General features: G+C 41.6%; 6 protein-coding genes and 1 pseudogene across 11 annotated transcripts; 2 read left to right on the top strand and 5 right to left on the bottom strand.

The window, feature by feature from the left end:
• Positions 1-30,422: 30,422 nt before the first annotated feature.
• mctp1a (multiple C2 domains, transmembrane 1a) lies at positions 30,423-535,938 on the bottom strand. The gene is made up of 19 exons (XM_080189110.1): positions 535,869-535,938; positions 410,783-410,897; positions 391,781-391,923; positions 373,152-373,231; positions 371,412-371,523; positions 355,193-355,357; positions 351,045-351,175; positions 310,546-310,732; positions 277,664-277,757; positions 253,204-253,306; positions 234,621-234,723; positions 233,912-233,986; positions 207,308-207,427; positions 144,879-144,998; positions 107,597-107,656; positions 56,459-56,568; positions 50,773-50,882; positions 35,820-35,917; positions 30,423-30,873 (listed from the first exon to the last, which is right to left on the bottom strand). The coding sequence occupies exons 1-19, from the start codon at positions 535,890-535,892 to the stop codon at positions 30,799-30,801; spliced, it is 2,025 nt and encodes a 674-aa protein (XP_080045236.1). The 5' UTR covers positions 535,893-535,938; the 3' UTR covers positions 30,423-30,798.
• Positions 439,896-445,122, bottom strand: LOC145343349 (E3 ubiquitin-protein ligase MARCHF9 pseudogene; annotated as a pseudogene).
• Positions 535,939-626,711: 90,773 nt separating the features above from the next.
• fam81b (family with sequence similarity 81 member B) lies at positions 626,712-661,941 on the top strand. The gene is made up of 9 exons (XM_080189109.1): positions 626,712-627,426; positions 630,481-630,554; positions 636,138-636,387; positions 645,078-645,196; positions 647,502-647,631; positions 648,855-648,961; positions 651,482-651,617; positions 655,863-656,058; positions 661,069-661,941. Exons 2-9 carry the CDS (start codon positions 630,514-630,516, stop codon positions 661,203-661,205), a joined length of 1,116 nt encoding a protein of 371 aa, XP_080045235.1. The 5' UTR covers positions 626,712-627,426; positions 630,481-630,513; the 3' UTR covers positions 661,206-661,941.
• A 6,434-nt stretch (positions 661,942-668,375) lies between these two features.
• On the bottom strand, positions 668,376-770,812 carry skic3 (SKI3 subunit of superkiller complex). Of its 3 annotated transcripts, none has more exons than XM_080189107.1 (41): positions 770,753-770,812; positions 763,475-763,568; positions 756,561-756,704; positions 753,984-754,075; positions 751,429-751,504; positions 749,238-749,378; positions 747,251-747,349; positions 745,285-745,393; positions 742,744-742,884; positions 738,492-738,593; positions 733,458-733,594; positions 732,491-732,574; positions 732,042-732,145; positions 728,132-728,258; positions 723,295-723,474; positions 715,845-715,969; positions 714,878-715,131; positions 713,584-713,686; positions 710,437-710,619; positions 708,692-708,839; positions 706,607-706,685; positions 705,776-705,837; positions 705,454-705,510; positions 705,185-705,253; positions 704,418-704,492; positions 701,714-701,855; positions 700,663-700,756; positions 693,890-693,967; positions 691,875-691,999; positions 690,402-690,525; positions 684,830-685,051; positions 682,722-682,794; positions 680,169-680,222; positions 679,896-680,007; positions 677,570-677,698; positions 676,863-676,987; positions 675,779-675,937; positions 674,250-674,402; positions 671,687-671,817; positions 670,443-670,566; positions 668,376-669,158 (listed from the first exon to the last, which is right to left on the bottom strand). In XM_080189107.1, exons 2-41 carry the CDS (start codon positions 763,562-763,564, stop codon positions 669,081-669,083), a joined length of 4,704 nt encoding a protein of 1,567 aa, XP_080045233.1. In that variant the 5' UTR covers positions 763,565-763,568; positions 770,753-770,812; the 3' UTR covers positions 668,376-669,080. The 3 variants fall into 3 exon arrangements, with proteins under 3 accessions (XP_080045233.1, XP_080045232.1, XP_080045234.1); XM_080189106.1 differs by lacking the exon at positions 770,753-770,812 and adding an exon at positions 770,446-770,505; XM_080189108.1 differs by lacking the exon at positions 770,753-770,812 and having other exon boundaries at positions 668,377-669,158; positions 763,480-763,568.
• Positions 770,813-771,036: 224 nt separating this feature from the next.
• Positions 771,037-831,596, top strand: arsk (arylsulfatase family, member K). Of its 4 annotated transcripts, XR_013886682.1 has the most exons (9): positions 771,037-771,243; positions 774,140-774,269; positions 784,325-784,484; positions 786,764-787,046; positions 789,459-789,630; positions 792,546-792,770; positions 796,940-797,161; positions 803,474-803,614; positions 806,502-806,565. XR_013886682.1 is itself a non-coding variant. In XM_080189104.1 (8 exons), the coding sequence occupies exons 1-8, from the start codon at positions 771,073-771,075 to the stop codon at positions 831,452-831,454; spliced, it is 1,380 nt and encodes a 459-aa protein (XP_080045230.1). In that variant the 5' UTR covers positions 771,037-771,072; the 3' UTR covers positions 831,455-831,596. The 4 variants fall into 4 exon arrangements, 3 of the variants coding, with proteins under 3 accessions (XP_080045230.1, XP_080045228.1, XP_080045229.1); XM_080189104.1 differs by lacking the exons at positions 803,474-803,614; positions 806,502-806,565 and adding an exon at positions 831,438-831,596; XM_080189102.1 differs by lacking the exon at positions 803,474-803,614 and having other exon boundaries at positions 806,502-808,727.
• On the bottom strand, positions 816,270-817,374 carry LOC145343348 (putative G-protein coupled receptor 150). Its single transcript, XM_080189569.1, has one exon. The coding sequence runs from the start codon at positions 817,372-817,374 to the stop codon at positions 816,328-816,330; it is 1,047 nt and encodes a 348-aa protein (XP_080045695.1). The 3' UTR covers positions 816,270-816,327.
• A 36-nt stretch (positions 831,597-831,632) lies between the features above and the next one.
• Positions 831,633-852,420, bottom strand: LOC145343150 (spermatogenesis-associated protein 9-like). Its single transcript, XM_080189105.1, has 5 exons — positions 852,360-852,420; positions 850,180-850,265; positions 840,771-840,989; positions 831,888-831,983; positions 831,633-831,797 (listed from the first exon to the last, which is right to left on the bottom strand). The coding sequence occupies exons 1-5, from the start codon at positions 852,418-852,420 to the stop codon at positions 831,633-831,635; spliced, it is 627 nt and encodes a 208-aa protein (XP_080045231.1).
• Positions 852,421-859,275: the final 6,855 nt, after the last annotated feature.

Genomic DNA, 859,275 nt, shown 5'->3' with positions numbered 1-859,275 from the left:
AGACTGAGATAAAGATGGAAGGCAAGAGTTGCTAAAGTATGTTCAGGAAAGGTTTGTAGCAATTAGAAAGGATCTGGCTCTTGGGAGATCATTGAGGAAGCAGTGACACATGTATCATGTTTTAGACTTGTAAGGGTGGAATTATTCACTTGGCCTATTTTGCAGCTTAGTTTAAGCTGTCATTATTAATACTGGTGGGAAGGACATCAACAGGTCACACCAGCCAGTGTTCTCACCAATATGTTGTATTTGTGGCTTTTTAATTGTATTGTCAGGAAATGTACAGATCGGTCATGAACACGAGTTACAGCTTTCAATATCTTGAGCCTCGAGTATAGCCCTTAATCATATCTTGTTACAAAGTTGTCTTCCTTAGACTTCCTTTGTTGCAGGCTACCAGTGCTGCTTAACCTGGAGTTTCTTTGACAACCCCCCCACCCCTGCCTGATTTACGCAACCAAGGAACAATTCAGTAATTAACCAGGTGACAACCATCTTCAATGGGTGATGATGGTTCTGCAAAAATAATTGAAACCTAAGGTTGGCAGGCAAAACAGTACTTGAATAATGGGCTGCCTAAAGAGAAGGGATAGATTGTGCTTGGACAAGGTGTATTCTCAGGAAGTGGAATGATGGTAAACAAATCTAAAGCTTCCTGGATGATAAAAGAGATAACCTTCTAAGGTGAAGAACAAAAAGTGTGCTTATGATAGATTAGGGTGTGCAATATAATGGAATATAGGTGGCTCCAAGGGGAATTGAAAAGGCAAGTAGAAGTAGAGTATGAGAAGAAATTTGCAACTTATGTAATGAAGTCCATAGGCATATAAATAGTGAAAGAGATGGTACTGATTTAAGGAACAAAAAAGAGATTTACATATGGAGACTGGAATATTAAAAAGATGCTGTACTGGTCCTGGTGAATGGGAAGGTAGTTCAGACATTTGAAGGATTTAAAATTGACATAGAGGAGGCATTGGATAGGGTGCTGTATTGAAAGGCAGCATTTATTACATCTCCTGAATGGCAGGAGATGTAATAAAGGATTTTGAGGGAATTCATGAAATTGTGGTGGCATTGGTCACAATTTTTCTAGTCTTCCTTGGTTTCACCCTGAGTCTAGAGGTTTGAAAATGTTACACAATTATTCAAAACAAATGTAAAGTTACAAGTCGGTTTAATCACAGTGGTGAGGATGCTTCAAAGAAAGAAATGATCATTAACAAAATTAATAATACCTTGGGCAAATGCAGATGAATTAAGGAAAACCAGCTTGGATTTGTTACAGGGAAATCTTATTTAACTTTCCTGATAGGGTACATAGGGTTGGTGAGGGTTTGGTTGATGTGTTGTATATGAATATTCATAAGGCATTTAATGAAGTGTCGTACAATGGACTTGGGCACAAAGTTCCACCGTGAGCATGTAAAATTAAAGTGCATGTGATTGGAGGTAGTGTATTAGGATGAATAGAAAACTGGTTGACAGACAGGAAACAAAGAGTTGGAATAGATGGGTCTTTTTCCAAGCAGGTATTGACTAATGCGGTACTGCGGCTATCCATGATGTATAAATGATTTATAATATCTCCAAATTTGCAAATGACACTAAACTAGGTGAAAAGGAGAACTGTGAGGAGGATGTAGAGATGCTTCTGTGATTTGGACAAGTTGTGTGGGCAAGTGCATGGCTGATGCAGCATAATGTGGTAATTGTGAGGTTATCCACTTCAGTAACAAAAACAAGAAGACTATAGATTGAGAGGAGAATGGGCAACAAGACCTGGGTGTCCTTGTACAGCAGTGCTGAAAGTAAGCATGCAGGTGTAGCACGCAGTAAAGAACACAAATGGTATGTTGGCTTCAAAGCGTAAGGATTTAACAGGACCAGGGATGTCTTGCTGGAGTTAATCAGGGCCTTGGTAAGACCAGACCTGGAATATTCTGTGTAGTTTTGGCCTCCTTATCTGAGGAAAGATGTTCTTGGTATGAATGAAGTCCAGTGCAAGTTAACTAGACTGATTCCTAGAATGACAGGCCCGAAGTATGAGGAAAGATCGAGTCGCTTAAGATTATATTCACTGGAGTTTAGGAGAATGAAGGGAATCTCATAGAAACCTGGAAGCATCACAGAAATCTATAAAATTCTAATTGGATTGGACAGAATATATGTAGGAAGGATGTTCCCAATGGTAGGGGAGTCCAGAACCAGGGTTCATAGTTTGAGGATACAGGCTAAACCATTTCACACCGAGATGAGAAATGTCTTCACCCAAAGAGCAGTGAGCCTGTGGACTTTGCTACCAAAGATTGCAGTTAAGGTCAAAACACCATTTTCAGGAGGAGTTAGAAATACCTCTTGAGGCTAAAGGGATCAAAGATTATGGTGGGTGGGCGAGGGGATGGGGCCAGTGCACAATGTTACTTGGATGATATTCTAATTGCAGAGGCAGTAAACAAAAGCGCTTGAATAATTTAGAAGCAATATTGGGCAGCTTCAAGCACATGCTCTGTGTATCAAGAAAGGAAAGTGTGACTTTTTCCACATGTCAGTCCAGTATTTGAGTCATTTTATTTATAAGCACCTAATAAAAAAGATGGACACTATTTAAAAGCACCACGTTCAATGGGACTAAGTGAAAAGGGTCGAGAGCTTCAAGTTTTTAGGTGATCACGAACAACCTGTCCTGGTCCCCCCCCATGCCGACATTGAGGGGATCTAGCTTTAAATTGAGGGGTGATAGATATAAGACAGATGTCAGAAGTAGGTTCTTTACTCAGAGAGTAGTAAGAGCGTGGAATGCCCTGCCTGCAACAGTAGTGGATTCACCCACATTAAGGGCATTTAAATGGTCATTGGACAAACATATGGATGATATTGGAATAGTGTAGGTTAAATGGGCTTTAGCTTGGTTTCACAGGTCGGTGCAACATCGAGGGCAGAAGGGCCTGTACTGCACTGTAATGTTCTATGTTCTATACTTAAGAAAGCCCACCAATGCCGCTACTTTCTTAGAAAACTAAAGAAATTCAGCATGTCAGCTACAACTCTCACCAACTTTTACAGGTGTAGCATAGAAATGGTTCTTTCTGATTATGTCATAGTTTGGTATGGCTCCTGCTCTGCCCAAGGCCACAAGGAACTACAAAAGATTGTGAATGTAGCCCAATCCATCACACAAAACCAGCCTCCCATCCACTGACTGTCTATACTTCCCACTACCTCAGTAAAGCAGCTAGCAAATTAAGGACCCCACGCACCCCAGACTTTCTCTCTCCCACCTTCTTCTGTCAGGAAAAAGGTACAAAAATCTGAGGTCACATACCAACCAACTCAAGAACAGCTTCTTCCCTGCTGCTGACAGACTTTTGAATGGATTTACCTTGCATTAATTTGATCTTTCTCTACACCCTAGGTAAGCAATATTCCTGGAGTGTGACAGAAGGCTTTGAGTCATTGCAGTTTTAACCAAATTTGAAGGTTCATTTAAAGTTTTCAAATCAGAGGTACCTGCATAACCCGGGCTTTTAATTAGCTGAACATCAGGGGCCCACATGCTGTGAGTAAGATTATTTTCTGCTTTTCATCCCCCTCTATTATTTGCCTAGAATAAGTAGCACATGCACCCTATGTATCTTAGAAGACTTAGACTTAGAATCCCTACAATACAGAAAGAGGCCATTTGGCCCATCAAGTCTGCACAGACCACGATCCCATCCAGGCCCTACCCCATATTCCTATGTATTTACCCACTAATCCATACATCTCAGGACACTAAGGGCAATTTTTTTTTTAGCATAGCCAATCAACCTAACCCACACATTTTTGGACTGTGGGAGGAAGCCAGAACACCTGGAGGAAACCCACACAGACACAAGGAGAATGTGCAAACTCCATACAGACAGTGGCCCAAGCCGGGAATCAAACCCAGGACCCTAGAGCTGTGAAGCAGCAGTGCTAACCACTGTGCTACCGTGCTGCCCCACTGAGCCCAATCTTCTCCATTTATGTCATAAGGCTTGGATTTACCAAATAAAGGCATCTGCTTCTCTTACGTGGAAGGAAACACTGCTTTCTGTTTGATGGTAGGTTACCAGGATTAGAAAAACACTTGTTCAGCTTTGTCACCAATGTAATAACTTCACCGAGGCCAGTCCTCCAGTACAACAATGCTTTATTGAAATAATGAAACAGGCTTTATCCGTGGCTTACAATAACTCAAACCAGTGCTCCGGAAATACAATACCCTAGTCCAGGCTATGATCACGGGTTTTAAACTCCCACTGCTCATCTCCGTTAATGATATAGCTGCTATAACAAATAGTATGAGGGTAAAAATATAGAGGGAGATGTAGACTAAAGAGTTAACTCTAATGATAGAAACTGAGCATGTGCATCAGGAGCTATGTCACAGGGATGCCACTCATTAAAAGGAATTGAGTGTGAAGCATCTCAGAAAGTAGCTCCAACTTATATTTTAGTCTCATTTAACCTTTGTAAACTGCATGTAAAAGAATTGTTTTTGAACAAAAGACCATTACCTTTAGCAATATCTCTCATACAGTAAGAAGCCAATGAATACTGAGATAACCCCACAATAAAAACAGTGCAGTGTTGTGCTTTTGCATGAGCTTCAATGCCTGGTCTCTTAAAAAAAACACCATTATAGAACAACTTTGTGATGAAGCAGGTACAACTGGACAGCAAACTTCTGGATTTCAGTATTTAATTGCTTATATGGAGTTTTGATGTTGCTGTCCAATTTATTATTTAAGAACAATGAATACTAAGAGCATTCTTAATGCAAAATCTATATTTCACATGAAAGGATGATTTTTGAACTTTCTATGTCTTCAATGCAGTGTTTGGAACTGGATTCTCATAACAGCTAAGAGTACTTTACAGCCAATTAATTACATTTAAGTGCAGTAATTTGTTATTGTTGGCAGATACATCATCTGTTTTGTGCACAGCAAAACTTCACATGCAGGAGTCAGATAAATGATCGGTTAGTCTATTTTTTGACCATGACACCGAGAGATTACACTGTTCTTGGAATTCTGCCATGGAATCTCTGATTCCAAAAGGTAGCACTTGTGATGATGCAGCACACTTTGCTCTCAGTCTTGTACTGAAGTGTCAGATTAAATGGTCAAGTACTGAAATTGAGGCTTGAACTGCTAAACTTGTGAGTCACATGAGAGTACTGGCACTTTGAAATTGCTGGTAGGATGAGTCGTCAAGCAATTTTGAAAAGGAAACTGACAATTGGTGAGATTATAAGCATCTCAATCTTAAAGATCAACGGCCGTGAAACTGTAAGCTAAACCTGGGAAGTCAGGACTCAAATGAAAGTCAGATGGTTGAAATTTCTTGATTCAAAAAGATTCATTTGTTGGTTACAAAATTGTAAAACAAAGGACCAAAATAGATTCCTATCCTCTGTTACATTGGCCATAGGGGAAAAAAATATCAGGTGCAGTGATATTGGCATTTTACCTCTGGTCTTTACCATATTTTTAGATTTGTTTTTAGCAAATGAGCCATACTTTGAAACCAGCCCTACCAAAAGCGTTTCCAGTCTCACAACACCAGGTTGAAGTCCAACAGTTTATTCGGAATCATGAGCTTTTGGAGCATTGCTCTTTCATCACTCACCTATTGAAGGAGGCTTGGCTAGTTGCTGTAGTGTATTTTGTTGATGGTGCACACAGTTGCCACAATGTGCCAGTAGTGGAGGGGATGATTTTTAAGGTTGTGGATGTGATGACAAGCTGGCTGTCTTGTCCTGGATAGTAAGTTTCTTGAGTGTTGTCTGGAGCTGCAGTTGGAGAGTATTCCATCACACACCTGACTTGTGCCTTGTAGATGGTGGAAAACTTTGAGAAATCAGGAGATGAGTAACTCAAGACAGAAGCCTCTTTTTGCCATAGTATTTATATGGCTGTTCCAGTTATGTTTCTGGTCAATATTAACTCCCAGAATGATGATAGTTGGAGACTCAGCAATAGTAATACCACGGAAAATCAAAGAGAGATGGTTAGATCCATTCTTGCTGATAACGATCATTGCCTGATATGTGTGCGACATTAATGTTACTTGTCATTTATCAACTCAAGCCTGAATGTTATCCAGGTCTCACTGCACGTTGGCATGGACTGCTTCAGTTTTGGAGGAGTTGCAAATAGTACTGAACACAGAGCAATCATAAGCCACATCATATAATGGAGGGAAGGTCATTGATGAAGCAGCTGAAGATCTAGGCTAGGCTACTACCCTGAAGAACTCCCACAGTTATGTCCAGGGGCTGACGTAATTGACCACTAATATTCTCAATCAACTTCATTTGTGTTAGATATGACTACACTACTGGAGTCTGACTCCCACTGAATTCAACTTTTTTATGGCACTTTAGTACTTTGATATAGACATTCATATTTCAGGAATTCAAGTATTTTAATAAGGATAGCATCACGGTGGTAGCAAGGGATGATATTGGAGCCAAGGAGCAGAGGGTGGAATCGTTGTGGGTGGAGATTAGGAACAGCAAAGGGAGGAAGACGCTGGTGGGTGTTGTCTATAGGCCCCCGAATAATGATCTGGAGGTGGGGCGGGCTGTTAACACGCAAATAAGTGCGGCGTGCAGGAATGGGACGGCCGTAGTTATGGGGGATTTCAATCTGCATATTGATTGGTCGACCCATGTTGGACGCGGGGGGCTCGAGGAAGAGTTCTTGGAATGCTGCCGGGATAGTTTCCTCGAACAGTGTGTGTTGGAGCCGACGAGGGAGCGAGCTATCTTGGATCTGGTGCTATGTAATGAGGCGGGTAGAATTAGGGACCTTGTGGTGAAGGATCCTCTTGGGGAGAGTGATCATTGTATGGTGGAGTTTCTGGTGCAAATGGAGGAGGAGAAAGTGGGTTCCCGGACACGCGTCCTTTGTTTGAATAGAGAGGAGTACGGTAGGATGAGAGAAGAATTGGCGAATGTGGACTGGGGGAGCGCGTTGGAGGGAGGGTCTGTTGAGGAGCAGTGGAGGATCTTTAAGGAGATCTTTCTTGGTGCTCAGCAGAAATTTATTCCAATGGTCAAAAAGGATAGTAGGAGGAGAGGTAATAAGCCGTGGATAACGAAGGAGGTGAAGGAAAGTGTTAAATTAAAAGCGGAGGAATTTAGAGTAGCTAAGAGTAGTGGGCGAGAAGAGGATTGGGAGAGGTTTAAATGTCAACAAAGATTGACAAAGAAGTTGATAAAGAAGGGTAGGAGAAACTATGAAGCTGGGCTAGCGCTTAATGTAAAAAAGGATAGCAAGAGTTTTTATAAATATATAAAAAGGAAGAGGCTGGCTAGGGTGAATGTTGGTCCTTTAGAGGATGAGAAAGGGAACCTAGTGGTAGGGGATGGGGATATGGCTAAGGTATTGAATAACTTTTTTGTTTCTGTCTTCACGGAGGAGGACGTGAATAATTTGCCGGGTGTTAGCGATGGAAAGGTGGTAGGACTGGAGGGTCTTAATGACATTACTGTTACTAGAGAGGCGGTGCTCGACAGACTGGAGGGGCTGATTGTGGACAAGTCCCCAGGACCGGATGGAATGCATCCGAGGGTTCTGAAAGAAATGGCGGAGGTGATAGTGGATGCCTTAGTGGTTATTTTCCAGACGTCGCTGGACTCCGGGGAAGTGCCGGATGATTGGAAAACGGCTAATGTTACGCCGTTGTTTAAGAAGGGTGCCAGGCAAAAGGCGGGGAATTATAGGCCGGTTAGTTTAACATCTGTGGTAGGTAAAATGTTAGAATCTGTCATTAAGGAGGAAATTGCGAGGCATCTTGAAGGGAATTGCTTGATAGAGCAGACGCAGCACGGTTTCATTAAAGGGAAGTCGTGTCTGACAAATTTACTGGAATTCTATGAGGATGTGTCTAGGGCGGTGGATAGAGGAGAGCCGGTGGATGTGGTCTTTCTGGATTTTCAGAAGGCGTTTGACAAAGTACCTCACAAGAGGTTATTGCAGAAGGTCAAGGGACATGGAGTTGGGGTTAGGGTGTTAGCGTGGATAGAGGATTGGTTGTCAAATAGGAGGCAGAGAGTGGGGGTCAACGGGTGCTATTCGGATTGGCGGATGGTGACTAGTGGAGTGCCCCAGGGGTCGGTGCTGGGGCCTCAGCTTTTTACCACTTATATAGATGATCTGGAGGAGGGAACCGAGTGTAGGGTGTCGAAATTTGCTGATGACACCAAGATTGGTGGAACGGCAAATTGTGTGGAGGGTGTGGAGAGTCTGCAGAAGGATCTAGATAGGCTGGGCGAATGGGCCAGGAAATGGCAAATGGAATTTAATGTTGGCAAGTGTGAGGTGGTCCACTTTGGTAGGAAGAATGGTAGGAAGGACTATTACTTACGGGGTGAAAAACTGCAGCAGGCGACGGTGCAGAGGGACCTCGGGGTCCTTGTGCACGAGTCGCAAAAACCCAGCTTGCAGGTGCAGCAGGCGGTCAGGAAGGCGAATGGGATGCTGGCCTTCATAGCGAGGGGGATTGAATATAAAAGTAGGGAGGTCTTGTTGCAGCTGTATAGGGCATTGGTGAGGCCGCAGCTGGAGTACTGTGTGTAGTTTTGGGCGCCGCACCTGCGCAAAGATATTTTGGCCTTGGAGGGAGTGCAGAGGAGGTTTACTAGGCTGATACCGGAGTTGAAGGGGTTGAGCTATGAGGAGAGGCTGAATAAACTGGGCTTGTACTCGTTAGAGTTTAGAAGAATGAGGGGAGATCTCATTGAGACGTATAAGCTGATGAATGGGATGGATAGGATAGAGGTGGAGAGACTCTTCCCGCTCAAAAAAGACAGTAGGACTAGGGGGCACAGCCTCAAGATAAAAGGGGGGCGGATTAGAATGGAGTTGAGGAGGAACTTCTTCACTCAAAGGGTGGTGAATCTCTGGAATTCTCTGCCCGTTGAAGTGGTGGAGGCTGCCTCGCTAAATATTTTTAAGACGCGGGTTGATGGGTTTTTGATAAGAGAGGGGATTAAGGGTTATGGGGAGAGGGCGGGAAAGTGGAACTGAGCAGCGACAGATCAGCCATGATCTTGTTGAGTGGCGGGACAGGCTCGAGGGGCTAGATGGCCTACTCCTGCTCCTATTTCTTATGTTCTTATGTTCTTATCCATGTTTGGACCAAGGGTGTAATGAGGTCTAGAGCCAAGTGGCCCACTGCACAATACAAACCAAGCATCAGTGGTCAGATTATTGCTGTATAATTGTTGCTTGATCGCCCTGTCAATAATGCCTTCCATCACTTTATACATGATTGAGGGACTAACAAAGCAGTAATTGGGCAAGTTCAGTTTTCCTGCTTTTTTGCGGACATTGCATACTTGGGCAATTTTCCACATTTTCTTGATGCTTGTGTTGTAGCTATACTGAAACTGGTGAGGTATGTGACTAGTTGCGGAGCACAAATCTTCAGTATGACTGCCAGGATGTTATCATAGCTCATTGCCTTTGTTGTATCCCATGCACTCAGCACAGTGAAGACTGGCATCCACGATGGTGGGAACTTGAGGATGAGGCCAAAATGGAATTATCCACTTGGCATTTCTCACTGGATGTCATTGAAAGTGCTTTAGCTTTGTCTTTTGCGCTGATATGCTGTTTCCTCCTCATTGAGAATGGGATGTTTGTGGAACCTCCTTTTCCAGTGAATTGTTTCAATATCCACCACTATTCATGACTGGATATGGCGGGACAGCAGATCTTTGGTCTGAAATACTGGTTGTTATCGTTTAGCTATGCCTATCATATGCTACCTACATTGTTTGGCATGCAAAAAGTTCTATGTTGTAGCTTCCCCAGGTTGACACCTCACTTTAGATATGCCAGGTACTGCAGTAGGCATGCTCTAATACACTTCTCATTGAACCCAGATTCATCCCCTACCTTGGTAGTAAAGGTAGAATGAAGGAAAAAAGATTACAGATTGCAGTTAAATATGATTCGGCTGTTTATGATAGCACTAAGACTCACAAATGTCCAGTTTTGTGCTGCCATATCTGGTAGATAGGTTAGTTCTTGTGCTTTTAATTTTCTTTTTCATATGGTCCTGACTTATCACATGGCCCTGACGAATTTATTGGATTTCTATGAGAATATGACTAGTGCGGTAGACAGAGGGGAACCGGTGGATGTGGTGTTTTTAGATTTTCAAAAGGTGTTTGATAAGGTGCCTCATAAAAGGTTGCTACAGAAGGTTAGGGTGCACGAAGTTAGGGGTAAGGTGTTAGCGTGGATAGAGGATTGGTTGTCTAATAGGAAGCAGAGAGTTGATATCAATGGGTGCTATTCTGATTGGCAGTTGGTGACTAGTGGAGTGCCGTAGGGATTGGTGCTGGGGCCTCAGCTATTTACCATTTATATAGATGATCTGGAGGAGGGGGCTGAATGTAGGGTGACGAAATTTGCTGATGACACGAAGATGAGTGGAAAAGCAAATTGCGTGGAGAGTGTGGAAAGTCTGCAGAGGGATCTGGATAGGCTGAGTGAGTGGGCGAGGACCTGGCAGATGGAGTATAGTGTTAGCAAGTGTGAGGTTATCCACTTTGGCAGAAATAATAGTAGGAGGGATTACTATTTAAAGGGCGAAAAGCTGCAGCATGCTACGGTGCAGAGGGACCTGGGGGTCCTTGTGCACGAGTCGCAAAAACCCAGTCTGCAGGTACAGCAGGTGATCAAGAAGGCGAATGGAATGCTGGCCTTTATAGCGAGGGGGATAGAATATAAAAGTAGGGAGGTCTTGCTGCAACTGTACAGGGTACTGGTGAGGCCACAGCTGGAGTACTGTGTGCAGTTTTGGTTGCCGCACTTGCGGAAGGATATATTGGCCTTGGAGGGAGTGCAGAGGAGGTTCACTAAGCTGATACCGGAGATGAGGGGGTTGGCCTATGAAGAGAGACTAAGTAGATTGGGTCTGTACTCGTTGGAGTTTAGAAGGATGAGGGGGGATCTTATAGAGATGTATAAGATAATGAAAGGGATGGATAGGGTAGAAGTAGAGAGATTCTTCCCACTTAGAAAGGATAGCAGGACTAGAGGGCACAGCCTCAAGATAAGGAGGGGGATGTTTAGATCGGAGTTGAGGAGGAACTTCTTCACTCAAAGGGTGGTGAATCTCTGGAATTCTCTGCCCGTTGATGTGGTGGAGGCTACCTCGCTAAATATATTTAAGTCACGGGTAGATAGGTTTTTGACAGGGGAATTAAGGGTTATGGGGAGAAAGTGGGAAAGTGGAACTGATCCACTTCAGATCAGCCATGATCTTATTGAATGGTGGGGCAGGCTCGAAGGGCTAGATGGCCTACTCCTGCTCCTTTTTCTTATGTTCTTATGTTCTTGTGACTGTAATCATCTTGCTGTGCAGAGTATGTGAGCTACAAATTCAGTGGATGAAAGATGTCTGGATGGCATTCATTCACATAGATGTCGCTTTTACTTAGAAATTACTTTCATGAATGTAAAATAACCTACTGTTGAAAAATATAATTAAATTCTTTTCTGAACTAATTGGGCCAGAACATTTGAGGAGTGGCAATCATAGTTGAATTGCTACCCCTCTCCTTTATACTGGCCTTCTTTAGGAGCTGCACATTTCTCACCCAACTTTCCGACTCAAGCCTAGTGGGAAAAGTGCAGTGTTGCAGGTTCCTGGGGCCTTTGGTGGGAAGCAGCAGCATCAGGGAAAGTGAAGCCAAGGGGTTTGTCTGCACTATAGTTACCCAGGGGTTAGAAGTGCTTCAAAGCCTTTTAACTAAATATTCTAGTAAGACAATCAGACCATCAAATTTTCTGATTTAAATCAAAGTACGGAATGCTTCCCAATGCAGGATAATTGAACTTTGGAAGATTGAACTTCCTGGCTATTGTTTTAATGTTTGCAGGATTGTGAAGAGTATAGTAGGAGGTTGCAAAAAGAATCAATGCTTTCAACAAAATCTAGAGGACATGGCACAAAATGAAAACAGTAAAGTAAAATACAGGAAAATACATGCTGGAGTAATGTTACTTATGCTGTGAACCAATTAGTACTAGCATAATTTTTTCTACAAGCCAAAGACATTATTTTATTTGCTTTCCATGAAAACTTAGCATGCATCTTACCATCTTACACGTGAAGGCAAAATAGCACCATCTTACTTGTGAAGGCAAAATCTGCAGCAAGTCCCTCCCAGCAAGATCTGCTAAGCACTTCCCTGTTGATGCATCTCTTTCCCTTTCCCATTCACAGTTCTCTTCCTCCACCATTGTCTTCTATCCATCTCTCTCTTCCAACTACCTCTCCCAACTGCTACTCCCTGTTCCTTCTCCCAAATATTTGCATCTAGCAACCTTGCTCTTTCTCTGCTCTGTGAGTCTCAGTCTCAACTTGCTACGTTTACTCGAAATGCATGTTTCCTTCAGTGTTGATGTGGCGAATGCACTAAACCAAAATCTTCTTAAAATCCTTGTGCAAGTTAAACTTCAAAATGTCTGCTGTCTCATAAAATCACCTTAGAGAAGCAACATTTGAGCGTATCAATGGTATTTTTCCAGTCTATATGAACCTTGCATATGTAGTTAGCTGGAGCATTAATTGACAAAAAGAACGAGCCGATAAGCATCTTTCGGCTTGTATTAGCAAGCCTTACATTCAGTGGGTATCTATAAATTATGGTGGCATGATTTGATTTGATTTGGTTTGTTTGGATTTGATTTGATTTATTATTGTCACATGTGTTAACATACAGTGAAAAGTATTGTTTCTTGCGCGTTATACAGATGAAACATACTGTTCACAGAGAAGGAAAAGAGAGAGTGCAGAATGTAGTATTACTTGTAGTGTTACAGTCATAGCTAGAGTGTAGAGAAAGATCAACTTAATGCAAGGTAAGCCCATTCAAAAGTCTGACAGCAGCAGAGAAGAAGCTGTCCTTGAGTTGGTTGGTACACGACCTAAGACATTTGTATCATTTTTTCCGAAGGAAGAAGGCGGATGAGACAATGTCCGGGGTGCGTGAGGTTCTTAATTATGCTGGCTGCTTTGCCAAGTCAGTAGGAAGTGTAGACAGAGTCAGTTGGTGAGAGGCTGGTTTGCATGATGGATTGGGCTACAATCACGACCTTTTGTAGTTTCTTGCGGTCTTGAACAGAGCAGGAGCCATACCAAACTGTGATACAACCAGAAAGAATGCTTTTTATGGTGCACCTATAAAAGCTGGTGAGAGTCATAGCTGACATGCCAAATTTCCTCAGTCTTCTGAGAAAGTAGAGGCGTTGGTGGGGTTTCTTAACTATAGTGTTGGCATGGGGGACCAGAACAGGTTGTTGGTGATCTGGACACCCAAAAACTTGAAGCTCTTGACCCTTTCTATTTCATCCCCATTGATGTAGACAGGGGCATAGTCTCCTTTACACTTCCCGAAGTTGATGAAAATCTCCTTGTTTTGTTGACATTATTGTTGCTGCACCAGTTCACCAGATTCTCTATCTCATTCCTGTTTTGTCATTGTTTGACATCTGACCCATTATGGTGGTAATGTCAGCAACCTTGAAAATCGCATTGGAGGGGAATTTGGCCGCACAGTCATAGGTGTATAAGGAGTATAGTAGAGGGCTGAGAACACAGCCTCGTGGGGCATCATGTTGAGGATGATCGTAGAGGAGGTATTGTTGTCTATCCTAACTGATTGTGGTCTGGGGTTGGGAAGTTCAGGATCCAGTCACAGAGGGAGTTGCTGAGGCTCAGGCCACAGAGCTTGGAGATGAGTTTTGTTTGAATAATAGTGTTGAAGGCTGAGCTATAGTCAATTAATAGGAGTCTGACATAGATGTCCTGATACCAAGGTGTTCCAAGGTTGAGTGAAGGGCCAGGGAGATGGCATCTGCTCTGGACCTGGTGCAGCAGCAGGCAAACTGTATTAGATCCAGGTAGTCCAGGAGGCTGGAATTGATTTGTGCCATGACTAGCCTTTCAAAGCACTTCATAATGATGGACGTCAGAGCCACCTGCTGATAGTCATTAAGGCATGCTGCTTGGTTTTTCTTAGGCACTGCGCTGATGGTTGTCTTCTTGAAGCAGATAGAGACCTCAAATTGTTGGAAAGAGAGATTGAACATGTCAGTGAATACTCCACCAGCTGATCTGTGCAGGATCTAAGTGCACGTCTGGGTATCCCATCCAGGCCAGTTGCTTTCCGTGGGTTGACCTTCAAGAAAGCTGCTCTGACATCTGCAATGATGTCCCCAGATACAGGTTAATCCAGGGCTTCTAGGGTGGAGGGCATACTCTCGCTGACCTCTTACTCTAAACGGGCTTGGGATGGGCATTGAGCTCATCAGTGAGGGGTCTGTTGGAGCCAGCGATTTTACATGCCATCAGCTTGTAGCCTGTTATGCCTTGCAGACCTTGCGATAGTTGGCAGGGGTCTGTGTGGCTAGCCTGGGACTTTGGCTTGGTCTGATATTGTCTTTTGGCATCTTTTGATGGATGTCCTTAGATCATATCTGGCTTTCTTGGATAGGTCAGGGTCACCTTGGTCCTGGACTTCAGCAAGCAGTGGATATACCTGTTCCAATTGGGAAACACATGGATTTGCTTCTTTGGCACACAGTCATGGTGGACTGCTATAAACTAAAAGCATCATGCTGCCTAGAAATTTGAGCTGCTGGATCTATTTTGTCATACTCTGTTTACTCTGGAACATGACTACAGGTCATCTTGCAGCAAGTTCATTGGACTTGACTACTGCTGTGGCAAATCCAAGTTTGAAAATGCATCACTGGAAAGCTCTGTAAACTGGTAGATGCATCCAAAAGTAAAATGACATGTACATACCCTCTTCTGATTATCTTTGGATACTAAACCACCTTGGAGCCCAAAGTTTACTTACGTGGCGAAAAACTGCAGCAGGCGACGGTGCAGAGGGACCTCGGGGTCCTTGTGCATGAGTCGCAAAAACCCAGCCTGCAGGTGCAGCAGGTGGTCAGGAAGGCGAATGGGATGCTGGCCTTCATAGCGAGGGGGATTGAATATAAAAGTAGGGAGGTCTTGCTGCGGCTGTATAGGGCATTGGTGAGGCTGCAGCTGGAGTACTGTGTGCAGTTTTGGTCACTGTACTTACGCAAGGATATTTTGGCCTTGGAGGGAGTGCAGAGGAGGTTTACTAGGCTGATACCGGAGTTGAGGGGGTTGAGCTATGAGGAGAGGCTGAATAAACTAGGCTTGTACTCGTTAAGAGTTTAGAAGAATAAGGGGAGATCTCATTGAGACATATAAGATGATGAATGGGATGGATAGGATAGAGGTGGAGAGACTCTTCCCGCTCAGAAAGTACAGTAGGACTAGGGGGCACAGCCTCAAGATAAAGGGGGGGTGGTTTAGAATGGAGTTGAGGAGGAACTTCTTCACTCAAAGGGTGGTGAATCTCTGGAATTCTCTGCCCGTTGAGGTGGTGGAGGCTGCCTCGCTAAATATTCTTAAGACGCGGGTTGATGGGTTTTTGATAAGCGAGGGGATTGAGGGTTATGGGGAGAGGGCGGGAATGTGGAACTGAGCCGTGACAGATCAGCCATGACCTTATTGAATGGCGGGGCAGGCTCGAAGGGCTGGATGGCCTACTCCTGCTCCTATTTCTTATGTTCTTATGTTTAAAAAAAATTGCTTGTGGAATGTGGGCATTGTGGGCTAGGCCAGGATTTATTGTCCATCCCTGATTCATAGAATGGAATTCATACGGTGCAGAAAGAGAGCATTCAGCCCATGTATTTACTCTGCTACTCTCCCTGACATGTAGCGGCAATTTTGCATGGCCAGTCAACATAACCTGCACATCTTTAGATTGTGCGAGGAGACCAGAACATTCAGAGGAAATCCATGCAGGCGGTATGTGCAAACTCCACATGGACAGTGAACCCGGGTCCCTGGCACTGTGAAGTAGCAGGGCTAACCACTGTGCCACCGTATTGTCCCTGATTGCCAGTGAGTAAGTGGTGGTGAGCTGCCTTCTTGAACCACTGTAAGTACAACCACAGTCCTTTAGGAAAGGAGTTCCAGAATTTTAACTCAGTGACAATGAAGGAACAGCTGTTGTCATCCTTTTCCTTCAACTTTCATGGATATCATCATTCTGTGGAAAAAATGGCAGCCTTATCAACTCCCCAGCTTTCAAAAAACCTAAACTTCAGTTCACAATAACCTTTAAAGGTTTTTAAGCATCATGTCCGAGAAAGAAATTAATGCACTTTTCATCAATCTTTACCTTGTCTGTTTCAACTAATCAGTCTTAGAAAGACAGTATTTGTCGCCTTGAACCCAGTTTTTATCAATAAAAATGCAGTAAACCTGGCTGTAGTTATTTGTCTCCATTTAAAATGTAATTTAAATGCAGCTCTGATATCACGGCCTGGCCCCATCATGTAACAACTGGAAGTACACAATCAGGGTATTTGGCATATCATCTGGATTTTGCCCATTTCTTTATGCTTGACAGTCAGAAAATTGGTGCACTTAGAATGCAAAGCAGAGAAAATCATCTCTGATGCATTAACATTCCGGGAGGAGTTGCTTTTGTGGTAAACGGCTTTCTGTTCCTCTGGGATTTAATGTGAGCTTCAGAATGCATTTATAGAAAGATATAAATCCTTTTTGGTACTTATGAGTAAATCATTGGAGTTTGAACAAAGCCAAATTTGAATCCCTTCAGTACACATTTTACAGTCAAGTTTTCAATATTCAGCATCACATCAAGTGGGAGCAAAATAGGAGGAGTTATCCACAGGCTGAGCCGTCTTGGCATTATATAGAGAACAGGTGTGGAATGGAAAGCCAAAAGTTTTTTCATACAATGTTTGCAACACATAACCTGGGAAAAGGTGTTTAAAAGAATCCTCAGTAAAAATAAACAGCTGTTTTTGTTAATCACCAAGAACTTCTAATTAGTGGTAAGTATGAATATTGGATTTGTTGTTGGCTGTCCCCTGATTTGAGGAAGACATCTACTCAGGGTAGCAAGTTTCTGCCCTGGGTTTTCATGTGATTGAACAGGCTGATTATCATCTACAGATCTTTGAGTTTATGGGGCATGGTGTCCCACAAGACAGTTGGATCTGGAGTGTAGGATTTGCTTCCTTTTCTTTCCTTCTCAGCTGCCACAATGCTTAGGTAACTAGATTACATAGAGATCAACTGGGTTATATGGAAAAGATATTTATTGGTGGTTTTGCTTTTTTAACATAAATCTGATCGTATTCATTTTGAAATGTAGCAGCAAATTGCTCTACAGTAAGAAGCTAATAGCTGACAGATAGTACAGAGGAATATATACATTATAACGAGGTATGGGCAATGAATGCAGCACATCTCAATAGAACATCTTAAAATAACCAAGTTGGCAGTGTAATGAATAGCCTCTAAAAGAGTAACCAGTCGTCAAATTAAAAGAAAAAAGTTCTTCATATTTTTATTTTTATTGCCATATATATCCAGAATAACATTACCAAAGGATTTCTGTTGGATACCTTTTGTGCGGATGACCTGAAAACTGCTGCAAGCTTTAAGTACTCAAATTGATTGTGTATTTTTGATCCAGCATTATCGACCCTGTTTCAGGTCACAAGAATAAAATACTGCAGATGCTGAAAATCTGAAATAAAATCAGAAAATGCGGGAAATTTAGAAACATGGAAAATAGAACCAGGAGTAGGTCATTCAACCCTTTGAGTCTGCTCCACCATTCATTTTGATCATGGCTGATCCAGTCTGATCAATTTGGCAGTTAAGGAGACACCACTTTAAAACATTCTTAGCAACATATCACAAAATTCACAAATCATCCCAATAATACAAAACAAATTAAGACTTTTCATCACTAAGCTTACGTACAGTACACTTTGATAACATCAAAATTATTAAAGCCACAAGTGTGCCAATGAGTTGAAATCTATTGTACCTTGCTGGCTGATAACAATTCTCTGAATTCGGAAATCTCCATTTGAGGTTCAGAAAGTAGAAAATCAAAAATTCAATGATTCACTCGGTAAGATGTTGAATCTTAATCGTAATAAGCAACAGCTTTTCCTACAGCCACTTGTGATACACAGATTTGGATGTTTTATTTCTGAACTAGAACAATCATTTAAATTTATGATTCTGCAGTCAAAATTATCCCTACTTTTGTTGGATTTTGTATCTACGGAGAAGTGATGGAATGATTAATAGCAGGGCTAAAGTTCAGAGATGATCAGGGTGATTTTAAGCCCGCACTCTCCGTCTGCAGGAGTGGCAGCCTGTGCTCAAAATCTGGACAGTGATTTGCACTGACAAGTTTCCAGGTTCTGATCTCACGAGCCCATCGCTGGTGAAATGGCATGAAATATGCCGTGGTATTGTAGAGAGATCTTTTTAATACATTAGCACATCTTTAATGAGCACTCTCTCCGAGACATCCCCCTCACCAGATATTCAGCGGGCACTAGTGTGACGACATACCAATGGTGTTTACTACAAGTCTACATCAGTGTGAAACTGGCACCTTCATCTCTGATGGAGATTTTAGAGGTGGCACTTAAGTAGCCAGTACCCTCTGCAATGTGCACTGCTCAGGGAGCACTGGAGAGAACTCAGGGGGCACATATAAATTCAACTTGGGGCTGGGATGGGAATCCCAGTAACAATTTCGGGGAGAGGTGTTGAGAGGGTAATTTGTAGGTCTTACCTTCTCTTTATGTTGGGGCGCCTTTTGCTCTAAAAGAGTTGTGAAAGCTGGTATGTAAGCAGTGCTTCCTGTGTCCTCCTTTCTGGGTTCCTGTCCAGATCTGAGGGAGTGCCCTTCTTTAGTGGCAGCTAGCAAGAGAATGGGAGAGACATAGCACTACCACTCTCACACTCCACAGGATGAGATACCAGGTGAATATGATGGTTCCACCAAGCTTGGTGGCATGAACAGACAGGGTGGAAGATCTGTAAGTGAACAAAGTGAAATTTATTGCCTAATAGTCAAAACAGAATGATGCCCTATCTCTACTAGTGTCTATATTAATCCATGCACACTAAGTGCCTACAGTTTCTTGCTCTTCTTGATTCCCCACTACGTCTAGGTATATTCCCAGGATCCACAGCTGAGGTTGCAGTGGCCTGCTGACTTGCAAGCCATTTGGCCTTGGCAGGAGTCTCTTTGGAGGCCAGACCTGCTTACAGACAGCACAGATGTTTGACTCCTTCCCTCCTCGGTGTCAGGGGCTGGAGGTGTGTTGCTCACAGGGAGGGGGGTGCCAAATGAACTCGAGTCACCCAAGGTCCCCCAGGTGGAGGGGCCTGGCTGTACTCCTGCCGATCCTCTATCCTTTAGGTTCTTGGGGGCACCTGAGGTCCTCCATGGAATGGGGGTGGGGGTGGGGGCGGGGGGCAACTGAAGTAAGATCCAGAAGTCCTGTTGTGCTCTGGCACAGATACTCATGGATTCCTACTACTGCCTGCACCATGTGGTCGAAGCCCTGCATCATGGTGCAATCATCTCCTGCAATGGAGTGCACATCCTGTACCAAGGTCTCCACTGCAGATACCAACTTCGTAGTGTTAGCCTCGGTGCGCTGCAATGATGACATTATCTCCTTGGATATAAAGCAATGGGAGTCCTCCAGTTGTCCTTGCAGTTTGCAGTGCGGTTATCATCCCAAATACTCACAACACTGCCTTTGCAGCTGCAATAGCTGCGGGACAACCGGGCAAGAGGCACATCATCAGCAAAGGGTTGAGCAGAGTCCTGGGCTCTGGCAACACTCCAAGTGTTGGTTCCCTGGGACGTCCCTGCTTCCACCTGCTGTGGCTGTTCAGCTATGAGGTGCTCGATAGTGAGCGACTGAGAAACCTGCCTACTTAGTGATCCCACTGAGGTGACAATATCTGCACTGGTGCAGGGTGTGGATGACACATCTTCCACGGTGGGGTCAGGGAGATCTGCCTCTGGGCTGTTCGAGTCTGGTGGGTCCAGAAGTTGTGAGGATGGTCTGGCTTGTTCTGGTGGTTGACCTGCAAGAGAAGGCACATTGAGTCAGTGCATTACAGAAGATACAGAGGGAATATTGATTTCTCACCTAAGACTTGAGGAATGATAGCATATGTTGAAGATTTTCACATTTCTCTGCTGCCCCAGTGCACCTGCAGCGCAGGCACGCACCTCCTCCTCCCTGACCAGGTCGAGTGTTTGATCTTCAAAAAAAACGAGGATTCTCAGCTCAGGCATGACTCCATCTGCCCGCTTGCACCTGTTGTGCTCCTGCTTGACTTGCAATGACACAGAGATGAAGAGTGTAGTTGGGAGTGTGGACATTTAGGATGGTGATGAGGTGTGGCAGACATGGGGCTTGGGTGGGAGCTGGGGAGTATGATGAGCAAAACAGCTACTGGGGGAACATGCTGATTGTGGGAGAAAGGGGGAGAACTGGGTGTCTGGTGTTGGCAAAGGTCAAGGTCGCTGAGTGAGATAAAGGGTTTGGGTGTGCAAGGGGTAGGTGAGGGGATCCAGTGAGAGACTGGGGTGGTTCACTTACCCTGGCATCTTCTTCCAACATTACTGCTTCATCCTCTTCTACACTGTGCTTGCACTGACAAGGGCTGCCACTGCATCCCAGGCAGGAATGCTGGAAAGCATTCTCCTGGAGTAGGGGCAGAATGTGTCATGTTCCTGCTTCACTCCATCCAGCATCCTTGTAAGGGCTACCTCCGAAAAGGATGGTGCTGCCTTCTTAAATAAATACAAAATACTGCGGATGCTAGAATCTGAAACAAAAACAGAAAAATGCTGGAAAATCTCAGCAGGTCTGACAGCATCTCTGGAGAAAGAATTGGAGGATGAGACCCTTCGTCAGAGGGTCATCTATACTCGAAATGTTGGCTCTACTGTCTCTCCAGATGCTGTCAAACCTGCTGAGATTTTCCAGAATTTTTCTGTTTTTGAGTTGGTACTGCCTCCTTGCCTGCCATCTCCTGCAGTTGTCATGGGAATGCTGGGGAGCTGTTTATATACAGCTCCCAGTTCTTGCAGTGGTTAAAGCATTGTGGGCAGGGCGAATCAGCGAAACACTCCTTTTTTCATGCTATGACCAACACTCTGCCATTTTTTGGTAAGATTCAATTTAAAATGTGTGGTTTTCTTCTCATTTAATATTTAGAAGATTTCTTTTACAGTAAAAGTAAACATTAAAAGGGAGAAATGCAGAACAGTTACTAAGATACTAGATTTAGATAAAGTTAATTTCAATCAGATAAGACAGGATATTTAAAGAAGAATTTAATATGGTACAGAACCAATCTAAAACTTAACAAGTATAAACACGGAGTAAGAGGAATGAAGTGAATAAATTGTAGACATTGATTCAACTTAGAGGTACAATGTAAATATCACAAGGCATGGATTCAAGGTGTTCAGGTTCAGAACTGAATAGACCAGGTTATAAATCTAATAGAAGGATAGGGAAACTGGTGAAGGAGGAGGGGTAGTCTTAATTATCTGATTATCTTTATCATCTGATTAAAGGTAAATTACTTCAATAATAAGGAAGTATATATTAAGATGTATACAGTTAATTAAAATACCCCATAAGGGACAAGAGTTCTGTCAACCAGGAGAAAAGAATTGCCAAGGGTGATAAAACACGCAAGGGACATTACAAAACTAAACAAACAAGTGTACAAAATGCGAAAGAATCATAAATCCTGGCGACAGGGAGAGATACAGAAGTGACAAAACACATGGTAAGTGCTATAAAAAGGGAACATTGTTAGAAATTTACAAAGAAAATCAAAATCAACACAAAAAATTTAAGTTTTATTATGAAGAAGAATGGTTGTATGGATGTGCGTACCTTGAAAACCAATAATGGTGATATTGTTAAAGATAATAGAGAAATGTCAGACAAATTGAATACATACTATGCATCAGTGTTTACAGCAGAGGTAGACAAAAGCATATCAGATATCCCAAGGAAACAATATTGAATCAAAGATGGGACTCATCAATATTAACATGAGCAAAATAACAATGATAAAGAAAATAATAGCACTTGTTATGAATGTGAGACTTCAGAAGACGGTTACTTTTAAAATGGTCTCTTTCAATTTACAGAAAACAGAATATCTGGGGATGGGGATAGGGAGGAAGGGCAAGAGGAAGAGGGTGGGGGGTGGCGGTGACCATACTAATTCACTCTGGATATAGTCCCATGTGATCTATAACCAGAACCCATAGGAAATCATTGAAATAGATTCATAGAATTGCTACAGTGTGGGAGAGTAGCAAGTTTTCAGCCTTGACATAAAACAGGAGCAGTTGGTTTTCCTTGACCAAGGTGCGTAGACTGCAAGACTCAGAGAGGAATACAGAAATGACCACCATTGTGAAAGGCAAAGGAAGAGACCATTTTTTTATGTGTCCCACCAAGCAGGGTTCTGGTGGAATCTTTTTCTGTATTTGAAGAGCAGGGATTTGTGGAGATGTAAGGAACAAAGAGTCATGGCATTGGCCTTGCTGCTTGAAGCAGGATCAGTGATACTGAGAAGACTGAGTGGAACAGCATTCAAAGGAAGCTGGAAGACTTGCCTGTCTTGGCAGGGAACAGAGAGCCTGCTGAAAAGTTGGGAAGAACTTAAAATTGAAGCTTCATGTCCATACATCTGCTGGGAAAGTGGCATAAAATATTTCAGTTGCATTGATTAATTAATGGGGAAGCATTTTTTCTGTAGTTTGGGGTATTGCACAACCGGTGTTATTACTTGTTATATAATGTTTAGTCTATGTCGATTTTGGCTTGTTTGTTGTAGTAACAGTCTTAAAGTGTGATCACTTGTTGTGTGATTCTTTCAGTTAGTTGCTAGGAACTTATGGTCCAATTCTCCCATCCGAATGTGCTCGTTTTTTGACCCGTCGGGATGGGAGAATCATGTGTCAGCCATTTCACGGGATTTGCATGTGAAATCCCAGAGCCAGAGAACAGGTGCAGTGGGGACTGTGCTGGAAACCAGTGGGAAGAGGTAAGTCATTTGAATCTGTTTCTCATCTATTTTAAATGTCATTATCGGGCCCGGCATGGAATTTCTCTGGGCTTGATAGCATCTCCCATCCCGCTAGGAGTATTTCAAACTGCAGGCTGACAGACCAGGGCCACTGCATATGCGCAGAGGTCTGGAACTATCAGACTCTGGCATGAATAGCTCCCCCTTCCCGCCGAGCTTTTAATGAGACTCCCGGTTGTGACCTCTGCAGTGCGCAGAGTGCGGGAGATTTGAACCTGAACTCCCACTGAAAAAGAAAACATGATTTACACCAATTTTCTTGCCAATTCACTACTTAGCATTTTTTTTGGGAGAATCAGGCCCTCTGTTTCTCCCTCCACAGATGCTGCCAAACTTACTGAGTTTTCAAACACTTTTTGTTTTTATTTCCGATCTCCACCATCCGCAGTATTTGGCTTTTATTTTACAGCTTTCAAATCCTGCTTCATTTATCCAGGGAAAGGAGGAATAAGTCTTTCTCCTGGTGTAAAGAAGTCCAATCATCTCCCTGATGCATTGGTGTATTGTTCAGGAAATGTGCATCATTTTATACTTTTTACTCTAAATATACTTAGCGTGCTGTTAATTCTTTCATCTGCATTTTGTATGCATTCATAATAGATGATTGGCTAATTTTGTGTGCTCAGCTAAGAAAATACTGTCAGTGTGACTTGAATCAATGTGAACCACATTGTAACTAGAATTCATAACATGAATGGGAATGAGTGGAACGGTACCACAGTGATTGGCATTGCTACCTCACAGCACCAGGGCCCTGGGTTCAACTCCAGTCTTGGGTCACATACTCACATACTGCATGTACTCTCCACATCTGCGTGAGTTTCCTTTGGGTGCTTCAATTTTCTCCCACACTCCAAAGACGTGGAGATTAGATGGATTGGTCATGCTAAATTGTCCCTTAATGCTGGGGGGATTACCAGACCAAATGCATGGGGCTACAAGGATAGGGATAGGTGGGATTATTGTTGGTGCAGGCTTGATGGGCTGAATGGTCTCCTTCTGCACCATAGAGATTCTATGAAAAGAGAATGCAAAATATATTATTGTGTTGTTGGATTGGAGTATTTTCAATAAATCCTGAAGACTGCTAACTGCAAACACTCCAAAGTTAGTGAAACATATTTACAGTTATAAGATCACTCCGTTATACATGCTTCTTCCATGCTGTTTTCTCCTAGACTTTCAGATCAAGTGAGTATATGTCACTTCCTTGTTTGACATCACTGCTGGAATTTTACTGGTATGCCCACCCCAGAATCAGGGCCAGTGAGCCTTGCAGAACAGCATTCTCCATTGGCCTCAGGTGGGATCTCAGGTGAGCGAGGAGGTAAAATTCTGGCACATATTATTGCTTTTAACTTTTTGTAAGTCTTAGGTTAGTTTACTCTATTACGTTACACCTCCCCTCAAACATCTATTCAGACCTCTCCGTTCTCTGCTGATGTTGGAAACCCAATACTTCTGTCTCAGTTATTCTGGACGGTGACTGTGTAAGATGCTCTTTCAGAGAGTTGATGCACACTCGATGGGCTGAATGGCCTCTTTCTGCCCTGTAGGGGTTCTATGGTTTTGCTCTTTTAGGCAAATTTTGATTTTCTTTCTCCATGTTCTCTCTTATCACTCATGCCTCCATTTCTTTGAGGTTCTCACCTTCTCTTATACAAGTAAGTGTTGTGGTGCCTTCACTAATCCATTTTGTCTCATTCTCTTGTTTGTCAGGAGTGGGTCTCCTTCTTGGGACATTGTCTGGCTCTGCTTCATAAGTTAAAAGGCAAAAAGCATTTTATTGGTGAACTCAGATGCTTAGTCATTTTAAATGAACATTTTTAATGAATAATTCTTTTTTGAAATGATGAGTTTACTGTTTTGAAATAGATTTTTTAAAAAATTCATGTTTAATGTGTGAAACATTATCTTACTGATATTTGATCATTGGTCCCATGAATGATAAAGAAATTGAAATGTGGCTCCATGGGAGTAAAGGTTGGACAAGCTAAAGATCACTTGAAGAAGTGATATGGATGCATTGACAAATCAGAGAATGACAAATACATCAAAATACAGGAAGAGACTCTGGCTACAGAGGATAAGAAAAACAGACTTGGAAGGGTTTGTTTGACTGATCTGAAGATGATGTAAGAAGGGACAAGAGGAAAGAATCAATGAGCTGTTTATTGTACTAGAGCAAGTGAGAAGCAAAAAACCTTCTGAACTGGAACACCAGATTACTGTTGTTTGTTGAGTATAACTTCTGTTGCTGAATAATTTGTCCCGATACCAGTGCATTAAGTACCTCCTTGTCTGGAATTTGTTGCCTGTTCACTGGACCTTTTATAACTGTGAAATGCTGTTGCTGTCACCAGTTACACCTCGAGATAAGTATCTCTGTAGTCTTCTGTTCCTTTTAAAAAAATACCATTTAGTGCATACTTCCTCTGCTTACTTTTGCTTCTCAAGGGCAATTAAGGATGGACAATGAATGCTGTCCTAGCCAACAAAGCCCAAATCCCTTGGATGAATAAGAAGGGTATCAGAAAATTTGTCCACATAAAATTTAAGTATTGAGATCTTTCTGCTCAGTCTACTGATTTAACTCTTTCAGAAATCACTTAAAGGCAGTTTCACAACTAACAATAGTCCCTGATATTGTGTTGTCCACAAATGTTGACACTGTGAACAGGATGTCCATGGAGGTTATCTAGTTTTGTGTCAAAACCTTAAGAAGTTTACCACAATGGTCATTTAATGTATCTATGTAGGGTTTCCATAAAAGATACAATGGAACATTAGGAAATTCTATGCTGAAATTATTGGTGTGTCCTTCTATACCTTAGTCCAGACTTCTTTTTAAGTATAACTGTGCATATTTGGCCCAATTAAAGCACATAATCCAGACTGCCACTTCAATGCAGTATTGCAAGAGTGTTGATATTGGAGGTGTTACCTTTCAGATGTGATGTTAATCTAAAGTTCCACCTTTCTTTGCGGTCGACATAAAGTATCTCACAGCACTCTATGAAGAAAGGCAGCAGAGTTCTTCTACTGTCCCTGGACAATATTTATCCCTCACTCAACACCACCAAGATATATTCTGTATTGATTCTGTAATGACTATTTTCGGACACTACACAAGCTCCCAAATCCCTGGAGCTGCAAACAGGAAGCATTTGTGTGCACTGCCCACCCTATCTGGTAAGGGCAAGCTTGAGGTCATCTTTACTCATATCTGAAGCCAAGAGGCCATCTTTACTCAAACCAAAAGCCAACAGGTCATCTTTATTCACACCAGAAGCCTAGAGGCTACATTTATGTACATCTGAAGTAGCCATTAATTCCAGAGGCAGATAAGGATTCTAACACTTGCTTCAGATCCCAGTTACAACACTGATTCATCCTGAGTCACCAGGGCAGGTTGTCCTGGGAAAAACCAAAAACTAAATTACTCAAAAAGCCCACACTTATAGAATACTACCCTCATCAAGCTTCTGGTCCTGAGATTCCTAATCTCCACTCACCACCGCCAGCCCCCACCCGCTCCTCTGCACCTTGCCAATCTCACCAACAGCCTGACCTCTAGGCCCTTACTCCTGAAAGCACCCTCTTAATACTCAATGTAGCCCCAGATCCTTAATTCTGATCACCTAACACATGGCCCCCAGTGTGACTCTCAGATCCCAAACACTTGTCACAGAATTTTTAGGAATTTTAACCACTGTCAAAGTTGCGGTAGTGCACAAATTTACTGCCATGTTTCCTCCATCGTGACAGTTATTACACTTCAAAAATACTTAATTGAGAGCAAAGTGCTTTGCAATATTCTGTGTTCATGAAAGGCATTATGCAGAAGTTAGTTCTTTAATAACTTATGCTTTTTTTTTCAACAACTTTCCATTTGCCTTCTGAAAGTTTATAGAGCTCATATATGCCTCAGCAAAGGATGGCTTTCTGAATTATACGTGTGATTCCAATGTAATAAGTTATTTAAAGAAAAAAGACCAGAAGCACAAGTGTATGCAAATATATTTGGCAGCAGGACATTTTTGACAGGCAAGTACGAATATTTCATTTGAAAAACCATCATCATGCTTTTTTTGATGGTAGTTATGTAACATGAACATTATAATGCTTAACTCAGCTTTGCTTGTCAATTCTGAAACATTTGCATGACCCAGTCATGGAAGAGAATGTTTGCGCAACATTAAAATGGTCCAAATGCGTATTTTTGCACTAAATATTTACAAACTGACCATATGGCCTTACATTTTGCTAACATTTATAATATATTACTTAAATGGAACAGTGTCTAATTGGCCAGAAAACACAATTAGCAATAACACAGACTTGAGGATTGGCAGCAGTTTAGAACTCAGCAACGGAGGAGGAAGGGATTGATTAACAAGAGGAGAATAGATTAAGGTATAGGTATTTGAAGAAAAAAATATTGGTGAAGACAAATGTCTTCCTCAGACTTTCTTAGAGTCAGAAACAATGGCTGCAACTTTCCTGCTGCATTGAGCTTATGCAGAATGTGTTAGAATGGAGCAGGACTGAAAAATTGCGGATGAGTGATTTAGTGTGTTCTGGAACAATTGCTATGGATTGCAGGAAAGCTAATATAAGCTCCACTATTTAAAAAGGAAAGCAGAGAGAAAACAGGGAATTAAAGGCCATCAGCCTGTTGTCAGTAGTGGGGAAAATCCATTACAAAAGATTTTATAAAAGAACACTTTGAAAACAGTGGCAGGATTGGGTAAAGTCAGCACGGGTTTATGAAAGGAAACTCATACTTGACAAATCTACTGGCATTCTTCTAGGATGTGACTAGAATGGTTGATAAGGAGGAACCATTGAATATAGTTTATTTAGACTTGCAGAAAGTTCCATATAAGAGATTAGCATGTAAAATTAAAGCGAATGGGATTGAGGGTAGAGTACTGAGATGAAGAGAAAACTGATTGTCAGATAGGAAAAAAAAATATGAATAAACAAATCTTTTTCCAAGTGGCTGGCAGTGACTAGTGAGGTATTGCAGGACCAGTGCTGGACCCTAGATATTGATAACATATATTAATTATTTAGATGAGAGAAGTAAATGTAATATCTTCAAATTTGTAGATGACACAAAGTTGGGTGGAAGTTTGAGCTGTATGGAAGATGCAGAAGTGCTGCAGTGCATTTCAGATAAGTTGAATGAAGGGGCAAATGCATGACAGATGCAGTTTGACGTGGATAAAGGTGAGATTATCCACTTGGGTAGTACAAACAGGAAGGTAGCTTATTATCTGAAAGGCTATAGATTGAGACAGAGGAATGTGCAACAAGATCTGGATGGTCTTGTACACCAGTCGCTGAAAGTAAGCATGCAGGTGCAACCAGTGGTGAAGAAGGTAAGTGGCATTTTGGTTTTCATAGCAAGAGGATTCAAGTACAGGAGCAGCATAAGAACATAAGAAATAGGAGCAGGAGTAGGCCATCTAGCCCTTCGAGCCTGCCCCGCCATTCAATAAGATCATGGCTGATCGGAAGTGGATCAGCTCCACTTTCCTGCTCTCTCCCCATAACCCCTAATTCCCTTGTCTGTCAAAAACCTATCTACCTGTGACTTAAATATATTTAGCGAGGTAGCCTCCACCACTTCAATGGGCAGAGAATTCCAGAGATTCACCACCCTTTGAGTGAAGAAGTTCCTCCTCAACTCCGATCTAAACTGCCCCTCCCTTATCTTGAGGCTGTGCTGCAGTTCACCAAGGCCTTGTAGAACTGCAGCGATATCTTGCTGCAGTTCTACAAGGCCTTGGTGAGACCACATCTGGAATATTGTGTGCAGTTTTGGTCACCTTAACTGAGGAAGGATGTTCTTGCTTTGGTGGGATTGCAGCAAAAGTTTATTAGATTGATTCCAGGGATGGCGGGACTGATGACTAACTCTATAACTAGAGATTGAGTCAGTTAGAATTATATATGCTGGAGTTAAGAAGAATGAGGGAGGATCTCATAGAAACCTATAAAATTCTAACTGGGTAGATGTAGGAAGTATGGTGACAGTGGTGGGGGAGTCCAGGACCAGGGGTCACAGTCTGAGGATATCTGGCAAACCATTTAGTATTGAGGTAAGGAGAAAATTCTTTATGCAGATGGTGGTGAGCCTGTGGAATTCACTATCACAGAAAGCAGTTGAGGCCAAAACACTGTTTATTTTCAAGAAGATGTTAGATATTGGGGATAAAGGGATCAAAAGATATGGGGTAAAATGGGAACAGTTTACAAAGTTGGATGATTAGCCATGATCATAATGAACATTGGAGTAGGTTTGAAGGGTTAAATGGCCTACAGCTGCTCCTATTTTCTATGTTTCTAAGTAAGAACAGCTATTGCAATTTAAGAGTTTTGAATAATTACAGATTTAGTTGTCAAAATGAATGGATACACTTTCAAGTGACAATGTACTTGTGACATCTGCATAATTTGTCCCCATTGCAGGTATAATGGAAATTCTTTTTGGCACATTTATAAAGTAAGAAAATCCACCTCGAACATTCATTCCTCAAAAAATATTTCTTCAATATACAGTTAATCCTTTTCTTGTGGGGAAACCACATTATGTACCAATGGCATACACAATCAATGATAAATACAATACTGAAAGAAAGGAATTATACACCAACATGGTTTGTGTGACATTAGAAGGTGCTTAGTAATGTTCTCCTTGACTTTTCTTAGTCTGTTGCACTGTGTCATCTTTTGCAGATTTCTGGTGCTTAGGACTGACTGCAGTAGTTATTGACCTTGGAATTAACCACTCTACAGTCAGGCTACCAACTTGTTCAGAATGTAGGCAATTGGGAGAAGATTTTACTTCTGTATGATAACAAGATTAGGCAAAAACTGTTCCGTGATAAGATGCCTGAAAAACACTTTTTACAAATTCAGTAACGAGGTTGCAGGTTGCCGATGCTCTTTCTGCTCAGATTTTTCTACAGCATCCTTGTAAGCAGGACAAGTTCAGGAAAAATATTTTCTTTACGAGAAAGATTCTCTAAGTTCCAGGCTGATTCCTGTGAGATGGTTGATCAGAAGAGCTTGATTCATCAGATGACTCCCAGGTCCAAAGCTGCAATAATTGTAGCTTATGCAACACTTTTAATGTAACCAAAGAAAGTGGGTGAAACTCATGCAGAATTCATAGAAATGTTAACTTTGCAATAATGAATTAAATTTCTAATTCAGAATTTTATTGAGAAAAGATGAGAAGAAAACATGTACATTGTTGATACTACATCATTTTATTGCAGTAGTTTATCATTGGAATAGGAAATGTAGTGATTGTTTACAAGAAAACATACATTAGAAATGGTCAATATGTAATGCTGCAATATCTTTTTGAATGGCGGGAAATTGCCATTGGATAGTTTGTAAATGTTTCTCACCTCTGCTTTATACTATTTATAAAGATTCAGGCATTAGGCATATTTTGCAAAGCTTTAATATCATGAGAACATAATTTTAAAAGTTTTAACATATATTTTATACAATAATAAGCAGTGTGCATTTTCAAATTGGATTCAATATTATACAATATTTACAAATTTCATTATAAAAATCAAAATAAATGAGTGAAGAAAAGGAAATGGTACTCTGCCAGCCAACTTTTTTCTAATCTTCAGAAAGCAGGTACATAATAATTCTGGTTGAGGGGTTTGGCTATCCTGAGTTGTTTTTCTTCTTAAAATTCATCCATCCTTGACTGGATTCTTGAGTCAATTCGTGGAATTGCACCTGTTTAAACAAAAATGTTGAGAAATCAAGTGATCAGATGGTTCTTTGCTAGCAGAGAGAAAAGCATAGGAATGAACTAGATTGGTACATGGGTTTCTTGAAAGTTGTTTTAGAAGAGCAGGTGGGCTTGAAAACAATAGGGTAAAAGAAATGTTGTAAAGAAAAATAGCAGCACTGTAGAAACTTCCACCAACAGTGCTGTCTTTGAATAACATTAAATCTGTATGTGTCCTTGAGAATTCAGAATAGAGAAAATGAACAGTTCGGCTCAAAAACGTGTCACCATACTCTAAAGCTGATATGACCAGCTAATGATTATTTGCTCTGCTGGTAATTTTTATAGGATTCTGAATCACAGAGCTGGACTTTCCTCAGTGATTTCACCTTTATGCAAATTCTGTAATGAACTAATAGCTCATTTCAGTCCAAATTCCAGTATGTACCTTGCACATTATAAAACCAAGCTTTATTGAACTATCAAGCCTATAAAAAATCCAAGATCAAAACTGAAATGTAATTTTCCTCCTCAATGTACCAAGGGGAACTCCCAATTCTCAAGGCAGTAGGTAAAAAATGGGAGCAGAGATCCATGGCCTGTGAATATTATTAAAGTCTCTCCTAGTCACCCAACTTAACTTTGAAGGAAATGCTGCTGAAACCCTGAGAAAACAGCATAAATGGAATTTGTGTTTACAGCTGATAGATGAGAGAACCCACATAGAAATTTGCCCCTTTGGTCTCAGGTCTCCAACACCACAAGACCAACCTGGGATTTCTGAGCTTTGACAAAGGGTCATCTGAACGCGAAATGTCAACTCTTCTCTCTCCTTGCAGATGCTGCCAGACCTGCTGAAATTTTCCAGCATTCACTCTTTTGGTTTCTGGGATTTCTGAGCTGTACCTGAAACCATGTAGCTGGGCCTAAATAGAGCTATGTATCAAGAAAATCGGCTTGTGCCTGGACATCATATGCTGAGGGCAGCCAGAAGATTTCCCCCAAATCTAGGATATTAGGCCACAGGGCATTAACTGTTAATTTAGAATCATAGAATCCCTACAGTGCAGAAGAAGCCCATTGACACTGCACTGACTCTCCAAAAGAGCATCTTACCCAAGCCCTATGCCTTTAACCCCTTGTATTTACCTCATTTATTTCCCTAACCTGCACATCTTGAGACAATAATTTAGCATGGCCAATCCACCTAACCTGCACATATTTGGACTGTGGGAGGAAACTGGAGCACCTGGAGGAATCCCATGCAGACACAGGAAGAATGTGCAAACTCCACACAGCCACCCGAGGCCAGAATTGAACACAGGTCCCTGGCATTGTGAAGCCGCAGTGTTAACCACTGTGCCACCACCTGGGAGCAATTAGTCAAATCATGCCAATTCTATAGTCTTGGTTCATCTGGTCCAAGCTTGCTGGATGCTTAAGGAGGGACCTGAAAGGCAGTTCAGCTCATAGACCAACTTAATTGTCTTGCTGATAATTTTGCTTTTTTTAATACAAAGATTTGATCTTTTTAACAGTTATCATCATACCTAGTGAAAGGTTTTGATAACTCATTGTTCTAACTCATTCATATGTGGCTAATTAGTGTCTAGAAAAACATACATGTACTGATAATGTGGTGGCTGTGTACGGGAAAGCAGTTCTACAACTTGATAACATTTATTCTTTATTTTGTCAGTATGAAGTTTTATACTCTTAATTCTCCACTTACAAATGCTGAACAGAAATGGAATTATGCAGTTCATGACAACTAAAAGCTCATCTGCTGCTGAAACCCTCGTCCATAGAGTTTTTACCTTTTAGCTGGCCTTCCACATTCTACTCTATGTTTTGGCAGGATGTTTTGGCTGCACTGTCCCAAGACCGGGAATTCCCACCTGAAGTCAACAACCTTTAAATGGCCCTTCAAATTTTCCGTCCCAGCCATAACGATTCCCATGGTGGGTGAATTTACCCTTACATAAGCTTGAGGTCCTTCAAAACTTGGTTCTCTGTGCTTTGGCTTTCATCAGGTATTGTTCACTCATCACCCCTATGCTTGCTGACCTACACTGGCTCTCAGTTAAGCAATGCCTCACTTCTAAAATAATCATTCTTGTTTTCAAATCCCTCCATGCATTCACCCATCTATATTTCTGTCATCTCCTTCAGCCCCACAACCCATAAAGATACTCAAGCGTTCATGAATTTAATTGCTCCACCTTTGGCAGTTGTGTCTTCAGCAGCTAAGGACCTAAACTTTGGAAGTACCTCCCTATACTGCTTCTCTTCTCCATCTGTGCCTTCCTTTTGGGCTCTCCTTAAAATCTTTTTGACTAAGTTTTCAATCATCTGAACTAATATTTCCTTACATGGCTCGGTGCCAAATTTTGCTTTATAATTCTCCTATGAAATGCCTTGGGATGGTTTATTGGGTTAAAAGCATGGTAAAAATGCATGTTGTTGTTCCTTTAAAATATTTCCAAAATTCTAACTGTTTGGGGAAAATGTTTTTCACCAGAAATGTGATTTAAAAAAAATGTATATTTAGGAATAGCTTTGTAGTTTACATCATAGTTCAAAGTTTGAATGCTCGGGCGCCTACCACTAGGTTAATTACCTTGGCTCTGTCAGTTCTCAGTTGGTCTACATAGAAAGGCTGTGCTCTGTCAGGGTGTGAGGAAGACTTTAGAAGGAGCAGACTGGCCTGTTGAAATCACAATTTGAAAAGAGCAAATGGTGATCTGTCTTTGACAATAGCCATCAAAGAATCTGTGGTTTATGTAAGACTAAATAGAAAGTAGCAAAGGGATGCATATCAAGGTTTCTTGAAAGCTGAACTGGTAAGCATATTGCCTAATATAAAATTGAACAAGACAGATGGGAAATAGGTTTGAATCTTAATTGGTGCTGAAGTTGATTGCACATGGTGCACGACAAGTAGTCTTTGTAGTGAAGTGAGGATATTGAGTGACAATAGTGTCAGGTTTGTCTGTGATAGCCCACACAAATGATTAGATGCCCCCCACTCACTGCTTAGGTTCAACATGTTTATTGCCCACTGAGACAAAGTACCAGAGGGATGAATGTGCTTCTTTACATGCACTATAATACGAAATGCCAGTTTCAACTGAGGAGGGATTAAATGTGAAGACAAGATGGACTTTTACATAATGGTTTATATGGTTTCCTATGGCAATTTTGCATCATTGAATTACTAGTGTCCAATAGAAAAATGGAATTCTGGTTCAATAGAAAAAATGTGAAGTTATGCACTGGAAATTGGGAATCCCATTGCATATTGAATCAATTTCATTTTAATTATTCATCTGGTTCATAGTGACAGTTTTACAAATATTGCTAAAGAAGCATGAGTAACGATGTAATCAATAAGGCACATACAATTTACATGCATTAATATTTGCATATTTCAATATTAGATATAATGACTCATCCAGCGACTCTAAAACAGGAAATATTTAATCCTGTGAAGGTTCATGCTATTGAAATAATCTATGGACTGAGTTAACAAAGAAAATACATTTTATATAATAATCTCAAGCTTGAAATGTAGCCTTCTCTATTACAAGTTTAGCACAAAACAATTCTTAAGAATAACACAAAAGTGTGCAAATTTCACGAACACTCTAAATGGAATAATATTCTAATTGCACTTTCCCAAGCGTGATAGAAAGTGTAATGCCTATAAAATGGTTATTTCTGTTCATTTATCTTCAAACTACTTTTATTATTCCCAATTCCTTTGAGTGTACATGATGTGTCATTAGTGTCTTTTTAAGGCTTTTAAAATGAGCTCAACAGTTATTGCTGAATATTCCTTTTTGTGATAATGACATTTTTTATTCTGATCCTTATGAAGTGAATATATGAATACAAAAGTAAAATTCAGTTACATTCATCACCCATGTTTTGTGTCATGGGTATTGCATTTTGGGCCTATTAATGCTTCCTGGGGTTAGCGTTAAGTCAGAATTAAAATATTAACTTGTCGGAGGCTCTACCTGTAACATTCCACCTTTTACGATAAGCAGTATAAGATGCTGACAAAATACTGCTCTGACTGGTAACAGAGATGCAGATGGAATGAGAATGAACGTAAAAAAGATCATATTGAATGATTTTGAATTTTATCACTCTGATCAAGAATGGAAAATATCCAGGTTAGTCAGATTTTTTGATTTAATGCATCAGCCTGAAGAGCTACAGCTAAACTGACTCTGGATGGCACATAGAAGGCAGGTTTTAGATTCAAAAACTTAAATCAGAATAATGTGCTTGCTGAGAACCACGCCTCTACCAAGTGTGAGATCAGACAATGGGTGATAAGTTTATAATCGATCATACAAAAATAAACCTTTTGAGTCACATTGTAGATTTGTTCCAAAGGAGTTTATTTTTGTGTTTTATCCATGGGATAGTGTAGGAAATATTATTCACCATTCTGGTATGTATCCACAGCTGTTAGAAATAGTTTGAAAAGTGTTATGAGGTGCAAAATAGTGCTTGCAGGGTTCACAGGCTGGGAAATCATTCAGTCTTAAATTAATCATAGGAGAGTCAGATAACATGGACCAACTTTCCCAGCCAGTTCCCATCGAGCGTAACACCCCATGTTGGGAATGCTCCATCCCAGGATCAATCCTATTAATTTATGCTACATTGCTTCTACTTTGAAAGTTGGCAAACTGATGTCCAACCTCTAACAGCTGTATCAATCTATAGAAAGATAGAACTGAAAATTGAAACTCCATTTTAGCACAGTAAGTACACTGGCATCATTAAAGTCATTAGTGATGAATTTCATCAGTCCTGCTTCTTTCAGTTTTTTTACAGTGGAAAAGCTTATGCAACTGAAGTGGTTGCCTCTGTATTTGGAATTTAATGAATTATATTTTGTTTGTTACTGGAAACAGATATAAAAGGCACTTACCACTTGCACATCTGAGTGAACTCTGGACAGAAAGTCTAAAATTTCGTTATTATCAATAAGTAATGGATTGCGAAGTTTCTTTGTGAATTTGTGGATACCTGTGAAAATTGTAATGAAAAAAATCAGACATTTTAGTTTTCTCATTTGGCACAACTCAATTCACTTTTAACTGTAATTAGTAGATGGAGCACCTGTATAAATAAGCATGGACGTCTACATAATAAAGCCACCTTATATGGCTTCCTATGGCAATTTTGCATGACTGAATTGTGCCAAACCTTCTCATGTTAGGGTCCAATAGCATTTTTATGCTTAACATTTACACTTAAAATATTTTAAATATTGAAATAGTGGCACCTGACAACAGGATAATGTACATTATGCTAACTGATTTGTATTTATTCTTCTTGCCACTTAAACCCACCAACACTGGAAAAACAGGGTGACAGACCTGACATAGCTTGTTACTGCTGTAATCAACACCTAGGCAACCAACAAAATGTAATTTATATGATTATCAGTTATTAGGCTCCTTTTCTGAAAGAATGTTGCAATATGAAATTAGTATTATTTATCTTTTGTTAACATAAATATTTTAAAAAGTAGTTATTGCTATTTACTACTCTTCCCTTTTCTAGGTATCTTTCTGTCACACATAACAGCAGATAATGCGCTCAATCCCTCGATAGCTGATGTGGGATCTGAGGGCTGCAATGCTCCTGGGACATTTATTGTGTCCCAACTCAGGCAGCCAGCAGAGGCAGCATAGGGAGATTGCAAACAAGTTGACAGCAAGGTTCATTTACATTAGTGGGGCTGCCCCTTCATCAAGTCAGTTGAGTTGTACTCCTGTCATCCAATGTCCATTTGGTATGGGAGCTTTGTGGGAAGTTCAAATAAAAAGTCCCTTGCTGGCATCCCTTCATCTCTCATGCTAGTAAGAGGAGCTGGTAATACTGTGATAATGTCACTGGGCTAGTAATCTAGACAGGCCCAGGCTAATGCTCGGAGGTGGGGGCAGGGTGGTATACAAGTTCAAACGGCAGCAGCTGGAATTTAAATTCAATTAATTTTTAAAAATCTGGAATTGAAAGTTTATCCTAGTAACAATCCTGAAACTCAATTATTATAAAAGTCCAACTGGTGTACCAATGCCTATGGAGAGGCAATCTGAATGAGGAGGGAATCTGTTGTCCTTACGTAGTCTGGCCTATATATGTGACTTCAAATTCACAGTAATGTAGTCTTAAACTCCCTCTGAAATCATCTAGCAAGTCACTCAATTGTACCAAACTACAAAAAGGTTTGAAAGGAATAAATGTGGCATTAACCTAGGCACCGGAAAGAACAGTGGCACACACATACTCATCTCTGCAGACCTTTACTATCATCTTAAGGCTTGAACTGTCCTCCAGCCTAGCCAAGGAACAGCTTGACATAATCATACTCATGGAATCATACCTCACAACCTACACCCCAGACATCACTATTGCCAGCACGTATGTCCTGGCTCACTGGCAGGACTGACCAAGGTGGCACAATTACATACAAGAAGTTGCTTTGGGAGTTCTCAACATTGACTTTGAACTCCATGAAGTTCCATGACCTCAGGTCAAACAGGAGTAAGGAAACTTTCTGATTATTACCCACCATGCTCCCTCAGCTGACGAATTGGTAATACTCCATGATGAAGACAACTTGGATAAAGCAGGGAAGGTGGCAAATTTAATGGTACCTTAAGTAACTTAAATGTCCATTGCCAACAGTGGCTTGGTAGCATCACCACGGGCCAAGTTGGTAGAGTCCCGAAGTACATATCTCCATGTTATCTCTTTCATAATAAGGTCAAGAATGGGGATGTTGGCTGACAATTGCTCAATGTTCAGCACCATTACCAATTTCCCAAGTATTGAAGTGGCCCACGCCCATGGTACAGCAAGACATCAGTTAAGTGGCAGGTAATATTTGTGCCACATAAGTGTCAGGCAATGACTATCTTCAATAATAGAGAATCAAAACATCTGCCCTTGATGTTCAATGGGATTGCCATTGCTGAATCTCCCACTATCAACATCTTGGAGTAAACCATTGACCAGTAACTGAATTGAAACAGCCATAAACCCCACAGCGGCAAGCAATTCTGTGGAGAGCAATTTACCTCTTGACTCTCCAATGCCTGTCAAGCATCCACAAGGCACAAGTCAAACTAAAATGGGGAGAGCTGTCCCACAGACGAGTCAACAACCATGACTCATACCTTACAGCTGATATCCCAGACTCCTCCAATGGTATTCAAAAGCAAAATATCATAGTTGCTGGAAATCTGACATAAAATAGAAAATGCAGAAAATATTCAGCAGTTTAGGCAGCATATTAGAGAGAAACAGAATTAACAGTTCAGGCTTATGAATCTTTCAGGCTGATAACCTTTTTCAGAGGCTTAGAATTCTATAGTAACTCATTTTCTGACTCCCCAAATCCTGTCTGCCATCCATAAGTCAGAAGTGTGATGGAATACTCTCTGCTTGCTTGGATGAGTGCAGCTCCAACAACATTCAAAAACTTAACACCATCCAGGACAAAATAGCTTACTTGATTGGCACCACTTCCACTTGATTTGTGTCTTGTAGATGGCGGATGGACTTTGGGGAATCAGGAGCTGAATTACTTGCTGCAGAACTCCCAGCCTCTGGCCTTTTCTTTTAGCCACAATATTTATAAAGTGGTTTAGTTCAGTTTCTGGTCAATAGTAGCCTTCAGGATGTTGATGGGGATTCAGCAATGGTAACGCTGCTGAATATCAAAGGGAGATGGTTGGGTTCTCTCTTGTTTGAGTTGGTCATTTCCTGGCATTTGTGAGCACAAATGTTACTTGCTACTTGTCAGGCCAAGTCTAAATGTTTTCCAGGTTTTACTGTGTATGGACACGGATTACTTCAGTATCTGATCAGTCAGCATAAATTGTGCTGAACATTGCGCAATCATCAGCAAATATCCCCACTTCTGACCTTCTGATGGAGGGAACATGATTGATGAAACTGTAGAGAGGGAAGTGTGAAAAATACAGTTCATGAAAGCTCCAGCCTTTGTGTATCACGCTTCTGGAAAAGGCATTGCAGTGGGTAAATGTGCTATGCTGATCTAGTTGAGCTCCCTAACCATATGATTGGAAAACAATCCTTCTATGTTCGGATCGCTATTCAGTGATTCCTGCTGCAATGTGAATGCGTATGATGTCAGGTGTGTTTATTCCACATGACTCCCTGCCACTAAATGTCTCATAATCTTTCAAATTTCACACAGGCTCACATATGAAGAAAGATTATGAAGCCACCAGACGCATTTGGCATTGTACTGTCCAGATCCATAAGCACTATTCCAAGCATGTACCACTTATCGTTTAATGATTATTATTGTATAAACACCATTTAAATTGCCATTTCTTCCACAAATATCATGCAACAACCATGTACACAATGAAAACGATGTTTCACTTTTGTTCAACCTTTAACATTTTAATAGTTAAATTTACTACATTGAATCACCTCTGAGAAAAAGCAGCCACTTTTGTGGATTAATCACTTAAAAATGATTATATATTTTTCAAAATTTTTGTGCAAAGTTGAAATGTCAGTTCTCCAAAGAGCAGTTTTGGGCTTTAGTAGGCCATCTGAAGATCAAACTAGCCGAAAAAGACAATGCTCTATAGAGGCCCGTTCTATATAGACAGTCCAATGTGGCTTGTAATTGAAAACTATCAACTATAAAAGCTATGCAATGAATCTATTTTAACTGTAGGGCACAAAAGCACTCCCAGACAGACTTCTCCTCATCCCCCTTTGTATGTCCCAGACTAACCCAGATAATAGCTGTAATATCTCACCTACATTTGGCGATGTTTTAGAAAATTGGAACAGCAAAGTTTTATTAAATTTGATATCAATCTAAACCTACGATAGTGCAAAGTAAAGCAGATTTTACAACTGAATTTAAGAGGTCTTCTTTTGGGGCCCTGATAATGGTAAGAAGCCTTTATGTTTTATACTAGTCTGGTTTATTTCAAATTAATTCAACAACTCCAAAATATTATTTTCTATTAAACATAAAGGCCTGAATATTTTTGTGAAGACTGATGGGTTCAGCTTTAGCCAAAATGGGGCTGGAGCTTGGAATCCTAAAGTCCCACCCCCAATTCTGATACCCACCATTTTCACTGGGGAGTTTTGTTGGGGATGGGGAGCAAGCCAGCCGTACAGTTCAGCAAGTAGCTGCATATTTAAAAGTGCAGCTGCCTTCAAACAGAAGTAATCTTGGTTAGATTTGTGGGCTCTAGACATTAGTAGAAAAGGTCTGAACCTGCCAGAATTCTTTAGAAAGCACCCCTTCTAAGAGATAAGGTATCTTTTTGGAGCAGAAAAGTGCCCATGTGGAAAGATAAGGTACCCTTTTGCGAGATATCAGGTACTCCTTTGGAATTGTTAAGAATAGACATAAATATACATAAATATGGACTTGTTAAGTGTAGACAAAAAAAGTGGATAAACTCTGTAGAACTGTCAAGCTTCATTTGTTATTTATATCTCTCACTCTTTGTATTTTGAAAATAAGCCAGCCAGGCTCCTGTTTAAAATAAAAACTGCTTGCAATTTCATTAGATGTTTGTGACATAAGACTGAGTGTTATCACTATAATATTTTTTATGTTTGACCAGTTACATAGCTATCATTATCAGTGGGGGACCTGTAAGTTCACAGTTTGAATGACAGTTCAAAAAGTATGTTATTAGATGAACTGTCTTTGATGTGGGGCCATTAATACATATACTTGTTTTACAAGTGATTAAGTACTTGATGTGATTTAAATGAGTTGAATGGGCTTTTATCAATGCAAGCATTTTTACAAAATATAATGATATCTATAATAGATGTTTAGAACTTTATTCTATTTCATCTCACCATGGCTCCTGAGATCTATCCACAGTGAAGACTGGGTCAGTTGAAATGAAGAGTACAGAAGAAAAGGGCAGTGGGTAAGGGTGATAGATTGGCATTGAATAATAGCATCCCTGCAATGCAGAAGCAGGCCATTCAGCCCATTGTGCCTGCACCAACAACAATTCCATCTAGGCTCTATCCTGTAAAAGCAAATGTTTACTCTGATGGTCCCTTTGACACCAAGGGGTGATTTAGAATGGACAATCAACCTAACCTGCACATCACGTGAATGAAACCAGAGCACCCAGAGGAAACCTACACTGATGAGGGGGAACGTGCAAACTCTATACAGTCACCCAAGACCAGAATCGAACCTGGTACACTGGTGCTGTGAGGCAGCAATGCTAATGATTGTGCCACTGTGTCACTCCTGTGCGTTGGCATAGGGACTCTAAAGGGCTGAGTAGATATCATAGGTTGATATGACTTAGCACTAAGTTGACATGAAACGATATGAGGAGACGGGTGGGGATGAGTGGTTCTGAGCAGTGAGGGTTTTGGTTTTACTCTTTTTTTTGCACCTGGTGGATGCTGTTCTCATGTGAGATGATGGCATCCGTGAGAACACCATCCACCAGATATACAATACATACTCTTGCAACTCGGCCAACATTGTCTACCTAATACACTGCAGGAAAGGATGTCCCGAGGCATGGTACACTGGGGAGAACGTGCAGACGCTGTGACAATGGATGAATGAACACAGCTCAACAATCAACAGGCAAAGTGTTCCCAGTTGGGGAATGCTTCAGCAGTCATGGGCATTCAGCCTCCGATCTTCGGGTAAGTGTTCTCCAAGGCAGCCTTCACGACACAACAACGCAGAATCGCTGAGCAGAAACTGATAGCCAAGTTCCTACACACATAAGGACAGCCTCAACTGGGATCTTGGGTTCATGTCACACTATCTGTAACCGCCATGATTTTCCTGGGCTTGCAAAATCTCACTAACTGTCCTGGCAGGAGACAATACACATCTCTTTAACCTGTGCTTAACCCTCTCTCCACTCACATTGTCTGTACCTTTAAGACTTGATTACTTGTAAATTGAGTTTGTGTCTATATATACCCTGTTTGTGAACACAACTCCCACTCACCTGATGAAGGGGAAGTGCTCCAAAAGCTTGTGGCTTGTACTACCAAATAAACCTTTGGACTTTAACCTGGTGTTGTGAGGCTTCATCCAGAGCACTAAGATAGGCCTTTTAATCAACTTGTCTGGCACCCAAAAGCACTTATGGCCACCTCCAACTCTTCCTGCTTGTGACGGGCCCAATTGTGGCTAGTACTCATATTCCAGAATGAAAATCTGGCAGTTCAGGGCAGTTACTTCCAAGTTGGGTTTATGGAGTTGGGAATTCTCCTGATTCTGCACTTCCAACTTAGGAGCAAAATATCTGAGCTAAAACTTGAATAAATATGGCCCAAGAACTTCACACTATTATGGTTTGAAACATGGGGTGGGGTTCTTACCATGGGTTTCTAAACCTTGCTGTTAGGTTTAATGCAAGGTGATAAGCTTGTCTTGTGTGGGAAAAGTCACACAGCTCTGATTTCCCTCAAACTGGCTAATCAATTGCTAGTGTGCAGGATGGTGGTTGAAGAGGAGGGCCTCAAGCTCAGAAGAAATACCAAGATGCCTTTGGTCGTGAGTGAAGGAGAGGATGCCTGAAGATGGAGGCACTCTCTCTCCCTCGAAAATGTAACTTGTTACACGTGCAGCAGGGTCACCATTGTAAAGAGTGGGTCCCTCCATAGGGTGATCTGTGGCTGCAGCAAAAGCCAGGCAGGCAGGGAGAGAGGGAAGGTTCAAAACCTGTCTGAAGTGCTGTCACCTGGTTTGCCATGTGGAGGTTGACTTCACGTAACAACTTTTACCAGCAACCCAGTTCCACCTCCAGCAAAATAGATGGGGTTTGGATGGCACAGGGAAATTGGGATGGTGGCCCTGGCCCATGTGCCTCCATGTCCACCCTCAATGTTCTAATGGTCTGAGTGCATGGTTGCTATTTGAGCCTGCTCAGTCCTGACACTATAACAGGCTCAACAACTTGTTAATCATTCATTGGGTGGATATTTCACAGCACTGAAGAAAAATAATTTAAAATGACTAAGACTACAGTCTTGTCATGATCCATGGAAACATACCCCTAACTCACTCTTGCTGTCTAGAATTTTTCATGGAGGTGATGGCTTTGCCCATTGGCTGAAAAGTAAATTCCCAGTAGATGAAGATAGGCGACAGATACAATGTCCCCGGCCTTGTTGTCTGATTTTATGCCCCCACTCCTTCACTCCCTACATATCTGCCCATTTTGGGGAGGAGTGGGCATGGGATATAAACACCAGACTTCTATCATTTCACCCACCACAGGAATTGGAGTGGGTGAAAAGCAGACAAATGGGGAAGTCTATTGACATCGGGTGGGATTTTCTGGTCTCAGGTCGCTCAAGATTCCTTCCATCTTTGCTGTGACCGTATGATGGGAGGCAGCCATGAAGGAATGTAAACCTCCAAGAAGTGGCAAAATTTCAACATTGCAAGACAGTTTTTGTGATCCCAAGCAAAAACAACTAGTGAGAAAATGAGATAAAAGTTGGATACATCCAAAATGTTTAGCAGTTGTGTATAGACAGTAGCGTTTAGAGTATAAGAGCTGGCGTCTAATGCTTCAGTTGTACAGAACGTTGGTTAGACCGCATTTGGAGTACTGCGTCCTGTTCTGGTCACCTTATTACCGGAAGGACGTGGAGGCCCTGGAAAGAGTGCAGAGGAGATTTACCAGGATGCTGCGTGGTATGGAAGGACTGGGTTATGAGGAAAGATTGGGTAAACTGGGGCTGTTCATCTTAGAAAGACAGAGATTAAGGGGAGATCTGATAGAGGTGTATAAAATAATGAAGGGTATATATATAGAGTCAACAGTGGCAGGCTTTTTCCTAGATTGGAGACAAATATCACGAAGGGTCACAAGCTAAGGGTAAGGGGGGAGAAGTATAATTTGGATACTAGAGGGAGGTTTTTCACACAGAGGGTCGCGGGGGCATGGAATGCATTACCAAGTAAGGTGGTGGAGGCAGGTACGCTGGACTTGTTTAAGGTTTACTTAGATAGGCACATGAATGAAACAGGGATGGAGAGTTATAGGAGACAGTTTAAAAAAGGGTCAGAGCCTCAGGACAATACTGGAAATGTAATGCTACATGTTAATGTCTTGTCTCTTTTAATCCGCAGGTGTGTCGGTCCACCTTGTTGTCTAATGAGGGGCATGCACTCAGGGGTCATGCGTGGGCTGCTCTTGGGTGTTTCGAGACTGGCCTAGTACTTCGCGTCGATGTGTGTGCTTAAAACTGGACCAGCAGATGGGCACCACAACAGCTCAGTGACTATCACTGCTAGCTGTGCAGACACATGGATTTGGGCCAGTGGCTGGGAGTTTGCGCATTCTCCCTGTGGTTGCGTGGGTTTCCTCTGGGTGCTCCGGTTTCCTCCCACACCCCAAAGATGTGCTCTTAGGCTGATTGGTGTAACAAATTGTCCCTAACTATTCTCCCCTGAATCTGGTTGCAATAGGGGTACCATACGCATACACACAGGTCAAGGTAGGTGTAGGAAAATGCTTTGTTAAGATGGCGGCGTGGGCTCGTTGGGCCGAAGGGCCTGTTTCCCGTGCTGGGTTGTTCTTTGTTCTTTGTTTAGAGCAATGGAAGCTTGGCCTTTGAAAATATTCCAGGCTGAGTTATAGACACAATTTTGATTGACAAAGGAGTCAAGGCTTATGAAAGTGGAAAGTGGAGTTAAAGCCAAAATCAGATCTGCCATAAGCTTATTGAATGGTGGAGCAAACTGGAGGGACTCAAAAGTCTACTCCTGCTTTTATTTCTTATGTTCATATGAATGACAAGCACAGGATACATTCAGGAAATGAAAATGAGTAGAAATGATTGTCACAAAGGGAAGTATTAGCTAGGTGCACTTAGATTTGATATTTTACACATCTATTTATTTACATAGTTACCCGATACTGAGCAAAAGATCTTTTAAAAGAAGTATTGTTTCCTTGTGATAGTTTTAACAGTTCCTGGGAAAGGAATTTCTGCATTGCTTCTGCATAATTCAATTCATTTACTGATCAAAGCTTGTTTAGTCCTGTTTCTTTCACACATATCCAGCTTCATCTACCCCGTTATATACAACTCTAATTTCCTACAGTAATTGTAACCAAGGCGAACACATGATAAGACAAGCCACACTTCAAATTAATCTGCTGTTAAAACATAGGGCAATTTAAATTTTCACATTACTTCAGGGGCCATACAGCTTGGTGCATTGAAGATGCTAAATATAACTACAGGCAAAATATATAAAGCAAATGATTAAGACTTATAGTAACAGTCATAAAATTTGATGAACTCAGAGAAAAAAAAATCACGCCCTACTAATTTTTCAATGTACCAGGGTGGGTGCAGAATAATGTATGAATAATTAAACAGCCTGCAGGGTTAAGTTTTACAATTTTCTCTTGTTTCGAGTAATTTTTTCTTTGTAATGTTCTCGTAAAGCATAAGTGCAGAGAGTTATGCTGTGACTATTCAGTGATCCCTTCCTGAAAATGTAGTACATGACAGAATCAGGATCAGCCTTTGATATAAAGCTCTCCATGGCTTGCTGACATTAAGTGCATAGGTTTGCACTTGGATAAATTACCAGACAACACAGAACACCTATCCCAAAATTTGACACACTTATTTAAAACAGTTTAGTAGATTGGAAGCAAATTTCCTCATAATGATTTCCATTGCTATTATGCAAAAATATGCAGCACCTGTAACTAGAAAGGTGCTTAAATAAGGGTTTCCTGTATCAGCTCATATGAATATCCTTTGGAATAATTGATGTAAATGCAATGTCAAACTTTATTATTTAATAGATTGAATAGAAGCTAAAGTGCTGACTTCAAATGACTTGTGCTGGCTGAAACTGCAGCAAAAAGTCTGACAACACCAGGACTAAAGCCTGGTGTTGTCAGACTTTTTACTGTGTTTACGCCAGTCCAACGCCGGCATTCCCACATCATGAAACTGCAGCGACAGAGTGATGAACAATATGGTAGAGAAGGAGTCATGGTTGGCTCACTCTCCTAACTTTCAGTTTGCATTTTTTCAAGATGTATACAGCAAAAATCATTGGAAAAGAAAAACAGAATAAGAAGTCTCACAACACCAGGTTAAAGTCCAATAGGTTTATTTGGTAGCAAAATCCATAGCTTTTGGAGCGCTGCTCCTTCATCAGGTAAGTGGGAGTTCTGTTCACAAACAGGGCATATAAAGACACAGGGGGTTCTAACCCCCTTGATTTGCCTGGGCTTGCAAAATCTCACTACGTGTCCTGTCTGGAGACAATACACATCTCTTTAACCTGTGCTTAACCCTCTCTCCACTCACATTGTCTTTACCTTTATAGATTCACATTCCAACCATTATTTTGTAAATTGAGTTTGAACATAAGAACATAAGAAATAGGAGCAGGAGTAGGCCATCTAGCCCTTCGAGCCTGCCCCGCCATTCAATAAGATCATGGCTGATCTGTTGTGGCTCAGTTCCACTTTCCCGCCCTCTCCCCATAACTCTTAATCCCCTCTCTTATCAAGAACCCATCAACCCGCTTCTTAAAAATATTTAGCGAGGCAGCCTCCACCACTTCAACGGGCAGAGAATTCCAGAGATTCACCACCCTTTGAGTGAAGAAGTTCCTCCTCAACTCCGTTCTAAACCGCCTCCCCTTTATCTTGAGGCTGTGCCCCCTAGTCCTACTGTCTTTTTTGAGCGGGAAGAGTCTCTCCACCTCTATCCTATCCATCCCATTCATCATCTTATACGTCTCAATGAGATCTCCCCTCATTCTTCTAAACTCTAACGAGTACAAGCCTAGTTTATTCAGCCTCTCCTCATAGCTCAATCCCCTCAACTCCGGTATCAGCCTAGTAAACCTCCTCTGCACTCCCTCCAGGGCCAAAATATCCTTGCGCAGGTGCGGCGCCCAAAACTGCACACAGTACTCCAGCTGCGGCCTCACCAATACCCTATACAGCCGCAGCAAGACCTCCCTACTTTTATATTCAATCCCCCTCGCTATGAAGGCCAGCATCCCATTCGCCTTCCTGACCACCTGCTGCACCTGCAAGCTGGGTTTTTGCAACTCATGCACAAGGACCCCGAGGTCCCTCTGCACCGTCGCCTGCTGCAGTTTTTCGCCACGTAAGTAATAGTCCTTCCTACCATTCTTCCTACCAAAGTGGACCACCTCACACTTGCCAACATTAAATATGCCCTGTTTGTGAACAGAACTCCCACTTACCTGACAAAGGAGCAGCACTCTGAAAGCTAGTGGAATTTGCTACCAAATAAACCTGTTGGACTTTAACCTGGTGTTGTGAAACTTCTTATTAGGTGCATAGGCTATGTTAACTTCTCCCTCAGTGTACCCAAATAGGCGCCAGAACGTGATGACTAGGGGATTTTCACAATAACTTCATTGCAGTGTTAATGTAAACCTATTTGTGACACAAATAAATTTTATCCTTTTTATTCCTTGACCATTCTGGGTATCAGCACAATCATAAAGCAGTATTTCAGAATGGATGCTGGTTATGATTAAACTTAGGATTTTGCATAGTGGTTACCCAGTTCCCCTAACAAGAACTGTTTACAGGCACAATCCTCAAACCCATTTCATATACTTATACATCCAGAGCTCTTACTTTCCTCTCACCATGCACATTATCCCGAACTGGTGGTCTTTCTTTCATATACTTGATCTGTTTGCAGGAAAAATGGCCAGCAGAGGCAGACCAAATGTAGAGCAAATTCCACCCCAAACTCTCAACCTTTCAAGGGAAGGCAGTGTAGCTCACTGACAACATTTTGCCTTTACTGTGAGAGACTGCAAAAGATATTGTAATTAAACTTCTGCATTGGCAGCCTACATCCTATAAAGCTCCACTCAGGCACAAGTTTCTACCACCAATTTCAAAGTGATAATGCTCAATCATTCGTCTATCCTTCAGATCCTACAAAGGCCACATATCCCATGTTCCTTGGCACCAACTTCCTCCAATTAATCCCCTGATACAGGTAGCAGCTGTATCTAATGATTCCAGGTGTAAGATATATTTGAGTGCACTGCGAGTGTAAAACAGGAAACTCTGGAGCTGTATAGTTAGACATCGTATTTTAAAAGGAGGCAGTCAGAACTCAATGCACTGATCTTAACAAGTTAACATACTACGTGTCTGACATTCAATATTGGAAGAGCAGAAGTTTCCTCCAACTAAATACTTGGAGGACATAAGCCACTTATTTTATTCCCAACCAGAAATTCTTTGCCCAACCACTAACTCCATCCATCTTCCTAGGAATTGTCTAATGCTGAATCAAATTGTTTGAACCTTATTGCCATATTTAACCCACAGTTGAACTTCTGATCACATCACTAATACAGTTTCTTTCCACCTCTGTAATATTGCCTGACTCCACTCCTGCCTTAGTGGATCTGTTGCTGAAGCATTCATTTATATCTTTGTTGCTTCTAGAATTTACGATTGCTCTTCTGATTTATCTCTCACATTCTATCCTCTATAAAGCTGAAGTATTCCAAAACCTTTCTGTCTGCATCCTAACTCACAGCAGGACCTGTTCACCAGTTAAACAACACCCCACTTTTAAAACTGTCATCCTTATTTTCAAATTCCTCCATGGTCTTGTTTCATTGTATCTCTACAATCTTCTCCAGTCCCATAACCCTCTGACCTATCAAGGCTCTTTCAAATCTGGGCTCTTGACCATCCCCAATTTTAACTGCTCCACCATTTGTGGCGTGCCTTGAACTATCAAGATATTAAGCTTTGAAATTCCCTTCCTGTGTGATTCTATGAACCTCTCCACCTCTCTTTCTTGCTCTTTCCCTTTAAGAGGCCCCTTAATAACTACCTCTTTGACCAAACTTGGGATTTTCTGTTCTTGTGATTTGAATCAAATTTTCTTTGATAACCTTGCTGTTAAATGCCTTTGGATGTTTTACTATTTTAAGGGGCTGTTGTTATATTGTTACAGTAAGCGTAAAGAGCTAGGAACTATTTGTCACAAGAAAATATGTCCAAGGTTGTCACATTTCATTGCCACAATGCAGTCATGTGCTGAGAAACAATGTATCAGTCTATCAGTCCATGTGCCATATGGAGTGATGCAAGAAATTCACCTGAAGAAGCTCCAGCATTTTGAGTCTAAAGTGTGCTTATTACTAATTAATGTGAACCAGAAAACATAACATACAAGACGATACATGCTGGAGGCAGAGACCACCTATGGGTGAAGACCTGCCATAAATAGTAATTTCCCTCCCCTCTTTACCTCCCTGATCCTGGCACATTAGGCGTAGACTAAAATCATGAATAGGACACTGAGACAGTGGGACGGCGGCACGGGCTCGTTGGGCCGAAGGGCCTGTTTCCCGTGCTGTGTTGTTCTTTGTTGTTCTTTCTGGGGCCTCTGTGTCTGCCTCTGGTGAACCTGCCCACTGCCTTTTTATTCTTGAGGCTCCATTGCTGATCCTTTGCAGTGGGCCTCCTGGACTACAAGTGCTGCTGTTGGTACTGTTGAGCTGCCAGTCTCTGATTGTCCGTCAGCTCTTGGGGACTGAATACCAACCCATAATAGATGGTATGGTGATTTAATGTCCCCATAAGGGACCCTCAGTGACAGGGGTGCTGCTGCCAATTAATCACTTTATTCCTTATGGACTCCTGGAGATCAGGTTAGTAGAGATGCCAACAGTTTTTGTTTTAGAAGTTGAGACCCTCACCACCTGCAATAAATTACACCCATTAGCTATGCTTCTTTTTCTGCAGATGCTGCCTGGCCTACTGATAATTTCCAGCATTTTCTATTTTATTTCAGATCTTCAGCAAATGCATTATTTTGCTTTAGTAAAATATAAATTTTCCCTGGTGTTAAATTGAGAATGTGAACTTATGAAGCGCAGTATAACTGACTTTGATTTGGCAAGTTGGGCCACTAGTCTTTCCCCTGACTCAGCACTATAGGACTTAAACACCTATAAACCAGACTGACACCGACAGCATGATGCATAGACTGAGGTTGCTGTCTTTTGGATGAGGACACATCTGTAAAGGTAGATTTAAATGATCAAATGCAATTTTTCAAAGTAGAGCAGAGAGTTCTCCTAATGATGTGGGCAACATTCATTTCACAGCCAACACTAGAAAATGGATGACTAATCATTCATTTCAGTTGTTGTTTGGGGGATCTATGTGTGTGCAAAATTGCTTTTGAATGACGAGAATTCACGAGCAGTTTAAAAAGATCCGAGGATGTGAAATTGGTTATATAAATGTAGTTCTATTTCCAGTTTGGTGCTTACTCCTTGATATATAAAAAAAAGTAGTGTATTTTTATTTTACTATCGATATGCTAAGTATGGTTCAGATATGGTTAAACATTGAAATAATAATAGGTATCGCAATCAAGCAAAATGTTAAGGTAATTGATATCAGCGACTGTTACTATACCAATACCAGGAATTAATCTATGCACTACATACACAAAACGGTATATTCAACAAAATATTACGTGGAAACTTTTAGCAAACTATATTAAACAAAGGCAATTTCCTAGATGCGTTGACAGTCAGAGGTTAATGTCCTTGTCATTTATTATTTCCTGCTTATTAGAGGAAGAACATATTAGTACCTTCCGTTTCAACACCATTAAAAGGGCAAACATCCATATAATTGCGTCTGCTATTTCTAGACATGGAGAGTTGTTTCACACTACAAGAGTCACAGTTAATAAGTGCTCCTTAACAATTAGCATCAAAAACTAGTATCAGAATTAATCCTTTGAAGAAATGTGTATGATATAATGTAGAAAGTTTGACTTACCCCAGACAAGGAGAATATATCTTAGTGGAACAAAATAAAGGACTGTGGTGCAGACAGTCAGCACAAAAACAGCCATCCAACTCAGGAAATTAACTGTCCAGTTGAAGGTACTTTCATAAAAATAAGAAATAATTGTTACCAAAAGCAATTAGTTACATACAATGAGTGTCTGCAGTTAAACATGATATTATGACAACAATTTCATGCGAGTTAATGTGAGACCATGGCTGCATCTGTAGTCCCTACTGGGGACAGATATAAAGCTGGGAGGAGTTGCGGTTAAAATAATGCCATGACGTGTGGCTGGTTTTCTGGCTCCTTCCTGCCCCTGCACCATTTTTGTGGATTCAGGATTAGGGTGGCAAGGCTACCATCTAATTTAATGTGTTAATCAAGCTCAGTAGGAGCAACAAGGCCAATTGAAGTAGGATGACTGGAATTGCCCAGTTGGCAAAATCTTACCAAAAAATGGTAGGAGTGTTAGTTCCAGCGCAGAAAACTGAGTATTTTCCACTGACAGTGCCAGCCTGTTTCCAGACTGAATCTTACTTAGCATATCTTGTCAGTAATAATATTTATGCCCACGAGTATCACACCACACTTGCAGCATGTTCCATCTATTCCCTCACTGCGCAACAACTTAACTGCTGCAAGCACTGGGGAGCTCCATATAAACGCATATAAACAGCTCACTCCAGGAGACAGCCTCCGAGTAGGATGACAACTCCTGCCTGGGATGCAGTGGCAGCCCTGGTGAGTGCAAGTGCATTCCAGAAGAGGTCAGGGAAGCAATGTCGGAAGAAGATGAGTGATGAGTGATTTTCTTTGCTCAGCCAGGAAAAATGAATCGCTCCCCCGCACCCCCCCCCCCCCCCCCAGTCTCTATATGGGCCCCCTTCGGTCACCCCTCACACCCCCAAACCAGGTGCCTTCCCCACCGACTCCCACAATCACTGTGTTCCCCCAGTAACTGTTATGCTTCTTACACTCCAGCTCTCACTTAAAACCTCACATCTGAGCACCATCTTAAATGTCAACGCTCACACCTACACTCTCCCTATCTGTGTCATTGCAGGACAAACTCAATCACAACAAGCATGAGTGGGCGCAACCATCTTGAGTAATGATGGAGCTAGGAACCCTCACGCTTTTTGAGGAGCGATCTCATGAGCTGGCCAGGGAGGAAGAAGACTATGCCTACACTGTTGGTGAAATGGGGGTAGGAAAGAATTCTGAGAACCCTTGAAACGTAAGCTGTCATTCCTCAAGTCACAATCATAAAGGTGGCTATTTGGCCCATTGAGCCTGCACCAACAATAATCTCACCCAGGCCCTATCTACTTAACCCCACATATACCCTGCTAGTCCCCTTGATACTAAGGGGCAATTTAGCATGGCCAATCAACCTAACCCACACATCTTTGGGGTGTGGGAGGAAGATGGAGCACCTGAAGGAAACCCATATAGACACAGGGAGAATGTACAAATTCCACACGATCAGTGACTCAAGGCTGGAATTGAACCTGGGTCTCTGGAGCTGTAAGACAGCAGTACTAATCACTGTGCTACCGTGCCACACCAAGTGAGCAATCAATTTTCCTTCCGTACCCCTCTGCATTGTACTGCAGGCTGACCAGTGGAACAAGCTGGACCACCCTCATGCCCCCTGGACCCACTGGACTCCTGAGGGTCTTCTCCAGCTCTGAGGGAACTTCTCTAACCCCACCCTTGAAGAAGTGTCACAGTTGTCATCCGCACCTGGCACCAGTGCAGATATTCACATCTCAGATCACTAAATTGGCAGGCTTCTGGGTCACTCACTGGCGAGCACCTCAACTGAAGATTCACAGCAGGCGGAGGCAGAGACATTCAGGGAACTGGCACTTGGAGAGTTGCCGGAGCTTAGAGCTCTGCTGAGCCCCTTAATGATGATGCGGTGATGGGTTCGGTCATCCCACAGCTGCTAGAGCTGCAAAGGAGATGGTGCCGTCACTTCAGTGCAACAAGGCCAATGCCACAAGGCATCTGAAATGGAGACTTTGGCGTAGGATGAAAACTACATGGCAGGCGATGTCTGCACCATGGCTCAGCTCAGCTCATGACCTCCTTGTCTGAGTGTGTGATCTCCATAGTGTCAGGCTTTGACTGCATGGTGTAGATACTGGTGGGAATCCACTCCTGACAGCACCAGAGGATGGCATTGTTTCTGGATCTCACTCCAGCTGACCCTCAATCCCATGGAGGAGCATAGAGGCCTTCCGCCAAAGGGAAGAGGATCGGCAGGGATATAGCCCAAGGTCCTCCATCTTGGGTGGTTCCAGCCCCTCAGACACCCTTAACCCTGTGAGTCACACATCTCTAGCCCCTGATACCAAGGGAGGGCAGCAGTTAAACATTTGTGCTGGTGAAAAGCAGACCTACAGATCCCATTCCCCCAGGAAATGCCTGCCAAGGTAATCTCAGGTAACAGAGTGTGGAAGTTCGCAGGCCACCTGACCATCAACTGGGGATAAATCTAGACATAGCATGAGGATGAAGGAGATTAAGAAATCCTGGACAGGTGGTGGGCACAGGCGAATATTGGCATTAGTAAGAAAGGTCACCACTGTATTCAATGTTTTGCATTAAATGTGACTTTGTTCACCCACAGAGTCTCCACAGTGTCTGTTCATGCCATCAAACTTGGGGGAACCAGCATGCTCACCCTGTGCCAAAGCGCTGTGGAATGTGAGAGTAGTAGTCCTATGTCCCTTCCAAATGGACAACGTAGTAAGGAGGTGCTGCTGCTGGCATGTTTTGTGCAGACCAAAGAGCATCTTTCACCAAGTTGATGATTCTCCAGCAGCAGTTGATGTTTGACTCGGTGTGCATCCCTGGGAACAACCCATAGAGCGCAGAGACTTGTGTCACGGTGCTTCTTGGCATGAATCTCGACAAAAACAGCTACATCTAATTCCAGACCTTCTTTGCAAATTCACGCTCCAAAAGGAGCTGTGCAATGGCCTCCTTCCCATCGCAGCCATTTCCGAGACATTGGCCGCACACAAAGTATCTGATGAGGAATGACCTTCTCATCACCAGCCAATCTATGGATTGGTTCTTGCTTGAAAGCTCTGGTGATGAGACATACTGTCAAATAACTTCTGCTCAGATCCATTAGTTCTTTCTCCTGTAGAGCCTGGAGGACCTCACGTGCAGACCACTGTCTGATGGACATACTCAAAGGTGTTTTTCTGCACAATGTTTTCCATTCCCAAGGTGGTGGTTTAGTTGCCCGAAGACGGTTTCCTAATTGGAGGAGAGGGAGGTCTTCAGAGCTCTAGGTGCATCTTATAGCCCTCCCTGCTTGCCTGAATGCAGCAGCAGCTGCAAGTTGCCATGTAATGGGATTCTGCTCTCCCCACCCTCAACCCTCTCAACAGTGTTAACCTAGCTGCATTTTTTATTTAGTAAAGTTGGAAAAAGGGCACTTCAGAATTTTCACCTATCTTCTATGGCACCCTGTTGCTGTTTTCAAGTCAAAAAACCTTGGATTGGCGTTTCAGCCAATGGAGCCCACTATCCTCAATCAGATGGCAAGCTTTCCCAATCATGACCCAACAACCACGCCACCGCAACCGCCCCCCACCCCCCACCGATCACTCTGGCCATTAGTGTTCAACTTGGGGGAAAATTCCGCGACCATTTCCTCCACATGCAGGCTTTTAATCCCCATTTATGTCTGACAGCAGAGTTCAGAAGCCCATAGGGAAAATCTTGCCCCCCAATATATCCATCCAATGGTAGTTATTTTGGGCATTCACACAAAAAGGTATCTAATGCAACTGCAAGATATAATAGATATTTGGATAAAAGCAAAATACTGCAGATGCCAGAATCTTTGATGAAGGGTCATGGAGACTTGAAATGTTGGCTCTATTCTCTCCCCACAAATGCTGTCAGACCCATTGAGATTTTCCAGTACTTTCTGTTTTTGTACAGTAGATATTTGTATGACTTACTGTATTCTTTCTTCTAAATTACAGGTAGAACATATGGGACAGCATAGCCCACACTTTACTGGTGTAGGGTATTGTTCATTAAGCCATGTTCCTGTAAGGTTAACATTACAAAACACCCACAAAATTTCTGGAAGTGTGAAACTATAAAGGCAAAGAAACTGAGCATTTGAGAAGCTGATGACCAATATAATAAATATTGTACCACCTAACTCAATGAGATTAAGGTATTGAGAAATAAAGAGGGGAAGTACAGAGAAAGAGGGTGAATTAAAGTGGGTGAATGCAATGTCAAATTGGGTACAGAGAGGCTGAAGTTTGCACATTCTCCTCAGTCTTCTTCCGCCACACAGGCAGTCACCCAAGGCCAAAATTGAACCTGAGTCGCTGACACTGTGAGGCAGCAGAGCTAACCACTGTGCTGCCATGCTGTAATTGACAGGTAGTCATTAATAACCATTAAATCTTAAAGGGTAATTATGTTGTTAATTATATACTTAAGTTTAAAAAAAATCACTCATTCTTAAAGTTACAAAACCAATGTGCTGAGTGTACTGGGCAAACTCTTAATCCATTTCCTTGCTAGCTCCAAAAAACAATTCAAATTGAACCCAATTCATAGTCCCCACAAGACAGACATACGAGAGTCCAAGGTGACAAGAAAAGATAGTGCACCTGATCTTGAGACTGATCTGACACTCTTATCCAAAAATGCACTCCTGTAGGTGATTATGATTCATCCCTGCCAGGTAAGTATACTTAACTTTCCATGGTGAATTTAAGGAATAAATAATGGGCAAATGCAGCAACTTAATGAAACTCACTTGGAGGTTAAGGGGGAGACACCATTTTTGTGAAGCAAAACATTGGAGCAAAGCAGATTGGCCAGCAACCTAGGCAATTCATATTTCATGTGGTGTCTTTTCCTTGCCACAAGTTGCTGGCTCACACACACATTAATAACTGTGTCAGAAACATTATATTTTCAGCAAATTCTGCCCAATATATTTTGGAAACTTGCTTTGTCATCATTATCCGTTCTAAGTATAATTGCACAGATACATTTTCATTATGCAAAACAGTTATAATTATAATATTTTTCTCTTATAGCATTCTACTTATTTAATTTGGTTATATCAGCAAAATTGCCAAAAGAAACAACTTTAGATAAATGAAGTAAAGCCTTTTTAGTAGACATAAAATATTCAAAAGCACTCTGAATAAATTGAAAAAATAAAACAGTTAAACTATTTCAAATTCTATAAACCTTTGCTATAAGTCTTTTGTTATGACAGTTCTAGTAAGCCTTATGCATTCTTTTTTATAAACTTGACAGCAAATTAATTTTGTTCATGTCCTGCTAACAATTACTGTATTATTATTGTACTGTTCTTTGTCTTTTTCCAAATTTCTTTAAAAAAAAATCCTCTACCTCTAAGATAAAGGACAAATTCCATTCTCTATTTCGAAAGCCAGAAGCCATTTATAGGAAAGATGAATTATACAAGAATGAGAACTGCAAGTCTTCATTGTAAAGGCTGGTGTGTGGAAAGGCAACTGATGACACAACCTGATCATTCATCATTCTCAACTGGTGCTTCCGACCAAACATGTAGCAATTTGCACTTTTCTCAGGAAGAAATGTGAGGACAATCACAGAAACAGACAAATAGGGCAGCAGGACTCACTTTTTTATTCTTTCATAAAGGCAGGCGACTTCATCCAGGCCATTCTGGATAGCTACACCCACTTCCTGGAGGGCATTCAATTTATCCAACAGGCTTTTTTTTTCAGTGTCCTAACAGAAAAGGATATGTTAAATCATGCACTTTATTATATTGGGATGTGACACATACTACAATACAAAAATGCTTGTGGTTATTTTGATTTTTAAGGAATACAGTTTGAAAATAAACAACATTTTTGATTGGACATTTGGTCATCAAATATAACAGAATGTTAACCACCATAGCAAAGTCAATTGTCAAAGAAAAACTGCTTATTTCATACTGTCTTGGGTTTCCCATGCAGTGGAGTGGGTTTCATGGTGCTTTCCCTGCCATCGTATTGGAGCACCATGTTTAAAAGGTGCCCAGACTTCAACTGTTGAAGGAGGATATGGCTTGCCCATCACAGAGAGCTCCAGCCCCCAGATTCAGTGACGCATATCTGAAAATGTTGCCCAAGGCAGGGGAGGCCAGGAGGGGCCTCATCTACTTGAAGGATAGAATGAGGAGGCTGGGCCATCAGACCAGCCCTACATGGGAGGAAGTCTGCATGTAAGTCAGTGCCCAGAGTCTCTATTTTGTTAGATATGTTCAAGAGGGAGCTGGACATGGTTCTTGTGGCACCTTCCTTGCAACATATACATAAAAGAGCTACTCAATCTGATAAATTTATCCCTCATAGCTCCAGTACAGGCCATTTAGCCTGCAGATGGAGATGCAACCTGTCACAATGACTGCTCACATGCTGCCTGGGAAGAAATGAGGGTTGAGGGAATTAAGTATTGAGAGAACAAGCAAACATTGTGAATGAAATGCTTCTGTGAGCCTTATCCTATCTGCATGGTCTCTCCTCTCTAGAGAGTGATATCCCAGAACACTTGTGGACAAACAATCAAATGGTACACAATCCAATGGGTTATTTGTAAGATTGGAAACACGAGAAAGATGGATGAAACCCGACTGTTTTCAACTCCATCTTTTCTCTTTGCACAGGAAACGTTGAGGCAGGAGAGAGACAGAGAAGATGGGAGAGGCCCAACTGATCTCAAGCACCTTACTGAGTTCGAGCAGCAGGGAATCCAGCTGGCAGGGAGCAGCAGATGGAGAGGTCAGCAAGCAGCCTCAATCCAGTAAGGAGCCATGCATAATGTATTCACCTCGAAGCTCATGGGTTATGCGTTCCTCCATGTTGGAGGCAACTCATACAAACACTCACTTTCTGTTCTTTTAGTTACAGGTGCCAGCAGGAAGAGAGCAAGTGAGCAAGAGAAGACTGTGTCCAACAGTTCCTCTAGCCTACAGAGGACCGAGGACATTGAGGAGAAAGGAATTGCACCCGAACAGCATTAACCTGCACCCTCTACAAACTCAGTGAATACCAAATGTAGTCCAGGCATCAGGTCTTCAGATATGGCTGCCATGGTCATCCAAGACAACAGGGCAAACTCATCAGTAAGCTGCTTCCACCTCTGTGGGAAACCAATATTTCAGCTCCCACAATGTTGTCTGCTCCCCCACTCCTGCGTGCCATTATATCCACCATGGGGGATGGGGGGTGGGGGGGGGGGGGGAGTGGTGGGGACTAGAAAATTCCACCCAACATGTTAATAAAATTCGCTATTTGTGATATCAAACACAATGAAATCCTCCAATGCAAAAACAAATTCATGTTACTAGAGTTGATAGGAGAATCTGAAATATGGCTTGCTTTTTTAATCTGGTGTGTATTACATCTGTTAAGATCTCCCTTTTGTTAACATTTCCCTTTTGTTACTTAAATACAAAAATGAATGAGGCAGAGTGCCAACTATTAAAAGAGCTTGACAATTGGCTGTTAAATTCATTTTTGGTCTATTGGTGCTGGAACTACTGCAAAGCAGTCATTTTTGCATCATTTGATTCCACTTAGTTCTGCAAAAACTGACAAAATTGCAGGCAAAGATTGCTGGTCCATTTGAATTATTATCCACCCTCCCATGCACGGTAAAATGTGATGCAGACTGTAAATCTTCATTTTTGTGGGTTTAGTATAGTAAAAAGCTAATAAAATTTCAAGGTTCTTACCCCAATGCCCTCACTAATCTCCTTTTTTCATGAAAAACATACCACTGTTTGAAAATCTAATTAAAATGGTGTTAAATGATGTAATCTAGAACATAAGAAAAACCAAGGATAGGAAAAAGGTTCAAAAGGTTCAGCTCATCAAAGTCCTTCTCTTGCCCATTCTTCCATTACAGCAGCTGTCTGCTCTCTGATGCCCCTAATGCTTTTGCTTCAACTGCACAGATTTTTCAAAACTTTTATCATTACTTGAGCAAATAATTTCTATCAATATCTGTTTTAAATTTATTTTTCATGAATTTTTGTCTGCTGCACCCACTTGTGGTTTAATTTGAGGTTAATATTTTAGAGATTAAATCAAGTTTCTTTCCAGATCTGATAATAGGAACGCAGACAGAAGCTGGAGACTCAAGGTTCCTTAAAATAATGCATCACGTTTCATCAACATGTTTCCCAGTCAACTGTGAGCACCTGTTGTGCTTTCTAAGGCTGTCTCTGTTGGTCTGGTTGCCTCATTGGCAGTGGCCTTCGGGTAAACTCTGGGGACTGAGAGTTTTCTGGTCCTCCGTGCTCCAGTTGAAGGTAAGTGCAAATAAATGTGCCACTTTGCTGATGGCCGCAGAAAAACCTGCATGGAGCATGCTTGGTGCATGACCCTCTCAGTACTGACTAAGAACATAAGAACATAAGAAATAGGAGCAGGAGTAGGCCATCTAGCCCTTCGAGCCTGCCCCGCCATTCAATAAGATCATGGCTGATCTGAAGTGGACCAGTTCCACTTCCCCGCTTTCTCCCCATAACCCTTAATTCCCTTGTCTGTCAAAAAACCTAACTACCCGTGACTTAAATATATTTAGCGGGGTAACCTCCACCACTTCAACGAGCAGAGAATTCCAGAGATTCACCACTCTTTGAGTGAAGAAGTTCCTCCTCAACTCCGATCTAAACTGTCCCCCCTTATCTTGAGGCTGTGCCATCTAGTCCTGCTATCCTTTCTAAGTGGGAAGAATCTCTCTACCTCTACCCTATCCATCCCTTTCATTATCTTATACGTTTCTATAAGAACCCCCCTTATCCTTCTAAACTCCAACGAGTACAGACCCAGTCTATTTAGTCTCTCTTCATAGGCCAACCCCCTCATCTCCGGTATCAGCTTAGTGAACCTCCTCTGCACTCCCTCCAAGGCCAAAATATCCTTGCGCAAGTGCGGTGACCAAAACTGCACACAGTACTCCAGCTGCGGCCTCACCAGTGCCCTGTACAGTTGCAGCAAGACCTCCCTGCTTTTATATTCTGTACCCCTCGCTATAAAAGCCAGCATACCATTTGCCTTCTTGATCACCTGCTGCACCTGCAGACTGCGTTTTTGCAACTCATGCACAAGGACCCCCAGGTCCCTCTGCACCGTAGCATGCTGCAGCTTTTCGCCCTTTAAATAGTAATCCCTCCTACTATTATTTCTGCCAAAGTGGATAACCTCACACTTGCTGACATTATACTCCATCTGCCAGGTCCTTGCCCATTTGCTCAGCCTATCCAGATCCCTCTGCAGACTTTCCACACTCTCCGCGCAATTTGCTTTTCCACTCATCTTCGTGTCACCAGCAAATTTCGTCACCCAACACTCAGCCCCCTCCTCCAGATCATCTATATAAATGGTAAATAGCTAAGGCCCCAGCACCGATCCCTGCGGCACTCCACTAGTCACCAACCACCAAACAGAATAGCACCCATTGATACCAACCGTCTGCCTCCTATTAGACAACCAATCCTCTATCCACGCTAACACCTTACCCCCAACTCCATGCACTCTAACCTTCTGAAAGGAAAGGGATACAGAAGTAGGTATTAAGGAACTAAGGACTAAGGAAAGTGATACAGAAGCAGGTATTAGTCCCTTCATTCCCATATGCAACAATCCAAAGCCTTGAAGAATACCTGAACATTATCTAGTCAAAATAGGTTTGGAAGTATTTTAGGCTTTGTTGAAGCATGGGGCATAGCCTCACAATATTGTTTTTTACTTTGGTGCTCGAAAATGGGTAAAATAGCATCCAATTTTTTTATCTTTGTTATATTTCTTTCATTATATTGTACCTTAGTTATGCCTGTCCCTAACTGAATCAAACCAAAACTTCCAAGTGCAGATTAATCAATGCATCTTAAAGATTACACTCTATTGTTCTAAGCATACATACCTTCATTGTATTAACATGGAGTTTGAAGGATAAATTTTTCAATTATCTTTAATGCTAATACTAATCTCTACCTTTAAATGAAATAACAATCAGAAACCAATGTCCTGAAATTGACTTTTTTCTGTTAATTCCAATTACTTTTTAAGTCTCCTTCTGCTAATTAAATTTCATTCATTATATAATTAGGACACATGCCTTTTGACCAATGTGCACTACTTTACATACTGCAATGTGAACATTAATTGTTATCTGTGCCCTGTCCCCCTACACCCTCAAGTTGCACAATTGATTTAAGTCCTTTTGTAAATCATTGCAACCCTGTATCTGCTTTTGTCTGTCTTGCCTTCAGTAAAATAGCAAGTTTTACTTTACTTTTGCTATTCAGAGCCTTTACATAAATTAGGAGCACCAATTTGAACCTTACTTTCTTTCTTAACCTGATTAAGTTTGAGTTTTAAATGATTTTGTTGGAAGAGATGAAACCTGTATCAGTGTAATTCTAATGCCTAAGTCATTACAGTGAAAACAAAGTTACAAAAATAACAAGATGCACTGGTTAAGAAACAATATAGGGCTGACATTTCTTTTCCCGTAAAACGGGGAGCATTGCTTAATGAATTACTTACTAATGAAATCATGGGAAATAAGTGGCTTGAAAGATCTGATTTCAGAAAAGTTGACTTTGTTAGTGATTGATTAACTCGACAGAACATAGTCAATCCCCGATTTTCAATGAAGAGAAATTTTACTCAAATGGCAACTGGTATACTTTAGATCATCAATTACTGATGAAATGATTTACTTTGTTGCAGTTGTACATATTGGCAATTACTGAAATTACAAAAGTAATGTTGCATCAACTTAAAATGCATAAATAATACAGCTTCCTTTAATGCTTTAATAACTAATATGGTCCTTGCTCTTAATAAGGAAGGAAATTCATTTACAATACACTATAGTTGCTGTTGTAATGATGGCTAAAAATTAAGTATGAAAACTCTTCCACTAATTCAAACATTGCCAATAAAAATGTAAGCTACTTTTGTGGTCTTGCTCTCCTCTAGCACTGAGGGTAGAATATTGCAGAATACGGCACTCATCTGCGGAATAAATATTCATGGGAAAACATTAGCAAGCTCTGGTGCTTATTTTCACTTTCTATAATCTTTGTGGTGAATCTTTGAGAAAATGTTCAAACTGACAATATTCAAAGATAAATAGGAAACCACATTGTAGGAACCTGAGGCTGTTTCTTTTTACAAGTGTATTAGAAATACAAGACAAGCCTGCATTCTTCTTACAAGTGCATCTGTTTTGAATTAGGCCTGTGTAAAGTTATTCAAAATTTCAGCAGAACGCAGGAGAAATTTGTTGACATTTTCTGCACAAACCATAGACAAAGTAGCACAGGAAAGAGGAGGCGATCAGTGGGATCAGAGTTCGGCTTTACTTAAACCAATTCCACATGCCCCACAAACCATTAGCTGTTTTCTATTTCCTGTGCTGAAGGCTTATAGGAAAAATAATCTAGACAGTGAAGGGCCCTGCTTGTTTCTCTTCAGCAGCTTTGTTAGCAAATAGAATTCATAAGACAACTTTGAACAACTGTAGCCCTCACTAATACAGTCTGAAGCACAACGGGTGTTTCCTTTCGATTCCAAGATGGCTGGTAAATAGATTCACTTTCTGGCTACAATAGGAAGTTTCTGGAAATAATCATCAGCCTAATATAGAGTGGGTATATTTGACAGCTGCTTAAATTACATTTTATTTTAATGATTGTGTTTTCTTTTACTAACAGGTTTTAGTAATCATTGCACCAAAAATGCCTGCCATTCCAACAGAGTAAAATTAAATATTTTTTTTAAATGAGGAAAACATTTATGTAGAGATTAGTAACCTGAGCAAAAGGGTTAATAATTTAACCAATATTGGGGCAAAATTGGATAGGCTGCAAAAACAGGAGCAGGAATTTTGGTATATGATTAACTCACACTTGTTCACTCTGTTACAGGTTACACACAAACCTTTTACTCTTATTCTTTTACTTTACTGCAACTTACAGCCAGTGTAAAATGCACTGTTGAGCGCATCATGAGAGTTGTCACAAAGTCAAGCTAGTCTGTAATAGTTAGCACCAGCCTGCATCTCATAAAGGGGAGGTGCATTTTGACTGGGGCAGGTTCTGGAAGTCATTCTAGTGAGATTGAACTAGGAAAGACACAAGATGTGGCAGAGTGAGGTCCAAGATTCTCCAATGCAGCATTTGGCTGTGGACATGAAGTAAAAGCCCTCCATACAGAGGAGATCAGAGGCTCTCCGTACTGACACAGCGAAGGCAATGGGAGCAGGAATTGATGATGACAATGCCATGAGTACAGGCCCGAGGACCAAGATGCAGTGTCCTAAGAAGTGCAGTCATTGAAGTTCAGACTGAAGTTATGCAAGCTCAGTTTGCTGCCAAGGACAATCAGAATGCTGCCATCATGCCAGCGATACCAACACTAAAAGGGGTTTGCAGACTTTCTCAGTAGTCCAGCAATCTGTTGTCCAACAGACTACTAGCATTGCCACCTTGGAGGAGTGACAGTAGCTCCAAGGAGCAGGAACCTGCTGTACTTTTGCACCAATTTTGGTATTTATTCCCTCACCAGTGTTATTTCTTGCTGCTGCCTGTCAGACAGATCGTCCATATGGAGGTGCAGCACTGTACATCCAAGAAATGCATGAGTAGTCCTGCAAGGCCATCTATAGTCACTTCACTGAAAGTCAGCAGCTTTGCAAGAACCTCGTTGCAGTGATTGGAGGTAGCACCGTGTAGGTGCATTACGTTAGCCACATGTAAAACAGGCATTGATGAATACACTTGGGTGATTAGTTGATTGATTTTTTTTTATGGCCTGTTCGATAAAGGACAGAATTCTCCCATTTTGAGGCTATATGTCCATGCTGGTGGGGAAATTGGAATGTATCCCACTGGTGTTGGCAGTGTCTTTCATGTGGGATTTACCCTCCTGAAAGTTGCTAGAAAGATCATTTTGAGCAACCTCCTGGCCAACCTTGCTGTTCTGAGACTGGGCCATCATTCTTAAATGGCTCACCAATCTCCACACTGAGAGATAGGCTCTCCTCCCCATAAAGAATGAAATGGTGTCCCCCCCTCCCCATTTCCATCAATGACCACGGAAGCACCACCAAACCCTCACCAGAGAGGGGCATTCTCCCCCTCACCCACTCATGGGGGTAAGCCCATTTGACTTTGCCACTCTCCCCCGGGATGGGGGTGTTGTGACTGGACTGCCTCTTTTGTCCATAGAACCATAGAAAATTACAGCTCAGAAACAGGCCTTTTGGCCCTTCTTGTCTGTGCCGAACCACTTTTTGCCTAATCCCACTGACCTGCACTTTGACCATATCCCTCCACACCCCTCTCATCCATGAACCTGTCCAAGTTTTTCTTAAATGTTTAAAGTGACCCCGCATTTACCACTTTATCCGGCAGCTCATTCCACACTCCCACCACTCTCTGCGTGAAGAAGCCCACCCTAATATTCCCTTTAAACTTTTCTCCTTTCACCCTTAACCTACGCCCTCTGTTTTTTTTCTCCTCTAGCCTCAGTGGAAAAAGCCTGCTTGCATTCACTCTATCTATACCCATCAAAATCTTATAAACCTCTATCAAACCTCCCCTCATTCTTCTACGCTCCAGGGAATAAAGTCTCTCTCTCTGTAACTCAGCTCCTCAAGTCCCAGCAACATCCTTGTGAACCTTCTCTGCACTCTTTCAACCCAGAGGACTGGAGAATAGCAAACGTGGTTCCATTGTTTAAAAAGGGTAGTAGGGATAACCCTGGTAATTATAGGCCGGTGAGTTTGACGTCAGTGGTAGGGAAGTTGTTGGAGAGGATTCTTAGAGATAGGATGTATACGCATTTAAAGTGTTGCGATCTGATTAGGGATACGCAGCATGGTTTTGTTAAGGGGCGGTCATGCCTTACGAATCCGGTAGAATTTTTTGAGGAGGTGACAAAAACGGTCAACGAAGGACGAGCCGTTGATGTATATATGGATTTCAGTAAGGCATTTGACAAAGTCCCTCATGGTAGGTTGGTTGAAAAGGTTAAGGCTCATGGAATACAAGGACAGATAACTAGATGGATTGATAACTGGCTTGGTAATAGGAGACAGAGAGTAGTAGTGGAAGGGTCTTTTTCTAGCTGGAGGTCTGTTACTAGTGGTGTGCCGCAGGGCTCAGTACTGGGACCTCTTCTATTTGTAAAATACATAAATGACTTGGAAGAGGGAGTACGTGGTGTGATCAGCAAGTTTGCAGATGACACTAAGATGGCTGAACTGGCAGACAGTGAGGAGCAGTGTCAGGCAATACAGCAGGATATAGATAGGCTGGTAATATTGGGCAGAAAAATGGCAGATGGAATTTAATCCTGATAAATGCGAGGTGATGCATTTTGGAAGAAATAATGTAGGGGGGAGTTATATGATAAAGGGTAGACCTATTAAGAGTGTAGAAACGCAGAGGGACCTGGGGGTGCAAGTGCACAAGTCTTTGAAGGTGGCAGTACAGGTGGAGAAGGTTGCGAAGAAAGTATGCTAGCCTTTATAGGAAGGGGTATAGAGTACAAGAGCTGGTGGCTAATGTTGCAGTTGTATAGAACGTTGGTTAGACTGAATTTGGAGTACTGCGTCCAGTTCTGGTCGCCTTACTAGCGGAAGGACATGGAGACCCTGGAAAGTGCAGAGGAGGTTTACCAGGATGCTGCCTGGTATGGAAGGACTGGATTATGAGGAAAGATTGGGCAAACTGGGGCTGTTTTCCTTACAAAGACAGAGAATGAGGGGAGATCTAATAGAGGTGTATAAGATTATGAAGGGTATAGATAAACAGTGGTTAGCTTTTTCCTAGATTGGAAACAAATATTACGAGGGGCCCCGGGCTTGGGGGGGGGGGGGGGGGGGTGCGAGGTATAATTTGGATGTTAGCCGGAGGTTTTTTACACAGAGGGTTGTGGGGGTATGGAATGCACTGCCAAGTAAGGTGGTGGAGGCAGGCACGCTGGAGTGTTTAAGGGATACTTAGATAGGCACATGAGCGGAATAGAGATGGAGGGATATAGGAGACTGTTTTAAATAAGGATCAAGAGCCTTGGGACGTCCCTGGGAATCTATTGATTCCTATGGGCCTTTCAACATATTTTCTGGCTCACTTGTTCTACTTTTGAGCTTCTGGGGATTCCCTTGAATGTTTGCATAAGATGTGTTTGTTATTGATGTTTTTCTCTTTTAATCCACAGGTGCTTCATAGAACATAGAACATAGAACATAGAACATTACAGCGCAGAACAGGCCCTTCGGCCCACGATGTTGCGCCGACCAGTTACAAAAACAATGACCCACTAGCCTATACCAATCCCTTTTCGTCCATAAACCTATCCAGAGATCTCTTAAACGCCCCCAAACTAGACGCATTTACAACTGCAGCAGGCAGGGCATTCCAATCCCTCACCACCCGCTGGGTAAAGAACCTACCCCTGACATCCGTCCTGTAGCTACCCCCCCTTAATTTAAAGCCATGCCCCCTCGTGCTAGCTTTCTCCATCCGAGGAAAAAGGCTATCACTATCCACCCTATCTAAACCTCTAATCATCTTATATGTTTCAATAAGATCCCCTCTTAGCCGCCTTCTTTCCAACGAAAACAACCCTAAATCCCTCAGTCTCTCCTCATAGGACCTCCCCACCATACCAGGCAACATCCTAGTAAACCTCCTCTGCACCCTCTCCAACGCCTCCACGTCCTTCTTGTAATGCGGGGACCAGAACTGCACACAGTACTCCAAGTGCGGCCGCACTAGAGTAGTGTACAGTTGCAACATTACACTGCGACTCCTAAATTCAATCCCCCTACCAATAAACGCCAAGACACCGTACGCCTTCTTAACAACCTTATCTACTTGATTCCCAACTTTCAGGGATCTATGTACACACACACCTAGATCCCTCTGTTCATCCACACTATTCAAAGTCCTAAAGTCAGTCTGCCTTGTTGTCCAACAAGGGGCATACACACAGTGGGTCGTGCGAGGGCTGCTCTTGGATGTTTTGAGAGTAGCCTAGTGCTTCACGTCGTTAGTGTATGCTTAAACTGGACCAACTGATGGGCAACACGACAGCTCAGTGACTATCACTGTTTGCTGTGCAGCTACATGGATTTGGGCCAGTGTCTGTGGGAGTTTGCGCATTCTCCTTGTGCTTGCGTGGGTTTTCTCCGGGTGCTCTGGTTTCTTCCCACACCCCAAAGATGTGCTCTTAGGCTGATTGATGTAAAAAATTGTCCTAAATTAGTCTCCCCTCAATCTGGTTTCCAATGTGGAGTGCCATAAGCGCTGACAAGGGTCATGGGTGGAAGAGGGGACTCACTGTTGAAATGGCAGCGTGGGCTCGTTGCGCCGAAGGGCCTGTTTCCCGTGCTGTGTTGTGTTGTTCTTTGTATTTACATCCTTCCTGTAACTAGGTGATCAAAACTGTACACAATACTCTCAATTCGGCCTCACCAATGCCTTTTACAACCTTACCATTACACTCCAACTTCTATTATCGAAACTCCGATTTATAAAGGCCAATGTACCAAAAGCACTCTTTATGACTCTATCCATCTGTGACATCACTTTTAGGGAATTCTGTACCTGTATTCCCAGATCCCTCTGTTCATCTGCACTCTTCAGAGTCCTACCATTTACCCGGTACGTTCTATTTTGGTTTGTCCTTCCAAAGTGCAATACCTCACACTTGTCTGTGTTAAATTCCATTTGCCATTTTTCAGCCCATTTTTCTAGTTGGTCCAAATCCCTCTGCAAGCTTTGAAAACCTTCCTCACTGTCCACTACACCTCCAATCTCTGTATCATCAGCAAATTTGCTGATCCAACTTACCACATTATCATCCAGATCATTGATATAGATGACAAACAACAATGGACCCAACACCGATCCCTGCGGCACACCACTAGTCACAGGCCTCCACTCAGAGAAGCTTGCAGATCTTAAGATCTGTTCTGGGACCCTTGCTGTTTATAATTTTCATAAATGACCTGGATGAGGAAGTGGAGGGATGGTTTGGTAAGTTTACTGATGACACGAAGGTTGGTGGTGTTGTGGATAGTTTGGACGGATATCAGAAGTTGCAGCATGATATAGATAGGATGCGAGGTTGGGCGGAGAAGTGGCAGATGGACTTCAACCCGGATAAATGTGTAGTGGTCCATTTTGGCAGGTCAAATGGGATGAAGGAGTATAATATCAAGGGTAAGACTCTTCGCAGTGTAGATGATGTGGTTAAGAAGGCGTATGGGGTACTGGCCTTTATCAATCGAGGGATTGAGTTTAGGAGTCGGGAGATAATGTTGCAGCTTTATAAGACCCTAGTCAGACCTCTGTTGGAATACCGTGCTCACCTCATTACAGGAAGAATGTGGAAGCTATTGAAAGGGTGCAGAGGAGATTTACAAGGATGTTGCCTGGATTGGGTGGCATGCCTTACGAGGATAGGTTGAGGGAGCTCGGTCTTTTCTCCTTAGAGAGACGAAGGATGAGAGGTGACTTGATAGAAGTGTATAAAATGTTGAGAGGTATAGATCGGGTGGATTCTCAGAGGCTTTTTCCAAGGGCTGGAATGGGTGCTACAAGAGGACACAGGTTTAAGGTGCTGGGAAGTAGGTACAGAGGAGATATCAGGGCTACGTTTTTCACTCAGAGAGTGGTGGGTACGTGGAATCGGCTGCTGTCGGTGGTGATGGACGCAAATTCGATAGGGTCTTTCAAGAGAGTTCTCGATGAGTACATGGGACTTAATAGAATTGAGGGATATGGGTAAGCCTAGCAGGTATCTACATCCACAGGTGATTTGGTCCGCTTTTTTGGCCAACAAGGTGCATACACGTGGTGGGTCATGCGAGGGTTGCTCTTGGATGTTGCTTCGAGAGTTGCCTAGTGCTTCATGTCCGTTAGCGTACGCTTAATCTGGACCAATTGACGGACAGCACATCAGCTCAGTGACTATCACTGTCTGCTGTAAAGTTACAGGGACCCAGGTCGGATCTCCGGCTTGGATAAATGTCTGTGGGAATTTGCACATTCTCCCCGTGCTGGCGTGGGTTTTCTCCGGGTGCTCCAGTTTCCTCCCACATCCCAAAGAGGTGCTTTTCAGGCTGATTGGTGTCAGTAAATTGTCCCTGAATTGGATCTCCCTTAATCTGGCATACATATAATTCCCTTTATTGTGGAGCTCCAGTAGAGGTAAACAAAAACGTTGACAATTGATGAAATACTTGAATAAGGCACTCACTGAGTGTTAAAATGGGCGGCGCGGGTTTGTAGGGCTGAAGGGCCTGTTTCCTCTGCTGTGCTGTTATTTGTATGGATATCATCGTCACAACTTGTGGGCCGAAGGGCCTGATTGTGCTGTACTTTTTCTATGTTCTAAGTTCTATCACTCTGGCATGGTGAGTTCAGACTGCCCTGTGATCAATATCAGCATTCCTGTCAACTGTGCAAATTCTGAGGTGGTCTGGTAACTTTAACCATCATGTCCTCCAGTCATCTGGCAGAATTTTAAATAACTGAAGTAGTCCATTCTGCAGCATAGATTTTCCTTTCTTTCTCTCAGAAACTGCAGGTGAAATCAAACCCCTTTGAAGTCTTCTGACAGAGAAGAGATCTGGTTTGGGGGATGGAGGCAGTAGTTCCAGACTGTACAGCTGTGCACTCAGCCCCAGTGTATGCGTACAGCTTTGACTTACTATTGCTGAGTCTTCCCAGCAAGCAGAAATCATTGAAAACCTTTCCATTGCACTTGTCGCGTTTGATCTGTAATAAGTTCAATGTGCAGTACCTCGTAAAAGATTCAGCTGTCTAATCAGTGGATGTCTACCCCCAAACACTTGTGTTTATTTTGATCTCCCTTCACTGCTGACTGCACCTCAAGTACCCCTTTGATCCTGACTGCAATGCAGACAGCCTCTAGTCCTGATTGACAGCCTATGGTTTCACCTCCTCTAAGCTATGCACAGTTTATTTAGCATAGCTGGAATTTAGTTGCCATGACACGCATGAGAGGTTTAAACTTTTCAGCTTCCTGGGGCCCCATAACTTTTCTGGAAAACAAATCCCATGAGGTAGGTTATGTTTATTTTATTCTTAATTTGAATGCAATTAATATTCCATAATTTGAATATATTTGGAATTAGTGAGCTCACAGCAAATATTTGGTTTAAACAAATTAACCCTTCAATACAATTAAATTTTATTTCATAGCTGTGAGGATAGGAATATGTAGATTGTCCTGTGTTCTGGTTATAACAGCAATGAGTCGTCTGCACAAGGAATGTGAAAACTGCAAACTAAAGAACTGTGAACATGTACTAAACTTACTGCTAATAAGAGGATAGGTGATCAAGCTTTGTGATGCAGATTCAGTATATGTAAACTGTACATTTAAAAATACGTTTACAATTATTTTGTAATTTTATGTTTACTTTTTATCTATTCCAAAATAAACATCACTTTAAGGAACAAGATATGAGGACTCAAATGGTAGAGTGATTTTATTTTTATTTTAACATGATTGAGAACTTTTTTTCAAACAGATTAATTGTTTTTCTATATCAAAAGTACTATCATATGGAAACATCAATTCACTCTTAATCCTGCTCAGATTCTCTTCCACAAACACTTGCAGCACCTTTTCCAGTCAGAATGCGCCTCCGCTTTAAGAGGTACAGTTTGGCTTTAAGTAGTGTGAACTGTGAATGAATTTGAGCTGAGCCATACAACCATACACCACATGTTTAGCATTGGCTGCAAACAGCAGCTGTGCAAATTAACATGTAGCACAAAGTTGCCACTTGCATTGGAAGCAGGTTAATCTCACATTGCAATTCTTGTGTTGATTTTTAGAGGTTATAATCAATGCTTCAGAAATTGCATTCTTTCTGTCCCTCTGCATACTCCATATCAAAGGTGGAGATGCTGGCATTGGACTGGGGTGGGCACAGCAAGAAGTCTCACAATACCAGATTAAAGTCCAACAAGTTTATTTGGTAGCACGAGCTTTCGGAGCACTGCTCCTTCATCAGGTGAGGAAGGAGCAGCATCTGAAAGCTTGTGCTACCAAATAAACCTGTTGGACTTTAACCTGGTGTTGTGAGACTACTTAACGTTCAAATTCAACTTTGGAGTTCAGAAGGTAATATTCTCCAATTTAACATACACATCAGACTTAACATCATCTGTATAAAGTAATTTAAATTCTCTACACATCTAAACCATCATTAATACATAATCTAAAATATGTTTATTTTCTGTTAATCCAATGTTCCTCGAAATCAATAAAGATTGTATTACCACTCAGAGTATCAGACCACTATCATGATATTTTCACCTTCATGCATATGCCATCTTCATGAACTTTTGACCTTACAGCTGATAACATTGCCAGAACTACCTGACTAAATTACTGCCTTGTAATTCACTGCCAGACATTTATTATTCTACTGTCATTTATTACTGAACATGAACTGGAACATAAGCTGCATTAGTCACTCATTACTCAATAGAACTTTTTGTTTTACAAAGACACACATAAATGAGATGAAATATTGCTGTGGAGAACTGTTGAAGCAATTGCCTTCACCTTTGCCAGTAAAATTAGTATTAATGTGCCAGAAACCTCAGAGCAATTTCAGTGAATGCTGCACATTAAGATTACTCACAGGCTTAATACTGTTAGAATCAGCATTTTTAAGATCACATAGTAATGTGCCCAAAAACATTCATCAGTATGAAACACACACTAGCTCCTGACAACTTTTAGGCCAACCTAACCTTATTCATTTATCCTTCATCACATTATTGTAAGGACAGATATTCTACATGTATTAAAAAATAATACTAACAATATACATTTTTAACAAATACCATTCCTTTCACTTTATTCTATATGGATGATGTAATGGCACCTTTCAAGCAATTAAATGTATTGTCTGTCAATCCTTTCACAAGGCAGCTGTGCAACAGCACGTCATTACAAACTGCGCCATCTATTAATACTAATTTTATTGACAGAGGTGAAGAGAGTTAGTTAAGTAAGCAGCATGAAAGATTAATACAAAATAATTCACCTTATGTGAGATATTTTAAAAGCCCACTTTTTCCCATTCTTCAAGCTCTTTGTATGAGATTGCATGCTTTATCGCATACTTTATCTCACATTTAAGAGACTTGCAGTTTATTACAAGTTGGTTAACAGAGTCAATTCACAAAATGGTGAAAGCAATCACTACTTGTTTAATCACTGCAAGAAGTGAATCTACAGAGTCACCCAATTAGCTTGCTTCCCAGTGACGGGCGAGTTCATGCTTGTATTATCAAGCCATTCCATATCTCTTGAAAGAAAGATGCTATTTGCACTTTAGCACACAAACTGGAAATTCAACTTAAAGCAAATGAAGACAGATTCACACCTCAATCAGTATCACCATTAGCTATCTCACTTCAGTAATTGTTCAGTATTTTAAGTCACAGTAATCTATACGGCTCTGCTATTGCAAATATCAGTGAAATAGGAAAAACTATGATAGCAACTCAGGAACTATGTGACTTTTCTATATTATTCATACAAATGTTTGAGGGATGCAGGAAGGTCTCAGCAGTAAATTGAAGACAATACCACTGGGCATACGTTGAAAAGAAAGTAAGTACCAAAATCACAAAATACTTTCTTCCAGAGACTAAAGATGCAAACACTAGGGCCAAAAACCTACCACCTAAAGGTTTTGTTCTGGGAACCGGTATCCAGAATGGAAATCTCCGTTAGCCTTGGGCGGGATTTACGATCTCGCCGGAGCAAGGCTGTAAAATCCCGCTCTAGATGCCTGATTTAATGCCTGGAAGCTCATTATTTATTCATTGGCAGGCAGGTCTCTGAATCACATGGTGGAACAGGCACAGCTTTGTCCAGCCCGCCAACACCTAATGGGGTCGAAGGTCCTGGTGCCGTATTTAAGTACCACCAAACACACATATTCACTCTGTGCAACTCAACTGTGTTTTCGAGCAACCCTGAGATGACTCACAGGACAAAGAAGCTTGTCACCCAGAAGTTCAGCCGTGATTCCCTTGAGACTCTAATTCAAGGTGTCTTTATTAACAGGTGCGTACAATATAAAAGCAAGGAAGTTATGATAAATTTGTATGGAACACTGGTTTGGACTCAGCTGGAGTACTGTGTCCAGTTTTGGGTGCTATGCTTAAGGAAAGATGAGAAGGCAATAGAAATAGTTCAGAAAAAGATTTGCAAGAATGGTTCCAGGGACATGGAAATGCAGTTATATGGATAGATTAGAGAGGTTGGGACTGTTTTCCTTGAAGAAGAGCAGATTGAGAGGAGATTTGATTGAGATACTCAAAATCATAAGGGTTCTCAGAGCAGACAGGGAAAAAATCTTTCCGTTGGCTATATGATCAAGAATGACTGAACAACATTTAAGGTAACTGGCAAAAGAAACAACCGAGACATGAGAAAAAAGCATTTTTATCAGCTAATAGTTAGAATCTGGAATACATTACGTGAGATTGTGATAGAGGCCTGTTCAATTAAGGTATTCAGAAGAGTATTGGATTGTTACCTGAAAAGGAGAAATGTTAAGAACTAATCGGGAGAAGGCTGTGGCTCCAGATTAAATACTTCTTTGGAGGGCTACTGACATGACCAGCTGAATACACTCTTAATGTGCTATAGCAATTTTTATTTACTTGCCAAATTTCTCTGCGCCCTTGTCTATTGAGGCTTACTATTTACTACTTTACTGGGATAAAGTTGGGAGTAGCAATGACTTCCTGATACCTTGGCCAAGCGGTCCCTATTTATCTGTGAGCATTAATGGTGAATATATTCAATCCAACAAAGTCTTGGCTGAGTCTAATCCTGTCCTCACATCCTGACACCTGCTTATACGTGTGCTGTCAACAAGTTAAATAAAGAACAAGTTCAACCCCCCAAGATGAGGGGGTTGGACAATGAAGAGAGACTAAACAGACTGGGTCTGTACTCGTTGGAGTTTAGAAGGATGAGGGGTGGTCTTATAGAGACGTATAAGATAATGAAGGGGATGGAAAGGGTAGAGAGATTCTTCCTGCTCAGGGAGGACAGTAGGACTAGAGGGCACAGCCTCAAGATAAGGGGGGACAGTTTAGAACGGAGTTGAGGAGGAACTTCTTCACTCAAAGGGTGGTGAATCTCTGGAATTCTCTGCCCGTTGATGTGGTGGAGGCTACCTCGCTAAATATATTTAAGTCACGGGTAGATAGGTTTTTGGAAGGCAAGGGAATTAAGGGTTATGGGGAGAAAGCGGGAAAGTGGAACTGAGCCACTTCAGATCAGCCATGATCTTATTGAATGGCGGGGCAGGCTTGAAGGGCTAGGTGGCCTACTCCTGCTCCTACTTCTTATGTTCTTATGCTCAGGAGGCATGGACAAATCTCCCTTTCCTAACCAAAGAGTATTTGAGTATAGGGATAGGGATGTTTTGCTGCAATTATATAGGACATTGATGATGCCACACCTCCGGTATTGTATGCAGTTTTGGTGTCCTTATCTGAGGAAGGATATCCTTCCTATAGAGGGAGTATGGCAAAGGTTTACTAGGCTGATTCCTGGGATGGCAGGTCTGTGGTATGCGGAAAGACTGGAGTTTAGAAGAGTGAGAGGGGATCTCATGGAAACTTAGAAAATTCTAACAGGGTTAGACAGCGTAGATTCAGAAAGAATGTTCCCAGTGGCGGATGAGTCCAGAACTAGGGGTCACAGTTTGAGGATAAGGAGTAACCTTTTAGAACTGAGGTGAGGAGCAATTCATTTTTACCTAGGGGGTGGTGAATGTGTGGAATTCACTGGAACAGAATGTAGTTGAGGCCATAATGTTGTCTGATTTCAAGAATAAATTAGATAAAGCCTTTGGGGCTAAAGGGATCAAAGGATATGGGAGGAAGGGGGAATCAGAATATTGAATTTGATGATCAGCCATGATCAAAACGAATGGTGGAGTAACCTCAAAGGGCTGAACGGCCTACTCCTGCTTCTAGTTTCTATGTTTCTATGCAATTGAAGAGTAGCAATACAAGAAATACTTCTATTTATATAGCAACTTTCATGACCTTAGGACGTTTCAAAATATTTGACAACCAATTACGAAGTGTAGCCAATGTTGTAATGCTGATCAGAAGATCTGTTTTGGTAAATTAATGCAAAATACTGCAGATAGTTGGGCCAAGAGCACTATCCTGAGGAACCTGTAGTGATGTTCTGGAGCTGAGATGACAGACATCCAACAACCACAACCATTTTCCTTTGTGCTAGCTATGACCCCAACCATTGGAGAAATTGCCCCCGATTCCCATTGACTCCAGTTTTACCAGGTCTCCTTTATGCCACATTCAGTCAAATATTCTTGACGTTAAAGGCAGTCATTCTCACCTCAGCTCTGAAGTTCATCTCTTTGGTCCTTACTTGAACCAAGGCAATAATGAGGTCAGGAGCTAAGTGGTCCTGACAGATCCTAAACTGAGTGCAAGTGGGTGGGTTATTGCTAAGCAAGTGCTGATTGATAGCACTGTTGAAAACTCCTTCCATCAATTTTGTGATGATCAAGAGTAGACTGATGGAGTGGTAATTGGCCAAGTTGGATTTGTCCTTTTTTATTGCAGACAGGACATATCTGGGCAAGTTTCTATATTGCTAGGTAGGTGCCAGTGTTATACCTGAACTGGAACATGTTGGTTAGAGGAGCAGCAAGTTCTGAAGCAGAAGTCTTTAGTACTATTGCCAGAATATTGTCAGGGCCCATAGCCTTTGCAGTATCGAGTGTTTTTAGCCATTTCTTGATATCACAGAGTGGATTGAATTGTCTGGACATTGACATCTGTGATGCTGGGAATCCCCCACAGGAGGCCAAGACGGATCATCCACTTGACACTTCTGACTGAGGATTATAGCAAATGTTTTGGCCATATCTTTTGCATTGATGTGCTAGACTCTGTCACGAACCATGTGGATGTTATCCATAAGGGTGTCTCAACTTGAAACATTGGTTCATGGTGGTGTTTAGTTTTGCTTTTGGAATAGTGTGAGGAGTCACGTGAAACCCCAGTGAGAATAAACAGCCTAGTGGTCATGTAATAATTACTATATACTGCTTAATAAATTAAAAAGACAAATACACATAACTAGGACTATGATACTCTAAGACAATTAAATTTATGAATTACTAAACACATACATATTTTGTGTAGAAATTGCTCCTTATTCCAAGAAACTTCTGAAATTCTTAAGACTTTCCATTCCCAAACAACATCCAAATTAAATAAATCTATCAGTCAAATCAAGCTTATAATTATCACACAATTCAAAGCGGATGATCAAGTCTGGGAAATGTCTTTTCCAGGTCCAGTGAAGATATTTAAACTTGAGATTGGGAAGGTGTAATGCAATAGGGTTTGAGGCATTACTGACCCAAGGAGGAAAGGTGGGTAGCTGACCTATGAGGGTTTATGGGGGGATAGTGGGGCAAGCTGGACTACACAGGCAAGATCAACATCTACAGATGGGAGGTCAAGCATGATTGTGGGGGAGATACAGGGTTATAGAGGAAAGGTCAATGGTGAAGTCCTGAAATTCAAGGGTAATAGAGAACATGCCAAAGGCGATGAAGGGAGGTTCAATGATGAAGGTTGGCAGGTCAAATGTAATGGAGAAACATGAACGAGATTTGAGCAATGGTGATGGTGGGTAGCTCAATGGTCAATAATGGCAAGGCAAGGGAGCTGGAGCAAGGTTTGAGGCTCATAGAGAAGGTTAGAGGTGGCTACAGAAGGAGTACCAGTTGAGTAGTTGTTATCTTTGGAGGGTGAGGGAGATTAGAAGGTCCTATCTCTTGTCTCAAGGTATCCACTCACACAGCCAGACTGATGTTGCTGGATCACAGGGAATAAATAATGATTGCATGTCTAGAAACCATCCTGCTCATGAGTGGAAGTCCCATGCACTTCTGGTCCTGCAACCTGAACACTCACACCATACAAAAAAAATCCATTCACAAATTCAAAGCTAACAATTACCTTTTTACTCACTGAATGATTTCTTATTTCTAATCTTTGCTGCTGGACATCTGCACATTCCATATAGAGAATATGTTTGTTTGGAATCTGATCTTGAAGCCAGATCGCATTTGCAATGCAACATTTGGTAAACGGCATATTTTAATAACTGTAAAGTCAGAATTAGTGCATGTAGGATCTTGCCATTTTAAACATGACAATAACAAAAGTGACACAATATCAGCCAAATATTTTTGATGGTTCAATATAGTGACAAAATTAAGATCAAGTGAAACAAACAACATTGAACAGCTTTTTGTATCTTGTTTTCTGTAATAGAACAATAGTGAGCCACTGCATCTCCGAGAAAACTCACGATAAATATTAAAGGCAATTACAATAAAATCCAGGTCATCAAGGTCTAAAATAAGAAAGCAGAAGAATGCCACAAATCTGACCCTCCAGCAGCCAAGGTACAGAAAGAGAGCCAAAGGATTCAAATGCATGAACATTTTAAAGTTTTCCAAGTGAAGGGCATTAACAATGGGATGAAACTAGTCAACACCAGCAATGCAAAATGGACTTGCATCTGCAGCAATTTTTCACTGCCCAGTTATTATTTTCCATTGACTTGGAAAACGTTGCCAAAATTTTTAATTCTGAACAAAGTAAATGTGACAGTGAGAATAAGAAGCAAATCTTCAATAAGGACGTGAATTATTGTTCTCTAAACTTCAATGAAAAAATATCAGGCCTCATGAAACACTGGTTGCCCATTCACTCTCTGAAATCCTAAATTCTCATAACACTAAAACATTGTTTTCATTAATTCATGGCATACCAACCTATCATTATCCTCTGTAGATCCATGTATCATCCTTAAAGTGTGTCCCAGAACATACATAGTCCATGGGCTGAATTTTCCATAGAACTGGGTAATAGAGAGGGTCTGTTTTTGGTGCAGAAAACTGCCACCAGTGGAAACTGATTGAAGTGGGGATGAGCCTTTGATATGGAGATGGAATTTCTGTCTAATTACAGCAGTTGGGGTATAATTAAAGTTGGTCGGATGGCATAGAACCTGTGTGTGTAGAGTTGAGGAATCGCAAAGGAAAAAGACCCTGATGGGAGTTATGCACAGGCCCCCTAGCAATAGTCAGGTTGTCGGACAGAAAATAAATCAGGAGATAGGAAAGGCATGTAAGAAAGGCAATATTACAGTATTCAGGTGGACTGGAAAAATCAAGTTGGTAGTGGATCCCAAGATTAAGCATTTGTGTAATGTCTACAGGATGGTTTTTTTGGAGCAGCTTATGCTAGAGCCCACTAGGGAACAGGCACTTCTGGATCTGGTGATGTGTAATGAGGCAGATTTGATCAGGGAACTTGAAGTGAAGGAACGCGTAGGGGCCAGATATATGAAGTATCACATCATACCACAATATGATAGAATTCATCTTGCAGTTTGAGAGGGAGACATTGGAATCAGTTCAAAATTAAAGTGCATGGGATTGGGGGAAGATTATTGAGATGGGTAGAAAATTGGTTGGCAGAGAGGAAACAAAAAGTAGGAATTAATGGATACTTTTCAAATTCAGTAAGAAGCCTCACAACACCAGGTTAAAGTCCAACAGGTTTATTTGGTAGCAAAAGCTGCTAGCATTTGGAGCGCTGCTCTTTCATCAGGTAAGTCAGTGCTCCGAAAGCTAGTGGCTTTTGCTACCAAATAAACCTATTGGACTTTAACCTGGTGATGCGAGGCTTCTTACTGTGTTTACCCCAGTCCAACGCCAACATCTCTACATCATGACTACTTCTCAAATTGGTAGGCTGTAACTAGTGGCGTGCGACAGGGATCAATGCTGGGACCAGAGCTATTCACATATATTTTAATAATTTGGATGAGTGAACAAAATTATATCTCAAAGTTTGCAGGTAATACCAAGTTGGGTGGGAGGGTGAATTGTGACAAGGATGCAGAGATCCTTCAGCATGATCTGAACAGATTGGGTGAGTAGGCAAATCAATGGCAGATGCAGTATAATTTGGATAAATGTGAATTTTTCATTTGGAAGCAAAAACAAGAAGACCTGAATAGCAGTAAATTGGGAGAAGTGAAATGTGCAATGGGACCTGGGTGTCCTTGTGCACTAGTCACTGAAGGTAAGCATGCAAGTGCAGCAGGCAGTAAAGAAAACAAATGGTGTGTTGCCCTTAGTTGTGAGAAATTTTGAGTACAGGAACTGGGATGTGTTATTGCAATTATACAGGGCTTTGTGAAGCCACACTTGAGTACTGTGTGCAGTTTTGGTCTTCTTTTCTGAGGAACGATGTTCTTGTTCTCGAGAGAGTGCAGCAAAGGTTTACCAGGCTGATTCTGAGGATGGCGGGACCGATGTATGAGGAAATGTTAGGTTAGGATTGTTTTCGCTGGAGTTCAGATGAATGAGGGAGGGATCCCATAAAGACCTATAAAATTCTAACAGGACTAGATAGGGTAGATGCAGGGAGGATGTTCCCGATGGTGGGGGAGTCTAGAACCGGGGTCACAGTCTGAGAATTCAGGGTAGAACCATTTAGGAAGGAGGTGAGGAGATATTTCTTCACCCAAAGAGTGGTGAGCCTGTGGAATTCATTACCACAGGAAGTAGTTGATGCCAAAACATTGAATGTATTTAAGAGGTGGCTCCATATGGCACTCGGTGCGAATGGGGTCAAAGGTTATGGGGAAAAAGCAGGATTAGGCTATAGAGGTGGATGATCAACCATGATCATAATGAATGGTGGAACAGGCTGGAAGAGCCAAATGGCCTCCTCTTGCTCCTATCTTCTATGTTTCTATGTTATAACTGTATACAACTTGAATACAGGAATTGGGACTTCTTGTTGAAGTTGTACAAGACATTGGTAAGGCCACACTTGGAATACTGTGTACAGTTCTGGCCACCCTATTATAGAAAGGATATTATTAATTTAGAAAGAATGCAGGAAAGATTTATTGGGATGCTACTGGGACTTGGTGGTTTGAGTTATAAGGAGAGGCTGGATAGACTGGGACTTTTTTCTCTGGAGCACTGAAGTCTGAGGGGTGATCTTTTGGACATCTATAAAATAATGAGGGCATAGATCAGCTAGAAAATCAATATCTTTTCCCATAGTTAAGGGAGCCTAAAACTAGAGGGCATAGGTTTAAGGTGAGAGGGGAGAGATACAAAAGGGTCCAGAGGGGCATTTTTTTCACACAGAGAGGGGTGAGTGTCTGGAACAAGCTGCCAGAGTTAGTGGTAGAGGCGGGTACAATTTTGTCTTTTAAAAAGTATTTAGACAGTTACGTTGGTAAGATGGGTATAGAGGGAGATGAGCCAAATGCAGTCAATTGGGGCTAGCTTAGGTGTTTTAAAAATAAGGGTGGCATGAACAAGTTGAGCTGAAGGGCCTGTTACCATGCTGTAAACCTCTATGATTCTATAACGCAGTAAAGGAAACCACAAGGCCGTGAGGGAGGAGCTGGCCAGATTTGACTGGAAAGGAAACATAAGAACATAAGAAATAGGAGCAGGAGTAGGCCATCTAGCCCCTCGAGCCTGCCCTGCCATTCAATAAGATCATGGCTGATCTGAAGTGGCTCAGTTCCACTTTCCCGCCTTCTCCCCATAAGGCCTAACAGGAAAGACTGTGGAACAACAGTGGAGTGGTTTTCGGGGATAATTCAGAAGATACAACATAATTTCATTTCAAGGAAGAGGAAGCGTGTTAAGAGGAGGACGAGGCAAACATGGCTGACAAAGGTAGTCTGGGACAGCATAGAAGTAAAAGAAAGGGCATATTGTGAGGAGAGGAATAGTAGGGAGCCAAAGGATTGAGAAGCCTTTAAAAGCAAGCAGAGGACAACTAAAAAAACAAAATGGTGGAGAAGATGAAACCTGAGGGTAAGCTAGCTAGTAATATAAAAGTAAATCACAAAAGTTTTTTTTAGATATTGTAATAAGTCTTCGGACCCAGGGGTCCCTTCACCAAAATCCCTTTATTTACAAACTCTGATGGCAGTACACAGAGTGCTAGAAGTTAGCAGTCTATGTCTGGGGTGTCAGAGGAACAGACACTCCAGGTTAAGTACAAGACAAACTCTCCATGATTGACCCATCAATTGGATCCTTAATCAGGGAGTTCATACTCCAATATGCCAACCTCAGTGACCTGATTGAAGTCATTACACTCCTCCTCCCAAACGTCTGAGGAATCCCCCTGGTCTGAGTGCCTCTTGGGCCTCTTCCTCCGTTTCAGCGCTGAGTCGGAATCCCCCAATTCGGCATCCGACATAGGAGGGGTGTACCTACTAGGGGCCCGTCTTTTCCGTTGTGAGCACTAGAGAGCACGTTTGCCCTCTCCCTCCGGCAGTAGGAGAACAGTCGCGGCTTTGTCCACCACGTCCATCTCAGAATCTGAAGTTTTCATCAGGGGTGCTGGAGAGGGAGGGCTGGCCCATTGGAGAAGACTCTCCTCAGTCCTTGGCCCGCTGAGCTGAATCAGGTCTGGGATGGGTGATGAATTCGAGGCCCTGACCTGGTCAAAGTGTTTTCTTCAGATGGCCTCTCCCATGTATACCCGGTAGGATATAGTTCCCGTCCTGGACTCCAGTATTCCCTCTATCCATGTGGGACCATTTGTGAAGTTCCTCACCCAGACTTTTTCACCAACGTCAAAATGCCTCTCCTGGTGACTATTGTTGTGGACCCTGCAATGGGTCTCTTGGTGCTTTTCCTTTCCTCCCAGATTTGGGAATTGCAGGCTCAGCCTGGTGCAAAGTCGTCTGCCCATGAGTAGTTTTGCTGGTGCTATTCCCATGGAAACATGTGGGATTCTCCTGTAATCAAACAACCAGCAGGAGAGTTTGGTGTCTATTGACATCACTGGTTGTTTCTTTAACCCAGCTTTTAAAGTGTGGACAGCACTCACCATGAGAAGAATCAACCTGGATGGTATGGTGCTGGCCTGATGTGAGGAATCCAACTCGATTTCATGGATCTGGTGAACTCTTGGCTGATGAAAGCTGATCCATTGTCCAAGTCTAACACCACTGGAATTCTATATATTGAAAATGAGGCATGCAGCCTCTCGATGGCTGGTTGCTTTTGCCAAATTCACCTTGTAGATGTTCAACCATTTTGAGTGGGCGTGCACTATTATAAAGAATCTGGAACCTGGTGGGCCTGCAAAATTGACGTGCAGTTGAGTCCATGTTCTACTTGGCCATTCCCATGGGTGCAGCTGGGCTGTCGGTGGCACCTTCTGCCCTTCCTGGCACCAACCCAACAATGCCGCTATATCTGCATCCAAGCCCAGCCACCAGACATAGCTCCTGGTCAGCATTTTCATCTTGGGCACTCCTGGGTGCCCATGATGTAATTCGGCTAGTATGGCCCGATGACCTTGACATGGGATGATGACCCATGCCCCCCACAGCAGTATCTTGTCTTCTATAGTGATCTGCTCTCTTCTCTCCAATTGGGGTGGTCTCCATTGGACTGGTCTTTCCACTTCCCCTGTTAGTACCAGGTGTTTTACTTCTGCTAGTACAGGGTCCTTTTGTGTCCACATACTTGTGTCCACAGTATGTTCTGTGAGCTACTGGGAGGGTATCCAGAAAGTTCAGAGGCATCACTGTTTCTTCTACTCTGGGTACCAAAGGTGAGATGTCTGGTAATGGTAGCCTGCTTAGGTGTCAGCATTTGCCATCCAAGTTCCCGGCCGGTGCTCCAACTGATACTGGTATGCAGTCAGTAATAATGCCCAGCACTGGAGCTGGGCTAATGCTATTGGTGGCACTGCTTTGTCCACTTTGCGCAAACCCATTAATGGGTAATGATCAGTGATGATTATGAATTTCTGCCCATATAGGTACTGGTGGAATTTCTTTACTGCAAAAATTAGGCTAATCCTTCCTTTTCGATCTGGGCATACTTCTGTTCTGCTATTGCTACAGTCCTCAAGGCATATGCTATTGGCTGTTCTTCTCCGTTTTGCTATTTATGTGCCAGAACTGCACAAATGTCATATAGAGATGTGTTGCAAGTGAGCACCAACTCTTTCCTGGGGTCATAATGCACTAAAACATTTGCTGAGGAGAGCTTTTAAAAGCCCGGTCTTGGTGGGCAGATGATTCCCAGGCTTGCTCCTTTTTTAATAGCTGAGATAGGGGATCCAAGGTGGAAGCCCTATTTTGTATGAATTTCCCATAATACGTCACCAGCCCTAAAAATGACTGCAACTCCTGGATTGTGGTGGGGGCTGGGGCCTCTTTGATTGACCGCACCCGATCCACCAGAGGATTTAGGCCTGACTTATTGACTTAGTAACCCAGATAGGTTACTTGCGGTACTAAAAAAACTTCTTCTTTAAGCACACACCCACTGCTGAAAACCTTCTAAGGGCTTTCTCTGCATTCTGCAGCTGTTCTGCCCTTGTTTTCCCAGTGACGAGAACATCTTCCAGGTAAATGGCGAACTGTGGTAACCCTTATTGTGTATTCTCCATCGTTCTCTGAAATATCGCACAGACTGCTGATACTCCAAAGGCTAATCTTGTATACTGAAAAAGGCCCTTCAGTGTGTTGATTGTGGAAAATGTTTGTGAATCTTCATCTAGCTTCAGCTGTAGACGTGCATGACTCATGACTAGTTTAGAGTCAGCTTTGTGTATAGATCCTCAATCAGGGGAACTGGGTATTGATCAAGTTGTGAGTAGCAATTTATTATCTGTTTAAAATCTCCACAAAGACAAACCGTGCTGAACGGCTTTAAAAGCAGCACAACAGGTGCCACCCCTTCTGCAAACAGCACTGTCCCAATCTTTTGAGTTCCATGTCCACCTTTTCCCTTAATGCGAATGGTACTGGCCAAGCCTTGCAAAATTTTGGGACTGTCTCTGGATTGACAGGTAGGCAGAATTTTACCGGTTCCAGGGATGGGTGAGGTTCAGAGAACAACATTCTCCACTGGCCTTATGAGGGATTGTATGAAACTCAGGGTGGACACGCTGGCAAAGTTCCACCAGTAATGTGGCTTTTTGTCCTTTAATTGTTCCTAGCCCTTCTCGAAAAACCTCCGGGTATTTGAGCAGAACTTCGCTTAAGTCCTGTAGAGGGACAGGACGTGTAGAGGAAGTGCGGAGGCTGCAGAATGACTTGGACAGGCTGGGCGAGCGGGCAAAGAAGTGGCAGATAGAATACAATGTGGTAAAATGTCAGGTTATGCACTTTGGTGGGAAGATTAGAGGCGTAGACTTTTCTAAATGGGGAAAGGCTTCAGAAATTCGAAGCACAAAGGGACTAGGTAGTTCTGGTTCAGGACTTTGTTGAGGTTAACATGCAGGTTCAGTTGGCAGATAGGAAAGCAAATTCAATGCTAACATTCATTTCTAGAGGGCTAGAATAGGGAATAACAGGGATGTATACTGAGGCTGTATAAAACTCTGGTCAGACCCCATTTAGAATATTGTGAGCAGTTTTGGGCCCCTTACCTAAGGAAGGATGTGCTGACCTTGGAAGGGGTCCAAAGGAGGTTCACAAAGGGTGTTTAGAAGGATGATGGGGGATCTGGTTGAAACTTACAGAATACTGAGAGGCCTAGATAAAATGGATGTGAAGAGGATGCTTCCACAAATGGAAGACACTAGAACTTAAGGGTGCAACCTCAGGGTGAAAGATGCTCCTTTAAAACTGAGATGAGGAGGAATTTCTTCAGCCAGAGGGTGGTGAATCTGTGGAACTCATTGTCACAGAGGGCTGTGGAGACTGTTGAGTGACTTGAAGACTGAGATAGATAGGTTCTTGATCAATAAGGGGATCAAGGGTTACAGGGAGGAGGTAGGAGATTGAGGATGAGAATCATATCAGCCATGGAGCAGACTTGATGGGCCGAATGGCTTGATTCTGCTCCTATCTGTTATGATCTTATGGGATGGGAATGGAGGTAGGTCAGATTAAGTGTTGAACTCATTTAGACATCCATCGCAGTCACCTTTGAGATTGTCTATTTTCCTAAGGGGCATATCCGCTGATTGTGCCAAAGCCTTTCACTATACCAGAGGGAAGTGAGAAACTACAGGGAACCGGAAGCCTAGCATCCACGATTGTTTCATCAATGGGATCTAATGCTCAAAGCTTGGAGGGAAGTAACAGGATAAGGCCATGCCATTGTGCAACAGGGATACTCTGTGTTTAGTGCCTTCTTGCTCTGCCTTCAGTTTGTTCTTCTCTCTTCCCTCCTGCTTCTCCTTCGATAAGCTATCTCCTTCACCTCTCTGTAGGACCAGGCTATATGGAGTATCAGAATAACCAAGCCCTTACTGGATGATACTGAAGGGAGTCCAGGCACTGGAATCTCACCTTCAGAAGCCCAAAGGCCTGTTCATGTGTTGTTCTGGTGGTAATCTGGCATTGTTTTGTCTTTGTGCTTCTGTCTGGGCTCCTGCAACAGCCATCTCATCAATATGTATCCATTGCCCCTACAAACATATCCACACACTTTGGGGGTTGAGTGAAGGTCTGAGGTAACTTAGACTGGTGGAGATTAAATGAGTCATAGCAATTACCAAGAAAGTGAGTGACACATAGAGGAAGCTCTTGTTGTGGTCTCAGACCAGTTAGAGATTTAATGATTGGAAATTCTTGAAGCCAGAAGTGGGCAGATTGGAGGAGGGTTGAGTTGGGATCACTGGCCCCAGCATCCCCACCCCGATTGCCCGCTTCCGGATGGCCAGGCCGTCTCTCCCACCTGATGGCCAGTCCAACCTCCTCCCATGACCAGCCCCAATTGCCCTCCCCGCAATGGGCAGCTCAACAGTCCCCTCCCCCATGGACAGCCCCAATCACCATCCACCTCCATCCCATACTGATCGTTGTGCAGAGTGTGCAGCAGTCTTGACATATCCCCCCCGCAACTAGCCCCCTCTCCCTGCCCCCAACTATCACCTACCCTGCGGCCTGCCTCTGGTCTGGCCCCGCCCTTAGAAACCCTGCCCTCGTCAGACCCTGCCCCCCTTGGCACTGCCTACAGCCTGTTGGGTAGTGCCAGGGTGCCTAGCTAGCACTGTCCAAGAGGCACATCCCCCACCCCTGACCTCGCGGGGGGGCTTCAATGGCCTCTAACCCCACTAGCGAGGCCATCACCCCTGGTGCCCATTGCTGGGGACCAGCTTTAAACCCCATTGGTGGGAACCACCCCTGGCAAGGTCAGAAACATTTGTTAGCCCGGACAATACGTAAATGCGTCTAGTTTGGGGGCGTTTAAGAGATCTCTGGATAGGTTTATGGACGAAAAGGGATTGGTATAGGCTAGTGGGTCATTGTTTTTGTAACTGGTCGGCGCAACATCGTGGGCCGAAGGGCCTGTTCTGCGCTGTAATGTTCTATGTTCTATGTTCTATGTTCTATACTGTCCTGCGTTTGTTTGTGAGATGGAAATGTCAATTTCCATAAGGTAATCAGCCTCATGTTGTTTGTTGGTGTGAGCTGATTATGCCATAAAAAATGGCCCAGGAAAGTTACATTTTCCAGTCTGCTGCACTATTGAAAAATTGCACCTCTCATGTTTCCAAGCAAAGTCTTGCTAAAGGAAATTAGGTTGCACATTTGCCTCAGCTGAGCCCATAACTTCCAACCTCCGGGGAGTTGCACTGAGAGATACTCCAAACATGCAATGCCCCGTACTAAATGCCTGACCATCTGACTATCCTTCAGACCCTCACCCTGACTACTCTCCCGACCTCTTGATTACCCTTTCAACCACGCCCAACTTTGTTTCCGACCCCTCGTTACCCTCTAGACCTCCCAATCCTCCACTATGTGCACCAAGCCCACCTTGATTACATAACTATTCTCCCCACCCCGATTATCCTTTTGAACCCCTCCCCAACAACCACCTAAATCTCCAAACTGACCGTCCCCAAGCACCCAACCCACTCCACAATGACTACCCAATCCCATCACCGCTCCCCCCACTCCCCCCACCCCTGGCCACGCAACTCACTCCGCAACAACAACACAATTCCACCACCGATCTCCCCCACCCCCAACACTGAGCAACTGAATCCCACATTGTTACCCAACCCACACAATATTGAAGATTTTAAAAAACAGTAAAGGAAATTCATACTAAAAATGTTGTTCAAATGGTTTAGTATTTATTTTTGAACCAGATATTGACAGAGTTCATGATCCCAATCTTTTCTCAAGTTGTGTTGCAATTCTCCACGAGAAAATCAGCTCTTTCCTGATAAAGGTAATGAAAAATTAACATTGCCCTGATCACCTTTGAATGGCACCTTCTGCCAGTAAGTGGTGAGATGGCACCTCCTGCCAACAGAGATGGGAGTGGATATGTAGAACATATTTTTGTGGAATGGGAGACATAAGAAACGAAAATGAACAAAATGAATAAAGTCATTTAGTGTGAAGATACTTCGCAGGAAATCTGTTTTGTGGTATCCAGCTCATTTTACTTTAACGGATTCCTGAAATGTGTCAAGATTCAATTACATGCAACAACCTTTAAATACTAAAGGAAATTAAAATTATTATACTGGTGACAGATGGCAAATTTTCAGTAGCTTTTAAAGGTCAAACCAAATAAAATCTTCATACAGGATGAGACGATGAGTTAAGGAGAGGGGGAAATCGACAAAAAGGAAGATAAGGAGGTAAGATGTTAATTCCAATGAAAATCAACTCAGCAATTTACCACAGAGACAAGACTGTCAATGTCAACTGGTGTCACATCGTTACTGCTTCCTGTCACTGCATGCAGCACAGACATTATAGGACCTTCCAAATATTTCTACTCCAGCAAGAACAGAACTGAAAGAGTTTTCAATACGTAACACCATGTTGTACTGGTGAATAGCTAACTGTGTAATTTTAATCCTGTGTTAACAATGTGATTTACTTTTTCCCCATAATGTAATGATTGCAAGACAGTTACCATGATGGATCAAAATGAGCAGAGTTTTAATAAATACTGCAGTTTTCCTAGTGCATAAAATGGAACAGTGCAATTCTGTTTTAGATTTCAACATAAAGCAATGATTTTCATAGATAAAGGCAAATGCATTTATTAAGATATAACTAAAAGGTTACTTTTGCATATATTCATTTGTATCTCATCTCTATATCAGAGTGATAGCAACAGTAATAACAAGCATTGGCTTATATCCAGCAGTCATCAAAATATTGTGTTATTTCCAGATTATCATGTTGTCAAAAATATCCCATGATAACCATATTTCCGTTGCTCATTTCCCACACTGAATCTAATTTACATCTTTAATTAAACTGGGCTCCATAGATTTCATCTTACAACATTTGTTGAACAGCCATTTGTTTATACTGGCTACTTCTATCACTTGACCATTTCCAAGGCAACACTTTTTAACTGGTTCTGTCTAAGCCTGATTATCATTACTTTTAATTAAGCCATTTTACAAATGAAGCTGATCCTGTAGGTTTAAAATTTCTCCTTTGAATTGAATTTTACATTTGTAAATGTATTAAAAACTGAAGTTATCTTGATATTACATACTCCTGCCTACTAATTTGATAAACTGTCTTTTAAAATAATTTTCCAGGCAATAATAGCCCTTTGAATTTGATAATATGGTAAGTATTAGAGTGAAAACAAATCTGCTGAACATGAGATTAAGCTTCGCCTCAAATTTCAGTGGCACTATTCACTGTTTAGACTCAATATTTAATCAGCTTGTTATATCATTGCAATTATTTTTACTAGAAGATTAGCTGCACTGTCACCAATGTGAAGTTTCAAGTGGGCTATATTTGGGACGCTTTGCTCAATATTTGGACATACAAGGTAAATTCTTCTAGGGGTCAGCCTGCAGAATTAGTTACAAATCAGTTTTAAATGTTAAAGGAAAACATTACAGATGCTGGCAAAATAATCTTATTGTAACAATTGCTATTGAAGTCATTATCTAAATGTAATGACATTTATGGTTAAAGTGTATGAAAATTCCAGTATAAATGTGGGGAAGATGAAATCTTTAATCGATTACTGCCTGGTGAGGAAACTACTTTTTAAAAGATTCCTGCAGAATTATCAGGGTTCGATACATAAAGAAATAGCCCGGGAATTTTTGAGCTTCATCTACTGTGAGATTAGTTCAACAAATGTGCATGCATTTTGCTAAAAAGATCAAAACATGTTTTTAGTCAAACACTTAAGTGCATTTTACATAGAATATCCTCATCAAATAAAAAGTCTAGGTTGCAACATTCATTTCTGTAACCAAAACAGGATGTTCCAAAATTTACCTTTTGTTTAAATTTTCAAAGCATTATTGTTTTGGCCTGTGAGTTAGCCAATGGTAAATCTGCATCTATTCCCACATTTGAAATGTACTCATATTAGGTAAAGAAAATGGGATATCCTTCAACCTTACATCAACTTTGCTCTTGTTTCAAAAAGCATTAGCGTAATCCTGTTACACTCCATTTACTGACAACTCTCACATTAAAGTATATCTGAGGAGTCAGGGGAATATGTCAGCTTGGTGAGTTTATTTTTCCATGTGTTATCTCGAGATAAGTAAGGCTGTAATTCCATATTTTACTTTTTCTTTCATAATTGTCCATGGATATTGATCTGATTTGATGTTATATGTTGCTGCTCAAAGCCGACACATTTCTCTAATGTAATCCATTAAAAAGCAATATAATTGCCAGGTTTGAAATCTGAAGCCTCAGATTAAGAAACTCTGGGTACAGAGGTCAGATAAGTGAAAGGCTACCTTAGAAGCTGTACTGCAGGCAGAGAAAGCCTGATGTGTAAGATGTACACATGCCAGCTGTACCAATCAGCAGCTGATCAATACAAACATTGCATTATCAGTTTTTTACAGCTGTTTATTAGTTCATCGTTTCAGTGACACTGCCCCAAACACTAAATATGACAGGGCTGGGAAATTTTACTTTTGCCACAAGCATCTTTAAATCACCTGATCTTTATCCTCTGCTCTGTAGGCATTTTTATGAGGCTTAATTTTCCAAAATGTAACACCAGGGACAAATTTCTTTTTGAACAGGAGTTAATACGAAAAATTGAATTATCCTATATCTATCATATTCAGTTAATATCTTGCAATACTAGTAAAAATAACTCCTAATCCTTCCTTGCAGAGCTTGTCCAACATGCATGCAAATCAACTATAACTGATGTGCGTCCAGCTTTGAACAACTGCTGCTTTTATCTACAACATAGAAAGTGGCACAGAACTTCTGGTCCCTTCAAATGAATGTATGACAACATCCTGCTCCTCACTGCATTTACTCTACAGGTACACAAATCAATAATATAATGATGAAAAAGTATATAGAACCTCTGATATAGATAGTGTGTAACACAGTTGTGATACAATTAAGATCAACATAACCCATAATACTCGGTAAACAGCCGATTTGATTTTGTTTAATTGAGATTTTGTTTCACTATTTTTAGGCTGGAAACTGATATACTGGGAGATTTGATCATTGAGGTGACTTACATCATGACTTAGTTCTGGCAATAAAAAGTCTAAAGGGGACGTATATAAATGTCATGCAGCCTAAGGCTCTCGCTGTGCTTTGATCGCAAAATTCAATGGAAAAGCTTAGCAGATACATACTGACATTAAATGCAACCCTATAAAATTGAGAACTTTCGATGGGAAATTAATAACACATCCTCAGAATGACTATTTCATATTATGATTTATTCCCCAATAAATGTTATTCTTCACTGATATCTTGGCAATTTTAAGTGTTATTGTCCTTAAGTAACTGCATTTACTATTACAATCTGACATTATATGTGTGTGCAATATCAATACTATATTTCAGTAGTGAAGATTAGAGGTTTAGATAGGGTGGACAGTGATAGCCTTTTTTCTCGGATGGAGAAAGCTAGCACGAGGGGACATAGCTTTAAATTAAGGGGTGGTAGTTATAGGACGGATGTCAGAGGTAGGTTCTTTACCCAGAGGGTGGTGAGGGAATGGAATGCCCTGCCTGCTGCAGTTGTAGATGCGCCTAGTTTGGGGGCGTTTAAGAGGTCCGTGGATAGGTTTATGGATGGAAAGGGATTGGTTTAGGTTAGAGGGTCATTGCTTTTTCTTAATTGGTCAGTGCAACATCGTAGGCTGAAGGGCCCGTTCTGCGCTGTAATGTTCTATGTTCTATGAAGCATCAGTGTTGTCTCAGGATTTACTAATGGTAATCTACTGCAGGCACAGATAATCTAAGTTGACTTAGATTGGGATGTATACTACTCTGGAACAAAGTATATGCAATGTTGTTTCACTGGCTAGCATATCTTAATTGTGTGCATTTGCAATTTTTAACAAAAATGTTTTATATGTTGTATTCTTGACTCTTGGTTTCCATCACTATAATTCATGAAAACCACCAGCATGAGTCTAGCTATAATGAAAATAAATTTGCGAGATACTTCAGTAGCTTACATGGGTTGGGTCAGTGCAAATTCTTTTCTTAATGAAGAATCCTGGATCTCAAAAATATTGACAAATGTCACATTGACTTCAAATTCTTTTAGTTTTTGGGGCTCATCTATGTATTTGATTTCACTCCTCTTATCTCTGTGATCTCTTCCAGCCCCATAACCATCTAAAATATCTGCAGTGCTCTAATTCTGGCCTCTTGAGTATTCTGATTTTTATTGTGGCTGTGCATTTTGTCAGAGAGGTCCTAGGCTCTGAACTTCTCTCCCCAAACTTCTCTACCTCTTTTCTCATGGGAGGTGGCAGTTTCATGGCAGAGAGGTGTACTGGTGGGAGGAGGGTGAGGGTCTTTCTGGAAAGGCCAAAGGGAGAGGCAGCACGTCCAGGAGAGTTGATCTTTGGGGCTGGCAGGTTGGGGGGAGGGGTAATGTGGGCCTGACGTGGAAAGGAGGCCCTTGAGGGAGGCATCCCTTCCTTCCTGACTGGGGCCCAAGCAGAGTGTCCTGCTGGGCTTGCCATTGTGCCTGATCTCATCCTGACAGCCTCAAAATTGAGGCTAGGTGGGAAGTAGTCCTTAAATTACAAACCATTAATTTTATTTTTATTCATTTGTGGGACCTGGGTGTCTCTGGCTGGCCAGCATTTATCGTTCATTCCTAGTTGCCCAAAGGCAGTTGAGAGTGCACCACATTGCTGTGGCTCTGGAATCACATATAGGCCAGACTAGGTAAGGGTGGCAGATTTCCTTCCCTAAAGGATATTAGTGAATCAGATGGGATTTTCGACAATCAACAATGGTTTCATGGTCATCAGTAGCATCTTAATTCCAGATATTTATTGAACTCGAATTTCACCATCTGCTGTGGTCGCAGTCCCAAGAACATTAGCTGAGTTTCTGCATTAATAGTCTAGTGATAATACCACTAGGCCATTACCTCCCATGATTGGTCATTTAAAGGCCTCATTTGGGCTGAGAGTGGGCACAAATTCTCCCTTGTAAAATTGCAGACAAATCAGAGGCAGAGAGGAGGGTGGTGAGAATTTTGTAGTTGTCCCCCCCACCCCACTCCCCGCAGACCCTGTCACCCCAGCCAGGGTAATGAATAGAACAAAGAAACACCAACAATCAATGCAACTGACAGGCTCATCTACTAATCACAAATGATTCTATGTGATTTAATTTAATTTATTATTGTCACATGTATTAGCATACAGTGAGAAGTATTGTTTCTTGCATATATATAGACAAAGCATACCGTGCATAAAGAAGGAAATGAGGGAGTGCAGAATGTAGTGTTAAAGTCATAGCTAGGATGTAGAGAAAGATCAACTTAATGTGAGGTAGGCCCATTCAAAAAGTCTGATGGCACCAGGGAAGAAGCTGTTCTTGTGTCAGTTGGTACATGACCTCAGAATTTTGTATCTTTTTCCCGACAGAAGAAGGTGGAAGACAGAATGTCCAGGGTGCATGTGGTCCTTAATTATGCTGGCTGGTTTGCCGAGGCAGTGGGAAGTATAGACAGGGTCGATGGATGGGAGGCTGGCTTGCCTGCTATAGTACATGAAACACTATACAAAACTAATGCATCATATAAGTAAATAAAACAGGAGCAAAAGTAAGCCATTTGACCCCTTGAGCCTTCTCCACCATTCAATAAGCTCTGTTTGCGTTTCAAATTGCACATCCTTATCAACGCTCAATAACCTTTGATTCCCTTGCTCAACAATAGTCTATCCATCTGTGCCTTTAAAATATTCAATGACCCTGCTTCCATCATATTCTAAGGCAGAGTTCCAAAGTCAGGCAACTCTCAGAAAAAAACATTTCTTCTCATCTCTTTTCTATGAGGGTGACTTCTAATTTTAAATGCCCCCTATTTGTAGATTCACCCGCAAAAGGAAACTTCCTTCACACCCATCTTGTCAAATCATTCAGGATCTTTTATACTTCAAACAAGTTATCCCTCACTCTTCTAAACTTCAATGGAATTAAGCTCAGCCTGTCATAGAATGGCCCATTTCTCCGGATAGATGGAGATTGGATGTATTCTGGAAAATGCACTATAGACCCCTCGGAAGTCCAAACATAAGAGCTCTTGTCAGAATTGCCCAGGATACTTGAATTTCTGATGGGCAATTTTCCTGCTGTTACACCACCCTTCCACTGCAGCAAGGTTGGAGAACTTGGTGACCAGCTAAATCCCCGTTCACTACAGTTGAATGGGAAAATCCCATTGGCGTAAATGGTGTTAAGAATCTGGCCAGAGACTTAGGATGGTTCTGATTTACCTGAATAGTTACCCAGGAAATGTTAGAGAAAACACAGAGCAAGATTTTCCCGGAAATCGGCAAAGGCAGATGGCAGGTGGGAAAAGCAACGTTGAAGTCACCCACAGCAATGGCAGCTTTCTCTGCTATACAGTGCAGCACTTAGGAAAAAAATGTCTCAGGCATTACAGTGATTCATCCACTCCACCAGCAAGTTAAATGGCTAAGGATCGGCGTGCTTTTTCAAAGGCCGCCTCAGGACAGAGAAAGCAAACCAGTTCACCTTGGAATCCCCCACACTATCTGAGCAACATCTAATTTTGGTGTAGAGGCTTGATAATAATAAGGTAATTTATCATAATCATGTTCCTGGCATTGAACTTTGGGAAACATGTCCCATCACTGATCCAGGAAAGGACAATTGTGTCATGTGTTTACATTGACATAGAACATGACTTCGCGGTTCTTGCAAAATTTTTCACTCCGTCATCAAACTCGCTCGATGTGAATGAGGGCTGAAAATTCTGCCCATAGTCTAACTTCTGGGGAACTATAAAACCCCCCTGTCCAACAATGACTTTTCCCTGAGACCCCTCCTGACTTCATCCTGAACTCTCCGGCTACACTAATCCCCCTTGATTTCCTCCCTCACAATCCTGACTATACCCTGACACGCCAACTGCCTGATCAACCCGACTTGCCCCTGATCCAACTCCTGCAACCTGGTCCTGACTTGACCTGAGTAGCTCCAACCTGGTCTGACATGACTCCTCCAGACCTGACTAGACCCTGACCCAACAAGACTACCCCCAACCCACCTACGCACTCACCCACTTGCCACTCTACACAACTCACCTACCTACTCAATGGCCACACTACCCACTTCATCCAGCTGCCAACCTACCCACTTGCCATCCAACCCTCTTACCCATTTACCCTACATACTCTATACTCTCACTCACTGACTTTACTCATGCTATCTCTCACCCCATTCTACCTCCTACCCACTTATCTTTTCTTCACAGCTGTTTTCAAAACAGCTTTGATACATTTTAACATGTTACTTACTAAAATACAGAAACTATTGCTGCGCAAAGGGAACAAGTTTCTCCATGGATTTTCTGCACTGCTCCTTCCCTGGTTTACTATGTTGAGTTGAATGTGAAGGTTCCTCCATTGAAAGCTCACTCCAAAATATTGGAGGAAGATAAATGTGTATTTAAGAAATATGAAAATGCATTTGCAGTAGGGGATCCAATAGTTAGGGGAACAGGCAGGTCTTAGTATGATTATGCTCTTATTAAAGCCACTGGCGAGGGTTAGTAAAATTTTGCCCCTTCTGTAGGTGTGGTGCACACATGTTGCTGTGTTTGTTTTGCTATTTTCTAAGCAGACAGATTCAAATATGAATATTTAGTTAATTCATACTTCTAAAAAATATATTTTTTCATGTGATCTGGGAATCACTGGCAAGGCCAGCATTTGTCTCCCTTCATCAAAGTGGGCCACACAGACATAAAAGGTTGGCTTGATTCTCTTTCCATAGATGCTATCAGAGAGTTTCAGAGAATTTGCCTTTACCTCTGTGTCTATAGTGTGATTGCTACTTCAGTATATAATGGGATGACACCAAGAAATGCCACTTAGTAATTTCACATTAAAATTAGGCCTCTCAGATATCATGACAAAATAATATCAGAGAATATTATACCTTTTTCTTTTGATATTTCACCTACACGTAATCAATGGAACAATACAAACTAAAAGCACCTACAAAATCTGTTTATTTCCAACTATTTAAGCATTCAGATTCATTTGTTGCATCATCCTAAAAAAAATTCCATCTGTATTCCATTCACATATTTTCTAAACTGATGTGCCATAAATTTTTGACAATGTATACTGCACAGGGCAATGAGAATGCACTGCACAACACAAGCAGGATTTTATATTAAAGTGTTTCTTTCAGATGGAAAGTGAGACAGAATAAGGTGAACTGCTGCACTTACATGCTTCCTCCTTTAAACATCAAGTGGAACCCAGATGCTGGAGAGAAGGCACAATTCTATACGTCTCTTGGATTGGATCGATTGTTTTGGGAAAACCTGCTATGGGTAATTAAAAAAATAAACTGGCTCCCTACTGAACCCTACTTGGCACACAGCCGCCTAGAGTGCCGACAGAGACTCTGAGAGGCAAGCTGAAAACATTTTAGGTTTCCTCCTGTTTGAAGTCTGAGATTGCATTCTACTGAAGTGGTGACAGACAGGCCTCCCCAGGTATGAAATGTGGGTCTGAAGGTATCAAAGGTGGTCCAATCTAACAATTTGCCTGTTCCTTGAAGATAAAGCTGGAGAGATATTTTTTAACAACAGCTTCCTGGGTTACTGACAGCAGCAAACAATATCCAGTCAAAGGAGCAAGGTTCACCCAACTTACATTTACATGAGTACAACATAGAATGAAAAGGGAAACAAACAAATGATACATGAAAAAAAAGAGGTCCTAGGAGAGAGCACCCCAGCCAGGGTAACGAATTGAACAGAAAACCACCAACAACTGGCCTGTCTCATCAACTAATCACAAATATTTCTATATGGCATGTTACATTATACACTATCCAGAACTAATGTATTAATATTTTGTAATGTACTTCTTATCCAATATATCCAAAATATTGTAATCATAACACAACTACGAAGCAAAGTACTAAATAATTAAACTTGTTAATTCTATTATATATTTTCTGCTTCCACTTTCTAAACAGAGTTTTTTTATTCTAGTAACTACACATTCAAATTAATCTAAAGCCCGTCAACACTCGGCCTCTTTTTCAGTTACCTGTTCCAATTTATGGAGTCAGCTCTCATCTATTAACCACTGACTTACACTTTCATTGTGACTAAGTGACTAATATCTACATTGGCTCCAAGAAAGACACTTTTCACAATCAGTCAATAATCTGCTAAGTGAAAACACATGCAGGGGCTTATGTGATGCCCGTTAGGGGTCCTTATTGAATGGAAAACAGGTGTGTGAGTTTTGTGCCATGTAATACCCCATTTACCCCCGAGTACAAAGGTTACACGACTAATGGGTGCCTTGTGCTGCACACAGAGAGCAGAGACACAGGCCGAGGTTAAACATCTGGGACATATTTCACATACTTGCAGCGTTTGCTTCAGCTTCAATTAAAATGAGGCTTTGGCACATTTATTAATCTTTTACTTTCATCTTTTAAAAAGCCTCTGACCTGACCTTAATATTTTTCAGCATGAACAAACAGAGAAGTAATGAAAAAGAGTTTCTACCTGCTAGCACTCAAACAGACAAATTTGTTGCACAGTGAACTCCAATTTATTGTGAAACTACAAGAAAAAAGTAATGCCTGTAAAAAAAGGAAAAGCATGTCTCTGGAGTCATGTGCAGCAAATATGAAATCTTTTAACCTGACCACTGCATTTGATCATGGTGAATAAACATTACCTTTATAAATCCAATCTCACCTTCCCTACTGCATGTTCCATATGCCCTGCAGGTCCTCCATACACACATTAATCGTTTTATTAATATTAATACCACAAATAAAAAGATAATTAACAGAAGGTTTATGAATGGTACTACTATGAGGAAGTAGGGTAAAGAAGCAGGTTGCCACTTGTCTGCATGTTATGTTGTGGAATTAAATTCAGTGTGAATCAGAGCTCCAGAATAGGTCAACTTTGTTTCCCTTAACTACAATTTGCTTTTGGCATAATGGTGGAACTAATAAACTATATTGTGCTGCTGAGTGTTATGATGCTGCTTCATGTCTGCAATTTCCTTTGCAAGATGACTTTCCCATCTCAGCTAACCCTTTAAGAAAATGGCATGGAGTGAAACTCAGTATTTCACCATGTTGAAAGGAAACAGAAAATATGGCAAGGGGCACTTCTAGAGGTATGTGATTTTGGAGTACCAGGTGTTAAGTATTACAGAAGTATTAGAGTATTATTATAAAGTATTAGAGAAGTGAAAAAAAGTCAAAATGTAGGGAAACTGTATATCAACATCACACATTTGAATGTTCAAATTAGTGTCGGTGAAACCATTAGGCAGTTGGGGGCTAGCTTTGCAGTGGTTGGTGGGCTTGCAGGTGCCTTCCATGGGCAGCAAAGTTCAGATTAGCATTGGTTAGGTTGTCAGGCAGAGCAGGAGTGATTTGCAATGGTTGACGAGGTTGCAGGAGTCTTCCATGGGCAGCAAAGTTCAGATTAGCATCGGTGAGTTTGTCAGATGTGGCGGGAGTGTTTTGCAATGGTTGCTGGGGTTGCAGGGGTCTTGATTAGCTGTAAATGTCTTTCAGTTATAATTCCAGAGGGGACATACTTTATTCTTTTGTGTGATGTGGGTGTCATTGGCAAGGCCAGCATTTGTTGCCAATTCCTAACTACCCTTGAACTGAATGAATTGTTAGAACTTATCAGAGGGCAGTTAAGAGATTTACATTGTTATGGATCTGGGTCACATGGAGGCCTAACCAGTTAAGGATGGCAGAATCTCTTCCCTAAAAGATATTAATTAACCAGTTGTTTTATTAGAATCAATGAAAGTTTCATGGTCACCATTAATGAGAGTAGGGGTGGAATTCTCTCACCCTGAGATTAAGTACTGTGGGCCGGAAAGGTGGAATGTTTTCTTGGTGGAGGACAGCAGGAAAGCATGCTAAATCTTCAGACATTGATCTCAGTAATTATGAAATTGGGACTTTTGTGCCATATTCTGTGGCGGGATAGGCCTGATGGTGTGTAGTTTGCCATTATATCCCGGCACCACATTGAAAATGTACCTATATCGTTGCCCTATTATTGAGGAAAGAAGGTGGGTCTCCAGAAAATGAACCTCCTGAGCAAACGGGAACAGTCTAAGACTGGAGATTGGATGTCTTCCAGAACACTGAATCTGGAAGATCTACTTGTTGACGATCCTCCCAGCCCCTGCTGTAGCATTCCAGGATTGAACCATGACACTGTGACAACAGATGAATGAATATCGCTTGACAATCGCCAGGCAAGACTGTTCTCTTCCTGTTGTGAAACACTTCAGCAGTCATGGGCATTCATGACATTACAAATTGACCACCTTTCTCCCAAACATACCTGTGAATGATCATATGTAATAATGTATGTGTTTCACAAGCAAGTTTTCTTTTTAGCTTCAATTTCATTGAATCATATAAAAATGCAGTGTAGAAAGAAGCCATTCAATGCATAATGCCCATGCCAGATCATTTAAAGAATAATCCAGTTAATATTACATTCCCACTCTTTTCCCATATCCTCGTAATTTGTTCTCCTTTAAATATCTATGCAACTCCTTTTGTGGACTTTTGTAGATTCTGTGTCCACACTTTATATCCAACAGTGCATCCAAATCCTAACCATTCATCGTGTAAAAAGGTTTTCTCTTCAGTCACTTTGATGTTTTTGACATTCGCCTTAAATCTATGCTCTTTGGTTCTCAACCTTTCAGCTACTGAAATGGTTTCTTTTTATCCCCTCTGCCTAAATTCACCATTGTTATAAATATCTCAGTCAGACCTCCTCTCGGTTTCCTCTACTTGAAGGAAAAGTGCCCCAGATTCTCTAGAAGCCATATAACTGAAATCACTCATCCTGATTCATTCTAGTAAATATCATCTACATTGTGTCCAAAGCTTCATAGTATAGTGCCCAGAACCAGATGCAGAACTGCAGTTGGGACCAAACTAATGTTTTATACAGTTTTAGCATAACCTTTGGACTTTTGAGATGGGATTCTCTGATCTCACCTGTATCTATCCCACTGCATGTGAGAAAGGAGAATTAGATGTTTCAGCCATAACTCTACCCACTTTCAGCAGTATCAGAAAATCCCAACTATGAATGAGGATGGTGCTGTGCTCTTTAGGTGGAATTGCCTACTTTGGACCAAAATTTTGCATGCAGCATTTTCAACAAGGTAAATAAATTGAGAGCACAATAGAACTGAATGAGTTTGCTATAATTGTCATTCTGGAAATATGGTTGCAAGGTGACTAAGGTTGGGAATTGAATGTTCAAGAGTATTCAACATTTCAGAAGGATAGGTAAAAAGTAAAAGGCAGTGGGATAGCACTATTAATAAAGGTTGAGATCACTACATAAGTCTGAAGGAATCTTACATCGGAAGATCAAGATGTAGAATTAGTTTAGGTCCAGCTAAGAAACAACAAGTGGCAGCAAACATTGATGGGAGTTGTTTATAGACCACCGAACAGTAGTGGTAATAATGGGCATGGTATAAATCAGGAAATTAAAGGTGTACATAACAAGAGTGATACAGTAATCGTGAAGGATTTCAAACTACATATAGACTGGATAAACCCAATTAGCACTAAAGTTGTAGAGGACAAAATCCTGGAATGTATATGAGATGGTTTTCTAGAACAACATGTCGAGGAATCAACTTGGGGATGACCAATTTTAGAAGCTGTATTATGCAACGAGAAAAAACTAATTAATAACTTCAGTGCAAAAGAGCCTTTGGGAAGAGTGACCATAGAAAATTTTACAATGGGCCTTTACTCCTTCATAGTATCAGGATTGTTGTTCTGATCTTAGTTTCTTATCTTAAAGTCCTTTGAATCCTTCCTTGCTAGACCTTCTGACTCAAGCCAGAAAAGAATTGTGGAGAGCAGTCAGGCCCTGATGTCCTCTATTGAGAGTTACAGAGTCAGATGCAAGGAGGCTGTGACCCTTTTTTTAAGGCACTAAATATCTCATGTAGGTTTAAGTGTCCAGCCACTTTCAAGCTAAGGAGAAGGTAAGTTTGTAATGTAAGTGGCAGGAATTGAGTTGGGAGGAGGGGGGATTGTGTGGGGTGGAGGTGGTAGTCTGGCAGCTATGCCATTTTGGAAGTGTGCAGGGGTCAGTCTTGTACAATAGTGGTTGGTGTGCACTCATGGAAGTTTGGTCGGTCTGTGAAAGTGTGTAGGGTGTATGAGTGTTTGCAGTCAGGAATGGGATTGGGCAGTCCTGTGGAGTGTGCAGTTGGTGGGCAGGGGTTGTTTGGTCCAGGAGGATGTGCAGCCATGGGGTGCAGCTGATCTGGGTGGGGGCCTGGGTTGTTATTCAGTGCTGAATTGGGGGGGTGGAATGGATTCTGTGTAAGATGGAGTGCTCCCATGAAGAGTTGTAGTGGGGTGTTGTGGGGTAGTTGGGTGGTCTGTAGGATAATTACCCAGATGCTACAGGTGTTTTTAATTTATCTAATGTTTTCTGGCTAAGCGTTATTATTAGACAGTTGGAAGCATCTAAAGTTTGTGATTTAAATTAGATTCTTGGATGGTTCCAGTGCATGGCAATTGCCCGCTGAAAGTTTGAACTTCCTGGGCAAATGCCATGCAATCCTCACGTTGGAACCTCTGGGGATGGGCAGGTGAGGCACCCCATGCATCTTTGGAGTACACTCCAGATTCACTGCCCTGGAGGTTGGATGTTGCACGCCATAAAGTTTGTAAGTGATGGAGTTCAATTGGAAACTGGCATCTTAAATCTCAGCAAAGCAACTACAAATATATGAGGAGGAAATTGGTTTTGGCACATTGGAGAACTGCTTTGAAAGGAAGGATGACACACAGGCTATGGCTAGCCTTTTAAGAATTAATACAACAAATAATTGATACACCAAAGTCCAATAAGAGAGGTGATCTAACCATAGCTAACATGAAAAGTTAAAGGTTGTGTATGATCAAAGAAAGACGCTTATAAAGTAGCTTTAAAAAGCAGTAAACCTGAGAACTGGAAGCACTTTAGAATTCAGCAGAAAAGGACCAAGAAATTGATGAGGAAAGAGAAAATGGAATAGGAAAGTAAATTGGTGAGAAATGTAAAAGTAGACTATAGAAGCTTCAAGAGGTATGTAAAAAGGAAATGAGTAGCAAAGAAAAAATGGGGGTTCACGAAAGCCAGAGACAGGAGAATTTATAAAGAGGAATAAGGAAATGCAGAAAAACTAAACAAATATCTTGCTCGGGATTTTCTGGCCCTTTGCTACAGGCGCAATTCCCGTTATGGTGGGAAACACAAGAGAGTGCCATAATGGGATTTGAGGATCTTCCCTGTCCCTGCTGGCCATGTAATTAGGTCATGCCCTGTGAGGGCATGAACCTGATGATCACCAATTTAAATAATTTAAATATACCTAAATGACATAATGCCTTATGTTGCAGGTTTGACGTATGATCCACCGACCAGTGTAATGTCCTGCTGTCAGGAATCACTACTACTCTCCAGTAGTCGAAATGATCACACCAAGGGTGTGGAGGCCAGTGCAGCCCCTAGATGGTGGGGGACATGCTATGGCTGTGCCCTGGCCTTGTCTCTTTGCATCCTGGCAATGCTAACCTGGCAGTGTCATACTGGACAGTACTGTGAATAATAAGGTACATTGGGCAGTACTGTGAATAAAAAGATACTTTGGACAGTATTGTGAATAAAAAGTACACTGCACAGTAATGGACTTTTCATCTGTACTAACAGCAACAGGTTGACTAATGTTTGTCTTTTGGATACTTGCATTGTAAGTATTCCATAATGCAACATTAAATTTTTATTTTACTTCCCAGTAATGAACTGCAAATTATTTCTTGATCATCTACTATGATAAATGTTTTTCCAATGAATATCCTTGTACAACAATATTATGGAGCATTACTCTCTGTCAGCTTCAACACAGAATGTTCCTCTCACTAAAGGACCTAAAATTAAGTTAAGATAACCCGTGAAATTCAGAGTGTATGTTATTAAAGATGATACGTTCTGCGGTAATTGCAAAGGAATAACTTAATACATTTTTCAGAATTTCTTTTCATTCATGGCATCTGGGTGTTGCTGGCGAGGCCAGCATTTTTTGCACATCCCTAATTGCCCTTGAGTAGGTGGTGCCTTCTTGAACCGCTGCAGTCGATATATTTTAAGTACACCCATAACGCTGTTAGGAAAGGAGTTCCAGGATTTTAAACCAGTGACAGTGAAGTAATCACAACTGCAAACTGTTGCAAACTATTTGCGTTTTGTAATTTATGATATCTGAACCCTTCAAATGGATTACAGCATTCCTTTAACACTACAATACAGAGAAGTTCACAATCTCATACTTTGAGCAGGAATCTTTGCTTGAAGGGTTGAAGAATTGGCATTGCAGTGCTATATCTGATTTTCTGCTCCCCTGCTTCCAAATAATCCCTAAAATGCAATGCAGTACAGAGCAAACATAGGTGCCCTCATTATTCTCCGGGACAGCACTGCACACTAAACTCTTCTTATGGTGTTAATAATGAAGGAAAATGTTGGAAATACTCATTAGGTCAGGCAGCATCCATGGAGAAAGAACCAGAGTTAATTTTTCAGGTTGATAACCTTTAGTTAGAACTGGAAAAAGATAGGAATGATGAAACAGGTTTTAAACACTACAGAGACAGAGAAAGTTGGAGGAGGTGGAAACTACGAAGAACACATGAAAGGTTTATACAGGTTGGAAGGCAGGCCTGATTAATTCACAGAAGGAATGAATGTGCATGTTAAAAGAAGATAGTAATGGAACAAGTAAAAAATTAAAAGATGTGCCTGGAGGAGGTATAAATAGGAATAACAGCATCATTGTTAACAGCTGCAGCCTGAAGAAATGGGGACAGAGGTTATGACCTGAAACTGTTGAACTCAATGGTGTGTTTGGATGATTGTAAATTGCCTCATTGAAAGATGTGGTTGCCTTCCTTGAACTTCTTTTGAGCTTCATCGGAACAGTGTAGAAGGCTGAAAATAGAGACACAGATTGGGAGAGGAGCCAAGAATTAAAATTTAATTTTAACTAAATCAAGTGATATTATGTCTTTGCCTTCATTTTCCATTCTGTGTTTCTCTGCTGAATGGCCAGGCTGCACACCTTGGGAATTTGAATGAAAAAATTGACACAGCTAGGATTTAGGTGAGAGTAGTGGGGAATGTAAGTGTCACTGCTTATACAATTTGTAACTTGTCAGTCAGAAGACATTGTGCATGAAGTCGAGTGTGAGAAAGAGAAAGAAGTATGATGATGTTATCATATTCCATTCGCCACTGGCCTCATCAATGACCTTCAAGGTATTGGCCAGCATTGCCTCCTCCGTGGGTGAGGGTATTTGGGCATGCTGGAATACTGTCCCATCTCTGGTTGGTTCCTGTTAACTCTAGTTATGTGTGCCACATTGGCCTGCAAGAAAAAGGGAGGTGGTTAAGTGAATATTGTGCAATATATTTGGGTGATGTGACTGTAATCGTTTAACAGTAGCCCCGACAAGCTGTGATGAGGTTTAGATGTCTGAGGCTTGCAACAGTGCTGTGTGTGTGAGGCCAAGGTAAAGCAGATACATATTAGATACGAATACTGATTGATGTAGATGGCTGATACAGGAGTGAAAATGAGTGTGATGCTTTGACCAATGGTTGATTAGTGGCATAGTTATGGCATTCGAAGTTGCATTTACTGACCTTTCCCAAGAGGCCAGTAAACTTCTTGTGAAACTGCATCCTGGTCTTCAGGGCCAGACTCCAAAGAGTAACCTTCATAGTTAACAGCTCCCACTGCCTGTGTCTGGAAGGCCCCTATCTCCCTGTAGGTACATGACATCTCTCTTTCTGAACAAGACTTCCAATGCAGTGTCAGAACACTTGGATGTCGCAAGCTCCTGTGTTTAACTGTTCTGTCTTTTGGAGGCTAGATTCAGCTCACACAAGATTTCCAGTACCACCTCCTTAAGCAAGGATAGCTTTAAGTAGTGTTAGCAAGTATTGATTAACAGTACTATGGACAGCCAATTAATACTAATCCAGCATTCGTTACATGCAGAAATCATGTCAATGACCAAATGTCATGCAACCTGCATTACATCTATTGTCTACCTCACAGGCCCCCTTATCTGATTGGAGGCTTCCCCAATGTTTGTCTGGCTGATTTTTGCCCTCCTCCCCTTTGCCTGTGCCTGCCTGCCCTTACATTCCCTCCCCAGGCCCTTCTATCCTGGACCCGTAGAGAGCCACCACCCCCTAATCATTCCCAACCTATTAGTCATCCAATTTCTGGCTGTCCTTTGGGAGCTGGATGCATTTCCAGAAGTGGCCACTGCCTCCTTTGGTGCTGCTGTGGCCAGAGAACTGCTAGTCAATTAGATTGGCCGGCAGTTCCCAGAGCTGGGACTTCAACCCATTTTAAGCCAATTAATCTTCTCAGAGAATTAATTGGCTGCAGTGCCGCATTGTGGAGCCAGGAGTGAGTTTTATAGTAGCCTTTTTGCATAAAATTCTGTCTATATGTCATAGAAGGAGACCTTTGGGCCCATTATGTGTACCAGTTGAGAGATGAGGGGAGATCTCATTGAGACGTATAAGATGATGAATGGGATGGATAGGATAGAGGCGGAGAGACTCTTCCCGCTCAAAAAAGACAGTAGGACTAGGGGGCACAGCCTCAAGATAAAGGGGAGGCGGTTTAGAACGGAGTTGAGGAGGAACTTCTTCACTCAAAGGGTGGTGAATCTCTGGAATTCTCTGCCCGTTGAAGTGGTGGAGGCTGCCTCGCTAAATATTTTTAAGAAGCGGGTTGATGGGTTCTTGATAAGAGAGGGGATTAAGGGTTATGGGGAGAGGGCGGGAAAGTGGAACTGAGCCACGACAGATCAGCCATGATCTTATTGAATGGCGGGGCAGGCTCGAAGGGCTAGATGGCCTACTCCTGCTCCTATTTCTTATGTTCTTATTTCTTATGTTCTTAAAGCCTAATTCCACTTTCCAGCTCTTGGCCCGGAAGCGATGGCATCTCAAATACTTTTGAAATTCAATGATGGTTTCTGCTTCTTTCACTCTTTCAGGCAGCAGGTTCTAGACCCCCAACAGCTTTTAGGTGAAAGAATAATGTAGATGATCTTTGTAGCTTAACTATATTAATTAGGTATCTGGATGTAGCTTGCTAGATGGGGACCTGGAACTTAGGAAATGGGAGCAGGAGTAAACCATTTAGCACCTCATGCTCCACTATTTACTAAGATTATGGCTAGTCTGATCTTGGCCTTAACTCCACACACCTGCCTGCCTCCAATAAACCTTGACAACCTTGTCAACCAAAATTCTGCCAAACTTTGTCTGCTTCAGATATGGACTATAGTCGAACCTTGCTGGGTATTGGAATGACAGAGTGCCTGGGTTGGAGGAGGAAGACAAACTGGAAGTGGGTAGGTGCGCAACGCGGCTTGCTATATTGCTCTGTACCCTGCACTCCTGATCCTCCTGGCTCCACATTAATGTAAGTAATAAAAAAGAAACAAACTTCAGGTCTTGGATTGCCAGTTAGGCTGTGGTAAACCCAGGACAACGGAGTAGAGTATGCCACTGTGTTAAAATAATCTTTAGGCCCCCTGATTTGTACATTCAAATGGCATAAGGATGTTTTAGATGAGTGGTCTGACACTTGAGAATTACTAGCTGCCAATATGGTGCCAGGCGCAATGATTGAAGGTAAAAGGTAGATGATTGATATAGAAGATCAATCGTAAAAATCACCCCAATTCTCACTTTTGATCAAGGAACTGGAACAATTTCTCCCCGTTGTTTGCTTTGGTGTGTAAGCTTATGCACCCATGGAAACAGTCACCAGTACTTTTATAGATTCTTATACTATGAATTACTTTATAATCAGACATTACAAATTATTCAAACTGCTGGAACATGTGACTGTCCTGCCAGAAAATAGTGCAGTATCCATAACATACACTTCCAAAATATTCTTTGCATTTCTCAGGAACACAAGGACAAACAAATACATTTTTGAATACAAATTCCTGCCAGTAAAAAGTGAGACATCTAAAAATCACACTGCATTGTATGGATAAGCACATTATATAAATATTAACTATATAGGTAAAAATAAAAATGCTAACAGTATGTGCTAGGAAATAAACGTCTCAGGTACTTGTATGACCTGCAAAATGATTGAAGCTTCATGTTGGAGGATTACAAAGCAATGATTCCAAGTTTGACTGCAAGCTCAACACCATTTATCCATAATTCTACATGTATTTTTGTCACTTTCATTATTGGTTGCTGTAATTTAGTAATATCATTCTAAGAATAAGAGTGCACTATGTGTTTTTGGACTGAGATTTAATAAAGCTCAGCTTATTTCGTCATGAACACAGCATATTCTTCAATTATATTTTTCCTATTATATGCCATTATTATGATTAAGCAATTGTGACCTTCTACGTGCAATAAAATCTGTGTCAAAATCTACAGTAAAATGGATTTCACATAAATTAACATAAATATCAAGCATCACATGTGAAAAGGAAAACAATGCTGGGACTGGAATAGAAATTCCAATGATTGCCAATTTGAAAAGCCTTATATTTAGTGCTTCATTCATGTGGCTGCTGACTGCTTTTCATTTTTGAAAGCTTAGAACTTACTTCAATTTCTCAGATGCATTGTGATTTAAAATTCTTGCCACCTAGAAGTTGCCACACTATTTCTAAAACTCAATTTTGTCCTTCAAAAGTCAATCACTGTCTTTGTCTTTACAAAGACACGCCGTATTAGTCTTACTTCCTTATGTGCATGCACACACAAGCAAACACCCACTTTCACACACATGAAAAATATGTTTGACCCAGTCATGGGCCAGAGAAAAGGATTTATTGCTCACTTTTCCCCTTCATATTGTACACACTAACTGTTGTTAGGATGATAAACAGCTCTATCCAATTATCTGTACTCAAACTCTTCAACTTTGCAGTCTGCAGGACTCCATCAGGACTAAAAACAACAATCTTCCATACCTGAGGGAAAGCAGAAGTGTTCCAAAGATAATTACCTTGTCAGTTTTGTCCTCTTCATCCTCCTCGTATGCTATTAAACTCTCTTCTAACTCTTGCTGTTGTGAGAAAAGAGAAAAAGTGCAGCAGTCATCAGCAATGAAAGGGAAATGTAAAGTTAAGTTGCTGGGATAATATTCAGGTTATGCTTTAAAAATAGCACTAGAAATAGATGTAAATTTAAACTCCTCTTCAGGGACCTTGTTATAATGTAAGGACACTTGGAAGCCAATTTGCATACAGCAAGTTTCTCCAAATGACAAGACAATAAATAACCAGATAATCTGTTGTAGTGAGGTTGGTTAAGGTATAAATTGTGACGAGGACACCGGAAATCCTTTGTTTTCTTTTGATTTGCACCTAAAGGTTTTTGACATCCACCTCAGAGGGCAGATGGGATTGCAGTTTAACACTGCACCTGAAAGACAGTGACTTCAAATTGCAGCACTCTCGCTCCTGAAGTGAAGTGTCAATCTGTATTAGGCTGATAATTTTCTTTAAGCTGCTCTCATTCTACTCCTGTAACTTTACTGGAAGGGTGGCAGGAACCTTGTTTATACACATAAGAGAATGTCTGCTGTATTTAATTGGAAGCAGGGGTGTGGAAACTCCTGGCCTATATGCTCATGTGGCTGGAATGGAACCCAAATTCACCATATTCTGACACAATGGTGAAAATGCGACAACTGAACCAAGACTGACAATTCTGCTAGATGTGTGGGAATGAAACCCACCACAACTGGGAGAATACTCACACAGTCACATTGGGAGAGTACAAAAGAAAGGTTTCTGAATGCACAGACACAGATTTAAAGATACAGTGATTTCATCTAACTCATGATCGGTCAGCATTATTGCTGGTATAGGGTTTTATCCACAGTGACAGAATCAAAATAGATATACAACAAGCAAAAACACTGTGCCTTCAAATAAAGATATGACCTGGGGTCAGAATTAATAATGAACATGCAATAAACAATAGTAACAGTTAAATCTTCCACATACAGAAAAAACTGGATACGAAATATAGAATACAAATATAAGCAAAGCACTGCTTTGGAGCCAAGCAAATCAAAGTTTGTTGCATCTAAATCAAAAACATGGGAGCCATGGAATCATACCAGGAAGGGTCAAAAAAATTACAATGGTGATGTCAAAACTGAGAGGTTATAACTAGCAGAAAAATTGGAACAGTTTGGGGCTCTTTTCTCCAGGGAAGAGAAGGCTGAGATGTTACCTGATATAAATAAGATATGGTAGATGTTTCTACTTGTCATGGAGACCAAAATGAAAGGTCGTAAATATAAGTTAAACACTAATAATGCTAATAGGGAATTCTGGAGAAAGATCTTTACTCAAAATGCTTAGACGTTTTTATTCAATCATATGATGCTGGCATTTCTGACAAGGCCAGCATTTATTGCACATCTTTACTTGTCCTTGTTGATCCACCTTCTTAACTCACCGCAGTCCACGTAACATCTACAATGTAGTTAGAATATAGAATTTCCTACCCTACCACAAAGAATAGTTAAAGCGAACTGCATAGATTCATTTAAATAAATGCAGGAAGAAAGGATTAGAAGATTACACTTATAGGATTAAATGATGAGGTTTTGGAGGAGAGTGGTATTGGTGTGGATCAGTTGGACTGAATGGCCACTTATGTCCTCTACTTGCTATCTAAGGAGAGACGATTCAAGAGAAAGGGAAAAATCTATCACCAAGTCTACTCTGAAACTGGCTGCTGGGAGATACGTGTGTTATGAAATGATGACATGTACCTTTAAGGGAGTGATATCTTAAAGTACGTCAGTCATAACTACCACTGACACAGAATATTATGTATTAGTCCTTAATATGCAAATCAGTTTGCAAGCAACTGAACAAGTGATTAGATTTGCTATACTTCACTTCCTAATTAAATCTATTTCTATATAGTCTTACCTTCAGATAAAGAACCCATATTATTGTTTGATCAATCCTGTGTATAATTGTCATATTTACATTGAAAAAAGAACACAATACATGATGAGAGAGAAAAGTGAATGACTCTTCTCCCTGACCATTCCTCCTCTTAGGTCCTGTCTATGACAAATCATATTTTGTTGCATTTTAAGAAAATATTAAAGAAGGGTTACCTCCTTAAAGGTTTTATTGGCATGTTCAATCCCTGGATAGATTGCTTAAAAACACCCTAGTGAAATGCAAACTGATGTACAAAGCTAAACTACAACAAATGCTACAGTTGTTGTAGCACAAACCCTATCAACAAGTCTCCTTATTAAAGCTATGGTGCAAATCTAAAATGAGTGATCACATATGTCTTTTGTTTGTGCTGTGTGAGCTGGGCCATGTAACTTTGTATTTTCTCTTTGTTGGAACGTTCCATTAGCAGTAAGATAATCTATTCGGTGACCCAATTGTACCAATAAATTGGAGGAAACTGCATCTAAGGTAATCTATCCATTATTACTAAACAATTTTGTCAAGGTCGTCACTTCTATTGACTTCAGATAAGAACTTGGTGTCAGTTATCACCTATTTCTTGTTTAATTCATGTTTTCTTCTCTCCTATTTTCAACCCTGGTGGTGACCAGGTCTAAAGTACTTGGTCTTTCATTGAGATTTCTTAGAAAAAGGTAAGGCAAATGTACAGGATATCAACTCTCAAATATCCAATGTCACAGAGGAGCAATATCAGTTCATACTCACGATATCCTCCACTTCTGCATGGTATAATTCTGTCTCAGCTGAGACAGTCAGTTGGGGAAACGGAAATGCTTCCCTTGAGGGAAAATTAGAAACTGAGATTAATCTGTTCTGCCGCTTGTAGGTCATGATACTTAATTCAAGAGTGGCAATGGGAGAGATGTTGCAATCCAGTGCCTGTCTCTGGTCTCAGTGGTCAGTGGTCTAAAGTCATTCAGCAAAGGAAGGAAAATTCTTACAAAAATAAGAAAATTGGAAACAAATTTAAAGTAGAAGATTAAACTCCTAAAACACTGAGCAGTGGACAGAAAAGAAAATCATTCAGTGATGAGCGATATCCCTGACCCATATTTTTCCCATGGGGTCAAGGCACATCCATGATGTTGATGCATCTCTTTAGCTGAGTGGGGAACACATTTCACAATTACTGGTAACTGACTTCTGAGGATGCATCTGGGGGCAGGCAAATCATCCACTTCACTGTGGATGTGCCCTAGTCTGTCACAATCCTCAAGTCAGGCACAATGAATGTTTCTGGCAGGCACTAATAGGCGATTTGCTGTGACACCCTGCTGCAGGATATGTGGACCCAGGAAAAGAGGGCATTACGAATAAAAACTACAAAATGCTGCAACATTTTCTGGAGGCTAGCTTCCTGAAAGGAATCATCCCTCTATTAAAATTCTAAATGTTTAACTCAAATCCCTTAGCTATGTTGAACACTAGGGACATCCAGGCATTGATTGTGGCCACCATTTCTAGGAAATAAAAGGTGCGATATATTTTGATTGTTGCTTTCCACTTATAGTTGTGACATCATAATGCACCTGCCTATTTTGGGTTCAACATAATTTTTTTTGTACATTTCCAGATGATGGTACAGAATTGTTTGTCAATCTAGTGAATACAGGGTAGAAAGCTGCTGATGTCCATTTCTTAATTTTTGTTACAGTGGCACTTAAATTGCACTTTGTTTCATCATTACACAAACTTATACACTTCTGTATAACTTAAGCTTCCAGTAAAATAGCTGTTTAACTAACTTAAAGTAATATCAGTAACACCAATTTAATTGCACAAAAAAAATGCTGGCAGCAGGTGGTGGAACATATTTTATTAAAAGAGAATGAAAGACACATTATCTGGGTTTACAATGCAATTTGTAAACCTTTCTCACAACCCAAAGCAAGGCTAATCCTTTGCTTGCAAAGCAAAATGTGCACTTTTGCAGCATTGAATAGTTCAATACTTGCAATCTGCACTTATTTACATATGATGTAAAACCAACACTGGAAATCTCTTGAAAAATCCTATACCACCATATAACTATTTACACCTTAAACCAGTCAATGAAATGAGGTAATGATAGAAATGTTGATTGTGCTTTCCTACTGATGTACTGACAGGTAATAGACTGGGGAATAACAGAAATATTAGAATCACTACTGTCTAAAAATAGTTCAATTGCAATGTGTGTGACAAATCAATCACAATTCATCTTCAAATATTACTCATTATTTAGTGTTGTTTATTTAAAGGCAGAGATCACTATTGTTATCTCAATCCCTGAATGTCTAAATCTGTGGAAGATTTTTTTGATGTCCCTGACTAATTTCCAATCACAAGTATTTGAATGATATCATGGCTGGAATATTTGTCTATGATGGGAAACCTCAGTTGGTGCAAATTGACACAAACACAAAAACATTCCACATATCATGGAGACTCCATTCTCTTATGATTTGGATATCTTACACCATTGTTAATTACCTAACTAGCCCATCAATCCCAAGGATCCCTGACCCCCAGATTCAGGGAAGCCTCCCTGGAAGTCCTGCTGAATGAATTAGAAAAACTAATGGGGCTCTCGGCAGATAGATCCACTGGCCCTGATGACTTGCATCCTAAGATGCTAAAAAAAAAGTAGCTATAGAGATAGTAGATATAATTTTCCAAACATTCCTGGATCCTGGAGAAGGACTGAAGGATTGGAAAACTGCCAATGTGACATCCCTAGGTGGCATGTGGCACAGTGGTTAGCACTGATGCCTCACAGCACCAGGGGCCTGGGATCGATTCCTGGCTGGGATCATTGTCTGTGTGAAGTTTGCATATTTGCCTTTGTCTGTGTGGGTTTTCTCTGGGTGCTCCAGTTTCCTCCCACAGTCTGAAAGATGTGCTGGTTAGGTGCTAAATTCTCCCTCAGTGTACCTGAATAGGTGCCGGAGTGTGACGATTGGGGATTTTCACGGTAACTTCATTGCAGTGTTAATGTAAGCCTGTTTGTGACTAATAAATCAACTTTACTTTTAAAAGGGAGGCAAGAAGTAGGTAAAATCGGCCAATTAGCCTAACATCTATTGTCGGAAAAATGTTGGAATCAATAATTAAGGAAAAAATAGCAGTACTTTTAAAACGTCATAATCTAATCAAGCAGAGGCAGCATGGCTTCATGAAAAGGAAATAGTGTCTGACCATAATTTATTGGAATTTTTTGAAGGGGTCACAACCAGTGTGTATAGAGGGAAACCAGTAGACGTGTTGTATTTGGACTTCCAGAAAGTGTTCGACAAGGTACCTTGCAAAAAGTTAAGTCATAAGAGTCTATGATGCTGGAGGTGGTATATTGGCATGGATAGAGAATTGGCTAATGGGCAGGAAACAGGGTTTAAACACACAATTTAGAAAGAGATATTGATAAGTTAGCTAAGTGGCAAGAAGTTCGCAAATGGAATATAATGTGGGAAAATGTGAAGCTGTTCATTTTGGAAAGGAGAATAAAATAGTATTATTAAAATGGAGAAAAACTGCAGGAAGCTGCAACACCAAGGCTCTTGGAAGTATTTGTGTGTGAAACACACTAGCACAGATGCAGGAGGTAATCAGGAAGGCTAATGGAATCTTGGCCCTTATTTCAAAGCGGTTGGAGTATTAGAGTAGCGAAGTCTTGCTGCAACTGTACAAGGTATTGGTGAGACTGCTATGGAATGCTATGAACAATCTTGGTCTCCTTATTTAAGGAAAGATATTGGCCAGGATTCTTCAGGCCATTCATGCCAGCTGATTCTCCTGTCTTGCTGCAGTGAATGAGGATGTGGCTGAGTGCCAAATTTTGAATCCTCCCTGGCACTGGTAGCACTGCATGAATGGTTAAAGAATTCCAGCCATTATTACATTGGAGGCAGTTCACAGAAGATTCACTCGGATGATTCCCGGAGTGGAGGGAATATCTTATGAGGAAAGGCTGAATGGTTTGGAGGGTGTGATCTTACCAAAAAAGTGCCAAACAAATGTGAAAACCAGAGAGCTTCAGACTCATATTTTTGGTGTGGGGATAAATCAAATCTTGTTGCTTAGTTCAAAAAATGAGTCACAATCTGATTCTCACCAGCAGGGAATGGGGTGAGGCCTAAGCTTGCCAGCAAGCCGACTGAAGACCACCCTATTGCACAAGCGCCTTGATCTCCCAATGAACTATGTCAAGAGTATACAGTGCACTGGGAGACTGTCACTCCTCACTCCCCCTGAGACATCACACCCCCACTCACCTGATCACCCCCCCGCCATCATGCCCCTCCCAAATCACTACCAACAGTTGCAGCACCCCCCACTCCCCCCAAGATCGCCTCTTTGCCTTTGTCCTCCACTCTCTCCGTCTCAGAGAGAATGCTTCTCAGAGGAATGCACCTGGTCTTTCTGCTCCAGGATATCCCACCACTGCTGTGTCAGGTTATGGAGCACACAGCAGATCACTATGCAGATGACCCTCTGGGACTATATTGCAGAGCAATGCCAGAGTGGTCCAGGCAGTATAATCACATCTTGAGCAGGCCAATGCAATATCCAATGATGGATTGGGCGGCAGCGTGGGCCTCATTATCGCAGGTTTCTGCCTAGGTCTCAGGCCTCCCCACTGGCATCATCGGGCATGAATTCAGCGGGTAGCCCTTGTCCCTGACAAGCCACCCTGGCAGTTTCAGGTGGCCCTCGAAGACCCCGGTGATATCTGAATGCAGCAGAATGAGACTGTTATGCACGCTCCATGGATAGTGTGCATATACATGCATGATTTGAGCAGTGGTTGTACACAATCTGGATATTGAGGGAGTGGAACCCTTCGCAACTGACAAAGGGGATGCCATAGGGCTCACAAAGCAACATTATAAAACCCCCTGTACTGGAGGTATATTGGCAATGGTGGCAAAGCTGGGAGTGTGGACATCCTGTTGGGCCTGGCCCAGATCAAAATAGATGTATTGGGATGCCTGGTCACACAGAGTATTCCGTGACCCCCTGGATGCACTTGTGGGATGATAACTGGGAGATGCCACACCAGTCCCTTCTCAAGATCTGGAATGATCCGTAGAAGTTCAAAGTTGCTATAACCTTCATGCCATCGGGAGTGGGTGTCCCCCTCTCCTCTGAGGTGCCAGGAACATGAGAACATGCACAGGTCCTGCACTGTTTCCACACTCAAGCAGAGTCTCCAGCGGCACAGTGTCCGGTAGCTCATTATAGGGCATGCGAGCCCTGTACAGCTGAGGTCTCCTTCTCCGTCATTTTCTGGCACCCCCTCCTCAGACCAATGAGTGGCTATGTCCTGACCCTGACCAGCGGCCTGCTGTTGTTCTGGTATGGTCTCCAACTGGGCTCAGCATTCTGGCATTCATGTAGAGCATAAGAACATGTCTGTGAGAATGTTCCCAGTGACGAACCCTTGCAGTATAAACCTGCGTGCACACACCTGGAAGTATGGTTTCCAGGCATGGCGTGCAGGTTGGTCTGATGATAGAAAAACACCCTCCTGACTTCCACAAGACAGATGCCCATTGTAGTGAGCACTGCAGAATTCATGCAGTGTGAAGAGCTGTATTAATACCATCAAACTCCCCTTATTGGGCAACAGACTAGACCTGGTGCTTGTAACTGTTAGTGGGGCCTGGGACGGAATGTCTTCAATAAACCATATGGCCTGTCCAGCAGACAGATGGCATAGCAACCAGTGCAACATTAGTGGGATTTGAACTCGACCTCATATGAAACCCCTCAAATGTCTTTCAGACGACAGCGTGAATATCCACTACAAGTCCCAACCAGCAGTAACTTCCAACCTGAGGACCTCTGGCCCAGCTCGAACCCCCAAGCCCCCGTATCCCTGCAACTGCCCATCCCACCCCACATCATGGCAGTGGCTTTTGAACCCTGGAGGTTTGTGCTAAGCAGTACTCACCTCCTTGCTTGCCCTCGCAATTGTGGCGCCCTAAACGTATTTCAAGTGATTCGCGCACAGACTTCACCACTTAAAGACTCTCATCGCTAAAATTCAATACACTTAAATTCCTTCAACCACTTCATCCCTTATGAAAGCAAACATTTCATTCAAGCACTCAATCTTCAAAAGACAAACATTTATATTTATAGCTTTGCACCAATGACTTTACAACCACTTGCAGTTACCAATCAAACTGCGAAGCAGAGGCCCTCACAATAATAGTGACAGGCTGTGGATTTAACAATGCAGCATTCATCTTATAATGAAACCCCCAGGCTTTTGTTGACTGACTTAGGGGAATTGCAGGCAGTCACAACAGTTTTTTGTTATTTAAAGGGCTTGAGGATTTTATAGCTTGACAGTTCCAATGAGGTTATCCACTTTTTATGCACATTCGTGTTTATGTTTAACAATCCCAAAGTGCAGCTAAGCTTTCACAAAGAGGCTGAACATATCCAAAAGGGCCCCCATATCTCTCCAAAAGGGTATGCTACCTCTGTAAATGACTCCAGCAGCTTTAAACTTTCTGTTCAAATGTCAAAAGTTCATGAGTCATGTTTTGCAGATCCCACTAATGAACAGTGCATCTGTTTGAAGGCAGCTGCACCTTTCATTTGCAGCTGCCTCTGTGAACCATGATGTGCAAACTAGACTCAACTGTTCCCCACCCAGTCAAGGATGGTATATGCTGAGCTCAGAGGCAGGACTTCTGGAATTTGGACTCCAGTGTCCAGCTAAATGTGCCCTTTCTCTCTTGGTGGAAATTTGGGCATAAATGTCAGCTGGATTGAAATCTTGATCCTAAAAGCAAAATAAGTCTTTTCTAACTCATGGTGCTACCCCTGATTGGTTTGCATTGTCAGAGAAGCATTTAAATTATTGATGTTACTCACATTGAAGATCAACAATTAATTTTCTATGCTGTACAACAATTGATTAGAGAGGTTATAAATGACTTCTTGAGAGTAACCAACATCATTTATGAATGCATGAATTCACTCAGATTATTTATATTCAATCGAAAAAATTCTTCTCAGCCAATAATAACATTCAAGACTTAATCCTATTCATTTTTCTTTCTTCAAGCTTTTAGAAAAAGCAGTCTATGTGGTTATCTTAAAATGTAATTTTCAGGTAAGCATGTGAACTTGTTGATAGAAAAGGCTTATTTCCCCAACAGTTCATCTTTCTGAAGGACAGAATCAAATTCTTTAATTTAGATCAATAATTTTATTTTTTAGAGTTGCTGGTTAGCTTTTGTGATATAATCAGCTTTATTAGAATGACATTTTCATCTGGAGTTAAATGGTTTACTTCCACTGTTCAACAAAATATTTACAGGAAAGTAATCAAAACTTTTCCTGTTGCTTTAATAAAAACACAGGCTGAAAGTAATGCTAGGACCACCTTAATGTTTTTTCTGAAGGATAAGCAATGCTTTTATTCAACTAATTTGATTTTGACCAACAGAAAGTCATTTTCAAGATCATAATGTATAATGATGTATCATTTATCCATTCACTGTCCACCAAAAGGCACTCTGAGATATATCTCTACAGACAGGGAGTACAATAGGAAATGTAAATGGTATAATGTTTTAAGTGAGCGCCTTTAAAAGTTATATTAGGACCTGTGCAAGGAGAAAGTAAAGTTCTGCAGTTTTAATTTTTTATCCTGACTTTAAAGTCTATCAAAAGAAAAATAGCCTCTTTGTTTCAAAATGTATTCAATAAAAGAAGACTGAATAAATTTAAAAATTGATGACTTTATTGAAAGTTAAAATGGATTCAGGAAAATGACTCTAACCTCATGATACCAAAGATTTGGGTTGGAGATCAATTAATCTAGCTGGCCTGGACTTGATTTCTCCATGACCCATGGCACATAAATAGATCACAATGTATGTTTGTGTGGGAATTGATTTACATTTTATGTGTGTAAATGTAATAATAGGTTATTGACATTGTATGGATTGAGGTCTGTCGAGAAACATTGGGGTCAGCCCATAGAACCTATGGTTCAGCTGACTTCACATAGAGTCAATAACCTAGTTATTAGTCATTTTGATCAGTCTCTTTTACAATGCACAGTCAGTTTGTCAAAAGCCATAGAGATTTACTAACCTGTGACCACTTCTCATTAACCTTTTGGCTGCTGACTTTGTAGGAATTTTGCTATTTATGCTACTTTCTTATTTTAAAGTTTTGTTAAGTCAGTGAGGGTGAAATTGGCCTTCAGAGGTTGCGCAAAGTGGGTAATAGCAAATTGGCAGCCAATTTTACACCATTCTTGATTTTCTTTTCCAGGAAGACCAATTTCACTCTCTGTGAATCAACAATGAAAAGGATAACACTGATCAAATAAAACAAATAAAATAAAACCATAATAATATGAATACAGGTAATTTGTAAAATATATCTTTGGATATATATGGACAAATAAAATGGATTTCACTTTCATTCTTGTCATTTGGATGCTTTAAGGTTTGTAAAGGTTGAATTTTACACATTATATAAAATAAGTATCAGGCGGGTTAAAAGCAATGAAGGTCAATTCTGATGTGTATTCAGCCTTCCCTCCTCTCTCTTCCTGCCTAATGATGTCTGGGAGATATACTTTATATCTTGATGTAAACAAGCTTGAGATACATGAATTGTGGGGTTTCTTTGCTGCTAGTCTTCACATTATCACTGCTGCCTTCAGGTGGGAGTCAGAATGTTAATGCGACCTGGGAGATGTGTCCCGGGCCTCACACTTTGAGGTACCATATTGGTCATTGTTCACTTAAGCCTTCATGTCCCTGATTCCTGCCCAAGGCAAAATCAAGGCTCAGAACCTGACAGTTTGATGTGTTTTCTAGTTGCAGTAGCACTGCAATAATTTATATATAAAAAAAAGCTCAAGACCAAACTAATTAAAGGAATCTGTCCTGTGAATTAAGCAGTAAAACAAAGATTCCTTCTATTAGTATGCCTTCTATTATTCAAAGATTTGATATCATAGAACATAGAACATTACAGCGCAGAACAGGCCCTTCGGCCCACAATGTTGCGCCAACCAATTAAAAAAGCAATGACCCTCTAACCTAAACCAATCCCTTTCCATCCATAAACCTATCCACGGATCTCTTAAACGCCCCCAAACTAGGCGCATTTACAACTGCAGCAGGCAGGGCATTCCAATCCCTCACCACCCTCTGGGTAAAGAACCTACCTCTGACATCCGTCCCATAACTACCACCCCTTAATTTAAAGCTATGCCCCCTTGTGCTAGCTTTCTCCATCCGAGGAAAAAGGCTATCACTGTCCACCCTATCTAAACCTCTAATCATCTTGTATGTTTCAATAAGGTCCCCTCTTAGCCGCCTTCTTTCTAACGAAAACAACCTCAAATCCCTCAGCCTCTCCTCATAGGACCTTCCCTCCGTACCAGGCAACATCCTGGTAAACCTCCTCTGCACCCTCTCCAATGCCTCCACATCCTTCCTATAATGTGGGGACCAGAACTGCACACAATACACCAAGTGCGGACGCACCAGAGTTTTGTACAGTTGCAACATGACGTTGCGGCTCCTAAATTCAATCCCCCTACCAATAAACGCCAAGACACCGTATGCCTTCCTAACAACTTTATCTACTTGATTCCCAACTTTCAGGGATCTATGTACACATACACCTAGATCCCTCTGTTCATCAACACTATTTAGAGTCCTACCGTTAGCCCTATACTCTACACATCTGTTATTCCTGCCAAAGTGAATCACCTCACACTTTTCCGCATTAAACTCCATCCGCCACCTCTCGGCCCAGCTCTGCAACTTGTCCAAGTCTCTCTGTAAACTATGACACCCCTCTTCACTATCTACCACTCCTCCGACTTTGGTGTCATCAGCAATTATCCTCATGGTTTCTAAATTTTATCAACTCTTTAACAAAGATTGCAAATATCTGACAAATTATTGTGAAAATGTATTGTATTGTGAGTTAACATTGCATTATAAAGAACAATCAGAGCAAAATGTTTTAAATTCACAAACAAATCATCAAACATTACAAAGAGGAGCTAATGGCAGGTGTTGCTAATTTTGAGAGTACGTTAAAGATTTGGGAGAGTGAATTTCCAGAGGCATTTCAAGGCTCTTCTACTGAAGTTATGGCAGAGCGCAGATAAACTCTACTAGAAATTCACCATCCATTCACTTGTGTAAGAGTTAGGGCCTGCGAATGTCACAATAGAAACATGGAAATCTTTATAGACACAAGAATTGAGTTCAAGTGATTGTAGGGTGAAAATTTTCATTACACATTAATTTTTCTACACTCCATTGTAAAAATTGCTCCGTATGATCATGGAGTTATCATTATCACTTACATGCCAAACTTGGCAGGTTATTTTAACTTGTCATTTTGGAGAAGTCAACCTTTACTTTTGCTGAGTGACAGCTGAGAAAATGCCTTGCCCAAAGCACCACTTAGTGATAGTACAGATACCACAGGAGAATCTTCACTGGGATGACAATATACTTAACTGTCAGCTGGTGAACGAAAATCAGACTGATGTCATGCCACCTCATCAGCTACATTTTGGTGCTGGGATTTTTCATATCATGCTTTTTATTGTTCACTTGTTATTTTTTTCTGATCTAAACACCAGGTTTAAACCTGGTGTTGTCAGACTTCTTACTGTGTTTACCCCAGTCCAACGCCAGCATCTCCACATCATGACTACTTTGGAGGATGTTCAGCAGGAGAAAAGAGAGTAGTTATTTCTTGAACAATGTCTCCCTCTGCAGGACTAGCTTTACACACTAACTTTCTGAACTTGCACAATGAATTATTCACCATTAATAAATTCAACAGTGATGTTACATAATGTAGGTCAAATATACCGGTCTCAAACTTGGATGACACACATGTGGATAATGTGGAAGTTGGCCAGCAACTGGTGGGGAGGAAGAAATACCCCATGAATTCTGAATTGCCATAAGTTGCTTGGCAACTTCCTTATCTTCGCAGAATTAATGTTTCATTGTTAATCTGCCCAAGGTTTTTATGCACTTGTCTACCAAACTCACTATAGAAAGTTAAATCCTGTAATTATAACACCATAAGTACCCTTTCAACAATGAACTTATAATCAATAAAATATGAATGTCAAGAAATTGTATTTTAATATCAGAACAAATAAAAAAATGGATTAAATTCTGTTAAAAAGCAATGTAATTTCACACAAATTAGTTAGGGCATCAGTAGAGTAATACTGCACAGCATGATTTCTAGGCAACAGAATTCAATAAGAGATGATAATCAAAGTAATACCAGATGAAATAAGACAAACAATATTCTTATTTCTGCCTCCCACCGCTAGTATAGTTTGCAGGATAATTTATTTGAAAAAAACCCATAAATTACCAAATCATGGCAGAAATAAAATATGTTATAGCCAGCTGTGCAATTTGATTTATATTTCCACATTTCCAATATGCATTTGAACACATTTTCCTTTGTGTGTGTGTGTGTGTGTGTTTATCCATGACAGAGAAAAAGACAGATACAAATGTAAAAGATAAGACCAAATTTTGCAAAAGTAAGGCAAAACTGAAACTGACAGCCACTCCTCTACATGCAATTAAAGGCAGAAATTCAGAAGTTGCTATCAGTGATATTACCTTCTTCCTGTGGTGTGCTGTTTAATCAATTGGAAATCACTGAATTGATGACAACTTAGCCACATACAGTGTTAACTTCTTTCTTTGAAAAAGTTGCAGCTTGTTGAATGAGATTTTTTAATCTCAGCACAGATTCGTTAAGGGGAAGTCGTGTTTGACGAATTTATTGGATTTCTATGAGGATGTGACTAGTGCTGTAGACAGAGGGGAACTGGTGGATGTGGTGATTTTACATTTCCAAAAGGCGTTTAATAAGGTGCCTCACAAAAGGTTGCTGCAAAAGGTTAGGGTGAACGGAGTTGGGGGTAAGGTTTTAGCGTGGAGGATTGGCTATCTAATAGGAAGCAAAGAGTTGGTATCAATGGGTGCTATTCTGGTTGGCAGTTGGTGACTAGTGGAGTGCCGCAGGGATCGGTGCTGGGGCCTCTACTGTTTACCATTTATATAGATGACCTGGAGGAAGGGGCTGAGTGTAGGGTGACGAAATTTGCTGATGACACAAAGATGAGTGGAAAAGCAAATTGTATGGAGGGTGTGGAAAGTCTGCAGAGAGATCTGGATAGGCTGAGCGAGTATGCGAGGACCTGGCTGATGGAGTATAATGTTAGCAAGTGTGAGGTTATCCACTTCGGCAGAAATAATAGTAGGAGGGATTATTATTTAAAAGGCAAAAAGCTGCAACATGCTACGGTGCAGGGGGACCTGGGGGTCCTTGTGCACGAGTTGCAAAAACCCAGTCTGCAGGTGCAGCAGGTGATCAAGAAGGCGAATGGAATGTTGGCCTTTATCACGAGGGGGATAGAATATCAAAGTAGGGAGGTCTTGCTGCAACTGTACAGGGTACTGGTGAGGCTGCAGCTGGAGTACTGTGCGCAGTTTTGGTCGCCGCACTTGCGGAAGGATATATTGGCCTTGGAGGGAGTGCAGAGGAGGTTCACTAGGCTGATACTGGGGATGAGGGAGTTGGCCTATGAAGAGAGACTAAATAGACTGGGTCTGTACTCGTTGGAGTTTAGAAGGATGGGGGGGGGATCTTATAGAAACGTATAAGATAACGAAAGGGATGGATAGGGTAGAGGTAGAGAGATTCTTCCTGCTTAGGAAGGATAGCAGGACGAGAGGACACAGCCTCAAGATAAGGGGGGGGGGGCGTGGAGTTTAGATCAGAGTTGAGGAGGAACTTCTTCACTCAAAGGATGGCGAATCTCTGGGATTCTCTGCCCGTTGAAGTGGTGGAGGCTACTTCGCTAAATATACTTAAGTCACGGGTAGATAGGTTTCTGACAGACAAGGGAATTAAGGGTTATGGGGAGAAGGAGGGAAAGTGGAACTGATCCACTTCAGATCAGCCATGATCTTATTGAATGGTGGGGCAGGCTCGAAGGGCTAGATGGCCTACTCCTGCTCCTATTTCTTATGTTCTTATGTAATTAGTTTATTAAATCCTTAATTTTTGCTAAAAAAAAGCTTTCTGGTTCTGAAAGTCTAATTTTATATTTCTGAAATGTCAAATCCCTCTATTATGATGAACTTTTTTTAAAAAATAATTATTTTTAAAGAATTTATGATATTTCAGTTTCTACCTTAATCCCATCTGCATAACACAATCATTTATTTTGCTCCCTGTAAAATGTAATAAGAAGGGAAGGACAATCAGGGCATTTTATATCCGACCTTGTTGTTTGTGAGAATACTTCCATATGATTGGTTGTTTACCTTGTTTGATGATTTCTCCTTTGCAGAACATCTAGAGATTCCCTTGACATTGGTGCCAGATTCAAACTAACAAAAGGGGAAATTTAAGCTGCAGAGATCACTAGATCTTTGTACACAGTATTCCAGTCCAGGGTGGTACTGTTGTTAACATTGCTGACTCACAGCGCCAAGGACCTGGATTTAATCCTGGCCTTCGGTGAACTCCATTCTGTGTGGAGTTTGCACGTTCCCCCTGTGTGTGCATGGGTTTCTGCTGGTTTCTTCTCACACTCCAAAAGTTGATTAGGCTAAAAATTGTCCCATAGTGTCAGGGGGATAAGCAGGGTAAATACCTGGAGTTATGGGATAGAGCCTAGGTAGGCTTGTTGTTAGTGCAGACTCGGTGGACTGATAGGCTGAATGCCTCCTTCTGCAATGTAGGCATTCTATGGGATTTTATGATTCTTTGGGGTCAGGGTGAGCAGCTTTGATTGCTGATCATGAAATCTGAACTGAAAGCTAGGAATTACGTTGGTTCTCTGCTCTTCCTCCACAGCTGGTTAGAACAAAGAACAAAGCAAATTACAGCACAAGAACAGGCCCTTCGGCCTCCAAGCCTGCTCCAACCATGCTGCCCGACTTAACTAAAACCCCCGACCCTTCCAGGGATCATATCCCTCCGTTCCTATCCTATTCATATATTTGTCAAGATGCCCCTTGGAATTCACTATCGCATCTGCTTCCACTACCTCCCTGGCAGTGAGTTCCAGGCACCCATCACCCTCTGTGTAAAAATCCTGCCTTGTACATCTCTAGATTCACCATTCTCTGATTGAAGAAATTCATACATATATGTATGGAAATGATTCCAGATGGATTAGCTGATTTCAGTTAGAATGGAAAGCATAGCTACAATGGGCTTCAGGAGTAAGGATAGTATTTGCAAGTTATTTTGTTCATCACCTGCTCTTGAATTATGTTGCATAGGCTTCACTCTGTGCAATGTTAACTTAACAAATGTGAAAATACTTGCTTATTTTACACAAAGTTCATTGCTGTAATACTTGTTATACATGATTAATAATTTTTCCTATTTACCACTACTTTCACTCTACATTGGAAATTTCCTCACCACTTTGACTCACGGGGTTTGATTCTTGCCTTTACTACTGCTGGGGCCATTTGGCTGTGCTTTATAGCTAATCTGATTGATTATATTAAGCTGATATTTATTTCAAAGGGATAAAAATCATACAGTTTCCAGAAAAGAAGTGCCATCCTTACTGCTCCTTTTGCAGTACCCCTATCTGCTCACTGATGTTCAGCTTGAGTTTTGCCAGGGCCATCCAGGTCCTGACCTCATTACAGCCTTAGTTCAAACATAGACAAAAGGGCTGCACCCAAAAAGCGAGGTGAGAGTAACTGTCCTTGACATCAAGGCAGCATGTGACCCAGTGTGGCATTAAGAAGCCCGAAAACTAGAGTCAATGGGAATCGGGAGGAAATCCCTCCACTGGTTGAATCATACCTAGTACAAGGAAGATGGTTGTGGTGGCTAAAGGACAATCATCCCAGCTCCAGGACCCCACTGCAGGAATTTTTCAGAATAGTGTTCAAGGCCCAACAATTTTTAATTGCTTTATCAATGATCTTCCTTCCATCATACAGTCAGAAATGTGGACGATCGCTGATGACTGCACAATGTTCAGCATTATATGTGACTCCTCAGATACTGAAACAGCCCATGACCAAATACAAAAGACTTAAACAATATGGAAGCTTGTTCTGACAAGTGGCAAATAACATTCAAACCACACAATTACCATCTCCAACAAGAGAGAATCAAGCCATTGCGCCTTGACATTCACTGGCGCTCCAAAGCCGACTATCAGCATCCTAAAATTAATATTGGCCAGAAATTGAACCTGACAAGCCCATATAAATACTGTGACTACTAAAACTATCTGAGGATCTGAATCCCCCAGTGAGTAACTGAACTCCTGAATCCCCAAAGCTTGTCCACCATCTACAAGATACAAGTCAGGAGTGCGCTCTCAGCTTGCTTAACTGAATGCAGTTCCACAAACATGCATTAACTCAGTACCATTCAAAACAAGACAGCCCACTTCTTTGGTACTCCTTCCACAAACGTTATTCCCTCCATAATCAGTGAACTGTGTGTATCTGCAATGTTTACCGTCCGCAAGATGCACTGCAGGAACTCACAAAGGCTCCTTAGACAGTACCATCCAAAGTCACAAACACAACGAACGAGAAAGACAAGAGCAGCAGACACATGGGAACACCACCAATTTGATGTTCTCCTCCAAGCCATTCACCATCCTGACTTGGAAATATATTGTCGTTCCTTCACTATCGTTGGGCCACAATCCTGGAACTCCGTTTTTAAAATCTCTTTGTGTACTTACACCTCCAGGACTGCAATAGTTCAAGAAGGCAGCTTACTACTACTGTCTCAAGGGCAAGGATGGGCAATAAACGCTGGATTAGCCAGCAAAGCCCATATCCTGTAAATTAATAAAAATAAGAAAAATATAACCCAGATTACCACCCACATTATAAAGACAAAAATTCATCCCTGCATTAAGTTGTATTACAAAATATTTACAACACAGAAAATATCCAAATGACTCAACAGGTTAATGTCAGTGGTTATTTTTAAAATCTTAAAACCTCATTCATAGGATATGGGCTTTGCTGGTTAATCCACCATTTATTGCCCATCCTTATTTGCCCTTGAGACGGTGGTGGTGAACTACCTGCTTGAATCTTGTCGATGGCACACACTGCTGCTAATATGTGTGAAGGAAGTGAATGACTATGAATGGCACGCTAATCAAGCCGGCTGCTTTGTCCTGGATGGTGTTACATTCTTGAGTTTTATTGAAGCTGCACTTATCCAGGCAAGTGCAAAGTATTCCATCACACTCTTGACTTGTGCCTTGTGGATTGCGGGCAGATTTGGGGAGTCACGGGGTGTTACTCACCACAGAATTTCTAGCTTCTTACCTGCTCTCTAACCATAGAATTTATATGGCTAATCCAGTTCAATTTCTGGTCAATGGTAACTCCCAAGATGTTGATAGTGTGGGATTCAGTGATACTAATGCCACTGAACATTAAGGGACAATGTTTAGATTCTCTCTTGTTGGAGGTGGTCATTTCTTGGCATTTATGTGGCATGAATGCTACTTATGCTCCACAAGAGCCTCCTCCTACCTTTCTTCATCTAACCCCATCAATGTAGGAATAGAGCTTTATGTTCAGTTCTTTATACTGAGGTTTGCTTGAGCCAATAAATAATGCATGATTCTGCAAAATTAAGTTGGAAGGAAGAAAATATCGATATTTTCACTTCTTTTTGTCTCCAATTTACTTTGGCCAATTAACCTACACTTCTTTTACCAAAACACTAAGTGATCAAACTGCTATTAGTTGCTATGCGTTCACTTGAATCCTTAATGACTCTTGGATGGTGGCTCTGACATCCATCATTATGAAGTGCTTCAAAAGGCTAGTCATGGCACAAATCAATTCCAGTCTCCCGGACTATCTAAATCCCCTGCAGCTTGCCTACTGCTGTAACAGGGGTCCACAGCAGACGCCATCTCTTTGATCCTGCACTCAACCCTGGAACACCGAGATAACAAGGACGCCTATGTCAGACTCCTATTTATTGACTACAGCTCGGCCTTCAACACTATTAATCCCACAAAACTTATCTCCAAACTCTGGCCTGGGCCTCGGCACCTCCCTCCACGATTGGATCCTGAACTTCCTAACTCACAGACCACAATCAGTAAGGATAGGCAACAACACTTCCTCCACGATCATCCTCAGCACTGGTGTCCCACAAGGCTGTGTTCTCAGTCCCCTACTATACTCCTTATACATCTATGACTGTGTGGCCAAATTCCCCTGCAATTCAATTTTCAAGTTTGCTGATGACACCACTGTAGTGGATCAGATCTCAAACACTGATGAGACAGAGTACAGGAATGAGATACAGAATCTGGTGAACTGGTGCGGCAACAATAATCTCTCCCTCAATGTCAACAAAACGAAAGGGATTGTCATTGACTTAGGAAGCATAAAGGAGAACATACCCCTGTCTACATAAATGGGGATGAAGTAGAAAGGGTCGACAGCTTCAAGTTTTTAGGTGTCCAGATCACCAACAACCTGTCCGATATTATAGTTAAGAAAACCCACCAACATCTCTGCTTTTTCAGAAGACTAAGGAAATTTGTCATGTCAGCTCCGACTCTCACCAACTTTTACACCTGAACCACAGAAAGCATTCTTTCTGGTTGTATGACAGCTTGGTATGGCTCCTGCTCTGCCCAAGACCGCAAGGAACTACAAAGATCATGAATGTAGCCCAAACCAGCCTCCCATCCGTTGACTCTGTTGACATTTCCCACTGCCTCAGCGAAGCAGCCAGCATAATTAAGGACCCCAAGCACCCTGGACATTCTCTCTTCCACCTTCTTCCAGGAAAAAGATACAAAAGTCTGAGGTCACATCCCAACCAACTCAAGAACAGCTTCTTTCCTGCTGCTGACAGACTTTTGAATGGACTTATCTTGCATTAAGTTGATCTTTCTCCACAACTAGCTATGACTGTAACACTACATTCTGCACCTTCTCGTTTCCTTCTCTATGAATGGTATGTTTTATCTGTATAGCACGCAAGAAACAATACTTTTCACTGTATGTTCATACATGTGACAATAATAAATCAAATCAATGCAATGAATTTCATTCCCTTCCTTGAGATATGTGGCTAGCCTTTTCTTGGCACATGTCTTGGACTGACACCGTGCTAAGATTGGCTATTTGCCATCTTGAGGAATTACACTTTGCTGCAATAAAGTTGGCCTCTGAGTTCTCGAGAGATTATTGCTGATTTTTGCTTTCTATTCTATCCATTGGAGTTCAGTAAGAAAAACAAGATATCTTAATGACCTGTTTCATCCTGCTCAACCTGTGGAACAAGCTGTAAGAGGTAGGCAGGAAGCCAATAAACTCTCTTGATGGTCAACAAATCATATATAAAGAAACATCCTTCAAAAACCATGACTGACACTGGTTGTAATCCCTGATGTGATTGAATCATATTAGGCATCACAAAATTCATACTGGCTTCTGTCCAGCTGCAATTGCACCCTTTGCTACTGGTGCAATTAATATTAACACCATGCAGATTACATGGTTTGCCAACAGGATGCAGAGTTACTTGGGGGTGGAGAGGAGGTGTGTGCATAAGTAAGCAGACAAGAGACTTTGAGTAACCATGCCAAATTTGTAAGTTTATAACCAGTGAACCTCCAGGATCTGGCAGGGAACACCAACAAATTCAACCACACAAACTAAGATCCAATAAAAGAAATGTGAGCTGAATGTTTTACCACTAGGCCTCCAGGCTGCTCCTATGTCAAACATTAAAAGTAATTGAACCAAAGCTTCACAGGGATTTAGATATATAACAGCAGCTATTCACTTGGTATTCACCGATTATATTTGTCTAAGAGCAAAACATCACATAAGCACCCTCAGAAAAAAAAGGCAAAGCTTTTTGATAGTCTCAGGAGAACACTAAATGAAAAGAGTGGATTGTTTAGTTTGTTCAAAAGATTTCAGAGGTGTCATGTGAAATTTCAAGCAGGCAAACTCTGACTCTTTCGTCAGTCAGAGTTTGCCTTTGTGATTTTTTTTACTGTCTTCCCATGTACATACGCATGGGCAGCAAAGATATAAGCTTACAAACAGTGGAGCCAGAAAAACTGTGACAAAAGCTTTGCACTAAATTATTGCCTAGAATCCAAAATGAAGTACGTAAATCCTGTATTTTGTACTTGCACGCAATCCTGAACCACACCCCCCACCCTGCCATCCTGACCCCTCCCTGCAGCCCCGACCCCCCCCAGCAGGCTTCCCTCCCGACCCTGATGGTTAGCCCCACCGCTGGCCGCCCTCCCTCTCTCACTCAGCCCAAATGCAGAGTGTCAGTGGGACACTCAAACCCACAGATCACCCTTGGAGATCCTGCCTCCCATGAGGTTGCCCCATTGAGCTCCACCCTCTTGGTAGTGCCTCATGCCCAACAGGCTGTGCCAAGGCGTCCCTGGGAATTAGCACTTTGCCCCTTTGGTAGTGCCAAGGTGCCAATGCTCAGGGGACCTAATCCTCTTGTGGGGGGGGTCCCAATTGCCCTTACTTCACTCCAGCGGGGTCAGGCTGCCAGCTCCCCGAAAGTGGGGAGCTACTTTAAACCCCGCTGGAGCAAAATACTGGTGGGGGGAGGGGTGGGAAGAAGCTAGTAGGGCTGGCACTGAAATCTCTGGGCCCACTAATTACATTTAAATTAGATTTAAATTTCCACGAACATGAATGATGTGGCTCTGCACCGATTTCCTGCACAGAGCTGACAGTGCCAGAAATCCACTGCTGGGAGACATGCTCAGGACTGGATTTTTTAAAATCCGTTCATAGGACATGGGCATTGCTGGCTGTCCAGCATTTATTGCCCATCCCTAGTTGCCCTTGGAGGGCAGTTGAGAGTCAACCACATTGCAGTGGGTCTGCAGTCACATGTAGGCCAGACTGAATAAGAGTGACAAATTTCCTTCCCTAAAGGACATTAGTGAACCAGATGGGTTTTTCCGACAATTGACAATGGTTTCATAGTCATCAGTAGATCCTTAATTTCAGATTTTTAAAAAATTGATTTCACCATCTGCCGTAGTGGGATTCGAACCTGCGTTCCCAGAACATGGGCTGAACTTCTGGAATAATAGTCTAGTGATAATACCAATTGGCCATCACCTTCCCTCCACTGGATGCCCAGTGTGCAACCCACGGATCGGGTGCCGCCTAAATATCCTGGCCTTCAGCAGGATGGGAGAATTGCTCCCCATGTGTGAGATTTCTCCAATATCGGCAAAGGCCAATGACAAGTAGGGGAAGCGACATTTAGCCCACCAACAATAATAGCTTTTTACACCATATAGTGCAGGGGTTCTACACTGTATCGCTTGCAGACAGTCTCTGATTTACCTGCCGCTCCATCAATTAATGATTGGGGCATCATATTTAAAGACTACCACAGCATACAGCAACCACAATTTGCAGGCCACTCTTCAGTGATGACTGCCAGAAAATGTGCCTTGAATATCTCTGATGCTTCCCTACAGAGACTGCTTGACACTGTGGAGCCCTGCTCTGAGGTCATCTATTCACACTGAAGATGAAATCCTGCCAGCAAGGCTATTGATCCAGCATAGGAGATAAGAACAAAGAACAAAGAACAAAGAACAAAGAACAAAGAACAACCCAGCACGGGAAACAGGCCCTTCGGCCCAACGAGCCCGCGCCGCCGCATCACCCTACACCTATTCTACCCTGCGTGTCTACGAATGGAACCCTACTCAGTCAGATTCAGGGAAGAAATAGTGTCAATTTGGTAAAAACCGATCAGCCTAAGAGCACATCTTTGGGGTGTGGGAGGAAACCGGAGCGCCCGGAGGAAACCCACGCAACCACAGGGAGAATGCGCAAACTCCCACAGAAACAGGCCCAAATCCATGTGTCTGCACAGCCAGCAGTGCTAGTCACTGAGCTGTTGCGGCGCCCGTCTACCGGTCCAGGATCAAGCACACACACCGACATGAAGTACTAGGCCACTCCTGGACTTCCAAGAGCAGCCCATGCACGACCTGCCGTGTGCATGCCCCTCGCTTGACACGAGGTGGACCTCCACCTGTGGAATAAAGACAAAAAATATTAATCATACAGCCTGCCCTTCCGGTGTCTCCCGAGGTTTAACCCTATTTAATAGCCCCTACCATATCCCTCCATTCTCGTTTCACTCATGTGCCTATCTAACTGCATCTTAAACGAGTCCAACGTTCCTGCCTCCACCACCCTACTCAGTAGCGCATTCCAGACCCCCACAACTCTCTGCGTAAAGAACCTTCTTCTCACCTCCAAATTCTACCTCCCCCCCTCACCCTTAAATGATGACCTCTCGTGTTCGTACCCAGTCTAGGGAGCAGTCTCTCACTATTAACCTATCCCCTTAGTCTATTAATCTATTAATCTATTCCCTTCAGCATCTTATATACTTCTATCATGTCCCCTCTCAATCTCCGTCTTTCCAAGGAGAATAGCCCCAGTTTCTTCAATCTCTCCTCGTAACCCAGTCCCCCCATGCCAGGCAACATCCTGGTAAACCTCCTCTGCACCCTTTCCAGAGACTCCACGTCCTTCCGGTAGTAAGGTGACCAGAACTGGACGCAGTACTCCAAATGCGGTCTAACCAACGTTCTGTACAACTGAAGCATTAGACGGCAGCTTTTATACTCTATGCCCCTTCCTATAAAGGCTAACATCCCATAAGCCTTCCTAACAACCTTCTCTACTTGTGACGCAACCTTCATGGATTTGTGAACCTGCACTCCCAGGTCCCTCTGTATGTCTATACTCCTAATCGGCCTACCTTTTATCACATAGCTCCTCTCTGCATTATTCCGTCCAAAATGCATCACCTCGCATTTGTCAGGATTAAATGCCATCTGCCACCTATCTGCCCACTGCACCAACCTATCTATATCCTGTTGTATCACCTGACAATCCAGTTCCGTACCCGCCAACCCTGCCATCTTGGTGTCATCAGATGGTGGCAACAGTGGTCAATGCCAATGCTCTGAAGGAGAGGACAACCATCTAATGCTGGAATAGGATGAATGATCTCCTCTGTTTCACTAGGGTGAGTCGCTCTTCTCATAATTCTCAACTCACACTCAGAGGTAAGACTCCAGAGGTATGGAGAGATGCCAGAACTCACTGACCTCAGACTTTAAGGAGAGAGTCATGCAACTGGCTGGTGTGAACATGCACTGTTCCTGTGCTGATAGTGAATTCAGTGGCCTAAATCAAGTTTGAATTCACCCATCGATCAACAATGTTGTGAGTCATATTTCCTTTTTATCAGGCCATGCCATGCATTAATGACTCTCTTTCACAGGCACATTTGGGACGCAGCCAAAAGGTCCACCGGCCAAGTCCTCAACACCAGCCCTGACAGCAGCACAGACCATGATTTCTCAGAGCCCAAAGTGGAAGAACCATCACAGCATTCACCCACACCCTCCACCAGCATTGAGGCACACACCTTGGTGAGACCTAGTTCTAGAGTGGCCTTAGAATCACAATCTGGCGAGCATATCACACTGTCTGATCAATAGCAGGTAGAGACAGGGACATCCCAGGGTGTCGGAACTCAGAATATTGCTGGAGGCCAGGAATCTGCTGGGTCCCTGTTAGGTGACTAGACTCTGGACTCAGTCATGACTCAGTTGCTGGAGCTCTAAAGGCAAACTTGGGAAAATCAGGAAGTAATGTCTGATGCACTCCTTGGATTTAAAGGTTGCATGGAGGAATCCATCCATGTTCTGTCTGAGGTGATTGTGCTGACACTTCAATGCACCGAGGACAACACAGCTTGGAGGTTGGTTGCTATGGAAACTTTGGTCCAAGACTTCTGTTCTGCACTGCTGCAGGAAACGCATGCCATGGTACAGCCACTTTCTGGAATCCATCAGTGCCAATGCCAGTGGACAGCTGCCCACCTACCCCAAGGAGGAAGCCAGGGATCCTCGGGCACACATAAAGAGGACGATCAGCTGGAGCACACACTGGGGCCATCTATCCAGTTGACTCTGGAGTGTCCCACCCATCGGAAGCCCCTTTTCCCATGTAGCAACTCCAGCTCCACAGACCAAGGAGGGTGGCAGATAGCAGGGCCCGAAAACAGGCCAAGGCACCCAAGCTCTTGCCTCTCCAGAGGACGCCATCACAGACAACAGGGCATGGCAGACAGCAGGCTGCCTCTACCTCTGCTGTGGATGTAAAAGATACACCAAGACATAGTGGCAGGGTTTAAAGGATATAAATGTTCAGTTGCACAGTCTAATCAAGGGTGTTAATCACTTGTACAAAATGTTCACCTCTGAAAATACACTCCCATTTATCGCATCCTTCCTGCATCTCCTCCTTCTTATGAGCTGTGTTCCTTTAATCCTTCAGTGAAAACCTGATCTCTGCGCAAGATAAAGACAAAGAGATCAATCCAACACTTCCTCCCTGTGCTTTGTGCAAAGTTGTCAGCACATTGATAGTATTTCTTCACAGTGACTGAACATAGCAGCAATGTCTGTGTCTTGTAGGGTATGAAAATGTCTCTCACAACATACAGGGCTAGCATCACACCTTTCAGCCATTGTCCATGAGGGCTCTTTGTATCTTTGAGGTGCAATTGGCCCTCAGTCCCATCTGCTTCTACCTCTGGTAACATTGTTCACCAAGGGTGCTGCTCATAAAGGATGCCATAGGATCAGGAGAGGTAAAACCTTCCCCGCTGCATTGCCATGATATGACCCTAGTTGAGAGCAATGAGCTGCCATCAGTCAGACAGGAGTCTCACAGAGCTTTGTGAGGATGTGTGTACTGTCCCAGCTGCAAGTCACCATCATCATTCTCTGGAATGTAGGATCTAGGGGCAACCACTGTGTCTCCATGACAGGAACCTTATCAGAGATGCTTTGTGCAGCCATCACTGACAGGAGCGCAATGCTCCTAGAAACCATATGAAGATAAGAGGATGCTCTCACTGAATGTGAGAAGAATGTTTAGAAGAATGAGGGGAGATCTCATTGAGACGTATAAGATGATGAATGGGATGGATAGGATAGAGGTGGAGAGACTCTTCCCGCTCAAAAAAGACAGTAGGACTAGGGGGCACAGCCTCAAGATAAAGGGGAGGCGGTTTAGAACGGAGTTGAGGAGGAACTTCTTCACTCAAAGGGTGGTGAATCTCTGGAATTCTCTGCCCGTTGAAGTGGTGGAGGCTGCCTCGCTAAATATTTTTAAGAAGCGGGTTGATGGGTTTTTGATAAGAGAAGGGATTAAGGGTTATGGGGAGAGGGCGGGAAAGTGGAACTGAGCCACGACAGATCAGCCATGATCTTATTGAATGGCGGGGCAGGCTCGAAGGGCTAGATGGCCTACTCCTGCTCCTATTTCTTATGTTCTTATGTTCTTATGAATGTCCTCATCACCCTCCTGTAAATCTAGTGCAATGAGTCCGTCCCAAGTTCACTTGCTTCATCTGCACATTGCCATGCCTCGTGGCAAACATCCTCTCACTCGAGATCTCAGCTTCATTCCCATTGATATCCTCCTCATTGGAAGAAATGTGCCGTTCTTCCTTCATCTCCACCTCAGGCAGTTCCTCCCCCTATTGCAGCACCAGGTTGTGCAGGGTACAGCAGGCGACCACGATGCATGCCACCCTCCATGGATTGTATTGCAGGGCTCAACCAGACGGGTCCAAGCACTGCAACTTCATCTTCAGCATCCCGGTGGTCTGCCCCATCAAAGTTCGAGCTGCAGCATGAACCTCATTGCATCTTGTCTCAGCGGCAAAAGGGTACTAATAACTGAAATGTTTTTCTATTAGCCTTGCCCTTGTCAACATCCTGCCTCGCAAAGCCCCTCCCAGATTAAGTGGAACAGTTAGCCCATGGTGACTCCACACCCCTCCACTGCATTAGCACAAGCTTCCCCTCCCTATGTGCAGCCTTTCGGTGAAGCCCGTGCTCCAGGCTTCCCTTCCTTTTGCACGGCTTTTCTAAGAAGTCCGTGCCCCAGGCTTCTATTCCCTCTGTGCAGCCTTTCTAAGAAGCCTTGGCCTAAGGTTGCCCTTCCCTTTACGAGTCCTTTCCAAGAAGCCTATGGCTAGGCAGCAGAAGACATTCTCCAAAATACTGCATTACACACACTGTCTGTGAATCCTGTCTCCCCCAACTCATTGCCCATGCCCCCCACATCTCTCCCGATTCGCCCTTGTCTTCCCCAACTTCCCATGAGTCAACCTTCATCTCCCCTGACTCGCCCCTTGTCTCCTGAGTCAACCTTTGTCTTCCCAAGTCAGCCCCCGGTAGCCCCAAGTCACTCCCTGGTCCCCTGAGCCTATCCTCATACCATTACCCCCCCCACTGAACCTCAAGCATCATGCCCCCTGAAGCAACCATCATACTCTCCCCCCAAAGACACAGAGCTGCTCCATAGGAACATATGAATTAGTAGCAGAAGTAGGCAGATTCAGCCCTTTCAGCCCGCTCCACTATTCAATCAGATCATGGCTTATCTCTCCCTAGTCTCAAATCTACCTCCCACCTATTCTTCATAACCCTCCTTCCCTTAATTTATCCCTTTTGAAACCATTCAATGATTTAGACTCCACTGCGCTATGGGGCTGCGAGGTCCACAAATTCACCACCTTCTGCGAGAAGTAGTTCCTCCTTATCTCAGTTTTAAATCTATTGCCTCTCAACCTGTACCTATGACCTCTTCTTCTAGATTGCCCCATAAGAGGAAATATTTGGTCTACATTTACTTTATTAATCCCATTTAAAATGTTATATATCTCAATCAGATCCTCTCTCATCCTTCTAAACTCCAGTGAGTACAAGCCCAACTATCTCCAATGCTACCACGTTCTTCCTCAAATAAGGAGACCAAAACTGGACCCAATATTCTAGATGTGGTCTCACCAACACACTCTACAACTGCAACAGCACTTCTCTACTTTTATACTCCAGTTCTTTTGAAATAAATGCCCACATCCCATTTGCCTTTTTTATGACATATGCACACTGATTTCCTGTGATTCATGAACATAGATGCCCAGATCCCTCTGCTCTGATGCATTTTGAATCTGCTTTCCATTTAGGTAATAATTTGCCTTTCTATTTTTTCTGCCAAAATGGATAACCTCATTCTTATCTACATTAAACTTTATCTGCCAAACTCCATAAGTGCTGCGCTCACCTCTGAGCTCCCCTCAGAGTTCAGCTCATCAATACATTCCCATGGCCTTTGAAGGGAGTCATGTTTTGCATTGTTGTGACATCATGCTGCCATGAATGGATTTTTTTTGACGGGGTAGAGGGTATGATTCTGGCATATGGGCATGATAATGAAAGGCAAATCTATTACACTAATGCTCAACAGTGGGAAATGCAGTCTGCCATTGACCTAATCTACACATCTTTGGATACTAAGGGGCAATTCAGCTTGGACAACCCTCCTAATCTGCAGATCTCTGGACTGTGGGAGTAAACCGGAGCATTCAGCGGAAACCCATGCAGATACAGGGAGAATTCGTAAACTCCACACAATCATGCAAGGTCGGAATTGAACTTGGGTCCTTGGCACTGTGAGGCAGCAGTACTAACCACTGTGCCACCTGTTTCCAAATATCTGAAAAGGAGGAATGTGCAGAGATGTGGGGAGAGAACAGGGAAGTGGCAGAAAATGAATTGCTTCTGAGGAGAGCCAGCATAGAAACAATAATTGGGTGGGATTTCCTGTGTCTCCCATTGTGTGTATACGCAACAGAGGCACAGTCTTTGACCAATGACAGGATGTTCTGTTCCCACTGCTGTCAACAGGGTTTCTTGTTTTATGCACCCTCTTCACAGCGAAACCCATGGTGGGGGTTCACCATTGGCAAGACCAGAAATCCCACTAGCCAGAAGATTCCAGCCAATAGGCCAAATGGCCTACTGTGCTGTCACGATTGTATGAAACCAGCACGCTTATTTATAACTGTTGAGCTTTCCGATTAGTGTGGGCCTTCGCACCCCCATTAATTAACAGTATAAGGGTCTGAATGGGTCCAAAGGCAGGCTGGCCACCTGATCGCTTCGCTGTATCCTATTTTTACATGTAGTAAGTGGATTTACTTGGACCTGGACTCTAGGATTCAGAATCTTGGGGCCGTTTGTAGACCTGACTGCTGGGTTGCAATCAAGTTGACTGGTTGAGGGATGGAAGTCCTGTCTCCAGTCAATTAACATTTCTTAGAGCATTAAATGTCTGCGATTTGCCATGATTGGTGGGGCACACTGCCCACTGACTATTCGAGTGGTGATGTGTGAAACTCTGCCAACCAAAATATCTGCCCCTTGTTCTGGACTTGGTCATTTGGAGGAATAGTTTCTCTTCTTTAATCTTCCTGAGGACATTAATGCAACTATTTAGTGTTCTGTACTTGAGAGAACACAAGCTTAATCTATGCACTGCCCTCATAACTTAACCAGTTAGCTGGAAAGTTATTCTGATGAAATTGGCACTGCAGCCCATTCCAAGCCAAATATCCTTCCTGTGGTGTCCAGATAAGAACATAAGAACATAAGAAATAGGAGCAGGAGTAGGCCATCTAGCCCTTCAAGCCTGCCCCGCCATTCAATAAGATCATGGCTGATCTGTCGCTGCTCAGTTCCACTTTCCCGCTTTCTCCCCATAACCCTTAATCCCCTCTCTTATCAAAAACCCATCAACCCGCGTCTTAAAAATATTTAGCGAGGCAGCCTCCACCACTTCAACGGGCAGAGAATTCCAGAGATTCGCCACCCTTTGAGTGAAGAAGTTCCTCCTCAACTCCGTTCTAAACCGCCCCCCTTTTATCTTGAGGCTGTGCCCCCTAGTCCTACTGTCTTTTTTGAGCGGGAAGAGTCTCTCCACCTCTATCCTATCCATCCCATTCATCATCTTATACGTCTCAATGAGATCTCCCCTCATTCTTCTAAACTCTAACGAGTACAAGCCCAGTTTATTCAGCCTCTCCTCATAGCTCAACCCCCTCAACTCCGGTATCAGCCTACTAAACCTCCTCTGCACTCCCTCCAAGGCCAAAATATCTTTGCGCAGGTGCGGCGCCCAAAACTGCACACAGTACTCCAGCTGCGGCCTCACCAATGCCCTATACAGCTGCAGCAAGACCTCCCTACTTTTATATTCAATCCCCCTCGCTATGAAGGCCAGCATCCCATTTGCAGAGAATTATATAACTATCATAACTTCAATCTATGCATTGCATGTCCTTTCAGATAAAGGTCAACATACCATTAATTATTATTTGTAGCAACTTTCAGTAATTTATGTACACGGACCTGTACATTTACCTTCCCTCCATGGTTTGTAGTTTCTCATCATTTAGAAAGTACTTTATCTATCATTTCTTGTGGCCAAAATGAATGTGCATTGAACTTGATCTATCATAGTTTGCCATTCACTTGATCTATCAATGTTCCTTTCCTTCTGACTCCATATACACTGTTTACTGTTCAGAAAGTGAAGCACATGAGAACAATCAATGTACTATAGCAGCCTGGCTGTAAAATACTGGCATTGCTAATTCCTTGATTGCAGGTTCAGATCTTGGGTGAGGCTCAGTTCAAACTGCAGTCATATGTCTGATGAATTTGTCAAGACTTGTCAGGTAGCTGCTTGAGGGTCAGCCCTGCTAGAGTCAAACTGACAGGCTTGGCATTGCATTCTGAGAAAGGCGATCTTCTTACTCATGCTCACATAGCAATCATACCCATGGTCCCAGCTGAAGCAGGCCTGATGAGAGTGTTTTGATATCTGAAACTGCCTCAGATCTTTCATATTTGGCAGATGCTAGCTGTAGTGGATGGAACAAAATAAGGGCTTTTGGATACTGCATACTGAAAATCTGGAGGTAATCAATAAATAGTAGTCAACATTATTGAGAAGCAATACAAATAACAGAACCCACATTTTTTTGCATTTGTATATTGAAAAAATAATTTAAGAGAACAACATTCAGTTTAAAACAGCATGGACAGGATATTTAGCTCTGGCTGGGGATGAGTTGGGAAGTGAGTGGACATGAAAATTCACGTTGCTGGCACCATCTTAACCCTGGGCCATTTTGAAGGAGGTGGGATTGGAGACAGCAGGATTAACCACTTGCAAGCAGTCAGTAGCCACTTGATAGCTGAGGTCCAACTCAGGCCTTTATCAGAAGGAACAGACCAGCAGCCCGAATGCAATCTCCAGGCGACAGACAGGGGTGACCAGTGCTCTAGACAGCCTTTAGGACCCCCCCCCCCCAATCAAAAGGCCTCAGGCTTGACTATGGTGGCCCAGTTGCTGAGAGAATTTTTTAATGTAAGGGTTCAAAATGTTGGAGGGAGGACATGTCCACCTTGGCCAGTTTGGGGAAAATGACTGTTTCTAATGCAATGTGAGTTTCTGACCCACATTTGACCTTGGTTTTGTGTCCTGAACCCCATTTGACCCTAATTCTAGAGCCCTGAACCCCAGGAGAAAAACTATGCCTTAGCGTGTTTCAAATTAATCACACAACTTGTATTCCAAATGAATAGTAAGTTTTCCCCTCCAAGGATAATGTGGTTCAGGAAGTGCTAAGCTGAAATAGCATTGGTCAACTCTTTAACTATTAATTTGAATGGTTCATCAAACCGATGTTTATATTTCTGATAAAGTATAAATCACAACCCCAATTTTTTCTCCCAACTTTTAGCCCCCCTGACATTGTTAACCTGGAGGGTTGTCTGATATTTATTCAATGCTGGTCTTTAGGTAGTCTGATTAAACTAAAAAATGCAGAGAGAGTTCCCCTCATTCATAACACCATTACAGTTCTATTCTTTGCCATTTTGGAAACACCTTGTAACTGTATTTTCACATTAGAGGGGATTTATGGAAGAGTGCCAAGAATGATTTTAGGGCTAAAGACTGTTATCAAATGGGAGTTACTCAGCTAAACTTGTTTTCACCATAGAAAGGTGACTGAGAACCGACATTGAGGACTCACCTAATGAGGGTGCAGTATTCCGAAAGCTTGTGATATCAAATAAACCTATTGGACTTTAACCTGGTGTTGTGAGGCTTCTTACTGAGAGACTACATGATTCAGATTTTCAAGGAGATGTTAAATGTTTGAATTGCATTGTGAGTGCAGAATTAAAGAACTCAGATTCAAAGTTATGCATTATACTGTGTGCTTTGTAAAACAGTGAAAATGTTGAAATGACTATCAGCACATGATGCTGTTTTCATTCATTCTGCTCAACAGTTAGATAAATATCTAGTTTAAATAGGGTAAGACTTTATAGGGAAGAGAAAAGACAAAGGTATTCAGATATGCATCAGAACACAATAGGCTAAGTTTGACATTACCCAGGATTGTTCTGGAATCTCCAAGAATTTAAGATTAATAGCCAGGATGTTGCTGTCATCAGTGAGGCATTAAAAACATTGTATGCCTTTTTGTTCATTTTCATTCTTTCATTAGTTATAAAAATATTTGTGGTAAGAATAAATGCTGGTGACTGACAGTCAAGAATCATCTAATAGGGCAATCGGATTTTGTTTTATAATGTTTCTGCAAAGCACCTTGGGACATTTAATTATGTTACGGGTGCAGCAACTATATTTCAAAACTAATTTTTTTAAAGATATTGGCCTCATTAGATTCTTAACACACTGACAAAGAAGAAAAGCAGAGGATTTCATAACCTGTTCAAAATAATGTGCTAACTAAACTGACTACACTACAGCCTATTAAACTCAAAGATTTCACCTACTATTTTACTTCCATGTTTAATAACCAAAGATTCAGAATAAGAGTTTTTTTTTAATTTAAATTCATAAAATCATAAAATATTGAAATTATGTTTCTGGTGCAATCCAGCTAAAGTTTCTCAGAGCCTTGCTGACTATTTACCTTTGTAGAATTAAGGATATTAATAAAGTGTGAATTCCCAATTGAGTACTGAATTACTCCAAGTTCCTGTTCGAAATTCCCCTTAATGAAAAATTAATCCATATTACAATTAGCTCTATCTCTGCTTCAGAAGACAGGCAATGTTGTGTTTCAAAGTGGTCAAATGTAAAGGGGCATAACAAGCCTGATCTTGAATCTTCAGCACCCCCATTCCTGCATCTGTCTGTCACTACAGCATAACCAATGGAACTACCATTATAAAAGTTATATCAGGCTGTTGCTTTGTATGACACAGTAACTGTTTTAAGAGTGATATTGATATAAACTATTACCAGGCTAAGGATGGGATGCGATGCACAAATGACCACAGCATGACAGAAATAAATTAAAATGTTAGTTTCTTCTTAATTAAGGTAATACAGTCATTTTTGTGAACAATACAAGCCTTTTCTTACATTAATATTCATTGATTCAGTTTTTCAAAGCGTTTTGGATCACAACACTTCAAGGGCACCTTTTGAAGAAGGTCTTCTTTATGCCCCATGCCAAGGTATGACCCCAACCATCTCCTTTGGGCACTCATGGCCCATGCCAAGCTATGGTTCTTCCATACCCATTCATCCTCTATACACTATATGGATCAATGAACACTATAGTGACAACAAGATGTATAAAAAGCTTTGAAAAAAGTCATTCATTGATAATTTTCTACCTTGTTAGAGAAAAACCTCCTTTTTAGTACAGGCTAATAAAAATATAAATCAGCTAGATCCTATTAAAGTATCAGTAGGTGAAACTGCAAGCATTTGAAACCCTATTTTATGTTGTGACAATAAACATTGTGCAAGTGACAGAAGAGGTCAGAAAGCTAAAGCTGTCTAAGAAGCAATGTGTCCCCTGGGGCTCAGGTACTTTAGTACAGTCATGGATTTTTGGGTTCTCAGCCTTTGAACTATCTCCTGGGTAGGCTGACCAGGTTGTAGCATTCATCTGCTCTCTACAATGAAAATATTTTCATTACTGGCACTTTCCTGTGGGCAGGTTGAACAGGGAGCTATCCCGAATTCAACTCAAGGATGAAAATTAGCCCTATATGTTGGTGACTTGCTGCCCTTAAATAAGAACAGCCAGTGGGAGAAAATTGAAGAGAAAATCAATGAGGAAGAAAATTAGATAAAGGAGGTAAACATGCTTGTTTGCTTCTCAAATGTAAAAGAATAATTAACTATTCTGGTACCCCCAATTAATTTCACAAAAAATGATGGTTCAAAATTTATACAATGCAAGTGCCTGAATTTCACACATGGCACATGTACCAAGCCGACGAGCTGGGAAGCAGATATAGAATCTGCTCCCGGGCGAGATTGTCTTCTCAATGCGATTCCATGCTGGGTGACCAATTAAGGCCTGCCTAATGTGAAATGTGTCTTCCAGTCAGCCTGACATGGAAGGCTGACTGGAATAAGCTGAATGTTGGGTCCAATGGTATCCCCTAGGACTTTGGTAACTTCAATTAAATTTCTAGTTAAAAAAAAAGATGGAAACCTATTTAGCATTAATGTTGTGGCTTTTCAGCAATGAATTGATTCTAACTAAAACCTTCACTGACTCAATGCATTTGTATATAATAGCTCTGAAATATGCCTTAAAAATCTACAGGTCCTGCCCAGCCTCTGCCTCTGATTCAGTGAGGAAGCTGTAGGTGGGGGAGGGAGAGAAGAGTTGGTGTGGAATTTCCCTTCATACTTACATCCCAGAGCACTTCACTACTTTTAAAGTGTGGGCTGCTGGCATAATGTAGAAAATATGCCAGCCATTTTGCACATTGCAAACTCTCACAGACAGCAATTTTAGATTGTTTACATACATCTGATTGGGTAGATGAGGTCTTAGATCAACATTTCACATGAACACTGGAACCACAGACAGTGTAGCACTCTCTCAGGACTGCACTGGGATTGTAAGCCCATGTGCTTAATTCTTTGGAGTGGGTCTTGAACCCATTATCTCCTGAACTCCAGGGAGCTGAATGCGCCAATGTGGCAGACACCCATGCCATCAAAGGTGCATCTCTGGACTGCCTGGCTGACATGGTGCAGCTAGGGTTAGTGGCTGTGGTGGAGTGTGTCGGGTGCAGTGCCGAATTTAGACTTGGTGAGGTCCTAAGCTATACAAAGCTTGGAGGCCCGTTGTTAAAAAGTTACACCAAAAGGTCTCACAAAGGTGTATACCAAAACAGGACCTTGGGTCTGTTTTCCTCAGCTGAGATTCCAGACTCTGTTGTCTCAGTAGCAGAGCACTAGACTATGGTTGTTGTGGACTTTGCTGATCACTTTGGGTTTGTGGATCCTTATCTGTTTCTGGAGTAAAGTAACTGTCAACTTTTGGTAATTTTTTGAGTTGCTCTTCAAGCTGGTGCTTCCTTTTTCTTTCCTGGTATCCACTCTTAAATGTTCTCTTCATTGTAAACCTTCTGAAATTTTGTGAGGCCCCTGCGGATTGTGAGGCCCTAAGCTGCAACTTGTTTAGCTTATGCCTAAATCCGGCACTGGTCGGGTGGGGGGTGGGGGAGTGGGGGCAGTGCTGCAACTGGTGAATTGGGCTGCTAACAAAATGTGACCAATCCCTTGTTCTCTTTTACAGGGGAAACCTTTTTTAAGAAACTGTTTTTAATTATGAAGAGATCTGGTCATATACTACACCTACTGCTGAGTCAGTTGGGGCAAGCCTGATAACAAACCTGCAGCATGCTGGGTCAATATGAAGGCCTGGGTCATGGGGAGTGTAGCATTCAAAGAGCTCAGACCCTCAGCTCAATCCTCCCAGCCCATTCCCATAATAATTACAGCGGCAATCTGCCAAATGGCCATGGATTTTCAAGGCCAATATCTTTTGTAAATGTCAGTGATCCTCATGGTTTTGACAGACCAATTTGCTTTCTTAGAACTTTGGCACAGATGTCTGTGAAAACCAGCTTAGAAAGTTAATGCAATCAAAATGAAATCTGGCAAAACTCAGAAATATGACAAAATCACAGATAAAATGAAAGTGCTTATGATGCGGGGGCCTCTTATGAGAAATTGGATGACAAATTGATAAAGACGTAATGGCTGCTTGCCTTTTTTATCCATGCAACGAGTGCAAAATTGCATAGAACAACACAAAATCTGTGTTAATATGCTTTTTAGTGGCCTTAACTAGCCTTTGAAGTGTAGGCAGGCACAGCTCCAAATCCTGCGGGATCACCGACCTCAATATTGCCCGTATGTGTGGTGACGTCAGGACGCAATTTTACCTGTGGTCAGGTTAGGCATGTGCTTGAATTCTGGCTTGAATGCACTTGAATGCCTTGAATTCTGGCCAAGCTAATCTTCAGGGAAAGGTGGCAGCATTCTCGTAATGTCACTGCACTAGTAATGCAGAGGCCTAGGCATATTCGTTCAGGAATATGGATTCAAATCTCACCACAGTAGCTGATTGAATTTAAATGCATTTAATAAAATCTGGAATTGAAAGCTAGCCTCAGTGATGGTGGCCAGGAAGCTTTTGTTTTAAAACCCATCTGCTTCACTAATGCCTTGTAGGGAAGGAAGTCTACCCTCCTTTCTTGGTCAGGTTTACATATAACTACAGACCCACGGCAAAATGGTTGGCTTTTAACTATGCTCTGAAATAGCCAAGCAAGCCATGCAGTTCAAGAGCAATGAAAAATGGGCAAGAAATGGGCTGGTTTTGCTAGTGATATTCACATCCCATGAAAGAATAAAGAAAAAACTCAGAAATTATAATCCTTGATAGTTTATGAAAAAGAGCAGAACAGCGGTATTACTCTTTACAAGTCCATGGTTGACAGTAGAAGCTCATATTGCCTGGGCTTGTTTATGAGAATACAACACACAGCCAATGCAGCAAATGAGTGTGAATAATATTCCTTGCTCTTTAGTTATAAGGGGCAGATTCCAACAAGGCTTCACAAACTGTATTTCAAAGTACTGTCAATTAAATTGAGAAGAAAGTTCAAATATAAATAGGCTTAATAAATAACCTAATACAGAATTTTTTGGGGGAAAAGGGAGTGTCTATATCTGTATAGTGGATGAACAATCTAAAAACTTTAAACAACATTAAAATCTATTGTAATTATGAGCTGTACACTGCTGTAGAATGGTGGGGGGAGGTTGAGCACTCTGTGGTTTGTAAGAACAAGGTCCATCTTCTATGAGTCAAGTAGCTAAACAAGCTTTACCCTGAGGCTGATTCAGGGAAAATGACAAAATGTATTCTTACCATAGAGCTTATTCTGTTGTCACTTCCTGATCTAATTAAACAGTAGTTGTAGATCATCAAAACGAGCAGCATCAGTGGAATCACATAGAGCTCAAAGTTCCAAACTGTAACAAGATAGATCTAAACAAAATAATGAGAAGAAAATCACAATCACACCATGTAAAGTAAAATCAAGCTGATTATTTCTTAAACTATCTATTTTTAATCTTTTCATGTATTTTTGTGTTTCATTCTGTTCACTTCAAAGTCACATTAGCTGTTGTTGATAGAATTCAGCCAATGCTGCTTTATGGTTATTTGGTAGACCACAACAAATTGTATTTTATGAATTGCTGCTTTTAGCTACTTTTCTTTAAGCTAAGAAAGAAACATAGAATAGGATCCCTACAGTGCAGAAAAGCCCATCAAACCTGCACTGACTTCTGACAGAGTATCCCATGCAGGTCCTCTCCCATATTCTATCCCCATTACCCCACACAAATACTATGGCAAACCCATCTAACCTGTACATACCGGGACACACTGAGGCAATTTGGCATGACCAATCTACCTAATCCGCACATCTTTGGACTGTGGGAGGAAACCCAGACAGACATGGGGAGAATGTGCAAACTCCACGCAGTTACCCAAGACTATAATTGAACCCCGGGTCTCTGAAACTGTGGGGCAGCAGTGCTAACCATTGCGCCACCATGTCAGAAAGGAGGAGACAGAATGCAAATATCAGCTGAAGCTGATAACTAAATTTCGACTGTATTAATAAATTGAAGTTCTGAAATAGAAACAAAGGACATAGAAAATAGGAGCAGGTGGAGGCCATTTGGCCCTTTGGGCCTGCTCCACCATTCATTATGATCATTATCCAACTCAATAGCCTGATCCCACCTTCCCTTCAGATAATTTGAGCCCCTTCACCCCTGCTTCTTGAAAACATGCAACTACTTTCTTTGGTAGTGAATTCCACAGACTGACCACTCTCTGGGTGAAGAAACTTGTCATCTTTGTCCTAAACCATCTACCCCGTATCTTCAGATTGTGATTTCTGGTTCTGGACATCCTCACCATCAGGAGCACCTTCCTTGCGTCTACCCTGTCTAGTTTTTGACAAGAATTTTATAAGTTTTATGAGCTGCCCTCTCATTGTTCTGAACTCCAGTGAATACAATCCTAACTGACTCAATCCCTCCTCAAACATCAGTTCTGCCACACCAGGAATCAGTCTGGTAAACCTCTGCATTGCATCTCAAGCAAGAACATCCTTCCTCAGATAAGGAGATCAGAACTACGCACAGCATTCCAGGTATGGCCTCACCAAGGTCGTAAATAATTGCGTTAAGATATCCCTGCTCTTATACACGAATCCTCTCACTTTGAAGGTAAACATAGCATTTGCCTTTTTTACTGCTTGCTGAGCTTCCATGCTTACCATCAGTGACAGGTATATGAGGCCTCATTGCACGTTCCTCCTCTCCTAATTTATGACCATTTGGATAGTATTTGTATAGTATTCCCGCTTTTGCTACCAAAGTGGGCAACCTTACATTTATCCAAATTAAACTGCATCTGCCATTCATTTGCCCACTCACTCAACTTCTCCAAATCACACTGAAGGATCTCTGCATCCTCTTCAGAGCTCACCCTCCCTTCCAGCTTTGTGTCTTCAAATTTGCAGATATTACATTTAGTTTGTTCATCTAAATCATTAATATATGTAGTCAATGGCTGGGGTCCCAGCACTGATCCCTGTACTACACTACCAGTCGCTGCCTGCCATTTTAAAAATTACTTGTTTATTCCTACTCTTTGCTTCCAGTTTTCTATCCATCTCAATACACTACCCCCAATCCCATGTGCTTTAATTTTACACACAATTGTCTTATGTGCGACTTTGTCAAAAGCCTTCCGAAAGCATCTTGAGGGGAATTGCTTGATAGAGCAGACGCAGCACGGTTTCGTTAAGGGGAAGTCGTGTCTGACAAATTTATTGGAGTTCTATGAGGATGTGTCTAGGGAGGTGGATAGAGGAGAGCCGGTGGATGTGGTCTTTCTTGATTTTCAGAAGACATTTGACAAGGTACCTCACAAGAGGTTATTGCAGAAGGTAATGGGGCATGGAGTTGGGGATAGGGTGTTAGCGTGGATAGAGGATTGGTTGCCAAATAGGAGGCAAAGAGTGGGGGTTAATGGGTGCTATTCGGATTGGCAGTTGGTGACTAGTGGAGTGCCCCAGGGGTCGGTGCTGGGGCATCAGCTATTTACCATTTATATAGATGATCTGGAGGAGGGAACCGAGTGTATGGTGTCGAAATTTGCTGATGACACCAAGATTGGTGGAACGGCAAATTGCGCGGAGGGTGTGGAGAGTCTGCAGAAGGATCTAGATAGGCTGGGCGAATGGGCCAGGAACTGGCAAATGGAATTTAATGTTGGCAAGTGCGAGGTGGTCCACTTTGGTAGGAATAATGGTAGGAAGGACTATTACTTACGTGGCGAAAAACTGCAGCAGGCGACGGTGCAGAGGGACCTCGGGGTCCTTGTGCATGAGTTGCAAAAACCCAGCCTGCAGGTGCAGCAGGTGGTCAGGAAGGCTAATGGGATGCTGGCCTTCATAGCGAGGGGGATTGAATATAAAAGTAAGGAGGTCTTGCTGCAGCTGTATAGGGCATTGGTGAGGCCGCAGCTGGAGTACTGTGTGCAGTTTTGGTCGCCGCACTTACGCAAGGATATTTTGGCCTTGGAAGGAGTGCAGAGGAGGTTTACTAGGCTGATACCGGAGTTGAGGGGGTTGAGCTATGAGGAGAGGCTGAATAAACTAGGCTTGTACTCGTTAGAGTTTAGAAGAATGAGGGGAGATCTCATTGAGACGTATAAGATGATGAATGGGATGGATAGGATAGAGGTGGAGAGACTCTTCCCGCTCAAAAAAGACAGTAGGACTAGGGGGCACAGCCTCAAGATAAAGGGGGGGCGGTTTAGAATGGAGTTGAGGAGGAACTTCTTCACTCAAAGGGTGGTGAATCTCTGGAATTCTCTGCCCGTTGAGGTGGTGGAGGCTGCCTCGCTAAATATTTTTAAGAAGCGGGTTGATGGGTTTTTGATAAGAGAGGGGATTAAGGGTTATGGGGAGAGGGCGGGAATGTGGAACTGAGCCACGACAGATCAGCCATGATCTTACTGAATGGTGGGGCAGGCTCGAAGGGCTAGATGGCCTACTCCTGCTCCTATTTCTTATGTTCTTATGAAAGTCCAAATAAACGACATCCACTGGCTCCCTCTCATCAACTCTACTAGTTACATCCTCAAAAAAATTCCATAGATTTGTCAGGCATGATTTCCCTTTCATGCTGATTCTGTCCAATCCTGCCACTGTTTTCCAAGTGTTTTGTTAAAAAATCTTTGATAATGGATTCTCACATTTTCCCTACTGCCGGCATCAGACTGACTGATCTATAATTCTCTGTCTTCTCTCTACCTCCCATTTTAAATAGTAGGGTTACATTAGCTACCTTCCAATCTGTAGGAACTGTTGCAGAGTCTTGGAAGATGTTAAGTCTAACAGTATTAAATGTCATTGGTCAGAGTTTTCAATAAAAATTTCCATCTTTCATCGATACTTTCTTTCAACTTAGGCCAGCGGAAGCTGTCCAAATTCCCATTAAAAAGTTATTATTCTCAGCCAATCACTTTCTGATCTTACTATGTGATGTATTGGTTAAAGGTGGATGATTTAGGGCTATAGAAATGTTAAACTCCACAAAAGGAAATAAGGGAAGATATGTAGACAGCCAACTTCCAAGTTTGAAATACAAAAAGGGGAATACTATAACTGTTACCTCACCCTAGCCCCATCAGAAGCAGAGAGGCAATTCAACCTCATGGTCAAAGCCAGTCCACACCTCACAGCAACATCTTTTACTCCTCAGGGATGCTAAAGTGGTACATCTAAGTCTTAGAGCCAAGACGTTGCAGGAAATCTTTGTAAAGGCAGTTTAAATACCTTAGCTGGGCCAGGAAAAGACAGCTCTTAGACTTGATCATCAGCCCTGTGTTGTGTGGTAACAATAAGCTGGATTTGACTTATAGAATTATTTATGTTGGCTGCTAGGCTCTGTAAAGTTTTTCCTTATTAATTAATGCCTTGGGTGTTTCGGACGAAGTCTGTTAGCATGCATCATTACAATGTCCAAATGCAGCAAAACCTGTACAATATCCAGAACTGGGCTGACAAATGGCAAGTACCATTTGCACCACAAAAGTGTCAGCCACTGACCCTCTCCAACAAAAGAGAATCTAACCATCGCCCCTTGACATTCAATGACAGTATCATCACTGAAGCCCCCTATCTGCATCCTGGGGGTTATCACTGAACAAAAACTCAACTGGACCAGCCATATAAATACTATGATTCAAGAGCAGATTGGAGGCTAGGAGTCCTACAATGAGTAACTCAACTCCTGATTCCCCAAAGTCTGTCTGCAAGATATAGGTCAGGGGTGTAATGGAATAATTGTCTGGATTAGTGTAGCTCCAGAAAAACTCAACAAACAAAAATCATCCTTATAGATCAGCATCCCTTCCACAAACATTCATTCCCTCCACCACCGATGCACAGTAACAACATGTACCATTTACAAGTTGCACTGCAGAAACTGACTAAGAATTATAGAATCTCTACAGTATAGATGGAGGTCATTCAGCCCATTGAGTCTGCACTGACAACAATCCTATCCTATTCCCATAACCCCACATATTTATTCTGCTAATCCCCCCGAAACTAGGGTCAATTTAGCATGGCCAATCAACCTAAACCGCATATCTTTGGACAGTGGGAGGAAACCGAAGCACCCTGGTAAGCAGTTACAACCAAAGCAACACCCATCTGGGAAGCTGAATTCTAGGCTAGAAGCTGCTGATTTGAAAACCTCAGGGAAAAACTATGCTGAACCGAAGAAAGGTTTCCTAAACTTAAAGAGAACTCATACGTGATAACTATTTGCTGGATTTAGCTCATGGAGGCCCTTAGAGTGCACTTTTCAAACCCACAACTATTGCCATCCAGAAGGACAAGGGCACCTGGATGTTCCCCTCCAAGCCACTCATCACCTTAGCAATATATTGCCATTCCTTCACTGTTGCTGAGGCAAAATCCTGGAATTCCCTCCTAACAGCAGTGTGTGTATACCCACACATGGACTGCATGGTGTAAGAAGGCAGCTTACCACTACTTTCTTTAGGGCAATTAGGGATGGGCAACGAATACTGGGTTATTGATCCAAAACAGAAAATGCCACTACCTCATATTTGATATAATGAAATAATGATGCCAATTAAGTTGCTGGATTTTCTGAGATAAATTCACAGAAGAATGCCATGAAATTCTAGAAATTGTCCTGCAACATTACACTTAAGCAACAAGCTTGTTACATATTGTTTACTGGGTGACCATTCTTGAATGTGCATTCAGTTGTTCTGCAAACTATGGATACAAAACAAACTTTTCTCTAAAGTAAAGCTCTGCTGGGCTTACCCTATTTGAACAACTTTCCAAAGTTATATCTCAATAATTTTTGGATTAAGATCACCCAATTTAAATGGTGGCTTTGTAAATTGAAAATAGAAGGCACGACAAAAGATTCTTCAGAGAAGGAAGTTTATTATGTGCTTCTTCATTAATCCATCCAGAGCAACTCTGCATTCACTCCTTGTTGTAACCCATTGCTTCTTAAATGATTCAAGGGGTTTCATTTGTACCATTCTATCCAAGAGTTTATTTCATGTATTAATGGCTGCTTGTTTAGAATACTTCCTGATATAAGTTCTGAAGTTGCTTTAATATATTTTCAATTTCTCACATTCGCCTCTTAGCTATTTCATAGATGGAACTGTCCTTCTTGTGTTGACCTGGTGATCCATGACAAACTCTTAGTATTGGTTTGAATTTATAAATAGCAAAGATTTCTAAGCAGAGTATTATTTTTTAGCTTCCCCCTCCAAAGGATCAACTTCATTTATCTCCCAGTTGATATATAGGGCTACTGCCTCTTCTTTTTTATCCTTTTGAAAGACTTTATACCCCTGAAGAATAAATTAATTTGAATCCTCTGGGCTTAGCTGTGTTTCTGATATTCCCACCACATCGCAGCTCCCAATCCCCTCCAGTTCTACCATTTTATTCTTAGTTCTTCTAGTATTCATATATAAGCATCATATTGTCGATTTCCCTCCTTCATATGCCCCTTTGTCAGCTTTTTCATGAGTTCATATTTGTCTCCCAGGATTATTGTTTCCATATCCATCCGTTAAATAAATTAAACTATTAGCTACTTCATCTACGGTCCATTTATTTTACTGCCCTGTCCCTCTCACTATCTTTCTAATTGAATTTCAATTGTTCCCTCAATACTCCTTGCAAATCTCTGCTCTAATTTGATCGAAGTGCATTTCTCCTGCACCAATACAGTTTATTCCTACAGTGTTCCTGCAGTTATTTACAAAGGAAGAACAACTGTTTTTGTACTAAGTCCCCAGCCATCTACTAACATCACTGAGCTAATATGAAATATTGTTCATCATCAACGACTAACATTTCTGGCCAGATAGCTAGCTAACATTTCACCAGAATGTTTCAAGTGATCAAAAAAAATCACAGCAAACCAAACATTTTCAACATTGGATCATGGTGGAATGAGAAGAAGATAAAATGTTTTTATTGTCCAGTACTGAGCAACTGCAAAATGAGTTTTGGTGAATTTCCAAAGACTGTTAGAAGTTAGTAGTATATGTCTCCGGCAAATTAGTTCTTATGATGTGGAGATTGTTAACCTACGGACAAGCCCTCCATATACACAGGATCTGCTCAGATGAGGAGGATTGCAACAGACACCTCCAAACGCTGAAAGATGCCCTCATAAGTACAGGATATGGCGCTTGACTCATCGATCAACAGTTCCAACGTGCCACAGCGAAAAACCGCATCAACCTCCTCAGAAGACAAACACGTGACACGGTGGACATTGTACCCTTCGTCGTCCAGTACTTCCCTGAAGTTGAGAAGCTACGACATCTTCTCCAGAGCGTTCAATGTGTCATTGATGAAGACGAACATTTCACCAAGGCCATCCCCACACCCCCACTTCTTGCATTCAAATAACTGCATAACCTCAAACAGACAATTGTCTGCAGCAAACTACCAGCCTTCAGGAGAACAGTGACCACGACACCATACAATCCTGTCACAGCAACCTCTGCAAGACATGCCGGATCACCAACATGGATGCCATCATTTCACGAGACAACATCATCCATCAGGTACACAGTACATACTCTTGTAACTCGGCCAACACTGTCTACCTGATACGCTACAGGAAAGGATGTCCCAAGGCATGGTACATTGGGGAGACCATGCAGACGCTACGACAGCAGATGAATGAACACCGCTGGACAATCACCAGGCAAGAGTGTTCTCTTTGTGTTGGGGAACATTTCAGTGGTCATGGGCATTCATCTTCTGATCTTTGGGTAAGTGTTCTCCAAGACGGCCTTCACGACACATGACAGCACAGAGTTGCTGAGCAGAGACTGACAGCCAAGTTCCACACACACGAGGATGGCCTCAACTGGGACCTTGGGTTCACGTCACACTATCTGTGACCCCCATGGCTTGCCTGGGCTTGCAAAATCTCACTAACTGTCCTGTCTGGAGACACTACACATCTCTTTAACCTGTGCTTAACGCTCTCTTCACTCACATTGTCTGTACCTTTGAGACTTGTTACCTGTAAAGACTCGCATTCCAATTATTTTGTAAATTGAGTTTGTGTCTTTATATGTCCTGTTTGTGAACAGAACTCCCACTTACCTGACGAAGGAGCAGCGCTCTGAAAGCTAGTGGCTTTTGCTACCAAATAAACCTGTTGGACTTTAATCTGGTGTTGTGAGACTTCTAACTGAAATCAGTTCTCAAACATATTCTTCTCAAGTGATGTGCCCCACACAGTTTCAATATTTAAATCTGGTGTACCTATAATTTGTCAGCTTGGCTCAGTGTGGTAGCATATTCATTATTACGTCAGTAAATTGTGGCCCTAGCACCACCTCAGGAATTGTTCAGTTTCCCTAAAATGCTTACTTTCACCTTATTCCTACAAACAACTATGTTTGAGGTGCTTTAAGAATATGTTTGTCATAAGTGCAAATGAAAACTGTCAGAAATGTATCAAGAATTGTAAATAAAATACTATGGGTGGGATTTTCTGGCCATGTTCACCCCAAAATTGGAAAATCCCACCTGAAGTCAATGGACCTTTCCATAGTTCATCCCTCCCAATTCATGTGGTGAATGGAACGGAAAATTTGTCCCCAATACTAAAAAGATATTATAAGTATTACAGCAAAAATATACAAAGCCTGCTGCATGTTAAGATTTGCTTTGTCTCTGAAGCTCCCATTACTTTTATTCCAAATGAGTATACAAAGCAAATAGAAGAAATCTAGATTAAAGAGACAATGTTGTGCGAGGGCGTAATTTAAATATTTTGCTTCAAATCCAATACCTCAGTGAAGCTATTTATCGAATCACAGCTTTAAAAATCTAAAGCTTGAAACAGGTGCAAAATCTCCAGCTGCTAAACCGCTGAACTTTAGCCCATGAAAAAATGGGTATACAATCTTCTCTCCCAATTCTAAGTCTGATATCAAGATGTAGCCCTGCAGAATCTGCCCTCTGAGTTGGTCAGGACACTACATGCCAAGGTCATACAGTGTTAATTATAAAGAAGAATTTTGCCATTGACTTTGAAATCCCACTGCTGAAGCCAGAAGTGGAAGGCAACACAATTTTTGCAGGCAGCATGAACCAATGTTACATGTTGACAGCAGCAGCCAGTTAAGAGGCTGTTGCAGCCTTCAAACTAGGGCAGCTCAATGAGAGGACTAGCAACTCAGCAATGTCACTGCTAGTAATATAAATTTCTGCTGCTGCATCACTAGATGCCGGGTGCCTCATGATGGGTCACCTCTGATGATAGGTTAGAATGTTTGGAGGAAGCTGGAGTCTGACATTGCAAGGACATTGCCATTAAGGGCTCTGCCTTAGCCATGGAGCACAGGCTTGGAATCTGCTGGGCGACTGCCAATGTTTACCACTGTCTCCTCACATGGAGACTTCAATTGCTACTTAACTGACTTAATTGGCCATCCAGTGGATGACTAAACCATTAACTTTTCCACTGCTGTGCCAATTGTCAATATAAGAAGTCTCACAACACCAGGTTAAAGTCCAACAGGTTTATTTGATAGCACAAGTTTTCGGAGTGTCACTCCTTCTTCAGGTGAGTGAGGAGTTGAGTTCACAAACAGAAAATATATAGACACAAACTCAATTTACAAGAGGTTGGAATGCAAGTCTTTACAGGTAATCAAGTCTTAAAGGTACAGACAATGTGAATGGAAAGAGGGTTAAGCATAGGTTAAAGAGATGTGCATTGTCTCCAGCCAGGACAGTTAGTGAGATTTCGCAAGTCCAAGCAAGTCGTGCGAGTTACAGATGGCGTGACATGAACCCAAGGTACTGGCTGAGGACATCCTCATGTGTGCGGAACTTGGCTATCAGTTTCTGCTCAGTGATTCTGTGTTGTCATGTGTCGTGAAGGCTGCCTTGGAGAACGCTTACTCGAAGATCAGAGGTTGAACGCCTGTGACCGCTGAAGTGTTCCCTGATAGGAAGAAGGCACCAGACAGGAGTGTTCTCTTGAGTTTGTGTCTATATAAGTCCTGTTTGTGAACACAACTCCTCACTCACCTGAAGAAGGAGTGATATTCTGAAAGCTTGTGCGACCAAATAAACTCGCTGGACTTTAACTTGGTGTTGTGAGACTTCTTACTGTGCTTACGCTAGTCCAATGCTGGCAACTCCACACCAATTGTCAATGGCAGGAAAATGTTGTGCTTTTTTCCTGACAACACCTCCTTTAAGTTAGGTCCATTGTAATCAAAGTGGATTATATCAGATAGCAACTGTTTCAGATGTTTTTATCCATTCATTGGATCTGAATATTAGTGGTAAGGCCAACATTTTCTGCCCATCTCCAATTACTCTTGAAAAGCCAAAGACAAGTTGCTTTCTTGAATCTCTGAAGTCCATTTTGTGTAGGTACATCCATAGCACTGTTGAAGAGGGAATTTCAGAAATTTGGCTCAGCAATGGTGAAGAAGCAGCAATGTAGGTCCAAGTAAAGGTGGTATAGTATGGAGGGAAACTTCCAGGTGGTGCTGTTCCTGTACTTCTGTTACCCTTGTTCTTCTAGGGGGTAGAAAATCATGGGTTTGGAAGGTGATGCTGTAAGTGGCTTCGCGAGTTGCTGAGAAACTTCTTGTTAGGAAACTGCCACTTTTGTCAGTGATGGAGGCATGAGTGATCCTTATTTTTAAAAAGTGACCCCTAATTCTAGATTCTCCCACAGGTCAGAAAATCCATTCCACATCCACCTAGTCACAATCCCGCAGGATCTTATTTATTCAATCAAGTCACCTCTTACTTTGCTAAACTCCAGTGGATACAAGCTTAGCCTGTCCAACCTTTCTGCACAAGACAACCCGCCTACTTCTGGTATTAGTCTAATAAACCTTCCCAATCTGTTTCCAACAGATCCTTCCTTAAATAAGGAGACCTATACTGTACACAGCACTTGAGATGTAGTTTCACCAGTGCACTATGCAACTGGAGCATAAGCTCTATACTCTTTTTTTCAATTCCCCTCACAATAAACAATAATATTTTATTAGTTTTCCTAATTACTAATACCTGCTTACTATCCTTTTGATTCATGTACTTGGACACCCTCTGAATCTCAGAGCTTTGTAAACTATCCCCGTTTAGATAATAAACTTCCTTATTATTCTCCTGCCAAAATGGACAATTTCACATTCGTCCACATTATATTCTATTTGCTAGAACTTTGCTCACTCATTCAACCTATTTATCTTAACCTATCTATGTCCTTAAGTCCTCTTCACAACTTACTTTCCTACTTATCTTTGTAGCATCAGTAAATTTGGCAATCATACATTTGGTCCCTTCATCCAAGTCATTTTTATAAACTGTAAAAATAGAATCTTAGAATCTCTACAGTGCAAAAGTGGTCCATTTGGCCCATCAAGCCTGCACTGACAACAATCCCACACAGGCCCTATCTCCGTAGCCCCAAGTATTTACCCTGCTAGTCCTCCTGATGCTAAGGGGCAATTAAGCATGGTCAATCAATCTAACATGCATATCTTTGGTATGTGGGAGAAAACCAGAACACCCATGGAGGAATCTGGAACATTAGCTAAAAGGTACGATTCGATGAGTATGACAATGTCCTCAACCCTTTATTACAGTCTTTATACACTTATGACAGTGTGGTCAAATTCTGGTCCAACTCCATTTTCAAGTTTGCTGATGACACCACCGTAGTGGATCAGATCACGAACAACGGAGAGATGGAGTACAGGAAAGAGACAGAGAATTTGATGAAAAAGTGCGACGATAATAATCTCTCCCTCAATGTCAACAAAATGAAGGAGATAGTCATCAACTTCAGAAAACATAGTGGAGGACATGCCCCTACCTAGATCAATGAAGTGGAGATGGTCAAGAATGTCAAGTTCCTAGGCGCTCAGATCACCAAAAATCTGTCTTGGACCCTCCACACTGACACTACAATTAATAAAGCTTACCAATGCCTCTACTTTCTCAGAGGGCTAAGGAAATCCAGCATGCCCACTATAACTCTCACGAATTTTTACAGATGTATCATAGAAAGCATTTTATCTGGTTGTATCACAGCTTCGTATGGTTCCTACTCTGACCAAGACCGCAAGAAGTGACAAAGGGTTGTGAACGTAGCCCTGCCTGTCATGCAAACCAGAATCCCATCCATTGACTTTGTCTGCACTTATTGCTGCCTCAGGAAAACAGCCAGCATAATCAAAGACCTCATGCATTCTGGACATATTCTTTTATACCTTCCCCCATTGGGAAAAAGACACAAAGTCTGAAAACACGTACCAACAGATTCAAGAACAGCTTCTTCCCTGCTCTCATCAGACTTTTGAGTGGTCCTATCATATTCTAAGCTTACTTTCTTCACCCTACCTGTAGTTCAACATATATTCTGCACCCTACCCTTTTCCAGATGTACTTCATGAGCAGTATCTTTTGCTTCTATAGTGCACAAGAAACAATACTTTTCACTGTAACCCTGTACATGTGACAATAAATCAAATCAATTAATCGATTGGTTAATGCCAAGCTGTTGCCTGACTACACTATGGGACAGCTCTCCCCATTTTGGCTAATGCCCCACACATTAGTAAAGAGGACTTTGCGGGATCAACTGGGCAGAGTCTGCTTTGGTCCATCTGATTTTTTTTCCCCCATTTTGACTTTTCTGTTACAGTTTGGTACAACTGAGTGTCTTCTGTATCCATTTCAGAGGGTAGTTAAGAGTCAATTATTGCGTGGGTCTGGAGTCTCATGTAGGGCAGACCAAATCAGAACGCTAGATTTTTTTTCTCTACGGACATTAGTGGACTATATGGATTTTTATGACAAGCCAATGGTCACCATTACAGAGAATAGCTTTTTAATTTCTTATTGATTATTCAAATTTAAATTCTACCAGTGGCAGCTTCCAAATAGTAGGAATAACCAGGCTGCAAGCGTGCCCTACTCATTTTCTGCCAGTATTTAAAATGGTAGTTGGTTAGTAATCCCCACATTAAGCTCTTTACAGTCCTCATATTACACCTAGCATAACTTTGAAGACAAATTCATGAATTATTTACTATAAAGCTATATATGTGGAACTTTATCAAATATATTTTTCTTCAAGGAGATCAAGGAAGCAAGGCAAATAAAATATTGCCCTTCTGATGAACGCTGTTTTATATAGATGACCTCAAATTCAATATTTTACATGGAATTACTGTAACGAAGAACAAATGGGAACATTGAATCCTTAACCTTGAACATCCCCTGGGTTCTCCTGATCTCCTGCTGTGGAAATTCCAAACACATAACTCTGTAGGTTATAAATGTTATGGGCACACCCTGTTTAACTTTACCAATCCTGTTGGCAGGATGGTTTGTATCCCACATTGCATCCCTAAACGATCTCTTGTTTGCAATTAAAGAGGAATCTGCTAAACACTCCAGTTTAATACCTCAGTGCTGAGTCTAAATCTGTAAATGTAACAATTTTCCCTAAACTTCCAGCTACCCTAGACATATTATAAAAGGAATAATATTTAAGCAGCTTAGTTTGGAACTTATTTTTTTTAACTGATTCTCTCTTAATTAACATATAATACAGGATAAATGCTCAACAATAAGTTATGGTGGGGAAAATTGGGTAGCCTCCCGAATTTGAGTGCAGGAGTGTGATATGCAACTATCCATGCTCAATCAAATTGATGAGGCAGCAAGAAAATTTAATGCTGCCTATTCATGTCCATGATTGTAGTGTGCAGCCAAACATGCTTTTGAGTAGCTGCCTTTCTCACAAGGGGTTCCAACTTCATGTGATAGTAGCACCAATTAAAACTGGCCCGAACTACTTAAAGCCAGACTACCTTTCAACAGGAGGGGTCGTGTTCCCTCAAGGACAACTACTCACGAGGCATAAACATAAGTAGCCAGGGTGGCCAATGCCAACAGAGGGGTCAAAATCACAGATGCAGGATTGCAAGACATTTACTGGCCTCACATATGTGGTTATGTCCTGTAAATGCATCCTAACTTGCTAATTGCTATTGTTATGAAAGTTTCACTTACCTCGTCGGATGCAGGCAGCCAGGAATTCCAAGTCCCAACATGTTCAGAAATTTGTATATGTGCAGAACAGCAGCAGGCTACACATGAGCAGTTTTGCATTTTTAAGTTCTTTGGGTTGAGGACCCACCCCTATGTTGAAGGGAAAATGCCTTGAAAGCCATTGAGCAAAGAGATTTCTGAAGATGCCCTGATATTTGAAGAGGGCCTACGAGAAGAGAAGCACTGAATATCCAATAATGTAGCAGATGGTTGAAGACTCCATGTTGCAGGCAGTAAGGGTAATTTTTTGGAGTACTAATAGTCTACTCAGTGCAGACAAAGGGGTGAAATTGTACTTCTGAGTTGGGGCTTGAGTGCATACTTGGGAATCCAAGGAAATAGAATCCCAGGAGATAAGATTGAAACCCTGCAAAGTGGGCCATTATTGACACTGTCTGCATTGGAGCGACGTTTGGAGAGAATTCCAAGATTAAGGGGGTGATTCTCCCATTCTAAACCACTAATTTTTTGATGGGTTGGGCAGGGAAATTCACATGTGCACCGATTCATGGGATTCGCACGTGTTCTGGACATGCATGCATCTCCCAGTGATGGATATCTGACGCAATTGGGAACACACTCTTATCAGGCAGGAACAACAAGTAAGTGATTTTAATCTTAAGAATCTATTTTAAATGTGATTATCAAGCTTGGGACTGAATTCTCCCGATACCATCTCCCACTCTACCAGTACAATATTACTCTGGTGGGGTTTAGAATACTCCCCACTTTCAGGGAACTGGCAGGAAACCACGCTGGAGCGAAAGGGCAACAGTTGGGGCCCCCAGAGGGTCAGGCGGCAGGATGATGGTACCTGCCTGCTATGGACACCCTGGCAGTGCCAGCCTATGTCCCCTGGCACTGCCCAAGGGGCAAAGTGCCCATGTCGGGGGCACCTTGGCACTGCCCATGGGACATCGTGCAGTGCCAAGGGGGCAGTGCCAAGGGGCAGAACCAAGGGAGGCGGGTAGTGGGTAGTAGGGCCTAGGGGTGGGGGCTTAGGGCAATTGGTGGGGGTGGGGGTCCTGCTGCCACTCTGCATGGGGATTGGTCTGGACTGGAAGGAAGAAAGCAAACAGGACTGGCTGTGGTGGGGGTGGGGGGGGGGAGCGGTGGTGGGTTGGTGGTGGCCTGCCAGGATGGGGTGGATTGCCACTGCTGAGTTGGGGGAGGGTGGCGCTGGAGATTGAGGTGCACTAGGACGGAAGAGGGTTGGGACTGGCCTGGTACTGGTCATGGGGGCCATGATTGAGCCGTGGGAGGTCCTGCACTGGCCAGTGATTGAGCTAGTCAGCAAACTGCAGGCTGACAGTCTGAGGCCACTGTGCATGTGCAGAGGCTCAGGGGTCAGACCCTGGCATGAATAGGCCCCGCCCCTGAGCTTTTAGTGACATTCACAAACCTCAGAGTTGCACAGTGCGTGGGATTCTTGCCTAAACTCCCATTGAAAACACAATGGTGATTTACACCAGTTTCCCACCAAATTCAGCCCTTAGAACTTTTTTGGGATAACCACTCCCAACATCTATGTAGGTGACAGCTGGAATTCCTCATGAGAGTGGCAAAGTTTCAGTGTGATTGGTTGACACTCAGTATTCAGTGGATAGACTTTATAATTTTGTATAAAGAATTTAGCTACAACATTAGGTTAGTGAAGGAAATTGAGTGGAGATTTGACAGTTTTGTGAATTTGAGGGAAGATTTGAGACGTGCATTTATTTGTCCACAGGATGTCAGCATTGCTGGCTGAACCAGCATTTAAAGCTCACTTATAAATACCCTTGAAAAAGCTTGAATTGTTGCAGTCCATGTGGTGCAGAAACACCCACAGTGCTATTAGGAAGGATGTTCATGGATTTTGATTCAATGATAATGAAAGAAAAGTTATATGTTTGCAAGTCAAAATTAGATGTAGCTTGGAAGGCAACTTCCAGATGGCAGTGTTCCCATGCTTCTGCTGCCCATGCCCTGCTAGGTGGTAGCAGTCACAGATTTGGATGGTGCTGCAAAGGGGTTTTGGTGGATTGCTGCAGTGCATCCTGTAGATTTTACATACTGCCACTGTGTGTTGTTGGAGTGAATGTTTAAGGTGGTGCTTATTGAGTGTTGTTAAAGTTGTATTCATCCAGGAAAGTGGAGAGTATTTCATCATACTCCTGACATCTGCCTTGTAGATGGTGGACAGGCTTTGGGGAGTCAGAAGTAAATTACCTGTTTCAGAATATCTAATCTCTAACTATCCTTCTCACTATGGTAATTATATGGCTAGCCCATTTCAGTTTCTGGTCAATGGCAATCCACAGGATATTGATTGTGGGTTCCAATGTTGGGGATGTCATTGATGTCAAGGGGAGATGATTGGATTCTTTCCTAATGGAGATGGTCATTGACTGGCACTTGCATGGCACATGGTGGCATAGTAGTAACATCACAGGATTAGCAACCTAAAGCTTTGGGGATGTGGTTTACACCCCATCATGGCAGCTGGTGGAATTTGAATTCAGTTAATAAATCTGGAACACAACAGTAGACTTAGTAATGATGACCATGACATTGTCGGTTGGTGTAAAAACCCATCTGATTCACTAATGATCTTTAGGGGAGAAATTCTATTGTTCTTGCTTGGTTTGGCCAACATATGTCTCCAGATCCACAGAAATGCAGAAGTCTCTTAACTACCCTCTGAAATGGTCTAGCAAGCCACTCAGTTCAAGGGCATTTAAGGATGGGCAAAAAATGCTGGCCTTGCCGGCAATGTCCACATCTCATGAAAAAAAAATTTAAAAATATTACTTGTCACTTGGTGACCCAAGCCTGAATGTTGTCTTGCGTGGATACAGACTACTTCAGTATCTGAGGAGTTACAAATGATGCTGAACATTGCACAATCACCAGCAAACATCACCACCTCTAATTTTGATGGTGGGAAAGTCATTGAGGCAGCAGCTGAAAAACACCTCTATTTTCTCAGGGGGCTAAAGAAATTCAGCATGTCCCCTATAACTCATCAGTTTTTACAGATGCACCATAGAAAGCATCCTTTCCAGATGCATCCCAATCTATTATACAAACCAGCCTCCCATGCATTTACTCAATCTACACTTCCCAATGCCTTGGAAAAGCAGCCAGCACAATCAAGGACCCCACACACCTTGGACATACTGTCTTCTATCTTTTTCCTTCGGGGAAAAGATACAAAAGTCTGAGATTGCATACTTATTGACTCAACTAGCTTCTTCCTTGCTGCCATCAAACTTTTGAATGGACTTACCATACAGTAAGCTGATCTTTCTCTACACCCTATCTGTTACTGCAACACTATATTCTGCAGTGTCTCCTTCTCCCCAATATTTAAGAATGGTATGTTTTATTTGTATAGCACACAAGAAACAATACTTTTCACTGTATCCCAATATATGTGACAATAATAAATCAAATCAAATCAAAAGATGGTTGAGCCTACTATGAAGACTGATATCCTGGGAAAGAGATGATTGACTTCCAACAACTACAATCATCTCCCTTTGTGCTAGGTATGACTCTAACCAGCAGAGAGTTTTCCCTGATTCCCATTGACTTCAGGCTCCTTGATGTCACCCCCAGTCAAATGCTGCCTTGGTGTAAAGGGCAGTCATTTTCACCTCACCTCTTGAGTTCAGTTCTTCTGTCCATGTTTGAACTATGGCTATAATGAGGTCAGGAACTGAGTAGCCCTGGCAGAACCCAAATTGTGCATCAGTGAGCAAATTATTGCAATGCAAGTGCTGCTTGATAGCTTTGTTGACAATTCCTTTCATCACTTTACTGATGCAGCAGTGATTGATTGGTTAGGATTTGTCCTGCATTTTGTAGGTAAATAACTATTCAGATATTGCAGGAGTAAGGTGCTTGGTTGAGATGACTGATATTGGTCGTACTTAAGATTTTGAATCCTGCCTAATTTAAGAAAATAAAAACAGAAAATACTGGGGATACACTGCATGTCAGGCAGCCTCTGTGGAGAGAAAAACAGCATTTCAGGGATGTAACCAGTCATTCTCTCTCCACAGAGCTGACCTGCTGTGTATTTCCAGCATTTCCTGTTTTCATTTCAGACTTCTGGCATCTGCTGTGTTTTGCATTTTCAATGTAAGAAAATGACTATCAAGGGTCACAAATGAGCTAATTACTAATGCTCAGATTAACAATGCTGTGCACCACTGATATTATCAGTATACATTTGACTATTGAAGAATTAAGTGCAATCTCAGACACACAATGGGCAGCAACATGTTAAATCCACTACTAATTGTGCTGTCCATCATTTGCCTGAAGCTGCACTCAACTTTTCATTAATTGATTTTATTGCAGAACCTGTTATTAATCCTCATTTATCTGTAGTGATATTAGCACAGTTAGCCTTTGTCCTTATACCACTCTCCTGTAAACTGCAATTCTGTATATTACACATAATTACTGAATTGGTTTCTGTTGAAATAAGTACATACTTACTTTAAAGCAGGGTGCATGTTTTAGCACAATAAAGATCTGCAATATCGGTGTCAATTTACAACCCTGTTATGATACATTATTGAATCCAGCTTTCTTTTAGCTGGCTCTGTTATAGTGATGAAGGTCTACTCTAGCCCCCTAGAATTCATACTTGTGTGTTCAAGGGGAGGTTAAGGACAGTTATTGATGCTCACAGCTATGAATCACTACATGGAAAGTTCCAGACACTGTGCTGCCCTTGCCAGCAACATTGTTGCTGATGGGAACAAGCTGATTTCCCAGAAATAGGAAGAAAAAGCACTGAGCCAATGACTTTTAAGCACAAGAAGCAAACATATTTTTGATAGTAGTCCTCAAGTTGACAATTTGCCCACATTTTCATCTGTAAAATGCAGGGTGGTTGGTTACAGGGAAAAAATGGAATAAATGGATACTGAAAAAATACTTTCAATTTTGCAGTGTCAGTGCTGATAATTACCAGTAAAATATTAAATGGCACTTCTAAAGCAAATCCTTATAAATGGGCCAAACACCTTTCATCAGAAATCAGCAGAATAGAAAGCACAAAATCAATCTTCAGAAGTACGTGTTCATTAAATTAAAGAGATTTTCAAGTGTAAATATTTTGACCACTGTTGTTTGAATTACACATTGGTTCTTTCCCTATAGTTATTTTTTATACTATTAAGGGGCAATGGGAATCACCTCCCCTAAAATAATGAGGAAATCATGGTATGCCTGCAGGACATTACATTAGTACTGCCTGCAGAGGCAGACTTTTCGGAGGCCCATGCTCTGCCTCCATGCAGGGGCCCACACCACAGCCTCACACCAACCACACATGGTGATTTAGGTAGCTTTCTTCCTACACTTTTTCTTCACAAAATCAAAGGTAACATCATCATAGGTAAAATTTGGCAAGTATGCATTTTCAATTATCAGTATTGTTGAACATGTCAAGTGTTTCTGACTCATCACACTTCACAGATCATTTATAACTCTTTTCAATACAGAGAAAGAACATTCACTGGAAGCATTTGTGACAGATATTGTCAAAAATATTCTCAGAATAGTCTCCACATTTGGAAGGGTTGCATGCAAACAATCACATACATATCTGTACAAATCAGCTGCTGATCTCAGTTCACATGTGGGCCACCTTGTGTCACAAATACTTTTGACTGTCAAATGTTTTCCATGTGCCTTCTCAAATCATGATTGCAGCACATTCCACCAATACTTGAAAGCTGAGAAAATGGTATACAAGTTTTGAGCAAAGTCAAAAAAAAGTATGTTTACCTCACAAGATTCAGCTGCTGCATTGCAAATTAAAGTCAAGGAGTAACTGGAACATGGGATGAATAATACACAAGGGGTTGCATCTTTTTGTCTTGTTTGTAGATCTGAATATTTTCCTGCCACATTTGTGGCATTATTGAAGCTCTGCCCATGACAATTTTCGATGTCATAACCTAAAGTTGTAAACTATTGTCTCCAGTCAATCAGAAGTGCGGGATTGTAGCTGGACAAAACAGAGAAATTGCTCTATAACCTCACCATCACTGGTCACATATCTTAAAGTTAATGTTAATTGGTTCACATGATTCTGGTGTTGAATCAACTATTATAGAATAATATTTGGCATCTTTAACTTCATTAGTGGATTGGTTTCTGAGCTGCTCTGCCATTACGGTGATGAATTTATTGCAACTTCTGTGCATTAAAATATTGGTCTTCCCTAAGCCACAATATTGATAGCTTTTCAAATGCTCTTTAAGAAGCTCATCAAATTCACTGAGGTATTCAAGGCAGGCAAAAAAAACCTCTTTGACTTAACACCAATGATTCTTCAACTCCTCATAAAAGAAGTCCCAACGAAGACAGCAGTTTGACTGTGGCAACAACACATCTCAGCACTTTCTTTCTGAAAGAATGCTCTTTTTCAAACTGAACCAATAACACAGAATCAATTCTTCCAGATGATTTACATCTTTGAATGAACACACTGAATATGACTTTTCTAAGTCTCATGGTCAGCAAGATCTCTTCCAACATTTCTCCAGTTATAGTGTCTGCCAACGAATATGTGTTTTTTAAAACTAGAGTCAGGGAACAATTTACAAACATAACAGTACATTGCCTTAGAGGTTTCTGAGAAAAATCAACCAATTTCTCCTTTCTATCATGTCATTTCTTTTCACCCTCAGAAAATGAGACTCATGAAGTCTTCGAAACTGCTTTCAGTTTCCAACATCAACCTCTTTTCTCACATTTTCCATGTTACCTATGTTCTTTGGTTTATTTATTGTGAAACATTTGGTCATACACAGTGGAACAGATTTTAGCCATAGGCAATCTTCAGAGTAGGTTTCTTCCCTCATTTCAGCTTCTCCTTGTTCTTGAACAACTTGTTCAACTTTTTCAGGTGATGGGGGATCTCTGGAAAACTTTTGGTGGATGAGGATTAAAGTGCAGTTTGTGCACTGCTCAATACTTCAAAATTTCTAAAATAAAACAACAAACTGTATTTTTACCTAGCTTCTTCCTCTTGCCTCACACCTTCAATGTTCAGCGCTTTTGACTGCCAGATTAAGAACGTTGCTCATATTGACTGACCTTTCTTGATTTTAACTAATGAATTTTCTGAAAAGCAGTTGTTTTGCTGTCCTCACTCATGTTTAAGAAACCTGATCTGCCACTGTTTTAAAAAATATTTTTTGAGATACTCGTTACTGCTGTTCTCTCCTCCAAAGTCACCAGCCTCTCAAAGATCTTGCACAATGTTTGCCCATTCTAAGGAGCCTCCACCAATTAGAGCCTGATGTTGCTCATTGAATTTGCTGATGCACTCAAGAAATACAAAGCTCTCAGGCTCTGACTGGTGCCCCAAAGCCACTGGCCATCATGCCCCGCCACCTGCACCCCCATTAGTTGGGGGCCTGTGCCTAGGTATGGTGTTTCATTGTAAGTCTGTTTCTGGTTGCCTGCTATTTTAAATGATTGCTGCCTGTTACCTATGCTGTTCATTGGCTGGACATATTTCAGAGGTCCTGGAGGTGTTACTTAAGTGCAACCTATATTTCATTAATGTGGATTGTGGGAGAGTTTTGAAAAATGAAACGGGGCTGTGATGATATTTTAAGGAATGGTTGAACATGTGGGAGAATGTGCACCAAGCTTTTTAGATGCTTTGCATATTTGGCACAAGTTGTGGAGAGAAGGAAAGAGATCCTGTATTTGCAAAAGGACAGATGAACCTCCAGACATATGTTCAGTTGAGTCGCTTGAGGGTTATAAGGTAGCAAGGAATGAGCTAAAGAAAGGGAGTAGGAAAGCTAGGAGGGGGCATGAGAAGTACTTGGTGGGTGGGACAAAGGCAAACCCCAAGGCTTTTTATTCTTACGTGAGAAATAAAAGAATGACCAGGATGAAGTTAGGGCCAATCAAGGATAGTAGTGGGAACTTGTGCATGGAGTCAGAAGAGATAGGAGAGGCGATGAATGAATACTTTTATTCAGTGTTTATCAAGGAGAGGGGCTATGTTTTTGAGGATGAGGGTGTGATACAGGCTAAATGGCTGGAAGAGGTAGATATTCTGAGGAAAGATGTATTAGTAATTTTGAAAAACCTGAGGGTCGATAAGTCCCCTGAGATAGATAGGATATATCCTAGGATTCTTTGGGAGGCAAGGGATGAGATTGCAGAGGACTAGAGAGTGGCGAATGTTGTTCTTCTGTTCAAGAAAGGAAATAGGAATGACCCTGATAATTATAGGCTGGTTGGTCTTACTTCGGTGGTCAGTAAGCTAATGGAAAAGGTCCTGAGGGATAGGATTTATGACCATTTGGAAAGATGCGGCTTAATCCGGGATAGTCAGTATGGATTTATGAAGGGTGAGTCTTGCCTCACAAATTTGATGGAATTATTTGAGGAGGAAGTGTGTAGATGAAGGTAGGACAGTTGATGTCATATACATGGAATTTAGTAAGGCGTTTGATAAGGTTCCCTACAGTAGGTTCATGTAGAAAGTAAGAAGGTGTGGGATAGGGGGAAATTTGGCCGATTGGATAAGTAACTGGCTGTCTCATAGAAGACAGAGAGTGGTGGTGGAAGGAAAATTTTCAGACTGGAGGCCAGTTACCAGCGGTGTACCACAGGGATCAGTGCTGGGTCCTCTGCTATTTGTGATTTTTATCAATGACTTGGAAGAGGGGGCTGAGGGTGGGTCAGTAAATTTGCTGATGACACCAAGATTGGTGGAGTAGTGGATGAGGTGGAGGGCTGTTGTAAGCTGCAAAGAGACATTGATAGGATGCACAGCTAGGCTGAAAACTGGCAGATGGGAGTTGAACCCTGATAAGTGCGAGGTGATTCATTTTGGCAGAACAAATTTGAATGCGGACTGCAGGGTCAATGGCAGGGTTCTGAGGAATGTGGAGGAACAGGGAGATCTTTGGGTTCATATCCGTACATCTCTGAAGATTGCCACTCAAGTGGATAGACCCATGAAGAAGGCCTATAGTGTGTTAGCATTTATTAACGGGGGTTTGAGTTTAAGAGCTGAGGGGCGGTGGGGGGGCTGCGGGGTGGGGTTATGCTGCTACTGTACAGGACCTTGTTGAGACCAATTTGGAATATTGTGTGCAGTTCTGGTCACCTCACTATAAGAAGGATGTGGAAGCATTGGAGAGTGTGCAGAGGAGATTTACCAGGATGCTGCCTGGTTTAGAGGATAGGTCTTATGAGGAAAGGTTAAGGGAGCTAGGTCTTTTCTCTTTAGAGTGGAGGAGAATGAGAAGCGACAATAGGTTTATAAGATGATGAGGGGGATAGACAGAGTGGACATGCTGAGACTATTTCCTCGGGTGCATGTAGCTGTTACTAGGGGGCATAACTGTAAGGTTCACGGTGGGAGATATAGGAGGTATGTCCGAGGTAAATTCTTTACTCAGAGAGTGGTTGGGGTGTGGAATGGACTGCCTGCTGTGATAGTGGAGTCGGACACTTTAGGAATTTTCAAGCGGTTATTGGATAGGCACATGGAGCACACCAGAATGATAGGGAGTGGGATAGCTTGATCTTGGTTTCGGACAAAGCTTGGCACAATATCGAGGGCCAAAGGGCCTGTACTGTGCTGCACTGTTCTATGTTCTAACTTGATCACCCTCTGTAGATGACTAAAACCTTCTTATTCAGGTGAGAGTTCTCCAAAAACACAGTTGCATTAGTTCTGAAAGAATCACAGAATCTGTGTACAGGCTTACTCAGCAGATTCTTGTATGCCATTCCATACGGCCCCTCATCTGAGTAGTATTAATTATCTGCACGCCCTGGACTATAGCAAATGAGCCATTCTTTAACCCTTGGCATGGCTGCAGACCACATGTGCCTGCTGACCACCACGTACTGATTTCATACTATGCTACGCACCAATTTAAGTGCAGCAGTCTTGCCTGAACTTATGGCTGCAGGTACCAAGTTAATTGAATGTGCCTCTTCATCAGTGCTGAGTTAAGGCTTCCTTTCCCACCCTTCGGTGTCCTGTGGCTCAACTGGCGAACAGTTCATCTGAAAGCAGGGAAAGTTGGTGTGGAAAACAAGAAGTCCATAGTTATACTATCTGCGCCGCGCTAATCATTAATGAAGAAGTTGTCACAATCCTCAAAGTTCTCAGCGACATTGATTACTATGGGCCCTGCCACAGATGTCCTATGATGCAGATAACCACTTCCTCTCTAGGGCTCAGGAGATATATTTTTTTTGTCCCCCCAGAGGCAGATCTGCTCTGTTTCTTTCTATTTGGCTGCACCTTGTCCTATAAGAGGAGAGCAGTGGCTGCATAACACTAGTTTGGATGATGTGCCAGCCACAGCTAAACAACTAGATGTATGTGGAGACAGTGAGAGGTGGATGTAATGATGGCAGCATCGGTAGGTATGTAAGGGTGAAGTGGCTTATCTGGATGTTAGGTATGAGCCTGAGTGTTAGGGTGAGTGAGGGGTTGTGATACATTGAACAGCTTGAGAGGTTGATGGTGTGGTGGATAGGATTTGTCACATAAAGATGACTAGATGTGATGATGCTGTTCTATTTTAATATATTTTGTGTTTAAGCTGGTGGGGGAGGGCAGTTTTAAGATTCAGGGCAAAAGTTTACGGCCTTGCTCGTCCCAAAACTTAAAATCCTGCCCGAGGTGGACATTCCCATGGTCTGCTCCAATTCCTGTGGTGGGCAGGGCAACAAAATTCTGGCCTCAGTGCTTTATTACAAACAGGCTGTTTGTCTAGAAGGAATACAACAGATGTTGGAGGATGATTACTCTCTTTAGCCATGTAAGTGTTTATTTTGCAGAATGAGTCTTCATTTACCAAAGAAAACACCCTTGGGGCATTTTCTTGATTAAAGTAATGAAAAGGTGAGTTAGGTATATAGGGTCATAAAGTCAAGTGATACTAAAAATGGGAGGAGCTAAGTTTGTGGCTGAGAAAAAATAGCTTTTTGAGTTCAGTTGCAAGATAGAACCTACAGCAGCTCTCTCTCCCTACAAAATCTCTCTGGGAGCTCCAAAGCTTTTAACCCAAATCAAAGCAAGTATGCCTGGAATTTCTAACTATTTTTAAAGAGGGGTTTAAGTCTATAAGAGAAATATTGCTTAATTGGAACTGAATAGTCATAAGTTAGAAGTTAAAAGTTGTTTCTTTTCATGTTTAAAGATTGTTCAATGGTTAAGAGTTAAATTTACATTTTGTTAGAATTATACTAAAACAGTATTATGAATAAAGCTTGTTTTAATGAAAGATTCCTAGTTTGTCAGTGGACTACTCCTAGAGTAAACCATCCATTCCTCACATTTCTGCCAAAATAGAAAAATTGTTGGGATATAGTCTGGCTTCATAATATACCTCGGGATTTCTGATCTGGCACCCTAACACACTGACATCCATCCATGTGAGGTTGTTAGACCTCAAGTGGCACTGCTGTCAGATCCTCAGGTCCAAACTGTTGGATTTGGCTTTCTTTGCCAGTTGCTCATAGTCCCATCTGAATGTAGTTGGCAACACCAAGACATCTCTTCTGCAGCTCACCTGCACCACATCCACCATCTGTCTGCTTTGATATTCAATAATGTATTGCAGCAATCCTTTTCTGCAGCTTGCCATGCAAGAGACAGCCTACCTGCTGGATTAGAAGCAGGCTGATAAGTAATCTTAATCCAAACAATATGACAAAACAGGCCAGGAACTAACAAGCCTATTACTTTTATACTATCAACTGGTAAACTACTTGGCTTAATTATTAAAGGAAAAACTAAACAACAGTAACCCAGTAAATTGCAAACCTTGTCTGATCAATTCCTTGTCATTTTTTTGAGGAAGTGATATCCAAGTGATAAATGAGAAACCTTATCAGGTGATGAGTGCAAACTAATGTAAGTTTCGCATGAATAAAGTTCTGCAAAGGTTTTGAAGTAGATAAAATTTGAAGGGTGTGTAGCCAAAAATGAGAAATTAGTTAAAGAAAGGAAGCACAAGATACATATTAAGGGATGTTGGAATAAGGTGAAATGCTGCTTGGAGTGCCTCAGGTATTGTAATGGGGGCATGACTGTTTCGAATTTACATCAAATAAATTATAATTAGACAGGAACATTTTCCTGGGTCTGTGTTGCGGCATTCAGAATATGGTGAAATTGGAAAGCCGGCAGGATAGCATGCATCTGAATGAATGGAAAAAGAAATCCTGCAAGTTCCTTTTATAGGCATGCATCCCACTGCAGCCAATTTTCTGATTTGCTTTGTCTGGGCAATCCAGTGCACCTGGGATCAGCCTGAAGGAAATGCAGAAAATCCTAATTAGTTAAATTTGTGAAGATATTAAAATAAAGAGAGATAGTGAAGTCAAATGAGGAAACTGGGATTGATACACTTGCAGATGAAATGGAAAACAAGTAAGTCTGAAGCACTTTGGGAGAGAAAATTGCAACTGATGGTTTCGGTGAGGATAAACCTGAACAACACCGGTGGTAGACTCTATAATGAACAGTCATTGCGCAGCAATATACACAAATGCACAAACCTATCTGCCATTCTGAAACTGTGTAATACTTTTTCAGCCAGCACCCTGAGTATCTGTTAAGTTTTGCTTACCAAAACACAAGAAACATGATTGCTCTGAAGATAATATAGAGAATAGCACATAGACTGAAATTCAAGACCACTTTCAGGAAGGCCTTATTCACTGAATAGAGTATGGTTGTAAAGGCACAAAACCCGGAGACATTTAAAAGATTATTGAATGCTCTAATGCATCACAAGTTTTTCCAGATGGATAAGTGATTATTAGAGTTATATTAAGATGACCATTGAGATAACCCCCTGTGATAACAAATCCTTTCTTGGCATCCTCAGATAAAATTGTACAATAATCAAAGTGTTCTGAGGCTCAATACTGCAATGCTCCAATAAGAAAGAACAGCACAATTTAATCAGGTTGTAACGATAATGAGTTTTAACTGTGGACGTTTGATGCCAATTATTACTGCAGTAGAACAGTTGCAGCTGTTGATTTAGTCTTTGTACAGGTAAACAAATGTCAGTTCCAAATTAGTGAATAAAAGACAGTACTTTGTGCGTCAGTCACTGAAAGTAAGTGCGCAGGTACAGCAGGCAGGCAAGAGGATTTGAGTATAGGGATAGGGATGTTTTGCTTCAATTGTATAGGACATTGGTTTGGCCACATCTGGAATTTTGTACGCAGTTTTGGTGTCTTATCTGAGGAAGATGTCCTTGCTACAGCAGGACTATATCGAAGATTTACCAGGCTGATTCCTGACATGGCAGATCTGTCATATGAGGAGAGACTAAGTCGGTTAGGATTATATTCACTGCAGTTTAGAAAAGTGAGAGGAGATTTCATAAAAATTTATAAAATTCCAACAGGGATAGACAGGATAGATTCAGAAAGAATGTTCCCAATGTTGGGGAAGTCCAGAACTAGGGGTCATAGTTTGAGGATAAGGAGGTAAACCTTTCAGAACTTTCTTCACCCAGAGGGTGGTGAATGTGTGAAATTCACTACCACCAAATGTAGTTGAAGGTAAAATGTTGTCTGATTTCAAAAAGAAATTAGATATAGCTTTTGGGGCTAAAGAGATCAAGGGATATGGGAAGAAGGAGGGATCAGCATATTGAATTCAATGATCAGCCACGATCACGACGAATGGCGCAGCAGGCTTGCGGGGCCGAATGGCTTATTCCTGTTTCTAGTTTCTATGTTTCTAGAAGACAGTACCTAGCAAAATAAATTTACTGAGGACTTGGACAAAATATTATACAATGATTACAAGTTACAATAACAGCACCAAATTCTTATTGTACACAAATTCACCAAGCAAAAATTAAATCTACTGTCATAATGTAATAGCAATGGACATGAATGCTTTTCTGTCTGCAAAGCAAAAACTGACTGGAACTTTAGAACATAGAACATAGAACACTACAGCACAAACAGGCCCTTCGGCCCACAAGTTGCGCCGATCACATCTATACCTACCAAGCTATAGAACTATCTGTAACTCCCCATCCCATTAAATCCCATGTACTCATCCAGAAGTCTTTTAAAAGACCTCAGTGAGTTTGCCTCTACCACCACCGACGGCAGCCGATTCCACTCACTCACCACCCTCTGAGTGAAAAACTTTCCCCTAACATCTCCTCTGTACTTGCTTCCCAGCACCGTAAGCCTGTGTTCTCTTGCTGCGCCCATTTCAGCCCTGGGAAATAGCCTCCGAGAATCCTATCTATTCCTCTCAACATTTTATAAACCTCTATCAGGTTGCCTCTCAACCTTTGTCTCTACAGGGAGGAGACCTAGCTCCCTCAACCTATCTTCATAAGGCATGCCTCCCAATCCAGACAACATCCTTGTAAATCTCCTCTGCACCCTCTCAATAGCTTCCACATCCTTCCTGTAGTGAGGCGACCAGAACTGCACACAGTACTCCAAGTGGGTGTTCTGGCTGTTCACACTGGTGGGATTTTCTGGGCGATGCCTGGGAGAGGGGGAGGGGGGTCAGTGGCAGGGGAGCACCATAGGGAGTGATCAGTGGCAGGTCCTGATGTCTGTGGGGAAGGTGACAGGAAATCAGCTCTTGATTATCACTGACTTTCGTTTCGCAGCCAACGATTCAGGGCTCCTCAATGTTGCAAACTAATAGATCAAAGCATTGAGGGTAGCAAAGCCACATTAGGTGTTCCTGGTGAGGGACTGTAACATCCATCAGCAACAGAGGCCTGGTAGTCCCACCACCCAGAAAGCTGCTTAAGTCTTGAAGGTCACAAATATATTTGTCTATGGCAGGATTGATGGGTATGACAATCACATTGTCAAGTTTCATCTTTGCACCAAGAAAACCCTCTACTGTGTCATCTGACATTGTCTCTGTGCTAAATGGAACAGATCAGGAGCGAAACTGAGCATCCACAATGTGTGGTGGGCTGCCTTTAGCAGCAGAGCTTTTTTCCCCACAACCCCTAACCACAGCTATTAGAGCAGGTAACAGGTTGGATGTTAGTAATGTGTGACTCACCTTTTAACTTCCTAAAATCTCTCCACCAGTTGCAACACAAGAGTCATGGATGTTAATGGTTCACTCTCCACTTGTTTGAATGGGTTTAGCTGAAGTAATACCTGAAAAACTTGGCACCATCCAGGACAAAGCAATGTTTGCCACTTCACCTATTAGCTTAAACATCCACCTGCTCCACCTGCCCTGTCACCGCTGTATGAACTTTCTAACCTCACTGCAGCAACTTGCCAGGGTTTCTTTGGCAGCAACATGCAAAACCTGAAACCTCCAGTAGTTAGAAGGACAAAGGCAGCAGTTGTGGGGAAACTCTATGAGAACATTCCAAGACCCCCTTCTAGTCACACATGATTCGGATTTTGACCAATATTCCTCATCATGTTGGATCAAAGCCCTAGAACCCTCCCTAATAATATTGTTGGAACACCTCCACCATAAAGACTGCAACAATTCAAGAAGATTTAGCACTACCATTTCAAGAGTAACAAGAGATGAGTAATAAGCACTGAGTTTATCCATAACCCACACATTAGAATGAATTTTATAAAAGGATCTGAGATCATTTATAGAATTTATGAAGGAAAAGTTTGCTTTGTCTTCATTACCCAGTATTATGTTCCTCCTCCTTCTCCTCCTCGACTTTGCTGGTGCTTATTTCGTTGGAAGATTCATTATCGTTATCATGGAATGAAGTTACACAGCTGGTTCTTTCCACCACTAGTTTATTGTACTTGTCAAAACTTGAAAAAAGTTATTTAAAAAACACACAAGCTAATTTCAGCTTTTAATAAGCACTTTTCCCTAGTCTCTCTGTAAATCTTAGCTTTGATTGCAATGACTCCCAACTGAGATTATGTAGTCTTCCTGAGCCTTGCATTGTCATTTATTAAGTATTCAAACCTACTCGATTTCACCCTCTCAAGCCCTGGAGGTTAAAAGAGATCAGCTGAAGTTTAAGTTAATTTTTTTTCTAGACTATGCAAAATTCAGCTCTCATGACTCACCAATAGATATCATTACTCCTTCAGGTCAGATCTAACCCTCTGAAACCAATGGAAAGAGGCAAAAGATGTGGACCTCATTACTGAAACCTGTGCAATTTTGTAGGAATTGAAAGCCAAAACCAAACGTATTAACCAGAAAATCTGTCAGCTCAGCTTGAACAGAGTAGCAATCACACTTATCACAAAGAAATCAAATGAGGTTCTAAAGGATTAGGAAACAGTCAGTGCAAAGAATTGAAGGAGTGGAGGGTGGGTCTGGAGTTTCAGCATTTATCATCAAGTGGCTCCTCAGTCCATGAGTACTTCTTACCTAATCCAACACTTATCCCTTATTAAATATACTGTCACTCTCTGTTTTGTTTATCTTTCTGATGTGTTTTAATGATATTATTTTAATAAAGAAATTATTTGTTGTTGAACATAGTTGTTTAAGAAGTGTCAGCCTTGTTTCAGTCATAGCATTCTTGCTCTGACTCACAGGATTGTGGGTTCAAGCCCTACTCCAACAATTTTGGCACGAGATCTAATCTGATACCTCAGTACAGTACTGAGAGAGTGCTGCACTGTTGAAAGTGCCATCTTTCATAAGAGATGTTGACCAGAATTTTCCATCCAGAATCAGCCTATTCACACCAGCAGGATTCTCTGGTTAGTGAATTGAGAGTTGGCTGAGTGCCAAATTCTTCGCCCTGGCTTGCAGCACAGGAGGGTATAAATGGCCAAAGAATTTCAACTGTGGAAACAGGAGTAAAAAGCGTCTAAGAACCAATAGAAGGGCAACGATCTCTTAACAATAATTGGCCATTTATACCCAAAAACAGCAACAATATTGTGGAATTTCTGTAGTGTTGGTACAAAAAAACTGGTTTCAGACTATGGGCTGAATACTATAATCTACTCAAGTAATATGCCTGATGTTTTACCTAATTGTTTAAAAGAATTAGAACTAAAGGTTTATCGTACCGCAAAGGAGGAGGACATTCAGCCCACTGAGTCTGTGTCAGCTTTTTTAAACAGCATTCCAGTTAGTAATACTCCCCTGCTCTTCCTCATCCCAACATTTATTTCTCCTTTAAATATTTATCTAATTCCCTTTTGAAAATGATCAAATCTGTATCTATCACCCAGTTAGGCAGATCGTTTCCAATTTTCACCATTCATTGTATAAAAAGGTTTTTCCTCTTGTCACCTCTGGTTGTTTTGTCAACCATCTTTTAAGCTTTGTGCTCGCATTATTGACCTTTTTGCCATTGTAAACAATTCCTCTTTATTCACTCTTTCCACCCTTCATGATTTTGAATGCTTTATGGAAAACAACCCCAGTGTTGCCAGTTTATACATGTAATTGGAATTCTTCATCCGTGGCTTCTTTATCTTCTCCAATGCCTTCATGTCCTTCCTAAATTATGGTGCCTAGAATTGCCATAAAGCTCTAGTGGGAGCCGAACTATTGTTTTATAGGTCTGGCATTATTTCCTTACTATTGCGCAGGGATCCTCTATATTTTATCAACTGCTTTGTTAATCAGTCCTGTCATCTTCAAACATTTGTGCACAAACACCATTAGTTCTTTCCTTCTTGGACCCCACTGCATCATTTTAGTCTTTTGTATTGCCTCTCCTCATTCTTCCACCAAAATTCATTACCTTGCTCTTTTCTGCATTGAGTTTTATCTGTCGTTGTGTCCATCCATCCATCAGCCTATTCATACCCTCTTGAAGTCCATTACTATCTTTCTTATTGTTTACTGCATTTGCAAGTTAAGAGTCATCTTCAAATTTTGAAATTGTATCTTATACTTCCGAGACCAAATCAAGTACATGAAAAACAAAAGTTAGATCACTATTGAACCCTGGAGAACATCACTGTAAACCTCATTTCAATCTGAGAAACAGTCATTCGCCACAACTCTCTATTTTTTATCCCTAACTGATTTTGTACCCGACTATTGTCTCCTTTTCCCACAGACTTCAATTTTATTGACAAGCCGAATGTACATCTAATGAAAATCCATAAACACATCTGCTAAATTACCATCATCTACTCTCAGTTATCTCATAAAAAAATCAAGTTCGTCAAACACAATTTGTGCCACAGTAAAATAGAATGCATCCCATCCAAATTGAGGAACTTATTCACCTGCTTGCCTTTCTACTACCTCCTTTTTATCTATGTTATCTTTTCCTCCATCCTGAAACATCCTCATTTATCAAGTTCTATGCTTTGGTAAATACCAATGCAGTTTGCATTCTGTACCTCAGCTATTTCGTCTGTCTCCACCGTTTTGGTCCCTATAGAGGGTCACAGCAGTCAATACATAAAACGTTCCATCAATATAAGGGATATAACAGAAAGATTGGGAGGGGTGATAAGTAAATTGCAAAAAAGGAAGAGAATTAAAACCACAGGAAAACATGAGAGTTTCAAATAAAAATCTGAAGAATTTGAAAGGGCGATTCTTCCCCCCACCACATACTTCGACCAAAGCGATGACAATATACGTTTTTATTGACACCAGGGACAACACAAAACGCAGCTTTCTTTACATTAGGTCAATCATTGCTGTTTGTAGGACTTTGCTATGTGCAAACTGGCTGCTGCACTTTCCTACACTACAGCAGAGTATATTTCAAAACTATTTACTTGAAACACTTTGAGATATCCTGAGGTTGTGAAAGGAACCAACAAATATAAACTTGTTCAAGTTCTCGCTACAAATGAAGCTTTCCTAATATTTCTGATGCAGTACTGCCATCTAGTGGTTGAAGAAGAATATTTCGGCAACAACAAAAGTCAATCCCGGCATTGAGTTTAAAGCTTTATCCAACCGGCTGTGTGGATCACTAATTACAATTTTGGAAGTAATTGGAGAGGTTCATTTACGATCTTATAAAGCACTGCACTGTAGAACTAATGGTTATGAAATCTGAGAAATTAGATACCTCAATCTGGGCTTGTTTGCACCATCAGTCCTTTTAGAGAACACTTAAACAGTGTCTAGCTACGTGCCATTGTAACCTAGGCTGAAATTTAGAATCAGATATTCTTACCGTATTGGTTGCGGGGCAAAGTTCTAGGGCTTAACATGTTTTTGACTGCCTATTTAGTGTGCTTGTTAATGATTTTATAATTATGGCAACTGCATTAGATCATGCTGATATGTCTCTATTTCATTTACAAAGCGACTCTTAAAAAAATCCATATTCTGCATTGCCACATACTGCATGGCCATATGTGAAAACTCAGGCATTTCAATAGTTTTGCTGCTGATATTAATTGTATTGTTATAGAAATGCAGACTGTCCAGAAATCAAAGGCAAAGAAATGGGGAAAATTAGAAAGGGGCTTCCAAAGCAAAAACGAGATCAATTGGCCAATTCAGTCTACGCCAATATTGAAGTGAGCCTCCTCCACTTCACCCAAAAAATATAGAGTAGAGTTCTCTCAAAAAATAATTAAGGCCAGGATTCACCAGGCCAGCTAGCCCCTTGACAGGAATCGCAATGGCCCATTGAATCAGGTACCAGGCCTAAAACGGGAGTCCCATTGGCAGTATATCCATCGCGATGCTCCTGGTCTGCTTCACCGGCTCCAATCAGGTTCCTGCCCAGAGTGAGCAGGAACATGTTGATTGTGCAAAGCTGCTCATTGTAAAGTGGGCTGGAAGTTGATTCAGCTGCCTCCCACGACACACCCACCCCCTGAGCAGGAAGCTGAGCTGTGGTGCAGGTCCTGACAATCATGGCCCTGTAGTCTGAGGGGTGGGGGCAAGCAGGAAAGTGGTGTGCGCATGTGCCTTGCTGCAGAAAGAAGGTCCCCCAAGGAGTTGGGGGTTGGGTGGGGTCAGAGTCAGAGAAAGGGCCTGGCCCCCAGGTTGGGTGAATTATGGATGCACTTGTCCTTATTGCCATGGGAAAGGTGCTGTTCCATTTCAGAATGGTGAATTCTGACACCATTCTGGGGTAAGAAAGTCATTATTGCCTCTGTCCTCTGAAACTTTTGATGTGCCCTGGTCACTTTGACATCCATGCCACTTGTCTGCCTGGAAGCCTTCAAAATCGCTGCAGCTGTCCATTCCACAATAGGGATTGGTTCAGTTGTTAAAACCATACAGGGTTTGAGAATCACTCCCCCCACCCCCCCCGCCCAAAGTTCTCTTTTCTTTCTCTTGTAATTATCGAATTTACTCTTAAACACATTTGTACTATTTGTCTCACACCATGTGGTAGTGAGTTCTACATTTGTCATCTCTTGAAAGATTTGGAGCAATTTGGGAACTGAGAGATAATGAAGCTCGACAAGGATAGGAATAATGGGCAAATGGGAATTGGTGTGGTTAGGATGTAAATAGCAGAGCTTTGGTGATTGGAAGTTATTTGTGGTTGAAGTTATAAGTTTTTATATTCTACACCAGTATTCTCTCATTCCATCTAACTCATTTCAGCTGTTCAGCATATCTTTAACATCAGCTGAAGGTCAGCTGAACATCTTTAAAGTTGGATGAAACCTTCTGAGTGCTGCTAAGGTCAGGATGCTGGAAATGTTGATTCTTTTTATAATAATGAGCTTGAGTGAAAATCCACTGAAGTGATTAGAGCTAAGTTATTGTATCTCATTTTGAAGTTCGAATCACAGGATAAGTTTTTTATTTTAGCTCTGGTGTCTTGCCAATCAATGTCACAAAAAGCAGATTACCTGTTTGTGGGAGCTTACTGCAGGCAAATTGGGTGCTTGGTTTTCTTTAATACAACAATGATTCATTGACTGTAAAGCATTGTTAGTTGTCAACCGAGAAAGGTGCTATATAAATACAAGTTCTTCTTTCTTTTTCTATATTATTCCTTCTATTGAGTGTGCAGTACAGCAAATAGAATTTTACTGGCCCCACACTGTGAACTGGGAGGCAGGAGAGCTGGCAATTTAGCAGGGGGCTGCATTGCAATCGCACCCTGAAGCATTCTCACTGCTGATTGGTTGCCCACCACACAAAGGTGGGCAAACAATTTAAATAATTGTCCCCTCTTTGGAACAATTTCTTGAGGCCACTTTATAAAGGTCAGCCCTCCGTTGTGTTTGGAGGCCACCAGCTTCCTGCACTAGCCCAGGGGCCATTGAATCCATAGGCTCCATGCTGCAAAGTGGAGGCCACAGGGAGGAAAGGCATCCCCAATGCTACATCCAGAGAGGTTTCCCCTCCTTTTCTCCTTAGCCATCCAGAATATTATAGGTTCCTCTCATGTTCTCTATGCTGCATCAGCAGCCCCACTGGATGTGGGATTCCACAGGCGGCTAATTAGGTAGCTGTCTGTGGTGATATTGCTGAACCAGTCCTGTTGTCAATGAGTGGGGGCTGGGGACTCTCATTTATTCTTTAGTTGAAGTCCATACGATTGTGTTAACAGAGAGTGCACTCAGAGAGCAGCAACAGAAATAACAGCAATGAGAAAGCAAGACAAAAGAGAGAACAGCAACACAGAGCTGTGGAAAAGAAACATAAAGGACAGAGAGAGAGAAAGGTGGAAGTGAATATATTGCGCCATTACTGAGAAGCACCAATAAAAGTAACTGATGGTTCAAGCCAGGAGAGTCCACAAACTGTCACTGTTTGTTAGACGTTGCACGTAAACCAAAGGCTCCAAAACTGCAGGCCAGCTGGCATACTTCATTTGTAAGAATCTTGTGAACTAGTCAGTATGCTTGCTGAATTGCTTCTGACCAGTATCAAACTTGACGAATTAGCAATCTTGCAAATAGTATGTATGACTTGTCTATTGTTGGTCTGCACTGCAAAGTGACCTGCTATACCCTGGAATTAACTAGTAACATAAAGCTGAGTGAAATTCTCACTTTTACTGCCATGGTAAGTCCAATCCTAGCATTGGACTTTGGTTCACATTTCTGGTTGTAAAGATGAACATGGCTCCTCTGGAGCCTCAGGACTATAGCATTGGCAAACTTCGGAGAATGGTTCAAAATAAAGCTTCTAACTCTATAAACTCTGTTGGCAGCGAATCTGTGATTATATTTGTATCTTTGCCACTTCTGATTTATTTGGTGGCTTCCTGTGCAGCCAAATAATATGATTTCCTTTGCTGCCTTTATTGATGAAATATCAAACTATACTTCCTCACAATCCTTTCCAGCAGGAAGCTGGGCTTCAAATATAAAAAGTAAAAATATTTTTTCTGGGGTTTTTAGCAAAAGCTCTTTCCTATACACAAGGTCCAAAGAAAATTCTTCTGTCACCTGGTATGATTTCTTTATTGAGTTATTTCTCAGAGGTGAAGAATTTTAGGAGAGACAATACTAGCTGGAATTCTCCAGTCATTCACACTGGCAAGATTCTCTGGTCCCACTGACAGCTTACCCCTGCTGCAGATTTCTTGGTGACATGTGGTGGTTTCAATGGGAATTCCCATAGACAGTGGCAGTACCAGAAGATCTCGCTGCCACCGAATGGTGCGTCGCCTCCTACTGCTGAGGTCAATGCCAGGGAAGGACAGAGATTCCCACATTTCAAATACATAATGGGTAAAATATAACTGGCCAGGCTGCAGCCAGCAGATTGTAATAGACTTCAGCAGAAGAAACAGGCTGAAAAGTTTATCTCTCTCTTGGAATACTGGAACAAGTACATTACCCAGTTTGGAAGCCAACTTTACCAGAAACTATCCAGCGAATTGAGGTTTTGTAATAATTATAACACTTTTTCTAGCTGACCACACCCACAAATCCACATCCACCCACCTGATGAAGGGGCTCCAAAAGCTTGTGGCTTGTGCTACCAAATAAATCTGTTGGATTTTAACATGGTGTTGTGAGACTTCTTACTGTGCACATCCACAAAGCCAGATAATCCAAGTCAGCTGCAGCCTTTAAAAATCTACGTCTCAGAGACGATCGAACGACAGGTATCCATGTACTAGTTTAACACTTTTACTGCACTCTGACTTTCCTTTTTTCTGATCTGTGTCTGTGCTAGATGTACAAAGAACAAAGAACAACCCAGCATGGGAAACAGGCCCTTTGGCCCAACGAGCCCGCGCCGCCGCATCACCCTACACCTATTCTACCCTGCGTGTCTACGAATGGAACCCCTAACTTAGCCAGATTCAAGGGAGAATAGTGTCAATTTGGTAAAACCAATCAGCCTAAGAGCACATCTTTGGGGTGTGGGAGGAAACCGGAGCACCCAGAGGAAACCCACGCAACCACAGGGAGAATGCACAAACTCCCACAGACACAGGCCCAAATCCATGTATCTGCACAGCTAGCAGTGCTAGTCACCGAGCTGTTGCGGCGCCTGTCTACCGGTCCAGGATCAAATGTGATGTGATTGGACATTTGCTAAACAATCCTGAGAGAGCTAGGAATTACAATTTAAGTGTATTAGTTGGGATCGTAGTGTGATGCATTTACACAAGCTAAAATCTATGGAGGTGACACGGGTGCAAAATCTCATTAGAGTCAGGCAACAAAATTCTCACTGGTAAGATCTCATTTCTTGATTTGCCCCACTCTTTGCTGGTGAGGTTGCGACCCAGAAAGGGCAGAAGTTCATTAAATATATTTTGATAAATTCAAATATTATTAAAGAGCCTACCTGTCATGTGATTCCCCCCTCACTTAGAATGACTTAGAATCTCTACAGTACAGAAAGAGGCTATTCAGTCCATCAAGTCTGCACCAACCACAATCCCACCCAGGCCCTACCTCCATATCCCTACATATTTAAGCACTAATCCCTCTAACCTACGCATCACAGGATATTAAGGGAATTTTAGCATGGCCAATCAACCTAACCTACACATCTTCGGACTGTGGGAGGAAACCCACGCAGACATGAGGAGAATGCGCAAACTCCACACAGACAGTGACGCAAGCCGGGAATCGAACCCAGGTCCCTGGAGCTGTGAAGCAGCAGTGCTAACCACTGTGCTACTGTGCCACCCTTGGGAGGTTCACAATAACTTTATGAAAACGGGAGATAATCGAGGGGATCCCAACCTGGGCTCAAGCTGAGTATAGCCCCTGGGGCAGAGGGACATGCCTGGGCAGTGCCTTTGTCTCCCAAAACAGATTGTCACTGCAAGTTTGGCAGTGCCATGATGTGCCAAGCTGTGCATGGGTAGTGCTCGTGACAGGCCTGCTGGGGAGTCGACTTAAAGGGGTTCCCATTCTGTGTTTTGGAAAGGGGAAGGGGTCCACCCCATTCGACTGATGGTGTAAATCATCCCTCTGATTTTTTCTGTCAAAGTGGCTCAAGATCTGGATAGATACAAGCTGGATTTCAGAAAGAGCCTGACACTTTGACAAATTATGGGATAATTACACCCACTGTGTATTAATTTACAGGGTTCTGTTCTTTGCAGACAGAAAAAACATGCACACACTTTGTACCTGTTTCAACTAAACAAAATAGGAAAGAGCCGATCTCTGGTTCATTCCCCAGTGCAATGCCATGACCAGTCATACTAAACCTAGCTAGACTGAATTTAAACAAAGCTTGGCAGTTAACTCTCGGTCATCAGTTAACTACTGCATTCTCCGCAGCAATGTTTTTACCAACCAAAATCTACTTGCCAATCAATCACCACTGTCTTCTCATTAAGTATAAATTGTTGTTCCTTTACACTTTGTATTCTTGCAATTGAGTCAGATGAGTGCAAACTAAATGAAAAGTTGTGGCAAAGTTTTTTTTTAATTCATCTGTGGGACATGAACACCACTGGCTGGCCAGCATTTATTGCCCATTCCTAGCTGCCCTTGAGAAGGTCGTGGTGAGCCGCCTTCTTAAATCACTGCAGTCCATGTTCTGTGGGTTAACCCACAATGCCATTAGTGAGGGAATTTCAGAATTTTGATCCAGGGGAATGTGAAGGAATGATGATATATTTCCAAGCCAGGATTGTGAGTGGCTTGGAGGGGAATTTGCAAGTGTCTTTCTTTTGTTTGTGAGAGATGGCTAATCTCTGAGTAATAATGAAAATGGCTATTTTCTGTCTTTATGTTGTTTGTCTGGGGGTTTTTCCCACCTCTTACCAAAGTTATGGAAGCAGATTCAGAAAATCTCCAGGGAATTTCAGTATTAGTTTCTCTTAATGTTCTTCATGTTAGCTTTCATTCTCTTCCTTTTGTCAACTTTAACTTGTTCAGAACTATCTGCACACATGCTGTTAGCCCACACTGTTGGTTTATACTGGCTGTCTGCCCCTAAAAACATAGGGGACAAAAGCCTTGAGAGGGAATGTAAAAAGGGTACAGTGAATTGGTAGAAATCATAGGATATCTACAGTGCAGAAGGAGGCCATTCAGCTTATCAAACCCGCACTAACCCCAATTCCACCCATGCCCTATTCCCATAACCAACTGTATTGACCCTGACACTTTTAGCATGGCCAATCTACCAAATGCACACATCTTTGGACTATGGGAGGAAACTGGTGCACCCAGAGGAAACGGGGGAGATCATGTAAACTCCGCACAGAGAGTCACCCAAGGCCGGAATCGAACCTGGGTTCCTGGCGCTGTGAAGCAGCAGTACTAACTACTGTGCCACCCAAAATGATAAATTATATATTTTTCATAAAAACATTCCACTGATAGATTTGTATCATACATTGGATTTTATTGTTTGTTTTGAAAAAACACATTTGTCTACTAATTGATTTATAGGGATCAATATAATCTTGACAATTTTCAATTGATTTCACACCCTGTCAATTTTGTTTTCTATTGAAGTTAATTTTATCTTCACTGGATTTAAACAATTCACCCTTATCTTCAAATCCCTTCACACTTTCCCTATCCTTCCTGCTTCTTTCTGTCTTATAACTCTGGCCTTTTGAGCACTATCCTCCCTTTGCCCCACTGATGGTAACGGAATGTCTTAACCTTGCTCTTTGGAACTTCTTCCCTCCCTCTGATCTTCTCCCCCCACCTGTAAAGGGTTTCATAAAACCCATGTTTGTTCACGTTTTCAATGCAGCTCCTAACACCCATGTGTTTCATTTATAGTTTTCTCTCTGTGTAGTGCCAAAGAGAAGCTATATAAATGCAAGCTGTTAATTACATGGCTGAGAGAGAAACAAAATACTGAGCCAGCCTGGCATTACACTGAGCTGAATTACTCATACCATGCAATCAACAAAAAAATTGGATTTAATGATCTTCATTCAGCTTCTTCATACTGGCAGCTTCACTAATTTTCACTCCCAGTTTCATCCCACTGTTTTCAATACAGGAATGCAAATATTCATATATATTCCAAATGAAAACAAAAACTTTAATTATTGACCACAATCTTCCTTATATTTTACTCTGCATTCATTAAACCCATTTGGTAGGATTTAACGGAAAAGGAACTCACATGTTTTAACAAAAATTCATTGACTCTTAAGGCTAGTGTAGACTGTTCAAATTCAAAGGTGCAGATTAATGCTAAGAAGAAATATAAAATACTGCATGAAAGATTCCTCATTTTTATTTTATTTGACTGGAAACATAAGTCTCATTTCCTTATAAAGCACTTACAAATTTGGGGACTTGGTAAGTAACAAATCCCTTGCCACTGTCCAGTTAGTTGGAAGATACATTTTCAAATCTGCTTGCAATAGGGCTTCCATTGTTTCTTTGGGGAAAAAGTGCCTCTTATCCGTTCAAATCTCCAGCTTACTACCAGATGGCTAAGAACTTGTGCTTTTCAGCAGCTGACACTGAATATGAAGTCAGGAATTTTAATTGTTCATTTTTACAAGGAGTGCTGGATTAAGACAGCCCCTGAATTTATACTCATTACTGTTTCAAGTTAACTAAGGTCAAGTCAAACAAAGTTTGGCTTCAAGAACAAAAGTGGTAATGGTGAGTTCATTACTCCAGGACATGACCCTGTCTTAAAGAAATGACATGACTCATTGACACTGTGTGGTGGCCTCAGGAAAACTGCAATTTTAATGTATCAAAGAACCACAATATGGCCACAAACATTTTTGCAGTATTTCTCACAATGCCTTATTTATTGAAATTTAAAACAGGTGTTTGGTGCTGAGGTTGCAACCAAAATATTTTCAGCCCCATACTAAACCCTGTCTTCATAAAGGAAGTCCCCTGAATAAAGGGCCTGTATTCTTTTTTTCATGCTGAACAAGTGTTCTTTCTCTTTCCTTGTAGTACACACCATGGAGTCTATCTGTGACCATTCACCACTAAATGCTAGATAAAGTTACTGCAAATTTGTTCTCTTACAAAAGCAGCAATGCTTAGGATCCCATGAGTAATAATAGCCTTGTCTTCTTTTCAGGTCCAGAACTAGCGTCAATTTCTCCCAGAAACAAACATTACTTCCTGCCACAATGGGACTGTTCTCTTATGGTGAAATGGGAGAGAACACAATTCGCAGGTGTTTCGTTAGAAAGGTAAAGGGGAATTTGACCCCTGAGAGAGTGAGGTAAGTAACTCTGGGTCTGCTCTTGCACAATTACAGCAGCTGGTCTAATCAAATTGATGCTGGATGGCTAATATCAGCATATTACTTATTTATACATCTTTGATCTTATTGATTCGTTCAACACAGTCTCCCATTGCTGCAGTAATATTATTAAATATGTCACAATCTATATACAATAATGAAATGCTAACTCCTTCATTGCATAGTCTGGCACTTGGGAAGGCTTCGCCCTGAAGTTGAGTGAACCAACATCTTTAAATATGGCAAGGAAAGAGGCTGCTATTCTCACCTACAGCAGTTCAAAGCATGGGGGAGGAAAAGGGAATTGGGCTTCTTGCCTCTGTTTACTATCCAGTAACATTTGTATTGGATAGTGCCAGGTAAGAAAAAGGTTTTGCTCAATTCTGAAGACATATGGTCCAGTAGTCTGTTGTCATTCATTTTCTAGTCTCATAAATGAGAACAGTCACTTAGGTAAGCTAACAAATTGCTGAATACTCTCATGCGACCATATACACTTCACCAGCAATATCAGAACAGGAAGGGAGAAACTTAGCAGTGAGATGGCAGGGAGAATTTGTTTTGAATCGTGTTTTTTTTATTATAATCCAAGTGTTCAGCAGGTCCCATTGATTTTGGCACCATCTAGTTCATTCACGGTCCAGAGACTGAGAAATAAAGAGGAACTGTAGACAGGCGCTAAAATGCACCTGACGTCTCCTTGTGTTGAAAATGGTGGCACAGGAAGTACAGCAGTTATCTCAGTTCACTTGGAACAAAACAACTGTTTGGACAAAAATCATTGGTGTGGCCATGCATCTCTCATCAGGGCAGCACTTGAGGTTTGCTAAAACTGCATCTGCAAGAATTTTAGGATCTATGGTAGGGATTTTAACAGGAACAAAATTTTCATGTGATGTGAAGCATATGACAAGCCAACCCAACATCATCAAGTTGTGACCGGGACTATTTTAACCTTGGATCTCATTTGCACCTGTTGAGTGGTTAAGACATAGCTGGCAAGAATACAGGACACAGAACACCTTCTTTCACTATGACTTTAGAGGCATACTCTTCCTTAAGGACAGATGCAAAGTACTCATTTAGTATGACAGCAATGCCATCCACTTCTATGCATAAATATCCTATCCGGTCCCTAATCAGCCCCATCTCTCCTTTTATTATTTATATGGCATAGAAGACATTTGGATTCCTTTCAACATTATGGAAAATATTGATGAGGATCTAAGTTTTTGCAATTGAATCATGTGATGTGAACTGAAATGCTATTCAGTTTTATTTTATTGTAGCCTACTGGGAAATTTTACACTTTCCAAATATATATTTTACAGACCAGTAATAACCTGCTCTGTATACTAGTTTGTATATATAACATCAAAGTTAACTTTTGAATTTTTTTGCAACCATAGTGAAATTATGAGATACTTTGAGAAGTACACTGGTGAGCAATAACAATCTGCAAAGCTCAAGACAAAGCAAGGATCTATAAAAGTAGATTTGCTGGCACTGTACTAAAATAACCTACAAACTGGCCATATTACTCCAACTCTAGCAATTACATTGGGAAAGGAGTAGACCATTCAGTCCCTCAAATTTATTGCTTCACTCAATCAGATCATGCCAAATCTGGAACTCAACTCTATTTAGGCACTTCATTGTGTCCTATGTTGTGGCCATCTAAGTAATATTTTTCTGCTTATTAAATTTACTTCCTATAGCCATCCTGTTTGTTTCTGGTTAGTGGGAGTAATGGGCTATAGAACATTCATTTATTTTTGTCATTAATTATAGGGTTGTCTTTCTGAATTTCTTCATCCCGTACAGCAGCCTCCTTGACTGGGAGGAAATACAGTAAATAGTAGGAAAGTGCAATTGAACAAAAAACTCAATGACAAGCTTACTCTTCTTCTGTCTGATTTTTTGGATTATGGTGATTGGCATTCCAGTGATGATTCATGTAGACAAGCAGGTGGGTCATCTTGGTGAGCTGGCTCCTCGCCTACCCATCTAGTTGCTGATGGAAGTGACATTCCATCCCTAGTCAGAATGAGAAACACTCTGACATTACAACAAAAACGCTGCATTGTCTTTCAAGTGCTTTGACACATCCTGAAGTTGTCAAATCTGCTAGTCTTTCTTCTTACTTCTCAGCATCTCTGCTGGGAATACATGAGACTTCTTCATGTGGAACTCATGGATTCAGTATCATTCTGCAGTTCTTAAAATGAGCGAACTTTTGTTTAGGTGCTGGAATGCAACTCTTCCACCTCTGGCTTACACTGTAAAAACCAAGCACTCCTAGGTCAAGAATCCAAAGTATTAGATGGTGAGGAATGTTCTAACATCAATGAGTTGCAAAGTACAAGATGAACCACAATTTAGTGCTAATTTTGCTGAATTGTGAACTCCCACCTAATCTCATTTGCCAGCACTTGGCCCATAGCCTTGAATGTTATAATGTGCCAAGTGCTCATCCAGGTATTTCTTAAAGGATGTAAGGCAACCCGCTTCCAGCAGCCCCCCACGCAGCACATTCCAGACTGTCACAACCCCCAAAACCTCCTACCCCCACTTTGAACTTGTGTCCCCTCATGACTGACTCTTCAACTAAGGGGAACAGCTGCTCCCTACCCATCCTGTCCATGTCCCTCATAATCTTGAACACCTCAATCAGGTCACCCCTCAGTCTTCTCTGCTCCAGTAAAACACCACAAGCCTATCCAACCTCTTTTCATAACTTAAATGTTCCATCCCAGGCAATATCCTGGTGAATCCCTCTGCACCCCTTCCAGTGCAATCAAATCCTTCCTATATGTGGTGATCAGAACTGCTCATAGTACTCCAGCTACCAAAGTTCTGTACAACAACACCATGACCTCCTGCTTTTGTAATCTATGAGAAAGGCAAGTGTCCCCTATGCCTTTTTCACCACCCCACTAACTAATGCCCTTCCACCTTCAGAGATCTATGGACAAACACACCAAGGTCACTTTGTTCCCCATCAAGTCCTACTGTCATGCCATTCGTTGAAACTTCCTTGTCAAATTACTCCTTCCGAAGTGTATAATTTCACACTTTTCAAGGTAAAATCTCATCACCCACTAAACTGCCCGTTTGACCTTCTATCTGTATCTACCTGGAGCCCAAGACACTCAACCTCACTGTTAACCACCCGGCCAACCTGTGTGTCATCTGTATACTTACTAATCCCATCCTCTCACATAGTCATCTATGTTGTTTATGTCAACTAATTTCACAGCCTTAATCAGGTAAAGAACATGGCCATGATTCTCCCAAAAAGGTTCTCAATCTCGAATTTGTGGGAAAACTGGGGTAAATCATGCTAGTTTTTTCACTAGAATCTCCCACACGCTATGCAATACAGAGGTCACAATCAGGAATATCAACAAAAGCTCGGAGGGTTATTCACACCAGTGGCTGACAGTTCCGGAATTCTGTGCATACGCAGTGGCCCCAATCTGTCAGCTGCAGTTTGTTGGCCAACCCAGGCACCCTGCAGTCCACTCCCCCCATGGCCCGATCACAGGCCACTCTCGGGCCTCCCCTGATCCCTTTCGGTCCTGGAGCACCCCTATCTCCAGTCTCCCCCCACAGCAGATCACCCCCAGATAGACTACTCCCCCAGAGCCATACCCCCAAAACTTCCAGCAGACCCCTCCTGGTCCCCCCAATCGCTGGCTTCCTTCCAGCCCCAACCAATCCTCATGTAGAGTGGCAGTAGGACCCCTCACCTCCATGGTTCAACCCCTAGGTCTCGCCCCCTTGGCACTGCCCTATTCTCAGTGGGCATCCTGCTAGTTCCCCGAAAGTGGGGAGTTGCTGGTTTAAAATTGTACTGGGGGGATGGGAGATGCAAGTGGGCCCAGTGAATTAAGTCCCAAGTCTGCTAAATCCATTTAAATTGAATTTACAATAGAATTTGCTTTTCAGCCCCACCACCCAGTTGATTACTGGCACTGCGCTGTCGCCGCCAGAAATCTGGGCCTGGGAGGCACAATTGCTGTGTGAACGCTCACGGGAATCCTGTGAATCGGCCAACACTAGCACGGCAGGATGTGAGAGTTGTCCCCCCATATTTTTCAGCCCAACTGCTCCATACTTCATTATGCCATCAGTCAGTCCTACATTTTAACCTTAATATCTTTGAATTTATATTTTATAATGATAGGCCTGTGAACAGTTCACCCAGATATTAGCTAATGCTCTCAATTACAATTTTGAATTTATAAGGGCAGCACAGTGGCACAGTGGTTAGCGTTGCTGCCTCATAGCACCAGGAACCCAGGTTTCATTCCAGCTTGGTTGACTGTCTCGAGTTGCATGTTCTTCCTGTGTCTGTGTGAGTTTCATTGGGGTGCTCCCATAGTTCAAAGATGTGTGGGTTAGGCGGATTGGCCATGTTAAATTACCCCTTAGGGTCAAGGGGACTAGCTAAGGTAAATGCATGAGGTTATGGGGATAGGGCCTGGGTGGGATTGTGGTTGGTGCACACTCAATGGGCTGAATGGTGTCCTTCTGCACTGAAAGACTCTATGAAAAGATATATTCCTTATAATATGATTGGACCTCTGTGGAAATTCGTAAAACAACATTTTCAGCAATTGGCATTTGCCAGCTTCTTCCATTACAGGCTAAACTGAGTCTTTTCCACCAGACAGCTTGCCCTGTAGGTCCTTATAGCACCATAGCTAACTGCATATTTTCTTCTGTTATAAAAAAATACAGAACACCATTAAGTTTGGTGCAGGGAGCTTGGGGAGTAAAAAACTCTAGTGGGGCCCTGGTCAACCATCTCAGAGGTGCATCGGCATTATGCTGCTTCTAGGTGGAGCTAACATAATCCAACAAATTATATTCTTCTCACCCACATGAACTCAAACAAGGATGCAATGATACTGAAATATCTCTCAGTCAGAAATAATCTTATCGTAATTCCCACAAGAGCATCCAGGAAGAACACAGCAACTCCCTTCACCAAGCAATCAGAAGAGTTTATGTACTGTAATCTACAAACCCCATGATATCATCTGTTTCTGCCTCTATTACGAGACCCTGTCATAATTGAAGCATGTGATATATCAATTGAGGATGCAGGATTACCTTATGGAAACATTTTATCCTTAGGCAAATAAACTTGTATTTGTAATGAAAATGCAGGATTAATGTTATTCTGTAATACACTGATTATCAATTCAGATCCCACTATCCAAAAGTCACATTATGACATCTTTAGATTGAAGTACAAATTTGGTATTGACCTAAAATCTCCCAGCACTGATGTTTTAATAACATTACAGTATGCAGTATTATCAGGGATGTTATACTTGCCCTTTGCATCAGCATTTTTTTGCCTTCAATTTTTTTTTAAATACAAGGTACAAGCACATTTCCTTCTGAGACCTGGGAGGCTTTCCAACTGCCTGACCCCCACACCCTCCCTGCCACCAGGATGGAAGGACTGGGGGCATTTGAGAAGGTAAAAAAAAACCCGAAAGCTGATCCCATCCTGCTACTTTCAGTTGGAATGGAGACATGTTGGTGGTTTGGGGGATGGGTGCATGGGGTAGGCATGGCAGTCACTAACACCCTTTCAGGAGGCTGTGTCCCTCCATTTCAAGAATGCATTTTTAGTTTTAACCTCAAGGAGGTTGCAATTTGTATGTCTTGGGAAACAAAAGGAGGTGAGAAGGGCCAGAACAATGGAGTACAATTTTTACAATTGGTGTTTTGCTTGTGTATCAGAAGTACAGAGGCATTTCCTCCTCTTCCAATCAGCTAAATTACATGTGACTGGACCCATGTAATGTCCAGTTCATCCCCACCCTCATAATGTCTGATCTCTATGAAATCCAACCCTCTGATTTCCATCTCTACTCCTGCAGTGTCTGATCCTTGCATTGTTTGGCCCCTCATATCTGATACCCAGCCCCACAGTATCTGACTACCTTGTAATGTATGATTCCCATCACTGCAATGTTTAACCCTTCGGTAATTCTTGATTGCCTGATGTCTGATTTCCACCCATTGGAACATAGGAACTGGACTATACCGTTTTTGTCTCTTGAGCAGTTCCTGTTTAATGACATTATAGCTGCTCCATGATCTAACATTATAATCTTTGTCCAAAATTTCCTCATGCCTTTGGTTAACAAAAAAACTATAACTCACATTTAAAATTAACAACTGATTACCAAAAGCCATTTACAAAAGAGAGTTACCAAAACTCTGTATGTAGAAATGTTTCCAAAAAACACTCCTGAAACCTTTGACTCTCATCTTTAGATTATGCTGCTTAATCCCAGACTCCCCAACCAGCAGAAATAGTTTCTCAAGATCTACTCTATCTGTTCCCTTTCATTTCTTGAAATCTTCAATCAAACCACCCTTTTACCTTATAATTTCCAGGGAAGGCAACTCTGAATTGCAGTTCAGGTATCATTTTGGTAAGTTTAGACTACACACCCCCCAAGGTCAATCTATAGAAACATGGAACATTGGAGGGGGAGTTGGCCATTCAGTACTCCAAGCCTGCTCTGCCATTCAGTGTGATCATGGTTGATCATCCAACTCAATAGGATTCAGGTTCAATTCCTGCCTCAGGTCACTATGTGGGGTTCTGCATGGGTTTCCCCTGGGCACTCCAGTTTCCTCCCACAGTCCAAAGATGAGCAAGTTAGGTTGATTGGCCATGCTAAATTGTGTCAGGGGGATTAGCTAGATAAATGAGGGTTTTGGGAATAGGGCCTGGGTGGGATTGTGGTCGGTACAGACTCAATGGGCCAAATGACCTCCTTCTGTACTGTAGGCATTTATGATCCTATGAAGAGTCTGATTCTGCCTTCCCCCATACCCTCTGGTCCCTTTCGCTCCAAGAGCAATACCTAATTCCTTCATGAAAATATAAAATACTTTGGCCTCATCAGCTTTCTGTGGTATCAAATTCGATTGGCTTACTTCTCTCTGGATGAAGAAATTTCTCCTCAGCTCAGTCCTAAAATAATTACCCTTTACCTTTAGACTATGATCACTGGTTTGAACTTCGCCCACCATTAGGGGCATCCTTCCTACATCTACCTTGTCTAGTCCTGTTAGAATTTATAGGTTTCTGTATCTTTCCTAAGATGCTGTGTGCAGTGCTGCTTACAGTCTAGTCCAACCAGAGCTTCATAGTGGTAGCTTAACCTCTATTCTCAAGTTCTAGACACAAAACTCCAACATCCCATTTGCTGGTTTGCATATTTTCAAAATTTGTTCATGCCATCTCAATCATCTACATCCATGGAGCCATAAGCCTTTTTTGGACCACCACCATTTCTAGTATTTAGAAAACATTCTGTTTTTTCCTTTGCAGGTCCGAAGTGGATGACCACATATTTGCCTATATTGAAATCTGTCTGCCACAGTTGACTTAATCTATTAACATCTGTTAGTAATTTTATTCTCCCACCTGCACTGCTATATAATGCTATATAATTTGACTTTCTATCCCACCATCCAACATATTAATAAATTCAATGATTAGTTGAGGCTCCAAAACCAATCCATGTGGGACTTGACTAGTCATATCCTGCCAAAAGATAACCTGACCTACTCTCTACCTCCTGCTGTTAAGCCCATTTATTGATCAGGTCAACCATCTGCCTACAACTCCATGGACTTGGACTTTAGTACCTTCATTAGCATCAAATGAAGAGTTTTATAAAATGCCTTCCAGAGACAACCCTCGTCTACTACTTTAGTCAAATCTTCAAAAAGATTGTTCAGGTTGCAGGCATGACATACTGTTTACAAATCTATGCTGTCTATCATTCTTTCTGATGAGCTGAAAATTTTGAGCGGTTTTAACTCATCCTATCCTTAACGCTTGACTCTAATAATTTCTCTAAATCAGATGTTTGGCTAAATTTCCTTTTTTTAACTTTCTTAAATAGTGGATAACGTGCACAACTTTCCAATCCAAAGGAATGATTCCCAAACTGGGTGAACTTTGGAAGATCATCATTTGGGCATTTGCAATGTTCTTACCTACTCCCTATCAAATCCTGAGATGGAAACTATCTGGTCTTGGGGATTTGTCCCTCTTCGATAAATTGTTATTTTGCTTGCATTAATTTTAATAAACGTTGCACATGATTCAGTATTAGTTTCCTTGGGATATCTGGCATGTTATTATCTTTTTATGTTGTAAATATGCATGCAAAGTAATTATTCAATGGGTCTGCCATTTCCTTATTTGACAATAACATTTCCTTATTTGACAATAGTTTTCAAGATGGCCACCTTACTCCTGACTGTCCTCTTTTTCTTAATTGTTTATTTTAAATTTGGTATCACTTTCACGCTCTTACGCTAACTTTTACCATCTGTTGTTTAATCTTCAGTTGTTCTTTGACTCTCTCCCAGTTTCTAAGATTTGTGTTAGCTTTTGCATTTCTGTATGTTTGATATTTTATTTTAATGATGGCTGGAATGCTACATCTGTTCACGCCAGTGGGATTTTCTCATCCCACTGTAGTTTACGGAGATCTGGTTGGACATCAAATTCTCCAACATCACTGTAGTGGGAATGTGCCACGAACAGTCAGTAGGATCACACTCCTTGTGATTTAGCCTTTTTAACATTGATGCCTGGTTTGTTGGCAATGTCCCCACAATGACTGACAATCCTTCCACCCCCAGGTTCCCACAACGCCAATGTCCAACAACATCTAATGGGTGAGAAACGTGTTTAACCTGTGGTTAATTTCCACAGGATATCCAGGAAACTCGCACTCACGGATTTCCTGAATGAAATGCTCCCACCCACTATCTTCATGGCTCAGAGTGAATACAGGACTCTTGAACCCCTTAAAGAATGAAATTTAACATTCCAGAGAGTTGCTAGTGTGTGTTTGTTTGGTTCATCAATCCCAATGGAAATGTCCAATTTTTTTTAACCCACAGTTTATCAACAATTAAACCTCAAAATAATATTTCTATAACTCAACAACCAGCAACTAAGTTCAAGGCTATATTGGCAAAAATCAATAATATACAAATATCCAACAGGTTAATTTCTTTTATCTGCTGAATAAAGTGCCTCCAATGACATTTCAAAGTGTGAATTAGAAATGTGTAATTAGGCAGTTCTCTGTCCAATTAGAAACCTGCAGCCACTAACATTGCAAAACAAAACATTTTGTTTGAATAATGTGATTTTTGTTGGCTGCATTTTTCAAACTGTAGCCTGCAAACAGCATAATTATTAGCTATTTACTAATCCGCTCATTAATCTTACCATGCCAAAGCAGTTAGATTCAAACAGGACGCCCCAATGCATCTGCAAATTTTCTGAAATTTGGAATTAACTCAGGATTTATAATAATGCTTAACAATGGTTTCAACAATGAGGGAGTGTAGGTTATGATGCAAATGATGCCAAAACACATCATGCGTATATATAGTATAAGCAGTAGGGTAAAGGTTAACATCAGAACAAGAGAAATGTCTTTTTAGTTTCCAAAAGATTTCATCATTAATATTTTATAGAAATAGAAAAGCAAAACCTGAAATAAATTTTGCCTTTGGTATTTCTTCCCTAACGAAGCTCTAGAGTAGACTTAACTGCTTTCTGCCTGAGGCACTGTGTGGTTTAACAGCTCCTGTTCTCCCAAAGGGAAATACACAAAGTTTAAAAGTAAAAGAATCTATACATTAGGAATCGAGATAACGCTGTGCTTCGGTCACAGATTGTCTCTTCTCAGCCACAATCTGAGTGAGATATATCATGGAATCAATGTTTATGAAAAGCTTGAACTGCATTGTAAATGTGCTGATGTTAAAAAAAAAGTACTCAACATACCCTGGAGCTGGATTTTATGAGGCACTTCAGCTCCTGTGCCCATCCCTCCCCACCCTTTACGCCCCCAACTTCTGGCCAAAATATTGGCAGGGGAGCCTGTCCACAGCCCAGCAGGTGAACTGTAGCAACTTAGTGTTGGGAACAGTGTTAATTGCTTTTAGGCAAGAATTTCTGTTATTGCTCAGAAGTAAGACACACCTTAGAGAGCTGTCAGCCAGGAAAGGTGGCCACTGCTGGGACTACAAGCAATCCCACCACACCAAACAGCCCAGTTATATCTGGGACTGGGAAGTTGACTGGGTTCAAGAGGCCATAGGTGAGGTTTGAAGGGGCAGCCCGATCAGGAAGTGAGGGGAGCCACTGCACGCTCTGCAATCAAATTGGGTGGGGAGGGGGATCTCCTGCCATTCTGCAGGCAATTGGATTATGGGGAGATGGGGAGGATGAGCCTGCTCATGATCATTGCGACGGGGGAGCGCAATCGCTTTGGACGATGGTGGGGGCAGCACAGACTGCATTTCAGGTGGTGTGAGGCTCACAATTGGCCATGGGCCCCTGCAATTGTGGGGGCAGAGGGAAGTTTGTTCAGGCTGCTCACACTGACAGCTTCCTCTCTATCTGTCAGACCTCTCCCCTGCTATTGCGCATGTGCCCTTTGCAAGCTAGCTGGTGAAAGCCTGTAGCAGCTAGAAATGGTCTGGATTATTTTTCCATGCACTATGTGCATAAGTTTGGGTGTGAAAACTCACCCAAAAAACAGAATAAACAACTCTTCTGTTTTCACGCTAGCTGGACACTTAGAATCATTTTCGTAAAATTCCACCCAATGTTTTGAATTAGGATGAGCCCTTCTTCAGAACTTTGAATTCGGCATCATCTATGATGTCGAGCAGCAGTGCAGGTAGCAGGCAGGCTCAGCAATCAATCAGACTGAAGAATTGTCACAGACACCACAACAGGATGTAAATAGCAGGGATTATTATTGACATTTTAATCATTATACTGAAAATGATGTAAACACTGGGACATGTATGTGGGATGAAAGCAGAAGCTGAAACATCATGAACAATTTTTAAAATGCAATTTCCAAATATTCTTTGGAGGAAATGAGATGCAGCAAGTGAAGAAGGAGGTAGACTATCTTGGACAATGAGTGGCCCTTAGAGGTTGGTTGAAGTGGACTCATAGGAAGTTGTGGCCCAAGAAGTTGCAAGCAAGGATGGAGAATTTGACTCTCAGCCAAATCTCTGCTCTCTGCAGCAGGTTAAAGAGATGTGTATTGTCAAGAATGCATTCGATTCCAGAGAGTAGTCTTAAAACTCAACCGCTTCATCCTGGACCACAATGTCTTCACCTTCAACATCCAGTTCTTCATCCAGATACATGGAACAGCCGTGGGGACCAAATTTGCACTTCAATTTGCCAACAGCTTCATGGATAGGTTTGAACAAGACCTTTTTACCGCACAGGGCCTTCAACCAATGCTACACACTCGATACATTGATGACATTTTCTTCCCTTGGACTCATGGTGAACAATCACTGAAACAACTATATGATGACATCAACAAGTTCCATCTCACCATCAGACTCACCGTGGACTACTCTCCGGAATTTGTTGCATCCTTGGACACACGCATCTCCATCAAGAACGGCCACCTCAGCACTTCACTGTACCGCAAGCCCATGGATAACTTCACGATGCTCCACTTCTCCAGCTTCCACCTAAACACGTTAAAGAAGCCATCCCCTATGGACAAGCTCTCCAGATGCACAGAATCTGCTCAGATGAGGAAGATCACAACAGACACCTACAAAAACTGAAAAATGCTCTCATAAGAACAGGATATGGCACTTGATTCATCATTCGACAGTTCTGATGTGCCACAGCAAAAAACTGCACCGATCTCCTCAGAAGACAAACACGGGACACGGCGGACAGAGTACCCTTCATTGTCCAGTACTTCCTCAGAGTGAAGAAGCTACAGCATCTTCTATGGAGCCTTCAACATATCACTGAAGATGAACATCTCGCCAAGGCCATCCCACACCCCCACTTCTTGCCTTCAAACAACTGCACAACCTCAAACAGACCATCGTTCGCAGCAAACTACCCAACCTTCAGGAGAACAGTGACCACGACACCACACAACCCTGCCACAGCAACATCTGCATGACGTGCCGGATCATCGACACGGATGCCATCATCTCACATGAGAACATTATCCACCAGGTACACAGTACATACTCTTGCAACTCGGCCAATGTTGTCTACCTGATATGCTGCAGGAAAGAATGTCCCGAGGCATGGCATATTGGGGAGACCATGCAGACGCTACAACAACAGATGAATGAACACCGCTCGACAATCACCAGGTAAGAGTGTTCTCTTCCTGTTGGGGAACACTTCAATGATCACGGACATTCGGCCTCTGATCTTCGGGTAAGCATTCTCCAAAGTGGTCTTCACGACATATGACAACGCAGAGTCGCTGAGCAGAGACTGATAGCCAAGTTCCGCACAGATGACGATGGCCTCAGCCGGCATCTTGGGTTCATGTCACACTATCTGTAACCCCCACGACTTGCCTGGACAGACAAAATCTCACTAACTGTCCTGTCTGGAGACAATACACATCTCTTTAACCTGTGCTGAATGCTCTCTATACTCACATTGTCTGTACCTTTAAGACCTGATTACCTGTAAAGACTTGCATTCCAACCATTATTTTGTAAATTGAGTTTGTGTCTTTATGTGCCCTATTTGGGAACAGAACTCCCACTTATCTGACAAAGGAGCAGTGCTCCAAAAGCTAGTGGCTTTTGCTACCAAATAAACCTGTTGGACTTTAACCTGGTGTTGTGACTCTCCTTACTATGTTTACCCCAGTTCAACACCAGCATCTCCACATCACTGCACCGGGACAAGAGAATCCCACTGATGTGAACAGCCAGAAGATTCCAGCTAATAAATCCATGACAAGATCATTGGAAAATCATTACCAGAAGCTGTTACTCTGTGAGTCTGAAAATATTTTCCCATGGTCTCTCAGACTGAGAAAGGACAGCTCCCAACAACTTAAAAAGTAGAAGTAAAATGAACACTCTGAAAACTTTTGTAACTCTAACAATTATTTCTCAAAGTTCTTTCCAGCTCCGAAGTATTTGTGCCAGTAGCAGGTGAAACCGACAGCAAGTATACCTATTGATTAACTCATTTTAATTAACCTTGATATATTTGGGAACAAGGTTTCGCCATATGACAATGTAGTGTATGGACCATCTAGCAACTTCACTGACTGTAAATATACCTGGGATCTGAAACAGTAGTGGAAGCATAAGAGCAACACTACAAAATTGGAACCCAGTAGAAATATACCCCACTCAGGAATATACCCCAAAAAATGCTGATACACATAACTTAATTCTAGAAGTTATTAAAAAGCATGGCAAGTTCAAACAATTAGAAAGCTAATGTAAGAAGAAATTCAGAATCTTTGAAATCTGAGATAAAGATGTAAAAATATTGCTACGGCATATGGAAGAGGCAGATGGGTGAAGGTTTATGTGGTACAGGTCCATGGAATGCATCTTGAGTAATAAGTTAATGGAGATATTGGGTTTAGTAATGAAGCCTGCAGAGAGCCTCGCTGCCCACCAAAAAACTGCCCCATCAGAACAGAACCAAAAATCAACCAGAATACCATTGGAAGACTGATCAGTAATGACTAAATGGTTGCTGTCCAGTCATACTGCCATATAAAACTGACTTCTGTCCATCACTGTGTTTTACTGTAGATGCTTACTACCTTTATAAGTAACTGACACCAAATAAAATACACATCTTTCTAGAATTAGGAACTCAGCACAAGGCAGTGATCAATTGTTGAGTAACTTGTACGCTCATTAGCAATCGAAGAAAAAAATTTTCATAAGTTCAGAAGTTAACATATTATCCTTTCATACTTCCTTTCTCCTCCCGAAAGACTGGAAAGCTATTTTATTACTTCTATTATTTATTTTCCTGTAAGGTGGGAGATAATTACAAAAATGCCATCATGTGAACTTAAAGAGTTAACAAACAAAGCAAATCTAAAGATTACCCCAAACCTTGAATAAGTATACTTCCCCACTGTGGCAGTGCCTACTTGTATATGTGCTCGGTAAGCAGAAGGAAGGCTTTTTCAATAATCCACAATTTATTAATTTGAACAGACCAGAGATTGTAAATGTAAAACTAATCATCATTGCTTACTGGTGTACTTTGACATTTTTGTCTTGAAGTCTCATTAATTTCATGGCATACAAAAAATGTAAGGGAAATGTTAGCTGATCAATACTCTGCGTCTCTCATGTAGCACTACAGTTCAAATCCCAGGGGGCCTTCAGAACAGAAATTAACTGTATAAAATATCAAATGTAAATGCTGAATAGTGTCACACTGATGAGAATACAACCTGCAAAGTCTCATTTATTGCAGACAAAAAATTGCTGGCACAGCAAATTACCTGCAATCCCATAAAAAAAGGTTAAAAGTTGATCCTTTAAAATGATGTATTGACTTTTGCATGTGAACTTCTGCTTAAAAAGTTTACAGCTCTTCTATTTACCAGACATTTAAGGTGATGGATAGTTGAAGAGGCAGAATATCTGCTGATTAGCCTATTCTGGAGACTTATAGTTTTTATTAAATGTCACAACATCCTCACGGTAGGCAGATGTTGCTGTGCTCCAGCATTCCTCTTGCATCCTTAACATCTGGAATTAAGCTTTGGCATCATGCGTTATTTGGACTTTAACGACCTTCACCTTGTCTGCCAATGTATGTATGAACAGTTTGGCTTTTAGTGGAGCAGTCAAGGTGAAGGGAAAAAGGTGGCATTTGATCATTAAGGAAAAGAAAGCATTCCGGCCAAACCTTCCCAGTTTTTTTAATGTGTCTAGCCTATCTATCCAGATGGCAATGCAAGTGCCAGTGGCACAAAAATGTAATATTTTTTCTCTGAGAATTGTGAAAAGAATGCTGCATTTTTTTTTACTGATTGACTGCTCAGTGGTGCCAGTGTGTTTTGTGGAGCATTGCATACCTTGGGTATGAATGCAGCATTGTGCATTAAATTTGGCTGGCTTAGCAACAAGGTATGGAAACACAACAGGTAATTTATTTCATCCAGATCATCAAAAATGACTTAAACCTCCTTTGTAAACTCCCAGGGTTAAATTACATTGAGATGGAAATTTTAACTTAAAATGAACCTGATTTGCATTAATTCCAAAGATTCTTGCCTGCTTTCAACACTCGCTTCCACCACCTAATTTCAGTGAGTACTTACAACCCATGGCAATTGGGATCCAACAGGAATGGGTCAGTGAGAAAATCTGCTTCATTTTAAAGACCCCCTTATCAATTCCTACCAGGTGAGATGGGTTAATATTTACCACCCGCCATACCATCTTTCTCTTTTGTTCTGTCTGTTAAAGCTACAAAAGAAACACCAGCAATTAATTTACTGTAGAATAACTCCTATGTAACCTTACAATTGCACCTCACTACAGTCAGGTTGTCCTTTTTGAAAATGCAGAACCAAACATTGCTTACATGTGTGCAGTTGTCACACTATTATAGCTCTGAATTATTTGGATGAATGTGCATTCCGTTCCTGTCAATATGTTTTGTGCCAAAACAAAGGCTACTGCTGAATTTTGGACTATTGCTTTTGTTAATATCTTTGATTAATGCCTGGCTGCCTATATGAGAATAATGAAGATTAAAAGCGTTGTTACCAGCTAAAAAGCATGACTGATCTGCTGAAATGCGCTGCCTCAAATCTGTGCTTGTTTGGATTTCATAATCCAACCTTTTGAAATAACCTTCATTGCAGAAACATAGAATCATGTTTGGGACCCACTCAAACTGTGACAAGCTACAAATATAAGCAGAAGTAGGGGTGGATTCTTTCTGTTGCTACATTTATTCAACTTTTGCAACAGATACAGGTTTTATCCTCCTGCTGGACTGTGACACACTTCCTGTGGGTACTTCAAGTGCTATACAGTGGAACAGCTTCAATAAACATGACATGAGGGGATTTAGCTGGACCCTTGTCATATTAATGACACAATATAAAGTAGGATGAATAATGAATGGGCAAACCTTTGAGTTGCGATTATTTCTGTAAATAGAACTTTTCAGTAAACTTTCAACTTGTGACATCAAGCTATGAAGTAAATATACAAAGAAGTAATTTTGAATCAACCTCATTGTGTGAAGCTTAAAATGACAAGTGATACAAAATTACAAATATGTCTTCATTTATACATCTTGAGAAATACAATTATACATTCTATGTAAAAACATAAGAATACTACAAAATGGTGAAAAGAATCAGTCTCAGATTTCAGGTACTGCTAATGAATCACTGATACTTTGTTTATATTGTGTTTGTACCCATTTAATAACTGATTGTAATGTACTTCAGATAATTTGGGTGTAGTCTTTTATTTGTATGGGCCGGGAAACAGTTAAAGGTTGATCTTGACGTTAACAATCCAATCAACAACTTCAGGTAATGTGGTTGTGAATGGTTGTGATGACATCAGGAGTGGATCTCTCTCTTCCACCTTTGTCCGTTGGGAAAAGATACAAAAGTCTGAGATCACGTATCAACGGACTCAAGAACAGCTTCTTCCGTGCTACCATCAGACTTTTGAATGGATCTATCTTGCATTAAACTGATCTTTCTCTACACCCTAGCTATGACTGTAACACTACATTCTGCACTCTCTTTTTCCTTCTCTATGAATAGTATGCTCTACCTGTATAGCGTGCAAGAAACAATACTTTTCACTGTATGCTAATACATGTGACAATAATAAATCAAATCAAATCAAATCAATTTAATATATGGGTGATGATCTGTCTTGGATGGCCACAGTCATAATTTGAGATGTTCTTCATGTTTTATCTATGGAGCAAGTGGCCAAATCTTCCCTCAAGTGGTTGAAGGTTGTCCAGACTTTCTGTAGAAGACTGGAACATGAGATTTCACCACTTGGAGAATTACAAGTGTGGGGGATTTTTTGATGTCCTTTTTAAATGACAATGCTTCATTAGCTGTTAGCTAGAGGTTCTTTTGAGGAGGATGTTTTCCCTGTGGACCTCAGGAAGTTCACTATGTGCTGGCATAGGAACCAACTTGAGCTGAAGGGTCATCCAGACTCTAAATATTGGCTCTATTCTCTCTCATATGCAAATGCCAGCTTTGGACTGAGGTAAGCACAATAAGAGGTTTCACAACACCAGGTTCAAGTCCTGAAATAAATAAACCTGCTGGACTTTAACCTGGTGTTGTGGGACTTCTATTTCTATTCTCTCTCCACAGATGCTGTCAGACCTGCTGAGATTTTCCAGCGTTTTTTGTTTTTGTTTCAGGCTCCAGCATTCGCAGTATTTTGCCTTCTATTTGAGCTGTGTTGGTCTCAGAAATAATCTGTATGACTTTGCAGAGATGGATATTGTTATGACTGGTCCCCTGGCAAGGACCCACCCCCAATTTGTTTTGATTCTGGATGGATACCCACAAATTGTTTTCTTCCTGGATGAGGTGGGATGAATTGGTTCCCCTTCTTTATTCAATCCACGCAGTTGGTCGCAACAAGGTCAATTTAAAAAGGATTCCCTTCCCTCATGAATATCTTTTCCCAATCTAAACATATTCATGTTTTAAAAAGAGCCAATTTAACTAGGTTTTCTTGAGTTAAAGAAAGAGTTTGTTTATTAGTTCCTAAAATGCGATAAGAAAATAATAGAATGCAACATACATTCACACAGATTAAAAATCAGTAGTAAGTTCAAATATAAATGTTGGAAAAAATGTACAAATCAGTCTTTGGCTTGTCTGTGAGGAGTAGATGGTGGAATGTTGTGACCGTTAAGTTGGGTGATTCCGATAGCTCTGCATTTAGCAGTTGATTAGTTGGTTTGCTAATTCTTGGTTCTGCAGGTTAGTTGACAGAAGTTGTCCTATTTCCTTTTTAACTGGGGCTTTGCTCGCTTGTGACTTGCTTCCAGCAATGAGACAGGGAGAGAGAGAGAGAGGAGAATGGCTACTGTATGTTCAGTTATGAACTTCACAACACACATAGTAGAACTAGAACATTAAATTTGCACACAGAGACCAGAGTTGTTATGAGTTTTAATGCATTTTCTTGTGTATTCCTGGAAGAGAAACAAACGTGTCTCTCCCAAAACTGCTTTCTTTCAATTCACATGATGTCCACAGTCTAGGACATAACTCACAGGAGATGGTTTCTGAGATGATCTCTACAGGAGATTACAGTTCAGTTTTTGAATTGCATCACTTTCTTTGAAGTGTCTGCCCAGAAAAGGTGTGACATTCCATTCTCGCTGAACAAATTGGTTAAATGTAATCCAGATCAAAATGGTTACTTTGCAGTCTCAGGCAGTTTTTGCTTGTATTTGATTTGATTTGATTTATTAGTGTCACATGTATTAACATACAGTGAAAAGTATTGTTTGTTGCACACTACACAGGCAAAACATACTGTTCTTAGAGAAGGGAATGAGACAGTGCAGAATGTAGTATTACAGTCATAGCTAGGGTGTAGAGAAATATCAATTTAATGCAAGGTAAGTCCATTCAAAAGTCTGACAGCAACAGGGAAGAAGCTGTCCTTGAGTTGGTTGGTACGTGACCTCAGACTTTTGTATCTTTTTCCCGAAGGAAGAAGATGGAAAAGAGAATGTCCAGGGTGCATGGGGTCCTTAATTATGCTGGCTGCTTTGCCGAAGCAGCGGGAAGTCAATGGATGGGAGGCTGTTTTGCGCCTCCCATCCATTGGCCTACATTCATGATCTTTTGTAGTTCCTTGCTGTCTTGGGAAGAGCAGGAGCCATACCAAGCTGTGTTACAACCAAAAAGAATGCTTTCTATGGTGCATCTGTAAAAGTTGGTGAGAGTCATAGCTGACATGCCAAATTTCCTTAGTCTTCTGAGACTAGAGGCATTGGTAGGTTTTTTTAACTATAGTGTCAGCATGGGGGCATCAGGACCAGTTGCTGGTGATCTGGACACCTAAAAACTTGAAGCTCTCAACCCTTTCTACTTTATCCCTATTGATGTAGGGAGGGGTATGTTCTCCTTTACACTTCCTGAAATCGATGACAATCTCCTTTGTTTTGTTGACATCGAGGGAGAGATTATTGTTGCTACACCAGTTCACCGGATTCTCTATCTCATTCCTGCATTCTGTCTCATCATTGTTTGAGATCCGACCCACTATGGTGGTGTTGTCAGCACACTTGAAAATTGGATTGGAGGAGAAATTGGACACACAGTCATAGGTGTATATGGAATATTGTAGAGGGCTGAGAACACAGCCTTGTGAGGCACTGGTGTTGAGGATGAGGATCGAAGAGATGTTGCTGCCTATTCTTACTGATTGTGCTCTGTGAGTTAGGAAGTTCAGGATCCAGTTGCAGAGTGAGGTGCCGAGGCCCAGGCCACGGAGTTTGGAGATGAGTTTCGTGGGAATAATAGAGTTGAAGGCTGAGCTATTGTCAATAAATAGGAGTTTGACATAGGTGTCCTTGTTATCTAGGTGTTCCAGGGTTGAGTGCAGGGCCATGGAAATGGCGTCTGCTGTGGACCTTTTGCGGCAGTAGGCAAACTGTTGTGGATCCAGGTAGTCCAGGAGGTTGGAACTGATTCGTGCCATGACAAACATTTCAAAGCACTTCATAATGATGGATGTCAGAGCCACCAGCCGATAGTCATTAAGGCACACTGCTCAGTTTTCCCTTGGTAACGGGATGATGGCTGTCTTCTTGAAGCAGATAGGGACCTCAGATTGTTGTAAAGAGAGGTTGAAGATGTCTGTGAATATCCCCGCTAGCTGATCCATGCAGGTTTTGAGTACATGTCCGTTCTTATTCTTTTGTATATAAGTGTATGTTCTTTTCTAAAAGATGCATCTGATTTAAAAGTTCAGTACGTCCATAAATAACTCAGGGCTATGATCTGTAGTCATGACATATCTGTCATGTCTGTCTGGTGGCTGCTGAGCCAAGTTGAGCAGCAGTACAGTACTCTGCATTTAGATAGACTAGGGCAAGTAAAGGTGTATGTAGTGGTTTGGCTCTAATTACCTAGTTAATACCTGTTAGTTTCCTATTTAGGAGTTGATGTAAGTTGAGAAATAATAATCACCAGCCTCCACCTTCTGGTGGGAGGTAGTTAAAATGAGAGCAGTGAATTAGCCTCTAATTCACTGTCTTCCCACCTTGTCCCAATGTCAACCTGTTCCTTGGAGCAGGTGAGCAGTGTATCTGCAGTAAGATATTGAGGCCCATCTCTAAATATGCAGGCTAATTTTTGAGAATGTCATGAGGACCCAATCAGTAACTTTAGACAGAGGCCCACTCAGGCAAGCAGCTGTGGTTGCTGCTTTAGGCCAAACCTTCTAGGGATTGGACAGTGGATCAGTGGAGATACTGACAGGCAACTCAAGCAGGTCACAAGGAAGCACTGGAATTTCTTGACTCCAGGCACCACATACCCCACCCCGGCTCAACTTGTGCAAAGCTCCCTGGCTTGAAATCCCTATTTCCATCACTGGCCAAATACTAGATCTAGCTGGGCTTGGGTAGGTGGTGGAGAAAATTTATGGAACTAAGGTGCTAGTTCTTAGAGTTGATGGCATTTCAACGTCTTAATTACATCTGCATATACTAGCCACATCAGGGCTCACGCATAGCAAACAGGCCCAATTAAAATCAAGACAAACCAACTATCATGCAATTACAAATCACATTTGAATTCAAGACATCGCCAGTTGGGTAAGAGATTGTACCAAAAGCATTTTGTACTGAAGGTATTCCCTGTTTTCACCTTCAATTAACATCTATGATCTTTCCCCTTCTGTAAACAAATTTATTGTCCCACTCAGTGAAGGTTATTTCTTAATATACTTACAAAATGTCATACTGTTCCTAGGTAAGCCTGACATAAATACGTTACTTCACTGAATTTAATTGCAAGCATTGTTAAAACCTTTTCTGCACAAATCAGACACTGCGCATTTCATTCAGTGCGCTTACAATCCATCAACATGGTTCTGTTGAACTTGACTATGGATTGTACATACCAAGAAAGCAGTGAGACTCCTCTGTGGTGATTCCCATTCAAAGCAGCTGTTAATGTAGCGACCGGTATTTACCAATACCATGATGCAGCGTCTCACACGATAGAAGTTTTTCTGGAGGATCTGGAAAGATCAAGATTAATAAAGATGAGTGTTAATATTCCTTCCCCACTATTTGAAACAAAGAAGCAAATAACAAAAGTAAGATCCAATAGGTTATCTTCAAAGTGGTGGAGAGATATTTGTATCTTCAAAAGATTTGAAGGAAACAAATTCTATCCAACCATCCTGACAACACAAAACCCCATTTCCACAGAATGAGGGAATCCACCATGAAATAAGCTAATAATATGTATCATAATCTGGGCGGCATGGTGGCACAGTGGTTAGCATTGCTGCCTCAGCACCAGAGACCGGGGTTTGATTCCCGGCTTGCGTCACTGTGTGGAGTTTGCACCTTCTCCCCATGTCTGCGTGGGTTTCCTCCGGATGCTCCGGTTTCCTCCCACAGTCTGAAAGACATGCTGGTTAGATTCATTGACCTGAACAGGCGCCAGAGGGGAATTTCACAGTAACTACATTGCAGTTTTAATGTAAGCCTTACATGTGACTAATAAATAAACTTACTCACATAATCTGCACATTCTTTACAGATTCATTTGCAAATTTTATCAATAACCACAATAAAATAAAGGGAAAAGTGTCTAAAATCCAGAGTATAGAGGGTGCTGCATATTCTACTAGAGGGGATTGTTTAATCATCCAGGAAACTGGTGAAAAAATGCAACAGACTGACTTTGAGCAGGGCCACATTTGAAGCTGCCCACCAGGATTAAGGTAAGCTATGGGGGTGGTCGGGGTTACATAAGAGCATAAGAAATAGGAGTAGGAGTGGTTCATACAGCTCCTCAAGCCTGCTCCACCATTCAAAACAACCATGGCTGATTTTCTGCCTTAACCCATCTTTCTGTCCACTCCTCACATCCCTTGATCCGCTGAGGGAAAATATGCCAACCTCAGTCTTAAACATACCCATCGATGGAGAGTCTGGAGTCGACAACAACCTACTGACTGAAGAAACCTCTCCTGATCTCAGTCTAAAGTGATGGACATCTTATGCTGAGGCTGTTCCAATCTCCCCTTGTTCCTCATGTTCTAGACCCCATAATCAGGGCAAACAGTCCCTCAGTGTCTATATGTCAAGCGCCTTCAGAATCTTCATGGGTGGGAATGAGAAGGAAAGCCCAGGGTAGCAGAGACCCAAGCACTCCTTTCACTCTTAGCTACATTATATGGAAAGACTTTGGCAGATACTTTTTCTTCCCAGCTAAATTTTTACTGAACACGATTCCTGCAACATGTGCCCCATTCAGTAAGTCACTGAAATACCATCTTAACTCTGATGATTTCAGAAGAAACCAATTTGCTGACATCAATAAGACAGTTATGCGAATTAAGGTGCCCTCAAAGGCTAAGGTCAAGAATTATATGATAGAATTATAGTGTGGTAAATCTTTGTTGAGATTTGTTGGGAATCAAGTAGATAAGGTTGTTAAGAAGGCATACGGTGTCTTGGCGTTTATTGGTAGGGGGATTGAATTTAGGAGTCGCAGTGTCATGTTGCAACTGTACACAACTCTGGTGCGGCCGCACTTGGAGTACTGTGTGCAGTTCTGGTCCCCACATTACAGGAAGGATGTGGAGGCTTTGGAGAGGGTGCAGAGGAGGTTTACCAGGATGTTGCCTGGTATGGAGGGGAGGTCCTATGAGGAGAGACTGAGGGATTTGGGGTTGTTTTCGCTAGAAAGAAGGCGGCTAAGAGGGGATCTTATTGAAACATATAAGATGATTAGAGGTTTAGATAGGGTGGATAGTGATAGCCTTTTTCCTCGGATGGAGAAAGCTAGCACGAGGGGGCATGGCTTTAAGTTAAGGGGGGGTAGTTATAGGACGGATGTCAGGGGTAGGTTCTTTACCCAGAGGGTGGTGAGGGATTGGAATGCCCTGCCTGTTGCGGTTGTAAATGCGCCTAGTTTGGGGGCGTTTAAGAGATCCGTGGATAGGTTTATGGACGAAAAGGGATTGGTTTAGATTAGTGGGTCATTGTTTTTTTTTAACTGGTCGGCGCAACATCGTGGGCCGAAGGGCCTGTTCTGCGCTGTAATGTTCTATGTTCTATGTTCTATATTTAACAGCATGCACTGCCTGTCTCAGCAGTCCTGGTGGGCCTCTCTCACCTGCCCTGACTTTTTCCTATATTCTAAACATAAAAAAGAAAATCAAGATTGAAGGAATATGATTCAAAAAATGTTAAAAGATGAAGATGAAGGAGACAATTCTTATGGAGCTACTGTCACTGTGACACGGTAGTTTCACTGGAAGTGATGAAAAATATCATAATACAGAAGAGATAGAGCACATCCTCATAAATTACTGATCAAAATGTTATTTAAACAAGAAGAAAGCAAAAAGCAAGATGGGCTGGACTGGAAAGATTGAAATCAGAACAAATTGATGCATATTGATCAAACATTGATTCAAACATGAATTCATAAATCATTGCATTTCTGAGCAAAGCAAAATCATTTTTAAGTCATACTTCAGATAAGAATAGTCTAGAAAGGTTATTCTAAAATGCATCAGGTATTTGTCAAATTTGGCTCCTTTGGATGAATTTGGACGTTGGCAGTCAAGTTTTCAAAACAACCTCTGATCTCCATTTGCGCCATATAAACTGAATGTTATTCCAGTCTTGAGTGTTATTAATATTCTATGAATAAAAACATTAAAGTTGAGCCAGCAGCATGGAGAGGCAGGCTGTCTCCTTAATGGGATGGTGGTCCCAGCAATGGCCTCTTAATTGGCTGCCATCAGTAACATTGCTGCCGTAGTCCAGTCCAGGACTGGGATCTGCATTTTGTCCTAAGGTCTGGATGCTTGATATGCCCTTAAAATCCTGACCAACACATAGATTATGACACAATATGGAGAAGGAAGTAATTGCCTGAGGACAAAGTTGTCTCATCAACCCAGGTTGATATAGATGTACCATATACTTATGTCTAAAGACACAAAATAATTTAAATTAGATACATGTAATACACTTACAATTTATATGGCATGGTTATTAGCAGTGTAAGATATGCAAATAGTGTTTAACTGGAAAAAGTCATTAATTATCTCAAATATTCCTAGTAAGAGTTAACAAGTCTTGAAAACATGCAAGTCAGCATCTCTGTGAAGCAGACTGGGAGGATTGTGAAGAAGGTCAGGGTCATTTGAAGCAGTCTAGGAGGACAGTGAAGCAGATCAGCATCACTGTGAAGCAAACCTGGAAGAATGTGAAGCAGGTGGTATTATTTAAGGAAACATTGTGGTATTGAAGAGGAAAAGAATGTTCCAGAGTGGTCAGAGACAGAATCTAATTGGCGCGAGCTAAGGAACAAAAACAGTCCAATTACATTGCTTGGTGGAGTCCATATGCCGTAAATTAGTGGGAAATATGTAGAGGAACAAATCTGCAAGGGAATTAAAGAGTTGCAAGAATTATCAAGTTGTTATAATGGGAGACTTTAATTCTCAGAATATAGCCCAAGATAGTAGTCTAAAAGGCAGAGAGGAGCAAGAGTACTTAGAGTGCATTCAGGAAAATTTTCCAGAGCAATATGTTTCCAGTCCAAAGAATTCTAGGGAATGAGGTGGACCAAGTGAATCTAGTGTCAGTAGAAGAACTTTTAGGAGACAGTGATCATAATATTATGATAAGGTACCCCACAAGAGGTTATTGCAGAAGGTCAGGGGACATGGAGTTGGGGGTAGGGTGTTAGCGTGGATAGAGGATTGGTTGTCAAATAGGAGGCAGAGAGTGGGGGTCAATGGGTGCTATTCGGATTGGCGGTTGGTGACTAGTGGGGTGCCCCAGGGGTCGGTGCTGGGGCCTCAGCTATTTACCATTTATATAGATGATCTGGAGGAGGGAACCGAGTGCAGGGTGTCGAAATTTGCTGATGACACCAAGATTGGGGGAAAGGCAAATTGTGCGGAGGGTGTGGAGAGTCTGCAGAAGGATCTAGATAGGCTGGGCGAATGGGCCAGGAAATGGCAAATGGAATTTAATGTTGGCAAGTGTGAGGTGGTCCACTTTGGTGGGAAGAATGGTAGGAAGGACTATTACTTACGTGGCGAAAAACTGCAGCAGGCGACGGTGCAGAGGGACCTCGGGGTCCTTGTGCATGAGTCGCAAAAACCCAGCTTGCAGGTGCAGCAGGTGGTCAGGAAGGCGAATGGGATGCTGGCCTTCATAGCGAGGGGGATTGAATATAAAAGTAGGGAGGTCTTGCTGCAGCTGTATAGGGCATTGGTGAGGCCGCAGCTGGAGTACTGTGTGCAGTTTTGGGCGCCGCACCTGCGCAAGGATATTTTGGCCCTGGAGGGAGTGCAGAGGAGGTTTACTAGGCTGATACCGGAGTTGAGGGGATTGAGCTATGAGGAGAGGCTGAATAAACTAGGCTTGTACTCGTTAGAGTTTAGAAGAATGAGGGGAGATCTCATTGAGACGTATAAGATGATGAATGGGATGGATAGGATAGAGGTGGAGAGACTCTTCCCGCTCAAAAAAGACAGTAGGACTAGGGGGCACAGCCTCAAGATAAAGGGGAGGCGGTTTAGAACGGAGTTGAGGAGGAACTTCTTCACTCAAAGGGTGGTGAATCTCTGGAATTCTCTGCCCATTGAAGTGGTGGAGGCTGCCTCGCTAAATATTTTTAAGAAGCGGGTTGATGGGTTCTTGATAAGAGAGGGGATTAAGGGTTATGGGGAGAGGGCGGGAAAGTGGAACTGAGCCACGACAGATCAGCCATGATCTTATTGAATGGCGGGGCAGGCTCGAAGGGCTAGATGGCCTACTCCTGCTCCTATTTCTTATGTTCTTATGTTCTTATATTATTAGGTTTAGGTTGCTATGAAAAGGGTAAGGAGCAATCTAGAATAAGAATAATTAACTAGGGATGAGAATGAACCTGGCCCAGATAAAGCAGAATCAAAGATTAGCAAGCAAAGCAGTAACTGAAAAAAGGGCTGTCTTTAAAGAAGAGATAGTTTGAGCACAGTCAAGGTATATTCCCATAAAGGCGAAAAGTGGAACAAATAAATCCAGAGCTTCCTGGATGATGAAAGATAGATATTAAGATGAAGCAGAAACAGTGTGTTTATGACAGATGTCAGGTGGATAATACTGAATCACAGAATTGTTACAGCACAGAAGGAGGCCACTTGGTCCATTGTGTCTGCACCAGCTGTCCAAACAAGCATCAGATTTACTGCCACTCTCCTGCCTTTTCCCTGTATCCCTGCATATTGTTTTTATTCAAGTAATCATCTAATGTTCTCCTGAATGCCTCGTTTGGATCTACCACCTCTACATTTCCAGACAGTTCATTCCTGATCCGAAACACTCATTGTGTGAAAAAATCTTTTCCCTCATCACATTTGCTTCCTTTGCAAATTACTTTAAATCAGTGCCCTCTCACTCTAGATCATTTTATCAACAGAAACAGTTTCTCCCTATCCACTCTGCCCAGCACACAGATGACTTTGAATATCTAGAGGAAATTTCCTCTTAGCCTTTTTCTCCTCATCAACCTCACCAATCTATCTTCATATCTGAAGTTTCTCATCCCTGGAACTTTTCGTATAAACCTCTTCTGTATGCTGTCCAATGCATTTGCATTCTTCTATGGTGTGATGCCCAGAACTGTACATAATCTTCCAGCTGAAGTCTAACTAATGTCTTGTACAAGTTCAGTATAACCCCCATGCTCTTGTACTCTATGCCCTTATTAATAAAGCCCAGGATACTAAATGATTTATTAACTGCTCTCTCTACCTGTTCTGCCATCTTTAATGATTGATGCACATAGACATCCAGATCTCTCTGCTCTTGCACTCCCTTAAGAATTTTATCCCGTATTTTGTATTGCTTGTCCATGTTCTTTTGACCAAAATGCATCACCTCACACTTCTCTGCACCATACTTCATCTGTTTCCTACCCAACTAATCCACCAACTTGTCTATGTCCTTTTGAAGTTCTAAAGTGGTCTCTTCACAGTTTACAATACTTCTGAGTTTTGTGTCATCTGCAAACCAAGATTTATATCAGGAAAAGCAAAGGTCCCAATACTGACCCCTGGGGAACATCATTACAAACCTTACTCCAGCCCAAAAAATATCCACTGAACATTACTTTCTGCTTCCAATTATTCGGCCAATTTTGTATCCACATTGCGACCGTCTCTTTTGTTCCATGAACTATAGCTTTACTGGCAAATCTGTTATGTGGCACTGTATTGAATGCCTTCTGAAAATCCATGTACACCACATCAACAGCATTACTCTCATTGATCCTTTTCGTTATCTCCTCAAAAAACTCCAGCAAATTAGGTAAACATGATTTCTTCTTTAGAAATCCATGTTGGCTTTTCCTAATCAACCTACATTTTTCCATGCGACTACTAATTCTTCTCCAAATCATTGCTACTAGAAGTTTATCCACACTGATATTAAACTGACAGTTACAATTAACTACAATTGACAGCCAGGCTGAATATAGAAGGGTCAAAGAGGAATTGCAAAGATAAGAGAGAGTATGAGAAGAGGCAGGCAGCTAACATTAAAGTAGTGAAAAGATGGTAACTTTGATGTTATTGTCAGATGTGAAAAGTATTGTTTCTTGCACTCTATATAGACAAAGCATAATATTCATAGAGTAGGGGAGAAGAAAAGGAGAGATTGCAGAATGTAGTGTTACAGTCATAGCTAGGCTGTAGAGAAAGGTCAATGTAATATAAGGTAGGTCCATTCAAAAGTCTGATGGCAGCAGGGAAGAAGCTGTTCTTGAGTCAGTTGGTACATGATCTCAGACTTTTGTATCTTTTTCCAGATGGAAGGTGGTGGAAGAGAGTATGTCCAGGTTGTGTGGGGTCCTTGATTATGCTGGCTGCTTTTCCGCAGCAGCGAGCAGTGTAGGCGGATGGTTTGCATGATGGACTGGGCTATATTCATAACACTTTGTAGCTTTTTGTGATCTTGGTTAGCGCAGGAGCCGTACCAAGCTGTGATACATCTGGAAAGGATGCTTTCTATGGTGCATCTGTAAAAATTGATGAGAGTTGTAGCAGACATGCCAAATTTCCTTAGCTTCCCAGAAAGTAGGGGTGTTGGTAGGCTTCCTTAACTATAGCATCAGCGTGGAGGGACCAGGACAGGTTGTTGGTGATCTGGACACCTAGAAATTTGAAGTTCTTGACCATTTCCACTTCATCCCCATTGATATAGACAAGGGCATGTCCTCCATTTCACTTCCTGATGTTGATGACTATCTCTTTCATTTTGCTGATATTGAGGGAGAGATTATTGTCATTGCACCAATCCATCAGATTCTCTATCCCTTTCCTGTTCTCCATCTCAGCATTGTTTGAGATCCAATTCACAATGGTGGTGTCATTAGTAAAACTGAAAATCAAGTTGGAGAGGAATTTGGCCACACGGTCATAAGTGTATAATAATGATCTGGCTCTTGCTGTACAAGGTACTATTTCAAAATTTGCAGGTAATACAAAACTCAGAAGCACTGTGGACCATGAGGATGGAGTAGAAATCACAAGTTCACCCTCTTGTCCTCACCCCAGAACCTGGACAGTGAGTAAGGAGGGATCAGTCAAAACAGGGTGAAGAATCATGTCTTAGGCCACTTTGATTACTGTGAAGGCTTATTAGGAACCCTACAGATACTTACCAGGTGTGTCTCTGGATAGCAAGTCTACAATGGCAGAACAGGTGGAGGAATATGTGTCCTCTGGGATATCTCAATAGCTGTTCTGGTGGATGAAAAGCTGTATCAGAACCAAACTTTGAATCATTTTGGTTTCCTTGCCGTTTGGATCAGGTTTTACTCTGTCAGGATTCATGGAATGCAATGATTTCTCCATGCCAAAAAAATCATGTACTGGTGTTTTTCTTTCAGAATGCATATCTAAGCCCTTTGGCAACCAGCAAATTGTGCTGGGAGCAGGATTACGTAGTGTGAAAGCTTCTAGTCATGATTTGGGTATGGAGGCGGCAGTTAAAGATGAACATCTAGCACATGGATGAGGCAGGCTTTTTGGCAGCTGTAACTATGACTGAGCAGCTCCCTTCAGGGGAACTCATCCCTTATTGGGAGGGGGATAGAAAAGGGCCTTAAATATAGCCTGCCTCACCTCTACTAACTAAATAGCCACATTCAGAAAAATTACCTTTTGTGGTAGAAATATATAAAAGGCGCAAGTGGTAAAGTTTGGGACTTTGGACATCAGAACCCTCATAGACATACCCATGTGTGAATACCCAGAGGGTCATTTGTTACCTGAGAACTCCAGTGATACAACATTAAAACACCACTTTGAGTGAACCCAATGTGCTAGAAAGAAGCAGCTACATTTTCTTTTAAAAAGAGAATCAGTGGATGAACTTAGAGTTTACGGAGCTTCATTTGCCATCAAAAATGAGTTCCTCATCACTCTTTATCTCAAACTGATGAGGAGTCATTTCACCAGCATGGACGTTGATGACTAAACCAAGGAAGATTTCCATGCCAAACTTGACCAAGTTCTCTGTGGAGTTCCGAAGGAGGGCAGGCTCATTTGTTTCAGAGACTTCAATATCAATGTTGGAAAAGATGCCAATCTCTGGAATGGAACTATTAGCAGGGAAAGAATTAGAAATATCAGCTTCATTGGCAGTCTTTACCATACCAAATATGTAGAACATAGGTATCATCCTCAATCTGTTTTACTGCCAGAAGAACAAGTACACAATGTCATGACAACACCCTTGGTCCAAACACTGGCATCTAATCGATTATATTCTTATGTGTCAGGAATTGCAAAGATGTCCACACTACCAGAGCAATGACAGGGACTGATGACTGTTGGACTGATCACAACTTATTTGTTCAATTACGCCCATCAATCTGGTTTCCAATTGATGGGTGCAACAGAAGATATAATCATGAAGCTCTGGAGCATCCAATCCAAAGAGAGTGATTCTAACAATGTCTTAGGGAAAACTGTCAAACTTCAATCAAGAACAGAAGAAGAGTATCCACAATGCTTGGGGTGTCCTTAAGTTCAATAACATCAATGCCTGCAAAGAGACACTTAAGAAATATCAGGATTGGTTTGATGAAAATGATCTGGATATCAATGAACTGATTGATCACAAATGGAATGACCCAAATTCAAAGCAAAAGAAACTGCCTTATAAACAAGCAAAGGTCGAGATATGAAAGGGCACCCATGTCATGAATAATATGTAGTGGACAGACAAGGTGAAAGAAAGGGATTTGAATAAAATCTCAGTGGCTTCTTCACTGTCACAAACACCATTTATGGCCCAATTACTCAGCGACCAATCCCCTGTGGCCTAAGGATGGGGGAAATCTGATCAAGGAAAGGGATGCTGTTAACAGCTATTGGAAAGAACATTTTGAAAATGTTTTCATCCAAGAAAAAAATTGTTGATGAGGATGTATTCACTTCCATTCCACAACACCTAGATGGAAATGAGCTCTGAAATTCACCAATGCCTTTGGAGGTGATGAAAAGTATTGCATAAATGAACACCAATGCAGCAGTAAATGATGGAATCCCCGCTGAAATGTTTAAGCATGGAGGAGAGGAACTAACATTACACTTCCATGCCTTTATCCTACAGATCTGGAAAGAAGAGGAAGTTCTCAAGGATTTCAAGGACAACATAATTGTGAAAATCTTTAAGAAAGGACGTTAATCCAACTGTGGAAATTACAGAGCCATCTCCCTATTTTCCACTGCAAGATCATTACAAGAACCCTTCTGAACCAACTCCACACACGGTGACCCAAGCTGGGAATCAAACCTGGGTCCCTGGCGCTGTGAGGCAGCAGTGTTAACCACTGTGCCACCCTGCTGCCTTGTAGAAAATTGTGTGGAGAACCGTGTTGCCATTGAATATTTCAATGTGAGGTTAGGCAATCAAGAGGCCTAACCAAGATGATTTTTCAGCTTGCCAATGACAAGAAGAATATCGAACATGATTAACCTCTCTACACAACATCCTTTGACTTGGCAAAAATGTTTGACTATATATATTGAGAAGAACTCAGGAAGATTCTTCTCCAACTTTCTTTTGATTTTCCTAGCTGCCATACTCCAGTTGACTAGAGATAAATCCCCTGCCAGAGTGCAGCTCATTTATCGAATGGAGGATAAACTATTTATTTTCAGACCCTTCCGATCAAAAGCTAAGACCACACTGGCCTCGAGCTCTGATACACTGTAGTAAGTGCTGTATCAGAAACAGATCTCCAGAGAATAATTCATGTATTTACTGAAACATTCGAGAAGATGGGACTTACACTCAACGTTCATAAAACTAGCATCTTCCATCAGCAAGCTCCAAATACATAGCCCCAAGCCCATTGATTAGAATTCATGATAGTGCCTGGAAAATGTGGAACATTTACAGTTATGTTCACAGAATGCTGACATTGATGAAAAAAATCCAGCATCGCCTGAAATCTGCTGATGCAGATTGTGGCCACTTGAGGAACGAGTGTTTAAAGATCATACTTCAAAATTGAAACCAAACCTATTCTTTACCAAGCAGATGCGATCCCTTCCTTGCTGTTCCTTAACAACATTATAGGAGGCACCTAAAACACTGGAGTGATGCCATCAATGCTGTCTGCGGAAGGTCTTACATATTAAGTAGAACTTGATGGGAGCATCAACATCGGTGTCCTCTCACTGGGAGGCACCCTAAGCATTGAGGCAACACTGATATCAACTCCTGGGAGACCATCCCGTTGGATCAAATCAGATGGCAGCAGAGTTCCAGGAAGGATCCCAGCATTTTGAGACCCAAAGTGAAGAAGAAAAATGAGAGTTTTGGTAATAGATGATCAGACATTCCACATGACACCAAATGTCCCACATGCTATAAATTCTGCAGATCCTGAATTGGCATCATCAGCCAACTTCAGACTCATGAAAAACAGTCTTCCTCATGAGTGAGGGATAGCCAATAATGGTGTCGAACTTCAAAAGGTCATATTAATTTGGTTGAATGAGTGGACAAGTGTCAGGTGAAAGTTAATGCAAAGAAATGTGAAATGATTTATTTTCATAGGAACATTACAGAGACGTAACATAAAATAAATGGTACAATTTTAAAGTGGGTGCAAGAGCAGAGGACCTGAATGTATGTATGCATAAATCACTGAAGATGGCAGGACAGGTTGAGGGCGTGGTTAATAAAGCATATAGCATCCTGGGCTTTATCAACAAAGTCACACAGTACCAAAGTAAGGAAGTTAAATTAAAACTGTATAACATACTTATTAGGCTTCAGCTGGAGTATTGCATCCAGTTCTGGGTCTGGGCACCACATTTTAGGGAAGTTTTGAAGGCATTAGAGAGCGTACAGGAACGATGTACAGGAATGGTTGCAGGAATGAGGAAGTTCAGTTACAAAGATAGATTGGAGAAGTTGGGGTTGTTCTCCTTGGAGAAGAGAATGTTGAGAGGAGACTTGACAAAAGTAATCAAAATCATGATTGGTCTGAAGAGAGTAGATAAGGAGTAACTGTTCCCAATATTGGAAAAATCAAGAGCTCACAGGGCACTGATTGAAGGTAATTGGCAAAAGATGCAATAGTGACATGAGGAAATACATTTTCACGAGTATCAGAATCTGGAATGCCTGTGAATGTGGTGGAGGCAGGTAAATTGACACTTTCGTTATCTGAAAAGAAAAAGAAAATCCAGAGCAAAGATTTTGGAGTGGCACAAGGTGAATAATTTCTTCAGATTACCAGCACAAAGGTGACCAGTGGAATGGTCTTCTGTGTTGTAATCATTCTATAATTCTACAAGATTATGACATTATCAGACAAGCAATATCGAAGATAAAACATGACACCATTTGCTACCAAGAAACAAATAATTTTAAGTAATCTATACTTGTGGATATTGGAAACAAGGTATAGTTTTAAGTAAGTTCAATTTTGTGTTTCTGTAAAAAAGGGTTAAAGCCTTATTTAGCTTCATATTAAACAAAAGTGTTTACAAATCTATCAGTTTTGTTTTTATTTTATACTATGTTTCCTTTATAATTTTAGTGTTTACGATATAGAAACCAACAATTTAAAGAAAGACTAGGCTGTTACCTACCAACTGGGGGTCATTCTCAGTTAGAAAGAACTTATGAGTTTGGTTTTAAGCTGTATCCAGAAGGAACTGGACAGAAAAAGGGAAAATGCAGACTTCCCAAAAGAACAAAGAGTCCAGAAACCAGGAAGCTGGCACAAAAGACACATCTCAAGAAGACAGTTAAGGTAAAGGAACAAAGAACAAGAGATTGACCATCGTTACATTGTGTGAAGTTAAAGAAAAGAACAGAGAAAGTGCTCTGAGTAAAAGAGACAACGGCAAGAACCAGATTCAAAGAAAGAAGTGAATTATTTGAGGTAATTTAAAGGTTTGGTGACACCTTAATCTATCTGTGTGTTCCGTTGGCATGGCTAAGTACCCAAGAGACGGCATGGAGGTTTGAATGCATGTGACAATCAAAGGCAGAGGAATACTGAACAGAGAGACTGAAATCCTGGAAGTGGATCCTTGGCAAAGACATCTGAGAGAAAACATTGTTTCGGAAAAGATTCTTAGTTGAGTTTTTTCTGAGAGTGGAGTTTGGAAACACTTCTGTGGAAGTAAGAGTTCCAGTGGGACCAGTTGGCTCAAAGTGTAACAAGCATCTGGGGAAACTGATGAAAAATCCTCAGGAGCTAAATTGAGTGGCATATGTCTCTTACGTTCAGAGTGTGGTGTATCTGACCACAGCTGTTGTTAATGAACTGTGTACTTGAGTGAACTGTGAACTGAGAACATTAGAGTATAAGATGCCTTTTTATCTTGTGTTATGCTTTCAAATATGTGTATGTGTGTAATGATATAGGTGGGAAGAAGGAGTAGTTAACTTTAGTTAACCTTTCCTTGTTTAATAAATGTTTTATCAATTTTTAAAAAATTAATTGGCAGTCTTGTGATTCTGTTCATCCACGTCCCTAAACAAAAAGAGTAATGGTCTATTGAGCCAGGCTTCCATTCTGGGATCTGACTGTCTAGTAATATCATCAGCTGGGATCATAACATGGCTAACATTATTCAAAATATACAATTAGCTTCATCCCTGGAGGCTAAATTTTCTGAAGTGCAAGGGGCTACAATATATAATAAAAAACTTGATTAAAACATACTGGTGCAAATTTTTCCTGAAGCCATGCTGGACAATCTAATTCCAAATTTATTTTTCTCTTGATGTCTAGCACCAATAAACTGACCAAAGTGCTATTTTAAAATACATTTTTAATGCCCTCCAATGTTCGCTGCTCTGTTGAAAATGCTGACGGATACTAGGATTTGGCTACAGGGATATGATGCCACAACTGCCGGCAGCACTGTGATGCAAAGAAATCTTTTTGTATGCACTGACAGAGAATGCAACATGAGATGAAGAGAGAATTACATTGAATGCCTTGTTGTTTTTTCTCATCAGCAACACACATTTCCAAAAGGTTCAGTGGAACAGCACCAGTGGCTTAAACCTCTCTCCCTATCCAGTGGAGTATCGAGGTGAAGTTCAGTTTATTTTAACAGAAATAAATTAAAGGATTCCCAGTGGTTTGAGTGGGTAAATGTGCTTGTACTCTGGTACTAGGCATTATCCTTTAAAACTCCTCACATAATTGCTGGGTCATTTAGTCTATATAAATGTTGGAAACATTGTTCATCCAGCTGTGGATTGTATAACTGCATCAGAGAATGATGGCACTTGATTCAAAGGTCTATACACTTTACAATGAAGAACTGTGGGTACATATCTGCTGGAAAAGGATGCAGCTGAGAAGAAGAGATGCGAAAGTACATCATCGAAGCAGTTAATGCAGTTTCACTGACCAAAAAGAGTTGGACGAAAGCAAAAAGAGATGTACGTGAATTAAGAAAGAACACATAAAGTTACAATATTGCTGTCAAGTAACGGCATGGGACATATATGAACGTTATGAAAAGAAGCAAATGTTGAAGATACGTAACATCTAAATCCATACTGACATGGAAAAGTGTTAACAAGAATATAGAAAGTAGATGAGACAGCAGCAAGGTTATGCAAATTACATTATTCATGCCATAAAATGACAGAAAATGTACTGCAGAAAGTAATTTTCATGGCTAAATCCCTAAGGCGGATCTGACATACAATTAAAGAGCACAGAATGAAATAAGTGGTGGACCCCAAACCATAAGCTACTGACTGTCTTTCATTTCACTTACAGCTTTTCCCATGCTACATGGAGTCACCACAATAGTGAATGGTAGGACTCTGAAGAGTGCAGTTGAACAGAGGGATCTGGGAATACAGGTACAGAATTCCCTAAAAGTGACATCACAGGTGGATAGGGTCGTAAAGAGTGCTTTTGGTACATTGGCCTTTATAAATCGGAGTATCGAGTATAAAAGTTGGAGTGTTATGGTAAGGTTAGATAAGGCATTGGTAGGCTGAATTTAGAGAATTGTGTACAGTTTTGGTCACCTAGTTACAGGAAGGATGTAAATAAAGTTGAAAGTGTGCAGAGAAGGTTCATGAGGATGTTGTCGGGACTAGAGAAGCTGAGTTACAGAGAGAGATTGAATAGGTTAGGATTTTATTCCCTGGAACGTAGAAGAATGAGGGGAGATTTGATAGAGGTGTATAACATTTTGATGGGTATAGATAGAGTGAATGCAAGCAGGCTTTTCCTACTGAGGATAGGGGAGAAAAAAAACCAGAGGGCATGGGTTAAGGGTGAAAGGAGAAAAGTTTAAAGGGAATATTAGGGGGGGGCTTCTTCACGCAGAAAGTGGTGGGAGTGTGGAATGAGCTGCCGGATAAAGTGGTAAATGCGGGGTCACTTTTAACATTTAGGAAAAACTTGAACGGGTTCATGGATGAGAGGGGTGTGGAGGGATATGGTTCAAGTGCAGGTCAGTGGGACTAGGCAAAAAATGGTTCAGCACAGACAAGAAGGGCCAAAAGACCTGTTTCTGAGCTGTAATTTTCTATGGTTCTAATGATGGTTGGTCACTTCTTCATATTAACCATAAGCTATTGACTGCATGTGAAGAAAATTAGAATTCTGTAATGTATGAAACAAGTCAACACTAAGCAGGAATTACATTCTCAAGTTGGATAGTTTGAGTTTCCTGGTTTGGCACAGCCACTTTAGGGAGAAAATGCCCTGAATGGCACAAATTTCATTTTGGGCAGGGATGGTGAGTGCAGGATACTTTTGAGCCCACCAGTCCTGGGGACAAATTGTAGGTAGCCAAAGGAGCTGTTGAGTGCTGAGCTAGATTTCTTTGGGACTTCATCTCAACTATCTTGTGAAGTATTAGGGCCTCATGCCTGATCCAGTCCCCATGTTCCTTATATCCTCCAAGCCCACTCACTCATCATTCCTCCATCTCCCCCCGCCCCCCCCACCTCACATCCACCCAAGGCTCATTATTTATGCTTGACTGAGAGCCCAGAATCTGATAAAAGCTTTCCCCTTTTGTATCAAGAGATGCCAGAGCTTATTGATATTTAAGCTCTGGTTGATTGACACTTTTATAGGGTTACAGTTGCGGCAGTTTTTTTTAAAGAAAATTATGATTCTTCAAAATATTTTACATGGCTAAGATGGGTAAAGAAGGATATGGGCTAAATGCGGAAATTGGGATTAACAGGGGTTTAAAACAAAAGGGTGGCATGGGCAAGTTGGATCAAAGGGCCTGTTTCCATGCTGTAAACCTCTGCGATTCTATTTCCCCATATGCCATGAGCTAGTTTGGAGAGGTTGAGGTGGTGATTGAGGGGCAATAGAAGTTTTGTGAATACCACTACCTGGAACTTTCTCCCTAACAGCACTGTGGATATACCTATATGACACTGATATAGACTTAAAGCATAGATCAACCATGACCTTATTGCATCATGGAGTAAGCTTGATGGGATAAATTCCTGTTCCTATGGAATGCAGCATTTCAAGAAGGTGCTCAACACCATTTTGTTGTCAGGACTTGAAAATTCTAGCTATGAGAAAGATAGGATAGGCTAAGGTTCTTTTCAATAGAACAGAAGAGGCTGAGGGGTGATCGACGTGTGTACAATTATGAGGAGCCTAGATAGTGCAGACAGGAACAACCTGTTTTCCTGAATTAGGGGTTAATTACCAGGGGCAAAGATTTAAGGTGATTGGAGAAGGATTAAAAGGAATAACTTTTTCACCTAGTGGTTGGTGTACAACTGGAAGTTGCTGTCTGAATTGGTGGTTGAAGTAGGCAAATACCATTTATTTAAAAGGTACCTGGGTTTGTACCTGAAGTGCTGTAACCTGCAAAGCTACAGACCAGGTGCTAGAAAGTGGGATTGACATGAGCAGCTAGTTTCTTTTTCACTTTTTTTTAATATACACCATTGGCTGATTGGCTTCTTTCTGTAATGTAACCTTTCTATGGTTCTCAGGGACTATTAGAGTTTGGCAATTGTTCACAATGCTAACATCTCGTGAATAAATGAAATAAACAGAATAGTTGAGGGTGCTACCAGAGCCAAGACTGTTTGAAATTAACATAAACATAACTTGTTCTTAAATGTAATAATTTAATTGATATAAATATAATCTGTTGTTGAAACAACGTTTTGATAATGTTAGCATCTAGGATTGGAAAAGAAAGCTTATCCCCAGTACAACAGTCAGAGCCACACACTGACAAGCCACTGGCAATAATTGAACATGCATCTCTTCTGGCTAAAAGACCCCACATGGCACATCTTTAATGATCTTGGTTGTAATATCGCTAAATTGCTGTCAGTATAAAGCATTATCCAGAGGTAATTCAGGGCAATGTGGGAGTAATTATGGCATATCACAGATTTCCTGATCAGCCCCATGGCATTCTATATCATTGGCACTATGTAGCAGAAACCAGCCTGGGGAAATGTACCCAAGCATATTCTATACATGAGAAAAATGAACTTGATTCTACTTTGTACTACTTCACTACTTTAGCGAAGTATTATGGTCTGAAACTTACTTTTACAATGTTGCACAATATTGTAAGAAACTATAATTTAATTAATAAAGAATACGTTCAATCAGAATAAAACATTTGACAACTGCACAATTTTAACAAAGTAAGTTTCTGGCTTTATTTTTAGTGAGGTCTGAAAGGCAGCAAATCTTTGCTTGATCTTCTCACCACTGATTTAATTGTTTTACATATATGCATTTGAAGATTTTAAAAATTACTTGAAAATTTGTAATATACGGTAAAAAATGTATATTGATTTTGAAGTGTAAATAACTGATAAATACAAAACCACCAAGGGTTTCAATGCTGATATACAGTAGCTTTAGACCACCAGGAAGCAATGATAAATATATAGCCACCAAGCTGCAGGAAAAAGTTGGACACACCAGTCAAATCAGAGAAAAAGCTCCTGGGTATTTGTTTTATTCATTCATAGTAAAGGGACATTGCTGTTAAGATCAGAACTTCTTGCCCTTAAGATGGTGAATTATCTTTCATATTCCATTATACTGCATGAGGCCAAGATACATAAAAAGTACTGTTAGGCAGAAAGTTCCAGCACTTTGACCTAGTGATGATAAAGGGACAATGGTGTTTTTCCAAATCAGGATGGGAACCAAGGATAGGCTTCGGTGCATCAGATTCAGATCAGGAAAGGTAGAACATTAGTTAGTAAAGAAATGAGATTTAAAAATCTCCAGCAAAGGAAATTGAAGGGGTTGATGGAGTACATTACTCCTGTAATGCAAGGAGCATTACAAACAAGGCAGATGAACTAAGGACACAGGTAGACACATGGGTAGCACGATGTTGTTGCTATCATGGAAACCTAGCTAATGCAAGGGCAAAATTGGCAGCTCAGTATCCCTAAATATAGAGCTTTCATAGGTCCAGGGATCCGGGTACAATTTTGGCCTTGGGTGACTGTTCATATTGGGTTTGCATATTCTCCCCATGTCTGCATGGTTTCCTTCGGTTGCTCTGGTTTTCTCCCATAATACAAAAATTTGTGGGTTAGGTTGATTGGCCATGCTAAATTGCTCCCTAGTGTCAGAGAGATTAGCGGGGTAAATACGTGGGGTCATATGGATAGGATAAGGCCTGGATGGGATTGTTGTCAGTGTATGCTCGATGGTCCAAATGCCTCCTTCTACACTGTAGGGATTCTATGACTATGAGGAGTTTGCACACTCTCCCTGTATCTGTGTGGGTACAATGTATTCATTATTGTGCACTGCACTCCACCCTGCCCTACTGAAACTTGCTGGCTCCAGGAACTGTGTTAGGAAATTGGCATGCTGGCTGATGCCAGAGTTTCTGACCCTTGAAAACTTTTATTCCTGCCTCCAGGTGCAACCTAAAACTTTAGCCTTAGTCCAAAAATGTATAGATCAGGTAGACTGGTCATGCTAAATTGTCTCTTGGTATCCCAGGATGTGTGGATTGGGAGGGATTGGCAGGACAGGTGAATAGGGCTACAGCTTAGAGCCTGGGTGTGGGATACTCTATTAGGGGTCAGTGTGGACTGGATGGGCTGACTGGCCTCCTTCTGCACTGTGGGGATTCCATAATACTATAGGTAAACACCAGAAGTGCTTTATCTCACTTCTTGCAGGAGAAATGGGCTCATAATGCCTGAGAGAGGGTGCAAACAGGATGAGTGGTTCCTCATTTATACATTATCATAACCATGGAGGAGGAAGCCATGGATATTGCTAGTGTTGTGCCAAATGAGCTAACCACAACTGCATTTGTGATGGTGATAAGAGGGTACAATGTATACATTATTGTGCACTGCACTCCACCCTGCCCTTGTGAAACCTGCTAGCCCCAGGAACTGTATTGGGAAATTGGCATGCTGGCTGATGCCAGAGTTTCTGATCCCTGAAAACTTCTATTCCTGCCTCCAGGTGCGACCTGAAACTTCAGCCTTAGGTTTTATACTGAACTGGACTAGATGGTTATTTTACTGTTCACGACAACTTTGGAATAGACAGGGAGTGAAAAGCTATTGGCTGTGCTAAAATTTAATAATGTTTGTGTTAAACAGAGGGCAGAATTTCCATGAGGTTCAAATATTCTTTTGATCTATCTAAATGCAGCATCAGGGAAAGATCGCAGAAACATTTAAATGATGTAGACAGTTTGTTTTAGCCTTTTATGAGCCTTGTGATTCTGCTTGTTTTCATCTTCTCTGAGCTCTCAATTATTTGAGGGTTGCCAAGCCACTCTCAGGACAGGAGGAGGAGGTAGGCACCAAGTCATCTTCAGCTGTGGCAGGGAAATTGAATCTCCTGCTGTTGGGTTATTTTGAGTAAGAAGACTCACAACACCAGGTTAAAGGCCAACAGATTTATTTGGTAGCACAAGCTTCCAGAGTGTCACTTCTTCTTCAGGTGAGTAAGCAGTTGTGTTCACAAACAGGGCATATATAGACACAAACTCAATTTGCAAGATAATAGTTGGAATGTGAGTCTTTACAGGTAATCAAGTCTTTACGGATACAAGCAATGTAAGTGGAGAGAGGGTTAAGCACAGGTTAAAGAGGTGTGTATTGTCTCCAGCCAGGACTGTTAGTGAGATTTTGCAAGCCCAGGCAAGTCATGGGGGTTATCGATAGTGTGACATGAACCCAAGATCCCGTGTTGAGGCCGTCCTCGTGTGTGGAACTTGGTTATCAGTATCTGTTCAGCAATTCTGCATTGACGTGTGTTGTGAAGGCCTTGGAGAACGCTTACCCGAAGATCAGAGGCTGAATGCCCGTGACTGCTGAAGTATTCCCCAATAGGAAGAGAAGACTCCTGCTTGGTGGCTGTCGAACGATGTCCATTCATTCAGGTAGACAACATTAGCCAAGTTGCAAGAGTAAACCTGATATGCTGCAAGAAAGAATGTCCCGAGGCATGGTACATTGGCGAGACCATACAGCCGGTAGGCCCTATTTTTTCTGGCCTGATTGTTTTCCGGTGGTGGAGGTGGCTCACCATTGGTCACCAATGGAATATTCCACTCCCACCGCTGGCTACAGCGTTTTGTGTGGCTCGTCTGTACCACCATTGGGGAACCCATTGTGGTTGAGGGGTTTGCCTTCGGCAGGACCAGCAGGAAGAGCTGGAAAATCCTGTCCATGCAGTTAAGACATGAAATTCAGTACACGTCCGAACGTGCAATAAGGTCACCAAACAATGAAGCTGGTTAGAGGTAGAGATTTGTAGTTCAAAGTGATCGATAATCTCTTCAAAGAGATCTCTGTAGTCCTCCAATTCTGGCCACCTAAGCATTACTGATTTGTTTTAATCACACCATTAGCCTCAGATGTTCTTTTAGTTGTCTCAGCCTACATTTTGGAATTCTCCGCCTAACTTACCAAACACTCTCTCCTCCTTTAAGACACTGCTTAAAACCCACCTCTTTGACTAAACACTTATTCATCTATCCTAAAAATCCCTTTAAGTTGTTTGATGTCAAATTTTATTTGATATTGTTCCGATGAAGTAACTTGTGATGTTTTATTAATTAGAGGCCCGATATAAATGCAATTTGTGGCTGTTAATTTTGTGAGAACCACAATCATTTTGTGCAATTTTAACTCTCTAATGATCGAAGTGGAGTAAGGATGATGCATAATCAAAATGGGGAATGTACTTTCGAGTGCTTCCATGATGGTATCTTGGATCAACTGACTTGTGCGCTTTCAAACTATGGGCGGGATTTTACGGCCTCACTTGTCTTGAAACCATAAAATCCCACTCAAGGTCAAAGGACCTTTCCATAGTCTGCTGCTTGCCTGATCCGATTCCTGTAGTGGGCGGGATAGTAACATTCTGGCCTATAGCTCACTTCCAGCTTGATATATTAATTCAATAAATATACATATCAAGAATGCAACAGATTTGCACATTTCTTATAATTCTTTCACAAGTTTCCATTGAAAAAAAACACTGGGTGAAAATCTACAGGGCTTCTACTGTATTCCCACTGCTATGTCTTCACTCAACTCTTATAAGCTAGCTCCAACCTCTCTGTCACTGGGTTTGTCATTGGTTGAAGAATACCATGGGAAACCAAGCATATCAGACTGACAGATGGTGAAGTGGGGTCCAACAGGATAGTTCATTCAACCCTCCTGGAGGGATTCAATCGGGCGGCATGGTGGCATAGAAGTTAGCATTGCTGCCTCACAGTGTCAAGGACCCAGGTTCAAATCCAGCCTTGGGACACTGACTGTGTGGAATTATGTTCTCCCTGTGTCTGCATGGGTTTCCTCCAGTTGCTCCGGGTTTCCTCCCACAGTCCAAAGATGTGCGGTTAGGTTGATTGGCCCTTAATGTTAGGGGGATTAGTCGGGTAAATATATGGGATTACAGGGATAGGGCGCGGGTGGAATTGTGGTAAGTGCAGGCTCAATGGGCCAAATGGCTTCCTTCAGTATTGTAGGGATTCTATAATTCTATGACTCCCAAAACCTCCCCTGGATTCTGCAGAGTATGCCACAGTTTAGGAAGGGAGCCCAAAATGTGTCTCTAGATGCTATCATTGGGATGCAAAGTAGGGAACCTCTCCCTGGGACTTTAGCAGGATCAGTAAAAGTAGGACACTTGGAAGGCCCTCATCATCAATCCTGTCCCTTATGCTTTTTAAAAGTTTAGCACTGAATAGTTGGGCACATTCTTAAACAGATGGTTGATATTCTATCTAATAGTAAATAGTCAACTACTTGGAAACTTGGACAGCATGAAAGAAGTTTCAAAAATGAATTAAAAATAAAACTCAGATTACATCATTTTTGTGTCACCAATGTAACTGGTAAAGTCTGGTTGCTATGTGTATATCAGATTGGAGCATCAAATTTCAATTAGTTGATCAACTGGGAATGTCTAACTAAATTATGAAATGTAATATTATGATTTTGGCTTCTACTGTTTTCAAGTATCAGTGAGTTATGGTGCATTATCGTGTAATGCAAACAGTGCATGGTCATTTCTGATTATTGACTGTTGCATTCATGCAGTTTGTAGGCTTTCTGTATGATCACATTCCTATGGGTTCTCATTGCGCATGAATTTACTCTTAATTAACTGAGTAAAGTCAGTTTCATATCATTAATTTTACCTGCCAAATTATATGTTATCGGAGGCTGTCTAAAATTATTTTAGCATTAATTAAGCACAGAAATACTAACTGGATTCCACATATATGTAGGAGCTTGTGTTAATCCGCCATAATTTTCTGTCAAAATAGTGATGAGGCTAATAGAGCTAATTATTGTGCGCAAATGGTATAGCAACCTCAGGCAAGGTGCATTATGCATGGTTAAACTCAAATATCCAGAAGTTATTGTTCAAATTGCACTGTTCTGATGTTTACTTGAAAAAAATGGCATCTCGATGTCCTAGCTCACTATTGAACGCACTGAACAGAATGAAGCTGTTACTCTTCTGCGAAGATCCAAAATAAACTTGCCACAGAGTTCAGCTTTATCCATTTTAATCTAGGTAGCCTTTTAATGGGGTGCTAAGTGTTAATGACTGCAAAACAGCTTCCCTAACACCGAAAATTGACTATTATAAGTGTGGAGTTTTACTTCCTTAGATGTTATTTATTGGAAATTTTAAAATGTAACATTTAAATAAAAATAATAAAGTTTTTCCTGTCTTTTTCTCTCTTTAACCTATTTCTCTGCTTTATTCCTGATTTGGCATTGAACTCCTCCACTCGAACTTGCACTTTCCTTCTTAGTCCTTGCACTGTTAATTTCACAATCCTATACACAAATCTTGTACAAATATTTCCAGACTTGAACATGCAGAGTATTTCTAATGGCAGATACTGTTCGATAGCCGGCCATGAAAAATTTGGCCCACTGTTTTATTTCAATGTAACTTGGTTCTATAATTTTACAGCTTATTAAGAGCCTTACATGGATGCACTTTCTGTACACAAAACATTATTTCATGTTTTTACTGTCACGTTAATTAGCCAGCCAGCACAAAATCATGTTCCAGCACTGATCATGGCCAGAAGTGCATTTTGCATCAGCTTCTAAGCCTGTTAATTGCGCATACGGATCTTTTCATCACATTTTAGGCATTTGTTTTCACTTTTTAAATGTCTCTATTAATATTTCTAATGGAAATCCATTTTCTAATCTCATTCTCCTTTAAATATAGATTTTGGGCACTGGATTCACCTGGATTTTGCTAAAGTAATAATGGTGCCCATTGTCATTACTTCTGTGAAATTGGCATCAAATTCTGGAGTCTGCACATGCATGGTTGAACGTGGAAATCAAAAAGTTGCTGTCAGACATTCCACACTTCTGCAAAAGTGTCTTATTGAAGTTGACACAGGGGGCAATGAATTAGAAATAAGTGAACTGCCAAGAACTTCCCATTTTATGCTATAATATTGTCCCCCAAAAAGTTACCCTTTGTTAATGAGTTACTGAATCTTTAATGGAATACCCAAGGTGCTGAAGAACTTCTTTAGCCCTGAAAGCTATTTTTTATATTTGCATCGTGTTAAGATTTTTCAATTCTGACAGAAATTCATAATTTTTTGGTATAATAATATTTTTAAAGCATTTTTATGTTATGCCTGATCATTTATTTTGCTCACTGTAATATTTCAAATAAAATTGGAAGGATAATTAGTACATTTTACTTCCTGGTTTGTTCCCTGTTTGCTTACTCTGTTATATCACTGTGTTGGCTGCCTTGAGAGCCTCTTGACTTGGTGCCAGAGTCAGACTAATGTCGGGAAAGATTAAATCCACACCACAGAAATTGCTGGACTTTTGTGGGCAACTTATTTTGAGGTCAGTGACGAATGCCATTACTTCACCACTGACCACAAAATCCAGGTCAACATATTTTATGTCCAAACCACTCGGAAGGCTTTTTGAATAAGTTTGAGCAATAATATTTTTTTCTTAACAAATGAAATTGCTCATAACAAAAACAGCCTGCAAGAGACATGGACACCCAATCATATGAGGAGATATTGGGGTAGGTGACTAAACATTTGCTTAAATTTGAGAAAGAAGTAAAAAATTGGGGTGGTTTATGGAGGGAATTCCAGAGCTTTGGACCTAGCCTGCTGATGACGCAGTCACCAATGCTAGAGTGAAGAAAATTTGGAATGCTCAAAAGCTAGAAATGGAAGGATGCAGAGATCTCACCATTGTAGGACTGGTGGAAGTTACAAAGATGGAGAAAAAACAATGCTTTGGAGGATTCTGAATTCAAAAACATTGGTGAGAGGTGGGTGGGGGGGAGGCAGTGATCATACCCAAAAAATTCTAAGTTCTAAATGAGTGTGTAAAGGGAGAATTTCGGATCTGTTTCTTTGCCGAGAGATAAAACCATATCTTACGACATTTAGAATAAAAAATGGGGCAAAGTATGATTCTCGTCAGTAGTGGGAGCGGACGGAGTCTATTCATGCTGGGAATCTGGCTGCTGACTGCTAGAGGGCACTGTTGCACATGCGCCCTGATCTCGCAATGCATTATGTCAAAAGTACATAGTGCACTGGGAGATTGTCACTCCTGATATCCTGGATTCACACCCCGATGATCGTACCCCCCCACAATCACCATCATCGTTCACCACCCCCCCCTCACCCCGGTTGGTCACCGCTCTGGTGATCTCTGATTGCACAGTGCACCACCACCAAGCACTACCTCCTCTTCAAATCTTGCCCCACCGCTTAGGTTCCGCCCCCTCCCCTTAGGGCCTGCTCCTTGGCACTGTCTAGTGGGCATTGCTGGTACCTTGTGGGCACTGCCAAGGTGCCATGCTGGCAGTGCCAAGGTGCCAGACTGGCACTGTCCAAAGTTAAAATGTTACGTTAGGGAAATAGGTGTGCAATGGAAGATAGGTGTGCTACAAACTTGTTCAATGTTAATTATTTTGTACCAACTTTAAATTTAAAAGTACAGAGTTCAATCCAGTTAATCACACAGGAAAACATACTATTTAAATCAACGCATATATCAACAGCAAATGGGATTAATTCAATAGAATTCTATGTTTGAATCACCCAATCATAAAACAGTGCAGCATACAAGGTGACCATTCCGACCATCAAATCAGTGCTGATTCATTTGTAGAACAAATCTGTTAGTTCTACTTCTCTACTTGTTCTTCCAACTTCTCTGCCTCCCCCAAGCTTTTCCTGACACTCCCATTTCACTTTTAGTCATGTGTAGTCTTGATGCCTCGCTAATCCTGGGCCTGTGGCGGATTCATTGCTGGCAGGAATAGCTGCACCCAGTAGTTCTGTTTGCAATGGTGAATTTCTAGCTTCTGATTGGCCAGCAGCTCTCAGGAGTGCAACCCCAGGCTCCTTGATCCATGGGATGGCCCACTACTTTCTATTTACATGTTGTATTGACAGAGAATACAGCATTTCTATCAAAGAAGGTGACACACACTCTGGTTCTCCATTCATTAGTTTTTCTCTGCAAGCACTGATGAGCTGCTGAAGATTACCAGCATTTTCTATTTTTATTTGTGATTTCCAGTTTCTGGAGTATTTTAATTTGCTGAACATAATTCTCTCTCCTTTTACAACCTAACATTGAAAGGACAAAAGCCACAACTATGCTTTTAGAATTTATATATTTTAAATGGGCTTGCCAATGAAAGGTTCACATACCCAATTGTGAGGCTGTGCCAAAATGCAAGTGAAAAATACAACAATATGAATAAAAGTTTTAACTACCCATCACTACAGCACAATATGACTATAATGTCCGAGCTATACAGTTGAGGGTTCTTTCTGGTATATTCTGGGGCGGCATGATGGCATAGTGGAGGAACACAGTGACACAGTGGTTAGCACTGCTGCCTTACAGCACCAGACACCCAGGTTCAATTTAGGCCATGGGTCACTGTCTGTGTAGAGGTTGCACATTCTCCCCATGTCTGCATGTGTTTCCTCCAGGTGCTCCAGTTTCCTCCCAGTCCAAAGATGTGTGGATTAGGTTGATAGGCCATGCTAAATTGACCCTAGTGTCAAGGGATCAGCAGAGGGTTATGGGAATAGGGCTTCGGTGGGATTGTGGTCAGTCCAGACTTGATAGACTGAATGGCCTCCTTCTGTACTGCAGGGATTCTATCATTCTATTAATAAAATTGTGCTAAAAAGTGAAAATACCAATGTTAAATCTTTAATTTAATAGTAAACATGCATGCATTGATTTATTTAATTGAATGAATATAAACCAGGGACAAATATTTATGCTGTCTATTGTACTTCTCCATTGATCAGGTAATACTGATGTGGAAGGTAAAGGCTCACATGAACAGTTTAATTTTCAGATTGGATAATTGAGATTGCTCTTAGAGCATGTCCTCAAAGATTATTGTTAAAGTATTCAAAGGACCATTTTATTGTTGTTAAAAGAAGTACCTCTTTTGAGATTTTCTGCTCATCTTCAATGTATTTCTGTTCTTTGGGAGTGATTGTTCTGACTGCTGCTCTTACCTGCACAGTATCACACACAACAAAAATGTTTCATTCACAGTGTAAAATATTTCCCATGATAATCTCATGACTGTGATAACAATTGAAGCACATTTACACCAGTGCTTTACCGAAAAATGGGATGTTTTATGTAACGTAGAATCTCATACAGAATTACCAAACAGAGTTACTAAGAGAACATGTTAGGCAGTATGAAAAGACAAAGTTAGGACTTACAACATTAAAAATCACATCCATTTCAAGATAGATGACCCCCTTTGTTGCCCCTGTCAGACTCTTGTTTTTCAAGACGTACGCTTTCTGTTCACCATTTTGAATCTGTGGGAAAAGGACATGACAGCCGTCTGTCTCTCAGTCTCTGCTGAATACACTCCCCCAATGACCTTTGACCCCCAGCTGCTGAAACTGACAGAGAACCTAAAACAACTGTGGCAACTCTGACAAGTACCTGTTCATTACCAGCACCAAGTCTGTCAAAAAAATTAACTATCGTGGGATTCAATGTAGCTGTGGATTGGGCATGCTGGAATTTTAGTGTTATTACTACAAATCTTGCTCAAGAAATGACAGACATATCGTCGGGAATTTTATTAAGTGAGGAAAATGAACAATGTGTCAGACGGATAAAACTTACATTTAGCAAAGGTATGGCAACTTTGCCCAGGAAATCTGCAGATCGATCCCGGTCTTCATCATAAACTGACACTTCCAGAACTGAATGGATGTCCTTGATGTTGCTAAATGGGAGACAAACGAAGGGGAGTAAATAGAGAAGACAAATATATAAGTAATGAGTAATAAATATGAACATTCATTAAAAGATGTAGAAGCAGGCAGAAAAGAAGCAAGGAAAAACATGTGAAAAGGCAGCTGAAAACAGAGAAAATTTAAAGAGAGGAACAAATAAGATATATAAAAAAGCTAAATATATAATAAAATAGCAGGGATAGAAAAAGGACAAAAGGAAAGATATCTGTGTTACAATTCAAAAGTTTATACTTACATTTTGTCTTTAATGCAAAAATGTCTGAAGGCATTGGGAATAGGGACAGGTGGGGGAGTGGAAAAAATTGATAGAAGGAGTAAAGGAATAAACAACAAGCCATTGTATGATAATTAAGATAGCTGACAGAAAACATGGATTGAAAGGATAGGTTTTTTAAAGGTTCATTGAGAAAGGGAAAAGATAAGAGGTTTGGAGAGAAAAGTTCAAAGTGTGCCCGAGGTTGTGCAGAGCTTGTCATCATCAGTAGAGCTGGGCAGGGGATGTACACAATAACAAACTGGCGAGCTTCTCGACATGTAAGGTGGGGCATTAAGAGAGATTAAGACAAAGTCATTGATTTTAAAATAAACCCTCGGGAACAGGGGACCAATGTAGATCAGTGAGCCTGGGTATGTTGAGTGAACGGGAATTGGGACAGGATACAGAGAGCTTCAGTTGGAATTTATGGACAGTCAATGATTAGTGGCCAGCAAGCAGTTCAGTGGATAAACTGAATTTCCATGTGACAAAGCTTGGGTTAGGGTTTTCATGGCAGTGAGGATGAGGCAAAGGCAGTAATAATGCAAAGGTGAAACTAGTTATGCTTATGGATTGGTTGTTGGGTTTGAAGCTGACCTTTGGGTCCACCAAGATCCCACAGTGTTATAATTTTGATTTAGCTAAAGCAAGTGGTTGAAAATGGCAAAGGAACATGTTTTATCACGGTAGCTGTAACAATCAGAGTGAAATTGGATTCATCCATGAAAATACCAGAGTGGTGGTTTGGTGATACAAATGGTTGAGAGTAGAAGTGGACCTTAGAAAATGGAAGTTGGCCCTATGCCCATGAACAAATTTACCATCAGGCCAGGGTAGGTAAAAAAGAGGAAGAGGCCAAGGATAGATCCCAAGGGTAACTCCAAAAATGATAGTGCAAGATTGAGTGGTGAATACAATCAAACAGGCAATAGTAAACTATGTATGGTCATTTTCACAGATCTAGATAATAGGGAAGGGTGGTGAAAAGAATGGAGTGGTTGGCCGTAATTGAACATCAGTTGATGTAGTCAACCACAAAACAAGAAAAAGAGAATGAACTGCATTGAAAACAACAAAAATAGGAGGTGGGAATTGAAAAATGTAGTTGCGAATATACAGATCCTGAGTTTCCATTAGGGTTTTCTGACCAATTGCAGTAATGGTTAAAAAAACTGTAAATCAGTATTAATTTCTTAGATTTTATGCTATGCTGGGGGATTCTGCTGATTATTGTCTGGAAAAACCCTACAAAAATTCCAGGTATTAAATATGATTACTGTTAAATTGCTTTAAAATACTTAAAATACTTATAGCAGACACAGCATATTACAGCGTTGTAACAAAGATACACTGCTGAACTCTTGATTGTTCAAATAGGGCTGTCGGAGATAAAGATACTACGATTTTCATTGACACAAGTTTAAACTAAAACTAAAGTTGAATTCTGGAACTATTTTAAAGAGAACCCTGTGCATGATAATCTTTGGCAAGCAATTTTTTACTTATGTCAAATATATTGCAGTGATCTAAATCATAATGACACATGATGATGACAAAAATAATACATTGCTCCTCTATCCTCAAACAAAACACGTTTATTGAACAATATTTCAGTGTCACAACAAACACTGGTTTGTAACCATGGACCACACAGCAGCCAGGAAGAGAGGTTACAATGAGGATCCCTTTGCCTGATTGTTGTTAATTGGATTGTTTTTTTTGGTGCAACCCTCTTAATCCAACTGCCCCAACCACAGCCTATTTCCCTCAGTCAGAGTTCTTCAGAAACATATAAGGGAGATTACATTGTTTTTTTCAGTGGGAATTTCAAAATGAATCTCCCACACTGTGCATTGCTGACAGTGTACTAGCGTAAATCACTCTAAAAAGCTGTGGGACTGGCCTAACCCTGCTGGAGAGGCCGGCAGCATAGCGCTCAGCAGGCCACTGCGCATGCATTGATTTGTCAGCACCGAAATCAGTGCATGCACAGTGGCCCTACATTGCCGGCCTCCTGATTACTGGCCAGCTCAATCATTGGTCAGCCTCGCGACCCCCGCTTCGCTGGCCATGCACCACCACCACCCCCCCAACCCTCCAGCAGGCTGATCCACCCTGATGGCCAGCCTTGATTGCTGGCCCTCTCTGTCACTCAGCCCAAAGTGCAAAGTGGTGACAGGACCCCTCCACACCCCCCCAGATCGCCCCCAAGAGGCCCTGCCCCATTCAGGCTCTGGCCTGTAATGGCATTTAAATTGTATTTAAATTTGACTGTGAATACATTAGGCAGCTCTGGAGCTGATGGTGCTAGAAATCCGGTGCTGGGAGACATGTGGAGGCTGTGACGCCCGGCAGGGAGCTGTGAAACAGGCCCTGCTCGAGTCTCCTGGCCCGCTGTACTACAAAAGCAGCGCAGAGGGATGGCAGAATCACCCCCAAGGTTTGCTGCCTTCACATTAATCTTCTTACCTATTTTCTGTGTTCATTTTATAGTCCTGCAATTTCTTTGCAGACTTTTTTTGCAAATTTTTTGAGTGGTGTTGCAGCTGCTTTGATATGTATCCAAGCACATCTTACCTCCATTCTGTTAGAGACCTTGTTCAACACCAACCCCCTACTAATCTTCTTCCCCTTTTCTCCAGCAAGGTCTGCCAATTCTTAAGTACGGAGCCCACAAGGGCAGTCAGGGACCAGCCTGTGAGAAAGAGCCTTATAGACTCGTTATTCTTTTGAAAATATTGTGCAATAGGCAGCTGGATTCATCAATATACGCCGCACACCCATTAAACTATCTTGTTACTCACTGAAAAGTTTTGAAGGATCATTCTTACAGGTGATTGATTATTTTTGGTTAATCTCACTAATTGCACCTTTCAAAGTTGCACTCACCCTTCTTGTAAATAACTATGCAAAGAGTTATTCATCCTTCCTTCAAACAAAGTCAAAAGTATAGCCCTAAGGATGCTCTGAAGTTGAAATCATTTAGGATCCAAGTATAATGAATGAGAAAGAAAACAGGGATGCAGATGAGTGGTGTCAGTATCTGTGGCCACAGCTGTTCCAGCGCCACAGGTATTGAAAGCTGTCACAGTAAACACAATTGGCAGACTTAGCACAGCTGGCATGGCTGGAACAGCAAGCACATCTGTCACAATCAGTAAACTTGACACAGACAAAATAGTTGGTCTATCTGGTACAGTGGGAAATATATAGGATCATTAGCGAATATGACTCCTGAAAAGATTGAAAAGCTGGCACAGGAACTGAAAGGCAATACTCTCAGAGCCATTTCATCTGGCTAGGCTGGCATAATTTGAACAGGTGGTCCAGCGAGTATATTTGTTTAAATAGGTAAATAGTGGTCTGGCTTAGCCTGGTATGCTTGAATAGTTGGCACAGTAAGTGCAAGGAATTCATCTCATCCACATAGTGATTGGCCTACCTCAAATTAATACTTTCAAGTAACTTCAAACTTTAGTTCAAAAGCAGACAGGATGCTGCTATGCACAATTCTGTCTGATTTGGAGAGTTCAATTCTACTGTTAGGTCTCCAATATTTGGACTTGTTCTAAAATTATTTATTTTCTGTGGCAATTTTTTTAAGAGTGCAGAAAAGATTTATGAGATTGGTTCTGGTGTGAGGGACTGTTATGTGAATAGCTTGGAGAAGGTGGGGCTGTTCTCTTCAGCGAAGCGAAGATTGAGAGGTGATTTGAGAAAACTGTTCGGTTAAAATCTTGAGAGGTCTAGACAGAGTAGATGAAGAAAAACTATTCCCAGTGACAGAAGGGTTGAGACCAGGGGACTCCAATTTAAGGTGAATGGCAAAATAACCAAAGGTGAAATGAGGAAAAGAGTTTTCACGCAGCCTTGTGGTTAGGATCTGGAATGCACAGCCTGAGTGCAGTGGAGACAAGGTTAAATCATGGCTTTGAAATGAGAATTGGAAAATTATCTGAAATGTTAGGGAACTGGAAAAAAGTTCTCCAGTAGAAACCTAGCATGGGAACGATGGGCTGAGTTACAACCTCTGTGCTATAGCCATTGTCCACTTCTATTATAGAAGTAAATATATGGTTTAACATCTCTATAAGCAGTATTGTTTATTTCTCCAAAGCCTATAGTTGTTTCAGAATGTTGGAATTTGAGGAATGCTGCATTCTGAAATTATAAGAAAATGTCAATAGTAGAAACTAGGCAAGTAACAAATAGTTGGAATGCAACAAAATATAAGTCTGCCTTTTGGGTTTTTGCCAAAATATCTTTGATAATAAAGGAACAGACAATCAGAATTTTCAGTCATTTTCAAAAATAATGTGCCTTCTTATACCTGAATGAAACCATCTTCCCATACATTAGAAGGATCTTTGTGCAGATGAGTTATTTCAAGCCCAATTAAGGCATATTAGATTCATAGCTTTAAATATGGACTGTGCTCATCTACCAGCTTTTGGAACAGTCTTTCATTAGTTTAAAATGGACACTGATAAACTATTAAGACGGCTGCCAAGGAGACAGTTTTTATTTTACAACTAGCCACGGTGGCACACTGGTTAACTGGGACCCAGATTTGATTCCCAGTTAGGGTGACTGTGTGGAGTCTGCACGTTCTCCCTGTGACTGCATGGATTTCCTCCAGGTGCTCTGGTTATCTCCCATGATCCAAAAGACGTGCTGGTTAGATGCATTGGCAATGCTAAATTCTCCCTCAAACAGGTGCCGGAGTGTGGCAACTATGAGTTTTCACAGCAACTTCATTGCAGTGTTAATGTAAGACTACTTGTGACAATAGTAAATTAACTAAGCTTAATTATTAATTCTTTCATGGGATGTGGGCATCGTTAGCAAGGCCAGCACTTGTTGCCCATCCCTATTTGCCCTTGAACTGAGTGGTTTGCTGGACCATTTCAGAGGGAAAAGTCAACCACATTTCTGTGCATCTGCAGTCAGATAGCCAGACCAAATAAGGATGGCAGATTTCCTTACTTAAAGGACATTTATGAACCAAACAATTCTTTATGACAATCAATGATAGTTGCCATGGTCACCATTCCTGTGACTAGATTTATCTTCTAGATTTAGCTGTTAAATTTAAATTCCACCAGCTACCAGGGTTCAAATACTGTCTCAGGGCATTAACTGAGCCTCTAGATTGCTAGTTGAATGAATTACTACCAAGCCACATCTCCCTGTTGCTTATTCAACACAGATTTTTTTGTTACATCCAATCAAAATCCAATCAAAGTCCAATTAAACTCCCTACAAGAGAGACATTACAGATCCAAACTGACAAGACAGGCTCCCCATTTCCTGTCTTGGGCTCAATCAATCAAAGCTAATAGCAGTAGGCATTACACCCATTCCAGTGTTTGATCTGAACTCCATCTTAGCCAAAAGGCCTAAATGGTGTTTAAAAAATTGCTTCAAATGAAGCCTCATTGCATTGACTTCAATCAAGTGCAGGACAACAAAACTGCACCTGATCTTAGCCAAAAGGCTGAGAAGTGATTCAACACAGAGGTCAAGCTTCTGTAAAGTTCTATTGGAATTACCCTGGGTGGGAGAGATCTCCGCATGGAATGGATATAGTTCGAAGCTTACCAAAAACAGAGATAATGGACTCTTAGACTATGGGCCCTATTTTACCATTGCCTCGCGGCCAAACGTGGTGAGGTCAGGTGAGAGACCATTAATGCGATCCGCACCTGTGCCTGCACAGATTGCCACTTTACCAAAACCTGGGAATGGTGGCGATCTGCTTTGCACCCAAAACGGGCGCAACGATATTTGCATGCATTTAAATTGAATTAATGAACTGCCCGCTCAACTCTATCAGCATTTCCCCCTTTACCACTGCATTTGCCAAACCGGAACCATGCCATAATGGACCTGCTAAATAGAAGTCTGAATCGGGTGGTCCAGCTGCTGAAGAGCATGTTCAGTGTTTCCAATGGCTCTCTGAGTCAGATCAGTGGTGGGGGGGAGGAGAGAGGCAGATCAGATCATTCTCTGGTTGGGAGGAGGAGGAGGAGGAAAGGCAGGTCAGATGTATCTCTAGTGGGGTGAGGGGGTGGGGGGAGAGGGCCGATCATTGTCTGGTGGGGAGGGAGGAGGAAGCAGGTCAGATGTTCCTCTGAAGGCCAGGTCATTCTCTGGGGATGGGGGGAGGGGGAGTGAGGCTAGATCGTTGTCGGGGGGGAGCCCGATTACTCATTGATCAGGGGGGCAGGTGATCGGTGGGGAGGGGGGGGCAGAGGTGGTGATCGGTCTGGGTAGTGGGGGTGGTGGATAAGGGGGGCAGTGATGTGTGTGTGTGTAATGGGGGAATGGGATAAGAGGGGCAGTAATGTGTGTGGGAAGTGGGGGGGTGGGATAAGGGGGACAGTGATGTGTGTCGGTAGTGGGGGTGGTGGTTAAGGGGGACAGTGATGTGTGTGGGTATTGGGGGGGGGTGGATAAGGGAGATAGTGATGTGTGTGGGTAGTGGGGGGGTAGATAAGGGGGACAGTGATGTGTGTGCGCACCATTGCTCCTGCTTTTTGCTCCTGGGCTGCTTTCTCCATTTTCTGCAGCCCGGGAGTGATCTGAAGCAGGTGCACTTTTTCAAATTTTTTTCCAACTGTGCATGCACCGTTTAGAGCTCCAATCGTTCTGGCAGCGCTAAGCCTCGCCCACAGGGCGAATGGGACTGGAGATGGCTGAGAGCGTATAGGGGTGCCTGAAAGCGGATTTCGAAGTCGGATCTGCATTATGCCCAGATTTAGCACTTAGAATGAAAATGGTAAAATCAGGCCCTATGTCTCCAGGTTTAGAATTTTGCAAAGGAAAGCTGAAAGGCAAGTAATCCACAAGCTAAGTGATAAATACTATGATCTATCACCTACTGTGTAGGGATGACTTTGGACTTCTAAATCATTTTGTTTGGATGATGATAGGTTTGTGATGCCAGCTCATGTGATTGAAACTGATTTGAGATAATGGCTGGAATTTTAACGAATAATGGCTGGAATCAAAGTGGATGAGGGACAGACAACGGAAGGGTCCATTGACCTCAGGCAGGATTTTATGGTTTTGGGACGAGCGAGGTCGTAAAATCCCACCCAATGAGTTTTTGGCTGAAGACTCAGAGAGACTAGAACAATCTGCAGAAAAAAATGCCAAAGAGAGAGCAACTGCCAAAAAGGCAGATCATTTTGTCTTTTAAGAACCATAAGCTAGTCTAAAAACCGCACTCTATAGTGCACAAGAAACAATACTTTTCACTGTATGCTAATACATGTGACAATAATAAATCCAATCAAATCAGAAGCTAACTGCAAGTCATCAAGCAGCTAAAGTACTTAACCTGAAAATCAACCTTCTGCATATGTGACTACTGAAACCATGCAATCTGCTGTGAACCCTTTGCTCTAGTAGATCCTCACTTCAACTTTAAATCATCCAAACCAATCAAGAAACCACAGGTTTGCCATATGGGAGACTAAAAATCACAGAGACTGAATTACCTGTAATCTGTAAAAGTCCCTCTGTCAGCATCCCAATCTTTGTGTGTGTGTGTGTGTGTGTGTGTGTGTGTGTGTGTGTGTGTGTGTGTGTGTGTGTGTGTGTGTGTGTGTGTGATCAAGTTTGTGGCACTGCATTGATTCGGAGGTAAGTCAGTGAGAATAAATAATCTTTTTTATTTTAAACTCACAAAAACTTACACTGAAATATTTATTGAAATACACCAGGCAAGAAAAGACACACCTCTTTCCATTCAAAGCCTACTGATTGCGGGGTAAGAGAGCTGATACATTCCATTTATGACAATTCATTATTCCAAATGATGCTATGATGAACTAACAACTTTGCTTGGGTTATTGATTAATTGTCATGGAAATGTCCATATTTTATAACAAATTAAAATATGAATCTATGTAATTATCACATTATCTAATTGCACCTGGATTTTCCCATGACATCGCAAAATATTTTGGCTTTAGAGCCAGAACCTATTACTCGCCAGAGGTCAAAGTATTAGGAGATTGGAATGCCATCATCGCCTGTTGCATGTGCTGGTATAAAGTATTAAAAAGACTGCATATGGTGCATCCATGGCCAAATGCATCAATGTGGTTTCATGTGGAATCATTCCATAAAACTATAAGATGTAGGAACAGAAGTAGATCATTCAGCCCATTGAGTCTGCTCCACCATTCAATTAGATCATAGCTGATCTAGTAGAATCCTCAGCTCCACTTTCCTGCCTTATCGCCAAAACCCTTGATTCCCTTACTGATTAAAAAGCTGTCTATACTTAAGAAGCCAGCCTCTATAGCTCTCTGCGGTAAAGAATTCCACTGATTCACTACCCTCTAAGTGAAGAAATCCCTCCTCATCTCTGTTTTAAATGGGCAACCCCTTATTCTGAGATTATGCCCTCTGGTCCTAGACTCTCCCAAAAGAGGAAACATTCAGCAGCTACCCTGTCAAGCCTCCTGAGAATTCTATGGGCGGGATTTTCTCGCCCTGTTCGCCCCAAGACCAGAAATCCCACTGAAGACCAACAGACCTTTGCGTGGCTTGTGTCCCACCCGCTACGATTCCGTGGTGGGCAGGACGCGTAAATTCCACTCTGTGTCTTAATAAGCTCTTGGAAGATTACTACTAATGTATACATCACTTCTGTAGCTACTTCCTTTAACATACTGGATTGCAATCCATCAGGTCCAGGGATTTATTGGCCTTTAGGCCTATTGGTTTCTGTAGTACTTTTTCTCCAGTGATTGTTATTTTATTTATTCCATCCCCACTTCTACCCCTTGATTTAGTATTTTTGGAATGACATTAACGTCTTCCACCATGAAGACTGATACAAAATATCTGTTTAACTCCTCTGCAATTTCCTGATTCCCCATCATTATTTTCCCAGTGTCATTCTCTAATAGGCCTTTGTTTACATTGGCCCCTCTCTTCCTTTTTATATATTTAAAGAAGCTTTCGCTGTCCATTTTTATATTAATTGCTAATTTATCCTCATAGTTTATCTTCTCCCTCTTTATTTTTTGGCCATCTTTTGTTGGTTTTTAAAACTTTCCCAATCCTCTGGCTTACCACTGTTCTTTAAGTTTAATACTATCCTTAACTTCCACGGTTGATTTAACTCATTCCTAAAATCCTTTTCCTCACTGGGACCACTACAATTTCCTGTAGCAATCTCTAGGGCAAAGTAATGCTTGACCCGTTAGCCTGGCTCACAGAAATAACTTGGGTCACCTACTGTGGATTGGAACGCTTCCCACACAGATCTTGGTAACACTACAAGGTGAGTGTGAAATAAAAATCAGAAAATGCTGGAAATATGCAACAGGTCTGATAGCATCTATTAGGTAGGTGGATTTTACACTTCCTCACTGATTGATTTGAAGGCAAGACATATAAAATCCAGTCATTTACTTACGATCTCTGACCTGTTTGAAACTTTAAGGGGTAGAGTAGGTGTTGGATGTCCAATTGCCCTCCTTTTGGCTTATTGAGACCCATAAGTGGCCAACTAATGGTAAGTTAAGGGCCCTATCCTGCTGCTGATATATTACAGCAGAGGGAGGCACACACTATACAAAAAGCCCAGTAGCTTCAGCAGCAAAGGTGGTGACAGGCAAGGAGGGCAGATCCCCAAAGTTCCAGGCCCTTAACCCACCCCTCGGCCTTACGAACTTGTCTCCCCACTTCCCTCTCCCTACTCAGTGAGACTCCTGACCTCTAACTTACCTCGGTTCCTGGGCGGACTGCCTGTAGCACCAAAACTCAAGACTCATGTCTGGTGCTGCTGGGACTATAGAACTACTGGCCATCCAACTGGACAGCAGCTCTCCACAGTTAGAGGTCTTCCTGGGAAAGAGATGTGACCTCTGCGAGAAAAGCATTGATCAAGAACAAGAGTTTTTTTAACGAGGAGGATTGATGATGGCAGTGCGGTGGATGCTGTCTACATGAATTTCAGTGAGGCGTTTGGCAGGATCCCACATGGCAGATGGGTCACAGAAAAAATAGACCTCATGGGATACAGGGGAAGGTGGCAGGTTGGGTCCAAAATAGGCTCAGTGACAGGAAACAAAAGTAATGGTCGATGGATGATTTTGCAAATGGAAAACAGTTTCCAGTGGTGTTCCACTGAGCTCTTGCTCTTTGTGGTATACCATAACAACTTAGACTTAAAAATGGGTCACATGATTCAGAAATTTGCAGATGACACAAGAATTGAAGTATAGTTGACAGGATAGCTGTTGACTCCATAATGATATCAGTGGTTTTGGTTGAGTGGACGGAAAAGTGGCCAATGGAATTCAATTTGAAAAGCATGAGGGAATGCATTTGGGACTCACCATGGAAACCTGATGAGGTGAATCCTTGGCCAGGATTGACAGGTGTGGGGTTCTGGCAGTTGTTCCCTTCCTCACAATGTTGTTAATCCTTTATTATTGTCCTACTTAGCAGCCCTCAAGAAGGTGGCAGTGAACTGCTTTTCTGAAATGTTGCAATCCATATAGTGAAAATCCTCTTGTGACACTGTTCAGTGCAAAGTTCCAAGCTTTAATGCAGAATCCACTCACTATAGGATAGTGTATATCTCCAAATCAGGATGATATGTGACTTGAAGGTGAACTTGATGTTGTGGCCATTATGAAGACAAGGTTAGAACAGGGACAGGAATGGTTATTGGCAGTTCTGGGGTTTAGATGTTTCAGTAAGAGTAGGGAAGGTGGTAAAAAAGGTGGAGGAGTAGCATTGTTAATCAAGGATAGTTTAACAGCTGCTGAAAGGAACTGCGAGGGTGATCTGCCTACTGAGGTAATATGGGCTGAAGTTAGAAATAGGAAAGAATTGGTCACGTTGTTAGGAGTTTTCTATAATAATAGAGATGTGGAGGAAGAAATGGCAAAGCAGATTATGGAAAGGTATGGAGATCACAGGGTAGTTATCATGTGTGACTTTAACTTTCCAAATATTGATTGGAACCTTTACAGGTCGAATAGTTCAGATGGGACACTTTTTGTACAGTGTGTGCAGGAGGGTTTCCTGATACAAAATGTGGATAAGCTGACAAGAGGTGGGGCCACATTGGACTTGGTACTGGGTACTGAACCAGGCCAAGTGTTAGATTTGTTTGTGGGAGAGCACTTTGGAAATAGTGAGCACAATTTGGTGTCCTTCATTATTGCAATGGAGAGGGATAGGGTCACACAGCAGGGCAAGATTTATAATTGGGGCAGGAGTAATTATGATGCAATTAAGCAAGAATTAGGGAGCATAAGATGGGAACAGAAACTGTCAGGTATGGGCGCAAACAAAAAGTGGAGCTTTTTCAAGGAACAGATACTGCGTGTTCTTGATAGGTATGTCCCTGGCAGGCAGGGAGGAAATGGCCGAGTGTGGGAACCATGGTTCACAAAGGAGGTTGAATGTCTTGTCAAGAAGAAAAAGGAAGTGTATGTAAGGATTAAAAAAAATGTTCAGTTGGATCGCTTAAGCGTTACAAGGCAGTTAAGAATGAGTTAAAAAAAGGGCTTAGGAGAGCTAGATGGGGGCATGAGAAGTCCTTGGCGAGTTGGATAAAGGAAAACCCCAAGGCTTTTTAGTCTTATGTGAGAAATGAAAGAATGACCAGGGTGAGGTTAGGGCCAGTCAATGACAGTAGTGGGAACTTGTGCATGGAGTCAGAAGAGATAGGTGAGGTGTTGAATGAATACTTTTCTTCAGTGTTCACTAAGGAGAGGGGCCATGTTTTTGAGGATGAGTGTGTGATACAGATTGATAAGATGGAGAAGGTAGATGTTCTGAGGGAAGATGTATTAGTAATTTTGAAAAACCCGGAGAAGGTAGATGTTCTGAGGGAAGATGTATTAGCAATTTTGAAAAACCTGAGGGTTGATAAGTCCTCTGGGCCAGATGGGATACATCCTAAGGTACTTTGGGAGGCAAGGGATGAGATTGTGGAGCCTTTAGCTTTGATCTTTGGGTCCTCACTGTCCACGGGGGTTGTGCCAGAGGGCTGGAGAATGGCAAATGTTGTTCCTCCCTTCAAGAAAAGAAATAGGAATGACCCTGGTAATTATAGGCCAGTTAGTCTTACTTCAGTGGTCGGTAAGTTAATGGAAAGGATCCTGAGAGATAGGATTTATGATCATTTGGAAAGATGTAGTTTAATCCAGGATAATCAGCACAGTTTCGTGAGGGGTAAGTCGTGCTTCACAAATTTGATTGAATTCTTTGAGGAGGTAACTATGTGTGTAGATGAAGGTAGAGCAGTTGATGTTGAATACATGGATTTTAGTAAGGCATTTGATTAGGTTTCCCATGGTAGACTCATGAAGAAAGCAAGGAGATGTGGGATAGAAGGAAATTTGGCCGATTGGATAAGTAACTGGCTGTCTAATAGAAAACAAAGGGTGATGGTGAAGGGAAAATTTTCAGACTGGAGGCCAGTTAGCAGCACTGTACCATAAGGATCAGTGCTGGGTCCTCTGCTATTTGTGATTTTTATCAATGACTTGGAAGAGGGGGCTGAAGGATGAGTTAGTCAATTTGCTGATGACACCAAGATTGGTGGAGTAATGGATGAGGTAGAGGGCTGTTGTAGGCTGCAAAGAGACATTGATAGGATGTAGAGCAGGGCAGAAAAGTGGCTGATGGAGTTTAACCCTAATAAGTGCAAGGTGATTCATTTTGGTAGGACAAACTTGAATGTGGATTAAGGGTCAATGGCAGGGTTCTGAGGAATGTGGAGGAACAGAGAGATCTTGAGGTCCATATCCACAGATCTCTGAAGGTTGCCACTCAATTGGATAGAGCTGTGAAGAAGGCTTATAGTGTGTTGGCATTTATTAACAGGGGGTTTGAGTTTAAGAGCCATGGGGTTATGCCGCAACTATACCGGACCTTGATGAGACCACATTTGGAATATTGTGTGCAGTTCCAGTCACCTCACTATAAGAAGGATGTGGAAGCATTGGGGAGAGTGCAGAGGAGTTTTACCAGGATGCTGCTTGGTTTGGAGGGTAGGTCTTGGAGGAAAGGTTGAGGGAGCTGGGGCTTTTCTCTTTAGAGCAGAAGAGGATGAGAGGCGACTTAATAGTGATTTATAAGATGATGAGGGGGATAGCTAGAGTGGACATGCAGAGACTATTTCCTCTGGTGGGTGTAGCTGTTACTAGGGGGCGTAACTATAAGGTTCATGGTAGGAGATGTAGGAGAGATGTCCGAGGTAGATTCTTTACTCAGAAAGTGCTTGGAGTGTGGAATGTACTGCCTGCTGTGATAGTGGAGATGGCCACTTTCGGAACTTTCAAGTGGTTATTGGATAGGCACATGGAGCACACCAGAATGATAGGGGGTGGGTTAATTTGATCTTGGGTTTGGACAGAGCTTGGCACAACATCGAGGGCTAAAGGGCCTGTACTGTGCTGTACTGTTCTATGTTCTATGTGTTCCCACAGACCTGTTGCTCTTGCCTTTTTAGGGGTTGAATATCATGCAATTTTGAGGTGCTCTAGGAACTGTACAGATTTTGGGGAGAGTGGGCTACAAACACTTGGGCAGTGCAGGGAGTGGTCACATCCCCTGGCCTTACAGTGATTGAAAAGCAGGGGGCAAAACTGCCAAGGACAATTGGGCAACAAGTAGATAAAATGTTAGAATACCTAATTTAGACCATTCATGTCTAGACCAAAAAGTCATGCATCACTCTGCAAACAACAAGCAGTAAGAGAGGCCCATCATTGGTATTACTTAAGGGACCAGGCATCCTACTTTCAGGGGAAGTTACTTTTATAGCTTCTGCAGGTGTTCTGGAATATTTTTGCAGGTGTTGTGGGGAGTTTCTGAATTTGCCAGAGTGTTGCAGAATCCTCACAGGTAGGGCAGGGGATTCAATAACATGTCCTAATGCTGCAACAGAAAGGGCAGTAGTGGCAGTGCTTCTGCAGCATGACTAGGAGGTGAAGCAACAGCTGTGAAGGGTGCAAATGTACAATGCCCTTTACCAGTTTAGAGCAAGAATCCTCTTTGCTCTTTGATAGTGACAAGGTAGCATTCTCTCTGTCAAGCCAACCAATGCATCCAAAATCTCAGTGTGCATTCCCATCAAAGCTTTCTTGTATGCTACCTCATACAAATGCACTACAGAAGAACTAATCTGCAACATCACTCTCTGGTGAGCTGAACCACTCTTTCTCTCTCTCTCCTGGCTGTAGTCTACTCATTCCCAGTTAAGTCATCCCACACTGCCTCCAAGGTACATGTGGTGCCAGTATCTGAGCTGGTAGTGGGAGTTTCAGATCAAGTGACAGGGCCTCATTAGTGCTCTGCTGTTGCTCACTCCCTTCCCCCTTGGTTTCCTCAATTGGGGAAGTACCAGTTTGAGAGTGTTTGAATACAGGAAATCAGAAGGGCATGGTGTGAGGAAAGGGGGCTGCGGTGAAAGAAATCCATGCTCTCATCACTAACAACTTGGTCAGAGCAAATGGCAGAAACACACTATCATCTGCAATGTTCTCACCAATGCTGGATGCTACAGGCTCAGTTGTGGACTTGCCAATGCACAAGCATTTTGGTTCATGTTCATCAGTGTTCTGCCTTAAGTTTGCCCTTATGTGAGTCTCCTGAAGCAGAACTGATACATGCTCACACTTTCTTAAAGGTTTGTACACAAACTGACCTGCTTGTTTGTGACCCACCATATGCAGACATAGACTCTAAGTTAGCTGCTAACATTTGTACAGTGCCAGTATCTGAGCTGGTGGCTGCGAGTGTTAAATTAAGTGACAGTGTTTCTTCTTCAGAACACTCTTCCTCCTCTTGCCCTTCCATGTGAGGCTACAGGGACTGAGCAACCTGCAGTTCTTGGTGATCTGAAAGCATAAAAATGTAAATGGAGGGGAAGGGTGATTGGAGGGTTGGGGGCATGAAGAGGAAACGAGTAGGCTCTCAGCATTCATTTCATGGCACCCTTCAGGGTGAGGGAGGGGAGTGAGTAGAAAAGTTACATAAGGCAGCAATTTACTAACATCAAACATAGTCTTGCCAGTGTTGGGTGCCACTGATTCTGTGGCAATAGTGTCCATGGTGTCCATGATCTTGTGGACCATCTGCTTCAGGGCATTGAAGAGATGGGTTTGTGGATTCACTTGCCATCTATCTCTCCCTTTTGTTGTGGGTGATCTTCCCCATTAAAAGAGAGGACTGAATGTCAATGACTGTGTGCTTGGTTGATGTGCCTGCTATAGGTGAATAGCTATAGGCTGTAGAGGTATCTGGTGTGTGGTTGACATGATTGGAAAATATATGTGAATAAGGAGTCCCATGAGAATGTTAGGGGTGAATCCTAATTGTCAGGACATGCTGAGGGGTGAGTGATCAGAGTGTGGTACTTTAAACAGTGTGAGAGTCGGGTGGTATGGCGATTGCAAGATGTAATGTGCAGATGCAATCACTTACCTTGACTGCAAAAGTGAAGCATTAAACTTTTTGTGACACTGCAGCCAGGTCTGTGGAAGTGCACTTGTGTAATAACCACCCTTGTTTCCTACTCTCATTCCCTTCAGTCTTGAGTGCCTCTTGCAAGTCTGGGCAGAAACATGGCCTTCTGCCAGGAGTTGACCTCTTGACACAGTGAGTGCAAGGCGAGGTCATGAAATCAGGCAGCGTTTTCCTTCCTTACCCACTCAATGGCAAAAAAAATCCAACAGCTTTGCAACAAGCTTCCTTGTTATGAAGCTCGTGCTTTTAAAAAAAAGCCTGCCTGGAGTCTACACGACGCAAAGTGTTTGAATGTGCAGAGGGCTCTTGCAGAGAGATGGAGTCTCGATCTGCAAGGAAGTTGCTTGTGACATCATCACTATGAAAGAAATGAGGTGGATTGATAGATTTTGTGTCTTACTAACTTCATTTCTAAAATATGGGGGCATGCTGTGACTCTAAGGCCAGGTGCCCAATTTCAGGGTGAATGAATTTCACATCCATGTCTATCATTTCTTTCCTATGAAGGGTTCATTTCGTATTAGCAGTATTTCACCAATAACTCCATGCATTGACTATTAAAAATGATTCATCAGCAATCTCTGCAGAATTATAGTATAACTGTAAAATTTGTCTTGAAAATAATTTTAAAACACTTTCAGTGACAAGGTGACAGAATGTACTTATGCTCAATGGATCATGGCACAGCACAGTCAGGTCTAGCAATTCACTACTTTGTGTTCCTAATTTGATCTCTGCAGTAGCATGTTGCTAAAATTTTCCTCTGCACACAGACAGTTGGATTTTACCCTGCAACGGGATCCCTTCCGCAGTGTAAATGTCAGTGTCAAGCCTGCCTCAGATCCGGCAGATTTGCCTGTAGCTACTGAATACTCATTAGATTACTTATTTAGTTGAGGCAAGACTTCCACCACAACTGGAGGAGGAGGAGGTCCTGCCTCCAAGAGCTGCCAACCAATCAAATTTACGACAGCTCACTGGCCCAAGGAACAACTATGAGGTGTAGTGGTAAATGCTGGCGCGGCAGCCAGTCTCCAGTGCAACAGCACCAGCTCAAGTAATGAAAGCTGCTGGGCTCTGCAACTTCTGCCTGACACAGGAAACATTGCAGCTGGCATAGGAAGAGGCATCAAAATGCGTTCATTGGCTTCTTAAGGGCCTCAATTGACCCATGGCTGGTAGGCAGGCTATCTGCCACCTCCTCAATCAGAGTAAAATTGCAGATTTCTGGGTACAAATCCCATGACGTATTGGATGCTGGAGTGCAAGATTTGCTTCCTTTTCTTTTCTTCTCTGTGTCACTCTGTCTCATTATTGAGATGTTTGAACTTAAAGTGTGATGCAGCTTGATGGACAAGTTGCCAACATTTGATCAATAGGCAACAAGCTCCTCCTAGTCACTAATCTCAATGTTGCTGAGCTTTGGTGTTTCTTTGATGAGGACTTTCTTTGTCCTCCGTGAGTAAACTAGCCACTTGTGAGTTGAGATAACAGGACCCAACAGGGAAGATGCTTGTTGGCATTGAAAATGATTTTGCAGGAATTTTGCCTAATGCTTGTGGAGCTGACATCAACAACAGCAGAATCTTTTCCATGGTATTCCCATTGAATCTAAAGGATGTGGCAAAGGCATTGCTGATGGAATTTGTCTTGCATTCTTACTGGCTGCTGATGCACAGTCCAGATCTCTCTCGAGCTGTGGTGACAACAACCGCTCTGTACTTTGACTGGTGAACGTCTTTGCCATAATTTGCATCTTAATTCTGTCTCTTTGTTTCGCTGAGGAAGCTCTGGCTTTGTTTGCTGCACCTTTCTCTTCTGTAAGAATATATCTTGAATCTACTTGAATTAGCTCTTTCAAGGTAGCCATGGTTCAGTTACAATTTAGCCTGCTAATCTTTGATTCCAATTTATCTGGGTCATTCTTACCCCATTGAAGTTGGCTTTCCGCCAGTTAATTATTCTTACTCTAAATTGCTCCTTGTTCCTTTCCATAACCAATCTAAACCTTATGACATCAAGATCACTGCCCTTTGAATGTTAGCATATGAACACCTCATTCATTTGGCCCATTTCAGTCCCAAGAACCAGGTCCAGTAACGCCTCCTTTTTCACTGGACTGAAAACATACAGCTGTAGAAATTCTCCTGAATGAGTCTAGGAACTCTTGCCCTTCTCTATGCTTTGCGCAATTTCCATCCCAGTCTGTGTTTAGATAATGAAAGTCCCTTCATTATACACTTATATAATTTCTCTGTAATTAATTTGCAAATTTGATCCTCTACAATTTTCCCGCTGATAAGTGGCCTATGGTCTACACCAAACAATGTACATTTTTTGTCCTTTAGCTTCATGCAAATTGATTTTGTCCTTGATCCCTCTTGGATATCCTTTCAGTATCGCACTGCAATATTTTGCAATATAATCAATACAACACCCTGTTTTAATAATGAATTTCCATTCACATTTGTTTGATATGCAAATTTAACTGTTTGGAAAGTAGGTTTGGAACTATAATTCCATCGCTTTGCTATGACTGTATACTATACTAGTGATAACACATCCTTCCCAAGTATTGACAATACATGTTGTTAAAGGCTGTGTCATTGGGACAAGGAAATTTATTATCTGTGTTTTTTTTATAAAGCATGCAAGAAATCACTGTGCTCATACTTACAAAGTGAAGACTTTGTTCCATTCAGGGTTGAGACACCTATGGACAGTATGTGTCTGCAGTCTGTCGTTGTTCAGTTCAATCACACAAAATGGGTCACTGCTCCCTAAAGAAAAGCCATTTTTAAATGTAACATTTTTCATAACTTGGGAATTACAAACTAAGAAGCAACAATTACTTGCACTGATAGGAATTCAAAAACTGGATCAGATTTATAGCTGTGCAGCTGAAACATCAAGTGACAGTTAATCTGGGTTACAGATTCTTCCCTATCCCTGATCTCTTCTGTTACAGTCTGCTTTTACCATCACGTTGGGGTGGATTAAAAAAAGAAACTATTTACTCTGATGGGGAAAACCAGAACAAGGAACTATAGCCTTAAAATTAAGCTAGCCTGTTCAATGGGAAATCAAGAAGTACTTCTCTGATACAGAGTCATGAAAATCTGGAATCCTTCATCCCAAAACACAGTTGAGGCTAGATCAATTAAAAACTTCAAAACTGAGATAGATAGATCTTTGTTTAGAAAAGGTATTGAATGAAGGCAGGCAAATAGAATTCAGAAAAAGACCAGCTATGATATAATTGAATGGCAGATCAGACAAGAATGCCACCACAGAATGATTAACCTCTGTTTCTATTAGTTGATCAACAACCCTGTGATTCAACTTCATGAAAACTAATTTTGGTGGATTCTGACGTTAACACAAGTTAGAGAAAAATTTCACAGCTGAGCTGGGATTTTCCTTCCATTATAAAAAGGTTTTAAATGCCAGAATTTAATCTTGAGATGAAATGGATAAACTTGATGTTAAATGTAGTTTGTGCCAAACTAGCTCAAATGAAGCATTCTCCATTATTGATGTGCTCCTTTAATAAATTAACTGACACAAATTATAGGAGTTCAGTACAAGTGCAGTGGCCTGTATATCTGTTCTTAATGTAGTGCATTGCCACTTTTTCGATTTACTTGACATAACTATCCGTGCAATTTTCCTACAAGAGTTGGGCTTCCTCATTGACACTGATATTTTAGTCTCCCTGAAGAAGATGAAATGACAATGACATTCACTGTTGACTAGGAATACTTCTGGATTTCTGTGGTAATTAACCTGACCGTGTAGGGATGGAAAACAAATTTAATAGATAGGGCCCAGTGACAAAAGCACACATCTCAATGGGGTCTGCAACATTACCAGGAGCTCTGAGATAACTGCAACCCTTTTGATCATATAGATCAAAGAAGTCTTTCATATGCCTGTAGAATACTGCACAATTCAGGCATTTAACTGACACCCGACAAATGATGTTAATTAAGTTAAAAAGATATAGAAACAAAGACGTACTTAAAACCAATTGTACAAAGTGCAATAAGCTTCTGAAAAACAGACACCAGAGTACTCATACAGGAACAGAAATGAGGGGCAATTATGCAGTTTCATGAGAAGTGAATGCATGGTACATGCACTGAAATATCAGTGGTGCTACATACTATTTTAAAGCATTTACTTTCAGGCTGCTATTAAGCAGACAATTGTCTTTGAAATCAATTTCCAATATTTTCCTCAAGGACTTTCCTGACAAGTAAGTCACCTTATAAACCCAAAAGGGAATTTCAGTTAAAGCCTATAAATGTGCAGAAAAATATCTGATTTATACTTGTAGCTTTCTCATGCAGTCTTTCCAAAGAAATAATGTCATGCATACAGTTTGTGAAGCTGTTTGTTTCTCAATCTTTAAGGTTACTTCTGGTTTAGACATAAAATTATCAAATAAGTTCAAATGACTGCTACAGAATCATTGCAGTCTCTCCGAGAGTGAAGAAAGACTATAGGCATAAATGTCTCCATTATTACGAAGTATTTTAGGAAGATTTTTATTTCTAAAATGTAAATTCCTTTTTAGTTTCAGTCAAGTTTCTTTTCTGGCATCTTTAAAATGCCCAGTCAGAGTGCATCCAAAACATCGGGTCGCTCTTCTGATATTCTCCGTGTAATATTCAACATAGAGAAATCGGACCATTGCCTTCATTGGCTGATGTGACCACACTTTTTTCTCTTTCTGTCTCTGCCCAAAACCATGCTGCCCTCTTTAGGCCAGAATTTCACAGAAATACTCAAAATGCAACATCAGGTAAAACACTTCCAAAAATCTATTTGGGATAATGACAAAATAGAGTGAGCAAAGCACAAATTCAAAAAGCCTGACATATTGCCCAATAAGCATTCCTACAAAACTTTTATCCAAGTCCCATACAATGATCACATATTCCTGCCAGACCCACACAACAGTTACCTTTAAAGTTGGTCTACAGAACATTATTGAATGGAGAGTAGGCTCGAGGGGCAGTATAGTCTATGTTTTGTCCTATTTCTTATATTCTGAACATGAATTTTAAGGTAGTGATTTATTACTTAACATATACACAATGTCGAAATATATTGTTAACTTGTATATATCATAGTAGTTGAAGCAAAAAATACTTAAAATTTAATGTTAATTATTAGGTTATCTGTACTTTATGGCATATTTAAATTACACTGAAATTGAAACACTAAGTAGAATCTCTTCATTCTACTTTGGAGTTATGAAATAGACAGTGTTCTTAATTTTGTTTTGAATGTTTTCCAGGTTTTGTCAAATACTTTAAGAATGATTTCTAAGCCAACTAAATATAAATGTAGGTATATTTTTAAGAAGGAGAATTTTGTGTTAAATACAATTATGCATAAGTTACATATGGTGGTGCTTTTGGTTTAGTGGAGCTCCAGATTGGTATAATCGATTTGTAAACTTTAAATTAAATGCATAGGAAGGTAATACTAAGCAGGGGCAAGGATGCAGTTTTCTAAAATGTCGACAACACCATGACCACTGACAGTGATAAGCAAATGTTTTATAAGTAGTAACACGTTTCTAAGATTAAATGAAACATGGCACCAGAAAGATGAATATATGGTAAAGATTACATATACGTATACATATTAAATAAATTAAAATGTATTTCCACTTCCTCACTGTACAGAAAATTGACTCATTGATTGGAAATTTTATAGAAATGCTAATTAAGAACAATTTCCTGTGATTGTTTTTTCAAACAGCCTGAAGTGACTGTTGCCAGTGTTAGCAGATGAAAATTTAACATGTGTATGACCTTCTTTTTGTCCACCGTTTCAAACAGCTGTTAATACAATTATTTTAAATAGGTGAATGCCTCCATTATTGTAGTGGGCAGATAAATACAGTCAGTTAATACAATTCCTAGGCATATAAGAAAACTACATTTCTGTGGTAATATTAAACATATTCCTCATGGCCTATTTATGACAAAATTATAACATTTTGATAACCTGCACATATGTTATTGGTTTTCATGTATAAATGCTGTCAAACTTTTGAAATGAAGGGGAAATTCGATGACAGAATATAGGTGTTTAGAAGTGAATGTCCAGAACATACACTAATGTCACCATTTCCTGTTAATCAACTACTAACTGCTTCTCTATTAATTTGTGAAATTATAAATGAAGAAAATAATGCAAGTGGGTGATCAATCCTGGTAGTTACTATAGGTAGAAATTGAATATTATTGTTGTTTATTTGTCTTTGGATTGCACATGGGACTAGGGAAAGAAAGAATAACTAACTTTCGATGTGTAGGAAAGATTTGGTTCTGTCTTTTGTGAATCAAAAGTGACCTCACGTTGAACTCCAGCTATAACAGTTTTGACCACTCAATCAAGATAAACAGCCCTGCATTAGTGGGGAAGCAAATCTGGGTCTTCTGCTTGGTAGACAAAAATCCTACCAGTGATCATGATTGTGACTTTTTGAACAACTGGAAAGGAAGAAGACTATGCATGCAGAGTTGCCTAAATATTCTGAAAATTGACTGAATATTGTGAAAACCACACACATCAAATGAGAGAGCTCCAAAATATGAAAAACCTTAATATCCTGCAGGACTGTCCTATAAAGAAGATAGCCCTTCCCTATTTCTCATCTACATTCTGCCCTTCAGCGATAAAGTCTGAAAATACATTAATTTCCAACACATACACTGACAAAACCCAGCTCTGTAGCACTGCCATCTTGCTTGATCTTTCACTAACTCTAAATTGTCAAAATGCTTGCCCAACTTCCAGTACTAGATGGGCAGCACAGTGGCACAGTGATTAGCACTGCTGCCTCACAGTGCCAGGGACCCAGGTTCAATTCTCGGCTTGAGTCACTGTCTGTGCATGTTCTCTCCCTGTCTGCATGGGTTTCCTCTGGGTGCTCCAGTTTCCTCCCACAGTCTGAAAGATGTGCTTGTTAGTTGCATTGGCCATGCTAAATTCTCCCTCAGTATACCTGAACAGTCACCAGAGTGTGGCGACTAGGAGATTTTCACAGTAATTTCATTGCAGTGCTAATGTAAGCCTATTTATGACACCAATAAATAAAAACTTTAAAAAATATTCCCTCCAGTTAAATATTGAGAAACCTAAAGATATTTGAAACCAGTCACAAACTACTCTCTCTAGTCCATCCCTCTCCCTGGCAACTGAGGTTGAATTAGACTCCTCACAAACTTGATGTCACATTTGATCCCAAGATAAACTTCTGAAATATAACCAAGCCATCAGTCAGTACAACTATTTTAACCTTTGTAATACCATCCAAATCACCCCTGCCTCAAATCACCTGCAGCCGAAACTCCTATCCATACTTTTGTTACCTCTAGACTGGATTACTCTGATGGATTCCTGACAACTGGCCAAGGTTTTAAGGGACATCTTAGGATCAAAGTGGTAGTGAGTGGGCAATGGGGGGAAGGGAGGTAGAAATGTGTTCAGGTCTGCCAAAGCTATGACAATGGGATGCTGCTGGCAATTGTGTGATAGTACTGGACTGGGCCACATGGAGGAGAGTTCAGTGCATATGTATAAGTTGGTAGAGTACATCTGCTCAAGAATTGGGGACAAAAGGCTGCCTGGATGCTCACAGCACAGGTGCCTCAAATTTGGAAATTTCCATGAGATCTGGGACCAGAGGTTACTTTGCTCCTGGCCAGTCTCCAACTCCATCTTCCTTAAACTTGAGGCCATACAAAACTCTGCTAACAATATCTAAACTCACATCAAGAACCATTCATCAATTATCTCTGTATTTGCTGACCCATATTCACTCCCAGTTTATAATTCTTACCCTTGTTTTCAAATCCTTTCAAGGCTTGGCCTTTCCCTAGTTGCCCAGATTTTATACAACTGAGGGGTTTTTGCCAAACCACTTGTGAGGGGAGTTTAGAGACAACAGACTCCAATTTGGAGGCTAAGTGCTGTGGAAAGGCAGGAATGTGGAGTGTTCTCATTGTCAGGACTCGTGGAAAAACACACCAGGTCTTTCTGCCCTGACCTCATTATATATGCACCCAGGTGGTTCATGTTGTATTCAGTGGTGAGGCAAGTCTGCATGGCACATAGTCCACCATCATATCCAGGTGCCATGTTAAAAAGGCATCCCACATCACTGACCCACAATTGAAGAAATAAAGTGGACCTCCTGTAAATTAAGGTAGATCTCCAGGAGCAATCTTCAGCCAGAAGACAGAGCTCCTGAAAATGAAGAATATTCTGAGGTTAGAAGATGGACCTCTTTCTGGACACCTAATCTGGAAGGTCCATTTGTACATACTCCTCTGACCCACTGTTGTGGTATTTCAGGGACAATATTGCAGATGGCCTCCACCCTGAATTTTGGAAACAGCCCCAGGCATTATTCAGATGAGTCCTGACATCTGCATACCACATTGTTCAAGTGTGGATCATGTTGGTGTGTTTTCCCACCGACATTGTAAAGAATCTGGCGTGGGATGTCAGACCTTCACCTACATCCCACTTTCATAAAACTTTTTACTCCGTTCTTAAAGTAACAAAGTCAATGCTCAGAATGGACCGAGCAGACCCGAGTCCATTCCTTGATTGCTTCAAAAACCAAATTCAAATTACAATTGAATCCTATTCATGGTTCCCAAAAGAGAAACAAATAAGATCCAAGCTGACAAGGCATTGATCCCCATCTTGAGTTTGATTGGACGCTTGACCTTAGCCAAAGGCCGAGAAGCGATTAACGGGTCACAAATGAGATTCATGGCAGCCTCTGGAAGGTTTTCTGACCTGCCACTCTGGGCACCAGCAGAAGATCCCACTGTAAATTCATGCTGACGTGAAACTGATTTCTGGACCTCCCGCTGAATTCTCCCTCCATGTCCGCCATCAACCCCACTGGCAGGGGCTTAAGAGAATTTTACCCAACCATCACGTGTGACATTGGAATCACAGATAGGTCAGGCCTAAGCAGGACCAGTTTTCTTCCCTGAAGTATACTAATGAAGCACTTTGGTTTCTACAACCATTTGCCATGACCACTTGTCCCAATGCCAATTTTTGTTTTAATCTCCTTTTTTCCCTTTTTGAACTGAATTTAAAATATCGAAACTGCACTGATTTGAGCTCATTCTCTCTGGATTACTCAGACATGCATCTGGATTACTTGCCCAGAAACGTAACCAATGTACTCCCCACCCACTGTTCTTATTCATCAATAGTTTAAAAACCTTGTAGTTTGAAAGCATTTACCAACTTGCTTCTATCTAAAGTTAATTTATATTTTCTCTTTTTAAATAGACAGAAGTCTTATTCATGAAATTTGACAATATAAAATGCTATGGGAATGTACAGGCTTAAGGAAGATAACACCCTTCTCTGTTAATTATATTGGTAAACCCAGCCTTTTAAGCTGACTCAAAGCTCTGAGCTCTTTATTAAAAAATGCTATTCTGTAGCCCATAACCCTGTTCCTTGACACCTCTCTAGTTTCCAATTTAAACAAGTCCCCGTGCGCCCTACTCTAAAGGGCTTTGTTTCCCTGTCATTGTGAAGAGAGGCAAAGCAGCCTAGAAGTGTGAAATCAGACCTCATGAGCTGAACGGTTCCCCAGGGAACTTTGGACTGCTCAGAAGGTCAAAGTCATGGGCTGGACCAGCTGAAAATGTCTGAGCACTGGTCTGTGACACAGCAGGGGAGTTAGAATTGAACACATCTTAATTAAGACCCACAGACAGCCAAGCAGGCTGCTTTCCAGACCAACTGCCAACCTTAAACCGGTCAAATTTAGCAGCACCGCTAATGGCTCTAATGGTAAGTTTTGCATCACTGTTCATCGCATTGCTGCTGGCGCACATCCGAGTATCTGATTAATGGTGATAAGCCTTCTACATGCAGAGGCCCCTGCCTCAAAGCATGCCGGTCCAGCCAGAGTGTGAATAGCCTCTGACTAATTTAGATAAAATTTCAACCTACTCTTTTGCCTTTTTTGTTGAATGATGCTGTAGTTATAGTTAATCAATATGTGGGAGTTGTTAAATGAGGTATTAACGACAACACTTAATCCCTTTTTCTCATTAATAACCTCTAGCAATTGAAATGCAATGCCCAACACTAAGCCATTCATAAAAGAAAAAAATATAGTCTCCACTCAACATTTTATGTGGAGCTTAATTGAGGTGAAACACTGTGGTGGTACTCAGCTGAACAAGGCAATGAGTCATTGTGCAAAAGAAAGGAATTCACAGTTTCGCCAAAAGTGATTTGTTCTCTTAACCCTCTCATTCAGAAAAGAACCTAAAACATTCCTAATTACTTTTTAATTTGAAAGGGTTAATGTACAATTCAAATGTTTCCAAGTGACTCTTTACAGCTCCAGCAAACAGTCCTTGAATGGAGAGAAAGAAAAATCTTTTGTAATCCTTAAAAGATTTATGGTATTGAAGCATACAGGCAATGTTCTCGAGTTATGATAGGTTTATATCAATATACTCTAATACATTATAATACCCATTTTATTGACATAGATTACCATTATGGTGACTAATTTTAAACTGCATAAATTTGTGCATAGTAAATAAAACTTGAAATTTCCAAAAGGAGATAGCATAAGCTATAAAAATCATGGGCTAGAAATTGGGTTACCTTCCTTTCCATGCACGGGGTCATGATTTCTGGCTTGCCATGCTAATTCCAAAGCAATTGGAATTCAGAAAAAAACATTTTTACTCAGAGATTTATGAGAATGTGGCACTCTCCACCACAGGGAGTTGTTGAAATGAATAGTATAGGCGCATTTAAGGGGAAGCTGGATAAGCATGTGAAGGAGATAGAAACAGAGGGCAATGCTGATAAAGTTAGAAAAGAACAAAAGAATGACAAGCTTCTTTATAACATTTTTCCTGACCTGGGACATCCCCTTTTTACAGCCCAGAGAACTATAATTGCTAATGTAATGCAGCAATTGATTTGTGCACTGCAAGCTCCCACAAATAGCAACAGCCAATCATCTGTTCTTGTGAGTCAATTGAGGGATACCCAAAATAACTGCCCTACCATTTTTTTGTAAGTTTGATTTGATTTATTATTGGCACATAGAGGATAATGTCTGGAGTGGGGAATTCAGCCCATCATGTGTGGTATTCAGTGAAAAGTACTGCTTCTTGCGCACTATATAGACAAAGCATACCAAACATAAAGGAAAGGAGAGGATGCAGAATGTAGTGTTACAGTCATAGCTGGGTGTAGAGAAAGATTGAAGGGAAATTCCAGCAAGTAGTTTTCACAATGCTAGAACATTGGGCCAAATGAGAGTGTGAAGGGCAAAGGCTCAGTATGCACGAGAGACTTCTTGCCTGTGGCTCACAAGGACCCTGACAAAGACCTTTGCCTTCCTGCACATGCATGTTTGCAAGGGACATGGGGTGTCCCTCAGAAGATGGTGTGGGTGGAGGGGGTAGCGTACTTGGGGGTAATTGTAAATAAACCACTTCAAAAATGAATAAAGTGCAAGTGAACTATCCTCTAGAGACCTGAGGCATGGAGGGCCCTGGCTTAACTTGGCTGTTTTGTTGGGGGCAACGTTTCCTGCTGCGGTCAAAGAGTACAAGGCTAAAGTGTTCACAGGCTAAGAAACTTTAGAAGAACCGGACATCCTTGGAGAATCCTGAGTGGAGACCCCAGCTAGTGGTCTTGAACTGCTGCCTTTCGGTGCTCAAGGGTCTTTGCTTGATTCCTTGAGGAGAAGGGGCACCTTGACTTCCCTCCTGGTGCCCCATTCCCCTCTCAAGTAGCTACTACATAAGCTCACCCATGGCTACAGCAGCGTATTGCCAAGTCTGCGCACATCTCAGGTAGAATCTGCTGGACCAGGTACTTCATGGAGTCCACCACCCTTCCCATGGAAACTTCCATCGCTGCACGGGTCAGCATCAGTTCTTCAGTTAACAGGTTACCGGACTCCTCCACCTCACATTTCATTCTGTTGAGGACCTCTGACATCCCTCTCTAATGTTTCCTTTGCTTCTTGCTGCCTCTCTAGCATCCCTTGGAAAGCCAATTCCAGAGCGACATCATCAAATTCCAACCTCATAAATTCCTCTTCCCCAGCAGTCCTTCAAATGCCTTTGAACTTGGCCAGCCCCTGCCTTATTCAACTGCAAACATGTGTCCATGCAGCAACCAGCAGAATGTGAGACCTTTCCTACACCAGATTTAATACCCACTGGGATGTGTGCATCTGTGCTGGTGGAGAGTGCAGGTAATTGCTGGGATGTCTCTATAGATGGACTTTCTTGCTCTGTGATGCCCTCAGTCCTCTCTTGGACTTCGTCCTGTAAATGTGAGTAGGGATAATCTACAGGCCATTATGGGTGGAATGGTGGTGGGTGGAGGGGGTGGTGCATGAGCTGCCTCTAACGTGCAGGAACACATACCCTTAGACTTCTACGACATGCATAGATCCTTACTGGATAGTGCCACAAGCCCCTTGCTCCATCTCTACAGGACCTGTCCCATTCACTTGCAAAAAGTCTGACAACACCAGGTTTTAGTCCAACCTATTTATTTGATAATATACTCACAAGCTTTCGAGGGACACCCTCTTCGTCAGGTGAATGGAGAGTTCTGGCCTCAGACAGAGCGTATAAAGCACAGACAGTTTAGAGATTACTGATTAGAATGCGAATCTTTACATTTTCGCATTCTAATCAGTAATCTCTAAACTGTCTGTGCTTTATATGCTCTGTCTGAGGCCAGAACTCTCCATTCACCTGACGAAGAGGGTGTCCCTCGAAAGCTTGTGAGTATATTATCAAATAAATAGGTTGGACTAAAACCTGGTGTTGTCAGACTTTTTACTGTGTTTATGCCAGTCCAACGCCGGCATACCCACATCATGACCATTCACTTGCCAACAGGGCTGTCTGTTCTTTGAATTTGGTGGGATCTTTGAAAAGTTAATGGCCCTCACCCATCTTCTCCCTCTCCTTTATGGCTTAACTTAACATGCACAAAGAGAGAAGGGGGGTTGAGAGCAGGTTTTATTTATCTTCCTAATTTTTCCAGTTTTACAAATAATAATCCACTGGATTGTGTGTCATGTGATTGATATGTTAGAGGCTGTCCAGAAGGGTCTGAGGTAGCAACCTTCAGAACCCTGAAAATGTGCTATAAGGATAAGGCTGACAGAGGCATATCATTAGTGCTGCTTGCTGGTGCCCTAAAAGCCTGTGCCCCTTCCCCCATTGTCACCGCAGAAAGCATGTCTGGAAGGGTCAGAGATCCACATTTGCCTCTCCACCTGCAAAGTAGATGGACTCAGTAGGGCTATGAGACATTGAATTGCCATTGAGGCACATGCACCTTTAGTGCACTTCTTGTACTATTCAGTGAGGTGAGTGTGAGCAATAAAGAGTCTGCTTACCCGACGGAATGAATGAGGTCATTCATCTGCTTCCTGCACTGCAGGGCAATCCTCTGTTGCACACCTTGGGCAGTGGCTGCCCTAGAGAACCTGTACTGGATTTATTTCCATGGTCAGTTTCCTCCTCCCATCCTATGGCTACAGGACATCCTACTTGACCTTCACTTCACCAAGAAGGGTGCCCAGAAGGACATCATTGAATTTGGGTACCAAAACGCCATGTCCTCTTTGTGCCATGTCCTCCCTCAACATTGGGTAAGTTGCTGCCTGGGCATCATTTAAAAATGATGCCTAATATTATGGTAGGGTAACACCCTGCCAAGTGATACATCAGGAAACCCCCAAATTAATGATTAATACAACCAGAGTTTCATGATATAGTGCAAGTTCCCAGCAGCCTCTACAGCTGCAAATAGTCTCTGTTTCTGCATCCACCTTAGTCCTAGAATAGAAAATTCCACCCATAATGGCCCGTAGGTTATCCCTTTCAGTGTGTTTTTGCTCTTTGTTGTTTCAGAGTTCTGCAAGACTGATTCTACATCTTGGTTTTCTGAGTTAAATCCCTTCTCTTTTTAGTCTTTATCCCATTTTTATGTATTCCACTCCCCCCCGACCCCCGGTCCCCACACACACCAAGACTATCCTTTTCCACTTTCTAGCCAGTAACTCAATGCCCGCGGAACTGTAACCATGCAAAGGATCAACTCCATAAGAAGAAGACAGAGGTCAGAAAATTGGTGAGCAGGAGGAAAGGGATGTCGGGCAAGATTATGTATACTTCTATAGGTTAAGATCATTCATTTTAATTTACAAGAAGCTGAAACAATTGGTGCCTTGGTGTCTCATTTGAAAAGTTTGGGAAATGGAATGTTAAAAGTTCTATTGAAAAAAGTCCTGAAGTTGCTTTCAAGAATTCAAATTATTTACTTTTCCTCACTAAATTCAATGATGAACTTTACAAAACTCTCACAAGTAATGAAGGTCAGGTACAGATTTTAAACATTGAAAGTTTTCAGAACCCTGAAGAGACACCAGCAATTTTATTATCAATTTGATTTGGCCCAATGGATGGACTAGAATATGGTCTATGTCGCAAAATAAATCTTAGTTATTCTCACAGTTCAACATTCACAGATCAATATCAATATTACACTGACTGGAATGTGTGCAAGGTTGGGAAATAAATATTCCAGAATACTCAACTTTTAAAAGAGATAGGCAAAATGGAAAAGAACAGTGCTGTGTTAATCAGAGGTAGTGGGGTGTACATTAAATGAGAATGGGATGAAGACTGCAGAACTGAGAAAGTACGCAACTATAATTGAAGACTTAAACAAAATCTCCAATAAGGTACAGTCATCCCCAGTATTACTAACTCTAATTGCAGTTTAAGCTTAAAAGGGATAACATTATAGAGAAATCTGAAGAAAAATGATCTATACACTATAAAAACAAAAAATTTTAGACATTAGCAGCTCAAACAGCATCTAAAACGTTAATTGACATTTTGGATACAAACTCTGGACCTGATTTTACCATTTTCATTTTAAGTGCTATAGCTGGGTGCAATTCAGATCCGACTTAGAAATCTGTTTTCAGGCGCTCCCATATGCACTTAGCCTGAAAAAAAATTGCACTCTGAATCGCACTGTGTGCAGGGCTTAGCATGCCTGAAACAATCTGATTTGAACTGCACATGCGCAGTTAGAAAAAGAATTTGAAAATCGTGCCACTGTCACATTGTTCCCGATCCGCAAAAAGCAGATAAAGTGGCTCAGGAGCGATGGTCCCCACAGACATCACCCCACCCCCACAACATAACTGTCCCCTTTATATACCCGCCCCCTGCTACCCAGAGCCTTCATGACCCCCTGCCCCCTCTGCCCCCCCCACTGATCACCCATGGAGTGGCAGTGGACTCTCCCCGTCCCTGCTACTGCGCTGCTCCCAGATCCATTTGGCCTCCCTCCCACCACCCCCCCTAAGATCCATCTGGCCTCCCTCCCCCACTCCTAGGATCCATCTGACCTGTCTCCTGCCTCCTCACTAGACAATGATCTGGTGCCCCCTTCTCCCACCACCCTCTCACCAAACAATGACCTGAACCGCTTCCCCCGCACCCACCAGATAACGATCTGGCCTCCCTCCCCCTGCTCCCACCAGAGATACATCTGACCTGCCTCCTCCTCCACTCCCCCTCAGGCCTCCCTTCCCCCACACTCTCCTTCAGCAGAGAACAGTTTGACTCGCCTCCCTCCCCTCCCCACCACCAATCTGAGTCAGAGAGCTGTTGGAAGTGCTGAAGTTAACTCTTCAACAGCTTGCACGCCCGAAACAGACCTTTGCTGAGCACATCTGTTTTGCACCGAATCTGGGTGCGCAAATGTGGTGGTAAAGGGGGAAATGCCGATAAAATTGGGCAGGCAATTCATTAATTCTATTTAAATGCATGCAAATGGGCGCAAATCGGATCGCAGTCCCTCCCAGGCCTCGGTAAAGTGGGCATCTGCACGGACCTGGGCGCAGATCGCATTAATGGCCTCATGTCCGACTTTACCCACCTGAAAATGAGCGCATCGCAATGGTAAGATCGGGCCTTCTGTCAGAACTCATGTCAGCAAAATGGTTGGAATAGATGATGGGATTCCCATCAGAGATAAACCTGATCCAGGAAATAAGAGAGAAGGATGGCTGAACATATGAAGGAGCAGGCTCATAGGTCTCAGATGCTGCACTGACAGTCTTCATGGTGAATGTGCAAAGAAGGAGAGATGTGTCCAAAGGGGGCCAGCAGACTCTCCACATGTATGATTAAATGGAATTGGGAGAATAGCTGTTGTTGAGGTCAATGACAACAGTCTGGTCCTGAGTCTCTGAATGTGGTGCAGAAAGAATTTTTATGGCAACACATAAGTAGTCAAGGTCATTGAATGCATCTTCCAATGCAGTAACCTACCGATTGGTTACCACTTGCCTCAGTCACTATTCAAATCAACACACCCCCATCACTCATCTACAAAAAAATCGTCCAGTCAGAACTCATACTTAACAAGCATTTGTCTCACCTTATTGTGACTCAATCTGTAGCACTCTTACTTAGAAGTCAGAAGGTTGTTAGTTAAAGTCATCCCTGAAACTTATGAATAAAAAATAGGCTTAGCTCACACACAATTTTGAGAGAGTGTTGCAATGTTGCTTTTCTGTCTGTTCGCTCAGCTGGGCAGATCTGATCGCACAATTTCAAGGATCCTGGCCAATATTTATCCCTCAATCAACAGGGCTGTAAAACAGATCATCTAGTCATTCATTGTCATATTGCTGTTTGGGGACCCTTGGTGTGTGCAAATTGTCTGTGGTGTTTCCTTCAATATAACCAGTACTTTAGCTTTGGGGTGGTTTTGTATAAATGAAACTTCCTTTTTCAGCTTCACACACTTAGCACTGCTCCAAGTACCACACACACATACACATCTCACAGTTTACACACTGCCAGTGGGCAACAAGGAGCAGATACATCAGCAAATCAGACTGCATGACAAAATGACATACTTTCCTCTCTCTTCCAGGGCAAAAGGCACATAATTGTAGGCAGCAGGAGCTAACTAGAGAGGACAGCCAAGCCTGCATATCCTGATCCCACCTCCACTTCAGAAAGCATAGTGGAGAACATGCCCCTGTCCAAATCAATGGGGATGAAGTAGAAATGGTCAAAAGATTCAAGTTTTTAGGTGTCCAGATCACCAACAACCTGTTCTGATCCTCCCATGCCAACATTATAGTTAAGAAAGCCCACCAATGCCTCTACTTTCTTAGAAGACCAAGGAAATTGGCATGTCAGCTACGACTTTCACCAAGTTTTACAAGTGCACCATACAAAGCATTCTTTCTGGTTGTATCACAGCTTGGTTTGGCTCCTGTTCTGCCCAAGACTGCAAGAAACTACAAAAAGTCGTGAATATAGGCCAATCCGTCATGCAAACCAGCCTCCCATCCATTGACTCTGTCTTCACTTCCCAGCTTAATTAAGGACCCCACGCACCCTGGACATACACTCTTCCACCTTCTTCTGTTGGGAAAAAAATACAAAAGTCTGAGGTCACGTACCAATGGACTCAAGAACAGCTTCTGCCCCGCTGCCATCAGACTTTTGAATAGATCTACCTATATTAATTTGATCTTTCTCCACACCCTAGCTATGACTGTAACAATACATTCTGCACCCTCTCATTTCCTTCTCTGTGAATGGTATGTCTTATCTGTATTGCGCTCAAGAAACAATACTTTTTACTGTATACTAATACATGTAACAATAATAAATCAAATCAAATCAAAATCCTTCCATGAAGGAGATTATGCCATCATTATTGGAATGCCATTGTTAGGGGCTTGGCAAGCAGAGTTGAAAGCATTGAAGATAACAATATCCTCAAACTAATTATTCACTGGATATTCCAAGCATGAAAATTCAGCTTCCAGCAAGAGTCATAAAGGCAAAATCTGAGAGAAATTATGTAGTTCCCCACTTATTCCAGGATAACAAACAATCTGAAAAGTTTGCTGTCATGAATAAATATGTCATGTATTTTATGAAAAAAAGGAAAGGCTTGCATTTATATAGCATCTTGCATGACTACAGGACATTTCAAATGCTTTGCAGCCATATTAAATACTTTGAAGTACATTGTCAGCATTGTTAGATAGGAAAAACAGCAGGCAATTTGCACACAGCTGGTTCCCACAAACAGCAATGTGATACTAACCAGCTTTCTTGTGGTGTCACTTATGAGATAAATATTGGCCAAGACATCGGGGATTACTCCATTGCTGTCCTTTGAAACATCTGTTGTGAAAGATGGCATCTATGACAGTGCAGTACTCCCTCAGTTCTGCATTGAAGCATCAGCCTTGGCTTGTGTGCTTGAGTCCAGGAGTTTGACTTGAACTTTGTGGCTCTGAAGTAAGAATGCTATCAACTCAGCCACAGCCAACAAAGGAAAAACATACTTCATGGCATCACTATTCTCTCATACACTTGGTGCATTCAGTGACAAGTAAGCGCACCAGCAGCCAGAAGTTTGTTGCAGTCTTCACATAATCTTTCCATATTTGGACTTCCTTATAGCATGCTTTGGAGAGAATTAGCTGATGAAATGGGTGTACTTTATATGTGATTCACAATGCAGTCATGAAAAAGGACGATGTGTACTTGTGAAAATTAAGCAGCAAGAAGGCATATCACAAGAAAAGAAACAGGAGAAGATAAAGAAAGAGTGGGTAGAAGGTCAGCAGCCAATACAAGCATCATGCACTACTCAATTGTGATTTGGGAAATTCTGGCTTTAAATTATATTTTTAATAAACCACCATTCTTCAATATTGCTTTCCATCTAAAAATCAAAAGTAAACATGGAATGTAAAATTGGAGGTGTGATGCATTGTATCTTTATTGAAAAATTAATAATGAAGGTGCTGCATGTATCACAATGTGCTGCTGAGCCTTAACCTTGTGATACACATAATATTGAAATAAAATGGTATGAAGAATTTCCAAGAAATCTGCTGCAAGTGTGCTTGTGATTCAGTTGCCGGTGATGCTGCCACACCGAGCATATAAAGACAATCTTGCCTGCATGCCAGGAATAGCCTGTTCTGTTTCATCTGCAAAGACTAGTTTGCTTTTTGAGTTTCGTTTTGGCACTTGTTCAGAAACTGGTCAGGGAAAGGACTGCTGGTGGCCTGGAATCCAGTTGCCTACTGCTGTGCTTCTGTGTCACTGCTGGAGACAGATTCCTTCTGTCAAACATAACATTGTCGAACACAGAAGACTGTGTTAAACACATCAAGGGATATGTGGAGATAACGGATTATGGAGATAGAGAATCAGCCATGATTATTTTAGCTGGCGGTGCATGTTCAAGGGTTCGAATGATCTACTCCTGCTCTATGGTCTATTCTTCGATGTTAGCCCATGGCCTACCAAAAGCTCCATACAGCCATTCTGCAACAGCGTAGACCTGCAGCCAAGCACGGCTGGCCCAAAATTCTCATTTTTTCTGAGAAGGTCTTTCAAGATTAAACCCCTTACAACATCTCCATTGGCCCGAGGGTACCTCAGTGAACTTGTTACATGGATAAATTCATATGAGGTTGCAAAGGATTGGAAAGACCCATTGGCAAATTGTGGCACATTATCAGAGATGAAAATCCCAAAATGTCATGCATGGAAAATATCCTCTTCAGAGAGTTTAAAATGACTTCACAGGTGGACTCACAGCTTATTCACCTCAGTCCATTGGGAATAAAAATCCACAATGATGAGAAATACTTTTCCTTTGAATTCAAATAGGTGAATATTAAGATGCTTTCTGACCAGGATAGTAAAAAGGGTAGAAGTAGTTCTTTCTGCTCCTATCTGTGAATGACAAGTGCAGGTTGGAAAATGGAGCCAAAAGCCAAATCAGGCATGATCATTTTGAATGGCGGAGCAGGTTCAACAGTCCTTATGGTCCACTCTGCTCCTATTTCTTGTGACGCAGTTAAAGACCATGCATTCAATAGACCATGAGATACATGATCACCATACAGTTTGTTGTACCCCGGCCCAAAATTGGCAATACCAAGATATCCCTGGTGAATTTTCTAGAGGATCTCCAAAGGAAAGCTTGTGGGACCACCAAATACTTATTATAGATGAAGGGATTATCAGTGATGTTGAAATGGTGACATTTTCCAAAGTAGCGCCTCAGGACAGGGCTACTGGCCACCCTTCAAGACAGCATATACGAATCTGACCACATTCCTCATCTTGCATTTGAACCTCCTGCAAATCTTACAACATCCAAATTTGTCGTGAAGGTCTCTGGATTATTTTCTTGTTCTGTATAGTTGATGGGTATTTACAATAAAGTGACAGTTGTAGTTTTGTATTTTTCCTGCACATTCTTTGTAATAGAAACTCTGTTACTACTGTTCTCGGTCGTTGACTTCTTCAACTTTAAGGATTAGAATCAGACCTATACAGGCTTTCCTATTTATCAAAAAGCATTCCTGGTTCTGTCACAGAAATCTTTCTACCAATAAATTGGTGTGAATTTACAGTGGCATCTTCTGCTAGTGTCCGCCACATTGGATCAGGAGACCCGCTGAAACTCACTTGTATTCCACTAAGACTCACCTGAACACTGCCCAGGCCTGTCTGTGGAGTTCGAGATGAAGGTTTATAGCAACAATGGACCACAGAGAACCACAGCAGTGGATGGGGAGGATTATCTATAGGTTGACCTTCCAGAATTGCTGCCCTGGGTGGTATCCATCTTCCAACATCAATATTTTCCTGGAGATCCATCTCCTTTCTCAGAATGTGCTTCTTCCAGCCTCTGGGAATTCTGCTCCCAGAATTCCATCTTCATGTTCAGGAAGCCCACTTTTTTTCTTCAACAGGGGCCAGAGATGTTAGACAACTTTTCAATCCAGATAGGATGGCAGACTATGCACCATCAAGCCTGCCTTGCCATGGAATACAGTGCAAAACACCAGGTTGCATTATTAATGAGGTCAGGACTGGCATATTTGCCGTCTTTTCTCACCACCCCCTGCAGATGGGAGAATACCTCCTGCTGTTTTAAATGATCGCTTTTGCCACATTCATGACATTCTGCTGTTTGGCAGGCATTTTCTTCACATGTGGACTTTCTTCCTGTCACAGTAAGGACACTGGAAAACAACAATAATTGATACTCTCCTTCAGCACACTTTGCTGGTTGCTACTGTAATGAACTTTCAGTTTTGCATCAAATAAATGGAATATCTTCAAACAGCTTTTTTGATGGGATTTCTCACTCATCCCTCATCGCTCAAGTTTTACTTTCATACTTTGGCCTGCCTAGCCAGTTGTACTTCTTTGTTCAACATCAAATCATCTCTAGATTGTAAGAAGTCTCACAGGGTTTCTTCTAAAGCACTAACAACTATTTTGTCTCTAATAAATCATCTTTTAACATTCTATACTCACAATGGTCGGCTGATTGATATAGATCATTTATCACTGAATTGAAACTATGAAGCTGGGCTAGCACTTAATATAAAAAAGGATAGCAAGAGTTTCTATAAATATATAAAAAGGAAAAGGCTGGCTAGGGCGAACATCCCTTAGAGGATGAGAGGGGGGACTTAGTGGTAGGGGATGGGGAAATGGCTGAGGTCTTGAATAACTTTTTTGTTTCGGTCTTCACGGAAGAAGACGTGAATAATTTGCCGGGTGTTAGCGATGGAAAGGTGGTAGGACTGGAAGGTCTCAATGACATTATTGTTACTAGAGAGGCGGTGCTCGACAGACTGGAGGGACTGATTGTGGACAAGTCCCCAGGACCGGATGGAATGCATCCGAGGGTTCTGAAAGAAATGGCGGAGGTGATAGTGGATGCCTTGGTGGTTATTTTCCAGACGTCGCTGGATTCCGGGGAAGTGCCGGAAGATTGGAAAGCGGCTAATGTTACGCCGTTGTTTAAGAAGGGTGCCAGGCAAAAGGCAGGGAATTATAGGCCGGTTAGTTTAACGTCTGTTGTGGGTAAAATGTTAGAATCCGTCATCAAGGAGGAAATAGCGAGGCATCTTGAGGGGAACTGCTTGATAGAGCAGACGCAGCACGGTTTCGTTAAGGGGAAGTCGTGTCTGACAAATTTATTGGAGTTCTATGAGGATGTGTCTAGGGCGGTGGATAGAGGAGAGCCAGTGGATGTGGTCTTTCTTGATTTTCAGAAGGCATTTGACAAGGTACCTCACAAGAGGTTATTGCAGAAGGTAAGGGGGCATGGAGTTGGGGGTAGGGTGTTAGTGTGGATAGAGGATTGATTGTCAAATAGGAGGCAGAGAGTGGGGGTTAATGGGTGCTATTCGGATTGGCGGTTGGTGACTAGTGGAGTGCCGCAGGGGTCGGTGCTGGGGCCTCAGCTATTTCCCATTTATATAGATGATCTGGAGGAGGGAACCAAGTGTATGGTGTCGAAATTTGCTGATGACACCAAGATTGGTGGAACGGCAAATTGTGCGGAGGGTGTGGAGAGTCTGCAGAAGGATCTAGATAGGCTGGGCGAATGGGCCAGGAACTGGCAAATGGAATTTAATGTTGGCAAGTGTGAGGTGGTCCACTTTGGTAGGAAGAATGGTAGGAAGGACTATTACTTACGTGACGAAAAACTGCAGCAGGCGACGGTGCAGAGGGACCTCGGGGTCCTTGTGCATGAGTCGCAAAAACCCAGCCTGCAGGTGCAGCAGGTGGTCAGGAAGGCGAATGGGATGCTGGCCTTCATAGCGAGGGGGATTGAATATAAAAGTAGGGAGATCTTGCTGCAGCTGTATAGGGCACTGGTGAGGCCGCAGCTGGAGTACTGTGTGCAGTTTTGGTCGCCGTACTTACGCAAGGATATTTTGGCCTTGGAGGGAGTGCAGAGGTGGTTTACTAGGCTGATACTGGAGTTAAGGGGGTTGAGCTATGAGGAGAGGCTGAATAAACTAGGCTTGTACTCATTAGAGTTTGGAAGAATGAGGGGAGATCTCACTGAGACGTATAAGATGATGAATGGGATGGATAGGATAGAGGTGGAGAGACTCTTGCTGCTCAGAAAGGACAGTAGGACTAGGGGGCACAGCCTCAAGATAAAGGGGGGGCGGTTTAGAATGGAGTTGAGGAGGAACTTCTTCACTCAAAGGGTGGTGAATCTCTGGAATTCTCTGCCCGTTGAGGTGGTGGAGGCTGCCTCGCTAAATATTTTTAAGATGCGGGTTGATGGGTTTTTGATAAGAGAGGGGATTAAGGGTTATGGGGAGAGGGTGGGAATGTGGAACTGAGCCACGACAGATCAGCCATGATCTTATTGAATGGCGGGGCAGGCTTGAAGGGCTAGATGGCCTACTCCTGCTCCTATTTCTTATGTTCTTATGTTCTTATCCCTTCACCTGGCCTTTGATTTCAATGGTTGAATTTTGGACGATGTTTCGACACAGACTAAAATATGAATCAAAGGCTCCAATGACATCCTGATAGGTAGCTGTCTTCATGTTCATCCCCTGCCTGACCATAATGTGATCTGGAATGCTACCAGCTGTGTACAACAAGGTACTGACCTGGTCCTTAACCTCATGTGTGAGACCTAATGACGGTTCACAATGAGTGAAATGAGTTTTTCCATTTCGTGGCCTGTCTGGGATTTGATATATTCTGGAATGATTCTGGAATACGTACAGTAGAAGGCACCCTGGGTGAAGGTTCCCGCTTTGTGTACTGTTTTCTGTGTTAGCCACAGGGTTGTGCTTTTGGTTTCCCTTTCTGGCCTCAAAGTCCTTCACCCATTGCTCTCTGCTGCTACTGACTTTCTCTTTGGGCTTCTCCTTGTTGTTTTACACTGATTTTGTGAGGGTCTGGTCACTGCTCCTAACATCTGTTATTGTAGGCCAGCTTCAAAGAGCTTGGGTGCCCTACTCTTAACTGGAGGCAAAAATGCTTTTATCTACACACTCAACAATGTACAAAACTATAAAGTATTATGACAGAGCTACTGCTCATCTCTCAGAGTCTCCTCATTCCCTTCTGTGTAGCATCATTATTATATGGCTCTTTATGCACATGCTCAGTATCTATTGTTAATCATGTTAAAGTTAACCCTTTACTTTACAAGTAATGCAGAGAATGCTTTAATAAAGCTTAATGCAAAATAATGGTTGGTTTACTAACTGACTGTGGTATGTCTGCAAAAAGAAAAAACAAGCATCTATTGAATCAGTGCAACATGCTGAAACACACTTGTACAGAAATGGCATGCATTATAAACGGTGAGGTCTGGACTGTCTTCCATTGGTGTCATCTTTCCACCCTGTTTCTCCTCGAGAATGTTGCTGCTCCTGACTTCACAGACCTAAGTTGTGCTGGGTGCTTCACTCTCAGCTTCCTTGGGCTGTGGTGCACTGGGTGCTTCACACTCCCAGCTTCCTGGAGCTGGAGTGTGCTGGGCATTTTGGAGATGAAGTGTCAACTGGACTTGAAATGATAGCTCTGTTCTCCCTCTACTGATGCTCTCAGACTACTGAGATTTCCAGCAATACTTTATTTATGCTTTCACTTTGAGGTTTGGATGTGCCAATCTCTTTACTTTGAGGTTGGAGCATGCTAGCCTCCTCACTGTCTGTTGCTTCTCTACCAAATCTGCTTTTGCTGCTTCTACTGCAGGTGTTGTACTTGTCTCTCCTCATCTGAAGAACAGCAGCCACTTATAGGAGTCACCTCTTGCCACTGGTTTGTGAAGTGGTTTGGTATCTTCCTGTTCTTTTTTCTTCTGCTTCTCCTCAAATCAGCTGCCAATGATCCAGTTGTCCCTCTGCTGGCTCCTTCTCTATTGATTAGGCCTGCTGAGGGGAGGGAGGGTCCCGAGCCTCATCCTCTTCCTTCTTGTTGTCTCTCCCTATCTCCTTCCTTGTCCTGTACTTATCTATGGTGAATTTGGTAGGTGGAAGGTTCAAGGTCTAGTTTGCAATAGCCACGCTTGCTGTTCCTTGCACATGTGCTTTCTGGGTTCTCACTGCATAACTGATGCAGCGTTTTGGACAGGTCTCTTAGAAGTAGTCTGCCCCAGCACTTATTGTCTGATGGCCTTTTTGCTCACAGTTCTTGCCAATGACTCTCTTGCAGATAGCCACAACATGACCAGATTTTTCACACTTATGACAAACTCTGGTCTTAGACAAGGTATCCCTGGATTCCATCAATAGCCAAACTGAAGGGAGGGTTGTGGATTGCTTCAAAGCCTTCTATGTTGAAAGTCATCCTGACCTGCTGACTGCTGCTCAAAATCACAAAGGAGACCTAGACCTCTGTGCCATTTCAGATCACCTTGACTTACCTGATAGGAGAAGTAAGCAGGAACATGGGGATTTCAATGATGGACAATATAGTTCTGTTGCAATGGCAGTGTAAATAGTAGCTTGGCTATGAGGATTGACAGTGTCACCAGCTTTAATCTCTCTTCAAACACCTTGAGGAATTTCATACATGCAGCAACTTCCTTGAATGTCACATTGAAACAATCAGAGTTAGGGAATTCCTGCAGGCAGTAGATGTCCGCAGCTTAGAATGTGCAGGATTCCCAAAAGGAGTCATTTAACAAAATAGAAGAGTGCCATCAATGGGCAACTTCTTTGCTATTTTTCATTGCCATCCTAATGGGTTTACACACCCCCTGGTTTAGGGCTGAATTCTGGGGCTCAGTTCTGGTTGCAGCCATCACTTATTAAAATGTTCCCCGCATAGGCACTAAAGCCCCTACCAGAAAGATTAGTTGAGCTCCCAACATTGAAGGGTGAAAGTCTGAAATCTCTGCTGAAACCCTCCCCCAAAAATCAAACAAAAACTATAAAAACCAACAGTCTTACACTCATCCTGGGAAAATCACACCTTGATCATGGTCTCTTCACCTGACAGGTGTATCTATGATATATGCATGTATTAGTTACCTTCTAAAAATGAAATTTATAATTTGCTGCCTGAACATTTGGAGTTTCTAGAACCATTCAACTAAAGTTATCAGTGGACAAGAGGTTTGATATATTTTTTGGGGGGAACCTTTTGGTTCATTAATTCTAATAAAAAAAACCTATTAAAATTAAGTCCAATCATGGTCCTCACATGAGGGACAAACAAATCCAAGCTGCCTAGACAAGATGTTGTATCCCATCTTAGGTTCGATCAAACAAGATCCAAACTGACAGGATGAGGCATTGCACCTGCTCCAGAGCTTTAGAAGCTTGAACTAAAGCTTCACTTTAGCCAAAAGAGTGAGGTGGCTTTGAAAAATTGCATTAGGTAAAGCTTTGGTTTAATCTCATTGGCTACCCTGATTCTTTACTCTACTGTAGCTTGGGCAAACCATCATTGCAAGCACAGCACACCCCAAGTGCAATGGACTAGCCTCATCCCCTGCTTGATCATGGTTTCATTCCTGCCAGGTAAGTATTGAGGCAAGTAATTTCAGATCAGTCAGGGAAGCAACCTGGGGTTTCCTCAACCTGGGAAACATAGAACCAGTTTATCGTGTCACAATACCCATCAGTATCATGCTTTCCTTAGAATTAAGCCAGACCAGGTTAATACACAGCCTGTATGAATTGTTGCTTCCATTTAAATAAGTAGAGGAACTCAGAATCAGAAGGTACAGTCCTCCATGCAATGACATCATTAGACATCTGGACGCATAAAGACTCAACACAGTATATGTTATTCAAAGGTTCAAAAATGCAGATGGACATGTGTGCATTTTACTTCCAAAAACAATGTGAAAGTATTTGAACAGAAATGAGTCTTGGATGTCCTTCCATTCCTTTCCATGTAGAAAGCACACCAGACACTGAAATATAACATCACATGGAATTGCAGTCACTTTTGAAGTTGCCATTGCATGTATTTTTCTCAAATTGATTTGCTTTGAAAATTTATAAAACTGTATTGATTTCACATCTTTGTGAAAATAAAATAGATATACTACAACTGAATTATCATCTAGGTGTACAATTATTTTAAGCAATTGACAGACATACATGGGTGTGAGCTGGAAACGGGAATGCTCAAGTGATGTTAAATTTCAGTGGCCCTCTCACACACAAAACAATTAAATTAAATTACACTTACCTGTAACATCGGCCACCATTAACCCTTCCGCCTTGATGATCTTTACCTGGATGAATCCTATGTCTCTCAGATTTTGTAAGCTTCTTAACAATGACTGGAAAAATAACAGATATTGAATAATCAATATTTTGCCTCTAGATAGGATGGTTTCATTCTCCCTACAGTTGGTGCTAATATTTTTTCTATGTCTTAATTTAACCAGCATTCTAAAGTCAATAGTTTTGCAGTGCATTCTTAATTATTTCAAATATTTATTATGTTCTCTTACCAAAAAAGTATAGGAATTTATCGCCTAGTTATATTACATATCACAAGTTACACATAAAATGTTCTGATGAAGGGTTACCAACCTGAAATATTATCTGTTTCTCTCCCCACAGATGCTGTCAGTTTTGTTGAGTGTTTCCAGCATGTAATTGTTTTAATTTAAGGTTTCCAGCCTTCACAGTGCTTTCTTTCTCATGCAAATAGTTTTATTCATGCACAACACTTATAGAATCTGTTTTTGGATTATCTTAGTCAATTTTATACTGATGGTTTTTAATTATTGTAAAAGCAAAGTACTGTGGACGTTGGAAATCTGAACAATAAACAGAAAATGCTGGAAAATCCTCAGCCAGTCTGGCAGCATCTGTGGAGAGAGAAACAGAGTTAACATTTTAAGTTGAATATGACTTCTGAAGAAAAGTCACATTTGAGATGAAACCTTAATTCAGTTTCTCTCTCCACAAATGCTCCTAGTCTGTATTGTTTGTGGTGTTGGTTGATGGAGCATTTATTTTCACAATGATTTTTCATACATATAAATAGTAGACCTATTACAGTGTTGACAGCTGCATCCTTTATAACTAGATTTCTGTGCCATTTACCGATATAAAAATCCCGGTGGAATACAAACGTACAATGACTACGATTTTTTGCAATTTGCGCCAAATGAAGCAGTACTTGCACTACGTATCCCTATTACAACCACATCAAACTGACGGTGGAATGGTTCTCTTCTTTCCCTCTAAATATGACACACTAAAAAAAACTATCACCAGGATTTGGCTTAGGGAGTAGTTCTGCATGTTGTATGATGGGTTAATAGTTCCACTAAGTGGTTTTCCTACTCTTATAGCATTGATGATCAAGATAAACCAAAACTTACTCCTTGAATGACTCATTTATCAAATCCAATCCGGAAAGTCAGAGTTCTATGAAATGATCTTGAATTGCAAATGACAGAAGAAGAGATCTTTGAGTGCACTATACTTCTGAATGAAATATGCCAAAACATGGGCACAAGTGTGGTTAAATCCAGAAAATAAATTTGAGTAATTCATATCTGGCAATGTATATGGCACTTTAATGTATTTGGTGAAGCTAATCATATTGGCATGACCTAGGACAGCACAGGGTAATGATGGGAAACGTCCGTGATCATTATTTCTGTTTCAGCTTACAAAGTTATTTCCACTTATATGTTACTTTATTCATTTAGTGCAGGAATTCCCTTTTACATTCTTCTGGGGTCTATTAAGCCAAGTGAGCCAGACTGAGGCCCACAGCCATTCCCCATTATATTGTCATGGTGCCATTATAAATGAGGTCATTAAACACAATTCAGTACAGAATGCAACAATTGAAACATAATTTAAAAAACTATTGGTGTTAACCCCGACTGTGTAAATTGTGCATACAAATACAAATAAACAGAAAATGTGATGTTAATTTTATCAAAGGCTCCATTGAACATTTTGGAGGTCCATAAAAAGATTCAGAATATGACTCGGGTTGCTTTTTAAGTGGTATATCTATCCACGCAGACAGAAAAAAACCAAGACCCTAAATTGATTCCATAAACAGCATTTTGTTTTAAGGAGGGAGAACTTCATTAGTCTTTCCTCCATTGAGCATAATTTGTAGAGCGAAAGTAAAGTGAAAAATTATGTCTAATCAACACACCTGATCGTTCTCGTCACTGTAAAGATTTCAGTTTTAAACCCTTTCTGCAAGTTTACATGATCTAACCAATCTAACAATAGCCAGTGCACTTCATCATATGAAAATAATTACGTTTGGTATAACTGGAAACCATATGAATTTAACTCTAGCTCATTTATTTCCTCACAAAGCATAATTCAAACCTCAGAGTTCATCCAGTCAGCAGCTGGACCACACAGACCACAAAGATCCCAAGTTCTCTGCCGTGGTAAGGGCACTATAATAGGTTTCATTTTATTGAAGCAGGAGTGAAGTGGGAGAAGGAAATAAAAGATTTCCATTTCTGGTTGTTATTCAGCAACCTCTATTGGAAGAGCTGATGAATGGACATCAGCTGAGGACAGCATAATTACTATTGTTTCGAATAGACTTGACTCATTGGGAACGTTGCTAGCCCATTATATACAAATCAGTACATCACACATCTCCTCCTCAGCCGAGCACATTAATCTGCCAATAGTTTAATAAAGAAGCTAATGTAACCTTTCTTGACAGTGTGATAATTATACTTACTTTCTGTAAATGTTCCATATAGATTTAATATTATAAATATAAAGCAATACTACAAGATAGAAATCCCATAAACCAATTCAGGGTGGTGAACTATGTGGAAACAAATGTCTATCTGCTGCTTTGACAAGTCATGACTCCCATAATCCATCTGAAGGCTCATTGTAATATTTAGGATTACTGCTTGGAGTGCGGTTGAGAGATCCTGTGTGTGCTTAACCCTGTTTGCTTCAGTCCATGCAAAGACTTTATTTTAAGATATTTATGCCAATGCAACAAACTCTGCTAAGCTTAACAATTGACTACTAACTTGACTATGTGTAGATGAGAAGACTAAAGGTTAGCTAAAAATTGACTGCATTCCTTAAAGGTGCACAATGCAGGCAAATAACAGCATAACAACAGCTGCAAGAATTGTTTTTCTAAGATGGAGACAGCCTGTGGAAAATACTTCCAATAATGAGATAAGAGTTGAAGTATGTTTTGGTTTCAAAGTGTGCGTGTTCAGTTGCTTCAAGATCCAGTTCAGTTCAGTGTGTTCAAGTTCAGTACAGAAGCTGAGAAGCCAGTGTCCAAATTTGCCTTTTCTTCTGTCATGCTAATCTTTTAGAGTTCTATTCAATAAAATAAAACCATTTTAAAACTTGTACCAAGTGCAGTCCCCTCATCTGTTCAAATGAATAAATGGACCCAAAGGCTGCAATAAAAGGCATCAGCACCATCAAAAATCTGGAACTCGGGAGTGACATCTTGCCACTCCAAACTCCACCAGGAGAAAGAAAATTGGTATTTGATTATTAAAATTTCCTTAAGGAATGAACAGCAACTCTTTTTAAGCTTACTTATCCCCCTAAGTTTGATTACAGTTGTATTTTTTAATCTTTACAATATTGTTACAGTGGAAACTCTGCCTGCTTTCAGGCGCTATAGGTCAGGATGGGCTATTCAAGACAAGTGGAGTGGAGTTCCCCAGCTATCCGCAGTGTGCCCAACACAGCCCAAAGTTGCAAGCTTTAATCCTTTCTTAAATGGGGCCGAAGCCCCATTGAACTGGGTTCCACCCCAAATTGCAGTTTACTGTCAGAATTGAGGTCCAGTTTCACCCAACAGCAGAATTCTTACTATATGCACTTTAATGGATTTGATTGTTACTGACTGTAGATAACTCTACAGTAGTTTCAGTCATAACTCAGCTGGTTCTTGCCTCTGACTGAGAAGCCTTAAGAACCATTCTATAGCCTCGAGCACAAATATCAGCTGAAACTCCAGTACTGCACTGAGTGCTGCCCTGTTCGAGATACTCTTTTCCATATGAGATATTCAACTGGGGTCGTATATGCCCTCTCAGTTGGATGTAAAAGATCCATTGCTACTAGTTCCTAGTGTCTTGGTCAATAATTATCCCTCATATTATCAATATCATGAAAACAGATTATCTGAAGCAAAATTTTCACACTCACCCACCCTCCGTCCCATATGTATCTGGGTATGGAATGTGATGGGACCAAAAATTCACTCCAATGGCCAGAATGCCACCATAATGCCCTCATTTTTCTAGCGGTGGGATCGGTGATGGAAGAGCTAGTAGCCTGCAAATGACAGGTAGCCTAATTCAGATAACCTAATGGCCAATTAAAGTCATTTAACAGAGGTGACTACAGTTTTCCAGTTAGCCTATGGGCTCCTGCAGCATCTGGAAGACACCAACTTTTTGGAGGTTGGCCTGCAGATAGGCTCTGAAGCCAAGCTGCCTACCTACTCCAGCTCCAACCAAAAGACCACCCCTCTATAATGGTGATCCAGTAGCTGTAGCCATTTTTTAATTTAAAAGTATTAATGTTTGATGAGAGCGCATCTTAGGATGGAAGATGCTCGTTCACTCTCACCTGAAATGGCGGCAGCTTTTTCTGAGACAGAAGACTTCCTGTTGGCCACTAATTAGATAATTTGGGAAAATCACTTCTGACATGTTTATAACAGAGATTGACAGATTACTAAATGCCAATGATGTAAGGGGATAGTGTGTGAAAAAGACCTGAATGATCAGCCATGATTGTATTGAATGGCAAAACAGGCTTGATAGGTTGAATGGCCACGTTGTAGGTAAAATAATACCTCTGAGACTGTTAGTGAGTCAAAATACAGTGATTTTTATTTCAAAACTCTGGCGGTTATTCCAGAGTTACCCTATGCCCTGTTGTTTTTTCCTTACTATGTGGCAGTTCCCCACACAGTGCAGGTTTGGGTTCACCATTTGACACATGTGGGTGTCTGCCCAAAACTCTTCCCAATTGGATGAAAGAAAAAGGAATGAACACAAAAGGGAACTGGAGGGGTAAATGTGATTGAAACTTTTTTCTTGCTGATGTGAACTGGTTGGGCTGATTGGCCAATTTCCATATTGTCACTTTTATATATGATTATCTTATATGTTCACAGCCTCTGACAGATTTAACAGTAACGTAAAACAAAATTTAAGTACTGAGACTGCGCAAAAGATCCAGCACATGATCTTTTATTCCACTGGCATCAAACTTACTAATAAAGTTGTAAAAAATACTAATCTTAAAGAAACAAGCTCTTGATACTGGACAGCTGTAATCAGACATTCCAGATGTACAAGAAAATCTTTGATACCTCAAACTCCTGGTCTTGAATCAACCATATTGCAGGTTGGTTAATACAGTTGTCAGAACAGGATAATCTGGTCTAGTGGAAGCAATGGTTAAGCAAAGAAACAGGGTTGGGAGCTGGTGTAATTGTATCTCTCCTTTAACTAACTTCCAACGACCTCATGAGCCAGACTCTCTTGCCCTTCAGACCATGATAGATATCTTCCTCATCTTGCAGCTGCTCATGTGGAAGTTAGGTTACGACAATTGTCAAAATTAAAGTTCCATAATTGTCAAAAAGATCTGTTAAGTCATGGAAAATGCTTTTCAGCAAATGAGGCCTTAAGTGAAGCCAATCCTTGCATATTCAGGATTAGTAACTAATCTAATAGTCACCTTTACCTTTTCTCCCATGGGGCGTAATCCTTGTGCACCTACATGGTGCCCCTATTAGATCCCTTCAGGTGCACTTCTCTTTCTTGAGGTGGACTCCAGTTTTCTAAAACCTATTTAACACCTTCCCTAAGTTTTCTACATACTCGGCTTCTGTCAAACCAGTTATAAGGATATCGTCAAGGTATACCACAAGCCATGGTATCTCCTGTGACAGCCTCTCTAACATCCTTTGAAATATTGCACATGCCAACCTAGAAGGAAAAAAACAGTAAAATAGGGGAATAAGAACACTGATCTGAATTGTCTTGTATCCTTTAAAATGGAACACCAACAAAATGGGGAAATAAGAATATTGGTCTGAATTGTTTCTTTTCTTCTGAGGAAGACACACCAAAAGGCAGGCACATGTATTACAGTAAACCTTTGTATGTGTTTATCATGATATAACCTCCAAAAGCATTGTCTAATTCAAGTCGCTAGTACATGTGACTTATATCCAACTTTGTGTAAGATTGACCCCATGCCAGCTTTGCACAAAGGTCTTCAATTCTCCGGCAATTTACCCAGCTTGGAAGCCTAATTAACTGGTATCTTATAATCACTGCAAATGCGGATGATCAGATCTGAGTGTTGCCTACTCTGGAAACTGAAGTGGGTGGATGATGCCTGGTTCTTCCAACCTCTTTAACTCAGCATTTACTTTTTATCATCAGGTCTCTACCTAAAGGATTGGGGAGTTGACTTTGGATCAATGTGAATCTTAGCGTCCAAGCACTTGATTTTGCTTAATTCATCACGGAACATGTTGTTGTATTTTCTTAACAATTCTGGGAGTTACTTTGCCCAAAATGGAAAGATCCTGGACAAATTCAATTTGATTTTTTTCAGCCAATCATGGCCTGGAAAGATTGGTCTTTCACTGTCACTATTATGAACAGGAGCTGGGCAGATAGCTGCCCATAGCCCACAGGTACTATTGTGATGCTTTTATTTTTATTGCTTCTCCCGTGTACATCTTCAATTTGGAAGAAGTGCTCTCCAAGTTCATCCTCTCTCAGCTACTGAAATGTGTGCTCACCTATCACTGTATCCACCTCCATAATTAGAGGCTTCCTGTTTGCACAGAGGTTAACAGTAATATAGTCTGTCTTACCTGATTTAGGTTAAAGAGAGAGGGAATGTCAAAATCAATGGTGTCAGGCTCTTTCACATTGTGTACTTGTAGCATCTTGGCTGATTGGTTCCTTGGCAGTCTTGACTTAGCTCTGCATTGCTTATAAAATGCCCTCTTTTGTGGCAATAATGACCATCCCCTGAAACCTACATGATTCGAGAACATGGGTACCTCCACATTTCACCTTAAGGGTCAGATCACCTCTGCTATATCTTTTTGTTCACAGAGTGACTGGAAATGCTTCCTGCTTTGCGGCTGCTTCAGAGTTTTGGTGCCACAGCTGGCTGCAGGTTCCTGTTCTAATTGGTACGTAGCACCATTTTGAATGCTCTGCAACACTTTTTCAGTGCTTTCCACATCCAGTACTAACTCCCTTACTCATCTGTAGTTTATGTCAGTTCAGGTTACAACTGGCGCTGTATGGCATTGTTGCTCATGGCACAAATTAATCAGTCCTGTAACCTGTCGCTTAGGATCACTCCAAAATCACAATGCTCTGATAACTGCTTTAGTTTAGTTATGTAAGTCACAATTGATTCTCCTGGGGCTCTAGCTTGAAAATTAAGCTTGAATTTCTGGAGTATGATTGATGGTTGGAATTGAAAATGACCCTTTACTAAATCTAAGAGTTCACTGAATGATTTGGAGTTGGCGAGCTTGGGGCTGTGAGACCGTGAATAAGATTGTAGGCCTGACGTCCACAGACACTCAGGAGAATTGATTCGTGTTTTGCCTCCTCTCTTATTTTGTTAGCTTAGAAATAAATCCCAAGATGCACAATGTATTGTGTCCAGTCCTCCATGGAAGAGTCAAATTGGTCTATTCACCTCAACACAGGCATTCTGATGAGTATATTTTTATATCCTTCAGACTTCATTTAAAATGAGATGTAGGGCTAGGAGTAGCACCAGGATTGTTTATCCTCATTGCCAGATGCAAAAATGTACTCCCAGAGGCTTCTTAAATTAAACAATTTTATTTTCAAGGTTGCTTTAATAGCTGCATTTGCATGCCAGTCCATTGTACACACTTTCTAACTAGGAAAACTGCTCCATCACAAAGATTCCTCACATTAGGTGTTGATTAGCTGTTCAAACCATGTGATCTTTATTCAGTAAGGTGGTCTTAAATTGACAAACTCTGGTTCTGGCTTCAGCCAATGCTCTGGGCTCCTGGTTCCGCCCATCCTACTGGAGCCCAGGCTCAGGTCTTCAGTCTAGATCTTCAGTTTCTGTCAACCTCCTCAGCCCACACTCAAGGATTTTGTTTCCACTTCCACTCCAGCCCACACTCAAGGATCCTGGCTCCACTCCCATCACAGTCCACACTCAGAACCTCTGGCTCAACCCTACGAGGAGGTCCTTCTCCCTCACTGCCATCTGCCAGAGGAGGTCCTGCTGAGAGAACTCCTCCATAGCTGTGGGTCGGCATCCAGCACAATGCCAAAGCCAGAATTTGGAACTTGGTGCTTAGTGTGACTCACCCACTACGATGAGTATTTGTAAAGTTTTTATCTGTTATGTATTTCATTCAAAGCTATGTTTAATGCCATCTTGTTTATTCTAAAGTTACTCAATGATAAGGCATGGCCAATTCATTTGCATCAACTGAGGGATGCCCCAGGATCTTCTCATCTCTCACATTGTGTTCTTTTCTACATCAGGGACCTAATGCGTTCATTGTCTAACCCTTCCTTGGTGTTGATTCCACTGTATGGGTGGAATTTTCCAATGTTTCTTCAAAGTGCCAGGCTTTGGCTGAAAACTGGCCTGTAGCTCAGTTTTCACTTCAGATCTTGAAGCTCTCTGAGTTAAAAAGAATGAGGAGGTGGGGTTTGCACTTTCATTCTGGCAGCGTAGGGCTTCATACAATCAGAGAATTCTACAGTGCAGAAGGAGGCCATTCGGCCCATCGAGTCTGCACCAATCACAATCCCACCCGAGCCCTATGCTCAGAATCTCATGCATTTACCATAGCTAGTGCCCCTACCACTAAGAGGCAATTTAGCATGAGCAATCACCTAACCCACACATCTTTGGAATGTTGGGAGGAAATCGGAGCACCCAGAGGAAACCCATGCAGACACGGGGAGAATGTGCAAACTCCACACAGACAGTGACCCAAGCTGGGAATAGAACTTTGGTCTCTGGCACTGTGAGGCAACGGTGCTAACCACTGTGCCACCGCACCACCCATTGGCTTGACAGTACCGATAAAGAAGGCTTCACAGCGATCAGGCACCATCTTTAATATGCATCCCAATCAGGTCACAAATTGAACAGCTCCCAGCGCCCCCACGTAAATGTTAGGACCCCCCGCTCCCCCTCACAAGCAAGGGAAGGGGCAACCCTCCCTCCCCACCACAGCAGAAATGACGATGCAATCCCCCCACTTTCTTCTCCCTTTCCCACCCCAGCATGAACATCAGATTACAACCTCTGCTTCTTCAAAGGCATCACGTAAGCCCCTCTCATTCCTCCCCCCTCCCCCCATCCAGGCATTAGCCCTTCCCAACACTCATAAGGGGAACCACTCCCATAGGGCTGCTCAGGGGGCCTGCACCTGGCACTGTCTGGGCATGCCCCTCTACCCCCAGGGGCTATATTTACATTTGTGCCTCCCCACTCCCCAGGAGGGGATCCTCTTGAATGAATTTCATAAAACTTTGAATAATTTGAATATTCAGTGAGAGAGAGAGAATGTGGCAGGGGCTGGTTAATAACAATAAAATGTATGCAAAACCATAAGGCCAAGAACCTCATGGTGTCACCAGTGGGAGGCAATTCCCAATTCTCTCCATGTTTTCTGCCATGTTAGCGATCCTGTGGACCACTAACGCTGGCTCAAAATTGCCCTTATCATTGCTCTGTCTGTCATGCGCAAAAATCTATCCACCATGAGCATAATCATTCTGGCCATTATTTACAGGTGTGAATATTTTCCACATTTTTCCCAGTAAACTAATCTGGAACCCCACCCCCCCGACCCCCACCGCCTCCACCCCAATGCCCTTTAACTTTGATAACCAAGTCAGCTCGGCTTGAATTCAGAACAAGTCACATGCCCCCTTCTAACCTCATATTTGTAAAGACCTCGTGACTGAACTAAAGTGGCCAATACCAATTAAGGTCAAACACAAATATTTCACTTTTGTAATAACTGCCTATGATCTTAAATGGTTTTGTAATTAGATATTCTTCAAATATTATTGCTGGCATCAGTGTCTCCATTGACTTGAAGTGCAACTATTATAAAGTCACAGAGGTTTACAGCATGGAAACAGGCCCTTCAGTCCAACTTGCCTGTGCTGTCCTTTTTTTTAAACCACTAAGCTAATCCCAATTGCCCACATTTGGTCCATATCCTCCATACCCATCTTACCCATATAACTCTTAAATGCTTTTTAAAAGACAAAGTTGTACCTGCCTCTACTGCCACCTCTGACAGCTTGTTTCGAACAATCACCACCCTAATGTAAAGAAAAGTGTCCCTCGTTCCCTTTTGTATCTCTTCCCTCTCACCTTAAATCTGTGCCCTCTAGTTTTAGACTCCCATACCTTTGGGAAAAGATATTGATTACCTAGTTGATCTATGCCCCTCATTATTTTATAGACCTCGATAAGATCACCCCTAACCCTCCTGTGCTCCAGAGAAAAAGGTCCCCATCTATCCAGCCTTTCCTTATAACTCAAACCATCAAGTCCTGATAGCATCCTAGTAAATCTTGTCTGCACCATTTCTGTTTTAATAATATCCTTTCTATAAGATATAACAATATACTATAGATTCCCACATCTTCTCTACTGCTAAAACTGCCTCCATGATAGACAGTTTCCCTTTTGCATAAAACAATTACTTTCCCTTCAACAAACCTTTGATTCTCTATGTAAGGCTTGAATAAAGCTCCCAAATTTGGAGAGGTTCTTCCATCATCTAACTCATTTTCTGATCTGAATACAAGAAAAGGCTGGTCTGAAAGGTGATCTCTCCTTCATGTCTGGCCTTCAGCCTTGCACACCATTACAAGCTTTCTTGCATTTCTCGATATTATCAGGGTCAATGCTCTTCTGAACTATGCTCTATTTTCCTTCTAGCTCCACATGAACCATCCTGTTCTTTCCCTTTCCAACATCACTGCCATAATAAAATAAACAAAATATTGCGAATGCCCACCACTATAGAATTGTCAAGACTCAATGCAGAATTTCTAACTCTCTTTTCTATGACACCCAGCCTGTGGAACTCCTTATAACGACCCTCAGTTTTTTATTCCTCTTACAATCTTCAGGTTTTCTTTTTAAACCCAAACTTGACATTGATAAGACATCAATGCCTGTTCCCCTATTCTTCTGGTGTTTAATCATTCAGCCTCGTTGTTCAATTTTTTAACTGCTGCATTCTAAATTAGTAATTACCTTGGTGCGTTGATGTATTCGATTTTGTTATACTTGTAAGATGTGGTGCACAATTCGAGAAAAAATTGTATTTTGTAAAAAGGAACAGCTTTCTTACATTGTCAGCCCTATGTCAGGTGGGGAAGTATGAATTTATCAGGGGCTCCAACACCCTGCAATTTACTTTTGAGCTCAACTTCACATAGTGATTCATAAACACAGCAAACAATACATGTTCTCATTTGCTCTGTCACACACCACTGGTGAGCACTACAATGGCACTGAGCGTGTTAAAACCTAGATAAAAATGTGAGTTGTCAGATTAATTATTCCCTTCAGGTTAGGATATGGAGATTTTCATTTCATAAATTAGTTAATTTAATTTTCTATTTCTTGGATCCTCACAGCTTCACAGCTCTGATGTGAGCAATAATCTGAATGTGAGTGAAACATAATAGGCATCAAGTTTTACCATGGTTCTTAGCCAACTGAAATTGTTTTCTATCATTGTTCTGGATAGCAATACTTCAACTGGATATCAGAATCTTGTAGGAAACTTTGGTTTTCAGAAAGCTATTTTTGGATAACTATAACTTGAGTATCTGTGCAACTTTGCAGAAAATTTGCAGTCATTGTTGATGTAACTAAGTGAAAGGTCCAATTGAAAACCAATTGTGAGGAAGCTGAAGTTCTCCTTAGAAAAGATTAATCTTAGAAAAGATTAAGAGGAGACATGTTCAGAATCATGAACAATATTGATAAGTTAAATAGGGAGAAACTGTTTCCAGCCAATAACCAGAGCACAACAATTTAAAGTGATAGGCAAGGTATTGAAGGTATCAAAGATTTTTCTTTATAAAGTCATTAACTGGAGTGCATTGCCTTAAAGGGTGGTAGAAGCAGATTTAAAAATAACTTTCAAAAGAGAATTGGATAAATACTTGAAGGAAAATAAGTACAGGGCTATGAGAGTGGGAGTAATTGGACAGGTCTATAAAAGAGTGGCACAGATGTGATTAATCAAAAGGCCATCATCTGTGTTATTTCATTCTTGTGTTTGCAGCATGTGCAGTAATCCCAGGCCAGGCAATAGCCTCCACTAAATGGAGTTATTTAAGCTGTCTGACAAATTTTGTGCCAGGTAGTCTTAAATGATGTGAGTCATTGAATGGGGTGCACCACAGCAATGTTTTTTCTTGAACTGTGCATCCCATTTTACAAATATACCAAATTCAAATACAACAACGCACGAAGATAATTCTTAACTTAGAATGCAGCAGCTAAACAATTGAACAACGAGGCTGAATGATTAAACACCAAAAAAAGGGGGAAAAGGCATTGAAACCTTATCAATGTCAAGTTTGGGTTTAAAAAGAAAACATAAAGATTGTAAGAGCAATGAAAATCTGAAGGCCATTATAAGGAGTTCCACTGGCTTGGTGTCATAGGAAAAAGAGTCCCAGCAGTCTGGGTTCCCAGCAAAGTCGCACTTGTACTGATTTGCTGTACAAAGACCTTGGATAATACAGAAAGGGTTGACGTGTTCCCAATGTTGGCAGGGCAGGTTGAAGGCAGGTTGGTTCACTCTGGGATCTGTGATGAGGAAATGGATTTTAATGGTTCCATCTATGGCAGCACACCACAGTAACACAGGTCTAGAGGTTGTCTAATGGTTGGTACAGGTTTCAAACAGGTCATTAAAAACTCTGGAGTGTTTATTGCAGGGTAAATACAAGAGATATGTTTTAAAAATGTAAATTTTTTAAAAAACTGAGACAATATATTGATTTTTTACTAGCAATTATATCACTTTTTTTCCTCAAAACTCAATGCTCAACAACACAAATGTCTTCTAATGAAATTTTACATAATTTAAATTGTTAACTTGTTTTAACAACCACAGAATTTTTAGTTGTCAATTCTTTGATATTAAGTCAGTGGCTAACTTCAAGCACTGCAAAGCTGAAACTGGTGTTTGCTATAAGTGCAAAATAGTAATAGCAAATTGGCATCATTCATGCATTTTTAATGCTTTGACAAATGTGTTGTGTAATGTGTGTTTGTGAGGGACTTGTCATGGTAAGAAGTAGAAGTGGGGAATCATGTACTGCTTTGTCATTGTATTGAGAACCGAGTTTGAAAGTGTCCAGCATGCGTAACAATGTGGTTTGATTAAGAAGCTTGGCAAACCATAATTGGCAGTACTCACTTTCTTTGGTGCAAAGTAATGTTTTATTGCTGTCACAACACAACAGCTTCCCTATTGACTCCACACTTGTTCCTCGATATGTATATTATCTTTTTAAATTTCTTTGTATTCATGATCACCCGCACAGTTAAAAATCTACATTTGTTATTTTTCTAGTCAGCAAAAACAAAATGTGGCAGGTTTGTAAATTCTTTTGTCATGGATCTACAGTTATTAAAGAAACACTGACAGATGAAGCCAGGATTACTAAAATATGCTTTTCTAAAAAAAAAATTACCTTGCCTCAACATATTAACACATGAAGGGTTCAATGAATAACCACAGAACTCACTTATTGCTAGACCCAATTTGTCAACCAAATATAGGACATTAAATAGCCAAAGGATTAAACTGGGAGAATAAAGACTAAAAATGAAATGAAGCAATCAAAGAAAATTAAAAAGTGCCAGATATACTCCAGCCTATTCTACTTAATAGGGGTATACTCTTGTGAATAGTTCTTTTCAAAGACAAAATGTCCCCCATTCATTTATATGGAAGCCTGATTCGTAAAGTGTATAATAATATGAGTAATTGTCTTTGAGTGTATGATTTTATAGCCCAACTCTCCATTCTCATCAGTGCTAATGGAACTCTGTTAATTGTTCATTGATTTATTAGTCCATCCACTGTAAATATCACAGTCGGAGCCCTTTATGCAGCCCTAAAAACTGTTCTGTGACTAAATATACATAAGCATTTTTGTAAATAAGTGTTAATACAGCAGCACACATTAAATGCAAGTACTCCTGTTGAGTGTAAACCCCTGATTAATACTGCATACATAAAACTAAGAACACAGTTCTGCACTGACATGTGTACTGCATAATGAGATAAACCAAAGAAGTGAGGGTTGACTAAATGTTGCAAAATGGGTGGGAAGGGATTAAAGGATTAACTCAAAGGTCAAGACTATTCACATGCTAAAATATTTATGGAACTAATCAAAGATTTAGGTGTATGTCTTCATGCGTAATTTAGTTTAGATTGAAAACATATGAGGGATTAAATGAACTTCAATAATAAAGTGGGAAGCCTGTATCAATATTTATATGAATTGTGATTTGCTTTAAAGCTTATAAATCAGTCTGCTATATTTATTAAATTGTGTAGTTCTCAGTGTATGTTTCAAAAGTGGAAAACTGAAGTTTTCAATTATGCAGAATTCAAAGATTGAATATGAACAACTTTGCATTTTAAACATTTTCAAACTCTTTCTCAGTACTATGACAAAGCAGTACATGATTCCCTACGTCTACTTCTCATGACAAGTCTCTAACAAAGGCACCTTACACAACATGTTTGTCAAAGCATTAAAAATGCATGAAAGATTTCTGATATTTTCAATGCATCGCATCAGGACCATAATAACCAGACTCAAATGTACCCAGTTAAACACTTTGCACTTTTAAAAATTGACATGGTTTATTATTTCCCCAGCCAGATACAGCAAGAAGACTAATTTTAGAAGAAAAATGTTACAAAAATAAATAATAGGGCCCTATTAAAAGTGAGCTACATCTTTCAAATTACTGCAGATGTGTATCTTACTGATATGTTAAGCATCATTTAGTGAATATGGCTGAAGCAAGTGAAGATTATTTACATCATTGTAGCTCCTGGCTTGGACTTCCTTTTCAAATACAATTCAAGCCTTTGCAGTTGTGGAAATGCCAGAAATGATATGAATTTGAACTCCAACAATCCTTTATTAATTTAAGATATCTATTTAAAAAACTCATTTTCCTTCTCACCTTCCTATTTTCAAAACAGTTAAATGGTGTAAAAACTAATAATCTGCACAGACAGCAATCAGGCATTGGATTGGCGGGATGTGGGGAGAGAGGAGTGTTGGTATTTGAATAGGCCAATTTCTGGATCTAAAACAACTGAAATTCTGCAGCTTGATCAGAAGATAGGAGGCTCACCCAGAATTGGGCATTGGATTTCATTTTATCCATGCTTCAAACATGCTTTCAGAAGAAACCAGATGTTGGGAATTGAAATTCTGATCTTCTCCACGTTGGGGAGACAAAATACACAATGGGTGAGTACTTTGCAAATCATCTCCAGTCTGCCTGCTACCGTGACCCTGAGCTTCTGGTTGCCTGTCAATTTATCTCTCCACCTGATTCCCATTCTGTCTTCTCTGCTTTTTGCTTCCTACACTGTTCCAATGAAGCTCAATGGAAGCTTGAGAACAGCGACTCATCTTTCAATTAGGTCTTTCAGACTCAATGTTTTGTTTGACAATTGTAGATTCTAACTTTTATCCTCTTTTTTCAAGTCATAGCTGTTGATGCTGATTCTGCTATTTTCATTTATTTGTCCTCTAGACCCATGGGGTGGGTGATCTTACCAAAAAAATTCTAAGTGGCAAATGAGCGTGAAAATGAGAGCAAATTGTGCCAATTTTTTGTGTGAGTTACCAGCAAGCATACAACATTTAAAAGAAGAGCTCAAGTGTGATTCTCGCAGCAGAGGGCGCAGGTAGAGCCTATTTACTCCAGGAAGATAGCTGCTGAGCACTACGGGTGCCATTGCGCAGGTGGCCTGATCTCACTCTTCCCACCTGAACATCTCCCCCAATCACCCACCTGGCCAGTCCCTTCCCCCACCCTGCCCCCAATCACCACACATCACCATTCTTCCCCATGCCCCAGTTGCTGGCTTAGTCAATGCCAATTCCCCCACCCCCATTACCAATCCAGCCAATCTCAATTCCCATCCCCCAATGCAAAGTACCCCTTCTCTCCCCCCACAATGCAGAAATTCCCCTGTCACCCTCCTACAGAGCTCCCTCTGCCTTCCCCATTATGGTGCAGCCCCTCAGGCCCCAGTCATTCATGCCCCACATTCTTCAGCCCTTTCAAGCTCCACCCCTTTGACACTACCGGTTCCCAGTGGGCACTGCCTGGCTGGCAGTGCTAAGTTGTCAGTGCCAGAGTGCCAGGCTTGCGGTGCAGGGTGGCAGATTGGCATTGTCCAAGTGACATTGCCCTATCCCTGATCGCCTGGGGGGTTTCAATGGCCTTTGAACCCCTCCAGAAAGGCCATCATATCTGGGGACCATATGTGATCGTCACTGGTTAGGACAACAGAGACAGAATAAGTATTAGTGAGCCCAGACAACAGTGTCTAGAATACAGCAATTATATTTAAATGTTTTGCACATTGAAATTGAGTTTATGCTCTTTCTGGGTGCAAAGCCAATTTCACCAGCAGAACGGGGCTGATAACATCTAGAGAGGCAAAAAACAGGATGTGAACCTGATTTTTTGCCTCTCACCCAATCTTACAAGCTCACCATACCAAAGGACCAGCATGACGAACTGGTATGGTTGCCCCATATTTTTTCCTTTATTGATCCCATCGCCATCTCCTTTTGCAGCCATTCCTTTAGTCATTTAATCTTTTATCCTTTCATAGATGTATTCTTCTGTTCTTCTTCCAACTTCTGCCTTTCCGTGCCTTTGTCCTTGCATAAAACCAGTTACATCTCCAACTCTTTTCATTTTTGACAAAACGTCATGGGTGGGATTTTATGGCATTGCTCGGGCAAGACAGGACATTCCCACATAAGGTCAATGGAGATTCCTGTTGTCGGACCCTCATCCGAGCCAATTCTGTGGTGGGTGAGGTGGTAGAGTTCTGGCCGATGGATGTTAAATATTGGCCAGAATTCTATGGCCCTGTCACAGTGGGGACAGGGCGGTATACCATAGCAAGCCATTGAAAATTCAATTGACCTTGTTGGAAGAGAAAGGACACGCCAGTCGCTTGGGCTGTAAAATAGTGCCCATTAACCTTAGACTGAATTTTCCTGAGGAGATCAATGTCCTACTGCTTGGATCAAAGATGGGAGCTAACCCCCCGGTGGGCACAGGACCCTTAACAGTCTATTGCCAGGGCAGTTGTCCAAGTAAAGATTGTGGCCTATTTGCCAGAGATTCTGGCACAACCTGCCTTGGCAACACCACTACTGGCAATTATTGCTGAATCTGCAGCATGAGGGAGAGGACGTCTCAACACCTAGGCAGCCTTGAAGACAGGTAACTTGCCCAGTGGAAATCAGGGCCTGGCAGATCAGTTGTGGAGAGATGGTATTGTAGTAGTGGTGCGTTAGGATTGGGGGCAGCTTTTGCCATTAGACAGTCCCTCTGTGAGCTATGACGAACCCATAAAGGTGGACAACAGCTCACATTCAAACCTCCCACATGGAGGCGGGCTCTCCCAACAAAATGGTTGTAGCAACAGAAAGTGACTCTTAATTGAACCCAATTAGCAAAAAGGTTCCTGTTAGTGGCAATATGCCATGGCAGAAGAAAGATATCAGCCTTCCCCATTATATTACCAGCCTTCCCACCTTCCTGCCTGAGTAAATATACGCTTCTTCCTCTTTCCAGAGGTGCTGTCTGATTTGAGTGCTTCCAGCATTTTCAGTTTTTTTAATTGAATTTGGGCCTGCCACCTTACAGGTAACAACTCTGAGTTACGTCATGGAGGTGGAGTAGAATACAGGTAAAACATGAGGTTCTGAGTGCTGGCTGGCAGCAATCTACATCAATATCGTGGAGGCATAAAGAGTTGATGGTTCTCCCAACTCCAGAGTTGGACAAGTAACTAAAAGCTTTCTTTTCATTTCTTTGGTTGCCTCCAAATTTCTTTTTAAGGACTGTTAGACTGCTGCAGAACTGGAAATCTAGTCAGCATGCACAGCATGTGTAACACCTACTTTTCCACATCCTGAAGCAGAAAGATCCTTCTTTGCTAATTTCAATTAATATATGTTTTCTTAGCTTAAAATGTTACTGCAGAAATTGTAGAAATAAAAATTATTGTATGAGTTGCCAGTCGTTCCAGAATATAAACTCTTTCATATGATTAATTTGCTAAATTGCTGCACATTCAATTGATGGTTTCTAATTCAGGTGATCACCCTTTTTCTCCTAAGATGCTGAAATACTGCAGAAACCATTTGACCTAAGATAGTTCATCTTCACATATATACAAATGTTTGCAAGTTTGTGCAATTCACAGAATTGAAAACAACACATTAAGTATTATTGATTTATTGAATTTAAAACTTAGGGACAAGCAATAAGTATCCACGCTTAAGAAAAAATCAGTTGTGCTTATATAAAGAGGGCAGAGTGGTGCTAATGCGTATAAAGAACTGGACAACAGGGTATATCATTACTATTTTTAAAAAAAATCAAAGTACTTTTTGCTAAAAGACTGAAGAAGGTCACATTACAAGAAATATGAAGTTTGCAGGAGTGTAAGCTTGCCTCAGTTTCCAAAATAACACAGGTTGACACTTTTGAGTTGGCTGTTCCTAGCAAATCCAGGAACTAAATGTGAAACTAACTGGCTGAAAATTCCCCAATAAGTGTCTACTGCAATTAAATGCAAAATAAATGTCAGACCAGTTATATACTTCTAATACAAATACATCAGTTAACTGAATGATCGTAGCTGTAAATTCAAGTGCCAACAATTCTTCTTTGGCAAAATTAAATATTGTATTAAATTCATAACCCAGCTTATAGTGTCATCTATTGCATGGTATGACTTTTGAACGAATGGCACGTTAAAATATTTCATATGAATTTATTTACTTTTGGCAATCTTTCTAAAACAAAATGCAACAGAAGGTTGGCAATAATATTACAATGTGCTTTTCTAACAAACAAAATGTTATTGATTTGTGAATATAATTTGAGAAAAAAATAAACTAATAACTTGTCAATTACAAAACAATTAAACATTATACCAGAAGACTTTTTATAACAAGTAACATAAATTTTTAAAAATCCCTACATAGCTTATATATGCAGATGCATTTCAAAAGAATATTTAAGAGACTTTCCCACACATTTGGAGAATAGCTATGCATTCAACACGTGTAGACTGTGACCTACAACCCAGCACCACTCATTTGGCCTCACAATGTGAATGAAACAGCACTGTGTAAATTATCATCATGAACAAGGTTGAAAGAAAAGGGAATAAGAAACTCTGCTCCTGACAATGAAATAAAATTTGCAAGCCTTGTCACATTTAATGGTTTTCTGCAGAAATGCTCTCAGTACCCTGAGGGTTAATTACCATTTGGATTTTCAGTTTATGTTTGACTGGTGACTTAATTCATTACAAACTGTGACAGTCTTGGTTTTCTCCATGCTGTACCAGTGTTAGAATACAACAAATCTTTTTAATGTGTGAAATAACTACAGCCAAGGCTGCTCTCCATATTTCTATAGATTGATTATTTACCATGCGCTACCCCTGTAATTCTGTTTAATAATGGAATTTCTATAGTAGATTATTTTTTCACTCCCATGATTCCTTTCAAATCTCAATAGACAGAAAAGATTGAAATGCTCAGGAGATGATTCCTCTTTATTTTTTTAATGAAAGGCTGTATAATAAATTTTCTGTATGGCAGCAGCTGTCAGCAAGAGCTTTCCAGTTCAGGTCTATTATGGGAGAAGCAATACCCTATCCTATGGCACTGAGATACACACAGGGGCCAGCACTGATTGACAGCTTGTCATCATGACGTCTTATTCCATCTCTGTTATGGAGAAAATTAATGTCACACCACCGGGCTTATGACTTGCTGTCATCTTATAACCGCTCACCTTTTATCAATGCTCCAAATAACATTTCAAGCCCATCGTCTCACGATGGACAATTCGGTCAAGGGACATTAAATCGGACGACTGTGAAATGTCATAATAAAAATGGAATGCTAACAACTTCTTCCAAACTAGCTCTACTGAATTTCAGCAGTGACAAAGGAGAAAACAGTGGCTTCATGCATCCATTCCAAGAAGGTCACCTAATCACCTTCTGGATGCCATCCACTAATGTCCACTAAAACAAATCAAGGTTTATTGTGAGAGGTTTCTTTCACTTTGATGACGAAAATTGAAAAGTCCATTTAATTTGATGCATTTTCACATTTGGTTACAAATGGTTAAATTACTGTAAACACTCATTTTCTAGGCTAACTCAATCTGATGGTAGGGTCATGGCTGCAAATAGCTCTCAGTTTTGCAAAATGATTTAAATCATCAACGAAAAGAATCACAGACACTCCCATGTGTATTGTTTTGCTTATTTTAAAATTTCAAAAGCATTAGCTCAGAGGAAAAAGCCAATTTCTATTATTTATGACCCATCTTGAGGTAAATATTGAAGCCATATCATATGTCTAAATGCATAACAAGAGTCAGATTGCTCTCATCAATTAATATATTGAATGGTCAATGTGAGAACAAAATGATATATCTTCTTTTGTGTTCCTGCTGCCATTTTCAGTAAAATTACTGACAGATGGTATTTCCTCACTACCCCTCCATGCCACAAGAAAAGTAACAACATTTTTAAATGATACCTGTCATTATTTTTCTGATAGTGTCATACATTTATGATTCATACAAGCCTTGGCAAACAGCTGATTCAGAGCCGACAGCAGGAAAAAAATCCACCACTGAGCTACAGCAAAGTGCCCTGTTAATCTGTTTGAAAAGCATTGTAAAGCATTTGTACAACTGCTTCATGTTATCTGCTCACTGCAAAGGCTGATAAGATATCTTTATTAAATTCAGTTATCCAGTGCACGTCAGTCAGGTGATGGACGTATTTTAACATAAAATTTCACATTTTTAAAGTTCTACTGAATTGTTCCCACTACCATCTTTGATAGTGTCTGGTGTAGATGTATAAAAATGATAGTCTGCACGTCAAGTGCGATTTTTAATTGTACTATGTTATCACTTTTTTATTATGAAGAGACTGAAATACATTGTTTTAAACTAAACCTAGTGTAATAGCTCCTCTCTCTGCTTGTTTTGTAAAACTGCAGTGAGTGAGCTGCATTTCAGGATCATCGAGTACATTTTCAGAGTTATATGCAAAGTTTCATGTGGTAGCACAACGGTAGAGCATACTTAAACCCAAACACACAACATTATTCGGATACGGGATTCATAGTGAGCCCCTATGCACCAGATTCCAGACATTGGTCATGCTAACACCAGAAATATTCCAAAAAAGAACATAAGAACATAAGAAATAGGAGCAGGAGTAGGCCATCTAGCCCCTCGAGCCTGCCCCACCATTCAATAAGATCATGGCTGATCTGTCGTGTCTCAGTTCCACATTCCCGCCCTCTCCCCATAACCCTTAATCCCCTTGCCTATCAAAAACCTATCAACCCACGTCTTAAATATATTTAGTGAGGCAGCCTCCACCACTTCAACGGGCAGAGAATTCCAGAGATTCACCACCCTTTGAGTGAAGAAGTTCCTCCTCAACTCTGTTCTAAACCACCCCCCCTTTATCTTGAGGCTGTGTCCTCTAGTCCTACTGTCCTTTCTGAGCGGGAAGAGCCTCTCCACCTCTATCCTATCCATCCCATTCATCATCTTATGTGTCTCAATGAGATCTCCCCTCATTCTTCTAAACTCTAACGAGTACAAGCCTAGTTTATTCAGCCTCTCCTCATAGTTCAACCCCCTCAGCTCCGGTATCAGCCTAGTAAACCTCCTCTGCACTCCCTCCAAGGCCAAAATATCCTTGCGTAAGTGCGGCGACCAAAACTGCACACAGTACTCCAGCTGCGGCCTCACCAGTGCCCTGTACAGCTGCAGCAAGACCTCCCTACTTTTATATTCAATCCCCCTCGCTATGAAGGCCAGCATCCCATTTGCCTTCCTGACCACCTGCTGCACCTGCAGGCTGGGTTTTTGCGACTCATGCACAAGGACCCCGAGGTCCCTCTGCACCGTCGCATGCTGCAGTTTTTCGCCATGTAAGTAATAGTCCTTCCTACCATTATTCCTACCAAAGTGGACAACTTCACATTTGCCAACATTAAATTCCATTTGCCAGTTCCTGGTCCATTCGCCCAGCCTATCCAGATCCTTCTGCAGACTCTCCACACCCTCCACACAATTTGCTGTAGATGTAGTCAACCTGAGCACTGTGAGGCAATTCCTTAAGGCCTGTTTCAGAAGAAACTGGAGGGCAGATCACCCACCTGTCCATTTGGCCTCTGATATTGTATCATGTATGAATAAACAGTAAGCGGAGAAAATATGCAAAGAAATTTTATCCTTAATAAAACAAAATATGTTGGTTTTCTTTTTGAATTTTTTTATTTTGTATTCTTTTTCCAATTAATTGTCCTTTCCTCTTTGAGGCTTTCTTGGCCACACACCATTCACCGGCCAAGTGGTGCGGCAGCAGGCCTATGTTTAAAGTTTATTTATTATTGTTATTAACACTGCAATGCAGTTACCGTGAAAATCCCCAAGCCACCACACTCTGGCGCCTGTTTGGATACACTGAAGGGGAATTTTAGCATGGCCAATGCACGTAACCAGCACAACTTTTGGACTGTGGGAGGAAAGTGGAGGAAACCCATGCAGAAAAGGGAGAACATGCAGACAGTGAACCAAGTGGGAATCAAACCTGCATCCTTGGCACGGTGAGGCAACAGAGCTAACCATTGTTCCACCCACTTGCCAATCATTGTTTTGAATTCGGATGCCATGGAAGACCCAAGGGTAGCTTACGGTGACTGTCTTGGATTTTATCTCCTTTTTTGCTTAGTACCTGTCCAATAATGGAGCTGTGATCAGCAATGTGCCATACAGAGATTTATTGCACAAATTCATCTCTTGTTATTCAATGACACAGCACCTTGTAGATCTAATGCATATACTTTCACATTGTTTAACTATCCTTCCTCCCAAATAACTTGGCTTGAACTTTCTGGCACAACGTGCATCCTGCTATCAGTACCAAATGCAGGTACCAAGGCTGTGCAGACAAATGGCAGGATTGCAGAGGGGATTTTACTGGTGGAGGCCAATTAAGATGCTCCAATTAGGAAGGTTAATCTTCATCTCTGAGCTGCTAGCCAATCAGACGGCTGACAGTTTAGCAGCTATGGCAGCACCATGAGAAATGTCTGCTGCTTAGGCTGCAGGGAGAAGAGGGTGACTCAATATTAAGGTGTTCTCAAATGGCTGGTACGAAATTTCTGAGCATGATGCAGCCCAGCAGGCAGGCCCTGGTAATTAGAGAGTGAGTCTTTCTGTATTGGGTGTTGGAGCTATGGGTTTGGCTACTGTTCCCAGAAGGCCCAGGGACATGACCTTCAGGAAAAAAGCCTCTCCAGAAAGCCACTAGTTGATTGGCTCAATGTACCTGGTGATACATTGTGGGAGGACTGGAGGGTGGGGGGAGGGGGCATGGTTTGTCCATTGTCTCTCCAACACTGCTAGCATTTTCCCAGTGACAAGGATGATGGTGGACAATATACCCACCCTTAAGCCAAATGAGGCCCTTAAGTAGCCCATTAAGGGCCAAATAAAAGCCTCTTATTATTACTCTGCTATTTTACCAGCAGCAGGAAGGCACTTTGCCAAGTAGAACAACCACCATATGTACTGGCTCAAAAGGGGGGCCATTCCCGATCTGGCCAATGGAGTGCTTATCAAGTAGTGAGGTCCTCTTGACTGGAAGACCCATTCCTACCCTCATGTCTAACACATTAACACCCAGTGGGGCCTGCCTGTCTGGTCTGGCAAGCTCCACAAATATACTTGCACTCCAAAGCCTCCTCCATATTGGCTAGTCCAGACTTGCTGCAGTCCCAGCAGTGGTCACTGATCCTGTTAGCACTGTTGGGACTGAATAGTTACCAGTGCACCAATTGGATGACAGCTTTTGGGAAAGGGACATCACCCCACAAAGGGATGGAAGTCCCAAATGCAGGCAATCAATTGCCTAAGGATAGTGGAATCTAGTGAGGTCTCCCATGACTAGCTGAGACGGGATTGCTTGCAACGTTCTGACCAGTGGATAGGATTCCTGCCACCTGTTAAATACTGCCCCATGACTTTAAATATAGAAGGTCTTGGGTATAGGTAATTGTTCCAAAGTCACACTCTTAAATTCCATTGTGGATTTTTCCCTTTCCTGAGGTTAAAATAAACTATAGATTCATTCAATTAGATAGATTTCCCATTCTGATCCTGTACAGATGAACTCTCCTCCTGTTGTGAATCTGTTCAGATGAATTGTCCTTCTTGTACCACATGGGCTCCAGCAGTTCAAGAGGCAGCTTACAATCACTTTCTCAAAGTCTATTGTGGATGGGAAATAAATACTCGCCTACCCAGCAATGTCCACATCCCATGAGCGAATAAAAAAACTGAGTGACTGAAGCGAACTGTTTCTGGCAGATGTGAAAGAAATGCCAGCCTCTCAGACCAAGCAGATGGCAGAGGATGTAAACAGAAGGATTGTGTTCCCTCAAATCTGGAAGGAGTCCCCAAAGAGGCTCTAAGATCTCAAGAAGCCAGGAAAGGAGAGTGGAAAAACACTTTTGGATTCCAACCTTCACATTCTTGCCTTCCCCAACATCGTTCCACGCAACACTCCTGACAATAACACGCTTCATGCTTGAAACTTTCCTTTTTCTTCAGGCACCAACTCACATCTTCATCTGAGAAGCCAAAATCTATACTGGCTCTCATCTTATTTACATCTCATATCCATCCTTCGCCGTTCTCTTACAATTACTCTCGAAAAAATCCACTTCTAACACTCATAATTGTGATTTCTTTCCTTGCAGGAGGAAAGTGTACATATCCAGGGAAAACCAAAGAACCAGGGGTGGCCCTCTAATGGTAGCCACCTTGATGGTCAATGGCAATATGTACCCACTAGATCCACTAGTAAAGAAGTCTTGTTGCAGGAGGCTGCAGATGCCACAGTGGTCTACAGTGAAACCTTGAGCCTCCTGAGATACTGGTGCTCAGATATGAAGAGAGAGTTGACTCTCTCCCTAGTGTTGAGGTCCTGCCTCCTTGGAGCTGGATGTCGATGCCCATCCCCTTTGCCCTGTAGATCAGAATATGCAGGAAAAGGCAGCCAGTACTGTTGGTGTTGCTTCTGTTGTTCATGATCAGAAATCATAGACAGAGTTGCAGAGATTGTTCCCATACTGCAATGAAGGCTGATAGTAGGGAACTGCAGATTAAGCTGACTAAATACCAAGTGGGTGAAACAATTCTTTTAAAAGTTGGTAATTAATTGTTAAGCTGTGAAATCTGTCTAACTGAATAAATGATGTGAGGAGAAGCCTTTTATTTAGGCAGCCCAGTAGCCATCCGGTTTGAAGTGTGTCAGTTTCATTTGTCTGTGACTTCCCAATGCATTCTCGTTGTGTTAAACCTGATGAGTTCCAGATAGCTTGGGAAATCTTTGCTCTGGCTGTTTAAGCTGAACCTAGAGAAAAATCTACAATCAATTGAATATTTGAATTCTTGATCCATGAGGGTATTCCATTTGCCTCCAAATGTGCCCCGGCTAACTTGCTAATAATAATAAAATATCCACTGCCATATTTTGGAGTTTTAATCTCTGCCCACACTTGAAACTGTCCCATTACCACCACTCTGCTCCTCCCGCAATTCCACCTCAGAATTAAATACTGTCCAATGAATCTGCAGAGAAATATTTTATTTATGAAGTTTATGTATTTATCAGTCACAAGCGGACTTACATTAACACTGCAATGAAGTAACTGTGAAAATCCCCTAGTCGCCACAGTCCAGTGTCTGTTCTGGTACACTGAGTGAGAATTTAGCATGGCCAAAGCGCCTAACCAACACATCTTTCAGACTGTGGGAGGAAACCGGAGCACCTGGAGGAAAGCCTCGCAATCACAGGGAGAACGTGCAAATTCCGCACAGACAATGACCCAAGCCAAGAATCAAACCTGGGCCCTGCTAGTGTGAAGCAGCAGTGTTACCCACTGTGCCACCTGTATATAGTTTGGTTAAATGAATGGACAAGAGGGTGGCAGATGAAGTATAATATGAAGAAATATGAAATTATTTACTTTAGATAAATACTGAAATTTTTTAAAAAGGTGAAAAACTGTTGGTATTCAGAGAGATCTGAGCATTTTTTACAAGAAACACGAGTTAAAGCAAATGGTTTTAATTGCAAGAGTAAGGAAGTATTACTCCAATTGTATAGGGCATAGTTAGACCATGGGGGGAATTCTCCAATCCCGCCCGCCACAGGAATTGTAGAGGACAGGGAACAGACCATGCTAAGGTCCGTTAGCCTTAGGCGGGATTCTCTGGTTTTGGGGCGAGCGCGGCTGGAGATTTCCACCCCACTTCTGAAGTACTGTGTACAGTTCTGGTCTCTATTCCTTAGGAAGAATGTACTTGTCTTAGAGGGGTTGTAATGATTCACTTTCACAGATTTCATTAACAAACATTTTGGGCCAGATTTTACAGCCTCGCTGATCCTGAAACCGTAAAATCCTGCCTGAGTTGAATGGGCCTCTCCATGTTCCACCCATTGTCCGTTCCGATTCCTATGATGGATGGGGTGGTATAATTCCGGCCAAAATGTGTTTATTAATAGGAATTGTACAGCAGGCTTATGGCTGTAGCTAGTTCCCAAAAAATGTCTCTTGCTTAAGAGTACTCTTGCCCCTGGGGTGATTCACCACTCTTAAGTCCCAATTGGTCCCCCAGGCCAGGTGACCCTTAATCTGTTGTATTGCCCTTAAAGGAACAATCACTACAAGGGTGTAAGGTAAATTGGCTAGGTTGATTCCATTAAAAAATGGATTTTCCTTTGAGGAGACAATGGGTAGAATGGGTCTAAACTCTTTGGAGTTCAATGCATGAGAGATGATCCCATTGAAAGATATAAGATTCTGAGAGGATGTTAAAGTACTGAGACGCTGTTTCACCTGGCTGGAGAGTCTCATGCAATGTGCGAGTCTCAGGTAAGATGACAGCTATTTCAGACTGAGGTAAAGAAAAAAAAATTTCATTTAGAGGCTGTGGATGTTCAGTTAATGAGTATATTTTACACTAAGATTGATATATTTTTGGATTCTAAGGAAATCAAGGGGATCTGGCATGAAAATGGAGTTGAAGTTGAAGATCTGCAATGATCATAGTAAATGAGAACGCAGGCTCCAGGGACCATATTGCAAACTCTTGCTCCTTTTTTTACTTTCTTACTAGCAGTTATTTGTAGTTATTTCAATGAGGCCTATGAGGTTGGACCCTTGGAGTATGAGCTGCCTGATTGAGGTCGTAATTACTTGCCCACTCAGGGAGCCTCACCTGTATATAAATATGGAAGTGTCAAATCTACTGGCATTCGGATTCTGACTGTGTACATGTAGCACTCTTGGAGTGGAATTGAGTTTGTAAATGAAGGGAATCTGGTGAAGGGAAACCAGCCTCTGAGGACTTATTTCATTATTTGAAAGATCAAATGCTGATCCAGGTAACGCACTAGGGGCAGTATTTAACAGAGGCTCCTGGGATCTCAAGTGCCCACTGGAAAGAGTCCAGCCTGTCCACTTTCAGGGAATGGCAATGAAATTAATTTCAAGTTAGACATGTAACTGGATGGTGGTGGGATTCTTCAGAATCAAAGACCCAGGGAAGGAATTCCTGCCTGATGGACACTGCCGGAAAATCAGAGGCCAGCAGCCCTATTCAACTACAACATGACTGGGGAGGTAGTGGTGGTTGCCAATGTGACATGCACCCAAAGCCTATTATCATTGCTGGATCCCAGATCACAAGTGAATGATGGCTGGAGAAATGTCATGAGGTGGGAGTCACACGGCTTGGGATCAGTAGTAAGAGGAAGGGGTTGCTCTCAACAGGCTCCCTGCTTCCCATTGCTAGGTCCCCTGATCAAATACCGATCAACCACTGGACACCACAAGAAATGCTGCAGGTGTTTGCTTCTCGTGCTTCCTGCATGGCGAGCCCCATCACTTGCCACTGGGTTAGTACCACAGGTGCTTAATGTTGGCGATTGCGATAGAATTTAATGTTGGCAAGTGCGAGGTGGTCCACTTTGGTAGGAATAATGGTAGGAAGGATTATTACTTACGTGGAGAAAAACTGCAGCAGGCGACGGTGCAGAGGGACCTCGGGGTCCTTGTGCATGAGTCGCAAAAACCCAGCTTGCAGGTGCAGCAGGTGGTCAGGAAGGCGAATGGGATGCTGGCCTTCATCGCGAGGGGGATTGAATATAAAAGTTAGGTAGGTCTTGCTGCAGCTGTGCCCTGGAGGGAGTGCAGAGGAGGTTTACTAGGCTGATACCGGAGTTGAGGGGATTGAGCTATGAGGAGAGGCTGAATAAACTAGGCTTGTACTCGTTAGAGTTTAGAAGAATGAGGGGAGATCTCATTGAGACGTATAAGATGATGAATGGGATGGATAGGATAGAGGTGGAGAGACTCTTCCCGCTCAAAAAAGACAGTAGGACTAGGGGGCACAGCCTCAAGATAAAGGGGAGGTGGTTTAGAACGGAGTTGAGGAGGAACTTCTTCACTCAAAGGGTGGTGAATCTCTGGAATTCTCTGCCCGTTGAAGTGGTGGAGGCTGCCTCGCTAAATATTTTTAAGAAGCGGGTTGATTGGTTCTTGATAAGAGAGGGGATTAAGGGTTATGGGGAGAGGGCGGGAAAGTGGAACTGAGCCACGACAGATCAGCCATGATCTTATTGAATGGCGGGGCAGGCTCGAAGGGCTAGATGGCCTACTCCTGCTCCTATTTCTTATGTTCTTATGTTCTTATGTTCTAAATTAGGCTTGTACTCGTTAGAGTTTAGAAGAATGAGGGGAGATCTCATTGAGACGTATAAGATGATGAATGGGATGGATAGGATAGAGGTGGAGAGACTCTTCCCGCTCAGAAAGGACAGTAGGACTAGGGGGCACAGCCTCAAGATAAAGGAGGGGGCAGTTTAGAACGGAGTTGAGGAAGAACTTCTTCACTCAAAGGGTGGTGAATCTCTGGAATTCTCTGCCCGTTGAAGTGGTGGAGGCTGCCTCGCTAAATATTTTTAAGACGCGGGTTGATGGGTTTTTGATAAGAGAGGGGATTAAGGGTTATGGGGAGAGGGCGGGAATGTGGAACTGAGCCACGACAGATCAGCCATGATCTTATTGAATGGCGGGGCAGGCTCGAAGGGCTTGTTGGCCTACTCCTGCTCCTATTTCTTATGTTCTTATGTCCTTATGTGCTACTAACTGGTGGTGGGGTGGGGAGGCCATTCCTGCCATGGATGTTTTCAAAATTGTATTCATTGTGGACAGTGCTGTCCAGGTCAGCTCATGTTGCCCATGGCTTATTTCCCTTGAGATGTGGTGGTGAGTAATCCATGTGGTTTAGGAACACCCTTGTGTGGTCTTTGTTGTATGGTCTGAAAGATATTTGCCACTTAGTAGCCCAAGCTACAATGCACTTAATCAGGGTGATGACAGAATGGTGTTGGATTCCGTTCCACCACCCTCCCATCTGATTAAATGTCCCACCACCTACTCACCAAAGGGGGAGGGCTTTAAATTCTGTCCTAAAATATGCTTTACTGAAGTTAAGACTGCAAGTTAAAACAATTAGGGTGGCACAGTAGCACAGTGGTTAGCACTGCTGCTTCAAAGCTCCAGGGACCTGGGTTTGATTCCTGGATCAGGTCACTGTCTGTGTGGAGTTTGCACATTCTCCACATGTCTGCATGGGATTCCTCCGGGTACTCCGGTTTCCTCCCACAGTCCAAAGATGTAGGGGTTAGGTTGATAGGCCATGCCATAAAATTGCCCCTTAGTGTCCTGAGATGCCTAGGTTAGAGGGATTAGTGGGTAAAATATCTAGGGATATGGGGATAGGGCCTGGGTGGGATTGTGTTTGGTGCAGACTCAATGGGCCGAAGGGCCTCCTTCTGCACTGTAGGGTTCTATGAGTTCTCTGAATTAACTGCCATCATCATGATAGCAGTTAGATGGCTTGAGCAAAAAACAACAAACATTGGTTCTTGACATCCTATGGGGGCTATTGCAGTCGAGGTATGAAGGAAAATGTATTCATCAGCTGCACTACTTCATAAAGTTACTTTTTTTTGCTTTTTAAAATTGACAATTTCTGAGCTGACAGGATCTCTCCAGCTGGTCACACGCTGGCTTCCAGAAGTTTCAAAGTTAATGAAGGCTAACACCTCAAATGTCTGGAATGTAACACTCCTTGGAAAGCATAAACATTCCAGCCAAGCTAACACAATAGTCTGGCAGACGGTAGGTCTATTCCAGCCAGCTATGAACAAAAACAGCCTTTTGCAAATCCCATTTTCCAATATTAGTTTTAATGGCCTAGGCAGTTACTGTTTTAACACAATGGTTTCAACAAGAAGACCTTGTTTAACAATACAAAACCAATATCACATGACCAAGACTTGGGCTTCCTTTAATTATGCAGTCTTTGATTTCATTTAATTTAGTATACAGTGAAAAGTATTGTTTTTTACACACTGTAACGACAAAGTATAGAGAAGGAAAGGGTGCAGAATGTAGCGTTGCAGTCATAGCTAGGGTGTAGAGAAAGATCAAAAATGTGTGGGTGAGTTGATTGGCCATGCTAAATTGACCCTAATGTCAGGGGATTAGCAGGGTAAGTATGTGGGGCTACGGGGATAGGGCCTGGGTGAGATTATGGTCGGTGCTGTCTCAATGGGTGAATAGTCTACTTCTGCACAGTGGGGATTTTATGATTCTATGACAATATAAAATAGGTCCATTCAAAAGTCTGATAGCAGCAGGGAAGAAGCTGTTCTTCAGTCAGTTGGTACGTGACCTTAGACTTTTGTATCTTTTTCCCAATGGGAGAAGATGAAAAAGAGTATGTCCAGGGTGTATGGGGTCCTTGACTATGCTGGTTGCTTTTCTGAGGCAGTAGGAAGTGTAGACAGAGTCCATGGATGGGAGGCTGGTTTAAGTGATGGACTAAGCTTCGTTCATGACCTTTTGTAGTCTCTTGTGGTCTTGGATGGAGCAGGAGCCATACCAAGCTGTGATATAACCAGAAAGAACACTTCCTATGGCGCATTTGTAAAGGTTGGTGAGCATTGTAGTGGACATGCCAAACCTCCTTAGCCTCCTGAGAATGTAGAGCTGTTGGTGAGCTTTCTTACCTTTAGTGTCAGCATGGAGGAACCGGGACAGATTGCTAGTGAACTGAACACCCAGAAACTTGAACTCACCACCATTTCTACTATGTCTCTGTTGATATAGATGAGGACCTTACGAATTGGTCCTTATAGACTGTGGTGGCTGTGCCTCCAAAGAGCAGACAGGCAAGCAGCCTCTGTTATCTACCATTTTACCATCAGGCTGGTGGCAACAGAACTAACTCTGCTCAAAGACTGTAAACTGTTGGAACATTGGAACTGGTGCTTCCCAGACTAATTCACTATACATGCCTTCTCCCATCATGGAAATCTCACTCTAGAAAGATGGAGCACTGTGAAATCAGTCAGCCTTCCCTTGGAAGAAATCTTCAGTTAGACTTCTGATTCTGGACACATATAAAACCCTAACTTGTGTGTGTGTGTGTGTGTGTGTGTGTGTGTGTGTGTGTGTGTGTGTGTGTGTGTGTGTGTGTGTGTGTGTGTGTGTGTGTGTGTGTGAAAATAAACCAACCCATTTTAATTTCATTTTACCTTGAGCTTGTTGTGTAAGTTATTCATAGAGGATTGGAACCCTCCAAATGTAAGGATTGGAATATCATAATCAAAGCACCTTTCTGTTTATGGCTGGGTGGAAAGCAGAGAAATCAAACTTATATAAATTAATCCCTTCCTATCCCTAACAGGGCTGGACCAGCCTCTTAATGTAAATAGTTAAAAACTATTGTTGAAGGTATTTCGGGTTCTGCTAACTTCTCACCAGATTTTATCTACAGGATCTTCAATTTTAATTTTAATAAAAAGTACATCCACAGTTTAGTGAGAGTTTGATGGTTGGTACAGAGCTGTGCAAATATTTATAGGTTGTCTGCACCTTCTTTAAGACCACTGATTGTTTTTTACCTTAGAAATTCAACAATATAAGAACATAAGAACATAAGAAATAGGAGCAGGAGTAGGCCATCTAGCCCTTCGAGCCTGCCCCGCCATTCAATAAGATCATGGCTGATCTGTCGTGGCTCAGTTCCACTTTCCCGCCCTCTCCCCATAACCCTTAATCCCCTCTCTTATCAAGAACCCATCAACCCGCTTCTTAAAAATATTTAGCGAGGCAGCCTCCACCACTTCAACGGGCAGAGAATTCCAGAGATTCACCACCCTTTGAGTGAAGAAGTTCCTCCTCAACTCCGTTCTAAACCGCCTCCCCTTTATCTTGAGGCTGTGCCCCCTAGTCCTACTGTCTTTTTTGAGCGGGAAGAGTCTCTCCACCTCTATCCTATCCATCCCATTCATCATCTTATATGTCTCAATGAGATCGCCCCTCATTCTTCTAAACTCTAACGAGTATTAAAAGTAAAAACTGATTTTCTCTACATGAACCTGATTTGGCTTCAATCTTCATCCTCCAATGATTCGCCTCAATTTTGTTTACTTATAACAGCTTAAAAATCCAGATTTTTAAAATGATAATAAAAATTGATTTTAATGACCATTCAAAATATTAGACTAATAATACATACATATCTTGACGTTATATTTCTGCGCTCTTCCTCATTGTCCAATGTGCTGTAGGACAGATCAGAGATACTGACTGGAGCAGATGCTGTTAGAGTGACCAGAAGTACTATATGGCCTTTCCCTTCTGACAGGCGGATGTCAAGTTTATGTGTATGTTCCTTAGAAAGGCCCGATAAGTCAACTTGACACCTGCAAAAAAAAAAGAAAATAGGATCAATCAATTACCTGCCTGTAGAATTTGGTTAATGGAAAATAAAGATACTTAGGGTCAATTCTTATATTAAATATTTTATATCCAATTTTGCTGTCTGAAAAACTGGTGACCTGCCATTAAAAATCTGGCAAAGACTTTGTGCCTCCATTGTCCCACCCCAATCAACCTAAAGGCAGGCCTGTAAGAGATCACCCAGCATTCTGACCAAAACAGGCAAGGGCCAGTACATGTCACCCATCAGTTATAGGATCCAGCTGCAGTGTTCTAAGGGGGGAATGGGTCACTTGTGTATGGTGCACTTCAGTCCTATTTCTCCAGACTTTGAATGCCAAACTGACCACTGGATGACTCTTCCAAAAAATTAAGCTTTTAAAGATTTTTCTGTGTTTTGGACCAGCTTTTTCAGGTTACACTAAACTCCCTAGTCCACAGCTGGTCCATTCCCAAGCCATTTACATGGCATCTGCTTCTACCCACAAAAGGTTTAGTTGTCAGCCAGATGGAAGGAGCAGCTGGCTAATTTTCCTGAACAGAAAATGGGCGAAGTTCAGCACAGTGATTTTTTGACGCTTTTAATTTGGCAACAAGAGGTTAATGGGGTCCAAACAATGTTGATGGGGTCTGAAACTGAAAGTAGTTCAGGCCTTCCTACTATTGCTTTAGAGTGGATGTCACAGGCATATTGCTGACACTGCACCCAGTGATACACAATATGAATATATGTCCCTTTATTTTTTAAAATGATTTCTCAGGATCCGAATATCACTAGCAAGGTCAGCAATTATTGCCCAAGTCTAACTGGCCTTGAGCAAGTTTGGTGAGCTGCCTTCTTAAACTATTGCAACCAATATGGTGTGGGTACTTTCACAGTGATATAAGGTAGAGAGTGCCAGGATTTTGACTGAGCAATGATAAAGTAACAGTAATTTATCTGCAAGTCCATACGGTATGTTGCTTGGAGAATTTACAGGAGGTGGTGTAACCCTATGCCCTTGCTCAAGTTCTAGATGGTAGAGCTCACAGGTTTGGAAGGTGGTGTTGAAGAGCACCTGATAAACGGTATACACTACTGTGATTGTGCACTGCTAGTGAATGTCTGAAGTGGAAGATGGGTTGCCAAGCAAGCAGGCTTCTTTGTTCTAGGCTGTACAATGATCAGCAAACATCCTCACATCCTCACTTTGAGCCTTACTTTAGAAGGGAGTTCAATGATGAAGCAGCTGAAGATCATTCGGTCTAGAACACTACCCTGAGGAACTCCCGTACTGGAACTGCAATGATTCACCTCCAACAACTACAACCGTCTTCCTTTTTGCTAAGTACGACTCAGTAGAGAGGTTTGTCTCTCCAACTCCAATTCAACGCAGTCTGCAGGTGCAACAGGTGGTCAGGAAGGCAAATGGGATGCTGGCCTTCATAGCGAGGGGGATTGAATATAAAAGTAGGGAGGTCTTGCTGCAACTGTACAGGGCACTGGTGAGGCCGCAGCTGGAGTACTGTGTGCAGTTTTGGTCGCCGCACTTGTGCAAGGATATTTTGGCCTTGGAGGGAGTGCAGAGGAGGTTCACTAGGCTGATATCGGAGTTGAGCAGGTTGAGCTATGAAGAGAGGCTGAATAGACTGGGCTTGTACTCGTTAGAGTTTAGAAGGATGAGGGGGGATCTTATTGAGACGTATAAGATGATGAAAGGGATGGATAGGGTAGAGGTGGAGAGGTTCTTCCCGCTCAGAAAGGACAGCAGGACTAGAGGGCACAGCCTCAAGATAAGGAGGGGGGCAGTTTAGAACAGAGTTGAGGAGGAACTTCTTCACTCAAAAGCTGGTGAATCTCTGGAATTCTCTGCCCGTTGAAGTGGTGGAGGCTGCCTCGCTAAATATATTTAAGACGCGGGTAGATAGGTTTTTGGTAGGCAAGGGGATTAAGGGTTATGGAGAGCAAGCGGGAAAGTGGAACTGAGTCACTTCAGATCAGCCAAGATCTTATTGAATGGTGGGGCAGGCTCGAAGGGCTAGATGGCCTACTCCTGCTCCTATTTCTTATGTTCTTATGTTGCCAGGGCTCCTTCAATCCGTTCTCAGCCAACTGCTGCCTTGAAGTCTAGGGCAATCAGTTTCACCTAACTCTTGGAATTTAGCTTTTCTGACTGTGTTTGGACCAAAGTCTGGAGCAGATTAGCTCTAGCATAACCCAATCTGTGCTTCAGCAAACAGATTGTTGCACTTGATGGCACTGTTGATGACACCTTCCTTTGCTAATGATTGAGAGTAGGTTGTTGGGTGTCTTTTTTTAGGAGAGGAATTTAATCATAAAAACAGAAGGAGGCTATTTGGTCCACTGTGTCTGTGCCAGCCAAAAAGAGCTATGCAGCCTAATTTTTTTTCAGTTCTTGGTCTCTACTTTTGTAGTTCACAATACTTCAAGTGTGTGTCCAAGTATTGTTCAACTGCAATAAGCGATTGTGTTTCTATCATTATAATCGCTGCATCACTATTATTAAGTTGGCATAAACATATTCCAGCCATATCTGCAGAAGGAAATCTGTCATCATTACCTGGACTGGTTTACATGTGATTCCAGATCCACAGCAATGTGGCTGACTCTTAACTGCCCTCTGAGATGGCCTAGCAGCAACTCAGGTCAAGCGCAATAGGGATGGGCAACACATGCTGGCCTTGCAAGTGATGCTCACATTTCTCTCCACAATTTATAATTGGGTCTGTGTTGCAGGCCATAGGAGTGTAGATGCGCCCCCCCCTGCTCCCTCCCCCCCCCACTCTTCTGCTGATGGGGCAAGCCATTGAGAGATTGGGTCTTTGAAGACAGAGGGGATGGAAATCACAACAAATAAATGGGAGATGGCTTTGAATTTTTTAGTTTGTGCACTATGTTTTGGGCAACCTGATAAGACAAATTTAAAAGGAGTGCTCATTATTAGCTCCAAATGGCTCCATGTTTCCGAAAACACTGAGAACTGACACACACGCACATAGACATCTTGCATCTGCTATTGCTGCATCCTGTTTAAGCAGCTACTAATCTCTATCCCATGTGTGAAATGTTTTCTGTTATACTGCATTGGTAAATTTAGATACAAGTTGCAGGACACCCAATACTATTTCTGAATTTGAGCAATTCCTACACAATAATGGTTGAAGAATTGCTTGTGGTACTCAGGGTTTTGAACAATGTAGTGACAAATACATAAGGTTATTTTAGAAGAAATAATGCCCTGTAAGGAAATATTGATGGGTCCAGTGGTCCTAAACTTATGTGAGACTTCAGGTACACTCCTTTCCAAGTCAGATGGGGAAGTTGTGGAAGAGCAGTGAATTTGGCCAGCGGGATATGTCTGGCATCAGCCTGCACTGCCATTTTTGTGATTCTTGCTTTGGTCGTCACATAACTATGTGATGATGCAATGACACCTAGCAACATATGATGGGAGGGTGCCAGATTCCCCCAGCACCCTGGGCAGAGCACAAGAGTTTTTTTTTTAGCTGCAATTAGACAAATAAACTGCATGGCGCGAGGACTTCAAACTATTGACCCATTAATCTTCGAAGAAAACATGGCAGATAACTAGGAGGAGTTTAAACAGGAGTGGTTCATATTCTGTAATGTAGCATTTTACAAGAAGCCAAAAAAAGTGCAGGCATACATTTAATTTGGTGGGTCCTGAGCAATAGCAAAATTTTGAACATTTATCTTCCAATCTGATGACAAGAAAGGAGAACCTGAGACAATTTGGCAAAAATTCAAAGCCATATACCTCCCAGTTAAGAACCTCAGCCTCGATTGCCATACTTTTCACTTCACCAACCAAAAAAACACGAGTCTATTCAATCTTAAGTTGTCATTTTGAAACTTTTTGCTATAAAATTGCATTTTTGCTGCAGATCCAAGCAACAACAATCCTTTTCTGTTAACAGCAACACATTTCCTAATCGATCTCCAAGGACTAGGCACATTAGTAAGATTGATAAATTACAATTCAACCCAAGTAGCATGGTCATGGAACCAGCAGCAACATCATCAACACCAACATCAACATAATTTTGCAGAAGTAGAATTACTTTGGAAAAGGGCAAGATCTTCATTACCCCACATGTTTTCTCTAGTAACACCAGGCGTAAAGTTAAGACCAATACCAGGATGAAATGTATATTATCTAGCAAAAACCTTTGGCACATGGACCCAGATGCGGTACTGGATCTCGTGGTCTATGGTGGCCAGGTAATCACTCTTGAAGTTATCACTATCTTTCATGGGCACAACGAAACTTTGATTTCAACATTGTGATTCGGAGTGTAAAGCCACTACTAGGATTTCAATATAGCAGCACGCTATGGCTCATAAAACTTGGCCTAGAAGTGCATGCCTCACAAATTTCAAGCCCCTGAGATGATATTGTACAGCGATGTTTTTGACTGTTGGTCATTGGCAAACTGCCAGTCGTATATCACATGTGATTACATGACTTGGTTAAGAACATAAGAACATAAGAAATAGGAGCAGGAGTAGGCCATCTAGCCCTTCAAGCCTGCCCTGCCATTCAATAAGATCATGGCTGATCTGAAGTGGATCAGTTCCACTTTCCCGCTTTCTTCCCATAACCTTTAATTCCCTTGTCTGTCAGAAACCTATCCACCCATGACTTAAATATATTTAGCGAGGTAGCCTCCACCACTTCAACGGGCAGAAAATTCCAGAGATTCACCACCCTTTGAGTGAAGAAGTTCCTCCTCAACTCCGTTCTAAACTGCACCCCCCCACCTTATTTTGAGGCTGTGCCCTCTAGTTCTGTTTTCCTTTCTAAGCGGGAAGAATCTCTCTACCTCTACCCTATCCATCCCCTTCATATATGTCTCTATAAGATCCCCCCTCAGCCTTCTAAACCCCAACAAGTACAGACCCAGTCTATTTAGTCTCTCTTCATAGGCTAACCCCCTCATCTCCAGTATCAGTAGTGAACCTTCTCTGCACTCCCTCCAAAGCCAATATATCCTTCTGCAAGTGCGGCGACCAAAACTGCACACTGTACTCCAGCTACGGCCTCACCAGTACCCTGTACAGTTGCAGCAAGACCTCCCTGCTTTTATATTCTATCCTCCTTGCTATAAAGGCCAACATTCCATTTGCCTTCTTGATCACCTGCTGCACCTGCAGATTGGGTTTTTGCAATTCATGCACAAGGACCCCCAGGTCCCTCTGCACTGTAGCATGCTGCAGCTTTTCGCCTTTTAAATAATAATCCCTCCTACTGTTATTTTTACCAAAGTGGATAACCTCACACTTGCTAACATTATACTCCATCTGCCAGGTCCTCGCCCACTCGCTCAGCCTATCCAGATTTCTCTGCAGACTTTCCACACCCTCCATGCAATTTGTTCCACCAACAGTTTGTGGTCCAAGAAGAGTGTTAGTGGCCTTGAGACAAAAAAGGCATTGGTGAGCTGCATCGCACGACAGCATTGGATGTAAGTACGCCAGTCGAGCAGGTCATGGAATGGGCCTCAGCAATGGAAGCTGCAGTAAAAAAGGATAGCAAGGTCATGGCATCGACCCAGTACATCTGAACAAAGGATTACTCAGAACACAGCACCCCCAGAAGACTGTGGAGCAGGTGATTTCAGACGTGTCACAAGCAAAGGTATTCATTGTGTTTGATGCAAAATGTAGATTTTGGCAGATCCCATTAGATTTGGCATCTTTAAAACTGACTACATTTATATCTCCAGTAGGGGGATACCATTTTCTATGTATGCAGTACAATATCTCCACCGCAGTAAGGTCTTCCAGTGGGACATGCAACAAATCTTTGCAGATCAACCGTGTGGGATCATAGTTAATATGATGCTAATTTGGGGGGTGTAATATACAGGAATATGATGTGCATCTTCGCCATGTCCTGGGAAAACTCAGGGCTCTCCAACAGATGTCCACAAAAAATATTTAGAGCAATGAACCTCAGTCTGCAGTCATGTTTTCCAGAGCGCATAATATCATAGAATACTAAGTGCAGAAGGGGCCCTTTGGCCTATTGAGTCTGCATTAATGCATGAAAGGCCCTGAGCTGCCCACCTAATCCCACTTGCCAGCACTTGGCCCACAGCCTTGAATGTTATGATATGCCAAGTACTCACCCAGGTAGTTTTAAAGGATGTGAGGCATCTCGCTTCCACCACCCTCCCAGGCAATGCATTCCAGGTGTCACCACCCTCTGGGTAAAATAATTTTTCCTCAAATCCCCCTTAAACCTCCCAACCCTCACTTTTAACTTGTGTCTCCTCGTAACTGACCCTTCAACTAAAGGGAGCAGCTGCTCCCTATCCAGCCTGTCTATGCCCCTCTTAATCTTGAACACCTCAATCAGGTCGCCCCTCAGTCTTCTCTGCTCCAGAGAAAACAACCCCAGCCTATCCAATCTCTCTTTTATAACTTAAATTTTCCACCCCAGGCAATATCCTGGTGAATCTCCTCTGCACCCCTTCCAGTGCGATCACATCCTTTTAGGCACAGAATTTTCTGTTTGATGCACGGAATGTTGCCTGAGGAAGCCGATGTGCAATTTACTGGCTGTACAGTGACTTTACTTGCCACATTGTGCAGTACACTACAGAAAAATCTGCACTCCACCATGCTGAAGACCTAACACTGGAAACCATGATTTTTGTCCTCTGGTTCCTGCATGACAACCTCAAAGTCTGAAAGATGTGCTGATTAGTTGCATTGACCATGTTAAATTCTCCCTCAGTGTACCAAACAGTTGCCAGAGTGTGGTGGCTAGGGGATTTTCACAGTTACTTCATTGCAGTGTTAATGTAAGCCTACTTGTGACACTAATAAATAAACTTAAAACTTAAACTTAAGTTGCCATAGGCAAGTCGAATAAAGTCCTACTCTCATAGTAACTGAGCAGGTCATCTCCTTCAGACCTTTTATGAATTGGCCATTGTGGCTCAGCTCGGGATGGTTTGGATGGTTCAGGCAGATTCTTGCTAATAGTTGCAGGATTTTTTACTGAAGCACAAATACAGTGCAGATCTTATTATTTCTGAATTAGTTATCATTTGCCCAACATGTCTAAATGGATTTTGATATTACTTTTTTGGGGATGTAGTACTATTCGGGTAGATAAATAGCAAACAATCGGTGTAGTATACCTGGATTTCCAAAAGGCATTTGATTAGGCACCACACAAAAGGTTAATGAGATAAGGGCTCATGGAGTTCGGGTAGCATTTTAGCAAGGATAGAGAATTGGTTAAGAGATAGAAAACAGAGGGTGAGCATAAGGAAGCTTTTTTCAAGTTGAAAGGCAATGAGTTGAGAGGCAGTGAGTAGTGGAATGCCACAAGGAGCAGTGCTGGGTCCCCAGCTACTTATAATCAGCTCCTCAGTGTTGGATTTGCGGGGGCTACAAAGATGCCCTGCAGAATTCCTCTCCAAACTTTACAGATAAGCAGTTGCACAGCCCAACTGCAAACCCAAGGATCAGCTGTAAGAATGACCTTGCAATTTGATTTGTGTGTGAGGAAGAACAGTTGGAACCCCAGCACCTGGATTCAGGCTAGAGTCCTAGTTAACTGAGGATGAGATCCCATTTACTCTCTCCTTCATTTTCCCCCAGTCTGTAGGGAAGTTGCTCTGATCCGCATTGGCCAATTCATAAAAGGTTTCAAGCAGTTGACTTTTTCAGTGTAAGTATTAGCAAGAGCCTGCCTGAACCATCCAAATTTAGTGATTAAGTCACATTTTTAGATTGTTCACTGTGTACTTCTGGGCAATTGCTGTGCATCTGCTTATTTGTAAAGTTTGGAGAGGGATTCTGCAGGGCATCTTTGCAGTTCCCCCAAATCCAACACTGGGGAGCTGATTATAAATAGCTGGGGCCCCAGCATTGCTCCTTGTGGCATTCCACTATTCACTGCCTCTCAACTCATTGCCTTTCAACTTGAAAAAGCCTTCTTTATGCTCACTCTCTGTTTCCTATCCCTTAACCAATTCTCTATCCACGCCAAAATACTACCCCAACTCCATGAGCCCTTATCTTATTAATCTTTTGTGTCGTACCTAATCAAATGCCTTTTGGAAATCCAGGTATACTACACCTATTGTTCGCTATTTATCTACCCTAGTACTACATCCCCAAAAAACTTAATATCAAAATCTAATTAGACATGCTGAGCAAATGATAACTAATTCAGAAATGGTAAGACCTGCACTGTATTAGTGCTTCAGTAGAAAATCCTGTGTGTATAACCTTTCTCGATTGAAAAATATGCTTATTTTGTATGTAAGTCAATCAATTCAGACGTGAAACTGATTATACAAAAATATAATCATTATTTATAATCAGTATATTTCACTAGTGCCTCCAAACTATAGTACATTGCCCACATTCAATCCTTTTGTGAATCATGTGATAATACTACTCTATAGTAGTGATGTTGAATTAGATTCTGTCTTCAATCAATGTAATTTTTGCCATTTCCAATAGTGAATAGACTACCTTTGAATTCCAATGTTTGTAATATCATGCATTACGCAAAGAATAGATTGTTGAGGAAAACTAAATACTGTAATTTAATCTCAATTCAAATGAGAACCATTTCAGCTTTGCTTTTATGGTTTGAATTGTTGCTGAAACCTCTTGATTAAAAGTTATAGACTTATTATTCTAAATCAGCCATGATTGAATATCATAGTGTTGTTAGTATAAACCAGAGCTTGAGACTATTGGGTTGGCCTTGAAAATCTGTTTTATTTTAATCACCAGCAATGCAAAAAGATTGACCAAGTAAACTTCGTCATAATCATCTATTTCATGGTTCATTTTCATATTTTAGAGGTAATTTTAGTTTTGGAAAGATTGAAATTTGAAGGATAAAGTAATTAAAATGTGGGACTTTAGAAATTGCCAGGATACATCAAGTAATGGCAGTTCAAAGGTTGGCCTGTGTTTGTTTAATAAGGTCAGAATAGAAGAGAGAGAAAGAGCTATAAAACAGCAGGTGGGCTCATTTAGCTAGAAAACTCAAGACAGGGTGTCTGAGCTGCATATTGTCCTGTCTTCGTTAGAGAAGTGAATTATTCCTGCAGACCTCAGGGTTAAAAGGTTTAATTCTGAAATAAAAAATAATTAATTCAAAAATCTATCAGAAATTTCAACAAAGTTCTGTCTCCACAGAGATGAGTAATTCAGGGTGGTGCCCTGGTTGGAATTCTGGGAAGTTGTGGGATTTTTCCACAAGTTATTTGGGGTTAGAGCTAAAAGCACCCAAGCTGGTGGGTGTAAGCCCTGAGTTCAGCAGGCGAAGAAAGTAAGTCTGCTGAGAGCTGTAAACCTGAGGCAAAAATGGCTATCAGAAAACAAAGGTACACTGAGATGGAGGCACTAAACAGAAGTGCAGTAGAGCCCATACTTGAACTGGAGTGTCCACAATGGTGAAGTGCTTAAGAAGTGGTGAGATTTGTTTGTCTAGAGGAAGGACCCCAAGAAAGCTCAGAGGAAAGCAGGATCACTGAAGAGGATCAAAGTAAATTTTTGAGAGCCATGGCACTTTGGTTTGGTCCTAGGAAGTGAAGGAACTCTCAAATGCCTAATAAAAAGCCAAAGGCTGGAATTTTACCAGCATGCCAGCCCCGATTCTGGGGATGGGCTTGGCTCGGAGAATGACATTCTCCATTGGCCTCGAATGGGATTGTGCGAAACTTGGGCGGATGTGCCAGTAAAATTCTGCCCAAAGAGTTTCTGGGGGAGAAGTCAAAGAAAAAATTCAGATAAGGAGTTCAGTTTTAAAATATAAGTGACCATGTTCATTTTTTATGTTGTAAAGTATAATTGATAACCTAAAGTAATGTTCAGTTGGCTGTGTTTGCTTTGTTTGACTTATATAGTAACTTAAATTATTTAATCCATGGAATGTTGTGGTTAGCAAATAACAGGTATTTCAAATCCTCTTTAAATGATAACAGTCTCTGCAGGGATTATAACAACTTCAATATCTAATTCTGAAAGATTACGCAGCTTGTATGGTGCTCTGAAAAATGTGTAACTACAGTTTCTGACCCCACGGTTTCCAGATGTTCAAAGGCAATGACATATTTAGGATTTTTAATGGAATAAGATTCTAATGAAGATTTGATTCAATCTGTCATGTATAAAAAAAAGTTATAACATAGCAAGTCTGAAATTACTTGCAGCATCTTTAATTTCCTATCTAACAAGAATTCAAAGATAATATATGGAAATATAATTTGATCAGCCCAAAACACAGCATAGGAATAGATAGATATAGGATGGATAACTGGAGTAGTACTTTTGAGATTTACAAGATGTAGCCATTAAATTTTTAATAAGATATGTTCCTCATAAATTTATCATCTTTAACAAATTGTGAAATTTTCCAGTGCGTTATAGTTACATTGATGTGTTGCTACAATAGTAGCAAGTGAATGTGGCACTAAGGGTTGGATTTTAAACCTGCCAGTGGGTTTCAGGCTAGGGTGGGCATATGAAACATGGTGGGCAGTCTTTACACTGCTTTCTGGGCTGCCTTTGCCCCCAGTGCAATTTTTCAGCAGCGGTGGAGATGGCCTGCCCTCCAGTGGACCAAATAAGGCCCTTAAGTGAAAGTTAATGTCCATGTAAGGGCCTCATAGTGCTGCTGCCAGTCCCATGGCAAGATCTGGTAGGTTTCCATGTGCGGACTAGTGGATGTCAAGATGGTCCCCTGGGCCAATCAGTGGGCCTCACCAATGGGTTACCTTTCCTCAGATTCTTCATCCCACATAGCCATTCAAGCCCTAACTTTGCATCCTCCTCCCCTGGGCCTGCTAGTTTGGTACCAAGTGTTAGGCTGGATCTAGTGCAGCTTGTCTCCTCAAGCCCCAAATGCAGTACCACTCCTATTGAGACAGCCATTCCTGGAGTTGATTGATTGGCAGCTCTCTGAGGTTGGAGTTTCTGATCCAGAGCCCTGCCTCCAACCTATTAATGAAAATTAGCTATTAAATAGTTACAGGCAGCTGATTTTCCCTTGGCAGGTTCCAATGCCCCACTTAATTCAGCCCCAAATTTACAATCTTTTGAGGTTTTGATCTTAGCAGTGTTGCTGGTGAATTGCCATATGAATGATGGGTGCTTCTTCACAAGAAGAAGGAGAAAATAAATTAAAGTGGATATACAACTTGTGTTACTATCCTGCACATTGCAACAGCCAATTACAGAGTGGCACTAGCAGCATGTTATCCAAAAAAAAACTATTGGTAAAAAATAAAATATTGCTAAAAAGAGCAAGTTGCTGAAGATTTTAGTCTTGCACTCAGCAGGACAAAAACAAGAATTCCAAATTTCAAACAATTGCAACAATTTATATTACTGGGAGAAAAGGTGCGGATTGGTTGACAAGGTGATCTGGATTGACTGGGAGAAAACAACAGGCACCCCAAGCTTCCAAGTAACTCAAAAAAGGCATAGTGCTTGAACATATCCTTTTTGCCTAGAGAATGGGCCCCTGCTTTTGAATGCATGTCATTTTTCATAAATGTTACACGCTTCACTGATTATTTTAAATTAGTCTCACATGAATGGTAAAATGGCGATTAAAGGCTTGGTATCTGAATGTGTGCAGCATTCATAAAAAAAAAGACTTCATAGCATGATTAGAAATAAATAGGTATGACATAATGTCTCTTTCAGAGATATGGTTGCAAGGTGACCAAGGGTGGGACTCCATGAGAAGGATGTATCATAGAATCATGAACTCCCTACAGTGCAGAAGTTGGCCATTTGGCCCATCAAGTCTGTATCGAACACAATCCCACCCAGGCCCTATTCCCCTAACCCTCATTTACCCTGCTAATACCCCTGATATTAGGGTCAATTTAGTATGGCCAATCAACCTAACCTGCACATCTTTGGACCATGGGAGGAAACCGGAGCACCCAGAGGAAACACACAGACTTGAGGAGAAAGTGCAAACTTCATACTGACAGTGACCTGAGGCCAAAATTAAGTCTGGGTTCTTGGCACTGCGAGGCAGCAGTGCTAACCACTGCGCCTCCATGCCACACTCATCTGTGACTAAGCAAGTCAAGGATAGCATCAAATTTAATGAAAAATTGTACACTGTTACATAAGAACATAAGAAATAGGAGCAGGAGTAGGCCATCTAGCCCTTCGAGCCTGCCCCGCCATTCAATAAGATCATGGCTGATCTGTCGCTGCTCAGTTCCACTTTCCCGCTTTCTCCCCATAACCCTTAATCCCCTCTCTTATCAAAAACCCATCAACCCGCGTCTTAAAAATATTTAGCGAGGCAGCCTCCACCACTTCAACGGGCAGAGAATTCCAGAGATTCACCACCCTTTGAGTGAAGAAGTTCCTCCTCAACTCCGTTCTAAACCGCCCCCCTTTTATCTTGAGGCTGTGCCCCCTAGTCCTACTGTCTTTTTTGAGCGGGAAGAGTCTCTCCACCTCTATCCTATCCATCCCATTCATCATCTTATACGTCTCAATGAGATCTCCCCTCATTCTTCTAAACTCTAACGAGTACAAGCCTAGTTTATTCAGCCTCTCCTCATAGCTCAACCCCCTCAACTCCGGCATCAGCCTAGTAAACCTCCTCTGCACTCCCTCTAAGGCCAAAATATCTTTGCGCAGGTGCGGCACCCAAAACTGCACACAGTACTCCAGCTGCGGCCTCACCAATGCCCTATACAGCTGCAGCAAGACCTCCCTACTTTTATATTCAATCCCCCTCGCTATGAAGGCCAGCATCCCATTCGCCTTCCTGACCACCTGCTGCACCTGCAAGCTGGGTTTTTGCGACTCATGCACAAGGGCCCCGAGGTCCCTCTGCACCGTCGCCTGCTGCAGTTTTTCGCCCCATAAGTAATAGTCCTTCCTACCATTATTCCTACCAAAGTGGACCACCTCACACTTGCCAACATTAAATTCCATTTGCCATTTCCTGGCCCATTCGCCCAGCCTATCTAGATCCTTCTGCAGACTCTCCATGCAAAGACTATTGGTAGATCAGAAGATTGGATAGATTTAAGAAACCTGAAAAGAGTCATGACAACAATAATAAGCGAGTATGAGAGAAAACTAAGTAGAAATATAAAAACAGATAAGAGTTTCCAGAAGTAATGAGAAAGGAAAGGAGTAATTAAGTTGGTGTTGGTCCTTCAGAGAGTGAGCCTGAGGAATTCATAATGGGAAAGAAGAGAATGGCAGAAGCATTGAACTGATATTTTGCACCTACCTTCACTGTAGAAAACTGAAAAGGCATCATAATTACACTCAAAAATCATGGTGCAAAAGGGAGGGAGGAACTTTTACCACAATCACCAGGGAAATGGTATTAGGAAAAGTATTAGAACTGAAGACTGACAAGCCATTAGATCTGGTAGTTTGCAACCTAAATTCTTCGAAGAAGTGGCTGCAGAGATAGTAAATTAATGGTTATGATTTTCCAAAATTTCCTAGATTCAGGAAAGGTCCCAGCAGATTGGGCAATCGCTATTGCAACACCTTAATTCAAAAAAGGAGGGAGACTGAAAGCAGGAAATTGTATGACAGTTAGCTTAACTTCTTAGAAAATGCAGGAATCTATTATTAAGGAGGTAACAGAAGAACATTTAGAAAATCATAACGCAATCAGTCTGAGTCAACATAGTTTTGTGAAAAGGAAATCACTTTTGACGAATTGTGAGTTCTTTGAGGAAGTAACAAGCAAGGTGGATAAAGAGGAACCTGTGGGTATGATGTACTTGGATTTCCAAAAGACAATTAATAAGGTGCCACATAAAAGGTTACACAAAATAAGAGCTCATTGTGGTAACATATTAGTATGGATAGAAGATTGGTTAGCTAACAAGAAGAGGAGAGTAGGGATAAATGGAGTATAGAAGCATAGAAATCGGTAGCAGGAGTAGGTCATTTGGCCCCTCAAGCCTGCTTTGCCATTCATTATGATCATGGCTAATCATCAAATTAAATATCCTGATACCCCATATCCCTTGATACCTTTAGCCCAAGCGCTATATCTAATTTCTTCTTGAAATCAGACATGTTGGCTTCAACTACTTTCTATGATAGTGAATTCCACACATTCATCACTCTCTGGGTGAAGAAATTTCTCCTCACCTTAGTTCTAAAAGCTTTACCCTTATCTCAAACTATGACCCCTATTTCTGGACTCTCCCACCATTTGGAACATTCTTTCAACCCTGTCTAGGCCTTTAGAACTTTATAAATTTCTATGAGATCCCCTCTCACACTTCTAAACTCCAGTGAATATAATCCTAACTGATTTAGTCTCCCCTCATATGGCAGACCTGCCATCCCAGGAATCAGCCTGGTAACATTTTGTTGTACTTGCTCGAAAGCAAGGACATTCTTTCTCAGATAAGGACATGAAAACTGCACAAAATACTCCAGGTATAGCCTCAACAATGCCCTCTCCAAATACAGCAAAACATCCCTATTCCTTTACTCAGATCATCTCGCTATGAAGGCCAACATATTATTTGCCTTTCTTACTGCCTGCTGCACCTGCACACTTACTTTCAGTGACAGATGCACAAGGACACCAAGATTTTGAGTATCCACCTCTCTCAATTTACACCTTTCAAGTAATAATCTGTCTTCCTATTATTGCTATCAAAGTGGATAACCTCACATTTATCCACATTGTACTTCATCTGCCATGCACATGCCTATTCACTGAGCCTGTCCAAATCATCCCATCCAATCTTGTATCAACTGAAAATCTGGAGTTAATATATTTAAGTTCCTTCATCTGAATCATTAATATATAATATGACAGTTAGGGTCCTTTCTCAGATCCCTGTGGTACCCCACTGGTCACTGCAGCCAATTGAAAAAAGACCCATTTATAGCAAGTCTTTGCTTCCTATCTGCTAATCATCTCAAGACATTACCTTTTTTGAGATGGCAAGCTGCAATAGTGGAATTACATAGGAATTGGTGCTGAGGCCACAACTCTATTAATGACTTGGATGAAGGCAATGTATGGTAGCCAATAAAGATAGGTGCGAAATAAGTTGTCTGGAGGACATTAAGAGTTACAAAGTGATTTAGATAGATTAAGTAAATTTTGCAGCTGGAGTATAATGTGGGGAACTGTGAACTTGTCCTCATTGGCAGGAAGAATAGAAAAGCAGAATACTATTTAAATGAAGAGAGACTGCAGAACTCTACAGTATGGATGGACCTGGTACACGAATCACAAACACCTGGGGAGGAATGTTTTCAAAAGTAGGCAGAGTGGCACAGAAGGATGGAAAGATGATGAGGAAGCTGCCAACCCCAAAGGCAGCTTTCCCGCCGTACTGGTTGGCACAAAGCTGAAAAAAATAAATGGGTGGGTCCCACAATGCCATGCTAATAGGACAGACTCTGGTTTTAAAAGATCACCTTTTTTAAATGGTGCCATGATACAAGAAATTAAATTGAACGACACTTCAATGAACTCCCCCTCCCCACCATACACCCAAAGGAACATACTCTGTTACTGCCCAGGCATAGCCCACTGGCAATTGTGCCAGAAAGCAGTGCCCAGACATGACCCTCTCCCCCAAGCCAAGCATTCACCTTAATTCCTCTGGTGGGTTTTGCTCACCAGGTACACACTGTGGGAGGCCTGTCATTATTCATATTGGCATGAATGGACATTCTGAACAGTGATGGTATGAGGGGGTGGTGGGGGGTGGGGATGCAAGGTAGGGTGATTATCAGGTATAAAGACCTGATAATTATAATGTCAGGATTCCTTTATGTCATTGGCAGACAGAGGGGACAATCAGTATGAGAAATTTTCCAGGCGTTAACCACGTTTTGGGATTCCAGTGGGTCTCCTGTTCCAGTACTGATCCCATTCCCAAAAACGGAAGTGGAAAATCTCACCTGGGATCTTGCCATGACAGAAAGGCTCTCCATTATGGCAGAAATCCTGAAATTCAAAATTTCTAAGTTCCCATCACTGCAGCATCCGGAAAATGCACTATTTACAGAGGCAGCTGGCCATTTAAATTACCAACTGCCTTCACTGAAGCGGGATTTTGGATGAATTGGAATGTAGAATCTGTTAGAAGAGACAAGAGGGAGCTAAACTTGGCGGATTCATTTGGATAGCTACGCACCCCTTTGGAGAAGTAAGACACCCCTTTGGATAGGGTCCTGATACCTACAGAGGTAAGACACCCTTTGGGAGAGATAAGGCACCATCCTGTTAGTGGAAAATAACAGTCACATAGTGGCAGCTTGAAACAGGTTGCTTAACCTGTTGTTCATTTTTTTTTAGAACACTTTATCTTTCCAGAATAATTTGTGGTAGAATGGCCACTTTTCAGGTCAGAGAGTGTTAGCTTTTGGCCCATTTGCAATTTTGGGTGATACACAGTGGATAACAATCTAATCAGACAGCCATTATCTGGCAAGGTATTTTATTTGAGCTCTATTCCTGCATCAAGCTTGCAAGATAAACAAATCAGGGTATTCAATGAGTTTGAGTTAAAATGCAAAAATAATCTTCCATAATACTATTGTTTCCTTAATTTAGCTTTACTGTTGCATTTTTTGGCAATTGGCCCATCCAAAAAATCACTCATCAACCCTGACATATATTGGCTTCTTGTATAGCAATGCTTTGATTTTAAAATTCTAATCCTTGTTTTCAAATCCCTCCACAACCTTGCCTCTTCCTAGCTCTGATACCTTCTTCAGTCCCAGAACCCTCTAAGATCTACACGCTTGTTGTATTCTGTCCTCTTTCATTTCCCAGTTTTTTTGATTGCTCCATCACATGCCATTGAGCTTTCAGTTGTCTTGGCCCTGAGGTCTGAATTTCCCTCCCTAAATCTCTAAAGCATCTCTACCTCTTTCTTTAAAATGCTTCTTAAAACTTAACTCTCTGACTGAGCTTTTGGTTACCTGTCCTAATACTGACATTTGTGACTAGTGTCAATCACTCGTTTGATAACAATACTGCGAAGAACTTTGGGATGTTTTATATGTTAAGAGTTTTATATAAATACGTATTGTTTTCGGTGCCAGACATTGTACATACATAACACCTTCCTGGGCAACGTCTCAACTTAATGAAATTGAAAGAAGTTGAAAGAAAGCAATGTGCTAAATGTAGATCACAGGGATCTGATGTCTTTCTCCAACCATTACTCTCCTTAAAGTGAGACAGCATGGAATCCAATGCTAATGACCTCTTGCACATTATCTCTGTTTCTAGTAACTCCTGATTGGATGTTTTCATGGCATGCTGTAACTGAATGCCACCATGGGAATTGTGGCTAGAAAATCAAAAAAACCCTGATAGTATACAATTAGCCACCACATTTATCTGTACAATCACAGTATGCCCCATTTGTTAAATACATCAAGTTGTAATGGAAGTCAATTATTCAAGTGGGAAGCAGTTAATTGACATATTTGTTGCTCTTAAGCGTACCCAGTTAAATTGGAAAGATAAAAGAAAACAACCAATTTCTTTCAGTGACTGGAAACAGCTAAATTTGATCCCTCTGGAGCTTTTAGCACATGGTTTCCAAGAGTCTAGACAAATTTCTCAGGATTTAGTTGTCCTTTTCACCAAAAATATTCAAAAAGACAGGCTTGGATTTCTTAAATGAATGATTTGTGACTTACTGTAATGAATCCATCTGCTCTGCTCTACTAGAAATAGGTTGTGAAAGGGACGGTGTGGAAAACTGATTTAATAACGTAAGCCTTTCCAATAAGAATTAACAAAGATTTTTCAATGTTTCTTTCAATTCCTGTGAATTCTTAAAGTCTTGAGAAAATTAAGATAAAACAGAAGAGTTTTGGCACATATTTAGCCTTAATCCAATTGTATTTTTACAAGGCAGTTGCCACAATACTGAGATAATGACAAAATCTTCAAAAGCTTCCTGTATATGTATTCAAGTTCCAGAAACTTTACTTTTTGTATTAGCAATCATTTAACATATCATTCCAATTCAGATCCATACACTTCGTGACACCATTTTAATACCTTCCAAGTCTCTGTGAAAATGGCAATTGATTTTTAAGAGACAGATAATGCTCAGATAGCTGGGCTAGTGAACCTAGATAAACACGACAGCCTTGAAATGAAAAGATCTTTAGAGACATGAAACAGTCAATTGCCAAAATAAACGTGTCCCTTTAAAGTTGGCACACAACAGAGTAAATATTCCACATTGATTTTCCCTCTGATTACTCATTGTTTTATAATTAAATAAAGCTTAAAACTGAACCAAAGAGTATTTTCAATTATCTGTACCACATACAAATGCATGAGGTTTTTCCAATTTTGCATTCATCAGTCCTTTGGGGTTTGAGGAACACAGAAGTGGAAAAAATGGGACTAAAATTTGTAAATCCTTGTGATCATAGTTTTGCTTCATTATTAATGCCAAATTTATCTATTAGAGTGTTAGAAGGTCTCTGTATTATGAAATACAAGTCAATAATTTCTATTTTCTCTGCCTCAAAGTTCACTGATCCAGTGTGGGTTAGAGTAGTGCAAAAAATGATGGGAAGGCAAGAGATCATAAGAAGTCATTACAGAAGACATGGTAAATCTGTAAAGTCAGCGCATCAAACTGCAGTAATTAACCTGCTAATGGAAATCAAGAAAGTCTAAAGAATTGCATTATATTATTTAAGCTCTGGCCGACATGTATTCTTTTGTTCCTTCATTAGATACCACTGAAAGAAAATTATATATGAGACTTTCTATTTTGCTTAATTGACTCCTGAAGGATTTATTAAAGATAGATGAATTTTGGAATAGCTCCACATTGTGCCTCCACAATACTGATTTTATACACAGTCAGCACTTTTCATGAAAGCCTTGCTCGAGGAAAGGGTAGATCCAACAATTTGGCATTAAGGCATGCAATTTGCAGCCTTTCCAATTTTCTGGCTATTAAAATTAGCAACCAGAAAGTTGGAACAACTAGAAAATGCTGGAAAATCTTAGCAGGTCTGACAGCATGTGTGTAGAGAGAACAGAGCTAATGTTTTGAGTCTGGATGAATCTTTGTCAGAAAATTGGGAGGGTTGTGAATTGGAAACAGTAAACACCAGACATAAGAACATAAGAACATAAGAAATAGGAGCAGGAGTAGGCCATCTAGCCCTTCGAGCCTGCCCCGCCATTCAATAAGATCATGGCTGATCTGTCGCTGCTCAGTTCCACTTTCCCGCCCTCTCCCCATAACCCTTAATCCCCTCTCTTATCAAAAATCCATCAACCCGCGTCTTAAAAATATTTAGCGAGGCAGCCTCCACCACTTCAACGGGCAGAGAATTCCAGAGATTCACCACCCTTTGAGTGAAGAAGTTCCTCCTCAACTCCGTTCTAAACCGCCCCCCTTTTATCTTGAGGCTGTGCCCCCTAGTCCTACTGTCTTTTTTGAGCGGGAAGAGTCTCTCCACCTCTATCCTATCCATCCCATTCATCATCTTATATGTCTCAATGAGATCTCCCCTCATTCTTCTAAACTCTAATGAGTACAAGCCCAGTTTATTCAGCCTCTCCTCATAGCTCAACCCCCTCAACTCCGGCATCAGCCTAGTAAACCTCCTCTGCACTCCCTCCAAGGCCAAAATATCTTTGAAGGGAATTGCTTGATAGAGCAGACGCAGCATGGTTTCATTAAAGGGAAGTCGTGTCTGACAAATTTACTGGAGTTCTATGAGGATGTGTCTAGGGCGGTGGATAGAGGAGAGCCGGTGGATGTGGTCTTTCTAGATTTTCAGAAGGTGTTTGACAAAGTACCTCACAAGAGGTTATTGCAGAAGGTCGAGGGACATGGAGTTGGGGGCAGGGTGTTAGCGTGGATAGAGGATTGGTTGTCAAATAGGAGGCAGAGAGTGGGGGTCAACGGGTGCTATTCAGATTGGCGGATGGTGACTAGTGGAGTGCCCCAGGGGTCGGTGCTGGGGCCTCAGCTTTTTACCATTTATATAGATGATCTGGAGGAGGGAACCGAGTGTAGGGTGTCGAAATTTGCTGATGACACCAAGATTGGGGGAACGGCAAATTGTGCAGAGGGTGTGGAGAGTCTGCAGAAGGATCTAGATAGGCTGGGTGCGGCGCCCAAAACTGCACACAGTACTCCAGCTGCGGCCTCACCAATGCCCTATACAGCTGCAGCAAGACCTCCCTACTTTTATATTCAATCCTCCTCGCTATGAAGGCCAGCATCCCATTTGCCTTCCTGACCACCTGCTGCACCTGCAAGCTGGGTTTTTGCGACTCATGCACAAGGACCCCGAGGTCCCTCTGCACCGTCGCCTGCTGCAGTTTTTCGCCCCGTAAGTAATAGTCCTTCCTACCATTCTTCCTACCAAAGTGGACAAAGACTGTCTGATCCATCCTCCCACAGAGTGATGTTCAGCACTAGGATTAACCGATAAAATATACCAGTGGACATTCTATTCTCCAGGGGTTTTCCTAATCTCCCACTATAACTTCAGTGGGGATTTTTTTTGGTTTCTGCAGAGAAATTACTTGAAATGGCCACTTACCATTTTACTAAAAATTGGGTTAGTCTCCTATAGAAGTAATGGTGCTCCTAAGAACTAACTAGATAATCACTTTATATTGCATTTAAAAAAAAATCAGGAAAACTCTTCAAAAACGGCAAGTGGGTCCCAATTGCAGGTATCTGGCCCTCATTTCAGACAGATTCAATTTTTGATAATAGGAGAAAGAAATGGGGTGTGTATCAGACATGAGGGCAAACCGAACACAGCAGGGCAATTTGAACTTAGTCAAGTTCAATAGACTCCATTATGGCTATTGGCAAGGTCTTAATAAGCAATGTCTGAGTCATGAACTTATGGAGGAGACATGTACGCTCTTGAAGAGCGGATAAGAACTGTTTAACTGTCATAATGTGAAGTTACTTTAAATTGAAAAAAACATTCAAAACTTATAATGACGTCAGCATTGGGGTGAGGAGGGAGTCATTTTTAATTCCATAGTTTGATTAACAAAACTTTTATATGCATAACTATCTTTGGTGTGGGACACAGATAGAAGTCTTATTTTTTTTAATTGATTAAGCACCTTTGATTTAAAAGAAATTCATAAATAGCAGCTTTTTGAAACTATTAAATCAGTTTAGTGAGAGCTATGTTAGGTTTTTAGAACTTTATTTTACTTTTACCTGGTTTCTGAATTCTGCTCAGGGTGAATAATATATAAATTGGCAATTGGAGAGTACAAGGGGCCATGGGAGGAGGGGTGGGGATGAAGTGATGGGAGGGATGAAGTCTAGGGGGCCTAAAATCTTTTAACACTACAGGAGTAAAGTCCCAGAGGCCTAAGGTGGATTTTCTAACCCCTCTGTATCAACATTCAATTAAGATTGGCAAGCCCAACTGTATTCTAACCACCGCCCCCCACTCCAACAGCAAGCATCTTGAAATTCAGGGGCCTTTTTCACAAGGTGCATCCAATAAGTCAGGAAATTTTCTGACTTAAGCTACCTGCTTTGGCAGTGAAAATCTGGTCTTTCATATTTATCACTTATCTATCCCAGGGCAAAATTTACAGACCAGACATCAAACATATGAATGACACTTCATAGTTGCTGCAATACAATCTGAAAAAACTGAAAAAAAAATCACTGTTTTGTGCTTGGGGTTTACAAGCAATCAGAACTGACCTCAACAGTTTATAAGTAGCTCCATTTCAATGATTTCTCTATTTATGGTGGCATGATAAGGCGAATAATTAAATGGTACAACTGTGCTCCAGACTTGGGAGATCTAGCTCAAGTTTTTTTTACGAACTATAGTGTTCACAATAATTTGCAATACATTTTTTTTTGGTTCACTAGTGTGGCTACAATGCTGCAGTTTGAAATGTCTCCACTGACCAGTCCTGTGCATTGCTGTAAGTTGTAACTAGGGACTGCAGCCAATTCACTGATCAAATTGCCTCAGTTGTCGAAACCAGCACTCAATCAAAAAGGAAGTGGTGTTTTATCATTTGTCAGCGCTACAGATCACTGATGCCTCTTTCATCTAAAAGTGGTAAAGCCTGCTACCTACTGGAAAAATTAAATAACTGAAGGTGGAAATTACCTCGCAAAGAAAACTCTTTGAGAGAAGAATGACATCAGGTTTCCTCTACTGACAAATTTCAATTTTTAGTTCATGTTTCTTAATAGCCTTCGTCAAAGGCTATTAAAGGAATTTAATTCTTTATGACCTCATAAGATAAAACTACGTAAGTGTCTAATCTCACCTAGAAAAGGAGGGTGCAGGTTGGGGAGGTTGTAACTGAATATGTCATTGGGGTGGGTAGAATTTTCTGCTCCCACAAGCAGGGCACATTGTAATGGATGGGATCGGAAAAATTAGAATGCGGCCAAAAGTTAGTTACACGCTGGCATAAAAATGGATTGCAATTCTTCGTCTTGAGTATCATGGTGGGTCAAGTTGCCCTCGTGCAATGTTGGGAAGATTTGCAGCCTTTGCATCTCATGAATTCTTATAAGAAACCGAGCTCACCTGAGTTACATCTCCACTTCAAATCTAATGCATACACACTGAGATGAAAAGCAGATGATCTGGTGTGGAAATCCTCCAAACTGTCCAGTGCCATCCACCACCCTGTTTAAGTCTCTGGAGCAGAAAATCCAATCTACTTTTTTTTGTTTCTGGCTTGGAAATTTAATCTTAGCTTGTTGGCAGAGGCCTATTATGGTCTCCTTCAGAACTTCCTGTTAAGATGCACGTGGGTATGTTTATCCTGAACCACGGTGGCCCACCACTAGCCACATTCAGGGCAGTCCAATATTGTAATCATGCGTTAGTCCCATTCCTATAGTAGGCAAAGGGTCAAAGACCTGGTTTAAATGTGGATTTTGGATATTTGTTATAAATAACAATATGGCAGGAGATGCACTTCGGGCATCTCATGTGCCTACATTTCCTGCCTGCCATATTGGCAGCTTTGAAAGTTACAGATTGTCTCTAAAACACTCATGATTTATGAGTTTTTACCAAAACCATTCCATCAGATAGTTTATTGGCCATTTTGTTCAGTGTTTTCCACATTCTACAAAGGTTGTTTGATATAGAACAATCACAAATCTTTAGTCACCTCAGTCCAATCCCAAACTAAGTTTTATATTTCAGATTGAATTTTGCACGTGCAAACGCCTTTATTGAACTTGAGTCAGCAGACTATGAAAATCACCATTAAGTTCAAATGGTTGACTGAATTTTGACTAAAGCTCAAGCTGCTTTTACATTTGGACTTCACATCATGGCAATGCTTTGAAAAAATGGTGGAGCTTGCCATCTGCTGGACAAAATTGTGAAATTACCTCACACACAACGAAGAAAATGCTGGAAAATCTCAACAAGTCTGACAGCATCTGTGGGGAGAGGAAAGTGCTAACGTTTTATGTCTGGATAACCCTTCATCAGAGCTGAGACAACAGAATACAGGATTATATTTATACTATTAGGATGAGGAAGGGCTGGGAGGAGGGTGGATTGACAAAGATGTCAGACAAAAAGACAAAGGGAATGTAAATGGTGGAGATCATGGCTAAAAAGGGTGCTGATAGCAGACATTAAGGGATCAGAATGTATAAATGGCAGAACAAAATTAAACAAAGTGTCAAAGAACAACCTTAGACATGTAATGGATGTCCCTAGTAGAGTGGGGGGAAGGGAAACTGTGGTGAGGGGAAAAGATAGAATGCGAGATTTTTAAAAAAATGCACATTTTGCAAAAATCCACTCCTGGCATAGAATGTTCCTTGGCATGAAGGCAGAACAGATAAATCACACATGGAAGTCAGCAACCATTTTGTGATGGCCTGGACTTTCTAGTGAGGCTGGCAGGAATAGGGAACACTCGATGACTCGAGATATTGAAGCTATGGTCAATAAAAAGAAGGAAGCACATAGAAACATAGAAAAACTACAGCACAATACAGGCCCTTCGGCCCACAAAGTTGTGCCAAACATGTCCCTACCTTAGAGATTACTAGGCTTACCTGTAACCCTCTATCTTAGTAAGTTCCATGTACTTATCTAAAAGTCTCTTAAAAGACCCTATCGAATCCGCCTCCACCATTGTTGCTGGCAGCCCATTCCACGCACCCGCCACTCTCTGAGTGAAAGACTTATCCCTGATATCTCCTCTGTACCTACTTTCCAGCACCTTAAACTTGTGTCCTCTTGTAGCAACCATTTCAGCCCTGGGAAAAAGTCTCTGACTATCTGCTTGATCAATGCCTCTCAACATCTTATACACCTCTATCAGGTCACCTCTCGTCCTTCGTCTCTCCAATGAAAAAAGGCCGAGCTCCCCCAACCTATCCTCATAAGACATACTCCCCAATCCAGGCAACATCCTTGCAAATCTCCTCTGCACCCTTTCAATGGTTTCCACATCCTTCCTGTAATGAGGTGACCAGAACTGAGCACAGTACTCCAAGTGGGGTCTGACCAGGATCTTATACAGCTGCAGCATTATCTCTTGACTCCTAAACGCAATTCCTCAATTGATGAAGGCCAGTACACCATGGGCCTTCTTAATCACAGCTTCAACCTGCACAGCTGCTTTGAGCATCCTATGAACTCGGACCCCAAGATCCTTCTGATCTTCCACATTGCCAAGAGTCTTACCATTATTATATTCTGCCATCCTACTTGACCTGCCAAAATGAACCACTTCACACTTATCTGGGTTGAAGTCCATCTGCCACTTCTCCGCCCAGTCTTGCATCCTGTCTATGTCACGCTGCAACTTCTGACATCCCTCCAAACTATCCACAACACCTCCAACCTTTGTGTCATCAGCAAACTTACCAACCCCTCCCTCCACTTGCTCATCCAGGTCATTTATAAAAATCACAAAGACTCAGGGTCCCAGAACAAATCCCTGGGGCACTCCACTGGTAATCGACCTCCGTGCAGAATATGACCCATCTATAACCACTCTTGCCTTCTCTGGGCAAGCCAGTTCTGGATCCACAAAGCAATGTCCCCTTGGATCCCATGCCCCCTCACTTTCTCAATAAGCCTTGCATGGGAAACCTTATCGAACGCCTTGCTGAAGTCCATATATACTACATCTACTGCTTTTCCTTCACCAATGTGTTTAGTCACATCTTCAAAAAATTCAATATGGCTCGTACAGCATGATTTGCCGTAGCCATGTTGACTACTCTTAATCATATACCTCTCCAAATGTTCATAAATCCTGCCTCTCAGGATCTTCTCCATCAACTTACCAACCACTGAGGTTAGACTCACTGGTCTATAATTTCCAAGGCTATCTCTATTCCCTTTCTTGAATAAAGGAACAACATCCGCAATCCTCCAATCCTCTTGGGCCTTTCCCATCTCCATTGATGATGCAAAGATCATCATCAGAGGCTCAGCAATCTCCTCCATTGCCTCCCAAAGTAGCCTGGGGTACATCCTATCCAGTCCCCAGACTCATCTAACTTGATGCTTTTCAAAGCTCCAGCACATCCTCTTTCTTAATATATATATGCTCAAGCTTTTCAGTCCACTGCAAGTCTGCACTACAACCACCAAGATCCTTTTCCATAGTGAATACTGAAGTAAAGAATTCATTAAGTATCTCTGCTATTTCTTCTGGTTCCATATAAACTTTCCCATCGTCACACTTGATAGGTCCTATTCTTTCATGTCTTACCCTCTTGCTCTTCACATACTTGTAGAATGCCTTGGGGTTTTCCATTCTTATAGAATGCCTTGGGGTTTTCATGTCAGGTATAGAGCTGGGGTCATGTGAATCCCTTGAGGAGTATAGGAGTACACATAAAAGGGATATCAGGAGGGCAAAAGGGGGACATGAGATCGCTCTGGCAGATAAAGTAAGGGGGAATCCAAAGAGACTCTACACATACATTAACGGCAAAAGAGTAACTAGGGGGAAAATAAGGCTATTTAAAGATCAACAAGGTCATCTACGTGTGGAACCACAGGAGAGGGGTGAGATCCTAAATGAACATTTCTCATCAGTATTTACCAGGAAAAAAAATATGGATACTAGGGGACTCAGAGAAGTAAATAGTGTTTCCTTGAAAAGCAACCACATTACAGAAGAAGTGCTGGAGGTTTTAAAATGCACAAAGGTAGATAAATCCCTAAGACCTGATCAATGTATCCCTGGATATTGTGGAAAGCTCGGGAAGGAATTTTGGGACCCATAGCAGAGATATTTGTATCACTGACAGCCACAGGTGATGTGCCAGAAGACTGGAGGGAGGTTGTTGTGCGGTAATTTAAGAAAGGTGGCAGAGAAAGCCAGTGAACTATGGACCGGAGAGCCTAATGTCAGTGGTGGGTAAGTTATTGGAGGGGATTCTGAGAATCAGTGGGGGGGGTGGTGGTGGTGGAATTTTCCCATCCTGCCCACCACGGGAATCATAGCAGGCAGGAGGTGGACCATGCAATGAGTTTTGACCTCGAAAAGGATTTTACAGTTTTGGGGCAAGGACAGGAAATCCACTCTAGGAGCCACATGCATTTGGAAAGGCAAGGACTGAACAGGGATAGTCAGCATGACTTTTAAGTTTATTTATTTATTAGTCACAAGTAAGCTTACATTAACACCACAATGAAGTTACTGTGAAAATCCCCTAATCACCAGACTTTGGCGTGTGTTTAGGTACACTGAGAGAGAATTTAGCATGGCCGATACACCTAGCCAGCATGTCTTTCGGGCTGTGGGGGGAAACCGGAGCAACTGGAGGAAACTCACACAGACACAGGGAGAACATGCAAATTCAGCATAGACAGTGACCCAAACCGGAAATTGAACCTAGGTCCCTGACGCTGTGAAGCAGCAGACTCACCACTTTGCCACCATGCCGCCCCATGGGAACTTGTGTCTTACAAATTTGATGGAGTTTTTGAAGGGCTGACCAAGAAAATACGTGAAGGCAGTACATTAGATATTGTCTGCATGGACTTTAGCAAGGCCTTTGACAAGGTGTCGCAATGTAGACTGGCCAAAAAGGTTAGTTCGCATGGGATTCTGGAAAAACTAACTAACTGGATACAAAATTGGCTTGCTAGTAGAAGACAGACGGTGGTAGTGGAGGTTTGTTTTTCAGACTGGAGGCCAGTGGTGTGCTGCAGGGATTGATGCTAGGTCAACTGTTCTTTGTCATTTATTTAAATGATTTGGATGAGAATATATGAGATATGGTTAGTAAATTTGTGGATGACAACAAAATTCGTGGTGTAGTCAACAGTGAAGTAGGTTATCTAAGACTAGAATGGGATCTTGATCAACTGGGCCAGTGGGCTGAGAAATGGCAGATGTAGTTTAATTCAGTTAAATGTGAGGTGTTGCATTTTAGTGAGACAATCCAGGGCAGGACTTACACAGTTAATGGTAGAAGTATATTTATTAGTGCCACAAGTAGGCTTACATTAACACTGCAATGAAGTTACTGTAAAAATCCCCTAGTTGCTACATTCCGGCTCCTGTTCGGGTACATAAGAACATAAGAACATAAGAAATAGGAGCAGGAGTAGGCCATCCATCCCTTCGAGCCTGCCCCGCCATTCAATAAGATCATGGCTGATCTGTCGTGTCTCAGTTCCACATTCCCGCCCTCTCCCCATAACCCTTAATCCCCTCGCTTATCAAAAACCCATCAACCCGCGTCTTAAAAATATTTAACGAGGCAGCCTCCACCACCTCAACGGGAAGAGAATTCCAGAGATTCACCACCCTTTGAGTGAAGAAGTTCCTCCTCAACTCTGTTCTAAACCGCCCCCCCTTTATCTTGAGGCTGTGCCCCCTAGTCCTACTGTCCTTTCTGAGCGGGAAGAGCCTCTCCACCTCTATCCTATCCATCCCATTCATCATCTTATACGTCTCAATGAGATCTCCCCTCATTCTTCTAAACTCTAACGAGTACAAGCCTAGTTTATTCAGCCTCTCCTCATAGCTCAACCCCCTCAATTCCGGTATCCGCCTAGTAAACCTCCTCTGCACTCCCTCCAAGGCCAAAATATCTTTGCGTCAGTGCGGTGACCAAAACTGCACACAGTACTCCAGCTGCGGCCTCATCAATGCCCTATACAGCTGCAGCAAGACCTCCCTACATTTATATTCAATCCCCCTTGCTATGAAGGCCAGCATCCCATTCGCCTTCCTGACCACCTGCTGCACCTGCAAGCTGGGTTTTTGCGACTCATGCACAAGGACCCCGAGGTCCCTCTGCACCGTCGCCTGCTGCAGTTTTTCGCCACGTAAGTAATAGTCCTTCCTACCATTATTCCTACCAAAGTGGACCACCTCGCACTTGCCAACATTAAATTCCATTTGCCATTTCCTGGCCCATTTGCCCAGCCTATCTAGATCCTTCTGCAGACTCTCCACACCCTCCGCGCAATTTGCCGTTCCACCAATCTTGGTGTCATCAGCAAATTTCGACACCATACAGTCGGTTCCCTCCTCCAAATCATCTATATAAATGGTAAATAGCTGAGGCCCCAGCACCGACCCCTGGGGCACTCCACTAGTCACCAACCGCCAATCCGAATAGCACCCATTAACCCTCACTCTCTGCCTCCTATTTGACAACCAATCCTCTATCCACGCTAACACCCTACCCCCAACTCCATGCCCCCTTACCTTCTGCAATAACCTCTTGTAAGGTACCTTGTCAAACGCCTTCTGAAAATCAAGAAAGACCACATCCACCGGCTCTCCTCTATCCACCGCCCGAGACACATCCTCATCGAACTCCAATAAATTTGTCAGACACGACTTCCCCTTAACGAAACCGTGCTGCGTCTGCTCTATCAAGCAGTTCCCCTCAAGATGCCTCGCTATTTCCTCCTTGATGACGGATTCTAACATTTTACCTACAACAGATGTTAAACTAACCAGCCTATAATTCCCTGCCTTTTGCTTGGCACCCTTCTTAAACAACGGCGTAACATTAGCCGCTTTCCAATCTTCCGGCACTTCCCCGGAATCCAGCGACGTCTGGAAAATAACCACCAAGGCATCCACTACCACCTCCGCCATTTCTTTCAGAACCCTCGGATGCATTCCATCCGGTCCTGGGGACTTGTCCACAATCAGTCCCTCCAGTCTGTCGAGCACCGCCTCTCTAGTAACAATAATGTCATTGAGACCCTCCAGTCCTACCACCTTTCCATCGCTAACACCCGGCAAATTATTCACGTCTTCCTCCGTGAAGACCGAAACAAAAAAGTTATTCAAGACCTCAGCCATTTCCCCATCCCCTACCACTAAGTCCCCCCTCTCATCCTCTAAGGGTCCAACGTTCACCCTAGCCAGCCTCTTCCTTTTTATATATTTATAAAAACTCTTGCTATCCTTTTTTATATTAAGCGCTAGCCCAGCTTCATAGTTTCTCCTACCCTTCTTTATCAACTTCTTTGTCAATCTTTGTTGACATTTAAACCTCTCCCAATCCTCTTCTCGCCCACTACTCTTAGCTACTCTAAACGCCTCTGCTTTTAACTTAACACTTTCCTTCACCTCCCTCGTTATCCACGGCTTATTACCTCTCCTCCTACGGTCCTTTTTAACCATCGGAATAAATTTCTGCTGAGCACCACTGAGGGAGAATTTAGCATGGCCAATGCATTTAACCAGCATGTTTTTTGGACTGTGGGAGGAGACTGGAACATCCGAGGAAACACATGCAGACAAGGGAACAAAATGCAAACTCCGCACATTGATCCATGCCAGGAATCGAACCAGGTTCCTGGTGTTGTGAGGTAGCAGCAGTTGGGTATGCCAGGACTTTCTGCCCTTGAGAATAGTAGGATAAGGGGTGAACTTAAAGAGGCTTATAAAATCATGAGGGGCATAGATAATGTAAATAGGCAAAGTTTATTCTCCAGGGAGAGGAGCCCAAAACCAGAGGGCAAAGATTTAAGATGGGAGGGGAAAGATATAAAAGGGACCTGAGGGGCAATGTTTTCACACAATGGGTGGCGCATATTTGAAATGAGCTGCCAGAGGAGGTGGTAGCGGTGGCTACAATGACATTTAAAAAACATTTGGACAGGTACATGTGTAGGAAAGGTTCAGAAATGGGCCAAGCACAGGCAAAGAGGACTAGTTCAATTTAGGAACCCTGGTTGGCATTGACAAGTTGGGCCGAATGGCTTGTTTTCTGCACTAAAATCTCTATGATCTCTTCCCCCACTTGATCAAGGCACACTGTGATGAGTTGGGTTTCGCAAATCTAAACATAGATTTATGTCTAAACATTGTCTTATTTACAATTGGTCAGTAAATCTGGAGCTTAAAAGGAACACTAAGGGTAAGTTTAGCTGTGGGTAGATCATGATGATATTGATAAAATACAGAGAGATGGGAAAACTGAGATGAAATGGGATTGGTTCAAAGCAACAAAGCAAAGAGACATGATCTGAAAAAAACAGATATTGAGTCAAAGTAGGAGATCCAGGAAAGGTGACCAAAATGTTGGTTAAACAGATGGGTGCTAAAGAAGCAGAGGTTCTTGGAGAGGCAAAAAAATAGCAAGGGGATCAGCAGAGTTTGGGGCCTTAGATAGCTAGAGAAACAGCTATCAATGGTGGGGCACGATGATGGACCAGAGGACAGTAAGATTCTTGGGGGAGCATTGGTGGAAATTGCAGATATTTACATAAGGACATAAGAACATAAGAAATAGGAGCAGGAGTAGGCCATCTAGCCCTTCGAGCCTGCCCCGCCATTCAATAAGATCATGGCTGATCTGTCGTGTCTCAGTTCCACATTCCCGCCCTCTCCCCATAACCCTTAATCCCCTCTCTTATCAAAAACCCATCAACCCGCGTCTTAAAAATATTTAGCGAGGTAGCCTCCACCACTTCAACGGGCAGAGAATTCCAGAGATTCACCACCCTTTGAGTGAAGAAGTTCCTCCTCAACTCTGTTCTAAACCGCCCCCCCCCCTTTATCTTGAAGCTGTGCCCCCTAGTCCTATTATCCTTTCTGAGCGGGAAGAGTCTCTCCACCTCTATCCTATCCATCCCATTCATCATCTTATACGTCTCAATGAGATCTCCCCTCATTCTTTTAAACTCTAATGAGTACAAGCCTAGTTTATTCAGCCTCTCCTCATAGCTCAACCCCCTCAACTCCGGCATCAGCCTAGTAAACTTCCTCTGCACTCCCTCCAAGGCCAAAATATCCTTGCGTAAGTGCGGCGCCCAAAACTGCACACAGTACTCCAGCTGCGGCCTCACCAATGCCCTATATAGCCGCAGCAAGACCTCCCTACTGTTATATTCAATCCCCCTTGCTATGAAGGCCAGCATCCCATTCACCTTCCTGATCACCTGCTGCACCTGCAAGCTGGGTTTTTGCGACTCATGCACAAGGACCCCATTTAATCAATGATAATCGTTGTTTTCAGCTTTTTCTATGGTCTCTTCCCTCCCTGTCTCTATAACCTCTTCCAGCATGACAATGCTTTGAAAAATCTGCTCTCCTTTTATTCTGGCCTGTTGCACAGTCCAGATTTGAGTTGCTCCACCATCGGTGGTCATGTCTCAGTTGCCAAGATCCAGTAGTTCTGGAATTTCCTCTCTAAACCTCACTGTCTCACTATCTCTCTTTCCTCCTTTAAAATGCACAGTAAAATCTATTTTGTTAGACCATGCTTTTGGTTATCTGCTCCCATGTCTTTTAATATGGCTCAATGTCATACTTTGTTTGATATCACACCTGTGAAGCATCTTGTGACTTTTATAATGTCAAAGATATTAGATTAATGTAAATTTGTTGTTAATGTGAAGATCTGCTATGCTTTGATGCAGTACAAATCAGAGAGACCCCAAAAAGTTTAAAATTGATTCCCACATCCATGTTGAGTTAGCTAAATTCATTTTTGGAGGTAATTAGGACACAATAACACAAAAAAAATTGGAAGGTAAGCGGTGAGTATGACACAAAGTGGATGATTTTACTAAAAAAAATTCGAAGTCCCAAATGAGCATGAAAATGAGCCAAAATCACACCACTTTTTTGAGCAACTTAAAATCAAATCTTACTACTTGAAATTCACCAGCAGTGGCCTAAATTGCCTGAAAGCTGGTTGATAGCAACAAGAGGTACCATTGCGCATATGCAGGTTTCTGTGCTCTGACAGCACAGAGACTTGCCATTGCCTCTACTACTATCAGCCAGCCTCCATAACCTGAACGTTGCCACCCGCGGCTGATCACAAGCCTCCGTCCCACATTGGAACGATCTCCATCCCCCCCCCAACCGATCACCGTTGCACAGTGGCAGCAGTACAACTTCCCTCCCCGCTACCAATTGTTGTTGCAGCATGCACAATTGTCCACCCTTCCCCCACTGATCCCCATTACAGTCCTCCTCCTGAATGGCCTGCCCCTGGTCCAGCCCACCCCTCATTTGGTCCTGCCTTTCAGACTCCACCCCAGTGGGCATTGCTAGTGCCAGAGTGCCAGGCTGGCATTGCCCAAGAGGCACTGCCCCATCCCTGACCTTTGGGGGGGGGCCTTAATTAATGGCCTCCTGTTCTATGAGAAGCCCCCATTTCCGCTCCCCCTGATGGGGGAATCGTGTATTTTCCTCACTGGAGAGAACTTTCCCTGGCAAGGCCACAGAGGCAAGCGGGCCCAAAGGATTCTGTCCTGGGCTCATTGATTCTACTTATATAAGCATTTATATATCTAAATAATACATTCAGCCTTGCGTCGGAATGCACCAGATATCCAGTGCCAGTAAGATTGTGAGAGGCGAGAAATTGGGTTTCTAGCTTTGTCACGATCTTACTGACATGCTCTGCTTATCGACTGGTGGAACAGGAATGTATGATTGCGGCCAAAGAGCCTAAAGAAGGATAAAGACAGGTTAAGTGATTGGGCAAAGACTCGGAAGGTGGAATATAATTCAGGAAAATACAACTTTGCATTTTGGTGGGAAGAATAAAGGAGTGGAATATTATTTAAATGGCAAAAGAATGCAGAAAGTTGAAGCACAGATGGATTTGGAGCTCCTTGTCCCTAAATTACAAAAACTAGCATGCAAGTAGTAGGGAAGACAAATGGAACACTGGCCTTTATTTCAAAGCAAATGCAGTATAAAGATAGGAAAGCCTTGCTGAAACCATACAAGGCACTAGTTAGACTGCCCTTGAACTGCTGTGAATAATTGTGGTTCTGGTATCTAAGGAAATAAATGGAAGACAGAGAAGGTACACTGTGATTATGGAGGGATTTTCTTCTTATGAGGGGAGATTGAGTATGTTAGGCCTGTATTCATTGGAGTTTAGAAGAAGAGGCAATCTCATTGAAACATACAGGATTCTCAGGCAGCTTGATAAGTGTGATGATACTGTGCCTTTAAGAAATGTATTTATATCATGTTATGTGTGAGGAGCATGTTTAAAATTCAGCCCTGTTTACACAGTGCTGATTTGTCTCTGGACCAGGTAGCTCACATGTAAGAATGCAAATGATAATTGACCTTAGCTAATGGAATATTTGTTTTCACCTGAGTTAATACATTTTTGTTTTTTCTCCTGGGATTTCAGTGCAAGGTTTGTTAGGTTGATTGACAAAAGACAGAGTCATGTGAAGGGAAGGAACTAAACTTACAGGGAAAAGCTGGCCGTCTCTGCTTGGTTCTGAAAGAAGCAAGAGATCTTTCTCTCTCAGGAGGCTGCTGTTTTGGAGCTGTCTCTGTCACTCACTCTCTAGAGGTATTCAAAGGCTCTAGGATTGTTAACAAGTACAAACATGTAAGTTTGTGTGTTGCTAACTGATTTTGAAGAGGAGTTTAAGTATATAAGGGGAATATTGCTAATATTGTATCTAATAGGTTAGCAGTTAAGTATTATATCTTACCATGCTGAAGTACTGCAATTGGTAAAAGGTAAGCTAATTCATATGTTATAGTTAAACAGTGTTGTTAATTTAAATTTGTTTTGATAAAAACTTCCTAGTGTGTCAATAGATTCACACCTGGAGTAAAACATTTTCTCCTTATACTAATGCCAAAATAAAAACTGTTTGGATCTAGTTGGGCTTCATTACATACTTTGGAGTTTCTCCTCAGATACCCTAATGCAAGGAAGATGCAGAACGGTTGTTTCTCCTTGTGCAAGAATCTAAAACCAGAGGGCTAATCACAAAGTAAGGTGCCGCTCATTTAAGACAGAGATGGGGAAGAATTTATTCTCTCAGACAGTAGTGAATGTGTAGAATTCTTTACTACAGAGGGATGTACCAGCTGAGTTCTTAAGTATGTTCAAGGTTAAGATTGATAGATTTTTAATCAGTAAGGGAATCAAGGATTATGGAGGTAAGGTAGAAAAGTGGAGCTGAGGAATAGCATATCAGGTCAGTCATGATTTCATGGAATGGTGGAGCAGACTCAATGGGCTGTATGGCCTAATTCTGCCCATACGTCTTCTAGTTCTTATGGTCTAGTGCTAACAGAAGGTTAGTTGGCCACTGTTATTGATTCTGATGATTAACTAGTGGTACTTGTGGAAGTTACATATGTGGATGCTTCACAAGATCATTCTGATTTGAGTAGTTTCCCCACTGTCAAACAATTTACTGTTACTTACTATCAAAGCCCACTCATGGGGATGAAATAGAAATGGCCAAGGTCTTCAGGTTTTTAGATGTCCAAATCAACAATCTGTCCTGCACCGCTCCCCCACACCTCCACCCCCACTCTGCCCAAGATCGCAAGGAGCTACAAAAGGTTGTGACTGTAGCCCAATCCATCCATTGACTTTGCCTATACTTCCTGCTCCCCTGGAAAAGCAGCCAACAAAGACTGCACACACCCTGGACATTTTCTCTTCCACCTTCTTCCATCAGGAAAAAGATACAAAAGTCTGAGGTCATGTACCAACCAAGAAGTACAGCTTCTTCCCTGCTACCATCAGACTTTCTGAATGGACCTACCTCACCCTAACTATGATGTAACACCACATTCTGCACCCTGTCCTTTCCTTCTCTATGTATGGCATGCTTGTCTGTATAGCATGTAAGAAACAATACTTTTTACTGCATACTAATACATGTGAAATAATAAATCAAATCAAATCAAATGACTGGTGGCTGCATAAGCAAAATATTGGAGGATAGCCTAACCTTGCACATAATAGCACTCTAGTAAGGAAACAAGGCAGAAAATTGCCAAAAGGAAAACTTGATATTTTTGAAAAAGACATGGGGCAGGATTTTACAGCCTTGCTCAGGGGAGACCAGAAATTCCTGCTTGAGGTCAACAAGGTTTTCTGTTGTTGGACCCTCACCTGCACCAATTCTGTGAAGACAAGGTGATGAGTTCCAGCCATACTGCTGAAATCTTTTGTCTTTCACTTATTAGGACAGCTGCAAGAATACCAAATGAGAAGAAGCAAATGCTGACTAGTTGGCAAGTGGGCTCTAATTGATAAAGGCGTTGCCATGGAAAATGTACCAGGAAATAGTTAACTGGCAAAAAGAAAACATACTTATGAATAAATGGTGTCACACCTTGTTGAAGGTTTTGTCCAAGGGGCTGACAACTGATTCTCCATATTGTTTAAAAGCAGAATTTCAGGATGTTTGACACAGGCATCGAAGCACCAGTAGAATGGCTAGGTTTATTGCTGGTTACAATTAAACCAGACCTTTCAAAACAACGGATAACTTAATTGTTAACAACAGTTTTCATACTTATAGGTGAAAGTTAAAAGAGAAAGAATGATCACCTTCCGCAAGACCAGGATGATATCAATAGATTTACAAGAGCAAAGGGAGACAAATTCAGAATAGGAGAAATTTAAGAGCTGGTGTGGAACAGGAGTAAATTGTTAATTATTCACTGGTTCCATGATAGCATTTTTTTCTCTAAATCATAAAATCCTGATTTCAAGCCACATTCCAAAGACTTCACATAATCTAAACTGGAACTTCTATGCAGTGCCATGATCTACTACCTGAGAACAAAACAACATAAATGGAAGTAAGAATCCACTGACGACAGTGAAACCATTGTCCATTGTAGGAAAAACCCATCTGGTTCACTAATGACCTTCAGGGAAGGAAATCTGCCGTCCTTACCTGGTCTGATTTGCATGTGACTCCAGAGCTACAGCAACTGCTCTCTGAAATGGCCAAGCAAGCGACTCAGTTCACGGGCAACTAGGGATGGGCAATAAATGCTGGCCAGCCAGTGACACTCATGTCCCGCGAAGGAGTAAAATAAACATCAGGACAGGAATAAATCATACAGTCTCTCAATCCTGTTCCACCACTGAATACATTCATAAGAGTTGGTGCTGCTATCTACCCGCAAACAACAGGAAAGTTCTTTCAGAGTCCTTTCATGTATTCATACCTCAACTCACATCTAAAACATCTTTGATTTTTGCTTATGTGACCTGCAGTGCATATTTTTGTGTTACGTTTCCGAGGAGTGATTCTCCCAGCCTGCTGCACTACTCTAACAGTGCAGTGGGCCTGGAGACTTAAGCGGAGGCCATGTAGCAGGTTTCCCAGTGAGCACTATGGCTTCTGCATGTCTCCGGCATTGTCAGTTCCACGGCAGAAATCGGTGTGGAGCTGAATAAATTATTTAAATAACGATTTGAATATCATTACCGGGCCCGGGACTGAAGTCTCTGGGTTCACTAGCTTCTCCCCCACTGCCAGAAGTGTCTCACAGTTTAGGACAGGTCCCCATTAGTGATCTCCCGACCCTGTCGCAGTGAAGGGGGCATGGAGACCTCCAAGAGGTCGGTGGTAAGGAAGGTGCCCTTGGGCACTGCCAGATTGGCAGTTCCAGCCTGGCCCCCTGGCACAACTCAAGGGGCAAAGTGACAATGCCCAGGGGACACCTTATCAGTTCCCACCAGGCATTGGGCCAAGGGGGCAGGGCCTACAGGGGCCAGTGCCTCTTGGAGGGGGAGATCAATGGTGGTAGGTGGATCCTGCTACCATTCTGCAGTTTGGATCAGTGACAGGGAGGGAGGCCAGTGATCAGGCTGGCCATTGAGGGGGGCAGTAGGTGGGGGAGAAAATTGGGCAGATCGGGACTTCCAGGGATTGGGGGGAGTGGGGGAGGGTGGTGTGGAGATCAAGGCCGGGATGAGTGCGGGGGGCTGGTCCGGACACGACCTGGGGGCCAAGCAATCCAGACATGGGGGGGTGTCAGAGGGGCAGTGATGTGGGGTCACAGGGCTGGCCAGCGATCAGAAGGCTGGCAGTGCAGGGGCTATGCAAATGCACCAATTTCTGCTATGACAGATTGGTGCATACACAGTGACCTGCTCAGTTCTATGCTGCTGGCAACACCAGTGGAAATAGGCGACCTCCAGCTTTTCGGTGTGAATCTCGGTGGGGCTCTTTGTGATGCACAGAGTGTGGCAGATTCATTTTGGAAATCCCACTAAAAAAAAAGTGGAATTTATTTGTTTTTACATGGAACTTAGAATGTTTTCTTGGAGTATCCCGCCCTTTTACTGTGATTTATATTTCACTGACTGTGAAGCATTTTGGAAAGTCATGAGATCATGAAAGGTAGAATATAAATGCAAGTTCTTTTTCTTTGTGCTAATTTGGATGCTGGAGCAAAACAAGAAATATAACCAGGCTGCTGCCCCATATTTTTCAGCTTTCCATTTTGATGTGTCATTATGTGAGTTGGGGGTGTGACAAGACTGATTTCTCATGTTTACCATGGACAAATGCTGAAAAGGTACTTTGGAAATCTATTAAGTCTTCGAAACATTTAGCTGACATTTTGTGGTTTGAAAAATACTTTTGGAAATAAGCCCAACTTGCAATCAGACTAGAAACTGACATTAAGAGAGAAGCTTTCACCAGAGGGATGGGAAGACAGCAGCTTCCACTCTCCAAATTAATATGTTTAGCAAAAATTAAGTTTGGACAGGATGCCTCAACTTCAATCAACATGACATAATCACAAACTGAAATTTTTTGACAAATAGCGGAGTGAAAAGCATGGTAGAACCAAGATGTAGAACCAGATCTGTCTGAAGGGAAAAGAATGAGGTATGAAGGATTTCACACCAGCTACAACAACAGTTACTTTGCCAGCATAGACAAAGGCTTCACAAGCTGAACCAGGGGTAAACAAAGAATTATCAAAGACCATGGCAGTGAATTTCCTTGGGGGCCACCATAATTTCAGCAGTGACCTCATATACTCACTAATGTCTGTCAAAGTTATGGCAACAGACAAGGAGAAGTCCCAAAGAGATTCAACTATATTGTTGTTGGCTAATTCATAAAAATACATTTTGCAAGGTTGTGCTCTTGCAATGCAGCATAGCTCAATATGAATTTAAGGATTCACAAGATGGGTCTGAAGGTTAGTGTGTCTTCTCAGCATTACACCAAATTAAAATTAATCCCATAAATTAATTAATATTTATTCTCAAAAAGATTGGAGTGATTTACAGATATGGGGGTGATTCTCCCTACCGCTGCACTGCTCTAGAGGTGCAGTGGGTAGGGTGCTCTACAGCTGCACTGCTCCATGCGGAGCTGCTTTAAATATTTGGATTCAGATTTTAATGTAATAAGCGAGCCCAGGGCTGAAGTCTCCAGGTCTACTAGCCTCTCCCTACCCCCGTCAGGAGTGTTTCACTTCTGTGGGTTTTACAACAGCTGGCGGCCTGACCCTGCTGGAGTGAAGGGGGGCAGCCACTGAGGCCCCCCAGGAGATCAGGGGTAAGGGGTTTGTTCCCAGGCCATTGCCAGCTTGGCAGTGCCTGCCAAAAGGGCAGCAGAAATGCCGAGAGGGCACCTTGGCAGTGTTAAGGGGCTGGGGCCAGAGGGGAGTGATCAATGGGGATGGGGAGACCCGCTGCCACTTTGTACTTGTGATCAGATCAGTGGGAAGGGGTTGATCGGGGCTGGCCATCAGTGTGATGGAGGGGGATGTCAGCTTGCCGTTGAGGGGGGAAGGGGGTTTAGGCAGAAGATAGGGACTGCCAGGGGGAGGGGAGACAGGGCTGGCCCCCCAGCACCATCTGGGAGGCCATCGATCAGGGCGGGGAGGCTCGTGGGGATAGCGTTGCAGGATCACAGGTTGGCCAATGATCAGGAGGCCGGCAGTATGCTATGACAGATCAGCGCATGTACCGTGACTCAGTGTTATGCTGCTGGCCTCTCCAATAAGAATAGGCCCTACCCACTGATTTTTAATTGTGATCCACACTAGTGCTTTCTGTGATGCACAGAGTGTGGGAGAAAAAGTATGATTGTTTTACACAAGTTCGGTTTTGGAATTTTTTTGGGAGAATCCTGGCCCTGATTTGTGTGGGAGGTTGTACAAGAGGTAGGCATACACTTTAAAAAGTCCAGCATTATAAAGAGTAGGAGTGATGACCTGGTGGCACAGTGGTTAGCACTGTTGCCTCAAAGTGCCAGAACCCAGGTTCAACATTGGCCTTGGGTGACTGACTGTGTGGTGTTTGCACATTCTCTCAATTTCTGATGCAGTGGGTATTTCTAGTGCAGTGGATATCATCCCTGACTCTGAGTCAGAAGCTTTGGCTTCAAGTTCCATTCCAGGACTTGCTAGCCAAGGAAGGTGTGTTCACAATGCAGCCAAATAAGGTGAATGTCAACTCATGTGTGAAACCTTCCAACACAGACCAACGGCAGGCAATGAAAGTGGGAGAGCTCATCAACCACGTGCTTGAAAGCAAAGTGAAGTCTCTAACATCATTATCCATAATTCCAGACTATAACATGCATGTAAAATTGTATGTTGCAACATCCTTGGGGTAGGGTCAGTTGGCCAGACAGCCAGATTACTTCCAAAACCATGGGGTTCAATCCTCGTTTCAGCTGAGGTGATCTAAGGCTCTGCATTCTTGCTCTACTCATGTGGGTCAGACCTGCCTTTACGCAGAGAACTGAAGAGCATGACTTCATCAGAACAATAGAGGAAGTGGAGCTGTTGCTGATAGTGATAATAATAAGTCACGAACAATGCTTGCCTAAGTAAATATAAATATTTATACTAATACTGAATTTGAAGGCAAAATCAGTTGAAATATGTAATTTTGCTTAAAATCGTTTTTCAGAAAGTTATTAAGGTTAGGAGATGAATCAGAGAAGAATTCAGTGAGTTGAAAGGAAGATACATTTTACCCACAGGAGATTGAAATCAGATGATTAAAGAGAGCCAGAATATTATTACAGACCTGCCAATGAAGTCATCCTTTTTCAAAGAGTCCTTATCCCACACAGAGATGTCTATGATACCTCCCTTTTCCTCAGCAAGAAGGAAATCGAACTGCTCCCTCCACTGAGGATTCAGAGTTTTTAAAATAGTCTGAAAGATTCAACACAAACTGCATTCAGATTTGACTGGAATACAGCATCAAGATAGGCATTGAGAATTTCACTGTACACTACCAAAACATATTAAAACACTGGCCACTTTGGCTTCAGCTGGTGGTTTGGTGCAAACTGCACTCAAAATTGCATTACCCTTGAGCAGTGCTGCTTTCCCTCAAGTTTCTGCTTGTTCTCATTTGCATATTGCCTACTATAAAATCCGCTGTGAGCCAACATAATCAACAAAATTTTAGAATATAAAAATGAAATGCTTACATGGAAAAATGTTCCCTGATATATTTAAGAGAGGTAATTACCTGATCAGTTTTATTATTACAACTGAAAATCTGTTTATTACAAACCCTAAATATTTTTAATTGGCCTCTAGTCCACCATCTGTGAGAAACCTGATCATAAAGAACAGAAAAGTAATTTTAAAATTCAAAAACTAACTACTAGTTATGTTGGCGTACAACAATCAGTTTTTTTATAGAAAATAATATTTGAAAGATTTTATAACAGTCATTACTGTCTTTGTGCCTCAAAAAAGATTAATTTTACAAGACTCCTCAAAGGCCTATAAATGGGTACAATTAGTGGAAATTTGCAAAGGTGATTCACCTGAGTTGGGACACAGCCAGCTTTGTGGTGTGACAGGTTTCTAATGCAATTATTTTTAAACTAGTGCAAAAGCACACAGAAACTTGAGTTGTGCTGAATTTACTTTACACATAAAATTGCTCAATTTTTTGCACTGCTTGGGCAGATTTTGGTGAATTGCACCAAATAAACCCAATGGAAATTTCAGCCAACTATGCTTGCAACAATCAGAGCCAATGATAATAAACAAATATATTGCATCAAACTTATGGCAAAATTAGTTGTATTCACTTGGCAGAAAATTCTACAATGTTAAGAACTTGCACATATATAGCATTTTTCAAGACCACAAGAGTTTTCTGGAGATAATAATGGAGGTAATTTTTGACCTTAGCAGGGATGGTAAAATGTGGTTTGGGAGACCAAATTACACCATGCCCAATTTTGCTTACCATTAACATCAATGGTTGTGAGATAAATATTGATCAGGACAACAGGTCCAGGATTTTATGTTGCTCAGGCAGGCCCGCGCCTGACCAAACATCCCTTTGCAGTCGCTGCATCAAAATCCCTCCCTAAAAGCATTGTTGCTTAACCCACAGCACATGGACTGCAGCAATTCAAGAAGGTGGCTCACCACCACCTTTCAAGGGTAACTAGGGATAGGCAATAAATGCTGGCCAGCCAGGGATGCCCATATCCCATGAACAAATGAAACAAAAATGCATGAAATCATGTAACAAGTCGGGTTCCTGCCCAATGTCCTTGCGGCCACTGACAAGCAGGAAGTTTAGTCCATTAAAGGGCCAATTGAAATCTATCTTATGTGGCCTATCTCCTTCTACAATGGACAGATTGACCAGATGGCCTTTACATTTTTGCTGCAATCTCAATCCAGACTGTGGTGAAAGTCAGGGTTGAAATAACATTTTTCAAAGCGTCAGGAGACGGAAGTTTGTGGTGAAATGTGCTGCACAGACACAGCTTGCAGTATTTTTCCATTGGAATTCTTTTTACGGGTCTACAGCTCCATGGGACAGCTCCACTGAGGCTGTCTCCTTGAGGGATCACATTGAAAATGCCAGCTCACATCCTCTCATTTCTTGGCATCTGCCCTCTTCCCACCATCTACACCCCAGCCCCCCCACCACCTCGTTGTAGAGCTGAGCCTTTGCCAGCATGCGTTTTACGCTACTGGTCAATTAACATTCCAGAGCCCATTTTGCCCAGAAGAATGTTTGTTCCCTGCTCAGCATTAAAGGTATTTAATTACATACATAATCAGTGGGAGCAGATGTTTACATCTGAAATCATGTTTCCATTAGATAATAGATTTAAGAAGGTAATAACTTTGCTAAGGGCAGGAGGCATGATTCAGATTTAATTTTCATTAAATCACTTTTCTGACAGTGCAGAAAAAAAAGGTATCTGCTACTATTTTGGGGAGAGGTAGTCAATTCACTGTCATTCCAAACAATCTCCATGTTGTCTTCAGATTTGTATGGATAGAGCTAATTAATCAAGACACACATCTAGTGAAAATCTATAATGCAGTCTATTTGGTTAGTATATTTTATGTATTTATTGCTCCAGGTCCCATTCACCTAGCATCTTTGTGATTACTCATTTACATTGGAACTCAGACTTGTTTTTAATTTTCTCATCCTTGTTTTTAATTTCCTCCATTGTTCATCCCTCCCTATCTCTCTAATCTCCTTCAGCCCTGCCATCCTTTGAGAGATACATGTGTTTATCTAATTCTGGGCTCTTGGGCACCTGAGATTTTAATTGCTCCATCATTGATGACCTGCATTTATCTAGGCTCCAGAATATCCACACTGCATTTTTCTGCCTCTCCAACCCACTTCCTTGCAGCCTCGGTTATTTAAAAATAAGGCGACTCCCAGTTGACGCAGGGATAAGAAGGAATTTCTTCTCTCAGAGGATAGGCTTTGACAGAGACAGTGGTGGTTGGAGCTTCTTTGGCAAACCACAATCATTTTGAAGAAATCACAGGCTGTCAAACAGGCTTGTCAACATTGCAGTCAGGATCAAAGGGGTACTTGAGATCCATTCAAGTGTGAAGGGGAATGAATATAAACACAGGTGGCTGGAGGATGATAGAAATCCATTGAGCTGTCGAGGGTAGCCTTTTTCAAGACACTGCACATTGAATTTGTTAGAGATCAAAGGTTTCTGTTGGAGGTGTTCAAAGAATCCAGCTTTCTAGGAAATCTCAGAACTTTCAAATCAAAGCTGTGTGCATATATTGGGGCTGAGTGCACAGCTGTGCAGAATGGAACACTATCTTACCTCCACTCCCCCAGGCGAAACTGACAGCTTGGCTGGAATTTTACCGGCATGGGAATCGGAATGGACGAGAACAGACAATGGGGAGGTCCTTGACCTCAGGCAGGATTTTATGGTTTCAGGATGAGTAAGGCTGCAAGATCCCACTGCTTCTTTCTGTCAGAAGACTTCAAAGGGATCTGCTCATGCCTGCAACCTATGAAAAGGAGAAAGGAAAATTTCTGCTGCAAAATGGAGTTTTGCAATAATTTAAAAGTCTGCCAAGTGACGGGGAAGATAGAAATTAAAGTGACCTGGCTGCTTCAGAATTTTCACTGCTGACAGGCAGGAATGCAGATAATGATCACAGGGCTGTCTGTAAACACCATGCTGGGTAATCTTCAGGTCTGTCAGCAAGGGTGGTGAGGTCAACCACTTGCCCTAGCCTGAGCCCACATAACCCCCAAGATACCTGAGAGACCATCTGCAACCTGACAGCAGCAGAGGGACAAATAGCCACTGAACTGACCTCCTTGAGCCCCCTCAGGGCTCATGGCATCAGGCCAGACTGTAAGTGCTAGGGGACAGTATACTCTTGGCACTGCCAAGACGTGTGGCCTGAAGGGGGTTGAGTAGGGGGTCTGAGGTGGAGTGGAGGATCAGTTCACCTTCATGTCTGTGTGGTGTGGGGGGTAGGTGCTGTAACCCATTACATGTGGATCAGGGGAGGATGCTCCTTTTTGGGAGTGGTTGTGGTGCCCCTACATCATCAGTGTGGAGGTGGGGGCACTATTACACATTTTTTTATCTGGAGGGGCCTGTCTCTGAGCTTGGAGATCAGGGAGCCCTTTAAAAATGGGGTTGTGCAGAGTTTTATTCCAGTTTGTAACTCTTTTTCTTGTGGTCAAGTGATTATGGCAGATACAGAGGAAACAACTGATTCTTTATACATATATCGAAAATAACAGTTTATTTTCAAAGATCACTAATCAGACCAGTGAAGAGAAAACTTACAGAGTCTTTTATGATACATTATTATAAATAATATTGTTAATTATTTAATTCATTATCATTTCAATAAGTACTACATTGAAAATAATTTTTCCTTGGATTATTCAATTACCTTGCTCTTGTACTTCTGACAACCCAATTTGAATTTTACATATGGATCACTGAGTCCATTTGGATCCATGGGCTTTAGGTCACGGCCCTCAATTAGGGTGATACTGACAACCCCTCTCCAAAGCTGGTCGCTTTTATGTGCCTCAAGAAGGTGAGCGTTCTTTATCTGAGGGAATATGTAGAAAAAGGGAAATTATTAAAATAAATGCACATAAACACCAAAAGCTTACAGTACGTTATGTTTGGATTGTTATCCAATTATTATTATTGGATAAACATACCATTATTAATATCCATTAATAATGGTATGTTTGAAATATACCCACAACACCAGGATTCACTTTAACATATGTTATGTCATTTATAACTCATTTTGACCATGAGAACTGACTGTCTACTTGAATGTCCCATCATTATAATAGATACTAAATTGATTGGTAAACAGTTCTCTTAAATTAATACAGTGCCCTCATCTGTTAATTGCAATGTATTGAGATTAAGCAATCTCTATTACAAAGTGACTGGTCTTGCATCAAACTGCCTTCGTGTATAAATTTATTTCTAATATTTGAGGTGTTATTTTGTATAATAATAAAAATTAAACAAGGCACTAAAAAACATCTTCAACCCAAGAAGATTCTGTTAAATATGATCTTCTTTAACTTACAAAGACAGCTTTCTGCTGTCCTGTCTGTGAGAACAGTCAGAATTACAGTTGTTGTAATTAGATCAAGAGAATAAATGGCACAAATGAGAATAAGGATTACAACCAACTAATTCATGCAAATACAGAATTTGCAGAAGTGTATTTTAACGGTAGAGAAAACAATATGAATTTTGGTCATACCTTTAAGCCCCAATGGGAATGAAACAGACTGAATTGGGATTTATAAATCTTTCCATGAGGTTAAAAGGGATTGATGTGTACATATGGTGATAGTTACACAATTCCACCAGCATGCTTCACTAATGAGGATTTTGAATGCACTCAGAAGTTATTATTACAGACACTTAAATCCGATGACCACCTTCACAATGATATATTCGTTTGTGCATGTTTAATTTCTTCTTCTGAATAGTTCATACAGGACAATGGAGGAGTAATTTCTCCTCGTAGCAGTAGTATGCAAAATGTGCAATTTCCTGGGGACAGACAGTACTGCAGGCCAATACTTGCATGACCTGGAATATTGTCCATTGATATTACTAAAGAATGCCGTATATAGGCTGCATAGAGCCTTACCCCAATGAATTAATGTAAGGTTGTGTATCACTGTTAAAAGCAACACTACGTGAATGAATTTCTCCCTCAAAATAACTCGTAATTAGGCTACACAAATAAGTGGGAGGTGTTGCTAAAATACATACACAAACTCTTGCATAACTTTAATTCTTAAGCTGGTACTGACCTACATGTACAACTGATATGTGAGCTTTGTGAGAAAAGTGCTGTTTAAAATTCAATGCCACAAAATTTTCCTCAATAGTGCCTCTTTTTCTGGTGCATTTGGAGCAGGTACAGAGGAAATAAGATGCTCCAAGCCATTTCCAACACCGCCTGTGCCAGTCACCATGTTTTTGAGGGCAATAGTGCAGATGTTCCATGCGTATCCTGGAAGCACGTAGAATAGGTATCTCGTGATGTCAGTCAGCGTCTAATGTAAATTTGACACTTACATTTTTTACCTCTCCATTCTAGGTAAAGCCCTCTCTTAAACATGTGTGCTACTATATAAATAATTCCCCCAGCTCCCACCAGCTCTCTTTAACGTTATAACCATCCAACTTTCAGGTTGATCGCTTTTTACTATTTACTGATGTTACAGAGTTGCTGGGTTGTGGAAGGATTAGTAAAAATTGGTCAGGTCAGCAGGTGTATTGCTCGACATTGTGAAAGTATTTAGATCTCCTCTCTCCTTCCTTCAGCTTTCTGTACAAGACCTCCAGTGCCACAACAGGAAATCCTGGACCCCTCTCTCTGGCTTGCTGAGCTGTTACTCAGGTTTTTTTCCTGTTCCCAGTGGGTTTCCCAGTGATCTGAAGGAGCTGATGCAGTCAGAATACACCTTCCATTTCAGAGGCAATAATAGGCAAACTAGCTTTAATTGCTGCTAGCCACACATGACCTGTGCTGGGCTGCATATCGCAAGAAATCAGCAGGCAGCATTAAGTTTGCGTGCTGCCTATATAATTTCCACAATGAGTATATTTAATTTCCACAATGGGTATATTTAATTGTGCATACGATCCCTGAGTTTGTTATCAGGCCTTGTCTATTTTTTTAGCCTCAAGCCTTTTTCTAACAGAAATGTCACCAATAGTCAAATTAAACATGCTCAAATAATAGCCATGAACTTTGAGTTCTAATTTTTTTCTGTATTTCTGTATTCCACTGCAACTGTTAGAAGTTTTTGGCAGGAAGAAAACACTATCACAAATAAACACATTGGGCAGAATACTCCCAGTGGGGACTAGGTCCCATGGTGGGGTGGGAATGGGGAATGCTTTGCTGCCATATCTTTCATTTCTGGCATAAGTAATTCTGTACCTGGGGGTTTTGCACCATCATCTGCTGCAGGGTGGGATTGATGGTTCATGTCCCATTGTCATATCTGGGTGCCATATTTAAAAGGCACCCAACATCATTGACCCACCATTGAAGAAAGAAGATGGGCCTCCAGGATCTCTGAGGCCAGAAAATTGATATTTTTGATGAACACTACCCTGAGTTCTGGAAACAGAACCAGGTTTTCTTCAGGTAAGTACCAATGCCATGTATGCCATGTCAGTCTGCCTTGTTCTGAACCAGTATGTTTTCCCACTAGTGTCGCAGAGAATCAGGCATGGGGAGAAGCTTCTGGTTAGGCATTCATTAGTGTGTTAGCAGAATGAAAATTGGTTTCATGTCAGATTCTAGTGGGATTGCAGATCTGTCACAGCGAGCTGCTCCAGAAGATCCCATTGTAAATTTGCATCGGGTGAAACTGATTTTTGGTTAATAAAGCATACATCACCCTGAGCTTTATCAAAAGGGGCACTGAATACAAAAGCAAGGGAGTTAAATGAAACCTGTATAAAACACTGGTTTGGCCTCAATTGGAGTATTGCCTTCATTTCTGGGAACCACATTTTAAGAAGGAGATAAGAGCATCAGAGAGGGTGCAGGAAAGATTCACAAGCATGCTTCCAGAAATGAGAAACTTCAGTTATGTAGAAAGATTAGAGAAGTTGGGATCGTTCTCCTTGGAGAAGAGCAAGTTGAAAGGAAATTTGGTAGAGGTTTCAAAATCATGAGGGGTCTTACCAAAGAACGGTTCCGATTGGTGAATTGATTGAGAACAATAGGGCCCAGATTTAAGGTAATCAGTAAAAGCACCAGTGGCAACATGAGAAAAAACTTTTTCATGCAGAATGTGATTAGGACCTTGAAAACACCCCCTCAGAGTGTACTGGAGACAGAGTCAATTCTGGTATTAAAGATCTGAAAAGGAAGAACATGCAGAGCTGTGGGGAGAAGGCGCTGGAGTGGCACTGGATGAGCAGTTTCTTCAGAGAGCCAGCACAGACAGGATGGGCTGAATGGACTTTTTTGTGCTATATTTTATGATTCTGTGAAGGCTCCAATCTGCCATTTGGATTGGCCCAGCCAGTTGAGTTTTGAAACAGGCTCCCTCATGGATCATGAGAGTCAAGCATGCTCTGCTTTGGTCCACCTTGAGAATCCCCTGCTCTGCCCTCTCCACCTCCTCTTGCTATCCCCATCCCAGATACCTAGTGCCAGGGACAGATTTCCAGCTCTGTGATGGCATCTCCTATCATCCAACTGTAACACAGAAGGGCCAGCTGTTAAAATCATGTAGAGTTCTTGCTACAGACCAGAAATCCCCATGCTGCTTTCCTACACAGGTGTCAAAATTTACCCTCAGGCCCTAGTGATGTGCATTACAGGTATGCCAAATCTAGAAGTGAAGGAGGGTAAAAGGTGGTTCGTAGTAGGGTAATGCCACTTGAATGAAAACTGATACTTCGTCGAACTTTACAAAAAAACACAAAATTATTCCAAGCCATATAATGAAGTTATAATGAATCTGTAGTCTGTTTTACAATCTTCCGAATTTTAATGGAATGTAAAGCAGACTGCTGATATACTGTTCTTCATTTTGCACAACTGCCCTCTTGTCCCTCCAACGTTCTATCACTGCTGTGCCAAAAATTAAACTACCCCCAAAAAAAAGAGTAAACGTCAAGCGGGGGAAAACTGGCTTTCACCAAAGTTTCTCAGACTCAGCTGCTCTTTTCATGCCAACATGTACAATGCTGTATAGTCTGATGACGCCATTTTCAACAGTTTCAGGGTGAAGAATAGACTGAATTAGGGCAGTGTCTCAGTCCCACTATGTTTAGTGTTTCCTTCTCCATGCTCCTGATCTTTACCTTCTTTGCAGCTAATGGAAGGAGTTTACCTGCATACCAGATCAGACAGCAAGCTCTAAAATCCATTCAGATTGAAAACAAAGATGAAAGTACAACACGTCTTGATTGGAGAACTCCTCAACACTGATGATGCTATGCTTCTTGCTCACACAGAAATTCAGCTACAAAGACTCATGGATTATCTCTCCTTTGCTTGTAATTTGTTATCCTTGAATACAAGCATCAAGAAAACTGTGATCATGAGATAGGGTGCTGTCTCTCTGTCCCAATTACATTAACTAACATTGAACTGGATGTGCTCAGCAAATTCTGCTACATTGGGTCCACAATGACAGAAAACCTGTCTCTTGATGCAGAACTTAACGTAATCATTAATATAATCAGTACAGCGCAGTGGTTAGCACAGCCTCACAGCGCCAGGGACCCAGGTTTGATTCCCAGCTTGGATCACTGGATCCAAGTCGAAAGATGTGCAGGTTAGGTTGATTGGCCTTAGTGTCCAGGGTAGTGGAGGTTAGAGGGATTAGTGGATATAATATGTAGGGATATGGGCGTAGGGCCTGGGTGGGATTGTGTTTGGTGCAGACTTGATGGGCTGAAGGGCCTCTTTCTGCACTGTAGGGTTCTATGATCTAAGTGGAGTTTGCACATTCTCCCTGTGTCTGCATGGGTTTCCTCCGGGTGTTCCGTTTTCCTCCCACAGTCTGAAAGACATGTTGGTTAGGTGCATTGACCTGAACAGGTGCCGGAGTGTGGTGACTAGGGGAATTTCACAGTAACTTCATTGCAGTGTTAACGTAAGCCTTACTTATGATTAGTAAATAAACTTTTAACTTGATGCACATATTGGGAAATCAGCTATAAGCTTTGGTCAACCAGCAAAATGGGAATGGAATAACATCCAGCTGACTCTTGGGATTGAGTTTATTGTTTTATATGGCTGAGGTCTTTAGCACCGTGTTGGATGACTTATCTGGAAAGGAAGTACAATAACCTTCAATTCACAGTTTGGCATGCACTCTGGGCATCTCATGGAAAGACAAAGTTACAAAAGCAGCAGTCTCTCAAAATGAAATCTTCCAAGAATGTTGGCATCGATCAAACAGAGGCAATTTTTTTATTTGCAGGATGGAAGGTAGTCGCAAACCCCAGGATTTTCTGCATTGCAAGGTAAGTAGAGGCCAGTAGAATGCCCAAAACTGTGCTCCAAGGATGCATGTGGGCATGAAATGAAGGCTTTAAACGTAGATTCTCACAACTGGGAGACTGTAGCTGATGTTAGAGGAAAAACATCACATTTGGGCTGGCATGTGCCACCATGACGATCAGAGGCTACAGTGGCTTGACAACAGGCAATGACAATGAAACGGTAACCCGCAATGACACCTGATAGCCACTTCATATGGGCCACTTGTGGCAGGACCAATCTCTGCTGTCTTCGGTCATCAGCAAAAGTGCAGAATATGAAGGCATCCCATCCCCAACAGATTCAATTTGCTGCATGTCCATCAATTTATGCAGATAGAAGAATGCAACTGCAATAATAACAATGAATTTTACATACCAGATTGAAGAAACTGCATATTTTTGAACAAACCTCATTTGCAAATTCTGAATAAAATACAATAAAATTGTTTGTTCCAAATATTCCTTCCATAACTTTAACAGAGATTAGTCATACAGCCAGGACCACAGATTAGACACACATGCGTATTTATACTCAAGAGAGCACCACAAATAGTTTCCACATTCAAAATGGACAAAAGCTGGCATAAATTAGCCAATTTAGATTTTAAACAATGCTGTTACTTATTGGTAGGCATCTTAACACATAACAGTGATCACTTTCAATCGGAACAAATTTGAAAAACACAGGTTGGCTGAGAAAGATAACAGATGTTGAATCCTGTTCAACAGTCTCAGCTCTTTCAGACTTGTAAGGAACAGAACTGAATTCTAAAGACATGCAATATGTACAATAAAGAATTATTCTTCTCTCCAATGGAGGGATTTTCCTCCTGGCTTCAGGACCAATGGATGCTGTCAGGTTCAAATGTGTGTCAGAAGCCCTCAATGTGTGGCAAACAGTTACTTTCCTGTGAATTTTCCCCAAATAACTAATTAATGGCCAGATAATCGGCTGGCCATCTGAACACAAATCTGATGAGAGCTCTCAATGCCAATTGAAGGCCTTGCAGCGCTGAAGAAGCAGAAACTAGTCTTACAAGTAAGTGAAGGAGAAGCTGCCACCATTTTGATGTACCTTTGTTCCAACGGTTTACAGTTTGAATAAAACAGGGGGTGAGGGAGATGGGAGCCTCTTCACTGGGAGGACCTCCGACCCTAGCTGGGATGCTGGGTTCGAGTCTGCCACCAGACAGCTGTATTGTCCCCATCACCTGTGGGAACCTAAAGCCAACTGGAAAATCCCAGCTGCTTCCAATAATTGGCCTAAAACAGGGGCATGAACAGCTTCAATTGGTTACCTGATTGCCGCAAACTCTCCTGCACCCCACAATCTTCCCTCCAGGAAAATGGCCCAGGGCAGAATGGAGCCTGACAACTGACACACATGCTTGCAGCATGGCGTGTGCTTGCCAGCAACAGTTCCCATTGTCAGTTGCTATAATTCAGCTCCAAAAGTGTGTCTCAAAGACCCACTTAGGAAGCAGTGGTATAGTAGCATTGTCACTGAATTAATAATCCAGAGACCTGGATTAGGACTCTGGAACCCCAATTCATATTCCACTGCAGCAGATGTTGAAATTTGAATTCAGTAAATTTCTGGAACTAAAAGTCTACTGATGACCATGAAACAATGTTGACGGTCATTAAAAACACATCTAGTTCACAAATGTCCTTTAGGGAAAATCTGTCATCTTTACCTGGTATGGTCTACATGTGACTCCTTATCCACAGCAATCTTTAATGCCCTCTGAAATGGGCAAGCCACTCTGATCAAGGGCAGTTCAGGATGGGCAATAAATGCTGGTCTATTCAGCCCACATCCCATGAATGAGTAAAAAGAACACCTATGATTTCAAGGCTTGTATATTTTCTTGAACACAGTTGCAATAATTCCATCAGCTAGCCTTTTAAAATCTCTATTGATCTAATAGTATCTGTTAGCAATTTAAAACAAAAGTTAAAACCACTATAGGCAATGCAGGTGTGTTCCATGTCAACAATCAAAACAAGGGGAGACAGTGGCATGGTGACAATGTCACTAAACCAGCAACTCAAAGGCCCAGGTTAATGCTCTGGGACATGGGTTCAAATCCCACAGAACAGCTGGTGGAATTTGAATTCAATTAATAAATGTGAAATATAAAGCTGTTCTCAGTAATTGCAACTCTTCCCATGATTGAATGTCACAGAAAGCCATCACGAATGCCCTTTAGGGAAGTAAGTCTTTTATCTTTGCCTGGTCTGGTCTACATTGACTCTTAACTGTCCACTGTCCTCTGAAATGTTCAGTTCAAGAGCAAGTACTCTAAAAGGGAAAAAAAAGACCTGTTGTCTGCTTTTTGTCTAAGGTTATTGATTAGGTTGTGTGGGCAAAAAACAATCCTGCCAATATCCACTGGAAATATTGACTGACTTTTATTATGTTTCCATAACACTGATCCAGAAGATTTGTACTTTTATCCCTAATGGGAAAATGAATTTCAAAACATTTCGTTATGCAATCGTATATCCTGGCAACTCATGCAGGATACATAAAAGTGACTTGATAATGATTGTTCACTTTGTGAGAAGGAAAATTCCATGATAAACACATCACAACTTCAAAGGAGAAAGATGCAAGTTACAAGGCAGCTGTTGTTTCTTCCCATGTTAAGTTTCAAAAACTATCACACTATCTATTACCTTGCAGGATGTTGTCCAATTCCTTCTCAAAAACATGTCCTGTGGAAAGGACAAAATATTTAAACACCACTGAGCTGCAATGTTAATCATTAGTTATATATAATTAATGCTATGGGAAGAAATGCTGCCAAATGGGAACGAGGTGAGCGGACAAGGATATTTTATTGATAATAATCTGTTTCTAATGAAGGAATGGCCTACTGAACTTGCTGAATAACAGAATAATGGCAGAAAAAAATGGCCAGTTATCTAAAATTATAAGGAGTCAGGGAAATTAAAAGTTGATACTAATGTGCATACAATCTTGTTTAATGATGCATTAATACTGCATGTTAGTGTTGGGGCTTTAGCCACATGAATCTAAGCCTACACATGAACTGACTCTGGAATGGAACAGGTGACAAAAAGTGAGACTCTCTCAGACTGGTTGTCTCACACCACATTAGTTTGACGCATTATCAATTTTGGCTTAGAAACCATTCAGGGATCCACAGAGCAAAGTGATTCACAACTTTTAGAAACATAGAAAATAGAAGCAGGAGTATTCAATTTGGTTCTTCGAGTCTACTCTATTATTTATTTTGATCATGGCTGATCATCAAATTTAATATTCTGAAGTTGCCTTCCCCCACCCCCCCCAATATCCCTTGATTCTTTTAGCCCCAAGAGCTATATCTAATCTTTTCTTCATATCACACATTTATATACACATTTAAATTTCTAACTACTGGAAGAGGACACTGCACATTGATATAACCAAGCAGATGCAGAACTCTTTCCTGTACAGGGTGATTAGAATTCCAGCAGGTAAAATCCAAGTAATTGTAGATGGGACTGCCTGGCAGGAGTCAGAAGTGCACCTACTAAAATTCAAGCATCAAATGCTAGCCTGTGTTTTCATAAAATTCACTATTTTAATCTCAATGGGTTTCTGACTTGTAAGGATTTAAAAAATATATATTCTGGGTGGGATTTTACAGCCTTGGTTGGGCAAGATTGTAAAATCTCATCTGAGGCTAATGGCGATTTCTGTTCCGGGAACCTCGCCCACCCTGGAATCGGGGTGGGAAAGGTGGTGGAGCTTTAGCCATGGTGTATAGAATAGATTGAAATGTATTATAAAAGATTTCATGAATATATGTACTCCTTTTGTTGATTTTGATCTAACATTTGTCAGGGTGCTACAGTCAAGTGCTCACGGGGGAGTGGATTTCTACATCAAGCCCATCATGACTGTTCTAATACAATTCGACCCTTTAAACATAAATAAAATTCATTATTTCCCATCCAGGCATTTCCATGGGCAGCTCTGGGTTAGTTGATAGGTGGAAGATGTTAGAATTAGAGTCTTTTAGATGGATTTTAGCATTCCTCCAGTTAACCAATGGAGTACATTGGTTGCCCTCCCCCAGCTGCAGAGCTGGATTTGGGTAGCTGAGACAGTCGCATTGAAAATTTAGCTAACTTGACAGGACGGGGACTTAGCCTGTGAACTAATGTGTGACAAGCCAAATTTGGAGCTGTGTAGATTTGAAGGCCAAACTTCGATATCAGAAATGGGTGACAGAGGTTCCCGAGATAGAAACAGAGAAGGATCTCCAATGTACTGACCTCAAACCATTTGGGAGTGTAATGATCTTCCCTAATTTCCCATTGGCTCCATCACTGCCTATACAACTGGAGCCCTTTCAAGGAAAGAAAAAGAAATGCTGGAAATGCTTAGCTGTTGTCTGCATCTGAGAAACAGAGTTAACATGTCAAGTCAATTACCTTTCATTAGAACACCTTTCAAACATAAGAACATAAGAAATAGGTGCAGGAGTAGGCCATCTAGCCCCTCGAGCCTGCCCCGCCATTCAAAAAGATCATGGCTGATCTGAAGTGGATCAGTTCCACTTACCCGCCGGCTCCCCATAACCCTTAATTCCCTTTTCGATCAGAAATCTATCTACTCGTGACTTAAACATATTCAACGAGACAGCCTCTACCTCTTCAATGGACAGCGAATTCCAGAGATTCACCACCCTCTGAGAGAAGAAGTTCCTCCTCAACTCTGTTCTAAACTGACCCCCGCCACCCCCCCTTATTTTGAGGCTGTGCCCTCTAGTTCTGGTTTCCTTTCTAAGTGGAAAGAATCTCTCTACGTCTACCCTATCTAGCCCCTTCATTATCTTATATGTCTCTATAAGATCACCCCTCAGCCTTCTAAACTCCAATGAGTACAGGCCCAATCTACTCAATCTCTCCTCATAAGCTAACCCCTCATCTCTGGCATCAACCTGGTGAACCTTCTCTGTACTCCCTCCAAGGCCAATATATCCTTTCGCAAATAAGGGGACCAAAATTGCACTCTAGTTGCGGCCTCACCAGTGCCTTGTACAGTTGCAACAAGACTTCCCTGCTTTTATATTCTATCCCCCTCGCGATAAAGGCCAACATTCCCTTCGCCTTCTTGATCACCTGCTGTACCTGCAGACTGAGTTTTTGCGATTCATGCACAAGGACCCCCAGGTCCCTCTGCACAGTAGCATGTTGTAATTTTTCACCATTTCAATAATGTTCCATTTTACTATTATTTCTTCCAAAGTGGATAACCTCACATTTGCCATCGTTATACTCCATCTGCCAGATCCTCGCCCACTCACAGCCTATCCAAATCTCTCTGCAGACTTTCTGCGTCCTCCACGCAATTCGCTTTTCCACTCATCTTTGTGTCATCAGCAAACTTTGTTACCCTACATTCAGTCCCCTCCTCCAGATCGTCTATGTATATGGTAAACAGTTGAGGCTCCAGCACCGATCCCTGCGGATCTGATTTCAAGGCTTGGGTTCATTTAAATAAATCGATTGAGTTGCTTCCACTAACAATATCCCCATCCTGGATTAGGCCAAGACTTGTCACTCAGCTATAATAAGTGAAAAATGTAAAGTCACTATAGTCCCAGATGACCATAGGCAGCTCTCCCCTCTCAGGAGAAGAGCTGACTGGTGATGATTTAACCTGAGGATCACCCCACCTCATGAGGGGCAAGGTTGAGAAGGCAGGCCTTCATGAATAACCATAACTGTATGGGAACTGAACGCTATGTGTAGTTCTGCATCACAAATCAGCCATCCTGAGCAAACCAACCCTCCAGGAGTAACTTCTGGGCTAAGGATAGGAAGTCCAGAGCTGGCAGCAGTTTATAGCAGTTTTAGGGGCTATAAACTTATGACTTTTGTTCCTCCTAGCCACAAAGATAATTTAAAACATGTCCTTTGGTCCTCTTCATTTGTTCTACCTCCAGTAAAACTGGTCAGAGCATGCACACATATGTTCCACCTAATTCTGTCCTAACATAGCAATTGTGATCATTTGTCTACCTTTGGATTTTAGTTTGTTTATAAAAGGAGTGCGCTGCCTGAAACAAGTGAATTATTAAGCCATCCAGCAGTAGGGTTCTTTAACAATGGTGGCAGCTGGACTACTGGAATTCATGGGAAGGTAAGTCTATTGACCCCATTTTGAAAGTGTTATCACCTCATTAGTGCAAACTAAATTTGTCCCTCAAGCAGGAGCAATAGCGTCCATTGGTACATTTGAGGCCTTCTGACTAGTGAACATAGTAGATGGGAGCTGGAGTGCATTATCAACCCTGGGAATGCTATTTTAATTTGTGTTACTGTATTACATTTTCTTTAAAGTATTTGTTTTTGTTTCAGTAGGTCAGTAGTGTCCCTTTCAAATGGGGCACTTAAATATTTATTGGTTCCTCAACGGAAGTGTAAATGTAGAGTTGTGGAAAAAGGAATGGATTTTAGAACAGCATTTTTTGAGACAGTATTTCTATTTTCCACATCCTATACAAGATTTAGAAGGCTTTGTCAGACGGGGCAGTGACACAGTGATTATCAGTGCTGCCTCACAGTGCCAGGGATCCAGGATTGATTACGGCCTTGGGTGTCTGTCTGTGTGGGGTTTGCACATTCTCCCCATGTCTACATGGGTTTCCTCAGGTGCTCTGCTTTCCTCCCACAGTCCAAAATTGTGCAGGTTGGGTGAATTGGCCATGGTAAATTGACCCTTTGTGTTCAAAGATGGCAAAGTAAATGGGCAGAGTTATGGAGATAGGGCAGGTGGGCCTGGGTTAGTTGCTCTTTCAGAGAGTTGGTGTAGATTCCTTGGGCCAAATGGTCTCCTTCTGCATTGTAGGGATTCTATGGAAATCATTTCTTATTACTTTAAATTAAACTGTGAGAATAAAATGAGAATAGACAGGGTCAAAGTATTCAAAGATAGTTTTAGAAATAAAATCAAGAGATTCTTCTTCAAACAAGGTTTGAATAAACTTCTAATAGCATAGCGGGGAAAGAAACCTTTAAATCATGCAGGATATTAGGATCACCTGGGAGAGGCCATATGGCCTTCTTCATCTGTAATTATAAGAGAAAAAACTGTCAATGTCCATAAGTGGGAGATTGGATAAAATGTTTGGTGACTGACTGTATGCTCAAAAGGGGGCCCAGAACAATTCACAAACCCTCAGATACTGAAGCAGTCCATGTTGAAATGCAATATGACCTGGACAGTATCCAGGCTTGAGCTGACAAGTGCAGCTGACAACAAGATGGTGCTGGAGCATGGTGACTTCTTGTAAGTTGTGCCCAGCACATCTTCTAATTCTATCATTTACTCTTGTTCTATGCTTCTAAAATGTCATTCTAATTATTTTAAATTCTCTAACAATGCTTTAATTCAACCCCTTAGAGATTTGGCACTTCTCTGTTGCCTTCAGATTTTTGATTGGACCTACTTCACATTAAGTTGATCTTTCTCCACACCCTAGCTATGGCTGTGACACTACATTCTGCACTCTCTCCTTTCCTTCTCTATGTATGGTATGCTTGTCTGCATAGCATGCAACAAACAATAGTTGTCACTGTATACTAATACGTGTGACAACAATAAATCAAATCAAACATTCACACTACACAAGTGCCAGGCAATGACCATCGCCAACAAGAGAGAATCTAACCATCACCTAATGACATTCAATAGCATTACCATCACTGAATCCTCCCCGCAATCAACTTCCTGTGGTTACCATTGATCAAAAACTTAACTGGACTAGCCATATAAATAATATGCTTACCATGGCAGATCAGTTTTTGGAATCCCGCGGCCAGTTGCTCACCACTTGACTCCTCAAAACTTGTCCATAATCTACAAGCCATATAAGTGATGAGTATGACAGAGTACTCTCCATTTTTCTGGATGAATGCAGCAGTCAAGAAGCTTGATACCATCCAGGACAAAGTAACCCGCTTGATTGGCATGCCTTCCACAAATGTTCACTCCTTCTAATCCCAACAAACAGTAGCAGTAGTGCATACCCTAGTCAGCATCTTCCAAACCCACAAACTCTACCATTTAGAAGGACAAGGACAGATACAAGGAAACACCAGCATCAGCAAATTCCCTTCCAAGTAACCTGCCTTCCCCTTACTTTGAAGTATATTGCTGTTCTTTCACTGTCTCTGGGTCAAAATCCTGGAACTCCCTCCCTAACGACACTGTGGATATGCCTATACCACATGGACTGCAGAACCAAGAAGTGCAGCAGCCTTGCCTGCATCCTTTGAATGAATAAATAAAAGCAACATATATGGTTGGCACAGGTTTTAGTTGGCCTTTCTTAATCACAGCCTTCCCCTCTTACAGAGGACCTGAACTCATTACACTGACTTGAAGACCATTTGTGGAAGACTTGAAGAGAAGTAAAAACTCAGAAAAGGAAACAACAGGCTAGACAGATGGCTCCTGTGTTTTCCTTTGTAATGCTGGAGGCATTCATCCACGAGATGGAAAAGCGGAGAGGCACAATGGGCGGAATTTTACGAGAAAAATTCTAAGTATCTAGCTAGTGTGAAAATGGGAGAGTTGCAGATCTGTTTTCTGGGCAAGTTTTTACTCCCAGCCTTATGTACATAGTGCTTGAAAAAATAGCTAAACTGCTTTTAGCTACTAGAGGCAGTGAGCAGAGTTTAATTCACCAGCCATCTTGATCAACCAGCGGAGGGAACTATTGCAGATGTGCAGACATCTATGGCTGTTCCTTTTGCAATTCCAGCAACAGAGGCCTGACAGAGAGAGAGAGAGGTCTGTCAGGCTTCAGTTGCTGCAGCCAGCCTCAACCCAGCACTCCCCAGCTATTGTGGAGGCCCATGGCTGACTGTGAACCCCAGACCACCCAAAAATATAGCTCTTCCACTGATCATAGGTAGAGCAGAAGCTGGCCCCACCGCCATCAATCATGGGTAGTGCGGAAACGGCCTCCTCCCTCCCTCACCGATTGCAGTAGAGTGGCAATGGGCCCCCTCGCTCCTCCACTGATCATGGGCAGAATGCGCAGTGGCTCCCCCTCCCTCCCAATTGATTGTCCTGGCCTGGCCCTGCTCCTTCCAGGCATCCCCCCTTGAGGCCCTACCCCATAGGTCCCACCCCCATAGGCCCTGCCCCCTTCAGTCCTGCTCCGGGCAGTGCCCAGGTGCCAGGCTGGCACTGCATCCCCTTGCCTTCAGCCTCCCGGGGGCCTCAATGGCCTCCGGTAAACTGCCGCGGGGCAACATGACTCTTCCCCATTCATGGGGAGCAGGGACTTCCCTTGCTGGACAGAACCTCTACCGGCGAGGCCATAAAGGCAAGTGAGCCCAGACAATTGAATGTTGGGCTCACTAAACAGATGGAAATTGTGCTTACCTTAAGTTTTAATAATTTATTCAGCCTCTTGCTGGAAATGAATGAGAAGCTGATCGTACCAGAAATCTGGCGCCTCTAAGATTGCGAGAGCCGAGAAATCGGATGTCATCCTAGTTTCTCGACTCTCACGTGGTTTTACCGGTTTGCCCCGCCCATCGATGGACGGGACGGATCAGTTAAATTGCAGCCAGTGTGTTAGGTTATCAGACCCAGTCATTAGCAATGAAGGCAGATGGGGGCAGCAAATTACACATTTGGCTGGCATGTGAGTTTCCCAAACCTGTTCCTAATGTTGTCCACCCATCGGTAGAATTTCAGTACTCATGGAAGACCTACAAGCCTTCTCCGCCTGACTGGGTTGGAGTATGGCCAAAGGCCACACTGTAATGGTGCTCTCCCCGTCCCCTCACATCATGATCTGGCTACTTTCTCTATATTTTTAATTGAATCTTTAAAATAAATGCCAGAGATAACACCTTCCAGTTGAAACATTCTCTGTTATTTACCATTTATTGTAGCTAGCTGCTCCTCTGAAGCAGAAAGGTCAATGATTGACTACTTTAACAGCCTGTCCAATGCCAATTCAGTGAGCACCCTAGTCAAAATTCCAGTATGACTGCTTCCCCTGAGCGTTTTAGGACCTTGGAACTGTCCCAGTTCCTGTCTCCTTCCCATTCACAAGGTGAAAATTCAGTCCAATTGGGTAGCCCAGGATTTGGCTTCAAGGGCCTCACACAAGTGGTCAATGTCAGTGAAAAACTATTCACATGTCAAGAAAGGTAATATTTAGAGCCCTTTGCCCTCCTTCCTTTATTCTCCTTGATTGTGACAGGAGGTTGGCTGGCGTGCCTGTGAAAATCAAATTTAGCTACTTTAAGCAAAACATTATCAGTCCTTAATACCAGAGCTGTCAAACAAATGTGACGAGACTTTTCTATCATTGTGTTGACATCTTTCATTGACCACAATGGAGAACCCACATATTTTCAAAGAGGGTTGGCACAACTTTCACTGATTCACTGAATAGCTTTGGGCACATCTTATATTCCACACGAGTTTCTTTTACTGTTTTAAACAACTGGACCTTTTATGTTTTAATGAAAACGTTCACATTTATTAAAAATAAAATTATCTGTAAATTCTCGCCATGCTTTGAAGGATAAAATTAAACACTTACGGTGGTCCTTGGATCAATTTCCCTGCAAACCAAAGTAACTGTCAAGGACAGACACCCCAGAATTTGAACAGGGCAGCTTCGATCCCTCAGATTTAAGGTGACATCAGTTGGTCTGAGAGGAAACAAAAATTAAACATTCCAATTAATAAAATCTGACAAAATTGACAAAAGTTCTACCTAAGAATTGATATGTTCCTGAATTTTAAATGAAAGACATTTATTATTGACTTTTTGACATCACTGCACATTACTATTTTCACTCTGTTAAAATGGCATAAGCGTCACTTTACCATAATTTGTATAAAGTTGCTGAAAAAATGAAACACTGAGGCTTTAAACTTTTCCCATTTTTTGCATTGTGTCAATAAGTGCCAAGTATGTGAGATATATTTGTGCCAAATTGCAGAAAGTTCTGCACTGTGAACTTATAAAACTCAGGCTTTTAACAGGTATGAGGTGGCAGCAGCAAATTTCTGTGTAATGCAACTCCATAGAAACCAGCACAGACAGGTCCAATATCCTGATCATTCCCCATAAGCCCTCACCAGTCAAAACACAGGGCGAATCATAGAAGCTGGTTGAGAGAGTGCCTAACAAAGCAGACAGATCTTGGGCTTATTAGAGTGGAATACGGAAGAGCACAAAAGCAAGCAAGTTATGATGAAACTGTATAAAACACTGGTTCAGCCTCAACAGAAGTACTGCTTCTAGTTCTGGGAGCTACATTTCAGGAAAGATTAGAGAAGTCGCAGAAAATATTTATATGGATGGCTCCCTAGAGAAGACTGAAGTGGAATTTGATGGAGGGATATAAATTTATGAGGTGTTTGGACAGAGTAGCTAGGGAAAAGCTGTTCCTATTGATAAAATAATTGAGAGTCAGAGGATGTCAACTTAAGGCAATTGACAGAAAAAAGCAATCGCGATATGATGGAATTTCTTTTAGCATAATGAGAGGCTATGTTCTGGAAACCATTGAGAGTGTGGTGGAGGCAGATTCAACCATGGCTTTCAAAAGAGAACTGGATCATTATCTGAAGAGGAATAATGAGCAGTCTTTGGGCAAAAGGCAGAGGTCTGACACTAAGTGATTTGCTCTTGCAAGAGCTAATATAGAGACAATGGGCTAAGGGCTCCTTCTGATTAAAAACCATAGAATCCTTACAGTTCAGAAGGAGGCCATTTGACCCATCAAGTCTGCACCAACTCTCCAAAGGAGCACCTTATCCAGGCCCACCTCAGCCTGTCCTATCCTCGTAACTCCGCCATTTCCCGTGGCTAATTCACCTAACCTACACATCTTTGGACACTAAGGAGCAATTTATTAGGAACAATCCACCTAACCTGCACATCTTTGGACTGTGGGATGAAACCAGAGCATCTGGGGGAAACCTGCATAGAGATGGGGAGAACTTACAAACCCCACACAGGCAGTCACCCAGAGCCGGAATCAAACCTGGGTCCCTGGCAGTGTGGGGTGGCAGTGCTAACAAGTGTACCACTGTGCTGTTTTGATTACTCTGATTTCCAGATGAAAATGTTTCATTGGCAAGGATGGAGCACATTCCCTGAACTCTTTAAATCAGCTGAATGTACTAACTGAATGAATCCTAGCAAGCACTCTGCTGAACTGAATTATATCCATTTTAGTTATTTTTCCCTGATATAGCATACTGATTAAACAGATAAACAGAATTCAACACAAGTAAAATGATGATGATCAGCTTTAAAATCTATTACCTGTTCAATTCCAACTTAGTTAGATCCAGATAACCTGAACCCATGAAGTCATCTTGTAATGCAAAGTCGTAATCAAACACCTAGAAGAAAGAATCTGTCGTTAAAATTTGGTGTAAGAATAGTTACAATAAATGTAAATTATATGGCCTAGATTTTGCACATATCACATGGTTTTCTTCAGTACAATTTCCCTGATACCAGTGTAACTGGAGAAAAAGATAGTGGAATTTTAAGCACGAATTACATTCAGCATAATCTGAATTTCTGGAATCTTTTGCAATGACCTTGGCCCAGAGGTACATTTCTCCTTGCTGGAACTTTCTGCTCATTTCATTGGTTTGCAAGCCTTTGAGGAGGCTCCAAAAATTAAATTGGATCTTTTAGATGCATAAACAATAACAACCATGTTTTGAATTTTTTAAATTTATGAAGGCACTCACCACTATACCCTCAAATAAATAGAATATTTATATTTTGTATATTTTCTAAAAGTCAATTTTCACTAGTTTTCAGTTCAGTTATTCACAGCAGATGGATTAACTGTGATGTAGAATGCTCATGTTTTTCAGAAAGAACTGTTTTCAACGTATTAACAAGTTTATCACCCTTAAATAACTCCAGGAATATTTTTAAACCAACTATTCATCATGCACTAGTTCAGGGTAGATTTTGCAATCAGTGTTTGAGAAGAAACTCAGGATAAAAAATGCACTTGAAAACAATGCAATTCCCAATTCCAAAGCAGAAACTCTACTTCTGCTGAAACACTACCTCTCCCATTCATTAGTGCCGCTCTTGAAAAATGTTCAGGTTTTGTGTAATATTTTACAAATGTAGAGAAAACACATTCATATTTTACAGCACCATCTGTCACTGTGACAAGCATGTAACATCAAATGAAATTTACTGGACAGAAGTGAAACATGAAGAAAGAACCATGATACAGACAACAAATCAACTCAGACAGATCAGCCAAATAGGAGTGAGGACATTTCAAGGCAGAGGAGTTAATCTTTTAATTTTAGATTATCAACTCAAACCATAGAATAACTAATAATTACATTTCCATAAAGTTGGGACCTCCTTCCTGCTCCTGGTGAAGAGATTAGGGAATACTGATTCTGGGCATGAATGTCGTGGACAATTGGGAAGTCTGCGAGGGTCCTGAGCTGTTCTGTTGTCCAAATCGCTTGTAAGCAGAATTTACATTGTGGATGTTTCAAAACTGTGGGAAGGTAGCAGAATCCCATAGAATAGAATTGCTACAGTGCAGAAGGAGACCATTAGGCACATTTGGTGGAATTTTACCATCTCATCCACCCAAGGCTCATAAGATCTCACCCGAGGCCAACAGCGAATATCATTCTGCAAGCCTCTCCCACCCTGATTCTGGGACAGGCAAGGTAGTAAAATTCCAGCAATTGAGTCTGCACTAACTCTCCGAAAGGCCATCTTACCAAGGCCCACAGACAGTCACCCAAGGCTGAAACTGAACCTGGGTCCCTGGCACTGTGAGGCAGCGGTGCTATAAGTGGAACCCCTAATGCGGTGGTAAGATTTTTAAACCATTAGACATTAAGGCACTGACAGAACTAGCAGCATTCAGTTAAATTACTTTTAAAATAAGTTTGAGCTAACAAGAAGCAATTAACACATATGAGATGCAATTTTGAATTCAAGTGAGTAATTATGATTGTAAAACATATACGCTGATATCTTGAATGCATTATTATTGATTTTAAGGAATATTGTTTGCTTTGGCCAAAAGCAACTTGCTGCTAAACAACCTTGGAAATATGCAAGATTTATCAGTGAAAGTTTTGGTTTGAAAGATCGTTTAGGATACTTAATCATATTTCATGAATAGGGTTTATTCACTGTCCGAATGAGATGGACTGTTGCCAAATGTGGTGTCATCAGTTAGTCTGGTTAGACAGCGACCTTTAAGGAAACCAATGAGAATGTTTATTTGAACTCTGGGCTAAGCATCTTAGGCTACTATGCAACAGGGGAGTGAAGTCAGCCAAGACAGAAGATAGCTTCTGGATTTTATGGACTAATATACTGGGAAGTGGGGTACGATTGGCTAAAGTATTTGACAGGTATTATTGCTGATTTGTATTTCCTGAACATGACTGATTTATAATTACTGAAAGGCAGGAATCTATAATAGATCTGTTTTGAATTGTATACATCAAATTTCATCAGAGAGATCTGGCAGCTCTATCTCAGAACTGTTCTGACCCTTTGATGAATGCCTGGTGGCTACTGGTTTAAATAAAGTTACATCTTTATACAAAGATACCTGCCCAATCAGTCTTGCACTTTCTAAACTTTAGACAGGTCACCTTGGTTATCTCACCAACAAGTATCAACTACTGCATCACTTTACTGTCAGTAAGCAGCTCCAGTAACATTTTTACAGTAATAATTCTTTTCATTCAGATGACTTTTCAAATGGATGTATTTGGAAAAATTAGGAATGGGATACTGCTGGCTAGCATTCCCCATACTCCAAGAATAAATAAATAATAAATGCATTCCAGTATAAATTAGGAAAACCCAAATGTTTTAGAATCAGTGTTTATAAATGTACTACATTGTTTTAATATTTAGTGTTTCCAACCATTGCTCTGCAATACAGAACTTGAATGTTGATGAAAAGAGAGATGTGCAAAACTTCATACAAGAATGCAAAATTATATATAATAGAAAAGCATGTTGACTTTATTGGCTGAGGCAATGGATAAAAAAATTGGCTCCCCAAACTACAGTGTAATTATGGAGGCAGGGTGGCACAATGGTTAGCACTGCTGCCACACAGCGCTAGAGACCCAGGTTTGATTCCTTGCTTGGGTCATTGTCTGGAGTCTGTGTGTTCTCCCTGTATCTCCGTAGGTTTCCTCCATGTGCTCTGCTTCCTTCCCAAAGTCCAAAAGATGTGCTGGTTAGGCACATTGGCCATGCTAAATCCTTCCTCAGTGTATCCAAACAGGCACCACAGTGTAGTAACTAGATGATTTTCACAGTAACTTCATTGTAGTGTTAATATAAGCCTACTTCTGAAGCTAATAAATAAAGCACAAAGCTTAAGACATTCTGCCAACCATAGAATTGAGCAATGTCATGTATAAACTTCAGCACCAGTGCAATGCTAAGTATGTAGGCCATATTTCCCAAAATTTGGCTGTTCAAATTCAACATTTGGTTGTCTGGAATAGGCAGAGTACAGACCATATAGAATCAGCCTAAACCAAAACAAAATGTCTACTGTTACGTCTGTTTCTGCGATAGGGCAGTGCTTGTTGAACAATCCTGATTGCGCTAATACTAACACTAACAATTAATTTAGGATAATTAGTTAAGCTGATAACATGGCTCAATTATATTTGCTAGAAGTGAGATACATTCATACATAGGGACCTGGTCTCTGCAAACAAAAGAATATATTCATGCCTTACTGATCCCCCACATGTAAAACATAAGAACATAAGAAATAGGAGCAGGGATCGGCCATCTAGCCCTTCGAGCCTGCCCCGCCATTCAATAAGATCATGGCTGATCTGAAGTGGATCAGTTTCACTTGCCCGCTTTCTCCCCATAACCCTTAATTCCCTTGTCTATCAGAAACCTATCTACCCGTGACTTAAATATATTCAGCAAGGTAGCCTCCACCACTTCAATGGGCAGAGAATTCCAGAGATTCACCACCCTTTGAGTGAAGAAGTTCCTCCTCAGCTCCGATCTAAACTGCCCCCCCCCCCTTATCTTAAGACTGTGCCCTCTAGTCCTGCTATCCTTTTTAAGTGGGAAGAATCTCTCTACCTCTACTCTATCTACCTCCTTCATTATCTTACATGTCTCTATAAGATCCCCCCTTGGCCTTCTAAACTCCAATGAGTACAGACTTAGTCTATTTAGTCTCTCTTCATAGGCTAACCCCCTCATCTCCGGTATCAGCCTGGTGAACCTTCTCTGCACTCCCTCCAAGGCCAATATATCCTTCTGCAAGCGTGGCGACCAAAACTGCACACAGTACTCCAGCTGCGGCCTCACCAGTGCCCTGTACAGTTGCAGCAAGACCTCCCTACTTTTATATTCTATCCTCCTCGCTATAAAGGCCAACATTCCATTTGCCTTCTTGATCACCTGCTGCACCTGCAGACTGGGCTTTTGCGACTCATCCATATTTCTGTTAACTCCAGTATCAACCATTCTTTCATCTTTCGCCCTCTAAAACTCTGCTGGCCTTATTCTAGTTCACACAAAATCCCATTTTCCCATTACCCTTTTGGACTTTGACATTTAGGTTCCTGGTCCACCAACAACTGATTTAAATAACCTCACCCTTGTGATCCAAATCTTTCATCACTTCACCATTTCCTATCTTTACAACTTTCTCCAGCCCTACAACTCCTCAGGAACTCTGAATTCCTTTTATACTGACTGGTCTTGTGGACATCACCCATCTCCATTGACCCACTATCAGCTATCTATGCCTTAATCTCTGATATTCCCTCCTGAATCCTTTCTGCCAAAACCTAATGGATCCTTGGTTGCCGGTTGCTGGCTGAGCTGCATTTTGAAATACGGTCCGACATTAGCTTTTCTAGGATCTGGTGGTATTTCCACAGTATCCAGTGGCTCGTTACTCAGGAATGGAAGTGACGGTCTCAGAAATTCCTCTGGCATGGGGGATAACGCTGGCAGGATCCCTAATTAATTAATGTTTTTACAAGTTACTGGTAAGGAACTCTTTATACAGAGAGATTCCCATCTGTAATTAGTTGATGTTAAAAATCTATACTTAATTTCAAAGTATGCCATGCAGAGTTGGTCTCCGCAGGCACATAAATAACACAGAAAATCATCAGGCCCAAAGCTGATAATTACTCACCAGCCATAGCTGAGGGCATAACGGATTTGGAATTCTCAGGGAGTTCCTGCTGTCCAACAGTCAGAGATTTAAATCAAAGTGGATTCTACGGTTTATGACACATCAGCTAATTGGTGATTGGCCAGCTCTCTGTCCATCACAGTCTTCAGCCAACAGCAGTGCATTTGGTCTCTCGTTGATAGTATAAAAGATACTGCTTGACCAGGAATTAACTGATTTACAGTTGAGGATCTCAATATTCCTCATATATTTCCAGTTCTGCTAATGATGGGGGGTGGGTGGGGAGGTGTTGTGGAATGTAATCACACCCAATGACATGTTTTTGAAGTTGTTTCCAGTGACAAAATGGCTACCAACAAGCGAACACCGATTAAACATAATTGGCAAAAGAGCTGGAGGTAGCATGTGGAGAAATATTTTTACAGAACGAGTTGTTACAATCTGGAATGCACTGTCAGAAGAGATAATGGAAACAATTCTGATAATAATTTTCAAAATTGGATAAATGCTTAAAGGGGAAAAAGCTCAAAGCAGTTATGGGGTAAGGGCAGGGATCGAATTGAATAGTTATTTCACAAGTACGCTAGGCTGAATGGCCTCATTCTGCACTTATTCATCAGTCATTCTATGATTTTATAAGTATACATCAAGGGCTGAATCTTCCCAATGTAAAAAAAAATTGTGCTTGAGGACACTTCTATACTCCAACTCATTTGGTGGCTGCCATAGATGGCAGATGAGTAACTAGCCCTCTTTGTATCAGGCACCCATTTAATGATGGTGGCGGCGTGTTCACAAGTTACAAGGCTCAATCAGAGAGCCTGCAATACTGGATGGACTGCAGCATTACTGGGAGAGGTGGGTGCAGCTGAGGTAGGTAGGAGAGTATACAGGAATCTCAAAACGAAGGAGCTTTTGGATGTCTACCTAAATTTTAAAAATAAAGGCGACCCAAAGCTTCAATAGTTTATGGCCAAGGCTGTGGCTTTTCATTCTTGCAGTGAATCATTGGGCTAGTCAGAGCGCACACCAATGGCCCTCTTGCCTGCCACTGGGAGGCCACCTCGAAGTAGCTGCCTGGCTTCTGACTCAGTCAGCAGGCCTATCTGTGGAAATACTGACAACATCCACAAGTTGTCCCTAACTTGGACCTTAATTGTCCTCTTACTGCTGCTGGACAAGAAGCTTCTGCCCTTTTGCCAGAGGTGGACTTAAGCACACTAAACCAATGCGATGCAGAACTTTCAAAATTTTCCCATGCCCCCACCTCCAAAACTGTCTCTGAGGGGCTGGTAAGATTCCCATCCCACGACTGTTAATGAGGACAGCAACACAGCTAATTATACTCCTACAGATTAAGCTGGGATTTTAGTTCAAGGAATCTCATGATGGTGAAAAGGGAGGGAAAGCTGGTGGAGGTAGAAGAGGCAGAGAGAGAGAAAGGTGCATGCTTTTGAGCATTTGTTCAAGGGGTATTAGATCATTTTGTGCAACAAAACCTATAAATGGCTTCCCATTCAAATTTAAAGGTCATTCACAACTTAAAGAATTCAGAAATTCCAATCTGCTTTCTTAGCGAAAGCAAAAGCTACAACTCGTTCTATTTTTAATTACCTGTGAGATTTTACAGAATGAATCTGATTTTCAGGGTAGGTTCAAGTATAATGATAATGAATGATATAATCAATGGGATGATTTGGATATAGATTACTGAGAATGGAGACAGTTCTGATCTGAGGCCAGACACCCAAATTGTTGGCAAGTATCAATAATGTTTTGTTTAAAGTAGATAAAGTTAGAAATCAAGGCACTTGTTCAGTGAATAAAGCCACAGAATTCCACGGATTTTGAATAAACACTGATTGTTGCGGTTACCTTCTTGTAAGATAAAAACAAAAAAGCATCAGAAATAGGAATGGGAGGAAGCCATTCGGCCCCTCATGCTGGCTCCACGATTCAATAATATCATGTCTGATATTTCTGAAGCCTTAACTCCACTTTTCAGTAAATCATTAGAACCCTACAGTGCAGAAAGAGGCCATTTGGCCCATCGAGTCTGCACTGACCACAATCCCACCCAGGCCCTATCCCCATATCCCTACATATTTATCCACTAATCCCTTTAGCATCTCAGGACACTAAGGGGCAATTTTAGCATGACCAATCAACCTAACCCACGCATCTTTGGACTGTGGGAGGAAACTGGAACACCTGGAGGAAACCCACACAGACACGAGGAGAATGTGCAACCTCCATACAGACAGTGACCCAAGCCAGAAATCAAACCCAGGTCCCTGGAGCTGTGAAGCAGCAATGCTAACCATTGTGCTACCATGCCGCCCTGTCATAACCTCCACATTCCCTTACATTTTTAGTAATAGCCTGACAACCTGAAAATGATGCTTTTGTTCCTACTCTCTCAGTTCTCTCTTTCATACAATGCTGTCTCCATGCCAATATATTATTCCCAACTTGTGGTATAGTGTCAAATGCTTTCTGAAAATCCAAATATTCCATAGTGATTGGATTCCCTATATCTACCTTGCTAGTTACACCCTCAAAATACCTCAATAGACTTACCAAACATGTTTTCAGTTTCATAAAACCATGTTCAATCTGCCTAAGTGTTTTATGATTTTCTAAGTGACCTGTTAGCACTTTCTTAATAATGGATGTCAGACTAATTGGCTTGTTGTTGTTTTCTCTCTCCCTCCTTTCTTGAATAGCTGCTTTACATTTGTCACTCCCAATACATTGGAACCATTCCAGGTCCTAGGAAATTTTGGAAGGGCACGTCAGTGCATTCATTATCTCTGCAGCTATACAAACTCTAGGCTGTCAGATCCATGGGATTTTGTTTGACTTTCAGCCTCATTAACTTTTCCAGTTCCTCTTCTTTACTAAGTTCCTCACTCTCATTGGACCTTCGCTTTCCCAATATTTCCCAGTATGTTTCTGTGTCTTCTACTGTGAAGACAGACACAAGTATTTTTTCTGTCATTTTAAAACATTTCCCATTATAATTTCTTCTGTCTCAGCAGAATTTTCTCTGAAAAATTGTAAGTGTCGAATGGGCATAAAAACAGGAGGGCTTCATGCTCGTTTTTCCAGCGAGGTGAGTGGTGATAATTCACGCACTCTGTGCCATACCAAGGCCGTAATGTGATGCCCACCAGCAGGGGGAGTGGGTGGAGCCTATTCACACTGGGAAGTTGGCTGAGATCTGTCAAAACCCCCTCCCCAGGACATCAGCTTCCACCACAACCAATCCCCACCCCGATGCAGTTTTTCCTCTTCACTCCCCTCCTATGGATCCTTCCAGCTCCATTGACAAGCCACCACCCCTCCGATGCAAAGTTCCCTTCTTCCCTCCACTTCAAGGGGCACCTTTGCAACCTCCCCGCCATCTGGCTCTGTCCCATCAGACCCTGCCCCCTGAGGCTCCCTCCCCTTAGGCCCAAGTGCCTAGTGGGAAGTGCAGGGTGTCAGGCCTGCCCTGCTCCCAACCACCCAGGGGGTTACAATGCCCTCCGGTCCCACCGGCAAGGCTATCACATCTGGTCTCCATTGGTGGGGGGAACCAGATGTGATCTTTGCCGATGAGGCCCACGACCAGAGAGGTGGGAAAGATAAGTGAGTCTGGACTATTACATCCCAGGTTGTTAATAACGTATTCAGCATTATTGCAGGAGGTGAAAAATCAGATGTGAACCTGATGTTTTGCTTCTTGCTCCTATTTCCCACCCTGCTACTCTACTCAGCCAGCGCAGTGGGGTGGAAAAACCCTACCCCCCATGTTTATCTCTATGTAGAAACTACTTACAGCTAATTTTATATTTCTGACTAATAATACAATCCTGTTACGTTCCTTAAAGTTTAAAGAGAAATTTGAACACCTAGTATTTGAAAACAGAACTACACCGTAAGATTTCACATTTTAACCAACTTTATTGTACAGAAAAATAATCAGAACAAGCATTATTAACATGACATTATAATTTCTAACTACTTAACTCAGTGTTCCTTTATACTTCACCCCAAGAGTCGCTTTATCTTACGTCATTTTGAAGATCCTATCACTTTTCCTGTAGCCAACAGATCAGCAAAGGTTACTTTAGGTCTCCTCAGTGTTCAAGTTATTCTCCAAGGCACAAGATATATGGGGATCTTTCAATTAGCTTTTTTCTTTACAGATCTCACAATGGTGAACCCTTCAGATCCGTGTCCTGGGTTTGGATATACACTGACTGCTTTTTCCCAGTCTGGTCCCATAGCTTCTGTGCAGCTTTTTACAAGTGAGGTTGGGACATGGCAGGGGTTATGGGGAGGAGCGTTAGCTGTGTTAGGTGCCACATGTGGGAGTTCTTGGAGGCATCACGTCTCCCGAAGGCCCACATCTGCGTCAAATGTTTAGAGCTACAGCGCTTGAGGGCCCAGGTCAGGCAACTAGAGGTGCGTTTAGAGGATGCATTTCTGGTCAGGGAGAATGAGGAGTTAATGGCTAGGAACCATGAACAAGTGGAGGTCCCAGGGGCTGAGGAACAGGATGGGTGGACAACTGTTAAGAGGAAGAAGAGGAAGAAGAAGAATAGTCCTGGTCCAAAGACCACCCCAGTGGCCCCCCAAAAGGTATCGACAGGGGTACAAAAGGAAAGACAGGAGGTCCAGAATGACTCAGAGGGAAAGAAGGGGGCTGGCAATGTGATAGTGGTGGGGGATGGGAGAGTCAAAGGAATTGACAGGAGGTTCTGTGGGCAAAAGCGTGACTCCAGGATGGTGGTCTGCCTCCCTGGAGCAGGGGTACAGGACATATCGGAGAGGATAGAGGGAATTTTGAGGGGACCCAGGCAGAAGTAATAATACACGTAGGAGAGAGGGACGTAGGAAGGCAGAGTAGGGCAGATGCACGCAGGCAATTTAGGGAGTTGGGGTCCAAACTGAAGAGCAGGACCTCCAGGGCGGCATTCTCTGGGCTGCTGCCTAGTACCAGCAGGGCTAGGAATGACGAGATCATGCAGCTGAATGCATGGCTGAGGGATTGGTGCAAGGTAGAGGGCTTTACTTTTGTAGACCACTGGGAAGTATTTATGAGAGAAGGGCAACTGTACAGGAGTGATGGGGTAAATCTGAATGGGAGAAGAACAAATGTCTTAGCAGGGAGGTTAGCTGGAGTGTTTAGACAGGGTTTAAACTAATGGGGGGGGGGTGGGGATGAGACTGATAGCTCAGTAGACACTGGCGTTGGGAGTGAGTTGGGTGATAGGGGAGGTTTGGGTGAAAGGAAAATTATCAGGGGGAAGGAGGTTCTGAGTGGCCCTGGTGGGTTGGACTGCGTCTGTTTCAATGCAAGGAGTGTGACGGGTAAAACGGTTGAGCTTAGGGCCTTGATGTTTGTGAGGAAGTTAGATGTGGTGGCAGTAACGGAGACGTGGTTAAAGGAAGGGCAGGACTGGCAGCTGAATGTTCCTGGGTATAAGTGTTTTAGGTGTGACAGAGGAGGGTTGAAGAGAGGTGGTGGGGTGGCACTGTTAGTAAAGGAGCACATCATAGCAGTGCAGAGGGAGGACAATATGGAGGAGTTAGGGATTGAGTCGCTGTGGGTGGAGTTGAGGAATAAAAAGGGAGAGATTACGATGCTAGGGGTATACTACAGGCCACCCAACAGCCCGAGGTCAGTGGAGGAAGGTATTTGCAGAGGCATTTTAGATAGGTGCAGAAAGAATAAGGTGATTGTAGTGGGTGACTTTAATCTTCCTGGAGTGGATTGGAAGGTGCCTAGAGCTGGGGGTACGGATGGGGAGGAGTTTGTAAAATGTGTGTTGGAAGGGTCCTTGGAGCAGTACGTAACTAGCCCGACTAGGGAGGGGGCTATACTGGATTTAATGTTGGGTAATGAGCTGGGGCAGGTGGTTGAGGTTGAGGTAGGCGAACATGTGGCTAACAGTGACCACAAGTCTGTCTACTTTAGGATAAAAATGGAAAGGGATGAGTGCTGTCCGAAGGGGAGGGTGCTGAACTGGGGGAAGGCGAGCTATAGCCGGATTAGGACGGAGCTGAAGGACACTGATTGGGAGGGGTTGTTAGCTGGCAAGTCCACGGTTGGTAAGTGGGAGGCTTTCAAGGGCAAACCGATAATGTTGCAGGAAAGGCATGTGCCGGCAAAGAGGAAGGATGGGAAAGGCAGGATTAGAGAGCCGTGGATTACAGGGGGTATCGAAGACTTGGTCAGGAAGAAGAGGGAGACATATGTTAGGTCAAAACAACTGGGAACGGAGACTGCGCTGGAGGAATATAGAGAGAGTAGGAGGGAGCTTAAAAGGGGAGTTAGAAGGGCGAAAAGAGGGCATGAAATGGCTTTGGCTGATAGGATTAAGGAAAATCCAAAGGCATTTTACTCTTATATTAGGAGCAAGAGAGTGGTTTGAGGGAAAATTGGTCCTCTTAGGGACAAAGGAGGGGAGTCTGAGGGAATGGGGGAGATCCTGAATGAATACTTTGCGTCGGTATTCACGAAGGAGAGGGGTTTGGTGTCGTGTGATGTCTTGGAGGGAGCTGTAGATCAGTGGAAGGAAATATCCATTACGAGGGAGGAAGTGCTAGGGTTTTTATGTAGCATAAAAACGGATAAAGCTCCGGGGCCTGATGGTATTTATCCCAGGCTGCTGAGGGAGGTGAAAGATGAAATTGCTGGGCCTCTGACGCTAATGTTTGTCTCTTCTTTGGGCACAGGTGAGGTCCCAGAGAACTGGAGGGTAGCTAATGTGGTACCGCGGTTTAAAAAGGGTAGTAGGGATAACCCTGGTAATTATAGACCAGTGAGTTTGACATCGGTGGTAGGAAAATTATTGGAAAAAATTCTTAGGGATAGGATGTATAAGCATTTGGAGCGTTGCGATCTGATTAGGGATACGCAACATGGCTTTGCTCAGGGGAGGTCTTGCCTTACGAATCTGGTAGAATTTTTTGAGGAGGTGACAAAAACGGTTGACGATGGACTAGCCGTTGATGTCATCTATATGGATTTCAGTAAGGCGTTTGACAAAGTCCCTCACGGTAGGCTGGTAGAAAAGGTTAAGGCACATGGGATACAAGGACAGGTAGCTAGATGGATTGAAAACTGGCTGGGCAATAGGAGACTGAGAGTAGTAGTGGAAGGGTCCTGTTCTGGCTGGAGGTCAGTCACCAGTGGTGTGCCGCAGGGCTCAGTACTGGGACCTCTCCTCTTTGTAGTATATATAAACAACTTGGAAGAGGGCGTACGTGATGTGATCAGCAAGTTTGCAGATGACACCAAGATGGCAGGATTGGTGGATACTGAGGAAGATTGTCAGGTGACACAGCAGGATATAGATAGATTGGTATATTGGGCAGATAGATGGTAGATGGAATTTAATCCTGACAAATGCGAGGTGATGCATTTTGGAAGGAATAATGCAGGGAGGAGTTACATGATAAAAGGTAGACCGATTAAGAGTATAGAAATAGAGAGGGACCTGGGAGTGCAGGTGCACAAGTCTCTGAAGGTGTCAACACAGGTAGAGAAGGTTGTGAAGAAAGCTTACGGAATGCTAGCCTTTATAGGAAGGGGTATAGAGTATAAGAGCTGTCGTCTAATGCTTCAGTTGTACAGAACGTTGGTTAGACCGCATTTGGAGTACTGCGTCCAGTTCTGGTCACCTTACTACCGGAAGGACGTGGAGACCCTGGAGAGGGTGCAGAGGAGGTTTACCAGGATGTTGCCTGGCATGGAAGGACTGAGTTACGAGGAAAGATTGGAAAAACTGGGGCTCTTCGCCTTAGAAAGACGGAGATTAAGGGGGGATCTGATAGAGGTGTATAAAATAATGAAGGGAATAGATAGAGTCAACAGTGGCAGGCTTTTCCCGAGATTGGGGACAACTATTACGAGAGGTCACGATCTAAGGATGAGGGGGGAGAAGTATAATTTGGATACTAGAGGAAGGTCTTTCACGCAGAGGGTCATGGGGGTATGGAACGCGCTACCAAGTAAGGTGTTGGAGGCAGGCACATTGGACTTGTTTAAGGTTTACTTAGGTAGACACATGAGTGAAACAGGGATGGAGGGTTATAGTAGACGGTATTAAAAAGGGTCAGAGCCTCGGGACGACACAGGAAATGTAATATTATATGTTAATGGTTTGTCTCTTTTAATCCACAGGTGTCGGTCCACCTTGTTGTCAAATGAGGGGCATGCACATGATGGGTCGTGCGTGGGCTGCTCTTGGAGGTTTCGAGAGTGGCCGAGTACTTTGTGTCGTTGTGCGTGCTTAATCCTGGACCAGCAGATGGGCACCACAACAGCTCAGTGACTATCACTGCTAGCTGTGCAGATACATGGATTTGGGCCTGTGTCTGTGGGAGTTTGCACATTCTCCCTGTGGTTGCGTGGGTTTCCTCCGGGTGCTCCGGTTTCCTCCCACACCCCAAAGATGTGCTCTTAGGCTGATTGGTGTACCAAATTGACCCTACACTATTCTCCCCTGAATCTGGCTACATTAGGGGTACCATTCACATACACATGGGGCAGGGTAGGTATAGGAAAATGCTTTGTTGGTCCACTTTGGTAGGAATAATGGTAGGAAGGACTATTACTTACGTGGCAAAAAACTGCAGCAGGCAACGGTGCAGAGGGACCTTGGGGTCCTTGTGCATGAGTCGCAAAAACCCAGCTTGCAGGTGCAGCAGGTGGTCAGGAAGGCGAATGGGATGCTGGCCTTCATAGCGAGGGGGATTGAATATAAAAGTAGGGAGGTCTTGCTGCAGCTGTATAGGGCATTGGTGAGGCTGCAGCTGGAGTACTGTGTGCAGTTTTGGGCGCCGCACCTGCGCAAAGATATTTTGGCCTTGGAGGGAGTACAGAGGAGGTTTACTAGGCTGATACCGGAGTTGAGGGGGTTGAGCTATGAGGAGAGGCTGAATAAACTAGGCTTGTACTCGTTAGAGTTTAGAAGAATGAGGGGAGATCTCATTGAGACGTATAAGATGATGAATGGGATGGATAGGATAGAGGTGGAGAGACTCTTCCCGCTCAAAAAAGACAGTAGGACTAGGGGGCACAGCCTCAAGATAAAGGGGGGGTGGTTTAGAACGGAGTTGAGGAGGAACTTCTTCACTCAAAGGGTGGTGAATCTCTGGAATTCTCTGCCCGTTGAAGTGGTGGAGGCTGCCTCGCTAAATATTTTTAAGACGTGGGTTGATGGGTTTTTGATAAGCGAGGGGATTAAGGGTTATGGGGAGAGGGCGGGAAAGTGGAACTGAGCCACGACAGATCAGCCATGATCTTATTGAATGGCGGGGCAGGCTCGAAGGGCTAGATGGCCTACTCCTGCTCCTATTTCTTATGTTCTTATGTTCTTTGTTGAAATGGCGGCGCGGGCTCGTTGGGCCGAAGGGCCTGTTTCCCGTGCTGGGTTGTTCTTTGTTCTTTGTTAACAATTCAAGCTGGCTGATTTCTACCACAAGGCTTTGTGAGGAGAACTGTAGATTGATTTGGCTAGTGAAAGCTAGAGCAAATTTTCCAGCTGATGTTCCCAAATTGAACTGACTGCTCCTATCAGCAAACACAGTAGATAAATTAAATAAAAGCACCTTCTAACCAATGTTCCACCCTGAATCTTAACCCGATGCAGCATGCTTTGGGATAATTCAAACAGAAATGCAAATGAATTATTTAATCTTTGACATAACTCTTTGATTCTACAATCCATATGAATAATCTGTATTGCTGATGGAGTTTTATAAACTCTACTCCAACTTTCTGGTTCCATTAAAAGTTTACAGATGGATTGTTCATTGTTCAAGATTTTTCACTAACAACTCTGATCTTGTAAGGTAAAAACAGGCTAGCAGTTAACTGTAATTAACTCCGAGCTTCTTGGAATTGCATTTACTTCAGGGTTAGTTATCAGTTTCTCAATCAGTTGTCCCCATTTATCTACAATTAAAACTTTAATTCTTAAAACTAAAGTTATATTTTCAAACACATAAACCACAAACACTAGTTTGTAATACTATTTTACTGAGATTCTATTTCCTCTTCAATTTTTGGTCACTTGGAAAGATTTGGAAGTTGCCAACTTCAACTTCCTTTCTGATATTTACTCAAGAAACACATTCAAAATGGTGTGAAAATTACATATAACATGTATTTGCTAAAGATTCCTCCTCTTGGTCAAATTAACTAATCATTAAAACAGCAAGGAGGAAGTAAATAAAGCATTTAATAAAATCTCCTAAAATACAATACTTTAAAGATAAATAAAATTGACTCATTTGATAATATTTAGTGCAATTATTGATGATGTAATATTTACAGTGGTCAGCAGGTGGAGCTCACATCCTAAAGATAAACTTAAAATAATGTCCTATTTATTCAGTTATTTTACTCACTTCCTGTTCTAATTGCTTTGCACCAAATAACCAGAGTGAAAATTGTATTTCAACATTTTCACCACCATTTGAGGAATTTAACAGGCTGCTTCTATGTAAAACAAAGCTCGCAAATCAGAATACTCAAGGAAAAAGAACTTTAGCAGATTTTTCTCATCCCGCCTGCCATGGGAACTGTAACAGATGGGGCGCGGACCATGCAAATATCTGTTGACTTTGGGTGGGATTTTCTGGCATTGGGGCAAGCAGCCGGGAATACCACCCCAAATCATTATAAATGCAATCAGAAACTTCTGAAATGCAGTTATTGTTGTTACACAAGCAAATATGACAATAAATTTGGATGCAGCAACATTTCATAAAAGCCGATGGATTGCCAAATGCACTGCTATTTTGCTGGTGCTCATTGCAGGAGAAATGCTGACTGTGGGGTGGCAGGGTGGCACAGTGGTTAGCACTGCTGCTTCACAGCTCCAAGGTCCCGCATTTGATTCTCGGCTCAGGTCACTGTGGAGTTTGCACATTCTCCTTGTGTCTGCGTGGGTGCTCTGGTTTCCTCCCACAGTCCAAAGATGTGTGGGTTAGGTTGATTGGCCATGCTAAGAAATTGCCCCTTAGTGTCCAGGGATGTGTAGGTTAGAGGGATCAGCAGGTATAACATGTAGGGATATGGGGATAGGGCCTGGCTGGGATTGTGTTCGGTGCAGACTCGATGGGCCAAAGGGCCTCTTTCTGCACTCTAGGTTCTATGATTCTTAAAACGGGGAAAGAATGAATTTGGGTCTTTTTCATCCAGCTAAGCAGGCAGGTGGGGCCTCAGTTCAACACCCCAGTTGAAGAATAGCACCTCTGACAATGCAGCACTTGCTCACTACTGTCCTGAACTGTCAACCTAGATTATTTGTTCAAGTGCTGAAATGGGGTCCTGAAGCAGGAGTGCTACCAGCTGAGCGACTGTCTAGACCCACTTTCAGATGGTGCAGCCTGCGGGGAGCCTTGTCTTCTGCCTCTGTTTATTGGGAAACTGCTGACTACATGGGTTGCATCTTCACTGTTGGATTGCTACTCTGCTTCAATTGCTTCGTCAAAGATGGAGCTCTGCACTTCTGCCCTGGCCTAGCAAACCGAGTCTGTTTGGAAATGTGGAGCATACCTGTTCTGGGAGTCCTTCTTCATTGCGGGAAGCTTAGACATGCCCCTTCTTAATTGCACCAACTGTCGTATTCCAGTAAGCAGAGATTTAAAGATTCTAAAGCAATTTTGAGAAGCTATGGTGACACAGTGATTACCACTGTTGCCCCACAGTGCCAGGGACCTGGGTTCAATTTCAGTCTCAGTTCGCTGTGTGGAGTTTGCACATTCTCGCCATGTCTACATGAATTTCCTCCAGGTGCTCCGCTTTCCTCCCACAGTCCAAAGATGTGCGGGTTAGGTTGATTGGCCATGTTAAGTTGCCCCTTAGTGTCAGGGTGACCAGCAGGGTAAACATGTGGCATTAAGGACATAGGGCCTGGTTAGGATTGTTGTTGTTGCAGGCTTAATAGGCCAAAAGATCTCCTTCTGCACTGTAGGGATTCTATGATTCTATGGTAAGTGTGCAAGGTAAGTTGACAGGTAAATGGGTGACTGGGGAGGGTGGCATTTGAGTGGTAGGGGGAAAAGTGGCAGGTGAGTAGGTAAGGGTGAAGAGTGGCAGTTAAGTTGGTGAGGGGAAAGTGGCAGGAGGATGAGGGGATAGGGTAGCATGTAGCTGGGCAAGTGTGTAGGGTGGCAGGCAAGTGGAGGAGATTGTCAGGTAGGCTTAGGAATTGGAGGTTGGGAAAGGGATGAAGTGAAGTGGCCAGTTGGGTAGACAGATCATGAGGATATTCGGGGATGCAGTGGAGAGTTAGGTCACGTGGTATGCTGTTAGGTGATTGAGTAGAAGGGTCAGTACTTGGGGACCCACTGGGGAGTCAAGGGTTTCGTAGCACAGTTATCTGGGTGTTAGATCTGGTTTTAATCTTCTAACGTATCCTAATTTATTCTGGTAAGTGAGTTGTAAGACTAAAAGCCTCTGAATTGAGGTTTGGAGGGTTCCAGATGCAGGATTTCACATCAGTAGTCCAACTTTGTGGGTAATTTCTGAACAGATACTATTGCCATGATCTTCAAAGGGGCCCCCAGCACCTTTTTGTGAGGGGGGTGAAGGAAGAGGTTCCTCATTATATTAACATCCAGAGACCTAAATGTGTCATTTCCTGACTTGTGCAACTGGTGGGTGAGGCTCTTTGCTGACAGTGAAAATTGCTCCGTAGTCTATACAAATTGTTCCCATCTCTCCTATAGTTTAGTCAACATTGTGAGGCAGGTTGTTTATATATACTAGTCCTGATAGGTGCCCATCCTAAAGCGTTCATTGTTTCTTTCCTCTTTTCAGACCTTAATATGTATTTCCTGCATTGTGTTGATTTATTTTATATTTCTACTATTTTCCTTCCCAGGTAAATTGAAATGTTGTTCCAAAACGCGGAATTCTCCTTCAAAATATACAAAATATTTACACTTAGTATGGCTTATTGAAGTCTGCCTTGGTATGGCATCTAGGTAGCACAAAATCTTTCAGCCAACGGACAGAACAAGATGTACAATTTTCTGATGTTGTAATTAAAATACTCTTGAGTTTTGAAAATCACAGAGATCTACCCTTGATTTCTTTTGGCTACATTTGGTTTGACAAGCAGAAAAAACAAAGTAGGCAAAGGCAAAATCTCTACAGGGAAAGCCTTATAATTCCTCTGGTTTCATGCATGTTTAACATTAAAAAGTGAATGAGATTCTGTGGAGATAAAATCACTTCTGGGTAATAATGTAAAACTTCCAACAGGTGAGGCAAATTGACTGCTCATTCGCTGTTGATCAACTCGTATTGCCATCGAAGTGGAATTTCACCCGCCTGTCACTTCAACTTGCACTCATCTCCTGCTGACATCTGTGGAGAAGAAAATTGGCTGGGGTGCAAAACAGGCTGATGGTTTGATGCCAATTGCTTTGTATTACTGCCCAAGAACGATTTCATCTCTTTGATAAAGGCAAAATATTGCGGATGCTGGAATCTGAAACCAAAAGAGAAAATTCTGAAAAATCTCAGCAGGTCTAACAGCATCTGTGGAGAGAGAATAGAGCTAAAGTTTCAAGTCTGCATGAGATGTTGGCTCTATTTGCTCTCCACAGATGCTGTCAGATCTGCTGAGATTTGCCAGCAATTTTTGTTTTTGTTTCATTCCTTTGATGTTTTCTAACCTGCAATCACTGAGCATAGGCTGTTTAGGGATTTACCTACCTTTATGTACAGCGGCTCTGCAACATTTTGTATCAGAAGAGAGGTTTCTTCATTCCAGACTGGATTGAGGTTCTTGTGAATTATTTTACTTCTGTAAACTTCTTTCCTTGATATTTTGAACTTCACATATGGATCACTTGTTCCTGAAATGGTGTTGGGAAAAATTCAAAAAAGAAATGTTGGTGTTACAATCAACACAAGCATTTTGAACTATCATTTTTTTGAGCAGTTTGCAATGGTTTCTTTAAAGACTACTTTAAAGCCATACACTAGATAGCAATGGGCGCAGTGTGGATGATAAAGGCACAACCCGTTGCCACCTAAAAGCCATGTTGAGGTTCCATTTATGTCATATAATTTTTAGATTTGGGTGTCACAGGCAAAACCACCATTTGTTGCTCATGCTTAGTACTGGAACTTAGAGGCTTTCTAGGCTATTTCAGATGGCAGTTAAGAGTCAACCACATTGCTATGCGACTGGAGTTACATGTAGACCAGGCCAGGTGAGGATGGAAGATTTTCTTCCCTAAAAGGCATTAGCAAATCAGCTGGGTTTTTATAATAGTTACTATGGTTATCATCACTGAGAGAAGCTTTATATTCCAGATTTATTAACTGAAGTTTCACCAGCAGCTGTTGTGGGGTTTGAACCCACATCCCCAAAGTCCAGTAATATCCCCACCATGCAACAATAAACCCTAAGTTATGTTTACTCTGATACAGATGATTAGACTACTGTAAAGATGCTTGTTCACCAGTTTAGGGAAAACACTTGTTTATTACAGATTAAACTATACGCAGCCTCGTAGCTGCAATCAGCTCCTGAGATGACTCCGAGTACAGAAGCCCGTGCTTACCTGGATAATCCCCACCCTGCTCCCTGATTGGTCCCTTGGTCATGTGACCTTTATTCTGCAGATTGATCCTTAAAGGGACAATCACCACATCCTTCCCTGTCTAAGGCTCTTTATACAAATATTAATACTCTATTTACCAAGTCCCAGATAATTATAAACATTTAGCGCATGAATTTACTCAATTATAAATCAAGTCTTTCATGGGGTTTCCGAAACCTTGTGGAGCGGTGGAACTCTACCTGGGGAGCTTCCACAAGACTGCTGTTAGCCGAAACCACAATGGCAGGTGCCTCTTCAGGCATAGTTCTGTTTCCATGGAGACGCTGGTTGTGCCTGTCACAGGATAACCAATTACTTTAGTGCTAAAACAGTCGGCAACATTTTCTGATGGCAAAACCAGCTGCTGGGGCATCCCTCTTTTTCTCAAATGGTTGATATATTTTTGGATCCTTCCTTCTACATCCACTTGATAAGACAGGAGTCCAGTTTTAGAGTCAACAATTCCAGGGATCCAACTGAACCCACCATCTTCTTCACATATATTGTGTCATCCACCATAAATGAGTGTGTTGACTGACGTGAATCATGACTTGCCTTCTGATTGCTTTGTCTAGTTTCTACCTTCTCCAGCAAATTTGGAAACATGAGGCTCAGTCTCGTTCTGAGAAGATGGTTCACTAACAACTATGCTGGTGGGACTCCCGTTGCTGCATGTGGAGTGGTCCAGTAGCCAAGAAGGAAGTGTGAGATTCTGGTCTCCAGGGTCCCTCCTGCCTACTTAAGTCAGACTTAAAAGTTTAGATCGTTTGCTCATTTAGTCTGTTGGATCCTGAGGTAAGGCATGGTTCTAACATTCTCCATACCATTTAGCGTGGTGAAGTTTTGAAACTCAACACTTAAGAATACTGTTCACTGTCAGACATTATTACTTCAGAAAATCCGTGGATGGAAAAACATTGGTGTAGTCCTTGAATGGTAGCATGCAATGTAGGAAATGTCACCTCAAAAACATCAATCCCATGAGTGTGCATCAACTCTGAGCAGAAACCAAAATAATAAATAAGGACTCGTAAGCGTGGCTGGCCAGACTATTTCCAAGGGTGCAGTGGGGCTGCAGCAGAATTTGTTGCAATTGGCATTGTTCACAATGCTTGACTAGGCTCTTAATGTCAGCATCAATGCCAGACCACCACACATAACTTCTGGCAAGCATCTTCATTTTTGAGATGCTAGCATGGGCACGTGAAATTCCCTTCGAAGTGGTTGTCTGCCTGGTAAAAGGATGACTATTCTTGCTCCTCAGAGTATGGTGTCATCCTGGCAACTCAATTCATCCTTGTGGGTAACAAATGGTTTAATTTCTTCAGAAATTGGCTCATAAGTCCAACCTGTAAGTATCTTGTGTGTCATTTTGGACAGAAATGGATCCCGATTGGTCCAATATCTGATTGGCTTTGCCAAGACTGGCAACATGTCTGAAATATTCAATGCCAGGAAAATTTCCTGCGGTCATGGAGCAGCTGTAACACTTTCTTGTAAAGTTAGGTGGCGAAGTGCATCCGCATTCACTGTATGTGTTCCAGGTCAGTGCTTGCATGTATATTCAGAGGTGGACAGAGTTAATGCCCAAAACTAAATTCTTGCCAATGTGATTGTTGGAATAGCCTTGTCATTTTTAAAAAGACCCAAGAGTAGTTTGTGAGCAGAAACAATGGTGAAGAGCCTACCATGGAAGTATTGGTGAAATTTAACACCAAAAACTATTGATAATTCTTCTTTCTCAATTTTTGAGGCTCTGGAAGGGTTTTTGAAATAAAGCCTATTGGCCTTTCAGATCTATTGTCCATCTCATAGGACAACAGCACAACAATGTTGTTTGGAGAGACAATGCAGATGAATGCCAGTTTCTTAGACTGAGCAAAACATACGAACAAGTTCGAAGAATGAAGCAATTGTTTTACTCTGTTGAAAACTTCTTTTTGGGGAGTCTTCTAAGACCAATGTTGAGATTTCTTTAGCAGAATATGCAAGTGTGCCAATAATGTAGACAAGTTTGGTAAAAAAAAAGTAATTTACCATTCCCAAAAATGACTATACTCTAGTAATTTACCATTCCCAAAAATGACTAAAGTTCATATGTTTTTGGGGGCCTGTGCCTCATTTATGGCCTTGACCTTGTCTTCTGTGTGGTATAACCCTTGTGTATCAACACAGTACCCCAGGTATGTTACCTCAGTGGCTTGAAAAGTACATTTCTCCTTCCTGAGACAAACTCCAGCCTATTGAAATCTACTCAGCACCTCCTCTAAGTTTGCTAGATGCTCAGCTTCTGTCAATTCAGTTATGAAAAAATCATCTAGGTATACCACAACTTGTTGCAGCCCTAGTAGCGGGATCTCAATTATCCTCTGGAAAATTGCACATGCTGAAGACGCATCAAAAGACAAACATTATACTGAAACAACCCTTTGTGTGTGTTTATTGTGACAACTTTGGGAAGTGTCATCTAATTCAAGTTGCTGATATGCGTGATACATTTCCACCTTTGTATATGATTGACCTCCAGCCAGCTTTGCATACAGGTCTTTAATCTTTGGGACTCGCTACTTATCCAGTTTGGAAGCCTGATTAATTGTTAACTAGTAATCACCACAAATCCAGGTGCTCTTGTCCGGTTTCGATACAGGAGCTACTGGTGCTGCCCATTCCAAGAACTGAACTGAGCGGATAATGCCCAGTTCTTCCAATTTCTCTAATTCAGTATATTTTTTTTACTGTAAAACGCATAGAACTGGTCTTGCCCAAAAGAATCAACGGGTTTCTTCTGAGTCTGCATAGCTCTTTGTTTGCAGGCCTTTTATTTTGCTTAATTCATCCTTGGGTTCCACAGACACTTAGGAGAATTGCCTTGTGCTTTACCTCCACCCCTATTTTGTTCACTTAGAAATAATATCCGAGGTACTCTGTGTATTGTGCCCAGTCCTCCAGGGAGGAGTCATTGAGTTCAACAACGTAAGATTGTGACCTCTCTCCCCCATCTTGACCCTGCGTTTTTTTAATCCAAAACATTTTTTGTCCCAATACAACATCTCTCTCTCCCCCACTACACCATCTGTCACTTGTTCTTAAGGTTTGTTTCCACTGAGCATTGATCTTTCTGCCAAAGTCAACACCTTCTATAGCTCTTCACACTGCCATTAACACTTGTTCTATCTCATGCCCTACATCTTTGTTGCATTCCTGCCTAGCTCCCACGAGTCACTGGGCTTTTCCTTTGCTCCAGCTGCTTCACTGCATTTTGTACAGTATATAAGTCATGAAATTTCTCCCTCTCTTTAACTCTGAGGAAAAGTCATATAGACTTGAAACGTTCATTCCATTTCTCTTTCCACAGATGCTGCCAAACCTGCTGCTTTTTTTCCGGCATTTCCTGCTTTATATGACAAAGAGCAGATTGGGACAGTAAGTTCAGTTTTAACATAGTTCTGCAATTTTGAGGCAGCTCAGTTTGCACTGGATCAGGAAGGTTCTATTTGTTTCATCATGTGGTGAAACAATGAAGCTGTGGCCTACCATTCTGTTGCCTCACACTGCAAATAATTGTAGATTATTGTATCATAGTTTAGGAAGTTTAAGCACAATTTATTCCAGGAACATATCTATAAATTTAAGTAATATGAAAGCAATATGGAGGTTCACTGGCCTAGTAGTGTCACTGGCTTTCCTTTAAGTAATGAGTAATTTAATGTGAATCTTTAAAGCTGTTCCGAGGCTTGGTTTTTGTGATATATTAATATCCCTGCTACTACTTATTCCTTGAATGACAAATGAAGACAAACTAATACTTGTTTTTACATCATGTGATAGTGGGTTGGACTTCATGCCATATTCATAGAACCCACCAACTAGCATCAACATAGCAGAATTGTGCTAATATTCTGAATACCATAATAGGAGAAATATATATCTGACAGTCTATACTGGTAGAAAGAGAGTACAAAAAAATGAAATCTTTTGATGAATTGTCAACACTCTAATTGTAACCTCAGGCCAGAAAATCAGTGGACATTTGATAAATAAAATTCTTTGGTCTGACATTACAATTTTTATAGATTCCTCAGCCTTTATGAATCCTGCTTGTTCATCACTATTTATGATCTAATATTTGAATATATTACCAAAATAAATAATAATACTTTTTTTTAAAGATTAATTAATGGGATATATCACAGCCTCAGTCAGCATTTATTGCCCATTCCTAAAAAGTGGTGGTGAGCTGCCTTCTGGGATCGCTGCAGTTCACATAATGTAGGTATACTCACAGTGCTCTTAGGGATGGAGTTCCAGGCTTTTGAGCCAGCAATAATGAAGGAATGGCAATATATTTCCAAGTTAGAATGATGAGTGACTTGAAGGGGAACATCCAGGTGGTGGCGTTCCCGTGTGCCTGTTGCCTTTGCCCTTTTAGATGGTAGCAATTGAGGGTTTGGAAGGTGCTGCCTAAGGAACTTTGGTGAGTTCCTGCAGTGCATCTTTTAGGTAATGCACACTGTGCACCAATGATGGAAGGAGTGAATGTTTGTGGATATGATCTAATCGAGTGAGCTGCCTTGTCCTGGATGATGTGAAGCTTTGAGTTGTTAGAGCTGCAGTCATTCAGGCAAGTGGACAGTATTCCAAATCACTCCTGTTGCTTGACTAGTCTGTGAGACTGCCTTCCCAATTTGGGCACAAACCCTCAAATGTTAGTAAGTAGGACTGTTGTCATTCCCAGTGCCGTGCTCACTGTCAGGTGGTCCTTCTGGTTTCATTCCTTTTCCAATTTCTGTAGTGGTTTAGTGCCTTTAAAAAAGCACATTTCAGTCATCAAATTTGCTGCAGTCACATGTAGACCAGATCAGGTAAAAGCAATAAGAGCGCAAAGCTTATTGACATATAAAAGACTTCCTGATCTGGCATGGCTGCATCCACACTCACAGCTGCATCCGCCCTCATAGCTACTTCCCCCTCATTGGCAAGATGTCATGCTGATGAGAATCATTACTGCTCTGCAGGGACCAGGTGCCATGGCCACACCAGGGAAATCAGAAGCCTCTGAAGCCCCTGGATAGTTGGAGCATGACTGCACAGTGCGCAGTGGGCAGTGCCAGCCAGATAGTGATTGGGCACTGTAAGTGTGCTAGGTACGGTGCCAGGAAGCTGGGGCTGTGATGGCAAGCTATGCAAATGACAGGGGCAGCTAGGCATTCTGATGACAGGGGTGGAAGTCATTGTGCAGGGAGTCCATACAGGGGTGGCTCATGGAGGGGATTGTGTCAGGGAGGGGGGCATGTTAGGGGTCCGTCGGTGGGCGAATTGGTTGGGCTCTTTTGCCACGATGTTGCCACAGGGAGTCTGATGTCCATGGTGGGGAGAGTGGTGGGAGGAAGTCTCCTGGTTCACCTGCAGAATGGCGCTTGAGCTGCTGAAGCCAACCGCACTGGTATGTGTAGGCTCCACACCCCGGTACTGATACCAAGCTCCCAGCTGTCAAAAGAAGTGGCATAGTGTCAAGGGAATGCAGTGAAGATGTCGCCGAAAAGACTGGCATGGAGGACTCCCGTTTTCTCACCATTATGACACTTAGACTATTTTTGGGAAAATTCTGTCCATTATTAAAAACTTCAAATTCCCATTTACTGAGTGGAAGAATTACAGCACAAGGTTTTACAAAAACTTTTATTGTACAAGATTTAAACAAAGAAATTACTAGCAACTCTATATTTCACAGACACGTGTACATTAAACCCACAAATCTCAATGTAACACTTTCTGTTCTTTTATTTCCATTCTAAAGTTTCCTTACATTTTACAAAAACCTTCAGGGTTTCTTTATTTCTCCTGGGATCAAACCAACCACAACTCTGAGGAATTCACTTTGATTTTCCTTACTGTTTCTGCTTTTCTGTGATGTTTGTAAATTCTTGGTATCATACCCGGGAATCCAGCTAGGCAACTCTCCAGTTCACAATTATGGACCCAGGGCCAATTGTGCTTTCTTGCTTAGTGTCTGTTAAATGAGGGCTATTTCTGATAGCGTGGTGGCACAGTGGTTAGCACTGCTGTCTCACAATGCCAGTGACCTGGGTTTGATTCCCCAGCTTGAGTCGCTGTCTGTGTGGAGTTTGCACGTTCTCCCCATGTTTGCGTGCATTTCCTCCTGGTCCTCCGGTTTCTTCCCACAGTCTGAAAGGCATGCTGATTCAGTGCATTGACCTGAACAGGCGCGAGAGTTGGTGATTGGGGAATTTCACAGTAACTTCAATACAGTGTTAATGTAAGCCTTACTTGTGACTAATAAATAAATAAACCATAAACTTTTGCTCTTTTCCTTCTACAGGCAGTTTCAGGCAAATTCTCTCTCTACATTTCTCAAAACTGCTCCCAGGCCCCAACAGCCAATCCAGGCAGCTTTCTCTCTCTACCTGTTTCCAAGCTGTTCCAGCTTCAGACATATACTACCTGGTATCTTTGAAAAATCACATAAATAAACCTGAAGTCACAAAGAAATTCCTCCCTGTGATCTGTCTCTCCAGCAATGATTTGATTTGATTTATTATTGTCACGTGTATTATTGTTTAAGTTTATTTATTAGTCACAAGTAAGGCTTACATTAACACTGCAATGAAGTTACCGTGAAATTCCCTGAGTCACCACAGTCTGGTGCCTGTTCTCATCAATGCACCTAACCAGCACGTCTTTCAGCTGAAACCGCAGCACCCATAGGAAACCCAAGAAGATACAGGGAGAATGTGCAAACTCCACAGAGACAGTGACCCAATCCGGGAATTGAACCCAGGTCCCTGGCGCTATGAGGCAGCAGTGCTAACCACTGTGCCACCATGCCACCCCACGTACAGTGAGAAGTATTGTTTATACAGACAAAGCATACCATCCATAGAGAAGGAAAGGAGACAGTGCAGAATGTTGTGTTACAGTCATAGCTAGGGTGTAGGGAAAGATCAACTTAATGCGAGGTTGGTCCATTCAAAAGTGTGGTGGCAGCAGGGAAGAAGCTGTTCTTGAATTGGTTGGTACATGTCCTCAGAATTTTGTATATTTTTCTCAATGGGAGAAGGTAGAAGAGAATATATCTGGGATATGTGGGGTCCTCGATTATACTGGCTGCTTTTCAAGGCAGCAGAAAGTATAGAGTCAATGGATGGGGGGCTGGCTTGTGTGATGAACTGAGCTTTGTTCAGGACCCTTTGTAGTTTTTTGTGATCTTGGACAGAGCAGGAGCCATATCAAGTTGTGATACAATCAGAAGGAAGGCTTTCTATGGTGCATCTGTAAAGGTTGACGAGAGTCATAGTGGATATGCCAAATTTCCTTTGCCTCCTGAGAAAGTAGAGGCGTTGTTGGGTTTTCTTAACTATAGCACATTATTGAGAGACTAGGACAGGATGTTGGTGATTTGAACACCGAGAAAAATTAAGCTCTCGACATTTCCACTTTGTCTCTGTTGATATAGACAGGGACATGCCCTCCACTAAGCTTCCTGAAATTGATGACTATCTCTTTCATTTTGTTGCCATTGAGGGAGAGATTGTCATTGTCACACCAGATCAGCAGATTCTCTGTCTCTTTTCTATACTACTGACTGTTCCAAAGAATTCAATTCATTAACTTCATTTCCTACCCTTTGATGTGAAAAATGTATTGATATTTTAACATTCTCCCTTGTTTAGTAGTTGCTGTCCAACATTTCTTTGTTCTGGGGAAATTACCTGAATAATTTATATTCCTAATGGGTACAACTGCAAACGTATTAAATTCACTGGTTCCATTTTCACACCTCAAACTGTGACTTATTTAAATAAATGAAGATCTTCCTTGGATTTGCACTTATTTTTGGGGAGTTTACAAATCTCCCAAAACAAGTTCATCTATTATCTTACATTTAGAACTTCAACCCTCACACTAAAAGTTACATTCCTAAGACATGAATCAGGAAATTAGACACTTCTGTGACAATGACTCAAAGAGCATCACTAAAACCAACTTATCACTCATTTTGTGTTATTTTGCATATCCTGCACAAATCTTCACCACTTTTACTGTTGCTGAGACCTATTTCCCAAAGGTTAAACTTGAGTGATGTGAGGAGAGATCTAAATCCAGCTGTTCAGATAGCTTGGCTAAGATTGGGAAGGTAAGCTTGATTGTAAATGTCAGAGAAAAGTGGGAGTCAAACATGAATCTCCAGCTGGGATTTTAACAATTTGGCTTTTTAATTAGTATACTATTCTCAAAAGTGATTCAACACTTGCTTATGGCATTTATATTAGTTTCAACTATGGCTGATGGAAAATGTAAATCCTTTGAAATTAACCCTACTGGGATTATAGAAATGTTCCCTTCATACTAAATTCAGTAATATAATGAAAACTTTTATGATTCCATTCTTTCAATATAAATATGAAAGGTCAGCATAGTTGCTTATATATATTCAAACAAAAAAAATAATTATTGTAGCACCATTACACAGTAACTTTCAAAAAAAGAATTGGATATGTAGTTGAAAAAGAGAAATATGGGCAAAGGGCAGGGAATTGGGACTAACTGAATAGCTCTTTCAAAACTCTGGCAATGATCTCCTTCTGTGCTATCTGATTCAATAAAAAACAAATGATCAGTGAATCTTGTGATATTAGTGGAGGAAGTACTAATCAGAGTACACTTGTCCCTGTTCAGCAATGAGGTCCAATGGACTCACCCATCCAATATGTGCATCTGAACTTTTACATTCCAATGAACAGAGGTGAAATGCACTGCTGGATCTTTCTCTGGGTGCCACCAACATTGCATGAAATTAACCCTGCCAATGAAGCCATAGGCTGGATGCTGCAGTCAGGGCAGTGCCAAAGTATGAGGTAAGCTGCAATTTAAATTGAGGTCAGCAGGTATGCTTCAGCTGACTGGAAAATCTACGCCTAGCTCTTCAAGAGTTGCAGTGGAATTTGAACCCACAACATCTCCTTTTAGAGACAAAAGTACTACCAACCATACCAAGCTGATATTTATAAAAAACCTCTGTCTAAAAACTTAAAATTCAATGTCAAAGTACCTGCAGTTCAGTATCTATGTCTGTGGTATCTATAATTTAGCAGCTGATGGAAGGAAAGTTGTCTATAAATCAATATAAAACCAAGCACAGCTCTCTTTTAATCGAATTTGCCCGAAGCTCTCTTGGAAGCTGTTCCATTTCCTGTGAAATTGCACCATCCTTGTTAATTTATTGCAGTTATGACTACCATTTATGATTTGTTAAAAACAGTAAGAATATTCCATTGAGAAGTCCTCTGGAAAACTAAGTGCTTCAGTAATAAATCTAATCTTATTTTGTTCAGTGAAGAGGATCATTAATTTGTTTATGATGCATGCAGATTCAATTCAGCTGAGCAATTATCCACCTGAGGGCACACCACTGAAATATAAATTACGTTGCAAGGTTTAGTTCATTTCTTAGTGATCACTGGTTACTATAAAGGCTATGAACCCTGACAATGTTCCAGCAATAGTACTAAAGATTTGAGCTCTGGAAATCGCCATGCCCCTAGCCAAGCTGCTCCAGTATAGTTACAACACTGGCATCTACCCGGCAATGTGGAAAATTACACAGGTATGTCATGTACAATAAAAGCAAGACAAATCCAACCCCCATCAGTCTACTCTCAATCATCAACAAAGTGATAGACTGGGTCATTAGCAGTTTTATCAACTGGCACTTGCTTAGCAATAAACGGCTCACTGATTTGGGTTCTGCTCAATCCCTGACCCGATTACAGCCTTGGTTCAAACATGGACAAGAGAGCTGAATTCCAGAGGTGAGGTGAGAGTGCCTGTCCAAGGCTACATTTGACCGAACATGGCATCAAGGAGTCCTCACAAAACTTGAGTCAATGGGAATCAGGGAAAAACTCTCCACTGGTTGGAGTCATACCTGGCACAAAGGAAGATGGTTATGTGTGTTGGAAGTCAGTCATTTCAGCTCCAGGACATCACTGCAGGAGTTCCTCAGGGTAGTGTCCTAGGCCCAACTACCAGCTGCATAACCAATGACCTTTCTTCCATCATTAGGCCAGATTATTGCATAATGTTCAGCACCACTCATGACTCCTCAGATACTGAGGCAGCCCATGCCCAAATGCAGCAAGACTGGTTTGGGCAAATAAGTGGCAAGTAACATTCATACCACACAAATGTCAGATAATGATTATCTCCAACAAGAGACAATCTAACCATTGTCCTATATGATTCAATGAAATTACCATCATTCAGTTCCATACTATTAACTCCCTGAAGAATGGTCTTATCCAATTAGTTGTTTTACTTTCCACAGATGTAGCCAGATCTGTTAAGTATTTCCAGCACTCTCCATTTTTATTTCAGATTTCTGGCATCTGTAGTACATATTCTGCTGTTATCACATTATTTTCTTGGATTCCCAGGGCATTTCCCATCCTTTTGTGTGGCCAGACGGAACACATCGGGGGCAATTTTACCATTTTTATTTGAAGTGCTGGGCTGACTTGAAATTGGGAGAGTTTCAGATCCGACTTCTGGGCTCGTTTTTAGTCCCCTCCCATTTGCACTTTGCCTGCAAAATTTTGAGTGCATCAGATTCGCACTGCAGAAGCCGGTGGGCAGGGCTTAACATGCCTGAAAGCCTGTAGTGGGAGGTAGTGTAGACCTCTGATGTTGCACATGCACATTAGCAGTAGCAAGGATCTGACAGACAAGTGAGAACTGTCAAGCCCCTCCTACTGCAGGCTGCCTGAAGCAGCTCCCTCTCCCCACAACCGTGGGGGGGCCACGGCCCGCGATGCAGCCCCCGCCAACCCTCCCCACTTAGCCCCGCCCCTGGCACTATCCAGTTGCCATTGCCCAGGTGCCCAGTGGCCATTGTCCAGGTGCCAAATTGGCATTGCCCAGGTGCCACTGCCAGCCTGACATTGCCCAAGGGACACATTCCCCTTGCCCTCAGCCTTCTTGGGGTGCGTCAATGGTCTCTGGTTCCACCGGTGAGGCAAAGTCGATTGCTTCCCACTCGTGGGGAACATGTCTATTCCTTGCCAGTGAGAATCTTTCCTGGAAAGGTTATAAAGGATGGCCTAGCCCAGACAACTGTGCGCCAGGTTCAGTGAGTAGATGCAAATGCCCATTTCAATAAATTTAAATATATAAGCCTGTTAGTGGGTTCACCAGCCAGGGTCAAGGCTTTAACTTGAACAGCGCACCATGGAAATGGTAGTATATGTTTGGAACTTGGCTGAAAACATAAAATTCATTTTTAAACAAAAAAAATCATCAATCCCTATTCCTCCCAAGACATTCAGAACAAATTACAACTTTCTAGCCTGCAATTCAGAATGCTTTACATTGTGCTAGCCACTCACAATATCAACCCCTGCTGATGTATCTAGTTAATCAACAGCATGGTTCACACTGCCTACACTTCAACTATTAAAATGACTAAACAGCAAACGAACAGAGGTGGACCAACTGTAAATCGTGATTCCCCACCCGTTTCCTAGAGTTATCAAATTTAGCCCCTTGGAAGATTCCTGGGACAGACAGAACTGTGCTATAGCATGATTCAATAATGTCAGGAAGAAGAAGAATGACATATTGGACAAATTGCATTAGATTTTAAAAGGTAGTTATTTGTAATTGTGTAATATCTCTATCACATTTAACTGCATCTCAACATCATTTCACCTGCTTAAATGTGAAGTGTACTGTTACTCATGCTACTACTAAGAATGCCTCGTTACAACAGGTCAGATCAAACCCTTTCTAATTCAATTTGTGAATCACTTCTGCCAGATACCAGCCAATGATTTATCCTTTTCATGTGCAATATGTAATTGATGACCATTCTTTTGCCACTGGACCATATCAAATACAATAGCACAAGAAGCGGCTGAGGGACAGGAGTTCAGCTATTCATATTTAGAATTACAATTAAATGAATGGTTGATTAACATAACAAATCAGATTCATACTCCAAAACAAGTTGGACCATAGGTTTCATTGTAAGAAGACAATTGGTATTATTAACTGACATTTAAAGAAGCATTACCACAATGAAAAGGTAGTTACCAAAGTTTTTCCAGTGTGCAGAGAAAAGCGGTGCTCACTCAGTGTAATAGTATACAGAAGTCACGCAATGATCCTTTTTTTATATGTGAAGGCTCTGTTGTCATCTGCATCCTTCCATCTATGCAAGGTGACAGACAAGCTATAAAACAAATCTATTGGGTATGAGATAGGTTCATAAGATGCATTTTGTTGAGGACTGAGTAGAGGCAGGTTTTACCTCAAAGTGCCACATATGAAGCGGTTATCAAGTCTCACTGCAGTCTGCTGTTTTCTGCATTGGCATCTGTTGCCAAGCAGTCATAGCCACTGATCATCATGCTGGTGCATGCTCACCCAAAGGCAATGTCACTATTTTCTTTTGTCTCCCAGGTATGAAAATCAATGTGTCAGGCCTTCATGCCATGCTTGAAGCTTTGCTCAAAGCAGAGCTTTGGACATCCTACGGATCTTCTGATTCCAGTTGCCTTGCCTAACAGAAACTTCTTGGATATGTAACTATTTTCCATCCTGTGAATTTTCACTATGAGAAAGTAGGATATAATGTTATGATGTAGAGATTGATCCCATTTTGAGAAGCCACGCTGAATTCCCCAAAAAGGAATACCTCGCTTTGTAATCTGTTAAATGTGTTTGGGCTGGTGTGAATTGTTCTTCATTAACATTTAGAGGTTCATTAATAGAAATATCTGACATCCACTAATAATTAATAATTAATAACTTGTTTATTTAACCAACCGAGAACAAGTAACATATCAATTAACATAAGGTACTACTGGAATGCTGTTCAAATAAACACAAGGTCCATTCATTACCAAAAAAGACAGAATTTAGTCACTCTCAAAAAATATACACAACCAGGTGTTTTGGCTTTGAAAAACATTTGGAGCTTTTCTGTCGATTCTGCTGTCTGTTCCGTAGGCTCTTTCTGATTTGGTACCCTTCATTACATAATGGAGAGTTCTCATAAGAGGTAAGTTAAACTGGTAGGGAGCTGCTATTCCCCTCCAGGTGTTGAGAGGTGACAGCCCTTGCATTGAACAGCAGGCAGGGAGTTGAATTCCTCTTTACAACTGTGATGACCTATCAATTTCCCTACACCAGACTAGTCTGACGTTGTCAACAACAGCAAATCCTAAATTGATAAGTTTCTGATAACTGAGTGTCTTCTTTTAATTGATAGGCTATCAAAATTCAGAAACCTGCAAAGCCTGTTACCAAGGCATGTTTTCACTAATAAAATCTTGATTGAATGGCATAATGCCAGCTCCACAATTTATGCCAAATGCTCCTTGTATTGGAAATCTTTATGGCATTGTGAAGCCTGACCAGAATTCTGTGAATAAAAAAGAAACAGCAAAAAGAAATCCAGAAAAATGACATGATTTTGAGGAGGGTAGTGAAAAGAACATAAAAACATAAGAATATAAGAAATAGGAGCAGGAGTAGGCCATTTGGCCCTTCGAGCCTGCTCCGCCATTCAATAAGATCATGGCTGATCTGTCGTGGCTCAGTTCCACATTCCCGCCCTCTCCCCATAACCCTTAATCCCCTCTCTTATCGAAAACCCATCAACCCGCGTCTTAAAAATATTTAGCGAGGCAGCCTCCACCACCTCAACGGGCAGAGAATTCCAGAGATTCACCACCCTTTGAGTGAAGAAGTTCCTCCTCAACTCCGTTCTAAACCGCCCCCCCTTTATCTTGAGGCTGTGCCCCCTAGTCCTACTGTCCTTTCTGAGTGGGAAGAGTCTCTCCACCTCTATCCTATCCATCCCATTCATCATCTTATACGTCTCAATGAGATCTCCCCTCATTCTTCTAAACTCTAATGAGTACAAGCCTAGTTTATTCAGCCTCTCCTCATAGCTCAACCCCCTCAACTCCGGTATCAGCCTAGTAAACCTCCTCTGCACTCCCTCCAAGGCCAAAATATCCTTGCGTAAGTACGGCGCCCAAAACTGCACACAGTACTCCAGCTGCGGTCTCACCAATGCCCTATACAGCCGCAGCAAGACCTCCCTACTTTTATATTCAATCCCCCTCGCTATGAAGGCCAGCATCCCATTTGCCTTCCTGACCACCTGCTACACCTGCAAGCTGGGTTTTTGCGACTCATGCACAAGGACCCCGAGGTCCCTCTGCACTGTCGCCTGCTGCAGTTTTTCTCCACATAAGTAATAATCCTTCCCACCATCAGACTCACCATGGACTATTCCCCAGAATCAGTTGCATTCTTGGACACATGCATCTCCATTAAGGACGGTCACCTCAGCACCTCACTGTACCGCAAGCCCACAGACAATCTCACAATGCTCCACTTCTCCAGTTTCCACCCTAAACATGTTAAAGAAGCCATTCCCTATGGACAAGCCCTCCGTACACACAGGATTTGCTCAGATGAGGAGGATCGTGACAGACACCTCCAGACCCTGAAAGATGCCCTCATAAGAACAGGATATGGTGCTCGACTCATAGATCGGCAGTTCCGATGCGCCACAGCGAAAAACCGCACCGATCTCCTCAGAAGGCAAACACAGGACACACTGGACAGAGTACCCTTCGTCGTCCAGTACTTCCCCGGAGCGGAGAAGCTATGACATCTTCTCCGGAGTCTTCAACATATCATTGATGAAGACGAACATCTCGCCAGGGCTATCCCCACACCCCCATTTCTTGCTTTCAGACAACCACATAACCTCAAACAGACCATTGTTCGCAGCAAACTACCCAGCCTTCAGGAGAACAGTGACCACAATACCACACAACCCTGCCACAGCAACCTCTGCAAGACATGCCGGATCATCGACATGGATACCATCATCACACGTGAGAATACCATCCACCAGGTACATGGTAAATACTCTTGCAACTCGGCCAACATTGTCTACCTGATACGTTGCAGGAAAGGATGTCCCGGAGCATGGTACATTGGGGAGACCATGCAGACGCTACGACAACGGATGAATGAACATCGCTCGACAGTCACCAGGCAAGACTGTTCCCTTCCTGTTGGCGAACACTTCAGTGGTCATGGGCATTCAGCCTCTGACCTTCGGGTAAGCATTCTCCAAGGCGGCCTTCACGACACACGACAGCGCACTGACAGAGACTGATAGCCAAGTTCCGCACACATGAGGACGGTCTCAACAGGGATCTTGGGTTCATGTCACACTATCTGTAACCCCCGTGACTTGCCTGGGTTTGCAAAACCTCACTCACTATACTGTCTGGAGACAATACACATCTCTTTAAACTGTGATCAGTGCTCCTTCCACTCACATTATCAGCCACTTCAGGTCTTGAACAGCAGGTTAGGTGTAAGGATTCACATTCTAATCAGTAATCTCTAAACTGTCTGTGCTTTATATGCTCTGTCTGAGGCCAGAACTCTCCATTCACCTGACGAAGGGGCTAACCCCGAAAGCTTGTGAGTATATTATCAAATAAATAGGTTGGACTAAAACCTGGTGTTGTCAGACTTTTTACTGTGTTTACGCCAGTCCAACGCCGGCATATCCACATCATGACTCCTATTTGACAACCAGGGTTGTCAAAAGGTACAAAGATTTTTCAGTTCCATTTTTATGTGAAAAATTTTAATATTATGGTTGATGGATATGAATTACAGTGTAATAGACTTCTCATACTTTTAAGGATTGAATAATAAAGCAGACTGTATTAAATCTGTGTTAGGCAGATGTCACTGCCCAACAATGAAGTAATTGTTAACATCATTACATTGGTCTGACAACAGGATTAATAACTATACATTATGACATTATTCTGAAACAACTCAAAATAAGTTAATTAAGTTTTTTTTAACTGTGCCAAGGCTATCAATGTTAATTAATCAGAAATTCATTATTTATTTCCATATTACCTTAGTCAGTCAATGCTGAAATTTATTATTAATGACCATCTCAACATTGAAATTTTAACTCACTTCAGACCCATTTAGATTTTAAACAGGGGCAGAGTTCTCCCATCTGCAACTACATCCATGGTGGGAACAAGGCTCCCCGCTGCTGAGGCCGGGGGAAAAATCATGTCATATCTTCATCAATCATGTATCTGATGGTTTAGTGCTCTATTCCATGGCACAGTGGACTTGATTGCATGCATCCCATCTGGGTGTCACAATATCACTGACTCACCATTGAAGGAAGAAGCTGGACCTCCTGAAGAAAGAAGATGGATATCCAGGAACATTCTGAGGCTGGAAGATAGAATTCTTCAATGACACTGAACATGAAAGATCCACTGGAAAGATGCTGTGGTGTTCCCGGTCCATGGTAGCCGGTGACCTCTATCCCAAACCTTGGAGGTAGCCTCAGCCACTCTTCAGGTATGTCCTGACTTCTGCACACCACGGTGTTCCTGATGTGTTTAGGACTGGCATGTTTTCCTGTTAGTGTTGCAGAGAATCAGGCTTGGGAGAAAGATTCCAGTTGTGGGATGCAAATCAGTTTCAAGCTTGCCACCAGCAGGCTTCCCGATCTTCCATGCCAGGCATCAGTGGAAGATTCCAAGAGAAAATCACACTGGCATAAAACTAATTCTGTCACACTCCCAGCCAGCCATTGAACCAGCTGGCTGGGCATGGAACAATTTTGCCCCCAGTTTTAGTCATGATCTTCACTTTAAATACGTAAAGACAGCAAGCAGCAAACTTCCCAAATTTACAAAAGGAATCAATTCTCAGACTTAACTATGGGCTTGCAATGTAATACGATGCTTGTACATATTTCTGTTGTTTGCTTGAATTTCTTTCCTCACCATTCAATTCAAAGTATTTGTGAGTGGGTAAAGAGCAATGGGACACCTACGTAAATGAGGAAGCAGCAGCATATCTCCTTAGCCAATGAGATTCAAGGGTAGAGAAAGATGGAGAAGGAAATAGTGAATTAGCATGCAGAAAGAGGGTCAATGAGAAGAGAAGAACAGCTGAATTAACAGAGAGGGCAATGTGATTGACAGTAAGGAAAATATTAAAAATTCTAAATTTTAAAAACCTCTAAGAACAAATTACTACTAACATCAGGAATAAGACGCCACAGTTTCAATGGTTCTCTTTTTAGGCCCTTCCAATAGAGTGGCATGGTAAGAATTTAAATGCACTGTCATCATTAAAAGGATCTGAACATTGTAGGCCAAAAGTGACCCCTCTGCAGTGAGTTTAGTTTGTTTTTAACAACATAAATGCAGTAATTTTTGAAACTCATAGTTGAAGTTGATGATGATCTCTTTACATTAGGCAAGTAGCAAAATAGTCTAGTTATTTATGGCAGTTCGCAATTTAAAAGGAGTTTTTTCTTTTCCACACATTACTGAGTCATTTACACACTAATGAGAAGGTGTACGTTAAACTCAAGGGCTGGGATTCCAGCTATCAGTAGACAGAAACGTATTCATGAAGGAGAGTTTTTGAAGTTTCACACTATCCTTTTCATGGTTTGTAATATTTCCAAATTTTATATCTTTTGGTAATATTTAATATGTAAATGAAAAGGATAATAATGTAACCATGTTTATATACTTTAATCAGAAATATTGAAACCCTCCAATTTGGGAGCTATTCAATTAGTCTCAAAGAGAAACCCAACAGAATCTATTACCTTTGGGCATTCTTTCTTGAACATTTCTTGAAATATTCTAGTGTAATTCTTGCATTAATCAAAAAATGATTCCCTCAAGGTAATTTCTGAACTGACAATACATTGTGAGTAATATAGATAGCACACTGAGTACCTTATTATGGAATATGTCTTAACTATTTGTCACACTGATGACTCATAACTTCAACAACTAGGATTTAATATAACACTTCTAACATAGGAAAACATGTGAATTTATCTAGACAGTGTCGCTCATGAAACTAAAAGTTGTATTATGCCAGCTTTCCATTCTATGTAAGAAATGTTGTTATGGTGCATTATGGTGTTTTTAAATCAGTAAATGTTTGCTGGGGGTTTCAGCAGAACTTCAATCAAATTTCTTACCTCCACGATCTCGTATTGCTAGATTGTGACCACGTTTTAGCAGAATATTCAGTTGATACATTCCTGTGTTTGCTGAAGGGAGATCCATGTTGCTTGATCCAAGTGCTTGACTTATCTGCACAAAAAAAGAAATTATGTCAATTTAAAGTTTTCTAATAAGGTACTGAAAAAATAATTGCTTTGAAACTAGCAATAATATTTCTAAGATATTTTCTGATTTTTTTTATTTTAACAGTGTCCCTACAGTATGCACCAATTCCATCAAGGAACGCCCTGTTCTGTAATGCTGATCTAAATCTTCAAGTGGGAGAAATTTGGTACTGCTTTCCTTTCCAATTTTCCTCCTACCCTGAGAGAAAGCAGATAACCTCTTCTTGGTGCTTCTGTACAATGACACACCCAGATGGTAAAATATCACATTTGGAGAGTTCTGGGCACCTTCTGCAAATTAATGTGGCAATAGATTAAAAACAAATGTACTGGCACATTTCTTATATCAAAGTCGATAATCCTCTGTATAAGGATTTGCTTCCACACGCCATTAATATTTCCAGCTATTGCTTTTCATTCAAAATTGAAGGAATCAATCAAGTAACATAATCACAATTGGAGGTGTCCATTGATTAGTGACATACTTGGAAATTTGGTGTTCTGGATTTGGCTGTTTTGTTCAACAAATTGTTTTGTCAGTTTTACCTCACTGTGGAATAGTTACTCTCTCCACCTCCCTCCATTATTTTATATCCACCTGACAGAATGTGGGGAAAGTCACGAGTCCAAAGGAAAAAATGTACACGGTTTTACCGTGCTGATATTATTTACTTTTAAATTGGGAAAGGGAAAGCAAGTTGCTCACAGCTAAATTTGCATGTAAAAGTATAAAAGGCACCAGATGCATATTTCGTGAAATCAATTGTAAATTGAAAATGTGCTGCAAATGCAAATGAGTTGCTGAAATTTGGCTGCTAAATTAACAACTTTGATTAGCAAATTTCAATTTCAAACATTTAAGGTGCTTATAGTGCACTCCTGTATGCATTATTTTACACAAGCATTTAAATAAATAGGTTTACATTGATATAAAAATAGGACACATAGAAATATATTACAAATATGTTAAATATTTGTGCACAGTGGCATTGTGGTTAGTATTGCTGCTTCACAGTGCCAAGAACCCAATTCAATTCCCAGCTTAGGTCACTGTATGGAGTTTGCACGTTCTCCCCTTGTCTGCATGGGTTTCCTCCGGATGCTGTGGTATCCTCCCACAGTCCAAAAATGTGCAGGTTAGATGGATTGGCCATGTTAAATTGTCCCCTAGTGTCCCACTATGTGAAAATTAGGGGGACTAAGGGAATAAGTATGTGGGGTTACTCTATCGATGAACCAATGGCTTCAAAAAAGCTTTGCAAGTAATGACAGTTAGCATATTTTTGTATCTCTTGGGCTCTCTTTTTCCATCGCGTCCTTTTTCTTCCAGATTTGTCTTGGGTGCCACCATTGAATCGTTGAAATGTTGCCTCCCTGGCTCGTGACTTTGATTTGTTTCATCAGGCAGAAAAGCAACTCACTTTGTTCTAGTGGTCACATATTTCTGCATCATTTTTGTTCAACCACTCCTGCTGATAATGATGCTCCTCAAACTCAAGAGGCTAATACAGCTGATGTTGTTGATCCCACAGTACTGAAATTGAGTTGGATGTTTCATTGTTTTATCAATTACATTGTTAAGGTTTAATGGTAATTATATTGTTAAAAGGTGGATATTTGAGCACCTAAAAAGATGGCGATAGCTTGGGCACAGTGGGATTGGCAATAGTGTTGACTGTGAACTAAGTCAATAAACTCTCTCTCAAGCAAAAAAAGCAGCTGTATTTTAGTTTTAACTTCACCAACTGGCATAGACCCAATTAACAGGATGCTTGAAGATTTTCTAGATTGATTGTGAGCAGAATTTGGGATTCCCTTCTTTGATTGGACTGCTTTAGGGCTGAAACATTAGTTTTCTTCCTCTTTTTACTTTTGTTTTCTGCCCTGGTACTAGTTGGATGTTCATCACTAATCGATCAAGTCAGTGATCGTCCAGTAGGCATCAGTCTCTACATGGAGCTAATGATAGACACCACTGAGATCTTTGACTTGAACAGTGACATAATCCACAAACGTACCAGTGTTTTGATCTAGAGTGTCTCTGTGTGACTTTGTATTTGCCCTTCGGGAAGACGATTGTGTGTTGTAATGAAGCCATGTTGAGTACACTGACAGTAGGAACATGCCATTTGCATTTCCGATCCAGCTTGACCCAATTGTTCCTCTCCAGACATTGGAGCCACAACCAACCCCGACATTAAAGCCCCCAACAGTAGGATGATCTTTTCTTTTTTTAGGATGGCAGTGAGACTTTTATCAAGGTCAGAATAGAACTTTTCCCGAGCACCTTCATCCAAATCAAGGGTTGGGGCATAAGGCATATTAATTACAATCCTTGAGTAGTAGGAGGCAACCAATGCAGGAATTGTCTAAGAGTGCGACACTCTCCAATCAGTTTCAGTGCTGACTAACAGTAAGAGTGATGATACATCATGGGGAGAGGGAGGGAGGGGAGGGGAGGAGAAAGGAGGGTGGGGTTTGCACTGTCTGAGCACATTGACAGTGTTTTAGGAAACGATTACTGCACAGGAGGCCATACCAATGTGGAAATGTAGTGGCCATAGGGAATTTGGTCATTTGCCAAATGCAAAGGCATTTCTATAATGCCTGACATGAATATTGAATGGTGAGTTATCACCCTAATACCAGACTAAAAGATATTGCAGAGCATTTTGAAAGGGTAGTTATGGTTCAAATTGGAACTAATGAAATAAGTTCAGTAAAGGCCTGGTGTCCAACAGACAGATTTTCAGGGCCTAGGGATAAAATTAAGGAGCAGGACCTTAAAGGAAGTAATCTCTTGATTAGTCCCATTACCATGCACTAATCAAGGTAGGAGTAGTATGATAAGAAAGATTAATGAGTAGCTGGAGAAATTGGGTGGGATTTTATGGCCTTGCTCACGCGAGACCGAAAATTCCCGCCCAAGGGCAAGGGACATTTCTGTTGTTTGCCCTTCACCCACTCCAATTCCGTGGCGGGTGAGATGGTAGAATTCCAATGATTGTGTCAAATTGCTGGGCATTGGGACCACTTTTGGAGACGAGATGAAGAGGCTGCACCTCAACAAGCCCAAGGCTAACATCCTTGTCAGGAAATTAACCCAGTGATGTGGGGAATGGTTTAAACTAACTTGCTGTGGGATAGCAATTAGAATAAAGCATCAAGGAGGAGATGAAAGGATTGGGGCAAACAGCACTAGAACAAAAATAAATTTAGAAATAAGAAGGATCAAACAGGAGAAAAATGTCAGGCAGACTAATATTGGTTTAGTGTCCATTTGCAAAAATACATAGAGTGTATTAAATAAGGTTAGTAAGCTATAGGCATAAGTACATTAGATTATGATATAGTGGCAGTAATGGAGACCTGGCACAAAGGGGCAGAATGGATACCCAGTATTCCTTAATACAATGAATTCAGCAAAGATAGGGACGGGGAAAAACGTGACATTAATACGGTGATGCAAATTAATACTATTCCTGATTCAAAGAATCATAGAATCCCTACAATACAGAAGAAGGCCATTCAGACCTTTAAGTCTCTACCGATCAAAATCCTACCCAGGCCCTATTCCTGTAATACCATACATTTAATCTACTCATCCCCACACTAGGTACAACTTAGCATGGCCAATCAACCTAACCCGCATGTATTTGCATTGTGGGAGGAAACTGGAGCGCCTGAAAGAAACGCATGCAGACATGGGGAAAAAGCGCAAACTCCACACAGACAGAGACCCAAGGCCAGAATTGAACCTAGATTCCTGGCGTTGTGAGGCAGCAGTGCTAACCATTATGCCACTCTGCTTGTCAAAGACAAAATTTATTTGGTTAGAATTATTAGAACAAATGCGTTGCTATTATTCAGCTGGGTGTACCAAATTGTGGGCAGCAGTCGGAGGAGCAACTTTTTAGGAAAATTGCAGCATTAGTATAAATTATAGAGTAGTGACAATAAAGAATTTCAATTATCTCAACACAGACTTTCAATGTCATTAGGTCAAAATCTTGGAATGCATTGTAGATGTACCTGCACCATACGGCTTGCAGCAGTCCAAAAAAGCATATTTCATATTTCAATCCTCCCTGGCGAAAGCAGTAGTTTGAGGAACTGCCTGTGAGTATGGTTATTTTGAGAAAAAGGATAATCTGAGTAATTATAAACCATTAGATTAACTTCAATTGTGGGGAAATTATTGGAATCAATTCTGAGGGACACCATAAACCTTTGTTCAGAAAGTCATAGATTGATCAAGGAAAGTTAGGGTTATGGAAAGTTCATGGTCTACAAACCTGATGGAGGTGACAAGTAGGTTTGAGGGCAATTCAGTTTGATCTAAAGTCATTGGTTTAAGCATTAGAGGCGAACAGATTAGAGGGGAAACATTTTTCACCCAGAGTGGAAGAGACCTGATATTTATGGCATGAAAAGGTGTTTGAGGGAAAGACTCTCATCACATTTAAAATAAACTAGATATCTAATTGAAGAGATGAAACTTTCAGAGCTTTGAATCTGGTACAAGGTGGGATTAGGCTAGGGTGCACCTCCCCAGGGTTTGGAAGTTGGCAGAATGAGTTGGGAGTTGTTGCAAGCAGTCTGGCATTGCAAATCCTTTAGTTGTAAATAGTTTCTCTTGTAGAATAAATCATCTCATTTTATGCCTGACGTATTGAGTTGCCTTGAGTTAAATATCATTAGATTTAGAGCAGTCAAAAAAAAGACAGGAAAAATCAAATATGATTCCATTCATGAATTATCACACCAAGAAATAACCAATATTCCAGTAGTAATACTCCTTTCTCTGGCTGCAATCAACTTGTGAAGCTTGGCTACTTGACCAGCAACGACAGAGATGGCATTTTAGCATATTCAAGAAAAGAGAAGGGCTTGAAAATTCAGGGATTCTCTAAATTATTGACCTTGTTTTTCTTTGGATGTTTTGCTGACCCGATGAATTTACAGCAAAGATCAGGAGGTCTATATGTTCATGTAATTAAATAACTTTGATATAATACAAAAAGTGGATAATCTTGAACAATTTATTTTCATTTTGTTATGATCGCTGCTGACGTTAATACTGGAATAGTTAGATCCCAGAGTGACATCTGGCATAATAGAACCTAACTTCATTTTTATTTAGAAACTTTGGGGCTCAGTTACTGAACATATTCACTGCCAATATACCGTTAGTCCAAAGAATAAAACATTTATTAAACAACATTACAATCTTTATGTCTGATGTAAAATAGTTAACAATTTCATACAAGCATAAGAAAATGATTCAAGTTCACAACATTCCTCTTATCGCAGCAATGCTTACAGACACAAAACCTCAGTGAAAGTATACCACTATACCACTGCAAGGGTTAGCTCAGTTTCAAACAGTTTTCTTCTGGTGGACTTCTGAGCATTTGCTAGATGCTTTTCTTCAGCTGTATCTCTCCCTGAGACACCCAAATAACCACAATCTAAACTCACTATTACTTGAACTTCAGGGCAAACACATAAGTTCCCCAGCAGAGTTGCAGGATTTCATATTAGAGAGATTAGATCTTATGCCTGCGTTCATTGGTATATACATACTAAGTGGCCTTCTGCGTTTCCCTGTCTCTCTGAACCCTGTCACTAGGCAATTTCTTTATACAATTCTCACCTTTACATTTCCCTGTTTGTTTGAAAACTGACAGATACCTTGTCTACAGACCTTGGCCAATGGTACTGCCTGCTGGGAATTAATTAATGATGTCTGAAAGGTTGTTCTTATTTTTCATCCCTTTCTGTATCTTCCACAGTGCCAACAGAGACAAAATTTTACTTTGTGATAATCAAATTCCCACCACATATTGGTACAGCATACCAATGCTAATAAACACTGTGCCACCACACACGAAGTTGTCTCCTTATCTGTGTTAGCGATGGAAAGGTGGTAGGACAGGAGGGTCTCAATGACATTATTGTTACTAGAGAGGCAGCGCTCGACAGACTGGAGGGACTGATTGTGGACAAGTCCCCAGGACTGGATGGAATGCATCCAAGGGTTCTGAAAGAAATGGCGGAGGTGAGAGTGGATGCCTTGGTGGTTATTTTCCAAACGTCGCTGGATTCCGGGGAAGTGCCAAAAGATTGGAAAACGGCTAATGTTATGCCGTTGTTTAAGAAGGGTGGCAGGCAAAAGGCAGGGAATTATAGGCCGGTTAGTTTAACGTCTGTTGTAGGTAAAATGTTAGAATCCATCATCAAGGAGGAAATAGCGAGGCATCTTGAGGGGAATTGCTTGATAGAGCAGACGCAGCACGGTTTCGTTAAGGGGAAGTCATGTCTGACAAATTTATTGGAGTTCGATGAGGATGTGTCTAGGGCGGTGGCTAGAGGAGAGCCGGTGGATGTGGTCTTTCTTGATTTTCAGAAGGCGTTTGACAAGTTACCTCACAAGAGGTTATTGCAGAAGGTAAGGGGGCATGGAGTTGGGGGTAGGGTGTTAGCGTGGATAGAGGATTGGTTGTCAAATAGGAGGCAGAGAGTGGGGGTTAATGGGTGCTATTCGGATTGGCGGTTGGTGACTAGTGGAGTGCCCCAGAGCTCGGTGCTGGGGCCTCAGCTATTTACCATTTATATAGATGATCTGGAGGAGGGAACCGAGTGTATGATGTTGAAATTTGCTGATGACACCAAGATTGGTGGAACAGCGAATTGCGCGGAGGGTGTGGAGAGTCTGCAGAAGGATCTAGATAGGCTGGGCAAATGGGCCAGGAACTGGCAAATGGAATTTACTGTTGGCAAGTGCGAGGTGGTCCACTTTGGTAGGAATAATGGTAGGAAGGACTATTACTTACATGGAGAAAAACTGCAGCAGGCGACGGTGCAGAGGGACCTCGGGGTCCTTGTGCATGAGTCGCAAAAACCCAGCCTGCAGGTGCAGCAGGTGGTCAGGAAGGCTAATGGGATGCTGGCCTTCATAGCGAGGGGGATTGAATATAAAAGTAGGGAGGTCTTGCTGCAGCTGTATAGGGCATTGGTGAGGCTGCAGCTGGAGTACTGTGTGCAGTTTTGGTCGCTGCACTTACGCAAGGATATTTTGGCCTTGGAGGGAGTGCAGAGGAGGTTTACTAGGCTGATACCGGAGTTGAGGGGGTTGAGCTATGAGGAGAGGCTGAATAAACTAGGCTTGTACTCGTTAGAGTTTAGAAGAATGAGGGGAGATCTCATTGAGACATATAAGATGATGAATGGGATGGATAGGATAGAGGTGGAGAGACTCTTCCCGCTCAGAAAGGACAGTAGGACTAGGGGGCACAGCCTCAAGATAAAGGGGGTGCGGTTTAGAACAGAGTTGAGGAGGAACTTCTTCACTCAAAGGGTGGTGAATCTCTGGAATTCTCTGCCCGTTGAAGTGGTGGAGGCTACCTCGCTAAATATTTTTAAGACGCAGGTTGATGGGTTTTTGATAAGCGAGGGTATTAAGGGTTATGGGGAGAGGGCGGGAATGTGGAACTGAGCCACGACAGATCAGCCATGATCTTATTGAATGGCGGGGCAGGCTGGAAGGGCTAGATGGCCTACTCCTGCTCCTATTTCTTATGTTCTTATGATACTTGAATGTATGTCAGTGTTCAGCAAGGTCAGGAACTGTGACATATTTGACATCCCATCTGGACTGCTACAATAGCTGCAGTGGAAATTTTACCATAACAGTCATTGGCAATTATCTGATTCCATCAGAGTGGCATCAAAGAAAGTCACATAACACAACAAAGTGCTTGATTGAAATTTACAAAGATATTTAAAATGATGATTCATTTTAAAGTTTATGTTCAAATGGACTTTAATCTGGATTTTGTTAACGTGAAAAGTTGTTTGTTCAAAGATATAATTGTTGAGTCAATTTTAACAAATTTGCACTTGGGCACACTCACATTCCAAACAGATCTTAAACACTTTGAATTCACATCAATGGTAATCAAAATTAACCATAAAATATGGCATAATTAACAATCATTCAACAATGATACAGATAGTAATTGAATTCATTGTTGCTATAATGAATATTCATGCAATTTAACAACATTAAAATGTGTACCAAGGGTTGTTGTCTAATTGTTCAGAATACTGAAAGAGGACATCACATTTTACCAGTGTTATTCAGGCAGTTGACACAAAAGAACAAACTCAGGATTACTTGCAAGCTGATTTTAATTCCCTATTAGAGAATTCCCTGGTGAAAAAGTGACCTTATCTCATGATAGCCAAGCTCACATGACAAGTGCATTATAATTTCAATTTTGTTGAATTTATTTCACAAGTTCAACAAAACAGCTTGTATTTAAATCGGAGCTTTAATATAACCCCAAGGTGCTTCACAGGAATCTGATTAAGTAAAGGCACAAAGATATTTCTAGTAACTTCAGGCTAGTCAATTTAACATCAGTTATGTTAAAAACAATATTCAGGTTTTAGAAATAATAAACAGAGAAAAAATGTATACTTGGAGGGGTTTGTGTTAATTAAGGAGAGCCAACACAGATTTGTCAAAGGGAAATCATGTCTGATTAATCCGATTGAATTTTTCAATGAAGGAAATGCAACAGATGTTAGATTTTAAGGAAGTGCTTAACAAAACAGCACATAAAAGCTTGGTTAACAAAACTGATGCTCATGGAATAGGTCAACGTCGGCTTGAATAAAAGATTGCCTTAAGGACAGTAAACAGCAAGTTGTCGTAAATAGCTGATTTCAGGCTAAAGAATGGTCGACAGTGGAGTTCCCATGTATCAGTGCTTAGATCATTGTTCATTTTGGTATATAAATCACTTGGATGTTGGAAAATGGAGGAAAATTTTAAAATTTGCCCATGATATCAAACTTGGAGATGTGGCAAGAGATAGATACCAACCATCTGCAACAGTACATAGGCTATAAACTATGGCACCTCGATTTCTGTGCGGTCTTATGTCATGTGACCTATTGCTCCACAACATTTTCAACAAAGAATGTTCAACCAGTGTAGGGGCAAAAACACAGGTGAGCCTGGCTTCAGGCACCCCGATCTAACAGTGCTCAGGGAGACTCCCTCTCTTGCAAATTGGTAGCATGTTTCCCCACCAGCATGTTTCTTCAACACCTCCCTGATGAGTTGCTGGCTTCAGGGCCCTCCTGATGGGTCCCCTTGGCCAATCCTCGGCATGCTCCCCATCATGTCCCGACATGATCCATCCTTGCACGACTGCCCCTCATCTCTCGTCATAATCCCCTGCATAGCCCGCCCGTCATAGTCTCTACTCAGGCCCCACCCCTTGGCACAGTGGGGCTGCCCAACTGGTACTGCCTGGCTGCCCGGTGGCCACTGTCTGATAGGTACTGCCTGATGGGCACTTCCCAGCCATGCCTCTGGCCAACCAGGGGCTTCAATGGCTTCTGAGCCCTCCCCTGGCATGCCCATTGTGTCAGATCTCCACTAGTGGAGACCAACAGTGATTCTCGCTGTTCTTGCGCTGTACATGAAGGCTAAATATGCTAATTGGCCTGATGCCCTCTCTGGGCATGATCCACATCATGCCATTAGAAACAGGCTGGAAGAATTGCAAACTGTTTGTCGCTGTGCGCAAAACCAATTTTTAGGCCCGCATGCAATTTGCACCAGGTGCAGCAACATAGGAGAACTGTCCCAAGTCATCTTGTCATGATAAAAGACACGTACAAAAATTAAAATGACAACTGCATCCCCCTCTATAAAACACTAGTTAAAGGCTTTTAAAAGTTCAATGTAGAGTAATTTTAAAAATGCTGAAAGAATAAATAAAAATTGAAATCAGATTTGTTGAAGACCAAGATGCCACAACTGTCAAGAGTCTGCATCTTTCATGGATGCTCAAAATTTTGGACCCCAGTTAATGCTGCACATGTAGACATTTAACTTTTTTTTATTCTACTGTGCAGTGTGATATTTCTTCTGAGCATGTCTCAATAAAGAAGAAGTCATTTGCAGAAGTGATCATTTGCAATGATTTGTGAAGCAAGTGCATTAATCCACTGGTTTCCTGAGCAAATGACCTAGGAACATTGTCAAATATGACTTTCTCCATCACCACAGATGTCTTAATTCTCTTATCTCTACTCAGCAATCACATATTTGACAGCTTGCCTGAGATTCATTGTAATAACTAATATCTTAATTTGCCGTGCACAATTCCATCTTGCGACGTAGTCTTTTGACTTTTAATAAAAGGGTAATGTAGAACTGGGTGGCAAATCAATTGACAGCTTAGGTTTACATTAACACTGCAATGAAGTTACTGTAAAAATCACCAAGTCACCGCACTTCAGCATCTATTCAGGTACACTGAGGGAGAATTTAGCATGGCCAATGCACTTAACCAGCACATCTTTCGGACTGAGGGAGGAAACTAGTGCACTTAGAGGAATCCCAAGCAACACAGGGGGAACGTGCAGACTCCGCACAGACAGTGACCTAAACCAAGAATCAAACCCAGGTGCCTGGAGCTGTGAAGCAGCAGTGCTAACCACTGTGCCACTGTGCTGGCTTAAACCTACTTATGTTATTGATGTCCAAGGGTGCCTGCAAGATTTAAATAAGGTTAGATTCCACTCATGGTGATGCTGAATAACAACTGTTGTCTGGGTCATTTAGCAAATGAAAAATGTCATAAACTTATTAACTTGCCCTTCAAAACTCAAAAGAGACCTCAAATAAAAACACAAGATCAAATTTACGTTTATTCTTTTACCCAAGATATTGATTTTATATTATTGGAAATATGGCCATGAAGTATGACTTCCCTGGCTTTGCTAAGATTGTAAGAAGTCTCACAACATCAGGTTAAAGTCCAACAGGTTTATTTGGTAGCAAAAGCCACTAGTTTTCAGAGCGCTGCTCTTTTGTCAGGTAAGTGGGAGTTCTGTTCATAAACAGGGCACATAAAGACACAAACTCAATTTACAAAAGAATGTATTTTTATGATAATGTATAATAGCAGCCATTATATTTGGCAGCTTTTGCTACCAAATAAACTTGTTGGACTTTAACCTGGTGTTGTGAGACTTCTTACTGTGTTTACCCCCCAGTCCAACGCCAGCATCTCCACAGGTTTGCTAAGATTGCTCAGGCTAAAGCAACTACATACATCCAGAATTCTCAGCAGTGTTTAGATTTCAAAACTTGTTCTGGAATAATTCTGCAATGTATACCTTTTTGAAAAAAAAACCTCCAGTTATTTTCAAGAATATCTGCACTATCAACTTGAAAGATTATCAGGGGTTGACAGGAATGTGGAATAGAGGCTGCAATCAGGTCAGCCATGATCTTATTGAATGGCAAAGTGTGCCCGAGGGACTGAATGCCAACGCTTAATTTGTAGGTTTGAAATAAAATGTAATAAAAGAGTTAATGAAGAAAACATTTGCCATTACATCATGATATGAATGATACCCTTGCCTTAGGAATGTGGTGCCAATTATGTCAGTGAAACTCTGGGATTGGGGAGTGGTCACTTTTCAGTACTTCCATTTCTGTACAACATTACTCGAAGCAGGTACAACTAACTTAACACTCTGGATGGAATTCTGTGATTGTGGAGGAAGGGGGAAACCTGATTCCTGGTGTTGGTAAAATCCAAGGTGGCTGAATGAAAGAAAGAGTTAAGGGTGCGAGGTGGTCAACCAAGATACTGGGTATGGTTCACTTACCCTGACTGAGGAAAGATGATAATTTATCTTCTTCTGACACTGCTGCCCCATCTTCTTATGGAGTGTACTTGCACTCATCAGAGCTGCTATTGCATCCCAGGCAAGGGCAATGACCGTGCCGGAAGGTCATCTCCTGGAGCAGGGTAGAGTGTGTTCTGCTTCCACTCCCTCCAAAAAGCACGGTTCTGCTTTCTTGCCTGCCATCCCCTGCAGTTGTTATAGAACATGTGCTGGTGAGCTATTTGTATGTAACTCCCCAGTGCTTGCAGTAGTTAAACCATTGTGAGGTGGGTGATTCAGAGGAACACGCCACTGAAGCTTGTGGACATGAAAATTATTGCTAATGAGGCATAGGATGTGACCCAAAAATACTACAGTGCCGCCGGGAGAAACATTCCAGTTTTCATGCTAGAATCAACACTCTGCCATTTTTAGTAAGATTTTGCCCTTAGAATTTTATTTGGAATGAGTAACTAAAGACACTAGCAAAACCGACTCCTCAGAGATCACAACCCCTTCCACCAAGTGGGTGATAACCTGCTTTGGGGTCACCTAAGGCCCACCTCCTTCAGTCCCTGCCTGTTGGCAGAGTCAACCTAATGGGGCAGTACCAGGGTATCAGCAGCCAGGTGCTTCCTGGGGGCTTCAATGGCCTCCAAGCCTTGTGGTGTGGCCATCAAAACTGGTTTCTGTTTTTGGAAACTAGGAATGATTCACACCCGGTCCCTGTTACTCATGGGTCGGAGAATATTCTGAGCAGTTTGAAAATGACAGAGAATATTGAAGTGAGGATTTAAATGTGCTAATGTGGTTTATGCCCTTGGTTTGTAGAGGTGGAGAGAATCCCAAAGGGGCTTTACCCCAGCACTAAAAGTGCCTCACCTCCCCCACAATTCTCTGGTCTCGTGCGGTCCCAGCGTGATATGTGCAAGAGCATGCAGGGCCAGAAAATAGTGTCCTATGTTTCATAAACATGTATGCTTTAAATTCTAAAATCACAAGTGAATGCTTCATTCTACTTTTATTTCATCACAATGGTTTCCCTATGCAGGATCTTGAGGGCTCCTTCACTTCCTCTGGGGCCTAATTGAGGTGTGCCACAATTTCCAGGAATTCACTTTGATTGTAGCCAATGTTCCCACTATTCTTCAGTGTTTGTGGTTTCTTGAGGTTTTTCCACCAGCATCTGGATGGGTGAATCCTCCAACTCTCCTTTAACACATCCCCAGCTCAAGGAAGGGTTTCACTTCATTCTTGCTAAATTATTCTAAAATTACTCTTGCTACCTGATACTGATTCTATCTGCTTCCAAGTTCCAATCTGCTAGTAGTTTTCTCTCTTTCTCCACTCTCAAACACCAACTAAATTTTGTGAGAAATCACACAGATAAAATCCCCAAAAATATCCTCCTGCAATATTTCTCTGGGGATCCAAGTGATTAGTTTATATCTTTTGTTGAGATAACTATAGACTTCCAGCCTCCATCAATATGGTTAGATAGGTAGCCCATTGTTAGTTTCTAATTCTTCTCACCATGACTTTACTAAAAAAAACCATAGGCCACCCTTGACTTGTAATAACTGTAGGTCTGTTACTGGCTTCTCAAACCAGATATTTTTATTTACCTTACATTTAAAAATTCCAATCCATAACATAAAAGTTACGTGTAAATCACACAGGTCAATATACATAACAAGATAATGCATGAGACAGAAATTGATAGGCAGAATGTACTGGAAAGTCTGGTTATGCTTCAGGTGACTATGTTGCCATGTCTGTATGCCTTGCATCCCAGGTCACAAAGGAGAATGGAGATGGAGATAGAGGAAGGATTTGCTATCATCTTCCAACCTTCCCTAGATTTGGGAGAAGTGTCAGAGGATTGGGAAGTGGCAAATGTGACTCCCTTACTAAAGAAGGATATTTCCAATAACTAAAGGTTGGCCAGTTTAACTTGGATGGGTAAAGTTTTAGAAACAGTAATCAGGGGAAAAATTTACAACAGCTTGGAAAAGTTTGAATTAATTAAGGAGCCAGTACAGATTTGTAAGAGACAGATCGTGCTTGACGAATCTAGTTGAATTCTTTGATGAAGTAGCAGAGAAGATTGATGCAGAGAATGCAGTAGAATTTTTCTATATGGGTTTTAAAAAAATAATTGACAAAGTACCACATGAAAGATTGGGTGACAAAATTGAAACTCATGGAAGTGGAGGATCAGTGTCAACTTGGATTTAAATAAACAGTAAACTGGAAGTCATTGTAAATGTTTGTATTTCAAATGAATGTGAAGAATGTGGTGTTGCTTGGGGGTCAGATGACCAATTTAGATGTGATAGTGAGGATGAAAGCAATCACCTATAACAGAACATAGCAGATTGGGCAGACAAGCGGCTGATGGAATTTAAGAGAGTGAAGTAAGTGTGAGATGATGCATTTTGGCAGAAGGGAAAGGAGGGATAACAGATACTTAATGGCACAGTTCTGAAGAGAGTACAGGGACAAGAAGATCTGGGCATTTGTGTGTAGATCTTTGAAGGTCGCATTTGAGAGAATGATCAACAAAGCATATAGGATCTCACAGCTCATAAGTAGACGTATTGCTGGCAAAATGGACGTGAATAAAGTTATGATGAACTAGATTTATTACATCCAGTTCACCCTTTCAGTCGGATGCAGAGGAGGTTCTAGAAGTGAAAGGTCTTAACTATAAGGTTAGACTGGAGAAGAGATTGTGCCAGTTATTATGGGGAGTTGCTAATTTGTCTTCACCTGTAAGGAGTTGTCTCTACAGAAACATGGCTACAAGCTTTGTTTGGAAATCTACATAGATCCAATTTTCATTCACCTCAAAGAACCATGGGAGAGAACCCCTACAATGCTGCATCTTAAAAAAGACTAATTCAAACACACAGGCCTGAATCTTACGTTTGAGGGAGTTTGAAGGAGTGCAAGGTCAGTGGGGCCAGGAGCAGATATTAAATACACCTATGGCCGTGATCGACTCCCAACCCCAATTTCATGCTGGTTGACCAATTAATGGAAGTCAGCATGAAATGCACACCAAGAAAGATTCAGCACAGCCAGGGATGGCTGGGAAGAGGGTGAGCACCGAGAGGAGTGAGGGTGCGGCTGGGCACTGCCTGAAGGCTGATAGCTGCTATGGAGCTGCCTCAGGGAGCTGCAGTATTATATAAATTAAGTGAGCTACTGAAAATTCAAACATCTGACAGCAGATCACATAGCGCTTCATCTCTCAAACGTTTTCTTTCATCTTACATCAGGCAGGATATTTTATCCCGTTCTGGCTGGAGTTTGTAGCGAAAACGTGAAGGTTGTCTGGCCAATTTGACAAATGAAAAAGTGGATGGGCAACGTAAAATTGCAGACAATTGGCTCCTTAATTTGTATTAATTGCCACTTAATTGTCAGTCGGTGCGCCTCTGCGCATTCCCACTGACCGTAATGTTGCTCGTAACTGCACTGACAGGGAACATGCATCCGTCATGAGCTCATGCAAATTCACATAATTCTGGGTGAGACATGCATCCTAACATTTGAACCATAGAACCATAGAAAACAACAAACAGAAACAGACCTTTTGGCCCTTCTTGGCTGTGCTGAACCATTTTTTTGCCTAGTCCCACTGACCTGCACCTGGACCATATCCCTCCATACCCTTCTCATCCATGTGCCTGTCCAAGTTTTTCTTAAATGTTAAAAGTGAGCCCACATTTACCACTTCATCTTGCAGCTCATTCCACAGTCCCACCGCTCTCTGTGTGAAGAACCCTCCCCCAATATTCCCTTTAAACTTTTCCCCCTTCACCCTCAACTCATGTCCTCTAGTTTTTTTCTCCCCTAACCTCAGTGGAAAAATGCCTGTTTGCATTCACTCGATCTATACCCATCATAATTTTATACACCTCCATCAAATCTCCCCTCATTCTTCTACGTTCCAGGGAATAAAGTCCTAACCTATTCAACCTTTCTCTGTAACTCAGTTTCTCAAGTCCAGGCAACATCCTTGTAAACCTTCTCTGCACTCTTTCAACCTTATTAATATCCTTCCTGTAATTAGGTGACCAAAACTGCACACAACACTCTAAATTCGGCCTCACCAATGTCTTATACAACCAACTCTTATACTCAATACTTTGATTTATAAAGACCAATGTTCCAAAAGCACTCTTTACGACCCTATCTACCTGTGACACCACTTTTAGGAAACTATGTATCTATATTCCCAGATTCCTCTGTTCTACTACGCTCTTCAGTGTCCACCATTTACCATGTATGTTCTACCTTGGTTTGTCTGTCCAAAGTGCAATACCTCACACTTGTCTGCATTAAACTCCATCTGCCATTTTTCAGCCCATTTTTCTAGCTGGTCCAAATCCCTCTGCAAACTTTGAAAACCTTCCTTACTGTCCACTACACCTCCAATCTTTGTATCATCAGCAAATTTGCTGATCCAATTTACCACATTATCATCCAGATCATTGATATAGATGACAACCAACAATGGACCTAGCATTGATCCCTGTGGCACACCACTAGTCACAGGGCTCCACTCAGGGAAGCAATCCTCCATGACCACTCGCTTGTTCCTTCCATTGAGCCAATGTCTAATCCAATTTACTACCTCTCCATGTATACCTAGCGACTGAACCTTCCTAACCAACCTCTCATGGGACATTGTCAAAAGCCTTATTGAAGTCCATGTAGACAACATCCATTGCCTTCCCTTCATCCACTTTCCTGATAACAAAACTGACATAAAACTCTGGCCATAATTCTTTGTTCCTTGGTATTCAGTTAATAACCTAAATGCATGATTCCTCTTTTCCTGTATTTATGGGTTTGAGGGAATGAGATGATGGATGGAAGATTGCTGATGGGATTGGACAAAGGATGGAAGAAGATTCGTGTGGAGTATAAACACAAGAGGGCCCTGTTGGGTTGAATGGCCTCTTTCTATGCTGCTAATACTATGTAATACCTAATATAATTTACAAATCCAACTGTCAACAGCCCTTCAGTAAAGAGTATGTCCGCCACATCTGCTCTTCCAGATACAGTTTTATGTCTTAATGGCATTGTAATTTACTATGATCTCTGATTTTTAATATTCCCTCACCAACATGGAAAACCCACATGCAAATAAAGCAAATTAATATTTGTTCTGAAAGGAATGATATTGAAATATAAGTACTGAATGAACTATTTCAAATTTTGTTACGGATTCCCAGCATTTGCAATATTTTGCTTTTTACTGGAATTTACGATTTATGCATCAATTTTCTTTCAAAACCAATTGCACAACACAAATATTTCATTATTTTCCACTTGCTTCCAGTTATTTTTACAATAGTGACCTGCCTCCAACATAAGGTTGTTTGCTTATGATTGTATAGTGTTTACAAACATTCAGACACTGAAGCAGCCTATGCCCATATGCAGCAAGACCTGCACAACATTCAAAACTAGGCTGATAAATGGTAAGTACCACTTTAATGAAGTGGTAAGTGGTAGTTACTGACATTCGGCCATCTCAAATAAAACAGAAGTGCTGAAAAATCTAGAAAGTCTGGGAGCATCTGTGGAGAGAGAAACTGAGTTAGAAGTCCGAGTCCAATACGTTCCCTTTGACTTCGCTACCTACAAGGCACAAGTCAAAAATCATAGAAATCACAGAAACCCTACAATACAGAAAGAGGTCATTCGGCCCATCGAGTCTGCACCAACTACAATCCCACCCAAGCCTTACCCCAATATCTCTACATATTTACCCATTAATCCCTCTAACCCATGCATCTCAGACGCTAAGGGAATTTTAGCATGGCCAATCAACCTAACCTGCACATCTTTGGACTGTGGGAGGAAACCGGGCACCTGGAGGAAACCCATGCAGATACAAGGAGAACGTGCAAACCCCACACAGACAATGACCCAAGCTGGGAATCAAACCTAAGAGCCTGCGGCTGTGAAACAGCAGTGCTAACCACTGGCTAACAGTGACCCCAGATGTGATGGAATACTATTGATTTGACTGGATGAGTACAGCTCCAACAGCACTTAAGTAGCTTGACATTATCCAGGATGAAACAACTTGTTTGATCAGTACCCCCATCCACTATCTTAAACATTCACTCCAACCACCACTGATGCACAGTGGCAGCTGTGTGCAACATCTACACAATGCACTACAAAAAATCATCAATCCTCCTTTGAAAGCACCAACCGAATCCACAATCTCTACAGTCTAGAAGGACAGAGCAGCCTCATGGGAAACCTCACACCACCCTGACTTCAGAACTACATCACTGTTCCTTCACTGTCACTGGGTCTAAATGCTCCAACTTCCTCAACAGCACGGCAGGTATATATGCACCACATGGATACAGAGGTTCAAGAAGGCAGCTGGCAACTACTATCTCAGGGGCAATTAGTGATGAGCAGTAATTCTGGCCTTGCCAATGGCACTAACACTGTAGGAAAAAGTTTAAAGACAAGACAGGCGAAAAAAAGTTACTTTATATAATTTGCTTTAAGGTACCCACCTCAGAATCATCAGTGTGTGAAATTGTTTGTCCAATCCCTAATGACTCCTCTATATTTAACATGTTTGCAGCTTCATAAAGAGCTTCACCGCTGTCACTCCTTTATATGGTGGAAACTAAATAGCGTTCACACAGAATACAGGAAGATGAGACAGGAAGAGTGATCAATGCTCACGCATAACCCACAAAGCTTCTGTTCTATAGCATGCACATTTGTCAGGCTTTCATTTAACTTCCTGAATACTGTCTGACCTGATTAGTATTTACAGTGCTTAGTTTTTATTTAATCTCTTGGCATACTGAATCATATAAACTCAAAGGAAACTAACCTCAGACCATGTATCAAATCCTGAGTAGATTCCAATTAAAACAATTTTAAATTCATTCAAATGCAAACTCAAAGGAAAGTGATAGGGCCATTAGATTTTCTGTGGTGGAGCTTGGATCATTTTATCACTCAGCTTTAGGTAGACATGCAAATACAAAGAACAAAGAACAAAGAACAACACAGCACGGGAAACAGGCCCTTCGGCCCAACGAGCCCGCGCCGCCGTCCTACTATCTCAGTGACCTATTCATGATTTTAGTCTACGCCTAACGTGCGAGGATCAGGGAGGTCCAATTTAGGGACAATTTTAGTACCCAATCAATCAGCCTAAAAGCACATCTTTGGGGGATGTGGGAGGAAACCGGAGCACCCGGAGGAAACCCACGCAACCACGGGGAGAACGTGCAAACTCCCACAGACACAGGCCCAAATCCATGTGTCCGCACAGCAACAGAGATAGTCTCTGAGCTGTCATGTTGCCCTCGAGATGGTCCAGTTTAAGCACACTAACGACATGAAGCAATAGGCAACTCCCGAAGCAACATCCAAGAGCAGCCCACCACAACCTGCCGCCTGCATGCCCCTTGCTGGACTTAAATGCCTGTGGAGACAAAAAAATTCATTATTAAACAGGCAAAGACTAACATTCCTGAGGCAAAACGTATTCCCAAGCCTACAATGTTCAGTAAGGCCTACTATATCCCCCTATATGTAGCCCGCTCATATGGCTGTCTAAGTGACTCTTAAACAACCCTAGCGTGCCTGCTTCCACCACCTTACTCGGCAGTGCATTCCACACCCCCACTACCCTTTGCGTGAAAAACTGCCCTCTAATATTTGTCTTATACCTAGCCCCCCTCACCCTAAGCCCGTGACCCCTCGTTCTATCCATTTCTTGTAGCGGAAAAAGCTTACCACCATTTACTCTATCTATCCCCTTCATAATCTTATAAACCTCTATTAGATCCCCCCTCAGCCGACGTCTCTCAAGGGAAAACAGCCCAAGTTCATCCAATCTTTCCTCGTAAGACAGCCCTTCCATACCAGGCAACATCCTGGTAAATCTCCTCTGCACTCTCTCCAGGATCTCTACATCCTTCCGGTAGTACGGCGACCAGAACTGGACGCAGTACTCCAAGTGAGGCCTAACCAACGTTCTATACAACTGCAACATCAGACTCCTACTCTTATATTCTATACCTCTTCCTATGAAGGCTAACATACCATACGCTTTCCTCATCACATTCTGCACCTGTACCGACACCTTCAGGGACTTATGCACTTGCACCCCCAGGTCTCTCAAGTTACAGAGTTACAAGTTACAAGTTACAAGTACAAGTTACAGAGCAACTGCTGCAATTGGCAATCATTTGAACACTGACTCCAAACTAAAGAGGAATGTTTGGATTGATCTCTTTTTCCTGAGACACTCTCAAAAGACACTCCAAAGATGTATGGATAGGTGGATTGGCCATGCCAGATTTCCCCTTAGGGTCAGGAGGATTAGCAGAGTAAATATGTGGGGTTACAGTCTGGGTGGGATTCTTGTCAATGCAGGTTTGATGGGCCAAATGGCCTCCTTCTGCACTGTAGGGATTCTATGATCTGTGAAGATTGATACTATCTTCTTAATCTGAAGTGAACCTGGAAGTATTTTTGTATTTAACTAGTCTCCTGAAACTTACTTTAATTATGCACAGAAATTGAATCATAGTGATTATTCTGCAAATAAGTGTTCTCTTTGATTAAGTTAATCAATCATCTAACATTCAGATTGAGTTGGTAGCCTGTCCTTTGTTATTTATCTTGATTGGTGATCTCTAGGAATTTAAGTATAGGAGAGCCTAGCTACAGATTGAAACACCTCGGCAATTGTCGCAGCAGGTCGTTCCTGGCACCAGCACGAATGTTAGTCGAGAGGTAATGGTGCAGTAGAGGAACAAACTTGTGCCATTTCCATATTAATAATATCTCTACTGTATCCCAGGCTGACCAAGGGGGAGGAGATTTTGTAGCCCAGATCCTGAATGATGCCAGCCTGAGCATCCTTGAAAGATGATTTAGATGAAGGGACCAACAGGAACCATGGTGCACGAAAGTTGTAACGAATCTAGTCAAAAAGAAAAGAAAAGCGCACGAAGGGTTCAGGGAGTTAGGTAATGTTAGGGATCTAGAGGACTATACGGCTTGTAGGAAGGAACTTAAGGAAATTAGGAGAGCCAGAAGGGGTCATGAGAAGGCATTGGCAGATAAGATTAAGGAAAACCTTAAGGTGTTCTACAAATATGTGAAGAGTAAAAGGATAAGATGTGAAGGAATAGGACCTATAAAATGTGAAGCTGGGAAAGTTTGTATAGAACTGGTAGAAATAGCAGAGGTGCTCAATGAATACTTTACTTCAGTATTCACGGTAAAAAAAGGTCTTGGTGGTTGTGGTGCAGGCATGCAGTGGCCTGAAAAGCTTGAGTGCATGGACATCAACAAAGAGGATGTGTTGGAGCTTTTGAAAAGCATCAAGATAGATAAGTCGCTGAGACCAGATGAGATGTACCCTAGGTTACTGTGGGAGGCAAGGGAAGAGATTGCAGAGCCTCTGGCGATGATCTTTGTGTCATCGATGGAGACTGGAGAAGTTCCGGAGGATTGGAGGATTGCGGATGTGGTTCCTATATTCAAGAAAGGGAATAGAGATAGCCCAGGAAATTATCGACCAGTGAGTCTAACCTCAGTGGTTGGTAAGTTGATGGAAAAGATCCTGAGAGACAGGATTTATGAATATTCATAGTATGATCAAAAGTAGTCAGCATGGCTTTGTTAAAGGCAGATTGTGTCTTACAAGCCTGGTTGAGTTTTTTGAAAATGTGACTAAACTCATTGACGAAGGGAGAGCGGTGGATGTAGTTTATATGGACTTCAGCAAGGCATTCGATAAGGTCCCCCATGCAAGGCTTATTGAGAAGGTGAGGGCGCATGGGATCGAAGGGGACATTGCTTTGTGGATCCAGAACCAGCTTGCCTGCAGAAGGCAGAGAGTGGTTGCAGATGGGTCTTTTTCTGCATGGAGGTCGGTCACCAGTGGAGTGCCCCTGGCATCTGTTCTGGGACCCTTGCTGTTTGTGATTTTTATAAATGACCTGGATGAGGAATTGGAGGGATGGTTTGGTAAGTTTGCCGATGACATGAAGGTCGGAGGTGTTGTGGATAGTTTGGAGGGATGTCAGGAGTTGCAGCGTGACATAGTTAGCATGCAAGACTGGGCGGAAATGTGGCAGATGGACTTCAACCCGGATAAATGTGTAGTGGTACATTTTGGCTGGTCAAATGTGATGAAGGAATATAATATTAAGGGTAAGACTCTTAGCAGTGTGTAAGATCAGAAGGATCTTGGGGTCTGGGATCATAGGACTCTCAAATCGCAGGTAGAGGATGTGATTAAGAAGGCGTATGGTATACTGGCCTTCATCAATCGGAGTATCGAGTATAAAAGTTGGAGTGTTATGGTAAGGTTATATAAGGCATTGGTGAGGCTGAATTTAGAGTATTGTGTACAGTTTTGGTCACCTAGTTACAGGAAGGATGTAAATAAGGTTGAAAGAGTGCAGAGAAGGTTCACGAGGATGTTGCTGGGATTTGAGAAGCTGAGTTACAGAGAGAGATTGAAAAGTTAGGACTTTATTTTCTGGAGCGTAGAAGCATGAGGGGAAATTTGATAGAGGTGTATAAGATTTTGATGGGTATAGATAGAGTGAATGCAAGCAGGCTTTTTCCACTGAGGCTAGGGGAGAAAAAAATCAGAGGCCACGGGTTAAGGGTGAAAGGAGAAAAGTTTAAAGGGAATATTAGGGGGGACTTCTTCACGCAGAGAGTGGTGGGAGTGTGGAATGAGCTGCCAGACAAAGTGGTAAATGCAGGGTCACTTTTAACATTTAAGAAAAACTTGGATGGGTTCATGGATGAGAGGGGTGTGGAGGAATATGGTCCAAGTGCAGGTCAGTGGGACTAAGCAAAAAATGGTTCAGCACAGACAAGAAGGGCCAAAAGGCCTGTTTCTGAGCTGTAAATTTTCTATGGTTCTATGGTTCGAGGAATTGAGTTTAGGAGTCGGGAGATAATGCTGCAGCTGTATAAGACTCTTGTCAAACCCCACTTGGAATACTGTGCTCAGTTCTGATCGCCTCATTACAGGAAGGATGTGGAAGCCATCGAAAGGGTGCAGAGGAGATTTACAAGGATGTTACCTGGATTGGGTGGCATGCCTTATGAGGATAGGTTGAGAGAGCTTGATCTTTTCTCCTTAGAGAGAAGAAGGATGAGAGGGGACCCGATAGAGGTGTATAAGATGATCACTGATCAGGTGGACTCTCAGAGGCTTTTTCCCAGGGCTGAAATGGCTGCCACAAGAGGACACAGGTTTAAGGTGCTGGGGAGTAGGTACAGAGGAGATGACAGGGTTAAGTTTTTCACTCAGAGGGTGATGGGTGAGTAGAATCGGCTGCTGTCGGTGGTGGCGGAGGCAAATTCAATAGGGTCTTTTCAGAGACTTCTGGATGAGTACATGGGACTTAATAGGATTGAGGGGTATCTGTAAGCCTAGTAGGTAGAGATAAGATTGGCACAACTTGTGGGCTGAAAGGCCTGTTTGTGCTGTAGTTTTTCTATGATTCTTTTTTTCTAACTGTATTATAGCCACATTTGCTAAGGATACAAAAATAAGTAGAAAAGCAAGTTGTGACAGGGATTCAATGGGTGGGATTTTCCATCCTAGCCGTCAGTGGGACCTTCCCCTTCCACCAAAGGGAAACCTGCAGCAGTGGGCTGGAAAATCCTGCAAAGTGATATAGATAAGTTAAGCGAGGACAAAAATTTGGCAGGTGTATAATGTGAAGTTATCCACTTTGGCAGAAAGCAGATTATTTATATGGAGAGGTGCCACAGAATACAACAGTACTAATGGATTTGGAAGTCCTCCTACACGAATCACAAAAAGTTAGCATCAAGTAATTAGGAAGGAAAATTGAATTTTGGCATTTATTGCCAGGGGATGGAATATAAAAGTAGGGAAGTTTTACTACAGCTGCATTGATGAGTCCTCACCTGGAGTGTTGTGTGCAGTATTGGTCTCCTTAGTTAAGGAGGGACATACTTGCACTGGAATCAGTTCAGAGAAGGTTGACTAGGCCTGATTCCTGGAATGAAGGAGAGTCTTATGAGGAAAGGGTGAGCAGGCTGAGCTTATACGCATTGGAGTTTAGATGAAAAAGAGGTGATTTTATTGAAACGTGCAGTAAAATTTCTATTATCCAGCATCATGGGCAATGGGTGATGGTGGTTAATCAAAAATGCCAGTTACCCAAGAGTTCCACATTTTCAACCAATCAGAAAGCTCCTGGGTGATCTTGTGGTGACGCGGATGTTGAAATCTTGTGAGGGGTGCAGGAGTGCAGTGTGTGAACATATTGAACAGTGCCAATGTAGTGAAGATTGGTGGGAAGCAGGAGATTGAACAACTGAAAAAGAAATAAGGGGGAGAAACTTAAATATGAGGAAAAGCTAGCCAGGAATATAAATGAAGATTGCAAGAATTTTTTTTATATACATAAAGAGTAAGAGAGAGGCAAGAATGGACATTGAACCACTGGAAAGTAGCAATGGGAACAAAGAAATGACGGAAGAACTGAATAGGTACTTTGTGTCAGTCTTCATGGTGGAAGACACCAGTAACATATCAAAAATTCAAGAGAGTGAGGGGGCAGAGTTTGCATGTTAGCCATTTTAAAGGAGAAGGTTCTAGGGAAGCTTAAATCACCTGGACCAGATGGACTACGCCCAAAGTTCTGAAGAAGACAGCTGAAGAGATAGTGGAGGCATTAGTGGTGATCTTTCGAGAATCAATGGAATCAGGGGGGTCCCAGAAGACTGGAAAATCACTAGTGTAACAGCCCTGTTTAAGAAGGAAGGAAGGCAAAAGATAGGAAGTTACAGGACTGTTAGTCTAGTCGCAGTGGTTAGTAAAATTTTAGAATCCATTATTAAGGATGAGATTTCAGAATACTAGGAAGTACATGGTAACATAGGGCAAAGTCAGTATGGTTTCATCAAGGGAAGATCTTGCTTGATAAATCAGCTGGAATTCTTTGAGAAGGTAACAAGCAGATTAGACAAAGGACAGCCAGTTACCTTCTTGGATTTCCAGAAGGTCTTTGACAAGGTGCCACACAGGAGACTACTAAGTAAAATAAGAGCCCATGGTGTTAGAGGCAAAGTACTAGCATGGATAGAAGACTGGCTAAGTGGTAGAATGCAGAAAGTGGTCTAATGGGGTCCTTTTCAGGATGACAGCCGCTGACTAGTAGAGTTCTGCAGCGTTCAGTGTTGGGACCACAACATTTCACTCTGCACATAAATGATCTAGAGGAAGGAACTCAAGGCATTGTGGCTAAGTTTGCAGATGATACAAAGATAGACAGACAGACAAGTAGTATTGAAGAAGTGGCAAGGCTGCAGAAGGACTCGGACAGGTTAGGAAAATGGGCAAAGAAGTGGCAGATGGAATACAACATGGGAAAGTGTGAGGTTAAGCACTTTGGTAGGAAGAATAGAGGCATGACTATTTTCTAAATGGGGAGAGAATTCAGAAGTGCAAGGGGACTTGGGAGTCTTAGTTCAGGATTCTCTTAAAGTTAACTTGTAGTTTGACTTGGTAGTTAGGAAAGCAAGGAAAGCATTCACTTCAAAAGGACCAGAAGATAAAAGCAGGGATGTACTGCTTTTGTAGAATATTGCGAGCAATTTTGGATCCCATATCTAAGGAAGGATGTGCTGGCCTTGGAGAGGGTCCAGAGGAGTTTCATGAGAATGATCCCAGGAATAAAAAGCTTGACATATGAAGAACGTCTGAGGACTCTGGGTCTGTATTCGATGGAGTATAGAAGGATGAGGGGGGAATCTCATTGAAACTTACAGAATAATAGAAGACCTGTATAAAGTGGATGTGGGGAAGATGTTTCCATTAGGACAGACTAAGACCCAAGGCCATAGCCTCAGAGTAATGGGATGATGACCTTTTAGAACTGAGGTGAGGGGAATTTCTTCAGTCAGAGGGTGGTGACTCTATGGAATTCATTGCCACAGAAGGCTGTGAAGGCCAGGTCATTGAGTGCATTTAAAACAGTGATAGACATGTTTGTGATTGGTAAAGGGATAAAGTTTGTTTATTAGTCATAATTAGGCTTACATTAACACTGCAATGAAGTTACTGTGAAATTCGCCACACTTTGGCACCTGTCTGAATCAATGCACCTAACCAACATGTTTTTCAGGATGTGGGAGGAAACCAGAGCAACTGGAGGAAGCCCATGCAGATACGTGGAGGACATGCAAACTCCGCACTGACAATGACCAAGCTGGGAATCGAACGCAGATCCCTGGCACTGTGAAGCAGCAGTGCTAATCACTGTGCCACCGTGCTGCCCCAGGGACCAAGAATTATGGGGAAATAGTGGGAAAATAGGGTTGAGAAACTTATCAGCCATGATTGAATGGCAGAGCAGGCTCAACGGGCTGAATGGCCTAATTCTGCTCTTATATCTTACGGTCTTTTACAAGAGAATTCTGACAAAATTGGGAAAGGAAATGGGAAAAAGGAAAAGGCAAGCAGTCGCAGATCAGTGGTAATACTAGTCACTACTCAGTTATTCTGCAGAATAAATAAGGGAGAGAATTCAGCCTAAATAAACAAGGGGAGATGGGGAGATATTTAAGTACCCTCTGATCTCCATCCGCATGTACCACTGCACCTCTCCCTCTGCCAATGATATCGATAGCAGCTGTCTATATTGATATGAGCACCTATACATTTGACAGGATCCTACATCAGATTATCCTGTAGAATGGGAATTGGTTGGTCCTTATCCAGTTGATGGTGCAAAGGAGATATGAATAAAAATCTTATCATAGCAGTTCTGTTTGGATCATTACATTGCCTGCGGTATTGTTGTCACATTCTGAATGCAACAATAGTGGCATTTCCCTTCTTCCACTCCAGTGCTACCAGCACATGAAATAAGGACTTCCCTTGTACTAATAACATAGTATCTCTGTGACAAAAACTGCTTATCTCATGTTCCTGATTGTAGTCACCTTATTTCCTGATGATGGACATACTGTTCTAATGTTAAGGCATAAAAACATGCATCTTCCCTTTAAACATTGCAGATGGATTTTAATTCAGAGGAGCCATGTCAGATTTCTCGTCCTCCTAAGCTGCCATACTGATAGTTCATTCTTGATAATGTGGCTTAACAAAAAGAATCATTTGGGTTTCCCAACAATATCATCATGTGGCTGTTATGGACACCCATCCACCAAAGTAGTTAAAGTAAAGTTTACTTATTAGTCACAAATAGGTTTACATTCACACTGCAATGAAGTTACTGTGAAAATCCCCTACTGTGAAAAACCATCAGATACATACAGCAAAAGTAAACTGGTCCTTTTTCACACAATGGCTGAAGAACTTGACAAGGCTGGGGGTGCAGCACATCAGCTAGCTTTAACAAAAGATCCTCATATCATTTTTAAAATTCAATTTTCCACATGATGGTCTGCTAAGTTGACAGATGGTTCTGCTGTTGGGCAGTAGTTGGGAGTGGTGCTGAATAACAGGACTGTGGAGGGAGGTGATAGAGTTTATCAGCAATTGCAAAAGGAACTAGAGATGCTGTGATTGATAAAAAGGAGGAGGGGGTTGTTGAATGCTTCTTTAAGGATTCCAGGCAAATGCATCTGCTCCCACTGACCCACAAGGAGTGCTTTAACAGGCTTATTTCTAGATGTGGCAGCTCACAATTTCATTTTGCACACAGGTTTCTTGTTCATTAGGAAATATAGCCAGTAATGGTTACATTTAAATTAGACTTGCAATTGTAATGTGGGGTTTTCCGAGGTCACAAGCTCAGGATACAGGGTAGGTCATTGAGATAGGCTGAGATGAGAAGAAACTTCTTCATTTGGAGGTTGGCAAACCTGAGTAATTCTCTACTACAGGAGGCCAAGTCACTGAATACATTTAAGAAGAAATGTCAGGGTATATGAGGAGACTGCAGGAATATGGTATTGAGATAGAGGATCAGCCATAATCATATTGAAAGCTCAAATTCTGCTCCTATTTTTTATGCTTCTATGTTAATATGCTCTGCAAATGTAGGAGGTGATTTGCACAGCACACTGCCTCCTGTTGCTCTGGGGAAAAAACTGTTTTTTTCATGAACTGAATTTTGAGGGTGGCAAGTGTCAGGCAGGCTCAACGCTATTTTCAATTGAGCACTGAATGGCAGCAAGTGGGACTTCTGTCCACCTTTGGTTGAAAGTCATGCCTTGGGGAGCTGTGGCTAATCCAATCAGTCAACACCACTCCAGCCCCTCCAGGCATGGTGCTGCAGTGGCCAGAAGAGGTGCTGCAGTGCTATGTCTGATCTAAGTTCTGCAACCACATTTCAGTTAACTAAGCTCCTAGGTGGGAGGATGGCGATCTCAATGTCAGGGGTGAGATGGAGTGGGATGGGGAGGGCACTTCAAAACTGAAGGGGCCTTCAGATTTATCCCCGACCCTCTTCACCTTTCACTCTCGAGATTAAGGATAAAGACTTTTTCCTGCCTGAAAATTGAGACTGAGTGGGAGAAGACCCTTAAGTGACAACTTAAGGATCTTAATATGGGGATGGGAGTGCTTCCCATCTACTTTGGGGCTGGTGGGTGAGATCTCAGAGGGAATCTCGTCCATGCAATTTTACCTTCCCTTGACCCCCAACTCAAAACTGGTAGTTGGGGGGGGGTGGTTAAATTCTGGCCCATGTCTTTTCCTGGAGAATAGTGTGCAATACATCAGCTGACAAACAATCTGGTAGCTTCTTGCACGGATGCAATTAATAAAAGGGCTAATATTATGTGGCAGATGGGCTTTATAGGCTCCCACATCCTGCAAGATGACCAGAGTCCATTCTGTGAATATCTCATTGGATCTAAACCCAGAATTCAAAGTATGGACAATCTGAAGCAGGTTCAAGTTCTGACTCAGATCCAGGCACTCATTCAAAGGCTCACTGCACAGAAACAGGCATTAGAGCTTAAAAAAAGTTTCTTCATACACAATTTATCATTTTTGAGTTCCATGAGTTAGTTAAGGAAATTTAATACCTATCTACCTAATGTCTGGACATGTACTGACAGCAGCTAAATGTGAAAGGAAACTGTATCTCACACAAGAAGTGGAAGTTCACACCCTCATTTTGGTTTCCCAAAAGCAGTTAGTAATAGGTTTCTTGGCAGCATTACAAATAGATAACTCCATCAGTTAATTCTTCAGCTTTTCTTAACCATTAACAATGCTAAAAGCAATACATAAAACAATGGTTCTGTTGGTGTAACTCACAACTTTTGCAGCTGCCAAGCAGCACTCAAATTTCCAATGGGCCTTTGGGGAAGTGAGTCAATAGTCAAAGCAAGACCAATTATTAAAGCTTCAATGCAGCACAAAGTTATATCCTTACACCTGCCGTATCATTTTCCAGACTTTATGCTGGTATTGCACCAGATTACGATGATGTCCATACAGAACAGACATCCAAATTTTCTAGTTACCCAGCTGCAAATGACAGTAAGTTTAAGATGACGAATGAGATTCATGGAGCTGCTCCAAGGTGACTTCTTTAATTTTCACTTTGCTTTCATGAGCTGTTGTGATTACTAGTTTGTCGCTTTGTTTTTTCTAACTCCATTAATGGCATTGATATTAAAAACAGGAATTCTCCATCTCAGAATATTGCTGGAAACAAATTAACCTGTACTCATATATTGTCTTTAATGTAATAAAACACCCCAAAATCGCTTCACGTTAGGAAAAAATTGATACTGAGCCACATGAGCAGGTATTGGGCCAGATGACCAATAGCTTGGTTAAAGTGGTAGGTTTTAAGGACTATTTTAAAGAAGCACAGTGTAATAGATTGAGGGTGACTTGATGTGGCTTTAACAATAAAGGCTTTATTGCCTTGTACATATATGTGTGTACAAAGTAAGAATAGAGTCGATTACAATGCAACTGCTCTTCTTCACTCCTGAGTTCCAAATGCGAGTCCCTCTTTGACGAAGGATCCCTGCCCTCTTGCCGATTAGCTTTGCCAGGGTGATTATAGGGTCCTCACCGATCAAGTGACCCTCGGGAAAGGCTTCCCAATAGAAGGACCATGCTACCACACAACTTCTACATAAAATCCAAAATACTCCTAAGCAGAAACGGAAAGAAAACAGTTTGTTGGCACGCAACAGGCTTTTAGACAAAAAGGGAATCAGGAGAAACCTCTGGAAAATTCAAAGGTCCAAATAGTCCAGAGCCTCCCTGGCTCTGTTACAGCACTACAGTTTGGTTGCAGACTTGTCTGCACTTAAAGGACCAGGTGAGAATGGCAGGCTTATTAATCCTGGATCTAGTGGCCCTTTGGCAGTTTAGGCTCCTCCACCTCTTCAATCAAAGATTCATTAGGTCCTATATTCTCCACTGAAATTCCAGCAATGAGACCTAGCATCTTCAGGATTGCCTGGAGATCCTCTGTATCCATTACTGCCCATCTCCTCAGGTGGTCCATGTGTTTCCTAAGCCTGTGGCCTTAAACCTCCACTGGTCCTGTTCTCTCCACAATTTTACCAGCCACCAATGTCATGCCTGTTGAAAAGCTTCTAACCAAGATTGCATCCTCCACTTGAACACTGTTTTTCCTTTCCAAGTCGTCATTTGCCTTCTGGGAGCCTTGCCGAGACTCCACCTCGATTCCTCCACCCCCAGTCAAATTCAGGAAAACCATATTAATTTTGTTCATTGTGCTGTCAGTATCTCAGCTTGATAGAACCCTGTGGTCACATTTGGGTTGGTGATATATAATAATAGAAAATTGGCTATGAATAACAGGGGTCTGTTCACTTGATTTTTCATTAATGACATATCTTTGCACTGCAAGTTCTGATGTTGGGTCGGGCTTGAGAAATGTTTGGAACTCTTTCACAGTGAATGATTCACCATTGTCCAACACCACCACTTCTGGAAAACCATAGATAGCCAATATCTTCCTTAATTGTCAATGGTGGCTGTGGTTGGTGTAGATTTCATCAACTGTGCATCTAACCATTTGGAGTATAAGAAACATATGACCCATAAATGGCTCAGCAAAATCTAGCTTTAGCCTCACCACTACCATGCATGCAAATTCACAGTTGGTGCTTTTTTTAAATTAATTCATAAGACATGGGTATCACTGGATGGCCAGCATTTATTGTTCATCCCTAGTTGCTCTTGGAGGGCAGTTGAGAGTCAACCACATTGCTCTGGCTCTGGAGTCACATGTAGGCGAGACTAGGTAAGGATGGCAGATTTCCTTCCCTAAAAGACATGAGCGAGCCAGGTAGTTTTTCCAACAATTGACAATGGTTTCATGATCATCCATAGATTCTTAAGTCCTGATTTTTTTTATTGGATTCAAATTCCACCATCTGCCATGGCAAGGTTCAAACCTGTGTCCCCCAGAACATTAGTTTATTGGATTGACAGTCTAGTGATAATACTCCTAGGCCATCACCTCACTTCGCAACCATGGCATTGATTAACTATTTAATCTATTTCTTTGTCAAAGCCAAGCCATCACACATACTGCTGGCTAGAGTCTTTATTCTACTTTAATCTGGATGAGAATCATGGAATTCTTGTATGTCGTCTCCCTTAAGCTAAGGCTGTAATTCTCACACCCCAATTAACACCCAATCTTCACAGGCGATTTCTAACCTTCCAAACTTTAATAGGGCTTCATCAGGTCTGATTTCTCATAGCTCCACCCTTACATGATGATCTTTTTTACTTTTGCCAATACAGGATCTCTCTCTGTCCACAACTTTGTGTTTTGCCAAGACACTCAAAATATCTACCAAATGCAGAGTCAGTATAATCTCCTAAGGAACTGATGGTGCTGCTATTACCTGTGGCAAAGGCAACCAATGCAGTGCATCTGCAAGTGATTTCTGCCTTCCAGTGCAATGCTGGAACATGTAACTGTAGGCTGCTAACAAAAGAACTCATCTCTGCACTCTTGCTTACTTGAGAGGGCTGGAATACAAGAGCAGGGATGTGCTTCTGAGGCTGGTCAAACCCCATTTGGAGTATTGTGAGCAGTTTTAGGCCCTACATCTAAGGAAGAATGTGCTGGCTTTGGAAAGGGGCCAGATGAGGTGCACAAGAATGATCCCTGGAATGAAGAACTGGTATGAGGAATGGTTGAGGACTCTGAGTCTGTACTCATTGGGATTTAGAAGGATGAGTGGAGAATCTTATTGAAACTTTACAGGATATTGTGAGGCCCAGATATACTGGATGTAGAGAGGATGTTTCCAGTAGCAGGAAAATTAGAACCAGAGGGCACAACCTCAGGCTAAGGAATGATCCTTTAAAACAGAGATGAGGAGGAATTTCTTCAGTCAGAGAGCGGTGAATCTTTGCCACAGAAGGCTGTGGAGGCCAGGACATTGAGTGTCTTTAAGACAGAGATAGATAGGTTCTTGATAAATAAGGGGATCAGAGGTTATGGGAAAATGCTGGAGACTGGGGATGAGAAAAATACCAGTCATGATTGAATGGCGGAGCAGACTTGATGGGCTGAGTGGCTTAATTCTGCACCTATGTCTAATGGTCTTACGGACTTGCAGAGGCAATTGGTGGTACTGGCCTATCTTCACTGAATAGACGTAACAATGACTTGTGGTCTGAGACTATTGTAAAGCACTGGCCATAAATATACTAATGGAACTTTTTGACCGTGAAGATGACAGCCACTTTTCTTGTCTATTTGGGAGTATTTCTTCTACACACAGGACAAATTTCTTGAAGCGAAGGCAATGCAGCACGGTGCAGGGGTAGCAAGGTGGTATAGCGGTTAGCACTGTTGCTTCACAGTGTCACGTTCAATTTCCAGTTTGGGTCACTGGCTGTGCGTAATCTGCACATTCTCCCCGTGTCTGCACGGGTTTCCTCCGGGTGCTCTGGTTTCCTCCCACAGTCTGAAAGAAATGCTGGTTAGGTGCATTGGCCACACTAAATTCTTCCTCAGAGTACCCAAACAGGTGCCAGAGTGTGGCAACTAGGTGATTTTCACAGTAAGTTCTTTGTGCTGTCTTCTTGTCACCAATAAATAAACTTTAAAACTTAAAACAATGGGGCTTTCTGCACCACCAGGCATGACAGGGCATCCTGCGGGAAAAAACAACTCTATACGCTGAAGCATCGCTGGTTACTAGAATCATTGAATCCTACAGTGCAGAAAGAGGCCACTGGGCCCATCGAGTCTGCACTGACCACAATCCCATCTAAGCCTTATCACCATAACCCCATGCATTTACCCTGCTAATTCCCATGAGAATAACGGGCAATTTAGCATAATCAATCCACTTAAGTTGCACATCTTTGGAATGTGGCAGGAAACCGCAGCACTCGAACAAAACACATACAGACACAGGGAGAATGTGCAAACTCCACACAGACAGTGACCCAAGCTGGGACTCGAACACAGGTCTCTGGCACTGTGAGGCAGCAGTGCTAACCACTGTGCCACCTTCCTACCCTTTTTTTCTCTTTTTTTTCTGATGGTTGTTAGGCTTCAGATAGCTGAGAATGTGCAGGATGGTGTATATCCACAGTGATGACTCAAAATGGTTCCAGTGTGCTGAGTGGAACTCATGTCATTGTTTGGCAAGTGGTTCATCCGTGAATTCCTTCTACCTATCCTGCTTAACCCACTAATATCTTCCCCAAGGTCCTTGGATTTTTCACTGCCCAGTACCTTCCATTGCTGATTAGCAGCCTGCCAGTGCCTAAGGATTTGGTTCGCAGACGAACCTTCATGAATAATAAGGCTTATACAGACGATATCCATAAAGCCATACATGCTGTAACAGATCTGGAAGAGCAGGTCCTGTCTTTGTCACTTAGCCAACATACAGAGGGAGGGACAAAATAACCAGAGGATGCAAGCAATTAGGGAGAGGGAGCCAAGGATGATGGCGGCTTTCTGGATCTTTTCAATTACTGTCAGGGAGACTGCCTGCCACTGCAGGAGGTTCTTGGTGCTGATTGATAGCATCAGGTCTCTAAAGTAATAGAGCTCACAGCTCCAAGAGCCTCGCTCGCTGATCCAGTGGATTAGGCGTGGCTGGTGGGTGCAGTGTACAGAACCGTCACAATGACAGGGGCTCAGTAAATCATCCTGGTCAGGTCCCTAGAAACAGATTCTGCACAAAGGGCTAAGAGTCTATCCCAGTTGCTCTCCTCCTCCCGTCCTCCTTCAGTCCGGCACCATCCGCCCCATAACAATCCTCATCTGCCCAGAACAAGCAACTGGGGAATGAAGGCCAATTGCATTCTGACCCAGCCAACCACCTTCCTCTCTTTCCCTCCTCTGGCCTGACTCTAAATCCTGTTCACTTCTTTGCATCGTGAAAAATCTCAACAAAACCAACACTTTTAGGTTATTGAGAACCATGCAGATGTGATGCTTAAATGTCATTTACATGTGGTGTTTGCACCAAATTGTATGCAAAACAAAAAGATTCAAAAATTAATACTTGATTATCAATTGCTGCTAAAAATATGGGTTTAAAAATCCTGGCACTAAATTTCCCGATTGGCGGTAAAATTGGTGCTGCGGAAGGAATTGCCGATGCCATTGTAGCAACACATTCCATTGTCCACGGCTTGCCAGAGGAGAGAGAACTGATAGTTTCTCCTGAGCTGCTCTCTACCATCCTGCTCCTCTCCAACCCCAGGCACTGCCCGCCAGCCTCTTTCATCTTTTCTAACCTGCGCACGTCTAAACCTGACGTGTGTGCGTTTCAAACCAGTTGGAGTCCTGCCTTCATCATATTATTTGGGTCAAAATGCACTAACAAGGCAAAAAGCTGCAGAATGAAAGCTTCCTTCTGTTCTTCTCACCATTTCTATTCCTGTTGTTTTTTTTAACAGTTGATGAAGTGGAGCCAAAATAGTAGAAAATCTGCCATAGTAGTCGACCTCCCCAGAAATGATTTTCAGCTCAGATAAGCCTTTTAGCTGTGGGGCCTCATTTATGCCTTTTACTTTTTCTGGCAAAGGGTGGAGACCCTTCGAATAGACCTTCAATCATAAGTAGGAATATAGGAATTAGGAGCAGAAGTAGGCAAGTTCAGCCCTTTGAGTCTGTTCCACCATTCAATCAGATCACCGCTAATCTTTCCCTGGTCTCAAATCCATTTCCCCACCTGTTCTCCACAACTCTATTTCCCTTTTCTTTACTGGAAATATGTCTACCTCCCTCTTGATACCATTCAAAGACTTAGCTTGCACTGCACAATGGGACAGCGAATTCCACAAAACACGAATACCAGTGAGAAGTAGTTCCTCCTCATCTCAGTTTTAAAATCTACTGCCTCGCAGCCTGCATCTGTGACCTCTTGTTCTAGATTGCCCCCAAAGAGGAAACATTTGGTCAACAATTATTTTATCAATCTCTTTTAACATTTTATATACCTTGATCAGACCTCCTCGCATCCTTCTAAACTCCATTGAGTACAAACCCAAACTGTTTTATCTTGCCTCATACATCAACCCCTTCATCCTTGGAGTCAATCTGGTGAACCTCCTCTGAACTGCCTCCAATGCCACCACATCATCCATCAATTAAGACCATAACTGGACACAATGCTCAAGATATGGTCTCACTAACACCCCACACAATTGCAATAACACTTCTCTACTTCCATATTTCAGTCCTTTTGCAATAAATGCCAACATCCCATTTGCCTTTTTTATTACATGCTCCACCTGCATACTGCCTTTCTGCGATTCATGAACATAGAAACCCAGAGCTCTCTGCCCGGATTTATCTTGAATCTGCTTTCCATTTAGATAATAAATTGCCTTTCTATTTATTAATGGATAACCTCACACTTATTCTCATTAAACTCTACTTGCCAAATTTTGGCCTATTCTAGCCTATCTATATTCATCAGTAGAACCTTAATATCCCCTTCACTGCCTGCCTTCCCACCTATTTTAGTATCATCTACAAATTGTGCTTCATTATACTTTGTCCCTGCTTGCAGCTCATTTATATAGATTGTAAGCAGTTGAGGTCTGAGGATTGACTCTGTGGCTCCCTGCTGGTTACATTTCGCCAGCCAGTGAAGGCCCCATTTAATCTGACTCCCTGTTTTCTGTCAGTCAGTCAATCCTCAATCCAATCTAATACACTACTCCCAATCCACTGCAATCTTACTTTCTTGAACAGCCTTTTCTCTAGCACCTTGTCAAACGCCTTCTGGAAGTCTAAATATACCACATCCATAGGGTCCCCTCTATCCACCTTGCTGGTTATGTCCTCAAAGAACTCAAGCAGGTTTGTCAAGCTTGCCTTTCCCTTCATAAAACCATGTTGACAATGGTACATTGAGCTTTGTCTTTCCAAATACTCGGTCATTTCCTTCTCAATGATTGATTCCAACAACCTCCCCACCACTGAGGTCAATCTAACCTGCCTATAATTTCTTACTTTTTGCCTTGCTCCCCTTTTGAATAAGGGCATCACATTAGCGTGTTTCCAGTCTACCAGGACCTTACTAGAATCAAAGAAATTTTGAAATATCACAAATAACGTATCCATTATCTCTCCCTGTCACCTCCTTTAATCACCTCGGATGCAGGTCATCAGGTCCCGGAGACTTACCTGCCCTTAATCCAATTAGTTTATTCAATATTCTCTCCCTAGTGACAGTTATTGCACCAAGTTGCTGGGCATTAGCTATAGTTTTTAGAAAATGTTCATTATTCTCTACCATGGAGACAAAGGCAAAAATTGATTTAGTGCCTCTATCATTTCTATGTTCTCCATTATTACCTCCCCCGTATCATCCTCTGAAGGGCCAACATTTACCAGAGCTATCCTCTTCCTCTTTATATTCTTGCAAAAGCTTTTGTTATCTGAGTTTATGTTTTCACAGTTCATCTTAGCTCTTTTCTTTTTTTTCAGTAGCCTTTTGCTGAACCTTCAAGTTTTCCTAATCCTCCAGCCTACCATTAGCTTTTGCAGTTTGGTATGCCCTAGGTTTTGCATTTATGACTTCTTTGACTTCCTTGTCTAGTCATGGAAAGTTTTTTTCCTTTTACAATTCAAAGAATAAAGAACAAAGAAAATTACAGCACAGGAACAGGCTCTTTGGCCCTCCAAGCCTACACTGACCATGCTGCCTGATTGAACTAAAACTCCTACCCTTCCGGGGACCATATCCCTCTATTCCCACCCTATTCATGCATTTGTCAAGAGGTCCCTTAAAAGTCACTACCATATCTGCTTCTACTACCTCCCCCGGCAACAAGTTCCAGGCACCCACTATTCTCTGTGTAAAAAATCAGCCTCATACATCTCCTTTAAACCTTACTCCTCGCACCTTAAACCTGTGTCCTCTAATAATTGGCTCTTCCACCCTGGGAAAAAGCTTCAGATTATCCACTTTGTCGATGCCTCCCATAATCTTGTAGACTTCTATCAGGTCACTCCTCAACCTCTGTTGTTCCAGTGAGAATAAATCAAGTTTCTCCAACCCTTCCTCACAAGTAATGTCTTCCATATCAGGCAACATCCTGGAGGTAAATCTTTTCTGTACCCTCTCCAAAGCCTCCACATCCTTCTGGTAGTGTGACAACCAGAATTGAACATTATATTCCAAGAATGGCCTAACATTATATAAAACTGCAACATGATTTGCCATTTTTTAAACTCAATGCCCAGGTGATGAAGACAAGCATGACGTATGCCTTCTTGACTACCTTCTCCTCCTGCATTGCCACTTTCAGTGACCTGTGTACCTGTACACCCAGATCCCTTTGCTAATCAATACTCTTAAAGGTTCTGCCATTTACTGTATATTTCTCATCTATATTGGACCTTCCAAAATGCATTACCTCACATTTGTCCAGATTAAACTCCAACTGCCATCTCTCTGTCCAAGTCTCCAACTGATCTATATCCTGCTGTATCCTCTGATGGTCCTTATTGCTATCCGCAACGACACCATGCTTTGTGTCGTTCGCAAACTTACTAAGCAATCCAGTTACATTTTCCTCTAAATGATTTATATATTTTACATACAGCAAAAATCCCAGCACTGATCCCTGAGAAATGCCACTTTTCCTCCATTCAGAAACACACCCTTCCACTACTACCCTCTGTCTTCTTTGACTGAGTCAGTTTTGTATCCAAATTGCCAGCTCACCTCTGATCCCAAGAAACTTCAGCTTCTGCACCAGTCTGCCATGAGGGGCCTTGTCAAAGGCCTTACTGAAGTCCATGTAGACAACATCCACTGCCCTACCCTCATCAATCATCTTTGTCACTTCCTCAAAAAACTCGATCAAGTTCATGAGATACAATCTCCCCTTCACAAAACCATGTTGCTTCTCACTAATATGCCTACTCATTTCCAAATGGGAATAAATCCTGTCTCAAAGAATCCTCTCCAATAATTTCCCACCACTGATGTAAGGCTCACCGGCCTGTAATTACCTGGATTATTCTTGATACCCTTCTTAAAGGAGCAACATCGGCTATTCTCTAATACTCTGGGACCTCCTCTGTAGTCAGTGAGGATACAAAGATTTCTCTCAAGGCCCCAGCAATTTCCTCTCTGGTCTCTCTCAATATTCTGGGGTATATCCCATCAGACCCTGGGGACTTGTCTGCCTTAATGTTTCTCAAGAACCCCAATACCTCCTTCTTTTTGATCTCAACATGACTTGAACTATCTACACATCCTTTGCCAGACTCAGGGGGAATACTTCTCTGACTCAGGAATGTACTTTAATTGAGAGGTATTCAATATCTCCTTGAACATCTGCCTTTGTTCCTCAACTGTCCTACTCTCAATTGTTTGATCCCAATTTACTTGGGCCAACTCTTTACTCAGGCCTGTACAAATGCCTCAGTACAACACAAAAACTCCAGTATGGCACTCTGTCTTCCTCACTCAACGTGAATCTGAAATTGTGATCAATCTTTCCTAGAGGTTCTTTGACAACAAGACTATTTATCAACCCTTCTTCATTACATTTAATTAAATCTATGGTTCCACAACATATTGCTCTAAGTAACAATGCCTCATACACTCTTATGAAATCTCTCTCAAGACTATCTTTGCCAATTTGCTTAATCCAGTCAATATGTATGTTAAAATGTTAAAATTACTCATTATTACTAATGGACCCTTCTCACAAGCCTTCATCTTTTCTTGTTTTATTTTCTGCCCCACTTTGGAAGTATTGCTTGGGGGGCCTGTAAATGACTCCTACCAAGATGTTTTTTCCTTTGTTTTTTATTTCCAACCAGATTGACTCAACATGTTGGCACTTAATGCCAATGTCATTTCTTAATACATACAGCCTGATGTCATCTTTAACCAATAAAGCAACTCCACCTGCTGTCCCATCTTGCCTATCCTTTCCGAATACTGAGTACGCTTGGATATTCAACTCCCAATCCTGGTCCTCCTGTAATTATGTTTCAGTAATCCCCACCAAATCATACTCATTTATCTTTATTTGTACCATCAACTCACTGGCCTTATTCTGAATATTGCATGCATTTAAGTACATTGTTTTTAAATATATCCTACTGGTTTGTCTTTCTCTTGTAGGATTTTCTTGTGCACTATGTTTTTCACACGTTTTGACTCCCTTTATTTATCCCTGATGGTTGTTAGACAGGCCCTGCCTGTTCATCCTGTTAACCTCTATCTTTTCACAAACTAACCTGATGCTTTGGTTCCCATTAAAGGTTATATTCCTTGTAGTTTACCCTTCCTTTCCCTCTCCCACTTGCTAGTTTGAAGTCCTTCTGACCACCCTATTTATCCTTTCTGCTACAACACTAGGCCTAGTTTGGTTCTGATGGAGACTGTCCCAACGGCACAGATCCCTCCTGTTTCCATACTGATGCCAATGCCCCATAAAATGGAACCCCTCTTCCTCGCACCACTCCGATGCCAATTTGCACATGGCTTTAACAATTCTAAACCTTTTTGCATTTTTTTGAGCAAGATATATTGCATTGTGTATGGCATATATTTTCAAAACAAAAAACATCTTTCCCTCAAAAAATGCCATAGTAATTGAAGAGAATGGAGAATTGGTAATACGCAAGGCTCCCAATCCACATTGTCTTTGAGTTTCCAGGAATTAAAGATTGATCTCCTGGATTCTGTAGCGAGCAACTTGCTCTAATAAGCTAAACAACAATTAAAACAACAGGTTCAGCAGCTGATCCAGTTTGGTTTTAATACCCAGTAAGCAGGGATCCAAGGATAGAACCAACCAGGATAAAAGAATCAAGTGAGTTTTTGTTGGATGTATTTTTGACGCAGAATGTCATGTTTCAGGTCATAGCTAAATTTCCTGTATCCTGCTTAGATTATAAATCAGATCATTATAAGAGCTAGAGAACATAAGAACATAAGAAATAGGAGCAGGAGTAGGCCATCTAGCCCTTCGAGCCTGCCCCGCCATTCAATATGATCATGGCTGATCTGTAGTGGCTCAGCTCCACTTTCCCGTCTTCTCCCCATAACCCTTAATTCCCTTGCCTACCAAAAACCTATCTACCCATGTCTTAAATATATTTAGCGAGGTAGCCTCCACCACTTCAACGGGCAGAGAATTCCAGAGATTCACCACCCTTTGAGTGAAGAAGTTCCTCCTCAACTCCATTCTAAACTGCACCCCCCTTATCTTGAGACTGTGCCCTCTAGTCCTGCTGTCCTTTCTGAGCGGGAAGAATCTCTCTACCTCTACCCTATTCATCCCCTTCATAATCTTATACGTCTCTATAAGATCCCCCCTCATCCTTCTAAACTCCAACGAGTACAGACCCAGTCTATTCAGCCTCTCTTCATAGTCCAACCCCCTCATCTCCGGTATCAGCCTAGTGAACCTCCTCTGCATCCCTCCAAGGCCAAAATATCCTTGCGCAAGTATGGCGACCAAAACTGCACACAGTACTCCAGCTGCGGCCTCACCAGTGCCCTGTACAGTTGCAGCAAGACCTCCCTGCTTTTATATTCTATCCCCCTCGCTATGAAGGCCAGCATCCCATTCGTCTTCTTGATCACCTGCTGCACCTGCAGACTGGGTTTTTGCGACTCATGTACAAGGACCCCCAGGTCCCTCTGCACCGTAGCATGCTGCAGCTTTTCGCCCTTTAAATAGTAATCCCTCCTACTATTATTACTGCCAAAGTGGATAACATCACACTTGCTAACATTATACTCCATCTGCCAGGTCCTCGCCCACTCGTTTAGCCTATCTAGATCCCTCTGCAGACTTTCCACATCCTCCGCTCAATTTGCTTTTCCACTTATCTTCGTGTCATCAGCAAATTTCGACACCCTACACTCAGCCCCCTCCTCCAGATCATCTATATAAATGGTAAATAGCTGAGGCCCCAGCACCGATCCCTGCGGCACTCCACTAGTCACCAACCACCAATCAGAATAGCACCCATTGATACCAACTCTCTGCCTCCTATGAGATAACCAATCCTCTATCCACACTAACACCTTACCCCCAACTCCATGCCCCCTAACCTTCTGAAGCAACCTTTTATGCGGCACCTTATCAAACACCTTCTGAAAATCGAGAAACACCACATCCACCGGTTCCCCTCTGTCTACCGCACTAGTCACATCCTCATAGAATTCCAATAAATTTGTCAGACATGACTTACCCTTAATGAATCCATGCTGCGTCTGCTCTATCAAACAACTCTTCTCAAGGTGCCTCGCTATTTCTTCTTTGATGACGGATTCAAGCATTTTTCTAACAACAGACATTAAACTAACCAGCCTATAATTCCCTGCCTTTTGCCTGCTACCTTTTTTAAACAGCGGCGTAACATTAGCCGTTTTCCAATCTTCCGGCACTTCCCCGGAATCCAGCGAAGTTTGGTAAATAATCACTAAGGCATCTACTATCACCTCTGCCATTTCCTTCAGAACCCTGGGATGCATTCCATCCGGTCCTGGGGACTTGTCCACCATCAGTCCCACTAGTCGATCAAGCACTATCTCTCTTGTGACAGTAATCGCATTCAGGCCCTCAACTCCTACCATCCTTCTATCTTTAATACCCGGGGATTGAGAGGGGGATTGATAGGACAAAGGCCCTGTGGAATGGCAACAGTGAATAACTTGCACTTTTAATTCCCAACTACCTAATCTTTGATCCTCCACACATTCTTGCAAGTACTGATCTGCTCAACAACACCCTCGTATGCCCTTGTCCCCAGTAAAATCATAACTCTCAAAGTTCTTGCCACACTGCACACTTCTGTGGTTAAGCAAAGAGTCCCGCACAGATCTTGTTCAAAGATAAACAATGCACATGCATGGCCAGGTAAATAAAAAGTTTAAAGGGAACACTCACTATAAAGAGGTTTGCACAGCAACTGAGTTTTAAAGGGAACATTACTCTTTCTCACTGTATCATTTCCCCCATTGTGCCCCCTATCTTCAGTCACTTAAATCCGAGGAATTCAGACTTCTATAAGTTTGGGGATACAGACTTAAACAGGTTTGGCAGGATTTTTATTTGATTTATTATTGTAACATGTATTAGCATACAGTGAAAAGTATTGTTTCTTATATGCTATACAGACAAAAGCATACCATACATAGGGAAGGAAAGGAGAGAATGCAGAATGTAGTATTTCAGTCTTAGCTAGGGTGTAGAGAAAGATCACCTTAATGCGAAGTAGGGCTAGTCAAAACTCTGATGGCAGCAGGGAAGGAGCTGTTCTTGAGTTGGTTGCATCACAGCTTGGTGTGGCTCCTGCTCTATCCAAGGCCACAAGAAACTACAAAGGGCTGTGAATAAAGCCCAGTCCATCACTCAAACCATTAACCATTAACAAAAGACAATAATCTCTCCTTCGATTGATGTGGACAGGGGCATGCCCTCCACTATGCTTCCTGAAGTCGATGACTATCTCCATTTGTTGACATTGAAGGAGAGATTATTGTCTTTTGTATCTTTTTCCCAACGAAGAAGGTGGAAGAAAGTATGTCCAGGGTGCATGGGGTCCTTAATTATGCTGGCTGCTGTTCCAAAGCAGCTGGAAGTGTAGACAATGTCAATGGGAGGCTGGTTTGAGTAATGGACTGGGCTTTATTCACAGCTCTTTGTAGTTTCTTGTGGCCTTAGACAGAGCAGGAGCTATACCAAGCTGTGGTACAACCAGAAAGAGTGCTTTCTGTGATACATATGTAGAGGTTGGTGAGAACTGTAGTGGACATAACAAATTTCCTTAGTCTCCTGAGAGTAGAGGCCTTGGTTGGCTTTCTTAACTATAGCATCTGCATGGAGGGATCAGGACAGATTGTTGGTGATCTGGACACCTAAAAGCCTGAAGCTCTCCACCATTTCAATTTCATCCCCATTGATGTGGACAGGGGCATGCCCTCCACTATGCTTCCTGAAGTTGATGACTATCTCCATTTTGTTGACATTGAAGGAGAGATTATTGTCGTTACATCAGTTCACCAGCTTCTCTATCTCTTTCCAGTACTCATGGTTTGAGATCCAACCCACAACAGTGGTGTCATCAGCAAACTTGAAAATCAAGTTGATGGGGAATTTGGCCACATAATCAAGAGTGTACAAGGAGTATAGTAAGGTATAGGAAGCTGATATTCATACAGCAATCACAGACCTTTCTCATCTTTGGCCCCTCAATAACTCTGCAAATACTTTGAGTTCCACATTCTCTCTCAATACCTGTGGATCTCAAATTCTGGTCTTGTGGGCATTCCTGATTTTAATTGCTCCATTGTTAATGGATCTGCTTGTAACAGCCAAGACCTAAAGCTCTTGAATTTCCTATCTCTCCACCTTTCTATATTTCTTTCCTCCTTGAAGTCACTCCTCAATGGTATCTTTTTGACTAGCCTTTTGGACACCTGCCCTAATATCTCCTCATATGACTCATGTAATTTTGTTTATAACACTTCTGTGTAGGATGTTTTATGCCAAAAAGGCAATATAAATACAAATTGTTGTTTTTGGCCATATGGAAATAGCTTGGGAACTTTGAATTAGCTGTTTACATTGTATATTAGTGAATTAGATGTAAAGACAAGAGGTGTACTGTATCTAAGCTTGTTGATGATACAAAACTAGATGCTAATGTAAGCTATAAGGAGGAAACATAGGGTTGAATTTTCCTGACTTTGAAAGTATTCAAAAGGCAGGACAATGTCTGCGTCCCAATTCTGTTCACTATTACCAGCTTAACTTTATGGGAGATGACCAATCAGCAGACATTTGTCACCCAGTTAGGGGCAGTGGGCAGGTTTGAAGGTGGGAGGTGGATACAACATAACCCACTGCAAAGGAAGCCAACAGCCCTCATTTTATCACCATTAGTGAAGGTGCCACTAAGGCTTAAGCAGCAGAAGGTGCAGGCAAGTAATGGAGACTAAATGAATATCAGGAAAGCAGCCACTTACCTTGTCAGTCCCATAATAGCCAGTGATATTGGACTCCAGAAAATCCTCATTCAATGACAGAGTAGGAGCATGGGAAAACAGCAGCATTGCCATTATCTGCCAGTAAGCATTAATATTCCTTTTGTTCCCATCCAGCTTTGATCTCCCTTTGTAAGTCCAGGGTATGGATACATCGGGGATCTGTGTGACCTTAATCAAAATTGTTGATTTTGATTGTTGGCAGGAATCACTCACTCAACAGTCTTAACTGGCAATCAGCCAACTGACAAAAAGCAAGCAGAGGCAGGGAGCTCATCAGCAAACCACTCAATTATATTTTTCTGAATTTGCTTGCACCCCTTTACATTCATTAGGTCAGTGGGCAAGAAGGTGGTAATTGGAATATGATGTAGGGTAACATGAGGTTATTCAGTTTAGTAGTAAGAATTGAAAACAGAATACATTTTAAATGATGAGAAACTATTAAGTGTTGGTGTTCAGATGGATTTGGATGATCTTGTACATTAAATTAAATTGCAGATACAGTCAACAATTCACAAGGCAAATTGCAAGGGGAGTGGAGTGCAATATTAAGGAAGACTTGCTGCAATCGTATAGATCTTTTGTAAGACCACATTTGATGTACTAATGTACAAGGAAGGGCATGGTTGACTTACAGAGGTGCCAAGGAGGTACTCTAGATTGATTCCTGATATGGTAGTGTTGTTCTATGAGGAGAGACTGAGTAGAATGGGGCCATACTCTTCAGAGGAAAGGTATGCTAATTCAAACATGCAAGATTCTGAGAGGGATTAACTGGAACCAAGAAGCTGTTACTCCAACACAGACCTAGAACATATAGTCTCAGGATAAGGAATCTAGGATGAGGCAAGGGGTCATTTCTTTACGTAAAGCATTATAAATCTTTGGAATTCTCTACCCCAGAAGAAGGTGAATGCTTACTCATTGAGTATATTTAAGGCACACTAGTGAATCAAGCAATAAGGGGATCAGTTGGGAGTGAGTGAAATTTAGGCTAAACATCAGCCATGATCTTATTGCATGATGGAGCAGGTTCAAGGGGCCATATAGCTAACTTCTGCTCCTACTTTTTAATGTCCTATTTTTCTTACAAAAAGAGTCCAAAGTAATGCAACACTATTCCAGGTCACTGTGCAAACCCAGGGTTTTAATAGCTTAAGTGTGTTATAAATATTTTCTATATTTAAATAAAGATACAACAGAATGATAGTTAAAGACTAACTGGGTTTGAACCAGCTTTGTTTAAAAAAATTCTCATTTCAAAAGAGCACAGTATTCCGAAGAACAAAATATCGTTTCCAAGGAGAATACTGAGAAGCTGTGTGTAATACTTTCATCAAATATATGCAGCTTAAGACTGTATTTTAGCATAATTTATGTAACTGGGTTTGCATTAAGTGCCCCTTTAATTGTTTTTTGGCAATGGTTGCTTATGTTTTTGTCTGAGTTGATATTTGTAAAACCATGTATCCTCTGCTTCCCCCCAAAAAATCACAGAAATCTTCGCACAATTTCATAAATTCATACGATTTTTAAAACATGGGGCCAATTAGCCTATTGACTGATGCAAATTGCCATGTGACAAAATGACAGATTTGTGCCCACATGCACACACAATAAACTATTTTCAGCTTGACAAACCAACCATGGAACACCAGATCACCACCTGTGGAGCTTTGTTGTTCAGAATCATTTTCGACAGAGGAGAGTTTGCAATTTATTATACTATAATTTTGGAGCTGAATTTGAGCTATCAGGCTGCATTGCTCGCTGGTGTGGATTTGCCCCAGTCTGATGAGCTTAAAGTGCTTTTGTCTTCGGGAGTTATTAAAGTTCCACTTGAAATGAATTTAGAAATGGTATCAGTTAATTAGAGATGGCACTATTGTGATTCTGTACCAAGAGTGATATTGAGCATGAGACCAAACGCATGAACAAGCACCTATCCTAAACTTTCTAAGAAGTTTAATTATTAGTCACAAGCAGGCTTACATTAACACTGAAATGAAGTTACTGTGAAAACCCTCAGTCACCACACTCCAGCACCTGTTCAGGTATACTGAGGGAGAATTTAGTATGGCCAATGCACCAAACCAACATGTCTTTTGGACTGTGGGAGAAAACTGGAACACCTGGAGGAAACCCAGGCAGGCACAGGAAGAAAGTGCAGACTCCACACAGACAGTAACCCCAAGCCAGGAATCAAACCCGGGTCCCAGGCACTGTGAAGCAGCAATGCTAACCAGTGCCACCTTAAACTGTCTAGGAAGAAAGCAATACATAACAAGCAGCCCGGTTGTCATGACCGCAATGAGGCTGGCCTCTTAAGAACATAACATAAGAACATAAGAAATAGGAGCAGGAGTAGGCCATCTGGCCCTTCGAGCCTGCCCCGCCATTCAATAAGATCATGGCTGATCTGTCGTGGCTCAGTTCCACATTCCCGCCCTCTCCCCATAACCCTTAATCCCCTCTCTTATCAAAAACCCATCAACCTGCTTCTTAAAAATATTTAGCGAGGTAGCCTCCACCACTTCAACGGGCAGAGAATTCCAGAGATTCACCACCCTTTGAGTGAAGAAGTTCTTCCTCAACTCCGTTCTAAACCGTCCCCCCTTTATCTTGGAGAACAAGCTCGCTGATTGAGGTAATGATTGCCTGCCCAATCAGGGACCCTCACCTATTTATAAATATGGGAGCATCAGGGCTACTGACACTTCAGGTTCTGACTTTGTACCTGAAACACTCTCGGGAGTGAAATTGAGTTGCTAAATAAAGGGAATCTGGTGAAGGGGTAATAGTCTCTAAGGAGTCATTTCACCAGCCAAACTAAAAGAAAGTGTGCAATGCTAAATGATAATTTAGCTCTCATTGTCAACAAGGCACCAATATGCTTTGGCAGCCATTGGTTAAAGAACTTCAAGTGAACCAAAGGACACTAAGTGATTGCAATAAAAGGTTATCACTATTAGGACTCAAAATTGAGACAAACATCCAGAGAAACGCTCTCTGATAATCTTACATTCTTGATTTGATATCACCAGGCTGAAAAGCAGAATTACTAGATGGTCCTCTAATCTCTTTATTGCTTTGCATGAAGGTTGACAAAGAAAGTCAGATAAAATTTAGACTCCGCCAACTGGACTTTGTCATCATCTTCCATCTGAACTCAATGTTATAATCTATTCTTGTTCCACATATAATTGGACCACCTTCAACTTCCTATCCACCTCTGTAAACCTCCCTTCGTATCTTTCTCTACTTGCTATTCATTTCCATAACCCTTCCTGCTCAACATCCCATCCAATGTTATTGTTCCATCAAAGTTTCTAGTCACCCCAATTGCATAATTCTCACTTTATTGTTGTTTTCTCTTCAGGTTGTTTACTCCTTCTATAGATAATCATTCAAAACTGTGGAAAGGAATAGAGTCTATTCCAAATTGTTCCATATTCCCATTCCCCACAGCAAGTCTCCCTTCATTTTCTACAATCTTCTAATCATCCTTTTCCTCAGTAGTGCCCCATAAGATATAGTGTGTGTGTGTCTCTCTCACAAACCAGGCCCTCTTTCCATGACTTCATCTTGCAGAGGTATATTGATAGCTGAAATTTACTCACATTAATTAACTTCTATTACAGTTTAAATAATCCGTGTGTGATTGAAGTTCTACTACAGTCTCCATTTAAACCTTCTCTTCAATCTTGCCTTCAACATCCATCCTATCCTTCTCCAGCTTTTCTTTTCATCTCCTGTTCAACTTCCATTGATTTATTCTCAATGTAAAGAGCTTTACATTGAGAATAAATCACACTGTCTCACACTTGAAAAACACTATAAAAATCCAAGATGTCACTCATCGGTGGTTTGAAGCTTGGAGAAATGCAACATCAAACTCATCTGAAATAAGTTGTTTTACAGTGTTATTGTAGCAGCTGCAGGATTTTCTTTAACCCAGTATAAACTAAGTTGGCAAACAGAGCTGAAAGAATATGTTTAGAGGGTAAATAAATGGCCAACATCTTTTGATATAGCTAAGGTTGCTGTAAAGGAATGTAGTCATTTGCGAACTTTAGCCACAATTGAAACCTTCGGCAATACTGGTAAATCTAGCAGAGTTTGAACTCCAAATTGAGCCCATTATTAAAATCTAAATGTTCACCACTCTCATCCCGTTGATCGATTTAACCATTATTCTACCCTTTTGCTTCAACCGCGTTGATGAAACAACTGAACTATTTTTGGTAGTTTTAAGGTCATTTTTGAAATATCGAGCCGGAGCCTACAGTTGTGAAGCATCTCACAGTTTAGCATTTTGTTCACCAGGAGAGGGCGTTAAGATTATTAACACATGAGGAGCGCCTAACACAGTGGCAATACAGTATTTCAATGTTTACGTGGGCGAGGGGGAATTGCTTCAGTTTGCTCTACGGACAGATTGGGCTGCAGAACTCGGCTGCTACTTTTGAATCAAAGCACTCCTACAATAAACGACCGTGTCAATTTAACGGCAGTCCTCGATATTAGCTTCAAAACAATGCTATTACAAAAAGCACGCCTCATCAGTCTGGCACAGTAGCTCGTTGGCATGTCCTGTGCTCAATAGAAAAGAAAAATAGGCTTTTATGTGAATTGACAAAACCTACTTTTAAGTTAATTAAGCAGTTATGTGCTCTGTGAATCAATAAGCCAACTGGGGAATTTATTTTCCCTATATTAACGTAACTTGAAAGTTTAATATCCAAGGCGCTTCAAGCGTGTAAAGATTAATTAGTTAAAAAAAATTACACACGCGTTATATATTTCCAGAAAAAAAAATCAACTTGTGATAAACTGTACTTGCTGTGGGAATGCTATACGTCAGCCGAACCGACGGCAATCACCTCCACCCCTTCTCCAATATAATAAAAGGAATGAGGTTTCACGCAATGTAGATCGCAGGAACAATCTGCTGCCATTCCTTAAGGGCTGCTACTTTATAATATTCCACCTGTATCAACCTCCTTATCTCCCACCCTCAAAGCTGCAAAGCCGGTTTGCAGCTTTCTAACGGTTTACTAATTCTGCGAGGTTAATATCAGCCCCACTAGATATAATTCTTTCATAGTTGCATTATTTACACGCTCCCGATCCAAATCCAACGCGTCTACGACAGTGGCTGAAGCAGTCAGGTTAACCGACTGCCTGAGAAAAGGTCCTTTTGAAGTCATTCGTCAACATAAAGTGGACTAGTGATATGCAGAGTGCCCACCTTACCTGTGGACGAGGGAGAGAAATGATTTCAGCATCCCAGCACGGCGCAGTGAAGCCTAGGCAAAACCCACTGCAGGACTCTATCAATGTTGAGAGTTGCCTGTTGCGCAGTCACGACAGCGGGAAATCCATTTATCTTAAAAGTCAGTCACAACTAATGTTTGTGGTTTACCAGTCCCAATGGTCCCCACACCCAGGAGTTGGGGAGACGTTAGAGCACAGAAAAAAATCTACCAACCACACCGCACCCCCCCCCCCGCCCCACCACGCCGCTCCCGTTGAAACCTTTGATGAAGGACAATAGAAAACACACAGGATCACTTCAAAAAGTAAGTAATATTCGGATAAATTTCAGCTTTACCTTCTGTTGATCTTAACTCTAATAAAATTACAATAGACTAAAATATATATTTTTTAAATCCTTTCTTTATCCAATTATATCCTGTCCAGAATGTGGATACCCCTGGAAAGATCACCTATCCTTATCTATCCACAATTAGTATTGAGAAGTGGGAAGGGGATGAACTGCCTTAGTAAACTGAAAATCATTTTGCAAGACAGTTAAAGAGTCAATCACTTCGATGTGAGCCTCCGGTCGAACTCCAGAACAAACCGGGCAATGACAGCAGACTGCCATCTCTAAATGGAATTAGTAAAGTTATTTGGCTTTTACAGCAATCTAATATTTTCGAGGTCACCATTACTGAGACAAGGGGCTGCCTCCCCCTCCACCCCCCAAAAAAGAACAGCTGCCCTATTTTATGTGCCCCCTATTAAAAACACAGCTGGTTGGGGCACATAAAATCCAGGCCTAACTTTGTCCCAGGTTTATTTATGTAACTGAATTCAATTCATAAAATGTCATGGTGGGATTCAGTTTGTGCCTCCAAATCATTTGTCCAAGTCTCTCTGGTTACTAGCCCAATAGTATAAAGTACTGTGCTACTGAATCCACATTAGCCAATATCCAATGGCAATACCATCCAACCAGCTGCAGCTGCATCATATACTTTGACTGCTATCAGATCTTGTAAATGGCAATACCATCCCCAATTCCATTTCTTCGGAACTACCATTTAATACGGCATTACTAAGAATTGAGGTGCCAAATTCTGAAGGGCAATTAGGGATGGATAACAAATCCTTGCTTTGCCAACAACTCTCATGTCCTATGTATCTATTATTTCATGGAAAGGGCCTGAACCTAGATACACTGAGTCCAAATCAGAAGATCATGGAAACATACATGGCTGGCCAAGTCAGGAAGGAAGCTGCAAAACTGAGAAAGCCCAGATGAAAAATTTTTTGACAGGGGAATGTGTGTGGTTTCTATGGGAATAGAAGCTTAGAGAGCTCAAGTTCTGGAGTTTCTGCCTACATGGAACTGAGATACCCCTGCATTGGATACTCAATAACCTCACCCTAACCCTCTCTTACATTCAGCACTGGCTATTGCTGGTAAACTGCAGCAGGCGACGGTGCAGAGGGACCTCGGGGTCCTTGTGCATGAGTCGCAAAAACCCAGCTTGCAGGTGCAGCAGGTGGTCAGGAAGGTGAATGGGATGCTGGCCTTCATAGCGAGGGGGATTGAATATAAAAGTAGGGAGGTCTTGCTGCAGCTGTATAGGGCATTGGTGAGGCCACAGCTGGAGTACTGTGTGCAGTTTTGGGCGCCGCACCTGCGCAAGGATATTTTGGCCCTGGAGGGAGTGCAGAGGAGGTTTACTAGGCTGATACCGGAGTTGAGGGGATTGAGCTATGAGGAGAGGCTGAATAAACTAGGCTTGTACTCGTTAGAGTTTAGAAGAATGAGGGGAGATCTCATTAAGACGTATAAGATGATGAATGGGATGGATAGGATAGAGGTGGAGAGACTCTTCCCGCTCAAAAAAGACAGTAGGACTAGGGGGCACAGCCTCAAGATAAAGGGGAGGCGGTTTAGAACGAAGTTGAGGAGGAACTTCTTCACTCAAAGGGTGATGAATCTCTGGAATTCTCTGCCTGTTGAAGTGGTGGAGGCTGCCTCGCTAAATATTTTTAAGAAGCGGGTTGATGGGTTCTTGATAAGAGAGGGGATTAAGGGTTATGGGGAGAGGGCGGGAAAGTGGAACTGAGCCACAACAGATCAGCCATGATCTTATTGAATGGCGGGGCAGGCTCGAAGGGCTAGATGGCCTACTCCTGCTCCTATTTCTTATGTAAACACAAATCTAGCATGACTGCCAGGATTGTGGTCCATGCAATTTTAAGGCCTGCAAACTAAAACCCTCAAATGACAGCTGCATGCATGTATAGTAGTGGTCCTACAGTCCCCCCAAAATTGTGAGGTATTTTGAATGATAAAAATTGATAGCATAGAACATAGAACATAGAACATAGAACATTACAGCGCGGAACAGGCCCTTCGGCCCACAATGTTGCGCCGACCAGTCTTATTCTTAAAAAAAAACATTGACCCACTAATCTAAACCAATCCCTTTTCGTCCATAAACCTATCCACCAATCTCTTAAACGCCCCCAAACTAGGCGCATTTACAACTGCAGCAGGCAGGGCATTCCAGTCCCTCACCACCCTCTGGGTAAAGAACCTGCCCCTGACATCCGTCCTATAACTACCCCCCCTTAATTTAAAGCCATGCCCCCTCGTGCTAGATTTCTCCATCCGAGGAAACAGGCTATCACCATCCACCCTATCTAAACCTCTAATCATCTTATATGTTTCTATAAGATCCCCTCTTAGCCGCCTTCTTTCCAGTGAAAACAACCCCAAATCCCTCAGTCTCTCCTCATAGGACCTCCCCTGCATACCAGGCAACATCCTGGTAAACCTCCTCTGCACCCTCTCCAAAGCCTCCACATCCTTCCTGTAATGTGGGGACCAGAACTGCACACAGTACTCCAAGTGCGGCCGCACCAGAGTTGTGTACAGTTGCAACATGACGCTGCGACTCCTAAATTCAATCCCCCTACCAATAAACGCCAAGACACCGTACGCCTTCTTAACAACCTTATCTACTTGATTCCCAACTTTCAGGGATCTATGTACACATACACCTAGATCCCTCTGCTCCTCCACTCTATTCAAAGTCCTCCCGTTAGCCCTATACTCAACACATCTGTTATTCCTACCGAAATGGATTACCTCACACTTCTCCGCATTAAACTCCATCCGCCACCTCGCGGCCCAGCTCTGCAACCTGTCCAAGTCACCCTGCAAACTTCGACACCCTTCATAGGCAGGATGGAACTATTTCTGCTGGTGAAGAAATCCAGAATAAGGATGTACAATCTTAAAATTAGAGCTAGGCTGTTCAAGAGTAAAATTAGGAAAGGGTAGTGACAGTCTTGAACCCTCTTCTGCAAAGGCTATGGATAGTGGGTCAGTTGAAATTTTCAAGACGGAGATCGTCAGGTTTTTAAGAGGCAAGATTATCAAGAGATACAGAATTTAATAATGATGATTTTAATGATAGAACTTAAAATAGAAATCAGCATGAATGATGGAAAGGACAATATCACTCATTTTAATCAATACATTAATAACAAAGGAACCATTGCACAATCATTGTGTTTTGTTACCACCAGTTGGAAAATCGGCATTGTTTGTGGTGAATTACAGTTGCTTATTGGCAAATAAAAATAACCTCATCCAACATGCCTTAGCTGAGTGACTATGTTCCTGATTAATTTAATTGAAGTTAAAAAAGTAGGATTTTATTGTAATTAGTGAGATAGTGAAATGCAATCGATCACTGCTCCTTTCAAAATACTTTTTTGCCCTTTATCTTGAGTAGAATGATTTCTTGATTTATTGTGAGTGCAATACAAGCAAAGTTAAAAGATTGCTCGCAATTTGTAAGAAGCAATTTTTAAAGTTGAAAGCATAGATTTTGGCTGTTATAGATTTATTGATTATAATCATGACCTTTGGAATATACTGGGTTCTTCCTCATGAACATAACCAAGATTTTTGCCTATCATGCAGAAAAAGAACATTGAGGTTCGCTTTAATGGCACCCAGTGGGTTTTCACCAGGGGGAGCAGGTAAAATAAGTTGCCATCCCACCCACCCAGACCTGGTGCCCATATTACAGGAGTGCCCACTAACCTGCCTGATCTTTGGACAATTGAAGTCCTTACGTGACTAACTATTGCCCACTTAAGTCCCTCAATTTGTTGCCACCAGTGTCACAACAAGCTGGGTAGTGAAAGGCAAGCAAGAGTGGGAAGAGCCATTCCCTCAGTCAAGTTGGTGAAAAGGCAAGAAGAAAGGGAAGCATACACCCTCTGGGGGTACACTGTGTACATCGAGGGCACCCTCACTAAGATTGTATCCCCTTGGTGTCTCCCCACCTGGTTTCCAAAACCTATCCCCAATCCCTTTGCCCCTCCTTAGGGTGTCTGCTCCCTTCCCATCCAAATAGCCCAGGATGAACCTGTCTCCTGCATCCATGACACTTGTTTGTGAGTCTGCCTGTAGTCCCAGGAGTGACAACTACTGAATTCTAGCACTGCTGCAAGAACTGCCGACCAATTAGATTAGCTGACACCTAACCGGACTTTCCACTGAAGGTGGAAACTGAGCCCAACTCTCAGTTTGCTTAGCCACAGTTTCTGACCACCGTTTCTTTTAGTGTGCAGTACACTCCTCCCCCCACCATAAAATCCAGCCCCATGTTAGTCCAAATATACCCTTTCATAGAGCACAACACTTGGGGGAGTTTGAACCGTTGGTATGGGCTTGTTAATATTCATCATGTTGTTTCTGCTGATTCCCCTTTAATTCACCTTGACAATGTTTATTTTTCTTTTTATTTATCGTTTTTTTAACTTTTGTGCTTTTGATGTACACGAAGCTGTCCTTTTACATTGTCCCCACACCAAGAAATGCATATTACTTTGCCTCTTTTCAGTTTTGCATTATCTCACTAATGAACCTCTGTGTCACCTAAATGCTTTATATCTAACACTTCATCGGTGGTTTAACACATTATTTCCAATAATAATTGTGAGAGGTGGGGAGGTTTTGATGGTTGGGTGAGTGTGTGGGGAGGATTTGCAAGTTTCCCACAGGTCATGTTGACTATCATGGCAGGGACCTGTTTAAAATGTTTGCAACAGGTTTCCCCATTACAGCTAGTCACTCAGATTGACAATCTGGCTGTGTAATAGCACACATTGAAGGAGCAAGGATAAGACAGACATGGGGAGGAGGAGCCAGGCATCACAGTGTTAGGATTTGAGGGGAAGCTTCCTGGGCTCAAAACTGTGCTGGAAATGCACTCACATGATATATGTAGCGCTCCATTAGCTATTGTGTTTCGCAAGGCCCGGAGAAACTTGGCCTGCAGACATTAAGAAAAAAGGTTAAATTGAATCTGCAGCACAACTCCTTAAGATATATTTGGAAACTGATCAGCCTCCTGAAAGTGGATTGATGGTCACCCAACTCCTAGTCCACTACCATTAGAACTGAAAGCTGGTGCTTTGGAAGCAAATTGGTTTTGAATTACCCATTTAAAAAAATTAGTTGCTTCACACATAGCCTCCCACTTCAAACTTCAAAGGAAATATAGAACAAGTCAGTCAGCATCCATCAAGTTTATGGAGGCTGGTAGATTAGAGACCAGTCAGGAGAACAATGGAATATTCAAACCTAAAGGTACCAAACAGTTGGACAAGGATTTCAACATCAGATGAGCTAAGGAAGGGGCAGCAATGTTTATGGAAATGGAAATAGTCAGTCTTGGTGCTGCAACTGATGTGTGGTTGGAAACTCATCTCTGAGTCAAATTGTATGTCAACACTGCAAATAACCTGGTTCATCCTCTGTCAGTGGCCAGAGACAGGGAAGGAGATAGTGGCGAGAGAATGGAATTTGTGCCAGGAAGCAAAGACAAAGGCTTCAGTCTTCCCAATATTTAGTTCATGAGAAATTAGGCTCATCCAGTAAAGGTAGTTTAACATTTTGATAGTGTATCCTCTCATCAGAAAGGAGACCACAGACATTTTAGGAAAGTTGAAAAAATAAATAGAAAGGGAAAGGATAACAGCAGACACATTAATTACTAGCATGTGTTAAATAATCTGTAAAGTCCTAAATAGAGAGAAATTAGGTGATGCAAAAGATCATCAATAAGAAAATGTAATATAAAGAATTTGTATTATCACTCTCATTTCCAAATATCCTTGTTGCAAAATGTAAGGGAATTTTGGAGCACAATTAAAGAAACAAAGGTATAATGTTTTAACATGCTTTAGATTTCTCTAATTCAAACTATAATCATTTAAAATTTAATGGGTTTCATTGTAATTTAAAGCACCTGAAGGAGGAAACAGCAGGAAACAGAGAGCCTGCAGCAGCTGGTGAAAATGCACTAATGCCATAATTTCTTCAACTGAAATTATTATAAATATGTTGTCAGGGGTAACAGGTGTTCTGTAAGTGAAGCATGAGCAGAGGCAAGTTTGCGAAAGTAAAAATCATTCATATGCAGAGATTCAGGATTTTGCTACAGCACTATAGTGTGTTGCCACCCTTGGTGGGTTTCAGTTGACTAATCTTTCTACCTCTGGCAAATAGGATACAGAAAATTCAGTTCCCACATGCTCATTAACATCATTCGCTTTGCTTTCAGATTTTTTTCTATTCTAGAAAATTTTACTTTGTTTATTTCAAGGACAAGGAAGGTTGAGGGTAAGAGGGTTTTATGTATAAAACATAGAACACTACAGCACAAACAGGCCCTTCGGCCCACTAGTTGCGCCGATCACTTCTATACCTACTAAGCCATAGACCTATCTATAACCCCCAATCCCATTAGATCCCATATACTCATCCAGAAGTCTTTTAAAAGACCCCAGTGAGTTCGCCTCAACCACCACCGACTGCAGCCGATTCCATTCACTCACCACCCTCTGAGTGAAAAACTTATCCCTAACATCTCTCTGTACTTGCTTCCCTGCACCTTAAACCTGTGTCCTCTCGTAGCAACCATTTCAGCCCTGGGAAATAGCCTCTGAGAATCCACCCTATCTATTCCTCTCAACATCTTATAAACCTCTATCAGGTCACCCCTCAACCTTCGACTCTCCAGGGAGAAGAGTCCCAGCTCCCTCAACCTATCTTCATAAGGCATGCCTCCCAATCCAGGCAACATCCTTGTAAATCTCCTCTGCACCCTTTCAGTAGCTTCCACGTCCTTCCTATAGTGAGGTGACCAGAACTACGCACAGTACTCCAAGTGGGGTCTCACAAGGGTCTTATAAAGTTGCAGCATTACCTCCCGACTCCTCAACTCAATCCCTCGATTAATGAAGGCCAGTACACCATACGCCTTCTTGACCACATCCTCCACCTGCGAGGCCGATTAAAGAGTCCTATGGACCCGGACCCCAAGATCCCTCTGCTCTTCAACACAGCTAAGACTGCTACCCTTGATATTGTATTCCTTCATCCCATTGGTCCTGTCAAAATGGACCACTACACATTTTATCTGCATTGAAGTCCATCTGCCACTTCTCCGCCCAGTCTTGCATCCTATCTATGTCCCGCTGCAACTTCTGACATCCCTCCAGACCATCCACAACACCACCAACCTTTGTATCGTCTGCAAACTTACTAACCCATCCCTCCACTTCCTCATCCAGGTCATTTATGACAATGACAAACAGCAAGGGTCCTAGAACAGATCCCTGGGGCACTCCACTGGGACCGACCTCCATGCAGAAAAAGACCCATCCACAACCACTCTCTGCCTTCTGCAGGCAAGCCAGTTCTGGATCCGCAAGGCCAAAGCCCCCTGGATCCCATGCCCTCGCACGTTCTCAAGAAGTCTTGCACGGGGGACCTTATCAAACGCCTTGCTGAAGTCCATGTAAACCACATCTACCGCTCTTCCTTCGTCAATGTGCTCAGTCACATTCTCAAAGAACTCAACTAGGCTCGTAAGGCACGATCTGCCCTTGACAAAACCATGTTGACTATTTCTGATCATTCTAAACTTCTCCAAATGCTCATAAATCTTGTCCCTCAGAAGCCTCTCCATCAACTTACCAACCACTAAGGTCAGACTCACCGGTCGGTAATTTCCCGGGCTATCCCTGTTCCCTTTCTTGAAAATAGGAACCACATCCGCAATCCTCCAATCCTCCGGAACCTCTCCCGTCTCCATCGATGACACAAAGATCATTGCCAGGGGCTCTGCAATCACTTCCCTCACCTCCCACAGTAACCTGGGGTACATCCCATCCGGTCCCGGCGTCTTGTCTATCTTGATAGGAAAGTATATCCCATTTGAGAATATAATTTTTCGTTGGTAGGCTTGGTTGAAGATATGAAAGAGAAGCTCTATTCTGACATTGATGAAGTCCTCACCTCAGTTCTCTTCATTCTGGATCAGGACATAGTATTTCTCATCTCTGCCCAAATTGATTAACAGTAATCACACTGTAGGATAGCATATACAGGAAGAAATAATGGGGGTTTGTGAAAAAGTGATAACCTAGTGTGATTTTAATTTGCACATAGATTCAATGAATCAGATTTGCAAAGATTGCATTGATGGTGAATTCATAGAGTGTTTTCAGGACAGTTTTTGGAGCAGCACATTCTAGAGCCAATCAGTGAGCATGCTATACTGTCTAGTAACATGCAATGAGATACGATTAATTAATGACCTCAGGAGGCACTCTGAACTAACAGTGATCATAATATGATTGAATTTCACAGTCAGTTTAATGGAGAGAAGTGTGGATCTAAGATCCCAGAGATCTATTGAATCCTTAAAGTGCAGAAAGAGGCCATCTGCACATCGAGTCTGAACTTGACCACGACAGTATAGAAAAACAGAATATTATTTACATGGTAAGAGATTTCAGAACTCATGGTACAGAGGGATCTGGATATCCCAGTTCATGAATTGCAAAAAGTTAGTATGTCGGTGCAACAAGCATTTAGGAAGGCAAATGGAATGCTGTCCTTTATTGCAAAGGGAACATAATATAAAAGTAGGGAAGTTTGACTACACCTATACAGTGTCTTCATGAGACCACATCTGGAGTACTGTGTACAATTTTGATCTCCTTATTTAAGAAAGGATATAATTGCAATAGAAGCAGTACAGAGAAGGTTGACTTAACTGATTCCTGGGATGAAGGGGTTTTCTTATGAGGAAATGTTTGACAGAAACAAATCTTGGGTTTACTAGATTGTATAACATGCTCGCTAATTGGCTTTAGAATGTGCTGCTCCAAAAAACTGTCCTGAAAACACTATGAATTCACCATCGAGATAATTTTTGCAAATCTGATTTATTGAATCTATGTGCAAGTTAAAATCACTCAAGATTATCAAGAGACAGATGCAGACAAGTGTTGGGCAGCACAGTGGTTAGCACTGCTCTCTCACATTGCCAGGGTTCAATGCCAGCCTCAGGTCACTATCTGTATGGAGTTTGCACATTCTCCCTGTGTCTGCATGGGTTTCCTCTGGATGCTTCTGTTTCCTCCCACAGTCCAAAATTGTGCAGGTTAGGATAATTGGCTATGCTAAATTGACTCTAGTGTCAGGGGGATTAACGGGGTAAATATGAAGGGATACGGGGATAGGGCTTTGGTGGGATTGTGGTTGGTGCAGACCCGATGGGTCAAAATGGCCTGTTTTTGCACTGTAGGGATTCTATGAGATATTTTATGAGATTGGACCTGTAACTAGTGGAGTTTAGAAGAATGAGAGGTGATCTTACTGAAACATATAAGATCCTAAGACGGTTTCAGGTGGATACTGAAAGGATGTTTCCCTTTTGGGAGGGACTAGAACTAGGGAAAATAGTTTAAAAATAAGGAATCTCCCGGGGGAAAAATAAACACTTGAGGATTGTTAGTTTTGGAATTCTCTTCCCAGGGAGCTGTAGAGGCAGTGTAATTGAATATAGTTAAGGGTGTTGGACACTTTACTGACTGGGGAATCAATAGGTTTAGGCTCAGAAAGAAAAGTAGAAAACATAATCAAATACAACAAATTGGAACTCAGGAACAGGAAGGCTGAAATCACAATGCCAGGATTGTACTACAAACTGCCTAGTTGCCAGTGGGAGAAAGATATGTAGTCAGATTCTGGAAAGGTGTGAAAATAACAGGGTTCTGATGTTGGGTGATTTTAACCTCCCCTATATTGACTGAGGCTCCTCTAAGACCAAGGGCTTGGATGGGAAGAGCTTTGTTAAGTGTGTCCAAGGGTGGGTTTTTGAAACAGTTTGTGGACAGTCCAACAAGAGAGGGGGCCATATTGGACATGGTGTTGAGGAATAAGCCCAAGCAAATGATCAAGATTTCAGTGGGGGTGCATTTTGGGAAAAGCGATCATAATTCTGTAAGTTTTTGAATACTTATGGGTAAACACAAGAGTGGTCCTCGGGTGAAAGTGTTAAACTTGCAGAAGGCCAACAATATCTGAATTAGGCAAGAATTGGAGAATGTGGATTGGGAGAGGCTGTTTGAGGGTAAATCCATATCTGACACGTGGGAGTCTTTTAAAGACCAGTTGATTAGAATGCAGGACAGGCATGTTCCTGTGAAAATGAAGGACAGGAGAGATTGGGTAAACTGGGGTTGTTCTCCCTGGAAAGACAGAGAATGAGGGGAGACCTAATAGAGGTATATAAAATTATGAAGGGTATAGATAGGGTGAACAGTGGGAAGCTTTTTCCCAGGTCGGAGGTGATAATCATGAGGGGTTACAGATTCAAGGTGAGAGGGGCGAGGTTTAACTCAGATATCAGAGAGATGTTTTTTACACAGAGTGTGGTGGGGGCCTGGAATGCACTGCCAAGTAGGGTAGTGGAGGGGGACACACTGAGATCATTTAAAACTTATCTGGATAGTCACATGAGCAGACTGGGAATGGAGGGATACAAACGAATGGTCTAGTTGGACCAATGAGCGGCATAGGCTTGGAGGGCCGAAGGGCCTGTTTCCTGTGCTGTATTGTTCTTTGTTCTTTGTCAGAATGGCAAGATTCAAGAACCTTAGATCATGCAGTTCTAGTTGCCACACTACCAGAAGGACATGAATACTTTGGGGGGGTGGTGGTGCAAAAAAGGTTTACCAGGATGTTGCCTGGTCTGGAGGTTTAGATATGAGGAGAGGTTGGATAAATTCAGATTGTTGTCACTGGAAAGGCGAATGCTGAGGGGCAACCTGACAGAAGTCTACAAAGTTATGAGACGTATAGATACAGTGGATAGTTAGAGGCTTTTTCCCCAGGGACCAACTATAAGAGGGCACAGGTTTGAGGTGAGAGGTGGTAAACTTAGGGGAGACGTGTGGGGAAAGTTTTTCACACTGAAATGCACTGTCAGTGGAGGTGGTGGAATCAGGCAATGTTAGGTGTATCTTGACAGAATGGGAAACGACTAGAGGGATAGAAACCCATGTTTCAGCGCAGGTTTGTTGGGCTGTAGGACCTGTTCCTGTGCTGCATTGTTATTTGTTCTTTGATTTATTAAAGTTTTAAACCTGGTGTGAAATTGAACTTAGAAATTAAAATCTTATCATTAAATGTTTGTTACATATACCAATGCACTGTGACTTCTACAACAAGTAATAGCTTCTGAGATTACAGTCTCAGACATTACATGAATTACAATGCGGAGTTGTAATTACAAAGTGGTTATAGACAACATGTACCAGAGCATTTGCCATCTTTCACTGTCAGTTTCATAGTTATTTTAGCTGGATCAGCTGTAGCTGATTTCATAAAATACATATAGTTCTCCCCCGGAAATCTTTTCATTGAATTTCATGTTTTGCCCTGGGGTAAACTACAATTGGTTTTGCAACACTGATGAAAACAGAACAAGGCAAGCTTTAAATTCTGTTCAATTTATGATAAAATTACAGGGTGATTTTAACCTTCTTGCTCAGTGGAAATCAGACGGAGGGGCAGTTAAAAATGCCGGTGGGACGTATGTGCTGATGCCAACATTGATCCTACTGGTTCCGATTTTAAGCTTCCCCTCTGAATAGGTAACAAGTGACAGACTGACAGAGTCCTTCGTTAAACATGCAAATTGGGCACCAATGACTCTTTTAGATTCTAACTGGAATTTGAACAAGGGGCTGAGCTAGAGAAGTGCTCGTGGTTTTCCAACCCTATTTGAAAGAGGAATTCCTCAGATCTAAAACATCCACCTTCAGCTACCTCATTAATGAACTCCCTTCCATCATAAGTTCTGAGTGGAAACATTTGCTGATGATTGCACAATGTTTAGCAACATTTGTAACTCCTCAGTTACTGAAGCAGTCCGTGTCCAGATGCAGCAAGACCTGGACATCATTTGGGCTTGGCCTGCTAAGTAGAAATTCACATTCACACTACACAAATATCAGACAATAACAATCTTCAATGAGAGAAAATCTAACCCTTGAGATGTTAGTGGTAAGCCACTTCTTGAATTACTGATGTCCATCTAGAGTTCTGTTAGGAAGTACTGTTAGGAAGAATGTTCCAGGCTTTTGATCTAGCAACAGTGAAAGGGTGGCAATGCAACAGAAGTCAGGATGGTGTGTGGCTTGGAAGGGAGCTTGCAGGTGATAGTGTTCCATTCATCTGTTGGCTTTGTCCTGCTGAGTGGTAGATATAGCAGGTTTGGAAGGTGCTGTTGAATGGGCATTAGTAAGCTGCTGCAACGCATCTTGTACATAATGCACACTGCTGCCTCTGTGCATCAGTGGTGGAGGCAGTGAATGCTTAAGATAGTGGATGGAATGCTGATCAAGCTGCTTTTTCCTGGATGGCGTTGAGCTTCTTAAACTGGAGCTGCTCTCAATCAAGCCAGTGGAGAGCACTCCATTACACTCATGACCTGGATCTTGCAGATGATGGCCAGGCTTTGTAAAGTCAAGAAGTGAGTTACTTGCTCAGCCTCTGACCTGCTCTTGTAGCCACAGTATTTATATGTTGTGAGGGTCAGTTAATTCAGACAGCTGGAGTGGCTGGAGCAATGCCAGCAGCATGTGTGCAATTCCTGTACCAGCTGAGGTTATTCATGAAGGCCCACCTCTCATCTGTGGCGATCCTCACCACCAGTCAGCTCTCCTCCTCAAAGGCAGAGAACAGCCTTTGGTGAACCTATGGAACTATGGCGACTTTACCTTTTACTTTTATTTATATGGCTGGTCCAGTTCAGTTTCTGGTCAATGGTAACCCACAGGAGATTCAAGTGATGGTAATCCCATTGAATGCCAAGGAAAGATTATTAGATTATCTTGTGTTAGAGATGGTCATTGCCTGGTAGTTATATGGCACAAATGGTACTTACTACTTATGAGCCTAAGCCTGATATTGTCCAGCTCTTATTGCATATGGGGACAGACTGCTTCAGTATCTGAGGAATCATGAATGGTGCTGAACCTTGTGCAGTCAACAGTGAGCAGCCTCATTTCTGACCATATGATGATGCAACTGAAGATGATTGGGCCTAGGACATTACCCTGAGGGACTCCTGCTATGTCTTGCGACTGAGACGATTGTCCTCGCACAACCATTTTTCCTTTGTACTAGGTATGACTCCAACTGGCAGAGAGTTTTCCCCCTGACATCCATTGACTCCAGTTTTACGAGCGCTCCTTCATACCACACTTGGTCAAGTGTTGCCTTGATGTCAAGGGTAGTTAATCTCACCTCACCAGAATATCAGGTGATTTCAGTGTTGATGAAATAATTACTTTAATCTGCTGTAGTAGCAGCAGATTAAATATTTGAGCCTGGACTTTCAATGAGAAGCACAATCAAGAAAATGTGATCAAACTGTACATTCTATGTCATTTCCCTAGGGTTTTCATAGCAATGAGAATCCTGCAGTACCTCAACCTCTGTATGTTTAAATTTCTGTTGTGAAAGATAGTAAATTATTTAACCCTTGAATAGAGTGTAAAGGTTTCTAATAACCTAACTAAATATTATTTGAAAACATGTTTGCTCAATCTCTCCCTTTGTGTTCAATCTACAAAGCAGTATGCATTAGGGCATCTTTTGTGCAGAGGGACGGTAGTAACAGGACAGAAGGTTTACAATTCATTCCACATAAACTTTTTGAACAGATCAGGAGAACACCTCAGCTTTGAAATTATATTGTGAGATTTTAATGTTAGACTGATCAATGCATTTGTCCATCATTTCTGTATATACATTCTTTGTGGAGACAGAAATCTTTTTATTTGAAATAAGTTGATTCCTTCACTAGAATAATGGAGAGGAAAAATTCAAATTCATTGCACACTAGGATCCATGATATAGTTTGCGTGCTATTGTATGAAAATATGCTTGAAATTGGATAATCACCTCCAGTCCATAGTATGCAAGTGTCAAAGATTAACAAATCCAATATAAGATTCTGCCTTTAAAGTCACAAATGCATAAATTCATCATTCTGGTGAACTACAATTTGTAACACTAGGTTTTGTTTAGGCAGAATCTGGTTATAAATATGTTGCAACTCATACATCTCCCAGCTCTCCAGGTCACAGTGAAGATCATCTTTGTAAAATCCACACCCTGTGGAATCCATGTGTTCTACCTATGTATTGATGTGATCTGAGTGCAAATTAACAGAAATGGCATAAAAGATAGCAGAACTTGAAATGTAAATGAGTTATACCCGTAACCACTTATAGAGGTCATAGAGTCATAGAGGTTTACAGCATGGAAACAGGTCCTTCAGCCCAACCTGTCCATGCTGCCTTTTTTTAAAAAAAACCCTAAGTTGGTCCCAATTACCTGCATTTGGCCTATATCTCTCTATACCCACCTTACCCATGTAACTGGCTAAACGCATTTTAAAAGACAAAATTGTACCCACCTCTACTACTAACTCTGACAGCTTGTTCCAGGCATTCACCACCCTCTGTGCAAAAAAAACTGCCTCCCTGGACCCTTTTGTATCTCTCCTCTCTCACCTTAAACCTATGCCCTCTAGTTTCAGACTCCCTTACCTTTGGGAAAAGATATTGACTATTTAGCTGATCAATGCCCCATTACTTATATTAAAATATCCACAATCTTTTACACTGGTTCAATGTCAATTCAACCAAAGCAGCGCTTGGTCACAAAACTGCCAAGGTCCCAGGTGAGCAAGGCAAGTTTCTATCAATTTGCCTATTTCACAGGAGTTCATCACAGAATGTCCAACACACTGGCATCTGCTGTTACATTGGCTTGGATTTTGCAGGAAAAACAACAGCAAGGCTGTCAGTGCTCATCACTATTAATGAGTAAATCAAGTTTGGTACATCAGGGGGTTTCTATCCAAGATGTTCTGCTCCTCCTGAATTTGCCCAAAATAAATAGAAATGGAATACAGTCAATTGACTTGCGCCCAGCAATCAATTGAAACCAACTTTGGCTGCATCAACTAATTGAAAAAAATCCCATTTAATTAGTTGAATTCCGATGTCTTGAGGCACTACTGGCCATGTTACCAGTCAATAATCAATTATATTTAATCTGTACTGCTGTTGCATGGGAGATTTTTTGCATTTGGACATTTGCAAATAAGTCTGTATGGAACTTAAGTGCAAATCCACCTCAGCAAAAATGGCAGAGTATCCGGTACAATTTGACCACATTATCTTGATTGTGCTTTTCATTGAAAGTCCAGGCTCAAATATTTAATCTGCTGCTACTACAGATCTCATTAATGTAATTATTTCATCAACAGTGAAATCAATGTTTGTGTAAGAACACATTTGAAAAACAATGACCAGGCATCGGCCATTTATCAGTACGAGAACTTGTTTTGGAGAGATTTACATAGTTTTGCATTGGATCACACTGGATTTTTGGCACAGAAACAGCCTGTTCAGCCCAGCCAGTTTTTATGCTCCGTTTGAGCATCTTCTCATCTAAATCTACCATCATGACCACCTGTTCCTTTCTCTCTCGTTGGCTTATCTAGTTTCCCCTTAAATCTATCCATACTACATGTTTCGTGCATATAGTGTATTGCATGTATACTATGTATAATAGCATATACTGTAGTAGCAAGTGCCATCTGGAGAAATAAGTTTTTCCTGAATTTCCTTTTTTTTGTTACTCCTTTAAGAACATAAGAACATAAGAAATAGGAGCAGGAGTAGGCCATCTAGCCCTTCGAGCCTGCCCCGCCATTCAATAAGATCATGGCTGATCTGTTGTGGCTCAGTTCCACACTCTCACCCTCTCCCCATAACCCTTAATCCCCTCGCTTATCAAAAACCCATCAACCCGCGTCTTAAAAATATTTAGCGAGGCAGCCTCCACCACCTCAACGGGCAGAGAATTCCAGAGATTCACCACCCTTTGAGTGAAGAAGTTCCTCCTCAACTCCGTTCTAAACCGCCCCCCCTTTATCTTGAGGCTGTGCCCCCTAGTCCTACTGTCCTTTCTGAGTGGGAAGAGTCTCTCCACCTCTATCCTATCCATCCCATTCATCATCTTATACGTCTCAATGAGATCTCTCCTCATTCTTCTAAACTCTAACGAGTACAAGCCTAGTTTATTCAGCCTCTCCTCATAGCTCAACCCCCTCAACTCCAGCATCAGCCTAGTAAACCTCCTCTGCACTCCCTCCAAGGCCAAAATATCCTTGCGTAAGTACGGCGACCAATACTGCACACAGTACTCCAGCTGCGGCCTCACCAATGCCCTATACAGCCGCAGCAAGACCTCCCTACTTTTATATTCAATCCCCCTCGCTATGAAGGCCAGCATCCCATTCGCCTTCCTGACCACCTGTTGCACCTGCAGGCTGGGTTTTTGCAACTCATGCACAAGGACCCCGAGGTCCCTCTGCACCGTCGCATGCTGCAGTTTTTCGCCACGTAAGTAATAGTCCTTCCTACCATTATTCCTACCAAAGTGGACCACCTCGCACTTGCCAACATTAAATTCCATTTGCCATTTCCTGGCCCATTTGCCCAGCCTATCTAGATCCTTCTGCAGACTCTCCACACCCTCCGCGCAATTTGCCGTTCCACCAATCTTGGTGTCATCAGCAAATTTTTATATTGATGATTTCTCTTTATGCTCTTCGCCACAAAAGGAAACATCCTCTCAATATATTATTTCACTTCAGATACGATTCAAATGACCTACTAAAGAGCTTCATTTAAGAGAGTAGAGACACAGCCTATCAATCCTTTACTGATATGTTATCCCACAACATTTTATTACAAAAATCACCTAATGTAAAAGACTGCAGATGGCAATAGCCTGTTGCATCACTGTGTTTAGTTATTACAGTTTGCCGATTCTTCTGTTGTATATATTGCATGTGACAATGAATCCTTGTGTAGTTTCATTATGGATTCCTTAAGACTGAAGTTTTGATTTTGTGATACTAGTGTACCTTAAAGAAAGTTTTTTTTTAAAATCATGATCACTGCAGCTCTCACAGCTTCAGTGTTTCTCAGCTCACAGCCACAGTTTGTTTTTCCCATTGTTGCCAGGTTGACTACAAGAGTCTTTTTATTGCTGCTTAGGTGGGAGTTTGTTTATTTTTACTGGGATGTTTTTTGATTCTGCATTGTTGGAAAAAAAACTGGTCGGCAGGTCAGGTGGTAGGAGTTTATTTCATTTTCAGTTTGGAACTACAGTTTGAGTTTTAGTATTAGTAGGGGCATCAAGCTGAAAAGAAATTTCTCTTTCTCCATGGTTTTGGAAATTCTGCGGGTTAGCTGAGAGCAAAGTCTTTTCTTTCTGAAGGAGGGAATTGGCTATTGGTGGCTTGCCTAGAGTCCCTGGCATTTTGGGAAGCTGTTCTGATATCAAACTGTTCTGAGTCTATCCAGAGAATTGCAGACTTCATTTGATTTGATTTGATTTATTATTGTTACATGTATTAGTATACAGCGAAAAGTATTGTTTCTTGCGTGCTATGCAGACAATGCATATCATACATAGGGATGGAAAGGAGAGAGTGCAAAATGTAATGTTACAGGGTGCAGAGAAAGATCAAGTTGGGGTAGGTCCATTCAAAAGTCTGATGGCACAGATCCTAAGGTCTCAAGTTCAGGTTCACATGAGCATCAGTCTTTGCTGTGATAAACATATGAAAAGGATCTATTGTCTATGAGATTGGTTTGATTGGAAAGGTGGACAGTGAGAACCTTTTTCCTCGGACAGTGAAGGCTAACACAAGGGGACATAGCTTTAAATTGAGGGGTGATAAATATAGGACAGATGTCAGAGGTAGGTTCTTTACTCAGAGAAGTAAGCGCGTGGAATGCCCTGCCTTCAGCAGTAGTGGACTCGCCAACTTTAAGGGCATTCAAATGGTCATTGGATAGACATATGGATAATATTGGAATAGTTTAGGTTAGAGTGTCATTAGATTGGTTCTACTGGTCTGCGCAACATCGAGGGCCGAAGGGCCTGTACTGCACTGTAATGTTCTATGTTCTAAGTCATAGTAGATATATATTTTTAAGGGTTATATATTATAGTGGTTTTTCTACTTCTTGTTTGTCATTGATAAAAGTTTTTGCTAATTTTCTCACTATTCGTATGAACTGTATTCTCAAATAAACATTGTTTGATAAAAGCTCCTTAGTAGGTCATTTGAATCATATCTGAAGTGAAACATCTCGCGCTTATCCTAGTCAAGTTCAGAGGCAAAAAGTATGATCCAGGCGAGCTCCATAAAACACTTTGGAGTTTCTGACCAGAACCACAACAGTCTCTATATTGAAGGAAGGATATACTTGCATTGGAGGCAATACAGCAAAGGTTTACTAGATTGTTCCCTGGGATGAAAAGGTTGTCATATGATGAGAAACTGAATAAACTGTGCCTATACTCTCAGGATTTGAGGAGATTGAGAGATGATTTCATTGAAATATACAGGATTCTGAAAGGGCTTGACAAGGGAGACCAATGAGAGGTTGTTTCCTTGGCTGGGGAATCTAAAACACGGGGTGCTGTCTCAGCAAAAGAGGTTGATCATTAAGACTGAGACGAGGAAAGATTTCTTCAATCAGAGTTGTTGATTCTTTACATTATAGAGCTGTGCCTGTTCCAGTATTGGGTCAATTTGTTACTGAGGCAGACATGTTTTTGGACTCTCAGGAAATCAAGGAACATGGAAATGCAGCAGGAAAGTGGAGTTGAAGCTGCAGATCAGCCATCATCATGAAGAATGGCAGGAATAGTTTGAAGAACATTACAGTCCACTAATTTTCCTATTTTTTATGTTGTTATGCAAGTTATTATCTTGTAACAATATCTTGCTTCTCCTGTACTTGGAAAACCCTTTGAATTCTCATCGATCGTTGCTACAAAAATATTGTTGAATTTAAACTTCAGAATCTTTTCAGGAGAAGGTCTGACTTTGAGTGCTTTTGTGCAATATTCAAGTTCATATGCGAATAAAATGTGATGCCCAGTATTCCATGCTGGCTCTGAATGTTATCTCAAGTGTAACAGCCAGGGGAGAGACTGAAAAATTAGGTAGACTCCATGTTATTTTTGTGTCATATGCCTATGAACATATGAAAACAATGAACAGTTTTACTTAAAAAAAAACATGAAATATGGACAATTTATCTTGAACCAAGATGGAGTCTGGGGGATCAGATGCCTTTTGTGATTTCTGCAAAGACTATACTAGCTAATTTCTGTGAAAAGTCATTAGAATGTAAATATCCAGGTGGAGGACCCTCCTTTGAAAATACATTCAGGATGCAAGATCTCCAATGGAATTTACTGTTCATATTGTCTGGAAATTTGCAAGAACTTAAATGCAATTGTCACCTCAGATAAAATATCTACAAACCTGAAGTTTAACAAAGGGGTATGAAAGAGCTATTTCTAACACGAGCAACTGCGAATAGCCTCCTCCGTTCAGTGATACAGTCATTGAGTCAGAGAGGTTTACAGCATTGAAATAGGCCCTTTGGCCCAACTTGTCCATGCCACCCTTTTTTTAGTCACTAAGCTGGTCCCAATTGCCTGTGTTTGGCCCATATGCTTTTAAACCCATCTTATCCATGTAACCGTCTGAAAGCTTTTTAAAAGATAAAATTGTACCCACCTCTACTACTACTACCTCTGACAGCTCATTCCAGACACTCACTACTCTGTGTGTGAAACAATTGCCCCTCAGTACCCTTTTGTATCTCTCCCCTCTCAACTTAAACCTATGCCCTCTAGCTTTAGACTCCCCTATGTTTGAGAAAAAATATTGACTACCTTATCTATGCCCCTCATTATTTTGTAGAGCTCTATAAGATCACCCCTAAGCCTCTTACGCTCCGGGGAAAAAAGTCCCAGTCTATCCAGCCTCTCCTTATAACTCAAACCGTCAAGTTCCATTAACATCCTAGTAAATCTTTTTTGTATCCTTTCTACTTTAAGAACAAAGAACAAGGAAAATTACAACACAGGAACAGGCACTTTGGACCTCCAAGCCTGCACCGACCATGCTGCCCGACTTAACTAAAACCCCCTACCCTTCCAGGGACCTTTTCTTCTGTGTTGTATGTCTGCGTGTGTGGGAGTGTGTGTTTTCATTGTATTTACTTTTCCAATATTGTGTAAATAAACTTTTATTCTTTCTTAGAAATCTGGTTTCATGTCTATTCTTTAAAGATGTAACACCCAAAAGGTATAAAACATACCTTAAAATATCTTTTTGCAAGCAACTGAGGGGTGAGGAAAAAGAGAGATAGTCATCCTACCACCCCCTCCATCTGACTATTGTTGACAGATTTCCAGCCCTTAGAGAGGAGGCTAGCAAAATGTGGGAAGCAACCCTTTGGCCTGTCCTCCTTACATCCGGGAGATGGATCTGCAGGAGATCCTGGCCACTTGAAGGTACAACCCTTTTTCAAGTTCTAGGGATGAGATCTTAGCATGCTGGGGTGAGGGAGGGGGGAAATGAACATGACAGTGACCTTGGAGACCTAAATGTTAAAATGGCTCAAATGCTGCGTAGGACTCTCAGCAAGAAGGGCTCTAAAAATATTCTACATCCTTCTTATTGCCACATGGCTCTGATTCTGAAAAATAAGACCCTGTGACAGCTAAAATAAAGAACTAATTTTTTAGTTCTTCAAATGGTGATTACATGACGAAAGCAAGGAATCACCATGGAAACAGAAACTGTCAATTATTTAATACTGATAAAAGAGAAAAGTGCAAACGCCGAAAATCTAAATTAATTAATTCGGGGGATATAGGCATCACAGATCTCATGGCCTCTGAAAGGAGAAAGTATAAATGAATGTTTCAGATAAAGATCCCCTCATAACACAAATTTTCCCCTAATTCAGCACCACAAATGCAGATGGACAGGATTTTTGCCCTCCCCTTGTATGTGCCCCAACTCTGGCTCAATTCCATAAGTCATTGCCATAAGTTATCACTGATTTCTAATTGTACTTGAGAAAGGTGTGGCAAGCTTCTACCTTCAATACCACAGAGTATTTCAGAGGGCAGTTGAGACTGAATCACATTACTGTAGGTGTGGAATTACATGTAGGCCAGATTGGGTCAGGACAGCAAATTTCCCTCCCTAAAGGACATTAGTAGACCAAATGTCTTTTTTAAAATGATAATCCAGTAGTTTGATGATCATTATTATGCACACTAGTTCTTTTTGTACCGGTTCTTAATTAATTCATTGCATTTAAGAAAAAAAATTCAATAAAAACAGGTAGTGCTAAAAATGTATAACAGATCCCATGGCTTTTGAAAGGAAAAAGTATAAGTGAATCTTTCAGGTAAAAGACCCCTCATAACACAAATGTTCTCCTAATTCAGCTCCACAAATGAGATGGACAGGATTTCTGCCCTTCCCTTGTATGTGCTCTGGCTCAATTCCAGGAGCCAAGAACATTTCAAGCAGGCATTTGGGCTTATGAAGCTGCTGTATTGCTGTGTTGGAGAGGAAAATAACCAACTGCCCTTGTTGCAAGATAGGCTGGTTTTCTGCACCAGTTGAAGATTTTCCAGAAAACCAAATAACTTACCAAATTTCAATTACAGGTAAATGCACCTAACTGGAGAAGAAAAATAAAACTTCACTGAAACAAAAATGAAGGAAACTAGCTAAAAGAAATTGCAAAATAAAAATATCAAACTGTCAAATCCAGAATGATATTAATGTTTGGTTGAGTAGGCAGCGAAGTGGCAAATGGAATTCAACCTGGAAAAGTGTGAGGTAGTGCATTTGGAGACAGCAAATGGAGCAAGAGAATTCTTAATAAATGGGAAAATATTGAGAGGGGATAATGAAGTGAGAGATCTTGGAGTGCACGTGCACCAGTCTCTGAAGGTGGCAAGACAAGTGGATAAGGTGGTAAAGAAAACAGAGAATGCCTTTTTTTATTGGACAAGGCATTTAATACAAAAGCAGGGATGTAATGATGAAACTGTATAAAAGACTACAGCTGGAATTTTGTGTGCAGTTCTGGTCACCATACTGCAGGAAGTATATGATTGCTTTAGAAAGAAGGCAGAGGAGATTTGCAAGGATGTTGTCAGGGCTGAAAATTGCAGCTACGGAAAGAGATTGGTTAGCCTAGAGTTGTTTTGCTTACAACAAAGGAAGCTCAGGGGTGACCTAATTGATGTTTCCAAAATTATGAGGGGCCTAAACAAGGTAGACAGGACATAGATACTTTCCCTAACTGAGGGGTTAATTACTAGGGGCATAGAATTAAGATGATTGGTAGAGGAATTAGAGGGGACATGAGAAAAAAACTTTTTCACCCAGAGAGTGGTAAGCATTTTAATTCACTGCCTAAGTTTATTGTTGAGGCTGAAACATTCAATTCATTTGAAAGATATCTGGATCTGCATCTAAAAGTGCTGTCACCTGCAAGGCTACGGACCAGGTGCTGGAAAATGGGGTTAAAATAAGCAGCTAGCTTCTTTTATCTCTTTTTTGGCCAGCACAGACATGATGGGCTGAATGGTTTCTTTCTGGTTCTATGATTTGAATGTAAACTGGACATATATTTGCAAGCAATAAAAAAGATGCAACAAAAGTTGGTGTCTCTTACATGAGTAGAAAGTGTAAAACTAAAGTGCAGCTCTTACAATACAACAGTGAATACATTTCATAAGCATTTCATTTACTGTGAAGTACTTTGGGGGTGACCTGAGGTTATAGGAACATAGAAACAAAGGAATTAGGAGCAGAAGTAGGTAAATTCAGCCCTTTGAGCCTGCTCTGCCATTCAACCAGAAGGAAGGGCAATCGGCAAGTATGCGACAACCACCGAGGACTCTCGCTGCTCTCCATCACAGGAAGAACCCTCGCAAGAGTCCTGCTAAATTGTCTGGTCACTCACCTGGAGCTGGGCATGCTTTCAGAGTCACAGTGTGGCTTCCGCAAAGGTTGAGGGACTATTGACATGATTTTGGCTGCACGCTAACTTCAGGAGAAGGGTCAGGAGCAGAATCGTGAGCTCTACACAATCTTTGTTGACCTCGCGAAAGCCTTCGATACTGTAAGCCGACAAGGCCTCTGGAGGATCATGTCAAAGTTCGGCTGGCCCCCCAAATTCATTCAGATGGTACGCCAGTTCCATGATGGCATGATGGCCAGAGTACTGGATGGCGGAGAATCCTCTGAGGCATTCCCAGTCACCAATGGCATCAAACAGGGCTGTGTGCTCACACCCATAATGTTAAGCATGATGTTTACTGCCATGCTGAATGATGCCTTCCAGGACAGTGTTGCTGGAATCAGCCTCAAGTACAGAGTGGATGGGAAGCTTTTCAACCTGAGGAGACTTCAAGCTATTACCAAAGTGAAGGAGACTGTTCTGAGAGATTTCCTCTTTGCCGATGACTGCGCCCTGTATACTGACTCGAAATGTGGAGATGCTAGCGTTGGACTGGGGTAAACACAGTAAGAAGTCTGACAACACCAGGTTTAAGTCCAACCGATTTGGACTTAAACCTGGTGTTGTCAGACTTCTTACTGTGCTGACTCAAAGCCAGAGATGCAAGTCAGTATGGACAAATTTTCCACGGCTTGTGACAACTTTGGACTCACCATCAACATTAAAAAGACTGAAGTCATGCACCAGCCTGCTCTTCATGCATCGTACACAGAACCCATAATCACAATCAAAGGGCAGAAACTACAGGCAGTGGACCAGTTCACTTATTTTGGCAGCATCCTCTCCCAAGCAGTGACTATTGATGCAGAAGTTAACTGCAGAATAGCAAAGGCAAGTTCTGCTTTCGTTAGACTGTGCTCCACTGTATGGGAACGGCGAGGAATCAGCCCAGCAACAAAACTGCGCCGTGGTACTCACTACCCTCCTGTACGCCTGTGAAACATGGACTGTGTATCGAAGGCATGCAAGACAGCTCAATCATTTCCACATGACTTGTCTTCGCAGAATATTACGCATCTGATGGCAAGACAAAGTACCAGACACTGAAGTTCTCTCGAGAGCAAGTCTACCATCAGTCCACACACTGCTGATGAGAGCACAGACCCGGTGGGCAAGTCATGTCATCCGTACGTCAGATGAGCGCATACCCAAGCAGTTCCTTTTTGGGGAACTCTCTGCTGGAAAATGCTTACATGGAGGGCAGAAGAAACATTTCAGAGACACACTCAAAGCCTCCCTGAAGTTGCTTGACATTGACATGACCACCTGGGAAACGCTGGCACAAAACTGCCCTACCTGGCGCTGCCTCATCCACAAAGGCTGTCAAGCTCACAAAGCAAGGTGCATTGCTGAAGCACAACTTAAGCATGAGCTGTGCAAGCCCAGAGCCACCAGTGCAACAACTACAGTGTCTACACAAGTCTGTCCAATATGTGCCAGGACATTCTGTGCCCGAATTGGCTTGATCAGTCATCTTCGGACAAACCGCAACCAGCCTCAAAATGACTAATGGTGTCGAGGTTCTCATCGATGACGATAGACGAACAACAGCCATTCAACCAGATCATGGCTGATCTCTCCCTGATCTCAAATCCACCTCCTTACCTGTTCCCCACATTTCCTTTTCCCCTTTTTTATTAGAAATAGATCTATCTCCTTCTTGAAACCATTCAATGATTCAAACTCCACCACGCTAAGGGGCAGTGAGTTCCACAAATTCACCATTTTAAAAAGGGCACCTTTTAAAATACTAGTTCTTTCCTTTTAAAAAAGAGGCAAATTAGAAATCTAAACTTAAAAACACAAAAGGAAATCAAACAGAATACTAAAAATAGAGAGGAGAAGAAGAAAGAAAGATCGGGAAAGCTAAGAGCGAGCATGAAGAGAGAACAGCTCCGTATAAAGCGTTGGGATTTTCCTTAATCCTGCTGGCCAATGACTTTTCAAGACCACTTTTAGCTCTCCTGACTCCTTGCTTAAGTTCTTTTTACTTTCTTTGTATTCCACATTTGCTCATATGTTCCCAACCTCCTAACCTTGACAAATGTTTCCTTTTTCTTTTTGACTAGGCTCACAATATCTCTCTTCATCCAAGGTTCACCAAACTTGCCATTCTTATCCTTCATCCTTACAGGAATCTGCTGGTCCTGAATCCCTATCAACTTACACCTGAAAGCCTCCCACATGCCAGATGTTGATTTACCCTGAAACATCTGTTCCTAATCAACACTCTTCAATTCCTGCCAAATAGTGTTGTAATTAGCCTTCCCCCAATTTAGCATCATCATTTGAGGCCTACACTTATCTTTATCCATCAGTACCTTAAAGCTTACTGAATTGTGGTCACTGTTCCCGAACTGCTCCCCTCCTGAAACGTCAACCATCTGGCCAGGATCAATCCCCAATACCAGGTCCAGCAAGGCCCCTTCCCTAGTTGGACTATCTACACACTGTTTCAAGAAGTCCTCCTGGAAGTGCCTTACAAACTCAGCCCCATACACACCCGTAGCACTAAGTGAGTCTTCGTCAATGTAGGGGAAGTTAAAATCATCCATCGCAACAACGCTATTATTTTACACCTCTCCAAAATTGGCCCACATATCTGTTCCTCTATTTCCAGTGGATGTTGGAAAGCTGATAGTAAACCCCCAACATTGTGGCTACGCCCTTCTTACTCCTGAGCTCTAGCCATATTGCCTTGCTGTATTAGCTCTCTAAGGTATCCTCCCGCAGTGCAGCTCCTTAACCAGGAGTGCAACTCCCCCACCCCTTTTACATTCCTACGTGAATCCTGCGTGAAACATCTGTATCCTAGAACGTTAAGCTGCCAATCCTATCCTTCCCTTAACTAAGTCTCTGTAATGCAACAACATCATAGTTCCAAGTACTAATCCAAGCTCTAAGTTCATCTGCCTTACCTGTTACACATCTTGCATTAAAACAAATTCACTTCAATTCACCAGACCCTCTTTTATCAGCAACCACACCCTTTATGCTCTTCCTCTGAGTCTTACTGGCCCTATTCCCTAGTTCCCCTTCAGTTAAATCACCATTGCTTTGGTTCCCACCCCCCTGCCAAACTAGTTTAAATCCTCCTGTGAGACACTAGCAAACCTCCCGGCCAGAATATTAATGTCCCTCCAATTTAGCTGCAACCCATCCTTCTTGTACAGGCCCCACCTGCCTGGAAGAGATCCCAATGGTCCAGATATCTGAAACCCTCCCTCCTACACCAGCTGTTTAGCCACGTGTTGATTTGTATTATCTTTCTATTCCTAATCTCAGTGGCATGTGACACTGAGCAATCCTGAGGTTACATCCCTAAAGGTCCTGCTTTTAAAACTTTCTACCTATCTCCCTAAACTGCTGCCGCAGGACTTTGTCACTCTTCCTATCTTTGTCATTAGTACCAATATGCACCACAATCTCTGGCTGTTCACCCTCTCCCTTCAGAATCCCTTCTACCCGTTCAGAGACATCCTGAACCCTGGCACCAGGGAGGCAACATATCATCTTGGAGCCTCTTTCATATCCACAGAGGTGCCTAACTGTACCCCTAACTATAGAATCTCCTATAACTATTGCGCTTTGTCCCTCCCTGCTTAACAACTGAGCCAGCTGTGGTGCCACTGCTCTGGCTGCTGCTGCTGTTATTCCTAGATATACCATCATCCTCTCCAACAATATCCAAAATGATATACTTGTTAGAGAGGGAGATGACCACAGGGGATTCCTGCACTGACTGCCTGCCCCTTCTAGTGATCACCCATATCTGCCTGCACCTTAGGTGTCATCACGTCTCTAAAACTCCTGTTAATGATGCTTTCCACCAACGTCATGGTCCTAAGTGCATCCAACTGCTGCTCCAATCCATCCATGCAGTCTTTGAGGAGCTGCAATTAGGTGGCTGCAGTTAGGTGCACTTCCTGCAGATGTAGTCAACTGAGACACTGGAAGAGTAATGGATCTCCCACATCTCACATTGGATTGAAACTTGTGAAGCAATGAAAACTACATGTTGTGGTACAAACACATGGAGTAGCTATTAAGTGAAGCTAGGAGTCACAATGTCATGCTGGGGAATGACTGACAAGAGAGTTTGACTGAGAAAACATGCACGCCTGGAGCAAGGGATATACTGGGAGTGAAGAAGTTTGCGAAAGAGATTACAAGGGTATCTTTGATAGGCTTTCTAGAATGGTTCAGAAGGGAACGATTCAGTTAAAAAGTAGTGGGAAGTAAATTGATCTACAGTGTGCGTGCTTATAGCCGAATATAAAACATAGGAAGTTAAGGGAACAGGTCACGAAGTTGCAAACGTTTTAACTTGTTCAATCAGTTATTCAGAACAGGAGGCATGTTATACAAAGTAAAAAAAACCTAGACTAAATACTGGAACTTGTGAGGGCTGAACTGGCTCAAGAAAAGCAACCTGAGTCTCCTTGTTCAGCACTAAACAGTGGCCAGGAATATTCCAAAGCAGACCACGAGCAGTGAGGGAGATTTTTAAGACTGCACATTCAGAATTAGCGCGCAATGATTTAACCAGATCCTCCCAGCTGTATACTCCTTAAAATTAAAACAAGAAGCAGACCAGGACACTCGCCAGGTCCTAGTTAGCATCAAACAGGTCCCCACCAAAGCCTGAATGGATCCACAGAGAGATCTGACCCCTCCACCATTATCATCCACGAGCCCTACTATAGCCACATGAAGCAGTACCTTTACCCAGCTCTAAGTACATCTTGTATTTGGGTCAAATCATTGTTAAAGCTGGCCGTTATTCGCAAAGGTCAAGGATTTAAAAAAATCAGTTTGAGGAAGTTTAAATTTTGGAAACAAATGACATTAATTTAAAATTCTGCGAGTTTTTGTGCTGAGAAGGTTATTGCTTGATCCCAAAATATAAAGATAAAGAAGTCTTGAAGATCATAGGATTCCTATAGTACAGAAGGAGGCCATTTGGCCCATCGCATCTGCACCAATAACAATCCCACCCTATACCTGTAGCCCCACATATTTACCCTACTAATCCCCCAGAAACTAGGTCAATTTAGCATTGCCAAACAACCTAACCTATACACCTTTGGACTGTGGAAGGAAACTGGAGCAAATCCCTGCAAACACAGGGAGAATGTGCAAACTCCACACAGACAGTGATCCATGTCAGGAATCGAACCCTGGTGCTGTGAGGCAGCAGTGCTAACCACTGTGCCACCATGGCACCCTGTTTGACAATTTGTACCAGAGTTAAAGAACTGTAAAGTTTAAATGAAACACATATTTTACTGACTATTTCTTTCAAATTGGTTAAATAATGAATATTGGAACTTGAAAATGTTTCCATGGAATGAAAGGATAAGCAAAAGAGTTGGGAAAGACTTCATTTCTTTTCTTCTGTTAGTCCATGAGGATGTAGTGTTATCTTTTTTAAGAAGCTGATGCCTCTCTTTAATTCTCTTAGTTGTTAAATCTTGGTTGCACCAAAACAAATTGGATTAGAAAAGTCTGACAAAATGCTAAATGATTTTGAAATAATTGACACTTAATGCAAAATTTGAGGAAGTTGAAGAAAAATATCACAGAAGAATTTAAACATCATGAGTTTGGTTTTGGTCTGGGAAGTTTTCTGACAATCGGGTCATGTGATGCAATCATATGCAAAGCTTTCCTTGCCACCACCCCCCCACCCCCCAAATATTCTACATTAAATGTACGTTGGATGTTATTAGATTTTGAGTCTCTAAATTTGAAGCTATGATTTAACATATTGGAAGCATCTTGGCCAGAGCCACAGTGGATTGTTGTGTTTTTTCTAAAAGGTATGGTTACCAGCTCCAAGTGAACCCAATATTTTTGAGAATTAAAGCATTGCATAATGTCTTGGAGAATTATTCTAAGCCAGTCAGGCCATTTGTTTCCATTTCCAATCTTTGAGTGTTTGAGTATAGGAGATTTGGAAAATCACCTTAAACTGATTGCATTCTCTCCTGTCTCTGATGTAAAACCAACATTTAAAACAACCAAGCCTAGGCATTATTGTTTCTGAAATTGGAAGGATAAAATAACTTGACATGTGTTGCTATTTCAAGCATTCAAAGCAAAATTTATGTAACCTTTAAGGAGCTAAATGAATGCTGACTTTTAACAAAAAAACTCATCGTAACACAGTCTACGTGGTTTCTTGGTATCAAAAAAAGGTTTAATTTGGGCAGAAATAAATTGAATACTAACAAAACCTGTCAGCTGAACAACGCTGCTATTTGACTTTAGTCTAGTTTTAAAATAGCGCAATCTAGTGGATTGCTTTTAAGAAAATAAAATGTTGCTTAAGGGAAGAACAAACGAACAAAATATGTTAAAGTCTGGAAACATGTAGAAATGGCAAATTAAATTTTAGTTTTATAATTTCAAAGTGCTTTATTGGACTGTGAAGTTTCTCTAGGGTTCATGAACAAGATAAAATGGTAATTATTGCTTGTGTAAAATAGTATGAGGAAGTGACTGAGGATAGGATATAATTAGAGAAAAGGAGCATAATACCAAATAGGGTTTGGAATGATTCACTTTGGGTGTAGTTCAAGAGGATATTTTGATTTGGTATTGATGTACATCCTAGTGAAAAGAAGGTGTAGATGAGACAAATAAGATGGCAGCTTTCTCTTGGAATTATTTGTCTTTGCCGATGGATTTTTTAAGAGAACTGAATTTGATAACCTGGTCATCACCTGAGACATTGGGACCATAGAGGGGGAGAGAAGCAAAGATCTTGAAGTCAGACCCCACCTTGAGAATGGCATCTGAAAGTCAGGAAGAATTATTGAATGATGCATTCTCTTAAAGACAGATAATGAAATTGGTTGGCAGAATACATGGCACAATCCCTTTGAAACTGATAAATCTTCAACAAATGCAAAATAAGGATTTGTGGAAAAGGCCAGTGAGGTACTACCAAACATGATAAAGTGACGTGTAACAGAAGGAACACTGCTTGAATTGAAAATTTCAGAAAAAATAGGCTAAAGTCCATGTCCAACAGATAGGGAAACATGTGAAAATGACTTCCAAATGTGGAATTCCAAGAGAGGATTCAAGAAAGAACTTGGACACCACGATTTATTATGTGTGAAATAAATGACATGCAAGAATGCATAATGTCATTGCACTGAAGAATAGATCCCAGATATGCTCAGCATGACATGAAATGGTTAATATGGCCTGAAGAGTAAGAAGACATTTTTAAATGATCAAGGCACTGACATATATACCATGGAGAAAGTGCCTTTAAGACAATCAAGATGGTAATAGTAAAATTAAAGTAAAAGTAAAAGGAATTTTTGGTTGGAACAATTGAAGGCTAAGGTATCCTTCAAAAGAACTGTCCGCAAGACGAATATAGGTAAAGGGAGACCTGGTGAATCTTTTAAATCCATGCGTAATCTATTGTTTTAATTATATGTATACATATGCTAATAGCCCAGCACTCCTGCAAAAGAATAAGGATATTTCCTTCTCAAAAGGAGGAACTGTAAGAAATGCAGGTGAGAAGTGCCACATCAAGTCACTTGTAAACAGATAATGTGGTACAGTGGCACAATGATTAGCATTGCTGCCTCACAGCGCCAGGGACCTGGGTCCAATTCCCGGCTTGGGTCACTGTCTGTGCAGAGTCTGCACATTCTCCCAGTGTCTGTATAGGTTTCCCCCGCAGCTCCGCTTTCCTCCCGCAGTCCAAAAGACATGCTGGTTAGGTATATTGGCCATGCTAAGTTCTCCCTCAGTGTACCTGAACAGGTGCCAGAGTGTGGTGACCAGGGATTTTCACAGTAACTTCATGGCAGTGGTAATGTAAGCCTACTTGTGAAACTAATAAATAAACAAACTTAAAAAGGGTATTTCCTTCTCAAGGAGGGGAGTTGTAAGAGAGTAGGACTTTAAGAAACTTATCTAACACCACATTGATTCTTCCTCTAGGAAGGCAATTTCCAAACATTCCTTGGAAACATCACGGTCATTTGGTTCAGTCTTCCATGCTAGTATTTCAAAGTTAGTGAGATAGTTTCTTGTGTATCCTTCATCTATGCAAGTGTTCACAAATGGCCAGGATATGAATCTCAGCATGACATAAACTAAAAATCTGACTTTTAGCCAGAGTGACAAAAGGGATTGGGGTGGGGGGGGGGGCAGGGGGAGGTAACAATCCTGACATCTTGGGTAGTTGTAATGTATCTATTGATCAGAAGGGGTTGAACAGGTGATTGACACTGGCTAATCTACCATTCTCCAGCAAAAGGGTAAATTAAGAAGTGTTTCTCAAGGGGTAGGGCTGAGAAGTGGCAGTGCTTGTCTAGCAGCCACTTTGTTCAGATGGAAAAGGAGCCAGAGAAGGAGGAGGAAAACCAACGGAAAAGATAAAAGCAAATTACTGTGGACGCTGGAATCTGAAACAAAAACAGAAAATGGTGGAAAATCTCAGCAGATCTGACAGCACCTGTGGAGAGAGAACAGAGCTATTGTTTTGAGTCTGGATGCCCTTTGTAAGAGGGGCTGAGGAAAAAGTTTTCCCCAACACTTTGACTAGAGACCAGAATTCTGCTTTCACAAGTTTCTGTGATCACCACAAACTGTACCATTAGTTCATTTGTCTTCTGGGATTGCTAAGCCATTCTCAACTGTCATAAATCATATACTTTTGTTTAAGTAAATAATCCATCATTCCCAAACTATTGCTTTGTAACAAACTCAATAAATTATTTCAAAATTTCTTACAAATAATCAACTGTCAAGATATTAGGTATGTGATTTCCCCTCCCATTCTATCCAAAATCTTAAAACTCTAATTTTAATTACTAACCTCCAGTGTCTGACCTTATCAAAATCTGGGTGTGCTGGACCATGTCATGACACTGACCTCAGCAGCCATCTCTGTCCATGCCTTCTTGGTGGGGTGGGATGGGCTCTTCTTCTTCCTCCTCCTTGGCATCAGAGTGCCGCTCCTGCCTGTAATAACCTCCACCGTGGCTCAAAAGTCATCTGGAAAATGAGGGGCTTGCTGGCCTTCACAGCTCCCCTCCTGTCTGCTGTATCTGCCCAAATTGGCCATTCTGCATCCACAGATGCCTCAGCAGCTTTTAAATTTGGCATCAGGCCACCGCCATTGGGCACAGTGCCTGTGTACCCACCTTGCTGACCCAATGCAGCCAACAAATTGCATTGGTTGCCACCTAAATAACCAACCAGGATAATATCATGTGTTTTTATTGATCTTAGGAAAGACTGGGAATTGTGGCATAAAGTTCTTCTCAACGCAGTGGGATATTGTATCCAATTTCACACTCAGAAGCTCGTTAATTATGCATCAGTGAATAGCTATTCAAAGCACATGACAGGATGAGCACTGATTCTTCTGTCCCTTGGTTATCTAGTTGGGGGTTGTAAAGATAGGAAACCATTTTTAACACAAAGTGAACATACACATTGCTCTCAGCAGCTCAGCTGTGTGCAGGAAACATTTTGGAATGGTTCTACCAAAGAAAAAAGCTGCCCCCAGATTCAGCCATGATTCCCTTGAAGGCCTCAGCTGTGAAATGCATTGGGATGTTCTCTACCCAAAGGCACCTGCAAACCCATCAGCTTTATCTCACTGGCCTGCGAAGCAGTTGCAAGGGAGATCAGCCTGAGAAACGCCATTCACTGCAGAAAGAGGATGAACTTAAGTCTCACTCCAATCTCAAACTCTCATTATGGCATCATGCATCCAAGGAGTTACACTGCCCAGGGATTTGACACAAGGGGGAAACATCTGCAGTGACTGTCTCACAGACACTGTAACATCACTAGTGTCTCATCAGTCATGCTGCAGACATCTGTCTGATGTTGCAGCTCCTTTCAACATTCATTTTGTCAATACCGTTCAAAATCTTATATATTTCTATCAAGTCATTCTTCACTCATCTAAAGTCTAGTAGAAAAAAGCCCAGCCTTTCCAACCTTTCTTCATCAGACAGCTGAGTCCAGGTATCAATCTATTAAATATCCTCTGAATCTCCTTCACTGAATTTAAATTCTTCCTTTAATAAGGAGATACATAGTATTCAAGATTCAGTCTCACTAATGTCCTGTCTTACTGAAGGATAACATCCTTTCTTTTAAGATAGTTCCTCTCATAATAAAGGATAGCATTCCATTAGCCTTCTTGATTGTACGCTGCACTTGCATACTAACCTTTTGTGAGTCATGCACGATAATACCTAACTCCCTCTGCACCACGGCATTCTGCAGCTGTTCTCTAGTTAAGTAAGATTCTGCTTTTTATTCTTCCTGCCAAAATGAACAACTTCACACTTTCCCATGTTATACTCCATCTGCCAGATTTTTGTCCATTCATCCAACCTATCTACATCCGTCTGCAAACTATGTACGTCTTCTTCACGACATGCTTTCCTACTTATCTTCATGTTGTCTGTAAAATTAGCTACCATGCTTTTGCTCTCCTAATTGATGCAGATCATAAAAAATTGAGGCCCCATCACAGACTTCTTTGGGAATCCACTCATCACATTCTGTCAAGCAGACAAAGACACATTTATGCATACTCTCTGTTTTCTACCAGCTAGCCGATCTTAAAAGTTAAAGTTTATTTATTAGTCACAAGTAAGGCTTGCATTAACACTGCAATGAAGTTACTGTGAAATTCCCCTTGTCACTACAGTCCAACGCCTGTTTGGGTCAATGCACCTAACCAGCTCATCTTTCAGAACGTGGGAGAAAACCAGAGCACCTAGAGGAAATCCATGCAGACGTGGGGAGAACATGCAAACTCCACACAGACAGTGGCCCAAGCTGGGAATCAAACCCCGGTCCCTGGCACTGTGAGGCAGCAGTGCTAACCACTGTGCTACCATGCCATCCCCTGGATCTTCAATCCGGGTTTATATGTTAATCCTCCACCATGACCTTTATTTTTGTAATAACCTTTGATGTAGTACCTTATCAAATGCTTTCTGGAAATCCAAGTACAGTATATCTATAGGCTCTCCTTTATCCACAGCACATTACTCCTTCAAAGAACTCTAGTAAATTGGTTAAACATGATTTCCCTTTTGTAAAACCATGCTGACTCTTCCCAATTGCCTTGAGCTTGCCTAAGTGCCCAGCTAAGCATTTGAAAAAATTATGGAAGAGCCTTGATCTTCCCATTTGGCACTGAAAATTTGCAGATTTTCTTATGGACTTCAGCTGTAATTTCATCAGATGGCTTCAAATTCAGCTGGGATGCAGATAGGGTGAAATGTAATTTAGGGTCAATATTTCCTGTGACCTTGTTGGGGAAAAGCCTGACCTGCTTCCATAAGGTTAAATTTTTTTAGAGAGAAAGGCCTGAGAGGGAGCGAATTCCATAGGTTGGGAGTTTCTAGGGTTCCATATGTTTGAAGTATATTTATTAGTGTCACAAGTAGGATTATATGACATTATTGTGAAAATCCCCCAGTCGCCGTACTCCGGCGCCTGTTTAGGTACACAGAGGGAGAATTTAGCATGGCCAATGCATCTAACCAGCACATCTTTTGGACTGTGGGAGGAAACCAGAGCAGCTGGAGGAAATCCACATTCAGCACTTAGAATCAAAATGATAAAATAGGGCCTAGGATGTCATGTTTTGACTAATAACCTGTGAAGTTTAATGTTTTATTATATGTTAAAGAGGCTATATAAATGCCAGGGGATATGGGTGTTTTGAAAGCTTTCTTGTGTCAAAAAAAACTGTTTCTTTTGGAATGTTTAATTATGTTATTTAAACGTTGTAGTAGACAGTACCCATGATAAATTCTAATGTGCTTACTTGTGATACAAAGATTGCCTTGCTTCTTGCTTTTTTTTACATGTTAATAAATTTGCTTTATTTGAATGGTTACAATGAGAATGGGCCATTTCCTCATTGGTTTGCATATCTTTCCTCACAATATACCAAACTGAAAAAAAAATACCCCTAAGAACCAGCGCTCTAAGTTCTCCTTCTAGTTTTTGGGATATCCTCACATCTAACATCAGCAAGATTCTTAACACATCTACTCCTGCAAATTTTCAGGGTTTTCAGATTATGCTCACTCAAAAGTAATAACTAATAAAAAAGAAATTACGAATCTATAAAATGCAGTCTATTCTCTCGAGTACAGTTCAAGGAGTGATGAATTGCAATGGCAAAAACTGCATTGCACAAATGGCCTACTGTGCTGCAAGATTCTAGAATTCTAAATAATGCAATACCACCGACATCCGTCACAAAGGGTGCCAATCAATGGGAAATTTTAGCACCACCTACAGCAAAAAAAATTGCTCAAGATACATATTTACCTCTGTGCTTACTTTACAGGTACCCATTTGGTATGGATCCTGCGAAGCAACTAATGGAATATTATTTCAGTCACACTAAAAGACTAATCATCTGAAAAAATGGCAAAACTGAAAAGTGTTACTGCCAACACATAGAAACAGATGGAAGGAAATTTGCTAATTGCTCTGCTAAAAATGAGCCAGGAGTCATTTTATTTAATGCAGTTCACACCTATCTGCTAAAAACCTGGCTTCTAAGATGGGCCATTTAGATTGTAGGAGATCCAAAGTGAAATATGGATACTTGTGTAAGAGAGGAAGGTCTGAGAGAGAGTGAACTCCACAGGTTGGGAGTTTCTAGGGTTCCATATGTTTAAAGTTTATTTATTAGTCTCACAAGTAAGCACATTAGAATTTATCACGGGTACTGTCTACTACAACGTTTAAATAACATAATGAAACATTTCAAAAGAAACTGAGTTTTTTTTGACACAAGAAAGTTTTCAAAACACCCATATCCCCTGGCGTTTATATAGCCTCGTTAACATATAATAAAATGTTAAACTTCACAGGTTGTTAGTCAAAACATGACATCCTAGGCCCTATTTTATCATTTTGATTCTAAGTGCTGAATGGACCTGAAAATGGGAGTGTTCTGGATCCGACTTTTAGGCGCATTCTCAGGTGCTCCCACATGCAATTTGCCTGAAAAAATATCAGTGATTTCGAATCGTGCTGCACAAGCCCGTGGGCGGGCCTTAATGCGCCAGGAACTCTGCAGCTCTGATTAGTGCCTCCAACTGCGCATGCACAGAAAAAAAGTGATAGAATACAGCTCCCCTGCCACATCACTCCCGGGCCAGATAATGCCCACCCCTTGCCCCCACAGACATTGCCCCACCCCCACAACATTACTGACCTCCTTATCCCCCCATCCTCTCGGCACCTCAGACCAATCGCGGCTCCCCCTCTTACCCTCCCCCCACCGGATCTCAGGCAGAGTAAGGCAGAGTAGCAGCGGAACCCCCCCTCTCCCTTACTGATCACAGGCAGAGTGGCAGCGGATCCCTTTTCCCCCTCCCCACTGATCTCAAGCAGAGAACCATCGGACACTCGGCATTTACCTCCTCACTAACTGGAGCGCCCGAATCGGATTTTCGTGGAGCATGTCTATTTTGTGCCGATTCTGGATGGTGAAAGCGATGGTAAAGGGGGAAGTGCCAGTAAGGTTGGGCATGTAGCCCATTAAGCCAATTTAAATGCATGCATTTTCAGGCCTTGGTAAAGGGGGAGCCAGCAAGAAAGTGGGTGCGGATCGCGCTACCCACCTCACACCCAACTGTACCAAGTTTTCACGCCCAAAAACAGGTGCAACTTGAAGGTAAAATTAGGCCACTTGAGTGCTCAGTTGATTGCTCCCTCGCCTTCTGAGTCATAAGATTTCGGGTTTCCAGGCATCCTCCAGGGCTTGAATACAAAAATCACTCCATAGTACTGAGGGAGAGCAGAGTTATCTTTCAGATGAGTCATTAAACCAAGACCCCATGCACCTACTTGGCTGAATGTAGAATGATTGACTTATAGAACCTACAGTGTAGAAGGAGGCCATTTGGCCCATCGAGCCTGCACTAACAACAATCCCACCCAAATCCTATCCCCGTGACCTCACATATTTACCCTCCTAATCCCCCTGACACTAAGGGGCAATTTAGCATGCTAATCAATCTAACTTGTACATCTTTGGATGGTGGGAGGAAACCAGAGCACCTGGAGGAAACGCATGCGTAAGATCCCATGGCAATAATTTGAAGAAGAACAGAGGAGATATCTCCACTATCCTGGTCAATATTTATTCCTCAATCGACATCACAAATGAAAAAACAAATGACCTGGTCTTTTATAAATTGGCGCTTGCGGGGTTGGTAGCAGGAGCTTGTGGGGGGAGGGGGGTTGAGCTTCCTCTGGTCCCTTTCCCTTCTGATACCAGATCCTTCAATCAGACACAGAGTGCCTTTGAATAAGGGACAGAGAAAGTGGATTGTGACATTAATCAGCAATATATGCCAATTTGATGCCAGGGCTGTCATTTTGGAGCTCAAATCTCCAGCTAACTCTTAAACACACACAGCTGACCATATGTTCAACAGCAGGAAAGATCCCCAATTTAAAGGTTCATCTATCATTGACTGCTAGCCACTCTTGTTACAATTTTAGAAATGTTTACAATTAGTTAAAGACATTCTTCAAACTTGTGAAAAATTATATGGGAGAGGTGTGGAACTTGCTGAAATACTTTGTCTTGTCTTCAAGGATTGGGGAAGAACAAACCACTTCTTCCCCAACATAAGTGCAATAATTTGCATCCCCTTTGGTCTCCAGAATGACAGGGAGAATCAGCAAAGATGACAGAAAGCAGGGTAAACTGTTGGACGAGGGATGATGTGTCAGTATGCTTCGCTAAGAAGGTCCTCACTGAAATCTGGTGACATAGGCTGGGAGCAGGGCAGTATGAAGTAGACCAGGAGCTGAGGGGAGAAGTGTGAAGTAGATCAGAAACACAGTGAAGCAAAACATGAGGGAGAATGTTAAGGCAAACAAAGCCAGAGCTCTCCAGCTGATCAAAGCAATAAAGAACAAAATGAAGCAAAAAAGGAGTAGTAAGAAGTCTCACAACACCAGGCTAAGTCCAACAGGTTTATTTGGTAGCACGAGCTTTCAGAGCGCTGCTCCTTCATTAGGTAAGAAAAGGAGTGTGCATGGTGGATATCAGATGGATAATGCAATTAAGAACTAAGCTGAAAATCCATAGGGGAATAAAACATGAAATAAGAGAAGCAAATAAAAAATATGACAGAGAATGTGGCAGTTAATATTAAAGGGAATAATCTAAAAATAGTCTACAAACATATGGATAGTAAAAGGCTGGTAAAAGGAGTAGTGAGTATGGGACAAAAGGAGATTTATGCATGGAGGCAGGGCATGGTTGAGGTACTAAATGAGTACTTTGCAACTAACTTTCGCAAAGATGAAAACGTTACCAAATTAGCAGTGAAAGAGGAATAGCTGAGACGGGGCATATGTTAAAAAAGTAATAAATGATGCATTGGAAAGGCTCTCCATAATAAAATTGATAAGTCACCAAGATGGGATGATATGCATCTGAGGATGCTGAGGGAAATAGGGGTGGAAAATGTGGAGGCATTGCCCATAATTTTCCAATCCTCCAGAGGACTGGAGAATTGCAAATGTTACACCTTTGTTTAAGGATGGGTGCATGGATAAGCATCCATTTGTGGACTGGAAATTGAGGTTGGCTAATAAGGCATGTTGTCATTGAAAGCGGGGGTTGGGGGGATGTTGTCTTACATGCTTACATATACAAAAACTTGATTTTTGGGATGGAAGAATTGATGTTGTCTTATACTCTATGTTGACTTTTACCCCATGATACATGTATGGTACGTGGATAGATTGGAAAAATTGGGACTGCTCTCCTTGAGCAGAGAGGTTGAAAGGATAATTTGATAGAGATATTCAAAATCATGTGAGGTCAGGACGAAGTAGATTGGGAGAAATTGTTTCCATTAGTGAAAGAGTCAAGAACCAGAGGACAATAAGTTTATTTTTCTTTATTCTTTCACAAATGTGTTTGTTTGTCCACCTCTAATTGCCCTTGAACTGAATGGCTTGCTTGGCCATTTTAAGGGACAATTAAGAGTCAATCACATTACTGTGTCTCTGGAGTCACATGTTAGCCAGACTAGGTAAGGACAAGAGATTTCCTTCCCTAAAGGACATTAGTGGACCATGTGAATTTATATGACAACTTGTCATTACTGAAACCAGCTTTATATTCCAGTTTTCTTAACTAAATTCAAATTGCTCTGGCTGCCATGGTAAGGGTTGAACCCATACCCCCAGAGTCTTCGTCTCTGGACTATTAGGTCCAGTGATGTTACCAATAGGTCGCCATTTCCCGACATAAGGTGATTGGCAACAGTGAAATGAGGAAAATCTTTTTAACACAGTGAGTGGTTACAATGTGGAATGCACTGCCTATTAGTTGAAGGCAGATTCAACTGAGACTTTCAGAAGAGAATTGGATAATTATCTGATGAGAAAAATTTAGCAGGCCTCCATGGAAAAGTCAGGAGAATGGGACTGAGTGAGTTGCTCTTACAGAGAATTGATACTGGCATGATTCATCAAAGGCCTCTTTCTGTGCTGTAGCCATTCTATGATCTATCTCCCTTCCACCTGTTGCAGCCACAACTGTAGTCTCAGATCAGAGAGAGGACAGTTTTGCCAGTGGCTGTAACGATGACCAATGTTATGATCTTTAATATATCTCAAATAAAGATGAGACGGAGTACAGGAAAGAGATAGAGAATCTGGTGAAATGATGTGACAATAATAATCTCTGCCTCAATGTCAATAAAACAAAAGGATGGCCATCAACTTCAGGAAGCGTAGTGGAGGACATGCCCCTCTCTATATCAACGGGCATGAACTGGAATTGGGTGAGAGCTTCAAGTTTCTAGGTGTCCAGATCATCAACAATCTGTCCTGGTCCCTCCACGCTAACACTATCATTAATAAAGCCCAACAACACTTCTACTTTCTCAGAAGGCTAATGAAATTCAACATATCCGCTACGACTCTCAACAATTTGTACAAATGCTCCATAGAAAGCATCCTTTCTGGCTGGATCACAGCTCGGCACAGTTTCTGCTCTAACCAAGACCACACGAAACCACAAAGGACTGGGAATGTAGCCCAGTCCATCAAGCAAATCAGCCTCCCATCCACTGATTCTGTCTACACTTCCTGCTGCCTCAGAAAAGCAGCCAGCATAATCGATGAACTCACATACCCTGGACATACTCTCTTCCACTGTCTTCTGTCAGGAAAAATGTACAAAAGTCTGAATCATGTACCAACTGACTTGAGAAAATCTCCTTCCCTGCTGCCATCAGACTTTTGAATGGACCTATCAAGTTGTTTTTCTACACCCTAGCTATGACTGTGACACTATATTCTGCATCCTTTCCCCTATATACTCTATGAACAGTACGCTTTGCCTGTATAGTGTGCAAGAAACAATACTTTTCACTGTATCCCAATACATGTGACAATCATAAATCAAATCAAATCAAATATCTGGCTCCTTTCAGGCTGCAGCAGGCAATACTAGCAATAGCACTCACATTTCCATTCACTGATGCATAAGAATAGATTTGCATTCATAAAGTATTTTTCATGACCACAGGATGTCTCAAAGTGCTTTGCATTTTGGTGATACAATCACTGAGGTTGTGAGTTCCGCATCCTTATCAGAAAGAACCAGGCATACAAATACATGACTTTGCAAGTATTTCAGATTTCCCAAGGTGCAGGTTGGCATTGCCTGCACACATGATGGTTTGTGGGTAACACATGCCAACTCAGATTTACAACTAAGAGGGGCCCCATTCCTTCAATGCCCAGGTGACGTGCAAATATACACAGCATAACATACAGGTATCAGTATCCTTGTGGCAGTCATAGGGTGGAGTTCTTCCAAAAAAATTCTAAGTGTCAAATTCATTATTCACATTGGTTTTCTTCAGTGGAGTTCAGAGAAGAATCTCCCCCACACTTTGTGCAGTGCAGAGACCACCAGCGGGAATATCATTAAAAACTAGGAGGCGAGGCTTATCCCCACTGGAGAGGCTAAAACCAGCACGCTAAGCATGCTACTGCGCATGTGCTGATCTGTCAGTGTTGAGATCGTGCATGTGGAGTGACCCACACTGATGACCTCCCGATTGCTGGCCAGCCCCACAGCCCTTCACTTGGCCCCCAGCACTTCTGGGCCAAGCACAAACCCTCCCCCCTCCCAGCCCATGCTGACCTCCAGCCCACCCCCACAGTCCTGACCATCCCCCACCCCCAGCTGACTGCCCCCCAGCCTGCCCTGATTACTGCCTCCCTCCTTCCCCTACCCCATCGATTATCCCCCCGGCCCTGCTCCATACGTGCTGCCCCCTTGACACTGCTCCATGCCTGATGGTCAGTGCCAAGGTGTCACCTGGGCATTGATACTGTGTCCCTTGAGCAATTCTGGGGCACAGCTGGCACTACCAGGATCCCAATGTCCCAAGGGCATCTCCCACTGCCCAACTTTCTGCCCTCTTCTCTCCAGCAGGATCAGGCCAGCAGTTACCTGTTAGTGGGGAGCTGCTGTAAACCTCGCTGGACTGAACCACTCTGGAGGAGGAGGGGAGATGCGAGATGCGAGATGCTAGCCGATCTAGAGACTTCAGTCCCAGGCCTGCTAATCACATTTGAATTATATGTAAATAATAAACTTAAATGGTCTTTGTGCCTCTCTGCCAGTTTCCGGTGTGGATCTGATGCCACCCGAAATCTGGCACTGGAAGACGCTGGCAAGGCATAAACACACATGCAGCCCGCAAATCGGTTAACACGAGAATCTTCTGAGCCACTGTGCTAAAATTTTAGCACAGTGGGATGAGAGAATCGCGGCCATGATGTTTAATTCTATGGCAGTTTGTGGCAAACCAAAGAGTGGTTTTTGAGAGCAAGATTTATCCATTTATAACATGGATCATGATATCAATGTGCAACACTGACAGTCTACATATAACTAAAGCCAAGATGCCATTACAAAATATGACAGAAGACAATTGGTGTGCTGAAACAACCCTTTTAGTGTTGGCTGCATGGAGTAATTCTTCAAATTAACATGCAGCGTGAAGTTGGCATGCTGCCTGCATTAGAAGTAATGGGTCATCAGATCTTTTTTAACCTCTCTTTAGGCCTTTATTAACGGCTAAGGATTTATAACATACTTTTCCCATCATTTTTTTTAAAAGTGGATTCTGAAAAACCAAACTAACTCAAAATTTGCAGAATATTTCTTATCGCTAAGTGGATTAAATCTATTTTCTGTGGTAATGTAAAATGGACGTTATTGAATTGACTAATGGAAAGATAGCTGAGCAGAGTGTAAATAGGATAGCTGCCGATTCACGATAGTCCATTTTGATTGATGGCCACCACCTTAGTTATCAATGTCACTTTGCAAGTAAAACAGATTTGGGCAAGTGAATTGTAACAAAAGATACATATAGATTTTAATTATTTGCTACATGAAGATTTGATTTTGCCCTCACCACATGGTGTGAGCATGAAATCATATCACTGCTTCATCCTCTTTATGTGAATAATTTATGTGCTAGAGGATTTTGTGAATACACACTGCAATCAGGTAGAATTAGTGATAAGTAACATCTGTGTGAATTTTTCCTGAGAATGTTTCTTGGAGGTAACTGCAAGGATGTGAATGAGAAGCAATTTATGGAGCCTTTCCTTGGCATCAACATATTTTCTTTAGAACCATTAACTCTGAAGAAATCTATTAACTGCCCATTTGTTAACAAATGATAAAATAAGGGAAAGCTAATCAACAAAAAAATCAGATGTAAGACTAGAGGTTCTGACAACATACAGTTATATAATCACAGTTAATCCTCAGGGCTGAATTTTAACCCTGGAGTTTTCGGCTCAGCAATTCAAATATGGGAAACCGTTTTAGAGTGAAGATTTTGACAAGGTATATCAGATTAATTAAGGGACTGATAAAGACATCCATAGCAACCATCACTGAGATTGCTGATCATCTGAAGGAAATTCTGTAAGATTTGTGCCAAAACTACCCACAGAATCAAAGGGAAACAAATGTCACAGGCACCCTGGCACTTGAGGCAGACAGACTATTGCTTCATCAATGCCTACCTTGATGTAATGTTGGAGACATTGAGGGACAGGAAGATAGTTCTCTTCCTGGGGGTGGCAGAAGGAGAACATTGTCTTCCAGTTGGAATTTTATATTCTGGATGGCAGCAAGAAAGTCAGTGTGATTCCCATGCATGATTTTCTGCTGTTCTGCAAATTAATTAGGCATCATACTACCTCATGGTAGGTGGGAGAAAGTCACCCCCCTACCCCACCCCATTACCTAATGGTGTTAAAGGTCCTGACACGATATTTAAAGAGCACCATTCACTCTGCAAAACTCGCTCTGCAAAACTCCTCCACAATCCTTAATGCCAGTCCATAGTCCTGATGCCACTGTTCATTATTGCCTTCCAGCATTCAAGGGCAGGAAATGTGCTTTGCACCCTGATCTGACCCCCCAATCATGCTCACACAAATATGTAGGCCACAAATTTTATTTGACCATGTAAATTACTGTGATCGATGATCTAGCCATTGTTTATAACAGGATGCTGAAAATGACAGTGAAGAAATTCAAGTGCAGTCATGACAACACACATAATATAAGCAAAGGAAAGCAGAAGTTAAACAGGAATTCAAAATTATTCATGACAAAGTATATACTATAGTGATGTTGTTTTTCCTAAATTGTATTGAAATAAATATAAATTATTAATATAATTAAATCCTGTTGCAGGGTCACAGGAACAAAATACTGAATTCCCTATCTGAAGCACCTATGCCAGAAAGGATGTGACAAAGAATAGTGCAGCACAGGAACAGGCCCTTGGGCTCACCAAGCCTGCACGCGGCGACACATGATGCCTTTCTAAACTAAAGACCTTTTGTCTCTGTGCAGTCATTATCCCTCTATTCCCTGCCCATTCATGTATCTGGCAAGATGCATCTTAAACATTGCCATTGTATCTGCTTCTACCACCTCCTCTGGCAGCACATCCAGGCACTTAACCTCCCTCTGTGTAAAAAACTTGCCTCTCACATCTTCTTTAATCTTCCCCCCTTTTACCTTAAATCTATGTCCCCTAGTAATTGTCATTTCTACCCTGGGAGAAAGACTCTGACTATCCATTCTATCCATGCCTCTCATAATTTTGTAAACTTCTATCGGGTCGCCTCTCAGCGTCCGATGTTCAAGTGAAAACAAACCAAATTTCTCCAATCTCTCCTCATAGCTAATACTCTCCAAACTAGCAAAACTCTTGATAAACCTTTTCTGTACCCTCTCCAAAGCCTCCACAGCCTTCTGGTAGTGTGGCAAACATAACTGTACACAATATCCCAAATGTGGCCTAATGAAAGTTTTATGCAGTTGCAACAAGACTTGCCAATTTTTATTCTCCATGCCTCACTGAAGGCAAGCATGCCATATGCCTTCTTGACCACCTATCCATTTATGTTGCCACTTTCAGGGGACTATGCACCCTGTACGTTTAGATCCCTCTGTATGTTAATGTTTCTAAGGGTTTTGCCATTTATCGTATACTTCCCTGCTGCATTAGACTTTTCATAATCCATCACCCTGCATTTGTCCTGATTAAGTTTCATCTGCCATTTCTCCATCCAAGTCTCCAGCCTTCCTCAACAGAGGAAAGCTCATGATTCCAAATAAACCTGTTGGACTTTAACCTGGTGTTATGAGACTTCTTACTGTGCTCAGATTTAAATGAACAAACCTTACTCACTCATGCCAATGCTAAATCCATTGATACACAGGATGGTTGGCTGTTAATCTAGTTTATGTTTAAATTTGATGCTGCTGTCGCTTTTGTAAATCTTTTCAATAATTCAGCAGCAAATGAAAAGGTTCTAATCGGAGTTATAATTGGCAATCTCACTCATAATGGCCAGGAGGATGGCTGACAGAAGAGATAAGAATAGATTTCTTTAATTAGGCTTGTGGTGGTATTTGTTTTCAAGTCTTTGGTGGAAGAATGACAGGGGATTTGAAGAGAAAGGTTTTCACCCACAAGTTGGTAGAGGCAGAACCTTCATTGTATTTAAAAGATAATCATTTGAAATACCATGATCTATGGAACAATGGGCTAGGAGGTGGAAAGTGAGATTAGGCTGGAAAACTCTATATTGGCTCAGACAGAATGCGCTAAATAATCTACTTCTATGCTGAAAAACTTCTATATTTATCAGCATCTATTGTCTGGAATGCAAAGGCTAAGTAAGAGGTGAGTCTATTAGGATTTTGAAATGAATTAATTGTGGATGTAAAGAAAAACAGTGTCTACAAATGGGAGAGCCTAGGACAGAGACCTGGAACCTTCAAACAGAGCCAGGTCATTCAGCAGAAAAATTAGGAAACACTTCTTCATGCACAGGGTGGGAGAACTATAGAAATCTCTCTGACAAAAACATAGTAGATGTTAACTCAATTAGTAAGGGATTAATAGGTTTTTGCTAGACAAGTGTACGAAGGGATATTGAACCGAATGGTTGGATGAAGTTAGGACACTGACCAGCCATGATCTTACTGAACAATGAAAAGGATTGCAGAGACTGAGCATCTCGCTCCATTTCCTACAGGTGAACTTTTCCAGTCAAGTACACGCCAAGGCCTGAAATTCCCACCCAAGGTCAATGGACCTTTAAATGGTCTATCAAACTTTCTGCTCCACTGGCAATGATTCCATTAGGGAGTGCAACTGCAAAATTCACACTTATGTTTCTACCTCACATTGGTGAATTTGGGAATAATGGTCTGGATTTTCACTAAGTCAGGGTTATTCTGAAGCACTTTAAAATGGCGGATGGGATTCTGGGATTCCTGACTCCGTTCCCAGGCCATCTGATTTTGGGGAGTGCCTTTAAACGGCACAAGCTGGTTCCTGTCAAAAGCCTGCATTTGTCACTAGCAACCTGCTGACTCTGCTGTAAAGATAAGCATGCTCCACTCCACCATAATATTCATGGAGTTGGGCCAGGTTTGAAAAGAGTCATAGTTCTCAGCCCAGAGCAGTCATGTGACATAGTCTGCATGAGAGGACCTTTTGAAATGTAAGTTCAAAAGGTGCTCCTCATGCTCCCTATGCCATGTTCTGCTCTTCCAGCCAGCCCTGTAGTCGCTTATGCCCTCTACGCTGAGTTCTTCTCTTCTACTCACACACTCCGTACCAAACCATGGCGCTTTCCTTCCCATTGACTCACTAGACTCTGTGAATTAATAGTGACAATAGGATATGTTTTTGAAAAAAAGTTAATTAATTCATTATTTTCTCCTATGTTGAAAAATATAATTTTGCTATAAGCTAATTAATAAAGGCATGAATCATCCAGACCCTTAAAAGTATCAACATCAAAAACCAGAAACTTGAAACATTTAACAACAAATACAGTAAAATTGATAGTAGAGATCAGAGAGTCTAAGCTGTCAATCAAACAATGTTTTCTCGGAGCATGGGTGTTTCAATAAGAACATAAGAACATAAGAAATAGGAGCAGGAGTAGGCCATCTAGCCCCTCGAGCCTGCCCCGCCATTCAATAAGATCATGGCTGAGCTGTCGTGGCTCAGTTCCACATTCCCGCCCTCTCCCCATAACCCTTAATCCCCTTGCCTATCAAAAACCTATCAATCCGCGTCTTAAAAATATTGAGCGAGGCAGCCTCCACCTCTTCAACGGGCAGAGAATTCCAGAGATTCACCACCCTTTGAGTGAAGAAGTTCCTCCTCAACTCCATTCTAAACTGCCCCCCCGCTTTATCTTGAGGCTGTGCCCTCTAGTCCTACTGTCCTTTCTGAGCGGGAAGAGCCTCTCCACCTCTATCCTATCCATCCCATTCAACATCTTATACGTCTCAATGAGATCTCCCCTCATTCTTCTAAACTCTAACGAGTACAAGCCTAGTTTATTCAGCCTCTCCTCATAATTCAACCCCCTCAACTCCGGAATCAGTCTAGTAAGGGGGGGTGGAGTAGCATTATTGGTCAAGGACTATATCACAGTGTCAGAGAGGAAGTTTAATGAGGATTTGTCTGTTGAGGTAGTATGGGCAGAAATTAGAAATAGGAGAGGAGAGGTCACCCTGTTGGGAGTCTTTTATAGACCTCCAAAAAGTTCTAGAGAGGTTGAGGAAAGGATTGCAGAGACGATCCTGGTTAGGAGTGAAAGTAATAGGGTGATTGTTATGGGGGATTTTAACTTTACTAACATTGATTGGAATAGCTATAGCTCTAGCTCGTTAGAGGGGTCAGTTTTTGTTCAAAGTGTGCAGGAAGGTTTTTTAACTCAATATGTAGATAGGCCAACTAGAGGTGAGGCTATATTGGACTTGGTGCTGGGAAATGAGCCAGACCAGGTGCTAGACTTGGAAGTTGGTGTGCTTTTTGGTGATAGTGACCACAATTCGGTTACGTTCACCTTAGTGATGGAAAGGGATAGGCATGAACCTCGGGTCAGTAGTTTTAGCTGGGGGAAGGGTAACTATGAGGCCATTAGGAGAGAATTAGGAAGCATTGGTTGGACTAGGAGATTACAGGGACTAGGAACGTCTGAAATGTGGAGTTTGTTCAAGGAGCAGCTACTGTGGGTCTGTGATAGGTATGTCCCTGTCAGGCAAGGAGGAATTGGTAGGGCTAGGGAACCGTGGTGCACGAAAAAAGTTGATTTGTTGGTTAGGAAGAAGAAGGAGGCTTATGTTCGGATGAGGCTTGAGGGCTCGGGTAGTGCAGTAGAAAGCTTTAGATTGGCTAGGAGGGAGTTGAAGAGGGAGTTAAGAAGGGCTAGAAGAGGGCATGAGATGACTTTGGCTGATAGGATTAAGGAGAATCCTAAGGCGTTCTATAGGTATGTCAAGAATAGAAGGTTGGTCAGGGCAAGATTAGGGCCAGTTACAGACAGTAGGGGGAAGTTGTGTGTGGAACCGGAAGAGATTGGAGAGGCATTGAACCATTATTTCTCTTCGGTGTTCACACAGGACGATATGAATGTAGCTGAGGAGGTCACTGGGGTGAAGGGGTGTAAAATAGAAAGTATTGTAGTTGATACAGAGGATGTGTTGGATATTCTAGAAGGGTTGAAAATAGATAAGTCCCCTGGTCCTGACGGGATTTACCCTAGGATTCTATGGGAGGCAAGAGAGGTGATTGCAGAGCCACTGGCTCTGATCTTCAGGTCGTCGTTGGTCTCTGGTATAGTACCGGATGATTGGAGGACAGCGAATGTTGTCCCATTGTTTAAGAAGGGGAGCAGAGACTTCCCTGGGAATTATAGACCAGTGAGTCTTACTTCTGTAGTGGGCAAGGTTTTAGAAAGAATTATTAGGGATAGGATTTATAGTTATTTGGAGAGTAATGAATTGATTAGAGATAGTCAGCATGGTTTTGTAGCGGGAAGGTCGTGCCTTACTAACCTTATTGAGTTCTTTGAGAAGGTGACCAAAGAGGTGGATAGGGGTAAGGCAGTAGATGTGGTATATATGGATTTTAGTAAAGCGTTTGATAAGGTTCACCATGGTATGCTTCTGCAGAAAATGCAGATGTATGGGATTGGTGGTAATTTAGGTACTTGGATCAGGAATTGGTTAGCAGATAGGAGACAGAGGGTGGTGGTTGATGGTAATTATTCATCATGGAGTTCGGTTACGAGTGGTGTGCCTCAGGGATCTGTTTTGGGGCCACTGCTGTTCGTAATCTTTATTAATGATCTGGATGAGGGTATAGTTGGGTGGATTAGTAAGTTTGCTGATGACACCAAAGTCGGAGGTGTGGTAGATTGTGAGGAAGGGTGTCGAAGTTTGCAGGGTGACTTGGACAGGTTGCAGAGCTGGGCTGCGAGGTGGCGGATGGAGTTTAATGCGGAGAAGTGTGAGGTAATCCATTTCGGTAGGAATAACAGATGTGTTGAGTATAGGGCTAACGGGAGGACTTTGAATAGAGTGGAGGAGCAGAGGGATCTAGGTGTATGTGTACATAGATCCCTGAAAGTTGGGAATCAAGTAGATAAGGTTGTTAAGAAGGCATACGGTGTCTTGGCGTTTATTGGTAGGGGGATTGAATTTAGGAGTCGCAGCGTCATGTTGCAACTGTACACAACTCTGGTGCGGCCGCACTTGGAGTACTGTGTGCAGTTCTGGTCCCCACATTACAGGAAGGATGTGGAGGCTTTGGAGAGGGTGCAGAGGAGGTTTACCAGGATGTTGCCTGGTATGCGGGGGAGGTCCTATGAGGAGAGACTGAGGGATTTGGGGTTGTTTTCACTGGAAAGAAGGCGGCTAAGAGGGGATCTTATAGAAACATATAAGATGATTAGAGGTTTAGATAGGGTGGATGGTGATAGCCTGTTTCCTCGGATGGAGAAATCTAGCACGAGGGGGCATGGCTTTAAATTAAGGGGGGGTAGTTATAGGACGGATGTCAGGGGCAGGTTCTTTACCCAGAGGGTGGTGAGGGACTGGAATGCCCTGCCTGCTGCAGTTGTAAATGCGCCTAGTTTGGGGGCGTTTAAGAGATTGGTGGATAGGTTTATGGACGAAAAAGGAGTGGTTTAGATTAGTGGGTCAATGTTTTTTTTTAAAAATAAGACTGGTCGGCGCAACATTGTGGGCCGAAGGGCCTGTTCCGCGCTGTAATGTTCTATGTTCTATGTTCTATGTTCTGCACTCCCTCCAAGGCCAAAATATCCTTGCGTAAGTGCGGTGACCAAAACTGCACACAGTACTCCAGCTGCAGCCTCACCAGTGCCCTATACAGCTGCAGCAAGACCTCCCTACTTTTATATTCAATCTCCCTCGCTATGAAGGCCAGCATCCCATTCGCCTTCCTGACTACCTGCTGCACCTGCAGGCTGGGTTTTTGCGACTCATGCACAAGGACCCCAAGGTCCCTCTGCACCGTCGCATGCTGCAGTTTTTCGCCACGTAAGTAATAGTCCTTCCTACCATTATTCCTACCAAAGTGGACAACCTCACATTTGCCAACATTAAATTCCATTTGCCGGTTCCTGGCCCATTCGCCCAGCCTATCTAGATCCTTCTGCAGACTCTCCACACCCTCCGCACAATTTGCCGTTCCACCAATCTTGGTGTCATCAGCAAATTTTGACATCATACACTCGGTTCCCTCCTCCAGATCATCTACATAAATGGTAAATAGCTGAGGCCCCAGCACCGACCCCTGGGGCACTCCACTAGTCACCAACCGCCAATCCGAATAGCACCCATTGACCCCCACTCTCTGTCTCCTATTTGACAGCCAATCTTCTATCCACACTAACACCCTACCCCCAACTCCATGCCCCCTGACCTTCTATAATAACCTCTTGTGAGGCACCTTGTCAAACGCCTTCTGAAAATCAAGAAACACCACATCCACCAGCTTTCCTCTATCCACCGCCCTAGACACATCAAGCAATAGATGTCTAGCAATAAGCAATAGATGTCTAGACTCTCAGCCAAGGCTTATTATTACGCTTCACTGAGAGCCTGGACAACTATTTACTCTGTTGAAACACTTGCACTCCAAAGAAAACATTGCTTGAGTGACAGCTCAGCTCACTGACTTCTGTTGTCAATTTCACAAAGTTTGTTTACACGATACTAAGTAATTTCAAGGATTTGTCATGGTGTTTATCATGGATATGTTAAAAGGTCTAGATGATTGACACTTCTATTAACTTTGTGGTGAACTGACATTTTTCAAATAGAAAGTAAAGAATGAATTATCCCTTTAAAAACTTTTGTTTACACATCTCGCGGTCATCACAGGATTTGTTCATTAAAGACAGCACGTCAATTGGCATGGCAATGCCCAAGTTTGGCATTGGGAACTTGAGAATGATGGAATGGGTGGAAGAACAGAGCTTGGCATAGGGGGCATGGGAACTTTGGGGGAGGATGAATGGAAGAGGTTGACATTGAGACATGACATGGCATGCGTGGGGCTGTCAATGTACTATTAATCACACTATATGGCAATTAACTTAGAATGGCACGGTGGCACAGTGGTTAGCACTGCTGCCTCGCAGCGCCAGGGATCCAGATTCGATTCCCGGCTTGAGTCATTGTCTGTGTGGAGTTTGCATGTTCTCCCCATGTCTGCATGGGTTTCCTCTGGGTGCTCCATTTTCCTCCCACCGTCCAAAGATGTGCAGGTTAGGTGAATTTGTCATGCTACCCGAACAAGCGCCAGATTGTGGCGACCAAGGGATTTTCACAGTAACTTTATTGCAGTGTTAATGTAAGCCTACCTGTGGCTAATAAATAAACTTTAAACTTGTTAAGAGAATTACTATTAAACATGTGATACTGATTGCACTATAAATAAAGACAGCTGGAACATTTTGAGGGGTGAGCTTCTTGTAGTACAGTAGGACTGAAGAAGCGCTTTACAATAAATCGGTTTGAATAAATAAACTGGCTTGAACCTAAATGACCAGTCTGGATCAACCACTGCCACTTGTTGCGAGTAATAGCAGCACCGGGAATGTGTTGTGTGTGTGGGGGATGGTGGGGGGCGGGGAGGTGGAAGGAAGATTGTAGAGCTTTTATGTTGTTATTTTAACTGGCTTTTAAATTTTCTCAACTCCCAATACCCACCTTGAGGATGAAAATCTAGACCAATGTGTCTGGTGATGCTGCAAATGATCCAGGAATGGCTACTGAGAACGGTTCATGCATGAGGTGCTAAATTGTTCCATTTCTTTAACCTTGGCAACTTTTGCCTGAGCAAAAAGAGAGTATTTGTTTTTAAAAGAAATGTCCAGAATTACCCAGGCAGTATAACAGGAATGCCTAGGGAGCCAAGTCAAGGGAGAGGGGTGGTTGAAGTATTTCTATTCCCCCAGACCCACCTGTTATGCTGTAATTCTGAGTATCAAGACTAACTAATTTACAGGTAGGCAAATAAAAATGTTGCTCAGAGAAACATACGTTTGGGGACAGTGACATTCAAAATATGCAATTATGAAAATAGATCAAATTTCAGCATTGAATTCCCTGATGTATCATTTATTTTCACCATAAAGGTTTTTAGCAGTTGAGCAGTTGTGTATGTAAGCAGAGTATTTAGTGTGTAGTGCGAGAACAGTGTTAATGGAATTCCGAATAAATGTAACAAGCTTCAATTGAGACCCAATTTAGAAGCGTACTGAACAGTTTTTCACTGGTGTCAATGTAATCCAAAGGCCTAGACTAATGTCCGGAACATGGGATCAGGTCCTACCATGGCAGCTGGTGGAACTTAAATTCAATTCATAACAATCTGGAATATACAGTTAGTTTCAGTAATGGGGACCATGAAACTAACAATGATTGTCGTAAAATCCCATATGATTCATTACTATCCTTTAGGAAAGGAACACTGTTGTCCTTATCCAGTCTAGATTAAATGTGAGCCCAAACCCGCAGCAAAGTGGTTGAATATTAACTGTCCTCTGAAATGACCAAGCAAGCCATTCAGTTCAAAGGCAAGTAGGGATGGGCCAAATGCTGACCTTACCAGTAATACCCATATCCCATGACAAAATAAAGAAAAACGTGAAAGTCTCCCAACTAAAGCATTTTAAGTTATGCCAAGTATGCATATGAAGACCTGGTTACACATGTAGTTCAGGCAGGGTTAGTTCACAAAATTAAATTAGTTTTTAAAAAAAGTAAACAAATATTTGAAATAGATTGATTTCTCAGCAGCTGGGGTCCTGGAGATATGCAATAGAAAGCAACTGCTCAAAAAATAACTAGAAATTATGCAGTTGATTAAATTATTCTCGAAATTTCCTTGATTATCTACAGGGAAGGAGAAGGAAATGTGGCAAAACATTTCCTTAGTTCTATGGAATATAAATTTGCAAATGGCAGAAACAGCAGAATGATGAATTCATCAAATAGTCTTTGCTTGATCCATGCATTTCTTACACTCTTGTGGTTTATTTGATGGAAAATAAGCTTCAGTGCTCAAAGAAATAAAACAAAACAAAAAGTGACATGACACACCTCTATTCCCAGTTGACAGATAAAAGCAGAGCAGTAATTACAATGTTGGGTAGATGCCAGTCTTGTATTTGCAACATTTGAATTTGAAACCTGCATTTTGAATTCAAACATGACCAGAACTTACTAGGAAGCAACGCTATTAAAACGACACATTAACAAATTAATTTGTGAAAAACCTGTCAAGTGGAAGACATGCATCACGAGTTCCAATTCTCTACGAATTGTGAGATGATTTGCATTCCTCTGCACTTAGCTTTGCCATGAAGTTCCCCATGAGACTTAATAGTGATGGTTAAATTAGTGTATTTACAATCTCATTACAAGTTATACCTCCTGCAGCTATTTAGGGCAGGAATATGCAACTAGCAAAATGGTAGGAGGTGAACTAAGACCATAAGAAATAGAAACAGCAGCCATTCAGCCCCTCAAGCCTGCTCTACCATTCAGTGGGATCATATCTAATCTGACATTTCTCACATCCATTTTCCTGCCTTCTCCCCATAACCTTCGATTCCCTAACTCCCAAATATCTATCAGTCTCTGCCTTAAATATACACAACGGCCGGGATTCTCCCAGCCTGCTGTGTTGCTCAAGTAGTGCAGCAGGGTGGGAGACATCAGCAGGGAGCCTGTAGCGGGACAAGTGACTGGCATCCGGCCAATCGCAAGTCACCCATGCCCTTTTTCCCACACAATCAGCCCCGCACCAGAAATCAGCACGGGGCTGATTATCACACAGAAATCTGAATTTCCATCTGATTAGTGAGCGTGGGACAATCTTCTCCAGGCCCACTGGTTTCTCCCCCTGTGCCGGGAGAGGCTCCTACCAGTCGGGTATACAAACATTCCCTATGAGAAGACTGGATTCTCTCTTGTTGGAGATGATAATTGCCTGGCATTTGTATGGCATAAAAATTACTTGGTAGCAAGCTCCTCCCACTCATTAATGTCAATACTCCCATGCCTCAAGGGGAGCTTCACAGTATTTTTAAAACTTTTCCTTCAGTCTCCTTTGGAACACTGGCCATTTGAGAGTTGAGAGCACTGGATCTGGTGGGAGAGACACTTTTTGTTAAAGTGGACATAGTGTCAACTTTATCAAAATTCATTTTGCAGGAGTTTTGCCCAAATGAATGAGCTGAAAGGAAGACATTAGTGTTCCCTTGGCAGTTCTCCCACTGAATCCGAAGGAATCATTGGAGGCAGTGTTGGCAGCATTTCTCCAGCACTGTCAGGTGTCACTGATACACAGTTTGCTTCTCATTGCAGTACAGCAGTGTGGCAATGACAACTTCTCTGTGGACTGGGACTATGGCTGACTTTTTTAGGTCTTTGTTGTCATTGCCATAGTTTGTAGAAGACTGGTCTCTGGGCCTGCTGATTTTTGAGAGAGATGGTTGCCAAGTTATGGGAAGTGTTCAATATATTACAGAGTCTCTTGAATATACAGGGGAAGTGGAATATTCGGCTGACCAGGTATGGGTTGATCAATGAGTTCTGTTTTGCCAACATTCAGGGAAAAGCCCAGTTTCAAGTATGCACAATTGAAGAGATTGAGACTGGCTTGCAAATTTGATGCAGAGTGGGCAATGACATGGCAGTCATCCGCAAATTGTAAATTATGTTTAAAGTTTATTTATTAGTGTCACAAGTAGGCCTACATTCACACTGCAATGAAGTTCCTGTGAAAATCCCCTAGTCACCACACTCTGGTGCCTGTTCAGGTACACTGGGGGAGAATTTGGCATGGCCAATGCATCTAGCCAGCATGTCTTTCAGACTGTGGGAGGAAACCCATGCAGACATGGAGACAATGTGTAGATTCCACACAGTCATCCAAGCTGGGAATTGAACCTGAGTCCCTGATGCTGTGAGGCAGCAGTGCTAACCATTATGCCACCATGCTGCCCCTGTATTTATATGTAGATCAGTCTTTAATTTTGGCACAGAGGTGACTGAGGTTGAAGAGTTTTCCATCAAAGTGGTATTTAATACTGAAAACAGAGGGTGACTAGCCATTGTCATGTGCTTGTGAATAGTATGGGGGCTATCACACATCCTTACTTGACTCTGGTCTGGATTTTGAAGACATCTGTTTCAATCCTCATGCTGGTCATATCATCAGGAAGCAATTGCAGGATTGTGATGAAATTTCTTGGATACCCAAATATTTGGAGCTCAATCCTCAAGTCTCATGATTTACTGAGTCAATTCTGTTGGCAGATCAATAAATGCATTGGAAGAGTAGTATGCTGTTTTCAATATTTTTCTTGGATTTGTCCAGCAACAAAGACCATGTGGCAGGTTCCTTTGGAAGGTCTCAAGTCAAACTGTGCTTCTGGCAGGATTTTCTAAGCCACAGGAAGTAGGTGATTAAGGAAAATGTGTGTCAGGATTTTCCCTGCTATGGACAAGAGGGTAATATCTCAGTAGTTTTCCCAGTGTGATTTATCACCCTCCTCGAAGATAGTTGCATTTCTGAAGCAGAGAGCAGCATGGAAAGAGGAATTTTGTTTCCTTCCAAATCCACATGGAGTCTTGATGTAAGTACCCAACAGCTTTGAAGAACGCAGCTGTAATATTATCAGGGCTGCATGCTTTGTTGTTTTTCATCCATTCAATTGCCTTTTTCAACTTTGCCATTGACGATGGTCCATCACTGGATTCTAACACAAGCTACTGTGCAAAAGCCCAGAGTATCAGCTGAGGTTTCACAGTGAAAAATGGTATTTTCAGCATTGACGGATGGCATTGTCATTGCATGAGAAAAGAATCAGAATCCTGAAAGCAAAGGGGCTTTTGTCCATTTGACCTTACAAATGGTACTAGTGGTTTTAAAAAGCTCTGTATGGCATGATGGTCAGAATATTGTTGGGTCTTTGAGTGCTTTCTCTTCCCACTACACGTCTTCCATCATTTAGATTTATTTTTGGATGTTAGTTTTGAGCTGCTAGAATGCTGCCTTCTTGTCTTGCAACCTTGGGTTAATCTGACGAGTACTGTTTGATTTTGTTCTCAGAGATCACATTATTTCCATTAAAACAATCCTGGTGATGCCAATGCTTGAACACAATGGTTAATCCATAGGCACCCAGCTGATTTTATTTGATCCCGTGTTTCTGTGATTGAGTTGAGCGTACGAAGATTTTCCATATCGACTGTGGGAGTGATTTTACCATTGCACTGTGCCCATTTTCGGTCCATGATCAGTGGGGGAGTACAGGTCCGGCGATCGATTTGGATGGCAGAGGGGGCGGGGGGAAGGCAGGGGCAGTATCTCAGGCTGTGGGCCCCCGTGATTGCAGGGAAGTTGGTGGTGGGGGGTGGGGGGGGGGGGGGGGGGCGGGGTGGGGGGGTGCTGCTTCAGGCAGCCTGCAGTAACAGCTCTCTCTTTTCTGTCAGACCCCTGCTACTGCTAATGCACATGTGCAGCATCCATCTGCAGTCTTTCAGGCGCATTAAGCCCTGCCCACTGATTCTGCAGCACCAATCTGACACGCTCAAACTTTTGCAGGCAGAGTGTGTATGCGGCCTAAAAGTCAGATCTGAAACACTCACTGTTTCCAGTCCACCCAGTACTTTCGATGAAAATGATAAAATCACCCGCTGTGAGTTGCACTTCGAATTTCTCTCTTCAGTGGGGCTACATTGGGCTGAGACATGGATCTTCTTTCTCTTGAATGTTTGGCCTTTTCAATGTTTTGATCCTAGGTAGATATTCATCACTGATTGAATAAGTCTACGACCTGTCCAAGAGGCATCCTTAATGGATTGAGTGATATAGACATCACTTGGATCTTTGAACCAAACAATGACATAGTTCAGGAAGTGCCAATACTTTGATCTAGGATGTCCCCAAGTAGTTTAGTATTTGTCTACATAGTGAGATTTCTTTATTCATGTATTCCAACCCCAGGCAGTAATGGGAAACATGCCATTGCACCCTAATTTGTAGCAATACCTGCATTCTAACTTTCTGTGTCTCTTGTATGAATCCACCCAAATCTCTCTAAACATCAACATCTAGAATTTTCACATCTTTGTAAAGTTCTCTGCTTTTCCATCCACTATCAAAGTGAATGTCTAGCTATTATAGTCAATATTCAAAGGCTTGGAGCAATCCTCAAATTTACCTACCTTGGAGGCACCCTCTCCAGAACAGTTCACATTGATGATGGAGTCAATGCCAGACTAGCTAAGGCCACCCGTGCCTTTTGCAAGCTATGAAAACTGTCTTGGAACAAAGGAAATTAGTCTTTCAACAAAAGTGAAAGTATACAGAACTGTGTCCTCCTCACTTTGTCTGCTTGTGAAAGATGTGGCCAGTTTACTCCAAGCAAGCAACCAAGCTACACCATCTCTCCATGACCTGCTTACAGAGGCTACAAGATCAGCCGGCAAGATAAACTTGCTAATACCGAGTTTCTTTTCCAGACTGCATGCCCAGCATCCACATTCTGTTGAAGAGGGGCAGGTAAGATGAATAGGACAGAATGCCTGATGAACATTTACCCCAAAAAAACTCTTCCACAGTGAACTAGTCGAAGGTAATTGTTCACATGGAAGCTGGAAAAAGCACTTCAAGGTGTTAGGTGCCACATGTGGGAGTTCTTGGAGGTATCACGTCTCCCGAGGGTCCACATCTGTGTTAAGTGTTTAGAGTTGCAGCGGTTAAGGGCCCGGGTCAGGCAACTAGAGGGGCGTTTAGAGGATGCGTTTCTGGTTAGGGAAAATGAAGAGTTAATGGCTAGGAACCATGAGCAAGAGGAGGTCCCAGGGGCTGAGGAGCAGGATGGGTGGACAACTGTCAAGAGGAAGAAGAGGAAGAAGAAGAATAGTCCTGGTCCTCAGACCTCCCCAGTGGCTCCCCAAGGTTCATCAACAGGGGCACAAAAGGATAGACAGGAGGGCCAGAATGACTTAGAGGGACAGAAGGGGGCTGGCAATGTGATAGTGGTAGGGGATGGGAAGGTCAAAGGAATCGACAGGAGGTTCTGTGGGCAGAGGCGTGACTCCAGGATGGTGGTCTGCCTCCCTGGAGCAGGGGTACAGGACATAACGGAAAGGGTAGAGGGAATTTTGAAAGGGGAGGGGACCCAGGCAGAGGTAATAATACACGCAGGGGAGAGGGACGTAGGAAGGCGGAATAGGGTAGATGTACGTAGGCAATTTAGGGAGTTGGGGTCCAAACCGAAGAGCAGGACCTCCAAGGTGGCATTCTCTGGGCTGCTGCCTAGTACCAGCAGGGTTAGGAATAACGAGATCATGCAGTTGAATGCATGGCTGAGGGATTGGTGCAAGGTAGAGGGCTTCACTTTTGTAGACCACTGGGAGATATTTGTGAGAGAAGGGCAACTGTACAGGAGGGATGGGGAAAATTTGAATGGGAGAGGGACAAATGTCTTAGCAGGGAGGTTAGCTGGAGTGTTTAGCCAGGGTTTAAACTAATAGGGAAGGGGGGTGGGGATGTGACTGATAGCTCAGTAGACACTGGGGCCGGGAGGGAGTTGGGTGATAGGGTAGGTTTGGGTGAAAGGAAAATTATCAGGGAGAAGGAGGTTCTGAGAGGCACTGGTGGGTTGGACTGCGTCTGTTTCAATGCGAGGAGTGTGACGGGTAAGACAGATGAGCTTAGGGCCTTGATGTTTGTGAGGAAGTTAGATGTGGTGGCAGTAACGGAGACGTGGTTACGTGAAGGGCAGGATTGGCAGCTGAATGTTCCTGGGTATAAGTGTTTTAGGTGCGACAGAGGAGGGTTGAAGAGAGGTGGTGGGGTGGTGTTGTTAGTAAAGGAGCACATCACAGCAGTGCAGAGAGAGGACAATAAGGAGGAGTTAGGGATTGAGTCGCTGTGGGTGGAGTTGAGGAATAAAAAGGGAGAGATTACGATGCTAGGGGCATACTATAGGCCACCCAACAGCCCGAGGTCAGTGGAAGAAGGTATTTGCAGAGGCATTTTAGATAGGTGCAGAAAGAATAAGGTGGTTGTAGTGGGTGACTTTAACCTTCCTGGAGTGGATTGGAAGGTGCCTAGAGCTGGGGGTACGGAGGGAGAGGAGTTTGTAAAGTGTGTGTTGGAAGGGTCCCTAGAGCAGTACGTAACTAGCCCGACTAGGGAGGGGGCTATACTGGATTTAGTGCTGGGAAATGAGCCGGGGCAGGTGGTTGAGGTTGAGGTAGGCGAACATGTGGCTAACAGTGACCACAAGTCCGTCTACTTTAGGATAAAAATGGAAAGGGATGAGTGCCGGCCGAAGGGGAGGGTTCTGAACTGGGGGAAGGCGAGCTATAGTCGGATTAGGAGGGAGGTGAAGGACACTGATTGGGAGAGGTTGTTCGCTGGCAAGTCCACGGTTGGTAAGTGGGAGGTTTTTAAGGGCAAACTGAAAATGTTGCAGGAAAGGCATGTGCCGGTAAAGAGGAAGGATGGGAAAGGTAGGATTAGAGAGCCATGGATTACAGGGGGTATAGAAGACTTGGCCAGGAAGAAGAGGGAGGCATATGTTAGGTCGAAATAACTGGGAACGGAAAGTGCGCTGGAGGAATATAGAGAGAGTAGGAGGGAGCTAAAAAGGGGAGTTAGAAGGGCGAAAAGGGGGCATGAAATGGCCTTGGCCAATAGGATTAACGAAAATCCAAAAGCATTTTACTCTTATATTAGGAGCAAGAGAGGTTAGAGGGAAAATTGGTCCTCTTAGGGACAAGGGAGGGGAGCTATGTATCGAGACTGAGGGAATGGGTGAGATCCTGTATGAATACTTTGCGTCGGTATTCACGAAGGAGAGGGGATTGGTGTCGTGTAATGTCTTGGAGGGAGCTGTAGATCAGTGGAAGGAAATATCCATTACGAGGGAGGAAGTGCTAAGGTTTTTAGGTAGCATAAAAACGGATAAAGCTCCGGGGCCTGATGGTATTTATCCCAGGCTGCTTAGGGAGGTGAAAGATGAAATTGCTGGGCCTCTGACGCAAATCTTTGTCTCTTCTTTGGACACAGGTGAGGTCCCAGAAGACTGGAGGGTAGCTAATGTGGTACCGCTGTTTAAAAAGGGTAGTAGGGATAACCCTGGTAATTATAGACCAGTGAGTTTGACATCGGTGGTAGGAAAATTATTGGAAAAAATTCTTAGGAATAGGATGTATGAGCATTTGGAGCGTTGCGATCTGATTAGGGATACGCAACATAACTTTGTTCGGGGGAGGTCTTGCCTTATGAATCTGGTGGAATTCTTCGAGGAGGTGACAAAAACGGTTGACGATGGGCGAGCCGTTGATGTCATCTATATGGATTTCAGTAAGGCGTTTGACAAAGTCCCTCACGGTAGGCTGGTAGAAAAGGTTAAGGCGCATGGGATACAAGGACAGGTAGCTAGGTGGATCGAAAACTGGCTGGGCAATAGGAGACAGAGAGTAGTTGTCGAGGGGACCTTTTCTGGCTGGAGGCCAGTCACCAGTGGTGTGCCGCAGGGCTCAGCACTGGGACCTCTCCTCTTTGTAGTATATATAAACGACTTGGAAGAGGGTGTACATGGTGTGATCAGCAAATTTGCGGATGACACCAAGATGGTAGGATTGGCAGATACTGAGGAGGACTGTCAGGTGACACAGCAGGATATAGATAGGTTGGTATATTGGGCAGATAGATGGCAGATGGAATTTAATCCTGACAAATGCGAGGTGATGCATTTTGGAAGGAATAATGCAGGGAGGAGTTATGTGATAAAAGGTAGACGGATTAAGAGTATAGAGATACAGAGGGACCTGGGAGTGCAGGTGCACAACTCTCTGAAGGTGTCAACGCAGGTAGAGAAGGTTGTGAAGAAAGCTAATGGAATGCTAGCCTTTATAGGAAGGGGTATAGAGTATAAGAGCTGCCGTCTAATGCTTCAGTTGTACAGAACGTTGGTTAGACCGCATTTGGAGTACTGCGTCCAGTTCTGGTCACCTTACTACCGGAAGGACGTGGAGACCCTGGAGAGGGTGCAGAGGAGGTTTACCAGGATGTTGCCTGGCATGGAAGGACTGAGTTACGAGGAAAGGTTGGAGAAACTGGGGATCTTCTCCTTAGAAAGACGGAGATTAAGGGGTGATATGATAGAGGTATATAAAATACTGAAGGGAATAGATAAACAGTGGTAGGCTTTTCCCTAGATTGGGGACAATTACGAGAGGTCACGATCTAAGGGTGAGGGGGGAGAAGTATAATTTGGATATGAGAGGAAGGTTTTTCACGCAGAGGGTCGTGGGGGTATGGAACGCGCTACCGAGTAGGGTGGTGGAGGCAGGCACATTGGACTTGTTTAAGGTTTACCTGGACAGACACATGAGCGAAGCAAGGATGGAGGGTTATAGTAGAGGGTATTAAATAGGGTCAGAGCCTCAGGACGACACCGGAAATGTAGTTTTATATGTTAACGTATTGTCTTTTTATTCCACAGGGTCAGTCCATCTTGTTGTCAAACGAGGGGCATGCACATGATGGGTCGTGCGTGGGCTGCTCTTGGAGGTTCCGGGAGTGGCCTAGTACTTTGTGCCGTTGTGTGCGCCTAATCCTGGACCAGCAGACGGGCACCACAACAGCTCAGTGACTATCACTGCTAGCTGTGCAGATACATGGATTTGGGCCTGTATCTGTGGGAGTTTGCGCATTCTCCCTGTGGTTGCGTGGGTTTCCTCCGGGCGCTCCGGTTTCCTCCCACACCCCAAAGATGTGCTCTTAGGCTGATAGGTGTACCAAATTGACACTATTCTCCCCTGAATCTGGCTACATTAGGGGTTCCACTCACATACACACAGGGCGGGGTAGGTGTGGGAAGATGCGGTGGCGCGGGCTCGTTGGGCTGACGGGCCTGTTTCCCGTGCTGGGATGTTCTTTGTTTCTTTGTTTTTGTCTTCCTGAAGGCCTCAATGAAGAATTTCTACATTGTTGCTGAGATAAAGGAGAGCATCTCACAAGATTGTTCTATATGAGACAGCCCCATTAGCAAAGACATCACCTTCTATGAACAGAACTGTACCACACAGGCAACCAGGAAACATGAGCTTCAGGACCCCAGAACCACATGCCCTTCTTCCACACCAACAACACATAGGTGTTCAACATGCTACAGATCATTTCATGCTCACATTGAAACCCACATCATTGTTTCAATCATCTTCAAACACAACGCGCCTGAAACTTAATTCAATTAATTCTAGATGATGTCACGAACATCTTTAGTTATGAAGGACAAACAAGAATAATCTCACACTGTTCCACATCATACTCCATCTGCCATTTTATTATCCACTCAGATCAGTCACAACACATTTCAGTCACAAGACTCACTTGTATGTAATTTTGCGACTTCTTTGTGTCCTCCTAACAATTTGCATTCCTACCTAGCTTTTTATAATCAACAAACTTGAATGCATTTTTTTAGTGTCTGCATCTAAATTATTAACATAGTCTATAAATAACTGAAGTCCCAGTTCTGACCTTTGCAGTAGTCTACTAGTTACCATCTGCCATTTAAAATTGCCCTGTTGATCGCTTTTTGAAAATTAGTCATTCCTCCATCTATGTGAATGCGTTACATCCAACTCTGAGACCTTATCTTATAGATTCAACTCTTGTGTTGTACATTGTCAAATGAGCCAGCCTCCATTGCTCTCTGGAGGAGAAAATTCCAAAGATTTCCAAATAACCCTCTGAGTGGAAATATCGTCTCAGCTCCACCTTACATGAGAAACCCCTTACTTTGAAACAGTATCCAGTTCTAGAATTGGGATGTGGAATGAGGGGACACATTTTCCACTGGTTGGGGTCTATTCTAGTACTAGAGAAGAAGGTTGTGGTTGTTGAATTACAATTATCTCAGACACAGGACACTGTTACAGAGGTTTTCAAGACAATGCCCTTAGCCCAAAACTCTTCACCAGATGTTCCATCATAACATTAGAAATGGGAATGCTTGCTGATGATTGCATAATGTTCAGCAATGTTCATAGAATCCCTATAGTGCAGGAGGAGGCCATTCAGCCCATCAAAGAAGTGCCAACTCTCTGACAGAATATTCTACCCAAGTTCACCACCCCATCCTATCCCATGGCTAATCCATCTAACCCACACATTTTGGGAAACTAAGGGATAATTTATCCTGGCTAAACCACCTAATCTGCACATCATTGGACCATGGGAGGAAACTGGAGCACACAGAGAAAACCCATGCAAACATGGGGACAATGCGCAACCTCCACATAGACAGTTACCCAAGGCCGGATTTGAATCTGGGTCTCTGGCGCAGCACTGCTAACCGCTGTGCCATCGTGCCACCCCTCAAATACTGAAGCACTCCATGTATATATGCAACAGGAATTGGACAATAGTCAGGTTTGGGTTGATAAGTGATAATTAACATTCTCACCATACAAGTGCCAGGCAATTTTCAACAAGAGAGAATCTAACTATTGCCCCTTGACCATTGCTAGACCCCACACTATCAACATCCTGGGGATTACCATTGACCAGAAACTGAACTGGACTAGCCATATAAATACTATGGCAACAAGAGCAAGTTAAAAGCTAGAAATCCTGCGATGAACAACTCACCTTCTGACTCCCCAAAGCCTATCCATTTGCCAGGACACAGATCCCAATCTGGTTTAAGTGGAGCCCATCTCAATGGAATAGCTCCCTTTTTCCCTAATAATGGTGACATTTCCCATGAATTGAAATCATTTCTGCCCACAACATTGTTTTAGCCATGCATTTATTCACTAACTTGCCAAGTCTAGTATTAATTTGTGTGTGGCTGATTATTACCCTTGAAGTTCTTATTAATTCAGAACCCAGTTCCTCAAACCCCCTCCATCCACCCTCATTCTTCATTATCCTTATGTCCTTGCTTCCTACCTATACCAACACAACTTGATCCTCCCACCCCAAATTCTTCTCCAGGGACGAGGAGGTGTTCTAAATGTTGGCAGTGGAGAGGCATCACACCAACCAATACTTTCGGTCACAGTTGTAGAAATCAGAATTTTGTCTCTCAAACATATGGTCTCCTGTCACTATCACAATTCTTTACACTACCGCTCCCCCCCCCCCCCCCCCACCCCCGCCTTGTATGCCCTCTTGCACCATACTGTTATAGTCAGTTTTTCCATTCACCCTTCAATTCCTGGTTTCTTCCATACAACTCAATGGTTGATTTCAAGTTTAAGGAGATACGGTGCTGGCATTCACTGAGACCCATGCAGAGGCCCTCACCATGCAATTAAGCTTGCACTTCCAGCAAGTTATGCTGGAAGAAAGGTTGAAACCACAAGGAAACATCTAGCAGGGGAGATGTGAGATGTCCCATCAGAGCCACATTTGGTGCATTATCAGAAACAGCCCTGAGGTCTGATGGTTCGATTATGTTCATCAGCAGTATCCACAGCTTGCAGAATTGAAAGGGTAGGCTTCAGTCCATTTACTGCTAACCTCCTGACTCCACAAAAGCAGTGGTTTCTGATGTTCTAGAGACAATGATTTGGGTATGTGCTGGCACTGTTAATTTATGCAGATTAGTCCTCCTTCAGTCTTGCTGTTATTTTTGCCCTGCAACTTTAATTACTGTTCTGTACACTGATGCATCAAGCAGGTGACTGCAACCTGGTCTGCCAAGGAACAGTTCACTTTGACACTTTCAAAATGAAAAAGAGCAAACTGACAAATGTGCCGTGACATAACCAACAGAGTGTCAAACAATTAACTCATAGCACAAACTGATTTCATTCTATCCATTTGAAAAAAGTTCCAGACAATCAGAACTGGAAAATGGAGATACCAGCAAGATACTCAGCAGAATTTAAAATTATTTCATCTTGCAATTATTGAGGATGTCACACTTTTTGAAGGAACAGAAGTAGTGGTCGTTGGGGAGATGTCAGAACTCCTAAGGTCAACAGAGGGAGGGATAAGTTTCAGATGGTGGGAATGTGGAGTTGAGGTACAGATTATATCAACATGATTTTATTGAATGGCAGAAAAAGCTTGAGGGGCCAAGTGGCCTTTTTCTGCTCTTAAGTTGTATATTTGTAGAATGCATCTTGAAATGTTGATATCTTGTATAATCTTGGGCCTTCCTAGTTCTTCTTTACCTGGTGCTCCTCAGCATCATTAACCAAAGACATGATAAGGTGACACATGTATGCCAAAGACACACAACTCTATCTCCATATTATTTCCCTTGATTCATCCTCTGTCTTGTTAGAATGGAACTAGTGACAACTTTGTATTGAATGTAATATGACCAAAGGCAACAAGATGTAAGGGTCGATTGATCTAGTAAACCATGGAACTAATTACAAAATGATGTAATAATCAGCTGACCAGCTGATTCACTATAAATAAGAACTTGTGTAGAATTGTGAGACCTTGCATTGGCCCAGGGAAGGCCCCAGTTTGGAGTAATGATGTTTCTTTATTAAACCCTTTCTTTGATTTATAAGTTGGAGTAAGTTTTGTTCTATTTTTATTGTCTGTATTTGAAGAGCAACTTCTGATGAAACATGCCTTTCTATAATAACCTATTTGTATGAATGAACCAAATTTCCACCAAATAAACATTGGGAAGACCAAAGCCATTGTATTTGACCATTTCCAGAAACTTCACTGCCGGAATTTCACCCTTCGGGTGCTCAAAAAGTCAGCATAAATGAACATGGATGTAAAACCCGTATCCAACCAAGATGACATTGTTAACGTGACATAATGCTTGGCGGTCAATTAAGGCCCACATAGCATCTGTCGGCTGGGTTTGTACTGCATAGTAAGGTGCAAATGCATTGGGCACTGGGTCCAATATCCAAATTATACTGCATTTGCCATTGTTTTGCCCATTCACCTAACCAGTCCAGATCATTCTGAAGGATCTCTGCATCCTTGTCACAGTTCACCGCCCCACCCAACTTGGGTATGATCTGCAAACTTTGAGATGTTACATTTTGTTCCCTCATCCAAATCATGAGGGACCTTGTCAAAAACCTTGCTAAAGTCCAAGTTATTTCCTCAAAAAAAATCACTGAAATTTCTCAAACATGTTTTCCCTTAACAAATCAATGCTGACTATACCTGATTGATCCGTGTCTATCCAAGTCCCTCAGAGTTCTTTCTAGTAACTTCCCTACCATGAATTTAGAGTAGCCTTAATTTTCTGATCTACCTTTACCTCTCTTTTTTTAATAATGGGACAATATTGGCAGTCCTCTGGAGCTGTGAAGCAATAGGGCTAACCACTATGCTACTGTGACATATCAGTAATGTCACAGTGACATGAAGGGTGTTCACTCTGTTTATGCTTGGTCACTTTTGCTCTTGAAAAACACAGTTGCTGTAGGTTTTACTGAAAAAAAATCATTTTTAAATTTACTTCTTGTATCTAGATTTTAGCCCTTATTTCTTCACAAGGCACACTCACCAACTCATGAGAGTCCTTGGCTTGAGACCAACCAAAATGGAGAAGGTTTACCTGGGATGGCACTAAACACATCGAGAGAATTTGTTGGAAATGTACAGAGGAGAAATTCAAGTGTCAGAGAAAGCATATAAACCCCCAAATCTTCAAGCATCACTTGCTTCACATATGGCAGGGACTGTCAGTCACAATTTGGACTTGTCAGCCATTCAGAACACAACCAATTGAAGTGGAAGCAAGTTACCCTCGATCCCAAGGGATTATCTGAGGATGAAGTGTTAGCATGATTTTATGTAATTCTTTGAGCCTTCCAAGAGCACAGGCAGTGGTGCTCACTCCTTAAGTAAGTCATCTTGGGTATTTTAATTCCTGCACTAAATGGTTCAAAAAAACAGAATTAGAAATAGAGCCATCTGGTGAGAGCAGGTGTTCAAACAGTGTGCAGCATGACACCATCAATGTAAGCAGCAAGGGACAGTTGGGGTGGAATTGTCCTGCATGTGAACATTCATACATTTGACAATTAATACTTTCAGGCAACAAATATTTTGCTTTAGAATCACCAGCAATTTTCTCTCTAAAGTGTGCCTCTGTGCAGCTCTGCACCAACCCTGAGGTTACCTCTCAGGTCACCCACAAGTTATCCATAATATTGTGCATGCATATGCAAAAACCTTTAAAGGCTTCACATTATTTTTATTCATTATTAGGAAATGGACATTGTTGGCAAGGATAGCATTTATTGCCCATCCCTCATTGCCCTTGAGAAGTAAGTGGTGAATGCCTTCTTGAACTGCTGCAGTCCATCTGGTGTGGGTACAGCTACATTGCTGTTAAGGAATTCTAGGATTCTAACCCAGCAATAATGAAGGAACAGCAGTGATATATTTCCAAATCAGATTGGTGTGTGATTTGGAGGGTAACGGCAATTCCAAAACATCTGGTGAACATTGTCTTTTCAGGTGTGTTTCGCAGATCTCACCTTGTGCTGGAAATTTTATTTTGTTAGTTTGGTACTGACCAGAGTGCAATTAATGTGAATTGTGGCAGTCTGGGTACTTAGATATATGCATAACAATATAATTCCTAACTCTTTTTGAATAATATAACAATAAAGACAATATCCAGCAGGATTTCCATTTACCATATTTACAAAGCCAGCTACCTCAACTTCTACTCTGCACACTCTGCTCTGTGTGGGTCTCCATCCCATTTTCCCAGTTTCTTCACCTCTGCCACATCTGTTCTGTAGATGCCACCTTCAAAAGCAGTGCTTCTGACATACCTATCTTTTTCCTCAATTGAGGTTTCCTCTCAATTGTGCTTCACTGGGCACTCAAACATGTCTAACCCATTTCCTGCACCTCTGCCCTCATTCCTTCCTCTCGCTTCCAGAATCATGACTGTATCCTTCTTGTCCTCACTTTATACCCCACCAGCCTCTACAATCATCTACTGCCATTTCTATCAACTCCAGCAAGATGCCACCATGAAGTGAAGCCCAACACTGCATCTTCTGATTAGGCATGTTACATCCTTCTGAACTGAACATTGAGTTCAAGTGTGGTTCAGGTGCCACGGTTGCGAGGATTATCAAGGAGGCAACTGCTACTTAGCAACAACCTCCAAGGTGCATGATAGCATGTCAGCTGCTACCTTGGTGTGGAGTGGGACGGGTGGGGGAGGGTGGATGAATCGCAGGCCCCAGCTACAGTTCCCTCCCATTCTGATCATGACAGCTCAGACAAGTCCTTGGAGGATATGGGTCAAGGAACCTCAGAGGGTGGCACCGTTTATCCATTAGTTTCCACCTCACCATCCCAGATAGTGACATGTCAGTGGGTCCAGTTAGTGGTGAGGTTTCTGGGCCACTCTCTGATGAGCACAACATATCTGCTGATGCACATCGGGTGGAGGAGGGAATATCTGAGTCCTCTGGCAAACAGGGGCCTGCCGGAGGTGAGGACTCAGCTGGACCCAGGCTACAAGCCTGGGACAGGCATCCCTCAACATGACTGGCAGGCTCCAAGTGATGGCTGAGTCACAACAGACCACATCTAAGAAACTGAACAGATTTCTTGAGATTCTGCAGCCCATGGCTGAGAGGTTCTGGAGCTTGCAGGAGACCCAGTGGGGCTACACTGAGACACAGCAGACGATGGCAGCAACCCTTGAGAACATGGCCCAGTCTCAGAGGGCCATAGCTGAGGGCTTGCAGAGCATGGCCCATTCTCAGAGGGCATTTGCTGTGGCCATTGAAAGCTGTCCTCCTACTCAAGTGGCCAGCGCAGTAGGGTCAACCACCATGTGTAGAACGCAAATCGCCCTCCAAGACTGGCAGTGCCAGGTGATGCCGGAGTTTCTGGACCTCCTGCAGAAGTACCACTGTCCCATGGAATGACCAAGGGGCCAACAGGTACCCCAAGGGAGGAGGAAGGGCTCAAGCCCACGCCGGGGCCTTCCAGCCAGGAGCCTGTGACTGTGGCAACACGTTCTGACCCCCCCCTTTCTGACACTGGGGCATCTCAGGGACAGCGGGATGAAGAAGGTGTCATGGAAACATCCCAGACACCTGGAAGCAGGCCAGGGGCCTCAAGGTCCAGGGCCTCCAGAGGACACCTGCTACATGGGGCGAGGTCAGCAGCTGGCCCCCTCCACTTTCGATATACAGTCTGGGGAGTCAGTGAGACATAATAATAGGCCATGTAAGGTTAGGAAGTTGTGGGTGAAGGGCTGCACCAGTTAGAAAGAAACGTAAGCACCTTAACATTTCTGTTCATAAGCTTTTATGTTACAATAACTTATCTAAACACCTTTATTGTAAATAAATGTTTTTTCAACACCCACCTGCGACTAATTTGTCTCGATTATTATTCCTGTTCCATTGACGATCACCCGATGGATGCCTCATGCTGATGTCAGTTGGGGAGGCCCCTCAATGCTGAGAAAAGGAAGCCATTGGTTTTGCAGACCCCACGAGTGATCCCCACCCGCCCCAGGACCCTGTATGGGGGTTTCAGATCCCTTATCCACTACACGGACGTGGGCCCAGGTGCCAGCGTGCATGCGGAGCTCAGGTAGGAGTCAGACTAGTTTGCACCAGGGCATCATCAGAATGGTGCTTAGTGAATCGTCATCATCCTCCTGCCTGCCAAAAACTCACTAACACAGAGTACCCAGGCCCACCACAACCCTCCACCACCTGGCTGGTGTTTCAAGGCGCAGTCTTCCACCTCTTCATCCTCCTGCTGCTGGTCATGCTCCACGTCCTCTTCTTCTTCCAAGAAGTCACCGCTGCAGAGCCAGATTGTGCCAGGCACAGCACATCACCATAATGTGGTAGGAGATCAGGGGCTGCACTGGAGGGCCTCCCTAGATCAATCCAGGCATCTGGAGGACACTAATGCATCTCTCCACTGAGGTGGCTATATGGGCCTCATTATAACAGATCTCCACCTCAGACGCAGGCCACCACACAGTCATCATCAGTCATGTCCAAAGTGGGTAACCCATATCACCCAGGAGCCAGCCCCGCAGCCAGAACTCCTCCTCAAATGCCTCCGGGATGGCCGAGGTCCCAACAATGAAGCTGCCAAGCATGCTGCCTGGATGTCTGGTGCACGATGGTCATATACACACAGGGCAGGGTAGGTGTAGGAAAATGCGGCGGCGCGGGCTCATTGGGCTGAAGGGCCTGTTTCCCGTGCTGGGTTGTTCTTTGTTCTTTGTTCTATATTGTGGTCACACACTAGTTGAACAATCAGGGAATGGAACCTATTAACAAAACTTCGTGGATTCTGTAGAGGGGCCTTGAGGACAACGTGTGTGCAGTCAATCACCCCTTGCACATTCGGCATCCCCCCCCCCATGGCAGCGAACCCTGAAGCCTGGGCTTCCTAAGGGGCCTCGTCCAGCTTAAATTTGATGAACTGCCCAGCCTGGCATACAGGGCTTCAGTGACCTGCCTCACACAGGTGTGCACGGAAGATTGGGACATGTCACAGACATCTCCACTGGAGGCCTGGAAAGAACCAGTCGCACAGAAGAGCAGCCATCAATTTGACAGCCACTGGGAGTGGGTGCCCCCTCCCCCCCCCCACCACCCCCCGCACCCCCACCACCTCTAGGTGCCAGGTCCTGGAATGGGTTGCACAGATGTTACACGGTCTCTTTTCAAAGTTGGCAACGTCGGCGGCACACAATGTCTGACATCTGCTCGAAGGACACTCATGCACGGAATTGCCAGGGTCTCTTCTCCCTCCTTCTCCTATGCTCCACCACCGCCCCCCCCACCCTCTGAGTGAACGGCGGACACATCCTGCCTCTGATAGTCATCTCCCTCTGGTCCTACAAGTCATAAGACCTGGACCTCCTGTGCCTGCAATTCGTCCTCCAGACCCCTCTCTTCAACTCCAGCAACAAACAAAAGAACAGCAAGATCAATTGGTTGCATTGCAAAAGCCATCACATCACTCTGAAGAGGGCAGGGGATGGGGAGGGGGAGATGGAAACATATAAATGTGGAGATTATGCAATGCTGCTTACCCCTAGCACATCCACAATCATAGCCCCCCCATTTCCCCAGCCACCCCAATTCCCCCAGCCCCATGCTCCCCACAATCACAGCCTCCCAAATTTCCCCCAATACTCCCAGCCACATTGGGGTCTGCGTACAGTTTTGGTCTCCTTACTTGAGAAAAGATATACTGGATGGGGTGCAGAGGAGATTCATTAGGTTGATTCTGGAGTTGAGAGGGTTGGCTTATGAGGAGAGATTGAGTAGACTGGGGCTATACTCATTGGAATTCAGAAGAATGAAGGGAGTTCTTATGAAAACATATAAGATGATGAAGGGAAGAAATAAGATAGAAGCAGGGAAGTTATTTCCACTGGTGGGAGGGGGCATAGCCTCAAAATAAGGGGAAGCAGATTTAGGACTGAGTTGAGGAGGAATTTCTTCATACAAAGGGTTGTGAATCTGTGGAATTCCCTGCCCAGTGAAGCAGTTGAGGCTACCTCATTGAATGTTTTTAAGGCAAGAATAAATAAATTTTTGAACAGTAGAGGAATTAAGGGTTACGGTGAGCAGGTGGATAAGAGGAGCTGAGTTCACAAAAAGATCAACCATGATCTTATTGAAGGGCGGAGCAGACTCAAGGGGCCAGATACCTACTCCTACTCCTAATGTTCACAAGCTCCCCACAATCACAACTCCTTGCAAAGTTGAGAGTCTGCAGCAGTGCTATTTGCAAAGGTTTTGAGCACATCCTTTAGCTGGGAGTAAGCTGAGTGCACTGGGACCCAGCAGCACGATGTGGAGATGCCGGTGTTGGACTGAGGTAAAACAGAAAGAAATCCCACAACGAAAGCTTAAAGTCCAACAAGTTTATTTGTAGCAAACGCCCCAAGCTTTCAGAACACATTGTTCCTTCATCAGGTGGCTGGGAACAGGGCACAAAGACACAAATTCAATTTACATACATAATGATTGGAATGTGAGTCTTTACAGCTAAACAGTTCTTAAAGGTACAGACAATGTGAGTAGAGAGAGCTCTAAGCACAGGTTAAAGAGATGTGTATTGTTTCCAGACAGGAAAGTTAGTGAGATTTTGCAAGTCCAGGCAAGTTGTGTCACACTATCTGTAACCCCCACAACTTGTCTGGACTTGCAAAATCTCGCTAACTTTCCTGTTTAGAAACAATACACATCTCTTTACCCTGTGCTTAAAGCTCTCTCCACTTACATTGTCTGTACCTTTAAGAATTGAATAGCTGTAAATACTCACATTCCAATCATTATGCATGTAAATTGAGTTTGTGTCTTTGTGCCCTGTTTGTGATCAGAACTCCCAGCCATCTGATGAAGGAACAACGTGTTCCGAAAGCTTGGGGCGTTTGCTACAAATAAACTTGTTGGACTTTGAGCTGGTGTTGTGGGATTTCTTTCTGTTTTACCCAGCAGCACTGCAGACCCGAGGTCAGTGCTGAGACCTGGATTCGTGCTGCAAGGCAAACATCGGAGACCCTGCAGAGCAACAGCCCCCCAACCCCTCACACAGCCACCACTGACTTGCGACAGAAAGTGGCTACAACAACAAGACACCCATGAGTAGCGTTTGAATCCCACAAGATTGCTTTTGCACTTACCTTCTCACTAACCCTCATAATGAAGCACCCAAATCAGAGTTATTTTGAGCATGTCTATTTTGTGCCAATTTGGGATTGGCAAACAGAGTGGTAAAGGGGGGAGTGCTGGTAAAGTTGGGCAGGTAGCTGTTTTGGGCATGGTGCTGATCACGGCCATTTTCAAACCTTGGTAAATGGGGAATTGGCGCAGATCACGCTATTTGCCTCATGCCCGACTTTACCAAGTTTTTGCAGCCAAAAATGGGTGCAACGCAATGGTAAAATTGCCCCCTCTATGCTTGAAATTTAACATTTTTGTACTGCCAGCAGTAAGTATTTTCCTCTGATGAGCAGTTTCACATATATGGTGACATATGGGGGTTTTAATTGATGAACACTCTTGTAGAATTTGCAAAACTTGCCAAGCCATAGAGATAAACCAACAAGCCACTGGAGACTGATGTTTAAAAGTTGTTCTGTGCACAATGCACAAGCCTGAACATTTAAAAGTTATACAAAAAATGCTAAGTGCGTATTTGAATGCAAGAGAAAAGACAGCTAAAGATTATAGAAAAAAATCTGTTTTACCATAGGTTCATGTATATGTAAGCTGAAATAAGTTTCCACTTGTGTGCTGAATTATCCAGTTTATGAGAAGATCATCCAGAAGTGTCAGAACAAGGCATGAAGTTTAGTTTTAATCAAGGTGAGACAGTTTCTAATTACTTCTGTACTTTCCAATGTGGCAATGTTAAGGTATTCAATTCATCTTCACTCACCACAAAGAACACTTAAAATATGACCTCACATTCCTCAATACCATGTTCCTATTTTGCCTCCATTTGTTTAGAGTAAGCATAAGATGAGTATCCAACCATAGCTGAACATCAGCTAACAGATATGGATGAAAAATGGCATTGAAAAATAAAGCACATTGATATCAGTAAGAAACAGCCACCAGTAATAACCTGGCTGAGACTGCAACTTGTTTAGAATTAAAAGACTGGCTGATAAAATAATTTCTGAAAAATAATTAATTTTGCAGGACTGCTGTAATCAACAATGGCACATTCTGAATCAGTGGGCCAAGGACTGCTGAGTTTTTAGCTGAGGGCTAGGAAACCCCAAAAATTCCTGCCATGGAGAGGTATCTGTAACTTTGTGTAGATGGATGACTGATTTGCTAGCTTTATGTTCTATTGTCTCACAACGAAAACTGTTTTCAAAAGGTTCCTGTGAGACCGAAAATGAAATCAATCACTTAAATGTCTCACAGATAAAACTGTAAAATCAACTCTGATAAAGCACTGACATACTAACTAGAGTGCTACTGATCTTACTGAGCTTTATTTCTTAAAGCTGTTTGTGTTTCCCCACAAAACTGTGATGGATTTTCATTTGTTATTCTTCTCTAAATTGTATGCGATGGTGCTGGAAATAGTGGGGAAAATCAAATGGTCTTGGAAACAAAAATATTGCAGGATGTAAGATGGGCAACCATTACGGTAAATTTTACACCTAGCAATAAAATTATAAATTCACTATAATGACAACTAACTCATAGAAATGGGTGGGTCATAACAAGAAGCCCTAACTCTCCTGGGTTGAAAAAAACAGAACCATTCTTTTCAATATCACATAATCATTGAACAGTTTCATTTTTTTCATTTGTGACCCTGGTGCTGTTGGCACCAATAATCTAGTAAGAAGTCTGACAACACCAGCCATATCCACATCATGACCAATAATCTACCCATTGCCAGAGGCAATGTCCTCTGTTCCTGAGATTTACAGAAAGGAAGACACTGATCCACAGTATGCAGATGAAAGGTAACCCTGCTCAAACCTCCAATTTCCTTTGCTTTTCTCCTCAATTATAAATTCTTGTTGTGGCTTCTGGGTTTCCCACCTGGTTTTCTTCAAGTGTGAATCAAGATAAAATATTGTAAAATGTTTTCCCATGGAAGATTTCAGAGCTGAGTCTAATTTTGTTACCATATGTTGTCCTTTAGGCCTCACTTTCCAACATTGGTTATTGGATTATATTCAATTGCAAGAGTTCTACCTTTTATTCCCCTCTCTAGTCAGGAGCGCAGAGATTGTTCCCAGTTAAAAGGAGCTAGCTCAGCACACACTGCAGATTGAACTTGTTCTCTTCCTAATTTGCACACAGTACCTCTTGGGGCAATTGGACAGCTAATTTCCTCTTAACTTTATTTGATGCTACTGCCCTAGCAAATAAGTAAAGTCAGATAGAAGAACTGAATTACGCACTACATAAGAAGTTTGTAATCATAACAAATTAACAAACAAACTTTACACAAGCAAAACAAATCATCAACAGAAAGATTAACAACTCCATGATGAAGTCAGATATTAGGTCACACCTAGTTACAGGAATGTAACTACAAATTGCAATACTTACAAGATGTTCACCACAGCTGGGCATTGTGGAATCTTCTACGGTTAATGAAGTTCTAAGATGGCTGGGTAAATCATCCTGAAGGAAAACAAGCAATCATGTTTCAACATTTCAAGATTATAGTGAGCACTCTGACACTTGACCTGACATGCAAAATGTGCTGGTACATCTAACAGCTATATATAAATACAGTTTCATAAGTACTAACTATGGTGAATTGATAGTGTTTCTGTTCCCTATACTCGTATAGAGTATATCACCAGTTCACCAATTTAAATCACCCCTTGATCAATGTACGATAGTTTTTGTACTGAAACATTGAGCATGAATACAAGAAAGAAGCCAACAACTTGGTGGGCTACTGATAGGCTTGGAGAGCTGTTCATAAAGAGCCCACATCAAATTTTTCATTGAGGCGACAGATAAAGCAGCCAACTTCCAAGGTCTCAACTGGTGGAGGCAAAATCCACAGGAATTTGATATGAATGTATCTTTAAAATGGAGGCAGCAGCTAGATTGAACTATGGGAAACTAAATGACAATAAATGCTAATAAGAACAAGGCAGCCGCACAAAAACTGGAGAAGCATAAATCGTCAAGGCCAGAGGTCCAAAGATAGCTCAGAAGAAGAGATAAGCATGTGACCCTCCAAATGAAAACCAAATAACTCAAAGGTAATAACTATAACATTTACCCTCCTGCAAAGACGGAAAGGTTTCAAATCAGCAGCTCGAGAATTCAGGAGAACAAGTTTTCCATAGTGGTTAATTATTAGTGGAAACTTTAAACTAATGCATTTTGAACCATGTTTATTTTGTGCAAACTGGGATCAGTAATATGGTCAGTAACAATTCTTAGAACTTACAGTTTTTTAATTATTCAGAACAGGTTTTACTAAGTCTAATAGCATGCTGTTAGCAAAACTGTAATTGCATGTAGTCTAATGGTGCACTAATACTGTTGAATCAATACTTAAATATATTTTGGCATTGTTGGTTTCAAATTTAAAAACCGCTTACCTTGAGCAATCTACTTCAAGCACAATTAATCATTAAATAAATAATTAAACGTGGATGCTGTTCCTTCAAACTGATCCACTTGCTAGCAACAAGAATGCAATAGTGGAAATCTAATCTTCACAAGAACATTGTCAATTGTAATGTTGTGTACGCTACTCTGGATGATTGCCTCAGTTGGACTCCTGCGGATGTGTGTCATCAATGGCTTTACATTCATGGTAAGGACAGAGGCTTGGATGGGGCAGAGTTTGTTAAGTGTGTCCAAGAGTGCTTCTAGATATAATATGTAGGTAGTCCAACTCAAGAAGGGGGTATCTTAGACCTGCTTTTGGGAAACGAACCTGGACAATTGATTGTCTCAATGGGGGATCATTTCGGGTTCAGTGATCACAACTCTATAAGTTTCAAGATAGAAATTGTCCCAGAGTGAAAGTACTAAACTGGGGGAAGGTAACTATGACAGTATTAGGCAGGAGCTAGGGAATGTAGACTGGGGACGGATGTTTGAGGGCAAATCCGCAACTTATAAGTGGGAGTTGTTTAAAAGTCAGTTGTTAACAACTCAGGACAAGTACGTCCCTGTAAAAATGAAGGATAAAGATGGCAAGATTCAGGAACCCTGAACGACAAGAGAGATTGTGAGCTGAGTGAAAAAGGAGGCGGCATATATAAATTTCAGGAAACTGAGAACGGATAAGACTCTTAAGGAATATAAAGCTAGGAGGAAAGAGCTTAGACAGGGACTTAAAAGGGCAAAAAGGGACCATAAAATGTCCTTGGCAGGCAGGATTAAGGAGAATCCCTTGGCTTTTTATGTATATATAAGGAGAAAGAGATTAAGGAAAGTATAGGTCCACTCAAGGACAGTGGAGGGGTTTTGTGTAGAGTCAGATGAGGTAGGTGAGGTCCTTAACGAGTACTTTGCATCAATATTCACAAAGGAGAAGGATGTGATGGATGGTGAGTGTAAAAAGGAGGATATTGACATTCTAGGACATGTTGAGATAAAAAGGGAGAAGTTGTTGGAGGTTTTGAGAAACATTCTGTCTCAGCACAGGCTTGGTGGGCCGAAGGGCTTGTTCCTGTGCTGACTGTTCTTTGTTCTAGGTACAGATATTTGCTACTGTTTGCATGGTATTCAGCAGTTTTTGTAAATCTGGAGCAGTCTGTGCCCATGTGCAGCAAGACTTGGACAATATTCAGGCTTGAATTAATAAACGGCAAGTAGCAATTCATGGAGTCACAGAAGTTTACAGCATGGAAACAGGCTCTCTGGCTCAACTTGTCCATGTCGCCTTTTTTTTAAACAACAAAGCTAGTCCCAATTGCCTACGCTTGGCCCATATCCTCAATAGCCATCTTACTCATGTAACTGTCTAAATGCTTTTTAAAAGACAAAATTGCACCCGATTCTATTACTACCTCTGACAACTTGTTCCAACCACTCACCACCTTCTGTGTGAAAAAATTGCCCCTCTGGACCCTTTTGTATCTCTCCCCTCTCACCTTAAACCTATGCCCTCTAGTTTTGGACTTCCCTATCTTTGGGAAAACATATTGACTGTCTTGCTGATCTATGCCCCTCATTATTTTATAGATCTCTATGAGATCACCCCTAAGTCTCCTATGTTTCTGCAAATAATGTCCCAGTCTATCCAGCCTCTCCTTATAACTCAATCCATCAAATCCTGGTGGCATTCTAGTAAATTTTTTTTTTACTCTTTCTAGTTTAATAATATCCTTTCTATAATTGGGTGACCAGAACTGTACACAGTATTCCAAGTGTGGCCTTACCAATGTCTTGTAAACTTCAACAAGATATTCCAACTCCTGCATTCAATGTTCTGACCAATGAAACCAAGCATGCCAAATGTCTTCTTCATCATGTCCACCTGTGACTTCACTTTCAGCTATGAACATGTTCCTTGATCTCTTTGCTCTATAACTCTCTGCAATGCCCTACTATTAACTGACTGATTCCTGCCCTGTACCAAAATGCATCACTTCGCATTTATCTAAATTAAACTCCAGATGCCATTCGTCAGCCCACTGGCCCAATTGATCAAGGTTCCATTGCAATCCGAGGTAACCTTCTTCACTGTCCACTATACCATCAATCTTGGTGACATCTGCAAACTTACTAACCAGTCCTCCTAAATTCTCATCAAAATCATTAATATAAATGACAAATAACAATGGATCCAACACTGGTCCCTGAGACACACCGCTGGTCACAGGTCTCCAGTTTGAAAAACAACCCTCTACAACCACTCTCTGTCTTCTAGCATCAAGCCAATTGTGCCACACAAATGCCAGGCAATGATCTTCTGCATAAGAGAAAGTCAAACCATCCCCTTCTGACATCAATGGCATTACCACCACTCCCACACTATCAACATCCTAAAGGTTATCATTGACCATAAACCTTTCTAGGCCAGTCATATAAGTGTTGTGGGTATAAGTGCAGGTCAAAGTCTTAGAATTCTATTGTGAGTAAGTGACTTCCTTGATTGCCCTTAGGCCACCACCATCCATAAGGCAGCAATCTAGTTTGCACCATCAGAAAGGGATTGGACGATCGCAAACCGTTTAGTGGTAGGTGCAAAACTGATATTTAGGCACACATGCTACTTTCCATGATCAGCATGATTTGCTCCAGGTGCGATGAGGTCAGAAAATCGTCCCCATAAAGTATGAAGGAAGTTTTGGTAAACCTTTCTAAAAGATAATTGGAATATGGCAATATTAAATGCAGATTCATGCAGCAAAGCAAGCACATATGATGGGCTTAAACATGTATTAGCAGAAGCTATGTCATGAACAAGGGAGGAAAGGAAGTCCTAGGCTTCACTTTCAAATTGTACTGCTTTTCAGTGACCGAAGAGAATAACTACGTTCTTCGTGTATTTATGATTTCCATCTCTTCCTAAAAGCATTTCGATGACTGCATATACACTCTATTATGATGTTTATTTTGTCACCCTGAAGCTACCAAAGTGGTGTTTTGGTGTAAACTGTCTTGATTCTGAAATCACTTGAAAGATCCTGAAAGTGTCAGGAAAGCCCAATGTTTGCTCATCAAGCTATGATGAACACAATACAGAAAGATCCAAACAAAATCAATAACTCATGATGAAAGGATTTTCAATGCTGAAATTGTCAAAATGTGGCAGAGAATCCAAAATGGAGCGCACCAGTTCTAAAAAGCTGAAGGAGATTTTAAAGGGAAAGTTGATTGTTGCAAGAAGCAGATGCTTCTCACGTAGTAGAATATCTTCAACCAGACAAGAAAAAGGGGTACTTGTAAGATGTCAATGAAGAGATCTGATAATGTTGTGGACCAGATGAATTCATGATGTGTTTCGCCATTTGAAAAACTAATTAAACAAAGGTACTTCAAAAGTTGAAGATGTTCTGCAGAGAACAATTATAGCATATTAACCTGCTAGTTTAAACAAAGTGACTGTCCTGTATTGAGTGAGTGGATGATCCATCTTCGCCTCCTCCAGAGGTCCCCAGTCTCACAGATGCCAATCTTCAACCAATCTGATTCAATCCATGTGATGTCAAGAAACAGCTGAAGATATTGGATACAACTGGGGCTATGGGCCCTGACAATATTCCGGCAACAGACTGAAGATTGTGCTCCAGAACTTGTGCCCCTAGCCAAACTGTTCAAGTACAGCCTAGTGAACCTTCTCTGAGCTGCTTGGTCACCTTGCGACGCAGCTCTCCTCCGTCAGGAGTAGTGGCTCTCGTGTGAGAGTTGCTGCTCAGGAATCCGCTCCTCCAGCCGTATAACTTCAGGTGGCTGATGGAGAGGGAGGCTGTGGATGCCGGGGTGACCAGGATCGGGGACGTGCTGGATGGCGGGGGGGGGGGGGGGGTTGGATGAGCCCCTGCATGCTGGCTGAGCACACGGGGGTGTCCGTCCGGCACACGGCCAAAGCCATCCAAGACCTTAGGATGGTCGTGCTTGGCCCCAAAAGTGCACGTGGTTCAAGGCAGCGCAGGCATGAGGTAGAATCCCACCCAAGCATTCCCCTGCTCGGACGGAACTCCACATTGGCCCAAAGCCTCAGCCCCCCTCCTCGGGTCAGATGCCCCACAGCATGAGCCACCTTTTTCCCAACGCACGGAGGCGTTTCCTGTACAGGCTGCTGCTGCACACCTTCCACTATTGCATCCTCACCTGTCACCCAGATACACCTTGGCGGGCCTTGTTGCCGTCGGGCAGCGGAGGTCCCCAGTGGAGGTCCCTCTACGGAGGGATCTCCCCCAGTTACATCAGGGACCTGGGGTGGAGGGTGATGCATGCAGCAGTTCCGCACAACCGTAGGATTCACTGGTCCACGGGCTCCAAAGCTTGCCCGTTCTGTGGCCTTGTGGAGTCTGTGGACCATGTCTATGTTTCGTGTCTTAGGTTGCACTCCCTTTTTGTTTTCTTGAAGAACCTTCCATTAATGTTTTATTTGCACTTCAGACCCACGCTCCTGATCTACGGACACCTGGTGCAGAGAGGGACAGATTAGGATGGTGACCTTCTCGTGAACCTACTCCTGGGCCTGGTGAAACATGCCATTTATAGGTCTAGGCACTGGGCAATCGAGGGGGCTGTCCATCCTGACTGTCTGCCCCTCTACTACGGCTATGTTCGCGGCCAGGTGTCCCTGGAGAGGGAGCATGCAGTGTCCATGGGGGCAGTTGATGCCTTCTGCACCCGTTGGGCACAGCAGGGGCTGGGGTGCATTACTGACCCTAATAATCACATTTTAATTTTATGGGTCTTTTTAAGTTTCCTTTGTACTTTGATTTTGTTTGGGCTGTTCCCTATCCTTTTGAGGTGCTGACCTTTTTACTTTGTCTTGATTTAACTTGAGTTTGTTTATTTGGTTTGATCTTAAAAGAGGCCAATGCAAGATGTTACTCCTTAAATAAAGTGGCCAAAACTGTACACAGAAGGTGTGGTCTCATCAGTATCCTGTACAGAATTAGGAAGACTTCCCTACTTCTTACTCCTTTGCAATAAAGGCGAACATTCCATTTGTCTTCCTAATTGCTTGGCTGCACCTGCCTGTCAACTTTTCATGATTCATGTACAAAGTCATCCTGATCCCTTTATACCATGGCATTCTGTATTCTGCTCTTCTGTTCTTTCTATCAAAGTGCACAGACTTGCATTTTCCTATGTTTTACTCCTGCCAAATTTCTGCTTACTAACTTAACCTATCTATATCTCTTTCCATCCTCAGAAGTTATTTTGCTGCCTATCTGAACAGAGTAGATAAGAAGAAACTGTTTCCGTTGCTAGAAGCATCAAGTACCAGACAACAGTGATTTGAAGTAAATCACCAAAGACAACATGAGGAAAAACATGTCCATGCAGTGAGGATGAGAATACACTGCCTGTGAGTGTGATAAAGGCAGATTCAATTCTGGCTTTAAAAAGGAAATTGAAGTATAATTATCTGAAAATATCTTCAGGACAATGGGGAAAAGTCAGGGGAATGGGAATAACTAAGTAGATCTTACAAAGAGCCAGCACGGATACAATGGCTGGAATTTTCTGGTTGTTCTCATTGGCAGAATCTTCCAATCCCACCAACAACAAACCCTCGCCACTGGCACGTTGAATGGGAAGCAATGGTGGGATCAGTTTAGATGATAACTTGAAGTACTGGTTAGAAATGACTATTGGTAATATTAGTGGACAAACAGTTAACATATATGCGTGACATTTGATCTTTTACTTGAATTAGAGTAGTTGGATTAATGCACTAGCATAGTACATTTTACTATTGAACTTTTAGTTCAGGGAACAGCAAGAGAGTTATGTTAAATTAGTTGTTACTGTTTCTTGTTGACATTGTTGCATTGGACAAAGATAGCAGACCATAACATCAACAAAATTACACTGTTCATGCCAAAGTTATAATTCATACTGACTTGGAACATGTTCTATCTTACTTCCTGAATCTCTGAATCTTTTTGTTTGGATTGCTAACATGTACTGTATTTTCATTTATGAAAACCGTTTCTTTCACAACCAGTTCAAACTCCACCGGAAGAATGTGTCAATGGATGGTAACCACAAAATTGTTTTCAATGCAGCTTGTGATATTTATGTCAGTCTGTAGCCTCGTGTAAATACTGGAAAAGGAATAGGAAGTAACTGTATGTGTCAAGGTAATTGTTTTGTAAGTTTTAACTTGAGTTTGTTTATTTGGTTTGACCTTAAAAGAGGCCAATGCAAGATGTTGCTCCTTAAATAAAGTGACCAAAACTGTACACAGAAGGTGTGGTCTCACCAATATCCCGCACAGAATTAGGAAGACTTCCCTACTTTTTACTCTTTTGCAATAAAGGCGACCATTCCATTTGTCATCCTAATTGCTTGGCTGCACCTGCATGTCAACTTTTCATGATTCATGTACAAAGTCATCCTGATCCCTTTATACCATGGCATGCACAACCGTGTGAGGGAAAGCATTTCTTGTCATCTGTCTTAAATGGGTAATCTCCAATTATTAAAAGGTGACCCTTAGTTCTAATGTCAGTGCTTTAAAATTGCTGAAAGCAATGTTGATACAAGACTGTTGGGAAAGAGAGGTGCAGTGGATTGGAGTTTTGTTTATATACAAAAAAAATTGGAAATTAGTTTTTGTATTTACATAATCAAGTTTTGAATTAATGAAAAATTTGTCAATATAGCACAAACAGCATCCTCGCCAAGTCACAACTGAAAATGGGAAAAACATGCAGCAGGTCAGTAAACATCCATGGTGAGAATAAACAAGTTAATGCTTGTAAATCATCAGGGGGAAACTTAAATAAGAGATTAAACCAAATATGGGAATCATAATGTGGGATTAACCCATGCACGTCCCTTCCAATGCAGGTAGTACACACTTCGTGGTTCAATTCTGGCCTCAAGTGACCGTGTGGAGTTTGCACATTCTCACTGCATCTGCATAGATTTCTTCTGGGTGCTCCGGTTTCCTCTGCAATCTAAAGATGTGTGGGTTAATTTGATTGGCCATGCTAAATTGCCCCTTAGTTTCAGGAGGAATAGCAGGGTAAATGCGTGGGATTACAGAGACAGGGCCTGAATGGGATTGTTGTCAATGCCAAATGACTTCCTTCTGCACTGTAGGGAATTATTTGATTTATTCTATGATTCTATAGTGTGCAATCCAGTGCTAAACATACATTTGAGTGGCTGTGGCTGCATGCCTCACTAGGGGCTAGCACCAATTAAAGTTAGCCTGCTCCTCTTAAACGAGGTGCATTCTAAGTTTGAGCAGCCGCTGGAACAAGTTGTGGAGACAGTGAAAGCAGATGGTCGCAGCAGTCAGGACTAGCAAGCTATCCCCAAAGATCTGGATGTGTTACCAAAGAAATTCAATAATCTCACATGGGTGGTCAGGGTATCTTCAAACCCCAATCTGCATTACAACTAAACCACATCCTTCTCATTGCTCCAATGAAAACCTCATTTCACAAACATCACGTACACAGCCAGTTATTCAATTGAAACAGGCATATCTCCCAAACACACTGCACCACACTCACTGACACAAAATCTTACCAAAAATGCCAAAATGTCTGGATCTGACTGAAAACCATTGGACAGGCAGGTTTTTTCTCCAATTCTTATGATACTAGGTTCAAAAAGAACAGGAGGCATGTTTCACGCCATCATTTATAGGGACAGGGCCTAAAGACACCAGCAAAGCCTGGTCCCGCAGAAATCAGGACAAAAAAAAGCCTTCCCCTCACCCCCTCATGAAGATATCAGACAGTTCCCCCCCCCCCCCCCACCCCCCATCCCCCCAACAAAGCAGTCATTGCTGGACCTCCTTCTTTATGCCACCCCAACCCCCAACCTAATCTTTGCCGGCAGCTCCCTTTTGCCGTCCCCCACTCCCCAAGATCATCACCAACATCACCCCTCCATCCACACCCCTGATGATCAGTGTCATCTCCCTCTTCCTCTCTCCACCCTCCCATCGTTGCTGGCATTCTCTTGCCAACATCACCCCCCGCCACCTTCAACACAATCGATGCATGCATCTCCCTCTCTCCTCTCCCCCTCCCCATCATGGATGTCATTGGCATTCCTCTCCCCTTCAGTACATCCTCCCTTTCCTCCTTCTCACCACACAGATATGAGCTCCCCCCCCCGCCTCACCCCATGAGACACCTCAATTCTGCAAGCGCAATCTGTGCTGGGGAGGGGACATGCCCAGGAGGGGAGATGCCCCTGGAGCAATCCCCTCAACAAGTTCACATCTGGGTGAAATTGTTGTAAACTTCACTGACATCATGTTACATTGGTGAGGTTTGAAAATATAGCAAGGGGATAAAATATGACAGGGGCTTGGAGAAGCTTATTCAGATACATTAAAATGAAGTTTTCATTCTTTGTGGGCATGAACCTTGCAAAATCACTGGCAAGTGGTAGAGAAAAATCACAGAATGCAACCTCTCCAGAGAGAATCTGATTTCCCAATTCTCTCCGGACTTTCAGCCCGCGTCACTCATACAGTGAATGCAAACTAAAAATCACCCCTACAGTTTCCTCTCTCATAGGAAAAGCTGGTGCATAACCACAGACAAAACACAGGAGAGAAACTAAGTACCTTTGCCGTTGCTGAAGGGGTTTGTGCATGAAACAGGAAGCCAGCGCATAGGTGAAGCAGGTAATCAGGAAGGCTAATGGAATGTTGACCCTTACTTCAAGGGAGTTGGAGTATAAGCATAGATAAATTTTGCTGGTGAGACCACATCTGTAGTACTGTGAGCAGTTTTGGTCCCCTTATTTAAGGAAAAATATTTATTTGGAGGCAGTTCAGACAGGGTTCACTAGGATGATCCCTGGTATGGAAGGATTGTCTTATGAAGAAAAGTTAAACAAGTTTGGACTAAACTCACTAGAATTTAGAAGAATGAGATATGATCTCATTGTAACATATTCTTAAGAGGCTTGACAGGGTAAACGCTGAGAGAATATTTCTCCCCATGGCAGAGTCTAGAACCGGAGAGCATAGTCTCAGAATAAAGGGGCACCAAACTGAGATGAGGAGGACTTTTTTTCATAAGAACATAAGAACATAAGAAATAGGAGCAGGAGTAGGCCATCTAGCCCCTCGAGCCTGCCCCGCCATTCAATAAGATCATGGCTGATCTGTCGTGTCTCAGTTCCACATTCCCGCCTTCTCCCCATAACCCTTAATCCCCTTGCCTATCAAAAACCTATCAACCTGAGTCTTAAAAATATTTAGCGAGGCAACGTCCACCACTTCAACGGGCAGAGAATTCCAGAGATTCACCACCCTTTGAATGAAGAAGTTCCTCCTCAACTCCATTCTAAACCGCCCCCCCTTTATCTTGATGCTGTGCCCTCTAGTCCTACTGTCCTTTCTGAGCGGGAAGAGCCTCTCCACCTCTATCCTATCCATCCCATTCATCATCTTATATGTCTCAATGAGATCTCCCCTCATTCTTCTAAACTCTAACGAGTACAAGCCTAGTTTATTCAGCCTGTCCTCATAGTTCAATCCCCTCAACTCTGGTATCAACCTAGTAAACCTCCTCTGCACTCCCTCCAAGGCCAAAGTATCCTTGCATAAGTGCGGCGACCAAAACTGCACACAGTACTCCAGCTGCGGCCTCACCAGTGCCCTATACAGCTGCAGCAAGACCTCCCTACTTTTATATTCAATCCCCCTCGCTATGAAGGCCAGCATCCCATTCGCCTTCCTGACCACCTGCTGCACCTGCAGGCTGGGTTTTTGTGACTCATGCACAAGGACCCCGAGGTCCCTCTGCACCGTCGCATGCTGCAGTTTTTCTCCACGTAAGTAATAGTCCTTCCTACCATTATTCCTACCAAAGTGGATAACCTCACATTTGCCAACATTAAATTCCATTTGCCAGTTCCTAGCCCATTCGCCCAGCCTACCTAGATCCTTCTGCAGACTCTCCACACCCTCCGCACAATTTGCCGTTCCACCAATCTTGGTGTCATCAGCAAATTTCGACACCATACACTTGGTTCCCTCCTCCAGATCATCTATATAAATGGTAAATAGCTGACGCCCCAGCACTGACCTCAGATGGTTGAGTCTTTGGAACTCCTTGCCAGAAAGAGCTATGGGGGCAGAGTCCTTGAGTACATTTAAGGCTGAGATAAACAGATTTTTGATCAGTAAGTGAATCTAGGGTTACGGGAAAAGGGCAAGAAAGTAGACAAGATGAATGTTGTCAGATCAGCCGTGATCCTATTGAATGGCTGAGCAGATTCAAGGGGTCAAATTACATAAGAACATAAGAAATAGGAGCAGGAGTAGGCCATCTAGCCCTTCGAGCCTGCCCCGCCATTCAATAAGATCATGGCTGATCTGTCGTGGCTCAGTTCCACTTTCCCGCCCTCTCCCCATAACCCTTAATCGCCTCGCTTATCAAAAACCCATCAACCCGCGTCTTAAAAATATCTAGCGAGGCAGCCTCCACCACTTCAATGGGCAGAGAATTCCAGAGATTCACCACCCTTTGAGTGAAGAAGTTCCTCCTCAACTCTGTTCCAAACCGCACCCCCTTTATCTTGAGGCTGTGCCCCCTAGTCGTACTGTCCTTTCTGAGCGGGAAGAGTCTCTCCACCTCTATCCTATCCATCCCATTCATCATCTTATACGTCTCAATGAGATCTCCCCTCATTCTTCTAAACTCTAACGAGTACAAGCCTAGTTTATTCAGCCTCTCCTCATAGCTCAACCCCCTCAACTCCGGCATCAGCCTAGTAAACCTCCTCTGCACTCCCTCCAAGTCCAAAATATCCTTGCGTAAGTGCAGCGACCAAAACTGCACACAGTACTCCAGCTCTGCACACAGTACTCCAGCTCCTATTACCTACTCCTATTTCTCATGATCTTATTATATCAGCAGCTGACAGGCAGGGTAACAGGCTGAGGTTGTGGCCAGTGATGTGCTGAAATCAATGAAGATGTCAGTATATGTTCCAACCTAATTCTTCTTTTCACATCCCACTTACCCCACATTTCTTTATACAATCATGGGACATGGGCATGACTGGCTGGCCGGTATTTATTAATCTCTAAACTGTCTGTGCTTTATATGCTCTGTCTGAGGCCAGAACTCTCCATTCACCTGACGAAGGGGCTAACCCCGAAAGCTTGTGAGTCTATTATCAAATAAATCGGTTGGACTAAAACCTGGTGTTGTCAGACTTTTTACTGTGTTTACAGTATTTATTGCCCATCCTTAATTTCCCTGGGAGGGCAGTGGAGAGTCAGCCATATTGCTGTGGCTCTGGAGTCACATGCAGACCAGACCATGCAAGAATAGCAGATTTCCTTCCCTAAAGAACATTAGTGAACCAGATGGGTTTTTCTGACAATCGACAGTGGTTTCATGGACATCAGTAGACTTTTTGTTCCAGATATTTTTTATTGAATTCAGATTTCACCATCTGCCGTGGCAGCATTTGAACCAAGGTCCCCAGAACATTAGCTGAGTTTCTGGATTAGCAGTCTCATGATAGTACCACTAGGCTAATGCCTCCTTAATGCCACAATCTCTTTACATTTCAAACATAAGATGGTGGGAACATATATCTCTTGCATTCCCTCTTCCTTCCCTCAATTTACCTTTCTTCTCTCAAATACCCAGGGACTGCCATCTGCCCAGCAGTAAGCAGAATCATTGTGGGGTATGGATGCCATTCAGTAGTCTTAATGAAGTCTTTGTAGTCTTACGTTGGTTAATTGTATACATTTATTAACTGCAATAACTGTCTGTATATACAAAAAATAGTTCTGGTTCGGAACTGTTTCCATACTTGTTTATATACACACTTTGTCCAACGCCAGACTGACCCCTAGGGCAGTATAAGGTGTTCTCTTATATCACCCTATAGATGCTACTGTACTCAGTCCCATCTTAACCCTATATGTGCCAGATCCTTATACTGTAAGAGGAACAAGGGATTAATGTTGATGAAACCCTGCCACTCAATCTCACATTATCAAACACCAGCTTAGACACTGACACTGTGTATACGCTAGAGGGTCACAAAGAACCAGGATTTGCATGCACTACATGCCAGGCACAAATATCTTGTAGCCAATGGAAAAGATAGCACACTCAAAGCTCACTGGAGAATGAGGTCACACCCGAGTTCTGCTGCAGAAGACACAGATCTTCATGAAGCAGCGAATAGAAAAAGGCTGATAGGTATGTAAGTGAAATGCCTTCTCAGAAAGCCTGTGATAACCATCAAAGAGCATGGAGAATTTCAGCAGCAACTTGGCACAGGGTTTTGTTCAGAGCTTGAAACCTGTTTTTGTCCAATGTGAAAGTGATAGCCAACATCATGAGGATACATACAGACCAAACCAGCATCTAACGACCAATGCCTCAGCTTCCTTTGTAGCATTTGCAAAAACCATCTCATCTCTGAGTGCTGCAGTGGAAACTCAAGTATAGAACCCCAGCTTGTTGCCATGCTAGTGCTACTTACCAATAGGCAGGGTCAAATTGCTGCCATTTTGGCTACAGATTATAGAGTTCAAAGGGGTAGGCCAGCAATCTGCCCTCCAACAGATTGCTGTTGTTGCAGTGGCGCCAGCCCAGTGAGTTGTTGGGATCCAGGAAGCAAGAAACAGCTGCCCTCGCTCCTCCTGCCATGCTGATGAGGTTCAGTCTGAAGCCAGGCCTTCAAGGCCCACATATGCTTGTAGTTCTTGCCAAGGCCAACTGTAGGATCCCCCATTGAAAGTCAGCAGCCTTCCACCTCTCACCTCCCTGTGGTGAAAGATACAGAAGACAGGCACTAAAAGAAAGTACAAGGGTGAATAGTTGATTTTTATACAGAATATTGGGTGGTGATAAACGTTCATTTTCCAATGGAGTTATTTCAGAATTGTGGTCAAATGGACACTGTGATGGTCAATTATAAGGGAAAAGGGAAAGTGTGGGATTGAAGAATTGGGGTAATGATTACTGGTACTTTGGTCAAATGAGACAATCAAGTGCAACCCAGCAGAAAGGTTTAGACAAAATAGACAAAGAAAAGCTATGTTCATGGTATGTGAACTGGGGAATATAGTCTGGATTTTCAGAAGGCGTTTGACAAGGTACCTCACAAGAGGTTATTGCAGAAGGTCAGGGGACATGGAGTTGGGGGTAGGGTGTTAGCGTGGATAGAGGATTGGTTGTCAAATAGGAGGCAGAGAGTGGGGGTCAATGGGTGCTATTCGGATTGGCGGTTGGTGACTAGTGGGGTGCCCCAGGGGTCGGTGCTGGGGCCTCAGCTATTTACCATTTATATAGATGATCTGGAGGAGGGAACCGAGTGCAGGGTGTCGAAATTTGCTGATGACACCAAGATTGGGGGAAAGGCAAATTGTGCGGAGGGTGTGGAGAGTCTGCAGAAGGATCTAGATAGGCTGGGCGAATGGGCCAGGAAATGGCAAATGGAATTTAATGTTGGCAAGTGTGAGGTGGTCCACTTTGGTAGGAAGAATGGTAGGAAGGACTATTACTTACGTGGCGAAAAACTGCAGCAGGCGACGGTGCAGAGGGACCTCGGGGTCCTTGTGCATGAGTCGCAAAAACCCAGCTTGCAGGTGCAGCAGGTGGTCAGGAAGGCGAATGGGATGCTGGCCTTCATAGCGAGGGGGATTGAATATAAAAGTAGGGAGGTCTTGCTGCAGCTGTATAGGGCATTGGTGAGGCCGCAGCTGGAGTACTGTGTGCAGTTTTGGGCGCCGCACCTGCGCAAGGATATTTTGGCCCTGGAGGGAGTGCAGAGGAGGTTTACTAGGCTGATACCGGAGTTGAGGGGATTGAGCTATGAGGAGAGGCTGAATAAACTAGGCTTGTACTCGTTAGAGTTTAGAAGAATGAGGGGAGATCTCATTGAGACGTATAAGATGATGAATGGGATGGATAGGATAGAGGTGGAGAGACTCTTCCCGCTCAAAAAAGACAGTAGGACTAGGGGGCACAGCCTCAAGATAAAGGGGAGGCGGTTTAGAACGGAGTTGAGGAGGAACTTCTTCACTCAAAGGGTGGTGAATCTCTGGAATTCTCTGCCCGTTGAAGTGGTGGAGGCTGCCTCGCTAAATATTTTTAAGAAGCGGGTTGATGGGTTCTTGATAAGAGAGGGGATTAAGGGTTATGGGGAGAGGGCCGGAAAGTGGAACTGAGCCACGACAGATCAGCCATGATCTTATTGAATGGCGGGGCAGGCTCGAAGGGCTGGATGGCCTACTCCTGCTCCTATTTCTTATGTTCTTATGTTCTTATGTTTTCAGAGATGCTGGGGAAATGTGAGGAAGACCCTTCTTTACACAGCGAGTGATAATGAATTGTAGCTTGCAGCTTACAAAGATCAATGATTTCAAGAGGAAATTGGATGATCACATGAGGCAAATAAACTCGTAGAACTTACAAGGATAGAGCAGAGCAATTAGAACCATTGGATTGCTCTACAGAGAGCTGGCATAAACTTAATGATCGCCACCTGTTCTGGAATAACTCTATTACTTATTTATTCATTCTGAGGCAATAAAATGAAGCAATTTTACTTCTTATCTGAAGTCTAAATCTTATGACTGCATCCATTGGTTCTATCAGCCCCAGTAGGGAATAATTTCTGCTCATTCTTTCCAAAAGGAAAGATCAAGTATATGTATTTTTGTATCTATAATTTAGTGTGTCAAATTGGTAGCTAATGAAAATTCCTCCGGATCTTTTGCTCATATTGCACTTTGGAGTATTTCCTTTTGTTGACACTGAGACATTCTGTGGAGCATTTGGTTTGGAAATGTGTCTTCATTTACAGTAATTGTCTTACTGATTTAAATTGAATTAGAATCAACATTTGATGCCACTGAAGTGGTTGCAGGCTACTCTGAATGATTCTGGAGCAAATATTACTCAGGTCCTCCCACTAGCCAAAAGGCAACCATAACAAATGTGTCACTTAACATGTCTCCAGTAAATTATTCAACATGCCATGACATTATATCACTTTAGTGAAATGGATGACACAGGACGATCAAGGGAAAAGCAAATTGTTTCTACTGGATAGAAGACATTGCCTGATTTTCCAAATTTTTTGCAGTTAGCAATGGGACAAGCTTTTCCAAATGGTTATAGGTGAATTCACCAAAAATAAATATTTTCACTTTTATAACATTATTTAGAGATTTATAAAATGATCAAGTCAGGTTTTTGTACCACGTTCCTGAATAGAAGTTAACAGCAGGACCTGATTAGCATTTCCTGGCTCCATTTCCCAGATAGTCAGCCAGAGTGAGAGGTTGCTGACTGTCAGGAGGAAGGTCTTCAGATATAAGCCATTGCCAGAGAATGGAGAAGAGGGAGAGTCAAGATGGAGATCATAGCTCAGGGGGAGATTGGAGAAGTTGAGAGGGTGATTGATAGGGTTGGGAGAGTGATAAAAAGGGGAAACAGAAATCGGAGTCCCTGTGGGAACAAAATCAGAGATTAAAAGTGTCAGGTGGGGGGATTGGATATGTTGGGGCAGGTTGGCTGATTTAGTGAACTGGTGGAGAGAGAGAGGAAGTAGTTTCTACTGGTTAAAGCAGATAATCTGGATCCAGTAGGTAAGCAGAAGGGCCCTTATCTTTAGGGTCCAGCAGTCCTCAGCTTTCCTTAGCTGTCAGCTTTGCCAAAGTTCAGAAAGCAAGGGTTGAACTTAAAATAGTTGTTAAATATAAGGTAGACAGCATCACCATGATATTTAAATGACCTGGAAGTAGGCTGGTTGCCACATTCCACCTCCATCAATGTTGGAAGTGGGTGAGTTGGAGGTGGATTTGAGTCAGGCTTCAGATTTTTAAAACTTTTACATCCCACTTATCCCTAAAGTTTCCTCCTCTATATTTAAAGACATACCAAAATGAAATGAAACATTAATTTGCCTACATCAGTACATTATATTTCACAAAATTCATGTTTTAATATGTTTTAAGGCAAGACTTCCCAAATGGAGACAACATTTTGGGGTTGCAAGGGAATAATGGTTGCCATGGAACTAAATGCTGCAAGGCTCCTTTAAATCCTTGTGTTTCTTTAAGTGTTGCGCCTGGCCCAACTGGACAACCTTCTAGAGGCCGGGGTCTTATTAGAAAAAAGCCAGTGAACAGATGGGTGCAATTTTATTTTAAAGGTGCAGTTCAAACAGCCCCCTCGCTCTCACAGCTCTTTGCCTCCCCTCGCTCTCATGGCTCTTCGCCCCGCCCCCCCTTGCTCTCACAGCTCTTCACCTCCACCATGCTCTCACACATGTCCACCTCTTGCCCTCACAGCTTTTTGCCTCACTTTCGCTCTCATAGCTGTGTACCCCACCCCTTGTTCTCACAGCTCTTCACTTCCTCCATGCTCTCTCAATTCTTCATCATCTTCTTGCCCTCACAGCTGGCCACCCTAGTCCTCCCCCCTCAGAATTGTTTACCCCAACCCCCATTCTTACAGCAGTCCAACCAAGCCCCCAATAACTTTCCACCACCAACACCCAGTCTTTCATCCCACTGAATCACACACTGGTGCCAGAAAAATTTTCAAGCCTCAGAACAGGGTCACAGTAGCAAAAGATTAGTGAAACTCTGTTTTAAGATTCATGAAGTTGCCAAAATGAATTAATTTCAGATCATTTAAAAATAATCATCTTATTCTGATGCTCAGCAAGCACGTCTCTGAGGATGCTACTATTCTTAAATGTAGCAAAACAATCCTATCCCAGGGAGAGCAATACCTCAAGGATGCATAATGGCCTGTGCACATTCTTTATTCATTCATCCCCATGGGAATCAGAAAACACCTTTACAAATCTTCAAAGAAATTCAAATTGTTTAGTTCGAAAATATGTTTACACTGTAATCCAATGAAACAGCATAAACTAATGCTTTTTATAATACTCCCGACTGGAAGTTGAATACCCAGAGGTACCAAACTGTTTAGAGGGACCAACAGGAAGGTAGGGCAGATATTGTAGCTCTGATAATTAAGGATGATATCAGGGTGGTAGTGAGAGATGATATAGATTCTATAGAAAAAAGGGTTGAATCCATTTGGGTGAAAATTAGAAACAGTAAGGAGAAACAGTCACTGATAGGCGTAGTTTACAGGCCACCAAATAATGACATCATGGTGGGCAAGAAATAAACAAAGAAATAACTGATGCATGTAAAAATGGTAGAGCAATTATCATGGGGGATTTTAATCTACATATCAATTGGTCAAACCAGATCAGTCAAGGCAGCCTTGAGGAGGAGTTCATAGAATGTATCCGCAATAGCTTCCTTGAATAGCATGTAATGGAACCAACAAGGGAGCGAGCCATCCTAGACTGGTCCTGTGTAATGAGATGGGAATAATTAATGTTCTTGCAGTTAGGGATCCTCTTGGAAGAAGCAATCAAAGTATGGTTGAATTTAAAATACAGATGGAGCGTGAGAAGGTAAAATCCAAAACCAGTGTCTTGTGCTTAAACAAGGGAGACTACAAAGGGATGAGAGAGGAGTTGGTTAAGGTAGATTGGGAGCAAAAACTTTATGGTGGGACAATTGAGGAACAATGGAGCACTTTCAAAGCGATCTTTCACAGTGCTCAGCAAAAGTATATACCAGTGATAAGGAAGGACTGCAGAAAAAGAGATAATCAGCCATGAATATCTAAGGAAATAAAGGAGGGTATCAAATTGAAAGAAAATGCATACAAAGTAGCAAAGATTAGTGGGAACCTAGAAGATTGGGAAATCTTTAAAGTCACCAGAAAGCCACAAGAAAAGCTATAAAGAAAGGTAAGATGGGTTATGAGAGTAAACTAGCTCAGAATATAAAAACAGATAGCAAAAGTTTCTACAAATATATAAAATGAAAAAGAGTGGTGAATGTAAGCATTGGTCCTTTAAAGGATAAGAAAGAGGAAGTAATAACTGGAAATGAGAAAATGGCTGAGGCATTGAAAGGTATTTTGCGTCGGTCTTCACAGTGGAAGACATAAATAACATGCCAAAAACTGATGACAGGAAGGCTATGGCAGGTGTGAACCTAGAAACAATTATTATCACGAAATAGGTAGTGTTGGGCAAGTTAATGGGGCTAAAGGTAGACAAATCTCCTGGTCCTGATGGAATGCATTCCAGGGTACTAAAAGAGATGGCAGGAGAAATAAAAAATGCAGTAATGGTAATTTACCAAAACTCGCTGAACTCTGGGGTGGTTCCCGCAGATTGCAAAACAGCAAATGTGACACCAAGAAGGTAGACAAAAGGCAGGTAACTATAGGCTGGTTAGCTTAACTTCTGTAGAAGGGAAAATGTTTGAATCTATCAGCAAGAAAGAAATAGCGAGATGTCTGGAAATAAATTGTCCCATTCGTAAGACGCAGCATGGGTTCATGAAGGGCAGGTCATGTTTGACTAACTTGGTAGAATTCTTTGAGAACATTACATGTGTAGTGGATTTCCAGAAGGCATTTGACAAGGTGCTGCACCAAAGACTGCTACATAAGATAAAGGTGCATAGTGTTACAGGTAATGTATAGGCATGGATAGAGGTTTGGTTAACAAACAGAAAGCAAAAAGTGGAGGTAAATGGGTGTTTTTCTGGTTGTCGATCAGTGACTAGTGGTGTGCCTCAGGGATTAGGGTTGGGACCACAATTGTTTAAGATTTAAATAGATGATTTGGAGTTGGAGACTAAGTGTAGTGTGTCAAAATTCGCAGATGATACTAAGATGGCTGGAAGAGCAAAGTGTGCAGAGGACGCTGAAAGTCTGCAAGGGATATAGATAATCTAAGTGAGTGGACAAGGATCTGGTAGATGGCGTACAATGATGGTAAATGTGAGGTCATCCATTTTGGTAGGAATAACCTGTCTTAGGCACTGATTCAGGAACTGAATCATGTATTCAGGGTGTGGTCTCACCAATCAGCATGACTTTTATTCTGCTGTCATCAACATCTTGGCTCTCTTTCATTTCTGTGTTTGCAACCTCAACAGCATTCATGCTGGGAATTCTCCCACCAGGGATTAAGTCCTATGATGGGGGCTCAGGCAGGAGCAGGGACAGGGACTTTTAATCTCTGTGGAGACTGACAGGAAACCACACTATACCTTATGACTCTGGTGATAGTAATTATGCATCCAAGAGTTTTGCACCATCTTCTGTGGTGGGGCAGGCTTAATGGTTTGTGCCCTGCCATAATACCTGGGTGTCATATTGAAAAAGTGACTCACGTCACTGACCCATCATTGAAGAAAGAAAGTGGGCATCCGAATGGAGGAAAATGAATCTCTTGAAGGAGTGAGATCGACCTCCTCTAAGACTCTGAAGCTGGATAGCCACCTGACACATGCTCCCCCCAACGACTGCTGTGATATTCAATTAGCAACTTCTGTGATATGGCACAGAGTGATTTATATATTAATTAGCTGCTAAAATCATAAATTTGAATGAGATAAATTGGCACAAGGATAAAATTAGATATCACATGGGTGACATTATGAGTATCTGTTTGCATGAATAGAGAAGTATCCATGATATTCATGAAAATAGAAAATCTGAAATATAGGAGCATTGTATTCATCATATACCAGGTGCTCAATGCAGTTAAGTGTGAGATGATTCATTTTGGCTGGAAGAATGACCATATAACATAAAGGGAGACACTCTAAAGGAGGTGCAGGAACAGAAGGTCCTCAGTGCGTACGTACATAAGTCATTAAAGATGATAAGACATGGTGAGACAGCAATTAATAAGTCAGATAGGATCTTGGGCTTTATTAATAAGGGTACTGAGTACAAGAGTAAGGAGGTCATGTTAAACTTGCAAAAAAGGTGGCCTCATCTGGAATACTGCATGCTTTTCTAGGCACCACACTTGAGGAAGGATGTGATGGCATTGGAAAGAGTTTGACATTGGTGATCCAGCAGGATCCCCTTCACTGTTTCCCACTTTTAGAAAGCTATTGTGAACCTCGCCGATGTGATGTCACATCAGCGAAGTTTCAATATTCCATGAGAGGGCTGATGGGGAGGCCCATTAATAACATTAAAATTAATTGAAATATATTTAAATGAGGTTCCCACCTTTTCTGGAACCTTGTTACATCACTTGCAAGGGGCGGGGAAAACCAGGAAACAAGGTCTCTCCGACAAGAATCTCGTTACCCAACTCCTGTGAGATTTTGTGCCCACATCGCCATTTGGTCCATGGAATTCATACCTATGATTCTTACTCTAATTCTGAACCACACCGTACAGGCATGAAGTCTATTCAACTCGACCTCCCACTCAGTCCCCCTTTCCCCCAGAACCCCTACTCAGGCCATTTATCCTCTCAGACCCCCCCAGTCAGCCTTCTTTCACTTCACGCATCTTGACAGTGCCAACAGTGTCCTACCCCCAGTACTGACATCCTGGCCTGGCACCTTGGGCTCCAAGGGTGATTGAGGAGGTAGGTCCTGTGGCCATTTGCCCCTCTGCTGCTGTCAGGTTGCAGAGGAAGGGTCCCTCAATGGACCTGGGGATTGGATGGGCTGGGGACAAGGGTTGACCTCACCACTCTCTATCGGGATGGGAGTATCATGGCTGAGCTGCCTGGCATGGTGATTTCAGGCAGCCCTGTGATCAAATTCTGCACTCTTGCCTGTCAGTTGTGTAAATTCTGGTGGTTAGATTCTCTTGTTTTAGACACGGTCATTGCCTGGCAATTGTCTGGCATGAATGTTACTTGCCACTTGTCAACCCAAGCCTGGATTTTGACCAGGTCTTGCTGCATTTAGGCATGGAATGCTTCAGTCCACAAAAGGTGGCTTGCCAAGATAATGGGCAGGAAAGGATAGGAGAGCCCAAGATGGGCCAACTTTGCAAAAGAGAAATAGGTGTAAAGACATAGGTCTAGAGTAGCTGCTAAAGTGCATGCATGATTGGACACAAAGCAAATTTTGCAATATATTGCCATGTCTGAAAGCTGATTAGGTGCATTGGCTGGGCTAAATTCTCCCTCTGTGTACCCAAACATGTGCTGGAGTGTGGCAACTAGGGGATTTTCACAGTAATTTCATTGCAGTGTTAATGTAAGCCTACTTGTGACACTAATAAATAAATTAACAAAGTGCATGGTAAACATTTGGTGAAACATGTCACAGTTGGAAACAGGACAAGAAAGAAATGATATGGAACAAATCCAAAGATTAATTCTGAGGGCCATTTTTTGACAGCATGGAGTCAGCAACCATTGACCAATGTTCAGATCCAGAGTCTAGGTAGATAAGGGATAGATCCATGAATCTTTCAAGTTATAGATTATCAACCAAAGTGCTAGTGGCCATTGGCCTGACCATAATTCAGCCAGGGTTCATCCCAGGATCAAGTGGAGGTGTGTATGGGGTTGAAGTTAATAGCGTGCACCAGTGATTTAGTTCAGCATTAGAACAAGGATCGTGGTAATCTTTTCTGCTGAATCATGAAGAATGCCCTTCCCATCCATAACCCTATTTTAGATGATCAGATTGATAGAATATTTTTTCATTCAACGTTCCTGCTTGGCAATAGTTCCCCTGTACGCTTCAAACTGCTACAGTAACAGTGTGACACTTGGCATCAAATTAAACTTTATCCGACTCCTCTGGCATTTAGTCTTCCTTTGACCTTATCCTGGTTCAACTCCTTCACCACTCCTTTAAAATCTTCATGGTTGACCAACTTCAAAGTCCCAGATTGCGTTTTCCCTGACTATTCTACAAAAGCTACAGCAGGAGATCAATGAATTGCTGACAGAAATTTTACCAGACATCTGCATTTGTTTTGCTATTTGCTGATGCAATTCAAGTCACTGCCATTTCTCTTGCATGAACAGAAGTTCTTTGAGTCCCTCTGGAATGATTTCTCTTTTTCTATTTCATGGTGTTTACCTTCATTATTATCCTCTTTGCTTCTTGTTCTTACAGCCACAACTCTTTCCTTAGAGGCCCATCTTCAGTTACAAAATATCACATTTTTCATCCAAAACCACCAACTGTGGTCAATCTCTCCAGGTAATGATGCACTGTTTTCTCCCCAGAGCAGAATGCAGAGAGTACAAATGGCTTCTTGTTGTCATGAAGTCTTTAGGATCCAAGTGACAGCAGGCAGGCAAAAATAGGATAATGTGAGCTACGTAAAACATGTGCATACCAGGTACAACTGTCAGCTAAGTGAAGCTTAGGCTGATAAAGAATCAAATAATTCCCCAGGAGATGGATGGAAACCTCTTCAAGCTGTATGAAACAATAAGGAAAAAACATCTGGTTGTAATTAGTAATCAACTTCAGAATGTCAGTTTCAAACTATCATTTTGTTAGGTGTTCTAACAATCTCTAAAACCCAGCATTTTAGTTACCTTCTCTTCATAACAGTCTTCTCAGAAGTAAATATTGCCTCTGAAATATTAACATGAACCATGGACTATGTATTTGTCACAAGAGGAATGCGTGGACCTGTAAGGTGTTGTGACCTGAGGCACTCCATTCAGGAGAATATGTCAGAGTAAGGAACTTAATGTCTGAAAGTTTTATGCCACTCGCTGTTATATCCTCCTCTGGTCCTAGATCCTCTTGGCATCCTGTATCTCAAAAGATGGGAAATATATGCTGCCCAAGCCAGCATTGCCCACATCCATGTGAATACAAAATATAGTCGTTGTTAGAGGGACCACACTGCTGCTGCTGCCTTCCTCAGCCACTTCCATCCATGCCTGCTTGGTTTAAGAGATTAGTCCTCTTTCTTTTGCTCTGTAGAGGGCTCCCATCACTACAACTCCTCAGGTCTCACAGCTGAACCTCTGAGTCAGAGCAGGAGACTGAGCATCAGCCTTGCCAGGTCTTCTCACCACTAAAACACCAAAGTTTTGAAGAGCTCCGTGGTCCCCTTAATTAGAAATCCTCCAACAAAATGGCTGTATCATCACACCTGGCCTCCCTAATTGGTCAAGAAACACAGAGGCAGGGTCTTAATTGGTTTGTTCAGGGAAAGAGTAACTGGAAGGCTCTAATGAAAATGGTCCCAATGTTAAAAATGAGAAAATTCTCCCATTTTGTCAACAAAAAAACTCCAGTTTTTTGAGCATTTTAATTGTGCTGGTATAACATACATACTTAGTTAGAATTTTGATTATCTTGCACAGTACTGATAATTCAAAACATCTATTTCCTTCAAAGTCTCAGAAGATATTTCCCCATAATTTCCTGTTCTCCAAAGCGGTGACTGACCGCTGAACTTGACTCGTAAAGAAACACATCTCTTTTGCTAAGGAAGCAGCTAGCCCATTGTACTTAATATGCCAATATCCTGAAGATATTTTGCTTGTAACCACTATCGTTTTAGCTACAAAATAGACAGAATATGACTTTACAACAAGACACTGAGTCACAGCATTAGAAATAAAGTGCAAATGCACTATAGCAAGCAGCCCAGTATTGAGTATCAAGAACTACTGTTTATCTAACATGGAGCTCTTCAGTACTTTGGTGTTTTAGTAGTGAGAAGACCTGGCAAGGCTGATGCTCAATCTCCTGCTCCGACCCAGAGGTTCATCTGTGAGACCTGAGGTGTTGTAGTGATGGAAGCCCTCTACAGAGCAAAAGAAAGAGGACAATCTCTTAAACCAAGCAGGCATGGATGGGAGTGGCTGAGGAAGTCAGCAGCAACAGTGTGGTCCCTCTAGCTATGACTATATTCTTAATTATTCAAGAATCACAGAAAATTACTGCTTGATAACTTGGTAAAGATTATGTAAGTGGACACAAATGTACAAGAACTCTCAAACACATGTCCATCCCCTGTATGGCCTCCAATTTTCCACCCTCCATAAACTCGAGCTTATCCAAATCTCAGCTGCCAGTGTCCTAACTTGAACTGGTCAAAAATACAAAACAGATAGCGAGAGTTTCTCTAAGTATTTAAAAAAGAAATGAGTTAATGAGAAAATGAGGAAATGAGAAAAAAAATAGTGTTGGTCCTATAGAAAATGAGTCTGGAGGATTGATAATGGAAAACAAGGAGGGGGCAGTTGAATTGAACGAGTGTTTTGTATCAGTCTTCACTATAGAGGATACAAATAATATGACAGGAGCAGCTATAAACCAGGAAATAGAAGGAAGACAGGAACTCAAGAAAATAACAATTACCACAGAAGTGGTACTGAATAAGTTGTTGGAGCTGCGGATTCATGTGCTTGTGCCCTGATGGATTTCACCCTAGGTTTTTAAAAAAAGTGGCTAGTGAGATAGTTGATGTATTAATTTTAATTTTCCAAAAATCCCTAAATTCAGGGAAGATCCCATTAGATTCAAAGAAAGCAAATGTAAGTCCATTATTCAAAAAGGGAGAGAGGGAGACAAAAAGCAGTAAACTACAGGCCAGTTAGCTTAACATTGTAACAGTGAAGTTTTTAAAAGCCATTATTAAAGAAGTTATAGTGGGACACTTGGAAAAATTCAAAGTAGTTTTGTGAAAGAGAAATCATGTTTAACAAACATATTGGAGTACTTTAAGGAAGTAACCTATGCTATGGATAAAGAGATGTACTGTACTTGGATTTCCAGAAGGCATTTGATAGAGTGCCACATTGATTGTTATTGTGAAAAATAAAATCTCATTTTACAAGGGGTAATATATTGGTATGGATAAATTGGCTGGCTAACAGTAAGCAAAGACAAGGCATAAATACATCTTTTTCAGGTTGGCAAGATGTAATGAGTGGTGTGCCACAGGGATCAGTGCTGTTACCGCAACTGTTTACAATTTATATAAATGACTTGAAAGAAGGAGGTTGGTTGTTAAATTTGCTGATGACTGAAACATAAATAGGAAGAAAAGTAGTCTGTGAAAAGGATATAAAGATGCTACAAAAGGATACAGATAGGTTAAATGAGTGGGCACGGATCTGACAAATGGAATATAATGTGGGAAAATATGCAATTGTCCATTCTGACAGAAAAATCATTCTGACAGTCCATCCTTGGAATTTTGTGTTCAATCCTGGTCGCCACTCTACCAGAAGGATGTGGAGGCTTTGGAGGGGGTACAGAAAAGATTTACCAGGATGTTGCCTGGGATGGAGGGCATTAACTATGAGGAGAAGTTGGAGAAACTTGGTTTGTTCTCACCGGAATGACGGAGTTTGAGGGGAGACCTGATAGAAGTCTACAAGGTTATGAAGGACATGGACAGAGTAGATAATCAGAAGCTTTTTCCCAGGTTGGAAGAGTCAATTACTAGAGAGCATAGGTTTAGGATGCTCGTGGAAGGGGTGCCAATCAAACAGTGCTGCTTTGTTCCAGATGGTATCGGGATTCTTGGCTTTTGTTGGAGCTGCACTCATCCAGATAAGCTGTTTTTTGTTTCCTTGGCTTGTTCCAATGCAAACACACATACCCCTCCCCCATAGGATCATCTGCCTTGTTTTGCTTTTGCTGAGCACTGACCATTATTCTCCAATTAACCCCTTTTGCCTTCTTACAGTATCAGCACCTTTTTTAGTCCTTAATGTCACCATTAACATAGTAAAAAGTCTGACAACACCAGGTTTTAGTCCAACCTATTTATTTGATAATATACTCACAAGCTTACGGGGTTAGCCCCTTCGTCAGGTGAATGGAGAGTTCTGGCCTCAGACAGAGCATATAAAGCACAGACAGTTTAGAGATTACTGATTAGAATGCGAATCCTTAGACCTAACCTGCTGTTCAAGACCTGAAGTGGCTGATAATGTGAGTGGAAGGAGCACTGATCACAGTTTAAAGAGATGTGTATTGTCTCCAGACAGTATAGAGAGTGAGGTTTTGCAAACCCAGGCAAGTCACGGGGGTTACAGATAGTGCGACATGAACCCAAGATCCCTGTTGAGACCGTCCTCATGTGTGCGGAACTTGGCTATCAGTCTCTGTTCAGCGAATCTGCGCTGTCGTGTGTCATGAAGGCCGCCTTGGAGAATGCTTACCCGAAAGTCAGAGGCTGAATGCCTGTGACCACTGAAGTGTTCGCCAACAGGAAGGGAACAGTCTTACCTGGTGACTGTCGAGCAATGTTCATTCATCCATTGTCGTAGTGTCTGCATGGTCTCCCCAATGTACCATGCTTCGGGACATCCTTTCTTGCAACGTATCAGGTAGACAATGTTGGCCGAGTTGCAAGAGTATTTACCATGTACCTGGTGGATGGTATTCTCACGTGTGATGATGGTATCCATGTCGATGATCCGGCATGTCTTGCATAGGTTGCTGTGGCAGGGTTGTGTGGTATTGTGGTCACTGTTCTCCTGAAGGCTGGGTAGTTTGCTGCGAACAATGGTCTGTTTGAGGTTGTGTGGTTGTCTGAAAGCAAGAAGTGGGGGTGTGGGGATAGCCCTGGCGAGATATTCGTCTTCATCAATGATATGTTGAAGACTCCGGAGAAGATGTTGTAGCTTCTCCGCTCCGGGGAAGTACTGGACGACGAAGGGTACTCTGTCCACTGTGTCCTGTGTTTGCCTTCTGAGGAGATCGGTGCGGTTTTTCGCTGTGGCACATCGGAACTGCCGATCTATGAGTCGAGCACCATACCCTTCGTCGTCCAGTACTTCCCCGGAGCCTTCAACATATCATTGATGAAGACGAACATCTCGCCAGGGCTATCCCCACACCCCCACTTCTTGCTTTCAGACAACCACACAACCTCAAACAGACCATTGTTCGCAGCAAACTACCCAGCCTTCAGGAGAACAGTGACCACAATACCACACAACCCTGCCACAGCAACCTATGCAAGACATGCCGGATCATCGACATGGATACCATCATCACACGTGAGAATACCATCCACCAGGTACATGGTAAATACTCTTGCAACTCGGCCAACATTGTCTACCTGATACGTTGCAAGAAAGGATGTCCCGAAGCATGGTACATTGGGGAGACCATGCAGACGCGACGACAACGGATGAATGAACATCGCTCGACAGTCACCAGGCAAGACTGTTCCCTTCCTGTTGGCGAACACTTCAGTGGTCACGGGCATTCAGCCTCTGACCTTCGGGTAAGCATTCTCCAAGGCGGCCTTCATGACACACGACAGCGCAGAGTCGCTGAACAGAGACTGATAGCCAAGTTCCGCACACATGAGGACGGTCTCAACAGGGATCATGTCGCACTATCTGTAACCCCCGTGACTTGCCTGGGTTTGCAAAACCTCACTCACTATACTGTCTGGAGACAATACACATCTCTTTAAACTGTGATCAGTGCTCCTTCCACTCACATTATCAGCCACTTCAGGTCTTGAACAGCAGGTTAGGTGTAGGGATTCACATTCTAATCAGTAATCTCTAAACTGTCTGTGCTTTATATGCTCTGTCTGAGGCCAGAACTCTCCATTCACCTGACGAAGGGGCTAACCCCGAAAGCTTGTGAGTATATTAACAAATAAATAGGTTGGACTAAAACCTGGTTTTGTCAGACTTTTTACTGTGTTTACGCCAGTCCAACGCCGGCATACCCACATCATGACCATTAACATATACATTGTCCATGACATTATGTCCATGACATGTTTGCCAATCTCTCCTTAGCCCTGACCCATCCCTACAACTTTAGAGGTAGTTATTGTCTGTGCAGACTCGATGGGCTGAAGGGCCTTTTCTGCGTTGTACAACTCTATGATCTTCTATTCTGCCCCACCTTCTCCTGCCCCTCTCCAACTCTATTCTTTATTAGATTTCTGCCCCCTTCCATTCTGAAAGAGAGACATATAGATTTGAAACATTAACTGTTTCTCACTCCACAAATGCTGCCAGACCTGCTAATTTTATTCAGCATTTTATATATATATTCTAGAATATTAGCACACTGAACCTTACACTGAGCACATTGTCCTCAGCCCCTTATTCTACTTCTTATACATCTATGACTGTGACCAAATTTCCTTCCAACTCAATTTTCAAGTTTGCTGATGACACCACCACAGTGGGTCAGACTCAAACAATGATGAGATGGAGTACAAGAAAGTGATAGAGAATCTGGTGAACTGGTGCAACGATAATAATCTCTTCCTCAATGTCAGCAAAACTAAAAGAAATAGTCATCAACTTCAGGAAGCAAGGTGGAGGACAATCTCTATATAAACGGGAATGAATTGGAAATGATCGGGAGGTTCAAGATTTTAGGTGTCCAGATCACCAACAACCTGCCCTGGTTCTTCTATGCCAATGCTATAGTTAAGAATGCTCACCAATGTCTCTACTTCCTCAGAAGGCTAAGGAAATTTGGCATGTCTGCTACAACTCTCATCAACTTTTACAGATGCACCACTGAAAGCATTCCTTCTCATTGTACCAGAACTTGGTATGGCTCCTGCTCTATCCAAGACCACAGGAAACTACAAAGGGTCATGAACAAAGCTCAGTCCATCGTGCAACCCATTCTCCCTTCCATTGATTCTGTCTACACTTCCCACTGCCTTGGAAAAACAGCCAGCAAAATCAAGGACCCCACGTATCTCAGACATACATTCTTCTGCCTTCTTCTGTCGGGACAAAGATTAAAAAATGAGAGGTAATATACCAACTGACTGAAGAACAGCTTCTTGCCTGTTGTCATCAGACTTTTGAATGGATCTACCTCATATTAAGTTGATTATTCTCTACGCCTCAGCTATGACAGAAAGACTACATTCTGCACCCTCTCCTTTCCTTCTTTATGAACGGTATGCTTTGTCTGTATAGCATGCAAGAAATAGTACTTCTCACTGTATACTAATACATGTGACAATAATAAATCAATCAGCCCTTTCCTGTGATGTTCATGATGTTCACAGTTGTTTTTTTTAATCAGTTTCTCCAGCAACTGAAATGGTCACACTTGCAACTGCCTCTTGTCAGCTCCCAGGTAGGAAAGGCCACATTCCAATCCCCAGATACTGCTTCTGTTCAGCCTCCAGGTAGGAAAGCTGGAAATTGACATCTAGTCTGGATCTCGGAGTGATTTCATTCTCTTTCAGTTTTCCCGGGTGGGACTGAAGGTGAAAAGGGAATCTCCTTCAACTCTCAAGCAAGTAATTAAGAAGTAGCTGAGATTGCTACATATCCAATTATGAGCTTTTTTAATAGTGAATTTTCAAGCTACCAAGCTGTTTCACATCATGCTAGGATCAACAAGGCATGTGAACAGTGATAAGAGCTTCTTCAGTGACAATGTCAACCTGGGAAGGATTTGATCAGTTAAACAGAAAAGCTCCAGCCATGGCTATTGAGAGACTGCTATACAATGAACTTCTTCTTTCATAGACTGCAATCACTACTTGACGCATGATTGCCAACTTCTTGGAAGGTACTTCACCTGTCTGCACTTCAATATTTTCAGCTGAAGTTCTTTGTGCGCAGGCGTCACATTGGCATGGAAGCAGATAACACAATTCCACCTTTTACCTCTGCGGAGGGTCAGAAACTCAGACCACACTATTGGCTTCTGCAGAAATAGGAACAACAACAGCAGCAACTGCCTTGTCTACAATCATGTGCTCCTCCACAGGGCAGAGGGAGTGTGCACTGAGATATACCTGGAAAGATGCAAGACCACGAACACAGGGCCTGCAGGCAGAGGATTAGCCTTTCTGAAAGATTTGAGCACTCTGCCATGCCGTAGACTGTCATAGTAGGTCATTACCGGCATCTTCAATCTCCTGAAACAAGACTCTCCTTCTCAAGGAAGCATATGAACACTTATTTCCAGCAGCTCATGTGTCTGCCAGTAGGGGGCCACCTATCCTGCTCCCTTGTCAAGTTGTGCGCTCTCCATTCCTGCAAGGAAAGACAGCAGAAAGAATGAGTAGTTATGATGGCTTTTGTGGAGAGGAGCGATAAAAAGGGTAGGAGGGATAGCCCGGGTAACTATAGGCCGGTGAGTTTAACATCAGTGGTAGGCAAGTTGATGGAGAGGATTCTTAGGGATAGGATGTATGAGCACTTAAAGCGTTGCGATCTGATTAAGGATACGCAGCATGGCTTTGTAAAGGGGAAGTCTTGCCTTACGAATCTGGTAGAATTCTTTGAGGAGGTGACAAAAACGGTCGACGAAGGACGAGCCGTTGATGTTGTCTATATGGATTTCAGTAAGGCGTTTGACAAAGATCCTCATGGTAGGTTGGTAGAGAAGATTAAAGCTCATGGGATACGTGGCCAGGTATCTAGATGGGTAGAGAACTTGCTTGCAAAGAGGAGTCAGAGAGTAGTAGTGGAGGGGTCCTTTTCTAGCTGGAGGTCTGTCACTAGTGGTGTGCCGCAGGGCTCAGTACTGGCACCTCTTCTCTTTGTAGTGTATATAAATGATTTGGAAGAGGGAGTAGGTGGTGTGATCAGCAAATTTGCTGATGACACCAAGATGGCTGGATTGGCGGGCAGTGAGGAGCAGTGTCTGGCAATACAATGGGATATTGATAGGCTGGTGGATTGGGCAGATACATGGCAAATGGAGTTTAATCCGGATAAATGTGAGGTGATGCATTTTGGCCGGAATAATGTAGGGGGGAGTTATATGATAAAGGGTAAGCCCATAAGGAGTTTAGAATTGCAGCGAGACCTGGGGCAGGTCTTTGAAAGTGGCAGTGCAAGTGGAGAGTGTGGTGAAGAAAGCCTTTATAGGAAGGGGTATAGAATATAAGAGCTGGAGTCTAATGTTGCAGTTGTACAGAACGTTGGTTTGGCCGCATTTAGAGTACTGCGTCCAGTTCTGGTCGCCTTACTACCGGAAGGACGTGGAGACTCTGGAGAGAGTGCAGAGGAGGTTTACCAGGATGTTGCCTGGTATGGAAGGACTGGGGTATGAGGAAAGATTGAAGAAATTGGGGCTCTTTTCCCTTGAAAGACGGCGACTGAGGGGGGATCTAATAGAGGTATATAAGATTATGAAGGGTATAGATAGAGTAAACAGAGGTAAGCTATTTCTTATGATAGAGACACATAGGACAAGGGGCCATGAACTTAAGGTGAGGGGGGAGAGGTATAACACAGATATTAGAGGGAGGTTTTTCACACAGAGGGTAGTGGGAGTATGGAATGCTCTGCCAAGTAAGGTGGTGGAGGCAAACACACTAGAGTCATTTAAGAGTAACTTAGGCAGGCACATGAGTGGGTTGGAGATGGGTGGATATAGGACATTGTTTTAAATAAGGGTCATTGGCATTGGGGCGTCCCTGGTAAGGTAAATGGATATAATAATATTGTTTTTTTTTCCTTTTCATTCACAGGTTTTAAGTCGGTCCGCCTTGTGTCCAACGAGGGGCATACACGTGATGGGTCGTACTTGGGCTGCTCTTGGTTGCTCGAGATTGGCCTAGTGCTTCATGTCGTTAGTGTGCCTAAACTGGACCAGATACTGGGCAAGACGACAGCTCAGTGACTATCACTGATTGCTGTGCAGACACATGGATTTGGGCCGGTGTCTGTGGGAGTTTGCGCATTCTCTCCGTGCTTGCGTGGGTTTTCTCCGGGTGCTCCAGTTTCCTCCCACACCCCAAAGATGTGCTGTTAGGCTGACTGGCAGTAATAAATTGTCCCTAAATCAGTTTCCCTCAATGTGGATGGCCATAAAACATTAGACAAGGGTCGTGGGTGGAGAGGGGGACTGGTGGTGTTGAGATGGCAGCACGAGCTCGTTGGGCCGAAGGGCCTGTTTCCCGGGCTGATTTTGTTCTTTGTTCTTTGATGGAAACCATTTATCGATTTTGAGTATTGGCATGGATTCAAGAGATCAATAGGCTGAGGGTGAGAGTGAATGTTGGCTCTTTGGATGTAGATTGGAAGTATCTGTAGAAAGAAAATGAGTGTAAATGTAAGGTGTCTTAAGACCATAAGGCACAGGAGCAGAATTAGGTCATTCGCCCCATCGAGTCTGCCCCACTATTCAATCATGGCTGATTTTTTTGCTCATCTTCATTCTCCTGCCTTTTCCCCATAACCCCTGATCCCCTTATTAATCAAGAATCTATCTATCTCTGTCTTAAAGACACTCAATGACTTGGCCTCCACAGACTTCTGCAGCAAAGAGTTCCACAAATTCACCACTCTCTGGCTGAAGAAATTCCTCCTCATCTCTGTTTTAAAGGATTGTCCCTTTAGCCTGAGGTTGTGCCCTCTGGTTCTAATTTTTTTACTAGTGGAAACATCCTCTCCACATCCACTCTATCCACACTTCGCAGTATCTTGTAAGTTTCAATAAGGTCCCTGCTTATCCTTCTAAATTCCAATGAGTACAGACCCAGAGTCCTCAACTGTTCCTCGTACAACAAGCTTTTCATTCCAGGAGTCATTCTTGTGAACCTCCTCTGGACCCTTTCCAAGGCCAACTCATCCTTCCTTAGATATGAGGTCCAAAACTGCTCACAATATTCTAATTGGAGTCTGATCGGAGTTTATACAGCCTCAGAAGTACATCCCTGCTCTTACATTCTAGCCCTCTCGACATGAATGCTAATATTGCATTTGCCTTTCTAACTGATGACTGAACCTGCATGTTAACCTGAAGAGAATCTTGAATAATGATTGCCAAGTCTCTTTGCGTTTCTGATTTCCTAAGCATTTTCCCATTTAGAAAATAGTCTATGTCTCCATTCCTCCTTCCAAAGTGCATAATACACACTTTTCCACACTGAATTCCATCTGCCATTTCCTTGCTCATCTCCTAACCTATCCAAGTCCTTCTGCAGCCCTCCTGCTTCCTCAGTACTACCTGTCCCTCTACATATCTTTGTATCATCTGCAAACTTAGCAACAGTGCCTTCAGTTCCTTCCTCCAAATCATTAGAGTATATTGTGAAAAGTTGTAGTCCCAGCACTGTGCCCCCTGAGGCACACCACTAGTCACCAGCTGCCATCCTGAAAAAGACCACTTTATCCCCACTCTCTGCCTTCTGCCAGTCAACCAATCCTCTATCCATGCCAGGATCTTACCCTTAACACCATGGGCACTTATTTAATAGTCTCCTATGAGGCACCTTGTCAAAGGCCTTCTGGAAATCTAAATAAATCACATCCACAACTCTCTATCTAACTTCCTTGTTACCTCTTCAAAGAACTTGTCTTGTCTTTAAATGTGCTTTACAAGAGATTACTGGGCAAGTCAAAGTGTGGGGCTTGGCACCTGAAATTATGTCATTCATTTGTGATGCCTCCCTGAAGAACTGGATTTTCCTGGTGCATTATCTTTAAGTCAGAGGAACCATACTCCTGCTGTTACCTTCCTCTATCACTTCCATTCACATCTGTTTGGTTGGAGAAGTTGTCTCCCTCATCCTGTTGCTAGGAAAATTCACCTCACAGCAAACTCTCAGATCCTGCAGCAGGTGTGTCAAGCAAGACTAAAAGACCAGGATAGCAGGGGTAGCCTTCATAGATCTCCTCTCCATTCCTGTAGTTACTGGAATCTAAGCACTGGTAAGCTTTCCTGATTCATGCAATCATTACTTTAATTAGAAGTTCTTCTTTTGACAAATTAAATGTGCCATTCTTCACTCGCTGAATGGTTGGGGAAGTCCAGTGGCAGAAGGACAATTGGTTTGCTCTGATAAAGAGCAACAGCTGGGTGTGTAATTCAAAGTGTTGGATTTCTGACCAAAAAATGATCCGTCTCATCATTCTGATAGGGACTAAGGTGAGAAAATACTTCTCATTAATTCATGAAACCTGGTGTTGCTATTGCTACCTTCAGCAAGATCATATTCAAATATAGCCATCTGTTAGTTGTTGTCAGGTCTGCTTGTTGATTCAGGCAAACATGCTCCTGAATTAGCACTGAGTCACGGTCTAAAAAGATAAACGAGTCAGTAAATTACCCATTAATATAACATCTGAGTACATGAGTGAAAATGGTCTATCCCAAAATGAATTTATTATGCAAATTAAATACTTTTGATGTATATTAGTGTGAAAGTAGATTAATGTATAAATAAACGTATCGTATAATTTTAAGAGAGTCACCAAGTCAGTGTTACTAATGTGGTGGGGGCTCTCAGACACCTTCTTGGGTTCAGTGGTGTCAGTCGCTCCCATTATTCAATGAGCATATTACTTTTTATGGAATCGGTTCATCCTGCCTTATTTTTACACTTACAGTAGGGTAATACTCGGGTGCAAGAACAGTGTTTCTCTTGTGATCTTCTATTGATTTGTTACTGCTGACTGAATATTGGATAATCATGTTTTTTTTTCACAGTTAATATAGATTGAATATGACTTAAGCTGCATATCTAATGCTATCATCTAGCTAAGCTTGTTTCATGGCGTAAAGACTTTACAATTTGGCTACATTTTTGTAATTGGACTCAAAGCTAAGTCTGGAACACATTTGTCTGGTATGAAAAGCAGTCCTGACAATAACCTGCCAACTGTTGCTATTTTAATGTGGTTTTGCCAATGGCAGCCATAGCAACACTAGTCCTCTTAAAATGGCCGTCTGGATAAAATTGTTCCATCGTTGAAAAGACATTTCAGTTTGACTTTGTGCAATCATACAAAATAACATGCCACACTTCCCCACATTAATGGATCATCTGGACTGACTGAAAAGAATTTCTGATTGCACTCTCCTGAATCTATCATTCTCACAGCCCTTGCTATCCACCTGGCCTACAGTATTCTGTTTCAAAAAAAAACACTGACTGATTCCACTCCACTCAGTGGAGTTAGTGTGTATTGTCACTTTGTTCATTTACAGAGGTCAAAGGCATTGCAACACAATTGAGGCAGAGCACTTTTACAATCATCAAGACTGCCACTTGTGGAAAGAATGGTTACTCTGATGACTCACAGTATGAAGTTTCAGTCATGTTACTATAAATGGTTTGTTCATCCTGAGAGAAGAATAACATTTTTCCCCACAGGGAGTTCTTTGATGACTAATTTTTGTTGGGAATATGCATCAACACAGTTATAAGGTGCACCAGGTGAGGAAAATTGATTTTTCAGGCAAGTTCCATCAACAATGTGACAGGCCTTACAGTAGGAGGTACCTTCATGGGTAGTTTCTTGCCATATTTGTCTGTCTTGAGCAAAGTGTTCTGTAGCCATCAATGTTGCATTGTTTATGTGTCACCTTTAAACCACCTTTTTATCTCTTTTGTCAGTTCTCAGTTTCTATTTCCCAGTTGTCAAAATGCCATAAATGATTGGGCTTTGTTCATCAAATATTTGACAAGCATAGCTGTGTCTTCATGATCAGTGTCGGTATGCTTGACATAAGAACTTTGATGTCAGGGATCTTGGTTTAGAACCTGACTGCCATTAGTCATCTTCGGCAATTAGGTGAAAGTGATTCAGTTCTAAATTTAGTGTGTATGTATGTTGTTAAAGTTTCATAGACAAAAGCAAGGCCATCAGAATGCTGTATACATTGAATCTGGACTGCAGCTTATAATTGCATCAATATCATCTAGACAGCTAATTGAATCTGACCATTTCTGAAATGTGAGATTATCACTAGTGATAACAGAAAGTAAGCCTTGCCTAGACATGATGAAGAATGGTAAGAAGTCTTACAACACCAGCTTAAAGTCCAACAGGTTTATTTGGTAGCAAACACCACTAGCTTTCGGAGCACTGCTCCTTCGTCAGGTGAGTGGAACTCCCACTCACCTGACGAAGGAGTAGTGCTCCAAAAGGTAGTGCCGTTTGCTACCAAATAAAATGTTGAACTTTAACCTGGTGTTGTGAAACTTCTTACTGTGTTTACCCTAGTCCAACGCCAGCATCTCCACATCATGTTGAAGAATGCCAATGTCTTTTATAAGGCTGATGGCTATGGCAAACTGCAGGCATGCTTCTGCAGACCGGTTAATCATTTGTCTGCATATCTTGCTCAGAATGGATCCACAAATAGGCATTCAAAAACAAGTTCTTCCAGCACCTTCGTTTTAGCTTGCACTCTTTTAAGGTTGAAGAGCTGCCCACCTGTTGTGCGAGTTTGTTGAAATCCCGAGAAGAACAGCAGCAAACAAAACACTGAAGAATGATGTTGTAAAGATACAAGCATGTTCATTAGTAATCATTACAGATAAAATTACTGCTCTTTTTTTTCCTCCTGGAGGTTGACAATTGGAACATCTTTCAACTCTTGACGGATCTTTTCTGAGTGCCACATAGATTGAAATAGCTTATCGAGGCATTTGACTAAGCAGTCGCTAGCAGTTTTGTATATAACGCATAGGAATATAAGGGGAGGAGTAGGCCTTTTAGTGCCTTGGGCAATTTCTGCCCATGAGATCGTAACTAAGTCATGGCCAGGATTCTCCCAAAAAAAAATCTAAGTTCCTAATGTGTGGGGAAAATGGGAGCAATTCCGCAGTTTTGTTTTAGCATACTTATCAAAGCAGATCTCCGACACTCTGAGCACTGCAGAGTGCCTCAACGTAGTTCATTCTGATAAACAAAGAACAAAGAACAATACAGCACAAGAGTGTGCCCTTCAGCTCTCCAAGCCTGCACCGATCATGTGTTCCTAACTAGACCATCCGTTTGTGTCCCTCTATACCCAGTCTATTCATGTGGCTATCTAGATAAGTCTTAAATGATCCTAGTGTGTCTGCCTCAACCACCTTGCTTGGTAGTGCATTTCAGGCCCTCCACCACTCTCTGTGTAAAAACATCCCCCACGTATCTGTATTGAACCTTGTCCCCCTTATCTTGAACTTGTGACCCTTGAGTTTGTCATTTCTGACCTGGGAAAAAGCTTCCAGCTGTTCACCCTATCTATGTCCTTCATAATGTTATAAGCTTCTATAAGATTGCCCCTCAATCTCCGCCTTTCCAGGGAGAACAACCCTAGTTTACTCAATCTCATGTCATAGCTAATAGCCTCCATACCAGGCAACATCCCCGTAAACCTTTTCTGCACTCTCTCCAAAGTCTCCACATCCTTCTGGTAGTGTGGTGACCAGAACTGGACACAGTATTCCAAATATGGCCTAACCAACGCTATATATAACAGCAACATCATATGCCAACTTTTATACTCTATGCCCCGTCCAATAAAGGCAAGCACCTTTTCCACCTGTGCTGCCACCTTTAAGGATCTGTGGACTTGCACCTCCAAACCCCTTGTGTGTCTATACTCCTGATGGTTCTGCCATTTATTGTATAGCTCTCCCCTGCATTAGGTCTACAAAAATGCATCACTTCGCATTTATCTGGATTAAATTCCATCTGCCATTTCTCCGCCCAATTTTCCAGCCTATCTATAGCCTGCTGTAATCTCTGACAATGTATCCGCAACAAGTAGGGGGCAGGGCTTATTCCCACCCTTATGGCTGGCACGTAGCACTGAGCAGGCCATTTTGATTGCTCTGATCTGTCAGCATGGAAATCGGCACATGTGCAGTGACCCCCCAATTGCCGGCCTCCTGATTGCTGGCCAGCCCTGTAACCATCACCCCACTCCCCCCCCAACCCCACACCCTGATTGCTGACCTCCCTGAGCCAGCCTCAATGTTCTCCCCCTCCCCTGACCTTCCCCATCAAACCAGATCTCCTGCTGCACCCCGATAGCCAGTCCGGATAGATAGCCCTCCTTCCCTCTTTCCCCTACCAATCCTCTTGCAGAATGGTAGTGGGTTTCCCCCAAATAGGCCCTACCCCCTCTGGCACCTCCCCTTACTGGCAAGGGGGTGGGGGAGGCTAAGACACTAGTGAGCCAGGAGAATACTGTCAAGGGCCCACTAATCATATTGAAATACCGATTTCAATATGATAATCAACTCCACACAGACTTTCTACGCAGCCCTGATTACACTAAGAGACTTAGCCTGGCAGATGCATGGAGGCCCAGGCACCCACCATGAATCCCATGAAATGGCGGCTGTTGATGTCTCCTGGTCCGTTTCACTACTTGAGCACCACAGCAGTCTGGGAGAATAAAGGCCCATATAGCTCATATCCCTTAATTATTCAGATATAACAGAAATCTATCTATATCAGTATTAAATTTAACAAGAGAAAGGTGCTACAATGCCAAGCAGAACAAAGGAACTGTTCGGATAAGTGGTTTTGATTAGATAAATAAAGAGCAATTATTCCTCTAGTGAAGGAATTCCAGAAGAAGGCAGCGTCATCTTAAAAATAGAGCCAGTGCCGGGCCATTTGAGATGGAAATCAGCAAGCAATTTCTCGCACACAAACAGTGGTGAAAATGTGGAACTCACTCTCCAAATGTCAGTGGATGATAGGTCAGTTGAAATTTTAAAGATGGTGATGTGTAGGTTTTTGTTAGATGAAAGTATCAATGGATATGATCAGTCATGGATAAATGAAGAACTTATCAGCCATGACCTGATTGAAAGGTGGAGCAGGCAGGGGCTCTGAACAACCAAATTCTCTTCCTATATTCCTGAAAGTTTGAAGTCAATTGGAGCTTTTTGAACATTGTTAGGTGTTGGTAAATGTCCAGTTATCAAAGTCTAATACCAACAGCAAATTATCTATTGTTGACAGCAATATAAAATGACTGAGCATCTTTCTGTTTTTACAATTTCTTCATTAAAAAAAATCGACTCAATATTTTGAAGAAGTGTGATCGATAGTTTTGAAATTTTAATATAAAATAACAGGACAGCATATTTGATACATTTCTCATATTATTAACGTCGTAACAAAATATGATAAACCACGAACTGAGTAGTTGAAAGCAAGGCTTACCATTATTGCAAAGTAAATTCCAGAATTGTATATACATTTTCTACAAATATAATGTTCCTCTCAATTTTACTTAGCATATAATTCACCCCCATAATAATACTGTTTAATACCTTGTCATCAGTAAGAGTTAAGACTGCCCACATTAGTCCACTTAATTTCTGACCATTGTACAGATCATTTTCCCAAATATGCTGGAGAGCAAATGATACGTAAACTCCACATGTTATGCTCAAAGTTTGACACCAGATGCATTGCAGTGATAGAAAATCTTGTTTGCTTAATATAGAAATTTAAGCTAGAGTATTCCTTTCACACTTCTGCATTTTTTTATTGGATGAGTTCAATTCGTTATGTTGGTTTGCTGGAGTTTGAAACTATAACAAACTTCTATCAATTTCCATTATTGAAAAATAATAAAGCAGGAAAAATAATAAATATTGCTTTGTATTAATAATCTACCCTTTGAATAAAATTTCTACTGTGGAAAACTAACTGCTAAGAAGGACAGTTTGATAGATTCCATAAACCAGATTAAAAGTCTCAATCTATTTCAATCTATTACTGAAATAAATTATAACTATATAATTAGTCGTAGACATAGAATCCCTACAGTAGAGAAGGAGGTCTTTTGGCCCATTGAGTCTGCACCAACAACAATCCCACCCAGGCCCTATCCCCATAACCATGTACTTACATATGTTTATCCCCCCCATGGGGGATAAACATCCCCCCCATGGCCAATCCAGCTAACCCGCACATCATTGGACGTGATTAGATATTGTGCACGGATCAATTCAGCTATGACTGGCCATGTTTCAGAACAGCCCACTATCTGTAAATAATCATAGCTACCTCTTGAAAATAAAGACTTGAGCAAGAAGAAGAACTGGATGACTGCCAGCGTTCATGTACCCATGGCAAGCATTAGTTATTTTCAGAACAGACTTTAATGTTTTTAAAACATGCCAAAATCCTATCCAGATTAGCGGTGTAAATAAAATACATCCAGGAGAAAATCAGTAGTGCATGGGTCACAGTTGCGTATGACACAGTTGCGATTGTCCTCAACGGCTGCATTCATTTCCACACAAGTAAAACCTCTGCCCTTAAAAATTAATTCCAACTCGTATTCTCAGAAATACGAAACATTATTAAACAAAACCAAAAACGCTGAAAGTACTCAGTATGGTTGAAAATATCTGTGGAGAAGAAAATAGAATTAAAGGGGGAATTAAAGGGGGAATCCCCAGCAGGGATCGGTGCTGGGCCTCAGCTATTTACCATTTATATAAATGATCTGGAGGAGGGGGCTGAGTGTAGGGTGATGAAATTTGCTGATGACACAAAGATGAGTGGAAAAGCAAATTGTGTGGAGGGTGTGGAAAGTCTGCAGAGGAATCTGGATAGGCTAAGCGAGTGGGCGAGGACCTGGCAGATGGAGTACAATGTTAGCAAGTGTGAGGTTATCCACTTTGGCAGAAATAATAGTAGGAGGGATTACTATTTAAAGGCTGAAAAGCTGCAGCATGCTACGGTGCAGAGGGACCTGGGGGTCCTTGTGCATGAGTCGCAAAAACCCAGTCTGCAGGTGCAGCAGGTGATCAAGAAGGTGAATGGGATGCTGGCCTTTATAGCGAGGGGGATAGAATATAAAAGCAGGGAGGTCTTGCTGCAACTGTACAGGGCATTGGTGAGGCCGCAGCTGGAGTACTGTGTGCAGTTTTGGTCGCCGCACTTGCGCAAGGATATTTTGGCCTTGGAGGGATGCAGAGGAGGTTCACTAGGCTGATACCGGAGATAAGGGGGTTAGACTATGAAGAGAGACTAAATAGACTGGGTCTGTACTTGTTGGAGTTTAGAAGGATGAGGGGGGATCTTATAGAGACGTATAAGATTATGAAAGGGATGGATAGGGTAGAGGTAGAGAGATTCTTCCCGCTCAGAAAGGACAGCAGGACTAGAGGGCACAGCCTCAAGATAAGGGGGGGGTGCAGTTTAGAACTGAGTTGAGGAGGAACTTCTTTACTCAAAGGGTGCTGAATCTCTGGAATTCTCTGCCTGTTGAAGTGGTGGAGGCTACCTCGCTAAATATATTTAAGACACGGGTAGATAGGTTTTTGACAGACAAGGGAATTAAGGGTTATGGGGAGAAAGCGGGAAAGTGGAACTGAGCCACTTCAGATCAGCCATGATCTTATTGAATGGCGGGGCAGGCTCGAAGGGCTAGATGGCTTATTCCTGCTCCTATTTCTTATGTTCTTATTTTAACTACCAAAAACAGTTTGGGTCTGGCTGGAAGTAAATGTGTAAAAATCTCATTCCAAAATCTTAAATTCTTTTTGGTTTTAACAGAAGTAGGATTGTGGGCAGATAAATCACCTACTCCCAGGAAGAGTGCTGCTTATTTAAATATTTTAATGGGGTTGCGTACCTCTGGGCTCTGTATTGTTCCTACTTTAATGCTGGCCAGCCTGGTTTCCCAAGCTTTGGGAAGCTGAAGGGAGGCAAGGACTGCTGCATGGAACAGGTAAGTTTTGTAATACTGTACTATGGATCAGGACAAGCAGAAGTGTTTTCCCCAGCCCACTGAGGAACCCTATTATCACGCCAGTGATGGGAGCATCCATACCACCTCCACACAATACAAAGCCCTCCAGATGTTCTCCATAGGTCCCAATGATATTCTTTGCCTTCGTCTCCTGATCTTTCCAGCCCCTTCCATAATCTTTACCCTCACCTCCCCAATCTTACCAGCTCCTTCTATGACCTTATCAACTCCTTCAATTACTCTGCCCCCTACCAGTGATTGCCTCCCTGATTCTCCATCTCTCTGATATCTTCAACAATGATTTTAAAACATGCCAAAATCCTTCCTCTGGCACTTCCTTAGATGACCCCTGACCTTTCCATCATTTAATGCAGCAACACCTGATTGCATCGCATTCTTCCCCGAGCACAAATCTGCTCCCCTACTCCAAAACCTATCTGCCTCTTCACTAATATAGGGGCCACGATTTCAAATTGATAACCTCTTGAGAGAATTTAAAGAGTTGGAGATGCAATATATTTTAAACAAGTACAGAGACAGGGGAAGACAGGAAAAGTAGATGATTGGGCTAGGTGTGGGGAGGTGGTGTTGGTGAAGAGAAAGAATAAAAGGGAACGTCTATGACAGGTTTTATGGACATTGATGAGAGAGACAACTGAAACTACTGTTCCCTTTCCTTACAGTCTGAAATCAATAGTTTTTTTTCGAAAAGGAAGAAGTGTGTGTGAACAATTTGAGTGAAGAGGATTATTTGTTCACACATTCTAAGCTACATATGAGCATATGAGCCAGGAGTAGGATTTGGCCCCTCGATCCTGCTCTGCAATTCAATAAGATCATGGCTGATTGGATTACAACCACAACCCCATATTCCTGCCTATCTCTGATAACCTTTCACCCCCTTGTTAATCAAGAATCTATCTAGCTCTGCCTTAAAATTATTCAGACTCTGGTTTTGAGGAACACCATTTCACGATCCCTCAGAGAAATAGATTCTCCACACATACTCTTGAGGAAAATACAATTAAAACAGAATAGTGCACTATTACAAGTTATAAAGAAAAGAGCAATTTATAATTTACATAATTGGCTCCTATAACAATTGAAAGATTAGAGTACAGGAGGAGGCCATGCAGCCTCTTCTCTTTTCTAGTCTGAAGACACCCAGATGCCTTTTCTAATTCCACCTTCCAGCATCTGGCCCATAGCCCTGTAGCTTACTGCATTTAAGGTGCAGATCCAAGTACCTTTTAAAAGAGCTTCCACCACCAACTCGGGCAGAGAGTTCCAGGCACTGATCATCTTTTGTGTAAAAAAGTTCTTCAAGTTCCCTCTACATCTTCTGCCACTTATCTTGAATCTAAGTCTCCTGGTTCTATAATTCTCCACCAGAGGAAACCATTTTATCCTGACTAAGCTATTTCTTCCCCTCATAATTTTGTACACCTCTATCAAGTCCCCTCATCCTTCTTTGTTTCAAGGAAAATGACCCCAACATATCCAATCTCTCGTTATAGCTACTCTTTTCTAGTCCTGGCAATATTCTTGTAACCTTTCTCTGCACTCTCTGTAGAGCAATTACATCCTTTCTGTAATATATGACCAGAACTGCACACAATACTCTAGTGGTGGTCTCACCAGTGTTTTATACAATTCCAACATTATTTCTTTACATTTATATTCTATACCTCTGCCAATGAAATCGAGCATTCAATATGCCTTCTTTACAACCTTGTGTATTTGACCTGTTGCCTTTACAGACCTGTGTACTTGTATGCCAAAATTCTCACTGCATCTACCCTTTTTAGTATATTCCTATTTATTGTGTGTTCCCTATAACTGTTTGACCTACTGGAATGCATGACCGCACACTTCTCTATGTTAAAATCCATCTGCCACTTTATCGCCCCCTCCACCAACACATCAATATTGTTTTCTAGATTGTATCTTGTGCAATCCATCAGTGTCCATTTTAAAAAGACTCCAAACTGAATACAGTTTATGTTTTATGAACATGATATGCCTTTGCTTGGCATGGCATAGGGTAGAAAGCAGGAATGATTAAATGACAAAAGGTAAATATAGCTGCACCCCAGCAGAGAACCTTCAGGGGGAAAACGCAGGAAGAATAATTTATGAGAAGTTCCACACACCAGTCTTTCTTCCTGGGTTGACTGAGCAAACATGTAATCCACCACTGCCTTCTAGAGATAAACAAGTTCATCTGATTATCTTATTATCTTAGCCCTGTTTGCATACATTTTTGGCTGTATTCAACATTGACAAAATTGTGGGGCTATCATTTCATCACAACAGTGTACTATATGTTACAAAGAATGATAACATCCTCTTGCCAGCCTGCTAACTGTCAAACCAACACCACATTGAAATAATTTGTTTAAAAAAGCACAAACAAAATTAAACAAAATACATTTTAATATCACCTTTAATGTAGTAAAACATATCAAGACACTTCAAAGGAACATTATCAAACAAAATTTGACACTAAGCTACATAAAGCAGTATGAGGATAGAGGACCAAAACCTTGGTCAAAGAGATAACTTTTAAGGATTGTCTTAAAGGAAGGAAGGGAGGTGGAGACCTCAAGGGAAAGAACCCCAGTGCGTAGGGCTCAGGTTCCTGAAAGCACATTTTTTTTTAAAGCAATTCAAATTCTGAATGTTCAAGAGACCAGAGTTGGAGGAACACAGAATCTCAGAGGATTGTGGGTCCAGAAGAGATTAGGAAATGGCGTGAGGGATTTTAAAACAAGGTTGGGAATATTAAAAACCAAGGCTTAGCCAGGAGCCATTGCAAGCCAGCAAATGAAGAATGGATAATAATTATAGAAATATAGAAAATAGATGCAGCAGTAGGTCATCTGGCCCTTCTAGTCTGCTCTGCAATTCAATATGATCATGGCTGATCATCCAACTGAGAAATCTGTTCCCATCTTCCCCCCATATTCTTTGATTGCTTTAGTCCCAAGTACTATAGCTAACTCCTTCTCAAAAACATGTTTTGGCCTCAAATGTTTTATGTGGTACAGAATTCCACAGGGTTACCACTCTCTGGGTGAAGAAATTTCTCATCTCAGTCCTAAATGATTTACCCCCTTATCCTTACACTGTTGTCCCTGGTTCTGGAATTCCCTACCACCGAAAACATCCTTCCTGCCTCTATTCCATCTAGTCCTGTTAGAATTTTATAGGTTTCTATGAGATCTCCCCTCATTCTTCTAAACTCCAATGAATATAATCCTAACCGATTCAATCTCTCCCCATACGTCAGTCCTGCCATCCCAGGAATCAGTCTGGTAATTTCACAACACTCACCCTGTAACAAGGATATCCTTTCTTAGATAATGAGACTGAAACTGCGTACAGTATTCTAGATGTGGTCTCCCAAGGCCCTATATAATTATGACAAAACATCTCTGCTCCTGCACTCAAATCGTCTTGCAACCACACCCAGATTTTGTTCCTCATTCTCCCCCATCAGTCTATAGCCATTCAGATAGTAAACTGCCTTCCTGTTTTTGCTACCAAAGTGGATAATCTCACATTTATCCATATTATGACTGCATCTGCCATGCATTTGCACACTTATTCAACTTGTCCAAATCACACTGAAGCTTCTCTGCATCCTCCTTGCAGCTCACAGATTTGGGGATATTACATTTAGTTCCCATCTAAAGCATTAATAACATTGTGAATAGCTGAGGTCCCAGCACTGATCCCTGCAATACACCATCAGTCACAGCCTGCCATGTGGAACCCCCAATCCCACGTGCTTTAATTTTACACACTAATCTCTTAGGTGGGACTTTGTCGAAAGTCCAAAAAAACCATATCCATTGCCTCCCCCTTGTCAACTCTACTAGTCATTTCCTCAAATAATTCCAGTAAATTTGTCATGCATGATTTCCCTTTCATAAATCCTTGCTGACTCCATCTGACCCTGCCATCGTTTTCCAAGTGATCTGCTATCAATTATTTTATTATGTACTCTAGCATGTTCCCCTTTCCTGATGTCAGACTGCCTGGTCTTTTCTTTACCTTCTTTTTAAACAGTGAGGTCACATTAGCTATCCTCCAATCTGTATGAACTGTTCCAGAGTCTATAGAATGTTGGAAGATGACCATCAATGCATCCACTATTTGTAGGGCCATTTCCGTAAGTACTCTGGGATGTAGATTATCAGGCCTTGGGGATTTATCGGTCTTCAATCCCATCAATTTCCCCAACGCCATTTCCCTACTAACACTGATTTACTTCAGTTCTTCCCTCTCATTAAACCGTGGGTGGGATTTTCCAGCTGCACTCACTCTGAAGCTGGAAAATCCCGCCCGGATCAACAGACCTTTCCAAGATTCCTTACCCGCTACGAATCCCATGGTGGGTGAAAAAGGAAAATTCACCCTACTGTGTTCCCCCAAAATTTCTGATATGTTATTTGTGTCCTCCTTTGTGAAAACAGAACAAAATATGTATTTAATTGGTCAGCCACTTCCTTGTTCCCCATTATAAATTCCTGTTTCTTATTGTGAGAGACTTACATTTGTCTTAACCAATCTTCTCTTCACATACCCATATAAACTTTTACAATTTTTATATTCCTTGCATTGTACTCTCTTACTCTAGTTTCCATATTTGAATCAATCCCTTCGTCCTTTACTAAATTCTGAATTCTAAACTGCTTCCAATCCTCAGGTCTGCTGTTTTTCACTAGCCAATTTGGATTCCTTTTCCTTAGATCTATTACTGAACAGAATTGTCCCAAAAAATACTAATGGCCAGATTCTCTGAGTTCACCTGTAGCTGGGATTCTCCAGTCCCGCTGCAGTGAATGAAAGCACCAAATTCTCCACTCTCACTGGCAACGGTGATGGGGTGTGAGCAGCTGGATAAAGGAGTAAGGAGAGGGGGAGAGAGCCGGGGTAAGGGGGGGAAAGGGGGGTTAATGTCCAAGTGAATTTGCGAGGGATAAGTTTTTGGAGTCAATGACTGCCTCCTGTGGATCAAATGCAAGGTGGGCATGAGAGAGAGAGAGAGCAGAGGGAGTCAGGAGGGTAAGGGGGTAAAACAGTATTTCCATAGCAGTAGAAGGGATGGTGAGGGTGGTTAGTGGGGACACAAAGCCTATGGGTAGGAAGGACGAGGGACATCAATTTGGATGGGTGGGGTGGTAAGGCAGGTAGGGAACTGGCCATTCCTGAAGGAGAAGGCTGCAGGGTAATGGTGGGGAGATTGAAGGTGATGCCAGGGAGATCCATACTGATGGGGGAAAAGGAGATGGGTGACTGGGAGAGAGGGGAAAGATGGGGAAGCTGATGGAAAACTCAGTGACTACCATGTTACTGAAATAGAAATTGAGCACAGCTTATGTTGAATGGACTCGGGTGCTATATGGGAATTCAATCAGTGGGTGGACAGAGTTGAAAGTCAGCTCAGTTGGACAACGGATAGAGAACTCCAGCAGGCAGCACTGAAAATGTTTGGAACATTGAGATGTGTGGTAGCTGAAAGCTGCCCATACACAGAGAAATGCTTGCACAAGACTCTGAAAGGCCCTGCCATAGGCACACTTCTCCCTCTAGAATCAGTGTGTGTAGCTGAATGGCTGGGGAGTGGGCAGGAGAGGTGTGGGGGAAACAAAAGGCCTTGTGAAGCCATTATAATAATGCCAAAAGATAACAGTAAGCATTATGCAATTGAACATAGAACATAGAACATTACAGCACAGTACAGGCCCTTCGGCTCTCCATGTTGCAACGACCTGTGAAACCAATCTAAAGCCCATCTAATCTACACTATTCCAATATCATCCATATGACCATTTAAATGCCCTTAATGTTGGCGAGTCCACCACTGTTACAGGCATGGCATTCCATGCCCTTTCTACACTCTGAGTAAAGAGCCTACCTCTGACATCTGTCCTATATCTATCAACCCTCAATTTAAAGCTATGTCCCCTTGTGCTACCCATCTCCATCCGAGGAAAAAGGCTCTCACTGTCCACCCTATCTCATCCTCTGATCATCTTATATGTCTTTATTGTCACCTCGTAACCTTCTTCTAACAAAAACAGCCTCAAGTCCCTCAGTCTTTCCTCATAAGACCTTCCCATCATAGAACATAGAACATAGAACACTACAGCACAAACAGGCCCTTTGGCCCACAAGTTGCACTGATCATATCCATACCTACCAGGCCACAGAACTATCTGTAACTCCCAATCCCATTAAATCCCATGTACTCATCCAGAAGTCTTTTAAAAGACCCCAGCGACTTCGCCTCTACCACCACCAACGGCAGCCGATTCCACTCACTCACCACCCTCTGAGTGAAAAACTTACCCCTAACATCTCCTCTGTACTTGCTCCCCAGCACCTTAAACCTGTGTCCTCTCGTAGCGATCATTTCAGCCCTGGGAAATAGTCTCTGAGAATCCACCCTATCTATCCCTCTCAACATTTTATAAACCTCTATCAGGTCGCCTTTCAACCTTCGTCTCTCCAGGGAGAAGAGACTTGGCTCCCTCAACCCATCTTCATAAGGCATGCCTCCCAATCCAGGCAACATCCTTGTAAATCTCCTCTGCACCCTCTCAATAGCTTCTACATCCTTCCTGTAATGAGGCGACCAGAACTGCGCACAGTAGTCCAAGTGGGGTCTCACAAGGGTCTTATAAAGTTGCAGCATTACCTCCCAACTCCGAACCTCAATCCCTCGATTAATGAAGGCCAGTACACCATACACCTTCTTGACCACATCATACCAAGCAACATCCTGGTAAATCTCTTCTGCACCCTTTCCAATGCTTCCATATCCTTCCTATAATGCGGCGACCAGAACTGTACGCAATACTCCAAGTGCGGTCACACCAGAGTTTTGTACAGCTGCAATATGACCTCATCGCTCTGAAACTCAATCCTTCAACCAATAAAAGCTAACACACCGTACGCCTTCTAAAAAACCCTATCAACCAGGGTGCCAATGAAAGTGGATGTATTTGCAGAGTAATCACTGCTGATATCAAACAAAAACTTTTCATTCTTCATGGATTACCACTTCTTCCAGGTACTGCCCCAACATCAGAGGGGGAGACAGCCTGTGCAATGGTTGGGCCTGTTGCCTCTGATGACTTTGGCAGTTGTCCTCTGGATAGCAGACCTGGAGCATCCTGGCTTCCTTCCACTGTCCTCCTGTGGGCCAGCTGCTTCCTTTGTAATGACAGATAATGAGGTTGAAGGAGTCACAGGCGAAGGGTATTTTGAAGGAGTGGACAACATCAGAGAGTCCTAAGTGGATGGCCTAGGGGTGTTCAACTGAAGTTCCTCCTCCCTTTGGGTGCATGAGAGTTCCGGTCTGATTCCTCGAGAGGAAGGAGCACTTGGTGAAGATCAAGGTTCACTGTTTCTCTCTCATGGTGTTAGTGCATGAACTCTCCCATGGCTACCATAAAGTAGTGTATGTGTGTGTGCATCTGTGGCAGAAACTGGGTGGTCTGCAGGACAAGGGTTTCCATGGTGTCTGCCACCCTCCCCATGGAGACCTCTATGTGCACATGTGGGCACTACTTCATCAGACAGCAAACAGATGACTTCTCCGATTCACGTGACACTCTGCTGAGGGCTCCCAAAAGCTCTGCCAGATGTTTTCCTGTCTCCTGTTGAAACTCTAACATGAGTTGGAAGCCCAGTTCCAGAGGCCCATCATCTAACTGGAACCTCACAGACGCTTCTTCCTCAGCACTGCTCTGAGAGCCAAGGAGTCAGCTGATGCTGCCTCCTCCTGCTGCAGACACATGTCTGTGCAGTGACTAGCAGATTGAGACCCTTCCTAAACTAGCACAAATATCCACCTGAGGTGTGTGTTCTTGAGGTGATAGTGGGTGCAAGTGACCATGGTGATGCCTCTGCCAGTGTAGAACTCTCCTCTCTGGCTGGGATGCTGGGTCCTCCTCCTCCACTTGATTAGGCCTTGGTCTCTTCCAGGAGGCACCTGTAACTGAGAGAGCAGAGCACAAGAGAAAGCATCAGGTGCCTCCAGCATGGGGGCACATTCAGTCCTCAGTTTTTCATTGAATGGATGAAAGCTTACTTTATAGGCACCCAAGTCCAAGCTCTCAAATGCCAATGGCTCTGTCATGCTCCATTCCTTAGTTTTTAGATTTGATTTGATTTATTATTGTCATATGTATTAACATACAGTGAAAAGTATTGTTTCTAGCGTGCTATACAGACAAAACATACCATTCATACAGAAGGAAATGAGAGAGTATATAATGTAGTGTTATAGCTAGGGTGTAGAGAAAGATCAACTTAATGCAAGATAAGTTCATTCAAAAGTCTGACAGCAGCAGGGAAGAAGCTGTTCTTGTGTCAGTTTGTATGCAACCTCAGACTTTTGTAACTTTTTCTCAACGGAAGAAGGTGGAAGAGAATGTCTGGGGTGGGTGGGGTCCTTAGTTGTGCTGGCTGCTTTGCTGAGGCAGCAGGATGTGTGGATAGAGTCAGTGGATGGGAGGCTGGTTTGCGTGATGGATTGGGCCACATTCCCAATTTTTTGTAGTTCCTTGTGGTCTTGGGCAGAGCAGGAGCCATACCAAGCTGTGTTACAACCAGAAAGAATGCTTTCTATGGTGCATCTGTAAAAGTTGGTGAGAGCCATAGCTGACATGCTAAATTTCTTTTGTCTTCTGAGAAAGTAGAGGCATAGGTGGGCTTTCTTAACTATAGTGTCAGCATGGAGGGACCAGCACAGGCTGATGGTGATCTGGACGCCTAAAAACCTGAAGCTCTTGACCCTTTCTACTTTGACCCCGTTGATGTAGACAGTGGCATGTTCTCTTTTACATTTCCTGAAGTTGATGACAATTTCCCTCATTTTGTTGACATTGAGGGAGAGATTATTGTTGCTGCACCAGTTCATCAGGCTCCCTCTCTTTCTAGTACTCCGTCTCATCATTGTTTGAGATCCGACCCCCTACGCTGGTGTCATCAGCAAACTTGAAAATTGAATTGGAAGGGAATTTGGCCACACAGTACAAGGACTACAGTAGGGGCTGAGAACACAGCCTTGTGGGGCACCAGTTTTGAGGATGATCATGGAGGTGGTGTTGTTGCCTATCCTTACTGTTGTAGGTAAAATAATACCTCTAAGACTGTTAGTGAGTCAAAATACAATGGTTTTTATTTCAAAGCTCTGGTGTTTATTCAAGAGCTTTGGGAAAAGCAGGGACTACCAGACTTCTCACAGAACTCAAACACAAGTGGGCATTTATACATCATGAGTCTTAGTGTCAATCACGACACAAGTTTCCCATTCTAGCCAGACCTGCAGGTCTTCCTTCCTTGGTCATGATTCAGCCCCAGATTTAATCAGGAATTACAGTCCTACAGTCATGACACAGTTATCAATCTGGTCACGATTCCACACCCTTCTGCAGCAGTATCAGCATCCCTGGCTTTGAAGTTACTTGTGCGATCATGGCTGTCCCAGCAGGATCTTCCTGTTAAAAGCCGGTATCGCGATCTGCCATCAGCAGCTGTCAAAAGCCGGTTATCATAAACTACCATCTGTGTAACGATGTCCAACTAACACAAATAGGTAAGATTTGCAAAGTCTACAAAATAACAGGCACATTAAACTATCTGTCTTTATAAAAATGAAAGTTGAAGCATGTAAGACATGAACAAATAACTTATATTAATGCCAGGAGCAGTGTAAGCTTGAGAAGATCATTCATGATGAAGGGTTATGTTTGTGACATATTCTACATATAAAATGCATTAACCCTTCCCTACTTCACTTACTGATTGTTGTCTGTGAGTTAGGAGGTTCAGGATCCAGTCGTAGAGGGAGGTGCCGAGATCCAGGCCATGGAGCTTGGAGATGAGTTTCGAGGGAATAACAGTGTTGAAGGCTGAGCTATAGTCAATAAATCGGAGTCTGACATAGGTGTCCTTGTTATCTAAGTACTCCAGGGTTGAATGCAAGGCCAGGGAAATAGCGCCTGCTGTGGACCTGTTGCAGTGGTAGACAAATTGTGGTAGATCTGGGTAGTCCAGGAGGCTGGAATTGATTTGTGCCATGACTAGCCTTTTGAAGTATTTGATAATGATGGATGTCAGAGTCGCCGGCCAAGTCATTAAAGCACGTTGCTTGGTTTGTCTTAGCTACTGGGATGATGGTCATTTTCTTGAAGCAGATAGGGATCCCAGATTGTTGTAAAGAAAGGTAGAAAATGTCTGTAAATACCCCCACCAGCTGATCCATGCAGGATCTGAGATCTCGTCCGGGTACCCCAGCTGGGCCAGTCACTCTCCGTGCAAGCTCAGATGCCCTCTCCTTGAACTCAGACAGCAGAGAAATGGGCCCCTGTCCCCTCCTTTTTGGTTGAGTCTAATGTGTTCCTGCTCAAAAAGAACAGCAGGTTTGAGAGGAGTTACACATTATATGGATTGCAGCAGTGAAAATTGGTTCATTTATCATACCTCCCCTCATAAAATAGCCCACTTTTGTGGCAGGTCATCACTAGTCTGAATTGGGCAGAAGGATTGTGGACCAGTTCCCTCCTGAGTGCTGAGCACATCACATGGCAAGGGGAAGGCTCAGCCAGGCACGTGCTTTGTGGAGGTTGCTGGTTCCCTCTGCATCCAAGCTAGTTCCTCCCTTCCATGCAGTGTTCCATGTCTGTTGAGGGGTGAAGGAGACACAGTGGTCACTCCAGTGCAACATTGTTGTACTAAAGTGGGTCGGTGAGACAGGACATGCCATTGCCATAGGGCCTTGGACCCTGACATTTGAGTCTTTGTGGATTATACAACCATCTGATCAGACTTACCCAGGCAGAGCGAATAACGTCATTCATATTCTTCCGGCACTGTATTGCTGACCTTGTGCGCATCCCCTAGGCACTGACTGCATCAGCCAGTAGCTTCCATGCAGTGTTGGTATCCCTGCTGGACTTCTTCCAAGTGGTACAGTATCTTCCTGCACTCCTCGACATGATCCAGGAGGACATGCAGGGCGATGTCATCACGTTTTGAGCTAGCAAATGAGCTTGCTGACATCTCTGTTTTGGTCCAACATTGCAGATGTCCAGGCACCTTATTTAAAAGGTGAACGTATGTGACTGTGGGGCATGCACCACTAAGCCCACCCTCCAACAGAAGACATTGCAAAACCCCCAGATGTATAACTAATTATGTTGGGCTTGAATATATTGCAGGATTTCCCTCAGACTCTGCAACTGAAACACTTTGACCCCGCCCCCACCACAGGACTTAGTCCCAGATGAGACACTCTGCCTATAGACAGGTTAGGTGATTGGGCAATAAGGTTATTCACTTAGATCATAAGAAAAAACAGATTTTTTTTTAAAAGTGAGAAATTTATAAATGTTGATGCTCAAAGAGACTTGGTTGTGCTGGCACAAAGAACACTGAGCATGCAGGTGCAGCAAGCAATTAGAAAGGCAGATGGTATGTTGGCCATTTTATTATTACTCGGGGGATGGAGAACAAGAATAAATAGCTTTGCTACAGTTGCGCAGGTTTTGGTGTGACCATATCAGGAATAGTGTGTGCAGTTTTGGTTCCACACATAAACATTACATTTCATTCGAGTAGTACAGCAAAGGTTCATTATATTGCTGCCTGGGATGAAGGAATTATCTTATGATGAGGCTGAGTAATTTGGGTTTGTATTTTCTGGTGTTTAGAAGAATGAGGGGTGATCTCATTGAAGCTTAAAAAAATTTTTAAGAGCTTGATATGGTGGACACATGGATTGTTTCCGATGGTCAATGAATATAAAGCATGGGGGCACAGATCATTTAGGACTGAGATATGGAGAAATTTCTTCACTCAAAGGGAAGCGAATCTTTGGAATTCCCTACCCCAGAGCTGGGATCAATACATTTTTGGTCTCTCAAGGAACATGGGGAGTAGGTAGAAAAATTGAGTTGAAACACAAGATCAGCCATGATCGTATTGAATGGTGGAGCAGGCTCAATGGATCATATGGCCCACTCTGACTCTTGTATCCTTATACTTTCAGTAATATGGGGTTGGAATTTATGTTCCCCCACTGATGAGTTCATGTGCTTGTAAAATCAAGCAGGTAGCCTTCCCTTGACTTACCTAAAATTTTATCGGGTGTTGGAGAGGTAGCCTGTTAGCTCTTGAGCCTCATTCTGCTCCCACCCCTGTTTTACCTGTGATGGGAGAAGGCTCACATCATGCTGGAAACCCAGCAGCTTCAGCAGGTAAAGGCGTTGGGGAGTAACCTGCTTTGGGCACCTGAACCCACAAGAACCTGCCCCCCAATTTCCTTCCTCATGGCCTTTTGAATCCAGACTTCCACCCCTCCCCTCCAACTCAACCCCTCGCTGCAACCTCTGACCCTAGACTCAGCTGTCAGTCTAGGCTCCTCAGCAGTGGGGTTCTTACTGGGACTGCAGAACTTGCAGCCAAGCACATTGGTTGGCAGCTCTTTAAGGCGTCTCTCTTTCCCATCCAACTAATAGGCAGAGGACTTGCCTCAAAGAAATATGCTACTCCAAGCACTAAACTGCTGTGAAAGTTGGAACTGCAGGTGGATGGGTATTTCTCTCCTTCCCCCAGCTTTCTAGCTGCCGGGGACAGTGAGGATCATGGCACCGCATAAAATCCAGTTCATAGTGCACATCAGTTAATCTTTTTAGAACTTTTTTAAGTTTGATCTCCCAATAGTAAGTAACTGCAATAGTAAGGGTGTTTCAGTTGACATTTGGAGGTACCATGGATAGCACTGCTGCCTCACAGTGCCAGGAACAGGATTCAATTCCCAGCTTGAGTCACTGTCTGTGTGGAGTCTGCAGTTCTCCCCTTGTCTGTGTGGGTTTCCTCTGGGTGCTCTGGTTTCCTCTCACAATCTGAAAGCTCTGCTGGTTAAATGCATTGGCCATGTTAAATTCTCACTCAGTATATCCGAATAGGTGCTGGAATGTGGCGACCAGGAGATTTGCACAGTAATTGTTAATGTAAGCCTACTTGTGACACTTAGGAGTAAATAAAATAGTAGCCAAAGGTAATGAGCCAGGGCTCCTGCTCCTAATTGTTATCCAATGACCTCTACTAAAAGTTGAAATGTGGTGCAAGGTTTGGAAGAGCATCCAGTATTTGTGAAGTTAGTAACCTTAAAGAGAGAGAGTCAGGGAAAATACTGGAATATGGGTGAGCATTTCTCCACCACTATTTTCTCCCTTCCTCTGCTGCCTTTTATTGTGATACATCTCTGCTGCCAGCAGCTCTTACACATGGAGCACACCCAAATGTCATTTATCATGAAAACTGAAAACACAACTCAGGAGAGTACCGGTAAGAAACATAATCCTGTTCATGCCTGTCAACTTAGAAGCCAATCAACATTAATCTATAGACGGGCAATGGCCAACAGGATAAGTAGTTGAAAAATGAACATTGGCTGCCATTTTCCCTCAAAAGGCTAGGGATAGGAGAGAATGTTGAATTATAAATCCCATCACTATCCCACCAAACCTAATATAGGCCAGAGATTGATTTTGGAATCTTTAAATTCTGCATGGCTTAGTGCCATATAACTCAGCACATTTACTAGCAGGTCAGTATTTTAGATGTTTAAAATACTTCAATTTGTCTTGTACTGACACATTTCTGACACAAAATGCCTGTCACTGTGCTTTTTATCCACATATATTCATTGATTGCAAATGTTCTGTAGCAATATCTCATACTGATGGGGCAAAATTTTTAGACTGAACCGGTGGTATATATAAACATTTGTTCTGCAAATGCTACATCATCTGTGAACAATTGTTGGTAGTTCGGTGAATCCATGCTTCTGTCAATTTCCTAACTGACCTCAAATCCTATTAAAAATGAAACAAAAGTTTCATAATATCCCAATCCAGTATGATCACTAGCTCTTTCTACGCTCCCTGAACACCACTCCCTGATAACTCACCCTCTCTACCAATCATCAACCCCAGTCTGATCACAGACTTCTTGATCACATACCACCCTCTCCTTGATCTTCCCTGACCACTGAATACAACCCATCAATGATTTGAGAAATCTTGATGTGGATATGCCAGCATTGGACTGGGGTAAACACAGCAAAAAGTCTGACAACACCAGGTTTAAGCCCAACTGATTTATTTGATAGTACACTCACTAGCTTTCGGGGTTAGTCCCTTCGTCAGGTGAATGTTCGGGGTTAGTCCCTTCGTCAGGTGAATGTTCATTCACCTGACGAAGGGACTAACCCCGAAAGCTAATGAGTGTACTATCAAATAAATCGGTTGGACTTGAACCTGGTGTTGTCAGACTTTTATTGAGAAATCTTAACAAACCACTCACCACCTCAAGCTCCACACTTTTGGGTTTGGGTCAGGTCAACTGCGACATTTTTAAAATCTCAAATTCAAACCTAACCCACCTCACACCCATGCATGTCCAGTTTTAAAGAAGCAGGATGAAGGATTGGCCACCAATCCACTCCTAGGGGAGAACTTGATTATTTAAATATTACATGTCTCACATTTTATTTGTCTTCCAGCTTTGATGCTGGTCACAGGAAGATTACTGTATGGCAGGGCACTGCTAATTTGCCAGAAAGAGCAAGAGTTGCTTTTTCCTTCCCATTCTCTACCACTCCCCACATCGCTAACCTGCTTATCCCTATTTCCAGGATCTCTGAAGTGCCACACCCAGGCTATCCAATTCTCAAAATCAGTATCCCCTAACCATGATTCAACTCCTCCTCTCATACAATCACTACCCAGCAACATCCCACAAGCTGTTCCAGGGTTGTGATCAGGTAACCTGGCACAAAAGAATCAAGAATATCATGGTAAGCCTCTAAAATGTTTGCACTTTTGGGTTTCCTGGGCGTAAGTCATGTCCCATGCCAATGGGAATGTGTGCTCCCCAGAAACATGCCGCTGTTTACATAGACCATACATTATGGCAAAAGAAAAGACCACAAATAGAATTCTATATAGGGAATGAAAGATTTATATACATCTCATCTACATGCAAATAGATTTGAATGTACTTGTATTTAAACAAATTATCAATGAGCCAAGTGTATAAATAATACAGCAGATGGTAATCTTTAAAGGACACTGTCATCAGGAATACCTGTTTCACAAAATTAAATAATGGCCAGAATTTTTCAGCTGTTCATGCCCTGCCACCACTTCAGATGAAGATGGAGAATTTGGCACCTAGCCAAATCTCTGTTCACTGCAGGGGGACCAGAGAATCCCGTCAGTGTGAACAGTCAGAAAAATTCCAAATAAGGTTTCTTTTTCATATCCAAGAAGGCAGCAGTATCTGAATCAGAAGAGAGTTCTCAATGTTTTTAATATAGAAGATGGTCATCATACAAATTCCTATATGCAGAATGCCACAGATTATCAACATTACAATCGCTGGTAATGTGGTTGACTCTTAAATACCCTCTGAAATAGTCCAGCAATCATTCAGTTGTATCAAAGGAGGAGTGCAGCTCCAACAGATGTAAAAAAGCTTGACAATATCCAGGACAAAGCAGCTTGCTTGACTGGCACCCCATTAATGCTCACTCCCTTCACCAGCAATGCTCAGTGACAGCAGTCTGTACCATCTACAAAATGCACTGCAGGAGCTCACCAGGGCTCCTTAGATAGCACCTTCCAAACCCATGAGTGCCACCATCTAAAAGGACAATGGCTGCAGACACATTCCTTTCCAAGCCACTTAACATCCTGGCTTGGGAAAATGTTATTCCTTCATTGTCATAGGGTCAAAATCCAGGAACTACTATTGGTGTATCTACATCAAATGGACTACAGCAGTTCAAGAAAGCAGCTCACCCACCATCATCTTAAGGACAATTAGGGATGGGCAATAAACACTGGTCTAGCCAGCAGCACCAACATCCTGTGAATAAGAATTAAAGAAATCCTATCAATTGGATTTTAAAAGGGGAAAATCAATAGAGAACATGAAGCAAGATCAGGCCAATCAAACAGAGGAATGTTTAAAATTCAGCTTTATGTTACAGGGAGTCGATAGATCTTGAGGGAATGCAGCTCAGATGCTGGAAGAGCAGGATAATTACTCATTTCAGCCATGTAGTGTTTACTAAAGTAGAGTGAATGAAATCTGTTTACAGAAGAAAAAGCTCCCCTGGGGTTTTTGGCTAAAGAAATGGAAGGTCGGTTTAGGCACATGGAGGTCATGTGATAATGTGGTTAATGGGAGGAGCTAGGTACGTAACAGAGAAACAGTTTTGAGTTTTGGCTGGGGTTTGTTAAAAGACAGAGGTCTACAAGCTGTTCTAAAACTTAGAATCGCTCTCTGAAAGCTTGAAGGCTGTTTACATTAATTATAACAAGAATACTTGATTAAAAATTGTGGTAATTATTTCCAACTGGGGGCTTGATAAAAGCAATTCTCCAACTGTACCCTGCAAATGTAGCAATGCATTCAACATTTCTGAATCAAGCATATGATTAGCACAATAGCTCATGTGGTGGAAGAACATCAACATGAAGTGGTTGTGCTAAATACTTTTGTTTTCATGTTGCAATTTCTATGTAGCACTTTTACTCCTGAATCAGAAGGTTATGGGTTCAAATCCCACTTTCAAGATTTAAGTCTCCAATCAAGGCTGACACTTCAGGGTGAAGGAGCATTGCATTGTCAGAGATGCTGGGCGGAAGCATTCCCATCCTTAATGATGGTGAGCCCAGCACATTAGTGCAAAGGATACAGCTGCAGCATTTTGAACCAACCACAGCCAGAAGTGCCAAGCCTCCTCCTCAGATTATCAGCATCACAGATACCAGCCTTCAGCTAATTTGATTCATCATTTGAACATGATTTCCAGAAATGGATAATTGCTTTGAATACAGCAAAGGTCACGTGCACTGACAATATCCTGGCAGTAGTGCCGAAGACTCTTGTTCTAGAATTAGCAACATCCCTAGCCAAACAGTTGCCACACAGCTACAACATTGACAATGATTCAAAAATGTGAAAAATTATCCAGACATGTCATATGAACAAAAACAGACAAATGCAACCTGGCCAATTACCACCCCATTAGTCTACTTTCAATCACCAGTAACATGATGGAAGGTGTCATCAACAGTATTATCAATCAACAATTACTCAGTGATGACCCGTTCTCCCATGCTTAGCTTAGGTGCCATCAAGGTTACTTGGCTCCTGACCTCGTTATAGCCTTGGTCCAAACATGGAGAAAAGACTGAATTCAAAAGGTGAGGCAAGAGGAAATCTGAAATACAAACATAAAATATTGTAAAAACGCAGCAGGCAACATCTGTGACAGACACATGTGTATATCCAAACTGTCACAGATGCTCTTGACCTGCTGAGCATTTCCAACACTTTTTTAACTTTTATTATTGCAAACATACTTGTTTAATCTCAGAATGTTGCCAGGGTGGAGGATAAGGATGGTGGGAGGGAATGGAGTTCAAAGTGAGAGCTGGAAACATTGGCCCCGTTCTTCCCAGTAATGAATTTGAAGAAAATTTCTGCTCACCAATATTGGATGTTGAATAAGGAGTTTGGTTATTTAAGAACAGTGGAGAGTTGAGAGAGGCGGTGGTACTGTAGAGCTGGGTATTATCAATGAGTATGTGAAAACAAACTCTGTGTTTTTGGGTGATGTAGACTAGTGTATAGGTGAGAAACAGGAAGAGACCAAGGATTGATCACTGGAGGCCACTAATGTTGCAGGGGCAGAAAGAGATGATTAGATTGATAAGAATGGATTCAGGTGAAAGTTGGACAACAGCCTTGGAGGAGGATGATATGGTCACTGTGAAAGGCTGCTGACAGGTTGTGAAGAACAAGGGAAAGATAATCATGCCACCTTGCCAGCGATGAAAAAGTTAACTGACAGCACTCCTGCCTAGAGACCAACTGGGTCATGTAAGCGGCCTTTTAAGGGCCTCTTTCTGCTGTCGCTGATATTTTACGGGGGACCACCCAGCAGAAATGGCTGCTCCCATCCCAGAAGAAACCATATGTTTGCACCAACACCCCCAATATCTGCTGGCTGCCACTAAGAGGATGTAGCCCTGGGGCCCACACAAGCCTTGGAAGTAGGGTCGATCCATCCACTTTTGGGCCTGTCCCACAAGAACAAAATTCAGCCCAGTCTGTTCTGCCATGAATATGGTAGCTATCTCTGTGAAACATTAATCACTATAATCAAATTAGACCATGCTTTGCAAACTCTGGATGCAAAAGTCTCTGCAACCTTAAATGAGGTTATATAATAAATAATGACTCAGCCTCACAAGACCACACTAAAGTGCTCTCCAGCAGAGTGGTAGCAGTGAAAAGTGACTGGACAATGAATGGGAGCTTCACATAAAGTACTTTAATTTCTCCTTTTCCCCTCCTGTCTTCAATCAGTACTTGCTGCCTTGACTCCCAGATCTGAACCTGCAGGGAGTAAATATTAATCTTTAATAGGGTCCGCATGGGCTCCAAAGTCCAGAAATCATTATCTAAGAGCATCTCAGCAATCTGAGCAGAGACATGAGCTGCCTGCCTCATGTTCTACTCAAGCAGGGCTTATACTATTTATGAGCATTATAAAATAAAAGAAGAAAGCATGGTAGTTGCAAAAGGATATGCACATGGACATACGAGAAAATATAATGTTGTGAAGCTTCTTGGTTTAGTTAGAACATATAAATTATATTCTTTTGCATCATTTTCCCATCTTGCCCATTCTTGGTTTCTGATTGACAATTCACTTGTTTGATGATAAGTGGCAAGACATGAATTGATGGGGCCCATTGGCAGTGTTTCCAAGTGGTCAGTGTTCATGTGATTGCTTTGTGCCACTAGCAATGGAAATAGAAACAGTGGTCATTGAATGTCCTTCTGACAGTTATCTACTGTGCAATCTGAGTGAACCTTGCATTGATTAGGGCATCCCTGGGAGCAATATGAACTGCTAGTACTGCACTATCCACATTCCTGCATCCTCTTTGAACCATCCAGTGATGATCAATATTCTGTTTGTTGTTCCTCACGACTATTTTGTATACACTGGTTGGTGAAGAACATTCCCAAATCCATCAAGGCACCTGAAGCATATCCCAGAATGCCAAAAGATTGTTTAATATAGAAATTAGAATCAGGAGTAGGCCATTCAGCCCCTTGAACCAGCTCCACAATTCATTATGATCATAGCTGATCATTAAATTCAATATCCTGATTGCCCCAGAAGGAAGCCATTCAGCCCATCGCGTCTACACCAACTCACTAACACAGTATCTTACCCAGACCCTATCCCTGTAATCCCATGCATTTATCCCACTAATCCCCCTAACCTACTGTGGGAGGAAACCAGAACACCTGAAGGAAACCGACGCAGACAAAGGGAGAATAAGCTAACTCCACACAATCCCCAAGATTGCAATTGAACCTGGGACCCTGGTGCTGTGAGTCAGTAGTGCTAACCACTCTGCCACCCATAATCAAACACACAGTGGTCATATGACTTCATTATTTGGGATTCTGACATGCGCCATGTGCCAAGTTTGAAGTTTTGCCTCCCTTCAGTCAATTTGCATATCAAAATACATCACCGAGCTAAGACTGCCACACAACAAAAGCATCATAGCAGCTACCTGGAATCTTGTCCACACCTGCAGGGAATATCTTTTTGTGATTACACACCAATTGAACCTTGCTTTATGAAAGATTTTGTGGTTGATTTCAGGATGTATTATCACGTGCGTGCAGCTGCACCTGTACCTATCTAAAACCAGCCGGACATGCAAACCCAAGCACCTGCTCATTCAATTAGCATCAACGCAGCCTACTGTTGGTCCTTCCAGAAAAAAAATCATTATTTGTTTGCAAATGCAATTTTGGGCAGCTGACTGAGAGACGCTGGATGTGTCCAGCCGAGTGCTGGAAGTAGCCAAAGGCTAAAATGTAGTGACTTAAGGCAGCCACTGGTAATATATGGCAAACAGCAAGGAGCAGCTCTTCTTCAATGAGGCTCAAGATGTCTTCAACCTCCCAAGTAGCTACCTGAGACAGTGCAATTCAGACATATCGGGGAAGTGTAACCTCTCTTTGTACACCTTCCATCATAGGTAGCAACAACTGCAAGCTGCAGCCCACTGCCACTCCTCTCTCTTAATTATAGCTACAATTTCTTGAGCTGGTTGTGTTTTTTTTATTTGAAGTCCAATCTAAGGCAGAAAAATCATCCTGCTGTGATTCAGGAAAACTCCTTTAAAAAGCAACCTTTCAGAAAAACCCTTTCTGAACAAACCCTTTACCCCGAAGATATGAGATCAGCTGTACTGAGAACTTCTTGCAGTATTTTCATGAATTTGATGTGTTGGCTCCATTGACAATGTCTTCTTGCCTTGGTGAGTTTCAAAAAACCCAGAAAACTGGTGGATGCTAATTTAAGTGCAATCTGACTCTCCCAAGGGGTTGTGCACAGGCAGCCTAGCGTGTTGAATGGCGGGGCAGGCTCGAAGGGCTGGATGGCCTACTCCTGCTCCTATTTCTTATGTTCTTATGCTCTAATTAAACATTTATATTGGTAAATTGGAGCCAGTTTCCAGATATTCTTAAATTTTCACCTGTCATAACCCTACTTCCACATACAAATCATATGCTCCTCGGGTTAAAATTCTTCTCAGGCTTCAAAGTAATTAATTAGCTGTGATCTGCATTGAAATATCCTGAGGATGTGAAAAGCGCTATATAAATGTAAGTTATTTCTTTGCAATTCAACTCTTTGCCTTAGGACCTACTTAAATATTTACATATAACAAAATAGCTCTGCATTCAACTTGAGGGTCCTTGTTGGCTAGGTAAACATCTATGCATCACAGCACAGTGGAGTTCTCATATATTTTGCTGCAAATGCCAACAACTCATAAATATTTTTTATTATTGTATCATCTGGATTCATGGTCATTCACAGCTAACACTGACAAATAACCCAACAGGGCTCACCAATTTTTGCTTCCTGAGATCTAAGACAGGGATTGCTCATTTGTTTCCGGATTTTGGCAACACAAGAACTTCAACATTTGCAAAAATGAAAATCAATGCTAATATCTGAAGTTTATACATAGGTTTTCCAACCCAGCAATTGACCTCATGCATTGTAGCTCCCAACAAATCCATTAGTGTAGTGGACATATATCTACTATCACTACATGCCTATTCTTCCTAATTGCCTAGATGAGGAGAGGTCATTGAGTTCATATTGAATAACAAACAGCCAGATAACTTTTCATTGAGTGAAAATATTCCCTTAAAATCAATTATCTTTGTTGCTGACATCACTAATGTGATACATAAAACAGGATCTAATGCATCATGCAATGGATGAAGTAAATTGATGTGTGGTATTAAGCTTTTAAAAGACATGTTTGCAAAATGGTTCCAGTTTGAATTTCTGTAAATATTGCACATTTATGAAATTTAGAAGCGAAAACTAAAGGGGATCATGTGAATGAGAAAGAAAAGTTCTGCTACTTCTTGAAAATGGTCAGAAGCCAGTCTTGAATTTGATAAGATCAGTAAATTTAACCCATTTTTGAGCATGAAAGCTGACAACCTTCCAGCTAGTTGTGTTCTTGAAGTGAGGGAGTTTTCAGTAGCAAGGAGTTTAAGTCCAGGCAAATGTGTTGGTTGTCCCAGTGCTAGGGTTTGGGACATCTGCTCAGGGCTTGAGAGGAATCTGCAATGTGAGGGGAAGATCCAGTGGTCGTGGTCCATGTAGGTACCAATGACACAGACAGAAAGAAAAAGAATGTTCTACATAGTCAGTATGAAGTGCTAGGCACCAAATTAAGACGCAAAACCTGAAAGGTGATAATTTCTGGATCATTATCTCAGCCATGTGCTAATTGGCATAGGGCAAAGAAGATTAGAGAAATTAATGCATGGATCAAAGACTGGTGTGGGAGAAGTGGTTTCGGGTTTGTGGGCCACTGGCATCAGTACTGAAGAAGTGGGATTTGTACAGTTGGGACAGTCTACCCTGAATCGTGCTGGAGCTGATGTTCTAGTGAATAACTAGTGAAGTACAGCAAGTTTTAAACTAAATAATGGCGGCAAGGGATCAAATCTGGAAAGATGTAGCAAACCAAAGAGTAGAGATTAGGCAAGAGAGAAAGAAACTGATAGACAGACCATGACAGGAAGGAACAGGGAATACAAATCTAAGGGTAAATCAGCAGGTAAGGCTAGACATTACAAAAAATAACACAAGAACAGAACTAAAGGCTCTGTGTTTAAACACACCTAGCATTTAAAACAAGACAGATGAAATGATTGTGTATGTAAAAATTAATAAGTGCAATCTGATAGTCATTACAGAGACATGACTATAGAAAGACATAGATTGGGACATGAATTTGAGGAGTGCGTGACAGTTAGGAAGATCAGGAAGTTACGAAAAAGTGGAGGGGTGCTTCTGTTAATGAATGATGGTATTAGCATGCTAGAGAGACATGACCTAGGTTCAGAAAACTAAGAATTGAGATGTGAAATGATAAAGGCAAGAAGTTGCCAGTGGGAGTGGTTGCCTCTTAATTGTAACTAGACAATTGGACAGAATATGAAAGATGATCGGAGCATGTCAGGAACGCATGTCCATAATCGTGGGGGATTTACATCTATGTACAGTTTAGAGAAAAGGGAGACAAGAATGTGCCTGTTGTCGAGCCAACTTTATAAAACTTAAACAAGGGCAAATATGAGGGCATGAAAACAGGGCTAGTTGAATTGAATTTGCAAATGTGCTTAAGTAATAGGTCGATAGAGGTTCTGCGGCAGACATTTAAAGGGATATTTCAAAGTACACAGAATAGACACATTGCAACGAGAAAGAAAAATTCCAAGGGAGGGCCCGTCATCCATGGTTAAATAAAAAAATTAAAGGCAGTACTAAAATTAAAGAAAAAAACATGTATTTGCACAAAGGCAGGTGGAAGGTCAGAAGATTGAAAATAATTTATAGAATAGCAACAATGATGAGATAAAAATTAAAGTGCAAGGAAAAGCTAGCTAGTAATATAAAGATGGATAGTAAGAGTTTATATAAATATTTAAATAAGAAAGTTAACTAAGTGAGCGTTGATCCTATAGGAAATGTATCTGGGGAATTGATAATGGAGAATAGGGCTATAGTGGAGGAATTAAACAGATATTTTGCATTGGTCTTCATTATAGAGGACCCAAGTAAATTCCAGAAATACCTTTAAAATCAAGAAGTGGAAGGAAGGAGGAACTCAGAAAAATTACAATCACCAGGGAAGTGATATTGAGCAAATTGTTAGATCTGCAGGCTGACAAATCTCTGGGTCCAGATGAACTTCACCTTAAGGTCTTGAAAGTGGCTAGTGAGATAGTTGATGCTTTGGCTTTAGTTTTACAAAATTCCCCAGATTCAGGGAAGGTTTCATTGGATTGGAAGATCTGTAAATCCCTTATGCAAAAAGGGAGGGAAGACAGAAAGCAGGTTACAACAGGCCAGTTAACCTAATATCTCAGGGAAAAAGTTGGCAACCATTATTAAAGATGTTATAGCTGGGGCACTTAGGAAAAAATAAGGTAATCAGGCAGAGTAAACGTGGTTTTGTGAAAGAGAAATCATGTCCAACCTACTTATTGGAATCTTTTGAAGGAGTCACACGTGCTGTGGATAAAGGGGATCCAGTGGATGTACTGTACTCAGATTGCTCAATGGCATTGGATAAGGTTACTGAGAAAAATAAAATCTCATACTTTACAGGGCAACATTTGGCATGGATAGAAGATTGGTTAGCTAACAGGAAACTGGTGGCATAAATGGGCCTTTTCTGGTTGGCAGGATGTGACAAGCTGTGTGCCATGGAGATCAGCCATCTGTGCTGAGGTTTCAACTTTTTACAATTTTTATAAATGAATTAAATAAAGGGACTGATGGTGCGGTTGCAAAACTTACTAATGGGAAAGGTAGATGAGAAAGTAAATTGTGAAGAGGATGTAAAGAAAATACAATAGGACATAGGCAAATTAAGTAAGTAGGCAAAACTCTAGAAAATGGAGTATAGAGTCAGAGGTTTACAGCATGGAAGCCAGCCCTTCAGCCCAACTTGTCCATGCCGCCCTCTTTTTTCAAACCCAATTGCCTGCAATTGGCCCATATCCCTTTATACCCATCATACCCATGTAACTACCAAAATGATTTTTAAAAGACAAAATTGTACCCTCCTCTGCTCTGGCAGCTCTCTCTGGCACCTTGTTCCAGACACTCACCACCCTATGTGTGAAAAAGTTGGCCCTCTGGATACTTTTGTATCTCTCCCCTCTCACCTTAAACCTATGTCCTCTAGTTTTAGACTCCCCTACCTTCAGGAAAACATATTGACTATCGAGCTGATCTGTGCCCCTCATTATTTTATAGACCTTTATAAGATCACCCCTCAGCCTCCAATGCTCCACAGAAAAAAGTTCCAGTCTATCCAGCCTCTCTTATAACTCAATCCATCAAGTCCCGGTAGCATCCCAGTAAATCTTTTCTGCACTCTTTCTAGTTTAATAATATCCTTTCTATAATAGGGTGACCAGAATTGCACACAGTATTCCAAGTGTGGCCTTACCAATGTCTTGTACAACTTCAACAAGACATTCCAACTCCTGTATTCAATGTTCTGACCGATGAAACCAAGAATGCCGAATGCCTTCTTCATCTGTCTGTCCACCTCTGACTCCACTTTCAAGGAGCTATGAACATGAACCCCTAGATCTCTTTGTTCTGTAACTCTCCCCAGTGACCTACCATTAACTGAGTAAGTCCTGCCCTGGTTCAATCTACCAAAATGCATCACCTTGCATTTGTCTAAATTAAACTCCATCTGCCATTTGTCAGCCCACTGGCCCAATTGATCGAGATCCCGTTGCAATTGGAGATAACTTTCTTCACTGTCCACTATGCCACCAATCTTAGTGTCATCTGCAAACTTACTAACCATGCCTCCTATATTCTCATCCAAATCATTAACATAAATGACAAATGACAGTAGACCCAGCACTGATCCCTGAGGCACACTGCTGGTCACAGGCCTCCGGTTTAAAAAACAACTCTCTACAACCACCCTCTGACTTCTGGCAAGAAATCAATTTTGTATCCATTTAGATACCTCATCCTAAGTCCCATGAGATTTAACCTTATGCAGCAACCTACCATGTGGTACCTTGTCAAAGTCCTTGCTAAAGTCCATGTAGACAACATCAACTGCACTGCCTTCATCCATCTTCTTGGTTATCCCTTCAAAAAACTCAATCAAATTTGTGAGACATGATTTTCCACTCACAAAGCCATGCTGACTGTCCCTAATCAGTCCTTGCATCTTTAATTGCCTGTAGATCCTGTCTCTCAATATGCCGTCCAACAGTTTACCCACCATAGATATGAGGCTCACTGGCCTGTAGTTCCCTGGCTTTTCCCTGCAGCCCTTTTTAAACAAATGCACAACATTTGCCACTCTCCAATCTTCAGGCACCTCACCCGTGACTATCGACGATTCAATATCTTGGCTAGGGGACCCACAATTTCCTCCCTAGCCTCCCACAATGTCCTGGGATATATTTCATCAGGCCCTGTGGATTTACCTGTCTTGATGTGCTTTAAGACTTCCAGCACCTCCTTCTCTCTAATATGTACACTCCTCAAGACACAGTATAATGTGGGAAATGTATAAAGAGTATAATGTGGGAAATACAAAATTGTCTATTTTGGCAGCAAGAATAAAACTAAGCTTGTTATCTAAATGATGAGAGACTGCCGAGCTCTGAGATTCAAAAGGATCTAGGTGTCCTAGTGCATGAAGGCTAGTATACAGGTAAAAGTTAGAAAACTAAAGTTTATTTCTTAGTTACAATTGGGCTTACATTAACATTGCAATGAAGTTACTGTGAAAATCCACAAGTCACCACACTCTGGTGCCTGTTCTGAAGGAGAATTTAGCATGGCCAATGCACCCAACCAGCATGTCTTTCAGACTGTGGGAGGAAACTAAAGCACCCAGAGGAAACCCATGCAGGCACAGGGAGAACATGCAGACTCCGCACAGACAGTGAATCCGGGAATTGAAGCCAGGTCCCTGCCACTGTGAGGCAGCAGTGCTAACCACCGTAATTTCCAAGTAATTAGGAAAGTTAATAAAATGTTGCTGTTTATTGTGAGGGGAACTCATTGCAAAAATAGGGAGGTTATTCTTCAGTTATACAGGGCAATGATGAGACCACACCTGGAGTACTGTGTACAGTATTGATCTCATTTTTTAAGGAACATTGTAAATGCATTAGAAGCAACTCAGGGATTTACTAGACTAATAGCAGGAATGGAAAGGCTGTGCTAGGATGAAAGATTGGATAGGCTAGGTTTCATCTTCTTGAGTTTAGAGGAATAAGAGGTGACTTGATCAAAATCTTTAAAATCCTGAAGGGCCTTGACAGGGTTTCCTCTTGTTGGAGAATCTAGAATGATGAGTCATTGTTCAAATATAAGTGGTCACTTATTTAGACAGAATTGAGGCAAACTTGTTTCCAGAGGGTTGAATATCTCTGGAACTCTTTTCCTCAAAAGGCAGAGGAATTTATCTGCCTCTGCCCTTAAAAAAAGATCATCAACCAGGTGGTGGAAGGTCATCTGGAGTAGGCAGGAATGTGGGGTTGAGGTTACAACCAGACCAGTCATGTTCTAATTGAATGGTGGAGCAAGTCAAATGGCCTACCACTGCTCCTAACTCATACATTCATTCGTAATATTCAGGCTTTCGTAATATTCAGGCTTGATCTTATAAGTAGCAAGTGACATTCATATCACATAATTTACTGGCAAGAAAAAATCTAAACATCACCCTTTCACATTCAATGTCATTGCCATCATTAACTAGAAACTTAAATAGACCAGCTGTATAAATATTTTGGGGATGAGAACAGGTCAGGGGCTGCAGTGAGTAACTCATCTCCTGATTTCCAAAGCTTGTCTGCCATCCAGAAGGCACAAGTTGTAAATGTGATTGATGAAAGCATCTTCAGTATTGCTCAAAAAGCCTGGCCTTTAGGACAGTCAAGTGTGCATGTTGGGAATCCTGTTAATCAATTTAAATATTCGCCCGCTCCACAAATGGAGCACTGTGTACCATCTGCAAGATGCAATGACTCACTAAGGCTTTTTTAACATCACCATCCAAAATGCAACTTCTGTCACCTAGAAGAATAAGAGTAGCAGACGAATGGAATACTACAAGCTGCAAGTTCCCCAACAAGTCACACACAACCCTGTCTTGGAATATTGCCATTCCTTCACTAAAGCTAAGTTAAAATTCCTGGAACTCCCTAATAACAGTGTGAGTACTTGCACCACGTGGACTGAAGTGGTTCAAGATAGCACCTTTTCATTTAGGGATGGCAATAAATTCCCACATCCCAAGGACGAATAAAAAATATTGGACTTAAATAGAATAGAACATGGTACTTCCTAAATTGTGAAAAGACAGGAACATCCAAAAATGATTTGGGAGTTCAGGTGCATAAAATCACTAAAACATCATAAGCAGGTAAAGAAAAGTTTCAGAAGGCAAATGGAATTTTAAAATTTATTCATTAGCCACAAGTAGGCTTACATTCACACTGCAATGAAGTTATTGTCTAAATCCCCTAGTCACCACGCTCCAATGACTGTTCGGGTAATTGACTTATATATCTAAAGAATTAAGATACATAGAACATAGAACATTACAGCGCAGAACAGGCCCTTCGGCCCACGATGTTGCGCCGACCAATTAAGAGGAAAGCAATGACCCTCTAACCTAAACCAATCCCTTTCCATCCATAAACCTATCCACGGACTTCTTAAACGCCCCCAAACTAGGCACATCTACAACTGCAGCAGGCAGGGTGGTCTTTCTAGATTTTCAGAAGGCATTTGACAAAGTACCTCACAAGAGGTTATTGCAGAAGGTCGAGGGACATGGAGTTGGGGGTAGGGTGTTAGCGTGGATAGAGGATTGGTTGTCAAATAGGAGGCAGAGAGTGGGGGTCAACGGGTGCTATTCAGATTGGCGGATGGTGACTAGTGGAGTGCCCCAGGGGTCGGTGCTGGGGCCTCAGCTTTTTACCATTTATATAGATGATCTGGAGGAGGGAACCGAGTGTATGGTGTCGAAATTTGCTGATGACACCAAGATTGGGGGAACGGCAAATTGTGCGGAGGGTGTGGAGAGTCTGCAGAAGGATCTAGATAGGCTGGGCGAATGGGCCAGGAAATGGCAAATGGAATTTAATGTTGGCAAGTGTGAGGTGGTCCACTTTGGTAGGAAGAATGGTAGGAAGGACTATTACTTACGGGGCGAAAAACTGCAGCAGGCGACGGTGCAGAGGGACCTCGGGGTCCTTGTGCATGAGTCGCAAAAACCCAGCTTGCAGGTGCAGCAGGTGGTCAGGAAGGCGAATGGGATGCTGGCCTTCATAGCGAGGGGGATTGAATACAAAAGTAGGGAGGTCTTGCTGCAGCTGTATAGGGCATTGGTGAGGCCGCAGCTGGAGTACTGTGTGCAGTTTTGGGCGCCGCACCTGCGCAAAGATATTTTGGCCTTGGAGGGAGTGCAGAGGAGGTTTACTAGGTTGATACCGGAGTTGAGGGGGTTCAGCTATGAGGAGAGGCTGAATAAACTGGGCTTGTACTCGTTAGAGTTTAGAAGAATGAGGGGAGATCTCATTGAGACGTATAAGATGATGAATGGGATGGATAGGATAGAGGTGGAGAGACTCTTCCCGCTCAAAAAAGACAGTAGGACTAGGGGGCACAGCCTCAAGATAAAAGGGGGGCGGTTTAGAACGGAGTTGAGGAGGAACTTCTTCACTCAAAGGGTGGTGAATCTCTGGAATTCTCTGCCCGTTGAAGTGGTGGAGGCTGCCTCGCTAAATATTTTTAAGACGCGGGTTGATGGGTTTTTGATAAGAGAGGGGATTAAGGGTTATGGGGAGAGGGCGGGAAAGTGGAACTGAGAAGCGACAGATCAGCCATGATCTTATTGAATGGCGGGGCAGGCTCGAGGGGCTAGATGGCCTACTCCTGCTCCTATTTCTTATGTTCTTATGTTCTTATTCCCCCACCACCCTCTGGGTAAAGAACCTACCTCTGACATCCGTCCTATAACTACCACCCCTTAATTTAAAGCTATGTCCCCTCGTGATAGCTTTCTCCATCCGAGGAAAAAGGCTATCACTGTCCACCCTATCTAAACCTCTAATCATCTTGTATGTTTCAATAAGGTCTCCTCTTAGCCGCCTTCTTTCCAACGAAAACAACCCCAAATCCCTCAGTCTCTCCTCATAGGACCTACCCTCCATACCAGGCAACATCCTGGTAAACCTCCTCTGCACCCTCTCCAATGCCTCCACATCCTTCCTATAATGTGGGGACCAGAACTGTCCACAATACTCCAAGTGCGGCCGCACCAGAGTTTTGTACAGTTGCAACATGACGTTGCGGCTCCTAAATTCAATCCCCCTACCAATAAATGCCAAGACACCGTATGCCTTCCTAACAACCTTATCGACTTGATTTCCAACTTTCAGGGATCTATGCACATATACACCTAGATCCCTCTGTTCGTCAACACTATTCAGAGTCCTACCATTAGCCCTATACTCTACACATCTGTTATTCCTGCCAAAGTGAATTACCTCACACTTTTCCGCATTAAACTCCACCCGCCACCTCTCGGCCCAGCTCTGCAACTTGTCCAAGTCTCTCTGTAAACTATGATACCCCTCTTCACTATCTACTACTCCTCCGACTTTGGTGTCATCAGCAAATTTACTAATCCATCCTTCTATACCCTCATCCAGATCATTTATAAAAATTACAAACAGCAGTAGCCCCAAAACAGATCCCTGAGGCACACCACTTGTAACCGAACTCCATGACGAATACTTTCCATCAACCACCACCCTCTGTCTTCTATCAGCTAGCCAATTCCTGATCCAATTAACTAAATCACCCTCAATCCCATACATCTGCATTTTCTGCAGAAGCCTTCCATGGTGAACCTTATCAAACGCCTTACTAAAGTCCATATATACCACGTCAACTGCCTTACTCCCATCCACCTCTTTGGTCACTTTTTCAAAAAACTCAATAAGGTTAGTAAGGCACGACCTACCCTTCACAAAACCGTGCTGACTAGCTCCAATCAATTCATTACTCTCTAAATAACTATAAATCCTATCCCTAATAATTTTTTCTAATACTTTGCCCACAACAGAAGTAAGACTCACCGGTCTATAATTCCTGGGGAAGTCTCTATTCCCCTTCTTAAACAATGGGACAACATTCGCTATCCTCCAGTCTTCTGGCACTATACCTGTGACCAACGACGACCTGAAGATCAGAGCCAGAGGCTCTGCAATCGCCTCTCTTGCCTCCCAGAGAATCCTAGTGTAAATCCCGTCCGGCCCAGATGTAGGGTAGAATTGCTTCAGTTATCCAGAGACCAGGTTAGACCACTAGATTACAGTGAACAATTCTGGGAACCACATCTTAGGAAGAAGGAAGTGTATGTAAATTTACCAGCATGATAACTTGGGTGGTATTTTACAATACTCTGCCAATGGGTTTGCAGGCAGGGAGGCCCAGAAAGTTCCGCAGGTGATCATTCCATCACCAACCCTCACTGCCCCGACTTGCAATTTTACATGGGGTGCATGGGCAAGGCCTAATGCAAGCTGCCTGCTCATCCTGACCCCAATTGAGGGTTTAACTAATTATTGAACATTTTATGACCACTTTCCACCTGGCCTCCATTTTGAGGTTGGCGGAACTGGGGTTTGGGTGAGTGTCACCCTGCCTGGTTAATGTGGTGCACCTCCCTTAACAGGTGCCCTCCCTGAAGGTCTGGCACCAGTCATTCATTGGTCCACAGCCTGTCCATCAAGACCCCCATAACCCACTCCACTCCCACCCCTGGCTTCTCCTTCTCCCTTGCCATGAGACTCCCTACACTTACCTGGGCCTCTGCAGCCTGCTTGTAGTTCCAGTCCTGGCCACTGCGACTACAGAGCTGCTCAATGGTAATCCCACCTCCAGTCAATTGTGTTGGGCCCCAGATTATTCATCATTTATATAAATGACATTGATGACTATGTGGGGGTTAAGATTAGTAAGTTTGCGGATAACACAAAGATTGGATGGGTGGTTAACAGTGAGGTGGAATATCGTGCCTTTGACTACCAGATATATAGAATGGTCAAATGGATAGATAAGTGGCAGATGGAATTTAACCTTGAAAAGTGTGAGGTGATACACTTTGGAAGGAGGAATTTGACAAGAAAGTATTCAATGAGCGGTAGGACACTAGGAAATTCTATGGAACAAAGAGACCTTGGTGTGTTTGTCCACAGATCTCAGAAAGCAGAAGGGCATGTTAGTAGGGTGATGAAAACGGCATGTGGGACACTTGCCTTTATCAATCAAGGCATAGATTACAGAAGCAGGGAAATCACACTGGAGTTATAAAGAACTTTGGTGAAGTCACAACTAACGTACTGTGTGCAGTTCTGGTCACCATGTTCTTGGAAAGATGTGATTGCACAGGTGGAGGTGCAAAGGAGATTCACCAGGATATTGCCTGGAATGGAAATTTAAGTTATGAAGAGAGGTTGCATAGGCTTTTCGTTAGAGCAGAGAATATTGAGGGGTGACCTGATCGAGGTGTACAAGATTATGAGAGACATGGACAGAATGGATAAGGACCAGCTGTTCCCCTGAGTTGAAGGGTCAATCACAAGGGGACACAAGTTCAAGGTGAGGAGTAGGTTTGAGGGGATGTGAAGAAAAATCTTTTTACCCAGAAGGTGATGACAGTCTGAAATGCATTGCCTGGGAGAGTGGTAGAGGTAGGTTGCCTCACAGCCTTGATGAGCATTTGGCACACCATAACATTCAGGGCTATGGGCCAAGTGCTGGCAGATAGGATTAGGTGGGAGTTCAAGTGTTTTTAATGTGACATTGCACACTCTTTGGGCCAAAATGCCTCTTCTGCACTATATGCTTCTACAATGCCAGGAATTAATGCTCCTCAGAGCTGTGTGTTCCCCACCAACTCTTCAGCTGTGAGGCAGGAATCACACTATCCAAAGAAATCCTGTCCTGTAATCCAAGGATTAGTTTATGAGAAGAGGTTACACTAAGGTTGTATTCCCTAGAACTTTAAGTTTAGGGGATAATTTAATCCAAGTTTTCAAAATATTGAGGGGAAGTGAAAGGGCAGTTTAGAGGAAATTATCTCTGATGATTGGGGAGATCAAAACTGATGGGAATGACCTAAAAAAATTTAGAGGCTGACCTTTCAGAGATGATATCACAAACTATTTTACACAGAGGTTGGTTGAAGCTTGAAATTCTCTACCACCAATGGTAATTGAAGCTGGGTCAATTGTTAACATTTAAACTTAGACTGATAGATTTAAGTTTGCCAAATACATTAAGGATATATGGAGTTAGCTCACAGGTCAGCCGTCTGCTCAGAGTGGTGAAGCAGGCTGGTAGGTCTTAATAGCATACTCTGTTGCTATGTTCCTATAAGAGTAAGAACTATTATTGTAAATAAAGGAGCATATTAAGTATAGGCTGAATGTGGCTTCAATGCAATGAGAGCTTTTGATTTTAACTTTTACTACGGAGAATAATAAACACTTTTTATTTAAAGCAACTGTATTTCCTTTCTCTTCGTTCATTTCCACACATAGCCATTGACTGTTGAAAACTGCTTTGTTCCCAGAATTGCACCAGTTTTATTTTGAAACAAGCAACGACATCAGAATGTATGTGAAATTGACCCAATTCCTTTCTGTAAGTATAAAGCCACTGGCCTCACTACATTGACATGGACACGTCACTATGTAGAAAATTACTAGTACAAACCCATCTGCCAAAATCTATGGCACACTCTCGCATGCTGTGCAGTTGCTTTTCCATTCATCGTGGAGGTACTTAAGGAATCAGAATTTTAAACATTTGTTTTTGTTACAGATACTCCAGTTTTTCATTCATTCTTAAGATGTGGACATCGATGGCAAGTGCAAGATTTATTGCCATTGAGAAGGTGGTGATGAGCAGCACTCAAATGACTGTACTTTCTGTGGCAAAGGTACCTCTGCTGTGAAGCAGTGGATAAAGGAAGAGCAATACATGTCCAAGTCAGATGGTGTATGACTTGGAGGGAAACTTGGTCACGTTCCCACACAGTTTCTGTCCTTACATTTCTAGGTGGTAGAGGTCATGAGTATGGAAAATGCTATAGAAGAAGCCATTATAAGTTCCCATCCAAGACATGCTGTTTGTAAGCACAAACTATTTTAGTACCCAAGAATTACAAATGGTCCTGAACTCTACCATCAGTGAATATCTACACCTTTGAGCTCATGATGAAGGGAAGGGCACTGGCGAGAGATTGCAAAGGGATCTATCTAGGTACCTGTGCATAAGATCACAAAACGCTAATGGGCAAGTATAGCAAGTAATTAGGATACCTAATACAATAAATTTTTGAGGAATTTGGAAGGGCCTTTAGGCATGAAACAATTTTCTTGCTGTATTATTCAATTAAATTTGAGCATGACTATGATATTTTTGGCTATCTATAAATAGAATTTGCAAACATATACATTTCCCACAATCACCATTCAGTTTGAAATGTATATCAAACAGCAATGTGATTTTCGAATAACTGCCATCATATATATGGAAATATAATATGAAATTTTTGACAAGAACCTGCTCCACATTAATAATTAAATTCTGACAGCATTTGTCCAAAACAACTTATTGTCCTTTTTGCATTGCTGTGATGTGGTTTCCAACTCATAATAGGACCGATGTAGGAAAATAATTCCAATAAAGTACAGCCATGATCTTTTTTCTAAGTGAGTACTTCTCAGGGAAGTTATAATCAAAGTATTTGAACTTGATTGATACAATTCCAGTGCAATTGTGGCAGCTCAGCAGGTGGGGCAAGGGGGGCCTGTCTCATAGATCAATCGGAGATTGCCTAATTCTTAACACTATGCCAACTCAAATTGTATTAGATACATTTTATTAGCAAATTTAAATCAAGAATTACTATTTCTACGTAAGGAAACATGTGCATTCAAACCAAAATCCCTATGTTTGCAAACAGAACCCATTGCCATGGTGACCCAGCAGTTTGTTTACACAGTCATAGGCACCTAGCATTCCTTAAACTGGCCCTTGTTGAGGTTACTTCCATGGTCTTTTGCACAGCAATTTTCTGCGAAGTGGGTAATCAAAATTATACTGTGCCCACCAAATGGCATCTCCGACCTATGTGAACAGGACAATCAATTGTGTATCTTCTTAACTATTGTTAATCAGACTGTAAAATTGTTAATAAACAATGCAGAATCTGAAGATTTAATAATTTAGAACAGTAAATTGTCAAATCAAGTACAAGAAGCAACAGAATGATTGTTTGATAAAAAGTTTTTTTTAAAACCCCAAAATGAATTACAAGCAGAAGGAATTAGATTGTACGCTTGTAAAAATTAATTTTTAGTGTTGGAGAGATTATTTAGCAGTAATTAAGGCTTACCATGATCTTTAGACTGAAATGGACAAGGCCTACCTTTTTGCGTGGGTTTAGTCCATAATTTACACCATTGGGAATATTCACACTTTTCAATGCAGTTGGCTGGAGAACTAGATGCAAGGTGACACTTCTGTACAGGTAATGGAGCAGCAGCCCATCTTTGACAATAGCTTCTTAATTTTAGCACTTAGCTGCATTTGCTCAACATTGCTGTCCAATTCTTTCAGAAATGACAGCACTTTTTTTTTAAATCATTCATGGGATGGAATTACAGCTAACATTTATTGCCCATCACTAATTGCCCTCAAGAAGCTGGTATATCTTCTTGATTAGCTGCAGTCCACATGGTGCAGGTACAGTTACAATGCTGCCAGGCAGGGAAGAATTATCTCCAGGCACATGCACAATTCTCTCACAGCAATATATATGCAATTTTGCAAGAAGATGTATAAATGCATTGTTACAAACCTCAGATTAGTTACCGAGCATAAATGTAACAGAGTACTGAAATTACTTCAAAAGCTTTTAAAATTATATTCAATACACAAATCTTGAGTTCTACTAGTGACTATGCTATTTGAAAAGGATGGAATGATTGAAAGGCAAAATACCTCATTGCTCTGACCTATAATTGGTTACTATAATTTATAAATTGAATGTAAAAGCCTCATTTCTTATGTACTTGCAGCAGGCTGTAGGAAATCTATTGCTCTATATAATGTTGATGTGTAATAATACCAAAACCTGAAACAATAATTTACTGATGGTAGAATCTAGGATAAGGTACCTGTTGACCCTTTCTGGAGGGAAGGAAAATGAAGGTGGCAAACTCCAAAGCTGACCAGGGCAGAGTAGAAGAGGATTGAAATACTTGGGATTTAGGCAGCCTGATGGCAGATGAAATTTAATATAATAGAAAGCAAATGCACTTTACATAGGAGCAATAAATACACCTTATTCTCTTTACATTTGTGTATAGAAAATGAAAGAGAGCTGGAGGTCCTGGTAGACAATAAATTGAAGCTATTGTAACCTCTTTTTGGAGGCAATAAGAAAAACAAATCAGCCATTGGGATGTACTAAAAGATCAATATTGAGCCAAAATGATGAATTCATCCTGGCGCTTTGTAAATCATTTGGAATATTGTGTTTGACACAGTATAAATGAATATTGCAACTACAGAAGAAAGCAAGAAGGGATTAGATTGTGATGAGTGATTACATTAATTGAACATGCTCTCAGTGGAAAATAAAAGGTTGAGAAGTAACTGCTGTTTTTGCTTGTCTAAAGGGATGATATATAGAAAGGGGGTAAATTTTCAATGAATCAGCAAAAACACTGGGTAATTCAACTGCTCAAAATGGGTTTGGATAGGCTATTAATATGTTTAAAAATCTGAAAGAGGACCTCAACCTACCTTGAAGCTGGCCCCTTCTGCTTTTAATGGTGGTGAGATGAGGAGCAGATAACTAATTGCTTTTAGGTGGCAGGTGGGTCATTGAAACCTTTCAAGGTGGCTCCATACTTCTCTTTGCAACTTACGCTGGTCAGAAAGGGGGTTTATGAGAACTGCACCCATCAGTAGAGTGCATTTACAAATATTACTGTGGGTCAGGAGGAAGCGAGAGGTTTGCTCCAGGCCAATGCTGTAAACAGTATGCTGCCACCTCCACAATTTCCTTCTCAGACCACCCCCAACACCAAATCCCAATCTCCCCTGCAAACTCTGAATCTTTCCCAACCCCTCTAATCTCAGGCTACCTCTGATTTCCCCTGAACCATCAAGATCACCCTGACTCCTTCAACTAGGGGGTTTTCATAATAACTTCATTGCAGTGTTAATGTAAACCTACTTCTGGCACTAAAAAATAAACTTAAAACAAATTAAAACTTTAACCATGCTCAAACTATCCCACTCCCTGCTATCTCTAACAATCACAAAAGGTTTCTGGTCCTTGACTGTGACCTTTTTTGGGAAAACCTCTTTTCCTGCAGGCAACAAAACCCATTTACCTGCCTTAGGAAAAAACTTATATCCCAGTATGAAAACTCCACTACATTCGGGAATGTCCTTCTAGTTTTTCAAACGCTCCACCACCCCCCAGGTCCCACCCCCGTCGATATCAGAGCTATTACTTCAATGCATGGTTGGTAAATATATGGAGCAGTCTTCCAATGAAAATGATGGTAGCAGATAATGTTGTCTCATTCAAAGGCAAATCAGATGGAATCTTTTCACAAAATAACAGTATCCAAATAATGAGACTGCACATATGGTACAGTACGTACATACGGCACAGTAGCACAATGGTTAGCACTGCTGCCTCACAGCTCCAGGGACCCAGATTCAATGCCAGCCTCGAGAAACTTCGTGGAGTTTCCACGTTCTCCCCATGTCTCCATGGGTTTTCCTTGGTTTTCCTCCATAGGTGCTCCAGTTTCCTTCCACAGTCCAACGATGTGCGGGTTAGGTCAATTGGCTATGTCAAATTGTTCCTTAGTGTCAGGGGACTAGCAGGATAAATATGTGGGATTATGAGGATAGGTCCTGGGTAGAATTGTTGCCAGTGCAGGCTTGATGGGCTGAATGGCCTTTCTCTGCACTATAGGGATTCTTTGAGTTTATTCATACTTAACCATGCTTCCCAAAGCTTCTCACCATTGGGTTAGCCTGGTCCTTTCTCTGAGTCTGTTGAAGACTAATTGGCCACCAAAAAAATTATCTTGATTGGTCAACAGCTCCATTATTGTTCTTCATAATACCACCTCCATAAAGTGAACTAGATGGAGTGGAACTTTTCTTCATTCCATGTTAATGTAAAATGGAGCAATGCACAAAATGGAATGTATACCCTATTTAATTCCATTCATGCTGGTACGTTTCGAGTGATAGCTGGAATCCGGGAGAATTCTCTAAATACAGCTACCATATAATTGTGCTACTCCTGCTATTAGTCTGCCACCCACAAGAGAACACCATGCTTTACAACTGCTGCAGGAAATACGTGCAGAGAGTTCAGGGTCGGAGCAGCAGCAAGCTGGTCTAGACAGCAAGCATGGCTTGAATGAGAAATCGCATGCTACCCTACAAATCCCAAAGCTAAAACGGATTGCTAAGTGTAGCCTGACGGCGATCCCTGAAATTAATTGCCCTATCCTCTACAGAATAATCAATTCCTGCATTCACGTCAATTCACTGAGTCTTTCAATGCACCTCTCCAGGTACTTTGCTGCTTCACCCTGGTTTCAATAACTGGATAAAAGTTTGGGATATCCCCAACCTAATTCACCCAGATACCCCGCCCCCAAACACCGGGGGCTGCAGTTTGCGCCCCCCCCCCGCCACCACCACGACAGCTGTAGCTTCCCCATCCCCTAATATCAGGGGTTGCAGTTTGTCCCGATCTCTCACTCTGAGGACAGCAGTTTGCCCCCCCCCCAACCACCCCCGCGGGCTGCAGTTTGCCCCCATTGCCCCTCAGTGGATGGGACCTGTGTGAAGATGAAGCGCAGTGCCACTTGGATTGATATGGTGCACATGTTGGTTGTGAAGTTGCCTGTTGTGGCTTTACCATGGGAGGCAGCTGCAGCCCAGTGGCATGACGAGACTCACAAACGGCAAAACACTTTCCAGCCCAAGTGTCATCGCCCCTAGACTCCACAACAAGCCGCTGACGGGAACACTGCACCAAAAGCCAAGAGCTGTCATTTGGAGCGATGTCAGTTGTTACTCACCGTGGCTGCAGCTTCAGTCAGCCTGCATGGTTCCGGCTTCACGCTCGGGTTTGGGATCTTCAGGCATTCGGATGCACCCAGGGAAGAGCTCTTGTGGTGTGTCACTGCGGACCAAACACTGGCAAAAATGGCTTTCTGCCTGTGCGGGGTTACCTGTTTGGATTGAGAGGCCAGCGGGCTGAGCAGCTTGATCCCAGCTCGCAAATCCCTTTGGCCACTCGAGCCCGGGTTGTCATTCGGTCCCGAGCAGCACAGGTTGGGCTGAGAAGACGAGAAGACACGGTCCAGTACCTGCCTCTTCTTGCTTTTCAAATGCACTTTCCCCGCCGTTTCCTTCTTACTTTCGCCCTTCTGGTCGGACGCGAATTTTGTGCCGAGAAAGGGTCTGCTCCTTTGGAAGTGTTTGCGGAGGCGAGTCTGGATAGATTGGGATTCTTGCTTGTTGCAAGTGTCGGTATCCGAGCCGGGGAGCTCCTCCATTCTGCTGCAGTCTGAACAGATCCCAGGGAGGGACTGAATCACTCACACACAACCGCCTCGCTCTGAACCATCACGAATGAAGACGTGGTGAAAAGTTGTGTGAACCCTTTCGCTTTCCAGGAACTCTGGCAGGTCATGTGTGTGCGTGTTTTAAATTTTCAAAATACACCAGCTTCTGTTGTAGAGAAAGACACGATTTCACCCAACAACAGTAACCGAATGAGGAATGTTTAAAGATAAATAGCGAAGCTGCCTCTCCAACAGCAGCAGTTATATGTGGGACAACATCCCCCAGGCTTTAGAAGCAGCTTAACATATGTTAGATTTGGAAAGTCATTTAAAGCAAACCCACCCCTTACCCAAGAGCGCTGGATCGAACTGATCTAAACGGCAGACTCTCCCTTCAGACAGAAACACAAACCAGGAAGCGAGGTGAATCTACAACCCACCCCGGACCCCCGTTTATCGCTCAAACTAACGTGCCGAAGAGGAAGCGGAACTCCAAAATAAATTGCTGAAAAGTTGTAAATTCTATGGGATTAAAATATTTGGCTAAAACAACCATAGGAAACGTAGTGTACACAATAGGAAGGTGCGACAATTTATTTATTAATAGAAATGAATTCTGCACATCAAAAGCAGGCGGTTTACAGACATTTCAAAGAAGTAAGTTTGGGCGCAATGTGTGCTCAAACATGCACTGGTTTTCTGATGTGAGGCTCTGGTTTAAGTTTTCCTCCAAACTCAATTGTAAAATAACAAATATAGTTTTTTTCACGAACCAATGCAGTCAGTATTAAATAGCCGTTGCTTATTTTCCTTATTCATTAAAAACATTGAAACTTGGTACATTTTTATTAAATGTATTAATGCAACGCAAAAATGGTTTTAACCACACATTGCTGAGAGCCAACATCTTCATCTGCGTCGTCCCTGGCTGGGTGCTGTGTAGTTTCTCCAATAATAACTTCTTGGCGGGTGTGGAGACGACCATCCTCCCTCCTCAATTCATCCTTTCTTAGTTGAAAGGATTTTAGTTGTTCAGAGATTCAATCAGAATGCCAGCCATGAAGAACCATATGCTTAACTATGGACAATGTTGGATCCTTCCTAGTCCAGTATTTGATCTGTTGATGACAAGGGTAGCGTGTCAAGGAAATTCATGGCAAGGATAATATCTCATGGCACTGGTGGGAGCACTGTACTTTCCAGTGGTGGGAGATACCTCAAAGTATCTGCACTTGATATTTTTGTCCCTGGTCAGTGTTGGAAGATATATTCATAAGTAGCCATCAATAAAGCTCAACACCATATCCTCAAAGATGCCCCTGGCGGGATGGCTTTGTCTTCTCTATATAAGCCTAGCTGGGCTTTATGATCGGTATTTAATATTTAACTATGGTGAAATGCCATTTGTATACAGATTGGTGGACTTTCTTTATCTCAAAGATGGCAGCCAACCCCTCTTAATCTGTGAATATGGCTTTTCAGCATCACTTAGGATTCTTGAAGCATAGCCAATTGGCCTTTTTAATGTGATTTCCATTTTGTGACAAGATAGCTGCAATTCCATCAGGAGATGCAACACGTGAGAATGATTTCTTTTGAAATGTTAAAATGAACTAAAAGGCTGGAGGGCTTGCTTCACTTTTCCAATGGCTTCATTTTGCTGTGTCTTCCAATATGATCTCTAGTCTTTTTTAAACAACGCCTGTAGGGGCACCAATATTGTGACAAGTTTTGAATAAACCCTCCATAATAATTTACCATTGCAAGAACTATGACATTCTTTTAATGGCCCTTATTGGGTGCAACCCTTGTGCGTCCACTCTAAACCCTAAATAAGTTACCGTGTTTGCCTAAAAGGTGCACTTCTCTCTCTTTAATCTCACTCCAGCATCCTGAAACCTTTTTAAAATCTCCTCTAGGTTGGTGAGATGTTCCTCTTCTGTGGCTCCCATGATTAGCACATCATCCAAGTAAACAACTACCATAGGCAAATCTTGTAATAGGTTTTCCATTGTACATTAAAAGATTGCACAAGCAGTGGGATACCAGCAGCTGCCTGTGTGCTGGTGTGTGCCTTTATTTGCATAATGGAAGCTGCTCACTCCACAAACTGCAGGGGCTTCCTAATGCCCAGAACTTTGGTCTCCACCTTTTTGTAGCGAATAGGGCACAGGTCTGGCTCCCTCAAATTTTGGTGCAGCTTTTGACTGCACATAAAATTTGGATTTCAAGCCATGCATTTTGCCTTGTCAAATGCATTCTGATATGTCCTGTGGACATCATATAGTTCGTTGAACGCTGTGCCCACATCCTTTTTGCTACTGTGAATAGCAGTACCCCGCCCCCCCCAACAAAATTTAGCATGCAAGCTGGCAAGGTCAATCATGAAGTTCCACTGTGCCTTTTCCTGCACTTTTCATGGAAGGGCAATTTCTAACACCTTCTTTGGGATTATTTCTGCTTTTTCCAGCAGTGTCTTCTGAATGGCAGCATTATTCACCCCTCATACTAGCCAGTCTCTCAACATCTCATAAAGGGCAAACCCAAATTCACAATGTTCAGCAAACAGCTGAATAGATATGCTTCAAACTACGCGTTCGCTCTTTGCCATTCTCCGTGATAATTGAAAAGCGCTCTGTTGATCCTCATTGCCAAAAATGTAATACCTTGGGAAATGTGGCAACCAGCAAATGGAGTAAAATAACTACTTATTAATAATATAAAATATACACAGAGAAAGGTGCTACATTACTTGGACTCTAGACTTCCTGGGAGAGTCCCGCTCAACCCTAGGATTCTCTCACTTCCCTGATTGACCAAATGAGTCTTATGACCTTCTAAAACCCTACTCTTGAAAAGGGCTCACTACTACACTAAAATTTGTCCATTCACTAACGTTCAAAATATTTAAACGTACTTTGCTAGAACTAATACTGTGAATGGGGACGTGTTTTGTCTTCTTCCAGACACTACGGCGCTGCGATGGAGCATTGCATTCCATATTTCACGTATGGACGTTGCATTCCATATTTCAGGAGATACCGAGGTCGTAAGATCCGGCAAAATACAAATGCGGTGCAGCACCTAGGAGTGGAAAAGTTCACACAGAGCAGCAATCTGACAATCATTGCCATTTTGCGGAAGATCTCTTTAGGTGGTTCTAAAACCAGTGCTTCAAAGTCTCCACAGGAGTCCAGTAAACAAAACTTGCCAGATCTTCCACGGAGCAGCAATTACAAGACTGCTGCTGTGCTTGAATTTTCCAGCGTGTTGATGTTGTTCTGCACTTCTTGCTGCTGTGGGGGAGGGAGGGGGTGCAGGCTGTGGAGGGTGAGATACACCCACAGCAGTAGCTGCCGTTTGAAAAGTTTAAATGTTAAATGCGAATGTCACAATAACTTCGTTGCAGTGTTAACGTAAGCCTTACTTGTGGCTAATAAATAAACTTTGAATGTTAGTCAACAGCTAAGTGGATGAATAATGAATTGGGGTAATAGGATGGGTAGATGGGTGAGGTGGTAGGGTTGGTTGTAGGTGGCACGCCTGACTGCACCTCAGAGTCAGGGAATTTCACGGCGGCACCCGGGCAGTGGAGAAATTTCCCATTATGAAAGTTTAAACGTCCTGGGTAATTCCTCTGTAGGGTTTGGTCACGCATCCTGGCTCACACGTCGGGTTTCCGATGATCCGGAGACAGGAAAATCAGAGGCGAAACTGATGGGCAAACCAGTAGAAAGGGAAATTATCTGGGGGAAACCAGATTTGGAAAGAATGTCGGTATATCAGTAATAGAGTAACACATTGACACGGTATTAATCACTACTAGATTCCCCTCATAACCAATAATACTTGCTGATAATCCATAATATGGCCGGTAAATAGATTTAAACACTTTGATTTCCTATTGGTAGCATGTAGTCATCTTATAATGGTGCTTGGGACGTTTCATAGAACCCTTCCAGTGCAGAAGTAGGCCATTCGGCCCATCGAGCCTACACCGACAACAATCCCACCTATGCCTTTTCTCCCACATATACCTTACTCCTGCTAATCCCCCTGACACTAATGGGAATTTAGTATGGCCAACCAACCTAACTCACGCATCTTTCCCACAGGTCATATGTTTCTAAACAATCCAAATTATTGCAGATGCTAGAAATTAGAAGAGATGCTGGAAGCACTCATCAGGCAAGATCTTGTACACTTTACAAAACAATCAAAAAGTTCTGAATCTACAGTGGCTGCCAGAGATCCGACCTGGGAGATCTTGCTGCGTCTGAAGGCTCGAAGAGCATCGCTGGGGTGGGAACTGCAGAATGGGGGCGGAGTTTCCACCTTGAGGCCCCATCTCACTGAACTGAATATCATAAATGTTGCCACCAAAATCCATGCCCGTCTTTCTCTATTCTTCTCCTTTGAATTCTTCCAATCAGGTTTCCATCCAGCACCACACAGTTTTAATCAAATTCATAAACGGCATTCTCTGTGGCTGCACAGATGCTGTCAGGCCTGCTGAGTTTCTCCAGCATTTTCTGTTTGGGTCCAGTTGTAAGGTATCGGTAAGTAAAAATTCACGTGTGGAAGAAAAATTGAGGCTCCCAACTAGTGCGCGTATGTCGTCATGCCCCCGCAAAGGGTGGCTGACACAGGAGCTGTGATCCGCTCGCTGATGGCGGGGGACGTGGGAGGGGAGGCTGGGGCAGGACTCCCAGGCCAGCCTCCAGGCCCCCGGCAGCTCGGGCGGGAAGATGTAGGTGTGTGACTCAGCTGCCCACAGTAAGCAGTTAATTACACAGATTGACCACCTGCTTGCTGCTGCCAGGTGGCTGGCCTCTGCCAGCTAATTAACCACCTTCGGGAAGATCGACCAGAGCACATCAGTCCGATTTCTAACTGTCCTCTCGCTTCCGCCCCCACAGGAGTGGGAAGATGTGAGGCAACGTCAATATCACATCCAGCTTAGCCTTCCCAGCATGTTCTGTTTTTAAAACCAATCCCTGGGCTCAGATTCACTAAAGTTGTTATATAATTACAGAAAATGTGCATGTAACTGCTACCTAAAATAACGTTATTCCAACAAATCCTCTTGTATTTCTCCTTTTCAAATTCTTATCCCATTTTGTTTTATATAATGTTTGAATAGTCACCAATGGCTAAAATCTCATGGTTCAATAGTCTTCAGTGCAAGACACTTTCTTTATCCTTTTGCCTTGGTTCCTACAGAAGCTTCTGTCTTCATGAAACCCTCTGTTCTCACCAGTGGAAACCTTACATCTGCATGAACGTCCCCAGGCTTCACTCACTTCTTTATTGGCTGCTTCTCTCTTAACTCTGCCCTCCATTATCATGGTAACTGCTTTGCTCTTGGCTTTACAGGGAAATTGGACAAGGCACCCATCTTATTCCTTAGTCTCCCATTCTCCTCCTGCTAGTGCCCCAGTCTTCCTCAGTTACCAGCGTGAACTCCCATTCCACAATCACCATCTCTCCTGAGTGCCAAAACCTCAGCAGCCAATCCCCACTCTGTCTCGCCCTGACCTCCCAGTCTACTGTTACTCTCTCCTTCCACATCAAGTTCCAATTCTTCCTAGTCTCCAGTCACCCACTCCATACAACAACCCCCACCCCACTACCTCCAAATGCCCTGATTTCTCACTTCTTTTTCTGACCCCTCTTATCCCAACCAGTACCAGATGTCTGACTCTCTCTCCACCAGCTGGTCTAATTGCCAGCCAGGTTTATATGGGGGACATTTCCCTGCTATAACAGGTGTGCAGAGTTGGTTTTACCAAGCAGGCGTTTGTTTTGGTAACATCTGATAAAATAGCAAAAATCTTCAAACATTTCATCACCACTCGGCTCCTGACCCACGCCTCCCTCTTCGCATTCCTTCAATCCAGTTTCCACTCTGACCGTAGCACCAGTTTTGCCTTTCTCAAGTCACTACTGAATCCTTTGTTATATTTGCAACAGTGTGCTATATCTTCTAGTATGTTTTGACTTTTCTGCAATTGATCATTCCATTCCTTTTTCATCCTCTCCTCTGCCACTTATTGCCCTCACTTGGTTTCATTCCTATGGCTCAATGCCACTAGCACATGTCCTTGTAATGGTTTTTACACCCTGATTCTATATATTTATAATGGGTGTGATCCAAAGGTCTAATTGTGATCTATAACAAGTCTGATCTGTCTATAGCTACTTACTGAATATATCATTCATGAGACAGGATTAACACAAGTCTCATTCATCTTTGACCTTTCTGATCATTAACATTTCTTCTACAAAATGAGTTTGCCTACATCCTATATCCTATTCACAAATCTCTTCATGACCCCATCCCTCCTCACCTCTGCAAACTCATTATAACACTGGCTTTCTTTGCATCACAATTCTCTTCATCACTTTAGACTGATTTAATTTGATTTATTATTGTCATGTGTGTTAGTAAACAGTGAAAAGTATTGTTTCTTGTACGCTATACAGACAAAGCATACCATTCATAGGGAAGAAAAGGAGAGAGTGCAGAATGTAGTGTTACAGTCACAGTTAGGGTGTAGAGAAAGATCAGTTGGTAAGCCCATTCAAAAATCTAATGGCAGCAAGGAAGAAGCTGTTCTTGAGTGGATTGGTACGTGTCCTCAGACTTTTGTATCTTCTTCCTGATAGAAGAAGGTGGAAGACAGTGTGTCTGAGGTATGTGGGGTCCTTGATTATGCTATCTGCTTTTCTGAGGCATCGGGAAGTGTAGGCAGAGGCAATGGATGGGAGGCTGGTTTGTATGATGGACTGGGCTTCATTCATGACCCTTTGTAGTTTTTTTGTGGTCTTGGACAGAGCAGGAGCCATACCAAGCTGTGAAACAACCAGAAAGAATATTTTTTATGGTGCATCTGTAAAACAACTGTCAGCTGTTACTGCATTTCACTTTGCTACTTCTCTCAATAACTATTTTTTGTCTTTGGTCATTAACCTGTTGTGTGATGAAATTATCTGAAGTAAATTTGTTTAATTTGACAGCTATCCCTGGCAATAAACAATTGCTTATTTGCATTCTCAGTATTGCTCTATTTTATACATATTATTTAACCTTGACTTCCTTTTACTTTGCTAGAGAGATTGAAAGGAGGGCACTTTGAGGTAGCACAGTGGTTAGCACTGCTGCCTCACAGCGCCAGGGACCTGGGTTTGATTCCTGGCTTGGGTCACTGTCTGTGTGGAGTTGGACTTTAAGTTGGTGTTGTGAGACTTCTTTTTGTTTTTACCCCAGTCCAATGCCATCATGTGTGGAGTTTGCACATTCTCCCTGTGTCTGCACGGGTTTAATCACTTTGGTAGAAATAATAGTAGGAGGGATTATTATTTAAAGGGCGAAAAGCTGCAGCATGCTACGGTGCAGAGGGACTTGGGGGTCCTTGTGCACGAATTGCAAAAACCCAGTCTGCAGGTGCAGCAGGTGATCAAGAAGGCAAATGGAATGTTGGCCTTTATAGCGAGGGGGATAGAGTATAAAAGCAGGGAGGTCTTGCTGCAACTGTACAGAGCACTGGTGAGGCCACAACTGGAGTACTGTGTGCAGTTTTGGTCACCGCATTTGCGAAAGGATATATTGGCCTTGGAGGGAGTACAGAGAAGGTTCACCAGGCTAATACCGGAGATGAGGGGGTTAGACTATGAAGAGAGATTGAATAGACTGGGTCTGTACTCGTTAGAGTTTAGAAGGCTGAGGGGGGAATCTTATAGAGACATACAAGATAATGAAGGGGCTAGATAGAGTAGAGGTAGAGAGATTCTTCCTGCTTAGAAAGGATAGCAGAACTAGAGGGCACAGCCTCAAAATAAGGGGGGGGGGCAGTTTAGATCAGAGTTGAGGAGGAACTTCTTCACTCAAAGGGTGGTGAGTCTCTGGAATTCTCTGCCCATTGAAGTGGTGGAGGCTACCTCGCTGAATATATTGAAGTCACAGGTAGATAGGTTTCTGATAGACAAGGGAATTAAGGGTATGGGGAGAAAGCAGGAAAGTGGAACTGATCCACTTCAGATCAGCCATGATCTTGTTGCATGGTAGGGCAGGCTGGAAGGACTAGATGGCCTACTCCTGCTCCTATTTCTTATGTTCTTATGCTCTTATGTACTCCAGGTGCTCTGATTTCTTACCACAATTCAAAGATGTGCAGGTCAGGTGAATTGGCTATGCTAAATTCTCCCTCAGTGTACCCAAACAGGTGCCAGAATGTGGCAACTGGGGGATTTTTACAGTAACTTCATTGCAGTGTGAATGTAAGCCTACTGACGACTAATAAACTTTTAAAAACTTTGGTTTAAGAAATATGTCAAGGTCTTGGATAAGGTAAATATGAGATTTACCGCTCTTTTTAGCCAGCCAAATAAACTAAATCAAATCAATGAAGGGAAATAGATTTACCTGGATGAGTGACTTGAGTTATGGAAAACAAATGGAGAAGCTGAGATTTTTTACCCTAGAGCAAAGGTTAAAGGGGAGGTCGAATTGAGATATTGACCATTATTTCTGTATTGGGAGACCAACAAAGGAGGAATTGTTTCCATTGCTAAGTGGTAGATTTAAAATAATTGGCAATTGAAGTTGCCAATAACCTCATTCCCTTGGAGCAAGTCTATTTTTGTGAAACATTTTATACGACCTTAGCTCAAGCATTGTTTTATGTATCTGGTCAATTTATCTCCAGTTGTATTATTGTCATATTATTGTTTTCTTAATTTGAAATTGGAATTATTTTTTCATATACACATACTAACATAATCCTGAACGTAAATCAGCACATTGACCACAATCAATTCGTGACTGGAACAGGGCAGTCTTCAGAATCACTGACAAGTGGGGTTGCCAGGAAGTGAGCCATTCATCAACTGGCTAATTTTAATGCTCTTGGTTTTACGCATTAATTGCCTTCAATTGATTGCGGTGCATAAAGAAAATTGCGACGCAACACAGATGTGTTTTAGAGACTGGAATTGTATCAATTGAAATTAATTTAGACGGATTACAAACTGACTTTAATTATATTTACAGCAGGAGAAATAAGACCAAGGCTATGCTTCAATGCGACTGCTGTTCTATGCGCAGATGGGTGAATAACATTAGGGGTTATCATGGGTGCCTGTGCAAGCAAGAATTTGAACACAATGTGATGAACACTCCTGCACTAGCAGAACATGTGGGGTGCGGCCAATTGTGGGCGGGACGACGGAAGGGGCGTTTACATTTAAAATTCCGCAAACCGTAACGTTTTTGATTCTATACAGAGTAAAATATCAAAACTCCAAATTAAATTGGAACTGTAAAACTTTACCGCACAGGATGATGACCCCACGGTGTCTGTACCTATTCGTTGCTACAGTATTCAGAATCTCCCCAGCTGTCCTGCATTCTGCCTTTTGTCCTGGCATCCACTCCGAGTCTAATTTATTGCATTGACGATATGGTGGTTTCTGAAACATATGGCACACGGGGGTGAGGGTAGGGAAGGCAAGTGTTGGATTTCTCCAGTCTGATTCTGGTCACTGCTGGGTTCCTGTACGAGGAGCCTCCCCCTTCCTACTGGAGGGGGAGGAAAACGAAAAAAATAGTTGTCAACACTTCGATGTGAGTGTGGTTTTTAGTCTTCGGAAGTCAAGGATTTAACCTGAAGAAGCGGGTTCTATGCCGTAATAAGCGAGGACCATTTTATCCAAAGAACCCTCAACTAAAATTCAATTATACACCAAAACGATGAACCATATCAGCACTGGAATCATCCAGTTAATGCATTTTATAGTGTCCTCTTTTAAATTTATACCTTCAAAAGACACTAACTTTTCCACATAGGTAGTCAATTGAAATTCATAATTAAAACAAAAGAAAATTATTGCTTAATATTAAAACGTGCATATTTCAAAAGCAATTTTATGCGGCAGACTTCAGATCATAACGCCGCGATAGCGATTGTTAGAGTTTCGTCTCGATTTTTATTGAAACTGCGGCTGCAAACGAATGGATCTTTTTCCTCTTCGGCTCACTCGGTGCAGTGACCACAAAGTGGTAACTATTCCAGTCACTTGGAAACAGTAGTAAACAAGGTCACAGTCAGACTTGGACTTCCGGGAAATTGAACCGGGTTATTTCAGATACTGTTCGCGGTGTGGGTTGAGTCTTGTTCAGTTTCGAACCTGCGAAATTAGTTGAGGTGCAGTAGCGACAAATCTGCCCTTTGGCTCGATGTGGTTCCTGGCGTTTTGAAAGATTCCCCTGCTCGCAGGGAATTGGAAACGAACTCAAACTACTGGGTGAGTAGCAGAGAAAATGAGGACCGACCTCACCCGATGTATTCAATGCATTTAAATATTATAAAATACGTTTTTATGTACCTTCAGGAGACCATTGATTTATTTATATATTCTCAAAGAAACGAGGTGCGGTTTTTGATTTCTCGATGCTGCCGGATGATGTAAAACAGAAAATATGCAATTTAGCACATCGTTAAACATGTGTCTAGCTCCTCTGACTAAAGTTGTGAAATTAGGTTGCTGTTATTAAAACACAAAACATATTTTTGACACCAAAGGAAAACGAAGAGAGAGAGGGAGACGCCACTTTGGCGACTTCTCAATTTTTGGAAATGGCCATTGAATTGTCAGCAGTTAATGTTGTGCTAAGTCTCAACTGTTTAATATAGAAAGATGATTATCATTAATGTAACAATGCCAAACCTCTGCTAAGGAAACACCTTCTCACAAGAGTCGAAAAGTTTGAGATTGAGATTTTTTGCATAATTATTCAGCATTTCAGATCAAATTAATAGTGAGAAATATACACAATCTAACATTAAGATGAATTTTCAATTTACAAATAATACTGTAAACAGCCCGTGGAAAATGCAATTTTACCATCAAGTGACTGGGAGTATTGTAGCTTCAGGCAAAGTAGGTTGCATTTGATATGATAGTTGCATGTAAATGTGTGTTCTGTGTTAATAATGAGATGTGGCTTAAGTTAATAGGATGCTGAAATCAAACATAAAATTAATTAAATGAACAATGGATACTGGAAAAATCTCAGTGGGTCAGGCAGCATCTGTAAAGGAGATGAAGCAGAATTAACATTTGAAGTCCTTTGGCTCTTTGTCAGAACTGAAGGGAGGAAGAATACGTAAAAACTGTGACGGATTGTGACAAAAAGTAGCAACTTTAACAACAAAAGACAGAGAGGCTTGCATTGAGGCAATACATGTATATGATATTCTTTTAAAAGGAGGAAGATCACAACCTAAAGCTGCTGAACTCAACAGTGAGTCCTAGGGTTGCAATGTGCCCAGCTAGAGGATGAAGAAGATGGCATTTTTTTTTAATTCATTCGTGGGAATGGCCAGCATTTATTGCCCCATCCCTAATTGTCTTTGAGAAGGTGGTGATGAGCCTTTTTGTATTGCTGCAGTCCATGTTCTGTGGGTTGACCCACAACGCCATTAGGGAGGGAATTCCAGGACTTTGACCCAGCGATTGCGAAGGAAAGGTGATATATTTTCAAGTCAGGATGGTGAATGGCTTGGAGGGGAACCTATAAGTGGTGGTGGTGTTCCCATTTATCTGCTGCCCTTGTCCTTCTAGATGAAAGTGATCATGGGTTTGGAAGTTGCTGCCTAAGGACCTTTGGTGAATTGCTGCGGTACATCTTGTAGATAGTACACACTGCTGCCACTGAGCATTGGTGGTAAAGGGATTAAATGTTTGTAGATGTGGTGCCAATCAAGTAGGTTACTTTGTCTTGGATGGTGTCAAGCTTCTTGAGTGTTGTTGGAGCTGTACCTATCTCAGCAAGTGGGGGGTATTCCATCACGCTTAGTGTCTTGTAGATGGTGGATAGGTTTTGGGAGTCAGAAGGTGAGTTACTTGCCACAGTATTCCTAGTCTCTGACCTCCTCTTGTAGCCACTGTGTTTATGTGGTGAGTCCAGTTGAGTTTCTGGTCAATGGTAACCCCAACAATGTTGATAGTGGGGGAATTCAGTGATGGTTACACCATTGAATGTCAAGATGTGGTGGTTAGGGTGTCTCTTATTGGTGATGATCATTGCCTGGTATTTGTGTGGCTCGAATGTTACGTGCCACTTGTCAGCCCAAGCCTGGATATTGTCCAAACATTATTGTATTTGAACATAGACTGCTTCAGTATTTGAGGAGTCACGAACAGTGCTGAACATTGTGCAATCACTGGCGAACTTCCCCACCTCTGACCTTATGATGTAGGGAAGATCATCGATGAAGTAGCTGAAGATTGTTGGGCCTAGGCACTACCCTGAGGGACTCTTGCAGAGATGTCCTGGAGCTGTGATGACTGACCCTCCACAACCATCTTCCTACGTTCTAAATATGACTCCGACCAGTGGAGAGTTTGCCCCCGATATCCATTGATTTTAGTTTCGCTAGGGCTCTTTGATGCCATGCTCAATCAAATGCGGTTTGATGTCAAGGGCTGTCACTGTCATTTCATCTCTGGAATTCAGCTCTTTTGTCCATGTTTGAATCAAGGCTGTAATGAGGTCAGGAGCTGAGTGACTCTGGCAAAACCCAAACTGGGCATCGCTGAGCAGGTGCTGCTGAATAGCACTGCTGATGCTATTTTAGAGGGCAGTTGAGAATCAACCACATTGCTGTGGTTCTGGAATTACATGTAGGTTGGACTGGATAAGGATGGCAGCTCTCCTTCCCTAAAGGACATTAGTGAACCAAATGGGTTTTTCTGACAATTGGCAATGATTTCATGGTCATCAGTGGACTCTTAATTTCAGTTTTTTTTAATTGAATTCAAATTCCACCATATGCCGAGGCAGGATTCGAACCCAGGTCCCCAGAACATTACCTGGGTTCCTGGATTAATAGTCGAGCAATAATAGTCAACCACTAGGCTATCACTTCCCCAGTAGCACAGTTGGTAGCGCTGCTGCTTCACAGCACCAGGAACCTGGGGGTCAATCCTGGCCTTGTGTGACCGTCTGTGGAATTTGCACGTTTTGCATAGGTTTGCTCCGGGTGCTCCAGTTTCCTCCACAGTCCAAAAATGGGTACGTTAGATGGATTGGCCGTGCTCAATTGCCTCTTAGTTCCCCAGGATGTGTAGGTCAGGGGGATTAGTGGGGTAAATACATGAAGTTATGGAGATAGGGCCTGTCAGAGAGTCGGTGCAGACTTGGATTGAATGCACTTTTTCTGTACTGTAGAGATTCTATGAGATGTTGCTCCATCAGTTATTAATTAGCAAGAATGAAATTAAGTGCCAAACATAACTGCCACATTTAAAAGCCTTTTATTGTCTTAATGTTTTTTCTGTCTTCTTCTGTTTTAGAGTGTTGGTGAATAACTTGGACCTTGTTTAAAAATGTCCAGAGAAAACATCCTGCAGGTTCAGATACCAGAAAAGTAAGTTTTAGAAAAAAGTGCTTTACTTTCTGCTGTCATAATCAGGTAGTAATTGAAAGAGAAGAATTAGACTGACTAGCTCATTATATAATTTGTTCAACTGCTCTTGGCAAGCAACATGTCAGTATTAAAAAGATTGTAGTTGTATTTTTTTTTACTGCTTTGTATTATAATAGGCAAAAGCAGTAAAAAAAATGTAGGGAGAGGGGGGTGAATCTAATGGTGACCAATTAGGATGCTGCCTCCTGGAAGGTTGAGTGAGTGGGTTGCTGGTATGTGTAGGTTTAGCACCCATTTAAGAATCCAAGGTCGCAACATCTGCCAGAAAATTCAACCCCTTTTCTCTCTATCATGTCAAGATTAATTTGGTAACATAATAGCTTTCTTGTCTGTATTATAATAGGCAAGACAAGAAAGCTATTATGTTACCAAATTAATCTTGACATGATAGAGAGAAAAGGGGTTGAATTTTCTGGCAGATGTTGGGACCTTGGATTCTTAAATGGGTGCTAAACCCACACATACCAGCAACCCACTCGCTCAACTTTCCAGGAGGTAGCATCCTAATTGGTCACCATTAGATTCACCCCCCTCTCCCTATTCAGGATGGTGGGTGAAACCGCAAGGTTGCAGGCCTAATCAAAAGAGTTGTAGTAATGTCAGGCCAGCAGCCCTATGCTAAAGGTGAGGCTGCTGAAGCAGGCAGGCAAATGTGTGAACTTTGTTGCTTGTTTGGTGCTGGGGTTAAGGATATTGCTTCCAAGCTGAAGAGGGGCTTGGAGTGGGAGACGGTTATCATGGTATGTGTGGGTACCAATAATGCAGGTAGGATTAAAAAAGCACTGCTGCTGATGGAATATGATCAGCTAGGGGCTAAATTAAAAAGCAGAGCCACAAAGATGGTAATCTCTCAATTTCCACCTGAGCTACGAGCAAATTCGTTGACAGTAAATAAGATCAGACAGTTGAATGCATGGCTTAAAGACCAGTGTATGAGAAGTGGATTTCAATTCATTGGGCACTGGCACAAATACTAAGACAAGAGGCAGTTGTACTGTTGGGACAGTCTTCACCTGAACTGTACTGGGATCAGTGTCCTAGTGAGTCATGAAAAGCACTTCGGAGAGGGCCTTGGCTCTCCAAATCTCCTCTCTATTTATTTTAAAGAGAAAAGACAATGCACTTAGAAAAGTATTGTTTGATTTGAGCAAGTCAATATGGTTATACGCAAGGGAAATCAAAATTTTATGAGGATGTAACTGGTAGGACAGATAAACGGGAACCAGTAGATCTAGTCTCCTTGAATTTCCAAAAGGCATTCATTTAGGTGCTGCTCAAAAGGAATTGTGAGTGATATATTAGCAAGGATTGATTAACAGACGTGAAGCAGAAAATAGGAATAAATGGGACATTTTCAAGTTGGCAGACTATATAACTAGCAGAATGCCACAAGGATCAGTGCTGGGGCCTCCACTATTTACAATCCATATTAACGACAAAGACAGTGTAGTATATCTATGTTTTTTAATGACACAAAGTTAGGTAGGGATGCAAACTGTGAGGAGCATACAAAGAGGGCAAAGAAATATAGATTGGTTAAGTGAGTAGCAAGAAGGTGGCAGATGGAATATAGTTTTGGAAGTGTAAGGTTATTCACTTTGGCTACAAGAATAGAAAAGCAGAATATTTTTGAAAATACATGAAACTTGTAAATGCTGATGTTGAGAAAGACTTGGGTGTATTTGTACAAAGAAGACATAAACTTAGTATGCAGATGCCACAAGCAATTAGGAAAGCAAATGAAATTGTAGCCTTTTTGCAGATTGTCTGGAGTAGAACCATTGAACCATAGAAAATTACAGCTCAGAAACAGGCCAGTTGGCCCTTCTTGCCTGTGCTGAACCATTTTTTGCCTAGTCCCACTGACCTGCACTTGAATCATATCTCTCCATATCCCCCTCATCCATGAACCCATCCAAGTTTTTCTTAAATGTTAAAAGTGACCCCGCACTTACCACTTTATCCGGCAGCTCCTTCCACACTTCCACCGCTCTCTGCGTGAAGAAGGCCCACCCCGCTCATACGAACATAAGAAATAGGAGCAGGAGTAGGCCATTGGCCCTTCGAGCCTGCCCCGCCATTCAATAAGATCATGGCTGATCTGTCATGGCTCAGTTCCACATTCCTGCCCTCTCCCCATAACCCTTAATCCCCTCTCTTATCAAAAACCCGTCAACCCGCGTCTTAAAAATATTTAGCGAGGTAGCCTCCATCACTTCAACGGGCAGAGAATTCCAGAGATTCACCACCCTTTGAGTGAAGAAGTTCTTCCTCAACTCCGTTCTAAACTGCGCCCCCCCTTTATCTTGAGGCTGTGCCCCCTAGTCCTCCTGTCCTTTTTGAGCGGGAAAAGTCTCTCCACCTCTATCCTATCCATCCCATTCATCATCTTATATGTCTCAATGAGATCTCCCCTCATTCTTCTAAACTTTAACGAGTACAAGCCTAGTTTATTCAGCCTCTCCTCATAGCTCAACCCCCTCAACTCCAGCACCAGCCTAGTAAACCTCCTCTGCACTCCCTCCAAGGCCAAAATATCCTTGCGTAAGTACGGCGCCCAAAACTGCACACAGTACTCCAGCTGCGGCCTCACCAATGCCCTATACAGCCGCAGCAAGACCTCCCTACTTTTATATTCAATCCCCCTTGCTATGAAGGCCAGCATCCCATTTGCCTTCCTGACCACCTGCTGCACCTGCAAGCTGGGTTTTTGCGACTCATGCACAAGGACCCCGAGGTCCCTCTGCACCGTCGCCTGCTGCAGTTTTTCTCCACGTAAGTAATAATCCTTCCTACCATTATTCCTACCAAAGTGGACCACCTCGCACTTGCCAACATTAAATTCCATTTGCCAGTTCCTGGCCCATTCGCCCAGCCTATCTAGATCCTTCTGCAGACTCTCCACACCCTCCACGCAATTTGCCGTTCCACCAATCTTGGTGTCATCAGCAAATATTCCCTTTAAATATTCCCTTTAAACTTCTCTCCTTTCACCCTTAACCCATGCCCTCTGGTTTTTTTCTCCTCTAGCCTCAGTGGAAAAAGCTTACTTGCATTCACTTTATCTATACCCATCAAAATTTTATACACTTCTATCAAACCTCCCCTCATTCTTCTAGGCTCCAGGGAATAAAGTCCTAACCTATTCAATCTTTCTCTAGATCTCAGCTTCTCAAGTCCCAGCAACATGAACCTTCTCTGCACTCTTTCAACTTTATTTACATCCTTCCTGTAACTAGGTGACCAAAACTGTACACAATGCTCTAAATTCGGCCTCACCAATGCCTTATACAACCTTACCATAACACTCCAACTTTTATACTTGATACTCCAATTTATAAAGGCCAATGCACCAAAAGTACAAGAATAAAGAAGTTTTGCTAAAACTGAACAATGGTTTGGTGTACTGCATTGGGAATAATGTGTGGAATTTTGGTCTTCATATTTAAGGAAAGATGCAATTGCATTGGAGGTAGTACAAAAAATGTTCACTAGGTTGGTTCCCAGGGTGAGAAGGTTGTCCTATGATAAGGCAGTAAATTGGGTCTATGTTCTTTGGAGTTTAGAAGAATGATAGGTGACCTCACTGAAACATTCAAGATCATGAAGGGTCTTGACAGGGTAGACACTAGGACATTTTTGTCCAGGTTGGGGAATCTAGAACAGGATAAGGGACCAATCATTTCAGATTGAGATGAGGAGAAATTTCTTCACTCAGAGGATTGTGAATCTTTGGACTTTCCTACCCCAGTGGGTTGTGGATATACCATTATGGGATATATTTAAAGCTGAGATAGACAAACATTTGGTCTCTGAGGGATATCGTTAGAAAGAAGAGTTGAAGCTCCAGATTAGCCATGGTACCATTAAATGTTGGAGCAGGCTCAATGGGTCAAATGGTCTCCTACTGCTCTTGTTCACTGGGAGGTCCGCTTGATTGAGCTGGTAGTCTCCAACCAGGAACAATTCCAAAGCAGTAAAATAGCTCTGCAAAATAGCCTTTGAGTAGGACCTTAATTGCATTAATTAGCTGGTTGCCTGCCTGCATAGAGTGGACAACCAATCCAGTCCTCAACCCAACTTCCTTGGAGCCCAGGGGTGCATCAGGAGCTGTTTCATAGTGGCTCCTTCCTAGTTTCCCGTATGCCCAGCTTCCTGTCCATGGGTTAGGAAAATTGAGCAATTATTAGATGTCCAACTATTTTTGTAACTGAATTCAAAAAAACACAATATATGAATATTATCTATGGTTATGTGTAACTTTGCAATTCTGATGATTTCACACCTCTCTTATAATAAAGTGTGCTTTTTCTAAGACACAAAGAACATTTCATATTAATGGATAGAAATATACAGTGATTTCCACCCCACCCTCCCCACAACTCCATTCCATCCAAGATAGTTCTGGGTAAGGCTTTCTTCTTCTTCTGGGTTGTTCATCCCAGAACAACATTTTGCTTAAATAGTAGCTTGTGGCAGACTAGCAGCAAGGAGAGAAATGTAACTTTGTGAGTCCCAAGTGTGTTGGGTTGGGTTGTGAGGGAGCTGAGGGGAAAGTAGGATGTATAGAAATGAAGAAGAAAAACGGTAAGGGTGTTTTGTGAAGGGGGTAGATAATGCATCTCTGTGAATTTGAAGAGTGCTTTTGTGAAGGAGAGGTTTCTGAGAAGTTATGGGGAGGAAGGTGAGTAAAAGGAAACATTAAGTCTATCTGTAATAGTAATCCAGAGTTAATTTCATGATTTATTCAGTGAATAAGCTGAATTGTTGAGAAGAATTTCAATGTGAAACTTTTATTCATAAAACTTCATAAATTCCGCTAGTAGTTTGTTTCCAAATCCGTGTTCAATAAGGAATAGATGTTTCAGAATATGAAAAAAGACACAACTATTTTGAACCATAAAATTATTACACAGAGGAAATAATATGAAGTGTGAAATATTACCTGAAAACCCTTCAAAAATTATTTGGAAAAGGAAATTTAGTCCTGGGGCCAGAACTTCCAAATTGCAGTCAGATTGTCAGTCCATTCCTTTTCACTGACACTCCAACACAGCTGCATCTTTCTTGCTCGATATTCCAACTCAGGCTGGATGAAGGAATTGCAGTGGTTCCCGGTTGCAGCAGTTGAAAGGAAGCCGTGATTCCTTTTTACAACACTAGTTTGTGGAGTGGGGGGTTAGTCAAGATACTTGTTAAAACCTGTTTCCATGATAAGCTTTTGGTCATTTGACTTAATATCTATCACCTTTTATGGCTTGGTATTGTACTTTGCTTTATAATATTTCTTTGAAGCACCTTGGGATGCTTCATTATGTCAAAGGTATTATTGTAAATATAAGTTGATGGTGTGGTTGCAATTGGTAGATTTTTGCTAGCCAAGGGCATTGAGGAATTTGGGACAAAGGTGGGCATATTGGAGTTAGGTCACAGATCAGCTATGATAATCTAACTGAATGGCAGAAGAGGCTCAAAGGGCTAAAGACCTACTTTTCCTGTGTTCCTTTTTTTTTGGTAATCCAGAGACCACCCCTTTCTTCAAGTTCCTGTAGTGCCAAAGAGCCATTTAAAAATCATGGATGATCGTCTATCCAACCAGGAAAGGACTACTGCAGTACTTCTGGAGCAGGCTTTTCAGATAAAAGAAGATATCATAACCTACTTGAGAGAAAACCAAGGCAACAAGCCATTTGAGAAACTATCCCCAGAGCTGCTGGAAAACCACATACATGTCATAATGAGTATTCTCAAACAACTAAGTACTGACATAGAGGTATGAAGGTTTTGCTTTGCTAACTACAATGAACACGGAGATTGCTGTTCATAATCTCATAATGGCACTTGTATGAGTGGCTTGAGAACTCAGGTTATGTGCTCCATTTCACTCAGTATCACATGTTCAATCTACTTAATTGCCATGAATCTGCCACCTACAAATTGATGTGTAATGTTTTACAGTGAATCACATCAGCTTCCGTATAGAACATAAGAACATAAGAAATAGGAGCAGGAGTAGGCCAACTAGCATCAGTGAGTTCCTCAAGCAAATTTTTCCTAATCATGGGATTCTGCAATGCAGAAGGAGGCCATTTGGCCCATCAAGTCTGCACCAACCACAGTCCTACCCAGGCCCTAGGCCCTATCTTCATAACCCCATGCACTTACCCTAACTAGTCCCCCGACACTGAGGGGCAATTTAGCATGGCTAATCTACCTAACCTGCACATCTTTGGGCAGTGTGAGGAAACCAGAGCACCCGAAGGAAACCCAAGCAAACATAGGGAGAACGTGCAAACTCCACACAGACAGTGATCCAAGCCAGGAACTGAACCCGGGTCCCTGGCACTGTTGAATGGCTCTCTCTCACCTCTTTCCCCATTTCTTATTTGACCATGATTTTTTAAAATATGTACTTAATTGTTTATGTGCTGGACTATAAGAGACACAAACAGGTTTCCTTGAGTTTTTCAAAAAGAAAAGTACTTCTAACCAGGTGTTTAAAAAAAAAGATATTCCAACTTTTGCATGCACATAGACTCAATGTTCACACGCACAAACCAATGAGTTACAGAGTGGAATGATAAAGTCTGTGTACTTTCAAGTCCAATAAAAACTAAAGTGATTGGGTTCTTATTGGTTAATGATTTGGGTGGATACAGGCTGGGCTCTGTGGTCCTGCTGGTTTCAGCGTTAATGTGGTGTAAAAATGTAGGCGGACAATTTATCAGCTGCTGTGTTGAGTTAATTTTAAAATTTCTGTCTCTGTCAAATGGATTGTCAAATAGCAGAGCTTGCAAAGAGCGAACAAGGTCCACAAAAGGATTTTGCCACTTCAACGTCTTTTCTGCTTTTGGTCTGGAGAAAATAATTCCTTTAACATAAAAAGAGTTAGCTGGCTTGTCACATGATCTCTCTCCAACTGAGCAGTAAGACAAACATGGTGATGTATAACGTATTCCCAATGAGTGGTTTCAACTTCATTAGATCATGGTTAGGGTGGATTCCTTTCTCAGCCAGGGTTCATTATCTGAGGTGATTACCTCCAATACAATACCTCCTCTGACGCAAATCTTTGTCTCTTCTTTGGACACAGGTGAGGTCCCAGAAGACTGGAGGGTAGCTAATGTGGTACCGCTGTTTAAAAAGGGTAGTAGGGATAACCCTGGTAATTAGAGACCAGTGAGTTTGACGTCGGTGGTAGGAAAATTATTGGAAAAAATTCTTAAGGATAGGATGTATGAGCATTTGGAGCGTTGCGATCTGATTAGGGATACGCAACATGGCTTTGTTTGGGGGAGGTCTTGCCTTACGAATCTGGTGGAATTCTTCGAGGAGGTGACAAAAGCGGTTGACGATGGGCGAACCGTTGATGTCATCTATATGGATTTCAGTAAGGCGTTTGACAGAGTCCCTCACGGTAGGCTGGTAGAAAAGGTTAAGGCACATGGGATACAAGGACAGGTAGCTAGGTGGATCGAAAACTGGTTGGGAAATAGGAGACAGAGAGTAGTTGTCGAGGGGACCTTTTCTGGCTGGAGGCCAGTCACCAGTGGTATGCCGCAGGGCTCAGTACTGGGACCTCTCCTGTTTGTAGTATATATAAACGACTTAGAAGAGGGCGTACGTGGTGTGATCAGCAAATTTGCGGATGACACCAAGATGGTAGGATTGGCAGATACTGAGGAGGACTGTCAGGTGACACAGCAGGATATAGATAGGTTGGTATATTGGGCAGATAGATGGCAGATGGAATTTAATCCTGACAAATGCGAGCTGATGCATTTTGGAAGGAATAATGCAGGGAGGAGTTATGTGATAAAAGGTAGACGGATTAAGAGTATAGAGATACAGAGGGACCTAGGAGTGCAGGTGCACAACTCTCTGAAGGTGTCGACACAGGTAGAGAAGGTTGTGAAGAAAGCTAATGGAATGCTAGCCTTTATAGCAAGGGGTATAGAGTATAAGAGCTGCCGTCTAATGCTTCAGTTGTACAGAACGTTGGTTAGACCGCATTTGGAGTACTGTGTCCAGTTCTGGTCACCTTACTACCGGAAGGACGTGGAGACCCTGGAGAGGGTGCAGAGGAGGTTTACCAGGATGTCGCCTGGCATGGAAAGACTGAGTTACGAGGAAAGGTTGGAGAAACTGGGGCTCTTCTCCTTAGAAAGACGGAGATTAAGGGGTGATATGATAGAGGTATATAAAATACTGAAGGGAATAGATAGAGTAAACAGTGGTAGGCTTTTCCCTAGATTGGGGACAATTACGAGAGGTCACGATCTAAGGGTGAGGGGGGAGAAGTATAATTTGGATATGAGAGGAAAGTTTTTCACACAGAGGGTCATGGGGGTATGGAACGTGCTACCGAGTAGGGTGGTGGAGGCAGGCACATTGGACTTGTTTAAGGTTTACTTAGACACATGAGCGAAGCAAGGATGGAGGGTTATAGTAGAGGGTATTAAATAGGGTCAGAGCCTCAGGACGACACGGAAATGTAGTATTATATGTTAACGTATTGTCTTTTTATTCCACAGGTGTCGGTCCACCTTGTTGTCAAACGAGGGGCATGCACACGATGGGTCGTGCGTGGGCTGCTTTTGGAGGTTCTGGGAGTGGCCTAGTACTTTGTGTCGTTGTGTGCGCTTAATCCTGGACCAGCAGATGGGCACCGCAACAGCTCAGCGACTATCACTGCTAGCTGTGCAGATACATGGATTTGGGCCTGTGTCTGTGGGAGTTTGCACATTCTCCCTGTGGTTGCGTGGGTTTCCTCCGGGTGCTCCGGTTTCCTCCCACACCCCAAAGATGTGCTCTTAGGCTGATTGGTGTACCAAATTGACACTACTCTCCCCTGAATCTGGCTACATTAGGGGTTCCACTCACATACACACAGGGCAGGGTAGGTGTGGGAAGATGCGGCGGCGCGGGCTCATTGGGCCAAAGGGCCTGTTTCCCGTGCTGGGATGTTCTTTGTTCTTTGTACATGTTTCCTACCCAGGTGATTGTCAGTAGTTCTGAGAGTGGATTAGGAGGTAATCAGATTCATACTCCTTCGAGGTAATTGTCTCTCCTGGGCTTTACTAGAGGGGAGAACTTCACTTAATAGCTTCAGAATTTAGCATGTCAGTAATGTAAATTTTCAGCTCTCTTAGAAGCCGTAGTTTCAAGTCACTTGAATGTGGCTTATGATAATTGCTACACAAACCAAATCCCAAATTAAAACCTATCCTATGTATCACACCTCTTATTATAATTTGATAATGAATAGATATTTTTATTGAATTCAGAAACCACAAATTCAAGTAACACTTTTGCTATCTTAAACATTTAATTAAAACATTTATTAAGAAAAGAAAGCTTAAACACACAAGATTCTATGTACACAGTTAAAATGAGTCTTGCAGAACATTCTCCCAAAACACTTCCGACTTGGGTAGACTCGCAAACATCCCTTTGGGCAACAATCCCTTTTGTTTAACTATAAACATTCAATAATATTGCCACAAGCGAACCTGCTGCTGCATTAAGGAAGGTATATTACAGGATTTGCCATTCTCACTTAAATTCTGCTGTGGAAATTCAAGAAACTTCAAAGATCCAGACTGCCTTTTTGGAGCTTCTTGACATTCCTGGTTTAACTGAGTGGCTAATTTCATTTTTGCCTCTTCACAGCTCTGTTCCCAGCACAGTGCAGCAGCTCAGGAGGACTCACATGGCTACACCCAAGAATGGCTCTTAACATCTCTCCTTATTACCTTTCATCTTGATTCATTTGTCCTTATCCTTGTTTGAAAGTTACCCTTTTCCAGAATACATATAAATCTTTAATTGCCTCACTGTTGTCCCCACTTCTGGGTCAAATAAAATGTCACTTACCTCATTTATTTATGATCTTTTCCAAGCTGTAAGCCCTTTCTCATCTCTTTGAAATTTGACAACTAGAAATTCAAACCTTCCCCTATTTTCTAATGCAAATTTCTATCCATGTCTTGTTTATTAAATAAAATTTAACATGGCTATGTTTACATCATTTGCATGTCTTTGAACATAAGAACATAAGAAATAGGAGCAGGAGTAGGTCATCTAGCCCTTCGAGCCTGCCCCGCGATTCAGTAAGATCATGGCTGATCTGAAGTGGATCAGTTCCACTTTTGACATCTCTCTGATGTCCTCAACCTTGTAGACACTCAGTGCCTAACTTCATTAAATTATGCTCTCTCTGTCTTTCTCCCTCTCTCACACACACACACACACACACACACACACACACAGCTCTAGACCTGATTCACAGAATACCGCAGTAAATCCCAAAATATTAAAGGTAATAAATCTTTCAATACAGGCTCTTTAAAAATCCAATCAATGGTTTCTAGCCAGTAAATTTATAAGCTTTTTCTTAAATAAAGCAAGGTTTTATAACACCTCACCACAATGTGAAATGCTTTGTTGGACTCTATTACAAAGTTGCTTTTTTTTAAAAAAGGAATAAACAGACATCCATCCTCAAACAGTTATTCATCATCCTTACCCTGCAATGTTCTAAGTTCCAATTTCTTATTATTCTCTTCACATACTTAGGATAATAATTAAATCTCTTTCTTCCTAAGTCCCTGCTGAATATTGTCTAGGGTGGTTGTGTTTTCACCAACAACTGGTGGTAGTGCTCTGCATATTTTAATCTTGCTAAGAAGTCTCACGACACCAGGCTAAAGTCCAACCAGTTTATTTGATAGTAATCCCGTAAGCTTTCGGAAAAGCTGTTCCTTCGTCAGGTGTGTGGAAGATTTTAATCTTGACAGACATACAAGTCTTTTGTGAACTTTAGTGTAAGCTCATGATCAATCCTTGAGTTTTTGAGGGTGTTGAATTTCATAGGCTGCTGTAGATCACGGTTTGTAAAATGCAAATCTCTCTGACTTATTGCATTGCCTGCAAATTTCTTCACCCCTTAATTGCCATTTCCACGATCCATGAGTTTAACAGGTACATTGACCTTATTTCCGGGATAATGGTGGTGATGAGTTATTCTTGACCCCTTGTGAGCTTGTTCTGCATTTTACCTTTAGTGGGTTCTGAAGCTGAATTGTTGGGTGAGGTTAGATTTGAATTTGGAACCTGACCATTTGATTCTCCTGTGAGTGTTTGTTTGTTAGTGTCACAGGTAGGGTTACATTAACTTAATTGCAGTGTTAATGTGAAAAGCCCTTGTTCGTCATATGTCAGCACCTGTTCGGGTGCACTGAGGGAGAATTTAGCGTTACCAATGCACAGAACCAGCACATCATTCAGACTATGGGAGGAAACTGGAGGAAACCCATGAAGATACAGGGGGAACAGGTGTGTAGACTCCGCACAGACAGTGACCCAAGCTGCGAATCGAACCTGGGTCCCTGGTGCTGTGAGGCAGCAATGCTATTCGCTCGGATTTCACTTGTATTTCCTTTGTGGATTCCACAAGTGTTTGTTTTATGGCATATCATCATCACTTTTCCTTTTATTTTAGGAGTGAGTTTTTTCCCAATGTGTCCCATGTCTGACATCACAGCTTCCTTGCACTCTCCCTTTGGCACTTACATCAGGAGAAGCATTTCCCTCACTTTATCTTTGCCTGTTTTGGAAGTGGCCCCTATTTAAATCTTGGAAGAAGGTTTCTGCTAACCATACTTCTGTTTTGTTTTCCTGTGGCTCTGTTTTAGTCTCTTTAAATTCCACGAGTTCTAATCTGGCCTCTTCAAATTCTGTTGGCTTTCCAGTAGCCTCTTTGATCTTTACTGACTTTATTGCCTCCTATGGGACTTTAGTTCTCTGTTTGGCCCAGTGCAGAATTTTGCATGTTCCCATTAGTCTTCCCAGTCTCGTGGACTGCCATGGACTCTTGGGAGGTAATACCTCAAATTCTTTTTTATAATGAAGTATGTCTTCATAACAAACTGCTATAGTTCATGTAGTATAGGTACACCCACATTAGGAAAGTAGTTCCAGGATTTTTACATAAAGACAGTGAGGGAACTGTGATATAGTTTCAAATCAGGAAGGTATGTGGCTCAAAGGGGATCTTTCAGGTTGCATTTGCTACCCTTGTCCGTCTAATTGGTAAATGCAGTAGGTTTGGAACATGCTTATCCAAGGAGCCTTAGTAAATTGCTGCCATCGTGTAGTATAACCTCTGCCATTGTGGATTGGTGATGGGGGTAAATGTTTAAGGTGGTGGTTGGGATACCAATTAAATGGGCTTCTTTGTCCTGGATGGTGTTGAGCTTCCTGATTGTTGTTGGAGTTGCACTCTCCCAGACAAGTGAAAAGTATTCCTTTATATTCTTGACTTGTGCCTTGTATATGGTGGACAGGCTTGGGACATCAGTAGGTAAATTACATGTCTCAGAATTGTCAGCCTCTGACCTGCACTTGTATAGAATCATAGAATCCGTACAGTACAGAAGGAGGCCATTTCACCCATCAAGTTTGCATTGACTGTCCAAAAGAGCATCTTACCTACGTCCACTACTCTATTTCTATAACCCCATGCATTTTACCATGGCTACCTACACAGTCCTGTTGTGGCTTGGGGGAGTAGTCTGTGTCTTCACAGTGGGTGTGGTCTTTCTGGATTTTCAGAAGGCGTTTGACAAGGTACCTCACAAGAGGTTATTGCAGAAGGTCAGGGGACATGGAGTTGGGGGTAGGGTGTTAGCGTGGATAGAGGATTGGTTGTCAAATAGGAGGCAGAGAGTGGGGGTCAATGGGTGCTATTCGGATTGGCGGTTGGTGACTAGTGGGGTGCCCCAGGGGTCGGTGCTGGGGCCTCAGCTATTTACCATTTATATAGATGATCTGGAGGAGGGAACCGAGTGCAGGGTGTCGAAATTTGCTGATGACACCAAGATTGGGGGAAAGGCAAATTGTGCGGAGGGTGTGGAGAGTCTGCAGAAGGATCTAGATAGGCTGGGCGAATGGGCCAGGAAATGGCAAATGGAATTTAATGTTGGCAAGTGTTAGGTGGTCCACTTTGGTAGGAAGGACTATTACTTACGTGGCGAAAAACTGCAGCAGGCGACGGTGCAGAGGGACCTCGGGGTCCTTGTGCATGAGTCGCAAAAACCCAGCTTGCAGGTGCAGCAGGTGGTCAGGAAGGCGAATGGGATGCTGGCCTTCATAGCGAGGGGGATTGAATATAAAAGTAGGGAGGTCTTGCTGCAGCTGTATAGGGCATTGGTGAGGCTGCAGCTGGAGTACTGTGTGCAGTTTTGGGCGCTGCACCTGCGCAAGGATATTTTAGCCCTGGAGGGAGTGCAGAGGAGGTTTACTAGGCTGATACCGGAGTTGAGGGGATTGAGCTATGAGGAGAGGCTGAATAAACTGGGCTTGTACTCGTTAGAGTTTAGAAGAATGAGGGGAGATCTCATTGAGACGTATAAGATGATGAATGGGATGGGTAGGATAGAGGTGGAGAGACTCTTCCCGCTCAAAAAAGACAGTAGGACTAGGGGGCACAGCCTCAAGATAAAGGGGAGGCGGTTTAGAACGGAGTTGAGGAGGAACTTCTTCACTCAAAGGGTGGTGAATCTCTGGAATTCTCTGCCCGTTGAAGTGGTGGAGGCTGCCTCGCTAAATATTTTTAAGAAGCAGGTTGATGGGTTCTTGATAAGAGAGGGGATTAAGGGTTATGGGGAGAGGGCGGGAAAGTGGAACTGAGCCACGACAGATCAGCCATGATCTTATTGAATGGCGGGGCAGGCTCGAAGGGCTAGATGGCCTACTCCTGCTCCTATTTCTTATGTTCTAAGTTAGAAGAGGTTGTAATTCTTATAATGTTTATCTGGAAAATTATTTGAATAATACAGCTGGAACCATCTGAAGTGTATCATTTAAATTGCATTTTCATATGATTCCCAGTGCAGGCAATTGCTCAGAGGAAGTTTGCATTTCTGGGCAATTGACATGCAAAACCCTTATCCTTGAACTTCCCAAATCAAATGCTTGGGAGTTCAGAAGTTACAGCCCATTGTATTAATGAACTGATGCATTGAATTTACAATTTTCTCTCACCTCTGGGTCTGAATGCAGAATATAACTGATGTTATTGCACTCTTTTACTTATGATTCCAAGTGTCTTATGTGAAATTAATGTGGGGATTTTCTGATTTTTCTATTTTCCTGATGGTTCTAAGCCCAACTTACAAAACTGTGAAGTATTTAAGAATTACAGGAGTCCAATAAAAGACTGCAGTTGACATGCTGTTCACTGTCATAGGCACTTGCTGAAGAAGCATTGAGGGAACATAATCAACATTGAAACTGGTTTTTATTCCACTCAGAACTGCTTCACGATGACATTTGGTGCAAAAAAAATCCATACAGACCTCTTGCATTCCAAAAAGTTCCTCCCCTTTTAAAAAAAAGTGGAGATGCCATATTCAATTGTGGGTAAACATAACATTTATAATAAATATGATGTTCTCCTAGGTTCTAGAAGAACAGATTAGAACAAGAGATGGTGTGACTGCAAGAACTAGCTTTGCAGTTCAGAGGCTGGACCACAAGCATTTAGCTGGTATCGGGGACCTCCGTGGAAGAGTTGCCAGGTATTAGTGATGGAGCAGAAAATGGCAGAGCAACACACACAAAGATTCAAGCAGAAATGATCCACCTGACCTGAGGCAAACATCACACTCATTCATACCACTCGCTTTCCTATTGCTTTGTGAGAATTTTGTAAAAGACCATCCCTAAAGGGTCAGAATCCTGACAGCCTGTTACTTCCTGTCCTACACTAGTAAAAACAGTGAAATTGGGTGGGAATGTAAAACAAATTGAATTATGTCAGCATCGTGAAATGTCAGTCTGATATTGTCCTGCCGATTTCAGCAGATTTGAATATTGGCTGTGTCAGGCAGCAAACACAATGCCATCTGTTTTGTATCACTGCCCGTATCCAATTTCATCCTCACTTGGTTGTGTCAGAAATATTCATCATGATTTTTATGGTAAATACACATAATGGGAAATAAAAGCACTTTGGGACTAAAACTTTATGGATAACAACTTGGCCTGGGTCACTTTCCAAGCTGCACAACAATAAGTTTGTATTTGAAGTTATATTTAACATTCGTTATTTTAATTTTTTGAAGATGTGATATAAAGAAGATTTTGTTCATTGGACACACTATAGTTTATTACTCGGGTCAGTCTGCTTGTGAGATATTGACTGAGTAAATGGCATACATGTCTGTAATTGAGATGTTACAGGCAAAGACTAAGCTGTGATGTGCTACATAATTATTGATAAACATTTCAAACTGCACAAATTGCGAGCTAGAACTTACTAAGAAGGAAAGAAAAGGTTAAGAGCCCTAGAAGATTAAAAATGATGGTCTCTATAATAATCTATAAGATAGCCCAGTATTGAGTATACTGAATAATCTGCTTAGTACAGTTTCACATTTTCAGCTTTTACCAAACATTAGTTGATAATATCCAGTGTTTACTTTTTTCTGAATTGTTTGTTTTGTGTAAATGCTGCCATGATTGCCAATTGTTCAGCTTCCTGAAATTGCATGTTTTCTTGTGAGTTAATGGGGATTGAATCCATGCACCCCTCTCAGTTAATCAAAGAAAAAGCAACTGGGGCCATATTTATAATCCTTCCTGTCATCTATGATACAACATTAAGTGGTAAGTAATGAAACTAAGAATTATTTTCTCTACTTATTTTCACTGCCTTTGTCCTGGCTGTTTCATCATTTCCTTGATGCAATTAGATTCATGGTCAGTCTATGGTCTCTTCTTTATCTTTGTTTTCCTGTGTTTCTTACTTTGTTATTGTCATAGAGGTTTACAGCATGGAAACAGACCCTTCAGCCCAACTTGTCCAAGCCACCTTTTTTTTTAGAAACCCCTAAGATAATCCCAATTGCTCGCATAATGGCCCTTATCCCTCTATACCCATCGTAGCCATGTAACTATCTAAATGCTTTTTAAAAGACAAAACTGTACCCACCCACCTCTACTACCTCTGGCAGCTTGTTCCAGACACTCACCACCCTCTATGCGAAAATATTATCCCTCTGGACACTTTTGTATCTCTCCCCTTTCACCTTAAACCTATGCCCTCTAGTTTTAGACTCCCTCCCATTGGGAAAAGATATTGACTGTCTAGATGATCTGTGCCCCTCATTATTTTATAGACCTCTATAAGGTCACCCCTCAGCCTCCTATGCTCCAGAGAAAAAAGTCCCAGTCAATCTAGTCTTTCCTTAAAACTCAGTCCATCAAAGCCTGATAGCATCCTAGTAAATCTTTTCTGCACTCTTTCTAGTTTAATAATATCCTTTTTATAATAGGGTGACCAGAATTGCACACAGTATTCCAAGTATGGCCTTACCAATGTCTTGTACAACTTCAACAAGACATTCCAACTCGTGTATTCAATGTTCTGACCAATGAAACCAAGCATGCCAAATGTCTTCTTCACCACTCTGTCCACCTGTACTCCACTTTCAAGGAGCTATGAACATGAACCCCTAGATCTCTTGTTCTGTAAGTCCCCCCAATGCCCTACCATTAACTGAGTAAGTCCTGCCCTGGTTCAATCTACCAAAATGCACCACCTCGCATTTGTCTAAATTAAACTTCATCTGCCATTTGTCTTTGTCTTCTTAATCTTTGTGTCTCATTTGAATTTTGTTGTCTTCTAATGCAAGACCAGTTAATGCTAAAAATAACTGTTGAAAGGACAGGTTTTCTTGTTTGTGGGAGAATACAATTGTTGGAGTGCGGAGCTTTAGAGGAAAATTGGATGGGATTATCACACTTTCTTAAGCAAGTCTGCCTGATTTTCTGTCTACTGACTTAGTAAGTTGGCTTTATAATGTTGTTTTCCAATACAAGGTGTGATGCCAGTACTTCCAAGCTTGCTGGGGATGTCAGTGTAACCAAGAGCGAGATTGAAAAAGTAAATAAAGAAGTTCAAGACACTAAATCTTCCCTCAAAGTGCAAGTGAAAGAATTGGAAATTAAGGCTGGTAAAATTTTATAATCCATTTAATTATGTGAATGAAGCTCTTGATAAATGCAAGTTTAAATGAAAGTGGGAGGAAACTTTCCTCATCATTTATAAATAGAGAGATGGGGGGAGGCAATTCTCCCGTTCCACTGCACTAATTTTCTAGCATGGCAGGCCGGGAGAATCATGTCGGATGACTCGCAGGATTCCCGCAAATGTTTGCGCCTTGCTTGCGTTTCCTAGGCCTGGAAATTGGCTGAGAGGCAAGGCTAGCATTTAAATAGTATTATACTTTCTATTTAAATGTTATTAGTGGGCCACAGACTGAATTCTCTGAGCCCGTCATCACTCTCACTCTGCCGAGAGTATTTCACTCCAGCGGGGCTCAGACTAACTCCCCCCTTCCAGGGTACAAGCAGGGCTGGAGTGTAGGGGGGACAATTGGCGGGGCCCCAGGGGTTGGGGGTGGTGGCCCCTGGGCATGGGTACCTGGCAATGCCAGCCTATGCCCCAGCACTGGCCAAGGTGCAAAGTGCCCCTGCCGAGGGGTAACCTTGGCACTGTCCATCAGGCATGGGCAGTGCCAAAGGGATGGAACCAATTGGGGGCGAGGCAATTGGTGGGTGGTCCTGCTGCCACTCTGCATTGGGATCAGGTCGGGACAAGAGGGAGGCTAGCAATTGGAGTGGGCAGGGGGTGGGGGGTCAGCCAGAAGAGTGGGGGATTGTCTCTGCTGGGGGAGGGGGGTGGAGATCAGATGGACCAGGACGAGGAGGGGGGGTGGTTTTGGAATTGGCCTGGGCATGGTCGTGGGGCTGTGATTGGGCCATTGGGATGTTGGGAGGGGAGGCAGCAGTGCAAGGGTCCCAAGCTTGCTAGTGATTGAGCTGGCCAGCAAAGAAGGCAACTGATAGTTCAGTGCCTGAACTGTCAGCCTCCTGGGCATGAGTAGGCTGTGAAATTTAATGATATTCATACTGGTGGCCTCTGCCGTGCATAGAGTTGGGAGATTCTAGTACGAACTCCCGCTGAAAAAAAACAGCAAAATTTATTCCAGATTTCCCCGAATTCAATACTTAGAACTTCTTTGGGCGAACCCTGGCCATGTATTCTGTTAGGATGGAATTCTGTTTCTAAAGTTCATTATTTTAAGAAAAATATAATTACATTCAGTAAAATGTTGATTTTTGCCAGAGCATGGAAATGTTGTAATTTGAATTAATCACTTTTTATAACAGGTAATGCAACTACTGAGCAAAGTAGATAGCTCTAAATGTGAACACAATACAAACTTAAGGACTGCAAGAGAAGAGCTACAACATGAACTTCAACGTCTAGATTTCAAGTAATATCATTTTGTAATATGGAATGTAAATTGATCCAGTTTTTACATGTTTATTATTACGTTCATTCTGGTGAATTATTCTATATGTAGTTTTTTTAAATGTAAGAAGGCATTTGGTAATTAACTAGGAACAAAACAAAACTGGAAGATTAATTTAGAATTACGTAGGCTATTGGGCACAGAAATAGGCCATTCTACCCTGCCAGTTCATGCTAGCGTTTATGATTCGGTCAAACACCTGCTTGTTTTTCCTCATCTAAATTATCAGAATAATTCCCTTTTCCCTCCAATGCTAAAATACAACCTCCCCTAAAATACATTCATACTATTTACTTCAATCACTCCTCAAAGAACAAGGAAAATTATAGCACAGGAACAGGCCCTTTGGCCCTCCAAGCCTGCACCAAGCATGCTGCCCAAATTAACTAAAACCCCCTACCCTACAGGACCATATCCTTCTATACCTATTCTATTCATGTATTAGTCAAGACGCCCCTTAAAAGTCATTACCGTATCTGCTTCCACTACCTCCCCTGGTAACGAGTTCCAGGCATCCACTACTCAGAGTAAAAAATCTGCCTCATACATCTCCTTTAAACCTTGCCACTCACACCTTAAATCTGTGCCCCCCTGTAGTTGATCCTTCCACCCTGGGAAAAAGCTTCTGACTACCCATTCTGTCCATGCCTCTCATAATCCTGTAGACTTCTATCAGGTCGCCACTCAGAATCTGTCGTTCCAGTGAAAACAAACCAAGTTTCTACAACCTCTCATAACTAATGCCCTCCATACCAGGCAACATTCTGGTAAATCTTTTCTGTACCCTCTCCAAAGCCTCCACATCCTTCTGGTAGTGTGGCAACCAGAATTGAACACTATATTCCAAGTGAGGCCTAACTAATGTTCGATAAAGTTGCAACATGACTTGCCAATTTTTAAACTCAGTGCCTCGGCCAATGAAGGCAAGCATGCCGTATGCCTTCTTGACTACCTTCTCCACCTGCATTGCCACTTTCAGTGGCCTGTGTACCTGTACACTCAGATCCCTTTGCCTATCAATACTCTTTAAGGGTTCTGCCACTTACTGTGTACCTCATGGATGAAGAAGCTTCTTCTGAATTCTCTATTTGATTTCTTGGTGACAACTTAACATTAATGGCCTCTAGCTTTGCTCTTCCTCACAAGTTTGGGAGCATTTTGTCTGCATCTACTCTATCAAATCTTCCATAGTTTAAAATACCTCTATTAGATCTCTCTCAGCATCCTCTTTTCAAGGGAAAAGAGAATCAACCTGTTTATAATCTCCTGATTGATATACTCTTGCATTCAGTGTCATTCTTGTATACCTATTTTGCATCATCTCCACACAGAGCCTTTATATTGTTTTCAATGTAATGGCAACTTTAATTATTTGCAGTACTCCAGGTGTGGTCCAATTTAGGCTCAATGCAAGTTTAGCCTAACTTCTTTAATCTTCAATTCTATTCCATTAGAAATAATCCCTAGTGCTTGGTTTGTTTGTATAGCCTTGTTAATCAATTACATTTTGTTATCGTTTGTGCCTCTCCTCCTTTTAGATTCCTACTTTCTTGGTAATATGGAACCTCCTTTTTTTTGCCAAAATGTATTACATCAGATTGATTTATTTTGAAATTAATTTGCCCATTATTTGTCCATGCCACAGGTTTGCTGACACCTGCTTGTGATTTGTTGCATTTCCCCTCAGTATTGACTACCCTCCATAATTTGGTGTTATCTGCAAATTTAGAAATCATATTGATTCCAAAACCTAAGTTGTTGATGTAAATTGCGAACAACAGTGATCTCAGGACTGATTCTTGTGGAGCACCACTTCCCATTTTCCCACATTAATAAGTATTCTCTTCTCCTCTGTGCTGTCTTGAAGCTAGCTAGCTACCCATTCTGCTACTTGTCTCAATTCTCTAACCTACTTAGTCTATTGTGCAGTTCCTAACTGAATGCTTTTTGAAAATCTAGATAAATTACAAATACTACATTATCCTTGTCTACTCTCTCTCTTACTTCTACAAAAACAAAACTCAACGAGGCTGGTCAAGCAGAGCAGAAAATGACAATGTGTGTTTGTCATGCATAGATTTTTAACTGGGGCTGCTAATGTAAAATTGAGCAAAATATGACCATTTGAAAATTATTTTTGATATAAAAATACAGCATAAGCAAAATTAAATTGAAACACCATCAATGTTTGTGAGTATCTTCCATTATTCTAAAGTGCTCACTTTTTGTCTAAAAGTAGCCATGGCACATTGCTAAAACGTATAATCTGTTGTAATGCTTACAAGTTGCAAGGATGTTGACACTACGTAAGAATTCCAAGGATCACCACATGGCCCTAATATCGGCTTTCGTTCATCTACTTTATTTTTAATTCATTGAAGCTAAGATTAATCTGGTCAAATTATAAACCTTTTTTGTTTAAAAATGTGATATTCATTTCATTAACATTGATATAAACAACTACTAAACATAATTTTCCAGGATTACCACTGCATTGGCTGAGTTGCGAGCACAGATACAGGCACAGCAGAAGTGGGCAGAATACAAACTGGATAAAACAGAAAGCAAACAAGAACAAAAAGTAGACCACATCTTGCATTTTACACAAGAGAAAACTGTAAGCACTTTGCTTTATATTAATGTGCACAGAAAAATTACATGTTACATCACAAAATGATCCATATGACATATGTAACTACACATTACAAAACCATTCCATAATTATGGAATGAGAATTTGCATCTTTAATGTGGAAAACATTCCAAGGTAATTTAGTGGCTGCAAAGAGAAGCAATGTCATGGAAGGATTTCAAAAATGAGGATTCAGATTTTAAATTCAACCTATTAGATGACTGGAAATCCAGGACTTTGTATAAGACAGCAAATGTCAGCTGAGTTTTGGACAAGGTAGAAGTTATGAAGGATAGAGGGAGGTCAGTGTGTAAGAGTAGAGAGTCTTAGCTAAAGCTAGGTCCAGGGCTTTCCATAGTTGAACATGGGGTGAGAAGCCATTGCTGGATTTACACTGGCTGTATTAACAATATAAATACAATTATGCAAATATAATTTGTGCTGTTCAAAGGGATAGGTAATAAGAACATAAGAACATAAGAAATAGGAGCAGGAGTAGGCCATCTAGCCCTTCGAGCCTGCCCCGCCATTCAATAAGATCATGGCTGATCTGTCGTGGCTCAGTTCCACATTCCCGCCCTCTCCCCATAACCCTTAATCCCCTCTCTTATCAAAAACCCATCAACCCGCGTCTTAAAAATATTTAGCGAGGTAGCCTCCACCACTTCAACGGGCAGAGAATTCCAGAGATTCACCACCCTTTGAGTGAAGAAGTTCCTCCTCAACTCCGTTCTAAACCGCCCCCCCTTTATCTTGAGGCTGTGACCCCTAGTCCTACTATCCTTTCTGAGCGGGAAGAGTCTCTCCACCTCTATCCTATCCATCCCATTCATCATCTTATACGTCTCAATGAGATCTCCCCTCATTCTTCTAAACTCTAACGAGTACAAGCCTAGTTTATTCAGCCTCTCCTCATAGCTCAACCCCCTCAACTCCAGTATCAGCCTAGTAAACCTCCTCTGCACTCCCTCCAAGGCCAAAATATCCTTGCGTAAGTACGGTGCCCAAAACTGCACACAGTTCTCCAGCTGCGGCCTCACCAATGCCCTATACAGCCGCAGCAAGACCTCCCTACTTTTATATTCAATCCCCCTCGCTATGAAGGCCAGCATCCCACTCGCCTTCCTGACCACCTGCAAGCTGGGTTTTTGCGACTCATGCACAAGGACCCTGAGGTCCCTCTGCACCGTCGCCTGCTGCAGTTTTTCGCCACGTAAGTAATAATCCTTCCTACCATTATTCCTACCAAAGTGGACCACCTCGCACTTGCCAACATTAAATTCCATTTGCCATTTCCTGGCCCATTCGCCCAGCCTATCTAGATCCTCCTAATGGAGGAGAATGATGTGGCTAACCATTATTAAATACTGGAGACATCAAAGTGGGTAAGAAGGAATAATGCAGTTCTATCACAGGCAAAGGCTTTCATTTGTGACTCTGTCCGGGATATATATCTTGGTGCTATAGCAGAAAGGTGACTGAGGTTAAAACATGTAGGCATGAGCTTTGGGGATAACAGAATTAAAGAGATGGATTAATAAATGGAGAGGACCAGTTTATTGAAGGCGTTTGTTTTGAGGGAAGCAGGTAATAGCAGCATTTTTATACAGAAGAGAGATTGTGTATGAAAAAGGGACCCATTAAATCTCAGCAAGCTCAAGGTTAGGAGGGGTATGTGGGAATGTTTCTCAGTTCATTGGTGAAGGGTGGGGGAGAGATTAAAAAAAAAGAAACTATTTAGAATACCCTACACTCATTCGACAAACAAGACCTCAATCTTCCTGTTGCTTGCCGTTTCATCTTGGGATCTTGCTGTCAGGTCCACATGTTCATTCTTGGCCTGCCGCACTGCTCCAGTGAAACACAACACAAACTGGAGGAGCAGCACCTCATCTTTTGACTTGGCACTTTACAGCCTTGGCATTCAACACTGTGTTACGTAAATTTAGCCCGTGGCCTATTTCCTCCATCTTGGCCCCCCCTTTTAAATCCAAAACATGATTGTCCCAATGCAAAACACCACCCCCCCCCCCACAGCCCCCTCGCCCTTCCCCACTGGGCCATCTGTCACTTGTTCTTTAGTTTTGCTCTCTCTGAGCACTGACCTTCGTTCTACCTTTCTGCCACGATCAGCACCTTCTATTGCCCTTCACGCTGCCATTAATGCTTCCTTTGTTTTGTGCCCTACACATCTTTATTGCAATCTTGGACATTCAGAGACTATTTCCTTGGGTGGATGTAGCTATTACTAGGGGGCATAACTTTAAGGTTCATAGTGGGAGATATAGGAGGGAAGTCTGAGGTGGCTTCTTTGCTCAGAGAGTGGTTGGGGTGTGGAATGCACTGCCTGCTGTGATACTGGAGTCGGACACTTTAGGAACTTTCAAGCGGTTATTAGATAGGCACATGGAGCACACAAGAATGATATGGAGTGGGATAGCTTGACCTTGGGTTTGGACATAGAACATAGAACAGTACAGGCCCTTTGGCCCTTGATGTTGTGCCGAGCTATCTCTCCTAGCTCCTACCAATTACTGAACTTCTGTTCAGTTGCTCCACTCTCTCACTCATACAGTATATAATGATCTGCGAGTGAAGTGGATTGGCTATGCTAAATTGCCCCCAACTGTCAGGGGACTAGCTGGGATAAATGCACGGGGTCATGGGGATAAGACCTGGATGGGATTGTGGTCGGTGCAGACTCAATGGACCGAATGGACTCCTCCTGCACTGTAGGATTCTATGACAATCCATCACGTTTCTCCCTCTCTGTAACTCTGAAGAGTCATAAAGACGCAAAATATTATTTCTGTTTTTACAGATGCTACCAGATCTGTTGAGTTTTTATTTCCAATTTCTAACATCCACAATATTTTGCCTTTATTTTATGCTATGGTTATGCTTTTTGGGCATTCTTTTCATGTGCCGGTGACCTACTTGATTTAGGATAAGGGTGTCTCTTTGGAAAATTTGATGTAGCCTAGCTTGAATTGCCAGTGCAGACACATTTACAACACAGATCCATTTTTATAGGCTTTTAAAAATTAGAGCATACTTAACAATGCTTATTGCTATTGCTTTTAAGGGATTTGACTTGTATAAGATAAATCCTCCATTCACTCTTGCAACTGTCTCATGTTGCTCAGAACAACAAATTATTTGGTGAAGATTTTCATTTTGTTTTCAAAATATCAGTAATAATGAAAGGCAAGAAGCTGTGAAATATTTTTGCATACTTTCACATTGTACAAAAATTAGACAAGTTACTGTGTAATCTGTGAATGGAGTGTATTTTCCAAACTTCTGCTGAGACTTTGTCACAATGAGAACAAAATTTTAATTTATTGCATGTTACCATTTGTGGGTTGTTTCCTTGAATACACTTTTACAAGAAGTAACTTGATCACACATCCCCTGAATCAGCCTAGCAATTAGAACAAGAAGGCAATATAAATGGTATGCTGCTATTGCTCTCCCAACACCACATCATTCTGTAAGGACCTGTACATCTTAAGCTAAGCTTGTGACATACCAACTTTTGAGTATATATTAGTTTACTCTAGTAAATTAGAGGGATACAAACTGATGGTCTAGTTAGGAACACATGATCGGTACAGGCTTGGAGGGCCGAAGGGCCTGTTTGTGTGCTGTGTTGTTCTTTGTAATTACTCAATCATTTACTACAATAAAAAGGTTAAATCGACATGACTATCTGTATTGCTACTATGACTGCACTCCATAATCAGCGGTGAAGTACTAGCACTCTCCTACAGGACTGATGACCTTTCCCCTTCGTTTCCTGATGGGAGATTACCTTATGAAATAAAGTACCTATACTATGCGTTGAATATCATGCAAGAGCAGGATTCAAAGACTGGTCCATAATAATGATTTTCTGTATGTTCATTTTGTTCTAACACATAGCTGCACCTGATAACACATTAAGCTGCAACTCAATTTAATTGTTAAAATGATTATTTTTGTTGCAATGAGATGCCCTGGTAAACCAGGATGCTACTGCCTAATGGATTAATATGGGAAGAGATTGGATTTCCCACATTGATGGGTTATTGCTGGTGAATAAAAATCTGGCATCCCTGTAGCTTTACTATAAATTGTGCATGGAAACTACAAAGGCGAATAAGTCAATTTTTAGAACTATTAACTTTGGACATCCAGTAGGAACATTTTTTTTAATGAGTAAGCAGTTTAATTCTGACTGTTTTTATAGGAACAGCTGGAGAGGAAAATACAAGAGAGACTTGACCAGATCTCCGTGAGACTTGAGAAGCTGGAAAACAGACAAAGCCATGATATTGAATCCAACAGAACAATGTACTCTGAAACGAAGATCAATGCAAAACTTGCCAAAGTAGAAAAGTCTATCTGGTATGAGATAGAAAGCATAAAGAATGAATACAGAGAAGGTGAGTAGTTCATGTAATTTGAATTGATGTGGGTGATATGATTGATCAGTGGTGAAATTTTCAACAATCATGATTTGTTTTAGAATCATAGAGGTGTAGAGCATGGAACCAGGTCCTTCAGCCTAACTTGTCCACGCCGCCTTTTTTTTTAAAACCCCTATGCTAATCCCAATTGCCCGCATTTGGCCCATGTCCCTCTATATTCATCGTACCCACGTAACTATCTAAATGCTTTTTAAAAGATAAAATTGTACCCGCTTCTACTACTACCTCTGGCAGCTTGTTTCAGACACTCGCCACCCTCTGTGTGAAAAAATTGCTCCTCTGGACACTTTCGTATCTGTCCCCTCTCGCCTTAAACCTATGCCCTCTAGTTTTATACTTCTCTACCTTTGGGAAAAGATGTTGACCACCTACCTTGTCTATGCCCCTCATTATTTTATAGACCTCTGGTCTCCTATGCTCCAGAGAAAAAAAATCCCAGTCTATTCAGTTTCTCCTTATAATTCAATCCATCATGTCCGGTAGCATCCTAGTAAATCTTTTCTGCACTCTTTCTAGTTTAATAATATCTTTTTTATAATAGGGTGACCAGAATTGCACAGTATTCCAAGTGTGGCCTTACCAATGTCTCGTACAACTTCAACAAGACATCCCAACTTGTGTATTCAATGTTCTGACCAATGAAACCAAGTATGCTGAATGCCTTCTTCACCACTCTGTCCACCTGTGACTCCACTTTCAAATTATGAACATGTACCCCTAGATCTCTTTGTTCGGTAACTCTTCCCATCGCCCTACCATTAACTGAGTAAGTCCTGCCCTGGTTCAATCTATCAAAATGCATCACCTCACATTTGTCTAAATTAAACTCCATCTGCCATTCATCAGCCCACTGGCCCAATTGATCAAGATCCCGTTGCAATTGGAGTTAACTTTCTTCACTGTCCACTATGCCACCAATCTTGGTGTCATCTGCAAACTTACTAACCTTGCCTGCTATATTCTCATCCAAATCATTAATAGAAATGACAAATAACAGTGCACCCAGCACTGATCCCTAAGGCACACCGCTGGTCACAAGCCTCCAGTTTGAAAAACAACTCTCTGCAACCACCAATTTTGTAGTCAGAATTTTCTAGCAGCAAGTCTGGTCAAGAATTTGAGGTTCAGCTGTTCAGTGAGCATTAGCAATAATGAGTACTTCAATGATGATGTGGAGATGCCGGCATTGAGGTAAACATAGTAAGAAGTCTCACAATAGCAGATTAAAGTCCAACAGATTTATTTGGTAGTGGCTTGTGCTACCAAATAAACCTGTTGGACTTTAACCCGGTGTTGTGAAACTTCTTACTGTACTTCAATGATGCCAAAGTAAACCTGAAGACTTGGGGAGAATCCTTCTTACTGAAGAAAATACACGCAACAATTTCAGCACTAATTCAAGCTTTACACGACTTAATAAGAATTTTGATACGAGATTACTTTCATCTGGCTATGGATATCAATGCAAGGATTCTCTATGCTGGATTTTAAAGCAGAAAAGATGTTTGGCTTAGAGAATCAAAAGATACTAAATCAGTAGGACTACACTGTCAAATACAGATCAATTTCTAACACAAGTAGTCACACCATTTTTTATAAATGTCCATTTTACTCCAACATTCCAAAACGTACTGTGCAATTTATTGTAAAACACAAAAAAATTCAGCTAGCTGTATTTTCTGTTAAAATTCCTCTTTTCGAAACAAGCAGATTTCCATTACTTTGCACTCCTTGGTCAATACGTTGGCAATCATCTTGCCTATTCTTTCAATGCAAGAGAAAAAGTGGCATGTGTATGCTAACAGAAAAGCAGAACAAAATTAATAGGTTGACTAATGGCATGTCATTAATCTGCAAATGGGCTAGCAACTTGTGATAAGGAAGAGAAAGTCCATTAATTGTTAATGACCTCACATTGCTGGCCAATTTGCACCACTCACCATCAGCTTTATAAAAATAAGAACATAAGAAATAGGAGTAGGAGAAGGCCATCTAGCCCTTCGAGCCTGCCCCACCATTCAATAAGATCATGCCTGATCTGAAGTGGATCAGTTCCACTTTCCCACTCTCTCCCCATAACCCTTAATTCCCTTGTCTGTCAAAAACCTATCTACCCATGACTTAAATATATTTAGCGAGGTAGCCTCCACCACTTCAACGGGCACAGAATCCCAGAGATTCACCACCCTTTGAGTGAAGAAGTTCCTCTCAACTCTGATCTAAACTGCCCCCCCCCCCGCTTATCTTGAGGCTGTGCCCTCTAGTCCTGCTATCCTTTTTAAGTGGGAAGAATCTCTCTACCTCTACCGTATCCATCCCTTTCATTATCTTATACGTCTCTATAAGATCCCCCCTCATCCTTCTAAACTCCAACGAGTACAGACCCAGTTTATTTAGTCTCTCTTCATAGTCCAACCCCTTCATCTCCGGTATCAGCCGAGTGAACCTCCTCTGCACTTCCTCCAAGGCCAAAATATCCTTGCGCAAGTGCGGCGACCAAAACTGCACACAGTACTCCAGCTGTGGCCTCACCAGTGCCCTGTACGGTTGCAGCAAGACCTCCCTGCTTTTATATTCTATCCCCCTTGCTATAAAGGCCAGCATACCATTCGCCTTCTTGATCACCTGCTGCACCTGCAGACTGGGTTTTTGCGACTCATGTACAAGGACCCCCAGGTCTCTCTGCACCGTAGCATGCTGCAGCTTTTTGCCCTTTAAATAGTAATCCCTCCTACTATTATTTCTGCCAAAGTGGATAACCTCACACTTTGGCAGAAGAATGGCAGCTCGTTCTTAACTACTATATGATTTTCATGAAGTTGCTACATTAATGCATGAATTATTCATTATACTCATCACAAAGTTAAGTTTAGTAATTAGTTATGCAAGTACTCTTTTTAGTAACATTTCTAATGAATGCCAAATTAACCTCCTTGCCCAGAAAATCAACAATTAAAATGAGTTTAAAAAATATACATTTTAAAATGTAAACTTGCTTTATTTTTGCTTTTTTTCTCTTTTACATAAGAAATAGGAGCAGAGTAGGCCATCTAGCCCTTAGAGCCTGCCCTGCCATTCAATAAGATCATGGCTGATCTGAAGTGGATCAGTTCCACTTTCCTGCCTGCTCCCCATAACCCTTAATTCCCTTATCTATCGGAAATCTATCTACCTGTGACTTAAGCATATTCAACGAGGTAGCCTCCACCACTTCAATGGGCAGGGAATTCCAGAGATTCGCCACCCTTTGAGTGAAGACGTTCCTCCTCAACTCTGTTCTAAACTGCTCCCCCACCCCTTATTTTGAGGCTGTGCCCTCTGGTTCTGGTTTCCTTTCTAAGCGGGAAGAATCTCTCTACCTCTACCCTATCTAACTCCTTCATTATCTTGTAAATCTCTATAAAATCCCCCCTCAGCCTTCTAAACTCCAATGAGTACAGGCCCAGTCTATTTAATCTCTCCTCATAAGCTAACCACCTCATCTCTGGTATCAGCTTGGTGAACTTTCTCTGCACTCCCTCCAAGGCCAATGTATCCTTTTACAAATAAGGGGACCAAAACTGCACACAGTACTCCAGTTGCGGACTCACCAGTGCCTTGTACAGTTGCAGCAAGATCTCCCTGCTTTTATATTCTATCCCCCTTGCGGTAAAGGCCAACGTTCCATTCGCCTTCTTGATCACCTGCTACACCTGTAGACTGAGTTTTTGCGATTCGTGCACAAGGACCCCCAGGTCCCTCTGCCCAGTAGCATGCTGCAACTTTTCACCATTTAAATAATATTCCATCCTACTATTATTTCTTCCAAAGTGGATAACCTCACATTTGCTAACGTTATACTCCATCTGCCAGATCCACGCCCACTCACTCAGCCTATCCAGATCTCTCTGCAGACTTTCCGTGTCCTCCACGCAATTCGCTTTTCCACTCATCTTCGTGTCATCAGCAAATTTTGTTACCCTACAGTCAGCCCCCTCCTCCAGATTGTCTATGTATATGGTAAACAGTTGAGGCCCCAGCACCGATCCCTGTGGCACGCCACTAGTCACCAACTGCCAACCAGAAAAGCACCCACTGATTCCAACTCTCTGCTTCCTGTTAGATAACCAATCCTCAATCCACACTAACACTTTACCCCCAACTCTGTGTACCCTAACCTTCTGCAGCAACCTTTTGTGAGGCACCTTATCGAATTTAGTTATCATTTCCTCCTTTCTCTTTAGTACTTGAATTGACCCACTCAGATTCACGCTCCTTCTCAGTCTTTCCCCAGTTTATTTTTCAATCTTTAAATCACGTTGGTTAAGGTGACAGCTTGTCTTGTTGTTCACCAAGATCCTCGATGCCCAATTCCTCTTGCTGCACCACGATCAGCTGACATTTCCATCAGCTTATTGAACAAAAAGTATATAAACTTAAACATACGTGAGCAGGTCTCATTGGGTATTTCAGGAGATCACCCCTCCAGCAACATCTGGATGAGATCTGATTTGATAGATGAATTTAATCACATCATTCCTATATACAATTCCAAAACAAAATCAAGATAGAACCTTTAATTCCACCTAATTGTCCATTTATGCATTATTCAGAATAATTACATAAAGTTGTCACACCTTAAATGCAGAACTAAAATTTAATAGTTGATTTAATAGTTTCTCTCATTAAAGGAGTATGCTTTAAACACTATGTTCCAATAATGTTTTTCTACTTTGGCCTAATACCGTCATTATAGCATGCTTTACATGGATGATGAAGCAGAAGCAAAATGTTGATGACACAGTTGTCTTTCACACGGCTATTTGGTGTAGATTATAACTTTAACAAAGGTTGCATTTTACAATTGGTGTAAGTTTAACATGTGTCCTCAATATTATATCATTTGTTTTTATACTGATGGAAAATTAAACAAATGCATTTTAGATTAACTATTTCGAAATTTGAATTGCAATTTTTTGTTAACAGGATTTCAATCCATTAAGGAATCAATCAATTCACTGAATAAGATCAGTGATAAGAAGATAGAAATTGATAAAGAGAAAGTCCAGAAAGACTTGAAACAAATCAGAAGACAGATAGTTGATCTTAAAAGCTATCCATAAAATTCCTAACAAGATAGTTGTAAGCAAATGTAGATAGACACCACTTTAGGGATTCAATCACACATTAATCCTGCAACTATTGGTTTATACTTCTCTGAGCTCCAATATAGGATTATGGTTTTAAATTCATGACATGAAGTGGTTACGATTGTCTCCCTCTAACGGAAGTGACAACTGCTAATTCTCATCTAATATCAATGATGTCAGTGATCATCCTATTTGAAAAGATGCAGAATGCTTTTGGCTACAGATTTACAAGTCACTTAAAGGGTAACTGTGATCGTTAGAATTTTTTTGGAATTGGGAAGATTTTTGATATTTGTCCCTAAAATTAAAACAAAGGTGTATTACCCTAGAAAATAGTAATCTGTGATCAATATTTAACCAAATCAATTAAGTTCTAGAGGATCTCTCTGTGCAGAAGGAGGCCATTTGGCCCATCAAATCTGCACTGACTCTCTGAAAGAATACCTTGCCCTTGCTCAGGCCCAGGTCCTTCCATTGAAAGACAGCCCTCAGGTAACAGTTATTATTGAAACCACTTGGTTGAACTAATGAGATTGCATTCTTGCAAGAATACATTCGAGACATGGGAAATGCAAAATGGGGCTGAAACCGCAATAAGATTAAATGATGAAAAAGTTGGAAATATTGGAAAAATGATTTCCCTTGGTGTTTACCTAGAATTTATGTGAGTAAGATCAAATCAGAAAATGTTCAGTGGCATTTAAATAAATATTTTTAAGTGATTATCCATACATTGTTGTTTATTGTGTCTATCAAATAAAATGCAGAACTTCTGCTTGATGACTATGCCCACTTACCTCATGTATTTAATTGTTTCTATAATTTTAATAAAATAATCAGTGCTAATATCTAAAATTGTAGTTCAGTTAACAAACTTTCAAAAAGTTTTTTCTACATTTTTTAAAAAATTAGCTCATTTTGTTGTGGTTTTATTGGCTGTTTTCACTGTTACTGTGGTTTCCTCCACATTAGTATTTCAAGGTTATTTGTTCAGGAATAGTGTTGGGAAATTGCAATCTCCATCACAAGTAGAAACAAGTTCAATCAGAACTGTTTGATTGAAAGTGCTGGTGTATTGATCTGGCAGGTGGTAAGTGACATGCAAACCAAATCTCAAAGGGAAACCTGGCAAGCTGTCCCAACAGTTTTCTATTTGCATTTCTTCATGAGAAGATGCATGTATGCAAATTTGGAGTCACAATTTTCAGTAAGACCTTTGGAGATTTTAAATATTTATTAACAAAAACATCTTAAACACACAAACAGTTAAAATTAGTCTTGCTGCACATTCCCTCAAAGATTCCTACTCAGTTAGACTCCTTTAGGCAACAACCCTTACAGATATTTAATCTATTGAAAAATTTCAGTGACATTATCATGAGGCAGTCCCACTGTTGCTGGAGGGGAGGTATTCTGTCATTCGCATTCTGCTGTGCAAATTGCAAAACCTTTAAATTAAAACCCAGCTTTCTGGCAAAACAGGCACCGTTTTGGGTTGCTGAAGACTGCTTCACTTTGGTTTTTCAAGTTCTGAACCAGCACAGAACACAATCCAGCATGTCTTATGTGACCGCTCTCAACCTCTCAATTAAATAATTTTCCTTCTTTCATCCTGTCTTTATCCTTCTTTAAAATTTACCTTTCCCAGAACAGAAAGGTATTTTATGTTCTCTTTATGGTGACCGCTTTTGGGTAAAAAATAAAACTGAATAATTTTGCCTTTTTTTTAATTTATGACCTTGTCCCAGTTGTAAGCACTTTTTTTTCCCTTTGAAGTTTAACAACTGAATACGATTTTTCTTTTATCTCTGAATGTAAATTTCTACCCATGTGTTATTTACTTATAGTACATCAAACTTGGCCATATTCACTTCAAATGCATGTCTTTCACACCTCTTTGATGTCCTAAATCAGACTTATTGGACATGTGACCCTCTATGTGACTCCATTTTTCAAAATCCCAGTCAAATAAGTAAGTTCCAATGGGAGATTCTGCATGGAGCTGCTCCTCCAATTACTATTTCTTTCCTGCATTTGCTGTTGATGGTGGGTCTATCATCAGCACCTGTGGAGAGAAAATTTGATTGGAGGAACACGTCAGCACATTTGGAGCCCAGGAGTTGAGGGCTGGATGGTTGTGGGCAGGGCAGGATGCCAAGGGCCGTAGAGGCTAGGAACTAAGAGGCCTGGATCCCAGGAGCAGGGGTCAGGGAGCCCTGGAGCAGAACTGCCAAGTGGGTTCCAGGCATGCAGAGTGGAGCATGAGATAGCTGAGCAGGGCTTACAGGTGTCTGAGTGGGTAAAGAGAGTGTGAGGGCTAAGAGTGTTTGAGAGGGGCGAGAGATCAGTCAAACCTTTATTAAATAATGGAGTTTGCTACCAAAAACAAGGCTGCAACAGGTTACATGATTACAAATTGGCTACAGTTCTGGAAATTTCCAATAGTAATTCCAGAACTCAACTCGCATCCTTGTGGCATCTTGCACCTAGCAATCAAAACTTCTACCTCAGAAGCATTAACAGCCATCATCTATCTCCCAAGGTAAATAAGAACATAAGAAATAGGAGCAGGAGTAGGCCATCTAGCCCTTCGAGCTGCCCCGCCATTCAATAAGATCATGGCTGATCTGTCGTGGCTCAGTTCCACATTCCCGCCCTCTCCCCATAACCCTTAATCCCCTCGCTTATCAAAAACCCATCAACCCGCGTCTTAAAAATATTTAGCAAGGCAGCCTCCACCAGTTCAACGGGCAGAGAATTCCAGAGATTCACCACCCTTTGAGTGAAGAAGTTCCTCCTCAACTCCGTTCTAAACCGACCCCCTTTATCTTGAGGCTGTGCCCCCTAGTCCTACTGTACTTTCTGAGCGGGAAGAGTCTCTCCACCTCTATCCTATCCATCCCATTCATCATCTTATATGTCTCAATGAGATCTTCCCTCATTCTTCTAAACTCTAACAAGTACAAGCCTAGTTTATTCAGCCTTTCCTCATAGCTCAACCCCCTCAACTCCGGTATCAGCCTAGTAAACCTCCTCTGCATTCCCTCCAAGGCCAAAATATCCTTGCGTAAGTGCGGCGACCAAAACTGCACACAGTACTCCAGCTGCGGCCTCACCAATGCCCTATACAGCTGCAGCAAGACCTCCCTACTTTTATATTCAATCCCCCTCGCTATGAAGGCCAGTATCCCACTCGCCTTCCTGACCACCTGCTGCACCTGCAGGCTGGGTTTTTGCGACTCATGCACAAGGACCCCGAGGTCCCTCTGCACTGTCGCGTGGTGCAGGAGGAGGCGTTAGCAATTCTAGAAAGTTTGAAAATAGATAAGTCCCCTGGGCCGGATGGGATTTATCCTAGGATTCGCTGGGAAGCTAGGGAGGAGATTGCAGAGGCTTTGGCTTTGAGCTTTATGTCATCATTGTCTACAGGTATAGTGCCGGAAGACTGGAGGATAACAAATGTTGTCCCCTTGTTCAAGAAGGGGAGTAGAGACCATCCTGGAAATCATAGACTGGTGAGCCTTACTTCTGTTGTGGGCAAAGTTTTGGAAAGGATTATAAGAGATAGGATTTATAATTAGCTAGAGAGAAATAATTTGATTAGGGATAGGCAACACGGTTTTGTAAAGGGTAGGTTGTGCCTCACAAACCTTATCGAGTTTTTTGAGAAGGTGACCAAAGAGGTGGATAAGGGTAAGGCAGTTGACATGGTGTATATGGATTTTAGCAAAGTGTTTGATAAGGTTCCCCATGGTAAGCTATGGCAGAAAATACGGATGCATGGGATTGAGGGTGATTTAGCAGTTTGGATCTGGAATTGGCTAGCTGATAGAAGACAGAGGGTGGTGGTTGATGGGAAATGTTCAACCTGGAGTTCACTTACTAGTGGTGTACCGCAGGGATCTGTTTTGGGGGCCACTGCTGTTTGTCATTTTTATAAATGACCTGAATGAGGGTGTAGAAGGATGGGTTAGTAAATTTGCAGATGACATTAAAGTCAGAGGAGTTGTAGACAGTGTGGATGGATGTTACAGTTTGCAGAGGGACATAGATAAGCCGCAGAGCTGGGCTGAGAGGTAGCAAATGGAGTTTAATGCAGAAAAGTGTGAGGTGATTCACTTTGGAAGGAGTAACAGGATTACAGCATATTGGGTTAATGGAAAGACTCTTGGTAGTGTGCATGAGCAGAGAGATCTCAATGTACATGTGCCTAGATCCCTGAAAGTTAGCACTTAGGTTGACAGGATTGTTAAGAAGGCATAAAGCATGTTTTTATTGGCAGTGGGATTGAGTTTCGGAACCGTGAGATCATGTTGCAGCTGTAAAAAACTCTGCTGCGGCTGCACTTGGAGTATTGCGTACAGTTCTGGTTGCCGCATTATAAGAAAGATGTGGAAAAATTGGAAAGGAGATTTACCAGGATGTTGCCTGGTATGGTGGGAAGGTCTTATGAGGAAAGGCTGAGGGACTTGAGGTTGTTTTCGTTAGAGAGAAGGTGGTTAAGGGGTGAGTTAATTGAGGCATACAAGATGATCAGAGGATTAGATAGGGTGGATAGTGAGAGCCTTTTTCCTCGGGTGGTGATGGCTAACACAAGGGGACGTAGAATAGGACAGATGTCAGAGATGGTTCTTTACTCAGAGGGTAATAAGGGCATGGAATGTCCTGCCTGCAGCAGTAGTGGACTTGCCAACTTTAATGGCATTCAAGTGGTCATTGGTAGACATATGGAGAATATTGGAATAGTTTAGGTTACAGGGTCATAAGATTGGTTCCACTGGTCGGTGCAACATCAAGGGCCGAAGGGCCTGTACTGCGCTGTAATGTTCTCTTGTTTAAAGAAAGAACTCTACGGATTATTGGATATTGTATCTTAGCGAGAAGCTTCATAGGCCTTATCAAGGTAGCAACTCAGATCCATCCTCTGTAAAGGGATGCAAGAGGCTGAAAATGACAAAGATCTTTACTTTAGATGGATCCAAACAAACTGCAACGACAAGAGCTGTCCACTTCAGGGTCATTGCTGTTCTTTATGGTTGAAATATTTATTTGCTGAGTAGAATAACAGTTCCCCCCCTCCCCCCCAGTGTATTATGAAATCATTTTCTGTAATCAAATTAAATGTGATCATGGGTGTAAGTAAACTAACCCTATTAAGTGTAACAACCTTTTGAGTGAATCATCAATTTTTTTTCTCCTGTAATTCATAGGTCAAAACTACAAGCCAAGGGCTTTAAAAACAAAAGGCTTATATTGACAATCTGTTTTCTTTCTGACTCAGGCTATTGAGAGCAAAGTCATTAATACTATTGTGCAGTATGTTTCTCAGAATTTCTATCACCACTGGATTAACCTACAGAAATAGAAAAAGGAAGAATGAGGCTGATTAGGAATCAGATAGGAGATTAGAACATCAGTGAGGTATTAAATGAATATTTTGGCAGGATTTTCTTCCATCATAAAGACAGCTGCAAAATCATAGTGAAAGAGGAAGTAGTGGTCCTCCATCAGGATGATTCATTTGTGGGACATGGGTGTTGTTAGCAGGTCAGCATTTATTGCCCACCACTTGTTGTCCTTGAAGGTGACGGTGCAGTCCATGTGCTGAGGGTTGACCTACAATGCTGTTAGGGAGGGAATTCCAGGATTTTGACAGAGTGATATATTGCCAAGTCAGGATGGTGAGTGGCTTGGAGAGGAACTTGTAGGTGGCAGTGTTTCCATATATCTGCTGCCTTTGCACTTCTAAATGGAAGTGGTCATGGGTTTGGAAGGTGCCATCTAAGGATCTTTGGTGAATTGCTGCAGTACATCTTGTAGATAAATGTTGCGACTGAGTGTTGGTGGTGCCAAATCAAGCACACTGCTTTGTCCTGGATGGTGTCAAGCTTCTTGAGTGTTGTTGGAGCTGCACCCATCCAAGCCAATGGGGAGTATTCCATCACTCTTCTGCCTTGTAGATGATAGGCAGGCTTTTAGGAGTCAGGAGGTGAATTACTCACCGCTGTATTCCTAAGCTCCGATCTGCTCTTATAACCATTATGTTAATGTTGTGAGTCCAGTTGAATTTCTGGTCAATGGTAACCCCAAAATGTTGACAGTGGGGGGATTCAGTGATGTAACACCATTGAATGTCAAGAGTCAGTGGTTAGAGTGTTTCTTATTGTGATGGTCATTACATAGCTTTTCTATAGTGCAAATGTGACTTGCCACTTGTCAGTCCAAGCCTGGATATTGCCCAGATTTTGTTGCATTTTAACATGGACTGCTTCAGTAGCTGAGGAGCCACAAATGGTGCTGAACATTGCACGATCATCTGCACTTTTGACCTTATGATAGAGGGAAGGTCATTGATGAAGTAGCTGAAGATTGGGCCTAGGACACTACCCTGAGGGACTCCTGCAGAGATGTCCTGGTGCTGAGATGACTGACCCTCCACAACCATCTTCCTACGTACCAGGTATGGCTCTAACCAAAGAAGTGTCTGCCCCCTGATACCCATGGGCTCCTTGATGCCACACTTGTTCAAATGTGGCCTTGATGGCAATGGCTGTCACTCATCTCACCTCTGGATTTCAACTCTTTCATCCACAGTTGAACCAAGGCTGTAATGAAGTCTGGAGCTGAGTGACCCTGGCAAAACCCAAAATGGATGTCACTGAGCAGGTTCTTGCTGAGTAGGTGCTGCTTGATAGCACTATTGATGACTCTTTCCATCACTTTACTGTTGATTGAAAGTAGACTGGGTGGTACTTAGACTCATTACATCACTAAATTTACCTGTGGCACAGATAAGCTTTAGCTCAACAGGCTGGTGTGGGGCAAGTGCCCTTATAATAGTTGTGAGGCTCTTCAATTACCATGCAGGTGAAAGTAATTCAATTTATTCAAAGCAAGCTATATATAAAAAGGAGGACAACAAAGACTTCTATACTCAATACAAGAGGGTCAACTGCTAGAGCGCAACTGATCTCCAACCACTGTCCTTTAATCACTGCACTGTGACCCTGGATTCACACTCCATCTCCACAGAACATGGGTTTGACTTGCATTCAGAGTAGAACTTCATTGTTACTCAAAAGCCCTTTGAATTTTTATTCGATCAACATGATGCAAAGCTGTAGGGAAGAAGCATCACTGAAATATTTTCCCAATAAGATCACTCTTTAAAAGTAATGAAGGATTCCTATAGATCAAGGTTTTTTTTATTGAAGCAGCATTTTTGAAGATTTGAGTTCAATACAGAATTTACACATTTGCTATTGTATAGTATATCTGACTTACTTGAATAATTTGATGTAAAGCACAAATAATATTTGTCCTAAACAACCAAATCCATTATAGAGGTTGCATTATGTTGCATGCATCATAAAAGTAATCAACAATTCTGTGAAGCTTAATAAACTCAAATATGCAACAAAATATTTTTACCTACAACTGCAGGTTTCAATAGGAAATCATGATGCGAATTCATGTGACATTACACCTTTGCAACAAATGTTCAAACATGATTGTTTCTTTGTGATTTATACTGCAATACTACAGATCACTGGTCAAGTTAAAAATAAACCATTCAGTTAAAAATAGAGGAATCAGCATGCTTCCCAGTCATGATGGCATTTTTGAATTTTTACCTTTTAAGATGCAAAATACAGGGAAATATGATGGTAGCAGAAAACATTTAGATCTACATATTAGCATTAAGAAAAACTCAAAGTGCTTCAAAAAACCAGCTATATATAGCTACTGCTATTTGACAACCAGAAGTCTAAGTGATATTGGTGGCCACATGCAATTACTATGCATGACTTTATTCTGCATGCATTTGAATTCAGATCCTCATTTTTGTTATGATGATGCAAGAAGTTTCTTGTACAGCTCTTCCATTCTGAAATCTTCTTTCAGTTTGGCATTTTGAAGTAAAACCTAGAAATATAGTAAATTCATTTGAAACAAACAATTTTGAGAAGTGAACATAATTTGTAATCTGAGTTTATCTGGCAAATATCTGATCCATTAAGATCAGCAAAGTCTCAGTTTTCAAATGTAGTTTGTGTAAAATCAGCTAAGCTCAGTCAAATCAGTGATTAGCTTACCACAACTGACTTCAGGGCCTGCTGGGGCTTTGGGAGATTGAAACAAAAAGATTCACAATACTGCCCGTGATTAGGATTCAACAATTCTGCTGCAAGTGTGGGACTGTTGTTGAAAACTAGTTTGCCTTGCCTGCATTGCTCCAATAGCTGGTTGACATACAAACATTACTTATTACAATCTATGTCTTTTCTGCTGGGAATGAAGAGGATGTACTGGCCAAAATTACTGGAGTAGCCCAAGACTGTTTGAAGACATATCCTAAACCCTGCAAGGGAAGGGGAGTGTCCAAGTTGAATTTGTGATGGAAGTTGCACATTACTGCTCCAGATTCCACCTCAAATTCCTGCCTCCTCTGGACTAGCCAGCCACTTTTTGCTCTGCTTGCATGAATTTCATTTCCACTATGTCCAAAGTATTTCATGTAGATCTAGGAAACATTACTTCCTTTGTTTGATGGAGATCTTGTGTGTAAAAATGGTCAGCATTAGAACTGGCTAAAGTTAGTAGCAATTTCCACAGTCAAAGTTGTAGATTCAAGTCTCACTCACGGATTTCAGCATGTAACCAAATCTGATAGTTTAATACAATATCAAGTGCAGTGTCAAAGGGAATACCTTTTAGATGTTAAACCAAGAGCCATGAATTAGTACTCTTTTGCCCTGGCCATTTTTGAAGACGCGGCTGAGACAATGGAAATTTTAAACAGGAATGATGGAAAGTCATCATGAAACTACTACCAACATAACCAAAGAGAGTTATACAGTTTTATAGCACACAAAGATACTCTTCAGCCCATCATGTCTGTACTTGCCATCAAGCACCTGTCCAATCTAATCCCATTTTCCAGCACTTGGTCCGAATACTAGAATGTTTCAACTGCTCATCTAAATGCTGAGGGTTCCCACTTCTACCATCCTTTCTGGCAGTAAGTGCCAGATTCCCACCACCCTCAGTTTTCCTTCAAATCCACTTTGAGTAGTGCTAACCACTGTGCCATTGTGCCTCCACTATTGCAGAGTTGCAGAATGAAAAGGCTAGCTTCACCTGTTGCTCAAACAGTTTAGATATCAGGTAGACTGGACCTTTTTCAGGTATAAAGGTGCAAAATCTTACTGTGATAAGTTCATCATCATTTTTGGCCCACAAATGCCGGAGGAGGTACCAACGTGCAACCGATGCAATGCTCTCTGTGTAACCAGGTTGATATACCACTCTCTCCAGCAGCCGTCGTGTTTCCCTGTAGGACAGACACAAGGAAATTGAATTAATTTGTCCCAATTAGCCTTTAAAGCCCTTTGAGGTTTAGAAGTCAAGTCAAAGTGTTAGAGTCCAAAGACTGATTATCTTTTCTGCTATCAGCTCCATCCAAACTTCATCACATCATCACAAGTTAGTCTCTCCTCCAACTCCTCTAGGAGTTCCTCCTTGTTCATACTTTTACTGTTCTTTTGTGTCTCTATTTCTTATGTTCCTTCCTCTAAAATCCTCAACCTCCATCTTCACATTCAACTACATCGAATTTCCACAAAATATTGTTCCTTCTTTCCTCCAGTCCACCTGTGAACTAAGCATACCTTCAACAATTCCAACTATTATTTCAGCTCCCTTACCTTTTCTCTTCAGAATTCCCCACCCTTTTATTATCCCTATATCTCTCCTTTCATGTGAAGTCTCCTACCCACATTCCTTTTGACTTTGCCGACTCTAATTTTGACAGGGTCACCTGACAACTTGACTACATCTTGCACCGCACACCTCTTCATTTTTTTTCAAACTCTTTCAACAGTTGTCCATTAAAAAAATAAATTCAGATTTCCAGCATCTGCACTATTTTGCTTTTATAATCTATTAATAAATCTTTCCACCAAATAACTTGCAACCTCACTTAAAGAACCCCAACTATCTAGCCTTTGGTTCTCCATTCAACATGACACTTCTGCAGTTGTTGATTTGCTCAACTACATCTTTCCTTCTACTTAAGAACACAACAGTTCCAGCAAAAATCATACTATCTCTGAATCCTGTCAATCCCTAAGTAAAGCCTCATCTCAGCACCCCAATGTGAGAGGCACAGACATTAATGCATCTGTAGCTCAAGTGGTTTGAATTAGTTATTTGATCTGATTTGACTACATTAAGTTCTGCCTTAAATAAAACAGAAAATGTTGGAAACACAGCAAGAGGCATCTACGGAGGGAGAAACCAGGTTTATGTTTCAGATTGATGACCTTACATTAGAACTTTCAAAATCTGTCTTGCTGTCCTCTACTAGAGACGCCACTTCTGTTGCATGTTTCAGTGCATAATTTGACATTTTGAAAGTATTTGCAGCAGTAAACATACAAGTATAACATTACCTTGCTCCCATTTTAACTATAAATTGCAGGAGTGCTTGAAACAGACCAGCAAGAGGACAGAAACAGATCTTTTGAGCTTCACCGGTTGCTTCTTTGACTAGTGATATCCATCGATTGTTCTGAAATTTAATCTAAAAAAAGTGCAAGTATAAAATTTTTACACAATATTGTTCAATCGGGTATAATATACTTCATGCTGAACCTATTGAAAGGAGTAAGATCTACCCTCTTAAAATTGTGCTAAGTTTGTTTGAAACTTATATCAAAACCCATCACAAATAAAATTTCACCAACCAGACAATAATTGCAAGTCTAATTAACTTTAATTGGAAGAGGGGAAAACTGGTGGCACTCACCTTATGAGATAATCACTAATTTTCAACTTTTCAGAACTACTTTAGTCATGTATTAGTTATCTTACCTTCTTTCCCTTCCCTGTCAACAAATTTATTCAGTCACAAAACTATATTGGATATTAGAGGTTAACCAGTTCATGTTCTGAAAAATCTTAAGAGGTGGCAAGTATTTACATACTTTATCATATCAGATAAGATTCTCAAAATCAATGTAGTAAGTAATCAGTTGTCCTGAATACTTTATGCATGGAAATCCTCAGATTAAGTCAATTTGTAATGCAGAAAAGCATTATGAAAAAGGTACTAGTTCTTGCTGGATCCAAATTTTGATAAATTAGCATGTAAACTTTAATTTACTGTGTATGCCTTCAAATCAAAAGATGATGGGCTGGTCACAGCATGGGAAAGGTGTAGTACTTTTTAAAGAATTTATTTTGGCCTCGTACTACAGCTTCATCTCAAAATTAAGTATCATTCTGCTCTTTTAAAGATATAATTTCCTCTGATCATTGTGACAAGTAAACATTGAATTAGTCAATAGCAACTGCCATGGTAAATGTGCGGGGTTAATGGAATAAGGCAAGGCCAATGGGCCTGGGTAAGATGCTCTTTTGGACACTGGTGCAGACACAATGGGCTGAATGGTTCCTTCTGTACTATAGGGATTCTATTCTATTCTAGAAATGATAGGCCAATGATATTTTATGATTGAACAAAAACAGCAACCAATTATACTATAATATTTTCAAAGGAAAGCTTCAAGTTAAATGATTAATTTACCCATTTTTGTTAAAGGGTTACTTCGAGAATGGCGGGTCTGTCAGACATCATAACATTATCAAGCATGAAACAACCATATTTTGTGATTACACTTCCAGATATTCAAAACGTCAGGAGACAATGATAAAACCCTAAAACTGAGAGAAGGAATTAGCATTTGCATTTTCATTTTTCCAACTTGCATACATCAATTACACTGGGTTACTAATTAGGTGGTGAGCACAGGTATTGTGACACAAGGACACCTTCATTCAAGCACTGACCTCCAGAGAGGGGAATGATGATGGTCAATGATGGACATAGTTATCAGGGTACAGGGCATTGTTACTGATGATTATTTTAAAATATGCTCATTTAAAACAAACAAATTTCGTAACTTGGTGTGACAATCAATGGAGATACTCAAGTATTCTCATTGTTAATATGTGGTCCTTGGGAAAAACAAATCTGAATATAATGACATTTTGTAATGACGGGAAAATGAATTTGTGGCACTAAAACAGATGACGAGTTGCTATGCTGTAATGGAAAGAATTGCTTTTCCAGAATCTACCTTTTCCCCTGGAGTCAGGGCGGGAGCTAATGTAGGGAACAGACAATGTCCTCCAGCATGTAGTAGGGCAAGATTGAGGGAGGAAGCAGAGCGTGGGATTGAGAGAGGGAGTTGCGAGAGAGGGACAGACATGGAAAACATGCACCTGAATTACTTGCAGTTTCAGCAAAACACCCCAGTTCACCTCTTCATGTGGAGGAAAACAAAGTTGCAGTCATCCACCCAAGCCTTTTTAACATTGCCTCTAGAACTGCTGCACTGCTACAGATGGAAGAGCAGGTTTACATTCCATCCCCAGTAGATGGAGGGAAAATATAGGATGGAAAATAAAATGACAATATTTGGGTGACAAAAAGGAACGTTTTCCACCTGGGTATGAAATAACCAAACAATTCTCTCGAATAGTCATACAACAACAACATTTTCAACTGTTTTATTTTCCAGAATAAACATTCATAATTTTCTTTACTGACAGCAAAAATTGGACTTAGCTGCACTTCATTGATGTACACATCAATTCACAGAAGAACATATTTAATGCATTTTAAAATCCTGCAATTAATTTATTAAATGAACTGATGCTACCCCAGGACAGAAACAAGCATTTTCACAAAGTCCTATTATATCCTGAAATCTAGGAAGAGTAGAAAACATCCAAACTGGCTTTAAAATTAGAAACGATCTAGAAAGCTCAAATATTCTACTCAAGCACTATCTAGCAGCAAGAATCAAGCGTCTAACCCCAAGACTCAGAGTGCAGTAACAAATGGGGTTTAAACATATTTGTACAAAAGAAAACCTTCACTTGCAGTATTTGTACCACACCAAAAATCAAAAATTTAATATTTACAGTTGCAGTTAATCAAATCCTTACCTTACTGAGTGAAAGTGCAAGGAGTGCTAATCGGAGCAGACTTGACAACTTGCCATTCATATTGCCTTTCTGAGAAGATAATTGCAATCCTTGTCTATAGCACATCTCTGCGGCCACCATCAAACCCTGAGATTTATATATTTCTGCCAGCCACTAGAGGGAACCAGAGATTAAAAGATGAATGTAAATTGTTTAATGTAGTAATCTGACTGGGTGATGACGACTCAGTAATAGAAGACAATGTTTTGTATTTCAGAAACCAGTTTAGCACAACATAATGGCAGAAATATATCTGTATGATTAAAACAGGCATCTGAATCTGTATGTCTTTAAAGGAGTGTTTCAATGATGTGGCAATGCCAGCATTGGATGGGGAGGGAACAGTAAGAAGTCTTAATGCCAGGTTGAAATTCAACAGATTCATTTGGTATCATGAGTTTTTGGAGCGCTGCTCCTTCATCAGGTGAGCAACAAGCTTTGTCAAGTCTTCACCACTCACCTGATGAGAGAGCAGCACTCTGAAAGCTCATGATACCAAATAAACCTGTTAGGCTTTAACCTGGTGTTGTGAGACTTACTGTTTCAATGATAGATTTTTGCAGTGAAATTCACAGTATGAATTTCCTATGATTTCTATTAAAATACAACTTAAATTCTCCAACATTAGAATTCTTGATAATAAATAAACCAAGAAATTCCACCTTTAATCCTCATTAAACAAGAGATTCAAAAAGTCAAGCTGAAGAGATTGTTAAATCTGTCAGACTTCCCTTGACATCAGTGGTGAGCACCCTTGTTTTGCTGCTGACTGTAAAATTCTGATCTGAAATCAGTGTTATAGAAGCAGGCAAGATTTCAAGATAGCCTCACCTTTAAAATATATGAATCTGAAATAGAAAATCCATATTTGATTTGGAAATGGAAGGCCAAGAAACGTGCCTGTCCAGGAACTCCACTGCTGACCTTGCAAATTTAGTGGGCTGATAGGTGACTCCTTAATCTTCATACAAATCAGGGGAAATTGTGCATTATTAGGGGGAGGTCTTGGATGCCCATCTGCCCAAAGGGACCGCAAACTAATGGAAGTATTTCTAAAAGGCACAATACAGCACATTCACTCTTACATAGAAGATACAGCACAGAAATAGGACATTTAGCAGAACCAGCCCATGCCAATGTTTATGCGCCACTTAGTATTCAGCCCATCTTTTCTCTGCAAGAGAGTAACTTCTAAAATTAAAAAGTTCTAAAATTAAAATTTCTAAAATTGAGTTTAGGTGGTTTTCAATGTTGTTTTATGAAAGAAACCATCAATTGAGTAGAGAATACAAGAAGTTTAAAATTGCTGATGGTTAAGTTCAGGGTGTTTTCACTTAGAATGCAGGAGTCTAATGAACAGAAGAATCTACAGAAAATTTGATGCATTTTTTTTCTAAATTCCTGCCCTGAAACCTAATGCTCAGACAACCATTACAGGAAATCAAACTGGAGGACTATTACAATAAGTCATAACCACAAACCAAACATACATGCCAAGCGGTTACTGATGTAAAGTTTGACATCACAGCCTTCTTCAGCTCTTCTAAAACAGTATCTGGAAGCTGCTGGTTTGAAAGCAAAAGCTGTTCACATTGAACCTGTCTCAGTAATAGGAAGACCATCGGGTGGTCTGGCTGTCTCTTTAGAACCTAAGATAAAGGAGGAGTCCATCAATTAAAAAAGGTGCTTAGTAATTTTAAGAACATCTTTAAATGATATGCTCCCTCTCTCCCCCCCTTATAAAACCTTCTTTTAATTTATTTGACTAAGGCTTTACTTGCACCTACAAATATCTCCTTCTTTGGGTCAGTATTACATTTTTGTTCAAATGCATTTGTGTTTTCCGTATTTGACGTGGGCATTGCTAGCAAGGCCAGCATTTAGAATCATAGAACCCTACAGAACAGAAGGGGGGGCGGGGGGGCCATTCGACCCATTGAGTTTGCACCAACCACAATCCCACCCAGACTCCATGCATGTATTCCAGCTAATCTCCCTGACACTAAGGGGCAATTTAACACTGCCGATCCACTTAACCCGCATATCTTTGGACTGTGGCAGGAAACTGGAGCACCTGGAGGAAACCCACACAGACATGGGGAGAATGTGCAAACTCCACACAGACAGTGACCCAAGTCCCTGGTGCTGCCCTTGAAAAGGTGGTAATGCCTCTTGAATAACTGCAGTCCTTGTTGAGTAGGTGTACACATAGTTAAGGAGTGTTCCAGGTTTCTGTGAAGTAAGGTGGAATGCTTTCCTACATTAAATGTGCAATGCAAGTTGCTGTGGTTACATTAAATTTTAAAGCATCAGATATTATAGTTGATGATAGGACATTTTCATAAGTCCCTTGATCTAAAACTGCATACCAAAATATTAATTGGTTGCAATAATGTCTCAAATAAATGGTTACCCAGATCACTGTACTCAAAATGACATTTTATAAAATATATTTATTTTCAAATTTAAGTTTTGAAATCTACTGGCCTGAAATTATTAATACAGCCATCACCCTGCAGAACAACACACTGTTGCAGATATATATATGAAACTGCTGTTTGAATTATACAGTACTTTAGTGCAGAAGGCTTCAGCTTCAGAGTGCCTGCCCATTTCTTTTAATCCAGTTGCGGCCTGTTGCAGAGACCAGTTTTCTAGGGATTGAAGATAGAGAGCTGGTATTCTCTTCTCTGTTTCCACTATAAAATAAAACAAATTTCAAAATTATATACGAAAGAGAACACCTCTCCCTAAAAATATACAACAAAAACAAGCATAGCACAAATATCAGATACAACAGTAAGAAGTCTCACAACACCAGGTTAAAGTCCAACAGGTTTATTTGGAATTACGAGTTTATAGAGTGCTGCTCTATCAGGTAATTCCAAATAAACCTGTTGGACTTTAACCTGGTGTTGAGACTTCTTACTGTACCCGTCCAGTCCAACACCAGCATCTCCATATCAGATATAACAGGTTGATGTAGAAGACAAGTGAAAAAATGTACCACCATTTTACATGTCATAACTAGTGACACTAGGGAATCATACAAAAATGACACTGGAGAAGATAGATCCTAATTAAGTTACTGAAAATACGAATAACATTTCAAGAAACAGTAAGCATGGGATAAAAGCACAGTAGACGATTACATGAACGTTGAAGCGATTACATGGATGTGAAGTTCAGCTCAAAGTGTATGGAACACTGAACCAAAGGAATACAAAAAATCTTTACTGGTGTGCTACCAAGCAAACTAAATTGTAAAATGCATCACTTACCTTTTGTTCTGATTGTTGTAACAAACATTTCCTCTAATGCAGTTTGCTTTGGTTTTGTATCTTTTAAATGTGATAATGTTTTTTCCATGTGACAGGCTGCCATTAAAACAGCCCAAACTGCAGGATCATCTGCAAATCAATGTGTATATAAAAGTGTAATTACTCAGTCAAATAATTAACAGAAAACAGCATTCAATATTTTTGTATACTACAACATGCAATGGAGCAGTAGACTTCGAGTTCTAAAAACTAAGTTTTAATACTAAGTTTATTTTTAAAAAAAAGTTTTTTGGTTTTAGAAATCAAAATGTTAACCAAGCTTTTTGAAAAAAAAAACACTGTAGAAGAATCCATATTATTTCAATTTTTTGTTTGATACGTTTCTCAATTGGATATCCTCAGCCTCAGTGGTAGAAATTTGTCCAATCAGGATTTAACAGCAACAACGGTCATGTTGTGCCTTTAAAGTGGTTGAGCAGCCATTTAATGACTAAGGACATTATGTGAGCTGTGCAAAGCAGAAAAAAGAAATTAAGCACAGCAGTGAATGCAAACAAGCCTGACTCACGTTCATGGTTATTTCCGGATTTTAAATGCAGAAACATCAAGGGAACCACAATTCAAGGTTTAAAAAGCATCTTCATTTTTTGCATTTATGGTTTGTACTGACAATTGTATTTAATTCCTTAGTTTGTTATAATCCTCTTTACATGTCTAAAAATTGTAGGGGTAGATGGTGACATAAATGGTAACATCACTGAACTAATAATTCAGAGGAGCAGGCTGCTCTTGGGATATGGGTTTAATAATCAGTAATATAAAATGAGTACGAGCAGCTGTGACAATGGCAACTGTTACTGATTGTCATAAAAGCTCATCTGGATCACTAATCTCCTTTAGAAGAAAATCTGCTATCCTCACCTATCTGGACTACACAAATGTGGTCCTAGCTGGCAGAGTTAAGAGATGCGGATATACTTGCTAAGTTTTCCCAGCATTTTGATTTACAGCAACCGTAGTTATTGGGGATGAGGTTCACAAACCTTGAAAGCAGAACCTCAAGTGGATATGGTGATTTAAAAGAAACTAATAATTATCAATATCAGTCACTGAAGTAGAGGTATTGATCATTGATAGATGATTGAAGAAAAGGGGGTTATGGCAGCAGAACAGGTACATGAATTTAGGACTGCCCTTTGTATAAAAGATAAGCACCAACACAAGCTTTTGGTGCTGAATACCATGTTTCCATGTTGTGACGCCTATGCAATGCTGTGGAATTATGGTTTTAAAAAATAAAGTTAGCCGATAATGGTAATCCATTGTCTCAACTGGTTCAGTTTCAACACTACTTTGTTCAGGGTTGTTGCTCATCAACCAGCATTGGAAGTGTTTAGATAATTATAGCCACATCATGCTTAATAGTGAGTTTGTGGCCAATATCTTCAGTGTCAGGCAGACTGATAACCAATATACAGTCGAAATCTGTACAGATAACAGAACCAAGGATATGGAATTATTGGAACATCTTTGAGACGGATAATCTTCAGATTTACCATTCAGATCCCAAGTTAAAAATATGCAGATTTCTATTTGCAAAGTTGCCTTCCAATAATGAAGGGAGTCTGGGTTTATCTTTATTGAATATTCAACGAGAGTTACAGCTCAAGATGTGCCCTGACAACAAAGCAAAGCAACTATCATATTAAGTAGCTCATGAAGTCAAAGGCCAGTAATATGAAGATTTCAAGACTAACTGGATATACAACAGAGTACCTGAGACTAATAGAAGAGGGGAAGCACAATGGCACTGTGGTTAGCATTGTTGCCTCACTGCGCCAGGGACCCAGGTTCAATTCTGGCCTTGGATGACTGGAATTTGCACGTTCTTCCCATGTCTGCGGAGCTTTCCTCTGAGTGCTCCAGTTCCCGCCCACAGTCCAAAGATGTGCAGATTAGGTGGACTGGCCTTGGTAAACTGCCCCTTAGTGTCCCAAAATGTGTAGCTTAGGGGGATTAGCAGGGTAATTATGTGGTGTTATGAGTATAGGGCATGAGTGAAATGTTCTGTCAGAGAGTCGGTGCAGAATCAATGGGCCAAATGGCCTCATTTTACACTGTAGGGATTCTATGAAGGAAAAGAAAAAACATGGACTCAAACTGTGCTCTAGGGAGCTACTGGCAAAATATTTTGAATTGTTTACAAAAATATACAAAAATATTTTGTAATAGAAAATCTGTCCATTTAACTTAAGGATATTTTAGCACACTGGGGCAAGGGAGAGGTAGGTATTGTTTTAATTTGAAACACGGACTCTATACTTACCTGGATACAGATGGATTGTCTTTTGAATAGTTTTTAATGCATTATCCTTTTTACTGTCAGCTGCATGTTTACCTTCTGCCAACTGATTTACAGCACTGCACAGAAGCGCACTCTAAAGGAAAAAAATAATTTAAGGCACAAAATGCTTAAACCATGAATGTTTTATGTTAAGATGTTTGTAAAGTGCAACTTGTTTTGTAAATTATTATTAGTGATTTTAGCCTGAAAAATATGCAAACAACAGCATAAATTACTACTTTTGCTTACATTTACCTTTGTGTGATGAGAACTTAGAATTTGTGCAATTTTGCCAGCTACTGCTCCAGCCTGAAGAGAAAAATGTTCGAGAAGGTTAAGATACTGTTTCTGATCACACCGCTACACTAAAACTTAAATTCAGATATCTTTTCCTCTACCAAGTGCTTTTCATATAGAAGAACTACTTCATGTAAGTTTATAAAATATTTGCAGAAACAACTCTTATTACAAATGTACTCATGCAGAGTACTAATCTTACAGAATATAATATTCTATTTGAGTTATATTCCAGAGAGGTAGCTGGTGAAGGATGGTACTGGAGCCAATCTTTACACTTTTATAAGCAATTATGTATAGAGTGACACAATTCAAGCATGTGTCTCCTAATCAACTGTTCCAGATTATGCCCATTTGTAGCAGCACAAGTGAATCCCCAGTTAATGCGCACTGTCTGCATACAATTAAACACATTAGGGGTGATTCTCCCATTCTGATCCACTAATTTTTTGGCGGGTTTGGTCAGGAAACACGCGCATGCGCCAATTTGTAGTCAGGACTACGCAGGAAAGTGGCAGGAAGGCCAGGTATGTACTTTAAATATATTTTGAATGTTATTTGCATGTGACTATTGGGCCTGGGTTTGAATTCTCAGGGCCTGATAGCATCTCCCACCCTGCCTATGCAATTTCACTCCAGCAGGGTTTACAGTAGTTCTCATTTTCAGGGAATGAGTGGGATGACCTCACTGGAGTGAAGGGCAGGACATTCGGGACCCCGCACCCCCCCCCCCCCCCCAACCCCCCACCCCCCAAAGAAGGTCGAGCTGTGCGGGGAGGAGGGGGGTACCCCCTGGGCTTGGGCCCCCTGACAGTGCTAGTGTATGCCCCTGGCACCACCCAAAGTGCCCATGTCCAGAGGTACTTTGGCACTGCTCACTCAGCAGTGCCAAGGGGCAGGGCCTAGGGGCAATTGGTGGAGGGAGGGTCCCACTGCCACTTGGATCCGGTCAGTACTGGAGACAGGCCAATGATCAGTGTGGGTTGAGGAGAGGGGTTACTGGCCCAGGAATGCTTGTGTGGATCACGATTGGGCAGTGGATGGGGAGGTGGGGGGAGGCTGGGGGGCAGCACTGCACAGGTCCCAGGCCAGCCAGTGATTCAGCTGGTTAGCAAAGAGCAGGCCTGGAACTATCAGACTCTGGCATGAATAAGCCCTGCCCCGAGCTATTAACGATATTCATGACTGTGACCTCTGCAGTGCACAGAGGGTGGGAGATTCTTTTCTGAACTTTAATTGAAAAAACAATCGTGAATTACACAAATTTTCCCGCCAATTCAGCACTAAAATTTTTTGGGAGAAATCGGGCCAAATAAGTATATAATTAGCAACAGAGAGGAGGTGGGAATTTTGCAACACAAAGAATTAAGGGTTGTGGTGAACTGCTTATTGGGCGAGGGAGAATTCTAGCTGTGTGGACCTTGAGGAAAGAAAAAAAGAGCCTTTTTAGCAGAGTCTGAATTCCATTTATTATAACTACAATATATTCCATTACTGTTCCTTTTATATGCTTGAGATGTTTTCTCCCAAGATATGCAAATGCACAGCAAGGAAAGTCTCATGCAGTGAAACAAACATGTTCATGCAACTTCGTCAGTTCATCAAGAGACATTTTGAGCATAATGCAAGTCATGACTTTTAAAATGTAAACTGTCCATGGACAAATACTGAGAGGAATTTGTAGCTCACCTGATACAGATAAAATTTAGAGCGAACAGCGCCTGTGATGAGGGTGTGAATTGTGCTTCGTTACACAGCCTACGGCTTTCACTATAATTAGTGACCTTATGAGTTTATTCATGTGCTAGGGCTGATAGACTAGCAATGAATACATCAACATGGTGAATGTGGGATACCTCTGGATGCACAGTGCTTATGAAAGGCAAGATGTACATATAGACTGGTTAGGAGACATCAGCTCTATTTCCAGAGATGAATTTTGTAGGGACACTATACGTCAACCCACAAATCCTCAAGGAAGCAATTTCATACAGAATATATCTCTTATTAACTATTGTAATAGCAAGTAACTAGTGTATTATATTAACATATTCTAGTCTCTGTACAAGGAGGCTAATATTGCAACCCCATTCTAAATCACTCAAGTCCAAGAATTCAATAACAGTTCTTGAAATCCCTGGAGCACTAGCTGTACTCCCAGTGGTGCTGCTGGCCTCTGATGGGCTGCTGGTTTGCACCAGGTGGGATTTCAGCTACCAAGATCCTAAATTGCAGGGAAAGCCTAGAAGGCACTTAATTCGATCAGGCCTTCCTTGCAGAAGTCTAATGCTGTTGTCCACTCAAATCACATTCTTCTGTGCTGTCCTATTTATTTGTTACCAACTTGCTGGGCAGCAATAGCCCTAAAACTCCTCACGACTCCCAAATAATTTATCCACAGTATTTTATTTATCTCACCATAAGCAGCCAAAAGATACATTAAAAACAAATTATTTTGCACAAAAACATATTTTCTGTGACAATATTATAAACTAATTATTGATAACTTACTTTTGCAATCTGGGGAGTGTGTTGAGGAATAAGTCTGGATAATAATGTCCAAAGGGCAGGATCAGCTGGATTGCTGGGAAGGAATGTTTAAAACATTTGTAATACAGCTATAGTTTTTACAGTTAACCTACAAATACTATTTTTGATAAATGTTTAGGTGTATGATATTCAGATCTGTAAGCTGCATGAAAATCTACAAAAAGGAGTGAGTCTATACATTTCAAAATTGAAACCACTTTTCACAGCAACATGAAGTGGGTAACAAAAAATTATATGCAGGATCTACTTTTGATTGCAGAATTTATATTATACCAACTAAGATGCCACCAACCATAACTGGTAATGACCGAAGGCAGTAAGTTTTCACAAGTTCTAGGTAAGCACAGACCAGATATAATGCTGTGAAATCTGCCATAAGAACCTGCAGCACAGGCAATAGACAAAATTTAGTGTCTCGATATGGCTCCGCTCACCGACCGCGGAACTGGTGGGAAAACTGCATCACTTCTTCTGTGGGGGAGGTTCGACCGAATTGAGTGACGTTCAGTTCTCCGAAGACCTTCTCCAGGTCAGCAATTCTCCATTGATAGCAGAGCCGCCAGAAATGGTGGCGGCTCCTGGTAATGCTCTCAGGACTTCAGGGGCTGTCACTGGAATGCTGGATTCAGATGTGTGAATTACAGGGAGGGGCTCCCGGAAGGGAAGGAGTGGGGGTATGAGTTGGGTGGGAAGAAGGGTGACAGAGGCAACGACAGTGATCTTCAGCAGCCTCCCGCTCTCCTAATGCTGGGCCATTAGTTGGGCACAGAATGCCTGACGTGATAATGCAGTCGTTAAGAGGCATAGGAAAGCAACTTCCATTTCATCCATTAAAATTCCAATATGCTTGGGAAAAATTGGTGCCAAATGGCTTTTTAATGAGCCCTTTCCCACCTCAACACATAACTGTGAGAAGTTAACAGTTTATGCTTAGAGTAGTTTATTAGACCTGTCAGGATGAACTAGTGTGCATCCAGTGAAGAGCTGCATAAATTTATGCTGTGATTTTTTTTCCAAAACCATGAATGATTACTAAAAATTTAATCCAAAAACAATTGAGAAAACTTGCGTGTAAAGAACAGTATGACTTACAAAATTGAATAAATTAAGGGCACAGCAAAACTTTGGGAGAAATGAAGTACATCAGAAAGTCAACTTTACAAACTCAATAGCCTAAATACTTCAGCCTCATCTCAATTAGCTGAGAAAAAGTGCAGAGCTTAATTGAAGCAGGTGTATGTTGGTGCATGCAGTTTTTACTTGGTAAATTTATGACTGTATTTATAGCTCTGTCTTTTATAAAAGGGGAGCAGCATGGGAAAGAAAAGAAAAATTAATAACTAAATTAATGGCATGAAGATGGAGTTTACAGGCAAGTGAAGTGGCAGCTCCAGCATTTTATCACCTGTTCATGGGCTGCTGAAGTAATGACAAGGCAAGTAGCCCTGTTTGGCTTATCAGTATACAATCTTTATGGGCCAGAGTAGCTGGAAGAAGGCGGAACAAGTGGAAAGCAACACAGGTCTTTGCTTAAAACTGCAAGGAATATTATTTTTATGGTCAGTTTCATTGGACTTTTATTTTTAGCCATTGATTTACAGAAGATAAACATCAATTTTTCTATAATAGTTCATCATTAAAAAAATTCTTTAGTCCCCGTAAGATAAGGATCAAACACGAATGCAATTCTAAATTATGAGTGATAAACATCATTTAAACCAAATGTTATAAAAGGTAAAACAGCAAGGGCAAATTTGGAATAGCTCTGAACAGTACATGAAGCCTAACTTGCAGCCTTTTAATTAGACTATATCCCAACATTTATAAATTCAAAATAGACAGCAATGCCGAGAATTAAAAGTTGTACTGAAGCCAAGAAGAAAGGGTCTACTATAATATTACAAGTAATCAAACTGTGCATGCAATATGCATACGGTAATAACTGTTGTAGGGATATACTTTATAGGTTAAAGGTCATCATATGCTCCTTTCAAATTTTCGGTTTTTAAGTACAAAATGACAAATTCTCATCTGTGCATTGAAGTAAGCATTTTAGTCATTTTTCTTACCAATGGATAGCTTTGGCTGCCTGTCTTTGCACAGCTACACTGTTAGCTTGCAAAGAAAACATTCCCGAAGATAAAAGGCTGGTTTCATAGGTTGAACTGACTTTGTCCGAATGTTTGAACAGTTCATTAAGTGCTGCTGTAGTGAGGGTAGTATCCTTCTTCGAAAGGCCCAGAGCACATAAAGCTTGCAAACTTTCTATACTGGGCTCCTTCAACATGGAGCTTTTAAACAAAAATAAACAAAAAGTAGAATTAACAGAAGAAAATTAATGTTGCAGTTTATTCTATTCTATGATGGAAGTATTCCAGATTGGTAGCCTTTCCACATCTATTTTTTTAATAGATCTAAAATTATTAAATACATTAAAGCAAGGAACAAGGAAAGAAATTATTTAGTATCATGCTTTGCAAACTTTATGTAATTATTTTTCAAGTGCTGCCACTGTAATTAAAAGTGAATCTTACAGCATTTTATATGCAAAACATAGGCTCAAAAACAGCAACAAAATATAGTGATCAATTAAAGGGTTAGTAGGGGTTAAAGTTAGTCACTTAAATTGGCAAAATATGGGAAGGGATATTGGGACTATTGTTGTTCACTATTTACATAAACAATTTGGACTCGGGTTTCAGAAATACAACTTCAAAATTTGTGGATGACACTAACTAAACCCCATCCCCAATTTAATGCCGAAGCATTCGTCAACAAAACATAAATAAACTTGCAAAATGGGCATATAATTGACAAATTAATCTTCATATGGATAAAAAGGAGGTTACACACTTTGGTAAGGATAATCTTAGCTATTGTCTTGCATCGTTCCTTTTCAAAAGCTCTGTACTAACAACTTAGGCGATGGGATAAAAAGCCACACATCCAAATTTGTTGATGCTGCAAAGATAGGCAGCATTGTTAGTGTGGATGAAAGCATAATATTACAAGAGATACTGATAAAGTTTATATATTAGTGTCACAAGTGGGCTCATATTAACACTGCAATGATGTTACTGCAAAAATCTACTAATTGCCACAGTCTCTCACCTGTTTGGGTAGACTGAAGGAGAATTTAGCGTGGCCAATGCAGCTAACCAGCATTGGACTATGGAAGGAAACCAGAGCACCCAAAGGAATGCCACGCAGACATAAGGAAAATGTGCAGACCCTGCACAGACACTGACCCAAACCAGGTCCTTGGCACTGTAGGCAGCAGTGCTAACAACTGTGCCACCCTGAACAGGTTAAACCAATGGGCAAAACTGTGCCAAATGGATTTAAATCTAGGCAAATGCAAAGTATTCTAGGCAAATTCACTTTTACGTAAAGAGGATAGAAAAAGTGTACTTTCAAAAAAGTAAATTGTTAGAAACTGTGGTGGTCCAGGTTCATAGATGTAAATGTCAGACACAGTACAGATACAGTAAAGATACAATAAAAGACTAATTGGTATTTATATTGTGAGGGCATAAAATGCAAAAGGGGTAAAGTCCAGCTTCAGCTGTAACCTAGTTAGGCTACATCAGAAGTGGTGAACAATGTCTTCGGAAGGATATACTAGTCTTGGTTGGAGTGCAGCTTAAATTTACCAGAATGGTATCTGGACTCAAGGTTAAAGAGGAGGTAAACAAGCTGGGGTTGTATTTCCTTGAACTTACAAGGTTCAGGTTTGGTCCAACTTAAATTTTTAAAACATTAAAGGGGAAACAATTGGGAAGACAGAGAGAAACTATTTCCACTGGTTGGAAGATCTAGGACCAGAAGCACAAGTCTAAGAATTAAAACCAGATCTCTGAGTGAAGGCTAGAAACACATCTGCATGCAAAGAGTGACCAAAGTTTGGAACTCCCTTTCATAAATGGCAATTGATGCTGGATCAACTGTAATTTTTAAGTCAGAGATGGATCAATTTTTGTTAGCCAAAAAGTATTAAAGGACAGGGACAAAGGCTATGAAGTTAATATACATGCAATGAAGCTGCAGATCATCCATAGTCTCACTGAATGCTAGGACAGGCTCAAGGGGCAAAATGTATACTTCTGTTTCTATGTTCCTATATGTGGATTGAAGTTAAAATCATGCCAAAATAAATGGGCTGAACATTTCCTGACTTCACTGGCTGCAAATGGTTTACACTATAAAGTCAGGGAGGTTCTCATTCCAGTTCTTAGTAGGCAGGGATTTGTAATACAAAATCAAAATACTGTGGATGCTGGAAATTTTAAATCTTAAAGAGAGAATGCTGAAAGTACTCAGCTGATGAAAGATCATCATGCTGAAACATTGAGTCTCTGTCTTTCCACAGAATCTGCAAAATGAACTGAACATTTCCAGCATTTTCTGTGTTTATTGCCCATGTTACAAAACTGTTATAAACTGATATCAACTGTCAATGACAGGGAGCTGGTGGTGTAGAGGTAATGTCACTAGACCACAGGATTAGGTTAATGCTCTGGAAATACTGATTCAAATCCAACTATGGCAGCTGGTGGAATTTAAAATCAATTAACAAAACTTAGAATTGAAAACTTAGTAGCGGTAATGTTGAAACCACTGTTGATTGTCAACAAACTCATCTAATTCAATAATGCCCCTTTATGGAAGGAAATTGCCATTCTTACATGGTCTGGCCTACATACAACTCTTACCTGCTCTCTGAAATAGGGGAATAAGCTATTCGGTACAAGGACAATTAAGGCTGCCTTTTCCAGTGACACTCATTTCATGGAAAGACAAATCAAACCCCGTTCAAAGGACAATTTTCAATGCTTATATCTCGTGCTTTCTAATAATGTAGTGGGCAACTATTTGTCTACTGGCTCAAGTCATCGGTGAAAAACGTACAGATGTATAAAAGAGAGCAACCTCCAAATTTACACTTTTTGAGCAGAGTACTTTTATGGCAATGTTTATAGATAGCCAAAGTTTGTAAATTGGAGACCAAATACTTCAGGATCCCTTGGATACCAATATCTACAAACTGCAAAGAACAAAGCTATGACTATACAAACATCTCAAAATTGGAATGGCAACGTAATATGAAGTACAGAATCATAGAATCTTTACAGTGCAGAAGGAGGCCATTTGGCCCATCACATCTGCCCAATTTTCCAACAGAACATTTTATCCAGGCCCATGCTGCACCCTATCCCAGTAATCTCGTGTTTACCCCATTAATTCCCCTAAGCTATACATTTTAGGGTCCTAAGGGACATTTGCATGGCCAATCCATATAACCTGCATATCTTTGGACTATGGATAGAAACCGGAGCGCCTGGAGAATACCCACGCAGACAGGAAGAACATGCAAACTCCACACGGTCACCAAAGGCTGGAACTGAGCCTGGTCCTTGGTGCAGTGAACCAGTGTTAACCACTGTTCCACCCCTCAGATACTGAAGAATTCCGTCTCCATATGTAACAGGAATTAGACAACATTCAGGCTTGGGCTGATGAATGGCAATTAATATTCATGCCATCCAAATGCCAGGCAGTGACAATTTTCACTAAGAGAATCTAACAATCACCTCTTGACATTCAATGTGTTCTAGGTATTTACCAGTGTTGTGGCGCAGTGGTAGCATCCCTATCTCTGGACAGAAGTTCTGGGTTCAAGTCCTACTTCAGGACTTGATGGCTATGGAAGGTGTATTCATGTTGCATTTTGGGAGGACTAACCAGGCAAGGGAATACAGAATGAATGATAGGACACTAAGAAGAACAGAGGAGCAGAAGGACCTTGAGGTGCTTGTCCAAAGAACCCTAAAGGCAGCAGGACAGACAGGGTGCTTAAGGCAGCATGAGATACTTGAACAGAAAATGCTGGAGAAACTCAGCAAGTCTGACAGCATCTGTGGGGAGAGAATAGAGCTGATGTTTCAAGTCTGGATACCCCTTCATCAACCCTGATGAAACCTTGGCTCTATTCTCTCTCCATAGATGCTGTCAAACCTACTGTGTTTCTCTAGCATTTTCTGTTTTTGTTTCAGATTCCAGCATTCGCAGTATTTGCTTTCATTAGCCAAGGTATAGAATATAAAAGAGTAGGGAAGGCATGAGGTGAGTAATGTGATCTGCACCCACCTCTGTGCCAATTCCCCCTTTAAATGCATGCATTTAAATTGACTTAATGAGCTGCATGCCCAAACTTAGTGACATGTTTCTCTTTACCACATTCGCCCGTCCAGATTCGGCACAAAACAGATATGCTTTACAAAAGGCTGATTCTGACACTCAAGCTAGCAAGGAAATAAGTGCTGAGCATCCGACGGTTCTCTGCTTGAGATCTTGGAGGGGGAGGGAGAGTGTGGGTGGGGAAGAGAGAGACTGCTGTCATTCTGCCTGTGATCAGTGAGGGTCCACTGCCATTCTGCCTGTGATCAGCGAGGGAGAAGTGGGGGCTGCTGCCACTTTCCCTGTGATCAGTGAGGGGGAAGGGGGAGTTCGCTACCACTCTGCCTGTGATCTGTGAGGGGGAAAGGGGGATCTGCTGCCATTCTGCTTGTGATCAGAAAGAGGGGGGGGGGGGGGGTCCGCTGTCGCTCTGCCAGTAATCAGTGAGGGGAAGAAAGAGACAGGACCATGATCAGCTTGGGTGAGGGGTAAGGGTGTCAGTACTGTTGTGGGGGCCGGGGAAGGCATTATCCATTCCGGGAGCGATGTGGCAGTGGAGCCACGTTCTCTCTTTTTCTGCGCATGCGCAGTTGGAGATATCGATCAGAGCTGCAGGATTTCGGGCACGTTAAGTCCTGTCCACAAGCTTCTACAGCGCAATTCGGAATCGCTGATATTTTTGCAGTGAGAGCACATATGGGGGGCACCTGAGAACAGGTCTAAAAATTGGATCTGAAACACTCCCAGTTTCAAGCCACCCAGCGCTTAGAATCAAAATGGTAAAACTGAGCCCACTATGCGCAGTTCTGGTCACCACACTACACCAAGCACGTGACTGCACTAGAAAGAGTGCAGAGGAGATTCACCAGGATGGTGCCTGGATAGAGAGTTTCAGCTTTGAACAGAAGCTGCTTAGGCTAAAGTTGTTTTTCTTAGGAGCAGAGAAGGCGGAAGAGGGGACTGATTGAAATGTACAAAATGAGGAACATAGCTAGGGTAAACACAAAAAAACCTGCCCCTTAGTAGAAGGGTCCATAACCAAGGGGCAGAGATGCAAGGTAAAAGGACAGGAGATTTAGAGGGGATTTGAGGATTTTCACTTTGAGGATGGTGGAATCTGGGATTCCGCCTGAAAGGACGCTAGAGGTGGGAACCTTCAACATTTAAGCAGTAGTTATGGCATTTGAACTTCCATAGCATACAAGGCTTGGGAGTAAGCGCTAAAAAACAGGATTGGAATAGGTGTTTGAACTCTTAATGTACAGCCATGTCAGAGAGTCATAAAGTTTTGATTATTTGCTTCTAAATACTTCTGATGCACTTGGAGAGCAGTAAAAGCGAGAAAATTTCCTGGTCAGCCACACTGCAGTAGGCAGCAGAAAATCACTGTACTTTACCCAAGTATAAATCACAGACCAATCCAAATGGAAGATCCTGGTACCTGAAGCACAAGGGGATATTTACCATTTGAAGAGCAAAGTTTTGCAATTGTCCATTCTGCCCTCTTTGAAAGCGATCATTGCAAGTGCAATCATTATATGAGCCTTCTCTTTCTCTGTGCGAGCAATAGTTAAAGCCTTTTCATAAGCTGTCAAAATATAAATAAAGCCAAAAATACACAAACCACAATTTAAACACCTCTCAACACAGTAAAAAAAAACAATGCATAATAGGAATAATTACAATTGCTTGATTAACAAATTTCAAGATACCAATAATGAGTTAATTGATCAAAATTGTAATAAATTGAAAATATTAAATAATTTTCTTCAAACTGGTATTCTATTGTCATATATTATGTTGAAATGCTAAGGCAGATTCACACAAGAATTACATTGAAATAGTGCAGTGATTGATATTAAGCTAATTAGAATCTCCTTGCACTTCAAGGATGGCTTGGCTTTTGTGACAGTAAATTAGCAAAATTACTATTGTTATTACTGTTCACTGTCATTACTCCTCCTGAAACTGACAACTTCTGGAGTAAACACAGTAAGAAGTCTCACAACACCAGATTAAAGTCCAACAGGTTTATTTGGTAGTAAATCAGGTGATGAAGGTGCAAACCCCGAAAGCTAGTGGCATTTACTACCAAATAAACCTGTTGGACTTTAACCTGGTGTTGAGAGACTTCTTATTGCGTTTACCCCAATCCAACACCAGCATCTCCACATCATGGCTTCTGGAGTCTACGTGGATATGTTGAAATTGTTGTTACCGATTCAATGCTTCTCCAGAGGGTGCACTGACAAGTTCCCTCTGACAGCAATCACTGATGTGAACTTGCTCTTATCCTAATGACATTGCTTAAAACACCCCAAAATTATTTTTTAAATTAAATGAGATGCGACTGGGTTTTAAACAGGGTGCTAAGTTTATGATTTTGCTGAAAAAGAAATTTGACATTCCATCAATAAAATTATGATGAAATTTCACATATTCATAAGACGGATATTTTGAGGTTTATGGTATCTCAGTTTTGATCTTAGTCCCACACATATATCCTAATGATTTATTTCACTGTGTAATATGATATTTGAAAGTAAAGTATAATCAGCACATTTTAATGTTAGTGAGAATGACTTAATGTGATTTGGTGACATTACGGTTGATGGACACCTGGAGAGACATCTGACTTCGTGTTTGATTAAAACTAACTGGGAAAGAGGAAATCCATACCAGAGGCAGTTGTTTTTTTTTTAAGATCAGCAATGACCATTGTTCCTTCGCCACTGACCTTACATTCCAGACTATTGTACTTTTGTTTATAAGCAGTCAAATATGTATTTCATAGTTTATTCTATTTATATAATAATAAATGGCTAACCTAAAATACAAGTCTATACATTTGGGATAATAAATACTGTACATTTTACACAGGAATGTCAAATTTATAGACACTTCCTTGTACTCATTTCATGCTAATGCCATATTTACCTCTGGCACTCTCCCGAAAAAGTCCTTCCTTCAAGTAAGCCAGAGCAAGACCAGTGATGTCGTCAAACTCCACAGGTGGGTTCAACATGTAAGCCTGGATAGCCTCTTGATATTGACCTGCAGTACTGAATAATAAAACAAAGTCTTTGATGTAGTGGCAAGGTCATCTTGAAACTGCAGGTGTTCCAACCCACAAGGTAAATACGTACAGTAATAATCAATGCTCTTCAGTACGGTCACAGAACTGGCAGGATTGTGACCTTTGGCTAATCCAACAATATAAAAACTCTGAACACAGCAATCACCAAAGAAAATAGAAATCATTGGACATGATTTCACAGAATCCTTACAGTACAGAAGGAGGCCATTCAGCTCATCAAGGCCCTATTCCTTTAACATAAGAAATAGGAGCAGGAGTAGGCCATCTAGCCCCTCGAGCCTGCCCCGCCATTCAATAAGATCATGGCTGATCTGTCATGGCTCAGTTCCACTTTCCCGCCTTCTCCCCATAACCCTTAATCCCCTTGCCTATCAAAAACCTATCTACCCGTGTCTTAGATATATTTAGCAAGGCAGCCTCCACCACTTCAACGGGCAGAGAATTCCAGGGATTCACCACCCTTTGAGTGAAGAAGTTCCTCCTCAACTCCGTTCTAAACTGCCCCCCCTTATCTTGAGGCTGTGCCCTCTAGTCCTACTGTCCTTCCTGAGCGGGAAGAGCCTCTCCACCTCTATCCTATCCATCCCATTCATCATCTTATACGTCTCAATGAGATCTCCCCTCATTCTTCTAAACTCTAATGAGTACAAGCCTAGCTTATTCAGCCTCTCCTCATAGTTCAACCCCCTCAACTCCGGTATCAGCCTAGTAAACCTCCTCTGCACTCCCTCCAAGGCCAAAATATCCTTGCGTAAGTGCGGCGACCAAAACTGCACACAGTACTCCAGCTGCGGCCTCACCAGTGCCCTGTACAGTTGCAGCAAGACCTCCCTACTTTTATATTCAATCCCCCTTGCTATGAAGGCCAGCACCCCATTTGCCTTCCCGACCACCTGCTGCACCTGCAGGCTGGGTTTTTGCGACTCATGCACAAGGACCCTGAGGTCCCTCTGCACCGTTGCATGCTGCAGTTTTTTGCCATGTAAGTAATAGTCCTTCCTACCAAACCTCAGTTTAGCCTGCTAATCCCCATTGACACTAGGGTCAATTTAGCACGGCCAATCAATCTAACGCACATATCTTTGGATTGTGGGTGGAAACCATAGCACCCGGAAGAAACTCACGCAGAGACAGGGAGAATGTGCAAACTTGTCTAGAAATCTATTGTGGATGGGGCCAAGGAGTGATTGGTGGGAGTGAGGGGTCTCACTGCCACGCTGCAAATAGGCTGGATGGGGGAGGGGGCAGTGCTGGAGATTGCGGTACTCTGGGACGGTTGCAGGGTGGGGAGAGATTTTCATTTAGTAAAGTGAGCGATCATCAAAACACAAACAGGCAAATAGAATAGGATTAAAAATTTTAGAGCTATATTAGTAACAGACTATTAAATTGGAAAATAGCTTTTCTAATTGCAGTTTCAAAATTCTATATAGAATGGTCACAAAAGTGAGAGCAACATTAAATTAGTAATACCCAAATAGAATGGGAATATTGGGTTGTGATTATGCACGTGTACATAAACAGACACACACACAGACACCCCTCTGAAGAGACCTCAAAACAAATTCGGTACTGAAGAGATAAGCGCTTCATATTCAACATGTTTTCTATGCACACTAGATTTGGAGAATCATTGAAGGTAAAGACATTAACAGGAAAGGAAGATCAACTCGACACAGCCAACATTCATAAAACAACCGGAACGTTTTAGGCACTTGTTTAATGTCCCAATCAATATTTTTTAAAACATTATTAAAATATATTTACAATTTAAATAACAGGAATAAAATGATGGAAGGTAACTGTCTAAAAATCTTTATTAGGCATACAAGTCACTTATAAACTTATAACCTACCATAAAGCTCGAATCCAATTTCTCCGAGCGTACTTAAGTTTTTCTTCATCTTCAGTTTTCTGAAGCAGCACAACTGCTCTGAAATCGAAAATAATAAATATGTGTCTTGAGAGAAAAAAGCTTTCCTGCACATATCAGATCCTCGTGAGTGGTGTGGGAAGCAACACAGCTCACCATAAAAAAATGCATGCATATCAGCACCATCTAAACATCTTTAGTATCGACATGGAATATATCTCATCTTGATGGAGCCATCATTCAATACCACATGGTAGATTGTTGCACAAAGTTAAATCTCATGGGATCCAGGGTGAGGAATCTAAATGGATACAAAATTGGCTTCCTGACAGAAGCCAGAGGATGGTTGTAGAGAGCTGTTTTTCAAACTGGAGGTCTGTGACTAGTGGTGTGCCTCAAGGATCAGTGCTGGGCCCACTTATTTGTCATTTATATTAATGATTTGGATGAGAATATAGGAGGTATCATCAGTAAGTTTGCAGATGACACCAAGATTGGTGGCGTCGTGGACAATGAAGAAAGCTATCTCCAATTGCAACAGGATCTTGATCAATTGGGCCAGTGGGCTGACAAGTAGCATATGGAGGTGTACGTTAGGTCCTGGCAACTGAAAACAGATGGAGCTCTGGAGGAATAGAGAGAGAGTAGGAAAGAACTCAAATGGGGAGTTAGAAGGGCAAAAAGAGGTCACAAAATGTTTTTGGCAGATAGGATTCTCCTTAATCCTAAGACATTTTATATGTTAGAGAGTTGTCAGGGAAAAAAAAACAGACCTCTCAGGGACAAAGGAGGGGAATTATGCTTAGAACCCAAGGGAACAGGGGAGATCCTAAATGAATACTTTACATCAGTATTCACAAAGGAGAGGGACATGTTGACTGGGAGTGTTTCAGAGGGAGGTGTTGACCCGTTAAAGAGAATCTCCATTACAAGGCAGGAAGTGTTAGGTTTTTTAGGGAACATTAAAACTGACAAATCCCCAGGGCCTGATGGCATCTATCCTAGACTGCTCAGGGAGACAAGAGATGAAATTGCTGGGCCTCTGACAGAAATCTTTGTCTCTTCATTGGACACAGGTGAGGTCCCAGAGGATTGGAGGATAGCGAATGTGGTACCGTTATTTAAGGAGGGGAGCAGGGATAACCCGGGTAATTACAGGCCGGTGAGCTTGATGTCCGTGGTAGGGAAGTTGTTGGACAGGATTCTTAGAGATAGGATGTGTGCGCATTTAGAACGGAATAATCTCAGTGACAGACAGCATGGTTTTGTAAGAGGGACGTTGTGCCTTACAAATTTGGTGGAGTTTTTTTTGAGGAGATGACGAAAACGGTTGACGAAGGGCCGTGGATGTCGTCTATATGGATTTCAGTAAGGCGTTTGACAAGGTCCCTCATGGCAGGTTGGTTAAGAAGGTTAAGGCTCATGGGATACAAAGAGAGGTGGCTAGATGGGTAGAGAACTGGTTTGGCCACAGGAGACAGAGGGTAGCAGCTGAAGGGTCTTTTTCCAGCTGGAGGTCTGTGACCAGTGGTGCTCCGCAGGGCTCTGTACCAGGACCTCTGCTATTTGTGATATATATAAATGTTTTGGAAGAACGTGTAACTGGTGTTATCAGCAAGTTTGCAGATGACACGAAAATGGCTGGACTTGCGGGTAGCAATGAATATTGTTGGTCAATACAGCAGGATATAGATAGGCTGGAAAATTGGGTGGAGAAATGGCAGATGGAATTTAATCCAGATAAATACAAAGTGATGCATTTTGGAAGAACTAATGCAGGGGGGAGTTATACAATAAATGGCAAAGCCATCAAGAGTATAGAAACACAGAGGGACCTGGGTGTGCAAGTCCACAAATCCTTGAAGGTGGCAGCACAGGTGGAGAAGGTGGCGAAGAAGGCATATGGTATGCTTGCCTTTATAGGATGGGGTATAGAGTATAAAAGTTGGAGTCTGGTGTTGCAGCTGTATAGAACACTGGTTAGGCCACATTTGGAGTACGGCCTCCAGTTCTGGTCGCCGCACTACCAGAAGGACGTGGAGGCTTTAGAGAGTTCAGAGAAGGTTTACCAGTATGTTGCCTGGTATGGAGGATCTTAGCTATGAGAGATTGGGTAAACAGGGTTGTTCTCCCTGGAAAGACAGAGAATGAGGGGAGACCTAATAGAGGTGTACAAAATTATGAAGGGTATAGATAGGGTGAACAGTGGGCAGCTTTTTCCCAGATCGGAGGTGATGATCGAGGGGTCACAGGCTCAAGGTGAGAGGGGCAAGGTATAACTCAGATGATAGAGGGACTTTTTTTAAAAAACACAGAGGGCGGTGGTGGTGGCCTGGAATGCGCTGCCAAGTAAGGTGGTGGAGGCAGACACACTGGCATCATTTAAGACTTACCTGGATAGTCACATGAGCAGGCTGGAAATGGAGGGATACAAACGAATGGTCTAGTTGGACCAATGAGCGGCACGGGCTTGGAGGGCCAAAGGGCCTATTTCCTGTGCTGTTCTTTGAGTTTAATCTAGACAAATGCAAGGTGATGCATTTTGGTAGACTGAACCAGGGCAAGATTTACTCAGTTAATGATAGGGCGATGGGGAGAGTTACAGAACAAATAGATCTCTAGGGTGGAGTCACAGGTGGACAGGTTGGTGAAGGCAGCATTCGGCATGCTTGGTTTCATCGATCAGAACAATAAATACAGGAGTTGGTATGTCTTGAAGTTGTACAAGACATTGTAAGGCCACACTTGGAAAACTATCTGCAATTCGGTCATCTTATTACAGAAAGGATATATTAAACTAGAAAGAGCGCATAAAAGATTTACTAGGATGCCATCGTGACTTAATGGATTGAGTTATAAGGAGAGGCTGAATAGACTGGGACATTTTTCTCTGGAGCATAGGAGGCTGAGAGGTGACCCTATAGAGGTCTATAAGATAATGAGAGGCATAGACAAAGTAGATAGTCAATATCTTTTCCCACAGGTGGGGAGTCTAAAACTAGAGGGCATAGGTTTAAGGTGAGAGGGGAGAGATACAAGTGTCTAGAGGGGCAATTATTTCACACACAGGGTGGGGGGTGTCTGGAACAAGCTGCCAGAAGTTGTAGTAGAGGCAGGTACAATTTTCTCTTTTAAAAAGGATTTAGATAGTTATATGGGTATGATGGTTGTAGAGGGATATGGGCCAAATGCGGGCAATTGGAATTAGCTTAGGGGTTTTTCAAAAAAGGGCAGTATGGACAAGTTGGGCTAAAAGGGCCTGTTTCCATGCTGTGAACCTCTATGACTATCAAATGATGATAGTCCAGGGCTTCAGTAACAGCTGCTTTTTTTTCTGCAAACTTGTCGTTTAAGAAAAAAATCCCTCAACTCTTTGCCTTTTCGTCATCTGTTCTAATATTGACTTATGCTATTATGAAGCAGCTAGGGGCTTTGTTATGTTAAAAATAGAAACTGTATTTTGGCTGGGAATGCAGAGTTTATAGCCAAGTCATCTTCTAAAAGTTAGTGTTGTGCAGCAAGACAGTCTTTACTCAAAATTCAAAACTGGGAGACTTGCTGAGGGGTCACTGTCACAAATGTGACTACTCTAGACCTTTTTTTTTAAAAAATTGCCGATGTTTAGGATTTAACATTGGCACGTGAATCAGAAGAGAACTATGTAGCTCCATTACTGCTGGGAATATACAGAAATATTTCAAATGCAATTGCTATTTCTGAAAACAAGAGAGAGTAAGCAGAAGCTAAAAATCAGGAACATATGGAACAAATTGAGTCAGCACTTAGCAAATGGGGCAGAGGATCAAAATGCACTAAACTTCAAAAACAAAATTATGGATGACAGAGAATATTGATATTTCCTGGATTAAGAATTATTTACTTAGAAAAATGATATGCAAAAAAATGCATGACTGAAAATAATAGAGTATTTTCTCAATATTATTTGTTGGAAATTTCAAAGAAGAAACTATAAGGCTAATATTAAAACTGAATTGCAAGAAGCTTGCCAGCATAGTAATATATTTGCCAATTTGAGGTTCAGTTTAACTAAAACACTAATCACTTCCATAAATGGACTGAGTGAATTTTCATCTCTGTATGATTCCTTATGGACAAATAAATCTCAGACTACTTCTGAAGTTGTTCTTCTCAGTTAGTACCTTATTCAGTTATCGTGCCATTGCTTTTGCACAGAATTCTTCTGCATGTCCACTTGACAAAACGTTTGTTAAAATCTTCTCCCCAGTGAGTAAATATAGCTGATGTAGGGTTATAAATTCACGCTTGGCACAGATATCTTAAGTTTAGTGCTGTTGATTGCTCCCATAAATACTTTCCATGCCCACTGCCACTGGGGTAGAGTCATAGTGCCCAACAGCAACTTGTATTAACAATGCAAATCCAGGTTGTAATGATGACACCCACCCCTGTGCAATTGTGGAATTGCTCAGCTGCACCAGCTCTTTGGTGCAGCTACACCACATGGACTGCAGTGGCTCAAGAAGGCAGTTCATCGCCACCTTTGCAAAGGCTATTACAGATGGGCAATAAAACACTGGCCTAGGCAACAATGCCCACAATCCATGAATGAATCAAAAATGTTTGAAATTTTTCTGCAAATGGCAGCTGATGCTAGGTCAACTATTAATTTTAAATCTAAGATTAATACATTTTGTTAACCATAGATATTAAGGGATATGAAGCAAAAGCAGACATACTCTCCCCAAAAAGTTTTAAGCGTCAAATTTGCATGAAAACTGGAGTAATTCACATTAGTTCTTTTAGTAGAGAAAAATCTCCTCCACACTGTGCAATGCAGAAGCCACCAGCGTGGATATCATTAAGAACTAGGGGACAGGGCCTATCAACGCTGGAGAGGCTGAAATCAGTGCATTCAGCGGGCCAGTGTCCATGCACCAATCTGTCAGTGCTATGCTCCTCATTATTTTATAAACTTCTTTAAGATTACCCCTCAGCCTTCTACACTGCAGGGAGAAAGTCCCAGTCTATCCAACCTCTCCTTATAACTCAAACCATCAAGTCCTGGTAGCATCCTAGTAAATCTTTTCTGCATTCTTTCTAGTTTAATAATACCCTTTCTATAATAGGATGACCAGAACTGTACACAGTATTCCAAGTGTGGTCTTCCCAATGTCTTGTATAACTGCAACAAGACCTCCCAATGTCTGCATTCAACGTTCTGACAAATTAAACCAAGTATGCCAAATGTCTTTTTCACAACCCTGTCCACTTGTGACTCCACTTTCAAGGAGCTATGAACCTGTACTCCTAGATCCCTTTGTTGTATAACTCTCCCCAATGTTCTACCATTAACTGTGTAGGTCGTTCCCCAATTTGATCTACGAAAATGCATCGCCTCACTTTTATCTAAATTAAACTCAATCTGCCATTCATCGGCCCATTTGCCCAATTGATCAAGATTTCATTGCAATTCTAGATAACGTTTTTCATTGTCCACTATATCAAATTGGTGTCATCATCAAATTTACTAAGTGTGTCTCAAATTCTCATCCAAATCATTAATATGAATGGCAAATAACAGTGGACCCAGCACCAATTCCTGAGGCACACCGCTGGTCACAGTCCTCCAATTTGAAGAACAACCCTCTACAACCACCCTGTGTCTTCTGTTTTCAAACTAATTTTGTATCCAATTGGCTACCTCACCCTGAATCCCATGAGATTTAACCTTATGCAACAATCTACTACGCAGGACCTTGTCAAATGCCTTGCTAAAGTCCACGTAGACAACGTCAACTGCACTGCCCTCATCGATCTTCTTGGTTACCCTTCAAAACAGTCTCCACCGACCTGACCCTCTGGGGGCCCCAATTGCCATCCTTGCACTCCAGTGGGGTCCAGCTGCTAGTTCCCCATTAGTGGGTAGCTACTCTAAACCCAGCTGGAGTCAACTACTCCAGCGAGACGTGTGTGCATGTGCACGCGTCTGCAGAGATGCTAGCAAGCCCAGAGACTTCACACTGATATTATATTGAAGTGACCAATGGTGTTTGTACTTCCCTGCTGATTTCCAGCATGGACCAGACGCTGCCAGAAATCTGACGCTGGGGGATGTTAGTGGGGTGTGAGCCCTGTGAATTGGCCGATGTGACAATCTCCCGGTCTGCTATGCGAAAAAAAAATTAGCAGCGTAGGATGGGCAAATCGTAGCTGTAGAGTTTTATCACAGATGAGCTATGATTTCATTCAACAGGCTGGAAGAGTTTGTCCTTAAGAGAGCATATTCAAATAAGTAAGCTTCTTTATTCTATCGCAGACAAATATACAGAGCAACAAGGGTAGACTTATAATTACATTTAAAAATACAAAATAATGAAAAATTTGTACTTCACTACATCAGTGGGTCATCTCAGTTAACATCTGCAAAATAATCATTAACATGCTGTGCAACTAAGTTCTGAAACTGCTGTAAGGCTGCTCTTGCAGTTTTCTGTTTAAAGACCAGATTTATTCCTGTGTTTGTGACATTAACTTTTATCTTGCTATACCCACAAGAAGGCTTTTGTAGATAATTTCTACCACTCTTGTGGGATCAAGCATTTCTGTCACAACGGGCACAAGATGCTTTTTTCATTCCCAAGATAGGTTTTGAATTACACATTTACAGAATAGCAATTTCAAAGTAACTTGGGAGCATTAATCACATCTGTCTCAGGGTATTCTTTTGTTTCTAAACTTGTGGTAACATGTTTTGTTTTTAACCCAATCCTTACCTGTGATATGCCTCTCCTGCTTGTTTCTGGAGGTTCAGATACTCATTTAAATAACCTAACATTGTGAAAGCTGTTGCATCAGTCTGAATTCTCTCTGTTCAAAACACAAAATTAAGATAACTACTTGTTAGTCTGTCAAAACAAAACACACCACAAACAAGTACCCATTTTCCTTCTATTTTGCCAGGCAGAAGCCAGACATGTAGCCTGGCAGTCTTCACTGAGGAGGCTGCTGCCAAGCAGGAAGATGGAGAAGGCCTCCTTTCTCTTGGGGCCTGCCTATCAGTAGCCAGTGCTTGAATCTGGTTCTGCTGGGACTACAAAGCTATTGTCAAATCTCAGGTGGGACTTCCTCCCAGATGATGGCAACGTCTTAGCTTGAAACAATTAAGGCTTCTTCTAGCATAAAATGGCTGCAGGGCAGCCAGCTTTTGGGCAAGGACCAAATTCTCAGTTGCGGGGAGAAAAGTGGGGTGTGGAGTATGTTGTAAAATCCCAGGTCTTGATATTTAAATCCTTTGTTTGCTCACACTTCTTCCTGCTAACCACCTCTAGCTCTACAACATCCTGTTCCTCTGACTCTAGCCTTCACCTCACCACTGACTGCTTTGCATTCAGCTGAGCTAAGCTTAGCACAAGATTCAGTTGTGCTTAACCCCACCACACCACTTTTCCTTTGACATTCATTTAAAATGAACCTTTTTGACCAAAATTTTGGTTAGCTCCAATTACCTTTCAATTTGGTTTGGTATCAATTATTGCCCAAGTACACCTCTGAGAAGCACCGAGGATTTTTTCTACATTGAAACATGTAAACATAAATTATTGATATTAAGATATACTGATCAATCTACCACTATTCTCAAATTTAAAAGTTGATACTTTGTTAGGATGTGTGACAATTTTGCAGCAGACCTCATCACTATTGAATATTGCCACGGTATTTGTGAATAAATTCATAGTTTGGTTGTAATATTAAGTATTTCTAAAGTCGATTTGAACATCAATTAACTATCAAGTGCAACAGCTCGTCAAACATATTTTGCCATACCTGTGTACTTGCTCATGACAACTTGTGCAGCAGCTATTGCATTCATTTGTACAATGTTGTACTTGTACAGTTCGGAATTTCTGTTGGATTTATCTTGCAGTGTTGCACACACCCAGTGTGCATAACCTTTAGCTCCTTCAGTCTATATAAAGAAATATTTTTCCTAATTTCATTTTACAATCCAAATTTAAAATAACCTCAAGTTCAATAAATTCTAACAAAATGCAAACATTCCTTTCTGCTCGTTCAACCACAAATTTAACTTGAATTAGCAATGAATCATTAAACTGGCATCAAGAATGACTCAATTGATGCATGCACACTGAAAAACTTATGGATAAGAACTTGACATAGTAAATGTATCTGAAGGAGTCTGTTGTTAGCTTGGCTTCTCCATGCATTCTTCAGCTCAAAAGCATATTAGCCCACTGTCAGAAAAAGTGAAGAAGTTTTAAGAATCTATGTTTGTATTGTTAAATATTAGAAATAAGGTTTAGATTTAAGTGAGTTTAAGTTAGTGGGGGCAATACTAGAGCTAGAGCAATGCAGTAGGCTGTGAGACTCAAGCAGAGGCCATGTAGCGGGTTACAGGCTGGGCATCACAACCTCCATGCATCTCTGCCCACCCGATTTCCAGCATCAGCTCCACACCAGAAATCGGCACGGAACTGAACAAATTATGCTAATGAAAATTTACATATCATTAATGGGTTCGAGACTGAAGTCTCTGGGCCCACTATTGTTTCCCCCCACCACCAGGAGTGTTTCACTCCAGCAAGGTTTACAACAGCTCCCTATTCACTGGAGTGAAGGAGTCCAGAAGCGCAATGATGTGTGGCAGGGGGAGGGGAAAAAAAAACAGTATTTACTCCAGTTTTTATGATAATGTTTTTGGGAGAATCCCACCTAGTGAGGAAGGACAAGCCTATAGTTGGATTCATGTTAGACAAAGGTGTTTGCCTGTGTTTTGGTTTCAGTTCAAACTGTGTTTCTATTGTGCTGAGAGTATTTATGGTGCAAAGAGTTAATAAAAGCTTGGAGAAGGAATGAGTGGTTGCATAGCAACCTAGGGCCCCTTTAAAGGTAAAAATTCATAGTGGTTGGGGTCAGGAAGCTAGAGGATGAGCAGCTGTCAACTTTATAAGAAAGACTATAGAATGGAGTAATGGTCAGGGAAGCCAGTACCTGAAATCTAAAAGGACAGCTAATTAAGGAAACTAGAGAAATTGAGTTTCTCTAGTTCAGGAAGCCTGAAGTTAAAACAGAATAGAGTACTGTTCAGTGAAGTCAAAGGCTGAAGGGGTTGGCTAGTGAAAAGCCATAAAGATATCTGACAGTTGTAAGAATTTTAATATTTAACTACAGTTTATTTGTTGAAAATAATTGTGGGGTTTTTGGTGCTGATTTTGTAGTTTGTGTCAAAGCATTCAAGGCAAAGGAATTGTGAAAGAAGAGTTAGAAGACCTGAAGGCAGATCCTTGTTAAAACAGTGCAGAGGAAGTTTTGTTTGAAAGGACAATTGGAAAACCTGCTGGTGGATTTTTGATTCAAGCAGCTGATGGAACACATTATTTGTGAGAAGAAGTTTGAAAGTGGAGTTTGGAAATACATGTGACAATAATCTGGGGGAACTTGAGGAGAAATCCATGGAAAATCGATTGAGTGGCATGCTATCCTTGAATGCTGTGCACATTTGTGAAGTTAGGGGGAATGAAAGGGTATTGTTTTATTGAACTTTTCATGTTTAATAAATAAATCTCCCAATTGTTAATCTTGTGACTCCCTGTTCCTCCACATTTTCTAAAACAGTCTACTGAGCCAGGTTCCATTATGAGACCTTTCTGTCCAGTAGGAACATCAACTGGAAACATAACACTACAAAGTTGCTGAAAGTGCGAGCCCCTAGCAATGCAGTGAAGAAAAACAGGACATACGAGACATCAATGAATAGGGCATTAACCAATTATATTTAAGGATTAAAGAATAAACAAAGCACTGAGAAGCCTATTGTCTTGCACAGGACTGGAGGAATTAAGTGTGAAAGGAGTGTGAATTTACAGGGGTAAAATAAATGCCAAGTACCGAAACAGAGATAAAGGCAAATTAATATATATTGAATTACAAATGATTTTAAAAAGGACAGAAAGGAAAAAGATAAATAATAACACTTCTAAAATTTCCCTGAAAATATTTGAACAGAAATGAAATGAGAATGAATACAATTGTTAATATTCAGTAACCAAGATTGATTGGCTGTAATTAATGATTATTATATAATTGAAAAGGTGCTAATGCTAATTACCAGTCCCAAATAGTTACAGATTTTTCATTTACATTTACCAAGCAAATATAGCAACATCATGATATTCAAAATACGTCAGTGGTGAGGCAGACAACAAAAATGCAAAGTGAAGCAACCTGGGCAGCAACCTTTGGATATTCACATTTAATAATTAATTGAGTACTCACTTGAAATTGCTTTAACATTTGTGGATAAGTAATACAGAATGCCATTAGCTTTACTGTTATTTTAATAACAAATTTTGGCTTATGGTATTGAAACTATCAGAGATCCAAGAAATTTTGATGAATCCTTGCTTGTAAACTATCCAATTAATGTCTTTTGAGGATAATCTATTCAATTTCACAGTTGAACAGATTAGTCTTGCTTATATTTTTGCCACAATAAAAGAACATTACTTACATCAACACCAAGCTCAGTGGTATGTCTAAACAAATCCATTGTTTCATAACTGCCAACAGATTCAGCAATAAGTGCCTGCAAGTTCAAAAGATTGGAAATTGAGACTGCCAAAATAATACATGTAATAAACCAGGTAAATCCCTTACAAATATATGGGAAAATATTTATGGTACGTAAAAGTATAATACTTTGACTACAGCATAATGTTAAGTGGTATTGACAACTGAATAGTTTAAGTGCATCCAAAGCATTTTGTCTCCAGCTTTTATTTAATTCTGAAAGATATTACAAAATATATGCAGTTATCAAAGTGAGTGAAAAGCCAACAACTTTATGGTTGTACTCGGTGGAGGAGGAGAGGAACCTGTGATGGTAACCCATGTGGAAGTAGTGAAATAGAGAAGCAGCAGCAGACAGGTGCTCAAAAGGTAGGTGAAGCACAACGTTTGTCTTCTATTAAACTCATTTAACGGCTCATTTTTGTCAATTTATAGCATCATGGATTTCTTACAATTCTTTAGTTTCATTCATAATACAGTAAAAGAATGACAAATTATTAGATTATTTTTGAATGTTGTAACACTTGATCAAAGAATTTGGAAAAGTTTTTGTATAATAAGATGGCCCTCAAGGAAATGGGTCAAGTTACCTGCATAGCATAGCTAAATTTCTAATCTGTCCATTTTTAATTGGTTGATACAGTTTTAAGAATGTATTCGACCTACTTTGATAAATATAAAAGAGCAAAAACAATATGAATGATTTACCTGTCCAATCCAGCACATAACATATGAGGGTTCCAAAGACTGGGCTACCTTAAAGGCTTCATGGGCAAGCTAAGTTAGAAAGATAGGACAGTCACAAACAGTAGTGATAACAATAAAAACAAGCATTAATCTTAGAAAATATTTACAGTTTAAATGCTATACGTTATACTATGAACAGATTTTAAATGATTACAAAATCACTAACTAATTTGAGTTATCTGGACTGTAATTTTTACTCTAGTTTAATCATTAGTGTTCTCAATATTTACCTCAATACTTCCATTCTTCAAATAAGTTGCCCCCAGGTTGGTCCAGGCCACTACATTCTAGTACAAGAGATTGTCACACTTGAAAAGTCAATGTTTAATCATCATTGTTACAGCTTTTGAAACATGGTATTAGAAAGACTGAAAGAAAATGTACTTTTCATTTTAAGTTACTAATTTAAATGATCTCAATTCAAACTGTAATTGTGCAATGTCTCATGCTTTTGCCAAAATTTTATCATATGACCTACGTTTTAAATCAAAATACTTTGGATAAAATGTATTTAGTATAAAATGTAAAATAGGAAGTTGTGAATTTACTTACATTTTGTTCAACCTGAACAGATTTGATAAATGCATGCTGTGCAAGAGCATAATTTTCAATACCTGAATCAGAACAATATTGAAAAGAAACAAAAAAGCATAATGTAGTTACTGCACATTTAATTACATAAATACATAACTTGGGAAGGATTTCCGCATCTGGTTTCAGGAAGGAGGAGACGCAGATGTGGGTAATCCTTTGGGATCCCAAAATATGTTTACACTGGCAGGATTTCCAATAGTGATTGTCCCAACCCCACAGAGTGTAATGGGAACCCTGACTGTGATCATTGGGATCCCCATTTGAATACATTTAGATGTCATTATTAAATCTTTACGCCTGATAATTCCCCATCCCACGAGATTGTCCATTGAATCAACCAGGGCATGCACCTGACGAGCAGAACGTGCCAGCAGAGCTGAGTGCGTGGAGGGGGAAAGAGGGTCATGCCTGGGCACTGAGTGTTGTGAGATGGGGGTGTTCCAGGAGACGGTTCTATTTTTAATTTCTTGCATTATGAAATGCCCGAGTAATGTCATGCTACTCATCCCTTCATTTGTTTCCAGCTATGAACGAAATGAAATGGCTGGAAAGCTGCCTTTGGGAATAGCAGCTTCCTTGCCTGCTGCATCACTTCCCAATTTTGGGAAATTTCCATCCCTAATCAAAGCTACTTAACGCTTTGATTTTTCTTATTTTACTAGGCTAGGCACTAGGCTAAAATCAATGGCTTTTAATTTTTTAGCCATAAGAAAATTGAACAAGGCTTTCAGAGAGGTTTACAGTAAGTTTTTACCTTCAGCCCAAATCTTTAGTTTGAAATGAAAGTACCTTTGTAACTGGCAACAACTCCAAGTGCATTCCAGTATAGATGATTTTTGCTGTCCAACATCACAGATTTCTTAAGGCACTGTTGAATAAACATACATTTAAAATTATATTGCACTTTATAAAATGTAGTAATATAGTTGAGAGGATCACGTGGTTAACAGAACTGGCTTGATTGTCTGTCCAGTAATTGAAGCAATAGAAAAGTCAGGTAGAATTCCTGAAGTGAATGTGATCCTGCCCAATGCACTGCAACATTTATTTGAACAGTGTGATCCACACTGTTCAAATAAAACAATGAAAATTTACATCAATACCAGCCTGAATTTCTTCTGGAGATGCAACCAGCAAATTCTTTTTTCTTATCTAGGGGCATGACCAGTTTTGTGGGTGGTGACTGGTTTGGGCAAGGGTACTGTTGAATTAATGTTAAAGACTGCAGATAACATGAGTCTAGTTACAGGCATAATTCACGTATGTTCAAAATTCTATGATCTTGCGCACTATTTGACTTGATTCCGCCCAGATTAAGTGGTTAACTTAGTGTAAAGCATGCAAAAATCCAAGTCATTATATCCAATGTAAAATAAGATATTTCAAACAGTGATTGTAAAACAGAGAAAAAATGCAAACTTGCAGGACAAAGTTTTAAATTAAGCATTCTTAAGCAGGATTGAATAATTTGTCAGGCGCCTAGAGAAATTGACCTCTTAAATCATGTTGGAAAATACATAGTGGGAAATGACTGATCCCAGAATCATTTACATGAGATGAGGCAAGAATGACAGACTTTGTCATCAGTCCAGAATTTGACTAAGTGTGACACCAAGAGCTCTAGCAAAACTGGAATCAATGGGAATCAGGTGGAAACCTGTCTGCCGATTGGAGTTTTAACTTGCAAAAAGGTGACTGTGATTGTTGGAGTGCAATCATCTCAGTTCTAGAACATCACTGCAGGAATTCCTTGGGGTGGTGTCCTATGCCCAACCATCTTCAGCTGCTTTATTAATGACCTGTCTTCCATCATAAAGCCAGAAGTTACCACTGACCAGAAACTGAATTGAATTAGCCATAAAAGTAATGTGGCTAGAACAGCAGGTCAGAGGCTCGGAATCCTGCGGCAAGTAGCTCATCTTTTAACTCCACAAAACCTGTCCACAAACTACAAGGCACCTTTATTCCTTCCACTACCTATGGAGACTGGCAGTAGTGTATACTATTTACAAGATGCCCTGCAGGAACTCACCAACGCTCCTTAGACAGTACTTCCAAACCCGTTGACATCTGGTGGAACAAGGGCAGTAGATGCATGGTATAGAATGATAGAAAAGGGCTACTATAAATTACCAGACTCTGCTAGTGTTTTTGTTTAATCAACTTAAATGTAGAAGTCACTTTATCAATGGAGAGCAAGTTTGTTAGTAATTGTAATTAGGTGTTTTAAATACTTGGTAGTCTTAAACATATATAATTCCTTTAATTAGTCCATACATAATATATCTTCTATCTAGTTTTAGAAATTAAACAAAGAAACTTAGATGCACACAGACTGCCTTTTGATACTAAAAATGTTAGATACAATTCTTTACAGCTCCCAACTTTTGGAACTACAAGACCATAAAAGACTCTTAATTGCCTTCCTAGACACCCTATCAATAACAACTGATACAAGAGAGAGAGTTTTAATGAGGCTGCCTTCACAGTTTCTAATCAAAACAGAGTCAGAAAGACATTGTCACAGCTAACAAAAAAGTTATGATAGGGCACTTAACAGTTGCAAGGAAAATAAAGCACAAGTTTCTTTTGTGGATACAGGATGTAATTAGCAAAGAGTACACATTTCTCAAGTTTGAAGGAGAAACAAACAAAAATGCGTGCTGGCAGTATGGTGGCATACTCCGAAAGCTTGTGGCTTGTGCTATCAAATAAACCTGTTGGACTTCTTGGTATGGAGGTAATCGTAATGTACAATTTGACTTCATGCAAAGAAAAACAAAAACTGCATCAAAATTTGAATTAAAAAAAACTGGAAAACTTGCACTCTAAGGTAGTTACATTTGTTTTTTTTAAAATAAATTAATCATGTACCTGAATTGCTTTTTCCAGTAACTCTGACACTACGCTCAATTCTCCTGTAGTAGCCAGGTAATGCTGTGCCTGTCGATAGTAATTCATGCCAAGATCACACCACAGATTAGCAGACGTTGACATCAATGTAAGAGCACGCCCATAGCACCTAACAGGAAATAAGTTGCAGTTCAGTATAACTTGCCTTCCCACACCACAAAAATAACTTGGAATCAGAACATTGTTTACAACACAGGAGGCCATTAATCCCATCATATCTCTGCTGTCTGTGAACTTCCTACAAGTGCAAATAGATTAGTCTCACTCCCCCTCATTTTGCATAGCCCTGTAAATCTTTTCAGATGGAATTCTTCAGTCCTCTGGTGCCTCCCATGTATCTAAAGATGGTTGGAAAATTATGGCCAGTACCTTATTTCCCTCAGTACTTGTGCCCTATTAACGTTACTGCAAAGGAGCTTTTAATACCTTCTCTTTTTCAAGCTTTAGCCCATCCAGTATCTTCCCCACTTTCCCTTTCACCATTACTTTGGCAGCACCTTTCTTTGTGGTAATTCCAAATGCAACATACCCATTTAGTAGCTTAGCCAGGCTCTTTGCCTGCATGTCTAAATCCCCTTTTGGTCCACAGTTAGCCTGACCGCTTCTCTTACTATCCTTTTATTATCTGTATGTCTGGAGAAGACTTATGGATTCCTCTATGTTAGCTGCCAGTTTCTTCACATCTTTGCATCCATGCAAATTTTATTTCCATTTTCCTTCCCCTCTAAACTTTCTGTATTCAGCCTGGTTCTCATATGTATCAATGTCACGTCTATCATCCCAACACTGTATCTTCAATCTTCCAAAGAATTCTGGCTTTGCCTTCCCTATCTGTCTTTTGCAGTAATCTAACTGAACAATCCCCTCTTGCTGTGTTTGTTTTATCCGCCAGCCTGAAGAAAGCAAATATTAGATTGCACAGGGCCAGGAATAAATGAATGGTCAGGATTCACATGGATGAAAACCAGAAAGCAGGCAATGTGGCTTTCAAAAAAAAAGACCTGAAATTAAGGACAAGACCTAAAATGTTTGTCAGAATTGGAGGCAGATAGTATCATAAAGTCACAACAATGTGGAAGGAGAAATTCGGCCCATCAAGCCAGCAGAGACAACAATTCTATTCAGGCCCCATCTCAATCCCACATATTTACCTTGCTAGTCTCCCTGACACCAAGGGGCAATTTATCATGGCAATCAACCTAACCTGCACATCTTTGGACTGTGGAAGGAAACCAGAGTACCTGGAGGAAACACATGCAGACACAAGGAAAATGTGCAAACTCCACACGGTGACCCAAGGCCAGAAGTGAACCCGGGTCCCCAGCATTGAGGCAGCAGTGCTAACCACTGTGCTGCCCCAATGATGTCAAACATCTAGGATAGAAAGAGGAATTGGAGGAACTAGGTGGGCGACTGCAAAGATGCCCTCAACCTTAAAGGTTTTGTTCCTTAGCTCTTTGTGATTGACACTAGAGCAGAAAATAAAAGGGGCAAAAGAAAAGGGTTTTGGAAGCAATGAGTCACAGTGAAGAGTTTCTTGTGGATATCCCTCGCCCGAGAATTATTTTGGAACAGTTGGCAAAATTACCTATTGAAATTGTGTATTTGAAGTTGAGCACAACAGAGCATAATTACAGAGGGGTTTTAAAAAGTGGCAACTATTCTTAATATATTAAAATATGTCTCTTTGATTGAAAGTAATTTACCTTCCTCCCAGATGAAGCAGCTCACTTTTGTTTAAAGACTGCACTCTACTCTTTTCATTCTGTTCAATAAGAATGGCAGAGACTTTAATGTTAACTTTTGTTGGTGAAAAAACATGGAGTGTGGTACATGTATCTCCAATTAGTTTCCAAAGACATGATACATCAGGTCGACACTGTACAGCTCTGTAATAAAATCAGAGGTGAAATCATAAATGTAGGCATTAAAAATACAGCATTAATTACAAAATAATTGCCTTTATCAAAAGTTCAAACTGAAGTGCACAATAAATAGGAGTAGGTGTCCACTTGGCCCATTGAACCTGCTCTGCCATTCAACTAGATCATACGTGATCTTGGGCTTCAACTCAAAGGTTTTCCTGTTGAATACCCATATCCCTCAATTCCCTGAGACTAAAATTCTGTTGATCCCAGTTTTAAATGTATTCAACTATGGTGCATATTCAATGATGGAGCACCCATGATCACCTGGGATAGCAAATTCTAAAAGACTTACAACCCTTTGGGTGAAGGAATTTCTCCTCATCTCAGTTTTAAATTATCAGTTCCTTATCCTGAGGCTGTGTCTCCACGTTTTAGACTCCCCAACAAATGAAACAATCTGAAGTCCCTTCAGAATTTTCTAGATTTCAATGAGATTGTTCTAAATTCCAGAATATATAAGTCTGATTTATTCAGCTTCTCATCTTAGGGCAATCCCCTCAATCCAAGAACTAATTTAGTGAACCTTTGATGTACCTGCCTCCAACTTGCTCCACCTACATGTGTTCCTTGTACAAGCACCCCAAGTCTTTTTAAACATCAACACTTTAAACATCAAGTTTCTTATCTTTTAAAAAATATTCTGCTTTTGAATTCTTATAGTCAAAGTGAATAACTTCACACTTCCCCATATCTGTCATCCTGGTGCTCATTCACCTAACTTGCCTCTTTCTCTTTGCAGCCTGTGCCCTCCCCATAGCTTACTGTTCCACTTGGTTTGGCAACATCCCCAAACTCAGATACGTTACTATGCGTCTTCATCTAAGTTGTTAATGTACAGCATCAATAGCTGAGACCACAGACTGATTCATATGACATTCCACTATTCACTGCCTACCAACTTGAAAAAGCCTCGTGTATGCCCACTGCTTCCTTATCAGTTAACCAATCCTTTCTCCAAGACAACGGGGGTGATTCTCCCAACCCAGTGGGCCAGGAGACTAAGCAGAGGCCGTTTAGCCGGCTCCCTGCTGAGTGCCATGGCCTCTGCATGTCTCCAGCAATGGAATTCGGGCACTGTCAGCTCTGCACCAAAAGCTGATTAAAATATTTAAATTTTAATATCATTGGAACTGGGAGCCTGAACCCACTTGAGTGAAGGGTAGGGAGACCTCAGGTGGTTGGATGCAAGGGGGGGTGTCCCCAGGGCATTGCTAGCCTGACCCACTGGTACTGCCCAAGGGCAAAGTGGTAATGCCCAAGGACATCTTGGCATTGCCCACTGGGCAGCAGGCAGTACCAAGGCAGCATGGAGTCCTGCTGCCACTCTGCATTTGGGATTGGTGGCAGAGGGAGGGAAGGGCTGATCAGGGCTGGCCCGGAGACATCTGGAAGGCCAGCGATCGGGGCACGAGGGGACTGAAGGGATACCATTGTGGAGTAGCGGGGCTACTGCGTATGCACCAATCTCCACTCTGACAGATCGGCACATGTGCAATAGCACTCTCAGCACTATGCTGCCATCCTCTCCAGTGGGATTAGGCCCCACCCCTGATTTCTAATCGAGATTCATGCTAGGGCACTCTGATGCACAGACTGGGGAAATTTATTTCAAAAATCCCATTAAAACAGTGGGATTTACTAATTTTAACAGAAATTCAGCATTTAGAATGCTTTTGGAAGAATCCCAGACAATATATTATTCCCAATTCCACGGCAGAAATTCTCTGGCCATTCACACTAGTGAAATTCTCTGGTCCCACTGTAGTGAATGGAGATTTGACTGAGCGCTAAATTCTCCGTCCTCACTTGCAGTGGAGGCAGGGCATGAACGGCTGGAGAATTCTGGCCATTGTGTCCTTATTTTATTTATTAACCTTGTGTGCAGCACTTTGAATGCCTTTTGGAAATAAATATATTGCATCCACTGGTTCCTCTTTATCTACCTTGTTAGTTACATTTTCTATGTTAGAGACTTAAGGCAAGAAAAATATAAACATACTTTGTTTCAAATCATTTAATATAATTTAATATAGTTGCAGCGACAGAACTGTACATTTAGGACAAGGATAAAGCAAATGCATCTTAAAAAATTACACAGAAAAATTATGAAATTAACAACAGACTCAGAAGCTAGTGCAAATTATGGGTGAGTTCAATGTCAAATCAGGTACAGAAATAAATAAGGAAGAAAGAATTGATTGAAAGAGGCAAAAGAAAAAATATTCAAAGCTAATTTTACATTTTAAAATTTTGAACACTTAAAACAGAAAGGAATATATTTTGAAATGGACAAAAAAAAACTGTGTTGAGTTTAGTTTGCATCTGCTGCACAAGTACAGTAACCTCACTCCATTCAATATTTCTAGATGATGAACCAGAGAACAAGCTTTCATAAAAGCAATATGTAATGATGCACTTTGGAACTCAACTTTAGGATTCCAGCATTTAACCCACATCTTCTCCGGTCTGATTTTTCTGCAACATTTGTATTAAAGTAACAGCGAGTGATATTAGCCTTGTTGCTAAAAAAAACTAATTATAGGGCTTTGAATATTTATATAACAAAATAAGATGAAATTGGTTAGTTCACAGTTATAATATTAGATACACTTCAGTACACTGTTACAGGTGTGTTGATGTTAAATATTAAAATTACAATTTCATTCGTTGGACTCACATTTGAAACATTTAAAAAAAGCAATATTTGTTTCCATTAAAAAATTCAAAATTTGCACCAAATCTTTGTAGAGCACCCTGTCAACCCTCTATTCTGCTTGATGAAGTTGTTATAGAAAACAAAAAAAGTTTAGTGAGTTGTCTATTGATTTTGGCATTTGGCAGCTTCTAACAAATATTCAAAGAGCAATTCAAATACTTGTATTTGCTTCATCACTTGGTGAATGGTAAGCCTTTATTTTTACACACCTAGCTAAGTACTGAAGTGCTTCTTCTGCTGAATCCAAAGCTCTTCCATCCAAATAATCATCGCGTGCACTTCGTGCCATCATTAAGTAGCACTCACCTAGGCCTAGAAAAATGTGATTAAACCTTGTGATTTGAGGAGATTCATTTATTAAAAACAGATAACCACAATCCCAACTAACAGCATTACATCGACCCGAAGAGTAACTTTTATGACAATTTTGTTTGGACCATTCTCCTGCCTCTCTAAGGATGCTCAAGTTACCATACTAACTTCTTATGCCAAGAAGCATATTCATTGCTTCTTAGTATTTAAGAACTTGTTCAAATGATGCTCCAATGAACAAAATACAGGCTTTACTTATAACCAGGTTATCATGACATCAATTTCTTAATCAATATTGTTAAGAGGTTTTTCCACAGTAACTTCATTGCAGTGTTAATGTAAGCCTATTTGTAACACTAATAAATACATGTAAAACTTATATGAATCACTCAGTCCTGTTGCACAAAGAAAAGCACAATCAGTACAACATTGAGTACGTTGTTTTGTTTTTTCGTCAGTTATCATACTGAATGTTTTATAGCAGCGCAATTAAATAGTGCCAGTATTCCCACTGATATTTCCCAAATCTCCTTAAAAAGGTGAAAACAAAAGGAAGCAATACTACTTTCTGGGAGAATTGTGGGACAACTTCTAAAGGGTGGGAGGAGGTACTTAATACCTTCAAATACTGAACTAAAGAAGTCTAGCAATAGTAATTTTGAAATTATTTTATGTGGGGATTCAAAACATCAAGACTATACTTAGCCTCAAAAATTACTTGAGCCATCTTGAGATCTCCTTCCCTCTGCAATCAATTCTCAAACTCCCCCTCCTCTATGTCTTGCGTGCCAGCCCAATTGTGGCCTGTCTTAATCTGACAAGTTACACCAAGAGATACGCAGTCACCACCCCACAGCTCACCAGTTCAATGCAAACAAGGCTGGAGCTGGGGGAAAAACCACATTCAAAATTTTGTTGCAAGTACAAGCAACCAGATGGTGCATTCAATTAGCTGGTGTTAGTAAATCCTGAAATATTTCAGGGCATTACAAGAAGCACCATTATTTTTCACCTTGTCGAAACAAGATTATCTAAAGATAATTAAAGGATAAGTGAGACAACTAACAAATGAATATGCAATCACTAGTTTTCTCCATCCTATCCAGTAGTAAAGTATAATATAGAACATATAGGAACATTCAAAAGCTACTTACAAATAATTTCAGAGTAGAAATAAATAAATAAATTTACCTTTGAGGGCAGGGACGTAGTTTTTTGTATTTTGAATTATCTGTTTATACTCTGCAATTGCCTCTGCGTACTTGCCAAGAATCTGTTTGATGGCTGCTATCTTGTAAATGTTGTACACGGAGTTTGGATTCAGTTCACTGGCTTTTGTGAAGGCCTTTAAGGCAGCATTGTAACCTCCTCTACTGAGATAAGCCTCCCCTAAACATTCCCAGCAATTTGAGTCTTTTGGGTCTGCTCTCAAAGCTGCTTGTAAACTTAAAAAGGAACAGATTATCAATTTTACTAATATAGCTGAAAGTAGGCTTTAATACCATAAAAATCACAGTACAACACTGCATCGGAACTGTTCTGCCCAAAACTATTTTCCTGTCTCCTTAAAAATCCCAATCCCTCAAAATGATAAAAAGAAAAGATTCACTGGATAGTCTTTAACCCAAAATAGAACATACACCAATAATTTACGGAACAGTTGAAGATATGAATATGTGAAATCCAACATGCTGACCAATGGCATTTTTATAGTTTCATTATTTGTCCCCATCAGTAGAATTTGGAAAATAATGACCAAATTGAGAGACGTACCCAGCGCTCAAATAATTGGCATATCTTACTCTCCCACAGCCTGTAAACTTTGGTTCTCATCCTTCTACTACACAAATACCCTTATGACATGAAAAGAAATAACCAATGGTTAAAATTACACAAAGTTCTGTGCTCCATTTCTAACACGTGTGGAAGACTCAAAGTAGAGACGAATTGTTCAGATGCCTCTGCTTATTGCTTCCTTCTTTCTCTCCCCCTCAACAAGGCACTATGCTAGACCTACACATCCTCTATTTCTCTCACATCTCCCTCTATGTTCTTTCATAGCTCCTGTCATCCATGGGATCCACCATTTCATTTTCGCTGTTGATTTATTTTGAATGAAACCCAACTACCCAGGGCTCAAACATAAAGCATATCTTACTCTGAAACAGCTTGCGAATGCTGGTTGGTTCTCAGGTAATAAAGTCCTCGTCTAAGCCAAGCCCATTTGGCTGTCCCAGCACTAGACTGGTCAGTCACTGTCTGTAGAACTGCAAGAGCAGTCCCCTAAAAGTAAAGAAATATCAATATGAAAAGCCATGTAAATAACTGAACTACCATCAATAAGTCATCTATAAAAGGAGTCAGACAGAAACCTTCCCTTCAATTCCACATTTCTGAATTTTGTTCTCAATTAAGGCTTTCAAATGTTGGTCTGATGTTGTTCATTTAGATAAAAAGCAACAATGCATGACTTTCAGGTTTAAGCATCATTGTGAATGGTGGCCATTTGTAAATTGGGTGACTGTAGTAGCTTTGCAGCACAGCAAGTTAAACAAACAAATTCGGCAGTCAAATGCAAAAGAGCAACATTTGGCATTCACCTCACCGACAATAGCACTAAGGTTGCGCTGGCTTTAAAGCGGAGACTTGTTTTATTAATGTCTGATCTAGTATGTGCCCAGTATGGAGGATCTGTGATGACTGATCGGCTCAGGCCACACAAACTCTAATTTCACAAAGCCACATAATTCAAATCAGAAAACAAAAATTATACTTAAACTATGAACAATAAGCAAAAATAAAGAATTGGATAGATGGGAATGAGTGTTAGAGAATGAGAGAGAAAGAAAGAGAGATTATCAAAGGAACAAGTCAGAAGATGTTAAAAGAAAAACTATTAATTTTTAGTAATTATTACTATCACAGTTTAAGCTGCTGAATGCACAAATTTCAAGTATTTTTCCTTGTCATGTTTAGTGGATAACTAGTCAGTAAATACCCAACTGCATGCAAGATTTTCCATCGCCACAATAATCACAGAATACTGAATTTTTTTTTTTAGAAATTGTGGCATTATGCTGTTGTAGGATACAGGTCCAACAAATAGTGGATTAGTGTTTTCAGTTATATATTATCAGAAGAAATTAAGTGCAGGTCGGGCCAAAATAAAAGAAAGTAGTAATGTCAGTTCACCTACAGTGTTCAAAGTTCGAGCAGCTGCTGGATGACAACAGTGTGAAAGTAACCAAATAGCACAATAAGGCAGGAAGACAAAAAAAAAGAAAAGATGTTTCAAATTTTGGGCTTGCCCCAACTCCTTAACCCTCTTAAAATCTACTTATGACTCTACTTTTGCTCACCCCTCCTAATACTTCCTATTAAGGCACTTCGGATATTTTATTTCATTGTTATTGGTACTAATACATGATTTTGGTATTATTCAATTAATTAATCTAGATTGCCTGTTTATTGTTTACTGTTGTCTGGTAAAACTAAAATATGTAGTGAAAATAGAAGTATTAATAATTTCTCCCTGGTTATTGCCACACGTACACAGGAACAAAGGAACAAGAGTAGGCCAATGAATCTGTAGGCCCCCTTGACTCTGTTCTGCCATTCTGCTGTTTGAGAATTAATTACATACACACAACTTTGCTCCAAATCCCTTAATACCCAGGGATTGAACCAATAAACCAAATAAAAATTCTTAAATGCTTTAATTGGACATGGTCATAAAATTGGATATTGAACCAAAAGGAGGCGATATTAGCAGCCACGTTTTTTTTCTATTACTTCGTGGGATATGGGCATCGCTGGCTGGTCAGCATTTATTGCCCATCCCTAGTTGCTCTTGTTCAGCGGGCAGTTGAAAGTCAACGACATTGCTGCGGTTCTGAATGATGTGGGCCAACCCTGATAAGGATGGCAGATTTCATTTCCTTAACCGACAATGGTTTCATGGTCAATAGATTCTTAATTCCAGATATTTTCTATTGAATTCAAATGCCATTATCTGCCATGGTGGAATTCGAACCCCAGAATATTAGCTGAGTTTCTGGATTAATAGTCTAGTGGTAACACAACTAGGCCACTGCCACCCCAACAACTTATTTGCAAAGCCTGTGTCCTGGGAGCAGCTATCTATTTAGAAGTTTGTTATTTCTTTTTTTGTAGTATGTGGATGGATCTGCAGTAAATGTCTGTTGCTCAAGAACTTCAGCTCAGGCTGAGCTTCAGACACTGTGATGCATCAGAGGTGGAAAGTTTACTGGGCAATTTGCTCTCGAAGGCAGCCACATTCCTTAGGTAGGGTCTTCTGATTTGGTCTGTGGTCAGGGTATGAAGGATCTGACCGTGAGTAATCGGTAATTGAGAAAGTAGAAGTGGAAGAGCCTCAGCCATTGCAATTGTCAACAGGTTCAAGGTACTTGCAGTGTGTGCAGATGAAAGCTGAGACTGCAAGATGATGAGCTGACTGGCCATGGTACATTGGTGCAAGGAGCCACTCAAGTAGTAAACAGAAACTTGGTAGACAGTATACCCTTAAATAAAGGCAATCTTTGGCAATCACTTGCTAATGAGTATGATTATTCACCTAAGAAGCTCCATGTCACTGACCATACATTCTGTGGATCCTTGTGTGGCTAATGTGCCCGATCCTAGATCCACATCTGACTGCAAACTTCGCTGTTTCATAGAATCATTGAACCCTACAGTGCAGAAAGAGGCCCTTGGGCCGATCGAGTCTGCACCGACCACAATCCCACCCTGGCCCTATCCCCCTATCCCTACATATTTTACCCACTAATCCCTCTAACCTAAGCATCCTAGTACATTAAGGGGTGATTTTTAGCATGGCCAATCAACCTAACCTGCACATCTTTGGACTGTGGAAGGAAACCAGAGCACCCGGAGAAAACCCACACAGACAATATGCAAACTCCACAGTGACCCCAGCTAGGAATCGAACCCAGGTCCCTGGAGCTGTGAAGCAGCAGCGCTAAGCACTGTACTACCATGCCACCCATGAGGTTTCCCGGAGGCGGAATTGGTTCTTGGATTCAAGATCACTGATATTCCTTTGTCAGGCCCCTTTTCAGGACCTTCTCTTGCCATTGGGTATTCTCAAAAGAACTGTGTCCCTTCAGTCAGCAGGAACCTGACTAAGCAAGGGTCTTCCAGGCCAATGTTGTATTTTTTGAGATAAACCTTCAGGGAGTCTGTCCTCCTCTTGTTTGGTTGCCTTCCTTGAGCTGGGCAAAGATGATTCACTTTGGCAGTTGGGTCTCTGGCATCTTAAGCATGTGACTGGCCAGTGAAGTTGGTTTCAAATGATCAGGGCTTTGATGCTGGCACTCCTGGCCCAAACAAGGATGCTGATGTTAGTGCACCTATCCTCCCAGCTGATGCAGAGAATCCATCTCAGACAGTGTTGATGGTACCTCTCGAGGGGCTTGGAGGTGGTGTCTGTACGTAGTCCAGTTTCTAAGCCATATAAGAGAGTTTGGAGGATGATTACCTTGCACATGAAGATTTTGATGCCAGCATGGATGTCATGGTCATCAAAAGCTCTCATTCTTGGGTGTCCAAAGGCAGCATTCACGGATTGAATATGTTGGATCTCCATGTCAATGTCAGCCTTAGATGAGAAATAGCTCTTCAAGCAGGGGAAACGTTTCACATTTGGGAGGGTTTCGCCATTGACCTTGAGGGAGGGAGAGACTGGATCTTGCCCTGCAGTGAGTTGGTAAACGAGTTAAGTCTTGAGGTTGAGACTGATTCTTTGATATGCCTCCACAAAAGCATCAAGCATGGCTTGGAGATTCTCTTGCAAGAGAACAGAGATGGCATGGTTATCCATATAATGAATTTCCACAAGCAATGTCAGTGTTGTTTTCTTTTTGGATTTCAAATGGTTGAGGTTGAAAAGTTTTCCGTCCATCCTGGAGGTGACGTCCACTCCACTGGGAAGCTGGTTTGTTGACAAAATGAAAAACAATGAAGAGGAAGATGGAGAAAAGGGTGGGATGATAATGCATCTGTGTCCAAATCCAGTCTTGATCTTGAAAGCTTCTGTCATATTTTCGTCAATGAGGATTACTGCTAACATCTGATCATGGAGTTGGACGACGTTAATAAATTTCTCTGGACAGCCGTGCTTTGACAGGATCTTCTATAGTGCTTCCTGACGGAGTCGAAAGCCTTGGTTAGACTGATGAAGGCCATGTAGAGCTGTTGATGATGCTCCAACATTTCTCCTGAATTTGTCAAGCAGTGAAAATCATGTCCATTGTTTCACAGTTTGGTCAGAAGCCACACTGGCTTTCTGGAAGTATTTCAGAGACAGGGAGAAGGTGGCTAGCAAGGAATCAGGCAACAAGCACCCCAGTGATGCAGGGTAGGGAGATTCCTCAGTAGTTACCACAGTCCGCTTTGTCTCTTTTCTTGAAGATAGTGGTGAACTCAGCATCCCCAAGGTCAGTAGGAATTTCTTCTGTCCCAGATTTTTAGGAACAGCTAATGGAGGTGACAAGTGATCTCTTCTCCTCCAAGTTTGAAAATCTCCACTGGGTTCCAGTCTCCTCCTACAGTCCATTCTTCATGTTAATGGCAAGGTTTACTTCATCCACGCTTGGTGGGAGATCAAAATCATCTGTTACGGAATTGGGAGATTTCTTTGAGCACTACTGCATCTACAATTCTATCATGGTTTAGGAGTTCTTCCAAAGGCTGATGCTTTCTCTGACTCCTGAAAGGGTTCCTTGTCCTTACTCTGCACCTGATAATGTGCATGTGCAGCAGCAGATATCTGCACATGCGCAATACCTCCCTCTACAGGCTGTCTGGTGAGTTAAGCCCTGCCCATAGCCTCTCTGGCCAGAAACAGACTTGTCCAAAATTTCAGACACAGACTGCATTAAGATTGGGTGTGAAAACTTGCCCAAAACACAGATCTGGAATGCTCCCATTTTCAGACCATTTTTAGACAAAAATCTCAAAATTCCACCCATTGGCTTTGATTTTCCAAAAAGATTTGATTCCAAAAAGTTCCAACCAACTGGATAATTACAAAAATGACATCTCTATTCAAGAAAGGAGGGATACAAAGCAGAAAACTAGTCAGTGAGCTCAACATGTTTCACTGGGAAAATGCTAGAATCCATTATTAAGGAGTTAACAGCAGGATTCTTAGAAAGTCATAAATCCATGTTGACTTTGCCCAATTGCGTGAAGGGGATTAGTGTTTGATTAATTTATTTCAGTTCTTTCAAAATGTAGTGAGCAAGAGGGATAAATGGGAAGTTGTAGATGTGGTGCAATTATTTCCAAAACCATTCAATAATGTGTCACATCGAAAGTTATTAAATTAGAGCTCATGATAACATATTAGCAGTCACTGAAAGTAAGTGCTCAGATATTGCAGGCTGTAAAGGCAGCAAATGATACCTTGGCCTTCTAGTGAGAGGATTTGAATATAGGAATGTTTTACTGCAATTGTATAGGTTGGTGAGGCCACATCTGGAGTATTGTGTGCAGTTTTGATGTCTTTATCTGAGGAAGGATGTTCATGCTATGTAAGGAGTGCAGTCAAGGTTGATCAGGCTGATTACTGGGATGGCAGGACTGTCACATGAACACAGACTAAGATGGTTAGGATTATATTCACTGGAGTTTAGGAGAGAGAGGGGGGATCTCAGAAACTTATAAAACTCTATCTGGACTAAACAGGGAAGATTCAGAAGGAATGTTCCCAATTGTGAGGGCGTCCAGAACTAGGGTCATAGTTTGAGGACTGAAGTGAGGAGAAATCTTTCAACCAGAGTGAGTTGCAAATCTGTAAAATCCACTACCACAAAGTAGTTGAGGCCAAAACAGTATGTGATTTCAAGAGCAAATTAGACATAGCTCTTGTGGCTAAGTGGATCACGGGATATTGGGGGGTGGATGGTGGGGTGGAGATTAGAATGTTGAATTTAATGATCAGCCACGATTATAATTACTGGTGAGCAGGCTTGAAGGGCCAAATGATCCAATCCAGCTTCTATTTTCTAGAATATGTTTCTATGTATGGATAAAAGACTGGTCAACGAATAGGAAACTGAAAGTAGAAATAACAGTGATTTCTGGATTGATAAGCTTTTAATTGTGGAATGTCGCAGGGCTCACTGCTTGTGCCACATTTGTTTACAATCTATATCAATGGCTTGAATGAAGGGACTAAATAGATGGTAGTTAAATTTGCTGATAGGTAGGAAAGTAAGTTGTCCAGGACATGAAGAACCTGAAAAGGGATTTAGATGATTAGGTGGGTGGGCAAATATTTGGCAGCTAGAATATAATGTGGAAAAATGTAACCTTGTCTACTTCGGCAGGAAGAATTGAAAAGCAATATATTATTTGAATGGAGAGAGATTGCAGAGCTCAATGATACAAAGGGATCTGGGTGTCCTGATACATGCAACATAAAATGTTAGTTGCAGGTACAATTGTTTTCAAGTTTATCAATGTCACCAGCAGACTTACGTAATACTGCAATGAAGTGACTGTGAAAATCCCCTAGTCACCACATTCTGGCGCCTGATCAGGTATACTGAGGGAGAATTTAGCTTGGCTAATGCACTTAATCAGCACGTCTTTCAGACTGTGGGAGGAAACCAGAGCACCCGGAGGAAACCCATGCAGATACAGGGAGATCACACAGACTCTGCACAGACAGTGACCCAAACTGGGAATCAAGCCCGACTCCCTGGCGCTGAGAGGCAACAGTGCTAACTGCTGTGCTGCCCCAGTAATTACCAAAGCAACTGTTAAAAAGGCAAGTGGAAAGTTGGCATCAGCTTTGCAAGGGGAATGGAACATAAAAGTAGGGAAGTGTTACTACAGCTGGATGGAGCCTTCTTTGACCACATCATAAATACTAAAGCAGTTTTGGTCTCCTTACTTAAAGGGTATAATTGCATTTGAAGAGGTTCAAAGATGAACTCAACTCATCCTTGGGATGAAGGGGTTATTTGATGACAATGGGCTAATTAAGGTGTGCTATATCCAATTGGAGCTTAGAACGAAAGGTTATCTTATTGAAAGACAAGAGCAAACTTGACAGGATGGATGCTGAAAAGATGTTTGACCACATGAGGACATCTAGATCAAGGGGACACAGTTTGAAAATTAGGTATCTTCCATCCAAGACTGAAATGCTAAAGCGTCGTTAGTCTGTGGAATTCTCTTTCCCAGAGAGCAGTGGGGACTGAGTCATCAAATATTATCAAGGCTGAGTGACATTAAAAAATTGACTGAGAAGTGAAGTGAACAAAGATGAGAAAGGGAGGGTAGACTGAGCAGCAAGTAGCAAAGGAGCAAAGAATGATAAGCAGCCATTCTCTAATGTTCACCATGCAGAATGTCTATGGCAGTTTGTGTTTGGGCTGAAGAGATAAAGTTTGCGAACATTTAAATGGGGCTGGAAGATTTGCCATTTTTCTCCAGGGAAAGGAATTTTCATGCTGACTGTCACTGCGGATGTCAGTTTGGGGATTGGGATGAAAGCAAGCAAGTCATTGGGAGCTGCAAACAGTTTTGGTCTGGTTCTAGGTAAACATGTTCAATACCATATCTCCAAGTTCCACACTGAGATCAACAGCAGCTGCTCCTGCTTCTTCATCATTATTGTTTAATTCAAAGGCCTTTTTGTAGCAACCCCGAGCTCTGCTTTTATCTTGTACTATATCTTGATAGTAGTGACCTAAGTAGCAGAAAGTTCTTCCATTGTATGTGTCCAACTTGGCAGCCTGCAGTTGGTTAAAATAAAAAGTTTAATAAGTTAGTTCCAAAGTCAAATGAAAATGGCAACCATTCAAACCAAAAACTTCAAAATTTCTAAGGTACAGTGGGCCATGTTCCATTCCATTTCTGTTGCACTACACATCTAGAATGTGATATTCAGGCAGGAATCACTTCACCAAATCTTCCATTGCATTTCTCTTAATCTCTACTTGGAGAATGTGACAAGATGTATATTTGTACATAACACCAAAAAAATACTGTGCACAGGTAAGCTACTAAAATGAATCCAAGCACCATCAGGACAAAAGGAAAAACAGAATTAATCAGGACTTCCAATTATGTTCCTATCTTTTTAGCATTTTAATTCATCTTTCAATTCTCTTGACTCGCACCATTCATACTGAAGTTGGGAGACATTTCTCGCGATAACCAAATAATTTTGGAAGTCTACAAAAATATCCAAGGGGTACTTTAGTTCATGGGTTAGCACTGAATATTGTATCTATTTGTCCTTTAAGCAACTTCAAAATTTTAAAAACATTTATTTATTCTTAGTTCTTATTTCTTAATTTTTTTATAACTAAGATGCTTGTGCATATTGATATGACTAAATGCATCCATGTGTATCTTCCAATTTACTTGGGTTGTATCAGATAACTTAGATGTTTGAGCAAGAATACTTACATGGATGTAGTGAAACACAAATGATACAGAATACATTAAAACGGGTGGGAAAGTAGAAATATGCTGGAGGCCATATCATGTGTCAGATTCCATATGACTTTTCACATCCTCTCATCCTATTTGACTCAGGAGTCAGCTCCAAACTTGTAATCCTCTCAATCGAGAAGGTCACTTATTTCCACTACTGTAATGTCATCCATGCCTCCCCAAACCAACTTCCTGCTGCTGAAACATTTATTAATGTTTTTGCTATCTCCAAAGTCTACTACTTCAATGCTCTGCTGGCTGCTGTTTCACTTTCAATCCTCCATGAACTTGAGCGCATCCAAAACACTAATAACCCATATCAAAACTCATTCCATTCTCCCGAATCACCCATTTACTCATTGGCTCCCAGTTTGGGAGCAGCAATTTTAAAAATCTCATCCTAGTGTTCAAATGTTGCACTCCTCCCCATTTCTGTAACATCCTACAACCCTGTGGCCCACTGAGACCTCTGTACTACTCCAAACCTGGTCATATATCCATTTTATATTGCTCCACCAACTGGCGACTGTATGCAACTGAAGGCACATCAAAACTTTGGAATTTATTCCTTAAATGTCTCTGCCCACCTGTACTAACTTAAGCCACTCTTTAAAACTTATCTCCTTATGAGATGAAGAGAACAGGGTAATAGAAGAGTCATGATAGGGGAGCTGATGTGGTTCTGTTTACCAAAGGGTTACAGTATAGTGAAGAGAGCCAAGAACAGAATGGGCAATAGCTGAACAAGGTGGAACAGAACTAAAGATAGGATTCATTTGAAGGTTAATGAGAACAATGATGGTGGTTTAAAAAAAAATTAAGGGGATTTGAAGAAAAGAATACAAGTTTAGGTGGTAGCTATGGATATAGGAACAAAGATTTTTAGAAAAGAGACGAGATAGACAGTAATGGCCTTTGAAAGGCCACTTCACTGTTCTTTGAATTTGAGACAATTCTGACATAGGAAAAATATGCTGTTAGCAAGCTACTTTAAAATGATACTAATTAAGGTAAAGAACAAACAAAAATAGGTTACTGCCTGGAATCAAATAGAAAAGGTTGAATTTCTGTTTTAAAGATGTCATGAAACAAACTGAATAGGATTAAGTAATCGAGAAGATAGAGACTGGAAATTAAACTTTAATTGGAGTTGGGATTTTGAGTGCACTTCAATTCATTGGACTATTTTGACTCAGTACTGATGTATATTCTAGTGAAAGGGAAGTACAGATGGGCTAGTAAATTGAAAGCTCACTCATGGTGATATTTGTATTATGTATAAGAGAACAGAATTTGATACTCTGACCACCACCTGAAGCGTTTGGACCATAAATGGAGAGATGGGCAAAGACTTCAAAATCTTTTGGTAAGAGCACCTGAGTGTCAAAAAGGTATTGGCATGACATTGATATACTGCACAAGTATGCAGATGAGTTACATATGAATAGCAATATTACATTTCAACATGCCATGATCATCCAAATGCCATTTAATGGGCAGAAGGGCAGCTGCAGGGAATCATTGATGATTATACTTACAGAATTGCCCTGAAACACAGATCTATGATAAAAGTGCATACTGGGAAGTATTGGGGGATTGCTCAGAATGAAAACTACATAGTTAATTCAGTACAATTGTCTTAACCAAACAGGTATCCAACCTGGGTTGCCACAGAAGTTGGAAAGGGACTATAGTATGGAGCCCATGGAACCGAGTATGCACTCGCCTTAACAGATCTCCAGGGTGAAGGACTCCTAGAAACATTTAATCATGTAATTGAAGGGATAATTAAGCCTACTGAGGCCCAAGTTAAAGGGCAGGCACATAATAATCTTGACAGAGATCTGAAAGGTGAGGTTAGGTCTGACATTGAAGATTTGAAATTAGGAGCCACTCCGATATTTATTTGTCTGCCTATACAAAAATAAACTTCAACGTTCATGGGACAGACATGAGTTGGTAGTCATCGATCATGAGGATCAATGAAAGAGACTATAATATTCATTATGATGGTACCACAGGAAAGTACGTTCAATAAGGTCTTTAAGGATAGCTACAAATTCGAATCATTAAGAACAGAAGAAGGGGGCTGGGTCCGCCAAGTCACATTTAAAAGAATACATAACTCATAAGGGCAGCCTGGCATATCTGAGCACAACAGAATACTGTTCAGAATCAGAACATTACATAGTGTATGCCTGTTGGACTCTTCAGTATCTAGGGAAGATCAGCAAGATAATCGCTGACATTTTATCATTGAAGGCAGCATTTAAAGCAGTGTAATTGGGCCCCACATAGTGATACATCATCCTGGAAACAGATCATATTGGATTACTTTGTGAAAGTAATCAATTTTTGTCTGCAAATGACAGATCCATTAACTGTGGGAGGGTTCCACTTGCCAGGAAAAATGTCAGAATACATTTAGTGTCTGGTGGATGATTCATTGTTACATTGACGAGACACTTAGAAAGTGGTCTTACAGGCCATATGAGGGGCTATGGAAATCACCCATGCATACGTCAAGCACTTTAAAGAACAGATCCATAAGGAATCTAAACAGGTGAACCTAGTCACCCAGACTGCATCGATCAGGAACATATGATTGGTGGGATGTATTTGTTCAGGGAATGGCAGGGAACTGCCTAACTAATTGGTTGAGAAATAATCAGGACTGGGATGACAGTAGGGGCAAGGGTAGTATTCCCACAGTGCCCTGAATAAAAGGGGAAAAAAGTAAAAGCTGAAATTTACAGCAGAATAGTTCAAGATACCTCTCAACATCTGGACAGCTGGCCACTCGAAGGATTGGGAATGGTATTCTCAATATCACATTGGCCAATGGGTGACCACCCAAAAAGACCAAAGGGGGGACTGAAAGGGTCAACAGTCACACAAGTTTATAAATTATACAAGCTGAAAAACAAAGATCTTCTTATAAAAGCCTGCACAGAAACACACCAAGGCCATTAGTCTGGCAAAGTTCATAAATCAGACATCTATAACTGGAAAATGGGAGTGATCCACAGATACAGAAACGAGCTGTACTATGAAGTTTTCACACTGATTGAATATTATAATGAGGTAAGCAAAAAGTGATTGTGATTGGTTGATGCAAATTACTTCTAATCAAATTTGAAAATTGTAATGGCCTTCGTGTCTTGGAATATACCATTCTGGCTACCTACAGGTATGTGAACTGTAGCTTTCCAGCATCTTTGCTATAGCTGGTATTAAAACAGCTGTTTAAAGAGACCTTTGTGACTTGACTCATTACTCGAAGGGCAAAGTTGTGATCATTTGAAAGGGCGACATCAAAGCCCACAATAGCAATCAAGAAAACTGAATGCTGAATTATATGGTCAAAAGATCAAAGAAACTGTGCAGTGGTCAGATCATACTTTGAACACTGTCTTATTCCAATCTTTTGAGGCAGTTCAGGGAAAAGTCACTTACTGAATTACTTCAAATTAAATAATAAGAATGAGGAACAGATTCAAATGAGCAAAAAGCAAATTTAGGACAGATACCAGGATGTTCTTGGTACAAAATTAAAAAAATCAACAGATAGGACAGATTTCTGGGTAAAGTTATGGACAACAAAAACCATGAACTACATAATGAGCAAGAAAATGCCAAAATGGAGAGGTACCCCAGAATGTTTTCTTGGTTCATACAGATTCTAAACATTAACTGTTTCTCTCGCCACTGATAACCAGCTGAACTTTCCAGCATTTTCTGTTTTTCTTCCATGTAATCATTCTTATCAGTATTCATCTAGACACAATAGCAGTCAGAGAAAGATCATTCAAGTGATTAAGCACATTCTTACTAGGTCAGGTACCCTGAAAATTTCCTTCTGGGTTACTTTACATATCACTTCATAGTGTGGAATGATCTGATATTCACTTGCAGAATTTTGTACATAAGAAAGATTATAGTTTCACAAACCTTTAACAAATTTGTAGCAGTTTTAGTTTTGTCTTTTCTCATCGCCTCCCCCATGAACCAATATGTTAGTCCAAGATAGTAGTAATATTCTCCACAGTCTGTTTTTATTTTCAGAGCTTTATGGAAACTGTAAGGACATATGTCAAAATGTTAATTGGTTCTAAGTTTCTTGAAAATTAGGTCCATATAAAAAGTTAGGACTTCAAAATTCCTTCCAACATGGAATATTTTGAAACTGTGGGTAATTTTGTCATGCAGTTGATTTTAATTTTCTTTGTTACCAGGTAAGACAACAGTGAAACAGAAAACCAAGGATTTGAGGTGATACCATGACAGTAATTCAGCTTTACATTTTGCCAAAATAATGAAAAATACAAATTTTAGAGTCTTCATCTGAACCTCATGATGGCCTTTTCAATCCAAGACCAAGCCTCAAAGCTTTCAGTAAGATCCAGTTAGGGACCAATAACATTTGAAAATAGGCAAAACTTGAGATTCAAGACACTTAAGAAAATAAAGCCACAAAATTCCATGTGTTTTGAACAAAATTAGATTTTAACTACACCAGGTCAGAAAGATGAAACAATTCACAGTATGTCTTACACTCCAACATTCAGGGTTAATACAAGGTACGTGTGAATGAACAGGCAGACATCACAGTTTACAAATGTGACCACAATGTGATCCTATAGATTTCCCAACAAACAAACAGATGTCAGTGAGTACTGAGTCAACCAACCTCATTGAGACGGTCACCCTCACAAGGGACAGAAACTTTTCACTTTTGAAGATCAAGCTCTAAATTTCCTCAAAACTTCTCTAACTCAGAATGCTTCGATAATTGCACATCTCCAAAGGTTTCATTACAAGATAGATCGAACATAAAAGGATGTAATACTTCAGTTATACAGGACACTTGTGAGATCACATCTTGAATACTATGTGCAGTTTTGGTCTCCTTATTTAAGTAAGGATGCAAATGCGTTGGAGGCCAGTCAGAGGTGGCTTACGAGATCAATACCTGGAATATCTTGTGAGAAAAGGTTAGACAGATTGGGCTTGTTTCCACTAGAACTTAGAAGAGTGAAGGATGGCTTTATTGAAGTGTATAATCCTGAATGGTCTTGATAAGGTGGATATGGGAAGGACGTTTCCTCTTGTGGAGTCCAGAACTAGGGGGGCACTGTTTAAAAATTAGGGGTTGCCCTTTTAGTATAGAGATGAGGAGAAAACTTTTCTGAGGGTTGTATTACTTTGGTACTTTGCCTCAGAAGGTGATAGGAGTGAGGACCATTGAATATTTTTAAGGTGAAGGTAGATGGGTTCATAAGGTTGTTAGAGGTAGACAGGAAAGTAGAGTTCAAAACAGATTAGTTATCTTACTGAATGGCAGAGCAAGCACAAGGGACTGAATGGCCTACTTTTTCTGCCATTTTGTATGCTTCACTTTGTCTGAGACGCTTTCCCTGGATTTCCAAGTCTGCAATTCAGAAGCTGGCGAATGGGCCAGGAACTGGCAAATGGAATTTAATGTTGGCAAATGTGAGATTGTCCACTTTGGTAGGAAGGACTATTACTTACGTGGCGAAAAACTGCAGCATGCGACGGTGCAGAGGGACCTCGGGGTCCTTGTGCATGAGTCGCAAAAACCCAGCTTGCAGGTGCAGCAGGTGGTCAGGAAGGCAAATGGGATGCTGGCCTTCATAGCGAGGGGGATTGAATATAAAAGTAGGGAGGTCTTGCTGCAGCTGTACAGGGCACTGGTGAGGCCGCAGCTGGAGTACTGTGTGCAGTTTTGGTCGCTGCACTTACGCAAGGATATTTTGGCCTTGGAGGGAGTGCAGAGGAAGTTTACTAGGCTGATACCAAAGTTGAGGGGGCTGAACTATGAGGAGAGGCTGAATAAACTAAGCTTGTACTCGTTAGAGTTTAGAAGAATGAGGGGAGATCTCATTGAGACATATAAGATGTTGAATGGGATGGATAGGATAGAGGTGGAGAGGCTCTTCCCGCTCAGAAAGGACAGTAGGACTAGAGGGCACAGCCTCAGGATAAAGGGGGGGGCGGTTTAGAACGGAGTTGAGGAGGAACTTCTTCACTCAAAGGGTGGTGAATCTCTGGAATTCTCTGCCCGTTGAAGTGGTGGACGCTGCCTCGCTCAATATTTTTAAGACGCAGGTTGATAGGTTTTTGATAGGCAAGGGGATTAAAGGTTATGGGGAGAGGGCGGGAATGTGGAACTGAGCCACAACAGATCAGCCATGATCTTATTGAATGGCGGGGCAGGCTCGAGGGGCTAGATGGCCTACTCCTGCTCCTATTTCTTATGTTCTTATGTAAGCTATGTACTGGCACAATTTTAATTCTTTAATAGTCAGCTAGCTTCAGTGGACTGGCAATGCCTCTGCATCTCGATTTCACCAAGCTCCAATCTCTACACAAAGCTGTAAATGATTTTAAGAGTTAGTCCTTTCCAGTACAGAACCAATGACCATCTGCTACCTTCTCAGCTCCTTGAGATTTCTCCTGAGTTCTATCTGTACAGAAAAATCAAACTGTTCCTGGGACTTCTCCTGAGATCCAACTACACAAAGCCAAGTAACATCAATGCCTTTCATCCATTACATGGCTCTCCCAACAAACAGATAAATTGAAATTCTAGAACCTTAATTCTTCCAATCTGCATGATGACAGATCCTTTCAAGTTTTACTGAACCTCTCTGCCAATAATCTCCAGCTATGTCAGCCCACCTGCTGGTTTTATAATCTTACCTTTCTAGCTGTTAACCTCTTAAGTTGACGTGGCCCCAATATTTCAAGCGTACTACTGTACAAGCTGCTTTATTTGTTGTTATCCCATTTCTTTCAGTTAATTTTAATTTTCTCAGAATTAAAGATTACTTCCAAAATATTACTGAATAAACTAGCTATTCATAATAGTTACTGTCTTTAGAGACAATATACAAATGGATATTATATATGGGAAATGTGGTCATAATATTCAACTTCAATATTTATCAAAAACTCCTTTTTCAGTTATCTTTATGGCATTAATGTTAAACGTATCTGCAGGTGGTAGTGTGACACAGGATCTTTGATATTTAAAGTTTCTGCTATCAGTAACCACTAGTTGCAGTAACTATCTTGTGACTGACAATTTCTATCTTACGTCGAATGCGAGCGTTCTGTTGGCTTTAATCTCTTGTAGTGCCACGTATAGCAAGACAAGATGCTGATCCTCAAGGGATATCACTAATTTTGTAAACAACTGATGCCATATTGACCACTTTGAGCCAATTTTCTTCTAAGTAACCTGTTCATCCACAGATTCCATGCTTACTCATGATCTGTATCCCTGTTCTTATGAATAATGTAGTTGGCATCTTGCTCCCTCATCCAAGTGAGCCTTTTTATACTTCCCCAACCTCCAATTATAAGGATTCAGATTTGAGAAGTCAAAACTGCAGAGGTGCTCTTTTGCAAACTTAATTTCCCAACTCTGTTGTATTTACATTTGCGCTTCAAGGCAATTATTGCATTTGCTCCAGATATTATTTAGGTTGCACTTTTTGTTTGAATGGTACAGGTCATCTCCAAACTGTACTTTGAAAACAAGTATAAATTTCCTATTTAACAGTACTTGAATCCCTTATATTTCAGTTAATACAGTTCAGTGGTACCCTTTCACAAAAGTACGCCATTAGCAATACAAACTTCAGAAATATTTATTATTTTCACTGTTTCTGGTTTGCAGAGCTAGTTAATTCTCAAAGTTGAAATACAAAATAAATCACAGCCTAGAGCCTCACTTTCTTTTTAAAATCAAACTAAGAATATTGAATTAAGAAAAAATACCTTTGCTTTTATTTGGAAGCACAAGGCATGCTCAGGATTAAATTACATCTCTTACCTTTGTTCTGCCAGCTCATAATCTTTTTGGGTATAACTAATAAGGCCTTGGAGTTCCCAAGTCTCAGCCAGGTCAGGACAAGAAGTTATAAGATCTGTTGCAATCTATCAGAATGGAGGGAAAAAAAATATTTTATTTTCCAGTAAAGATTCAATATTCTAATAATATCTGTATAAAACAAGTAGGTTATTGTTGACAAGAAGATCAGCAAAAATACTAAGATTTAAGTTTTTTATACATCATTTTATTATAATTTCAGTGCAGAAGTTATTTTTTCATGTTAATGAGGAATTAAATGCAAGTATTAAAAACAGCAAGTTATAGTTAAACAGCAAGTGACAGCTGCATTTAAAAAGTGGCAGTTACATATGCAAAATGACAATAATTGGAACATGAACTTAAGGTACATGCGTATATTTCTAATTACACAATTTAAAGCACAAATCAACCTGAGATGCTTGTTCCATCAGACCCCTGTTCAAATAAGCTTGGCCTTTCATGGCAAGTAGTGCTGGTTCATTGGAGTCAGAAAGCTGAAAAGTAGCAACATCCACAGTATTACACAAAGATTAGTTGATTACTTTCTAAACCGTCCACAACATCAATTCCTCCTTCAGACAAAGTAAATCCTGCTCAGCTACAGTAGAAATATAATTTAGTTATTTCTGAATTTATACAAAATAGCAAACCCTGCCTAACAACCAGTCAACCCAGGCAGTAAGGGGGTGGGGGAAGCAAATATATCTTCACTTGAGGATTTGTCTCTATAGAAACTTGGCTAGAACTTCATACAGAAACTCAGACGTCCAACTTTCATTCGTCTCCAAAGAAACACAAGAGATAACCCATCTAAATAAAAGGCCTGATTCAAACATTATTTTGCTACTTGTTATTAGGTTAATAGGCAAAATGCAATATTCATCTCTAGAATTCATCCTTTCATTTATCTTGTGTTTAGTGTTTTCATTGTGTTTACATTTCAGGGTACTGCGTAACATTTATCTCAACTCTGATTTAAACTAACCAGAAAACCTATCTCATGTCTATTATTGAAAGTCACAGTAATAAGATGTATTTAGAGGGAGTGTTTTAAAACCATCTTATTGCAGACAGTGAAGTGAGAAGGGGAAAAATTATTCCCCCATCTCTCTCCCACCTGTCACACAGTATATTAAAATCAAAACATTAAGACAGAGTTTCTGAAAAGCAAAAAATTTCAATGGTGCAAATCCCGTTTCAACAAAAAAAAGTAGAAATCTAGTTCTGCAGTAAGAGATCCACTAGGGGTAAAATGATGTCCACTTTTGCACTGGAAATTGTCTCCAAAACCTCTAGATGCAACTTACAGTAATGTTAATAGAGAAAAAAATCAAGGCTTCGCATTAGAAACAATGCAGGAATAATGCTGAGTCATACCTGTTCCAAGATACCTGAGGCTTTTTGTGCATTATTTGGGTCACCAGATCTGACCATTGCTTCGATCTGTAAATGGAGTAACTTGTGTTTTTGCTGACTGTTACCATCATAGACATTGCTTTCCAACAACTCCAGACCTAAGGACATGAATCACAAACAAACTGAAAATTCAAGGGAATTTCAACTCCTATAATTTTGTTTCACCAAATACACGTATTTGTAAATTTGCAGCTTGATGATTTTCAAAAACAAACAAGGAGTATTATGATTCTGTGCAGATATAGAAGTATCATGGTGCACCAATATGCTGAATTACAAAATTTTAGGACATGGCTTGCTACTCAGTATCATCATCTCCATATTGTAGAATCTGGGTGCTTAATTTAGGATTGGAACAATTGAGAGTGAGGGTGGGAAATGTTAATCCCATGCAGCTTCCAGAGGCAAATGCAATGGTTTTGGTGTTGTTAGTCACCTGCTGTCTTTTTGATTAAGGTTAAAGCATGAAATAAATCATCTAAATAATACAAATAAGCAAAATATGAACATTGTGAGGGTACACAGTGTTATTTTAATTTTAAACTGAACAGTTCCAAAAAAAACCTATATCTTTAAATACATCTAAAATTGAAACACTTTAAATTGCAAGTTTTGGATACTGTTGGGGGTATAGCCTCTCAGGGGAAAATGCCAACAGCAATTGGGCCTGCAGCACCAAAATTGGTTCTGCTGCAGAGCAGGGTCAGGCTAAGTCCAAGCAAGTGATAGTAGTAGGGGGAGATTCAATAGTCAGGGGCACAGACAGGTGTTTCTATGGCTGCAATCGAGACTTTAGGCTGACGTGTTGCCTCCCTGGGTGAGCAGATACAGAGCATCCTGAAATGGGAGGGTACAGATGTCATTGGCACTAATGTAGAAAGGAGAGGGAAGAAGTCCTGCGAAAATAATTCAGGGAGTTAAACAGGAAGCTAAAAGCAGGACCTCTAGGATCATAATCTCAGGATTACTCCCCGTGCCACATGTGAATGAGGCTTGGAACAGGGAGATAGCTGGTGGAGGAGGGAGGACTTGAGATATGGATCACTGGGATGTCTTCTGGGGAAGGTGGGACCTGTACAAGACAGACAAGTTGCATCTGAACTGGATGGGCAGCAATATCTTAGGTGGAAAGATTGCTAGTACTGTTTGGGAGGATTTAAACTAGTATGGCAGGGGGTTGGAAACTGGAACAGCATGCTGTAAGTGTATGGACTGGGGAAAAAAGTGAGACTGAAATAAACATAGTACAGAGCAACAGCAGGCAGAGGGAAACTGTGAGGCCAAGTGGAACTGGAGGTCTGTAGTGTGTTTGCTTCAATTCAAGTATAACAGATGAACTGAGAGCCTGGATTACTATATGGAATTATGATGGTATTGCAATTACGGAGACATGGTTAAAGGAGGGACAGGACTAGCAGCTTAACATTCTGGGATATCATTGTTTTAGATGGGACAGAAGGGGTGGGGGAGTTGGATTGCTGATTCAGGAGAACTTCACAGCTGTATTGAGGGAGAAGTCTTGTAGTGAGGCGTTGAGAGAGGCTCAGGAATAGGAAAGGTGAAATCTCAATGGGGACTGTAGTATAGATCTCCCAACAGCCCACAGGAGACACAGGAGCAGTTGGAACATAGAACAGTACAGCACAGTACAGGCCCTCGATGTTGTGCCAAGCTATGTCCAAACCCAACATCAAGCTATTCCACTCCCCATCATTCTGGGGTGTTCCATGTGCCTATCCAATAACCGCTTGAGATTCATTTTGGTAGGACAAACTTGAATGTGGATTACAGGGTCGACGACAGGGTTCTGAGGAATGTATAGAGGAAGAGAGGTTTTGGGGTTCCCATCCACAGATCTCTGAAGGTTGCCACTCAAGTGGCTAGAGCTGTGAAGGAGGTTTATAGTGCGTTAGCATTTACTAACAGGAGGTTTGAGTTTAAGAGTCATGGGGTTATGCTGCAACTATACAGGACCTCGGTGAGATCAGTTCTGTAGTCAGATACTGAAAAGTTATGAAAAAAGCAGGGTAATTTTGGTAGGGGACTTTAACCCGTCCCCCATATTGGCTGGGACTCCACTACAACCAGGGATTCAGATGTGTCCAGGAGGGCTTACTGATATACAGTATGTTGACAATCCAATGAGGGAGGGGGCCATAGTAGATTTGATACTGGGGAGTGAGCCAGGCCAGGTGATCAGTGTTACAGTGGGGAAGGCATTTTAGGTTTAGCGACCATAAGATTTATGGTTGTCATGGATAAGGACAAGAACGGCTCTCGGGTGAGGATGCTTAATTGGGCAGGGGCCAATTACATCCAAATTAGACAGGAATTGGAGAATGTGGATTTGGAGTGGCTATTTGAGGGCAAATACATGTCCGCGATGTGGGCAGCTTTTAAAGGCTTTGATTGAAGTGCAGGACAGGAACGCAAAAAGTCAAATAGATATGGCAAGATTTGGGAACCATGGATGGATGACAAGGAAAATTGTGAGCATAGTCAAAAGGAAAAAGAAAGTGTAGAATGGGCCTACGCATTAAGAAGGGACTTCAATGAATAATTAGGAGGGCTAAAAGAGGCCATGAAATGCCTTTACCTAACAGGGTCAAGAAGAATTCTAAGGATTTTCATGCATATATTAGGATCAAGAGGCTAGCAACAGAGAGAGTAGGTCCACTCAAGGACATTGGAGGGAAGTTATACATGGAGCCACAGGAAGTGAGTGAGATCCTTAATGAGTACTTTGTATTGGTATTCACCAAGGAGAAGGACATGACAGATGTTGAGGTCAGGGATAGGTGTGAGAACGCTCTAGAGAATGTCAATATATTGAAGGAGGAAATATTGAGTATCCTAAATTGCATTAAGGTAAGGTAAACAAGTCCCTGGGACCGGACAGAATTTATCCCAGATTACTGCAGAAGGCAAGGAAAGAAATAGCTGGGGCCTTAACAGATATCTCCATGTCCTCTTTGACCACAGGCAAAGTTCCAGAGGACTGGAGAATAGCCAAAGGAGCCTTTAAAAGCTGCCCACATTGCAGACATGTATTTGCCCTCAAACAGCCACTCCAAATCCACATTCTCCAATTCCTGTCTAATTTGGATATAATTGGCCCCTGCCCAATTAAGCATCCTCACCCGAGAGCCATTCTTGTCCTTATCCATAACGACCATAAATCTTATGGAATTATGGTCGCTAAACCTAAAATGCCTTCCCCACTGTAGCACTGATAACCTGGCCTGTTCCCTTGTTTAAGAAAGGAAGCATGGATAATCCAGGAAATTATAAGCCACTGAGCCTGATGTCAATGGTGAGGAAACTTTTGGAGAAGATACTGAGGAACAGGATATATGAACATTTGGAAGAAAATGGACTAGTTACTGACAGGCAGCATGGTTTTGTACAGGGAAGGTCATGTCTCACCAACTTGATTACATTTTTTGAAGAGGTGACAAAGGCAATTGATATGGGAAGGACTGTGGATGTAGTTTACATGGATTTCAGTAAAGCATTTGACAAAGTCCCACATGGCAAACTGGTACAAAAACTAAAATTACATGGGATTCGGGGTGGGCTGGCAAGATGGATACAGAACCGGCTTGGTTATCGGTGACAGTGAGTAGCAGTGGAAGGGTGTTTTTCAGATCTGTAGTTAGTGGTGTTCCGCAGGGATCAGTGCTGGGACCTCTGTTGTTTGTAGTATATATAAATGATCTGGAAGAAAATGTGGGGAGTCTGATTATTAAGTTTGTAGATGACAAAAAGATTGGTGGAGTTGCTAATAGTGCCAGGGATTATCAAAGAAATATAGATATAGATGGATTGGAGACTTGGGCACAGAAATGGCAGATGGTGTTTAATCCTGACAAATGCGAAGTGACACATTTTGGAGGATCAAATTTAGGTGTGAATTATACTATAAATGGCAGAACCCTTATGAACATTAACATAGAGAGATCTGGGTCCACAGCTCCCTAAAAGTGGCAACACAGATGGCCAAGGTGATTAAGAAAGCATATGCTTGCCTTTATCAGCCGGGGCATTGAGTACAAGAGATGGGAAATCATGTCGCAGCTATATAAAACCTTGGTTAGGCTGCATTTGAGGTCTTGTGTGCAGTTCTGGTCACTACAAGAGCCAACACTGAACATTTTTGTTCCATAAAACAATAACATGAACTAGCTGTTGCTTTGAAATCCTTGCTAGACTCAGGGTTTGACTTGGCCCACTTAATACATTATATATATAGCATTTCTGGTGAAGATAGAACCATTCTGCCAATTTGAGGGCCCATTCTGATACATGTTTCTCAAGAACGGGCCAATTACTAGTCCCTATTCTCATGACGCATTTGATCTTGGGCATCTTCTTCAGGCTGGGTCCTTTCTTCTATTCTCTAACATGCTTTCTCCATAACTGCTGCAGCAATGGAATTCAGTAATGTGATGAGTTTGCAAATGTTATGACTTAGTTTAAAATCAGCTTCATATTTCGTTTGTTTTGTTGGAAGACCCATTTTCCTTCATCATTCAACTTTCGCAGTCTGCTCTGTATGGGCATGTCTTAAACCCAAGCATGAATTCACAATATATATCATCTGTTTGGTCCTTTGTGTTCACTTATAAAAGGTACTAGTAAGTGAAACAAACATTTATAAGATGAAAAATTGAGTCTGATTACTAATGTAAGCATGGCACATTGTGGCTCCACTTGTAAGCATATGCAAAACATGATTTTCGGGGCTGGATAAATGGGATCATTAAAATGCCTTGATCTCCATTACTAAAAAAGGTACAAATACTTCTTAAATAATGAGGGAAAATGAGACAGAATACAGCCAATGAAACATCTGGAAAGAAAAATGAGCAGTGCAAACAAATAAACAATTACAGGAAATGAAAAATGTTTATTTTTATCAAGGAACATTGTTACAGGAGATCAACTAGTACATGATCATTTTTTTAAAAATCGAAACAAAAGAACATGTCCTACCCTGACTGCAGGAGCTAATTGTTTCTTCGTACTTGTGCATCAGGAGTTGGATCTTTGCCAGATAAAACCATGCTGCAATTGCTGACTGTGTCTTCTTTAATCCTGAAATGCAGGCTCGCTTAAAAGGCAGAACAGGTAGGCAAAACAACTTCTAGTCATACAGCACTTTAAAGTAATGAAATGCTCAAGGTGCTAACACAATACCAATGCACGCAAGGAGATACTGGGTCAGGTGACCAAAAACACGGTCAAAGAGGTAAGCTCATAGGAGTGTCGTAAAGCAGGAAAGCAAGGTAAGGACATGGAGAGGTTTAGGCAGGGCTTCCAGTGCTTAGTATCGAGGCAAGGTGCAGCAACTAAAAGTGGAGCATGGCAGCATAGTGGTTAGCACTGCTGCCTCACAGCGCCAGGGACTCAGGTTCAATTTTGGCGTTGGGTCACTGTGTGGAGTTTGCAAGGGTTTCTTCCAGATGTTCCATCTTCTTCAGGCTGGGTCTCTTCTTCCATTCTCTACCATGCTAGGTTAGGTGAACAGGTCACTGTAAAATTGCCCTTTAGTGTCCAAAGATTGTAGGTTAGGTGGGTTAGTCATGGTAAGTGAGCAGGTTTTAATTGGGGGGGGGGGGGGGAGTGGTGGTGGTGATGGTGGTGACGGTGGTGGAGGAAGGGAGTGGGGACGATAAGATACTCTTTCAGAGATCAGTTTAGACTTGATGGGCCGTGTAGCTTTCTGTTCTGTAGGGATCCCATGATTTTTTTTTTAAACGAGCAGGGCTATTTCTCCCTGTCTACTCTGTCCAGCCCTTCATGATTTTGAAAATCCCTATCATAGCCCTTCTTAGCTTTCTTTCCAAGCAGAATATTCTCAACCTCTCCAATCTATCCCTCATAACAGAAATTATTTGTAAGGTCCACTTAAAAAGGACAAAGCGAAAAATGAAAATATTTGGGAGTTAAAACAAATCATCTGAGCAGAATATGGGTAACTTCATGTTATTATTTGTCAATGTGCACGTAATCTGAGAGTTCCTGACGTGGGTATCTGGGACTGGGTTGCCCAGGTACGTACACGTCTCTTGCTTTATTCCATGATTAAAACCAAGGACGTTTGACAAAGTGGAATGAGAAGATGCAGTTTACTCAGAGGGATTGTGGGGCTGGGGGAAGTTTCAGAGATAGGAAAGGTCAAGGCCATGGAGAGATTTGAAACAAGGATGAGGATTTTAAAATCAAGGCACTGCTTAACTGGGAGTCCATGCAAGTCAACAAGCACTGGGATATATATGTGTTCACTTATAAAGTACAAGTGAAACAAACATTTGTAAGATGAAAAACTGAGTCCGAGTCTGACCAGGACTTGGTGTAAGTTAGAGTTCTGGATGATCTCAAGTTTGGACAAGGTAGAATGTGGGAGCCCAGGCAGGAGTGCATTGAAATAATCAAGTCTGGAGGAATTAAAGTACAAATAGGAGGGAAAATAATTAAGAGTTTTAATAAGCACATTCATCTGTTATGTAGGGAGTATATACAGGTCCTAGAATGAGAAGTTCATAGGAATAATCATACATAGCAATATACTCAAATATGGTTATATAGCCTCTTTTTTTTGAAATCAAATTGCCGAAAGATCCAACTATAGACTGCCAATTAACCCAATCATTAATTCAGCTGGTGCATGCAAAGAAAAAACAAATCTGATCAACAAGTACAGAATGGACTTGACATTAGGGAGTGGGTGTGAAGGAATGCCCTATTCAAGGTTTTGCAGCTGTCTGCCTAATAGAGGATATATCCTTGCTATGTTATAGGATTCTGAATAATTCACAAGGCAAGATACATAAGAACATAAGAAATAGGAGCAGGAGTAGGCCATCCAGCCCTTCGAGCCTGCCCCGCCATTCAATAAGATCATGGCTGATCTGTCGCTGCTCAGTTCCACATTCCCGCCCTCTCCCCATAACCCTTAATCCCCTCTCCTATCAAAAACCCATCAACCCGCGTCTTAAAAATATTTAGCGAGGCAGCCTCCACCACTTCAACGGGCAGAGAATTCCAGAGATTCACCACCCTTTGAGTGAAGAAGTTCCTCCTCAACTCCGTTCTAAACCACCCCCCTTTTATCTTGAGGCTGTGCCCCCTAGTCTTATTGTCTTTTTTGAGCAGGAAGAGTCTTTCCACCTCTATCCTATCCATCCCATTCATCATCTTATACGTCTCAATGAGATCTCCTCTCATTCTTCTAAACTCTAACGAGTACAAGCCCAGTTTATTCAGCCTCTCCTCATAGCTCAACCCCCTCAACTCCGGTATCAGCCTAGTAAACCTCCTCTGCACTCCCTCCAAGGCCAAAATATCTTTGCGCAGGTGCGGCGCCCAAAAATGCACACAGTACTCCAGTTGCGGCCTCACCAATGCCCTATACAGCTGCAGCAAGACCTCCCTACTTTTATATTCAATCCCCCTCGCTATGAAGGCCAGCATCCCATTCGCCTTCCTGACCACTGTTGCACCTGCAAGCTGGGTTTTTGCGACTCATGCACAAGGACCCCGAGGTCCCTCTGCACCGTCGCCTGCTGCAGTTTTTCGCCCCGTAAGTAATAGTCCTTCCTACCATTCTTCCTACCAAAGTGGACCACCTCGCACTTGCCAACATTAAATTCCATTTGCCATTTCCTGGCCCATTCGCCCAGCCTATCTAGATCCTTCTGCAGACTCTCCACACCCTCCGCACAATTTGCCGTTCCCCCAATCTTGGTGTCATCAGCAAATTTCGACACTCTACACTCAGTTCCCTCCTCCAGCTACCATTCCATTATATTCCAATTTGTAAACTAACAGAACCAAAATTGCAAAATGTTTCAAATTTGACTTGCTATCAATGAAAATCCGATCACATAATGCCCAAATTGTACATGTGCAATTGAAATTGGTTGAAGCTTGTAAATTGATTTCAATTTGTTATAAATAAATCTGGTGACTTTCTATACTTTATTTGGAGTGTTGGTTAGTTGGAAATTAACTAACTCAATGTTGGATAATAAAATATATTTCTACTTGTATGCTTTACAAGTCATCCAGGAGGAACTCAGATTACTAGTGTCGGGTCCCAAATATTGATGCTATGAACTAAGTCTTCCGATTGCACTACTACAAACAGAGCAATTTGAACCAGACTATCAAAAGTAGGTGTGTAACATTGTTGCCATAGGAGATTCAGAAACACCTTAAAGCAAGAGACTTGTACACAGCAAACTTGTGTAACCCAGTCCCAGATACTCACATCAGGAACTCTCAGATTACATGCACCATTGACAAATAACATGAAGTTACCCTTATTTTACTCAGATGATTTGTTTTAATTCCCAAATATTTTTGTTTTTCACTTTGTCCTTTTTAAATGGACCTTCCAAATAATTTCAGTTATGGGGAACAGATTGGAGAGGTTGAGAATATTCTGCTTGGAGAGGAAACTAAGAAGGGATTTGATAGGGATTTTCAAAATCATGAAGGGCTGGACACAGCAAACAAGGAGAAATAGTCCTGATTGTAAAAAGATTAAGAACAAGAGGGCACAGATATAAAGTGATTTGCAAAAGAAAAAGCTAATGGGATGCGAGAAAAAAAAACCTTTTCACATCAGGTATGGAATGCACTGCCTGTAAGTGTGGCGGAAGCAGATTCTATTGAGGCATTCAGGAGGCCATTAGATGATTACTTGAATAGAAACAATGTGCAGTAGTAGAGGGAAAGGGCAGGGGAAGGTCCTCAGGTCATAATGCTCATTTGCAAAGCTAGTGCAGACATGATTAACTAAATCACTTTCTTCTGTGTTATAACAATTCTGTGATTCAATTTAGTGTCTGCGAACATGCTTTCGTATGTAATGTAACATTTGAAGACAATTTTATGCTCAGAGCCAGTAACCATTAGTAACTGGTCCAACACATATCAGGAAAGATGCTTATAACTGGTACGATCTCATCAATTCCAAATCTGGACTCATGTAAATCCAGGACCCAGTAAAATGTAGTCACCTAAAAGTCATAATCAACAGGCCCACTGTAAACACAAAACTCAACATTTAAAATATTTTGCTAGATTAAACAATTATTTTAAAAAGAAAAAGAGCACTGTTACATTTTCAGAAATCACCAAACCAGAAACATTATCTATAGTATATTACACTTATCTGATAGATTTCTTACCCCACAAACTTAATTTCCCCAAACAATTCACCCTAAAAGAAAACTACCTTCGGTTAGGTTCTTCGCTGCTTCATCGTATTTCTTTTCTTGCATAGCTTTTATCCCAGCTCCAATAAGCCCTATTCCATTCGTTGGTTCCATTTTGTTAAGTCTTGAATAACACTGAAAAGCTTCTTCACTACAGCAGTCTGCTTAAAATAAGGGAATAGCGTAACAAAATCCTTCAGTAATGTAGATTAAACACTGCTGCAAACTGAATAAAAAGGTTAGTTTTCTGGTAGTGTCATGTCCAATCTTCAAACAAAGGTATCCTCATTATGTGGCATGGACAAGTTGGGCCGAAGGGCCTGTTTCCATGCTGTAAAAACCTCTGGCTCTATGCCGTAAAAATTTGTCACCAATACTGCTGATGGCAAACTCCTAAAGTATATGAAGAACACTATGATTGAAGAACAACCATTATTGCAATGTAGCATGTTTAGAAATAGTACCAATTACAAAAGCATCATTGCACGTGCTACTAGATCAATCAGACACATTAATGATCACACTTGAAATGTTCAAAGTTAAAACTTGCTGATCTATCAGTTTTAAGGACAATGTAAATTGGAATATTTTCTTGTAATCTGTGGTATGTTCCCTGCAATGAGACAAATCCTGTAAAACAGTGCGTTTCAATAAGTTTCGTTCTTATTCTTCCCACAGCATTTTATCTTTTGAAAATTGAAAATGTCATCTCCACCATGACGATATAATTTCTATCTTCAGGAGGATGGAAAGTGCTGGATTTGGGACATCGACGTGGTAGGTGCCTGGAAGGTAGTGGGAGCAGATATGATAATGAGTTTTAAAGGGTGTCTTAACAAATATGAATAGACTAGGAATAGAGGGATATAGTCCCTGGAAAGGTGGGAGTTTTAGTTCAGTTTGGGCAGCATGATTGGTGCAGGCTTGGAGGACCAATGGGCCTGTTCCTGTACTGTAATTTTCTTTGCTCTTTATTGTGCACCTTCCCATACTTTGCGCTTAGTTGCAATGGCACACGTGCACAAACTAGAACTGCCCAAGGGAAAGCACTCTTTCCCTCTACCTCAATAATGTTCCTTTACAGCAAACACCAGACATTGGGGCGATCCAGGATGTGCGAAAACAGGGAAGTTCAAATCTGTTATCATATTCACTTAGACCAAAAAAACTCCTCAAAAATGGTTTCTCGCCTGAAGGGGGAGCAGGCAGGGCTTAAATTGCCCAAACACTAGCAGAAAGCAGCAGAGGGCACAATTGCGCACGGGCAGGTCTCCAGCAGAAGTCTGTCACTCAGCCTCTGCTGCTGTCAGCCAGCCACGATACCCAAGCACAGCACCCCATAGCTACCACAGGAGGGTGGAAGCCACGGCTTATCGCAACTCTCCCCCCTTCCCCACTTGTCTGGGTCAACCTACTCTCCCCCCCCACTACTCTGATCGCCATTCCTGACTCCTACCCGATCGCCAGAGGGGCATCCCATCCGTGGCCAGGCCCAATCACCCCCACCAATCTCTCATGCAGAGGACCACTCCTCTCCACCCCCACTGATCCCAAATGCATTGTTGCAGATGGCCACCCCCCACCCGCCAACCAGAGATGACCTCTCCACCCCCCTGCCATCTGGCCCCACCACTACAGTAGGCCCTATCAGGGTGCCAAGCTGGCACTGTCCAAGGGCAGTCCTCCACCCCAACCCTCCCATCCCCGCAGTGAGCCACAATTGCCTCCAGTCCTACCAGTGAGGCCATCATGACTGGTCCCCATTGCTGGGGACTAGCAATGATTCTTGCCAAAAAGAATCTCTCCTACAGAGGCCAGGGAGGCAAGTGAGCCCAGACAATTACGTCCTGGGCTCATTTAATCAATACTAAATAGATTCAAATAATTTATTCAGCCTTGCGCCAGAAATAGGGGCGGCACGGTAGCAGAGTGGTTACCACTGCTACTTCACAGCTCCAGGGACCTGGGTTCGATTCCCGGCTCGGATCACTGTCTGTGTGGAGTTTGCACATTCTCCTCGTGTCTGCGTGGGTTTCCTCCAGGTGCTCCGGTTTCCTCCCAAAGATGTGCGGGTCAGGTTGATTGGCCATGCTAAAAAAGATTGCCCCCCTAGTGTCCAGGGATGTGTAGGTTAGAGGGATTAGTGGGTAAATGTGTAGGGATATGGGGATAGGGCCTGGGTGGGATTGTGGTTGGTGCAGACTCGATGGACCGAAGGGCCTCTTTCTGCACCGTAGGGTTTCTATGTTCTAAATGGGTGCAAGGTTGACCTTGTGGATTATCTGGTGCCAGTAAGATCGCGACACGAGAGAAATCGGGCACGAACCCGATTTCTTAGCTCTCTTGCGATCTTACCGGCTCGCTCTGCCCCTCAGCCAATTGGACACAACGGTAAGATTATCCTCATTGTCCCAAAGTATTAGTTATGAAATCCCTCGCTTCTCACAATATTGACTGTGCAGGACTGACAATGTGTATCAAATAATGGTCAATTTTATGAGTCGCTGAGATCTCAACCAGCAGGTATCAACCATATAAACAGAAACCAGAAAAATAATTACCTGTCTGGATAAAATGCATGCTGAGCACTTCTAGTGAAGATGAAGAATTAGGATACTGGTCTAGTAAAGCCTCACAAGCTAATTTTAGTTTGTCTTCTTCATGCGGTAGCTGAAACAAACGTTTTTAAAGAAGTTATAGGGTTCTATTTTCAAAAGACACAAAGTTTTGATTTTATACAATCTTGACAGAAGTAAAATGAGGCATTTTCCAAATATTGCACTGGAGTTGGTGAAGTTGAAAATTTGTAAATTAATTATTGCTGAACGGATATGCTGTCATAGCTTTTCATTTAGCACTCATCCAGTCAGATGCAAGGCTGCCAAACTTCAAAGGGAGCAAGTATAACGGAATAAGAAAAGGGGGTATTGAGAAACAGGTAAAGCTAGGCATTTCCAGTTGGGCTGCAATGCAGTGGCAACATCAGTGTTTTTCACTAAGAGTAAGAAGTCTCACACCAGGTTGACGTGCAACAATTTATTTGGAATCACAAGCTTTCGGAAGCGAGATGAAGGAGCAGCGCTCCGAAAGCTTGCGATTCCAAATAAATCTGTTGAACTTTAGCCTGGTGTTGTGAGACTTCTTACTGTGCCCACCCCAGTCCAACACCAGCATCTCAACACTATGGCTTCCACTAATGGAATGCTGCCATCAAGTAAAAAAAAATGCCTACCACACAAATGAGTAACGTGGTATTTGAATTTCACTGCCATTGCAATGCCAGGTACATAGGCTTTACATCACAATAATGGGCAGATTGTATCAGACAGCACATCCCTTCAACTGTTCGCAACAGGTCAAGAACTGATCATACTCAACCAACCACTGCTTGGGAAACTCAGAACGTAGTATTTGCAATTGGGCAGCACTTGCCTAACAATCCTCGTTGTGCCAAGAATTACACTAACAATTTACAATCATCAATTTGGCTTACAATATAGATCACATTCACTGTGGCACCCAAGCCTGCAAATGGTACTACCAAGGATAAGAATAGCAAATGCATGGGAACACTACCACCTCTTAAGTTCCCTCCATGTCCCACAGCATCCTGACTTGGAAACAGTGTTTTTTTTCATTATCACCGAATCAAAATCTTGGAACTCTAATAGCAGGTTTGTTTGGTGTCACAGGCTTTTGGAGCACTGCTCCTTCCTCAGATGAGTGGGAGTGGCGTTCCGAGAGCTCGTGATGCTGGGTGGACCTGTTGGACTTTAACCTGGTGTTGTAAGACTTCTTACTGTGCCCACCCCAGTCCCACACCAGTATCTCCACATCACAATATTCCAAATGGGATCTAACCAGAGTCTTATAAACTGACTCAAGCTTCTTCCCTGCTGCCATCAGACATCTGAATGGACCTTTCTCTACCCCCTAGCTATGACTGTAACACTACATTCTGTACTCTTTTTCCTTCTCCCCCTACATACTCTATGAATGGTCTGCTTTGTTTGTACAGTGTGCAAGAAACAATACTTTTCACTGCATCCCAATACACGTGACAATAATAAATCAAACCCACCCCTCAGTGTCTAAAGATGTGTAGGTTAGCTGGATTGGCCATGCTAATTGCCCTTTTGCATCCAAAGATGTGTAGATTGGATGAATTAGTATTCACTTTAACATCCAAGGATGTATAGGTCAGGTAGATTATCTTAAATTGATCTTTCTCTGCACCTGAGCTATAACTGTAACATTACATTCTGCACCCTCTCGTTTCCTTCTCTCTGAATGGTATGCTTTGTCTGTATAGCATGCAAGAAACAATACTTTTCACTGTATACTAATACATGTGACAATAATAAATCAAATCAGATCACACTGTGGGACTAACTTCACTACAAAGACTGCAACAGTTCAAAAAGGCAGTTCATCTTCACCTTCTCAAGGAACGATTAGAGATGAGCAGTAAATGCTCATCTTGCAACTGATAACCATATCCCATGAATTTTTTTTAAAAAAGCTTACTTTTGATAGAAATTTAATGTAGTCAGTGGAAAGCTTCTCATGATTATCACTTGGAATCTTGTCCATGGATGAAAGGACATTTTCAAAAGCAGTTATCAACTACACAAAGAGAATTAGCAACAGAGAGAACAAAATTAAGAAAATATTTACAAAACATCTTTCACAATCTCAGGATGTTCCAAAGTATATACAGTTAATACAGTACTTTTGCAGTATAATCATTCATATAATGTAGGTTAAATCAGTAGTCAAATTTCACCTTGGGGAAGTTCCACAAACAAAAAAGTTGCTTGATAATCTGTTTGAGGATTGAATAAAGATTAAATGTTAGTAAGGACAATGAAATAACTCCCCTGCTCAACTTCACAATGTGCCATATGGGACGGCAAATGGGGCTTCAATTTAATCCTTAATCCTAAAAGTGCTCTGACAATGCAGTACTACCTGTTGTGTTAGGCTAGATGATGTGATCAAGTTCTAGAGTGGAGTATGAATCCGAGAACAGCTTTCTGACCCAGAAACAGGATTGCCACCACTGAGCTGAGGCTGAAGACATGCTTACAAATGAAAAAAAAATTGAACAATAACAAATTACCCTAATCTTTAGTTCCTATTTAAGCTCTTCAATTCTATAAATTACCTTTTCAAACTCTATGTCATAAGACCAGAATCAGGATTTATTTCACCATCCTGAAGCAGGTCTTTCAATCTCATCTGAAAATCTTCTCTCTAAACGGCACAATTTATGGCATTTGTTGGTTTAATGTAAAAACCTGTCTCAGCAGTTATAATGAATTTTTGCAGATATAATGGATCATTGTAATAAGTCATAGAGGTTTTACCTCTGACTCAGTACATGTCAATAAAAACATTTTCAGTTAAGGGTGTGCGCAGTATCAACATAATCCTGGACTGTCCATCACACAGCATCCAATCACATGACATTGGCAATCAGTATGCAAAGGTACTTACTGCCCCAGAGTTTTCATGCCATCTACACAAGTAACTGAGACATACATTTGTAAAATTTGGATTGCAGTTTAATTTTAGTTTGCAATGTCAAAACTCATTGATTACATGAGTGCAAGTACCTGGAATACGGCATCCAAGAAATAAAACTATCAAACAACCATCATGGTCAATAATCAGGCTGTGCATATTTCAATGCTAATAGTAATAAAATAGGTAACTGACCAAGTACTTGAGAAGATCAAACTGAATATTACTGAAGAGGAATTTTGAATGGCTAGATTTCTCTCAATAAGGCCCATTTAATCCATTTGCAATATCTTGAAGCAAACCTTTGCCTCCTTTTTCCAAGATTAAATTTAAATACTGCTCTACACTTTTGAAATTTTTTTTGAACTGTAACATTTTCCACAATATATGAAAGCATTCAGCAGCATTTTTGGTTCCAACTGACCACTTATTTGACAGAATGGCTGTCAAAAGAAGAGGAATACCTTATTAAATTCAGCAGCTTCTACTGCAGCTGCCTGCCAGTTCCTTCCAAAACAATAGGATAAGTACAACTATTATTACATTCCAGAACTGCAGAATAGATCACATTAAAATTGGGACTAGGGATAAATGCATTGAAGGAACAAATCAATTAACAAAATTATTACTGAGGGTTTCCTGTTTCACCTTTCAAGCCCATCTCTGGCCCACAAGAAGTGAAAGTACCCAGGGGAAACAAAGTACTTTTCTCCTAGTTTTCCAGAATGGGAGGCCAATCCCAAAAGCATTTTCTTCTGCAGTTTTAGCTGCTGTATGAAACGATTCATGGTTTTCAAGAACAGAAACCATATATTTCAATTCTGTTCAGGAAGACAACTGAGTAAGCGCTTTCCCCCCAAAGATAATTTTCCTTAAAAGATGTAAAATATGGAAGTTTAAAATTAATACAACAGCTTCATGTAGTATATTACTCTTTGAAAACTTTTGAAGGTAATTACTGATAACAGACATCTTGAGGGATCTTTACCAGTTGGTGGGTCTCATTATCCTGACTTTCTACTTTGTCTGCAAGCAACTGGATCATCTTCCTCCATAATTGATGAAGCTCTTGTTTACCAGCTCCATCATGTTGTTTCAGCTGTATCAACTGACTCCATGTTTTGGCAACCTGAAATAGAGGTATTATGAGGAATGAGGGAAATACAGGTCAAGGAGATTGAGGGGAATTAGGGTTACTTTACAAAGATTAACAGGTATTTATGATAAATATAAGATTGCAAATATTTATGATTTGGTAAGAGCATTAATGAGGAAAATGGACCAAATTGAGTCATAGAAGATTACAGCACAGAAAGGCCCTTCAGTTCATGCACCAGCCAACAAGCACCTATCTTTTCTAATCCCATTTTCTAGCACTTGGTCTGTAGCCTCATATGGTATGGCATTTCAAATGCTCATCCAGATGCTTCTTAAATCCTGTGACACTCACAGAAGAATTAAACAGGAGGCTAGAAAAATTTAGAGCTTGGAACATGGAATTCTCTCTCTCAAACCACTGTGGGAACAGCATCCAAAAATTTTCAACAGGAATTGTGGTTACAAACAAAAATATTAAACCATATGGTGAGTGAGCAGAAGAATTGGATAGGATGAGATGGTTCAAGTTAAAAAGCAGGAGAGAAAATATAATAGGGCAGCTGGTGTGTCTGTGTACTATAATGCCCTATGGATAGCAGGGACGCTGTTGCTACCAACTAGAAGCTCAATTAGAAAATCCAAATCAACATCATGGATATAATATCAAAGCAGAGGCTGGATACAACACAAAATCTCTGAATCAACAACATATTATAATTTAGAAATATTATTGATTACTCACTATCCACCTAACTCTGACCACATTCAAAAAGCTTGCTAACCATACTATGGTACACAAGTGGGTAGCGTTTAATTGCCATTCCCCTAGACTGACTGTTCCAGTACAGCTACAATGCTGGCATCTATGCAGCAAAGTGGAAGATTGCCCAGACGTGTCCTGTATACAAAAAGCAGGACAAATCCAACATGGAAAATAACAGCCCAATCAATCCCCATCATCAAATGGAGTGAAGGAAGGGATCACCAACAGTGTTAGCAAACAGCACATGTTTGAGTAATAACCTGCTGACAAATGCTCAGTTCGACCTCTACCAGGATCATTTAGTTCTCAACCTCATTACAGCCTTGGTTCAAAAGAACTGAACTCCAGAAGTGAGAATGACTGCCCTTGACAAGGCAACATTTGAAAGGGCGGCACAGTGGTTAGCACTGCTGCCTCATAACACCAAGGGCCTAGGTTCAATTCTCAGCTTGGATCACTGTTTGCGCAGAGTCCGCACGTTCTCTTTGTGTCTGCATAGGTTTCCTCTGGGTGCTCCAGATTCTTCCCACAGGCCAAAAGCCATGCTGTTTAGATGCATCGGCCATGCTGAATTTTCCCTCAGTGTACCCGAACAGGCACCGGAGTGTGGCGACTTGAGGATTTTCACGGTAACTTCATTGCAGTGCTAATATAGGGCTACTTGTGACACCATTAAATAAGCTTTAAATAGGGACAGCGGTTGTGTGTCAAAGTGTTGAGACAAAACAAAGTCAATAAACTCTCCCAAAGAAGAAAAGCTTGGTGTCTTGATTTTGACTTTACCAGCCAACTTGGACCTGCTAACATAGAATTAGAACAATTCACTTGATTGACCCCTAGACCACTAGACAAAGCCCCTGACTCTGCTGCCACCAATACATTGTGGCAATTCACTAAGTTTAGTACAACAGTCCCTCTCACCTCTTAATCCTTGCACAAGAAAGAACAAGAGTATTGATGTGGAAATTTCATCATCTCTACCTCCCCCTCCAAATTATGCATCTTCACTATGTCTGACAGATCCCTCACAATCATTGGTCAAGATCCTGAAATTTCCTAGCACCATCAAATAAGAACTATCACCAAAGTTCAAGACAACTGCCTAATAACACCTTCTCAGGCAACTAGGAATGAACAGTACATGTCAGCATCACAAACATTCTGATTGCAAGTAAACAAGAGCAATTATGAGTTAGCAAGGTAGGAGAGAAACTATAAGCATTTTATGCTGATCTTGCCAATGTGCTAAATCACACCGATATTCCACAGCAAAGTAGAAAACAAACTTAAAAGTTGTTCCAATCCAGAGAAATCTCACCTCTAGATATTTCTTTTCTTGATGATATAGGTCAACTAACTTTAGGCAGACTTCATGCCATTTCTGTTTATCTGAACTGTAAAATGGGAAAAAAAGTATGTGAAATGTTACAGGCATCAAATAATCTACAGAGCACTTGAAAATAAATTAGACCAGCAGAGGGATTTGGTTGGAGGGTGGGAAAGCAAAAGAACTTGTACATAGGAGGAACCACTCAGCCCACTGAGCCAGTATCACCATTTAAACAGATCTTGACAACATCTACCATAATGCCACCTTTCTTTAGTATCCCATATGCCTTAGTTTCCAGAAATCTATTGATTTCTGTTCTGACCATACTCAATTATTGAGCTTCCACTGCGCTCCAGGGGTAGAAAATGCCAAAGATTCACCATTCTTTGGGTGAAAACATTTTCTCTTCATGAATGGCCTGCCCCTTATTCTGAGTCTGTGTCCCATGTTACAGGACAATTATAGGTAATTATAATATGGTCTAAAACACTAGTACTGTTTCATAAACATGCTTCCAACTAATGTATAATTAGTATATTTATATAATAATACAATACAAAAATCTTCTTGCTCCATAAGTCAAATTTAACCAAGTTCTTGCAAATGAAATACTTTCCAGGGCGCGTTGTTTTTATCTGCAACATATGCTCCCAGGGCAGAGTCATTTTCTCATTCATGTGCCAAAGAAAACTGGAAGCTGCCTGAAAATTTCCCCATCCTTAATAATGTTTAAAACTTCATACAATCCTGAGCTACACCAAGTATGCTTACCCTCATTTTTTTCCAACCCGTTTTTGATCTCTAACACTTTGAAACCGCTCACATTTTAAACAACGCAAGTTGTTCCATAATATCAGCCAGTTCACTTGAACAAATTCAGTTAACTTATGAGCATTGAGAGACTCATGAAAAAAAAAACATAGTTGAGACGTGTAAAATTATTATAAGTTAATCTTTTCAATTTATTAGTCTGGCCATGGGACTTCCCAGAAAACAAGGGAAGGTCTTATATTATCAATACTGCCGGGCTACGAAGGTGGACAGAATGTGCAGAATCAAAACATCGAATCTGATGACACACAGACACACTGGGCCCTATTATACTGTTTTGATTATAAGTGCTGGGCGGGCGTACAACTAGGAGCGTTTCAAACCCAACTTAGATGCATTCTCAGACACCCCATACACACGCTGCCTGAAAAAACATCAGCAATTCCAAATCGTGCTGCACAAGGGGCTTAACGTGCCGGAGATGCTGCAGCTCCGATCGGCGCCTCCAACTACACATGCACAGAATCTGCACAGAGGTGATAGAATGCAGCAGCTCCCATCACTCCTGGACCAGGTAATGCCTCTCCCTGGCTCCACAGACTGTGCTCCACCCCCACAACATTACCAGCCCCCTTATACACCCCCCACCCCTTCCCACCACCCAGACCGATCGCAGACTACCCCCCCCTCACCAATCTCAAGCAGAGTGGCAGCGGACCCCCCCCTTCCACCTCACTGATCTCAGGCAGACTGGCAGCAGACCTCCCCCTCACAAATCTCAGGCAGAGTGGCAGCAAATCCACCCCCCCATCCCCCTCACTGATCTCAGGCAGAATGGCAGCAGAGCCCCCCCCCCCCCACTTCCGCCTCACCGATCTCAAGCAGAGAGCCGTCAGAAGCTTGGCACTTACCTCCTCGTTAACTGGAGCACCCAAATCGGACTTTTATGAAGTTTGTCTGTTTTACGTCAATTCAGGATGGGTGAACATGGTGATAAAGGGGGAAGTGCTGGTAAGGTTGGGCACGCAGTCCATTAAGTTTATTTAAATGCATTTAAATAGCCATCGTGCCATTTCAGGCACAATCCTGACTGCAGCCATTTTCGGGCCTTAATAAAAAAAGGGGAAACTGGTGCGGAGGCGGGCACAGGTTGTGTTGTTCACATTACGACTGACTTTACCAAGTTTTCGTGCCTGCAAACGGACATAACTTGATGGTAAAAATCAGGCCCACCAGGTGCAATTCACAAAGTTATGTTTGTGACTCTCCCATTCTGGCCAAAACTGTTCCTAACTTTGAGAAAATGGCTATGCAAGCCAGCAAATCATGAAATTTCAATTGATTGTGAAGGACCAAGTGGTAAGGCTACATGCATGAGGCACCACTACAATTGTCACATCACAGGCATATGGAGACCTTTTCTGTTAGATATACAGCAGGTGCTCCTCCCAAACCTTTATGAATTAATTCACAGATCAGAGGGGAATCTGAAACCATAGGAATTGAATCATATTGCTTGCTTTGGCAATCGCTGAGGAAATTGGCTGGTTTTATTGATAAATCGGAAGTAAAATCCCAGTAGTCAGATTTGGCAATTCCATGAGAAACTGAAATATAGGGTTTAAACAAAGGTTTAAAACCATAATTTGAAGTCACGCTCCCATTTATTTGTACAGTGGATAACTTGTCTGAAAACATTTTTTTTTTAAAGAGAAGTTAGTTTGGAAGCAAGACATACTACAAAATGAGTTCAATAAATTCAAATAGGTTACCTTTCATACAATTTCATTAGCTTTTGGTAAATTTCCAACAACTCATGCTTATTGTCAAATGTATCATTCTTCTCACACAGATTTAGCAACCCCTGAAAAGAAAACAAGACATCACTATCTTCTAATTCATCTTCACAATCCTATCACAAATAAAATGATTAGAATTTACAAAAACTGCATTGACATTTTTATTCATTTAACACAATTACTGAGTAGGGGGGACTGATACCTCAGACACAATTTGGTTGAACCAGACTATACAACATTTGAGTCTTATTTAACCTAGACCGCACACATGATCCTATAACCTCTCCATTACAAAAACATCTTCTTGCACCACCATATTACCAGTCATAGTTACGACATACCACTGAAACTGTCATCTATGCCTTCATCAACTCCAGACCTGACATTCTATCCTGTACCAAGTCCTACTCACCCATTACTCACACTTCATTGTGGCGCCCTATCTCCCAAGCCCTCATTTCAAAACTCTCAGTTTAGATCCTCCTTGGCCTACTAAAATCTTCCAAAAATATTTTGAGGTATTAGATGAAAGACTGCTAAGATATAATACTTTATGAAGTGTTGAAGGTATAAGATTGGATGGCATCATCAGGATGACATATGGTTCAACCAATAGCTGCAGGCCCAGTCAAATTCTGTGTTTTTGCTTGAAGTAACTCACATTCTGGAAATACGCAATAAAGGAGACAAAATGCAAGTTTTGCATGTATTTCCTTACTAATGAAGATAGATGGATAGTTGACAAAGAATATACAAAAATAATTATGCTATGTTGCAACTATAAAAGCTAATATGAAACAAAACTGTAAACAAGGACCTGATTTTCCCTTTAAACATGGACTGTGATCTATATAAATGAAATATATTATTCAATGAGATCACTTCAGTTGAACTTTATGATGTCACAATGCAAGAAATTAAAATCACTAGGTCAGTCATTTATATAAATAAATAGAAGATACACCTCAGCACTCAGATGATAGTGTTCAAACTTTGACATTTGGCCTATTATCATCAAGTATAGAACTAGGTTAGAGCAGTCCCATCCAGCTGGATGACAGTGGAGAGGCACTGGATAATGGCGAGGTCAACTGTATGAAAGGCTGCAGGCAGCCTGATAAGCAGAAGGGACAATTATCTTTGTCACAATCCTCGTGGAAAGGGGTAAAAGTGATGCTATGCTGATTTCAGGGCTAGCAGGTAATAATGAGAACAGACATTGTTAATACTTTGGGTATTGTCATTAATGTACTTGAAATTGTGTAGACCCCTTGAAATCTTTGTGCAGATTGCTAGTGTGTTACAGACCCCTAATTGAGAATCCTTGTGAGGCTACTGCAAGTGAATGTCTTTGTTAAATATTGATAACAAGCCATTTGTTTTAGTTAAATGATTTGTTGCCATACTTCCGGATGATAAGTCCTCTGATCACAGATTGCCAAATAATTTCTCAGTGCATGTATTGATTTTGAATGACTGCTGTTAAAAAAGAAAACACAAGAGTCCTTGATTGACCACTCAGTTGTCAAATAGCCAATGTCCTTCTGTCAGAAAAGCAGAAGCAACTAATGGGAAGAGGAGGCTCCATTGATAACCCTCTCCTCAATGAAGGGAGTCCAGCACATTAGTGCAAGAGGCAAGGCTGAAGCATTTGCAATCATCTTCAGCCAGAAGTGCTGTATGGATGATTCACTTCAGCCTATTCTCAAGGTCTTCAGTATCACCGATGCCTGTCTTCAACAAGTTCAAATTACTCCAAGTGAAATCAAGAAGCTGGATACAGCCAAGGCTATGGATCCTGATAATTTCCTGACTGCAATATTAAAGATAAGGGACTGCAATATCGAAGATAAAAACAGAAGATGCTGGAAAAATTCAATAGGTCTGGCAACAACTGGGGAGAGAAGAAAAAGAGTCACCGCTCTGAGTCCACATCAATCTTCTTCAGAGCTATATTCCAGCACAGCCATGACACAAGCATCCAAAAATCAATCTGAAAAATTCCCGAGGTATGGCCCATCCATAAAAAAAAGATAAATCCTATCAAACCAATTACCACTACATCAGCTTACTTTGAATCCATGACCAAGTCTTTTTTTTTATTTATTCAAGGGATGTGGGCATCACTGGTTGGGTCAACATTTATTGACCCTCCCAAATTGCCTTCGAACTGAGTGGCTTGTTCAGCCACTTCTGGGGGCAGTTAAGAGTCAACCACATTGTTGCGGGTGTGGAGTCACTTGCAGGCCAGACTCAGCAAGGAGATCTGATGTATGTAGCCTTCACAATCAATATAATAATAAACTCACAATTTTCCCTCCATGTGTTAAACGAAAATTTTATTAATATGTGAACCTATCATACTCAAGCCTTTAAGTAGTTTGATTCATGCTGAGATTTCTGCTAACAGACATAATAAAAAAATGTACTTTTTTTGGGAAATATACTATTTACAAATCTTGTAGACTTAATATAGTTGCAGCAAACAATAAAACCCAATTTACATTAAAGAGAACTGTTTTTGAGAACTCTATACAATCACTGATTTACCTGCCATGCCAGCAACTGGTCTGGATCAAGTTCTGCGGCCTTTTTGTATGCAGTCTTTGCCTGGTCAGGCTGTTCCAGCTCTGCTGCAGCAACTCCAATAAAAACCCAGGCATTGTAGTTATTCTTATCTTGCTTCAACACAGCCTGCATAACAGAATACAAATTAAGAAATAGCAGTTCACAATAGATAGAAATTGCTTCAAAATAAATCTTTAGTTTGACCAGATGAATCAGATAAGATGTATGATTTAAGTCTCTTGTCAAACTTATAAGTCATACATGATGCAGGAAGGATGTTCCAGATGGTGGGGAGTCCAGAACCAGGAGTCAGTGTAAGGACTGAGATGGCAGCAGGATGGTACGGTGGTTAGCACTGCTGCCTCATAGCACAGGAACCTGGGTTCAATTCTAACCTTGGGTGACTATGTGTGTAGTTTGCAACCCCCCCCTCCATGGGTTTCCTCCCACTTTGCGAAGATGTTGGACTTGCTCCACATTGTCCCTCAGTATCCCAAGAAGTGTAGATTAGGGAGATGAGCAGGTTAAATACATGGGATTACAGGGATAAGTGGGATGCTCTCATGGAATCAGTGCAAACGCTAAAGGCCTTCTGCACTGTAAGGATTCTATGAGAAAGAGAAATTTCTTTCCGATAGTGATGAGTCTATTGCGTTCTCTAGCATAGAAAGCAGTTGAGGCCAAAACGTTGTATGCTTTCAAGGAGTTAGATCTAACTCTTGGAACGAAAGGGATCAAAGTTCATGGAGGGAAACATGGGAATAGGTCACTGAGTTCGACGACCAGCCATGATCGTAATGAATTGTGGAGCAGGCTTGAAGGGCCAAATGTCACACTCCAATTTTCTACATTTCTATGAATTAATCAGTTTCCCCTCGTCTCAGTTTTAACTGATCAACTGTTTATCCTGAGACTGTGTTGCTGTTTTTTCAGGTTCCCGAACCTATGGAAAGAATCTTTCAGTATCCACCCTAACAAACTCCTTCAGAATTTAAGCGTTCAATGAGATCATCTCTCATTCTTCAAAACTTGAGAACATATTCTCGATTTACTCACCCTTTCGTCACAGGACAACCCTCATCATCCCAGGGGCCAGCTTAGTAAAACTTCACTGTATATCTTTTCTTAAATGAGACCACCATAATTATTACATTTCCTTTGTTACAAGCTCCAAAAAATTTCTGGTTTAATGCTCTACCCAATGGTAAAACTAATGTTAGGGGACCTATAAATTACTTCAACTAGTATTTTCTGACTCTTGCAAGGGAAAGACGCATTTGCATTTGGAAGTAGTACAACAAAGATTCACTTGATTGGTTTGTGGGATGAGAAGGTTTTCCTATAATGAAGGACTGAGTAAATTAGGTCTATATTCTATGGAGTTTAGAAGAACGAGCAGTGATCTCAGTGAAGCATGCAAGATTCTAAAGGGGTGCAACAGGGAACACTCAAATTGTTTCTCCTGCTGTTTTTAAGGTTCTCCAACCTATGGAACTTAAGGCTTGCATTAATTGTAATAAATCTGCTAACAATCTCAAATCTGTAGTGCGACAAGTAGTGCTGCATTTTGAACATAATTGCAAAAAGTGGGGACAATAAACCATTCTGGAACTGTGAAGTCCAAACAGAAAATTAAAAATCTTACTGACCCTCTACTTAATCCAGTAACTGGCAGAGTCACTAATAATCCCCAAAGTACTCAGATATTTAGTGATTTTTATTCAACAGACCGCACTATCGAAGATTTAACTCAGTTGCCTTTCAACATACAGCTAACCAATTGGAGACCATAAACTTCAATCCTAAGGGACTTCAACAAGGCTATTCAAATGAAAGAATTTTGCTTTCCTGGAATAGAAAGAGGAGGATTTTTTTTATTGTATTTGCTTATTCTGCTCTTTAAACGCTGTTCGGAAGATGGAAAAACACCTAAAGTTTCTCTAGTAATATTTATATTTTTAAAAAAGGGAGCAGAAATGGCACTCAGAATTATCAACCGGTCAGTTTGACGTGCCACACTGGAAAATTAAAATTGAATCTTGCATTGAAGAGAACATCTGGAACTTTTGAAAGGAGCATGCTCTTATTGGGGGAAACCAGATCAGTTTAGATTCATCCCTGGGGGTTCATGTGCCTCACAGTTACTTGAATTTTTTTTTGTCTGCTATAAATGACAGAGGCCAATGGTGAGATGCAGTTTACTTAGATTTTTCAAAAGTCTTTAATTCAGTGCCAGATGTTATTGAAAAGATTATCTGCATTGGGGATTAAAGCAAATTTTACCAGAGGACAAAATCATTTTTGGACAGTGTGGTCACTGTTAATGGGCAACTATTAAATGAAACATATGATTTCTAGAACCCCTCAGTTTTCAAGGTGTGAGATACAGCTCTTGGGGTGAAGGGGATCAAAGGATATGGGGGGTGTTGCAGGAGACGGGAAAAGAGAGAGAGAAAGAAGTGGAATCAGGCTATTGAATTGGGTGATCAGCCATGATCATAATGAATGGCAGAGCAAGCTCAAAGGCTGAATAGCCTAGTTTTGCTCCTATTTTCTATGTTTCCAAATGGCTTAGGGGCCCTTTTATTTGTGGCTTCTATTAATGACATAGATGGTCAGATTCAGCATAGTAAAGTTTTGAAATATATGGGTGACATGAACATTTATTTGGAAGCTAAGAAAAATAATCCAGGATTCTCCAATACATTGAACTCTCTACTATGGTGCAGTGGTCCAAGGAGCGGCAATTTAGCTTTAACGTGGCAGTGTTCAATTCCCCATTTCAACCTCAATAATCTTAATTTACAGCACCATCTTGGCAGTTAGTGTTTTTGCACAACCATTGAAAAGGATTTGGGTGTGACTGTTGCAAGTACTCTAAAGTTTAGAAATCATATGACTCAGGCAGTATAGTGGGGAGCTGAGTGCATCATTATGGAGTAAGGATATCTTAAACCTGCATCAGCAGCTGGAATGTCCACATTTGGAGAATGCATTCACAGTTTAAAATCCACGTTTTCAGAGAGATATACAGTTTATAGAGAAAGTGCAATGACTTGTTATCAGGAAAATGGAAGGCATGAGAAGAATACCTTATGGGGTGTATTAAAGAGAAGACTGAATTTTGATTTAGTTGAAGTTTATAAATTGATCCATGGCCTAACTCTAAGCCTGACAAGATATTTACCTCGCAATTACAGCAAAAGTTAATAATCACAACTTTTCCCTCCACATGAGTTGTTGATTTTTGAACATTTTGCCTGATTTTGTTGTTGATGCTGAAAATTCGCGACTTTTAGACTTGTTAGAAACGGTGCGATTTCAACGTATCTATTGCCTGATTTTTTTTTCTTGTTTTTAACGCTATACCTTTGTGCTTTTCACTGTATGGCAATAAAGATAAATACCTAAAATAGGCTCATTTTCAAATCCTTGCCTAACTATTTTCTTAAAGAGACTGACTGCAGAGAAGAAAGGGTATTAGATGCACATGTTCACAGATCACTTAAGAGCTAGTCCATTAGTAAAAAGAACAGCAAAATCACTATGACTCAAATTCAGATAACCCAAAGTTTCAGTTATATCCAAGTTGTCAAGCAACTCTGTCAGCAGAATAGCAAATCCCATTGAATCACATCAAATAAACTGATCTCTCCTGATTATCCAAACTTCTTTAAGTTTGTCATTTGACCATACTGACCAATCATAAGCGCATGAAATCATGGAGAACGAACTGGGCAAGCCATCATTTAACACCTCGATTCCCCTATGAGAGGATATACAAAGCCTATGAGAAAATTAAATGCATTATCAATCAGAGAAAGGTGAAGTTGATACAAGTGAAAAACTCTGGTGTTAAGCAAAAGACGACATCACAAAGGAATGAGAGATTCCACCACTGAGTTAGTCCACTGTTATGAAACACAAGGCAAGCATCTTTGCACAGTTTGGCAAGCTGGCACACTCTCCAGCAAGGAAGAGGATGAGAACATCTGCTTTTTCCATTGTTGAAAAAGTTTTGTTAACATGGTTCAAAGCAGCTTGAGTAATCTAATCTCCAGTTCAATCCTGTAGGAAAGCCTTCCTGAAAATGAAGGTGGACGCACACAATTTAGCTGCACTGACAGATAGCTGGACTGATTCAACTCTTCTGTGCGACACAGTGAGAATGTGAATGTTACAGCAGTGATGACAAATGATCGGCACCAAGATGGTCCACATCTTCAATAAGGGTGCACCTTGAGACATTTTTAAAGCAGATAAAACTGAACTATTTTACAGTCTCTTCCTAGATCATTCTTTGATGTTTAAAAGTGAAACACGGTGAAAGACAGAGTGTCACTGCTATGAACTGTGGCATCACGAATGGCATAGAGAAGGTGCCACTTCTTATGATAGAAAAACCCAAGAACTCAGGTTGCTTCACGAATATAAAGACACTATCCACACAGCGTAAGGCTAACAAAACTGCCTGGGTGACCTTCAGCATTTTTGAGGCATGGATCATGAAAGCAGACTAAACATATCAACGAAATAAAAGAAAGATCGTTATCATTAATCACATCTGTCTTGCACACCCTGACATTGCCAGCCTCAAGAGTGTCAAGGTGATATTCTTGCATCCCAACATCAGGCCATGTGCCAACCAATGAATCATGGGATAAGTAGAAACCTGAAAAATTAATACAAACAGCAACCGATCTCATACGTCATCGACGAAAAGCAGGGGTACGATCCATCTATACAAAAGGGAATGTTCACGATGGAGGAGCATGGCACGATGGCAGAGTGGTTAACACTGCTGCCTCACATTGCCAGGGACTCAGGTTCAATTCCAGCCTTGGATCACTGCCTGTGTGGGTTTTGCACATTCTCCCTCCCTCTCTCTCTCTCTCTTCCCCTCCTCCATTTCTTCCGGGTGCTCCAGTTTCCTCCCAACTTCAACGATGTGCATGTTAGGTGGATTGGCCATGCTAAACTGTGCTTTAATGTCAGGGGACTAGCAGGGTAAATAGATGGGGTTAAGGCCTGGGTGGGCTGAATGGCCTCCTCTCTGAAGTGTGGAAGATGGGAACAAAGAAGCCACAATTGCCAGCTTCTTCCATCATGCTCAGTTCAAACAGATTATAAAATGCACAAGATGTTGATAACAGGGAGCAGCAAGGTGAAGCCAACCAACCCAACGACAAAATGCTTTTTGCTTGGCTGCGGGAGCCAGTATGGAAATTCCAGCAGAAACAGCTATGGAAATTCCTGAATATTTGAGGTTGTCAGCATTACTACAAAGATGTAGACAAATGGGAAAGACATTAAAAAAATTACAGAAATTGATTAGTTTTTAACATAGTTCCCAATTAAGTAATGACTGTCGAAGCTCAGTGAGGAAACTCATGCTTGGTGCTGTTAGAGTGAGCAATTTAACCTCAAAAGAAATTGGAGATACCAGTTTTAAGAGGAAGAGTAATGTGAAAATTGGCAACTAGATGGGATAATATTACTTGTGAATGGATAGTGAGCAGTTCTGCAGAAGAAATTTTGAATTGAACTTTGAAAAAAAGGAGAGCGCAAAAGCTGAAGGTGAAAAAGCTGGTGAAAAAGATCAAAGCTCTTAATTCATTATAGGACAAATATTAAGTCATTAGTTAGATGGTGTGAGGTGTTGTATCTTATAAAGTAAAATAAGAACATAAATAAGAACATAAGAAATAGGAGCAGGAGTAGGCCATCCAGCCCTTCGGTATTACAGGAAACACGTGACACCTACAATGGAGTGCCTATTATGTAATCTGTAACTAATGGTATAATAATACCGTATTATAAACAATTAATGCTATTTAAGAAAAATAACTTAAATTCACTTTGGTTTCTTCTAGATCTAGAAATTTAGATGGATTTATTCCCTTCACAGTCAACAGCATTATTACCCCCACCAATCATAAATATTAGTGGATCAGCCATATAAATACTACAACTACAAGAGCAGGTCAGAGGCTGGAAATTCTGTGGTGAATAATTCACCTCCTGATTCCCCAAAGCCTGTTCACTATCTACAAGGCACAAGTCAAGAGTGTGATGGAAAACTTTGCACTTGCCAGAACGAGTGCAGCTCCAAAAAAAACTCAGGAAGGTTGACACATTCCAGGCTAGATTAGTCGACACTCTAGCCACCACATTAACCACCATAACCAGTTCACTGTAGGTGTAGTGTGTACAATGTACAAATAAACTGCAGCAATTTGCCTAGGTAAAACTCCACCTTCCAATATCTATGAACTATGCTACCTGAAAGAACAAGGGAATCGACCACATGAAAATACCTCCAAGTCACACCCCTACCCGATTTGGAAATATATCTCCATTCCTCCATCAGTGGGTAAAAACCCTGGAACTTCAGACCAACAGTTTTGTGGTTGTGTCTACATCATATGCTTCAGCATATCTCAAGAACAGTTAGGGATGGGCAACAAATGCTGGTATTGTCAGCAATAGGCACGTTCATGAACAAATAAAAGAAACTACAAAGATCTTTCAATGATGGCAATTAATCTAAATGACATCATGAGCATCCAATTATAGCAATTAACTTTTATCGTCTTAAAAGGGTGGGCCAAGTTATACAACTGTACCTTCAGCTTATATGCTTAATGCTTCTGAAATATAAAAGTTACAAATAATTCATCACTTGACTTAATATAAGTGACAGTTTGTTGTAAAAAAATCAATTTTTTTGACACACTTGATGTAATCTTGCTATGGATGTATTTAATTTTACAAAAGCTCATTACTTGAATAACATTAGCATTTAGATTGTTCAACCTTAAATGCTAAAATGCCAAATACTTACAATATTAAACTCAAAATTCACCATTCTATACAAAAATATTGTTCCACAGTACCTTACAATGTTTCAGGGCCTCTTTAAATTCTTTATTTCTGATAGCTTCCCTTGCGTTTTTCAAGGTAGCCTTGACTTCTTTATTAGACATTATCCTACAAAATAGAAATAAGATTTACAGCACATAACATATGATGGGTTTTACAACAGATACTGCAGTTCGATTTTCAGAGTACATTTTATAACCTGACCACTTGAGGACAATGAATATGAACGCAAGCAACACTTATGATGCGGGAGAAAGAGTTACATCAATCAACTGGTGTAAACTGGAATGTGAAGACTCTGAACTTATCAATGTTTCATTGCAATACTCAGAGCATGCTGACTTCCTTCCTGCCTCAGTAACTAAGGAACCCAAAGAGGTAGCTCTTTTCTAGATATGATTTTTGTGTTGACATGTTACTGCTTAAGGTCTATTATAAAATAACTTTAATTCTGACTTTCGGAATAGCGGTACACAATTTTAGGTAGACAAACCTCAAGGTTGCATGTTCTGAGATTTGAGTTTTAAGTAAACACAGAAAATAAAGACTGAGAAAGTAGGAGGGGGAGCAAGTCATTCAGCCCATCGATCCTACTCCATCATTCAACATGATCATGGCTTATCCTTTATTTCAATACCGTACTTCCATGCTTTCCCCATACCCCTTTGATGCCTTTAGGATCTAGGAAATATATTTTGTTCTGAAATATATTCAGTGACTTGGTCTTCACAGCTGTCATAGAGCATTCCAAAGGTTTATCACTCAGTGAAAATATTTCTCTTCATCTCAGTCCTAAATGGACTACCCTGTATCCTGAAACCATGAACACTTGGAAACTCCTGAGCTAGAGGACACAACATCCAGTCATTGGAACAGGAGTAGGCCATTCAATCCATCAAGCCTGCTCAGCCAATCAATATGATCATGGCTGATCAGACACTTCAATGCCTCTTACACACACTATCCCCATAAGTATTATTAATCAGAAATCTATCAATCACTACCTTAAACATACTCAATGGCCAAGCTTCCACAGTGCTTTGGGGTAGAGAATTCCAAAGGCACTCAACGCTCTAAAAAGATTTCTCCTCATCTCGGACCCAAGGCACATCCCCTTATTTTGAAATCATGTCTCCTGGTTCTAGACTCCCCAACTAAGGAAAACATGTTAACTGCATCTATCCTGTCTATTTCTTTAATTATTTTGTACGTTTCAATGAAATAATCTCTCATTCTTCAAATACAGGCCCAGTTTGCCCAATATCTTTTCATAAGACAGTTCTGTCATCCGTGAAACAAGTCTGGTGAACCTTTGATATACTCCCTCTCAGGCAACAATATCCTTACTGAAGGTAAGGATAAGGGTGAGGGGACCAAAACTGCACACACTACTCCATGAGCAACCTAACCAATGCACTACACAATTGAAGCAAGTATCCACGTGCTGTGCTCGGCTGAAGTCATTAGTTACATTTCAGCTTCATTTGAAGCAATTTTTAATTGATTTAAAAACATTTAAAAGATTTAAAGATTTGACTTGAGTTTGTTTATTTGGTTTGACCTTAAAAGAGGCCAACATCTGTGAGTAAAACACTTTCTCATCAAACCCCTTTCCATTTCTTTTCTCATTCAGAGAGAAATTGGGAACTTGCAGCAACTGAAGAGAAAGGAAGTGAATCAAGGGAGACTGCAGACTCTGGAAAGGTTGGCCCAGCTCTCTCTCTCTCTAACTAGAAAATGATCCATTTCTGCCCACTGTTTGCTGTTAGCCAATCTTCTAGCCACACCAATATGTTATCCCCACAGCATGAATTTTTATTTGCTGCAAATACCTTTGACGTGGCACCTCATCAAATGTCTTCTGGAAATCTAAGTACAGCGCCATCCACCAGTTTCCTTTTATCCAATTCCCTATGGGGAATTTTAGAAAATTCAACAACACATCAACTAACTCGCTCTGTTAAGACCCGAGAATGAAGCCCAGCAGGACCTGAGGACTCATCAGCCCACAGCTCCAACAGTTTGCTAAGTACCACTTCCCTGGTAATTTGTGCTTTTTCAGAGTTCATCCCACACTTCTTTTTACTGATTTACAGCTGTTTGAGTTTTAACTGTATCCTCTATCGTGAACACTGAGGCAAAATACTTGTTCAATTCATCTCCCAACTCCTTGTTTTTCATTATCAATTCCTGGACTCACTTTCTATTAGACAGTTAAGAAATGAGGTAGAGTAAGTGACTGAAGTGTCAGTCAGGGAGCACTATTGGGAGCACCAATAGTTTCAAGAGAGTTCTGGAAAAAGATAAGACAGGTCATAAGAACATAAGAAATAGGAGCAGGAGTAGGCCATCTAGCCCTTTGAGCCTGCCCTGCCATTCAATAAGATCATGGCTGATATGTCGTGGCTCAGTTCCACATTCCCGCCCTCTCCCCATAACCCTTAATCCCCTCTCATCAAAAACCCATCAACCCGCGTCTTAAAAATATTTAGCGAGGTAGCCTCCACCACTTCAACGGGCAGAGAATTCCAGAGATTCACCACCCTTTGAGTGAAGAAGTTCCTCCTCAACTCTGTTCTAAACCGCCCCCCCTTTATAGGTCCATAGGGCAAAGCCCTAAATAGGAGCAGGGCTACTTTTGTGGGCATTAAGCAGGATTAGCAGATGTCGATTAGGTGAGTTTGTTTGAAGGAAAAGGAATGACTGGCAAATGGGAGGTTTTAAAAGTGTGATATCAAGGGTGCAGGGGCAGTATATTCCTGTTAAGATGAAGGGAAAGAATGGTAAATTTAGGGGTCTCTGGCAGACAAGGGACCTTGAGGCTCTGGTCAGGTAAAAGAAGGAAGCATGCATTGGGTTTAGGCAATCGGGGACAAGTGAATCACTGACTATAAAAAGTGTAAGAAAATACTGAAAAGGAAAAATCACGAGTATGATAGGAGTCTGGGAGGTAAGATTAAAGAAAATTCCAAGAGATTCTATAGCTATATTAAGAGTAAAAGGTTGGCTAGAGAGAATAGATTCCCTTAAAACTCAGCATGGCTATCTGTGGAGCCATAGGAGATGGGTGAGATTTTTAATGAATACTTCTCCTCTGTGTTTACTGCAGAGTGCCACGGGTACTAAAGAAATATTGTAAACAAGCGGTGATGTCTTGAGTACATGCATGTTACTTGGGAGGAGGTACCTGCAGCCTCAGAAGCAAATTACTGCAAATGCTGGAATCTGAAACCAAGAGAGAAGATGCTGGAAAATCTCAGCGGTCTGGCAACGTATGTAGGGAGAGAAAAGAGCTGATGTTTCTTGTCTAGATGATCCTTTGTTAAAGCTCTGAGGCATCAGTTCTTCTCTCCATGCAGATGCTGCCAGATCTGCTGAGAATGGGGAGAGAGTGTGTGGGATGGAGATTTACAGCTTTTGGGGAATGAGAGAGAAAAGAATGTTCCATGGAATAATTGTCTGTTCTGAATTTCTATCCTATTCTACACTGATGACTTTTGGAAACTCATTTTACAGGATATTGAAAGAGGAATCACAGGCCGAAATCTCAAATGTCACGGCTAGACGCAACAGTCATATTCCTCAATATCATCAGACTTTGAATCCAGAAGGAGAAATGATTGTCCAGTCTGTCAATTTGAAAAGATTTGAAGCAATTTTTAAAAGCTGGATCTCAGCCTTTTGGCTAAGATGCAAAAGAGATCAAGCCAATCAGCTTGGATCATGTAGATCAAGCCCAGGAATGGAGGTGAGAGTCCTGTCTTGTCAGCTTGGATAGAAAATGACTCAACTTGTTGAGACTCTGAATTGGACTTGATTTGATTGAATTGGAATAAAAACAAGACCTCGCTATCCCTATATTCAAATTCATTTACAATAAAGGCTAATTCATTCCTAATAGCTTGATGCACTTGCAGTGACTTATGGACAAGGCCACCCTTTGTACATCTACATTTTCTAATATATCACCATTTAGAAAATACTCTGCACATATATTCCTTCTACCAAAGTGGAATACCTCAGATTCACATTTTTCCACATTATATTCCATCTGCCATGTTCTTGCCTCACTAAGGCTGTTCAAATCCTCCTGAAACCACTTTACAACTTCCTCACAAACACACATTCCCACCTAGCTTTGTATCTTCTGTGAACTTCAAAATATAATTTGGTTCCCACATCCAAATCATTAATATGTAATAATGAACAGCTAGGGACCAATACTGATCCTTGTGGAACCCCACTAGCTACAGCCTGCGAATCCACGAATGACCCATTTATTTCTACTCTCACTTTCTGCCTTTTAGCTAATACTTAATCAATGCTAGGATATTGCTTCCCATATACTTGTATTTTCAATACCTTATCAACCTCTTGAGGGTCTTTACAAAAGCCTTCTGAAAATCCAAATATATTACGCACATCAACTCTCCTTTGTCAATTTTGATAGTAACATCCTTTGGAAAGATTTATCAAACATGATTTCCTATTCATAGATCCATGCTGACTATGCTCAATCAGATCATGATGTCTAAGTGTCCATTTACCCTTTATAATAGATTCCAGCATTTTCCCTACTATTGCAATATGGTTACTAGACCTGTAGTTCTGTTTTCTTTCTTCCTCCCCTCTCAAACAGTGGGGTGATATTTGCTACCTTCCAATCTTTGGGGACAATTCCAAAATCTATAGGACTTTGGAAGATGATCACCAATGCACCCACTATCTCCATCGCAGCTTCTAACATTCCAGCGTATAATAAATATCAGGTCCTGAGGACTTTCAGCCCCATTAATTTCACCAATGCAACCTTCTTACTTATATTAATTTCCTTCAACACCTCATTCTTCCCAGTCCCTTGGATCTCCACATGGAGATTTCCTGCACCTTCCTTAACGAAAACAGATGCAAAGTAATTATTCAGCTTCACTGCCATTTCTTGATTCCCCATTATGAATTCTCCTGACTCTATGCACCCACAATTCATCTTAGTTAAATGCTTCCTTTTTACCGACCTATAGAAACTTTTACAATCTGTTTTTGTTTTTTGCTAGATTGCATTCATATTCTGTTATCATTTTCTTTTATCAGTTTCTTGGCCTTCCTTTGCTGTATTCCAAAAACCTCCCAATCTCCTGGTTTACCACTATTTCTGACAACTTTAAGCCCTTACTTTTAATCTTAAGCAATCTTTAGCTTCCTTTGTCAGCCAGGGTTGACTGGCTTTTTGCATCTTGAAGAAATGTATAGATGCAATAAGCTATGTAATGGTTCTTTGAAGACTATCCATTGTCTTTTGCAATCATACCTTTATTTCTTTTTTCCAATCCAATTTAACCAATTTATTCCTCATACATTCATAATTCTCTTTATTCAACTTTATATTCAATCTGAAGACAGGGCGTTAATGTTAAATTTGATTATATTGTGGTCACCCATCCCTACGGTCTGTCCAACCTTTTAGAATTACATATTTGAGTGAGATCCCCTCTCATTCTTCCAAACTCCAGTGAACACTGGCCTTGTCCCATTCTCTCTTCCTGGGACATCTTTACAATAAAGATGAATGAAGGATACCCATAAAGTAGGATATAAAGACAAATACACATCCAAGTACAATAAGTGTAAACTAAGCATCAAGTATTCTGCAATTAATCAACCAACTCAGAATAGCTACAGCACAGTAGATCATCCCTTGGCCCACTGAGCTCATGCCAGCTCTCTGCAGAGCAATTTAGCTAGCCAGCCCCCACCCTTTGTCCCTGGATTATTTTCCCTTCATGTGTTATGCAATTCCCTTTTGAAAGCCATGATTGAATCTGCATTTTTTTAAGAACATAAGAAATAGGAGCAGGAGTAGGCCATCCAGCCCTTCGAGCCTGCCCCGCCATTCAATAAGATCATGGCTGATCTGTCGCTGCTCAGTTCCACTTTCCCGCCCTCTCCCCATAACCCTTAATGTTGTCTTTGCCAATCTTTCCTCCATTTCTTAGCTCTTCCATGGATGGGAACAGATTTTCCATCTACTCTGTCTAGAGTCTCAATGTTGAATTTGTCAAAAGTTTTTTTTCCAGGTTTATATCAGGAACTAAAATGATATTTCAGTATAATAGTGAGGGGATACTGAGCTGCATGAGGAGCAAGAAAAATCCCATTGCACATTTATCTCATTTGCTGGTTGAGACCTTGTTGTTATGTAAAAGGTAATTGACATACACAACTATAAGTGATCTAATTTCAAAACTTAATTCATCAACCATGACGTGATTTGGGGTACCTTTGATTACTCATCTTTCAGTACTGATGTAGGGTCATTTCTAAAACATTAACTTATCTTTCCATTGTTTTAGTTTGGAAGGTAACATAATAATAAAAAACATAACATAAGGTACAATAATAGAAACTTCCAAACAAAAACAATGGAAAAATAATTGTATAAAAAAACCCAAATTACAGGTGATACTGCTTTAGAAGGGGAAAGAGTTGAGTTAACTAACATCACCAATTTACCCCTTGTGAATCAATATTATGTAATATTGCTCCAGTCCTCAGCTCTTTAAAGTACTAATACAGATTTACTTATAAGCTAAGGTTAATGGATATCAAAAAATAATGCAGAATTTAAATTTTATCTGCGCCACTTTAAAACAAAGAGGCATTTGCAAATGGAAATCACAGTGCCATATTTATAGATCAATTAAAAAAGCTATAATACACACCAAACATGTATCACAACGCAGAAATCCAAGTCATACCACCAAATCAAACAATCATATTTCATGTGGCATTACGTGAAAGCACACATTCAGCGCACCATGCCTATCGCAGCTTTTTGAAAGAGCTATCCAATTAGTCCCAGTCTTTCTCCATAGCCTCCCATGTTCTTACTTCTACAAGTATTTTTCCATGCCCCTATTGAGAGTTAGCATTGTATCTGCTTTCATTAAGCTTTTCAGGCAGTGCATTCCAGACTATCATAACTCACTGCATTAACGTGTTTCTTCATCCCCGCTAATTAGCTTCACCTGATTTATCTATCTGTGGAACATTTCGCCCCCAGTGTTTTATCAAACCGATCTGGATATGGAACACCTCCATTTAAGTTTCCATGAACCTTCTTTAATCGAAGGGGAACGATCCCGGCTCCTCCTAAAAAAAACAGCCACGACTCCAAATCAGTAACCTTTAAACTGATGGTCTTATTGACAGCTGGGCTTCTTCAACAACCAAAACCATTAACGGACATCTATCCAAATCGATTCCTAAACGGATACCAGATTACGAATACATACCCTACAGCCACAACTCCACCACAGACTTCCCCCGGCCCAGCGCTTTCAATTCCAGCATTCACCGCGAGAATCCACCTGACCACATAGAAAAGGGGGCGTAACTCAAACTAAACCAGGGCTTTTTATTCTAGAAATACATTGCCATATTATTCTGCTGGTCAGAGGACTCTTCCTCTTATTTTTATTTTGTTTTATTTTTACAGCCACGGTCCGTTCAGTTAGGATCACGTGATCGGGGTTTGTACCGCAGTGGGGGATGGGATTTGTAGTTTGAAGCGCGGGGACGGGGCTGTTCCGCTCCAATCTAGCTGACAGTTGGGATGGAACGTTGGCTCAGTTTGAACCGTTCCATTGTCGCCGCCGTTGGGCTCTGGATTGTGTTGACATCTCACAAAGCGGAGAACCGGCGGAGCGAATCCGGAATCGGCACACCGGGGCGACAAGTGGCACTGCCGGCACCCAATATTGTGTTGGTCACTTGTGACTCCCTGGTAAGGGGAAGTTTGGCTGAGCTATCCGGCATTAGTGGGAAGAGTGAGTTTACACTCGCGGTCAATTCGCCCTGTGCAGTAAATGAAATGCGCGATCTTGCGGTTTGTCTCACGAATTTTATTTGCTGTGAAAGTACTCAGGTGTCGCCAGACACCTATTTTGTGCGATGCGCAGAAGACTGCGGATGCTGGCGAAGGCTCAGCCGTTCTGGCAGCGTAAAGTTTTAAACGTTTATTTATTAGTCACAAGTAAGGCTTACTTCACTGCAATGAAGTTACTGTGAAATTCGACACACTTCGGCGCCTGTTTCAGAGTGTGGGAAGAAACTGCAGCACCCCGAGGAAACCCACGCAAACACGGGGGGAACGTGCAAACTCGACACAGACAGTGACCCAAGCGGGGAATTGAAGCCGGGTCCCTGGTACTGGGAGGCAGCAATGATAACCACTGTGCCACCAGGTCGCTTATGGTGAAGGAGGCAATTTAGAAAATAATGTACAAATTGAAAAACTGAATGGGCAGAGCAGAGGCAGCCAAATGTAAAGTGCTTGCACGTAAGGTGTAGTGAAAAAGCACATGCTGCGTGAGCGATTTTGAAATAGCTATACATCTAGGAGTTTTGAGATTCCACACGCTCGTGCAAAACCACCTTCAACAAAGTTAATGCAGAGTTGAACTATGTAGTGAAACAAGTAGTGTCAGGAGGAATTGGGATCAAACTGCAATCCTGTGGCCAGATGGTGGGAACCTGGAATGCATTGCCAGAGGAGGTGCTGGGAGCGGGCACATTAGTAACATTTAAGAGGCATTTAGATGGATGCGTAAATAGCGAGGGAATAGAGGAATGCGGATCAAGTAAGGGCGGAAAGTTTTTTTTCAGTGTAGCTAGGGCATAATAGTCAGCACAGGGTTGAAGGGCTTGTAACTGCACTGTACTTTTCTTTGTTCTTTATTACGAATTGGGCATTATTCTGGAAATAAGTGAGACATTCAGATCTGAGGGACAGGAAAAGAAGAATCATGAGTTGATTTTGAATGTCTAAAGTTAAAATTGCTTAGAAAGTTTGGAGTCTTGGACTCAGGCTAGATATGAAGTATTTGAAAATTGTTCTTTAGTGCATTATATATTTAATGGAATGGAAAAGGGTATAAATAAGAATACTAATTTGTCATAAATTACAAGAGTAAGTCACAAGGACATGTGTTTGAACTACGATGTGGCACGTTTTGAATTATACATTTTTAAGGCTCTTTGTATTATCCCAAAAGAATGTAAAATAACCCATTGTTTGAAGACTATGTAATGTGCCTAATGTCTTAGCCAACGTTCTCCACTTTGCCATTTAAATTTCTATTTTGCTTAATAGAAATTAAGAGATTAGTAAACTAAATAGGTTTGGTTTATTTGAAGAAATAGCACAGGATTGCTCAGCAGACAGGTTTACTATAAAGATTCAACAGCTATTGTTAACAAGGAAGTACAGCTGAAAGTCCTTCACACCACGTGCTGCTAGCTAAACTGAAAGCCCCTCTGCACGATGTGGCTTACATCCTGGCTACTTAGTCATCAGCACATTCTCACAAAGCAATATCACAACAGCCATCATTATTTAGAAAACAGATTACTAGGTTAGTTATTTGGAAGTGGTGTTAAAAGAACAACATATTTAACACTTTAAAGTTTGACATAACTGCTGAAAGGAGAGACATTTTGTTGAAGCTTTTCATCTTACACTCATCACAACAAATACATGAATGCCAAATTTTGAACCACCGCAACAATTTATACTACAGAAGAAAAGGGTGCTGATTGCCTAAAGTATTGCCATTGAGAAAGCAATGGGGAACTATAGGCTGTTTAGCTCCTGGGTAATTCAAAAAATGTTTGAACATATTCCTAGAAGTGACATACGGAGACCGGGGCCAGAATTTTTCTGGCATGCCTGCCCTGATTCCTGGGTGATCGAGGCTCACAGAACAGAATTCTCCATTGGCCTCGGGCAGGATTTTAGCAAATGAAAAGAATGCCTTCAAGCCTTGAACCTTTGAATTATCCTGAAACACTGACACTGAAATTTGTACCCATCTTTGCTCAATTGTATAGCAGGCAGAATGTTTTTTTTTTAATTGACACAGCATTCTACTAGTGAAAAATACCATTCAGATCACCACTGCTTAGTAGCAGTGTGAAACAACTTGCTTAACCTGTTCATAGTTTTGAGATACTTTGCCACCCCAGAATAAATTGTGATAGACCAGACAATTTTCAGATACAAAGGTAGATGGCATTTGGTCCTTTTTGTGAGCTTGCACAATACACACTGAACCTTGATCTGATCAGGATCACTGTTGTCCTGCAGAATAGCTTTGATGTACTCTGTTTCTTGTCGAGTTTGCTGTTACTTGATATTTACGTGATTGAGCAACACCTGCTGAACAATTCTGTGTGTGTTAAAAACACACTAACACATTTAAGATAATCAGTCGAGCTTGTAATGTGGCTTATTTACTCCAGCTAGAAATGATGTATTTATACAAAGGAACTCTTTGTCTGCAAACAAAACAAATATCTACATGCCAGTACCAGTTTTGAATTATCTGGAAGTGTGGAGTACCTGTAGTTAGGACCTATAGTTATTTTCTTTATGGCATTGTTGCGATCTTTTGAAATTTAGTGTTCTTGCATTTGTGCCAAAAAGCTTGGGCAGCATGTCTCCCCCTTCAGTAATGTTCAAGTTCTGTAAGCAATGGTCAAATAATTGTTTGACATAATTGTAACATTTATTCTCTAATCAGGATATAATTGTTTATGAATCCTTTGCTTATAAGATGATTGGAAATGTTACTAAAATTTTAATAGACTGATACAATAATTTTTTTCTAACTTTTTTCTAGGATGGACGGTTGGCATTTGGTCCACAGAACCAGACAATTGAACTTCCCAGCATAAATTTTATGAAAGAGAATGGCGCTGTTTTTCTCAATGCCTACAGTAACTCTCCAATTTGCTGTCCTTCTCGAGCAGGTATATTTAAAAAAACCTTTATAAAATAGTCCTAATTATGCTGAACCTAATGTGGTTTTACACATTATGTTTCAATGTGGTGTGTTCCAGATTGATCTGCGCACTTCTCACTTAACAACTTACTGATGTCAAATCAAGTCCAATTTACTGGTTCCAAACCATGAGTTGCTCCCCAGATGGGGGTCATAGACATTACGTTTGTGTTTATGAGCTGACCTTTCTCGAAGCAGCAGTAGTGACTTTGCAGTAGAGAAGTCTCAGTCTGGAGGCACTGACAGTTCAGCACTGGACCCACAGGATGAATCCCACTAAACAGCATAGGAAAGGGTGGGGGTGGCAGTTGCACAGTATAAACCAGTCACTCTGACAGGAAGGAAAAGAAGATCAAATGGATATCAACGTTTCTCTTTTCTGCGTGATATAGCTACAGCTTGAGGCTTTCCAGTAAGTTAACTTCCAAGGAAGGTACGATGTGTGGAACCTATACAAAAGCAGAAAAGCATGCCCATATGATAAGAAATAATGTATTGTGTCATGAAAACAGAAAATACTGGAAATACTCTGCAGATCTGGCAGCATCCATGGAGAGAGAGAGAGAAACACAATGTTCAGTTTTGAATTTCTGCTGTTGACTAAAGTTGATAATTTATGGCGAAAGTTGTTGGTTTCGTGAATGGGTTATTGATGACTCCCTCATTTCCTTCCACACTCGCAACCCTTTGAAATAAAGTATATATAGCCACACATTCAGTTTTTCTTCAGTGGCATCACCAGGCATGTTTCTGCCTATACCAGTACTTTCCAAACCAGGGGTTGCCTCCCCAGATGGGGGTCACAGACATTACAGTTGTGTTCATGAGCTGGTCTTTCTCCAAACAGCAATAGTGACATGCAGTAGAGAAGTCTCAGTCTGGAGGCACTGACAGGATAGCACTGGAGCCACAGGATGAACCCCACCAAACAGCACAGGGTGGATGGTGAGCACTCTAACTTAAAAACACTTTTACCTGTGAGTGCCATGTGGACCTGGGATATTTGTGTGTCAGTTTGGTGCAGGAAGAGGTTGGCAGAAACTGATTGTCCAGGGTGTAGTGACAAACTGGGGGGTCATGGGGAAGGTGAGTGGCATCTTCAAATGTATTTCTGCTTCTGTGTGCTGGTTGTACAGTTTTCTTACACCAGGCTAGAGATTCTGCTTTGCAGGCAGTGGCAATTGGACCAAAAGGAAGGAAGAGAAAAGAAGGCAGCTGAGAGAGACTATTTGGAGAGATGGAGTGTTGAGTGATTGAGTAGATGAAGGGGGTTGGAAAGAAATGCCAGTGTGTTTGTGGGTGGTTGAGGGGAGAGGGTTTGTTTGTTGTGTGTAAATGTGTGGAAAGACTGATTACAAAATGCGTTGAATATGGAGAGTTAGGCTGAAACTTACCAGTGTACATAAAATAACATTTTTACAGACCACTTAAAGACAGATTTTCATGTTTATATGACATTGTTGCATAATACATGAAGCCTAATTATATGCTGAATGTCACTATGTTGCTTTAGTGATGCTTTGTTTTTTCCTGTTATCTGGTGTCACGTTAAGTGTTAAAATTTGGATCATATTGGTAAATAGTTTGGGAAGCACTAGTTTACGTTCTTCCCCTGAGGTGGCAATCTCCAATTAGGTTTCATGGCACCTGGCATGTTGGGGAGTTGACACTGATTCATAAAAAGGAATTCTTTTATTTAGCAAGCTGGCTTTCCCCCTCACCACCCCACTTTCCCCAATGTGAATCATTCAAACTGAAGTGATTTGTACAGAGATAGTCTGAGGCTTGACTCTCAACAGGCCTTTCCAGGACTTTCAATTTAAAGCCAGGACTACATATCTGTGTATGGCATTATCCTGCAGCCCTTATGCTATGCTTCTAATAACGTTATGGTGGCATGTGCTGGAGGTATCAAGGAGTATGAAGGGAACGCTGGAGTATGGCAGAAGCAGCCATGGTCATGTTGAGTGGTGGAGCAGGCTAAAAGGACCAAATGGCCTACTCCTTTTCTATGTTTTTACATTTTGCAGATTTTTGATCCATGTATATCCAGAACTAAAAGTAAAGAGGAATGATACAAGGTTGCCTAGTCAATGTTTCCTGTAGTATCTTTGTAATTCTGCCAATACTAGTAACAGCATAAAACACTAGGCTTCTTGTTAAAAAATGATGACAAATCAGATAGGCAGTTTGTGTAGAAATAATTTCTCAGTAAACATGGATAACTTTATTTTAAGGCCTTGACCCACGATGAATTTACCACATTCAAAAAAAATTGTTTGTCCGTGTGTATATCTCATACCACAGGTTTATTTATCAGTGGCCATTTTTCTTGAGCAAGCAATCATTTGGAGGCGATGTGTACCACCACCAGAAGAATTTTTACATGTTTACAAATGTGTCTCAATTTTGGCCTGGCTATCTGTCAACATTAGGTTTCGAATGTTCCCTTTGTGCAGCATTTTCCCTTTGTTGTCTTATGTGCATCTGGCTCCTGGTTTGCTCCTTCTTTCTTGTTCAATTATTGGACCTTGGATGATTAAATACTTCCTTGCAGAACTTTCTGATTTGAAAATAACACCAATAAACAAACAAATTTCACAAGCCAAATTATCTTGAAGAACAATAATGGTGATGTTATTAAATTTCAAACAATTTTATAAGCTATAAAACACATTCATCTACGGAGATTAATGTTGATTTCACTGAATCAAACAATTATTTTCAATTGCATTTCAATGGGGCCTTTAACTTAGGAAGATGTACCAAGATGCTTTGCAGAAGTGCAATCACACAACATCAAAACCAAACTAAAGAACTTATTAAGAGGAGTCACCAAAATGGCATTTACAGAGACCTTTAAGTTCACACTGTGATAATATAATTGTTGCTAAACTAATAACCCAGAGACCCAGGGTATGCTCTGGAGACCCAGGTTCGAATTCCATGATGGCAGATGGTAGAATTTAAAAACCTCTAAAATATCTAGAATTAAAAGTCTAATGATGATCAATTGTTGTTAAAAACTCATCTGATTCACTAATGTCCTTGTCTGACTAGCATGTGATTCAAGACCCACAGCAATGTGGTTGACTCTAAATGCCCTCTGAAATGGCCTAGCAAGCCACTCAGTTGTATTCAATCGCTACAGATGGAACAAAAAGGAATGAAGCCAGATGGACCACCTGGCGTCGACCCAAAACAGCAAACTTAGCCATGTCGACCCTGAAAATTCCTTCTTACTAATATCTGTGGGCTTGTGTGGGAATGTAGGAGACTAGCCCAGGAGTGCATTTGAATAGTCAAGTCTAGAGGGAATGTAGACATGGATGAGGGTTTTCACAGAAGATGAGCTGAGATGATGTTACAGAGATGAAAAAAGACAGCTATGAAGATGGTGCAAATATAAGGTCAGAAACTCATCTTGAGATTGAATGTGATGCCATGGTTGCACTTAATCTTAGACTGTCGCCAAAGGGAGGAATGGAGTCCGTAACTCAGGAATTAAATTTGGAGTGGGAACTGTAAACAGTGGTCCTCTTTTTCCCAACCTATAATTGGAGGAAATATGTGCTTATTCCATACTGGATCCCAGATAAGCAGTCTTCTGATTTAGCAACAGTGAAGGAGTCAAGAGAAGCGGCAATGATGTAGAACTGGATGTGGACAGCATAATGTGAAAACTGATGCCATGCATTCGGATGATGTTGCCAAGGGCAGCATGTAGTTGAGAAATAGGAGCATACCAAGAATTGATTGGGAGATGCAAGGTAACTGTACAGGTGCAGGAAGAGAGAGAAGCCATTGCAAGTGATTCCCTCAACACAATTTTTTTCTTAACATGACAGGGTTTTACTGCCATCAAGGGTTGGTGTGAAAAGGCTGATTGGAGAAGGTATGATAGTTTTGCTACCATTAAGAGTAGGAGGGATCAATGGTTGATGATGGGAGAGATGGATTATATTTGAAGAGAATGAGTGAGCCATTTACCATATTTGCTAACATGGAGCCTAGATGAGGTAGTTGGATGATCTGCAGTTCAGAGGGAGCCAGATTGAGGAATCAAGAGGTGAGTCCCATGGACAATATGAGCTCAGCGTGTAGTAAGAAGGATAGGAGAGGAAGGTGCAAGTTCAGGACAGTGGCAAGGGGACACATTAATGGAAATTTGGTCAGATGGGCTAGTAGAGGAGAGGAAGTGAAAAAGACGACTGATGAATTTTTTTTCTTAGGGACAAAGAAAGCCTTGTGTTCCTTTTGTGTGGTAATGGTTAACGTGACAGGTTTGGAAGATGGTACACAGTTGAGAAAAGATGTCAGTGGTTATCTTTCGCAGAATGTTTCAGCAATTGGCATTAAGACCAGTTAGTGTTTTATGCAGTCCAACCAGATCTGACATTGATTACTAAATTAGTCGTGTGCCATACCCTTTCAAGCCCTTATCCTTTGGCTTAAAATTAGCCAAGGTGAGGTGAGGGTACAATTGAATAAATCAATAGCTGCAGAAATGTTGTGATGAATGGAGGACCAAAGGGTACATAATTGTTGTTTTGAAGATACGGTGATAAATGGGGGAGAGATTTCTCTGAGGACAGATATAGAAGGATATGGAGTTGGGCATGGAAGGGTGAGCAGAAATGGCCTTATTAATGATTGAAACTGTGGGTAGGAGATCATGTGAGATGGCAAGGTTAAGAGGATGGTGTGATTATGGGTTAGTGAGTTTACATGGAGAGAGGGATTCATGGAGAATAAAAGGGCAGTGAATAGAGGAGACAAGTATCGGGGTGTAGGTTGAAATCACTGAGGGGGAAAAAGTTATTCAGTGCAAGGAAAAGTAAAGAAAGTAGTGAGGATATCTCTCTGATAAAATTATTTCACTTGGAAGGATGTTCTAGAATGGTGATTATGAAAGGAGTGAAATAAGGTGAGATGCTCAGAGGACGTGGAAATGAAGTGCCAGGGGAGTGTGTGCAGGTGGGTGGAAGATGAGTTAATTTTTGAGCAAAATGTGATTTTGTGACAAGTACCATATCACCACCATGGTTTCGATGGGGCCAGTGCTGAAATGTCTAACCAGATTAGTGAGCTTCATTTCAAGGGAAGGTGTCATTATCTCAGCCAGGTTTCCCTTTAGGCCATGATGTTGATGCCATCATCTGCTGTATCTTCATGAATGGCAAGGGTTTTGTTCAAAAGTGAATGGACATCCTGGAGGTAGATGAATAGAAGGGTATTGAAATCTGATCTGTTCGCTGATAAAGTTCATAGGATCAGAAGTGGGAGGGGTGAGTTGGATAGTAAGAAGATTGACAAGGTTAACCCTCAGCAGATGCAATGGAGCTGTTGAGTTGCTGCTTATAATAAACCAGTGCCGACTGCCTCGAGCCTGTTAGCCGAATGCTAAGAAAAGCACAGAGGAAATCTAAACTTATCTAACAGACTCCAGGCTGGGGTTGCAACTAGAGAGCAGGAAGGTTGAGAAGTACTAGAGGGTTGGGGTAAGCAATTAGAAGGGCAGAGTATCTGAGAAAAAATTGAAAGGAAATTAACAAGTGCTCCACTGTTTAACTTTCTGGCTAACTATGTTGTAGTTTTACTATTACTGAATTGTTTAATTTGCTGAGCTTTGGTTTGTAGGTGTCACATAATATTGTTGCGATACTTCAGCGCTAACAATTATTCTATGTGGGAATAAGATGAATATATAACCTGTAATGAAACTGATTAAAAATCAAAGAACTTTTTTCCTGATGTTGAATACTTAAGTTTTTAGGTATTGGATTGGTAGTCACGAGCTTTCAGTTTGTCAATGGACATATGCCTCCACTGAAATTCCATTGCGGTATTCATTTGGACAGCTTTTGCTTTGATATTTTATCATCTAAGGTTCACCTTTTGACATCGATAAGCCAGACAGTGTAAAGAGTCGTGGATTTTTTGTTACAGCACAAATTATACTCCTTGATGTTGCTGTGAAGTTTAAGTGTCATTAAGTATCTTTTCTGTGTGTTTACAGAAACTAAATTCAGTGATCACAAAACTGTAACATGCCATGAGTTTCATAATCATGTTTAATTAGTGCAGAAGAATTAGTTATGAAGATTCTTATTTTATTGACTTTAGATTGTAAATTACAAAGAGTTGGTTGTGACTGTTGAGTTTTAAAACAGTCCAGGTGAACAAACTGAAAACAAAAATCTTTCATTTCAGAGATAATATATGATTACATTCTGTTTTCAGCATATCTCAGACCCAAAGACTATTTTTTTTTTAACTTCCTTCATGGAATGTGAGCATTACTGACAAAGCCAGCAATTCCTGCCCATCCTTAATTACCACCTTGAGAAGTAGTGGTGAGCCACCTTCTTGAATGCTGCAGTCCATGTTTAAATCTGTAATGGCTTGTAAAGCCATTTCAGAGTCAATCATTTTGCTCTGTATGGAGTCGCATGGAGGCTAAACCAGGAAAGGGTTACAGATTTCCTTTCCTGAAGGATGTTATCAAACAGGATATGATTTTATAACAATCTAGAGGATCCAGAAGATGGCCAATAGCATTTCTACCTGAATATGAGGTCTATGTGATTCACATTGCCATGGAAATGTCCTTTGAGAGGTGAAAAGCACTTTGCAGGCCATTATGAATTGGCTTACAGGAGCATTGAGATATTCCTGAGCTCTTAAACACATTCTGCAAGAATCTGAGAGTGAGGAACAGTGGGGGAATCTCTAGTATTCACCAGGCAAAAGCAGGTGACAGCTTGTGCTGAATCAAAGAGACCCAAATTCTTGAGGATTTAAATTGGACTGGAAGGTTTGTCAAGGTTTGGCTGGAGGAGGAAATTGAGGGGTACCTAGCAATGTGCATGTTAGTTAAGGGGCCAGAAGTCACGTAGCTGGAAAAGGAAAAAAAGCAAACCATTGGGGAGGTTGTGAATAACTTTGGACTAGTTCCTGGAGAAAGTCCACTTAAGAGACAAGTGGAGTATAATTATGGATGGGGGATTTTTGATTGTTTAAGAAGTTAAATGGGGAAACAGTTCTGTACTGTGTACTGAAATAGTGTTTGGTTGTATTGCTTTTAGTTTGTTACAGTAAAATGCAATTCTTCCAATCGATCACTAGAAATTCAAATATCTTTTTAAAAGTTATCCATCTCTGTGGGGGTTGTAACAACTATATTGCTCAAACTTTTTAAAAATAATTATTTTCATGACATGTGGGTGTCACTGGCCAGGAATTTTATTTCCCATTCCTAATTGCCCTTAAGGAGGTGAAAAGCTGTACTTTTGAACTGCTACAGTTCATGTGATGTTGGGTACATCTACAGTGCCATTAAGGAGTGGCATCCAGAATTTTGACCAAGCGACCTTGAAGAAATGGAGATATAGTTCCCTTTTGGGAAAGTGCCGGAGGATTGGAAAACAGCTAATGTTACACCGCCCTTTAAAAAAGGAAGCAGACAAAAGGCAGGGAATTATAGGCCAGTTAGTTTAACGTCCGTAGTTGGAACAATGCTAGAATTCATTATCAAAGAAGAAATAGCAGGACACCTAGAAAAGAACGGTTTGATCAAGCAGACACAGCACGGATTCGTGAAGGGGAAGTCGTGTTTAACAAATTTACTGGATTTCTACGAAGATGTGACTCGTGCGGTAGACAGGGGGGAACCGGTAGATGTGGCGATTTTAGATTTCTAGAAGACATTTAATAAGGTGCCTCACAAAAGGTTGCTGCAGAAGGTTAGGGTGCACGGAGTTGGGGGTAAAGCATTAGCGTGGATTGAGGATTGGTTATCTAACAGGAAGCAGAGGGTGGGAATCAATGGATGCTTTTCTGGTTGGCAGTTGGTGACTAGTGGAGTGCTGCAGGGATCGGTGCTAGGGCCTCAACTGTTTACATAGATGATCTGGAGGAGGGCGCTGAGTGTAGGGTAACAAAATTTGCTGATGACACGAAGATGAGTGGAAAAGCGAATTGCGTGGAGGGCGTGGAAAGTGTGCAGAGAGATCTGGATAGGCTGAGTGAGTGGGTGAGGACCTGGCAGATGGAGTATAATGTTAGCAAATGTGAGGTTATCCACTTTGGTAGAAATAATAGTAGGAAGGAATATTACTTAAAGGGTGAAAAGCTGCAGCATGCTACTGTGCAGAGGGACCTGGGGGTCCTTGTGTACGAGTCGCAAAAACTCACTCTGCAGGTGCAGCACACAATCAAGAAGGCAAATGGAATGTTGGCCTTTATAGCAAGGGGGATAGAATATACAAGCAGGGAGGTCTTGCTGCAACTGTACAAGGCACTGGTGAGGCCGCAAGTGGAGTACTATGTGCAGTTTTGGTCCCCTTATCTGCGAAAGGATATATTGGCCTTGGAGGGAGTACAGAGAAGGTTCACCAGGCTGATACTGGAGATGAGGGGGTTAGCTTATGAGGAGAGATTAAATAGACTGGATCTGTACTTGTTAGAGTTTAGAAGGCTGAGGGGGGATCTTATACAGACTTACAAGATAATGAAGGGGCTAGATAGGGTAGAGGTAGAGATATTCTTTCCACTTGGAAAGGAAAACAGAACTAGAGGGCACAGCCTCAGTATGGGGGGGGGGGGGGGGGGGGGCTGCAGTTTGAAAGAGTTAAGGAGGAACTTCTTCACACAAAGGGTGGCGAATCTCTGGAATTCTGTGCCCATTGAAGTGGTGGAGGCTACCTCATTGAATATATTTAAGTCACGGGTAGATAGGTTTCTGATAGACAAGGGAATTAAGGGTTATGGGGAGCAGGCAGGAAAGTGGAACTGATCCACGATCAGCCATGATCTTATTGAATGGCGGGGCAGGCTCAAAGGGCTAGATGGCTTACTCCTGATCCTATTTCTTATGTTTAGTTCCAAGTCAGAATGGCAGTGGCTTGGAGCGCCACTTGCAGGTAGTGGTGTTCCCATGTATCTGCTGCCTTTGTCCTTCTAAGTGCTAGATGTCACAGGTTTGGAAGGTGCTGTTAAAGAAGTCTTGGTAAGTTTCTGCAGTGCATTTTATAGATGGTACACACTACAACTGACATAGTGGCAGCAGAGGAAGGGGGTGATTTTGTTTTTAGCGAGTAGTGCCATGTGGATAAAATTGCCATTTGTGAGGTGCTGCACCTCTGGACCTGTTTCTAATAACCTAACTTTTATATGCTTATTTGTATACAGGTAGTAATTGAAGCCTTGATTGTAATTTTTTTTCAAATTTTCAGTGATACCAGGTGATTAGGTGGTATAACAACAAAAAAAATTGTATAGTTCTCAGCCTTTCTAAAATTACATTAGATATTGATGCTTTATTTAAACCTTGACATATGTATTAAATAGAAGATTGTGTTTTTAAGAATAGAAGCTGTCAGAGATATATGGAATATTATGATATTGCCATAAATTTGTGAATAACAACTGATTCTTCATGCTTCAAAATCACTGTCCATTAATGCCAAGTTAGCATTAGTTTAATATTTTTGATCATGAATATCAGGTTGTTTTGGTGTGGAAAATGGAGAAGAAACAAATACTAGTTTGGAGGAAAGTTGAAAGTTTACTTTGCATCTAACTGCTCTGCCTGATCTTTGGTGCTGAAATTGGAAAGCAGAGAGCATCCAATCCTCAGCATCAATGAGAACTTTTAGTTTCAAATGACATTACTGAATGAAATCATAGAAAGACAACATGAAGCAAATCAATTATGCTTAACCTTTTGTAAAACCTGGTTATGCTTCACCTGGAGTATTGTCCAGTTGTTGGCATCATACTTAGGGAAACTGTTCACTGTAATGAAGATTACAGATGGTGTGTACAGAGAAACATTGTTTCCACTGGTAGGAGGGTCAATAATCTGAATGCAAATTTAAGATAATTTGGAACACCTGATATGAGTTTGTAAATTTTTTTATACGCTGAACCACACCTATAACTTTATTCAAAATGTAGTGTTCAATAATAGTCACTTTAATAAAAATTATGTATTGAGAGCAGTTTCTTTTTAATTTTAAGCCTTGTGGAGTGGTCTCTTTGTTCATTTAACGGAATCCTGGAATAATTACAAGTGCCTGAATCATGACTACCCCACCTGGATGAAAATCCTGCAGAAATATGGCTATTACACAAAAGTTTATGGAAAAACTGATTACACTTCAGGACATCATTCAGTAAGGTACGAAAACAATGTTTTAAAATCCATCTTTTATTTGAGGAAACAATATTAAGTTATTTTTTTTAGAATCAAGCGCTTTTGTTTCCATAAAGAGGAAAATATTTAGGTTGCAATGAGCTGTATCTCCCATGATGGTGTGGCTTTTAATAAATTATGCATCAGTTGTATGTGAAAACTTCAAAGCAGATACATTTTTATAGGAAATGCAGATTTCTACAGAGCATGCATGGTATAAGAGGTATTTGAATCATGTATTTTCTGCAGGACAACCTTATTAAATCTGTCAAAGTACATCATCATCATCATCATCATCATCATCATCCTCCCTAGCATGTGTATGTACTTACACCATATAATTTGATATGGTTTAAGAAGGAAGTTCATCATTAGGTTCTCTTGACTATTAGAGGTGGACAATAAATTTTGAAATAATGCTTACATTTTATGAATGAATAATAAGAAAAAGAAAGATGAAGTTCCACAATGTCAGTGGAATCTCAGTTGCAATTTTAACTCTGGTCTTAAAATGGAATATGCCAACCCATCAGGCAAAGGCAGGTTGGCAGTTATTTGGAAAGAATGAAGCATCCCTTTGTGCCACCCCTGGCTCTGATGCCCATTTTTGTTTACAACTTATCATGCCCTTCATCACCCCCAATCTCCACCTTTGCTACTGTGAGAACATCCTGAAAGCCCTTCTCTGTGACTTGCCGGCTTGTTTATGAGCATTCTCATGATCTTGGCTATGGTGGCCTCTAACTGTCTGATCTTCTCACTCATGTCCACCTGTCCCTTTTCATCCACTATCTTAGCCCCACAAACTTGACTCTTCCTCCATCCACCCTGTCCCCTGTCCTTATTTGAAGCCCACTGTGGGTTAGAAATGACCTGAAGGCATAAATTCAAGTTTTTCAAGTCCCAATATAACATTGCACATCAAATGCCTCCAGGCTTTGATCCTCAGAGTTGCAGGCACTGTGGCTTGATAATAATGAGAAGTCGGGACAAAGTGACAGATAGCAATAACGAGAAAGGAATCCTGGAAATTCAGGGTTCTGGAGTCCTAGCCATTATTAGTAGCAGAATCTCGTGGTTGTTTTCCTCTTCAGTTTCTCATCCAGCAGCTAACCAAGCAGGGTGGTCAGCTGTTGAGCATAAGAGCCAATTTTGCTATAAAAACAGAGGACTTTTATGAGGAATCATTAATGAATGCTAATCTAGGATGGAGGGATGTGTGTGTAGGAGGTCCAGAATTGTCTGTGTGCGCGCGTGTGTGTATGCAACTGAGCTAGCACCCCACTAAGACAAAACAGAATTTTATGAACACAAAATGACCCCCTAAACAGTTTTGCACTCTGGCTCCAAGATTCAAAGTTCAAACGTTGTGCAGCTGGTTGAGAGATCTCCATTATGCAGTTAAACTTTATGTGGCTAAACTTTTCAAATAGAATTGAATTCAACAACGAGAAATAAGAGCATAAGAGATAGAAACCATTTGGTTCCTGCAGCTTGTTCTTCCATTCAATAAATTCAGGGCTGATCTGACTGTGGCTTTAACTTCACTTTCCTGTCTGCCCCTGTAACCCTTGATTCCCTTGTGGATCAAAAATTTAGCGTGGAATAAGATTTACGGCCTTTCTGATGATGATATGGGCTTGACCACCATCCAGTCTATTTCAGCAGATTCCATTAATCCAGCCCCACCATTCAATAAGATTTTGACTGATCTGAATCATAACTTAATCTTTGCACATCATCCTTAATTCATTTAGTATCCAGAAATTTGACCTCAGTCTTGAATGTACTCTTAAGACTGAGTGTACATCATTTATTTAGGTAATAAATTGCAAAGATTCACAAACCTTTGAGTGAAGAAATGCAAGCCATCCAAACTAGTTGAGTTATTCACTCTGAGCATACCTAGCCTTTCCAATTCACATTGATTACCGTCTTTCACTCCACCCATATTATCTCTGCTATATCCACTTGAATCAATAATTTGTCAGTATCTTGTCCTGTAGTAAATGCTGATATAAAGTATTTATTTGAAGTAATCTAGCCTTGTCTAGACCCCTAAACACAAAACACAATCTTTCTATGAGGCCCTACGCTGCTTTTTTATCACCCATTTATGCTTTGAAAACTAATCGATTTTTGGTTTACCTTTTACTTTGTAGCCAATAATTCTGCCTTGTGCAAATAACTTGGTCATACATTGTCAATAACAAATTAATAACCATTAATTCCTTAAGTTTAATGCCATTTCTCATTAACTTTAGTAACCGTGTGGAAGCCTGGACCAGAGATGTCAATTTCTTGCTCAGACAGGAAGGTAGACCGACAACAGTTCTGACTGGCAATGAATCGACTATGAGAGTCATGGACCGTGACTGGCAGAATGTAGATAAAGTTACTGAATGGATACGACACAAAGCAACCCAGCTAGGTCAACCATTTGTTCTGAGCTTGGGTCTGAATTTGCCTCATCCCTATCCAACTCCAAGTATGGGGGAAGCATGTGGAGGGTCTACATTTAAAACATCTCCCTACTGGCTTAAAAAGGTACATTGCTAGGTGGATTTATTACTTCTGATATATTAAGTTGCATTTAATTCCCACTTGTAATTAAAATTTAATACTTATGAAACTGCTAAAGTTATTGTGTTTGGTTATTTTGAAACAACATTATATACTGTGCGAAGTGGGACAATTCCCTTTTCTTCCGTACAACATCCAGGAAGCAGTTAAGGGACATGCAGTCCTATGAATTTGTTTCATTATTGAGAGCAGTGGGGTTTTAATTGGCAATCTCAACTGTGCCTGCATGGAATGTTAGAAAAGGAAATAGTTATGGCTGTTACAAATATATCTTTTACACTTAGTTTTTTGTTATTTTTAATTCCAGGTCATGAGTAAAGTTAATCCTAATTACAACTTTAATAAATAACCTTTTAATAAGTAACCTTTCTTACCACTTTGCAACACTGCAAACCAAACTGGCATTTGATCAAAAAGGAAAGACCATAAGGACAAATTTTCCTGATTTGGTAAAATTGCCTGCCCACCAATGTTTTCAGAAAGTCTGTGTATAAGTCAGGTCCTTTACTCATTAGTTTTATCAATCAATTGTTATAATATATTCACTCTCATTTGAAGTTTACGTATTCATTTAACCACATACATATCATTTTCTACCATTGAATTCTGCTTGATGCCGTCAAAACTGACTTACGAGAAATTAGTGTGAAGGTATGTTCATATACCCCCACCTTTTGATACAAAGTGGAGTACCTAGTGTATTTTAATGTGTTAGCCATGGCTCAGTTGATAGCTCAAGCACACTCATCTCTGAGTTATAAGGTTTCAATTTCAAATCTCACTTCAAGGTCTGAGCACAAAAATCAAGATTGATATCCCATGCAGTACAGAGGAAACATTACACTGTCAAAGATGTAGTCTTTCAAATGAGGTATTAAATTGAGGCTGTGTCTCTATTCTCAAGTGGATGTAAAGATCCCATGCACTATTTTGAAGAACAGCAGAGGAGTGATCTTTGGTGTCCTGGTCAATATTTATCCTTCAATCGACACTCTGGAAACAAATTATCTGGCCATTATTGCTACTGTTTGCAGAGCACAAATTAGCTGTTTCTTCCCTACATTAGAAGAATGATTACATTTCTAAAGATATTTAAATAGTTTTAAAGCACTTCGAGATGAAGGTGATGAAGAAAAGTGCTATATACATTTTTTTCCACCATTATATTGCTGTCGTCTGTTTCAAACCTAGACGACTTCATAATTTGCTCTTTCCCCTGTACAATAAACTCTTTCCCATCAAAATACTGTATGTGTTAAAGTCACCCAATCTCTCAGACTTAATTCAATAATTAAAGATTGTAAAACCAAATCTTTCACACATTTAGCTCTTCCAATGCTCAAAGAATTCTAGGTTTCAAGCTTCAAATAAAAAAAAAGCTTTTATAATATCCCAGAATTTTGCTGAACAGACTAGCTTGGGACAAGTGCTCTTGAGTTTAACTTTTATTTTTCCCTCATCCTTCAGTGCAATTATTTTTATGCTGCAAATTACTGGGAGTGCAAATGGATAATGATGTGGTAAGGTCAGTGCCTATTTGCAACCTTAATGCATGACAGGACCAGTAATTTGTCTCCATAATACATGAAATTTAAGGATAGTGAAGGAAACAAAGCAAATGAGGGATTAGGAAGTAAGGTGGTCTAGTCAAATTGGATACAAAAAAAGAAATAACAATGAAGAAAAATTGGATTGGGGACAATTAAAAGAGTAAGGAAATATAAGAGAATATTTTTTAAAGGGAACAAAAAAATGTACCACCATATTAATTCTTCCCTTTCTGGGTTTCCAATGCTGAGTGACATTACAGGACCAGAAATCACTCCATTAAACAAGGTCCTTGTATGAAATTAACAGGCTGACATTCTCTGACAAGTTTAATTCATCTGCAGCATAAATCCAGCAATTTTCTTGAAATGCACGGCGAGGTTGATGGCAAGTTTCTATTTTATGAAGGTAACAATAGAACTGTGTAAATCGTGAAGCAGCAGTGGTGAGGCATAATTCATGGTATATCTCTTGCTTGCCACAAATTACTCAGTTTATTATGCATTTAAAAATAGTGGCACCATGAGCTTTTCCTATTCTTGCTATTTTTTCTTGCAAATGGTTTGTTTGTAAGTCCTTTTACTCTGTCAATAGCTACCATAGGAATTTATCATTATTTAAATTAGAGCAGTTACCACCACATTTAAAGATTTTACAGTAGCAGTTAATATTTTTAAATTTGTTGTTGAAGTTTGTCTTTTTATCTGTAATGATACACAATTGAACTTTACAACAATTTTGCTATTATTAATAAAGTAATTTAACTATAGCAGTCATTCTTAATTTCATCCACTTCAGAGTGTAGAATTTAATCTTTTTTAATTATAGGTGAAATATCATTCAATCAAAATTCCAAAATGGCTTCCTTTCTCTGAAATGCACCCTGTAGACTTTTATTCCTCTTACACCAAGAACTGTGCTGGTAATTTCACAAAGCAAGAAATCCTGGATATCAGAGCATTTTACTATGCAATGTGTGCCGAGACAGATTTGATGCTTGGTAAGTGATTGATAGACTACTTCTAAAATATTGCAAATAAAAGTGTGAAGTTTAGCAGTAGATGGTGGTGACTCAATCATGTGTTAATTACCCTGCTTAGCCTGCAGGTTCATACCATAATGAATGAGATATGAATGTCACGCCAAAGTTAATTAGATCTAAACTTCATTTTTTTAATGTCACTGTATTACCACCGTGGTATTAATTTCTCTTTATTTCACCTCCCCACCTGCTCACTGCTCCATCCTCCACCTTATTCACCTTCACAGTCCCATTCCTGGGGCAAACAATATTAATCTAGATTTGAATCTGTCATTTTGAAACCTTGGAAAGTGCTATTGAAAGAACCTTGGACAGTTACTGCAGTGCACCTTGTAGATGGTGCGCATTCTGCTACTGCGCAACAGTGATGGAGGAAGTGAATGTTTAACATGGTGGATGGGGTGCTGGTCAAGCAAGTTGCTTTTTTCCAGATGGTGTTGAGCTTCAAGTGTTTTGGAGATGCCCTCATCAAAGCAAATAGAAAATATTTCATTACGCTTTGTAGATGATGAAAACAGTGGTAAGGATAAAATCCACCTTAGACTTTCAATGCATGAAACAATAATTCGACTGTAATTAATTCACCATCATTACTGCCAAGGAAACAAAATGTCATGAGTGTGATCTCAGTAATTATAGCATCTGTGCTTCAACTCAACATACCAGTGTTACAGATTGGACCTGAAGTAAACATCTTGTGCTGACTTTATGCCTCTAAGCACAATACCTGTTACCGTAGCAATTGTGAATATACTTGTATTGACCTTGATTGAACATTGTACAATTTCAGTACTGATCAGGACTATTGAAACTAAATTAAAGCAACAAGAAATTAAATGTTCATTTCCAAATGCCTCACAGTAGAGATGCAACATTGCCTTTAAATGTAACTGTAAACACTTTCTCAACTAAAAATGTAGTTTCAATTTCAGCATAAACTTTCAGTTTGACATGATTACCTTTCATTGTGAAAATCTCAACTTAATAACTAAATACGCATTTTGGTGAAATATAATAATCTTTTGCAATATGATCTTGGCTGTATCATCCAGAGCAATCCATGTGTATCTAGTCAGTTTCTAACCACCATAGATGTTATTGTACTAATTACTCACTGAATAAATCAAACTATTTCTGGTAGATAATACAAACCATAACATTATATACTAAAACAATATGTTGCATGATGATTTGCATTGCCAGGTGAAAGAAAGCATCAAGGAATGCTTAAGGTGGAAAGAGGAAATTCACTAAAGGTTGGAACAAGTAGAGAAGGCAGAATGTAAATTGAAACAGATGGTGATTGACATATAAGACATTGTGTGGGAGAGGATGTAGTTCTCACTGTTCTGTGGCGAGGTTGATGAGACTTCCAATTGGGGAAGTAAATCTTTGTAGAGATTAAAATATGAGTAAGGGAGGAGTTTAGATGGCTTGTGTTTTTGGAAGGAAAGATTAGTTTGGAAAGGAAAGCTTGATATTGGATAAAAGGCTGAGCTCGAGATGCTGAGGTTCCACACTTGGGTTTCTCAATCGGAGAAAAGTGATTGATGGAAGCCAGAAGCCCCAAAGTACTGACAGAAGGTATAGAGGGATATCCTTGGCCTTACTGACTCTGCAAATGCGTTGATTTTATTTTTGATTTTCTTATGGTCAAAATGGACATCCACCATCAATGTCACCAAATGAAAAACACACGGTTTGTACTTGGGGAACATTTAATTGGTAGTCAAGCTGTATGTATGAAATTTATCACTAGTTCAAATAGCTTGTTCTCTTTGATTACTGAGCCATTCAGGAAACCATTAATGTGAAGCCGAGTTTGTAATAAATTATACAAATAGGAGGCAGTGGTGTTATGGTGATATCATTGGATTTATAATCCACAGACCCAGACAATGCTGTAGGGACTTGAGTTCAAATCCCGCCATGGCAGATGGTAAAATTTTATGTTAGTGAATAAATCTCAGATTAAAAGCTGGCGTCAGTAATGATGACCATTAGGGTGGCACAGTGGTCAGCACTACTGCCTCACAGCGCCAGGGACTCGGGTTCAATTCTGGCCTGGGTGACTGTCTGTGTGGAGTTTGAATGTTTTCCCCTTGTCTGTGTGGATTTCCTCCAGGTGCTCCGGTTTCCTCTACACTCAAGTTGTGCAGGTTCAGTGGATTGGCCATGTTAAATTGCCCCTTAGTGTCCCAAAATGTGTAGCTCAGGGAGATTAGCGGAGTAAATATTGGTGTTATGGGGAACAGGTCTGGGTAGAATTTCCCCTTAGGAAAATTACGTGGAGTTATAAGCATTGGGCCTAGGTGAGATTGTTATCCATGCAGACTTGGTGGCCAAATGGCCTCTTTCTGCACTGTAGGAATTCTATGACTACAAAATCATTGTCAATTGTTGTAAAAACCCACCTGGTTTATTAATTCCTTTTAGGGAAGGAAATTCTGTCATACTTCCCTGGTCTGGCCTATATATGACATTAGACCCGTAGAAATGACCTAGCAAGCCACTCAGTTGAATCTGGAGAGAAGAAAAAAGGGTAAAACCATATAGGCCACACAGCACCTAGGCAGCAGTAATGACAACTTCAAACCCAGTTTGAGTGATTCTGCCAAAGCTTCCTTAATATCATTGATTGGCTTGTGTCCAGTAACTTGTTCATTGATGCTCAGTTTGGGTTCCACCAGCACTACTTGACCTGGTCCAAACATGGATAAAGGATTGAATTCAAGAGATGAGGTGAGACTGACTGCCCTTGACATCAAGACGGCGTTTGGCCACTGTGGCATTGAGGAATCCTGGCAAAACAGAAGTCGGTGGAGAGTTTTCACCAATTTTCAATGTTAAAATTGAATAATTGTTTTACACAGGTGAGATTTTAACAGCCTTGCATCACACTGGGTTCCAAAACAATACTTACGTCATCTTTATTTCTGATCACGGTGAGCTGGCAATGGAACATCGTCAGTTCTATAAAATGAGTATGTTTGAGGGAAGTTCTCATGTTCCTTTACTGATGGTTGGACCACGTATCTCAGGAGGACAACAGATTTCGGATTTGGTATCTCTTGTGGATATTTACCCAACTCTACTCGGTGAGTGATACATATATGTCTGAGATTAAAAAGAATGAAATAATACTTGTAAATTATATGTATAAAATAACATTTTCTGTTCAGCATTTAGATGTAGATTATCTACATATACTTCAGTTCTGAAATCTACATTTTAGTTTAAAATTGAATCGAGAGATGAAAGTTTGCATGAAGGAAACTCAAATGGATGTGGGTAGTCTCAAATGAGCTCCATTGCTGGCACCACCCATAATTTGGAAATCTGGTAGTATATAGGAATCTATTCATATCAGAGAAACAATAATAAATTTTGCTATTAATGAGATTTTTGTGCTTTTGTTTTCCATGCACACTTATTGAAAGTCAGCTAGTTTAAAATGCCCTCATGAAGGGACATTTTATTCATTTCAAACATACTGGTTTGTGTATACTGTCACGGAACTAGGGTTTGAAGAACTGGGACCAATTTTCTGAAACAGACATGGAGTTGGTAGAATGGCTCTGCTGTCTGCCTGAAGCCAGCAACTCGGCAACAACTCCCTCCCTAAAATCCCTAGGCCCAATCTCCAAAAAGGTACCTCAAATTTTGTGCCTGAATTGCGTCTTTAGGTTTCCATGTAGTTTTATGTTTCTTTTTTAACCAATACTCATGAAGGAATGTTATGTATGCCCACAGCTTAAGGTACAAAGCAGGAGTAAATATTTGTCTAACACATCATAATTATTAAAGTTGTCAGCTTTTTTGGGGGCCAGTGTCTATTTTAAAGGTATTAACTATCTCTTTGCTGTTTTTCAAGTTTGGCATATTCACCTGAGCAATTCTTCCACTAAATTCCCTTAGAAATACACCTGAAAAACTCAATTTTTGAGTAGATTAGGAGTTTGCAGTGCCTGATATTGACATTGTGTGACAATATTTTAAATTCCCCAACAATGACATCCCTCTCATGAAGCTAATGATTCTGCCCATGCTGAAAAATTAGTGTCATTTTTAGAATTTTGTGCTGTTTAGTTAAAGTGAAGTTGCCATTTGAGATGATGAAATTTTCTTGATTAGCTGTGTTTGTTTATGAGCAGCAGAATGCAGTTGTTTGTTCAACAGTGAAGTGATTTAATAGAAAGCAAAATTTATGCACTATTAAAATATGTTTATTTAATTTGTGACAGACTGGTAACCAATTTATTGTCACTGAGCAGAAACTATTGCCATAATCTCCTAAATGATATGGATAGTTTGGTGGAGTGGGCGGTAAAGTGGCAGATGGATTTTAACATAAGTGAGGTCATGCATTTATGGAGATCGAATAGTTATAGGAAGTACACAGTACATGGGAATATACTAAGAGGGGTCAATGAAGTGAGACATCCTGGTGTACAAATAAACAGGTCCCTAAAGGCAGAAGTTCAGGTAGACAAGGTCGTAAAGAAGGCATATGAAATGCTCTCCTATATCAGCAGAGGAATAAAATATAAAAGTCAAGAATTGTATATTGGAATTGTGTAAAATAGTAGTGAGGACATAACTGGAGTTTTGTGTGTGGTTCTGATCAGCACATTACAGGAAGGATGTAATTGCTGTGGAGAGAGTGTAGAGGAGGTTTACAAGAATATTATCAAGGGCTAAAAAAAGTGTAGCAACGAGAAGAGATCGGATAGGTTGTGGCTGTTTTCCTGAGAACAAAGAAGTCAGAGGGCTGATTTGATTGAGGTGTACAAGCTTATGAGAGGATGAGACAGAGTAGATAGGAAAAAATTATTTCCCTTGGCAGAGAATTCTAAAACCAGAGGACATAGATGCAAGATAAGTGGCAGAAGGTATAGAGGGGACATAGAACATTACAGCGCAGTACAGGCCCTTCAGCCCTCGATGTTGCGCTGACCAGTGGAACCAATCTAATGACCCTCTAACCTAAACTATTCCAATGTTATCCATATGCCTATCCACTGACCATTTGATCACCCTTAAAGTTGGCGAGTCCACAACTGCTGCAGGCAGGACATTCCACGGCCTTACTACCCTCTGAGTAAAGAACGTACCTCTGATATCCGTCCTATAATTACCATCCCTTAATTTACAGCTATGCCCCCGCGTGTTAGCCATCACCATCCGAGGAAAAAGGCTCTCACTATCCATCCGCAGAGGGTAGTGGATGTCTGGAATTTGCTGCCTGAGTTGGTGGTGGAGATAGAGACCCTAAACTCTTCTTTGAAAAAGTACCTGGATCTGCACCTTAAGTGCTGTAAGATATATGGCTATGGGCTGGGTGCCGGAACATGGGTTTAGAAAGGGCATGTGGGTATCCTCGGGCTGGCATGATCAAGATGGGCCAAATGGCCTCCTTCTGTGCTGTAACTTTTCTAGGGTTCTATGGTTGTCCCTTAGAAGACAGTGGAAGACATAAATAACATGCTAAAAATTGATGACAGGAAGGCTATGGCAGATGAGAAGCTAGAAACTATCATTATCACAAAAGAGGTATTGTTGGGCAAGCTAATGGGGCTAAACTTAGACAAGTCTCCTGGTCCAGATGGAATGCATCCCAGGGTACTAAAAGAGATGGTGGAAGAAAAGGCAAATGCACTAGTGGTAATTTACCAAAATTCGCTGGACTCTGGTTCCCCCAGATTGGAAAACAGCTAATATGACGCCTTTGTTTAAAAAAGGAGGTAGACAAAAGGCAGGTAACTATAGGCTGGTTAGCTTAACTTCTGTAGTAGGGAAAATGCTTGAATTTATCATCAACGAAGAAATAGCAGGATATCTGGATATAAATTGTCTCATTGGTAAGACGCAGCATGGGTTCATGAAGGGCAGGTCATGTTTGACTAATTGGTGAATTCTTTGAGAACATGTGCAGTGGACAATGGGGAACCTGTGGATATGGTATATCTGGATTTCCAGAAGGCATTTGACGATAAGTGCTGCACCAAAGACTGCTACATAAGATAAAGGTGCACAGTGTTACAGGTAATTTATTAGCCTGGATACAAGATTGATTAACTAACAGAAAGCAAGGGGGTAAATGGGTGCTTTTCTGGTTGGGAATCAGTGACTAGTGCTGTGCCTCAGGGATAAGTGTTGGGACCACAATTGTTTACGATTTACATAGATGATTTGGAGTTGAGCACCAAGTATAGTGTCAAAATTCGCAGATGACACTAAAATGGGTGGAAGAGGATGCTGAAAGTCTGAAAAGGGATATAGACAATCTAAATGAGTGGGTGAGGGTCTGGCAGATGGAATACAATGTTGGTAAATGTGAGGTCATTCATTTTGGTAGGAGTAACAGCAAAATGGACTATTATTTAAATGGTAAAAAAATTGCAGCATGCAGAGGGACCTGGGTGTCCTTGTGCAGGAATCTCAAGGAGTTGGTTTGCAGGTGCAACAGGTAATTAAGAAGGCAAGTGGAATTTTGTCCTTCATTGCTAGAGGGATGGAGTTTAAAAACAGCAAGATTATGTTGTAGCTGTATAAGGTGCTGGTGAGGCCACACCTTGAGTACTGTGGACAGTTTTGGTCTCCTTAGTTGAGAAAGAATATACTGACACTGGAAGGGGTGCAGAGGAGATTCACTGGTTGATTCAGGAGTTGAGGGTTGGCTTATAAAAAGAGACTGAGTAGACTGGGGCTATACTCACTGGAATTCAGAAGAATGAGGGGAGATCTTATGGAAACGTATAAGATTATGAAGGGAATAGATAAGATAGAAACAGGGAAATTGTTTCCACTGGCAGGTGAAACTAGAACTAGGGGGCATAGCCTCAAAATAAGGGGAAACAGATTTAGGACTTGAGTTGAGGAGGAATTTCTTCACACAAAGGGTTGTGAATCTGGAATTCCCTGCTTAATGAAACAGTTGAGGCTCCCTCATTGAATGTTTTTAAGGCAAGGATGGATAGATAAATTTTTGAATAGTAAGGGAATTAAGGGTCATGGTGAGCGGGCAGATAACTGGAGCTGAGTCCGCAGAAAGATCAGCCATGATCTTATTGAATGGTGGAGCAGGCTCAAGGGGTCAGATGACCTACTCCTGCTCCTAATTGTTATGTTCTTGCGTTCTTATCTCAATGTTAAATGACTTTCTATTAACTGATAATCAAAATACACACAGTTCTTTATGTGCAGAATTATAAGCCATTACGATCACTTTCAAACTCATTTAGCAACAATTGCCTTTCTCATTTAGATATTGCTGGAATCCCCATCCCTGAAAATTTAAGTGGTCATTCTTTGTTCCCATTATTGAGAGGATTTGTAGAGAAAACTTCCACAAAAAATTCACGACCTGACTGGATTTTCAGTGAGTTTCATGGCTGCAATGTAAATGCCTCTACCTATATGATTAGAACTGGCCAATGGAAGTATATAGCCTATGCAGATGGAATTACTGTACCTTCCCAGCTGTTTGGTAAGTTTGGTTAAAATAACTAATTTTAAACTTTCTTTTAATGTGTAGCAAAATTTGATGATCTGAACTATAAGTCCATCTATAAGTTTCATGCTTTCAAAATGAGTATTTACAATTTCTTCTTAGTACTGTACATTACTAATTTAATATTGCATATTTCGAGTTTCTGAATGTTTGAGCGCTCAGATTTGTTACCTTGCACATCATAGTACCCAATGTGCTAATGTGTCACATTTTGCAAGATATTATGAAAGTTCCAGATTTTCAGTTGAAAGAGAATTAACTGCCTGAACATTACTTATCTTTTGATAGTTTATGTTGGGTGTAGCATACTGATATCTCTTTGAACCACACAATTATTATGATGCAGAAGGAAGCCATTTGGCCCATTGTGTCCATACTGACTCTCCAAGTGAACATTTCACTTCGTCCTATTCACTCATCTTCTCTCTATAATCTTGCACATCTTTTCAGATGGTCATCTCATTCTCTTTTGAATGCTTCAGTTGAATCTGCTTCTACCATACACTTAGAGCATCCCGGACCTCTCCCACTTGCTACATAAGAGATTTTTCTTGTATCATATTTGCTTCTTTTATTAATTATTTTACTTTAAACCTGTGCCTGCTCGGTCCTTTCATAAGTGGGCAAAATTTCTCCCCATCGCCTGTGGCCAGATACCTCATGGTTTTGAATACCTCAATCAAATCTCCCCTTAGCCGCTTTTCCTGTAAGGACAACAATCCTAACTTCTCCATCTTGTCTTTATGATTGAAATTCCTCATTCCAATCTCTTGAATCTTATCTGCACTCTCCGGTGCCTTCACGTCTTTCCTAAAGTGTGGTGCTCAAAACAGGACACAAAATACTATATATGCTCAACATAACCTCATGCTTTTGAACTCTATGCCCCTATTACTAAAGATAGGATACTGTATGCTTTATTAATAGCATTCTCGATCTGCCCTGTCACTTAAAATGACTTGCGTACATATGCACTGAGGTCCCTCTGCTCTTGCATTCTCTTTAGATTTGTAGCCTTTATTTTCATATTTAACAATGTTTATACTGAGAATTTTCAACTTTACATTCAGTACGATACACAACAAACTCTCAGGATTCATCATAGTACAGAATGATGATCATTTTGCATACATACATGAAGAAGACCAGCAAAGATCAATATAACTAATTTGAGCAACCTGGCATCATAATTACTGCCACTGCGGTCAGTGCTTCCTTTTTTTATGGATATAGAAAGGATAACGGAAGAGTAGTGTTGAGAATCAAGATAACAGGTTAAGGCCGTTTAAACATGGCACATTGTTGCACACCCTTTGACGGAGCAACAAAATAGAAAGAAAGTCTCTCAGGACAAGGCACACTGAAAGGCACCATTGAGACAGGAGATATCCTTAAATGCAGCTCTCTCTCTACATAAAGGAGACACCCATACCAAAAAAAACTCCTCCCAAACAAGTAACCAGGTCGTTCTCAACTCTGCTGACCCAGTCAAGTAACCTCAGAAAACTAGTCCAAAAATATTCAAAGATTTTTCAATCATGCTCGGCTGTGCACCACCATACATCTCCCCCACACTTTCACCAATCAAAAACACCAACAGCAAGGAAAAGAAGTCCAGTCCACTCCAGGATATTTAATCTGCCTGCACCATCATAGGATAAGCACAGGATTTCTTAGGCCAACAAAAAGCAAAACAAACACATGGCACCAGTGTAATGCGGGGAGCTTCCCTCAAATAAAATGAGTCCCTAAAGCCATACCAACCACCTCTACATCTATACATCTACCCACCACCATACTGTGGCACTGCTTATCTTTTCTATAACTAAATGCAGTGAAAAGTATTGCAAAAAAATGCACTCCTGTGCAAATGCAAGGATTGCAACACATGAACAAAACTAATTAAATAGGTATCACATGATGATTTAAGACGCGCAACCACTTGAAGCATTCCCCAACAAGAAAGAAGAGGATCCCCAGCCAGAGAACCAAGGTCTCTTTCCCCTCCCATTGCCAGAGCACACCTGTGGAAACAGATATGGAAGATATTGATTGTGAATTTACAGGATAACAGTCAAGGGTAAAGAAAAATAACACCAAGCCTCTGTGTTCAACATATGTCTTTATCAGGGTAAAAGACAACATCACATCAGCAGGAGTAAAAAAAATCACGAGGGAACAGAAGTCAGGATAAATGATGAACTGCAGAATTATAGCCATTCGCGGAGTTAGAAAAGGCCGAAACTATGACCAGAATGTCAAGGAGCATCCAGTAATCCTCCCAGATTTCACTGTAGTTTCCACAGTTCGATCATGCTGCTATCCCAAAGCCAGATGAGCAGGAGCCCAAACCCCAGTGGACAGGGAACATCCATAGCGATTAGTTGCCTTCCTCCCAATCAGCATTGAGGTCAAGATAATGCAAGACCAGTGGTCGGGTTCTCCAGCCAACTCCAAGCCTCGAAAGCCAGATCAAATGTGCTTCATCGAACTCAAAGAGGCCCAGCCCCCGAATCAAGATTGTGAAAGCATAGCAGCCAGTTCTCAAAATCAACCAGGAATCTAACTACAGTCCCTCTTTCTCGGGGGACTAACACATCGGCAATCCTAGAAATGCTTTGATCCCTTTTCACCCCAAGAGCAATATCTAACTACCTCTTGAAAACATACAATGTTTTGGCCTCAACTGCTTTCTGTCATAGTGAATTCTGCAGATTTACCACTATCCGAGTGAAGAAATTTTTCATCTTAGTCCTAAAAGTTTTACACCTGACCCTTGATTCTAGCTCCTCTACCTTAGGGTAGATGCAGGAAGGACATTCCCAATCTGGTCCTGTTTTAGACTAACACAGACACAGTCAGATGAATGGTATGAAGGTTAAATAGAGCTTTCTAAGGAGTCTAGTTTCTGCTCAAATGTACTATTGGCTGTGCAGGATTGACTAGAATATGTGATATTGTATCACTTACTGTGTTGATGTTTGTTTATGTATGGAAACATATATTCAAATGATTATAGTTATTTTATTCAACATATTTTAACATGCTAACCATCATGTTATCAAATACAGGAAATTACATAATCATTTACTGTCTAATAATTTCTGACTCTTGTCAATTTCTAAGTAAATGGATTCTAAGAATTTAAAAGCTGCAGATTCATGTCCCTTTGTCCAAATAAAGTATAATTTATTGTAAAGCTCAGTTCCTTTTAAGCTGAAGCCGGTAATTTGAAAATTTAAGCAAATCTAATTAAAAACCACGTATGAGTGATTCAGAATTTTTGTACTCCCAGAAGAAAATGGTGTTTTTGGGGCACAATGAACTCTGTTATGGTGCATGCAGTTTCCTTGTAAAAATTATCATCCCTTATGACCCCTTAATGATTACAAATAAGGCAGGGTTATGGATCAACAGAACATAGGGGCTTACTAACTTATATCTGGATTATTTCTGAAGATATCTTTCATGAGAGAAAATAATAGATGGCTGTGAGTGACAGGGGATACTGTTCAGTGTTGAGGATTATTGCTCTTTTTTATGTAGAAACCTAAGATTGTTGATTAGTGATTTGTAACATGATAAGAAATTTTTTTTTATTCCTGGCATAATGATTAAAGTAGTCAATAACTAATTATTAATTGCATGTTTGTGCATTGCAATTTTGTGAATTCCTTTCAGTCAATGTTGGACTACAGACTGGTGCCTATTAGCATCACTGAATTTTAACTAATTTAATCTGAGTTTGCAATCCCTTCATCTTGTCCATTCATCCAATTAACTCCTAGGACCATTGAGGTTGTGTTATTTAGAAATTCATTTGTATGATTGAACAAACCTCATTCTATCAGAAGTTTATTTTCTTTATAACCACAATGATATTTCTTCACCCAAGAAGAGATAAGAATAAGCTTCATCACAGTGCTTAAGACATTTCAACAACTTATAAAAAAAATATAAATTACCCCTTTTCCATCTGCCAATTGCTCCAATGTTTTTGCTTCTTATCACAGCCCATACAAATACAATAACCTCCATCCCAGTCAACACTTTCTGTTATCAAATCCACCACTTCTTTCCATTCTCTTGCAGTCCAAGGACTTACCATAGCTAAGACTTGATGTGAAGAATGGGCACAATAGAACAACAATTGCAACAATTAATTTGCCTCCACATTCCAGTGTCAATTTCAACTGTCATGTACTTGACAGCTCTCTAACTTGGTTATCAAATGCATTCTTGTTTCCTGCCTTTCACAACTTTCCACAATGATGTAAGTAAAAGTTGAAGCTATTCTAAATCCACTTGGGTATAAAGAAGCTGCAAAGTCATATAAGCTTCTCTACAAGAGCAATAATATAGAGCAGGTTATTTTCCATTGCATTAACGTGTGCCACTCATCTGCCCTTGCACCTTGAATAGTGTTCTGTGGACCATGCAAACTGCAGTCAGATGGGAAAGCTCAGGCTACAGCCACTGTAACACATTAGACAGTATGGATACTCCTGCCTCTTGTCCAACTTAAAATTGGTCTTGTCATTGGCAATGATAGAAGTATTCCCAAGATCTCCTTGGATTTTTCAACTTCACCCCAAGGAAATCACTTCTTGCTCCATTATATTTTCTATCTCCTGGATGCTGATTGGTCTCCATTTAAATTTTTGAGAAGGAGACTTGCAATTGTGGCATACTGCTTTAAAATGGCCCAGCCCCAGTAGGCTTGACACTCTGCATGTATGAAGGGACATTCTTCATGCCTATGTGTTTCTTGGCACCACAGCGGGAGCACTGGTTAATGATGGCCAGTGTCCTTTCTTTGTTCTGGGTTTGCTTTTTTTTCATAGGTACATTGCTACCTCTTGCCCACAGACTAGATTGAGTCAGTGGTCTGATTCCTCAAGATTCTCCATCACTGGGGATGAAAATTCTGTTCTGCTGAAGCTTAGCCTGTTTCATTAATTGAGCTTGGATAGTATTAACTCCCTGTATTGCAGAAAATCAGATAACTTGTCATCAAAGACACCCACCACAATATACCTGATAACTTACTCCTTTAGATCTCCATATTCACACCTATTAGCCAAACAATATAGGTCATTAATGAAAGGATCAATACTTTTTCTGCATTCCTGAGAGCAGCTATTAAACCTTGCCCCTTGTATTAACAATCTTTTGTTCCTCTGAAGGCATGAAATATGAATCAAAGACTTGAATAGCTTCTTCACAAGTTGCTGTGTCCTCTTTAATGCCCTGTTTTATTAAAATGTCATCTATGCTACAGGCAGTGGAATACAGAAGTGTGCTAACCTTCTCTTTCTTGGTCTTCTGTGCTAACCCTGATACCAGTGCTTCCTGTGTGCCAGTTGGTCGGGGCCTTCCATGTGGCCTAAGAAGTTAGTTTTTCCTTGATCATCTATTACTTTAATCAATTGTCCTGAGTCTCTGGCACTTTATTTTTGATTTCTGCTGCAGTAGTTCTCACTCTTCTGTATTCTTGACAATTTTTCCTTTCCTGGCAGCAGCCATTTTGCATAGACCCTTACAAATAAAGTTAACCACTGCCACCCTAAGATAATAAGAGAAATGAGCCCAGAGTGTTTTTGACCAACATTAATGGAAGCGAGGCATCCAGGAACTTTCAAATGTTTATTCACTACTTCATACAGGGGCAGATAAACATGAGGCTCTTTCCAGAGGCATCTGAGTTCTAGAGATATGTAATTTGACATCAAATTCACTCCTAGCATAACATCTATTAACCCATTATACTATAGAGTTAAGTAATGGAAAAAAGATGAGTGAAGTAGCAGGTACTGTAGGGTTGAACAGAAAAGCTGACATGATCAAATAGAAAGAAAAAGAGAGAGTAGAATTTTAAAAAGTGGACAATTCCTATCTATTTTTGGTTTCTGTCAATGCATTATCTCTGAAACAGACATAGAAGTGCCATTGGCAAAACTTGCCACAACCCCAAAATAGTTGCTGTATAGAAGGTAAAAAAGAGTATCATTGAACAAGTGCAAACTAGGACAGACAAAAATGAAGAGGTAGTGGGGTTGAATTGCTAGTTAAAAAGGAAATTAATGCAACAATGAAGGATATTGGCTCCAATGATGTGTAATTTGTATGGGTAGAGCTGAGAAACATAACAGGGCAAAAAACACTACTGGAGATTGAATATAGACCACCAGACTAGTGGTGATGTTGGAGATGGCATTAAGCAGAAAATTAGAGATGCATGCAATAAAGGAATATCTGTAATCATGGATGACTTTTATTTGCATATAGATTGGGCAAATCAAATTAGCAACAATACCATAGAGGAGGAATTCCTGAAGAGTGCACAGGATGCTTATCTGGACCAATACATTGAGTAACCAACCAGAATGAGAAGGAGATCGCAGAAATCTATAAATACAATTAGACAGGGTAGAATTTGATTTGATTTATTAGTGTCACGTGTATTAACATACAGTGAAAAGTATTATTTCTTGCGTGCTATACAGACAAAGCACACCGTTCATAGAAGGAAACGAGAGAGTGCAGAATGTAGTGTTACAGTCATAACCAGAGTGTAGAGAAAGATCAGCTTAATGCAAGATAAGTCCATTCAAGAAGTCCACATCAAGAAGTACGTTCCTGATGGCAGATGAGCCCAAAACTAGGGGGTCACAGTCTGAGTATCTCTGAGGACTGAGATGAGGAGAGATTTCTTCACTGAGAGTAATGAGCCTGTGGAATTCTCTACTGCAAAGGTTTAAGGCCAAGAGATTGTATCTCTTCTGGAAGGGGTTAGATATAGCTCTTGGGGCTAAAGGGATCAAAGGATCGGAAGGTAAAGCAGGAACAGTTATTGGGTTGAATGATCAGCTATGACCATAATGAAGGGCGGAGGAAGCACAAAGGGCCTATTGGCCTTTCCATGCTCCCAGTTTCTATGCTTCAAACACAGCCTAGGAGGTTCAAAACCCATTGCCTCCTCCTCTCCTTGCTGGAGTATTTGTCTCTGAGCACTTTTAACTTGTATTGACATTTGTTTGATTATTACAGTGAATCTTTAATTGCCATGATGTGGAGATGCCGGTGTTGGACTGGAGTAAACACAGTAAGAAGTCTGACAGCACCAGGTTTAAGTGCAACCCATTTATTTAATAAATAAATGGGTTGGACTTAAACCTGATGTTGTCAGACTTCTTACAGTCTTTAATTGCCACAGCATTTCACACAACTAAACTACTAAAAGACTTCTGGAAAGTCACTAAGACAAATGTATTTTAAAATGTCTCCTTGAGTGAAATTCTTGTTCTGTTAAGATTCCTGCTAAATCTTTGCATCATAGTTTTATTACTATCATTTCCATCCATTTCAAGAATTGATGCTCAAGACACTTATTTCTCATTTTCAAAATACACATATGATAATGCTGTAGAGCAGTAACAATTAGTTGACGGCAAACTTTCCATGGTTACAACAGATTTTGTCTGGTGGTCACCATGGAAATGGTAGCTGGGCAGAAAAAATGCACGAACTAAAAATAATCAGCAATATTATTGAGTCATCACTCATGTCTGTGCTTGTAATTTTGCAGGGATTCTATGGTTTACTGTAACACTCTGGTGACCAGCAGAGCCTCAAGGGAAATAACATAAAAGATTGTTGGTGGCATAGTGGTATTGTCGCTATATGGTATTTCAGAGACCCAAGTTCAAATCCCACCATGGTAGAGATGCAGTGGGTGCTGCCTGAGATGGTTACAATGAGCATGTCTCTCTTTGCACATGTAGCATTCCAGAAGATAGCTGTGGCAGTCTTTCACGATGTGGGTATGCCGGCGTTGGACTGGCGTAAACACAGTGAAAAGTCTGACAACACCAGGTTTTAGTCCAACCTATGTGAGTATATTATCAAATAAATAGGTTGGACTAAAACCTGGTGTTGTCAGACTTTTCGCAGTCTTTCACTGCATTGTTGCAGGTGGGAATGCTCTGCATCTTGCTATCTTGAGAGCTGTTGAGATTGTTTCCATAACGGTGGCAATTTTTTTCAGGTAACTTTGCTGCTTTGCAGTCATTCCTGTCATGCCTTCTTCACATAGTTTTTCTGAAAAAATGATGTACTTAGGCTTGGCTACTTCTGAAAATCTTCCAACATGATGTTTGTTAGGCCTTCATAATTGAGCAAGTTATCACAGCCTAACTTCAGAGTTCATATTTTCAGGAGTACTAATAATTAGTCAAATGTGGGAGTTTTTATTTGTTCATGGGATGTGGATGTCAATTGCATGACCAGCATTTATTGCCTATCGCTAATTGCCTTAGACAATGAGTTGCCTGCTTAAACCTCTTCAGTCTATGTGGTATTAGTACACCCACAGTGCTGTTAGGCGGAGAGTTCTAGGATTTTGAGTCAGCACTAGTGATTGTTTGAAGTTAGGATAGTGTATAACTTGGAGGGAAACTACAGGTACCTTTAGTTACTTTAAGTGACATAAATTGTGGGGACTGAAATGCTGTTGAAGAATTCTTGGGAAGTCGTTGTAGCTTATCTTGTGAAAGGTGCACACTAGTGTGGTATGCTACTGATTGGGAATGAATGTTTGAGTTGGAGGATTGGGTGCTAATCAAGTGGAAAGTGTTGTCCTTGATGGTGTTGTGCTCTTTGAATATTGTTCGAGCCATATTCATCCAGGCAAAAAGGGACGTATTCCATTATGCAGGTGGTGTTTTCCCATGTGTTTGCTACTCTTGCTCTTCTAAGGGTTAGAGGTCATCGGTTGGAAGATGCTGTCAAAGGAGCTTTGCAGAGTTGCTGCAGTCCATCTTGCATATAGTACACACTGCCACCACTGTGCGTCAGTGGTGGATAGGATGTCAATCAAGCAGACTGCTTTGTCCTTGATGTTGTCAAGTTTATTGAGTGTTGCACTCATTCAGGCAGATGGGAAGTGTTCCATCACACTCCTGACATGTGCCTTGTAGATAGTGGACAGGCTTTGGTTAGTCAGGAAGTGAAATACTCACCTCTGATCTACTCTTGTAACCACAGTGTTTATATGGTTGTTTCAGTTTAAGGTTCATTGTAATCCCCAAGATGTTGAAAGTGAGTGGGCAGGGTGGGGGTGGGGGGGTGATGTTCAGTGATGGAATGAAGGTTTTGTCTGATAAATGTCTTCAAAATATTTATTGTGAATCTTTATCGACAGGCCTCCTGTCATGAAGTTTGAAATCAACTTCTATCTATTCATGATGGCACCTATGTTGTGAAGTTGATTTTTAAAAACCTTTGCGTTGATCGCTTTCTTAAAATCTCCCTCCAGATCTATCCACTGATCCAGATGAATTGACAAATGTGGCTACTAAGTATTCAGAAATTGCAAGCATCCTTGATGAGAAACTTCGCTCCATATTAAATTACCCAGAAGTCTCTGAAATTGTTCATCAATACAACAAACTTCAGTTTATCAAATGGAAAGAAAGTCTTGGAAAAAATTACACAGATGTTATTGCCAATCTCCGATGGCACCAGGACTGGCAAAAAAATCCTGTAACTTATCAAAATGCTATTGAAAAATGGTTATATTCGACTACTAAAGTGTAGTGTTACATATATTGTAGTTTTTCACACTTGCATTGTTACCTCAAGTGTTCCCAAGCGATCCATCCTTGGCCCTTTCCTCTCATTATCTATTTGCTGCTACTCGCAGACATTATCCACAAATGTGGGGTCAGTATCACATATTTCTTTTTCTATCATGGGCTGTGCTTCCAACTCAGGATGGTGTGTGGCTTGAAGGGAGACCTGCAAGTGATGGTGTTTCATGTATCTGCTGGAAATGGTAGCATAAGGGTGGTTATGCTACTGGACGACTAATCCAGAGGTCTTGCCTAATGCTTGGTAGTTATCTCTGAAGGATAACTCCCAACAGCCCATATGTGATACTTTGTCATCAAACCAACCCAGTATTATTGGGGGGGGGGAAGGTTGATTAATGCCTGATCACAAAACAGATGGTTCAATGGCATTGTATTCCCAAACAATCTGCCTGAATTTGATACTCTTAATGAGGTATGGTATTAATGAGCTGATGCTAAAAGCTCACAGACTTAGTCACTAAGACTTGAAATTGTCAATTTAGCTCCCACTACTGCATCTATCTCTCATACTAGCCCAACAAACTCAGGCTCCTCCATGCTCTATTCCTATGGTCTGTCTTTCTCTCCTTTGGTCTGTCTCATTTCACCTTGTCCATGAGACCACCTTTTGGTCTCTTGACCCTCTTCAAGCTGCTGGCCACCCAACTTTCCTTCCTGGTCCTAATGCTTAGCTGATACTGTAATTGGTTTATCACCTCAGGTAATATAACCTTTTCAGATCCTGTCAGTGTTATCCTCCCTTCTCAAATGTAACTGTATTGCTATGCCCCATCTCCAACCTCACTTACTAAGTCCTTAGGCGTGTCTCTTCCCAAATCTGTGCCCACCTTTGACTAAACTCTATAGTTGAATGGACCTCATCAGTTACCAGTGATATCACCTGAGATTGACGGTGGTGCTGTATTCCTCCTGATTCTTCTCAAGCTCTACACTGCCTTTGACACAGTTTATCATGTCATTGTCTCCAAACGCTTTTACTCCACTGTCCAGTGAGTTGGATGCCCTCGTCTGGATCCATTCTTTTCTATCCAATTGTAACCAACATATTTCATGTGATAGCTCTTTCCTCACCCTTTGCAAACAATTATGGTTCCTTCAAGGAACTATCTATGGTCCGGTCCTATTTCTCACCTAAGTGTTGCCTCTCAGGTAATGTCATCCAAAGGTGCAATAAAAGATCCCACATGTCTGCTGATGATATCCAGCTCTGTCTCCACAATTACCTCTGTGTTTGTTACTGATTTTCCAAAATCCAGCACTGGATGAGCTGCAATTATCTCCAGTTCAACATTGATGAGACCAAACGCATTGTCTTCAATATAAAAGAAAAATCACTGCTGGATTGTTGGTGTGTTAACCTATTAACTTCTGCCTGCTATCCTGTGAATTTATCGATTCACTATGCCTACGTGGCAGTGCTGCAGCATTTTGATTTGATTTATTATTGTCACATGTATTAGCATACAGTGAAAAGTATTGTTTCTTGTGTGCTATACAGACATGCCTCTATGTATGATGCATGTGTTTGCATTAATTTCTTTAGATTGATTTTCTTACGCTCCTATAGTATCGCAGAATAACACCTTTGTTCTAGTCTTAACTTTTGTTTATTCCATGCACTTTTAATCTCTTATAGTTTTATTTTGTTTAATGGATTGTTGTCGTATTATTTGGAGAATGAAGTAAAATGTACAGACTTTGATTTCCTTTATGTTGGGGGTCAACTAGAATATTACAAAGATTGCCTGAAGGGACTTGGTGTTTCACATTTGAATGGGGCTTCATTATACCTCAATGGTCCACAAGTTCAAGATTATATACATGTCTGTGTAATCGTTCACATTAATCTGCGAAAATGTTAATAATAAAGAGGTTGATTTGAATAAAATAGCTCCAGAATAACAGTTTTACTTTATTTTTTTTCAATGACATGTCATTGGCCAGTATTTGTTGGCCATCCTTCACATGTAAACCAGAGCAATAAGATCAACAGCTTTCCTTCCCTTAAAGGAGAATAGTGAATCAGATGAATTTTTACAGCAATCAATGATAGTCGCCATTACTGATAGTAGCTTTATATTCTGGATTTATTTATTGAATTTTTATATTCTATCAGCTGCCATAGCGGATTTGAACCATTATCTCTAGAACATCAGCTTAGGTTTCTGGATTATTAGTCCAGTGACTCCCTATTTTAATTATTTGTTTTGTTTTTATATTTCATGTAACATTCATGTTATCAGCATATTGGGCGGCACAGTGGAGCAATAGTTTGTTCCAACCTTCGGTGACTATGGAGCTTGCACGTTCTTCTGGCCTCCTTCTGCACTGTAGGGATTCTATGATCATATAAGGCCAAATTGATGTGTTAGCCATGACTAATTGGTTGCGTACTTATCTCAGAGTCACATGTTGAGCGTTCAAGTCCCACATCAGGGAATTCCACACATAATTGAGGCTTACAAGGTATGGCCAAGGAAGTATGAGTTAGAGTGGTGAATCAAAAAAATCTCCATTTACAGTTAAAACCATAGAGTGAGATTCAGCTGCTGTAATGTTAATTACCAATGTGAGAAGGGTTGGTTGACTGTAGTAATTAAGACTTCTTACTTGATTAAATCAGCACTTAATATACTTCTGAGGACAGCAATGCCCACACAGTGATGTAAGAGAATATATAATTTGAACCCAGTGGTCATTGTAATGTTGGACAAAGAAACATGTCAAACAAGGATGGAGACAGCTTCCAGCATAGAGCTTTACTATATGTATGCATATATTTTCTAGTATTGATAAATACTTAGGTAGTTTAACATTAAGATATTTGTAGCCTTATGATTTACCAAACTACACCCTACACTTTCCAACACTACACGGTGGTAGTGAATAGAAAAACCGAAAACCTCAGACTATAAAAGAACATTAAAAATCCAAGAAAACTGGAGGAAAAGTCAAACCAGCATTCTGCCCTGAAGAAAAGCTCAGGCACAGAAGGGAATCACCAGAGAAAAACTCAAAGGTTTGGAAGCTGAAGGCAATAATGTAATTTCTCACTACAGCAAAGATTTATAATTTCTGGACAACTGAAGTCCTGAAAAAAGTTAAATAGAGCAGTGGTCAGAAAGTGGTACTCAAGTCACAGTCCAATGCCTGAATATATAGCAGCTGAGCTCACTACAAACAAAGAAAAAAAATTAAAATCAATTGTGACAGAGTAGGCAGTTTTACCATCACGGGATTCAATGCTTTCAAGATCCCAGAAGGTTGTGTTAAAGCTCGGAAGAATCAAGTCAGCCAACGCGACAGGCATTGTTGAGAAAATGTTAATGCTGCACTTGCAAATGCCATTACAGCAGGAGTATGGGAAAACCCTCTGTCCAAAATGTACAGTGGCACCATCGTGGATTTTCACAAACCTCTTAAAGATGAACAAGCAATTTAAAAGGGTCGTAAATGTAGCCCAGTCCATCACGCAAACCTGCCTCCCATCCATTGATACTGTCTACACTTCCTGCTGCCTCAGAAAAGCAGCCAGCATAATAAAGGACCCCATGCATCCCAGACATAGTCTCTTCCACCTTCCATTGGGAAAAAGATACAAAAGTCTGAAGTCACGGACTAACTGACTCAAGATACAAAAGTCTGAGAACAAGTACCCCAATCAACTCAAGAACAGCTTCTTCCCTATTGCCGTCAGACTTTTGAATAGACCTACCTCGCACTAAGTTGATCTTTCTCTACACCTTAGCTATGACTGTAACACTCCAATCTGCATCTCTCCTTCCTTCTCTATGAATAGCATGCGAGAAACAATACTTCTCACTGTATACTAATACATGTCTCAATAATAAATCAATACAAATCAAAATGTTTTACCCATTATTCAGACTAAATTTAACCAAATCCACTCCCCAAGCTCAATTTTAGTCATAGAGTCATTGAGGTTTACAGCATGGAAACAGGCTCTTCAGCCCAACTTGTCCATGTCGCCCTTTTTTTAGAACCTCTAGACTAGTCACAGTTGCCCACATTTGGCCCATATCCCTCTATACCCATTGTATTGAACTTACCCAAGCCCCACATCAATCAAAAGATTGGAGATTTTGAAGAAAGAAATTCCTTAGCTACAAGATGACTTCAAGTTTGGATAAAAAGACAAGATTTAAAACATAACATACTGCTTTAATTTGTAACTAGATAGTCAATGATATAATACCTAGTCTTAGGCCCTGATTTTACCAGCATAGCCGCCCCAAAATCGGGGTGGGTGAGGCTCACAGAACGACACTCCCCATTGGCCTCGGGTGCAATCTTGCAACCCTCGGGCAGCTGTGCTGGTAAAATCAGAGTGAATCAACAAATCATCTACTAAATTTGATGATGTTTTAAAGTCACTCAAAGCTTATTTTAACTCCAGAAGTTGCGAAATCCTTGAAAGGGCTAAGGTTAATAAATGTATCCAGCAACAAGGAAAACCTGTCAACTTCTTAATTAGTGAACAATACAGAATGGCTGAAGGATGTGATTACAGTGACCTGAAATCTGATATAATCAGGAATGGAATAGTTGTATGAGTGGCTGACGATGCACTCTCAGACATGCTTCAAAGGAAAGCCTAATCCTTGAGAAAGCCATCCAGATTGTGAGACAATCCAAAATCCATTTGTAACACATACATAGTAAGAGGAGAAAGCAAGCTGTGGTACAAAATAATTTAATTCTGTCCAGCCAGTGAAACAGCACTGAAACAGCAACTCACGGCAAGCAAGATCCTAACTGACCAGTAGAGCGACCATGCCAGCACTGTGAAGCAAAGCACTCCTACTTGCATGATCAATGTTTGATCAAGTGTGTGTGCTTAAACCCACACAGTTCTCTATCAGACCTTGGGAGAGACTAGGAATCAATATATTTGTCTTTAATAGCAAATCATTCCTTACTGTGGTGGATTACTTTTCTAGGTGGGCTAAGATGAAGCAATTATACACAATACCCACAGATTCAGTAGCTAAACTATTGAACAAGATAGTCACAAGTCATGGTTTCCTGGACAATATTCTACCCAATAACAGCCCACAATTTTCAGACATGTGCTTCTCCTAATATGCCAATATATCCAAGTTCCATGGGCGCTCCAGTTCCCCAAGATACCTATGGTTAAACGGGAGGACAAAAGAGGGGTCAGCATGATAAAAGTCTTCCTTAAAAAAATGAAGACATCCAAGTAGCACTGTTAACTTACAGAACCAACCTGTTACAATGTGCCTGAAATCCTGATGCGTGCAGTTTTCTGCCCAGATACCAACTCTGCCAAAGAATCTAATATCAGGATTGGTAGCCTAGAATTACCAAGACATCCAAAAAAAAGAGAGCAATCCCACCACCAGAAGCAGACCTCTGGCTACAACAAAAGGTACCACATCAAACACTTGCCACAACTGAAAAAGGAAAACAAGGTCTGGAGTAAAGACCTTGAGAGAGACAGAGAGCACTGTCATCCGGAAAGCTGATAAGCAACCCTGCCTATACCTGTTTGGCACCCAAGAGATTATGGCCAGGAGTGAAGGGGTGAGGGTTCTCCTTTTGCCTGAAAAGGTCCCTCCCACTGTGCAGTAGAAAGAAATTGAGAAAGACATCCAGTTGGCAGAACAACAACCTCCATTCAAAAAAAACTTACTTGCAGTAACTGAGCAGTAAACTCAGTGGTGTGTGCAAGATATGAAAGGGTAATAAAGCCTCTGACCACTTGAACATGACTAAGAGACTTGAGAGGGGGAAATGGGCTAGCAGTAATGATGTCATGCATGGTGTAAATTGGGATAACTTGGGAGAGGTGAAGTGTAAGGATCAGGCTCATAATGAGTAAAAGTAGGACTGAGTATAGCACCACTTACACAGTGATGTAAGAGAACACATAATCCACACCCAGGTCACTCTAGTATTGCACAGAGCTGTAAGTAGTTGCAAGTATGGATACAACTCCTAGCTTAGACCTTTACCTATGTATATAGTTTCTAGTAGTATTTTTTTGTTCAGTCAAGAGATGTGGGCTTTGCTGATTCGGCCTATATTCATTGCTCATTCATAATTGCCATTGAGGAGGTGGTGGTGTGCTCTGATGAAGGTCATCCAGACTCAAAACATTAGCTCTGTTCTCTCTCCATAGATGCTGTCAGGTGCACTGAGACTTTCCAATATTTTCCATTTCTGTACAAAACCTATCCCATTTAACATGGTGGTGATGCTACAAAGCATGATGGAGGGTATCCTGAATGCAAAGACTGGACTTTGTTTCCACAAGGACTGGGCATTGGTCATTCCTATCAATACTGTCATGGACAGATTCATCTGCAGCTGGCAGATTGACGTGGCTGAGGTCACGTACCGAGTGCTGAATTGGCAAGAAAACTGGTCAAGATCACAACTGTTTTCTCAGTGCAACTTCAGACCCAAATCTCCCACTCTGAGCCATGCAGAGATCCTAAACGTGAAAATCATTAAAAATCTGGGGGGTGGGGGTGTGTGTGTGTGTGTGTGAGATGGGGGGCAGTGCTACTGAGGCTGACAGCTCCGTAACTCTGCACTTGCACAGTGGCCCCAATCTGTCAGTCTCCCTGTTTGCTGGCCACCTCTGTCGCTGGCCAGCCCGGGACCCCCACAGAACAGCCCCCATGACAGTTCCTGGGCTAGCCCTGGAACCACACCATCCCCATCCTGGATTGCCCTCATTTCCAGGCCCCCCTCCTAGCAGTGGCGATCCTCCCCTACCCCGCTGAACCCCTCTTCTTCCATACCAACACCCCCCCCCCCACTCCTGGAGGCAGACTGCCCCGACTGGAGGAAGACCCCACTCTGACAGAGCACCCTCCCCCAGCTCGCCCTCATCGCTGGCCTCCTGGCACGATGCCCATGCAGCAACCCCCATCCCCACCAATCGCCCCTAGGCCCTGCCCACAATAGGCCCTGCTCCCTTGGGCAATGCTGGAGGCCCACGTTGGCACTGCCCATTCCCAGGGGCACCACCCCCTTTCCACCCAAGCCCTGGGGGGCCCCAATTGTTCCCCTTTACTCTGGCAGGTCTCTCACTAGTTCCTTGAATGTGAAGAGCTACTCTAAACCCTGCCAGAATGAAATTCTCCTGGGAGGGTGGGAGATGCTATCGGGCCTGGCAAGTTCCATGCTAGGCCCGATAAAAACATTTGAAATAGATTAAAAATACATTTAAAACAGTTTAAACCCCTCTTCCCGCCAGTTTCCAGCGCAATCCCAGCTGTGCCTGTTCTCTGGCTCTGGGAGGTGCGCATCCGTTGGGAACACTTAAGTGAATCCTGCAAAATGATCAACATGCACATCTCCCAACCCGACCCAGCAGAAAATTTGCAGGTCGCGTTGGGAGATTCACCCTGTTGTGTGCAATTTTGGTGTCCTTATCTGAGGAAGGATGTCCTTGCTATAGACAGAGTACAGCAAATGTTTACCAGTCTGATTCCTGGGATGGCAGGTTTGTCATATGAGGAGAGACTAAGTCGGTTAGGATTATATTCACTGGAGTTTTGAAGAATGAGAGGAAATTTCATAGAGACTTATAAAATTCTAACAGGGTTAGACAGGGCAAATTCAGAAAGAATGTTCCCAATGGCGTGGTGTCCAGATCTAGAGTCATAATTTAAGGACAAGGGGTAAACCTTTTAGAACTGAGGTAAGGAGAAATTTCTCCACCCAGAGGGTGGTGAATGTGTGGATTTCAGTATCACAGAATGTAGTTGAGACCAAAATGTTGTCTGATTTCAAGAAGAAATTGGACATAGCTCTGGGGTCTAAAGGGATCAAGAGATATGGGAGGAAGGGAGGTCAGGATATTGAATTTCATGATCAGCCACGATCAAGATGAATGGTAGAGAGGGCATGAAGGGCTGAATGGCCTACTCCTGTTCCTAGTTTCTATGTTTCTAAGTATATTTTTTTCTTGCTGGCTCCCTCTCCAATTGTTGAAAACCCAGCCTAGCAGTTATGTTCTTTAGGATTCAGCTAGCTCAATCTGTAGTGGTGCTACTGTGTCATTCTTGGTGATGGACATTGAAGTTCCCTCACCCTGCCACCCAGAATATATTCTTGCCACCTTCACTGCGTCCTTCAAGTGGTGTTCAACATGGAAGAGTACTGATCTATCATCTGAGGGGACCTGATACATGGTTGCCATACCTATGTTTGCCCAGATGCCATGAAATTTAATGGGGTCCAGAGTAGATGTTGAAGATGCCCAGGGCAACATCCCTGATTGTATACCACTATGCTGCCACCTCAGCTGGGTTTGCCCTGTTATTTGGACAAAACATATCAAGGGATGATAATGGTGATATCTGGGACACTACCTGCAAGGTATGATTCTGTCAGCATGACTATCCCACGAATGAATTTAAAAAATCCCAAATAAATGTCATAGAATCCCTACAGTGCAGAATGAGTATATTTAGCCAATCAAGTCTTCTCCAACCAATAGTTAATAAATAACCACTGAATTACCTAAGACCACCAATACCTTAATAGGATCAACCAAACTATGCCTAACACCTTACCACACTTAAGATTTGAAATGGCTTGGAGTAAATTCTTGTGGTGAGATTACTTCGTATGTACAGGAATTGCTTCATCGCTTTGAATGAGGGGCCAGACAAAAAAGATGCATTTTTGGACAGTGGAGTGGTACATCTTCAACTATAATCTTTGTGATTTCTGCATTTAATTGTGCATTTGTCCTCGCCCGAATTTGCTATAGTTTTGTATTTAAGTAACTGGCCCCATCATTATTTTGACAGCAATTTTGAGACAATATGAACTATTTGACAGCTTTGTCGATTTACATTTGAGCTGTGGCGAAAATCTTAAATAAAATGTCTATAATTCTAATATGAATGGCATTGTTTACTAACATTGTAAATTGATGCTTTTAAAAGCGTAAGATCGTACTCGAAATCGTCGTTATTTTAGATTTTAGGGGAATACTTGAAAACGCAACTTGCGAATATCTGTAAGCTGTAATGGGTGAGGTGACAATTAAATGCAGTCGAGATTGGCACCCTTTAATTTACTGAAAGTAAAAGAGAGCTGATCCATTTGCTTAAGAAGACTGTCAATGTGTCCACAGGAGCGGTGGTTTAATTTTGGGGATTGAGCTTCCAGCCTTCTTGTAACGAAAGCGAATGAACAATCCAACCAAAAAGCTGATCATACAGAATACGGGAAGAACGGTATTAGACCCTGCAGAGAGCAAAAATATGTTGAATTGTTCATTCAGAACCAAGCAGCAGTTTAATAAAAGGGAAATGATCGAAGGCATAGCTATTGTACATTTCCACATACAGAATATACATATTCAATTCAAAGAGTTTTGTAAAAAGAAAGTATATTTTGAGAAAATGACTAGCGACGCTTACATGTTCGCTGCCTGCAATGGACAGCAATGCCATCTGTACTTTCCAGATTTAACTATTACAGGGGCGCGAGTTCTGTGCTGAGAGATCGAGGTACAGTATGGATGGTGATGTCTGCTTCAGATGTGGTGGTGCCGGAATGCTCTACACGTTTCCCAATTGCGCACAACTCCCTGTGGAAAGTGTTTTCTCTGTAATCTTTCAGACAAACGAAGCAGACGTTCTTCTCCAGTCGGCTCAAGTAGACATTGTTGGTCTTGAAGAAGAGGTAGACATATGGGTTGACGGCACTGTTGGAAAGCATAAAAATTCCTAAGACCGCAATCACCTTGGTGTCTGTTTTAGTGATGGCCCCGAAGGCGACTTTCATCTCTATGATAAAATAAGGCGACCCGCAGACAATAAAGAGAATGATAATCAGGAGGGTCATCTTGAGTGTCTTCACCTTGGCCCTGGGAATGGAGCTGTTGGTAGCGATGATTCGGATTGGCCTCTTCTGTTGCTTTTGCTCAGCGTTTTCACTTGCCTTGCAGTTTTCAATGTGCTGCTTCTTCCTCCGGATGATCCAGAGGATTCTCGCGGACGCCACGCACAGGATGCAAAAGGGAGCAAAAAAGACAGTAATAGCTCCAAATACGATATACATCTGGAAGTGCCATTTGGGCAGTTGCCCAAACGTGCTCAGGCATTTCTTTCTGTCTTCCAGTAATGACAGTTCGTAGACAAAGGCTTGGGGAATCGAGAGCACAAAAGCACACATCCAAGATATGGCAATCAAGATCTTGGTAGGGAGGGGAGAATCCAATGGGTTGACTATTACCTGGTGCCTTTCCAACGCGATAAGCGCAATGATGCTGGATGAAGCAATCGGTCCAAAAACCTGGAAAACTTTGAAAAATCTGCACGCGAGATCTCCTGCCAGCCATTCACCTTCCAGCACCTCCCAAATGATCTGAGTTAGCAGCGTCAGGTTAGAGACACAGAGGTCCGCCATAGCCAGGTTAATGATGAGGAAATCAATCTTCCGCCTCCTGCTTTTGCTGCAACAGATCTTATGCAACACGGCCAGGTTTCCTACCAAAGCCAGGGCGAAGATGACCGACATGGAGATTATTCTGATTGGCCTGTTGTACAATGGGAGCTCAAAAACTTCGCTCACCTTACCTGATGAATTCATATTCCAGGCATCCAGAGAAAAGTTTCTTTGAACCAGACTGTCCAAAATAATCGCGATCTCCATTAATCTGTAATTTCGCTTATAAAGTTGTTTAGGTTCGGGGTGAAAACTTCACAGTCTCGAAGCTCGAAACGAAAGATTAAAAACTCCAGATCATTAATATCTGATATAAAAATATCTGTAATCCACGTCATCTGATGTCAGGACCAGTGTAAGTAACACAATGTTCGGTGTTAGCGGGGAGCACGTCTGACGTTTCTGCTTTCTTTCAGTACAGTCAATTCAATCTAATAAATAGTGTTCTCTCCAAGCCTTTCAAAAGCAACACCTGTGACGCCTCCATCCACTTGTTGCTGTAACAAAGCAAAACCATTGACAGAACTGAATTAGACAGACAGACTTGAACAGTCTCTTGAATTAAAAGTTAAAATTCTATTGATGTCTGCCTGCTATGCAGGTTGGAGTAAGGAATGAGGTTATTCTATAAAAGTTCAGTGCTTTATACTAAAACAATTTATGTTCAGAGTCGATCGCTGGCATTAATGACAAATAAATTTGATATGATATGATTTATCATTGTCACAAGTATTAGTATACAGTGAAAAGTATTGTTTCTTCCGCACTACACAGACAAAGCATACTATGCATATAAAAAAAGAGAGAGTGCAGAATATGGTGTTACCATCATAGCTAGGGTGTAGACAAAAATCAACTTAATGCCAGGTAGACCCATTCAAAAGTCTGACCGCAGTAGGGAAGAAGCTGTTCTTGAGTCAATTGGGGTACTTGTTCTCAGACTTTTGTATCTTTATCCCGATGGGAGAAGGTGGAAGACAGTACGTCCAGGATGCGTGGGGTCCTTAATTATTCTGACTGCTTTTCCGAGACAGCGAGAAATGTAGACAGAGTCAATGGATGGAAGGCTGGTTTGTGTGATGGACGGGCTTCATTCACGACCCTTTGTAGTTTACTGCGGTCTTGGACAGAGCAAGTGCCATACCAAGCTATGATATAGCCAGAAAGAATGTTTTCTATGGTGCATCTGTAAAAGTTGGTGTGAGTCATAGTGGACATGCCAAATTTCCTTTATTTTCTGAGAAAGTAGCATTAGTGGGCTTTCTTAGAACATAAGAACATAAGAAATAGGAGCAGGAGTAGGCCATCTAGCCCTTCGAGCCTGCCCCGCCATTCAATAAGATCATGGCTGATCTGTCGTGGCTCAGTTCCACTTTCCCGCCCTCTCCCCATAACCCTTAATCCCCTCTCTTATCAAGAACCCATCAACCCGCTTCTTAAAAATATTTAGCGAGGCAGCCTCCACCACTTCAACGGGCAGAGAATTCCAGAGATTCACCACCCTTTGAGTGAAGAAGTTCCTCCTCAACTCCGTTCTAAACCGCCTCCCCTTTATCTTGAGGCTGTGCCCCCTAGTCCTACTGTCTTTTTTGAGTGGGAAGAGTCTCTCCACCTCTATCCTATCCATCCCATTCATCATCTTATACGTCTCAATGAGATCTCCCCTCATTCTTCTAAACTCTAACGAGTACAAGCCTAGTTTATTCAGCCTCTCCTCATAGCTCAATCCCCTCAACTCCGGTATCAGCCTAGTAAACCTCCTCTGCACTCCCTCCAGGGCCAAAATATCCTTGCGCAGGTGCGGCGCCCAAAACTGCACACAGTACTCCAGCTGCGGCCTCACCAATGCCCTATACAGCTGCAGCAAGACCTCCCTACTTTTATATTCAATCCCCCTCGCTATGAAGGCCAGCATCCCATTCGCCTTCCTGACCACCTGCTGCACCTGCAAGCTGGGTTTTTGCGACTCATGCACAAGGACCCCGAGGTCCCTCTGCACCGTCGCCTGCTGCAGTTTTTCGCCACGTAAGTAATAGTCCTTCCTACCATTCTTCCTACCAAAGTGGACCACCTCACACTTGCCAACATTAAATTCCATTTGCCATTTCCTGGCCCATTCGCCCAGCCTATCTAGATCCTTCTGCAGACTCTCCACACCCTCCGCACAATTTGCCTTTCCCCCAATCTTGGTGTCATCAGCAAATTTCGACACCCTGCACTCGGTTCCCTCCTCCAGATCATCTATATAAACATAAACATAAACATAAGAACATAAGAAACAGGAGCAGGAGTAGGCCATCTAGCCCTTCGAGCCTGCCCCGCCATTCAATAAGATCATGGCTGATCTGTCGTGGCTCAGTTCCACATTCCCGCCCTCTCCCCATAACCCTTAATCCCTTTGCCTATCAAAAATCTATCAACCCGCATCTTAAAAATATTGAGCAAGGCAGCCTCCACCACTTCAACGGGCAGAGAATTCCAGAGATTCACCACCCTTTGAGTGAAGAAGTTCCTCCTCAACTCCGTTCTAAACTGCCCCCCCTTTATCCTGAGGCTGTGCGCTCTAGTCTTACTGTCCTTTCTGAGCGGGAAAAGCATCTCCACATCCCATTCAACATCTTATACATCTCAATGAGATCTCCCCTCATTCTTCTAAACTCTAACGAGTACAAGCCTAGTTTATTCAGCCTCTCCTCATAGTTCAACCCCCTCAACTCTGGAATCAGCCGAGTAAACCTCCTCTGCACTCCCTCCAAGGTCAAAATATCCTTGCGTAAGTGCAGTGACCAAAACTGCACACAGTACTCCAGCTGCAGCCTCACCAGTGCCCTATACAGCTGCAGCAAGACCTCCCTACTTTTACATTCAATCCCCCTCGCTATGAAGGCCAGCATCCCATTCGCCTTCCTGACCACCTGCTGCACCAGCAGGCTGGGTTTTTACGACTCATGCACAAGGACCCCGAGGTCCCTCTGCACCGTCGCATGCTGCAGTTTTTCACCACGTAAGTAATAGTCCTTCCTACCATTATTCCTACCAAAGTGGACAACCTCACATTTGCCAACATTAAATTCCATTTGCCAGTTCCTGGCCCATTCGCCCAGCCTATCTAGATCCTTCTGCAGACTCTCCACACCCTCCGCACAATTTGCCGTTCCACCAATCTTGGTGTCATCTTAACTATAACATCAGCATGAAGGGAACAGGACAGGTTGTTGGTGATCTGGATACCTAAAAACTTGAAGCTCTCGATCATTTCTACTTCGCCCCCATTGAAGTAGACAGGGGCATTGCCTCCACTATGCTTCCTGAAGTTGATGACTATCTCCTTCATTTTGTTGACGTTGAGGGAAGATTATTGTCATTCCACCAGTCCACCAGATTCTCTATCTCTTTCCTGTACTCCGTCTTGTCATTTTTTGAAATCCACCCCACTACAGTGGTGTTATCAGCAAACTTGAAAATCACATTGGAGGGGAATTTGGCCACACAGTCATAGGTATATAAGAAGTATAGTAAGAGGCTGAGGTTACAGCCTTCTGGAGCACTGATGTTGAGAATGATCGTGAAGGAGGTGTTGTTGCCTCTCCTTACTGATTGCAGTTTGTGGGTTAGGAAGTTCAGGATTCAGTTAACGCAAGGTGTTGATTAGGAGGTAGACCCCACGTCCCCTAGCCTTGCCTGAAGCCTGCAATATGGTCAGTTCGGTGGATTGAGAAGCGCTGTGGTTGTAGGACACAGTCCAGTGAAGCAGGAGTGAACCATGTCTCCATGATACAGAGTACATTGCAATCCCCATTAAAGGCAACCTGTGAGGAATGCAAATCAGATCTCTGATTCCATGTGTGAACAAATGCCCTTATTCCTGGTGATTTCAGAATAAGATTTGTTTTCACATTCTGTTTGTTGGATATGCGAGATAGCATCAACTTACAGTCAGAGACCTTTTAGCAGATTCTGTACATTTATTGGATTCAGCAGTGTGGTGTTTACAAATTCAGTCACCACACTGGCTGTCTTCTTAAGTCCTGAACTTATCTTGCTGGGTTTAGTAGGATAGCGATGATCTATGATTTTTGATACTGTTCAAAAGCCATATTATCACTATGAAACAAAACAAATGATGCTGAAAAATCTCAGCAGGCCTGACAGCTTGAAGAAAGAATTGAACTCTGATAAAGGGTCATCCAGACACAAAACATTGGCTCTATTCTCTCTCCACTTGCTGAGATTTTCCACCATGTTATGTCTTTGTTTCAGATTCCAGCATCTGCAGTATTTTGCTTTTATCACTACAGAAACCATTTTAACACTGTAAACACCCAATCTCCTTTACTGGTGTGTGCTAGTTTAATATACTGACAGTACAATACAATCCATAAATGTAATGATGATATTATGAAAAATGTAATTTCAAACTGTGTTTAATAACATATTTTGGATATTAGAATGTTCAATATAGAAGTATTTAAATATTTTTTGAATATTAGAATATTCAATATAAAAGTATTATTAAAAATGTACCAATGGTGTATTTAGAAGATGTAGCATATCCCAACTTAAATTATGTTCACTTTTTTGTGATGCGCTTGATATAGATTCATGTCACCTGAGAATCTAATATGGTGTTATCATTTAAGCCAGTTGTTTTGTTGAAAATTGCTTCAAATGAAAAAAAAAGTTCTTCTGTTTCAGTGCTTAGCAGAGCTTCATAATTTATTTCAGGTAAAATACAATTTATTTTGGACATTGTAATTATATTTAGGCATATAATGGATCCAGTTCTTGCTAACATTATTTGTGATCGTACCTTAAATTATACCAAATTAGGGTCAAAAGCAGATGGTTCTATCCTTGAATAAATTACAGTAAATTCTATGTTACAGCATTGTCCTATAATATTTAGTTGCAAACCTTAATTAATGTTTTTAAAAGAACATAAGAACATAAGAAATAGGAGCAGGAGTAGGCCATCTGGCCCTTCGAGCCTGCCCCGCCATTCAGTAAGATCATGGCTGATCTGTCGTGGCTCAGTTCCACATTCCCGCCCTCTCCCCATAACCCTTAATCCCCTCTCTTATCAAAAACCCATCAACCCGCGTCTTAAAAATACTTAGCAAGGCAGCCTCCACCACTTCAACGGGCAGAGAATTCCAGAGATTCACCACCCTTTGAGTGAAGAAATTCTTCCTCAATTCCACAAATGATTTCAGAAAAAAATCACTTTTTTTAGCAGTTGAAATTTCTAATATTCAAAGTATGGTATTAAACACAGTTTGAAATTGCATTGTTCATAACATCATGACTACGTTTATGGATTGTATTATCCTTGTGTCTTTTAATGCATTCATTAAATGTTTAGACTCAAAGACTTCAACTTCTCCCAAACACAGGGATCTGGTCTTGGTATTTTGCACACTAATGATTATTTTCTGAATGCAAATTACCCAATTCTTCAGAATACATCAGCACCAATTAGCAGAATAAACTGTTGGGATATTTTTCTTTAATTTATTCCAATCACTTTTCAAAATTATTTGATGAAAACCTGCACAATATTTTTTTAAAACTTCAGCCAGGTAAAACTTTTATGGATTTTTTAATTTAAAACAATGAGTCCATATGTATGATTGTTTATCTGTATGGGTATAAGAGAGAAATATCATACTGGCTACACATTTCAGATTTTACTTTGCATTCTCTAAACTTCAATAAGTCTCAGAAAGAGAGAACATACTTTTCTTCAGCCTAATTTGATATCATTTTGCAGAAAGAATTGATTAATTGAACTTCTAAGCAAACAGAAAATTTTCAGTTATTACATGATGATCATTAGTAAAGATAAAAAATAATAAATCAATTTTAAATTAATTTATTTATAAATACTCAAAGATTTTAGAGGCGATCTTACCATTGCACCTTGTCAACCGATGGGCGAGGCGAGTCGGTAAGATCATGAGAAAGCCAAGAAATTAGGTTCGTGCCCGATTTCTCCCTTCTCAGAATCTTACCGGCACTGGATATCTGGCGTTTTGGGTGCAAGGCTGAATATATTATTTAAATATTCTTAAATGGTGATTTAAATAGAATTAGCAAGCCAGGGACACTATTGTCTGGGCTCACTTGCCTTTGTCACCTCGGCAGGGAAAGTTCTCTCTGGCAAGGATCACGTATGGTCCCCCATTTATGGAAACCAGATGGGGTAACCTCGCCAGTACAATCGGAAGTCATTGAGGCCTATCTGGAAGATTGGGAGGCTGGGGGCGGGGAGTTGGGGGGGGGGGGTGCTCCTGGGTGGTGCCAATCCAGCACACTGGCAGTGTTCATTGGGCACCAGCCAGTGCCAAGAGGGTGGGACCTGTCATGATGGGAGCCAACTGAAGGTGCGGGCAAGTCTAGGGCGGGATGTTCAGTGAGGGGTGGAGGCTGTAGCAGCAGTCTGTAGGGGAGTGGTGGACTGGTGGGCACTCTGCAGTAGTCATCAGTGGGGAAGGGAGGAGGGGACTGCTGCCATTCTGCAGTAGCAATTGGTAGGGATATGGGCATTCATGATTATTCTGGGAAGGGTACTGATCGTTCTGGGCAAGGCAGAGGAGCAATCATTCCAAATGGAGGGGGATGGTCATTCTGGTTGGGGGTCCTGATCGGCTGCGGAGACCCACAGTAGAAGGAGGGGTGGGGATGCTGGACCATGAGATCCAGCTGTAGCAGCAAAGACAGTGATAGCTCTCTGTGCTCTCAGGGCACAGAAACCTGCGCATGCACAATGTCACCCTCTGCTGATATCAGCTGGCTTTCAGGCAATTTAGACTCTACTGCTCCTTCTGCTGGTGGAAAACAGATTGAAGTTTTTAATTGCACAGAGTGTCATAGGATTCGACTGGTAGCCTAGCTGAAATGATGGATTTGAAACGCTCCCATTTTCACGCTTGTTCTCTACTTATTTTTTTTTGGTAAGGTCATCCCCTTCACCTTTAGATTCTCAAATTGTGTCCATTCTGTTCCATAAAACAATCAATGCAGGTTTTTCAATTACTTTTTCAAAAATTGTAATGTATTTTACTAAGTTTCAAAACTACTTGTAATCTTCACAAAGCTATATGATGATTCCCAATATACTGTTCACAACTGATTAATTGAACATGAATTGGTTGGTGAGCCAATGTGTGTCTTTATACCTGGAAAGATTATGCACTGTGTAAATGGCCTACCTGTGGCTCTCTCCTCTTGGTGCCAATTATAATTATTGATAGTAGCAGTGTCAATCATAGATCAAACACTAATGAGTGGAATATTTATTTTTAGTCTCTCTCTGATGTTTAATGCATGCTTTGAAAGTTTAAAGAAAATTTAGAGACAGCTAAATCTTTTAAGGGCCAATTAATACAGTACATATTTTTCTCTGTGAGTGAAGCACGGTGAGAATCGGTGACCTGTTGCCCCTGGTAACAAGCATGAGTGTTGATTTTCTCAGCACTGCACAACAATGCAAAGCAAGTTCAATATTAATAATTACTTTATAACTATATTCAAGCAGGCACTTAAGGTGTTTGAAATAATCTATCAAACCTTTTTGAAAAAAAAGCAGGAGAAAGACTCACTGAGCTGCTCTGCACTGACAGATCTAGAATGCCAAAGAAGATGTTGGGCTTTTGTCCACCCTCACATTTAATGTTGGCCAGCAAGAGCCCCTGATGAGTAGCAAAGCACACTTGGTATTCCAGACTTAGAAACTGGAAACACATAGCCCCAGGTCTGATGACAGGTGAGTAGTACATTCATCAGATAGTAATTTCCCCTTTTTTTAATTTCACTTTCTATCTTGTGTTTCTTCTTTCGGTTTGATTTCTTCCAATTTGTTTTCATCATTTTCTTCGTAATTTGTGTTTCCCTTTTCCCTTTTCTTTGCTGTCTTTCATTATCCTTGTTTTTCTCTTTACCCTTATGTATGCATCATTGCTAGTTTGAAGTTGCAGCTTGTCCTGACTTGTGCTCTTGTGTGTTGATATTTATCAATGTTAGTGCAAGTTTTTAATAGTAATAGCAGAAAAGAGGGATTTGTTGTTTTGTTGTTGTTACTGTTGAACAAGCAACCAGTCAATTAAAACTGAAGTTTTAAAAGTAAAGTCTCCATTTATGTCCTTTTTTGAGTGCTAGCTCACTATTTACCAACAATATCTTATCAATGTCACACCTACAAAAGGATATAAATTCACTTCTTCTTTTCTAGATTGCTGCAAGTCCTTTTCTCTCTATTTTAGTACATGCAATGTTTTATCTGATTTTCACTTGGGCTGGTTTTTCAAAATTGAACTTACAAATTCATTGAGTTGTAATTTACTGTCAAAACATATTGAGGCTGACGCACAGCATGTACTAATGGGACAGCAACTTCAGGCAAGGAGTAGATATATGGTTAAACATAGATCACCATATGTTACCATTCACGATATACCACTTCGCTGTTGGCTTTCTTAGTTTTGCTAATTTGATATCTCGTACTCTCACCATTGAACTGCATTGAATGGCATGAAGTTGTTTGCTGTATTAGTATGATAGACATGAACTAAACTTGCCATTGAAAGTTAAATCTTGTTCATTTCGGTCTAAGTATCTTTTTTAGCGATGTGCTCAGTATTAATTACTGCCAAGTCAATATCTCTTACACAAAAAATTAACTATTATGAGCTTGGAATCTCATTTCTTTAGGTTTTAATAATTGTTAGTTTGGAAAAAATATCAAATTTTCCTTTTTATATAGAGACATAGAAACTAGAAGCAGGAATAGGCCATTCAGCCTTTCAAGCCTGCTATGCCATTCATTTTGATCATGGCTGATCATCGAATTCAATATCCTCATACCCCTTCCTCCCATATCCCTTGATCCCTTTAGCCCCAAGAGCTATATCTAATTTCTTCTTGAAATCAGACAATGTTTTGGCCTCGACGACATTTGGTGGTGATGAATTCCATACGTTCACCATATTCAAGGTGAAGAAATTTCTCCTTACCTCAGTTCTTAAAGGTTTACCCTTTATCCTCAAACTTTGACCCCTAGTTCTGGACTCCTCCACCATTGGGAACGTTCTTTCTGAATCTGCCCTGTCTAACACTGTTTGAATTTTATAAGTTTCTATGAGATCCCCTCTTACTCTTATAAACTCCAGTGAATATAATCCTAAACAACTTAGTCTGTCTTCATACGATAGACCTACCATCCCAGGACTCAGCCTGGTAAACCTTTGCTGTACTCCTTCTATAGCAAGGACATCCTTCCTCAGATAAGGACACCAAAACTGTACAAAATACTCGAGGTGTGGCCTCACCAACACCCTGTACAATTTCAGCAAAACATCCCTATCCCTATACTCAAATTCTCTCATTATGAAGGCCAACATACCATTTGGCTTCGTTACTGCCTGCTGTACCGGTGCGCTTCTTTTCAGTGACTGAGGCACAAGGACCCCAAAGTCTTGTTGAGAATCCACCTTCTCTCAATTTACATGTATTCAAGTAATAATCTTTCTTCCTATTATTGCTACCAAAATGGATAACCTCACATTTATCCACATTATATTGCATCTGCTACGCACATGCCCACATCCCCAGCCTGTCCAAATTATGCTGAAACATTTCTGCATCCTCCTCATAGCTCACCCTCCCACCCAACTTTATATAATCTGCAAATTTAGAAATAATACATTCAGTTCCCTCTTCTAAATCATTAATATATAATGTTAATAGTTAGGGTCCTAGCACAGATCCCTGCAAAACCACTGACTGCCAATCAGAAAAAGACCCATTTATGCCAACTCTTTGCTTCCTATCTGCTAACCAGTTTTCTATCCATCTGAAGACATTATCTGCAATCCCATGTGATTTAACTTTACATAGTAGTCTGTTATGTTAGACCTTGTTGAAAGCCTTCTGAAAGTCTAAATAAACCACATCCACTGGTTCTCCTCAGTCAAGTCTACTTGTTACATCCTCAAAAAAATCCAATAGATTCATCAACCATGACTTCCCTTTTATAAATCCATGCTGACTTTGTGTGATTATACCACTGCCTTCCAAATGCTGAGTTATGAAATCCTTGATTATAATAGACTCTAGCAATTTCCCCAGTACTTACGTTAGACTCACTGGTCTATTGTTCTCCACTTTCTCTCTACCTCCCTTTTTGAATAGCAGGCTTACATTAGCTACCTTCTAATCTGTAGGAACTATTCCAGAGTCCAAAGAATTTTGGAAAATAACCACCAAATATTTACTATTTTCAGGGCCACTTCCTTAAGTACTCTGGGATGAAGATTATTGGAATCCGGAGATCTATCCACCTTCAATCCCAATAACTCTTCCCAAACCACCTCTCTGCTAATACTGATTTCCTTCAGCTCCTCACTAAAACATGTTTCACTCAGCACTTCTGGCACATTATTCATCTTTTCCTTTGTGAAGACTGGAGCAAAGTACAAATTTAATTCCTCAACCATTTCTTTATTCCCCATCATGAATTTTCCCATTTCTAACTGGAAGGGGCCTAAATTCATTTGTGTCAATCTTTTTCTCTTTACATATACATAGAAATCTTCACAGTCAGGTTTTATGTTCCCTGCTAGCTTACTTTCATACGCCATTTTTCCCTTCTTAATCAATCCCTTGGTCCTCATTTGCTGAATTTTAAACTGCTCCTAATTTTTAGGCTTTTTCTTGTCAATTTGTATGCTTCTCCCTTGAACCTGATACTATCTCTAACTTCCTATTTCATTGTTAGCTTTATCGAGATTCAGGAATCTGGTCTCAGAATCAACTACATCACTATCTACCTTGACAAAGAATTCTACAATATTATGGTCACTTATCCCCAATGATTCTCTTGCAACTAGATAGCTAACTAATCCTTTCTCATTGCACAACACCCAGTCCAATGTGGCCAGTTCTCTTGTTGGTTCCTCAACATATTGCTCCAGAAAATTATCCCTTATGCAACCCTCTTCTATTGCACTGTGACTAATTTGACTCTCTTAATCTATATGTAGATTAAAGTTACCCATTATCACAGATGTTCCTTTAACACATGCATCTCTAATTTCATGTCTAATGCTTTTTCCAACATTACCACTACAGTTTAGTGGTCTGTATACCACCCCCACCAAAGTTTTTTGCCCCTTGTTGTTTCTTCACTCGATCCATACAAATTTCACATCATTTATACTAATATCTCTCCTCAATAGCATATCAATATCAAAATAATCAACAGTGCAACTCCACCACTTATTCCTTTCCATCTGTCTTTCCTAAACACTGAATAGCTCTCAATGTTTATTTCCCATCCTTGCTCACCTTGGAGCCATGTCTCCATAATGCCAACTATATCATACAGCTTTACATTTATCTGTGCAACTAATTTATTCATTTTGTTTTGAATGCTCTGAGCATTCAGGTATAAGACCTTAAGGTCGGCACTTCTAATGTTTTCCCTTTCCTACTATTTTTTACTTGGTCCTTATCTGATTCTGGCCCTTTATTTCTCTGCCTGTTACTTCCCTATTCTCCTTACTGTCTTTTCCTCTTGTTCTTAATTCTGCCTGCTCTGAATCCTTGCAAAGGTTCCCATCTCCCTGCCATATTAGCTTAAACCCTCCCCAACCAATTTAGGAAGTATGCCCCCCAGGACATCAGTCCCAATCCTGCCTAGATGTAACCCGGTAAAAAGTCTGACAACACCAGGTTTTGTGTAACCCGTCCAGTTTGTACAGGTCCCACCTCCTCCAGAACCAGTCCCAATGCCCTAGGAATCTGAAACCCTTCCCCCAAACCATCTTTTCAGCCATGTATTGATTCTATGTATCCTGCTGTTTCTACTCTGACTAGCATGTGGCACAGGCAGTAATCCTGACATCACTACCTTTGAGGTCCTACTTTTCAGCTTGCTTCCTAGCTCCTACTTTGAGGACCGCATCCCTTTATTTACCTAAGTCGTTTGTACCATCGTATGCTATGACCACTACCTGTTTGCCCTCTCCCTTCAGAATGTCCTGCAGCCACTCCAAGACACCTTTGCCCTAACACCAGGGAGGCAACATACTATCATGGAGCCACGTTTGTGGCCACAGAAATGCCTCTGTTCCCCCTACAATTGAATCCTCTATAATTATTGCATTCCCTCACTTTTTAATCATCTTCTCTGCAGCAGAACCAATTATGGTACAATGGATTTGGTTGTTGATGTTTTCCCATGAAAGGCCATTCCCCCCAACAGTATCGAAAGCAATATATCTGTTTTGGAGGGGAATAGCCACAGGAGGTTCCTGCACTGCCTGCCTAACTCTCTTGCCCATTCCCTTCCTGCTGTGGAGTCTGAGCCTGCGGTGTGACCATCTCTCTATACGTGCTATCCACAATATTTTCCACCTCACAAATCCTCCATTGTGTCCCCAGCCGCTTCAGCTCTGAAATGCGGGCTTTGAGGAGCTGCAGCTGAGACTTTTCTTGCATATGTGCTGGCCCCAGGCACTGGAAATGTTCCTGGTCTTCCACATGGAGCACAAAGAGCAGACCATGGCTTGGAGCTGTCCTGCCATGTCGTATCCATTTAAATTAAAATGTTGAAAGATGTTTTGTTTCAGATTATATCTAATTCTCTGGGGCCTTTCTTTCTTGCTCCTCGTTACTACCGAATTTAACCTTAACAAACTATAAACCACAGAAATTACCCCTGAGACTACACGTGATAAAATTATTAAATACTTAACCGATCTTTCTATTTACCAATCAGCTCTTTCCCTTGTGTCTTCTACTATTGCAGCAGGGCAAGACAAGTCCTCCTCAAATCCAGAATGTCTTTAGTTCCCTTCCTGTGAAATTCATTCATTTTAATTTATAATTCCTTCTTAGTTCTTGTTAACTTTTACAATATTTCAGTCTGATTTGTTAAAGAGATCCATGAATGCTTGCTGGTATGTTATGCCTGGTTATCTCATGGCAACATTAAAAGCCTGCACTTTTGTGCTGCAAAACGGACAGACAAGGCTAAACAATAGTGGACATTACTTGTTGCCCTGCTGCACCAACCTATGGCCCATTGATGTTCAAGCCTTTCCTTCTGTTTTAACCAGGGCAGTATTACAGTCACTAGAGGGCATTAGAATGACATATGATTGGAATTTGCATAAAAGGTCAATTACAGCACTACTCAATAGTAACAAGCATTACAGGAATTTTGATACTTTGTTAGAGAAATAGGAAAGTAAAAAGTCAAGGAAACAGAAAGACTGAGCAAAATAAAAGAAATGAAAACTGCTGGGCAGGAACAATCTAGGACTTAGACAGTATATCTGAAAATTTTGAAATTTGAAACATTTTTTGGACAAGTTTATGTAGATGACCAATTTAGGCAAGATTAGCATCAAAGTTTAATGGTGTGCAATTCCCAAAATTTGTGTCAGGATTTCCAACTATTGCAATATACTTTCTTTCTCTCACCACTGTTCATCTGATCAAATTTATTGAACTCCGTATTGTGCTCTGTTTTATCTTAAAATTTGCCGCATCAATCTTTTTTACACAGTACATAGGTGTACTTTTTTTTCTGTCTCCCCAATTGATTCATCTTTTTTCTTCTCTCTACAACAATAACTCATGTTGTGCATGACCCCATGAGCATCAATAACCAACAAAGACTTGTTAAAATGATCATCTTTCGTATGGCTGAGTAAGCGCTGGCAGATTGTCCAACAATAGTTCATCACAGCTGAGTATTGATGCTGTTCTCAATTGCAAGAATCACTGAATAGTATCAGGATGAGGGAATCTGTCTGATTTTATAACCCCCAAATCAGGAACATTGAGTTCAATTATAGTACAATGATCATGATCCTGGCTGAGACCAATCTATTTAGCATATGCCATGAATAGAATGTGGGAACTTCATAATATGCATAACTCAGCTCCACATCTGCCAAATTGGTGAAATTGTCACGTTGTCCCAACGTTTGGTAAGTTTCAGCCTAAAGCATATTTCAAAAGCTCAACTGTCATTCAAAATGATATCGTGAAATGTTCATGATGAATCTTATGTAGCCTGTTAAATAAACTGGTATAGAAATTTTGTAAACCAGCTTTACTTCTTTCAGTGCGTGCCAATTGGTGAAAACAAAGATCTTACAAAGCAGCCCTGCAAGCTACACTACATTTAGACAATGATGCATTGATCCTTTTTGGTTATTAAGTCTTCCTAGGTGGTAAAACAAATGCAGCAAAGCAGTTTTAAGCAGCTCCATTGCATGCATTTGTTGCTTTTTCATCTATCATTCTGATCATGATTTTGTTTAATCTTTCACAACGTTGCTTTTTCCCAATGGAAATCCATTCTTTGTAGTGTGGTGCTTTGAAATTGCATATCGATTGTAAATGCTACTGTCCTTTTCCTGTTGTGCAGACTGAGTTAAAGTAAAGTCCTTCAAAAGTCCCACTGCCATTTTGCTGTAGGCTGCCTGTGTGGAGATTAAGAAAGAAAAATACTTATTGAAGAGTTGATTAAATGCAGTGTTGTTGAAAATGAATTTGTATAGTTGCTCACTTACCATGCAGATTATTATTGCATAAGAAGCATACACTAAGTTATTGATGACTGCCCTTGCAGGAAAGCTGATTGCTTTTATCAGATGGTCCCTCTCCATCTTTTTAAAAAAGACAAAGTGTTCAATTAGAAAGTGCCAATGAAAAAGTCAAATTTCTTTAGTGAAAGTTTATTAAATATACAGGGTGCATTCTCTCAGCATCCTGTTGTGGATTAAATTAGACAAAGTATTCTCACAAGAAATCATATATTATGATGTACTTTAAATGATTTGGTGGATCTACATATAGTCCATTCTGATAAATATCATCATATTAATATTAACTAAAATATAGGAACTAAATATAGTATGAAGTATTTTCAAATTAAATAAACTTATAGTTTTGTCCTTTCAAGCTCACCATTGTTCAAGAGCAAAATGGAAGGGGAGATCTCATTGAGACGTATAAGATGTTGAATGGGATGGATAGGATAGAGGTGGAGAGGCTCTTCCAGCTCAGAAAGGACAGTAGGACTAGAGGGCACAGCCTCAGGATAAAGGGGGGGCAGTTTAGAACGGAGTTGAGGAGGAACTTCTTCACTCAAAGGGTGGTGAATCTCTGGAATTCTCTGCCCGTTGAAGTGGTGGAGGCTGCCTCACTCAATATTTTTAAGACGCGGGTTGATGGGTTTTTGATAGGCAAGGGGATTAAGGGTTATGGGGAGAGGGCGGGAATGTGGAACTGAGCCACGACAGATCAGCCATGATCTTATTGAATGGCGGGGCAGGCTCGAAGGGCTAGATGGCCTACTCCTGCTCCTATTTCTTATGTTCTTATGTTCTTAATGCTATTCTTGATTACCCATATCTCTCTTCTAAATGTTTCTGGTCTCTGGAAATGTCTTATTTGCAGAGTGATCATTTGTCTGCCTATACTTGCAATGTTTTGGAGATGAGCAATTTATAATGCAAACAAGTGTGCAATTCATTACTTTTCATTAAAATAAAAACATTAAAGGTTCTGTACGTGGTTTAAATATCAGTTTGTATTCTTAACATGGATACCACCACCACCCCCTCCCCTCCACCTCCCTCATCAGTGAAGCCCATTCCTGCTTTTTACACCTTAGCTCATGGGACATACCAGCTTCTCATATTTTTCTGGTTACAACCCCCAAGGGATTCCCTAACCCCAGCTAATCACCTACATAAGAACATAAGAAATAGGAGCCGGAGTAGGCCATCTAGCCCTTCGAGTCTGCCCCGCCATTCAGTAAGATCATGGCTGATCTGTCGTGGCTCAGTTCCACTTTCCCGCCCTCTCCCCATAACCCTTAATCCCCTTGCTATCAAAATCATATCAACCTGCGTCTTAAATATATTTAGCGAGGCAGCCTCCACCACTTCAAAGGGCAGAGAATTCCAGAGATTCACCACCCTTTGAGTGAAGAAGTTCCTCCTCAACTCCGCTCTAAACCGCCCCCCCTTTATCTTGAGGCTGTGCCCTCTAGTCCTACTGTCCTTTCTGAGCGGAAAGAGCCTCTCCACCTCTATCCTATCCATCCCATTCATCATCTTATATGTCTCAATGAGATATCCCCTCATTCTTCTAAACTCTAACGAGTACAAGCCTAGTTTATTCAGCCTCTCCTCATAGTTCAACCCCCTCAGCTCCGGTATCAGCCTAGTAAACCTCCTCTGCACTCCCTCCAAGGCCAAAATATCCTTGCGTAAGTGCGGCGACCAAAACTGCACACAGTACTCCAGCTGCAGCCTCACCAGTGCCCTGTACAGTTGCAGCAAGACCTCCCTACTTTTATATTCAATCCCCCTCGCTATGAAGGCCAGCATCCCATTTGCCTACCTGACCACCTGCTGCATCTGCAGGCTGGGTTTTTGCGACTCATGCACAAGGACCCCGAGGTCCCTCTGCACCGTCGCATGCTGCAGTTTTTCGCCACGTAGGTAATAATCCTTCCTACCATTATTCCTACCAAAGTGGACAACTTCACACTTGCCAACATTAAATTCCATTTGCCAGTTCCTGGCCCATTCGCCCAGCCTATCTAGATCCTTTTGCAGACTTTCCACACCGTCCGCACAATTTGCCGTTCCACCAATCTTGGTGTCATCAGCAAATTTCGACACCATACACTCGGTTCCCTCCTCCAGATAATCTATATAAATGGTAAAAAGCTGAGGCCCCAGCACCAACCCCTGGGGCACTCCACTAGTCACCAAATGCCAATCTGAATAGCACCCATTGACCCCCACTCTCTGCCTCCTATTTGACAGCCAATCCCCTATCCACGCTAACACCCTACCCCCAACTCCATGCCCCCTAACCTTCTGTAATAACCTCTTGTGCGGCACCTCATCAAACGCCTTCTGAAAATCAAGAAACACCACATCCACTGGCTCTCCTCTATCCACCGCCCTAGACACATCCTCATAGAACTCCAATAAATTCGTCAGACACGACTTCCCCTTAACGAAACCGTGCTGCGTCTGCTCTATCAAACAATTCTCCTCAAGATGCCTCACTATTTTCTCCTTGATCACAGATTCTACCATTTTACCTACAACAGACGTTAAACTAACCGGCCTATAATTCCCTGCCTTTTGCCTGCCACCCTTCTTAAACAATGGCATAACATTAGCCGTTTTCCAATCTTCCGGCACTTTCCCGGAATCCAGCGATGTTTGGAAAATAATCATCAAGGCCCACGATATTTTCCACATTCCTGACATTCATGGGAATTACACCACCTCTATTCCCTCACCCTCTGCCACAACCTCCAATGTCCCCAAACATGACCTCTGATCTCTCACTGGCCTCCAATCCACGCCCCAACCTGTAGATCCCCTCAGCCCCCCCAAACCCTAGCCACTTACCTGAGGCACTTACCTTTTCCCTGGCCTATCAGTTTCATTGAGATCATTAAACTTCCCTGTTTTTTCCCAGCTAGTGCAGTAAAAAACGGAGAATGGGGTTCTTCACTCCAATTTTGTTAGATTTCTATGCTGGATCCAGGGACCCACTGTAATATCTGATCTCACCCAGTCTGAGTCAGAAAGGTTGGGTGAGACAGGCAGAGGAGAAATTTGGTGCAGGTAAGTGGGAAGTTACAGCCCATTCATCTTGATATCTATGACTGTGTGGCCAATTTTCCCTCCAACTCAATTTTTAAGTGTGCTGATGACACTGTGGGTCAGCTCTTAAACAATGTTGAGACAGAGTGCTGGAAAGAGATAGAGAATCTGAAGAACTGGAGCAACAACAATAATTTCACCCTTATTGTCAGCAAAGTGAAAGAGATAGTCATTGACTTCAGGAAGCATAGTGAAAGGTATGCCCCTGTTTGCATCAACAGGGTTGAAGTGGAAAGGGTCAAGAGCTTCAAGTTTTTAGGTGTACGGATCACCAACAACTGTCCCTCCACACTGATGCTATGGTTAAGAAAGCCCACCAACACCTCTACTTTCTCAGGAAGCTAAGGAAATTTGACATATCGACCACGACTCTCATCAACTTTTACAAATGCATCAGAGAAAGCATTCTTTCTGGTTATATTACAGCCTGGTATGGCTCCTGCTCTGTCCAAGACTACAAGCAACTACGAAGGGTCATAAGTAAACCCAGTCCATCACTCAAACCAGCCTCCCACCCATTAATATTGTCTATACTTCCCGCTGCCTCAAAAAAGCAGCCTGCATAATTAAGGACCCCACTTATCCCAGATATACTGTCTTCTACCTTCTTCCATCAGAAAAAACATGCAAAAGTCTGAGGTCACATACCAATTGACTCAAGAACAGCTTCTTCCCTGCTGCCATCAGACTTTTGAATGGACCTCTCATATATTAAGTTGATCTTTCTCTACACAATAGCTATGACAGTAACACTACATTCTGCACCCTCTCCTTTCCTTCTCTATGAATGGTATGCTTTGTATAGCACGCAAGAAACAATACTTTTCACTGTATACTAATACAAGTGACAATAATAAATCAAATTTGATATGACTACTTTTACATGCTTGTTGTAGAATAGTGATGGTAGAGGCTCCATTTATTTCCTCCATCACATTGCAGACTAGGACTCTCTACTGGTCTTAGCACTTGCCGTCGTGTATGTTGGAAGGATTTACCACAACATTTTGCTATACTACCAATACACCTTCTATGGATGTTAACTTCTGGAGTGGGACTTGAACTCAGAATTTCTGACTCAGAGGCAGGGCACTACCATTCTGCCCCAAGACCTCCTTGGTAACCTCATTTGTTGAAATTATAATGAGGCTTGGTGACACTGTGTTTCCTACTTTTGCACTTGCAAGATGCTCAGGGTGATTTAGACGCAATTATAAGCCACACTTTGTCAGGCTCAGCGAGCATGTGCAGATTGAGGAACTCTAAGTCTGAAGAATGTGGAGACCCTCCAGTTGCTGCAGATGGGGGATATCTTATGTAAGTGACTTTTTTTTGCCATTTTGCCATACAGTTGTTAAGTCTTGTTTCTCACTATGTCTGAGAAGATCAGATTTTCATCCCCATCACCCCATCCACAAGCCAACTCAGCTGGGGCTTCTCAGGAGTAAATATGCGATTCCCAATGAGCGTAACCGTGCAGACTGTTATCACAAAGGAGAAGGCCTAGTAACACAGGATGGAACCAAGGAGAATTAGATCCATTTAAGGAATCACCAGCTTTAACCACACCACCTCTCCCAGTCTTTTGAAGGTTTTCAAACTTAAAAACATGAATATGAATTAGGAGGAGGAAGAGGCCATTCATTCACCTCAAGTCGACTCTGTAGACTGCACTATGCAGTGAATGCATGATATTAAATTGGCAATAGGGGAGCTCTGCAGCCTCCTAAAGGGAAACCTGCTCCATTGCTTATCTGCTTATGATTTCTTGCTGTGATTGAAGGAAGCTACCACACTCAACTTTTATGGTACACACTTTTTTCAGGCAATCATAGGCAAGATCTGTAGTATCAGTCAGTGGAATTAACATGCAATTACTGTGTTCATTGCAGTGCTTGAAAGATCATTTTAGGGATTCGTCAGCTCTTGCATCACATCAAGAAAGCAGTAAGATAAGTGATCCAGTTTGATGGGTTTGCTGAATTTCCAATGAAGAAAGCTTCTTTTGCCAATTACTTTAAATCTGTGCTCCTCTCATTCTTGATCTTTTGATGAATGGGAACAGTTTCTCCCTATGTACTCTCGTCAGACTCCTCCTGATTTTGAATATCTCAATCAAATCTCCACTCAGTCTTTTTTCCTCCATGGAAAAATAATTTCAACTTCTCCAACTTTACTTTATAATGAAGTTCCTCATCCCTGGAACCATTCTTATAATTTCTTCTGCATGCTCTCTTCGCATCCATCCTAAAATGGGGTGCACAGAACTATATGCAATATTCCAGCTAAGGTCTGATCTGTGTCTTATACATCATCTACATGGTGGACCACAGCAAATTGCTAAGGTTCCAACCTCCACCACATAGAAGGATAAGAGCAGCAGGCCCTAGTTTTGTAATTGGAAAACAATGTGATGATTTTTACTCAATACAGTCTGCAGTGACTGCTGCAAAAAACATCAGAACACACCTCTTCACTCTTGCTCTTTGCTATGAAACACTATTCACTATTCATATGACACCAGAGACACATTTCTCCCTCAATTCACTACCTATTCTACAATACAACACATTAGCCTTCTTCACTCTCTATGAATGTGTCATGCTTTTGATTAAATATTGTAGCACTAAATAAATTACTCTTTTCTATATGACTCTAAACTCCATGACAACCAAAGCAAGACATAAGCTTACGTTCTATTTTACAATAAAATCTACGTGAAAAAGTCAATTCATTATTTTGTAGCACCATGATTTCTCTTGGTGAGTATACAGGTCTTTCTTTCTTTTGTTTAAATATCTCCCTTTGAGTTTCAATGGTATTACAATTGCTCAATTCCTCATCATTAACATCCTGGTGATCACCAGGAATTTAGTTGGACATAACAGCACGGTGGTTATCACTGCTGCCTCAGGATAGGGCTTCTCAGGAGTAGATATGCAATTCATAAGGACGTAAGAACATAAGAAATAGGATCAGGAGTAGGCCATCTAGCCCTTCGAGCCTGCCCCGCCATTCAATAAGATAATGGCTGAAATGGATCAGTTCCACTTTCCCACTTTCTCCCCATAACCCTTAATTCCCTTGTCTATCAAAAATCTATCTACCCGTGACTTAAATATATTTAGTGAGGTAGCCTCCACCACTTCAACGGCCAGAGAATTCCAGAGATTCACCACCGTTTGAGTGAAGAAGTTCCTGCTCAACTCTGATCTAACTCCCCCCTCCCCCCCTTATCTTGAGGCTGTGCCCTCTAGTTCTGCTAGACTTTCTAAGCGGGAAGAATCTCTCTACCTCTACCCTATCCATCCCCTTCATTATCCTATACGTCTCTATAAGATCCCGCCTCATCCTTCTAAACTCCAATGAGTACAATCTCTCTTCATAGTCCAATCCCCTCATCTCCAGTATCAGCCTAGTGAACCTCCTCTGCACGTCCTCCAAGGCCAATATATCCTCCGCAAGTGTGGCAACCAAAACTGCACACAGTACTCCAGCTGCGGCCTCACCAGTACCCGGTACAGTTGCAGCAAGACCTCCCTACTTTTATATTCTATTCCCCCCCCCGCTATAAAGGCTAACATTCCATTCGCCTTTTTGATCACCTGCTGCACCTGCAGACTGAGTTTTTGCGACTCGTGCACAAGGACCCCCAAGGTCCCTCTGCACCATAGCATGCTGCAGCTTTTCGCCTTTTAAATAATAATCCCTCCTACTATTATTTCTGCCAAAGTGGATAACCTCACACTTGCTAACATTGTACTCCATCTGCCAGGTCCTCGCCCACTCGCTTAGCCTATCCAGATCCCTCTGCAGACTTCCCACGCCCTCCACGCAATTTGCTTTTCCACTCATCTTCGTGTCAAGGAATCACCAGCTTTAACCACACCGCCTCTCCCAGTCTTTTGAAGGTTTTCAAACTTAAAAACATGAATATGAATTAGGAGGAGGAAGAGGCCATTCATTCACGTCAAGTCGACTCTATAGACTGCACTATGTGGAGTTTGCATGTTCTCTCTGTGTCTGCATGGGTTTCCTCTGGGTGCTCCAGTTTCCTCCCACAGTTTAAAGATGTGCAGGTTAGATAGGTTGGCAATGTGTAATTTAGATGGATTAGCCGTGGTAAATGTGTGGGATTACAGGGAAAAGGGCAGGGGAAAGGGCTTGGGTAAGATGTTCTTTTGGAGAATCAGTGCAGACTCAATGGGCTGAATGGCCTCATTTGTATTGTAGGGATTTTATGATAACAGCTGTGGCTACCACTGTGTTTAAAAAAATTCTTTATTATATGATGTCCCGCCCACTGTGAGATTGGAAATTCCTGTCCAAAGTCAATGGACCTTTGACTGGCCCATCAAGTATTTTGCCCCATCCTTGACAATTCCTGCCAGAAAATCCCATCCTAAATCTGAGGAAGACTATCATAGACGTGGAATTTGTGATGCTGATTCAGTAAAATGATACCAGAGCCAGAAGTGTTAAAAAGTTATAAGAACATAAGAAATAGGAGCAGGGGTAGGCCATCTAGCCCTTCGAGCCTGCCCTGCCATTCAATAAGATAATGGCTGATCTGAAGTGGATCAGTGCCATTTTCCCGCTTTCTCCCCGTAACCCTTAATTCCCTGGCCTGTCAAAAACCTATATACCCGTGATTTAAATATATTTAGCGAGGTAGCCTCCACCACTTCAACAGGCAGAGAATTCCAGAGATTCACCACCCTTTGAGTGAAGAAGTTCCTCCTCAACTCCGATCTAAGGACAGATTGCTTAAACTTGATAATGTATTCTTTTGATTACAGCAGATTGGGGCATGATCTGATTGAAAGATTTAGAATCTTATAAGGATTTAATAGGATAGATATGGAAGAAACATTTCCTCTACTTGGAGGAATCAAGTGCAATGGGACGTAACCTTAAAGTAAGAGATAGGCCATTCAGGAAGCATATGTTTACACAGAGGATAACAGAAATCTGGAACCTTCTTCTCCAAAGAACTGTGGATGCTGGGCTAATTGAAAGCTTCGGCATTGAGAATCAACAGTACTATAACAAATATTCTGGCCATTTTTCTCACTGTTCTTTGTGGAATCTTGCTGTGCATGAATTGGTTGCTGTGTTTGCCTAAATTCCAGGCATGACTACTTCAAACTTATTTTCATTGCTTGTAAAGCGCTTTGGGATGTCCTGAGGTTGTAAAAGGTGCTGAATTATGCCAATTCTCTTTTTCTTCTTTGACCTGCTGATTTTACAGTTTTTTAAATATGCAGAATACCCTCCAAATTCCATGCTTTTCAGCAGACTATACACATCTGATTTATCAATCACTACTCCATTCGAATTGCAAATCTCATGCATATAGCCTTTGCAGACTATAGGGCGAGCACATTTTTTTTTCCATTGTCACTGTCTTGTAATACTCCATGATGTTGACCTGAGTTTATCTCCTAGTAACAGACATACCTGAAATTAAAATCATTTTTAAACAAAACTTAATATATAGGAAAGTCAACAGAAGTAGCAATTTTACTCAGTGACCATTGAACTGTTCGCCTGATGCCCATTTAGACTTTGCCATGATGAATGATGAATTGGAATTACCTGTTAAACTGGGATTAAAACATCCCATTTCAACCAAAGTCTGATGCATGAACGGAAGGTGGATTTCATAACTAATCACTCTTCTGCGTTTAGCTGTGACCATTACACACGGTAATCTGTCCCACAATAAATACTGTAATAAGACAGATTTCCTACCGGAAGAGGTGGATGGATTTGTGCTTGGGCTATCATCAGTTGATGGGTATTGCGATGCAGATCCCCCATTTTCGGAAGGAGTTGTGTCGGCAGAAGTTGACGTGTTGATCTGCTGAATTTGAAGATATTGGTCATTCCGTTAGCAAGGTCCTCATCATTGTGCATGCTCATGACTCTAGACATTATGCTTCTTGACCTTTTTATTACTGGTTCTCTTTTCTGTGATGAAATGATACTTGTCAGTTAAAGGTTTACAGTTTAAGTGCCTGAGACAGTAACTTGCACTTGTAAAATCTGTATAATCTTCCACATCCACATATCTACAGCAGGGACTCAGAGTTGACTTTTCTCAGTGAGATTTCACTGCAACTGATAGCTGTAAATGTTTGCTGTGACATCTGCAGCATTGTGCAAATATGTTACAGATGGAAGAACTTTGAAACTGTGCAGATGTAGTTTTATAATTCACAAGTTACATAAAATGTTTTCAGCAGAGCTACATTTAACAAAAAAGTTGTCTCTGTATCAACATTATGGAATCATTAATATTCACAATAATCTGAACCAAATTGGGTTGCAACAGAGAAGTTTAAAGCAACTGCTCTATATTTGCCAAAAGCAGCTAAACCGCATTTCCTTATAGGAAAGGCAAGTTTTTAAGAAGTTCAGTTAGTTAATTATCTCATTGGAAATGTCCAATTATCAAAAAGTTCACTGACAGTTGTCAGCTACTTTCTCCAACTTCACTAAAGCATAGGTCTATTTCCACCTTCCAGTCTGTTACTGCAGCATTACTTCTACAAACTCAGGACCAGGCATAAAAACGGCAGCCTACTTGACAGCAATTGGTTTGATTTTAAGGAGAGCATTTACATTATTTCTATAATCAATTACGAATTTGAAATCTTTCTGCCAGACACTAATGACAAAACTCCATTGGGCCTGGCCTTTACCATTTCATTGAGTTCCTCTTTGGTTTGAACAGAAGAAACTTCCATCTGACCCTCAGAAGACTTAGCAAAGGAGGAAAGCCCGGGTGAAAACTTCTTCAGCTCAGAGTTCACAATCCTATGCCTACAAGGGAACTTGGTATAGGGATGGCTGGTATCGTTAAGTAAGTGAGGGCATATACGCATCCACAAGTGCATATTTATGGCCTAGTTCTGGGGCCTGGGATAGACATCAGACTTCAAAGGATTTTTAAAAACAACCCATGATCCTTGCTCAAGAAACTCATAGGCACTATGGTCAGGGTCAGGCAGGAGGGGGAGGTCTGGGGCAAACTGACAGAATTGACATCCACATAGGCAGGATTTTTCCATCCACTGCAGTGAACAGAAATTGGCTGAGTGACAAATTCTCCAACCTTGCTGCAGCTGGAGCCTGCATGAACAACTGGTAAGATTGTGGCCAATGGCCATAAGAGAAGGCTGAGGGCTAGGAATTCTGGGGTGAGTAACTCACCTCCTGACTCTGCAAAGCCTGTCCTTCATCTACAATGCACAATTCAGTACTGTAATGGAATGTGCTCTATTTGCCTGGAAGAGTGCAGCCCCACCAACATTCAAGAAGGTTGACACCATCCAGGACAAAGCAGTCTGCTTGATTGGCACATCATCCATCATCTTCAACATCCACTCCCTCCATCAGTGACACACATCTACAAGATGCATTGCAGAAACTCACCAAGGTTCCTTTAACAGCACTTCCAAACCCATGATTTCTACTGCCTAAAAGAAGGGGAGCAGATACATGGACATATCACCTCCTGCAAGTTCCCATCAAAACCACACACCACCCTGACTTGGAACTATTATTGCCATTCCTTCAATGCCACTGGATCAAAATCCTGGAACACCAAACAGCACTGTGAGTGTACTACACCAAATAGATTTCAGCAATTCAAGGTGGTTACTCACTACCACCTTCTCAAGGCCAATTAGGGATGGCAATAAAAAAGCTTGTATCCTTGTACCATGAAAGAATTAAGCTCTAAGTTCATAAGATAGTGGATAATGTACTAAAAATTGGCTGTTGGACAACAATGAGAGGTAGGACATTAGCAGGTATCTTCTGGCTACCAGTTACCAGTGGGTTCGATCAACAATGTTCAGCTGTTGTTTATCTTTCTTTAATGATTTTCAGAAGAAATTTTGGCAAAAGAGTCCAAATTTGTGGATGACACCAAGTTTAGAGCAATGCTAAAGGACGAATGTTAGTGCTCGCAACTTCAAAATAATTTTTAAAGAAATGTAAGATCATAACATTTGGCCAAGGAAAGGCTGCTGTGGATTATGCACTATATAAGCTTGTAGAGCAGAAGTGAGAGCTTGTGGTTTTAATGGCTAGGTCACCAAAGCCGTTAAGGCAATGTTCCATGCTGTTAGAAAAGCTGACATAGAAGCTTCGTTCGAAGTATCCATATGATTTCCATTCAGATAACAGCTTAATCTGGATGGAAATATATGAACTTGTGCAAAACAATTTCTGAAAATTAGGCATGGAGTGCACACCCATAATTAAATCCATCACCAGTGTGTTACAAGTGTGTTACTGCAACATTTCTCTTGCCCCAAAGCCTGAAACAGCACACATCTGTGCAGCTTTTAGGGTTTTGCCAGCAGTTTTGTGTGGCAGCTTAATTTCATCAGTTTTGAGAATTGCCTCTGCTCATGAAGGATTTGACAAATCCGCCTTCTTTGCAGAGCACAGCTGGATGCAGTTTGTCCTTTTTCATGATTGGATACTGAAGCTGCTAGCCATGATTTGTTATTTCTATGCAGCTAAAAACAGATTCAGACCTGGTTGTGCATGCTCTTTCTTTTTTCAGCAATTATTTTAATTGGTTAACTTCTATATAATGTTAATAGTTTTTCTGCAGTGCTGAAGTCGCACATTCATTTCCGTTACTGTTTTAGACAAATAAGCAAGGAAATAAATCACTTACAATGATAAAATACATTTGCTTTCTCTATTTTTTATCTTACTATTTTACCAAGCACACTACACACAGCACAGACATTAACCATTGAGGTCATATGCCCAAAAATATTAGAATATAGGAAATAGCTGAAGTAGGCCATTTGGCCCCTCAACCCTGCTCCTCCATTCAATTAGATCATGGCTAATCTTCCACCTCAATGCAATTTTCCTGCACTATCCTCATATCCCTTGATACTTTAAGCTGGCAGATGGAGGGCAAATAAAACTACAACGTATATAATGGCTAATAGGAACCAAAGCATCACGTCAGCATGTGAGATAAGGTAGAGGTTAATAGGATAAACAGGCAGGACCAGTCTAACGACTATGGAAGGTAAAGGGAATGTAAAACAATTTCAATGTAAGGTAACTGTGGGAGTGAAAGTTGATGATGAGACTGAGGGCCTGATTTTACTATCAAGTTGCATCCATTTTTGGGCGTGAAAACTTGATAAGATCACACCTGCCTCCGCACCCATTCCCCCTTTACCAAGGGCTGAAAATGGCTGCCATTGGGACTGCACCCGAAATGGGTGCAACGTCAATGTAAATGCATTTGCATGCATTTAACTTGACTTAATGTGGCTGCACGCCCAAACTTATAGGCACTTACCCCTTTACCATTGCATTCACCCATCCAGCTTCGGCATGAAACAGACATGGTCCGCAAAGGTCCAATTCGTGCACTCCAGTTTCTGAGGAGGTAAGTTCAGAGCTTCCAGTGGCTCTCTGAATCAGTTTGGTGAGGTGCGGGAGGAAGGAAGGTGGGTCAGATTGCTCTCTGGTGGAGGGGAGGGAGGTGGCTGTCTGGTGGGGGGGAGGGAGGCAAGTCAGATGGCTCTCTGGTTGGGGGGAAGAGGTGGGTCAGATGACTCTCTGATGGGGGATGAGGGGGTGGGGGGCAGGGGGTGTCCACTGCCACTCTGCATGTGATCAGTGGAGGAGAAGGCAGGGACTGTTGCCAGTATGAATAAGATTGGTGGGGAGGGAGAGGGGCAGGGGGCCATGATCAGTCTGGTAGAGGGGGGTGGGGGTTAAATGCTGTGGGGATGGTGCAATATCTGTGTGGACCAGGGGGAGGCATTATCCGGCCTGGGAGCAATGTGGTAGGGGAGCGTTTTCTATTTTCTTTTACTGCGCACGTGCAGTTGAAGGCTCCTATCGGAGCTGCAGTGTTTCAGACACATTAAGCTCCGCCCACAGGCGTATTCAGAATTGCTGCTTTTTTTTTCAGGCAGAGTGCATATGGGGAGGCCTGAGAAAAGGTCTCAAAGTCAAATCTGAAACCCTCCCAGTTTCAAGTCTGCCTAGCACTTAGAATTAAAATGGTAAAATAGGGCCCTGAGTGTTATCAGAGATTAATAAAGGAAGTCAAAATGTGTGAAAAACGTAATGCACAAGAAAATCCTGCAAGGGAAAGACAAATCAGTAGGACATATTTAAAAATGCTGTACCTGAATGAATTCAGTATTCAGAATAAGGTAAATGAGCTGATGGCACAAAGCCAAATGGGTATGATTTGGTGGGGATGACTGAAATAACTGAGGACCAGGATTGGGAGTTAAAATACTCAGTATTCTGAAAGAGTAGACACGATGGAAGAGGAGGTGGAGTTATTTTATTGAATTAATCAAATTGGCAAGGGTAGCCTTGCGGGAGATTTCAAAGACTGTATGACGGATTGTTTCTTAGAGCAATATGTTATGGAGCCAACCAGTGAGCAGGTTATTTTAGATTTAGTATTATGTAACAAAGAAGGGTGGATTAATAGTCCTGTCATTAAGGATCTGCTGGGAAAGAATGATTATAGCATTCTAAAATTTCAGATTCAGATTGACTAGAATTTTAGTATTAGGCAAAAATAATTAAATAGGCCTGAGTAAAAAGTTGGCCCAAGTAGACTGGGCACAAATAATTGAGGGTAGGACAGTTGAAGAACAACAGCAGATGTTCAGGGAAATATTAAATACCTCTCAACTAAAGTATATTCCTGAGAGGAACAGGAATTGTAAAAGGAAGAAAGATGTTCTATAGCTGAACAAGGAAGTCAAAGAGGACATAAAGGCAAAATCTAGAGCATACTGAACTGCAAAAACTAGTGATAAGTTAGAGCTATGGGAGAACTTTAAGGTTCAGCAAAATGTTACTAAAAAGAAAATCAACAGAGCTAAGATGAACTACAAAAGGAAACTATAAGAAAGCATAATCACTGATACCAAAAGCTTCTGTAAGTATATAAGCAGGAAGAGAATAATTAAATGTTGGCCCTTTAGCAGGTGATACTTGTGTGGTAATAATGAAGAGCGCAGAAATGGCGGAGGCACTAAACCAATATTTTGCCTCTGTCTTCATGGTAGAGAAGAAAGAAAATTTTTCAAAAATTTTCCACAAAATTTTCCAAAAAAATTTTCCAAAATCTCTATTTGAGATTGTGCGGCTGTTTGAAGACAAGAAGTGGGGATGGCCTTGGCGAGATGTTCGTCTTCATCAATGATGTGTTGAAGATTCTGGAACCTTTCCCCCCGGAGAACAACGGCATCTCCTCCAGAGCCTTCAATATGTCATTGATGAAGACGAACATCTCACCAAGACAAACCCCACACCCCCAATTCTTGCCTTCAAACAACCACACAGCCTCAAACAGACCATTGTCTGCAGCAAACTACACAGCCTCCAGGAGAACAGTGACCATGACACCACACAACCCTGCCACAGCAACCTCTGCAAGATCATTGACACAGGTGCCATCATCTCACATGAGAACACCATCCACCAAGTACACGGTACATACTCTTGCAACTCGGCCAACGTTGTCTACCTGATGCGCTGCAGAAAAGGATGTCCCGAGGCATGATACACTGGGGAGACCATGCAGACACTATGACAACGGATGAATGAACACCACTTGACAATCACCAGGCAAGACTGTTCTCTTCCTGTTGGTGAACACTTCAGCGGTCACGGGCATTTGGTCTCTGATCTTTGGGTAAGCATTTTCCAAGGCGGCCTTCACAACACACAACAGCGCAGAGTCACTGAATAGAAACTGATAACCACGTTCCGCACATATGAGAAGGCCTCAATGGGGATCTTGGTTTCATGTCACACTATCTGTAACCCCCCATGACTTGCCTGAACTTGCAACATCTCACTTACTGTCCTTCTGGAGACAAAACACATCTCTTTAACCTATGCTTAATGCTATCTCCACTCACATTGTCTGTACCTTTAAGACTTGAATAGCAGATTAGCTGTAAAGACTTGCATTCTAATCAGTATTCTGTAAACTGTGTGTGCCTTTATATGCCCTGTTTGTGATCAGAACTCTCCACTCACCTGACAAAGGAACAGCGTTCCAAAAGCTAGTGGCACTTACTATCAAATAAACCTGTTGGAATTCAATCTGGTTTTGTGTGACTTCCTATTGTACTCAATAACCATCATCAGGGAGAAGGAATTGAATAAACTAATGGGATTAAAGGCAGGTGAGACCTGTATCCTAGGTTATTAAAGGAAGTGGCAGCAGGGATAGTGGATGCATCAGTTGTGATATTTCAAAATTCCTTGGATTCTGGTAAGGTCCCAGTGGATTGGAAATACGCTGATGTGTTGCCCCTATTCAAAAAGGGAGATAGGCAAAAAGTAGGAAACTGTAGGCCAGTTAGCTTGTCCTTGGTGGGGAAGTTGTTGGAATCAATCATTAAGGAGGAGATGACTCAACGTTCAGAAAAACAAAGCTCAATCCACCACTGTCAGCGTGGTTTTATGAAATGTAAGTCATGCTTGACAAATTTACTTGAGTTCTTTGAGGACATGACCAACAAGGTAGATAATGGGGAGTCTGTGGATGTGGTATATCTAGACTTTCAGAAGGTGTTTGACAAGGTGCTGCATAAAAAAGCTAATCCAAAAGAGGCTTTTTCCCAGGGCTGATATGGTTGCCAGAAGAGGACACAGGTTTAGGGTGCTGGGGAGTAGGTACAGAGGAGATGTCAGGGGTAAGTTTTTCACTCAGAGGGTGGTGGATGAGTGGAATCGGCCGCCTTCTGTGGTGGTGGAGGCAAATTCGATGGGGTCTTTCAAGAGACTTCTGGATGAGTACATGGGACTTAATAGGATTGAGGGTTATAGGTAAGCCTAGTAGGTAGAGATATGATTGGTGAAATTTGTGGACCGGAGGGCCTGTTTGCGCTGTAGTTTTTCTATGTTCTATGTTCTAAAAGGTGAGATCACAGGGGATTGGGGGGTAGGGTATGAGATTGGATTGAGGATTGGCTGACTGACAGAAAGCAGAGGGTTGGGATAAATGGGTTCTTCTCTGACAGGTAAACCGTAACTAGTGGGGTGCTCAACTGTTTACAACCTATAGAAATGATCTGCAAGCAGGGACAGAGTGCGTACCACAGCAAAATTTGTGGACGATACTGAACTAGGTGGGAAAGCAGGCAGTGAAAAGGAGATAAAGATTTTACAGAGGAGTATAGATCGACTAGGAGAATGGGTGAAAATTTGTCACATGGAGTTTAATGTGGATAAATGTGAGGTTATCCATTCTGGCTGAAAAAACAGAAAGGCAAACTATTACCTAAATGGAAAGCAGATTCAAAATACATCTGGACAGAGGGCTCTGGGTGTCTATGTTCATGAATCACAGAAAGTCAGCATGCAGGTCCAGCATGTAGTAAAAAAGGAAAATTGAATGTTAGTATTTTTTGCAAAAAGACTGGATATAAGAGTAGAGAAATGTTTTTGCAATTGTATAGGATTTTCGTGAGACCACATTTGGAGTATTGTGTCACTTTTGATCTCCTTATTTGAGGAAGGACATGGTGGCATTGGAGGCACTTCGGAGCGGATTCAGCAGATTGATTCTGGGGTTGAAGGAGTTGATGTATAAGGAGAGATTAAACAGTTTGGGCTGAAACTCACTGGAATTTAGGAGGATAAGAGGGGATCTGATCAAGATATATAAAATAATTAAAAGGGTTGATAAAGTAAACATAGACCAAATGTTTCCCCTTGTGGGGCAATTTAGAACAAGAGGTCCAGGTATAGGTTGAGCGATGGTAAATTTAAAACTGATTTGAGAGGAATTACTTTTCACAGAGGGTGGTGAACCTGTGGAACTCGCTGCCCCGTAGTGCGGTGGATTCTGAATCGCAGAATGGTTTCAAGAAGAAGATAGATACATTTCAGATTTTAAAAAGTGGATTAAAGAAATATGGGGAACAACTTGGGTGTTGAATTTGAGGTCAGATCAGCAATGGTTTGATTGAATGGCAGAGCAGGTTCATTGGGCTGAATTACCTACTTCTGTTCCTAATTCCTATGTTCCTATGATACCTTAACTATCTAGAAATCTATTGATCTCTGTCTTGAATGTATACTATGACTGAGGCTCCATAACCCTCTGGGGCAGAAAATTCCAAACATTCACTATCCTCTGAGTGAGGAAATTCCTCCTCATTTCAGTCCTACTATGACGTACCTCATTTTCTGAGACTGTGCCCCCTGGAGAAACATCATTCCTGCATTTATTCTGTTGAGCCCTTGTGTACACTTCTAGTTTGATGTGCTCGATGGTGACCGCTACTCATTTTTAACTTACTGATCAAAAATGCAAAGAACTGCATCCAGATTCCCATTTGGTCACATGTGTCTCAGTGGCCAACATATTCAACATTACTGTTATGGGTGTGGTATATGTAGACTTCCAGAAGGCATTTGACAAGGTACCGTATAAAAGATTAATCCAGAAGGTAAGATTGCAGATGACTGGGGGTAGAATACTAAATTGGATTGAGGATTGGCTGACTGATAGAAAACAGAGGGTTGGGATAAATAGGTCTTCTCTAATTGAACTGTAATTAGCTGGATGCCTCAGGGGTCAGTCCTCGGACATCAACTGTTTACAATCTATATAAACAATTTGCAAGCAGGGGCAGAGTGTAAGCAAAATTTGCAGATGATACTAAATCAGGTGGGAAAGCAGGCAGTGAAGACGAGATAAAGATTTAACAGGTGGATATAGATAGACTAGGAGAATGGGTGAAAATTTGGCAGATGGAGTTTAATGTGGATAAGTGTGAAGTTATCCATTTTGGCTGATAAAAATCGAAAGGCAAATTATTATCTAAATGGAAAACATTCAAAATGTGTCTGGGCAGAGGGATCTGTCGTCATAGCAGAGAAAACAACTTAATGATTCAGTTACTCCTTCTGACAGAATTAGTTCAGGAATTGTTATCATTTAGCATTGCTATAAATTTGGTGTCATCAACATTATTGCTGAAAAGTATCGTGGTATAATTAGCATCATTTAGCAGTAAACATGACAGCTCACACAGAGTTCACCTTACTCCTGTTTACAGATCATTTCAGTAGAAATTTTATATTTTCATTCCTCAAGGTGGTTACAACAATATACCTGGGATTGCACCAGCGCTGTCAGATTTGGAAATTCATCCTTGGCCTCCTCTACAATGCTCAATGCAGCCCGCTGGATGACAGTCGCTGCAAGAGAAACAGAGTAGTACAAAAAGCAGTCATTACTTCAAGCAGATCTTAATAGGACTTCATATAAATCATCAATAAATGAGCTAGTAAATTTTTGAAACAGTCCTTTAAATCATTCACAAAGTAAAGTATGAATAAATATGCCAGCATTAAATGTGATGCAATAAAATTTAAGGATTCAAAACAGGTATCAAACATAATACCTGTAAAAATGCAAGCAGAAAATGTAGGATACATCACCATTTTAGCAAAGAAAATAGGTTAATCATTCTGTTACATCTTTTGTCAGAATTGGTTTAGTTGTTTTTGTTTAGCATTGCTCTAAATTTTGTGTCAATTACAAATTTGGACAGCACACATGCTAAATTGACCCTAACGTCAGGGGGATTAGCAGGGTAAAAATGTGCTAATCCCTCTGACACTAGGGACAATTTAGCATGGCCAATCCACCTAACCTACACATCTTTGGAGCGTGGGAGGAAACCAGAGCAACCAGAAGAAACCCACACAGGTATGGGGAAAAAGCGTAAACTTCACACAGACAGTGACCAAGGCTAGAATTGAACCTGAGTCCCTGGTGCTGTGAGGCAACAGTGCTAACCACTGTGCCACCGTGCCACCATTGGGACCTCACACTTATCCACATTAAACTCTATCTGCCATTCATGGGACATAGCTGTCACTGGCTGGCCAGCATTTATTGCCTAACCCTAGTTGCCCTTGAGAAGGTGGTGGTAAGCTGCCTTCTTGAATTGCTGCAGTCCACATGCTGTGGATTGACCCACAATGCTGTTAGGGAGTGAATTCCAGGATTTTGACTCAGTGACTGTGAAGGAACAACAATATACTTCCAAGTCAAAATGGTGAGTGGCTTGGAGGTGAACTTGCAGGTAGTGGTGTTTCCTTAAAATTGTGATTTGCCTTCCAGATGGTGATGAACCTGCTGCATTATTCCTGGTTATTCTCTTAGTAAACTAAAACCTCCAATAAGAAAGATCTTTCATGTAATTAATATGAAAGGTGTGGATGATTTCCATTTCAACTCTCTCAGGTCAAATGTAATTAAAGTCAGAATAAAGTTCCTTCAAGAATTTCTCAACTTCAGACCAGCATTCCCCGCTGCATTATTTCCAATTTTCACAATAGCCACTTTATGAAACTGTTAAATGAAGAATATTTATGCTTCAGACCCCTGCCCACTAACAACTGGATTGAGAATGGCAAACACATTTCAAGTAGATCCGTCCTAGAGGAGGATACTTTCACGGGGAGGTGATGGCCTGGTGCTATTAATCCAGAAAAATCAGTTAAGATTCTGGTGACCCAGATTCAAATCCCACCATGACAGATAGTGGAATTTGACTTCACTAAAAAATAATCTGGAATTAAGAAACTACTGATGACCATAAAACCATTGTCGATTGTCAGGAAAAACACATCTGGTTCAACATTGTCCTTTAGGGAAGGAAATCTGCTGTCCTTACCTGGTCTGGCCTACATGTGATGGGCGGGTGGCATAGTAGCACAGTGGTTAGCATTGCTGCTTCACAGCTCCAGGGACCTGGGTTCGATCCCTGGCTTGGGTCACTGTCTGTGTGGCATTTGCACATTCTCCTCATGACTGCATGTGTTTCCTCCGGGTGCTCCGGTTTCCTCCCAGAGTCCAAAGATGTGCTGGTTAGGTTGATTGACCATGCTAAAATTGTGCCATAGCGTCCTGAGATGCGTAGGTTAGATGGATTAGCGAATAAATATGTAGGGTTATGGGGATATGGTCTGGGTGGGATTATGGTTGGTGCAGACTCAATGGGCCAAATGGCCTCTTTCTGCACTTTGGGATTCTATGATTCTATGACTCCAGAGCCACAGCAATGTGGTTGCCTCTCAACTGCCCTCCAAAGGCGACTAGGGATGGGCAATAAACGCTGGCCAGCTAGTGACGTGCATGTCCCATGAATGAATAGAATAAATCTGTTAGCCTGAGCTGGATTTGAAGCCAAACCTCAGAATTAAAGGCTAACATTTCACCCCACTGCACAAGCATGCATATAATGAATTAATCAACAAGCCATTTGTTTTCACTTAACTTACCATGCCCTGAAACCTTAGAGAGAAGCTCACCACATAGCCACCCTAATGGTCTTGTGAACATACTAATGTCAATTCCCAGAAGATGAGCACGTTATTATGGTAAAATGGTCAGTGGGCGTTTCTTTGTGAAGACTCTTAAAAATGATTACAATGCAGCCCCAGGGAGTCTTGTGGTTGTGACTGAGCCACTCCTCAGTGTAGCAGTAGGTAATAATATCAACCCATTGTGATGCAGCAGTAGCTGCATGAAAGTTATACATGATAGACATAACAGTAACCTGACATTTTTCACATCTGTGTATATTTAATATCAGCTTGGCTTAACTTGTGCTATCTGAGTCAAGAACTTGTAGATTTGCATATTACAGCTAGGGCTGACTCCCGCGCAGTATTGAGGGATTGGTGCATAATCATAGGTTATCATTTGGGTGAAATGTTAAGTTGTGTTCCACCTCATTGTCAAGTGAATACAAGGGATGGTGCAGGAGGGAAGTGTTCAGATACTTGGACAATTGGGGCTCATTCTGGGGTAGGTGAGACCTCTACAAGAGGGATGGTCTGCAGCTGAACCAGAGGGGAACTAATATCTTGGGGGGAAAATTTGCCAATGCTATTCAGGGGGGTTTAAACTGATTCTGAGGGGGGATGGGAACCTGAACTGTAGCTCCGATGTACAGGAGGATGAGAATAGGGAGGTCATGGATAAGGTTTCTAGGTCACAGCAGTGTATTGGCAGGCGGGAGGGTGGTTTGAAGTGCATATACTTTAATGCGAGGAGCATACACAATAAGGTGGACGAACTTGCAGCCCGGATTGGTGCCTGGGACTTCGACGTTGTGGCCATTACAGAGACATGGATAGAGCAGGGACAGGAATGTTTGTTGCAGGTTCCGGGGTTCAGATGTTTCAGTCAGAGCAGAGAAGGTGGTAGAAGAGGGGGAGGCGTGGCATTGTTAGTCAAGGACAGTATTACGGTGGCAGAAAGGACTTTTGATGTGGACCTGTCTATTGAGGTAGTATGGGCTGAGATTAGAAACAGGAAAGGAGAGATCACACTGTTGGGAGTTTTTTTTTACAGGCCTCCAAAAAGTTCCAGAGATGTAGAGGAAAGGTTTGCAAAGATGATTCTGGATAGGTGTGAAAGTAACAGGGTAGTTGTTATGGGGAACTTTAACTTTACAAATATCGATTGAAAAAGCTATAGTTCAAGCACGTTAGAGGGGTCAGTTTTTGTCCAATGTGTGCAGGAAGGTTTCATGACACAGTATGTAGATTGGCCAACAAGAGGTGAGGCTACATTGGATTTGGTACTGGGTAATGAACCAGACCAGGTGTTAGACTTGAAGGTAGGTGAGCACTTTGGTGATAGTGACCACAATTCGGTTACGTTTACCTTAGTGGTGGAAAGGGATAGGCATATACCGAAGGGCAGAAGTTATAGCTGGGGGAAAGGTAATTATGAGGCTATTAGGCAAGATTTAGGATACATAGGGTAGAGTAGGAAATTGCAGGGGCTGGGAACATCTGAAATGTGGAGCTTATTCAAGGAGCAGCTACTGAGAGTCCTTGATAAATATGTACCTGTCAGGCAGGGAGGAAGTGATCAAGCGAGGGAACCGTGGTGTACTAAGGAAGTTGAATCTCTGGTGAAGAGGAAGAAGGAGGCTTATGTAAAGATGAGACGTGAAGGCTCAGTTAGGGCACTGGAGAGTTATAAATTAGTCAGGAAGAAGCTAAAGAAAGAGTTAAGAAGAGCTAGAAGAGGACATGAGAAGACTTTGGCAGACAGGATCAAGGAAAATCCTAAAGCTTTCTACAGGTATGTCAAGAATAAAAGATTGGTTCGGGCAAAATTAGGGCCAGTCAGAGACAGCAGTGGGAAGTTGTGCATGGAGCCTGAAGAGAAAGGAGAGGCACTGAATGAGTATTTTTCGACAGTATTCACGCAAGAAAAAGTCGGTGTAGCTGAGGAGAATACTGCGATACCAGGTAGTAGACTAGACAGGATTGAGGTACATAAGGAGGAGGTGTTGGCAATTCTTGAGAGTGTGAAAATAGATAAGTCCCCTGGGCCGGATGGGATTTACCCTAGGATTCTCTGGGAGGCTAGGGAGGAGATTGCAGAGCCTTTGGCTTTGATCTTCATACTGTCATTGGCTTCAGGTATAGTGCCGGAAGACTGGAGGATAGCAGATGTTGTCCCCATGTTCAAGAAGGGGAGTAGAGACCATCCTGGGAATTATAGACCAGTGAGCCTTACTTCTGTTGTGAGCAAAGTTTTGGAAAGAATTATAAGGGTTAGGATTTATAATCATCTAGGGGGAAATAAATTGATTAGGGATAGTCAACACGGTTTTGTGAAGGGTAGGTCGTGCCTCACAAACCTTATCGAGTTTTTTGAAAAGGTGACCAAAGAGGTGGATAAGGGTAAGGCAGTTGACGTGGTGTATATGGATTTTAGCAAACATTTGATAAGGTTCCCCATGGTAGGCTATTGCAGAAAATGCAGATGCATGGGATTGAGGGTGATTTAGCAGTTTGGATCAGGAATTGGCTAGCTGATAGAAGACAGAGGGTGATGGGAAATATTCAACCTGGAGTGCAGTTACAAGTGGTGTACCTCAAGGATCTGTTTTGGGGCCACTGCTGTTTGCCATTTTTATAAATGACCTAGATGAGGGTGTAGAAGGATGGATTAGTAAATTTGCTGACGACACCAAAGTTGGAGGAGTTGTAGACAGTGAGGATGGATGTTACAGTTTGCAAAGGGACATAGATAAGCTGCAGAGCTGGGCCGAAAGGTGGCAGATGGAGTTTAATACGGAAAAGTGTGAGGTGAGTACAGAATATAGGGCTAATGGAAGGACTCTTAGTAGTGTTGACGAGCAGAGAGATCTCGGGGTACATGTGCATAGCTCCCTGAAAATTGGCACCCAGGTTGATAAGGTTGTTAAGAAGGCGTACGGTGTGTTAGCTTTTATTGGTAGAGGGATTGAATTTCGGAGCCGTGAGGTCATGTTACAATTGTACAAAACTATGGTGCGGCTGCACTTGGAATATTGTGTACAGTTCTGTTCGGGCGGGATGGGGTTGGTCTGAACCGTGCTGGGACCAGAGTGCTGGCGAATCGAGTAAAGAGGACTGTAGACAGGGCTTTAAACTAATTGGGGGGGGGAGGGTGCGAGGGTAGGTGATGTTACGAGGTCTAAAGTTAAGGAGAGGGTACAGGTAAGGGAAGAGGCCGAGGATGTCCCAATAATAGAGGGAGTAGGGGGCGTGAGTATGGTTGGTGGCGTTACGGCAAATAGGGTCCAGGTGAAGGCTGGGATGAAAGCGCTTTATCTGAATGCACGAAGCATTCGGAATAAAGTGGATGAGCTGGTGGCGCAGATCGACACAAATGGATACGATCTGGTGGCCATTACAGAGACGTGGCTGCAGCGTGACAGGGACTGGGAGCTGAATGTACAGGGCTATCAAGTGTTTAGGAAGGATAGGCAGGAGGGAAAAGCGGGGGGCGTAGCTCTGCTGATTAAGGATAGCATCACGGTGGTAGCGAGGGATGATATTGGAGCCAAGGAGCAGAGGGTGGAATCGTTATGGGTGGAGATTAGGAACAGCAAAGGGAGGAAGACGCTGGTGGGTGTCGTCTATAGGCCCCCCAATAATGATCTGGAGGTGGGGCGGGCTGTTAACCCGCAAATAAGTGCGGCGTGCAGGAATGGGACGGCCGTAATTATGGGGGTTTCAATCTGCATATTGATTGGTCGACCCATGTTGGACGCGGTGGGCTCGAGGAAGAGTTCTTGGAATGCTGCCGGGATAGTTTCCTCGAACAGTGTGTGTTGGAGCCGATGAGGGAGCGAGCTATATTGGATCTGGTGCTATGTAATGAGGCGGGTAGAATTAGGGACCTTGTGGTGAAGGATCCTCTTGGGGAGAGTGATGATTGTATGGTGGAGTTTCTGGTGCAGGTGGAGGAGGAGAAAGTGGGTTCCCGGACACGCATCCTCTGTTTGAATAGAGGGGAGTACGGTAGGATGAGAGAAGAATTGGCGAATGTGGACTGGGGGAGCGCGTTGGAGGGAGGGTCCGTTGAGGAGCAGTGGAGGATCTTTAAGGAGATCTTTCTTGGTGCTCAGCGGAAATTTATTCCGATGGTCAAAAAGGATAGCAGGAGGAGAGGTAATAAGCCGTGGATAACGAAGGAGGTGAAGGAAAGTGTTAAATTAAAAGCAGAGGAATTTAGAGTAGCTAAGGGTAGTGGGCGAGAAGAGGATTGGGAGAGGTTTAAATGTCAACAAAGATTGACAAAGAAATTGATAAAGAAGGGTAGGAGAAACTATGAAGCTGGGCTAGCGCTTAATATAAAAAAGGATAGCAAGAGTTTTTATAAATATATAAAAAGGAAGAGGCTGGCTAGGGTGAATGTTGGTCCTTTAGAGGATGAGAAAGGGGACCTAGTGGTAGGGGATGAGGATATGGCTAAGGTATTAAATAACTTTTTTGTTTCTGTCTTCACGGAGGAGGACGTGAATAATTTGCCGGGTGTTAGCGATGGAAAGGTGGTAGGACTGGAGGGTCTTAATGACATTACTGTTACTAGAGAGGCGGTGCTCGACAGACTGGAGGGGCTGATTGTGGACAAGTCGCCAGGACCGGATGGAATGCATCCGAGGGTTCTGAAAGAAATGGCGGAGGTGATAGTGGATGCCTTGGTGGTTATTTTCCAGACATCGCTGGATTCCGGGGAAGTGCCGGATGATTGGAAAACGGCTAATGTTACGACGTTGTTTAAGAAGGGTGCCAGGCAAAAGGCGGGGAATTATAGGCAGGTTAGTTTAACGTCTGTGGTAGGTAAAATGTTAGAATCTGTCATTAAGGAGGAAATTGTGAGGCATATTGAAGGGAATTGCTTGATAGAGCAGACGCAGCACGGTTTCATTAAAGGGAAGTCGTGTCTGACAAATTTACTGGAGTTCTATGAGGATGTGTCTAGGGCGGTGGATAGAGGAGAGCCGGTGGATGTGGTCTTTCTAGATTTTTAGAAGGCGTTTGACAAAGTACCTCACAAGAGGTTATTGCAGAAGTTCGAGGGACATGGAGTTGGGGGTAGGGTGTTAGCGTGGATAGAGGATTGGTTGTCAAATAGGAGGCAGAGAGTGGGGGTCAACGGGTGCTATTCGGATTGGCGGATGGTGACTAGTGGAGTGCCCCAGGGGTCGGTGCTGGGGCCTCAGCTTTTTACCATTTATATAGATGATCTGGAGGAGGGAACCGAGTGTAGGGTGTCGAAATTTGCTGATGACACCAAGATTGGGGGAACGGCAAATTGTGTGGAGGGTGTGGAGAGTCTGCAGAAGGATCTAGATAGGCTGGGCGAATGGGCCAGGAAATGGCAAATGGAATTTAATGTTGGCAAGTGTGAGGTGGTCCACTTTGGTAGGAAGAATGGTAGGAAGGACTGTTACTTACGGGGCGAAAAACTGCGGCAGGCGACGGTGCAGAGGGACCTCGGGGTCCTTGTGCATGAGTCGCAAAAACCCAGCTTGCAGGTGCAGCAGGTGGTCAGGAACGCAAATGGGATGCTGGCCTTCATAGCGAGGGGGATTGAATATAAAAGTAGGGATGTCTTGCTGCAGCTGTATAGGGCATTGGTGAGGCCGCAGCTGGAGTACTGTGTGCAGTTTTGGGCGCCGCACCTGCGCAAAGATATTTTGGCCTTGGAGGGAGTGCAGAGGAGGTTTACTAGGCTGATACCGGAGTTGAGGGGGTTGAGCTATGAGGAGAGGCTGAATAAACTGGGCTTGTACTCGTTAGAGTTTAGAAGAATGAGGGGAGATCTCATTGAGACGTATAAGATGATGAATGGGATGGATAGGATAGAGGTGGAGAGACTCTTCCCGCTCAAAAAAGACAGTAGGACTAGGGGGCACAGCCTCAAGATAAAAGGGGGGTGGTTTACAACGGAGTTGAGGAGGAACTTCTTCACTCAAAGGGTGGTGAATCTCTGGAATTCTCTGCCCGTTGAAGTGGTGGAGGCTGCCTCGCTAAATATTTTTAAGACGCGGGTTGATGGGTTTTTGATAAGAGAGGGGATTAAGGGTTATGGGGAGAAAGCGGGAAAGTGGAACTGAGCAGCGACAGATCAGCCATGATCTTATTGAATGGCGGGGCAGCCTCGAAGGGCTAGATGGCCTACTCCTGCTCCTATTTCTTATGTTCTTATGTTCTGGTCGCCGCATTATAAGAAAGATGTGGAGGCATTGGAAAGGGTGCAGAGGAGGTTTACCAGGATGTTGTCTGGTATGGTGGGAAGGTCTTATGAGGAAAGGCTGAGGGACTTGAGGTTATTTTCATTGGAGAGAAGAAGGTTACGAGGTGACCTGATTGAGGCATAGAAGATGATCAAAGGATTGGATAGGGTGGACAATGAGAGCCTTTTACCTCAGATGGTGATGGCTAACACAAGGGGACATAGCTTTAAATTAAGGGGTGGTAATTATAGGACGGATGTCAGAGGTAGGTTCTTTACTCAGAGGGTAGTATGGTCGTGGAATGCCCTGCCTGCAGCAGTTGTGGACTCGCCAACTTTAAGGGCGTTCAAATGGTCTGTGGATAGGCATATGGATAACATTGGAATAGTTTAGGTTAGAGGGTCATTAGATTGGTTCCACTGGTTGGCGCAACATCGAGGGCCGAAGGGCCTGTACTGCGCTGTAATGTTCTATGTTCTAAGATTATGATAGGATATTGAGGCCGGAAGGCTGTAAAGTGCCTAGTTGGAAGATGAAGTGCTGTTCCTCCAGTTTTTTTGAATTTTATGTTGAGATCGGGAGGCTGTAAAGTGCCTAGCTGGAAAATGAATTGCTGTTCCTCCAGTTCAAGATTATGATAGGTTTGGACTAAAAAGTCT

The sequence above is a fragment of the Carcharhinus amblyrhynchos genome, chromosome 5, assembly GCF_965287045.1.
Source record: "Carcharhinus amblyrhynchos chromosome 5, sCarAmb.v2.hapA, whole genome shotgun sequence".
Taxonomy (NCBI): Eukaryota; Metazoa; Chordata; class Chondrichthyes; order Carcharhiniformes; family Carcharhinidae; genus Carcharhinus; species Carcharhinus amblyrhynchos.
Note: the sequence above shows the minus strand (reverse complement) of the source record. Positions and strands in the feature narration are given on the sequence as shown.

Coding starts and splice junctions, on each gene's coding strand:
- LOC145343150 (XM_080189105.1), bottom strand. CDS start 852,420: ATGTTCACAAGACCATTAGGGTGGCTATGTGGTGAGCTTCTCTCTAAG. Junction 850,266..852,359: donor CTCTAAGGTTTCAGGGCATG/GTAAGTTAAGTG, acceptor TTTCTCTTGCAG/CGACTGTCATCCAGCGGGCT. Junction 831,798..831,887: donor ATGCAATAATAATCTGCATG/GTAAGTGAGCAA, acceptor ATCTCCACACAG/GCAGCCTACAGCAAAATGGC.
- LOC145343348 (XM_080189569.1), bottom strand. CDS start 817,374: ATGTCGGTCATCTTCGCCCTGGCTTTGGTAGGAAACCTGGCCGTGTTG.
- fam81b (XM_080189109.1), top strand. CDS start 630,514: ATGTCCAGAGAAAACATCCTGCAGGTTCAGATACCAGAAAA. Junction 630,555..636,137: donor CAGGTTCAGATACCAGAAAA/GTAAGTTTTAGA, acceptor TTGGTAATCCAG/AGACCACCCCTTTCTTCAAG. Junction 651,618..655,862: donor ATTTTACACAAGAGAAAACT/GTAAGCACTTTG, acceptor CTGTTTTTATAG/GAACAGCTGGAGAGGAAAAT.
- arsk (XM_080189102.1), top strand. CDS start 771,073: ATGGAACGTTGGCTCAGTTTGAACCGTTCCATTGTCGCCGCCGTTGGG. Junction 787,047..789,458: donor CTCCCTACTGGCTTAAAAAG/GTACATTGCTAG, acceptor TTTTAATTATAG/GTGAAATATCATTCAATCAA. Junction 792,771..796,939: donor TATTTACCCAACTCTACTCG/GTGAGTGATACA, acceptor TTTCTCATTTAG/ATATTGCTGGAATCCCCATC.
- skic3 (XM_080189106.1), bottom strand. Junction 710,620..713,583: donor GCACTTCAGTACTTAGCTAG/GTGTGTAAAAAT, acceptor ATTTTATTACAG/AGCTGTACAGTGTCGACCTG. Junction 693,968..700,662: donor GCAGGAGAGGCATATCACAG/GTAAGGATTGGG, acceptor TTTCGATTTCAG/AGCAGTTGTGCTGCTTCAGA.
- mctp1a (XM_080189110.1), bottom strand. CDS start 535,892: ATGCCCAGCTGTGGTGAACATCTT. Junction 410,898..535,868: donor CCAGCTGTGGTGAACATCTT/GTAAGTATTGCA, acceptor TTTTTTGTGCAG/ATAAGTCAAGCACTTGGATC. Junction 50,883..56,458: donor CTTTATGAAAGAATAAAAAA/GTGAGTCCTGCT, acceptor TTTTTATGAAAG/TACCTTCAACTGGACAGTTA.